This window comes from Schistocerca serialis, chromosome 3 (assembly GCF_023864345.2).
Source record: "Schistocerca serialis cubense isolate TAMUIC-IGC-003099 chromosome 3, iqSchSeri2.2, whole genome shotgun sequence".
Lineage (NCBI taxonomy): Eukaryota > Metazoa > Arthropoda > Insecta > Orthoptera > Acrididae > Schistocerca > Schistocerca serialis.
The window spans coordinates 955,618,542-956,771,974 of NC_064640.1; the positions used below are offsets into that span (position 1 = coordinate 955,618,542).

General features: G+C 43.2%; 2 protein-coding genes, 2 non-coding genes and 1 pseudogene across 4 annotated transcripts; all 5 read left to right on the forward strand.

Annotated features, from left to right (window-relative positions):
* The first annotated feature begins 56,461 nt into the window (after positions 1-56,461).
* On the forward strand, positions 56,462-56,535 carry Trnat-ugu (transfer RNA threonine (anticodon UGU)). Its single transcript has one exon. It is a non-coding gene; the product is annotated as a tRNA-Thr (tRNA).
* A 77,136-nt stretch (positions 56,536-133,671) lies between these two features.
* On the forward strand, positions 133,672-829,585 carry LOC126471341 (ras GTPase-activating protein raskol; the record flags this gene model as incomplete). Its single annotated transcript, XM_050099461.1, has 19 exons — positions 133,672-133,732; positions 259,046-259,185; positions 341,782-341,977; positions 790,351-790,445; positions 805,698-805,792; positions 805,911-806,061; positions 807,623-807,696; positions 811,854-811,955; positions 812,388-812,572; positions 814,582-814,751; positions 814,981-815,143; positions 815,308-815,566; positions 816,220-816,368; positions 817,461-817,627; positions 818,736-818,992; positions 822,313-823,115; positions 823,886-824,004; positions 824,328-824,473; positions 827,530-829,585. Coding segments are annotated over 19 exons (3,642 nt in total), but the record flags the coding sequence as incomplete, so codon positions are not given.
* Trnat-ugu (transfer RNA threonine (anticodon UGU)) lies at positions 646,041-646,114 on the forward strand. The gene has a single exon. It is a non-coding gene; the product is annotated as a tRNA-Thr (tRNA).
* Positions 829,586-836,803: 7,218 nt separating the features above from the next.
* Positions 836,804-836,920, forward strand: LOC126472364 (5S ribosomal RNA; annotated as a pseudogene).
* A 94,740-nt stretch (positions 836,921-931,660) lies between these two features.
* On the forward strand, positions 931,661-1,127,850 carry LOC126469629 (probable medium-chain specific acyl-CoA dehydrogenase, mitochondrial). Its single transcript, XM_050096755.1, has 11 exons — positions 931,661-931,906; positions 950,751-950,838; positions 968,010-968,177; positions 977,316-977,416; positions 1,013,458-1,013,538; positions 1,030,804-1,030,934; positions 1,044,119-1,044,227; positions 1,066,484-1,066,624; positions 1,093,093-1,093,194; positions 1,124,878-1,125,048; positions 1,127,554-1,127,850. Exons 1-11 carry the CDS (start codon positions 931,889-931,891, stop codon positions 1,127,701-1,127,703), a joined length of 1,260 nt encoding a protein of 419 aa, XP_049952712.1. The 5' UTR covers positions 931,661-931,888; the 3' UTR covers positions 1,127,704-1,127,850.
* Positions 1,127,851-1,153,433: the final 25,583 nt, after the last annotated feature.

Consider the following 1,153,433-nt stretch of genomic DNA (forward strand, 5'->3'; position numbering starts at 1 on the left):
AAAATTCATTCATCTGACATACGGTTAACAGACAAATAAGGACAACTTTATATCAATGTATAATGAAACAAATTTTTGTAGGAATCTTCTGCGGACATGGGTATGTAAATGAAAAACAAAACTGAAAATTACAGTCGGGTTTCGAACATGGGACATAAAATTGAAAAGCTGCAGTGCTAGCCACTGTACCGTCATTTCGTCTGAGGATATCACGCTGTGAAACACACATAAAGTAATTCGAAAATTCCTCGAAAACTTTCGCCATCGTTTTAGAGCAATTTTCAAAACACGTGTTCGCTTATTTTGACCCCTCTTCCACTGAACGAAGTTTCTGGGAAATCGGGTTATGGCACCAGCCGTGTTCTCCTCGTAAGCAGCATGGAATGATGTACCCTCATCTGTCATTCGAGCTCAGTTTGACTCCATGTTTAGCTGCGTTGTAGCTGTTGTTGCTGCAAGATGTGGCTGCTCTGTGAACTAAATTTCGTCTATTCTATACACCAGAACCATCTGCAAATTTAATCGTCTGAACTTACTACTATACTAAATGTGCACAAAACGTAAAATTACGTTACTTACTACTTTTCGTCGTGTCGCATTTTAAATGCCCAGCAATAAGCATTGTACTCAAGATAAAAGTCCTAAAGAAATATGACTGCATATTTAAAATTATTAACGTTTTAATTGTGTATATCTTTGTATTAACATGACATGTCAAGTATCGTTGCGTAAATGATCTATAAACCACATATAGATGTGTTACAAATTTCTCCATGTGTACAGTGTTGTCTGTTACACACGACCTTCTGAAACCGTTCTATATTAATATTGTGTCTCCAACAAAAATTTGAAGCCCAAACCGCGCATATCTTCTAAAGCTAACAATGTCCACTTTTGTTGCAGGTAAGTTATGGCGAAGCCTGCTCTGTAGAGACGCCCATGGCAGCGCAGCGCAACTTTCTGGGCGACGACCTCCATTATCACCTGCAACACTCCCTCACTCAAATAATTAAGGTATTCCGCCAGCAGCACGCAATCCATTTCCTTCATTAATCAAATGAACTCCTGTATGTCATTATTTCGCAATTTGGTCCGAAGAGAATGCTTTCCTGTGTGTGGAGCAACGGCTCATTTGTTAATAATGTGTATGTGTGTGTGTACATTTTTCTCAGTTCGATAGATATCAATATTCGGAAACATGGAAGTCAGTTTATCTATATTTATAAAAGGCAATATCCTGACTGACTGACTCATCATGGCTCAGCACAAACCGTTAAGGATAGAAACTTGAAATTTGGAGAGGGTGTGAAACCTATAATGTAGGCGTCAATCAAGATGGGATTTTTCGAAATACCACTCCTAAGACGGTGAAATATGAGATGAAATATTTGTTTCGAAAATACATCGCTATTAAGGCCATTTTCAAGGTAGACCGGTGAAAATTGGATTTGATGTCTCGGTCAGAAATACAGTAAAATGTGTTTCAGTAGTTTTGGAAATTTAACCCATATGGGAGTGAAACACTAAGTGATTTTTTTGAATACGTGATTATTAAAGAACTACTAAAGTATTTTTAAAGAGACATCTATGAAAATCGGTATTTGACTTCTCAGTTACATAAAGAAAAAAAAACAATTGTTTTAATGTTTTTCGGAAATTCGACCCCTAAAGGGGTGAAACAGGAGATGAAATACTTTAAGAAAATACATACATCAAAAAAGTTTTGCATCACCTCGGTTCAGAGAGTTCAGGAACCTATACACAAAATTGGAATAGATATCAACATACACCTAATTTCCGCCCATTTTATTGCTCATGAAAACCACACATTGCATGTTTCACCACCATACAACGAGACCCTCAAAGATGATGGTCCAGATTGCTGTACACACCGGTACCTCTAATACCCAGCAACACTTCATCTTGCACAGATGTATGCCCGTATTCGTCGTGGCGTACTATCCACAAATTCATCAAGACACTGTTGGTCCAGATTGTCTCACTCTTCAACGGCGATTCGTCGTAGATCCCTCAGAGTAGTTGGTGGGTCACGCCGTCCATAAACAGCCCTCTTCAATCTATCCCACGCATGTTCTATGGGGTTCATGTCTGGAGAACATGCTGGCCACTCTAGTCGAGCGATGTCGTTATCCTGAAGCAAGTCATTCACAAGATGTGCACGATGGGGGCGCGAATTTTCGTCTATGAAGACGAATGCCTCGCCAATACGCTGCCGATATGGTTGCACTATCGATCGGAAGATGGCATTCACGTATCGTACAGCCGTTACAGCGCCTTCCATGACCACCAGCGGCGTACGTCGGCCCCACATAATGCCACCCCAAAACAGCTGGGATCCTCCACCTAGCTGCACTCGCTGGACAGTGCGTCTAAGGCGTTCAGCCTGATCGGGTTGCCTCCAAACACGTCTCCGACGATTGTATGGTTGAAAGCATATGCGACACTCATCGGTGAAGAGAACGTGATGCCAATCCTGAGGGGTCCATTCGGTATGTTGTTGGGCCCATCTGCACCGCGCTGCATGATGTCATGGTTGCAAAGATGGAGCTCGCCATGGACTTCGGGAGTGAAATTGCGCATCATGCAGCATGTTGCGCACATTTTGAGTCGTAATACGACGTCCTGTGGCTGCACGAAAAGCATTATTCAACATGGTGGCGTTGCTGTCAGGGGTCCTCCGAGCCATAATCCGAAGGGAGTGGTAATCCACTGCGGTAGCCCTTGGTCAGCGTGAGAGAGGCATGTCATCGACAGTTCCTGTCTCTCTGTATCTCCATGTCCGGACAACATCGCTTTGCTTCACTTCAAGACCCCTGGACACTTCTCTTGTTGTGAGCCCTTCCTGTCACAAAGTAACAATGCGGACGTGATCGATCCGCGGTATTGGCATGGTTCAACTACAGACAACACGAGCCATGTACCTCCTTCCTGGATGAATGACTGGAAATGATTGGCTGTTGAACCCCCTCCATCTAATAGTCGCTGCTCATGCATGGTTAATTACATCTTTGGGCGGGATTAATGACATCTCTGAACAGTCAAAGGGACTGTGTCTGTGATACAGTATCCTCAGTCAACGTCTATCTTCAGGAGTTCTGGAAACCGGGCTGATGCAAAACTTTTTTTGATATGTGTATTTCATTATGGGAACATTTTTTACAACTAAATCTATTAAAATTTGGATTTGGATACTCAGTTAGAAATTTAAAAAAAATGTATTGCTATTTACAGAAATTTAGCCCCTAATTAGGTGAAATAGTGTTAGACTGATTCACTGACTCGTCATCGCCCAGCCGAAACCTCTACAAATGTGAAATTTGGTGAGGGTGTTGATTTTAAACTATAGGCACCGTTTAAGAAGGGATTGTTCGAAATTTCAGTCCTAGGGGGGTGAAATAGGGGATGAAAACTTTTTGAAAGTAAGTCGCTATGAAGACATTTTTGAAGCTAAAAGTTCGAAATAGGTATTTGGTTCTCAGTCAGAAATAAGAAAACAAGTGTTTCTGCATTTTGGGGAAATTAAACCACTAAGGGGGTAACACAATAGGTGAAAGTTTTTCTTAAATAAATCATTATTATAGTACTACAGGAACATTTTTAACGCTGCACGTATGAAAATAGGTGTTTGACTTCTCAGTTGAAAGTAAAAAATACGTGTTTCACAGTTTTGGAAATTATACCCCTAAGGGGATGGAATAGGGAATGAAAATTTGTAAGAAATTATTTCCGTATATTAAAAAAGGATATTAACGCTAAATTTATGAAAACTGGTATGTCACTTTTGGATTATATATAAAGAAATATGTATGATGGTATGAAAGTTTCTGGGGAGATATCTCCACAAGAACGTAAAAAACTGGGGCCTCCAGCTATCAGAATCGCTTTTTGGTCAGAAGTACATTCAGAAAAGACTGTGCTTCTATGGCCTTAATTGGCGTGAAAAGTTAAGAAGGGGTTACAGTATGTGAATAAGATAAAAATTCTATTACAGAAAAACAAAACAAAAAAACGACAAAAAAACCTGTGGAGATCACACAGTCTACGTGAGCGAAGCTCTAAGCTTGCTGTGGCCCTCCACTTCATACATCGTAGCGCCTACTGCATCGGCATCCCACTTCACGTCCTACCAACACGGGATGCCTGCATCACAGGGCGTATATTCACCAGGAAAACCTACGTCATCTGTGTTGTCAACACAAATATTTACCGGCGGCCACAGCACACCAGGTCTCTACCAAAAGCTTCGCCAGAGGTCGCAGGTACCCCAGGAACTACTTTGATACGCCAGCCACGTGATCGCAAATAGTTCCAGGAGATACATTCACCAAACGGGCTTCATAGGACGGCCCACTGCCGGGAAAGAGCAGTTCGACACACCGCCTGGAAGTATACAGAGCTGCCACCCTGGCAGCCACAGACAGACACCTCTTCTAGCTGGCCGATCTCTTGCTAATGGACTTGGTGCAGTCGACGAACATCTTGGCATTGTAGAATTGTTGTATTATGATATCTCCCCTTAAAGAGTCGTGTCTTTTCTATTATTATTTATTTTATTTTTGTAGACGATCCGCAGTTGGGATCGATTCTGTTGTTCTTTTGGAGATTGTATTACTGTTTCGTTTTAAGGAGTCCAATAAATTGTTTTCGGACTTGTGTTTTCCGCATTTCTATTCTGATAGCGCATGTACTTAAAAAAAATGTTTCAAATGGCTCTGAGCACTATGGGACTTAACATCTGAGGTCATCAGTCCCCTAGAAATTAGAACTAGTTAAACCTAACTAACCTAAGGACATCACATACATCCATGCCTGAGGCAGGATTCGATCCTGCGACCGTAGCGGTCACGCGGTTCCAGACTGAAGTGCCTAGAACCGCTCGGCCACCATGGCCGGCGCAGGTACTTCAAAGCTAGTCAAGTATAGTCAGTTAACTGTGGAAATTGTGTTGTCCACTGAATGTTTTGGATGACTGGCAAATAATTGAGATTTGTCATCCAAGATACCCAGTTGGATAGTCGAGCGCGTAAACACGTCGCTTCCGTGACACAGGGAGGCGAACCTGACTTGCATCCAATCCGTCTCGTGGGTCAAAGACGTGGGCTGGTGAACCGGCTAACTTGCATGTGGTTATTAGGCGGTTTCCCGCATTCCAAATTCATCAAGGCAGCTGACTTTGGTTCGCTTTATTTCAAGAACAAAAACATTTTCTTGATATTGTTTCTGGCCATGTGTGAATCCCATGACAGACTCGTATTCGTTAACGTTGGATGCAAATAGAAGGTCGCTAGATTGATGTGTTCAAGAACTGATTCCTTCGTAAGAAGTTAATTGACAATTGACAGTGAAACTAAATTTCCTCAAATCAGGCGGTTGTATGAAGGCCGTGATTACTTTTCTCTTGTAATCGTTGGTGATTAAGGTTTCGGCATGTCATCTTTCGGGCTGCGTTAGTACAGAGACAATTTCTTTTCAGAATGTTTTCAGATACAGTCTTCGTGGGGCTAGGAGGCCTGTGGAATGTATTTTCTGCGTTCTTGCTAAACACGGCAGGATTTTTGATCGATCTTCGAATATATTTCCAGAATTTTCTGAAGATGTTATAAAAACTCGCTGTGTGTTGCACAGTATTGTTCGTGATCGCTACAGATGCAGATCTGAAAGGACTTTGAGTACTTGTGTGTTACATCACTTTGAGTTCTTGTGTGTTACATGACACGTATACAGACCCAACAAGCAGGAAGAAATCTGATTGACGATCACCAATCGTCGTCTTCTCTGAAGAACGTTTGCCTCCAAACCGTAATTTTCTGCAGTTTATCTGCATTCTCCCTACACTCTATGTTCTACATCGATGGACGTTTTTCAGCTTCACAGATGAAATGTTCTGTATTGACTTGCATCTCTAGCCAGCAGTATGACCGAGATGACCATACTACCAAGTAATAGTGAGCAGCAAGCCATATACGTCATGAGCTGACTTAACATGCGGTCGATAGCGCCACCGAATGGCATCGTGTGTAGGGCGCTATTGATGTTCCATCAAAGGTGGCGCTTTCGTGGCACGGGTGGTGGTAGTCCGCCGCTCAACGCCATAGAAGGGCGGTGGCTGTGCACTTCTGAAGGTGCCAAATTAAACCAATGCCTTTCCAGCGGAAGCGCCACTGAGAAGCTCTTATAGGGCCCTTTTAGACTGGAGGCTGCGAGCCGGCTGCAGTGAGCTGAAACGGTTTACACGGAGTCAAATGAGAGCGTTCAGACGAGCGCGTGGGCGGGTGCTTATGCTCTCTGCAGCTGACACGGCGCCTGTAAAGCGAATCGCCAGCTACTCGCATTACACTGAGTCTAATACGTACATGCAGACGTGGCCGCGTTGGTCGAACACGACACTCTCGGCGTCCATTGTTAGTCTGTGTTTTTCAGGTGGCAGATTGTTGTTGCGCCGAATAAAAATTGGAGAAATTGGTTTCTGTGTTTGATCTTGAACAATTTATACACGAAATTCAGGCAAGAGCTGCAATTTGGGATTTCTCCAAAGCAGGTTATTCTAATAAAAATAAGAAATCTGAGGCATGGAAGGAAGTATGCAGGGTTTCTAACGCCAACTGTGACATGCTGCCCCAGGAGGAGAGAAAATGGTAAGTAAGAACTTCATTTGCATAGCTTACAACAATTTTTTAGCTTACAATCATTTTTTTCCAACAGAACTCATTTGTGCTATTTCTCATATGGTAGGTTCAATTTCATTCCTTCCCTGTAGATTAGTTACTGCTTTTATAAATAAAAGCATACAAACGCTTTGGGCGGTTTCATTTACAGATTTTCTGACGATGAGGTGGTTAACACAGCAGCTCCAGAATGACTCCACTACCAAGGAGCTGATTTATATTGTCGAGGTGCTGAGCGCCTGGTAGAACGTCCCGACCGTTCCTTACAGAGACTTGTTGGCGATGTTGAAAAATAGTGTCGTGTTCCTGTGTTTCTTTGGAGTCTAGCGAAACGTTCAATAACAGTTACTTGGCCCACCATAATAATGTGTAACTTTCTTTTTTATCCCGCTTCGCAATATCACAGTTCAGTCAGTGCTTTATGCCAAGGAACTGACGCATTATCCTTGGTAAACACCTTCATAAAGTAATTCCAATCCATTTCAAATCTTCATATTAGGCATACACTATTAACGTCCCTACTGTTTTCTCCAGTGTGTCACAATCGCTTTATGAACTGTGCGAAATATCTAATTGATAAAGGAATTCTTTACGTCTTCCAGAGCTGGTTCTGATGCGACTGAAGCGGCTCCAGATTTGTCTTCGCAGCCCTACGCCTGTAGGTTATTTAGTGGATCAGTCTGATTCTCCACACCTTGTTCTGTTACCTCTCCAACATTCTTCCAGGTTGCAGTAAGTAAGGTGGTGAACGTTGTTGAGATCTCAAACAGAATTTCTGGATTTAAATCTGTCTCGTGGTAGGTGAGAAAGAACTTTGTTTAGAGGAGAGTTCCTAGGAGCTGATTTTTTGTATCCTATGCCCTACTCTCGCACCACTGCCTGTTGTCTGAGATCATTTGGTCTATTTTAGGTAGGAGATGAATCCAGCGAAGTAGTGTTGATTCTCGCTTGCCATTGACATTAGTCTTGCTAACAAAATTACTTCTAGCCCTCACAGGAGCACTGTTTTCGGTAACAGAATACACTTCCCATTACGATGTTGTGTGTAAGGTTTTGCTTGTGCTCTTCATCTTGTTCCACTCGGCTTTGTGATAAAGTTGCTTCCAGGTTTAAATTTTTGTCCGCTTATTTCACGTTTTTTTCGAAATGTTAGAATGTGGTCAAGTAGTGTCAGTGTCGTCGTAACTGCCGTCTGCTTCACGTCTGCTGTGCAGCGAGCTACCTTAATTTAAGTATTAACTGTATTTTTCTTACTTGTCACTTCTTCTTCGTGTGTATTTGCTTTTAGGAAGCTTTAATTGTCGGGTGCTAGTAATAGTGTTTGTTTTGAATACAGTCAGAGAGAGTCCCTTTAGTCAGCCATAGTGCCAGTAGTGCTAGTGTTTGTTTTCAATACAGTCCAGAAACAGGTAGTGCTATTTTCATTGTTTTCTAGAAGAAGGGCCTAGCAACCACAGTTTAGTTAATAAACAGCCGCCTTTAGTGAATTAGCAGTCTAGTTAAAGGTTGATTAACTCTCTTCAGTAAATTGATTCCTTAGGATGGATAGGATGTGTGACTGCTGTGTACGGACGCAGGAGGAGCTGGCCACTGTTCGCGAACAGATGAGCGTGTTGATGGCCGCGGTCAGCCGTCTTCAGGCTGCTGCCTCGGAGTGTAGCGGCAGTGGGGAGTCTGGTGCGTCGCAAGGTACACCCCAGGTGTTACATGCTTCACCCACTGTCCCTGCTGTCGAGACATCTTCGCGTGTACTGGATGCGGTTGGGCCACCCTCTCCCCAAGGGGAGTGGCGGGTTCAGCGGCGTTCGCGGCACACGAGGCGGAGGGTCAATGTGGAGGCTGGCCGTGTGGCATCGCCCGCTCTGCCTGTGAGTGGACATGTGGCTGCTCCTTCAGCAAGGTCCGAGCAGGCACACGGGGGGAGGGGTTTATTAGTTATTGGGAGCTCCAACGTTAGGAGGGTGATGGAGCCCCTTAGGGAAATAGCGGGAAGGTCGGGGAAGAAGGCCAGTGTTCACTCTGTCTGCTTGCCAGGGGGTCTCATCCGAGATGTGGAGGAGGCTCTGCCGGCGGCGATAGAGAGCACTGGGTGCACCCGACTGCAAATTGTTGCTCATGTCGGCACCAATGACTCCTGCCGTCTGGATTCAGAGGTCATCCTCAGTTCGTACAGGCGGTTGGCGGAATTGGTGAAGGCGGAAAGCCTCGCTCGCGGGGTGAAATCAGAGCTAACTATTTGTAGTATCGTTCCCAGAACCGATCGCGGTCCTCTGGTTTGGAGCCGAGTGGAAGGCTTAAACCAGATGCTCAGACGATTTTGCGGAGATCTGGGGTGCAAATTTCTCGACCTCCGCTATCGGGTGGAGAAATGTAGGGTCCCCCTGAATAGGTCAGGCGTGCACTACACGCCGGAAGCGGCTACAAGGGTAGCGGAGTACGTGTGGAGTGCACATGGGGGTTTTTTTAGGTTAGAGAATCCCCTCCCTAGGCCCGACAAGACGCCTCCTGAGACGCAGCAAGGTGGGAGTAGGCAAAATGCAACAGGGAATAACAATATTAATGTGCTAATAGTAAACTGCAGGAGCGTCTACAGAAAGGTCCCAGAACTGCTCTCATTAATAAACGGTCACAACGCCCATATAGTACTAGGGACAGAAAGTTGGCTGAAACCAGATGTAAATAGTAATGAAATCCTAAACTCAGATTGGAATGTATACCGCAGAGACAGGCTGGACAGTGAAGGGGGAGGCGTGTTTATAGCGATAAGAAGTGCAATAGTATCGAAGGAAATTGACGGAGATCCGAAATGTGAAATAATTTGGGTGAAGGTCACGGTTAAAGCAGGCTCAGACATGGTAATTGGATGTCTCTATAGGCCCCCTGGCTCAGCAGCTGTTGTGGCTGAGCACCTGAAGGATAATTTGGAAAATATTTCGAGTAGATTTCCCCACCATGTTATAGTTCTGGGTGGAGATTTTAATTTGCCGGATATAGACTGGGAGACTCAGACGTTCATAACGGGTGGCAGGGACAAAGAATCCAGTGAAATTTTTTTAAGTGCTTTATCTGAAAACTACCTTGAGCAGTTAAACAGAGAACCGACTCGTAGCGATAACATATTAGACCTTCTGGTGACAAACAGACCCAAACTATTTGAAAAAGTTAACGCAGAACAGGGAATCAGCGATCATAAAGCGGTTACGACATCGATGATTTCAGCCGTAAATAGGAATATTAAAAAGGGTAGGAAGATTTTTCTGTTTAGAAAAAGTGACAAAAAGCAGATTTCAGAGTACCTGTTGGCTCAACACAAAAGTTTTGTCTCAAGTACAGATAGTGTTGAGGATCAGTGGACAAAGTTCAAAACCGTCGTACATAATGCGTTAGATGAGTATGTGCCAAGCAAGATCGTAAGAGATGGAAAAGAGCCACCGTGGTACAACAACCGTGTTAGAAAACTGCTGCGGAAGCAAAGGGAACTTCACAGCAAACATAAACATAGCCAAAGCCTTGCAGACAAAGAAAAATTACGTGAAGCGAAATGTAGTGTGAGGAGGGCTATGCGAGAGGCGTTCAATGAATTCGAAAGTAAAGTTCTATGTACTGACTTGGCAGAAAATCCTAAGAAATTTTGGTCTTATGTCAAAGCGGTAGGTGGATCAAAACAAAATGTCCAGACACTCTGTGACCAAAATGGTACTGAAACAGAGGATGACAGACTAAAGGCCGAAATACTAAATGTGTTTTTCCAAAGTTGTTTCACAGAGGAAGATTGCACTGTAGTTCCTTCTCTAGATTGTCGCACAGATGACAAAATGGTAGATATCGAAATAGACGACAGAGGGATAGAGAAACAATTAAAATCGCTCAAAAGAGGAAAGGCCTCTGGACCTGATGGGATACCAGTTCAATTTTACACAGAGTACGCGAAGGAACTTGCCCCCCTTCTTGCAGCGGTGTACCGTAGGTCTCTATAAGAGCGTAGCGTTCCAAAGGATTGGAAAAGGGCACAGGTCATCCCCGTTATCAAGAAGGGACGTCGAGCAGAGGTGCAGAACTATAGACCTATATCTCTAACGTCAATCAGTTGTAGAATTTTGGAACACGTATTGTGTTCGAGTATAATGACTTTTCTGGAGACTAGAAATCTACTCTGTAGGAATCAGCATGGGTTTCGAAAAAGACGGTCATGTGAAACCCAGCTAGCGCTATTCGTCCACGAGACTCAGAGGGCCATAGGTACGGGTTCACAGGTAGATGCCGTGTTTCTTGACTTCCGCAAGGCGTTCGATACAGTTCCCCACAGTCGTTTAATGGACAAAGTAAGAGCATATGGACTATCAGACCAATTGTGTGATTGGATTGAGGAGGTCCTAGATAACAGGACGCAGCATGTCATTCTCAATGGAGAGAAGTCTTCCGAAGTAAGAGTGATTTCAGGTGTGCCGCGGGGGAGTGTCATAGGACCGTTGCTATTCACAATATACATAAATGAGCTTGTGGATGACATCGGAAGTTCACTGAGGCTTTTTGCGGATGATGCTGTGGTGTATCGAGAGGTTGTAACAATGGAAAATTGTACTGAAATGCAGGAGGATCTGCAGCGAATTGACGCATGGTGCAGGGAATGGCAATTGAATCTCAATGTAGACAAGTGTAATGTGCTGCGAATACACAGAAAGATAGATCCTTTATCATTTAGCTACAAAATAGCAGGTCAGCAACTGGAAGCAGTTAATACCATAAATTATCTGGGAGTACGCATTAGGAGTGATTTAAAATGGAATGATCATACACTCCTGGAAATTGAAATAAGAACACCGTGAATTCATTGTCCCAGGAAGGGGAAACTTTATTGACACATTCCTGGGGTCAGATACATCACATGATCACACTGACAGAACCACAGGTACATAGACACAGGCAACAGAGCATGCACAATGTCGGCACTAGTACAGTGTATATCCACCTTTCGCAGCAATGCAGGCTGCTATTCTCCCATGGAGACGATCGTAGAGATGCTGGATGTAGTCCTGTGGAACGGCTTGCCATGCCATTTCCACCTGGCGCCTCAGTTGGACCAGCGTTCGTGCTGGACGTGCAGACCGCGTGAGACGACGCTTTATCCAGTCCCAAACATGCTCAATGGGGGACAGATCCGGAGATCTTGCTGGCCATGGTAGTTGACTTACACCTTCTAGAGCACGTTGGGTGGCACGGGATACATGCGGACGTGCATTGTCCTGTTGGAACAGCAAGTTCCCTTGCCGGTCTAGGAATGGTAGAACGATGGGTTCGATGACGGTTTGGAAGTACCGTGCACTATTCAGTGTCCCCTCGACGATCACCAGTGGTGTACGGCCAGTGTAGGAGATCGCTCCCCACACCATGATGCCGGGTGTTGGCCCTGTGTGCCTCGGTCGTATGCAGTCCTGATTGTGGCGCTCACCTGCACGGCGCCAAACACGCATACGACCATCATTGGCACCAAGGCAGAAGCGACTCTCATCGCTGAAGACGACACGTCTCCATTCGTCACTCCATTCACGCCTGTCGCGACACCACTGGAGGCGGGCTGCACGATGTTGGGGCGTGAGCGGAAGACGGCCTAACGGTGTGCGGGACCGTAGCCCAGCTTCATGGAGACGGTTGCGAATGGTCCTCGCCGATACCCCAGGAGCAACAGTGTCCCTAATTTGCTGGGAAGTGGCGGTGCGGTCCCCTACGGCACTGCGTAGGATCCTACGGTCTTGGCGTGCATCCGTGCGTCGCTGCGGTCCGGTCCCAGGTCGACGGGCACGTGCACCTTCCGCCGACCACTGGCGACATCATCGATGTACTGTGGAGACCTCACGCCCCACGTGTTGAGCTATTCGGCGGTACGTCCACCCGGCCTCCCGCATGCCCACTATACGCCCTCGCTCAAAGTCCGTCAACTGCACATACGGTTCACGTCCACGCTGTCGCGGCATGCTACCAGTGTTAAAGACTGCGATGGAGCTCCGTATGCCACGGCAAACTGGCTGACACTGACGGCGGCGGTGCACAAATGCTGCGCAGCTAGCGCCATTCGACGGCCAACACCGCGGTTCCTGGTGTGTCCGCTGTGCCGTGCGTGTGATCATTGCTTGTACAGCCCTCTCGCAGTGTCCGGAGCAAGTATGGTGGGTCTGACACACCGGTGTCAATGTGTTCTTTTTTCCATTTCCAGGAGTGTATAATGTTGATCGTCGGTAAAGCAGATGCCAGACAGATTCATTGGAAGAATCCTAAGGAAATGCAATCCGAAAACAAAGGAAGTAATTTACAGTACGCTTGTTCGCCCACTGCTTGAATACTGCTCAGCAGTGTGGGATCCGTACCAGGTAGGGTTGATAGAAGATGTAGAGAAGATCCAACGGAGAGCAGCACGCTTCGTTACAGGATCATTTAGTAATCGCGAAAGCGTTACGGAGATGATAGATAAACTCCAGTGGAAGACTGCAGGAGAGTCGCTCAGTAGCTCGGTACGGGCTTTTGTCAAAGTTTCGAGAACATACCTTCACCGAAGAGTCAAGCAGTATATTGCTCCCTCCTACGTATATCTCGCGAAGAGACCATGAGGATAAAATCAGAGAGATTAGAGCCCACACAGAGGCATACCGACAATCCTTCTTTCCACGAACAATACGAGAATGGAATAGAAGGGAGAACCGATAGAGGTACTCAAGGTACCCTCCGCCACACACCGTCAGGTGGCTTGCGGAGTATGGATGTAGATGTAGATGTAGATGTATTACGGCTAAATATTTAGAATGCGTGTTGTTGTTTAACTGTGCTCCGCAGAAGTCGGTATAAGGTTTTGAGTCGATGTAAAATACGTACACATCATTTTTTTCTTAGACTGGGCAATGTCCCCATTGGTTATACCTATTTAGAGTATCCAGATCCTCGTGAGAGAGTTTCTTCTCTTTCCTGAAAAAAGTTACTTCGTTTTACTAGAGCAACATCATATGTACGGCAAAATTTTGATATGTTGCCAGCACGTCGCTTGTGTATACACTAAACAGGGGAGCCAACACTAATCCTTATAGCACTCCATTTTTTATCATATTTGACTTACCATTTTCCTGCAGTGATTCTGATATAATTATTAAATAATGACTGTTAAACATAGTCTTCAGCAGTTTAATGAACATGTGCGTGTGCCATATTTGGCGCAAGTTTCTTTATTTGGTGTGGGATCCCGCCCACTCGTCTAACATAGTGTGTCTAGGAAGCTGTTTTCTCGGATAGCTAGACGACAATTCAAGCAAATCTTATCAATGAAGTTTATTACAGTAAATTAAATTGACAGTACTTAACTTTGCCTTTTTACAAAGTTTACAAAGTGGTGTCGCAAGCAAATGGCAGTATGCAAATAATCAATGTCCTTCGATGTATACAATTTCCGTGCAAGCAATTAATATAGATAACAAGTCACGGCTAAATCGTTTGGATCACGGCTCGTCTTCTAGTGCGACTCTTCTACTGCGGCCAAGTTAGTTTTTTTTTTCCCTTTATTGAGTGTCGATTCCCCCCCCCCCCCCCCCCCCCCCAAGGTTGCGGGCTGGCAGCAGCTTAGTATGCCGCTCTTCAGCCTACATAATTTTTAAACCAGAAGAAGAAGATAGTAAACAATAAAAGCAGGCGATAAAAACGGTGACGTAAATTGTAAAATGGCGGGAAATTGTGGAAAGTAAAACATAAAATAAAGGGACGATGCTAATAAAATACACAGGAAGCAGACAGGTAAAGAGATACAAAAACACCCAGCGACAGTATGACTTCTGTTCGCAACACTTCTGAAAAGACACACAATACTGAACACTCACTTAAAACACTGCACTAAAAAGTTGGCATGAAGATGTCACACCACAGCCAAGGGTAGATGGGAGGAACCTGGACAGACAAGGGGGAAAAAAAGGGGAAAGGAGAGGAAAAACAAAGTGGGGGAGGAGCCGATGGAGGGAGTGGACTCATAATGGGGTGGGGGGCAGGGCAGATGCGAGAGGGAGTGGGGAAAGGCAGGGGAGGGGAATGCAAAAGGACTCGGCGGAGAGAAGGGAGGCAGAGAGAGGGTAGGGGGGGAAAAACAGGATGGAAGGGGAGGGAGAGGGAGCCCGGGAAAAGCACGGAGAAAGGGAGGGGGGGTGAGGATCAGAGTTGATAGGAGGGATAAATGGAAGGAGAGAGGGCATCATCTGGGAGGGGGAGTTGATGGAAGCCACCTTGGGAAAGGAGATGAAGGGTGTAGAGGTGGAGGGTAGGGGGACACAATGGTGAAGGCACGGCAGAGGGCGGGGGTTGGAGAGGAGAGGAGCAACCACGGGATGAGGGGGATCGAGGCAGCGGGAGGTGTAGAGGATGCGTATATGTTTGAGGAAAAGGAGCAGATGGCGGAAAGGAATGAGGTCGTAGGGGATCCGCATGGGGGATGGGAGTCATATATGCAAGGTGAGGCGGAGTGCATGGCGCTCGAGGATCTAGAGGGAGTTATAGAATTTTGGAGGGGAGGGGGACGGATATCCAGGCAGGACTGACATAACGGAGGATGGGACAGATTAAGGATTTGTAGCTGTGGAGGATGGTAGAGGGGTTCAACCCCCATGTCCATCCAGAGAGGAGTTTGAGGAGTCAGAGGCAGTTGAGGGCTTTGGATTGGATAGAGCGAAGATGAGGGATCCAGGTGAGGTGACAGTCAATGGTGAGGCCAAGGTAGGTGAGGGTGGGGGAGAGGCGGACAGGACGGGCGCAGACGGTAAGGGAGAAATCAAGGAGCCAGAAGGAGCGAGTGGATCGACCTACGGTGATTGGCTGGGTCTTGGAAGGATTGATTTTCAGGAGCCACTGGTTACACTATGTGGCAAAAAGTTCAAGGAGATTCTGGAGAAGGCGTTGGGACCGTTGAAGAGTAGGCGCAAGGGCAAGGAAGGCGGTGTCATCGGCATACTGCAGGAGGTGTACTGGAGGCGGGGTTGGCATAGCTGCTGTGTACAGGAGGTAGAGGAGAGGGGAGAGGATAGAGCCCTGGGGCACACCTGCAGAGGGGTAGCAGGTGGGAATCGGCGTTATGGATGGTGAGATAGGAGTGGCAGCGGGAGAGGAAGAAGCCGAGGCTAGCTGGAGCGGCGCTTATATTCTCTTGGTATAGGTGCCACTCCTGTCGTGGTGTCGTCCTAGTCAGCGTTCTATTGGCTGACATCGTCTCACAGCCTTCTCTGCTGTATCGTTCAGGCTGATTTGCCGGTGCTTAATGTTACCCCAGAACATTTGGTGCCACTTCGACGCCTTGCATGTCGATGATGATGAAATGATAATGAGGACAACACAACATCCACTCCTTTAGTGAAGAAATTCTTTGACCCGGAGGGGACTCGAACTCGAGCCCTCATGTGGCATACACCTGCACTGACAACATTGTATTTTTTAGAATTTCTTTTATTTAATTTTTTTATTGGACTGGTCACAAAAAGCCTGGCCACGAGAACGCCCCCCATCCCCCCCCCCCCCCCCGCCCTTCCACCCACCGCCTCTACGGCGTATGTGACGGAAGGAAATGCGATCAAGATAACTATCAACAATGGTTTTTTATATTGGCGTTTCTAGAGGGGAGGGGGAAAGCCGCACGGGCTAAGGCCGGCGACATCGATTGCAGACAAATATATGAACTAAAATTTAAACTCATAAAAAGAATAAGCAACTGAGGGCGCAGTTCCTCATGCACACAATCAGGTCGTAGGCGTGGGCATGCTGCTACGCTGCACCGTTCCGGAAATGACTGTACACATTTCAAGAACCTAGCCTAGGAGACTGGGTACGCACCAACTACAGGGGGGGGGGGGAGGGGGGGAGGGCGGAGACGTTGTTGTTCACGCTGCGCAAATAGATCGCAAAGGTCCGACCACATGTGGGTAAACGTTCGAGAGTAGTGTGAGCTTCTAGTACATGGCTTATATGGCACCAAAAATAAAGCGTGGAGTGTGGGGGATTGTGGGAAAGGTAGACTATCACCTGACCTCTGAACCACGTATCATAGGAACGTGCTTAGCCGCGAGCAAATGAGAACCGTGTGGAAGGAGTAGGAGACAGGGGTGGACTGTTGCTAGCAATGCGTGGAGGTAGCAGGCCAATACTCGTAAACAACGTATTAGGAACCAGATCTCGTGTTTCGTAGCGCATGTAAGGTGGTGCTCGTCAATGTCCTCACAAAGACAACTTGTAGTAAGCGGCGATGCAGTCAGAGCAATACGGTGTAGTAGTTGGAGAAACATGCCTTTGACAATGTTGTACCAAAGTGCCCTTATGTCAGACGGAAGGAAAGGTGCATGGACGCTCTTCCACACTGTCGACCATTGGATGTCCGGGTGTTGTGCCCCCATTGCAGTGTAGGTGTGGTGTCACCGCCAGACACCACACTTGCTAGGTGGTAGCCTTTAAATCGGCCGCGGTCCGTTAGTATACGTCGGACCTGCGTGTCGCCACTGTCAGTGATAGCAGACCGAGCGCCACCACACGGCAGGTCTAGAGAGACGTCCTGGCACTCGCCCCAGTTGTACAGCCGACGTAGCTAGCTACAGTTCACTGACCAATACGCTCTCATTTGCCGAGACGATAGTTAGCATAGCCTTCAGCTAAGTCATTGCCTACGACCTAGCAAGGCGCCATAGCTTTGATAATTAATATTGTGAAGCATGTATAATCAAGAGCGATGTTCTACAATTGTGGATTAAAGTTAAGTATTCCAGAAGCTACGTACTTTTCTTTATAGCATTCATTACGTATCCTGTTGCAGACCTCACGCCAGCCTGCGTGAGTTTAAGCGCGTACCTTTCGGCTTCCTCTCATTGTGTCTAGGCTGTCTTGTCTACACACAACAGTAGGCTGTGTGCATCATCAACAACGTGTAAAAATCTTTCGGCCATTCTGGGAGCATGGTCGGAATATATATATATATATATATATGTTAATTATTTTATTTGCAATTTTAACTGCATGTTAGTTCTAAAGGTTCGGCTATATATATATATATATATATATATATATATATATATATATATATATATATATATATATATATATATAGCGAGGCTGATGCAATACAAACGGCTGAAGGCCCACAATAAAATTTTCAAGATTTTACAATAAATTACCATAACCTTTCAAAGGCAGAAGGCCGAAATGTTTTTTGTCTTTTTTAGAATAAGGCTTTAAGTGACTAAGGTCCACAATTGATTTTCCAAAATTCAAAAAATACAGAAAATCCAGTAAAAGCAAGAATTTTTTAAATCATTGTCTATGATAGATTATAATTAGACAATTAAACACCGGTGAGAAGGACAGTAAAGAAAACAGCACTCAGAAGCCTCCAGAGAGTTTGGTCTGCTCTCGTTCACTTAGGTGAGACAGGTGGTGAGCCCAACTACACTTGATCCATCGGACCCCAACCAGGGGACAGCCACGGACCGACTGACAAAACGACTTGCTTGCCACCTTTCAGTACATGAGAACTCAAACACAAAAAGCTACGAACGTGATTATCCACAATGAAATATGTATTAACTGTCAAAACTTCACACCATGTTGGACAGCGACAACAGGTGAGGAAAGGACACTGCCCGAAATTACGTTAGTGGCCAGGGCAGGTAACCGGAACACTAACGGCCACAAGGCAGAAAATTCCGCTGGTACACTTGAATTTGAAATACGGTAATATAGTTAACTTCACCCAAAAGGAACACTGCCTGAATTTACGTCGGTGGCCAGGGCAGGTAACCAAAACATTAATTGCCACAAGGCAGGAAATTCCGCTGGTGCACTTGAATTGTAGTCAACCAGTATAGTTAATTGCACCGCATGGCCGCTAAATTTCAGCAATAGAAACACTCAGTGTTGCTCACAGGAAAACCTCCCCAACAGCGAACCATCGAAACGAACCACACAACATGAAGGGACGTGGCTTGGGTAGTTGAAACCACTGCTCAACTTTGACGTCCTGGGTCGGTGAACCACGAAGCTAGTAGCGATCGGACAGCTCCACACACGCTCCAATATTGCGCAGGGACCGCCAGCAGACCCAGTCGACTGCACCGCGCGGAGATAACTTCCCTGGTCCGCAGCAACCGACCGACTGCCTGCTACTCGCTACAGTCGCAGGTTAGAATCCTGCCTCGGGCATGGATGTGTGTGATGTCCTTAGGTTAGTTAGGTTTAAGTAGTTCTAAGTTCTAGGGGACTGATGACCTCAGCAGTTAGGTCCCATAGTGCTCAGAGCCATTTTTTTGCCTGCTGCTTCATCAGCGACTGCTGCTCCGCCGCGACTGCACTGCTGGTGCGTGTCCCACTCACTTCGAGACACACGATGGCGGAAATACTGGCCACACCCAACCATGCAGGGGAAACAAGCCCACTAGCCAAGCGACACCCTTTCACCAGGAAAGGACCCACCCAAGTTCCACGAGATGGTAATTGAAGGGGCCCAGAAGCGCTCAGAGAACCAGTTACACGTCGCTCGATGAGATGACCGACCTCTCAGAGACAGTACGCCGACAACATTAAAAATAACTTGTCAAAGGAAATAACATCAACTACACACACAGCCTGACAAACACTTGCACATTGACCTGAACGATACCCAACAGTAACTGAGCACACACGAAGACAAATCGGGAGTCAATGCACACACACACACACACACACACACAGCCAACTCATGAACGATCAGCATGCCAAAACGCGTCGTTCAGTAGGACGACAGACCGACGATCCACCAAGACTGTGGCCCAGCTCAAGTAAAGCGTGGCGGCAATGGTCGGGCGAGCCATGTCGACGCAGACCTCACTGCTGCTCCACCTGGCTGCACTATTACGGCATAGCAACTCCCTGATTGGCAGGTCCAGACTGCACTCCAGACGCGTTCCAACTGACTGGCAGTCCGAACTCGTGACCCGAACTCTCTTATGACAGACAACGACTGGGAAGTAGTAGCAGTCGAGCAAAGATACTACAAGAGGTGATATATCGATACGCGCTGCTAGCGCCGCTCACGATCAGGCAAAGCAGCAACTCAGTGACAGTAGTAATTTAAATGAACACAGTGAGGTGGAAGTATGTTAAAAACAGGGTGTAAAATACGTGATGGCGGGAACACGAGCCAGCACGCCTCACAATGGTAGTGGTCCCTCGTCCTGGAGTCCACGTAAAATATTCATGATCATCGATTAGATAACTTTGTAGTGACTTCCCAGTGATTGTCCATAAATTCGGATGCATGCTATGCTTCATGTATCCCACGGGGAAGCATGCCGTCGGGGCGTGGGGATTTGTTCTGCGTGTCTTTGGCACTTGTCTCTGCCGCATCGTCCGCTGTGATTGCTATCACCAAGGATGCCGCCTCCACGTTGTTGAGGATGTGGGTGCAGAGCTGGAGAGCATCGTCGGAAACCGCAGGTGTCGCCGCCACGAGTTTGTCATAATAAGACCATTGGTAATGATCAGCGAAGGATGAGATGACTGTCGCTTGTGTGTTCACACGTCGGACGATGATGGGAGGACATTAGGTTTGTATGAGATGATGTAATAATAGTTCCTAGTGTTCCAGTGCCACACTGTCGCATCTGTGGCGGATTGGATGAACTCTCTCTTGATCGTTGGCGTCGTGCAAGTGGTCATTGTTGTGTTGGCAGAAGAGCCAACACCGTGTTACTAGAGGAGGCCGAAATGCACCAGTTTTAGCTCTCGCAGGCTGTCGTGAAGAGGGAAGAACTATACTGACGTGAGGACTAGAACATGACAAGGAATCAGAATTCAGAAAGCGGACGTAGCTAGTTTGATACTTAACTTTAATCTATTAATGATGAACGTCGCTCTTGACGGTACATGATTCACAATATTATCTGTTAGTAACTGAATATGGCGCCTTGCTAGGTCGTAGCAAATGACGTAGCTGAAGGCTATGCTAAACTGTCTTCTCTGCAAATGAGAGCGTATGTAGACAGTGAACCATCGCTAGCAAAGTCAGCTGTACAACTGGGGCGAGTGCTAGGGAGTCTCTCCAGACTAGACCTGCCGTGTGGCGGCGCTCGATCTGCAATCACTGATAGTGGCGACACGGGGGTCCGACGTATGCTAACGGACCGCGGCCGATTTAAAGGCTACCACCTAGCAAGTGTGGTGTCTGGCGGTGACACCACAGTATGTTCTGAACTGTGTCCACTTTTCGGCAACATGGTCAGTGACCCTACCATAGAGTCACAGGGCCTCGATCACAATGTCCGCAAGGAGTTCAAATCGTGGTTCGAAAACCCAGATTTTTATGACACTGAGACCAACATTGTCAATGTTGACAGCTCTTTATATTGCTATCAAGAGTGACAGGAGCATAGTCCACGGTAGGCCTCTTCTATTATTCTGTCACATGCCGTATCGCCAATCACTTTCACATGGGCAGAACTACTGACTTTGGAATGACAGAAAAGTAAAGTCGTATGGCACGAATGGCTGGAGACCCAGAAGGTCTGGTTCAGCTGTCTAACTGGAAAGGTTTTTCCAATCTTTCGCTCCGTAGGCACCTTTTTGTCGTGAAGAATGAGAGCTGTGTGTGTAGTTGTATATGTTAAGTGTAGATGACCGTAATGACGTGTGTATGTAGTGTAGTGTCGTGTCTGTGTTGGATAGGATGAGAGAAGGGAGAGGGTGAAACCCAATGGTGGCACATAGCCTACTCCTCTCGAAAAGTACCAAGGGGATTGGCGAACTTACTGTCCCTATCTGACAGACAGCTCACCATCACCAGTGACACATGCCCTCATTTAATGAGAAACTGCAGAGAGGTTTGAATGTAATCCAGGACTTTGGCGCAAAGACTGGTGATCAGAATCTTTACGCCACCACTTCTCCACCCTTGTTGGCCAAATACTGGCAGCGAAAATTTCATCCACCACCTGGATTCGAACTGGCTTACCTCTGAGTCGAGCACCACTGCGCATGCGTGCTACGAAGGCAGACTATGGAAAGATGGATCCCTATGATTTCGATCGGCAGTATCTTCACTTCATCGTGCAGGAATTGTTAGACATCAAACGACTTGGGACGGACGAAACTGAGGCAAAAAGTGAATCCTTGTGTCACTTTATGATAGTTGCATAGCATGATGTATCGTTGGGAACCTCGACTTGCGGTACAGCCGCAGTAAACAGAAGCAGTAGTCCATGTATGCTTGCAGTGTCGAAAGGTACATTTAAATCAACGAAAGCTACGCAATTCTTTACCGACTGAGCAATCCTGGCACGTCAGCCGACGCGCCCTCACGGTTCCACTTTCCACAGTACCTCTGTCTTACATTCCAACAATCCCCTTCGGGTGTTGCTAAGCCATTTCTCCGCAATGTCTCTATTCCCGAAGTGGGAGAGGATCTGGGAAGTTTGGAAAGCAGAAAAGAGCTATTTACAGAAGTAAAGCTGTGAGGATGGCCCGTGATTTGTGAGCAGATAATTCAATTTGTTAGAACATTATGTGGGAAAGGCAAAGTTTCAGATTCGAATCCCGGGAAGGCACACAGTTTTTATCTGCCAGGAACTTCATAATAGCGCACACTTCGCTGCAGAGTGAAACATTCATTCTAAAAGTTTCTGGCCTTTATAGAAGTCCGTTTCAGTAAATGACATCAGAGCTAAACCGATGATCAAAACTTCCGGCCGGAGTGGCCGAGCGGTTATAGGCGCTACAGTCTGGAACCGCGCGACCGCTACGGTCGCAGGTTCGAATCCTGCATCAGGCATGGATGTGTGTGATGTCCTTAGGTTAGTTTGGTTTAAGTAGTTCTAATTTCTAAGGGACTGATGACCTCAGAAGTTAAGTCCCATAGTGCTCAGGACCATTTGAACCACTTTTTTGCTCAAAACTACTTCGGTTTGAACTGAATAGCGCTTGAACCTGGGCTATTACGGTGATATTTATTGCATACATTATCTGATCGGAAGTATCGGAACACCTGTTAATGGATACTAATACGGGGTGTGTCCACGGCTTGAACTCTGCGGGTATACTTTCACTGAATTATCGGAATCTCAGTGTAGGAATGGCAGCTCATTCTTCTTCAATTTGATGTATGTCGTAGCAAGCCTAGATGACAGTAGGAGGTCGAGAAGGAGCTACAACACGCACAAAGAATATTAGTTCACTTTAGTAAAACGCTTTGATAGCGAATACTTCACTTGAAGGCAGTCCGTGTCCACATGAATGATAATGTATATTTATGATACTGTCGCAGAACTCAATAACTGTTTACTACTTTGAACAATACTGAAAGACACTCAAATGTCACATGCAGTTAACTGTAACTCTGGTACCCAGTTCCGACTAATGTTACTAGCTCGTTGCCGGATTTGAGCTATGATGATGCTGCTATAATAGTCAACTATTAAAGGGTGGGTCGTGTAGCGCTGCGCTCTGACGTAAGTAGACTTCCAGCAGCGGCGGCGTACGGAACTTCTTGAGAGCGTCTTCGCCGACGTCTCTCGTTCGTGGCCACGTCTGGCAGCGACTGTCCTTAGTTTGTGGATCTGTCGTGAGATATCAGTTTCACAGTGGGACCTCACTCTTTGCACGACACTACACTAAAGAGCCGAAACCAGAGAAAGTAATGATGTAGGACGCTGGGGTCAGGCGCCAAATCGACGTTCTACTAATCCCAAAATTGTTCCATTGGGTTGAGGTGAGAAATCTGGGCAGGCCGGTCCATTTCACAACCATTGCCTCACAGATGCTGCTGTATGGCAGGGTGCTTTGTCTACATCATCTTTCCGAACTGTTCCTCTACTGTACCATATATACAGTTCTGTAAAATGTGTTCATATTCTTCCACATTTAGCGTTTTCTTAAACGCAGTAAGGATGCTGCACCATAACCACGACTCACATCTCCATACTGCAATAACAGTTCCTTCATGCTTCTCTATTGGCACCACATATGGTGGAAGGTAACGTTCTACAGCCATTGGCAAAACCCAAACCCTTCCATCAGACTGCCACAGGGCATAGCACGATTCATCACTCCAAATAACTCATTTCCAGTCATGCAACTGGCGTTGCAATTTACACCACCTCAACCGTGGCTTAAGACTGACAAAAGAAATGTATGGCTTATGAAGAACTGCTTGACCATTATACCCCATTCTCCCTATGGACAGCTGCTCTGTTTCCACGTCTTCTGCATATGCTATTACTTTCAGTTTATAGCCCGCATCGTATGAATATCTTTCATTTTTTTTGCCATTACGAAACTAGCTTCTAACAAAAATAATGTACAGTTACCGATAACACAAATTACTTTCAATTCAGATTCACTGGCACCGTAGACAGCAGTGACGCATCATATGGTGCACAGTGTAAGTAGGCTGTTTAGGTTTTTATATTGGTAACGCCACGTAGCGCTCTGTATGAAAATCACTGGCTGTGCTGTGTGCAGTCTGTGGCTGGTTTGCATTGTTGTTGGCCATTGTAGTGTTGGGCAGTTGGCTGTTACCAGCGCGTAGCGTTGCGCAGTTGGAGATGAACCGCCAGCAGTGGTGGATGTGGGGAGAGAAATGGCAGAGTTTTGAAATTTGTAAGACTGGATGTCATGAACTGCTACATATGTTATGACTTTAGCACTATTAAGGTAAATACATTGTTTGTTCTCTATCAAAATCTTTCATTTGCTAACTATGCCTGTCAGTAGTTAGTGCCTTCAGTAGTTTGAATCTTTTATTTAGCTGGCAGTAGTGGCGCTCGCTGTATTGCAGTAGTTCGAGTAACGAAGATTTTTGGTGAGGTAAGTGATTTGTGAAAGGTATAGGTTAACGTTAGTCAGGGCCATTCTTTTGTACGGATTTTTGAAAGTCAGATTGCGTTGCGCTAAAAAATATTGTGTGTCAGTTTAAGCACAGTCATGTATAATTTTTCTAAGGGAACGTTTCATATGTCGACCCTTAGCCCAGGATACCTCACTGGAATCTTCTGATTTTTGCTTGTAGTTTGTGCAATTAGTGCAGCCTTTGTTTATTGCTAGCGCGTAATTGTAGAGAGAATTTCCTTTGTAGTTGTAGTTTTTCATTCTTGTACAGCTAAACAGTTGTGGCATGCATGTAGATTTGCACCAAGTGTTTCGCAGCTGCGCTTGCAATTAACGAGATATCATTTTCAATCCTATGTTAATGTGTTTCCTTATTTTGCCCTTCAAATTGTGCTTTTCTGTGTTATCGCGTGAAATATTGTGACAATAATGGCGTGTGAAAAACGTAATACTAGGCTCCAAAGTAAACTGAGAAATGACAGTGAAGACGAAAGCAGTGTGTTAGCGCCACCGTGTAATGAATTAACTAATGTTCAAAGTAGTAATTTGGTAATTGTCCATAGGGAAATTGAGCGGGCTGCAAAGAATGGTGTAGGAAGTGAAACTATTAGTGAACAGGGAAGCATTATCGATCGATCGGTCGGCAACAGCTTGCCTCAGGAATCCGAAATGACAGGACACAATCTTGCAAATACTGTAGATTCAGGTTGTGCGTCTTCGCCGTTTTCTCAAATAAGTCAAGACACATTTTCTGCTTTTCAGAATGCGAATATTGCCGGTTCAAATGCATTGCCGAATAGCACTGAGGAACATGTTTCAGACACCAGTGCATTGTTATTACAATTAATGCAACAAATGGGACAAAAGCTTCAAAAGTTAGACACAATGGAACAAAATCTTCAAAAGTTAGACACAATGGACAACACCAGAGACAAACACACCAACAGTTAGACACAATGGAACAAAATCAGAGACAAACACAGCAAAAGCTTCAAAAGTTAGATACTACACTTGAACAAACACGTGAAGATTTAACTACTGAGTTACTTAACATTGAATCGAAATGTCAAAAAGTCTGTAATGACGTAAAAACACAAATTTGTGAGCATTTTCAACCTATTTTTTCGCGGCATGAAAATGCATTACAGAATCACGAAGCAGCCATAAAAGAACTGCAAACCATTGTTCATGAAAATCATGAGACCTTGTGGGCTAAAATTGACACAGTTGCATCTACCGATTCGGTTACGCTACCTGCAAAAACTCAGGAAAACTTAAAGGACACAGTAGATACGATTTCAACACAAATGGTCACTCTGAAACTAGGTTCAGAAAAACACACTGAGGAAATAAGTACACTATCGGAGAAAGTAGCCGAACTTTCGGATCAGTTCACTAACTTATCTACAAAGGTAGATGATGATCTGAATGACACAAGACCTGTAGCCATCACGGACACCGAAGAGTATGAACAAATTAAGAAATTCAAACAAAATCAGAATCAAATTAATACGCAACACAAAGGAGACTATAAGCTGTTCATTACTACACGTAAATTCAAAACATTTAAGAATTCTGGCAACGAAATTCATCCACAAGCATGGCTTCATCAATTCTCTCATTGTTTTCGTCCCAACTGGTCATTAGAGCACAGATTAGAATTTATGTGTGGCTACTTAGAGAATGAACCAGCTGAAAGAATGCGATTGGTCATTCACGATTGTCACAGTGAAGGAGAATTTTATCATGCCTTCCTCTCAGCATATTGGTCTCAAGCTACACAAGACAGAGTAAAACATAGCATCATAATGATGAAACATTTCGAACAATCTGAATTTTTCAGTCTTGTGAAATATTTTGAAGACATGTTGCACAAGAATCAGTACCTGTCAAACCCATACAGCCCCTCAGAACTCATCCGCATTTGCTTAATCATATTACCTGAACATTTACGACATATTGTTTTGGCAGGACATTGCAAAGACGACACTGAAGCTTTTCAGGGACTCTTACAAGAACTGGAAATTGACACTGACAATCGCGGAACGCGAAAACAGAAACATAACAATTACAGGTCACATCCGTTGAAATTCCACGATGAAAGAAATAATAACTGGACACGACAAGACTATTCTCACAACACAAATCGTGACCAAAACAGACACCACCTGTATGACAACCATTGGCAGAGTAGTAATAATTACAGGGAAAGATCACCTCTCCGCGGTAGTGACTATCACAGAGACAATCAGAGAAACAGACAATATGGGAACCAAAATAATTATTATCAAGGGAGACAGAATAGCTTTAGACGCAACGGTCCAGCGTGCAGTTACGATTCAGGGAGAAATTCTCCACCACGTGACCGACAAGAAAGGAACTATGGAATCTACCAACATGACGACAGACGATATGATCATAACGACAGACCTGAATTGCATCAGAACTGGCGAGATTCAAACGGAGCAGGGCACTCTCGACAAGGTGAATTTTTAGGAGTTAGATCTCCTAATCCTAATAACGACACGCGCCAACAAAGAGACAGACAATGACTCGCACCGCAGGCAGCCACGTGCGCCGGCTGGCTCAGAAAAAAATAACATAGACGCTAACCTTGAGAAAAATTCCAGTATTCTTTACCGACGTATACTGCATGATAATTGCGTTCAAGCTGAAACTCTGAGTACTATGAAGAGTAAAAGATTGTACTCTATTTCAAATGTAAACCGTTTATTGAAAGATAATCTGCTTTTTAACTTTGTCTTTGCCATAGAACTTTTCACTTTACATTACTAGTATGCTTTGTCAGACTTAGAATCCGTTAACATGCAACAATGTTTGAAGTTAAAAATCCAGTCAAGAACCAAGAGAACTTATTTAAACAGAAATTACGAATGCATTGTTATAGTGAACAGACGTCACAGATTTAAACAAAAATTACGAATTCATTGCTATAGTGAACAGACGTCACAGTGTTATTGTGTGTGTACATTCTTGTTTGTTAGTTGCACGATTACGTAACGACTATAAAGCTTACATACTTAGAACATATACTGGTACAATGAGATTTTAATGCTACATTTTGGTTTACTTGAAAATACATTCTGGATTTAAAGTACTTTCTGTGAGATACCAGATGACACAGTGGTTAGTTTATGTGACAGCTACACGATTTTATCACGACGCTACTAATGAGTGACAATTTACAATGTTGCTTGTGCGGTGTTTCTGTTTTATATCTGCACAGTTTTTCTGTATTAATCTGGAAAGTAAAACATGTTTTAGTAGTAACCTTTGTGGTATAGCTACAATGAAACAGCCTTTTCCGTAGCACAACAATGCGTTACAGCACAGTACTTTCTTCATCACGGCAATAAGCGTAATAACTAAGATATCTATACGCAAAGCATTTCACTTTTGTTTATCATGAGGTAAGTACATTGACTTCTGCAGAACTTAGCTTTCGGAGGACGATAACTACGACACTTCCACAGAGATTATCTTACAGCAAGACGCACATTTAGCGCTGCAGGACACGCATTTGAGTGATTAATTTTGTACTTAAACCATTTATTTTTCAAGATTTTTGAATTACAAAGAAAGTTTTCTGTGATACATTTGATTCCATTGCTGTAATCTGTAACACCTGAGGGTATAATTACATTAATCCTCAGGGGGGTACACGCTTACTTTGTGTACCATGTGTTTGGCAAGCACAAGGAGCCCTAGCTAATATGGTATTTGTTTATACAACTTTACACATCGGTACCATATTTCTCTAACACATAAATTACACAGCTATCTGATCATTTAACTGGGAGACAAACATTTATTTCACTACGTCAGTGACAGATATTTACGCAATTACACAGTTGGATAACTTCACACTTATGAAATTGTATTTCGTCTGTACTTTGTGAACTGTTCATATTTTTTCCAAGCCATTGTGATATTATGAGAGCTCTGGATGATGTATGTGGTATGGGATCATGATTTTTAACGTGCGTTTGAGGTAGATGACACTTTTGAAATGAGCAGAGAATTTTTTGTAGGTTCTAAAATATTCAGAAAGCTACGACGATTTTGAGATGTGATTGATCTGTTATGATGTTATTATTATGACGACGATCTGTATTATGCTGTTGAGGTATGTTTATGATCAATAAACTGATGCTATATGAGGAATTTGATTATGCTACATATTTATAATGATGAAATATTGAAGAATGTCGACGAATATGTATATGTGTAATAAGTAGTTGTCAGAGACACTGATTTGTGAAAAAGGATGTTGGAAACCAAGAATAGTATTTTAAGAGTTATGAAATGTGTGTAAATGCGTGAATGTATCACAATGCAGCCGAAAATTTTTTGCACACTATTATATTCATAAGATTTTGTTTCTACACATTTGCAACGCAAATTCTCGACCTATGAAATTTTTTATATGAGATTGTCACTGTAGTGCAAACTGGTGTCATAAATATTTCGTTAAGAAAGTTAAGTGACCTTCACTAATGCGTCGAGGGCACCCAGCTGCGCGACAGTCACCTGGAAAAAAAGCCATTAGTGTGTGCCTTTCAGAGGCACAGGTGGAGAAAAAAGGAGGCCATTATCCTCGCTATTGACATTTCTTTGCAGAAAGCATTGCAAATATGACATGCTCAAACTTGAAAAAATATGATTATACTGTGGAGCTCTTAATTTATGATATTTACTAAAATTAGGAACCAGGTTTTAAATTGTAAGACATTTCCAGGGGCAGATGTGGACTCTGACCACAATCTATTGGTTATGACCTGTAGATTAAAACTGAAGAAACTGCAAAAAGGTGGGAATTTAAGGAGATGGGACCTGGATAAACTAAAAGAACCAGAGGTTGTACAGAGATTCAGGGAGAGCATAAGGGAGCAATTGACAGGAATGGGGGAAATAAATACAGTAGAAGAAGAATGGGTAGCTTTGAGGGATGAAGTAGTGAAGGCAGCAGAGGATCAAGTAGGTAAAAAGACGAGGGCTAGTAGAAATCCTTGGGTAACAGAAGAAATATTGAATTTAATTGATGAAAGGAGAAAATATAAAAATGCAGTAAGTGAAACAGGCAAAAAGGAATACAAACGTCTCAAAAATGAGATCGACAGGAAGTGCAAAATGGCTAAGCAGGGATGGCTAGAGGACAAATGTAAGGATGTAGAGGCCTATCTCACTAGGGGTAAGATAGATACCGCCTACAGGAAAACTAAAGAGACCTTTGGAGATAAGAGAACGACTTGTATGAATATCAAGAGCTCAGATGGAAACCCAGTTCTAAGCAAAGAAGGGAAAGCAGAAAGGTGGAAGGAGTATATAGAGGGTCTATACAAGGGCAATGTACTTGAGGAGAATATTATGGAAATGGAAGAGGATGTAGATGAAGATGAAATGGGAGATATGATACTGCGTGAAGAGTTTGACAGAGCACTGAAAGACCTGAGTCGAAACAAGGCCCCCGGAGTAGACAATATTCCATTGGAACTACTGACGGCCGTGGGAGAGCCAGTCCTGACAAAACCCTACCATCTGGTGAGCAAGATGTATGAAACAGGCGAAATACCCTCAGACTTCAAGAAGAATATAATAATTCCAATCCCAAAGAAAGCAGGTGTTGACAGATGTGAAAATTACCGAACTATCAGTTTAATAAGTCACAGCTGCAAAATACTAACACGAATTCTTTACAGACGAATGGAAAAACTAGTAGAAGCCAACCTCGGGGAAGATCAGTTTGGATTCCGTAGAAACACTGGAACACGTGAGGCAATACTGACCTTACGACTTATCTTAGAAGAAAGATTAAGGAAAGGCAAACCTACGTTTCTAGCATTTGTAGACGTAGAGAAAGCTTTTGACAATGTTGACTGGAAAGGTCGCAGGGGTAAAATACAGGGAGCGAAAGGCTATTTACAATTTGTACAGAAACCAGATGGCAGTTGTAAGAGTCGAGGGACATGAAAGGGAAGCAGTGGTTGGGAAGGGAGTAAGACAGGGTTGTAGCCTCTCCCCGATGTTGTTCAATCTGTATATTGAGCAAGCAGTAAAGGAAACAAAAGAAAAATTCGGAGTAGGTATTAAAATCCATGGAGAAGAAATAAAAACTTTGAGGTTCGCCGATGACATTGTAATTCTGTTAGAGACAGCAAAGGACTTGGAAGAGCAGTTGAATGGAATGGACAGTGTCTTGAAAGGAGGATATAAGATGAACATCAACAAAAGCAAAACAAGGATAATGGAATGTAGTCTAATTAAGTCGGGTGATGCTGAGGGAATTAGATTAGGAAATGAGGCACTTAAAGTAGTAAAGGAGTTTTGCTATTTGGGGAGCAAAATAACTGATGATGGTCGAAGTAGAGAGGATATAAAATGTAGGCTGGCAATGGCAAGGAAAGCGTTTCTGAAGAAGAGAAATTTGTTAACATCCTGTATTGATTTAAGTGTCAGGAAGTCATTTCTGAAAGTATTCGTATAGAGTGTAGCCATGTATGGAAGTGAAACATGGACGATAAATAGTTTGGACAAGAAGAGAATAGAAGCTTTCGAAATGTGGTGCTACAGAAGAATGCTGAAGATTAGATGGGTAGATCACATAACTAATGAGGAAGTTTTGAATAGGATTGGGGAGAAGAGAAGTTTGTGGCACAACTTGACCAGAAGAAGGGATCGGTTGGTAGGACATGTTCTGAGGCATCAAGGGATCACCAATTTAGTATTGGAGGGCAGCGTGGAGGGTAAAAATCGTAGAGGGAGACCAAGAGATGAATACACTAAGCAGATTCAGAAGGATGTAGGTTGCAGTAGGTACTGGGAGATGAAAAAGCTTGCACAGGATAGAGTAGCATGGAGAGCTGCATCAAACCAGTCTCAGGACTGAAGACCACAACAACAAACTAAAATGCCTCATGAAATGATGAGAAACATTTTACATCTATTGTCGTTCTAGTTGAGAGATTGCTCATTTTGTTTAATATCTAGTTTCTAGCTGCACTGAAGCATTGGTTAAAATAAAATTTAATAGATGTACTAATATCACTATTTTCTGTCTACAGACCCAGTAAAGAATAATTTTGTGATCTACTTTCAAAAAAAACGAAGGAGCGCAAAAAGACATTTCCACTTCACAGGAATTGCATACATAATTTTTGTCAGTGACTTGGTAACTTGTCTGCTAGAGTAAGTTACAGTGATGCATCACTCTAGCGTTAAGATGTGACATAGGTATTAAACATGGCCATTTGTACTGTAATATTTTTTCTGCTTGAGCTTTGTCATGTTTAGATATAAGTTATTGCATTTGCTGCTGCTGTTTGCCAGGCATAAGGGAACTAAATTTGACTTTGTATTACTCTGTGAAGCCAGTTTTACTACGGATTTATTTTTCTTGTTTGCTGTGCATTGCCTTATATTAGTTGTAATATTGCATATTCTTTGCTAATTTATGCTGCTTGCTTTGCCAATTTGCATTTTTTTATCATTGCTGTTTGTGTGAATTGTTTTGCGCTGCTGCATTACCTCATCCCTTAGTTTAGCATCTGAGCCCAGTAGAGTTAAGTTAGCTTAAGATGGGGTAGGCTATATAAGAGAACGAGTTGTGATGAATGGAAAGAAATGCATTGAGAAGCTATAAGAAAATGGTTTGGCCAGAAAAGTATTTTGAAAGAGGATATGAACAAAAAAAGTAGGGTTTAGGGACAACAGGTTTAGGTAGGATTTTCTTGGAAATAAATGATGAGGTAAGATAATGGAAAATAAATAATGAAGTAAGAAATGTGTGAACATATAAATAGAGAAAGCATGCTTGGATACAATTTTTTTGGTGGAAACAAATGTTGAAATAAGAGGAAAGATATATGGAATGAAGTTTTGGGATGGACTGCAGTACCAAATGTCACACTGAAAACAAACCCTGTCCTGTATTTTTGTGTTATTACACTACGTGAATTTGTGTTTTTCCTGTCTGTATGTGTTTAGCTAATAAGATTTATGTTGTAGAATTTTTCTGATAATATGTTATTTAACGTGTAAAAATGCTTAGACATTATTTATTCTCTTTTGTTTTAATGCTCATGTGTGAAGTTGATGTTTCAAAAGTTATTCTGATCTTTTATATATTTACTTATGTCATAATTCCTGTAACACTGTTGTATATGTCTGTTTCTATTCTTTTGTAAAGCCCGTATTATTACAAATGCTGTCTGTATTGTTATGTTCTTTAATGTTGTATTTTGTACCATTGTTATTGTATTCTTATGTTATAAAATTGTAATTGACACCAGTTTATCAAATTAAGTAACTTGTAAGTTACATTTCACTGCACACGTTTCTGTTGGTCATAGTATATGGACAATATGTGAGAAGTAGGGACTGATAGTGTTTGCACGTGTGTTAATAATTCAGCAAGGGACTGGTTAACAGCATTGCTGGTTCTAAGGACAATTTAAAAAAAAAAAACCTTTGTGAGTGCACAAGTGGTGGTTTATGGACTTGCTATATTCTTCGCAAGACTCTTCGATGGTGATTGTGCACCTGCATAGTCACAACGGATGGCTGCTAGCCATCTCTACAAGGACTACAGTGGGTCTGCATCTTTGATGACCCACCAATACCATTATTTCTACAAGGAGTAAAGTGGATCTGCACGTTTGATGGCCCACCAATACCATTATCTCTACAAGGACTGCAGTGGGTCTGCACCTCTGGTGGCCCACCAATACCGTAATCTCTACCAGGACTACAGTGGGTCTGTTCTGCGATGACCTACCTACCAATATTCTTCAAAACTTCGACTGACTCTGCTGTGGGTTTGCTCTGGTGTGGCCCATTACCTGTCTGCATGTCAAGAGTCAGCACTGTCTTTCCGTTGGAAGAACACCACTACTTCTTCAAGACTGCATGGAAATCCACTACTTCCGTGTGCATTTTCTTTTACTGCTCAGACTTTGAGAAAAAATTACACTGCAATTTTACTGTGATGAATGATCAGGACTGTCTTTATGGACTGTGAGAGAATCTTAGCTTTTGACCGACATTGTATCAATAAGTGTGTGCATTTGATTTCTTTGATATGATAATTACGAAAAAATTTTTCAAATCCTTATTGGCCACTGTCCAAAACAATTTGTAAAATTTTTTGTGGGGAGCATGGGGGCTATGTAAGTAGGCTGTTTAGGTTTTTATATTGGTAACGCCACGTAGCGCTCTGTATGAAAATCACTGGCTGTGCTGTGTGCAGTCTGTGGCTGGTTTTCAATTTGTTGGCCATTGTAGTGTTGGGCAGTTGGCTGTTACCAGCGCATAGCGTTGCGCAGTTGGAGGTGAGCCGCCAGCAGTGGTAGATGTGGGGAGAGAAATGGCAGAGTTTTGAAATTTGTAAGACTGGATGTCATGAACTGCTATATATATTATGACTTTTGAATACTATTAAGGTAAATACATTGTTTGTTCTCTATCAAAATCTTTCATTTGCTAACTATGCCTATCAATAGTTAGTGCCTTCAGTAGTTTGAATCTTTTATTTAGCTGGCAGTAGTGGCGCTCGCTGTATTGCAGTAGTTCGAGTAACGAAGATTTTTGGTGAGGTAAGTGATTTGTGAAAGGTATAGGTTAATGTTAGTCAGGGCCATTCTTTTGTAGAGATTTTTGAAAGTCAGATTGCGTTGCGCAAAAAAATATTGTGTGTCAGTTTAAGCACAGTCATGTATAATTTTCTAAGGGGACGTTTCAACAGTGTTCGGGATTTCTGACGGCGGAGAGGGGGGGAGACCGAGGGAGGGAGACTGTTGAATCGCCGCAACTCATGTTCGTCGTATCGGTGCACTGCTTCTGCCAGTTGAATCCAATGTTGCCACGTAGAGATAGGTTTCCCGCGGCATTGAATATATTACCATTTTTAAGACTGGCGGGAATTTTAAATCAAACACTGGAAATTTTTATATTAATTTCGAGTATAAGACGCACCTGAATTTTGGAGGCAAATTTTCGTAGAAAAAAGTGCGTCTTATAGTCCGTAAAATATGGTACTGTTTCTGTCCTGACAACACAGTACTCCCCGCCTCGTTTTGTATTGGCGGATTCGCTTCGCGTGACACCTAGTAGTCAGTTTCGCATTGCATGTGGCTGTCCGGATACTTTTGATCAGATGGTGCATATTCTGTTGTAAATTAACCGTCCTAAAAGTTTATAACATACGTTGAAATTGAAGAAACCGAGATGTTAGAGAAAGCATGGGAAGTCTAAAATTAAGTGACAACCAGGTTTTGTAACCAGCTCCTCCCGAATACGAGTCCTGTTCTTAACTACTGCATCTCCTCGCTCGGTGTTTTGGTTTCGTGGGCTCATATTCAGATCTACTTTATTCTTCGTCAAAATTACTTTCTGCGTACAGTATGCATCCAAGTTCCTTCTACGACCTTACAGCTTGCCTTTTTTTTCTTTTGTCTGATATTCTCGCCTCCTCTTTCAAAATGTTGCGCTTTTGATCTTTACGGCCCATCGTTATGGGGACTTCTTTTGTACATGTTTTAAATCTGCTAATAGCTTCAACAGAACATTTTCTGCCACTTTTTCAGGGAATCTGTTGTTCCCTTTTACTCAAATCACTAAGCATTTTGGCCAATGCGTTTTCGTGCACTCCTGGCCTCCTTAAGGTTAATTTTATTCGTCTGTAATTATTACGTCACACATTTAAAACTACCAGTACATTTCTCTAACTAAATTCAGTTATTTTGTCCAGCATGAGAACTGATTAGACACATATTTTGTGACTGCATCTTCTTCGTACACTTCTGAAACTCTTAGATCCGCGCATCTTTTACTTATTTTCGGCGTCATTCTGTTTCATTATGATTTTATGAACTGGAGTACAAAGATAAGGAAGTATCGTGTGTTTTGCTGTCTGTATAGTTGTAACTGTGTTGAATTAGACATACTCTTTTGCTCTCGCATAGTTTTTTTCTGGTCAAAGTTACTGCTGTTTTCACTCCTGCAAAAATTCGCCTTCGGTTATCGCATGAAAAGGTCAGCAGCCTTTCCACATTGTAATTCTAAAACTTCTGGTACCTGTTGCACCATCCCCTACCTATTTTGCTTTATATTTTCCATAACTTCTGTGCATTTATTACCTTTCTTGTTCCTATTTTTCTTTCATCTGTTGAGTTCCTTAGTTGTGCTCTGTTACGCTATTTGCGCCTGATTGATTTCCACGTGCCTACTGAAACCGGGGTGTTTTGAAAGTAAATTGAAAGTGGCACAGTGAACACTTTTGCGTCTTGGAATAGCAAGTAAGTTTTATCTATCAGTGGTTCCAATATAGGTATACGAGTCATAAATTCACGACAGTGTCACGTAGCAGTAGCATTCATCTCGAAAGAACCAATTTACTTTACCTAAAATGTTTAGGAGAGCTGTTAAAAATCTCTGATGTAGTTGTAAAATCAGTTGATTAGGAGTAAAACGCTTGACTCAGCCATCTACGAACTGAGTAAAAGAAAAATTGCATCGTCGGGATTTTCTTCTTAGGGAGTGTTCAGGTATTCCGAACTGTAACGAATTCGAAAATAAATTAAGGTTGTCGGAGTGAAATAGTTTAGAAAGTTGTATCAGAATTTTGAGTGTCCCTATCCAGAATACCATTATGGTACCTGAATTACGCGGAAAAGGATTACCAGCTAAAGTGTGTAAATTATACATCAAAAAATGAGACAGCCGGAAAAGATATCTCATAATGATGTATTATTACGTAGAAGCGGATAAAAGATACGATGGAAGCAGAGGTACTGGAAACTTTTGTTTCAGAGTCTACATACATTTCAGATCATTAACAGTGAGGGTACACTTGGGTGGAATTCTGGGTAGCTTTTTCCATCACTCTCCTGGATTGTATAATCTGTGTGAGATTGGGATAAGAGAAGGAGCTGACGCGCAAAGCAGGGAATAGAACAAATTGCGAGAAGTTTGCTAAGCAATAAATTATCGCAGAAGTCTCGAACACTCGTCAATCGGTGGCGTTCCAAGGAAGTCGCCGATTTTTTGGAATATCTATCTCAAATGTTCAAAAACTGTTTTTCGGATCTAACAATACCATATAGAAATTTGTGGCTGTCGTCCAATCAAGGATATAGTATTACCGCGTCAAACTGCTGCACAGAATCGAACAGGACCAACACTTGGTGTATTCCCCACTTTTTATACGGTCACTGTGTTGTAGGGAGGAAAGTGTCTTTGACATACAGTTCACAATGATTTGCAAATGACACATGTTAATGGATGTTGGGTTGGACGCACATGACAAATGACTGATTTTAAAATTAAGCAACATGAAAACTAAGATCGCCAGAAGAATGTATCAAACGGTACATTTATTGTGAAAGTTGTAAGAATTGTATACATATGTTTAGAAGCAGTAGTTACTAATGTTGTAATGGCAGTACGAAGTGCCTATAATTAGTACTCCGAAGCCGAAAGCGATCAGTTCCGCTGCTGAAACGTGAAACGTTAACGTACCGGTGGAATAGGTTTAAATCACGTATTTATCTCGAATTGTGGATAACTGCAGCCAAATGTGCACATTTTTATATGAAGGAAACAAACACCGCTCTGAAAGTTTATGAAACTTATACTGCCAGAGCGGTGCTTGATGGCTCCATATAAAAATAACGTATTCCGTTGAGCAACGGGTGTTTGGGGTACTAGAGTATTACACGTTAGAACACGGTATTACGGCGAGAAGGAGCAGTTTTCTTGCACGATTTGATGTTCAAAAACGCCCCGATGCGAAAACCATTTGCACACACCTCGCAAATTTCCAACGTACAGGAAACATGGATGATGATCGAGCGTGGAATGTTCCCCCAGGCCAATTGTAGTTGCTCCTTAAAACTTCGCCACACTTTCTGATTTTATCCAGTGACGTCTGAGGCAATCCGGCCGATGAATTGTTGCAAAGATCAGTTTGAAGATTTCCAGTATGCATACAATACTGAGAAACAGTCTCCACATGTTTTCATACAAAATCCGAATTCACCAAGCATACCCATACCCACTGTACGACAAAGGGCTGACTTTGCGAAACAGATTCTCAAAATGGTTTAAATTTGATGTTGGCTGCATCTGGTTCACAAATAAATTACGATTCGACCTGAATGGATGCGTGAATAAACAAAACTGTCAATTTTGGAGTTCCGAAAAACCCTATTCGTGAAGCGAAAGCACTGCATTCTCCCAAAATCACTGTTTGTGCTGCGGTATGCAGCCCTTTTTTCATGCGAGCGTCAATAACAAGTGGACGTTATGTTGCAGTTTTGGAGCAGTTTGTCGCCACGTAACAAACTTTGGAGGATCGATCAGGAGCCGAGTGGTTCGTTGAAGATGTGGCCAGGCCACATTGTACCGAACATGTGTTTCGCTTTCTTGATGAATACTTTGGGAATAAGTCAGTGCGTTCGATAACTCCAAACTTATTGGCGCCGGCGTGGATTGGCCTCCATATTCTCTCCTTGCGCTCACTTTTTGTAGGACACATTGAAAAACTCTGTCTAAGAAACTACGCAAACGCACTGAACGAGCTTGAGTGGTCGATCCGTGTAGCAACAGAATCTATTTCCGTTGAGACACTGCAAGGCTTGATGACAATTTTAATTGTTCGTTCACGCTACCTCTCTACTACGAGCGATGGACACTTTGAAAAAAATTGTGATGTGATTGCAAACACTGATTGCAAAGGACGAGTGTATTTACACATGACGATATGAGCTATACAGTTTACAGGGCCATCTGATAGCAGCTTTTGTAAATTATACTTCGAAACTTCTGTGAGAAGTTCTTTCAGCTTTCACCATAAACATACCTTTTGTTGCATTCTTCTGTCGATCTCAGTATTCATGTAATTTAGTTTTAAAACCGAAGAGTCGTTTGTTGGATATTGCGTAATGGCAATTACAACAAATTTTATTGAGCAACCTACATCCGACAAAGGAAAACGTTTTGAGCTTACAAGTTACGATGAAATTTTACAAAAAAATTGCTGTATTGGTTGAATAAAGGAAAATATACGATTAGCTGTATTGCAAAAAAATTTTAGGACAGTTAATAGGCAGATAGTCAGTACAAATTCGTGGAATCGAAGCCTTAACCTACACTGCTTGACGTCTTCTGTGCCAATAGAAACCGACATGTTCCTCAAAATGAGGCAAACAGTAGAAAATAATGTTTGTTTGTTACCAGTGTGTTCCCAAATTGCCCTACAAATTACACTGAGGTGACAAACGTCATAGGATACCCCGTATATCGTGTCGCGCCTCCTTTTGCCCACAAGACGTTGGAAATCCCCTGCAGGAATACTGAGCCACGCTGCCTCTATGGCCGTCCATAACTGCGGAATTGTTGCCTTCGCAGAATTTTGTGCGCGAACTAATCTCTCGATTACGTCCCATAAATGCTGGATGGGATTCACTTCGAGCGATCTGGGTGGGCAAATCATTCGCGCGAATTGTCCAGGATGTTCTTCAAACCAATCACGAATAACTGTGACCCGGTGACATGGCACATTGTCGTCCATAAAAATTTTATCATTGTTTGGGAATATGACGTCCAGGAATGGTTGCAAATAGCCTTCAAGTAGCCGAAAACAATCGTTTCAGTCCAACAGATATGGTCACGAATCCAGGAGAGGCGCTGCAGGCGATATTGTTCTGTTAGCAAAGGCACTCGCGTCGGTCGTCTGCTGCCATAGGCCATTAACATCAAATTTCGCCTCACTGTCCTAACGGATACGTTCGCCGTACGTTCCACATTCATTTGTGCGGTTATTTCACCCAGTGTTGCTTGTCTGTTAGTACTGACAACTCTGTGCAAACGCCGCTGCTGTCGGTCGTTAAGTTGGCACTCTCGGTACACTACTGACATTGTGGATCTCGGAATATTGAATTCCCTGAGGATTTCCGAAACTGAATGTCCTATTCGTCTAGCTTCAGCTACCATTCAAGGTTCGAAGTTTAACTCCCGTCGTCCGGCCATAATCACATCGGAAACCTTTTCATATGAATCACCTGAGTACAAATGACGGTTGCGCCAATGCATTGCCCTTTTATACCAAGTGTACGCCGTACTATATGTGCATATCGCTATCCTATGACATTCGTCACCACAGTGTATTTAGGAAGATACATTGCTGGTGGCCAGCTCGGATTTGCTGTGGCGCGCTGCATACCGCGGGGACGAGAAAAGCGCGACTTGCTGCACTTCCGGTGGGGTGGCGTGGGTGCAAGCGCGTGGGCGAGCGGCACGTGATCGCCAGGAGGGCGTTTCTTTTTAATTTTTTAAATTAAAAAAAAGATATCTGGACACACCACACCCACACGAGCTACAGCGCTGTTGAACTCTGGGCATCGCAAGAGTAAAATGTCGCTTTGTACTGCAGAAGAGTGGCTGAGGGATTAAACGAAGCATTTGCAGTTTAGTTGAATCTGTGGCCGGTTTATTTTTGTAAAGAAGGTACTTTTGTGACTGAAGTGCAAAGAAAATGTCGTACACAAGGTAGAAAAGGGCAGTGCATTGGCGGTGTTGTCATTTGTACTCAAGCGAGTCATGTGAAAAGGTGTCCGGCGTGATTATGGCCGCACGACGGGAATTAACAGACTTTGTACGCGCACTGGTAGTTGGGACGTTCCGTTTCGGAAATCGTTAGGGAATCCAATATTCTGAGATCCATAGTGTCAAGAGTGTAACGAGAATACCAAATTGCAGGCGTTACCTCTCATCAAGGACAGCGCTGTGACCGACGGCCTTCACTTAACGACCGTTCGCTTATAGTTGTCAGTGCTAACAGACAAGCAACACTGCGTGAAATAGCTGCAAAAATCAGTGTGGAACGTACGACAAACATATCCGTTAGGACAGTGCGGCTATGGCAGCAGGACAGACAACGGCTGCATCGTCTATCCTGGGCTCTAGACCTGATCGGCTGGACGCCGAGACGAATCGGTTGAATCCCAAGACGACGGGAAAACCGTGGCCTGGACAGATGAGTCCCAATTTCAGTTGGTAGGAGTTGACGGCATGGTTCGAGTATGGCGCAGATCCTACGAAGCCGTGGGCCCAAGTTGTCAACAAGGCACTGTACAAGCAGGCGGTGGCTCCATAATGGTGTGGGCTGTGCTTATATGAAATGGACTGGGTCCTCTGGATGTTAGGGTACATGGCGACCATTTACAGTCATTCATGGACGTCATGTTCCCAAACAACGATAGAATTTTTGTGGAGGCCAATGCGCCGCAATTTTTCGCAAATTGTGTAAAGACCATTCTGGAAAATTCGAGTAAACTAATTGGCAATCCAGATTGCCCGACATCAATCTCGTTGAACGTTTATGGGGTATAATCGGGAGGTCAGTTCGTCCGTAAAATCCTGCACCAGTAACAGTTTCGGATTTATGGAGGGCTATACAGGCAGCATATCTCAGTATTCCTGCTGGGAATTCCCAGGATTTGTTGAGTCTATGCCAGGTCGAGTTGCTGCATTACGCCCGACACGATGTTAGGAGGTATCGCATGGCTTTTGTCACCTCCGTGTATAATAAATGTTATAATTGCCAAAGCTGTTGTAGCAGCGGAACGGAAAGTCCTCCCTTATATTTGTAAATAAACGTCTGCTGTCCTGTTACATCCTGAAGCCCCCACGCCACTTCGCACGCGGTTAGATGAGACAAAACAGAATGGCGCAGCCTTTAGATAAAGCGTATTATCGCGCGGTAATTCGTTTTCTGCGTTTGAAGGAGAGCAACGCTGCAACAATCCATGTTGTCTTGGTGAAAGTGTATGATGTGACACAATGGTTATGTGACGCTCACGTTTCGAGTGTGGTCCAACAAGTATGAATGAGGAAGACCGAAGTGGCAGAGCATCTCTGTGAAGAACTGCGAATCGCGAGAGGAGTGGAGCACTGCTCGAAGACCGCCTTATCACAGTCGAGGCGATCGCGGAAAAAGTGAAATTACGGATAGGTTTTCACCATCTCGCACGACATTTTTAATATGACAAAGATCATCATTCTCTGGGTTCCACGACTGCTTGGACCCTTTCAAAAATTCCATCTAACTGAGGCAGCAGCGGAAGTGTTGCAACTGTGTCTGGCCAGTCCAGATGATGTACTTTCCAGTATAAAACAAGGCAGTAATGGCGGGTGTATCAGTGTTACAACGAGTCAAAGGTGGAAAGCAAGCAGTCCATCACAGGCGACAAAAGAGAAGCAGATGTAACTAGACTTTTTATTGTCCGTCTCTAAAAATGGCAGTCACATAAGATGGAGAGGAAAACGTACGTGCAAGGGAGGTAGCTGCGATGAAAGCATGGGTAACAGAAGAAATGCTTCAGTTGATCGACGAAAGAAGGAAGTACATAAATGTTCGGGGTAGCTCAGGAAAACAGAAATACAAGTCACTTAGGAATGAAATGAATAGGAAATGCAGGAAAGTTCAGACAAAATGGCTACATGAAAAATGTGAAGAAGTCGAGAAAGAAAAGATTGTCGAAAGAACTGACTCAACTCGTAGAAAAGTCAATACAACCTTCGATGGAATTAAAAGCAAGGGCGGTAACAGTAAGAGTGCAGTGGGAATTCCGCTTTTAAACGCAGAAGAGAGAGCGGATACGTGGAAAGAGTATTTTCAGAGCCTCTGTGTGGGGGAGGACTTACCTTATGACGTGGTAGAAGAAGAAACAGAGATGGAAGAGAGAGGGGGTCCAATATTATAATCAGAATTTAGGCGACCTTTGAAAGATGTCAAATCAAGTAAGGCAGAAGGAATAAATAAATTTCCATCGGAATTTCTAAAATCGCTGGGGGAACTGGCAACAAAACGATTATTTATACACGTTGGTTCAAAAATGTTTCAAATGGCTCTGAGCACTATGGGACTTAACATCTGAGGTCATCAGTCCCCTAGAACTTAGAACTACATGTTGTTACTTGGCAAGACAGCCAAGCCACTATGAGATAGCCGAAAGGCACGCTTTTAAGCTCACGCAGGCTGGCGTGAGGTCTGGAACAGTTAAAGGAGTTGAGTCTAGTAAAAAAAATACGTAGCTTATGGAATACTTAACTTTAATTCATAATTGGTGAACATCGGTCTGACGGTACATGCAGCACAAGATAAACAGCAAATGATAATGGCGCCTTGCTAGGTCGTAGCAAATGACGTAGCTGAAGGCTATGCTAACTATCGTCCCGGCAAATGAGAGCGTAATTTGTCAGTGAACCATCGCTAGCAAAGTCGGCTGTACAACTGGGGCGAGTGCTAGAAAGTCTCTCTAGACCTGCCGTGTGGCGGCGCTCGGTCTGCAATCACTGACAGTGGCGACACGCGGGTCCGACGTATACTAACGGACCGCGGCCGATTTAAAGGCTACCACCTAGCAAGTGTGGTGTCTGGCGGTGACACCACACTACTTAAACCTAACTAACCTAAGGCCATCACACACATCCATGCCCGAAGCAGGATTCGAACTTGCGACCGTAGCAGTCGCACGGTTCCGGACTGAAGCGCCTAGAACCGCTCGGCCACCGCTCGGCCACCGTGGCCGGCTACACGTTGGTTCAAATGGTTCAAATGGCTCTGAGCACTATGGGACTCAACTGCTGAGGTCATTAGTCCCCTAGAACTTAGAACTAGTTAAACCTAACTAACCTAAGGACATCACAAACATCCATGCCCGAGGCAGGATTCGAACCTGCGACCGTAGCGGTCCTGCGGTTCCAGACTGCAGCGCCTTTAACCTCACGGCCACTTCGGCCGGCTACTACACGTTGGTGTGTAGAATGTACGAGTCAGCGCAATCCGTGACATGGCGCCTCTATCCGCGCGGCCTCTCCGCGCGGCTGCAAAATGAAATAAAAGTTCAAGAGCGGAATTAATAATCAATAATAAGATTCGCTAATGACATTTCTATCTCAGTGAAAATGAAGAATTACAGGACTTGTTGAATGGAATGAACAGTCTAATAGATACAGGATATGGATTGAGAGTAAATCGAAGAAAGACGAAAGACGAAAGTAGCAGAAATCAGAACAGCGACAAACTTAACATCATAGTTGGTGATCACCAAGCAGACGAAGTTAAGGAATTTGCTATCTAGGCAATGAAATAATCCATGGCGGATGGAGCAAGAAGGACAAAAAAAGCAGACTAACACTAATAAAAAGGGCACTCTTGGCCAAGATAAATATACCAGTGTCAACCATGTTTCTCAGTTTTAGAAAGAAGTTTCTGAGAACGTACGTTAGGAGCGCAACATTGTACGGCAGTGAGACATGGGTTGTGGGAAAACCGGAGCAGAAGAGAACAGAAGCATTTGAGATGTGGTGCTACAGAAGAATGTTGAAAATTAGGTGGCCTGATAAGGTAAGGGATGAGGAGGTTTTCCACAGAATAGGCGAGGAAAGGAATACGCGGAAAACACTGACAAGAAAAAGGGTGAGGACTGTACGACATTTGTTAAGACATCAGAGAATAACTACCGTGGTACTAGAGGGAGCTGCAGATAGTAAAAACTGTAGAGGAGGACAGAGATTGGGGTACATCCAACAAATAATTGAGGATATTCGTTGCAAGTGCTACTCTGAGACGAAAAGGTTGTCGCAGGGGAGGAATTCGCGGCGGGTTGCATCAAGCTAGTGAGAAGACTGATGACTCAAAAACAAAAAAATTCCATTATTTGTTATTTTAAAATTAGCTGTTCTGGTAGAACGCGAACCATCATCAGTTGTGTGGACAACAGTAAAATAAATAATCAACAAAAACTCTACGAAATACATATTGTATTCCTCTAAAGGTTTTACTCTCTGCGGCTCCCTTTAGTATGATGGAAGTTACTCCCTGATATCTTAACAAATGTCCTGCCATATCATTGTCAAATATCAGATGTACCAGAACATACCTGACTGTATTGGTTACAAGAGTAACCGGTCCATCATCATGATTTACATGCTACGGCACAGGATAAACCAGTAGTTCGGTAGGAGCCAAGTTATTAATAAAGCCCACATGGCTACTGCCCCCTGGTGGCGTCTAGTACATTTGTGGCATCTGACTAAAATTATACACATACACTAAGTTAATAGTAATTTTTGTTTGTTTGGCGAAAATACTGTTCTTGACGATACTTAATTAAAATTTGTGGTTCCTCAAGGTTAAAAGATGTTATAAAAACTAAACAAAAATCCTTATAATTTAAAAAACGGACGGTGACTATATCCGTGGCGGCGCTTCGTCACGGCATGTGGTCGCTGTTTTGGTGTGCCGCGATCCCACGAGACGCCTGCTGAAAGCCGGAGAGCCCCTTCTCCGCTTTCAGGCGAAGCACCCGTGTTCCAGCTATCCTAACAATCATTACCTTACAAAGTCGTCATAAATGCCAAAATAGAAACTGTGACTGGGTCTCGCTTTTTCTGAGTATACATGTCCATTTCTTCCGAGACGCTGAGGAATCGTCGCTCTTGAGCTCTGTGTAGGGTTTCCAAATTTTGATCAATATTTGTAATTGAGTGGTTTAAAGATAGCCATATGTGCCACAAACGATCTTTTGTCCTGAGAGTTTCCTAGTTTCGAAGTTCCTCCTGTATACTGTTAAATGCATTCATTGCATTTGATCCTGCTGTGCCGTCTCTTTCGCTGTACGTGCGTGCGAATTAACCGCGCCGGTTATTTTAAGCGAGCGTATCTCTGGTATCCCGTACGGAGAACAGCACAAGAATGGTACAGCCTTCTATTATGTAGCTCGTTAACTGAATTAGTCACTGTATGGTAAAGTTCCGTAGCCAGAGTGTATTCGCTATGAAACACACGTAAACAGTACTAGGCTTAATCGAAATCAAAATTACACTACTGGCCATTAAAATTGCTACACGAAGAAGAAATGTAGGTGATAAACGGCTATTCATTGGACAAATATATTATACTACAACTGACATGTGATTACATTTTCACGCAATTTGGGTCCATAGATGCAGCGTCAAGGGTAACCGCAGCCATGGTCTCCGAGCTGATAGTCCATACTGCTGCAAACGTCGTCGAACTGTTCGTGCAGGTGGTTGTTTCTTACAAACGTCCCCATCTGTTGACTCAGTGATCGAGACGTGGCTGCACGATCCGTTACAGCCATGCGGATAAGACGCCTGTCATCTCCACTGCTAGTGATAAGAGGCCGTTGGGATCCAGCACGGCGTTCCGTATTACCCTCCTGAACCCAACGATTCCATAATCTGCAAACAGTCATTGGATCTTGATCAACGCGAGCAGCAACGTCACGATACGATAAATCGCAATCGCGATAGGCTACAATCCGACCTTTATCAAAGTCGGAAACGTGATGGTACGCATTTCTCCTCCTTACACGAGACGTTACAACAACGTTTCACCAGGCAACGCCGGTCAACTGCTGTTTGTGTATGAGAAATCGGTTGGAAAATTTCCTCACGTCAGCACGTTGAAGGTGTCGCCACCGGCGCCAACCATGTATGAATGCTCTGAAAAGCTAATCCTTTTCATGTCACAGCATCTTCTTCCTGTTGATTAAATTTCGCGTCTGTAGCACGTCATCTTTGTGCTGTAGCAATTTTAATGGCCAGTAGTGTAGTTTTCAGAATACTTTGTTAATATTTTTGAGTCTTTCAAATTATAATGCACTTTCGTAATTGTGAAGTTAAACGAGAATTCTTTAAAATGCATTGTTTATAATGAAAATTGCCGACTAGCTCGTAAACGGAACCAGATAGATTCATTACTGCTCGCAGAAGCAGTTAGCGTTGTTCGTACACCAAAGCCCTTTTTCTGTAAGTACTTTCCCAATACTTTTGTTTCTGATAAATCGGGGTACAAATTAACTTTTCCCTTGAAACAGCTGTATTTTTCTGTTACCATAATACACGAACATAAGAAAAAGAGAGCCGAAGCTTAGCAGTCAAAAAAATGAACAGCAGAGAGTGAAACAATGCGTTACACACACGTATGTATTGAAAAACAACACACAACAGATATCTTCATGTTCCTTATAGTACATTATTCTTAGTTCCTTTACCTTTTCGATTTCAGTAATATTTAAATATACGTTTTAAAAATATTATTTCCTTGTGTTTTCAAATCGCTAAGAATCTTAGCACCGCATCTTTCATCGAAATAAAAGCGTGGTTACACTATAAACGCCTGAATCCTATAACTTATTCGTCCTACTACAGATTTTACGGCGTAGTTCGAATTTTAACATGTTATTTGCACGAAAACGTATTTTAATCATTGTTTTACGAAAACATCTGTCGTTCTTGTCTAAAACATTTCCATTGTAAGTTATAACCACCCATTTTTTGTTCTTGTTATTCTTAGCAGTGTCGTTGTTGTTGTTGTTGTGGTCTTCAGCCCTGAGACTGGTTTGATGCAGCTCTCCATGCTACTCTATCCTGTGCAAGCTTCTTCATCTCCCAGTACCTACTGCAACCTACATCCTTCTGAATCTGCTTAGTGTATTCATCTCTTGGTCTCCCTCTACGATTTTTACCCTCCACGCTGCCCTCCAATACTAAATTGGTGATCCCTTGATGCCTCAGAACATGTCCTACCAACCGATCCCTTCTTCTTGTCAAGTTGTGCCACAAACTTCTCTTCTCCCTAATCCTATTCAATACTTCCTCATTAGTTATGTGATCTACCCATCTAATCTTCAGCATTCTTCTGTAGCAACACATTTCGAAAGCTTCTATTCTCTTCTTGTCCAAACTATTTATCGTCCATGTTTCACTTCCATACATGGCTACACTCCATACAAATACTTTCAGAAATGACTTCCTGACACTTAAATCAATACAGGATGTTAACAAATTTCTCTTCTTCAGAAACGCTTTCCTTGCCATTGCCAGTCTACATTTTATATCCTCTCTACTTCGACCATCATCAGTTACTTTGCTCCCCAAATAGCAAAACTTCTATACTACTTTAAGTGTCTCATTTCCTAATCTAATACCCTCAGCATCACCCGACTTAATTCGACCACATTCCATTATCCTCGTTTTGCTTTTGTTGATGTTCATCTTATATCCTCCTTTCAAGACACTGTCCATTCCATTCAACTGCTCTTCCAAGTCCTTGGCTGTCTCTGACAGAATTACAATGTCATCGGCGAACCTCAAAATTTTTATTTCTTCTCCCAGGATTTTAATACCTACTCCGAATTTTTGTTTTGTTTCCTTTACTGCTTGCTCAATATACAGATTGAATAACATCGGGGAGAGGCTACAACCCTGTCTCACTCCCTTCCCAACCACTGCTTCCCTTTCATGTCCTTCGACTCTTATAACTGCCATCCGGTTTCTGTACAAATTGTAAATAGCCTTTCGCTCCCTGTATTTTACCCCTGCCACCTTTAGAATTTGAAAGAGAGTATTCCAGTCAACATTGTCAAAAGCTTTCTCTAAGTCTACAAATGCTAGAAACGTAGGTTTGCCTTTCCTTAATCTTTCCTCTAAGATAAGTCGTAAGGTCAGTATTGCCTCACGTGTTCCAGTGTTTCTACGGAATCCAAACTGATCTTCCCCGAGGTCGGCTTCTACTAGTTTTTCCATTCGTCTGTAAAGAATTCGTGTTAGTATTTTGCAGCTGTGTCTTATTAAACTGATTGTTCGGTAATTTTTACATCTGTCAAGACCTGCTTTCTTTGGGATTGGAATTATTATATTCTTCTTGAAGTCTGAGGGTATTTCGCCTGTTTCATACATCTTGCTCACCAGATGGTAGAGTTTTGACAGGACTGGCTCTCCCAAGGCCGTCAGTAATTCCAATGGAATGTTGTCTACTCCGGGGGCCTTGTTCCGACTCAGGTCTTTCAGTGCTCTGTCAAACTCTTCACGCAGTATCATATCTCCCATTTCATCTTCATCTACATCCTCTCCCATTTCCATAATATTGTCCTCAAGTACATCGCCCTTGTATAGACCCTCTATATAGTCCTTCCACCTTTCTGCTTTCCCTTCTTTGTTTAGAACTGGGTTTCCATCTGAGCTCTTGATGTTCATACAAGTAGTTCTCTTATCTCGAAAGGTCTCTTTAATTTTCCTGTAGGCAGTATCTATCTTACCCCTAGTGAGATAAGCCTCTACATCCTTACATTTGTCTTCTAGCCATCCCTGCTTAGCCTTTTTGCACTTCCTGTCGATCTCATTTTTGAGACGTTTGTATTTCTTTTTGCCTGCTTCATTTACTGCATTTTTATATTTTCTCCTTTCATCAATTAGCAGTGTCGCGACTTCCATTTATTTGTTTTACGTGCTTCTTTTTGTCTTATTATAAACTTTTTATCGTATAACAATTTTTCAATCTATGAATTACATTAACAATACGAACTGTAATTAAGTATCTCCAAGAACAGTATTCTCATCAATCAAACAAAAGTTACTGTCAGTGCGGTACGGGTGTACGTGTTTTATTCAGATGTGACAAACGTACCAGACGCCACCTGTTGACAGTAGGTTTGTGGGCTTTATTAACAACGTGGGTTATACCACACCACTATGTTGCCCTGTGACGTAGCGTGTAAATTTTTGTGGTTCTGTGCCTCAGCCAGTGAAAACAGAACCTGTTACGACTCCTTTTTCTCAGGGACGGGTGGACGTATCTAATTCAAATTTTAGTCATGAAATAAGCTGTATGATCTCTTGGCGGTATAATAAATGGAAGCTTCTAAGTCAATTCAACCAAAAGATGCGGCCGCATATGTCACATATTTTGATACGTGTAAATTATGGAAACCTATAGGGTACTTCCCGTTGAATTATAATCATGAAATTTGGCAAGAAGCAAGGTTTCACAGTACAGCCAAAGGAAAAAATTCGAAAATTGCTAATTTGTAACTATAACGCAACGAAAAATATTTTTTTGTGATTTGTTATCAGACAGCTTGTCTATCCGTCCGTCTGTTAAGACCCCTTTTTTTCTCAGAAACGGGTCTCTTACCTTCTTAGTCAGTGCAGTTAATAGGATACTTCGGTTGACGCAGAATCGTGAAATTTGGCAGAAAGCAAGGTTTCAAAGTAAAAGTAAACGAAAAAATCAGAAATTTGTTAATTTTTAATTATATCACACGAAAAAACATTTCAAACTTGAAATTAAAGGTTCTCGAAAGACTTGGAGTCCGTGGGACCGATATCTTGACAGTATCAGTGTCGACAACAGGCAAAAGTCGTCGAGATTCTCTATTCCCAGCTGGATGTGCTGTCTGTATACATAATTAGGTTTGCACAGAAGCCTCAGTGGGCGAGCCCTTTTCGCACCTGACCAATTTTCTCTGAAAGATGGGCGTGTTAACCTTCTAACCGACACAATCAGGCACGTTCTGCTACGTTTGATAGTGATATGGTGTGATACGTATTTGATGGATTATTTGTTGAGCGTTTATTTTACTGTCTACAGATATGAAGATGGGGCATGTTGGACAGAGACGGATCATCAAAAAAATGCATCCAAGGCGGACAGTAAAATTTCTGTTCTACAGTCACTGATTGCGGATTTTCTCCAGGAACACTGTCAGTTTTTGTGAACATCCAACCATCATCGGGCAAGGTAATGCTGAGTGGTTTTTGGCACTGCCATGTTGTGGTGTTAAGAGATTGTCCTTGTAAGACCATACCCCCAAAGGATCGTACTACCGAATTTTTCTGACGAGGGAGCCTGTTGAGACAAGGCGCGACAGCGCAGCCGCACACGCTGACTTTTTGGACTATCGAATTTTGCCTCATCCTCCGTATTCTCTCGATATGCCGCCCGCTCCCCCCCGCCCCCCTCCCCCCTCCCGTTCACCCACACCCTGTGATATCTTCCTCATTCCTCGGATGAAGAAAATACGTGGCAAGCATTGTCAGATAGAAACGGAGATGATTTCAGTCTTGGAGCGTTTCCTGAGCAGCTAGAATGCACACTTTTAGAGCCAGGATCTCCGCATAGTCATCCATCGTTGGGAAAAATGTATCCTATTGAAGGGTGAAAGTGTATCGAAGGACTATCGCTGTCACCAAAATTCATGGATGCAACTTTATTTTTTCGTAATGATGATTACAACTTTACGACTACCCTTGCATGTTTGTTGAGAAACGAGAATACTGTGTATTTCGTGTGTACAGAGACTTCAGACAAGATTGTAGACGCTCTAGTTCAGTCCTTCCCAAAATTTCCGCCTTTCCATCCTCATTTCAGGAAATCCTGGTGCAAACTAAAGACAACTAAATTTGGGGAGAATACATCGCTTTCATTCTCAAGCTTCTGAAAGGTCGTGTGACATATCCACATCCCTCCTTCATATAACGTTTTATCATGCGGTTACTGACCTACTATTCCTGTTGAATGCAGTTAGTTCTTCAAGAAGACAGCTTTGGTTGCCGGAAATACACTGAAGTGCCAAAGAAACTGGTAAGGGTATACGTATTCAAATGCAGAGATATGTAAACAGGCAGAATACGCCGCTGGGGTCGGCAACGCCCGTATAAGACGACAAGTGTCTGACGCAGATGTTACATCAGTTGCTGCTGCTACAATGGTAGGTTATCAAGATTTAAGTGAGTTTGAACGTGGTTTTATAGTCGTCGCTCGAGCGATGGGACACAGCATCTCTGAGGTAGCAATGGAGTGAGGATCTACTCGTACGACCATTTCACGAGTGTACTGTGAATACCAGGAATCCGGCAAAACACCAAATCTCCGACATCACTGCGGCCGGAAAAAGATCCTGCAAGGTGGGGCCCAACAACGACTTAAGAGAATCGTTCAACGTGACAGGAGTGCAACCCTTCCGCAAATCGTTGCAAGTTTCAAATGGCTCTGAGCACTTTGGAACTTACCATCTATGGTCATCATCGTGTTCACTTGATTACTGCACGACACAAAGCTTTACGCCTCGCCTGGGCCCGTCAACACCGACATTGGACTGTTGATAACTGGAAACATGTTGCCTGGTCGGACGAGTATCGTTTCAAATTGTTTCGAGCGGATGGACGTGTATGGAGACAACCACATGAATTCATGGATCCTGCATGTCAGCAGGGGACTGTTCAAGCTGGTGGAGGCTCTGTAACGGTGTTGGGCGCGTACAGTTGGAGTGATATGGGACCCCTCCAATACGTCAAGATACGCCTCTGACAGGTGACACGTACGGAAGCATTCTGTCTGATCACCTCCATCCTTTCATGTCCGTTGCGCATTCCGACAGACTTGGGCAATTCTAGCAGGACAAAGCGACAACCGACTCGTCCAGAATTGTTGCAGAGTGGCTCCAGGAACACTTTTCTGAGTTTAAATACTTCCGCTGGCTACCACACTCACCAGCATATCAGGGATGCCTTGCAACGTGCTGTTTTCACGCCGGCCAGTGTGGCCGAGCGGTTCTAGGCGCTTCAGTCTGGAACCGCGCGACCGCTACGGTCGCAGGTTCGAACCCTGCCTCGTGCATGGATGTGTGTGATGTCCTTAGGTTAGTTAGGTTTAAGTAGTTCTAAGTTCTAGGGGACTGATGACCTCAGATGTTAAGTCCCATAGTGCTCAGAGGCATTTGAACCATTTTTTAACTCTTCACAGTAACTTGACTCTAAAGATATAGTAATGTCCTGTAATCGAAGTCAGAAAACAGGTCACCAATCAAACTAGCCTGGCGGGCTATCGACGAACCCAATGTCTCCAGTGAACACAATTTATTTAATATGTTGCTCTCTAACTCAGTATTCCCGAGATTTTCAGCTGTGTATACTGTTTCACGACTGCTGTGAAATATGTCGGTATGGATATTTCTCGAGTGCTACACCAAAAAATAATTAATGTAGAGCAGTGAAATTTCGGAAATACATTCGTGTAGGTAACATTAAACTGATTAACATTGCAAGATCACAGGTGAATGTAGGCGCGAGATAAGCTATTGCAAATGTGAAATCATGGTATATCAATACCCGATGTAATCGCCAGAGTGCTGAATGCAGGCATGCAAATGTAGGTGCACTGTGTTGTACAGGTGGGGATATCAGTTTGTGGGATGGAGTTCCGTGCCTGTTGTACTTGGTCGGTCAATACGGGGTCGGTTAATGATGTTTGTGGATTACGCTGGAGTTGTCGTCCGTTTACATCCCATATGTGTTCGACTGGAGACGGATACTGTGATTAAGCAGGCCAAGGCAACACGTTGACACTCTGTAGAGCATGTTGGACTACAACAGCAGTATGTGGGCGAGCGCAATCCTGTTGTAAAACCGCCTTGGGATGCTGTTAATGAATGACAGCACAACAGGTCGAATCACCAGATTGACGAACAAATTTGCAGGCAGGGTGCGTGGGATAACCACGAGCTGTATTACGAAATTGCACCCATACCATAATTCCAGGTGTAGGTCCAACGTGTCTAGCACATAGGAGGGCTGAAACTTCCTGGCAGATTAAAACTGTGTGCCGGACCGAGACTCGAACTCGGGACCTTTGCCTTGTGCGGGCAAGTGCTCTACCAACTGAGCCACCCAAGCGCGACTCACGCCCCGTTCTCACAGCTTTACTTCCGCCAGTACCTCGTCTCCTACCTTCAGCGCACACTCCGCTGCAGAGTGAAAATCTCATTCTGGAAACATAGGAGGGCTGTTTGTAGGCCCTGAACTGACCTCCTAACCAACACCGGCCACCACTGGCACCGAGGTGAAACCAGCTTTCAGCAGTAAACGCAACAGATCTCCAACGTGCCCTCCAATGAGCTGTCCGTAGCTCGTGGTCTCGCGGTCGCGTTCTCGCTTGCCGAGCACCGGGTCCCGGGTTCGATTCCCGGCGGGGTCAGGGATTTTCACCTGCCTCGAGATGAGTGGGTGTTTGTGTTGTTTTCATCATTCATGAAAGTGGCGAGATTGGGCTGAGCAAAGTTTGGGAATTTGGGGGGCGCTGATAACCGCGCAGTTGAGCGCCCCACAAACCAAACATCATCATCATCACATGCATTGAGCTCTCGCTTGAAACCAGTGAAGTCGCACATGGCGGTGGTTTGGGGTCAGTAGAATGCTTCACGAAGTCTGGCTCGGAGCTGTCCGTCAAGTAACCGATTTCTAACAGTTGGCTGTGTCACTGTGGTGCCAAATGCTGTTAAAACTGTTGCTGCAGATGCAGTAGGATTCGCCAGAGCCATACGCCAAACACGATGCTCTTCCCTGTCTGTAGTGCCACGTGGGCGTCCGAAGCGCGGTCTTCTTGCCACCGTACATTCTCGTGACCACTGCTGCCAGCAATCATGTACAGTGGCTACGTTTCTGCCACGTCTTTCTGCAGTGTCGCAGAAGGAAAATTCAGCTTTTTGTAACATTCTTACACGACCTCGTTCAAACTCAGTGAGGTGTTGACAATGGCGTCATCTTAAAGCGCATTCTTGACTAACATTAACTCACCTCGTTCAATCTTAAAGGTAACTAACGCTCACGACCGTTACAGCGTGTATTTAAAGCAAACCTGATTTTCGTTGTCATAGTGGCACTATTAGCTCCACACTGACATGACAGGGACGAAATTAGAAGAGAAATCATCTTTCAGATGCAGAAACGCGACTACCAACTTCCGTTTATGTCGCACAACTCCTCCTTGGTGTTGCGATTTGTTTTTCATCAGTGTATTTGCGAACGATTAATGCCCTCTGACCACCAATGACGACGTCGCTGTGCGGCAAGATCTTACAAAAGCGCCGCCTTTAGAAAGTGCAGCTATCAAAGTAAAAAGCCCGTGTAAGGTCGACTCCCTTCCGCTTTGGGAATAAGGCGAGATGCTTTTTGCGTCACACTTATCGCAGTTGTAATGGCGCAGAGACAGCCCTGAGATGTGCAATAATATCTCGTACTTGTCGTGTCTGAATGCTTTCCGTCTAGCCGTTTATCGGAATGCACAGCCAGTACTGCACACTGCTATTCACCCACTTTTACGGGGATACCGCTGTCTTGTCCACTGTAACTAAGTGAAGATGAACCTTTGTGAAGAAGAAAGTAAAAACAAGCGAAGGGACAGGTATGCGATAAGCTTTCAATGAAAGCGAAAGGAAGACTTTACCAGCAGTTGTCAAAAATACCTGAAAATTTTAGGTCCATCGAATCCTTTGATCACAGTCACTGTATCATCATCTATCCAGATTTTAGGTGATCAAGATGACGTCGGGATGGAAGAGGATAAAATAGCGAGGGAAACAATGAAGTCGCTCTCCCAAAATAGCTTCACCGATTAAGATCGCAATAAATTTCCGTTACTACCATTTCCAGTTATATGCCACGATCCAAAGTAGGAAATAACCGAATGCAGAACTGGTGAATTACTGAGGACCCTCGGCAGAGGATCTGATGCGCAAGCTGTGAAAGTATTTTCCTGTCTTCTCTCCTAGCTACAGATGGTTCAAATGGCTCTGAGTACTGTGGGACTTAACATCTGAGGTCATCAGTCCCCTAGAACTTAGAACTACTTAAACCTAACTAACCTAAGGACATCACACACAACCATGCCCGAGGCAGGATTCGAACCTGCGACCGTAGCGGTCGCGCGGTTCCAGACTGTAGCGCCTAGAACCGCTCGGCCACCCCGGCCGGCATCCACATTTTAGTTGGGCGTGCTTTCGCTGAATGACCTCATGCGAATGCTGGCTTAGTTTCTGTGAAAAGGCCACTTCCACGTTGTCGCTCCATCTGAGCTTGTCATTTCTGTCTTATTACCTCGTCGTGTCATTGAGTCGTTGACGGGACGTTAAACACTCATCTCCCTTCCGTCGGGTCAAGGCCTTCTGGAAATAGTAATCTTAGGCAATTTTCAGGCGCTGTTGACTTTTTTCTCGTGCTCATTCGCAGTACATTCGTATACTTTAACTATCATTTTTCGTCTACGGAGGCTAGTTTTATAATGTCAAATGCTGACGTATATCCTAATAGTAAGACACGACGGTGTTAGATATTTATTATCACTATAGATAAGGGGCAGTCGAATGAAAACGAGACGGATGCAAAAAGTAAATCAATATTATTTCAAAAGTAATTGCCGTAGCTGTCAATACATTTATCCCACTGTGAGACAAGACGATCAGTGCCTAAGTGGAAAAATGTTTGTGGTTGCATAGGGAACCGTGATTGTACCCAGGAATGTACCTCTCCTTCCGAATCAAATCGACGGCCGCGAATGTTTTCTTCGGGGCTCCAAAAATATGGAAACGATATGGGGGCAGGTTGGGACTGTATGAAGAATGTGTAAGGGCCTGCCAGCGAAACTTCTGCATCGTATCATGGCAACACTTGGGCCCTTGTTGTTCTTTATGCTTACACAGTCGTACACAATCTGTCTCATCATTAACCACGTAATTTATCACAACACTAATTACTGGAGCGCACCCGCCCGTATTTAATTGAAACTAAAACAAAGTATATGAAGATAGCAACTCTTCTCTAAAGAAAAGATATCATTGATGACCGTGCAGCTTCTGTAGAATAAATGATAATTAATTGAAACCCTCAGCTGCCGACAGGTGTTGTTGACATACCTTGCTGGGGACAGCTGAACATGCATGCCTCGACCGGGACTCGAATCCAGGACCTCCTGCTTACATGGCAGACGCTCTATCCATCTGAGCCACCGACAACACAGATGAAGAGAGTTACTATCTTCATATATAGTCAGAAGGCTACCCGGCCATTTACCTTCGTCTGTGCGAGTGCGCACAGGTTGCCCGAAGTCTTACGGGAATCGTCAACTTAAGTGGGCGCGAGTAACGAGTGGATGGGTAAAGTATCTATTAGGAACATTACGTATGTAGATTGCGGACAGTTGGGAATGTGGGTCTCACGGGAAGCGTGCTAGGGGTAAGTCCCTGCAGTCGCGCTATTCATCTGTGTCCTCGATGGCTCAGATGGATAGAGCGTCTGCCATGTAAGCAGGAGATCCCGGGTTCGAGTCCCGGTCGGGGCACGCATTTTCAGATTTCCCCATCTAGGTATGTAAACAACACCTGTCGGCAGCTCTAGGTTCCAATTAATTATCAATTAAAACAAAGTAGTTCAAATGTATATGGGAGTATAGAATGCTGAATACGTTGATGTGACACGTAGATACAGCGTGTCAAGGTGATGCAGCTTATATCACTGTTTAATTAAATTAAAGGGATAATTCAGATTAAAACCTTCGTTGCTAAAATGCTATATAAAACAAAGTAGAATAAAATCTGTGTGAAGAGACTGGAAAAGGAAATGCTCTATTTCAATGGTATTGTTAACAATGCTTTACAGATACTGGTGCATATAGTACAATAAATCGGTTTGAGTACGGGAAAGAGATACAGTATTGTAGGTAGCTGTTTAGATTACATTGTTTTCATTTTGTGGCACTGTAGGATCCATAGGACTCCATTTTTTTAATTTTTTTGCGGAATAGCATGACACAAATATGCAATTTTTTGTTGTTTAGGATGACGTGGAGAGTTAAAAATGGTGGCATCTGCGGTGACAGATTTTCTATAAATATTAAATTGATGTTTCTGGCTTTTATTATACGAGGGTTGGAACTTTAATAGTGACAACTATTTATTTACAGCTCGTACAAAATAGATATGTGTTTCAACGTTTTACTGACCTTCGAAGTAGTCTCCAGCATTGTGTATAACCCGTTGACTGCGATGTGGAAGTCGTAGGTTACTCTTAGCAGTGGAAATGAGCCTTTGGCGTCATTGGCCTGGAGGCCCCTTACGGGGAAGGTCCTGCCGCCATGGTGCATAGTCTTATTGGTTATTACATTCGACGTCACATTGGGCGACATGCGCTCCGGATGGGGATGAAATGATGATGAAGACAATACAATACACTGTCCCTGAGCGGAGAAAATCCTCGACCCAGCCGGGAATCGAACCCGGACCCGTAGGACGGCAATCCGTCACGCTGACCACTTGTTTTTTTAATTAATTTATTTTTTTAATTCTTTGTTGATCTCATTTTATTCTATTTATTCGTAGTATATGTTGGGGGCAGACGTCTTATGACACCAGTTCAGGTTGTTCGTTGATCCGTTCACTCAGTTTTTTTACTACAGAGGGTAGCTAACCATCTGATCGAACACGCTGAGCTACCGTTCTGGCGACCACTCAGTTAGCGGGGCGGACACTCTTAGCAGTGGGAGCTGTGTTGACAGTTCGAGCGGCGCGGTCTATTGCCCGACGAATTTGTAGCAGTTCTGAAGCTAATGCCGTGAAGTGTTTCCATCAGTTTAGAAATCGAGTTGAACTCACGAGGGCTTAAGTCAGGGGAGTGCAGTAGGTGGTATAGCACTTAGCAGCCCCATCAGTCAAACAAATCACAGCTTGCACTGTACGTGCTTGAGCATTGTCCTGCAAAATGATGGTCAGGTCCTGTAGAAAGTGTCATCACTTCTGTCTCTAAGCTGATCGTAGGTTGTGTTCCAAAAATGAACAGTAGTTTCACTCCTGTGTTAAGGGACAGGGTTCATGACTCCAAACAATCAGCGAAGGCCTGTACCATACACGACAAAAACAAAGAAACCTCCCACAAAACACACACACATTCCCAGGCTTAATCTCTGGGGAATCCAATGGGGTTTGCTCATATATATAATATGTGAAAAAAAAATCCGAACACCCCTATGTAGTGCGGACTTGACCACTAGATGTCACACGAGGCTGACCCGCCAACATAAAAGGGTGAGGGGAGTACTGTGTTGTCAGTAGAGAAGCAGAAAGAGTAGAATGGGTCGATCGGGAGAGCTCAGCGACTACGGACGTGGACTAGTAACATCCGTAGGGACATTTCAGACCTTCTAAAGGTGTCCAAATCGAGTGTTAATGATGTGATTGTAAACTGGAAACGCGAAGGCTGAACCATAGCTAAACCGAGACCAGGCAGACCTCATGTAGTGGCGGACCACTAGATGTCACACGAGGCTGACCCGCCAACATAAAAGGGTGAGGGGAGTACTGTGTTGTCAGTAGAGAAGCAGAAAGAGTAGAATGGGTCGATCGGGAGAGCTCAGCGACTACGGACGTGGACTAGTAACATCCGTAGGGACATTTCAGACCTTCTAAAGGTGTCCAAATCGAGTGTTAATGATGTGATTGTAAACTGGAAACGCGAAGGCTGAACCATAGCTAAACCGAGACCAGGCAGACCTCATGTAGTGGCGGACAGGGACCGTCCACCATTGCAAAAAACATCGCACGAAATCAAATGAAGGAACCACTCGCGTGTTCCACCTAGCACAGTGACTGTGCTTAGGAACTTAAACAGAATGGAGTACAATTGGCGAGCAGCTTCTCGTACGCCACACGTGTCTGTAGCAACGTTTGAGGTAGTGTAAGGAGCGACAACATTCGACAGTGGTTTAAATGGTTCAAATGGCTCTGAGCACTATGGGACTCAACATCTTAGGTCATAAGTCCCCTAGAACTTAGAACTACTTAAACCTAACTAACCTAAGGACATCACACACACCCATGCCCGAGGCAGGATTCGAACCTGCGACCGTAGCAGTCATTCGACAGTAGATGACTGGAAACGAGTGATTGGGAGCGATGAATCGTGGCAATCCGGTGGAAGAGCTTAGGTTTGGCAAATTCCTCGAGAACGTTACTGCCATCATTTGTCGTGCCAGTGGTGAAGTACGGAGGAGGTGATGTTGCGGTTTCACGTGGTTAGAGTGTGGTCCTCTTATCGTGCTTAAGAAAACGGGATGTACGGAAAGGACCGAACGTACATTCCTGGAAATGGAAAAAAGAACACATTGACACCGGTGTGTCAGACCCACCATACTTGCTCCGGACACTGCGAGAGGGCTGTACAAGCAACGATCACACGCACGGCACAGCGGACACACCAGGAACCGCGGTGTTGGCCGTCGAATGGCGCTAGCTGCGCAGCATTTGTGCACCGCCGCCGTCAGTGTCAGCCAGTTTGCCGTGGCATACGGAGCTCCATCGCAGTCTTTAACACTGGTAGCATGCCGCGACAGCGTGGACGTGAACCGTATGTGCAGTTGACGGACTTTGAGCGAGGGCGTATAGTGGGCATGCGGGAGGCCGGGTGGACGTACCGCCGAATTGCTCAACACGTGGGGCGTGAGGTCTCCACAGTACATCGATGTTGTCGCCAGTGGTCGGCGGAAGGTGCACGTGCCCGTCGACCTGGGACCGGACCGCAGCGATGCACGGATGCACGCCAAGACCGTAGGATCCTACGCAGTGCCGTAGGGGACCGCACCGCCACTTCCCAGCAAATTAGGGACATTGTTGCTCCTGGGGTATCGGCGAGGACCATTCGCAACCGTCTCCATGAAGCTGGGCTACGGTCCCGCACACCGTTAGGCCGTCTTCCGCTCACGCCCCAACATCGTGCAGCCCGCCTCCAGTGGTGTCGCGACAGGCGTGAATGGAGGGACGAATGGAGACGTGTCGTCTTCAGCGATGAGAGTCGCTTCTGCCTTGGTGCCAATGATGGTCGTATGCGTGTTTGGCGCCGTGCAGGTGAGCGCCACAATCAGGACTGCATACGACCGAGGCACACAGGGCCAACACCCGGCATCATGGTGTGGGGAGCGATCTCCTACACTGGCCGTACACCACTGGTGATCGTCGAGGGGACACTGAATAGTGCACGGTACGTCCAAACCGTCATCGAACCCATCGTTCTACCATTCCTAGACCGGCTAGGGAACTTGCTGTTCCAACAGGACAATGCACGTCCGCATGTATCCCGTGCCACCCAACGTGCTCTAGAAGGTGTAAGTCAACTACCCTGGCCAGCAAGATCTCCGGATCTGTCCCCCATTGAGCATGTTTGGGACTGGATGAAGCGTCGTCTCACGCGGTCTGCACGTCCAGCACGAACGCTGGTCCAACTGAGGCGCCAGGTGGAAATGGCATGGCAAGCCGTTCCACAGGACTACATCCAGCATCTCTACGATCGTCTCCATGGGAGAATAGCAGCCTGCATTGCTGCGAAAGGTGGATATACACTGTACTAGTGCCGACATTGTGCATGCTCTGTTGCCTGTGTCTATGTGCCTGTGGTTCTGTCAGTGTGATCATATGATGTATCTGACCCCAGGAATGTGTCAATAAAGTTTCCCCTTCCTGGGACAATGAATTCACGGTATTCTTATTTCAATTTCCAGGAGTGTATTTTACAGCATTGTGCGCTGCGTACATTGGAGGAAGAGTTCAGAGTCGACGATTGTATCGGCATGTCAATGCTCCCTGTCATAAGGCAGCATCTTTAAGGCAGTGGTCTAACGACAGTAACGTTCTTCAAATGCACTGTTCTGCTTGGAGTCCTGACCTGAACGCAATGGATTTCTTTTAGGAGGAGTTAGAATGTCGACTTCGCTCCAACATGGCTACTTTTTGTGGTTCCGGGCCAGCCGTGGTGACCGAGCGGTTGTAGGCGCTACAGTCTGGAACCGCGCGACCGCTACGGTCGCAGGTTCGAATCCTGCCTCGGACATGGATGTGTGTGATGTCCTTAGGTTAGTTGGGTTTAAGTAGTTCTAAGTTCTAGGGGACTGATGACCTCAGATGTTAAGTCCTATAGTGCTCCGAGCCATTTGAACCATTTGAAGTAGGTGTCTGGATACTTCTGACCAGTAGGCAGTACTCATCGGCTTCTTGAGCATATTTCCTTATACTCCGTTATCATTTGTGCATGGACGTAGCTGTTCGATGAGCTTGTATCAATGCATGCTCAACTCCCGCTTACACTGCAGCGTTCTAGCGCAGGATAATCGATGCAGGACGGCTGCACAGCGTGCGTCAGAATAGGAAAACACGAGCGCGTGCTCTCTTTCTGGGTTATGCGTGTCCTTTGTTGGCCTACGACACTTAGACGTGTCCAGGTGCGACATTATGCAACTGGCTTTCACATCAGGAAGCTGCTAACCGAGAAACCTCATTCCACTGCAGTTTCTCCGCTATCAATCGAAGAAGTTTGGGAACTATCGATTCCTAGTGATGCACGTGTTTACGAATTGGACAGATGAATGATGCACATGTAACTTAGTAGTACTGCAACTGACGGTTTACGTGATTGAAAATTTTTCTATTTTATTTCTCGATTTCCTGTGGCACAGAAAAAATGTAGGGTAAAGTTACTTAAGTCGTACCGCTGAAGGGAGAATTACTGTATTTGGTAGGGTAATTTAAGTAACGCAATTTGCTTTGCATACATTGAATCTTTATTTTTTTAAGCTGTCAGCCAGCTTCCACACAAATACAAATTTTTTTTTCTCATAATGGGTTTTCAACCTTTTTCAAATCTGTGACTTCTGTAAGAAAAATGGTTCAAATGGCTCTGAGCACTATGCGACCTAACTTCAGAGGTCATCAGTCGCCTAGAACTTAGAACTAATTAAACCTAACTAACCTAAGGACATAACACACATCCATGCCCGAGGCAAGATTCGAACCTGGGACCGTAGCGGTCGCTCGGCCTCAGACTGTAGCGCCTAGAACCGCACGGCCACTCCGGCCGGCCACTTCTGTACGATTAAGGCGCCTGGTTTCCTAATCCGTACCCCATATTACGAAGTCGTACTTACGATACGAAGTCAGCGACGACATAATAAATCCGTGGAATAATATAATAAAAAGTCACAATAAATTACAGGCTGTAAACGTGACATTAGTTTCACAGTTATACATAATGAAATTACTCGTAGGAAACAAATATAAATTCTCGACAAATTAAATTGCTTGAAATGGCTTATCGAAAATGGTTGCTTTGAACACACGTATCACAGAAATATTTCTTAATTTTACTTTCCACGCATGTGTCATGCACCCAACCTTTACATTTCATACACCAAATCGTGCCTCCTTCCCGAACTTCTTTACACAGTTGACATAACCAATTCTCTCTGTCCTTTATTTTTTTTATTCTTGTGAAAGTTTTCATCTGTCTGCCTCGTCTCTATAGGTTTGTGCACAGGATTCTTTTTTTTTTATTTGCTTTTTCATTTCTGTTGATTTTCCTTTATGTAAGGACTTGGTGTTAACTCCGTTGTTGGTTTAGGTCTTTTCGTATTTCTCTTGATAACTGTTGTTATACAAGGGTTTCTAGATAAAGTGTTCAAGTAAGACTTTATTTATTGATTTAATTTCGACAGCTGTTCCAGTATTGTTTTCGGGTCCACTTTCTTAAGACATTGCTTCAGTTTCATCAATCGAATCTTGGTCTAATTGATCAACAATATGCACAGTAGTACCTACAAAGTCCTCTTCTTTCATAACATTTCCATCACAATACCACAAGCCTGTTAGCTTAACACTGTTTAGTGCTATGTCCATGCAAACAGATCTGCGGTTTGCGTTACCCAGGAGTTCTACAATGTTAGCTTGCTTTATGACACTTCCAAGATCTGAACGTAGCCACGAAAATGCCGCCTCATTGTAGCTGTTTTTTACTGTTTTAAAGAACTATCTGTCCAATGGTTGTGGACGATTAGTCGCGTGAGCAGAAAATGATAGCATAATTGTACCGTAATCACAAGCCAGCTGAATTGCCTTTAAATTTTTGGCGTTGTGCTATCTCCATCCAGTAAAAGAAAAATTTGTTTCTGGTCCCTTTTTTCCTTTTGTACATTTCATGAAATGTTCTAGCCATTCGATAAACAGTTCTTATGTCCATCCATTTGTCGAGCATGCAAATGCTGTGTTTGGTGTAGCTCCCCTTTTTAAGATCTTTCTGCTGCGCTTAAACATTAACATCGGAGGTATGAATTCTCCTACTGCATTTTCATTCCACATGCACATGTTGTTGTAAGGCCCTTTCTCCGCTTGTGTTTGCGCCCACTTGGTGTTTACCGTTTTGGGCAAATAATTTAGACCGTTTGTGAACTGTTGAAAATGCAGTTTCATCCACGTTCGATATTTGAGCAGCAGTGAACTTACGCTGATCTAGTGTTTCCTCATATTTATCAAAAAACTCATTAACACGCTCTTTGTTAGACCCCTTCCTCCGTTTCATCGATATTGCTTCGGGAATTCGCAAGGACAAAGTGGGATGATCTTTCATAAACCTGTAACACCCTTTTTTACCAGCTATCTTTTCTTCTTTATTGAAGCGATGCGGTAAAGATATTTCTCAGGAAGTTGGTAGGCAAGTTTCCTTAATTCAGTAATAGTTACTCGGAAGAAACTAGACTCTTAATTAATTATAAGCTGTGCTAATTCATCTCCCATTTCTGCTGTCAAATCATTAGGTCTTCCAAATGTTGACGTTTAATTAAACCATCAAATGACGACGCAGTGCAGGCTTTGCTATATTAAGTCTTCTACATACTTCATTAAATCATATTTCACCATTTCGATATTTCAGTAAAGCTTCGTGCATATTCTCCAGCTTCCACTTACTATACGCTCTTTTCGTCATATTGATCAGCTGAAACAAACCATTTGTAATTGGTGTGTGATTTCGATCAACGCCTAAGTCGTACCGGTATGATTGACAAATTCTCCACAGGTATGACATAGGCAGTTAGACCTCTTCCGTTTCAAACCAGAACTACAGGTATAACCTCAAAGTTTTCTACCGTTCGATTATGCTTAAATGAATTGCAGAGTATCGCGAAAATACACATGACACAAAACAATTACTTTACCATCATACTCTTCTTTGAAATGGCATACAAATGAGTGAGTGCATATAATAAAAACAGTCAAACAAACTTACTTGGTAATTGTTTTTCTGTCACGACAGCCAGCGGTCCGCTGACTCCTTTTTGCTTACTCGCACGACTGTTTAGTTCAGTTTTACACCAACTGTTGGGTCACATTTTATAAACGTGGGATCAGATACTATTGGAGAACGACCTACGCTGTAGTACGACTAACGCAATCTTACCATGTACCCCTTCGCAGCGCTTTGCTTTGCTCTGATACTTGAGACTGTAAAAGTGGATCTAACACAGCAGTAAATTTCTAAGAAATTAAACTGTATGTAACTTACTTAATACAAGCATAGCGAAGCAACGCAAATAGTGTTTATTTGCTCGTTGATGTAAAACTTCAGTGTGCATAAAATGTCCAATTGGTTCAGTTCAGTAAGACGTATTACTCTGTATACGCATCTAGTTTTATCACGCGACATTATGCTGTTTTTATCGGAGTCTCGATTTTGGATACAACAATAGTATGGCACTCAAAGCGAAGCTGTATGGTATTACGGTGTTAGCACGACTGGGAAAAAGATTTAATACATGGAAGAGTGAATACAATCACGAAATATTATCTGACCTCTTTCAACATACCGTTGATAAGATATTCTGCGTTCGTTGTTTTTCGTCTATTAATAATGAATGCTTTTTATAATCCACGTTAGAATATAACAACACACTAAAAAGCTAAATCGAACAAGGGGGAAGTTGGAGCGTATCGCTTCGTATGCATCCCGCTGCGCAGTCCCAAATGTCAGCAGCTAGAATCAAATATTAAACTAATTTTATAGAGTTCGCTCGCCGCTAACATTTGTATATTATCCTCTTAAGCCAAGTGAAATCAGTGTCTGCATATAAAGATTGCAGGTTCTTGAAAATGACTGAATTTCTGAACGATCCCACCAACACGTTCTTCGCATTCCTTTATTACAGTTGTCACATAGAAGCCGGACCTATATAAAAGATAGTCGGCCGAGGTGGCTGAGCGGTACTAGGCGCTACAGTCTGGAACCGCGCGACCGCTACGGTTGCAGGTTCGAATCCTGCCTCGGGCATGGATGTGTGTGATGTCCTTAGGTTAGTTAGGTTTAAGTAGTTCTAAGTTTCTAGAGGACTGATGACCTCAGAAGTTAAGTCCCATAGTTCTCAGAGCCATTTGAGCCATTTTTTTATATAAAAGATACATAGGAAATATCACTAAGTTGATGTTACTGTTGACTTTTTGACAGAGATGTACTGAAAGCAAGTGTGCACAGATACATTTCGAAATATGCAAGGCACATCTAGACGACAAACATTTGTTTTTTGAACATGCCTTTGTGGATACTTTATTTCTCCTTAACCAGCGTATGTGAAGCTCCTGCAACAAAAATCCAGTATTACTGTGATTGTTTTCATAAATTAGTTTACCCTTCCACTTCAATATGTACAGTAGCCTACAAACCTATGGCAGACTATTCTCTTCAGTATGCGTGCCAGTTGCGCTTTTAAAGTGACACTAGGCTTTTCTTTTAATACAGCGAGAAGTAGTCTATACGTCTGTGGTGATATATATGAAGATGGACTTTCAGATCTTCATATCATTCCTAGGAACTGTGATGGCGCCGGCCGGTGTGGCCGAGCGGTTCTAGGCGCTACAGTCTGGAACCGCGCGACCGCTACGGTCGCAGGTTCGAATCCTGCCTCGGGCATGGATGTGTGTGATGTCCTTAGGTTAGTTACGTTTAAGTAGTTCTAAGTTCTAGGGGACTGATGACCTCAGAAGTTAAGTCCCATAGTGCTCAGAGCCATTTGAACCATTTGAACTGTGATGGCGCAGATCTGTGCTGATGTGCTTTTCTTAAAAATGTGTATTCGACTTCCATCCGAAGACGATATCGTTAAAGAAACGGCACAAGCTGGGTAAGATAAGGTATGGGGTTGCAGGAGAGACCCACGCCGGTACATGCCTTAATCGAATTATGGACAGCATCGAAAACCTACACCTTATTTTCAGGAGTAGAATATAACCCCCGCTCCTCACAAAAACTAGTCTAGCTCCTTAACCGATGCTCCGCCTCATTCTATATGCAAGTGTTGTACTATACTTGAAGATTCCGTGGTGCAAGACGATAACGCTTGGCCACCAAGGGCCCGTATCGTGGACGAATAGGTCCAACAGCAAATACAGGGTTTGGACAAAAATATAGGAACAACGCGACAAGTGCATACTTGAACAGAAATGCAGTTATATGTGGTGTCTGTTAAGGTCGGGACGACCAGTTGATCTCTTCTCTCTGGCCGGTGTGGCCCAGCGGTTCTAGGCGCTACAGTCTGGAACCGCGCGACCACTACGGTCGCAGGTTCGAATCCTGCCTCGGGCATGGATGTGTGTGTTGTCCTTGGGTTAGGTAGGTTTAAGTAGTTCTAAGTTCTATGGGACTGATGACATCAGAAGTTAAAGTCCCATAGTGCTCAGAGCCATTTGAACCAATTGATCTTTTCTCTGTGGATGCACACCACGTTCGAACTCATACTAGAGTCGGCAAAATGCCGCGAGCAATGAGGATAATGGGCAAGGGGAACTACATTAATAGAGTGGATAAGCTGAGAATTTGGATGTGACGGGACGCGTGCTAGGGTAGTCTGTGTATTTGCGATGAGCACTGTGTACGGAGGGCGCAGTGGTCAGCTCATCTGCCTAGTAAGCAGGAGACCCGGGTTCGAATCCCTTTCCAGTACAAATTTTCAACTTTCCCTGTTGATCTAAATAAATGACCAATGGTAGCTGATGTCATTAATTTCTTTGTGTCTCGATAAATGCAGATTCTAGCCACGCCTGCAGGTAGCGCTGTTGTATTTGACCATGAACGCCAGCTATGCAATGCCTTCAATACATTTTAAGTTTCAGTCATGCTCAGAACAATGTTCTGTGTAGTTGTGAGTGGATAATGTCGGAAATAAGTGAATTCGAACTTGGGAAAATTGTCGTTCGTCTTATGGTGGTGCTTCTGTAATCAAGTGTATTGCGTACGGGCAAAGTGGAAAAACACCATCCGCTAAGTCACAACGCGGACGAAAGAGTTGAGTGATCGTGACAGACAATCATTGGAGAGGAATGCGACGAAAGAAAAAGGACGACAGCTGCAAAAGTCCACTGCAGGAATGTCGCACGAAGCTCCAAAAGTTGAGAATTTCGGGTCGAGCTGCATTCCAAAACCACACATCAGTGATACAAATGCCTGTGACAGGAAAACGTGATGCCGAAGCCGTAAAACCTGAACTTTGGTGCAACGGGAGAAAGACATTTGGTCGGGTGAGTCGTGCTTCACACAGTTTCCATATTCTGCCGAGTTTAGGTCTGGCGTACGCCGTCCCGAGTCTACGATGCAGACGGCTCGATGCCAAAAAGAGTGAAAAATGGCAGGTCTTGGGTGATGATGTGGACAGACATATCGTGATATTCCATTGGCCCCGTAGCTACTCTGCAAGGCTGCATTGCAGCCGAGGATTATCTGGCCCTGTTTGCTGGTCAGGTCCATCCCACGGTAAAATATTGGTTCGTGAATGGTGATACTGTGTGCCGAGAAGACAGGGCCCCTGTTCACACAGCTCGCTTCGTACAAGACTGGTTTTGTCAGCACGAGAATCTCCCCTGGCTGCCACAGTCGTGAGATGTCAGATCTCCACATTACTGAGTCTTTGTCATCTACTTAGGTGAGAAGGGTGCGCGACTGCTATCCACCTCCTTTATCGTTACCTAAACTTGCCCCTATTTAGCAGGAAGGATGGTATAAGGTTCCCTTTAAAAACACACAGGACCTGTATTTACCCATTCCGAGACGACTGGACGCTTTTATGAATGTCAGCTGTTTTCCTACAACGTATTAGGCACGGTAACGTGTTGTGTTTGTGGTCTTTCGTCCTGTAGTTCAGCGCTTGGAGTTTCGAGCTGAATGGCAAGTAGCATACTGAGTGTCCAATGAGAATGTGCATTCCTTCTCACAGTCCTCCTCCCCGGTTCTCTGGCGTATGAACCAAAGGAAAATGAAATTCATTTACACTGGAGAAATTCATTTCCACTGGAGCTGATGGCAGCCATTAAGAGCATCACACATCGCTGTTGTAGTGTTCGGGGTAACCGCACTCCATATTGACGTCGAACTCAGCCGTTTGTGTTGCGGCGTTAACGGCAACCTACAACTGGGACGGTAATTCCGTAGTCCGGCAGCTTCTGGAGGTGCGGCATGATATAGAGTGTTAGCAGGAGTTCATTACTTGTTCTCGGGTGGCAGGCGCAGATTGGAGAGGTTGCAATGTGCTTGGTGTATAATACGGGGATACACCCTTGTGGTGGTCAGGCATGGTTGACCAGAACACTGACAATGAGTACATGTGCCCTCACGTTGCCATGCAGTCCAACATGTTGTTATCGGTGTTGTAAAAGATGATGGGCCTGGAGAAATGTTCCACTTGACGTGTGGAGCTCTCGAGAGAGTAAACAACTCGACACTTGCTATTTTGACAATTCTATGAAACTATCGTGGCTGGATGGTGTGAACAGAGACGTTGTGCTGCTACTAACAAATGGTGTTTCATATATGATTGAAGCAGCCGAAGGGCTTCAGATTCTCTAGCCCAGTTTGGTGTACGTCACTTGCCTTGCATATGCGTTACGCGAAGTTGCAGAAGAGGTGCGAACAATTTACCCAGATGTGGAAAAATTAATTTTCTGTGGCAAGGAAATGTATGTCAATTCGAGAAACAACCATTTTCGCCTTCCCTCTCCCCCTCAGCTTGTTCTTACACGATGGAGCCTTGGCTTAATGCTGCTGAGTACTACTGCACCAACTACACCAAAATGAAGACAATCTTTTGTGAGCCCGATGGCGATGAATCAGGTGCTATCAAAACCGTGAAAGAGATCTTTGTACATACGAGTACTTTTTCTGGAAACTTGGTATACATCAACGCCAACTTTTCAATGGCGTCAAAAGCCATCACACGACTGGAAGCTGCTGGTACTCAACTGTATGACGGCCTGGATTTTGTGCAACATGTGCAGAGCGAGTTGGGTCGAGTCGTGTTCATGTGGTTGACGAAGTGAACAACGAGTTGAAAAGTTTCCTCCAACGGAATCCTGGATATTTTACAATATGCAAAATTAGGTGACCGTCATTCTGGGAATGCCACAACATTTGAAGACAATGAACCAAAGCTGCCATCAGTGACCTCGCCGTCTTCAAATACGCTCCTGTGACGTCCTGTGATGTGGAGAGTAGTTTTTTCAGATACAGAATTACCCTCAATGACAACCGCAAATCTTTGAAAAGGGAAAAACCTGAAAATGCACCTTGTGAACCAGTGCAACTCTGCAGGAAATGAAGGTTGACAGGAGGTGATAACTACCTTGGAATACTTTAAAGAAGTGGTGTGCAGTAGTAAAAAGATGATTTTAGAGATTGGATAGGTGCTATTGTTTTCACTGTAGTTCATGTTTTTTTCAGACGCATGTAGGCATTTCAAAAATAAACTCTGGGTAGTTTCAGACACTGCAAAAAATAAGTACTATACTCACAATTTCTTTAGAAGTAAATTTTGTGTTCTACATCTACATTGATACTCCGCAAGCCACCCAACGGTGTGTGGCGGAGGGCACTTTACGTGCCACTGTCATTACCTCCCTTTCCTGTTCCAGTCGCGTATGGTTCGCGGGAAGAACGACTGTCTGAAAGCCTCCGTGCGCGCTCTAATCTCTCTAATTTTACATTCGTGATCTCCTCGGGAAGTATAAGTAGGGGGAAGCAATATATTCGATACCTCATCCAGAAACGCACCCTCTCGAAACCTGGCGAGCAAGCTACACCGCGATGCAGAGCGCCTCTCTTGCAGAGTCTGCCACTTGAGTTTATTAAACATCTCCGTAACGCTATCACGGTTACCAAATAACGCAGTGACGAAACGCGCCGCTCTTCTTTGGATCTTCTCTATCTCCTCCGTCAACCCGACCTGGTACGGATCCCACACTGATGAGCAATACTCAAGTATAGGTCGAACGAGTGTTTTGTAAGCCACCTCCTTTGTTGATGGACTACATTTTCTAAGCACTCTCCCAATGAATCTCAACCTGGTACCCGCCTTACCAACAATTAATTTTATATGATCATTCCACTTCAAATCGTTCCGTACGCATACTCCCAGATATTTTACAGAAGTAACTGCTACCAGTGTTTGTTCCGCTATCATATAATCATACAATAAAGGATCCTTCTTTCTATGTATTCGCAATACATTACATTTGTCTATGTTAAGGGTCAGTTGCCACTCCCTGCACCAAGTGCCTATCCGCTGCAGATCTTCCTGTATTTCGCTACAATTTTCTAATGCAGCAACTTCTCTGTATACTACAGCATCATCCGCGAAAAGCCGCATGGAACTTCCGACACTATCTACTAAGTCATTTATATATATTGTGAAAAGCAATGGTCCCATAACACTCCCCTGTGGCACGCCAGAGGTTACTTTAACGTCTGTAGACGTCTCTCCATTGATAACAACATGCTGTGTTCTGTTTGCTAAAAACTCTTCAATCCAGCCACACAGCTGGTCTGATATTCCGTAGGCTCTTACTTTGTTTATCAGGCGACAGTGCGGAACTGTATCGAACGCCTTCCGGAAGTCAAGAAAAATAGCATCTACCTGGGAGCCTGTATCAAATTTTTTCTGGGTCTCATGAACAAATAAAGCGAGTTGGGTCTCACACGATCGCTGTTTCCGGAATCCATGTTGATTCCTACATAGTAGATTCTGGGTTTCCAGAAATGACATGATACGCGAGCAAAAAACATGTTCTAAAATTCTACAAGAGATCGACGTAAGAGATATAGGTCTATAGTTTTGCGCATCTGCTCGACTACCCTTCTTGAAGACTGGGACTATCTGTGCTCTTTTCCAATCATTTGGAACCCTCCGTTCCTCTAGAGACTTGCGGTATACGGCTGTTAGAAGGGGGGCAAGTTCTTTCGCGTACTCTGTGTAGAATCGAATTGGTATCCCGTCAGGTCCAGTGGACTTTCCTCTATTGAGTGATTCCAGTTGCTTTTCTATTCCTTGGACACTTATTTCGATGTCAGCCATTTTTTCGTTTGTGCGAGGATTTAGAGAAGGAACTGTTACGTGGTATTTGAAAAAAATCAACGAGATGTTTTCAAACAGACTCATATGAAGTTGTATTTATGTACGTTTTAGGTCATAAATGCTTGTATATTTCGTTGTTTTTAGGTCATTAAAATCCGAGCCCTAATTATGACAAAAATGATTATTCGAAACAAAAACGTCTAGTAAAAATGGGCTCTAAAGGCATAAATCGAGAGCAATGAGCACTTGTTCACTAGAAGAGATGTGTTTCGCAGCAGCGAAGGTGAACAATTGCTCATAGCTCTTAAAGTACACATTTTAGAGCCCACGTTTACTGGACATTTATTTCTTAATTTGGTCCATACTACCTTCTCGCTAAATAAGGAAAACGAAGAGCTTGTAGTAGAAGAGATTTGTTTCATAGTATCGAAGATGAAGAATTACTCATAGCTCTAAAGCTATGCGTTTTAGAGCCCTTGTTTACTCGACTTTCTGACTTAGAGTGATCGTTCTTGTCATATCCATGAATACTGACCATTCCTCCCAGGGCACCGTGTATCTCCTAACAGGTCTGTCAATAACACTTCACACGAAGAACACTAGCGCTCTTCAGCGGCCGCTATAACTGTCATAGAGAATTGAAACGCTAATCATTTACACAGGTACGAAGCTACATTGACACCCACCGTGTCTTGTGGATGCTTCACTTCTTTTCGCCAGGCGAATAGACACTACCAGATGAAATTCCCTTTTAAGTTATCTTCATTTTGTGACTGATGGGAAGAAGGTTATCGACGGAGAATGCGACATGCTGTCCTGGTGCTCAGGCAAGGGAGCCCATACCCGAGGGCAAGGGGGGCCCGCCTCCCCCCGCCCCCCCCCCCCCCCCCATCACCACCCACCCATCCCAGCTATCAGAGAAAGGAATAAAAAGTGTAGTCAGGTGCTTTTCTTTCAAGAAAATGATTTGAAAGTCGTTATTGCGCAGGTTTTTAACAGGGTCGGAACTGCAACTTTTTATGACTAACTACAAGCCGCCATTCGCCTCCCAAAATGTTAAACTCCAAACCGCCCCCAGACCTAGTCCCCTCCCGTACAATCCACCGTATGGACGCCTTTGCGCTTATGTAAATAATCGACGTAAAAAGTAATTTTGTGGTTGCTTTTGTTGGCTGCAATGTTTTCATTTGAGATGTGTTCCGAGGTAAATTATGATCTAAGCCGCTTAGAACGTACAAAACGATATCAGCAGTAATATTAGTAGTAGCAGTAGTAGTATTTATTTGCCTTTAGTTCACAAATGGTGGTAGACAGATCAAGCTATACAGAAAAATATCAGCAGAATACAAAAATTACATTATAATTAACAACAACATTTAACTCGCGCTACTGAGCTCACTTTTCCCGTTAGTCACCCCACTTCCGGCATTACAAGTCTTGCATCAGATTTCTGCTTTGTAGTTTGAGGTAGCTGAAACAAACAAAAAAACGAGCAGCAGAAACGTTCGTACGTAAAAACGCATAGTTTACACTCTATATACTCGTATGTTGTGCAAGAGTAGGCATCTGCGGGCTTTGTCAGTTACGGAAACCATTCTTCCGGGTATGTGACCTCGTCGTCGTTAAGAAACTGATTATCACTTCGGCCACTGTTAGTAGTGGCTTTTATTTATGATAGAATGACGATATGGTCACATAACCGGAAATTCTTTATCGAAACAGCATGTGTTTTATGCACTTATGTTGTTCTATTTGATGAATGGTTTTTGTGAAAATGTCCCTCTCTGATAACAAGTTCGCCGATTTTCTTTAGACTCTACAGAAAGGCTACGATTGAGTACTATTTTTAATTTATGTCCAAATAAGTCTGTTGTGTCCATCCTTATGATTCTGGGTGCTAGTTTCTTCTACAGAGAGGAAAGATAACGTGGACTGCGCACTGAAAATGTACCGTTTCCACCTTTGTACGCGTCGATGCTGAATTGGAATTCCTCCCAACATGTTAGGTTTTTAGTTTCGTAATACTTTGACGGGTACACAAAAATGTCTCGATTGAGTAGGAGTTAAGAGCGGACCGAGAAAACGTGACAAATCCCCTGCCGGCGCTAGCCACGTGGCGACAGAGAAGCTTATTGGAAATTGTGTATCAGGCACAGCTCGTGCTTAAGCCGGTCTAGTGGGGATTATTACAGCGACTTTGGAAAGACACGTGTGCCAGCAGAAAATTTCTGTCTTCTATATACAAAACTAAGGTTTCGCGTGACTTCCATCGTATCTACATAAAATTATTTTCACTGTGCTCAAAGAGATAAACGTTGTCTTCGAGATACGTAACAAAAAATTTGGAGGATATGTACGCCTACCCGACAGTTAATAAGATTTTTGTGTTTACATCCCATGACAGATAATTTCCTTTCTTAGGTAGCCTGCGCTTTGTATATATATTATAAATTTTCTTCCGTGTTATTACGCTGAAATATCAATTTTCATAGTAATATACGAATGTAATAATCGTTTATCGTATCAGGTGGTACATTTATAATGTTTACCGTTTGATATGTACAGCATACAGGGTAGTGATGTGTCCTCCTCTCATGTCATCTTTGTATTACGTTTTCGAATTATAACTTTTTGTTAAATACGAGGAATATTGTGTTTTCTGATGCTTGTTAATGATGGTTTTGTTGTGTACTGATACATCTGATGATGGAATGTCTATACCGAAATCGATCATGTACGTTCTTTGAATAACCAACATCAATAAAGTGCAGCCTGAGCAAATATGCAATTTTTCACATGATAAGAAACGAGTGAATTTCTTCACTGATATTTTCAAAACCTGTATATTAGTCGAGTGCCTTACCACCGCGCCACCTTCGAGCGCTATATGCTAATGAACAGATGGTGATAAAAACTGAACTCCGCCCGAACAGGCCATGAAGATCAAACGGTACCGACCGACCGCCGTGTCGTCCGCAGCCCACAGTCGCCATTGGATACGGAAATGGAGGGGCATGTGGTCAGCACACCGCTCTCCCGGCCGTGTGTCAGTTTACGAGGCCGAAGAGATGATTGATAGGGTAAAGAAAGGAAACGTATTGATTTAAAACAGCCTTTCTAAGAAAGGAAGAAACACTTGAACATCCGTGTTGTTTCACTCACATGCCCTACCAAGCTCCTAGTGGAATATCTTTGCGCTGTCCCACTTGAAGAGGATGCAGAAATTCACGGTACCGATCACAATTATATTAAATTGGAAAGGAAAGAACTTTTTTTCTCATAATGAGATTAAAAAGTTACATTCAGGCACGTTAGTTACCCTGCACATCACTGCCTACTCGTCAACACCAGGAAGATTTTTGGAAATATCATGTAATCGACACAACATACCACAAGAACTTCCCCATTTTGTATATCTTTCGATTTCAAAATTTGAAGATGACTTTGTTTCCTCCTTTTTCCAACAGAATTCAGACTGCGTGAGTTGTAGCCATTTCATCTTTTAAAAGGCTTTCCTAAAACACACTTCACCTGAACAAAACTCAGACTCGTCATTTTCAAGAAAAAGTTTTCGTACTGTTGGTATGGGACACTGTACATTTGGACTGCTTAGTGCGATTTATATATATTTTTTGTCTGGTACACCATGTACAGCGCGAATCGCGTCATACGTAGGGGGGCGAGGGGCTTGTTGTAAAAAGGGTAAGTAGTAACAGGCTCTTGTCACTAGGATCTTAAACTTTATTAGCGTATTTCTTTGACTCGATTTGACCTATAATCCGCGCCGCATCATATGGCCATAGCCAGTGTCCCGCCGGCCGGCGCAGTGAGCGGAAGTGTGCACGCGCTTCACTTTTGCCAGGTAATATAAAAATGTACTGTCGTAACATTTTGGTTTGCGTTATTATTATCGACTAATTGCAAACCTTCTATATATTATTTACATTCAAATTTTTCTATCTTTGATAATGTGTAACAGTTTTTCAGATTGCTAAATTGTTTAAATAGTTATCTTGATAAATGTTAAAAATCATACCATGGGGTTAGTTGTAACAAAATCCCGACGCTTGTTGTAACGTGTTACGACATGCCCCATGTTTTTCTTTTCTTTCTTCTAGAATGAGGGTGTGTAAAAGTAAGTCAGAGCGGGCAACACAAAGCCAAGGAGTGTACGAGTTAGCGGCAGCTGAAGTTGTAGAAAAAAAATGCAGTATTCGGAAAGCTAGTCAGACTTTCGGATTATGTCACGTCTCTCTTTATAGATACATAAAGATAAAGAAGAATAATGAATGTTTAAGAGTTGGTTATGTTAAGCCTAGGTAAGTATTTACTGGAGAAGAAGAGGGTAAGATGGCTTCCTACCTACTCAAGTGCGCCGAAATATATTTTGGACTACTTCCTATAGAAGTAAGGAAACTAGCTTACCAACGCGGTGTGCAGCTTAATGCTAAAAACATTCCTCCTTCTTGGCATCAAAATAACATAGCTGGTACTGACTGGTTCCAAAATTTTACGCGCAGAAATCCACAGTTAGCTTTAAAGACACCAGAAGCGACGTCTTTAAGTCGAGCGACGTCGTTCAATAAGACTAACGTTAATTCATTCTTTGCAATATATCAACGACTTCTCCAAAAATATCAGTTTAATGCTTCTCGAATATGGAACATTGATGAAACAGGGGTCACAACGGTTCAAAAATCTAAGAAAATAGTAGCTGCTCGTGGCCAAAAGCAAATGGGAGCTATCACATCGGCTGAGAGGGGAACTCTTGTAACACTTGCTTGTGCCTCTAACGCTGCGGGTAATTTTATCCCACCGATGTTCGTTTTTCCCAGGATCAAATATTCAGAAATGTTTATTCGTGGTGGACCTCCAGATTGCATTGGAGCTGGCAATTATGAATGACCGAAAAAGAATTTATAATTTTTATGGATCATTTTATCAAACACGCCAAACCCACCAATGAAGAGCCAGTTCTGTTGCTACTTGATAACCATAGCTCACACGTGAATATTGGAGTTGTTGAAAAAGACAAAGAAAATAATGTCATCATGTTATCGTTTCCCCGAACTGCTCCCACAATTTGCAACCTTTAGACGTAAGGCACAGACGGCATGTGCGCACAACATTCCGGGGAAAACGATGACACTATATGACAGCCCAGGTATTGTGAAAGAGTCGTTACCGCTTGCCTTAAACCCTGCTAATATTATGAGTGGATTTAAAGCTTCTGGGGTGTGGCCTTTGAATGCTGATATTTTCCAAGACTCCGACTTTGCGCCCTGTTATGTTACTAATCGTCCAGATTCTACACAAGAGCCAGATGTCGTAAATGTCACAGAAAATTTATGATTGAATCTTGAAAATCCAGTCTATTAGATTCTGCCCCTGAATCAGATATCAGCACCACGGAAATTATAAGCCAAATCGAAACTGCGAACGAACCAACTCCGAGTTGCTCCAGTCTACAAAAACCTTTTTCGCCATCGAAGATTAGACCTCTACCAAAGGCGCCACCAAGAAAAAACGAATACAAATAGCAGACGCAAAAGAAAATCTACAGTATTAACGGACAGTCCTGAAATAAAAGCTTTACAGAAGGAATATGAGGAAAAAATGAAGAAAAAACAGAAAAAGATGACAAAATTAAAGGAAAAGCTAAAGGAATGGGGAAGGGGAAAGGCAAAGGTAAATCAACAAAACATAAAACCAGAGTGGACAGAGCTAAAAAAAAATATTATGCTCAACTTCAGAATCTGAATCAGAAGAGTGGTATTGTCTGATATGTGGTGACGCTTACACAGATTCAAATAAAGAAGATTTGGTCGAGTGTTGCATTTGTAAGATGTGGGCACATGTTGGATGTGTTACAGGAGACACTATATCTTTTATTTGTATTAATTGTAGCTCAGATGATGACTGAATTTAATTATAACGAAAACCACCAAATGTTGATTCGTATATAAGTGCAATACTTTGTTAGATAGATATTAAAAAGAGATAATTACGAAGCATACCTTAGATATAAATACTTTAATTGCTTATGTGATTGAAAAGTGCCATGATGATTGTAAGTAGTGTTTAACTAAATAAAACTGTTAGTTACTTAATTTTTAGGTGTTAATTACTTAAAAAGTGTATTTAAGTTGATGTTTGATAAGAATTACATAATACCTACTTTAGAAAGATGTCAATTTTGTTGACAATAAACAAAGAATAAATGATTAGAGGTATTATTGTTGTTTTTTTTTGTCGTTACTACTTGCCCCGGTAGACGTTACAACTTGCCCCAAGCACGAGGTAAGTTGTAACACCGCACTTCTTCTAGCAAATAATTGATTGTAAAATAATGACCAATAGTTGTGGTATTATTTTTACATGATTTGGTAGAGGAAGAGTTACAGCATCCAGCCATCTTTATTTAGTAGCAATTTCATCAATGGATCTCAAGATATATCAGTTTTCATGAAAACTGTTACAACAAGCCCCTCGCTCCCCTATAGTGCACACAAGATGCCGTGGCCGCTAGATGCGCAGTCGGCTGGGGAAGCGTAAAGAGAGCAGCAGTGGTGGGGGTCGCTCAGAGCGCTGGACAGGAAGTGCCGTTCTAAACCGAAGCCTACACTCACATTTTTGTAAATGGTAAGCGGGGCCCCGCCACGCCCACACCTGCACGATGAACATTGAAAAAGATCTGTTACGACTTCTTTGGTTAGAATCCACAAATAATTCAGCCGAAAATGCAGCGATTTATTTTCGCCTGGTTTGTTCACCATTTGTAACTTTCAGAGAAGAGTCACGAATGGAGAATTTTGAGTAAAACTTACACATTTCTCTTGTTGCAATGTTAAAATTTGCTTCTTGTGCCAAAACTGAGCGGAGTTTACACAGTCTCACCTCACAGACATGTTGTGCAGACGCAATTGCAAGAGAATTCTGAAATAGTACTTTATTAAGTTTATTAAATGAGGAACTGAGGAAAAGTAAGGTCAGCATCCTGTGAAAAAGCACACCCTCGGTGCAAAATAAACGTGTAATCACTTCACTTATGTTTTTCGAAAACCCACAGCGTTCCTCGTTTCACCAGCTATCGATAGCCCTTAAAACTTAACATTGTTTCATCGGAGAAGTCTGTAGTTAGCGGAATAACAGGGTAGGTAATAACGTTTTTCGTAATAACCATACGGTAAAATATTCTCCTCTCGTGTGCTATCATTTGCCAAAATCTCATTTTGATATCTGAAACCGTTTATGAAACATGAGGAATGTTGTGTATATTTCGCTCTGGCTTTATGGCTGGTGCGGTGCGATCGCAAATGAGTGAGCCACGTCAGATCTCGAGATTGGTGACAGACAGTGACCTCCAACCAAGTGTAAAGAAAAATTCAAAATGTTAGCTAAATGTCATACGCAGCAACATCTTATGTAATATGTACCAGACGCAAAATCATAGCACCCCTGTTTTTCATTGCAAAAGTTTTCGAATTTCGCGCAGTGTCTTACTTCCACGTAAATATCCCAATAACTATAATTATTAATGCAATGACTGTCACATCATAATGAACCTGACATACAAAGTTACATGTAAAGCAGAAATGATTCTTTTTTACCAGATAGTTTCTGTAAAATCGTTTGAGAAAGATTGTAGGGCGTGCGCGTCGATTCTGTCAACGCCGACCGGCCGAAAGGTGGAAAACGCTTGTCAGCCTTCCCTTCAGAACGAACGAACTCGCCCACCTCTTGGCGTGTACGTGTTCATGGTTTAGTGAACAGCTTTTGTGGGAGCAGGAAAACGGTCCAGGGGCTTGATACGACAACGAAGCCTGGCAAGATAGCCCCACCTAGCCGTGTTTACACCTCAGTAGTCGATTCCGACTTCCTCACCTTTCAGCTTTAGCGCATTTTCAGGATATTCAGAAAAGTTTCAACGACAATATCAACTAACGCTATATCACTGTACTCGGCTGTACAAGAGCTTTCGAATTCAGTTAAACAAGTATTGGGTTTCTGCGTAAGTGGCCGGCCGGAGTGGCCAAGCGGTTCTAGGCGTTACAGTCTGGAACCACGCGACCGCTACGGTCGCAGGTTCGAATCCTGCCTCGGGCATGGATGTGTGTGGTGTCCTTAGGTTTGTTAGGTTTAAGTAGTTCTAATTTCTAGGGGACTGATGACCTCAGCAGTTAAGTCCCATAGTGCTCAGAGCCATTTGAACCATTTGACTCGGCGTAAGTTCGTAGCGTTTTTGAATAAGTTTCGTAAACACGACAAATACACATAACAGAAGCTTTAGTCATCAATAATATATTTTCCTACATCACTATTTACGACAGTCTGCCAACGCTGGGGTAGCTTTTCGCTTCCGCGACTGTAGAAATGAGTTGTTTTCAGGAGAATAACTCATCGAGCCCTGTTCGGAGCGCATTTTCATCCGGAAACGAAGTTCCTTGAAGGCTGTCCTATAGAGAATGAAAAAGGCGAAAATCTGAGGTCGCAAAACCAGGTGAATAAGGTGAGTTCGGAAAGACTTCCCAACCCCACACTTGTATAGCGGTTCCTCCCCCCCCCCCCCCCCGTCTAGCAGAATGCGAGAGGGCTTTATCGTGGAGTAGCATCACTTCACGCGCTCTTCCTGGTCGTTGCTCTTGGATTGCGTCTGTAAGACGTCACAGTTGTTGACAGTAAGTGTAAGCAGTGATGATTATAACTCGGGGAAGCAATTCGTAGTAAACTACACCGTCGCTGTTCCACCAGAAGCATAACATTATCATTTGTGGATGAGCGCATGTCTTTGTACGGGGAATTGCTGCTTTGTTTGGGCTCAACCATTCCTTTCTTCTCCTTGTGTTAACATAAAGACACCATTTCTCGTCACCGTAGGGATACAGAATACGAATGGTCGGTGTTGTTCACGAGGCAACTGATGACGAGCAAGAAGAGATGCACTTTTTTGTTGTTGATTTTTGTGATTTTGACTTAGAGCGTGCGGTACCCATACACCCGATTTTTGAACCTTTCCCATTGCATGCAAATGTGGCACGGTGGTGGAGTGATCACAGTTCATCACATTTGACAGTTCTCAAGTACACTGGCGTGGATCATCGTGGATTAATGCGTTTAAACGATCTTCACCAAACGCGAAAAGTCTTCCTGAACGTGGAGAGTCACTAATGTTGAAACGATCCTCCTTAAGACGACAAACCATTTTCTTACCGTGCTCTGCACAATGGTGTTATCCCCAAACACGATGCAAATGTTTCTAGCTGCCTCCGCTGCTGTCTCCCGTTTATTGAACTCAAACGGAAGAGTAATTCGGAAATGTTCCGATATCTTCATTTTGTAGCGTCCACAGCTCCACTCATTATCACCAAATGACAAAATGTAAACTCAAATAGCAACAGTAAACTACAAATAAAAAGTTACAATCGATAAATAAACCCGTAGCAACCGGAACACCAACATGCAAAGCAAAAACGCTCCGAAATTATCCACCAACCTAACATATCGTTTCATTTCTTGGAAAAGCGTACTAGTATTTATGTCTCCGTTAGTACAAATGTTAAGAAGATAAAACATGTGACAAAATTACGAACAACTGTGCGTGCTATATTTTGACGAAAACTTCATTTCGATATCTTAAATCATTCACGAAACAAAACGGATGTTAAATCTTACGCGACTTACCCTGTATGTGAAACACATAAAGTAACGCTACATTACAAACTCTCAAGCTTGCCCGAGGCAGGACTCTAACATGCAGCTATTACTTTACAAGCAGGTACGCTGCTCCGACAGCCGGTGAATACATGGTTTAGTTATTTGATTCCCGAATAGCCAACAGGAGCTAACTTGCTGCACTCGCCTGGCTTAGCTCGTAATGTATGAGACGCAACCACAGTTGGCATGCTATCCTATCGTGATATACATCTGCCAAATTCTCACAGCGTACTCGAGTTTCGTTCTCATCTTCCGGTCCATTGCTTCCCACTTGTATATACGAGTCTTACTCATCTCCTTACTGTGCACATTAAATCTCAACGCAGATTACGTCTATTACCTACGTGAACGTATGGGAGGATCTTCATTGAAAAGCGCTATTACGCACCACACAAGAATAACAAAAATTTAGAAAAAAATCGTCTCCAGAGCTGAAATATTACTTTTCTTTGTTGATTTACTTCTTCGTTAAGGATTACTAATAATGAGGTCACGGTTGTGAAGTGACCTAGATCATAAAAGGCGGTTACTACACTGTTCTCTGTAAAAGAACTCAAGCCTGCTGCCATAGCAATATTGGACGTTCTGTGTCTACGGTGGAACAAGAAGGTCGCATTCTGCTTCTGTGTGTTTGCCATGCGTGCTAAACTTGGTGCAGTTGTAAAATATGAATTTTGACTTCGAAGAAAGTGTGTCAATATAACATTTTTCTTTCGCAATGTGTGTGGGGAGTCTGGCGGTAACTTTTGTTGTACCACAACACTGAAAAATCAAAGAAACTGGTACACTTGCCTAATATCGTGTAGGACCCCCGCAAGCACGCATGAGTGCCGCATCATGACGTGGCATGGGCTAGACTAGTGTCTGAAGTAGCGCTGGAGGGAACTGACACCATGAATCCTGTTGGGCTGCCCATAAATCCGTAAAAGTACGAGGGGGCGGAGATACTTTCTGAACAGCACGTAGCAAACATTCCCAGAAATGCTCCATAAAGTTCATGTCTGGGGAGTCTGGTGGCCAGTGGAAGTGTTTAAACTAAGAACAGTTTCCTTGAGCCACTCCGTAGTAATTTTGGAGGTGTGGCGTGTAGCATTTCCTGTTGGAATTGCCCAAGTTCGTCGGAATGCACAATGGACATGAATGGATGCACGTGATCAGATAGGATACTTACGTACGTGTCACCTGTCAGAGTCGTATTTAGACGTATCAAGGGTCTCACATCACTCCAACTGCACACGCCCCAATCATTAGAGAGCATCCACCAGCTAGAACAGTCACATGCTGGCATGCAGTGTCCATGGATTCATGAAGTTGTCTCCATACCCGTACACGTCCATCCGTTCGATACAATTTGAAACGAGACTCGTCGGACCAGGCTACATGTTTCTAGTCGTCAACAGTCCAATGTCGGTGTTGATGGGCCCAGGCGAGGCGTAAAGCTTTGTGTCGTGCAGTCATCAAGGGTGCATGACTGGACTATCGGCTACAAAAGCTCATATCGAGGATGTTTCGTCGAATGGTTCGCACGCTGACACTTGCTGATGGCGCAGCACTGAAAATTTGCGGAAGGGTAGCACTTCTGTTACGTTAAAAGATTCTCTTGAGTCGTCGTTGGTCCCGTTCTTGCAGGATCTTTTTCCGGCCGCACCGATGTCGGAGATTTGGCGTTTTACCGGATTCCTGATATTCACGGTACACTCGTGAAATGGTCGTACGGGAAAATCTTCACTTCATTGTTACCTGGGAGGTGCTGTGTCCCATCGCTCGTGCGGCGACTATAACACCACGTTCAAACTCACTTCAATCTTGATAACCTGCCATTTATGAGCAGTAACTGATCTAACAACGGCGCCAGACACTTGTTGTCTTATATAGGCGTTGCAGACCGCAGCGTCGTATTTTGCACGTTTACGTACACTATGTGATCAAAAGCATCCGGACACGTGGCTGAAAATTGCTTACAAGTTCGTGGCGCCCTCCATCCGTAATATTGGGATTCAATATGGTGTTGCCCCACCCTTAGCACTGATGACAGCTTCCACTCTCGCAGACATTCGTTTAATCAGGTGCTGGAAGGTTTCTTGGGGAATGGCAGCCCATTCTTCGCGGAGTGCTGCACTGAGGAGAAATATCGATGACGGTCGGTGAGGCCTGGCCCAACGTCGGCGTCCCAGAACATCCGAAAGGAGTTCTGTAAGATTCAGGTATGGACTCTCACAGTGGAAAGCAAGAAGGTTAAAACATCAATGTAGGCCTGTACTGTGATAGTGCCACGCAAAACAACAAGGGGTGCAAGTCCCCTCCATGAAAAAGCAGGACCACACCGTAACACCACCACCTCCGAATTTTACTATTGGCACTACACACGCTGGCATATGACGTTCACCGGGCATTCGTTATACCCACACCCTGCCATAGGAGGCATCGTTTGGCATTTACTGGCGTGATGTGCGGCTTATGAGCAGCCGCTCGACCATGAAATCTAATTTTTCTCACCTCCTGCCTAACTGTCGTAGTACTTGCAGTGGATCCTGATGCAGTTTGGAATTCCTGTGGGATGGTCTGGATAGATGTCTGCCTGATACACATTACGACCGTCTTCAACGGTCGGCGGTCTCTGTCAGTCAACAGACGAGGTAGGCCTGTACGCTTTTGTGCTGTACGTGTCCCTTCATGTTTCCAGTTCACTATCACATCGGAAACAGTGGAGCTAGGGATGTTTAGAAGTGTGGAAATCTGGCGTAGAGACGTATAACACAAGTGACTCCCAATCACCTGACCACGTTCGAAGTCCGTCAGTCCCGCGGAGCGCCCCATTCTTACCTCTCACGATGTCTAATGACTACTGAGGTCGCTGATATGTACCTGGCAGTAGGTGGCAGCACAATGCACCTAATATGGAAACATAGGTTTTTGGAAGTGTCCGGATAATTTTGATCACATAATGTACCTTTGTATTTGAATACACGTACCTCTACCAGTTTCTTTGGCGCACCAGTGTATTTCATACACATTCAGCGCATGAAATGAGATTTTCATTGAGAATTCGTCTGTCGAATGACTAATGGTATGATGCGAACACAGTATTCGAAATAATGGCAATTTCTCTCTAGTATGATAGCAATGTCCTGGAATGATCAATTCAATATTATGAAAGGTGTTGATATTGACAGTGGAATGTCAGACAAAGAAACCTGAGTGGTATCTTCTGTGCTGACAGATTGTAAGCAACTATGAAAGCACCCCTTTCATTATTTTTTTGTTTGCAAAAGCCACACTGATACTGCCACGAACTCTATCTGCTTCAGACAAGCTCAGATGAACCACTAAGGTTCGTGTCCTCATAGGAAATTTTGATGGTTACTTAGTTAGTCTGTTAGTTCGTTTGTTTCATGTACCATGAACAACGTCCACAATAAATGTTCAAATGTGTGTGAATCCCTAAGGGACCATACTGCTGAGGTCATGGATCCCTAGACTTCACAATACTTAAACTACTTTAAACTGGGAACAACACACCTTCCACAATAAATCGTAATTATGTGGAACGAGTAATGTTATATTCACATCACAAATTATTTTGTAAATATGGCTACAAGCTGATCATTCACATGTAGTTTTTTTCCTTTTATTTTTTAATCTTTTTTTACAGACGTTTGTTATTCCTGCCCAATACATTTTACAAATTACAGTAACAGGAATTCTACAGAATAGAAGGAATTGTCAAGAAGAAACTTTTTCAGTTTGTTTTCAGATTGTACTTCGCTGTCAGACATCTTATTTTATTGGTAAGTGGTCAAATATTTTGATTGCAGCTATGTCCACTCCTTTTTGTGCTAAAGACAGCCCTAATGTGGCGTAATGAATTTTCTTGTATTTTAATTATGCACCATCATTGCTGCTTTTGAACTGCAGAGGATTATTTACAACAAACTTTATAGGCAGTTTTTGAGCAATAAAGACTGTCTTTTCCTGGAGATGAGTTACCCGAGAATATTACACCATATGACATTATAGACTGAAGTGCCAAAGAAACTGGTATAGGCATGCGTATTCAAATACAGAGATATATATGAGCAGGCGGAATACGCAGAATACAGAGCTGCGGTTGGGAACGCCTACATCAACAAGTGTCTGGCGAAGTTGTTAAATAGGTTACCGCTGCTACAGTGGCAGGTTGTCAAGATTTAAGAATCGTTTATCGTGACAGAAGTGTAATCCTTGCGAAAATTGCTGCAGATTTCAATGCTGGGCCATCAGTAAGAGTCAGCGTGCGAACCATTCAACAAAACATCATCGATATGGGCTTTCGGAGCCGAAGGCCCACCTGTATACCCTTGATGACTGCACGACAGAAAGCCTTACGCCTCTGCTGGGCCCGTCAACACCGACATTGAAATGTTGCTGACTGGAAACACGTTCCCAGGTCGGACGAGTCTCGTTTCAAATTGTATCGAGCGGATGGACGTGTACGGGTATGGATACAGCCTCTTAAATCCATGGATCCTGCATGTCAGAAGGGGACTGTTCAAGCTGGTGGAAGCTTTGTAATGGTGTGGGGCGTGTGCAGTTAGAGTGATAGTCTAGATACGACGCTGACAGGTGAAACGTATGTGAACATCCTGTCTGATCACCTGCATCCATTCATGTCCATTGTGCAATTTCAGCAGGACAATGCGACACCCCACACGTTCAGAATTACTACAGAGTGGCTCCGGGAACACTCTTCTGAGTTTAAACACTTCCGTTGGCCAACAATTCCCCAGACATGAAGATTATTGAGCTTATCTGGGATGCCCTGCAACGTGTTGCTCAGAAGAGATCTCCACCCCCTCGTACTCTTACGAATTTATGGACAGCCCTGCAGGATTCATGGTGTCAGTTCTCTCCAGCACTACTTCAGACATTTGTTGGGTGGAAAAGCTGTGGCCGATCAGACTGTAGGGAACAAGTTACGAGAAAGACCTTATCACCCAGACGTTCTTTTCGAATGCCTCACTTCACACGACAGTATCGTTCAGCTCGCCTTCAGTTCTACCATTCCAATGTCAACTAGCAACTTTGTCATTGGCGAAACGTCTTGTTCACAGACGATTCAGGATTTTCTCTGACGCAAAATGGTGACCGGTGTCGTTTGTGGAGACGCCGTAGTGTGCAGTACCTGCCAAGTATTGTCCTGGGAATCGATGAGTCGGCCCAGGGTCTGTTACTGTGGGGAGGCATCAGCTTCGAGAGCCGTACGAATCTTGTCTTTGCCCATGGTCGCCTAACCGCCAAGCACAACATCGAACAGGTCTGCTGGACCATGTGGTGACTGCTACATACGGTGGTGCCCCTGAATTCCGTCTCGCGCGGGATAATGCCTAGACGCATGAGGCAAGCGTCAGCAGCTATGCCTGGCGAAGCCTGGACACTGATGTAATGCAAATACCAGCGGTGAGTCCCGACCTAAACCCCGTCGACCATGTGTGGGACATGCCTAACAGACGTGTTCGTGGTCGTCCTGTTCCACCACAGTCTCACCAAGAACTCTCAAGGGCGCTCATGGAGGAAGGTGAACGGATACCAAGGGTGACCTCCATAGACTTATAGACTTACACGGGTCGTCCCACGTACGTGTCAGGCGCTGGTGAACAGTCATGGAGAACGTATACGTTACTGAAGCTCCCAAACTGGGATGACGGGATGAATGATTGTTTCCGCTTTGAGTTCGGCACCTGTCGGACATTTTAGTTCCTGTTATGTAAATGAACAAAGCTGTAATGATGTTTTGTTGTGTATTTAATTTGTGAAAGAATAAGGTACAATTTGGTAACATACTCATTCCTCAGTTATTGGTTAATGGAATATGGTAGACGCCCAAAGCCTTGTTACCCTAATTATTTTGAGCAGTGTATTACAACACCGCTTACACTTTGATGTCCATCCAACTCTCCTAAAAATTCTGAAGTAGTAACGTGAAAAATAACCCGCGCTTTCTTATCATACGAAGCGAAAATCCATAGTCACGGTTTAAGGCTTCTTATGTTCACCAAGATGCTAGCACTTCCTGCGACTTAACGTAAATTAACATTCAGCCACCTTAATTAAACACTGTTTCCACCGCCGATGATATACATCTGCAGTTAGTCATTCCCTGTGACATCGATGCAAGCTATCATCATGTTACAGCGTCATTAGTTTGAGTGCAGATCACTTCACACGCTTGCCATCAACATTCCGAACAAATTAATATCTTTCATTGATAATCGTCCGTCACCAACAAAATTTAGTAAACATGTAGTGGAAAAGGGAATCCTGAGTTAACTACATACAGCCGAAGCAAGGAAGACCACGGTTTAATGTCCCGTCAATAACGAGGTCGTTAGAGACTGAGCGCAATTTCTCAAGGAACTTTTGAGGGATAGGGAAAGAAATCGGCCGTACTCTTTCAAAACATTTCGGCGTTTGCCTGGAGCGACTTAGTGAAATCACGGAGAACCTAAATCTGGATGTCTAGATGCTGATTTGGATCGTCGTCCTCCCGAAGGCGAGTCCACTGTGCTAACGACTGCGCTACCTCGCTCGGAAGGTTACCTACGGACAGACGGGTGTCCTCGTCGTGTGCTGTGGTGAAATTAGCTTTAGGAAGTGATAGTGAAGCTAAAGACGTCTGAGGTGTCAGATCAGAGGGGTGTTCTGAACACAATTTCGACACAAGTCACCTCGATAGACTGTGGAGTGGAAGGGGTAGGCTAACAATAGAACAGCGCATCACCATTGACTAGACACTCATTTATTGAACACATAAGACAGGTATTACCTAAAAGGAACAATCAGTACAAATTACAAAATAATATTCATTTCTACTCAAACAATTAAACAGGCAAACAACAATCATTTAACTGAAACCCTTTTAAGAAAGCAAGACTAGAAAATTTGAATGATGAGTTAAAATCATATTTAAATAGGCTCTGACCGAGCACATATTTTAAAACGAAATACTTCCTTTAAGGAACCAGCGATCAAAATTCATTACATAATCCTCAACATATTACATCCAAGACATTTAAGATTAAACAGTAATATATAACATCAGAGAGCTGCAGTCCCAAGTTTTAAGCAGCACGTTTCAGATGAACTGCACTGCAACAGTACAATACAAGTCCCTCAGAGGATCTCCCCACACAGGAAGTTATTGCCGCAATCGACAAAATATCAACATCATTCCATGTACAGACATAAAACAAACTAAAAGCTCTCTTAAGTTTGGTACAGTTAATTCCCTTTCAACATAACATACATCGCAAGTCTAACCCTAGGACGGCACCGACACCCCGCAATTTAGCACGCGAAAAACTACAGCGATGCACTCATCGCGTATCCTTACAAAATCCAAGAACAGAGAGCCGGCTCCCCAATAGCGGAACATTTAACCACGCGCAGCGTGCGGGTTTGCGGGATGCTGATCTCGCCCTTAACCTCAACACCAGTTCAAATACTAGTCAGCCTACAATCTTGAACCACCATACACGTTCCTTCAGTTACTGCATAGAAAGCCAATGTGATAGGCAAACAGACCAGCATACGATAAAAGCTTAATCAATTTCCGTACTAGACAACCCTTATGAATAGTAGCCGTAATTTTTTATTTTATAACGTGGGCACACCCACAATCAAAAGACAAACAACGCCAATCATAAGGACAGTAGCACATAAGCAAGTAGCAATGATAACTTCTGCTTAGATTGGCTACAAATCAGCGCGTGATTTAACACACCAGAGAACAGTCTTTACAACATAATCATCAATACAATAGCAAATTACTCTCACGTGTACTCCCCCACGATTTCGATTTGCAAAGCCATAGACAAAACGTGGAGAACGTATCACTTAGACCAACATCATGCTGCTCCCTCAGTTACCCCAAAGACTCCCTTAGTTGCACAGCAAAGAACCAGACCTAATGAAACCACCACAGTTTTCGCCTCTAAATTGTCACAGTACAAGTGAGACTCAATCACAAATGTAATTTTACATCACCAGTTCCCGTATAGTCAATACAAGCTCCTGATTTTCACCCGTTTATAACGGCAGGCAGCAACATCGTACGGAAAAGAGCGTAGACACAAGCTCTTACCAATTCTCTTCAACGAAAACAGCCACCGCAACTCTCGGGAACCACTGGGACATCCAATGCAAAAACCGTTACTCCTTCACACAAATTACAGGACGCCCGCTTCCCGCTGCTTGCTACGGCGCCTTCCGTTCAGAGCCAACTCCACCACGTCCCGGAGTAACCCCCCCCCCCCCCCCCCCCCGGACCGCGCCACGTTACTCCTCGCGTAGGCCCCAGAGGGCGCTGCTTACCGCCCTGACCGTGGCAGGAAAGATAAACCACCAGAGTGGCACTATCGATATGAGCCCCCACGGCTCAACGTGTGTAACACATATGTCAGTGTGATACATAATTACCCATAAACATTTCATTTACTTCGCAATCACCGCTGTATATAAGTATCAACTGTAATATAAGTCGAGATGGAGTCGTATATTTATACTTCTGTTACACATATAGGAATCATAACACTCACATATGAATTCCTATCAATACATGAAAATAGCGTTCCATTAGAGAGGTGTGTCGGCCTCAATATGTTGCTGACTGTATAGACCACCAACACTTAACGAAAAAAGTAACTACTATAAAACTTAGTTCAACATGGAGATGATTTCGGCTCGACGCAATTAGGCGATAGCGGCCATCATTTCAATATTTTAGACAACTGGAGCGAGAAAGTAAATTTGAGAGTGCAATGCGACTTTTGCAAATATGTATACCTCACATATTAACATTTTCAACGACCCGTACAAATACAGGCTGTTGACATTGCCATCACCGTGCCGAGACCTTCAGACTATTATTATGGGGACACATAACAGTAATTAGGAAGCGAATATCTATACTACGATAAGAAATTCGAGGTTAAACACAAATATTTTGTCAGCAAATCATACTACAAAACTTATTCGCTGTACAGTTTCCTCACAGCAGCTATATCTTTTCGACATACGACGAAAGGAATGTTTCCTAAAAACCCTTACGGCAAAGGAGAGTGTGTACGATGTAGATGGAATACATATGTTAAGCACTGAATATATCAAAACTTAGAAGAAATAACTAGCTAGGCTGCGCAAAATTCACAGTAACGCATGTGTACCTGTACCGCGAGAAAGAGAGTAACTATCGAAGTAAATAGTGCTATAAACGTATACTTTACGTATTATTAACACAAAAGCAGATGGCTGCGTGATCAAAATACAGGCTAAACAAATCGGAAAAAAATCAACGTGTTACAAAAATTTCAGCCGCTACACCTCAAACTCGCAGAACGAAAGGATGATTGTGATGGAATTTATACTGATCACGTGGCCAATAAAAACAACCGACTAAACACAATACAAACCTTAAAACCATGCAATAAATCCTGTGAGATGTTCTGCGCAACAATTATGACCCAAAAAAATGTAAAGAGGGCTTCGCTTTATTAAAAAACGCTCGCTCATGTGTGCGTATTCCATACAAGCAACACTGAGAGGCTGGCACCGCTCCTCTCTTTGGGCCAAGGGTACACCAGCACACGAAAATAATCATGACATTAGCTATGAACACGTCCTGGAGTGAAAGCGTGTTCACTGCACACAATAAGTTGTGGAAGGTTTTGAGACACACATCCAGTTACAGATTTCAGTATTCCGTGTTCTGTAGTCTATAATACTTACGTGCACCTAAGAGTAGGTTACCAGCTTGAACGTATATTTAAAATGTGTGCTGTAGATCTTTTTTTCAAATGGCTCTGAGCACTATGGGACTCAACATCTTAGGTCATAAGTCCCCTAGAACTTAGAACTACTTAAACCTAACTAACCTAAGGACATCACACACACCCATGCCCGAGGCAGGATTCGAACCTGCGACCGTAGCAGTCCCGCGATACTTTTTTTTTTTTGGTAATTAAAATAAACGAAGTAAACTTTCCCACTTTACTATTTGTGAAGCAGTAGCACTCCACCATTGAAACAGATAGTTCCTGTGAGTTAGTATGGGTAGAGGCTATGCTTGACAACTGGAATAAATTAATAACTGGTTCCTTTTATGATCTCCCAACTCAGATGATACAGTTGCTGGACAGTTTAAAAAAAAACTTGAGTCTCATTTCAAATACGTACCCCACTAAATTAGTTATAGTTCGTGGTGACTTCACTCTTCCCTCTACATGCTGGCGGAAATACATGTTTGAATTCGGTGGCAGGCATCAAACGATACTTCGAAATCATACTAAATGCTACCTCCAAGAATTATTTTGAACAATTAGTTCAGGAGCCCACTCAGAATGTAACTGCTTCCGAAAACATTCTTGACCTCTTAACTGCAAATAATTCTGAGCAATACGAACTTCCGAATCATGTCATTCAACCCCAATGCGGGAAGAGAACCGCTCCATACTCTCCATACTCATTTAATTTGTCGATAGTGAGCAGCTCTATTGCTTTTACTTTGATAAAACAACGTAAAGAGTAAATCCCTCTCACCTTGTCCATAACCACGTTGACTTCCTGCGAGCGTAGTACACACTGCTACTTGTGTTTGAACCCCACGTCACCATACCAGAAGCGGCGCCTAACAACGAATTATGGCACTAACACTACTAACAACGAAAATCATACAAAGTTGGGTACTCACACAGTAAATAGTTTCCTGTCAACACTGGCTCAAGTAGCGAAATTTTAATTGTAGCCACCCTGCATACTACAGATTGTACTAACATCATCATACAGTGATGATTGGAAAGAAAATGAAATGTTTAGCCGGCCGAAGTGGCCGAGCGGTTAAAGGCGCTACAGTCTGGAACCGCACGACCGCGACGGTCGCAGGTTCGAATCCTACCTCGGGCATGGATGTGTGTGATGTCCTTAGGTTGGTTAGGTTTACGTAGTTCTAAGTTCTAGGGGACTTATGACCACAGCAGTTGAGTCCCATAATGCTCAGAGCCATTTTTTTGAAATGTTTATTGGTAGTCATGTATCACGTTGCAGTATGTGCTATCTATCGGGTCTTAAACACGGCCGGCCGAAGTGGCCGTGCGGTTAAAGGTGCTGCAGTCTGGAACCGCAGGATCGCTACGGTCGCAGGTTCGAATCCTGCCTCGGGCATGGATGTTTGTGATGTCCTTAGGTTAGTTAGGTTTAACTAGTTCTAAGTTCTAGGGGACTAATGACCTCAGCAGTTGAGTCCCATAGTGCTCAGAGCCATTTGAACCATTTTTCTTAAACACGTCGTTAGCTCAAAGAAAACTTCATCGTAGCACCCGATGAGGACATCCGTCTCTCCTACGGTAACATGACTGAGCGAAGTGGCACAGCGGTTAGCACAACGACTCGACGGTGCAAATCCGCGTCTGGCCATCCAGATTTGGGTTTTACGTCATTGCACCAAATCGTTCCAGGCAAATGCCTGGATGCTCTGAAAGAACCTAGCCGATTTCTTTCCCCAGCCTTGTAACATTCCGCGGTTGTGCTCCATCTCTAATGAGCTCGATGTCGACGGGACGTTAAATCCTAACCTTCCTTACTTCGGTAATACTTGTTAACGTAGAATCCCTTTTACAATACGTGCTCAATAAATTGTGTCGGTGACGGACGAGTTTCGATGAAAGACATTAAATTGTTTCAACATGTTGATAACATGTTTGTGAAGTGATCGGTGCTCCAACTAATCACACTGTAACATGATAGAAATTTGGATTGGCGTCCAAGACGCTGTCTACCTGCAGATGTATATCATTGACGATGGCAGCAGTGTTAAATTAAGGTGACTGAACGTTATTTTACGGTATGTCAGAAGGAGCGCTAGCATCTTGGTGTAGAGGAAAGGTGCCTATTATGCGATAGTTCCCTAATATGAGACACCCCAACTGTGCTCATGTTAGGGGTTGCACTCAGGTGGAGAGTTTCTTAAACACGTCTATTGCGTGCCAGACGACGACACAGCGAGTAGGACGCCATAGTTGAGCCGGACACAGTACGTAGAGGTTGATACAAAATTTCTTTAGTTTGGAGTTTTTGCGACATCGGTGTTAAGACAATATTTCAGCTTAAAGGTGAGTGGGTATTATTGCACTCTTTTATTGATGTTATTTGTGACGGTATTACCTATAATAATTGACAATTAGGTTCATTTTCCAACGAACGTTGTTAGCAAGTGCGTGATTCTTTGTGTAACATGGCGAAATTCCTAATATGCGATAGTATGGGGATCCAAATACGCGACAGTGTCGCATATTACGATACCTATCGCATATTGGGGGAACTTGTTCTCTCACGATTTGTTATATGTAATTTACGCAATACTATCATGAGATAACAATGTTTCATCATTTATTGTAGTAAAATTTTGCCAAGTGAAATACTGCCTTGCAATGGAAGAGCGATTTTGTGCGCTTAAATGAAGGAAATACGAAGTATAGCCTTCCAGTTACCTGTCAGGAATAGGCTGAAGAATCCCTTCAATTCAGAAAAGGCTTCAGCAGGAAAGAAATGGCTCCGAGCTTTCCTTAACAGACATCCCATTTTATAAATGAGAACTCCTCAGGGTCTTGCAGCAACAAGAGTGAAAGCTTTAACTCCAGAAAATGTGGGGAGATTTTTTTATATTTACGAATCTGTGCTATCTAAAGTCAACCATAACCAGCATCGAGTCTTCAATGTTCTTGAAACTGGGGTGACGTCTGTGCAGCACAAACACAGCAAGGTTATTGCTATGAAAGGGAAGAGACAAGTTGCTGCCTTGACTTCAGCAAATAGGGAAAATCCCATCACAGTTGTAACGTGTATGAACGCAGCTGGCACTTATGTTCCACCACTAATCGTCTTCCCAAGGAAGAATATGAAGCAGGAATTGATGGACGGTGCACCTGCAGGATTGCTATCAGCTTGTCATCCAAGTGGTTGAATACAAACACATATTTTTACTCAGTGGTTTGATCATTTTGTGAGTCATGTATAGCCATCTTCAAATGACCATGTCATTTTGATTCTTGATGGGCATTATTCCCACACAAAGAATCTTGATGTGCTAGATAAAGCACGTGAAAACAATGTTCATATTGTATGTTTGCCACCTCACTCAAGGCATAAAATGCAGCCACTTGACGTCGGATTTATGGGGCCTTTGAAAACCTACTATGCCTAAGAGATAGAAACATGGTTAGCAAGTAACCCAAGTTGTGTTATCACCCCATTATTTACAGCCAGGTTATTTGGGGCAGCTTACAAGCGAGCAGCATCAATGGAAGCATCTGTGAATGCCTTCAGAAAAACAGATCTCATCCCATGCAACAGTAACATCTTTACGGAACATGAATTTTCAATTCATCGCCATGCTGCCGCTCTTCATGAAAGAGATGCCAAAAACGAAAATGAAACTATTGATGGTGATGGTCAAGCTGTGAGCCCGGCAGACATCAGACCTCTCACACACATCGCAAAACCACCTGGAAATAGTCAACTATAACTTCAGCTCCTTATGTGAAGCAGTTTCAAGAATCTAAACAGAAGAAATCAGAGGCTGAAGCTAAGAAAGCAGCCAGAAATTTATTTGGGGAGAAGAGTGGAAAATCTTCAAATCGTAGACCTAAAGCAGAAGAATTGTCTAGTGACTCGGCATCCGATGTACATCTTGATGACAGTGGGGATTCAGACAGCAGTGATGACGATGAAGCAGAGTGTCTGTTCTGTACTGGGCGCTTTTCTGAAGACAAGCACGGGGAGAAATGGGCACAGTGCACGAAATGTTATCGCTGGGCTCATGAAGATTGCGGTGTCACAGAAGACAATTTTGTTTGCCCCGTATGTCGTAAGTATAAACCTAAGTAGTGTGAAACGAGAGAAGGTTAACAGAAATGAACATGTAAAAATTGTATATTCATGTGTCATTATTCTGTAATAAAATAATTAAAGCAAAATATTATTACTGTCTTATATTAGGAAACCTTGATCTCATTTCTAAGAAATGCCTTGTTTGTGAAGATTTAATAACTACTCTGAAAGATTGTTTATTATTGCAAATACGATAATTGTATGATAAAATTAAATAATGCAAGATATTATTGCCATCATAAAAAACACAATTGCACTTACTTTTAGGCCTTTCAAATGGGTTTACAGAAGTGTATCTCATATTAGGCACCTTTCCTCTACATAAAAAGCCATAAACCGTGACTACGCACTTTTATTTCGCATAGTAAGAATATGCAGGTTGTTCGTCACCTTACGGCTACAGAATTTTTAGGACAGATGGCTGGGTATGAAAGTGTGATTGGTGTTGTAATAGTTTAAACAATACATATGTTGAAAATAAGCACATATTAAGAAAAACTACACATGCTGGGACTCGAATCCAGAGCCTTACAGCTACATGACTGTTTGGACGATTGGATTGGATTTTAAAGTAGGAATCGTATTTAAGTTTATGCACTTACTTGGTTTTGATAATTTCACTTGAATCAAATTAAATGTAAGAAAATAAAGATGATAGGGTTCGAAGCGAGAACCTTCCGACTAAAATGATGATTGGCAGTTGGGTATTCTTGTGATACCATATACCTCTGGACTGTATTAGGAATGTTTCTTGGATTGAGTCACGGCTGTTTATGACTTTATACAACTGTCTAAAAGTAAAAGTACGTCACAGTAATTAGGGCATGCCCTTGATTTGCGCTGGGAAAACAGTTACCCTCTATTCACGCTCACTAAAATCCATAACACTCGCCGAGAAAAAACCCGAAAGTGCCTAATCTCCAGTAAAGCCTACTGTCTTGGTTCGTAACACTGGTTATCACATAAAGACATGAGCAACTTTCTGCTTTTTTAACCAGGTGGACAATGAGCCATCAGTAATGACATGGAATGTGACCCAAAGGTCATATTTTCTTCGCTCATTGTAGTGTTCCAGAACTGTGTGAGTTATAGATGCAGAGAGGCATGGGAATTGGTCTGTATGATGATAGTGCACATAGCAGCCTCCCTACTTGGGGTTCTGTATTCCTGCTGTAGTAACGTCCTTCGGTAACTGGTGGAGATGGTCGAACTTAGCAGATGGTGCCACTGACACATAAATTACTTATTGAAACTCACTGTATTATTGAAATAATGATGAATAAAGTGGACAATCTTTTTCGAAACGCTGGAGATATTTTCAGTTCCACAATCAGCTCTCGAAAAATGCAGTGTGACAAAAGTGCTCGTTATCGTTCTTTCTTCCTTTTCGACTTTTATTGACGCTACCTGATGAGAATCTACGGCAGTGATCAAGCCGGCCGCTGTGGCCGAGCGGTTCTAGACGCTTCAGTCCGGAACCAGGCGACAGCTACAGTTTCAAGTTCGAATCCTGCCTCTGGCATGGCTGTGTGTGATGTCCTTAGGTTAGTTAGGCTTAAGTAGTTCTAAGTTCTAGGGGACTCATGACCTTAGATGTTAAGTCCCATACTGCTCAGAGCCATTTGATTTGTTTAATAAGTTCAAATGGCTCTGAGCACTATGGGACTTAACATCTGTGGTCATCAGTCCCCTAGAACTTAGAACTACTTAAACCTAACTAATCTAAGGACATCACACACATCCACGCCCGAGGCAGGATTCGAACCTGCGACCGTAGCAGTCGCGCGGTTCCGGACTGAGCGCCTGAACCGTTAGACCACCGCGGCCGGCGTTTAATAAGTGATGAGCTCGTGGCTGCAGCGCATGCGCGGACAAATGGAAATAAGCGCAGAAAGAGGGTGAGACTCGCTTATCGGGACCCTTAGATTGAAAAAAGTTTTGTTACCCAAATGCATTTGGTGTGCTTCCCAGACTTTTTTTGTTGCGTGGATATTACTTTACAGTCATCTATACTGACCGAAAGAGCGAAATGGATACTATCAGTTTACATACGAAGGACTAACGAAGTTGACTGTCCTCACGGATTACATTTGGTATTGTCATTGTAGGGCTATGGTAATAATCGTGTCTGAAGCAAACACTTACATCCAGTATCTTCAACGGTTTGAGGACTGCGGCTGTTAATTAGAATGAAACAACTCTCCGTCAGTCACGTAGTTTTATTTCATTGACTACGCACTTCGGTGCTTAACCATCGTCATAGTTGTATCAAGGTCCCGGGTTCGGTTCCCAACCGAGTTGGGGATTTTCTCTGCCCGGGACTGGGTGTTTGTGTTGTCCTCATCATTTCATCATCATCATCATTCGTGACAGTAGCTCGATTGGATTGCGTGAAAAATTATACTGAGTAAAAATTGGGACTTTGTACGGGCACTGAAGACCGAGCAGTTGAGTGCCGCACAAACCAAACATCATAATGAACATAATCGTTGTGGTATCACATATCGATACCACCCGCGGGCGTCAGATTTGTCAACGGGACTGGAAGTTCCCGTCACACGCAGACAGCAGTCGTGCGGAATCCAGCGGACGCAATGGGCAGGCCTGCTGAACGCCTCCGTACCACGAGCGCCATCTGCCGCTACGATGTAGGACGACCGGCGGCAGCGACACACACATTCGCACTAGGAGTCCCTTCGCTACGTGATGCTATGCAGGCGCCGCCTAGTCCTGGCTTCGATTTCACCGTTTGTGCTATTGTTTGGAGAGCTTAATCCTTGGTGCTATTCTAATAGCTTAACTTGCCACTTGCTACTTATTTTTATCAGTCTTCGCACACTTGGAGAAATGCAAGCTAAGTTAATTTTATGTTTACTGTGTGAACTTCTTCGCTAATCACTTCTGATACTGTCCAGCTTTCCTACAATGACAGCTGCTGCACTACTCTGTAGCCCACCTCTCCTTTCCATTGTGTACGAAGTCATACACAACAATCATCAGGTGGAAGATGTCTTTACGTGGTGGCTGTGCATTGACGATGTATTGCGGCAGCATGTGAAGTGCCAGAGAGATCAGATTGAGATTTGCACAGTTAATAATTAAGTGCATTAACCACAGAAAATATAAACGTGATGGTTTGAAGGTATTAATGGTACCTACAGTGTATTCTGACTCTGGTACTCGCCTCTTGAAGTAATACTGAGTTTTGGGTTTAAAACCGTAGAACGGCTATATGGCGTCCCTTTGTGAACAAAAACGCGAATATTCGTGTTGCTGTTTTGTCACTTTGGAATTATTGTATACTTCGTATCGCATTAGAAAACGGCAAGAGTGCCTACTCTTTTCCGAACTGTGTTGGCCATTTGTTTGTATTGAGGGGTATGTACCGTAACTCCTCAGTCATCGAATGATGCTGTACTGTTTTAATTCCCTGCTCCCGTTCCTCAGTCATGCCCCTCGTGAGTAGCAGTTATCCCGTGGGATCTGGGACTGGAAAGTGTTGGTGAAGACGCTTCCGGAGGCAAACTTCTGACAAATTGGCTTTCAGGTACTGCAACGTTCTTTTCGGAGCTTCCGCGGCGTCGGCGAAGTGCTACTCACGGCGGCGCCCAAGACCCACGCACTGTTAGCGCTGCGCGGCCAGACTGCGTCACGCAGTGCTCCGCAGATTTGCTTCGCAACCTTTACTCGGCGAACTGAATTGACTCTCCATTAAAACCAGCAGGCTTCTGGAAACAGCTGCCTGTACCTCAACAATTATAAAACAGGAAACATGTCGAAAGTCAGTTGGTAAAAGAAAAAGAGTCAGTGTACAGCAGAAACAAATTAAATGTTATGTACTGGATTCAACTAAACGTCGCCAAGTCCGTCACTTTTGTGCACCACCATCTCGAGCTAGCTACTGGCTCCGAGATCTGGGTACGGACCTGCCTGCACATGCTCGCTCAGTAAATCAGAAGAACGTATTTCGGACACTTGCAGGTGTTCCGTATATATAAAAATCACTAAGGATGACTGACCACCGACAACAGAAATATGCATAGAGACACTATCTCCACGCCGTAGGGCATAAGACGTCCTCCTACTCTCGCCAGGACCTTCGGCCGTCTCCAAATTTCGCGAGCTCCAAACCCGCTCCACGAAATTATTTTTGACATTTAGCCTTTCTGCCAGACAGCTTCAGGAGCAGAATGCAGGCATTTTCATTGTCCATTTTCAGTCCATACTACACTGACTGAAAAAGTCGCAACACCAAACAATAATTGATGTAGAGCAATGAAATTTCGGGAATGCATTTGTCTAGGTAACATATCTAGGTGATTAACATTGCAAGATCATAGGTTAATGCAAGCGCGAGATAAGCCATTGCAAATTTGAAATGCTGGCACATTAATACGCGGTGTAAAAGCCAGAATGTTGAAAGTAAGCGTGCAAACGTGCATGCATTGTGTTGCACAGATGCGGGATGTGTGGTCTAGCGGTTCTAGGCGCTCAGTCCGGAACCGCGCGACTGCTACGGTCGCAGGTTCGAATCCTGCCTCGGGCACGGATGTGTGTGATGTCCTTAGGTTAGTTAGGTTTAAGTAGTTCTAAGTTCTAGGGGACTAATGACCACAGATGTTAAGTCCCATAGTGCTCAGAGCCATTTGAACCATTTGATGCGGGATGTAGCGCCATGCCTGTTGCACTTGGTCGGCCAATACAGGGCCGGTTAATGCTGTTTGTTGAAGACGCTGGAGTTGTAATCCGATGATGCCTCCTACGTGCTCCGTTGGAGACAAAGCAGGTGATCTGAAAGCGGGTGATCCAGCAGGCCAAGGAAATATGTCGACACTCTGTACAATATAACAAGTTTGTTTGCGTTGCCGTCCTCCATACCAATTACAGAAATAAAACCGCATTTTCTTGCTGCGACTATAGTTTATTTGTGCCAGACGCGTTTCACCTTTCTCTTATTCTAAGGCAACCTCAGTGGCATCTGGACTGATACAGTTTTGTTATTTTTAGATTATCAAACAGTTCACGCCGCGTTTTTTATGTAAATAACTAATTACTTACAGTTCGTTGGCATGTGCATTTCCTCTCATCTGGTCGGGAGGTCGCATTACCATTTAACTTCCGAAACGTAATCACAATTTCATCTTTCGAACTTCTTCTTTCACACTGTTCCCCATATTTCTCTTAATTTTTTTCGTGCACTATTACTCTTTTGCCACTAGTTATACCTAAATCTATAGTTGTAGCTACAACTAGTGGCGAAAGAGTTCCATATCCCACTGAAGATGCCCTACAGCAAGAAAAAGGCGAAACAAATATGGGAAAAATAAACTACAATTGCAGAAAGAAAATGTGGTTTTATTTACAAAAAAAATATTTCTGTAGAGCATGATGGGCTACAACAGCGATATGTGGGCGAACGTTATGCTGTTGCAAAATAATCCCTGCAATGCTGTTTATGAATGGCAGTACAACAAGTCGAATTACCATACTGAAATATAGATTTGCGGTGAGGGTGCGTGGGATAACCACGAGTGTGTTCCTGCTGTAATACGAAATCGCAGCCCAGCCATAACTCCAGGTACGGTTTGTCTAGCACGCGGACAGGTTGGTTGCAGACCCTCAGCTGGCCTCCTTCTAACCAACACGCGGCCATCAGTGGCACCGAGGCAGAACCAGCTTTCACCAGAAAACACAACAAACCTCCATCCTGCCCTCCGATGAGATCTCCATAACAGCCCGTCGTGTCACTGTGCTATCAACAGCTGCTCAAATTGCTGCCGCAGATGCAGTACGATGCGCCAGAGCCATACGCCGAACACGATGGTCTTCCCTCTCGGTAGTGCCACGTGGCAGTTCGGAGTCCGGTCTTCTTCTCAAAGGTAACTAACGCTCACGACCGTTACAGCGTGTATTTGAAGCAAACTTGATTTTCGTCCTCATAGTGGCTCTGCTAGCCCCACTCTTATGCGACTGGCGCGAAATTGGAATAGACGTTATGTTCCAGATGCAGAAATACGCCTAGCAACTTTTGTTTATGCCGCACAACTCCTTCCTGGTGCTGCGATCTTTCTCCATCATTGTAATAATCCACGCCTACAAACTTCTGCTTCCTGCCAAGATTTGAAGAGTTTCTTCCCAAAAGGAGCAGGACAACACCTACCCTCACGGAAAGTCACGAACCCTTTAGGCAAACTAGTAGGCACAGACGTCGACCCATTGTGATAGAATACCAAAAACTATCCCATCACCTCCAGGCTGCAAAACGGCTTTAGCGTCAACACTAGCGAACTGCGCAAGCCCGAGGACGCGCCCAGAAATTATGTATTATTGAAGAACACACATAGCCTGAGGCAAAGCAGCTGTTGTAGTTTTCGAATAACGTTGTTGCTGTTTTGCTTTTCAGTCAGAAGACTGGTTTGATGCAACTCTCCATGCTACTCTATCCTGTGCAAGCCTCTTCATCTCAGAATAACTACTGCACCCTACATCGATTCGAACCTGCTGACTGAACTCGACCTATGCTCTCCCTTTACATTGTTTACCTTTCCCCTCCTTCTCGCTCCACTATCCTCCATCACCAATCTCACGATACCTTGGTGCCTTACGATATGTCCTGTCAGCCGATCCCTTCGTTTAGTCAAGTTGCGCCAGAAATTTCGTCTTTCCCCAGTTCGATATAGTACCTCTGTATTAGGTACTCGATCTACCCATCTCATATTTAGCATTCTCTTATAGCAACTCGTTTCAAAAGCTTCTGTTCTCTTCTAGTCTGAACAATACGTTCTTCAATCTAGTAAATATATTTATTTTCCTTCTTCTTTTTCTTCACTTCAAGCAGGAGGGTTATAGCGTGTTCCGTCATCACAAAGCCACCTTTTCCTTGGTATTACTACATCTCACTTTCCTACATGTCTATAGTCTACTACATGTCTGACTATTCTTTCGTTCCCCATTCTTTCTACATCTACATGGATACTGTGCAAATCACATTTAAGTGCCTGGCAGAGGCTCAGTAGGCTCCTATCCTTCTTCCATTTTGTTATCTCGTTTTCTGTTTACTCATTCATGCAAAAGATATTTAATTCCTTCCTTATTTCATATTTCAGAGTACATCCTGTTACTTTCTTTAAAAACTTCATTTCAGGTGACTGTATCCTACTCAGGTCTTTCTTCGTTATTGTCCAAGTCTCACTTCCTTATGTGAACACAGGTGTTGCCATTACTTTGTAGAGTTTTGTCTTCGTGTCTTTCTTGGTTTTGTTGCCTTATGTTCTGTGTATAGTGCCACATGTCGTTTGAAACTTATTTGACTTACTGGGGATGTAACTGCCATATTCATAATTTATATTGCATTCCGATAGCTGAAAGTGAGATACCTGTTCAAATGATTTTCCATTTACAATTATTTTAGAACGCACTGTGTATTTTCCTTTAAAATCCTTACCTTTTGTTTTATTTTCTCTTATTTTCAAATTATGGAGTTTACCTACTGCGTCCAAACGATGTGGAGCACATTGTAAACAATCCTCAGTTTTTTGTAAAATTATCTGATGACCAACAGAGAGTACAGTATTTAAAATGTGTTTACCTATGAACTAATTTTTTTCAGGGGTTAATTTCTTGTTTCCATAGTCTAACAATGTCGTCAATATATAAAACAATATGGGTGAGAGACTGCATCCTCGTAGTACTCCTCTGTTAATTGCTATTGGTTTTGTTTTTTTCTTTGCCCGTATTAATTAAAATTTAGTTATTTAAAATACAAACTTTTTATCATTTGTATTAAATCTTTCGGATAACCTCGTCTTTCCATTGTATTCCGCAGCATATACGAGTACATATTGACTCAGTCAAAGATTTTTCATAATCTACAAATGAAATATGAGTTTCCAGATTATGTTCTTGGCTCTTTTCATTTATCTGCCGCACTATTGTAGTACAGTGTCTCGTGATCGTCCTTATCTAAAACCAATTTGTTCCTCCAATAAGAGAGCGTCAGCTATTCGTTCCAGTCTGTTATTAACTATTCGTGCTTATAATTTAAGGCCAGTCTTCAATAGACTTGTTCCTCTGTACTTTTCACAAGAACGATATTACTTCCACCACTCTCAAAGAGTCAGTTATTATCTTCAACTTTCAACATACATTTAATAAATGCAATAGCCTCAGCTCTCGCAGTAAACCTCCACGTTTGACAAGTTCTGCTTTAATATTATTGGGTCTTGCTGCCGTTGTGTTCTTCATCTGCTTTAATACCTCTTGTATCTCCTTGACTGTAATGTTGTCTCCTTGGTATATTCCATCATATAGTTCTTTGTCCTGGTCTATTTTCGTTAGTTCAGTTTTATCATTGTTTTCTGACCATAATCCCTGATAGTGTTTTTTCCAAGCTTCTTTGTCTGTTACGTGTAATCGTGCAGAATCTTTTCCTTGTTTGTTAAGTTGTTCCAGTTTAGAACCCATCTGTTGGCTACCACATAGATAATTTTCAGTGTTTGCTGTCACCGTATCCCAGGATTCTTGGTGAGCTTCTCTCACTATTTTCTTAGCGTAGTTCTTTATACTGCGTTTTCTTTTATTCATCTACATCTAAATCATACTCCACAAGCCACCTAATGGTGTGTGGCGGAGGGTACTTTTTGTACCACTAACTGAGCCCTCCAACCCCGTTCCACTCGCGATAGTGCATGGGAAGAATTATTGTCCGTAAGCCTCTGTATTGGCTCTGATTTCTGTATTGTGCTGTATATTTGTAAAGTAAGCTTTTTCTTTCTCCTTGATCGTGTTTGCTATGTCTTAATTTCATGTTTTGACATCCTTTCTCCTCCTAAATTTCTTTTTCTTCCGTATCGCCTCCTATTGCCTAGGATCACATATGGCATATTTTAAACTACTAATTAGATCTGTAAGCGTTTTATGGCACTGCAGCGACGAGCTACTTATTTATTTGCATTTACATGACTAAGACTGGCTGGGTCTATTGTTAGTCGACGTGGTCCTGCGGCCCTGAACGAAGCACTAAATCTATCAGCAAGAATTGTTCTCTGGTACCCCTGTTCGGGTGAAGGCAACATCTGTCGACTGGTTAGTGATCATCCCCAGGAGACCTTGTGAACATGTTTGTGAGTGGAGCCGATAAAGAATTGTGACAGTTGTTGGACTATGATGTGGAGAGCGTGGATCGGGACTCTCGCCACGGAGAATGAACGGTTTCGAGAGCTAAGATTCAGGCACAATGCTGTGTGAAGTATAACTACTTAATGTGTATACAGATACTTTGCTGTACAAGGAGACCTTGCTCCCTATGCACTCTTCACTGTTTTGTTTTCTTGTGAGTAACTGGTCCCAATTTCGTGTCGCTAGCAACAGTCAGATCAGTTTTACAGGAAAGTTGCTACGTAAAAATCTCTGATACCTGGCGAACTTCGAGATTCAATGTGTGGGGGTGTATAACCTTCATTCCGTGATCCCTCAGTCGTGTGCACCGCTCACAGGAATCAACCACACTCTACTACTGCCGTCACCAGCGTCAAAAAGACATACCCAGATCTTCCTTGCTACAGCAGTACTACACGAACCGTCTGTAACATGATGTTACATGTTGATTTACCAAAACCTATAAATACGACATGTGTTGACACTGAGATAACTCTATGAGATCATCTAACTGGTGACGTAAACGAATGTGAGTTACTCCCTTGAGGAATGAACAGTGAACTGAATTCGGCTTTAATTCTTCTTCCGACGGGATTGTCGGCCAAGAGATAAGTTGAGCCAGTGTCAGAACACTATTTAGCTCGTGGTCTGTGACCCGTCATGACACGCAAGAGGACTTTTGTAGGATCGATAAGTTACGTGGAAAAGAACGGACGGTCGATGCTACATTTCAGTTACGTAGGTGTTGTCATAGACCATGTTTGTAAAGAATCCTTCATTTTAGCATTAGGTGCAATCGGCCGCAATAGTATGAAAGCACTCATTTATCAAGCACGTGGGAAATGGCAACATGTTTCGGACTAAAAGTCGCAAAATGGTTAGGCAGAGATAATTACAGATCCCACAACGAAATTCGAATCCCAGGTGATTCCACTAACACAAAATTGCAATGGTTTGTCGGTAAATAACAATTGAGAATTACTAAAAATCAAAGAGAAATTTTTTGTCGTGATTAAAGCGTATTATAGTGCGAAAAGAAGCTAGATTTTGGAAACTCTCCAGGAAAGGGGAATTGGAAGGATGACTATGAGAAGAATAAAGGAAGTGTGTCAAGAAAGTGTGCGTTGTACAAAAGTAGGGGGAAAGAAGACACACTGGTCCGCCACAGTTGTTCTGGGGAAAGCATTTTACCCGTTCACTTTTTCTCGCTTCTCTACCTTTACCTGTGAATGTCCATCTTGTTTTATCGATACTGTCATTTACTGTTCTCCGTAAGTCATTTCTTGTGACAGCCTCACAGCTCCTGACCATAATGTCCCCTATTTTTTGCTAAACCTCCTTTATTAGCTCGGTGCTACTAAACACTCTGTTGAATACCTTGGAAAGCTCGTAGATCTTCACCCTGTTATCAATACATTGTGGTCGTTGTTTTTTCATTTTACGGGCGTCCTTCGATCGCTGTCGGAACATCTTTTCTGCGCTGATGCCTCCTAAGATTGGAATGATTACTAACACCACAATAGTGTGTATGTGTATATCTTTCGTACGGACCATACTAATAAGACGAGAGGCTAGGGCGCGTACGGAGACGGTAACTTTTTCCCCTGCTCTGTAAGCGAATGGAATAAGAAACAAAATCTATATTATCGGTGCGATGTATCCTACGCCATGCACTGTATTGTGTCTTTCGGGGTAGATATGAAAGTGAAATACTTTTTTGACTCGTTTAACCACCTGGCTGTCTGTTACGGTCACAACTACAGAGGCGTGTTCCGTTGTAAATAACTTGCCTATAACTGCTCCCTGTAATGTCAGAATGATTGGTAAACTCACATATTATTAACCATTCTATATATTTTATATTTAACACTGGCACTACGTACTCCATGAAAATTTGTGTTATGAAATGAAAAGTGCTAGTATTTTTGAACAAGCGTGGTTTGGTATCATGGTTAACCAGTATGGAAAGTACTAGGCACCACGTGCCACTGGTAGCTCCAAACGTCATCTAGGGAGGTGCAGGAGGACTGAAAAGGACGGAACATTAGGATTTAACGTCCCGTCGACATCGGAGTCATTAGAGACGGGGCACAAGCACGGAGCGTTTCCAAGGATGGGGAGGGAAATCGGCCGTGCCCCTTCAAAGGAATCATCCCGGCATTTGCCTGGAGTGGTTTAGGGAAATCACGTAAAACTTAAATCTAAGTGGCAGAACGCGGATTTGAAGCGTCGTCCTTACGAATGGAGTCCAGTGTGCTAACCACTGCATTTCCTCGCTCGCTCGAGTCCATAGAGATGCCGTTTATTACAAGTTACAGAGTGACAATTATTGAACTATATGAAATAAAATCGGCATAACTTCTGAACGGTTTCTGTAAGGACGTTCAATCTGCACGGTTGGCTGCGGGGAATAATGGGAGTTACTATGCGTTGTATGGTTTGGTTTAGCGATGAAGTCCACTTTCATGTGGTTGGGTTCGTTAATAAGCAAAATTTTCGCACTTGGGGGGCTGAGAATCCGCATTTCGCGATCGAGAAATCTGTGTGGTGTGCAGCTTCCAGTCACGGAATAATCGGTGCGATATACCTCGATGGCACGGTGACTACCGAGCTGTACGTGAAGGTTTTGGAAGATGATTTTATCCCCATTATCCTAAATGACCCTGATTTCGACAAGATGTGGTTCATGAAAGACGGAGCTCGACCCTATCGAAGCACGAGAGTGTTTCATGTTCTGGAGGAGCACTTTATGGACCGCATTCTGGCTTTGGGGTGCCCAGAGGCCACTGACATGGGTTTCGATTAGCCGCCATATTCTCCGGATCTGAACATATGCGACTTCTTTTTGTGGGGCTATATTAAATACCAGGTGTACAGCAATAGCCCTAAAATCACTGCTGAGCTGAAAACAGCTATTCAGGTCATCGACAGCATCGATGTTCCGACACTTCAGCGGGTCATTCAGAATTTCGCTATTCGTCTGCAGCACATCATTGCCAATGATGGCAGGCATGTGGAACATATCATAACCTAAATCCGAATATCTGTAGTGACTTTACAAGTGGAATTACGTGTGTGCCCACCTAGCTTGTACCTAATTTACGTTTCTTTCATATAGTTCATTAAATGTCACCCTGGAAATATATTATTGTAATGTCAGAACGCATTAGTTGAGTTTGGATATTAATGGACAGACGTCTCGATTCACTAGTTCATGTGTACTGGCGTTGGTTAACAGCGCAACACAATATCATGAGGAGATACGAGATTTCACTGTGATTAAAACACGGGACTTATTTGTATTCTGACGAAGAACGCTCAAGCCCTACAGGTTTAACGTTTTCTTGATTCCTTAGTCCAATGCCAGGATCGTTCGTTCAACAAGGCAGTTTGTTTTCCCACCACTGTACAGTTTAGTTTATAATGACAATGATTTCAGCAAAACGGTGAACCTTTACCCTTATGTCTAATGCACATCCACCATAACAGCCGCTTGTAATTCTCAGTTAATAATTCAACTCGGTAGACTGTGGAATTACATTTCTTACACAAAATTTATGCTTTAACATGACGTATATACTAATACTATGTCTTAGGAATACATCAACGACAACCCTGTAAATCCATCTTCAGCTCCTCTGCTTTCTAGCGCGTCTACATACACCATTTTATACCATATCTTGTCTCAGTGTGGCGTCATGGGCATCGAGTCTCTGGAGATCATTGGGTACCTGTTGGATTAATCTGAGGGAGGAATCGTCGTCTCCTGCCAAGAATTCCGGGTAGTCTGGAAACAAATGGACAACGCCAGAAATTAGACCTGGGTTCCTAGGTATATTAAAGGGAGAACCCCAGTGAGTGGCAATCTTGTGAGAAGGCGAAAATCTAAGCTGGTAGTTGTAAGTTTGAAGAGGCTGGCGCAGAGTAGAAGAAGTAGGGTGGATAGCAATGTGCGGCTGTTTGCTGATGATGCTGTGGTGTACGGGAAGGTGTCGTCGTTGAGTGACTGTAAGAGGATACAAGATGACTTGGACAGGATTTGTGATTGGTGTAAGGAATGGCAGCTAACTCTAAATATAGATAAATGTAAATTAATGCAGATTAATAGGAAAAAGAATCCTGTAATGTTTGAAGTAGCGCTCGACACAGTCACGTCGATTAAATATTTGGGCGTAACATTGCAGAGCGATATGAAGTGGGACAAGCATGTAATGGCAGTTGTGGGGAAAGCGGATAGTCGTCTTCGGTTCATTGGTAGAATTTTTTGGAAAATGTGGTTCATCTGTAAAGGAGACCGCTTATAAAACACTGATACGACCTATTCTTGAGTACTGTTCGAGCGTTTGGGATCGCTATCAGGTCGGATTGAGGGAGGACATAAAAGCAATTCAGAGGCGGGCTGCTAGATTTGTTTCTGGTAGGTTTGATCATCACGCGAGTGTTACGGAAATGCTCCGGGAACTCGGGTGGGAGTCTCTAGAGGAAAGGAGGTGTTCTTTTCGTGAAACGCTACTGAGGAAATTTAGAGAACCAGCATTTCAGGCTGACTGCAGTACAATTTTACTGCCGCCAACTTATATTTTGCGGAAAGACCACAAAGATAAGATAAGAGAGATTAGGCCTCGTACAGAGGCATATAGGCAGTCATTTTTCCCTCGTTCTGTTTGCGAGTGGAACAGGGAGAGAATATGCTTGTTGTGGTACGAGGTACCCTCCGCCACGCACCGTACGGTGGATTGCGGAGTATGTATATAGATATAGAAATAGAAAGGCCCAATAGATAAGTAACGATTCTAACTTTCTAGCGTCGGGATTGCTACACAGCGATCGAATATTCTCACTACCCCAACTTGCCGGTGTCTTCATCCCGAATGCCGAACGATGAGTACTCGGCGATAGGAATTCCAAGGATAACCACTGGTACAGTTCAGTTGGGTTTGAATTTTTGGCGGCAAGCTAGACCGGTCCGAGAGAACTTATTTCGATAAGGTGTGAGGGCAGGGCACTGTGAGAAGTTGGAGGTTTCACGTGCTGTGGGCGACTCGGGCGCTCGGTGACGGTCGGGAAGCGTCGGGCGCGTCCGTGGGCCAGGTGCAGCGCGCCGAGCCGCCGGCCGCGCGCCGCCAGTGTGCCGGCCGACTCCTCGCTGCGCGCCTCGCACCTGCCGGCCCTCTCACAGGTACTGCTCTATCACTCACTCTCTTGTAGCTGCGGGGCCCTCGCTCTCATCACAGTAACAGCCGCGGTGAAAAGTTCAAAATTCATTACAACTTGGAACTTACTGAATCTTCACTCATGTTTTCCAGTCACACTGAATATCAGAGTGCTTGTCGGGAGATATATACAGATCTGAAAAGTAACTTCTTACACTATCTGTGGGATCCAGCAGATTTAAGTTTGTTGATGTATTCCGAAGTATATCACGTGGACACACCCCTCGCGCACCATATACCGGTACTGATTATCGTGACGAAACTAATATTTCAGTGCCATTTAAATCTCTGACTTCACTTACAAAGTCAAAATGAAAATTTTCTCTCTTTATCTTTCGAGTGTAATGACAGTCATATATCAATAATGCATTGAGTATAGTTTCGCTGGTAAAAGGCCTTAAACGGTTCGTAGCGTTCCCTCCGAAAAATTGGACGTCAAAACAATGTAGGGATACGTACTGTCAGATTCTTACGGCAGTCAGGCGCCTTTAAAGCTATCAGAACTGCAACAATCGTCTTCCCTGACGTATAGGATTAGAATATGTTGGCACAAAGCAGAGCTTGATACAACCGGATTACAAATTTCCCTTGCGTTCTGTCATACCTCAGAAATAATTATCTGTTTATTACGTTGCTGTTCAACAATACGTCAGGCATTTGACGTGCGCCGGCCACGGTGGCCGAGCGTTTCTAGGCGCTTCAGTAAGGAACCGCGCGACTGCTACGGTCGCAGGTGCGAATCCTGCCTGGGGCATGGATGTGTGTGATGTCCTTAGGTTAGTTAGGTTTAAGTAGTTCTAAGTTCTAGGGGACTTATGACCTCAGCTGTTTAGTCCCATAGTGCTCAGAGCCATTTGAACCATTTGAATTTGACGTGGAACGAACTGACCAGTACATCTGAAACAACGTAAATATGAAACGCATCCGTATAAAATATCTGAGCTAAATAGATGTTCCATCCGTTGTACACTGAAGGCTCACATAGCAAATTATTGCAGCATCTACCTCATGTGGCAACAAATAAAATTGTTTCTTCGTAGGAAAGAAGCTGCACTTTGCCTGCAGCTATATAAAACGCAGATACTTAGCAGCCGTTTAAATCTATATAAAACGTTGTTTTCAACCAAATAACACAGAGCATTAAATCGTGCCATTGGAATATAATCTTGTTTAAGTATATCGACTGGATCAACAAAATGTTTCCGTATTACAGTATGCTAAAAGTTGTTTTTTTTTTATTATAAGGAAGCCTATTGAAGTTTACAAAGCACATTTTGTCGCGTACTGCAGTTACTGCCAATATCCCAAAATTGTAATTTGTTAAGATTTCTGAATATTGTTACTTGATGTGTCATCTAGGCCATCCAAATTTATAATTTCCGTTATTTTCCTAAATAACTTGCCGCAAAACCGTGCATGGCTCATTTGTAAACCTCTCCGTGTAGTTCCAGTCATGTCCAAGCCGAGCTTGTACTCCGAGTCGAATAACCTCGTCGTCACCGGGACTTTAAACTCTTAATCTTCGTTTCTTTCAATGTTTCGTCTTGGTTTCAGTGTTGTCTGTAAAGTTAATTGCTGGTTTACTTGTTGTTAGCATGCCTGGCAAGTAATAAATTTTCGTCCGTTGGGTGGATGAGGAGAAACGTACTTCCCCACTGTAGGCAACACGAACGCGACGCCTCCCATAAGAAAGATAGCGCACTGCCAGTTTTATCATCAGAACTAGGCAATTACTGATTGAGGGGTTTTGTTGTGGTGGTCTTCAGCCCGGAGAAGATTTGATGCAACTTTCCCCTCCGCTGTATATTATGCAGTTTGCTACTGCGACCTATATGCCCTTAAAACTGTTTATTATAGGCAAGTTTTCGTCTCCCTCTTCCCTCTATTAGCAGTCATATCAACCTATATCTTCCTTCAGTCAAAATGTGTTGTGAATTTATTTTCTCCTCGGTGCGATTCAGTACCTATTCTTCACATTTCCAAAACTTCTGTTCTTTTCAAGTTTGAACTGCTTATCGTACACATTTTCATTCCATGTAACGCTGCACTCCAGACAAAATACATTCAAAAAAGTCCTAACGTTCAGATTAATAGCAGAAGTTAACATATTTTCTTTTTCACGAAAGCTTTTCATCTTGTTTCGATGGCAGGAATAAAGTGGATATAAAATGCAATTATTTTGCTTTCCAAATAGAAAAATTCGTCTGCTATTTTCACCGTCACATTTCCTAACCTAATTCTCTCTGTGTCAACTGATTTAACTGGAATAGACAGCACTAATCTTGTCTTACTATCGTTGATTTTTATCTTACAACCTATTCCACTCAACTGATCTTCCAAGTTCTTCGCCGACTCTGACAGAATTACAGTGTCACCGGCAAACTTAAAAGTTTTATTTATTTTTTTCTGTCTGAACGTCAATTCCTTATCCAAATTTTCCCCAGATTTCCTTTATTTCTTGCTGTATGTGCAGACTAAATAACAGGGATGATAGGGTACAACCCAGTCTGTCTCTCTTCTCAATTACTGTCTCTATCTCCTCATCTCATCCGACTCTTGTAACTGCAGTGTGGTTCCTGTAAAAGTTGAAAATAACCTTTTCCTCCCTGTATTTTATTCCGATTAACGGATAGAACTCTTAATATTTGCGTGCAGCAGTTGTAAAAAAATACTCGTACAGGCGTCGCTGGGAGAATACATGTAGGGAAGTTGCTTGTGGCGCGGTGTCGACTGAAGCAGCGGCGGCATTCCTTACGCTTACGGTACCCACAATTTACACAGCACGCGGCCACGGTTTCGGAAAGCACTTCCGCTGGCTAATCTCTACAGGCCTGCTATCTGTAGCTCACGTCAGGCAGCTTTTTTTTGTTGTCGAAGGTGCAGTGACTCGGCTCGAGTTCGTCCTCTGTTATTTACCGCACTCTACGATAGCGAGTACAATTTTCCCACCGTTGTCAGCGCTTTGCTCGTCGGTCACCCTGCTTTGACGTCAGGTTAATCGGCGTAAGAGGATCGTGTCCAGGAAAAGGCGTTACTCCCCGTCCCCAGCCCAGGGAGTAAACTGGGCTTCGCGAAGTCGACAAGTGAAGAGCACATTAAACATTTCAGTCTGACGGCTTTCGGGCGGCAAACGTTCTCATCAAAATGGCATTCATTCATTCCTTCTGGAGATTGGAACCTTCCTGTCGGCTTCTTTCGAGAGCCAGTGACGATCTCCATATGAAATCAATATGAGAAACGTTTGTTTTCACATGAAGAATTGCGGGAATCTATAGTAATGGAGATTGTTACGACAACTGAGTGGGTGGGACGGAGGGAGGTGGGAGGGAGGAAGGGGAGAGAGAGAGATAGAGAGAGAGAGAGAGCTGCATTTTCTGTCGTTACTTCACTTCCCTCCGAGCCCATGTAATTTCAGAGACTGGAGCACTTCTTAGGGACACTAGTTACGTATAAAATGTTTAAAATTAAAACTCGTGTAATCACGAAGGACTGCTTGAAGTGATTAGGGGTATTACCGTTACTTTTGTTGGTTCCCAGACAGCGACAGTGATAGTTTCCTTCATCTGGACCGTCAATGGACGTTTGCGTCTTAAGCGGACGAATCTTCGAGACAGTAACGTGCGTCACGAATTATTTCCAGTCGAAGACGGTGAGGATAAATTCGTGAAAATCGTCATCCATGTTTGATTTCAATCTCTTAAGCCAAGAGATGCGACACGGCCAATACCCTTCCTCAGTCTGAGCTTGTACTGCGCCTCTAATGACTTCGTCGTCGACGGGACGTTAAAGCCTAATTTCCTGCCTTCCTTCCTTCTGCGAAGACAAGAGACTGCTTTACTGTGCCTGGTTTGTGATCATGTCACCGTGCTTGCACTGGAGAACGAACAGCCATTCTCAAGTTCAGAGCAATGAGACCATACTACACATGAAGGAAGGAAGGCAGGTTAAAGCGTTTCGTGCCTGTTTGAAGGTGGAGCAGTAGCTGCGATTGGAAGGAATCGGTGACGGTCTTCTAGATTTCTCGTTCGTCCTCTTTGGTTGAAGCATTTTAGAGACAGAACAGAAAAGCGAAATCATAATGAGACGGAGGGACATTTGAACCCCGCTCCTGTTGACTAAAAGTCCATTGATGTTGCTGGGTGTCACACAAAATATCCATAAGTTTGTAATTCCATCTCCGCTCAGTCCAAGGATTTTTGTCTGTCACTTTTTATTTCCTTCGCCTCTGGCATTGTTTGTCAGCGTGCAAAAACCCCAGATGCACAGTGGTTCCAAATCCACATTAAACTGCAGGTAACATTCGTTCAAATGTCGAAGAAGGACAATGCTATACGTAATAGGACCATGCCTACTAAAGCACAGCCGTGTTCAAACCAACATTCTCGTTAATGATAGTTTTACTTCCTTGTTGACTCAGTGGGTATCATCAGTCAACTGAGGTTCAGTGATGCTGGCTGTACGATATCTCACGTCATTACAGGAGCTCTAATTAAAATGGACAAGAATGGTGAAAATTAACTTACGTTGAGAGACCATAAGTTAGACGAGTACATACTGCATCACTCGACTCAGTTCACGATATTCACGGTAAAATACATCATATTACTGTACAGCAAACCGACCTGCGAGAGACTGCTCGATAGTTGAGCTCATCCGTGTGAATATTCCTCGTAAGGACGAGTACGACACGAGCGCTCCTGTAAGTCGGACAGCGACTCAGTATGCACGCCTGCTGTTGTGCAGCTTCTTTGGATTGCGTATTCCACGCACTGGAGCTCGAATATCACGCAAGAGGCGTACCTCGCTGGGCTGAGGCAACGCGGCTGCCCAGTACCTGTTGCTATTGCGCGCTCTCCTCCCTCGCGGACCCCGCTGCTGTTACGGCGCCTCGCAATGAAGGCCGCTCTGCCAAAGGCAAAACTGAGGGAGTTTTTAACTACGAATTGTTGCAGCATCCATTCAGTTCACCGGGATCGGCGCCCAGCGACTTTCACCTATTCTGACATCTAAAATGAAATATCGTTTCGAAACGTCCAGTGAAAAAGTTTTGACATTCGTACTTCTGTATTTCACAAAATTTTCAGCATCTTGCTACAGGGATGGAATCTACTCATTGAAAAAATTTTGTACAAAGAGCACTGATATATTATCAGACTATCTTGTAAAATGCCAGTACAGTTCACTAGCAGGCGACAATTATTCACATTTTCTTCGTAACTAGCAATAAATAAATACGCAAATAAAAATAAATCTTTATATATACAGGTCGTAACAGGTATAAGTGCAGTTATTTCTCTTGGCGACTGAGGACAGTGTACTGAACAACATTACATCAATATTTACGTCATTTACAGACTAATAATTAAAGCTGTTGCAAGGCGTACGTATTTATGTTTAGTACGTCCAAGTACAGGTGGCAAGAGCAAGCCATTCGCCGGCCGCGGTGGCCGTGCGGTTCTAGACGCTGCAGTCCGGAACCGCGGGACTGCTACGGTCGCAGGTTCGAATCCTGCCTCGGGCATGGATGTGTGTGATGACCTTAGGTTAGTTAGGTTTAAGTAGTTCTAAGTTCTAGGGGACTGATGACCTAAGATGTTAAGTCCCATAGTGCTCAGAGCCATTTTTGAAGCAAGCCATTAATGCTTACACTGAGGTTACAAAAGTCATGGCAAAGCTATACGCCCATATACAGATGGTGGTAGTATCCCGTACACAAGGTATAAAAGGGAAGTGCACTTCCGCGGCTGTCATTTGTACTCATGAGGAAAGGTTTCCGACGTCATTATGGTCGCACGACGGGAATTAACAGATTTTGAACGCGGAATGGTAGTTGGAGCTAAACGAATGGGACATTGCATTTCGGAAATCGTTAAGGAATTCAGTGTTCCGACATCTACAATCAATGTCAAGAGCGTGCTGAGAATACCAAATTTCGGGCATTATCTCTCACCGCAGACAACGCAGTGGCCGACTGCCTTCGCTTAACGATCGAGAGCAGCGGAGTTTGCATAGCGTTGTTAGTGCTAACAGACAAGAATCACAGCGTGAAATAAACGCAGAAATCAATGTGGGACGTACGACGAACGTATCCGTTAGGACAGAGCGGCGAAATTTTGCGTTGATCGGCTATGAGAGCAGATGACCGACGCTTGTGCGTTTGCTAAAGGCACGTCGATATCGCCTGCAGCGCCTTTCTTGGGCTCATGACCGATAAGTTGAACCCTAGACAGTGGAAACCGTTGCCCGGTCAGACGCGTCCTGATTTCAGTTGGTAAGAGCTGATGGCATGCTTCAAATGTGGCGCACTCCCCACGAAACCGTGGACCCAAGTTATCAACGAGGCACTATGATGCTGGTGGCGGATGATAATGCGCCATCTCACCGGGCTAAAATTGTTCGCAATTGGTTTGAAGAACATTCTGGACAGTTCGAGCAAATAATTTGGTCATCCAGATCGTCCGACATGAACCCCATCGAACATTTATGGGACATAACCGAGAGGTCAGTTGGTGTACAAAATCCTGCACTGGACACTTTCGAAATTATGGACGGCTCAATATTTCTGCAGAGGCCTTCGAACGACTTGTTGAGTCCGTGTCAGGTCGGGTTGCTGCAATACGTCGGGCTGAAGGAGGTCCGACACGATATTAGGAGGTATCCCATGACTTTTGTCGCCTCAGGATATTTTCCACTGGGCATTAGATCACTTGTTAAAGTGTGAACACGTGGCTGCAAGACATTTAGTCTATAGTGAAAGGCGTAGTCATCTTGGCGACCGAACAGAAAATATCAGCTTATAAAGTTCGTGGCGTTGTGAAAAGACTATTCATCGCAGGGAAAAACATCCGACACACTTTTGTAACATACCACATATAAAAATATCTGCACTTACCAGTATAACCATTACACCCTGTACATACATATTCAGATAAAATGGAGACTTTGAATACACTGGAATAAAGTATTCTTTGGAACTTAATAGGTGCTGTATTATTTCAGTTGAAGGATGACACGATAAACGCTAACATTAAAAAATGAATTGAGAAGAAATACAGTGAATAATGAAATGTACGTGAACTGGATCATTGCAACTTGCTTTTTAAGAGCCATCGATCTAAATGATCCGTTTTGTAGGGTAGGTGAATAACACCCACTGAACAGCTTTAATTTCGTCCTTTGAACTTTATTTGCAGGCTGGTTTCCTAAATTTGAATCTCCATTAATAATTGTTTACGATTCCCCAGGAAGACCACACGTGAGACAACACACTGCTAATCCCGCCTCATGTTGCAGTCGTCGCCTAACCGTGATGCGAATTGAATGCAGCACATCACGAACATACACTATCTAATCGAAGGTATCCGATCACCCTCATTTAATGCGGAATTGACCACTATATGTTCCGAAAGGCGTACTCGCCGTTGTAAAAAGAGGCGGGGAGTACACTGTTGTCAGTGTAGGAACAGTAACAGCAGAATGGGTCGGTCAGGAAAGCTCAGTGATTTTGAACGTGGAGTAGTCATTGGGTGTCACTTGAGTCAGGGACATTTCACCTCATCTAAAGTTGCCCAAGTCGGCTGCTGGTGATGTGACTATGAAATGGAAACGCGAAGGAAGGATCACAGCTAAAACGAGATCAGGCAGACCTCATGTAGTGGTGGACATTGCGGAGTGTGGTTGTATAAAATCGCACGAAATCACTTTTGAGTTCCGAAGTACTACCAGCAGTCCAGCTAGTGTGTAGGGAGTTAAAAAGAATGGGGTAAAATTGCCGAGCAGCTCTTTATAAGCCACTAATTTTTGTAGTCAGCGCTAAGTGACACCTGAGGTGGCGTAAACAGAGACTCTAGTCGACAGTGGATGACTGTAAACGAGGATTTAGTTTGGTGAATCACACTATACGCTTTGACAATCCAATGAAAGGGACTGGGTTTGGAGAATGCGTCGAGAACGTGTAGTGCCAACAGTCGAGTACGGAGGAGGTGGTTTTCCGGTGTGGGAGTGATTTTCGTGGTTAGGGTGTGCTCCCCGTATTGCGTTTAAAATGCTGTAGGATACGAACACATTGTACAGCGCTGTGCACTGGTACAGTGGAGGAACAGTTCGGAGACGATGGTTGTTTATATAAACATGACAATGCAGTCTGCCATAAATCAGGTTTGTGGGCGATACCATTCTTGCAATGGACTGGCTTGCCAAAAGTTCCGACACGAACCCAATTGAACACTTTTGTGATAAGATGTCGACGACTGTGTCCAACATCACTACTGTTTATGGTTTCGGCTCTTGAGGAAGCATGTGCAGTCACAAACATTCAGACACCTGATTGAAAGTGTCCCCATCTGAGTTCAGGTCGTCATGAAGGGGAAGGGTGGACATAACCCGTATTCATGTCCACTAATATGTGTCCGAACAGTTTTGATGAGATAGTGTAAATCGCCAAGTGAATGTAATTGACACAACGTGTGTCATCAAGGTGAAATATTGTTTATATGACTCTAAAGTGTAGTTAATAAAGTGCAACTGTTGCCTGTTCATCCGACTGTGTCCAACCGAGAACTTATCTTTAACGCCACAAAAGATAACTCTTGTGGCTAACAGGATCGAGAGGGCGTGACTAGGGAGCTTGTCGTGATCGCAGGGATACTTCCGAATTGGTTCGACCGCTAGTTCTGAAACGTTGTCTCATATAACAGATTCATATTCCGGGTCAGACTGTGACTCGACTCGCAGTCTTTATTTTCCACTGATCTTGTTCTAGCAGTTGAACCGTGGGGCAGCGTTGGACTGCGACATAAAAGTTCTTTCCATTTTATATTTTTTTCCGAGACAATCACAAGAGCATTTCGACCAGACAGTGCTCATCTTCAGATTCAAAATACTTTTAATTTGAACATGAACACTGGCCTGGCATATAATTGTGCCGGGGGAAAAAAATGAATCGCGTTACCTCCAAGACACTGTCATTTTTTTAAACTTACAGATTCAAACTGACAGCGATTTGTTCTGCTACTAACAGAGAATCGTGATGAAGTTAAAAACTGTAGGTTAAAGCTGTGAGGCGAGGCGTGAGACATACGCTGATGGTTTACCTCTAAGTGAGCAGATCCGAGCTCCAACATCTTATTATCATGCTATGTAGCGTCAGCGTGCATTCATCTAGACAGCTCAAATTTCAGTCCAGATTCGTGCCGTAGGCTTCATAGAAGTCATTGTTCTACTTTGGATTACAGTCAGAAAGTCTAATACGTTACAGTGAAGACAGTCAACCATTTGTAATACACACAAATGTCCTTCCAGTTACGTTTCTTAGTAATGTACAAAGTGTGATACGCACAGTAGCGACGCATTCTCTCCTAAGATAGCTTACTGTGTTACATCTTCGTTTGCCATATATTACCAGTGGAAGTAAAACACTGTAAATTATCTAGGCTACAGTTCGCATCATCCTTATTCAAATTCTGCGATCTCGCGACATCATCTCAACTGAAAGTTAGATTTGTTGTACTATCTATTGCTCTTACTTTGTCAGACGTGAGTATAGAAGCTATAGCTCTTATTGTGACATCAAATTCTTAAATAATTATCTGTCAGGACCTGTTTACATTCTTCTCATGTATCGAGGAAAATTATATTACTAAATAAGCGCAGTATATTGTTTATTATCACGCGACAGAAAACATAAGAGTGAAGCGCCAATTATGTTGAAAAGATACTGAAGTAAGACGTGTTGCAATGTGGTTAGAACAGTCTCGTCCTTTTATAACGTTAGTGTTATAATAACGTTCCGTAGGAACGGTAATCGAAATTACAATGTTTGTTAATATACTTACCATCTACGCAAACAATTGTAATGACATAACCTTGTTCTGATAGACTTCGTGTGTCTTTTTAAAGTTGGTTTAAGGTATCCACTACCATATTTGGCAACCTACCAGCGCAGTAGTAACTTGATGTTAAGAAAGAAACTTGACGTGTACCCTTATGAAATCACTACACCAAACAGTCTCTTTCTTTTTGCCTCTCGGCGCTTTCTCCATGGCTCGTCAACCTGACTATCTAACCAAATACAATAAAGGATAGCTTTCACTGAATACTGGTAGACTACCACGCAAGTGACGTACTCAGTATTTAAACCACCGTATTTATTTTGCACCGCATCCTATGTGCATTTCCGTGCAACATGCAAAGTACACTGATAAGTCAAAACATTGTGACCACTGCCCACCGCCACGTTGGACGCCGCCTGGTGGCGCTTTGGGCACGTGACGCGGTAGCAAAAGTATGCAAGCGGAGCGGACTCGGGCGGGCATCACCGTATCGAAGGTACGGGCTGCAAATGGGGAAATCTATTGAGATAAGCGACTTTGACAAAGGACAGATTACTATTACACAGAAGCTGTGAACGTGTACTTTGAAAACGGCAAAGCTGGTCGAATGTTCACGTGTTACTGTCGCGAGCATCTGCGGAAAGATGTAGGAGAACAGTGAAACTACTACTATGCGCTAAATGGTTGGATGTCCACGACTCTTCACAGAATGTGGGGGTCGGAGGCTTGCATGCTCTGTAAAGTAGGATAGCTGGAGATCTGTGGCATCTCTGCCGAAAGAGCATAAGGTTGGTACACGCACAAGTTTTTCGGAACACCCTGTTCGTCGTTCATTGTTGAACATGGAGCTCCGCAGCAGACCACCCCTACGTGTTCACATGTTGACCCAACGACACCATTAATTACGATTTCAGAGGGCACAGGAGCATGGGGATTCGACCGCCGATCAATGGAAATGTGTCGGATCTTCGGGAGAATCACATTTTTGCTACACTAGGTCGATGATCGTCTCCGCAAACGCCGTCATCGAGGTGAACGGCGGCTCGAAACGTGCAGCACGCCAAGGAGGCAGACCGGTGGGAGCAGTATTATGCTGTGAGAGACATTCTCCTGCGCTTGCTCCTGTGGTACTAATCGAAGGGCTTCCCCGACGGCGATGTCATCTTTCAACAGTATAACTGTCCGTGTCTGGGAGCCTGAACAGTGCTACAGTGGCTTACAAAGCATTATCGTGAACTCACATTGATGTCTCGGCGACCAGATTCGCTTGATGTAAATCCTATTGGACCCATCTGTGTCACTATCGGGCGCCATCTCCACGTACGCAAATCAACGGCCCTTTATTTACGCGAATTACACGACCTGTGCGTAGACATCAAATGCGATATACTTCCACAAACCTACCAACAAACTTTCTCATCCCTGATACGCAGAATAATTGATGTATTTCGTTCCAAAGACGGACAGACAAGCTATTAAGTAGGTGGTCACAATAATGTTTTGGCTCATTAGTGTACTCTTGCTTATATTCCACAAAATAAGGTAATTTCCCATACCATTTTCAGTAATTCGAGACTCGACGCAAACCATGATGAAGTTACATGCGTAACCACTTTGCGCTGTTCATTCTAACTATTAGGATCGACCGACACGGAATCGTGTACAAGGCGCTGTCTGAGCAACGAGCTGTTCATCTTCAAAATCAGTGCAGTCGTTACGATTACAAATTGATGTTTGATGTTCGTGCAGTCTATACAACGTTCGTAAGTGATCGGTTGACAGTACAAGTTAATAGTAACAGACTATTAACTCAAATATTTTGATATTACCAAATCCTTTCTCTGCGATATTCGTTGACTTCTCTAAACTGCATCGACCTTAACATAGATTACAAAACTTGTAATTTAGCGCCTATTGCGACTGCACAACGTATCCTTTCAAACGTTGTGCTCACCCTGAATCGACCGTTCGACGTTGCAGCACGTCAACTGCGCCTACTCTGGCTGCGTGGCTACCTACACCACATCCCAGGCCGCATTCTGAAGTCCTGAAGGCGGCTTATTCGAATGCAAAATAAATTAAATTAGCAGGGAAAGAAAATGCGGGTTCTTAATATAGTCCACTTTTTTTCTTTTTGCGTAAATTTAATAAAATTGTCGTCGAGGCGATTCATTAATGACATTGAAGCTTGGCTGATAGACGAGCGCGACAATGCAATCCTGAAGGTCATAATGGAGGCTCGCGAAATGCCTTTACATACAGAAACACAGCTTTACAAATAGAAGATGTTTACGTCGTGTGCATTAATGCTTTACTTCATCTCAAGGGAATGGTCAGTAAATACGACGCAAGCCCTTATTGAAACGGGAACGTAAAAAGTTCGTTATCCATTCACGATTCCTTGCAGAACCCTGAATAAGATAATCAAAACTACGAGTTTTCTGTAGCAAGCACAACTTTGGGCTACACCTCTCATTTTCAATACTATTGTCTTCACAACGGCTTTGAAATAAGTGAGACTAGAGCTGATCTGTTGTAGCTTTCGAAGTTTTATAAAATCCTGTAATGGTAAATAAAAGTAAACTCACTGATGAGCTACACATTTATTACGGCGATGTCCAAGTCTTTTGAATTTCCCAGCTTTTTGCATACGCGAACTTGGAAAAGTAGTCAGAGTAAATCACGGCCAGCTAATCGGTTTCTGAGTTTTTTCCAACCCGCTATCGGTAACTTAGGCCTAGGTCCTGAGTCATGTATGTTCCACACGTTTGCTTCAAGTCTCCACTTCTCCCCTTGTCTCTTAAGATGACTGGGCTGCAGACATATTCCATTGTATAAAAACAGGTTTCTCCAACAAAGCGACTGTGCTGAGAAAACCCTTCCGTGGGCTTTGTTCTCAGTCCTTTTGTACTTTGCGACCAACCTCTAACGCACCGCCAACATCGAGTAGAATCGCGAGACTATGAAATGGCGAGACCAAGTTATTTACACTGATGGAAATGGAAAGTATTATACCCCGGAACAGCACCTGGTGTGATCTCCACAGTCACAAATATAGTCATGTATCTGTTGCACCAAGGAAGCAAACAACCTTCGAATGCCAACGTGAGGAATTTACCGCTTTGGGTAAAACACATACTGTTACAGTACACGGTTATTGCTGGCTGGTGGCTGGAGATGGTATGAAAGTATACGTCTTTCCATCACGTCGCAGACGTGCTCTATGGGTGACAAATTAGGGCACCGGGCAAGCCTGTCAAGTATCTGTTCATTCCTCAAGGCGTTTGTGACTTGAAGAGCAGTGTGGGATCTTGCATTATCTTATTGGAAAATGCGCTTTTGCACCCTGGCCACGATTGGGATGACAACAGGGTTTTCTATTCTTGCCACATACTGCCTACCATTTAGCTCCATTCAACAATTACCAAACCATTCCTGTGGTCTTATCTAATTGCTTCATATCCACGATTCCAGGAGTTTGTCAGGTATCGGTCTCGAAAATCGTTGCTTCCTGTCACCTTTTTACCAGGTCGTTTACGGACACGGTGGCGTCGATCTACCCGCCTAAAACACAAGCGAGACTCTACGCCTAACACCACAGAATACCACTCACAAGGGGAGGCCGCCAATTGTGAAATTCAGATTCGACTCATACTGCGCATAATAAAAGCTCATGGCCAGAGGTGTAATGTGGCAAAGCACCAAGATGCACTTCTCAACCGTTGTTGAGAAAATCGACAGTTAAAAGAAACCGTTACGATGAAATACTCTCTACGATTAATGATTTTCTACAGCGTTGTGGTGCAGCGGTAAGCGCTCGGGTTCGTAATCCGAAGGTCGCCGGTTCGAATCTCGCGCCATTCAATTTTTTTTTTTTAGTATTTGTTTTTTGTAATTCATATATATATATATATATATATATATATATATATATAATTCCCGGCAGTCAGTTGCAACAATTATGCATATAATAAGTTGTTGAAAGTCGTTTGTCGTAGAAAAACTGGCGACTTCGAACATCATTACGTTTTCCGCAAACAAAGTTGTATTTCACAAATGTTATTAATTGTCTTCATAATGTTAACCACGTATAGTTAACGGAAGACGTAGAAACGATATTCCGAAACGAATACGTATAGCGTAAGTCAAACGTTCGAATTAGAATAGAAACCCCACGAACACAAATTTGCTGTGGCAGGTATGAAATATAAACTCCGTTACTCGCTCGTTACACTTGAAGGACAGATGTTGAATGGGCCGAAACGAGCCGCCGCATAACAGCGTAGTTGCGTGCTAACTTCGAAAGAAGGTAGATGCGGTCCCTAGCGCAACTTATAACATCGTCGAAAATCTGTGCGGACGGGAGAGCTTTGGTACACCCTGTTAAACAGACGGAAAAATGGAGGCGGTACAATTGGAGAGCTATCCGCCTTCACCAACATGCATAAGCAATTCATATAAATATATATATATATATTTGAATTACAAAAAAACTAATAATAAAAAAAAGTTGCATGGCGCGGGATTCGATCCGGCGACCTTCATGTTACGAACCCGAGCGCTTACCGCTGCGTCAGGACGCTTTGGAAAGTTATTAATCGTAGAGAGTATTTCACCGCAACGGTTTCTTTTAACTGTCGATTTTCTCGACAACGGCTGAGAAGTGCATCTTGGTGCTTTGCCACATTACTCCTCTGGCCATGAGCTTTTATTACGCGCAATATGAATCGAATCTGAATTTCACAACTGGCGGCCTCCCCTTGTCAGTGTCTGACTCTACGCTATGTAAGTCTGTTTTCTGTGGTACTGTATCGACGTTAAGCGAAGCATGGCCCCTGGAAAGCTCAATTCAGCTTCCAATAATCTGTTACCTACGATTCAAGATGACACTGGCTATAATCTGTGCCCAGATTTCATCTGTTGTCGTCTGTCTATTCGTCATAGCCAGTCAAACATTCCTACGAACTTCTCGTGGCGTAGTTCCTATGGAATCGGTTTCTACTCTAGTTGTCCCACTGTCGTCCTGAGTCAGCACTCGTTCTGCAGCCAGCTGTGTGTGCAGTACTCCCATCATCCTCACGCCAATAATCCACCTTTCTCAAAGTCCGAGACATGGCGATAAACTGCACGTGAACTTCCCCTGGACATGCTTTGTTGCGATCTCCACTCGAAAAGATCCAGTAAGGAACACATCTCATACTCGCACAATTCATCTGTAGCAATAAATTTCTTCTGTAATGAACGAATGAAACTTTAATCAACATATCCCGCAGGTATGGAAATACTGGAGTATCAGATTGGCAGCATTCGGTCAAGGTGTTCGTGATGTAACATATGACGACAGTGTATTTCACTTTACGAAAATAACTTCTAATAAATTCTAGCCATCTACTCATCCTTCAAGAAGTTCACTAAATCACAGTCTTATCAAGCGTCTTCAATGCTGACAGGAGATTACCATGCTTAGAAAAAGGCTTATTTTTCCTGTAGAGTCCAAACTTGACAAAAGTAAGACGAAGTCTCAAAAGCAATAAGATGACCTTAGAGAGGGTCTCGAAGAACTTAGAAAGTTATGCAGCTGAATAGTGCAGATTTTTAACCATTCATGAAACTTTGTCGTAATGAAAGATCCAAATGTTCGATCTCAATGTTGGTCTTAAGTACCTCTGCCACTGGCGGCAATGACTCTATGTACCATTTGCAGTGATTTCTTTCAATTATTATTTTAGAGAGAGAGAGGATAAAATGTTTCTATACTCTTTTGACAGTTTAGAATACAACCGCCATTCCCTTCTCAATAGAAAAGGATTATCTGATTGCTGTTGGTGTACCCTCATCTTCAAATTCTTGATATTTGTTTTTCGACTTGAAACCACGCAGTAATGAAACTAGGTTACTTCGTTTGTAACAGTGCTACGCACATAGAGAGATTTGCCACTCCGTATATTTAGCATCACTTTGCACTGCGCGTGAAGATGTGCCGATAAGGAACAACAGTTTGATAATTTCTTGTAATAAGCCAGTCCGCAGCTCGTGGTCGTGCGGTAGCGTTCTCGCTTCCCGCGCCCGGGTTCCCGGGTTCGATTCCCGGCGGGGTCAGGGATTTCTCTGCCTCGTGATGACTGGGTGTTGTGTGATGTCCTTAGGTTAGCTGGGTTTAAGTAGTTCTAAGTTCTAGGGGAATAATGACCATAGATGTTAAGTCCCATAGTGCTCAGAGCCATTTGAACCATTTTTTTTGTAATAAGCCAGAACGGTGTGAGTTGCAGTCGTGAGCTGATTCTAATATTCATGTGTCTGGTCTCAGACAAGCGCAAGTCTTGCGCCATTAGTTCTCGCGCTGCGGCGGCCAGTCAAGTTCTGCGTACAGATTGTCTGCAGAACAGATGTTACTCTTTGGAACTCACTGAATCATCAGAAAATGGTAGATCAACGCCGACAGTCTTGAGAAGACACAAGGCATTTTCTCGAACCACTGCCCCACCATTAGTCTTCGAGAAATAGGAGCATAAAACTGCTCGCCGGATTTCATTTTTTCATTCTGATTCTCTCTGTTGCATCTAATCAACAAGTCCGGGATAACCGATCGGAATAAATCTAGAAATTAAATCCCAGCACATAGGCTACATAGGCAGATCTAAAAGCACATTGGTAGTATATGACTTTTCCACTTTGAGCCTCACATACTTCAAAGTGTCCTCTGTGTTCCCTTTATACACTGGGTAACACTATGTAACAAATTAAATTACAGGACTGCGTCTAAAACCATTGTGCGTGAGATTCGAAAGATGTTTATGGTTTCGCCGGGTGCAAGGATAACTTAGCGGTAAAGGGACAGCTAACCCTCGTTCTGTTGCAAGATTATAATACCGTGATATTGAATAAGCATTCTACACTGCTGGCATTTGCAGTGTTAATTCATCAAACACGATGGAATGTAATTCCTTAAATGGTAGCTATTTTTGTTGTCCCTTTCTTCATCGCGTGGAATCTCTCCATTAGCAGCTTTCATTTATGTTCGCTTGGCGTAGGGAGCTTATCTGCTATCACGGTACTCTACGCACACAGCTCCAGACTGTCTTCGTCAGCCTCTTCTGTCGAGTCTCTTCATCATCACAATGTTACGTCGCTTTAACTCTTTATTATTACTCCTACAACTGCGTGGTTTGCGTTGGTGTCAGCCCACCGGAGGTAAACAACCAGTTCCTTCCAAGATGCAAATTGGTCTACATCCTAACCAGCTCTGGTAAAAGTGAGACGGTAGTAATGTTGGTCGTTCATGATACGTGTAGTGCCTTATTCAGAAAAGTGAATCACATCAGAAATTTATGAGGCAAATCCGTGATGTAAAGTGCACTAGCTTTTCCAATGCACTGAATGCTGGTCAGTTCTCAGTGAGGAATTCCTCCGCGCTGTGAAGAAAACTCTTCGAAAATGTCAAACTGCTGGTCAGTCAAATTTCGTAACGACGGTCTGTTAGTGAGGTGTTTCTCCGGGCTTGGGGGAAGGAAGAAGGAAAGAAGATTGGATTTAACGTCCCGTCGACATCGAGGTCACTAGAGACGGAGTACAACCTCGAATTGTGTCATGGATGGGGAAGGAAATCGGTCGTGCCCTTTCAAAGAAACCATCCCGGCATTTGCCTGAAGCGATTTAGACAAATTGCGTAAAACCTAAATCAGGATGGCCGGAGGCGGTTTGAACCGTCGTCCTCCCGAACGCGAGTCATGTGTGCTAACCTCTGCGCCACCTCGCTTGGTATAACTTGAGGGAAATCCTCCGGAAATGAAAATTAAAGCGTCGACTTGTGGTGTGCGCTTTCATCGACATGTACATCTGTGCTCCGGAAGCCACATTACGCTGTGGCGGAGTGCACTTCTGGAACCACTAATTTTTGTCCCTTTCCCTGTTCTATTCACCAGTGGTGGGTGGGAAAAATGACTGTCGATAAGGTTCCGCTTGAGCTCTAATTTGTGTGATTTTCTCGTCGTGATCATTTCGTGAAGCGTATGTGGGAGTAAGTAACATGCTGCCAGACTGTTCTTCGAACGACGGCTCTCGAATTTTCAACAGTAACCTTCTTCGTTACTGACAACTCTCCTGTACCGTCTGCTACTGAAGTAGTAGAGTCAACCAAACGGTCCCGTGACGAAACGCGCCCCTCTTCGTCAGATGTTATCTATCTCCTCCATTAGTGCCCAGATTGCTGAACAGTATTGATGAATAGCCGCTCCAGTTGCTAGAAAGTTCTTTATTTTTCTGCACAACCGGTTTCGGCTTTTTATTGAAACCATTTTCTAATGGAATCAGAAACTCACATTGAATGGAACTAAACGTTGTACATAATAATATAACGAATATTTAAATAATTTGCATAACAGTAACGTAGGAGTTTCGACATCAAACCATTCTAAGTTTACAAATTTACGGTACAAGCAGAGGAAAACAAAAGAAGAAAAATATGGGTTACGTTGTGCTGCTGAGTTGTTGTTTTCTTCAGTCTGGAGACTAGTTTCATGCAGCTCTCCGTGATGATCCATCCCGTGCAAACCTCAACTACTGCAACCTACGTCCTCGATGTCTCAGAATGTGTCCTATCAGCCAATCCTTTGTTTTAGTGAAGTCGTGCTACAAATTTCTTGTATCCCAAATTCTGCTCAGTACCACCCCAGTGCTGTTACGTAAATTATTTAATATTCATACTACCATTATGTAAAACATTTGATACCATTTCCAATGTCAGTTCCAGATTCCGCTATAGAACGGCTTCGATGTAAAAGCCTAAACCAGTCGTGGAGTAAAATACAGAACTTTTAGCAGCTGGAGCAGATATACAGGGTGTTACAAAAAGGCACGCCCAAACTTTCAGGAAACATTCCTCACACACAAAGAAAGAAAATATGTTATGTGGACATGTGTCCGGAAACGCTTACTTTCCATGTTAGAGCTCATTTTATTACTTCTCTTCAAATCACATTAATCATGGAATGGAAACACACAGCAACAGAACGTACCAGCGTGACTTCAAACACTTTGTTACAGGAAGTGTTCAAAATGTCCTCCGTTAGCGAGGATACATGCATCCACCGTCCGTCGCATGGAATCCCTGATGCGCTGATGCAGCACTGGAGAATGGCGTATTGTATCACAGCCGTCCACTATACGAACACGAAGAGTCTCTACATTTGGTACCGGGGTTGCGTAGACAAGAGCTTTCAAATGCCCCCATAAATGAAAGTCAAGAGGGGTGAGGTCAGGAGAGCGTGGAGGTCACGGAATTGGTCCGCCTCTACCAATCCATCGGTCACCAAATCTGCTGTTGAGAAGCGTACGAACACTTCGACTGAAATGTGCAGGAGCTCCATCGTGCATGAACCACATGTTGTGTCGTACTTGTAAAGGCACATGTTCTAGCAGCACAGGTAGAGTATCCCGTATGAAATCATGATAACGTGCTCCATTGAGCGTAGGTGGAAGAACATGGGGCCCAATCAAGACATCACCAACAATGCCTGCCCAAACGTTCACAGAAAATCTGTGTTGATGACGTGATTGCACAGTTGCGTGCGGATTCTCGTCAGCCCACACATGTTGGCTGTGAAAATGTACAATTTGATCACGTTGGAATGAAGCCTCATCCGTAAAGAGAACATTTGCACTGAAATGAGGATTGACACATTGTTGGATGAACCATCCGCAGAAGTGTACCCGTGGAGGCCAATCAGCTGCTGATAGTGCCTTCACACGCTGTACATGGTACGGAAACAACTGGTTCTCCCGTAGCACTCTCCATACAGTGACGTGGTCAACGTTACCTTGTACGGAGCCGGCCGAAGTGGCCGTGCGGTTAAAGGCGCTGCAGTCTGGAACCGCAAGACCGCTACGGTCGCAGGTTCGAATCCTGCCTCGGGCATGGATGTTTGTGATGTCCTTAGGTTAGTTAGGTTTATCTAGTTCTAAGTTCTAGGGGACTAATGACCTCAGCAGTTGAGTCCCATAGTACTCAGAGCCATTTGAACCTTGTACAGCAGGAACTTCTCTGACGCTGACGTTAGGGTTATCGTCAACTCCACGAAGAATTGCCTCGTGCTTTGCAGGTGTCTTCGTCGTCCTAGGTCTTCCCCAGTCACGAGTCATAGGCTGGAATGTTCCGCGCTCCCTAAGACGCCGATCAATTGCTTCGAACGTCTTCCTGTCGGGACACCTTCGTTCTGGAAATCTGTCTCGATACAAACGTACCGCGCCACGATTATTGCCCCGTGCTAATCCATACATCAAATGGGCATCTGCCAACTCCGCATTTGTAAACATTGCACTGACTGCAAAACCACGTTCTTGATGAACACTAACCTGTCGATGCTACGTACTGATGTGGTTGATGCTAGTACTGTAGAGCAATGAGTCGCATGTCAACACAAGCACCGAAGTCAACATTATCTTCCTTCAAATTGGGCCAACTGGCGGTGAATGGAGGAAGTACAGTACATACTGACGAAACTAAAATGAGCTCTAACATGGAAATTAAGCATTTCCGGACACATGTCCACATAACATCTTTTCTTTATTTGTGTGTGAGGAATGTTTCGTGAAAGTTTGGCTGTACCTTTTTGTAACACCCTGTATATCAGATTGAGATTTTCCATTACAGATATTTTAGAGCCCGTGACTGTTAATTGAATGTAAATAAGTTACATAAAACTACAACCAGTTACTTTTTTGAATAATTATGTTTTATTCCATCACCCAGTTTTCGAACATTTTCAGGTTCATCGTCTGATGGTTTCTGTGGGTTACATCATTATGTCTAGCATAATGCTGGGCGCTGGCTCTGTGACAAGAAGATGAAACACGCTTTAATGTATCGCAGTGTCTATTGATTATCTGTCGATATGCATGTAAAGTTAGTTTTTTATTTAGTGCGACAGTATGGGCGACTTTTTTTCGTTAGTGTCTATCTGTCTGCTTCGAGCCGCCCGTACTGTCGCAGTAAGTAAAAAACGAAATTTACACCCATATCGACATATAAACAATAGTCATGGCGATACTGTAAAGCGTGTTCCATCTTCTTGTCACAGAGGCAGCACCCACCATTATGCTAGAACTAATGATGTAACCTACAGAAACGATCTGGCCGGCCGGGGTGGCCGAGCGGTTCTAAGCGCTACAGCCTGGAACCGCGAGACCACTACGGCCGCAAGTTCGAATCCTGCCTCAGGCATTGATATGTGTGATGTTCTTAGGTTTGTTAGGTTTAAGTAGTTCTAAGTTCTAGGGGACTGATGACCTCAGAAATTAAGTCCCATAGTGCTCAGAGCCATTTGAACCGTTTTTTGAACAGAAACACTCTGAAGATAAACCTGAAAATGTTCGAAAACCGATTTATGGAATAAAATGACGGATACATATAAATTCAGTACATAGTTGTGGAGCAGCAGCGCTCTTCAAACACGGAGAAACAAATGATGGACAGTACTAAAACAGTCGAACATGTGTTTTGTGATCCACTTCTTTTGTGGATTAGTTAAATTTCCTTACGAATCTCCCAATGAACCTCAGCTTGACGTCTGCTTTTCCTTAAGTTTACTTTGTGTGGTCATGACATGAGGTTGCTCCGGGTGGTTACTCATGCGTTTTTATACACTTAGTACTCACTGTCGGAAAAGAAAAAATGACACCAAAAAATATTTAAAGTAGTTACGGGAATACATTCGTCTAGCTAAAATATTTAAGTAATTAACATTGTAAGATCACAGGTTAATGTAAGCGCGAGATAAGCCCTTGCAAATATGACACGGTGGTAAAATAATAACCGGTGTCGCCGCCAGATTGTTGAATGAAAGCATACAAACGAGCGTTGTCCCATTGGAAAACAGCCCCTGGACTCCTGTTCGTGCATATCACCTGAGCAGATCCAACCACCAGATCGAGGTACAACTTTTCAGTGAGGGCGCGTGGGAAATCGCACCCCAGGCTATAACTCTAGATCAAACACAGAGAACCAGCTTTCATCAGAAAACGCAACAGACCTCCAATCCGCTCTCCATTGATCTCTCGCTTGACACCACTGAAGTACCAAATGGCGGTAGTTTGGGGTCAATGGAGCAGCCCTCGAAGTAATCGATTTGTAACAGTTCGTTGTGTCACTGTGCTGCCAACTGCTGCTGCGGATGCAGTACGATACGCCAGAGCCAATGCCAAACACGATGTTCTTCCCTCTCGAGAGTGCCACGTGGCTGTCCTTCTCGCGTCCGTTCGTTATCGTGACTACCGCTGCCAGCAGTCATGTACAGTGCGCTACATTCCTGGTAAGTCTTTCTGCAGTATCGCAGAAGGATCATCCAGCTTCTCGTAGGACTTCTACACGACCTAGTTGAAACTCAGGGAGGTGTCGATAATGGCGCCTTTGTCGCGTTAAAGCATTCTTGTCTAACATCAACTCACTACGTCCAGTCTCGAAGGTACCTCACGCTCTCGGCCGTTACAGTGTCTAATTATAGCAAACCTTGCCTGCTAGTAGTGGCGTACTAGCGTCATTCTCGTGCCACTGCACCGAAATTTGAATAGCTATAGTGTTTCAGGTTTAGAAACAAGGCTACCAACTTTCGTTTACGTCGCATAACCCCTCCTCGGTGCCGGCCGTAGTGGCCGAGCGGTTCTAGGCGCTACAGTCTGGAACCGCGCGACCGCTACGGTCGCAGGTTCGAATACTGCCTCGGGCACGGATGTGTGTGATGTCCTTAAGTTAGTTAGGTTTAAGTAGGTCTAAGTTCTAGGGGACTGATGACCTCAGAAGTTAAGTACCATAGTGCTCAGAGCCATTTGAACCCTCCTCGGTGTTGAGATTTTTTCCGTCGACACATTCCCAGCGATTTGCGCTAATATTGTATTTGAATACTAGTGGATAAAATCGCGTATTTACGCGCACATCTGTTTACCTTCGAAACACGAATGGAAATGGGCAGACAGAAAAGTAATCCCAATAACGATACGCGCCAACAGAGAGACAGTAGGCAATGACTCTCACCGCTGGCAGCCACAATACGTAATTATGAAACTGACGACGCAACTGCCGTAGCTAGTAATTACGTAAAAATGGAAGACGTTAGGGACATCTTACTCCAGGAACACGACGTAAAACAGAATAACATTGCATATGCTGTAATTCACATTACAGTAAATGACGTAAAATTTACGGCAGTACTTGACTCTGGCAGTCCCATTTCAGTAGTTAATGAAACAGCTTTTGGCAAATGCAACAAATCGAACGATTACCCCACACTTCCTTTACGTAAGATTAAATTACAAGGTGCAATTTTTGGAAAAAGTGTAGATGTACGTGAACAAACCAACTTAGAATTCCTTTGTCAAAGCCACAGCTTCTCTATGAACTTTCTTATTGTTCTGTTACTGTCGACGGAAATTATATTGGGAGTAGACTTTTTGAGTGAATACAAAGCAATCTTAAACTTTCACGATGCTGAAATAAGTGTAGAGAAAGAAGGTAAGTCAACAGCTTTGAAATTTGAAGATTGGGTCTCAAACCGTGACGAGGAAATTAATCGGCTTTACCTCCTGTTAGACAACAGTTCGGAATTATCGACGGAACTTGACACTAACAACCACTCTGCAAGTATTGAGAGGGATGATATCGACGTCGTATTTCATACTAATGAGTTAATTCAGAATAAAATTCGAGCAATTGAGAATTGTAAAGACACTGATAGGCAGAACGTTTTTGAGATTTTACGAGTACATTCCACAGTTTTACCCACAAAACAGGAACAATCGAGGGATTTCAATACCGATTTCGTGTTCTTGAGCATACTAAACTTTGTGTTAGACCATACGTAATTCCGGCACATTATAGGGACCGTGTTAGAAATACAATCTATGCTTGACGAGGGCATTATTGAGCCTGGAGTAAGCTCATACAACAATCAATTACATATAGTTGAGAAGAAAAATGGATCGATCAGGCTTGTCTTAGATTCGAGACAAATCAGTACTATTAGGGGAGAGTGTTTTAGTGACGGCCACGCAGCTACATTTGGGAAGACGTGAGCGCGCGGGACGAGTGTGTGAGGTGTGGCGTGTGACGGCAGGCGATGGCGAGCGGCGGCTCGTGGCGCGACGACGCGGGCGACGACGACGACGACGAGGACGACGACGAGGACGAATGCGCGTCCGTCGAGTTCGAGCCGTTCAGCGACTCGTGCTCCAGCGACTTGGACGGGCTGGACCTGGCGCTGTTCGAGCCCGCGGCTGCGGCCAAAGCGTGCGCCGGCGCCGCCGCAGCAGTGGTGGTGGCCGCGCCGCTGGGACCGCCAGGGCCGGCAGTGGCTGCGGCGGCGGCGGCGGCGGCGGCAGCGGCGGCGGCGGCAGCGCCGGCCTCTGCGTGCGGGCCCGGACAGCCGCGGCCGCGCGCCGCGCCCACCCAGTGCTGCTCACACTGCTGCCCCAGCGTCGCCATCTTCTCTCAGCTCTTCATCCTCACCGAGAAGAAGCCCAGGCGTGGTAAGGCGCCGCAGCTAAAGTAATCCGTGTTCCTCAAATAAACCGCTTTCAGCTGTATATCAACTTTTACAAGAACAGGTGTCAAATCACATCTTCACGTGTGCATCTACAATACGAAACACACAATCGACATTTTTTTAAAAAAGAAAAACGGATAAGTATCCTAATAATCTACACGTACTTGGGAAACTTTCAAACTTTTTCTTGGAAATGACTGAGGCTCATGTCACACATAACAACCGTATAAACTATAAAATACTTCTGCGTAAAAATTGTTAAAACCATCTATACCAGAAGAGAGAGCATATAACAACAAGCCCAGGATCAGCAACCGAGCAGTCGAACAAATCTTCCGTTATGACCATGAAAGGAAATCGGAGATCGACAATAAATTGTAATGTCTTAGCTCCACCTGCTTGTTAAGGGTGTGCTGCCGGTATAGCTTAAGTCTCCGCATAATTTCAGTCTCTTTCAGTATACTGATAATAAAATTGTAAAACCGATAATCTCCAAAACTACTAGACGAATTGTAAAATCAATGTAAAAGCCTAAACCAGTCGTGGAGTAAAATACAGAACTTTTAGCAGTTGGAGCGGATATACAGGGTGTTACAAAAAGGCACGCCCAAACTTTCAGGAAACATTCCTCACACACAAAGAAAGAAAATACGTTATGTGGACATGTGTCCGTAAACGCTTACTTTCAATGTTAGAGCTCATTTTATTACTTCTCTTCAAATCACATTAATCATGGAATGGAAACACACAGCAACAGAAGGTACCAGCGTGACTTCAAACACTTTGTTATAGGAAGTGTTCAAAATGTCCTCCGTTAGCGAGGATACATGCATCCACCCTCCGTCGCATGGAATCCCTGATGCGCTGATGCAGCCCTGGAGAATGGCGTATTGTATCACAGCCGTCTACAATACGAACACGAAGAGTCTCTACATTTGGTACCGAGGTTGCGTAGACAAGAGCTTTCAAATGCCCCCATAAATTAAAGTCAAGAGGGTTGAGGTCAGGAGAGCGTGGAGGCCATGGAATTGGTCCGCCTCTACCAATCCATCGGTCACCGAATCTGTTGTTGAGAAGCGTACGAACACTTCGACTGAAATGTGCAGAAGCTCCATCGTGCATGAACGACATGTTGTGTCGTACTTGTAAAGGCACATGTTCTAGCAGCACAGGTAGAGTATCCCGTATGAAATCGTTTTAACGTGCTCCATTGAGCGTAGGTGACGAAACTAAAATGAGCTCTAACATGGAAATTAAGCGTTTCCGGACACATGTCCACATAACATCTTTTCTTTATTTGTGTGTGAGGAATGTTTCCTGAAAGTTTGGCCGTACCTTTTTGCAACACCCTGTAGATGTGTTGGACGGTGTCTGTAGTATACCCGTCGGTCGCATCACCTCGCTGTTTTCAGTTCTGAGCGCGCAGTGAGCACGTAAAGATGCCGAGAGAATAGTGTCTCCCGCCAAGTACGAGTGCCTGTCAGAGATTTCTCCTGATTTCATGCAGCTCACACAACGTCACTGTTACGAATTTCCTTCTTCGTGACAATTCTCGGTCGCCCGCTACAGCGGCAATGAGGACGCTCCTGCAGCGTTTTGGATGGGAAGTGTTTAATCACTCACCGTACAGCCCGGACTCGGCTCTGTCTGATTTTCATCTCTGTTCTCTACCAAGACAAAGAACAAGCTGTAGATCAGGGTAGTGTGAAGTTGGCTCAATGCTACGACAAATACCTCAGTCGGCGCGGCGGCTATGTAGAGATGTAGCAGGAAGGTGTAGCTAACTGTTGCAAATAAAACATCTTTGATTTTCACTGTGATTTCCATTTCGCGAACGATCGGACCTTACTTTCCGAATAGTCCTCGCAAATGCGAAAATAACTCCGTCTGTTAAGTTTTCACGACTAAACTGCCGAATCGATTTCGCTGGAATTTGTTACGGAGATAGCTTGTACCCTGAAGAAGATCATAGGAAAAAAGACTAGGAGTGTGAAGTAGGGGTTGGAACATCATTTTCTACATCAGTAAGCATAAACTCTGATAAAAATTATTAAATTTGTCGCATAATGTGCGCGTTGTATGACGTATAGTTACAATGTGTAGAGGCGCGCTCGTGCCCACGCCCCTCTGCACACAGCGCGCGGCAGTGACTGGAGGGGCGCGGGGGGGGGGGGGGGGGGGGGATGGTGAGGGGGAGCATACTTCACTAGCTGTGCGGACCGGAACAGGCAGGCACGTGAGGGCAGCCGACATTATTGCGCGCACAACACCTTACTTGCTCACCGTAACAAAACTACTGACATGTGAGCGCAGACGTGGCTAACAGCTAGTTTCGTTATAAAGCTTTAATCACCACCTCGGAATAAATGAAGTTACGTAATTGACACTTTGGCTGCCAGCCGTATAAACCGTACACTTTCTTCGAATGCTAACATTTATTTGGATTTTCAATATTTTTTATGTAAAAAGTAGCTATCATTTAACTGTGATACCTTTCGTGAGAGCATGAAATGTCTTTTCCAGGATTACATATTACAAGCTTCTTTGAATGTTTAGTTTCTTTCCTTATATTTTTAAGGAATTTAGGTTTCGCAAAATCTATGAAAGTTTACAAATGTCAAAAACATTTTTGATAACCACTGAAGTTCTAATAATCTACTGTTCTACTTTCAATAACTGAAAATTATCATCCTGAAACTTTAACTAGAAATATTACACATTAATTTACCCATAGTATATTATTTGTCTGACGTATTCTGAAACACGGTTCTTTCCACATGGTGATTTTCACGTGTTGCATTGGTATTCAGTGTCTTTTCTTGCAGCTTTTCGTGTTTTCTTTTTACCTTGGGCCAAGAATAATTCCGACAGCTTCTGGATACTTGTTTTACGTTATGGAGATTTTTCCAGGGAATGGTTTCCTGCTCAGCTGGCTCCCAGCAGAACTCGATCTGTGAGTGTCTCAGCGTGTTATTAATTCGGCACGAAATACCTTGTGAATTTAGACGCTGCTATCTTCTTATTTTATACTTTCTTGCAGAGATGTATTTATTCACCAGACACATAAAAGGAAACAACGAAATGCAACTTCCTTCCATTTAATTATTCCTTGCTCAGAAGCAACGTAGGAAATCCTCTGACCGGACAGATCAGCCGTGATCTGTTCTACAAACTAAATTTCTCTAGAAACACAATGGAAACATATCGCGCTGTCAACATGGGTGATTTCATATTTAAACGCTGGAGAAATTGTACCTCATCGACTGATGGGATGAGGACCTACGGAAAATTTCACGCACTGACAGTTGACGTGTTAACATTCGGTTTGCTTGCATGTACGTCGCTGTAACCCTCGTACAGGTTGACACTGCCGCCCTGCGACACCGTAGCACGCCACTAGAAGGACCAAATCAAAATTGCAGGGCCCGTTGATATGGAGAACTATTGTGCAGTAGTTAAGTTACATTACATTAATACTTGTTCCCTAGGTCATGAATGCATTTCGTAATGATGTGGAACTTGTCAGTTTAACATAGTTTTCTTTATACATTTAAATTAACAACTTTTTTACAGTTACTACTTCAAATCTAAAAATTCATATATTGCATAGGAGTTGCCATTCAAAAATTCTTTTAATTTGTATTTAACTGTTATTTGGCTATCTGTCAGACTTTTAATGCCATTTGACAAATGACGTAAAGATTTTTGTGGCAGCATGATTCACCTCTTCTTGTGCCAAAGTCAGATTTGACTCAGAATAGTGAAGGTCATTCTTATTTCTAGTGTTGTAGCTATGCACTACACTATTATTTTTGAATTAGGGTGGGTTATTAATAATAAATTTCATAAGTTAATATATGTATTGTGAAGGTACTGTGGATATCCCGAGTTCCTTAAATAAATGTCTGCAAGGGTGATCGTGGGTGGGCTCTAGCTGTTATTTTGATTACACGCTTCTGTGCAATGAATGCTTTTTCTCTTAATGATGAATTACCCAAAATATGAAGCCATATGAAAGCAGTGAATGAAAATAGGTATAGTAGACCAATGTACTGATATGTTTATCACCAAAATTTACAATGACCCTAATAGCACAAGTAGCTGAACCTAACCATTTCTGCGGATCATCAATGTGTCTCTTCCAATTCAATTTCTCATCCGTGCAAACTCCCAGAAATTTTGAATATTCTGCCTTAACCACAGACTATCATTTAGTCTATATTTATCAATGGTGTTATGCCATTTACTGTACAGGATTGTATATACTGTGTTTTCTCAGAATTTAGTGATAGTCCATTTTCAGAGCACCACATAATAATTTTCTGAAAAGCATTATTTACCGTTTCCTTAGCCGATTCTTGTTTGTTACTTGTACCATCAGCAAAAAGAACTAGATGGTTCAAATGGCTCAGAGCACTATGGGACTCAACATTTGAGGTCATCAGCCCCCTAGAACTTAGAACTACTTAAACCTAAGGACCTCACACACATCCATGCCCGAGGCAGGATTCGAACCTGCGACCGCAGCGGTCGCGTGGTTCCAGACTGAAGCGCCTAGAACCGCTCGGCTACACCGGCCGGCTCAAAAAGAACTAGCTATGCATCTTCATGACTATAGAGTCATTAATATATAATACGAACAATAAGAGGGTCTCAAGACTGAACCCTGTAGGACTCCATTCTGAATATCTCTCCAGTTGGAGGACTCTACTGATTTTTGCAGACTATCTGTTAATTTCAACTTCCTGCATTCTTCCAGTGAAATATGAATTAAACCATTTGTGCTCTGTCCTACTCATACTACAATACTTAAGCTTATCTAGAAGAATTTCATGATTCACACTTTCAAAAGCATTTGAGAGATCACAAAAAATCCCAGTGGGTGATGTTCACCTATTCATAGCATTTAATATTTGCTCAGGGGAAGTATATATAGCATTTTCTGTTGTAAAGCATTTCTGGAAACCAAACTGATATTTTGTTAGTACTTCATGTTTAGAAATATGTGATGCTACTCTTGACTTCATTACTTTTTCAAGAATTTTGGATAAAGGTGTCAGAAAAGAGCGGTAGTTGCTAGCATCAGACTTATCCTCTTCTTTATGCAATGGTTTAACAACATATTTCAGTCTATCTGGAAAACTGCCCTGTTTCAGTGAGCTACTACATATGTGGCTGAGAATCTGACTCGTCTGTTGAAAAGAAGCTTTTAGTACTCTGTTGGAAATTCCATCAATTCCATGTGAGATTCTACTTTTGAGTGAATTTATTCATTTATTCGAATTAACTGGCGAATGGGAAATGCTCTTGCGAGAGGCCGACGACCAATTGCGACACAAATTGTTGAAGAAGTTGCTGTTGCCATAGTGTACAGTGCTGGAGATGGGCGTTCATCAAGCAGTGCACGTGCTGTGTCACGACAGCTGAACATTACATGGTCCACCGTTCGAGAAGTGCTGCTGACGATGGTGAAGTGGGATCACTAGTGGTCCAGTGAGGTTCCATGCTGTCGTGGATGCAGATGGCTGTCACACAGAGCAACGTTTGTAGCCCTCTTAGGTGGAAATTAAAATGTCTTTTCATCAGTGGTTTATTCATTATTTCTCTTCCGCATGATCGTAGAAATGTCTCCCCAAAGTTTCAATGTCCAACGATCACTCGTCTTTCATGAAGGCTCCCAAGTAGCGAAATTTTAATTATAACCTCCCTGTAAGTCACTGAAGATGTTTATGTTGGAGATGATGTAGTTCTGCTGGAGGTGGTCTATGTGGGGCATAATTATCATCTCTGGATAAACAACTGGATGGAAGGAGTCATGGGCAGGAATATGGGGGTGGGGTATAGGTGGACGGCTGTATCATCAATCGAAGAACGTTACTTATACAACTTTATTCATTCTCCTTGACGGACAACAATTCCGACTTCTGCATTTTTCATATTTGTTGAATTCTCCACTAGCTTTCAATCTTTCACATCAACGGAGCGCAGTGCAAGAGCGTACAGTGCTTCGCTGTATCGCCGGGTACATACCCTTGGCCGAACTGTAAGTGTAGACACGTTTATAAGTCCGCGCACGGAAGCATTAAAATAGTCGGATGGCAAAGCAGTCGCAGGTTGGACACATTTTTGGAACAAAACCTTTCTAAATTGCTGTCCAACCTTTGTAATTAAAGTTCGCTGTTAATGAGCGACGTAGCACGGATGTTAAGACTCTGAAACCGCTTGCAGAGAGCACGGGAGTTCAAAATTCTGTCCGGTCATCGAGGTATAAGTTCTCTGCTGTTTCCCTAAATCCTCTACGGAATGTGCCAGCGTGGCTCCTGTGAAAAGAACACAGCCGATTTTCTTTCCGATTCTTGTCTAGTCTAGATTATGCCCCGTCTCTGATGACCTCTACGTTGGCAGTCGCTCAAAGCGGAGCTTTTTTTCTTTTTTGGTTAGTGTTATACTGTTAAATATTTCGCGTCCAGTACTTCAATAATTTAGAATTCTTCGCCTTTGCTGACGAATTAGACATTGTATCCTCTGTGGTGAAAATATAAGTTCTGTATGATACTCCTACTCTATTTAGGGACACGATATCCAAAATGCGCAAGAGCTTAATAATGAACCCGAAATTCCACGAAGCGATATAATTTGATAAAACACTCGACTTACGAGAGCCCCATCGTAAATCAATTTCTGCTTCTGCTTTCCAGCTAAAATTCGTGCTTCCGGAACTTCTGCGTCTGGCTCTTTTAGCGGACGTCGCTGTCACAAACTAAGGGTGACATAATCAAATTTCGAAGGGAGGAAGGGGCGGAAAGGGGTAAATAGGAGCGGAAGAGTGTTGGCGGCAGGGGCTGGCGCCGTTCAGAAATAGCTGCCGGCCGTTGCCTTTCCCCGTGCTCATCCCGTGCTCTGCTGCGTGCCCGATATCACACGTGTATCTCGGCATCGAGTTCAATAACTAAGCGTCAGCCGAATCTTTTCACTGCACATGGTTATCAGTACGTGGGTTATATCAAGATTCGTCCGAATTCTACAGCCTCTACAAGAATAAGGATATAAATCTGGCCTAAAATTTAACTTACGTATAAGAATACGAAGTTTTCATTTTCAGAAGATCAGTACGATTTTACAAGGGTGTCTCTATAACATTCATGCACGTACAACAAGGGATACTTACATTTAGAACCGTTGTTTTCATATAGCATTCACAAATATTCAGTGTATCCTCCAGTGGGCGCACGACAAACATGCAGACGATAAACGAGCTCCACCCATACTTCTACATCACGTCCGGGGAGTTGCTGCTCTTGCTATGCGGCGTCCTAGTCCTCCCAAAGTGTATTGAAAGAGGCACATAGGAATCTTTCTTTCAGAAGCCCCATCATACCGTGACATGAACCGGCGTTGGATGCCGGTAATCCAATACGAGATTTGTACGGCCGATCCATCGGTGAGGCAGGTCGTAGTTTAACATGCAGATGCTACAGCGGTTGGACACCGTCCAATCGAGAAATGAAATTTTCGGCGTGTGCTCGCAGTAGCGAAGAAAGCCAGATCTTCAAAATCTCCAGATATGTGATTCACGTAATCTCCTTTTACGCAAATGAGAACGGACAGTAAATATCTTCTTGAGAATGGGCACAAAACACATTAAACTTTCGCGAATTTTATTTATTTATTTGTTATAGATTATTTATTTAACGTTAGCCTTGTAGTGACGATATTAAACCGTGCTATAGCTACAGTATATATAAAGGGAGTTCATTTTAACTATCTATACAACTACAAATCGGACCCAAAAAAAGAATTCTAATTTGTTTGTCTCTGAGGGGGATATCCAATAATACCACACTCAACCCGCCACCCCACTCCGCCCGTGGCTGGCGGGGGACAACTTTGAAATCTTCTGTTAGAACGCCAGTTTTTTTTTATTGCAGATTACGATTCTACGGGAAAATCTACATACGTTTTGTCTGAAGCGTTTTCTTCGTTTCGTCACAGACGGCGCTGTAATTGGAGGAATAGAAATGGGTACACAAAAGTAATTTAGGACATGCTTCTCAGAGGCCTTGAATATCCAATAGCACGTGGGACCCCACTCCCATACAGTGACGGTAGGACAAGCCAGCATTTTACAACTTCTCTTCTTCCGACATATCGAACAGGGGACTACTCATTGCGCCACCAGGGCTGTGTAGCGAACTACGACGTATCATAGCAGGTAGTACACTGTTACCAGAGCTCATCATGCAGACGTAGAACTAATAGCGGCCCTAAACGTTACAATACTTGCGCTGTGTTTGTTACCTGCACAGCTACCTACCATTTGAGGAACAGACGTGCAAGTGTACGATGAATGTCGCAACCACAGAAAAAAAATTGAGATGATTCTGATTTACTGAGATGTAGGAGAAGTGTTGAGGTTGCTGTTGCCTTGTATGTCGAGTGTTTTCCAGAGAAAACTCGCGTTCGTTCTTTTACAAGGCTGTGAACGCCTTTATGTCAAATGACAGCGTACAGACCAGCAAAAGGAAATTAAGCAAACGCGTTACAGAACAAGCTAATGAAGTAGCTGTACTTGCAGCAGTGTACCACAACCCACGGATGAGCGACCGGCAATTACACCGCGATTCCGGTATGTCCGTTGGTAGTATTGTCACAATACTCTACTGTCATAAGTATCATCAATACTACGTGTCACTGCATCAACCGTGTAGTGTTTTGTGAATGGGCACGTCAACAAATGCCAACGGCCCCCACGTTCTTTACCGAGGTACTATTTTCCGATGAATCTACATTCACACACCAAGGTAGCGTTAACCGGCGTTAACACTCATTACTGGAGTGTAGATATTCCCCACTGGTTACGGCAAGTTGACCATCAACGTCCTCGTTTGATTAATGTCGGGTGTGGCATCATAGGGAACCAACTAATTGGTCCGTATATTATCGACAGCACGTTGAATGGACGCAAATATCGAACGTTTTTGGAACAGGAACTAACGTTACTACTGCAGGATGTTGCCCTGGACGTTCGACAACGTATGTGTTTCAGCATGACCGTTGTTCAGTGCATTATGCGATTGAAGCACGGGAGGTAGCAGACCGGGTTTACACTGGTCGGTGGATCGACGAAGGTCGCCCTGTTAATTGACCCGCTAGGTCCCTGGATTTGACGTCGCCGGATTTCTTTCTGTAGGCATATCATGTACCATCGACCGCGTCAGAAACGCCTGTCCTGTATACATTCATTTGAAAAGCGGATCACTAAGTGTATTGAAGTTGGCGGTATTACGCTTGAACGCTTACTGTAAAAGGGAAAAGTGGAGCAGCTTTTGGCTTTAGCCACGGCCACTGTGGCGCGTCGAGTACTCCCCTGTTCGATATGTCGGAGGAATACAACGTTGCGAATAGAATTTCTGTAGTGGCGTAGCAAGACAGCCACGCCACTCGGAGGTAGCCGAAAGGCACGCGTTTAAATACACGCAGACCGGCTTGTGGTCTGGAACAGGACAATGTCTTTAGAATTGCAATAAAGTTCGAAAATCTTGTAATACTTAACTTTAATCCATAATCGGTGTAAATCGCTCTTGTACAAATATAATCTCCATTTTTATATAAACTGGTACTGGCGCCTTGCTAGGTCGTAGCCAATGACTTAGCTGAAGGCTATGCTAACTATCGTCTCGGCAAATGAGAGCCTAATTGTCAGTGTGGCTTCGCTAGCAAAGTCTGCTGTACAACTGGGGCGAGTGCTAGGAAGGCTCTCTAGACCTGCCGTGTGGTGGCGCTCGGTCTGCTATTACTGACAGTGGCGACACGCGGGTCCGACGTATACTAATGGACCGCGGCCGATTTAAAGGCTACCACCTAGCAAGTGTGGTGTCTGGCGGTGACACCACAGTTTCTAAGTAATTTCGTAACCTGACTTGAAAAAATGTGATATGTTGTTGTTGTTGTTGTTGTTGTTGTCTTCAGTCCAGAAACTGGTTTGATGCAGCTCTCCATCCTACTCTGTCCTGGGCAAGCGTCATCATCTCCGAATAACTACTGCAGCCTACATCCTTGTGAATCTGCTTAGTGTATTCGTCTCTTGGTCTCCCTCTACAATTTTTACCTTCCACGCTTGCCTCCAATACTAAATCGGTGATCCCTTGACGCTTCAGAACGTGTCCTACGAACCGATCCTTTCTTCTAGTCAAGTTGTGCCGCAAACCCCTCTTCTCCCGAATTCTGTTTAGTACCTCCTCATTAGTTACGCGGTCTACCCATCTAATCTTCAGCATTCTTCTGTAGCACTACATTTCGAAAACTTCTATTCTCTTCTTGTCTACTCTGTCTATCGTCCATGTTTCACTTCCATACATGGCTACACTCCATACAAATAGTTTCAGAAAAGACTTCCTAACATTTAAATCTATACTCGATGTTAAATTTCTCTTCTTCAGAAAAGCTTTCCTTGCCGTAGCCAGTCTACATTTTATATCCTCTCTACTTCCGCCGTCACCAGTTATTTTGGTCCCCAAATAGCAAAACTCATTTACTACTTTAAGTGTCTCATTTCCTAATCTAATTCCCTCAGCATCATCTGACGTAATTCGACTATATTCCATTATCCTCGTTTTGCTTTGGTTGACGTTCGTCTTATATCCTCCTTTCAAGACACTGTCCATTCCGTTCAGCTGCTTTTCCAGGTCCTTTGCTGTCTCTGACCGAATTGCAATGTCATCAGCAAACCTCAAGCTTTTATTTCTTGTCCCTGTATTTTAATTCATACTTCAAATTTTTCTTTTGTTTCTTTTACTGCTTGCTGAGTATAAGACTGAATAACATGGGATGGGCTACAACCATGTCTCACTCCCTTCTCAACCACTGCTTCCCTTTCTTGCCCCTCGACTCTTATAACTGCCACCTGGTTTCTGTACAAATTGTAAATGATCTTTCGCTCCTTGTATTTTACACGTACTACCTTCAGAATTTGAAAGAGAGTATTCCAGTCAACATTGTCAAAAGCTTTCTCTAAGTCTAGAAATGCTAGAAACGTAGGTTTGCCTTTCCTTAACCTATCTTCTAAGATAAGTCGTAGGATCAGTATTGCCTCGCGTGTTCCAACATTTCTACGGAACCCAAACTGATCTTCCCCGAGGTCGGCTTCTACCAGTTTTTCCATATGTGTGTGATATATAAAGGGGAAAAGTTGTTACAAACATCTCTAAAAGTTGTTGGCCGATTTACTTCATATTTCTACACGTTCGCCTAATGGACATTTCGGCGGACACACACACACACACACAATATATATATATATATATATATATATATATATATATATATATATATATATATATATATATATATAATACCTAAAGGAGAAATGTTGTTACCAAACTTCTCGAAAAGTACTTGACCGATTTAAAGTTCTTGGACGATTTACTTCAAATTTCTGCATTCTGATGAAACAATGAACAAAATTAATGAAAAGTAAAGTGCCTAACAAACTAAATATATCGTGGTAAACTGACTGTAATTCCTATCGCGAGAATATATTACACTGGCAATACTCCTCTTGGGAGACAGTACCATCACACGTCACTTAATCGCGAGACGATTGAAATCTCGAGAATCTGGCAGAAACGTAATTTAAAACTCTTATTTGTTGATTAGTTGTCGTTGTTACATATGTATTAGAAAAAGGCTGGCCGTGAACAAACTATTGCCGAACTTAACACAGGTCACCATCATCAAGGGGTATGCCGCAGGTGAAGTAGTATTCATTCCTCGCATTCCGTTGATACCCAGTGGTTTAAATATGCCCTTCCATTTAAAGCGATTGCAGTTTCCCATGCGGTATGCATTCGATATGGGCATCAGCAAGGCACAGGGTCAATCACTTTGTGTGGCAGGCATTGCACATCCCGGCCAACGCCGGGCAGTGCAGCTAGTACTACATAAAAAAGAAAGGTATACCGTAGTTATATAATACCGTCCCTGTAGTTAGATAAACTCCGAAATAATCTGTTACTGATCTACTTCAAGAGAAGCATTATAAATTATTTATATGAAACAAAGTTAAAACTACGTCGAGTTTGTAATTACACTTCTTATGTGTAATGCGTCCTGGTGTCGCCAAACTCAAAGGGTTACGTCCAGAGCAGTCACAGCTGAATTGCTCCAGTTAACCGCATTGTCCAACAGAGCTTTCCCTGACGTACAGAAAATCTTAACCTACGCTATCTAATGATATGTAATACCTAATTTCTAATAATCTTTTAATAATCGCAGAATTTGGAAAGTCCCTCTCGTGCTCGACTATGATGATTTCTGTTTTCCCCACATTCCTTCGTTATGGTGGTTCACTTTCACATTAAATGGAACGTAATCTACACTCTGAAAGTGGATGTAAATATTTACCTTCCATGTCTCAGATTAAATTCACGAAACGCTACGTCCTATTGTTTGTTATGATCGTGAAGCGCTTTTAGCGAACGAATTCTGCGCACCCTGTACGGTTTAGAAATGTTGCCGAAAAACACACCAGACAGATTCATGAGAAATGGCTAAGTCTCCTCTGTCACGACCAGTTGATTTTTCTGGGTTGCACGCAGAACACTGTTGAATGCGTTGTACATCTCGAACGAGCAGGCGGTATTTCCATTACATAAACGACGAGTGTCCTGAACTTGCTGGTGCCAACGTGAAATGTTTGCAGCTATATGAGGTGCTGTGCCGTAGTCGGGCTACAAAGTGGCAACTGAACTGCACTTGTTTAAACGGAGAAGGTAAACGCCGTTTGTTGCTGTATTATCTTCATCTCGAATCGACGCGAATTGAGAACACTTAATGAAGGAGCGAGCTGCTCCAGGGACACAGACCACATCAGCAGCCAACTTGCAACTGGCGCGAAGCTGTACTTTCAACAGTCACCCCACGTTTCCTAATTTAAGAACATACAGAGACGAAATGAGAATGGGCAGTCAGTTGAACCCCGCTCCTCCCAGCGTTCTTACCACTAAGAGGCATCTCTCGGTTTGTCTTACTGTCTGCGCGATTGTAAGTCGAGCGTAGTCCGGCTCTGCGTGATCCTTAGAGGATTTAATTGATAACGATGAAAATGTTGCCCATTTATTTGTCAGTGAAAATTTACGTTCTGAATAGTACAGCTGTAAAAAGTCTCACGTTTACTACGTTCAACATCGTCGAGAACCTGTTCAGCATTTTGTAATTTCTGTCTGGCTCTGCAGTTTTCACCTCTTCTATACCTTCGCATTAGCAGTCACCTGAATTGATTTAGCGATGTCATCTAAAACCGAATCTTACTGACCAGACGAGTATTTTGCCCCACTTCTTCCAAATATGGATCTACAGGCTTGAAAACTGCAGCACTTCGGCCACTGTTTGGATATATGCTACAGCATTCCTAATATTGCTACTGTTTAATTTCTGCAGTTCTGCCGTGTCTCAAAGGCTGTGGAAATGTGATACCACTTCGATGATAAGGCACGACTGCATCGAATAGCGCAGGCGGAGCAGCTCTTGGAACGGAGGATATTTAACGGTTCCTCCGACTTGAATTCCACGGAACGTGTGTGGAAGTCGTTGGGGAGACGTATTGCACGACCATCCAGCAATTGTAAACAGCGCTGCTGGAGAAATGGAACGCCTCATTGCGTATTTCTTTCAGTAGCCTTCTCTAATGTAGCAGTTTTTTTTTATTCACAGTGCAGGTTCCATCGAGCTATGTTACTTGGCAGTGGTACATTATGCGAAAGTTGCTTTCGTTCGTCAGTATTTGATGAATAGGAGTAGACCCAAAACTGAACTCAGCCGGCCTACCTTCCTGATTATTTCCCAGTAACTAAAATTTTCTCTCTTTCCAACATTTCTTGAATTATTTAGCAGAACTTGTGATCGTTGAACAGTCCCGTCGCTTGTGTGTGTGACATGCTATCGTGTTCTCATAGAGCAAGTCGCTCGGCCTGTGTCAGCCCAAAGTTGTAGGAGCACTGGGAAGCAGGAGCACAAAATTTCGCCGCCTGCAGCTGCGTCCCGAGACAATAGGGCGGCGAGAGCGCCGCGTCCATTACGTGAGGTAGTGGGGCGTGCACAACTGCAGACGGGCTAGCCTCTAATTCCCAGTCAAGGCTGACTTCACCTGGATCCCGCCTCTGAGGCCGCGCCGGGAACAAACCACTGACCGGTGCTCTCTCATCACGATTCGCTTAATTAGTGTTATAACAGCCTCGAATTAATGGCGCGCTGCTCTGGAAAGTCTCATCTCACCTAGGGACCTGCGTCTGTTTACCGTACTGGCACCGCCTAGGTAAACTGGGTCGCATAGAACACGAATGAGGTACCACGAAGGATCATAGATAAGTCCAGGTACCCAAGCTGATCTTGATCTGCAGATCCGTTTGGAACACCTGTTAACACCAGAAAGGAAATCATACAAAAGAAACGTCACGGTCGTTAGAGACGGAGCATAAGCTCGACCAGGGAGAGGATGTCAACCGTGTCCTTTACAGAGAAACCATTTTGAGATTAACCCTTATCACTGTAGATAAGCTGAGATCAACTTAAACCCGATGGCCAGACAAGGGTTTGAATGCCGCTACTCTAGATTGGTTGGTTGGTTTGGGGAAGGAGACCAGACAGCGTGGTCATCGGTCTCATCGGATTAGGGAAGGATGGGGAAGGAAGTCGGCCGTGCCCTTTCAGAGGAACCATCCCGGCATTTGCCTGGAGTGATTTAGGGAAATCACGGAAAACATAATCAGGATGGGCGGACGCGGGATTGAACCGTCGTCCTTCCGAATGCGAGTCCAGTGTCTAACCACTGCGCCACCTCGCTCGGTACGCGCTACTCTAGAGTCCAGAATCCTAACGACTGCGACACCTCGCTCTGTTTAATGTTTTGAATAATCACTCAAAACGTTTCGTATGTTCTCTGCATGGCCCCTATGAAAGAGAAATAAGAGTGGGTTGTTACACACTATAGGTAGGGTATTTGAAGCACAGACATATGTTACGCTGTCTATACGGCCGCATTCGAGTACCTCGGCATGGTTATATGGTAATAGTACATCGCTATAGACTGTCTACACACGAGAAGTAAGGACAGAGAGGAGAAGACGGTTATAGGGATGTAGATTATGGTAGCTTCCACTCTTTCCGCCGGCCGGTGTGGCCGTGCGGTTCTAAGCGCTTCAGTTTGGAACCGCGTGACCGCTACGGTCGCAGGTTCGAATCCTGCCTCGGGCATGGATGTGTGTGATGTCCTTAGGTTAGTTAGGTTTAAGTAGTTCTAAGTTCTAGGGGACTGATGACCTCAGCAGTTAAGTCCCATAGTGCTCAGAGCCATTTGAACCATTTTTGAACCACTCTTTCCTCATAGCTAATCACTCATTTTTAGTACTGTCCGTATAAGAAGATGAGAGGTGTTCAGTGTCACGTCCAGCCATCCAAACTAAGATTTTCCATTGTTTCCTGCAAGTTACTTAAGGTGAATTTTTGAATAGTTATCTAAAGGAAGCTGTGAAACGAGCTTCTTTTTTCTCTCTCTATCTCTAATGTGCTCTACTTAGACAGAAATTAAACTCTAATCTCAGAAGTTTTACAAAATAACTACAGAAGTGGACACTGATGTGTTTACTAAGAACTGTACTCTCACAGCATCACAGATATCCTCAGGAAAGTCAAAGTGATTGGAAGCGGAGGACAAAAGCATATCATTTGTGCACAACCAAGAGAACCGATCTTAAAATTTTTAAGAAACCATCTTCTAGCAATACTCGAGAAATAGATTAATACCTCCCACATACATTTCGATTAATAAACACGACAGAAAATGTTGTGTACTATATCGTACACAACGGTAAGGAGAGGTGGGCTGCAGAGTGGTGCACCAGCTATCGTCGTAGGGGAGCAGAAATGATAAGCTAACACGTAAATGCAGTAAACGCAAGTTTTACTTAACTTATAGCTTTCTCCAAGCGTTGCGAAGAAATTTCACGGAAGAACAAACAGCAATAAAGTCCATTATTACAAGAAGAAAACTAGAAGCGTCGTGCTGTGTGAGGTTCCCGCAGCTATTGCACGAGCGAACTGTCGAAGGTTGACTACGTCCGAAGACAACGGCTCAGATTGGGCTGTGTAGCTGCCGCTGTCCATCCTACACTGTCGGAAAAAATCGCAACACCAAAAAAATAATTGATGTAGAGTAATGAAATTTCGGGAATAAATTTTTCTAGGTAACATATTCAAGTGGTTAACATTGCTAAATCACAGGTTAACGTAAGCGCGAGATAAGCCATTGCAAATGTGAAATGCTGGTACATTAATAACCGGTGTAACAGCCAGAACGTTGAATGCAAGCATGCAAACGTGCGTGTATTGTGTTGTACAGCTGCCGGATGTCAGTTTGTGAGATGGAGTTCCGTGCCTGTTGCACTTGGTCGGACAACTCAGGGACGGTTAATGCTGGTTGTGGATGACGCTGGAATTGTCGTCCGATGATGTCCCACATTTGTTCTATTGGAGACAGATCTGGTGATTGAGGATGTCAGGGTAACATGTCGACACTCTATAGAGCATGTTGGGTTACAACAGCGGTACGTGGGCGATCGTTATCCTGTTGGAAAACACCCTTGAAATGCTGTTCATAAATGGCAGCACAACAGGTCGAATCACGACACTGACGTACAAATTTGCAGTCAGGGTGCGTGGGATAACCACGTGATGCTCCTGCTGTCATACGAGATCGCACCCCGGACCATAACTCCAGTTGTTGGTCCAGTGTGCCTAGCACGCAGACAGGTTGGTTACAGGCCCGCATCTGCCTCCTTCACGTCAACACACGGCTATGACTGCCACGGAGGCGGAACCAGCTTTCACCAGAAAACACAACAGACCTCCACCCTGCCCTCCAATGAGCTCTTCCTCGACACCAATGAAGTCGCAATGGCGGTGGTTTGCAGTCAGTGGAATGCACGCTACAGGCCGTCTGGCCCGGAGTTGTCCTTGAAGTAACGAATTTGTAACAGTTCCTTGTCTCACTGCGGTGCCAGCTGCTGGTCAGATTGCCGGTGCAGATGCAGTACGATGTGTCAGAGCCATACGCCGAAGAGGATTCTCTTCCCTCTCGGTAGTGCCACGTGGCTGTCTGGAGCCTAGTCTTCTTGCGATTTTACATTCTCGTGGCCACCGCTGCCAGCAATCACGTACAGTGGCTACATTCCTACCTGGTCTTTCTGCAGTATCGCGGAAGGAACATCTGGCTTGTTGTAGACCTATTACACGACCTCGTTCAAAGCCAGCGAGGTGTTGATAAAGGTGTCTTAGTCACCGTAAAGGCATTCTTGACTAACCGCAACTTACCACGTTCAGTCTCAAAGGTAACTAACACTCACGACCGTTACGGCGTGTGTTTCAAACAAATCTGATTTGCATCCTCATAGAGGCGCTACTAGCGCCACTCTCTTATAAGTGGCGAGGAAGCGGAATAGACGTCATCTTTCAGATGTAGAAACACACCAACTTTAGTTCATGTCTCACAACTCCTCTTCCGTGTTGTGACTTTTTCCATCAGTGCACATCGCGGCAACAGAGGGCGCTCGTGGTCGGAGTCTCTGAAGGCTATTGATCCACCAGGACTTCACACGGCGCCTATCGGCTTCTGTCGGAAAGTGCATTTAGACTGCAAACAGTGAGACGCCAGTGAGGGTGGTATCGGATTTTTAATACCACAGTAAAGTTGTAAAATGTCTCGTTTATACAGTATAGCATCTTTCATAAACGGAACAGATGGGCGACTAATACTACTTACTATGAATCCCCACTGGACACGAATTGTGGTTTTTGGTGTGTAAAACTAGATGGAGATGTGAAATAATAATAAACACCACACTGTTCAAATCAGTTATATAGGACATCTTTACAAAATCACATAGGATGTTTCAAAGTTATAAGACTCTTCATATGAAACTGAACAGTTCCACATCATCTGTAACATGGGCCGTTACACTTGCTACCCACTAAATTCTGTCATTTTATAATAGAGTCGGCATATCACGCTATTACTAACATGAAAGTGATTAAAAGTTCTCAGTTAGTATGGCACTAGTGAAACCAGTGCCCAAGCATTATTACGACTGGCCATCCCTAGACTGAACGCTGTCTGGTGCCGTCGTGACAAGGCCTCATCGTAGAATCTGGAGGTTGTAGGCTTGGCCTCTCTATAAAGCAGGATTGGTGACACTGTGTGGCAGATCTTACTGGAGAATACACTGCCAGTTGATGCACTAGTGTTTCGGAGCACACAAATCAACTGACATTGCTCAACTTGGGGCTCTGCAGAAGACGATCCCTATGTATTCCCAATGATGTGGGCATCGAGATTGAACCGTAGGGTAGTCGAAACATGTCACGTCATACCATGAAATACGTTTCTTGTTACAACAGGGATATGGATATGTGCAGATATGCCATCATCCGCACAAACTTCTGCCCAAAACATGCACCAAGCCACAGAGGCATGCTACTGAGGGCATTGTTATACTATGGAGGACATTAAACTGGGCGTTCGTAGGACGTGCGGCAGTATTTGAAGGCACTAAGATAGCTGTGGTCTACGATGATATTATTGTAGAACATCTGCATACTTTTATGCTCTGACTTAACCAATGGCGATGGCATGACCATAATCATGTTACACAGGTTTATCCATCATGATAGTGAACTTGTGTTGATGTCTAAGCCACCAAATTCACCTGATCTGAACCTGACAGAAAACCTCTGGAACGCCATCAAGTGTCAGTTCTATGCCCACTAACCATCGGCCGAAGTTCACAGAAATTGCATGATCAGTGCATAGACATCTGGTACCACATATCTTCCAAGAATTTGTAGAATTCGTGCCATGCAGAATCACTGCTGTATTGAGTAGTGTAGCTAGGTGAGTTACAGTGAAGCCTGCATTGTTGCCAGATTTTCCCCTCCCTGTCCCCACTGTGACATTGTGCTGTTGCGTTTCTGCCCCTCCTCCCCAAACCCCTATGACAAAGGCCAATTTCTCTATGTATAAAATGATGGAAAATTCAAAAATTGGTGAGAAATTAGAAATAAAATTCCTAGTAATTAAAAAATAGCACAATCGCCTTTCGTATAAAATAATGAAATCCAAGATGGCACACCTATCTCAGTTCTTCTAAGTGCCGGCCGGAGTGGCCGTGCGGTTCTAGGCGCTACAGTCTGGAGCCGAGCGACCGCTACGGTCGCTGGTTCGAATCCTGCCTCGGGCATGGATGTGTGTGATGTCCTTAGGTTAGTTAGGTTTAATTAGTTCTAAGTTCTAGGCGACTGATGACCACAGCAGTTAAGTCGCATAGTGCTCAGAGCCATTTGAACCATTTATTTCTTCTAAGTGTAAATTGGTAGGAAACCTAAGATGGTGTATTATTCCATTGGTTGAAAATACAAGATGGCTGACCAGAAATACCGGCACAATTCTGTGGTCCCATAATACAATATGGCGATCCAAAATGACTGTCCAGGGAAATCCTGTCGCTTTATAATACAGTCGGCATCTCACGCTATTACTAACTTAATAATGACTAAAGGTTCGCAGTTATTATGTCACTACTCAAACCAGGAATCTACTTTCATATCTGAATATCCAGATAACTTTATTCAGAAAATGTTGCATAAATCTTAACAAATACTGTGCAGTAACAAGTTCTTAGAAAAGTAGATGTAATTGCCTCAGTTTTCCAACGATTTTAGATATAAAAAATGGTATATAAACTTCATTGGGAATATACACTCCTGAGCCAAAACGTTATTACCACTGCCCATCGTGGGACTGAATGCTGTCTGATACCATTGTGATGGCATGTTCGACAACAACGCCTCATCGTAGAATGTGGAGATTGGAGGCTTGCCGTCTCTGTAAAACAGGATTGGTGATGTTCTGTGACAGATCCGATGGGAGAATACAATGCTGATGGAAGCACTAGTGTTTCAGAGCACACCATTCAAATAACATTGTTCAACTTGGGGCTCGGCAGCTCCCTAATTCAGAATGAAAGATGGCGACCTGTATACACGAGGAGAGTCTGAATGATGTCTGAATCGAGGAGGGCAATCCAAGATGGCACCTGGAGATATGAGGACAGTCTACATGGTAGCCATGTCACTTAAACCTAAGATGGTGGATGTAGGTACATGAGGAGAGCCTGCATGGTTGTCAGATCACTTATTATAAGTTTAAAGTGATAGGAAATTCAAAAATCATTGGTGTTCCCTAGTCCTATGACGTTGCAGTTCGTTTGCCATAAGCTTAAGGTCACTTGTACCATGTTGAAACAATTTCCGCCCTGCCTATCCCTACCCCTCCACTGTTGTACTTTAAACTGTTGTCACCACAAGCTTGAAACTCAATAGCTGATTTTCCTAACTTTACAACTGTGCAACATGTATGGTTGTCAAACTGTATATGGAGGAGGCATGAGCAGTCAGGAAGTGGGCATCTGTTTCGGGGTAGGCGAATGAATAAGAAACTGCCAACTGTCAAAAATGAAACACGTTTTTTAGCTTTATGGAAAAAACTCTGAGAACTACCTATATCAGACATTCACTGCATAATAGATGCAAAAGCACAAAACTACACCTACAGTGCAACTTTACTGTCTAAATTTTTGTTATGATGATAGAACTTCACACATTTTACATGAGATGAAACTTAACAGTTCAATTGATGCATTTTTCATCTGTTGTTGGACATAGTTAATTATTTGAAGAGACAAAAAGTGTGTAGAATGTGAATAGTTGAACCACACATTTCGTCTGTGGAGAGAGGGATTGTATTGTATTGTATTGTATTGTATTGTATGTTAACTGGTGGCCCAGAAACGACGAAGAGCCTCCATCCCCGCCGCAACCGCAGTGGTCCACAACCCCACGACGACTACCGCAGCCCACTTCACCCCTCCGCCGCCCCACACCGAACCACTCTTTCAGGGTTATTGTGGTGTTCGGCCTCTGGTAGACGCCCCCCGCCAGGGAACGTCTCACACCAGACGAGTGTAACCCCTATGTGGTAGAGTAATGGCGGTGCAAGCGTACGTGGAGAACCTGTTTGCGCAGCAATCGCCGACATAGTGTAGCTGAGGTGGAATGAGGGGAATAGCCCGCATTCGCTGAGGCAGATGGAAAACCGCCTAAAAACCATCCACAGACTTGGCGGCTCACCGGACCTCGGACCTCGACACAAGTCTGCCGAGTGGATTCGTGCCGAGGACCAGGCGCTCCTTCCCAATCCGGAAAGCCGCGCGTTAGACCGAACGGCTAACCGATCGGGCGGAGAGAGGGATACTGCCAAGCTATGAATGGCGCAACACTCTAGCATGGTGTGTGACCTTACACAGCTGACAAAACTTCGTGATTACAGAAGGTTGCTCTCCATGGCATGGTGTTTGTTGAAATAATAAAGATGCAAATGCATATCTTTCTCAGTCCTAACCTTCTACAAAATGGTTCAAATGGCTCTGAGCACTATGGGACTTAACATCTATGGTCATCAGTCCCCTAGAACGTAGAACTACTTAAACCTAACTAACCTAAGGACAGCACACAACACCCAGTCATCACGAGGCAGAGAAAATCCTTGACCCCGCCGTAACCTTCTACATATGACAGTGACTAGTATTTGACAACCATACGAGTTATACAGTTTTAAAATTAGGAAAAGTCAGTTGCTGTGAATCAAATGTGCAGTGATAATTATTTAAACGGTGACATCGTAAGAGTGGGGGAAATTGTTTATACATATTACAGGTGAACCGTAACGTCATAGGAGTGGGGGAACACCAATGATTTTTGAATTTCCCACCATTTTAAACTCAGCATTAGTGATCTGACAACCCTGCAGGCTGTACTCTTTTTCCCTAGGTCCACCAGTTTGGAATTAGGTGACCTGGCAACCACGTAGAGTGTTCTCGTATCTCCAGGTCGCCATCTCGGATTTTGATGTCATATAGGCTGTTCTCGTACCACCAGGTCACTCTCTTCGATTCTTTGCCAGTATTCCCCGTTCAGCCATCTTTTATTCTGATGTCATAGAGCTGTGCCAGTATTCCTTGGTCAGTCATCTAATATCTTCAACCAATAGGACAATGCACCATCTTGAGTTTCTTGGTAATTTACATGTAGGAGAACTGGGCTTCATTGGAAAATCAGGCTAATTTCAAATTTCCTGCGATTTTATTCATAGGGCAGTTGGCCTATATCAGAGGAATGTGGGGAGGAGGGGGAAAACCAGCGGCAGTGCACAACACCCTAGAGGGGAGAGGGAAATGTGAATGTGACAGTGGTGCAGACGCCACCTGAACTCTTGTAGCAACACTACTGTATTGCGCCCCAAAGGTTTGCCAATACATCGTTAAGCAGGTAGCTATAATTGTTTGGCTCATCAGTTTATTTGCCGCTGATTGTATTTGAATTTGGTGAATTACAGTACTTGCAACTGAAGCTCATTATTATATAGTTTCTTTTCTTTCAACACTCCTTTGTCATTCTCCTGTCAGAATATTTAAGATAACAATTTACTTTTTTTAAGTTTTGTAATAAAAGTTTAATAGTGCTCTTCAGCTCAACGTTGCTACACTCGTACGTTAATGGCTCACTGACGGGTTGTGAGGAGTAGCCAAGAGACAACCACAGGCTTTCTGCAAGTTGCGTAGTTACTTAGTCAATGTACCGGCGGTAAGAGCAGTTTTGGACAAGTTTCGAAGATCGTGTGAGCCGAGTGTAAGAAGCAACATCATGGCACTTACACGAGAGCGGTAAAGAAGAACAAGGAAATGTTTCACAATGTATATACTGGGTAGGTTTATCAGGCAACTATGCACTCAAAATACTTATACATCCTATTATAAAGTTTAAGTAGGTAAATAGAAAGAAATATTCGACAGAAGCTTCTACCGAACAACTCATTTTGCCGGCCGAAGTGGCCGAGCGGTTCTAGGCGCTACAGTCTGGAACCGCGCGACCGCTACGGTCGCAGGTTCGAATCCTGCCTCGGGCATTGATGTGTGTGATGTCCTTAGGTTAGTTAGATTTAAGTAGTTCTAAGCTCTAGGGGACTGATGACCTCAGATGTTAAGTCCCATAGTGCTCAGAGTCATCATCAACAACTCGTTTTCCAGTTTTCAACATCCAGATAACAGGTTTTGCGATGAGCATATCGGTTAGAATCCTGAAGTGGATGAGTACGGGAGGTGATGTAGTCACGATAAATGACGCTGTAGCCGAACGATCGCCACTCTTTATATTTACAACAGAAATTTGTCGTGAAGTATGCGCAGGAATAGTGGAAAATGTGTGTGGTAGTGAGGTAGGGGTCGGTAGTGCTGGCGGCGTTCCACGTAACGAGTGGCGCCTGTTCCCGTAATAGGGCCTACCACACGCTACGCTCGTTACCCCCGCTTTCAAGTGGCGCCGCTGCCAGATTTTGTCGTTTAGCCATTACACTCTCCTCAGATGCGCGCCAGAATCGCATTCGTTTGACACAAAAGGAGGAATTTTCCGTAATTGCCATGGAAGCGACCACACAATGAGCGCTTCTGGAGAGAGCAATGACCTCTCTGTCTGGCCTCCGTCGGGTCTTGTGTAACTCGCTGCCTGCTGCTCAGCAACCACCTCCTTTCCTTTACAACGCACTACCCCTTTATTCTGCACCTAACGTACTGTAACGTCGTCATACCGAGAAGTCGTTCCTCTATTGTTAGGAGTAATATTTCTGTTATGCGTTTGTTTCATTTCATAGTAAGTATAGCTGATAGCTGATAGAATATCCCTCGAACTTGACGCCAGGGGTAAGCAATCGACTTGCGACGATCATAAACTGAAGACAGAAAGGTAAATTTGTAGAGAAAACCGTTGGCCGTCAGTTTCATAGATCGACGCTTTGAGGTCTCTGGCCGAGACGAATATGCTAAGTTCCTTTTTCTCGCAGAGAGAGCAATATCGTGAATTTCGTCGAACGATGTGGACAAACGAAAATAAACGTTTAGCGTAGCTCGGCGGGAGCTGGTGAGAAAGTAAAGACCGGTGGTGGGATGTGTGCCGCAGCGCGCCAGGCAGGGGATATTGCTCATTATGAACTGACCTCATCTCGCAGCCTGTCCGCTCACCTACGTCTCTACCTCCTGCCTCCTGTCGCTCAGCGCTGCACACCACCCCCTCCTTCCTAAAACTTTGTGCTGCCCATTAAAGCTGTAACACCAGCAAGACGAAATTTTACATATTGTACGTATACTCTGAGGAGACGAAAGTAACAGGATACGAGGTGCTATCCAAAATTTTCGGGACTGGTGCTGCCATCTGTTGAAAACTTTACTTTTGCACTAATGGCCGCCATCACCCTCGAAGTAGTTCGCATCCGCACGTACACACCGGTCCCAGCGCTTCTGCCACTGGTCAAACGTTTTCTGGAAGTCATGTTCTTTGAGGGCTAAATGGTACATACTCAGCTACAATGACAAAATTGTCCACAGAATAGGCAACATATTGAAAATGGTTCAAATGGCTCTGAGGTCATCAGTCCCATATAACTTAGAACTACTTAAACCTAGCTAACATAATGACATCACACACATCCATGCCCGAGGCAGGATTCGAACCTGCAACCGGAGCGGTCGCGCGGTTCCAGACTGAAGCGCCTAGAACCGCTCGCCACACCGGCCGGCTCAACATATTGAAGAAACAGGAATTTTAAATAGGATACAGGACAGACAACACAACACAGTGATAACTCAGAACACATGAGACACCCACAGATAAATTCAAGTAAAAACGAAATTACACCAAGTACATAAATATTTATGTGCAGTGCCCTCAGAACGCAAAAGAAGAAGGATCAGTCACAAAAAAAACCGTGAGTAATAACGAATATATATGTAAAACATTTTCCGCACCAAAATAACGGTTTTTAAAAATCAAAGGATGTGTTAACTCGCCGAAGAAATTCTTATTATATCGTTTGGCTTTCAGATGGCAAACTATCAGCACTGGACACCATACAGATGGTCCTGCAAAACCATATAATGTAAACTGACGGTAAGAAGAAAATGAACAAAAACTTTCTTTAGACCTCACTTTGTGAGATCAGTTAATACCTAAAATATGTTCACTTTTTACAGTTATCAATAAACAAAACCCACTGATGATGGCACAGATGTGCCGAAACAAGTTTGGGCAACAAGAAAAAACAGTGTTTTTACATAAAAGTCGGAACCTATATCCAATAACTTAACTGCAAACACGGAAAGAAAGACAAGAGCTGCAGATCCAAAAGATGAAGGGAACCAAAATGAAGAGAAAGGGGAAACCCCTGCAAGCTGAGTTGTACAATTTGCGGCTTTCTGTTGCAGACACATGGATAATTCAATGAAAATGGCTCTAAACCCTTATCACTGCAGTTATAGTTTTCAGTTTTGAAAATGCCTATCTTACACTATTTCGGGAAAACCAACCCGCCATCGAGAGCTGAACCACTCTCACGAGTGGTGGGACCTCAGATGGGATTTCTACAACACTCTCTGGACACAGAACGTCGAGGAATTAAGTGGGTCCTACCCCAGTATTTCGATGTGTCTCGTGAAAACCCAAGAAAATGTTTTTCACGATCAGCTATAACTAAATTAATGTAAATATGTAGCATTTTTGTGACATAGTGAAAGCAAGTACTGCAGTGATAACAGGAATCGTGAACACCCAAGACTGAAATATAAGTGTAATTATGTCTTCCCGTAAGGGTTCTCAACATTTAAGTCACCAATGAAACACATCAACACTATGGAAACGGAGTAGCATTCCCTAACGTCACTAAACAATACAGGTCAGCAACAAGTTACACGGGTACACCCATGCGCCACCTCTTAGCGCGATTATATCCCTTTATTTGGGAGAAAGGTGATGTGTTATGGATATATGAGTAGCTAGAGGTACAGAATAGCAAACTACAGCGGGTCTAACCATCTGTTTTGCTTTGGCGAACGACCTTACCGTCAATCAAACGTAAAAAGATACTGGGTCCTCTTGAACTCAGTTTATGATAACTCGCACGGGTAGCAACGTAGAGACCGGTGGAACGAAGCAGATCGTTCTGGAGATAAATGACAGTGGAGGTTACGGAGTGAACGAATAATCAAACCAAGTACAGAGAGTCGCAAAGTCCCCGTAGACATATACAACAACTCTGCGAGCAATACAAACCACGAACGTAAATCAGGCAAGGTCGAAACTCTACTATACAATGACGCACAATGGAAGGCTTCATCGACTAGCGAGAGACTGTTTAGCAGTAGACGGGCTCCGGTAATTAGCTGTAAACACTCGTCAGAGGGCGGCGCCACCCCTTCCTTACCTAGAGAGCCTGTATAGGGAAAGAGTGGCCATAGGTGAAGATGCCCGTGATTGGTTGATTAGCTTTGGCAGAAAAATGGCGCCAAACGTCTCTCGCGCTTCCTATGTTCGCCGTGCTTTTGAGTTGAATTGAAGTTCAGAGGACTTTTGGAAACGATTAAAAGGTATTTGAATTATTGAGAGACTTATGCGTTGTGCATGCATGTTCGATTTAGTTGTATATCGTTTTTAGTACGTAATTAGCGTTTGCGAGTTGAAATAATGAAGCGTTTTGTGATGAAGTCGGTAGGCCTACATGTTTGAAGTAAACACGTTAGTAATTATAAAGTATTGTTTTTAACATGTGTAATTCGTTCTGCAGACGTAAGTAAACGATGCCAGCATGTGCTGCATTTGGTTGTTCCAATAGAGGCGAAGGTCGATTACGCATGTTGGCATTTTCACGCAATGAAGAAAGACGAAAGCAGTGGGAAGTCGCAGTCAACAGGGCTGACATAAATCAAACATGAGCCTTGTGTAAACCAACCAAGTACTCTTATCTATGCGAAGTAAGTCGTTCTTGCTTTTTACTGCATATAAAACAACTTGCAATATACATAGTTAATTTTGAAAACAGACCTGTAAATTGGCTGTGTGAAAGTTATTATAACACATTATTCTTATAAACAAAGACATTTAACGAATGATTTCGCCATATTGTCTTGTGCTTCTGATTCGGTGAGTGTGTACTCCACTACTCCACTACTGGCCATTTAAAAGTCCCGCCCGCAGTTTGGCAGAAAAATGGCCGCCGTATCGTCCGGTTGGCCACTCTCTCCCTATACAGGCTCTCTAGTGCTTACCGCGGCTGCTGCGCCTCGCGCGGGCGCAAGCCGCGGCTGTCACCTGGAGCCCCATTATCTCTGACGTGTACTCCCTGTCGATACTCGGAATTAGAATCACTGTCGGATTATCAAGCTCCAACACGATGAGAAATTGACATATACATCACTGTTCTAAGGTACTGAACATTCCTATAGAATTTTGAGACTTTTGGTACAGAACTTCTATAAAGTCTTCGAAATTTCAAATATTTATTAAAGAAGGATATTCTACAAGTGATAAGGAACATTATAATGAAGGGGAAGATTTTTTCTAATATTTTAATTCTAGGAAATATGTCAACAATACGTACATATCTGCACAATGACATGCCACGATACTGATGATTTTGAAATTAAATATTAAATATTTGATGATATTTCAATTCAATTTGGTCATAGTGTAAAATACAGTGTATCACAAATGAATTATTCAGTAGTCATACTTTAAATGATCTAAGTATTATATCGCCCGCCCCCCCCCCCCCCCCCCCCGCCTTGGCCATTACAACAGCCTTCACTCTGTCAGACATGGAGTCGATCCGTTTTCTAATGGTACTGATGTCAATTTCGTGGTGCCACGCTTTACTGTCACCTCCAACAGCTCCTGTTTTGTTAGGGACTTCTTTTTCTGAACCCCTTTCCCAACCAGTAGCCACAAATTCTCAACTGGGGCCGGCCGGTGTGGCCGAGCGGTTCTGTCCGCAGCTCGTGGTCGTGCGGTAGCGTTCTCGCTTCCCGCGCCCGGGTTCCCGGGTTCGATTCCCGGCGGGGTCAGGGATTTTCTCTGCCTCGTGATGACTGGGTGTTGTGTGATGTCCTTAGGTTAGTTAAGTTTAGGTAGTTCTAAGTTCTAGGGGACTGATAACCATAGATGTTAAGTCCCATAGTGCTCAGAGCCATTTGAACCATTCGAGCGGTTCTGGGCGCTTCAGTCCGGAACCGCGAGACTGCTACGGTCGCAGGTTCGAATCCTGCCTCGGGCATGGAAGTGTGTGATGTACTTAGGTTAGTTAGGTTTAAGTATTCTAAGTTCTACGGGACTGATGACCTCAGATGTTAAGTCCCATAGTGCTCAGAGCCATTTGAACCATTTTGTTTTCTCAACTGGATTAAAGTCTGGCGAATTCCTGGCCACAGAAGTTATCTGATACACAATTGAAATTATAGATTTGGATGATGTGTAACAGTAGTAATCTTGGAAATTGTATTACAAAAATTAAAAAAAAAAAACAAATGTCACCTTTTTATCTGTGGCATGGAGCCAGATCCTGTCGGAAAACCCACTGCACATCCAGGAAAGAGTTATGTGCAGTGAACATCAGAGGACGTCGAATGGCAACTTCATACTGGCCACAGTTCACTGAACAAAGTACAGCTTTCTAACATCCTGATAAGTCATTGCTCCTCGTACCATTACCGATGGAGTATGTTTCATGGTTCGCACAAGGCAGTTAGGATCCATACTGTAATTTGTTTCACGCCTGACGATCTGTGGTCTGTCACTTATCACGAAAAATCGGCTTTCATCTGAGAGATACCACAATTCTCTACTGCTCTTTTGTCCACTTGACATGTAGTGTGGCCCATGCAAGACACATTTTCCTCGTAGCAACAGTTAAAAATGGCTTCTTCTTGGCAACTCTAGCCTTTATTCCCATTAAACACAGTCTTTTTCCAAACATTGTAGAGCTGGTATCAACTCCCGTTGCCTCTTGCCATGCTAAACTAAAATAGCACTCCTGTTTTTCCGTCTTAGTAGACGAAGTATTCTGTCCTCCTGGGACGATGAAGTGTGTGAACGCCCTATTTGTGGTAAATTTTCCATATTTTCTTTAGCCGTCAGCTTCTGCAGATTTCGATTTACAACTGGCCTCGAACGGGTTAATCTATTCACAATTTCAATGTTGTTTAAGTCTTCGTTGTGTAAAACCTCGATGCACTTTTTCTTTTTAGGGGTTAAGTCATGAGTTTTCAACATGACAGTAAATGCACACACGCACAGTAGGACGAAAATTTAAAAAGTGCAGCAATACTTTCAGTGCAGAACTAGCGAACGCAAAACCTCACTTAACACAGAGCACTTTCTTAGGCAGTAATAGGCAGTCCGAGATCACATAGCTGCTAGCATTATCGCAAGTCACCTCCCCACCCCTCTCCATACCTGTATATGTATTTCTGTGTGAAGATGTGTAAATTGCAAAAGAACATCATTGCAATCAAGGGCATGCAACGCTTCAGAACAATAGTGTAATTACTGAGAACCTCTTCGGTCAGGAGACCACACAAATTTGCGGTGCGTCTAGCGTGCCAGTATTAGTGCGTCTATTTTGTACCCTGACAGGAGGACAGTCGTTGACGAAGATAGAGACCTGGCTTACACTTTAGGCTACAAAGTAACCCGTGTGCAAATGGTTTAGCTTGTCTGGTTTCGTAAGTAATGAAATTGACTGGGAAGCAATGTTAACGTACGGACGGGCTGAACGGGACGTCAGTTATTTGTAAGTGATCAGCTGCCAACTCAATTTCGACTTATTATTTTTACAGTTGGTTTACTGATATTTCCTTATTTTAATACACATGTTGCTATAAGAAAAAAACATTTTATAGCTGTGTGTGTGTGTGTGTGTGTGTGTGTGTGTGTGTGTGTGTGTGTGTGTGTGTGTGTGTGTGTGTGTATTTTGCACACAATCGTCTTGTATTCAACATTACGTATGCGATAAGCCAGCCGAGGTAGGTTCTAGCGGTTCTAGGCGCTACAGTCTGGAACCGCGCGACCGCTACGGTCGCAGGTTCGAATCCTGCCTCGGGCATGGATGTGTGTGATGTCCTTAGGTTAGTTAGGTTTAAGTAGTTCTAAGTTCTAGGGGACTGGTGACCTTAGAAGTTAAGTCCCATAGTGTTCAGAGCCATTTTTTTGTGCGATAAAGATCAAACACTCGCATGCCCTCCACTTGTATCATTATAGTGAGCTTCGTACTAGTGTCTAGGGAAGCATCTAAGTCCTGTTATGTTTCGATGCGACATTTGCAACATAAGAGCTGCGCTAAGTCGATATGCCTCAAGCAGAACGCATAAAAGCGATCTGAAACACAACACCTCGACCTAGATAGTGGAAGGTGCGACGTAACGCGGTTCAAATCGGTCGTTCGGAGAATACTGATGTTCTCGTGACTGCTGAGCAAGTCCCGAAGATGTATAACGCGATTTACATCTGAACAACGTAATGCTTCATTGACGTGAACGACATGGCCTTGCGTGACCAGAGTAGGCTTGTCACACCTGCGGGGAGCTAATTTAGGACTGAGGGGCAACGTCTGCGCGCAGGGAATCGCGTGTCTTCGTGCTTCTTAATGGCGGACAATGTTCGGCGTCTGGAGCCCTTCCGTGGCAGTGACAGTAGCAGCACACATTTTGACGCTCGGCACAAGTATTATGACTTTCTCAACACGTTGGACCTCGTAGATGCTCAATTATAAATATATCGACGTATAATAACGCTGCTTCATACGAAGGTGGGTAGCGGGCCACTGCTCAGAGTAACACGTGACACTCCAGCCTGCACCGTCTGTCTGTAGACATCGTCAACGGATTTAACCACTATAGTGTTCATCAACGCAGATATGACGAGAACTACGTTAGGAAGCGACAGCGATTGTTTTCCGAGGATATAAATTGTTCTGCAGACGTTCAGAAGCAGAAACCGTGACCCAACGTGGCGCGTACCCTAGCATTGGCAGGCAGCAAGGTAGGAAATGCCTGAAGCGTGTGGCGTGAGACAGAGCGCACTGGCTGGCGACACTGCTTTACGCACCTCCCTTCTTATTTACAAGTTTCCATAGCAACCAAAAGGTAAGCATAATAGGGAAATATCTACAATAAACTGGTTATGGGGCAGAAATGTTAAAAACATTGAGTATCAAATAATGGAAGAAATACGCCGTTCACCTCGCGAGAACCTGTTTAAAAACTTGTAGAACCATTTTTCGTGGCAGAAACTATGAATATTTTTCAGTTGCACACGAATGTATCCCTTAGGTAATAGTTGTACACTTCTCCTTGATGTGTGTCTGCAGAAAAACACTATAGTGTTTGTGCGTCTGCCTCGAGGCAAATACTTCGTTCACTCACCCGAAAGAAGTTTCGGCGATAACGCACCATCATCATGGGCTTTTATTATTTAACTTCTTACGTTCCTTACGCGTTGCTACTTTGATAACCTGTCGTGGATTCCTCGTACAAAAGTCATATATTGGTCTTGATTTACTAGATTCCTGCTGTGAAAACATGTTTATGCATGTAAATGCAGATAAACAGTCATCTGTAGTTGTGAGTTATGGTAACACTTAGCTTGGCCACCATGTCTTTTGGTCGGCTTTCTGTCCCTGAGAAGGTCGCTGACATTTTGTGTTCTCGAGGCAGGTCCAGTTAATCGAAGCCAATATATTAAATGCTGTTTGAGGAAGGCACAACAGGTTATCAAAGAAGCGACATGTAAGGAATGTTGAAAGTAAAGAATTAAAAACCTAGTGCTGATGGCGAGTTATCTCTGAAACTAGTGTGGGGTAATTAAGTTGTCGGATCAAGGCAGACCGGAAAATCCCATATTGTATCGTGGAGACTCATTTTTGCAATTAATAACTCACACACAGGCTTACAAGCAATCAGTCTACTCATTCTCCATCGGTAAATAGAACGGGAAGAATCGTGAATACACGGTATAATAAAAAGTTCTCTCTGCGACGCATTTCAGTGAGTCACATAGTCTAGATGTAGAAACGAAGCGCTTCCAACTGCGTACCTGAGCTGCAAGATGAGCGACGATGACATTCCTCTGCGTGCGGAGCTACCAAATCTGGCCTTCGTGATCTCTGTGATCATTCGTCGAGAGAGCATTTTCTGCAAGTGGCACACACAATTGGCATTCTAATTTGTTAAGCAAATCAAAGAATTCCAGACGTGTGGCTAACAGATAGGCAGCAGCACGCAGCTTGCTATTCCTTGTTTGGCAAGCACCGTTCTGCGCCTTGGAGCAACTTTTCTCTTGGCAGAGAGTACCAGCGATGTCAGTGGCAAGATTTTTATTTAGGGTGAAGATTACTCCATCTCCGCGGAAGACTTGAGTAGCTTACTCGGAACGCAGTTCGTGACTATAATGTGTACGCGAGTTCATTAGGTGCGAGGCATTTGCTCAATTGGAAGCGTATAGGAGAAGGAACGGGACGCGACATTACAACCTGAAATGGAAAAGGAAAGCTACAGAAAACTTTAAATTAGTATTGCTGACTTGAAATTTGAATACCACTTCTACGGAATACTAAACTTATGCCTTAATCAGTACATCTCTCTCCTATGGGACACATGCAGCACTCATTTGGCTGTTATCGCTCGCTACAGGAAATTACCGGAAATGGAAAGAGGCACGATGACTGGGAAGGAAACTTGTTAACTGATGTCTTAGGCTCCTGCTGTTGTGTGCAGTTTAGCTTGAATCTGTCGTCACTCAAACACAGACTTTGAGTTGCGTTTACTAAGCTAGACACAGGCCTTCTGGAGAAAGAAAAAACTCTACCACTGCACGGATTGGAAAGATACAGCTTCAGCTATTTGCACAGTTGTCGTGTTTAGCTAGAACGGAAGAAGATTAGGTTTTAAAGGCCTATCAACGACGAGTTTATTAGAGACGGGAAACTAGCTCGCATTGCGAAAGGACGGGGAAGAAAGAGCGCTGTGACCTTTGGAAGCAACCATCGTGGAATTCGCGTTAAGCAATTTAGTGAAATCACGGAAAATATAAATCTGGATGTTTGGAAGCGATTTTGCTCCGTCGTCCTCTAAATAAGAAGTCTAGTGCCTTACCACGGCTCGGTGTATGTAGCTTGCGTCGCCGTTTGCTAGGAAACTGAATACCTTAAACAAAACAGACATGTACTGGATACAAGCCTACAGCGTATGCTCTTCGTAGTGGTACGTCGAAAGACGTGGAGACTGGGAAACTTCTTCATCCTTAGTAATGTGTCCGGTATGAAATTCGTCAAAGTAATGTTTCATTAGTTCTGTTTCCATGGAACCAAATGCACAAATTCCGTTGCAATGGAAAGACACGTCGATTATGGTATCACTGGTGCAGCTTTCGGCAGCGGTTTGCTCCTGCTAACTTGAAGATGTAAACCAGTATAGCGTACGCGTCTTTTTAGTTTTTTTTTAATAGTTAAATCTTGATTGAGTCCAGCACATGCCGATGGTTGGTGGCTTCATAACCGAAGTTGTTGCCGAATGACCGGTACGCGCCGCGCGGGGTAACCGTCCGGTCTCAGACACTTTGCCACGGTTCGCGCGGCTCGCCCCCTCTGAGGCTCGAGTCCTTCCTTGGGCGTGGGTGTGTGTGTTGTCCTTAGCATAAGTTAGTTTAAGTTAGATTAATTAGTGTGTAAACTAGGGACCGATGACTTCAGCAGTTTGGTCCCATAGAACTTACCACAAATTTCCAATTTTTCCAAATGACCGGTACGGGAGACTGACTGCTTCAAAAAGCTTTAGAACGGTTGGTAAATCGTTGCGGTCTGTTAACATTAACCACACAGAACTATCGCACACACCGTGGCGCTCTGCTCGTACATGATACATGATACATGATACTCAATCGACCGCTGTTTTGTCCTCTGCCCAAGCCGACTACGACCTGCATGTTGCCAGCGCATTGCTCTCCCAGCTATTAAACATGGCCTTCGAAATCTGAGTTTTTACTTACCTGTCCTGTAATTCTTCATACACACCCAGGAGGTTAAGATGACTCTGTTCAATCCTTCTCAGCAAGGGAACTTTTTAAGGAACACCGGGAATCGAACCCATATTTTATACGTGCCAAATAGATATGGTATGTACTGAACATATCAGGCAACAAGGAGTAGGCACAGGGTGACTGGTAATGCACGTCCCGCACCACAAGATTATTATATCCACAAGGACCAGCAAATTGCCTAACCAAACAAAAACCATGTATTCCCCACAGGAATGTGGCAGCGTGTCCGGTATGTATTGTGACGTACCAGAGTAGTACACAACATTCTAGAAGTATCTTAATGAATGGAATTACGTCGGCCAAATTCTTGCCCTGTGTATAATCGGTATCAGCAGGAACTACTGGCATTTTGTTTTTTCGCCACAGCACACGTTTCGTCTTCTTTTATTAAAACATCTTTCTTAGAATTGGATGTGTTGTATGCATACAAGTTTCACTATATCTTTCTCTTTGGCATTGGTGCTGTGTGAAATACGAGGTGTAGATGTATTAAACCAGAATTTCCCTATAGACGATGCTAGCCGTCAGTGTAGGACCCGTGAGACCGCGTCTGCAGAGCCTTCTGCTTCCTGTAACGGCTAACGACGAATGTCAACACACACTAACCCACGTTCCATACGTCGGTATCTGTTTCAAAATGGTTCAAAGGGCTCTGAGCACTATGGGACTTAACTTCTGAGGTCATCAGTCCCCTAGAACTTAGAACTACTTAAACATAACTAAGGACATCACACACATCCATGCCCGAGGCAGGTTCGAACCTGCGACCGTAGCGGTCGCGCGGTTCCAGACTGTAGCGCCTAGAACCGCTCGGCCACTCCGGCCGGCTGTCTGTTTCAAACCCGTAAACATGTGCCTACGAACTACGATTTGCGGGCAGCATTGGTTTTCTGTTACCATTTGAAGAAACTAGCTGCAGAATCGCGTAGAATGCTTGTCGAAGCTTTCGACGGACATGCTCTTGGGAAAACACAGTGTTTCGAGTGGTTCAAAAAATTCAGAAGTCGTGATTTTGACGTGAGAAACAACGATTAGAGGAACCACCGAAAAAGTTCGAAGACAACGAGTTGCAGGCTTTATTTGATGAATATGATACTCAAACTCAATAGGAAGTCGTGAAACAATTGAATGTGACGCGGAAAGCCGTTTCTCTTCGGTTGAAAGCTATGGGAAAGGTGCAGAAGGTGGTAAAATGGGTTCCGCATGAACAGCTGCTCGCCAGATACAAAAGAAAACGTTTCTCCATTGAATAGTGACAGGCGATGAAAAATGGATGTATTTTGAGAATCCCAAGCGTCGTAAATCATGGGTGAATCCAGCCAAACTATCGACGTCCATTGCAAGACCAAATCGCTTTGGAAAGAAAGTGTTTGGTGGGATCAGAAGGGTGTCATCTACTATGAGCTGCTAAAACATGGTGAAACCGTTAACACTGATCGCTACCAATAGCAAATGATCGATTTAAATCGATCATTACATGAAAAACGACCGGAATATGGAAAAAGGCAACACAGTCATATTGCTCCATGGTAATGCCCCATTACACACAGCAAAACGGGTCAGGGAAACGATCGAGGTGTTCAGTTGGAAAATACTAGGGCATGCGGCTTATTCTCCAGACTTGGTTCCGTCCGATTATTGTCTGTTTCCAAAACTGGGACATGCTCTCGCTGAAAAACGTACGAAAATGGCTTGCTGACTGGTTCACTTCAAAAGAAGAACAGTTTTTTTTTTTTTTTTTTTTTTTTGTCGTGGCATTCACAACCTGCCGGAGAGGTGGGAGAAATGTATAAATAGCAATGGAGATTATTTTGAATAAAATATTATTTATCTGCTTCAAACAACAGACGTGTAATTATTGCAACCAAATTCCGGTTTCATACTTTTATACCTGGTAAATAAAAGAAATGGGAAACCATAAACGGCGAACAACAAAACAGAACAATGGTGACAATAAAGCCGAATAGTAAGGCAATATGGCAATATTTTTTGGACTGACAATAAGACAGACCGTGGGCGGAAGGTAGCGAGGAGACCTGTTTGCCGTTCCCCGCCTTTCCCTCCGCAGGCATTCTTCCGAGCTGCCTACTGTATTTTCTGCTGGAAGTCGCAAGCGACATGACGTTCACGAACGGTTAACACCCACTGAGACTGCAGTCGCTAAATATTGAGACTGAGTCGCAGTTGGCTGACTGACGCGTATCATTCGTCCAGCCGAACGAAATTAGTTTTAGATCCATTCCTTTACGCTGCAGCAGGGAGTACGCCGTTCTGAAACTTCTTGGAAGAACAAAACAGGGTGTCGGGAGAGTAGTCGATCACAGACCCTTGCCTTTAGCGAGAAAACCGGGAAGACCTCTATACAGAGTAAAAATTAATTCTGGAAACAACCACTAGGCTGCGGGAAAGGCATTATTCCTGATATCGTAGCCTACAGGAGTGCTAGTTCAAAAAGATCGCGTAGGAAAACTGCTGTAGAGTTGCAAAGTAGGAGAGCGAACTTGGCTGGCTGGCAGAAACAAAGTGGCAAGGGCTGCCAGGAAGTTTCGAAATAATTTTAGTTTTTAAAAGAAAGGCTGGAGTATTAGCTGATTGGAAAAATACGTGTTGTTGCGGCGTGGTCCGGAGTCAGTGTTAAACTGTAGGTAATGCGGACTGAGCACGAGATAAGCAGAGGAGCAGTAACAGCAGAATGTGTCAGTCAGGAGAGGTCACTGAGTTTCGAACGTGGACTAGACACTGTCACAAACCCATCACGGGCATTTCAACCCTGATATAGCTGCGTAAGACGTGACTGTGAAGGAACAACCACAGCTAAACCAAGACCAGCCAGACCTCACATACTGATCGACAGGGACCGTCGAGCGCTGAGGAGTGTTGTTCTGAAACATCGCATGAGTGATAAATGGAAACGAGTGATAATTCACGCTACACCCTGTGACAATCCAGTCGAAGGGTTTGGGTTTGGGGAATGCCTGGAGAACCTTACCTGCCGTCATGTTTAGTGGTAACCGTGATGCACAGAAGAGATGCTGTTCGGCATATGGATGTCTTCCGTTTTTAGGATGTGGCCCCATATTGCACTTACGAAAACACGGTTTGGAGACGATGATTGTTCGTATTAACTTGAAAATACACTCTTCCATAAAGAACATCTGTGAAGCAATAGCTTGTGGAAAATATCATTGCTGAAACGAACTACCTTGCCAGGAATGCCGATATAAACACAATGGAAGACCTTTTGGACGAGTTTGACATCACGACCCTCTCTGATTTCGGTTCTTGAGGAAGAATGAGCTGCCACTCCTTCGTAAGTATTCAGACATCTCATTGAAAGTGTTTCCAGAAGAGTTGAAGTCGTCATAAAGGCGAAGGGCGGAAGTATCCCTTAATAATGTCTACTGATAGGTGTCCACGTACTTTTAATGAGTTAATGTATGTTGGAATAGCCCACTTGTGCTGCTTAAAATATTATATAACATTTTTAATTTTGAGTAATATTATGATTTCGTTATACATTTCCTCATAGACAAAATTTATAAATGTAAGCGGAATCTGTAGAACCATATAATGGTAAGTTTCTTACGATATTGCTGTGCTGTGTTATTCCGAATTAACGATGCGATGTTCCTTTGGACATCCGCGCATGTCCAGAGGAACAGGCACAGCGGTGACTACAGTCTTTATGAAATACATACGGTATCCGATTTAAAAAATCATGACTATTATGTTACATGTGTTATGTGCGTGATCAACGTACTGTTGGAAAGAGCAAACTCTCGAGTTATACATGGTTCCCGCTAGATAGCAGCAGTGTGCGTCCACTTCAGTTGTAGTGGTGAAAATGGTGTCGAGACAACAGAAAGCGTTTTGTGTTCTACGTTTTGCGCAGTGCGGGTCAGTAATAACTGTTCAGCGTGACTTTCGTACTAGGTATGGTGTGGATAGCTACAGCACAGATCATTGGACGATGGCATGAATAATTCTGAGAAACAGGTTGTTTGTGCAAAGGCAAATCGCCGGGCCGTCCCCGAGTGTCTTGACACAGACGTCGAACGCATCCGCCATATTTTCACAAATAGTCCGCAGAAATCCGTTCGCCGTGCAGCTCGACTGCTCAAAATGCCCCCGATGTCCGTCTGGCGTGTATTGCGTCAACTTTTACACATGGAACCATACAAAATTCAACTACTGCAAGCTCTTCGTGTGCCGGCCGAAGTGGCCGTGCGGTTAAAGGCGCTGCAGTCTGGAACCGCAAGACGCTACGGTCGCAGGTTCGAATCCTGCCTCGGGCATGGATGTTTGTGATGTCCTTAGGATAGTTAGGTTTAACTAGTTCTAAGTTCTAGGGGACTAATGACCTCAGCAGTTGAGTCCCATAGTGCTCAGAGCCATTTGAACCAAGCTCTTCGTGAGGGTGACAAACAACAACGAATGGAGTTCTGTAATTTCGTTCTTGGCAAGGTGGAGGATCACAGTTTTCTTCCGTGATTAGTGACGAGGCAACATTCCATTAAAATGGAAAGGTGAACCGTCATAATGTGAGAATATGGGATACGGAACAACCACATAAAATTGTACAACATGAGAGGGACTCTCCAAAATTTAATGTGTTGTGTGCAGTTTCACGGGAAAAGGTGGTCCATTTTTCTTTGCCGAGAACACTGTTACAGGAAGCATATATCTCGATATGCTCGAGAACTTTCTTTTCCCACAGTTGTAAACTGATTCGAGCGAGTTCTTTTACCAATAGGATTGGGCACCACCACACTGGCATCTGTAAGGACCGGAAGTTTTGAAGAACTACTGAGCAGTGGATCGGTCGCACTGGTCGAAATGATTCATTCTTATATTACGGGTCTCCAAGGTCACCGGACCTGACTGTATGTGATTATTTCTTAAGTGAGTTTATAAAAGACTCTTTTTATGTGCCTCCGTTACCAACAACAATGAATGAACTAAGACATCGCATTTCAGCAACTGTGGAAGCTGTAACTCAAGACATGCTCGCTGCAGTGTGGGAACAATTTGAATACTCCATCGACATATTCCGTGTTTGTCAAGAGGGGTATGTTGAACACCTATTCTGAAAAGATATGAAAAAACTTTTTCAGTTTCCCGTTCATCAAAAAACAAAATTCATTGAATATATTTATTAGTTTCAGAAATATAGACGTGCCAAACTGGATGATTCTTTAGTGAAACACCTTGTACGTTAAACATATTCGCAACTGCGAATATGGACAACCATCAGCTGTAGAATGGAAGTTAATCTGATTAAGAGCACCAGTGGCATAGAAATAAAAGAAAATTAAATGTAGAACATATTCTAAGTTCAAATGGTTGACAAATTAAATATATGGAATGTACGGTGCTCGCGTCATGTGGAACAGTATTTTCGAAAGCGTTCATTGCCGTGACTTCCCAAGCAAAAAGTTTGAGTAAATCCCCTACAAGCTTCAACTTGATCAGTGTCACTACCATCACCACCACCACCACCACCACCACCACCACCACACTCTCTCCCCCCTCCCCCTCTCCACTCTCCCCCCTTCCCCTCATGTCAGGTTGCAACACTTGCCTCTTAGCCACATCAGATGGATACACTTATCAATAGAAAATACGTAGTGACGTAATTACTGGAACAGTGTTCTATACCAGCTGTGAAACTGTAGACTCATTAATGTAAGCTATACGTTGCAGGTAAACCACTAGGAATGTGACTATTGTTAATTACAATCAACACCGCTAAATGTGTGATGCAGTTAGCAGCTTATTGCATATTTACAAAGTTTCATGCATCGGACATCCATACAAAGCTTCTAAATATGGCTCTATAGTTATCCACATGTGGCGAGAAGGCGATTTACGGCGACACTGATTGGTAACCGCCTTCGCGATTCAAATAATAACACATTAAACATGTTTAAATGTGTACTGCATAGCACAGCTTCGTTGATGTACGATTTTAATTAACGGATTCGCTTGATCTTATAACCACAAGACTAATAAAACACACAAATTCTCTGCTTTGTATTGGGACCAGAGATACGTACGACCGCTTCCATACAGTGTTGCGCCCGGACGTTTATTTTCGCTACTTACCAAGCCCGCTGACATGACCATAGCAACGTACCAGTCTCATCTAGAAAGACGGAGTGTTATTTTTGAGACGTTTCTCTACACGTGCTACTGGATTATTACATCCGCAGAGCGCCCATGTCGTAGTGCGACATCCGACTTGCGGCTGCGGCCAGAATCCACTTACCCTCGGCGATGAGCGCGCAGGGACAAATTACGTGAGGTACTGCTCCGCAGGTCTAGTCGGCAACGTTTATTAGCGGGTCTGGATTAGTTCTCCGCACCGTTGCGATATTAAAACCAATGTAAATAAGGGTCGCCAGCCTCAATTTGACTCGCGAAACGGGGTTAAACTGATCACTGCTCTAGAGGCAACAATTAAAGCCCTGCATCTATATATTTGCAGCAAGATTCCGAGATGAAGCTGCTAGACTGGAAAATTTACACTGCTAACAGTTGATACGCCACCTCTAGCTGGCGTATGGCAACTTCCTCCGATAGTCTTCACACAAAGCAGTTCAAAGTCAGTAGGAAAAAAGTCCTACAAAAACATTACGGTTTTTCTCCACAGCAACATATGTGTCCTCACTTGGACCTCATGAAATCCACCTTGATGATCAAACACAACCGCTAGTTAGTTATTGGTACCGCGATTTTACGTGAGGGCGGTGCACACTCAACTACTTAACCAGAAAATTATCAATCAGGGCTCTACTCCTCACACAGGAATGCACTTGTGAACTCTTTTGAGCTGGCCGTATTGAAAATATAACTACGGATCACGGAGGATCACTCACTCCCTACGTGATGTACACAGTACTGTCAAAACATCACATCCGCCCCCACTGGGCCCTCCACGCGCCTCCGGCGACTGCCACCAGACTCACAGCTGACACACGCTTCAGAGCACTACACGCAGTTTCTCCATCATCCAGATCTTCCAGATAATCAGCCTCTGGAGCAGAATGTTATCCATTTCCTGCTCCGACTGATAGCGTTCTTCTGCAAAATGCTGCTTTCTGCTGTTACTTTTCAAACGTTTCTTTCCAACTTGTGCTGAAAAGCTTCTGCCTCCGTGCAAAAGTCACTAGTCGTTAAATCAGCCTAGTAGGCCAGAATCACATACGATTATGGAACGTGCATTCAGTCTGGACAAAGGCCCTCAGCCAATGGATACCGGAAATCAAGTCTGGCGTCCACAGCAGTATCTGGAAAGAATCTGGCATCATCCAAAAGTCACTAGTCCTTTAGGCGCCCTAGTAGACCCTGATCACTACGATTATGGAAAGTCCGTCCCGTCATCTCCAGGCTGGATAGAGCCTTTTAGCCACTCTATACCGGAAACCTGTCGTAGCCGTCTTCAAATAACTTTAATTCGTGCCGCCGAGGCATATCTTGTTGCCGAAGCACGTAGGCTGGGCTATCTAGTGCGAAACAGAGTTTTCCCAAATGCAGATTTAGGTTGCTGCTTTTGTATTTTTCGCAAAATTATTGCACAGTACAGATAGTTCGTCTATCGTGTCGTAGTGCGAGCTAGGCTTAGATATGTAGCCAAGAGAACACGAGAGCGTTCTCTCCAGAACAGACTGGTACTCACTGAAGATGCAGCGTAACTGCAGCCATTAACTCCATTGGCGCCGTAGGGATCCGATGCGACCCTTCTAACTTCCCAGCTTATAATCATACGGGCTGTAGTTGGTGGCGCAAATGAACATCGACGGATCTTTTCCTACTGAAAGGAAGATTAGTGTTTAACGCCCTGTCGACGCCGAGGTCATTAGAGACGGAACACGGGATCGGATTAGGGAAGAAACCATCGCGGAGTTTTCAAGTAAACCACGGAAACCTAAGTCTGGGTAGTCGCAAGGGGAGTTGAATCGCCGTCCTTCCTCACAGGGATGGCTATTAGTCTCTGGTAAGGGCATGCTAATAGGAGACCCTTTAATTATGAATAGAGCCGTTGCGCGACGCCGGTCCCCGCGCAGTTATGTCCCCCGCGAGTGCTGTTACGGCAGAAGCAGGGAGACCGGTTGATGAGCGATGAATACACACGCGGCGCCACTTTGTCCAGCCGCCACCGCTAGAACCGGGTCAGCGTCTTGCTCTTTTTGCGACGACGCTCTAACGGGACGCCGGCCGAATCACAGGCTGCCGCGGAGTCGCCGCTCTGTGGGCTGGACACCACTTACCGAGGCTGTTCCTATTTGCACTCAGTTAAGTCTACATCTACATACCTACTCCGAAAGTCACCGCACCGTGCATCGTGGAGGGTACCTTGAACCACTCCACTCATTCCCTTTCCCGTTCGACTCGCAAGTGAAGTGACGGAGAAACGACTGTCCGTATGCTTCTCTACGAGCGCTAATCTCATATCTTGTCTTTGCGGTCCTTGTGCGAAATATACGTCGGCGGTAGTAGAATCGTTCTCCAGTCAACTACAAATGTGAGTTCTGTAAGTTTTCTCAATAGCGTTTCGCGAAAAGAACGGAGCATTTCCGCAGTACTTGCGAGCTGATCGACCCTGCCGGCAACAAATCTAGCAGAACATCTGTCAGTTTCTTCAGTGTCCTCCTTACTCGACGCACACTGGATTCACATTCTGGAGGACGATAGTTCAAATCCTCGTCCGACTATCCAGATCTAGGTTTCCCGCGGGATGGTCCGTTTGAAAAGGGCTCAGCTGATTTCCTTCCAATCCTTTTGTAATCCGAACTCGGGCTCCGTCGACAAGGCGTTAAATTCCTATCTTACCTTTCTTCCTTCGGACCTGATGGGGATCCCAAACATATAGCAGAAATCAAGAATGGGTCGCACTAGTGTTTTATGAAGTAAGCTTCTTTATAGATGAGCTACAGTTTCCTAGCATTCGCTCAGTAAACCGAAATCGACTATTCGCCTTCTTTACTACCGGCCGTAAGTGCTCGTTCCATTTCATATCGCTTTTCAACCATACGCGTAGTTATTTAATCGACGTGACTGTCACACAGCATACCAGTAATGCTGTATTGGAAAATTACAGAATTGTTTTTCCTGCTGATCTGTATTAGGTCCGTCGGATTGTTTCTGTATATGGAGAATAAAAGCGGTCCTCTCACAGTTCCCCAGGACACTCCTGACGAAACGCCTCTCTCTGATGAACACTGGCCGTCCAGGATAACATACTGGCTTCTGTTACATAATAACTCTTTCAGCCACCCTCATATCTGGGAACATACTCCTTATACTTGAGCCTTGTTTACAGCGTACAGTGGGGTACTGTGCCAGACGCTTTCTGTACGTTGAGTAATATGAATTTGCCCGCCCGGCTGGCCGTGCTGTCTAACACAGTTCTGTCAGCTGTGTAAGGTCACACACCATGCCAGAATGCTGCGCCATTCATGGCGTGGCAGTATCCCTCTCTCCGGTCGCTCGGTTAGCCGTGCGGTGTAACGCATGGCTTTCCGGATTGGGAAGGAGCTTCTGGTCCCCAGCACGAATCCGCCCGGCGGACTTGAGTCGAGGTCCGGTGAACCGGTCAGTCTGTGGACGGTTTTTAGGCGGTTTTCCATCTGCCTCGGCGAATGCGGGCTGGTTCCCCTTTTCCGCCTCAGTTACGCTATGTCGGCGATTGCTGCGCAAACAAGTTCTCCACGAACGCGTACACCACCATTACTCTATCATGCAAACATGGGGGTTACACTCGTCTGGTGTGAGACGTTCCCTGGGGCGTCCACCGGGGGCCGAACCACACAATAACCCCTGGTTCGGTGTGGGGTGGCGGAGGGGTGAAGTGGACTGCGGTAGTCGTCGTGGGGTTGTGGACCACTGCGGCTGCGGCGGGGACGGAGCCTCTCCGTCGTTTCTAGGTCCCCGGTTAACGTACAATACAATGCAATATGAATTTTCTCCGTTGCCCTTCATCCTCGATCGCAGAATATCGTGCGGCAAAAGGGCTGGGTCTCGCACGAGCAATGCTTAGTAAATCCGTGCTTCTCTACAATTCAGTGGCAATTCTCGTAATATTTTTCTGTCCTCCCCGTGCCCCAATTTTTACAACGTTCGAGGCGAATTTCTGATTTTGTTGGCGTAACACGTTAGTCTGATAACACACCGGACTGGCCGTCGTAGCAATAGCTTATACAGTCCATACTTCAATTCAAACAGTTATTTCACGAACGCTCGCCCGCATAGCCGAGCACGTTAAAGAGCCACTTCTGAGATTCCCAAATCCAACTACGTAAATACCTTGTTGGTACCAATATCTCTCCTCAGATACGCCCTACGCTAACATTTACATAGAACGTTCTCACACCTGGACATAGATTTACTCTATACGCAGACAGATGGCGTACACAAATTCCGTCACGCAGAGATTGGTGTCATCAGGAAAGGCGTCGGGCTACCAGCTGCAACTAATACAGCGTGGTGACATAATCGAGAGGTCAGTTCGTGCACCAACTCTGAATTGGCAAAACTTTCGGATTTATGAACGGCTATAGAGGCAGCATGGCTGAATATTTCTCCAGGCGACATTCAACGACTTGTTGAGTCCATACCATGTCGGGTTACTGCACTACGACAGGTAAAAGGAGGTATCCCATGGTTTTTGTCAACTCAGTATACTCCTGTAGCAGTCGATTTGCATTTAAATTTCTAATTGAAATTATTAGACCAGAAACGATACACCACAGACTATCTCAATTTCACGTGCATATTGGCTCCTTGAACGTTCTAGATGTCTTTGGAAAGTAAATTCCCGTCATAAGAAGTGAATTACAGGAGAAACACTGGTACCTTTTAACCCCACAATCTAGCACAAGGCTGCCGCCCATTATTCACGAGCTCCTACACAGAATGATAACAGTCGCCGTGAAATATCTGAATTACCGATAAATCCGGCCTTGGTGGGCGAGCGGTTCTAGGCGCTCAGTCCGGAACCGCGCGACTGCTACGGTCGCAGGTTCGAATCCTGCCTCGGGCATGGATGTGTGTGATGTCCTTAGGTTAGTTAGGTTTAAGTAGTTCTAAGTTCTAGGGGACTGATGACCACAGATGTTAAGTCCCATAGTGCTCAGAGCCATTTGAACCTTTTTTTTTTTTTTTTTAATTACCGATAAAACTTCGGGCCCGCAAAATCAAATGTAACCGCATTTTCACGCTGATCTCCCGAACGTAATACGTTACTCTGCCGACCTCAGTACATCAGATTTCTCGTCTCTTGAACTGATAAATTACTGAAAATTACTATCAGCATCCCTTAGGATTTTAGAGCGTCTGTGGCCGATCCCGATTTTTCGAAAAATGGAAGATTAGGGGTCAACGTCTCGCCGACAGAGTCACAAGGAACGGTGCACAAGATCGGATTGGGAGGGGAATGGAGATGGAAATCAACTATGTTACCTTCAAAAACCGTTTTTCGAATTGCAAGTAGCTCATGATAACTTTTGACCTTTTAACCAGTCAGAGTGCATTTGCTTCAACGACAACCAATCCAATTTACTCTGCTCCATGTAGCGCTAACTGCACACGAATGTAACTCTCTGTATCCTGACAGGACCTCTCGCCTCATTTTTACTCACCATCAGATTGAGGTACGACGTGACTTGAGACAGCAGTGACGGGAGGGTGGTGTCGCCTGTGTGCAGCTTGCATCTGTCTACAAACAAGGAACACGGCGGGCACGGACAGCTCGAGGAAGAACTACGACTCCCTGAAAAGTCAGCCATAAAGCTATTTTAATCGAAGCATAAGATATTTCCGTGGCATGACACTTTTCCCTGTCCACTAGCACCGGTAACATCACTCAGCGTGCATTGCGAAGCTTCTCGAAAGCCAACTATCATCACATTAAGAAAGTCCAGCCACCGCAAAGTTAAATAACAATAAAAGGGAACGTACCAGTACGTGCGCGAGAAAATTTACGGAGAATACAATTTCGTTTCAATGAAAACTAAGGTCACATCCCGAGCTGCATTATCTCGCACCGCACTTTATTTCCACGAAAAAACTTCTTCGTCTTCCTTTGCCTTATACCGCTTTTTCTAACGCGGTCGGCATTGTTATAGACTGAGGTGAGAAAAGTCCTCCCAATAACGTTTTAGACCTCTTTTTACCCGGCGCAGTGCAGTAACCCGACGTGGCATGGACTTAACAAGTCGTTGAAAGTCACCTGCAGAAATATTCAGCCACGCTGCACTGTCCATAAGTGTGAAAGTGTTGCCGGCGCAGGATTTTGTGCACGAACCGATCTCTCGATTATGCCCCATAAATATTCGAGGAGATTCATGTCGGGCGATCTGGATGGCCAGATCATTCGCTCGAACTGTCCAGAATGATCTTCAAACATAGCGCGAACAATTGTGACCAGGTGAGATGACATCTTTGTTTGGGAAAATGAAATTCACGAGTTGTTGCGAATGGTCTCCAGGTAGCGGAACATAACCATTTCCAGTCAATGTCTGATTCAGTTGGAGCAGAGGACCCAGTCCATTCCATGTAAATATAGCCCACACAAGTTTGGAGTCACCATCAGCTTCCACATTGCCTTATTGACAAGTTGGGTCCATGGCGTCGTGGAGTCTGCGCCACACTCGAACCATGCCATCAACTCTTACAACTGAGATCGGGACTCATCTGACCGGACCACGGTTTTCCATTCGTCTAGGGTCCGATCGATATGGTCATGAGCCCAGGAGAGGCGTTGCAGCGACGTCGTGCTGTTAGCAAAGGCGCTTTCGTCGGTCGTCTGCTACCGTAGCCTATTAACGCCAAATTTCGCCGCGCTATTCTAAAGGATACGTTTGTTGTACGTCCCACGTTGATTTCTCCTGTTATTTCTAGCAGTGTTGCTTGTCTGTTAGCACTGATAACTCTGCGCAAACGCCGCTGCTCTTGGTCATTAAGTGAAGGCCATCGGCCACAGCGCTGTCCGTGGTGAGAGGTAATGCCTGAAATTTTTTATTCTCGACACACCCGTGACACTGTGGATCTCAGAATATTGAATTCACTAACGATTTCCGAAATGGAACGCCAACGCGTCTAGCTCCAATTAGTATTTCGTGTTCAGAATGTACTGATTCCCGTCGTACGGCCGCAGTCAAAGCCTTTTCACTCGTATCATCTGAGTACAAATGACAGCTCCGCCAATGCACTGCTCTTTTATACCTTTTGTGCGTAATGCTCCCGCTATGTGTATCTGTGCATATTGCTTCAGATGGCTCTGAGTACTATGGGACTTAACATCTGAGGTCATCAGTCCCCTAGACTTAGAACTACTTAAACCTAACTAACCTACCGCCATCACACACATCCATGCCCGAGGCAGGATTCGAACCTGCGACCGTAGCAGCAGCGCGGTTCCGGACTGAAGCGCCTAGAACTGCTCGCCCACACCGGCCGGCTCATTTTTACATGAACCACACTCTCCCAGAAATCTCACAATAAACCGAAGTGGAGCATTCGCCTTCGCCTTCGCTACCACGGTCCCAACATCCTCGTTCCATTTCATATCGCTTTGAAACGTTACGCCCAGATAGTTAAATGACGTTAATGTGTCAAGCAGGTCACTACTAATGCTGTGTCCGCACATTATGGGTTTGTTTTTCCTATTCATCCTCATTAACCTATATTTTTCTTCATTTAGAGCTAGCTGCCATTAATGACACCAACCAGAAATTTTGTCCAAGTCATCTTGTATCTTCGGGCAGTCACTCGACTTCGACAACTTCCCGTACACCACACCATCATCAGCAAACAGTCGCAGGTTGCTGCCCACTCTGTCCTTTATATTATTTATGTATGTAGTAAATAACAGCGATACGATCACACTTCCTTGTCTCTGATGAACGACATTCTGCGTTTTATTACTTGAGAAGTCTTCGTTATGTTACTGGAAAGTCTGATACATATATCAATAAAAATATGACGTTCAGAAAGCGCTGCTCTAAACCTGATTACTGGATAGTGTGAGAAAGAGTCTGCAGTAGCGGATTACTTTTGTTCTATTATGTTTCAGACGAATTTACAGGTACAACTACATAAAATAATGATCAAACTACAACACCTTAGTTGCAACAGGGCTCTCAGCTATGCATGATAAACGTCGTGAAAGAAATAAGTTTCCAGCATCAGGTGTTTTTCATTTTCATTTCCATTTAATTTTTGTTTTGTGTACTACAAGGTTTCGGCTATTTAGCCATTCTCAAGTGTGACTTTAACGTATTAACTATGTATGCTCTGGGTTACCGTCTTATAATTTTATGGTCAGTCTGTGGTTGGCCAGGCTTTTAGAACTGTAGCCATGATATTCCGTTCAGCATGAACAGAAGCACGCAGTAAAGCCATTTTCTATCGTGTGGAAGCATTCAAATGCATGCAGCTCCCAAGCTTGGCCAACCACGAACTGCGTGAAATTGTATGATTATAACCCAAAACATGCGTAATTTACGAGTTAAACATTTACTTGAGAATGACGACACAGCTGAAGCGTCTTAGTACACAAAATAAAAATAAAATGTAAATGAAAATAATAAGAAAACTGTACATTTAAAGGGAAATGCTCATGGCAGCTCATATTCTGCCGTATGTAACAGCTCAGATTTTTCTGTGCTGGCAAGACACTTTACTACTAGCACCACTTACAAAATAGTTAACAGTTCCATCTTTGTCATTTATTACTGACACGTTTCTTTTTTTTTCATCCAGGTTTGTGCCAAACTCATATCCATTCACAGTAAATATGTTTCCAGTTGTTGACCATTCCTCTCGCATGCACCGTTTCTAATGAGACCTCGATGTCGACGTGACGGTAAACCCTAATCTTCCTTCATCTCACATACGTAATTATGCTGACCAAAGCATACTTTAGCTGTATCAACAACAAAATCCGATTTCAAATTCATTGCTAGCCGGAACAAATCCCATTTGTTCGGCAATATACGTTTGGAACATTCAACGTACCTACAACTCCTAGATACTGTATATGGTAGTTGAAAATGCTGTTGTCATGTGATAACGTTTTATCTCCAGGTCGTAGTATGTGTTCTGTGAGCCCAAATGTTTCGTCACTTCCCAACAGTACAGCGCAAATATCTCACTTTTCTTGCAGTTTCTGTTGTCATTTAGTCACAAGGTAAATTGTTACAAGATCGCCATTGCTTGTATTTCTTATTATGCTGTCAACATATATCACCCATTTACTGGAGACTGGGAGGAAGTATAGATCTCCCTTCAGCTCTACAATATCGATACTTTAACTATATTTCCTACACAGCAATATATGACCTAAAATGTATCAATCGTAAACTGGCCATCAACTTCCTCTTTAAGTGTAAATATTTTGAAATCTATGCAAAAAAATGGCTCAAATGGCTCTGAGCACTATGGGACTCAACATCTTAGGTCATAAGTCCCCTAGAACTTAGAACTACTTAAACCTAACTAACCTAAGGACATCACACACACCCATGCCCGAGGCAGGACTCGAACCCGCGACCGTAGCAGTCCCGCGGTTCCGGACTGCAGCGCCAGAACCGCTAGACCACCGCGGTCGGCGAAATCTATGCAGTGGGTTACATAATTTCGAAGAAAGAAATAAGTTTCGTGCATCGATTGTTTTTTTCATTTCCGTGATGCGAGACTGTAAGGTGCGAAAATATCAATTTTTTTTTTTACTGACCAGTGTCCTGGATATAGAATGAGAAAAACAGAGAACATCCACGAATTTCAAAAGAGTGGTATTTGGTTTCTTACATGAAAAGTAAAAGTTTTGAGAAATTAACTACAAGAAATGGATGTAGAAGTACTTCATTTACATATTTTTTTCTTTAAAGATACACAGCAGATAGCTGGATATTTGCCTCCCCGGATTCTGTTCCGTAGCTGGCCAAATGGCTACAGGTCTCTGCGTCTCACCGCAGTACTTCTCCCGTTGCGGAAACATTCCACTCGTGCGGCCCCTGCATAAGATGAAGCATAATTTGTTGTTGCCGGCAGTCGAACGTACTGCGAGTGAAGACTCATGTTATTGTCAGTTGGCGCAGTGCAGAAATATCAAATTTTGTAGCAAACTGTGCAAAGTGGCTACAGATATACCTGAGATGTTGGTACAATTTTATGAAGCAGAAGCTGTGAGTAGATAAGTTGTGAGCTGTAGGTACGGAAAGTAAAAGAAAACGACGATGCGCCAAGAGAAGATGTGTTCCACGGAAAATTATAAAATTGCTGTGGTTCCCTAAGAGCCCGTCAAACATTCGTCTGATCTGCGCAGCAGGCAAAATGACACAGAACATATAAAACATCATCCGCAGCAAAGGAAGGAACTGTTATTCCTCTAAGTACCGGGTCACATGGGAGTTCAGAGAAAGGGACCAAATGACACGACTGCAAAGGATGCTTTTAACGAAAATAATTTACTAGCACTTGACTTCCACCGGTCTTACATCCAAAAACCAAAGACCAGCGTCGTCAATATCGAAGCGTCTGGACTGGCCGTCAAAAAATATAACTATAGAGATCATCAAGCAAGTTTGATAGATGCTGGCGTAAAATGGGAAACTGTTCCTGAGATTGATATCTGTAGAATTACGGAATGGCAAGGGCATGTTAAAATCGCCATTCACCAAAAAGTTGATAAGTGGGAAGACTGTTTACAATTTGTGCCGCAGAAATTGACTGACGATTGGAAAGGCAACATGAATAGAAAAATCGTGTGACCGAGAGGCCCGTTTTCTGCAAAGTATGGGTACATGTAATCTGACTATTACTACGAGTTGGATTCAGAGTATCGTCGTAAATCGTCAGAGCCGCTGAATAGGCGTCTGCACCACGTTTTGACTGATGTCCAAATATATGACACCTCAGTACTTTGACCCATTGCAAAAGAAACCCTCACCGACAGTCTCGTGCAGCTTTAACAGCATTTCTGTGCCAACTGGAGGTTGGTTTGAAGGGGGGAAAACTTTTTTTTAATCTTCGCCTGCCTTCGAAGCTGACGTCGCCAACGCATGTGTGTGCCGTGGCGTTCGAATCTGAGGTAGCCGAATCGAATCGTGGTGATGAAAGATATTTTCATCATCTTTATTTGGCCAGAAACAGGAAAATGGGCGATAGCGTGAAGCTGCAGACTTTGCGTCAATGTCCTGGATTAACTTCCAAACCTCTCCGCAATGCATGTTATTCTCTTGATGGTGATCCTGTCGTCGGACGTTAAGCCCGGAGGCCCATTGGTGTTATTACAGAATTGTAGACTATGTGTTTCCACTGCGTTTCACCCCCTCCCTTCTCTCATTATCATACAACAGAAACAACTGTACACACAACCATTACAGTCCCCTAAACACACCAGATACACGTGCGTCGAAAATATCATTGTGCGCGTAGGACATAAATGCTTTCTGAATAGGCGGCTGAATAACCGCTAGAGTTCCCAGCCAACTACCGCATACCAATCTTACTTTTCTTTTTGAATCTTCTATTATCCTTCTATCATAAATATTTAGACGCATACTTTATGTTTACCCAAAAATGTATTACTACTATTATAACATCGTCAGGATCTTCTCATAACTATTTATTCTATAATACGTTTGTGTAGTATAATATTCATGTTACAGATGAGTTACTTAGAGATGTTTTTACAGCATATTATGTTCCCTTGAATCGATATCATTTCCATGACAATAAAAAAGTAAAAAAAAAAATGAGCATACTTGGTGTAATGCGTCTCGTTTTTATATAACACATAATGTAGTACAATTATTGTAAGTCGGCTTAATGTAAGTCGGCATAAAGACGACGGACAGTTAGCTCGAGCTGGACAAGGGTGAGACAAATTGGGCGGTCTCTCTGAAGGTCCAGATTTAGTTTTACGGCGGACAACCTACCAGGGTCTCTACATGGAGACTTCGGCGTCGTATTGCCAGAATACAGTTACAATAGTTTAACCATTGTGCATTCCCTCTCCATAAATTCATTCCAGGAAAACTGTGTCGTTGTTTGAACGACTGTGGGACTAACACTTGGCGCCTGAACAGCCATATCGAGCAGAAGATTAAGGAGTAAAACTTATCATTAGGATAATCAGTGACGCGACTGGGCAAGAAACTCTTTCTACTATTTTACTGAAATTATTTAGAGAAAGATAAATGCAGATGCCGCCGTCGTGTTTGGGACGCGGTGGCCTGCGATGTGTTTGTGTGGTTGCTGAGAGTGCTGCGCCGGGACGCAGGAACCTGTTCTGCAGCCGATAGTATCGCCACTTAGCCGCCACTCTCACCAGAAGCACACTTTCTGCGGATTCCTCAGCACGTCCGCTTCGCGCCTTCTTGCCGTTCTGGTCAGTCTGCTCGCAATCTTCACGAGTGCTCCTTGACCGCGGGTGTGTGTGGAGGGGTGAGGTAATGAAACACTGAGACTTCAGTTTCTTCCGGTGTATACGATGTTCAGAAAACTTATGGGAATGCAGCCCGATGACGCCGATATTTCGACAGGAGCACACCCCGCCATTTTCAAGGCATAACTGCAGCAAGTAAGCGATGTGCAAGGTTTTAAATGCCGATGCACACCACTTACTTACTGCAGTTACGCCTTGAAAATGGCGGGATGTGGTCCTGTCGAAATTTCGGCGGCTGTCGACGACGTCATGCAGAAGTGAAATACTGTTTATAGTGTGCCAGTGTAGCAATTACCTGTTATTAGTTGGCAAGATGAAAATAAATGTAACAGTAAAACTATTAAATATTCACGACACACCATCAGTTGCACACACGCGTGACTCTTTTGACCGACTACAGACAACCTACTTATGAAACGTCTATGTCTACACAGAAAGGTTGATTTTCGATGTTTATACTTGGTCTGCAGCATTAGTCATTTAGTAAATTACCTATTAAGTGTAAGTAAGGCAGCTTTCCCTAAACGTAGATAAATGTAATATAATGCGCATACATAGGGGCAGAGATCCATTCCAGTACGATTATGCCATAGGTGGTAAATCATTGGAAGCGGTAACGACCGTAAAATACTTGGGAGTTACTATCCGGAGCGATCTGAAGTGGAATGATCACATAAAACAAATAGTGGGACAAGCAGGCGCCAGGTTGAGATTCATAGGAAGAATTCTAAGAAAATGTGACTCATCGACGAAAGAAGTAGCTTACAAAACGCTTGTTCGTCCGATTCTTGAGTATTGCTCATCAGTATGGGGCCCTTACCAGGTTGGATTAATAGAAGAGATAGACATGATCCAGCGAAAAGCAGCGCGATTCGTCATGGGGACATTTAATCAGCGCGAGAGCGTTACGGAGATGCTGAACAAGCTCCAGTGGCGGACACTTCAAGAAAGGCGTTACGCAATACGGAGAGGTTTATTATCGAAATTACGAGAGAGCACATTCCGGGAAGAGATGGGCAACATATTACTACCGCCCACATATATCTCGCGTAATGATCACAACGAAAAGATCCGAGAAATTAGAGCAAATACGGAGACTTACAAGCAGTCGTTCTTCCCACGCACAATTCGTGAATGGAACAGGGAAGGGGGGATCAGATAGTGGTACAATAAGTACCCTCCGCCACACACCGTAAGGTGGCTCGCGGAGTATAGATGTAGATGTAGATAAATCGATTGCGATAACATGGATAATATAAAAAATGATTAGAAATGTTCGTATGGCGTTACTGGCCGGGAGACCGCATCTGGGGTTGTTCGGTCGCCTATTACAACTGTTTTTATTGCCAATTCGGCGACTTTCGTGTCGATGATGATGAAATGATGATAAGGACAACATAACACCCAGTGCCCGATCGGAAAAGAATCTCCAACTCGGCCGGGAACTGAACCCAGGCCCCTGCATGGCAGTCAGCCGCGATGACTGTGATATCGTCCAGAGATCACGGTGCCATACCAAAGTCGGCACGCGAATCCATACCACAGACAGAAAAGCAACTGGAATCACTCAATAGAGGAAAGTCCACTGGACCTGACGGGATACCAATTCGATTCTACACAGAGTACGCGAAAGAACTTACCCCCCTTCTAACAGCCGTGTACCGCAAGTCTCTAGAGGAACGGAGGGTTCCAAATGATTGGAAAAGAGCACAGGTAGTCCCAGTCTTCAAGAAGGGTCGTCGAGCAGATGCGCAAAACTATAGACCTATATCTCTGACGTCGATCTGTTGTAGAATTTTAGAACATGTTTTTTGCTCGAGTATCATGTCGTTTTTGAAAACCCAGAATCTACTATGTAGGAATCAACATGGATTCCGGAAACAGCGATCGTGTGAGACCCAACTCGCTTTATTTGTTCATGAGACCCAGAAAATATTAGATACAGGCTCCCAGGTAGATGCTATTTTTCTTGACTTCCGGAAGGCGTTGGATACAGTTCCGCACTGTCGCCTGATAAACAAAGTAAGAGCCTACGGAGTATCAGACCAGCTGTGTGGCTGGATTGAAGAGTTTTTAGCAAACAGAACACAGCATGTTGTTATCAATGGAGAGACGTCTACAGACGTTAAAGTAACCTCAGGCGTGCCACAGGGGAGTGTTATGGGACCATTGCTTTTCACAATATATATAAATGACCTAGTAGATAGTGTCGGAAGTTCCATGCGGCTTTTCGCGGATGATGCTGTAGCATACAGAGAAGTTGCAGCATTAGAAAATTGTAGCGAAATGCAGGAAGATCTGCAGCGGACAGGCACTTGGTGCAGGGAGTGGCAACTGTCCCTTAACATAGACAAATGTAATGTATTGCGAATACATAGAAAGAAGGATCCTTTATTGTATGATTATATGATAGCGGAACAAACACTGGTAGCAGTTATTTCTGTAAAATATCTGGGAGTATGCGTGCGGAACGATTTGAAGTGGAATGATCATATAAAATTAATTGTTGGTAAGGCGGGTACCAGGTTGAGATTCATTGGGAGAGTGCTTAGAAAATGTAGTCCATCAACAAAGGAGGTGGCTTACAAAACACTCGTTCGACCTATACTTGAGTATTGCTCATCAGTGTGGGGTCCGTACCAGATCGGTTTGACGGAGGAGATAGAGAAGATCCAAAGAAGAGCGGCGCGTTTCGTCACAGGGTTATTTGGTAACCGTGATAGCGTTACGGAGATGTTTAATAAACTCAAGTGGCAGACTCTGCAAGAGAGGCGCTCTGCATCGCGGTGTAGATTGCTCGCCAGGTTTCGAGAGGGTGCGTTTCTGGATGAGGTATCGAATATATTGCTTCCTCCTACTTATACCTCCCGAGGAGATCACGAATGTAAAATTAGAGAGATTAGAGCTCGCACGGAGGCTTTCAGACAGTCGTTCTTCCCGCGAATCATACGCGACTGGAACAGGAAAGGGAGGTAATGACAGTGGCACGTAAAGTGCCCTCCGTCACACACCGTTGGGTGGCTTGCGGAGTATAAATGTAGATGTAGATGTAGACATTAGCGAGGGCTCGCTGCAATCTGCAACAACCAATGGGAAGCACTCCAGAAGATACGCCCTCTCTCTAAGTGTAGCAGCTCCCTAACGCTGAGGCCTGTATACTCTTGAGGTGACAGAAGTCACAGGACAGCGATTACACATATACAGATGGCGGTAGTGTCGCGTACACAAGGTATAAAAGGGCAATGCAGTGGCAGAGCTGTTATTTGTACTCAGATGATTCATGTGAAAAGGTTTTCGACGTGATAATGGCCGCACGACGGGAATTCACAGACTTTGAACGCGGAATGGTAGTTGGAGCTAAACGCATGGGTTAATTTATTTCGGAAACAGTTGCGTAGAGCTGTCAGTGCTAACAGATAAATAACACTGCGTGAAAAAAACTACAGCCGCGAGGTTAGAGGCGCCATGTCACGGATCGCGCGGCTTCTCCCGCCGGAGGTTCGAGTACTCCCTCGGGCATTGGTGTGTGTGTGTGTTGTTCTTAGCATAAGTTAGTTTAAGTAGTGTGTAAGTGTAGGGACTGATGAAATGGTTCAAATGGCTCTGAGCACTATGCGACTTAACTTCTCAGGTCATCAGTCACCTAGAACTTAAAACCAATTAAACCTAACTAACCTAAGGACATCACACACATCCATGCCCGAGGCAGGATTCGAACCTGCGACCGTAGCGGTCGCTCGGCTCCAGACTGTAGCGCCTAGAACCGCACGGCCACTCCGGCCGGCGGGACTGATGACCTCAGCAGTTTGGTCCCTTAGGAATTCACACACAGTTGAACATTTGTTTGAAATAACCACATAAATCAATGTGGAACGTGTGACGAACGTAGCGGTTAGCACAGTGCGGCGAAATTTGGCATTTACGGACTATGGCAGCGGCCAGCCGACACGAATGCCTTTTTAACAGCGCGGCATCACCTGCAGATCCTCTCCTGGACTCGTGACAATATCGGTTGAACCCTAGACGACTGGAAAAACATGGCCTGCTCTGATGAGTCCCGATTTTCAGTTCGTAAGAGCTGATGGTAGGGTTCGAGTGAGGCGCAGATCTCACGGGGCCATGGACCCAATAAGTCAACAAGGCACTGTGCAAACTGGTGATCGCTCAATAGTGGTGTGGCCTGTGTTTACATTGAGTGGACTGGGTTCTCTGGTCCAACGGAACTGACCATTGATTGGAAATGGTTATATTAAGCTACTTGGAGATTATTTGCAGCCATTGGTGGACTTCATGTTCCCAAAGATGTCACCGGGGCACAATTGTTCGGGATTAGTTTGAAGAACGTTCTGGACCATTCGAGAGAATGAAAAATTTGGAAATTTATGGTAAGTTCTATGGGACCAAACTGCTGAGGTCATCGGTCCCTAGACTTACACACTACTTAATGTAACTTAAACTAACTTACGCTACAGACAACACACACAACCATGCCCAAGGGAGGACTCGAACCTCCGGCGGAGGGAGCCGCGCGAACTGTGGCAAGGCGCCTGAGACCACGCGGCTATCCCGCGCGGCAGTCGATAAATCTGATCTGCGTTAATGAGTAGTAACCGTTGAACCAATAATGGATAGTACACTACTGGGAGATTACATACATACGTACGTACACACAGCAAATGTTGGAAGTCCTCTCCACCAGCATAGATGTAAAACTGTATTCGTTCACCATGTACCGCGAGATTCTGTGAAGTGTATCGTTGTCAGTGTGGCTTATTTAGTGTGTAATGGACTCCCGGAGTTCTGCAGTTGATCGTGGTCTGACCTTGTACTGCTACGGTCGCAGGTTCGAGTCCTGCCTCGGGCATGGATGTGTGTGATGTCCTTAGGTTAGTTAGGTTTAAGTAGTTCGACGTCTAGGGGACTGATGACCTCAGATGTTAAGTCCCATAGTGCTTAGAGCCATCTGAACCTTTTTTTTTTATCTTGTACATTCGGCTTTTAAGATAACCAACAATAAAAAAATCCGATTGGGGGAGGGGTGGAGTGATAGGTCGGGCGATCGATGGGGCCACAAGTTTTGTAAGATTATTCGCTCACAAAATAAAATGGTTACAAGTTGCATGTATCTGCTGTTTTGTGTGTTGATGTAACCTGACAGATGGAATCATGCATAATCTGTAAATAAAGTTATGGAGATAAAGTCTGGACGTTGAAACAATCGACAGTAACACATTCTTTTCTCATGATCTGTTTCTTGCAATGCTTGCATCATGTTTTATGTGTACCACTGTCACTGTTTTAGTACACCAGTTGTTTCCATCTTCCTTACAATCGATAAAATTGTTACCTTTATTGGATCACGTGTACACTGAAGCCTCTCCGGAATGCACGTTGTGTTGTAATCAATGAGTCTGTCCTCCAATATGTTTTCACATGAAAAACACGCTCTCGAAGTGTGTATTGCATGTTTCTGCCAGTGGGAAACTGCGAACGAATCACTAACTAGCTCTTTATTGTCACGCGGCCTAAACTACACACTCAAGACTTCACAAATCGCGACCGACGAGACGATGACGAACTAACACGTGACGAACAAGCGTGGCATTATACCTTGCAAAGGACTTCACGAGTAGAAATAACAATCAACTGCCAACAAAGGACGGTTCTTCTGATTCTCCCAGAGCAACTGTGATCATTAAAACACCTTTCCCTTTTCTACGAGCTTTCGAAGGGAATTTATGATCCATTGAAGTAGTTTAGGCTTATGTGATTGTCCTATAATTTCCCCTTACTGTGTTATAGCTAGAGATCCCTTATCAGTTTGCAAGTATGTTTTAATTTAAAAAAAATTAATAATGAGATCGGTCAAAGGCAGCGGAATGGGAGCATAGGTGGAAACCTCTACTTTCAGGCGACATAATAATTGAGAAAACTGATTTCTACTCATTTCCATTTTAATCCAGGTGAAAAGTTGGTAATTGCCTCCAATATGGTGAGTGTGAGCCAAAAATCTTCGTGATTAAACGTAATGGGACAGGTAGTTGTTCAGCAGTGTGGGGTGGCGCAGCGATATGAATGTCGTCCAAACGAGCATATTGGCCACTTTATCACTTCATAATCACCGTAGTCGGTCGAAGTCGATCGCTAATAAATTAATTCTGTGACCCAGGTGCTTTCTCACGTTTCTTTATCAACGTACAGCTTTGGTCACGCCTTACGTAACATCTGACGAACTAGAAAACTTTTGTTGAATTCATCGTCGAAAGGGCTGTTGCTCCAATGCTGATGTACCGTTTCTGATTCAAATCTGTACTGTTTTTCCGAAGTTAATATCGGAGACTTTCACGATTTTTTTTTCTAAACCGTCTCAAGCACAGTCAGCAGCTTCGCCTTACAGTTTCTCTGTGTTTATAGGTAACTTGTTCATCCATGTTGGTAAACAGAGTCTCTCATCAATGCAGACAGATTATTTGTTCAAAATAAGCGTTCGGTAAAGCCATCACATGTTGAAATAACAACTTCCATACGACATGAGAATGCTGCGTATGATTTTACAATAAATATTAGCTACCACATCCAGTAGCTTTATTATGGACTTTACTGTTCAGAGTAAATACTGTGTTGATGACCACCTTCATCCAAGAACTCGCTCATCCAGCCACCTGCAGTATAACAACATGTGATCTGAACAATGGTGCAATTTAATCTTTTCTGTTATACGCTAAGCGTTGCTCAAGATGAAAAAAAGATTCCAGGGCCAACAAGACAGTAAAATTCGAAAATTTGGATCTATAGTGTGACATACTAACTCTGAACCAACGAGCCGCTAGACGTTGCGTTCTACAAGTGCTTATGTCAGGGTCTATAATTATTGGAACTGACTGTGAAGGACTGATTGAGATGGTGCAGCGATTAAGACACGGAAGTCGCATTCAGGAGGACCGTGGTTTAAATGCTGGTCCTTCCATCCACATAACTTTATCAGTTCAAATGGCTCTGAGCACTATGGGACTTAACAGCTATAGTCATAAGTCCCCTAGAACTTAGAACTACTTAAACCTAACTAACCTAAGGACATCACACAACACCCAGTCATCACGAGGCAGAGAAAATCCCTGACCCCGCCGGGAATCGAACCCGGGAACCCGGGCGTGGGAAGCGAGAACGCTTCCGCACGACCACGAGCTGCGGACTAACTTTATCAGTATTTGGCCAGTTACGCGTTTAGTTTCGAATCACCATACTGTACGTCATTGTCTAGGAACCAATTTATCGTTAGCGTCTGTGAACTAGTATTGTGTGTGACAGTTGGCAGTGATCCGTCCGTCGACTGGAACACTTTTAATACTAATCGAGAAAAATCTGTTATTCACAGGTGCCATTGCATTACGAACATAATACGCTGAAGAAAGAAGACAGGCCCTACCTCAACTTTCCCAATGTCTCACGAACATATGAAATTCTCATTTTACAATGAAAAAAGTTGATCCTTACTCATTTGACAAGTTTCTTGAACTGTAAAACTGATATTCTCGATAGTATTGTGGTTGAACAGTGATTTCCGTTTTCTTACGTGCAACGTTAATTGCATAGGTTATAGCGGTTTCCAGTGAGTGTTACTATCGCAAAAAGTTGCACGCAAGTGCAAACGGTCAGACTGGTAGCAGCGCGCAGGTTAATTTGTGTGCGAGTAGCACGACCTTGGTCTGCCGGTGGGTTTACCGTCGACGCCCAAAGCGGTCGTTACAGCTCGCATCCTCCCCGCGCTACGCCGAGCGCGCAACTGCGCCGCTTCCCAACACTGCCAGTTACAAGTGAGGGCTATAAGAGATGTTTACTGAATTTTGGTCACAATATTGTACCCGTGTTTTTATTCGGTAGGCATCCCAACTATACTAATCGACGTCAGGTTATTACGCTCGAAACGTCTAACATGGGATTCAATCTTCAAACGATAGTATCTCGATGGAAAAGAAATTTTTAATAACAACGGACGTTATACATTTCTGCCAACTTCACGCCTACATAATCATTCTCAGGTACACTCGTGGCTCATACTAAAATAATGTGAATGGGCTACTTCCGTTTTATGAGTGTTGGTTCAAATGGCTCTGAGCACTATGGGACTTAACATCTATGGTCATCAGTCCCCTAGAACTTAGAACTACTTATCTACTTACTAACCTAAGGACATCACACAACAACCAGCCATCACGAGACAGAGTTTATGAGTGTAGTGGTCCGGTAGTGTATCGGTGTCTCGCTGATAACTGTATATTTTTTGTGGATGAGTATATGAGGTATGTTGTGTAACATGTTATAGTACATAGATTACTTACCTTGAATAACGGCCTTAGCTTAACGTCCCCATCTGGCGGACAAACCCCTCACAGTATCTCATGCGCCAACGTATTCCGTTTATATTAATACATAACTGGCATCTGCGTACTAATCATTGTCAGCACTCTCAAAAGAGGCAGGTGTGTCTTGCATAATGGAAACGGACAACCAACTTCTATGGAGTATCTTTCGGTGTTTCGTACACCGAACGCTTCACCTCCTTCCCCTCTCATCCCCCGCCGCCCCCCCCCCCCCCTTTCCAAAGAAAGGAAATCCATATAAGTGCAGCCGAGAGAACTTAGTGACCTCGTTACTGGCCCACGCCACCCAATCCAACAATTGGACAAATATTCTATGACATTAACGGCGATGGTGGTGGGGCCCCGTAATAGTGGAATTGTAATCATTGCCTGAGCGCTAGTTCGGTAATACTTTACGAAGAAAGATTCGGTTATTTCCGCCTCCCAGCGTGTTACGCAGAAGATACGACCCAATCAACAGTCCACTCATTTATGGGAAATATCTGTTGCTGCTGGGACACACGATTAGCCTAAGTCGTCGGCACTTTCCTTCTATTACTACGCACTGTGACCTTTCTGACAAATCACGAATCCAGTCTCCCAGCTCAGGCGATATTCCGTAGGCACGCAGTTTGGTTAGAAGACGCTTGTGAGGAACGATGTCGAAAGCCTTCTGGAAACCTAAAAAAATGGAATCAGTTTGACATCTCCTATCGATAGCACTCATTACTTCATGAGTAATGACGTCAAACTATTTTGTGTCGCATAGCAAAAGTGTTTCCTTTTATCTACTCTAATACCTCTACAGATACGTACACGTAGTTTTTTAGAGTCTGTATGTGCTCTGTAGTTAGTGAATAGTTAATAGTCTTATAACACTCTGTCGTTTTGCACCTGAAGTTACTTTTATGGCTGAGCATTTCTGTCCGGCAAGAATGACATATTGTATTGTATTTGCTAGAAACTCATCAGTGCAATCACAAAGCTGGTATGATATTCCGTACCCATGTATTTTGTTCATTGGGCGAAGTGCGGAACTGTATCGAACGGTTTCCGGAAGCCAAACAACACAGCATAAATCTTCTAGTTCCCGTGAACAAACGAAGCGAGCTGGCTGTTACATGATATTTGTTAGCGACATACTCGCTGGTTCCTTCTTCGTGTCTGACAGTGTGCTGGATGTGTTTGCAGACGCAGCTAGATATTCGAAATAGTGCTCCATCACTTATCAGATCAGCGTCAGCATCCATCTTTTCCAGATAGTCTCCGATCCTGATTTAGGTTTTCCTTGATTTCCCTAAATCACTTAAGGCAAATGCCGGGGACGGCCGATTTCCTTCCCCAACCTTCCGTAATCCGAGCTTGTGCTCCGTCTCTAACGACCTTGATCTCGACGGGACACGGGACATTAAAAACTAATCTTCCTTTGTTTTTTTTTCATTCTTGCCGACCGATCTGACATCCCTAGAGTCCCCTCGCACTGAGCTGATGAAGGCTGAGAACCAGTGTGCGAGGACCTTCGCCCTCTGTGGCGTGCATGTGGTTATAGCCTCCCTGCTGCAGTCGTGGTGGTGGAATAACTGTGCATCCATAAGAAGATTGCGTGACGTCCACGGGAGAACTATTTTCACAACCAACTCTTCATTCTCGCGAAGTTGTCTGGTTTTAAATAAGGCTGCACAACAAAAGCTAGGTGCATAGCATTTCACTGTGCCACTGCGTCTGAAGTAATACTACTAACGGCCGTCATTTCCTGTCCGACCCCCACCCGCCTGGAGTAAACACTGGTGCAACCAACGTCAAATCGTCAGAGCTTTTCGTCAGCTCTTGTGCACACACTCTTAGTGCAATATTCTTTGACAGCTGTGAAAAACGAGACTTTACTCGCTCTCAATTTTGATATTGTTGTTGAATGAGGCATGCCTGCCTTTCATTCTTTAGGATCTTCCTGGGGAAAGAGAATATTTGTGACAATCGTATCACTCGCTCCTTTCGTTGGGAGAATGAGCATTATTGATGGTCTCAGTACAGAGTACTCTGTGAGAAACGCCAAGTTTAAGCTTGCAAAGACAAACCAGACATACTGAGCCTCCCTTCATGTACTGTCTGTAGTCCCGTATCAGCTGGTACTCAGGTCACTATCACCATATGTCGACGTTTTCGAATGTCCTGCTGCACTTTAACCATTACAGCTAAAATGCTACTTGCTTTCAGTACCGGTGAACGTTGAAACGGTTGCTTCAATTAATAGCAGAATGCCTCTATAGCATGGTCTCTAAAGGCGCGATAGCGCGGTGATCGTCTGACAAGGAAACACTTTAGTAAGGCTCGTTTGAAAGTGTTGTGTTAACAATTATGACAGGAAAAATATTAGCTGCTAATAACTCACCATGTGCATCAAGAGGGCGACAGAAAATGAGTGTCCGGTAGGTGCAGAGATCAACCTTCTAAGTGTTTATATGTATCACACTTTTAAAAAAAATGAACATCATCGACATTCAACAAATGTCCGAAACAAACCATTATCTTACGCCATGAGAATTTAATGAAAACTGGCGCACCACAGTGACCACAAAGGTTCGCACATTCAATATCGAAGGCGAACTTTTTGGGAGTTTCAAATCACGCAAGACGTTCAGCTAGGCATCCACTCTTAAAGAATGCTTATAGAATCGTATTGATGTAACGAGGTGATGAGAACTGATGGAATGTGATGGCATGCAACCAAATGCAAAACAGCTTATTGTGAAACTGGCTATCCTTTAAGGCGTAGCTGCACATAGTGTGATAATATGTTTTAGAGGCATGGACGTAAATATTCCCTACTGCCCTTGCAAGATGACGCACACGAGGAAGAATCGTAGGGGGCAGAGTAGCTCCAACTTCTCTCAGCACAAAAATAACTTTCCAGCCAATTTACCATCCAGATTAACAATCAACATAGTCATATACGAATGCGTTAAAGCATTGATGTCAGTTGATCGTGATACAACTGCCTTGGTACCTCTAATTTCCAGGGTTCCTTTCATATACATTTCTTCTTCAAATCCCGATTGGTCGGAGTTGAAAGCAAATTCCTTACTGCACGAACGGGTAAGATTGTTTATCTCATCTACAAATTTTTGGGCCGATTCCTCAGTTTTCTGTGCATCGTCAAGTTCGCGCTTTGAAATTTAGATATCTTACGTCTTCCAGTTCTGTAGGACTGCTTGAAGTATGCAACCATCCACTGCTTCCCTTGAAATCACTGTAATCTGTTTAGCGTGCAATTCGAGGTGCATAACGTAGGAGGGAAGTATCATGCACTTCCTGTAAACTGTGTCGAGTATCCTTGAAACGCGAAAACACCAGTTTTTATAACAAGTACACCTGCCCTCCCTTAAATATCCGTAGTTTTTCTTATGCACTACACTGTCATATAGCTACGGACTTATTCGAAAACTGTTCATAATTTTTTTTTTTACTGTGCTGCGGTTGATCTTCCATGTCCGTAATTATGTTTAGTACCCATTCCGTGAACAACGATTGATCTTTAGTAAGTTTCACTGGAGACGGGATTTATGGCTTCCCGTCCGACAAGGATGATGAACTACGTGGCTCAACACCTGTTTCATTATCGCTTTCACTTATTAATCACGTATCGTCATCATTCTACTCCTCATGCACATTGTCCGCTCAGTCGAGCGTATACGACACCACACATCCCACTGACTCATCTTGCAGAGACGCTAAAATTTCATCTGCCACTTCTTTCTCACTATGCGGCATTCTTTGGGCTTCTTTCGGACGAAATGTCAACTCCGGCTACTGTTGTTGTAGATACAATGCAATGTTTGTTTCGTTTTTCGTTGCCACTGCTCTGCTTTGTATCAACACCACTAGCACTGTAGCGAGTTATCGTCGACGAAGCAGCTCAAATACGCTACGTAGCCTCATGCTGTGGTCACCATTGGATACCTCCAGCCCCGCCCCTTGTTGCCATTAGCAGCCAATATTGTGGTTGCGTGTCAGAAAATATGTGGGACGTCGAATGCCGTAAACATCATTGGTCTTTTGCTACTCAAGGGAACCCAAGTCTGACAGATCACACCATGGAAGGGACAAAAAAGCAAGCTAAGGATTATACGATCTGTCTATGAAGCTCTCTTTAGGGACAGCGAGAAAGAAGAAGGAAATGAGACACCCTAAAAACTCATATTAAAATGGTTCACAACGCTCAGGTTCTAACAAACAATTTAGCTACTCTACATCTTGGACCCACAAATTTTACTCTTCCTGCCAGTGATTTGTGTAGTCACTGAAACAACACGACCTTAGCATAATTTTTAAAGTGTCTTTTTATAGTCTTCCCTATCACCGTGTTATACGTTTAGGTCTTTGTATGCAAGAGGAAAATGAACTCCACCTACAAAATTTCTGATGTTGTTGTGAGATATTTTCTGAGTATTTCGGTATAAGAGACACGTGATCTTTGGCAGCTCGTTGCATACACTGATCAGCCAGAACATTATGACCACCTTTCGCACGGATAACAGCGGCGCCGCGTCGTGTCATGGAATCACTGAGGCTTTGATAGGTCGCTGGAGGAAGATGGCATCACATCTGCACACACACAAGCCACCTAATTCCCGTAAATTCCGGGGAGGGGGCGATGAGCTCTGACGCCACGTTCAATCACATCCCTGATGTGTTCGATCAGGTTCACATCTGGCGAGTTGGGGGACCAGCGCATCAATTGGAACTCGCCACCGTGTTCCTCGAACCACTCCATCACACTCCTGGTCTTGTGACAAACGCACATTATCTTGTTGAAAAATGCCACTGCCGTCGGGAAACATAATCGTCATGAAGAGGCGTACGTAGTCTGTAACCAGTGTACGATACTCCTTGGCTGTCATGGTGCCTTACAAGAGCTCCACTAGATCCGTAGATGCCCACGTGAATTTTCTCCAGAGCATAACGGAGCCGCCGCCAGCTTGTCTCTGTCCCGCAGTATGGGGGTCAAGGATCTGTTATCCTGGAAGACGGCGGATTGGCGCCCTCCCATCGGCATGATGGAGTATCAGGATTCATCAAACCATGTAACGCTCTGCCACTGCGCCAACGACCAGTGCCGATGGGCACGTGCCGATTTCAGTCGTAGTTGTCGATGTCGTGGTGTTAACATCGGCACATGCGTGGGTCGTCGGCTGCGGTGGCCCATAGTTACGAGTGTTCGGTGCGTTGTGTGTTCAGACACACTTGTACTCTGACCAGCATTAAAGTCCGATGATAGTCCCTGCAGAGTTCGCCGCCTGTCCTGTGTTACCAGTCTGCCCAACCTACGACGTCTATAATGAAGAGTGGCCGCCCGACCCCACGACTCCTGGACGTAGCGTCGCTTTGGTTTCGCTACATGTTAAAGACGCTAAAACAGCACTCCTCGAACACTCAACTCGTACAGTTTCCGAAAAGTTCCTGCCGAGCCTCCAGGCCATCACAATCTGCTCTCGGTCAAACTCAGACAGATCGCGCCCCTTCCCCATTCTTCACACGGACAGCGCTCTCACTGATACTGCTACATTCACTGTGCGTGTGTGTCTGACTGGCAAGTCATTCCTCGTCCGGTGACGCTGCTATCGCCAGGACAGGTTTATATTGACAGCAGGTCGGCAGTCATTATGATTTAATCGGTTTATTGCCCCAGTCATCTTCGTTTCTGTGAGAATACCTTCATAACAGCGGAAAAGCGTAACACGAAACAGTTTATCGTAGGTGCCCGTGTACAGGTGCAGAAGTACTGTGATGTGGTTGCTGTTGCTGCGGGAACAGCTCGCCATGGCGTTGCACTGCCCTTGCATTGCATTCAGTGAACCTATGTGCGATGTCATATCGGCCAACTCTTCATCAGTAACCCTGTCCATACTGTTACGAATACAGTTAACAGACAACTAACGGTGACGGAAAAACACTCCACAGGCAGAAAGGCAGACTCGAGCAGTGCTGGATGCAAAGGCGTAGGCAAAGAGTAAGGTGGATGTTAGTGTTGGTTGGGTGATTTCGGGGAAGGGACCAAACAGCGAGGTCACCGGTCCCATAGGATTAGGGAAGGATGGGGAAGGAAGTCGGCCGTGCCCTTTCAAAGGAATCATCCCTGAATTTGCCTGAAGCGATTTAGGGAAATCATGGAAAACCTAAATCAGGATAGCCGGACACAGGTTTGAACCGTCGTCCTCCCAAATGCGAGTCCAGTGTGCTAACTACGGCGCCACCTCGCTCGGTGTTATTATTGTTCTCACGTCGCGAGTGAGTGGAGCGATTTGTTTCCACACAGCTGGTACCGTCGACATTTGCACTGTTATTCATACATTTTCAATGCACTACAGACGCGAAGGCTAATGAGGATAAGAAATCAAACCAAATGGAATTACTCTGTAACGATCCACTGCAGATATACTCTGAAAGCACCCGTGAACAATGTGCTAAATTTTGTCGTTGGAGCTCAGTTTCACCGTGTATAGGCGGCAGGAAGGCAACAGAATATCACTCCACCACTGTTGGGCTTTTACGAGTATGCTTTACAGTACTCGTGCAATAAATACGCGTTATTTGACTTCGTGGGGGATAAAACTGTAATAACTTGATTATGACGTATGTTAGGGTATCGAGGTTGATTTATACGAGAACTCGGTAGAAGTCGATGATTCGCATACATGAACAGCATCGCGCTAGATTTCGTGTCTCGCCGAATCGTTAGCATAACAACTGCCGTTGCGTAAACTGCCAATTAAAACACCGCGCGGCCGCGCGGGGTAGCCGAGCTCTCTGAGGCCCCTTGTCACGGCCCGCGCGGCTCTGCCCCCGTCGGAGGTTCGAGTCCTCCCTCGGGCATGGGAGTGTGTGTTGTCTTTAGATGAAGTAGTGCGTAAGGGACCTTAAGACTTTACCACAAGTTTCAAAAAAAAAAAAAAACGCTCGTTTACAGCAGTCGGCACTGCTGTGGTATACGCGCTCAATTTCATACTAAAACGTTTAATCAGACAATAAAATCTCTACTTGAAAAATATCTAAGTAGAGGGACACGATTTTCTGTGCCTTATTCTCTTCTCGTCCTCAATAAAGAAAGACTTCAACCATTGCTGTAGTGGAGAAGCGCTGCCGCTCGAGTTTTTCCCCCTGCAGAGAGCAAGCGCACGTAAAGAGTAGCAGGCCTAAAGAACAGCAAGCAAGAGAATGGGCAGTGGTAGTAGCAGCCCGGTGAAGCAGGGACTCAGGAAAGCTATCTGTTAGAGCCTTTTTTGTCAAATGGCTGGCTTCATATTTTCTCATTTGTTGCGCTGGCTATGATTTCGGTGTCTTCTTTTGCCCGAGAAATTATTTACATTTCCTGTAGATTTTAGTTTTTCATTATTTGGCGATTTTAACTCCAAAAACTTGCCCTTCAGCTTTGTACAGCGGGTCACGGTTTACAGCTATTGGTTTACATAATAGCTATAGAAAACCGGTCAACATTTACAGTAAGTACAGACTCTGTTTAGCTGTTTATGTTCTCGTTAGTATTGGCGAGAAAGTGAGATAACTGGTTGTTGTTGTTGTTGTTGTTGTTGTATTACCTGTAATTGCTGGTAGAGGGTGCGTAGATGTTTAACTGTATTTGAGAGCCTCTATCATTGCAAAAACTGAAACGAGTGAAAAAATACGAAAATGAAGCAAAAACATTTCATTGAACTGGACGAGATACAGACGAATGTGTGGTTGATAGCTGCCACTGGCTTCAGAATGAACTGTTGTCCTAATTAGTTTGTATGTATTTGAAATGTAAAGGTTCAGATGAAGTCTAGATATAATTGGGTTAAAATTTCACCACGACGCGTCTGGCTCTCACACTATTCTTCCATCACTCACCATTTATAGCAAAGAGTCGATTTCGTCTTAATTTTTGTATCGGTGTACGCTGCTATCGAGTGTTGATTCTAGTATGTTGAATAAATACCTATTTTTCCTATTCGTACGTTTCATGGCGATATACAACCAACTGTGGCTGATCGAAGGTGGTGTCAGATGTCTTTCGCTTCATTTCACGTCTAGTGCTGATGTAGCAATCGTCTGCATAGGGGATAACGAAGTATACACATTCCTTGCTACTTCAGATACTTTATTGTAAGACATGGCTTTTGAAACAGTACAATGGTACATTTACGCAAGTAATACTTTCACATTTCTTATTGGACTTCTATCTTCGTATATACTTCACGAAACATTTTAAGTAACTGTTGACCTAACAGAAGAGCTGGCTACTAAAATGACGTTATGTGTCTCCTACTGATGAAGGTTAAGCGTTCCCGTTCTGTTAGCTTCAAAATCAGCTGGGGAATTGTGTAGTTTGTGGCCTGTTGAAGAATCCGTTCCAGAAATCGGCTGAAGTAATTTAGGGAATCCACGAAAAAATTCTCTCAGTGGGGATTTAAGCCTTGCTCCTTCCGAATACCAACCTATGTTTTAACTAAGGCCGGTCGTTGTGGCCGAGCGGTTCTAGGCGCTTCAGTCTGGAACCGCGCGTCCGCTCCGGTCGCAGGTTCGAATCCTGCCTCGGGCATGGATGTGTGTGATGTCCTTAGGTTAGTTAGGTTTATGTAGTTCTAAGTTCTAGGGGACTGATGACCTCAGCTGTTAAGTCTCATAGAGCTCAGAGCCATTTTGAACCGACTTTTTCTTGTGCCTCTTGTTACTACTGTGGCTGTCTTTGCCTTAGCTATTAATAGCATTACGTCCATAGTGAAAAGTACTGTCTAGTGTTCTTTGTTTGTGGATGACTTCTCTGTGTTTTGCTCTTCTTCAAGCCTCGCAACGACAACGCATCGCCGGCCGTAGTGGCCGAGCGGTTCTAGGCGTTACAGTCTGGAACCGCGCGACCGCTACGGTAGCAGGTTCGAATCCTGCCTCGGGCATGGATGTGTGTAATGTCCGTAGGTTAGTTAGGTTTAAGTCGTACTAAGTTCTAGGGGACTGATGACCTTAGAAGTTAAGTCCCATAGTGCTCAGAGCATTTGAATCATTTTTGACAACGCGTCAGTTGCAACTCACTTTTAGTCGTTTAGATGAATGGCCGCTGAAGAGTAGTTTTAAGTTTCCGACCGAGAAGTCCGTGTGTGTTCTTTTTCAACGTTCTCGTTCGATTTTAACCTTTCCTGAGTTGAGGATGAGGGACACAGTCCTTACTTTCAAGGACACAGTGAGATTTCTGGGCCTCATATTTGACTCTAAACTTCCGTGATTACCACAAATTAATGACCTGAATCAACGGTCACTTAAGGCTTTAAGTATTTTAAAACGTCTTAGCTACAGTACATGGGGAGCAGACAGGACTTGCCTGCTTCAGTTTTACAGGGCACTTTTAAATATGTTGGACGTGGTGCACCATGAAGGGATTCGTTTAGCTACTGGGGAATTCAGAACAAGCCCCATACCAAGCCTCTGTGCAGAGGCTGGTAAACCGCAACTTCATGTAAGGCGACGACTACTTACAGTGCACCAGGCGTATAAAACAATGGCCACACCATACACACCATTCCGTTGCTCAGCTTCCACTAGCACGGCTTTTTCATAACCGGCAACAAGCAACGTGGCCCTATGGGATTCGCGCATCGGATTGCCTTTTCGAGATGGATAATATCGCTGGTCGAGGTTACAGACGATTTCCACCTTGGCTCCTCCAGAGACCCAGACTTATTTTAGATTTGACTAATATTAAGAAAGATAGTACTGCAGATTTTTCAGTCCAATCTCAGATTTTTCACATTTTAGATGCGCATCACGGTTTCACAGTCATTTACACTGACGGCTCCAAACAAGGGAATTCCCTTGACTCTTCTGTAGTGTTTCCTAATCATGTGATGGCTCTCGATCTTCCACCATAATAGAGTCCATCAACATGAGGTGGCAAATATGAGGTAGCCAAGGAGGTGGAAACGTGGGTTCTACTATGCCAAGGCTGCTTGGTAGCTACAACAGGAAAACACAATTAATTAGCAGGAGTACAAAATAAGAAAGTATTTATTACTTAACTTTGCTGTAATCCATGATCAGTTGGTTGACAATTATAGAAGATGCGACTGGACTAAGCGTCTGTAGAATGACATAATTTACAAGTCTTGTAGTGACGAATTAATCTCTCGTAGTCTTGAATGTCGAATCCGGTAAATTTGAAGACTAACGGGGAACGGAGCTACAAAGACTTGATGGCAGCAATGACTGAGCTTCAGACAATGACTATCATCGGCGCTGGCTGACCACTGAGCGCGGCTAATTACTGCAGACTGGCACAACTGCACTAGTCTCCTGCTGCACATGAAATGGCCTATCGGCGCCTTGCGGCGAGCATAAGTACTGCGACTGGCTGTGTACTCTTCGGCTAACACCGCCGTTCTTCTGTTCCGTTTCTCGAGAGAATCCCATCCGGCGGATCGATCTCTCAGGCGGCGGTGTGCTCGTATGACTGACGACATTACATCATGTTACCAAGATTCGCCTGCCTGACGAATATACCGTTTTCGCAGCGGAGCTCCACACGATCCTGAAGGCACTGGAGCAGATGCTTCGTATTCGGGGCAATCGGTTTCTCATCTGCTCCGATTCCCTTAGTGGCTTACAATCGCCGCAGAATCTGTACCCAGCTGAGGAGTTGGTCCAGCTGATATATGACCAACTGTACTTGCTCCAGCGGCGGGGTAAGCAGGCGTCATTTTGCTGTATGCCAGGTCATGTCGGAATATGGGACAATGAACAGGCCGATCGGGCTGCCAAGGAGGCCTGCAGAGAGCAGTCTGTCATTTCTGCACTCCACAGGAAGTGCATGCAGTTGTGGGAGAAAGAATGGCTGACGGTGACGGACAATAAGCTGCGGTTGGTGAAGTCAACAACTCGGCCGTAGCGTTCCTCCTGCCAGTTGCTCAGGCGGGATGAAGTGAGCCTCTCGCGTCTTCGGATTGGGTACTGTCCTCACACACATAGCTTTCTATTACGGCCGGAGGATCCCCCTTTTTGTGATGTGCTTATCACTATCCGCCACATTTTAACGGAATGCATTTTATACCGTGATGCAAGGGCAGAAGCAAAAATTGGTGGGGATCTGCCTTCTATTTTAGCTGATGATGAGAGAAGTGTATCTAGGGTTTTAAACTTTTTCGATTTGTCTGGCCTATCGTCTAAACTTTAAGGCTCGAACTTTTAGTGTGTTGCAGAATGGCTGCCTCCTCCCTTTTGTCCTTGCAGTCAGCCAGCCACATCCATCTGCTGTATTGTTTTAGCTCCTTCTACCACTTTCTTCCTGTGCCGTTCATGTTTTACTACTGACTGATGCTTCGGTGTGGTTACGCACACAGTTTTGTAACCTTTGTTACCTGTGTTTTACGTTCTGTTTTATCTTCCTGTTCTGGCTATTTTCCTGACGCCCGTCTGAATCTGTTTTTGCGCGGGCGCTAAAGACCTTACCGTCGTGCGCCTATACAAACCTCTCCATCCTCCATCCATCCATCATGCATGAGCATAGTATGTCTCTCATTGCATTAACACTCTGTACTGCCCATAAGCAGTTGAATTTTATTCCTTTACGGCTCTCGATTTTCTACTGAACATGTCAGTCGGTGCGTTTGCACGAGATAAATGTATGGAACGTTAAACTACAGTCATTTAAGTGCAAAAAATATCAGTATCGTGTTTGTGTGCAAAAAATCCAATTATCGCGATGTCAGACTGGTTATGTCACCGAGACGTACGCGGCACCTGAAAAATGATCAAAAGTAGTCGGACGAGCGGCTCTAGGCGCTTCAGTCTGGAATCGCGCGACCGCTCCGGTCGCAGGTTCGAATCCTGCCTCGGGCATGGATGTGTGTGATGTCCTTAGATTAGTTAGGTTTATGTAGTTCTAAGTTCTAGGGCACTGATGACCTCAGCTGTTAAGTCCGATAGTGCTCAGAGCCATTTTGAACCGAATTTTTCTTGTGCCTCTTGGTACTACCATTGACGAGCTTTCATTCAGTTTCATTGGCAACAAAGTCCGCCCCTGGTAGCCGAGTGGTCAGCGCGACGGACTGTCATATCTACCGGCCCGGGTTCGATTGCCGGCTGGGTCGGAGATTTTCTCCACTCAGAGACTGGGTGTTGTGTTGTCCTTATCATCATCATTTCATCCCCATTGACACGCAAGTCGCCAAAGTGGCGTCAACTCGAAAGACGTGCACCAGGTGAACGGTCTACCCGACGAGAGGCCCTAGCCACACGGCGTTTTCATTTCCATTCGCAACAAAGCTCGTTGTAGTGGAGCTCAGTCGATGGATAATACTAGATGTCTTGTCCAGGGTAGTTACGGACTTACAGGATACTAAATATGTCTGTGATTCCTGTGGATAACTTACTGCAACTAGACTAGCAACTAAAACTGTTGTTGTGTAGGTACAGGTTGTCCTTCTTGTGGACTGCCAAAATATCACTCACAACCTCATCAGTGATCTCACTGAATTCTACCTCGAAAGTGTGAAGCAATGTCATCCATTATATGTGACCTCACACCGTATTACAACACATTATTTGTTCATGCTTTATCTATCAGTAAGCTAATCAACTAATACAGAAATTGTAATCTTACGGCTGTGTCCGTGTGGACAAGAACACCTAAATCTATATGTTACAACATAATTATTATGGTGTACCTGGAAAGAACATCATCTGAACACTTCTGGTTCCAATGACCTCAGTGACGACAAGACAAACTCGAGTCTGCCTTGTTTCCTTTGCCTGATGATCTACCATTTTTTGACCAATACATTTCGTGTACCAAAAGCTTTTCTGGTATTCCTATCAATTCAGAAACACTATTTAGAGAACAGTTCTTTAGAGCTGAAGCACGATCTAGTTCATTATGAGGGGTGCTCTCAGACTCAGTTACTGCGATTACACTATGTTACAAAGCCAAAAATAGTGTGAAAAAAAATGTGTGCTCTTCAATAATGCATACAAGCTGTTACTTCAATGCTGTCACTGGGTAAAAGAAAGTACAATCTAGAAGTACCATGAGAATTACGTCCTGACTATGAATATGACTTGGATAAATGATGTAGTATTGTCCTGTGACCTTGTCGGCCACTTGTGGTCGAAGTTCAGTGAAGATTTAGAGGCCAACTGCGCCGCTAGGTGCCCGTCATGTCAGAAAGACGCACGCTTCCACGAAAGTCCACTTTTACGAGTCTGCCGTCCGCCTCCGCAAAGCCTGATATCCATCGGAAGAGTGACGTTTACGTAAGGGCTTTATGTAACCTTAAACTCACCCACTCCTTAATTTACGTCATGCCCAATGGAGCCGTCGTAAATTGGAACTACGAATAAATTTTATTCAAAAAAATGGCTCTGAGCACTATGGGACTTAACAGCTGAGGTCATCAGTCCCCTAAAACTTAGAACTACTTAAACCTAACTAACCTAAGGACATCACACACATCCATGCCCGGGGCAGGATTCGAACCTGCGACCGTAGCGGTCGCGCGGTTCCAGACTGTAGCGCCTAGAACCGCTCGGCCACTCCGGCCGGCAAATTTTATTCCTTTGTATCACTTAATTTACCAAGATTTGTTTTCATAAACCTCGGCGAAATGCTGCAAGCATTTTACGTGCCGGTTTCATTAATAATTAGAATATACTTATCATTCCGAGGCTGACAACAGGGAAATTCGATATGGAAAATGTACCGATGTCATAAAACGTGATTACTGGCAGTAGGGTGCCCTCTGTAATTTACATGTCTCTCCTTAATAACTCGGTGACGGTTTTTAATGGATTAATGTGTCCAGGGTGCGTGCAGATGTGCAGAGGATTCGAGGAATTAGGAAACGCTTCGGCCTAGCAGGTCAGCGACAGGTGTACGGGACCGCAGCCTAAATAGTGTAAGATTCTGAGACGTGAGGTCGGGTACGAACCTACAGGGGGCGGCAATGTCCTCTCACAAGGACTGCTGGTGTTTAAGGTCCGGCCTTGGGCTGTACGGCGCTGCGTGCTGCAGTCGAGACCGACTTTTCAATGTTTTTCTGACTTCTTTAGAAGATTAGTATCTGCCACTTGTAGAAAGAACAAGCCACCGGAAATAAACTCTAGCCTCGTAGTAGTCCTCTCTGAGCTTCTTGAACCTTGTTGCGACGCTATGGACGTTGGCGGGAGAACGTGCAGTTGGCGTAAAGAAGTTTGACATTAGATCACAGCGCTGAAATGAATCCTTTTTGGTAGTAGGGGAGAGTTTCATGTTGTCATTGCAGGCCGGAAAAGACGTGCTATTTTTGGTGGGATTGTCTATTGTAAGGAATCCTCGTGGTTGGACTGCAGTGGTTTGTAATTCTTTCATTGGTGACTGAACCCGTTTTGGCGGCAAGAAGTACGCAGGGCATAAGTGAGCGTCGCATGAGAAGAACTGGCCGGTAGGACACGATGCGGCCGACCTCACGGAAGCTCTTGCTGGTAGGACACCAAAGTTTCCAGATCGACTTGGAGTAGCAGCGTGGTAGAGGTAGCCTCATCTTGGAGTCCTGCTCCGGTGCTGACGATTCCATCTTCGCGAAGGGGTTTGCACATCTACACAGTGAACTTTGGTGCATCAGTCTTATTTGCGGTGAGTATAATTGTCAGCACCTGCAGAGTAGTTGAACTGATTTCGAACTTGTGGAATCCAGAACGATCGCCTGTCTCATCTCCTTTGCACTGGTAATGAATATGTGGTCTTCTGGATTGTAGTCGCCAACTTCCAGTCACTGTTCCGATCGAGCATTACGGGATTTAATAGTGGTCTGTTATCACTAAACATTGGGAGAAAGTGAATTCTTAGGAGGGAAAGAAGTAATAACTGCACGGGAGTGGCACTGCTTTCCTTTTAATCTTTATATAAATTTGGGCAGAGCTGATTTTCAGAGGTATCGATTATTCATTTATATGTTGATCTCATAAATGTGAATACTGAGCTTAATCGTACTTTCTGTTCGATCCTTTCACACTCAAAAATGGCTCTGAGCACTATGGGACTCAACTGCTGAGGTCATTAGTCCCCTAGAACTTAGAAATAGTTAAACCTAACTAACCTAAGGACATCACAAACATCCATGCCCGAGGCAGGATTCGAACCTGCGACCGTAGCGGTCTTGCGGTTCCAGACTACAGCGCCTTTAACCGCACGGCCACTTCGGCCGGCCTTTCACAGTCATTAAGTTTTATGCTTCCAGTGTATATCCTGGAAGACATTAGCAATCAGATCAAAATAATCACCAACATATTACTCCAGTCATAAAGCGTTAATCAGAGTGAAACGTTTGTTTTGCGAATTCCCCACTTTAAGAGCCAAGCCTAGGGACGTAATTTTCGTATTATCCATTTAACTTTGCGCAAAAGCATTTAGAGATTATTTGTTAATTATATGGCCTGCCCACAGTTAGTTGTGGAGAGTTGAAGGAAATTCATTTAATTCTCGCTATTGCCTCTTTCTGTTAAAAAACAAGGTACACTTCAGGACTTTATAGCTTAAAAATTAAGAGTAATAGCACAAGATGTATTTGGCGAGCGCAGCACCTCATTACGGGCGCCTGATCCGTAAAAGGCGATGGAACCGACTGCCAGCAGATCGGGAGCAGTTTATTGTAGTAATATCGAGTCAACCAGGAGCAGCCCTCAGCCCACCCTAACTACAACAAAAACAGTCGAAGGCACTGGGTGTCACGATGCAGTCCTGTTTCTCATTACGTGTCAACGTGTTTGAGAATGGGTGATTTCCAGTATCATTAATGATCCGTGATGTCCCAAAATAAAGTGCAGTGTCACGTTACGTTGCGACTTTGCCTTTGTGAAGAATGGGGTCGTTTTTGCTTTAACCACACATTTGTGGAGGCAGATTGGTGCGATATCGTGTAGCACTACGCTTGCTGAATGGTATGAAAAATCCATAAAATACAAGATATAGACCTAGATCTCTGAATTGAAGAACGAGGGTTAGGGAAAATCCTAAATAGACTTCTGTGGTTGGAAATAAGCACATATGTTTATGATTCATTGCGTGGAGGTTCTTCTTGTATCCCCCTTCCGAAAGATACATAGCATAGGTTAAGTTTTTTTTTTTTCCTACTGATGCCCTTAAGAATAAGAGAAAGAAAGAGATCGTCTCTGTCTATAATTGTTCTGTATATATTGTTCTGTTTCTCTGTGAAATTTTTTGTAATTGCATTGTATGAATGTATATTCAAATGCAGACTGAGTATAAAGCATCAACGCCCGGGTTCCCGGGTTCGATTCCCGGCGGGGTCAGGGATTTTCTCTGCCTCGTGATGGCTGGGTGTTGTGTGCTGTCCTTAGGTTAGTTAGGTTTAAGTAGTTCTAAGTTCTAGGGGACTGATGACCATAGATGTTAAGTCCCATAGTGCTCAGAGCCATTTTTTATAAAGCATCAAATGAATCAACAAAATAATACGCTACGGTGTACCCTTGTTCTTATTTAATTTTATTTTTATCTTGAGTCCCAAGCTCTATCACAGTACCTTATTGACTTCAATAAAATGGAACAATTATGCTGTTAGGCGAACTATAGCTTCTGGTATGATGTACTACTACTACTATTATTATTATTAGGTCATTGACACTTCCACCACACATGTAGAATACATACTCACCGATGCATGTATTGCAGTGTGATGTGAGCAGTGGTGGCAGTGAACAAGTTGAAACTTGCAGGGGTGGTGGAAGCAAGGAACACGTCAAAACGCGCAGAGGCTGCTCAAACCTTTTGCTCAGGGGTCCACTGCCACGACTGCTTTAGGAAATACTGTTCCATATGAGACTAGCAAAAGCTAGTTAGCACATATTGAATTTTTTGCCCATTTTAACTTGCCCTATCTTTGATTTTTTTATCTCTATGCCTCAGTAGAATAATAAAATTATTTCATCACCTATACGGTTCAACAGATATCACTTAAATTTTTAAATTTTCTCCTTAAGAAAAAGTATAACCAACCCAAGGGATTATTAAACAATAATAATGTTACACAGCATTTTAAGTAGCACAGTTGCTCTTCTCTTCAAAATATATACTGCTTAACAAAAGAGGTGAAGCATCAGAAAGGGAAGAGGAAACAAAATGAAACTTTAAAGGTTGAAAAGTGATTGCATTGATTAGAAAATCGAGTCAAATTTACAAAGAACTTGACAGCATGAGCCCACGTATCAGTATGACGTTACACCTCTTCTGCCTTGGACGTATGCACTGATTCATCTGGACTGGGAAGGTTTTCCTAAAGCCAGGGTATCCTCTCCTAAGGCAAGCTGGCCCACAACTGTTGACTGGTCCTCGGTGTCCTAGATAACAGCTCTGGGGTAGAGTTGACATCCCACCTGGTCCCACATGTTTGATTGCCGACAAAGCTGTGGTTATTAGTGGCCACGGGAGTATCATCAGGCACGCAGTTCATAGAGACACATGCTATGTTTGGACACGTTTTGGCCTTTTGAAAAAGGGCACAACGATACTGTCGCATGCTAGGTGAGTGCAGAAGTCCGTGGCAAGAGTAACACTGTTGTGCTTCTCCAAAACATTGGAAGAATGGGTCTTCTTCCCAGATCGCCACCACTCTCGCCGACCAGGGTCGTCCAGGGCAGTACAGAGTCTCGATAGGTCTCTGAACGCAGTGCGACGTAATTCGTAAGCAGTCCATGCTAGCCGTTCACGGTACCACTCCAAACGCAGCCGTTTGTATTGTGATATTAACGACAGCCTTCTCACGGTCAGGTAATTCACTAGTCTGGCTGTAGCTAGCCTCCAATCAATGGTGAGGGGTGACACAGGGTGTTATAGCGAGTCTATTTATTGTTCTCGCATATAGAAGATCGCGGCACTTCTGGTTCGATTTTGCCGTATCTCTACGGTAGAGACATACTCTATATTCGTGTTGTGAGCTTTTCCTACAATAGGTGACCAGCATATTTAGTTATAAAGCTTTTATATTGCACTATCCTATTTACCCACATCTTTTCTCGGGCAAACGAGTAAAGAACTTCACGTCTCTTGACTACTGCAAGTGCAACAAGAGTTACGTAAATATCGAGTCGGAAGCTATCTATTGCATGTGTGAAGGTTTCCTTTTTTGTGTCGTCTCGTTGTCACTGTTGGCTTGTACCATGGGAAGCAAGGAGAGGACGTTCTTTGGTGGCCGGTATCCTCTTCTGTAACACAAGCTGCCTGCATGTATTATCAGAGTTCTTTATTCATAAGGACAAGAAGTTATTTAAGATAGTCCAGGTGTTGTAAAAGCTCTCTGTAATAGTCCACGTTAGCCTCACTGCTGGTGAAGTACAAGTCCGCTATTTACACTTCTCTGGTCGCTAGGTACTGACTGACTCTGAGCTAGAGGCTGAGCTAACAGCGAGTGTAACTCCCAATGAGCTGCGGATGACTGACTGGGTGGGCCCTCCGGTTGGCGGCGGCGATCTAAATACTGGCGGTCGAGAGGGCGTTGGCGGCACGTTGCTTGCGAGTCTGTTTCTGGCCTCTCTCCTGACAGGCGCGTTGCTTGCGCCTAGTATCGATCTTCTCGCAACCTCTTTACTTCCTGGTGTGCTGGCGTCAGCTTTCACCAGCACACCTTAATTTTGATTAAGGAATGGAATCTGGTTGCCACACAGCAGTCTCAGAAACGAAAAATAACTTTAGAGACTGCCCGCATCTCGTGGTCGTGCGGTAGCGTTCTCGCTTCCCACGCCCGGGTTCCCGGGTTCGATTCCCGGCGGGGTCAGGGATTTTCTCTGCCTCGTGATGGCTGGGTGTTGTGTGCTGTCCTTAGGTTAGTTAGGTTTAAGTAGTTCTAAGTTCTAGGGGAATTATGACCACAGCAGTTGAGTCCCATAGTGCTCAGAGCCATTTGAACCATTTTGAACTTTAGAGACAACAAGAAGGAAAAATTACGCCGTTGAGGAGATCAGAAAAATTCTCAGTTCGTTCTGCAGCGGGAATTCTCATTTATGAAGTGTCAAACATCAGTTTTTGATTCAGCCATATGTAGTTATGATATGGGTAGAGTCATAAAATTCACATTTACAACCGAGAACTGGCACTAGCCAATTGATGGTAAATATATTTAATATTGCTCTGCCAGTTTTGGGGTTGCCAACATCATTATGTACAGCTATTTACATATCGCCAACTTAAAATTAATAACCGCCATCGACATTGTACGTAAAAAATAACTTTTTCTGCAAATCCGAATTCTCGTTAATGATACACTACTGATGTGCATCCAGTGTACAGTTGCAAGTTCTTTAGAAAAGCAGCAGCAACACGAACGAGCTGGAAATGGTGAGTTGTGACGAAATAAATTTGCAGTTGATATTAATTTCACGAGCTTTTTCCGTAAAAAGAAAGGTTACAAACATTTGTGCGTAATGCTTGCGACAGTACAGAATCATTAGAAAGCATACACATGTATAGAAAAGTTTCACTTATAATTTAGATGGTTATCGTTAATTTTATGTTATCGTGTAGGGAACTACGGCTAATGACGTCCGCCAACCTCAAACTAGAAGGTAGTATTGGAAGTGCTCTCATCATGAAATGTCTTTTAGCATGCCATTTGTTATAACTCAGGCTGTTTCTATAAAGTCACAGACGGAAAAACAGAACTGTGAATGTTGCTATGTTAGACTCAAAGAACTTCGCGACAACATACAACGATATTACGTCGGCTTACTTAGATGTTATTGCCAAGAGAACTGGGAAGTATGAAAAGCGTCGGCTTACTTAGATGTTATTGCCAAGAGAACTGGGAAGCATGAAAAGGGAGAATATTTTTGTTTGTAGATAACAATGACATAGAGCTTCTTCAGAAATAACTCCCTCGGCTGTTGTTGCTGTGGATATATTGAATTCTTCATGAGTATTGCAGTGTTAGAAATATCGGATTCTTCGCAGCTTCTCTGTAACCCAGTCCCTACGACGGTATTCGCTTCGCCATTCAGAGAGAGAGAGAGAGAGAGAGAGAGAGAGAGAGAGAGAGAGAGAGAGAACAGCAATGCGAAATGCAGCGACATTCTCCGCTGTAATGCCGATACATACGAGCTAAGAAATGGAGGTTATAAGTTCTTTTAGAGCCGCGCGCCCACACACACTGTTTCTCTGAAAAATAACAGCCTGTACGCAAGGAGTTTTTCCCAGACAGTCAATGACGCCAAAAAATCGCTCTTTGCACTTTTGGTTATTAAATAGCGCTGCAGTGGAGGCGACCTTAGTTGCTCTTTCGCTGTTTCATGTGCGAAAATGCAAACGTGACGGAGTCATTTTACAGGCAGCAGTAACCTGGTATTCTAAAACCTACGCTCACACTCACATATGGTAAGAGAAATAATGACCATCTGAACGTATCACTTCATCTTTGTAGCAGTCGATCGTACCAAATTCAAAGATAAATAATTAATGTCTGCTGTTAGAGGGAACTCTTTTCAATTTTGTTCTGCTGTCATCATCTTTCAAAATCTTTTGAGTTGAAACTCTTTTCGCCATATTTTTGTAAAAATACTGCCGTTTCTCTTACAGCGTTATTACATTCCATACGGTTGTTAGACTAAATTCTCCATCTCTAATGACATGGCTTGCCATAGTTCGCTCATCAACATTTTTTAAAAGTTGAAAAGGGAGGAAAATAATAAATGCCAACTTTCAGTTAAACTGTAATATAAATTGAAAAACTAAAAACGATGTCTGTGGGGCTCAGCCAGCTGGACCTGCACCGAGCCACATTTAAAATTATGTCCTCCAGAGCTAAACTCGCAAAAAAATATTCTCGCTCTGTCTAAAGAAGATTATTCATCATATTACTTCTCAGAGAAGTCTCACTGATACATATGTAACAGCTCTCAGCCCCTAATAAACAATATACCTTTTTTTCTACAGAGATTACTATTACATACCCTCTAGCCGGCCCCGAAGCAATAAGTGAAGAGCGAGTTACATTTAGCGACAGTTTCAAAAAACAGCCATCATAAGTATCGTTTTTCTTATATTAAAAGCCTACTCTGAAGAGCAAAATATCAGCGAGGAGCACAAGGAACGGCTCTCTGGAAGCTGCGTCACCAGCAAGAGGGTCGTTCACCATACTTTCTCGCATCCTTCATCAGCGTACTACCTTCTCCAGTGTTGCATCTGAAGGGATGATGACGCAGAAATTGATCTAGTGGTGACATTAGATTCATCCCAGGTGGCAGTGATGCTTACTTTCGGGTGAAGCACCGATCAGGAGAACGACAATAGCGAACTGCATTAGGAAATGAGATGCGGGCCCAGGTCCACGCATTATTATTGTGAGGGAAGCTATGATCTCCACTGACGCAAGCATCAGAAAACACTGAAGAGTGTAGGACATATCCAGAGCATCACACAGTATACAATGTTCCCGTTCCTACAATGGCAAGGGCTTACCCTCTTCCAGTGTGACAATGCCAGTCCACAAACTTCTCTCGTCACCCCTCACGCTGTCCGGCATATCTTCCAATTTCCCCGGCTAGCACGATCTCCAGACATGATCGACACTGAGAATGTGTGTGACATCCGTCAGTGACGTTTTAGAGAACATTGGTGTAAGGTATTACTTTCAAATGTGTTCCCTGCAGCTGTCTGATGTTCCTGGCCGAGTGATATGCTGTCATGGATTGTGAAGTAATCGTACGGCTTGTAGAAGAGTATTAGCGTGTACCGATGCACATTATAAGCAAGGCTGGAGTCATAATTATATCGGTCGAGAGCCCTTCCAGATGGCTAAATTCTTGTAAAATTATGAAATTTGCGGCAATTCTCATAATTTAAGATTCTTCCAGCAACGGTCATAGAACGTTTTTGAGCTGTTTCTCTACTGCAACCTTGAGAGCTCAGTATGTTAGATCAAAGAAGAATGGACCCTCATAATTAGAGACCAGTACCCTTAACATCGGTTTGCTGCAGAATCCTTGAACATATTCTAAGTTCGAATATTATAAATTTCTTTGAGACAGGAAAGTCAGAAACTCACTTTGCCCCTTCGTCCTACGAACCAAGGACGGAGAGCACCAGGCAGATTCCATATTCGTAGATTTCTGGGAAGCGTCTGACTCGGTGTCCCACTGCAGACTGTTAACGAAGGTACGAGCCTACGGAATAGGTTCCCATATATGCGAGTGCCTCGAAAACTTCGTAAGTAACAGAATCCAATACATTGTCCTCAACGGCGAGTGTCCATCGGAGACAAGGTTATCGTCAGGAGTGCCCCAGGCAAGTGTGATAAGACTGCTCTTTGTTCTGTATGTACATAAATGATCTGAAGGACAGGTTGAGCTGTTTGCTGATGCTGTGGTGTACGGGAAGGTGTGACTTAAGAATACAACATTAGTGGTGTGCTGCTTGACACAGTTTCCTCGTTTAAATATCTAGGCGTAAAGTAGGGAAGGCCGATGGTCGACTTCAGTTTATTGGGAGAATTTTAGGGAAGTGCAGCTGATATACAAAGGAGACAGTGTGTAGAACACATTCCTGAATACTACTCGAGTGTCTGGAACCCCCACCAGGTCGGGTTAAAGGACGACATCTTATCAATTCAGATGCGTGCTGCTGGATTTGTTACCAGTAGGTTCGATCATCACGTTCTTATTACGGAGACGGTTTGGGAACTCAAATGGGAATCCCTGGACGGAATACGACGTTCTTTTCGAGGAACACTGTTGAGAAAATTTAGAGAACCGGCATCTGTAGCTGACTGCAGAATGATACTATTGCCGCCAAAATGCATTTTGCTGAAGGATCACGAAGATCAGATAAGAGAAATTAGGGCTCGTACGGAGGCAAGTAGATGGTTGGTTTCCGTTCGCTCTTTTTGCGAGTGGAGCAGAAAGGAAATAGCTAGCAGTCTGCCAATATATCTTTCATAGGAGCAGCGGCTGACAGCTGACCCTCAAAGTAACTAAATGTAACATACGTTGTATAAATATACAAATGAATCCATTACTGTTTAATTACGGCGTTGGTAATAAACCACTGGAAACAGTATCAACCGTAAAATACCTAGGAGTAAACGTCCGCGGAGGCATAAAGTGAGGAAACAGATGTCAAGCTGAGGTTGCAACATCCTCTATCGTATTTAAGTTCCTATTAATTAAAAAAGGAAAGCAACCTGAAGTTATTTGTTGAGCGTGGCTAGTCAGAAAAGTAGGTGTTACACAGCTGTTCCAGGATTGCACCAACGTTTTGACACTTGCATCTCCAAGTCTGCAACCCAAAATTCTCTGCAATTCATGTCGACCCCCTCGTTAGACACGAACACTGCCATTACATTCGCTCATATTACATCCATAGAACACTCCTTTTCTAACCACTCACAATAAAAACCTTCCCGCTAATGACAGCAATTACGTCTATTCTGAGGGTTTGTCCACTGGGAGGGAGATATGCTGAACATATGTGTTTCAACAACAGCCTCGGAAGCCAAAGTACGAGCGGCGCTCAATAAGTGATACAACACATTTTTTTTCTGGAAGTGGGTTGGTTTCATTCAGGATTCCAATACACCATATGTTTCACCATTTTTTGGCTAGAAAAACCTATTTTTCAACATAATCTCTGTCCAAAGCGCCGGTTTTACGGCACCTTGCTGTGAGGGCTTGTACGCCCGCAAGGTACCATTCTACTCGCCGATGTCGCAGCCAACGTCTTGCTGCATTAGTAACTTCCCATTATCCACGTACTGCTTCTGACCGAGTGCATCCTGGATTGGGCCAAACAGATGGAAGTTGGATGGTGCGAGATTCAGACTGTACGGTGGATGACGAAGACCTGTTCAATGAAGTTTTGTGAGCTCCATCCGGGTGCGTAGACGTGTGTGAGGCTTTAAGTTCTCATGGAGAAGCAGACGTTCGTTTGCAGCTTTGTTGCGACGATCACGCTGAAGTTCCAAATTTGAAGGAGTCACAGGTGTGTGCGATCGACCGGCGCGCGATATCGTACGGACGCTTCGCCCAACGACTCATCATGCTTTTGTTCACTGCCAGGTCTACGTAGCCATACTGCAAGCAACTATGACTATGTGTGATGCTCTGGTTTTCCGCCAAAAGAAGGTCAGTGACAGCTCTCTGCTGGCAACGCTTCTCCGTTACAGACGCCATTTTGAAAGCTACTTATAACGCCGCCACCTATCGACACTTCATGAAATTATAAGGGCTGAAGCGGGAATATTTCACGATATCCCACAACAAACTACGCATTTTTTCAACCGCAACTGGCTGAAAAAAGTGTTGCATTACTTATTTAACGCCCCTCGTAATATCACTGACACCGTCGTGCCCTCGCTTCGACTTCGCCAATCGATACCTACACGTACTCGTGACTTGTGAATAAACGAGCAATTACGGTAAGTGAGGCTCCTGGGTCCCTTACGAGGTTCGTGGGAAGAATCTTAAGGAAATGTACACTGAAGAGCCAAAGAAGCGAGTACACCTGCCTAATATCGTGTAGGGTCCCCGCGAGCACGCAGAAGTGCCGCAACACGACGGGGCATGGACTCGACTAATGTCTGAAGTAGTGCTGGAGGGAACTGACACCATGAATCCTGCAGGGCTGTCCATAAATCCGTAAGAGAACGAGGGGGTGAAGATCTATTTTGAACAGCACGTCGCAAGGCATCCCAGATATGGTCAATAATGTTCCGTCGGAATGCACAGCGGACATGAATGGATGCAGGTGATCAAACAGGATGTTTCCGTACGTGTCACCTGTCAGAGGCGTATCTAGACGTATCGGGGGTCCCATATCACCCCAAATGCACACGCCCCATGCCATTACGGAACCTCCACCAGCTTGAAAAATCCCCTGCTGACATGCAGGATCCATGGATTCATGAGATTGTCTCCATACCCGTATACGTCCATTCGCTCGATACACTTTGAAACGAGACTAGTCTTACCAAGTAACATGTTTCCAGTCATCTACAGTCCAATGTCGGTGTTGACGGATCCAGGCGAGGCGTAAAGCTCTGTGTCGTGCAGTCATCAAGGGTACACGAGTATGCCTTCGGCTCTGAAATCCCATATAGATTATGGTTATTTCAGTGGTTCGCACACTGACACTTGCTGGTGGCCCAGCATTGAAATCTGCAGCAATTTGCGGAAGGATTACACTTTGTCACGTTGAACGATGCTCTTCAGTCGTCATAGGTCCCGTTCTTGCAGGATCTTTTACCGTCCGCAGCGATGTCTGAGATTTGATGTTTTACTGGATTCCTGATATCCACGGTACCCACGTGAAATGGTCGTACCTGAAAATCCCCAATTCGTCGCTACCTCGGAGGTGCTGTGTCCTATCGCTCGTGCGCCGACTGTAACAGCATGTTCAAACTCGCTTAAACCTTGATAACCTACCATTCTAGCAGCAGTAATCGATCCAACAACTGCGCCAGACACTTGTGTTACGTAGGCGTTGCCGACCGCAGCGCCGTATTCGGCCTGTTTACGTATTTCTGTATTTAAATACGCATGCCTATACCAGTTTCTTTGACGCTCCAGTGTAATTCACCCATGAAAGAAATGGCTTACAAAACACTCGAGTGCCCGATTCCTGGGTACAGTCTGTAAGTGTGACGTCCTTGCCAAGCTGAATTAATAGAAGAGACCGAGAAGATCCAATAAAGAGTGGAGCGTTTCGTCATTGGATCCTGTAGGGAAGGTGCGACAGCGTTAGAGGGATGCTCAACAAACTGCGGCGACAGACGCTGAAAAAGAAGGGTTGTGCGTCTCGGAGAGATTCTGCAGAAATTCTGAGAGCGTACATTCCACGAAGCGTCGGGCGACATATTAGTTCCTTCTAAGTACGTCTCACGAAATAAACACGTCGAGGGAATGAGAGAAATTACAGTTCATACGGAAGCCTGACTGGAAAAGGTTCGGGGTAAATGATATTGCTATCAAGCACACTGGAAAGGATGCCAAAACTGGCGCACATGGACACCAAGTATCCTCATTCAGTAGAATGTAGCTCTGCTACCCAGTTAGGGCAGTGGATAGACTTTTACGTTAGAATACTCGAGTTCGTGTTCGATTCCGGATCTAGATCTATTTTTTTTATTTTTTTTTTTAAATTTCATGTTTGTAGGTTGCATGATATGATGTCTGGCTTCTTAATCGCTATATGGTAATTAAAGCAGTTATTATACAAAAGACGTGCAATTATTTGATACTAACACAGAAAGGAGAGCACAATCGTTTTCAGTACCACTTCAAAACGAATAATGCAGGGAGACATAAACCGGTGAGTCGCTAAACGTTTGGAGATGCAGGGTGGTTTGAGCACCTGATTTACAGATTATATATATGTTTTGTGAAAGACATGCTGTCAATGTTAGTGTATTTAAAATATTACAACTGATCGCTCTATCTGAATGTAGTATGTATGTGTAACATAATCCTGATTGGTAAGTTTTTATAATTATTTCTGTGCTATGACAGGTAATTTATTTTTTAACCGACTATTACTTTTCATCAATATTTCTGACATGCTTGGCCAATAGTTGTTATGTTAAACATTTAATAAACAGTATATGCTACAGTATTATTCGACAGATCAAAATTAGAAAATAAAAAACATGCAACTTTACCCGGAATCGAACTCGTAACTCCAGTATTCTAAAGCGAAACTCTCACCACTACGCTAACTGGGCTGAATGGCTGTATTTATTGACGGTAGATTCTTGTCGGACATGTGATTACTGTGTTGGCAAATTACCTCTCTTTGACTTCCATTATCTACCGACAATATGCACGGAACAATATTATTTAACAGTTATGTTTGTACTGTCAGTTTGCAAAGAATCAACCTATGACCTTTAGTTCACCTTGTACATGTAAACTGGCACGACGTCAATGATCGCTATCACTATCCCCAACAGGATCCGCCTATGTATATTTTCAGTTAAACATGTGGTAGCACCACGGTTAAGTTAGAAGCAGAGCCATATATCGGATCCTGTCACATAAGTGACACGTAGCTCTCCGCAGTTTACCTGCCTGCTACTCACAGTGCCGCCATTTCTCTCCATAAGGTAGTAGCTTATAGATGTTTGTGTGAACTACGCGTTTCCTACAGTTATGAAGTGACAGCCACAGATCATTTCATTCTGCAGCTCTGGTAAATCTACTTTTTCACCCACGACGTTTTCTACATCCTCACTTAGGATCTATGGAACAAAATAAAATAAAATCGAACGCAACGTGATGGAGAATGTGTCTCATAGTGCGTGACGTACTTCTTGGACTGTGTGTCCGTACACATCTGAGATAGTTGCTGTGGTGCTCTGAGGAAGTCCCTTCGGACTCTTTAAGAGCTAACGGCTGAGTTATCGCGGGATCTGTGTAGACGAGTGAACGACGCGCAGCCGGACGGCGAGCGCGGCAAACAGAGACAATGGCGGCCGTGGGTGGTCCACGCTTGCGCACTCGGCCCTTGTCCACGAGTGAGCTACCACACAAATTTGTAATTCTGTTTCGTTTCGTGTTTACTGCCGCCCACGTTCAGTGGCTAGCGGTTTCGCGTCACCATCCCTCATATTACCTGTGATATCCAGTTGAAAGTTCCTCCATTGTTACTATCAGTCGGTATCATTCCGTTTCAGAAAATCGTAGATATACGGGGAGAGTCAAAATTATGTGAACAATATTTGAGAGAAAGTATTTACTCAGAGTTTTCGGCATACATAGTTTCAACTTGACTACCAGCACGATTAATGGACTCAAACCGACTTTCAGCAGTACAAATTATTGACAGAAAACACATTTCTGGACGAATGTCGGATATCACACATTTCATTCTGTCCTCGAGTTCTTCGAGGTATCTCACTTTTGTACCATACACGCGCTCGTTTATCATATCCCGTGGCCAGAAGTCACAGGGTGTGAGATACGGAAGTTGGGGAAGCCATAACAGCGATCCGTCGCGACCAGTCCTACGGTTTGCGAGCGTTCGATCAAGATCAGCACGAACGGAACGGGCAGAATGTGGCGGTGCACTGTCATATTAGAAATACCCTTCTTGCCTAAGCTGTTGGGGCATGTTAGCAATGGCAAACTCTTTCAGCATTTGCAAGTAGTCATATGCGTACACCGTTAGGGTTCTCAAGAAAAATGGGCCATGTACACCAGCAGCGGTCACGGCACACCACACGTTTTCCTTCGGGATACACGTTCATGCTCACGAACGACGCGTAGATTTTCAGTACCACAGAAGATTGTGTTATGACGATTAACATGACCATTGATATGAATGGTAGATTCGTCACTGAGAATAATTTGCCTAACAATGTCCGGCTGCATCCGTGACGTTTGTGCCAGAATCTCATAGCGCTCTACTCGTACCTGTTTCTCCCGAGCACTCAAACCTTGAAGAGTTTGTAGGTGATATGGTCACATGCCAAGTTCCTTGGGTAGAACTGGGTGCATTGTCCTCTACGGAATCCCTGTTTGCAAACTGCAACGTCTCGTCGATTTGATGGACTCCAAAGTATGGAGCATGTTTACTTCAGTTATGCCAGCTATAGGTCGCCGCGCATTTCCGTGATGATTGTCTGCTACTGATCCAGTTGCTGCAAACTTCTGGTCAGTGCGCTAAATTGTTACAACGAGTTGGTGGCCGTCTATGTGGAAATCGTTCTGCAAACATTCGACTCACTTCTTTCGCCGACTGCACAACTCTTATTAAGCTTGCAGTCACTCTTCCCTACTGCAGTGTGTGTCTGTCAGCCATGGGTACTAACAACCTGGAATAGAAAACGGAACAAAATTAAGGTTTTTTCACCTAATTTTGACTTACCCTGTATACGTGGATTATGATTTCAATACATCACTTTTGTGCTTATTCGTCTCAGAGTATCACTCATACCCAACGTCCTCAGGTATTTGTTAGGTGTATTCCATTGTCTGCCTTCTCATACAGTTTTTGCCGTCTACGGCTCCCTCTAGTACCATGAAAGTTATTTTCTGATGTATTAATACGTCCTATTATTCTGTCCATTATCCTAGTCTGTGTTTTCCATATAATCGTTTCCTCGCCTTATTTCACGAATTTCAGCACAGCTGTATAGTTCACATTTTGAATACGCTGTACGTCCTCCTTCCCTGCTTAATTGGTCACCAGACCACGATTTTCTTACAAGATGCACCATTCTTGGAAGGTGTGCCACTGAAAATTGGTGAAGAGATGTAGTTTCAATAAGCTGGCGCAGCAACAGATCTCATCCGAGATATATCAGCTCAAAATTAGGAAATTGTAATGCATTGTCAGAGCGTTTCGGAAGATGTACAGTAACAGCCAAGAAGCCGTCAGAGGGCAAAGGCAGGGCCTGGGGCAGCATCAAACATCGGAGGGGAAACGTCGGGGACTCCGTGACTGTTTATCAGCTGCCGTGTCAACACGGGTCCGCTCCAGAAGACGTATTGCTGGGGAGTCTCATCTGCGACTAACTTTCTGGGAGCTTGAATTTCTCGTTTAGCAGCTAGTGGACTTCACTGGGTTTTAATGAAAACCAACGGAAGCTGATTTCTGCGACTCATGTCAAAAATATGCATCTCTATTTTCAGAAACAGTGTTTATATTATTATTATTATTATTATTATTATTATTATATTTCTATCTGCTTGGGGTTCATCAACATTCACAAGCATGTCACTTAGTCGCAGCTCCTCGGCATACCAGCACCGAAGCCTAAATTTAATAAATTGAAAGCTCCATCTCATTCTACGCCGGCTGATCCATCCAGATTCTCTTGTTACTGTTACCAGCTGAATTTAATGTACTAATTAAAAAGTTAAGGAAATAAAATATTTAAGACGTAAACTTGATAGGCAGATTGTTTGGCGGATTGTTCTTTTCTCTTTTTTTTTTTTACAACCATTCTTAATTAGAACATAGTATCGTTCATAACACATATTCTACTAACCAATAATTCATTAAAATCTAGTTCGATTGTACAAGCATTTGGGAGGAAAAGTGGAAATTTGTGGTGAGGCATTATGGGACCAAACTGCTGAAGTCATCGGTCCCTAAGCTTACACACTACTTAATCTGACTTAAACTAACTTTCGCTAAGGACGACACACACAGCCATGCCCTAGGGAGGACTCGAACCTCCGACGGGGAAAGCCAGTTTGGGAGGTTGGCGGTGATCTATCTCGAATTACGAATTGGATGTGCTTTACAGTTTATATGTTTTGGCTTTGTTGGTAATTTATTTTATCACTGCAAGGGAAATACTGATGCAGATACGTATACGTTACACATTACAGGCGGAGATTCTGCGAAATTGTAGATTTATACTGGATGTCATGTGTTCTGCCAAAAGCTTCAACGACAGCTATTTACACTATTGTGGAATATCTTCTGCACCATGCCAAGGACGCAGTAGAAATTCTAAGTGTCCTGCTAGGTTTAAGAATATAGACTGTCTGTGAAATCAAATATGAATATGCCCTGATTTGAAAATTATGACGTATCGTATACAAAATTTTGATCCAGAATCAGTTTTAGTTATACGATCTGACTGCAAATAGTTCGCAGAAAATTAACTAGGCAGTGAACTCTCACTTTATTAGTGCAGCGATTTATAGTGGGCATAGCAAAGGAAAAACGAATGTAAGTGAATATGAGCAACCAGGTATCTCACAAAGCATAAAAAGGTTCAAGCAACGTGGCTTATAGACAGTTCCAATGCAACTGGGTATGTGGACCCAGTTTATACAATAATAGTCAATTATAAGGCAGCGAATAAACACAATTTCTGTAGAACAGAGCACTGCGTCCCTGTCATCTGCGTCAGCACCAAAGTCTACCTTGTTTGCTGAAAAACATGCACAGAAGTGTAGTATTCGTTGTGATAACTGCAGTTGTTGCAACGAGAAAATCGGAAAATCCTACCATTTGCAAAGTAGCACGTTTCACGTACAGTTATCATGTACCAGCTGCTGAGTGCAAATTGGCCTAATTCGTTTAAATATGGAAACACATGGCAAGGAAGCAGGGACAGAAGATTAGAGTTTAACGACACGTGGGCAACGTGGTCCTTAGAGACGGAGCACAAGCTCGGATTACGAAAGGATCGGGAAACAAATCGGCCACCATCCCGGAATTTGCCTGGAGCAACTTACAGAAATCATGTAAAACCTAAACATGGATGACCAGACGCGGATTTGGACCGTCGTCCTCCCGAATGCCAGCCCAGTGTGCTAACCACTGTGCCATTCCATTCTGTGCACGGCAAGGAGAATGATTCTAAACAATGTTTGATTGTAAATTCTTGTAACTGACATCATAAAAGTGGAAGTCACAATGATACGTGTATTGTTAATATTCGCAGCCATTTTCCTCGGTTGATAATAATAACTTCGATCATGTTTCATCATAGAGATAAGAAAACTTCGTCTTTTGCCCAGAAATTTATTCTCGAGTATAAGACAAGTTTTACGGATTCATGTTAGACATACATATAAAGTTATTTAATTATACATACTGGTATTTTGATGTGAGATCTGTAGTGATTCTTTGACAGTTTGCTTGGTTCTAGCTATTTCCGTTTACAATTATATGTTTCTGTTTTTTACTTAAATTCATTTTTTGTGTCCTGCTCATACAGCCATTTGTTGTTCTGTATGTGCTAAATGCATTTGGTATAGGTTTCTTCCAGAAAATATTTATTTGCACATAACCTACACCGTATAAAACTACAGATGCTAGTATCGCTCTTGGTCACATGCTTTAGAATTGATTAAGGGATAATGGGAACTGACTAACGGGTCTTGGAAGAGTGGAGTGAGGTGTTTGTTAAGGATGGAGAAAGGGTAGGTGGTGGGACACTGTCAGTCTGTGTGTGTGTGTGTGTGTGTGTGTGTGTATGATTAATTAATTAATTAACTTGTTTTATTTATTTATTTTTATTTCATTTTTCAAATTTTTTTTAAAATGTATTTTTATGGTAGTCTGTGAATTAGTTTGAATAATGGTCTTCTGCTGTTGCTCTTTTGGTCCTTGAGAATATTTTAATTCTTATTAAAAGTCTTGGATGAAATATTCTTCCTGCAGAGTGAGCATTCCCTTTCATTCGTTTTAACGCCATAAGACTGCCTTACCTTTTTTCATCCCAATATGATGGCGATTTTCTTTTATTAGATATTCTTACACCCACCCACACACACACACACACACACACACACACACACACACACACACACACACACACAATACATTCCAGCACACACATTTCAGTGGAGAACTCGCAGACAGACAACTAAGTGAAGCAGAAACGTTGAAAACAGAAATACAAAGCAATGTACTATTACAGATATGTAGATGATATCATGTGCCTCTTAGACGAACCATAAGAATATACAAACTGTTTACATAAACAAATAAATGACATATACCACAACATTCAGTTCATCATGGAAATAGAAACAGAAGAGACAGTGCATTACCTTGACCTCAAACTCATAAAATCTAACAACAGACACAGATTCAACATTTTCAGGAAGGAAACAGCAACATACGTGATTATTTCGTGGGACCAAACCACCTGCATTCTCAAGAGCTTGCAGTCGTCACACATACGAGATACAGATTATGCAGAATACCCTGAGCAAAAAGAACTAAACATGGTCATTAACACAAAGCATTGGATGCAACAGCAACACACTACACAAATTACATCACACCATAAAAAAATACAAACAGAAGAGAAACAATCCAAATATACTAACAAATAACAATCACACAAAAGGCACGCTCACACCAGAAACACACCCCTCAACAAAAAATGATATACCACAGCCAGCTCACACACAAAATTAGTGACATATTCAAAAAACAAAAATAAATTAATATAGCCTTCAAGACAAATAAAAAAACACAAAAGAAACTAAAAAGTGTGACAAAAAGGCAGATAAATAAACCAGTTCAGGTATAAATCAATTAACATGTAATAGCTGCAACTTTAAATGCATTGGAATGACTACAAGAAATTTTAAGTCGAAGTGCAAAGAACATATAAAGGCAATGAAGAGTGGCCGTGGCCGTGGCCGTGGCCGTTCCACATATGCTGAACATCACATAAAAGAAAATCACCATTTCACTCTGATAAAAACAGAAATGGCAATCTTATGTCATAACAACAGAAGAAAAAAATGGTTCAAATGGCTCTGAGCACTATGGGACTCAACTACTGAGGTCATTAGTCCCCTAGAACTTAGAACTAGTTAAACCTAACTAACCTAAGGACATCACAAACATCCATGCCCGAGGCAGGATTCGAACCTGCGACCGTAGCGGTCTTGCGGTTCCAGACTGCAGCGCCTTTAACAGAAGAAAGGGAATGCTCACTGTACAGCAAGAATATTTCATACATAAGGCCATAAACAGAAATGAAAATATTCTCAATGACCAAAAGGGCAACAACAGACGATCGTTAGTAAATGATGTTCTTCTCAGTATTGTAAACTCGGGAGAAGACATCCACCAAGCGACTTGTATAGTTATGTGAGGGCTAATTAGCCTGTAGGTATCCGCTAACGAACGCACTCGGCACAGCACTTGTGTTCTGCGAAACGCACCGGCTGCTTATACGGGTGACATACTGTAACTAACAGCGCCGACTGCTACCATTTTCTGGAAGTGGCCTTATTCGTGTACAGAGGGAGAACAGTCTTACAACTGACGTCGTGTGCAGCAGGTTAGAAATAATGTGCCACACGTTATAGATTCACACTCTGTTACATTCTTCATGTAAAAAATGTCGGCGGTAGAGACCAAGCTACTGTAAAAGATCGTCTAGTACTAGCTATCGCCTTTATACGCTTTTATGTTCTTCCAGTTTCACTTAAGAGTCACGCAAATATGCATCGTTTGTGAAAAAATCTTCTGCTAGTAATAATTTCGTTGCAACACTCTCTCTCTCTCTCTCTCTCTCTCTTTCTCTATCTATCTATCTATCTATCTATCTATTTCTCTCTCTCTCTCTCTCTCTCTCTCTCTCTCTCTCTCTCTCTCTCTCTCTCTCACACACACACACACACACACACACACACACACACACACACACTGTCTGGTGCTCAGGAATAAATTTCAGTTGCAAAAGACAGAAGTTTTCTCATCTTTATGATAAAAAGTAATTGAAGTTACACAGGTATTAACTGTACGCAGAATACACGTGGCACTCAGATTCCAAAACGTAAGAAAAACCAACAAAATATGAACCAATAAAAATCACAAATAATTTACGAAGATCCAATATATAGGGAGTGTGAATAAATTGACTGTACCACCATTGGGATGAATTAATAGCAATCAGATTCTGTACTGAGCCTCGAAAATAGTCGCCTCACTAAGGCCTTATAATCACTTGTGAGACGTGAGTCCAGCACGTGAAATGTACTACAGTTCCGCGAATCGAGAAAAGAATTAAGCAGCAACGACACTATGCCCGCAACCCAGCTACAGCTCTCTTCATCACTGTCCAACATCCAGCACCTCGTTGCAGTCGACACCAAGCATGGCGGAACACAAGAGAGCCAGTTTTCAGAAAATGGTATAATAGATGTCAAGATCAGTAACGAAAATTACAAGTGTGCTGGTTGCTGACTAACTGGTTAGGACTGTAATTGTACGTTGAACGGACGGGAGCTTATGGATATCTGTGCTGTGAAAAGTTGTTTTGATTGCTAAGGTATTTTTTTCAAATGTTATTTGGCTTTATCTGAAGAATGGATTTCAGTGCAGAGGATCACCAACACATGTACTACAATCTACTAAAAGATGAACGGGTCGTCCTGTTACCTCATCGCATGAAACGTCCATTGAACGTTCAAAATGGGCGTGCTCGAGAGAAGGAAATTCCAGAACATGATCCAAAAAACCCATTGCGCCAGATGTAACAATGTCTAATAGACAGATAAATCCACACTACATTTCAACGTTTCTTTTTACAAATGATCCTTCTGCTTTCTTGGAAGACGTCCCAGAACCACTAGAAAGTGATGATACTTTGTTTGAAATGAAAAAGGCCGAAGGTAGCTGTAGGGTTATATGCTTCCATTCAAAATCTAATGTGACCATTTCACTGTTGACTGAAGTGGAGGGCGGAATTGTTATTGCGGGATGGAGAGAACAAATGAATGAACTTGGAGAAGAAAGTATGCATAGGTCTAGATTTTTTTAAAAAATAGGGGGTTCTATTGTGGGTTATTCGAAACCACACTCTCATCGTCAGATTTGGGCATCATCATTTTCGCCAATAAGACAGAGATAAGAACGAAAAAATTATGAAAAATATGGGAACCTAGCGTTGTTGGATTATCTCGAGAAGGAACTTCAAAAACAGGCTCCCGTAATTATAGCAAATAATGACTGGACGGCTTTAACTCCTAATGGGCTATATGGCCATTTGTGACAAAGATGGGACATTTGTTTAACATATGTCCGGGGAAAGATAAAACTCGAGAAGAGATAGAAAGTTTGGCAAGCATAATGAAAATACTTACTGCAAGGGATAATCATTTACTTGTTTTAAAAACTCCTTAAAGCGTTTATTGATAGTTCTGTCAACATTTGCAATATTTATTAGGCGACTAGTTTCGAACATTACAGTTTGATTTTCAAGTCTGGCCTACTGAGGCTGCACTGACAGTGCCTGATCTTATTAATGAACAATGAGTGGTAAGACATGCTCTGTAAATGTTTGTAGGATGAATGGCACAATCCACACATGCCTGTTACCAAGTCAAAATGAAAACGCAACTCAAGGAGCAATTCGCGCCTGCATCGACGCCTGTACTCCGCAAGCTGGCGAAGAACAACTACTCGTACCATTTCCTCCTTTCTTGTTCCACTCGTGAATACTATCTAGGAAGATCAACTGTCGATAAACCACCGTATGAGCTGTAATTGCTCTTAATTATTAGCAACGCTTTGCTTCTTCGGCGATTTACGACCTGCGATACACTGCTGCTGGAAGAGGAGCAAGTTCTTTGGCGTACTTTGTGTAGAATCGTATACATATCCCACGAGGTCCAAATGCCTTTCCTGTGTTAAGCGATTTCAGATGATTTTTTTATCCCGCGGTCACTTCATTCGTTACCTTTATCGGTCATTATGACGTTTGTGCAACGATTTAAAGAGGAACTGCAGCACTATCTTCCTTACCGAAACAGTTTTGGAAAACGGCGTTTAGCATTTCGGCTTGCTCTCTGTCACTCTCTGTTTCGATGCCATTATGGATGCAGAGAGTCTGGACTGATGGCTTTGATCCGTTAACTACAGCTTTTTAGGATTTTCTGTCAGATCGGTAGCTTGAATTTTCTTTCGAATTCGTTGAATACTTCACGCATGGGTCTCCTTACGCTAAATTTGGCTTCGTTCAGTCTTTGCTTGTCTTTGAGACTTTGAGCTGTTTGTAACCACTACGTCTAACGTGCTACCTTCACGAGTTGATTCTGTGATTAACTGCTTAATTTTTGGATACAGCCTTTACAACAATTTCACACGATCCCCTATCGCTACTAGTCGTCCTAATTGATTGAGGCTCCCAGTCTTTAGCTGATAAGTTGAAATTCCCCCATAATGGCACAGCACGACCAGGAAACTTACGTGCAAGCTTCACCACGTTGTCTCTCAAACTGCTTCTGAGCAAGTAGATACATAAACACCCAGTTACCATGTTTGATGCACCTTCAACAATTATCTTAACCTAAATTATTCGGAATCTGCAATAACCTTACTAGATACTATCGTAACATTCACGGCTATAAACAAGTCTCCACCACCGGCGTTCAACCGATCTTTGAGGTAACATTCAAAGCAGAATTTAGTATTTCATTGCTATTAACACGTAGTTTCAGACAGCTTTTCGTTCTTAGTATAATGTGGACATTATGCAGTTTCTAATCGAGACTAATTTTGGAAACTTTCCATGGACGATACTGCAGTTAACTAATATTATATTAACAATTTCTTCCTCCAGTCTGTCATGACGAATGCTGCCCTCTTTAATTAATGAGCCTGACATTATTCCCTGAAAAAAAAAAGTGTGGACGCCGTACATACCTAATAGCCACTTCCAGCGCGTAGTGCAGTGATTAACATTGGTCATACAATTTTCTGCCCGATTAACAATAACGCATCCGCGTAACAGAATCGTCCGAACCTCTGCTTTCAGTCTTCCATTCGGCTCCAAACCCGAAGATCGCAGTATGCCCTGGGACTGATGCAGCCGCTTCCACCGCGCTCGGGAGCGTGCCTTCCCCCACTGCCCACATTTCCAAGCCGTCGGCACACTGACCGTGCATTCGAACGTTGAGCGCTGAGTGTGCGGAGTTTCTGACGTCATTGCGTGGAAAGAGCACTTTGGGGACTCTTTCTGGACGTGCAGGGCAATATCTAGCATGTCAGATTTTCTGAATGTGCGTTTGAACGTAGACAAATACGATGGAAGAGCGCCACCTACGTCAGACGACGCCATTTCTCTTCAGTACAGAGTTGCGAGACGCCATTTTGACTTTCAGCTGAAGCCCTTACGTATATATGTCGTTTCTATGCACCAACAAATTGTGGATGTCTCAAAAATCCGTCGTTAATTGTAAAGTCTGTTGTAATTAAATGACGGGAAATGTCATATTGGTGGTTAAAGAACTGTTGTAACTTGCGTATTATGAAAGTATGCCGTTTGAAGGCAACGGAATATTGAGAATCCATCAGGAATGCATTAGTCGTGGTACAATTTGTTATAATTAAATGTCACTTAACAACGTGTCTAGTATTAAAGCTTCCAAGAGGTGTAAGATACAATGTGTGGTCATAACTCATTTATGATCGGTGTAACGTAATGAGTATAGATGCAACTACAAAATGTACCACCCGATGTGATACTGGTTCACGCACCACTCGATCCAAATATTTTTCTGCTGATATTCGTGTTTTCTAATAGGTTCTGATACGTCCTTATCAGTTTAATAGAAAAATATTCTATAATATTCTATAATATTCGCTGTTACGTAAATACAGGGTGTTACAAAAAGGTACGGCCAAACTTTCAGGAAACATTCCTCACACACAAATAAAGAAAAGATGTTATGTGGACATGTGTCCGGAAACGCTTAATTTCCATGTTAGAGCTCATTTTAGTTTCGTCAGTATGTACTGTACTTCCTCGATTCAGCGCCAGTTGGCCCAAATGAAGGAAGGTAATGTTGATTTCGGTGCTTCTGTTGACATGCGACTCATTGCTCTACAGTACTAGCATCAAGCACATCAGTACGTAGCATCAACAGGTTAGTGTTCATCACGAACGTGATTTTGCAGTCAGTGCAATGTTTACAAATGCGGAGTTGGCAGATGCCCATTTGATGTATGGATTAGCACGGGGCAATAGCCGTGGTGCGGTACGTTTGTATCGAGACAGATTTCCAGAACGAAGGTGTCCCGACAGGAAGACGTTCGAAGCAATTGATCGGCGTCTTAGGGAGCATGGAACATTCCAGCCTATGACTCGCGACTGGGGAAGACCTAGAACGACGAGGACACCTGCAATGGACGAGGCAATTCTTCGTGCAGTTGACGATAACCCTAATTTCAGCGTCAGAGAAGTTGCTGCTGTGCAAGGTAACGTTGACCACGTCACTTTATGGAGAGTGCTACGGGAGAACCAGTTGTTTCCGTACCATGTACAGCGTGTGCAGGCACTATCAGCAGCTGGTTGGCCTCCACGGGTACACTTCTGCGAATGGTTCGTCCAACAATGTGTCAATCCTCATTTCAGTGCATCTGTTCTCTTTACGGATGAGGCTTCATTCCAACGTGATCAAATTATAAATTTTCACAATCAACGTGTGTGGGCTGACGAGAATCCGCACGCAATTGTGCAATCACGTCATCAACACAGATTTTCTGTGAAGGTTTGGGCAGGCATTGTTGGTGATGTCTTGACTGGGCCCCATGTTCTTCCACCTACGCTCAATGGAGCACGTTATCATGATTTCATACGGGATACTCTACCTGTGCTGCTAGAACATGTGCCTTTACAAATACGACACAACATGTGGTTCATGCACGATGGAGCTCCTGCACAATAATAATGAGCCTTCTCTAGGTGAAAAACACCTAAATTTTAGCAACCCACTCCCCCCACCCCCGCCTCCCAGCTCTCGAACCCTCGGGATTTCACGAAACTGTTCGTAACAGTGACCTGCCGATTCAACGAATAAAGACACCAAGAGAGCAGCTGTTCTTTCAACTGTGCCTTCATTCATTCTGACCTGAACAAGATCCCAAACAGATCATTAATGGGCTACATAAATACCTTGTAAGCTGCCGGTTTAGTTGGCGTGTTTCATTTCAAATTTTTGTTAGGGGAACCGCAACTTGGATTTTTGCCTTTCCGACTACAAGATCCGTGTCACCTTCCATTGCGTGTCGTTTTCTGTGGTCACGCCATAGCACTAGATTCACGTCACTGATTTCACTGATTTATCGCTGACGCTGCATTCGAGTGAAACAGGGGTATCGAGCGGAATGCGCACTATGCTGCATTTGTTGACACACTGTTTCGGTTGCCACGCAAAAATGGCTCTAAGCACTATGGGACTTAACATCTGAGGTCATCAGTTCCCTAGAACTTATAACTACTTAAACCTAACTAACCTAAGGACATCACACACAGCCATGCCAGAGGCAGGATTCGAACCTGCGACCGCAACAGCAGCGCGGTTCCGGACTGAAGCGCCTACAACCGCTCGGCCACGCACTGCACCAAGTACTGATTCTTTCAAGTCTTCCTGAACACAATGCATATCTCGCAATATCAGCTTCTTATGAACAACGGCATAGTTCGCAAGAAATCTTACAGAACTACTGACGTTATTTACCAAGTACTTTTCACGTGTTGTTGTCAGTGATCCCATAACACTTCCATCATGTGTTTGTTTCGTGCTATTACTCTTAATATATCGAAACAGTGTACTAGGATTGTTCCTAATACTAAACCTTGCATCTGTTCCCATATATCATCAGACAGTTCGATGTGCCCACCACAGTTATCGGACAATAGTGCGGGAATACATGTCTTACATGGATGCAGCGTTTCCTGACCGCCCTGACAACCAAAAATCATTTAGCTGTAGTACATAAAGATAGCGAGCTGTGTTTCAAACGAATGTCGTTTCCTAAATCCATAAGAATTTCGTCGGAGCGTTTCAGAAAGTCCCCATTATCGAGAACAAATTATAGCTACTATCTTGGACTCCCTGCTTCTTCCGCATCTAGGAGGAGGCCAACGGAACGTTAGACGTTGTCTGGTTCACTTCCATGAATTTCGGTAGTAGATTACTTGCTCAGTTGGACAGTAATGAGGAAGAAGGCCTAGCTGTATGGCGCAGTCCGTAACATCGTAGCAATTTAAAAAAATCCGGGGAAAAGTAAAACAGGATGACTGGATCGTACTCCGAACATATTCCTTCCGAATAAAGAGTCGAGTGTGTGAAGATTGTCATACCGCTCGGTAGAAGTGGAAGCAGGCTCGGTGCGTGTGCGGTACCCGTCAGCGAACACTGTTTTTTTCCCCAAGTGTGTTAATCGCTTACGCAGACAAGTATTTCTTCAATTTCAATAGTTGCATCTGTTCAGAGAGAATCAAGAATTATCTCGTTCAGTAGCTCGCAAATAGTAATTACATTACTATTGCAAAGATCAGAAATTTTACTTGCAATGTTCTCGAGTTTCTCTTACAAGCAGTCAATCTGTTCCTCCATTAAAATACACGGCTGGTAGAAAGATACAAATTTAAGTTTGGATTCACCTCTGACATGTCACTCGAGCCGGAAAATTTCACATTAAGAATTCTGTCGATCCCGCTAGACGTAATTATGTTTTTGACAGGGATAAATCTTCCGTCTATCCTGCTTTCGGCTTTCCTTTCCAATGTATATTCCTTAGAATTGTAGACATCGTTGCTAGTTGTATCTGGTGTTTCATTTCTATACGTAGTACTGAAAGATACCTTAAAACTTTAGAATCTAAATTGTACAGATGATATAGGTTCTTATATCGTGGACTTTGAGATAAGGAACGAATGGCCGCAAGTGAATAATTAGTTTTTTATTGACTAAAATCAACATTCGCCATATAGCATCAACTTAAGGTGTCTCAAGTGTCAACCGCCGGCAGTAATATATGCATTATACCAGTGCGCAAAATTCGAATTAAATGTCAAGGTTTCGAAGCAGCGCCTCGTGTCGTACGCCCTCAGCATCACCGCTCACTCGAATTTCTAGACATTGGAGCGTATTTTCCTTATCAAAGCAATTGTCAAAATCTCAAAATTTTATTCGAATGCCAAGCAGCCAACGAACCGAGAACTTTTGGAAAGGAGAGCATCGCGAATGACGTCGTTGCCATAGCAGCAGAAAACAGGTGTTAACCGAATCAGGGCGTGCTTCAAGGTTCTATGAAGAGCTGTTAACGTAATGTATTTGTTTAACGGTGCCAAGGTGTTTCATTGCCACATGGAGTGTGTCGGCAACAGTAATCAACTAAACTGGATATGGAACTTTAGCTGCCAATGCGTGCTGGCCAAGTTGCTCATACATGGCGCCTTTCACAATTACAGTACGGCAGTCACTCTAGCATGCAAAAGAAAACACTTTCCGATTATCCACTAACATCGCATTTTCCAGATTTCTGGAGAAGAACAAGGTGGACTCTCTCAAGACTAGTGGAAAAAAAGTGATAATTGCACTGTATCAATTCTGAAATCTACTGTGTTTCGGCAATTGACAGCATGATCAGAAAATTGAACTGTTTTATTTCACCTTCATTTTACTGATGCATTACATTGTCGTGCAAAATGACAAGAAATGCAACAGAAATCAATAAAGTAGATAGTATATTCGCCAAAAAATACGTGTATTTCGAGACGTCTCTTGAACAAAGTAGACATCTTTTGCTCAGACATACCACTTCCAAATAAATACTACATATGAACAAACTTATTAAATACGAAGTGGTATTAAAATCTGAAATTACAGCTACGTCACAATCTGAAACGAAATACTTTTCTATATACTTGTTATCTGAAATTATGCATTATTTACTAGCATTTATGTTGCTAGTCAATGTCATAGACAAAATGCGACAAAATATTTCCTTTAGCAGGTTTTAAGTATCGAGTTTTCAGGAAATTTATCTACATTTATGAGTGCTACATGTGATCTGTTTTGACAACATAGATACATGTACAACGTGACAGACTTCGGGATTTGTATTACGAATGTTTGTCAGTTTGCTGCAGGATATATGGTTCAGACGGCTCTGAGAACTATGGGACTTAACATATGGGGTGATCAGTCCCCTAGGCTTAGAACTACTAAAAACCTAACTAACCTAAGGACATCACACACATCCAGGTCCGAGCCAGGATTCGAACCTGCGACCGTAGGAGCCGCGTGGTTCCGGTCTGAAGCACCTAGAACCGCTCGGCCACCGCGGCCGGCCGCAGGATATACTCAGTGAAGATACAAAGTGCACAAAATATGTCTGGAGCACTAAATTTTTTGTTATCATCTGCAAGGACAAAACCACGAGAGAAAGACGGTAAAATTTACAGCATACGTCAATGAAATAATGATTTCGGTTATGTACGTGTCTTCCAAGGAAGTACTGCAGTATCCTGCTGATTTGATAATTACCTGATTTAGTTACTCTTAAAGTCCACGATTTCGTATCTGAAACAATCACGATACAGATCGATCGGAACCTTTTGCCCAACTATAACATGGCGGAAGATGCAAAGCACTGCACAGAAGATCTCTGTTCAGAGACTAGAGTTCTCCATAGCGGTAGTATTGAGATAATGGTCGACAGAGTCCAGAGTTGCAAGTAATATTGGGTCCTTTCGGCGTTTTCCGAGCCTCTACAGTACACGTGTTATATTGTGGTTCAACTGCCAAGCTTAGCGCAGAGTGGATGACTTGAGGAGTGGAGCCGAGGAAGGAGCCAGCAGCGCACAGGAAGCGGTCAGCGCGCCTTTGTCTCCGCCAGCCCACAGACCCGCTGGCGACCTCGTCTTCTCCTACGTGCTCCATGACTCACGCGGACCTCAGCAGCTAAAGAGACCAACAAAACAATCCCAGCTATTTAACCGGTGACGTTGATACCACTGATACTTAATTTTCGTGGCGTGTGTCAGTGTGTGTGTGTGTGTGTGTGTGTGTGTGTGTGTCGTGGGCTTGATATGGGGAGAGACGGCAGCTGCTTCCATCAGAATGTTGAACTGATCTCCACGTGCTGACTCGCTTACCGAGACAAAATGACATTTTTAAGATCTTAGTATTCCCTGTCATTAGCAAATATTTAAGCATAGCCTACCGAGCGGGGCAGCTGTATTTATTCCTTCCCACTGACGCATAACTAATCTCTTCTGCTGCGTATTGATGGCCGTTATTGATTATTGGCGCTACGTAAGAAATTTCGTATGTGACAGTGCTGGTTGCCTTCGTGTAATTCCGAAGAAAGGAAGGAAGAGTGGGTTTAACTTCTCGCCGACATTTGAGGTCATTAGAGACGGAGCACAACCTCGGATTGCACCAAGGGTGAGGAAGGAAATCGGCCGTGCCCTATCAAAGGAACCATCCCGGCACTTGCCTGAAACGGATTAGGGAAATCACGGAAAACCTAAACCTGGATGGCTGCAGGCGGATTTGAACCGTCGTCCTCCCGAATGCGCGTATAATTCAGAATTTCTCTGATTTTATTATATTGTATAAGCTGTATGTGGAAGGAATTATTATGTTTCTTCACTCTTCTTCATTGTAGGGTGTCGGAAATTTAATGGAAGACGTTCGCAGTATGTATGACTCCAAACACTTGAGCAGTATTCTCGAACTGGTCGCACTAGCGTCTTCTATGCAGTCTCCTTAACAGATGTTCAACATTCGAAGATACTTCCAACCAGTATAAGTCATTTAATGATTATCTGTGTTACTGATTTCTCGTCTTCCTTCTGTTTCGTATCGCTTCAAATGGTTCAAATGGCTCTGAGCACTATGGGACTTAACATCTATGGTCATCAGTCCCCTAGAACTTAGAACTACTTAAACCTAACTAACCTAAGGACATCACACAACACCCAGCCATCACGAGGCAGAGAAAGTCCCTGACCCCGCCGGGAATCGAACCCGGGAACCCGGGCGTGGGAAGCGAGAACGCTACCGCACGACCACGAGATGCGGGCTCGTATCGCTTTTAGTATGAAACACTACTATTTAAAAGACGAGAAAGCCTCCATAAGCTTACCATAGATGTTGTAATCGGTTACTAACACCATCGTCAGTGAACGATCTGAGAACGCTATTGACCCAATATAACACATACTTTATGTCTGCTTAGAACATTAACCATCATAGTATAGTCTTCTATAAAATAGTTGTGAAAAAAGTAACCTAAAGCTATTCTCCGAATTTACTTTCAGCAGAAGGAAAAAATGTTAAGTGTTTATGATTACAGCTAAGTAACTGAATTTTCTACAGCAGTATATAGTGCTGAGATATCATCGTCCTGGATGTCAGGAAAGTGGATGAGTATTTCCCATTCCCTTATGTGACTGCGTTCAAGTTGTAGCCACTGAATATCTGTTGGAACTAAAATTTGTTACACAGACTTAAATATAAATTTTTATCATAAAAGGAAAGTTGCAACTTTTCCCATTGTAGATTCCTACGCTTGCATCAGAATTTTGCAAATATTATATTGAGGTTTTCGTTTCACTTGCATAATGCTTAAAAATCCAGGAGATTAATTCAACAGGGGACCGTGTTGCTCGATAGAACAGATGTTTCAGGTGACAGTCGATTTCGCACGCAGATCGTATAATCTCGCATAGAAAATTGTGCTTCAGTATTGTGTCAAAGCTATTACGTGGAGGAGAAAACGCCTGAGACAAAAGAAATTGCATTTCTTTTCTTAAATATATATTTCCGATAGGCAAATTGAAAGAGAAGTTGTAGTATATCCATGGTGTGAAACTGAAACTTTTTCGTATTCGTAGTGCTCTGAGCACTATGTGACTTAACATCTGAGGTCATCAGTCCCCTAGAACTTAGAACAGCTTAAACCTAACTAACCTAAGGACATCACACACATCCATGCCCGAGGCAGGATTCGAGTCTGCGACCGTAGCGGTCGCGTGGTTCCAGACTGAAGCGCCTAGAACCGCTCGGCCACACCGGCCGGCTTCGAGGTACCTATTTTGGACAATGCATAGATCTCTTACGGATATATATTCAAAAGTTTTATTCCACAATAGAACGTAATATGTGTAGTCAGTGGTTAATTATTAATTTCCACTGTAAACTATATTTCTTGGCCGCTCCACAGGTGTCCAAAGGCCTGGGGCTCTGTCTTCGATTAACCCCAGCATTTTCTGGGTCACTTTCACCTGTGGGAGAGGTTTGCGTGAATCACAGAAGACATTTTGTACCGTGGGGCTGTTTCTCACGTAAGAGGAAGCCTAGGGCATATCACAACCAATATGGGCAAACATAGTCAAACCCTCTAATAGTCAACTTCTCTGTACTTAGTTCCATATAAGATCATGGAACGAGAACCATTTTCAGAGCAGTTATCTGTGTTTTCCTACTTAATGTACACTACACTTTTGTGGAGGCGTTCACATTGTGCATTTAACATCCTAAACTTTTGAATAGGTCCTAAATGAGGCCAATTATTAACTGTTGTCTTCCGTACCTTTTTCAGCAGCTAAATGGCGGTAGAATGTCAAACGGGCCGACTTGGTGCAGGAGAGGCATCACAGGACATTTTAATTTCCACTGTCTATACTTATTTGTATAAATTCATAAAACTTCGTAAGCATGACCAGGAAAGATTTAGGATTCACACTTGGAGTTGTGGAAGTTCAAAAACAAAACAAAATATTTTTTTACATGTGAAATTTCATCATTTTTTTCACTTACTATTGGCTGCATTTGTTGCTATAGGTACACTTTTCTTCATAAAAAAGAGAGATTCATATATGAACATTGCACAGCAAACAAGCCATACTTACAGATGTATGAAACTCCAGAATTTTTCAAATCTATTAAAAACTGTGGTAAAAACTGAGATGATTAACTATAAAATTTGAGTTTTTTCTAAACAAAGTTTAAAATGTAACAGCTCATTCATTTTTCATAAATTAAATAATTTCAGAGTTTCATTAACCTGTAAGAATGGTTTGTATGCTGTGCAAAATTCATCAAACAATCTTTTTTACTTACGAAGAAAAGTGTACCAAGAGCAACAAATGCAGTCAATAGTAAGTGAAAAAATGATGAAATTTCACATGTAAAAAAATTGCACTTTGTTATGTTCTGAACTTTAACTGCTATGAGTGTGAATCCTGAATGCTTCCTGGTCATGCTGACAAAGTTTTGTGGATTTATTTGTAAAAGTATAGACAGTGGAAGTTAAAATGTCATGTGGTGCCTCTCCTGCTCCAAGTCGGCCCGTTTGACGACCTACCCCCATTAGAATGTTTTCCCTGTTTTGTGCATCTGCACCCCAAAGGTGATTCCAAAACTAATGATTCGATGCCACTTAGGAAACCTTTCGCTCTGTTAGTGATGCGTTCAATTAAAAATTTTGAGCTTTTTTTTAGGAAGAACCGGATTCCCCATTAAACTGTAGGTCCTCCACTTGGCTGGTTAAACGTTCCTCAGCTTGCAGCGTCTTGCCCAGAGAGTTATTACGGCTTTCAAGCAACCCTTCGAGTTGACGAGTACTTTCCTACTTTCCCTTCCTGTAGTGTAATATTCTTCAGAAGTAGGTACAATCTGTTTCATATGCCAATGAGAAACCTTAGTAGTCTATTATTGTGTCCATTTTAGTGTATGTAGTTACAGCAGTATCTGTCTTATCACTTTTTAGTGGTAAGTGACTGATGTATTTGCCACGTTTACAGTCTACAAAACAAGTGATGCTTGTTACGAACTAATTGATAAATTAGCTCCAGTTGAGAGAAAGGAAGCGAGTGGCGTATAAAGCTAAAGTAATAAGGATTATTTGTTGTGCAACTCACGTTACCTGCGTTTGCTATTAGCATGGGCGTTGCCTACTCGTGTGTGTGTGTATTAAGCCTAGCTCATTACTGTGGCTAGATGCCCAGCTCACTTGTTGCATTAATAGTTCCTAGTGTTACGTGGCTCTCGACAGATAAACGAGGTACTTTCTGGGCTGATTCACACTCCCATTATACCTGAAACATATTTTTCTATACTAAATATTCAGCGCTGTAAAATATTCTCGCAGCGTCACAAATCTCTCCTAAATATAGCGACTCACTCTACTCAGCTGGGTGAATCGAAATAAGGAAAGAAAAGAGAAGTTACGTAATATCAATAAATTGGCGCACACTATTCCGAGAACAAGAAAAACTCTTCAGTTTGATAACCAAGAAAAATTATTCGGCGTTTCACAGCTGCGTCTTCTTCTTCTTCTTCTTCTTCTAGTTACCCATAACAGTAAAGCCCTCCATAGTTTACGAACCGTAAGAACGTACTGCAAGTTGAGGTTACTGGGAAACTAATATTTGGACGGCGCTACAAAGGGGTAGGCGTAGACTGTCATCATTCTGAAAATATATTGTGAAATGTAAGGTCGTGATGTAAATGTCTAGATTTTTCGTACTTGTTGATACTGCTGTATTGTTATTAACAGCCGGCCGGTGTGGCCGTGCGGTTCCAAGCACTTCAGTTTGGAACCGCGTGACCGCTACGGTCGCAGGTTCGAATCCTGCCTCTGGCATGGATGTGTGTGATGTCCTTAGGTTAGTTAGGTTTAAGTAGTTCTGAGTTCTAGGGGACTGATGACCTCAGAAGTTAAGTCTCATAGTGCTCAGAGCCATTTGAACCATTTGTTATTAACAGATGAACTTGGAGAGACAGTGAAGAAAGAGGCTAAAAACCGACAGACTTTGTTTAGAAGTTACCACATCCCTTACAATTGAGCTTGTCCTTATGAATGAAATGATCTTCGGATCCTGGTGATACCTCTGTTGAATAAATCTTCTTACATGAACTATTAACATTCTCAAGAAGAAGTTCTCTTTCAAAAACTCAGTTATTAGTGTAGTTATGACGCAACCTCTCATATTTTTGTTGAAGAGAAAAGGATTCAGCGTACTGCACATTCATTCATACTCTCATACATATTAAAATTTCTCAGAACGCAACTTGGATGTAACAACGATGTTACTTTCACTGTCTGGCAACAGTAGATGTTTATTCGTAGAAGTGGATCACGTGACCGGTATGTAGAATGTAAAGTAGCTCAGAGCACAACTCTACATGCTGCTAACTAGTGAGGGGATTTATATTGAGGAAATTCATTATCATGTAGCTCGTAAACTGCCACCGAAACATAGCAACGTAAGAATGGTTCAAATGGCTCTGAGCACTATGGGACTTAACATCTATGGTCATCAGTCCCCTAGAACTTAGAACTACTTAAACCTAACTAACCTAAGGACATCACACACATCCATGCCCGAGGCAGGATTCGAACCTGCGACCGTAGCAGTCGCGCGGCTCCGGACTGAGCGCCTAGAACCGCTAGACCACCGCGGCCGGCTCGTAAGAATGAGATGACAACATTTTCTCCAGAGGACAGTAGAGGCAGAATAAAACTGGACATCATGTTCATACAGTTGTCTTTTCTCATTTCACAAGTACAATGTGGCGGCCGAGGTGACAGCGGATAGCGCAGCTTAACGTATGACATTCAGTGGTAATAAAGGCTCGTTTCGGCAGTAATTTGCCGTCACTGGGTCAGTTACGTTTACGCGATTCGAACGGTCATTACGAGTCATCAGTCTTCGTTAAGAAGCACGTCGATTTCTTTTATTTGCCGCGAGAACGGGCACCGTAGTGCTGCCTCACTGGCATCGCGGCGAACGGCACAAGCGTGCAGCCATGCCCCCCTCACGTGAACGACAGTCGTGCTACCTCGCCTAGCGCATGTCGCCGTTGGCATTTCCTTTTTACAGTAATTCAGTCCAAATTCTCAGCATAACAAATTGTAGAGCTGATGACGCGAGAAATGTGTCATCAGCTGTTGGGTTAAGTGCATGCTACTAGTCAGTCTTTTAAAAACTCGTCTACGAACAGGAATTAAGCTCTTATTATACGACGAACGAACGACTGAACAATCGACTAGGCTGCAACAAAATATTGTACTTGTCATTTAGACCGGCGAAGAACACGTAGACCAATCTAGGCCTCTGGGGCATTTTGTACGCCAGACCCAGCGAGGTGTTGGGTCACCAGAGTCGTATTCGGGAGAACGGTGGCTGAACCTCCGACCGGGCATCTAGATTCAGTTTTCCCAAGGATTCTCTACATCGTTTAAGGCCGATTCCAGGATGCTTGCTTTGGGACGGATACGGACAATTTTCTTCTCCAATCGGAACTTTTGCTACGTCTGGAATGATGTGAGGACGATGAGGCGTTAAATACCAAGCTCAGATGCAATGCAGTCGATCGTATACTAGGTAGTTCGTCACAGAACTTGTGTTTTAAAAGGTATTAGGAAGCTACGATAGACTGTACTGTGAAATCATTATAATAACTCACCCATCAGGCCCTGAACACCACGCTATGTCGATCGGCCGCCGTGTGTCATGTGGCGTCATGCGGATGCGCTGTGGAGGGAATGGGGTCAACATACGGCTCTGCCGACCACTACTTCTCATTCAGGTAGCTCCACAGTTGGCATCACGTGGCTGAGCGCAGACCGTTCCAGTCCTGACACCGAGAGAACTCCCTGGCAGTAGCGGAATTGAACCCGGGTGCTCCGCATTGGAGGCAGACGCGCTCACCACTCAGGTACGGAGGTGGACGTCATTGGTAATCCTACCCTAAAGTACCACAGTAGTTGTACCTACACATGAAAACAGATTGTACAAACAGACGATCGTAAGAGTTGATTTGTTGTTGTTGTGGTCTTCAGTCCTGAGACTGGTTTCATGCAGCTCTCCACGCTACTCTATCCTGTGCAAGCTTCACCTCCCAGTACCTACTGCAACCTACATCCTTCTGAATCTGTTTAGAGTATTCATCTATTGGTCTCTCTATACGATTTTTACCCTCCTCGCTGCTCTCCAATACTAAATTGATGGCCCATTGACGCGTCAGAATATGCCCTACCAACCGATCCCTTCTTGTAGTCAAGTTGTGCCACAAATTTCTCTTCTCTCCAATTCTATTCAATACCTCCACCCACATTAGTTATATGATCTACCCATCTAATCTTCAGCATTCTCCTGAAGCACCACATCTCGAAAGCTTCTATTCTCTTCTTGTCTAAACTATTTATCGTCCACGTTTCACTACCATACATGGCTACACTCTTTACAAATACTTTCAGAAACGACTTCCTGACACTTAAATCTATATTCGATGTTAACAAATTTCTCTTCTTCAGAAACGTTTTCCTTGCCATTGCCAGTCTACATTTTATATCCTCTCTACTTCGACCATCATCAGTTATTTTGCTCCCCAAATAGCAAAACTCATTTACTACTTTAAGCGTCACATTTTCTAATCTAATTCCCGCAGCATCACCAGTTTTAATTTGAACTACATTCCATTATCCTCGTTTTGCTTTTGTTCATTTTCATATTTTATCCTCCTTTGAAGACACTGTCCATTCCGTTTAGCTGCTCTTCCAGGTCCTTTGCTGTCTCTGACACAGTTACAGTGTCATCGGCGAACCTCAACGTTTTTATTTCTTCTCCATGGATTTTAAGTCCTACTCCGAATTTTTCTTTTGTTTCCTTCACTGCTTGCTCAATATACAGATAGAATAACATCGGGGATAGGCTACAACCCTGTCTCACTCCCTTCCCAACCACTGCTTCCCTTTCATGTCCCTCGACTCTTATAACTGCCATCTGGTTTCTGTACAAATTGTAGATAGCCTTTCGCTCCCTGTCTTTTACCCCTCACATCTTCAGGATTTGAAAGAGAGTATTCCAGTCAACATTGTCAAAAGCTTTCTCTAAGTCTACAAATGCTAGAAGCGTACGTTTGTCTTTTCTTAATCTATTTTCTAAAATAAGTCGGAGGGTCAGTATTGCCTCACGTGTTCCAACATTTCTACGGAATCCAAACTGATCTTCCCCGAGGTCGGCTACTACCAGTTTTTCCATTCGTCTGTAAAGAATTCGTGTTAGTATCTTGCAGCCGTGGCTTATTAAACTGATAGTTCGCCGGCCGCGGTGGCCGAGCGGTTCTAGGCGCTGCAGTCCGGAACCGCAGGACTGCTACGGTCGCAGGTTCGAATCCTGCCTCGGGCATGAATGTGTGTGATGTCCTTAGGTTAGTTAGGTTTAAGTAATTCTAAGTTCTAGGGGACTGATGACCTAAGATGTTAAGTCCTATAGTGCTCAGAGCCATTTGAACCACTTTTGAAACTGATAGTTCGGTAATTTTCACATCTGTCAACACCTGCTTTCTTTGGGATTGGAATTATTATATTCTTCTTGAAGTCTGAGGATATTTCGCCTCTCTCATACATCTTGCTCACTAGATGGTAGAGTTTTGTTAGGCCTGGCTCTCCCAAGGCTGTCAGTAGTTCTAATGGAATGTTGTCTACTCCAGGGGGCTTGTTTCGACTTAGGTCTTTCAGTGCTCTGTCAAACTCTTCACGCAGTATCCTATTTCATCTTCATCTACATTCTCTTCCATTTCTATAATATTATGCTCAAGAACATCGCCCTTGTACAGACCCTCTATATACTCCTTCCACCTTTCTGCTTTCCCTTCTTTGCTTAGAACTGGGTTTCCACCTGAGCTCTTGATATTCATGCAAGTGGTTCTCTTTTCTCCAAAGGTCTCTTTAATTTTCCTGTAGGCAGTATCTATCTTACCCCTAGTGATATGCGCATCTACATCCTTACATTTGTCCTCTAGCCATCCCTGCTTAGCAGTTTTGCAGTTTCTGCCCATCTCTATTTTGAGACGTTTGTATTCCTTTTTTCCTGCTTCATTTACTGCATTTTTGTATTTTCTCCTTTCATCAATTAAATACAATATCTCTTCTGTTACACAAGGATTTCTATTAGCCCTCGTCTTTTTACCTACTCGATGCTCTGCTACCTTCACTATTTCATCTCTCAAAGCTACCCATTCTTCTTCTACTGTATTTCTTTCCCGCATTCTTGTCAATCGTTCTCTGAAGCTCTCTACAACCTTTGTTTCTTTCAGTTTATCTAGGTCCCATCTCCTCAAATTCCCACCTTTTTGCAGTTTCTTCAGATTTAATCTAGTTCATAACCAATAGATTGTGGTCAGAGACCACATCTTGCCGGGTAAATCTCAGAAATTTGGACACGGCAAATCTGTTGTTACGAAATTGTACGGCTGATTTGTTATCTGTTGTTTACGCACTTAAATCTGCATGTTTAAACATGACTCAGTCCCCATTAGCTTATAACACCCACATCTTGCCGGGTAAATCTCAGAAATTTGGACACGGCAAAATCTGTTGTTACGAAATTGTACGGCTGATTTGTTATCTGTTGTTTACGCACTTAAATCTGCATGTTTAAACATGACGCAATCCCCATTAGCTTATAACACCATTCCGATGAACTTCTCATCAGTTAATAAAACTCTTCTGGGTATGTGACCGCATCGTCAAAATAAAATTATCCATCGTTAGCAAAAACATCCTGAGGACGGCCATTTGCAACAGTGACCGAAACGTTGAGAATTTTCCGCATTGACAACAAGGTCACATAACCAGAAGTATTTTATTGACTGTGACAACGTCCGCGGAAGCCTTCGCTTACATTCGCATCAGATATTTTGATGTCTTAAAAAAGGATACAGTGGTTTGGCAACGGCAAGAGAACTAAATGAACCCAATGTCGATAAACATAACAACTAACAAGAAAGGGGACAATCTCTTTCCCCTAAAATTTGTTTCGGATTGTTGTAGGGATAATTTCTTTAAGTCCTGAATTTAATTTGTTTCTGTATGTGCAACTGTGTGTCATTCCTGTCGCCGCAATTGCCCGTACTCTCAAGGCGAGGGTAAGTTGTGTGCACCATGACGTTTTCTGTCTTCTAAATTTTGTGCCGTTTTCTTTTCGTAACGGCGTGGTTTTTTTTTTTTTTCTGAGGTGAAGATGTGGACACAGTCAGCATCTGATTTTGTTGATGAAGGATATTACTTAAAAATCACACTCAGATTGGCCAATATTCCAGAAAAACGATCATTGATCAATAACTGGGATTAGATATCGACATTTATGGGAAGCAATATTCTGATGTTAGGAAATAAGAGACAGCCTTGAAGATCACGTAAGCTGCCGCTACCTCGAAGAAAAATGCCTGGAAATGTTAATACTCGTGGAACGTTACTCGCGGCCTTTACATGCGACATCGCTATCAGTGAACACAGTTACACGCTGTGTAGAGTGGACAAAAAGTGCAAAACAGTGTCGCAAAGTTACAGGAACGAAAGCGCCAACAGCACGAACGGGGAAGGACTGACTTCACTATAAGAACGAGCCGGCCGGAGTGACCGTGCGGTTCTAGGCGCTACAGTCTGGAACCGAGCGACCGCTACGGTCACAGGTTCGAATCCTGCCTCGGGCATGGATGTGTGTGATGTCCTTAGGTTAGTTAGGTTTCATTAGTTCTAAGTTCTAGGCGACTGGCGACCTCAGAAGTCGCATAGTGCTAAGAGCCATTTGAACTCTAAGGACGAATGGAACCGTGTCGTTTTCAACGACAAATTTCAACTTAGATGCTTCAGATGGTTGATAAATGCAAAAAGAAGATTATGTACTTTCAAAGTGAAAACAGTGACGACGGTTCGTGAGAACTTGCGCCTATCACGTGTTGTCGGACGGAAGGATATTGATTTACAGAAAATTATTCATGATCGTATGTTGTTAGTTCCTGCGTGCCTAACAACCCGGCTGTAGACATTTCAGCACTCCACCAGAACCACAAGGGTATACTTCTTTCGTAAAATGGTCGCTCTAATTGAGCAGTCAGCTAGTTCCCGGGGGAACCTCTGGGAGAACCTGTGAGCAGCCCTTAATAAGCTCACTTATGGCGATAGAAAACAATGTGAAACTTTAGACCAACTGAAGAAGTGCGTTTTGATCCAATGACCAGTATATTAGTAGAGCAGCTTGTTGCGAGTGTACCAGATCTCAGTCCTTTGCTACAGAAACCGTGAAACTAATTTGCATTAGTAGCGGTTTAAGCCTCGGAAAAAAAACCTGTGAACGCTACTCATTTGACACCACAATAAACAGCTTCGCATGCTATGCAACATTCCATTAATAATCAGGCCACTCCGCACATCTGAACCCCCATCACACTGAAAGAACACCGTTGTGCATTCCTAATTGTATTTGTTAAATAAGTGTCGCCTGATGATTGGAAAATTTGTAGGAAGTAAGGTTCATAAATGGGAGGCGACTTCACAGTTTTATTCAAATTTGAAAACCACATGGGATCCCACTCCAATGTTACTCTTGAGAAACCAAAAGATATAAAATTATCATGCAAAACTGAAGCTAATAATGCGGGACTTTGATTTTTTGTTCTTTCAGTCTTCCTAACGATGTCTATCAGAGTTCCTCAACTGCACAACTCACATTTTCAAATTAAAAAGACAAGTCACCCAATGAGCTACGCATCCAAGATGCACAAACGACGAGATAAATGCGAGCTTCTCTGAGTATGGACTCTTAAGATATGAAACTGACATCTCGTGCCATAGGAAGAAAGCGACTCTTACATCTTCAAACTGCACCATCAGCACGGAATGAAAGCCATGAAGCGAACGATAGTCGGTACAGGATGTCTCCCAGGAAACGAATGAGAAGAATTCGAAGTTCAACGTTCTCAGCCCAAACTCTCTTGGAGGGGTGACAACATGCTTGTAGCCAATTCAACGGAACAAAAATGCCTCGAAGCATTGAAATAGAAGTGAACGTTTGAAAATGTTATCTCAGATGGTATACAAGTACACATAAACAATTTATAAAGTTGTTGCCGAATTTGAATGGTCTAGACGCAGTGTCTAGTAGGGATGGCAATACACAGGACTGAACAAACAGAAATACTGTTGAGATTATACGAAATTTATCACCTTTCGTGGGAAGGGGAAGGCAGGATTCTTGTCGACAGCCCTGCTGAATGGATACTTCCTACATCTTAGGTGGGCACTTCGGGGCTAATACACCATTGTGGCTATGCGTCAGGTATTTACGCCCGGAAGCCGCAACTTCCGAAAACGCCGAGCAGACCCTGGGAACCACTCCAGAATAACACCCAACTTGAAGCTAGCTTTGTCTGTCACACTCTATACTAAAAACGAGATGTCCCGGAATCCACTTCCTTGCGTGAGAACCTTTCAAGTCACCACCCAACAGATTGTGCTGCCCGCAATAATCCACATACATTATGAAAATATTTGTTTGCATGTTTGTGTGACCATCTACTTATTAAAGGGTTGGGGTGAGAAAGTAGTGCGGCCCACGACGCCCAGACTTTATTTACCCAGTATTTGAGAATGAGAGCACTCAGCAACAAACTTTACTCCTAATTTCAAACCTTCAAGAATTTTTTTTTTCACTCGCAACCCCTACAAAATAATGAAAGGAAAAAAAGTTCATCGTTTACTACTTTTCGGCTGTTCATGCAGTAAAGTAAAAGTACCTCATGAGGCATGACGATATAATTTATTGCTTGTTCACTACTAACTGTATTCGCTGGAAATATTATTCAATTCTCTAATACAATGCGGGAGGTTATTCCAGAGTCGGGTTCCTATTACTGACAAGGGAACCTCCCCATCGCACCCCCCTCAGATCTAGTTATAAGTTGGCACAGTGGATAGGCCTTGAAAAACTGAACACAGATCAATCGAGAAAACAGGAAGAAGTTGTGTGGAACTATGAAAAAATAAGCAAAATATACAAACTGAATAGTCCATGCGCAAGATAGGCAACATCAAGGAGGGTGTGAACTCAGGAGCGCCGTGGTCCCGTGGTTAGCGTGAGCAGCTGCGGAACGAGAGGTCCTTGGTTCAAGTCTTTCCTCGAGTGAAAAGTTTACTTTCTTTACTTTCGCAAAGTTATGATCTGTCCGTTCGTTCATTGGCGTCTCTGTTCACTGTAATAAGTTTAGTGTCTGTGTTTTGCGACCGCACCGCAGAACCGCGCGATTAGTAGACGGAAGGACGTGCCTCTCCAATGGGAGCCGAAAACATTTGATCGCAAGGTCATAGGTCAACCGATTCCTCCACAGGAAAACACGTCTGATATATTCTATACGACACTGGTGACAGCATGTGCGTCACATGAAAGGAATATGTTGTCGACCCGCCTAACTTGTACACTTGGCGAATGGATAAAAAGATTCTTCTACTTTGCCCGATTTAGGTTTCCTTGTGGATGTGATAATCACTCCAAAAAAAGTAATGAAAACATAAGAGTTTGTCACATAAATTGCAACAAATGAATGCAACAGTTTCACAGCCGCACAATTTTCCCTGGGCTCTGTCAAAACATATGTTTTATTTCGATGTTTGTTTAGGTGTAGCGTCCCCATACTACGGCGCAGTTACCTCGCATCGCACGGACGGACGGACAGATAATAATTGTATGAAAATAAAAAAAAATTAAACTTTTCACTCGAGGGAAGACTTGAACCAAGGACCTCTCGTTCCGCAACTGCTCACGCTGACCACGGGACCACGGCGCTCCTGAGCTTATATTATCCTTGATGTTGCCTATCTGGCTTATGGACTACTCAGTTTGTATATTTTGCTTATTTTTTTCATGGTTCCACACAACTTCTTCCTGTTTTCTCGATTGATCTGTGTTCAGTTTTTCAAGGCCTATCCACTGTGCCAACTTATAACTAAATCTGAGGGGGTTGCGATGGGGAGGTTCCCTTGTGAGGAGGACTTTGAGAAAGTGACTGAACGATGGAATGGAACAGAAGGGATTTTGCGCTGATGGGAACTGGCGTTTTTGCCAAGTTGTACAGACAAGAGCGTCAAGGTCGAGGAGACAGATGGGGAAAGTGTACGTTGACAAGACAATACAGAAGACAGAGGGTACGGAAATCTCTGCGCTTGTCTAAAGACAGGCTTGTATGATTGTGAAAGATGATCAAAGAGCCGAACATCGCAGATATAATGAACACATGCGTTCATAATCAGTTTCAGGCGCCGTGAGAAAAGCGTTGCAGGATAACATCTCTGTGATAAGTATTTGCAAATGTGCGTGTTTATGCTAAGCTCTTTGCTGAAGAGGAGAAGTTGATATTTATCCCATTTAGCGTTAAAAATTTCAGGGAATCCCGATATTTCGGACTAATGAGCCTAGGATGTCCAACCAGTACCACTTGGATTTTTAATCGGTTGAGCTTTAATCCAATTTCCTGCGCCGGTTTGATAGTACAAACTAGTCTGTATTAAGATTCTCGATAGCTGTCTTCAGGATTATTGGTTTTGCACTTAAATACAACTGGTGGCCATCAACGTATACGTAGTGTTAGCACCGACATAAGTGAAAAGGGTATAGGACTTAATGTAGAACGCTGAGGGACATCTAATACTACTTGCCTCCGTTGTGACTTCATGGTGCCGGACATGACGCATAGGTGTGAGCCAAACCATTGCAGTGCTAAGAAATTTAGGTTGTTAAATCTGGCAACTAAAATGTCGATCACGACAGTGTGCAAGGGTTTGCCGAAGTCTAAGAAGCACATGAAAGTGCCTCTTCTGCGTCCATGGCAAGCTTCACGTCCACTTTTACCTTTATTAAGGTAGAAGTCGTGCTGCGATGTTTACGAGAAACTCGATTGGTACGCTTCTTCATTTGGACTGTGATCTCAGCGTGCCCAGTAGGTGATGATGTGATACGCATGATGGCTTTTTTGACGGTATTGCAAGTAACATGCTTTAGATAGAATTTCCCGAGGCTGCAGATGTTTTCCTCCATGAAGTAATCGTTTGCTGTTCAGTTGTGGGTGTAGGTAATGTGAAGTCAGTTCTTCGGATGGGACAATGGGGTCAGCTGCAGCTTTTTACGTATCTCCATCGACTTTTTTTTTCAGTTTGTGAGAAAACTTTAGGTTCATTGCGGTGCTCTCTTGCACTGCAGCATTACTTTGCTGAACGCTATGCGCTGCGCTTATAAGCATGTTCCAGCGATCATACGGGTGCACACGTTTTTAATAAACGTTTCTGTGTAGATATTGTTCTATTAACGAAACGTATTAGACGCCCCTTGTATTATTCAGAAGAATCTATGTTCGTTGAAAAAGTGTGAATTCCGTGACATGGCGCCTCAAACCGTTCGGCCACTCCGCGTGGCTGTGTTTCTGGATGTACTATAAATTTTCTTACCTAGCAATTCTATGTTCAGGGTATATTACATTGTTTATTGCTAGCTGCGTACCTATGTTAAAACAATATACTTGAATTTAAATAATAATCTGTGTATGAACAGTAATAACAGTAAACTTGTGACGTGTAAGATCACATCACCTCACTAATTTAGTTCTAAATCGTTTACTATAACAAGAAATAGAATAATGCACACAGTAAAAAATGTGCATATATTTGTGACTGGTCCCAATGAAACGAAGCAGTAATAAAATATTAGGTATTCGAATGCGAAATTACTTGCAATGCATTCGACGTAAAACATTGCGGAGGAGTTGGACTCTAGTATACGACAAACCTGGTTGCTATCTTGTTCGTGTCCAACCTGGGACTGAACGAAGTTCTTAACGTCGTTCTTAACAAAACCAAATTGGTAGATTAACGGTAATATCTGAGGTATTACAAGGGAGTAGTGTTACAAAAATGTTCAAATGTGTGTGAGATCCTATGGGACTTAACAGCTAAGGTCATCAGTCCCTAATCTTACACACTACTTAACCTAAACTATCCTAAGGACAAACATACACACCCATGCCCGAGGGAGGACACGAACCTCCGCCGGGACCAGCCGTACAGTCGATGACTGCAGTGCCTAAGACCGCTCGGCTAAGCCCGCTGTAGTGTTACACGGCCATTACGGTTTGTGATATACAGCGTGTTACAAAAACGTACGGCCAAACTTTCAGGACACATTCCTCACACACAAAGAAAGAAAATATGTTATGTGGACATGTGTCCGGAAACGCTAACTTTCCATGTTAGAGCTCATTTTATTACTTCTCATCAAATCACATTAATCATGGAATGGAAACACACAGCAACAGAACGTACCGGCGTGACTTCAAACACTTTGTTACAGGAAATGTTCAAAATGTCCTCCGTTAGCGAGGATACATGCATCCACCCTCCGTCGCATGGAATCCCTGATGCCCTGATGCAGCCCTGGAGAATGGTGTATTGTATCACAGCCGTCCACAATACGAGCACGAAGAGTCTCTACATTTGATACCGGGGTTGCGTAGACAAGAGCTTTCAAATGCCCCCATAAATTAAAGTCAAGAGGGTTGAGGTCAGGAGAGCGTGGAGGCCATGGAATTGGTCCGCCTCTACCAATCCATCGGTCACCGAATCTGTTGTTGAGAAGCGTACGAACACTTCGACTGAAATGTGCAGGAGCTCCATCGTGCATGAACCACATGTTGTGTCGTACTTGTAAAGGCACATGTTCTAGCAGCACAGGTAGAGTATCCCGTATGAAATCATGATAACGTGCTCCATTGAGCGTAGGTGGAAGAACATGGGGCCCAATCAAGACATCACCAACAATGCCTGCCCAAACCTTCACAGAAAATCTGTGTTGATGACGTGATTCCACAAATGCGTGCGGATTCTCGTCAGTCCAGACATGTTGATTGTGAAAATTTACAATTTGATCACGTTGGAATGAAGCCTCATCCGTAAAGAGAACATTTGCACTGAAATGAGGATTGACACATTGTTGAATGAACCATTCGCAGAAGTGTACCTGTGGAGGCCAATCAGCTGCTGATAGTGCCTGCACACGATGTACATGGTACGGAAACAACTGGTTCTCCCGTAGCACTCTCCATACAGTGACGTGGTCAACGTTACCTTGTACAGCAGCAACTTCTCTGACGCTGACATTAGGGTTATCGTCAACTGCACGAAGAATTGCCTCGTCCATTGCAGGTGTCCTCGTCGTTCTAGGTCTTCCCCAGTCGCGAGTCATAGGCCGAAATGTTCCGTGCTCCCTAAGACGCCGATCAATTGCTTCGAACGTCTTCCTGTCGGGACACCTTCGTTCTGGAAATCTGTCTCGATACAAACGTACCGCGCCACGGCTATTGCCCCGTGCTAATCCATACATCAAATGGGCATCTGCCAACTCCGCATTTGTAAACATTGCACTGACTGCAAAACTACGTTCGTGATGAACACTAACCTGTTGATGCTACGTACTGATGTGCTTGATTCTAGTACTGTAGAGCAATGAGTCGCATGTCAACAGAAGCACCGAAATCAACATTACCTTCCTTCATTTGGGCCAACTGGCGCTGAATCGAGGAAGTACAGTACATACTGACGACGCTAAAATGAGCTCTAACATGAAAATTAAGCGTTTCCGGACACATGTCCATATAACATCTTTTCTTTATTTGTGTGTGAGGAATGTTTCCTGGAAATTTGGCGGTACCTTTTTGTAACACCCTGTATACTAACGATTGTGGCTAGTGACGTTCGATGCTGCTGTCTGCAGGAAGCCTGCAACGGCAGGAGACTAGCGACCCGCAGCAACACGTACAGAGGAAACGATCACGACCAGAACTGGGGTTTACCTACAATCATTCTGGCCACGCGCCATTTGTGAATGAAACATGGAAGGGGTGGCGGGGGGAGGGCTGGAATGACAAACTGTAGATAAAATAATCCGATAGTTTGGTGTGAAGTCTAAATTAGCAAAACTAATTCGTGAACCACTTACAGGTACAGTGTCTAAGGTGAAAAGTTTGGGAGAAATATCTCAGCCCTTCGAAATAAAACACAGGTGTACGGCAAGATAATGGCCTATCATCAATTCTTTTCAGTTGTGCTTTAGAAAAAAATAGTGAGAATTTGGAATGAAAAACTGAATGAAGATTTCAGCAATAAAATTGGGACGAGGAAACCAAAATAATGGAATAAATTGTCTCGCATTTGTAGATGATTTTTCTATACTTTCTCGAAATGTGGCATCTGATGTAACACAATTAAATAATTTAGAAGAAACAGCGGTAGGACCGACTTAAGAATTTCTGCAGACACAGCCAGTTTTTTAGAAACATTAAAAATGCCCCGAATTTTCTGCCAAACAGAAAACATAAAAAAATATTAATGTGTCTTTGGGGGGGATTAATCCAAGAAGATAATTTGGACAAATTTTCTATATAGGAAAGAATGCATTAAATGGGAAGGGCATATGATATAAGTAAAGACTTGTACAACAAATACATAAAATGAGAAGGGCATATGGTGAAACCAAAGGCTTGTACAACAAAAAATTTCTGTCTAAAACTGAGTAATTAGTCATTACAGTGCAACAGTGAAGCCAGTATGACTATAGCCAAGTGAATGTGTAGCATTAAACTATAATTTACATGAATTAGGAATTCTAGGAAGGCGAATCATTACGAAAATATTACGCCCACGAAAAACTATGAAAGAATGAAAATTACGTAGTAATGATATAATTTATCGAAACATAGGAAACATGTCAGAAGTAACGATAAAAAGAAGATTGTACTCTTTGGACATTTATGTCGAATGCAAGACAGTAGATCAGTCAAAAAGAACTTCAAATCTTGTGGGATAACATACCAATAACAAGATGGATCCCTTATATAAAACAGGATTTGGAAAAAAAAGGTATAAAAGCTAAAGGAACAACTGACAGAAGTGTTTTGTCAAAAAGTATTCAATATGCAAGGATTGCAAGGTAGAAGAGTGAGAAAAGCTGGTATGACATGTGTGCGTGTGTGGAAGAAAGAGCGTAGTGAACAGATGAAAGAGGACTGGAAGAAAAGAAGAGAACAAAAAATACGGAATGAAAATTGCCTGGTGGTCCTTATTTGGGCCAGCCGAGAATAAGAAAATGACAGTGAGAACAGACGTACCCACGCTGACTTGTCGACTATAAATGAAGATATCGAAGTTACCAAACACCATAAAGTGTCACGATCTATCATTTTCCTCTCTCAAATATTTTCAAGAGCGTCACCTGCCATTGTATTCTGTGGAACTTGTGCTGCATTAGACAGTGTCGGTTTACTTCCATTATTGATGAAACGGAGCGTCTGTCACGTTGGTAGGTGTCAGACCACCACCAGTGCTACCACTACCACAGGAAGTGTATCGCAACGCTAAGTAGGACTTAAGTGAAAGTGTTGCGTATTCGTCCTCCCCTTGAATTCAAATGACCCTTCCGTTTGCTATCCACATCGCGTGCGTCTTCATTGTAGCGCGGGTACAACCCGTAAGTAGTAACCAGCACAGCTCGACAAATACTCGTACCAGTTTGCCGTATTTTAGTGCATCAGCAGAGAAAAGTAAACGAAGGAAGCACAGGGAATTAAATTTATCGACGTTTAAAGGGTGGAGAACCAGTTACGAATTTTGTATCTAATTATGCGAAAGAAAAAAACGATCTCGTCGTACTGAATAACGAACCGTTTAGGAATCTCGAAGAACCTCATTTTTCTTCTCAAGCTCCCTGAAGCCACCATTTGAGTAAAGAGCTTTTATTTCTTCTACAAACTTAGATGGTTGACAAAATATTTGAAACTTTATGGACCTTTTTTTAGTAACTGGTCAATTTATTTTATGGAATATATTATGGTGAAGTGGTGTGAAACTACGGAGAACAGAGCTGGGCAGTCAAATAGTCCTAAAATTGATAAGTATTTCTCGCTGAAACTTATAATTCATAGGGGCAGTCAAACACTATTTTCATTGCTAAATAACTCTTCCTTTATAACGCTGTAACCGCATGATTTGCAATCAGTTGTACAATAGCTTTCAAACCATCGCTGACAAAACGCTTCCTATCAGGTATGGAGCAGTTGTGGAGAGCCAAAAACATGTCACCGTGGATACTAAATTGATCTGAACATCGTTGTATAATCGAAACCGAGTAACAAATAAAATACATAGCCATTGAGACTGTTTTAATATTGAGTTTCAATCGGTCCATTATGGCCTGGGGGACATAGGCTGGTACGTATTTCTTGATTCAAAAAACTGTACCAACAGCCGTATGTTTTGGTTTCTTTTATTTTATATCTCAAATGGTACCAGTTTCGGCAACTCAATATTGCCATCTTCAGGCCCCATATGCTATTATCGTATTAACAATCTTATCGAATGGTGCCATAAAACTGGAATCGTAAATCCGATCGTTATGCAACAGATTCCTGTGAACGGGTGACACTGACTGAGCCTACATTTTTAACAATCATTTGCTGTGTTCCTCAGACACTAGGTCCAGAACTTATTAAGAGGAGCAGGACGTGAAACGGAGCGACTTGAAGCGGGAGAGGCACCACAGGACTTTTAATTTCCACTGTCTATACTTTTACAAATAAATTCATAAAACTTTGTCAGCATGACCAGCAAGGATTCAGGATTGACACTCATAGCAGTGGAAGTTCAGAACGTAACAAAATAATTTATTTTTTTTTTGCATGTGAGATTTCATCATTTTTTCACTTGCTATTGGCTGCATTTGTTGCTATAGGTACACTTTTCTTGATAAGTAAGAGAGATTCTTCGAGGAATTTTGTACATCGTACAAACCGTACTTACAGGTGCATGAAACTCTATAATTTATTTAATTCATGAAAAAATGAATGAGCTGGTACATTTTAAACTTCATGTTTAGAAAAAACTCAAATTTTATAGTTAATCATCTGAATTTTTACCACAGTTTTTAATAGATTTTCAGTTGAAAATCGTTGTATGTCTCACAACATAGAGTTTTACGAAACAACATAGCCGTCCGAAGTGGCCGAGCGGTTCTAGGCGCTACAGTCTGGAACCGCGCGACCACTACGGTCGCAGGTCCGAATCGTGCCCCGGGCATGGATGTGTGTCATGTCCTTAGGTTAGTTAGGTTTAATTAGTTCTAAGTTCTAGGGGACTGATGACCTCATAAGTTAAGTACCATAGTGCTCAGAGCCATTTGAACCGTTTTTGAAACAACATAAACAAGTATCGAATGACGGTGTACAGTGTGCCCTACCAAAAGACCTTTTTGTCCAGAAACGAACTAAAAAGAAGGTAGTAATGAGAGTGTGGTGTTGTGTGTTGCAGACAAGGAGCCACAGATCGGGCACCGGCCTGCCAACGTGCTGAAGGAGGAGCGCGTGCCACTGGTGGCGTGGGAGCCGTACTTCTGCGTGCTGCTGCAGGACGAGCAGACGCTCACGGCCTACCGCAGCGAGGAGCTCTCGGTCAGCTCCTTTTTATATGTCCTCGCCTACTATAACTCACATTTTTGATTATTCACAATTTTTTTTCTTTTTGCTCTTATGTTGGTAGTTATTACGCAACTTAGATGTTTTATCGAAAGAGAAGAGATCTATAGTATACACTGGCGTAACAAAAGTCACGGCATTCCTCCCATTAAAGTGTCGGACCTCATTTTGCCCGGCGTAGCGCAGCAGCTCAACGTGACATCGACTCAACAAATCGTTCAAAGTCCCCTGCACAAATATTTAGCCACGCTGCCTCTATAACCGCCCACAGTTTCGAAATTGTTGCCGGTGCAGAATTTTGTACACGAACTGGCCTCTCGATTATGTCTCATAAATGTTCTACGGGATAAGTGGCGGGCGATCGGGGTGGCTACATCATTCGCTCGAATTATCCAGTATGTTCTTTAAACCATTTGCGAACATTTTTGGCCCGGTGACATGGCACATTGTCACTCATAAAAATTCCATCGTTGTTTGGCTGCAGATGGCCTCCAGGTAGCCGAACGTAGCTATTTCCAGTCAATAATCGGTTCAGTTGGATCAGAGCACCCAGCCCATTCCGTGCAAACACAGCCCACACCATTATGGAGACATCACCAGCTTGCAAAGTCCCTTGTTGACTACTCGGATCCACGGTTTCGTGGGGTCTGCGTCACACTCCAACCCTGTCATCAACTTGCCAAGTAAAATCGGTACTCATCGGACCAGGCCACGGTTTCCCATTCGTATAGGGTCCATCTGATATAGTCACGAGCCCAGGAGAGGCGATTCGTGCTGTTAGCAAAGGCACTCGCGTCGTCTGCTGCCGTAGCCAATTAACGCCAAATTTCGCTGTACTGTACTAACCGACACGTTCGTTGTACGTCCAACATTGATTTATGTGGTTATTTTACGCATTGTTGCTTGTCTGTTAGCGCTGACAACTCCACGCATACGCCGCTGCTGTCGGTCGTTAAGTGAAGGCTGTCGGCTACTGCGTTGTCCGCGATGAGAGTTAATGCCTGAAATTTTGTATTTCGGCACACTGTTGATACTGCGGATGTCGGAATATTGAATCCCCTAACGATTTCCGAAATATAATGTCCCACGCGTCTAGCTGCAACAACCATTCCGCACTCAAAGCTGTTAATTTCCGTATTGCGACCATAATCACGTCGGAAACCTTTTCACATGAATCAACTGAGCACAAATGACAGTTCCACCAATGCACTGTCCTTTTATACCTTGTGTACGCGATATTACCGCCATCTGTATATGTGCATGTCGCTGTCCCATGATTCTTGTTGTCCGCAGCTCGTGGTCGTGTGGTAGCGTTCTCGCTTCCCGCGCCCGGGTTCCCGGGTTCGATTCCCGGCGGGGTCAGGGATTTTCTCTGCCTCGTGATGACTGGGTGTTGTGTCATGTCCTTAGGTTAGTTAGGTTTAATTAGTTCTAAGTTCTAGGGGACTGATGACCGTAGATTAAAGGCGCTGCAGTCTGGAACCGCAGGACCGCTACGGTCGCAGGTTCGAATCCTGCCTCGGGCATGGATGTTTGTGATGTCCTTAGGTTAGTTAGGTTTAACTAGTTCTAAGTTCTAGGGGACTAATGACCTCAGCAGTTGAGTCCCATAGTGCTCAGAGCCATTTGAACCATTTTTTTGATGACCGTAGATGTTAAGTCCCATAGTGCTCAGAGCCATTTGAACCATTTGAACCATGATTCTTGTCACCTCAGTGTATTATGTAAGGTAATGCAGTTATCCACCTGAAGGTTGATTTGAACAGCATTGTGCTTTATTAGACAAGCTGTATTGGAGGCGATATTCAATTCCAGTCCTCCTACTTTTGAACAGATTGGCTGTATGGGGCGTACAATTTCACATCAATCCAAACAACGATTCGTCTTGGCATTTTTCACACATACAAATCATTACCAGAGATAGAAGATACGATAAGTGAAAGAAAAAATTCCTTGCACCGAATGACAATTGAACTCCCGACTCACAGATTTACAATTTGTCACTTACCCACTCAGCTGTATTATACATACTACGCTGATGAGCCAAAAAAATATGACCACCTGCTTAATACAGTGTTGGTCAACAGCTGGAAGGTAGTATAACAGCAATTCTACGTCTCATGGGTTCGACAATCCTTGGTAGGTTTCCGAAATTATGTGTGCACAGGTCACAAAATTCCTTGGTTGGTTGATTGATTTGGGGGAGGGGATCACACAACGTGGTCATCGGTCCCATAGGACGAGGGTAGGAAATCAGCCGTGCCCTTTTACTGGGACCGTCCCGGAAATGCCTGAAGCGATTTAGGAAAATCACAGAAAACTTAATTCAGTATGTCTGGACGCGGGTTCGAACCGCCGTCCTCCCGAATGCGAATCCATTGTGCTAGCCACTGCGCCACGTCGCTCGGTCACACAAATCCCGTAAATAACGGGCCAGTAGTTTCTGGCCGCGGAACTGGCGCCCGATAACATCTCATACGTGTTTTATAAGATTCAAATCAGGTGAATTTGGTCACCAAGACGTCAAAGTGGGTTCCCTATCAAGTCCCACAAACCACTGCAGCGCGAATCTGGCTTGCTGTAAGGGTCCACCGCCGTCGCGGAGGACATCAAGCACGAAGGTATGTGAGTCGATCGCAGTAACGTTCAAGTGGTACGTAGTTCTCGTAGTGTCTTCGATTATCCCCACGAGGTCCCAGGAGACTTCCCCCAATAGCATAACACTGACGTCATCTTCCTGTGTCCGTGGCAGGGTGCGTGTTTCCAGCAGCCATTCGCGTGGATGACGGTGCATCCGAACGAAATCGTCGACCTTGTGCAACAAGAATCGTGACTTGTCCAACTAGGCGACAAGTTCTCACTGATCGGCAGTCCAATCTCGATGATCCCGTTCCCACAGCGATCTCCCTTGATTATGTCGTTGGCTCAAATTGGGAGCATTTGGGGGTCGTCTGCTGCGGAGCACCGTGTTCAACAGTGTACACTGAAACACTTCTGTCTACACTAGAATTGCACTTTGCCTCAGGTCTGCTGTAGATCGCTGGCTGTACTGATTTAAAGTGGGCAAGCCCCCGACCTGTAATATCTACTGTGATGGGATATTTATTATTATTATTTTTATCATTTGTTTGCTATTTTCTGTTTGTTATCTGTATAAAAGAACAGACCGAATGTTGCACATGAATGGACATGAATAAAGCCCATAATATATTAATATAATTTCAAATGTATTACTAATACCGAAGAATTATGCCATTTAAGAGGGAAATCTACACAGAATAACTACATTAAAACAAAAAATAACAACAATAACTAAAAAAATCTGCATACTCACCATTTGGCCGTCTGGCGCACAGATGTCTGTTCATCGGAAATCCAGAAGGCACACGTTACTAGTCTATTACACTATGCATGTAGTACAAATAATCAAACACCCCAAAAATATCAATCATTATGCCTATAATATACTTGTCGTCTGAAGCGTTCGCAGTATTCACTGCGTGATTTCTAGCATCCTCGGTGGAGTTCCGTTTCCCGAATTCGTGCTGTAGTGGGCTCATTCCTATTAACTATCTGTGGTCCCTCAGGTGGCAGCACAGCAATATTCCTGTACTTTGGCTTGAGCATTTATCAAGTAATTCGGCCTGTAAGATTTCGGTTCTCTCGGGTTTTTGTCTGGGCGTGAGGCGTGGATGTCAATACCTTGTCGTCTACTTATCGTTTCACCGTGCAGCAGCCACTTCCCATAGATTCTGACGACAGGAGCAAGCCAACAGCCTATCGGCTTCGCCATTTTCGAAATGCTCTTTCCGGGCACCGGACTAACAATTTACCCATTGTCAAAGTCTCTTTATTAGCGGGTTTCCCAGTTTGCAACGCGTATGACTGCTATAATGATTCCCCATTCGTCTCTGCTCAGCCTATACAGGGTGAGTAAGGAGGAAAGGTACATTGTGTGTATTGTGTATTAAACCGGGGACCTAGAAACGGCGGACAGGCTTCGTCCCGCCGTAGCCCCCAGTGGTTCACACCCCCACAACAGGACACAGCAGTCCACCCACCCCACCGCTGCCCCACACCGAACCCAGGGTTGTTGTGCGGTTCTGCTCCAGTGGACCCCCGCGGGAACGTCGCACACCAGACGAGTGTAACACCAATGTTTGCGTGGAAGAGTAATTATGGTGTACGAGTACGTGGAAACGGTGTTCGCGCAGCAATCGCCGATACAGAGTAACTAAGGCGGAATAAGGGGGACCAGCCCGCATTCGCCGAGGTAGATGGAAAACCATCTTAAAAACCATCCACAGGCTGACCGGCACACCGGACCTCGACACTAATCCGCCGGGCGGAGTCGCGCCGGGGACCGGCACGCCTTCCCTCCCGGGAACGAAAGTTACATGCTCTGAGGGGTGACAGTATTAGTGATTCTGAACAAAAAAACTTCATATGGAAATATGCCCTATTCCGAATGGTTTCCGAGATAGAACACATTTAATCTACATTGTTAATTATTTTGCCTACTATTCAAATATTGTCATTATCAGGACACTTGTGCTCTATCAAGTCGGGAAACAACCTCAGATCGGCGTACAAAAACTACGTAAGCTACAGCGTATGCACGTCGCACGAGATTTTCAATATTCTCGCACTCTCTTCACGCAAACTTTTTGTTCTACGGAAAAAATGAATAGGACCATTTTGTAGATAATTTAATGTTGTCTTTAATGCGACATGTTGCGGTTTTTGAGTAACAAGGAAAACGTACAAAAGTGATAATAAATGTGTACTATCTCGGAAACAATTCGGAATAGGGCGATTGTCGATATGGAGCTTTTTGTTCCATAATTACTAATACTGACACCCCACAAACCTTGTACTTTCCTTCCTGACTTCCCCTGTATAGTGGTTTTGTGGTAGCGTTCTCGTTTCCCGCGCACTGGGTCCCGAGTTCAATTCCCGGCGGGGTCAGAGATTTTCTCTGCCTCGAGATGACTGGTTGTTGTGTGTCCTTCATCATCATTGATCCGCAAGTCGCCAAAGTGGCGTCAACTAAAAAGGACTTGCAATACGGCGGCCGAACTCTCCCGCACGGGGCCTCCTGGCCAACAATGCCACACGATGTGTGCTCGGAGTCTTTCGCGACGGCATACATGAATTAAACGTTCTCGGTTTTCAAGCCGCGTCAATTCGAATAAAATTCTCGAGCTTTCGATGACCATCCCCGCCATCGTCGTCAGGGGTTCACTGACTGCCGGGGCTGCTACGATTTCTCGCTTATATAGGCATGATGACATCATCAGCAGCCAATCAGATAGACCCAATGTGGCGCGCGCGCGTGTAAGTCGACCCGGGCAGCTAGCGGAGCTATTGCTCTTGGCAGCACCGGTAACGTCAGATGGCGCCAGGGGCAGGCGCCACGTTTGAAACTGTCTCTCCCGCGTCGCGCATCTGTCTTTGCTTTCTTTCGATGTCCAACGCCTGCCCCCATGCCCTCCTGAGTGTGCAGCCCTGGTCTCTGTTGAAATTGTTGTTGTTTAAACGAATCTCCGCCGCTTTCTTTATAACGGTGTCCCAATATGTAGACGGATGAGCCAACACTTCTGTATTTTCGAACTGTATTTTATGTCCGTTTTCTAGGCAATGCTCCGTTATGGCCGACTTGTCAAGCTCCCTTTGTTTTACATGGCGCTTGTGCTGAGTACAACGCTCCGCAACCGTGCGAACTGTTTGCCCGATATACATGCTGCCACATTCACAGGGTACACCATACACTCCGGACACTCGAAGAGCAGTGTCGTCTTTAACGGGGCACAACATATCTCGTATCTTGGGGGCGGGCCACAACACTGGTCTTAGCCCTTGTTTCTGCAGCAGACGTCCTAACTTGCTGCTAGTTGCTCCACAGTATGGCAGTAATGCAATCCGTTTGGCCTCTTCTACTGCTTCACCAGGTGTCTTTCGTCGGCGACCCTTGAAAGCGTTTGCGATGTCTCTTTTGCTGTATCCATTTTCCCCAAAAACACGTTTTAAGTTCTGCAATTCAGACTGTAGGTGGTCGTCGTCAGAGATAATCTTGGCTCTATGAACCAACGCGTTCAGGACCGCTTTCTTGCGTACAGGGTGGTGGAAACAATTGGCGTTCAAGTACCGATCAGCGTGTGTCGGTTTCCGGTACACTGAATGACCAGGCTGGCCTCCTGCCTTCCGCTCAACCAAAACATCCAAGAATGGTAGCTTGCCGTGCTTCTCCATCTCGACAGTAAATTTAATGTTGAGATGGACACCATTCATGTGATCGACGAACTGCTGTAGTGCATCTTCACCGTGAGGCCATACGATCATTTCATTTCATTTCTCTTATAGTGTCACGCCACCAGCTGGCATTCAGGTCCACGTCACAGTGTTTTGGCAAATCGAGACACCACCTGCATACCCTCTCCCCGACTGCTGTTGAATCTCCCTGCAGGATAACTTTTCGTATCACAAAACCAGAATTTTGTTACAGTGGTTTGGGGAGCATGATTATACAGGATGATTCCGTGATGATACAAACTTCCAGGGATGACGGATAAGGGTAAATGTATCAGTTTGAGGTAAGGGACTCTGGTCCGGAAACGAGCGACTCGAACGTTATAAGCGAAAACGTTCTGTTACCTCTGACAGTGGAATACACCAACTAGTACCGTTGTTGCTAAGATTGTGCGGAAGCTAACTTTCAGAGGCGAAAACAAGAAAGAAATGTCTAGTAAACAGAGGATCTGAAAGGCATACCTTAAGAGCTATGGGCACTTGTTCAACTTCGCTACTGTGAAATAAATCTCTTGTTCTGAATAAGTGCCCATAGCTCTTAAGGTACGGAAAAGCTCGTGCTTACTGTACCTTTTTGTTTTGGTTCATACTATCTCCTCCAAAAAAAAAATGGAAACCAAAGAGGCTCCTTCTCTTCCGTGGAGTGCAGACGCCAAAAGAGGGCGCTGAAAAGGAGGGTTGAAAAAGCGTAAACATCTTTTTCTGCTTTGGATAGCGTTCCCGTTTCGTCGAAAGGTTTTGAAAGGTCCCTAGTGGTTCCACTCTGTATATCAGTGCAAAAACTGCGATCGTGGTGTACTCCAAAGGAGTATACCGCGATATCCTTAGAAAAGCATTGAATGGTCCAGGGGACTGATGACCATAGATGTTAAGTCCCATAGTGCTCAGAGCCATTTGATTGAATGGTCCGGGAGTGTCAGCAGTGCCGTATGTTGTCAAAGAGTCCTTAAGGCCACAACTTTTACGTCTTAAGCCACGACTTTGACGTCTAACTTTAGTCTCCCTTCCTAACTTAAGGTAGATGGTCAAAAGTCAAGGGAAGGACTGTCACATTTAAACAGGTGCCGTGAATGATGACCGAATGTTGCGGCTAGATGCGGCGTAGGACGGAACTGTGGACACAATGTACGAGCCGTCTGTTACAGACAGCTGTGTAGTGAGCATGGCAGCAAGTCGTAAGTTAACTCACTTTGAATGTGGGATGATGATCGGTCCAAGAGGTATAGTTTTTCGCATATCGGAGATTACTCAAACTTAAAGGTTTCCGAGATCAAACGTGTCTAGGGTGGATCTTCAGCAACACACAGACATTTTTAAATTTTAATGTTTAATTATTACCCATTAACCTGCTATCCAGAAACTTTACAGTAGGTGGTAAATATTATATAATTGAAACAATAGGTTCATAGCAGTACAATTTTTTGCGTTATAAGTATTTATTAACACTACTATCTCGGTCTACTTACACTATGTGATCAAAAGTATCCGGACACCTCCAAAACTATACGTTTTTCATATTAGGTGCATTGTGCTGCCAGCTACTGCCAGGTACTCCATATTAGCGACCTCAGTAGTCGTTAGACATCGTGAGAGAGCAGAATAGGGCGCTCCGCGGAACTCACGGACTTCGAAATTGGTCAGGTGATTGGGTGTCACTTGTGTCATACGTCTGTACGTGAGATTTCACACGCCTAAAAATACCTAGGTCCACTATTTCCGATGTGGAAGTGGAGTGGAAAAGTGAAAAGACACGCACAACACAAAAGCGTACAGGCCGACCTCGTCTGTTGACTGACAGAGACCGCCGACAGTTGAAGAGGGTCGTAATGTGTAGCAGGCAGACATCTATCGAAAACTTGGATATTATGGTCGAGCGGCTGCTCGTAAGCCACACATCACGCCGCTAAATGGCAAACGATTCCTAGCTTGGTGCAAGGAGCGTAAACATTGGACGATTGAACTGTGGAAAAACCTTTTGTGGAGTGACGAATCACGGTACACAATATGGCGACCCGATGGCAGGGTGTGGGTATGGCGATGGCCTGGTAAATGTCATCTGCCAGCTTGTGTCGTCCGACAGTAATATTCGGAGGCGATGGTGTTATCGTGTGGTCGTGTTTTTCATGGAGTGGGCTTGCACCCCTTGTTGTTTTGCGTGGAACTAGCACAACACAGGCCTACACTGATGTTTTAAGAACCTTCTCGCTTCCCACTGTTTAAGAGCAATTCGGGGAAGGCGACTGCATCTTTCAACGTGATCGAGCACCTATTGATAGTGCACGGCCTGTCGCGGAGTGGTTACACGACAATAACATCTCTGTAATGGACTGTCCTGCACAGAGTCCTGACCTGAATCCTATAGAACATCTTTGGGATGTTTTGGAAAGCCGTCATCGATACCTCTCCTCAGTGCAGTATCCCGTGAAGAATGGGCTGCCATTCCCCAAGAAACCTTCAGCACCTGATTGAACGTATGCCTGCGAGAGTGTAAGCTGTCATCAATGCTACGGGTGGGCCAACGCGATATTGTATTCCAGCATCACTGATGGAGGGGCGCCACGAACTTGTAAGTCATTTTCAGCCAGGTGACCGGATACTTTTGATCACATAGTGTTTCTTCGATAACTCTTCATTTGGGTGTTATTATAGAGTTCCCCGTCCCTAGGAGCGTGAACACAGAGCGACTACTCCTACTTCTGCATTACTAAACATTCAGCCTAAATTCTCCATTTATATATTTTTACAAGAGAATGTTAACTCAAAAACTAAAAAAAGAAGGAAACATTACATCCTAACTAATTCTGATAATGTGTACATGTATATGCGGTACATGACCTTCCCGGAACTACCTCGAGTCCATAGTACCACAAATGCAACTTGATGTAATTATCTATAGTGTTTCCAATGTACCATTCTTCCTTGTCTGACTTGAGAGTACTGAAGTCAACAGAGTTGCAGTCGAAACTACTGAAATAAATCGTGGAACCTGATATTCTCTCTCTTACTGCAACGTAAGGCACACAGTAAACTCTTTGAAAACACATTGTTGATGTAAAATGACACCATTTTGTGTGAGTAGACAAGACTCAGGTCCACACAAAATGTGGTCGGTTCTATTCTAAAAGTTTAATTCATAATGGCTCAGAAAACTATAAATTGCCATAGTAATAAAAGTCAGACTACATATTTTCAAACTTAGACAACAGGCAACACTCAAATCTGATAGTCATTTGTAAGTTTAACTCCACAAACTCTACTATTTTAGTACAGATTCTTCACGTAGTCGTTCTTCAGTACTAGGTTCATATTCATCAGAACTGGAGACCGTATCTTGAAGAATGCCAGGTGCAGTAAAACGCGCACACCCTCTTAGCGAAATCGATGGGAATGGTCTCATGTTAGCTGCTTCAGGCGCCAGTGTCTATGGTTGATGAGACTGAGACAAATGCGACATGTCCGCAGTTCCTCTTCTTGTACTTGCTCTCACGTTATTGTTGCTACCGGCAGTGACTGTTTCGTTTAAGTGCATTTCTTTATGATTTCCTCCTGATGACATTTCCCCACGTGCTACCCCACCTAGTCTTTTACCTCTTAAATTTTATGTGCCATGATTTGGATAATATTTCACCATCTCAAGCGTTGATATTTTATTTCCTACGTTATCTACAAGACTCTACAAACATACATGTTTCTCTGTATTATATACCCTTATTTTGCTGCTAATGTCTGTGTCATACTTGTGATAATGGAGCCGGTGTGCTCGGCGCTGCCCGCATTTCCATTGTCACATAGGTCTGTGGTTCGCCTCTGAATTCTGTGTAGATAGCTTGGATACGGACCGTGGCCTGTAATGAAGTGAATCCTACCCCTGCTGAGGCTGACATGCTTCATTCTGAGGCGGTCCCTAATGTTTGGAAAGTAATTGTATAGCCTTCTGCCCCTATCCACGGAATCCCAATTATGCTGCCACTTCTCGATTCTCCAGTTCTTCGACTGCCGTTTGCTGCTTGCTCTAATGCCAGTAATTTTATGCACCTTGTCATTATCTCCTACCCGTAGCAAGTAACACGCTGCTTGGTATCTCACATACAGTGTAAACTGTCGCACAGTACGAGCACAAGTCTGCAGCGCGAGGCGTCAGGAACGTATTTGTATGGATGCAAACGCACCGCATATGCTCCAACAGCCTTCCCATGACTTTTGGCCATTCAGTGTAGCTGTTTGTCGTCTCTACGGCAGCGGCGCACATAGAAATGAATATCTGGGTATTATATTCGTAAACCAAGTTCTCAGAATTTTGTAAGAAATGATTGACACCTTTCTTACACTGCCTGCCAGACCAGATTTTTAAGCACTTCTGCAAAAGTTTTCCGCCAGTCGCACAATTCAAGGACCATTCTCGCTCCCCTTCTTTCCTCGTTTGTACACTCCTGGAAATTGAAATAAGAACACCGTGAATTCATTGTCCCAGGAAGGGGAAACTTTATTGACACATTCCTGGGGTCAGATACATCACACGATCACACTGACAGAACCACAGGCACATAGACACAGGCAACAGAGCATGCACAATGTCGGCACTAGTACAGTGTATATCCACCTTTCGCAGCAATGCAGGCTGCTATTCTCCCATGGAGACGATCGTAGAGATGCTGGATGTAGTCCTGTGGAACGGCTTGCCATGCCATTTCCACCTGGCGCCTCAGTTGGACCAGCGTTCGTGCTGGACGTGCAGACCGCGTGAGACGACGCTTCATCCAGTCCCAAACATGCTCAATGGGGGACAGATCCGGAGATCTTGCTGGCCAGGGTAGTTGACTTACACCTTCTAGAGCACGTTGGGTGGCACGGGATACATGCGGACGTGCATTGTCCTGTTGGAACAGAAAGTTCCCTTGCCGGCCTAGGAATGGTAGAACGATGGGTTCGATGACGGTTTGGATGTACCGTGAACTATTCAGTGTCCCCTCGACGATCACCAGTGGTGTACGGCCAGTGTAGGAGATCGCTCCCCACACCATGATGCCGGGTGTTGGCCCTGTGTGCCTCGGTCGTATGCAGTCCTGATTGTGGCGCTCACCTGCACGGCGCCAAACACGCATACGACCATCATTGGCAGCAAGGCAGAAGCGACTCTCATCGCTGAAGACGACACGTCTCCATTCGTCCCTCCATTCACGTCTGTCGCGACACCACTGGAGGCGGGCTGCACGATGTTGGGGCGTGAGCGGAAGACGGCCTAACGGTGTGCGGGACCGTAGCCCAGCTTCATGGAGACGGTTGCGAATGGTCGTCGCCGATACCCCAGGAGCAACAGTGTCCCTAATTTGCTGGGAAGTGGCGGTGCGGTCCCCTACGGCACTGCGTAGGATCCTACGGTCTTGGCGTGCATCCGTGCGTCGCTGCGGTCCGGTCCCAGGTCGACGGGCACGTGCACCTTCCGCCGACCACTGGCGACAACATCGATGTACTGTGGAGACCTCACGCCCCACGTGTTGAGCAATTCGGCGGTACGTCCACCCGGCCTCCCGCATGCCCACTATACGCCCTCGCTCAAAGTCCGTCAACTGCACATACGGTTCACGTCCACGCTGTCGCGGCATGCTACCAGTGTTAAAGACTGCGATGGAGATCCGTATGCCACGGCAAACTGGCTGACACTGACGGCGGCGCTGCACAAATGCTGCGCAGCTAGAGCCATTCAACGGCCAACACCGCGGTTCCTGGTGTGTCCGCTGTGCCGTGCGTGTGATCATTGCTTGTACAGCCCTCTCGCAGTGTCCGGAGCAAGTATGGTGGGTCTGACACACCGGTGTCAATGTGTTCTTTTTTCCATTTCCAGGAGTGTATGTGCGCGAGGTCCCCATTTTGTCCATTTGATATCAGACTCATGAGTAGCACTCAAGCAAGTATTTATTAAACTGAATGTTTCACAGGGAAAGGAACAAACTGACGCTTCATGATGATGTGTGAACCATTAGCAGATGTTTCATTTTCTGAAGCGTTACCCACCAGATCTCGTCCCTTCACATAAAGGGCTTGGACAAAAATATGGAAACGCCGCGAGAAGTACGTGCTTGACCAGAAACCAAGCTTGCAGGTGGTGCCGCTGTATTTGCCCAGGAACGGCCACCGTGCAGTGCCCTCTTACCATTCATTTGTCAGTCGTGGTCAGAACAGCGTCCTCTGTAGTTCCGAGCGCAACACGTTGGAGAGCTAAATTTTGGAAATTTGTGTTAAGTTCCTATGGGACCAAACTGCTGAGGTCATCGGTTCCTAGGCTTATACACTACGTAATCTAACTTAGGGTAAGGACAACACACACACAACCATGCCCGAGGGAGGACTCGAACCTCCGACGGGGAGGAGCCACGCGAACCGTTGCAAGGCGCCTCAGACCGCGCGGCTACCCAGCGCTGCAGAGGTCAATGAATTCGAATGTGGGCAAATTGTTGGTGCTGGTATGGTGGGTTCTACCGTAACCAAGGGAGCCGAAGTGTTTGGTCTTTAAACAGCCACCGTGTCGAACATTCATACCACATAGAAGGAAAGCGGGAAAAGATCTTCCACTAAGTCACACCGCGGACTAATGTGGAGTAATCGTGACAAACGGCCATTCAAGAGGGTTGTGACGAAAAATAAGGAGGTCGACCGCTGTAAAATTCACTGCAGAGCTGAATGGTTCACTCGCAAACCCTGTCAGCACCAAAACAATTAGAAGGGAGCTCCATGAGCCAGGAATTTCAGGGCGAGCTGCAGTTCCAAATCACACACCAGTGATGTAAACGCCGGTAGAAGGAAAACGTAGTACCGAACTATGAAACCTGGACAAAGGAAAAATGGAAGAAAGTCAATGGCCGCTTGAGTCCTGTTTCACACTGCTACGAACTTGAGACTAAGTTTACGTCTGGCGTACGCTGTTCCAAGCGTACGGTACAGACTGCTTGCTGCCAAGAGTGAAACATGGTGGGGGTTCTGTGATTACGTGGACAGCCGTATCGTGGTACGCCATACGCCCCACGGTTATGTGCAAGGCTGCGTTACTGCCAAGGATAATATGAAAATTTCGGCTGATCCACGGTACAATATTTGTTCTCTGGTGGTGATGTGCTCCAAGACGATGGGACCCATGTTCTCACAACACGACTGGTTTTGTGAGCACGAGGATGAATTGCCGCATCTCCCTAGCCGACACAGTCACCAGATTTCAACATCATTGTGCCGTTGTGGCCCACTTTGGAGAGAAGCGTTCGTGATCACCATACCACTTCATCATCGTTACATGAACTTTGCGTTATTTTGCAGAAGAATGGTTTTGGGAGAGTGATTGAAGCGTTAATCGAAGAAAATATGGCCCCGAACAGGCTTGTGAATGCAACTCATGAAGATTGTCACTGTGCTGGATTTAGAGGAGACCGGTTGTCCGAGTACTCAGGACTACAGTCATCAGAACGGGCTACCGTGCCAGAATTTGGCAATTTGCAGTGGTGCGTTTACTACTGTGATCGCCGTCGCTGGGTACTCAGCAGCAGTCGCACATACTACACACCGTCGAGCAGCAGCTCTCAGTCTGCATCTCGCGTCCTACTCGTCCGACACGTGACGACAGTCTTCCTGTTGCACTCTTTCTATTTAGTATTCTCTTAATGAATTGAACGCCTTTTTCTTGCTTCTTGTAAGGCATCACTTTTATGGAAATAGGAAGCGCATACCGACGCTTTTCTGGAATTCAGCTTCAGCTCGAAAGACGTATGCGCTGATAAATAACAATGACTACTCCCATAAGTATTTATAATTAAACAGTGAAACCTCCAAGCTACGCAAAAGCATAATTCTTATACCCCAGAAAATAATTTCGAAACGCTGTCTGACTCGTGAAGTGTAAAATAATCACGCGTACTTCTATAGTACGGCGCAACTGAAAAATGGGCTTGCATAGCTACTATTTTGAGTACTGTGAATAATGATTCCCAAATCGGCCGCACGGGGTTGCCGTGCGGTCAAGCCGCCTTGCCACGGTTCGCGTGGCTACCCCTGTCGGAGGTACGAGTCCCCCATTGAGCATGAGTGTGTGTGTTGTTCTTAGCGTAAGTTAGATTAAGTAGTGTGTAAACCCAGCGACCGATGACCTCAGCAGTTAGGCCCCATAGAACTTACCACAAATTTCCAAATTTCCAAATCAATGGTCCGAAATTGAATCAGTGTTAGCTTTCTGCATATGGCAGAATCTGCAACGTGATAGCGAGCCAAGAATTACGTATCACTAATGTCTCGTAACTGCAGTTCAATATGTGATTGTCGATGCGTCAGAGAGCCCGTGGGTCGTGAGGCGTATCCACGACATATAACAAGACAGCTGCCGTGCAACGTTGCTCGATCTAGTGTCTTGATAAGAAAGAATGATAAGCTGTAAGTCAAAATAAATCCCAAGGAATAGATTTTTAACCGATTGTATTGTTACGGAGGACAAGAACCTGCTTTTAAAAGTCCGTGTGGGTACTCAAGCCTACAACTTTGAGATTCAGATACAAGCAATTGGAACATTACGTTCTCATCTCACGGTTTTGAACAAAGCAAAATTATTTTGTACTTCAGGAGAGGGTAGCAACATTGAATTTACAGTACGACGAAATGAAAAGATAATGTGCATCGCTATCATCAGGTTTCATTCGAGCAAGTTTGAGCAGCCTGTGAGATACGGTTTTACTGTGCACAAGCTCATGGCCCCGTTTCCGTTCCTGGAGTAAACGCGACCAAGCGAGGCCAATATAATCTCACCACTTGAGCTAAACTTCACCACAGCAAGTAAATTAAAATAGTCTCACCCAGTTCTTTATTCACTTTAGAATCTGCACAATGGCGCGGAGCTCCAGCAGTCTGCCTTGGACGACACAGTCTTCTTGCAAACACGGCACCAGAAACTAGCATCCAACCAAACCGGGAGTACAACATAGAGTGGCGAATACTCTTTTAAGCTATAACGACCTCGTGGCATGCAACCCACGATTCTCATTATTCGGAAAAAATGACTCCCCAAAGATGTAAAATTACTTCAGCGACCGTACACAGGGGTTGCTACAGTGCTTAGGTCGATCAGTCGAAACTGATTATAGCAGATTCGCGCGAATGTTGCAAAGAAAAAATGTCACGATTTCCTAAAAGCAAACTATAATGGGAAGAAATTGAAGTGCTGAATGAACATCCGACTTTCAAGCATCGAAAGAGAGACAAAGAATGTCGAAACTTCGCATAATTTCTCTTCTGACTTCTCGATGATTGAACCTCAGCAAGCAATGCTGCCGTAAGCGTATAAGATTTACACTCAGATGACGAGTCATGGGATAGTGATATGCACAGGTACAGATGGCGGTACTATCGCTTACACAAGGTGTAAAAGGGCAGTGCAGTGGCAGAGATGTCATTGATTTTGGCCGCACGACGGAAATTAAGAGACTTTGAACGCAGAATAATAGTTGGAGCTAGATGCATGGGATTCCATTTCCGAAAACGTTAGAGAATTCAGTCTTGCAAGTCGCACATTCTCAAGATTGTGCCGAGAATAGCAAATTTCAGGCATTACCTGTAGCCACGGACGAGGCAGTAGCCGACGGCCTTCACTTAAAGACCGAGAGCAGCGGCATTCCGGTAGAGTTGTCGGTGCTAATAGACCAGCAACACTGCGTGAAATTATTATGGCTGTGCCCTCTTGTAATGTTTTGTGCTTCCTGGATGGATGAGGAGAGGGTAGTATGATAGGTGGGTGGTCGGTTTCCTCCCGCTACAACACTTTATTACAGGAACCACTTGAGTTCTTAACTTCAGTGATGTCCAATCTGAAGTTCTGTGGTTAACGGCAATCAAATACCATTTACTAATTCTTGAATGTTGTCCGTGTCCATAACACAATTATATAGAGTGACTGACGTTCCCTCACAATTAGCTAAGGTTGGTTCAAATGGCTCTGAGCACTATGGGATTTAACATCTCACGTCATCAGTCCCCTAGAACTTAGAACTACTTAAACCGAACTAACCTAAGGACATCACACAACACCCAGTCAATTAGCTAAGGTGTGAGACGACGGCTGTCACTGTGGAAGACTAGAGCACAGTGCTACTTATTGTGGTGCAAAGCGAACTGAGTCCCGAAGCGACGTACTGAGGTACTGAGAGAAATTGAGACAGCTCGGTCGGCGGCGACCTATGTGCACGCTGCCAAGGTGGCGTTATCGGCGCGTAGCCTGGGGGCGTGTCTTGGTCTTCTCCTAGTTCGGCACCTGCTATATAATGTTTCCTAGTGCCGACCGGTGTGCTGGCGAACGCGTACGCCAGCACAGAAATAACCGCAGAAATCAGTGTGGGGCGTATGACGAACGTATCCCTTAGAACAGTGCATCGAAATTTGGCGTCAATGGGCTATGGCTGCAGATGATCGACGTGAGTGCCTTTGTTAACAGCACGACATCGCCTGCAGTGCCTCTCCTAGGCGCGTGACCATATCGGTTGGACCTTACACCAGGTGGTCATATGAATCGCAATTTCAGTTGGCAAGAGCTGATGGTACGGTTGGAGTGTGGCAGCAGACCCCACGAACCCATGGACCCAGGTTGTCAAGAAGGCACTGTGCAAGCTGGCGGTGTCTCCATAATAGTATGGGCTGTGTTACATAGAATGGATTGGGTCCTTAGGTTCAACTGCAACGATCTTTGACTGGAAATGGTTATGTTGGCTACTTGGAGACCATTTGCAGCCATTCATGGACTTGATTCACCTAAATAACTATGGAATTTTTATGGGTGACAACGTGCCATGTCACCGTTTGTCTCCATGTTGTTTGCGATGCCCAACATGAATCCTATCGAACATTTATGGGACGTAACCGAGAGGTCAGTTCGTGCACAAAATCCTGCACCGGCAACACTTTCGCAAACTTGGACGGCTCAATATTTCTGCAAGGTACTTCAAACGAGTTTTTGAGTCCATTTCACGACGAGCTGCTGCACTATGCCAGACAAAATTGGGTCCGACACGACATTGTGACTTTTGTCACTTCAGTGTGTTTGGTGTGATTTAGCACTGATTTGGCATTTGTGTCCCATTTTACAATGTCAGGCCAGGACGCTGCCACGTGTTAGACCATTCTCTGGCTCATTTTCCTGCTGTTCTTTCACCAGAGGCTGATGCAGAACCTCGCAGTGTGAAAAGGGATGTCATCGAAAAATGTCTGGCGGTGGCCGCTCATCAGATCGTATAATTTATAATTAACAGCTTCCTTCGGCTGATGGTGGTTTATGCAGTTGATTGTCGATGAAGGCCATTCCGGTTGTCTTCTTGCACCCAAACCCGTCTAGATGCGATTTCCCACACCGGATTTGGCCAGTACTGAATTTCCACGTCTTAACCGTGCTCGCTGCTCTATGAATTTCTATTCACCCTAGGCACATCGTGTTTTTGTTGCAGTGATTTATGGAACATTACCACAGCCGTTGATCAAGTTTGAATGACCACGTAGCATAGACGCACATCCTGGCCATGCATTTTACGAACTGTATCCAGGGAAGAAGAGGTTGAGGCGAGTAAAAAAACAGCCGTGCCAGCAGGTTGACAACCGCGCCACAGCACCACCGTGTATTTCTGGTGTGTCGTAATCACCGAGCCGACAGGATTATGAAATGGCACTTTGTTGCTTTACCTAGGTATTACTTGTATTGAAGAAACAGTCGTGCAAGTTCAGCGGACCTTCTGTTCGCGTACAGAATACGATGGGGTTCTGTGTCATGACAGCCTAGTACTGAGCCGCTGCCGAAATGCAACTGCAGATGCGAGATACTTGGAGAACTGAATCGCAAGTTGCCATTAGCCACCTGTACGGTTGGCTGAGTGCGAGGGGAACGCTGTGTACTAATGAGACTTTTTGTTATCACACAGTTTGCCTCTGTATTCAGTCTTCATTAAATTAAAACTTTCTTTGAGCGTGTTTATTTCTTTCGATAGTATATTACGGTCGTAGTAACTACGGAGTACTATTATATAGGCGGCTGAAGAGTTGTATCGTGGGAAACAGTGTCGATCTAAGCGTTAATTACGAAGGCAAGTCAATGGGTAAAGGTAATTTCTTATGCTCCATAGCTTTACAGCTCTCACTCAGCAATGAAACAGGTACGTTATCTCCACTGTTGTTCTTGTGGTTTACGTGTGCCGGTTCAGCTAACAGCTCTGCTCATCGTAATTTCAGAGCATTTTATAATGAGTACCCCGCTGTCCGTAATGCACCAATGAGGAAATGAGGCGCCTGAATCGTTTTCTGTTCTCAGAAAGGCAATAAAGCTGGGAAGATATTAGCAGACTACACATGCTGTATAGTGATAGCTGTCTTAGTGAACGAGAAAACTGCGAGTGGATAAATCGTTTTAAAATAGGATGTGTCTGCGACGGATAGAGTTCGAATCGGCTAACCACTTCTAAAACTGGCAGGAACAGCGAAATAAATGAGCAAATGATTCGTGGTGATTGCCGAACCAGAATTTATAATACTGGCCACGAACTGAACATTTCCCAAGAGCTAGATTTGCAATTTTTCTGTGCTGATAGTCAAATTCAAATAGAAACATTTGGAAATGTCGAAATCGCCTTCACATTTGCGGCGTTTTGAAGAGGAAGAAGAAGATTTTCTCAGTCATATGGTAACTGATGATGAGGCATGGTCTATCACTACACTACAGAGCATGGTGTAGAAACGTCCATCTTCGCCTACAGCAAAAATGTTCAGAAGCCAGTCTTCTCCAGGAAAGATGATGCTGACATTGTTTTGGGATATGATAGGTCCACTGCTGATTCATTACACTCCTGGCGATTAAACACTGAACAGTGACAGCTACCGTCAGATATGAAACCCGGAATCAAAACACAAAGAAGAGAGAGCTTTCAAAAAGAGCGATTTTGCTCCTACAGTTGAAAAAACAACCCAGTTCATTCAAAATCTTGGTTAGAGTTGCTGGTGCCCATCGAACATTCGTGACTCCAACTGATTTTCACCTGCGTGAATCTCATTTTCAATAGGATGGCAATGTTGTGAAGGCAGTGTACTCGATGCCACATAGCTTCGGAAGCTTTTCAAGAGATGGACTAAGTTCATAGAGCTAGAGCGAGATTGTGTAGAGAAATGATTTTACTTTCAATCGTATTTGCCAGATAAAAAGTTTCTTTACTTTCCTACTCCCCTTCGTATTTTTATTGTTTTGTGAAAAGCATGGAAATAATAAGTTTAAAGATCTATCTCTACGTCTGTCGTAGTGTCTCATACAAACAGCATGTCAGAGTTGGAAGGACGTATTCGACGTAAGTAGGATGTAAAAGGTAGTCTGTATGCAATGAACGATGCTTAGAAGTGAGTTAAATGAAGTGAAATATATCAGAGATATACCTGTAAACTAATATCGAACTCTGTTGTACACTCGCCTTGCCAGTGGCTGGACGATTATCAACGAAGATGTTGATACAATAATCAGTGATATTCCTCTTGCCTATCCGACAACAAAACCATCACGTTAACGCACTACTTCGCGAATAATTTCTGAAAGATAACCTTCATCTAAATTCCAGTGCTGACGATGTCATTTTCGTTATAGATTTCATAGTAGGTTAGACATTTACGTTTTCGTCCAACCGTAGCGTAGCATATCTTTTACTGAAGGCAGATGGACGCTCTTTTCCATTCTCAGGACATGTGTGTCTACATACAGAAAGATGCAAATAACGGAGACAGTAGGGAAAGACAGCACGGATTTTAATTCCTCGTAATCCCACTACTTAGCTAGATACCTGATAGACGTTGTTTGTTCTTGATTTAACGTAACAAAACAGCTATCACTAACAATAAAAAAAATGGGACATCAGAAAGAAAAGAACTGTCAGGTACTCTTCGCCGACAATAAGGTATAATTATTCTCTCTTTTTCACGTTAAATGCGCAACATCTATTATGAAATTAGCAGTCGCTGTTACATCTTCCGCATTAAAAAATTACACAAATTTAGCGTGGCTTATAGATTCCTTTTATTTGTTTACTTTATGTTAAGCGTCCAGGAGCCGTGAGGTCGTTAGACATGATACTTATGGAAAGTTTATTGCTTTCTACTTTATTTAAGTAACTGCATGATGTTTTGCATGCTATGATTTTTTGCATTACTGAACACTATCACCGGTAAAACAGAGTTGCATGGAGCTAAACTTCCACTGCGTGTATCTTGGCTGCCATAATCACATCCCTAATTTTAAAAAACTCCCCTTCAGTCTCATCGCTTTTCTCAGTTTGTGAGAAAGAACTGAGCGACTTGGTGTTGTTTTATTGATTTTGTCGCTAAAGTTTCGTTGACAAGACGTCTTATACATTTTTTTTGTCATATCATTCACTCCCATCTACTTTTGTGGGAGCGGTGAATATTTATCGTACACTGGCTGTAACACACTTAATGAGAAGGTGACATTTCCAGATGTATACAGATGCTGACGGAAGTTCATTCGAATTTATAGAACGGCGATCAGTTGATAGGCCGGTATCTGAAGAGTCTGTTAGGCTTATCGATCGTCCCGCAAATCCTTAATGATAAAATCATCATGAATTTGCAAGTTGTCAGGAAAAAAAACAAACTATAGGCCAAATCACTTCCGTCAGCCGATTTCCTCTCTATCTTTTTTCGAATCATCCCGACATCGATGGGTGTTTAATCTTAACCTACCTTACATTTGGAATTCCTTTTCTTGTCCCTGCCAGGGGTACGGTTTGTAGAGAGACATTTTGTCAAACTATGTAATGGTTTGTTTCCTACAGGCCATCACCATTAACATTTTTAATCAACTATTTCCATCAAATGTTGTGGCCTCCCCAGACACTGATGTCTTCAACGGCCGTGGGAAATATTCAGCCAGTTAACTCCAGCGACCTTCCGCAGGTCTTTGTCCCATCGGCCTAGCGGTCTTTCTCGTGAACTCTCTCTGTCTATTGGACTCCGTTCCATTATCCATCAGCGTTATTCCTTCTGGTGACATGGCCGGCCCGTTGCCATTTCATAATGGCTGTTCTCTCCAAGATGTCTTTGGCGTCGGTAATTGATTTGATATGTTTTGCACTTTGTTTGTCTTTCCTTGAAAATCCCAACATAGATCTTTCCATGCCTCACTGTGCAGCTCTAACTTTCTGTCTTGTATATTCATTTGTCCAGATCTCGCAGCTGTATGTCAACACGGGGAGGACTTTCCCAGTTTTACTGCCGTATTTGACCTGCAAATAATTGAATGTCTTCCAGAGGCTAGGCAGCCAAGCTTGAAGCGTCGAAAGATTTCCGATCTTATGTCTCCATTCATATTTGCAACGTGAGCAGGACAGATGTATCCTCTGACAGTGTCCAGTAGTGCATTTTTCAGCTGTACGTTTGCTGTCGTGCTTCATTTATCAGATATAACTTTTTGTCTTGTAAAGGTTTATGTTCAGTCCCTGCCTGACATTTCCAGGGCGGCAGAGGACCCCTTGGGAGAGACGGGATCATCTAGTTACACTCCTTTATGAATTGGGAGCTCTTGAGTCGGTTACCTGTCACTAACAAAAGCTAAAGCTGAAGAAGTTTCGCTTATATGGTACAGGATTTTAATATAGGCCAGCTCCGTCCCTTGCTCAGCCAATGCTTGCACGACAGCAGGATGGCTAACTGAATCAAAGAGCATTTCTCATCAATTGGTCAGCAATAGCCTCGGTAGACGTGTAATATTCGGCATATCGGCTGATTGTTCATTTTATTCCCACCCTAGAAAATAAAACTAAATATGGCGTTTAATATTGTTTGTCTGTAGAAGCGAAGTCATGTGATGTAGTAGGATGAACGATGAAACCAGGTGGCGGGCATTATGTGTGTCATCGAGCGGTGCTATTCACGACCAGCTCTTAGCGCAATTGGTGGCAGTGCGTGACCCGTCCTACACAAAGCAGCCCGCCTACGCTATCCACTCTCAATTTTCTTTTTTTGCAGCGTTCGCAGTTTCCAATTTAGTTCAGGTTCTTCACATCGGTGTTTTCCAGCGCTACCGTTCTCGAACATCTTTCAGTTTTGCGCTGTTCTCCTTTTGCAGTAATTACAGTTGTACGATCATTTCGATAGCGGCAGACTTGTGTTGTGTATCGGCCATTGACTGACACCCTCTTCTTTCTCCTGACGGCGAAGCTCGATTCGGGAAAGTTAAGGAATTTTAAAACTGTGATCGTTTGTACCTTAGAAGAAACTAGCAGGGTCGGTAGAAATCCAAAGTTAGCAGTAGGCGGGAGGCGACCTGACCGCCGAGTGCGAGTCTTATTTCAGTCGACGCCACATTGGGCGACTCGCGTGCCTGTGATGAGGACAACACAATATCCACTCCACGAGTGGAGAAAATCTACAAACCGGCCGGGAATCGAACCCGGGACCGCTGCATGGGAGGCAAGCACGTTACCACTCAGCTAAGCAAGCGGACTAGGGAGGAGGAAACACGAAAAGACCGACTGCGATTGTCTGAGCATTTATGCGAGATTCACAACATTGTTGTCCTGAGATACTTAGAGGACAGAAGCATAAGGAGGCCCATACGACAACACCTCGCTCACACAAGTTGGAGAAGACGTTGAAGATGGTATTGAACATTCGAGATATCAAGAAAAGTTGTTCAGAACTGAAAGTAAGGCTGTAAGTCCCATATTTGTGGCTCATTTGCATGCGGAAAATGCTTCTGTGTCTTATATCCGTCCCTACTCTGCTCAGTCGTCAACCGAGGGTAAAAAATAGTATTAGCTCCACTAGTGCAGACGATCGTATCCTTCATGTTATGTCATCAGTAGCTTTTGGTTTGCGAGACCGTGAACGACTGGTGGTAGTGTGTAAGTTAACTATAAATCAAATGTTCTTAATTCTTTATGGTCTTTCTATCTTGGCATATTATGTACCAATACGTCATTGAAATGCTTGTTAGCACATGCAATTCATGATTCGTGGTCCTTCTCCAAAAGGTAATTCTCATTGTCATTCACAAACATTCTATTAGTATAACAATTGTTAACACAGTCTCACGTTTAACTTTCATTCAAAGTCATCTCGTATGGAGACGCTCATCATGTTGAACTTAATTATCAGAAAGGTGTGATAAAATACATTTGAAAAATATGAAAGGATTACTTTCTTGTGTATGTATCAGAGTTATTACATTTTTGTAGAATATTTCGTTGTGTTAAGAGCTATTAATTTTGGTACATTACTTGATATTTCTCGTTGTTATTAAATAGATAATTATACTTTGAACTGTATCAGATAATAGTAATCTTCTTATATCTGTTTTTTCCTGAAAAACCTATTGCGACCCTTTTTATGTCATTCTCAGAGCCATAAATTAGGTCGTCTGTTGGGAAAGATTCAGCTAAAGCTACTAAAATACTTTGCCAATTGACGATCTGCGCTTCATGGTAATTCGTCATTATTGCATCTGAGGATGACCTAGAAAAGGGTCGGAACAGGTTAGCCAATAAAATAAAGAAGTGACCAAGACGGTGTTTGTCTGTGGATTGGAAGTGGTCACGGTGCCCTGTGGACATTTTGGTGCGTTACTTCCGTTTGGATAAAAATTGAGCGATGTTTCTTGTTTAAACGGCTTGTACTTCTCTGAGAACGCATAACTGTACGGTGACTAGATTTATGTACATCCCCAAATGTGTAATCCCCACACAAGTGTGCTGAATGGCCCAAGGCTGGCAGTTACGTAATTGAGACTAGTCTAATTTCGGACGAATTTAACAAACCGAGGACTGGCAGGCAGGAAGTGGCTGTAAGCTAAGTTTATAAAGAGATGTGGCTGTTATCTTGATGTGATGTTTTTCCTTGCCATGCAGATCTTCCCGGGAACACCATGCCGGCCGCGAGGTCAAAAGAAGAAGGTGGGTTGTCAAAGCTCTGTAGTAGGTGTTGTGCCTTCTTATGTTGTTGTTATTGTATTTAGAACCGTAGTCGCTGCTGTGCTTGTGTGTTTAAACCCCATACCGTAGTCGCCAGTTTCGGCAGGCTGGCAATTTACGTCAGCCATTCCATCTCCTTCAAAGACATTACCTTTGCCTTGGAAAGCTCTACTGCTGACTGTAGTGATATAACTTTGCTTTCTAACCAGTTTTCACGGAATGGTGCTCAAGTCTTCCCTTTGCTGATGCACGATCGCCGAAAAGATGTTATTTCTCTCGCGAAGGAATTATATATAGTTTATGATCGTGCTTCACCATAATATTTGCTCGGCAATTGTGTTACATAATGTTGGCAACTCTTGAGACACAGCTTGCGTTTGATGTTAATCAAGAGTAAACATCGGTTGATAAAGTGTGTGTTGACTTCTACTGAACGTATCTATTTGAAGTAACATTGTGGTAGGTAGGCGTGCCTTCTTAACAGTTGGATTGTAAGTAAATGTTAGCCTCCTCTGCCTGGGAAAATCAGTAGACTGACATACCATTTTTGGATGGCAGAATTCTTGTAGACTGGAGATTTCCAGTTAGAGAGAAATGTTACAGCAGCACGTACGCTTTCATTTGCATCCCGCTATATTACGCTACCTCGCTCGCTACTACTTATGTGTCTCTCTGTTGTAGTTGGCACTGACCACAGTAATCGTTGATTTTCTCTAATATTCCGCTTTCTTTGTGAATTTAGTGGGAGAATGTGTTGTAGTAATTTCTGATGCATTTATTTGGAATGTAGTTCCCTGAAGTATGTTCTCAATGATAGCGTAATTTCCATTGCAAATTTAGTATTATTGTGTTAATAATATGTTGTTGCTATGTGTTTCTGATGTCCCGTGTGTCCTTATGGTCGTATATGTACAGTTATGTAATATTAATGTCGTAGTGAGTGCTGCGTATCAAGTGGCCGTAAGAAAGCCTCAAAGCCTAACAGTACGTCCCACTGCATAGGATTAACGCTACATACGCTAGCAGTATGTCGTCGCATACACGTAATCTACGAATTGTGGACAGCAACGACAGAAATCTAAAACATGCGTAAAATTCAAAGGCGTGTACGTCATTCTAAGTGCTTAAATTACGAGGGATCGGAAATAACACAGATATTAGTTCAAATGGCTCTGAGCACTATGGGACTTAACAGCTGTGGTCATCAGTCCCCTAGAACTTAGAACTACTTAAACCTAACTAACCTAAGGACATCACACACATCCATGCCCGAGGCAGGATTCGAACCTGCGACCGTAGCAGTCGCGCGGTTCCGGACTGCGCGCCTAGAACCGCGAGACCACCGCGGCCGGCACACAGATATTAGCGTTGTAACATTTGTAAACTGCAAGAAAGTATGACAGTGTTGTCCCGTTGGATGTCTAGTGCCTTTTGAAGTCCATGCTTTATTATACAGTAGGAAGTCGTTATAAGATGCTAACGATCTCAGAATCAGGCCAAATTAAATCTCTTCTAGCCATAAATAACAAAAATAACTTTCTTACATATTCATGTATGTTGCATACCTCACTGTGTATGAATAAGTTTAGGCTTGCTTTCAGTCTTTTCAATTAATCATGCGTTAATCAGTTCCAGTGAAGGACAGATGTGCGACACGCTTTTGATGTATACTGAAAAGCTTATAAGAAAATTGCAATAACTCCGAAACTTGAACACAACTATTCGTTATTAAAGATATTCAAAGTGAGTATGTTTCTCTTCTTCTCAACCACTAACTTCATGAACAGTTTTTTCAAAGTCTTTTCTTCTCTTCCAACAACACCAGCCCCGCATACTCCCTCCTATACACACATTTTCCTTTGAACTTTCAAAGGTTTGAAGAGACTCTTAAGATCTGTGACTGATAATACCATTCGCCGTAGTTTGTTACCTGAGGAAAGTTTTGTTTTCCCTATTCGTCTTGACAAGTGCTACCCTAGTTTCAGACAGCATTATCTGTTTTTCCTAGACTTACGTAAAATGTGGTTCTCGAATGGATGATCGAACTGCATTAGAAACGTTGGCAGTCACGAAAACCTGTGTCGTTGCCGAGGCCTTTGCCAGATTCTCTTACTCCAAAGTAAATATTCTGCTTTAGTAGAATGGTATTCGTACTACAATAAAAATAAAAATGAAATGGCCGCTTTGCCAGTACGTGCTGTTGACTTACGCAGCTCGGCGATATCGAAAGAGTTGATGGTGATGACCGATAAACTATTTAGTCTCATGTTGAATAATAATTCTAGCTCATCACCAAACGGTGCAGTAGTTTTGGGTTATCACCGCGTGCAACAGCATCCAGTGTTTGGCATTGCCCACTTGTCTCCCTTTTGAAGAGATAAATATCCTGTCATAGCGTCATTCTTGTAAGGCCTTGGATATACTCTTGTCGACCCTGTCACTGCATTTCGACAGAATGGAGTCATTCCTTAATTTCACTCTTACCCTCAAACATAGCACTGGGAAAGAAAACTCGGCAATGAGTAAATAATCACAAGAGCATGCTTTTCTCTGCTTGTTGAACTATCTGTGAACTTGCCTTACTTAAGTCACCAAATGGACTCAGAAAAAGTAGTAGAATTATCTCAAGGTCCTGTAGTCTGTCTCTCCGCTCTGTCCGATATTTTCAGGAAATTCATTCACACGAGGACATTCTTGCAAAAATCACAGAGGATATTGAATTTCCATCTCACAGGTTGTGAAGAGTAGCGAAAATCACGTCTGGAGAACGTCACCTGTATCAGTCGTAGAGAAAAGTAAAATTTCTGAAAAGTGAACGCGTGAAAAACGTGATAGTACTACTACAGAATACATGATCGCTAGTGAAGATATCCGTTGTTGGTCTTTCGTAACGCCCCTGTCTCCTTTCAGGAGTTTTGCAGAATTTCCCTCAAAACAGATCTCTTGTATTTGGTCCCCAAACTGCTATCGTCACATCGTCGTGTTCGTTTGAAGCATGTTTCGAAGTGGTAAGTGAGAAAAAATGTCTCAATATTTCCATTAACGAAGTTTCGCCATGCTACTCAGATTTTTAGCGATACTGCTGAACGAGAAAAAAAGCTGTATGAAATTGATGCGTACGTATCACGGCTTGTCTGCGAAAGAATAACACATATACCAGCACATAGGTATAATAGTGAAGCGTTCAACACAGTCAATCGATAGGAAATAGTGAAACCATCAACAACATGAAAGATGCTTTCAACGTCATTGATGGATCTATCGCAGAGAGCAGCCCTGAGCTTCCATCGAACTTGAGATCTTGCTAGGATCACATTGGGTTTAAAGTCTGCACCTTCTAATTACGAACACGACATATAACGGATTTCTAATCCATAGAAAGATTTCAGCTTGGATGTCCAAGTGTATGTGTTATCAAGCTCAAAGATTGTCATTTCTGTTATATGCGGTAAAGTCAAGTGAAGCGCTCTAGTAATTCAACAGTATCCCTTAATTTTCCATTTCTTAGATAAAAATTAAGAGCATCGATGTTCCAACACTTCAGCGGGTCATGGCAGAATTTCACTATTCGTCAGTGTTACATCTCCGCCGATGATGGCATGTGTATCGAACATGTCATAACCTAAATCTGAATATCCGTAGTAACGTTTACATGTTTAATAAATTAGCTGCACGCCGTAGTTTGTAACTAATTTACGTTTTTTTCATATAGTTCAATAATTGTTACCCTGTATATACGTCCGTTTGACGAGTTCTTTCCCTGTGTAATGTGGTGTATCTACGTCTTTGGCCCGATATTTTTACCGCGTCAATTTATCGTAGCTAACAAACATAGCAAAATTTAATTGTAAATTCTCCACTAACACTGTTGTGACGAGTGACCACAGTCTTATTGTTATGGTGTTCACGCTGTTGTTCATAGCGTTTATTTCTGAGTTAATTAGTAAATATAATAATCGGTCTTAATGTCACAAAAACCCGTATTTTGGGAATGGCAAAACCAGAAGAATTTAACAGGGGCGTCTGTAGGAACGAGGCATATCGTCCGACGGACGTCGCAGTTAAGGCAACAGACTGTCAAATTGGGAGAAATGTTTTAAATAAATCATTTTTTAGACGATTCAGTGATCTCATAGAATATATATCTGTCATCATCGAAGGATACTGATATCTAGGAGAGACAGTATCCGCCACCACTCACAGAACTGTGATCTGTGTGATTCTTTTACATAATAAATCACATTGTAATACATGTCAGTTGTGCGACGTGGAGAATATGCTGATTAGCCCACGTTGCATAAGCAGTTGCCCGAATTTTTTCAGTCTTGTTTGTGTAAATCGTGAGACGTCTTTATTAAATCATGAAGAGGGTAAAACGATGTTGGTAGGACGCAGTGCGCTGTGATACACAAATGTAGCAAGTTTCATTATGTAGTTGACGACGCTGGATATTTTTCTTAATCTGGGTATTGAAGCTCGAAGTAAGAAATTATGAAGTTTCGTTTTGCACAGTTTTTTTACGTGAAAACTTCTGTTCGTTCGTCGTTCTAACTTCCTTGTGTGACGACAAAATACCGTCAGATTCGAATCGCTAGTAGGCCTAAGAGAATAATAATGCATAAACAGTGGTTGATCACACAACGGATGCACCGTGTCTATAGTTGTTTGTCATGTAGTATTTATTTTCCCTGTGATGTCATAGTACCAATGTAGGGGCATGCGTGTGATTGTTCCCGAATTACCTTTGTGTAAAATTATAAATTGGTGTAACGTGAAACACGTTTAGCTAGTATATTGATTCGGGTGTTATTGTGAAGAGCTTTCAGAGCACTACTAGGACCCGGAACATAGTAGAAATCGGTATTATATTGAAAATTACAAAAAATGAGCGATGTTTTCTCATATGACTCGTAAATGTGCTCATACTTACAGAAAATGCAAGTCAGGGGAAAGCTCGCGTCGAAAAACCTGAAAATTCCAGTGCTGATCGAATGAGAGAGCTACGGCAGCCTCGAAAAGGAAATGGAAAAAATGGTTCAAATGGCTCTGAGCACTAGTGACAACTTCTGAGGTCATCAGTCGCCTAGAACTTAGAACTAATTAAACCTAACTAACCTAAGGACATCACACACATCCATGCCCGAGGCAGGATTCGAACCTGCGACCGTAGCGGTCACTCGGTTCGAGACTGTAGCGCCTAGAACCCCACGGCCACTTCGGCCGGCGGAAATGGAAGAAGAGGGCGCAAAGTGATTACGTAACTGGCCCATCAGGCACACGAGTACAGCGGCCAGCGACCGTCCAAACTTCTGGTTCGTCTGTTTTGTAACCGTTATACTACTCTGTGTAACTGTTGCATTAAGGAGATTGGTAATTGAAGTACATACTAACACGAAACAGTTTACGCTTGTTTTGATTTTATCCCGACATTTTCACGAAAAATCTACTGCGCGGGCCCGAGCTACGCACACAAATATATTTTACTTTCTACTTTGCTTTACTTAGCCTCAAAAAACGCTGAACAAATGTCAGTGGTAGATGGCACAAAAAAGACATTGTTTGTCACGGAAATGTTTACTCTTGCGCAAGTGGACATCCCAAAAAAGTTTAAAGAAACAAATACTTCCTTTTACATACGCTATACATTAAGAATGTATAGAATTAGCCTGATACCAAGGCGTACTGATAGCTCTTTTTAAGCGCTACCTCTAAATATGAAACGGGTTAAATGATACTGATACTCTACGTACCGTAGCGAGATACCCATTTAGTTGGTGTAGTAACTATAGTGATATTAGTAGTAGTAACTGATGATGAAGTGATAATGGTCGCGACTAAATCATAGGTGACCAAAAGCCCTCAACGATAGTGGTGACTCTTGAACAATGAAGAGCCACCACAATTGAAGAAGATTGGACAGAAAAGTTGAAGGTGGGCACGCTGCTTCAGTCATGTTCTGTACGTACGTGATAAGAATGTGGATCTTAGGGACAGCAAGCACCCTCACCGTTATGTAGCGGTCGTACAAAACTGCACCCACAATTATGCGCAGTCAATGCTGCTTATAATCTTCCTGCATTCAGTTGTAGACGAAAACACTGGTACGGTTCAGCCGTCTGGGTCAATGTAATGTTCACTTCTTAGGGATGAAGATCGCGAGGCAAAGTCTTCTATCCTACTGCGTAAACATTCTCCATAGGAGGACACCACTACCTCATAACTGTACCTTGTAAGCAAAAAGATTCATCGGCGCTTATGTTTGTATCCTGCCACCCACAGATGACAAAGTTGACTTTCGTCCCCGTCCCCCTCTCTTATTTTAGTTGTGTGTGTGTGTGTGTGTGTGTGTGAGAGAGAGAGAGAGAGAGAGAGAGAGAGAGAGAGAGAGAGAGAGAGAGCTCAGTGCAACGGAATTAGTACTGGAAAACCATTTGTCCACGAACGATAGATAGATATTTGCGTGAGTCTTAAAGTGGTGTGGGGGAACATAAAAGCTTTTGGGCGATAGCTGATACTGGATGATCTTGGAAATTCCGACCTTGGTTCCTATCTTCGAAATTTTTTGCGTAAAGATTCTACTAAAGCGAATATACGACGTGTGGCATATTATTTCTAACCTGCTGCACACTAACTCAGTTGTAAAGCTGTTCTCCCTCTGTACACGAATAAGGCCACTTCCAGAAAATGGTAGCAGTCGGCGCTGTTAGTTACAGTATGTCACCCGTATAAGCAGCCGGTGCGTTTCGCAGAACACAAGTGCTGTGCCGAGTGCGTTCGTTAGCGGATACCTACAGGCTAATTAGCCCTCACACAACAATATAAGTCGATTGGTGGATGTCTTCTCTCGATCTTACAATACTGAGTAGAGCATCGTTTACTACTGGTCGTGATTATGATCATCTGGCATGAAACTGGTTCCGTGCTGCCTACATTCACCCTGTAGTTTTACGTCATCACTCACAAGGAAGCGCACATACTTTCGGGTAAAACACAAATTGGGCTTCTAAATCAATTCAATTTATATTTGCATATTCTCTACACAACTGGCGGTATTTTCATGTGAGACAATTCAATTTTTTTTATGTTGACATTGCCTACAAACAGTTTTCCGATCATAAACATTGTAAACGTTAAAAAGTGTGGTAAAAATTCGTAGTTTAACACTTGCAACCCCCCCACGAGAACCATGGACCTTGCCGCTGGTGGGAAGGCTTGCGTGCCTCAGCGATACAGATAGCCGTACCGTAGGTGCAACCACAACGGAGGGGTATCTGTTGAGAGGCCAGACAAACATGTGGTTCCTGAAGAGGGGCAGCATCCTTTTCAGTAGTTGCAGGGGCAACAGTCTGGATGATTGACTGATCTGGCCTTGTAACACTAACCAAAACAGCCTTGCTGTGCTGGTACTGCGAACGGCTGAAAGCAAGGGGAAACTACGGCCGTTATTTTTCCTGAGGGCATGCCCATTTACTGTATGATTAAATGATGATGGCGTCCTCTTGGGTAAAATATTCCGGAGGTAAAATAGTCCCCCATTCGGATCTCCGGGAGGGGACTACTCAAGAGGACGTCGTTATCAGGAGAAAGAAAACTGGCGTTCTACGGATCGGAGCGTGGAATGTCAGATCCCTTAATCGGGCAGGTAGGTTAGAAAATTTAAAAAGGGAAATGGATAGGTTAAAGTTATATATAGTGGGAATTAGTGAAGTTCGGTGGCAGCAGGAACAAGACTTATGGTCAGGTGAATACAGGGTTACAAATACAAAATCAAATAGGGGTAATGCAGGAGTCGGCTTAATAATGAATAAAAAAATAGGAGTGCGAGTAAGCCACTACAAACAGCATAGTGAACGCATTATTGTGGCCAAGATAGACACGAAGCCCACGCCTACTACAGTAGTACAAGTTCATATGCCAACTAGCTCTGCCGATAACGAAGTAATTGAAGAAATGTATGATGAAATAAAAAAAAAATTATTCAGATAGTGAAGGGAGACGAAAATTTAATAGTCATTGGTGACTGGAATACGGCAGTAGGAAAAGGGAGAGAAGGAAACGTAGTAGGTGAATATGGATTGGGGCTAAGAAATGAAAGAGCAAGCCGCCTGGTAGAATTTTGCACAGAGCAGAACTTAATCATAGCTAACACTTGGTTCAAGAATCATAAAAGAAGGTTGTATACATGGAAGAAGCCTGGAGATACTGACAGGTTTCAGACAGATTACATAATGGTAAGACAGAGATTTAGGAACCAGGTTTTAAATTGTAAGACATTTCCAGGGGCAGATGTGGACTGTGATCACAATCTATTGGCTATGAACTGTAGATTAAAACTGAAGAAACTGCAAAAAGGTGGGAATTTAAGGAGATGGGACCTGGATAAACTGAAAGAACCAGAGGTAGTACAGAGTTTCAGGGAGAGCATAAGGGAACAATTGACAGGAATGGGGGAAAGAAATACAGTGGAAAAAGAATGGGTAGCTTTGAGAGATGAAGTAGTGAAGGCAGCAGAGGACCTAGTGGGTAAAAAGACGTGGGCTTGTAGAAATCCTTGGTTAACAGAAGAAATATTGAATTTAATTGATGAAAGGAGAAAATATAAAAATGCAGTAAATGAAGCAGGCGAAAAGGAATACAAACGTCTCAAAAACAAGATCGACAGGAAGAGCAAAATGGCTAAGCAGGGATGGCTAGAGGACAAATGTAAGGGTGTAGAGGGTTATCTCACTAGGGGTTGGCTCTGAGCACTATGGGACTCAACTGCTGTGGTCATAAGTCCCCTAGAACTTAGAACTAGTTAAACCTAACTGACCTAAGGACATCACAAACATCCATGCCCGAGGCAGGATTCGAACCTGCGACCGTAGCGGTCTTGCGGTTCCAGACTGCAGCGCCTTTAACCGCACGGCCACTTCGGCCGGCTCACTAGGGGTAAGATAGATACTGCCTACAGGAAAATTAAAGAGACCTTTGGAGAATAGAGAACCACTTGTATGAATATCAAGAGCTCAGATGGAAACCCAGTTCTAAGCAAAGAAGGGAAAGCAGAAAGGTGGAGGGAGTATATAGAGGGCCTATACAAGGGCAATGTACTTGAGGACAATATTATGGAAATGGAAGAAGATGTAGATGAAGATGAAATGGGAGATACGATACTGCGTGAAGAGTTTGACAGAGCACTGAAAGACCTACAAGGGCCCGGGAGTAGACAACATTCGATTAGAACTACTGATGGCCTTGGGAGAGCCAGTCCTGACAAAGTTCTACCATCTGGTGAGCAAGATGTATGAGACAGGCGAAATACCCTCAGACTTCAAGAAGAATATAATAATTCCAATCCCAAAGAAAGCAGGCGCTGACAGATGTGAAAATTACCGAACAATCGGTTTAATAAGTCACGGATGCAAAATACTAACGCGTATTCTCTACAGACGAATAGAAAAACTGGTAGAAGCTGACCTCGAGGAAGATCAGTGTGGATTCCGTAGAAATGTTGGAACACGTGAGGCAATACTGACCCTACGACTTATCTTAGAAGCTAGATTAAGGAAAGGCAAAACTAAGTTTCTAGCATTTGTAGACTTAGAGAAAGCTTTTGGCAATGTTGACTGGAATACTCTCTTTCAAATTCTGAAGGTGTCAGGGGTAAAATACAAGGAGCGAAAGGCTATTTACAATTTGTACAGAAACCAGATGGCAGTTATAAGAGTTGAGGGGTACGAAAGGGAAGCAGTGGTTGGGAAGGGTGTGAGACAGGGTTGTAGCCTATCCCAGATGTTATTCAATCTGTATACTGAGCAAGCAGTGAAGGAAACAAAAGAAAAATTCGGAGTAGGAGAAGAAATAAAAACTTTGAGGTTCGCCGATGACATTGTAATTCTGTCAGAGACAGCAAAGGACTTGGAAGAGCAGTTGAACGGAATGGACAGTGTCATGAAAGGAGGATATAAGACGAACATCAACAAAATCAAAACGAGGATAATGGAATGTAGTCGAATTAAGTCGGGTGATGCTGAGGGAATTAGATTAGGAAATGAGACACTTAAAGTAGTAAAAGAGTTTTGCTATTTGGGGAGCAAAATAACTGATGATGGTCGAAGTAGAGAGGATATAAAATGTAGACTGGCAATGGCAAGGAAAGCGTTTCTGAGGAAGAGAAATTTGTTAACATCGAGTATTGATTTAAGTGTCAGGAAGTCGTTTCTGAAAGTATTTGTATGGAGCGTAGCCATGTATGGAAGTGAAACATGGACAATAACTAGTTTGGACAAGAAGAGAATAGAAGCTTTCGAAATGTGGTGCTACAGAAGAATGCTGAAGATTAGTTGGGTAGATCATATAACTAATGAGGAGGTATTGAATAGAATTGGGGAGAAGAGAGGTTTGTGGTACAACTTAACTAGAAGAAGGGATCGGTTGGTAGGACATGTTCTGAGGCATCAAGGGATCGCCAATTTAGTATTGGAGGGCAGCGTGGAGGGTAGAAATCGTAGAGGGAGACCAAGAGATGAATACACTAAACAGATTTAGAAGGATGAAGGTTGCAGTAGGTACTGGGAGATGAAGAAGGTTGCACAGGATAGAGTAGTATAGAGAGCTGCATCAAACCAGTCTCAGGACTGAAGACCACAACAACAACAACAACAACAACAACACTTACAACTCAAGATAGTTTCACACACATTTGCAAATATCTTTACTGCCTCATAAAAGTAGTCTAAGTTCAAATTTAACAAAATTTTATGTTCAAGCCCGAACTCTTGCGGGAATCGGAGAGATGCCGCGAGTAATGTGATTAGTGAGCAGGGGCACTACATCAGTAGTGTATGATATTAGTTGTGAATTTGGGTCAGACGGGAGGCGTGCTAGAGTTGTCCGCCTGGTGACTACTGTGTTCAGATGGCGTAATGGCCAGTGCGTCTGCCTAGTAAGCAGGAGACCCGGGTTCGAATCGTTGTCCGGCCCAAACTTTCAACTTTGGACCTTTCAGGTGTATCATCTTCAAGAGATGTTATGTACAGCCCTGTTGATATAAGCTGCCTTTCTTAAGCGTTGGAAATTAATGTTCAGACCTCTTTCCAAGCTTCACCATTTTCGATGAGTTTCTGGCAGTGGTTAGTCGTAAAAAGTTCTTTTATGATTGCGCGATACTCCTATTTACCCATTTCAATTAAGCAGACAGAAGATGCCTACTTTAAAAAACACCTCATAAACTAAACTTTCTGGGTATCGAGTTGACAATTGTTTTACGTGATGACGTAATATCTATTAATATAAAAAAAGAATTAATTTCATCGCCATCTGTGTACTAGGCTCGGAAATGTTGTTCTTGTTCTCGTGGTAGGGATGGCGGTTATCGCTGAAAGAACCGGTTTTCAGTCATATCGTTTTTTTTTCCAATGTCAGTTTAATCGGGTTGTTGAAACCGCTCAAAATAACCGGTTTCAGAAATATCTGATTTCTTTTTTATTATTCCTATTATTTCCCGTAATAAACGTAGAAATCGAACAAAAATTGGAAAATTTTGACTCGCTCAGCTGCAAGATCCATAGAATCAAAATATTAAATTAAATAGGCAAATAAAAGAAAACCTCGCTGCTTTTCTCTAAAATTGATAAGTGAATGACTTCACGCGAAAAACAGTGTTCTCCTATTGATTCTAATTTTTTTAAACTCTGCTCAAACCTCGTGTTGTAGTAGGGGAACATAACTCTGTTTTTCGTGTTAATTTGTCCGTTTTCAAGGGCTAATAGTGAATAAAGGAGTGCTGTGTACACACAGGCAGTAGTGCAGCTGCGTTCTCTTTTGTTGTAAACTACTAATGAACTGTTAAGTTTTAAATTTTGTCCTTACGTTATGTCCCAAGTTTGTTGTGGCTTCTCCCGTTTTTATTCTTTCAAAGCAAACGGAGCATTTCTAAACTGATACCGCATTTACATACTTATTTACATACGTATTCGTACGATCGCTGTCACGGTATTTGCCCGGAAAACACCACCTCATTCAGAGGTAATGTCGTACCTCGATTTGTAAAGCGGGTATAGCATTTAACATGGATACTTGTGTGCACCTGTAGAACGAAGACCGCTTGTGACAGTAACATGCGGTAGCTGTTGGGATAGAGTTTTTTGCTTTACCATCTGGGATGGTGATGGTGGTGATGATGATGATGTTGTTTGGTTTGTGGGGCGCTCAACTGCGCGGTCATCAGCGCCCGCGCAAAGTCCCAATTTATACACAGTCCAAGTTTTTACACAATCCAACGTAGCTACTGTGACGAATGATGATGATGATTGTGATGGAATTATGAGGACAACACCCAGTCCCCGGGCAGAGAAAATCCCCAACCCACTACGGATGGTTCCATTCTGTAGTACAATTAATGTTCAATGACGGCGACGGCGCCACAGACCAGATGAGGCAAGTCTTATACACACTGCACACAGAATGTTGGGAAATTACCGTTACAAACATAATATTTTGAACGTGAACCCATGTTCGAAACATCTTTGCTAGGTAGCTATACAACAGGGTAGACACCGGCGGGGGGGGGGGGGGGGGGTTACGTCGTATCGGCTGGTGTCATTTGTTGTCTGTCCTACTTCTCTTCATTCATGTGTCTCTGAGTGTTGGAGCAACACGGTTGAGTACATGTTTGCAGAATATATTGACACGATCCTTCTATATGGCGACGCTTACGGTTGTGGCAGAGCTGCTCGTCGTCTTTATGAAGATCGTTCTCCACAACCTCCGTCTTCATCGCATAACCTTTTCAGCAAAATTATGCAACGGTTTCGAGAAAGGGCTATCTTGACCGTCAGCAGGCGTGACTGTGGTGCTCCAAGGAGACGCGGGACACCCGAACGGGAAGAGGCCGTAATGCATCACGCTGAGGAGTGCACGTGAAATTACGCATTTTTGTTCGGGTATTAATGAGTGGAATTGTAAAACAAGTGATGTGCAAGGTCAGGCCTAATCAATTGCTTGGAAGACTGGTCGCGTTACCAACATGTTTTCAAATGGTTGCAGCAGGGAAACGAAACGTACCCGGACATGGGCTCTAATTCAAAATATTATCTAGTCATTCCCCTCTACAAGTCCTATAAGTCTCTAACCGGAATTTCAGAACACCCTGTATACACGTGTACCATCTAGCAGGCGACGCAATATGGTAAAAGATATTTCATTGTCTCAGCAATGCTATACTAGTTCTTTTGCCACGTGTTTGTTGCTCGTTTCTGTTGGCGTTGTTATTGATAGCTTTTCCCATTTGCTATAATAATTTTTCAATATTTCTATGAAATGCGAATTTTACCAATAAAAATTAATCTTTCTTTAAAAAACGTTAATTTAGATACAAAAAGTTCAGCACTGCTGCCGTGGCTAATTAATTTTTTTTCTGCCCGGTTATTAATAAACAATAAAATCGCCTGTTATAACGGAGCACAAAAATACCGAAAAATACGAGATATTCAGAAGTGAAATGCAGGTGTCGGTTTTAACCTCACGGTTTTTCCCATCTCCTCCTCGTGGAACCTGGTACAGTACGGGTTCTAGTGGACGATTTGAGTGTCGGTGGTACTTTAGACGAGAAGCGACAGAAGGAAATAGGCAGGGAAATGTAGCAGCGCCTGCTGGGTAGTTGGTCGAGGTCGCCGCCGAAGGCTGGCAGCTGCGGAGGGTGCCCGTCGCTGTCCGCTGGCCGCATGGCCTTGACCGCGCGCCCATTCACTCGCGCCGCCGCTGCTTCCCAGGAATCTACCGCAACACACCCACTCACATCACAACTCTGGGGACCACGTTGTCTCCTAGCCATTCCCGTTGCACTCGTTAACACAGTCTCGTTCCCTGCTTCCCTGGTCGCCGCTCCCGTTATACTGTTACCGCCGTGGACTGAGGTCTGAAGTACAGCCTTTCTGAGAGACTAATTCGAGGACTCGTACCTGACCATTGCATTTCCCGAGGAACGCTGAGCCGTTTCAGCCACTCTCAGATTTTCGGTAAATAGGTCCAACTTCACTGGTGTTTGTTCAGGAATCAGTGTACTCACGTGCGTTCCGTGCGATGCGCTAAAATATACTGACGGAAAAAAAATCGCAATACCGAAAAATAATTAATGTGGAATATTGAAATTTCGGAAACACATTTGTCTAGGTAACATATGTCAGTGATTAACATTGCAAGAAAGCGAGTTAATATATAAAAAAACTAAAAACCCGCCTCGATTGCGAAAAAAGCACCTAGTGTTAAGTGTTAACCCAGATTTCGGCGTAGATAACTACACTTTCTTCAGACCAACAATAAAACCCACAAGTGCCTATGAAGACCTTTGTCAATTATTAAAAGAACACCATAGCTATACATTTATAAACGAAAAAGAAAAGGAAAAAACAAACAGTACATATGTACAAAGTCAAGTATACCATTAAGTTAAGTAGTGGTTTTGACTTTGTACATATGTACTGTTCGTGTTTTCCTTTTATTTTGCGTTTATAAATGTATAGCTATGGTGTTCTTTTAATCATTGACAAAGGTCTTCTTAGGCACTTGTGGGTTTTATTGTTGGTCTGAAGAAGGTGTAGTTATCTACACCGAAACCTGGTTTAACACTTAACACTAGGTGTTTTTTTCGCAATCAAGGCGGGTTTTTGGCTTTTTCATATATTAACCAACAATTGCTGACGCACTGCGATGTTGAAGGTTCTTAAAAACGAGTTAATGTAAGCGCGACATAAGCTATTGCAAATGTGAAATGCTGGTACGTTAGTAACTGGTGTAACCGCCAGAATGTTGAATGCAAACATGTAAATGTGCATGCATTGTGTTCTAAAGGTGCCGGATGTCAGTTTGTGGTATGGGGTACCGTGCCTGTTGAACTTAGTCGGTCAATACAGGGAAGATTAACGCTGTTTGTGGATGGCGCTGGAGTCGTCATCCGATGATGTCCCGTATGTACTCGATTGGAGAAATATCTGATGATCGAGCAGGCCAAGGCAATATGTCGATTCTCTGTAACGCGTTTTGGATTACAAAAGCGGTGTGTGGGTGCGCGCTATCCTGTTGGAAAACATCTCCTGGAATGCTATTCGTGAATGGCAGCACAACAGGTCGAATCACTAAACTGACGTATAATTTTGCAGTCAGGGTGCGTCGGTTAACCACGAGAGTGCCCCCGCTGTCATACGAAATCGCACCCCAGACCATAACTGCAGGTGTAGGTCCAGTGTGTCTACCCACAGGCAGGTTGCGTGCGGGCACTCAACTGGCCTCCTTGTTAGCATCACACGGCTGTCACTGGAACCTAGGCTGAACCAACTTTCATCAGGAAACAAAAAGACACCACCCCGTCGCCCGAGGGCTTTCGCTTGACACCACTGAAGTCGCAAATGGCGGTGGTTTGGGGTCTGTGGAATGCACGCTGTAGGCGTCTGACTGGGAGCTGTTCTTGGACTAACCGATTTTTAATAGTTCGTTGTGTCACTGTGCAGATGCTGTACGATGAGCCAGAGCCATACACCGAAGACGATGGCCATCCCTCCCGCTAGTGTCACGTGGCCGTCCGGAACCGTACATTCCCATGAACATCGCTGCCAGCAATAATGTACAGTGGCTACATTCCTTCCAACTCTTTGTGCAATATCGCAGAAGCTACAACCAACTTCTCGTAGCCGTATTACACGACCTCGTTCAAACTCAGTGAGGTGTTAAACACGCGCACGACCATTACAGCGTGTATTTAAAGAAAACCTGAATAGACATCATCTTTCATATGTAGAAACACGGCTACAAACTTTCTCTCATGTCGCACAACTCCTTCTTCGTGCTGCGACCTTTTTTTTCTGTCAGTGTACATACACCTGTCATGTTCTCTCAGGAAAATTTTTTCCTACTTCAACCTAAACTAGTTTATGTACTCTAACCTTGCTTATTTCTTACTTTACTGACTGGGAAATAGAATTCATACACACATACAAACTTCACTGAGAAGCATGCATTATTTACTATTTACATGTTTGTTTGTTTATTTTGCTACACAACGTGAGTTTCGGAGTTGAGCTTAATTTTCGAATGCGAAACGGCTTTCTTCTACATTTGTCTCTTTTTTTTACTTCGTGGATACATTCTTCCTCACGAACCGGTATCTTATATTTTGCCTTATTTTCGCTACAAAGTGGAGAAACAACCGTGCATGGGCCTGCAATTTCAAATGTAGACTTATTAACATTTATTGACCGCCGGTTTGACACGAGGCGCCAAAACTGACGCGTGCATATTCTCACGTACACAGAAACGTAACTCTTACAGAAAAGAAGTAGGCTACCACTGCCAATATTCGGGAACGCCGGAGAAGCTATCCCGCGATGATACGTGGCGAGAACCTCCAGTGAATTGATGTGGAGAGGACTTTGGTTTCTCCATATCCCTAGAGTTGTTTCTGAGATGTAATGCTTATGGCCTCGGGCTTATTCTAGAATAGACTGGCGTTCAGCAATCGTAGTCGAATTACCACGTTCGACTTTGAAACTGCATCAGGATTCTACATAGTTCCAACTTTTTAAACCTCGCTCATTCCCGAAGCTGAGATGTGCGCGCTAATCCGCATCGACAGGCAGATACCGTTGGTTCCAGAACCAGTTCTCGCTTGTTTCAGGTCGAGAAGGCTAATTTCTGGTTTCTGATCCCCGCTAAGCTGTTTTGGCAGCCCTGAGTAGCGACCGCAGGAGGCAGCAAGTACACGTGTAAAGAGTATGCAGGCGTTAATTAATGTCTATAAATCATGATAGGGTGGGCAGATAGAACGAAAATAAGAATTAGTGTATAATTAATGCTAATCTGTCAACCTTCCGTGCGTGAAAGACAAAGCTTCACTGTCATAATAAAACCTCTCCCTTTAAAAGAGTTAAACGGTGCACTGAAGATGTTATGCCTTCTAAGTAAATTTTTGCGGGTGTAACGCTAGGTCTTAGCAATTCGGATTTGCATACATGAAGTGACTCGTGACACATGTGAACAAGTATGTAGGTAAAGTATCATTGTACCCACTTGCCAAAAATGTTCAAATGTGTGTGAAATCTTGTGGGACTTAACTGCTAAGGTCATCAGTCCCTAAGCTTACACTACTTAACCTAAATTATCCTAAGGACAAACACACACACCCATGCCCGAGGGAGGACTCGAACCTCCGCCGGGACCAGCCACACAGTCCATGACTGCAGCGCCTTAGACGTACCCACTTGCCAAAATATAACAACAATGGCGAAACTGTGTCCGCCATCTGAAACTGTCTGCTTGAATTTAAATTCCTTTTCGTGCGAAGATATATGCAGACTAATGGCGCAACGTATAGATATATATATACAAAGTGGCTAGAAAGAGTCTGAAAAGCTTATAAAGGTGTTACAGGGTAGGTTGTGCTGAGAAATAAGTGTTAAGAAAAAAAATATGATACGTTGCTCCATTTCCGAGATAATCAGCATTGAAGCTGGCCAATCAGGCTGTAGCGAGCGCAAATTGAAGTGACCCGCCAGATACAGTTAGTGTCTGTTGTTCTCATAGCGTAGACGATTACGCACGGGACTGCTCAGTCTTTGGCTCGGGTTGGATCCTTACCACCGTCCTATGACCAATTTTTACATCGCTCGCATGTTCATTTTTTGGTAACAAAACAAAGAACACGCTTGAATTTGCGCGTGCAACGGCGTGATTGGCTAACTTCAGTGCTAATTAACTTGGAAACGGCGCAACGTATCGAATTTTTTTCTTAACAGTTGTTTTAGGCGCAACCTACCGTGCAACACAGTTACACGCTTTTCAGACTGTTTTTGACCAACCTATAAAAGGGGCTATCAAGCAGTTTGCTTCTGCCGGCCGAAGTGGCCGAGCGGTTCTAGGCGCTACAGTCTGGAACCGCGCGACCGATACGGTCGCAGGTTCGAATCCTGCCTCGGGCATGGTTGTGTGTGATGACCTTAGGTTAGTTAGGTTTAACTAGTTCTAAGTTCTAGGGGACTGATGACTTCAGATGTTAAGTCCCATAGTGCTCAGAGCCATTTGAACCATTTGAACCAGTTTGCTTTTGAGGGCGTTGCTGCTGCGTATATACAACCCAGCGCGTCTCCAATTTGAGTATATAAGCACCAACATGTAGGCAGGGAGCTAGTGCGACCTTCGAACGGAGCGATTTACAGTTCAGCCAAACATGCGGCTCAGCTTCCAGTCCTGTCACCTTTCCTTAAAGTTATCTTCTCGAGTTGCTTTGTGTTTTGATGTTGCCGACGAAAGTGCCAAAGAAAAAATAGGGCTAATCTGTGCCAGTGCTGTTCGAACAGCGTCACAATATTGACCTGAATTGAAATAGCTAAAAGAGAGAATTTTTTAAGCCTAAAGACTACGCACTGGACGAAATTCTACACTTTCGCGTTATCACCTTCAATAAAATCAGTGACACGGTGATGGGAAAAATGGGAAAAATGAAATTAGACCGCTTTGGAAAAGCAACTAAAATTGTACCAGGGGCGTTCAATAAGTAATACAGACATCTTTTTTTCTGGAAGCAGGTTGGTTTTATTCGGGATAACAATACACCATATTATTCCCCACTCTTTTGGCTACAAAATCCTGTTTTTCAACATAATCTCCGTTCAATGCGACGGCCTTATACCGCCATACTGGGTAGGCCTTTATGCCCGCAAGATCCAGTCTGTAGTGTGGTCAAGGAAGAGAAGTCTAGTGTAGTTTTCTGAGCTCCTCTCGGTTACGCAGTCTTCTGTGAGGCCATGGAGAAGGAGAAGTTCGTTTGCATTTTTGTGGTGACGAACACAGCGGTGTGAGGCCGGCTGGCACACGGGAGGTCGGACAGGTTTGCGCGACCTTGATACGATGATGACAGAAGCCTGGCTCAACCACTCACCGTGCTTTTGTTCACTGCCAAGTTACCGTAGACGTTCTGCAAGAGCCTACGAATATCTGCGATACTCTGTTTTCCCCCCAGAAGCTCAACCGCTGCTCTCTGCATGGAACGCACCTGTGTTTCAGACGCCACTTTGAAGGCTATATGTAGCGCCGTCACCTATCGGAACTTCATGGAATTATAGGGGCTGAAGCGAGAATATTGTTCAATGTCCCACAGCAAATCCGCATTTTTTCAACCGAAATTGGCCGAGAAGAAAATGTACTCATTACTTATCGAGCACCACTCCTGTGTGTTTTGTCACGCTGAAGTTCTGATTGTACACTATTCTAACTGGCTGTGAGATGGGTTGTGAAGATGCCATAGTCACCTGTGACATGAAGAAAGCTTGTAGATTAACGACGAATCGACATCAAGGTCGTTAGAGACGGAACACTAGTTCTGTTGGACCAAGATAGGGTAGAAAATTTCCCTGGATTCCGGGCAAGGAATCATGCCATCATTCTCTGTATAAGAATTACACTTCTGGCCATTAAAATTGCAACACAAGGTAGGATAGCAAATCACGATTTTTTTATTATTGTGCATATAAAGTATAGCAGGAAGAATACACGATTAAATGTGAAGGTTATTTAGCGATATGCACGGTGGGAAGTTTAGTACACAGAGCTGGGAACTCTGGCAGCAACAAAACCGGTCCGGTCGAACTCAGTTTGTGTTACAGATACGGAAACGTCATTCCGAGCTGCTGTAGCTCTATTGCAGAGTGGTCCCTCGCCATCCAGTGACCGGATTTTTCAGTGGGTGAGAGACCTGAATAACGTTCTGGATATGAAAACAGTTGAACCCCCAATATATCGAGGTAGCTCAGAACAGCACAGGTAGCATGTTGTCTTACGTTATCTTGTTGAATAATAACGTCACGGAGACCTCGAAAATGAGGTACAGCCACTGGCCTCAACATGTCACAGTTATAACGCCTTCAGTCCAAATAACCGGCTATACGCACCAGAGTTGATCGTGTTTTGTACCCAGTACGTCCCATGCCATCGCGCCACATGCTGGGACTGAATGACGTTGACTCGTCTCAAAAGTCAACGTGGTGCCACCCGTGTGTCCATTGTCGTCCTTTGGCGCACTTGTCTGCTGCCCCGTCACGGGAGGCTGCAGCAGTGGTCGCCATGGTGACAGTATGTGTTGATCCAGATGTCGACGCACTGTCCGTGTGGATAATTGCCTTGCTGCAAACTAGTCCATTTTCGGATTCAAGGTGTATGACATGGCTGTACGATCCTGCACGGGCTGACGAACAATTTGCCTGCCTTCTCGGGCGCTAGTCTCGAGTGGTCGCTGCGTTCCTGCGAGACGGTGAATATGGCTCCCTTGAATCCATCGTTTCGCATCACAATCGTGGGATTCAGATAAACGAGAGTAGTAATATCGCGGAACTATAAACTTCAGTCTCCATAGGCCGCGATCTTGTCGCTTGCGAATTTCGACACGTGCTATTAGACGATTCACCATTTTACACGAAGCATAAAGCAACATCCTCACAAACAATCAATATTCAAATGTGAATTCTGAATGATAAACGCACTGCATAATCTTTCTCTAAATACAGAACATATATGGCGTTTCTTCTATAGTGGGCAGTCAAATGAAAATGAGATAGATAGAAAAAGTAAGCAAACTGTATACTATTTCAAAAGTAATCGCCACAGCTGTTACCACATGTATCCCACACATTAAAGTCAATGCCTTCTCGGAAAAATGTTTGCTGTTGCCTACGGGACCGTGACTGTTCCCAGCCTTGCATCTCTTCAGCAGAAGCAAATCGACAGCCACGAGTGTTTTCCTTCGAGACTCCAAAAATATAGAAGTCGCATGGGGAGGGATCGGATCTGTATGCAGGTTGTGTAAGGGCTTTCTAGCGAGACTTGTGCAACGTACTGGATACGGCATGTCTGTTGCAGGCTATGCGCGCCTACATGTTGTTTAGACCACGCTGTACAAGTTTCAAATGGTTCAAATGGCTCTAACAAGGGAACCTCCCCATCGCACCCCCTCAGATTTAGTTATAAGTTGGCACAGTAAATAGGCCTTGTAAAAACTGAACACAGATCAATCGAGAAAACAGGAAGAAGTTGTGTGGAACTATGAAAAAAATAAGCAAAGTATACAAACTGAGTAGTCCATGCGCAAGATAGGCAACATCAAGGATACTCTGAGCTCAGGAACGCCGTGGTCCCGTGGTTAGCGTGAGCACCTGATGAACGAGAGGTCCTTGGCTCAAGTCTCCCCTCGAGTGAAAAGTTTACTTTCTTCATTTTCGGAAAGTTATGATCTGTCCGTTCGTTCATTGACGTCTCTGTTCACTGTAATAAGTTTAATGTCTGTGTTTTGCGAACGCACCGCAAAACCGTGCGATTAGTAGACGAAGGGACGTGCCTTTCCAATGGGAGCCGAAAACATTTGATCGCAAGGTCATAGGTCAACCGATTCCTCCACAGGAAAACACGTCTGATATATTCTATACGACACTGGTGACGGCATGTGCGTCACATGACAGGAATATGTTGTCGACCCACGTAACTTGTACACTTGGCAAATGGGTAAAAAGATTCTTCTACCTTGCCCGATTTAGGTTTTCTTGTGGGCACATACTACGGCGCAGTTACCTCGCATCGGACGGACGGACGGACAGATAATAGTTGTCTGAAAATAAAAAATTAAAATTTTCTTTCGAGAGAAGACTTGAACGAAGGACCTCTCTGTCCGCAGCTCCCTACGCTAACCACGGGACCACATCGCTCCTCAGCTCACGGTATCCTTGATGTTGCCTATCTTGCGCATGGACTACTCAGTTTGTATATTTTGCTTATTTTTTTCATCGTTCCACACAACTTCTTCCTTTTTTCTCGATTGATCTGTGTTCAGTTTTTCAAGGCCTATCCACTGTGCCACCTTATAACTAAATCTGAGGGGGGTGCGATGGGGAGGTTCCCTTGTAAGCACTATGGGAATTAACATCTGAGGTCATCAGTCCCCTAGACTTAGAACTATTTAAACCTAACCAACCTAAGGACATCACACACATCCATGCCCGAGGCAGGATTCGAACCTGCGATCGTAGCAGCAGCGCGGTTCCGGACTGAAGCGCCTAGAACAGCTCGGCCTCAACAGCTGGCACACAAGTTTCACTGTCAAGCTCTTACACATCCTCCAAACGGTCCCGACCTCTCCCCAAGCGATTTCCATAATTTCGGAGCTCTGAAGAAGGATATTCGTAGCCGTCGATTTGCTTCGGGCGAAGAGGTGCACTCCTGGATACAACCACGATTCCGTAGGCAACCGCAATCATTTTTCCATGAAGACACTGTCCGTCTTGTCTCATAGTAGAATTAATATATTTAAAGCTATCGCTTCTACGTTTGAAATAATAAATAGTTTATACCGTTTTTATTTGTGCAGCTGTGCTAAAATGCTGACTATTTACATATTATGGCATGTAGACCGCGTGATGCCAGTTTGACGGTTGTTGCATGCCACCTTCACAACGTTGCACTTTTAATGGCCATCAGGCTAGATAAACCATTGAAAACTTCTGTTAGTATGGCTAGATTGAGATCTGAAACCAGCGCCACCGCCATTTGAACCCAGAATTTGAACCATTATAACAAATTTACTGGAGACCGAGAAGTTTATTTCCAAGAATCAGCACGGTTTTAGAAAGCATCGCTCATGGAAAACTAAGCTTGCCCTTTCCTCACATGATATCCTGCGAACTATGGATGAAGGAGAACAGTCACATTCAATATTTCTAGATTTCCGAAAAGCATTTGATACGGTGCCCCACTGCAGACTGTTAACAAAGGTACGAGCATATGGAATACGTTCCTGGAAATGTGAGTGGCTGGAAGACTTCTTAAGCAAAACAACGCAGTATCGACGGAAAGTGTTCATCAGAGTCGAGCATGGCGTCAGGAGTGCTTCAGGGAAGTGTAATAAGACCGCTATTATTCTCTATGTACATAAATGATCTGGCGAACAGGGTGGGCAGCAATCTGCTGAAGTTTGCTGATCGTGCTGTGGTGTACGGGAAGGTGTCGATGTTGAGTGACTGTAGGCGAATACAAGACGACTTACAAGGGGAAGGCCTCAGACACGGCCAACCGATTCGGCTCAAATTTGGCAGGTTGCTTGTGTACAACCTAAAACGAAGGAATCTAAGATATTTTGGGTCAACACCTGCGCGTTTTTGAGAAAATGGTTCAAATGGCTCTGAGCACTATGGGACTTAACATCCATGGTCATCAGTCCCCTAGAACTTAGAACTACTTAAACCTAACTAACCTAAGGACAGCACACAACACCCAGCCATCACGAGGCAGAGAAAATCCCTGACCCCGCCGGGAATCGAACCCGGGAACCCGGGCGTGGGAAGCGAGAACGCTACCGCTTTTGAGAAAATCTCCCCTTAATGTTATGACGCGCAATCGACTCAAAATTGGCGGGATCGATAAATAATTGTAAATAGAGCATTTTTCATCATCAGGTATGGGGTCCGAAAACGCATACTTTCCCAGAAATCGAGGTAAGAAACTTTTACAACTGCCGCTTCTGTACCTACATGGTAAAAGCTTTTTCGCCGACAGCACCGATAGCGAAATGGCCAAGGTAACTGGCTGGGAATCGGAGAACCCTAGCGGATGTTCTTCTTTTCGTTTGTATTTTTCCATATCTCAATTGATAGGGATAGGAGGGTACATAAGGTAAGTAAATTAATAAGGAATGATAATAATAAGATAGGAAAATAAATTTTTCTAACCTCTTGGGATAGTCAACAACTAAAATGTTACTCCATGTCTCTTTACAATGGCTCTTCCAGTCACTGCTACGTGTCCTCACTTTTCTTTGAACAAGTAGATGGATGGTACTTGTCAAATAAACATTCGAAACAAATATACTCACGGCCCCAAGAACGTCTAATGAATGCAATCTTTCGACAGATACACTGTTCCTTCCGAAGAGTCGGCGGAAAACAAACTTGGTTTATATTTAAGAATGTCTTTTTCGGGAATTAATTTGATGCATACCACGCATACGATATCATTGCCTTGAAAAATCTGTGCTGAAAGTTGTTTATGAATAATAGTGTGAATAGTTATTGCATCCGTGCGTTTGTGCAATTCCTGCTGGGTTTCCAGAAGCACACTGCAATTCTGAAGCCTGGAAATAGTTTTTAACCTGGCGATAGAAATAAACATCACACGGCTGGCAGACAGGTGTGGAGTTTGGCGGCATTACTTTTACTGTGCACGTCGGCTGACCCACGCCATCTATAACCTTTGTCTCATATATTGTAGTAATAATTTGTCCTCTCCAGGAATCCAATATTAGAGAAAACTTATTATCAGAAACGTATGGTTTTGAAACATTCTCGAGAAATGTTCCGTAAATCGCTTTCGTCAGTTTCCCGGATTTGGAGCAGGTAACGTAAGCATTTTTCAACGAGACGGATAAACGATTGACCTCTTCTATAACCCGAGGACCAAATGTAATATTCGTTTCTTGTACACAGGAAAACCTTAGGCAACACTTTTTCAGAGGCTGTGATGGCATATTGCGCCGTGTACGAATGTGTTAAAGCGTTTACCATGTCGGTACAGAACCGACAGTTGTAAAAGTTTCTTTCGTCGATTTCTGGAAAAGTTTGCGTTTGCGGACTCCGTACCTGATGATGAAAAATGCTCTATTTACAATTATCTATCGATCCCTTCAGTTTTGAGTCGATTGCTCGTCATAACCTTTAGGGGTGATTTTCTCAAAAACGCGGAGGTGTTGACCCAAAATATCTTAGAGTCCTTCGGTTTAGGTTGTGCACAAGCGACCTGCCAAATTTGAGCCGAATCGGTTGGCCGTGTCTGAGGCCTTCCCCTTGTTAGACAAAATTTCCAGTTGGTGTGATGAATGGCCCTAAATATAGAAAAAAATGCAAGTTAATGCGGATCAGTAGAAAGAACCAAGCTGTAATGTTCGGACACGGCATTAGTAGCGTCGTGCATGATAGTCACGTCGTTTAAATATCTGGGCGTAACGTTGCAAAACGAGAATTGTGGTAGGGAAGGCAAATGGTCGACTTCAGTTTATTGAGAGAATTTTGGGAAAGTGTGTTCATCTGTAAAGAAGACCGCATGCAGGACATTGGTGCGACCTATTCTTGAGTACTGCTTGAGTGTTTGGGATCCGCAGCATGTCTGATTGAAAGAATACATCGAGGCAATTCAGAGGTAGGAAGTTACAGTTTGTTATCAGTGTGTTCGAACAACACGCAAGTATTACGGAGATACTTCGGGAACACGGATGGGAATCCCTGGAGGGAAGGCAACGTTCTTTTCGAGGAACACTATCGAGAAAATTTAGGGAATCGGTATTTGAAGCTGATTGCAGAACGATTCTACTGCCGCCAACATATATTTCCCGTAAGATACGAGAAATTTGGGCTCAGGAAGTATATAGATAGTCGTTTTTCCGTCGCTCTATTAGCTCGTGGAACAACAAAGGAAATGGCTGGTAGTGATACAGGGTACCATCCACCAAGCACCGTACGGTGGCGTGCGTTGTGTCTGTGGATGTAGAAGCGTCCTTGCTCCAATCCAGTGTCTGTTCTAGCTGGTGCAGGGAAATGTGCTGAGATTCTGGGAAACTTTTTTTTAAAATTAGATTATGGTTTTCGGACTCGCCTTTGGTTTCTTACACCATCGACGATAGACATTTATGTTTGAATGTAGATAGGTTTGGAGTGTGGTTGGAATTGTTTCATTTATTCTCTTCGCTTTGGAGTTCTATTTAGAACAAAAAAATGAAAAGAGGTCTTTTTAATAAAACTGAGCTCCTGAAGTAAAAGATAAAATGTGAGTGAAGTAGGAATGTTTAAATAGTAGGGCGTTGGCAATGTTTATCTGATACTCAGACGTACCATTTACCTGTCATATTTGCAGATGACGCACTCAGATGTCATAATCTGGCTAAGTGCTTCTCTCCAATACGGGGAGGTGTACAGGATGTGGGTGGAATCTACGCTCCGTATCATTAATTACTCAGCCATTAGTCCGATAGGGGTTTGCCTACATAAATGCTGCATACGGTTTTCCGCACCCATTTGGGCATATGTAGCTATGGTTCTCTGCTTCTGCCTTATATGCACCGTATGCAGATTGGAGGACAGAAACACACAGAGTACAAGTCACTCTGGTCACAAGAAAATTCTCTTTGCCGACTTGTTCTGCAGCCCACACCAAGAAAATGATACTTAGGAACAGAATTTCTACTTAGAAACTGTTGTCTTCACCTGTGGTCTACAGACTTCATATTTAGAGGGTGACTACTGAAAACTGAAGTGTGTATTACGGGTAGCGATAAATAACACCGATACTTCCATACCATATTGAATGTATGAACACCGGTTACATTCTTACCGTATACCGATATATTCACTTATAGCATAAAATACGCACCAAATGCAAACCAATATACGTAAGAGACAGAGCTTCAATATTTTTACAACAACCTGTCACAGTTATTTTTAAAGAAATGATTTAGACAAATATTATGCTACGTCGTAGAAATTCTCGGAAATGCAAACAATATCAGATGAACAAAATTTTGAAGTTGATCCTCCGTGTCATGCTAACAACGGGCGACTTTGACTTCCCATCGAGAGCGAATTCATTAGAGAACAGCACTTGTTCAGCGCCTACAAGGAAATCAGTCCAATCAAGCGCATCATCCCTACATTTATCTGAGTCCAGTTACTTAGCCACTGCGCCGTCTTGCTCTGTAATATGCAACGGATAGTAGGAAAATTATGCAATAGGGCCTCCTTTATGTTACTTTTCCAAAAAAAAAAAAAAAAAAAAACTTCACTGCAGGCATCATACCACGTTGCAGGAGCTCGTCATATGTTGAAAACCGCCATTCCTTCTGTTGACTGTTCACTTGTACAAAGATAACACACACACACACACACACACACACACACACACACACACACACTTGTTCTTCTTGTGATCGTCTCTATCTCCTCCACGAATCCTGCCTAGTATGGTTCCTAGACTGATAACGAAGAATTCGTCGAACGAGGTTTTTATAACTCACAGATACGAACAGAATGTCAAGCATATGGACATACGACAGATGTTTGTGACTGTGTGCCTATTACCGATACTGATTTGTGATGAGGGTTCTGCATTTCCTTCTTAGTGGCGTTGACTGTATGTTTGTGGTCATTTTAATATCGGATACCAAGCCATAGAAAGAGTTAAATTAAGCTGCTGTAAAAACAATAAATTGCTTATCTTATTCAATTGTGCAGCTGTTTACCTAACACTAACTTCATCATGATGGAAAAAAATTCGTTCACACGGTGGGTTGACCGCCGGAAGGGAGTAGTACAAATACTGGAAAATGTTAGTTGGTAGGCTCTCGCAGAAAGACGCAGTATATTTCATGAAGAGCTGTTTACAAACTTCCGGGAATCAGCTTTCAGTGCGAAGATGACGAGTACTCTTCACCCCTCCCCCGCCGCCTTCGGGTCGATTTCTTAGAAATCCAGAAGATAAATATGAGCTCGTACACAACTGTACACAATCATTCTCCCCGCGCTCCATCCATAATGGAACCTAAATACACGAATGGAAGAAATAGCAGCCCCAAGAAGGAGTTGTGTAATATAAACGAAAGTTGGTAGGTGTGTTTCTACATTTCGTAGATGATGTCTTTTCATATTTCGCGCCAGTCGCATAACAGTGGCCTTGGAAGCGGCACTATGAGGATGAAAATCAGGTTTGCTTTAAATACACGCAGTAACGGTGGTGAGCGTTAGTTAGCTTTGAGACTGGACTTGTTGAGCTGATGTTAGTCAAGAACGCCCTTAATGCGATAAAGACGCCTTTATCAACACCTCACTGAGCTTGAACGAGGATACGAGAAGCTGGATGTTCCTTCTGCCATACTGCAGAAAGACTTTTGGCAGGAATGTAGCCACCGTACACGATTGCTTGCAGCGGTGGTCACGAGAAGGTACGGGTGCAAAAAGAACTGTCTCTGGACAGCCACGTGCCAATACCGAGAGTGAAGACAATCGCGTACGGCGTGTGACTCTGACGCATCGCACTGCATCTGCAGCAGCAATCTGAGCAGCAGCTAGCACCACAGTGACACAAGGAACTGTTACGAATCGATTACTTAAAGAACAGCTCCAAGCCAGACGCCCTGTACCGTGCATTCCACTGATCCCAAACCACCACCACTTGCGACTTCGTTGGTGTCAAGCGAAGAGCGCATTGGAGGACAGGTTGGAGGTCTGTTGTGTTTTCTGATGAAAGCTGGTTCAACCTCGGTGTCGTTGATGGCCGTATGTTGCTTAGAAGGAGGCCAGCTGAGGGCCTGCAACCAACTTCTGTGCTTGCTGGACACACTGGACCTACACCTGGACTTATTGTCTGGGCTGTGATTACTCTCGTGGTTATCCTACTGGTACGTCAGTCTGGTGATACTGTTGTGACGTAACAAGACAGCTACGCCACACTGAAGTAACCGAAAGGCACGCGTAATCTCAAGTAGGCTAGATAGAGGTCTGAAACAAGATACTTATTAATGTTATAAAGAAAAGTATGTAGCTGCTGGAATACTTAACTTTTAATCCTTGTTGTATACATCGTTCTTGATGAGACATTTCATACGATAACTATCAAACTATGTAAGGCTAATGGCGCCTTGCTAGGTCGTAGCCATTGACTTAGCTGAAGGCTATTCTAACTGTCTCTCGGTAAATGAGAGAAAGGCTTCGTCAGTATAGTCGCTAGCAATGTCGTCCGTACAACTGGGGTCGAGTGCTAGTCCGTATCTCGAGACCTGCCTTGTGGTGGCGCTCGGTCTGCGATCACACAGTGGCGACACGCGGGTCCGACATGTACTAAATGGACCGCGGCCGATTTAAGCTACCACCTAGCAAGTGTGGTGTCTGGCGGTGACACCACAGATACGACCTGTTGTGCCGCCATTCATGAACAGCATTGCAGGGGTTGTTTTCCAACAGGACAACGCTCGCCCACATACCACTTTTGAAACCCAACAAGTTCTACAGAGTGTCGACATGTTGCCTTGGCTTGCTCGATCACCGGATCTGTCTTCAATCGAGCACATATGAGACGTCGTCGGACGACAACTCCAGCGTTATCCACGACCAACATTAACCGTCATTTTATTGACCGACCAAGAGCAGCAGGCATAGAAATTCATCCCCCAAACTGACATCCGGCACCTGTTCAACATAATGCATGCACATCTGCATGCTTGTATTCTACATTCTGGCGATTACATCGGTTATTAATGTACAAACATTTCACATAGGCAGTGGCTTACCTCGCGGTTACATTAACATGTGATCTTGCAATGTTTATCACTGACATATGTTACCTACACAAATGTATTCCCGAAATTTCATTACTCTACATTAATTTTTTTTTGGTGCTGTGATTTTTTTTGCGTCAGGGTACTTCACGAACACCTGCTTAGAAAATTCCGAGAATCCATTGATCTCTTAGAAATCCAGAAGATAAATATGAGCTGCACAGACCTGTACTCACAGTCATTCTTCCTCTGCTCCTTCCGAAAATGAACAGTAAGAAACGTAAATAAAATTTTTTTATTAATTCATATCGCCGCGAAACCATGCATTCATACATGACGTACCTCTACGGGGAGGAAACGTGGTGCAGCATTAAACGCCTAGGGAATCTGCGTGTTAAGAAGGCTAAACTGTTACGCTCTCTAGCCTTCCTGCTACGCTTTCGATATGAGAACACAATTCCACGATGGTGAGCCATCACACGAACACCTCGGCAGCCAGAAGAATCTATCGTCGTGCCAGCTCTGCCCTGTTGCGGGAAAGGATAAACTTCACTAGGAGGCAGCTGGATTTGAACGGTCGCGAGCTGCTGGCTATCCATCTGCAATTGACAGAGTTACTCTCGCAAGTAGATTGGGAGTGGATAGACGCGGCCACCACAGCACAACAGGTGTCATCGCAAAAGAAGACCACAGAGAAACAGAAAGGGAAGTTCACGCGGCTATGTCAACAACAACACGGTGCAGAACGAAAATCAACGGAACGAACTGTCATCAACATGACGGAGAAAGAGACCTACGCGGGTGTCATTTCGGCGCTTGAGAAAGATCTTAACTTCCCACCAGCGCCTCGGAGCATCCCTATCTGTGATATTATAAAAGGGGGTTGAACAAGCAATCCGCAAGATGCCTAGTGAGAGTGCAGACGAAATTCGTCGCGAAACGTGTCGTATCATTTCAAAATATAAACCACCGAGGTCTAACTTGATTAGGGCTGAACGCAACGGTCTTAACGCACTCCGCAACGACCCGCTCATCGTGGTTCTGCCAGCTGACAAGGACAATCCATCCGTTATTCTGAAAAAAGCTGACTACGACGCCAAAATTCAGTTGATTCTTGAAGAGGATACATACCGGAAACCGCCACGGGACCCGACGTCAAGAATAGTGAATAGTGAGGAAGGCATCAGAGCTTCTAAAAGTCAACACTGGAAGAGGGCGTTATTAAGAATGTCCTCCCTCAGTCGCCGAGACCACCCACGCTTTATGGACGACCAAAAATCCACAAGCTGGATTCTCCTCTTCGTTCCATTGTGGACACCAATGGGTCACCCACTCACAGATTGGCAAAACATCTGGTCAGCCTCCTTGCACCGCATCTGGGTCGTTGTGTGCACCACATCAAGAACACCGACGACTTTATCAACAGACTAAAACAACTGCGTCTCAGTCAAGGAGATATAATGGTTAGTTTTGATGTGGTCTCCCTGTTTACACGTGTTCCGGTCAAAGACTGTATAGATCTCCTCCCCCAGTTATTTGATAGCACAATTGTGGGGCTGCCGGTCGGTGTGGCCGTGCGGTTCTAGGCGCTTTAGTCTGGAACCGCGTGACCGCTACGGTCACAGGTTCGAATCCTGCCTCGGGCATGGATATGTGTGATGTCCTTAGGTTAGTTAGGTTTAAGTAGTTCTAAGTTCTAGGGGACTGATGACCATAGATGTTAAGTCCCATAGTGCTCGGAGCCATTTGAACCAATTGTGGGGCTGTTTAAGCACACGTTGACATCGTCGTATTTCCTACATGGCGGCCAGTATTTCGACCAGTTGGACGGCGTGGCTATGGGAAGCCCATTAGCTCCATCCATAGCCAACCTTTTTAAGGAAAAATTTGAAGACATCGCCTTGGACACGGCTTCAGCTAAGCCAAGTTGCTTTTATCGTTAAGTCGATGTCACTTTTATCATCAGGCCCCATGGTCGTGAAAAACTGGGAGAATTCGTAGAACACCTGAAAAGCATTCACGGCCAAATCAAGTTTACGATGGAAGTCGAGACAGATGGTGCATTACCCTTCCTTGACGTCCTCGTTCGACGGAAAGCCATGGGCACCTTAGCCACAGTGACTACAGGAAACCGACGCACACAGGTCGGTATCTGTACGCTCTCAGCCACCATCATCCGGCACAAAAACGTGGCGTTCTGAATACCCTCGTCCATCGTACTTAAGTCGTCTCACATGCTGAAAGTCTGCCACTAGAACTGAGACACCTCCTAAAAGTCCTCCGGGAAAACGGGCACAGCCACGGACAGGTGTCACAGGCTATATCTGGTGTAACACGAAAGAAACATACCAACAGAGAATACCACCGAAGAAGAAAGCAACTTGTGTTTTTGCCTTTCTGTAGTACAGTGTCGGGGAAGATTGGCCGTCTCCTGAAGAGATACAACATTCCATCGGTGTTCAGGCCCAGAGCAAAAATTCCACAGCTCATGAGGCCTGTGAGGGACTATCTAAGGCTTAGAACTGGAGTGTACATGATACCATGTCAGTGTGGCTGTTACTACGTCGGCCAAACAATACGCCGGACGGAACACGAGAGGTGCTTACGCCTACGCTATCCAGAAAAATCAGCCGTGGCAGAACACGCCTTAGAAAACGGACACCGAATTCTATTCGACGAAACATCTGTCGTTGTGAGGACGAAGGGATTTTGGGATAGCGTCATAAAAGAAGCTATTGTGTAAGTAGGCTGTTTAGGTTTTTTTATTGGTAACGCCACCTGTGTGCAGTCTGTTGCTAGTTTGCATTGTTGTCTGCCATTGTAGTGTTGGGCAGCGGCAGCTGGATGTGAACAGCGCATAGCGTTGCGCAGTTGGAGGTGAGCCGCCAGCAGTGGTGGATGTGGGGAGAGAGATGGCAGAGTTTTGTAATTTGTGATGAACTGCTATATACACTCCTGGAAATTGAAATAAGAACACCGTGAATTCATTGTCCCAGGAAGGGGAAACTTTATTGACACATTCCTGGGGTCAGATACATCACATGATCACACTGACAGAACCACAGGCACATAGACACAGGCAACAGAGCATGCACAATGTCGGCACTAGTACAGTGTATATCCACCTTTCGCAGCAATGCAGGCTGCTATTCTCCCATGGGGACGATCGTAGAAATGCTGGATGTAGTCCTGTGGAACGGCTTGCCATGCCATTTCCACCTGGCGCCTCAGTTGGACCAGCGTTCGTGCTGGACGTGCAGACCGCGTGAGACGCCGCTTCATCCAGTCCCAAACATGCTCAATGGGGGACAGATCCGGAGATCTTGCTGGCCAGGGTAGTTGACTTACACCTTCTAGAGCACGTTGGGTGGCACGGGATACATGCGGACGTGCATTGTCCTGTTGGAACAGCAAGTTCCCTTGCCGGTCTAGGAATGGTAGAACGATGGGTTCGATGACGGTTTGGATGTACCGTGCACTATTCAGTGTCCCCTCGACGATCACCAGTGGTGTACGGCCAGTGTAGGAGATCGCTCCCCACACCATGATGCCAGGTGTTGGCCCTGTGTGCCTCGGTCGTATGCAGTCCTGATTGTGGCGCTCACCTGCACGGCGCCAAACACGCATACGAACATCATTGGCACCAAGGCAGAAGCGACTCTCATCGCTGAAGACGACACGTCTCCATTCGTCCCTCCATTCACGCCTGTCGCGACACCACTGGAGGCGGGCTGCAAGATGTTGGGGCGTGAGCGGAAGACGGCCTAACGGTGTGCGGGACCGTAGCCCAGCTTCATGGAGACGGTTGCGAATGGTCGTCGCCGATACCCCAGGAGCAACAGTGTCCCTAATTTGCTGGGAAGTGGCGGTGCGGTCCCCTACGGCACTGCGTAGGATCCTACGGTCTTGGCGTGCATCCGTGCGTCGCTGCGGTCCGGTCCCAGGTCGACGGGCACGTGCACCTTCCGCCGACCACTGGCGACAACATCGATGTACTGTGGAGACCTCACGCCCCACGTGTTGAGCAATTCGGCGGTACGTCCACCCGGCCTCCCGCATGCCCACTATACGCCCTCGCTCAAAGTCCGTCAACTGCACATACGGTTCACGTCCACGCTGTCGCGGCATGCTACCAGTGTTAAAGACTGCGATGGAGCTCCGTATGCCACGGCAAACTGGCTGACACTGACGGCGGCGGTGCACAAATGCTGCGCAGCTAGCGCCATTCGACGGCCAACACCGCGGTTCCTGGTGTGTCCGCTGTGCCGTGCGTGTGATCATTGCTTGTACAGCCCTCTCGCAGTGTCCGGAGCAAGTATGGTGGGTCTGACACACCGGTGTCAATGTGTTCTTTTTTCCATTTCCAGGAGTGTATATTATGACTTTTGATGATATTAAGGTAAATACATTGTTTGTTCTCTATTAATATCTTTCATTTGCTAACTATCCCTATCAGTAGTTAGTGCCTTCCATAGTTTGAATCTTTTATTTAGCTGGCAGTAGTGGCGCTCGCTGTATTGCAGTAGCTTGAGCAGCGAAGATTTTTGTGAGGTAAGTGATTTGTGAAAGGTATAGTTTAATGTTAGTCAGGGCCATTCTTCTGTAGGAAATTTTGAAAATCAGATTGCGTTGCGCTAACAAAATATTGTGTGTCATCATGGATAATTGTTCAAAGGGGACGTTTCATATATGAAACGTCCCCTTTGAACAATTATCCATGACTGTGCTTAAACTGACACACAATATTTTGTTAGCGCAACGCAATCTGATTTTCAAAATTTCCTACAGAAGAATGGCCCTGACTAACATTAAACTATACCTTTCACAAATCACTTACCTCACAAAAATCTTCGCTGCTCAAGTTACTGCAATACAGCGAGCGCCACTACTGCCAGCTAAATAAAAGATTCAAACTATGGGAGGCACTAACTACTGATAGGGATAGTTAGCAAATGAAAGATATTAATAGAGAACAAACAATGTATTTACCTTAATATCATCAAAAGTCATAATATATATAGCAGTTCATCACAAATTACAAAACTCTGCCATCTCTCTCCCCACATCCACCACTGCTGGCGGCTCACCTCCAACTGCGCAACGCTATGCGCTGTTCACATCCAGCTGCCGCTGCCCAACACTACAATGGCAGACAACAATGCAAACTAGCCACAGACTGCACACAGGTGGCGTTACCAATAAAAAAACCTAAACAGCCTACTTACAATTGAAATAAAAACCTCTGAAAATATCATGAACAAGGACGGCGGTTTGCAGCTCAGTACAGCCTGGGACCCGGCCATCGCGAAGTTAAAACGGGTGCGATGGACGCGGGATGTAAATATTACCATATATGGCGAGGAAGAGAGCACCAGTGACGTCACAGCCAGCAGTGCGGCAATATAACGACGCGGCTACGGCGACACAGCAGTCATTCGTACCACTTGACGATGACTGAGGAGAGCTCGGTCGAAAGCTCGTGGGATTTTAACAAGCCAGAGAAAATTTTATTAACTTAATACAGTGGTGTAAAAAATTAAAGTAACAAATCACGTTTTATCCATCCTGTGTCTAATTCACGATATAACCATACAAACTGTCAACAGATGTCCGTACGATAGTGTTCTGCACGGAAGATGGCATGCCGGCCAACAGAGAATCACGCCAACGATGACGTCAGGGCACCCATCAGACGGTGTGGTGTTTGACGGATAGTTCCACATCGACAATCACTGCGTACACAGTCACAGACGGTGCAATATGGCACAGAGAAGACACCTACCAGACTCTCTGTTGTGGAGGGACACAGGAAGAATAGAACCAGGACAGTTGCAAAATGATATGGCCCGATGACTTAAGGTGAATCGTTCTGTTGTTTCTCGGATGTGAAGACTGTTAATAGAGACCGAAACTTTATCCCGAAGACCAGGGCTGGGTCGACCGCGTCTGACATCGGAAAGAGAGGACCGTTATTTGGCTTAAGGTCACGACGGTACCGCCTCAGTACTGCACGGCAACTGGCATCTGAGATCGCAGCACTCGCTGGACATGCTGCATCAAGGCAAACGGTGTACATAAGGCTTTGGCAGAGTGGCTTTTACTGTCGGAGACCTGCTGTGTGTGTACCTCTGAAGTGTCTTCACATAAGGGAACGTCCAGGGTGGAGTCGTCAAAATGCCACCTGGACAGTCGAAGATGTTCTTATTACAGACGTGTCCCGATTCGGCCTGGAGAGTGATTCTCGACAGATTCTCATTTGGAGGGAATGTGGAACCCAGTTTTGGGATCCAAACATTGTGGAAAGAGACTGATATGGACAAGGATCCCTAATGCTGGGGGCAGGGATTACATTGTCCACTCGAACACCTCCATGAAATTGTACGGGTGAATCGGCAAGGTGTAACTGCTGTCAAGTATCGTGACGAAACTTGGGAGCTCATGTGCGGTTGTTGCGAGATGCCGTCGGCCCAGATGGATGATAGTGCTCGACCTCGAAGAGAACAGGTGGTTTATGTTTTCTTGGAAACGGAAGAAGTGGCACGCATGGCGTGGCCTGCTCGCTCTCCAGATTTCAATCTCATGGAGCATGTCTTGGATGCACTAAGGAGACGGGTTGCATCGTATCAGCATCCACCAACCACTCTCCAAAACTTGAGAGCAGCTCTGCAAGAATAATGGACATTATTGCCTCAACATGGGATTGATGACATTATTCACAGCGTGCCACGTCGTTGTCATGCCCGTAATGCTGCCAGAGGTGGGGACACCCTACACTGAACACATTAGACAGTTGTCAGAATGTGTGTGCAAATTCTTTGAGTTGCAAAAAAACGAAGAACGTTTTTGTCTACCGTTGAAGTTGTTTACGTTCTGTAATCTTTACATTGTTTCTACTGTACTATCACCTGTTTACACTGTTTTGTGCTAAAATAAACGCAATCGTGCAAAATTTTCGTATCTTGCTTTAATTTTGGTCGCCAGTGTATATAAAGCAATGAAGAGACCCTCTGCCACATATTTTATAGTGATTTCGAGAGTAGAATGTAAAGATAATCTGTAGGGGTACAAAGAAAGTATGACGGTCCGAAGACCGGCTTCATGCGGCTCTCTATGTTAGGCTGTTGTGTTAAAGCCTCATCATTCTGCAACCTATATCCATTTGAACATATTTACTGAGTCAAGTCTAGGTCTTCTACTACAACTTTTACATCCCACACGTCCCTGCATTATCAAATTCACTTTTCCTTGATGCTTCGTGATGTGTCGTATCAAGCGATCCCTTCTTTTAGTTAAGCTGAGCTATAAGTTTCTTTTCTTCTCAATTTCCTTCGGTATCTTCTCATTAATTATCCCATTCACCCATCAAATTTTTTAACTTTCTTTTGCAACACTACATTCCAAAATTATCTACTTGCCTGAACTGTTTGTCGTCGACCCTTCACTTTACTTCATACGACTGCATTCCGAAAAGTCTTCCTAACACTGAAGTATATATTAGACGTTAACGAATAATTCTTTTCAGAAATTCATTTCATGCTGTTTTCAGATCGCGTTTTATATCCTTTCTACTTCAGCCACGATTAGTTATTTTGCCGCCGAAGTAACCAAACTCATCTACTGCTTTTACTGTTTCATTTCCTAACCTAAACTCAAACTCAAATTGGCAGACTCTGCAGGAGAGGCGCTCTGCATCACGGTGTAGCTTGTTGTCCAAGTTTAGAGAGGGTGCGTTGCTGGATGAGGTATCGAATATATTGCTTCCCCCTTCTTATACCTTCCGAGGAGATCACGAATGTAAAATTAGAGAGATTCGAGCGCGCACGGAGGCTTTCCGGCAGTCGTTCTTCCCGCGAACCATACGCAACTAGAACAGGAAAGGGAGGTAATGACAGTGGCACGTAAGGTGCCCTCCACCACACACCACTGGGTGGCTTGCGGAGTATAAATGTAGATGTAGATGTAGATGCCCTTAACATCGCCTGATTTTATTGGACTACTTTGAGTTACCCTAGTTTTACTTTTGTTACTATTCATCGTACGAGGTGTGAGAAACGTTACTAGACAGACAACACTACGAGCGATTTGGTAACGCTGTGTCTGTCTACTTGTGCAGACCGTTGTGTTTATCCTTTCGAGATGCTCAGTCCGAGTTACAGCTCCGTACAGCTATCAGGTTATCTTTGAGAGAGCCATCAGCGATGTTGTGTTTTTGTTGTGTGTTACAAAATGGAACAACGGAACTTTGAGTAACATTATGCCATCAGGTTTTGTGTTAAACATGGGAAACTCGCGAGTGTGATCTTTGAGAAGCTGAAAGGCCTAAATGGAACACTCCACGTCAAGAGCACAAGTTTTTCGCTGGCACAAATGATTTTTGGAAGGCCGAGAACGCATTGAAGATGAACCTCGCTGAGAGTGACCTTCAGCTTCAAAAACTGACGAAAACGTCAAACGTGTGCGTGCTCTTGTTAGATAAGACTGACGTTTAACAGTAAGGGTGATGGGTGACCTGTTAAACTTAACACTTTCATCATACATCAGATTTTTGACCGAAATTTTGGACCTGCGAAAGGTTAGTGCCAAAATGGTGCCGAAGAATCTCATAACTAAGCAGACGAACAATCGAAGATCTTCTTGAGAGGATTTACAGTGACCATGAATGGTTCAGTCCCAAATCACAGGTGATGAATTCTGGTTTTTTGAGTACGATGCTGAGATAAAGTGTCAAATTGAGGAATGGCACACTGAGACATCTTCTCGACCGAAAAAAGCTCGAATGAGCAAGCCAAAGATCGAAACAAAGCTGACATGCTTGTTTTGACAGTAGGGGTATCGCGGATAAATAATTTGTTCCTCCAGAACAAACTGTCAACTAAGTGTTTCGCAAAGATGTCCTTGAGAGCTTGAGGAAAAGGGTGAATCGAGATAGACGGTACATTGCAGCCAAGTGGGTGCTGCGTCATAACAACACCCATGTCGCACGGCCACATCCTTCTCGGAATTTTTAACCTCGAAAGGCATTTCTGTTTTTCCGCAGCTCCCCTATTCACCTGACCTGAGTTCCTGTGACTTTTTTCTTATCTCTAAATTGAAAAATGCCGTAAAAGGAAGTCATTTTGGGCCTCTGGAGAACATTCAAAAGAACGTAACCGACAAGTTAAAGGCCCTACCAGCTGAAGCCTTTCGGCGCTGCTACCAACACTGTGAACAACGATGTCGCCGGTGTACAGCTGCCGAAGAGGACAATATTGTTGTTTGAAAAAAATAAAAACTTTGCTAGATAAAAAAATCACTCAGTACTTTCCTGACACACCACATATACCCTCTGAATACAGTATCCATTCCGTTCAACTTGTATTCCAAGTAATTGTCTGTCTCTGATAGAATCATAGTGCTATCAGCAATCCTCGAAATTTTAATTTCTTCTCCCTCCAAGATACAAAACGACACGATATGCTCGTTTACACTGCTTTGCGAAATCTCAGATTTCGAGTATGGCCCTAAGGAATGGCATTCCACATAGTTTTCGTTTGGGTTCAAGTTCAGCTGTATTGTCTGCCAGAAGAATCTACGAGATGGTTTCCCACCGATGAATAAATGACATATTCTATGTCCTAAATGGCAGGTGGAAGTACAGGCCAAGGAAGAAGAAATACTTTCGTTCTGTCTTGTACAGATGTCCTGAACATTCCTTCCAAACATCATTGTCTCGGAATACAGCGTCAGGAAAGAACTTACATTATAGTAACATTTTGAGATTAACGGTGTATTGACGTGGTAGTTGTTGTAGAGAATAACGGTAATTCAGAGCAGATGGGAACGCAGAGACCACCACAACACTTGGCGACGGTGGTTGGTATAATATGCGTAATGTCTGTCTTCTAAGAACGGTTAAAGCGTACTCCGCCATTTCTGTAGACGAGAATGACGGCTGAGTGCCGATGGGAATGACGCTAGCAGCATTAACGAGGTCTTCGTAGCCAGAGCCACTTTTGATTTAGTACGATGTGTAAAGAACTGCACACGCAGTCCGCGACGCGACTGACTCCGGCAGAAAATGGATAGGGACTGCAACTGCTGTGTTCGGATGCAGGCTGAGTTGGCATCCCTTCGCTCCCAGCTTCAGGCAGTGTTGGCTTCGGTCACACAGCTTGAGGCTGTTGCCAATGGGCATCACTGTGGGGGTCCGGATGGGGGTTTGTCGGGGACGGCCAGCTCGTCCCACGCATCCCCTGATCGGACTACGACTGTGGTTGCCCGGGATACTGCCCGCATTGAGGCTGATCCCTCACCTGTGGTAGAGTGGGAGGTCGTTTCAAGGTGTGGCAGGGGGCGAAAGACATTCCGGAGGGCTGAACGGAAAGCCTCTCCAGTTTGTCTGACGAACCGGTTTCAGGCTCTGTCTCAGGCTGATACTGATCTTCGGCCTGACATGGCTGCTTGTCCTGTTCCAGAGGTTGCCCCTCAGTCTGCAAGATCCGGGCAGTCGCAGAGGGTGGGCTTACTGGTAGTTGGGAGCTCCAACGTCAGGCGCGTAATGGGGCCCCTTAGGGAAATGGCAGCAAGAGAGGGGAAGAAAACCAATGTGCACTCCGTGTGCATACCGGGGGGAGTCATTCCAGATGTGGAAAGGGTCCTTCCGGATGCCATTAAGGGTACAGGGTGCACCCATCTGCAGGTGGTCGCTCATGTCGGCACCAATGATGTGTGTCGCTATGGATCGGAGGAAATCCTCTCTGGCTTCCGGCGGCTATCTGATTTGGTGAAGACTGCCAGTCTCGCTAGCGGGATGAAAGCAGAGCTCACCATCTGCAGCATCGTCGACAGGACTGACTGCGGACCTTTGGTACAGAGCCGAGTGGAGGGTCTGAATCAGAGGCTGAGACGGTTCTGCGACCGTGTGGGCTGCAGATTCCTCGACTTGCGCCATAGGGTGGTGGGGTTTCGGGTTCCGCTGGATAGGTCAGGAGTCCACTACACGCAACAAGCGGCTACACGGGTAGCAGGGGTTGTGTGGCGTGGGCTGGGCGGTTTTTTAGGTTAGATGGCCTTGGGCAAGTACAGAAAGGGCAACAGCCTCAACGGGTGCGGGGCAAAGTCAGGACATGCGGGGACCAAGCAGCAATCGGTATTGTAATTGTCAACTGTCGAAGCTGCGTTGGTAAAGTACCGGAACTTCAAGCGCTGATAGAAAGCACCGAAGCTGAAATCGTTATAGGTACAGAAAGCTGGCTTAAGCCAGAGATAAATTCTGCCGAAATTTTTACAAAGGTACAGACGGTGTTTAGAAAGGATAGATTGCATGCAACCGGTGGTGGAGTGTTCGTCGCTGTTAGTAGTAGTTTATCCTGTAGTGAAGTAGAAGTGGATAGTTCCTGTGAAATATTATGGGTGGAGGTTACACTAAACAACCGAACTAGGTTAATAATTGGCTCCTTTTACCGACCTCCCGACTCAGCAGCATTAGTGGCAGAACAACTGAGAGAAAATTTGGAATACATTTCACATAAATTTTCTCAGCATGTTATAGTCTTAGGTGGAGATTTCAATTTACCAGATATAGACTGGGACACTCAGATGTTTAGGACGGGTGGCAGGGACAGAGCATCGAGTGACATTATACTGAGTGCACTATCCGAAAATTACCTCGAGCAATTAAACAGAGAACCGACTCGTGGAGATAACATCTTGGACCTACTGATAACAAACAGACCCGAACTTTTCGACTCTGTATGTACAGAACAGGGAATCAGTGATCATAAGGCCGTTGCAGCATCCCTGAATATGGAAGTTAATAGGAATATAAAAAAAGGGAGGAAGGTTTATCTGTTTAGCAAGAGTAATAGAAGGCAGATTTCAGACTACCTAACAGATCAAAACGAAAATTTCTGTTCCGACACTGACAATGTTGAGTGTTTATGGAAAAAGTTCAAGGCAATCGTAAAATGCGTTTTAGACAGGTACGTGCCGAGTAAAACTGTGAGGGACGGGAAAAACCCACCGTGGTACAACAACAAAGTTAGGAAACTACTGCGAAAGCAAAGAGAGCTCCACTCCAAGTTTAAACGCAGCCAAAACCTCTCAGACAAACAGAAGCTAAACGATGTCAAAGTTAGCGTAAGGAGGGCTATGCGTGAAGCGTTCATTGAATTCGAAAGTAAAATTCTATGTACCGACTTGACAGAAAATCCTAGGAAGTTCTGGTCTTACGTTAAATCAGTAAGTGGCTCGAAACAGCATATCCAGACACTACGGGATGATGATGGCATTGAAACAGAGGATGACACGCGTAAAGCTGAAATACTAAACACCTTTTTCCAAAGCTGTTTCACAGAGGAAGACCGCACTGCAGTTCCTTCTCTAAATCCTCGCACAAACGAAAAAATGGCTGACATCGAAATAAGTGTCCAAGGAATAGAAAAGCAACTGGAATCACTCAATAGAGGAAAGTCCACTTTACCTGACGGGATACCAATTCGATTCTACACAGAGTACGCGAAATAACTTGCCCCCCTTCTAACAGCCGTGTACCGCAAGTCTCTAGAGGAACGGAGGGTTCCAAATGATTGGAAAAGAGCACAGATAGTCCCAGTCTTCAAGAAGGGTCGTCGAGCAGATGCGCAAAACTATAGACCTATATCTCTTACGTCGATCTCTTGTAGAATTTTAGAACATGTTTTTTGCTCGCGTATCATGTCATTTCTGGAAACCCAGAATCTACTATGTAGGAATCAACATGGATTCCGGAAACAGCGATCGTGTGAGACCCAACTCGCCTTATTTGTTCATGAGACCCAGAAAATATTAGATACAGGCTCCCAGGTAGATGCTATTTTTCTTGACTTCCGGAAGGCGTTCGATACAGTTCCGCACTGTCGCCTGATAAACAAAGTAAGAGCCTACGGAATATCAGACCAGCTGTGTGGCTGGATTGAAGAGTTTTTAGGAAACAGAACACAGCATGTTGTTATCAATGGAGAGACGTCTACAGACGTTAAAGTAACCTCTGGCGTGCCACAGGGGAGTGTTATGGGACCATTGCTTTTCACAATATATATAAATGACTTAGTAGATAGTGTCGGAAGTTCCATGCGGCTTTTCGCGGATGATGCTGTAGTATACAGAGAAGTTGCTGCATTAGAAAATTGTAGCGAAATACAGGAAGATCTGCATCGGATAGGCACTTGGTGCAGGGAGTGGCAACTGACCCTTAACATAGACAAATGTAATGTATTGCGAATACATAGAAAGAAGGATCCTTTATTGTATGATTATATGATAGCGGAACAAACACTGGTAGCAGTTACTTCTGTAAAATATCTGGGAGTATGCGTACGGAACGATTTGAAGTGGAATGATCATATAAAATTAATTGTTGGTAAGGCGGGTACCAGGTTGAGATTCATTGGGAGAGTGCTTAGAAAATGTAGTCCATCAACAAAGGAGGTGGCTTACAAAACACTCGTTCGACCTATACTTGAGTATTGCTCATCAGTGTGGGATCCGTACCAGGTCGGGTTGTCGGAGGAGATAGAGAAGATCCAAAGAAGAGCGGCGCGTTTCGTCACCGGGTTATTTGGTAACCGTGATAGCGTTACGGAGATGTTTAATAAACTCAAGTGGCAGACTCTGCAAGAGAGGCGCTCTGCATCGCGTTGTAGCTTGCTCGCCAGGTTTCGAGAGGGTGCGTTTCTGGATGAGGTATCGAATATATTGCTTCCCCCTACTTATACCTCCCGAGGAGATCACGAATGTAAAATTAGAGAGATTAGAGCGCGCACGGAGGCTTTCAGACAGTCGTTCTTCCCGCGAACCATACGCGACTGGAACAGGAAAGGGAGGTAATGACAGTGGCACGTAAAGTGCCCTCCGCCACACACCGTTGGGTGGCTTGCGGAGTATCAATGTAGATGTAGATGTAGATGTAGATGTAGAAAATGTGGCAGGCCGTGCAAGTTGTATTAACGACACGTATTGTACTCTGTTTCTGGATTGATCACTCACACACACACACAAGTGTAGTAGCATTACTCGCTGTGGTGGGCAGGCTGTAGCTTGACGGTAAACAACATCACGAGGCATGCAAAATGATCGAATAATGTCCATTGTGATTGGTGACACGTGGTCATCAACCGCGCATACTTCGCTGCATAGTGAAATGTTACCTCTGTGAGAGACTCCTTCCTTCACGGAAGCAGGACCCACTGGCTAAGCTGCCTACAGTACGGGAGGCAGGCAGGGATTGTTCCCCCGCGCGGCTCTTCGCACCGTGGCGGTCTTGTGTATTCTCGAAACAACCCTGTAGATTGTGGCTAAGCAATTTATCCAAAATAGCATTTCTTCCACGAATGCTATTGCCGCAAGGTATGCAGTAGAAGTTCAGTGAAGATCAAAAAGCAGGAAACAGGGGATGTAGAGATGAAGGCCTGAGGACGGGTCTTAGCTCTATATCCCAGTGTAGTGATATAAGAACATTGCTCGCGGATGTGAGTACCGTTCGGGAAATTTCAAAACGACGTAGAGTGAACGTTTCATTCCGGAAACGATACGTAACTTCGATGGCTCGTGTGAATCCCTTCACATGTGAGCGTAATTTTGACGCTGCTCGCATACTCCGTAGTGTAGTGAAAAGCGGCAGTGGGTAGAATGCGGAAGCGGCGTTTGATAGCTGGCGGATCCCCGCAGTGGCTGACCCCGGCAGTGGGGCAGCCGCGGGCCCTAACGGTGTCCCGCCAGCGGGACAGACGCCCACGTGCCGCCTCCTCTCCCACCTTCTAACTAGTTGCTCTCTTTCTTGTCGTCTTTAGCAAATATTTTTATTCTCGTTCCTCTCACCGGCTTGGCTGATGACATCTGGAAATTTAGACCCACACGTAAGCAATTCGTAACAGACGAATTGAAATTCGTGACGATTTAGCAATCGCGTACATCCATATTCCTCGCAGCCACGTTCGCCCTGTTTATTTCTTCATATCCTCCACCCATCATCCGTTAGATAAGTCTTCAAGGTCTTTTCTTACACTGATGGAAAAAAATCCCAACACCAAGAAGAAGCTGTGTGACATAAGTGAAAGTTAGTAGGCGTGTTTCGACATCTCGAAGATGATGTCTATTCAGATTTGGCGCCAATCGCCTATGAGTGGCGATAGTAGCGCCACTATGAGGATGCATATCAGGTTTGCTTTAAATATACGTGTTATAGGCGTGAGCGTTAGTTACCTTTGATGTAAATAAATAAAGTCGTATAGCATGAAATGAAATGAGCGTTTGGCGTCATGGGCCGGGAGGCCCCTTACGGGGCAGGTCCGGCCGCCTCGGTGCAGGTCTTATTACATTTGACGCCACATTGGGCCACCTGCGCGCCGGATGGGGATGAAATGATGATGAAGACAACACAACACCCAGTCCCTGAGCGGAGGAAATCCCCGACCCAATCGGGAATCGAACCCGGGCCCCTTAGGACGGCAGTCCGACACGCTGACGATTCAGCTATCAAAATGGTTCAAATGGCTCTGAGCACTATGGGACGTAACTTCTGAGGTCATCAGTCCCCTAGAACTTAGAACTACTTACACCTAAGTAACCTAAGGACATCATACACATCCATGCCCGAGGCAAGATTCGAACCTGCGACCGTAGCGGTCGTGCGGTTCCAGAGTATGAGAAGTTCAAAATGGTTCAAATGGCTCTGAGCACCATGGGACTTAACATCTGTGGTCATCAGTCCCCTAGAACTTAGAACTACTTAAACCTAACTAACCTAAGGACATCACACACATCCATGCCCGAAGCTGGATTCGAACCTGCGACCGTAGCAGTCGTGCGGTTCCGAACTGAGCGCCTAGAACCGCTAGACCACCGCGGCCGGCAGTATGAGAAGTGTTTGCGTAAGTGCATCTATTATGAGTAGGTGATTGGAAGGGTTGTGTGTGTAGTGTACAGTCATGTTTGTATTGGAGATAATGACAGAAGGGAGAGGATGAGACGCGGTGACAGCACACAGCCTACACCTCTCGAAGAGCACCAACAGGGCCGCCGAGCTTAACGCCAAGGATCACCGTCAACAGAGTCTGCGAAGAGGTTTGGTATTTAAACCAGAAGTCTGTGATCAGAAACTTCATGTCACCACCTCTCCTCCCCCTGCTGGCCAAATACTGGAAGTGAATATTCCTTCCACCACTAGGATTCGAACCGGCTCACCTCTAGGTCGAGCACCACGGCCCAGGTGTGCGGAAACGACCTCGGCCCCGGCGACAGCACCTTTGAGACAGGACGTGAAAACTTGATGTTAATCAAGAGTGCCTTCAAGGCGAAAAAGACGCCATTATCAACATCTCATTGAGTTTGAGCTACATCGTGTAATAGGGCTACGAGAAGCTGGATGTTCCTTCTGCGATACTGCAGAAAGACTTTTGGCAGGACTGTTGCCACTGTATATGATTGCTGGCAGTTTGGTCACGGGAAGGTACCGTTGCGAGAAGAGTGGGTTCTGGACGGCCACATGGCACTACCGAGAGGGAAGACCTACGTGTTCGACATATGACTTTGGCGCATCGTACTGCATCTTCTCCAGTAATTTGAGCAGCAGTTGGCACCACAGTGACACAAAGAGCTGTTATAAATCGCTTACTTTAAGGACAGCTCCGAGCCAGACGCCCTGCAGCGTGCTTTCCGCTGACCCCAAACCACCGCAATCTGCGACTTCAGTGGTGTCAAGCGAGTATTCATTGGTGAGCAGGTTGGAGGTCTGCTGTCTCAAATGTCAACCTGGTGATTCGACCTTTTGTGCTGACATTCATGAACAGCATTCCAGTGGGTGTTTTCCAACAGAATAGCCGCCCGCAGTGGCCGTGCGGTTCTAGGCGCTACAGGCTGGAGCCGAGCGACCGCTACGATCGCAGGTTCGAATCCTGCCTCGGGCATGGATGTGTGTGATGTCCTTAGGTTAGTTAGATTTACTTAGTTCTAAGTTCTAGGCGACTGATGACCTCAGAAGTTAAGTCCCATAGTGCTCAGAGCCATTTCCAACAGGAGAACGCTCTACACGGGGTCCACATGTTGCCTTGGTCTGCTCAATCTCCAGATCTATCTCATACCGGACATAATGAGATGACAACTCCAGCATCATCCACAACCAGCATTATCCGCCCCTGTACTGACTAATCAAGTGCAACGGGCATAGAACTCTATCCCAGAAATTGACATCCGTCACCAATATAACACAATGGATGCACGCTCGTATGCTTGCATTCAACATGATTCGGAGACTTCTTAAGTAACAGAACCCAGTACGTTGTCTTGGACGACGTGTGTTCCTTAGTGACAAGCATATCGTCAGGAGTGCCCCAGGGTAGTATGATACGAACGCTCTTGCTCTCTCCATACATAAACAGGCTATTGAGTAACGTGAACAGCAGTGTGTGACTGTTTACTGATGACACTATAGACCAAAATAACAATGAAGTGTGTATGCTGAACAACATTACATCTGCATTTACGGCATTTGCAGACTAATAATTATAGCTCTTACAAGTCGTATGTTTTTAGGTTGTTCAGTAGCTCCAATACATGTGGCAATAGCAAGCCATTAATGCTTAACTTCCCCTGGGCAGCAGGTCAGGTATTGACGTGTGGACGTGTCGACGCAAAATGGTTGGTCTATACGGGCAGCCATAGTCCACTTAGCGGTGCATTAAGGCCATGCAGGAAACATGAGGTCATAAAGTTCGTGACGTGTCTGTGGGAGGATTGTTCGACAGAGAGAAGAAAAACAGTCAACACACTGACGTGTGTACATATTAAGGTACCATATGTAAAAATATCTGCCCTTATGCGCGCTACATCCCGTACAATAGTGACGGCAGTTCACGACATCTTCAATGTGGATGCACCCTAGGTTCGACCCCTTGTGGGAATCATGCTAGATACTGCAGGCAGTCGTCAGGAAATCGATAGGGGGCACTACGACAGTAGTGTGCAACAAGTTGGGAATTTTGGTCGGGCCTAAAGCGTGCTCGGATAGCCGAAGCGCTTAGGCGACCGCTCGCGTGAAGCGGGAACCCCGGGTTCGAGGCCCAGTCTGATCCAAATTTTCACTTGTAGTCATTGAATTATTTCATTAACCTCATGCAGCTGACGTCGGTGTTTCTCTTTCATTATGTAGCCTATACATACTACTGCGGAATAATGGCTATACTGACAATATCGCATTTTGGAGAGAATTAGTCGATGACATCTTATTTGTAGCTTCCTCCTTTTCTCCATCGCTCGATAACCAAAATGGTTCAAATGGCTCTGAGCACTATGGAACTTAACATCTGAGGTCATCAGTCCCCTAGAACTTAGAACTACTTAAACCTAACCAACCTAAGGACATCACACACATCCATGCCCGAAGCAGGATTCGAACCTGCGACCGTAGCAGCAGCGCGATTGCGGACTGAAGATCCTAGAACCGCTCGGTCACAGCGGCCAGCTGCTCGATAACCCAATGAACTGCTAGATAACGGAAGCTGGTACACTTCGTATTAAAAATAAAGGAATAAGTTTTTAAAGTTCATCATTTATATAACTGATTTTTTATTTTATTTTTGCAAAATAATGCAGTCAATCTCACAAGTTTCGAGCTAAAGCAGTTGGCGACAGTGTGGTTTAGTGGTCCTCACATAAACAGGAGATGGATCATCAAAATAGCCGGCCGGAGTGGCCATGCGGTTCTAGGCGCTACAGTCTGGAGCCGAGCGACCGCTACGGTCGCAGGTTCGAATCCTGCCTCGGGCATGGATGTGTGTGATGTCCTTAAGTTAGTTAGGTTTAATTAGTTCTAAGTTCTAGGCGACTGATGACCTCAGAAGTTAAGTCGCATGGTGCTCAGAGCCATCATCAAAATATATCGAAAAAGACTGTTTTTCCTCGTTTTTTTACGCTCGTATTTCGATGTAGATGGTGATTATAATTAAAGTTAAACTTTCAAACCGCTCTAGAAATAACACCACTGGTCAGAATGACGTCAAATTGTGACGGAACATTATTTGAGAAGGGAGAAAACGTATGGGAGAAGAAAAATAAGTAGTTACAAAATGTAGCAATAGATCACGCTGTAAGCATCATAATTTAATAGTAGTCGACTGCAAATGACAAATGGATCATATAACAATGCCTAAGGTGCACGTTTGACGTTAAACAAACTGTACTACTCAAAAATGGTTCAAATGGCTCTGAGCACTATGGGACTTAACTTCTGAGATCATCAGTCCCCTAGAACTTAGAACTAATTAAACCTAACGAACCTAAGGACATCACACACACCCATGCCCGAGGCAGGATTCGAACCCGCGACCGTAGCGGTCACGCGGCTCGAGACTGTAGCGCCTAGAACCGCTCGACCACCCCGGCCGGCAAACTGTACTATTCAGTGTGCATGGGTGTACAGGTGTAATACTGTTAGTTACGTAAGCCCGTCCACCACGGCAAGGTCATATCACATCGGATGAAAAAAAAAACTGGTTTTTAATTGTCCTGAGGCAAAAACCGTATAAAAAGCATCAATCACACCGGTTTTTAATTTTCCTGAGGCCAAAATCCGCATGAAAAGCATCAATCAAAATCAAGTCCGGTTATTAATTTCCGAGTGACTGGCGCAAAACATATTCAGCTTGCTCTCCACCGTTTTCTGCAACAAGTTGAAATCGAGAAACAGCATGTCCCACAACTGAACTTTCCGGGGTCATGTTCAGAATGTGTTGCGCAATGCGTGCCTTCAGTGCACCTAAGTTTTTAATCGGAACACTGAACACAACATCTTTCAGATAGCCCCACAGCCAGAAGTCACACGGATTAAGATCAGGTGATCGGACGGCCAGGCTGTAGGGAAATGGCGGCTGATAATTCTAGTATTTCCGAAATGGCGCTTCAGCAGCTGCTTAACTGGATGTGCAATGGGCGGAGATGCGCCATCTTGCATAAAAATGATCCCATCCACACATCCACGCTGTTGGAGAGCTGGAATGACGTGGTTGCGCAGAAGACACCCATAGTGCTTATCAGTGACGGTGCAGGTAACAGGACCGGAAGCACCTGTCTCTTCGAAAAAATATGGCCCTATGATAAATGATGCAGTAAACCTGCGCACACCACACAGTGACCTTTTCAGGATGAAGTGGTATTGGTTGATTTGCGTGTCGATTTGCCGTTGCCCATATTCGACAATATGTGTATTGACGTATCCTGTTAGATGGAAGTGGGCTTCGTCTGTCCACAAAAATCTTCCCATTGTCCACTTCCATGGGAACAAGAAATTCTAAAGCAAAGGTCTCTCTTGCTGGCAGGTCAACAGGAAGGAACTCGTGCACATGGGTAATTTTGAATGGATTGCAAAGAAGGATGTTTTGTAGGATTTTACGCGCCGTGCTCCCGGGTATGTGCAATGTTCGGGCAATTCTCCGTGCACTACACGTTTGCACATCACCGCTCGTCTCCTCCTGCATTGCTGTGGCCACTGCTTCCACTGACGTTGAATCAATTCGTTTCCTCCCTCTACCAGGTTGCACACCAAAAGAACCCGTCTTTTCGAATTTACGAATCATTTGCTCCAGACCCACGGTAATCACGGAGCCAACACCTTTTTTCAAACCATTCAGTGTCCAGAACTTCTGCAGAGCGATGTGTGCATTCTTGTAATACAGCTTTACAAGCAGAGGGCTATCCTGCATTGAGACAGACATGGAGAACATCACAGACGTGAATGGAGGAAAAGGCGTGTACCCGCACGCTTATAACAACGTCAAAGGGTCGTGAGCATGACACGTGTTTTCATTTACGTATTCAGACACATACAGCGCCATCTATTGATCAGTCTTCACACTGTTTTTTTTCTTCTGCCTTACGTTTCCCCCCTTCTCCGATAATATTCCGTTGCAATTTGACGTCATTCTGACCAGTGGTGTTATTTCTCCAGCGTTTTGAAAGTTTATCTATACATCTTTCGACAATAAGGAAAACATTGCTCATTGGACGCCTGTTTTAGTTTATAGTTACACATTGCATCTCAAAATAACGAATTCGACGAATGGAAAGAATCTTGATCGAATACACACGGACCAGATTTAACAAATATGTGAATCCAGCAAGCTCCTGATCTTCAATGAATCGAACTCCCATGTATAAAACAGCTTTAAACGTCTGATTGCTGTACGTTTGAGTTAATGTCTTGAATGTTTGTAAGCGAGAAAAAGTTCAGGAAAGATCTGGAATGATGCTTAAAGTTTGTTAGAAGTCGCTAAGTCTTCTTACTATGAAACGCTGGATGAATAAATTCCGGTCATTGGCGCAGCGTCAGTTAGGTTGCCTTGAGTTTCTAACTGTAATACTTGCCTTACTACGTTAACATTTAGCATAAAATTTTACCTCTTAATGAGTAGATTATCACAGCATTTTAAATATTTCAATTCGGTCAATAATTACGGAAATCTTGAAAATAGAGCCGTTGGGTAGGCAACCTCCAAACTGATCCGTTCACCGCGCCCCAGGTCCCGGGATAGCCGTTTAGTAATATAAATGGGCAGACAATTTAAGCAGTCAGTCACTTTTTAGATTAAATTATTATGAGAACGTTAGAAATTTTGAGGGACTATGAGTATGATGTCACATCGACAGATGACTTTAAATATTTAAAAAAAGTCGTATTGTTACAGATCATGTAAGAAACATGTTGTCACGTGCATATAGGTGAGTCATTTTCTGATGAATATTTACGAATCTACAAGAATGTACGATACGTTCTGTGCTTGTTGTTGCCCATATAGTATTGAAGGACCATTTAGAATACGAAAAAGTCTTGTTGCTTTTATTGTTTCGGCTCTTCTGTGCAATATAATCTCAGTGTCTGTAGCAGTAAAAAATATGTATTAGATGCATATTTTTCGCTTAAACAGTTCCAGATATATACGAACACGTTCCGCTACCGTATCTCATAGACCCTGGGATTCACTGTTTTAAAAATAACGAGTAATCATTTTTTTTAAATTGTCGTTCGATAAAGATATGTTGCGACAGTTGTTGTATTTCGACAAGCGAGCATTATGAAAAAAATAATCGTCAAATCGTAAGCATTTCGCAAATTTCACAATTTGTCATGTTTTCTTAGCAAAGAATTTCGCATTAGTTGTTTGCTGTATTATACGTGATACGGGAGGAAACACGTCGTGTCGTTGTAGGAAGTAGCGACGTTGTTGAAGACAGCGTCATCTAGAGGTAAAAGCTCCAAGCCGAACCTGTCGTAAAGATTTCTCAACGTTTATAATATTGTGAAACTGAGTGTATCTGCGCTCCCCTGATTTCTGCGTCAAAAAACAGCAGCACACTCGCTGTCAGACAATTAATGCACGACTTTCTTTACAGAAATCAGCTTGACTTGTTTCATTAGGTTTGAATAAGTGTCTTTTGTCATTTGACTACTTGTGTTCCAATCACCTTTACTTCTTTATAAACACAGAAAGCTTTTGCACACTTACATCATCTCTACCACAAATTCTTTTCAATAACAACATTACTCAGTAACTGAGTTGTTCCTCATTTCCCTTTAGACTCCTGCTGCGTCGAACTTTCTCCTTATGATTTAACTTAGCACCGCCTGTTCTAAACATTGACGAAAAATCAACACAGTCTTAGAAACAGAAAGTTGCTATTCCGCGAAATTCGGTGAGGATACTGCGAAATACGGCGACGAAGGCGGTCAGAAGACGAAGTTTGGATTACATGTTTAAGAAGGGGCAGAAGCATTCACTTCTCTCTGTTTTATTCGCGTATTTTACCTTCAGCCCTGGACTATAATGGTGCGATGAAACGAAGCAGTTAACGGGTGAAGGAGTACAGAGAATGCAGAGTGTACTCTGCTAGCTACAGCGCCTGTTAGCTATCGTGTGTCTCCCGGTGAGCTGCTGCGGTAGGAGGGTTGCATAGCAACAGGCGCTGACCTTTAAGACTTGCACAATTGAATCGGCGTATACTGACGTTTATGTTTTCCAACTTACTGCTGTAAAGCAGCGCATAATAATACAGAAATGTTTTTATAGTAAACCTGTGTACTATGATGGTTTTAATAGAAATTCGTAATGAAATCGAAGACCATTAATAAATCCATCTGGAAACGAGATCAATAATTTATTAATGGAGAGTATAGGCAAATGATTCCTGTCACTTCAACCATCAAGGAATAACTTGTGTTTGGCGAAACACCATCGATTTGGACGTTCACTACGCCTTAATTACAAAGCTGCGGAGGCTTCATGGAGATTTCATTTTCAGAGCCATCGATGCCTTGTACTGTACGTTCCTAAATGACTGTCACTTTTCCAAAAGATCGTAATACGCAGTACATTTGTTGTAGGAATACGAATCTGATTGTGAACTGTGACCCATAAAGTTTTTTACATAGTTTTACAAAGTTTTTGAAATACATTACAGTGCCTAATACGTATTACCTTTATCACTCGACGCACACCTTTTTGTATTCTGTCTCTTCCTACACACACCAACATGTCGGCGCTGATGTTTCGGAAAGAGACTCTGATACGCTGCTCCAGTTGCAGAATATGCGCCGGTAGAGGATAGGCAATGACTTCATCTTTAACGTGCCGCCATACGCAGAAATATTACTCTACAAAACCGAGTGAAATGTAAAGAGAACTAGGCAGTATGAGCCCACTTATCTGTATGACGTTGCGCTCCTTCTGGACTGGATTCAGGCACTGACTCGTTTGGGATGAGTGTCATTAATCCCTAGTATCCTCTTCTGATGCAAGCTGGCCCACAACTGTTGCAAGTGGTACTTGATATCCCGGATACTGACACTGGGGTGGACTTCATGTCCGAGCTGTTCCCTGTACCCACCTTTGTTCAATCGAGGACAGATCTGGGGGTCTAGTTGGCCACGGAAGTACCTCAACATCACGCTGTTGGAAAATGGCAGTAGGGTACTGTCGCATGAGAGGTAACATATGAGAATGTAGGGTGTTAGCGACGTATCGTTGTGTGCAATCAGAGTTCCCTCGATCACTACCACATTCCCTCCCTTTCCTCCCCCCCTTCCCCCCCCCCCCCCCCAACCAAACTCACAGCCTCCCATCACACACACACCTTCCCTACGCTATTTCGTTCGCACATGGTTCATTGTAGGAAAGATTGTCGGTATCGCTCTGTGTTGGCCCAAATTCATCTAATTTTGCCATCGTGCACATAACACTAAATGGATATTGAGAGAACTAATGTCTGTCTTGGCTCGTATTGGAACACTGCGTATCCAAATTTTGAGAAAAGGCTCTCTGCGATAGAGTCCCTGTTTCAGCGTTTCTCACTGGAGCTTGTTGAACATTTATGCGACTCTCTTGCGCTGCCTAAACAATCAAAGACGAATCAGTGATTTCTTCTTTTAACTCCTCTCTTTCTTTCCTGTTAATCTGTTTTCGTAAGGATCGTACACCGACTAACAATACTCTAAAAGGGGTCGAACTGCGGTTTTGCTAGCGAAGTCTTTCGTACATGATTTACGCTTCCTTACGAGTCTTCCGATTTCATTTATTTTTACTGAAGGTGAACAGGCACTCTTTGCGCCAAGCGTTGACCCTGTGCAAGCCTTCCTGCATTTGGTACCTGAAGCGCCTGCATACAACTGCGTCACATCTTACACACCTGCAGACGTTGACCCACTAGGTCGTTTATGAGAAAAACAGTCAACATTTCTTCCGTCTGTATCTCTTGCCGGGCCTTCATCACTACACAGTTTTGTTTGTAAAGCCATTTTCAAATGACTATATGGTATAAACCATCGAAATGGATGCAGCTGGATTACAATCGAAGCAATCGTTGAATTACACAATGGTACATACGTAGGCTATTGACCGGGCATCAGAATTAAAGACATGATACCAAATGTATCTAGACCAGCAGCGACGTAGCATTTATTTCACTTAGGGGCGTAAGAGCGTACTGTGCAAGTTGTGCTGGCTGTGGATCCTGTTACAACTAAAATATTAGAGCAAGATCGGTTTCACACTATCGGTGATTACGGAATCCGCGTTGATTTCGAGAGAATAGTTGTTCGAACTCTAGAAATATTCATACGACGTGCTAACCGTATAAATACTTGTTAAAAGTGAAGCAGTATCAATTTTTTATTTTTATTTTATGTGTTATGTTCCGTAGGACCAAATTGAGGGGCAAGTCTCCATTGTAATAATAGATAAAATGAAACGTACATTAATTCTATGAAGACGACAAGCCATAAGTTAAAATAAACATAATCAACGACGTAACACAGAAATTAGTTTAATTTTTCCAGGAGTTGCTCGACAGAATAGGAGGAGTGAGTCATGAGACTGTTCTTCAGTTTCGACTTGAAAGTACGTGAATTACTGCTAAGATTTTTGGATTCATGTGGCGGCTTATTGAAAATGGATGCAGCAGAATACTGCGCACCTTTTTGCACAAGAGTCAAGGATGTGTGTTCCTGATGCAGATTGAATTTCTGCCTAGTATTAACTGAGTGAAAGCTGCTATCTCTTGGGAATAAGCTAATATTGTTAATAACAAATGACATTAAAGAAAATATGTATTGAGAGGCCTATGTCAGAATTCCCAGATTACTGAACAGGGGTCTACAAGAGATTCGTGAACTTACACTACGCATTACTAGAACCGCTCGTTTCTGAGCCAAAAGTGCCCTTTTTGAATCACAAGAGTTACCCCAAAAAATAATACTGTACGTCATAAGGCAATGAAAATAAATAAAGCATGGATTACTTTTCGTGTTGAACTGTCACTTATTTCATATACTGTTCTTATGGAAAATAAAGGAGCATTTAGTTTTTGAACAAGATCCTCAACATAGGCTTTCCACAACAGCCTACTATGTATCTGAACGCCTAGGAATCTGAACTGTTCAGCCTCAGTTATCATAGGCCCATTCTGTGTAATCGGTATGTTAGTTTTTGTGGAATTGTGAGTTAGAAACTGTAAAAACTGAGTCTTACCACGATTTAGCATCAATTTATTTTCTACAAGACACGAACTTATGTCTTGAACTGCATAGTTCGGTAGTGTGTCAACACTGCACACAACGTCCTTCTTTACCAAATTTGTTTCGTCAGAAAAAAGAAATATTTTAGAATCACCTGTAATACTAGAAGGCATATCATTTATATAAATAAGAAACAGTAGCGGCCCCAGCGCCGACCCCTGGGGCACCCCCCACCTCCACTTAACTGTGCCGCATTGGGACTGCACACCGTAGCCATTCTCAATAATGCGGAGAATGACCTCCTGCTGCTCTTAAAGTAAGAACGAACTGTGAGCTACTCCCCTTGATCAAAAATGGTCCAACATCTACAGTAATATTTTGCGATCGATACAATCAAAAACCTTAGTTACATCAAAGAAGACGCCTAGCATTCGTAACTTTTTATCTAATCCACCCATAGCCTCACATAGAACAGTTGGGTTGTTAAACCACTTCTAAAACCAGACTGTACATTTGGCAGCAAATTATGTGAATTACCCTGGTGTATACAGCCTTTTCAATAACTTTGGCAAACGCCGATGGCATAGAAGTAGGTCTAAAATTATCTAAGAACTTTCAGCATTGCAGCGCGTCAGCCATCGTAAGTATCGAAATAATTATGAAAAATCCGCCTCGACTGCAGAAACTACCTGGTGTTTACCTAGGTTTCAGCGTGAGTAACCACGACTTCTTCAGAACAAAATATAAAACAGCTTGCCTAAATAGGCATACTCAAAGGCTAAAATCAACACCTACAGCGTCAAGACCCCATAAAAATGTTTACAAATACACGGTACATATGTACCAAGTCAATAATATTACTTATCTCACTGTGTGTGCTGCCTCGCCCCAGCCACCGTGTTGATTTTAGCCTTTGACTATGCCTATTTAGGCAAGCTGTTTTATATTTTGTTCTGAAGAAGGCGTGGTTACCCACACTGAAACCTAGGTAAACACCAGGTAGTTTGTGCAATCAAGGCGGAATTTCATAATTATTTCTAAAATTATCTCATTATCTTTTTCACCTTATCTATAAAGTGGCTTCACTACTGAGTATTTTAATCGGTCAGGAAACTGATTATTCGGAAAGGAAAAGTTACAGATGTGGCTAAGTACTAGGCTAACATAAGCGGAATAGTACTCTAGTATTCTGGTACATACTCCGTCACATCCGTGAGAGACCTTTAATTATTGACTCGGTCCTCCCCTTGTGAGTAGCACGGAGGAGTACTTCAGCTAACAGCGTCGGAAAGCTCTTTCTAAGAGAGCTATACGATTCACCGTAGGAACTAAAGCCGTCGGCACACGAACCGTGCTGTCGAACGTTAACGTTGAGCGTGCCAAGTTCAACGTGCTGCTGAACGCTCAGGAACGTTGCGACTCGTGCATACGGTACGTGGACCCCAACGTGGTATACACGATCGCAACGCTGTCCAGCGGCAGTTGAGGGATGTTTCTAGTTCGTAACCCACTCTGTTTACTCAACGGGCGCGCGTAAAATTCCCACGTTGGCTCTGTTAAAACGCACATTTCCTCCATCCTCCACGAAAAGGAAAGTACCATGTCCGATCAATAAGGACACAGGCTTATAAAAATTCCATTACAAACAGTGCGGTACAAATTTGGAATACTTCTCCGCATAAGATAAACATTATTTCATCATTCCCACATTTTAGTAAAACACCAAGGTCAGTCTTATTTGATCACTGTTCCTACCCAGTAGCAGAATCATTGTAACATGTGAATTACGAAGCGTAAAAGAAAAAGGAGCAAAATATCTTTATACAAGTAGCTCAGGCTGTCCTGTAGATTAAGCCAAGCGAACAGTCACCCCTCAAAAAAAAGGTGAACTTATATTTACATAACATCAAATATTATAGTATATACTTATATTAAACTAATAATAAAGTATCAGAAGCCAATAACACGCGCATGTTACGAAAAAAAAATTTGTAAGTGGCAAGACGCGAACCACCGCCGCATCAAAATAATGTAGAGAGGGTAGTGACGCTAGTCACTACGCTACAGCAATAACATACTTCCGTTGTCTGACAACAGTATCTTAGTTCGTGCAGAAAACCTTAGTCGTAGACATGTTGCTAATTGAAGTTCAATTATAACAAATTGTACCAAGAACAATGCGTTTGGGTAGATCTTCAGTGTGTCGCTGCCTTCAAATAGTCTATTCTCATAATACGCAAGTTACAATAATTCTTTTGCCACGAATATGATGTTTCTCATTATTTTATTGGAGCGAATCACACAGTTAACAACGGGTTTTCCAGTGATTCTGATTTTGGTGGTGGTCAGAAACGGCATATATAAGTATAGGCTTGAAATTAGTGCCAATATGGCGCCTCGCAACTCTCTACTGAAGGAGTCGGCGTGCGTGTGACGTAGGTGGCGTTGTGCCATCTCATTGGTCCACGGTCAGACGTACGCTCAGAATATCTAACATGCCAGATATTGCTCTGCACGTTCAGAAAGACTGCCGAACGTGCTATTCCACGCTATGACGTGGCACGCTCAACGCTCAACGTTCGGATGCACGGTCCGTGTACCGACGGCTTAAGCGTCGACTAGGAGACGTGAGCAATGACTTGCAGGTACTTCTCTGGCACGCTAATTCCCAGGAGTTGAATCCACTTTTCCCGTCTGGGCAGACATTTAGTATTTTCCACGCTTCCCGTAAATCGCTTACGCTGCGTCTTTTGGAAACTACAGCGTTTATTTGCTTTTCCAGCTGCATTGCTCCCTACAACTTGGTCCTCGGCGGGTCACCGACCTCTTCCTTCCTTTTGTATGCCTGCCTCGGTAATAGCTGTACTCCTGTGGCACGCAGTGCATGCGGCACGGACGAGCACGTTAGTGACGGACTGTGAAGGCAGTGTGTGAGAGGTGCGTGTGTTGTGTGCGGCGCGCAGATCGGAGACGCGCTGTTCGTGGAGCTGCCGCGCGTGCGGCTGGACGGCGGCGCCAAGGCGTTCCGGCAGCGCTGGGGCTACGAGCCGTGCCCGCCGCCGCCGCTGCTCGAGGAGGACGAGGCTTCCGACGGCGCGCCCGAGACCGCGTCGCTGCACGAGGACGCCGCGCTGCGCACGCTGCACACCCCGCCCAGAGGTATGTAACACGGCTGCGCCCGATGCCGTTCCGTCGTACAAAGCTCGTATACAGAGACAGTGAAGTCGCCCGTGATTGGTTGATTAGCTTTGGCGCCATTTTTCTGCCAAACGTCTCTCGCGCTTCCTATGTTCGCCGTGCTTTTGAGTTCAATAGAAGTTCAGAGGACTTTTGGAAACGATTAAAAGGTATTTAAATTATTGAGAGATTGTTATGCGTTGTGCATGCATGTTTGATTTAGTTGTATATCGTTTTTAGTACGTAATTAGCGTTTGCGATCTTAAATACGAGTTGAAATAATGAAGCGTTTGGTGAGACGTTCGTAAACGTTGCTGCATTAGGTTGTTCCAATAGAGGCGAAGGTGGATTTCGCATGTTAGCATTTCCACGCAATGAAAAAGACGAAAGCAGTGGGCAGTTTTTAAAATATTTTTAGTCACGCAAAACAGGTAGGCTGCATTTTTAAGCTCTTATTTCTTTAACAGTTCGTGCATACTGGTAGCATCACAAAATTCCTGAAGCCAATATCTGACAGTCCTTGCTGGAAACGGAAAGTTCCTATAACTGTTGTGCCACGCTCATTCGACTTTATAGCGTCAAACTTTATTTCGTTCCGAATCAGAACACTGGGCATTATTTTGATATCAGTATTGTTGCCTGACTGTTGACGCAGGCAAGTTGTAAGCACGTTTACCGCAGTTGTCGTGGTTGCTGAAACATTATTCGTGGTAAATTATTGTAGATACTCTTGAAGACAGTTTTTAATAGGCCTACTTACTGTGGGGTAGAAGGGATACGGTAGTTTTCTTGTTATATTTGGTCGTTATTACAGTAGCCTACATTTAACATTACCTGATTTTTGTAATCTTTTTCGTTTATATATGAAAGAAAGTCGTAAGCGGTTGTTTACTTCTGACATGCAAAAAGTTTGAAGATGTGACAAGAGAAGTACTAATACGTCTCACACTTTTTGCATGTCACAAGTAAGCAACTGCTTACGACTTTCATTCATCTGACGTAATACAGGTACGTTAAATCCTTAGCGTCATGCACTTCCGATACAAAACAAATGCTATAAACTATATTTTTTTATTTACGTTACTTTCATTGCAATATGTCTAGTAAACGAACTTTAAAGGAGATAAATGCAAGTAACGAATAATATGAAATTTTCCTGTGCTGTACATAGTAGGCTACTATGAGTATATTATAGCTGTAAAGAAAGGCATTTAACGAATGATTTCGCCATATTGTCTTGTGCTTTTGATTCGGTGATTCCACTACTGGTCATTTAAAAGTCCCGCCCGCAGTTTGGCAGAAAAATGGCCGCCGTATCGTCCGGTTGGCTACTCTCTCCCTATACAGGCTCTCTATTCCGTCGGATTCAGATCGAGTGAATTTGGTGGCCGAGACACGAAACTGAGTTCACTGTCGTGCTCTTAAAATCACTGTAGCACGATTCTGGCCTCGTGACAGAGACAGTTGTCCCGCTGCAACGTGTCATCGCCGTCGCTAAATCTTAGATTACGCGACACGTCACAAAAATCTGAAGGCTGTAAATTCAACTAAATACTTAGGGATTACAATCACAAATAACCTAAATTGGAACGATCACATAGATAATGTTGTGGGTAGAGCAAACCAAAGACTGTGATTCATTGGTAGAACACTTAGAAGACGCAACAGGTCTACTAAAGAGACTGCTTACAACACGCTTGTCCGCCCTGTTCTGGAGCATTGATGTGTGGTGTGGGATCCACATCAGGTGGGACTGACGGATGACATCGAAAAAGTACAAAGAAGGGCAGCTCGTTTTGTATTAGCGCGAAATGGGAGAGATAGTGCCACAGACACGATACTTGAATTGGAGTGACAGTCATTAAAACAAAGGCGTTTTTCGTTGCGACTGGATCATCTCACGAAATTTCAATCACCTGTCTGCCCCTCCTATTGCGAAAACATTCCGTTGGCACCCATCTACATAGGGAGACACACAAAAATAAAATAAGAAAAATCAGGGCTCGCACAGAAAAATTCAAGTGCTCGTTTTTCCCGCGCGCCGTTCGACAGTGGAACGGTAGAGAGACAGCTTGAAGGTGGTTTATTGAACCCTCTGCCAGGCAATTTATTGTGAATAGCAGAGTAATCACATAGATGTAGATGTATCGAGGGTGAAGGTATACAGATCGTCGGCAATAACGTCCACGGAGACCGCAGTAGTGACGGTCCCGTCGGTTACTACCGCAAGTCGCACAGAAGCTCGTGTGACCGTAGTCCGTAGCATAATACTATAACGACCGGCCTGTGTTCGCGGCGCGATGCACTTTTCGAGGCAAGACTGTGTGTCGACTTCGTGTGACAAGATACGTACTTCATCCGACCGCGCGACACTGCAGTTGGAAGTGACGGTGTCGTCGGGTCAGCACGGCAGCACGTACGAGTTTTCTGCGCTGAGCGGTGTGCTCCGAAACACTCGCGCCTGTGTCAACATTGTACTCTGTCGTCAGATTTACCGCGGATGGCGGCCTGTCGTGCCTGACAGAGCAGGCGAGCCTCCGACTTCCGTGTTGTGTGATGACGCGTGGTCGTCCGGCACTCAGTCGCTTCCACGTGGTTTCACCGCCCTTCAGCTGTTTTCCGTACGTGCTGATGGCAGTAGCGGACGAGCTTCTCTCGTTTCCAGGCGCCCGGTCGTAGCGATCTGCCCTTCGCCAAATCGCTTATGTCAGTGGATTTCCCCACTGGCGGCCCGTATCGCCGCTACAGTGACTCCCCATTCTTTTTTTTTCTTTATTGTGATTTTAATACCCGTGTAAAAACAGGTAGGCTGGCAGCAGCACAATACGCCGCTCTTCAGCCAAAGATAGTACAATGATAAAACAGAGAAGACACATGGGTTGGAACAAAACGGCGGGGAAAAAACAGTAGACACATGAACATAAAAAACATGAAGCCGTTCACACTCGATGACAATCCACACTACAAACTGTTGACAAGACGCACAAGCACTGATAACTTTGATGGTACACGTGAATGATGGAGTGTGACGGTGAACACTGAACACAAAACACGACGGCACACACGAGACACGGATGGCGATGATCTCCGGCGCGCGAATGTCCACGTAATGCGTGCGAGTTCAGGGACCTGCCAAGAGGGGAAGAAGGATGTGGGGGGGAGGGGAGAACAAAGACGCCAATGGCAGAGGAGATGGGAGGAGGAGTAGAGGGACGGGAGAGGGAAAGCACGGGGGAGGAGTGGGGAGAAAGGGAGGAGGGATGAAAGGGGGAGAGAAGGGAGGGAAGGTGCCCAAAGGAACAAACACAGGAAGAGGGGGGGAGGATGAAAGTTGGTAGGAGGGGTAGATGGAGGGAAGGAGGGCATCATCAGGGAGGGGGAGCTGGCGAAAGCCACCTTGGGAGAGGGTAAGGAGGGTGGAGAGATGGAGAGCAATTGGGACGTGGGAATACAGGCGCGGCAGCGGGCGGGGGTGGGAGAGGATGGGGGAGACAAGCGGGTGAGAAGGATCGAGTTTACGGGAGGTATAGAGGATCCGTATCCTTTCAAGGAAAAGGAGGAAGTGGGGGAACGGAATGAGGTCGTACAGGGTCCGCGTGGGGGACGGGAGACGGATGCGATAGGCGAGGCACAGAGCATGGCGTTGAAGGATCTGAAGGGATTTGTAAAAGGTAGGGGGGGCGGAGATCCAGGTAGGATGGGCGTAACAGATGAGACTCCCCATTCCTGTCTGCTCGAGTTATATACTTTCATTAGCACGTGACTTGCCCGCAACGACGCCAGGTGGCGTTGGATTTCGCATTGGGCACTGGTCATATTGTTTTGGCTCTTCATTGTATAAAGTGTGTAGTTATCAACTGCCAGTCACAATTTTAGACTTATAAAATTTATTTTTCAGTTGCATTATGGGATTCAGGCTTGTTTGTCCATCGTCTAGCAAGTAATCCAGTATGTAGATTTAAGAGTAATTTTTTCGGTGTGGTATAGCAATGGCGTTCTCGTCAATTAGATTCTGTTTTTCATATCTTAGTACATCATGCACAGTCCGTCACTCAAGCGTCATCTTGATCTTGCCGAAGTGTTAGGCGGCTTTTGCACTGGCTATGAGAATAAGTGCAAGATAATGCCTACAACGAAGAGAAAAGAATCGGACAGTATCCAACTGTAAGGTTAGTTGTCTCGTCTTTCTCTGTAGCTGCGCCGTCAGCGCGGCGCATTGATAGCACAAGGGGCCTGGGTTCTATTCTCGGCTCGGAAACTGGGTGTTTCGTTGTCCTTATTGCCATAATTGACATTATCATTGAGATGGCTGAATGGGCACGGCCCGAAAGCCATTAAAATAAAAAAATAAAAAAGGATTCGTGCTCGACATGTTGAGCAGTTTGCATCGTGTCAGTATTTAAGAGTTAGGCAAAATCAGTGTGACCGAAGGTGAATGGAAGAGTTAGATTTATTGGAACGGTTGTTGGAGAGCGCAGGGCATGTGTAAAGGTAACTGCCGGCGCAACCAATCGTGGAGTACTGTGCCATCGTTTAGAGTCCGTATCAAGTAGCAATCATAATAAACTACGAACGAATGAGAAGTGTACTGCTACGATCGCAATAGGTCGGTGTAGCCGATACTATGGGGTGACAGAAATGCTCTAGCAATTTAAATGGGTATTTGTTGGAAGAAAGGCGAAATAGTTACGGCGGAAACCTGTTGAGAAAATTTAGAAAAGCTGTATTTGAGGAAAATTATGCTTCCGTTCTGCTACCACCATCGTATATCTCGTGTAAGGGTAGTGAGAATAAGATTAGGGATATTAGGAAGCGTTCAGAGAAATATGGATAGCCCGCAGTATGCGAATGTAATACGGCAGGGCATCGCTAAGTACTCTACTGTGACTTCGGAGTGTGTGTGTGTGTGTGTGTGTGTGTGCAGATACGGCAGGAGTCCACCCCCTCGTTTTCAACAGATAAGAAATGGGTTACTGCATTCGAATATGTACTCTTGACACTTGTTCGCGTGGAAATGCCGCAGTACGGCTAAGGCAGATGGAAACGTTAAGAAAGTGCGCACGTGGTATCGGAAGCTCGGCATTTAAATCTATATGAAATAGCTGACACCACATTTATTTATATACTTATTTTTAATAATTATTCATTACAGTTCATGTTTTAAGTTACGTTACTTCAGATAAGTTAAATGAATCGTTTGCATTGAAGTTGGAGTTTTTATGCTTTGAACTCGGTATCCAAACAAAAAGAAGTCTTTGTTCAATTAAGAACGCAGGTGCCGACCCATCGCATTCTGCCATAGAGTGGAAGAACGTCAAGGAAAAACTTTTGTATTTGAAGTACAAATTGTTCTGCATCACCCTATTTCTGTGATTTGATACGCTATGATTACCACCTACTGCAAAAACGTAAGAAATTTTTAGCTGGAAAGAGTTTTGATGCAGACTTTGCAGAACCGCACTTGAGGAATGAACTGCTAAGGGGACTATGTCGAAACATTTTACGAAAAACAAAAATAAAATTTCAAACAGTTTTACTGTCAGGAGGAGAAATTTTCTCCTCGTTCTCGTATGTTGTGCACAATGCTGGAACGGTGTTTCTATTCCCATTATTTGCACACAAACACCAGTTACAAGTTCTGTACAGATAAAGAGTTTGGAGCACAACAAAAGCTTCTGGCTGGGAAGGTTACACTTTGAAATACTGACGCCCAGTGCTGTCGTAATGCTATGAGAAATCCAGCCACAGTCTGGATTCCCAGCGTCGGTCGCCAACAGAATGACAGCCGACGCATATATGGACTGAGTACGAGGACTGAGTTGTTCATGTCGGCTAACGTAACTGGAAATGCTGAACTTTCAAGTGCGAGCGGTACTGCAACTGTGGGACATTAGGTATAACGAATGTGCTTGGTAGTCGTTGGTGTCGTTATCTGGTGATGGGTTGGTAAGCATATGGACTAAGTACGAGAGTGAGCTGTTGTCGCTTCATTCCGCTTCTAAGACCACGGGATCATGCCATGTGACATTACGTGACGAAGGAGGGCGTGTCCGCAGGCCGTTGTTTTGTGCTTGGTGCCTGCTGCAAGTATGTGACGCCGCCTGTTGTGGGAGCGAGTGCATAGCCCTGCTCTCTACAGCATACGGGATGCCTAAAATCTACTTTTACTAAATTTCAGGCATGACAAAAAACACCAAAAGAAATTATTCCTACAAAAGACTACAAGTCATGGGTCGCAAACGCTTCTATAGACACCGTAATTCTTGCAACTTAGTACCAGCGGATCACACGAAATACGGCATTCAAAAACTCAGACTGCCCGAACAGGCCTCAGAAGACCCAACGCTACCGACCGACCCCGTGTCATCCTCAGCCGACAGGCATCGCTGGATGCAGTTAAGTAGGGGCATTTGGCCAGCACACCACTCACCCGGTCGTTCAGCTTTCGTGAGCGCAGCCGCTACGTCTCAGTCAAGTACAGTAAACTCTCGATTATCCGCTGTACTTGGGGACTTGAAAACCGCGAATAACCCGCAATTAAAGTTCACTGTAATGTATTAGGGTTGTTCGAAAACAAAAATTAATTACAATATGATAATTAAAACCATTCACTAATTCTTACAATAGATTCTATTTTAATCATCAAATTAATTATATGTGAAAATTGGGTACTTGCAACAAATAAAGTACACTCCAACTTCACATTATCTTACACTACTTTGAAACAAAATACAGTCCAACTCTTGCAGTTTTCGAGCAGCACATTGTTTACTTCACCCACGACGACTCCCGCGTTAATGGGAAATTTTCAGCATAAAGAAAGCGGGAGAAATAGGCCCTCGGATAATCGAGAGTCAATTGGTCTTACAAGGGCTGAGTGCACCCCGCTTGCCCTCAGCGCTCGATAGACCCGGATGGTCATCCATCCAAGTGCTAGCCAACCCCGACAGCGCTTAATTTCGGTGATCTGGCGGGAATCGGTGTTAGCACTACGGCAAGGCCTAGCTGACTGATTTCTTTTGGTACTTTTAAAAGTTTGATGTATTCCAAACATATAGAGACATTGGAAGAATTCATAGCTCGAGTTCCTGGGACTTCCGAAAGTATCAGGCAAATGCTAGAAATGTTGTTAAAGCCCGATAGTTCCTTCCCTAGAAATATACTTTTCTTTAATGCTGAAAGTAGGAATGTAGAGGCCTCACTGTTGTAACGATGCGTCAGCTGTATTCGTAAAACGTACTCAGGATTTTAACGGCTAGCGTTATTATTTCACTGTCTACTGTTATACCAAACTTCAAACCCACAGACGAAAAAATCTAATAGTTTTCCTGTCTATGCTAGATTTTTTTGGTGTACTTGCTTCACTCGATGTTTGCGACAGCATATTTTCTCAAAAAGAGATATTATGGTTTAACGTACAGTCGACGACGAGGTTCAGAAGGACAAGAAATGAGGAGTAAATCTGTAGTGTCCTTTCCAAAGGAAAGGTCCCGGGATTCGTCTTCAGCTGTGTAGGGAAATATATGTAAATCAAATTTTGAATGGCCGGGCGGTGAAATAAACAGCAAATGAGAGTTCCCTGTCATGTCACTGCACCATCTCGCTCAGAATGGTCAACCTGGCATCAACCCTAAGTATGATTGGAATACAAGAACGCTCTACAAGGCCTATAGCGTGACCTGCTGTTTAAAGTACACGATACAACATGGGCATTTTTCTCATATACAAACCATTGCCAGAGGTGAGAAAGCAATAAGTGACAGAAACAATTTTCGGGACGACAGGGGGCTGAATCCCCAATCGGTGTGCTTGCAGTCACACATTTAACCTCTTTGTCGCCAAGCTGCAACGTGTTCAAGTGTTCTATGCATATGCTGCTAAGTTATTCTTGGTTGTACGCCACAAAACTGTCACACACCTAGGTGAAGCGACCGGGTTAGGTGGTGCAATGGTTGCAACTCTGAACCCGTGTTTAGGACGAGCTACGTAGTTTCAAAATCCCGTGTAGTCCAGATTTAGGTTTCCTGTGGTTTGATTAAATCAGTGAAGGTTAACGCCGAGCCCGTGCTTCGTACACAATCAATTTTGTCCTCCTTCCCTCCTGGAATTGAGCGATCTGCGCTGCTATTATAGATAATTCTGTTTAATTGTATTTTGCCATTCTTTCCCATTGCATGATTGGAAAACAAGGTTTATAAGTTAAAAATTGTGACTGGCATCTGCTTATTACATAAAAAACTTTCATTGATGAAACGCTACACTTGTGCAGCGTCGTTTCTCCCCATGCAATTCCAGTAGTAAGGTAACAAAAGTTGTGTCCCTGGTACTTGTTAATTTTCAAGAGCTACCATTCAGCGGTAGACTGAATCTGCAACCACGATACAACAGCCAGCTAATTCTCATATCGAATGTATGTACCGTACCTCCAAAGTACTCACTTAAAGGAAGACATCGAAGCAATACAGAGATGTACTGACTGATTTGTTACCGGTCTCAACCAGAAAGTATTATGCAAATGCTCGGTGAACTCAAATGGCAATCCCCGAAGGGAAGAGAATGTTCTTTTCGCGAAACACTATTGAGAAAACTTAGAGAACCGGCTTAAGCGGCTGACTGCAGAGCGATTCTACTGCCGCCAATGTAAATATCACGAAACGACTACGAAGACAAAATAAGACAAATTATGGTTCGTACGGAGCAGTATGGACAGTTGTTTTCCCCTCGCTCCATTTGCAAGTGGTGGAACTGGAAAAGTAATGAGTAGTAGTGGTACAAGGTACCCTCCACCATGCACCGTATTATGACTTCCGGAGTATATATGAAGATTTACATGTACGTATGTTGTCCGAAGTACTTTGATGGGTTGTACTGCATCGAAATCTAGTTACGCACATGTAGCATAAGCTTGTTCGAACATGACTATCTCGAAAAGTAATGTGTACAAGTGTCACACCACAGCATATCAATACAGCTATTTGTAAAATAAAATGTGAGCGCGAGAGATTTTCTCTTAAATCATCAATCTCACTCTTTCATTACTGGAGTTAGGTTATTGTACGTTAGCGCACTACAAACAATGACTAATGATGCGTGCGTCTACAGACTGTTAAAACGTTAACAATAAAAAAAATCAGTGAACAATGATAAAGTGGAAGCATTTAAGTAGAAAGCGAAACGAAGTAACCATTTTGATTTTGGGCGGTCGAACTATATTCCAGTGTCGTGAAGCAGTAACACTTGTTCAGTTAGTTTTAGACACGTTTCCTCTTTAATTTCTGTGAGTCACTGCAGGAAACTGAGTGATTAATAACAAGATGAATTCGGGACAATAACGTAAACGAAAATGAAAAGTAACGGAGTGAGGTACACATGCTTACCCTTTTTGTTGTATCTGTTTACTTGGAAAGAAGGTGTGCTTTTTGCTTCTTGTTTTCCTCCGACAGCGAATAAAGCTTTTGTGAAGATGTGTCCACTGCAGGTATACAGCCGCAGGTACGTACGAAGACGCAAGACCGTACGCCGGTGCTTCGAGCTTAAGGTAAGCTTTATCACATGATACATGACCAGGCATAGCTGACGGCATAACCACGTCGATAAGGTAACAAAAAGAGTAAAAAGGTATGTAAAAGATACCGGTATGGAACTTGGTTGTTTGATTACCATCTCCAGAAAAAACTGTAAACTTCTACACTGTTGCTAGACCTGATACTAAAACGTACTTCATCTCGGGGAAAGATTCTATTTCTAGTGACTACATAATTTCGAGATTCCTACGCAAATGTAAAAGTTCAGCATTACATCCATTAAAGGTGAAGACTATTTGAAATTAAAAGTAGTCACGTTAAATTTGAAGAAAATGTTAATAGTCGAACATAAGAATAAAATTAAAAGCTGAAATAACTTTATGTTTATCATCGAAAAAATATGGAATGTCGGGATTACTTTCTCATCTTACGTATGCGGGAATAACATTTGTTTCCACCACGAATTTAAATCCATCTTATCATATCATTCTGTGACGAACAAATGCATAATGTGGGTCCCGTCAGCACATTATGTTATTGTGTTCTTGTAAGCTCAGTTTTTTCGTAATGGAAGGTTCGTAGTTATCACGTTTGCAGCAGCGAAGGACAAATGCGCGCCTCAGCGCAGAGTGACTCGTAGCAGTTCAGAGTGAGATCGCCAGATGTCGTTGCAGCTTAGTTGTGCGGTGGGTCGCTAGATGCCGCTAACTGGCACTGTGGGTTGCTCTCGTGACGTGTTGATTGCAGTTGTTGCACACGACAAACGGCGAGTACAATGCAGAAAATTAGAATGCATTGTACTTCGCGTACTGATACGTATACGCATCCATTTCTGTGATACATTGGTTTAAAATATTTCAGCGCAGTGATTTGTGATTAATGAAATCCTTCTCGAAATAGTTTTTCGACCTATGAACGTTTTGCTATTTCTGAGAGTTGAATGTTTGTAAGATATTAGGCAATCTTCTTAAAACAAGAATGACAAATAATTATCTTAGTGTACTGCCAAAAGAACGCTCTCAAACATTGGGTTTCCGAGAAATTTAAGCTCACCGCCGGCGTATATGTCTTGCCCGCTTGTTTCGCTATTTCATTAGTCTAACATAATGAAATAACTGTTCGAATTCATTTATCTCGTGAATGAAGTCCATAACTATTCTTCGACACAAATTTGTTTTTGGACTTGTTTTCAGCATAAATGCGGTGTGCTAATACAGGTTCAGTGTCATCTGCCTTTTTCGCGTATTTAGCGTTCTTCTCTTTGTAGGTTCGTTCGTAGTTTGAAAGACCTTAATTGTCGCTTTTTGCACACTAAAGGTTCACCCAAATTCTCACTCACTGTCTTTCGTCTATAGTTACTGCCATTGGCGTGAAACTTATCCAAGCACTAGCTCTAACATAGCGGGACGCTTGTTATGCTCTACAATTTCACCTGGAGCTTCAGGAGCTGGCTAAGCGGTGTAGATTCCAGTCATTACTAATATACCTATCGTAATAACTGTCAAGTTCCCAAACTCAAAAATTGTCGACACGTTATTTAATTAATATTACCAAAAGTTAAGAAAAAAACTAGTATCCGTTCCTAGTATTTGATTCACGTTGTGTAAACTCCGTCCATGTGTTCCAAAATCGTTTAACGATCACATAATGTCTTCATGACCGCCCCTCCCTTTTCACACACACACACACACACACACACACACACACACACACACACACACGATGCTTAAAGGAAACAGTACTACCAAAAAAATAATTCAGTTACAAAAATACAAATTCAGTTCAGACACGTCCAGCACAACCGCAGAGCGTATAGCTCGCAACAATCTGTGTGGACGTATCCTTCACATTGTATATCCGTTGGCTGCTAGATGCCTGTGCTAGGCTCTAGCATTGCTGGCTTTGCGGCTGGGCGCCAACACCTATCCGCTGGAATCAGACAGTGAGTGCGCTGTAAGGGTCCATTCACATTGGAAGTCAACCGCATAAGCTCAGTACACGATCAAACATACTATAAAACTCGCTCTTACCTATCCACGGATTTGTCAAACGAGCCCGTACACGTTCATCAATTACCTCACTGTTGAAGCAGAGGCTGTTCGTGTAGGCTGTATTTTGACAGTAGTGAGAATGGCTACAAATGCAAATAAAGCATTTCTGCCGTTGACTCTGCGTCTTTAAAGAAGAAGCAGGATAATACATGACGCTGGTCCAGGGAATGGTTTTACTGAGAGAGAAATATACACATGAAAGCCTGTTAAAGGAAGTGTTGCACTCGGAACCAGACGATTACACCAAATTTCTCTGGATTGACAGTGAAATTTTCAATAACCCGTGAAAGATAATTAGGCCTCACTTTGAAAATGAAGGCAAAAGTATGCGAAAATTTATTCTCTTTTACTTTGTTCTTTAATGACAGTTCATTAATATACGATAACATGGGGAACATACAGCCTACATCGTCTGTGGAAACCTGGAGAACTTAGATTTTTTTATTTTATTCCAATCCCGCTTGTATGCTGTACTTGCAATATTGATTCTCTTCTTAACCTCGTCCTGCGTGAAATGTGGCTGGGAAAGATGCGACGTGTCTACCATTTTGATAATTGCCTGTGCTATTTTTTTTTTCCTTGATCGTAGGTTCCATAGGCAACTGATGATACACAGAGATAAATTGTAATGAAACTCTTTTTCGCTAAACATGTAGTGAAATTGCGTGCTTATGGAATATAGTCTCGGTTATGTGACTGGATTCGTGATTTCCTGTCTGAAACGGAAAGTCATCGAGTAAAACAGAAGTGATTTCTGGCGTTCCCAAAGGTAGTGTTATAGGACCTCTGCTGCTCCTTCTTTATATAAATGATTCGGGAGACAATATGAGCAGCGGTCTTAGGTTGTTTGTAGATGATGCTGTCGTTTATCGTCTAATAAAGTCATCAGAAGATCAAAATAAATTGCAAAACGACTTAGAAAAGATATCTGAATGGTGCAAAAATTGGCAATTGATCCTAAATAATGAAAAGTATGAGGTCATCCACATGAATGCTAAAAGAAAACTCTCAAACATCGGTTACACCATAAATCAGTGTAAACTAAAGGCCGTAAATTCTACTAAATACATAAGAATTACAATTACGAACAATTTAAATTGGAAAAAACACTTGGAACATGTCGTAGGGAAGGCAAACCAAATACTCGTTTTATTGGCAGAACAATTAGAAAATGTAACAGATCTACTAAGGAGACTGCCTACACTTCGCTTGTCCGTCCTCTTTTGGAGTACTACTGCGCGACACTGGACTCGCATTCGGGAGGACGACGGTTCAATCCTGTCTCCGGCCATCCTGATTTAGGTTTTCCGTGATTTCCCTAAATCGTTTCAGGCACATGCCGGGATGGTTCCTTTGAAAGGGCACGGCCGATTTCCTTCCCAATCCTTCCCTAACCCGAGCTTGGGCTCCGTCTCTAATGACCTCGTTGTCGACGGGACGTTAAACACTAACCACCACCACCACCACCACCACCTACTACTGCGCGGTCTGGGATCCTTACCAGATAGTATTAACGGAGTACATCGAGAAAGTTCAACGAACAGCAGCACTTTTATATTATCGCGAGATTGGGGAGAGAGTGTCACGTACATGAGACAGGATTAGGGATGGACACCTATAAAACAAAAGCGTTTTTCGTTGCGGCGGAATCTTCTCACGAAATTTCAGTCATCAACTGTTTCCTTCGAATGCGAAAATATTTTGTTGGTGCCGACCTACATAGATAGAAACGATCGTCATAATAAAATAAGGGAAATCAGAGCTCGCACGGAGAGATATAGGTGTTCGTTTTTTCGGCGCGCTGTTCGAGAATGAAATACTAGATAATCATAGTGAAGATTGTTCGATGATCCCTCTGCCAAGCACTGAAGTGTGATTTGCAGAGAATCCATGTAGGTGTAGATGTGCGGCGAAACGTCAACACAAACAACGTTCACCATCTTTTCAAATTTTCCGTCAATCAGGATTTCTCTCGGACTCGTCAGACACGCTCTATGCTTGACAAACACGTTAAACTATACCGTGCACGGTCAAACATTTGACAAACATAGTAATGTCTGACAAATTATTTGATCGTGCACAGGAGCCTTACGTCGGATTCACTTAGCGCTGAACGGTTAAAGTGATGCTGTAACTTGGAAGCCTAGCCAGGAGGTAATCTCAGCATGAAGGAAGTGGCATTTTTATGGTTAAAGTAGTATAAATGAGGGTAAATTCTACACACTGCAATAAACTGAAAGAAGGGAAGAAGCGTAGTACAAAGATTTCAAGACACGAAAATATCAGCTTTTATTTGCTCCATAAAAACATTTGTAACTTTAGACGTTGATAGTATTTAGATGCTAGAAGACCTCTATCAGCAGCGGCTGTTCCTCTGTTTAGAATCGTATGAAAAAAATGCTCAAGGTGCAAAGTTAATATCAGTAAAGGGAACATCTGTCTGTGCTAAAACTGGCCACCTCCGAACCACCCCTTCTGCGTGGACGGGGTCAGCTTTGCGTTTTAAAATGATAACCCAACATTTTTACTGCATATTCGGATTCTACGCCATAAAATATGTACGGTTTACTCAAACGAATGTTTCCCATTCGTTGTAGATGGCACTACATCCAGTGTGCATTTGATTCTACATTTCATTTACGTTGTACATGTAAAGCTTTGTGTTCTAACCGTTGATTTGATGTTCAGAAGTTATTTGAGTGTTGCAAATGTGACTGTAGAGTACAAATAATATGGCCAGAAATTTTTATTTCTGGCAAATAAGCTACTTGTATGGTAACATAGTTTTCTGTTCGCTACAGGGTTGATTGTGTTGAGTCCCCAAACCATCAGAATGCTTAATTTCGGCGACTGTCCTCAAACCCCGCCATCTGGGTGTCTGACTTCTGTGCGTGTTTCCGGATAACTGCCGTAACTCTCACACTAGCTGCTAAGCGGCTAGTGGCGGAATACAAACCACAACCACTATAATTAGCTAAAACGTCCATCAAGTGTTAGTGACAGGCGCACGTTCGATGGGTACTCACCGAAATCAAGCACCACAACGGTGAGATTCAAAGGGACCCGCCGAAATCGAGCAGCCCAATAATGAGAGGCAAAGGGACACTCCGACATCAAGCATCCCAGTGGGAACAGATAACTATTGCAACCACGCCCTTATTCCTGGATCACGCTAAACTACTTTCTAACCTAACATCGAAACGCCTAACAATATTGTACTTCATGATCACATCTGCAAGATTATAATTCGAACATATCCTTCCTTTTGATTGACAGGTCCATGACTTATTGTTCCCCTACCCCTCCCCCTCCTCCACCCAAACCCTCAGGAAACCTCCAAACCTCACCCCTCCCCCTCCCTGATACAGATACACTTTCAGGCCTCAGTTATTCATATAGCCCCCTCTCACTCTAGCAATTTGATTGACTACTTCATTAAATTGAACAATTAATTAACCTCTTCCCCTTCAGTAAATCCGCAACCCTCCATTCCTCTCTCTGCCCCCCCCCCCCCCCCTACCTGGAAACTGGCGGCTCTTTGTTGGAGAGGAAGGATCTCACGACAGGAAATTCAATTACATAGCAGAGGGTATATTGTTTACTTATAAAAAATTCATTTTGCAAGGCTTGGATGTCTCTTGCTCATTATTCTCTGCTGTTTGGGAAGATGCAGGCCTTGTAAAAGACATCGAAAAGAAGTAATTAAATCGATCGCTTTTTTTTTATTCCGGTTGCGCAAGGAATACCGTAATGAAACACCGACCACACGTAATTACACTGTTAAAAATCTTTTGATCGCAAAGCACGCACCATTCACCATCCCGCACGCACAAATGCCGGCTCGCGCCACTCCTGTAGGCTGCCCAGGCTCGGGATCCACAGGAGTCCTCGCGAAGCAGCGTGTACGTCAGCGGCCGTGCCACGCGCCGGTGTCCAAGAGGTGTCCGCTCAGGCCCCGCCACTGACAGACCAAACACGTGCTCTCTCTCTCTCTCTCTCTCTCTCGCTCTCTCTCTCTTTGTCCTCCTGTAGCGTCCCACACTGCCGGGCCTGCACGCGCCGTCGGTCATGGATGGACCGGACAGCAAACAAAGCAGCATTCAGCCGGTAAACCCCTGCAGAACACCGACACCTGCGAGAACCCTTCCAAGGCAAATGCCTGCCTGAGAATGGATTCCACCGTGGGCTATAAGCTGACATCTATGCTGGAGACAGGAAATTCAATTATGCAGCGTAGGATATACTGTTAATTTATAAAATTCAATTCGCAGGGGCTGAATCTCACTTTCATTTGATGGGAAAAGCTGACATACAGAAACTACAAGTCCTAATTACATCATTACATTGCAGCAGATTGCACGTGTCGTCTTATTGGAAAGTTTTCATGTGTGTGCTCACCTTGACATGCAGGGATCGACTGAGCTAGTGCACAGAGCCACCACCAGAGAACGTATCATCCCCTTCCCCTCGCCCCCTCCCTCCCCGCCGGCCGGAGTGGCCGAGCGGTTCTAGGCGCTACAGGCTGGAACCGCGCGACCGCTTCGGTCGCAGTTTCGAATCCTGCCTCGGGCATGGATGTGTGTGATGTCCTTAGGTTAGTTAGGTTTAAGTAGTTCTAAGTCTAGGGGACTGATGACCTCAGAGGTTAAGTCCCATAGTACTTAGAGCCAACCCTCCCTCCCCACCCATCCCAGAAAAAAATGGTAGGGAAAAGACTCACTGTGTGCTGGAGAAGACGGATCTCATGACAAGACATTCAAATCAAAGTCTATATTGATACATATTCTTTATTTAATCAGTCTGCGGGAGATAGCGTTCCCCACCGTGGATAGGCTTCATGACTGCAACTCCTACTCTTGCACCAAATGACATAATACCTGTAACCATCAGGGAATGGAATGAAGTGCGGTACAGTAGCCACCGTTTGGAATCCCCTGCATGTGTATCTATCGTCAGGGCGCCTCCACGAATATCGAAGCAGCCCAATTCCCCAAAATCAGATCACGTTACTAAATACCAACGACCACGGACAGGATATCGGTCTGCTCGATCTGCTTTGATCTCGTGGTCCCCAGCACAGCATCAACTGGCGGCATTCTGTTGATCAGCAAATTCCTGACCCGCTTTCTGTGTCTGCCTCTCTCAAGAGGCCCCTCCCTGCTTGCCTGTCTGAACCAACGTCTCCAAACACGAAGATGGAGCTTTTTATCTCTCCTCAGAATACTGCATTCCTATTGGCTAATGCTGGAGACAAAAGAAAGCTGACGCAATTTCGATATCAAAAATAGAATGAAATAATCCATTATAACTACTCCATTAACAATTGACAGGAGTCAAATACGGTGCTTAAAACACTCATTTTCACCTTACTGATGATCCTTCTTCATAATAAAACGTATTTTCAAGATTTGAGTATCTCACACAAACATTATGTAAATCAGGCAATGAATTGATACAAATAGATCGTAGCGCTAAATATATCGGAGGTTTTGTAGGCACTGACATCTGTGAGTATAAACACCCTCCTCCACCACAACATTTCCACTAAATCTATCTGGTAGAAAAATAGTCCTGGCTCTCACACAAATTCGCGATCAGGAAGCGCGCTGTCTGCCAACTGCAGGGCAGCCCCGTCCGCGCCGCCTGGGAGAGGGAGACCCGCACGCGCACCGGCCATGCCCTCCCGTACCAAGCGCTTGCGTGCACCCAACACAGCTATCAGGAACTATAAAGTGATAGTCGGAAATTTGACATCGCGATTGGGTTTTTAAAGGTACTGTACAATTCCTAAATTGGTTCTCTCCGCTACATTTTGAAGAAGGAAAACTCTACTGCTTGATAGGATAGAGATAACAGCAAATACCACTGCAACACAGAGTTCACTTCGATGTATTAAGAAGCGCTAAACACAACGCACTTTACCACAACACAGTCCGTAGCATTAGTTGCCGCGGGTAGATGTCGGAGAGCGCTGAAACACTCGCACAACCCGCGCACTCACCTCCCAAACGTCCACACAGAGCGCGCCAGTCCATTCGTGCACAGCCAGCGCCAACGTTCAGCGACGCAGCCGCAGTCGTGGACCCGCGTGTATGCCAGAGTACACCACCCCCCAGCCAGCGCTATATCTGCCATGGCCTGCAACCCATGTAGAAACAGATTGAGCTGAGTTAATGCGACAGGACCGTCTTTTGTGACCACTTGGTGGAAATGGGAACATGTTGTCATAGCTCCGCGGATGGTGTACGATGTGTAAAGTCAACGCTAAACGAAACTTTCTCCTGCAACACGAGGTAGTACTAGAAAGAGACAACATGGGGACTGGAAGGAGGACTGGAAGAAGGACGAGTGTTTTGCTCCTGCAGTCCTCTGCATCTCCACACTACATACAGGTACTGCAGACTGTAGGAAATCTGCATCCCTCAGGGTGCATTCACGTCTGTCATCCAAAGATTCTCTCTATCATGGACCATCCAACAGGGAAAACCTACGAAGTATAAAAGCACTGCCGACGTCATCTAACAGACAACTTGATAAGATTTTTCCACTTCTCTGTCTTCCAATATATATCGAAAACAAATACCATCTGCATCCTGGCATCGAACATATATGCTGACCCCGTTAAATATTGATACCCTCAGTGATCGAAGTCGCCTGCACAGATCAGTGTAAAGTGACATCGTCTGTACTGTAGGAGGACCATATCCTACAGACTATCAGTCGCAAGAGAGGGTCCCTGTTGTGTTGTCCGATACATTGTCTTTTTTCTGCTGTAACATGTTCAAGCATTGTGTTCCTACAATCTGTACTCCACCATACATTTTGCTTTTCCCCCCCACAACTTCGAGGGTTCTATACTGACATTAATATGTTTCGATCCTTTGGCTCTGACGGAAAGCTGGACATCGCACAGTGTAAATAATGTTGCTGCTGCTCCCACAACACGCACAGGGCAGGATTTTAGATAAAAGACATTCACAAAATATGGAAACTGGAAGAGTTTTGCAACATTGTGGAACATTTCGAACAGCTGTCCGAAGGTGATTAGTGATTTCTACACTTAAACTCATCTTTCACAGTGACAGGGTAGCAGATAGCTCAGTGTTCCGTTTCGATTGATTCCTCATATTGCAGTCATGTACACGATCACTGTTTTGGTGCCCGGAAGGCGTTTCCCCTCCACCAAGACTCTTTCTCCATCTCAAACAAGTGATGTCAGTCAATCAACAGTGTACCAGTGGACGGGTGGGAGGGAAAAGACGCTGTCGATGTACTGTAATAAGCATCACAATTGATAGCGCGATCAATTTTAGCAATTTTACCAGTTTTTTACGTCATCCCAACGCCTACCAGTGACACGGTAGAGGGTTCCCAGTTTCTGTATCATCACTAAACCACCCCACAACTACATTGCGAGAACCATATAATAGATTGCGAATGTAGATAGACGAGCGTGCAGCATGTCCATTCATTGTTAATTCTCGAACGTATATATATACCAAAGTATACCAGACAGTGTCCTACATATTTCTAGCACTTCGATCATATGAGTAATTCACAATAGTTCCCTACAGTACAGGCGATGTCACTTTACACTGGTCTGTGCAGGCAACTTCGATCACTGAGTGGATTAGTACCTGTATATTTAATGGAATCAGCACATATGCTCGATGCCAGCATGTAGACGGTATTTGGAGGACAGAGAAGTGGAAAAATCTTGTCGAGTTCTCTGCCGGATGACGTAGCTTTTATAGTTTGTAGTTTTTCTCTGGTGGATGGGACATGATAGAGAGAATCTTTGGGAATGCACCTTGAGGGATGCAGATTTCCTTCAGACTGCAGTACCTGTATGTAGTTTGGAGGTTCACAGCAATGCAACAGCAAAACCCCTGTCCTTCTTCCAGTTCCCGTACTGCGTTTTTCTAGTACTACCTCGTGGTGCAGGAGAAAGCTTCGTATAGTGCTTACCTTACACACCGCACATTGTGGGCGGAGCTACGACAACATCTTCCCATTTCCACCAAGTGGTCACAAAAACGGCCCTGTCGCATTAACTCAGCTCAACCTGTTTCTACGCGGATTGCAGAAGGTGGTAGGTATAGCGCTGTCCGACTTCGGCTCAGTTACATCTTAAATTACGACGATCACATTTCCAAATTTGCAGAGAGGGCCTGGCACAGACTGAGGAATAGTTGCAACATGCAGAGGGAGTGCCTAAAAATCCACGTTTTAGTTTTGCTGTAGCAGATAGGTTAGAAAAAGGTGACTCGTTTTGGGATATGAGACTGACACGAATATGATTCACCAGTGTTTGTAATCATTAAGACATCTCCATAGGACCCAACACAGATATATGGTTGAATGGAGACACTTGACTCCAAATCAGAGAAAGCATTTCTACCAGAAAGCGTAACGCTATCAGCGATTCGTGTGTGTACCTATAGAACCAAAACTGATTTTTGTGCAGGGTAACAGTAACATAGTCGTTGTGATCGCACTTTTAATAGTCAGCCCTTACACTAAATGTATGTTGCCGGCGGTAGAATCCTTCTGTGGCCGGTTTCAAATGTCGCTTCTCAATAGTGTTCCTCGAAAATAACACCGTCTTCACTCCAGGGATTCCCATTTCACCTACCTGGTGAGTGTAATCCGACTACTGAAAAAGAAAAATTTCTCGCCATGCTCATGATCAATTTAATTAATTAGCCTATCAATTTGATATCAGTGACATGCCGCCTGGTGGATGGAGGCGATGGCTAGGGCACCACGGATATGATTCTTTACTTGGTGTTTTTTTCGTTCGGATGATATCTTTTAACGATATTTGAATCTCTCACCTACACAAGGAGAGACGACCATCGTAATAAAATCGGATGCATTACGGAATGTATAAATGATACTTAGTATAAACCTTATGTTCACAACTTCTCTGTGCTCTTATATTAAGAGAGAGTCTGAAGAGGGGAGGCGTCCTGTGACAGTGGTGGATGTTAGCTCTGAGTCATGAGCCAAAAATGAGTTTAATATTCTAGTCCTGTGATGCAGGACATGACGGATAAGAAAATATATTTTTCTAACTGATGAGAGAATACTTACAGGGAATATAGCCCACGCCACAGTCTCGTACAGGATTTGCACTGGGTCGTGGTTAAGCATGTCGTGTTTAGCGCTTCTCAATACATCGCAGTGAATTCTATCTTGCAGTGGTATTTGCTGCTGTCTCTATCCTATCAAGCAGTAGAGTTTTCCTTCTTCAGAATATAGTGTAGAGAACCAATTTATGAAGTCTATAGTGCTTTAAAAATGTAGTCGCGACGGCAAATTTTCGACTGATAGCGATCTTCAACGTCTAGATACGACAACTACTAGTACTTCGGATTGGATCGTGGTTCGAGTGTGTCATGTTTAGTGCTCCTCAATTCATCGCAGTGGACCGTGTCCTGCAGTGGTATTTGCTGTTGTCTCTATTCTGTAACGCAGTGGAACCTTCCTCCTTCCTTCCGACTGTAGCGGAGAGAACCAGTTTAGGAATTCTACAGTACTTTTAAAAATCCAATTGCGATGTCAAAGTCCCGACTGATCAATTTATTTTTTCTGGTAGTTGTATTGCGTGCACGCATGCGGCTGGTATTAACGGGTATGGCCGGCGCGGGTGTGGGTCTCCCTTTCCCAGTCGGCTACCCTGCAGCTGGCGGACGGCGTGCTTCTGATCGTGAGTTAGTGTGATCGTCGGGATTTTTTTCTTTTTTTCACCACATATGCTTAGTGGAAACGGTGTGATGGAGCAGTTTATGCTATCGGACGTCGATGTGTACAAGACGTCGGATATATTTAGTGCTACGATCTATTTGTGACGGAAATTTCGCTGCTTGATTTGCATAATGTTTGTGTGAGATAGTCAGATGTTGAAAATATGTTTTATTGAGAAGACGGATCATCGGTAAGGTGGAAACGAGTGTTCTAAGCGCCGTATTTGGCTCGTGTAAATTGTTAATGGAGTAGTGTTCATGGATTATTTCATTCTATTTTTGAGATCGAAATTGCGTCAGCTTCGCCTTTCTCTCCAGCACTAGCCAATAGGAATACAGTATTCTGAGGAGAGGCGAAAAGCTCTGTCTTCGAGTTTGGAGACGTTGGTTCAGACAGACAAGCAGGAAGTGGCCTATTGAGAGAGGCAGAGACAGGAAGTGGTTCTGGAATTTGCTGATCAACACAGTGGCGGCACTTGATGCTTTGTTTGGGGGCTACGAGATCAAACGAGACTGATATCCGGACCTGCGTCGGTGGTATTAGGAACATGATATGTAATTAAGACACTGGGCGGTTATCACAGTCGTGGCGGTGCCCTGAAGATAGACACACATACGGGATATCAACTTCATTCCATTCCCTGGTGATTACAGTTATTATGTCATTTGGAGAAAGCGTGGGGAATGCAGTCATAATGTCTACCCAAGTGGGGGAACCCTGTCTCCCACAAACTGATTAAATAAAGAATATGTATCAATATATTATTGGCTTTGATTTGAATTTCGTGTCGTGAGATCCTTCTTCTGCAGCACAGGGTGAGTCTTTTTCCTACAATTTTTTTCTGGGATAGATGGGGAGGGAGGGGTTGAAACGTTTCCTGGTGGTGGCACTGTGCACTAACTCAGTCGATCCCTGCATGTCACACATTTCCAGTAAAATGACACCTCCAATTTGCAGCAGTGTAATTATATAATGAGGACATGTAGTTGCTGGATGTGAGCATTTTCCATCAAGTAAAAGTGAGATCCATCCCCTGCGAATTGAATTTTATAAACAAACATTATATCCAATCCTATATAATTGAATTTCTTATTGTGAGATCCTTCTTCTCCAGCACAGACAGCTGGTTAGAGCCCATGGCGCAATTCATTCTCAGTCAGGCATTTGCCTTGGAAGGAGTTCTCGCATGTGTCGTTATTCTGCAGGGATTTATCGGGTAAACGCTGCTTTGTTTGCGGTTTGGTCGGACTGGACCGTCCGCGCGTGCAGGCCCGGCAGTGGGACGTTACAGGAGGACAAAGAGAGAGAGAGAGAGAGAGAGAGAGAGAGAGAGAGAGAGAGAGAGAGCACGTGTCTGGTCTGTCAGTGGCGGGGCCTGAGCGGACACCTCTTGGACAGCGCCGCGTGGCACGGCCGCTGATGGTCAAGTCGCTTCGCGGGGCTGCAGTGCACCCTGACTCCTTGTGCGATCGGCATAAAAAGTAGCGATCGATTAATTACTTCTTTTCGATGTATTTTACAAGACCTGTATCTTCCCAAACGGCAGCGAATGTGAGCAAGAGAGATCCAACCTCTGCAAAATGAAATAAACAATATACCCTCTGTTATGTAACTGAATTTGCTGTCATGAGGTCCTTCGTCTCCAGCACAAAGTCGCCAGTTTCTAGGTACGGGAAGCAGAGAGGGGAGGGGAGTGTTGAGGGGTTTCCTAGAGGGGGATGTGTTAATTAATTGATCAATTTAATTAAGTAGTCAGTCAAATTGATAGAATGAGAGGGGGCTATTTGGATAACTGAGGCCTGAAAGTGTACCTGTATCAGCGACGGGGAAGGGGGAGGGTTGGAGATTTCCTGAGGGTTTGGGTGGAGGAGGGGGAGGGGTGAGAGAACAGTAGGTTAAGTACTTGTCAATTACGGATTATCCCCTGGGGATTATAATCCTCTTAGCACAACAAACGGTTAAGGACCTGTCGATCAAAGGAGAAAAACTGGTTTGACCCTGAAAGTATAGTTGCTCCTGATGTAAGCGGCCCGAAGTGACAAAGTGCACTGATGGCGCCGTTGCCCCCTACTGGTGCCTAGTTGTAGCGCACACAAATGTCCCCTTACTAATATTAACTTTAAACCTAGAACTTTCTTTCGTACGATGTTGCATAGGCGTCCATGGTACGAAGTGTTTTATGTTGTACGTTTTGCTGATTGTGTATTACAGGCTTTTGCACTGATTTGAAAGTATTTTTGCAACATCACAGGCTACTGCTGTCCTGTGTTGGGCTACTCCATGGAACTGTCTTCTTCGCAGCAAATTCGATAAGCTACTATTGCGTTGTTTTTTCTGTGGTAACTATAATAAGCTACAGTAAAAAACCTCACTACGTTCGGCGACGTACTAACCTAACTGAAGATGAAAGCAACATTCTGAGCTGCCCATGTTGTAACCTTTACCTCTGACTTCGCCCACCTTGCAGGTGTAAAAGTGTATCCCGAACTTGCTGGGTTAAAAAATGTAACTCCACTGTACGCAGCAAGTGCACGATGACACAAGCGTCCCTGCACTCTTTGAAAAGAAATCGAAAGTATCGTGACTGTCAACCAAACAACTGTGTATCGGTGACGTAAGTACTTACGTAAAAGTAACTTCCAATATCTTTGTATGTCGCGGCTGACGACTGCAGCACAAAGAGTGACGGGTTAATTCTTTTAGAGCTCGCAATGTCAATCTGTATGTGAGAAAGTAAGGAAGATTTGGGTTTAACACCCTGTAGATTAAATTTGTAGATGTCGAGCTTTATCTCGGCTCGGGCAAAAAAGGGGCCGAAGACTGACCGTGGCGTTTTTCAAACAAGCATCTCAGTATTAATTTTAAGTGAGTCAAGGAAACGACAGAAAACCTAAACTCTTACAAAACCCTAAATACTGTGTGATCTTGCTCAGTGTCACCGTATATGCAGTGGACTCGTTACGAAGTAGCCGTGTTTGTCATCCAAGGTCGACCAGACTAGTTAGGATCCTTTGTACGAGTAGTTTCCGTAAATCAGTCGGTATGAATGTCTCATTGGTGCCCTATTCAATGGCATCATTTTCAAATACAGTCCAGCAGCGTATTGCTTATTGCTTAATCTCACCGATTGTGTTGAAAATAATCGTGGCTGTGGTCACTGAGATGAATTTCTCTACAGAGTGCTCCTTCAGTCACAAAAATAAGTTCATTTCTAATTATGATTTCAAAAACGCTGCTAAGTCAGATCGTTTTTTTCGCTACAATAGGCCTATTTCTGCAAAATAGCCATCATAAGGTTATTTGTAAGTAAATGGTACATAATTTTGGTACAGTATTTCTAATATTATAGGTAAATATTAATTAGGAAACATTATTATAAAATTTGCGACGTTCGTCAGATGAGTTTGACATCTATACGGTATCGTGACTCTGTCACTGTCTCTTTGTTTTAATTACTCTCTGTTAGTACTTCGAGTAATAGCGGTTGGTTATATTAGATTTTCAGATTATCTTTCTTTCCCTTAGAGCAATAAATATGTGACAGCATATTGCCAGATGCACCAGTGATATTGTATGGTTACAATCAATTTTATTTATCATGCTGTTTTCGATAATGTGCGCTAGGTGTATCGTTGGTGGTCTTGTGTGATGTGTAATTGTTTCGTAATTTTATGTCTCTATCCATTTCCTTGACTGATATTTTCGATAAGTTTTCGATGTATTTATTGTGTTTTACTTCGTTTTTCTCATTAAGCATATTTAGTGGGTAGTTGTGTGTATCTAAATAGATTTCCATGTCTTCCATAATGTTCATTAGTGGTCCTTCGAATGTTACATGTAGAATTTGGATAGGTTGTTCTAAATTAGCTCCTGTGTGTTGTTCGGTTTGTAGGTGGTGGAAACAAATAGATAGATTGTTGTCGCTGTACCCAATGTGTTGGTGATCTCTAACACTGAAGTTTCTACCCATCTGCTTTATGCTAAACTTACCACGGTCTTTGCATTGAATTTTGGTAACTTTGTTTTACCCGATTCAGTGTGTGAACTAAGATTGTGTCGTGAATGGTAAATGAATCTTATCTTTGTATTTTGTAGTAGTGAGTTAATTTTATTAGATATCTTTCCTAGGCATGTAGTAGGTATGTATGAGAATTTCTGTTTGAGTGGTAGCTTTTACTAGTTTGGTACCTGTGTTGTCTAGGTGAGTGACTATTCGTGGATTATAATCATTTTGTTGTGCCGCGTATCGTAGGATTTTAATTTCATTTTGTATAGACTCGTGTTGTAACGGTAGGTAAGCGTATTTGTGCGTTTTTGGGTGACGTGAATGCCTGTTAATAATATTGTCTATTGTAGCAGGCGTTCGGTAGATTCCAAATCTGTGTTTGTTGTTAATGTTTTTTATAATTAGCTCGAGGAAATGTACTGCATAAATACGCTTACTTTCGCGTCATGATAAATACAATAATAAAACTACCATTAGAACACAACTATTTACAAAAAGAAATTAAAATTCTACACTATGTGCACAGAAAAATGTTTACAATCCACAAACAGTCTCTCATCTATACAATAAACATGCCAAACCAGTAAAAACTACTGTATGAAAAGAAACCACACTTACAAGAGAAACACCAGTGAAATAGATATTCACATACGTACCTAATACATACCTATGAAAGATATCTAATAAAATTAACTCGCTACTAAAAAATAGAAACATACAATTCGCTCAGCACACACAACACACTTTTAGTTCACAAATTGAATCGCGTAAAACCAAAATTCAATGCAAAGACGGCGATAAGTTCAACATAGGCCACTTGAGTAGAAACTCCAGATACCGCGAACACATTAGGTACAGCGACAACAATCCATCAACTCTTTTCCACCAGTTAGAAACCGACCAACACACAGAAGATAATTTAGACTAAACCATCTAAAAAATCTAAATTCTACATGTAACTTTCCAAATGGCCATTAATGAACATTACGGAATAAATAGAAATCTATTTACATACACACAAATACCCATTAAAAATACTTAATGAGCAAATTGACCTAAAACATAAAAATACATCGAAAACTTGATTAAAGTTTTCAGCCAAGAAAACGGATAGAGACACAAAATTACAAAACAGTCAAAGATTACACAAAGCCACCAATGATGCCACTAGCAAAGATTTCCGAAATTGCAGCATAATAAACAAAACCGATTGTAACCGTACAGTATCGCTGGTACATCTGTCAAATACGCTGTCACACAATTATTGCTCTAAAGAAAAGGAAAACAATCGGGGAAGTATATCAGATAACAAGGCATATCTATTACAAGCAACCGTTATAACTTCAAGAAAACTAATGGAGTGTAATTAAAACAAAGAGACAGTGACAGAACTACGATGACGGACGAATGTCAGACCCCTCTGACGTATGTAACAAATGTTTTATAATCAATATTTACCTATGATATTAGAAATATTCCACCAAAATTGTGTACCATTTCCTTACAGATAACTTGACGGTGGCTGTTTTGCCGAAATAGGTCTATATTAACGAATAAAACGACCTTCCTTAGTAGCGTTTTTAGAATCGTGATTGCATAATGTTCTAAGAAGACACACAGAAAGCAGAGGGCCCAAAAGACTATCAATTGTTGGTAAACAAGTTCATTTTAAATAAGCCAAGATGGACCCATTTTCAGTTGCTTAGGTTTTTACAACATTTTTTTCTACTACCACGTTGGAAGGATTCAGTGCCATTACTTTAGGTGATACAGAAGTGAATTAGAAATGTGATAAACAAACAATTTAAACACTAATCGACAGCCACCATTTCTCATTACCTTTGGTTTGGAAGGTATGTCAAGACAGCAGTCTTCGGCCACAGAAACTGAAGCAAACTGATAATTTCCGATCGTTCATTACTCACCTGTTCCCCTGGACACTTTTATAACAAGAACTGAAAATAAACGCAAGGCGTAAACGCAAGGCATAATAATAACATAACACAACCAAAGCGGAGTGCATGAAGTTCGTACTTAAATACAGGACTAGTGTTTCAACTCTCTTTTAGCGGAAAGCTACATTTTATCCTCGCATTGACTGAATTCCATTATTATTGCTGAAGTCCCTGTCATAGGGAATTTAGCAGATACCAACACACAACATTCTCTACATTTAATAGTCTTCCCTCCGTCTTATCAGAGCTGCTAGTTTACTTGCGGGAGAAAACATTTGGTTAACAGAAGTAATCATGAAACTGTCAGAAATGTAGTATATGGAAAGTGGAAAAAAGTAAGAAAATTAAGTGTCAGATAGCACCCCAGGTGGGTTCCTGCATGACAACACTGAGCGAGGTGCCACAGTGGTTAACTCTCCGGACTCGCATTCGGTAGGACGATGATTCAAACCCGCGTCCGGTCATTCTGATTTAGGTTTTCTGTGATTTCTCTAAATCGCTTCAGGCAAACTCCAGGATTGTACCTCTGAAAGGGCGCGGCCGATTTCCTTCCCCATCCTTCCCCAATCCCATCTCGTGCTCCGTCGCTAATGATCTCGTTGTCGACCTACGTTAAACGCTAATATCCTCCTCCTCCTCCTACTGCATACCAGGGCAGCCGCTTAGGTAAATCTTTGTGTCTGTCTTCTGTTCATGTCTTCTTTGTCTTCTGTCGGGTTGTTTATAGTTCTGAACACCTTGGTTCCTCGCACACTAACGTGGCCTACAAAGTTACTCACAAGGGAACCTCCCCATCGCACCCCCGTCAGATTTAGTTATAAGTTGACACAGTGGATAGGCCTTGAAACACTGAACACAGATCAATCGAGAAAACAGGAAGAAGTTGTGTGGAACTATGAAAAAAATTAGTAAAATATACATACTGAATAGTCCGTGTGAAGATATGAAACATCAAGGAGAATGTGAGTCAAATAGCGCCGTGGTCCCGTGGTTAGCAAAAGCAGCTACGGAACGAGAGGTCCTAGGTTCAAGTCTTCCCTCCAGTGAAAATTTTAATTTTTTTGTTTTCAGTTTATGTGAAAAACTCTTATGTTTTCATCACTTTTTTGGGAGTGTTATCACATCCACAAGAAAACCTAAATCGGGCAAGGTAGAAGAATCTTTTTACCCATTCGCTAAGTGTACAAGTTAGGTGGGTCGACAACATATTCCTGTCATGTGACGCACACCGTCACTAGTGTCGTATAGAATATATGAGACGTGTTTTCCTGTGGAGGAATCGGTTCACCTATGACTTTGCGATCAAATGCTTTCGGTTCCCATTGGAGAGGCACGTCCTTTCGTCTACTAATCGCGCGGTTTTGCGGTGCGGTCACAAAACACAGACACTAAACTTATTGCAGTGAACAGAGACGTCAATGAACGAACGGACAGATCAAAACTTTGCGAAAATAAAGAAAGTAAATTTTCAGTCGAGGGAAGACTTGAACCAAGGACTTCTTGTTCCGCAGCTACTCATGCTAACCACGGGACCATGACGCTCCTGAAGTCACGTTCTCCTTGATGATGCCTATGTTGCGCATGGAGTACTCAATTTGTATATTTTACTAATTTTTTTCATAGTTCCACACAACTTCTTCCTGTTTTCTCGATTGATCTGTGTTCACTTTTTCAAAGCCTATCCACTGTGCCAACTTATAACTAAATCTGAGGGGGGTGCAATGGGGAGGTTCCCTTGTCAGTAGAATTCTGCGAACACTCACTCCTCCACTCCCGCCTCTCGCACGTTCTCTGATTTGATTTCTTAACTCTGGCGGTCCGTGGAACATATCCTGTGGTGCCTCCAAAGGTCTTGCAACTACTTCCCGGAGTGGAAACTATCAGAAAAATATAACCGTAACAGCACTGTTGTGTGAGTCACGACACATATCTTCTCACTAACCGTCATTCTCTCGCTCGCTCACAAACACGCACACGCATACGAACCCAAGCACTCGCGCCTGTATTTGGTATCTTATTTCTACTTAGAAGAGAAACATAAACTGTAAAGACTCGCTCATATACACGGATGAAAACAAAATCGCAGCATCAAACATATTTAATGTAGAGGAATGAAATTCCGGGAAAACATTTATCTAGGTAAAATATTTATGTGATTAGCATTGCATCATCACAGTTTAATGCAAGCGCGAAATAAGGCATTGCAAATCAGTTTAAACGCCAGAATGTTGTATTCAAGCATGCAAACGGGCAAGCATTGTGTTGTACAGGTGTTGGGTGTCAGTTTGTGGGATGGAGTTCCATGCCTCTTGCATTTGATAGGCCAATACATGGACGGGTAATGCTGGTTGTGGATGACGCTGGATTTGTCGTTCGATGATGTCCCATATGTATTCGACTGGAGACGGAACTTGTAATCGAGACGGACAAGGCAACATGTCTACACTCTGTAGAGCATATCAGGTTACAACAGCGATATGTGGGCGAGCGTTACCCTGTTGAAAAAAAGAGCCCTTGGAATGCTGTTCATGAATCATCAGACTGACGCACAAATGTGCAGCCAGCGAGCGATGGACAACCACGAGACTGCTCCTGAAGTCACATGAAATCGTAGCCAGATCATAATTTCAGGTGTAGATCCAGTCTGTCCAGCACGCAGACAGCTTGCTTGTAGGTCAATTGGCTTCCTTCTAACTAACACATGGCCATTACTGGCAACGAGGCACAACCAGCTTTCATCAGTAACCACAACAGACCTCCACTCTGCCTTCCAGTGAGCTCTCGCTTAACACCACTGACTTCGCAAATGGCGGTGTTCAGGGCACAGTGGAATGCACACTACAGGCGCCTGACTGGGAGCTGCCCTTGAATTAACCGATTTGAAAGCGTTCGTTGTGTCATTGTGGTGCCAACTACTGCTCGAAGTGCTGTTGCAGATGCAGTACGACGCGCCAGAGCCATACAACTAACTCAGTGCTCTTCCCTCTCAGTAGTGCCACGTGGCTGTCCAGAGCCCGGTCTTCTTGACAGCGTACATTCTCGTGACCACCGCTGTCAGCAATCGTGTGCAGTGGCTGCTGCATTCCTGCCAAGTCTTTCACCAGTATCGCAGATGGACCATCTAGCTTCTTGTAGCCCTATTACACGACCTCGTTCAAAGTCAGTGAGGTGTTAATAATTACCTGTTTGTCGCCGTAAAGGCATTCTTGACCAACATCAGGTCACCACGTCCAATCTCAATGGTAACTAATGCACACGACCGTTACAGAGCGTATTTGAACCAAACCTAATTTGCATGCTCATAGTGGCGCCACTAGCGCCACTCTTATGCGAATGGCGCGAAATCTGAATAGACTTTGTCTTTCAGAAGTTGAAACACGCCTACCAACGTTCGTTTACGTCTCACAGCTCCTTCTCGGTGTTGCAATTTTCTTTTGTCAGTGTCTTTCAGCGAAATACTGGTTGCTGAGAGGAAAAAGATATAAAGCTGGTAACATTATTATCTATTACTTTTCATGAAGGAGAGCAAAGGGAGCCAGATATAAAGCTGGTAACATTATTATCTATTACTTTTCATGAAGGAGAGCAAAGGGAGCCATAGCCTACAACAAACGTACACACGAGTATATCTTGAAGCAATGATAAACGGTAAGGGACACATCGAGAACCTCATCGAACACAATCAGTTGTCATTCCTACAACGTTAGAGCGATATGCTCTTCCATTAGGACAATGCTCGTGCACACACTTTTGGACTGGGCAACACGCTAACCAATATCTTTGCAGACCTATGATCCACTGAGGATGTGTGGTATATGATGCGGCGATGGTGTCCTCTGATGTGCAGGTAGTCTGGAATATTGTTTTCCAAGGTGACATTCGACATCTCCATGATTACACAGGGTGAACAGTAATAAAAACCGATAAACTGCAGGGATGGATTCCTGACTGGAAATGAAGGAGAAAAGGTCCGATGAACATGTGTCCGGAAATGGCCGGTTTGCATGCAGCGACAACAAAACGTCCTGGAACACAGTACAGAGGTGCATCGCGTTCACGTCACAACAGGTGTTAACAGTGGCCTACGTGGAATTGCAGGTGGTAGGGATAATAGCGGTTGTCGTGCAGGATATACAAATCATACTTTGGTTTACGCCATGTTGGCTAGCCAATGGCCTGGAGCTTATACTACGGATCGTCTCAATATCCCGTAGAACACCGTTCTCCAAATCTGGTGTACGCAATCTGCCGCCTCACTGCATTTTCGTCGATCTGAAAGGACCGATGATCACACAAAGGGTTTGAGTTGTTATGTGATGTGGTTGGTGTCTCGCGGAGTATTTGTTTTGGCATAGCCGTTCTGCCGCTCGACCGTTCCCATCTGCTTGGCCCTACACAGACACCGTCTCGGCTTGTTCCGACATGAATTGCACACAGTTCTGCTGCTTACAGTACGCTACGTCAAACACACAGCCTGCAGCACACAATGAACACACTTCACGTGGTCAGGGGAACTGCCATGCATCAGCGCCATCTACCGTGGCAACACAGCATTTCCGGACAAATGTTCATAGGGCCTTTTTTCCTCTATTTCTAGTCAGGAATCCGTCCCTGGTTCGTCTGCTTTTATTAATGTTCACTCTGTATGTGTGTATGACTGAAAGACTGCTTGTAGGTAAAGAAGGGTGAGCAAGATAATGAGAATGTTGTCCAAGGCAAACTTTCCATGGATATATGACCATCTGACGGTGATCATATACAATTTGTGAATAAAATTTCATCTATGGCACGGCCGACTTCCTTCCCCATCCTTCCCCAACCCGATGGGACCGAAGACTTCGTTGTTTGTCCCCTCCCCCACATCAACCAACCCATCAACTTTTATCGGAAAATTTCTAACGAGTACCCGTTTGTCATTTGCCACGGCATTCGTGAGCAACTGAAGTGGATACACGTACTGTGTCAGAGAGAAAGCGCTCTCAGGAATACAATAGTTCAGCGTCATTGTGATTGTGACTGTGTTGTAATCCGATCATCTTCGGGCAGTCGGTGGAACAGTCGAGCGCAAGCGGGGAAGGACGCACTGCGACAGCAAGTTTCATAGCGGAGGTCGTGCAGTTGCTCAATTTTTCTCGTCACACTTTGTCGACGGTGTGCCGTGTGCTCCTTGACTCGCGAAAAGGAAGCAATGTGTTGATTACATGGATTGCCGTCGACTTGGTGAATGTGGCAGCCAGTTCAAAAATGGTTCAAATGGCTCTGAGCACTATGGGACTTAACATCTGAGGTCATCAGTCCCCTAGAACTTAGAACTACTTAAACCTAACTAAGCTAAGGACATCACACACATCCTTGACCGAGGCAGGATTCGAAACTGCGACCGTAGCGGTCGCGCAGTTCCAGACTGAAGCTCCTTGAACCGCTCGACCACACAGGCCGGCACAGCCAGTTCATTGCTGGACAACACAACAGCAACAGCAACAACAACAGCATGTGAACAGCTCTGTTATCGAGAAAGGGCTCCTCACTGTGGAGTACAGAAGCTGTAATTAGCTGACCACATGTGAGTGAGTTTGGAAATTAGGATGGCTGCAGGAACAATACAATTTGTTGCCAGAAGAACAGGAATGGTCGGCGGATTGATGAATCGCAATGGGTGGCAGCATACGAGCGTGCAAAGAATCGCATGATACTATGCATCCAGGTTGCCCGTAGGGCACTACTCAGGCAGTGGTATTCTTGTTTTTTGGATATTTACTTGTGATGAATTGAGGCGCATAATAGTCTGCTAACCTCTCTCGCCGTCTTAGGAGGCAGGAGCCGTGTGGTTCAGTTTGCCCACTCCGCAGACGATCTGTACCTGCAGAGCAGCAACCATCCGGTGGCTCCCGAAATGTGTTTGAGGAACAGTCGACGGGCTTAAGAGTCGTTGTGTGGCCACCCATATCACCTGACGCGAATCCTATTGAGCATATCTTGGATTCCATTGAGCGAGGCATGCGCACCTTGAACCGAGCCAGTTACGGTGCTGGCTGAGGGTCAGCAATCAGAATAGCTCTCAAATGCTTTCTTCAAATCGCAGACCGCTGCTAGACATGTCTCTCTAACTCAATAGTTGACATCTGTGGTGCGTTTAGCACTTAGTGAAAACGTTGTTCTGTCAGCGTGATGTTACCAAATAGCTATTTCTGAACAGGAATGGTTTTCAGAATGTTTGTGTCATTCAAGAAAGATTACTATTGGCACCTGGGCTGTTATAATACAGATGGTTGTTATAACACAGATGTATCTCCAAAGACGGAGCTGTCTAGAACCGGATGGTTAGTTAGAAAATCACACTGCTTTACTAGACGTGAGACACATTACATTTTGCGATCAGACGCTGAAACGAGTACACTTGTAAACGACGATCTTAGTTGATCTCGTAAGAACCTTCCGTGAACCAGAGGATGCTGATGCTCATTAAGCAAAGATACTCACGACTGAGACCGTATGCAATATTGGCGACATTGTTTCTTTAATTAACTCTCTTATATATCGTATAACTTTTCGGATAATGATGCTTAGCTCCATAGTCACATTCTAAAATCTCATAGCCACCGCTCCGTAACAATATAAACATTTGTTATAATGTATGTTTGATTTTTGTTACTGTTTTAAAAAAGCATTTCAAGTTTTCTGCTGAATTTGGGTATATGTTTCTAATTTGAATGAAATCGGATTCAAACGGAGAAAAAAGAATATGGTGAAGTAATAAACAAGGTATTCCCTGCGAGGAATTGAAACAGGTGACGGCTGTTTTAGGTGTGGCTATCTTCACTTTGTTTTATACATGCTCTGTTGAAGTTATAAACAAGGTATTCCCTGCGAGGAATTGAAACAGGTGACGGCTGTTTTAGGTGTGGCTATCTTCACTTTGTTTTATACATGCTCTGTTGTCGCATGTACTAATTGATGGACACACATTACAGTTTGTGTAAAACTGAAATACCAAAAAATACTGCCAAAGATATTTAAGAAATGTTCATCCGTACTGTATTTGTTGATTGCGACGCTCTGATTGACGTGCTGGCTGCCTGTTCTGAAGATTTTTTCGGATGAACAAAATATGTTAGTATTATATTTAGCTGCTCTCAAGATGTCTTCGACGTGAGTTATGACTCTTAGACCAGCAAATTCCCTTCGGATGACAATAAAATGAAGTAGTGGAAAACTTATCGTTTGTAGGTTTGTCCATTAACTAAGGTCCCAAATCACAAACGGCATGAACACTCTAGGTTTTTCTATCAGCATAAGGTATTTTGGATTCTCAGTCAAGCGTATGAGCACGCTGAGAATGTTAAAGGAGCAAAAACTGAGGCTTTTTTGTTAGTGGGAGTTGTTTCTGTATTGTGTGTTTATTTACTTCCTAATGTTATGATCCATATGGGTAAATTAGCCACAGTTTTTCTTTGAGTACCAAGAGCTGCCATCATCCTACTGTACACGTAGCTAACAGACTGTCGATGTAATTAAACCAACGTCAATCATTGTCGAGTATATTACATAAGTTTCATCATGTTTACACCGAGCTTCATTGTGTTCAAATAGCGTTCTTTAGGTTAATCTCTTGCCCTGTCCGCGACTGTACAGTGAAGAGTAAGTTTTTATTATGCCCGCACCAGTCACAGAACAGGCAGTAGCTACGCAAACTGCATTTTGTTATTGGGTTAAGCATGACATTGCGCGACTCGAGCAACAGGTTATTGTCAGGTAAACGTTTAGACAACATTAACATTTTACGGTAGTAAACATATACAGAATTACAAGACGTCAGTGAACTGGCATGCTGCGGTTTCTTGACAGCATTTCGCTCGTGGCATTCATGGAGCATTTGTTGCTTGATGAATGACGATCAACAATTACTGTCCATTGTACTCTGGCCTTGAAACTGTGTTCTAGAAGCAGAACCTGTTTTCTAATTTTTAACACCTGTGGATTCAAAAGCAACAGAATGTATACTGAAAACCCGATACCCTTAAGGATAAATAAAATGACCAACGCATAAATTACAAAGGAATATATGTATCTAAGAAAACTGTGAAGTTTTCTTGCTATTGTAACGCAGGGAGAAGCTCCGATTTTCGATTTACTTGTACAGATTGTCCTTAACTGTCAAATCCTGCCTGGCCCAGCGCACCCCTCCTTAGCTAACCTGGTCACCCAAGTGTCCTCTTGTTGTTGTTGTTGTGGTCTTCAACCCTGAGACTGGTTTGATACAGCTCTCCACATTGATGGCGATCTCAGTGCGGACGCCAGATCAACACAGGATGCTGTGAAACAGTACTCCCATCCGCAGACTATACACCACACCCGGCCTTCAGGTCGCTGGATTACAGAAGCACCTTAACTGTCGTCTGCCTCTAATTCTCTGCAATTTATTGGGCGACAGTTAATAAAGAACCATTGTGACATTCATTTCCTGTGAAGCAAATATATGTTTTTTTTAAGATTTACTTTCCAATCTAACGTTTTAAGATTATCGTAAGGAGGTGCAGCTCATTATTTTCGTCGGTCCTTTCAACGGCATTACGGTCTGTAACAAACTGTGTGACCACAAACGACACAGTCACAGTATGTCTAATTATAGTCATCAACAGTACCAGAATGACGACATCTTATCAACATTGCGCTCCATTTACATTCTCTTACATGAAATCCGTAGTTCAGCACTTAAATTGCATGGAACGCACTATTGTCTGAGAGAATTTCAGCACCTACATTAGTCGAGCAGAATTTATACTGTTTACTTACGATACATATGTAGAAGAAATGTGTTGTTTTCGTGGCTTAAAGCCGCCAAAACTTTCTCCTTGCCGGCCAAATTCAATTTTTTAAATTTCATCTACTTACACTTTTCGAACCGAACTCCAGGCTACGAACTAGCATGCGTTTGCGACCTCGGCTACGAATGCCAATTTCTTTCTTCGTGAATCTTACGAACACACCTTCACCTACTGGCTTGTTACCTCACTAACCAGGCACGACAGCTACGATGCCCCCTGCCTAGAAACGTAACAAAGAGGTGAGATTATTGTAAGCATGTCTACGTAGATGCACGATGTTAAATGTACGTGAAACAACTGAGCCGGTGACATTTGGCAGCCGTGTCTGTCCCGAAGAGCTGACACGTACTCTGGCTGTGGTGACCCGCTCCCGGAGAGGTTAAACGCTGCAGCACGTTCGCCGTCGGCCACTGCCACTGCCGCCGCCGCCCTTCGCCAGCCTGCTCTAAACTCAAAAAACACACAAAACGTGCTTGTCGCAGATGAAGAGATCGATCGAGCTGACATAATGGTCAACACACTGCACTATTGCTTTAGGCGAGCGACACTTCAGTTCCCAAATCACTTCAAATGGATGCCGTGACGAATTCTGTCATATCCTTGCCTCGTTCGTCTCCGCCTTGCAACAAGATACAAAATTCCGACCTACCCACATTGACCAGTTTTGAGCTTGGAAAAATCCATCTTGAGACTGCTATATAAATATTTATGTTCAGGTCTCTTAATGCGGCGTATGAGTAATGTGATATACTGCGGTTAGCGGAAAATAGATTATAAAAGTGATGAAACCTAGTTAAGTTGGTTTTACAATGATCAAGAGATTTGTTTATGAATCGCTTTGGTCGATCATGCTCCAGAACGGCAAGTGTGAAGAGTTTACGTTTGTTTAATAAATGCTGAGAGTGCGCCTTTATTGCTACTGTGTATGAATTTTTCAAGGCAGAAGCATTGTCAGCGTATGTCTGAATTTATAGCAAAACTGCGAGATGTTTGGCATCTAGATTATACAGAAGCTCGCAGAACTGTGTATTTTGCAACGTAACAATTACTGAATCGTCTCTCTCACGAACATCGCCACGTTTCTCGCGGTGAAGTATATTTGAGTAAGATAGAACGAGATGTATGACGAGCCATATACATATTTCTTCTCTCTTTCTCTCGTGTTTCTTCTTTGACAGCCGGCCGTTGTGGCCGCGTGGTTCTAGGCGCTTCGGTCCGGAATCGCGCGACCGCTACGGTCGCAGGTTCGAATCCTGCCTCGGGCACGGATGTGTATGCTGTTCTTAGGTTAGTTAGATTTAAGTAGTTCTAAGTTCTAGGGGACTGATGACCTTAGAAGCTAAGTCCCATAGTGCTCAGAGCCATTTGAACAATTTTTTTTGAAGAAGAGAGAAAAATCTAGAAGAGCGCCCTGTTAACACACAAACACTATGTCTCGTACTCATGTATTTGATGACACTGGTACCGCTGGTCTCGCTATGTGAGTGAACACTATATAAAGAAAACTAGGCGGGAGGTGCGGGGTTCAACTCCCGATCAGGCTTTTCGGATTTAGGGTTTCTGTAGTGGTCCTAAATCAGTTCAGGTGAATGTGCAGGTGGTTTCGGTGAATGGACCACGACTTGTTTACTTCCAACGGTTGCCCAATACAGGAAGTGCTTAGCTTATAATCACGCTGCGTTGATATTCCTCAGAAGGTAACCATTACGGGACAGATGTTGTCATGTGTTTGTTAACAAATAATGGAACATAATGTTTGCCTGCCTTTGAATACTATCTTTTTTCGTGACGGCAGTATGTGTATAAGGAGAATAATAATTTCAAAGTTTAAAGACGCAATTTCACATGTCGGCAGAATCATGTATCGTAACGTGGCTAGGCACAATAATGTGGTGAATTTGAACCTTAATTATGTGGAGTTAAAAGAAGACAAGGCCTTCTTTACTATACGAAGAAAAAGTTTTCGGCAAGTCTTCGTAGATCATCGGTGCCGGAAGCTGCATTGCGCACTATGCTGAGTAGTAAAAAACGCACAGCATGGTTCATTCCAGAATTTTATTTAGTGTCTGAAATAATGTGTTTGGCTGACGTGTGCTTTCTACGAAGTTCCAACATAATGTAGGAGCGAGGACCAGCAACTTGGATTACTAAATTTTATTTTTCTTCAGTTTCTGTCACTGTTACTTTCAAATACTTCTTTTTGTGGTGACTAGTGTAGGACTACGTTCTCCACTCTCAAACCACAGTTTTCAATGGAAATATTATCGTACATTTCCATCAGTGCATACACACAATAGCCATAACTGGTATTTTTATATATGTCGAAGTGAACGCGATCGAATTGACTTCGACACGATCATAATATTGGCCTTCAGTATATCACGTATGTTTAGAGGGAATTTACCCTGCTTGTCTTAGTGAAGTTAGTGGATCCTGAATATGCATTATTACTCTGTACATATGAGCACTACGAACTATAAGTGCCCAAAACACAGAAACAAAGTTTGGAGAAAAACAGATGTTTGTGAAAATCAGATTTGTAGACAAACCACGTCTCATACATCTGAATAATTTTTTAAACAAGTTTCAGTATCTTACATTTCATATGAAAAAAATAGTGTACCCATTTTATGTTATGAAATATTAATTAATATTTACGGTTATATTTATTATTAACGTTAATTCACAAAACGTGACAGTAGCGTCTTTTGACTGTTTTAAGGTTTGTATTTAATGTGAAACTAGAATCAGAACATAAAGAACAGGTACTAAATGCACGACACACACAAAACTATGACCTATTCCAGCACTTCATGATCCTTGTTATAATTTTCAGTAAGCATATTCTGTGACATGAGGTTCAGATAGAACTGCCGATCCACCTACGATTGTGAAGTACTACCACAACGCACATGATGTAGACACTAAATTATGTGGTCAACCCTAGATAACAACTGAGCAGTGCAGACCAACAGAATTGTGCTTTGTGTCCATATGGAAATGAATATCCGAAAAATCGGTGAGACTGCTTTTCGTGTATATTCGTATATAGAGTGTGGGCTACAGACATACATAAATCTGGTTCGCCATAAGATCTACAGATGTCAGGAGCGAACATACATGCTATAATCTCAAAATCGATGGCCGTTCTCATCGCTTCATATATAAAGATACAAGTTAACGGTATTGCAACTGTATGTACTGGTGGAAATGTACGTTAACATTCACAACGAAGGCTGTGGTTGGAGAATGAACAATGCAGTCCGAAACTAACTACAAACTAGAACTTTTGTACGCAAATAAGACAAAAATTGAAGAGAAAATAAAATAATGCTTTCCGTTTTGTGGAACCCATACGGTTAGTCTGTTTACCTAGCTTTGTCAGTGATTCTGACAGTTTCTGTAAACAATATATACATGTATAAATACATGCTGGTCCATTGATAGTGACCGGGCCAAATATCTCACGAAATAAGCGTCAAACGAAAAAACTACAAAGAACGAAACTTGTCTAGCTTGAAGGGAGAAAGCCGGCCGAAGTGGCCGTGCGGCTCTGGGCGCTGCCGTCTGGAACCGAGCGACCGCTATGGTCGCAGGTTCGAATCCTGCCTCGGGCATGGATTTGTGTGATGTCCTTAGGTTAGTTAGGTTTAATTAGTTCTAAGTTCTAGGCGACTGATGACATCAGAAGTTAAGTCGAATAGTGCTCAGAGCCATTTGAACCATTTTTTTTTTTGAAGGGGGAAACCAGATGGCGCTATGGTTGGCCCGCTAGATGGCTCTGCCAGAGGTCAAACGGATATCAACTGCTTTTTTTTTTTAAATAGGAACCCCCATTTTTATTTTACATATTCGTGTAATACGTTAAAAAATGAATGTTTTATTTGGACCACTTTTTTCGCTTTGTGAGAGATGGTGCTGTAATAGTCACAAACGTATAAGTAACAATAGAAAACTGCAATTACAATTAATAATATGTCCAGTCACCCGCAGCGTCGATAATTGCTCGGCTTCTTCGGGGCAAGCTGGAAACAAAGTTTTCCGCGTATTCGCATGGAAGAGACCTCCAAATGCATCGAATTTGCGCTGACAGCTGTTTAAAAGTTAATTCTGCGTGCGCTTGACGCAATGCTACCAATGGGTTTTCAGTAGAAAGGTTAATAATCATTTTCTCCACTTTTTGGGTCATTTTACCGATTGCGAAACGTTCTTCGAAGTCCTCCACGCTTTTAACCAATTTATAGCGTGTTACCCACTTTTGTACAAGTCACTTTGATTTCCCCATATGTTTGGACACCGCAGCATGACTCATTTTCGTATCTTTGGGTAGCTACAAACAAAAACAGCCTCAAAACGCGATGCGTAAGCTGCACTTATATCTCTTCTTTTGTTCCTCGGTCAAGAATTCAAAGTAAACTAAGGTTTTATGGACATTGCATGAAAGACAAAGGTTCCCTCCATTGGGCTGCGAATGAACTAAGGCAATATCTTTTACCGTCTGTGCGTAATGCCGACCACGCTGTTACTTAACAGACTGTGCATGACACTATCGACTTCACCCTTCCCACTCAGTAATTCATCTATGTATGTGTTTTTGCCTAGAGTGATTGTCGTGCGTGTATGTCTAATGTTGTTCATATGTGCTTAACTGCTTTAGTTATCAATCGTGTCGACACAGAAGTTTGTTCCTTATTTCGACATTACCCATTATATACTTTGTTACAACAGACGTACGTAACAGGACTCTTACTCTGATTTTCCATATAACTTTCACTAATATTTTCATCTTGTCTCCCGTACGGAACACCTGCAGTTTCTTCAGGCAATTCGAAGTGTTCTTCATCATCTTTATGCCCCATGTTGTACCACCCGCTTTTATGTGTTCTAAAAAGTCTACTCCTATAATGTTTGACCTGTTGTGCTTCTACAAGATTCATTAGATATCGTGATATTTTCTGTCAGCTGAAATACTTGTTTCGAAGACAATGCACAACATCCCTTACCGTAGCTGTTTAAGCAGAGAGGTTTCCTGGTCTACTGCGCACAAGTAAAGGAGGGTTGCTGTATTACAGAGTCATCCGTGTGATGAAACGAGGATGGTACGCTTGTCGTTGGTGGCCTCGCGTGTGTTGTGGCTTCGTGCTCAGGGATGCGTTCCTCCGTAGGAAGCGACTCCCGAGTGGGAGTTCCTGCTGTTGCGCAGATGCCCTTATGTCTGCGCCCGACGCCTTATTTGCCTCGTGTGTGCTTCTCAGCATCTGCCTCGATGCGTTATGAAGTCTGGAACCGACGCTGTGTTATTTTACATCTATCACATACATCATTCGTTCGTAAACTTCACTGTAGATGAAGCTTCCTGGCAGATTAAAACTGTGTGCCGGACAGAGACTCGAACTGTGGTTCGCAGAAGAGCTGCTGTGAAGTTTGGAAGGCAGGAGACGAGGTACTGCCAGAATTGAATCTGTGAGGACGGGTCGCGAGTCGTGCTCGGGTAGTTCAGATGGTAGAGGACTTGCCCGCGAAAGGCAAAGGTCTCGAGTTCGAGTCTCGGTGCGGCACATAGTTTTAATCTGCCAGGAAGTTTCATATGAGGGCACACTCCGCTGCAGAATGAAAATCTCATTCTGTTTACTGTAGTTGTATTTAATTTGCGTAAAATAAAGTGCATCGCAGCGAAATTACTCAAAGGAGTGTAATAACTTGCTCTATCAGACAACGTTCACAATACTGCGTTGTACGCTGCCTAGTGTATCGAGCACGCATGTAGCCAATTTATACGCTGAGGTGATAGAAGTCAAGGGATAGCACTGTGCACATATACATATGGCATTAGTATCGCGTACAGGAGGTACCAATGGGCAGTGAATTGGCAGAGCATTCGTTTGTGCTCGGGTGATTCATGTGAAAAGGTGTCCGACGTTATTGTGGCCGCACAATGGAAATTAACAGACTTTGAACGGGGAATGGTAGTGGGGACATTCCATTTCGGAAATCGTTGTTGAATTCGATATTTTGAGATCCACAGTGTCAACAGTGTGCCGAGAATAACGCATTTCAGACATCACCTCTCACTACAGACAACGCAGTGGCCGACGGTCTTCACTGATCGACCGAGAGCAGCGGCGTTTGCTTAGAGTTGCCAGCGCTAACAGACAAGCAAGCGTGCGTCAAATAAACCGCAGAAATCAGTATGGGACGCACCACCAACGTATCTGTCCGGTCAGTGCGGCGAAATTTGGCGTTAGTGGGCTATGGAAGTAGACGACCGACGCGAGTGCCCTTGCTAACAACACGAAATCACCTGCGGCGCCTCTCCTGGGCTCGTGACCATATCGGTTGGACTACAGACGACTGGTGAATCGTGGCCTGTTCAAGTGGGTCTCGATTTCATTTGACAAGAACTGACGGTAGATTTCGAGTGTGCCACAGACCCCACGAAGACATGGACCCAAGATGATGGTGACTCCAAAATGGTGTGGGCTGTGTTTACATGGAATGGACTGGGACTTCTGGTCCAACTGAACCGATCATTGACTGGCAATGGTTAGATCTGGCTACTTGGAGACCATTTGCAGCCACTCATGGAGTTCATGTTCCGAAACAATGATGTCACGGCACCGGTTCACAATTGTTCGTACTTTGTTTAAAGAACATTCTGGATAATTCGAGCGAATGGTTTTGTCACTCAGAATGCCATACACGAATCCCATAGAACATTTATGGGACATAATCGAGAGGTCAGTTCGAGCACCAAATCCTGCATCGGCAAAAGTTTCGGCGTTATGGACGGCTATAAAGGCAACATGGCCCCACATTTCTGCAGGGGTGTTCGAACGACTTGTTGAGGTTACGCCACGTCGAGCTGTTGCACTACGCCGGACAAAAGGATGTCCGATACGATATTAGGAGGTTTCCTATGACTTTTGTCACCTCAGTGTAGCTAGCTGTTCATCGAGGTCACGGACGCGCTATTAGTATTTCCTGTGCTCTCTGCAGTGACATTTCTTTATGCAGAATCGTTATTGGGAAATACTATCCTTCTATTCGCAGATAAATACGCCGTTCCGAAGTCAAAAGGTATATGTTCTTACGGATTCCTTCTGTAATGAAATCATTTACCAAAATCGTGCTTCACAAAGCTTTGGAAAAGCCAGACAATTCATCTTTTACATGGGCAGTACTCATGTGTTCACGTTTCCTTTCGAATTTACTTCTGTATAGCTGGATTTGACGGTCTTTGTAGCTCTCTTCTTCTGATAAGCGATAAATTATATTTCATTTAAATCTCCTGACGTATAGGCCTAGAACTGACTGTGTCGCGCATCCGTTTTTTTAACTCGAAAATCTTGTAAGTATCTCAACGTAGGCGTTGCGTCTCTCTTGTATCTATTGTTAATTAATAAATATATACAATGTCCACAGTAATAGCTCTCACGTGCCTTATGGTAGTGGCCTGCATTTCCTATTTCACTTGCAGTCTTCCTTCCGTTACAAATTTAGTCCATTTATGATAAGAAATTGTTTCATTGATCATTAGTCTATTATATTTTGCCTCTGTTATACTACAGCTAAAGCTGCATTAAAACGCTTGCGGTGCTGTACTTTCTGTACACCTCTCACTGCCATTCTTCTGTCCTCCGTACGCGTAGTTTCTTGTGACTTATCGCTAAATTTGATTGTCGAAGTCAACGCTAATCGAATTTTATGGCTCATTGGGTACATCCATTGTGTATGTTTTTACATTCGAAGTTGTGAACATTCTTTATGTACCCATAGCGTCCAAAATTACGGCATAATAAAGAAATGAGAGCATTCAGGATGTCTTTCCTATGGGTCGTTAGGGCAGTTTCGTTTTTGCAGTGTATAGCTGGAGTCAGCCCAAGCAAATACATCGCATCAAGTCTTTCATGCAGGGCCCAGTGTAGACAGAAAGCGTCGGTTTCTTCGGTTGTGAGTAAAATGATTGTTAAAGAGGACGTTGATGTGCCCATTCGACAAAGCGGTCCCAAATGAGACTAGGGTGGCATTTGTTTTATGGACAGGGACAGTAAAACACGAAGAATAACAAGTACGCCGGCAGCGACAGTATTGCCCTGTCCTGCGCTGACTGTTACTGGCAAGCAGCCGCGCTGTTCAGTTGGTGCTGGAGCACTAGTTATTATTCGTGTTTTACTGACCCTGTTAGTACAGATCGATAAAACAAATACCACTCAATCTCTTGGGTGCCTAAAATTGTATTTTAAAAATCATGTTTCTCGTAACGGGAAACAAACGGACGCTTTCTGTCGACACTGGGCGTCGCATGAAAGACTCGATGGGCAGGATTTGTTTGGGCTGGGCTCACTCCAGCTGCGCATAGCAAGAACGCAGTTGCAAATATCTTCCAGAACGCCGAAGAAAATGTGCATAAAGACTCTTAGGAAAGAGATATTGGAAAGGTTAGGGGGCAAGGTAAATCTAATCACAAGGCATTTGGCATACAACTGCCCAAAACACGCATCAGAAGCGAACTGAAGCAGAAGATACGATTCTAAATGGGAACTAACAAGACTGGAAAATCTCTTCAACAACAAGAATACAATTAACTGGTTGTGTGATTATCCCCTGGCTCTCACACGCACGTGACCAAAATAAACTTGCATGCCCCCTGCGGAATGGTTCGAGAGCTCTATTGGCAGTCCACCTCATTCCTTAGAACGAGCTGGGCGGATTTTGTATTCCTTAGGGCTTGCAGCGCAGTAGATACCCTGTAAAGACGTCATATATATATAATCTCCGAGACACTGTTATTTTTTGAAGGTTTATTCAAGAGTTGTACATTTACGCGATAAGCAGCATTGCCATGTTCAAGCGATTTCCATAATTCATCGTTGACGTAGCTTCAAATTATTCTGCGTGTTGTATATGTGGCAAAGATTTAGTTGTTTTTGTTATACATATTCTCAACAGTGGATGTTGTTGTGGTAATATTTGTTGACATTTTCATTTTCTGTTTATTTGACAGCTTTACTTGACAAAACTTTCAACAAAACATACTGAACAACAACAACATCTACCGTATATCTACATATAAACACATAATCTGCGATACAAATACAACACTCAGAAATATTTGACATCTACAACGTCAACGAAGAGATATGGAAATCGCTTGAAATTGGCAATGGAACCGAAAGAAGCTTATCGCCTAACTGTACAACTCTTGAATAAAGCTTCAGAAAATAGCAGTGCCTTGGTATAATTATATATATATATATATAAATTCTTTAGAAGAACTGAGCGCAGGTCATGAAATGTCGTCATTGGCGATTTGGTGCTACTCCTAGATGCATATCAAAGAAGCCACAGACCTCGATGCCCAGTCCATGCAGCGGCTCCACTTCATCGGGAATTATTGTTCGCTAAGGAGAAGTCTGCACCAACTGCACTTCTAAAAAATCGCACATGTGATGTAGAGTCAAGAGTGTTAACAGAGTGCCTCCGACCACCAACGACGGTGTCAAGCTCCACACGCCACTACGAAATGATGCCTCCCCACACCACGGCCCCACTTCTGCACGAAAGCGGTCACTTTCCATTAATGCTATTTTTCCTCCACATACCATTCAAGAAATATTCTGCAACTTGAGGTGAGGTTTATCTCTGGAGATTCGCCCATGTTGGCGACTATGATAAATAGACCCTTGTCTGTTCTGCCGGGCGTCTGCCATAAGAAACAACGGTCCTCAGCCTCCGACACACATTTAGCAAGAAACTGCATGTCGTGAACAACCGTAAGCTGTGCAGACAATTTCTTGGTAAACACTGTTGACTTTCGTTACGCATTTAAGACTAATATATGGAATTCACTTGTTATTCTTGATCGACCTCGTACTGCACCGCGCTAAAAATTCCAGTTGCCTCCAAACCGTCGCCCAAACCTTCATATGGCCCTTCGTTGCAAATTCCACGTTGCTGAGCAGGCAGCTTGTCTCTGACCGACTTCGCGGCGACCGAAGGTTCAGCGCTTCAAAACAGGATCCACGGTGCCTTTGTGGCATTTAAACACTGCCAGGTGACTACACACTGTTCTCAGTGAAACTGCAGACATGACAGAGACATTATGGTGCCAATGCACTGCTTTTTATTCCCGATGAACAACGTGCATATTCGCGGCATGTCCGCTTCTCTATACAAACATCCAGTATCTGATTTCTTGATGGATTCTGACGACCATATACGACAATAGCTAACATTTTCTCTTTTCATTTCCATTTTTTCCTTACTTTTTGAACGGTAGGCTATTTTGCCGTATCTTATCTGGTGTTGATACAACCAGATTTACTTTTCTCGTGTGTTTTATCTGTTAACTTATTGTTCGCTGTTTTCCTAAATCCTTTGATTTCCTCTAATTATCACGTAAGTTCTTACAGTAAGTACTCGATATATTTCTGCCCTTCACATGAGCGGTGTGAACTGCCAACTTTTGGTTTCGGTCATCGTTCAAATTTCTGCTTTATTGCTTCACTACCTAAACTATTTAGGATGACAATAAACTGCTTTATTATTTCATACTGGTCTCCTTTTTGTGCGTAATACTTTTCCTCAAACTTTTAGCGTCATATTGAGAGAAGCAACACGGGGTGTATTATGTTTGTAGATCAAATGAAGAGCGTTTGTTGGTCATGTATTTCAAGGTGGCACGATACCTCTCAACATCTTAAATGCAGGCCGTTTTTTGCCGAGAGAATCTTCGCTTTGTTCATGAAAGGTCCTGCATTCTACACGATTCTAAATTTCCGCCGCTCCAGAAACCTCAAATGATTTTGCTGTGTATAGCAACAACAATGTGAAAAAAGTACTAGTGTCAACGAAGGCGATTCTTCAATTAAAACAACTTTCATCACCAAGAGACGACACGAATGGAATAAACATAATGTAATGCCGTAGCAGGTGTTGTCAACCACATCGTCTGAAATTGATTTCGGTTCTGTGATTCATGCATAAGTAATTTTACAATAACTGTGAAAAGTTTCATGTCAGTTGCCGCGATGTAAAACAGCTTTCGATCTTATAAAGGAACACTGTTCCCAAACAATATAGTATTAAATTTCCAGCACGGTCCAGACTTTTTCTTATCCACTTCATTAAACTAGGTAACTTAATTTTCACTTAGTTACCGTGACCACTGGAGTTGAAATATGTTACAAACCTCAGTCCAAATGGTTAAAATTGGAAGATAATATTATGAGAATTTCCAGTCCCGTAGTGCGAGGAATTTCACTTTGTATAAGATTGCCGGACGCGTACCTAGCCTAGAGGATAAATGGTGTTGCCACCATTAAGACATCCGGCGGGAGTAGGCGCGAAGGACAATGCTCTCCCCGCACCAAGGTTGCGGCCATCGCCTCTGACAAGCTTCTGGGCTCTTCGTACTCGTCAATGGCTCACACTGGGATTTTTGTGTTCCAAACACGTAGATCACAGAAATCCCGATGCTGAGAATACACGTAAATCATTATCAAAACTGGAAAAATCGATATTTCTTTTTCATTCTCATAAATCGTTGGTATCATCTTGTCTTTGTCTTGTCAATTGTTCGCGACACAGCTTTCATTCCCGCTTCACGCTTCATGATAGTTTCAATTTGAGCGTCGTATATATTACCTTGTACGTAGTCAGATATAGTGTGTACACCAGTTCTGTAGTGTGAGCAGCAAATGTTCGCTGCTACCTTTTAGCTGTGTGCTGTGACCTCCAGTTAATCAGAAGGAGGTCATCTGCATATACTACAATCCCTTTCTCTTGTGTCCTACCGTTCTCAAGACTGGATAAAGGGCTACATCCCAAGAATAGATCCCAAACGACTCTTTGCAGGATTCGCCCAGTTACCTTTTTGTTCGCTGTTATACAGAACAAGTCACTCTGATTTTTCTGGCAGGGCAATAATTCTGAGGCTGTTCACAAACGCTCGTGAGTATCTGATTTCCTGCTGCCCTGGCAATGGGGTAGTCATCACAGGTTATCCAGTACTCGGGCCATTTCACCGGTATTACGCGAGAAATCTTTTTCTGTTGCTCTTCTGAGTAGACGTAGGGCACCTTTCATAACCTCGTCCGGTAATTAGGTCTTTCTGAAATTACACTGATTGGCATTTTCGTCCTACAGAACTTTGATTTTCTGACTGTCGAAACACGTGCGTCGCTTGAATTATCCACAAGAAATCTTTTATGCATATTGGATGGTACGGTTTTTCTATTCTCAGATACTACTTCTTTGCCTTTTTCAGTATTAACACCATAATATCTAATTGTTTGTCCATGTAGAAAAAAATTCAATCTAAAGAATAAATTTCACCTCGTGAAAGATGGTACTATTCGATCTTCCAGGGTAAGCATTCCTCCGGACTTTATTCGATCAAGTTCTTGATGGAAGGAAAATTAGAACTTAACGTTCCGACGTCGTTACAGTGGGAGCACACGCACATATTGGACGAGGATTGAGAATGGAATCCTATGACCTTTCCTTTTCTCTAGAAAGTAAAATTTTTAAGTTCTGTATGAATAGCTAAATATCGATGGTTGAGGAGACTTTGAACGTTGCTTGCCGTTTATTTGTTCTTGGAACAATAATTGGCATCTCATGTTTTTCACACTTCGATCTTGCTTTAGTGAAAAGTTTCTCAAAATGACATTTGTACATTTTCTGATGTCCAGAAACTGATCTTGAAGCATTTAGGAATGTTTTACTGCGCAAATCTTCTTCTTTTACGTATCTAGTTAATAAAATTCTGTTTCTAAAAACTAATTCACTTACAAAAACGGGAACCATAAATTTCACCGTGCGGACAGAGTTCACTAATTTATTGACACCAGTCGACGCTTCACGATCGATCAAATGGCTAATGTCATCCAGACATTCGCAAAAAGCACCCAGAAGTTCGAAAAAAAGGATTATAGCCATGCCTCTCCAGTCACTTTGTCGCGAATAATTTCTTTAGATGCATTTTTTTGTACACTTTGATAAAATGCCTTGCCTCTTGGCAGCGTGGTGAAACGAATATGTACTTCCAATAATCCTGAAACAACTTCTGATGTCTTGGATTTGTCAAAATTCTGAGATTGCAACTTTTAAACAGTGCGACGTGCAATGTACATAAATACCTTTAGGTTGTAATTGAGCAATATCTGCTTGTGTCCCTTTAAACTCTCCGGTCATAACACGAGCGCCGTCATAAACTTGTCCTCTAAGGTATTTTGACATCCAGACCCAGATCTTTCAAAATTTTCAAAACTGCCCAAGACATACTTAGTGCAGCTGTTGATGTAAGAGTAACGAAACAAAAAAAATCTTCACATCTCTTCATCTACTCTTCCTCGAAATATCTAAGACAGACAGACAATTGCTATGTAGTTATAACATTAATTGTCTCATCAATTATGACTGAGAACTGTTTACATTTTTTAAATTTGTTCTACAATGTTTGTTTGTATCAGAAAACCACAGATTTCAAGTATTTCGTTTTGTATCACAGAACTTCTGTGGGGAGCATATTTCTTTGCAGTTCCTAAATTGTTTTCCCAGGAATTTGTCTCAGAGTAGGCGGCAAATCTTAAAAGAGCTCTGAAATTTAATAGCTCTTGGTTCTCTAGCCTTTTTGATTTTATTTTGTTCCAGTACGGTACCCATTGTTTCTTTCATTTGCCTTAAGTTGCTGTAATGTAAAAAGACTTTTTATGATATTCCAGCATATCATGGTTTTTGAAGTACTGTAAGGCGCGTTTCCCTTTCCCAAATCCTTCGTACACTAACCAGCCCAGAGGCTGTGAAGTTGTATGTCCAGCATAATTCATACAAAAAACATACAGTATTTGCAGTGTGCTGCTTCTTCCAGTTTAGGGTATGCCAACCAGGGGTACTTTCTAAATTATGCATTCTGAAATTTTCTGGAAAACTTTTCACTTGGCGCGCTACTTGACGAGAAATAGCAATTTTCGTATGATTTCCACATACGTTTCTACAACTCCAAACAATTTGAGTTTTTTCGAAGTTTTTTTCAGTAGCACAATGTCATTGTTATCTGTAATTAAATTTTGCGACACAACCAGTTTTCCTCGTTGTTCTCATTATCATTAGTACTATGACTACCACAGCAACTGGAACTAGGTACGCCATTACCCATCAGTGTAATACAGCTATCTGCTATTAATAAGGAGTTACTATGATCACCACCATTACCAACACCACTATTCTTGATTGGTTTGGCCTACACTAATATAATACTTTTTGATCTTTTGCCTTGGAAATATGTAGCAGAGGAGCTTTCTTTCGTCTTTCCATTTCTTGTTTTTGGCATCTGGAATAATGAAAATGTGCTAATATAATTACTCATGTAAAAAATAAACACAAAATGAAAAATGTAATGATTGAGGGCATTAACAAGCACACTGCCAACATTTTCTGCTTCCAGTTTTCGAAATTTTTTTAAAGGTATATCATGGTTCTATATGTTGAAGTGAAAGAATTTTTGTTAATAATAAACTCGCAGGGAGATCAAAAACTTTCAACACTGTTTGGCAATGTTTTTCAAGGTGGCACAGGAGCAGTTATTGCCACAAGAGGAAAAATTATGAAGAAAGCAATAAACGTCCCATGGTGAAATAGTGCTGTCTGCACCAACACAGTTGTCATTTAACGCCACCAACTGTGACGGACGACCTGTTTACAAAGTGTGCCAAAGGAAATACTTATGTTGAACATTTATTGTGTAAACAAATTTTGTACACGAAGAAAGTGTTTAAAATAAAATGGAAACTCATCTGGTCCAAACCTATTTGTGTTTTGTTTTACAGTTTGCACTAGTGATAGAAACCTATAAATATGAAATGAAGCGTTTAAACAGCAACTACAGGAGAAATAATGGCCAAGTAACTACTCATATAAAACACTTTAACTTCAGAGATTTTATTTACTCACTTCACACTAAGACTCATAAAGGACACTACAATATGTTCGATATTTCAATGAAAACGCAATGAAATTACCCAGTCTGTCACCGTCGAGCTGTTGCTTGAGGGGGGTAGCATAGAAAGATGATAATGGCCACCGTGCTGTGACCAGAGGAAGTGTTTCACTCTCATGTGCATTGCTGCCAATTCAGGTGCAATTTATCCGTTGGATACTGTCGCAGAAAATACACACTGAAGTAACAAGTTTTGCGCATTATATACACATTCATGTTCAGTTTGATATAATATATGAAATTAAATTAAGCCTGTTGTAGCACTTACAATAACTTCTAGATCGCTGCAGATATCACGAAGACTATCGACTTGTACTCATAGGTATCGAGGAGAACTAAGGGGCCGAGCAACATCTCTGTAGAAGCAGCGTGTATACCTTACTCTGTTCATCCTTCGTTTAACCATCAAATAAACAAAAGCACGCTTGACGATTAGCCAGGGATCATAGCTCATAGCAGACGCTGTTGTTACGTTACTGGAAATAGACCTACTCATATATTAGGTATTTTTTGTTATGATATTGTGAATGAAACTTTGAGACACTCTAAAGCATTAGTCTTTAAGGTCTTTGCTAATCGTAGTTTTCAACGTTTAAGCCATCTACTTTTTATTTCAAATATCGTTGTACTATCGCGTTCATTGAAAACTTAGTACACCAATCAAAGAGCCATGGCTTGCTAGTTTTGATGGGAACAGGTGGGTAGAAGTCGCCAAACTTATGGCCAGGTACCACTGTTGACAGCGAACGAGTGAATAATTGTGTCACAACAGGTTTAATTTATCTTCATAGCAAATATAAACACCACATTCGAACATAAAAGTCTCTATACTGAAATTTCACGGAACTTCGTTTCTTCCGTGTGTTATGTCTATCATCGCAGATGATCGATAGGAAATGTGAAGCGAGAGTTGGTTTGGCACAGCATAGTGAGGTTGTTCCCCATCGGTGGGTTGTACCAGCAATGAGGTAATACATGGTGCGGAAGAATTCGTGAATACTGTTTACATTTGCACTAAATTTGCAATGACGAAGGTGTAGCCGAAAGATGTCTCCGAGCAGTTCAACACTACAAGTTAGACTGAACCGACTACAATAGCGAGAAAATTTCCGAGGCTGTTAAATCTGAAAGCTGTGTTGCAAAGAATCATTTTAAGCGATTTTTAAGCAGGTGTGCTTCTCGTGCGGGGGGGGGGGGGGGGGGGGGGAGGAAGCTGCAGCCCCATAGATCCACCCTTTTCCTTTTAAGGTCTGCTCGATGGCACCTCTATGTTCTGAAATTACCAAATCCTCTAAGCTCGCCTCAAGTCACACATCAGCTTAGAAACTGGCTGTTTATGAGGAAAGTACTCATACGGTCATTGAATGTTCTACCACGTAATTAAAAGATCGCCAGCTTGGTTACGACGTAGTGTTGGAAAAAAAAAGATTTGTCACTTCCCTAGACATCGTTTGCGCTTATAACATAAGGAAAACGAAGTATAGAGGCTTGATTACAACCTCCCACCCTTTCTGCAAACAAACTTGTAAGTATAGGACTTTTCTTCGTAGGACAGAAGTGGATAGCATTCCGGGTAAATAATGATTTCAAGAACTGTGGAGCGCTCTGGGTAACTATTTTGTCGGATAAAATTGCAGCAAAGAGGATCGATGACTGTGATTGCAAGTTGCCTAGGATACTGCGTATCTCCATTGTAAGGGTATGATTACAGATCATAAACGAAAACACATTGGACTGCTGCACGTCCGTAATTTAGTATTGAGTGCTGTGTCGTGATGAGATAATTGGTTGCTATCTGTCTGAAGTGAAATTCGATACGCAGACGGTGCGGCGCCGTTTCTTCGTGCAGATGGTGTTGACTGCAGCGTTGATGACATGCGTACCAATGCTCAAAGCAAAAGCAGACGCTGTGTGACTGGTTCGCTCCACTCATGACATAAACTACTGTTTGTGGAAATTACAATACCGGAATGGAAGAATATAAATGATACAAAATTTATGGGACTTTTGAAGCAGGGAGTGACACAAAAATAAATAAAATTACTAATTTTACGGTGATAGTGCAAGCACGGAAAGTTATTTATAATTGTTCGCCAATGGTAAATGACCCACGAGAGGTTTCTATGAAATAGATTCATATAATCAAGTTACAGGCTCTGAATGAGTACGAATGATGAGCATTAGTGAATGATGTTTGTCGTACAATTGAACTGCAGTCCATACGAGGCGTAATTCTGCTCGTGTAAGTTTTATGTGGGAAATAAATAGAGACGAAGATAACCGGACGGGTGCAGGAAATGTGACCTCAGTATCGGAATGGCACACCGGTTGTCCAACATATTCCAATTTCCAGTGAGTCTCTATTCAGTGGTTGACTAAGCACAACATGATATTGAGCTGAACGTAATCTTCAGAGAGCATCTTATGCGACGAACACCGGATTTTGTGGTGTGCGGTGCAATTGGATGTAATAGCGATCCCCTCTTCTCCAAATTATCAATAACCTTAATAGCGACGACAAGACTGCAAACTCCCAAGGCTCTCCCAATAATTTACGTACGTAAACAAGTATCGTTCGTGTATTACAAGTAATTTTCAGGATTACGTCTCCTTACAAGAGATACCGCTTTTTCCTGTAGCTTGAGTATTTACTTCACGGTCCTTACGTAACATGACATAGATTTTCTATACGCAGCTGTTTCTTAACAACCGACGCATAATTAGGGTTCCATTTCCTGAATGGCTGACCAGCGGGAAAGTCTGGTCCTTCGTCATCTGGAAGTAGGTGAACGGCAGAAGGGTACGTGTTCTTCTCATGACGGATCGTCACCTGCGCGGATGATGTGCAGCTGTACGGCATCAGATTGCGCAACGCCCAGCAGAAAATATTATTAGTGTTAATGTTGTGTACAATAGATACGGATGACGGGAAGCACTGTTTGTTCTTGACCTGTGTAACTTCGGTGTGTACAGAGGATGGCCAGCTTTCCTGTATGTGTTGCAAAATCAGGAGACATGGGTCACAACGTAATCGAAAAACCAACAAACGGAAACACCCCAGAACACAAATACCTATACCCGTCACTCACCGTTGCGCAACACAGGATACACGTATATACTGATACAGAAACGCCACTATAACCACTAACACAACATGAAACCAACCCGCCACCTGTCAATATACGACATTAACACGTAAGACATAACTCATAAAACACTCGCGTGTATGACCGCCACGAGGAGATAATATACCGGAACGCAGTGGTATTGTCTAACGAGCTGCTGTAGCCCTAAAAATAGTTGCACATCATACTTTCATTTTCCTATCGTCATTTTCACGACGTAAGGCGGAAAATTTGTGTGTAACATCAGACTTGATGTTTTGAAATGTGTAACGACTATCTATAAAGACTGTCTGTTACTTTCGCTTTTGAGCCTTTCGCGTCGTAATTGCCTGCAATGACTGCACAAATTGTGTTGTAGCTGGTTCCGAACAACTGCGTAAGGCGACACTGTTTAAAATACATTGACTGGACTTAACCTTGGGAGGAGCAGGCTGTCAGTCTCAGTCTAGGCATCATCGTTTGATTTGATGTGTTTTTCTTGTACTGCTTACGGTTGAAATAGCACGTGCTATTTCAGTCCATTCCCTTGTCCAGCTAAGTTAGATTTCTGAGTCTGTGGCCACGATATCATTCGAGCATTTCGCTAACAGAAGACTTTCTGTGCTGTGTGTTGACAAATTTAAAGCAAAAACTGATTCTTTAGCTTTTATGAGCGTGTAGCAGTTTAGACGCTTTTACTATATAACACGATCTGCGTTTGATTGTGTTTGAAGTAGCAAATCTGCAAGGGATAAACTCTTGTTGTTCAGATCCAGGTATAGATTTTCAATTCAGCTTTTTCGTTGTAGATTTGCCGATCTGTCGGCACTGGAAACGTACGTAGTCTCTGAGACTGTACGCTGAACTTCAACGGAATGCGAGCGGCAGTACAGAGAAATTAATTTCCAAACTAAATGATGTAGTGTGTCCGAACCTATATTTTTCTAGTAGTATTTACGTAGACATTAGCTACAGCAAAATGGAAAGGCTGGCCGTGCGCTAACGACGTCATTACGGCTCGAAAATGAGGTGCTAAGCGGTGGCGGTGATGGGCCCCGAACGCAATTTGGTAGCACTTGGCGATCCCCTTGCAGAGGCCAGCCACGTGGGGCGGTGACGTGTGGCAACCTAATACGGGCCACCCCGTGTACACTCGAGGATGTTGCGTAAGTGCGCGGCTTGCAGCGTTTCCTGCCGCAAGCTGCCGCCTCGCACTGCTCTCAAAATTCGTTTCGCTCTTACCGTTCCCGACGGCGCCGTGATGTCACTGTCACACTTGATCCACTGCAGCGTGAAACGGTCTGGCCCAACAGAAAAACGCTTTCTTTGGTTACAAAGCTTCTTTAAAAAAAGGTAAATAAATAGAAAAACCTGACGTGTGAGAGTAGGACTCGTGGTGTTCAGTGAGTTTGCGACTATCAAAATATGTGACATAAATGGCCATACTTTAAATTACATTGACTTACAAGATTAACTTTTTTACACCTCCGAGGGACCGTAGATCTCAGTATGTGACGTAAATATAAAATTAATATCTCTACCTGTTTTTGAGAAAAATTGAGCCTCAATAGACGGAGAACAACTGGAAATTTTTGTTAAATATGATATAATAACAAATTAACAATTTTTGGATTTTTTCTTTTACTTGTCCTGTGAAACCTTGCTTCTTGGCAGATTTCATGATTCTAGGTCAATAATTCTTGATGAGTTCATTTGCGAGTATATTTATGTTAAATGATGGTGTGTTTTGATTTCATTGACTTAGAAGCTTAAATTTTTTACACCGCCAATGGACTGTAGACCTTAGTATTTGACATGAAATTTCAACTCGATACCTCGACCCGTTCCTGAAAAAACTGGTCTTCACAGACTGCCTGACGGACAACAAAGTGATCTTGTACGGGCTCCGTTTTTACCGACTGAGACACGGAGTCCTAAAAGCATTCGTACCTTGCGGAAAGCTACATAAATCCTACAATTAAAATGATCGTTTTCAAACATACATATGCTAAATTTTGTTGTGCTATAGTTATCAGCTAGTGGAAAGTGGCTGAGACTTTGGGCCGGCAGTAGTATTCGGGCGTGGATCCAGGGGGTTCGTACGAGGCTATCATGAATCCTCCCTCAAACCGAAGGAACGTTTTAATTAAAAGCTTTAATATTTGTACACAGCTCCTTAGATAAATTTTGGCAAATGAAGTAGCACAAAAACAGTCTGCAAATGCCATGGAAATCTAGAAAAATTATGAGCTACGTTTCACACAGGACACTTGTCAGTTCCTCGCTTGAGGTCTAGCCGCCATTGACGAGCTTGCGTAGAGAGCATTGAAGCCATGTAAAAGCTGCTAATACCTGCTATGAACAGGAAATCCGACACGGTTGGTGAGTCGACAGGTGGAGCCGGGAAATCACACGATGACAGAAAGGGAAAGGCTCTCCTATAAGGAAAAAACTGACAAAAACACTGACTTTCCTGACCGTAGCGGAAGTGACTCAGACAAACAACGTTCCTCTCATTTACATGTCATAGTCTGCACACCACTGTTTCTAATCGTAGTGCTAAGTGAAATGCTGGTAATGATTTTATATCGTGTAAATTACTGTATTATTCTTGTGAGTTAGCTAAAGCAATGTATTTAACATTAAAGTAACCAAGTTCATTAGTATCGTTACAAAAAATTTTATGTGAATTATTATAATATACTATTACTATTACTAGCTGAGGTACCCGGATTCGCTGAGGGAGTTGATATGAGACTGTGTGGTAGTTGGAATAAAAGGATAAACTGAGTACAAGAGATAATTTTTTTATTGAAAATACATTCTAACTATTTACAATACTTGATAAAGGATAAGAGGTAAACATATTTAATTGAAAACATATTCTCACTTTTTAGAATACTTGTTTATCAACAAGATTCTTCGTTTTGTTATCCGGGGTATATATGTACAAATTTATCAAATTTCCTACTCGAGAGCACGGTACATGTAGTTGACCGTGAGAGAAGCAGAGATCTTTGAGACTGATGCGGCAATATTTTAATGCTTGTCCTTGCCCCTTGTTAATTGTAAAACCGTGGGCTAATTTGATTGGAAACAGCAGTCTTTTAAATTGGAATGGCAGTTCAGTAGAGATCAGTGGTATTCTGGGGATAAGTAGTGTGTGTCCTTTGTACTTTTCAGTCATAAGTTCGGCTTCGATGGTGTTATTCGCCAGCTGTTTGACGATCACCGTTGTTCCACTATATAGTTTTGGTGAGTTGAGATTTCTGAATAGTATCATCTGAGATCCAATTTTAAGTCGAAGGTAGTGTAATTGTGTTTCTTGTAGTCGCAAAGAGTTCAGAAATTCTGTAGGGAAGTTCACACTTTCTTCGAAGTTTACCAACGTGTCGATCTATTTGTATACTCTGTCTTCAGCAGGAATTTTCTTTTGAATATTAAAGTTGAAATCGTCGACAAACCAGTGGGCAAACCCAGTGGGCAAGAAGATCTGGTTTGGAAAGGAATGTGCAGATGCCCTGGAAAGGAGAAAGGAAGCCAGGAACAAATGGCTGAAGGGGTCAAATCTGGCACAGGCCAAAGCACAATTTGAGGAGGTCCGAAAGACTACACAAGCAATTCTGAGAAGAGCAAAGAGGAAATACATAAGGAATATCATCACTGAAGCAGAAACAGACTTCAGAGGACAAAAGACGAGGTAAATGTTTCTGAGGGTGAAGTACCTCTGCAATGGCTACCATGCCAAGCAGAAATTTGTCAAAGATTCCAGTGATAAGATCCTGACGAACGATAGGGACATAGCTGAGAGATGGAAAGAGTACTTTCGACAGCTGCTAAATTGTGATGAACCCGAACTGCAGTTTGATTTCCAGTACCCAATTACAGCCGATGCAGATTATCCCCCACCTACCCTGGATGAGATAAAAACCAGAATCAGACACCTCAAACAGAATAAGAGTCCAGGTGAAGATGGAATACAGGCTGAAATGATCCTGGCAGGAGGAGAGAAACTTGCAGAAAAAATACACCGACTGATACAGGCAATATGGACCAAAGAAGAACTACCAGGAGAATGGAAAACAGCTCTGATTTGTCCAATACATAAGAAGGGCGACAAACTGAAATGTGACAACTATCAAGGAATCGCCCTGCTTAACGTCTGCTATAAGATCCTGTCCAATTGCCTCAGACATAGAATTCAGCCAGTGGCAGAATCGGTGATTGCGGAGTACCAGGGAGGTTTCCGGCCAGGACGGTCAACAGTAGATCAGATCTTCAGTCTCCGGCAGCTCACTGAGAAACTGGGTGAATATGGTAAAGATTTGCATATTTTATTCGTTGATTTTAAGAAGGCCTATGATTGCATACATCGCAAGAGCCTGCTCAACTGTTTAAAGGAGTTTGGCATAGCAGAGAAACGCATCAATCTGATAAAGATCTGTCTGAACGAAACACATGCAAAGGTGAAGATGGGAAATAGCATAACTGAGGAATTTGAAATTGTGACAGGACTCAGGCAAGGAGATGGGTTGTCCCCTATCCTGTTCAACTTTGCCCTCGAGAAGATCGTACGCGAGATCTTCCAAGAGAACGAAGGGATTGAAATCGAAGGAAAGAGACTGGCATACTTAGCCTATGCAGACGACATCTGTTTACTCTCTAGGTCGAAAGAGGAGTTGGAGCAAATGACCAAGGCACTAAAGGAGGCTGCCAGCAAATTTGGGCTAAACATAAACGAAGCTAAGACAGAGTACCTCGTTATCATTGACAGACTGCTGATCATCTACAATCACTGCAGGTTGGGGACCATTCCTACAAGAGAGTGCAAGAATTCAAATACCTAGGGGCACTTTTCACTGAGAACTCGTCATGTGAAGCAGAGATCAATGCCAGAATACAAGCAGGAAACCGATCTTACCACAGCCTAGCACAACTGCTTCGGTCCAAATCTCTCTCCAGACAGTTCAAGATTCGACTGTACAAAAACCTGATCCAGCCTGTTGTTCTATATGGCTGTGAGACATGGAGTATCCGGAAACAGGACTTCCATAAGCTCCCTGTCTTTGAGAGAAAAGTGCTTCGGAAGATCTTCGGTCCGGTTCTGGATGCAGATACAGAGGAATGGAGGATCAGATACAACCAAGAGCTTGAGGAACTATACCAGCAGCCCAACATAGCAGGAGCTGTCAAAGCCAAACGAATGCAGTGGGCCGGCCATGTGGCCCGGATGGAGGATCACAGATGGCCTCGGAAGCTCCTGTATTTCACATCTACAGGAAAGAGACCGCCAGGGAGACCCAAGAAGCGTTGGAGGGATGGACTCCATGAAGATTTTTAAACAAATTTCAATAGATTTGGACGAATGGCGGATAGCAGCAATGGACAGAATACAGTGGAGGAGGAAACCTGTAGATGCGTGCGGTCCACTGGGCCTGATCACGTAGTAGTAGTAGTAGTAATATCGTCGACAATATTATTTTTAGTTGCCAAACTTTCCCTTTCAAATAGCCAGTCCCGATTGGTATATTTGTGAACAATGTTTGGATAAATTTGGTAGATGAGTTTTTTTTCACGAGTGGCTATGTTGCAGAAATCACTGTTGAGTTTAATGAGGTCGCCCGTCTGGTCAGTAGGATATGTACCTTCTCCTGTTTGTAATAGCTGTTGTGCAAAATGTGCTGCTGTTTCGTATTTCGATAGTTCAACTATCATATTTTTTGTTAGTCACATTATTTGTATGTGTGGCCAGGGAGATGATTTTTTAAAGCATGCATTGTTTTCGTCCGCCGGTGTGGACTTGGGGATAACTGGAAATGTCTGTCGATAATCTGCTGAGAGTATGAGTAGAGCTCCTCCCGTGACTTCAGAGTTTCCTCGCAAGTCTTTTAACGTTCTGTCCATGGCTTCTAGAAATTTGTATGTGCCACTGTGCATTCGTCGAAAGGTCCACAATGTTCCAGAACACTCCACAACATTCGAGAGTATTTCGGAATGTTCCGAGATGTTCCCGAACATTATGGAATCTTCACGAATGTTCCATACTATCTTGTATCATTGTGGAAAATTCTGGAATGTTGTGGAATGCTCTTGAATACCCTCGAGTGTTCTAGAATACTCTCTAAATGTTCTGGAAATTTCTAGAGGGTGAAACTTCCCAGTGCTTACATCTTCGAAAGCACGCCCTTCAGGTAAAAACGGGAACCTTCTCCATGGATGGGAGGTAGAGGACTACCACACCATGCAACTCCCTTGATCGAACCGCGACTCGTTTCTGAGTTTTAGCGGCACGCACAGTGTTGATTATTATTTTTATTATTGTTTTTACATTCTAAGCAGCTGTGGTACGTTAAAAGTGAGAGTCACAGCAAATTATATTTGCGGAAGCGGAAGGAGAAAGTAAGAAACAGTGTGAGCCACCTCCCCCCAGAACCCAACCACGAATCCTTGCTTGCTAGTATTTCGGCTGCATTCCTCCCAGCTATCTCAGAATGTGTCGAATCACAGCTCTGCAGAGTATATGCACAGACAACAAGAAAGCATACGCCGTCACTGGTACAAAACCTCACACAATTAATCCTGGCAAGGGGAGCATATACACAGAGGCTTCCGATTTTGCTCATCTCTCGCGCGATATTAGTACATATTTAGGTCTAACGATAGCTGTTCCAATACGATGCGCGTTTCAAACCTTTTCGAGAAATCGAAGTTCAAAGTTTTATGCGCGAGATGAATAACATACGAGAGCTCCATCCATCGAGCGACGGTATCTACGCAACCGGCCAAGGGGACGGACTAGAAGTCTGCGCTTACTGCATTCCAATCGACGCATTTGTTTCCTAATATTCCTAAGTTTCAACATTTGTATCACCACCACGAATAATATTTCTTTGGAAAGGAACAGTAATGATAATAACTGTAATAATTGTGGTACATTCATTGTGAGGTATAATCGAGGTATACAAGGAATACCTATGAAATAAACATTTACTTGTCAATATATTCGTGCGCGTGTCACAAGTACACCGTGCGTTATACCATGCAGGTACGGCCATGTGTGACTTCACTGGAATACGCGCATGAATATATCGATAAATAAATATTCATTTCATCGCGATTCCTTAATACAATGAGGTGACAAAAGTCATAGGATACCCCCTAATATTGTGTCGGACGTCCTTCTTCCCTGCTTACTGCAGCAACGCGACGTGTCATGGACTCAGCGAGTCGTTGGTAGTCCCCTGCAGAACTAGTGAGCCGTGCTGCCTATCTAACCGCCCGTAATTGCGAAAGTGTTTCCGGTGCAGGATGTTGTCCACGAACTGAAATCTCGATGATGTCCCATTGATGTTCGATGGGATTCATGTCAGGCGAATTCTCCAGTATGTGCTTCAAACTGATCGCAGACAACTGTGGCCTGGTGACGTGACAGCCTTGCTTGGGAACATGAAGTCCATGAATGGCTGCAAATGGTCTCCTAGAAGGAAACATAACCATTACCAGTCATTGATCGGTTCAATTGAGGTAGAGGAGTCAGTCCATTCCATGTAAACATAGCCCACACCATTATGGAGCCGCCACCAGCTTGCACAGGGTCTTGTTGACATCTTGGGTCCACGGTTTCACGGGGTCTGCGCCACGCTCGAATCCTGCCTTCAGCTCTTACCAGCTGAAGTCGCGCCTCATCTGCCCAGGCCCGATTATCCAGTCGTGTAGAGTCCAAGCGATATGGTCACGATCCCAGGAGAGGCGCTGCAGGCGATGTCTTGTTAGCAAAGGCCCTCGCGTCGGTCGTCTGCTGCCGTAGACAATTAACCTCAAATTTCGTCGCCGCACTATCCTAACGGAAACGTTCGTAGTACGTCCCACATTGATTTCTGCGGTTATTCCACGCAGTGTTGCGTGTCTGTTAGCACTGACAACTTTACGCAAACGCCGCTGCCGTCGGTCATTAAGTGACGACTGTCAGCCAGTACGTTGTCGGTGATGAGAGGAAATGCCTGAAATTTGGTATGCTCGGGACAACCTTGCCATAGTGGATCTCCGAATATTGAATTCTCTACCGATTTCCGAAATGGAGTTCCCCGTGCATCTAGCTCGAACTACCACTCCGCTTTGAAAGTCTGTTAATTCCTGTCGTGCGGCTACAATCACGTCGGAAACCCATTCACATGAATCACCTGACTTCCGATGACAGTTCCACCAATGCCCTGCCTTTTTATATGTTGTACACGTGATACACCGCCGTCTGTATACAGGCACATCGCTGTCCAACGACTCTTGTCACCTCAGTGTGTATCTGGATTATACATACACCACACCACACTGATTCTCGTTATTAGTATCGTTCCTTTCCGAAGGAACATGATTTGTTGTGGCGATACAATTGTCGGGTAGAAATTAGAAGAAAAAACTGACACGAACACAGTATGGGCGGACTTTCTAGTCTGTGACCTTAGCCAGCTGCGTTAACGCTGCTGCTGGACTGCTGTCGCTCTTGCTTGGCCTTCAACTAGAAAACGCTTAGAAATTCATCGTACTAGAGTAGCATTTGTTACATTGATATATGTACTATAACTGTACCAGAGAGGTTTCAAAGTGAGAAGCGTAACGAATGGTGGGGCTGTTTAAACATGCATACTATTTATTCGGCAAAACAGTGTACATCGAGCTGTTGTTGGACGCAACCTTATAGCAATGTCTGCTTTCCAGATACAGCTGGATTCCGGGATTTATCGAGTCAAAAGTCATCATCACGATAATTTAAACATTCATTATTTGTGTTTCTACAGCTTCATTGACAACTTCTTTCCTGAAAGATTAAGTGAAACGGAAGATTTGAACGCTGGCCAAATTGATCACATTATAGGCCGTGAATTTCAGTGACGTATCACGTCGAAAACGGTTGTCTGTTATAGTTCTGTAACTTGTTGCTTCGAAGAGATGGTACTGTACCGTTCTTGAATGACTAGAATCACAAATTTCTCTATTTTGACGTGACTTATAAAATAAACATACAATACTCCTGTGTCAGATGGGAATGTTAAGATCGGCTGCCTACTCCCTCCCCCTGTGCTGCTATTCAAGTCAAGTATGATAAGTTTTGTCACGTGTTTTACAATAGCACAACACTACTCTGCACTCGCATTAATGGCATTTCTCTGCATTAAGCCGTTGCATTTGAATTACAAAATTCACTCACCTCAAAGGAAAATGGCTCTGAGCACCATGGGACTTAACATCTGAGGTCATCAGTCCCCTAGAACTTAGAACTACTTAAACCTAACTAACCTAAGAACATCACACACATCCATGCCCGAGGCAGGATTCGAACCTGCGACCGTAGCAGTCGCGCGGTTCCGGACTGCGCGCCTAGAACCGCACGGCCACCGCGGCCGGCAACTCAAAGTAAATATGACAATGTGCGCGAAGAAAAAAATGGTTCAAACGGCTCTAGGCACTATGGGACTTAACATCTGAGGTCATCAGTCCCTTAGACTTAGAACTACATAAACCTAACTAACCTAAGGACATCACACACATCCATGTACGAGGCAGGATTCGAACCTGCGACTGTAGCAGTAGCGGGGTTCCAGACTGAAGCGCCTAGAACCGCCCGGTCACAGCGGCCAGCTGCGCGAAGAAAGAAATGTTTCTAATTAAGCTGTTGAACAACTCGTGTAGATTACAGTGCCATGAAACTATTTTACTCAAAACGCATGTTTGATCCTCAGCTCTTCTTATTTTAAACCCAAATATCGACCGGTTTCCGTCACAGATCATCTTCACGGGTTAGGGTTGAAACAGTGTAAGCCACAACATCACATCTGTCATTTCTTAAGCAATGGCCACGTCTCATGTGTAGAGCATGTCACGAATTCCGGTATACGACACAGGACTTTTAGAAGCAACAGAGCAGTACTGAAGAGAAGATCAGAACAACATTCAACTTTACTTGACGTTGCTTATCCTAATTTGAGTGGAATAATTTTGGATACTAACGTTACATACGCTGACTGTGTTTATTTAAAAGCACAAAAAGATAATCTCGCTCAGCTACTGCATTGCGATGAGCAAGACAAACGCCCCCAAATCCTGTAATTGAAACTGCGCGTTGTTTCGGAAACTCTTGTAGGCCGTGAGCCACTGTTTGCGATTTTTTGCAAGTTTTGTTTGTCTGCTGGTGACACGGGGGACAGCCGGGAGCGACATGGCTGGCAAGGCGAGCTTATCGCTGATAACGGCCGGGGGCCCGCCGCGGGTAGCCGCTAGCCCGCTCCCAGGATTAACTCGAGCCTCCAGCCCAACAGGTGCGTCACCATCCTCACGGCTCCGTGCGAAAAGCACTTTCTTCCATAGTATTGCCACACTTACAAATTAAGGCCGCCGTTGTTTTCTATCTTTTTATTTATTTATTTAGTCCCTTCGAAGCCAGGATATCTGAATCCTCTTGCAGTATTCCAGTTCAGATCCGCACCTCCAGTAGATGACATTACTGGTGAATCCTCTGAGCGATGCCATTCCTACAAGTGCTGTTGGAGCACCGTTGCGTTGTCTCGAGGTACAGATATCAAACAAGAAACTGAGATCGAGCGGCAGCAACGACCCAGCGTTCGGGAGTAGATCCATTTCATTCCGAGACTGGTACCGACCGAAGTGGTACGGTGTAGAGACGTTGACCTGGTATTCTGAAGATCTGGATCCAAGTCCATGTCCGGCCACCTAACTGTAGGTTTTCCTTCGTTTCCAAAAATCACTTTATGACAATAACAGCCAATGTCCTGACACTTACCTCTCGAAATCTGGCCTGTGTTTCGTTTCTACGACATCGTGGTCGTTACGACGTTAAATCTTAATCGTCCTTCATTTGCTGATAACAGGGCTTTAATCTACTTTCGATCACGCTAAGAAGCTTCATTGTCACGGTTCGTCCAAGTTTTTGTAGATTTATAACTGATTAGTTTCTCGGATACTAGTTTCTTGGATACTCTCGCACGTAATTTTTCCCTCATGCTGGAAGCACTTCTACGAGCACTAGCTCTCCAGAGGCCATCGAAGACTAGATGATTGTAAAGGGAGCAAATGCACGGGGAAGTGTGGAGTAGCAATTGTATAATGGCATTACAGGAGGCAAAATCCGGGCATTAATGTTCAGTGGTTCAAGGAAACAGCGGAAACGCCTGAATCAGAATTATCGCACGGAGGTTTGAGTTCCGCTACTCGCGGAAACGAATCCAGTGCCACAATTTCTGACGGTTCACGTTTTGTAATCAAAAACAATAAAATGCATTATCTAGCGTTCAGTCACATTTAATAAGGTATCGTTTGCTTGTAATCTGGACGGGACGACGAGAGTCTACAAAAGTTCGTAACACACATTGTATGTTTTTGCTGCATTGAGTTTTGTGTTGAAGATATGAAAATGCTGAAAGACTGTAAATAGAAATGCTGCAGGCGTGGTGCCCTACACCGCGCTAATATCGGCCGCTGTAGCCCGAAGAGTCATCTTACGGCCTGTTTAGTAAGACTTCGTAGATCTTCAGCTGCACTCGTAGATATCTCTTACAAAAGTGCACAGTATTGAAGCACGTGATCCCTCCCGCCCCCATTTTCTCTCTCGTCGTCTTTAATTTTTTTATTGAAGATGGAAGTCTTATCTATATATGGAGTCTTCCCTTACGAGGCGATAAAATAGCTTAATATTTAAAACGGTTACGGTACGCAAAATCCATCATCAGCCAACAATTTACTATCGTTATGAAAGATAATAGCATGTTTCTTTTTTGACAATTACACTTCTAATCAATAATGTGCGCTTCCCATTTTGTCTCTTCCATCTCATTATATCTCATGATGCTGTTTCGCGAGTGTATACTTTGTATTGGTCACCTAGTATCACAGTTAGTAAATGGGATTTGTGTCGTATTTCCTTCCGAAGAACGTCGACCCACACAGTTACTCAATTTCCTTTGCAGTTTTATCTTATTCTCCATACACAGCCCAATCAAAGTATCTGTAACATGCAACTGTACGTAATACCTTTAATACGTATACATTCGAACGTTAGTTCTAGAAAGGCCTTTTGTTAGGGTTGTGACTCTGTCTTAAAAATCAATGTACAGCGCTGTTGGGTGTGATGAGCATCGTAGAAATGAATCTCTATCCCTCGACGGACAAGGGTAGGGTTGTCAGCAGTACAGTAACACATAGGAAAGGTACTCACATTAATGTGAGGCGTGCAAGAAGCGAATCAGTGAGGCTCTGGAGGATGTGGAGCCATGCCGACTCCGGTGCCCGTGGCCAGCTGATTTCTCTGCTGAGGATCCACGATGCGACCAACCCGATCCAGGTGGTCCCACAAATTATCGACTGGGTTTAAATACGAGGAGTTTCGAACCACGCACGTACACTGCGAGCTGTGTGATACGTTGCATTGTCGTGCTGGTAGTTACCATCTTGTTGAGGAAGAAACAAATTATATGCACCCCAAGCGTGGATGCATACTTGTGGTGATCCAGCCGCCGGAATGGCCGAGCGGTTCTAGGCGCTACAGTCTGGAACCGCGCGACCGCTACGGTCGCAGGTTCGAATCCTGCCTTCGGCATGGATGTGTGTGATGTCCTTAGGTTAGTTAGGTTTAATTAGTTCTGAGTTCTAGGGGACTGATGACCTCAGATGTTAAGTCCCATAGTGCTCAGAGGAATTTGAGCCATTTTATGTTGATCCGTTGTGCCTTCCAGAATGACGAGATCACTCAGGGAATGCCACGAAAACATTCTCCAGACCATAACGCTCCCTGCTCCGGCCTGGCTCCTTACAACAATTGTTGCAGGGCCGTACACGCCAATAGCCATCTGTCCAATGGAGCATCTGAACAGCCCCCCTGTGAACGTCCAGCCTTCGCCGCCGCATGGGTGGATAAACCTGGCGCCTGCTGCGGAGGCCCATACGCAGCAGTGTTCGCTCAAAATCCGTTGAGGTGACACTGCCGGTAGCCCCTCGGTTCCTGTGGGCGGTCAGTTGCTCCACAGTTGCACGTGTATTCGCCCGTACACATCTCCGCAGCTGTCGTCCACCTTTGCCATTTACGGCCCGTGGTGTACCACAGTTACCTCGGCACCGGTCTTGGATAGCGCCATTTTGACATACGCGGTATACTTCAACCACGGCGGCTCGCGGACAGTGTACAAACGTAGCCGTTTCGGAAATGACTCTACCCTTTTCCCGAAATCCAATGATTACGCTCTTTTGGGCATCAGATAAATCACTCCGCATTACGGTAACGACTGCACTGTTTTGCGCGTCCCGCTGACACGCTTTATATATTCTCCACTTCTAGTGTTGTCACCTACCGTGTGTGTGGTTGTTGCACGTTGACGTCGAACATAGGCGGTGGTCACATTATTGTGACTGGGCTATGTAGTAAGTACTGCAGAAAATGATATGTCTGCTAATAAACTTTATCCACGAGAGCTTCGTTACGTCACTTTCAGAGGCAACAGCGAGCGAAGCGGCTCAGCGATAAGACAATGGACGGCAGCGGTTCAGATCACCATTCGGCCATCCAGATTTAGCGTTCCCTAAATCGCTTGAGACAAATAACTAGACATTTAATTTTAAAAGTTCACGGTCGATTTCCTATGCTATCTACTCCTACTTCGAGCTCGTGTTCCATCTTTAACGACCTCTTCGTCAATGGAACCCTAAAACCTAATGTTCCTGTTTTGTAAGTTAGCTTCGTGCATGTGCAATGTATTCGGCAAAAGCAAGCTTCAAATGCCCGTCCGAGTCCCTAGACGTAATTTGTGTATTTTCATTACGCCTCTATAGACGAATACACGATGATTCCTTAGGATAGGTCACTGTCTTCATCAAATGGTTCAAATGGCTCTGAGCACCATGGGACTTAACATCTATGGTCATCAGTCCCCTAGAACTTAGAACTACTTAAACCTAACTAACCTAAGGACATCACACACATCCATGCCTGAGGCAGGATTCGAACCTGCGACCGTAGCAGTCCCGCGGTTCCGAACAGCGCGCCTAGAACCACTAGACCACCGCGGCCGGCTGTCTTCATCAAACCAAGTTTATGTGCAACTAGGCTGGAGCTCCAGCTCCTAATGAAAGCTCCGCCGATGGGACTAGCAGTTTGAGACGCTCTGTTCGCAGCTGCATTTCAACAAAATTCAACGCCACTTCCTTGCAAGCACCGTCTGCCTCCATTGGGTACTCTTACGTTACTCTTGCTGCGGTGATCTCACTGAATACGAATAAAACATTTAAGAAGTAGAGTGTGGAAGAATGTAGTAACAACAGTTAGAACTAAAGCAGCAAGTATGTCTACGTTGCAGTTGCCCTGCTCTGGGCGCCGTGCCGCTGTGGCAACGATTCCCAGAACTGCTACCCAGTTGCCGCTCCAAACGGAGCGTTTCTGCTCGGATGCAACCCAGGCAGCTGCGGAACCTGCTTTATGACTGTGCGCTAGCTGTCGCTTCATTCGCAAGTTTACGAGCCCTCTTCGAGTGAAGCCTTTTCTAGGAAACTCGGCACTGACGAAGAAAGAAATTGGGGACGACAAAAAGCAATACAGTTGAACAGTATATTTATTCTAGATTATGTTAAAGACTTTTCTTAGAAGGAAATGTCTATTTACGTTTTGAGGCACTCCGCTGAGAATTAGTTGTGTAAAGAAGTTATATTATTTACGAAATTTGGCAATTTTACGAATTTCCTTAAATAAAAACGTTTTTGAAATAAATACTGAATTATGTGGCTACCTTCAGTATTTATTTTGGTTATGAGTAATCTGTAACTGTACATTCTTCTACATAACAAGTTCACCTATTACATAATTTATCCGACACGTTTGTGGTTAATACCAGATTCAACGAAAATGCTTATATGTAATATTAACTCTACTTTAATTATTCTTCACGAATTTTACACAAAGAATCTGTAACAGGCTTTTAGGATAGCCTCTATAATTATTTTCCGTGTAACGCAAAACTTGGAAGCTTCATGTTTTGCAGCACAAAAACCGTTATAAAACAACTCGTAACTCCAGTTCTGGAAATCGGAAGTGGTTTTTTGTGTTTAACTGTACGCAGTAAAATTGTTTCGTGTGGTAAGCGACTGAACGTTGATCTGGCTTAAAAAGATGGCACGATGTAGCGCAGGAAGAGGACTCCGCTCGTCCTTCGCTTGCCTACCAAAGGAGAGGATATCCTACTGCGGTCACATGTTTCATTCCTCGTATGTTTCTCTGCTGGCGATTCTCGGAATTTGTCGGACTTGACTGCCACAACCGCCGCGTGGTTGTTCCCTCTTATGATCGAAGCCAGGTCGTCGCAGAAAGTACCAAAACTCGTTCTTCGTTTTCCTTCCACACTTGATGTAATGATCTTATCCTAATGACCTTGATGTTGATCACAATCAAGACAGTTCTCTTTCTGGACTTTGAGCCCTGCGGTGCAGCTGTTCCGTTGAGAAGTGATCCCAGGAACTGCAGCTTGCCTCTGCTCACCCCGTTAACAGTTGTATTCTGAGTGGGTTTTACGTTGGAGAAACTTGAGACTGTAGCAGAGACCCAACTCGATCCTCTCTGGTCAGGAAACACACCGGCTTACATAAGAAGATAAAGGTAGCGCAGGCAGAATGGAGACTTGTAGTGTGATTACCGTCGACACGGCAGTGAGAGCTAACCAGTTGCTGGGTAAGTCCGCAAAGTAAGTACAGCATACGTTTAACTCTAATGCTCGGTTTAGAACAGGATTCAAAGAAACTAAACAATCTGTTAGTAGACTTTTTATAATATCTGTATCCTGTGAATTTTTGAACTAGAAAAGAGGGGTGTGCCGTTCTTGTAGACCTTACTTACCAACAATCCGGAGAAAGACGGTCGAAGCCCTGGTAGTGGAAGAAATGTTCATCGAAAGTATCTGACAGCAAAAGGTAGAGAGATGGCAACGGACAATTCTTAATTACTGGGCTTTGCACTCACGACTCCAAAGCTGTTGTCAGTATCTCGCGGAGTGAGGGGATGGCACTCTGTTGGTGTTCGTCTCTCCGTCTCATGGGGACGTTAAGCTCGGTGAGTAGACCACGTTGTCCTCAGCCTTTCTTTTTCATGTGCAGAAGCATTCACAATAAAGATACAACACTAAACTACACAGATATTCGTTAGTCATCTAGACAACACAGTTACGTATTTGAAACATCATCTACAGGTCGAAAGAATGTAATGGAAAATCACTTTTGCTAGATCTTACCGAGACATCATAATACCCAGTAAAGAGTGCAAATATTCAGTTAGAGCTTCTTTCAGATCAGGGATAAACTGGAAATCGATTAGGAAAGGAAGAAGATTCCGAAGGTAAGAGTCCTAAAATAGCTTTTTCAAACGTAGCAGTCACTCACATCGGGAAAAAGAAATTCGAGGAACTGCAACATGCCGAAAACTCCAGATATTTGTTGATACTGTCTTCCTCTTTCAAGCTTGCGTTTGTACTACTTCTAATTTGCACCACAGAGTGTGTACATTCATTGGTATATGAATACGATCACTGTAATTCTGAGGGATCGGAAGAGAACTTAACCTCACGAATACTAACGCTGACCTACCACCAGTGACTGCCGACCTTGTGGAGAGCTGTTTCCTGTTGGCTTGCGGTTTTGTCGCAGTATCGTGTTATGGCCAGCCAGCTCGCTTTTTTATGGTGGGGGCGTCATGTTTCAGCAAAAAGACATCACACCTTTCTTGTTTGACACGCGGGACATATCTGTTATTTCTCAATTTCCTTTTTTGAGGTTCAGCACATCAATCGGTAAAAATGGAAGCTATATAAGGTCTCTTTGATGTTCGTCTGTGTGTCAGTTGTGACCCCTTTTTTCAGGAACGGGCAAAAGTATCGTGTTGAAAATTATGGCAAATACTAAGGTGTACGGTCTCTCGGCGGTATACAACATTTAAGTTTGTAAGTCAATACGATCAAAAGATACGGTGATTTGTGTCACATGTTTTGATACTCGCAAACTTATCAGAACCTGTATGGAACTTCCCGTTGACCTTCAATCATTAAATTTGACAAGAACTAACGTTTCACAGTACAATAAAGGGAAAAAATCTGAAAATTGTTAATTTATAATTACATCATTTTTTGTCTTTTATTGTCCTCTACCTATTTGTCTGTCCAAATGGACAGAGGTATCAAGTTGAAATTTATGTCAAATACTAAGGTCCAAGGTCCCTTAGCGGTGTAAAAAATTTAAGCTTTTAAGTGAATGCAATCAAGAGACACAGCCATGTATATCACGTTTTGATACTCGCAAATTCACTCTTCAAATCCCATAGATGGACTGTCTGTATACATAATTAAGTTTGTACGGAACCCACAGAGTGCGGGTCCTACTCGTACTTGCCCGGTTTTTTCTTTATTGTAATTCTCTCGTCCCAGAATCGCGAGGTTGGGCTAGCAGCGGAACAATTGGCCGCTCATCAGCCAAAGGAGTCGAAAATATACAAAAATGGGATAAAAATTTTAGAAGGATGAAATATGTGCAAAGGTTTTAAATATGTAATTGGACGCTTTTCACTGATGACATTAAAAATAACATATAGGAAAACGTTGTATGACATTTAAAAACAATAAGTTGCGAAAAAGTTAAAACAAATACTGCACTGTGTTACACTTCACCACCACTTGATATGAGGGAGGAATAATCGGGAGAGGAGAGGTGGATTGGTCTTTTGGTGTACTTTAAGCGTTTTGGGGCTACTAGGTTCAGGTGGGTTGGGTGGTATGGCTAGGTATAATGTGCGAGGACGGCTGATTGGAGAGCACTCGATTCGATGTTCAGATAGCTAGACCGTGGCCAAGAGGAGGAAAGACGGTGGAGAGAGACTGGGAGGGGATGGGGAGGGCCAGGTTACATCCGATAACAGAGGTAAATACGTGGATTGCGCTGGGTGGAGTGGGGGGGGGTGTCTTTATATAGGCACGGCAGCACACTGGGATTTGTGATTAGGCGGGAAACAATGGGATTGACGGAGTCGAATTTATGGGAAGTATAGGATAGACGGAGGTGTTCAATGTGGGAGGAGGTGATGGAGAAAAGAAATAAGCTGATAAAGGAAGGGAGGATGGGCGGATTCTGAAAGCTAGGCGATGTACGTAGAGTTCAAGGATTTAGAGGGATTGATAGAATGTTTTTCTGGCAGATACCCAGGCGACATATGCGTCGGAGAGGATTGGTCGGATGAAGGCTTTTTAGATGTGAAGGATGGCAGAGCGATGCAATCGTCGTGTTCAGACAGTTAGTAGTTTTAATGTATTGTAAACTTTCTGTTGGATGGTTATGTGGTGCTGTTTCCATCTTAGTTCAGGATCAAGAATTAGTCCGAGATATTTTAGTGTACTTGTTAACTGGAATAGGACGGTCGTATACGGTAAGGCAATAGTCGTGGAGGCGTAAACTGCAGGTAGTTCGTCTTGTAATTATTACCTAGTTTTTGGAGGTATCGATCTCTAGAAGCCACCGGTTGCACCTGGATGTGAATTGGTTCCCAATTTCCGCGTGTTCAGATGGTTCAAATGGCTCTGAGCACTATGCGACTTAACTTCTGAGGTCATCAGTCGCCTAGAACTTAGAACTAATTAAACCTAAATAACCTAAGGACATCACACACATCCATGCCCGAGACAGGATTCGAACCTGCGACCGTAGCGGTCACGCGGTTCCAGACTGAAGCGCCTTTAACCGCACGGCCACACCGGCCGGCCTTTCCGCCTGTTGACTGGGATTATCTTTTCCGACAAGCTATTTCAGTACCGCGAGCGAAATTTAAATTTTGGCTTTGCACGTCTACATCGTGTCCGACTATTTATTTAGCAAGTATAACATAGATTTATTTTACGCTCGGATTGGCGGGGAACGCAGAACATTCAAGACCCTAACAACAAATTACACAGAAAGGAAGGGAGAGGATAGCGATGATAGAGATAATACGTGAACGATCCTCCACACTTTCCTGGCCAAAGGCTCGGTTCGTTACGCCTCATCTGCTCTGCAGGTAGAGATATAGAGACCGCCGTGCACTGTCAAGTAAGTCGTATACCTTTCACTACCCAGACGTTATCTCCTGACACTACGTAAAGTTAGGTCAGACGTTGCCAAATCGACGCTGCGAGGTGGGGGAGTTGAACTGCAAGGAAAGAATTTGCAGCCGTGGTGCGTAGCCGCTGTCGTATAAACTATCATTTCTTCTTATTTCACACCTTGAGCACATTATAGTCTGTTTGATCCGCCGGGAATCAAACTAATAGGAAGCACAACGCGTACGGTTCTAGGCGCTACAGTTTGGAACCGAGTGACCGTTACGGTCGCAGGTTCGAATCCTGCCTCGGGCATGGATGTGTGTGATGTCCTTAGGTTAGTTAGGTTTAATTAGGGACTCGTGGTCGCCGGTGTCTCATTTCATCATCTACCTTTATGCCCGTATTTCACGGGAAATACATGCACAGCAGTGCAAATTTCGACAGTATGCTCTGTTTGAGTTGTTTGTTCTATACTTTTACAACAGTAATGTCCAATTTACTCTCCAGTCTGAAGCCTGCATCCAGTGCTGCAGTTTTCCGGCAGTGTCAGTGGTACGTTAACACTAGTACACAGTAGTATGGATCGTTTGTTAATGAGGAGTTCTCTGATACGCGCCTGGTGCACTAGTTCGCTGAATGCAATGGAAGAACAACGCAACGAGCCTATGTTAAGTTGTTCTCGTAGCGACGGAAACCGCATCACAATACTTCTGCACGTCAGGGTTGTTGCATTACTATTTGTTTTGTGTCGTATGTTTCGATGCCGATATTACCGGCTTTTTCGCTGTTGTGGAGGTATTTTCAAGAATAAAAGGTAAAAAAACGGAAAAATCGTAATTACATTACAGCTCTGTAACGAGCCACCAGAGACCACGGGTCCCTTATAATGAAACACTCAGTAAATTTTCATGAACCACCGTCGAAATCTTTTTTTATTCTACCTACATACGGCATGTCTAGACGTTCTCTAGACCAGGGCTTCCCAACCTTTTCAGCTGGCGGACCCCTTCTTCAGTCGAAAATCCATGGCGGACCCCTAGTCAGTCAAGAGCACAGTAACTTTAAATTTCAGAGCGAAACCCATGGGAACTGAAAGCTTCTTAATGCAAGTGCCATGTTTCCAATGACCCTCCCCCCTCCCCCTCCCCTTCCCCCCCCCCCCCCCCCCCCCGAAGTATCAATAGTCTTTGGTTTAGAGATGAATGAAAACAACTTGAAATTAACGATCCAATTTCAATTCCCACATTATCCAGACACTTACTAGTGAATTTACTCCCTTTGTTCAACACACTATAGCCTTATTAAAATTACTTGCTAATTGAAATTTTACACGATGGAGCTGTCTTCCTCCAAGAGCAATCAACGTCACGTCCAAACTGTTCGCTGTTGACAAGCTGCCGCTTATAGTCTGTTCACTTCCACTATTTGGCTACTGTTGTGTAAGGAGCATGGATATTTCGTAATAGTCGTGTGTGTGTTTGTGTGTGCGTGCGTGTGTGTGTGTGTGTGTGTGTGTGTGTGTGTGTGTGTCGTTTTTCGCGAAATTCGAAGAGAAATGTTCAAATGTATGTAAAGTCTTCCTTTGGTCGGCCTCCCTCCTCATTCATTTCAACAGGAAACTTCCCTTGTTGTGAAGGCGATGGAGAAACTGCACCCTTCTTCAATGATCCTGACTTCAGCCACGGATCCATGTTAGAAGTAATAAACTGGTCAAAAATCGACTTATGAAATAGGTAGTGCACTGACAAAGCAAGCTTAACATTTAATGATGCCTGGGATCGCATACGTACCAGCAAGCGCTGTGATTGGTCGACAAAGCTCGCTCCGCGCATGCGTAAAAGGTTTCAGCGCATCTAGCGCCGTGAGCCGGCGCACAAACGACCGCTGTATTGTTGCGAAACAATCGATCAGAGAAGCCGCATTCTCCCAGCACTAAACTGTGTGTGCGTTCTCACTTAGGAACAGCAAAGGCTGCTTGGGAATACGACCTGAAGTAAAAGTACACATGTTTTTCACGCGAAAAAAAAAAATAGTTATGAATCTGATTTTTACATTTTTATTCAATAATTTTACTCATTATTTTACACGATTTGGTGAAAGGTGGCCGCGGATCCCCTAGAGAGAGCCGGCGGGGGTCCGCGGACCACACGTTGGGAAGCCCTGCTCTAGACTAACGACCCGCCTTGCTTTCGCACGGGAAGCACAAAGTATCTACAGCTGGATGACTTGTCTGCCTCAGCAGTAATTTTTTTTTATAGGCCACTTCTTAGAGTTGTCAAAATTAAGAGAAAAACGTTAGGAAACTTAATGTGACTCCGAATTCTATCAATTTTGATGTAAGTTAAACGATTTAAGCAGTACACATCAGGAAAGTTCTCACGAAACACGACTTAATTGTCAAACATCGTTATAGTTCAGCCAAATTGCACGAAATACACTAACAGATAAGGGGTTTTGCGACATGAACGAAAGCTGGTAGGCGAGTTCCTACGTCTGATAGATGATTTCTCTTCAAATTTCGAACTAGTCGCGTAAAGAGTGACACTAGTAGCGTCATTATGAGGATGCAAATCAGCTTTACTTTAAATAAACCCTGTAACGGTCGTGGGCGTTAGTTACCTTTGACAAGGGACGTGGCGGGTTGATGTTAGTCAAGAATGCCTGTAAGGCGGCGAAGACGTCGTTATCAACGCCTCACTGAGTTTGTACGAGGTCGTGAACAGGGCTGTGAGAAGGTGGGTGTTCCTTCTGCGATACTGCAGGAAGACTTGGCAGGAATATACCACTGTACATCTACACGATTGCTGGCAGCGGTGGTCACGAGAACGTACGTTCGCAAGGAGACCGGGCTCCGGGTGGTCACGTGGCACTACCCGAGAGCATTGTGTTCGGCGTATGGCTCTGGCGGATCGTACTGCATCTGCAGCAGCAGTTGGCAGCACAGTGACAACCAACTGTTGCAAATCGGTTAATTCAAGGACAGCTCTGAGACAGACAACCTGTAGTGTGCATTCCTCTGATCCCAAATCACCGCCATTCGCGACTTCAGTGGTGTCAAGCGAGAGTACATTGGACGGCAGGGTGGATTTATAAATTATGTACACCAACCTTCCTCGTGAATCTGTCTATATATTACTGAAAACTCTATCAAAATCCTTGCAAGTACTTCCGCAGATTAGTATTCACATACAGACAGAAAAACGCGGCGGGGGAGTTTGATTTATAATACATTCTAAGACAAAAATGGCGCACCACGGACGAATTATCCGAATGGTACAGACATCAGTAAATGTGATTTATATGTACAGACAAACAAATGATTACAATTTCAGAGAAAAATGAATGATTCATTGAAGTTAAAGAGCTTCACAAATTGAACAAGTTAATGAGACGTTGGTCCACCTCTGACCCTTATGCATGGATTGGCATGGATTGAAAGAGTTGTTGGATGTCCTCCCGACGTATATCGTATCATATTCTGTCCAACTGGCGCATTAGATCGTCACAGTTCCGAGATGGTTGGAGGGCCCTGCCCATAATGCTCCAAACGTTCTCGATTAGTGAGAGATCCGGTGGCCTTGCGGGACAAGATAGGGTTTAGCAAACACGAAGACAGGAAGTAGAAATTCTCGGCGTGTGCGGGCGGGCATTAGCTTGCTGAAATGTAAGCCCGGGATGGCCTGCCATTAAGGGCAACAAAACGGGCGTAGAATATCGTCGGCGTACCGCTGTGTAGTAAGAGCGCCGCGCATGACAACCAAAGGGGTCCTGCTGTGAAATGAAATGGGACTCCAGACCATCACTCCTGGATGTCGGCCGACAGTCAGGTTGGTTGGGGTTGGGTTGTTTGGGGGAAGAGACCAAACAGCTAGGTCATCGCTCTTATTGGATTAGGGAAGGACTGGGAAGGAAGTCGGCCGTGCCCTTTGAAAGGAACCATCCCGACATTTGCCTGGAGCGATTTAGGGAAATCACGGAAAACCTAAATCAGGATGGCCGGACGCGGGATTGAACCGTCGTCCTCCCGAATGCGAGTCCAGTGTGCTAACCACTGCGCGACCTCGCTCGGTGGTCAGATTGGTATTCAACCGCTGTTCGAGGCGTCTCCTGACACGCTTAATCTCGTTGACTGGAGCAGAACTGTCTTCAGTGACGAGTCCCGCTTCGAAATGAGTCCCAATGACCAGTCTGCAGACACCCCGAACAGCGGTGGGATACCAATCTGAATGTCGGCCGCTGGATGGCCAGACAACCAGGAGTGATGCTCGGTGGTGACATTTCGTTTCACAGCAGGATCCCTTTGGTTGTCATCCGCATCACCTGCACAGCACAGCTAAGATATTCTACGCCCCATTTTGTTGCCCTTCGTGGCAAGCCATCCTGAGCTTATATTTCAGTAAGATAATGCCCACCCGTACACAGCGAGAGATTTTGGTGCTTGTCTTCGTGCTTGTCAGATCCTACCTTGGCCTGCAAGGTCGTCGGATCTCTTCCCATTTGAGAACGTTTGGAGCTATGGGCAGGGTCCTCCAACCATCTCGGGATTTTGACGATCTAACGTCCCAGTTTCACGGAATTTGGAACGATATCCCTCAAGAGGACATCCAACAACTATGTCAATCAATGCCAAGGCGAAAGAAAAACCGCTTGCATAAGGACCAGAGGTGGACCAGCGCGTTGCTAACTTGCTGAATTGGCCGGCCGCTGTGGCCGAGTTGTTCTAGACGCTTCAATCTGGATCCGCACGACCGCTACGGTCGCAGGTTTGAATCCTGCCGCGGGCGTGGTTGTGTGTGATGTCCTTAGGTTAGTTAGGTTTAAATAGTTCTAAGTACTAGGGGACTAATGACCTCAGATGTTAAGTCCCATAGTGCTCAGAGCCATTTGAACCATTTTGAACTTGCTGAATTTGTGAAGCTCTCTCTCTTTCTTTCGAATGTTTGTAATTATTAAACGGATTCAAGGAAGGCGCCAAGACTTGTAATATTCCAGGGACGCAGGGTAATTAAGTAAGTGTGCGGTTGTAAACGGTAATTTGAGGGCACGTCACACTTGTCAGCCATCTGATATGAAGCGAGTTTCCACTTTCGGTTCCGTCGTGTCGTAGAGAAGTGCCGAGGCGTACTACGTACTGGAGCATCTCTGTTCTTTGGGCCTTAATTTTATGTCGCACTTCTTCTCATTCCGTAGACAGATTCCGGGGACTACCTTCTTTTACGAACTACAAGACGCTACGGACTACGAGACGCACCTTATTTTTAAGCAATTTTTTTAGAAAATATTATTATCATTTTTATTATTAGATTGCAAAGCCAGACTAAAAAGAAGTTCTTAGTTTATAAAACCGAATTGACATTTAAAATCCATGAAAATCATCATCTGAGCTTTCTTCTTCTTCTTCGTCATCGTTGTCCTCTTCATATATAAATGGTCTTTACTACCTTCGACAGCGGTACTTGCGCCGCACTTCTTGAAAGATTTAACAATGGCTTCTCTTACCCTAGAACACAACTGTTTACTGGGTCGTTTTCAACTTCCTTCGCCTGAATTCATGCTGTATTTCATCCATCATCCATTTGCTCCATTCCTCTCTCATTTATACTTTAAGTGGTTTATTTATCGGGACATCAAGAGGTTGCAGTTGTGAAGTATGTCCTCGCGGCATAACAGCAAGCTCTGTATTTCCCTGTCTCAATTTCTCTTGCATAGATTTTTTCTAATGACTACTTAACTGATCTAGCACAAAGAGAGAACTCTTCTTCAATAAAGTACTTTTCCTTCTCTCCCACATTCTGTTAATCCATAATTTTATACCAACCTCGTCCTTGTCATGTACACGAACAACAACGCCTGGTGGTATTTAAGAAGGTTTTGTCATTGTTTTGTGTTCGAAAATGATCATTGGATTAAGTTTGGTATCGTCAGCACAACATTTTTTTAATGTCCACTTGTTTTTATGCTTTTAGCGCCTTTAATGGCAACAGTTCTGTTTCTCGGCACATCAGATGTCAGAGGAGTTCCGTCCATATTCGTTATCTGGCTGTTCCACACTGCTTTTCTTTCGATGTTGAATAATAAAGCGATGGAAAGATAATATTTTCTCTTCATACTCTTGAGGCATTTTCTGACATATTTTGGTTTTGTTCCGCGTGCTAAGTCGGTGACGCTGTATAAACCTGTGGCACCAGCCAACTCCAACCTTGAAGTCTGTTAAGTTCCACTGTAGTTGCAGCTTACGTGCGTGTATTTGAATCATTTTTGTATTAATTCCAACGCTATTTCGACGGAGTCCTTGAATCGATTTCAGTACATCATCTTCTAGTTTTAGCCATTTTGCGCGTTCAGTCCTCTATGTGCACTTTTAGTTTTCAGTTGTTCTTTACTAGCCCGAAAATAGCGAATTGTTTTTTCTGTCGGTGGAGGCCCGAAATGTCGCTCAGCTGCTCTGTTTCCGTGTTATTTTGCATATGCTATTACTTTCAGTTTATAGCTAGCATCTTACGAATACCTTTTATTGTTTCTCGTTAGGAAACTAGTTATTAAGAAAAATATTCTACTGTTACCGGTAACACAAATGATTTTCAGTACAAGGTCACTGGCACCGTAGTTTGCAGTGACGCATAGTAGGCTAGACAGTTTCTGGGTTTGTGATGACGGAGCGGGAGGGAAACAGTGTTAGCAAGCTTGTGAATCTCCGCAACTCGTGTTCGTCACGTCGGGGCACTGCAGGTTCAAAAATGGCTCTGAACACTATGGGACTTAACATCTGAGGTCATCAGTCCCCTAGAACTTAGAACTACTCAAACTTAACTAACCTAAGGACATCACACACATCCATGCCCGAGGCAGGACTCGAATCTGCGACCGTAGCGGTCGCGCGGTTCCAGACTGAAGCACTGCAGGTGCCAGTCGAATTAATGGTGCCGGATAGAGGTATGTCTCCCGCGGCATCGAATATACGGCCATTTTTAAGATTGACGGGAATTTTAAATAGAACACAGGATATTTTTATATTGATTTCGAGTATAAGGCGCACCCGGATTATGAAGGCAATTTTTCGAAGAAAAAAGTGCGTCTTATAGTCCATAAAATCAACACCGACTCAAAGGAAGGCCTCGGCGCTTGTTGGTGACGTCACGTCAGCTAGGCACGGCGAACGCCAGGTCTGTTGGAGGTAGAAACGCCTGGGTGTGCTAATCACTATAAATCTCTTATTTTTGGACAAAATGTTTGGTATTGTTTTGGATTCTGCAGTTTTATTTAGATGAAAGATTTTCTTACTATCGTAAAGCTACAAATGAAGATCATATTTCTGTATTACTGAATCCTGTCGAAACAAACTTTGATCCATAGGAGAAGACGCTTTGCCCCATTGCAAGCTTCGGAAATTTTACATTCAAGTAACTATATTTACTTGATCCATTTGGCTATCGAAACTTAGCCCAACCCCTTTACAATGAACTCGTTTCTTTTATTTATTTATTTATTTATTTTCGTTTTACATCGTCACTGGAAATGTGAAGTAATTTACATGTGTAAATGTCCAACTGTTGCCAGTCATTAGATTACAGCCGTTTTCAACGAAAGGAATTCTAAACAGGAAACAAAATAGCTTCATACATCGAAAATACTGCTGAGCTTAAACTTTTCTAAACATGCACATTAGAAAAGATAAATATTCCCCTCTTGCAACTGAAAGGAGAAACTTTATAGTATAAAAAAATTTTATTTGATAAAACGAGTATCTCTCTTTCGCCTCTTCTTCTGTCCCCCACCCCCTCCCCCAATGTGCACAATCGCAAGATATTTCATTAACATTCAGTACTCCTCACCCCATAGTCAACCAAGATACCTAAAGAAGAGCACCAATATGTTCCCAGTTTCTTGTAAAAGCAACCCAGTAAAAACGTAACTTCCTCAGATTTACAAATAAGTTAAAGAAGCACGAATTCTGTTGCTGCTGGACCATGAAGTTGTTTTTGTATGCCAGTCCTTAAAACAGGTGGAAATTTAAGTTCAGGAGTACACTGTTTGTTAAGAAGTGTAACGAATTGCACAATTAATTGATTGCAGAAACCTCTCAGAACAATGCGTTTTGGTCAACTACCGCCAATAGTTTCACATTTTCCTGTGTCATGGAGGGAGACACCACCATTATGATTACGCCTGCAACAAACCTGGCGTTCGCCGTGCCTAGCTGACGTGACGTCACGAACAAGTGCCGAGACCTTCCTTTGAGTCGGTGTTGGTAAAATACGGTAGTGGTTAACACAGACGCGTGGGTACTACGTTCGATTGCTAGTGACCTCATCGGAGTTTTCCCTGGTAAAATATTTAGTTTTGCGGTGTCTCGTGGGGAGCTGTTCGATTAAACGAGGAAGGACGTTACGATGCGACGAGGTGGAATGGAAAGAGTAGCGAGTTGTTTGTTGCGGACGAGTGTGGCGCGGCGCGGCGTGGGGCCAGGATGAGCTGGCGGCGGAAGCGGCGCTGCGGTTAGCGGCGGCGGCAGCGCAGGATGCCTCAGTCGTGTTTACTGCGCCGCGCGGGCCGCACGGGCCCAGCGTAGCCTCAGCCGACGCCGCCCTGGGTGGAGCTTCCCGCCATTGTTCCAGCCCTCTGGCAAGTCCCGCTGCCGCCGCTACTGCACTCCGCACCCCCGCCGCCAGCGAGCCGTGCAGCAGCGAGAACTCACTGCTTTTGTGATTGTGCCGCAGCTCAAGTGCGCGGAAAAATTGTGTTACGAATTTAAGCGAAGGTTAAGGGTGCAATTCCGAACTGCATTTCAACAATTGGCTAGTCTGTGTCATTGTTGACTCGGTTAGAGCCGGAGTCTCTCTCTCTCTCTCTCTCTCTCTCTCTCTCTCTCTCTCTCTCTCTCTCTCTCTCTGTGTGTGTGTGTGTGTGTGTGTGTGTGTGTGTGTGTGAGTGTGTGTGAGTGAGAGAGAGAGAGAGAGAGAGAGAGAGAGGGGGGGGGGGGGGGGGCGGGGGGCAGGGTTAGAAGGCGAGGAGGAAGTGAAATAGTGGAGTGATATTTTAAGCCCGGAGAATATTTTGTACTGAACAGGATGGGTAAGAGATTTCATTACCGCGTTACGCTTCGTGATGGACTGCAGGGATAAAATACGCTACGACCAAGTCTTGTCAGTTGTAAAACGGATCGAAAGCATTTCTCTCATCGCCAACTGCCACGATCGAAGTGATGGAATGTTTCGCGTCTCTGTCAGAACTGACTTTGCTTAGTAACTTATTCAGAAAAGGGACACTATTCTTTACAGATGGTTAGCGGTCACTAGTATTTAATCAATTAGCGTCACATATTAAACGCTGAAAAAGCGTTTCCGGTTTAGGACAATGCTGAACGCGCGATGTTCGTAGCAGCTTCTAACAGGCAAGTCACGCTGATCTGCGATTGCTGTCCCTCGCCTCTCGTTAATTCGCGCCCTTTGTTCGTTGGCTCGGTTACTTGGTTAGTTCGGTTATCCGCGGTGCAGGGTGTGCTGTTCGTAAGAGGCTCGGCCGGACTGGAGGGGAGAGAAGCTCGCAGGCGGTGAAAGGCCCCGTTGTGCGCGCCGCCGCCTCAGGGAAGAACCGTAGCCTTATCGGGAGGAACTGAGGACGTCCGCGACACTAATGCGCTACGAGCTTCTCTGATAACAGCTCGCGCCTCGGCCAACGTCATTTCTGTATTCGTAACATTGTGAATAGGCGCTCCTCATTTGGCAGTGCTGGCGGCAGCGGGCGCCTGTGCCTTCTGCCGGCTCACACACTGGCGCTCACACCCTGTCTAGATTGCTGGTCATTCCAGAGCGCTAATATCGACTGACTGCTCACTGAAATTAGAATCTCTGCGTAATACTTCGATGTGCAATATATTTTATGCTCGTTAACCTTTCGTGGCAAGTGATCCAACACTTCGCAACTGCTGTTCGATTCGGGAAGAAACAGTGTACATTGAATTGCCAAAAGACTCCACTATTTTGCACTTGTGTGCATTCTAGTAGATAGATAAGTTTCAAACACCCATAATGTCGTCTGTAGAACGTGGAGGCTCTGAAGAAAGGCAAGATCCATTTTGGGTTGCAATTGCCGTTTGAGAAAGAGCAAAGTAGAGCACGTTTTGTAGAAAGCAAACACGGATGTAGGCTACGGCATAACGCGGAAAGGAGAACTGCGTACCTGTCGATGTGAAAAACAATATGCCGTATGGTGTTCCAGAAGGGCAGATCGAGCTGCTTGTCTACTCGAGGAAAGGAAGGAATGTCAGGTTTTCATTTTCTGTCCACATTGTGGATAGTAGAGACAGACCACAGACTCAGCTGGACAAGGATAAGACCGTTCGTGACGTTGTTTAACGAGCAGTTTCTATGTTTTCCAAAAGTTTTTCCGGAAATCACGAAAAAGTTTAAATCAGGATGTCCGAGCGCAGATTTGAAACCCTCTCCCGTTAAACTGTGCGCTGCGTCTTTCGGTCGTCTACCCACAACAGATTAAATGAATAACACTATGTATCAGTTTTTATCCGTGTATGAAATATAAAAATGTAAAACAAGTAACACCCTGGGCATATTGATTCGCCAGTTACTTCCAGAATTGACTTGGTGGAGCTAGACTGACGTTATTATCATAATATTCTGAAGGATGTCACAAAAAGAGATAGAACTACTATGTTTCATTTTTGGAGCTATAATTTGGACCGATTGAGGTAGTGCGGTTGGAGATACAGATACCCAGACGTATTGAGTCGGTTTGACTATTTGTTGCTTGTATCGTTTAAGGATAATGTTTGCCCTGTTCAAACTAGCCCCCCTAATAGCTTCATGTTAAACCACACAAAAACAAGAAAAAAAACCTACCTCGGCATCAGAAAGAAGTACCATATAACGTGGATTCCCCCCCCCCCCCCCCCCGCTCCCCCCCTGATGTTTCATAAACTGTTCAAGCAAACGAAATAAGATGTTTGCTATGAGAGACTACGCAAAGGGGTGCGTGTTTTGCTGTGTAATTATCATCCGTGACCCCTTTGCATATTTAGACATGGCAAATTGTTTTTAATGAACGGTGCATTCGTTTTGTGGTATTGGAAAAGTCGTGAAAATGGGAGTAGACTGATATGTCATGTGTCAGTGTTTGGTGAGAATGTTCTTACAAACGTAAGTAGTACATGTGTGGCTTAAATGCACCGGAACAATGTAGTTTGATGGCCACTGTCATGAAAACGTACTATAGCTGCGTGTGCCGGTGGACTTAATTCTCACATCGAATATCATCTCGTCTGTTTCAACGAAAATATTCGGAGTGAACATCGTTATAATACTGTATTCGTTTCAGGAACTGTAAAGTTAATTTGATGACGTACATCGTAGCACTTAAAAATATTTTACTTCACTGTCTTTTAAACAGACGAGTACGAAACAGATAGAAAAATACTCTCCCTTTAACGTACTATCTAGCCTTACGTGTACAGAATAATGGCGTTTGTGGAAAGGGAAATGAAGACCGTTGAGAAAATCCCATGCCAGACGCTAGTTTGACCTATAGGCCGCTACTGGATTATTTCTACAGCGGTTGGTGATATTATCAGCTAGAACAGATAACAGACTTTAACGGAATTCAGAAACGTGCTGCTAGGATCGCTATAGTAAGTATAGCCCATGCAGGACTCTAACGAAGAAACTCAAGGAGCTTATATGGGAATTTGGGATGAAGGTGATTTTGTTGTCACGGATCTGTGTTGGGTAAATTTAGAGAATCAGTATTAGAAATAATGTATGTAACAATTCTTCTTCCTCAGTCTCGCCTAGCGATCACGAAAGTAACATAAGAGAGAACAGTGCACGTACGAAGTAATTTTACACTCGCCACATACGCGATTGGAACAGAACGCATAGTGGCTAATACTGGTATCGTGTTCTCTCCATTACGCCCTTTACAGTGAATTTTGAATTACCGCACGTATGCAGTTTTAGGTACGAGAGACGTTCTGTATAACAATCCTTTTGATTCTGTCGGTCACCGACAGTCACTAGAACTGGATAGATCACTGTAATGACTTTAGTTATTGTTTGTCCTTACACATTTTCAGGACCCCCATCCAGCTCGTGTACCAGATTTCGTTCAGGCACACTTAGGATTTTTATAACTGTTTCTGTACGAGTTACTTCGATAGTAGCGAGCCTCTTAATTCGACGCGGAGGCGCTAGGCGTGTGTGCGGGAAGAGAGGCGTTGTCAGGGGTTCCAGAGTGCAGCCACAGCGGCCGCCGGAAGCGTGTCCGGCGCGCGTGCGTCACCGCGCGCTCCTCTTACGCCGCTCCGGCTCGTTTTCTGCTACCTGCCACGGCCACTAACCCGTTTCGCTACAAACACCTCTATACATGGCTGATTTTCTTAAGAGTGACTCGGCCTGCTGGCGCAGTGCTTATGGCACTTGGCTTGTATTCAGGAAAGCATCGTTTCACGTCTCCGTCAGCCCATCCAGATTTACGTTTTCACGATTTTCCTAAATCGTATAGGAAACGTGCCCATACTTCACGAGTCCGAGCTTGTGCTCAGCTTCGAAGGACCTCGTCGACAACCGGACGTTAAATCCTAGTATTCAATTTTTTTAGAATGTTCACGTTCGAAGAGATTACCTAAGGAAAATGGTTAGAAATAGTGGCCGATGTCTCTCGAGAGGAAGCGCGAGCACTGTGATGGTGGCGTGTTTAAGGAAGTAGTCTGTTCTGCACCCCAAATGACTCGGGGAAGCTGCGCAAAAGCTAAATGAGAATTCGAATGCATCTCTTCCAGAATATGAATCCAGCGTTTGTTACAGCGTAGTACAGATATTAACAAATCCTCCCCCCCAGAAATACAGGGTGTCCGGGATAGAAGTTAAACATTTGTTTGTATTTCAATACCTATTAAGATTTATAACTGTATTTGTCCAACATTGTACACGGGCGCACAAACATTTTTGTGCGTGGTGGTACAGTTCAATATGGGCACCATTTGTAGCTCGACACGTTATTTAAATGGTACTCCACTTCTTGTCACATGTTCGTAAGCGTGACAGGCGTTATGACCTCTGCTGCGGCGTAGATCCGTTGTCTCAAATCTACCAGTTCTCGAACGTTTGTTCTGTAAACAATGTTCTCGATAAACCCCCGTGCACTGAAATCCGGCAGCGTCAGATCGGGCGACCGAGAGGACCAGACTACTGTACTCCACCTTCCGATCCGACGCTCAGGTAACGTCTCATGGAGAAATGTGATAATATCCCCTATCCCCGTGACTGTGTGGTGCGGGCACCGATGTCGGGAGCCATCTCTGGAACATCGTAGTTCACCAACATGTCGAAATAGGTGTGCCCTGTCACTGTAGAATCGGTGAAAATATGGACCAATCCCACCATCTTTATGTAGTCTCAACCACACATTAACATTTGGTGTGCCCTTTTCGTACTCAGTCACTTCTCCTGGAGTCTCACGTCCCCATATTCGACAGTTATGTCGGTTAACTTTGCCACAGATGTCGAAGGTGGATTCATCACTGAACAGCACTGCATTGAGATAGTCGTTGTTTTCGTCTATACGATGCAACGTTTCAGCAACAAACTCACATCGTCTGTGGTGTTCCTCAGGCTTAATATGATGCAAAATTTGGAGTCTGTAAGCACGCAACCGGAGACGTTTGTGCATAATGTCGTGCACCGTCGAACGGGGAACGCCTAGTTCCCGACTAGCTTGTCTAATGGATTTACGTGGGCTTCTATGGAATGCTTCGCTCACACATTCCACGATCACCTCAGTCACGTGTGTTTTAGAGTGTTTTGCAGCGTTTGAAATCAAACTTCTCGTTTCTCGAAGAGTTTTGTCCCTCTGATAAATTGATTCACGTGTGAGAGGATCCACGTTCTATTCTCTTCTTGCACACGGATGAACACGTGTTACAGATTTTAACTCTGCTAACCGTGGCATAAACTCCACCTGTCCTTGTGGCGTCCACATGTTGACTGTCAAGAGTATGTATGTATGTCTGCTGCACAGCAATCACTTGTGCGCATGCGTCATACGACTCAGCCCTCTTAATGAAATATTGAGGAGCACATCTTGGAGAGTGTCTCGATCCACTGCACGTTTAGCTAACAACATAAAATTTTGAGTTCTTTCATTATAAGCGTTTGTGTATACCTCTAGCGCGGACACTCTGTATATCGTCATCGAGCCATTCGTTTCTTGGGGTGTATTTAATTTATTTCACACGTATCTCTTGTGTTGGAGTAAGCCATTGTGTTGCACTTGTTCCGCCTCCCACTGCTGCTTTTCCGTAGGAGACCCTCTGGTAGCAGTTGCTGGGCATCTTCATATTTTCAAGGCATATTGGTTGACCTAGTAGGTTTCGGGCTTGCAGTTGCAGAAATGTAATAGATCTCTGATAGTAGTTTTCGGAAACCATAGGCAGACACATCAGTGACAATGGAAGTTGGAATAAGACCTGGAGAGAGTCTGATGGCTAAGGCGACTGCTCGCGAAAGGCAGGAAATCGGTGTTCCAGCCGTGTTCTGGCACAGAGCTTCAATTATCACTAAAGACACATTATTACGTATCAACAGCGCGGTATTAAACTAAATGCAAGAGTAGTTAATTGTATCAGCGCTGTCGTGAATGGAGTGTTACTTCATGTTGAAAGTCTGCAACTGTGTAATAGAGATTGGAAATAAAATAATAAATGCACTAATAGCGACTTGGTGCAGAAATACATTTCTCGCAAGAGCTGAAATTACATACAAAATTAATACTACTGTAGTCACGTCATATGGGCTTCGACTTTCGTTACTAGTATGCATTGCTATGCTCTAATAAACTATTAGCCATATGCTGTATCATCTACAATAGCCTATGGAAAACTCTCAAGTATTTATCAACCCGAAGGTGGGTTCGAACAAGACAGTCTTGTGTTAGGTTCTGCCTTTCTCCAAATTGGTAACTGGATCTTCTTGTTTGTTATATATGTAGATACAGTTTAACATCGTATCCGAACCACGGTGCAACATTACTTTGTTCCAAAGAAGCAAAGCTTTTCGAAAGAGGAAAGTCAAGTACGAGGAAACTCTTGAAACGGACGGGCAGTCAACTTTATACTCGTAGCTTGTCTTTTCTCTTTAGCCATCAAGTCTTACATATTATTAACGAAGTTCTTAAAAATTTAAGACATTGTCCGACAACCACAAGAAACTATTTTATTGGATGATTTATCCAGTTCGTTATAAAATTATGCGTCGCCTCAAACAGACCATCTAATAATGGAATTGGTTGCTGGAATGAATTGTTGTTTACGACTGGGATGGCAGCTACGGCGCTGTGTGGAGCTCCGCTCACACACCGCACTCTGCGGACGGGACGTGAAACTTTAATCTTCACTCCCTCCCTTCTCATGGCAGTTAACTCGTAGTACGCGCCATATTTTAACTACCATAATCTCGGTCTCCGACGGCAGCTTCCATCTGATGACAGCTCTTAGAACAGTCGTTTAAAAAGCATTACGCGTGTCGTCGTGGTGATTTTCGCATAACGCTGTTCGTGCTAAGCCGTCTCTTCCAGGAAATTACATGTTCATTCTGCAGCGTCTGTAAGGAAAGCCGATTTTTAAATTGTGCATGCCGTTTTGTAGCAGAAAAAGCGAGAGTTTTTTTCGTGTCTAACAACAGTCGGTAACCTTGTCCCGTGGTAACACGAATAGAAATATGGCTCCATCCTCTTTGTCACTTTCGCTTACTTTGTATCCCAGAGGCACCGTGACACACACACACACACACACACACACACACACACACACACACACACACAAACACAATTAGCTTTTGGGACCTTCAAAATACGACACCTGGTGCAATAGTGACGGTTAAGAAGTATTAGGGCTTATGGGTGAGGCAGCTAAGACAAGCTACCCGAGATATATGTAAATACATCGAGCAAGCAACGTGGCGGTCTGACTAATAACGCTAGCATTTTGAACGTTTGATAACTAAGTGGTACGTGTCTGCGAAGAGAACTGCAAACCACTGTCCTGCGGTCAAGAGAGGTGGTCACGCAAACGTCTGCTGTACTGCACCACAGGCCTTCAGTGCTATAAAATATATTCCATTGAAATTAATATGCTATGTTATATTGTTTCATTTAACCGATACGCGTTTCAAGTACATCCAAGTTTTAAACTTAATGCTGTTGAAGTACGTTTCTGATTAAATGTACCCGGATATAACAAATAAAAATTTGGAAACCTGTCTTCTGGTATTGTATTCGGTGTTTTGGTGAGGGAGTCGTGAAGCTATTTAACTCTCGTTCCAAAAATGGACGCCAAACATCTAACAAGGGCAGTATTTGGGCTCGGACAAGCGTATGATTACTAAAATCTTGTGATACCTGCTGAAGCAGATCGTGATAGCAGTTTTTCTGTAAAGAACTGACAGCATTGAAACATAATCACTGTTGAACGCCCCATTATTATATGTCTCTTACAAATGTGTATTAGATCATGCAATAAACACTGAAATGGGAAAGAAAATGGAAGTGACAGATATCAGAGGGTCAAAGACGACAAATTAACACACTGTAATGCCTCTACTGGTAACTAAGTGTGATATAACAGCCACCATCTACCTAATATGCGTGACGAAATTTAATCTATAGATATTCGTTGATATTTGATTCTGAATGACAGAATGTAACATAGGATATAAAATACGCCTGGTGGTATTGTTGACAGAGGATTACAACGTACTTTAATAACTTACATAGATTCTACTGGGATAATATTGAAATCCACTAACTACCTCGAGAGGATTCCAGGAATAATTGTTCTTCTTTATATCCTGAACAGATTTCACAGAAAGGAGCTATCGGTGAGTTTTCAGATAAGTTTGAATTTAAAATCAACAGAACAAAGGCCTGAAAATTTTCCTTTGCCATCTCTCCGCAGATACTTGAGTCTACCAAAATGTGTGGCGGACATCTCCGTCCTATTTCTCTCGAAACACAAGTGATTCAAAATTCCGCATCTGTTCTTGAAACCATACAAGCAGTTGCTTTTCCTATTACCTGTCCTTCAATATATATGGGGTAGTCAAATGAAAATCTAACATTCGCCACAATGGGACCACGGGAAGGTTTCATTCAAAAGTAATCACCACACGCGTTAAGCCACATATCCCACAGGGAGAGGAGATGATCAATTCCCGTTTCGTAGAATACGATCGGCTGCTGACGGATCCACAACCGCACAGAATATACCAATGACCATTCGTAATTCATGATTCAGTTTGCTTCATCATATTACTCATCTCTTTCTTACGTATTTGTGCTTGGACCGTGATAACGCGGCGTTATGTTACTCAAAAATCCTTCTAAACCAGCGTAAAGTGCAGTGATATTCTGAAATCATTTAACCCAATGTCATTAGCTACATCTATCACGGGAAAAATGGAAGTACCGCTAGTGAAGGCTAGACCCGGTTTCCTTTGTCTCATCGATTGTTTAACGTAATGTTAACAAATCGTACACGGCCTGACAAAAGAAGTTGACCATTGATCGTAAAACATGGTCGGTTGTCACTGTAACTTCGCACAGGTGCACACCACCGGCAGCTATGTAAATGAGTAGAGCTGCAATTCTCTGTTACAGGTAGAGTCGTTAGTGTTTAGTGATGTTATCAGGCCTGCTACGGTATACGATAGGTGAGAACAGCGTCAGATGTTGAGTGAGCCTTGTGAAGCACACAGAGATACCGTATACTCGGGTGAGACAGCTTTGGCACCACCTGATAGAACTTAAAGTGGCTGCGGGGCTCCATTTGGGCGGATGGTCGAATCGTGCAGTATACAGATTTGTGGGACACAGTTACATTACCAGTGTAATCAGCCAACTTCTTTGAACTGTAAATTCCTCAGTTTCTGACAATGCTCGTGTTAAATTAAGCGAAATCAATCAATAAAGGATACTGAATGCAACCTGTAGTTATCCTACGAACTTAATTTCAACAGTCGCTGTTTTCCCTGCAGACAACGATCGCTCTCGCTAAACCCCGAGGGAGGTTGGCCGTATTGTGCACCGAGCACATCTTAAAGCTCTTCACGTATGTGCTTGCCATCCGAGAGCGAGTAAATAATTCCCTGCAATATTCTGTGTCATCCCGCACCACTGGGCGGAGATTGGCGGCAGCCTCAGTAGGGAACTGCCATCCCGTGCGTCATCTGCTACTAACACCACAGCACAAACGGTTCTGTTTGGAGTTGTAGCGTGACTGGTATGCACGAAGTGCTGACGAATGGCGTCGCACTGTGATCAGCGACGAATCGCGGTTGTGCACTATCCCTACGAGCATGGCGACGACCTGGGGAGACGTCTCATTAATCCAATGTTTTGGAGAGGCACAGCGATGTTACGTCGTGTTGAGGGGGGCCATCGGGTATGAGACCAGGTCACGGCTGCTAGGGATTGAGGGAGCTCTGAAGGCACAACCGTACGTCAGGAACTCTCTGTGCCACCTCACATGCTGTAGTGCTCGTCAACACATGTCACGTGTCTCTGTTATGTTGAGGTACTCCTGTGGACTACGAGATCCTCAGATCTGTGCCCGAAAGCACACGTGTCGGATGCCGACTCCGTCCCAGTGGCAGTATCCAGGATATCGGGAACCGGTTGTGGGCCAGCTTGCGTCAGTAGACACGTGACAGTTTCGTGACACCTTTCCCAACCGAATCAATTCTTGCACACAGGCCAGAGTGGAACCGTGGTCGTACTGATAAGGGGGCTCATACCACGTATAATTCTTTGTACACTGAACTCGATTTTGTAATCACTGAAATAATATCGCATACCCTCTCGACCCGTGAAGTTTAACTTTGTCCCCCCCCCCCCCCCTCCCACTCCGTTTGACGTTGATGATGTTTTGGTTTTGGGGCGCTCAACTGCGCGGTCATCAGCGCCCCGTACAAAGTCCGAATTTTTACACAGTCCGAATTTTTACACAGTCCGATTATTTTCACAGTGCAATCTAGCCATCATCAGGAATGATGATGATGATGATGATGATGATAACACAAACACCCAGTCCCCTCCTTTTCGACTGCTTCACTTTTTTTGTCAGGCCGTGTATTTTGTTTCTCGCTTCTTTATCCTCCACAGAGTCCAGCACGATTTCGATATTACAGTTTCTTCTTTTTCCGTATATCATTTTTAGAGAGCATCGTGTCTGTAAAATTTTTCGAATTTAATATTCATCATAAATGGCTTCTTGCGTCTAGTGGCCAAACACCGTTATGGTTAATTCCGTCATCTTTCTTCGGACATTTGTAACGAGATGCCACTGTCATCGCTATCATCATAACATTCGAGATGCGTCACTATTCTTTTAAAAGGTTATCATATTTTTTGCTTCATTAAAGTCACTAAGCACAAGCGACCTACTAATCTTCTTCACCTGTACCATCTTCATAGCGGCGAGCTATGAAGCACATTAGTTACCTGTTTTATGTTTCGCCCACAGATTCTTTTTATTTCGCTAGACACACAACCTCCACTCGCCCCGAAACACTCGAAACTACTGCCTCGCATAGGGAAGCGAGTATTGTGGCCGCTACTGGGCAAGATCTCTAATACACGCAAGCAGAATTTCGCAAACTGTCCATTTATATCTACATAAGCCGTGAAACTCGTCACATAACTTCGGTAGACGTTTATTTGGTCGACTCCAATTACCTTCTTTGTAAAACATCTTGAACAAAGAAGGTTATGTGCATAATACGTAAAGCGCCTCCCACTCCGTTTATACTGTATAAACTACAGACATCGTTTTATTTTGGCGCTCTGCGTATTTGTGACGCTGTTTTGCGTAACAGACAGTACGTTCGGTGTTTGCTACGATTGTATATGCTGCCTTCAGAGACGCTTGTGTACCGAACTTGTCAGTTTTCTCCGCTGTGGCAAAGACATTGCGATTAAACAAGGAATTTGCTTCGATGCAAATTCATTACACTACGAAAAGCGCTGGCAAAGTACTTTATTTTCGATCCATTTGATACCGTACTCAGTAATCAGCATATCAATGTAGTATTTGTTGGCTCCCTTTAGCAAAACGGTGCATTTTTGTCTTTACCAAAATAAGTTTGGTGAAAGTTTTGCCATCATCACGGTGCTTCTATTTCCGAAATGTAGAATTTGCATCTAAATCTACATCTATACTTGCGATGTATCGTACCGCCGTCACTTTCCCCTTTCCTATTACTGTCACGAATGGTGCACGGGAAGAATGATTGTTGGTAAACCTCAGTGTACTCTCAAATCTCTTCAGTATTACATTCGAGGTATTTTTTTAAGATACGTTGGAGAATGCAATGTATTTTTATTGAAAAATGTATTTTTACCTCCGTTAGTGTTATGGCCAGATGGAACTACAGTTGTCCGGCCATAACTGTGGATGCCTTGACTCCTCGATGAGGTGGCACATAGGAAGTGGAACACACGAGATATTAGTTCACTTTAATACATAAATGAAAAAAAAAGATTTACTTGACACAGTTTTTGCCACAGCAGTTCTCGATAATGTACAACTGTCAGTGGCTATTAAAGCATCGCTTTATGCACTAAGTAATAAACTATTCTCTTGAAGAGTGATGTCGGACATTGACAACAGTACAAGTTGATCTGAAACTTTAACAACTCGGTGGTCCTACTCTACAATGCTGACTCCGGACGAGGTGACGAACTGGGGCAGAGTGCTTCCGTACCTGGCTGTATATTGACCACCGATGTGAGCGTGCTGCTGTGCTGAGAGGCGATGCCTGTTGTTTAGGAGCATCTCCCACACGTCGCTGCGAATTGCAGTGAAACGTTGGTGACGTCTGTGGTATCGATTTGTGTTGCCTACTTTGATGTGGCACCGTCATCTCTGGACGATACCACAGTTAGGTTCTAAACTCACACTCGTGCTCATGTCGTAGATTACACGTTTTATATACAAATATAGGACCTGTATCATTTGGGAATCCAAAAGCTGTGACAGTTGATGAAAGAAAGGTATGTGATTTGTTGTCAGTACGTTACTATGTAGCAGGGCTGAACAGACTTGCTAGTACCACAGGCTCTAAACCCTTCACTCTAAGTAAGGGCCCCAAAAAGAAAGAAAGGCTCGCATCATTTGTTCCACAAAATTCATTTTATATAACAAATATAATTGCAACAATTTATCTTTACAGAAACATTATTTATACTGTTTAATTTGAAACATGATACACCACTGATTTCACAATAGCTTTGTGTTTGGCTCAATGTTTCTAATAGTGGAGTGCAAAATGGGCTCTAAACTGTCATCGTCAAGCTGTTCCTATTTTTTGATTTTTTGTTGGTCGTTTTGGAAAGAGTTTGTCCACTAAAATAAGTTGACCCAAAGACGCTGTTGTAAAAAGAGAGAGAAAAGAATGCAAAAGCAGCCGGCGTGGGGCGGGACACAAACAGATTAGTGGTGGGACGTCGTCTCTACATCGCTGCTATGCAGGCTGTTTCAAAACTCGATGGCAGAACTTCAGGAATGTATTCGTCGTATAACAAGCAGGAAAAAAAAAGCTGTGTCGACATGGGTCCGCAAATGCATAATTACAGATTTATTCGACCTTCAGTCCCTGTAAACTGCACTGTGCGTCTGTAACGCCAGCTGGTGTACTCTGGTAACGTATCGGAGGAACTGTTCGAAATGATCTCCTCCTCCCTGAATACAGGCCTTTGTTCGTCGCCTCACTGAATTCCGCACACGGTCAGAAATGCCTGTTGTTGTTCGCACTGTCTGAAGGGCTGCCACAGTGCGCGCATGGAGAGTAGGTTCATCCGCAACAGCAATCGAATACAAGAGACTTTACGTGTCCCCACAGGTGAAAGTCCAGGGATTTTAAATGAGGCGAAAGGAATGGTCAAGCAACTGATCCACCTCTACCTATCTAGCGCTCAGGAAAACATGCATTCAGGTGCCTCCGGGCAGGCAGACTGAAATGTGCTGGAGCACCATCCTGCATGAAAATGCAAACGGCGTGTCTTGTAAGTAGTCGGGCAATGCAGTACGCAAGAAATCTGTGTAGTTCTGTACAGTAAGTCTCGTTGGTAGGGAGTAGGATCCCAAAAAGCAATCGCCAGTAACGACTGGCAAGGCAGTAATGGAGAACCTCTGTTGGTGAGACGATTGTATTGTTGCATGGAGATTTGCCTCCTCCCGCATGCCCCGATTACGCAAATTCTAGATTCCGTCCCTTATGAATGTCAGTTCATCTGTAAATAAAACGACAGTTGCAGAGATGGGCGTCATAACACATTGCAGCAGGAGCCACTGGCAAAACGTTACGCTCGGAGGATAATCCGCAGGAGACGAGGCCTGTAGACGCTGCAGATATTATGAATACAGCACGTTTTCACGTGAACGACTCCATATCGTCACGTGCGGCGCATTCCTCTGCAAGGCTAATCGCCTTTTTCTGGTTCTAGGAGTTCCATCCTTCCTCATCCTCTGGTGTTGTACTTCGTGGCTGTCCCCGCTCCCTGGTGGACGTGTGAAGCTCCAGTATTCACAGAGACGGCGATGAATTCCTTTAAATGTCTTTCGGTCTGGTAATCTGCGCAATGGGTAACGTTTCTCGTACAAGCGCCGTGCCTCCAGTGTATTGTCATCCACCAGACCCCCCCCAGGGGATCCACAACTCTTTTGTGGATACGTGTGTAGCGAGCACGGGACCCCGAGCTAATGTGGCCTTCCTTCCTTTCCGGGCTGCATACCTTCCCTATCCGTATCCTTCCCCGTTCCCCATCTTCGCCCCCCCCCCCCCTCACCTCTGGCTCTTTCCTTCCCTTTCTCCCCCTCTGGGGAGTATGGTTTGTGCCTACGTCCGGAGACGGACGCTTGTAAATGTACCGCACTCTTCGCCTTCCTTGCTTGTATGTCTTCATCTTTCTTCGTCCTTCTCTATTCCTTACCTCTTCTCTTTACCTCTTCTCTTTACCCTTTTCTCCGCTGCGGCGTTTGAGACCTCTCTTCTTTCCTTTCCCTGTCTCTTTCTTCCTCCCTGTGCGTGTCTGAAGGCCGACCCACGCACTTCCATGCGTAGCCGGTGACGGGGTAACGCGTAATTCCCCGCCCCGGGTAGACAGGTAGGACACGTACGTACCCCCTGGTAAAGGCCAGGCCCAGGGAGGGGTGATTACCCGAGCTGATACCTTCCGAAAGTGCCGATTGGTCCCTCCGTCCGTTTGTCGGGAGGTGTGACCTGAGGTGTGAACAATCACCTAAGGCGGGTGTGCCCTCGGTGAGGGCCCCCACAAGGGAGGAGCGCGCCATCGGAGACGCCGGTAATCATGGGGGATTCTTCCGCAATGGTTTCCTCACCTTCCACTATGTCTGCTCACAAACGTAAGTTCACTGAGTCTCAGCCACAGACGGTTCTTCCATCGTTGCCACAGTTCCTTGTTGTTTCTCGGTCTGACGAAGGTCACGACTTTTCCACGGTCAACCCTTTCATTATTCAGAAAGGTGTCGACGCAATTGCGGGTCCTGTAAGGTCTTGTTCCAGATTACGGAATGGCACCCTGTTGTTAGAAACACACAGTGCCCTCCAGGCTCAAAAATTGCTGCGTACTACTCTGCTCCACACCTTCCCTGTCCAGGTGGAACCGCACCGTACCTTAAATTCCTCGCGTGGAGTCGTTTATACGCGCTCCCTCGATGGATTGTCTGACGAAGAAATTCAGCACTATCTGTCTGACCAAGGCGTCACGGCTGTTCATCGGGTTATGAAAAGGGTTGACTCGAACATCATTCCAACCCCCACTGTCTTCTTGACATTTGACAAAGTTCAACTCCCATCAAAAATCAAAGCAGGCTATGAGATAATTTCCGTTCGCCCTTATGTCCCAAACCCTACGCGTTGCTATCGATGTCAGCGGTTCAACCACACCAGCCAGTCCTGTTCCAATCCGGCCAAATGTGTTACGTGTGGCAGGGATGCCCATGAGGGTGCTTGTCCACCTCCATCCCCTCGCTGCATCAACTGTATGGGTGACCACGCTGCTTCCTCTCGAGATTGCCCTGTTTTTAAGGACGAAAAGCTGATCCAGGAAATAAGAGTGAAGGAAAAGGTGTCGACCTTTGCTGCTCGAAAGTTACTCGCCAGTCGACAGCCCACCGTGCCTCAGAAAGGAAAATACAGCACTGTCCTTGCTTCTCCTCGGCCAACAAAGGAGGCGGCCACGCAGACTTGCGACCTCACATTTAGTACCACGGTTGTCAGATCGGCCAGCGCAAAGATCGCCCGTTCAACCTCACCTCTTTCGCCTGCCCACTCTATGGCTCACCCTTCGTCGGGTTCTGCTAAATCTCGAGCCCAAAAGTCAGACGCCAAGTCTTCAAAAAAAGAGCATTCTCGTGAAGAGTTTTTACGTACTGCAACTTCACAACCATCGGTTCCTCAAGCATCTAAACATACCTCCAAGAAGGCTACGAAGAAACACAGTTCCTCTCCTTCTCCGCCAAGGCGTGTCCCATCTACAGCACCACCTGGCGGAAATCGCCCTCGGCCATCTTCTGTGTCGCCGAGGCGCACTGTTGGTGGCCGGTCAACTGGCCGATCGTTGGTGGCAGGAGCTGCTCCTGACCAACCTATGGATCAGGATCTTCTGCCTTCGACTGAATGCCATTCCATGCTGTCGGTCGCAAGCTCTGAGCAGTCGTTGAGTTGACAGCACCCTTGGTCACGTTCCTCCATTTTCTGTTCACCCTATGTCCATTATCCACTGGAATATCCGCGGACTTCGCGCCAATCGGGAGGAATTGTCGATCCTCTTACGATCCTACTCGCCGGTCATCTTCTGTCTTCAGGAAACAAAGCTGCGTCCCCATGACCGCTTTGTTCTCCCTCATTTTCAGTCCGTCCGATATGACCTCCCCTCTGTTGAAGGCTCTCCAGCCCATGGAGGACTCATGATTCTGCTCCATGATACTCTCCATTATCACCCAATCCCCTTAAACACTTCCTTCCAAGCTGTCGCCGTCCGTCTTTCCCTTTCTGGATACACGTTCTCTCTTTGTACGGTATACATTCCATCGTCTACACCAATGACACGAGCTGATCTCCTTCATCTTCTTGATCAGCTTCCACCCCCCTATTTGCTGGTTGGGGACTTCAATGCCCACCACCCGCTTTGGGGATCTCCACATCCTTGTCCACGTGGCTCACTATTGCTAGACGTCTTCCACCAAGCGGATTTAGTCTGCCTCAACACTGGGGTCCCCACATTTTTGTCTGCCTCCACGGCAAATTTATCCCATTTGGACCTTGCGGTCGGAACTGTTCCGCTAGCTCGGCGCTTCGAATGGTTCGCCCTTGATGATACACACTCGAGTGACCACTTTCCATGTGTTCTTCGACTGCAGCCTCAACTGCCATATATGCGCTCGCGACGCTGGAAGTTTGCCCAAGCCGATTGGACACTTTTTTCGTCTCTAGCGACATTCGATGACCGTCGCTTTCCCAGCGTCGACGATGAGATCACACATTTTACCGACGTTATTCTCACAGCTGCGGAATGTTCAATACCACGCACCTCCGAATTGCCCCGGCGCCCTCCAGTCCCTTGGTGGAACGAGGCATGCCGTGACGCAATACGTGAGCGGCGACGTGCTCTTCGCATTTTCCGTCACCATCCAACTTTGTCCAACTGTATCCGATATAAGCAGCTCCGTGCGCGATGCCGTCGCGTCATCCGCGATAGCAAGAAGGCAAGCTGGAAATTCTTTACTAGCTCATTTAACAACTTCACTCCCTCCTCGGAAGTTTGGAGTCGGCTTCGACGGTTCTCAGGCGCGCCTAGTTTCTCCCCGGTCTCTGGGCTCACTGTCGCGCATGATACCTTAGTGGACCCCGTCGCAATTTCTAACTCATTGGGTCAGCACTTTGCTGAGATTTCGAGCTCTTCAAATTACCCGCCAGCGTTTCTCCCGAAGAAACGTGCAGCGGAAGTGCGACATCTTGCTTTCTCCTCTCAAAATCGCGAAAGCTATAATACTGTTTTCTCCATGCGCGAACTCCAACATGCCCTCTCTTCTTCTCGCTCCTCCGCCCCAGGACCGGATGGTATCCATGTCCAAATGTTGCTGCATTTATCAACCCATAGCCTGCGTTACCTCCTTCGCCTTTATAATCGAATTTGGACCGACAGTACCTTTCCCAGGCGATGGCGGGAAGCTATTGTCGTTCCCGTTCCGAAACCTGGAAAGGACAAACATCTCCCCTCTAGCTATCGCCCCATTTCTCTCACGAGTAGTGTCTGTAAGGTTTTGGAGCGTATGGTGAATTACCGTTTAGCTTGGTGGCTGGAGTCCCGCAGTCTTTTAACACCAGCCCAATGCGGATTCCGAAAGCATCGTTCTGCTGTTGACCATCTTGTTGCTCTCTCCACTTATATCATGAACAATTTTCTCCGGAAACGCCAAACGGTAGCAATATTTTTTGATCTGGAGAGAGCGTACGATACCTGTTGGAGGACAGGCATCCTCCGCACACTGTTCTCTTGGGGCTTTAGAGGCCGGCTGCCCCTTTTTCTTCGCGAGTTTATGGCAGAGCGCACATTTAGGGTGCGGGTGAACACTACTCTCTCCCGTACTTTCTCCCAAGAAAACGGGGTACCCCAGGGCTCCGTGCTGAGTGTTGTACTGTTTGCCATCGCCATTAATCCAATTATGGATTGTCTCCTACCTGATGTCTCGGGCTCCCTCTTTGTGGACGATTTTGCGATCTACTACAGCTCTCAACGGACCAGCCTTCTTGAAAGACGTCTTCAAGGATGTCTCGATCGCCTCCACTCGTGGAGCCTCGAAACCGGCTTCCGTTTCTCACCCAGTAAGACCGTTTGTGTTAATTTTTGGCGACGTAAGGAGTTTCTTCCGCCCTCCTTACATCTAGGTCCTGTCAACCTTCCGTTTTCCGACGTCGCTAAATTCTTGGGTCTTATGTTTGACAGAAAACTGTGCTGGTCCTCCCACGTTTCCTATCTTTCGGCTCGCTGTCTGCGTTCCCTTAACACCATCCGTGTCCTGAATGGTACCTCTTGGGGAGCGGACCGAGTGGTCCTTCTCCGCCTCTATCGCGCCTTAGTGCGCTCGAAATTGGACTATGGAAGCATAGTCTACTCCTCTGCTCGGCCGTCTATTCTTCGGCGTCTCGACTCTATCCACCACCGTGGATTACGTTTAGTGTCTGGAGCTTTTTACACCAGCCCTGTGGAAAGCCTTTATGCTGAGACTGCTGAACCTCCGCTGTCCAATCGGCGGGCAGTCCTTCTGAGTCGTTATGCTAGCCATCTGTCTTCCATGCCTGCTAATCCAGCCCATAACCTTTTTTTCGACGCCTCCTTTGATGTCGGGTATGCCGGCCGCTCCTCCTCCCTACTACCCCCGGGAGTCCGCTTCCGTCAACTGCTCCATTCTCTTTCCTTCCGCTTTCCTAAAACCTTCTTGACAACTTGGGGTACAGCACCGCCTTGGCTCCGTCCCCGGATCGACTTTCTCAGAGACCTATGTCAATTTCCCAAGGATGGTACCCCTACACTTGTTTACCGTCGGGCATTTGCTGCTCTATGTGCACAAATGACGGAAGCCACATTTATTTACACAGATGGCTCGAAAACATCGTTAGGTGTAGGGAGTGCCTATATTGTTGGCGACACCCCAAATCACTTTCGGCTTCCCGACCAGTGTTCGGTTTATACTGCGGAGCTTTACGCTGTTCTCCAGGCTGTCCACTACATCCGCCGCCATCAGCGGATACAGTACGTAATCTGCTCAGATTCTCTCAGCTCTCTCCTAAGTCTCCAAGCTCTTTACCCTGTGCACCCTCTGGTCCACCGGATTCAGGACTGTCTGCGCTTGCTCCACCTGGGGGGCATCTCAGTGGCGTTCCTCTGGCTCCCGGGACACGCTGGTATCTGTGGAAATGAGGCGGCCGATATAGCGGCCAAGGCTGCAGTCTCTCTTCCTCGGCCAGCTCTTCAGTCCCTTCCGTTTACCGATCTACGGAGCGGTTTATGTCGCCAAGTTACTCTTTTATGGCATGCGCATTGGTCAACACTTCCCCACAATAAATTGCGGGAAGTGAAAGCCCTTCCTTGCGCTTGGACCTCTTCCTCCCGAACGCGTCGTCGGGAGGAGGTAATTTTAGCTCGACTCCGGATAGGGCACTGTCTTTTTAGTCATCGACATCTTTTAAGCGGTGATCCTCCCCCACTCTGTCCCCACTGCTCTCAGCTGTGGACGGTCAGACACCTTTTAATTGAATGCCCCTATTTTAATCCGTTACGCTCCCGTCTACAGCTATCGCCTGATCTATCGTCGATTTTAGCAGATGACACGCGCTCAGCTGACCGTGTTTTACAGTTTATTAGTGACAGTGCAATGACGTCAGTCATTTGAAGTTTTTTTTTTTTTTTTTTTGGGGACAACCAACCCATTTCTATAGTGGACTTTTAAGCATTCCTTCTGCCTTTAGTTTCTCAGATTTTCTGACTTTGTTTCCATTGCTGCTGATTTTAAATTTCGTTTTTTTCCGGTTTTCTACGTCACGGGCTGGGCGCTAATGACCATAGAAGTTTTGCGCCCTAAAACCACAAACAAAAAAAAAAAAAAAAAAAAAAAAAAAATCCACCAGACCGTACATGTAGTACACGGTCGCAAGCTTTTGGTTGGTGTACGTTTCCAGTTTGTAAATCACAGGCACAGGCAATTACAAACGACCGCGTACACACCTTTGTTAATGGCTACTGATGTAACAATTGTAACCGGCATCGTCTGTTTTCCTCTGTCAAAGAGCACTTGCCACCATGCACTGCGGAACAGTAACATTCTCGAATAACTCGGTAACTATGTTTTTCCGGACCCGTGTTGACATAGCCTATTTCTCCTTTTTTTTATATGAAGAATCCAGTGCCGAAGTTTTGCCATCGATTTTCGAAACACCCTGTTTAGTGACCATTCATATTTATTTTCCCTATTTATAGAAATTAGAATCTACTGGCGGTAACAAATATTCAGCCAAGAACAAATAATAGTAGTTTGATCACTTCTGATCTACATCTCGTACACTTTTTTCATCCATATGCGACACGAGCTATAAGTGTACACTGAACGTGCTACTTCTGCAGCGCACGAGATGAAGCCGTGTATGTGCTGCAACACGTAAGGGAGCCGTAACGGTTCGGCCTGAGAAACGAGCAGGTCCTCCCGCAGAAGACCATTTCCCAGACGGCGTGGGCCGAGGGCCTGCGTTTATGCATTGCGCAAGTGGATGGCGTGGCGCCGCTCTCCGTATAAGAGCGCTGCACGGGCTGCACCCTTCCCGTTTCCCGTTTCCTGCTCTTCTGTGGACTCGCTGCTGCAACTGCTCGCAACATCCCTACCAACTTAGCGATAATGGTGACAGAGCAAACGCTCAGGCATGCGAGTTACGAATTTGCACTTCGGTAACTGTGGATCAACAGAAAACATCCCTTTCAAAGATACGTCTTGATTTCTTTGTACTTATGCAGAAAATTAAGGCTCTTGGTGACGACCAAGTTAAGCTTCCGGACTTGGGAGTAATCTAAAGGCACTGCAGATATTTTCCGAGTAATGTGGACATCCCTCATATTTCTTAAACATTGAATAAAGCTAGTTGGTGTCTGCAATTAAACACGTCGCAAAAATATGTTAATTACATGGGAAGATTTTGTGTCGAATTTAAGTTTCAGTCCATTATGCTATGTCTGCTTGGCAGTAGAGGTGTAATTGCTCTTCGATGAATTATTTGCGTCTCACATTTACAATATTTGGCGGATATTTCCGTAGATATTTTAAGTTTAATCTTCAGCAAGAATTAAATCGATCGCTATTTAACACTTTTCAAGAACGATTAAATATAGTCAAAAAAAGTGCATCGCCCCGTAATGTCGTCGTCGATAAAAGGTGAGATTGTTAACCATACAGCAAAATGCTGGTTACTTTGTGTACTACAACGGACTGAAACCATTGTTCTGATGTCTGGAACGCTTTGATATTAATGCTGTCCGTGCCACGTATACCCGCAACCATATACTTTTCCAGATAATTATTTTCCTTTTTAAAGCAGTTTTGTCTCTCTCAGAAGCTGTGAATGGAGAACCACTGGATGTACGTAAACGGAAAAATTTAGGTCCAGAATGAAGTGAGTAAGGAACATAAAGACTAAGACCAAATAAGGAACACTAGAAGTATACCACTATTTATAATGGTACGAAAGAACTTTTGGGAAAATGGAAATTTGTGGTAAGGTCTTATGGGACCAAGCTGCAGAGGTCATAGGTACCTAAGCCTACATACTACTTAATCTAACTTACGCTATGAACAACACACACACCCATGCCCGAAGGAGGACTCGAACCCCGCGCGGCCCCTTTTGGGTATACTAAAATATGAAACCTAGCAGGTTAAATATACGGGATATGCAGTTCTGCGGATATCCCGGTAAAACTAAAATTAAGACCATATAATGGATCGCAGCAGTAAAAAAGTCCTGAAAGGGACAACACGGCAGAAAATAAAAGACAGGAAATTTTAACAAGTGGGCTGTTGGACAGAGAGAAAATCCCAAGAAGACCGGAACCGCTTGGTCTGAATAGGAAAGGAGCCCATTCGGAGAGAATTCAGGTAATACAGATAAAGAAAACGGTAACGAAAATTCTCGAAATGCCGCTCGGTGCACTCCACGAAGTCCACGAGGGATCAAACGTAGTGATGGTTACAATAAATTTAAATTTTCTTTCCTCGTCACGTGCTTCACTGAGATGTACAAACATATTCTCTCGTAAGTCTAGATAATTTCCATTCGCTGAATGACGGTAGAAAATTGTAGATTTATCTGGACAGTTGATATTTCGGAAGGATCTCAGCCAAAGCCAAGCCATGCATCTGGATAGACAGATGATAGTACGAGTAGTTTGCACGGGCGGTTATGACTGTTAACCAAAATTCATAAATGATTTTTAATACATTTTTCATCAAGTGTTTCTTCACAGCTCGAAATAGTTACTAGGCATTATGTCGTTTTACGTGACTAATGGCCTTTGAAACTGTATTCAGTCATACGTTGTTTGGATTGTCATTGCTGATCGCTTTCGTTGGTTTTAAGACCATAAAATTTATGTACTTCCACTTCACTGTGTGAGCGTTTTAGCAGTCGTTAGTGAAGTAAAGACGTTTTCCAATGAGATTTTTATGGCTAATAATCTAACAGCAATCTAATGTACCACTAGCTGTAGAATTCTCTTCTCAGTTGCTCGTACATCGCTATGAATCGTAAAATGGAAAATTTTGTTCCTGCTGCTTACCATGAGAACGGAAACTGAAGTGGAAAATCGGAAAAGGTTTCCAGTGGATGGGATCGTGCATTAATTCTTCTCCATGCGGTGGCCACTCACTGCACCAGTAACCAGAGAAAAATGAAATTTGAAAGGCCGAAGAAGTTGTGGCACACATACATAAGTCTAACGCTAGTATTCAAAAAGCCGTTGTACATTTCGAAAAAAAAATTCTTGACGAGTGATAATATGTACATGGGCGAAGTTATTGCTGTATGTTTAACTCGGGTAACTCCTTTATATACTGAGATGTACAGAAATAATAATTTTTGTAATGGAGGAGACTACTTGAGGAAGCCAAAAAACGACTTCGGGTTGTAGGGTCAGGAGAGTAACTAATGAATGGCGTACTGGTCGTTTTTCTTAAGGATTTCCCTAACTCTTGACATCTGTGATACATAGTACAACGTTCAGCAACATCACGAAGTTATATTAAACATGAGGTGGAAGTTGCTGGAAACAGTTCAGTTTTAGCCCCCCTTCTGCAACGTTTCACGTAGCAATGAATGTGTAACTACGCCACGCTCGGAGGCTAGGGTCGTACGTGTAACTCATTTTCCAATTATATGTTTGCGACATGTTTAACTGTATGCGTCAACGAATATTATACCTGTATAATTCTCACTTTAAGATTTATCGAGATATCAGTGCCGAAGTACATAATTCCATTTACATGTAGATGTTTTCTTCAGTGTCTTTGTAGATAAAGTTTCAAGTGTTAACTGTGTTTCAAAATACTCGCCCCTTTATGCAGTGTCATTTATTGGTTACCTTATTTCGATATCTTCAACCGTATGGTTAGTGCAGTCTGCATTCCGCGAGGAAACCGGTCTACTTTTTAGAAAGAAGTAACTATCTGAGCGTTAGGTAGTCTTTTCGGATGGCATTTGTTTGGAGTGTCGCCTTGTACAAATGAAAATGTGATCGATAAAAGATCCGACAAAAATTGAATCGGAATTTTCAAGTATAAAAGTTAAAGAAGAAAGTCAAAGATTACACGAATAGAGCGTATGATAACGAGGAGGTGCTGAAACGAACTGAGGAGAAAGGGAATGTGTTGCACAACTTGACTGCAAGAAGGCAGCGGTTGATAAGGCACCCACTGAGGCGCGCCGGGGGGTAAGCGTGGGACATAAAAATTGTCGATGGAGTCCAAGGTGTCACTGTATCAAGCAGGATCGAGTGGGTGTGGGTGGTAGTACGCAGAGATGAAGAGGTTTGTACAGGATACATATTCGTGGAGAGCTGCATCAAACCAGTCTTCGGACTGAAGATGGTATTCTCACCATCATCAACAACTGTTTCTGCAGTATCTGTAGGTTATCCGGGTCCATGTGCTGATAAGTGGTCGAGATCCAGAGCCTCAATTTTTTTTTCGAAAAATACATTTTAGAGTAACATACAGCATTACGGGGGTCATTTTATGGTGGTCCATAATGCAATTACTGAAGCTGCGAATATCAGTAAGACGCATGCATGAGCCTGTTCTTACTGTATGATGAAAAGTAGATTCCCTGGTCGAGCAAAATTGAAAATGTCAGTACACAATGACATTTCGATGCGTTTCATCCTCATCAATTGCCAGGGAATAAAAAGAAAGCTGAGTCTGAGGCTGACCGAGATGTCAAATAACTTTACGTAATCACTGAGTGGTCACGTTATTCATAAATACCAGCAGGCACTTTTGTCCTATGATTTCATCTAAACACGAATGGAAAACATGAGAGTCATTTTGCCGGTTTACTTCAAAGGACAGTTCGTTCGGCTTTGTTTGCAAAAAGGAAAGAGTTTTACGAAAATAATGAGAAATTAAACAAGAAAAATGAAGAAAGAGGGTATGGATTTGAGGAAGTGCTCACGAAATAGACAACCTCCCCCTCCACCCAGTAGCATCCTGGCCCATTACTAGTGCCTTGCCTAGCAAATCCTTTGCAATAGTAGGAGATTGTTGGAGAACAGAGCGGTGCTACGCAGTTTGAAAGAAAAATTCTGAGAGACTGCGATATGTTAATGAAGGATAGCTTTTGTTTTAGGCTATTTTGAATATTCTTATTCTTTGGAGTATTATTTCAAGTAATGATCACAACAAAGTTAGGTGAGAAATATTTTCATATGTTGTTGTTGTGGTCTTCTGTCCTGAGACTGGTTTGATGCAGCTCTCCATGCTACTCTATCCTGTGCAAGCTTTTTCATCTCCCAGTACCTACTGCAACCTACATCCTTCTGAATCTGCTTAGTGTATTCATCTCTTGGTCTCCCTCTACGATTTTTACCCTCCACGCTGCCCTCCAATACTAATTTGGTGATCCCTTGATGCCTCAGAACATGTCCTACCAACCGATCCCTTCTTCTGGTCAAGTTGTGCCACAAACTTCTCCTCTCCCCAATCCTATTCAATACTTCCTCATTAGTTATGTGATCTACCCATCTAATCTTCAGCATTCTTCTGTAGCACCACATTTCGAAAGCTTCTATTCTCTTCTTGTCCAAACTATTTATCGTCCATGTTTCACTTCCATACATGGCTACACTCCATACGAACACTTGCAGAAATGACTTCCTGACACTTAAATCAATACTGGATGTTAACAAATTTCTCTTCTTCAGAAACGCTTTCCTTGCCATTGCCAGCCTACATTTTATATCCTCTCTACTTCGACCATCATCAGTTATTTTGCTCCCCAAATAGCAAAACTCCTTTACTACTTTAAGTGCCTCATTTCCTAATCTAATTCCCTCAGCATCACCCGACTTAATTAGACTACATTCCATTATCCTTGTTTTGCTTTTGTTGATGATCATCTTATATCCTCCTTTCAAGACACTGTCCATTCCATTCAACTGCTCTTCCAAGTCCTTTACTGTCTCTGACAGAATTACAATGTCATCGGCGAACCTCAAAGTTTTTATTTCTTCTCCATGAATTTTAATACCTACTCCGAATTTTTCTTTTGTTTCCTTTACTGCTTGCTCAATATACAGATTGAACAACATCGGGGAGAGGCTACAACCCTGTCTTACTCCCTTCCCAACCACTCCTTCCCTTTCATGTCCCTCGACTCTTATAACTGCCATCTGGTTTCTGTACAAATTGTAAATAGCCTTTCGCTCCCTGTATTTTACCCCTGCCACCTTTAGAATTTGAAAGAGAGTATTCCAGTCAACATTGTCAAAAGCTTTCTCTAAGTCTACAAATGCTAGAAACGTAGGTTTGCCTTTTCTTAATCTTTCTTCTAAGATAAGTCGTAAGGTCAGTATTGCCTCACGTGTTCCAGTGTTTCTACGGAATCCAAACTGATCTTCCCCGAGGTTCGCTTCTACTAGTTTTTCCATTCGTCTGTAAAGAATTCGTGTTAGTATTTTGCAGCTGTGACTTATTAAGCTGATAGTTCGGTAATTTTCACATCTGTCAACACCTGCTTTCTTTGGGATTGGAATTATTATATTCTTCTTGAAGTCTGAGGGTATTTCGCCTGTCTCATATATCTTCCTCACCAGATGGTAGAGTTTTGTCAGGACTGGCTCTCCCACGGCCGTCAGTAGTTCCAATGGAATATTGTCTACTCCGGGGGCTTTGTTTCGACTCAGGTCTTTCAGTGCTCTGTCAAACTCTTCACGCAGTATCATATCTCCCATTTCATCTTCATCTACATCCTCTTCCATTTCCATAATATTGTCCTCAAGTACATCGCCCTTGTATAGACCCTCTATATACTCCTTCCACCTTTCTGCTTTCCCTTCTTTGCTTAGAACTGGGTTTCCATCTGAGCTCTTGATATTCATACAAGTCATTCTCTTATCTCCAAAGGTCTCTTTAATTTTCCTGTAGGCGGTATCTATCTTACCCCTAGTGAGATAGGCCTCTACATCCTTACATTTGACCTCTAGCCATCCCTGCTTAGCCATTTTGCACTTTCTGTCGATCTCATTTTTGAGACGTTTGTATTCCTTTTTGCCTGTATCACTTACTGCATTTTTATATTTTCTCCTTTCATCAATTAAATTCAATATTTCTTCTGTTACCCAAGGATTCCTACTAGCCCTCGTCTTTTTACCTACTTGATCCTCTGCTGCCTTCACTACTTCATCCCTCAAAGCTACCCATTCATCTTCTACTGTATTTATTTCCCCCATTCCTGTCAATTGCTCCCTTATGCTCACCCTGAATCTCTGTACAACCTCTGGTTCTTTTAGTTTATCCAGGTCCCATCTCCTTAAATTCCCACCCTTCTGCAGTTTCTTCAGTTTTAATCTACAGGTCATAACCAATAGATTGTGGTCAGAGTCCACATCTGCCCCTGGAAATGTCTTACAATTTAAAACCTGGTTCCTAAATCTCTGTCTTACCATTATATAATCTATCTGATATAAATTATATTCTAGCCAAGCATTGGCTATACCTACTGCTGGGATTGAGTAATGTGACACAGTAACTCTAAGGAAAAAATACTGTTAAACGGGTATGAAGCTAAATTGTATAGATGTAATGGAACGTAGTTCAGACAGATTTCACGTTTCCAATTCCGTTTCACCGAGCGAGGTGGCGCAGTGGTTAGACACTGGACTCGCATTCGGGAGGACGACGGTTCAATCCCGCGTCCGGCCATCCTGATTCAGGTTTTCCGTGATTTCCCTAAATCGCTCCAGGCAAATACCGGGATGGTTCCTGTCAAAGGGCACGGCCGACTTCCTTCCCCGTCCCTCCCTAATCCGACGAGACCGATGACTTCGCTGTCTGGTCTCCTTCCCCAAACAACCCCAACCTAATTCCGTTTCGATGCTTGGCTTCGGAATTCTGTCTGCTAGATCTATGGTACCGTGAGTCATGCTCGTATTGTAGAATTACAGCGCTATGCGACACACTAAAGAGCGCCACATTTTGACTGCTTTGGCACTTCATATTGAGAAACACAACACGCACAAAATTAAAACACGAAGGTTGACAACAAAATTTAATCGAATTTTAGATTGCAAGTAATACTGAAATCGCATCCCGCTACAGGAAAAAAAACTTCAGACTGCAAAAGACGAAAACTCTAAGTAAATGAATTTTGAAACGGTTTATCTAAATAGGAAACAGTACAACGTCGAACAAAAGCTCGATGTCGCAGACAATTTATGCCGTGTTTATTGGTTGGTTGATTTGGGGGAGGTCATCGGTTCTATGGGATTGGGAAAGGAAGTCGGCCGTGTCCTTTCAAAGGAACCATTTGCCTGAGGCGATTTAGGAAAATCACGGAAAACCTAAATCAGGATGGCCGGACGCGGGTTCGTACCGTCGTCCTCCCGAATGCGAGTCCAGTGTGCTAACCACTGCGACACCTCGCTCGGTATGCCGTGTCTGTTTGTGAATTGCTAAAATATACAGTCATAAGGAAAAAAAAACAGCACGGTCCATTACACCGTACGATCGTACAGAAACATAAACTGTGTAAAGCTTTTTTTGCGACCACTGTTTCTCAAACGGAAGCAAATCTCACGGCTTATATTCGGCGTTTATAATAAAGTGATCACTCAGTATGTTGTTTTTAATGATAAAAGAAACGAGGTGGGCTTAGAACGAGTGAGTGTGACGGTTAACTTTGAGGCATTTCCTTTGCAAACAGGCGATGAGATGGGCGGCAGACGCGTTTGGCAGTCGCTGGTGCGCCGCCGGAAGACCGCCAGCACCTCCTCGCACTGTGAGTCTCTCCCCTTATCTCGTAACGTATCTAACTTTCTCTCTCAACCAACTTCCTAATCGTGAATTGATCTGTAAATGTGACATCTTATTCGATTGTGGGAATATGATGCTCCTTTAACTATTCACACTTACACTCATGAGTAACTGCACCTTTAAGTTTAAATATTGGGATTTTCAGGGGTAGTACTAAATATTTCCGTCGCTTATACGCAGAGCAACTTCGTAAGGATAAATGAAAAGCACAATATTGTGTATTTTCTGCAGTATTATTTATTTTGTTAACCAGCTCTCGGCTTACAGGACCATCATCAGATTCTGTGCTTTTCATTTATTATTATTTGAGGAAGCGTTGATACTGACAGCTATGAATTAAATTCGAGCGCTATTCTTAAAGTAAGGAACGATAGGTCGCGAAATGGAAACCACAGTGAAAATCTGAAGAAGTTTTGCACAGGTGTGTTGGGCAGTGTTTCTAGTATGCCCGTCGATCGCGTTACGTGGTTCTTTTTAGTTCTGAGCACACAGGGAGCACATAAAGATACCTAGAACAGTAGTGTCTCCCGCCAAGTACGAGGGCCTGCAACCAACATTACATAACTGTCGTGCGTTTTCTTCTTCAACACAATTCTCAACCGCATTCTGCAGGGCCAATGAAGATACTCCTGCATCGTTTTCAATTGGAAATGTTTGATTACCCACAATACAGCCCGTAATTGTCTTCCTATGAGTTTCGTGTATGCTCACATGAACCGCTGCCGATGAAGACAACATTTTGGCACAAACAACGAGCTGTAGGCCAGCGTAGAGAATTGGCGGAAAGCACTGGCGGCTGCCTTCTACAATGAGGGAATTGGAAAGTTGGTACAACGCTACAACAAACGTCTAAGTCGGATTGGCGACTATGGAGATAAGAAGCTGGAAGTTGTAGCTAACTGTTACAAATAAACAGTTTTGATTTTCACTGTGGTTTCCATTTCGCGACCTATCGTTCCTTACTTTCCGAATAGCCCTCGTAGTTTGTGCAGATGTGGAGATACGGTTGTGTGAAAACTAATAAACTTCATGAATGTCCGAAAGAACTTCCACCATTCATATAACAGATTCACCTCGATGGGCAATGAATCCACACCCTTCAGTGTGGATGCACATTTACGTCCGAGCTCCAACGGGACTCTTAAATTAACGAGCGTGTAGGACATGGATAGGTGGAGCTAAGCTGGAGTCTGAGTCGGCTGGGAAGCGTGCCGAGGTAGTCTGCGCACTTTGCAATAAACACAGTTCTGTGTGGTGCAGTGGTTAACGCAGCTGCTTAATAAACAGAAGATCGGGTTCGGGTGTTGGTCCAGCACGCTCTTTCGCTCGTCGCCACTGATTCTGCATAAAGTCCCTATGTAGCCAGTATAAGTAAGTCCTTCTCCTCCCTTTCCTTTCTCCCTCCATGCCTTCAATGTACCTACTAAAAATGGCAGAGAATATAAAATAATTCTTTGAAATATTTGGTTAATACAAAGATTGGCTAATAACATACATACGTTTAAATACGTCACCGCCGACTTCAACACACTTTTCACCTTCCTGCTAACTTTGCGCGTGGTTCTTCTGACATCTTAGTGTACTTTTATGAGGGTATCTCTTTTCATAACGCGTCTTTTGTGCTGATTTTACTCTACAGACTTTTCTGTCCACACCTCTCACAAACAAAAATCCAGTGAGTCTTTTTCTGGTGACCTTGGTGGCCAAGGAACACTACCTGTGCAACTGACTTATCGTTGAAAGAGTGGTTCACCGACATATGTTACATATTAGAGAAATTGTGGGAAGTTGCACTACTGATGGTGAAACTGTTCACGTAAAATTCTATGTGAAACACCGACGCTTTTATAGACCCAAGCTCAGATCGTAGGGTTACATTCTGTATCCTTAAGACTGGCCATTCCTTTTAGTTCGGTTGCGTATGCACAGGAAACATCTGTACTGGTAGCTGAACCGTACTCCTGAAGTTTGATGAAAGCACGCGTAAACGTTTTCGATGTTGGTGGTCTGCGGGTGGGAAACCGTGTATGTTGTTTGTTGTAGCACCAAGAGTCATTCCATTACGTAATACGAAAAAAAGGTTTTGTGTTCGGCATGTCTAAATGATGTACAGTTTTACTTTAATTATTTGTATTATCAGCGACCTTTAACTTGCAACAGCAGTCTCGATTGAGTAGGACATAGAATTGGGAAATTTAGGTACTTGTTTCGCGAAAAATGTGCTCTTGGGAGGTGTATACATAAACTTTCAATCGCTATATCTTCACATTGACTGAAAATTGGCCACATGTTTGCATGAACATCGGAATTGCCTTTCATCCACCTCCTATAATACTGAAAATGCCTGCTTAAGCAGCTCATATAGTCTCAACTCCTATCCATTACCTCGCGCTGTGGGAAATGCTTCGTCAGCTAAAGCTTCCCAAAGGCAAACTTAATGGGCGTCGTTCTAGTCGAATCTTTAACTTAAGTGGTAGTCAGCCATTTACACGGCCTTAGCAACGCCGGTAGGTACTTTCTTCTTCCGCTTAGGTGAGTGCTGAAGCGGTCTCCAGGGATCATTCGTCCCTCTTATTAAGAAATATAAGCATTTCAAACCGTGTAGTGGAGTTGCCAAGAGTTTGGGAACACTGGGGAAGAATCTGTACATCCATCTTTTCACAGAAGGTAGAGGGGTCTCAGGTGCTCAGTATATACACTGTGATCAAAAGTATCCGGACACCCCCAAAAACATACGTTTTTCATATTAGGTGCATTGTGCTGCCTCCTACTGCCAGGTACTCCATATCAGCGGCCTCAGTAGTCATTACACATCGTGAGGGGGCGGAATGGGGCGCTCCGCGGAACTCAAGGACTTCGAACGTGGTCAGGTGACTGTGTGTCACTTGCCTCATACGTCTGTACGCGAGATTTCCACACTCCTAAACATCCCTAGGTCTTCTGTTTCCGATGTGATAGTGAAGTGGAAACGCTAAGTAACACGTACGAAAGCGTACAGGCCGACGTCGTCTGTTGACTGACAGAGTCCGCCGACAGCTGAATTGGGGTCGTAATGTGTAATAGGCAGACATCTATCCAGACCATCACACAGGAATTCCAAACTGGATCAAGATCTACTATGATAGTTAGGCGGGAGGTGAGAAAACTTGGATTTCATGGTCGAGGGGCTGCTCATAAGCCACAAATCACGTCGGTAAATGCCAAACGACGCCTCGCTTTGTGTAAGGAGCGTAAACATTGGACGATTGAACAGTGGAAAAACGTTGTGTGGAGTTGCGATTCACGGTACACAATGTGGCGATCCGATGGCAGGGTGTGAGTATGGCGAATGCCCAGTGAACGTCATCTGCCACCGTGTGTAGTGCCAACAGTAAAATTTGGAGGCGGTGGTGTTATTGTGCGGTCGTGTTTTTTATGGAGGGGGCTTGCACCCCTTGTTGTTTTGCATGGCACTATCAAAGCTAAGGCTTACACTGATCTTTTAAGCACCTTCTTGCTTCCCACTGTTGAAGACCAATTCGGGGATGGCGACTGCATCTTTCAACACGATCGAGCACCTATTCATAATGAACGGCCTGTGGCGGAGTGGTTACACGACAATACCATCCCTGTGATGGACTGGCCTGCACAGAGTCCTGAACTGAATTCTATAGAACACCTTTGGGATGTTTTGGAACGCCGACTTTGTGCGAGGCCTCACCGACCGACATCGATACCTCTCCTCAGTGTAGCACTCTGTGAAGAATGGGCTGCCATTCCCCAAGAAACCTTCCAGCACCTGACTGAACGTATGCCTGCGAGAGTGGAAGCTGTCATCAAGGCTAAGGGTGGAATAACACCATATTGAATTCCAGCATTAGCGATGGAGTGCGCCACCAACTTGTAACCCATTTTCAGCCAAGTGTCCGGATACTTTTGATCACACCGTGTAATGTCAAATCAAAAACCTTTCAGTAGTTGTCTAAATTTCCATATTGTTATTTTATTGGTCTATCTGTTTCGGCGATATAGTACGCCACCTTCAGGCCGTATAGGAAGATTCCCACCTTTGGTTCAGTCGAAATAGTGGCCAGTATTCAAAGACTGTTATCCGTAGATTTCTACGTGGGACAGCGATCTCTTCAAACATCACCTGCTGGCCGGTGAGCGTTGGACAGTAATCATTTAGCCAGAGACAGACAACTGTAGTTCACGTTGACTGTAGCGTAGTCACCACTAAGTTTTGATGTATTTAACAAGCTTCGTACATCAAGTTTGAAGTCCGAGACGGTCGCCACGTTCTCAGTTCAACGTTAGCTAAACTTTTTTTTTCAGGTTTGAAAGGGATGGTGGACATAGTGTGAGAATGTGTTACGAAATGACGGTTCACCGATATAAAAGAACGTAATGAAGTATGCGTACCGTAAATTCGAATAACCGGGCCAGAAAACAAAAATTACGGTACAGACTAAAGCTGCAAAAACTAGGTACTGGCTCAGTTCCCCGGAAACAATGACATACGTTAATAATATTTTAAATTTTGTGGAGAATGTTATGTAAGCTCCAAAAAGGTAATCGAAGGAGTGAGCAGCGCGTAATTTCACTGCGTGATAGTCGTGAAGATCTGAACACTGAGCTACTTCAGTGAGGAAAGTTTAGTTTACGGACAAAACACTCTGTACATTTGTATTGTTGTTAGCTCAACTATCAAGGGTATTGACAACGAAGTGTCTGACTGTTCCACACAGCATATCGTGTTAAGCAGAAATTTGTGTAATTATTACAAATTATTGAGCGATTTCTTGATAGTATATTTACACAATCTTATCACCATACAAGAAAGGGAAGTTTGCATTCTTCTTACAGACATTAAAAGAGAGTAAGATTGGTGTTGTAGTATCCCGTCGACGACGAGGTTCTTAGAAATGGCACGCGAGCTCGGAAGAATACAGAAGGAAATCGGCCGTGTCCTTTTCAAAGGAATCATTTCGGCATTTGCCACGGAAAACTTAAATCTGGATTGCCGAACGGTGATTTTAACCTCCGTCCTTCCGAATCCATTGTCTTAACACTGCGCCACATCGCTCGGTACCGGCCATAGATTATTCGATACTTGCGGTATATGTAATACGACAGACTTACGGGAGTCCTCACACTCCAGCTGACGCTCTCTGTGGCTGTGGGAACACGCCTTCTCATTTCTGGCTGGACGCTGTGGACTGCATACTTTGTCCTCGACGAAACCACGAAGGGAGAATTCGCACACAGACATACGATAGCAGGCTGACTGTGTGCCGAAGGCGGGTGCTGACGACGCGCGAACAAGTCGTCAGCCTTGCTGAAGCTGTTTAAGGTACAGCCGGACTATCGAGTGTCAGTGTGAGGGGAAAATGAATGCCTGTCTTTTCCCCTCCACCTGGAGTTTTAAAGTTACCGGATGTACGGGGGGCGTTCTCTAAGTAATGCAACACATTTTTTTGAAAACTGAGGAATTTGTCGTGGGACATTGTAGAATATTCCCGCTTCAACCGATGTCGTTTCATGAAGTTCCGAAAGGTGGCTGAACTGTACGTAGCCTTCAAAATTGCGTCTGTAACGGAGATGCGTTCCAAGCAGAGAGCTATCATTTCGCGGAAGCCAGAGCATCGCAGACATTCGTAGGCGCTTGCAGAATACGGAGACCTGGCAGTGAACAAGAGGCCGGTGAGTCGATGGGCGAGGCGTCTGGCTTCATCACGACAAGGTCGCGCAAACCTGTCCCATCTTCCGCCACACAGCTGTGACTCCTGCAACGTTGGAACGTTCGGTCACTCATTGGAGGTGATCGACGAACCACAATCAAAAACTTCGTTGCTCAACTGGACGTCTCTATTGATAGCGCTGACCCACTCGTCCACCAGTTGAGGTTCTCAAAGGTGTGTGCCCCTCTGGGTTCCTCGCCGTCTAACAGAAGACAGTAAAGAGCAATGAAGGACCATCTGCGCGGAATTGCTTGCGCGAAAATCGTCACAGGCGACGAAACACTTCGCACCGGAAGCGGAGTGGCGCCGCACCCTCAGCAGGTAAAGTCTTCTAGGGCCCTGGTGTAACGAGAAACACTCAAGTGTGTTCTGCTACCCTCAGGAAATCGAAAAAACCACTTTAACGTGTTCGTCGCCACAAAAATGCGAACAGCTTCTCCGTGACAACGCAAGGCCTCACACGAGTCTGCGCACCCGAGAGGAGCTCACAAAACTTCATTGGGCTGTTCTTCCTCGTGCAGCCGACACAGTATGTCACACCTTCCGACTTCCAACTGTTCGACCTAATGAATGGTGCGCTTCAGGGGAAGCAGTAGGTGCACGATGGGGAGGTTATTGCTGCAGCAAGACGTTGGCTCCGACATCGACACCTAGAGTAGTACCGTGCGGGCATACAGGCCGTACCAGTGAGGTAGCGTAAGGCCGTCGCATTGAAACGAGATTACGTTAAAAAATGTAGCCAAAATAGTGCGAAATAATATGATTTATGTGAATCCTGAATAAAACCAACCTACTTTCAGAATTACTTATTGAAATCCCCTCGTAATACGGCCATGTACGCTCTCCGGGGCTAATTACCGCACGAGGCAGCGCAGTGGTTAAGGCTGTGCACTCTAATTCACGAACAGCATGTAACTCCCCGCGCAGACAGATTGATTTAGGTCTTCTGTGGATTCCCCTAATTCGCTTAAGATGAACGGTATGTATTCCATCATTGTCCAACACAAGCTTGTCCTCCGTCTGTAACGACCTCATCGTCGAATGTACGTGCAACTTCCTTCCCTCTCGACAAAAATGAGTAGGCGAAACACACACAGTTAAAATGGTAATTACCGGGCTTATTTTCAGACTGTTATTGCGATCACTGTGACAATAAAGGTTTTCTCGGAACCACATACTTCAACTTTAAGCCTGTTGAAATTACTACGGAAACGAAGTGTCCCATCATCACTCATAAAAACTCATTCTGGCACACGCTCATTTTATTCGGTAATGATCGTAACATTTTCACGCTTCGGCTGCTTCTAGGCTAAATTTGTGAACTAAATGCCTTTGTACAGTACGACTTAACTGCTGCCAAAAATGTCCCTCAGTATGGATGATGCAACCGTTGGCTGGCTCTTGACACTGACTTCTGCAGGTTGTGTCGGATATGTTTTATATGTCGACCGAAGCTTCACTTGTCGTTTGGCCCCCTGCGTGTCCTTTCCCTCGGTGACATTTGTTTGTTTGTGGTAAATTCCTGTGGGATCAAACTGCTGAGGTCACCGATCCCTAGGCTTATACACTACTTAATGTAACTTAAACTATCTTACGATAAGGACAACACACACATCCATGCCGAGGGAGGACCCGAATCTCCGACGGGGGGAGCCGCGCGAACCGTGGCAGGGCGCCCCACGGTGACAAATACATTTTCCGTCACTACATTGTTCGTGCCATCTTCGTACCGAAATTGCAACAGGAGCACAAGGCTCAAATTGGGGCCCATACCAAAACAAGAGTGACTTCGCGTGTATTCAAGAGCACTCCCATCGTAGAGTGTGCCTGCTGATGAGTAGAGCCTCGGGTCGTCTTGTGCTTCGGAGGAAACATATCCTGTTAATCATTTACCTGGAACAAATGAAAAATGGATTACTAATATTCCATATTATCGTCCTATTTTGACAAGTAACACAGTGGAGTAAAGAAAAAGTGTCCTGCGAGCTCCAAAACACACTGCTGCACTTACAGACACGCGTTAAGTTTGATCGGGCTATCCAGTCGGGTGCTAACGCCGTATTTTATTCAGTAAAAGCAGCAACAATGCGCGCTTTTCACTGTAGATGGACCCTAGAAATAAATACAAACGTCAAAACTTCAAATTTCCCTGTTGGAATCCTATTAAGATATTGTGTTTCTGTAATTTGTAATTAATCCAATAATTTGTAACCACCTTGTCGTGTAAACAAAAATGGACGTGCAGTGAAACCTGCGTGTGTCAAGCTGAGGCCTTCAGTTCCCGCTATGGTAACTGCGAGCAGCCGTATTCAGGTCATGACACAATAGTGAGCATTCTAAGCAGTTGCGAAAAGAGAGGATGGGAAGGCATTTTTCCATCGATTCGTCGTTAATGCAAGAGTCTGAATCGGTTAAGGACAAATTACGACGATGAGCCTATATTTTCATTCGTTTTGTGGTTATTTCTGTCAAGGTTGCTGATATTTGTTGTTTCAGGGTGAATACTTACTTTTTTGAAGCGTCATGTGAGCATTAAGTATTTTTTACCAGACATCGCACTGCACCAACTGAATCAAATTACAGCCAAGTGAAACACAGAAAAACTTCTCCAGTTGAGATGTTTTTGCTTCTTAATTTTTCCCACGAATCGGTAGTATCCCTGTGTTTATTTGGCAAGCATACTTATACCTGCAACAAAAAACCTCTTGTGTCCTTGGGGAGTGTTGTAATTTCCAGAATCTTAATATATCTTAGAGTACTTAGCTTGTACAAGAAAAGTCGTACACCAACCGGATATGGCTGAATAAAGTATTTCTACTTCTGCTATTAAGTAATTAAGTTCACGTGGGCGTTCCGACCGACTGACAATGCAAAAAATAAGTTGAAAAAGTCGATAATTGTAAGTAATAATTAGCCGTGTATACACATATCTCTGAAAGGATAGAGAGCCTACTAAGATTACAGCCGAAGACAGATTAAGTTTAATTCAGTCGTTGCGTGTACAGTGGAGTTACTCTTGTGTCTGCTTTTGCTACATGTTTTCTTTATTGCTGCAAGCGTATTGCCGACAGAGAACATTTAATTGTCAGTGTAAAGGCACTGCATAATGCGAAGCAGTTGCGTCACCTAAAGTGACGCATAATATATGGGGAGCTTTACGTACTTCACTTGTGTCACGATTATAACATACGCGCTGTGCGTAGGCACAACTTACTGGCAGTCTCGTGGCGCAGGGGCAGGGAAGGGAAGGGAGGCGTGCAACACGCTTTGCTGCTCGCTCACTCACTGAAGCTAGGTGCTGTGAAATTCCGTTCATCTGTTGTAGACGGTATTACTTTGTATTCGAAAAAAGTTCGTCCTCCGTCACAATTCAAAATGTGTTTCAGGCGCAGGGGTTTCATCTTCGGGTGCCTAACGTCAGGTTTTCGTTATTTTTTGTATGCACCAGTGTTCACTTTTCCTGCTGGACGCACATGAGAGAAACACAAGACTGTGAAGTTTTGACTAAGATAACTATTTTCACAAAATCCACTTACAGGTCTAATAGCAGTTGAACAGAACTGAGGCACAGATAACTTATATTACACAACAAAGTTCTCACGTTGCTGTGGTTAGTTATACGTGATAATACTTCTAATAACTACGCACATTATAAAAATATGACCATGTCAAAGAGTAAATGTGCAGCAAGGTGTTACACTCTTTTTCTAAACTGACCCGTTACAGGCGCTAAGCCAGTTTTCTGCAACCAAAGATGGCATACTGAAGTTAAGATGAGAAAATATGTCGTACATTTTGAATAAAATCGCAATTTGTTGCTGCAGACATAAAGTGTGAAACTATATTCTATACACGTTTATCCTTCACTAACAGACTTGGGAAGAAAGTCTGTCGACAGGCTGTAACATAATCAAGAAATGTAGCGCTTGTTTTTGAAGGATAAATCCTAATACCTCAAAAACTTAGAAGAAAATTTTCTCTGTCCTGTTCATAAATGAAACAATATAATCTCTTTCGAACATAAAGAAATGTTGTCATTGACAGTACTTAGGGACAGAATCACTGCACGGTTTTATAGTGTAGACATCGTCACGTACCCAGTTCAGTATGAAATCGAAAGCAGTTAATTTGCACTTTTATTTCACAAAAAGATCACGTTATATAACAGAGAATGCTTCAAGCATGGCTGAACTCATCTTAAAAGAACTCAGTTTTCAATCATTTTCTTTTAAAAGTTTCGAATAGAAACAATTCATCGACTGATTGCGTAGCGAAGTATGACACAAGCGACACCCATTCACCTGACCACGCTCGAAGTCCGTCAGTTCCGCGGAGCACCCCATTCTGCTCTCTCACGATGTCTAATGACTACTGAGGTCGTTGTTATGGAATACCTGGCAGTAGGTGGCAGCACAATGCACCTAATATGAATACCGTATATTTTTGCGGGTGTCCGGATACTTTTGATCAATAGTGTATCTGTTACCCTCAGGACACCATCTTTCAAAAGTAGGCACTATGATTTACTAGCACCGAACCGTGCATCCCGACAAAAAATGGATAAGTTAATTCGAAATCGGTAACGGTTATAAATTAAAATGTGAATAGCTTCTGTTTCATGGTAAATGTACTCTTTCACGTGGATACATTTAGGGAAGTTGAAACCTTGCGGACCCAGTTATATCGTCTTGATACTTGATATGAAAACTAACATAGAAAGTTAAAATACTATACCATTATTGGCTATTGTACGTATTTTCCCTGTCGGCACTGTCTGGTACACTGATGGAAGTGTGCACATGGAAACAGAAGGCTCTGTATTACAGAAACAGCCGTCGTAGAGCATCTAAGGGCTGCTATAAAAGATAACCGTGTGAGGTGGCGCAACGATAAGGCACGCAGTAGCAGAATGCACTTCCCTCAGCCGGCTTACGATTTCCAGGAAACAGTTCAAAACGGTGGCAAGGCGGTTCCTTCGGCGAGACCATGGCAGACACCTGCTGCTATTCTAGCTAGTGCAAATGCTCTCGCTGTCAATTGGGTTTTAAATCATAACCAGGAAAGCGTGTCAAAAAGAGCACCGTTCGGAAATGGCAACTCAGTATGAAAATATATTGTTTTAACACCGCGGATAAAATATTTCTCATTTTTGCTTTTCTTTTAAAACGCCGACGATATCCTTGTCTTTAAGAATAATCTATTTATAGCTCATTTTACCTTATAATACGACGAGAGAAGTATCGTTTCCTTCGAGAACCATATAAACTCTGCTAAAATGTGAGCTACAGAAAGGTCTTTGATAAATACTCAAATGAACAAGACTCTGGCGACCTTCTCAGCACTCACGTTGATGGGTATAGAAAAAATCCCAGACGTAAATCCTGACTTACTGTCTTCCGCGTCCCGGGCGGAATTCACAGAGCTGCCCACGGTGTCCTAATACCTCTACGGCCATGATCAATAGGCCAACGTATAGTCCCTAACGTTTCGCTGAAGAGCCCGATAGTGTATCTGGACTGGCGTTGCTCCGGCCGTTGATTGCTGCATGAAACGTTGTATGTACTAGTTTGTGTCAGCTATTATACAGGTTTTATTAAAATAGCTAAAAGTGGGTAATATTGAAGGATCTAATTCTTCATGTAAAAATATGAATTTGTAACGTTGTGAGACTGCCCTTTACAGCTTGTCAAATGAAACAGTTATTGATTACACTCATAATTTGCTACATTTTACAAATGGATCACAACACCCGATACAAATGCTTACATTCCGCGTGAAAATTGGCTTCACATCGAACCCGCAAGTCGATATCAAGCACGCTCGAATGTACCTTGCGTGTTGCGTGCTGTGTTTCCTAGTTCTACAAGTTGTGCAATAGAACATGTTTCATCATTGAGAGGTGTTGCGTAAACCGTCAACGTCACGTGAACAGCAGAACAAAACCCACTGCATAGAACGACTGTGGAAGCAAAGGAATTGATCCAACTCTTGTCTATTGACTTTCAAGAGTAATGTGCATTCAGGTGTACACGGTCACACGGGAAACGTCCTGCACGAAGTACAGCCCTTGACAGACTACTAGAAATATATTATCCAGTTCATTAACTTTCAGGGCTCAGTTGAAACACACAGATGATTCATTTGCCATAAATTACTGTCCCGCAACTCGCAAACAAGGTATTTTCGGAGCCATGTTAATACAAATTTTTTTCGTTCTCTTTACATGAGGATCCTATCCCTAAATACTGACCACTAACTTCAATGCACCTTGCATACCTGTTCTCACAGTTAAACTTTGTAGCAGTTTTTCACATAATCGGTTGTTGTTTTAATTTACAGATTCTTTAATCGACAACCTTCTAGTTCTATCGGAATGGCGTTCAAGATGTTCATTACAATGTTCGAGAGTTCAGAATCAGTGGCACGCACGTTGTTTCAAGTCTGCTTCCAGTTCATGGAAAAGAGAGGAATCCGTCGAAGCTATATCCGGCAGTGGGGGAGAGTAGGGAAAGGGAATTTTGATTGCCCCGCCTTTCATTAGCAACTCGCTGATGCATTTGCCAAATCTTTATTGTGGAGAAAGAACTATTTCCCGCTTCGGAGCAGATACTGACTAAAACATCTCGTTGTTTACGGCAGACGGTCCGCCACGTAGAAAATTCTAGAAACAAGTTGGCCTTGAGTCACGAACTGCCAGTGGCCATCGTGATACTCCATCTTGCTCAACAGTGGAGTCTCTCATGTCTGTATCGTCTTCCACTAGCTAGTTTGTCATTTTATGGGCAGCTCATACTGAGTGCACTAAATTTTCGGAGCAGATGCCATGTTAATTTTATGGTAGTCAGACCAGTGGAACCCATAAAAATGTACACATTCATCTTCTTTTCCCATTATGTTACAAGGAAGTACGACACAAGCACTGTGCAGACTTACTTTACTGAAATGACGTACAGAATGGTTTACAAATGGTCAAAGCGTTGGCAGCCATCACGTACGTCAGGCGCAAATCTCGAAGAGGAATATTCAAGGCTGGGTGCTCATTTTGTAGGTGTTGCTGGTGAAAGAGAATCCAGTCGTTTAATTACCTCTTGGCGATGTTAATGTTCTGCACGAAATGTTTCGTACTACTCGGATACAATCCGGTTATCTGTAGTAACCACAAACATTCGGCAACATCTCGGAAATTTTTCCGAGTTGAAAATAAACTTAATGACAGCGCGGCATGTCTCGCTCAGTTCCACATTTCCACATCCTGTAAACAGCGAAACGTACCTTGTCTGTTATGAGCTACTGTACAAAAGCAGTCTTCTAGGAACCTTTCGGACACCCATGGTGTGTGTGTGTGTGTGTGTGTGTGTGTGTGTGTGTGTGTGTGTGTGTGTGTGTGTGTGTAATATTGAGTGAGACTAACTACTGAGCGATTTCATAAGGCTATATTTTCACGAACGTTGCACAATTGTATAACTGTATCATCTTAGAGAATGGAGTTTATAACATTTTTAGACGCGCTCCATTTGAGCGCCACTTGTATGGAAGCTGTTCAGCCAGTATCCTCATTCTCTTGAAGCCGGCTGTCGTGATCTCGACAGCTGTGGTAATGTACGTACCTTCTCGGTTCTGGCTATATTGCTGTAAGTAGAGCGCTGTTACACATTCCATGCGCAAGCCGTCCAGCGATAGTATGGTGCCGACTTAGTGTGTCAATTTGATGCGGCACAGTCTTGTTGACAATTGAGCCACTATTACCCGTCCTTCACGCTGGCATTAACCACTCGTTATGTAGTCCAAAGACATCGTTAAGAAATGCAGTGAAACATGTTTACTTTTCAACTTTCACGTTCGATTTCAATCGCAGCTAGGGGTTTCTGTGACCACGTCTGGCTATGAAGCCTATCGACCTTCTCAGACAAATGTCACTTTATCACTCACCAAATCTCATTCCTCCAGGCCCTCATCACAATCTGTAATACATTAATCCTCTCACAGAAGGTGTGGTCTTTTGCGGGATCATTGGGTTGTAGCTTGTGTAAAAGTTGCATTTAGTAGAGATGGCAATGCAAACCCTTCCGTTGAAACTGCCGCTTTGACGCTGTTACGAGCAACTGCTGGCGCGCTCGGTACACTGATTTCCACGTGCTCGGCGGGAGACGTATGTCGAACACATTTTTACCTTTTATGCCGATTTATTTTATGATAAAGTCATCTTCCGTCTTAAGAGAAGCGTGTCGCAACTGTCGTCTGCACGTGCGTTGAGCTACGACACAATTTTTTCGCGCGAATTCAAACTTGTACCAACTACGGGAGCCATTACGTGCATCGAAAACAGCGTACATGTTTCCCACTCTCTGGAATATGATCTCATATGCCCCGTCACGACTTCAGACTTCTCTCTTTGAGATGATTGCACGATACGTAAATTATTCGAAAAAAGTTTTGCACCGCCCTAAAGACTTGGGCAAGTGTTTTGTGTCGTAACACTATTTCTCGTCACTCTTTCAGTCACAGGAAATCACAGCGTACAGCCACCTACGCAAGGAGGTAGGAGTAAACCTGCGCTCCTAGTGCAGTTCATTAGAACGGTCTCTCACAAGTAGAAAACACCGTGACGGAAGGGGCGGTTCGAGCTTAAACCGTGCGTTCATCGCCGGTTTAAAGCAAGAATGGTTTTCAAGACGGGTGTATACACAGCGACGCAATTCGAACATTGAACCGTTATCGCCAAACACAAAACATTGAAGACGTGCCTCGTAGAGGTCGCCCTCGGTCAACAATACCAGCTGATGACCGCTGCCTAAAAGTTATATCTCGTAACTAACCCGAGAATATTGCTACAAAACTATGCGCTACGACTCCCAAGCAACTGGGAACGTCGTGTCAATCCTGACAGTATGCAACCCACTCCACACCATCAATTTGGCCTCTAGGCGTCCATTACAAGCAACAGTAGGAACCTCCAGCACCGTTGGGCGCAAGGAAGATAACGCACTTAGAATGGCATTTCAGTCAGTTTCGTCGGTTTCTCTTTAGCGACGAATGCAGAGTTTTTCAGATAGCTGACGATGGTCGGTAGAGACTGTGGAGGCAGCCAGAAGCCAATACATGTCTCAGCAGAGAGAGATGGCTCACACTTTTTGAGCCGGTTCACGTACAAATGTTGGACTCCTCTCGTAGCCGTCCAGAGTAATCTGAAGGCACTGTAGTACTATAGTTCAATTCTTTTATCTTGGCGGTTCGCGCATGCCCGCCCAGAGGCAGGAGATTGCTGCGTTGCCAGTTGTACACGCCAAGAGAAGCAGCGCCATAGAATAGTTACTTACGTTTAGGGGGAGCGCACAGTTTATGAAGTAAAGCCACCACGGCCGCATTAACCGTTTCGCTGCAACAGAGACGTGCTCCCCGCATTCCGCGCTGTGCGCGATTTTGTCATCACTGCTCTGCTCGTCTGTGCAGACACATGGTGTTTCGACTGCTTTGACACACTTTATCATTCGATTTCACAAAAACCATTTGGCCGAAAAATTTGATTTTACACATCTTCTTGACTGATACCTTCCCCCCCCCCCCCCCCCAATAAATGACTTAATTTTGTTTCGATGTTCAACGCAGTTATTGTGCAGCATTAGATGTAGTAAACCATTGTACGAAATTTTGAAGAGTTTGCAGAGGTAAAAGTCCATAGCGTATACTTTCCGTATGGTCGAGTTTAGTTGCCACTACAAATTTCAAAAAATTACATTCAAACGAATAAAATTCATGAAGTAAGACACTTCGATATTGTTTTTAAATAAAGAAAATATATAGCACCGAACAAGGTCTGAACTCAGAACCTTTCGCTTAGCACCCATACGCTTTAACCATTACGCTAACGCAAATCATCATTCAGTAGTTCTCCCGGCAGAGGACTTTAAAATATCACGCAAAATATCGACAAACACTGTTGGTATGACTATGAATTACTCACGTTTCGTCGAAGTACAATAGGAAATAAACCATTACCACTGTTCTTTATTGTGAAGAAGCGGTTAGTGAGAATGATACAGACACCTTTCCTTGCTATCGCCTGAATTAGAAGGCTTATTGCTTGTTTGGTTTAATTAATTGATAGAATATGAAGCGATTGGTATAAAGAATGTTTTTTCCAAACTTTCTATAAAAGAAAGTCTGCCATTAATTCCTTGCTTTTGTTCAATTATTTTATTTATGACTGAACATTTCTAAAACTGAAGACACTCGTCCGTGCTCTGCACTGCACTCGAGCTCTGGCAACGTCGTTCTCTGTTCATTGGCTGACTGTGTTTTGTGACGTCATATGCGCAGAACGAACCTAAACTCGGCCGCCATCGTAAATGACGCGCACTATAGGAGGGGATCCCGCCGGAGCCTACAGGCAACATTTCGGTAATACACGAGCACACTGCGAATTCCTTCCTGCAGGAGGCACGAATCGACCGAATGGAATGTCGTGCAGCTTAATCCGAAAACCGCTGAGTGTGTTTGTGATCAGTTGCAACTCGTACTGCACTGTCGCAGGAACCCCGTCCACACACTGAATAACCTCAGCAGGGACACTACTCAACAGTGGGACAACAACGTTTCCACCACCTTTTAAATAGCGTGCCGAGGTGGGTCCGCTCGTTCTACCGTGCACAGGGTGCTACGACGCGGTATTCGATGTTATCTAGCAGCAGTCTCTGATTTTGCCGAAGTGCAAAAACGAACACTTTCCGACAGCCATTATTTAGGCTATTGTTTTGTTTTTATTTCGTAGTAAAGTTACTTTTTAATTCAATAAGCCTTATGGTTTCAAGCGCTGCTCCCCTCGAAACTACGCCCGCACACATTCGCAGATAGGCAAGTGGTTTCACAAGTTTGTGGAGCAGTTAATTCGTGAAAATATAGCCTTATGGAAGGGGGAGTGGCAACGATGGTGGCTGTGGCAGTGAGAGTGTGTTCGCAGCGCCGGTGCTGCGGCGAGCCGTGACGAACCGGCGGAGGGACGCAGCGGCCAGCAACCGGCACACGCTCGACGCAGAGTGGCCCGCCACGCACACGCCGCACCAGCCGGTCGACAGTGAGTATTCCTATCTTTTTGCCCTCTCTCTCTGCTTTACAGGGCCCCGCCGCCGCTACAAGGTAAGCTTACATTGTGTACACGAGATCCTCGTCATAAACCGAGAATACGTAATATATATTTACAAAAGAAAGGCAGATGCTAATGTCCCCTCCACAGGTTCTAACAACCCTACCACAACAAAAGTCAAAATTTAATTATGACTTGTAGTGTTGCTCACGCTGCTAAATACCGCATTTTCGGGCAACAACAAAGTTATTATGTGGCAGGTGTCATTAGAGCACAGTTAATAAAGTCATTTCATGTAATAATGAATAAGGTAGGCACTCATCTTTTCGTGTTTCCCACGCTCGTTGTAAAATCATGGCTCAATCGTCGAGAATCTAGGTGGTGATGATTCCAAGCTCGGATGCAAAAAGGCCTAGGTTTTATTCTGCTATATTCAAAAGTTTAGTAGATGCGCTTCACAAACCATTCTTCAAGATTAAACCTTTCAAAGTTAGCACAATGGTGATATAAAAAAATAATCAGCACTCCGAATTCAAGTTACACTTCCTTTTTATTGCTTTTGCTGCAATATCACGTAACACACAAAACATCACTTCACAATACAAAACATACTTGAAAACATCTTCCTCACTGTCTTTCCAACATGACGTCCAAGACTTGACTTTTTTCAAGGTCCAACTCTCTAACACAACTAACTAATAATCGCTTACGCGCCCAAAAATCAGAGTTACAAGTACGTCAAAGATCATAGGTGACAAAAGAAAGAATACACATAAGAATAATATCAGTGCAATATAAACATATCGATGTATCACAAATGAAATCAAATCTGAATGTTGTCTCAGAAATATGTAAACTACTTTACAGAAACACAGTAGAATACTGCTCGTATCGATAGGTTGAGTTGAGGTACCGTAATGGTTACGTAATTCAAGTACCATTACAAGGTCCAAAGTGAAATGGTCCTCACGGCACTGGAATACGTTCAAAGTGATAATAACAAACGTTTCACAAAACATGTGAATGTACAATACGATAATTTTAACAGTATGATATTTTTGTCTGTCACATTACTGCACTGAAGATGTGCAGAAGTCAGACTTTAAGTATCAAGTTATTCGATATTATTGGTAATATATACAGCAGTTTACCCCACTGAAAAATTTGTCATTGCAGTAGGAGTTGACTACTGATAAATCCTTTAGACTCATCTTTAACTGAACTTTCTCACTAGTTAAGCGTTTTGTGACTTCTGAAAAGTTATTGAAAATCTCTGCTCCTGAATAATGAACCATTCTAGGCAAAAAAAAAAAAAAAAAAAAAGATTTTGAGTATTTGGGAAGGCTATTCTTATTTTAGTATTGATTCCACGATTGGTTTGAAAAATAAAAGTAGCCTCGTGTCCATTGCCACAGCCTAAACGAGGTGAGGTTTTTAGTGAAAATGCGTTAAAATAAGATTTATATCTGACGCGTACAACTTTATAAACGACAGTGAGGAGAGGTGGCCTACAGAGTGGTGCGACAACTGTCGTCGTACGAAAGCTGGACGGGAGCAGAAATGATAAGCTAACGAGATGACGCGAGATTTAGTTAACTCGTATTTCTCCGAGAGAACAGAGGTTCGTTACAAATAGTTCGGCGAGAAATAGAGTTCGGCTATCGATATAGAAAGAGGTTCCGAGCCTACGTGGGCCGAATTGCGGCAGAAGGCGCTCGTGGTACGGAGCCGGTAGTGGTGTGGCTCAGCGGGCGCACACCGTTGGGTCCACCAGACCCCACGCGACCGCTGTAGACGTCTACAAAAACTTGCAGTTCTGTTGCCAGCTGTGAAGACGTTCGTGGGATGGTATCAATACGTGATGCCACAGTAACAGCGACAAACAACTAATTTTCTTGCCGTTACACGTTTCGCACATCATACGTGTGCATTCGTTTCAGTACATACGACACTCATCTTGCACAAATCTTTCTGACATTTAGGAGGAGGAGGAGATGACTAGTGTTTAGTGTCCCATCGACAACGAGCTCACTGGAGACGAAGAACAAGCTCAGATTAGGGAAGGACGGAGAAGAAAATCGGACGCGCCTTTTCAAAGGAACCATCCAAGTATTTGCCTTAAACGGTTTAGGGAAATCAAGGAAAACTAAGTCTGCATGGCCGGACGCTGCTTTATACCGTCGTCCTCCAGAATGCGAGTCCCGTGTGCTAACCACTGCGCCACCTCGCTTCACCTTCTTCAGTTCCGTGTACCGTAAGACAGATTTGACGGAAGGCTGACGCTAGTATCTGATCTGGGAGAACACATCTGAGTGATGTTACTAACAGTCGACCAGAATTTGACTACATCTAGTGCGCATGTCGGCCCATCACTGTCAGTGAGGACAATCGGAACAGTTTGCATCGTGCAGTATAGTCCGTTGTTCACCATACGCACGGATGTACTATCTCCGTTTTCGACGAAATTTCTTTTACACATCCGAATTACTGTTCTATCGACACCATAACTTACTGGATGACCCAAGAGATAATTAATCGCCGTATATCATCTCCTTTTTAAGCTGGAGTCATCATGAAGCCGTTTTACCTTTATTACTCCAAATTTGGATTCAGACAGTAGCTACTGGGAGGCTGCTTCTAATTCTGAGTCTCTTCATAGATTGAATTGTCCGTACAGTAGGTGTTGAACGTCATTGTTGATTGTGTGGAGACACAGTCCCCGTGCGATTTCCCTCCTTGTCGACTGAGGTATACGAAGTAGGAAACAGCGGTACCCCACTGGGATAGTTACTAACAACCCAGTGACGATGAGGCGTATTTCATTTAACGAGTCATCTGCTTCCTTTGGACGGACGTAAATAGATAGACAGAGTTCTTATTTTCTTCGACTGACAAATATACGGTATAAAAATTCCGCTCAGGATACTGCTAATGACTCCCCATTAAGCGCTAAGCATTTTACTCAGAAGAGTGTACCGAACAGTGATTTAATGTGTGGCGTAGTTGCAATATGTTTTGGAAGAGGCGAATGTGAAGCCTGTTGCTAAACTAAGGAGTTTCGTGGGATATTATTTCATTGGCTTGACATAAGGAAGACATTCATTACATTGTGCTAATAGCCTGATCAGTTTTGCTTCTGCTACGGTATGGAAATGTTTCTTCAAAGCATCAGTTAGAAATATGGCCACAGCAGACAGACTATGCAACAACGGCTGTCATGAATCACAGATTTTGCTAACAAGTATTTCTTCTTTATGTAAGTATGAGAAACTTAGTCGAGTTGAGCTAAGTAATACCAGAGCTTTCCTCCGGCCTCTAACATTGTAACTTAAGGCTAAAAAGAGAGTGATATGGGCAATAAAAGATTCATTAGGTACTATTGTTCTCTTAATATGTAGGTTACTTGGTAAGAAATGTGATGGCGGTAAGTGCAGCCAGCGGCAGAGAAAATTGTACACGATGAAAAGACTCAATTCAACACTTAATGGTGCTGCTCCAAATCTTAGTTTCCAAGTGCGACAGAGTAAGATGCATGGATTTCGTAACGATTCAGTCTGGCATAATCTCGTATGTATTGTAACCATAAAGTAGAACATAGTCGTTTGTAAACCTGCCTTTCACGTGAAAAGAGGGTAGTGATACGTTCAGGTCTCGAGATTAGATGACTGAGAAGAAATTAGTGTATTATGTGAAGTGTCTCTTAGGTTTAACTGCGTGAGCCATAGGTAGTCACTGTCGAAATAGATGAATGGAGTGTCAGATACACGAAAAACGAAAGAGGCTAGCACTGGCATATTTGAATTCCTTAAAAATGCACCCTCCAGCAGAGATTTACGCAGAGACTTCTGGCCTGGGACTGCGAAATCACTGGAGAGGAAATTACCATTTATTGTCTAAAATGTTATAAGAATATTTCTTTCATAGCAAATGGACTCCCTAAAATAGAAACCTGTCGTTTTTCAAATGACCTCAGATATTGTGGGCTCTATTCCCCGCGTTACATGATAGGTCTGTTCTGTATTCCATGTATAGACACTCTTTTCCAACGCGTATTGTAAGCGTACGAAACCTTTCACTCTTTCGTAAGTCCCAAGTAGATTATGAATGAGTCCGCGATCTGACGAGTAGACTGCAACTAACGATAGCATATTAACCTTTTGGTATCTTCTAAGTAATTAGGATAATTCGATGGTGTAATTTTAATACATCAAAGGAAACATACATGATTTAGACTAAGGCTTAAAAAGATTTCTTATCATTGTTACGCTGCAGCTGTTAAGTCTGCTATTGCTGTTTTTGACGAAATCGCCCTCAGCTTCAGTAACCGGATTTCGATTGCCTTCATCCGCCCACCAGTGATCCTGATGAACGCTGAGAGAGACTGAGATGAGCAAAACTACGTTTGAAATCATCCTAATTGTCTGCTGTTCAGTGCTGCGAGAAAATGCGCTTAATACAGGAAGCGCCTCATGTTCTTACGTAGTGGTAGCCTACCAAGGCATATGTTATATCCTCCCGTCGATGAGATGAGTTTAGTGCGTATTAAAAAATTATGGGAAGTGTCAGAACTCCAGCCTAAACATTTATGTTGGAGGCTTTAGAGTTTTGCAGAGTGGCTGTCTTAACCGTTGTCAATTTACTAATCAGCTAGGTACATGTATCTGGTGTAATACTGTACTTACTTTATCCAGAGTCTTAACAACCGAATAACCCAGTATATTTTACTTTTTTCCCCACCTTGTCGAAGGGCATTGGCTTGATTTTGCGTGATTGTTACTGTAATAGCTTGCTAGAAACTTTGTTTTCCTGCGTCTTTCTCTCGTTTTATATATTATTTCGGACACTTTCTGCTGAGTCGCTTACTCTCGCTCTGTCGAAGTAATCCTCCGCTGCTGACTTTCTTGTTGTATGTTCCGTGTCGTGTGCACCACAATAGAATTGCGTGCGTCTGAAAATAAGCTCTGAACATAAGTATAAAAAACCAAAGCCTGAAATTATCTGATGTATTGCGTTATAAAGTGTGAAATACCTTACATCCTTTGCTAGTTTCATCCTACTGATCGTACGAGGGACCTCAGTAGACCAAGATTTTCCAGATGTCGCGTGACTAAAATGTGGGACTAGAGTTTCATAGAAACTTCACAACATACCATGATCGATCCGACGGGCTACTGTGTAGATACACTGTGTAACGTGTTCGTGAATTGCAGTGAAGAGACAGGTGCTTCCGCCCTTCCTTCCAATTGTTTTAAGTAAGTCTCCAAATCGCCGTCGCTTTCTGGATTCGTCTTGCTGACGAGTCTATGCCCGATTTCCACCCAAGGCGGCATTTGTTCGACGGCAAACACATCTTCCCTTTAATGTGAACGCAGTGTTCGGTTGACCAACATCTCCACCAATCAGTGTCTCCCAGTGAACCATCTGACTCGAAATGTTTAACTGAAAAGTGATACTCTTCACGCATTCATCGCTGTTTTCACAGGAACCAATAGTCTCTCTTCTTGGACCACTGCAAACTTGCTTAAAGAGATTTCTTGTCATTGTTACTGTGTAGCTGTTAAATCTTGTGTTGCTGTATAGCTGTTAGACAGTTTTTGACAAAATCACCCTCAGGTTCAGTAAACGTACTTCACCCGCCCATCTGTGATCCGGTTGAACTCTGAAGATGCGAGAGACTGTTATCACGAAAACTGTTAAAAGTTTAACTTGCTCACGTCAGTGCGAGTTGGATATCGCCCTCAATGGTACGCTGGGCGCCCCTGCACAGGGAATGAAAGAGAAGCTGCCTCTGGGACGATCGGATGTCGGAATCCGCTACTCAGCCAGATACAATATTACGGATGAGAATTCTGCGGATATTGAATCATTTTTTCCAAAATAATTTCTTCAGAGTACTCATGACGCAGGATTTTCGAAGGCACCACCATCACATGTACATCATGAACGACATGTAATTTTAAACGTGGAATAGCTATCTCAGGATAAACTTGTCGGTCCTAAACCGGTAACAGCGCTATTTGTTTTTAATTTATAGCATTATTAACAGTGGTTGGTTGCTGTTTTTACTATTTTGTAAGAATTAACCTGTATACGTGCTATTACTTTTCATTTGTGTAGGGTTGTATTAAAATGTAGTACACATATCGGAGAAAATAAAAGTGATTTTGAGAGGTTTATTTGCAAGAAAGTAAGAACTGGTAGCACGCGAGGTTACTCAGGCTGTTGTCGCATGGGCGGATCCGGCATTTCTCGGCCCCGTGAGGCAACACCAGCTACCTTAAAACGCGGCCAGAATTGGCGAACGCCTACAAAGCTTCTCAGCACGGAGAAAGTTAGCTCTTTTGGGTTGGTGTGGCGCAACTCAGCGATTCGCTTTACCTCCATGTGGATACCGTGACTTGCCGGATCTGACAAGCTTGACTTGAAGAACCGAGGCACTCAGTTTGAGTTTTCAGCGTATTCCTCGCCTTTCCACGAAGAGAGGAATGCAAAATCCATGTGGGTCATCTGTAGCCGATAAGACAGTGGTGCAATGTTAGTACGGTTCCAAGAACCTGGAGAAGAACAAAGGAATGGCGACATTCGTTTCATTTTCACTCGATTGTGTTCCACTTCCTTGGATAACATTTTAACTTCTCCGAAGTGACCTGCTGAGTGAGGCAGTGGGGGACTGTCGATGGTTCCTGCATGAGCCTCTCCGTTAGTTTCATTTCCGTTTGCGTTCGATAAATGTGCGCGCAACACATGTCGCAAGCGCTCCGTAATTTTCCGCCCTATATTGCCACACATCTGACACATCTTCCACTAGGTCGGAGGCAAAGAGGCTAAACTCCATTTCCAGATTGTAGCTGAGCATACTTGCGTTGTCCTGCCTTCATTATTTTTATTTTAATCGCACAGTACCATTGTGATATTTCCCCTGGATTATGGATCATCCCACTATGTTAAGTGAAAAGTAATAAAATGCAGCCGGCCGTTGTGGCCGAGTGGTTCTAGGCCCTTCAGTCTGGAACTGCGCGACCGCTACGGTCGCAGGTTGGAATCCTGCCTCGGGCATGGATGTGTGTGATATCCTTAGGTTAGTTAGGTTTAAGTAGTCCTAAGTTCTAGAGGACTGATGACCTCAGATGTTAAGTCTCATAGTGCTCAGAGCTATTTGAACCGTTTTTAATAAAATGTAATGGATAATAATAATTAATATTATTATTATCATGAGTATAAGTAATGATAATTTCAAATCAGTAATAGTGAGCGCGAAATGAAGATGATGATTGGTAAAAACTTTCGCTGTTCCTTCTATGCAATTTTTAACAGCGATCTGTTACTCAACGCATATAAACCATGTTTTCGATACTTAAAGCATTTAAAGATGTCCTGCTGTTTTTTATCCATGATTGTTTGAGAACACTGCAGCTGTCTGCGGAACAATAAACGGTAACCAGCCACACGTTTTGAATGAATTACAGTGTTTATCTCACCGTAACTATATTTTCGGGGTTAGACCCAACGTGAAACGGCACAGCGAGGATTTCTGGTGCAAATTTCACACTTTTGCCTTACAATACAGGGTGCTTATAAATTAGTTATATATAAGTAACCTTTAATTGTGAAAAAAGTAAATAACATACATAAAAGTTTGATACGGCACTGACTGAAATGTATCTTCGAATTTTATTCCCGCCTAGCGTTGTTAGTTCCCGGCGTTCCCGCTAGGTGATATGCGCGAATGAGTTATTATAACAGCCATCATGGAATCGTATAAGGGTGCAGAGCGTCCGCAGTTTTGTTTACGGTGTCATGAATCCAAATCCGCCACTACAATTCAGGGAGAATTCAGGACTAAATATCTCAAGCCACCACCTAAAAGGTAAAATGTTATTAATTGATACAGTCGTTTCACCGAAACTGCTTGTGTATCACATAGGACACCGGGTCAGCGCCGGCCAGCAGTCTCTGACGCAAAGTTCGCCAGCCTTACATTCGTAGCCTGGGTAAATCAACGAGACGTACCAGCTTAGAATTGAGTATGCCTAGTGTTACAGTGTGGGAAGTTTTATGGAAATGCTCGTCATTCAACCCCAGAAAACTTGAATTGTTGCAAGCTTTAAAAGAAAGTGGCAGACAAACACGAGCAGAATTCTGTGTAGAAATGTTTAACAAAATGCAGAATGGAGACTATTTTCTTAATAAAGTTGTGTTCAGTGACGAAGCCACCTTCCATACCTACGGTAAAGTGAATCGACATAATATTCGGATATAGTGTGAGCAGAAACCATGGTCCTTTCTTTTTTGCCGAGTCAACTGTAACTGGCATATCGTAACTGGACATGCTTGAACTTCATCTAATGTCTCAATTACAACAAAATATGGGCACAGAATTTATTTTGCAGCAATATAGTGCGCCACCACATCATCATTTTGATGTCGCGTACCTTCTTAGGAATGTGCCGACATGGATTGGATGTGGTGGAATAGCCTTGTTACAGAAGATAGCCACACTGAACATTTATAAATAAAACTTGAAAACATACGTCATTCAGTGTTGTAACAAACATTTCTGTAAGTTATTTTTTTTTAAAAAAAAAAAGACAACACCGGCCGCCATGTCATCCTCAGCCCTAAGGCGTCACCGGATGCCGGTACGGAGAGGTATGTTGTCAGCAGACCGCTCTTCCTGCCGTTGTCAGTTTTCGTTACCGGTGCCGCTACTTCTGAATAAAGTAGCTCCTCAGTTTACCTCACCGAGGTTGAATGCCTTCTCTGCGCGATAGCAATGGAGATACTATCGACGACAGTGCTGCGAAACCATAGTTACTAAACACAGCCTTTCGAAATTCGTTCACCAAAGGAGACGAAGTAAATATTTCAGAATTCGAATCAAGAACAGCTGCCAACTTGAATAACTTAGAAGTAGATATCCTCGGAGTAGTGAAACAACGTAAATCACTTAACAAGACCAAGTCTTCTGGTCCAGACTGTATACCAATTAGGTTCCTTTCAGAGTTTGCTGATGCAATAGCTTCATACTTAACAAGAATATACAACCGCTCGCTCGACGAAAGATCTGTACCCAAAGTTTACAAAGTTGCACATGTCACACCAATATTCACGGAAGGAAGTAGGAGTAATCCACTAAATTACAGGTCCATATCATTAACGTCGATATGCAGCAGGATTGTGGAACATATATTGTCTTCTCGAAGAGAACGGTCTATTGACACACAGTCAACACGGATTTAGAAAACATTCTTCTTATGGAACACAAGTATCTCTTTACACATGCGAAGTGTAGAGTGCTATTGACGGGATTTAAAATTTATTCCGTATTTCTTGATTTCCAAAAGGCTTTTGACATTGTACCACACAAGCGGCTTGTAGTGAAATTGCCTGCTTATGGAATACCGTCTCAGTTACGTGACTGGATCTGTGATTTCCTGTCAGAGTCGTCACAGTGCGTAGTAAATGACCGCAAGTTATCGAGTAAAACAAAAATGATTTCTGTCGTTTCCCAAGGTAGTGTTGTCGGCTCTCTGCTGTTCCTTACCTATATAAACGATTGAGGAGAAAATCTGAGCAGCGATCTTAGATTTTTTGCAGCTCATGCTGTTGTTTATCGTCTAGTAAAGTAATCAGAAAATCAAAACAAATTGCAAAACTATTTAGAAAAGATGCCTGAATGGTGCGAAAATTGACAGATGACCCTAAATAATGAAGGAGGTGAGGTCATCACATGATTGCGAAAAGGAATCCGTTGAACTTCGATTACACTATAAATCAGTAAAATCTAAAGGCCATAAATTCAACTAAATACCTAGGAATTACAATTACGAACAACTTAAATTGGAAGGAACACATAGAAAATGTTGTGGGGAAGGATAACCAAAGACTGTGTTTTATTGGCAGGGCACTTAGAAAATGTAACAAATCTATAAAAAAGACTGCCTACACTACGCTTGTGCGTCCTCTTTTGGAGTACTGCTGCGCAGTCTGGAATCCTTACCAGATAAAATTAACGGAGTACATCGAGGAAGTTCAAAGAAGAGCAGCACGTTTTCTATTATCGAGAAATAAGGAAGAGAGTGTCACGGACATGATACAGGACCTGGTATGAACACAATTAAAACAAAGGCGTTTTTCGTTGCGGCGGAATCTTCCCACGAAATTTCAATCACCAATTTTCTCCTACGAGTTCGAAAATATTGACACCAATCTACATAGGGAGAAACGATCATCATATTGAAATAAGGGAAATCAGAGCTCGCACGGAAAGGTGTTGGTTTTTTCGGCGCGCTGTTCGAGAGTGGAATAATAGAGAATTATTGTGAATTTGGTTAGATGGACCCTCTGCCAGGCACTTAAGTGTGATTTGCAGAGTGTCCACGTAGATGTAGACGTAGGGTGCACGCCGCTTACTAACAGCACTCGGCAGATCCGGACCGTGACCCATCCAAGTGCTAACCCGGCCCGACGGCTCTTACCTTCGGTGATCTGACGGGAACCGGTGTTACCACTGCGGTATGGCCGTCGGCTCTGCAAGTTATTTAACTTTTAATGATCAAAAGTTACTTTTGTACAATTCATTTATGAACACCCTGTATAACAGTGTTCGTCGTACTGTACTTTTACATTGTATTCAAGGTGTACACATTTTACTTACTTGAGGAAAAGTTTTGTACTGTGGACGAAATCATTTATTCAAAAAAGGCTGCTAGATTCAGTTTTTTTTTAATTAAGTAATATTTAGCGCCGTAGTCATGTATAGTTCTAGACAGATTCACCACTACAGTCACATTATTTCTGTGTGCAAAAATGAAAAGATTCCTCGTTTGCATTTCGTTAGGAATTGCATGTAGGGTAGTTGCCTGTTTGAAAAGAAGCCAGGAGCTACAATTGTGTCTTTATTTGGGAGCGATGAGCGGCGCCGCGGCAGCCAAGTACAAGTCTGTGTGTGTGTGTGTGTGTGTGTGTGTGTGTGTGTGTGGCTGGGTGAGCGAACCTGTGCTCCGTCACGTGCTGCTAACAGCCTACAGAGGACAGAGGACGCCCTTGGCTGCTCTGCTCGCTATTCACTCCTCATAAAGGTCGTTGAGGAGCTGGTCGCGTGATTCACAAGGGCCACAGGATCGCAGCTCCCAGCCGTCTTAGCGAGACAGCACCACGTGCCGCGTACGAATATCCGGCTTTTATTTTCACTGTACTCACTCTTCCGATGATGTCATTGGCTTACAGTAGCATCGAGACTAATATCGTGCTCTGGATTCTCGCACTATTCTTGACTGCGAAAAAGTCAGAGGGCAGCATCTTGAGCTCAAAGAACCGCACCGAGCGAAGTGGCGCAGTACTCAGCACAAGCTGGACTCACATTCGGAGCTCAGAGCCATCCAGATTTAGGTTCCCCGTGATTTTCCTAAATCGCTCCAGGCAAGTGCCGGGATGGTCCTCTTGAAAGGTCGCGGCCGTTTCCGTTCCCGTGCTTGAAACATTCCGAGCTTGGATTTCCTCTCTGACGACCTCGATTTCGACGGCACGTTAAATCCTAATCTTTCTTCCTGCAGACAACCTTACTGACGGTCTGCAAGGGAGCAGATTAAGAAACAAAGCTAAATGAAGAAAGGGAAGAAAACAGATACAGGAGGCTTTGTTCTTTTGCACACTATTTGTACACTCTTCTTGAGAAAATAGATAGAATGTTGAATTGAAATTGATTGTTTGTTTAGAAAATTAATAAACAGTACATGACAAGCATTGACAGTATCACACCCTGATTTTTTTGTTACTATGTTTAACTTAGATACGTTAGTACGGTGAGTATTTTCAGTCACTTGCCATCTTCGCTGGTCTCTGTGTACGTAATCTGCGAGATCTGCTGAAGCTGGGTGGCAAAAACATATCCTTGTAGGCGCCAGTCCTGGAGAGCCATTGTTAGACAACAGGGACAAGTACGAGGGCAGTTCAATAAGTAATGCAACACATTTTTTTCTGAAACAGGGGTTGTTTTATTCAGCATTGAAATACACCCGGTTATTCCCCAATCTTTTAGCTACACAACACTATTTTTCAACGTAATCTCCATTCAATGCTACGGCCTTACGCCACCTTGAAATGAGGGCCTGTATGCCTGCACGGTACCATTCCACTGGTCGATATCGGAGCCAACGTCGTACTGCATCAATAACTTCTTCATCATCCGCGTAGTGCCTCCCACGGATTGCGTCCTTCATTGGGCCAAACATATGGAAATCCGACGGTGCAAGATCGGGGCTGTAGCGTGCATGAGGAAGAACAGTCCACTGAAGTTTTGTGAGCTCCTCTCGGGTGCGAAGACTTGTGTGAGGTCTTGCGTTGCCATGAAGAAGGAGAAGTTCGTTCAGATTTTTGTGCCTACGAACACGCTGAAGTCGTTTCTTCAATTTCTGAAGTGTAGCACAATACACTTCAGAGTTGATCGTTTGACCATGGGGAAGGACATCGAACAGAATAACCCCTTCAGCGTCCCAGAAGACTGTAACCATGACTTTACCGGCTGAGGGTATGGCTTTAAACTTTTTCTTGGTAGGGGAGTGGGTGTGGCGCCACTCCATTGATTGCCGTTTTGTTTCAGGTTCGAAGTGATGAACCCATGTTTCATCGCCTGTAACAATCTTTGACAAGAAATTGTCACCCTCAGCCACATGACGAGCAAGCAATTCCGCACAGATGGTTCTCCTTTGCTCTTTATGGTGTTCGGGTAGACAACGAGGGACCCAGCGGGAACAAACCTTTGAATATCCCAACTGGTGAACAATTGTGACAGCACTACCAACAGAGATGTCAAGTTGAGCACTGAGTTGTTTGATGGTGATCCGTCGATCATCTCGAACGAGTGTGTTCGCACGCTCCGCCATTGCAGGAGTCACAGCTGTGCACGGCCGGCCTGCACGCGGGAGATCAGACAGTCTTGCTTGACCTTGCGGCGATGATGACACATGCTTTGCCCAACGACTCACCGTGCTTTTTTCCACTGCCAGATCACCGTAGACATTCTGCAAGCGCCTATGTATATCTGAGATGCCCTGGTTTTCCGCCAAAAGAAACTCGATCACTGCCCGTTGTTTGCAACGCACATCCGTTACAGATGCCATTTTAACAGCTCCGTACAGCGCTGCCACCTGTCGGAAGTCGCTGCCACCTGTCGGAAGTCAATGAAACTATACGAGACGAAGCGGGAATGTTTGAAAATATTCCACAAGAAATTTCCGGTTTTTTCAACCAAAATTGGCCGAGAAAAAAAATGTGTTGCATTACTTATTGAACTGCCCTCGTATACAAGTACTCGTAGCTTCAGTTCATTGTAAAGCACACAGTGACCAATTTAAGTTCCAACCGACACAAGCAGTCCCTTGCGGCGCCACGCTCAGAGGATCGCCCGAATGCAGAATATGTATGCATGGTGTGCCATAATTAGCAGCGAAATGTCACACGGGTGAAATTCTACCGTAATGGAAGGAAAAACGATCCTGTAATAATGGGTCGGGAAACGAGCCTTTTACTACATAACTACGAATATGTTGTTACGAGCCACCCTCGACTTCAGTACTGAAAGTTCTCCTGGTTAGTGTAAATGTATTTGATATGTCAACTTTTCGATTAAGTCTCAATACAATCCGACTCAAATTTTTCAGCCAAGGCCTACGTTAATAAGAGGAACAATACTGGCTAAAATTGTTCAAATGGCTCTGAGCACTATGCGACTTAACTTCTGACGTCATCAGTCGCCTAGAACTTAAAACTAATTAAACCTAACTAACCTAAGGACATCACACACATCCATACCCGAGGCAGGATTCGAACCTGTGACCGTAGCGGTCGCTGGGCTCCAGACTGTAGCGCCTAGAACCGCACGGCCACTCCGGCCGGCAGTACAATACTATTTCAGTATGTTACAATTTACTTTGAGTGTTCTGTTCATGTAACATAAAACGAATGTTCAACATTTCGGTGTAAAATTCGGTAGAGCATACTTTTTGTATTTGCACTATGTGATCAAAAGTATCTGGACATCTTCAAAAACATACGTTTTTCATATTAGGTGCATTGTGCTGCCACCTACTGTCAGGTACTCCATATCAGCGACCTCAGTAGTCATTAGACATCGTGAGAGGGGATAATGGGGCGCTCCGAGGAACTCACGGATTTTGAACGTGGTCAGGTGATTGGGTGTCAGTTGTGTCACACGTCAGTAAGCGAGGTTTCCACACTCCTAAATATCCCTAGGTCCACTGTTTCCGATGTGATAGTGAAGTGGAAACGTGAAGGGACACGTACAGCACAAAAGCGTACAGGCCGACCTCGTCTTTTGACTGACAGAGATCACCGAAAGTTGAAGAGAGTTGTAATGAGTAATAGGCAGACATCTATCCAGACCATCACACAGGAATTCCAAACTAGATCAAGCAGTATGATAGTTTGGCGGGAAGTGTGAAAACTTGGATTTCATGGTCGAGGGGCTGCTCTTAAGCGACACATCACGCTGGTAAATGCCAAACGACACCTTGTTTGGTGTAAGGAGCGCAAACATTGGAAGATTGAACAGTGGAATAACGTTGCGTAGAGTGAAGAATCACAGTACACAGCGTGGGGATCCGATGGCACGGTGTGGGTATGGCGAATGCCCGGTGAACGTCATGTGCCAGCGTGTGTACTGCCAAAAGTAAAATTCGGAGGCGGTGGTGTTACGGTGTGGTTTGTTTTTCATGGAGGGGCTTGGATCCCTTGTTGTTTTGCGTGGGACCATCACAGAACAGGCCTACATTGATGTTTTAAGCACCTTCTTGCTTCCCACTGTTGAAGAGCAATTCGGGGATGGCGATTGCATCTTTCAACATGATCGAGCACCTGTTCATAATGCACAGCCTGTGGCGGAGTGTTTACACGACAATAGCTTTCCTGCACAGAGTCCTGACCTGAATCCTACAGGGCGCCTTTGGGATGTTTTGGAACGCCGACTTCGTGCTAGGCCTCACCGACCGACATTGTTGCCTTACTCAGTGCAGCACTCCGTGAAGAATGGGCTGCCATTCCACGAAAAACCTTCCAGCACCTGATTCAACGTATGCCTGCGAGAGTGGAACCTGTCATCAAGACTAAGGTAGGGCCAACACCATATTTAATTCCAGAATTACCGATGGAGTGCGCCATGAACTTGTAACTCATTTTCAGCCGGATGTCCGGATAATTTTGGTCATATAGCGTATGTCCCAATTTTTCTGATGGAAAGTGAAACAACTGGTAAATTATATAATTAAAATGTTCAATTATTAAACTAAAAAAGTAAGAAATGTTATATTTCCATTCTTTCCACTCAATTTGATAGGTAACACTCTTTTATTGAAGCTAGAATAATACAGTACCCTAGATCTAGTTTTTCCTGCTTTCACCAAAATCGTTGAAGGATCTCAGGGGCTGGTCCCGGCGGAGGATCGAGTCCTCCCTCGGGCATGGGTGTGTGTGTGTGTGTGTGTGTGTGTGTGTGTGTGTGTGTGTGTGTGTGTGTGTGTCCTTAGGGTAATTTAGGTTAAGTAGTGTGTAAGCTTAGGGACTGATGACCATAGCAGTTAAGTCCCGTAAGATTTCACACACATCTGAACATTTTTGAAGGATCTCAGGAATTACGTAAGATGGAAGTGAATTGTTTCTCCTTTTAACATTTAACACTATAATAAGGGTCAAATACTTGTTTCTGTTCTCGAGGAATATGAATGTAATAGTTATTTCAAAAGAAAATGCATCCTCTTTCCCCGACCACTAGATTTAGGTTATTTTTAAAGACCTTGCTAAGAGCCCCAGGCAAAACATTTAATATATCGGGAGGAGAGGGGAAGGATTGCCAAATGATTTGTCGCTTGTGTGGAAAAATGTTGAGCCTGAAAGCAAACGTTATATCGCGGCTAATAGTAATCAGAAAGTTTGAGGGACGCATTTCCCAGCAGCCCTCGGTCTCTCCACCACCATTCGGGCTGTGTATTCTGCTTCTACTTTTACATTTGTACTCCGCAAGTCACCTTATTGTGCGGGGTAGAGGGTACTTCGTTTGCAGTGTCACTTCCCCAGTTTCCTGTTTCGGTGCGAGGGAAGAATGACCGTGGTAAGCTTCCGCGTGACATCAAATCCAACTTTACCGTCACCGTCGTTTCTTGAGGTATGTCTCAGAGGCAGCAGTATATTGGGTGACTCTTCCGTGAACTAACGTTTGCAGAATTTTAACACTAAAGCACACCTTCTTTGTAACGTCTGCCACTGGTGAATGAGCATCTCCGGGCCGCGGGAATCTCCTTGCCGCGTTCGCACTTACCAACCGAATCCCGTGACGAAACGTGGTGTTCTTCTTTTAGCTTTAAGCTCTACAGGCCCCAGCAGTGCTCGAGTGTAGACTGAACGACAATTTTGTAACCTAACTCCATCGTGGCGGGACAATATTTGCTAACGATAGTTTCAGTGAATCTGTCTGGCATGTGCCTCTCCTACTATGACTTTTATGTTGTCGTTCCTCTCCTCATCGCTCACTACACACACTTCATGTTTAATTAACTTGATTGTCTCCAGTGATTCTCTGGCAACTGTGTAATCAAACAATAACAATTCATTCGACCTATTTATGTGTAATGCGTTACATTTTTTTTTCGACTTGAGAATCAAATACAGTTCCCTGCAACAAGTATCGGTCCCCTGCAGGCTCTCTTGCATTTCGCTACAATTTTATATTGTTGCAACTTCTCTATATACAACATCATCAATCGCTACGGCCTCACCGAATTTCCAACATTACCCAATAAGTAATTTATTGCAACAATGGCGTGTAACTGAACGTAGGTGCAACAGGTGTAGCTTGCAGCTCTCCAGAGCAAGCACCATTATTTTCTGTCAGTTCGTTTACTATTTGCGAAGGTTATCCTGGTACTGAAAACCATTGCAACGACCCTCAACGATTTATGGAATGCAACGCACCCAACCGTCAAAACTGCAATTAACGTTTTAGATGGAAAATTAAGTTTGTTCTTAAACGTCAAGTAATTGAAGATTTTTGAATCAGTATGCTGTTATTGCGTCTCGAATTTAGCTTTCAGTCATCTGTTTAGTAGTAAAGCTGTGCTGTTTCTACAGAACATACGCCTCGAATAACTGCTCCGCTAATGGCCGTATGTATAAAATTTCTACAGTAAATGTGTGTGCATCTAAAAACCTTAAACATCTTTGTTACAGATTACAGATAATAAAACGTCAGTGTTACAACTGGTAGGCTGTGCCGAGCGCGTCGAGTTATTGCTTTCCAAGTTTCGGCTCGAGCAGAGTCCCCTTCTAAAAATAAGGTGATTTGTGACTGGCAGGTTTGTGATTTCAGTTACAACAGGCCGCGTGAGCGCTTCCGGGTGGTCGGTTGGCCTCCGCCGACAGAGGAAGCTAATTAGGGGGCGTAGCCGCGGCAACGCTCTTCCATTGTGTCGGTCGCGCTCGCTTTCCCACTTCCCACCACCCGCTGCACGGCCGTCTTCACGTACTCGACCTACCTCCAGCGTTCACTGGAACCCTAGTACTGGTGAACGCGTCACATCCAACTTCCCTTCCGCCAGACGCTATCGTACATCGATTTGCCCTACGATTTTGGAACATCACAGTCTGAACAAAGGTATTCGACTCCCGTATATAATACGAGTGCCAACGACCTTGCCGCTGTGATAACATCGGTTCTCATCAGATCACCGAAGTTAAACGCTCTCTGAGTTGGACAGCACTCGGATGGGTGACCGTCCGGGCCTGCCGAGCGCTGTTGGCAAGTGGGGTACACTCGGCTCTTGCTAGGCCAATTGAGGAACTACTCCATTGACAAGTAGCGGCTCCGGTCACGGAGACTGACAACGACCGGGAGAGCGGTGTGCTGACCACATGTCCCCTCCATATCCGCATCCAGTGACGCCTTTCGGCTAAGGATGACACGATTGTCGGTCGGTACCATTGGGTCTTCCGAAACCTATTCAGACGGAGTATGTAATACGGAATCGACCACTAGATGTCTCGAGAGGCGGACCTGCCAGTATAAAAGGAAGCGGAAGTACAGGCTACATCATTAGTCACCATTCTGAACTCGCGTGATCGAGGATGATGAGAGTGAAAGACGGGAGGGAGAAATAATCGGACGAGTGACTCAACTGAGACAGATTAGGTCACACTGGTTTCCAATCGGCACGAGTGTGCCTACATCAGGCGCCTAGGCAACAACAAATCCCTCAGTCCCGAGAAGGTTCACGTCCCCCACGTCCAGCACGTATCATCTACTGTAGTCACCTACCTCACCACAATCTACAACCAATGCCTCTTGTCTCTAACCTATTTCGCAACTGTCTGGAAAATTGCTCAGGTTACAACCCTATCCGATCCTATTAAGGATCTCGTCCTTCCCCAAAGCTACAGACCCATTTCACTTTTGTGCATTTTGAGCAAAGTACTGGCGTGCCTTATCCACACAGTCCTACATCTACATCGATACTCTGCAAATCACATTTAAGTGCCTGGCTGAGGGTTCATCGAACCACCTTCACAATTTTCTATTATTCCAATGTCGCACAGCGCGCGGAAAGAATGAAAACCTATATCTTTTCGTACGAGCTCTGATTTCCCTTATTTTATCGTGCTGATCGTTCCTCCCTATGCAGGTCGGTGTCAACAAAATATTTTCGCATTCGGAGGAAAAAGTTGGTGATTGGAATTTCGTGAGAAGATTCCGTCGCAACGAAAAACGCTTTTCTTTTAACAATTTCCTTAGAGACAACGACATAATCGCCCTCCAGCAATTTGGCTTCCCTCCAGAACACAGTACCATCCGTCTGGTGGAATAGATATGCAAGGCGAGGCATAGGCAACAATAAAAGAGCGGTTTTCCTCAACATCGAGAAATCATTCAGTACATTCTGGCATTACGGCTTAATTTACAGATTTTTCCAGGACACACGATCATCACGAGTGACTTATTCCTGGCAGGGAGGCGGTACTCTGTTGGTCGTGGCAGACATGTCGGTGCGGTCAGGAATGCTGTGCCAGGGTCCCGCAGGGGTTCGTTCTGGGCCCCGTAATGTACACGCTCCACAGCAGCGATGTGCCACAATTGGCAGGCGGTGAAACTGCGCTGTACGCAGATGACACGGCGGTGTATAAAAGCAGCAGCAACCTAAACTCGACAACCCGAAAGCTGCAGCAGCATCTCGACGCTATCACTTACTGATGTTATCTTCGGACAGTGAAGATACACTTAGAAAGAAGCGTCGCAATTATGTTCACGAATTAGATGATTCGCCTGACAGACGAATGTCTGTTGCTAGCAGACTGTTGGAATGGAGCGGCTGGGCGATGTATCTGAGCTTGCAGCTCGACAGGCGTCTGACGTTCGCTAAACAGATTAACAGGACGAGAGGCAAGGGCTCCACTGCTTTTTACCAACGATATCCGCTCCTAAAGGGTGGGAGGCTATCTATAGACACGAAGCTAAGGTTGTACAGGGGTGTCATCATTCCCACGGTCCTGTACGGCTCAGAGGTATGCTCCCTGGCTGTGAGTACACACCTGAACGAACTGCAGTCTTTACGGAGAAAACCCCTTCGTATCATCGCAGACGCCGACGATACACGCTAAACCTATTAGCGACCTATTAGGCGAACCATCCGTCTTCACATACACAAAGAAGTCTGAAAACCTCTATGAGAAGGCTTGCACTTCGCCCCACTATCTCATACATCAGGTAGATACACATTACCATGATGTCTCAAATAAGAGATCTTTGTCCACACTCAACAAACAGTTTAGGCTAACAGGCAACAGTCATATATCAGATACTCAAACATAGCATTTTTCATTAATCATAAAAGCCATGCTGCAGGTCTGACGAGCGTGGCCCTGTGGTGCTTCCAAAGACAAAGCACAGACACCGGGACATTGTGATGTCAGTGTTCAGTACAAAAGCAGCAGCAGCAGCAGCAGAATGGGCCGGTCAGGAATGAGTTAGAGAACGTCGACTCAGTCCCGGACCCCAGCGTCGAACATGGGTACCTTCTCTAGTTTCGGCTCTTGAGGAAGAATGGGCCGCTGCTCTTCCATAGACATTTAGACACCGATTAAAATTACTTTGTGATTGACATATAGCAGTGGAGGGGGAGGGAGGGTGTGGCAGCTTTGCCAGCCACGCTTCACAAGGCGCTGCATGAAACTTGCAAAATAGCGAGCACGTGGCACTCGAGAGATAACTGCGACTGGGTGGCGCCGAATATAACAAATCCATCAGGACATTCCGACCCTTCAAAAGCTGCCCGAGTCGGCTGTTAGTGATGAAACAGTGTTGTGCAAACGCCAGGGAACAAACACAGCTGCACTAAGACCTAGTAGACGTCAAGCACAGGGACCGTCGAGCATTGCTTCAGGATGATTCTAAAACGTCGCACCTAATCATCAGAAGGAATCACTGGTGAGTTCCAGAGCAGTCCAACTACGCATTGACTGTGCGTAGAGACTTAACAACAATGGCGAACAATGGTTTAGCAGCTCCTCGTGGGCCTCACGTTTCTGTAGGCGGTGCCAGTGACGCAGGTGCAAAGAGCAGGGCATAACTGGAACGAGTGATATCAAGTGATAAATGACGCTGTACACTGTGGCAGTCCGTCGGAGAAAGCTACCTGCAATTCTGTGTGTAGCGTCAGCAGTGGTGTTACGGTGCGGGGAGTTTCACGTTGTGGTTCCCTTATTGCGCTCAAGAAAACGTTAAATGGAGAAGGATATAAAGACATTTCACCACATTGTGTAGTGCGTGCAGTAGAAACGACGACTGTTTGAATCAGGAACTCAGGGCACCCTTTCATAAAACAAAATCTGTGATGCAATGGTTTGTAGACCATATCATAACATGCCCAGAATACTGATCTGAATGCAGTGGAACATGTTTGGGATGAGTTAGAGAACGTCGACTTAGTTCCGGACCCCAGCGTCTTACATGGCTAACTTCTCTGGTTTCGGCTCTCGAGGAAGAATGGGCCGCTGCTCTTCCATAGACATTCAGACACCTCATCGAAAGTGTTCCCGGCAGAGTTCACGCCGTCGTAAGGGCGAAGGGTGGGAACAGCCCCTACTAATGTCCACTAATATGTGTACGGGTAGTTTTGATCAGGCAGTGTATATTATATTTCAACATTATGAAAGACCTAGAAAAAAAACTATCTGTTGATACATAACCAGAACGGATTCAGAAAATATCGTTCTTGTGAAACAGAACTCGCTTTTTATTCGCACGAACTAATGAATTCTATCGACAAGGTATCTCAATTTTTCGTTTTTTATTTCAGTTTCTGGCGAAATACCATCTGACTTCTGCAAAAAAATCTCATCCACACAATTCCTTAGACTGCAAGAGCTGACGAGTGCGAGAATTATCGCACAGTCAGATTAACAGCTTACGCATCCAAGTTGCTGACAAGAGTAATATGCACAAGAATGGAAAATAAAATTGTGGATGTGTTAGATGACGGTCAGTTTGGCTTTAGGAAAGCAGAGAGGCAATTTCGGGTCGTGCCCATTCAGCCATGGAAAGACGTTACGGTATCGTATTGGAGACGATTTTTTTCGTCAGTTACGGCGATGCGAATGTAAGGACAACACTACAGCCAGTTCCCCAGCGGAGAAAATCTCCGACCGACCCGAGGAGCTACCGAGGCGGACACATCTCAGATTGAATCCATATTTCTATATTTTCGGAAGGCTTCTGACACCGCTTCTCACAAACGGCATGTAATCAAATTGCGTATCGTCTCGGTTGTGCGACTGCATTCGTGACTTCCTGTCGGGTAGGTCACAGTTGGTTATAATTGACGTGAAGTCATCGAGTGAAACAAAAGTGATATCTGACGTTCCCCAATCCAGCGTTACAGGCCGTCTGCTGTTCTTAATTTGTATAAGCGATTTAGGAGACAATGTGAGGAGCCCTCGTTGATTATTTGCAGATGATTCTGTCGTTTATAGTCTAGTAAAGTCATCAGAAGATCAAAACGACTTGCAAAATGATTTAGACAGATTATCTGTATGGTACGAAATGTGGCCCGAAATGGAAGTTTCGCCATTTGATTGTATAGATTATTCATTCTATTCTACCGTCATGATTTCGGCCTTTGGCCGTTTTCAAGTACCGCAAGGTTGAGCATGATAAGATTTCTGTAAACGAAGTCTAAAGCCACAATGTGGCCATAGTGTGGCCTCAGATAATGGTGCCGGCACATGTAATGACTGTTTTTGGTGAACATGTTGTGGCACAGTTGTTAAATGTATATTCTCATTTACATGCTGTAACACTTGCGTTTAATATATTTCGACGATGACTTCATTTGCAGAAGTCTGATCATTCTTAACATTGTGGTACTTGAAAATAGCGAAAGGCCGAAATCCTGATTGTGCAGTAGAATAAACAATCTATGCAATCAAATGGCTGAACTTTCATTTAATCATTGTTTTATGAACTGTGGGCGGAAGCTACGGGAAGATTATCAATAAAAAGTGCGATGCCCTCCACAGAGTACAAAAAAAGAAAAAAGCAGTAAAATTTCGGTTAAACGATAAATCACATAAATTTAAATGTTGTCGATTTATCTAAATACCTAGGGACTACAGTCATGAACAACTGAAATTGGAAACATCACATTGAAAATGATGTGTGGAAGGTGAACCAAAGACTGCGCTTTATTGGCAGAACACTAACGAGATGCAACAGATCTACTAAAGAATGTGCCTATTCTGTGCCGGCCGGAGGGGCCGTGCGGTTCTAGGCGCTACAGTCTGGAACCGCGTGACCGCTACAGTCTGGAACCGCGTGACCGCTACGGTCGCAGGTTCGAATCCTGCCTCGGGCATGGATGTGTGTGATGTCCTTAGGTTAGTTAGGTTTAAGTAGTTCTAAGTTCTAGGGGACTGATGACCACAGCAGTTAAGTCCCATAGTGCTCAGAACCATTTGAACCATTTTTTTTTTTTGCCTATTCTGTTCTGGACTATTCCCTCGTGGTATGGGATCCTTACCAGATACGAATGACTTCGAAAAAGTTTGAAGAAGGGCACCTCGTTTTGCATTACTGTGAAATATGGGATAGAGTGTCACCCATGCGGTACGCGAGTACGGGTAGCAGTTTTTAAAACAAAGGGGTTTTCATTACAGTGAGGTCTTTAGTCTTCAACTAACACCTTCACTTCCGTGTGCCAAAATATTTTGTTGACTCCCGCTTACATAGACAGACATGACCATCGCAATAAAATAAGAGAAATCAGACGGAAGAAAGATTAGGATTAGATACGGAGCACAAGCTCGGGTTAAGGAAAGAACTTGACCGTGCCCTTTCCAAGGAAACCATCCTGGCATTTGCCTTAAGCGATTTAGGCAAATCTGGAAAACCTAAATCTGTATCGCCGGACCGGGATTTCAACCATCGTCCTCCCGAATGCGACTTCATTCTACTGACCACTGCGCCACGTCGCTCGGACAGAAATCACGCAAAGATGTAGTTGTTCGTTTTCCACATGTGCTATTCGAGTGTGGAACGGTCCAAGAATAGTTTGAACACACTGCCAGGCACTTAAGTGTGAATTGCAGTGCAGTCATATAGCTGTAGCTGTAGATACATGTATTAGGAGACTCTCAAATGTACTCAAAATGCGGATAAGACACGGCCCTACTTGCAGATCACAAAATCCGGTTAAATAATTCTTCCATCAGTAACATGACCAGTTGTATTCCACGAGTATCCGCCTCATGCAAGTGAAAATACACTTTTACTCAGTAACAGAACTTCAGGGCGGTAGGGTGATGTGCAATAAAACAGAGGCATCAGTATCACAACAAATGGTATGATGAAATAGTTCTCGTAGATTCTACTGCACGACTTCCTTATGCCAGAGACCAACTCGATCAGCGGTGTGGGTGCATGTCTGCGGAAATAGAACAGTCACTGAACTGGAACTCTCCGTTGGAATTAACACTGAAGTAGCGATCATGAGATCACTTTCCACAGGGTATCAGGTCTATGTAACCGTGCTGTCTTCGCCGTAATTTCCACAACACACTTGAAAATAATTCATAACTTAATAGAAACTGGTCGTGTAAATGAAATATAGTTAATTGGTAACTGGGGCGGCTTTATTTCAATAAGAAGCTTATCAAAAAATGGTTCAAATGGCTCAGAGCACTATGAGACTTAACGTCTGAGGTCATCAGTCCCCTTGAACTTAGAACTGCAGGATTCGAACCTGCGAGCGTAGCGGTCGCGCGGTTCCAGACTGTTGCGCCTAGAACCGCACGGCGACACCGGCCGGCCGAAGCTTATCTTGACATCGTTCGTCGCATTCCAGTATGGATTTGTTTCAATATTACCTTCCGGTGACATTCAGTATCCCATTCATGGGTTAGTTTCTTCAGTAACTAATGAAAAGTAATCGGTGAAATTCTATCTTCCCGCTTGACTGCAGTTTTAATTTCAAATTCTTCAGAGATTTTTGTCAATAATTTCGTATTGTATGAAGTGCTACAATATTTGCTTAATTATTTCTGTATTCATATCTCCTCGAATTCTTCTCAAGATTTCAAGCAGTTCCTGCTCCAGTGAAACGTAGCCATACTTCTAAAACCTTACATGCTTAACAATAGTAATATTATTCTCGTCATCGTAACGATTATTTTATTGTTATCCACCTAATACCTCCTCGCTCTATCTTTAACTAGAAAAGGAGCCGTATTTCGTTGTGGCCCTTGATAAGTGGCCAGGGCTAAGTGGCATTTAAAATCCATACTCAAATAAGGACTTGGACCGGAAGTGTAATGACTCAGAGTGTTACACAAATCACAGGCCCTGCGGCAGTTGTGCTGCTGGAAAATTTTCACTCGTATGGGTAATATATCCATGAAGACGTGCGTATGGTTATCAGTAAACATGTTAGCAGTGTTTCTGTTGCGCCGTTTAGCATAATGATGTTTCCACTTGTCTTAGCGTTGCTGTGTTCTCCTACAAGAGAAATCTCCAGCCCTGCTGTCATTTGTACTAGAGACTGGTGCCTGTTCTGTGCTGCAGAATGTGAAAAATCTATTACGTCGATGGTCTTGTGACGAAGAACTGACGTCTACTAACAATTTCGCAATTCCTCTACTAATTATTGCAGTAACAATATTGGACGAACATCGCTGTTTGTGTGGGACTAGTTCTTAGCCGGTAGAGAATCACTGCCTGCGGCTTGGTGAAGCTCTGACTTCTCTGGACACGAAAGCGACAGAAATATTTCTCATTTCGTAAGTTTTCTCGCCGTGTTGCGTGCCCGCATGGACAGCTCCACGATATAATGGTGTTCGTAACTTTTTTTATTACAGTCATATGATTCCTTATTTCATTCTTTAAGTAGTACTTCCAGTTCTCGTCGAAAACTGGAGTCTGATGCACTGTGGACAAATACTGTGGTCGGGCAAGCCACCACATCCAGCTTCGGGGATTGAGCTGTGAACGTTAGCTCCGGCCGGATGTTACTCGTTGCGCGAATTCAGCCCACAAAAAGCGATGTAGAAACGATGTTAGGAAAGTGCGAGCCCACAAATTCTGTGATGCTGTGAACGAATATTAAAATACACACTTAACATTCCTTGCCATTGTGAGCAGAAAACGTATAACAACTTGCAAATTTTTGACGTAGTCTTAAATTTCAGGACATCCCTGTAAAAATGCAAGGACTTTTTAAGAATAATATGTAGTTGCAAAATGGGAACCGAAATCGTAACTGCTTTGGCGCTGTATCACATTTTCATCAGAAAACACCATTGTCAACGTCGTTTTAATCAGTTTAGAAGACGGCAAAGTTTGCACCAGCTCACTACTACGTGTTCTAGAGACCTACACGCTCCTTTTAAACTATTTACTATTCCAAGTGACGGGTGCATAATAAATCATCACTTGTCTTCCCATAGAGAATGGATGCCTACCATGAGTATTCGCGGCGTACAGCGCTATTTATATACTCACAGCACATTGCGCCTCTGATGTTAATGACGTTGTTCGTACACTGACGGAATAAATCGGAAGACCAAAAAGTAATTAAGGTAGAATAATGAAGTTTTGGGAATACATTTGTCTAGGTAACGCATTTACGTGGGTAACACTGCAAGATCACCCCGTCCCTCAATGGCTCACACTTGGCACCAACGAAGTCGCAATTGGCGGCGGTTTGAGGTCTGTGGAATGCACGCTACAGGCATCCGGCTCGGAGCTGTCCTTGAAGTAACATATTTGTAGCAGTTCGTTTTGTCACTGTGGTGGCAACTGCTGCTCGCATTGCTGCTGCAGGTGCAGTACGATGCACAAGAACCCTACTCTGAATACGATCGTCTTCCCTCTCGGTAGTGCCACGTGGCCGTCCGGAGCCCTTCCTTCTTGCGGCCGTACATTCTCGTGACCACCGCTGCCAGCAATCATGTACAGTGGCTACATTCTTGCCAAGTATTTCTGCAATTGCGAATGTGGACAACCATCATCTGTAGGATTGAATGATGACAATGAAAATATGTACCGGACCAGGACTCGAACCCGGATTTCCCGGTTATCGCGAGCGGTCACCTTACCATTTGACTATCCGTGCACGACTCAGGACCTCACTCAGAATACCATAAGTCTTCAGTCGTGCGTCTGCAACCTGTACTCGTATATCTATTGGGTATATTATCGTACAGTTGAGACATTTTACTTGAAAGTCGCTTGCGGTATCGGCGGATAAATACAATATTACAGTGCCTGTGCTATTTTGAATTACGATGCAAAGCTTCTTTGGACATGCATGCCTGTGTTACCAACTGTCCATCACAATGGGTGCAGACAGATGGATGTTAACAACATAGCTGCACATACTGTCAAGCATTAAGCTTTGAAATAGATCTATGTAACCTCCTATGCACCAACTGAAGATCAGCCCGAAAATGTTCGAAAACCGGTTCATGGCACAAACAACTATTTAAAAAAGTGACTGGTTGCAGTTTTCTATATTTACATCGAACAAACAATCACGAGTTCTTCAGCATCGGTACTGGAGAATCTTAACGTGTCGAACAAATTTGGAGTCTCATATAGTTCCAGCTTTAAACTTCCTAACCACCATTTTGAAATCTACTAGAAGTGTGCAGTCTTGTATGATATCGAGTGCCTTTTACCTGTCACAACGTACGAAACACTTGAAGAAAAAAAAAAGACACGACGAACTATACTTACTTTTCTTTCCGAAGGTGGGACATCATATTATTAGGTATGACTTGATTAAAGTAAGAGTGACTGACAGAAATTTGTTTTCAGGGGAGGTATCATAGCAACACCCAGTCAGAGAACGTGTTTCGTCCCACCGTCTATTCTGTTAACCGCTGTCATGTCGCTTTTCTTCTTCTTATTCTTCTTCTTCATCAAGTGTCGGTTACTATAGGCGGCTGCAGACACCGCCTGTGACTGATAAGGTGACAGTTGTTAGATTTTGTGCTCTACATTGTTTCTTTGTATGTGTTTATTTTATGCCACAGGAATAAGCTATTACCATACTACTAAGCAAATACAAAATCAGTTGGAAAGAACGACATTCGAGTCGAACCAGAGACGCACAATGATTACTTCAAAAGTAATTTAATGTCCAGCAAAATCATACAAAATTCAGAACGAAATGACCGATTTCGGCTGTTACCGGCCATTCTCAAAACTACAACACAAATAAATTTAAGAGTTAAAAGACTTTATGCAATTACATCACAATTAAAATACTGTAAATAAATTGATATCACAGTATAAAACCGATGTTATGGTTCAATCCTGCAATTATGAAAACCACATTCTCAATCAATATACGGGGGAGTGTTCTGTATAAAGAAGCTAATCCCCTGTTGCGTTACTAATTATTCATGTAGTATTGGCATGTTCCAATAAGAATGTAAAACATCATACTTATGTACTTTGCCACTAATGTATGTTCTTTTAAAATTTCTTTTGAAAATTTGCACGTTAACGGAGTGCGTGTGAATGTATCAAGAACAGAAATGTACAGTTGTCGCTGCTGCAGACATATTGCGCACGTGGGTACCCGCAAACCGCCATCGCCCCCTTCCAAGCTCGACTGTCAGTCACTTAGTTATTTAAGCCGAGATATAGGCCGTCGTAACGTTGTAGCTAGTCACTGTTAAAACAGAAGGCCATTTACAGCTTCCGCCTGGGCGGGTATGCAAACCGCCGAAAACACATCTCAGCTAGCTCGCTGTTCCAGAAGCCTCGTGGATGACATAATGTACGGGTTAAGCTTTCTTTCAGTGCTCTGTCTCGGAAGAAAGTGCTACACAGTGTTTCACTCTAGTGTAAATTAAGTTTTACATGTAGCTAAATGAACAAATGGAGGTGAAACACTACTTTCAGAGAGTTAAGTTTCATTGTGTCTCAATCCTACCAGTGAAAAATTGGGGCATGCTAGCAGAATGCATGTACCCAGAAAATGACGGAGTTCTTTTGTTAGGACACGTCGGTTGTCCTGGACAGGACCATCCACCCGCACGATGACGTCAACCGTACTGCTGCAACGTGCGTGTCGTCTTGCAGTGTCACAGCAGCACACGCGGACGTGCCATGAAGTGTTACGACGCACGACGATAAATTTTTTATCTCCCAACATCGTCGGCAGCGAAAAAAGAAACACTGTTCTTTTCTACTTCTCCCACCTCCACATGGGCGGATAAGACCTCCACCGACATATTTACAGATTTTTTTCAGACATGTTTACTGGGTGGTTTGATAGGTGAAACTTATCGTCTCCACTGATTAGGTATCTAGTAACTCAATATTGATATTTTAGACATGTAATGTATCTAGGATCGAAAAATTTAGTTTTTATATTAAAAATAAATAACTCAGTCAGTCATTATGATGTATCGACTGTAATAATACGTGCAGAGTTAAAGCTATAATCGTACCTGTCATATGTTTCTATTTTATCATGTCATGTACCAAAGTTACAGAGAATTAGATGTGGTTTTTAAATAAACAACAGATGTGACAGGTTGCGGTTATTGCAAGTGTATCTAAAATGTTGATAAATTTCACGATTCATATACCATTCGTACATACATAGGACACACAAAGGAACACTCAAGGAAATAGAGACAATATTTGTCACGTGAAAAGCCTGTAGAAAAATTCTGAGTCCTAGTAGTGCGTATGTATTCCAAGACTGTTCCACAGACAGCGACATTTTGAAAAATGTTTTTTTCGCCGAAATTTTATATTTTCATAGAACGGTATTTATTTCAACCACCTTTTTCCAGTTATTGCAATATAGACATTTTTACACTAAAAACAAATGTGATTTGTTTTGCGGAAGTAACGTTTACGTATTTATTGATTGTGTGCTACTCTGTACGATTAAAAGCCCTGGCTGTTGTTTGGATATTATGTGGCGCATATTCGTGGACTTCCCACTCGAAAAGGGCTGTATTGTCGAAATTGGCCAATAGTGCTTTAAATAAATATTGTCCTACGCAGATATACAGTATCGGTGTAAATAATCTCATATTCATTAAACTTCAAATGACTTGGAACCAAACATAAAAAGAGGAAAACTAAATGATCGTGTAGGGATACATGTATGAAGTGCCCACTCCCATACACTGAACGCCAAGTAGTTTACCAGGACTAAAAGTCATAAATATTTGGGAGGAATCATTTGGTACTTCGTGTAAATTTTCTTTTATGGTCAGCTAAATGGAGAAAGGTAGCCTTTCGCAGAACCGAAATCGAAAATACCGCGTGTAGGAAGCGAAGTGGAGCAGCGCAGTGGCAACTCGGCCGTGCTCACTGAGGAACACTCTCGGAAGGAAACGAGCGTGAAGCTGACTAAGGGTAACCACGTAAAAAGCAAATGTTCACGGCCGGATGTGAATTTACACCCTACTCGGTGTCGTGTTGGTTTCGTTCTGTGACCAATTAGCGTCAACGCATGTGTACAGTATAGTTTAGGTGACTTACGGCAACATTTTTCTAGGTCCTGGTGCTACGACTGTCAAAGCCGCTGAAGTTGCACTCCAGTCGTCTCGAGAGCGAAAAGTCCAAACGACATAATATGCAAATGTTCTCGTGATCATATTGTCTGCGTTTGGAACAATTGCTTTAAATATATGAAACGTTGTGAATGGGAACAGCCATCATGTATAAGGGAATGACGACACTGAAAATTTGTGCTGGATCGGCATTCGAACCCGGATTTCCCTCTTACGCGAGCGGTCACCTTAACCACTTCGGCTGTCCGTGCACGCCTCACGGCCAGACCGAAATTGCCATGTGTCGTCGTCCCTACACTCGTACACACATTATGTAGGGTTATTTTAATTGAAAGTCGCTACCTGGTATCAGCGGATAAATACGATATTGTTAAGAAGAACGCCAGTTCCGTTTCTCCTGCTTCTCTGCTGCATCAAACCAGTCTTTGGACTGAAGACCACAAAAACAGCTAGAAGAAGGATGCAGTGTTCCTTCGGACGTGCATGCATGCATGCATGCGGATGTAGAGGGTAGTAACATTTAAACCAATGGATTAGCATTCTTAGTGGCTGGATTCAAGTGCTCGGCTGGCCATCCAGATTTAGGTTTTATATGACTTACCTAAGTCGCTTAGGGCGAACGCCGAAATGGTTCCTTTCGGAAGGCCACGGATATTTTCCTACCGGACACTAGCTTAGTCTAAGCCCGTGCTCAGTCTCTAACGATATCGTCGTCCACGAGGCGTTAAACCTCACCCTTCCTTACTTCAATTTGCTACAGTATTTGTGTAATTTTTATTGGAAACTGATGGTTTCTGAAAGACATACAGCAATCGACACATATTAACTTCCTCTCTGCCTAATTTTATACAGATATCGTGGAGACACATGCGCTACACTCCAGTCTTTACTGTCCTCTCTTTTTAGTGGTTATTAAGTAGTACGGGATCCATTGTTTTTCCGATTTAACGAATTTATTTTAACTTAACTTTGTGGCCTAATGCCTTTCCTGTTGTCACGGTCGTCAGTTGCACTAAGGCCGTAAAACTAACTTGGGCGATGCCTTAAGGGAGTGTTACTGGTTCAAATGGCTCTGAGCACTATGGGACTTAACTCCTAAGGTCATCAGTCCCCTAGAACTCAGAACTACTTAAACCTCACTAACCTAAGGGCGTCACACACATCCATGCCCGAGGCAGGATTCGAAACTGCGACTGTAGCGGTCGCGCGGTTCCAGACTGTAGCGCCTAGAACCGCTCGACAACGCCGGCCGGCGGAGTGTTACGGGATTATTACTTTTCACACTATATATAAATGACCTAGTAGATAACAGCAGAAGTTCCGTAAGACTTTTCGCGGAGCTGTTGTAGATAGAGAAGTCGCAACGGTAGAAAATTGTAGCGAATGCAGAAAGAACTGTAGAGGATCCACGCTCGGTGCAGAGAATGTCAATTTACCCTCAACGTAAACAAATGTGACGTATTGCGAATATATAGACAGAAGGGTCCTTAATTTTATGATTACATGATTACATGATTGCAAGAAAATCACTGGAAGCAGTTACTTCCATGAGATATCTAGGAGTATGCGCACAGAGCGATTTGAAGTGAAACGACCACATAAAATTAATCGCGAATGAGGCTGATTCCATACTGAGATTCGTTGGTAGGCCGGCCGAAGTGGCCGTGCGGTTCTAGGCGCTGCAGTCTGGAACCGCGAGACCGCTACGGTCGCAGGTTCGAATCCTGCCTCGGGCATGGATGTGTGTGATGTCCTTAGGTTAGTTAGGTTTAAGTAGTTCTAAGTTCTAGGGGACTGATGACCTCAGAAGTTGAGTGCCATAGTGCTCAGAGCCATTTGAACCATTCGTTGGAAGAATCCTCAGGAGTCCGTCAACAAAGGAAATAGCTTACAAATAATCTTTCGACCAGTATTTGAATATTGTTCTCAAATTCAAATGGTTCTGAGCACTATGGGACTCAACTTCTGGGGTCATTAGTCCCCTAGAACTTAGAACTAGTTAAACCTAACTAACCTAAGGACATCACAAACATCCATGCCCGAGGCAGGATTCGAACCTGCGACCGTGGTGGTCTTGCGGTTCCAGACTGCAGCGCCGTTAACCGCACGGCCACTTCGGCCGGCTATTGTTCTCAGTATGGGTTCCGTACCAGACAGGGAGGAAATATAGAAAATGCAAGGAAGAACAGCGCGTTTCGTTACAGGTTCATTTAGAAAGCGCGAAAGCATCACGCAGATGCTCGGTCAATTCCACTGACAGGTGCTGCAAGAGAGGCGCTCTGCATAACGGTATGGTCTACTGTTAACATTCCGAGATTGTGCATTCCTAAGAGAGTCACCCAATATATTGCTTCCTCCTACGTATATCTGGTGAAAAGACCATGAAGGCTGACCAGCTCTCGTTCTCCCGCGAACCGTACGCGACTGGAACAGGGAAAGGGGCCAAGTGACAGTGGTACACAAAGCACCCTCCACCACATACCGTAAGGTGGCATGCGGAGCATAGGTGTAGATGTAGTCGTAGACGTAGATGCAGAAGCGTGGGAATTCGTGTGCCACATCTGTCTATGAATCTGTAAACTTTGTTCTGTGTAGTTTCGTATTTTAGACGTTTGTGTATCGTATTTTCTGTTGTGGAAATTCGTTAATAGCTTAGCAATTGTGCAAATGAGCGTCGGAAGCGGCCTGGAAATTAGTCAGGCTCGCGGGCGCACCATACCAACGGTCGTCCACCGCGCCGATTCGAGCCAGATGCAAGCTCACCCGCCGCATTAACCTATACCAATACGTCCACTTCCTTCGTATCCGATGCGATATATTTCTTTATTTGGATATGAAATCACGAACGTCCGCATAATACAGCAGTCACTTTGACGTTCAAAGGAGTGAAACGTAATTTATAAATACTATTCGTGACTGTCAATCAGCAGCTGTGAAGCACGTTTTAAGGATAAATATAAACAGTCGTCAACTAAACAAATTTTTATTAAATTAACTTAATTTAATAAAAAAATTTGCAGTTGACGACTGATTATTCGTATCCTTAAATTTTTAAATACTCTAATTTTTCCGAAATGATGTAATTAGGAAAGTGAAATCACGTTGCATTCCTTTATCTCAAATCTAGGATACTAGCAGCAGACAATATAATTTTGTCTAGAGTAGAGCACATAATTGTGCGGAAGTCAATCACGGATACGGGAAAAACGAAAAACAAGAGAATCGAATGCGTTTGAGATGCAGTGTTACAGAAGTATGATGAAAACTAAATGCACTGGTGAAACAGGAAATGAGAGGGTTCTCCGCAGGTTAGGCGAGGAAAGAAAATACTACCTATAATAAGGGACATGATGATCAGACGTATTACGCAGTCAGGGAATTCTTTCGTGGTAGAAGGCAAATATTGTAGGCGAAGACAATAACTGCAATATTTACAGAGCGTTTCATAATTCTTTATACAGGCTGTCAGGGGTTGTAATGGGGACTTTGTACATAAAGTTTCGATAAAGAACTCGTGGCGGAAAAATACCGTCTGTATATGAAATAAGTTTGAATATCGGTTCGCTGCACGGTACGCACACGAACTATAAACAGGCGGCACGATACGTCAGGCAACTGAGGACTCTACTCTATTCTCAATCACACCTTCAGCGTTCCGTTTACTTGTCAGTCCGTCATTGAGGACTAAGGACGACCGAAACAATAGAGGATGGCGGAATACTGGTTTGAAGAGTGAGGAAAGTTAATTTACAGTGAAGCTAGACGCAATAGTAGAGCTGTACAACGCATATCGAGAACGTTCTCCGGATCACCTCAGCCCATCTCAAAGCATTTTCGTTCGACTGTAGCAACGGCTGCCACAAACTGATATGTAACCAAGCATGTAGCTCTCGGACGCTCTGCACAGTCGACTTTAAGAAGTATGAGGGCTTACTAGAAAATAATGCCTCTGAATTTTTTATTTGAAAACTCCCGAAGCTTTTTAAATAAAACAAACGTAATTAACCTTCTACATATGGATTCTTCATGCGTACATATTTCTTTCTCAACGTAGTAACCCTGGCGACGAACACATTTCTCCCAACGAGATACCGGTTTGTTGATACCGTCACTGTAGAATGTTTGATTTGGTTAACGAAGCTAAAACCTCACCCCTGCTTGCACCGCTTCATCACTATCAAAGAGAAGTCCTGAAAGTTGTTCTTTAAGTTTTGGAAAAAGATGAAGATCGGATGGTGCTAAGTTGGGACTGTGTAGAAGACGACGAATGGCAGTGGACCCAAGGCGGCGGATTGTTGCAGATGCAGTGATCATGTGTGGGCTGACAATGTCAAGCTGAAGAAGAGGCTGCTCCACGTGTGAACAAACTCTTCACATTCGGAATTCGATTACATCACGCTGTGTATCACACAACGACATAGTTACGTTACACACCGCCATGTGACACGCTAAAATTCGGATCCCTCTAGCGGCAGAGGGCTGAAATATGTCGACATTAAGAATAAAGGCGTAGAATGGTAATAACGTTCGCTTTATTTAAAAAATATTTAATAGTTTTTAGATAAAAATTGCTTTTTAGCACGCCCTCGTAAAAGAGAATTCCACGGCGCGAGCTCAAAACATTGCCCATGCCGGTGACGTGTCCCATGCGAGCATCTTACTCCCTTGCCACCGACAGAAGGTGCATGCATTAGCTCTGCAAATTTTCCGCTACGCGTCATCACTGTGTCGATATTCTTGTGTTTCCACGCATTGTTCTTTTTGCGGATAGACCTCACTTCACCAGGGAGTATGTTTTGAACTGTTGAAACAGCCACATTTGTGATTAAAATCTTCATGCCACACATTCATGTGGATTTCAGCAACGATTCGCTATTGATCTCTAGGCTGGTATAATTTATGGTCGTCTTATTGGGCCGTTCGTTCTTCCGTACCGTCTGACAGGTCTCAGATACTTTGGATTCCTGCAAGAGGTACTGCTGGATTTATTGCAAGATTTGCCACTAACAGTCCGGCAGGAAATGTGTTACCACCATGATGGCGCACTCGCATTTAGGACGTGGCAACCGCGAACATCTCAACTGAACATACGGCGAAGGGTGGATAGGTCGAAGTTGACCAAGTCCTCGGCTCCGCTGTGTTCGCCAGATTTAGCTCCTCGACGTTTTCTTGTGAAGGGTCACAGCAAACCCGTAAGAAGAATAATGAACTAATTTACTACCGGCGTCTATGAAAGTTATATTTTAGACGGTTTCCGAATTATTTGAGATTTACAGAGTATTTCATTTACTGTATATGAGTGTAGCATTAACACTTCGCAGCTGAAATGTGCCCAGTAGGCGAGACTGAAGCATATATTTCACGGTCAGTTGACTGAATCGGTAGAGGACATCTCACCCAATAGTACTGTATACTATCTGAGCAAAAATATCCGGAAACCTGTTAGTGGACATTAATAGGGGATGTGACCACAATTCGCCTTTATGACAGCTTGAACTCTGCTGAAGACATTTGAGGTGTCTAAATGTCTGTGGACGAATGGCAACCCATTCTTCCTCAATGGCTGAAACCAGAGAAACTCGCGATGTTGGGCGGTAGGGTCTGGAGCGAAGTCAACCTCCTAACACATCGCAGAGGTGTTCCATTCGATTCCCGCCGGGGTCTATGCAGGCTAGTTCATTTCGGGAATATTATTGTCCACATACCATTGCTTCGCAGGTGCTGCATGAAGACAGCGTGCATTCTCATGTTTATACAACCAATCATCGTCTCTGGAGCGTTCCTCTGCTGTAAGCTGTAAACTGTGTTGTAAAATGTATTTGAATCCTTCCGCATTTAGCGTTTTCTTAAACGCAATAAGGGGACTATACCTTTAGCTCGAAAAACACCCCAATACCGCCAGCTCCTCTGTACTTCATTGTTGGTAGCATATATGATGGTAGGTAACATTCTTCAGACATTCGCCAACCTCTAACCTTTTCATCGAATTGCAGGTGATTATAGTGTGATTTATTACTTGACATCACTCTTTTTTCAGCCATCCACTGTGCAGAACATCGTTCATTACACCGCTTCAGGCCTTCCTTAGCATCGACTACAGAAATGTGTGGTTTAGACGGAGCTGCTCAAGCAGTGTACCCCATTCTTTGTATCTCGCTACGCACAGTCATTATGCTAGTAAGATTGCTCGTAGAATTTTTGAACTCGAGAGTGATTCCTTCTTCTGACTGCATGAGAATTTTTACAACCACCCTCCTCAATGCGCGTCGACTCCTGCCTGTCAGTACATGATGTCTACCTGGGCTTTGTTTAGCTTTGGTCGTTCCTTTGCGTCTCCAGCCCACAATCATATCACGAAAAGTCTGCTTGGGAAGTTTTGGAAGGGTTGAAATGTCGCTCATGGGTTTGCTAGCCACCGACAACATTTACATGTGCACTGACGTAACAGAAGTGTTGTGATATCTTGTATATCGTGTTGGACCTTCTTTCGCCCAGCGTAGTGCAGCAGCTCGACGTGGCATGCACTCAACAAGTCGATGGAAGTCCCGTGCGGAAATATTGAGCCACGGTGCCTCTATAACCGTTCATAACTGCGAAAGTGTGGCCGGTACAGGATTTTGTGCACGAAGTCACTTCTCGATTACGTCCCATAAATGTTCGATGGGATTCATGTCGGGCGATCTGGGTGGCGAAATCATTTGCCCGAACTGTCAAGAATGCTCTTCAAACCAGTCGCAAACAAATGTGGTCTAGTGGCATGGTGCATTGTCATCCATAAAAATTCCATTACTGTTTGGGAACATGAAACCCACGAATGGCGACAAACGGTTTCCAAACAACCGACCACAACCGTTTCCGGTCAATTCTTGTTCAGTTGGACTAGAGGAAATGGTTCAAATGGCTGTGAGCACTATGGGACTTAACATCTGAGGTCATCAGGCCCCTAGACTTAGAACTACTTAAACCTAACTAACCTAAGGACATCACACACATCCATGCCCGAGGCAGGATTCGAACCTGCGACCATAGCAGCAGCGCGGTTCCGGACTGAAGCGCCTAGAACCGCTCCGTCACAGCGGCCGGCTGGACTAGAGGACCCATTCCATTTAAACACTGCCCATACCATTATGGAGTCACCACCAGATTGCACAGCGAGTCGTTGACAACTCGGTCCCCGGCTTCGTGGGGTTTGCGCCATACTCGAACCCTACCATCGGGACTCACCTGACCAGCCAACAGTTTTTCAGTCGTCTAGGGTCCAACCGACACGATCACTAGCCCAGGAGAGGCGTAGCAAGCGATGTTGTACTAGCACTCGGATCGCTCGTCTGCCGCCGTAGCCCAGTAACGCCGAATTTCACTGCATTGTCCTAATGGGTACATTCGTCGTAGGTCCGACACTGATTTCTGCGGTTATTTGAAGCAGTGTCGCTTGACTGTTAGCACTGACAACTTAGGTTTGTTGCTCTCGGTCGCTAAGTGAATGCCGTAGTTGGCTGTGTTGCCCGTGGTGAGAGGTAATGCCCGAAATGTGGTATTCTCGACACACTCTTGATACTGTGAATCTAGGAATATTGAATTCTTTAGATTTCCGAAATGGAACGTTCCGTACATGTAGCTCCAACTACCATTCCGCTTTCAAAGTCTATTAATTCCCGTCTTGCGGCCATAATCACTTTGGAAACCTTTTCACGCGAATCACGGGGTAGAAATGACAGCTCCTCCAACGAACTGCCCTTCTATATCTCGTGTACACGATGCTACCATCATCTGTATGTGTCCGTATCAGTATCCCACGACTTTTGTCACCTCAGTGTACGTATGTTGCGTGAACATTAATGTCCCCGGAACACTCCCTCGGGATACGTAAGACGGTGGACACGACGACTGACAGCGAAATACTGTGCGAGTCTGTGCTGTAACGAGGTGGGACTCGACGTATGCTGTCATCCAGAAGAGGCGGTTTCGGGAACCGTGTGGGAGCAGGTCGATTAGGCAGTTCGACTCGGCACGGGGTCATCGAGGCGTCGATAAATGGTGTGGTCGGGTGGACGGTGCGCCCAGTTTGCGCGCCGTAACGGAGCCGGGCAATAACGAAGGCCCGGCTGGTGGGGGACGCGGCGGGCGGCGCGGCGCGGCGCGGCCGGCCGGCCGGCCGGCCGGCCGGCTCAGTCGCGCCATGACGCTGGAGGCGGCCTGTGGCTCCGCGCGCCGCCGCCCGCGCGGCCTGCACTCCTGCCTGCGCGGCGCCGACACACACGCCTCTGCCGGTGAGCTGCGCCCACACCCTCGCTCTAACACTGCGCTTAAACGCCATCTCACCGACTGCATCCGCACCAATTGGTTTTTTACGTGGCGGTTGTCGGTAAAAGGCGGTCGTGAAATTAAGGGCACAAAAATTAACTCTGACATCGAATTTACGATAAGTACCATCTTTAATCCACCGTACAGTTCCGTCTGCGTTAGTGGAAAAAACTGGACAAGTCTGCATTTGGCACTTAATGAAGTGTAACCTTTGCTGCGACATCCAAATGTCTACTCCCAGCTTAATTTATATAAACGTTTATTCCTCAGCCAGTAACAATGCTTATGGATTATTAATTTTATAAAATCTATTGTTAATTCGATTTGTCCCCTGACCCTCATTTTACGCATCTCGGAATTAAAACCACGCAAGTCACTAACGAAATTATCGCTTTTTCCGTATTTTTCGGCGATATGTTTGGTAATGAAACTACGTGTATTATCTCTGACTGCCACGCGACCGTCACAGCAGTCAGAGGACATGCCCACGTGCAATAAATCACCAGCAAAATATCGCCGAAAAATATTTACCTATCGACGCGTCTTTGTGGTAAAAATATAACGCAAATATTTTTCATTTCTGTGTAAGAAGGCATTAGATGTGAATGTCACGAAGACCATCGCAGCTGAGCATCGGACTGGCGTCGATTCAGTTAACAGCAGTCTTAGTAAGCAAACTGACTTCTCTCCAGGACTCGATTATGCGTCGTCTTGTGAGCATGATAGTGCTATGTTGCCACGGTAAGGAGAAGACAAAAGCTTGCTGTGATTTCCCCGAGTCGGGTATGCTCAGTCATCGGGAAAATGCCGTGCCACATTAACTATGGGATGGGGAAATGGCTCTCTTCCAACTCTTTCACAACATTCGGAAAAAGTAGTGCGGAAAAACAGGTAAATCCCTTTCATAGATCAAATGCGTTCGTTTTTCCTATAAGTTTTCGTGAGTTACTCTCAAAACCTGCCATTGTCCTGTCTTGGAATAAGTAGCTGACAACGAACAGTTGATTACTACTTTGCCTTTTAAAAGTTGTCGCATATTTTACTATTGTTCTGATACAAAGTGCGTAAGTTACTCTGGGCGTCGGTGTCGCTTTTGGACTTGTCCCTACCCTGAAAGTAGCACTGTTTTCTCGTCTGATCGTATGGGCCTCTCTTCTTACACCCTTTACGTAGGATTTCATGCTGGGGCGATATTTAGGTCGTTAAGGGCAAAGTTATAGAAGTTTGGGGCGTACGTTCGTGAAGTATCAGCTGCTAGGGTGTCGTGTCTGTGCTGAGAGCAGCAGAGGTCTGGGCGGCGACCGCCGGATTTCAACGAACGCCGCTGTACATCCTGCCATCCTAAAAAGCGTCCGTGTGCGCACGTGCGGCCAGATCTCGCCGTGTCTCGCTTCAGATGCAATGATTAGGAGCCAGCTTTGCTTCTGCTTTTTATGGAGCCGCCGGTCCCGATCTTGTGCAGTGATTGATCGCCATCGATACGGTTCAACTTTCAGTAGCGTTGCGATGAGAACAGAAAACTGTTTCTCATAAACATTTAAGCATCCTACAGTCGTTTTGCACACACTAAGGAATCGAACTTACTGCACACAAATTGAGCCGGGGACTCTTCGACAAGTCAGAGGGACAGAAAATCCTACGAAAGACTAATTTTGTGTCAAGCAGTCCTTATGTTCCATCAGGTCGCTTGAGAATTTGCAGCCTTGTTTCAGTCGTATCATTGAGCTTAGTTTAACGTAAAGCCTTCGCGTGTCCTATTTGTTTTGTATTTTTACGTCAGTAAACTAAAATCATTTTTTTGATGTATCACGTGTCGTACATGACCAATGATGACAAATGAAGCACTGACTCATTAAAGGCTAACTATAGGCATTTTACAGGTAACGTTCCACGTTTCTACACTGGACCTAATTAAACTCCTTATATAACAGCACAAGAGCTATGTAACTCTCCTACTGAAATTCGAGAACTGCGTTGAAATTTTTGAACAGAGGGCAGTATTAGTGCAAAGAACGCGTACTTCACGTCGACTGAAGTGTTTTGTGTAAGCCCCATGAAAGTGACTGTAGGTATGTTAAACTAGCTGATATACAACTAAATCCATTCTCCCTATCCAGTGCCTCCGGTAGATGCCGTTGGAATGTTTTAGAGCAACCAGAGGTGACGAAAATAAATGAATAAGAGTTCAGTGTTCGATAGATCTCGAGGAGGTCGTCATAGACGAAGAGTAAGACCGAAAAATCGGTCAGATCAATAAACCATACTGGAACTAGCCCGAAGTGATCCGGGGAAATCACGTGAAACATAATGCGGACGGCCGGACGCGAACTCGATTTCTGCCCACTCCTTCACCCCAACCTGTCTCTCTACCTCACCACCTGGCGCCCTTCGCCAGGAATACAAGATCAGTGCGTTGGCTACTGTAACATATTGCTTGGTAGCCGGTAAAAGAGAGCATTATGTGATTGCCTATTGTAATCACAAACAGAGTCCGAGTGGCCTGAGTGAGTCGCTGAAACGAATACAAATAGCTACTCGTCACTCTTAAAAGTATATAATTCAGAACTTACGAGTTAGAAAATACGTGCTGACTATCTGCAGAGTCTATAGAGGGAGTTTATTGTGGTTTCTATAGCTTTTGCTATATGCAGTCTGTTAAAAGAGATCGTGGTCGGGTTAATCAGTCGAAAAATTAACTTGACAACACACTAAAACATAAACGTACATCTAGCACTTGATTTGTGACGGTACCACCGGTATGCTGTCCCAGTACCTTTGACGAAAAAAAAATTAAAACCTCGGATTTTGAGATGTGGTGCGATAGAACGTTTGCTGTGACGGAAAAGATGTGAAACAAACGTCGAAAGTGTTAAAATAACGTTTTAAGAAATCTAAGTTTCAAAAACACGCCCAGGAAGGTCACAGTATCGGAAACTCTTCTTTTTTTACAAATCAAGCTCTGCATACACCATATATGAACAAAAAAAAAATACAGTTAATAATACGCCCACTGACTTGCAACGCCGATAATTGCTTAGCATATCCGAGGCATACTTGAAATAAAGTTTTCCGCGTATTCATGTGGGAGAGACCTCCAAATGCGTCGAATTTGCGTTGACAGTTGTTTCAAAGTGAAGATTTTTTATCCTTGCAACTTCTTTTTGATGTCAAATCATACATTTTCAATGTGAGTAGCGTCAGGCGACTGTGAGGGCGAGTCCAGTATCTTCACACCTTTCTCCAGTCGCTGCAAAGCCTGCTGGGGTGCTTCGGATCATTGTCCTCCTGCAGTATCCAATCTTCATTTTTGTCGATGAATCAACTTTTGGCGGTTGGCATCAAGCATCGTTGATAAATCTGTGATGCCTTCTTTGCATTTAAATTGTCGGTAAACACCTGCAAATCTCAGTCAAGTATTCACAGTAAACTACTGGTTTATGACCATTGCATTCAGAGCAAAGGTTCCCCCTAGTGGGCTGTGAAAGAACTAAGGCGATATCTTTTAACAAGTGTGTATAATGCCGACCACGCTGTTACTTAACAGACTGTAGTTACAGAATGTTAGCTTATTTGACCCGTGAACTGATTCGCGATGATTGCAAATTGTTGTTTGACAATCATAAATCTTCATACAATATGTACATTAGATTTCCAAGTAATCACTCTTACGGTACCAGTATACTTGCTAACTGCGTAGCAGACATGTTAAGACTCAGAAAGCTGGCCGTACAAGTGCACGGTGCTGTCGTCAGACGGGAGCGTTGTTACTTCATTGAGAGCAACGACCCAAAGCCTCGTAAGATGCCAGAAAATTGCAGCATTCTTAATAGTACGTGCGCAGGCAACGGGGCACAAGTTGTCGGATTCACTGTTAATTCCATTACTTCTCATCATCTTACGCAATGTGAAAGCGTTATCGGCCGATTCACAACACTTTGACAGGCGCGTCTGTAAAATTTACCGTAACTGTCTCGCCAGATTAATGTGCTGTGTGTTGTAGGAATGGCATAACGATGCCCTGTCGGCGAGACGTAAAGCGCTCCCGCCCAACTATTGTAATGCGTTTCTGAAGCTAAACGATTTTCACAGTAGATGATTCGGTTGCACAGTAGATGATTCGGTTGCTGAATGAGCCATGATCTAGGACACAGCAGAACCTCTGCAGCTGTAGCAGTACTCTATAGAGTTTATGGAGCCGAGTAATTCAGCTCTATCTGCTGTGGTGAGACGTACTTTCCATAGCTTCATAAATCTGCCACTTGTTAAACGCTTCCTCCTTACCGGCCGTAATTATCGCGTCTCTACTCCTCGCAAATTGCCGCGCCCTAGCCAATCATCTTACCTATCTTAAGATAGGTTTTCGTGGTTTCGCTAAAATGCTTCTAGTGAAGGCTTCTTTCAAAGAGGTACGGGCGATTTCCTTCCCCACGCTCTTTCAAATGAGTTAGTACTGAGTCCCTTGTTACTTGAATGTTGACGGTTAACGCAGTGCTAGTAAAACTACAGCTACAACGATTATTCCATTCACATAAAGAAGGTAAAAGCAAGTCTCTCTACTCAGTGAATATTTGTGGAGACCACATCTTGCTCATGCAAGGTCTGGCTGAACTCACTTAGTTGTTCCTTACTCCGAGCTGTGTGTATGTTGCGTAACTGAAGGGTGAATATCATTCTGCTGAGAGCTTATTGAATCATGTGTTCTTACACTGCAAAGACGATTAGCACCGAATCCATTAAATAGTCATTTAGTCGATTGATCAGAAATTGTGCTTTACCAACTCCTCTCTACTTTTCGCCAGGTGGACGGTTTCTAATAATTAAATCGATTTCAACCATCCAGTTTCGAATTAGATACCTCGACATCTAATCATTTAGCGACAAAGCGATCTTGAGTATGGAGTCATATTATATTCATGTCGTTATCATAGATTAAAACACAATGTGAGGATATTCAGCACCATCAAACGATTGTAGCTTTTATAGATAATTCTTGCTGTCCAACATTGGGGTCTGAAACCAAGTTTGCTCTTAAGGTGTGCATGCAAGAAGCTGTTCATGACAAAATCTGTCATGTAAATCTGGAGACACATGTAGATCGCACAAGCTAGCTGCAGCTTTTGCCGAAAATCTGCGGAAAATCTCCCGAATACTACATTTAGTGTTGCCAACAGCTTGCCGCAACCAGCTACAAGATTAACGAGCGTTACTCAAGCTGTTCGCATTGAAAATTAAAGTGTTTGTTAGTTCTGAAACGTAAGGAGGGCAAAGGGATACGCGTCACCTACCTTAAACGTAAGACGAAAGTGTTAGGTATGAAGCCCCCTGGCACGTACAACCACTTTTTATTACTAATGCTGCCACTGCATCCGAGGGGCAAATTTTCCTTCCGCGATTGGTTGTCAACCTTCCCTGCGCGCGAGTTCATCTTCCTTTCCGTTTGGCTATTTCAGCCTTTCTTTGGAGCTGTATTATAAGCGCTGATCTCGATTTGTCCAGTGTTTGGAGGTTTTCTATAACATCTGATGATCCATCGCATCAGTCGCCCACTTTTTCATTTATGATAATATCGTGTACTAAAATATCTGTTGATCGCTACACGAGGCTTAGTTGCATTGTATCTTTTAGATTAGCGGTAATTTTACGCCTTTGTGAGCCGCAAAATCAATATTTATTAATATTTTTATCCAAACGGTTCATAAAATATACGATTTCTGTTAATTTGATACTTGCCTGAAATCTACTTTTTGCTACGAATTTTTAATACGCTGACCATTACAATGCAAATATGCCTAGTCTTAGCTTTGAACGAAGATAAATAGCTAAATTTTAAAATAACACGTTTAACAGTGGCGTAGTTCGTGAGTGATTTGCTTACTGAGCGACATGGCACACTGAAAGCTGGGCGACCAAGCTCCCAGTCCTCGTCTGACCATTCTCATTTGGGTTTCCAGCTGTTTCCTCTCACTCGTTTCATGCGACTGCCGCGATGGTTTGCATTTCTACCTCGTCTTTGTCCGTTACGAATTTGTGGCTCGTCACTAATTATTCCGATGTTTACGGAACATTATCCTGTAACCTACCTTTTGGAGATTCACCGACTGCAGCATTATTTCTTATACTGGGCCACACTTTGTGCACGTACTAACAGAAGAGCAATTACTCTTTAACTCTCAAATGAAAACAAATGTTATTTAAATTGTTTCCACTGAACGAATATTGTCTGGGACTCTGTACTGGTTCTCACAGTGACATTTATGAAGGTAAGTATGAACTGTCCCTCGTTCAGGCAACGATTAAATCGTTGTCCTGTCGTTGTGTGTCCTATCACAAATAGAGAATTGGCTCTCGTCACAGAGACAACTAGTGAAATACAAATTAGTGTAGCAGTGCGGAAGCCGACGCAGTGAATTGACTGCTACGTAATGACTGGTTCCCGGCCGCATCTTTAGCTGTCATTTAATCCCAAATCCCGTGGACAGCGGCCGTGTGTCATCACTGAAAGAGTGAGTTGTCATTCAGAACGCGGCCCTGTACACCGCCGTTTCCAAGGACCGATCGCGTCGGAACGTAGCGCTTTCATTAGCTAGTGTTCAGCAGCTGCTACTCTGTTATAAAGAGGTTTTCCATAGACCTGTAACAGTCGCACTTTGTTGTTAACTTGCTTAAATTATTTAATAGTGCGACATACCTCGAGGTACAATATCATCATGCAAAGCGGCTGTAAAAACCAGTTGACAGTATTGGTATGTGCTGTGACGTGCTCTGCTCATTTGAAGTGGCTCTCTGTAACATCTGTTCATAAATCAACAAAGACAGCCATTTTAGATGGACAGAGCGGCTCAAGAGACAATACAACTACTTTAAGACGATGTAACTGTTTTTGTACTACCAGTTTTATTGATGATGATGATGATGATGATGATATTATACCTCGAAAAATACTGCAATGTTAAATAATTTAATTAGTTTACCAAGACCTGGAAAACCTGTTCGTAAATTTGGACAAATTTTTACGATATAACAACAGCTAGTACAGCTTTAAACTGTTCGCTACTCTTCTTATGATGATAGATATCACGCTGTCGGGTTACTCACGCCAATAATTGTCTAGTGTAGTCGTTTCTAGCTAGAAATATCAACTATATTTACTGTACTATAAACAGAAAGTAGCATGCTGAAGGATATCAGCACCTAATCAGCGTCATTGTGATGTGACTACACTATGCAAGGAGGGGTACAGGGTGACATTTATTGAACTATATGAACAAAAAACGTAAATTAGTTATAAACTACGGCGTGCACACACTTTATTCAACAGGTAAACGTCCCTACAGATATTTGGATTTAGGTTATAACACGTTCGATATGCGTGCCATCATTGGCGATGATGTGGCGCAGACGAATAGCAACATTCTGCATAACCCGCTGAAGTGGCGGAACATAGATGCAGTCGATGACCTCCTGAATTGCTGTTTTCAGCTCAGCAATGGTTTTGGGGTTATTGCTGAACACACTTTCTTTAATATAGCCCCACAAAGAGGAATCGAATGTGTTCAGATCCGGAGAATATGACGGCTAATCGAGGCCCATGCCAGTGGCCTCTCGGTACCCCAGAGCCGGAATGCGGTCTCCAAAGTGCTCCTCCAGGACGTCAAACACTCTCCTGCTTCGACGGGGTCGAGCTCCATCTTGCACGAACCACATCTTGTCGAAATCGAGGCCACTATGGATAATGGGAATGAAATCATCTTCCAAAGCATTCACGTACGGTTCGGTAGTCACCGTGCTATCGAGGAATATCGCACTGATTATTCCGTGACTGCACATTACACACCACAGCGTCTACCATGTGAAACGTTACGATTTTCAGCGAAATACATTGCGGTGCTTTATTCGATAACTCTGTCTGACACTATATGCAAGGAATGGACAGAAATATGGAAACACCAACAACGCGACACATTAGCGTGCCTAATACGGTCAGGAAAACCACTGGCATTCAAAGCAGCTTCCAGTCGTCCCGTAGCGAGTAAAAGGTCCTGTATGGTTTTCGATGGAATCTTGTACCATTCTTCCTGCAGAACAGTGGCAAGTTCAGGTAATAATAATGGAGGTGGATAACGATCAAGCACCATTCTCTCTAAAGACCACAGAGACTCAATAACATTGAGATCTGGTGACTGTGGTGGCCAGAGTAAACGCGACAGTTCACGTCGTGCTCACAAAACCTGTCCTGGACAATGCGAGCTGTCGTGTTGGAACACAGCATCGCCATTTGGGAATAAATATTGTACCATGGAATGGACCCGATCAGCCAAAATGGTCACATAATCCTTGTAGAGTAACCATGGGACCTGTGGAATACCACGAGGTTGCTGCCCAAACCATCACTGAACGCCCCCCCATATTTCACTCTTGGCAGCAAGCAGTTTACGTCATAGGCTTGGGACAGCGTACGCCAGACGTAAACTCGGCTAGACGTTGGGACAGTGTGAAATGACTTTCTTACTGCGTATTCCAAATTTTACGGCATCAGCACCACGTTTTCCTGTGACGAGCATTTGCATCACTGACGAGTGGTTTTGGAATTCCAGGTCGCCCTGCGTATGGAGCTCCCTTGGTGCTGTTTTGGTGTCGACAGGATTCGCGAGTGCGACGTTCCTGTAGTGACTTTCGCAGCTGTCGTTCTCTTAGTTTTCGTCACAGTGCTCGTCAGTGACCGTCCGTCACGATCGCTCGACACACACTTTCGTTCGCACTGTGTTGTAGCGAATGATTTTTCCGCGTATGCGATGTAAATCGTCGATGTAGTGCCCCTAGAATCACGAAACGCTTTGGCTACCGTATTTGCGGAAGCCCCCAACATACGAGCACCAACAATTCTCCCACGTTCGAATTCACTTAACTCCGACGTAATGCACTCACGGTTGTACAGAACATTGATCTGGCCTCGACTGACACCTGTAACGTACTGAGGACATTGCACTGGTGCGTTTCGTGGTCAAATACAACAGCGCCACCTGCAAGCGTGGCAAGCAGCTGCGTTTACGGTGAAGCTCGCGTGTCTCGCTGTTTTTCCATATTTCTGTCCACCCTGTGTAAAACTTCCCATTATACTGCTTTCACTCGGAAGGAAACTCTAGGCTACAGGTGTAAATGAATTCCTGTAAGTTCCGTCGGGTTGAGAGTGAAGAAGGTACGAAATTTATGACTAAACGTCCGGTCGACGTGGATTTCATTTCAGACTTTGGATTATCTCAGCTGGATAAGGATGAGGAAAAGGATGAGCTGCGACCTAGTGGAAGTCACCAACTAGCAGTATGCCTGAATGTGTTCTAGAAATTACATGGCGGTTAGTCAGGATAAACGGACAGGATTTGTGGCTTCATCTTGCATTTGAATTTGAGGCTCTACTGAGACGTTGGCTTTGTTCAAAAATGAGGGAAAGAAGCCCAGTCCGCCATTCTCTCTCTCGTTATTTGAGCAGTAGAAATGATGAATATTCCGACAAACTTATTACATCGTGAAAAAAATGTAAAGAAAGTATAGATTTTGTGAAGTGCGCGTTTCAGTTCCACTATACCTTGACAGTTTGTGTGCATCGTCGGTGTTCCGTTCGAGAGTGTAATTGTACTTGCGAAATTCGCTGTAAGGGTGGTTCATCGTGAGGTCGCAGATACACAGAATGTCGTTAAGAGACACGGCATCGTAAGAATGTGCATAGAAGTGGGTGAGTGGGCACGTAGGCAGCAGGAAACAAATGGAGAGACCGGACGCCGGCTCGCATCCGCTGCCTGTCAGACAGCGCGGCGACCTCCGCGCCACCAGCTATCTTGTGCTGTTTTTCCAGTCGCAGTAACAGCTGAGTTATCAGTGTTGTTAACGAGTTAAAGCTGCGAACCGTAAGGTGCTCATCCTCGTCCTACTCATCCTTTCCAAGCAACATCAAACCCAAATAGAAATTGTTTTGCAATTCTCATCTTTAAACTGAGAATACTGTGTTTTTGAGGCACTCTCTTATAAATCTACTGCATTTATTATAGACTACAACTAAAACGTTTTGTTGAAACTGTTCCGTGGCTCCTTTCTTTCGTGTTCATATTCAACTGAATGCGTAAGTATAAACTGTAAACAAAATAGAGGACACGTGTAAGCACCGACAACATAAAACATAAAACTAGATCACGTTATTTGCTCTGGTAGTTCCAAACATCTTCCATAACCACAAACAGTATTTTAGTACTTGGGTTAATCATTAACGAAGTTTCCATAACGAATATTTCACTCCACGGCGGTGTGTGATTTTAAGCTTCTTGGCAGATGAAATCTGTGTGCTGGACCGGGACTCTTACCCAGAACATTTCTATTCTCGATCAGTGTTCTTACCGTCTGAGCTATCCAGGCCCCTCTCACCGGCTCTCACAGCTTCGAGGCTGCCAGCATATCTACCCCTCGTGCCTGAGGACCGACAACAGGTAAATATTTAATTAGATATCGACTGATGTTTCTGATCTACTTGATAGAAGTGGTAGTCATTCAGGAAAAGTCCTGTATTATATTTCTAGAAGAGTAGATGGCCTCGTGTCAGGCGCGATTCTCGGAAGGAAAATATCACACTTCGCAACGCAGCCGTTACACTGTGGCTTTTGGATCACACGAATACGTTTATGAAAATTTGGTTTCCGCTTGTTCCTTTCCCTCATCGTTAAGCAGCCCTCTCGTTATAAACCCGTGGCCACCCCTAATGGAAAGATGTGAGAGTTTTAATAACTCCCTAAAAATTATTTTCTGCCCGAAATTGTAATCCACACAGGCAAATATCTGCCATATCCACAGAATCAGACATTTAGACAGGCGAGAGCTAATATTTTACGCGGTGGAATTGTAGCCAAATTCACGGGACAAGGGGAAATTGATTTATTTGTTAGTGACGTCACTCTTAGTTGCATACATACAAGCAAATTCTCAGTAAGAAACGTTTTTAAGCGTGTAGATGACAATCTCTCAGACAGCTTTCTTGTCTATTTGACTGGTAATGATTTCGTAGCAAATTATTTACAACTATTTCACCATCCGTGTTTCGCCTACAAAACAATAACATTATACGTGCTACAATTTGTTGAAATGTTGAAGTCAGGGTGGTCTTCAGGCGCTGGTTGGAGTACCTACCTCCAGCAAAACCAGTCAACGCCCTGTGGAAGGCTTCAGACGCGTCGCTTATTTAGTATATCCAGCATTTCACGTGATGACTAGGCGTTACACCAAGACGGACTTTAATGAAATTACATGCGCAGTTTGGAAAATTTGGAAATTTGTGGAAGGTCTTATGGGACCAAACTTCTGAGGTCATCGGTCCCTAAGCTTACACACTACTTAATATAACTTTAACTTACTACGCTAAGGACGACACACACACCCTTGCCCGAGGGAGGACTCGAACTTCCAATGCGCAGTTTCTTTCATATTTATAATTTATGGAAACAAAGGCGCCTTAAAGTAGAGATTAAAACTACTTTCTTTTGAAACAGTAGCTGATACGGATATCTCGTAACAGTGATCCCGTACGAGCTAGATTTTGCATTTCTATGTCTCGGGAATAAAATTGGAAAGAACTTAATGAATAATTCATGCACGTACATCCTTTGACGTACCAGCTATATTGAAACAATATCACTGTGTATGGCATAGTATTTTCTGTCGACAATTGTTGCCCACATAGATTTTCGCGCCACGGAAACGGCTAAAGCGAGATAGGATCCTTATGCCACGTTGTAAAAATTAAAAGCACTCTAAGCGACTATCCCCTGACAGTGTCTAGTTGCGTACGCTAACAAAGTACATAACGTGAGATTTCAAACAATTATCGTGTATCGAAGTAACATTTTAGCACAAGTGAAGATTCGGTAGGTGGAATGAGTTGAGATAAATTCTGGCTCCCTAATTACTGAAGGCCACAATGTAGACAATGCAAATAAAGCCACCTTGTGTTTCCCTTCTCTCGCAAGTGTTTCCGAATATCAGTGCGTAAATTTAAGCTCTTAAAAAGCGTAGAATCGTATTTCTCTTCGTAATGCGAAGCTAGTTCGTTGCAAATTATTGCTTGTAGAGCGGCAGCCGTGCAAAGGACTTGGTTAAAATCCGGCTTTACCGTGCGCTCAATTCCATGGTGGGCATGCGTCGAAGGGAAGTCGGTGATTTGAATTCCCTTTCAAAAATCCCCATCTAGATTTACGATTGGTTTTCCAGAATTATTTGTAAAGATCTTAAGTAATTTTTTTTTCTTCCCGCTTACTGCACTGTATGGCAGAGAATACGATATCCAATGTGTATGCACAGGCGGAGATATATATGATTTGCATAGAACACGACGTAGGGGTAGCAGGTCCGAAGGTGGCTAGCGACGGACAAGACACACGGCCCAGATGAAGCGCGTGACTCACGCCGTGACTCACCTGCCGCCTGTTTGGCTAAGGAAGAAAACGTAGGATCGGGGCGGCAATGCAGCCGACAGGCTGTAAGCGCTGCCCTGGCCTCTGCCAGCCGTCATTTGCGGAGTTAATTCCTGGCGCCTCTTAAGTGGCCCTAATGCGACGCCCGTTGCTCCCACTGCCTTACTCGTATGTCCGGTAGCCTGCAGAAGAAGTTATCCCCTACCTCCCATTCTTTCAAAACATTTTCACTCATACATACTTTTTCCGCGTTTCGTACATACGCTGAGAAGACAAAAGTCATGGGTTAGCGATATGCACACATACAGATGGCGGCAGTATCGCGTACACAGCGTATAAAAGGGCAGAGCATTGGCAGAGCTGTCATTTGTACTCAGGAGATTCCTGTAAAAATGTTTCCGACTTGATTATGGCTGCGCGACGGCAATTAACGGACTTCGAACGCGGAAAGGTAGTTGAAGCTAGACGGATGGAACATTCCATTTCGTAAATCGTTAAGGAATCCACTGTTCCGAGATCGACAGTGTCAAGAGTGTGCCGAGAATACCAAACTTCAGGCATTACTTCTCACCAAGGACAAGGCAGTCGCCGACGGCATTCACTTAACGACAGAGAGCAGCGGCGTTTGCGTAGAGTTGTCAGTGCTAACAGACAAGCAACACTGAATGAAATAATCGCAGAAAACAATTTGGGATGTGTGAGGAACGTATCCGTTAGAACAGTGCGGTGAAATTTGGCGTTAATAGGCTGTGGCAGCAGACGACCGACGCGAGTGCCTTTGGTAACAGCACGACATCGCCTGCAGCGCCCCTCAAATGGCTCTGAGCAGTATGCGACTCAACTGCTGAGGTCATCAGTCGCCTAGAACTTAGAACTAATTAAACCTAACTAACCTAAGGACATCACACACATCCATGCCCGAGGCAGGATTCGAACCTGCGACCGTAGCGGTCGCTCGGCTCCAGACTGTAGCGCCCAGAACCGCACGGCCACTCTGGCCGGCCAGCGCCCCGCCTCTCCTCGACTCGTGATCACACTAGACGAGGTGAAAACTGTGGTCTGGTCAGGTGAGCCCCGATTTCAGTTGACAAGAGCTGATGGTAGGGTTTGAGTGTGGCGCTGGCCCCATGGCTACGGACCAAGTTGTCAACAAGACACTGAGCAAGCTGGTAGTACCTCCATAGTAGTGTGGACTGTGTTTATATGAAACGGACTGGGTCCTCTGGTCCAACTGAACCGATCATTGACTGGAAATGGTGATGTTCGGCTACATGGAGAGATTTGCAGCCATTCATGGACTTTCGTGTTCCCAAACAACGATGGAATGTTTATATGGCAAATGGCTCTGAGCACTATGGACCTTAACATCTGAGGTCATCAGTTACCGAGAACTTAGAACTACTTAAACCTAACTAACTTAAGAACATCACACACATCCATGCCCGAGGCAGGATTCGAACCTGCGACCGTAGCGGTCGCGCGGTTCCAGACTGAAGCGCCTAGAACCACTCGGTCACAACGGCCGGCGAAATGTTTATAGATGACAATGTGTCGTGTCACCGACCCACAAGAGATTGGTCTGAATAACATTCTGGACGATTCGAGCGAATGATTTGCTCACCTAAATCATCCGCCATGGCCGGCCGAAGTGGACGTGCGGTTAAAGGCGCTGCAGTCTGGAACCGCAAGACCGCTACGGTCGCAGGTTCGAATCCTGCCTCGGGCAGGGATGTTTGTGATGTCCTTAGGTTAGTTAGGTTTAACTAGTTCTAAGTTCTAGGGGACTAATGGCCTCAGCAGTTGAGTCCCATAGTGCTCAGAGCCATTTTTTTTCATCCGCCATGATTCCCATCGAATATTTATGGGACACAATCGAGAGATCAGTGCAGGAAATCCTGCACCGACAATGCTTTCAGTTACAGATGGCTATAGAGTCAGCATGGCTCATAATTTTTGCTGGGGACTTCCTACGACTTGTTGAGCCCACGACACGTCGAGTTGCACTATTCCACGCAAAACTATATCCGACACCATATCAGGAGGTGTCCCATGATTTTTATCATTTCAGTGTACTTTTCATCGCTGTTTCTGCGTTCCGTACACAGTCTTTTGTATGTGTGGTCTTAGGTAAGCGTACTCTTGTATACACACAGCATGATGCTGGCACAAAAACTGAGTGTGATCGAGAAACACAGAAGTCGAAAAATACGAATATTTTGCTTCTTTTGTGCCGCTCCAACATCGATTTGAGTTTGCGTCATCAACCTGGAAATATTATGTGTTGTAATCAAACTTTGCTCAAAAATTATGACAGTGCCTCGAACGGATTTTAACTGTGTTGAACGGCAAGAACAAAAGTGTATTGGATAAATTCCTTCCCATCTGGATTTCCAGAATTAAATAGGAAAGAGTACAAACTGGGACACTGGCACAAAGTACGAGCTCTTTGCCACATATGGTGATCAGGTTTACTTTGAATTCTATATCGATACTCCGCAAATGTGTACATTTCGGAGTCAGCGTAGGCCGTTATTTATCAGCTGCGTCGAAAGGGTGTCATGTAATCACTTTACAATGTTAAGACCTTTCCAAAGGAGCTCACCGCCTAAGTGAATACAGTGGAAGGAAACTATCGTAATTAGAAACGGCACGACGCCGTAATTGGCGTTATACGAGATAAGAAACAGTGGTTCGCGGTTAGCGTGATTGCATATAAGATCTGCTCTTAGAGCTTTAAGTGGAGAGAGCTAAATTGCGGGCCAGAGTTACGAATCAAACATGAACTGTATTCGCGCCCCGGATTGATGAGTCCTCAGTGTGGATTTAGTCGGTTTCCCACATCCGTGTGGGTTCTTTCGTAGGTGCAGTCTGTTTCCGCATCTCCGCCCTCGATACAAAACTTACAAACAATTAAAATACAAATAAGCGTGGAAGTTACCTGATACGCAGACTCGGCGTGCACGACTTCCTGTTACCCACTGTATGTGGTGTCAGAAAGAGTATCTCGCTGCAGGAGTAAAGGAATGCTAAATTCGCGCTGGGTGAATGCCTGTAGTATATGTACAGTGAAAAAGCCGGGAGAAAGAGAGATGGAGAAATGTCCACCTATGGATTTGTGACGAAATCTTTATTAAGAAGGGTTAAAGTCACTTCGTACATTTATGAGTATCCGAGCGTTTTTCATTTGATTTTTCAATTCGTTCCTTCGTGCCGTTCAGGTTTGTTTTGGCTCGTAGACCGGCCGTCAGTTCTTAAGGTATGAAGTAGAGCTTTAATGAGAAGGGTCTGTTGCCAGCGGTCAGGGATCCATTAGGAATAACGAGGCTCTTCGTTGCAAGCAATACTCCATATTGTGAAGATATGGACCCATCAACCATATTATTGACGTTTGCTTGTTCGTCTTCCAGTGGGACATATATCTTTATTGCGAACATCGTACGGGTGAAAGTCTACGATAGTAGAAACAAAACCGTACCAGTAAACATGGGTCGGCAAACGATATATTTGCGAGATAATTGCAGATGTGTGGTTACGAGCAGCACTAACTTCAGTTTGAAATAGTGGCCTGGTAGTAGAAATGTTTTTTAAATTTAAACTTTTCTATTAAGTACTCATCTACATGGGCTCAAATTTCACTCGTGGCCTACCTCAAAAACATATGCAATATGCTTGTGAGTGTTACATGTTACAATTTCCTCTACACTTGTATATGTTAAAAGAAATGTCCACGCGTCGTCCTAGCATTTGGATACTGCACTTCTCTCTGGAACGAGCTACGAATTGTTTCCAAAAATAGCTAGATTTTCTCGTAAATTCATAGAAGACTGTCAAGCTAACTGTTGCAGTTCTTCAAGCGTATGGACTGTGCGCTTCACTACTGAGGTGACTGAAGGCAGTAAATCCAGAGCATTGAGGTCAGACCCAGGTCGCCCTATCCATTCTGGACCATACAGATGCTTTAGCTCTCGTCTTACGACGGCAGAAATATGTGCCGGTGCCCCATCATGCACGTATGACGTTCGCAAAAATTGGCCAAGGGTTATATTTGAACCCAGTTAGATTGGGACTTAATCGGAAATATTACATTTGAAATACATCTGTACGTAGACAATGCACTGAGGTGAAGAAAGTCATGGGATAGTTCTTAATATCGCGTCGGACCTCCTTCTACGCGGCGTTGTGCAGCATTTCGACGTGGAATGGAGTGAACAAGTCGTCGGAAGTCCCCTGCAGGAATACTGTGTCATGTTGCCTCTATAGCCGTCCATAATTGCGAGAGTGTCAGCAGTGCAGTATTTTGTGCACGAACTCACCTATCGATTTTGTCCCATTAATATTCGACGGGATTCGTATCGGACAATCTGTGTGGCCAAATCATTCGCTAGAATTGTCTAGAATGTTCTTCAACCCAATAGCGAATAACTGTGGCCCGGTAACGTGGCACATTGTCCATAAAAAAAAAACAGTATTTGGGAACATGAAGTCCATGAATGGCTGCAAATGGTCTCCAAATCTCCAAGTATCCAAACATAACCATATCCAGTCAATGATTCGTTGAGCTGGACCAGAGAACCCAGTCCGCACCTTGTAAACACAGCCCACACCATTATGGAGCCGCCACCAGTTTGCAGAGTGCCTTGTTGACAACTTGGGTCCATGAGTTCGTGAAGTCTGCGCCACACTCAAACCCTACCATCAGATTACCAGCTGAAATCGGGACTCATCTGACCACGCCACTGTTTTCCAGTCGTCTAGGATCTAACCGATATGGTCACGAGCCCAGGAGAGGCGCTGCAGGCTATGTTGTGCAGTTAGTGAAGGCACTCTCGTCGGTCGTAGACCAGTGACGCCAAATTTCGCCGAACTGTCCCAACGGATACGTTCGTCGTACGTACCATATTGACAATGTTGATTGTCTGTTAGCACTGACAACTCTGCGCAAACACCGCTGCTCTCGGTCGTTAAATGAAGGCCGTAGGGCACTACGTTGTCCGTGGTAAGAGGTAATGCTTGAAACTAGGTATTCTCGGCACACTCTCGACTCTGTGGATTTCGGAATACTGAATTTCGTAACGATTTCCGAAATAGAATATCCCACGCGTTTACATTCAACTACCATTCTGCATTCGAAGTGTCGGAAACGTTTTCACGCGACTCACCTGAGTACGAATAACAGCTCCACCAGTGCACCGCCCTGTTGTACCGTGTGTAACGGATACTACCGCCACCTATAAATGTGCATGTCGCTATTCCGTGACTTTTATCACCTCAGTGTATTTCATACTGAAATCAGCGGCTGCTCGTAACCACACATTGTTTAGTTTCACCCATATCCGTTTTCGCTGTTAATTATGATACACTCTGTATAAGAAAAATGTTGGCCCACAATTCGGCAACGCTGGGGCACGATGGAAAACTGGCAACAAGCTCTCCAGCGCGACATCGTAGCAGTCCGTCTGGTTGTGCGATCTGCCTGCAGATCGCACGTGTGTGGACAGATCGCATATTGTAGTGATCGATCGCTGGTGGCTCGGAATTCCTGTACATCTGATGGGTCGCATTCGACTTGTGATAATATGGCTGTCTGACGAGGATTCTTTTGTCCAGTTATTAAGTGTGGTTGTGTAGTTTTGCCCACGTTAAGTAAGATATTAGCATTTGAATTTATATTTATTTAGGGAGGAGAAGCACTCTGAGATTTGAAACTAAGGCTGAGGTCGCCATTTATACCGGGTGGTTATAAATAAAGTACAGCTACTCACGGATGTCCAGTGTGGGCTGTCATTGTTGTATGTCAGCGAAACTTGGTAGATATACTAATCCGTCAATTTACGCTGAAAAATATTAGTTTCAATTTTGGCCAGCAGGTGCAAATCTGGCGCTGTACAGCATCTCGTCGACGTCTCTGTTGCTCATACTGAACAAATTGTGGAAATGGCGGTTAATAATATCAACATTACGCCTTTCTCACTTGTCTGACCTTTTCTCCACACGTCCCGTTCGAGTTCCGTTACGTATGCTGCGCTGAGTGGCCGTGCGGTTTGAGGCGCCGTGTCATGGATGCGCGGCTAACCATCGGATATGAATAAGTAATACAAATATAAAAACAGTGACACCCTCACATTTTGCAGTGATTAGCATTATGAAGCTTATGCTGTAGAAGGAGAAATGCGTGGCAAGTTCATAGTAATAGTTACAACATACTGGACTCCATCTGGTAATTTTGAGTTATTTATGAAACGACTACACGCATTATTAAAGCTTTTAACTTTCAGACAGAATCACTTATGACAATATTAAGAGGTCATTTTAGTTTAAGTGTTCAGGGCAAACCTGTTTTGCAACTGGAATCAAGTCCCTTATCATTTTATATAATCTAGCTCTTCGTCTTAGTTTGTGACAAGACTTACGGAAGGAAGGAAGGAAGGAAGGAAGGAAGATTGGGTCCTGCGGACATCGAGGTCATTAGAGACGGAGCACAAGCTCGGATTGTGTCAAGGATGGCGACGGAAATCGGCCGTGCCATCCCGGCATTTGCCTGGCGCAATTTGGGGAAATCGCGGGAAACCTAACTCTGAGTGGCCAGACGCGCGTTTGAACCGTCGTCCTCCCGAATGCAAGTCCAGTGCGCCACCACTGCGGCATCTCGCTCGGTGACAAGTGTTATGGAAATCAGTATTCTGCTATTGACATTTATTTACGCGCATCGAACTTACAAAACCTTTGTGTAACAGTTGCAGTTAAACTAAAAGACGAATGAATGGAAAACCAATTGTATCAGCACACTGGAAAGATGTACACAACCTACTTTGCGTCGGTGAAATGTGTGTAATATATTGTGTAAAGTAACTTATAGTTCCCAGATAAGCGTTTCAAAAGAAATTTAATTAATCTCAGTTCGTTTTTTCCTGTTACAAGTATTCATAGAGATTCGGAGATTAGCTGAAACTGCTGCTAATCAGAGCACTTCATTTTCCATAACAGAAGTTCTGGACGCATTGGCGTTCATAGTACTGGCTGAAATTGCTCGGTGAATCGTTGGTCCGTGGCGGAATTGAAGCGAACCACCGACTGCAGATGACATGGGCAGCGATCCGTCGTCGGAAGTCCTGTGACCTGCAGCGGAGGGCTGGGAGCGGTGCAGGCGGCTGGAGCTCACCACGTGCCTCAACAAGGCGCCGCCTTGTATGCCGGGACAAAGGACAAATGCTGCGGCTCCACCCGGTTAACTGGCCAGTTTTTACAAAGACGCCACGAGTCAGCCTTTTGGTGCGCTAATCAAAACTTTTCTAACTACCGTCTTCAAATGGTCAACAAAATTTCGTGTTTTCAGGAGCCTAAAAATTTTCGAGCACACAGCAGTACCTGCTTGATGAGGTCTGCTGAACAGAATGTGCACAGTAATTGCTAAAATATGGTGTTGGCTTCTTGTAATCACATGTAAACGGTGTCTACCTCTGTCCCTGAATCACCTACCAGAAATTCAAAGTTCATTCATCATACAGCCACCTATATTCATATAAAGTCACCCACCAGTTTCAGCTATTTCTGCTGAGACTTTCTATCATCTATACGTAATCATTTCTTCGTAATTACCAACAAACTTGCCAGTCTGTAACACGCGGATCGCTTTGGTTAAACCACCCCGAAGAGCCAGGTTTGAAACCCGAGACTTTTTTTTTTTCTTCCCCGGATTTGCTAATCACGTGAGCACGTTTCCCCAACGATGACTTCTCGTGTGCTGACAGTCGCCACACAAGTATTTTACAAAAACGATCTTTGTAGTCCGATTGCAGTTGATGTGTTACCTAACCTGTGTGATCCTCAGTACCGTGCTTCTTGTATTTCTTCTTACGAGAAATGCGTCATATCAAGCCTTGGCTCTGTTTCGGCAAAAGTTGGGTTCAGACTCCTTTCGTCTATCACGACGGTTTCCCCGTATATTTGAGCCAAACACTGAGATGTTTTTATTTACTTATTTTCTTTTTAATTAACCTACGAATACTATCTCATAGCTCCTTCACTGCTAACTATGGATTTATGTAAATATTTTTTCAACTGCAGAAGATTATTACCGGTAATAATAAGCGTCATTGCATCTCCAGTAATGATGTAACCATAATTTTAAACTTTTTCCTTCAGACTAATAAACTTCAATGATTTTTTAATAATCTGCTGCCCAAACTGCGGTAATGTCGGTGGTAATATCCTTTTATTTTGTCTTTCTTCGCTGTGTAGCTACACTGACGGAAAAAATCGCAACGCAGAGACGGAGTTGGGCAACATAAAAAAGTAGGTTGGCGTGTTTCTAAATCTGAAAGATGACGTCTCTTCAGATTTCGTGCCAGTCGCATAAGAGTGGCGCTAGCAGTGCCAGTATGAGGATCCAAATCAGGTTTTATTTAAATACGGGCTGTAACGGTCGTGAGTATCAGTTACCTTTGAGACTGCACGTTGTGAGTTAAAGTTAGAAAATAATCTGTTTAAGACGACAAACACGCCATTATCAACACCTCACTGAGCTTGAACGAGGTCGCGTAATAGGGTTACGAGAAGCTGTTTGTTCCTTCTGCGATACTGCAGAAAGACTTGGCGGGAATGTAGCCACTGTACATGATTATGGCACCGGTGGTCAAGAGAATGTACGGTTGCCAGAAGACCGGCCCCCAGTCCAAGTGCCACTACCGAGAGGGAACATCATCGTGTTCAGCGTATGGTTATGGTGCATCGTACCGCATCTGCAGCAGCAATCTGAGTAGCAGTTGCCACCACAGTGACTCAACGAACTGCTACAAACTGGTTACAGCTCTTAGGCAGACGCTCTGTACTATGCATTCCACTGGTCCCAAACCACTGCCTTTCGTGACTTCAGTGGTATCAAGCGAGAGCTCGTTGGAGGACAGAGTGGAGGTCTGTTGTGTTTTCTGATGAATGCTGCATCTGCCTCTGTGCCAGTGATGGCCGCGTGTTGGTTAGGAGGAAGCCAGTTGAGGACCTGCAGGCAACCTGTTTGCGTGCTAGACACAGTGGATCTGCACGTGGAGTTATGGTCTGGGGTGCGAGGGTGCGATTTCGTATGAGAGCAAGAGCACTCTCGTGGTTATCCCACGGATCCTGACTACGGATTTGTACGTCAGTCTGGTGATTCGACCTGCCATGCTGCCATTCATCAACAGCAGTCCACGAGGTGTTTTCCAACAGGATAGCTGTCGCACATATGCCGCTGTTGAAACACGGCATGTTCGTCATCGGACGACAACTCCAGCGCCATCCACAAACAGCTTTACTCGTCGTTGTATTGACCGACCAAGTACAACAGGTATGGAACTGCATCCCACAGACTGACATCCGGCACCTGTATAACAATGCATTCACGTTTGCACGCTTGCATTCGACATTCTGGCGGTTCCACCGATTATTAATGTACCAGCATTTCACATTTGCAATCGCGCTTGCATTAACCTGTGAACTTGCAGTGTTAATCATTGGCATATTTTACCTGGAAAAATGTTTTCCCCAAATTTCATTACTCTACGTTAATTATTTCTTGGTATTGCGGTTTTTTCCGTCAGTATATTTTGGAATGTTTGGTACAACCCGTCAAATGGACATATCTGTGCTACAGACACGGTTATACCAAACAGCTGAACATGTCTGCACCGCCGGAACTGTGCAGCAGAGAAAAAGACAAAAGTGTATTGTAATTTAAGTTATTGGAGCCAGAGCGACAGATTATCGCCATTCGAGAAATTTGTTTAGGCTGCGAACTCTGACTTGACTGAAATATTGCAACGTAGACGAGATTACACCTTTTTTTCCTGTGCGCTTCTCAGAAGATAATTACAATTAACACATGATTCGCAATAAAACAGATCGGCAAAAATTCAAAGATCATGCCATGCAGTTCATATCTGTATTGATCTCATTGGAAGGACTCTAATATACTTACTCAAGTAGCTCTGTAATAATAGCACAATTAACACATTGCTCTTTGAGATTAGTTTTCCAAAAAATAAGAAATTTTGAGTGGTACTGGGGTTCCTCCGTGAAGCATACGGCAGATACCTATCCCTTCCTCCTTCTCTGTGACAAGTTACAGTAGCCTTTTCTCCTCTCTTCGTACTGATGCCGTCTGAAAAGCACGTGGATGGATTTCATCAGAATATTATATTCGCCAAGTACACTTGGTGTCAAACATAAATACGCGGTAGGAAGAGAACCACTACCACCGAAATTAGTTGCTGTTACGAGGTGGCTCGCTTGGATGCGGCAACTATACAGCCTCGGCACTGGGCCAAACAGCGTTAGGCGACAGCTAAACAAAAGTCTATAGCGACATGGATCAGCAACAGTGTACAATGACTTCGTAAAAGATATATTACACTGCTTAACTTAGTCTGAAGATGGTAGGTGGCAAACTTCACTTGCGCTGGTATGCTTTTTAACTTTATCTACTCCTGAATCCAGTGGACGAGAACAATGATCATTTGTAGAATGTCTAGTTTAGTTGTTCGTGGCAGCTGTAGAAAAGTCACAAATGCTGTCTTAAGGTACTCTTGATGCAGTGGATACTGACTGGCTAGTGGTTGCGTGCGTTTGCTTACAGTGAGGGGGTACCTCCTGATATCGTGTCGGACCTCCTTTTGCCAGCGTAGTGCGGCAACTCGACGTGGCATGGACTCAACGAGTCGTTAGAAGTCCCCTGCAGAAACATTGAGCCTCTATAGCCGTCCATAATTGCGAAATCGTTGCTGGTGCAGGTTGTCGTGCACTAACTAACGTCAATGATTATGTCCCGTAAATGTTCGATGGATGGCCAAATCATTTGCTCGCATTGTCCAGAAAGTTCTTGAGCACAATCGCGAACAGCCATGGGCTGGTGACATCGTGGTTTGCAAACATGAAGTCCATCAATGCAAATGGTCTCCAAGTAGCTGAAAATAACCATTTCTGGTCAATGATCAGTTTCATTTGACCGGAGGACCCAACCTATTTCATGTTAACACCGCCCACACCATTATGGAGTTACCACCAGCTCGCACAGCATCTTTTTATGAACACGGATCTACGGTTTCGTGTGGTCTGCGCCACACTCTAACCCGACCATCAGCTCTTACCAACTGAAATCGGAACTCATCTGACCAGACCAGGGTTTTCCAGTCATCTAGGAGCCAACCGATGTGGTCACAAGCTCAGGAGAGGTGTCGTAGGTGATGTGCTGTTAGCAAAGGCAGTCGCGCCGGTCGTCTGCTCACATAGCCCATTAACGCCAAATTTCCCCGCATGTCCAAACGGTGGCGTTCGTCGTACGTTCTACATTGTTTTCTGCGGTTATTTCACGCAGCGTTGCTTGTGTGCTGTCTGTCGTTACGTGAAGGCTGTCGGCCACTGCGTTGTCTGTGGCGGGAGGTAATGCCAGAAATTTGGTATTCTCAGCACACTCTTGCCATTGTGGATCATGGAAGGATTTTTTGAATTCCCTAAAGATTTCCGAAATGGAATGTTCCCACGCGTCTAGCTCCAATTACCATTCCGTTTTCAATGTCTATTAATTCCCGCCGTGCGGCAATAACAACGTCGAAAACCTTTTCACACGAACCCCCTGCACTGGCCTTTTATACTTTGTGCACGCGGTAGTATCGCCATCTGTCTATGTGCATAGCGCTATCCGATAACTTTAGTCTCCTCAGTGTTTATCCGCTTTTGGCGAATGGATGTCCACTTGGAAACTACACAGTCCATTCACATTAGTGTGACCACTGCCTACGTGGACGGCAAAGTACAGTAACCACTCACCGACGGCAGGTGGCAGCATTAGCAGTGGAGGGTATATAAATCGTGTGGAGGGAATGCGGAAAAACAGTGCAGTCGTTGTCGTAATGCGGAAACGGAGCGATTTGTTTGATGACTAAAACGGCATGATTTTTGGCTTTCCTGCCAATCGTGGAAGCTGTCAGAAACGGCTAAATTTGTAAACTGTTTGTGTGCCGCCACGGTTAAAGTATAGATTGCATGGCAAAATGCCTTTGTCCAAAACCGACGCCGAGCCAAATGTGGTGCACCACGGGCCGTAGATGACAGGGGTGAACGACGGCTGCTGACACATTTACGGGCGAACAGACAATCGACTGTAGAGCAGCTGACCGCCCAGATGAACCAAAGGACTTAATGACCGTTCAGCGAATGTTGCTGCATATTGAACTCTGCAGCAAGCGCATGGTTCGTGGGCACATCTGTCTGCTGTTCACTAACGACGAAGGCTGAAATTTGCACGCGAATACTGCAGCTGGACGCCCACTGGGTGACGACAGGTGGCCCTTTCAGGTGGTTAATCACGTTTTATGCTCTATCGGACGGATAGCCGTTGGCCTGTACGGCGTGAAACGTCTGAAAGTGAACACCCTGTAATGGCGGTAGATCTAGGCCGGAGGAGGGGGCACTATGGTCCGGGGAATGTTTTCGTAGCATCTCGTCACTCTGGAAGTCACAGTGAAGCAACACAACTATGCGTATATCGTTGGGGACCCTACACACAGTTTGTTTTTCCTCGGCAGGATGGCATCTACCAGCAGGACAACGGAACATGTCACACAGCTCGCAGTGTACGTCTCTGGTTTAAGGAGCTCCAGCATAAGTTTACCATAATCCCATGGCCATCCGACTCCCCGAATTTAAACGCAATCAAGAATTTGTGGTAGCACCTCGATGTAGCCGGTTGCGCCCTGGATCCTAGCGCAGCTGGCCACGGGACTTGAGTCGGGATGGCTCCACATCCCTGTCGGCACTTCCAAAACCTTGACGACTCTCTTCCTGGACGTCCGCACCGACAGAGGTGGTTATTCCGAGCTATTGACAAGTGTGACTGGACCGGGTATTTGGGTGCCGTACGGGGACGCATAAAATAAGCTTTGCCTGTGACGCCCTCTCTGGGCGCTAGCCTAAACTCACAATTAGTCTGCCCGAGTTTCAGCCAGCTCACCCCTCTTCTATCGACGGCTGTGTCTCGTCTACGAAGGACGCTACGGGTGGCTGTTGCAGTGTGCGAGGTGGTGGAATGGTTGGCACACTGGATAGCATTCGATAGCACAGGGATTCAAATCTCCATTCGGCCGTCTTGAAGTAAGTCTTTCGTGGTTTGCCTAAATCGATTAGAGTGAATGCTGGAATAGTGCCTTTGATAAGAACACGACCGACATCACCGCCTTATACGAGCTTTTGCTGCGCATTTAAAGTTAATCACCTTAGGTGCAGCGATAAAATCTGTAGCTCAGCGCTTAATTTCTTTCATACTGGCAGATGTTCTCTCACTGTTCTGTATTCGAAATAAGTGGTGATCAAATGTCATCCTACCACCTGGAGGTGGCGTTGCTTAGCCAGCGATTTAGCAGTCGAAGTACTTCCTGCTACCTTTCTTGGAAAGGAATCTTCCTGTCTGTAAGAAATAAAGTGGCCGTGTTGATTTTGTTCGTCCCACAATATTCGGTGTTTCCTCTCTAAACCAAAATTACAACTCTCGTTCTGTGTTTGCGCGACAGTTTTCGTTTGACACTAGATCCGAGCCTCTCCCAGTCGTTTACTACAAATTCCTCGGTTAAACACGAACCCTAAATACTACTCCAGAGGGTCGTATATTTGTTTCGGACGGAGTGGCCGGTTGCCACACCGCACCGTGTTGTGGGGCACGCCTAAAACGAGATGGGTGCGTGGAGAATGGAACTTCACTGATTTGCAACACGAGCGCGGCGTGTTAACGCGTTAAGAAATTTATACGTGTGTGAGCAGGGCAGGCGACCCACGCAGCCGGGGACAGCTGGCGCGTGGGCCGTCAACTGGCCTCAAGTGCCCGCGTGCCACACTCCCCTGCCCTTTGTCCGCCTTCGTCATTTCCTGCTGCTAGCTTTGTTTTCCTACTACCCTCTACGGAAACAATCTTTTTTACTCAAATTACCCAGAAATAATCAGTGGAGAGCAGCTGGGAAAGAAAAAGATTCTAAATTCTTAAACTGTCATGCCACACAGACAGAGTGTAAGTTTAAAGGAAGCTGAATTCTGTAATTAATATTAGTTTTGTACACTGAGGTGACAAGAGGCACGGGATAGCGATATACCTATGTACAGGCGCCGATAGTATCGCGCACACAAGGTACAGAAAGGCAGTGCATCGGCGGAGCTGTCATTTGTACTCAGGTGATTCACATGGAAAGCTTGCCGACAAGATTATGGCCGCACGGCGGGAATTAACAGATTTGGAATACGGAATTGTAGTAGGAGCTAACCGTGAGGGACTTTCCATTCCGGAAATTGTTAGGAAATTCGATACTCTGAGATCCACAATTTCAAGAGTGTGCCGAGAGTACCACATTTCAGGCACTACCTCTCGCTACAGACAATGCAGTGAACGACGGCCTTCACTTAACGACCGAGAGCAGCGGCGATTGCGTAGAGATGTAAGTGCTAACAGAAAACAACACTGCGTGAAATTACTGCAGAAATCAATGTGGGGCATACGACGAACGTATCCCTTAGGACAGTGCGGCGAAATTTGATGTTAATGAGATATGGCAGCAGACGACCGACAAGAGTCCTTTCCTTACAGGACGACACCACCTACAGCGCCTCTCCTGGGTTCATGACGACATCGGTTGGACCCTAGACGAGTGGAAAACCGTGGCTTAGTCAGATGAGTCCCGATTTCATTTGGTAAGAACTGATGGTAGACTTCGACTGTGGCGCAGACTCCACGGAGCCATGGACCCAACTTTTCAACAAGCTGGCGGTGGCTCAGTAATAGTGTGGGCCGTGTGTACATGGTATGGACTGGGTCCTCTGGATGTTCGGCTACTTGGAGACCACTTGTAGCCGTTCGCGGACGTCATGTTATTAAACATCTATGGAAATTTTCTAAATGTCAATCCGTCATGTCACTTGACTACGATTGTTCACGATTGGTTTTAAGAACATTCTGGACAGTTCCAGCGAATCATTTGGCCACACACTTCGCCCGACATGAACCCCACTGAACATTTATGGGACATAATCGAGAAATCAGTTCGTGCACAAAATTCTGCGCTGGCAACACTTTCGCAATTATGGACAGCTATAGAGGCATATGGTTCAATATTCCTGCAGGTGACTTCAAACGACTTGTTGAGTCCATGCCACGTTGAGTTGCTGCACTACACCGGGCGAAAAGAGGACCGACACGATAAATCCCATAATTTTTATCATCTCAGTGTAAACTGAAACTACGTATAAATGCATGTTTGGCCATCAGCTGCTTTTATTTTAAACCCAAATATGAACCGGTTTCAGAGTACTACTCTGTTTACACTTGTAATTAGTGTGTTTACCTCTAAAAGTCCTGTGTTGTATACTGTAATTCATGACATTGTCTACATATGAGACGTGGCTATTATTTAAGTAATGGCAGATGTGATGTTGTGGCTTAAACTGTTTTAACGCTAACCCGTGAAGATGATCTGTGAATGAAACCGGTCGATATTTAGGTTTAAAATAAAAGTAGCTGATTGTCAAACATGCATTTTATACATTACTTAATATTCCAAAAATGTTTTAAACTGAAACTCATTTTTCTTAGTGCAGTCGATATTTATGTATTTTCCAGGCACGTTTCGCCTTTTAAATCAAGGCATTCGCAGCTAACGTAATCTCGAACAATATATTTTTTTATTAAATGCGGTATACTTATAGAATGGAAAATAGTTGTTAGGTTGGGAAGACTTACGTAAACAAATAAGAAAAGACACCAGTGGACATACATTACGACAAAAATCACTCACAGTTCTCGTAACGAAAATGCACCTTTAAACCATGGCGTTTTGTGTTACATTACCCGCCGGTGTTAAAAACAACTAAAAATATAAAACAGGGTGAACATTAATAAAACCGACAAGTTGCAGGGACCGATTCCTCACTGGAAATGGAGGAAAAATGTCCTGTGAACATGTCTCCGGAAATGCGTCTTTCCGCGATAGATAGCCCTGACGAATGACAGTTCCTTTGAGCACGTGCCGTGTGTTCCTTATGTGTCATAGGCTGTTTGATTAACGAAGCTTACTGTAAGCAACAGAATTATCCGCCCTCTCAGACACCAATCACATCGCACAACATTTCAAGCCATTTTTGGGCGTTTGTGTGATGATGGGCCCTTTCAGACACACAAATGTGCAGGGAGGCGACGGACTGTGCGTACACCAGATTTAGAGGACCGGGTTCTACAGAATATTGAGACGAACCTTAGTACAAGTTCCAGGCAATTGGCCCGCCAACATGGTATAAGTCAAAGTTCGCTTATTCGTATCCTGTATGAGAACCGCTACTATCCCTATCACCTGCAATCCCATGGAGGCCACTTTGAACATCTGTTGTGACGTGGATGCGATGCAGCTCTGTACTGTGTTCTGGGACGATTTTTTGTCTCTGCACACACACCAATTCCGAACATATGTTCTCAGGACCTTTTTTCCATTCAGGAATCCGTCTCTACAGTTTGTTGGTTTTATTAATGTTCACCCTGTATAGTGCACGAGATTCAAAAGGCATTAGATACCGACGCACGTTTGAAGTTGCGATCCTCGAATTCCGGAACGCATTCTATACAGATCCTAGCTGTCTCTTTACGAACAAAATATTAGCGTACAGAATATCAGAACAGCTTTGTGATTGGATTGAGGAGTTGCTATCAAATAAAACACAAAATGGCGCTGAGTACTATGCGACTTAACTTCTGAGGTCATCAGTCGCCTAGAACTTAGAACTAATTAAACCTAACTAACCTAAGGACATCACACACATCCATACCCGAGGCAGGATTCGAACCTGCGACCGTAACAGTCCCGCGGTTCCGAACTGTAGCGCCTAGAACCGCATGGCCACTCCGGCCAGCAATAAAACACAGCACGTCATACTTGGCGGAGAGAAATCTACACAAGTTTAAATGTAAATTCTGGCTTACCCCAAGGGAGCGTTGTAAGATCATCACTGTTTAGAGTATATGTAAATGACCTAATGGATGACATCGGTAGCTCCTCGTGGAGCTGTTGTGTACGGCGAAGTCACAACATCAAAAAATTGTAGTGAAATGCATGGAGACCGGCAGAGTATCGACGCTTAGTGTAGAGATTGGAAGTAGGCCCTCACCACAAATAAATATAACGAACTGCGAATAAATAGGCAGAAATCCCAGTCGTCACATGTTTACACTTCTGGCAAATTATCACTGAATGCAGCTACATTCATTAAATATTTATGAGTACGCGTACGGTACGATTTAAACTGGGAAGACCATATACTCGTAAAACTGATCGTAGGAAAGGTAGATCTCAGTTCCAATGCATTTGGAGAATACGCAGGAAGTGTAGTCCACCCACGAAAGAGCTAGTTTCCAAAACATTTTTTGGACTGTTTTTCGGCTATTGCACGTCTGTCTGGGACCACTAGTAGATGAGATTAATAGAGGAAACGGAGAAAATCTAAAGAAGAGTGGTACCAGAATCCTTTAGTAAGCCCTAAAGCGTCACGTAGATGTTAATCCAACTCCAGATGCTACAAGAGAAGCATTGTGAGATTTACTAATAAAATTCTGAGGGGTTACTTTCCTAAAAGAGTTAACTAATGTATTTCTTCCTCCTGAGCTTAATGCGTGGAAGGACCATCTAGGTATAGTTAGAAAGTTGCGAGCTCATAAGAAGGTTTTCCAACAGTCGTTCTGGCCTCACTTCATTCACGACTGCAACAGGAAAATGCAGAAGTAACAGTAGTACATTAAGCACCCTCCACCGCACACCAAAAACTGGATTGCTGAGTATATAGGGTGAACCAGAATTCCACCGACAACTTTCAGAAGTATATACGATATTGCAGTGCTTTGTTGTTCAGAAGTACGGTGCAACGTTCCTTCCGACATGCATGAGTGTCCGACGGAACTTTGCATCGTAATTGCCGCAAGGGGTAGCCATGCAGTCTAGGGCGTCTTGTCGCGGTTCGCGCGGCTCCCTCCGTCGGAGGTTCGAGTGCTCCGTCGGGCATGGGTGTGTGTGTTGTCCTTAGCGTAAGTTAGTTCAAGTTAGATTAAGTAGCGTGTAAGCCAGGGACCGATGACCTCAGCAGTTTGGTCCCATAGGAACTTACTACTACCACCACCAGCACCATAATGGATGTTCGAGTGGAGGTTGTAGACACATGTTTGACGACATATGGAAGTGTGGGTCTTGCCTTGATCATGCTCGGATAGCCTAACCATAAGGCGACCGCTCGCATTAAGAGGGAAATCCGGGTTCGGGTCCTGGACCAGCACAAATTTTCACTGTCTCATTCTATTACACAGCTGATGGTTGTCCAAAAAAAAATGTTCAAATGTGTGTGAAATCGTATGGGACTTAACTGCTGCCGGCCCGTGTGGCCGAGCGGTTCTAGGCGCGTCAGTCGGGAACCGCGCGACCGCTCCGGTCGCAGGTTCGTATCCTGCCTCGGGCATTAATGTGTGTGATGTACTTAGGTTAGTTAGGTTTAAGTAGTTCTAAGTTCTAGGGGACTGATGACCTCAGATGTTAAGTCCCATAGTGCTCAGAGCCATTTGAGCCATTTGAACCATTTGAACTTAACTGCTAAGGTCATTATTCCCTAAGCTTACACACTACTTAACCTAAATTATCCCAAGGACAAACACACACACACCCCGAGGGAGAACTCGAACCTCCGCCGGGACCAGCCGCCCAGTCCATGAATGCAGCGCCCTAGACCGCTCGGCTAATCCCGCGCGGCACGATGGTTGTCCATATTCAAAAATCCGAATACGTTTCAGTACTTTCAGTTGTGATCGTAGGGACCAAAACAATAAAAAATGACCAAAACAATAAAAAAATTCCTAGAAAACATGCGCTGCTTTCGATGTATCGGGATGATGTAGTATGGACCAAAACAAGAAAAAATATCCAGTAAATATGGGCTCTAAAATGCCTACCTTAAGAGCTAACAGCACTTGTTCAGTAGAAGGGATGCGTTTTACAGAAGCAAAGGTGAACAAGTGGTCGTAGCTAATAAGGTAAGCACTTTAGAGCCCATATTTACTAAACATTTTTGTCTCGTTGTGTGGTTCAGACTGCCACCTCTGAAAGATTGTCGGTGCAGTTCTGGCTGATTCAAATGGCTCTGAGCACTATGGGACTTAACTTACGAGGTCATCAGTCCCCTAGAACTTAGAACTACTTAAACCTAATTAACCTAAGGACATCACACACAACCATGCCCGCAGACAACAAAATAATATGCATAGTCATAAACCTCATAAAAATCTACACAGTCTAAATTAAGTATACGGTAGGCAGTAGCTGCCTATTATACAGCGGAAGCATTAGTATGTTTTGCGATTAATAGCTAATATATACAGTTGTTCAGTAGACTTAGTTTTCTCCACCCCTCCGCTTTCGCGACACTAACATGATTAAGTTTCTTGGTCGGGGTTCACGGGTATGTAGAATTTTTGAAAGAGAATCATATTCGCCGTTGACAGCTCACACCTTATAAAACCGTGAAACACATCAACGCGCATGCGGCCACGGACACTGTAAACAGAAGTCTCTGGGGCTGCATAGAGTACCCTTCTTTATGTTCCCCGAAACGTTCTTCTTTGGTCTCCACAGCTGGTCATAAATTTAAGCTTTATCTACGGGGACACTGTGCCTTTGTCTCTGATAACTGATTACTGAAAGCTCCTAATTCCAAACACTATCCATATTGAAACCGTCTCGCGATCAAAAATTCCCTTTTCTAGACAGAATGTCGATATCTTCCGCTTCTGAGTTGGTACAAAAACGAATGGAGGATTGTAAAGATAAAGTGCTGGACTCTGAAAGTTGTGAACTTAAATATAATGGTATTCAGGAGTTGTGTGGATGATATTTTTCTTAGAGTTGCCCCATGGCGAGGACAAAACATATCAGTTTTTGCGGCATCAAGTCTATACTAATAATAAAACAGTAAATCGTCCTGTCTGTAAACTGAAAACATTTTGCAAAACTGATTGCGGGTAATGTAGAGAGTGTAACAGAATGCAGTAAGACCACTTTCAAAAACTTTGTCTTCCTGGGTTTGAACACACTAATGTCTAAAACTACTAGACGAATTTTACTGTGATTTTGACTGGTAACTTGAGCGTAGCTTGTGGCAACATATAGGCTTTATTTTATCAAAATCGTATCAAGGAAGAAGATACTCTAATTTCAAGTTCTAGGAGTCTACTCAGCTTAGGAATTCGGATGTTTGCCTCAGTGACATGATCATCACAGCGTAGAACACCAACGAACCAATAGATGGCGCTAGTGACAGAAGTATTCTCGGAAGTTGGTCAGTGATAGAATTAAGCGCCCCAATCTTATCTTTATTAATACACATTAATACTGAATTTGTGTCTATTTTGTATTGAACTGGGGACCTAGAAACGACGGAGAGGCTTCGTCCCGCCGTAGCCCTCAGTGGTTCACAACCCGACAACAGGTCACAGCAGTCCACCCACCCCACCGCCGCCCCACACCGAACCTAGGGTTATTGTGCGGTTCGGCCCCCAGTGGACCCCCCCCCTCCCCCTGGGAATGTCTCATTCCAGACGTACGGAAAACTGGCTTAAAAACCACCCACAGGCTGGCCAGTACACCGGACCTCGACACTAATCCGCCGGGCGGATTCGTGCTGAGGACCGGCACGCCTTCCCTCTCGGGGAGCAGCGCGTTAGACCGCGCGGCTAGCCGGGCGGGCCAATACCGGATTTACTTGGCTTCGATATACAGATTTACTGATTTCACTTTATTTATTAAGAACGTTACACTTGTTTATTTCTTTCGAAGGCTTTATTTATATTTGGCTTCTTGGATAAGAAAACCGAATTTATTGAGTGTGTGTTTTAGGTGCCTACTTATTACATTTTAATTTTGGTTTCATTATGAATGAAAATGCCTAGAAAACTGTCGAGTCCTTCTCACTACACTAGAATGGTTAAAAGATTGAAGACTATGCAGTCTCAAGAATCCAATGAAGTTCGAGAGGCAAGAGTTGGTGTGGCTCATCAGGCCTTAACTCTCACTTTGGAAACTTCTTCCGAAAGCGAGGAGTGACGTAACTCTGAGGAAGTTTTGCATTTTCTCGCTCCTCACTACATATTATAAACAAGTCGTTCGCCGTAAGTACCAGTGTGAAACTGGGACGGGTCTCTACTTCTTGAATAAACCGAGCTATCAACAACATTCATCCATTACTTTCAGGAAGACCTGACTTGATAAACAGAAGTCGGCGTGTAATAGATCACCATGCATCATCGCGACGCAACGGTTGTGGCAAGAATAAATATGCTTATGCTATACGAGATGATGTCCATATAGACTACTCGAAACATTTATCCGTAGACTCTCAGCATCTTGCGCCTGCATCCATTAATAATACATTATATACTGTGAAACTTCAACTTAGGATCATTTGGTCATCAGCAGGCACAAGTAGTGGATAACTGGTGTTTCACTTTTAACCTGGAAAAAAAATGACAATGATAGACGACTGTAGAAATACGATAGATCAATGAACTGCAAATATCATGAAGACGATGAAATTACAAATTTGTCTGCGCGTACACCACACACACACACACACACACACACACACACAATTTCATGTTTACTCAAAAAACCCATGACATACATATTGCAATCTGGTGTACGTATTCGTACACACCCCACTCAGTAAAATGTATTGTTCATTGCACTATCTCTAAGACTCTGTCGCCAACTGCACATTAAATACTTCAAGGAAATACAACAGATCTACTAAAGAAACTGCCTACACTACGTTTGGCGTACTGCTTCCGCAGTGTGGGATCCATACCAGATACGATTGACGGAGTAAATCGAGAAAGTTCAAAGAAGGGCAGCATGTTTTGTATTATCTAAAAGTAGGGGAGAGAATGTCACTGACGTGATACTGAATTTGGTGTTCGCATAATTGAAACAAAGTTGTTTCTCGTGGTTGCGGAATCTTCTCACGAAATTTCAATCACCAGCTTTCTTCTCCGAATGCAAAAATATTTTGTTGACGCCATAGGAAGAAACGATCATCATCATAAAATGAGGGGAAATCAGAGTTCGCATGGAAAGATATAGGTGTTCGTTTTCTCTGCGCGCTCTTCGCGAGTGGAATACTACAGAATTATTGTGAAAGGGGGTCGACCCGTCAGCGTAGCCGCGAGCGCTAACGCACTGCTTCTTGGACTCGGGTAGGCGTGCCGGCCCCAGATCAAATCCGCCCGGCGGATTAACGACGACGACCGGTGTACTGGCCAGCCTGGATGTGGTTTTTAGGCGGTTTTCCACGTCCCACTAGGTGAATGCTGCGCTGGTCCCCATCTCCACATCCCGCCTCGGTTACACGACTTGTAGACATTTGAAACACATTCGCACTATTTCACGATTTACACTAGACGCAGACAGCTGGGCTACACTAATTCCGTCCTGAGGGTATGGGGTGGTGGCAGGAAGGGCATCCGGCCATCCTTTAAAATTAATCATGCCGAATCCATACTTAACCCTGCCGACCCTGCGCACGATGTGGGATAAAGGCAGAAGCAAAAGAAGATTGTGAAGGAGGGTCGATGAAACCTTTGCCAGACACTTAAGTGTGCAGAATGAGATTTTCACTCTGCAGCGGAGTGTGCGCTGATATGAAACTTCCTGGCAGATTAAAACTGTGTGCCCGACCGAGACTCGAACTCGGTCCCGAGTTCGAGTCTCGGTTGGGCACACAGTTTTAATCTGCCAGGAAGTTTCACTTAAGTGTGATTTGCAGAGTATTGATGTAGATGAAACACTAATCTACCTTCCTTTCTCTTTGCCAGTTGTTGCAACTCTAGAAGAGCCTCAATTTACACTCCTGGAAATTGAAATAAGAACACCGTGAATTCATTGTCCCAGGAAGGGGAAACTTTATTGACACATTCCTGGGGTCAGATACATCACATGATCACACTGACAGAACCACAGGCACATAGACACAGGCAACAGAGCATGCACAATGTCGGCACTAGTACAGTGTATATCCACCTTTCGCAGCAATGCAGGCTGCTATTCTCCCATGGAGACGATCGTAGAGATGCTGGATGTAGTCCTGTGGAATGGCTTGCCATGCCATTTCCACCTGGCGCCTCAGTTGGACCAGCGTTCGTGCTGGACGTGCAGACCGCGTGAGACGACGCTTCATCCAGTCCCAAACATGCTCAATGGGGGACAGATCCGGAGATCTTGCTGGCCAGGGTAGTTGACTTACACCTTCTAGAGCACGTTGGGTGGCACGGGATACATGCGGACGTGCATTGTCCTGTTGGAACAGTAAGTTCCCTTGCCGGTCTAGGAATGATAGAACGATGGGTTCGATGACGGTTTGGATGTACCATGCACTATTCAGTGTCCCCTCGACGATCACCAGTGGTGTACGGCCAGTGTAGGAGATTGCTCCCCACACCATGATGCCGGGTGTTGGCCCTGTGTGCCTCGGTCGTATGCAGTCCTGATTGTGGCGCTCACCTGCACGGCGCCAAACATGCATACGACCATCATTGGCACCAAGGCAGAAGCGACTCTCATCGCTGAAGACGACACATCTCCATTCGTCCCTCCATTCACGCCTGTCGCGACACCACTGGAGGCGGGCTGCACGATGTTGGAGCGTGAGCGGAAGACGGCCTAACGGTGTGCGGGACCGTAGCCCAGCTTCATGGAGACGGTTGCGAATGGTCCTCGCCGATACCCCAGGAGCAACAGTGTCCCTAATTTGCTGGGAAGTGGCGGTGCGGTCCCCTACGGCACTGCGTAGGATCCTACGGTCTTGGCGTGCATCCGTGCGCCGCTGCGGTCCTGTCCCAGGTCGACGGGCACGTGCACCTTCCGCCGACCACTGGCGACAACATCGATGTACTGTGGAGACCTCACGCCCCACGTGTTGAGCAATTCGGCGGTACGTCCACCCGGCCTCCCGCATGCCCACTATACGCCCTCGCTCAAAGTCCGTCAACTGCACATACGGTTCACGTCCACGCTGTCGCGGCGTGCTACCAGTGTTGAAGACTGCGATGGAGCTCCGTATGCCACGGCAAACTGGCTGACACTGACGGCGGCGGTGCACAAATGCTGCGCAGCTAGCGCCATTCGACGGCCAACACCGCGGTTCCTGGTGTATCCGCTGTGCCGTGCGTGTGATCATTGCTTGTACAGCCCTCTCGCAGTGTCCGGAGCAAGTATGGTGGGTCTGACACACCGGTGTCAATGTGTTCTTTTTTCCATTTCCAGGAGTGTAGATTTGTACCACCGGCATTTCTGTAATGCATTAAGCACGGTAAATGGCAGTTTAAACAGAGCCCTGTTCAAAAGAATGGAAATGAGTCTCATGCTCATCACAGTGGTAGATTGCAGCTTGGCATTCTTATAAATGTCCTTTGAGAGGGTTTTTAGCGCTTCCCCTTGTTCGCTGAAAATGTGGTGAATGGTGTAAGTCATAGCATATAAGTCACAAAAAGGTTCCAGAAGAAAATTTGTGCATTCGTGATGCACTGCGTTCATTCGTGTATTTTGAGGAATTGCATATGCACTTAAATATGTTCTAAAACTACAAATTCTGTTGAGAAAGCTAAGTGCGCTCAGCTCATACATGACGATGGCGTCTGGTACGACAGGATTTTCTTTTCACACTTTAACAGTACTTGATGCTATTCAATTACGTGTTTCAAGAGATAATACTGTCGCCTTTAGATTCTTCACACTCAGTTTGTGCCGTTCATAAAATAAAGTGAAATAAAATAAAAACACTATTAGAGCGATTGACTGTAAAATAATTGTTAGTTATCGTTATCGTTAACTGAAGAGTATGAAAAGGACAATTGGAATGCCATGCTACTGTGCTTCGCTGTACTACGGAACCACCTTGATGTTTAACGGGAGAAATTAGGCATCTCATCGGTGAGTGTCAGACTGCAACTATGAAGAGAACATCATCACACTGACCTCATATTTTAAGGATAAAAAAAAGCATACTCGCAAGATATTAACCCCAGCAATCGATCCCGTGCGAAAAGTTGGGCCATAAGTATGATACTACGGAGATGTTATGATCTGAACGCATAGATTTTAAAGATGAGTGTGAAGCGGTTGTTGGTCACTCGCGACGTATTGTACAGGGGAGTGACGACCACAGTCTCCTCCAATTTGCGAGGTAAGCGGAGGGAGAGGGGGTCACGTCTCTCCAGAGACATTTTCTTAAACCCTGTTCGAGAACACGCGAAAAAGAAGCAAGAATATGAGAATGTAAATTCTGTATTATTTTAACAGTATTCTCGTAGTGTTGTTCTCTAGCAGTTATGTGTAGCTCAAAATCAAAATAAGTAAACCTAAGGAACTTAAGAATTATTATCAGATGAAGTTAATGATATTCGACTTACAATATAATCGTGTCAGTCACTTTAAAGAACAGTGCAACTCGTGCAAATGTACTTCAGTTTAACAGTGACTGCTTTACAATCCAAAGAAAATAAGTCGCAACAGTGATTTTAACAATTAAATATCTCAACGCGACTTCTTTAATGACACTCTCATTAATATCATTCATTTATATTGCATTTGTGAATCGCAACATAACGTTCAAAGCAAAGAGATTTCTGGCACCAGCTACAGTATAGAAACCTCACACTTTGACACAATTAATAAAGCTCGTTACCATTGTCAAAATAGTATTCTCGAAATGTTCAAAGCGATTTGGCCAGTCACTGGTGCAGCCGCTTCAATACCAAATGCACCCGAAGACTGTCCGAAATGCTGGTGCACACAACTGCCTGTAAAGAAGAGAGAGCGTTTTAAGAATGTTGTCACGCTGTACGAAGTTTACATCAACGCACAGAAGTTGTGAAGAGTTGGTAAACATGTGGACAAAACCCCCGAATATGTGGAAGCCAAATACAGCTAGTGGTTGACAGTATCTCGTTCCACCTGGTGGTATCGTCAATACAGAAACTGCAGTGTCTTCCTTTCCGTGCTCTTCGTAAATTTTTCCTGGCAAAGAATGTAAATAAAATCTGCCGAAAGAAACAAAGCACTATCGTTAAGTTTTTAATGCATAGAGTGAAACTAGGAAACCCGTATATCCTAGTCAAGTAAATTCGCTATTAGTTTGTCTTTGTAAAGGTAAGTTCGCGGCGCTTAGTTCTGTCACTGACGTAAGCTTCCAAAAATAGATTTATCGCTGAGTTAAAGAAACTAACAGTGCCATCTATTTGTTCTGTGTTGTATTACGCCGTGATGATGAAACATCTGCTGAGCAGGCGATTCTAGATAAAATTATAAATCGGAATATCTTGTTTCACGTGATCCGATTTTGATGAAATAACTCCTATACGTTGCCCAAGCTACGCCCAGATTGTCTGTTAAAACCCATTAAAATTCGTCTGGTAGTTTTGCAGATTAGCGTGTTCAAACAGACAGGCACGACGATTTTACAGTTTCATTATTAGTATAGATTAGCGCATGCTAGCATTACGATTTATTGTAGTTGAAAAGTGGCGGCTTCCACATCACAAATTAAGAAATCAGTGTGTCAGACGCAAAGCGGAACATGTGAACGTAGTGCTAGGCGTTAGGGGCGGGCGGTGCGTCTCTTTGGCGATGCAATACAGTTCGCGGCCGAGGCCCGCATGTGTACAGGTCAGCGACCGCGCATACCTCCTACATCACGCAGCCGTCACTCCACGCCAGCTTGTGAGCACAGCGTACCGTATTTGTTTGAAACAGTGTCTGTGAAAAAAGCGCTGGTTGAACGAGCGAGGATTTTAGAATCACTAGCCACAATTTACTTAGTAAAAGTCTCACTATTCAAAAATAAAACTCCAGTTTACGTTCTCTTGAGAAGGGAAAATGAAGCTACCCGTATGCAGAGAAACAAATTCTCATCAGAATCCAACGTGTCTTCCTCGTCGTAACTCTGCATCAAGTCTGCGTTACATTCTTGTGTAAGGAAAACGAAATATGCCTGTAACACCAGCATCGTAATATCACTGTAAAAAGCTACAACAGAAAGAAAGACCCATTTTTATGGTTACATTTAGGAAAGCGTACTTCCGTCTTTGTTCACTTACGATTCGTAAAGTACGCAGAAAAAAAGAAACCGCTTTGTCGTCCTGCACCTCGCCCTCGTAGACGTACGGAGGCGACCCTGGAACCCAGTCTCCGGACTGCTGTATAAGCAATGCTTCTGGATCATTCGCAACTGATGGCCTGACTGCAGGGGCTTGACACAGATTCACCCCGCCCAGGCATCCTTGTCTTGTACCGGTGGAATACGTTTGGACTATTATATTGACTGCACGGGAATTTATGAATATAAATTTTATACTTTGTTGTATCAGTATATACTATATAGTATAAAGTAATTTGTAGGTAGCAGTTATCTGTTGATGTTCCTGACCACGTGCGACCAGTACGAGGTAAATATTCAATGTTTTATGTGTCACTATAGCGACTGAATTTTGAAATTACGTCACCGTGGTAAATGTCAATTCGGTGGACATCCTCACCAGCTGACAACATTCCTTGCCATAAAGTTACTATGTGGGCATGATCTAAGCTCAAAATGATTCTTCGAGGCATATTGCTTGACTAAATACTTTTCGCCCTGTTACTAAGGTAGGGATCAAAAAAAGACTGGAAAGGAGTATCCGCTTAAAAGAAAGAAAATTATGGAACTCACGAGGATAGTGCCACACTTTTTTGAGCCGTTTATGTCCTTGGATGTGAACGCTAGCCTCGAAATTGCGTGTGAGAGTACTTCCCCTTCGTAGCTGTGTGGCTTTCCATAGTGAATAGAAACCTACGTACTCCAGTAGATGAAGTCGCAACCGAGGCCCGAATTATGACCAAGAAGCAAATTCGTCAGGATCTACGACCGAGTGTAATATGGCAGTACGTACAGTTTTCTCAGTTCTCCAAAAGTGTGTGTGTCCTATCTGTCTGCGCATAGTGTTATTCCATGTGAAAGTGTGGGAACATTTTCGAAATTTTTGTGAATCCTCTAACTGAGGCGGGGTGGGACCCAATCAGGTATTCATTAAGTCGCCTAAAAACCACACCCAGGCTGGCTCTCGTCGTTAATGTGCCGGATTCGATGGGCCGCCGACGCTCCTCCCGGAATCGCGGAATTGGCGCGGTAACGAGTGCGGCCATCCGGACGGGTACACTTCGTTCCCCAGAAGTACTGAAGTAATATGGAACGATGGGGTTCGTCGAATGACTACGGAAGACAGCCGGCAGCGTCAGCTTAGACGAGATAGACTAATGACGTTAGGTTTAAAACAACTGGGAGTCGTGTTGGAGGAGGAAGGCTATTAGTAAATTAAATCATCTGATAGACCCCAAGTGTTACTGCTTTGCAGATGTCCAAGAATACTAAACTATTTTTTTGATTGATAGGTCAGAGTGGTACTCAGAGCCTACGATCATAGCAACGTTTTTAGTACAGTTTTTATTGAGCCACTGATCGCATGTGCACTTTATTATGATTGTCGGTTTCGGCGTTAAACTTCAGACGTGATGGCATTACAAAATGTGAGTTTTTGTTAAGGCGCTAGGGATGTTATTGTTTTCTCTTAATATCAGTTGACTCTTGACGAGGACAGGACTCCAATAAGTGTTCGTAGACCTCTCTGCTTCATTCGTGTGTGCCACCTTCGTACGGTTCTTACGGCTGTTGACTGGACCTGCGCTTACCGTTCAATATGACGTCAACATACTTTCGATGCTGTCAATTTTTCGCCCTAAAATGTCTCGCTCGAAAGAGTGTGACGTATGGTGGCGTGTTTGCGGCTCCAGGTGTACGTTGGCAAAAGCTAGTTGCTGTGAAGCAGAACGCGTTGGACAATTAGGAGGCAAGTGTTGCTGTTGGAGGGTTGCGACAGGAAGCGCCGGGCAGTCGTGCACGCACGACACGGCGCTGACTCACGCCACCGCTCCCATTCTTGCACGCGAGCCACCCGCCTCGCTCCCACGCTCTGCTCAACCTGCTACCTGTAAACACTTTTGTGTATATCTTAGATGTGCACGTCATCCTCTTAACCAGTGCTGAATGTATTTGGCAATGTTCATTGGAGTTAGTTTTGTATTCCGTGCGTCTGAAATCTGTGTGTGATACGTAGATGGATGTATCCAGAATGCATTACCACGCTAATCTGGAGCAAATGTTGCTACGAAACTCACTGACAGATTGAACCTGTGTGCCGCACTGGAACGCAAAATGGTCCTTTCTCAGTGATCAAGCTATCCAAGCCGGCCGCGGTGGCCTAGCGGTTCTAGGCGCTTCAGTCCGGAACCACGCGGCTCCTACGGTCGCAAGCTTGAATCCTGCCTCGAGCATGGATGTGTGTGATGTCCTTAGGTTAGTTAGATTTAAGTAGTTCTAAGTCTAGGAGACTGATGACCTCAGATGTTAAGTCCCATAGTTCTTTGAGCCATTTGAACCAATTTTTTTTTTTTTTTGAGCTATCCCGATATTAACTTGGCGGGAAAAAAAATTCCAAGGAGGAGTTGTGCTATATAAACAAAAGTTTGTAGGCGTGTTTCTGCGTATGCAAAATGATGTCTATTCAGATCTCGTACCAGTCGTATGAGAGTGGCGATAGAACGATCGTGTGCGTTAGTTACGTTTGGGACTAGACGTTGTGAGTTGAAGTTGGTCAAGAATGCCTTTAAGGTGACAAAGGCACCATTATCAACATCTCACTGAGTTCGAACGAGGGTGTGTAATAGGGCTACGAGAAGCTGGATCTTCCTTGTGCGATATTGCAGAAATACTTGGCAAGACTGTAGCCACTGTATATGATTTCTGGCACCGGTCGCAAGAAGACCAGGCTCCGGACAGCCACGTGGTACTAGCGAGAGGGACTACAGTGTTCAGAGTACGGTTCTGATGCATCGTACTGCAATACGAGCAGCAGTTGTCACCACAGTGACACAACGAACTGTTAAAAATCGGTTACTTCGAGGACAGCTCTGAGCCAGATGTCCTGTAGCGCGCATTCCACTGACCCTAAACCACCGCCATTTTCGACTTCAGCGGTGTAAAATGAGAGCTCATTGAAGGGCAGGGTGCAGGTCTGTTGTGTTTTCCTATGAAAGCTGGTTCTGCCTCGGTACCAGTAATGGGCCGTGTGTCGGTTAGGAGGAAGCAAGCTGAAAGTCTGCAACCAGAGTGTCTGCATGCTAGACACACTGGACCTACACCTGGAATTATCGCCAAGGGTGCGATATCGCGCGACAGCAACAGCACTCTCGAGGATATCTGACGCACCCTCACTGCAAATTTGTTCGTCAGTATGGTAACTGTGTTGTGCTGCTATTAATGAGCAGCATTCGAGGGGGTGTTTTCCAACAGGATAACGCTCGATCACATACTGCTGTCGTAACCCAACGTGCTCTAAAGAGTGTCGACATTTTGCTGTGGCCTGCTCGATCACCAGATCTGTATCCAGTCGAGCAAATATGGGACATCATCGGACGACTCCAACTTCATCCACTATTCGCATTAACTGTTCCTATACTGATCGACCGAGTGCAACAGGCATGGAACCCGATCCAGCACCTGTACAACACAATGCATGCAAGTTTGGATGCGTGCATTCGATAATGTGGCGTTCACACCGGTTGTTAGTGTGCCAGCATTTCACTTTTGCAAATACTTATCTCACGCTTACTTTAACCTCTGATTTTGCAGTGTTAATCACTTAAATATGTTACCTATACAAATGTATTCTCGAAATTTCCTTACTCTACATTAATTTTCTTTTTGGTGTTGAGATTTTTCCCCGTCACTGTATCTGCCGGAGGTCTCACAGCTTCGATCTGTAGTAGACTAGCTGTTGCTATCCACACTCCTCACGATCTGTCCTGCATGGCATTATCACAAGTGTTGCTTCAGCAAGTTTTGCAGCAGAACTGGAAAATGGGAGACCGATCAGTGGAAAATCCGAGTCGGGAGGCGCGCTTGATTAGCTCGATAGGTGAAACAGACCGTTTCTACTGGAAGGACTTTGTTCTGCATTTTTTAGGAGGAGGTAGTACGTACCAAAACAGGAAAAAAGTGTCTAGTAATCAAGGGCTCTAAAATGCATACCTTAGGAAGTACGAGCACTTTTTCATCTTCGCTAGTGTGAAACATATCTCTTCTACTGAATAATGCTTACAACTCTTAAGATATGCATTTCAGAGGCCATGTTCGCTGTACATTTTTCTCTTGTTTTCATGTATGGAAGAACCTGTCCCTAGGGCTTGTCGGTATTTTCTTGGGACACTCCGCATATGTTTCTATTAGTGAATTTGACTTCTATCTTATGTCATACCACGTTTCGGACACCGCGGCTCGGTATGTGGCCTTGCAGCTCATTTTCACGACTACACTGATTTTATAATCAATTATCTGGGTATGCTGCTTTCTGAAGAAAAAAAGAAACATTTGTGAAATAAGATCTATTACCCGAGAATCAGGCCAAGAGCAGTAAATGCATTCTGGTAAAATGTGGCAGACGACTGATGCGACTGATGTCTCAAGAGAAATATGACGAGCCGACAATATGAACTATTTTAAAGTGAAAAAATAAACATACGCTTTGTTTTCATCTGTTTTCAAATGAAATGTAGGCAATAAAAGCACAGAATAGAAGTGAATAGGAGAATGCTGAGAATTAGGTAGGGGGATCGGATAAGAAATCAAGAGCTTTTGGAATCAAACAGAAAGAGAAGAAATTTGTGTCACAGCTGTACTGAAAGAAGGAACAGGGAACAGCTTGATGGGACTCTTCCTAAGCCATCAAGGAACAGTTAATCTGGTAAGAGAGAGTAGTGGAAGGGGGGGGGGTAAAAATTACAGACACCTCCGGAAATAGGCTCATACGGATGTAGGCTGCAGTGAAGAAACTTGCATAGTGTGGAGAGCTGCATCAAACCAGTCTTAGGAATGGCAGATGTACATTGCTCCCCATAACAGTGTTTTCGTGAAGTTTCATCATAGGATGTAATTAAAGTTCACTACGGCCCTGGAGCGGTGGAACGACGTCCAACACGCAGTTGTACAAGTGGGTATTGCACTCTCACGATACGTCACCAGAACTTGTATAACTCTCACATTCTCTTTGTATAGCAAACTGATATAAAAGAATACCCATTGACTATGTCACAAAGGTGCTGAAACACGTTTGGATTTATATGAAAAACAATATTTGCATAACAGACCGATCTAACATCTAGTAGATTTCTGAGTTAACGTGAGTTGCTGTAAAACTGATTTCAAAAGTCTTTGATGACATTATTCTATACAAGCGCCTTCAATGGAACTTGGTTTCTGCAGTTGACGCCAGATCCGTTGCCTGAGTGTTTCGAAACAGTTCCTTTGACAACAAGGTCTCTTAATAAACTTGTAATGGAATCCCCCCCCCCCCCCCACTTGTTGCTGATCCCTTACAGCAGTGGCACAGGACCTGAATTAGATCTGCTCTAAGCGTTGGCATTGTTGTTACAAAGCCATATAGGTCACCTGACGTTTCTCGATTATTGTTGCACCCTGTTGTTGTCGTCGTTGTTATTTTGTGATGGTGGTGGTGGTGGTGGTGGTGGTATTCTTCTCCTTCAAGCGAAATAAAATACCATTTTGATGCAGCTTTCCATGCTTTCCTATGCAAGCCTCTTTTTTTCTGCACAACTTCTGCTACCTCCGTCAATTTGAACTTGCTTACTGTATTCATCCCTTAGTCTCTTTCTACAACTTTTTCTCCCTCACACTTTCTCCTAAGAGCGAGTCTTTGATGCTGCAGGAGGCGCACTATCAACCAATCCCATCGTTTATTCAAGTTGTAGCATAAATTTATTTTTCAGTACTTCTTCATTAGTTATCAGATTTTCAATTTTCTCCTGTAGCGCCGCATTCCGAAAGCTGTTATTCTCTTCTTCTCTGAACTGTATCATCCGCGTTACGTTTCCGTATTAGGTTACACTCGATACAAATAAATCAGAAAATTCTTTTAGACATTTCAGTGTACATTCCATGTTGACAAATTTCTCTTTCTCAGAAACGCTTTTCTCCCTACTGCCACTATGCGTTTTACTTAATTTCTAATTCGGCCATCGTTTTGCGAAAAACGTTAAACACGGAGGCCTACAGTGAAAAGAGGAAATAAATGAACTATTACTTCCTCGTGTTTCGGATGCCTGTGCACACATTATAGAACAACTGAGACACCACCCCCGCTTAGTAACACAGCACCTGTTACAGGAACAATTGAAAGTAGTAAAGTTAGCGGTGGCATTTTCTAATATGGGTTGTGTAATGAAATTGCGATTACAACAGAGCAACTAAAGCTCTGTAAATTCAACATCAGCAGCCCCTTTCTCATTCTTGACAGTGTCAAATAATTCTTTCTCTGATTTCGGAAGGACAGCACAGAAAGCGGGTCGAGACGTTGTAAGTGACTTCGGGTGCCTAGAAAGCCGCAAGGAGGGCGCAGGAAGTTTGCCCAGCTGTGTTGCACAGACGTTACGTTTATTTGCCTAACGCGTTCTGATGCCACAGAGCGTCCTTGCGTAAGATTAACGCGAGTGTCGTGAACAACACCTCAGTTACGCTCTTATCTGCACACCTTTATTGGTAGTTTCGGGATGCGTCCAAGTTGTTAGAATTGCGTTCGGAAGAGACCGTGTGTGGTTTCCATGTATGCTAGTTACCTTCCACATGTATTACAGATTCGCTGTAGGGCGATACGAGTAGAAGCGTTGTGATGCTAATTTGATGCCTGGAAGATTTTAGACAGTATTACAAGAACAACTACAGTCCACGGTCGTTATGTGTGCGATGATATGACTATTTGGTTATTGTTTAATCGCAGTACATCTGTGTCAGAAAGTTACCCGCCTGTCAGAATATCAGACCACTGAGCGTGTATGGCTTGACCTGAGTATGACTGCCATTAACCGAGTGAACTAACGTTGATCTCATTTCCATAAGTAAACGACGTTGTTAGTGGTTTGGCGCTCACCTCTTCCCTTTTTTCTCCCACAAATATTTCCAGAAGATCAAATATACCTAGAAAAAGAGGATCGTGACAAGTTACCATCTTTTGTAAGATATATTTGGGGTAGTTAAATCAAGGGTATATGAAAGTGGCGTGTAGATATGTATTTTGAGTCACCTACTCCGTATTTCCATCCCGCCATTTCGTTTCCTTTTTATTTTATCTTTCTATTTCATTTTCTGTAACATGCTGATGAGAAATACCTTCCTAGCAATAATGCTTCCCATTTCTTGCTTAATGTTATCAAATAAGGGAGACCTTTTCTGTTACTACCGAAAAGGTGAATACAGACTACTGTACGTAGAAACAGTGGTAACCCGTGCTGCGATGTTCATGAGGGCCGTGTTGCAGTACTTAGACACTGCACCCGTATTCTGTCTGAGAGGTATTAACATGACTTCCGACTATCCTGATTTAGGTTTTCTATGTATTCCCAAATGTTCTAAAGCAAATCCTGGACCGGACCATTCCAAAAGACCATGGATGATTTCTTTTGCCATCCTCGATCGAACAACGTGATGCCCATTCCTGTGTCCTATACGTCTATAAGAAGTTAAGTTTGATTTATTTTCCTTCGTAATTGGCATATATCTAAATAGCAAACAACGAGGAAAGTGTGAACCCTAGAACTGAGGTAACGTGTTGTGAAAGCCACCGGAAAAACCTTTACTGTGAAGGAAAACGTAACACAATAATACACGCACACATACCAGTCGGCCGGCTGGAGTGGCCGTGCGGTTCTAGGCGCTACAGTCTGGAACCGAGCGACCGCTACGGCCGCAGGTTCGAATCCTGCCTCGGGCATGGATGTGTGAGATGTCCTTAGGTTAGTTAGATTTAATTAGTTCTAAGTTCTAGGCGACGGATGACCTCAGAAGTTAAGTCGCATAGTGCTCAGAGCCATTTGAACCACACCAGTCGATATAGAGATAGTAGCAGTTTTCCTGCTGAACACGTAACACAGTCCTGCGATCCCCAACGTGCTAACAAATAACTTGCCTCCAGTTTGTATTGCTATTGTATCCACTGGTTTTTGATGCTATTGTTTCACTTCCGGTGTACTAACTCCAGGTGGCCTCCGCTTTGTGCTCGTCAAAGTTCTCAAAGAACACTGACTCACACTATTTCTGTCTGTAACGACCTCGTCGTCGATGGCACGTTGAAACGCAGTTTCTCTTTTTCCAAAAAGATGCCTAAAACGACTGCAATTTTTTAATGATTCAGATGGTATTGTCTACGGGGTTAAATATTGACGGCGTCCCAAATACACACATCAAATAATGTTATGCATCACCTCGGTTCCGAGAGTTCCGGAACCTGTACAGAAAATTGGAATAGAGATCAACATAAACATCATTTCCGCCCATTTTATTGCTCATGGAAACCACACATTGCATGTTGTACCACCATACAGCGAGACCTTCAGAGGTGGTGGTCCAGATTGCTGTACACACAGGTACCTCTAATAGCCAGTAGCACGTCCTCTTGCATTGATGCATGCCTGTATTCGTCGTGGCATACTATCCAGAAGTTCATCAAGGCACTGTTGGTCCAGATTGTCCCACTCGTCAATGGCGATTTGGAGTAGATCCCTCAGATTGGTTGGTGAGTCACATCGTTCATAAACAGCCCTTTTCAATCTAGCCCAGGCATGTTCGATAGGGTTCATGTCTGGAGAACATGCTGGCCACTCTCGTCGAGCGATGTCGTTATCCTGAAGGAAGTCATTCATAAGATGTGCACAATGGGGGCGCGAGTTGTAGTTTATGAAGACGAATGCCTCGCCAATATGCAGCCGATATGGTTGTTCTATTGGTCGGAGGATAGCATTCACGTATCGCACAGCCGTTACGGCGCCTTCCATGACCAGCGACGTACGACGCCCCACCTAATGCCACCCATAACAGTAGGGAACATCCACCTTGCTGCACTCGCTGGATAGTGTGTCTAAGGTGTTCAGCATGACCGGGTTGCCTCCAAACGCGTCTCCGACGGTTATCTGGTGAAGGCAAATGCGACACTCCTCTGTGGTGAGAAAGTGATGCCAATCTTGAGCGGTCCATTCGGCATGTTGTTGGGCCCACCTTTACCGTGTTGCATGGTGTCGTGGTTGCAAAGATGGACCTCGCCATGGACGTCGGGAGTGAAGTTGAGCGTCATGCAGCCTATTGCGCACAGTTTGAGTCGTAACACGACGTCATGTGGGTGCACGAAAAGCATTATTCAACAGGGTGGAGTTGCTTTCAGGGTTCCTCCGAGCCATAATCCGTAGGTGGCAGTCATCCACTGCAGTAGTAGCCCTTGGGCGGCCTGAGCGAGGTACGTCACCGACAGTAACTCTCTCTCTCTCTGTATGTCCTCCATGTCCAAACAACATCGCTTTGGTTCACTCCGAGACGTCTGGACACTTGCGTTGTTGAGAGCCCTTCCTGACTCAAAGTAACAATGCGGACGCGATAGAACCGCGGTATTGACTGTCTAGGCATAGTTGAACTAAAGACAACACGAGCCGTGTACCTCCTTCCTGGTGGAATGACTGGAACTGATCGGCTGTCGGACCCCCTCCGTCTAATAGGCGCTGCTCATGCATGGTTGTTTACATCTTTGGGCGGGTTTAGTGACACCTCTGAACAGTCAAAGGGACTGTGTCTGTGATACAGTATTCAACGCCTATCTTCAGGAGTTCTGGGAACCGGGGTGATGCAAAACTTTCTTTTTTTGTGTGTATTTCCATTCCTTAGTCGTACGTAGTAATCATCTCAGTCGATACCGGAGCATAGTGAAGCTGCACTTGGTAACATTCACTCTAAATCAGTTTTCAGACGAAATGAGTCTAGTTACAAATTTAAGACTGTTACCTCGTATCGTGGGAAACAGACATTTCCGGACATAGTTGACGTGAAATTTTGTCGTCTGTCTTCGTGTCACTACTGACGTCCCGTAGATTCCTCGTTTAGCATATATTCCCCCTTTTTTGAAAAAATAAAACACTTTCAGAAGCTTTTCGAAAAAAATCTGACGTCCGTTAAAAGAAACTCGCGTGCATATCATCACTAGCAAAAGAATTGTGAGCACGCCCATTTTGCGTTGAAATGTGCGTATGGCTTTTGTGGCCGTGATACACCTGCTAGGTAATTCGGCCGCCAGGTGTAAGTCTCTTTAGTTGACGCCACTGCAGCAGCTTGCGCCACACACACACACGCACACACACACACACACACAAACAGTCCCGAGGGGAGAAAAATCCCCTACCCAGCTGGGAATCGAACCCGGGCTCCGAGATCGAGAGTCAGCAACAATAACCACGAGACCACGATCTGTTGACCGCAGCTGACTACTCAAGGGAAATAATCGTGTAACGAATGTGAGGAGAGAGTAGCCACTGCTTGCCCTGCGGGCGAGGAAGAAGCGCAATCGTGCGCCGCGGCTGGCATTTGAGGCTGTGCGCAGCGGCGCTTTGACTGCTGGACCGTGGCTGCAGCGCGCCGGGCGCCCACGTCATCCCGCCGCCGCTCTGCACCGGCCGGCCTTCAGCCGCTCTCTATACTGATGCTCTCCTATTGTTGCACTTCGTGATGCAGAGGTCGATGTTCGTGATTTGGACACAGGAATGTCAGGTCTACCACGGGACGAACTCTTATGGGAGTTCAGAGGTGGAAAGTGTGAGACATTTCAAGGTTTTTTTTTTTTTTTTTTTTTTTTTTTTTTTTTTTTTTTTTTTTTTTTTTTTGCCTTCGCACCCGCTGGCTTCGCCAATCCACTGCTAAACTACCATCTTCCAATCTGACGTAGACCTCGGGCTAAGCTACAGATCAATCTGTCAACACAACCAGGTATTTTGCTTTCACATTTACTGGCTTCGCCAACGCACAGCCAGACTTTCACATTCCAACCTACCCTAGACTTTGTCTGAAGATGGGGAAACCAGCCTGAAACTGGTAAAGGCAAAATAAATTTAAAAAAGTGACTGGTCCCATTTTTCATCCTTTCAGTGTACGGGACGGAGAAAAAATTCAACACCAAAAAATTATTAATGTAGATTAATGAAACTTAGAGAATGCTTCTGTCTAAGTAACATATTTAAGTGATTAACAATGGAAGAACACAGGTTAATGTAAACGCGAGGTAAGACATTGTAAATGTGAAATGCTGGTACATTAATAACCGGTGTAACCGCCAGAATGTTGAGAGCAAGCATGCAAAAGCGCATGCATTGTGTTGTATAGGTGCCGGATATCAGTTTGTGGGATCGAGTTTCGTGCCTGTTGCACCTAGTTGGTCAGTACAGGGTCGGTTAATACTATTTCTGAATGACGCTGGAATCGCCATCCGATGGTGTCCCATATGTACTCGATTGGAGACAAATCTGGAGATCGAACAGACAATAGCAACATGTCGACACTCTGTAGAGTATGTTTGCTTACAACAGCGGTACGTGATCCAGCGTTATTCTGTTGGGAAACACTCATTGGAATGCTGTTCATAAATGTCAGCGCAACAGGTCCAATCACCAGATTGACGTACAAATTTGAAGTCAGGTTGCGCGGGATAACCACGAAAGTGTTCCTGCTGTCACACGAAGTCGGACCCCACCACAACTCCTGGTGTAGGTCCAGTGTGTCTAGCACTGCAAACAGCCTGCGCATGCAACTGACCTCCTCTTAACCAACATACGGGCATCACTGGCACCGAATCAGAACCAGCTTTCATCGGAAAACACAACAGACCTCCACCCTGCTCTCCAATGAGGTCTCACTTGACACCACTGCAGATGCAAATGTCTGTCGTTTAGGGTCAGTGGAATGCACGTTACAGGGCGTCTGACTCGGAGCTGTCCATTGACTAACCGATTTGTAATAGTTCGTTATTTCACTGTGGTGCCAACTGCTGCTGAAACTGCTGCCGCAGGTGCAGTAAGATGCTCCAGAGCCATACGCTGAGCACGATGGTGTTCCCTCTTGGTAGTTACACTTGGCCATCGGGAGCCCACTCTTGTTGTGGTCATACATTTTCACGACCACCCCTGCCAATAATAATAATGTACTGTGGCTAAATTCCTGCCAAGTCTTTCTGCAGTACCTCAAAAAAATGGTTCAAATGGCTCTGAGCACTACGGGACTTAACATCTGTGGTCATCAGTCCCCTAAAACTTAGAACTGCTTAAACCTAACTAACCTAAGGACATAACACACATCCATGCCCGAGGCAGGATTCGAACCTGCGACCGTAGCAGTCCCGCGGTTCCGGACTGAGCGCCTGAACCGCTAGACCACCGCGGCGGGCTGCAGTACCTCAAAACGAACATCCAGCTTCTCGTAGCACTCTTACACGAGCGCGTTCAAACTCAGTGAGGTGTCGACAATGGTGCCTTTGTCGCCTTAAAGGCATTCTTGGTTAACATCAAGTTACAACGTCCAATTTCAAAGATATCCAACGCTCACAACCCTTACAGCGTGTATGTAATGCGAACCTGATTTGCATGCTCATAGTGGTGCGAAATTTGAATAGACATCATCTTTCAGATGATGCAGAAACATGTCTACGAACTTTCGTTTGTGTCACACATCTCCTTCCTGGTGTTGCAATTTTTTTTTCCGTCAGTGTACATTAAAACTAATTCGTAGTAAACATGGCATAGACTGCAGCACGCAGTGCGGCACTAATAGACAGGAAACAAATTCTTAGTGTGCCTGTATGTCATCTGCTAAAAGCCGCTTATCCCAGCAAGAGTCCCATGCTCCGCAGTAATGTCTCTCTGCCCAAGTCTTCGAAACCATCTTATGCCTTAGATGCGATTCATCGAAAAGTTGGGCGCAGGAAGCACATAATGAGATGTTTTCCTTCCTAGCTGCAAGATGAACTCGTCAGTATATTCTTAGGCATTTGCCCCCTTAATTAGCTTGCATTTATTGTAAATCTCTCGTCCAGAGCAAAGTCCCAAGCGACCGGATAAAAGAGCAGATCACTCCTGTATTTAAGTAGGGTAAAAGGCAGACCGGCAAAATTGCAGGCCAGTTTCCCTAACATCGATCTGCTGCAGAATTTTCGAACATATTCTCAGTTCAAATATAGTAAATCTACTTGAGACGGAAAAGTTTCTGCCCACAAATGAGCACGGAATTCGCACATGATATTCTGTGATCCACGGTTGGAGGACAACAAGAAGATTCCATATTCCTGTATTTCCGGAAATCGTTCTGCACAGTTCCCCACTGCAGACTGTTAACAAAGGTCCGAGCAATGCGGAGTAGTTTCTTAGGCATGTGGATGGCTCGAAGACTTCTCTCTTAACCAACAGAACGCAATACGTTGTCCCGGACGGCGAGTGTTCATCAGAGACAAAGTTATCGGCAGGAGTGCCCCAGGGAAGTGTGATAGGACCGCTTTTATTCTCTCTATAGATAAACGATGTGACGGACAGCGTGAGCAGCGGACTACTGCAACTGATCTCGGACGACGCTGTAGTTTACGGGAAAGTACCATCGTTATGTGATTGTAGCAGGATACTTCGAAAAAAATTATTTTTGGGAGGATGAATGGCAGCTTTCTGTAAATTTAGAAAAATATACACTCCTGGAAATTGAAATAAGAACACCGTGAATTCATTGACCCAGGAAGGAGAAACTTTATTGACACATTCCTGGGGTCAGATACATCACATGATCACACTGACAGAACCACAGGCACATAGACACAGGCAACAGAGCATGCACAATGTCGGCACTAGTACAGTGTATATCCACCTTTCGCAGCAATGCAGGCTGCTATTCTCCCATGGAGACGATCGTAGAGATGCTGGATGTAGTCCTGTGGAACGGCTTGCCATGCCATTTCCACCTGGCGCCTCAGTTGGACCAGCGTTCGTGCTGGACGTGCAGACCGCGTGAGACGACGCTTCATCCAGTCCCAAACATGCTCAATGGGGGACAGATCTGGAGATCTTGCTGGCCAGGGTAGTTGACTTACACCTTCTAGAGCACGCTGGGTGGCACGGGATACATGCGGACGTGCATTGTCCTGTTGGAACAGCAAGTTCCCTTGCCGGTGTAGGAATGGTAGAACGATGGGTTCGATGACGGTTTGGATGTACCGTGCACTATTCAGTGCCCCCTCGACGATCACCAGTGGTGTACGGCCAGTGTAGGAGATCGCTCCCCACACCATGATGCCGGGTGTTGGTCCGGTGTGCCTCGGTCGTATGCAGTCCTGATTGTGGCGCTCACCTGCACGGCGCCAAACACGCATACGACCATCATTGGCACCAAGGCAGAAGCGACTCTCATCGCTGAAGACGACACGTGTCCATTCGTCCCTCCATTCACGCCTGTCGCGACACCACTGGAGGCGGGCTGCACGATGTTGGGGCGTGAGCGGAAGACGGCCTAACGGTGTGCGGGACCGTAGCCCAGCTTCATGGAGACGGTTGCGAATGGTCCTCGCCGATACCCCAGGAGCAACAGTGTCCCTAATTTGCTGTGAAGTGGCGGTGCGGTCCCCTACGGCACTGCGTAGGATCCTACGGTCTTGGCGTGCATCCGTGCGTCGCTGCGGTCCGGCCCCAGGTCGACGGGCACGTGCACCTTCCGCCGACGACTGGCGACAACATCGATGTACTGTGGAGACCTCACGCCCCACGTGTTGAGCAATTCGGCGGTACGTCCACCCGGCCTCCCGCATGCCCACTATACGCCCTCGCTCAAAGTCCGTCAACTGCACATACGGTTCACGTCCACGCTGTCGCGGCATGCTACCAGTGTTAAAGACTGCGATGGAGCTCCGTATGCCACGGCAAACTGGCTGACACTGACGGCGGCGGTGCACAAATGCTGCGCAGCTAGCGCCATTCGACGGCCAACATCGCGGTTCCTGGTGTGTCCGCTGTGCCGTGAGTGTGATCATTGCTTGTACAGCCCTCTCGCAGTGTCCGGAGCAAGTATGGTGGGTCTGACACACCGGTGTCAATGTGTTCTTTTTTCCATTTCCAGGAGTGTAACTTAATGCGGATGAATATGAAAAAGAATCTTGTGAATCAGTTCAGGGGCAAGGTGCTAGAGTTGTTACCGGTAGATTCGATCAACACGCGAGTGTTACGGAGATGTTTCGTCTACTCTAGTGGGAATCCCTAGACTGAGGGAAAACGACGATCTTTTCGTATAATACTGTTCAGAAAATTTGAAGAACTGGCATTTGCGGTTGACTATAGAATGATACTGATGCCGCCTACGTACATTTAACCTAAGGGCCACGAAGACAAGTTAAGAGAAATTAGGGCCCATAAGGAGGAATACACACAGTATTCTCCCCCCTCGCTGCGTTTGCGAGTGGAACAGAGAAGGGCATGACTAGTAATGGCTTCAGATACACTGCGCCATGCACCATGTGCTGGCTTGCCGAGTGTGTATGTACATGTAGATGTTAACTGACTTCCTGGGGGCTACTGCCACTACCCGCTACCTCGTCACAAACAGACTGAGGAAACGTGGCTGTGGTGGCTCTAAATGGCTCTGAGCACTATGGGACTCAACATCTGTGGTCATCAGTCCCCTAGAACTTAGAACTACTTAAACCTAACTAACTTAAGGACATCACAAACATCCATGCCCGAGGCAGGATTCGAACCTGCGACCGTAGCAGACGCGCGGTTCCGGACTGAGCGCCTAGAACCGCTAGACCACCGCGGCCGGCATGTGGCTGTGGTACCTGTATAATAATTGTGGGCTAAAAATTGCAACCAGCTTCAAGTAAGCTTTAAGTATTTTATTTAAAAGACACCGTAAGCAATTTCGAATTTGAAAATCCACCAGAGGGTTGCTGCAGCCTTCAACTCCCCCCTACCTCCCTACCCCCCCCCCTTCTCCCTGAGATGCGATGTCCTAAGATGAACATCATCGTTAATTTTTTAAATTGAAAAATCAAATGGAAATTAATGACTCACATCGATCGTGGGCTCTTCTAGTAGCCACGATTTTTCTTATGGCCATACTTACAGGTGGGTTAACTTTCCTGAGGGTAACAGTTAAGGACGACGTGGCCATTACACTCTCAATCATCCAATCCCCCGCCTGCGCTTCTGTTTCGGACAGGTTGTCGGGCTTCTTTATTAGGAATTATTCCCGTTGGTGAAGGGGCGTTGACCTATGCACAGCACTGTGATAGCCATCCCACATGTATAATTCTCGAGGCAAAAATGGCTCTGAGCACTATGGGACTCAACTGCTGTGGTTATCAGTCCCCTAGAACTTAGAACTACTTAAACCTAACTAACCTAAGGACATCACACACATCCATGCCCGAGGCAGGATTCGAACCTGCGACCGTAGCAGTCGCACGGTTCCGGACTGCGCGCCTAGAACCGCGAGACCACCGCGGCCGGCCAATCTCGAGTCCTCACGATATATCAGTGCACTATACGGCAATAAGTTGACGTGTTATTGTGTAGTCTTTGCTAAAAGTGTCCGCACCAAATCAGAGTACGCTTCCATCTCACACTGCGTGCTATCATAGAACGACAGGGCTGCGTTAGTAATGATGTGCCTGTTGAGAGCTTACGTGAAATTTCTTCGTCTACGTAGAACACAGATGTTTCCATTCTGTTGAAGTTCACTTTCCTTCAATACGTGCAAAGCATGTGTTCTTTCTCAGCGTACTGACAAAAATGCTTACAGAATCTGCACATTCGTAGCTTTCTGCTTTGGTCATTTTCGCAGTCATCACGAGGTAGTCACGTCGGACAATTTCAACTGTGCTGTTGGCTCTTTCCCCATTGTCAGTCGATAGTCGTCTGCCCCCTCCCCCATTCGCCTTCCTGCCGCATCATTACCTCCGTCGCAGGACGATTAGAATTCTCATTCGCCAGCTGCACTGGGACGCCTTCCTTACTAATGTTCTTAGCATTCCCTTCTCCACGAAGGTCATCATTCAATGCACTCCACGCACGTGATAGCACTGCCACGTAAGCTGTGCTGCCTCTCACAACCAGTCCTTGGTTTTACTTCATTTCTTTGTCTGTGGCACAAAATGCAGGAGCTTAGAAACTCTGTACTCGTACTTGAGATAGGACAATGTCCCGAATCTCACGTCAGCCATTCGATATAGACTCTTCCTTCCTGCTGTGAATGATTCTGGCACTGATAGATGAAAACGGTAGCTAACATACAAGCGCTAGAGTCTTAAAAGAAATTAACAAATTCTACGCCGGTATTAATTCTTCTGCTGTTTGTGTAACTAGAATTGATTTCAGATTAACAGTTACTGCATCATATTTGCTTACATTCTTACTAACACTAATCTTACTTTAAGCGATTACAAGATATTGGTGAGTTAATTGTTGAAGCAAATATCCCTGTTGCTGCAGTTGCATTCATGACTCGTAACAAATGCTGCATGTCTGTACTGTCGAGAACGGTACAGTCACTTCTGTTTTTTCAGTTTCCTTGAGTCTTTATTAACTTTTTCTCACTTCACGTTTTAAATGGTGCAGCCATTTAAAAGTTTGTGTTATTGACAAAGTTTATTTATTTTTTAGCCTAAAAGGGTTAGGAAGATTAAGAAAATGTTCCATTTTGCTCTTGACTTTTGCTTCGCAACAAATATCTGTTATGACTTATTATGAAATTTCTTCTGCCCGAATAATGCATTACTCCGTAGATAAGCATTGGCATAACTTAATAACTCTCATTTGAAGTAATAATCTAACTGAAATGCATAAATCCTGCTTTCTTTCTCTACCTAGCAAAGTTCATCGCAGTTTTTTAAAGCTCACCAGCGTTAATGAATGTAAGAATCAGTCGTGATTGTCTCATTTTGCGGTTGTGCATTTTTGTGGTGGCAATAGAGGCTACACGTTTACTGTGACTAACAAGAAACCCGTCAGGTAACAGTGATAGTTGATGTTGCAACGTCATTATTCGCGTTAGATCTGCCAGCACCATTGCGTGGTAGTCTGCCGTAGTGATGTAGCGTGTTGGTGTGCTAAACCTTCTTCGTTTCTAAACTTCATTGTATAATTACTGAATTCAAGAATACGGTTGAACTGGAGAAAAATTGTTTCACGCTGGAAGTCAAGCGTGTTGGATTCTTACAGTTTCGAAGGTACTCCGCAAAATTTCGGAAATGCTCCCTACCCTTCCGTTTGCCTCTGTAGCCAAGCTCACTTAAATACGCCGAGTGTCGTGATGCTTGACCCGAGGGTAGCCTTTTCGAATCCTAGTGGTAGAAATAATTTTAGGAGTAGTATTTAAAAGCCAGAGGAGAAGGGTTGATGACGTACAGATCCTAATCGTTGCAGCTTACGCCAGTGATCCGGGCTAAATCCCAGGTCTTTCCACAGCGTCGCATGCAGTAAGAGAATCTGTCACTTGGTATTATCAGTCTATAGGATAACGGTGTTAGCATGCTGCCTCCGTTATGCTGTTCGACAGAAGGAAACTACAGTGGTTTACAAAACTTAAGGTTGAAAGTAACGTTTGAATCACGTGTTACTGCCAAGCAACATAGCTCGATGAAACTTTGACCATACATAGAAAGAACTGCTACAGTGTAAGAAGCACGCAATGAGATAAACTTTTACTCAAAGACAGTAATTACACTAAAGTGACCGCGATGTATGGTGGTTCCCTGGACATTACAAAAGGCGGTACATGGTTCTTAATAGGGTGTGTGATCACCTCGAACAGGCCGGCCGATGTGTTCAAGCGGTTAAAGGCGCTTCAGTCTGGAACCGCGCGACCGCTACGGTCGCAGGTTCGAATCCTGCCTCGGGCATGGATGTGTGTGATGTCCTTAGGTTAGTTAGGTTTAAGTAGTTCTAAGTTCTAGGGGACTGATGACGTGAGAAGTTAAGTCCCATAGTGCTCAGAGCCATTTTTGAACCTCGAACAGCAGTGCATCCTGGCAACGTGCTCTCATGCTAGCCACGGGGTTGGCAAGGAGTTCTGAATTAGGGCGTTCCATTCTTACACCAGCGCGGTTGACAATTGCTGGATGGCCTATGGTGCATTTGGACATTCTCCTGAGTGCATCTCAAACGTGTTCAATAGGATTTAAATCGGGGGGAACGCGCAGAATATCCTCTCGTTCCAATCGTGTTCCACAATGCTGGGCTTACCCCCACATGGCGAGAGGTGGGAATACGTAATACACCTAGGAACACTGGCGTTTTGATGGTCCATTTGTTATGGTGTCGGGAGGCATCGTGTTGCACTCACCGGTCAACGTTGTTGTGACACTCTACTCCTTCCCCAAGTGCGTCTCTTCAGGGATTTGAAACTTCCTGGCAGGTTAAAACTGTGTGCCGGACCGCGACTCGAACTTGGGACATTTGCCTTTCGCGGGCAAGTGCTGCTCTGCCAACTGAGCTACCCAAGCACGATTCACGCCCCGTCCTCAGAGCTTTACTTCCGCCAGCACCTAGTCTCCTACCCTCCAAACTTTACAGAAGCTCTTCTGCGAACCTTACAGGACTATCACTCCTGAAAGAAAGGATATTGCGGAGATATGGCTTAGCCACAGCCAGGTTCGCAGGAGAGCTTCTGTAAAGTTTGGATGGTAGCAGACGAGGTACTGGCGGAAGTAAAGCTGTGAGGACGGGGCGTGAGTCGTGCTTGGTAGCTCAGTTGGCAGAGCACTTGCCCGCGAAAGGCAAAGGTCCCGAGTTCGAGTCTCGGTCCGGCACACAGTTTTAATCTACCAGGAAGTTTCATATCAGCGCACACTCCGCTGCAGGGTGAAAATATCATTTTCAGGTATTTGTTCGACACTGATTTCCTTTTTATGGATGGCAATACGCGACTACATCGAAGAGCGTTGGTGGAGGTGCTCTGGGAACGAGAGAACATTCGGCCAATGGAATGGAATGGCGTGGCCTTTCCCCCGACTTAAATCCCATCGAGCACGTGTGGGATGCGTAGTGCAGCACGTCCACGTGCACCAAAGAGCAGCCAGAAATTGTGGAGGAGGAATGGGAGCACGCTGCAGAGCATGATCACACACCCTACTAGCAAACTACGAAACATCTCCCGCCTTTTGTAATGTCCAGGAGACGATCGCAAATCGCGGTGACTTCAGCGTACATATTGTCTGTGAATAAAAGTGTCGTTTCTTTCAGTTACCTTCTGTGCTATAATGCAGCACGTTTTGCTATGTGGTCCAGGTTCGCCAAAGTGCGCGAAAGGAGAAAATCTCTCCAATTAGCTACCTGAACCTACCCCTCGGAAGTCATCGAGACTATAATTCCAGATGACTTCACTTTGGGCAAAGCTCTTAATCACTTTCGTCTAGTGGAAGAGGCGCAGCAAAATGGAACCTGACAATAGGAGTGTTCTTGTGACGCCCTCGGTACACTTAAATAAATAACGGCTCGCGCCCAAAGTTTGTAGGACGATACGTAAGCGAAGGAGGTAGTGTTCAAAACCCTTTTTAGGCCGATTCCTGGGCATTGGTCTTCAGTAAGGGCCGTTACCAGTCAGGATTCCTAAATGAAATATGTGAGACGCAAAGAAGTCCAGCGCGTTTCGTCGCGGAAATCGTTTAGTAATCGCAAAAGCACCACAGAAGTGCTCACGGAGCCCCTGTGACACACGTTGTGTTCTGCATCGACTCGCGGTTTGCTGTTGAAATTCCGAGAACGTGTGATCCCGGAAGTGGAAACCAGTATAATTGCTCCCCCTACGTATATTTGGCGCCCTGAACATAAAAGGAAGTATGCGATAGTGGTGCACAAGAACTCTCCACCACACACCATATGGTGGCTGGTGGAGCATAGATCTACTCGCAGACACACGAATACAGTGTCAGTTCTAACAAATACAGGTTGTTTCAAAATGGAGATACGAGTTTAAATGCAGTTGGCATTTGTTACAGTCAACATACAATTATAAATAATACATCAAATGACAGGGCAACTCAAACAGTTTTGTTTGTATACCTGGACCCAAGGGATGAATGTATAACGACCGAGAGTGAGTGAAGAGCGTGTTGAACGAGTGAGAGTCTTTCATGTGCAGCTCCAAAAAAATCAGTTCGGAAGGCTAGTCGTGAATTAGTAATTCTAGTAAAGTCTGTGGGGAAACTTTTAAGGATACACTTTCAATTTATCATCGTTTGCAGTTGTTGCAAGCTCTAAAGCCTAAAGACTCGATATTTCACCTAAGTGGAAATGTGTACACACATAGTATGCGCATCTGGGGGTCAGCAGATCCCCACGAGATGGTACGAGCCTCCTCTAAATTGAATTTCTTTGTGCCACGTTCCGGCCGATACTTTAAGGGCCTTTCGTATTCCGCAAAGCAACTATAACTAGTGTTTTTTTTATATTGATGCGCTAGAACTGTGTCTCTTGCCTGAACTGGAAGAAACTGAATCACAGAACTTTATTTGGCAGCAAGATGGTGCGCCGCCTCACTGGCATAAGTACGTGGTTGGTTAAACGTCGTAGTACCCGAACACTGGATTGGCCGCAAGGGGCCAGGTGACAGAACTTGCTTTGCATGACCTCCACGTTCACACACACCATCTTATGCCATGCCTTTTTTACTTCTGGGGATTCATAAAGGATCGTGTGTATGTGCCTCCGGTACCAGCTGATCTATCCGACTTTAGAAACTATTACTCCAGACACACTGATCGGGATTTGGGAAGAACTCGCCCATCGACTCAATGTGTGGCGAATGGTGCTCACATTAAACACTTGTAAGAAAAACTCCTTGAGTTTCTCTTTCATTTGATGTGTTATTTATAATTGTAGGTTGAATGTAATACATGTTATAAAGCTTTAAAACCCGTACATTCATTTAGAAACTACCTATTTTTTAAATTATGCTTAGTAGTCGACGAGTATTTGAGGTGCGATGCAGTAACCGAAATTTTCATTCCAGCCTTAGTCGTATTACGACTAACCGGCGAAATATAAAATTTTGCTGTGTAAATATGAAAATTCAAAATATTTCTGTTGTAATTTTACTTTAAGACAAAAATCTGTTATTTTGAACGTAATTAGTATGTTACTATTACACAAAGGGCGAGAAGCTGATATAATGGAGACAGTCGAAAAATCCTATATCTTATACTTGAAATGTACGAACAGAAGTAAAAAATGCCTTCAGAAAAAGGAGTCAGACGGTGAACTGGTGTAGGTATGCGGCGTATGAGCATTTGACGGCCAGCCGGCTGCCTTTCAGGAACGGGTGTAGGCTGCACGCGGAAGGCCGCTGCTCTTTCTTGTTACCTCACTCCCACGGCACATTCTCCGAATGACAGCCAAATGTTAAAAGTAACAGTCCACCCACAACTAAAGTGCGTCCTCTGATATGCAGATCTGTACTCCAAATACGCTACCCACATGTGGTCATATTTAAGTATGCTGATGTCTTTAGAGTGACACAGATGTCTATTTCAGACGAGGGAGAGAGAGAGAGAGAGAGAGAGAGAGAGAGAGAGAGAGAGAGAGAGAGAAATATTAGATTTTGTGCATTAATCCGCAGCGCTGTAGATGGATGTAATGTCTACCAATGTTCAATGTTCTTCTTTGTAATTGCCCTCGTACAACGTAATTTTCGTTTTGGTGGTAACGGTGTAATATTTGTGGCTTTACAGCCATCGTATTTGCCTACAAGAAGCGCTTCTTAGAGCAGTTGAGACGGCAGCAGTGGTAAGATGACGTAACGAGGCGTGAGATACCGATGACACATGGTTTGTTAGGTACGGGTATCATCAGAAAGACCACCTAAAATTGTGGTCCTTATCCGCGATTGGCTACTGCATTGGGAAGTTGCGCGCCAAAATGATACTCTTCTGTTATTAATATTAGGCAAACTAAACAGCGTATTTACTTATATTTCATATTTAAGCATCTCTCAATAGCGTGCTGTCATTACATTATTTCAGAAGTATTAATAACCAGCAGAATAATAAACAACTGCTAAACGAAAATGGGAACGAAGCACTTCGGTGATCTCAGGATCGCGCCCAACTTGGATGGCGGGCGAACTGGTTCGGCAGTCTCGGATTCCAGACATGTCGTCTATCGCAGTCGATGTTAAGATTTTATTAGCAAAGTATGGTTATCTGGACATGTAGTTGAGAACACTGTGATAATCATTACGGAAATACGCAGTTCATTATTTTGTTGAATGGAAATTATTTGTGACTGTAAGGTGGAATGTTATTATGAAGTTTCTCGTGTTCTGCTAATAAAAAGCGAATGGCATCCCTTATAAACTAATTGAAAATTTAATCAATCACATAATATCAGTTTGTCGCTAAGAATTTATTACAGCCTCAAGATAACGGATTCAGGACCTACGTGCTGTCTTCTGTGCAGGGGACAACAACTATGGAAGACTGCTGGTTGGTGAACATTTATTAGAACTTACGCATTCCATTCAGAACGAGGAAAGCAAATAGGCATCTCGCGTGTACTGCAATCCTTGTACAAATGAGATCAGTGACACGTCATCTGTGGTAACACAGAGGAGGTATGAAGGAGGGAAATTTTCGAGGGAAGGAGTTTATCGTACGCACATATACAGGGTGGTCCATTGACAGTGACCGGGCCAAATATCTTACGAAATAAGCATCAAACGAAAAACTACAAAGAACGAAACTTGTCTAGCTTGAAGGGGGAAACCAGATGACGCTATTGTTGGTACGCTAGATGGCGCTGCCATAGGTCAAATGGATATCAACTGCGTTTTTTTAAATAGGGACCCCAATTTTTTATCACATATTCGTGTAGTACGTAAAGAAATATGCATGTTTTAGTTGGACCACTTTTTTCGCTTTGTGATAGATGGCGCTGTAATAGTCACAAACCGTATAAGTACGTGGTATCACGTAACATTCCGCCAGTGTGGACGGTATTTGCTTCGTGATACATTACCCGTGTTAAAATGGACCGTTTACCAATTGCGGAAAAGGTCGATATCGTGTTGATGTATGGCTATTGTGATCAAAATGCCCAACAGGCGTGTGCTATGTTTGCTGCTCGGTATCCTGGACGACATCATCCAAGTGTCCGGACCGTTCGCTGGATAGTTACGTTATTTAAGGAAACAGGAAGTGTTCAGCCACATGTGAAACGTCAACCACGACCTGCAACAAATAATGATGCCCAAGTAGGTGTTTTAGCTGCTGTCGCGGCTAATCCGCACATCAGTAGCAGACAAATTGCGCGAGAATCGGGAATCTCAAAAACGTCGGTGTTGAGAATGTTACATCAACATCGATTGGACCCGTACCATACTTCTATGCACCAGGAATTGCATGGCGACGACTTTGAACGTCGTGTACAGTTCTGCCACTGGGAACAAGAGAAATTAGGGGACGATGACAGATTTTTTGTACGCGTTCTATTTAGCGACGAAGCGTCATTTACCAACAGCGGTAACGTAAACCGGCATAATATGCACTATTCGGCGACGGAAAATCCACGATGGCTGCGACAAGTGGAACATCAGCGATCTTGGCGGGTTAATTTATGGTGCGGCATTATGGGAGGAAGGATAATTGGCCCCCATTTTATCGATGGCAATCTAAATGGTGCAATGTATGCTGATTTCCTACGTAATGTTCTACCGATGTTACTACAAGATGTTTCACTGCATGACAGAATGGCGATGTACTTCCAACATGATGGATGTCCGGCACATAACTCGCGTGCGGTTGAAGCGGTATTGAATAGCATATTTCATGACAGGTAGATCGGTCGTCGAAGCACGTTCGCCGGATCTGACGTCCCCGGATTTCTTTCTGTGGGGAAAGTTGAAGGATATTTGCTATCGTGCTCCACCGAAAACGTCTGACAACATGCGTCGGCGCATTGTCAATGCATGTGCGAACGTTACGGAAGGCGAACTACTCGCTGTTGAGAGTAATGTCTTTACACGTATTGCCAAATGCATTGAGGTTGACGGACATCATTTTGAGCATTTATTGTATTAATGTGGTATTTGCAGGTAATCACGCTGTAACAGCATGCGTTCTCAGAAATAAGTTCACAAAGGTACGTGTATCACATTGGAACAACCGAAATAAAATGTTCAAACGTACCTACGTTCTGTATTTTAATTTTAAAAGCCTACCTGTTACCAACTGTTCGTGCTCAGAGCCATTTGAGCCATTTTTGAACCAACTGTTCGTCTAAAATTGTGAGCTATATGTTTGTGACTATTACACCGCCATCTATCAGAAAGGGAAAAAAGTGGTCCTACTAAAACATTCATATTTCTTTAGGTACTACACGGATATGTAATAAAAAATGGGGGTTCCTATTTTAAAAATGCAGTTGATATCCTTTTGACCTATGGTAGCGCCATCTAGCGGGCCAACCATAGTGCCATCTGGTTTCCCCCTTCAAGCTAGACAAGTTTCGTTCTTTGTAGTTTTTTCGTTTGAAGCTTATTTTGTGAGATATTTGGCCCGGTCACGATCAATGGGCCGCCCTGTATATCACCATCTCTCCCTCTCATCTTCAACTTGCCGTAAAGTTATATCTTACTTCGGCCCATCCATTTCATATGAACTCGTGTTCTTAATTGGACAGGCTCGTCTCATGTTCCGGAAAAAAATGTTCTACAATGTCTGGAGAATGCATCTTTCTTTTTTCATATGGGTCAGGTGAAAGTAGCCAACTGCACGGCGTTAGATAAGGCTTTTCCTTGGCAGTCTCCGATTACTTAATTGATATTTATGACGACTTGTCCAAAAACTCAGTTTTACGTCTCTGTTTAACTTTTGTCTCATTTCAAAGCCGATTTACCAGGAGGATTTCATTGCCATAACAAAAGAGGTTCGATCTGTCTCGAGCACGCAGTTGTCTTCCTGTTTCGCGCACTTTTCTCGCACTCGTAGATATCGCCGTAATGTAGCCGCAATCGAATATCGAGCGAACAAGTTCAATACTGTAATAAAACACCCGAGTATTGAGCTGAGTTCTGCCGCCCAAATGTACTACAAACTTTCCAACTATTGGCGGCTAAATTTCTGCAACGCCGCACTGTCCTTTGTAGACCGCTTCTTTCTAAGACGGAATTAGTGTACGATATGTAATATGATGACAGTTCTGGTTCGCCTAAATGTGTGAAAGCCTCAGTGTGTTTTATTATCAACTGTCACAGTCCTCTAGTTTACTGCAATCTCAAAACTTTTTATTTTTCTGCTGTGCAAGAAAAACACATTTTCTTAACGTAGGCTTGGCAGTTAAGAAAAGGTACAACCAAATTTTCTTTGGGAACTTCTTACAGTAATTAATGCAAGAGCCACGAAGGAAGTATAGTACAAACGTTCCAAGGAGACAGAATACGAACATGTCAGGCAAATAGCGCGATTCTCTGTGTGAGCACAAACGGGTACATACAACACGATTTAATGCGGTCAGTCATTTGGAACATTAAAAGCGGAGTGAAGAGTACAGGCCGCTTTCCTCAAACGCACTTTTCAGATATTATCTGCCTGGAATTTCAAGTTTAATCCAAACGTAATAGTAGAAATCCCAAACTGCTTAGGTCATCTTACACACTACTTAAACTAACTTAAATTAACTTACGGTAAAGACAACACACTCATCCATGACCGAGGGGGGACTCGAACCTCCAGCAGGAGGGGCTGCGCGATTCGTGACGTGGTGCTCTTGTTCATAAGATTAGGAGTGATACTGTACAGCTGTTTTTTATTACGTTATATGAAATTAATTTCCCCGTGTATCTCAATTAATTGTGTGTCAGGAATCGCCAACATTAATTTTCTTCGCGTATCTGTGGCCATACTAGAAGTACACTCCTGGAAATGGAAAAAAGAACACATTGACACCGGTGTGTCAGACCCACCATACTTGCTCCGGACACTGCGAGAGGGCTGTACAAGCAATGATCACACGCACGGCACAGCGGACACACCAGGAACCGCGGTGTTGGCCGTCGAATGGCGCTAGCTGCGCAGCATTTGTGCACCGCCGCCGTCAGTGTCAGCCAGTTTGCCGTGGCATACGGAGCTCCATCGCAGTCTTTAACACTGGTAGCATGCCGCGACAGCGTGGACGTGAACCGTATGTGCAGTTGACGGACTCTGAGCGAGGGCGTCTAGTGGGCATGCGGGAGGCCGGGTGGACGTACCGCCGAATTGCTCAACACGTGGGGCGTGAGGTCTCCACAGTACATCGATGTTGTCGCCAGTGGTCGGCGGAAGGCGCACGTGCCCGTCGACCTGGGACCGGACCGCAGCGACGCACGGATGCACGCCAAGACCGTAGGATCCTACGCAGTGCCGTAGGGGACCGCACCGCCACTTCCCAGCAAATTAGGGACACTGTTGCTCCTGGGGTATCGGCGAGGACCATTCGCAACCGTCTCCATGAAGCTGGGCTACGGTCCCGCACACTGTTAGGCCGTCTTCCGCTCACGCCCCAACATCGTGCAGCCCGCCTCCAGTGGTGTCGCGACAGGCGTGAATGGAGGGACGAATGGACACGTGTCGTCTTCAGCGATGAGAGTCGCTTCTGCCTTGGTGCCAATGATGGTCGTATGCGTGTTTGGCGCCGTGCAGGTGAGCGCCACAATCAGGACTGCATACGACCGAGGCACACAGGGCCAACACCCGGCATCATAGTGTGGGGAGCGATCTCCTACACTGGCCGTACACCACTGGTGATCGTCGAGGGGACACTGAATAGTGCACGGTACATCCAAACCGTCATCGAATCCATCGTTCTACCATTCCTAGACCGGCAAGGGAACTTGCTGTTCCAACAGGACAATGCACGTCCGCATGTATCCCGTGCCACCCAACGTGCTCTAGAAGGTGTAAGTCAACTACCCTGGCCAGCAAGATCTCCGGATCTGTTCCCCATTGAGCATGTTTGGGACTGGATGAAGCGTCGTCTCACGTGGTCTACACGTCCAGCACGAACGCTGGTCCAACTGAGGCGCCAGGTGGAAATGGCATGGCAAGCCGTTCCACAGAACTACATCCAGCATCTCTACGATCGTCTCCATGGGAGAATAGCAGCCTGCATTGCTGCGAAAGGTGGATATACACTGTACTAGTGCCGACATTGTGCATGCTCTGTTGCCTGTGTCTATGTGCCTGTGGTTCTGTCAGTGTGATCATGTGATGTGTCTGACCCCAGGAATGTGTCAATAAAGTTTCCCCTTCCTGGGACAATGAATTCACGGTGTTCTTATTTCAATTTCCAGGAGTGTATTTCAAAAAAATGGCTCAAATGGCTCTGAGCACTATGGGACTCAACTGCTGAGGTCATTAGTCCCCTAGAACTTAGAACTAGTTAAACCTAACTAACCTAAGGACATCACACACATCAATGCCCGAGGCAGGATTCGAACTTGCGACCGTAGCGGTCTCGCGGTTCCAGACCGCAGCGCCAGAACCGCGCGGCCACGTCGGCCGGCAGAAGTATTTCACACCGCGGTGAAAAAAACTACATGGGCATCTGTACAGGAACCGATATGGTCATTCTTAGATTTTGAAATATGTTTCTTATTTTAGTCTCGTTGCCTGGGACTGGAAACTAAACCGTCGTGACGTATTAGAACTTATTCCATCTCTGTTGTCTAATATACTATATTTAAGTCCGTTATCGTTCCCTTCATACTCGTTACACGTTGCATTTCCAATTGCTTCAGTCCCCTTTCCTCTCCCTCCCCCTCCTATTTTTTTCCACATACAGAGAGTCGTCCAGATTTTCTCTACTTTACGGAAGGTGAAATGAAATTCATCCGCGACAGCTGCAAACCCCACATACGTTTTAGCAAATAACACAGCTCGCTCTTCTGACACTTCCATTTAGCAGGAAGAAATACGATGATTACCCGCGTTTCCGCTCGGCTGCAACGTCCATATCGCTCATATACTTCCGCGAGGGTGCTGTGTTCTTCATACACAAATCTTCGCACAATGATTGCGGCTCCCTCTTCTCTCCAGTACTGGTTAGCAGAACGCAGAAACGTGGAATCGCAACTTGGACATAATTTTAGTGTTCACGACTTGAAATGTTTCTACATTTGTGGCCTGTAAATCAGAAGAAATATAGAAAAAAAGGGGGAAAAAAGCAGGTTGAGTTTAAAGTTCAACAGCAGAACTTCTTTCTGTGTAAACGTTGGACATAATATATTACCAGTGTTCGACGACATGCTTCCCTGGCATTTTTATGAAGTGGAGGGCAGCAAATGTCTTTCTTTATCTTATTTCTTGTGAGGCTACGCAACCATCCTGCGTGGACAGCATCACCAGCCAATTCGCAACTGGTACTCAAACTTTTTTTTTTCACTATGGGACTTAACATCTGTGGTCATCAGTCCCCTAGAACTTAGAACTACTTAAACCTAACTAACCTAAGGACATCACACACATCCATGCCCGAGGCAGGATTCGAACCTGCGACCGTAGCAGTCCCGCGGTTCCGGACTGAGCGCCTGAACCGCTATACCACCGGGGCCGGCTACTCAAACGTTGTTTTGCGGTAGTTATTCAAAGGAGGACCTTGTTGTCAAGTCCCAAGGAAGGCGCTTCTTACAAGACTAGTGAACATAATAAACTGCTTTAACAAATCGAACTTATTTTTCAAGACATTGCAAACATGTTTACTAGGATTCGAATCAACTTTCTATGTGGCAGGCAGGTGAGGAATAACTGATTGTATCGCTGTACCCCTAATTTGGTAGACCAGTCAGGACGTACTTGTATTTTTGGCGGTTTGTCGGACAGGATAAGGCGAATGTCGTGACGCGTCACCGTAATTATTCACACCACAAACACAGCACACAGTCAAAATACAAAAACAGGAATACTTTCTTCCAGATTCAGGTGACGCAGTGGCATCACGAAGGCACTGTGGCCACAGAAACAGGTGCCAAAGTCAACATGGGCACAGGCTCTAAGGCATGGGCATCGCAGTACTTTAGAAGCCCAGGGATGTAATCGATACGGAGGGGTCAGTGTAACTAACCAAAATGCGAACACCCGGAGGATAGTATAAATTAAAGAAACCGCTCTGAGACTGCAACTACAAAGTGTTCACAGGATTCCCTACGATAGAAAGAGCACACCTCTCATAGCCGTACATATCTCACGCTTTTATGAATACGGACGTGGTTTATACTGAATTGTAAATGAATGGAACAAGCTTAAATGTCATACAATGTCAAAGTGGCATTAACTTTACTGGACTTTACTGCTGAGTCTTCCTCCGAACGTCAGAGAATTGTTATTCGGAAGTTGTGGCTCACATTGGGAGATCGAAATTTCACCCATTAAGACCCTTCACAGGCGTGTTTCGGAAGCCTCATTCCTACCAAAAATAGTAAAATTCTCTTGTGAAAGCCGGCTGTATTTGTTGAAATTTGAACCTGCGGATAATACTTCTGTGGGGTTTATCACGTCCCCAGAGACTGAAGGAGCGCTGGGTCGGAGAAGAAGGGCGACGCAGTCGAGAGACCGGTCAAGTGATTCAGTGAAGCCACGGAACTCCTACATTGGGACGGATCGTACAGTGGTTTTAAAGTCGCTCCTGCCGAGAACGAGTCCACTGTGTGAGCTGTAGTGCCAACTCGATCGGCGGGTAACCACGGGTGTTCCATCTAATGACCGACAATGGCTGACGAGAGCCTGGTATTTCTGCACAGGCGTGTGGCCCGGCACGATGTTGGGACTCGGCGCCGCACGGCGCTCCCCAATAGACGTGCGCGGCAAAGCAGGTGCGGCCTCAGTCGAAGGCTGGGGCAGAGCGGCGCGCGCCTATCGCCGGTTCCTTCCGGAGGACAGCCCGTGGGCGACTGCGTGGGCGGCAACTACCGCGCCGGCGGCTCTTTGTTCACTCTTGTCGCTACTGCCCGCGCCTTCACCTCGATAACTGTAAGCTCTGCCACCTGCAGGTTGACTCGAAGCCCAGACTCACTCCGATAGCAGTGACTGTTGTGTCGCCTCCCAAATAGCGGCCATCTCGAAAGAAACGTCGTTCGTGCTAACCGTTGTTAACACTCAAGTATAGACGTGGTGAACCCTAAATGCACCGATAAAATTACGGGGGTCAATCGGGGACATTTTCTGAGCAGTTTACAAGGAACTGGTGGTCTCCCGTGACGCGTTACAGAATAATAATGTAATTACGACTTACTGCGTTTCCCGCTCCAAATTAACTTTGTTTCTGTGAAAATACCTTCACAATAGTGAAAAAATGTTTGATACAGTCATTCTAATACGGAAGGATCCTGTTTCTCTTAGGTGGTTATGGACAGAAGCAATTGTATTGTGATAGGCCCGCCGTAGCTTCAGTGATTTCAGTTCTTCCATTGCATTTAGTGAATCCAAACACGAGAGGAGTATCAGCCAACTCTTAGTCAGTAAATCTATTTGTACCACTCTGTATCACCGTCAATATGTAACTATAATTTGCCGTAAAAACAAACCTGAAACAGAACAGAGCAGTATAGAATACAAGGGCGAAAAGTAAAGTATGCATTACAGCTGTCGTGAGTGAATGGAACAAGTTTATTACCACTGTTGTGTAGATATTTTCCGTGCAATACACGTAAAAATATAAATGGAGGTAAGAAGTCAAGCGAAGTGCAATTACTCTGTAGTGAGTCACCGGAAACAACGCGCCCCATGTACAAAATACCCAAAGAAGTCTATGAACAACTTCTGAAATGTTGTCGGTAGAACTCGCGTTCACCTTTTATGGTACATGTGTGACTGAAATAAACGAGACATGAGTGAGAGAAAGGTAATTCACCCCTAGCTACCTCACAATGTCTCAGCATAAACAAAAGACCAAAAGCGGTGGAAATCGTTTTTTGTAGCAAAACTAGTAATACCTGAATTAAAATGCAGTTCCTCTTGTTCAAAAATGGTTCAAATGGCTCTGAACACTACGGGACTTAACTGATGAGGTCATCAGTCACCTAGAACTTAGAACTACTTAAACCTAACCAACCTAAGGACATCATACACATTCATGCCCGAGGCAGGATTCGAACCTGCGACCGTAGCGGTCGCGCGGGTCCAGACTGAAGCGCCCAGAACCGCTCGGCCACAAAGGCCGGCAGTTTCTCATGTCAACGACCCGCCTCAATGGAGAAAGTTATTAAATCGCTATGACATGATGGCGCTCTAAACGAACTAAGCCGGTTTGAAAAAATGTTCGACGTCGACTTTCGAATTAGGGTTTTGCATACTAGCAACTTTATGTCTTGATATCGTGCGCCAGTATTCCACTTCAAATGCCACCGAGTGACTTGGCATAATGGTTAAGACACTGGACTCGTATTCGGGTGGAGTGGAGTTTAGATTCTTTTCTGCGATTTAGGATTACGCTACATCCTATCAGATGAAAGTCAGGCCGGTTCCTTAAGTAGGCTGAGATCTGTACTTCCTCTGTCTACTTCTGTATTCCTTCTAGAACGATCTCAGCGTCGACGTAATTAAATTTCAAGCCCTTTACGGTATCCTTGTTGTTGTTGTTGTTGTTGTTGTTGTTGGTGGCGGTGGTGTTGGTTGTGGTTTTCAGTCTGATGACTGGTTTGATGCAGCTATCCACGCTGGTCTACCCTGTGCTGGTCTGCCTAGTTAAAAATTGGTAGCCAGAAAAGAGAACATGGTTTTCAAGTCTAGCTGCATGAATAGGATTAAAAAATTGTGTCTTCATTAAAGTTAACATGAAACGTGTATACATATCCTTTAAACTCTTTCCAGATCAGTTAGAAAAAAGAATTGTTCAAGAGATCTGTGGAACATGTAACTAACTAACTAAAATACTCCGCAATCCAGCATACGGTGCTTGGCGGAGGGTACCCTGTACCAGTACTAGCCAGTCCCTTTCCTGTCCCATTCAAATGGTTCAAATGGCTCTGAGCATTATGGGACTTAACATCTATGGTCATCAGTCCCCTAGAACTTAGAACTACTTAAACCTAACTAACCTAAGGACAGCACACAACACCCAGCCATCACGAGGCAGAGAAAATCCCTGGCCCTGCCGGGAATCGAACCCGAGACCCCGGGGGTGGGAAGCGAGAACGCTACCGCACGACTACGAGATGCGAGATGCTGTCCCATTCGCAAAGGGAGCAACGGAAAAGCAACTGTCTATATGCTTCCGTACGAGCCCTGCTATCTTTATTATGTTGTCTTCGCAGTTCGCAGTCCTTAGGCGAGACACAGACTGTCGCAAATGCCGGTCTCTAAAATTTCTCTATAGCGTTTCGTGGAAAGCACGCCTTTTTCCCTCCACGGATTCTAACTTGACCTTAAGAAGCATCTCCGTAATAATCGTATGTTGATCGATCCTACCGGGGCCGGCCGAAGTGGCCGTGCGGTTAAAGGCGCTGCAGTCTGGAACCGCAAGACCGCTACGGTCGCAGGTTCGAATCCTGCCTCGGGCATGGATGTTTGTGATGTCCTTAGGTTAGTTAGGTTTAACTAGTTCTAAGTTCTAGGGGACTAATGACCTCAGCAGTTGAGTCCCATAGTGCTCAGAGCCATTTGAACCATTTTTGATCCTACCGGCAACAAATCTAGCAGCACGCCTCCGAGTTGTTTCCATGTTTTCCTTAAATCTGCCCTGGTAGAGGTCCCGAACACTCGAGCTTTACAGATGAACTAAATTTTCCTAGAATTCTTCTAATAAACCGTCTTCCCTACTGTCGACCTTACATGTTCGTTCCATTTCATATCGCTTTGCATCAGTACGCCTAGATTTTTAACCGTCGTGACCGTGACAAGCAGTACATCATCATTGATGTATTCGAACATTTCAGGGTTGTTTTTCCTACTCGTCTGCATTAACTCCAGTTTCCTACATTTAGAGCAAGCTGTCATTGATTACACCAAACAGAAATTCCATATTCTCATACAAACTCCCAACCACGACACTTGTCCGTACACTAGAGCGTCATCAGCAGTCATAAACTGCTGCTCACTGTATCCGTCAGATCGCTTAGAGTAACAACTTTGGGCCTACTGAACCGAATTTTGACTCTGATTTCTGTTGGCATATCAACTGTCCTTCATTCACTTACGTTCTTGGTATCATACTTCCGCAACTGTGTTCGCTTCATGCGCTGATAAAAAAAGCTTCATAGTCTGGAGGAAGGAAGGAAGGTAGGTTTCAGTTCAACGTGCCGTCAACGTGTTTGAACTGCAACCCGAAAACAAAATCGGGTTTTTGGACATTTCTAAAAGTTGGAAGCCTATCAAAAACGGCCATAATACCCTGGTGTACAAAGCTCAAGGATGAAAGCAACATTCGCATGATTTGTCACTGCTAAGTAACATAACTTGATGAAATTTGGGCTATACATAGAAGGAAATGCCAAAGTGTAGTACAGGGGGTAACTGAAAGAAATACGCAATGAGACGAACAGAAATGACACTTTTATTCAAAGAAAATATTCACACACAAGTCGCCGCGATATGATAGTCCCCTCGACGTAACAAAAGACAGAACATTGTTCTTAATAGTGTGTATGAGCACATCGGACGGCAGTACGTTCTCACATTCTGGCCACAAGGCTGGTAATCAGATCTCGTTCTAGGGCGTTCCATAGCTCCACCAGCAGTGTTGACAATTGCTAGATGGTTGTTAGCGCATGTGGACGCGCGGCACTACGTCTCCCAAAGCATCTCACACGTGTTCGATGGGATTTAAGTCGGGGGAACGGGCGGGCCAAACGATTCGCCGAATATCCTCTCGTTCCAAGAGTTCTTCCACCTGCACTCTTCGATGCGGTCGCGCATTGTCATTCATAAAAATGAAGTCAGGGTTTAGTGCACCCCTGATAAGACGAACGTGGGGATGGAGCACAGTCTCACAATACGGATGACCGATGGGGTACCGTGTTCAAATATTGGGAAGCTAGTACGCCCATGCAACATTACGCCTCTCCACACCATAACTTCTGGACCACAAAAACGACGATAACAGCCAGAGTTCCTTGTGCATTACGTGTTCTCACTTCTCGCCATATGAGGGCACGTTCAGCAGCACTGCTTATACTGAATCTGTTCTCATCGGGGAAGGGCAAGCGACCCGATTCCTCGTCGGCCCAGTGCCTATGCTCTTAGCACCATCAAAAACATGGCCGCCGATGTGAAGGCGTCAAGGAACTCAACGTACTGGTAACCGGGCAAAGAAATAACCTCCATGTAGTCGCTGTGCCTCTGTGGAATGTGAGATTTGCGTGCCTAGCAGTACTGTTCAAATGGCTCTGAGCACTATGGGACTTAACATCTATGGTCATCAGTCCCCTAGAACTTAGAACTACGTAAACCTAACTAACCTAAGGACAGCACACAACACCCAGCCACCACGAGGTAGAGAAAATCCCTGACCCCGCCGGGAATCGAACCCGGGAACCCGGGCGTGGGAAGCGAGAACGCTACCGCACGACCACGAGATGCGGGCAGCAGTACTGTTAAATGTGGTTGCAATAGCACACTGTTTGCGCAACAGAAGGAAGGGACCCTCGTCAAGTGGCGGTCATCTCCTTCGGGAAGCAGTGGCTCTGGTTCGACACGCTCCCCGCGCACGTGAAACAGTGCTGTGAGCCATACTAAACTCCTGCCCTACGCTGCTCACAGTTCGCTTTTCAACCAGGTCCGCCATGACTATTCCCTATGTGAAATCATCCAAATGTTGTCTCTGGGCCATGTTGTACTGAAGAACACCAACACAGTGCACTGTAATTGGGGCCCTATTCTATATAATTCATACCGATCGGTGCAGTAGGTTAGTCTCGGTAGTGACGTCATTTCCGGTTCTTTATCCGAATTTCCTATTCAGTAAGCTTCTGAGACCTGTTGCCGAACGCTCTTCCCTTCGATTTTTCGACAACTGTACCGAGAGGTTTTGGATTTCGGTATGACCCTGTCATTCGGTTAGCTGTGGTTTATTTACGTTTATTTATACCCATAATTTGTTATTTTAAACATATTGAGTTAGTTTAGCTTTGTATTTAATGATTGTATTACTAAAGAATCGCCACAGGACGCGCCCAGTTGTAAAGTCAGTTCATGGTAGACTATTTTCCTTTGTTAGAAATATGGTTAGGTTAGGTTGTCACTGTGAATGATTACAACATACAAAAAAAAAAAAAAAAAAAAAACGTTTTAGGTCGGGATTCTCTCAAAATACCTGTTATTTTATGCAATTAAGAGTTTACAGATCATTAAATATCAAGACATCAGCTCTGCTTACGTATATTACGTGAGTGTTAGCTGAAATTAGTAGTGACTTCGCATACTTTTTTCCGCATATGGTTTACTTATTAATTATCGAAATGCGTTTAAAACTTTTAAGTAACAATGCAAAGCAATTTTGTGAAGTGTGATTGAGGAAACCTTACAAAATTTCATGCATTTACGGCTTACACCGGCATCATTTGGCGACGATATCAGCCTGTGTCTCTCTCAAATGCAATTACATAAAATAAAGCAGTGACAGCATGTGAGTTGTAGTAGTGAAGTTCGTAAGGCGACTAACTGCTGTGGCAAGGGGCATAGGTTCGTATACAGGTGGGTGCGAAAATACTTTTTTACCGTCTTCGTGTTTGCAACACATTCTGAGACTTCGTTAATCGTCAAAGTTAAGCATTTTTCTGAAATATTCGTTGTAATTTACACGTAAGTGCGTGCTTTCTCAGCAACGAGTCTCTCCGATTCCGTGATTTCCATATGTTTAAGAAATGAAAGATGAAATTACTGTGCGTGAAACAACTGACAGTGTCATTTATACTACATCGTCACAAATAATTCACCATTTTTTTGGGAATACGTAGCGATTTCCGAGAGTGTGGTCAGACAGGAATATAAGAGCACAACGTAAATTACTGCGAATGAAACTAGCAGCAATCGTCTTTATACTCTAGCTTATCACAAGTATTTATCTGAGGTCGAATCGTGACAACAGTAGACAGACATGAAAGGTTCCCGCCACAATATTTTGAGCCTATACCACCATGTATGAAACATTTTGATTCATCAGATGCACGTTATAAACTACAACGAACTTCTGTAGCTGCACTCGACACACGCTCTTCAAAAGGCGATTTTTTTAAATTCTGTTTTTATGAACCAAATTGTTGATCTATCATATAGGAAAGTAGGCTACTTCATCATTTGGATCTCTAGGAGCGAGCTACAACCGCATTCCTTGCATCTTCTTATTCTTTGACACTCTCTTAAACAATTTTTCGTGTTCGTGGATATGTGCTCTGTCTGTGCAACTAATTCAAGGCAGTTTGTTCCCATACGCGTTTCCCTTCTTTTATTTGTGAAGCATCATCATGAATAAAGGAAGCGAAACGTGTATGGCAATAAGCAAACTGCCTTCAGTTAGTTGCACAGACGGAATGTAATTTTGAAGCAACTAAGGAATGACGGAAAACAGAAAAATGACGAATTTTTCGGGTGTTTCTATAGATGTATTTGTACAATGTGGTATTACACTCCATTCCTAACTCATATTCCGAAACGTAAAATCATAAACAAGACGTCGATGTGAATGGGAATAAAATGACATAATGTGACATTTACGAAAGTTTACAGAACACAGTCAAGAGCTGAAGTAACAAGTTCTAGGTAATAAACACGCACAAGTCATAAGAAACATAATTTTTATAGCATAATGGAAAGAATGAAGTTTTCAAGAGAGAAGCATCGAATGAGACAACTAAAGCGTCACTCACAGCGGCACTGGCTCTCGTTTTGGTAGAACTGTGAACGGACTTCCAAACGGTGAATATACTGCACACCTGTGGCAAACTTCGTTCAAAAAGTGGACTGCTTCCGTCGGTATACTGCATAAAACGCTTAGCATAAGTTACGCATGAAACACTTTTTTTAAAAAAATCCTGTCTTAAATCTTAATAAAATTTTCTGTTGCGAATACATTCGGCCAGAAGGTACAGAGGGAAACGTAATCTATCAAAAATGTTAACACATCCTATTGGGTTCCTTTACATTTTTAATGGGTTGATTACTAGTTAATTATTTACGTTAATGTTTGTTGTTGTTGTTCTGTCATTAAAACATGAATTAAACCAATTAGTCCCCACACTGCAGAACTTCCTTTGTCGTTTTGATTGTGACAATTTTATTCCCTTCTTCGACAGAACCGTTTCTACTGACGAACTTATTACAGTCTTAATTATTTAGGAACGATGTCTGGCTATTAAACTTCGATAGTGCTGGAATAATACTATAAACATTTCTTATTGAAATAATGTGTTCGGAACTGTTCAGACTTACTAGGTAATGCAAATATTGTGGTTCTGAACCAAATTTTTTTAGAAACAAAATCAGTTACGTGGGTATGGTAGACACTGTTGTACGTAGATGCACTTGCGAAAACGAGAAAAATGTAACCCGACACGAAGCCTTTAATGTTAGATGTGCAAGATTTTGTATAACTGCCATGGAGCTTGCACAAAAATACTTCGGCGCATCGCGAGAACAAGCAAAACATAGTTGGAATCATTACGTTACTTGAAACTTTCTTGCGGAACTAAGATCTGCAGATGAAATAAATACCCTAAACATTATTCAGTTCGAGTGAGCAACTGAACCGAATGAAATCAGTTTCTCTGAAGTCACTAAACCGAAACACAATTTAGAAATCACGTACGTAACGATGTCAAATGAGAAACGTTAAATTCTGATTTCTCGTCTGAGGAGAGGTCATTACAGAGGGAAAAGCTGAACAAGAGTTTGGAGGAAAGCGACTAAAATTATTTCGAAAATCTGTGAAGAACCTACAGCAAGGGGTCCAGGCGGGAGGATAAAAGTCGATTGCTCCACCTCGTTTGCTGATATGGTGATAGACGAGTAGAGATATGATATGGAATAATCACGTAGACTCAGTTATATATAAAGCAGGTAGCAGCGGCTTTCGGATAGTTCACAGGTTAGTGGAAAAGAGCACCCATGTTTATCTGCCTCACGGGGCTGCTGAAAAACCTCAACTGGCGGAAGCTTGAAAATGCCGCTTGCGCCTACTTACAAACTTTCGAGAAAATTAAAACAATAAAAGCCCTCGGTCGCAAAATTAAGTCTTTTGACCTAGGTTAATTCAAACTGGCGTGTAACGTAAGTACAAAAATTGTGGGAAATTTTTTTTTGAATAAATGTAAGTACTGATTCATAGTACAAGAAAGAAACAGTACTTACATGTCACATATAAAATAAATATCAAGCGATAAAGATTTAGTCATAAAATTTTGAAAGAGAATACATGGAAGGCAAGCCACTATTGGCTGTTCACACCTGTCGAGCCACAGGTAGCAACAGACTGAGGCGCCCGCTTTAGCAATTACGGGCAGGTGAACATTACACCAAGAGTGCCATATAGTAGCCGCAGTTACAAACAAGCTACTTAACATTCAGATGTAGGTAGATGAATATTATGATGAACATTATTTACTACATGAAGTAAAAGGTAATGTTTTATCTGACAGCAGCAGACAGGGTAACATTTTGTCTACAAAAGAGCTTAGAAGTACGGTTTAAAGGCTGAAAACTGACTAACAGTACAACTATTTTAAACTTTCGAGAACCAGTATTAAGCGAGGAATCCAGGCATTTACTACAGCCCCTTAATTATTCATCGTAACGGAACCGCACAGATAATATTAGACGAATTACATCGTGCGCAGAGGCGTGTAAGCAGGCACGGTATCCGCGCTCCATGTGCGAATAGCGCGGGAATGAGAAGTGCCCTCCTGCCGTACACTTAACGCTGGCTGTAGTATTTGAGCCGTTCTCAGTATAGCAGACCAGTAATTGCTCGCCCTCACGGCGTGCAGCGGTTAAAGGGGCCACGCGTGCCAGCAGTGAAATACTAGCGCTGCGGTTATCTGCGCTGACGCCCACCCGCGACGTGCAGACAGGCGACGCGGGCCTGCAGCCTCCCACAACAGCGTCTTCTCTCGCCAAATTGCACTGATTACCAAGTGCTGATGCGACCTCGCATTTTAGTAGCGAACGCTTGTGTTCAAGTCCTCCTCCTTGGATTTGCAGTGGCTTTCTTAAATTGCCTTAGGCTCAAATGGTTGAAATGGCTCTGAGCACTAGGGGACTTAACTTCTGAGGTCATCGGGTCCCTAGAATTTAGAACTACTTAAACCTAACTAACCTGAGGACATCATACACATCCATGCCCGAGGCAGGATTCGACCTGTGACCGTAGCGGTCGCGCGATTCCAGACTGTAGCGCCTAGAACCGCTCGGCCACTTCGCCCGGCAAATTGCCTTAGGCAGATTTGATGGTGTGCTGCATAAGACTGCAGCCGATCCTTTCACTTCACATACATGCGGGGTCACAGTGGCAATAAGACGCGTACTTATTCACTTAACCGAGTTTGAGATGGATAGCAACCAGATTACCTTATAGTATCATTCGCCTCTATAGATGAGGGCAACCCAGCGGCGAACAGGGAAAGGGGATTGATTAGCTGCCCGTCCAAGCCATTTCGGGAGAAACACTATGTAAAAGACAAATTAAGATAAAGACTTCCAGAACAAAATGCACGCTTTATTCCTACGAATATACTGTAAATGTGAATACATCGCGACTGTAAAGTGCACGAACTCGTCCACAGTCACGGTCAGCGAACACGTCTTTCTTTATGTTTGTTTGTTTCTTTCTTAATTTATCCGGTGATTACTTGACTGTGCAGCCACTCAGTAAGCTCGACATACTGTTGACTTCGCAATTGTGTCGGGAACATGAAAACGCAAGAACCTTAATGCCTTTTCGAGCACTCCCGGTGCCTAGTACCCAATCTGTTTTAAAAGGATAAAAGAAGTACAACATGCAGCAAGATTTCCGTACAAGCTTAAATGTTAAATGTATTCGTTCGGCCGACCGTTGTGGCCGAGCGGTTCTAGGCGCTTCAGTCTGGAGCCGCGCGTCAACTACGGTCGCAGGTTCGAATCCTGCCTCGGGCATGGATGTGTGTGATGTCCTTAGGTTAGTTAAGTTTAAGTAGTTCTAACATCTAGAGGACTGATGACATCAGATGTTAAGTCCCATAGTGCTCAGAGTCATTTGAACCATTTTTTGTATTCGTTCGTTGGAAAGGACATGTCATGTATGTTAGAGGCGTTAAACAAACCAGAGTGTGTACATGGAAAGTTCCTTTTTTATGTACCTAAGATGATAACGTCGGAGTAGCATTACGTGCAAACTACATAATTTTTCAGGCAAAACACGTAAAAAATGCTGGCAAACGACGGCCCCTCAGAGCTCATTTGAAATATTGTTGATTTTGAGAAAATTTATGACACTACACAGGAAACCAAAGAACTATCGGAGCCGACATAAGACGCATTTTTTTCCCCCTTTGACCGAGCGAGGTGGCGTAGTGGTTAGCACACTGGACTCGCATTCGGGAGGACGACGGTTCAATCCCGTCTCCGGCCATCCTGATTTAGGTTTTCCGTGATTTCCCTAAATCGCTTCAGGCAAATGCCGGGATGGTTCCTTTGAAAGGGCACGGCCGATTTCCTTCCCCCATCCTTCCCTCACCCGAGCTTGCGCTCCGTCTCTAATGACCTCGTTGTCGACGGGACGTTAAACACTAATCTCCTCCTCCTCCTCCTTCCCCCTTTGTGCACTCGGTCGCAACCTGCAAACTGCCGTGAAACTCACCATTGCGAAAAGAGGAGACGTTTTCCTGTCTGTGGGTACTCGAAGTAGAATCATCTAACACATACCGCCACTCAGGGTGCCCACCCAGAACTTTCCGAAATATCCGGTCTCGTCGCATCTGTGCGTCTAAAGATGCAGAATACTGACAGTGAAGCTCAACGTCCCGTCGACTTCGAGATCTAGATCTACATCTGCATCTGCGTAGATACTTCGCAATTAACCGTAAGGTGCGTGGCGGCGGGTACCGTGTACCACTACTAGTCATTCCCTTTCCTGCTCCACTTACAAATAGACCGAAGGAAAAACAACTCTGTGTACGCCTCCGTATGAGCCCAAATTTTTCGTATCTTCGTGGTCCTTACGATAATGTATGTTGGCGGCTGTAGAATCATTCGGCAGTCAGCTTCAGATGCCGGTTCTCTAAATTTTCTCAATAGCGTTCCTCGAAAAGAACGCCGGCTTCTCTCGAGGGATTCCCATTTGGGTTCTCGAAGCATTTCCGTAACACTTACGTGTTGTTCGAAACTGCCGGTCACAAATCTAGCAGCCCGCCTCGAAATCGTTTCGATGTCTGCGGCCTCGTACCGATCGCAAACACTCGAGCAGTACTCAAGAGTAGGTCGCACCAGTGTCCTACATGCTGTCTCCTTTACAGGTGACTACTCTCTCCTAAAAAATAGGTGGATCAAATTGTGGAAACAGTTACCTAAAAATTATATTTGCACACGCTGAATCAGTTTAGAGAATTTTACCATCATTTGATAGAGAAAAATGTCATCCACGAATAAAGCGTTCGATAAATTGAGCTGTAACAAAGCGCTGAACAGGGTTATTAACTGTACACACACTATTTTTGGTACTTAAAATGCAAGTAATATCGGAAACACTTACTTATTCCTTTTTTGTATGTCACACGATACAGAAGTGATAAATTGTTTATTCAATATTTTCGTTGCTTTTTTGGGATGTCTTCGAAGCTAGAGTATTCCTTTGCTCTGTCTGTTCTGTGTGTTGAGACTAGTCTTAATAAAAGCCAACGAGCGAGGTTGCGCAATCTTTAAAGCACCGTACTCGTATTGGAAGAGTCGCGGTTCAAATCCCCGAATGGTTAAGACCCGGATGCTTTCTTTGCAAAGAACGCGGCCGATTTCCATCCGCATCCTTGGCCAATCCGAGTGTGGTCTCCATTTCTAATGACCTCCTCGTCAATAGGGCAGTAAAGCGTATTCTACCTTCCAGTTTTCCATAATTATTGCACGTCCAGCACATTCCAGTGTATTGAAGAGGCTAGTGGGCATATCGCGCCAGTTGACAAACATCTGGAAAATTATTAAGAAAACACAAGTAAGAGAGTACTGCAAAATTACTTGGAATACCAAAACGAATCTACCGCAGGAACTTTTAAGGTTGTGGAAACATGTAGGAATCAAAAGCTCGTGTTCGTGTGGTACGTCACAGACAGACAGGTGCAGCTCCGTAGAATTATGAGGCAGTATACTTTCGCTGCTGTGTGAAAACTCTGAACAGAAATTGAAGACGAGTTGCCACAACTTCCGCGTCTACTGTGACTGACAAACTCACTATGGCAAGAAAGCTTTTGTGTGTGGGAGGGAAGCAAAAGTGACCAGACAGTGCTAATTATAAAAAGGGACTTGTGGCTATTTCTCTTGAACCAGATGGTATCGGTGAATGTTTCAATTAATACGATGTATGAATAATACCGCAATTGGAAGTCTTCTATCAGGAAAACTTTGTTTTTAGATGACTGTGTATGCGTCCTTGTATCTCAGGTCGGAGTTCCATCTCCAATTATTATCAGAGTGACGAGTATAATATGCATATTTTGTGTAAATAATCCTTATGTAGTGTTTGCACAGATTTCTGCTAGTGAAGTGTTTTATTAATAGAGCTAACGCTGCCAAAGACGGCGTATTTAGTTTCTTCTTAGTAGTCATGAAACTGGGTCCAGTACATGGTGTTGCTGATAGAGAATCAAGTTAAGTTTAATATAGTTCACGTTCCTTTCCAGTTCTGAAATTTTTGAACATAAACATTTAATGTCAATACAAAGGAAACCACACGTTGCCAAATTGAAATAAGCTAGGTAAAGCCGTTGCAAATACCGGAATAACCATCTCGACTTATATCAAGTGTTTTCGTTAAATAAGTCCACGAGATTTACTGAATTTCTTATCACCATGCTCGCAACATATACTTTTCCGTAAAAAGGTATCAATAACCAGGAAGCTACTTTTGACAACACAGAACTTACTAGGCCTGGTGCTATTTTGTATGGCATGCCTTTTCCTTGTTGCGACCTGTGAAACAGTTCATAGAATAGATTACACGTAGATTTAATATGGAATCAAGGACGGTACAACATGGCACACTTCAGTTAAAAATCAGGTTAAAACGTAGGCAAAAAGTAGAGCTAATCAGCAATGGAACCGTGAGTACTTGGATTTGTAATCTGACGCTTCTCATTGATCACCACGCTCACATACGCCCCTCTTGCAATAAAGCCCGCTACACGCGTAAGTAGGTGGTCCGCGTTCTGCGCGAGGTTGGCAGTCACGTACTCTTAAGGTGCGTTTGGGACTTTCCGTGCGCACTAGGTACGTACGGCCGTTGTACAAAAAGGCAAGGAGGCGCATGAACAGATGCAAAGTCAAGCATGCTTTTGAATTGTGCACAGAGGCCAACGTGGGCAGGTGCAGGAGTTTCTCCGTGCCAGACTTGGAGACATGTGCTTCTAGTTACGTGTGCTACGCAAATCGACGGTAGAGGAAAAAATTATAAAGTTTTGTGTATCGCCTGGTAGGAGAATTTTGTGTCTCACAGTTTGTCATGTTGTGGTTAGTAATCAACCAGACACAGTCAAATCATTGGACAGTTGATCCATTCTTCCTTTTAATATATTGTTTTTACAAACCTTTACTATTTTATTCCTGTATTTTTTTATTTCTTACTAGCTTAGCGCCCACTGCTTTGCTTGCGTAAACTGTATGGTCTGCAAAGATTTTTTTCTTTAATCGACTTTTTATGTTGTTCACAAATTGCAACCCTTATAAATTTTTCACACTAATTAAGGCCATATCTTTATATCTAATATAAAAGCGAAATACCAGTTTTCATAGATTAAGCTTTAATTTTTTTTAATACATCGAAATAATACATCACCCTCCGCCGCACACCGTGAGGTGGCTTGCGGAGTATGGATGTAGATGTAGAAATAAAACATCTAAAAATTTTTTTATCTACTGTTTCACCCTCTTAGAGGCTGACTTTCTAGAAGCAGTGAAACACGTATTTTTTATTTCTTTTTTATTTCTAACAGAGAAGCCAAATACAAATTTTCAAAGATTAAGATTTGAAAATACTTTCATTGTGAAATAATTTCATAAAATTTTTCTTCCCCTATTTCACTCCCTAAGGGGGCTCATTTTCCAAAAACACTGAAAGAGATATTTTTTATTTCTAACTGCGAAGTCAGATACGAGTTTTCGTTGATGTAGATTTAAAAATGCTTTAGTAGTTCTTTAATAATATATATTCAAAAAACCTTGCACCCCCTATTTTACTCCCTTAGTAACTGAATTTAAGAAAATTCTGAAATAAGTATTTTTTATTTCTGACTGAGAAACCAAATACTAGTAGTTCTAGCTTAAAAACTGCCTTAATAGCGATGTATTTTCAAAAAGCCTTTCATCCCCTATTTCACTCCATGAGGAGCGTAATTTTTTAAACGATGCCTAAAGTATAAGATCAACATCCTTTCGAAATTTCAAATTCCTGTCCTTAGCAGTTTGGTATGGGCGATGATGAGTCAGTCAGGAAATCGCTGTATGTCGTCCAAACCCGCACTAAATGCAGTAACCAAATATCATTCATGTACACAAACCGAAGCGGCGAGTGAAACTTTGTACCTAAGCCGGGAATCTAACCCGGGCCTCCTGCTTACAAGGTAGGTGCGTTAGCCACCAATCCACCTCGGGAGAGCAGTTCACACAACTGCACGGATTACTCTGGCACGCCTTCCTCCTCGGTCCAAATTTTCACTGTCGCCTCGGTCTTCTTTAAATTACCACTTACACCTCCCAACTTCGTGCAAGCCTTTCGACATGACGTCACTTACGTTGCTTCTGACACAATGCTTTTGTTTAGTTGGCCTCAAGAGGCTAAGTGAGCGTCCTTCCAGATCTACCCCATGCCAGAAAAACCCGAGCTAGCCGCTGGGAACTGAAACTGAGACCGCTTCATAGTAGCCAACGACTGTGCCACGGAGGCGCAGATAGTTGCGATACAAATGGAGGATTAAGAGTGAGGGCGTGGCAGTGATCGGGGCAGGCACTGAACGAGAGGCTCCGAGCAGCGCAGGCACAGGCACGACCTCGATATAGGCTGCCCACGCTTTCGCGCCGCCTGCCTAATTTCTGCTTATGAAACTCAACTCGGCAGCTCCGATATGTTGGGCCGCGTGGCCCGTTACGTCGGATACATAACGCCCTCTCTACAACTTAGTCCAACTCTCCTTTTTCCTCTGTCCACAGTTTTACTGGTTTGTAGAATACAGTAACAGATGCCCATAATTTGAAGCAGAAGTGAGAGCTGGGAGTGTGACAGCGTATGCGAGTATTGTGGGAATATGAAGCCTTCTGTTTCTTTATTGCCTCGTGGATTCAGTGCCAGCAAATGAGAAAGTTTCTCAGCTCGCAGTGCTCAAAACAGCAGTAATGTTTTGCCTACAATATGCGACGACCCAGAGACGTGATGTTACAGCTGTATTTTCCACGATCCGAGAAAGTGGTTCTGAGAATGCAGCCACACATTACACAACTTGGATACAAACTAATTACCGTGTGTGAAGTTTCTTATGACAGCCTTTCTCTCACGCTCGTTACCAAATGCTTACTCTTACATCGCGATTTCTCCATGTCCGTACTGTTTTGTCAGTATTGCTTGAGTTCCGCTTTCCTCGTCCTGTAAACTGAAAATGCGTTCTAGCTAATATGCATATCTACCGTCGACCTAGTATTACTTGTTATTATCGCACTTGTTGACCCAAATAGCCACCGACATGTTGAAGATGTATGTTCTGCGCTTTAGGTACGAAGGTCTTTGCGTTAACGCAGCGCTCCTCTACTTCATTATCACGCACACGCTGTTCCTAAAATAAACAAGATTTTAGTGATGAACATAATAAGATGACCAAATTTGTATCCGATTGGCTACGTTGCAAATGGGTGGTTCAGAGTTTTCTACTGTGAGCCTTGATAATTACGCCTGTCTGTAGCTCCTCATTTTATCTGGTCGTGTAACGCTCAACGCCGTAGCGAGACAGGGAAGTGAGCCAGACGCGGATCGAATCCGCGTGGCGAATTGACGACTGTGGGCTGGTACAACGGCCTCCGCTGCCTGAGCAACACCAACTCAGGTGCAGATCGCTCTGCGCTGCTACAGCTCTACAGAGCCCTTGTTCAGTCCCGCTTTGACTATGGGAGTCTGGTTTATGGTTCGGCGGCGCCCTCAGCTTTGCGTGTACTCAAACTGTGGCGTTCGCCTAGCGACAGGAGGTTTTAGGACGAGTCCGGTGACCAGCGTCCCTGTGGACGCCAGAGTCCCTCCATTGCAGGTTAGGCGTGCACAACTGCTGGCCAGTTACTTCGCACACGTTCGTAGTTCTCCTGCGCACCCGAATCACCATCTCCTTTTCCCACCCACGGCGGTTCATCTCCCGCATCGGCGGCCCAGGTCAGGGCTTCCGATTGCAGTTCGTGTCCGATCCCTTCTGTCCGAACTGGAGTCCTTGCCTTTACCACCTATACTTCAGGTCCATTCTCGTACACCTCCATGGTGTACTTCTAGGCCGCGGCGTCGCCTGTCCCTTTCACATGGCTCTAAGGACTCAATTAACCCCGCGGCTCTCCGCTGCCACTTCCTCTCGATTCTTGACATGTACCGAGGCCACGAAGTGGTATACACCGACGGCTCGATGGCTGATGCTCACGTCGGCTTCGCATATGTCCACGGAGGACATATTGAACAGCATTCCTTGCCTGATGGCTGCAGTGTTTTCACTGCCGAGCTGGTGGCTATATCTCGTGCTCTTGAGCCCATCCGTTCATGCCCTGGGGAGTCGTTTCTTCTGTGTACTGACTTCTTGAGCAGCCTACAACCTATCGATCAGTGCTACCCTCGTCATCCTTTAATAGCGACCATCCAGGAGTCCATCTATACCCTGGGACGGTCCGGTCGTTCAGTGGTGTTTGTGTGGACCCCAGGTCACGTCGGAATCCCAGGTAACGAACTTGCCGATAGGCTGGCCAAACAGGCTACGCTGAAACCGCTTATGGAGATCGGCTTCTCTTCAACTGATATGCGTTCAGTACTACGCCGCAAGGTTTTGAGGCTTTGGGAGACGAAATGGCATAAACTTCGCACGCACAACAAACTGTGCCATTAAGGAGACTACGAGTGTGTGGCAGTCCTCAATGCGGGCCTCTCGCAGGGATTCTGTGGTTCTGTGCCGGCTCCGCATTGGCCACGCTTGGATGGCACACGGCTACCTCCTGCACCGTTATGACCCACCTCAGTGTCGGTGCGGTGCCCCGCTGACAGTGCCCCATATCTATCCTTCTTTGGCTGCCCTGCGACAGACTCTTCTGTTACCAGACTCGTTGCCATTAATTTTAGCTAACAACGCCTCATCGGCTAATTTAGTTTTACGTTTTATACGTGACAGTGGGTTTTTTCATTCTATATAAGTTTTAGCGCATGTCCATTGGCTCTTTCTGTTCTCCACTCTAATGCTTTTAGGGTGGATGTGTCGCAGAGTGGCTGGCTTTTCCTTTTTATTCTCGTGGTCGGCCAGTAACGGTCATCAGTTCAAATGGCTCTGAGCACTATGGGACTTAACATCTGACGTCATCAGTCCCCTACAACTTAGAACTACTTAAACCTAACTAACCTAAGGACATCACAAACATCCATGCCCGAAGCAGGATTCGAACCTGCGCCGTAGCGGTCGCGCGGTTCCAGACTGCAGTGCCTAGAACCGCTCGGCTGAGTGTTCCCCAAATTCCTCCACAGATAATACGATTCACAGTCAGCTAGTGTACACACCTTCCCTCTCTTAAGGTTACCTTAATTACTGTAGCGTCAGGAATGGCATCTGGCCGCAAAGTTGTTTGCTAAAATAAAATTTCACATCCCGAAACAGCAGATCTAGCATTAGACGGATAAACGCCAAGGAAAAGAAAGAAAGAAAGGAAGAAAGAAAGCAATAAAGTAGCTCTTTGTTCTGCGAAATTCGTCTTCACATTTGCCTACCATCATGACTGCTCCACTTTTAGAGGACGAGTATTACAGCTGGCCCCTGTACACAGACCGTCAGCGTAGTGTATTTCTCACCATTGATTCATTTTGGCATTCACTTAATTCCAGATGTCCGCTCACAGGTTGTAAGCAATTCCACTGAGATGTACGGCCAATTAATTTGAAGTACCGGCGCGGATTTATCGGAGCTAATCATCATAGTTTCAGTCCTGCCGTGCAGTAATTTCTGATATGTCATAATCTATCCTTTGTAAAATTCGTTAGATTTTTTATTAATGTTCAGTTGAATGGAAGTTCCCAAAGTAATGTACTTACGTGTGTGTGTGTGTGTGTGTGTGTGTGAGAGAGAGAGAGAGAGAGAGAGAGAGAGAGAGAGAGAGAGAGATAGATTTGCAATAATTTTGTTATCTGAAAGGATAAAATGTGCTCTTCAGCAAGGCAAACATTCACTCATTGTTTGCAACTACAAAGCTGATTGCAGTTCACAGTTGAGGCTGCAGTAAGCATGATTTCACTATCGTTCCGTGAACTTTATATTTTCTGTGTCACTCACATATGTATGACGACGTCTACACACCCATAGTTCACAGACGGATCTGTGCTTATTGCTTGATAAATATAATTTTATTGCAGTTGACAAATCATTCAGAGATGCAAAATAGGGCGAGGGACACTTGTTATTGGATTACCGTAGGTACTTACCTTTTTTCCTCTCTTAATTTACTTCTTTTCGATCTTTCTCATGTGAAACTATACTACATACTTTAAACTATGAAAGAAGCAAAATTCAGAGAGCCGCAAATATCTGTGGTAAAGCCTAGAACCTAATATGAAATATTTTATGAATGAGAACAGTTTATTAGAAATGTGCCTTATTTGGCGAAAAATATACAACTTTATACTTCCCTTAATAAACAAACGAGACAGTCAAAAATATCCAGTCTATTCTATACTTTCATCCTATCATAATACAGTGTCTCCAGAAGTATATCTGGATTTCACATATTCCAAGTTCATGTCTATACAAGTGACTGAGTCGTTGTTATACTCTTGTTGTTTGCCCTATGTAACCTGCACCAACAAAGGAACGCCTTGAATAGCATGCAACCTATCGGAATTTGATTAAAAAGAAACGAGAGTAATTATTCCTCACACGTAAGTTTCGCTTTCCTCGAAGCAATGATGGACGGGGGAAGGTAACTTACTTCTAGTATGATTTAAAGGGACAGATATGAAAATGTATGTGCATTTGCTTCAGCTGGCATCCCTATTTATAGTATTATGTATCTTAATATGTAGCTGTAACTGCTCTTAGGTGACTAAATAGCATGTTGGACCATCATGAGCGAACAGCAGAAAACGTTATCCAACAAGGGGAGGCCACGACGTTGGGATCACAGATTGACTTCAAACTTTGCACGCCTTTAGCCGGCCATTAAAACAAAATAATGTGCAAGTAATAAGGTGCATTACTCTGAAAATTTCGGGAAAATCACAAGAGAAGTTTTACGCGTCTATTAAGCAACTGATGTATTTGTGCGAAGGTATCGGTCGTAAGAGGTCATTGTGGTCAAGCGGTTAGCATCAGTGCGATACAAGCGGGTCGTGCAGGAGGCAATAGTTCGAAACCTAGTACCACTTACTTTATAATCAGTTACTTTTTTCATCACTGGCGACACTTTCTTAATCAATATTTTTTCATCACTGGTACTATTATTTTATTTATATGACATTTGAGAGATAATATAATAAAAAAAAAACCGGCGTCTTCTCGTGAAATATTTGTATGAAGTTTCGATTTATATTTTCCATGTCTGTATGACAAATACCATCCTGCATTGTGTGATGTGTAGAGCACATCCGACGAGTAATTCTACTTCATTCTTGTCTGGCAAATTGTGACTTGCTGTACTACTGATTGTGAATAACGTCATTCGCATTTGAGCTTTCCAAGCTTGTCCCCTGTCCTTGAAAATTTAATTACAAATAGTAAATAGTCAAATAACATATGGAATTCACTACAACTTCATGAGAATGCACGTGTTTTTTCGTTACATTACGTCTCAAATGTCATATAAATTAAATAATGTGACCAGTGGTGAAAAACTATTGATTAAAAAATTAAGCGGCACAATAATTCGAACCACCGCCCCTCCAAGACCCGTTTGCATCGCGCGAGCTCAACAGCTTGACCATAATGTCTTCTTACTAATGGTACCTTCACACAGTTACAATAGATGCGTAAAACGTCTCTCGCGATTTTCTCGGGATTTCCAGAGCAGTGGTTCAAATGGTTCAAATGGCTCTGAGCACTATGCGACTTAACTTCTGAGGTCATCAGTCGCCTAGAACTTAGAACTAATTAAACCTAACTAACCTAAGGACATCACACACATCCATGCCCGAGGCAGGATTCGAACCTGCGACCGTAGCGGTCGCTCGGTTCCAGACTGTAGCGCCCAGAACCGCACGGCCACTCCGGCCGGCCCCAGAGCAGTGCACCTTACTACTTGCACATTACGTTGTTTTAATGGCCCACTAACGGAGTACAAAGCTTCAAGTAAATCCGTCGTGGCTCTTCCAGTGGCACAGTAAGTCTAGTCACCTGGCGCTTGGAAAAACTGAGTGGGTAGCATAGTTCCCTGGTCATTTGTGCTCGTGTGCTGCGTGAGTAAGACGATTTCAAGTGACTTGCAGTAGCATATTTCCCATGGGCAGGGGTCGCGTGCATTTCAAGGAGAGGAAATAAGCGAGTGGTTGACTTGACTCCCCTCAAGTAAACACATAACTGCACAGTAAGTCACTGGTTCAAAAAATGGTTCAAATGGCTCAGAGCACTATGGGACTTAACATTTGAGGTCATCAGTCCCCTAGAACTTAGAACTACTTAAACCTAACTAACCTAAGGACATCACACACATCCATGCCCGAGGCAGGATTCGAACCTGCGACCGTAGCGGTCGCGCGGTTCCAGACTGAAGCGCCTAGAACCGCTCGGCCACATCGGCCGGCCAAAGTCACTGGTACTCTGAAATGTACTCCCTCTACTTTGTGAATGTTAGGGCAATAGTGACGCAGTATTTTCAAGGTTCTCACTGAATTGATGGTTCAGCCATCAGTTGTTAGTTATCCCAGAAGGTTACACATTGTGAATATGTATTAATCTCACAGAAGTTAACTGAGACGTTGGTAGAAATAACTCTTATTTTCTTTTCGTCCGCTGGTAAATTCTAATTTCACTGTAACATACTCCTGCCAGTTACATGCATTTATATCCCGTATTAGTATTTAAAGGTACCGTTTGTAGTGTGTACGTGTTGCTAGGTTAGGAAGGTAAAACGCTTATATGTTGTTTAAACGTTTTCTGTGGGAGACATGTCACGATGTCTAGTGGTTAAGTTCTTACGATCGGTGCGCGCCTACGTAACATCCTAGCGGCCTACCCAACAGAGGGCGCTGATCATTGATCTGTCTCTTTTTCAGCTGTCATATAGACATTTTATCTTTCATAAGCAATTTATAGGTTGCCACAGGCAATGTATTACCTATATTAATTGTTGACCGTAAATTCACTATAAAAAAGGGTCGGACCTATTCTCTTCGTATATTTCCTTTTAGTAATTTTATATGGGTAACTGCATTCATCTTTTAATGTATCACAATTGGTTTCTATGATAGGCATCAAGTTTAATAAGTCTGCTACATGCATTTTACCTAATTTGTTTTTATCAGATTATGTTTTTTGCGTAAATGATGACTACATCTAAGCAAGCCCACAGCAGCGACATCTAGGGAGGATGTAGGTAAACAGGTTTCTGGTTGCTACTGTACTTCAGTAGCCAGTTGCAATAATCACTGTACAGACGATGTGGCCTATTCTACACCTTATTTTAGATCTATGTGACGATGCTGTGCTGATTATATTTATATGTTTTGAATATGCCATTATGGCCTCATCACTTCAGGACATGGTGTAAAAAAGGTACGTTATACCGTATGTTATCTGTACATTTCCCTGGTTGTATGACAGTATATTGTGATACATATTGCTGTTTTATGTTGAAAGACACACTGCTCACTAGATGTATATATTTATATATTTTACATGTGAGGATGGTCATTACGGACGGAAACCGGTCATCGTCTAAAGAATTGATATTGTGATCAGAGACTGGAATAAAAAACATTTAAAACGCTGTTTGCTCTCAGAAATGTTAATGGATTTAATACTACATCCTTAATGTTTATCTGATACAACCAAACAGTGTATCGTAGATGGCTTTTTCTTAAACTCCTCATTTCTAATTTTCTCTTGTACATTGATATGAGTGGAGAAGTCTCTCGAACTGACGATTATCGAAATGACATACAGTACTTTATCATTAGAACGTTCTGTAACCTGCTCGATCATTCAGCCATCGAGAACAACAACATTTACACGCGGATGAAGTCGACATTGCGCTCTAGGTCACGTAAGCAGTTTGCATGCAAGGCTTCTTAAAATATTCACGGCATCAAATTTAATCCTGTTTGTTACTGAGAAAACGTATTAACTAGGTGCCTCAATATTTATTTCAAAATGGTGAAATATGTTTACTTAATATTAGGTTTATTACAAATACAAAGTGTTTCAAACTCTCAGACAAATTGTGCCGAGATAAAGGTGCGGATGAGATGAAACTGCAGCTGAATGAGATGCGACGCCACGGCGCGCCCCCGCGAGGAATGCGTGCCGACACGTTATCCTTGCGGAACTCGACACCATTTGCGCTGCCGTCTTCGCGTCCTGGGGGTTAAAGACGTGCCGACAGCCACACGCCAGATGCCAGTCTCACATTCGCGTGAGTTACGAAAATTGAATCTCTGCGCCTCTATCATTGCCTAAGAAATCCACCCGGTGGCTTCGTCACATACTCGTCCATTTTCTTCCCGTTAATAGGCTCTCTGACGTCTATGGAAGCTCTGAACATTCAGGAGTTGGCATTAACTGCTGTGGACGTTATACCAGAAATAAGACAGTACGGTGGATTGCCCCGAGTACCGTTTTGCTGCCTGCTGGGGCAAGTCGCTAGTAAATGTGTAAATATAGTTGTGTTCGGAGGACGATAACCAGCAGAGAAAGAAGGATGAAGAGGGGAAGGGGGAGTTTAAGGTTCTGTCGGCATCTAAATCATAAGAGACTGAACACTAGCTTCGATGAAAGATAATGCCTACAACAAAGAGAGAGAACACGGTAGTGTCTGATTACAATATTAGTATCCGATTACAGGATTGATCGCGTCGTATCATATAAGCATTTAGGGGAAATACTAAAAAGAGATATGAAAGGGAGCGATCAGTATTAGGGGAGGATAGTGGAAGACTTAGATTTGTTGGAAGGGTTCTAGGAAAACGCGTACAGGTTGCTAATGCGACCAATTCCAGAATATTGTTCTAATATTTGGAGTCCTTATGAAGCAGGCATAACAAGAGAGACAGAACGAGTTCAGAGGCGCGGTATATCGCATACGAAATTCTAACAGAAATGCTCTAAGAACTTGTATGGAAATCTTTGGAAGAAAGACGACGTAGTTCTAGCGCATGTAGTCGCTAAATTTAGTGAACCCGTGTTCGAAGAAGGCGGCGACCATTGCACTGTCACTCGCGTGGGGACTGTGAGTAAACAGAGAATACGGCACATAAAGAGACGTATGTTGCCCAGTCAACTCGCGAATGGAATTGAAAAGAAAATTGATGATATTGGTACGATGTGCTGTAATTTGGCTTGCGGTGGATAAGTGTTCATGTAGATGGCTGGATGGGCGAGCACGGGCGAGAGAATCATTTGACGATTTGTCAGAAGAAAGCTCTCGTAATTCTTTAGCTGTGATTCGGAGAATCGACCGAAAATATTATTTAGGCTGTCCATAAGGAAACAAGGGTTCCGTTATTCCCGAATAAAAAGAGCGTTACCGTACAAACTGAGCTCCGTTCTAATCCACTCTGCCATTTCTATTTAGGTTACACGTGGTTTACCTGATCACTCCAAGTGCATGTAGGGATGCCTCCTTCAGTGAGGATACGGAGAATTGAAAGTCATATTCACATACTACACGTATGTGAATGCCTTCTAAAAACTATATTTTTCTCGGGATTAGTGTTGGTGGTTTTTAAACGATGGTACAGTAATTTGTTGTAAATTATTCAAGACACCATCGTTTGGCAGCTACATACGCAAGAGCTCACCCAGAATCTAAGATAGGAGATAGGGGAGTGGATGCAATGTTTGTTTCGGGGGGGGGGGGGGGGGGGGGGGAGGGGAGTGGTGGAGAAAAGGACGCACAATTTAAACTGTGTTTATTGATCATCAAGCATAATAATTTTAACATTTTATAATGTGAACTTACTAACGTGTAACGTATATGACTGAAGAATAGAATTTGTACCAGATTTGTGCATATTCTACTATTTTACTGGAAGGTAGGTAACATTCAGCTATATGCGATTAGTATTAGTTTTTATATTTACATTTCCGTGCATTTTGACATTGGCTGGTAATACAAGAAAAAAACGTGGTGGATCGAAGGTACAACGCTGCTGGCAGCTTTTAGAATTCAGATGTGTATGAAATACACAATTACAAGTAGAACAGCGGCTGTCGTATCTGAGCTGGATACAAGTTTTGTTTGTGAGGATCATAACTTTATTCCTCAGGTGTATCTGCCCTTGGTTCCCCTGATTGTGCGTGTCCACACATTAATAACACACGGAGGAGGAGGCGCAACAGGTTCACTTATCTGTGGTACCCATAATGAAAATGTCACACACGTAGCACATTTTGGAGAACTTGCATGGCGAGAAGCAGATGTTAGCCAGGGACTTGTTGCTGAGAGGTTGGCAGAACGATCCTACCGCCGCCAACATACATTTCGCGTAAGGACCACGAAGATACGATACGAGAAAAGAGGGCTCATAGGGAGGCATATAGACAGTCGTTTTTCCTCACTCTGAGTGGAACAGGAAAGGAAATTACAGGTAGTGGTACAAGGTACCCTCTGCCACTCTGTCATATTCAAGATGTAGATGTAGGATCACAATCTGTCTGTGTGGTCTCACTTTACGACAGTTTGCAAGGTATGCATACGCTATACAAGGTTTATAAATGAAACTGAAATTTGACATCGAAGAAGTACTCATTCAGTATAAATAACTGCATATTAAATGACGTTTTGAAGCTGTAAGAAATATTGCTACACTTGGCTTGAATTTGCGAAATCTGTACAAAGTCGAGCCACATAATAAACTGATTGTAGATGAAACTGTAAAATGTCGTGGTTTTTTGTCACATGAAAGACACTGTGGACCGTGGAAGGTCAGCCAGTCATTAAACTAGAAGTAGAGGGATCAATAAATTATGAGGGCTGATGTACAGCGCACGTCCGCGCACTTCACGATGCAGTTAGCGCCACGGATATTTCCCTTTCATTTCCTCGACCAATCTGGATCCGTGACTCATTCTTTCCGCTAAAATATGTCGTAATCGGAGCACAAAATACTCGACTCTTATGCTCTCGTGGCCAGAAAGACGTCAAGTAATAAGACACACATCTGCGAGTGGTCGACAGTCGACACCGTCTGCCAGCCGAGAATAACCACGCACGATCACTTTTTCCGTGCAAGCTCTTTTCTCCGTGTTAAAACTATTCGGACATGATAACAATGAACGGTGCCCTTCATATTAATAACGCATTCTCTTTCAATTTTCTGTTTCACTAAAAGAGCTTCAGTTGACACGGAGAGTAGTGTCGGATTAAATGACGGAATAGCTAAATCGTGAAGTGAGAACAAGGATTCCAGCTTATTGTTTGTAGCCCCTACTGCTCGTATTTTTCCTTAGGTCTGTGTCTGAAATGTAAATATTTTTTTGTCTCCCGGCTGCATAAATTTCCGGTTATCTTTCATTCACGCAGGAAGCATCATCTCCACGCTGCGACCTACAAACACAGTGACTAAACACTTAGTACACAAATAAGAAACTCTTTCCTCTGTCACCATCATCAGATGATTCTGCTAGGAAAGGTTATTGTAAAATTTTCCAGATTATTCGACGAAACTTGCTTCGGGGTATGTCAAACTATTTAACACATAATTTGATCCGCAAGATATTAAATTCATCAGTACGTCATCAGGATGTGTGAAAGGTGAGTGGATAGTTTTGAACTTTTATTTTCAATAGCTTATTCGTACAAATGGTTGCTTCGATATGGCAGATCATTGTTCTCATAAATCTATAAACACACGTATTTTTTTTCGTTGTGCAACTGTTATTGTGCACTTACCATTCAAGAGAAATTAAAACTTCTCGGATTCTGTCTATGAAACTAATTTGAATATGTGGTATATAAGTCTAATTCACAGCTACAAAAGATACTCATTTGATGTGTAAATGAACGAAAATGGTAGGCACTCCTTAATAAGATGACAGCACTTTATCAAAGCTATTTGTTGTTTCTTTTCCAGGTAAGTTGAAGTCGTTCTCCCTGCCGCGTACACAGTGCGACCCGCAGCCCGACGACGGTGAGTTTTCTCTCTCAACCTTTTCAGATAATATCATATCGATGGTAGGGGGTGAAAGCCTCGTAACGCCATTTTGTTAAATTTTGCAGATGAAGCAAAAAAAGTTTCTTAAAAAATAATATAAACTCATACAGGAAGTTGTTACATGTGTGACTGCATAGTACAAGCCTATTTATGACAGAGTAGAGAAATCCATACACTTTCAAATCTCTCTTTGATTATAGAGTTACTGGTTACTGGAACTAAGAGTTTTCAGAGATAGATGGAGTTACGAGGTTTTCATTGTCTACCATGTTGGTGTCAATGTCACCCTTCCTAATATGTGGGCCATGCGTTCCGTGACGTGAAAACATCTCAAGATTTATGTGCACAGTTAGTTACTTATTCTCGGTATAAATTATCTACTCGCTTTGTAACCATGTCTCAATAACATTATACAGGATGTTCGGAAATTACCGTTACAAACTTCTATGACGTCTAGAGGGGATGAATGAATAATATTTTGAACAGGAACGTATGCCCGGAATGTTACAGCCGTTTGAAAACATGTTTGCTACGAGTAGTTCGATATGCAACAGGGTTGTTATGGTACGGGGTGGTTACGTCGGATCAGCTGATGTCATTTGACACATGTCGTACCTCTCTGGTCTGGATCGAGCCTCATTGACGTGTCTGTGAATGTTAGAGGAAACCAGTTGAGTACATGTTTGCAGAAGATACCGACACGATCCTTCTGAATGGTGAAGCTCACTGCAATAAAACAACTGCTCGTCGCCTTTATCGAGATCGTTTTCCACAACGTCCGACTTTTCGCCGCAATTACGCATCGGCTTCGAGAAAGGATACCTGACTGTGGCTATCCGAGGTGAGTCGCACGCCTGAATTGGAAGAGGGCGTACTGCTTCGTGTTGAAGAAGACCCGTCGACGAGTACACAAGTCATTTCTTTGGCTATTAATGAGTAGAATTGTAAAACAAGTGATTTATTGTGTCACGCCTAATCAGTTACTTGAAAAAGTAGTCGCATTACCAATATGTTTTCAAATGGTTGTAGCACAGAAACGGTGCGTTTCCTGACGTGGATTTCAATTCAAAATATTGTGTTCTCACTCCCCTCTACAACCCGTAGAAGTTCGTAACGGGGTTTCCGAACACTGCGTTTAAGTGAATAGCCCCTTTCCCATTTTGCGCAAAGCAGTTTCACTAATCCTCGCAGTCTGCGTAAATACAATGCGTAATTTACGAACATACAGAGTAGCGCACGTAAGGCCGACATCCTTAATAATTTAGAATAGGTCCAAAATAACGATACGAATCATTATTATGCAATGAACAGATTTAAAGCTTGTAGTGGTTTTAGTTGCACTTCCTTAAGGAAACGTTAAGGCAGAAACACTGCGGCCGATTGCAGAGCGCGGATAGCACACAGCAGCTGGCGGTGTTTGTGAGTCGAGCTGGCCTAGCTGGCATCCGACCAACACCTTTTGCCCATTCCGCACATAACGCGCCACGTGAGCCACCGAGACTGCTTCTTCTTTAACTGAATCTTTTCCACATTGTTTTCACTCTTCGTATTAAGTGTGTTTGCGTTCCGCTTTAATTTGCTAAATGGAAGATATAACGCTAACCTGAATGCAGTTATAATTACCTCACAGCTGACTCGTATTTAACTTGTGTTATATCCAACTGCTCATCGTGTCACTGTTCGAATATAAAACAAATAACCGCAGTATGAAAATAAGTTTAAAATATTTTTATCCGTATTATTACCCGAAAGTGTCTGTCAGTTCTATTGTTAGACGAAGGGAACTATGTGAATGGGACAACGCTGCTTTCTAAAAACTGGTGGAAGCGCAGTAAGGCCACGGCGTCTTCCGGTCCCATTCTTTTATATTTCTTATTCGAGGAGTTGACTTATAAGGGCTTTAAAAAGTTGTACGAACTTACATCTTCCGCTTGCATTTCGTACACGAATATTTATTAGTGTACCACAATATTACTGCAACTGGGAGTGAAGGCGCTTCGGTCGGCTTATCGTGTGTTTTTATCGTGATATTTCACGAGGATTTGATGAACCAGCTGATATAGTATATGCACAACTGTCTTTGAATAGTTCACAGTGCGATGTGCTTCTCTTAGTCACCACTGTATTTGTTCAGTATAACGGCAACGCGTGTTTCCATTAACGGCCAGGGGAGGCCAGCTGCAATTGTAGCGTGGCCAAGTAGTCCAGTGTCTTCGTTCCGAAGCAAAACACGGATCAATGCTGTCCTCACTGCTGGCTCCAGCTATAAGCGTTCTCTTTCCCTTTGTTTTCAACTCGATATGTACCAACTCATCGATGCCGCATTGCTCTCTAATTAGCGAGCTATCTTCTAGGCGCATACTGTTATTGTAAGGTCAACAGAAAACTGACCCCTACTCGAAGAATGAACTAAATAACCGCGTCTTACAACGCGATCATTAAAGTGACTACTTTCAGACGGCCTTTCTCAGGCGAATCTTTGTCTCGGTCTAGTTGCTCGTATTTTTGAAATCCACATGCAATAGCTTATTCGACACCAGTTTATTTTATTCCGCCTTCAGCGTTCCCTGTTTGATTTCCATGACTGTCGCAAATAAAGAGGTTTTCATACTGAAAACGAACAGTACTAAATATGATTAAGAAAGAAATTTTTTTCATGTTTCAATCAATATCTAGTACTGTAAATGCTGCAGTCTCCTTACGTCAGCCACAACTACTTTCTGCTTTATAGAATTTTCGCCCTTTTAGCTTCTGGATTCACTTATTTTGTCACCCTTCAACGTATCGGAATTTAATTTTGCTGGTAGCCGTCTTAATTTCATTCCAGCTTCTGTGCTTGTCCTGACTGCATACTGCAATAAGCGTTAAATAAATAATGTACAAAAAATGGCCAAAGCTAATAAGATATCTTTTCTCAGTGGCGTTGTTGAATCTATACAATGAGTACAAGTACGGTAACTTCTATAGGCGATAGCAAGACAGAATAAAATAGAATGAACCACGGGCTAAAGACTGGCAGTGACAGGTATACTACCTTGAGAATGAAATCACATAGACGAGGCGTTAAACATCACGATACATCACGCTAAGTCGTCTGTTGTATTTTCTCACCTTACTTTCTCAAAAGAATGGAAAATTACTGCACTGAACCAAGTGGCGTAGTGATTAAGGTGATGCAACCGCGTTCAGGACGAGTGGGGTGCAAAGTCCCGTCCAGCCATCCATATTTTGGTTTTCCGTCATTTCCCTGAATCGCATATTTCAAAATCCAGGATAGTTGGTTTCTGAGCGCGGCGTGCAGTATGCAGGCTCTGGCTGCCTCCGCTCGGAACATGCCTCTCCTCCCAGCACGATTCTCTCCACTCTCTCTCTCCTCCCTACTTCTCACATTCCTTCGCTCCAGCGATCCATCTGTCTCTGTCTTCCTCTAGGTCTCATGCCTCCGAGTGTTATTTCTTGGACCTGCTTTGATATTCTGCCAACTCCCATTGTTTTAGCATGTCCGTGCTATCATAATCTTGTCTTTTCTACGCTCTCTTGCATGGGCTTCTCTTTCATTGTTTTTCTCGGCGTTTCATTCCTTACTCTGTCCATTCTCGTTCGACGTACCCTTGTTCTTAGAAATTTCATCTCGAAGCTTGTACCCTGCTCATCTGCTTATTCTTCATTGCCTACGTTTCCGATGTGTAACTGAGTATTGGAGCGTAGTATTCTCGTTACAATATTTGTTTAATTTTGGTGATACACCCTTGTCCCAGATCCGGCATCTTACACTCTGCAGGAAATCCATATTCTTGCCTTCCGTTTTCACTAATCTCCTTGTCATTACTCGCTCTGTCTTCTCTTAGGCTTCCCAGGTACTTGAAACTTTCCACTTTCTTTAGTATTTACCCTCTAATAATTCATTTGCTACTCTCATCTTATTCATCGCTGTCACAATCAGTACACACTTCCTTGCATTAAATTTCAATCCATAATTTGCCACTACTTCGCCCCATACATTTAATCTTTCTTGTACCTCTACTTCTTCATTTCCCTGTACCTTGTAAAACACTGATTGCAATTCCCAGCCTACTCTTTTCCGAGCTACCAGTAGCCAACACGATGCAGTACGTCGGAATTGCATTCCATAAAATCACAATTCTGAGTTGTCTCGGCGCAACGTAACTGAACCTGAAACAGACTTGGTATAAATGTGACCGATTTGAATTAATATTCTGTGTGAAATCTTATGGGACTTAACTGCTAAGGTCATCAGTCCCTAAGCTTACACACTACTTAACCTAAATTATCCTAAGGAGAAACACACACACACACACCCATGTCGGAGGGAGGACTCGAACCTCCGCCGGGACCAGCCGCACGGTCCACGACTGCAGCGCCTTAGGCCGCTCGGCTAATCCCGCGCGGCTAATATTCTGTAATAATAACCGACAGTCTTTAAGTTATACGAGGAGTTGATGCCTTGAGAAGGTACCACAGTCGTACAAAATTTTTACGATGGCAAAATTATCCCCCGTCTGCTAATTATTATCATTTTCCGATATAACCTAGCATTGACCGTTTCGCCATTTTCAAGCAGTACCGCTGAAAGTGACATAACAGCCAACATTGACCAATAGCGGAAAATTAAAAATAATTACAATCGAAGGTGGAAAAACATCATTCCACAAATAAAATAAAGTAACTAAGTTGCTATAAACCTCACACTGACAAAATTTGCTATATTTAACTATTTAGGCTGCATTATTGAAATTGGGAGTTCATCCTCAGGCACTGTATACAATCGGGATGAAACTGCTGCTAATGAACCTAAACGAAACCGTACTGTTAACAACAAACTGTTGCTGAGAGCGGCGCTTGGCGTTATTGGTGCAAATAATTCCATCCCAGTCTCTGTGGTTTGTTCCAGTACGCCCACGAACCATCTAGTGTAACTTCGTTTCTGTTGTAGCTCTCATATTGTACTATATTTCGTTGTACAATTAACGTCATATCTACAAGTCTCTAACAACTAACACGGCGTCGTGCAAATATCACGTTTCTGTTTCCCCCTCCCCCGCTTCACGGCTAGTTACCAGGATAGGTAACTGTGGCCTGTCACATGCTACGGAGGTGGGAGGATCGGACGGAAATGCTGGTCCAGTGGCCCATGACAAACTAAAAGAAATTAAGCGGACTCGTGCACAGACCGGGGGAGTCTGTTCCCACCAGGAGCCGGCCGCTGTGGCCTATCGGATCAAGGCGCTTCAGTCCGGAACCGCGCTGCTGCTACGGTCGCAGGTTCGAATCCTGCCTCGGGCATGGATGTGTGTGATGTCCTTGGGTTAGTTAGGTTTAAGTAGTTCTAAGTTCTAGGGGACTGATGACCTCAGATGTTAAGTCCCATAGTGCTCAGAGCCATTTGAACCATTTGAAGCCACCAGGAGCGCAATTGGTAATCCTCTGCAAGTCCCGACACGACTCTGTTACAGCAGAGTAAACAACTGATTGTGTCGACCTAATCTCACGTGTACGCATCAACAGCCCGCAATATTTTGGGATCCTTTACGTACAGGCCTGTGTCCACATATGCGAAAATCACGTTAAGTTGCCTGATTTGCCCCTAAAAACGGGCGAGCGACAATACGCGAAGCACTGGGGACACACAAGCTGCCTACGCGCCCAGGTGGTGCTATTGTTAAGTAACGTACATTATTTTCGGCACAATTAGAATTGTAAAGTGTGGTATTTACTCCTGATCTATTACTGAGGTCAACACGGATGAAAAAAAAAGAGCTATTCATTTGCAGTTAGCAGCCGCTCAACACGACAAGCTTCTTTTCAAATCCGTTACAGGTATGAGTAGTCGTCAATGGGGATGGCAAATACCGACCGGTTAAAACCGATACCGATATTTTAAATCTGAATAGCCGGTTTTTTCGGTATTTGTCTGTTCTCGGTTATAATTGGTGTTTTTTTTAGTTTCTACTAATAACCGGGTAAAAAGAAGATACATCAGTCAGCAATAGCAGCAGTGCTGAAGTTTTTTGTTTTTAAATAAACCTTCTTTTTAACAAAAGGAGTAATTTTTATTCGTTAAATCTGCATTGGTTTCAAATATTGTGTTATTATAGAAAATGGGATAACTGACCAGTACCGTTTTAATAACAACGCCGGCAGAAGCGAGCAACAAACACATCACATAAAAATTGGTTTTGTTGAGACAATAGTGGCTACGCTGCAGTTCGCGTGTACGTGCAGCGTGCAAGACTTGCCCAGCCTGGTCTAGGCGGTAGGTCCTCGTCCGCTGTATTGCAGCATGGCACCAACCCTAGTCTGCCAAGTAACCTAACAATCAAGTACAATGCCTCATTCACTATAAAAGATTATAGATCGGTCTTTCATTTCTGTGAAATAATAAGAGGAAGAAAATTATGGTAACAACAATAAATAAAAAAACTTAACAATGCATTCATAGCGTACAATAAAAATAGAAAATAGCTGATCTGCTACCTGCGTCTACATAATATATGCCTTTATCTGCTTGTAGCGTTTGAAAACGGACAAATTAAAATAGAGTTCTTCAGCCTCAGTTCTCACCCTATTCATAATGCCCAAATAGTGGTATGATCCCCGATTACAACATTTTTGAGCAGAATTTCAAGAAATTAAAATCAGTGGGAGAAATCTGGTGACTTTTTCTGGTATTCAGCCACTTTTCACTTGTTGAGAAAAGCTGCCATTGGTGGACGGACTAAGTTTTCTTTCATTTGTTTGTTTAATCTAATATTCTGATTCTATACATCTTGAAACTGAGAGTGTCAGAGTTCTTCAAACTTTGTTCGATTTCTGCGTTTATTGCAGGAAATAGTGGGGACAAAAAACCGAAACTTCCGTTGTTTCAGAAACTGATTATTTTGAGTGGTTTTAACGGTCAGGTTAAAGTGGTGTGAAAAACAACAACAGCAGCAGATACAACCGAAAACCGATTGTTTCAGCGGTAACTACCACCCCTAGTGGGGAATGAAGATCTATATCCGAAAACCACTCGTATTTGTTTACGTGACCTATATATTATTTAAAGTAGTGTCCAGTTGCTTGCAAGGAGAGATGCCAAGTTAGTTACCGCCTCTGAGACTAATAAAGACGATCTTCAGGTTTCCGTCTTTAGTTGATGCTGGCCTAAAGCCAACACAACTTAAACAATGTGACTAATTGACACACACACACACACACACACACACGCACAAAGAGAGAGTGAGAGTGAGAGAGCGATGGAAAAGGTGCCGTGACGGGGGGGGGGGGGGGGGGGGGAGGGGAGGGGCAGAGCAGAGGTTGGAGAGGGAGAATACTGACAGGTGGGAGAGAGGCAGAAGTCGTCGTGGAAGGGATGGCGCGCTGCTAGTCGTGCAGATGACCGCTAGATGGCAGGCGCTTGCTGCCTCGGGTAATACTCTGTCCAGAGATCTTTTGATTCGCGCCGTTCTTTCAACAAGTAGCGCGTCCGGATAGCTTCCCACGGAATCACTATACTTATTTGTTGTACACTTGCAAGGAAGGATTTTAATCACAGAAAACACTTGGAGCTGCAGAGTGCAAGAACAACAGAAGACCACTTATTACGTTCTAGTTTTTAGCGTGAACTGTTTTACTAATTATTTTTGACGATGCATATTTTGGGACAGATTGTGGCTTACGGCGTAATTATGGTAACTCCAGTAATACATCACCGCCTTAAATAAGAATGTATTACGTAATTTCTTTTCGTTTTAAGTCCCCACATACAGCAACATTAGACATAATAAATTATGGTGTGATGACGATGTAGGAACCTGTCGTCCATCGTCGTGTGTAATAAATCTCTTAGTCAACACTGTCTGCGAAGTTTCACTCAAATGCAACTCAAGTAAAGCAAGCTGAGAGAAGCCGAGCTCCAATTAAAATCCGTATATTAATATTGATCGCTTGCTGCCCTGCTTTGATCGGTACTATGCAAAATTCAACTTCTCTCAGATCTCATACATCGGAAATGGAATAACTGGAAATAATAACAAATATGCGTAACTCTTTCCGTCTACTTATTCCAACTACAATGCAGAACAAATATAAGGTAATTTTGTCTATTTCTCACATTGTTGTACATAAACTATCATAATAGCAGAATTTAATACAGTTCACGTCGGACACATTCCAAACGGTAAATGTCGGCACTTGTTGTAACGCACACACGCCATCTCAGCGACTACACGTGAAAAGTCTAAAGTAAATAATTAGAGGTATTTAGAAATACTCACGCCATCAACCCAAACAGCGGCTTATAAGAGTTTGAGGCTGGATGAGCTTAACTTCTGGCCTGCCACCATACTACTACTTTGCTAAGTTGTTTGAACTGAGATAAGAACTCGACCACATGCATCAGTCTTTCGGCTAAAGCAGAAAAATAAGTACAGGGAAATGATATGAAGAAAGAACCTGCCCTCTACACAACACAGAAAGAACACTTCAACGATCCGCCTCTGGAGATGCCGACACGTTTGCTGACCATTCTTATGTGTTGTGTTTTCCTGCTTATTTCATCAGAAAATTCGCTGCGTACGGATGCAGCATACTCCACCATATCAGTACGCAAACGGCCCCTTTAAGGACATAAAATGCAAAAGTTATAGGTGAAGCCAATTCTCATAAAGTAGCCAAAATCTCGTTTTAGTCCTTAACTTCGTTCCCGAGTGCATGATGGCAGTAAGATTCACAACAAAATGCTTCTCTATGTAACGACCTGCTATGCTGCATTCGAGATATTTGAACCCTGCGGAATTGTTATCTACTTACGCATAGAGTGCATGAACTGAAGGCGACGTCTATATCAACTGAAACCTAATGTTAACTCTCATTGTAAACTGAGAACTACTGATCCTCAATGAAAACCCTCAACCTTCAGATTACCGCGTGAAAACGTTGTTGATCAATTCCGACTGCGGTATGAAGATTACGCTACTTAAAAGGATAATCATAATTTTGCAGTTGGTTTAGTTAGAATCTGAATTATATCAGTGCGACTAGGCAATCAGAAGTGTTTGAAGCTGGACTTCTTGACAAATGTCCAGCACTCAAAATTTTCTGTGACATTTAATTGCCAGACAATTTCAGTGCACATCAAAGCGTTCAGTGTAACGCTTTTGAAATTGCTTCTAATGGTTCAGTCTGCAAAAGCGTTACGTTACACATTTGAATTTATGAAGCGACAGGCAACGTTCCATTCCGTCACCCCCACCCCCACTCCCCTTCCCTTTTCCCCCTCCACCGGCGTCCGATCTCCGAAGTAATGATAACTCGCTTCCTGAAGATTGGTAAGGTGTTAAATACAAGTAGCAAAATTAAGTGTCAGGAAATAAGAAGAAATTATTAATTAAAACCTGGCCAAATTCGAAGCGGCAAAGGAAGGATTTATTATTCTAAGTGCACACAGTAGTGTTGAGGTCTGTCTGTAATGTGTTATTGTATTTACTTAAGAGTATTGCAGGCAGAAAGAACAATGCACACAATATTTTCTGTAAGACACATCACAAAAGCCACGATATAGATTAGCTACATAAACCGAAGCTTAATATGGCAGATACATTCGCACAAGATGTCTAGTCAGTGCTAGCTGGTTAATGTCCTAGATTAAATACCGCCCAAAGACACACAAGTAACATCAGGTTTGTCTGATAGGGACATTACTGTTCGTGTCGAGTGTGAATGATTTAGCAGATATTGCAAGTCGCAGTCTCAGGCTGTTCGCGGATATCACGGTTAACCATGCGGAAATGTTATTCCGTAAGAATAGCAGCAATATCCCGTCAAGTCTGGACACAATATCAACTCGGTGCAAATGTTGGTATAGCTTTTAACGTTGAGAAATGTAAAGTTATGTATAACAGGAAAAAAAAGTTGCAGCATTTGCTTTCCCTAGAGAATTTGTAGTCACAACTGGAGTCAGACAGTTGGTGTAAATAGCTGTGAATGACAAAGCGTGAAGCCTACGTGAAACTATCACGTAGGCTTTCTGTAGGACACTCGGTAACAGGATCATTAAAAGCTGAAGAGTTCAGACAATTTAGTATTTTGTCAAGAAAAATATTTTAAACTGTACATACTGCCGTACACAAAATGCAAATCCTTTCGTAAGCACACTTACGAAAAAGACTGGAGGCGAAAGAATTACAACTTAGATAAGGCAACCAGCCACAAGCATTGTAAAAACGTTTATTAACATTTAACCATTAGCGGTTTCGGATTTTTAAAAGTCCGTCGCCTGCTGGCTCTTACAAGCTCCCGTGCTGGGACCGCTCTTTGTGCTCGTTAATTGTTTGGCGTTCTAAAGTACTAATTAAATAAAAATAAACATCTGGGAAAGACTTATATTTTGAGGGATCGTACTTGAAATGGTCAAACAAGTTGATTAACATATAATTTGCAGAAATGTTACGTGGTGTACGCTCCCGAGTGACGAATTCGTTGATATTTATGTTGATCCCGTTGTAGTGCCAATATTTTACACTGTTTTCATCCTGAAAACCGGCGCAGAGTAAATTCTTTGGCCTGTATGGGATATTGAAAAATGCGCTACAGTGGTTAGCTTTTCGTATATAATTTGTATACGTTGCGTCGCCGAGTAGTCTTACTACAGAAGAAGTATATTTGGTGTTTCAGATCATAAGACTTGTTATCTCCCGCTCGCTTACAGTGAAAAGTTCCTGTTAAGTACTGCTACGTAGCTTAGCGCCGGGAGTTTCCTTTGTGTCGGCAGAGCCGGCACTCTGCCAGCAGCTGTGCCAGGCTGTCTTCCTGGTTCGCGTATCCTCCGTTGTAGTTTAACCTGGACTGCGACTTTTCTAATAACGTCCAAATACAGGCAAGAAATTCAGTTTCTGTCGCCTGACTGTCTCATATTTTACATCTAAAACTGCCCGATTTCGCTGACAACGAAATACAAATTAAGCGATGATACGTTACGCTAAACAGGCCGAACCCCCACACGAGTGTACACGGGGTATAAGGTACAACTTTCTATTTTTCGTCGATGTTGGCATAACGCTGCGAAATATGACGAACTGTCAACGAGAGAAACGGAAAAGTGTAACGGCACGAAAACTGCCAGGGTGAAGGTGCACACTAACACGTGAGCTATAAGACTTATAAATGATGGAAGGCGTTCGTTTATGTTATAACCGCTGTGCTGGAACGAAATTTTTGTCGATTAGCGGTGAGTGATCGTTTCTGCTATCCTTTGTGTACTAACTATAACGATTGGTGGGGAAGATTTGTACTTGAGAGTTGCTCAGCGCATTACTCTTCAGTTTTAAAGACTCGTCTAGTGATAAGGAAGAAACATATCATACAGGTGGAACAGGAATTTAAACAACAATGCACTGTGGAAGACGTAAGTTTTGCAAGTACTGTAGACATAGGCTACTGTGTATTTTATGGGGAGAAGTCCTTATATCTCCCAACGACCATCCCGCCTCAGGATTTACTCCGTTTCCATAAACCACTTCAGGCAAAGGCTAGTGTTGTTCTTTCAGAGAGACGTGCGCTTTCCTTCGCGTGTTCTAGCTTGGGACAATGCTCAATGTCTGATGAATTCCATGTCAACGGAACGTTAAACGCCAACCTTCCATCTTTCGTTTTTATTAGTAATGATTCCCATAAAGCGTAAAACCGGCACTTTGATCCAATAGAACAAAGATGTGTAGACGGATGCTGTATAGACAAATATTACTTTTTCACTTTGCTTTTATCTTCAGTAGCTTATTCAATAATGCAATATTTTTAGGGTCAAAAAGCTATTATTTTTATTACTTATGTGTCGCAGAATCCAGATTTGCTGGAATGGGATGTTGTGATAGTGTCTTCTCAGTAGAAATCAAAAAAATTACGCAGAAATTTTTGCTTTCAGTGATTTTGCAACATCTGAGTAATAAAAATAATAAGCGTCCTGATGTGGAAAAAAGTCATGGTAACTGTACTATCCCTCCTCTGAATTTGACTGTAGAGTAATCTGGCTCAGTGGTCAAGGCACTGGGCTCGTATTCGATGCTAATTTAGGTTTCCTATGCTTACCTTACGTGTTCAAGAACCAAGAGGCTACAATAATAATTGATCACCAAGGACGAAATGCGCGCAACACAGGGATGCATCCCTCTCCATTACTGATCGGTCTTTATATCGGCGACGCAGTGACGGATATAAAGAAAAAATTCAGGAGTGGGATTATCAGTGATAAGATTTACAGACAACATCGCTGTCGTCAATGGAATGAAGAGGATTGCAAGACCCCTTTAATGGAATGAGCGCAGAAGCTGGAGTGAGAGTAAACACAAGAAAGACCAAAGTAATGAGGAATAGCAGAATTGGGGGCCGCAATAAACTTAACATCAAAATTGGAGAGCAAGAAGTAGACGAAACGAAGGTTCAAAAATGGTTCAAATGGCTCTGAGCAGTATGGGACTTACCCTCTGAGGTCATCAGTCCCCTAGAACTTAGAACTACTTAAACCTAACTAACCTTAGGACATCACACACACCCATGCCCGAGGCAGGATTCGAACCTGCGATCGTAGCGGTCGCGCGGTTCCAGACTAAAGGCTAGAACCGCTAGGCCACTCCGGCCGGCTGCACATTTCACTAATTTTTGTTAGATATTTATGTACTTATTTCTTAATTTGATATTACGTAACATCCGGGCTCTGCTGATCACCAGCGTCCTGGTTTCTATCGGATACACCTCCGCAGTATCTTTGCTGTGTAAGAACAGACGACAGTCGCTGGTGACCTGTGTATCGCTTCGTGGCTTAATGTGTGCTGCTGTACAAGAGAAGCAGGCTGTGTTCAGACACCAGTCAGACCTGCTGCAGCAATCAACGCGGTTGCATCGGCCTGATTTTGTTTCCTAACGTTCTCGCAGCCGGGGTCTAGTTTGCAGGTTGTGACACAATCGAGAATGCCTTTATTTGGTATGGCTCCCCTCGTGCACGGCTGATTATGCTGTACGTGTCCCAGACTGCCGGGCTTCGACTGACTGCTGCTGTTTGTATTTTCAGTGACGTAATTATATCTGTCGGCAGCCGCAAATGTTTGTCTAGCTTCTGTAGCATCGGTCCAATAACACAATTAAGCGTTTAGAGTGCGGCCGTCCGTGTTTCTGTATTGTTTATACAACTCACATACGCTAATAAAAAGTGACACTACCGTATTAATGACATACCATGCTGAGACTTACGACACTGGAAACCAGAGAAGACAATAACCACCTCAGCTGCAGTTATGAAAGGCTCATGTGCTTTTGGTGGAATATTGCACTAGCCATTATTTCACTGTTTTCTAGAGTTCGCTGGCATTATTCATCAGTAGACGCCCCCATCCTCCTCCCAGCACCATCCACAGACCTTGCTGCTATGGGGTGGCTTCCGTGACTCAACGATGCAGATGGGCCTACTATATAATGTAGAAGCAACCTCGTCGGAGTAGTATCATGGGGGAGAGGGCAGACTAACCTATAGCTCCTGAAGAGAGATATCAGCTTTTTCGGTAGTTACGTGGACAACAGTCTGGATGATTGACTGATCCGGCCTTTTAACATTAGCCCAAGGTAGTCTTGTTATGTTAATACTGCGAACAGTTGAAAGCTAGGAGGAATTACAGCAGTGATACACTGAGACGGCGAAAGTCATGGGATAGCGATATGCACGTATACAGGCGGCGGTAGTATCGTGTGTACAAGGTAGAAAAAAGCTGTCATTTGCACTCAGGTGATTCGTGTGAAAAGGTTTCCGACGTCATTATAGCCGCACGACGTGAATTAACAGATTTTGAATGTGGAATGATAGTTGCAGCTAGACACACGGGACATTCCGTTTCAGAAATCGTTAGGGAAGTCAGTACTCCGCAATCCACAGTGTCAAGAGTGTGCCGAGAATACAAAAATTTCAGGCATTACCTTGCGCCACGGGCAACACAGTGTTCGACGGCCTTCTCTTACAGACCGACAGCAGTGGCGTTTGCTTAGAGTTGTCAATGCTAACAGAGAAGCAACACGGCGAGAAACAACCGCGGAAATCAATGTGGGACGTACGACGAACGTGTCCGTTGGGACAGTACGGCGAAATTTGGCTTTAATGGGCTATGACAGCACACGACCGAACGAGTGCCTTTGCTAACAGAACGACATTGCCTGCTGCAACGCCTCTCCAGGACTCGTGACCTTATCGGTTGGACCCTAGACAACTCGAAAACCGTCGCCTGGTCAGGTGAATCCCGGTTTCAGTTGGTAAGAGCCGATGGAAGGGTTCGAGTGTGTCGCAGACCCCACGAAACCATGGACCCAAGTTGTCAACAAGGCACTGTGCAAGCTGGATGTGGCTCCATAATGCTGTGGGCTGTGTTTACATGGAATAGACTGGATACTCTGGTCCAACTGAACCGATCATTGACTGGAAATGGTTATTTTCCGCTACTTGGAGACCATTCGCAACCATTCATGGACTTCATGTTCGCAAACAACTATGGAATGTTCATGGGTGACAGGGCGTGTCATCGGGGCACAGTCGTTACGCGATTTTGAAGAACGCTCTGGATAACTCGAGCGAGTCGTTTGGCCACCCACATCGCCCTACATGAATCCCATCGAATATTTATGGGAAATAATGGCGAGGTCAGTGCGTACACAAAATGCTGCACCAGCATCACTTCCACAATTATGGACGGCTATAGAGGCAGCATGGCTCAGTGTTTCTTGAGGGCACTTGCAACGACTTGTTCAGTCCGTGCCACGTCGAGGTGTTGCACTACGCCGGGCAAAATGAGGTCCGACACGATATTGGGAGATATCCCATGACTTTTATCACCTCAGTGTATTACTCGACGACATGCAGCTCTCCTGTATGGCCGAATGATGATTGCATCCTATTCGAAAAAATATTCTGGATCCTCGGATCCGAGACTACTCCGGAGATTGTTGTCATCAGAAAAACAGCTCAAAGACAAATGCGGAATACCAGTTAAAATCCCGATAGAAAAATAAATGATAATTTTTACGTTTTCTTATTACATTTTAATACTCTCAGAGGCAGTAAATGCTTTAGAACTGCAGTTGAGAGGAATTCGTAATGCCTTGAAAAGAAATAAGGTGAACGTCAACAAAAGCCAAACAATGCTAATGAAATCCAGTCGAACAGAATCAGACGGTAGCGGGAGAATGAGACTAGAAGATTAGAGACTAAAAATAGTAGATGAGTCTTTTTTATCTCCGAAGCAAATAAACTGATAATAGCTGAAATAGAAAGGATCCAAAAAAGCGGACTGGCAATAGCAGCAAACGAATTTGTCAACAGAGAAATTTGAACTTCTGAAAAGAGAAATTTGTGAACATCGAATATAGATATAAGTGTTAGCAAGTCTTTCAAAAAAATGGTTCAAATGGCTCTAAGCACTATGGGACTTAACATCTGAGGTCATCAGTCCCCCAGGCTTAGAACTACTTAAACCTAACTAACCTAAGGACATCACACACATCCATGCCCGAGGCAGGATTCGAACCTGCGACCGTAGCAGCAGCGCGGTTCCGGACTGAAGCGCCTAGAACCGCTCAACCACAGCGGCCCGCCAGCAAGCCTTTCCTGAAGGTATTTGTCTGGAGTGTAGCATTGTATGGAACTGAACGTGGACGATAAAGTGTTCGGACGCGAGAAGAATAGATGATTTTGAAATACGGTACTAGAGAATAATGCTGAAGTTGAGATTAGTATATCGAATAATGTATGAGGAGCTACGGAATCGAATTGGGGAAAAAGAAATTTACGGCGTAACTTGACATACAGCAAGGAAACCGTTGACAGGAGACATGTGAGACGTCAAGGAATCGTCAGTATGGTACTGGAGCCCGCCCGGTTAGCCGATCGGTCTAACGCATGGCTTTCCGGAGCGGGAAGGAGCGCGGCAGACTTGTGTCGAGGTCCGGTGAGCCGGCCAGTCTGTGGATGGTTTTTAGGCGGTTTTTCATCTGCCTCGGCGAATGCAGGCTGGTTCCCCTTATTCCGCCTCAGCTACACTATGTCGGCGATTGCTGCGCAAACAAGTTACCACCTACGCGTACATCACCATTACTCTACCACACAATCATAAGGTTTACGCTCGTCTGGTGTGAGACGTTCCCTGGGGGGGCCCACCGGGGGCCGAACCGCACAATAACCCTGGGGTCGGTGTGAGGCGGCGGAGGGGTGAAGTGGACTGCGGTAGTCGTCGTGGGGTTGTGGACCACTGCGGCTGCGGCGGGGACGGAGTCTCTCCGTCGTTTCTAGGTCCCCGGTTAACTTACAACATACAACATGGTACTGGAGGGGTAAGTATTGTACAGGGAAAGCAAGGGTTGACCACAGTAAGCACGTTCATATGTACGGGGATGTGCTCAAAAGTAACGCCTCCGAATTTTTTATGTGAAAACTGTTAAAGATTTTTAATTAAAACAAACTTTAGTAACATTCTACGTCGTTATTCTTAATGTCTACAAATTTATTTCTCAACGTCCTCACCCTGGCGACGAACACATTTCTCCTAACGAGTGGTCCGCAGCTCGTGGTCGTGCGGTTGCGTTCTCGCTTCCCGCGCACGGGTTCCCGGGTTCGATTCCCGGCGGGGTCAGGAATTTTCTCTGCCTCGTGATGACTGGGTGTTGTGTGATGTCCTTAGGTTAGTTAGGTTTTAGTAGTTCTAAGTTCTAGGGGACTGATGACCATAGATGATAAGTCCCATAGTGCTCAGAGCCATTTGAACCATTTGAACCTAACGAGAGACCAACATGTCCATACCGTCACTACAGAATATTTGACTTTGTCGACGGAGCCACAATCTCATCTCTGCTTTCACCACTTCATCACTATCAAAGTGGAGTCATGGAAGGTGTTCTTTACGTTTTGGAAACAGATGAATATCGGATGTGGACAAGTCGGGACTGTACGGAGGATGATCGATAACAGTGATCTCAAAGCTTCAGATTGTTGCAGATGTCGTAGCGTTCGTGTGTGATCTGGTATTGTCTTGCTGAAAGATAGGGTGTTCCACGTGTGGACGAACTCTTCGTATATGAAACTCGATTGCTACATGCTGTTTCTAACGGAGCGACATTGTCACGTTACACATTGCCATGTTACACGCTACGGTTCGGAGCCCTCTAGCGGCAGAGGGCTGTAAATATGTAGACACAAAGAATAAAGATGTCTAATGTTACTAACTTTTCTTTTATTTAAAAAAAACATTAAGAGTTTTCACATAAAAAATTCGGAGGGATCACTTTTGGGCACGACCTCGTATACCGCGTCTCTCTCCTGTGGGTCGTCAGGCGCATTTTCTCTCGTGTTTTTCCAACGTATAGCTGCAGTCAACCTAAAGAAATACTGCTGACCACATCTTTCATGTGACACCCATTGTCCATGGATCGAAAATCGCTCTAAGCACAATTGGGCTTAACATCTAAGGTCATCAGTCCCCTAGACTTAGAACTACTTAAGCCTAACTAACCTAAGGACATCACACACATCCATGCCCGTGGCAGGATTCGAACCTGCGACAGTAGCTGCAGCGCGGTTCCGGACTGAAGCGCCTAGAACCGCTCGGCCACACCGGCCGGCCATTGTCCATGGAAACTGGAAACCGTCGGTTTCTTTTCCGTTGCAAACAAAACGGGTTTTTAAAGAGGAAATTTACGTTCTCATTCGACAGAGCTGTCCCAGATTAGTCTAGTATGATATTTCTTTTATCGATATGTATTAACAGGGTGAGTAAAACACGAAGCACTCCAGAAGCGACGAAGCAGCGCTGCTGCACGGCGATAGCAGGCAGCGTAGGCCAGGGCGGTGCTGTCTCTGGTGCAGTACTGGTTATTCTTCGTGTTGTACTCTCCCTGTTAATACCTACCGATAAAAGGGATATCACACTAGACTAATTTGGGACCGCTCTGCCGAATGGGCACGTAAAATTCCTCTTTAAAACTCATTTTGTTTGTAACGGGAAACAAACCGACGCTTTGAATCGATGCTGGGGTCACATTAGCAATATTTGTTTGACTGACTCCAGAGACACTTTGCAAAAGCTTAATCGAAAGTATCTGCCGAAAAATGAGAGAAAATGCTCGTTACGACTCTTAGATGAGTTAGCCCGTATGTGTTGTAGTAGTCAGAGATGAAGAGGATTGCACAGGTTAGATTAGCGTACAGAGCTGCGTCAGCTGAGGGTCGCAACAACAGCAGCTGGTTGTGGGTGCTTTTTATTTCTTGCTAAAACGTATTCTAATCGGCACATGCCGGACATGCCCTAGATGTATGAACCTGCAAATTGTAATGCGTCTGAAGCCATACGTTTGTATGCTGAAAGGTTTCGTAATAAATATTTACCGGTCAATAAGAATACATGAACGTCTTGTACAGACAAGCTTTTTGAGAAAAGGTCAGTGCTCTGTGGAAGAACATCTGATTTAGAAGATAGAGTGCAACATTATACTGAGGACAATCATGACAGCAGTACCAGAGAAATAGCAGAAACTGAGAAATTGAGTCATGCAACTGTGCGGAAACTGTTACGATAGGAACTCTTTTATCCGTGCCACCTTCAGATCTTACTGTTTCTGAATCCAGAAAAGCTTTTTGTACTTGGTTTCTGGGGATGTGCGGCCAGAAGCAGCATTACCTGGGTATCATACTGTTCACGTATGAAGCAAAGTTGATGAGAGATGGAGTGCAGAATTTTCATAGGACTCGCGTATGGGTGTATGAGAATCATTTTCAGTTTTGGAAAGGAGACGTCAGCAACAGTTAAGCATTAATGTATGGACTGGTGTAAGTGAAGACAGATATATCATACCTTTCATTTTCCTTGGAACACTGGCTCGAGCACCAAACGGTGAATTTTTAGAGCATCTAAATGTTTGGGTGGAAGGCGTTCCACTACACTTAAGTCAGAACATGCCCATGCAAGTAAGAAAAATTTTAAATCAGCGATTCTCAAACAAATGGCTAGGTCTTGGGGAAGCAGCATCTTAGTTTGCTCGATCTCGTGATCTCAATCCATGGGACTTTTATTTTTGGAGGCATTTAAAGTACATAGTGTATTCCAGACGTATTGCAAATGTTGACATTCTTCCCCAGAGTGTTCGAGAAGGATTTTAGCAGATACAGCAGACACTTAAATTTTGTGAACGTATAATCCAAGATGCGACGTTTAGAAGCTTGTGTTAGAGCTAATGGTAGACATTAGGAGCATTTTATTTATCCATCATAAGACAACTTTTGAAAAGAAAAAAATACCCGTGGAATGAAACTGGAAATCTGAGAACAAAAGGGAAGAAACAAAGCAAACACTTAGCAGCAAAAATGTGGTTGTAATTAAGAAAATGAAAAGTTAATGATAAAAATAAACAAAAATGTATTTATAGATAATTAAGTCCTCCATCCATTCCCCAGAGGTTTCGCACATGTAAGTGAACACTCTGTATAAGCGGAGCAGATACGAAGGGAAATCATTCTGGCAGCAAATGGGGGAAATGTACCGATATAGAACGTACTTTTTTCGTTCGCCATGCATACAGTGCCTGTAGTGTTTTTCTGGCGCCTGTTCTAACATCGGAGGCTACTCAGAAACACTGCTATATGCAGGTGCCATTCCTTTCTCCGACAAATCATCACACAAGAGCTACAGTGGCGATGTTCCTGGTGGCTGTGTTGTGTGGTGCAGAGAAACCGGCGCCGTTTCGTTAGTTGGCAGGATATTGCGCCCAACCGGCGTCGTGATTCCCCAGCTTCCCGCTGCCTCCGGCGCCACCCCCACCAGGCACGCTGGGGAACGCGTTGCCTGCAGGCAGAAGACTTAGTAAGCACACAGGCTGAAGAAATAATGGCGCACTTGCAGATCGGCTTGCGATTGCTCATGCAGATTCAAGTCAGAAGTTTATCTGGCAAAATCAGATCGGGTGCATTTTGGAAACACGTGTATGAAAAGGAGAAGCTGGTGACACTGTCACATAGTGTACCGCGTCGGAATGTACAAAGGAACGAGTATCTCCGGCGTCGTAGCTCCGTGAGTGCCGGCACGGTAGCTCAGCGTGCTCGGTCAGAGGGATAGCTGCCCTCTGTAACAAAGAAGGGAGTGAATGGGTCAACGATGAACTTGTTTGATGATGATGTTTGGTTTGTGGGGCGCTCAACTGCGCGGTCATCGGCGCCCATACAAAGTCCCAGTTTTTACACAGTCCAAACGATGAACTTGAACAAGCGTCATGGGACGTCCGCCCCGAGCAAATACAACAACCAATAACGACCAACCTATGGTTCGAATCCTCGTCAGGTTCCTTTTTTTAATTTTTTAGACGTCCGTTCCCAAGTTATCATCGTTTATAAGCAGGGTATCATTTTGTCACATCCATTAAACTGCATGCCTGTGTTTATTAACGGCGCAGTGCAGGACCATCCCTTGTCCTGTCAGGTTCATATAGGGCAGCTTCCTGATGGGGGTACACAAATGATGAATACGTCGATATGGTTTTTGTGTTCGGTACAACCAAGCTGCTGCTGCTCGTGCGTGTTCTGTACGGTACCCTCAAAGGCGCCATCTCGATACGAATGTTTTTCGCCGCCTGGAGCAACGCTTTCGGGAGACTGGTAATCTTCGTCCATAAGAAATGAACAGTGGTCGCCCGAGGACTAAATGTACTCCACAAACAGAGGACTCGACTGTTGAAGCCATTCATCAGTCACATCGGCGAAGTGCCCGTGATATTCTAAGGCAGTTCCAGATATGTCGGAGATTGCTTGTTAAAGTGTTGCACGATGAAGAACTGCATCCGGCCAGAAGACCGCATTCCACGAGTACAGTTTTGTGAATGGATTTTGCACCAAGTGAAGGTATTTTCAACCTCCACAACAGGCATTTTTGGCCGGAACAGAACCCACGTGTCACCTGTAAACGTGGCTTTCAGTCACGCTTTGGCATAAACACGTGGGCTGGAGTAGTGGGAGAAGTGCTTTTGCTATTGCTGGAGAAGATGACTGTACCCCTGTATCGTAAGAATTTTTGCAATGCTTTGCCTGACGCATTAGATATCGTTCCACTCGGGGTTCGGTGACAGCTGTGATTTGAGCGTGATGGTGCACCGCCACACTTTGAAGTGCATGTGAGTAACTATTTAAATGAACTGTTTCCAAGGAAATGGATTGATCGTGGAGCCCCAATGTTCTGACCTCCACGTTCCCTGGACCTTAATTCACTAGATTTTTATTTGTGAGGATACTTAAAGGTACAGATTTATAGTACTCCACCCACGGATGTACGCGACCTAATAGGTCGCGTGCATACCACTTCGGCAGTGGTGAATGCGTGTTGAGTCGGGTCCAGCAAAGTATGAGCGAGCGAGTGGTGAAGTGTTTCCAGATGCAGTGGGGTAACATCGAATATATTATCTAAAGTGAGCGTTGCTCGTACCTGTGAGTACTGAATCTGTGAAGATAAGCTTGGACGTCAAACTTACGGAATGGAATTATTGTGCGCGTTAAAACGTGCAAGATTGTAGCCTACCTATTGTGTTTTTGAACCTCATTGGATACATACGATGTTACTGTAGCCACTGTTTTTGTCTGTTGGCTTTATTTGTGTCACAGAGGAAACAAAGTGGTCGTTTACGTCTGTAAGAATTTCATCATGTGTCTTAATAAGTAAAGGTAACTGTAATAAAAAGAAATGCACAAGATACCGCATTGTGGAGGTTTAATGCTCTAACCGAAAAGAAAAGTTTGGAGCGAACGCGACTCAAACATGGGCAAGTCTACATATCCGTTCCTCACGGCATTGCCTCGTTTCACAAAGCAAATGGAACAGCTTACGCACAGCGCAGAATTGTTCTTGGCCACGCTGCAGTCAGTTACAGCGTTGCGAGAGCTTCGTTTTTTAAATCGCATTTCTATTACACCTATTAGCTGGACTAGGTTTTGCTGGAGACACTTTTGTCTTGAATGGGGAGAGGAGTCGCATGCCGACCGTCAAGAGTGGCATTTTTTCTTCACCTGTACATCGACATTTCTACATTGAGTCTCCAAAAATAATTACATTAATCCTTCCCCCTTCTGTGATACCATGAATGACACACGAAATCGTTTATGACTGCCAGAAAGATCCTCGAACATTTCCACAAATCCTATACATTCCGCAAACTCATTGTCTCCCAAATCCACTGCAGTCAGGGGCTGGTGGCGCGCCAGTACCAACATATCGTCCACTCGCTCCACCTCCACGCCCTTCATATGCCATCCCAAAAATGCGACCTGACATGTAATCGTCCCACCGGCTGTCGCCCTGGCCGCTTTAGATGAAGCACTAACGCCCCTCCCAGGCAGCCTCCTGACCGCCATAAACTATCCGACGGTCCGTCATGTTACGGAATCAACTACTCGATCAAACTTCTCAGCCCATCATCAGCATACCCCTTCCTCCTCTAGTTTCCATACGTAAAGATTCATTCATCTGTGTTCTACCTCATCTCTCTACCCTTCTTTCCTAGACTCGATCGTCTTTAGAACGCCTATCATAATTTCGGCTGAAAGGAGAATTATTATGTACAAATTTTTGGAATTTGTAGCTAAATTAATTTTGTAATCTTATACGATATTTATAAAGCTTCTCAACCAAATGGTTCAAATGGCTCTGAGCACTATGGGACTCAACTGCTGTGGTCATAAGTCCCCTAGAACTTAGAACTACTTAAACCTAACTAACATAAGGACATCACTCACATCCATGCCCGAGGCAGGATTCGAACCTGCGACCGTAGCGGTTGTGCGGTTCCAGACTGTAGCGCCTTTAACCGCTCGGCCACTCCGGCCGGCAAAGCTTCTCAGCCCTTGTGGACTTTCGGTAAGCACTATAAACTGACCCATTTTTCCATAGCACTAACCACCATCCTTCATAGACATATCCATGCTTAGGACAGTGGTCCACAAAGCGCATATGTTGGTAGACAGAGAGCCTCTCTGAAGAATCGTGTCACCGGAGACAGATTATAAAACTTATAATAGAAGATGCGCTGCAGTAAGACAGAACAGCGCCTGCAGAGGAAGAAATAGCCTGAGGGGCACCTCCCCCTCCACATCACTAGCTCAGTCTCCAGGATGCGTGAGAGAAAAAGTGCAAATGATTAAGCCCAATGTTATTAGGTATTTCCAACTATACTAAAACATATGAGCTATGCTTTCTTAAAAAGCCTCAGGCCTCCTAAAGCGTGCTGTACGTCGTACATCGTTCCAGTGTGGTACGTTGTGTGTTGGACAACTGTAAGAACTGCAAGAAAAAATGTTTAAAGAACAGTGTTACACCATTTCAAGGCGCCAATTAAATCAACCATCGCTAAGTACTATTCCACCTGTTAGCATGAACTGAAACAAAAAGACATGGGTCATGGTGCAGGCGACGAACTTCAAGGACCCTGTAATATAAGAGATTATCGAGGTTAAGAGTGGTGGACCGTTTAATAAACAGGAACGGAGGTCGTTTTTCAATAAACCTTGCGATCCGGAGCTCTATTTTCTTAGATATCGTCAGGAATCATATTAGTTCACACGGGTAACTAGTCGTTTTTGTGCTCGAACGACGCTGTCGGCTCTGAGAATCTGTATTATAGAAGGCGACGTGCTGGTGATCCAGTTCAGTGTTAGATCGAAACTGAGACAGCGAGAAACCGAGGTCTGTGCTCTACATACATCGGGAATACCGAATATCTGGACTCGTCGGTTTCGCCGTGAAAGCGTGATACATAAAAAATAAAGCTTCTGGATTATAAACATCGCGTATAGCGTGACTCACTAAATTTGTGAACATCGTAGCCTGTCATAAATGTTGAACCATACCGTGTCAGGTTTTGGAGGAAAGAGATGGAACTGTTCAGGTGGCTTGAACTAATTAGAAATTGAATATTAACTGTAACCATTTACAGTCTGTTGTTATCTGTCATGAGGACACCAGCGGGACCTACAGATTACCTCCGTGATCGAGTTGGGTTTCTAGAATTGGCGTGGTTCCGCTCTGTCAGCGCAGAACATACCTAGGCGAAGGTGAGGTGAGAGGGTAGCTTTGTTTGCAGCCTGCTCGCAGCCTCGCCAGTGGCCCTTGCGAAACCTGCCTGCGAAAGTTACGCTCGGTTAACTGCTCGACGCGACACACTCGCTGCCACTTTCTCTGGGGTTACAGCGCCATAATGTGTAACGGCGCACTCTTGCTGAGACGTCGAATGAGGACGAGCACCGCTTACTGAGGACTCTGGGTTTGTATTGGACCAGTGTGGGGAGAGTACCTAGTGAAGGGTTTCACGTCCCGTCCAAGTCAAAGTCATAAGAGGCGGAGTGCAACATCAGATGGATATGAGAATGCGAGAGGAATCGGCCGTGATATTAAGGGGACTCTCCCCCACGCGGACATTCGATGGAGCGATTAGCTCCAGCCTTCTCGAATACAAGTCCTACCCTGTCGAATGCCGGTGTCGGTATCCCGATCTATAGTTCATTCGATTATGATGATTATGATTATGATGATGATGATGATGATGATGATGATAACGATAACGATCACGATGTAGGGGAAAGATTAGGAAGGAAATCGGCCGTGTCTTTTTCGATGGAACTATCTCGGCATTTGCCTTAAGCCATTTAACAGAAAACACGTAAAAGCCAGATCTGGGTGACCGGACGCGGATTTGACCCTCCGTTCTTTCCAGTGTGAATCCAGTGTCGTAACACTGCGCCACCTCGGTCAGTTTCTCCAGTGAAGAACAAATGTTGCGGTGGGTACGATGATGAACTCATATCCGAGATTCATATTTCTTTCCGTGGTTTACCGAGCGAGGTGATTAGCACACTGGACTCACATTCGGGAGGACGCCGGTTCAAACCCGCGGTCGGCCATCCTGATTTAGGTTTTCCGTGATTTCCCTAAGTCACTCGAGACAAATGCCGGGGTGGTTCCTTTGAAAGGACACGGCTGATTTCCTTCCTCATCCTTTCCTAATCCGAGCCTGGGCTCCGTCTCTAATGACCTCGTACTCCACTGGACGTTAAACACTAATCTTCTCCTCCTCCTCTTTCCACGGTTCAGAATTTTCGTGGTTTCTCTGAATCGTTAACTTCTTGTAAAATGGGTCCACAGCCTGTATGAATTCTTGAAAGGACGTCAGATTCCGCTTTTGACTGTCAAGGTTTTACTTTGCTGCTTTGAATATTGGCATTGTGCCTTTGTCAAGCATCCAGATTCGCATAATACAACGTAGCAGGAAAACATAATGGGTGACAACAGTAATCAGAACAGTAGAGTCGAGAATGGGTAAAACAAGGCTCTGAGCACTATGGGACTCAACTGCTGAGGTCATTAGTCCCCTAGAACTTAGAACTAGTTAAACCTAACTAACCTAAGGACATCACAAACATCCATGCCCGAGGCAGGATTCGAACCTGCGACCGGAGCGGCCTTGCGGTTCCAGACTGCAGCGCCTTTAACCGCACGGCCACTTCGGCTGGCATGGGTAAAACACACGTATTTAAAATAGTAGGTGCCATGTCACAGTACAGATATAAGTTACGGTTAATGATAACGTAACCCAACAATGGTACCATTATTTATAACTTACATCTGTGCTATGATGTGTTAGCACATTTTCGGAGTTGGTGGTCAGACTGCTCGATAATGGCTAGCCGAATTTGCAATAGCACAATAAAACCTTTGAAGCCATAATCGAAATATGACATCTTTTCTCTGAATTACTTGAGCTACTACAGAGACAGCTCCCTCTATAAAGCAATGACCGATTCCTTTCCCTTTACTAGTTCTACCGTCTCTAATGACCATTCGAAATAATAATGAGAGGAGCTTCACACAAGCCCTTTTAATGAGGCGACCATTTTCACAACGTGAATCCTCCATCCTTGTTACTAGAATTACTACATATCCGCCTCGGTAGCGTCGCGGTCAGCGCAGTGGATTGCTAAGCCAAGGGGCCAGGGTCCAATTCCCGGCCAGGTCGGAGACTTTCTCCGCACGGGGACTGAGTGTCGTGTTGTTATTAGTTACGTATCGTCTTGATTCACATTACTATTGAGATGGCTGAATGAATACGGCCCGAAATCCAGTTTAAAAGAATAATAATTACTACGTTCTGGAACTGTTCAAACAGGCCCGCGCTGCGTCAGTACAGCAGATGACTCTGAGAGGACAAAAGTCAAGGGACACTTCCTAATACCGTGTCGCACCTGCGTTTTCCCGGCGTAGTGCAGCAGATTGACGTGCCATGGACTCGACAAGTCGTTGGAAGTCCCCTGCAGAAATATTAAGCCATGCTGCCTCTATAACCGTCTATAATTGCGAAAGTGTTGCCAGTGTAGGATTTTGTGCACGAACTGACGTCTCAGTTATGTCCCATACATGTTGGATGGGATTCATGTCTGGCGATGTGGACGCCCAAATCAATCGCTAGAGCTTCCAGAGTTTTCTTCAAACCAATCGCGTAACAACAGTGGCCTGGTGACAAGGCGCATAGTCATCTATAAAAATGCCATCGTTGTTCGGGAATAGGAAGCTCACGAATGGCTGCAAATCGTCTGAAACGAGCCGAACATAACCATTTCCAGTCAACGACGCAGTCCATTCCATGTGAACACAGGTTACACCATTATGTAGCCACCACCAGCTTGCACAGTCCCTTGCTGACAACGTGGGTCCATGGCTTCATGGGGTCTGTGCCACACTCGAAACCCACTATCAACTCTTACCAACAGAAATCGGGGCTCACCTAACCTGGCCACCGTTTTCCAATCGTCTCGGGTGCAACAGATATGGTCACGAGCTCAGGGGAGCAGACGATATCTTGCTGTAAGCGAAGTCACTCGCGTCGGTCGTCTGCTGTCATAGCCCATTAAAACCAAATTTCGCCGCATTGTCCTGATGGATACGTTCGTAGTACGCTCCACATTGTTTACTGCAGTTATTTCACTCAGTGTTGAGTGTCGGTTAGCACTGACAGATCTACGCAAACGCCGCTGCTCTCGGTCGTTAAGTGGAGGCCGTCGAACATTGCATTGTGCGTGGTGGGAGGTAATGCCTAAAATTTGATATTATCGGCACGCTCTTGACACTGTGGAACGCGGCATATTAAATTCCCTAACGATTTCTGTAATGCAATGTCCCGTGCGTCTAGCTCCAACTACAATTCCGCTTTCAAAGTCTGTTAATGCACGTCGTGCGGCCATTATGACGTCGGAAAGCTTTTCACATGAATCACCTGAGTACAAATGACGGTTCCGCCAATGCACTGCCTTTTTATATCTGGTGTACACGATACTACAGCCATCTGTATATGTGCATATCGCTATCCCATGACATCTGTCACCTCAATGCAAGTAGTTCAGTTGCGGTTAAGCGCACAGGCTTAGAAAGCGGCGTCAAGTCTAAAGATCTGCAGCACTTCGTGATTCGCACTATCAACCAATGTCGGACATTTATCAATAGAGAGAATAACGTCAGCTTTATGTGTACGTAAATGTGCAAACGATTGTTCTGGATGTGAAATTCTTTTTTGCAGTTAGTTAGTTTGTCTGTCTTGACTGCAAGTAACTGCAGTATCTGGAATGAGTGTACAAAGCTAAACTGAAAAAACTGTAGAGAATTCAGTTACACCCTTTTGCAGATTCTGTTCGTCTGAGTTCCAGAGAATTATATCTCAAAACGCTTGCGACCAAGTTCTCTACCCTCGTGATCGCACAGGTAATACGAGGAAATTTAATATTCCGAACAGTAGATACCTGGATGCGAAAACTGACAAATGCATGTGACAAAATCGGCTACCGCATTGTCGTCTGTTGGACTGAAGATGGTGCCAGAAGAAGTGATGGACATACGCTCCCAACATTTCTTCACATGATTTCAAACGTTTTCTAAGGCATACAGATTACATTTACGCTCCGTGGCGTAACGGGCTTTTTCCTACATATACATATTCAGATAAATAAAAATAAGAAAAGTTTTTGGTCTTTCATCATGCTTATCACACTGGGTCAAACATTCTACAGTGACAGTATATACAAACTGGTCTCGTTGCGATTAATATGTTCGTCGTGATGGTGGCTACATTGAGAAATAAACACACAGACGGAAAAAAAATCACAACACCGAGAAGAAGTTGGTTCAAATGGCTCTGAGCACTATGGAACTTAACATCTATGGTCATCAGTCCCCTAGAACTTAGGGCTACTTAAACCTAACTAACCTAAGGACATCACACAACACCCAGTCATCACGAGGCAGAGAAAATCCCTGACCCCGCCGGGAATCGAACCCGGGCGCGGAAAGCGAGAACGCTACCGCACGACCACGAGCTGCGGACGAGAAGAAGTTGCTCGACATAAACGAAAGTTGGTAGTTGTGCTTGTACATTTCAAAGATGATGTCCATTCAGATTTCGAGCCAGTCGCATCAGAGAGAGGTTGGACATAGAGAGTTGATGTTAGTCAAGAATGCCTTTAAGGCGACAAAGACGCCGTTATCAACACCTCACTGAGTTTCAACTAGGTCGTGTAATAGTTCTACGAGAAGCTGGATATTCCATCTGCGATGCTGCAGAAATATTTGGCAGGAATGTAGCCACTGTACACGATTGCTGGCAGCGGTGGGCACAAGAATGTACGGTCGCGAGAAGACCGGGGTCTGGAAACCACGTGACACTACCGAGAGGGAAGACGAGCATGTTCATCGTGGGGCTCTGGCGCATCGTACTACATCTGCGGCAGTAATATGAGCAGAAGTTGGCACTATAGTGACACAACGAACTGTTACAAATCGGTTACTTCTAGGACAGCTATGAGCCAGATGCCTGTAGCGTGCATTCCACTGATCCCAAGCCACAAGCTTTTGCGAATTCAGTGGTGTCAAGCGAGAGCTCATTGGAGGGTAGGGTGGTGGTCTATTGTGTTTTCAGATGAAAGCTGGTTCTCCCTCAGTGCCAGTGATGGTTCTGCGTTGGTTAGGAGGAGGCCAGTTGAAGGCCTGCAACCAACATGCCTGCGTGCTAGCACACTGGACCCACACCTGGAGTTACGTTCTGGGGCCGGCCGAAGTGGCCGCGCGGTTAAAGGCGCTGCAGTCTGGAACCGCAAGGCCGCTACGATCGCAGGTTCGAATCCTGCCTCGGGCATGGATGTTTGTGATGTCCTTAGGTTAGTTAGGTTTAACTAGTTCTAAGTTCTAGGGGACTAATGACCTCAGCAGTTGAGTCCCATAGTGCTCAGAGCCATTTGAACCATTTTACGTTCTGGGGTGCGATTTCGGACGACAGCAGGAACACTGTCGGGGTTATCCCGCACACCCTGACTGAAAAATTGTGCGTCAGTCTGGAGATTCGGCCAGTTGTGCCGCTATTCGTGAACAGCATCCCAGGGGGTGTTTTCCAACAGGATAACGCTCGCCCACATGTTGTAACCCAGCATGCTCTACAGAGTGTCGACATGTTGTCTTGACCTGCCGGATCTCTAGTTCTGGTTCCAATCGAGCAAATATAAGACATCATCGGACGGCTACTCCAGCGTCATCCACAGACAGCATTAATCGTCCCTGTATTGAGCGACCAGCTGCAACAGGCATGAAACTCCGTCGCACAAACTGATGTCCGGCACCTGTATAATACAATGTGTGGTGTCACCGCCAGACACCACACTTGCTAGGTGGTAGCCTTTAGTATACGTCGGACCCGCCTGTCGCCACTATCAGTGATTGCAGGCCGAGCGCCGCCACACGGCAGGTCTAGAGGCTTCCTAGCAGTCGCCCCAGTTGTGCAACCGACTTTGCTAGCGATGGTTCACTGACAAAATACGCTCTCATTTGCCGAGACGATAGTTTACCATAGCCTTCAGCTACGTCATTTGCTACGACCTAGCAAGGCGCCATTATCAGTTACTATTGATATTGATTCATGTACCGTCAAGACCGACGTTCACCATTAACGGATTAAAGTTAAGTATTCCACCAGCTACGTCCGTTTTTCTAAATTCTAATTTCCTTGTCCTGTTCCAGACATCACGCCAGCCTGCGTGAGCTAAAACGCGTGCCTTTCGGCCTCCTCTAGTAACACGGTGTTGGCTCTCCTGCCAACCAAAACACAATGCATGCACGCTTACATGCTTGCATTGAAGCTTCTGACGATTAGACCGGTTATTTATGTACCAGCATGCGATGACTTATCTCGCGCTTACATTAACCTATGAGCTTGCAATGTTAATCACGTAAATGCACTCATGTTCAGAAAAAAAAAAACACTTTCAACGACTAGAGATAGGACGTCCATGTTCACAGGACATGCACATTAGTATGTTCTGCAGAAATGATTAGCATTTCAGTCACGTCGGTTTAGCATGTGTGCTGTTGCCTAGTAGGCACAGGGTCCGCAACGGGCCCTAATATCTTGTTCCATGCGTGATGGCACCGACGCTTATAAGGCGCGAATGGTGTTCTGTGGTATAGCCGTCCATGCTGCATTCATCTGTGGTGTCTGCCATTTGGTCACAGTGCTGCACCACCCGTTTCACCACATCTCAAACATTTTCGATTGGCGACAAGTCTGACATCCTGTGACACCAAGAAGGCACGCCTTCGTACAGCAACATGTGGTCGTGCGTTGTCTTACTGAAAATTGGCGGCTGGGGTGTTGTACAGAAAGGGTATGGCTACGGGTCGTAAGATTTCATTCACGTAGGTCACACTGGTCAGTCACAGTGCCTTGGACACAAACACCTGTGATATTTAGTTACACGCAGTAACACCCCACCCCATAAGGTCTTGAGTTGGGGCTATATGTCTTGTGTGAATGCAGTCACTGTGATGCCGCTCCCCCTCTCGGCGGCGAACCAAAATACGGATATCTTTTTCAAACAAACGGAGCGTGGATTCGTCCGAAAACACTACCTGATGCCATTACTGTCCCCGGTGACGTCGTTGCATACACAATTGCCGTCTAGCATGTTTCTGCACTTTCGTCAAAGGTAGACGGAGAAGTGGACGGCGCGCAGGTAACCAATGCCGTAATAAACAGCGACGCACTGTTACCGCTGATAGTAACAATGTGTTACACTGTTACACTCTTACGCCATAGCCGAGGAGGGCGCATATCTGTCCTGCATTGCCATTCGGATGAGATGTCGATCTTCCACGGGGGATAGTCTGGGTGGTGCCACCTGAAGCATCTCGTCGTGTCCTGCGGCCTTACGTCAACCATTCTGCACACATCCGTTGCACTTCGTCCCACACGAGCAGCAGCTTCCCGAAAGGGTGCATCACATTCTCTCATGCCCATAATGTGCCCTCTTTCAGACCTACTGATCGCGCATTCGTCTGCGAGGCATCGTGCACATCCGCTCACACTAATCCATTACCTTCAGTTTATAGCGACAACGAGACCCGCAGGCACATGTTTACCGGTAGGCGGTTGGTGCCGTGATATCGATGTTGACCTCGAATCCGCGGGCCGACACGCTTCAAATGCTAATCATTTCTGCAGAGCATACTAATGTACATGTCCTGTGTATAGGAACGTCGTATATCTAGTCGTTCAAGGTGTTCGGTTTTCTTCTGAACATGAGTGTATGTTACCTAGACAAATGTATTCTCGAAGTTTCATTACTCTACATTAATTATTTTCTCGTGTCGCTATTTTTCCGTCAGTGTATTTAGCTTTTCGATTATGTACAGAATAATCTTGTTTTAACGTGACATCAGTGATGCATTCAAAAGGGATCAGGCTAGAAATCCAATGGAATTATTCGATGGTAGTGTCAGCGTCACTTTTCTACATTTCTAGGGGGGGGGGGGAGGGAGAGAGAGAGAGAGAGAGAGAGAGAGAGAGAGAGAGAGAGAGAGAGAGAGAGGTTGGGGGGGGGTGAAGGAGGGGTGTAATTGCGAGTACACTGTAGTTGTGATTAACCCGGAGGAGCTACTGGCCATCAGTGAATCCATTTGTTATGGCGCAAGGACGTTCAACCTCGTACTAATCACGGACTCCCAAGTCGTGTTGCAGAAACTGTAACATCCGGCATTTGATAAACAGACTAACAGATATGTCTTGGAGGCCACATCAGACGCGCGGACGTTGGGCACAGATATCCGCTTACTTCTCGATAAGAGGATGTCAATGGCATTCGCCATAATTAAACTGTTGACCGCCTCGCCAAAAGGACACTTACACCCTACACCGATCCCTTATACCGGTGATTAAGAAAGCCGCTTATCACTACTGAAACTGTGAATGGCATGTATCCTAGCACTCTGAGGGCGGCTACCTGGCAGCCATACAACAGAACTTCTCTTCCCGGCCACAGTTCACCTCTGTGCATCTTAGGAGACGTCGTGTGACTTCTATCATTCACATGAAGCTGGGGCAGCGGCGTTATCCTGCCCACCTACACCGGTTGAAAATTATCGCTTCTGAACACTGTGATAAGGACGGTAGTGTCGGATCTGTGCCACGTCACACTGGCGTGTACCGAGCGCACGACCGCTCAAGCGGTCCCGTACAGGAAATTCGTTGCGAGGGTTACCTCCTCCTCACAAGTGTCATTGCTTTACTTGACCGGGTTGATACACAGGGTGTCCCAAAAAAACACCGACAAGCTTTAGGGACAAGTTCCGTGCACCGAAACAAGAAAGAAGTCCAGTAAACGTGTGATCTAAAATGCACACTGTGTGAGCTATGAGGATTTGTTCATCTTCGCTAGTGTGAAACACATTTCTTCTGCTGAACAAGTGCTCATAATTTTTAAGGTAGCATTTCAGAGCCAATGTTCACTACCCTTTTTTTCTTGTTAGGTCCATAGCACCTCCTCCCAAAATATGGAAAGCATAGAGATCGAAGTAGAGGAGATGAATTTCATAATATCGAAGATAAACAAGCGTTCATTGCTCTTAAGGTACGCATTTTAGAGCTCATGATTACTAGACTTTTTTATCCAACTTTGAACTGTAGTTTGCCGTGGATCTAGTCTACACATGGAACCAACCCGGCTCGAAAGCTGAGTCGTAATTTTGTGTTTTTATTTTACATTAATAACTTATCCATGTACTTCAAACTTTTATCATTCCTCTGTTGTGAAATTTACGATTCTGTTATCGTTGCACTATTTTAACGACTTCTATCTGTACGTCGTTCATCGTTTAGAGTTTTTATTTTACATCGGTAAGTTACATCAAAGTCTCATTATTGTTCCACTGTGAAATTTGCGATTATGTAAACACGACTCTGTTGTTACTAATGCTGGCCGTATGGTCATAACTGCCCAAAACCAAAATAAATAAAGTATATGTGATAAGAAAGTCAGACTTCGTGCGGAAAACAGCATACTGTTTACCAAGTAACTCATGTGTAACTTCCTGGCGGGAGCGAAGGTTTCTAACTGACATGTCGTGTTGCATTCTTATAACGATGAGATCCGTTCTGTTACTTTTCAAATATTTTCATCCTAGGTGAAGGTTACCAAGGCCATTGTTGTCCCCTTGCCCTAACACAATTATCCTTTCTTTGACACATCCACTCAACAAAACGCTGTGAATGCGGAAAATTTTGCTATCGCTTGATTTCTAGCTCTTCTGAGTTAGTACTGAAGTAAATGTTCCTGCGGGGCTAAGATAGTAATCTGTATTGGGACACCAAATACTCTCCCAGTTGAGCTAGCCGAGCATGCCTTGCAACCTGGCTCAAAATTTCGTTGGGTGGACACTCTTCTCTCCTATACCACCGAGCTGAGTGGTGGCCACTTTAAAAGTCTCAAAGTGCTACGATTGCTCAGAGAAAGAACAATTAAGTAAATGTTGTCTTTTTTATTTTTTGTATTGTTTGTGCCTGTATTGTACATTTCACAACAAAATTAAAGAATCACTTTTACGAAACCTCGTAATTGTCTACCACTGCGACGCACGAATTCGACTCAAAGGTGCCTACAAACTTCCTCTGTGATGTTTCAAAAGCGTGGTGCCTTGCGAAAAACCCTCGGGGTCGGCGACGCCTCAAATAGCAAGGTGTCGGCATATGCGGGAAGAAGGCCACAGCCGAGAAATTCTCGTGACGTGTAAAGTGGTTTAATGATGTCATACTGGCACCAAACGTCACAACAATTCGGCCCGACGCCACTGTGGATGTCACGCGATGGGAAGGTCGTCGCAGCTCCTCGTACCCGCATTCCACCCCTTCTTTTGACGCCTCTGCGATGAAGGTCAGAACCGCGACACCCAGCGTTCAAATCACGCAGTGTTCATATTGGTAGCGGGGGAAAACATTTCGGACACACCGCCGCTCCGAATCGACACGGAAAGACCTAGGGAGGTGGCACAAAGGGCGTCAGTGAAAGCACCTCTTCCCTTGGGGCATCCATCCCCACACGTTTCGCCGTCGAAAACGAAAGCAAGCAGTGCGATGAGCAACAGTACGACGTTCTTGACACTGCTGCCAACCTCTGGGCGTTTCAACGCTACCCTAAGGACACTGTAGAGCTGTAACCTCATTCAACCTAATCTGACTTCCTGGGAGTGTAGTGTCACCGCATGTCTCTGGTATACAGGGTGGAATCACTATGTGCCGTTCAAAACCATTCGAAGAAATTTTATCGTGATCAGAAGCAGCAAGGAGAACTTCTGCCTTTTTCATCCCTCCTGTCTCGCGCGGTGAAGGGGGCGGGGGGTTTCAACATTAACATGTGCTTGAATAAGACGGCAAAAGATCCCTCCAAGACCTCCCAGTTCGGCAATACCCTCGGTGCCACCCACGCTCCATTGTTAAACACGTGAAAAATGCACCAGTCAGAAACTTCGACACCAATGCAGCGTTGCGGCTGCTCTACCGCCTGCAGATAGGCAAACCCCACCTAACAGTTTTCGAAGATGTTACCTAACCCTCACACGCAAGAGCAGCCACGAAGCAGAACTGGTGTCGACGTTTCTGACAGTCATATTTTTCACGTGCTGAACGCAGACATGTGGGTGTCACTGAGGGCGTCGCAGAACTGGGGAGTTTTACAATGTCGCACCCCTCCGGTATCACGCCACATGAGAGCGTGATGCAGGAGCACTGAAAAAGCATAAGGACCCTTTACTGCTTCGGATCACCTTTGAAATTCGTCGAATGGTTTTCAACGGTCCGTAGTGGTTCCACCTGCACACCATCGCAAAAACTGCGCTTGCGCTGCACTCCAAAGGCGAGAAATTACTGTCAGTGGAGTTGCTACTCCACGATATTCTTAGAGCAGGGATGAAGCGTAGGGACATGTAAGCAATACCAAATATTGTGGAGAACGTCGTAGTGTTGCTCATAACACTGAAAACTGTCGTTTTCAACCGCGAAATGTGTGGGGATCAAATGGTGCAAATGGCTCTGAGCACTATGGGACTTAACATCTATGGTCATCAGTCCCCTAGAACTTAGAACTACGTAAACCTAACTAACCTAAGGACAGCACACAACACCCAGCCATCACGAGGCAGAGAAAATCCCTGACCCCGCCGGGAATCGAACCCGGGAACCCGTGCGTGGGAAGCGAGAACGCTACCGCACGACCACGAGATGCTGGCTGTGGGGGGATCGACGGCTCGAGAGAAGTGGTTTCATTGAGCCATTTATGCCATACCGTGAGGCCTCTCCGTGTCGATTTTCGGCGGCGGTGTCTCTGAAATGTTTTCCTCGGCCACTCGTAAGAAAACTGCGTGATTTCGACGCTGGGTGTCCGGTAAGAGGGGCTGTGACGACCTTCCTATCGTGTGGCAGGTCCACGTTGGCGTTCGGCAGAATCGTGGTGAGATTTGGTGCCAATGTGACATCACTAAACCCCTTTACACGTTACATCAAGTTATGAGCTCTGGCCTTTTTTTCGCATATGTCGACACTATGTTTAAAGCGTCGTCGAGCCCGAGGGTAACGTGGCAGGGCACCACGCGTTTGTACCATTACAGAGGAGTCGTGTAGGTATCCTTGAGCTGAATTTCAACCTAATGCGTCGCAATGGGAGACAATTGTGGGGTTTCGACAAAGTGATGCTTTAATTCTATTGTGCAGTGTAGTAACGATTCTTCAGTAGGTCATAGAATCACACCATATGTACTAACTGTTTTTTGGGTATTCTTTCCCGAAATATGTTCTACAGCTCCATTACGATTGTCGATTTGATTATGATTTCTGGTTTGTGGGAAAGATTCTTTGTTTCTCTTTAGTAATTCAAACTGTTGCTTTTTAATGATAATATCGGAGAGTTCTTGCCGGCTCAAGGATATTCCTTTTTTGCTGTCGTTCTGGAAATATGGAAGAAATCTTGTTTTTAATCTGTTTGTAATTGATTTGGATGCTTTTGTTTTGAAACGCTTTTTGTTGATTGTGTTTCCACAGTTTTGACAAACTGCAGAAATTAATTATGTAAATCGTTTTTGTATAATTTCTCTTACTTTTTGATAACTACTATCAGTAGTGGCGAGTTTATTTTCTAATGTACGTTCAATGTTCTTCTCAAAGAAGAGCATGTAAAATCAACTTACAGCTCTGTTTTGAACAATATGTAATTTCTGTATAATGATCCTTCTGCTGGTTCTCTGGATGGAACAGCTAAAACTCGTAGTTAATAAAACGCTTGTTTTGTAATGTCTAATTTGTGTTACTTTATTTGATATCTGTGCTGATACGGAATGAGAGAAGTGAGTTCTGAATTCGCCATTCCTTGTGTTTTTTTCATTTCGTTACACTTTTATTAGTGATAAATCACTTTAGGTAAAACTTACAAAGTACGTCAGTGAGTCACTCGGTGGTAATTAGAGTCCATTTAGAGTAAGTTACACCGTCGGAGGAGGATGTAACAAGTAAAATAAACAGTTGTGCATTAGCTGAAATTAATTTTCGTTTCGTTCCTTCTTCATAAAATTCTGTTGAGTAGTTTGAAGCTGAAGAAAGTCTATTTCTGTGCTGCGTTGGCAGCTGTCTGTGAATAAGGCTGAGTCACCGGGGAATTGGACTGCGTCTAGTACGTCTGAATGTTCGGACGCGTGCACCAAACAGGAAGAAGGTGGGAGAGACACATTTCCCAGTTCCAGCGCTGAGACTTTCGCTGATAGCGGATGATTCACACGGGTGCTGTGTGTTGTTAGGTAGCCCACTCTGTGACTCATTGTACGAGTTCGTAGAGCGTACACTGCCAATGTCATATCGTTAACGTGGTCTCAAGTAATTTGCCACTGTGCAATATATCTTATATCCCTCGAGAAAGTTCTGTTACAGTCTTATCAAAAGTAGGGAAGAAGGAAGAATTTTGCGGATGTACTATGCTTAGGACAATATATTATAGCTACAGTCAGAGTGATGCGAATACTGGTAAGAAAAGCGTTAGTATCGGGTGTGGCTGGCAGGGCTGAGAAAAACAGATACAGTTTCACATCAGAAATCTACCATCGTTTGTCTTGGGCGGATTATATCCTAAACACTTTTGTAGTGGGCGACTTGTCTCTGTGTGTGCCTTCAGAGAACTCTTTGTCAGCTTACAAGTGAGCCTGCCTAAGGGACACACTCCGATTTTGATCGTCTTTCATATGTTTTTATACGTGCCCATACGGCCGTCAAAGATGTGAAACACCCCCTAGAAAAAACTGAGTTTGATATTCCTGGATGAATACTGTTGAATCGGTAACGCACATGAATAAGAAAAAAAAGTTTTATTTAAAAGTTGGTTACAATGGTGCATCCAGACTTGTCGAAAAAGTCATTTTTTTCGGAATGTTCTCTCCCCCATTATTTTGTTTTTCGTTTCGACGTTTTCAAAAGGTATAGCATCGTTAATACCAAATTCAGTTATATATGATGAAGTGGTATTCCAAAGACACGTTTGTTAGAAGAAAGTCAGAAATTCTCCATATCAAAGTACATTCAGCAGTTTTTGACTCGAACAGTTCTGCGCCTTTCTCATTATAATACAGATTTACAAAAATATACAAACATTTTCAAATATAACATAATTAAATCTGAAATGTTGCAACTTGAAAATAAAAAAATACACCAAATGTAAAAAGAAAGCACAAATACAACACAAGATATTTCGTGAAATTAAAAGAAATATATATATTTCTTTTGATTTCATGAAACACACACACACACACACACACACACACACACACACACACATATATATATATATATATATATATATATATATATATATATATATATATATGTGTGTGTGTGTGTGTGTGTGTGTGTGTGTGTGTTTGTGTGTGTGTGTGTGTAATATACATTCAAAGCGCATTTATCTGGGGAAGACTTATGAAAGATCCAATATTATAGCTGACACTGAAGCGGACGCATACTGGGGTCACATACAGCGTTATAGAGATATCTCTAGCTTATTTCTGCCAAATTCTTCTTTGGTATTCCAATTCTTCATATGCAAGTGAATTTTGTATTAACGGTGCTGTACGTCTTGTTTTAGTCAAATGTCGAAATGAAAAACAAAATAGTACGGGAGTGGGAGGGGATTTAGAAAAACAATGACGTTTTCGACAAATATGGGTGTACCGTTATAGCGTACGTTAAAAACCATACAGTTTTTATTTGAAGATTTTTTGTGTCTGCTACCGTTTCGATGGTATTCATTCAAAAATATTAAACTCAATTTTTGTTATGGGGGTGTTTCACACCTTTAACAGCCGAATGGGCACATACAAAAAATGTGTCTCTTATTTTGCTCTACACTACAACATATTCACGGCAGATCAAACTCGAAGTGTATCCATTGGGTAGGTTTATTTGTTAGAACAAGTATTAACTAAGGAAAGAAATAAGATCTTGAAAAATTCTATAATATGTTAGCCGAATTTCCTATCCGCAGTCTTATGAACCTAAATTAAGTATTTAGAGTCTTTCTAAATGTTCTAAACGTCTAGTTAAATTTTCACATTCTTAGTCAGACTCGATTGTGTTACCCTGTGTCAGTGAATTCCAACCTGACCTCTGATTATGATGATGAATATAATTATAATTACACATTGAGTAACTTTTGACGCTACTGGCGAAACATTAACTAAACAGTGCATCACAAAATTGTCAATTTCTATAGCACCAAAATTTCGCGCATCACGTTTCCGTAGCTGAGATGAAGAACCTACTGTGTTGTAATGGTGCTTCATTGAATGGAGGCTGACTCGATTTTCTGTACTGGAGAAAAAGAACATCATTTGTGGCTACCGAGGAGAGAGACATCATGCTGTTCAGTTCCTAATGACCATACTGTCCACCATAGTTCTATATCAAGTATCTTGATAAAAGTAAATGAATTATCATGGCACTATTGGCTGGGAGACGGGAAGGTATGGATTCCGTCTCCAAACTACAATAGTTTTCAGATCTCGTGGAATGCCACCTTCCTCATCCGCAATTGTGATTAACGCGTCTTAAATGTTGCCCTTGTCCGGTGCTCGTTGTTAGCGTCGCTAACGTTTGGATAACGGGGTCCCGGGTCGATGCCCGCCCGAGGCAGAGACTTTCGTTGCTCGAGGATTGGGCGTTTGTGTTGTCTTGATCATTTCATCTCATCGTCATCACAAAAACGAGCAGCTGGCCGCAGTGAAGTCCGATAGAAAGACTTCCGCCAGATGGCCGAATAACGCCGGTCAGTAATGCCGTAAGATCATTTCATTTTGTTGTAACTATTGAGTGCGTATGATAGTGATGGGAGCAAGTAGAGTGCCGTCTAGTGACAGAGAGTGAACCCCGTGCCGGCACGTAGCATGCAGCACCACGCAACTCCCAAATACTAAGTCTCTGTCATGAGACGGAGCAAAAAAAAGCTTACGATTTAACGTAGACATTTGGCGCACAGTCTGGTAACAAAGGAACTGTATTCCACCATGTGTCTGTTTCTGCCCGGCCAAATACGGGTGAAGGTTGGAAAAAAGAATCCATCACCAGCGTTGAAACACTTACAGATGACTGGAAAGCCTTTTCACTTGCACGCAGTAATAACTATGTTACATAGGCGTGTCATTATCTCACAATGGTCCCTATTAGTGAATGAAATTGCGGAAAAAGTATATCGTTGTTGTTTGTGTACATGAATAGCATACGAGCACAGTTACCGTACGAATAAAAGAAAGATGCTTATAGGCTTTCAACGGACAATTAATGGTTGCAACGTGTTTTTTTATGCCTGAGCAAGCCGTTCTGTAAACGTCAGCTTCGCTTAATGAACAGCAAGCAGTAGGGGCGATGCACTCGTTGGAAGTGGCACTGAAGCGAAGCAGCCATACCCGTCACGTGTGCTTGTAAGCTCGCCGCGTGCCGCCAGCTGCGCCTAGTATCACACATACGCCCCCTCTCTGGAAAAGAGCTATACAGAGAATATGGAAGTGAATTCGGAAGAGGAAAGTTCAATCTGGCGAGCTGAGGATTGACACAGACATTAATTCTTGTTTGTGTTCTAATCATGTAGAAGCAACTGACAAACTAACCAAGCTTCCGATGGTGAAGGCTAACACGTGTCTTTGAGGTGTAACTGTTAAAGAATGTAGGCTCTAGAAGACATAGCAATGTTGATCCTCGATGCTATTATAATTATACTGACTAGTGTATATAACCTTGGAATAGTTTTTGTTGGATGTGTTCAACAGCTTTGATAAATCTTAGAAATGATATTTTTAACACATGAAGCTGTTCAATATGTATTTCTTTTTTTAATTATACGACTGATTTCGGTCAGAGGCGTTTTCCCAGCACCTGTTGTACAACATTTTGGAGACAGGACAAGGTTGAAGCAAAAGGGATATTTGAAAATTGTATATACAAGGACAGTAACTTTGTTCTCGAAAGAACAGTTACTGTTGATGACCGTGCAGCTTTTCCCTGGAATAAATGATGACTAACTGTGAACCTCAGCTGCCGACAGGTGTTGTTGATATACCCCGATGTGGACAGCTGAAAATGTGTGCCCCGACCGGGACTCGAACCCGGGATCTCCTGCTTACATGGCAGACGCTCTATCCAGCGCGACTGCAGGGACTTATCCCTTGCACGCCTCCAGTGAGGGCAAATGTCTATAAGGTACAATACATATGTAGAATTGTGGACCGTTGGGAATGTGAGTTTCACGGGAGGCGTGCAATGGGTAAGTCCCTGCAGTCGCGCTATTCATCTGTGTCCTCGGTGGCTCAGATGGATAGAGCGTCTGCCATGTAAGCAGGAGGTCCCGGGTTCGAGTCCCGGTCGGGGTACACATTTTCAGCTGTCCACATCGAGGTATATCAACAACCCCTGTCGGCAGCTGAGGTTTTCAGTTAGTCATCGTTTGAAAATTGTACTACGATGTACACAATACACCGTGTAGTAAGATAATACACAATACTTCCAGTTTTTGTTATTAACGCGTGTCACATGCATGTCGTAAAACAGTTGCCAGATTATAACATTTGTCAGTAATATTTTGTTGTGATGGAGTGTCAAACAGAACTATCCCAAGAATATAAAATGAATTGGCAATGAATTGCTATTATGACCAGTATTCGCTTTGTAATACAGTGTCACGAAAATTTCAAATACTTTTTTGTCGGTTGTTCATTTAATACGAAATCTGGATCTTTTGCATAATGTGAAAAAAATTTCAATCTCTTCCGCGAGCACCGTACATCTACCTTTCTCTGTTTTGTGTAGAATAGTAACACTGATTTCCATCTTGTCTAATGCATGCTTTTCATCCCTTAAATGTGTTACAAGGACGAAAAACAAGTAACAGACAAAATGGAAAACAGTGCTACTATTCTACACAAAACAGATAGAGGTAGATATATGGATCTCGTGGAAAGAATTCAAAATTCTTCGCATTATACTGAACAACGAATTTAATTTTAAACGAGCAACTTGAACAGCAAAAATAAAAATGTATTGACAATATTCGTGATATTGTATGACAAAGATTATACTGGTCCTAACAGCAATTTTTTGCCTTGTCATTTATATATTCTTTGGATAGTTGTGTAATGGAAACTCCATGCATGTACCTTTTCAGAAAAAAATATTATTTACAAATGTTATATTTTAACAACTGTTTTATGAGAGGTATGTGACACCTGTTATTAACAAAAGCTGTATGTATTGTGCATATCTTACTTAATTGCGTGTTATATATATCTGACCACAATTTTCAAATATAGTTTTTGCTTGAAACTTGTCCTTTATCTATAACGTTGTACAACTGGCATTGGAAAATCGTGTCTGACCGGAGCCGGTCGTACAATTAAAAATAAATCATTCAACAACTTCACGCATTACAATATGTCATTTCTACGATAAACATGCAAGTTAGTTAACGGAAACTATTTATCGTCGTAAAAGTTGCTTAACTTCTCCTATAAATAATCCCATCTCACATTGAACAAAGATGTTCACGATGAGTTACAGTTACTGCCAGTACCAAGAATACTCGGAGTCTTACTCTCCACACACCACCGTAACTTAAACCTTGAAAATTCTCACAAAATCAGCGCAGTTTCGTACAGGAAATGATGGCTACTGTTCGTGTATTGTACAACATTTTAGACCTTTCATGAACGCTAAAATTGTGAAATATTTTCTGCAGAGTTAGAGAGCGCTATAAAAAACTGTAGCCAGCACACGTAATTTTAATGTTGGCATGTACTCGCATATATTTTCCCATTGAGATTGCTTGCTCTAACTAACTTTATTTGCCATTGCGACAGTCCGCTGTCACCTGATGATGAACTCAGAAATGACGATCTGTTAATAACTAAAAAGTGTGCAGAACGTCAATAATGTGTTTGTTTTTTGTTCTTTTTTTGGATGCGTGACTGCAATGAGTGTCGAATTACTTGTAGTCGCTGATGATTTTTGTAAAACAGTACCTGTTTCATGTCTTACGAGTGACCAGAAATTTTCTTTCCGTAGAAACCAACTAATTTTAAATTTAGGGAAAAAACCTAAGGCTCGCAAAAGGAATGACTTCGGGTGTCGAATCGTTCTTCGTATTCTGTGTTTTGCGTGTTATAGAGTTTCACAAGAAAATGTTCAAATGCGTGTCACTTCCTAAGGGACCAAACTACTGAGGTCGTCAGTCCCTAGACTTATACATTACTTAAACTAACTTACGCTAGTGACAATACGCACCCATGTCCGAGGGAGGACTCGAACCTCCGGCGGGAGGAGTTTCACAAGATATTTTGGAACAATGGCAATAGTAATAATTATGGCGGATAATTGAAATGATACATGGTATCTATACATGATATCCAACGTAAGTTCGCCTTAGACCAGTAGTATTTAAGAATAGCACGTGTTCGCCGTGTTTTCCCTGGTAAATAGCAAGATTTTCCTTGCGATGTCACAGTTCACCGTAGAAGTTATCCTATTGGCTGTATGTTGTTCTGTTTGTTGCCGTTTGCTGAGTCAGCGCAGCGTTAGTCATCGTCATAAGTGCTATTATGTGGGCCACACGGTAAACACGTATAGGGTTGCTAAAGCGGAAGCTGTGCACGGCATTGCCACTGCCCTACCTGGACATGTTCTGGCGGCCGTACACACTCAAATGCATTATTTTGATGTTGTACGCCAAACTGTCATCTAAATTGGAAGGAAGCTTTAATCTACTTCCAGCAATCCGTGGATAATACCGTAGTTCAAATAAAATGCTTCAAATGGCTCTGAGCACTATGGGACTTAACTCCTGAGGCCATCAGTCCCCTAGAACTTAGAACTACTTAAACCTAACTAACCTAAGGACATCACACACATCCATGCCCGAGACAGGATTCGAACCTGCGACCGTAGCGGTCTCGCGGTTCCAGAACATAGCGCCTAGAATCGCTCGGCCACCCCGGCCGGAAAATACCGTAGTAATAATTTTCGGGTCTTAATCTTTTGATTTCCTAGTATACAAAAAAGTTAGTATTGTAATTCCATACAAGACACTACTTTTTCTCTCTCTACGCAAGACTGTAAAAGTGTGTACCTTGTGGCATTGTCGATATTACACAGTAGCTAATTTCATGTAACTTTGAATGTTTCATTCTTTTATTTCTCAAAGTAATTTTCTAGTCGTAATTTTGATAAGACTCTCATAAAAAGTGTTGATGTTCCATAGTATAACACCAACTGTATCTCTCAGTCTTCATCTGCATGTTCAAACATGATCTACAAATATTGTCCCTATGTTATGGTTTTTACCCTTTCAACAAGAAGTTAAATTAATAGCACACTGACAAAAGTACATATTTTGCTGAAAGATATGCGGCTGAAAGAAAAATAAATTAAGAAAGTATTTTATAACATCATTTCGATATTCATAAAAAGTTGTTAAAAACTGTACGCTTTATTTCTTAAACATGTAAATTTGAACCACGAATTTCATCCCGTAAGTATTTATTTCCAATATTGCTTACATCTGTTTATAATATCCTGGAATATATTCTGATTTAAAACATAATGGCCTGCCTGAAGCATAACTGACCTTTTCCATTGAACTAAATATGGATCTCGGAAACATCTATAATGGAAAACTCTGCAATGCCATGGATAGAGGAAACCAGGTTGATTTATTGTTTCTTGACTTACGAAAATATTTTACTGAGCTACCATAACGACGCCTTCTAGAGAAAACACGTTCTCATCAGATACGTAATGAAGTTAGCGAATGGCTCGAAAATTTACTGTTAGAACTTTGTACTGCATGGAGAGTCATTTAGAGACACTGAATTGTTATCCGGTGCGCCTCATGGGAGTTTAACAGGACTCTAGTCGTTCATACTATGTGTTAATTACTTAGCGGATAGCGTTGATTACAATCTTAGGCTTTTCGCATACGATGAAGTGATCTATCGGGGCAAGTTGCAGTAGCAGCCAGTTACATCTCAACAATCAGTCAGGATGGTACAAAGACAGACGGCTAGCTCTTAATGTAGGTGAAAACAAAGTTGAGCGCTTCACTGTAGGTAAGAGGAAGTTATCCTTTGATTACATCACAGCCAGAGTCACAATGTAACAATTTACAGAACTATGGAGTTGAACCACCCACATAGGCTCAGTTGTAGGTAAAGGAAATGGCAAACTACGATTAATTACCAGGATATTGGGAAACTTCAAAAAGAGATCGCACACAGCAGAACACACACATGTGTATCCTGCTCAGGCATATGAGTGCCGTATCATGTCGGACTTGCGGAGATCATGTAAAGAAGGGCGATACGAATACTCTCTGGCGTATTTGACTGGCGAAAGGCAGCTCGTTTTGTATTATCGCGAAACAGGAGAGAGAGTACCACGGATATGATACGCGAATTGGGATGGCAGTCATTATAACAAAGGTGCTTTCCGTCGCGACAGGATCTTTTCGTGAAATTTCGACCACCAAGTTTTTCTTCCGAGTGCTACAATATTTTGTTGACGTCCAACTACATAGGAAGAAATGGCCATCATGGTAAAATAAGAGAAATCAAAGCTCGTACAGAAAGATTTAAGTGTTCGTTTTCCCCGTGCGCTATTCGAGAGTGGAACGGTAAATAAATAGCTTGAAGGTGGTTTGATGAACCCTCTACGTTTGATTGTGAATTGCAGAGTAATGATGTAGATATAGATTTTGTACGGTATGCAGCAACAGTAGCAGGTCGGAAGTGGTCCCTTAGTGTGCTAGCCTACATGTAGGTGTTACTTGCTGCTCCTGCTGATGAGCGCCCATTATCAGTGCTGGAGCTTGGCACTTTAATATCTTCCCGTCGCCAAAGTGTCTTAATTGTAACTAATGTGTATATAGGGTGAGTCACGTAAGACGCAACACCCATTTTATTTCGTGAACGGTTCCAGGCGTGGAAATGAGATTTTCGACAAATGGTAGTATGCTAAGGGGCACGTACTTTACTACGTAATAGAGAGTCTTAACTCTTGTGTAGAACGAGATAGTGAAGCAAGTATGGTTTTTTTAATGGAACCGTATATTTTTCATAATTGCATTCAGTAGCTGTTGGAGAGATAATTACAGTGGTACAGAGCTTGTTAATATTGATGCTGAAAATTTTCTGAGAAGTATAATAAAACTGTAAAGCAATGCGACGAGAGTCGGCTATTGCGATGTAAACAACGCCTAGGAGAGCTCTTACGCCAGACGAAGTAATTGTTCAAAATGGCTCTGAGCACTATGGGACTTAACATCTGTGGTCATCAGTCCCCTAGAACTTAGAACCACTTAAACCTAACTAACCTAAGGACATTACACAAATCCATGCCCGAGGCAGGATTCGAACCAGCGACCGTAGCAGTCGCGCGGTTCCGGACTGAGCACCTAGAACCGCGAGACCACCGCGGCCGGCGAAGTAATTGTATGCAGCAAGACAGATCTACGCTAAGATAAAACCACATTCCCTATACGACATAGAAACCAGGTCAGCTGTGGTATCTGTATGTGGAACTAAGGCATATGTCAGCTTCTTGCTTATCAGATGGGGCTTAGGAAAACTATTTCAGATGTGTGTACGTTTCCAGGTTTTTGTGGAATGAAGGAACTATAGTTTCTTCAGGCAGTTTTCAATTTAAACCGTAACTGTTGCTGCTTACTTTTCAAGCTAAAACAGAAACGTCTGTCATTCATACTTCAGATAAACAGCCTTCTTTAAGGGAAAAAGGAAACTACTGTATTAACTTTATTACAATGGAAAAAAAGAAAAAAAAACATGACCTGTCTTTGCCCGTAGACACCTGAATGCTGCATAAAGTAAACAACCTGCTGTCGGACAAATGTATCTATATATAATACTCGAAATTGTAATTAGACGGAATACACGTAATATAAACTAAACAGTTTAATGTCACCTACAAAATAAGTACTTTTTTTAAAGAAACATAGTGTTGCACTTAAGAATGTACTTAAATTGTTTACCATCGACCACAAGGCATATTTGCGTTCGCCTTTCGAGAGACAGATGAACAGATGAAAGTACATTGAATGATATGCCGTTGCATGCTATGGCGATTCGACGGCGCCGCGCGGTGTGGCCGTGCGGTTTGACGCGCCATGTCGTGGATTGCGCGGCCCCTGCCACCGGAAGTTCGAGTCTCCCTCGGGCAAGGGAGTGTGTGTTGTTCTTAGCATAAGTTAGTTTAAATAGTGTGTAAGTCTAGGGACCGATGACCTTAGCAGTTTTGTCACTTCGGAATTCACACACAGTTGAACATTTTCCTTAAATTTTTATTATTTATTCGACGGCGCATATCGACTGGCGCAGTTGGGGGTTTCATGATAGATTGCATCTTTCAGTGTTCCCCATAGAAAGAAATAAAGAGGAGTGAAAGGGGAACTGGCCGACCACTGTACTGCAGCATTCCGTCCTGTCCTACGGCGAGGCAACACAACACGGGAAGACTGAGTTGAGAAGCCGTGGTGTTGGAACTATACACACTGTCGCTTATCCGGAGGTATCTTTTCTAGAGGAACATATAGAATGTTCGTAGCAAAGTGTGAATAGGTATTTCCTTTAAACACGCCTAGGTTGAAGGGAGGTGTCACAATGGAATTTTTTGTGATGTAGTACCATACGTTTGCGCCCCAGAGACGTTCGTGTTGTACCGGACATTGCTTTTCATTCCTGTTTCGTTGCAAACATTGTCGGAGAAGAACTATAAAGATTTTGCCTCCTACGGGTTGTAATCTCCATTTGTAACCTTGGTCGTCCATACATAATGCGAGACTAATACCTTATTATCGGAACCTAAACCTTATTTCGGCGCTCACGTCAAAACAGTAATATTTTAGTATAGCCCATAGCGTCCAAGTAATGCAGCCATTAATTATTTGCGTTTGGTAACCGGTTGGGGTTATGCTACCATCCTCAGAATAGCTTGGTATCCGCGGTAAGGCGGCAGTAGTCTAATAGAGACTGACTGGAGGCGACTGATACCTACCAGAAGATGTTACTTCGCCGATGCTGCTCCTCACCGTGGATATTCAAGTGGTAAGAGAATGGCTGATTAACCGAAACAGGTTATCAAACACGAATACTGAACTCTTTTAAGATCGGTGTTAAGGACAGTGTTTCTGCCTGATCAGATCATACCGTAATCGTCATTGTCGTCACCACCATCATCATCATTGGAACTATTCTCCGTTATACACTGAATAATTAAATACTCAGTATACATTTACACTGTCATTTCTATCCGTCGTTCCTTAGTTGCTTATGACAATACAAACAGCCCTTCATTTAGTTGCGTTCGTAGACGAACCACGTCTCCAAGAATAAACATAAATGCAGTCGTGAGATTACTCGTTAGCTAGCTGCAAGTTCTACTTCAGTCTTTGAACGCTTACTAGGCGACGTCAGTACTGCATTACGTTCGGCATACACTTATTTGCGGCATTTTCAAACTATCGGCGAAATCTTGTAGAACCTGATTATACAAACTCGAGTACTGTCGCTCAGAATGCAAGTCGTAATCGAAATCTGCGATTTCAGTCCGTAATTTTTATTGATTGGCCACTGGTGGATCCTTAGTTTCTACTGAAACCGTATCACGGAAATGAAGACTAAAATTGTTGGAAATGGGTTTCTTGCGCACATAGGTAGTATCTGTAACAAGAGAGGTACCAACTTAGGTTCTTGAAGACTGCATATTAGGAATTAAGTTCTCGTATGCTTTGTAAGTACTAGAGCGATGTAATGTAATCCAATCCAAACAATGGGGGCGACAAAACTGATGACTGTGTATTAGGATAATGATCCAACTCTACTCTTCGAGCGTAGGGCGGATGAAGTAGAAATTTTGTCTTCTAAAAATGTTCAGTACCACATACATCCATTGTTATTTCTTTCGTTTTATATTTTCTGTAACATTCGACGCCGTTATGAGTTCAGTCCTTACTAGAACTACGTATGTCCCGGGCGAATGTGTGAAAAACTGTGTTGGGTTACCACTTCCAGCTCTTTCTTCGTATGGTCTGAAAAAACAAGACAGGTATACATTCGCTTTGGGCGGAAAAATTAGCTGTCCTTGCACAGTGGAGTGAATGTAATGACAAGAAAGTGCCTCGACTGTGTCGGAAATTGTAGAACGTTATCTCTGACGCATATGTTTTAATCGCATTCTCATATTCTGTACGGTTGATTTGAACGCCATACGACGCGAGGACTTGTGAAACTTGCCGAGTGCTATTGTTCTCCGCTGTCCGACCGGAAAGACGTCGGCTGGAGATTTCACACAGTCTGAGAGCGCTGTCGTGACGGCAGCACTGACTCACGCCCGATTTGCATGCGGATAGCGCAGTCGGATCAGTGATTATCAGGAATAACTCATGCGTAAGAAGCACAACCCCATCCATCAGCCACTAGAATTCGTGCTGCCTCATGATGCTCCATCGTGCCGAATACTCCATTCGTAAAACCGATTTCGAGGAAGGTGTATGGTAGCCTCAATAGGTTGACGACGAAGTGACTGACAAGATACTGGGACGTACCTTGTTTGCATCTCAGCACATGTACAGACTGATACAATATTGCGTGTTACAGAGGTTGTCGAATTTGTGAAAAATGTGGTAGAGGCACCCGTTGTCTTCACTGCAATGAGTGAGAGCAGCCTAGCGACACAAATGATTGCACTGAAAGAGGGAACAGAATGTTTTATATCAATAGATTCCTTCTTTAAGTCACATTGTGCCACAAATTGTTTTTCTCTCCGATTCCATTCACTACTTCCTCTTTAGTTGTTCGATCTACCCACGCAATCCTCAGCGTTCTTTTGTAGCATCACATTTCAATAGCTTCTGTTCTTATCTGGTTATCGTCTTCGTTTTACGTCCGTACAAGGCGGCAGTCCGGACAAACACTGTCAAAAAGACTTAGTAACATACAAATTTATATTATGGGTTAAAATATGTTTCTTTTCCGAAAAGCTTTTCCTTGATATTTCAAGTTCAAAAATGGCTCAAATGGCTCTAAGCACTATGGGACTTAACTTCTGAGGTCATCAGTCCCTGAGACTTAGACTACTTAAACCTAACTAACCTAAGAACATCACACACATCCATGCCCGAGGCAGAATTCGAACCTGCGACCGTAGCAGCAGCGCAATTCCGGACTTTGGTGCCTAGAACCGCTAGGTCACAACGGCCGGCGATATTTCAAGTCTGGATTTTATTTCCTCTATACATCTGCCATCGTCAGTTACTTTCTTCCCCACTTAGAAAAACGTATTTGCTAGTTCCGTTGTTTCATCTCTTAATCTGATTCCCTCAGCTTCATTGGATTTAATTCGACTACATTCCATTACTGTTGTTAGCTTTTGTAAATGTTCGTCTTTAACCTCTTTTCAAGGCACCATCCTTTCCGTTCAACTGGTCTTCCATGTTCTTTCTCGTCTCTGAAAAAATTAAAATGACATCAGCAAACCTTAACTTCAGAATTTAGAATACACCAATGTCTTCCTCCCTTCTCAGTTAGTACCTCCTTTTCATGTCCACCAAACCTTATAACTACAGTCTGATTTCTGTGCAAATTCGTGATAACAGTTCCCTCCGTGTGTTTTTCCCCTGATAACTTCAAAATTTGAAAGTGTGTATTGCAATCAAAATTGTCAAAGGTTTTGTGTCTAAATCGACGAATGCTTAAATGTGGGCCTACCTACATTCATCCTATCTTCTAAAATATGTCGTAGGGTAACTACTGCTTTGCGTGCTCGTACATTCGCCCGGAGCCCAAAGTTCACCTTGCCCTATGTCGGCCATCCTTCTGTACAGGATTTGTGTCAGTATATTACAACCATGACTTCTTATATAATACTGCATGAGGATGCAGAAGACAATGGAAACCACTGCATTAAAGACACACAACGTGTATGCTCAGGACATGTCGCCAGTAATTGGAAAAAGTGTCATGATCATCTCTCCATTGGCAAAAGATTCCGCAATAGTCTCTGTAGTGTCGGCAGACTTGCCAACACTACGTACACTAATAGAAAGAGGCGGCCAAGATGCACGCGCTAACTCACGCAGGGTGGCGTGAGGTCTGAAACAGGATACGTAATGAATGCTATAAAGAAAAGTACGTAGCTGCTGGAATACTTAACTTTAATCCATCATTTGTATACAGCGTTCTTGATGATACAAGTGAGACTCTCTCTAGATAAATGCAATGTAATGCTAATGGTGCCTTGCTAGGTCGTAGCCATGGACTTAGCTGAAGGCTATTCTAACTAGCTGCTCTGCAAATGAGCGAGTCTTCGTCCGTGTAGTCGCTAACAAAGTCCTCCGTACAACTGGGGTGAGTGCTAGTCCGTATCTCGAGACCTGCCTTGTGGTGGCGCTCGGTCTGCGATCACTGACAGTGGCGACACGCGGGTCCGACATGTACTAATGGACCGCGGCCGGTTTAAAGCTACCACCTAGCAAGTGTGGTGTCTGGCGGTGACACCACAGTCTCCCATTCGGATCTCCGGGAGGCGACTGCCAAGAGGGAGGTGACAATGAGAAAAAGGATGAATAACCGACAAAAGGATAACGTTCTACGTTCGACACTCTAACTTTCCTGAATGCTGTGTCTGTTTATGGAACTTAATGTCCTGTAAGTCCTTATGTGCCAGTTGTCGGGCAGTGCTTTAAATGGCTCGATACGGACATATCAGCGAACAATGTTGGTCCCAGATGTGATGCGTCAAATGTAGTGTGCCTCATTCTGTCGAATCTTGGTTCTCACGTGTTGCCATTTGTGCTCACTATGGGGTACAACACTCATCCAGGGGTAGGTTCTTCCCGAAGTATCATAGACGACGAGGAGCTCAAGAGCTCTATGATAACATGGACATCGGGGATGCACTGAACATTATTCGTATGCCAGCTTAACCCTTCCCTCACCGCGGGACAGCATTGCTTGCCTGTACCGACAGTTACTACTCACACTACGGCGCTCCAGATTTCTAAACGTACAACTCTTTCTGGCGCTACCGGTCACAAGCATACAGGAAGAACCGTCTCGGTGGGGACGGTGGCGTTACATATTTTTAAAATATTCTTTGCTGTGTAACAAATACCCGTCCATGTAAGAAATAACGAACTCGAATTAGTCGCCGTGCAAATAAAATCTGTTCTCAAAACGAGAAGGCTAAGAAGCCAGCATTGGAGAGCTGAATTCCCGTGATGTACCGTGGGGAGAGGACATAACAGACAAAACCGGTAGGGATTTGGCGATTGTTATCGAAGACAACTACCTAATGATATTCAACGATGGGGCTCCTACTATGGTATATTTTCTTTTCAGTAGAAGTTCTGCGTTAGATGTAAGGCTTTGCACCCTCTGTTTTACTGAACTTCCTAGTTGCCAAGTTAGAACAGTCTCCATGGAATCCGATCATCTTTCAGTAGAGTTCTAAATTACCGCTGACGTTGATAGTAACCATATATACTGCGCTAATAGAAAAACTGCAGAAGAAAACTGGGACAAATACAAGGAAATAGATCGAAGGGAACTCGAAGTTGCAGGGCATGGCTTACAAGAAAGAGACACATACCAAGTTTTAATAAACTGTATGGAAGTCGCAGCGGCTGTTAATACTCCAAAGAAAAAAATAGTTTATTATTATAAAGAAACACTTCCATCCTTGGTGGAATCACGAAAGCTGTAGATAAATTGCAAAACGCAGACTTTTTTTGAAATCCCATCGCCAGAATTTTACATAGTATAACTTCTTGCAAGTGAAAAAAGTAAATGCCCTTGTTAACGAATTATTGAAAAAAATGAAAATTGGTTTAAATTATGTTCTTCACTCAATAAAGCAACAAGCACGAAAATCATCTGATATAAAACAATGGCTTTTAGAAACAGCGGACTGCCATCCACTCTTCGAACTACAACTGTTTGGATAGTGGAATTTATCGATGTGCTCGCTCCCCACACCATCCCAATCCAAAACTATCTCCTGTCGAAGATGACTAACATCGTATCTAGCTTCATCTCTCCTCTAAAAATGAACTGAACGATGCTATTAGATCGTCGAGTGACCACTGTGCTAATACTGATACACTTGAGTTGCCCATGGAAGCGAGAGATTTACTGTTGTTCATTTCAGTCAGCATTAGATGAGACAGGATCGAATGGAAACATGGAGGATGCAAGTTATACTATCTAAGGGAAAAAAGCCGACACACCACGGAGGAATTATCCGAATGGGACGGAAATCGGTAGATGTGATGTAGATGTACAGACAGACAAACAATTACTGTTTCATAAGGATGATTTATTCAAGAGAAAGAGCTTCACAAAGCTATGGTCCACCTCTGGGCCTTATGCAAGCAGTTATTCGGATTGGCACTGTTTGACAGGGAGGTCTTGGATATTCTCCTGAGGGGTGGTCTGCCAGATTCTGTCCAGTTGGTGCGTTAGATCGTCAAAATCCCTAACTGGTTGGACGGCCCTCCTCATAATGCTCCAAACGGTATCAATTGGGGGGAGGTCCGGCGTTCCTGCTGGTCGTGTTAGGGTTTGGCAAGCACGAAGACAACCAGTAGAAACTCATGTAAGCCCATGATTGCTCCTCATAAAGGCCAACGAAACGGGGCGTAGAACATCATCGACGTACCGGTGTGCTGTAAAGGTGCTGCGGTTGAGAACCAAAGGGGTCGTGCTATGAAATGAAATAGCACTCCAGACCGTCACTCCTGGTTGTCGAGACATATGGATGGCGACGGTGGGGTTGGTATCCCGCCGCTGTCTGGGGCGTCTCCAGACACGTCTTCGGTCTGTGATCTCATTAACTGGAGTATAGTTGTCTTCACGATGAGATGAGCTCCGCTTCCAACTGAGCCCCGATGTCCAGCGAAGATGTGTCTGGAGACACCCTTTACGGTGGTGAGATACCAAACCTGACTCTGGAACCGCGCGACCGCTACGGTCGCAGGTTCGAATCCTGTCTCGGGCATGGATGTGTGTGATGTCCTTAGGTTAGTTAGGTTTACGTAGTTCTAAATTCTAGGGGACTAATGACTTTAGAAGTTAAGTCCCATAGTGCTCAGAACCAGTTGAACCAGTTGAACCAGTTGAAACCTGACTCTCACTAGCAACACGGCGCGACAACCAGGAGTGATGGTCTCTGGTGCCATTTCATTTCATATCAGAACCCCTTTGGTTGTCATCCGCGGCACCCTTACAGCACTGCGGTACGTCGATGATATTCTACACCCCGCTGTGTTGCCCTTCATGGGAAGCAATCCTAGGCTTACATTTGAGCAAGACAATGCCGGCCTGCGCACGGTGAGAGTTTCTACTGCTCGTCTTCCTGCTTGCCAAACCGTATCTTGGCCAGCAAGGTCGCCAGATCTCTCCCCAATTGATACCGTTTGGACCCTTATGGGCGGGGCCTTCCAACCAGCTCGGGATTTTGACGATCTAACGCGCCAATTGGACTGAATGGTAGAAAGAAGAATAGAATGATAGCTTCAAAATAGTAACTCGATGCCTCTGAATAAATTCGGATTCAGGGAAGGCAAAGGCCTATGAACAATCTGTATTCGCTAGCTATAAATATCAGCTCCGTCTTCCAAACGAGAAACCGCTTTTTTTGACGTTGAGGGACATTGGTATAATCACGTGCACATACCGATTACCTTGGTCAACCTGACGAAATTCGGAATTCCTTTGAGGATGATGGTATCAGTGCCGTGCTCGCTTAAAGAACGTTCTACACTTTATTTCAGCAAAGCGGTTACAAACTTTCAGGAGAGACAGCGTGCACCTAGACGATGGGAAAATAACCTTTCAATGCTTGGTTGGAAATGCGTTCCTGGCGTGGTAGTGACGACACAAAACACAAGAAAGGAAGGACACGAACAGGGTTAGAAAGCAGGTTTATTATGCTTAGTACACCAGAAAACAAAAAATAAGAACAAAAACGGACAATGGTCGTCATCAGAGATGATGTTCGAAATAAAGAGCACCAGACAGTAATGCAGTGCTCATATCTCCGGCGCATGAATTTCCGTGATCTCCTTTTTTGGTGATGATCGTTGTCTGTTTTTGTTCTTATTTTTTGGTTTGTGCTGTACTAAGCATAATAAACATGTTTTCTAACTCTGTTCGTGTCCTTCCTTTCTTGTGTTTTGTGTCGTCACTCCGGCGCCAGGAAAGTGTTTCCGACCATGCATTGCTATGTGATGTTCCACCGTCTAGGTGTACTCAGTCTCCCCTGAAAATTTGCAGCAACTGTGCTGAAACACCCTGTATGTCAGATTCAAAGGAAACCAGCTCAGACCTTTTCTTGTCACGCACGGCTTTCCTCAGCGTGCAATTTTAGACTCCTCTTGTATACTCTATAGACTTACACTGAGGTGACAAAAGTCATGGGATAACTCCTAATATCATGTCCGGCCTTCTTTTGTCCGGCGTAGTGCGGCAACTCGACGTGGCATGGACTCAACAAATCGTTGGAAGTCCCCTGCAGAAATATTGAGCCATGCTGCCTCTATAGCCACCCATAATTGCGGAAGTGTTGGCGGTGCTGGATTTTGTGGACGAACTGACCTCTCCATTATGTCCCATAAATTCAAATGGCTCTAAGCACTATGGGACTTAACATCTGAGGTCATCAGTCTCCTAGACATACAACTACTTAAACTTAACTAACATAAGGACATTACATACATCCATGCCCGAGGCAGGATTCGAACCTGTGACCGTAGCAGCAGCGCGGTTCCGGACTGAAGCGCCTAGAACCGCGCGGCCACAACTACCGGCGTCCCATAAATGTTTTATGGGATTCATGCCGGATGATCTAGGTGGCCAAATCATTCGCTCGAATTGTCCTGAATGTTCTTCAACCCAATCGCAGACTACTGTGACTCGCTGACATGGCACATTGGAGAATGGCTGCAAATGGTCTCCAAGTAGCCGAACATAACCAAACCCAATCAGTAATCGGTTCAGTTGCACCAGAGGAGCCAGTCCAGTCCAGTCCATGTAGACACAGTCCACACCATTATGGAGCTATCACCATCTTACACAGGCGTTGTTGACAACTTGGATCCATGGCTTCGTGGGGTCTGCGCCACATTCGAATCCTACCATCAGCTGTTATCAACAGAAACTGGAACTCACTGGACTAGCCACGGTTTTCCCGTAATCTAGGGTTCAACCGTCATGATCACGTGCCCAGGGGAGGCGCTGCAGGCGATGTCGTGCTGTTAGCAAAGGCACTCTCGTCAGTCGTCTGCTGCCATAGCCCATTAACATCAAATTTCGTCGCACTATCTAATGGATAGGCTCATCGTACGTCCCACATTGATTTCACGGTTATTTCATACAGTGTTGCATGTCTGTTTGCGCTGACAAATGTCTGCAAACGCTGCTACTCTCGGTCGTTAAGTGAAGGCCCTTGGCCACTGCGTTGTTCGTAGTGAGAAGTAATGCCCGAAAATTGGTGTTTTGGGCACACGCTTAACACTGTGGATCTCGGAATACTGAATTCCCTAGTGATTTCCGAAACGGAATGTCCCATGCGTCTAGCTCCATCTACAATTCCGCGTTCGAAGACTGTTATTTCCCGTCGTTCAGCCGCAATCACTTCAGAAACAGTTTCACATGAATCAGCTGAGTAGAAAGGACAGCACCGCCAATTCACTGCCCTTTTATATCTTGTGTACGCGATACTACCGCCATCTGGGCTTATCGCTATCCCGTGACTTTTGTCACCTGATTAATTTGCAACGAATAATCATCTCCGCACAAAATATTGCAGTATGGAGACGATGTACGTGTTTGTTCAACTGCAGACTCATATCTTCAGGTGAAAACGGAATAACTGACTACCATAGAACACTTCGCTAAATGGCTGCCTGCCAGTGGGCTGGAGATTTCGGCTGATAAATTGGTGATCGTACCTTTTTTTACAAACCAAACGCTGCTCATATTGACGGCCACGCCACATGCGGAAAATGTACTTTATAGATAAAATCTAATGATAGATTGCTCGGAATGATTTTTGACTCACGGGTAAGCTGGGCGCCTCACATACAACATTTCGCTCACTCAACCGTATGTGACGGGGACCGCATCAGTTTACAGAGGGTTATTCGATGTAGCCTGTACACTGCATCCTAGTGCACCTAAGATTTGTCTCACCAAATGAGACACTCTTTAATAGAGAACCATTCGTACCTTTCTTGCAGCCATTCGACTCCAACAAACGCCATTCTAATGTAGGCTGGAAAGATACCTTGAGCATTAAATGCTGGCAGATAATTTTGTTTTTCATTCTAGGTCTTCTTGAATAGTTCTGCCTACAATAATAGAGACTTCATTTACTAGTTACAGACTCCCTGCAATAGAACAAATAAAGTTCCAGCCGTTTGTACTAGCTTGGACATTTGGTCTTCTGTCTTACATTTTATAAGATATTCTTCGCATCTGTCTTTCTTTGGATATGATATTGACAAACTCATGTGCCACATTACAGTCTATTATTTTAATACGATAAACTAAGATAGTGTAAAGACTATGTGTCCCAGGAGAAATGGACAACATTCAGGGATATGACAGGAATGATCATTCGACGCAGAACGGTGTAGTAAACATGAACCAGAACAAGAACAAAATGTGCAGTAAACATGGGATCTTAAGAAATCTTAACACTTGTGCGTAATATCTCTCTTCTATTTAACAAGTGCTCGTAGCTCCTCAGGTCTGCGTTTTACAGCCTATGTTTACTGGACTGTTTTGCTTGTGATGATTCCTGTCACACCTCTGAATATTGACCATTCCTCCTCGGACAAGCTGTATAAATTGTAGATTTAGTCGTCTTGTTGAAGCTCAGTGACCTGATTGTGTCTCTATACATACAGATGGATCCAGAATTCCTCAAGAGGATTACACTGGATGTGCTTTAATATGCTCTCATATCCAAGTGTATGAATTTTTGTCGCAGAAGCAGTGACAATTTGGGAAGTACTCAAGTTTGTATTTTCAACTCCCTTTTTAAAAATATTAATCATATCCGACTCCCAGAGTGACATTAAAAATTTTCATCGCCAGAGGGATGTGGTGCTAGAATATGTTAGGAATAAACGGAAAGGGCAGACAATCCATCTGCTGTGGGGACATTCCCACGCTAGCATCAGCTATGATGAATAAGTTGGCGCATTAACGAAGCAAGTTGCCTTCATAGGAACTGTCTTCGATTTGAAATTGCCCTATACGGACCACTTATATGAGGTCAAGAGCCTCAAAAAACATCAATGGCGAGAAATACGGCACGTATACCGACAAACGAAAGGTGGATAATATGCAGTATTACAACCAGAAATAGCTAAATGGACGTGGCTTCATAGAACACGTTTGGACCGATCAACGATTTCCACTCCGCTTTAACCACGCCTCTTTTCCTTCACATCTACATAGAACCAACATTTACGGTTCTCGGCCGGCCGCGGTGGTCTAGCGGTTCTAGGCGCTCAGTCCGGAGCCGCGCGACTGCTACGGTGGCAGGTTCGAATCCTGCCTCGGGCATGGATGTGTGTGATGTCCTTAGATTAGTTAGGTTTGAGTAGTTTTAAGTTCTAGGGGACTGATGACCACAGATGTTAAGTCCCATAGTGCTCAGAGCCATTTGAACCATTTTACGGTTCTCGTGCATTTGAGTGTGCTGAGCTAGACGCTGATGTAAACCGCATCTAGTTTTCGTTTCCAAACTCTGACACTGAAAGATTTGAATTTCCGAAAGCACTGATCAGCATGGGATACTACCCCCTCAATCAGCTTCTCCTGTTTAAGACGTTCGCCTAATTAAAGTGTCTCTTGATTTAGTTAAGACATTGAAATCTGTAGGTTTTAATTGTGAGTTGATAATAAGGAAATTTAATTTACTTGTCAAGCTATTTTTTTAAAAATTTATTGTAGGAAAAATTGACAACTTGAGTTTTTAAATCTGTAAATATGCCTTTATGTATTTTCTCCATACAGCTTTGTATGAAACGTTAACTCGTGTTTTATATAACTAAATAGAGTACAAACTCTGGAGGTCAAGTTAAAAAAAGAATGTGATTGTGAGGGAAAAAAACCAGCCCGATGTACGATATGCCTATTACTTAGGCGCAATATTTCGTGGAGGTAGCCTGAAGTACGAGACTATGCGCCAGTCGAAACCAGTGTACATACAGACCACTAGTGGGCAAATTCTTTACATCCATTGTGGATGATGAACTGCAACTGTGATTTAAATAGGCGGCTTTACACAGATATTATATGCAGCTAGTCGTTCTTTGAATTTGATACGATTTTCTGTATCGTTAACTACTTTTCGAGCCAGTGCAGACTCATCATCAAATTGAGGCGTTATTGGAACATTATGTGGACCGTGTGCAGCTAGACGCTGGGGTCACGGTTATTGCATTGTGTCGTGGTATCCGTGACAAATTTATTCCCATAACGTACTCGTAATTTTGCCAGTACGCACACACACACACACACACACACACACACACACACACACACACACACACACACACACACACACACACACATAACGTGGCTCACTGCTAGCAAAATGTACGTTACGGGTATGAATTTGTCATTGATACCACGAGGCAGTGCAATCAACACGAATGAGCCTGTAGAGGCTCGAAAACTAGTTAATGGTCCAATAGATAGGTATCAAATTCGAAGGGCGACTGGCTGCATATTACAGATGCATACCTGTAAACCGCCACTGGCGTCTGTCGTATAGGCTCCCATAGCGGATCTCGGCACGTGGTACAGCTGGGAGCAGGACCTTGAACCGGTGGCAGCGCTCGCCGCCACCCAGCAGTCTGTCCTCTCATCCATCTTAAACACACCAGGCCATCTCATAGCGACAAACTACAACCCTACCGGCAATCACCAGTACCACTTGTTAACCATAGATTGAACGTTGCCACTACTCCAAAAATAATATCTACAACTAACAAATTGTCGTCGCATATTTTTCTCAATACGGCGCTTTTTCACACTGTTATGGAATACACTGGGCCCGCAGCTACAGATACTCGTCGTATAAGGCAAAATAATTTCCATCGTGCAGCTACAAACAGTTTTTATTTTACATACCGATATCAAGACTATTATTGGTCCATTGTCAATGCTAACAATACACTTAATTAATTTAACTAACAGGTCGTGCACATCAGTTAAGTTACATGGTCAACCTGGAATGCATACCAGATAGGACTGATAAAGAAAACAGAGAAGATCCAAAGAAGAGCAGCGCATTTCGTTACAGATCAGGATATTAAACAAAAAGTGTCGCGCAGATACTTATCCAACTTGCATCTCGATCGATACAAGAACAAATACAACCCCTTTGGGGAGCAATAACGTGTGATTAAGCATCTTTGGATTCAACATTGAGTTTCATGGTTGCTTGGTTTTAATCGCACTGTAGTCGTAACAGTGGTGTCTACAGACGTGGTCTATCGTGAACAGTCGGTCGGAGAAAGTAGTCGAATAATAGCCGATTAGTAAATACTACGGTCGCGTGTCGGGCAGAGTCTCATTACAATACTGAGCTGTAATCAGCGAGTAGGAAATGTCGTCCACGGTTGAAGCATTCATGAAAGCTGTAGCTTTATATATATTAGGAAATTTGTGGTAAGGTCTTATGGGACCAAACTGCTGAGGTCATCGGTCTCTAAGCCTACACACTACTTAATCTAACTCAAAGTAACTTACGCTATGGACAACACACACACACTCATGCCCGAGGGAGGACTCGAACATCCGACGGGGGGAGCCGCACAGACCGTTACAAGTCGCCTCAGACCTTGCGACTATCTCGCGCGGCTTTTATATAAATGTCGTAACATAGTATGATTCTATAATTCAGTAATAGTTTTCGCCAAAGGTTATAATAAACTAGTAGTGATATCTCCACCCAATGTGCTTAATGTACTCCTTTTAGCTGATCACCAAATGATGATAATTAAGAAACAATTCGTGGTCAAAAAGGAGAGGAGTAATTATCAACGGAGTGAGCAAGCGGGCAAGCCTCAAAAACTGCAGTGACAGACGTCCCAAGAGAAGCTTTATGCATCAGGATGTAGACTACTGTTCAGAAAATCCGAGCGCATACTTTCCTATAAGGGTCAACCAACATTTTGCCTACTTAAATGTATACCTCGCGAGTAGACCATGAAGATAAAATTAGAGAGATTCCATCTTACAGGGAAGATGAGCAACAGTCGATCCTCCCGTGCACTATTCTCGACTGGAACAGGAAAAGGGGGAAGTGAAAGTGTACCCTCCGCTATTTACTATAAGATGGTTTGCGGAGTATAGACATTGTAGTAGTGGAATCTAGAACGCCATCTGTCATTCATACCTAATACATCTTCACAGTATTTTGCAAATGGCCATCATTGTTTCATCTTTTACTTGTATTCTCTTTCCTGAATGCACCTGGATCAACATTTACGATTTTTCAAGGATGGTTATTGGACGACGCTGTGATGTAGAGTTAGTGAACTGCTTCTACAACCCCGAACGAAATTGTTTACATTGAGAATGAAGCTGCAATGCTTTGAAATCAGTATACAAATATAATTATATACTATATAACTATTATATATTATACAGGGTAATTCACGAAGATATGCAAATATTTTAATATGTTATTCTACAAGTAAAACTAAAGACAAAAGTTCGTATAAACATAGGTCCGCAAATGTTTAGATATGTTAGACATGGAGTTATGGCTAATAAAAGATTTTGCCTGATATTTAGCAACTTCGCCAATATGAAGCCATCGCAAAACTGTACGAGGTTCAAGTAAAGCACGATTTCCATTACTTTTGTTGTTATTGATTTGGTGAATCTAATAAAACATGTCCCAGGCGTGTATCTGCAGCAATTTTCCAGAACACCCAGAGAAGCAAAGACGTAATTTCGTAAAATTTTTAATTTATTAACTACTTGGCCCAGTTTGTTTTTTAACTTCCAGACAATTGCACGAAGTTTCCAACGGAAGTCGTAGAGAATTTAATTTTGGAAAAATGATAGTAATAATGTTAACTGAAACTGTATGAATGTGTCAGATAATATGCTTTTATTAATACTATAGCACACTTGAATTCATGTTAAACCGGAAAAAGCAAAGCACATTGTTAAGGAAGTTGTTCACGGTGCATACAATTTCACAATACATTTGCAATCAATGTTCAAAAATATCTCCACCGAGTTCAGTGCATTTGGCTGCACGTGTATGAACAGATTTTGTTGCTCATTTCAGTTTCATAGGGTTGTTCTTAATTTCGTCTATGCGAACAAGTAATGCCGTACATGTATTGACTTTGTCCTCTTAAACTTGTCTTTCATCCATCCCCATACACAAAAATCCATTGGTGTTAAATCGGGCTCTCTGGGTGGTCACAGACCACGACCAGTCTATTTCTGTAGAAAATGTTCATTTAAATGAGTAGTAACGCCGTTGGTCAAATGTGGAGGCGCGCCCTCATGTTGAAAATACATTTGAAATCCTGTAGCAAGTGGAACATCTTCGAGCAAGCGGGGCATTTCTTCTTGAAGGAATTGGAAGTACGTCTCGCCAGTTAGACGTCCTGGGAAACTGGATGGTCCAATAAAGTGTGTGTTGATTATACCACTCCAAACATTTATGCTAAATCGGTGCGGAAATTGCGTTGCACTGTTGTATGTGGGTTTGCTTCAGACCATACGTGCTCGTTATGTAAATTGTTTGTACCATCTCCAGTAAACTGTGCCTCGTCAGTAAATAAAATGTATCTGTGTAACTGCCGATTAGTATTTAACCAGTTGCACAACTCCAAGAGAAGGGCAGAATCTCCCGGATGTAAATGATGCGCTTTTGCTTATGGTAAGGATACAGATTATTGTACTTCAGTGTACGCCATACCTTAGATTGTGAAATGCCTAATCGTTGAGAGATGCGTCGTGTACTGGTACCAGGGCTACGTTGAACAGCATCCATAACATCCTCACCATCGTCTTCGCTTGTACTGGTTATGAACGCTAGGTAGAGAACCTGTCTCCCATAACATTCCAAATACTCCGCTAATGGTTCCTGCATTCGGAATCCTCCGATTTGAATAACGTACACGATATTCGTTAACTGCAGTTGTACCGTTACCATCACCTTTGCCATAAATAAACGTCACATCGGCGTAATCCTCTGTCGTAAATTTGAAAGACATCTCTATTTCATAAATAATCTACAAACTACAACAGTTACTATGTGGTTTCACTTAAATACACTGTTGTTGTTACGTTCTTTCACTGAAAAATACAGAAAACTAACTCGTTTCGAGATTAGGAAACGACTGAAAAAACTCACTAATGGTTGCCAACAATGACATAAACGTTTCTGCATTCTTAATGGGAAGTAAACGAATTTACTTGTATAATATCTCTGCTTTTCTGGGTGTTCTAGAAAACTACTGCAGATACTTGTCAGGGACATGTTTTATTAGATTCGCCAGATCAATAACAACAAAATAAATGGAAATCGTGCTTTACTTTAACCTCATACAGTTTTGCGATGGCTTCATATTAGCGAAGTTGCTAAATTTCAGGCAAAATCTTTTATTAGCCGTAACTCCGTAACTAAATATTTACGGACCTGTCTTTATACGAACTTTTTTTAGTTTTACTTGTAGAATAACATATTAAAATATTTTAATATCTTCGTGAATCACCCTGTATAATATAATTATGTATTATATACAGGGTGTCCCATTCAAACCTCCCTGATTCCAAGGACCCAGGATAAAGAACCCACAGTAGGTACGACAATGAAAAATGCACCACATTGTAGAGCATCTCAAAGAATTGATATTCCCGCGTCAGAAGTGTTAGGTACTATCGTTGCCACAGTGCAGCATGGTCGCGACTCCACAACAGCGCGCGCAAGCAGTAGTGTGGTTTGCAGAAACAAAATTGCCGATTACTGTTCAAAGAAATTATCGTCGTGTGTCTGAATGTGATCCACCTGATGTGGAAACAATTAAAGAATGGTATAGGAAGTTTCTGGCATTAGGAAGTGTTCTGCAACAGTATGGCGGTAGCCGGCCGTGGTGGCCTTGTGGTTCTAGGCACTTCAGTCCGGAACCGCATGACTGCTACGGTCGCAGGTTCGAATCCTGCCTCGGGCATGGATGTGTGTGATGTCCTTAGGTTAGTTAGGTTTAAGTAGTTCTATGTTCTAGGGGACTGATGACCTCAAATGTTAAGTCCCATAGTGCTCAGAGACATTTGAACCATTCTGGCGGTGCACGTTACGGAGTTTCAGAAGAGACAGTGGGGACATCCGACAAAGGTTTTTTTTTTTTTTTTGAGACGCTGTAAACACATTACCACCTGGTTGGTCACCGAAGTCAAGGGGAGCGGTGTAGCACAGAGTTTTTATAGTTTTCAAGATGCTTCAGGGTCATGTTACACGAAAGAAAGCGGTGGGGGTGGTGGGGGAGAGACAAGATATATAACCTAGCAACGACGCTGGGACGTTTTATCGTGGATATTACGAGTAGTTATCAGCCGCAATAAGGTGTTAGTCTTAGCCAGCCAAAATTTAGAACAACAATGTAGTTATGTTAGTTCCGCAATGTTCGTTAATTTGGCAGCGAATGGTGCATGTAACTTGAGTTATTAGTCATCAACCGATACATTTGCGATTCTTAGTCATCGGGAGAATTTATCAGAACAATGTTTGCAGTCTCCGGTTTACAGCAGAACATAACACATTACGGTAGGCAAAAGCTCATGTGACTCACCGAGTGGTAACTTGAGTGCGTCATGCCAGTATTGTGATAGGGTGAGCGTGTGTTGCTGCCTACCCTGGTACTCTATTCCGCCAGACAACCCTTGTGTTTTCTGCTGGGGCCATAGATAAGGTGCCGCCGGGGCAAGCAAGGACACTTTAGCATCGGTCATTCGGTTTCGTTTATCCAGTATTCGAAGCGAAATTTCGTAGGATGTCACGATAATTTTTATTTGATATGAACAGAAGTAATGTGTTCTCTACTCTGTCACATATGACTCTCTTCCCAAAGAGGGGTCAGTTTCTTAACTACACTCCTGAAGAAATATACCGGTCTGGAGCTGAGTCGTCAGATCGGGACTGAATAGTGTCTTCGTTGGTAACAGAATTCTGTAGAAGGGTGTTAAACAAATGAAGAGTTGGAACTTGGGGATGCACGATTGAGGGGATGTGGAGTATTGGTATCGTCTCCGGACCTAGTCTCTGGGTGTTTGCGTTTGTCATGTCAACGGTGTGCGGATGTGCAGTAGCTATTAATATAGCCATGTCGATCGTTTATCTTCAACAGCGGCAGTAAGACGCCAGACTTGTTGGCAATAAATGTCAGACTTATGTCGGCGGAGTGAAACTTTTGTGCGGGTGTTGCTTTCTTGTTTGGGCTCAACTATTCCATTCTCTTTCTTTTCTGATGCTGCCACAAAAGCAGCTTTCTTAGTCGTAAGTAACAGTTTTGGATAAGCATATACGATGTTGTTTATGAGCTACTAATGAAGAGGAGGACAGATGCTTAAATGATTACTCGCCAGATTCTGTGGACTTCGCGTAGCCTTTTTTTTCCGAGAATGCTCATTTGATACATCGGCTCCTCACAAATCATCAAATCGTCTAATTGTCTGGTAACTGACATGAATCAATTGGCGTTTCGTTTACAGTTAATTTGGTCGTACACGGTTCAGATGTTTACAGTCACTTTCGCTGCATTGATTCTGTAATAAATTCATAAAGAGGAATGCAATTATGGTGATCTTTTCCTTTCTACTTCACACTCCATATCTTCAAGTCATAAATAGCACAAAATTTACGCAGCTGCACGAAATTTAAGGCATGTGTAAAAACTGCACTCCAAGTAAGAAATGATGGACGAGAAACTATAAACAATTCCCATGAAACAGATTATTATGGTAACAGACAGGAACGCTCTCGAATTATTCAACGTAGTTGCACGCGACTGCTACAATACTCGTACCTCCCTAGTCCACAGCAAGCAGCGGAACGAATGACGACGTACTGCGAAGAAGAGAGTAAGGAAGGTTACGGTTCAACGTTCAGTCGACGACCGAATTGTCAGAGACCGACCACAAGCTCGGAGTTGACAAAGATATGAAAAGCAATCAGACGTGCTGTTTCCAAAGGAACCATCGCTAAGATCGCCTTAAGTGGTTTAAATAAACTGCCGAAGTGCTAAATCTTGATTACCAAACTAGGATTTGAACACTGCTCCGCCCAAATGAGACTCCAGCGTATTTAGCCATAGCAGCGTGCACCAACGCATCTACATGATTACCCTACAACTAACAATTAAATGCCTGGCACAGGCTTCATCGAAACGTCTTCAAGCTGTTTCTCTGCCGTTCCAGTCTCGAGCAGCGTGCAGGAAGAACGAACACTTAAATCTTTCCGTGCGAGCTCTGATTTCGTTTATTTTAATAATGATGATCATTTCTCCCCCTGTAAGTGGGCGCCAACAAAATATTTTTGCAATCGGAGGAGAAGGTTGCAGATTGAAATTTCTCAACAGTACCCGGCTGCAACGAAAAACACCGTTGTTGTACTGATTGCCACCCCAATTCTCGTTATCGTATTCGTGACACCCTCTCCCCCAATTCGCGATAATACAAAACGAGCTACCATTTTTTCTTTTTTTTTAAGCTTTCGATGTCCTTCGATCAATCCTGTGTGATGCGGATCCCATACCACGCAGCAATGATGCAGAAGAGGACGGACAAGCATAGTGTAGGCAGTTTCTTTTTAGTAGACCTGTTGCATTTTCTAAATGTTCTGCCAATAAATCGCAGTCTTTGGTATGCTTACCTCACAACCTTATATATGTGATCGTTCCAATGTAAGTTATTCGTAATTGTAATCCCTAGGTATTTAGCTGCATTTACAGCATTTAGATTTCTGTGAGTTCTCGTGTAACCGAAGAGTAACAGATTCATTTTAGTACTCATGTGGATGACTTCATTCTTTTCATTATTTAGAGTCAACTGCCACTTTTTTCACTATACTGCGTAAAAGGAGCGTGTTGTGAGGAAGCCGTTAATCGTAGATTTGAAAATCGGTGACTTAGCGCTCACACAGTTCCACTATTGTTCGATGGCATTTCGAAATGAGTGCTGCCGAACATCTAGGTGTTAACTGGTTAAATAAATGTTATGCAGGTACAGACCTTTTTCTTTCATTTTCTCGGGGTTATGAATGCTGTAGCTTGAGGTTCCTACTATTACCCAATAACTCCACGAAGGAATAAATTTACTATTATGTGGTCTTAGAATAGGCACACACTTGAACATCAGCCTACAATGGAGTACTCGAATACATACATCACATGTTTCTAATAGCGATTGTGAATGTGGACTTCCAACAACGGTTTCCATCTATTTTTCGTCGCTGATAGTCGTGTGTTATTTGTATGTTTCTTCGCTGTTGCCAGCAGCAGTGCTGACATCTTCTTCAGCGTACCTGCCGTCTGAGTCAGACCTAGTGCTTCACTTATGTGTTCAATTAGTTACTCAATTGATCCTGTCTGGGATCTCTGGTAACGTTGTTTAGACAAATCGTTGAAAATTTCTACCATCTCACCCGTATGTATTATTCTCTGCACAGCTGTTCACCAAAACAGGATCACGCTGTTCAGCTATGAACTCGCCTCCTTTTACAGATATGTAACGTACACTGATGTGCAAAACTTAAGATTGGCAGTAACTTCCACATGATTTGTCACTGGCAAGTAACATAGCTCGGTAAATATTGTACCATACTTACCGGGTGACAGTTATTGAAGTTTATGAAATAAAATCGTCATAACCTCTAAACGGTTTGCGTTAGGACGTTCAAACTGCACCGTTCGCCGCGGGGCATGATGGGAATTAGTATGCGCGTGCATGGTTTGGGTTAGCGACGAAGCCCACTTTCATTTGGATGGGTTAGTCAATAAGCAAAATTGGCGCATTTGGGGGGACCGAGAATCCGCATTTCGCGATCGAGAAGACTCTGCACCCTCAACGGATGACTGTGTGGTGTGCAACGTCCAGTCACGGAATAATCGGTGCGATATTCCTTGATGTCACGGTGACTACCGGACGGTACACGGAGGATTTGGAAGATGATTTCATCCCCATTATCCAAAGTGCCCCTGATTTCGACGACATGTTGTTCATGCAAGGCGGAGCTTGACCCCGTCGAAGCAGGAGAGTGTTTGATTTCCTGGAGGAGCACTTTCGTGACCGCATTCTGGCTCTATGGTACCTAGAGGCCACTGGCATGGGCCTCGATATGCCACCATATTCTCCGAATCTGAACAAATGCGACTCCTTTATGTGGGGCTATATTAAAAACAAGGCGTACAGCAACAGCCCAACACCATTGCTGAGCTGAAAACTGATATTCAGGTGGTCATCGACAGCATCGATGTTCCGACACATCATGGGGTCATGCAGAATTTCGCTGTTCGTCTGTGCCACATCATCCATCGCCAAAGATGACAGACATATCGAACATGTCATAACCTAAATCCGAATGTCTGTAGTGACGTTTACGTGTTGAATGAAGTGTGTGCACCCCCTACTTTGTAACTAATTTACGTTTTTTTTTATATAATTCAATAATTGTCACCCTGTAGAAAGGACGGCTATAGTATAGTACAGAAGGTAACTGAAAGAGCCGCGCGGTGTAGCCGCGCGGTCTAGGGCGTTTTGCCACGGTCCGGGCGGCTGCCCCCGTCGGAGGTACGAGTCCTCCCTCGGGCATGGGTGAGTGTGTGTTGTCATTAGCGTAAGTTAGTTTAAGTTAGGTTAAGTAGTGTGTAGGCTTAGGGACCGATGACCTCAGCAGTTTGGTCCCTTAGGAATTCACAAACATTTTTAACAGAAAGAAATGCGCAAATGAGACGAACAGAAATGACACTTATATTCAAAGACATTACGCCCACTGAAATCGCCGCGGTTTGTAAAGGCCCCCTGGACACTACAAAAGACAGGATATGGTTCTTAATAGGCAGTGGGATCACCACGGACGTAATGCATGCTCCCACGCTCTCGTGGCAGGGCGTACGATTCCTCCGCCAGCACAGTTGACAACTGTTAGACGGTCGTTGTTGCATGTGGACAGCAATACGACTCCCATTACACGTGCTCGATAGGATTCAAGTTCGGGCAACGGGCAGTCCACGAAGAAGATGGGAAGGAGTAGTGTCACAGTGACGTTGACTGGGCAGCCTCTCCAAACCTGTACTTCCAAAACCATCATGTTCGACAAAGTTCGTGCGTGTATTACGTACTATCACATGACCAGAGTTAGGAACAAGTTTCTTCGAGCTGTGTTACTTGGCAATAACATATCATGCCAAAGTTATTTTCCTACTTAAATTTTGCGCAGCATTGTATTTGAAATAAGTCAGGGGGCTGTACCAGAAACGTTTCTTTACATTTTTCAAAATAATTGATTCGTAAACTTTGTCTACTCAAATTTAATCAACAGTAGAGGTTGCTGATTTCTCATCTGTATACTGCAGTCATTTCCTTCGGATAGAGACTCGCTCAAAGCTCTGAAAATCGTCGATTACGAAAAATATATTTTCTAAGGAAATTTCGTACTTGAAACGAAGGCTTTTGTTTATTCATCACCGACTGCATTCAGACATTTACTAGGAACACCGGAAAGGAATACACAGAAGCACCACATTGCAGCAGAGGAGGAGAGGTGCTTTTGATGGGAACCGGTCCATCCGCTGACTCCCTGACTCAGTTCCTGCCGCCTCCCACGTAAATTTCCCGCTTTTATAGCCTTCCCATAATTACGCTCCTGCCACTTACTGGGGCACTGACTGGAATGACAATGGGAACAGCGCGGCTACGGATTTTATCTGTATCGTACATCAATATTTCCAGAACCGAGACAGTGCACTATAAAATGGACGTATCGCAAGCGGCCATCACAAACAACTGCGAGAGAGGATAGAGGCGCGGGACCCACCTACAAGCTCTTGCCTTGTTTCCTTTTTCTTTATTTTTTTTATTTTTGTTTTTAGTTGAGAAATTATGTAAGCAGGTAATTTCAGTTGTGTAGTCATATGTAGTGATTTTCTTCCATGCCAAGAGTGTAGCTTAAAACGTTGTACAAATCTCTATTGCCAAATAGATCCATTCATCGTTTGATGGACATTACAATGAACTTTTATCCTCGACTTAAGTGTTAATGAGCCAGTAAGCACATGTTAAAGATAAAGCTAAGTAACCTTTTTCCTCTGCGATCTTCATTGAGGCATCTGTGTGAAAGAATAGAACAATTTCACCCAATAGGGCACTGCATTTCTATAGTTGGCGAATGGAAGCTGAAGCAGCTAATGGATAACTAAGTGTAGCAAGCTCCCTATTACCGGCTTGCAGATTATCCGTGCACTATTCAGCGATTTCTGACAAAATGAAAAAACAAAGCGTGGCTTATTCTGACAAAATTAGACCGAATATTTTCATTTAGAGTGCAAATGTATGGTTGTGAAGATGTAGAGTGGTTTAACAGGGATATGCCTCCCGAGTGGCGAATGACGCGGGTGTAACGAACGAAATGTGTTCGCTACAGGAAAAGAGTGAAGATTAGGTGATCGAGGAAACTGTCCTCACGCACATTCGTATACATATTCCACAAGCCACCGTATGATGCGTGGTGGAGGGTACTCTGTACCAGAATTAGTCATTTCCTTTCCTGCCCCACTCGCATGGGAAAGACTCCGTATGAGCCCGAAATTCTCGACTCTTATCTTCGTAGTTCTTACGCGTAATGTATGTTGGTGGCAGTAGAATCAATCGGCAGTGAACTCCAAAATGCTAGCGCTCTAAATTTTCTCAATAGTGTTTCCCGAAAAGAACACTACCTTCCCTCCAGGAACTCCCATTTGAGTTCCCGAAACTTCTCCGTAACACTTGCGTGTTGCTCGAACCTACGGGTAACAAATCTAGCAGCCGCCTCGTAATTCCTTCTATGTCTGCCTTTAGTCCTGCCTGGTACGTTTACCAAACAGTCGAGCAGTACTCTAAAATGGACCACATCAGCGTCCTATATGCGATCTCCATTAGAGTTGAATCACTCTTTCCTAAAATTCTCTCTATAAACCGAAGTCGACCATTTGCTTCCCTACCACAGTTCTAACATGCTCGTTCCATTTTATATCGATTTGCAACGCTAAGTCCAGGTATTCAAACGACTTGACTCTGTCAAGCTGGACACTACTAATACTGTATCCAAACATTACACATTTTTCTTCCTACTCATCCGCATTAAATTACATTTTTCCACATTTAGACTTTGCTGCTATTCATCATACCAACTAGAAATTTATCAAGTCGTCTTGTATCTCAACTTTGACACCTTACCGTACGCCACAGCATCATAAGGAAATAACCGTAGATTGCAGCCCACGCTGTCCGCCATATGTAGAGAACAACGGCGGTCCTATCACACTTCCATGGGGCACTCCTTGTCTCTGATGAAAATTCGCCGTCGAAGAAAACATACTGGGTTCTAGCCAGTCACATAGTTGTGAACTTATTCCATATCCTCGCACCTTCGTTAACCGCCTGCAGTGGGGCACCGTGCTAAACAACAGAGTAGACTACTTATTCTTACAGCATCGTATTTGTGGACATCACTTTCATTGAAATGATCAGACAATACATTTCCGCAGAGAATAATACGACTGATTCTTAGTTAATCTTAGGACACTGAGACGCGGAAATGCGTTGATATTTTATTAGAGTATGCAGGGCAAAGTTGATTCGACTACGCCGATGTTTTAAGACTCCTGAAAAACGGAAACAGAAAGAACATATCGCTTATTTCCCGCAAGTGACTTGGAAGTAAGTGGTAAGAAATACAGTTTGTTTAAAGTGCTTATTTGTAAATGAGTTGTCACTTTTCATTTTCCTTCTACTAAAGCTTGAATAATGCAGTGGCCTTTCAAATGTGACGTGGAACATGTTTTGTAAATACGGTAAATGTAAGTTCCCGTAAAAACATGTGTATTTTGGATTAACCGTATTTTTCAGTTATTCGTTCAGTCTCGTGTTCGCATTAACTTGGTTGATAGATAGGTTGCTGTAACTAGGTAGTTACATTTCTCTATATTGTACTCACGATCAACGTAATTTCCTCCGAACTTATACTTTGTGCAAAAATTTGCAACATTTATACTTTTATTCGAGAACTCATTTATAGTACAGAAACATTGTCGTGGAAGAACAACTTCAATGTGCGTCTAATGGTAGTTTGTGCTCTCCGTAGGAAATGGTATGTCGTCAGTAGATAATAAAAATGCCAGTGTCTGTGTGCTTCAATCCTTGTTTAGTCAAAGGTAGAGTTTCCAAAGAACAGAGTAGGCTATTTATTCTTTCAGCATCGCATTTGTGGACATCACCTTTATTGAAATGCTGAAACAATACATTTCAGAAGAGAAAAAAAAGGCTGATTCGTAGTTACTCTCAGAACAGAAGTATCTGACCATATGCACTTTAAAATAAGTTAATGTTTCTCTGTTGGTGTATTTGTAGGTGAATTACTATTCCTGTAAAAATATTGATCGAAAACTCTACAAAGTATTGTGTTAGTGATTTCATTAATTTGGGCACGTTCTGTAAGTAAGACCACAAAGAAGTAACAGATGGAAATTGGAAATACTCATTCACGTTGATCTTACAGTTTGAAGTGAGAGAGAAGAAAGACATCTGATACGTAAATCAATGGTCGCTTTGAAAGAATTGTTTGATTATACAGAGAGTGGGTACGGGTTGGCGGCGGAGGAAGAACGCCGTGGCGGTGAGATTGCTCAGCCCGTAACCTCGGCAGTGGAAGCATTTGGCTGCGGCTGAGCTGGCACCGAGTGAATCACTAATGCTGCAGACAGGAACCTCTGCAGATTCCGTTCGTTGCTCTTGCCCTATAGCGTCCAAATCTTTCAACTGCTGCTCCCTTGACGCAAACTATTTTATGTCTTTTGGACGACATTAGGCACCGACAATACAACGAATCTCCTGATACCTGCATGAAGATAACCAGTGCAAGGCATCATACAGACGAAGGTAATAAACGTTCAGATCTGTTACTATAACAAGATTCGAACTGGTAACTTGTTGGTTACCGGTAACCTGTCTCAGTGTTCGTAGCAACGACGGCTTTAGACAGTAGGAGTCATTTATTTCAATAGAGCTAACGCATTGGGTGACGGTCAATGATCTTCATTGGTGAAATAATACATTTACAGGGTGGCCTAGGAGGAATTGTCAGTATTCAGACATATGACAGGAACTATCATTCGAAGCAAAAAAGTCTAGTAAACATGAGCTCTGAAATGCATAACTTAAGAGCTAGGAGAAATTCTTCAGTAGATGAGATGTATTTCACAGTAGCGAAGATGAACAAGTGCTCATAGTTCTTAAGGTATGTTTTCTAGAGTCCACGTTTACTAGACTTTACTTTTCTTTGTATGACGGCTGCTGTCATATCACTCAATATTGACCATTCCTCCTGGGAAACCCTGTATGTTGTTAGCAGTCATCCGAATTTTTTCTCAGTCACAGTTTTGCACTGTCGTGTATCCTCTGCAGGCGTTGCTTGCGTTTTCTGAGGACGGTTATATGAATGAAGTTATTTGTTTGTAAACTAATCTTCACAGATAAAATGTTAGGCTGCTTCATCAATAAGCACACTGGACACCTTCTTTTTCTAACCATTCGTACTGCGGAAAGAGCAACGAGCTGACTTCGACAGCAACGAAACGAAAAAACGAAAAAAAAAGAAAATCATCTCAGATTAGCGACTTTCGTGAGCCACATGCGTGCGGTAGCGTTCTCGCTTCCCACGCCCGGGTTCCCGGGTTCGATTCCCTGCGGGGTCAGGGATTTTCTCTGCCTCGTGATGGCTGGGTGTTGTGTGATGTCCTTAGGTTAGTTAGGTTTAAGTAGTTCTAAGTTCTAGGGGACTGATGACCATAGATGTTAAGTCCCATAGTGCTCAGAGCCATTTGAACCATTTGAGCCACATGGAGGACTTGTGAACATTTGAAAGTGAACAGAAACTTATTCAGTAATCCCCAAATATTACTACGCTTATAACGACATAGTCTCTGTAAATACCGCCTACTTCATGGACGTGCATAGGAAAGAAACTACCGGAATTTATACTTCGCTTCTTATTCTTTCTATTTTGTCAAGTCAGCGAGGAGGAAGTACAGAATTGTTTCGTAGAAAAACGACAGAAAGGGAGTGAAATGTCGGAAACACTTCAGTAATTTTGTCGTCGTCTGTTACTAGAAGCTAAGCTAAATCTGAAATCACAAGGCAAATTTAACAAAAACAAATTTATTTTGTTTCGTGGCTAGGACGAATGACAAACTATTCTACACTATAAAGTATGTAGTATTCTATACCAAAACGATCGAAAACACTATTGATAATGTGATCAGGATTGTATCACGTTGATCTCCGCCTCCCCCGTCCTGTCTTACAGAGGATATTTTTATCAAGTATCAGAAATAACGCATCTTGATGTGGTTAACTCCGCCGTCTTGCACTGAAAAATTTTTCGCGATTGTCAGTTAAGTCGACCGGATTCCAGTCCTTCGCAATTTCCACATGTTTGTTTAAGATTGTCAACACCGCTAGTAGCACTCGGGCCTTATCTACAAACGCGAGGTAAACACCGATCCTTCTTGCCTGAGGGGTTCTACTCTCCCCTTTCCAACGACCTTCGTTCGGTGACTCATACCTCAGCCGCTGTACCTGGAAACGCACTCTGTCAAATTTCACAAACAAAATTCTCTCTGTTACAAATGTTCTACATAAAGGTAGAAGAGTACAAAGCTGAAAGCGGCCGTTTTGCATGTGTAAAGGAATCGTGTCGGGCACAATTACTTGTTCGCTCTCTTTCATCATTAAAATTACATTTCTTGGTACGCTTACTCTGTTATTCTGTTAGAGTCCTTACTGACACGATAACATTGTAACTGCGAAGCTTGAATACCTGCGCTTTAGGGGACTTTTTTTTCGTAGAAATGACATTTTGTAACACGTGAGGCTGGTCTATATTTTTAATTTACGGCAGCTTTCAGTCAGAGTTCATTTTCAAGTACAATTTTTGCGATAGCAAATGTTTATATACAAAATCGTAAAACAAATGTCAAAATCATACAGCTTCACATATTGCGATACTTAATAACTAAGATTTATGAAAGCTGTGACACACAATCGACAAAAACATTTTTCTCCCTTTGATAACAGGTACTGGCGAAGAAGTCGAAAGTGCCTGAGACTAGTCTGTGAATTAAATAAAAATTTTTAGAAGACGCTGTGGCAATTACAGGCCACAGTAATAAAAAATGAATAGTGAGGTTTCCGGAAGGAAAATGGAGCAATATCGTAACATAGTTAGATTTTCTGGACAAATGAGCCGCTTATGAGAATAAGCGTTCCCGAGCAACGGTCAAAGCAGGTGAGCGCGGTACAACACGCGCAATGCGATCACTGCAACATTTTCTTTCACCGGAGTAGCCTTGGACGAGGCTGGCCTTGCCGCCTCTAGGTCGAATCGCGATGGTCCACAACTCAGCTATGGGATTAGCCTGCCAGCGAAAATCGATATTCGTGTATCAGAGATCGAAGAATATGTACAATGGTAAAAAGCACTCGTAGGATCTTTTTCAAAAACAGTGCCAGACTATAGATGCGAACTCTGTACCAAGAGCACTTGTAACTCACAGTACAAAATAAATGTCCATTTCATACAGAAATCTTGTTATTATACGGTAAAGGCATTTGTCTTATCGAAAATAATATCATTAGAGACTGAGCAGAATTTCAGATTGGACAACTATGGAGAACGAAACTACACGAACCCTTAATCACAGTTTTCCCTTCGCAATTCGAACGTGCTCCTCTGAAATTTGCGTCAATTACCTTAACGGTAACGGTACTAAAATGGCTCTGAGCGCTATGGGACTTAACTTCTGAGGTCATCAGTCCCCTACGACTTAGAACTACTTAAACGTAACTATCCTAAGGACATCACACACATCCATGCCCGAGGCAGGACTCGAACCTGCGACCTTAGCCGTCGCGAGGTTCCTAACTGAAGCGCCTAGAACCGCTCGGCCACTCCGGCCGGCGGTAACGGTACGTCACAAGGCCACGAGATCAGAATAAGAAATATACGAAAGTGATTTTTACAACGTCAAGGACAGTATTTGTATAGTACAGAAAAGATACCGAAATGAAATGAAATAATTTTAACAATATTCAATTTCATTCACTACACTAACTGCTTCTAATCTAGGCGGTGAGTCCATCCTTTTTCATGTCAAATCGAGCGATATATTTTCTTCAACAAAATCATTACTTCGCATGTGATTGCTATTTTACTAAGGAATTCGAACCCGGCCTTGTACAAATTTTCATTCGTCGCTTCAGTCTACATAAATATATCATAGATGTTTGAGACTTGAAAAGGCCTCTGGAACCAATCATTTTCATTTGATTAAATCATTACATAGCCCTCCCGAGTTTGGATGTTGATTTTCATTTGCTGCTTGTAATTCGGTACTGCACATTTCATTTCGTCAGCATCTATTTATCTACATTCCGCAGAACAGTTATTCAGCATTTAGAGACTTCTCACGATGTACTTTGGCAAACTGAAAACACTGTCTATAATACATTCATTTCATTTGTGGTTTCTTTCTGGCACTTGTAAATCACACAACACGATTCTTATTGCATGTTGTCCTTTGTGTTTTTAGGCCTCCTTTATTCCGCAGTCGCAGTTATATAGGTAATAAAGGATGGGTTGTATGCTAAGAATCTTATTAAGACCATATGCGTTTATCTTTATTTCAGAGCATTTTCAGTGGTCAGACATATTGCTTCCTACTTCATCCTATGTTTTTTCCCGCGTAGGTGCTCCATTTTTTATGACATTGATTTCCCTATCCAATATTAGTGAAGTGCAATCTTCTAAAATATCGAGGACCTATGTGTGGAAGAACGTTAGGACGATGTAGAAAGCAAAAAACCTGACCATTGAAGAGGCTTTAATACAAAGTAAAACTCGTATGGTAGAAATAAGACTTTTATTACAATCGAGAAGATGGTTAAAACCTATATTACTTGTACGCTTATTGTTTCGATTCTTACTGTTTTGTGTGTGTGTCTTGGATGTTTGCGACTAATGTCGCTGAACTCGTGTGTTATTTTCTAATCCGATTCAGAACGGAGCATCTTCGTTTCTAGCAAATATTCTCGGTCTCCCTGCTGGCGGCTTACTTCTGCAGTTCTGTGTCTGCAGCAGTACGTTACAGAGGAGAAATACAGAGCCGAGGGACGTTAATAATTATCTGCTGCTCTAATTTAAGGAATCTACCAGTCTTCAGTCCGGGTTTATTACTTGTGAACGGAACATCAGTGTCAAATCACCGCAATCGAAACGCTCTTTCTTCCACCCACTTTTCCTTTCGCAACCTGGTTGTGAGCGATCGATACGCCACCAACTCTTACTTTCCTTTCATTAAGTAGTCAGTTGGATTCCTGCTGTATATTCAGCGTCTTCACAGAAGCATGCTGGGACAAGTTGTATCTGAAATACAATTTTCCACAACACAAATCAGAGCCTTTCGCTTTAATGATTTTTGACGTAAAGTAAAAATGTTGACGATATACGAGTAGGGGCCTATTAGATAAAAGTAACATCTTTTCCAGATCCGTGAGACGCGGAAGCTTCTCTGCTTTGTGTATGACGATCTTATTGTAAGTATTTTTTTATAGATTTTTGTTTAGCGAAATGATATTTTTTCTGCAAACGCTTTATCGTGTGACGTAAAATGCAACACAAATTGCCCACAGTCTCAGAACTATTAAAAAGACTCCGTTAAATATCGACGATATTTACTGAATGGAAGACATTAAAACAGAACAACTTGTTTTGGAAAGGCGTCTCCGAAATATGTACCCAATAACAAAATATTATTAACCTGAAACAATCAGACCTAACCTACTTCTATTCTTGAAGCGTAAAAAAATACTCTCTCAGAAGTGCAGTACTATGTGAAACGCTAGTGTTTTCGCATTTTTGTTATTGTTTAATGCAATTTGGCAAAAGAAATAGAACGTCACTTAATGGATTCTATTCTACAAACAGTCTCTGTTACAATACTGCGTAAACACCAGTAGTTCAAACGCGAATTGTGGAACAGTTCATGATTTTTTTTTCGTGTTGGCCACGGAGTATTCCGATAGATATATATTGAGCTATCCACTTTCGAGAATCTCTTGTGAAAACCAATGAGTTGAAGCAATTATGACAGAAGCGTTTGCCACAGCTATAACGATGTACTAAAGTACGCCTTCTTGTTTCGTTTAAAGAGAATACAGTTTTCAATAATTCTGGTGGCAAATATCCATCGACTGACGGAACGTGAAAGAGGCTTACGAATAAAAAGTAGAATATGATAACTGAGAAAGAAATTTCACCTCCGGAAAGCGTTGGGCATTTAAAACGCTATACTGGACAGAGGAGGTTCGATATTGTAAAATTTAATATTAAGAGATGTTTGTATAACTCATCTGTTATGAAGCCGTCAGAAAGAGTTCTTATACGTTACAGATAAACGGAAACAATGAAACAAGAAGTTAAATTTAGTAGACAGTCTTTCACGAAACATAAAATAAGAACAGACGCTGTTGTACAATATCCTTTCAGCTTCTCGTGAGGTCTATTGAGCTAGCAGATCAATATAGGCAATTTTTTTAACCCAAGAGTCAGACTGAGCACTATGGGACTTAACTTCTGAGGTCATCATTCCCCTAGAACTTAGAACTACTTAAACCTAACTAACCTAAGGACATCACACACATCCATGCCCGAGGCAGGATTCGAACCTGCGATCGTAGCGGTCGCACGGTTCCAGACTGTAGCGCCTAAATGTGGTAGGTTTATTTCACTTTATGTAATGGTTTACAGGAACGAGGCCTACCCTCTACCTGTACTGTGATCAGGCTTTTCACGAACTCAGTTCAGGTTTGTACAATAATATCTTTCGCCGAATTTGCTATAGTTTTGTGCTGCAGTACGAGAAAGTCGAAAACAACTTGCAGGGCGATATTAATTGCTGCACAAATGAAACGCAACAGTAAAGAAGGATACGCTGCAGACTGTATTTGTAGGTCCACAGCGGCGTGTGAAAACTGACGCAAAGAGCTTACTACCGAGACTTGACCGTAAACTTCAATCTCTTAGTTGCCCTAAAGGCTGAATCGTGTGACAGCGGTGTGTCTCTAGATGCACACTCCACACAGCGTACCGAAGATATGCCTGTTGCTCATTAATGTCCTCTAGAACTACGTGTACACGACAGAAAGTGCAGCCGCGGTCTGAGCGCGCGCGCTCGCGCAACCCGTGGGTGTATCTTTGCGGCCGATAGTGTTTGGTGTGGCGCGCGGAGGCTGGAGTGGGGATGGAGGCTGGTCGTGTTTTTGTGGCAGCGGTGGGATCAGTCAGTGGCCGTGAGGGTGCGGTGGACGGACGTAGTGGCGGAGTGCTAACTGTTTACGGCTTCGGACGGCGTGTTCGTTGTTCGACTCGACATTAGTAAGAAGCAGTAATAGTAGTAGTAGCCTGCAGCGGGCGGGCACCGTACCGGAGTTGTGCAAGTGTCGTTCGCTGTTATTGAGTGTGACACCACCTTCGCGGTATCCGTTTTCGCGTCGTCGTGCCGCTTCCTGTTTGTGTGTGCACTTTTGTGGTGTCCGCGGAGAGGAAGTGACGGTTTCTGCCAGCCGCCTTACGGCACTGTACCTGTGTGAACGATGCGCAGAGTGAACGCCTCGGTAGTTTCGGCGCCTCGTACCACAATTCGGTAGTCGGGAGTGTTTCGGAGAGGACTAACCATGCTCGACAACAGCGGTGGCTGTAACGAGTCACCGGGACAGAGGAGGTCCGTGTTCTACGTGTCTCTGAGTGAAGGAGGGGACAAGACTGACAAAGAGACTCGCGAGGTAACGCAAACACCGAAGGATCAGCCGAACAAGACGCCGAGTAAGAAGCAGGACTGGTTGTCGACGCTCAGGCCGAATTCTGAGAAACGAATGCTCCGAGACGGGACGGGTAGTGTGAGGCAAGCTACGGACAAAGGATGTAGCACGAAGGACTTCCCGAGCAAGACGCTGTCGCCGGGAAAGGCGTCGAGGAGCCCTCGCGAGAAAGGCGACGTCTGCGGAGACGAGACGCCGAGCCCGGGCAAGGCCCTGAAGAGTTCGTCGTCGATGAAGCTACGGAGTGCGGACGGTAGCCACTCGTCGGCGACGCTGCGGCTGCGGGCGGCGACGACGGCGGCCAGGGTGTGCGAGGACCGGGCGCTGAGCAGGTCGCTCACCAACCTGCAGCCGGGCAAGATGGCGCCGGCGCCGGCGCCGCCCCAGCCGCTGGCCGTGCGCGCCTGCACCCGCACGCTGCCCACGCCGCGCCTCGCCGTCAAGTCGCTGTCTCTGCGGCGCTGCCCCTCGGCGCGCGACCCCAAGCGCCAGCCGCTGCCGCTCGCCTTCCTCGACGCCAGCTCCGCGCCTCCCACGCCGCCCGCGCCCGCCCCCGCCGCCCCGCCGGCGTCGCCGCAGATCGCGCTGTCGCCGACGCCGCCTCCTGCGTCGCCCGCTACGCCCTCGTCGCAGTCCGCGCGGGACAAGTCGACGCAGACCGACGACGCCTCCTCCGGTAATATTCTCGCGTTTCCGCGTCATTAGCGTAACGCTTCTCGATCGCGTGATAAATCCTTGTCGTTCGATGCCTCATTTCTTTGCGTTGTCTGTACACGGCGTGTAAGACCTAGCGGTGTATTTTTCATTAGCTGGTGCACGTTTCTCGAATATTAAGTTTTATCCGTTGTAGCTGTTGCATAAAGCTATGCTCGAACTCGTAATAAGATCCGTCTACTGTCATACGAGAGCGGTTTTACTTCGTCAGTTACATTTTGAAGTACACAGTTTCGTCGTCGAGCCTTCGGTTCTTACGAAGATATCTCATTTCTGTCGCCATTTATTCTTTCTGTCGCAGACTATTGAGGAAATTTAAAGAATCGGCATCTGAAGCTGACTGCGGAAGGATTCTACTGAAGCCAACATACATTTCGTGTAAGGACCACGAATATAAGATACGAGAAATTAGGACTCAATCTGAGGCATATAAATACTTTTTTTTTTTCGGGCCTCACCCATTCGACCATCTGAATAGCAGTGTCAATTATGATAATATGAATGTAAGGACAACAGCATCCAGTCTCCGAGAGGAGAAAGAAACCGACCGGGCCGGGCATCGCACCCTGGCCACTTCGCTTAGCAATCCGCCGCGCTGACCGCACAGCTACCGACACAGACAGACACTCATTTTTCTCTCGCCCTGTTTGCGAGTGGAGCAGGAAACGAAATTACTAGTACTGGTACTGATCACCCTCCGCCATACACCGTTCTGTGGCTTGCGAAGTGTGCCTGTAAATGCAGATTACGGATGCTACGTCACTGATCACTTAGGACTGGATGCACTGCGCTAGGATGACATTAATGTACAATAATAACACAACAGTAGAATGGTGATTATAACAATGTTAAAAGCACAGTACCACAATTGTTGCTAGTGTCGTAACCCTGACTTCTACATTCTGTCACTAGCAAAAATTGCATCAACCGAGTGTAATGAATGCCCTTTTAAGTCACTTGACAGTTTTTTTGTCTTTATTCAGCTCCACGGGTAGAGAATGAACACTGTATGGTAGTGCACTAATCATTTCGGTGGCTACCATTGGGAAAGTGTCTTGTGTTTCGGTCAAGCGACGTCCTGGCCGTCTCGACTATCCACTGTCCTGATCTCGGGTGTTGTGGCGGTGAATTTGTTGTCTCTTGCTGTATTCGCGATGATGTGGCACTGCGACGTCAACACGCCAGAAACACGTATCCGCTAATTTTGCGGATTTCTTTTGTACGTGGCATTACAGTATGCTGATATAACAGTGTAGACAGCATGTGAGAGTTCCCGCAATTTGATATCGTGTACAAAATAAACCAGAAAAATCTGCGGATACGTGTTTCTGGCATCTTGACATCGTAATGAAGGTCCTTACATGACAAGTCTTTATGATGAAGCTGTGACTTCGACATATACATTGACGATGTAGAAACGCCATTGGAAGGACAGCATACATATTTTATTATTAAGTTTTCCACTCATTTCACTACCTCGTTTTTCCCAACAATAGCCATTAAAGATACCATGAAATATCTGTCCTAAAAACTTGGTAGAGGATTTTTGTACGTGTATCTTAGTTATTATTCTCTTATCGTGCAGTCAAAGATTACTGCATTTTTACGTCGCGAGACTATTATGAAAACTTAAGACGAACAGCAGCCACTCAGTTCAGATTTACAGATATTTCTCCGAAAGTTACTTTTGAATCAAGCTCGCCTTCAGGTAGCGGAAATTCGGATCTCTGTGTTCACTCATGAATTTACTTCTTGAGTCCCTCACACTGACATGTTACAAACTACGCATTGCAATGTATATGACAGTATTTGATTTTTTTCCGTTTTTCTACGTCAAAAGATTGTGTCCTGGTGTTTTCAAAAAAGAAAAAGACCGTCCGGGCCCTCGCCAGGAGTAATAAGAATTTCACCGCTTCATTTTGCACTGGGTTTTTCGAAAGTGTATACTCTTTGATAATGGAACCGACGACACCATTTCTCCACTCAGAGGCCTGAACGATCGCGTATTGGAAGTATTGATCCAGCAACTATACGTGATATCGTAGCTCAGAAAATGTAAGCATGGAAGTCAGAGAGGAAGAGTTATTTTTATGTCCTCTAAAGATTAACTAATTCACTGCGTTAATAAGACACACAACTTAATATAATGAGGACGAATCAACTTCGATGCTGACGAGAGTTGGAATTTGGGAGTTCTTAGATACTGCTATTGTTAAACAATAAGCTGACAAGTCAAATTCGAAGAAAAATGCCACTGTTTCTAAAGTACAGCTTTTACATTTCTGTATCTCGAAAGTAGTAATTACGTTGTATCTGAAGGCCTCTTCCCCCTCTCAGGACTGTTGTTCGACATTATTACCATATGTGAGATATGTTCAAGAGAGGGGGAGAGAGAGAGAGAGAGAGAGAGAGGGGGGGTGGAGCATATTGACTCTGTCATAAGACATCGAAGACATCGCCGAGATCACGCCAGCAGATTAGAATTGCCCAGACCATCCAGGACGCCATCCTGCACTTGCAAAGACAAGAAAAGGAGGTCTCATTCTGCTGGGTACCAGCACACGTGGGTATCCGTGAGGATGAGTTGGCCGATACCACGGCCGAAGAGGCATGTACCCTTCCCAACGTAACTGAGTGCCCTATCCCTGTACGCGCTGCGCTGTCATTGCCGCGAAGGGCCGTCATGGTTTTTTTGGAGGAAGAGTGGCTGGGCTTGACGGAAAATAAGTTGCGATCGATAAAAGGAACTGAGTGGACATAGCGCACCTCCTTCCGGCCAGTTAGAATTGATGAAGTCTGTTTCACGCGGCTTCGAATAGGACACAGTCCCTGACCTATGGCTTCCTTCTCAGACATGAAGAATCGCCTGTTTGTGATGCATGTGGTGTGCTGATTATGGCTCACCACATTTTAACCTACTGTATTTTATAGAATGACGAGAGGGTTCAAGCTGATTTACCGACAGACCTGTACTCAATTTTAGTTGATAATGAGCTGAATATGGCACGTGTTTTACGATTTTTTGTTTTGTCTTCCGTTCTACATAAAGTTCTTAGGTCTAAGCTTTCAATATGTTAGAGAACGACTGGCTCATCCACTTACTATTTTTATGATTCGCCCATCTTCTTTTCTGGACTTGTCTCTTAGTGGCTGTCCAGATTAGATACCATTGTTTGTAATGGTCTGTCTTGGCCGGCTTGCTCCATTGTACAGTTGAGAGGAGTCGTGTGTGTTCGTGTAAAAACGAGTACGGGTTCATTCCATTCATCCCTAGAGGAATACCTCTATCACCAATAGGCCCGGATAGAACGCACACTACGTCGGAGCGCTGTTCTATAGTAAAGCAACGTGTACTGTAGTCGACAGTAAAATAGGGACTAAACCGAATATGGTTCGTATTACATGTTTGCCAGTTGTCATTTCAATATATTATTACAGTCATGAAATGTCTGGTATCTTTGTGTAGCAGTATATCGTATATTGTCTTCGTTCCAGCAGAACATATGAGCTCCGCTTATGTTCTGCGGATTTCTTGCGTTAAGGTTTGGTTACTGCTGTATAGCCAATGACTTAATCATGCATCGTACAGACTACTCTATGTAGTAAGCGTGACAGTGTATGTGATCCTTTAAAATCTACTGCACAAATTGAGTGGTCGCCTTTCGTAGCGGAGAATCGTTGTCTCACGATGAGTTTTGAAGGACGGATCAAGCATAATGTAAATAACCCATTAATACACGGTACGATACAGCCTTTTCACTTCACAGGCGTGTATACGTTTGTTAAAAACTGTAAATTGTCCACCACTTTAGATTGAATTTTTCGTGTCCTTGTTTTCAATGCTTATATTGAATCAAGCCGGAAACCCTAGATATTTTGAAAATATCCAAGTTTGTTAATATTTCTGCTCTGAGGTAAAATCGATCTAATTCGTTTCCTTTTCACGTACGAGGATGGGGCACCCCACATGATGTGGACACCTCTAAGTTTCATGAAGGGCCGGCCGTTGTGGCCGAGCGGTTCTAGGCGCCTCAGTCCGGAACCGCGCTGTTGCTACGGTCGCAGGTTCGAATCCTGCCTCGGACATGGATGGGTGTGATGTCTTTAGGTTAGTTAGGTTTAAGTAGTTCGAAGTCTAGGGGACTCATGACCTCAGATGTTGAGTCCCATAGTGCTTAGAGGTATTTGAACCCTTTTTTTTTTTTTTTTTTTTTTTCATGAACGGGTCGAGAGAGTGAAAAATGGTTTTGTAGAGGCGTGTATTTTCTGTGTGATTAACACTCGTCATAATTTGTCTACCTTGTATTCGTATTTAAAATAGGATTTTAACCTTACACAGAAATACTCATCCCTTTAAATTCTATCTCTTGCGGAAAAGTATGTATTTTTTGAGACGTTGTGATGAACCCCCTGTGTGTCTGCTGAACTGCCTCTGACTTAATAGCAGGGACCTTCTTAATCAGGATGTATTAAAAATTTTGCTGGCGTTAAACAGAGTACAGGACGCTCCCATTTACCAGTAGTCGATACCGTACAGGCCTTTTTTCTGTCGCTTGCTTGTAAATGACAAAACCATACAATCCATCATCCCATCCCGTCTCAGAAGCTTCAAACGCTTCTTTCACGAGTTCATTAAGTCCAAAATTGCTTTGAGGTTGCTTCGGTTTCGTAGGGAGCACCTCCTTTCTTAAGAGTGCCAAGCCAGGTTTCGGCACATACAGTCTTTCCGTATTCCATTTTTAGAAGAAGTGCTTTACATTCTATAGTTTCCAAGACACGAGTTTTGTGTGATGTAACGCAGAACGTGATGGCAATGCACGCAGCGGCCGGAGATTCGCACTGCAGTGTGCCTTAGCTGCTATTGGCAGGAAGCGTGCTATCTAGCGTACACTGCCAGCGATAAGAGGCGCTCATGAACCGGCTGGAACATTTGGTTTTCTCACCGATGCAGTGGAAGTGACGCTTATGTCTTTGTTCAGAGCGCTGCGTGTCTCCTCGTTTCAAGCATGAACTGTTCAAGGCATTTATATATACGATTCTCTGGCAGCTAACGTATTTTGCACACCTCTAACATTCCGTAACCCGTACTACATACCGAAACATGGATAGGACGTCTAGGGACCAAGTATTTTGCTATATGGAAATGACAGTAGCTTTACCCTTCGCGAGAGGTAGTTGAAGCAAGTATATTTTTAACTATGTAAATTTTCAGCAGCATTCGAGAATATTTGTAAAAAGTCTTACGGTACTATAACGCTTGATAATGTTTGCAGTATAGCTTTTCGCAATAAAAATGCGGACAGTGTTGTGAACAGAAAGGCCAAGGCTGTAGGAACAGTGCATGCAGTCCTCCGTTATCCGATGTTTAAGTGGAAGCCGACACATTTACTTTATGACGCTAGTCGTGACTTTAATAAATTTATCCCTTCTTTTTGCGAGAACAATCATTCTAAATTATAACAAACGTCATATTGAACTACACTGCTTTTCAAGGGCTCTCTAACGCTAATTATACAATTATATAACCGTGCGGTTAAAGGCGCTGCAGTCTGGAACCGCAAGACCGCTACGGTCGCAGGCTCGAATCCTGCCTCGGGCATGGATGTTTGTGATGTCCTTAGGTTAGTTAGGTTTAACTAGTTCTAAGTTCTAGGGGACTAATGACCTCAGCAGTTGAGTCCCATAGTGCTCAGAGCCATTTTTGAACAATTATATAATCCCGTTTTTTATTTATTTTTTTACTGACACAGTTACTTCTTATACACTACACATATAAATAGTTGAGGATGTTAACCATACTGCAAAATTTTCGCTCCGCCCATCCTAAAATTTATTACAAAATTTCGTTTGGGTATCTTGACAACTTATGAAATAGTGGGGGTGTAGTCTGCACACGTTACGCGGGACACCTTACATAAGGACCGAGTTCAAGATTAGGCAACTTAACACCTGCGTAGTCTGAAGTTTACAGCAGGGCGACACTCGCAGTCGTCTGTTATGCGCCGAAAGTGACAACTCTGGCAGAGAAAATAATGCACCTCGTTGTTGCTATCACATAAATAAATATGCACGGAACTCTGAAACCAAACGCAAAATTCAGAAAACTAATTTGTTGGTTACGACTCTTGCGCCACGCATGAACTCAGTTATGTTATCAGCTGGGTAGTGCTGTTGCTCTGCTGAGGGCTTTGAAGCTAATCACAATTATGCCTCTTTTGGATATGTTCGTGCCTCAAATGATTCTGCCGCGCAGCTGTTTCGTATGTTGTGTGAATGGTTCTTGTAATAAATTCCTCTGTCCACGTCACGTCTCTGCTAATTTCTTAGGCACTAACACACTCATCTAGTTTTGAGCAAGTGTGTGCACGATTTTTTCTCCCCCTCTGTCAACGAGCTGCGAAAATTGCGCTGCAGCGCCTTCGTCTGCACAGTAGCACATTGCAGTACTTTGAGTCAGATTATTTCAAAGTACTGCTTCTTTAGGCATTCGCCAGTTTTGAATATAACTGAAGTGCAGAGTTGTTGAACGTGCCGACGGCAGTTCAGTAGGCGCTAGAACGCAGCGTTGGGTAGCGTCGTCGTTAACGGTACGCGTCTTCCTGCCTGAGATAAACAAACTAATGGCTCAAACTGCGAAGCAGCTAACTGCAGTACTCGCTAATAAACAGCACGGAAACGAGCGTAGCGATGGCAGCTAGCGGAATGGCGCATCGAGCCTGCAGCTCCACTGTCCACATTCCGTGCTATCTCCTTCTCACACTGGCCAAAGTATAGAGTTTCTAATAACCTCTAACCAGCAGTAGGTTCCACTGGTATGTTAAACTATGATAAAAGCTAGACTACTGTTGCCTCAATTATCGCAGTTCTCTGTATACTTCGATTAGTTTTTCTTTATTAGCCTCGGCTCTTCTAGGTACTTTTTCATATAATTGGTTTCTGCTTCCCCACAGAAAATAATAATAATAATAATAATAATAATAATATAAATACATCGGCTACACCACTGCAATTTCATAACCACTTCTACAACCCTTTAGATCACATAACATCAACAGATACAAAGAAAGTAAATTGGTAAAAGAAAACACTACATGGCAAGCACCCGTATCATCTAATACAGCCACACATCGATCAAGACGCATCCAACACATGGCTAAGAAAAGGCAATATATACAGTGAGACGGAAGGATTCATGATTGCAATACGGGATCAAACAATAAACACCAGATATTGCAGTAAGCATATTGTTAAAGATCCCAATACCACAACAGATAAATGCAGACTTTGCAAACAACAAATAGAAACAGTATATCACATCACAAGCGGATGTACAATACTAGCAAATACAGAATACATCAGAAGACATGACAATGTAGCAAAAATAATACATCAACAACTTGCCATACAACATAAACTAATAAAACAACACGTTCCCACATACAAGTATGCACCACAAAATGTACTGGAGAATGATGAATACAAATTATATTGGAACAGAACCATTATAACAGATAAAACACCACCACATAACAAACCTGACATCATACTCACCAATAAAAAGAAGAAATTAACACAACTAATCGAAATATCCATACCCAATACAACAAAAATACAGATGGAAACAGGAGAAAAAATTGAAAAATACATCCAACTGGCTAAGGAAGTCAAGGACATGTGGCATCAGGATAAAGTTGACATTAAACCAATTATACTATCAACTACAGGAGTCACACCACACAATATCCACCAGTACATCAACGCAATGCAGCTACATCCAAACGTATATATACAACTACAGAAATCTGTAATTATTGATTCATGTTCAATTATCCGAAAGTTCCTAAATGCAATGTAACATATACCGTACAGTTAAAAGGAAGTCACGCTTGATCAAGGTCCGCGTCACTTTCCATTTTTAACCAGACATAACGTCTGAGAAAGGAAAGAAATAATAATAATACTTGTTTCAAAGGTGAAAATGGCAAAATAGGATTAAATAATAAAGAAAATTGTGAAATTTTAGCAAATTTTTTTGAAAAGTTGTTATACTGTCCAGTTCCAACAGATAAATTAGAATTTCCAGTGACACCTCAAAATCTAGAGGAAGATTTCCCGCCAACAGAGCTAGAAATTCATGAAGCCATCAAAACACTCAAAAACAATAAAGCAAGTGGTGAAGACTCCATTACAGCAGAATTATTGAAGTGGTCAGAACCAAAAATCATAAAGGATCTACAGCTGCTTTTTGAGAACATTTGGAAAACTGAAAAGATTCCAGTTGAATGGAAAACAGCATTAATCCACCCGCAACATAAAAAGGGAGACAAACAAAATGTTAGTAATTACAGAGGAGTGTCACTTCTGCCAGTGGCATACAAAATATTATCAAAAATTCTCCTCAACAGAGTGGTAGATACTTTAGACAAACAACTAGGAGAATATCAGGGTGGTTTTCGTAAGGGAAGATCCTGTGCAGAACAAATTTTTAACTTAAAGCCAATAATTCGCCATAGAATGTTAACTCGAAAACCAATACTAGTGTCATTTATAGATTTCAAGAAAGCATTTGATTGTATAGACAGAGAAACGATAGATAAGGTCATTAGAGAATTTGGTGTTAAATCAAAACTAGCAAACATAATTCGTGAAACACTAACAGGTACGGTACCTAAAGTCAAATTTATGGGAGAAGTATCTCAGCCTTTTGAAATAAAAACTGGTGTTAGACAAGGTGATGCTTTATCACCTTTACTGTTTAACTGTGTTCTAGAAAAAATTGTAAGGATCTGGAATTCGGAGCTAAAAAATCACAAAATTGAACCAATAACTCTGGGAAGGAAAACAAATGGAATTCAGGTAAACTGCTTGGCTTTTGCGGATGATTTCGCAATACTTTCAGAAAACCTCACAGAAGAAGTTACTCAAATAAGCATTCTGGAAAAATTAGCAAACAGAACTGGTCTCAAAATTTCAGCTGAAAAAACAAAATTCATGACAAATATAAAAAATGTACCAAAATACATAGAAACACAAATAGTTAAAATGGAACGAGTAAATAAATTTAAATATCTTGGAGAAACTATACAATAGAATGGACTAGAAAAATCTGCAATAGATGTAAGAATTAACAAAATGGAAAGAGCATATGGTTTGACCAAAAATATTTACAACAAGAAATGTGTATCTAGAAAAACAAAACTAAAACACTACACCACAGCGGTACGACCACAATGTTTATATGGAACTGAATGCCTAACGATGAACAATAAGATGGAAAAACTAGAGGTACTGGAAAGAAGGATTATTAGAAAAATAATGGCTGCAATGAAAACTGCAGATGGTTGGAAAATAAGAAGTAATGGGGAGATCTACAAAAATATAGAGAAAATATCTGAAGTAATGGCCAAACGAAGATTAACCTTTTTTGCACATCTCTACCTAATGGATGGAAATAGACTAACAAAACAAATACTCCTATATTTCTGGAAGAAGAAATCGACAATAGCATGGATTACAGAAGTAAGAAAAGATCTTGAAAGAAACAACATCAAAGAATCTGAAATAGCAGAAAGAAACCGTTTTAAAAACAAAATACAAAATTTGGAAGGCTTTCAAAGCAGAAGAAATAAAAAATCGGGAACAACATGGACAGAAGAAAGGAAGAGACTTCATGGTGAGAAAATGAGGGAATACTGGAAAAATAGGAAACAACAACAAAGGAAGAAGAGGAAGTGAAGTTGTTAACGTGATCCTAGTTGGTCAATACGATTGTAAAAAAAAAAAGTAAGAACAACTTCTTTCGTAAAATTTATAGTTTATTGTGTGTGCCATTAAGAGCTTCAGGTCTGCTTTTCCTGCTCTTAGATATCTTTTTCACCTGCTGTCTTATTGCCTATATTGAGTAACGTTTGTGGACGATGTCGCCCAGTGGCAGAGACGAGGCAAAGGGAAAAAAGGAGGGGTGACGCCAGATACTCCCACGCGGGACATTACTAGAGCTCTTCACGTAAAGGGCCAATCTTCTCAGCGGATGTGTACCCAACACCCGTGTGAAAATGACTACATCACTCAGGAACCGAGCTGCCTGCTTCACGCCTTAAGACTAAATCAAGGCAGCTGGGCTATTATGTTGTTCCTTGTGTCTTTTTGCTACTTAGCCCAGGGAGACACTTAATTTGGTTTTTATCCATATGTATCCGCCAGCTCGTAACGGTTCTCGAACTTCCTGCGTGTTTAGAAATTTGTATTAAACCAGCGTATCCTATGACCGTAAGTGTGTTGGCAAGACAAGTATCAGCAATGTTTGTTGCAGTAGTTTTGTTTTCTAGGCAGTCATGTCTGATGCTGAATTTATGTTTTCAGTGTTTGACTACTTGATTTTTTAAGACAGTAAGTGTTATATTGAGTAACTGCTTCTACCCACGGCAGCTGTATTGTTACGTAGGAATTGGTCAATCCTTTATATTTTGGCGTTATATATATTTTTGCTGCCTCTGTAATAGTGCTGTATATCGAGACGACATGTCGTTCTTGTAATCCGCCACCATCGTCATTCGACATTTGCAGCTCGCTGTTTGTTCACTTGACTTCAACCATATTCCGGGCGCGGCTCCCCAGTCTTCCCTCGAGTATGAGTGTGTGGTGCCCCTAGCGTAAGTTAGTTTAAGTTAGATTAAGCAGTGTGTGAGCCTAGGGAGCGATGGCCTCAGCAGTGTGGTCCCACCACCCACCACCCATCGCCCATATTCCGGCTCACGACAAACCTTTTGAATTTTGTTAGTCAATTATATGTTTTGCGTTAGTGAGCATTGCAGCGGTGAAAGGATTTGAGTACCAGGATACATTCGAACAGATAAGTATGAAATAAGCTTTTTAATCAGTCTGCTACAGGCACGAAGTTGAAAGAGACGAGTCGCTCTTCCGCGTGTCCGTATAAAATCCGTTTTCTTAGTTATTTGTCATTCCTCCTCGATTGCATTAATACCGTATTAATCGCAGTCAAATTGAAGTAGATTCGTGCAATAAACCTCGTGTCTCTGAAAGTTCTCCAGAAGGAGTGCTCATGTTTACTTCTTTGCTTATTCCAGTCACACCTACAATTATAGCGACGGCAATGAGAAGACTGCGATTCAGATTTAGCGGGAGGAAGAAAAGTGGTAGAACGGCGGGCAGTGTCAATACACCATCCGCGCAGTTCCCTAAAACAAGCACGCCAGTCAAGATTATCGGTAAGTGCAATCTTTCCAACATTTCTAGCTGCCGAAAGGACGTTTTCAGTGCCGGAGGGCTATGATGCGATAAGGACTGTGCGACGCTAGCCTGTCCCGAACCACATGGCCCTCATATTGGCATATTGGCCTAGCGACCGTAGTTTTGCAGGGTGCTGCAGTGGATGGGTGGGATCCGTACCCCTCTCTTATCACACGATTTGTGAACGTGGGAACGCCACTCATTGCTGGGTTGCCCAATATCTAATGGAGATGGCATACCATTGCCTTCCTCCGTCAGTATTTAGCTCGTGTAGCTTGTGCAACTGTTTAGATGACTAGTTAACTGTTTCGTGTAGTGTTGCCTTTTGTTGTGGATGAATAGGAAAATGAATTTAAAGGAGAAAGAACGAAACTCAGTGTCCCTCTAGCCACTGTTTCTTTCGCAAACGTCCGAGGCCACCAGGCCAGACGTTTCGGTTCGACAGACTGATCTCCACGAGTAGCGTTTTAAGCCTTAGCGTCAAGAGACGCTGAGTAGAGGAAGTTGACTTATGCTCTGGTCATCGGGAAGATTAAAAACTACTCGCAGAGAAGGAAGGTCTCAGAATACCAACTAATCTTCTACAAGTTTAACTTCCCAGCAGACGAGTGTGAAACACTGCTTATCATTCACGTTTCCGGCACATTCACTCGCTCTTCATCGTTGCAATACATAATAATCGCAAATATGCGTATACGGTTCGCTCGGCACATTTTATTGACCATACAGTGAAAGAAATATACGCACTACTTAGACACGGCCTCGAGTCTTCAACTGTACCTTAATGTCATTACACCAGAGACCAAGGGGACTTTTGATACCTACATCTGCATATATACTCCGCTAGCCACCAAGCGGTGTGTGGCGGAGGGCACAATTCGTGCCAAAGTCATATCCCCCCCTCCTCAGTTCCACTCGCGGATCGCACAAGGGAAAAACGACTGTCTGAACGCCTCAGTACGAGCTCTAATTTCCCTTATCTTTGAATGGTGATCATTGCGCGATTTGAAAGTTGGTGGTAATAATACAGGGTGATTCAAAAAGAATACCACAACTTTAAAAATGTGTATTTAATGAAAGAAACATAATATAACCTTCTGTTATACATCATTACAAAGAGTATTTAAAAAGGTTTTTTTCACTCAAAAACAAGTTCAAAGATGTTCAATATGGCCCCTTCCAGACACTCGAGCAATATCAACCCAATACTCCAACTCGTTCCACACTCTCTGTAGCATATCAAGCGTAACAGTTTGGATAGCTGCTGTTATTTCTCGTTTCAAATCATCAATGGTGGCTGGGAGAGGTGGCCGAAACACCATATCCTTAACATACCCCCATAAGAAAAAATCGCAGGGGGTAAGATCAGGGCTTCTTGGAGGCCAGTGATGAAGTGCTCTGTCACGGGCTGCCAGGCGGCCGATCCATCGCCTCGGGTAGTTGACGTTCAGGTAGTTACGGACAGATAAGTGCCAATGTGGTGGCGCTCCATCCTGCTGAAGTATGAATTGTTGTGCTTCTTGTTCGAGCTGAGGGAACAGCCAATTCTCTAACATCTCCAGATACTGTAGTCCAGTTACAGTAGCACCTTCGAAGAAAAAGGGACCAAAAACTTTATTGGCTGAAATGGCACAGAAAACGTTCACCTTAGGCGAGTCACGTTCATACTGAGTTGTTTCCCGCGGATTCTCAGTGCCCCATATACAGACATTGTGACGGTCGACTTTCCCGTTAATGTGGAAAGTTGCTTCGTCACTAAACACAATCTTTGAAACGAAAGATTCATCTGTTTCCATTTGAGCAAGGATAAAATCACAGAAATCGATTCTTTTAATCTTATCAGCTGCAGACAGTGCTTGAACCAATTTCAGACGATAAGGTTTCATAACTAACCTTTTTCGTAGGACTCTCCATACAGTTGATTGTGGAATTTGCAGCTCTCTGCTAGCTCTGCGAGTCGATTTTCCTGGGCTGCGAACAAATGCTTGCTGGATGCGTGCTACATTTTCATCACTCGTTCTCGGCCGTCCAGAACTTTTCCCTTTGCACAAACACCCATTCTCTGTAAACTGTTTATACCAACGTTTAATACACCACCTATCAGGAGGTTTAACACCATACTTCGTTCGAAATACACGCTGAACAACTGTCGTCGATTCACTTCTGCCGTACTCAATAACACAAAAAGCTTTCTGTTGAGCGGTCGCCATCTTAGCATCAACTGACGCTGACGCCTAGTCAACAGCGCCTCAAGCGAACAAATTTACAACTAAATGAAACTTTATAGCTCCCTTAATCCGCCGAAAGATAGTGCTTAGCTCTGCCTTTCGTCGTTGCAGAGTTTTAAATTCCTAAAGTTGTGGTATTCTTTTTGAATCACCCAGTATATGCTCTACATCCTCGGTGAAGATTGGATTCCGGAATTTAGTGAGCAGTACCTTCCGTTTAGCTCGTCGTCTATCTGCAAGTGTATCCCACTTAAAACTTTCTATGAGATTTGTAACGCTCTCGCGATGGCTAAATGCACCAGTCACGAATCTTGCCGTTCTTCTTCGGACCTTTTCAATCTCTTGAATGAGACCCAACTGGTAAGGGTCCCATACAGACGGACAATGCTCTAAGACTGGACGAACTAACGTATTGTAAGCAATTTCCTTTGTTGAAGGACTGCATCGCTTCAGGATTCTACCAATAAACCGCAATCTAGAGTTCGCCTTGCCCGTTACTTGTGTAATTTGATCATTCCATTTGAGATCATTTCGAATAGTCACACCCAGATACTTGACGGATGTTACCGCTTCCAAAGATCGGGCATTTATTTTGTACTCGTACAGTAATGGGGATATTCGCCTTGTTATACGCAGTAGGTTATACTTACTAATATTGAGAGATAACTGCCAGTCATTACACCACGCATTTATTTTCTACAAATCCTCATTGATTTGTTCACAACTTTCGTGTGATACTACTTTCCTGTAGACTACAGCATCATCGGCAAACAGTCTAATGTCACTGTCAGTACCATCAACCAGATCGTTTATGTAAATCGTAAAAAGTAGCGGACCTATTACGCTGCCCTGGGGCACACCTGAAGTTACGCTTGTTTCTGTTGAAGTCACCCCATTCAGGACGACAGACTGTTCTCTGTCTGTTAGAAAACTTTCTATCCAACCGCATGTGTCATCAGATAGACCGTACGCGCACACTTTTTGGAGCAAGCGACAGTTCGGAACTGAGTCGAACGCCTATCGAAAGTCGAGAAATATGACATCAACGTGGGAGCCGGTATCTAGAGCCTGTTGTATGTTATGCACAAAGAGGGCCAGCCGTGGATCGTATGGCCGTTGTTCCCTAAAAACGTGCTGGTTTCTGCAGATGACCTTCTCAGACTCTAGAAATGTCATTATGTCTGAACACAAAATATGTTCCAAGACTCTACAACAAATCGATGTCAGTGAATTTGGCCGGTAATTATGTGCATCCGATTTTCTACCTTTTATAGATTGCTATGCCCTGGGCCTTCTTCCAGTCTCGCTGAACTTTCCGCTGTTCCAATGATCTCTGATAGATGATGGATAAGAATGGTGCTATATTTGTAGCATAGTCAACATATAATCTTTTGGGGTTACCGTCTGGGCCAGATGCCTTCCTGGCGTCTAAGGATCTTAACTGTTTTACAATCCCAGATACACTAAACACTATGTCAGCCATCCTTGTGTTTGTTCGATGGTTGAAAGGGGGAATGGTGCTGCAGTTCTCTACCGTAAGCGAGTTTTTGAAAGCTAGGTTTATAATTTCGGCCCTCTGTTTATCATCTTCCGTTACAGTACCCGTACTGTCAGCAAGAGAAGGTACTGAATTATTTGTAATGCTCATAGATTTTACGTACGACCAAAATTTTTTGGGGTTATTTTTAGAATTTGCAGATAAAATATTGCTTTCAAATTCGTTAAAAGTATTTGACAGCTGCTTTCATTTCGCATAATTTCTGTTTGTCAGCGGGGCAGTGACTACGTCTGAAACGTCTGTGCAAAATTTTCTGCTTTCTCAGCAACTTCTTAACATATTTGTTGTACCAAGGTGGATCCTTTCCTTCCCCTATATTTTTGCTAGGCGCATACTTCTGTAGCGCGTGGTGGACAATACCTTTAAATTCCAACCACAGATGCTCGGTATCTTTGTGTCCCGCGGCGAATGCTTGGAGCTGACTATGAAGATATTCATTAATGACACTTTTTTTTGTGCAACCTCCACCGACATAGAAGCCACAACGACATTATGGTCGCTAATACCTCCTTCTAGATTAACTTCCTCAAAACATCACGTCTGTTTGTCGCCAAGATATCTAATATGTTTTCTAACCATTTGCTCAAGGTTGTATGTTGAGAGCGCTCCTAGAATAACTTCACACGAGTCTTTGCTTCTGCCCCCTGTGATAAACTTGTAATTTTCCCAGTCAATAGATGCCAAATTAAAGTCTCCACCTATAACTAATGGATAATTTGGATATTTAATTCCTATGTACTCAAGACTTGATTCAAAATGGCTCTGAGCACTATGGGACTTAACATCTGGGGTCATCAGTCCCCTAGAACTTAGAACTACTTAAACCTAACCAACCTAAGGACAGCACACACATCCATGCCCGAGGCAGGATTCCAACCTGCGACCGTAGCGGTCGCGCGGATCCAGACTGAAGCGCGTAGAACCGCTCGGCCACAACGGCCGGCTACTCAAGACTTGGGAAGTGTTACTTACAAAGTGGCGAAATATTCTTGCCTTGTTGGCGGTAGTGATATTAGTCTCAGTTGGGTAGTAGTGAGTTATATGGTACTGTGTCACCAACAGAAGCCTTGTCTCCGACACTCGCTCCGTCCGACCCGCTCTTGACTGTCTCATCTCCTAGGCTGGTAAGAGCCGGTTTCAGCAACCTTACATTGTCATCCGAATTTTGACAAACTACATCGGGCAGCTAAGTAGTACTTGGTGACGGAATAGTGGTGGCAGAAGTGCCACTGGTCGCAGAGTAGGGTTGTCGACCCGGAACCGTTTTTGTGCCACCCGCGCCCCTCATGTTTTTCGGGCTGTTCATTGTACTGTTTACTGTGGGTCGCAGCAGAAAAATTACAGCTACCCATCTAAGCGAGTGTCTTTTTTCTGGCTACCTCTCACAGTCGTCAACCGCAAGTAACAGCTGCAGGCAGGCTTAACTGTCTGGCGGTCGGCACTTTGCCTATATCTGATCCCGCGCCCAGTAACAGGCAGTTACACAGTTACGAAAATGCTTTAAAATCCATTGCGGGTGAGAAGGATACCTAATCGGTAGGTAGGCGTACCTGCACTCCTTCCATATTCCGTTCTTGGATACGCACAGGGAGTGACATTTTCCTAGACTTTGAGATTTCCCTAATTTTAATCGTGTCCCTCAGCCAGATATTCATCTGAATAGGGAAGCAATAAATTCTTCAAATGCCGTGAGAACACAGGCTACTGAAATTTTAGCGTTGACCATCACGCTATGTTTGTCGCCTCGTTTCCGTACTGACAAGGAAATACCATCAACTTGACCTTATATTTTAAGGAGAAACAAGCACACTTACGAGATATCGGCCCCAGCAGTCGATCCCGCGTGAAAATTAGGGCCATAATTGTGATAGGTACGCAGTTGTGACCTTCTGAAAGTGCAGTTTTTAAACTTTCGCGCGCAGCGTTTGTTTGTCACTCACTCACTCTGCCCCACTGCAGCCTCCTAATGCCAAAGCGAGATGAACGGTGCAGCGGGTCGAGTAAGAGGTTTGTGAAATACTGTTCTATCATTGGTAACATGCTTTGTTCATTGTGTCAAAGTGCGCGGTTTCCAACATGTAGCTGGTGCCAGATATCTTCGTTTTAAAAATTTTTCTGTTGCGATTCACAAATGTTTTGTAAACGAATGAAACGAATGAGTGTGTCGTTAAAGAAGTAGTTTAATTATTAATATCGCCTTGGTGAGTTACTTTCTTTGGATTTTAAAGCTGGCACTGTTAAAGTGGAGTACATTTACAGGAGATGCGCTACTCTTCAGCGTGGTTGGCACAATTAAATTGTAAATGGAGAATCATTAACGTCATTCAATAATAATTCAGTCGCTCAGGTGTATTCGTTTTGGTTGCGAGGCGTATATCTAGCTGCAGAATAGCGATCCAAGAATATTGTTAAAAAATATTGCCTCACCTTCAACATTCTACGAATGTCACTTTAACTGTACAGTACTTGACGCTCGGATATTAGTCGGCTGCAATGACATGGAGTGACAAACATCCTGTGCACGCGGAATTTTAAGAGCTGTGCTTTCAGAAGGTCACTACTGGGTACTATCAGAATTATTTTCGCGCGTGATCGATTTCTGAGGCTGATACAGTCCATGTGTGCTTTTTTTCTCCATACATATGTTGTCAAGTTAGTGATGTTTCCTTCTGATTGTGAGTCAAACACCTTTCAAGCTTTACTTTGCGGTTCCGCTCAACGGCTGTAAATTGAAATAATGAGCACCAATACATTATATTTTAGCACTTCTGCTGTACAAGGACAGATTTTACTAGTCTCCCAAAGAAGTTCATTGTGACGTAATTCCTAAATTTTTTTGCGTAATTTTATTCCGTCGTTATGATTTACAACCCTAAATAATCCTACATCACGCTTCTAGATCTATGAGATATATGGTGGCAGAGCAATGAGTGAAGCGAGGGTTCGTAGAAGAGTGCGAAAACCTTAAGATTGGAATTTAGGATGTACACGTTGAACAGCGAAACAGGCGACCATGTAAACTAAGAAACTGATGAATTGGTTTGATGCAGCCTGAAATTTAAATTATTTCTCGCTGCACGACGTTCCATTATGATGTCAAAGTGAAGGAAAGCGTCGCCAAATTTTTATCATCAGGAACGACAAATTTTATATGAGAAGATCGCACATTCTGGACAAGCAAGACTAAAACTTCCGTCTGTCAGTAAACAGGTTAGTTTTTCTCGTTTTCCTCGAATCGCGTGAGTCGAATGCTGGGATGGTACCTTGCAAAAGGCCTTACGCAATCAGATCTTGTGCTCGGTCTCAGGTGACCACGAAATCGAACGGGTGTTAAACCGTATTTTCCTTCCTTGTGTTTTTTCTTCCCTACGCCAAAGGAAACGGAAACATCTCAAGCTAGTTTGTTAATAATGGAAGTAATTACGTAGAAAGGTAGCGGATGGCATGTAGAACTCGAATCTGCAACAAGTGGCACAATTACTGAAGATTTAGGTTCCTGATGACCTCTGTATCTGACGCCGGTGAGGCTGGCGAGTGTCATGCGAAGTGTACCGTGGGAACTGCCTCATTACGGACCACGCCCACGCTCGCGCCAGTGCATTCCCGTATCACTGCGCTGTACGCCACTCACATCCGGTTGCCACAGCTCTCCCCAGCTAGCGCGCACTCTCTTAATCGTCCCGAATCATTTTTACCTCGAGGTCTCCGGAAGGTCCCAGTTGGCTCACTGTTTTATTATTATTATTATTATTATTATTATTATTATTATTATTGTAGAAACTGGAACTGCTTCTTTACTGACAGCATTCAGTTCGGTAACTGCCTTTGCTGCCGTTAGCGTACTGCTCAAATGGGACATACATCTTGCGTACGAATGGTGACATCCAGATGAAGACGTTGAAAACTTTTATTGCGTTCGCGATGGTTTACATAGCGTTTCATCGCACGAAAATGTGATCAGAAATCTGTGGTATTAGAAACGTGAAAACTGTTCACACTGTAGTTCCTGAGTTTCGAGTAAATGAAAAAAAATGCATAAATTGTGGCTGTCGACATATGCGCCTTTAATTACAATCAATAAAAATGGGAGTATTGTTAGTATTGTCAGAATTGGAGTGCCCATATTCCACGGAAGCTATTTGTATATATTCGTTTATAAACAAAACGCGATTTGTGTGGTGCTGTAATATTGTGATTTATTACCTCATACGCTGGACAAGCAGGACTAAAACTTCCGCCGGCCGCGGTGGTCTAGCGGTTCTAGGCGCGCAGTCCGGAACCGCGCGACTGCTACTGTCGCAGGTTCGAATCCTGCCTCGGGCATGGATATGTGTGATGTCCTTAGGTTAGTTACGTTTAAATAGTTCTAAGTTCTAGGGGACTGATGACCTCAGATGTTAAGTCCCATAGTGCTCAGAGCCATTTGAACTAAAACTTCCGTCTGTCCGTAAACAGGTTAGTTTTCCTCGTTTTCCTTTAATCGCGTGAGTCGAATGCTGAGATGGGTATTTTACATGCCAGATTAGACTCTCATTCCGTGGTCACATGGCGAAAAACGACAAAGGTCTTCTATACATACAAAAAGTTAACTGTAATTAACCTTTCATTTCATGTAAAAATCAAAATGTGAAATGTTATAAAACTGAAAAGTATAATTTCAACTGCGTGTAATATATTAGAACACACACCGAAGTTTTGTTTTAAATAAAAGTGAAAACACGTACACGGTATAAAAATAATCCCAGTATTACAGTATGCAGAAGGTGTTGTGTTTATAATCGGAATTAGAAGTACACTGGACTACCATTAGGGAGGACGACGGATCAAACTCGCGTTCGGGCATCCAGATTTAGGTTTTCCGTGATTTTACAAGATAACTCCATGCAAACACCGGGATGGGTCCTTTGAAAAAGACACGGCCAATTTGCTTCTCCATCCTTGACACAATCCGAGCTTGTGCTCCGCCTCTAATGATCACGATGTTGACGGGACGGAACGGAATTCATCCCATGAAGATAAACATACACAGCGTCTGCTTTTGTTAATAATTACCTTATCTACTCCTAATCGTATATCTGTAGTCTACGACACACCATGAAGTTCGTGGCAGACGGTATAAGCAAAGGTTTCATTCGTGGATGTGGTATGGAAAATGGACGTTACTATTCGAGATGTTACTGGTCTAATTTAATCTTCACTCTCTGTTTGGGAACTGAAGGATAATCATATTTTCTATCCTGAAAGCCGGTTACTGGAATGTTTTGTAGCATTTTTTTCCCAAGATACTTACCGTCTTAATCGAATTTCTCTCTATTTTTCTTATACTTTCTCGCCAGACGTACGGGCCTGTTACTCTCCGCGCCACCCAAGTTTATATGCGGAGTCCCTGGAGGAATGGTTAATATTCACGGATATGGCGAGAACTGTCATTCGAAGTAAAACATGGCTTAGTAAACGTGGGTTCTAAAATGCATACTTACGAGCTGTGAGCACTTGTTCAGTAGAAGAACTGTTTCGCAGTAGCGTAGAGGAACAAGTGCTCATAGATCTTAAAGTATATACATTAGAGCCCATGTTTACTAAACATTTTTGCTTCGAGTGATCGTTCCTGACATATCCTCAAATGTTGGCCATTCCTCCTGGGACACCCTGGATATGTTCCGTGACCGTGCTAGTTCTCTCCTAGACACATGAACTATATTGAAGTATGAGGCATACAAAAAAATTATTCGTAGACAGACTGCAATTTGCCAGAGTCCTATCGATGAGTCGGAGGCCACTATTCACTTTACCAGCAACGCAGACTATGTAATCGTTCCAGTTAATATTTCTACACATTGCCAGTCCCGGATCCTTGTATAATATATGACGGTTGTTATGATTCAATAATAGCGTAGTTAAAAGGCTGTTAGGAGGACGTGATGAAAAGTAATGACCGAGAATTTTTTATTCTGTTCTCAGTATCGGATGACTCTACCTCTTCGCTGACGCAAGTTGCTTCCCTGTGCATATAGAGGGCTCCGAATTGTAGCGTGCAACATGGCGGTGTGGGATGTAACTATGTCGTGCTTAAGAAACAGCGTGCTGTGATAGAGTTTCTAATGGATCTCTGTAGTAGAATGAAAGCTGTGTACGTTGATGATTGTATCGACATCAGTAATATTCGACGTTGGGTTGTTCGTACTCGTAGTGAAGGAAACGGGGGTGTGAGATAGAGCTAGGAGTGGACGTCCGCGTACGGCGACCGGTGAGGCCCATAGGAATCAGGTTGATAAACTCATCTGAGAAAATCTTCGGATAACACAGACACAGCTGGCATATCACGAGAGCGCATACGGCTCATAATTACAGAGCACTGTGTGCACGGTGGCTGCCTCGGAACTAAGCAGGCTGTGTAGCTGTCAACAATTTCTTTTGCGTTTTGACAACACTGACGGCTGATGGAAGATGGGTTCGCCGTGCTGATCCTGAAAACAAGAGCGTATCAAATGAACTTTCGCCACAGAGAATCACCGACGCCAAAAAAGTTAAAGACCGTGCCGTCAGCAGAGAAAGTAATACTTACAATTTTCTCGGACGTTCAAGATCTGTTGCATTTCGAATTCGTGTCTAAAGGCAACACCGTGAGCTCTGCAAGGTATTGCGAGACCCTCAGGAAACTAAAGGAAGGAATTCGAAGAGTTGGTCCACACATATAGTAGCCTCTCCTTCAGCATGACCGTGCCGGACCACACACGAGCGCTGTCACATCTGGGTTCACTGCCATCGATCATCTCTCATACCGCACCGACTTCGCCCCATCCGATTTTCATCTGTTTCCAAAACTTAAAGAACATCTTCGAGGTCTTAACTTTGATAGTGACGGAGCGAGAAAGCAGAACTGAGGCTGTTGCTCCGCCAATAAAGTCAAATATTTAACAGCGACGGAATCGAGAAACTGGTTTCCCTTTGAGAGAAATATGTTCGTCGCCAGCGTGATTATGTTGAGAAATATATTTGTAGACATGAAGAATAAAGATGTAGAATGTCAATAATGTTTGCTTTATTAAAAAAGCCTTTAAAGTTTTCAACGAAACAATTGGAAGAATTACTTTTCAGCAAGCCCTCGTACATTTTTAGTTTCGTGTACAACTTTACATTTCTCCACGTTAAGCTATAGTTTTCAGTCAGTTAGATGTAAGAACAATATTTATATGCGGAGAGCTTTACCTGGCTTGCGTTTTTGGATCTCAAACCACGCCTTCAAACTGAGGATACAGAGTTAACGCTGTGTCATTTGTGAGCATTTGGAAAATTCGGCGTCGCAATTAAACGGATTTTCAGGTAAATGGTTTCGACCGGGATGTGTATAATTGCACGGAAATTTTTAAGGACGTGTGAGTAAAATTTAGAAGTACTTAGAAGTAAAAGTAGCTATTTCTGATATAAGTAAAATAACCGATTCTGGGATCGTTCTACCACACCTGGCAATACAGAAGCAAAAATTCGTCACTTCAGAACGACTTGCACAGAAATCGCACCGAAACTGTGGAAAAGCCTCAGCTCCTGTATCGGACTCGTTCAGGTTACGAGTAAAAAAGGTAGGCCTCCGAAAGAATGCGACGTCTCGGCCATTAGATTTGTGGGCTCTGCGGTTGGCTGTGTCTCAACAGACGGATTTGCCATATTCTTAGGGTCCGTGAATAGGCTTGGAAACGTAGCTGGCGCTATTTACGGTTCGGTTTGGAAGAGTCAGCTGAGCGTAGTGCTTGCTGGCTGTGGCCGGATGCGAAGGGTTCATTAACAACCCGTCCTCGCTCTGGCTGCGCTGGGCTGCTCTGCTGGGACTACCACATCCTGCTTTTATTTCAGAGCGGCTGTGCTCGTCCGTTACCGTATTTATTGTGATTCGCACCATTACCACCGATCACATACGAAGCGCAGGTTGAATATTCGTCTCTTTAAATGAGGTCCTGGTTTAGTGGCCCGGTGGGAGGTATGTCACATATTCTAAGATTTCTTCTGTGATCCCCGGTTGGGCCTAAGAATTAACCTGCCTAATATAGGGAACAGTACCTAGATGTGTTGACGTGCACGGAGTCCTGATTCGACGTTAAACTGTGGGTCTCCAGTTCTAAACTTGGAAGAAATTGGAAGCAGACAACCATGTTTAGTAGAGCACTCTTGTGTTCAAGAAGCATTAGCAGTATTTGGCGTCGTTCATCACCGCACAAGGTGGGAATATTGTGTTAGTTAGATACCTGTTTCTTGGGAGGTATCCGAGGATTCTTCGTTTAACTTTTGAATATATAGCAGCTTTACTTCGCCTGAAGTGAAAATAGTAAAGGGCGGAACGTACGCAACTCCGGACAGAATAAATAACTCAAACACGGAACAAAAGAGACGAAGAAGAAGAAAATTTATTGGTACTCAATCTTAAGTGGTGAGATATATTTCAATAACACTGCCACTTTACTGATCAACAAGGAGAAAATCCCAATGTTTTAGAGTCCGTCTAGATGAGCGCCATACTGTGTGTTGGAAAAAAGGTATATTTTTTTATAGTGACAATTAATACCATCAGGAAACACTGAGTGAGTGCAGACTTTTCCACTGTACGAAAAGCTATCGAGTTTCCAGCAGGTGGAAGCATTTAACTGCCCCGGATTCTCGCCGTGTTCAGCTTCTGGCGAAGCTGTGCCAGTCGGTCTCTGTGGCCGAGCGGTTCTAGGCGCTGTTGCTACGGTCGCAGGTTCGAATCCTGCCTCGGACATCGATGTGTGTGATGTCCTTAGGTTAGTTAGGTTTAACTAGTTCTAAGTCCCATAGTCCATTTGAACCATTTGAAGCTGTGCCGTCCAGAGTACGCCGAGAAGTATCACCTCAGAAAGAGAGAAGTGAGTGAAAAATAACAAGATGACGATCACAGTTCGTTGTGCGTCGTATAAACACACCTAAACGTGCAGTAAAAATATATTTCAGAAATAGTCATATCTTAAGCAGTAGCCAATACTAAAGATTAACATCTTTTAGAATAAAAGCATGAGTTAGCGCTGTGATGTGATAACTTTTGCATGGACGTGGATTATTCCTAGTACTTTATCTGAAGTTGTGTCCTGTAAGCATGTTGCTGAAACGGATAGGAAGTTAAGAATATCAGTTCCACTCGTCTTCGAGTAATTGTCTAGCTAGAAATTGTGTCCGTTGAAGGATGGAGCAGCCTCTTCTGGTTAGTGTAGTCGGTCAGCTGGGGAAGAATATTTCACGTCTGTATCTCTTCCTAGAACGGAGCAAGCTGGAGCTGTGGTTGCTGGATTGATATGGAAGAGAAGCGGGTTTAAAATTTCCTCCTGTACATTCCGATTTAGGTTTCTTCGCGGATTCTTTAAATCACGTGAAGCGGATTCCTTCAAAAGACTTAGTCAACGACCGTAAGTTAACCTCTGCTCTCCATTCTTTGTTATCGCAGGATGGACGCGACCAGTGTGCATAAACCGGCTGCTGTGACTCTGTTATTTGGACATCGCATGGCCACGAGAGGCTAGTGCTTCAGTGAGTTATCACACGACAACACGGTACATGAGCTTTAGAATCGCACGTCCGATACCTCGATGTATATAAGTGTTACCTAACACTAAGAGACATTGTGTTTGATGCGCCTGATTCTAACATGTATATGTGTAACGAAAACTATCTTAGGTGATATCTAGCTTACTAAAGTGACGCCATTTCCTTGAAAGGTTTGTTGTGGTATAGTAGTGGTAAAACGCCACACGTGAGATGTTTCGGGATTTCGGTAGCCAGCTGTTGCGACTTTCACCGGCAGTCCGCAACTTCCCATACAGCTCCGGCGTTTGCCAACATCGCTGCTCCAGTTTCTCCTCGGCGAACAGGCGGTAGTTCTTGGGCTATGTTGCCACAAGTACTAACACACATTTAATCGCCCCACTCTCACTTACGCAGCGTAGCGAATGAGTGAAGGCCGGCCGGGGTGGCCGAGCGGTTCTAGGCGCTACAGTCTGGAATTGCGCGACCGCTACTGTCGCAGGTTCGAATCCTGCCTCGGGCATGGATGTGTGTGATGTCCTTAGGTTAGTTAGGTTTAAGTAGTTCTAAGTTCTAGGGGACTGATGACCTCAGAAGTTAAGGCCCATAGTGCTCAGAGCCATTTGAACCATTTTTGAATGAGTGAACTCCATCATTTTCGTGTGAAATAACGTAGCGGTGATACAGCGTGCAAGGGTAATTTATAAGCGTTAGAAATTCATTAAGAAAGAGGGACAGTAGCGGGCCAGAGAAAAAGAAAATACGAGGGTTGGTCTGCTCCGTAGCGTGCAGTTCCACAGCTGAGACGTAGTAAGGAGCCAGGGTGCAAGGATAATGCCGCTTCCCCATTAGTGGATTCCATACTGAGACACAGCAAAGCTGAAAGTGGGCTGCCAATTGTAGCTTAATGAAAAGCAAACCCCGCAAGTGATTTAGTATTACAAGAGAAGGTGACTCCTTTTCTGCGTAACGTTAGAGGACGATATCGCTAAGTTCTGTTTGCTGTGGCGTGTGCAGCTTTCTCTCGGATAAAGATCCCCGAGTATAGAAACATCTGCCGTGTCAAACTTAAGTTAATTTCTCTTTCTACAGTATACTCAGGCAAGTGGATACTGTTTCCCCAGGTTTCCGGAACCTCTTTCATCCTGTTCTATAGATAAACCCACGAGCAGAGCACCGTACTGTGGAATGTCTTCCAAGATTTGTGTCTACGTTGAGGGTCACTGTAGAACTAGGTGTAGAAACGTCGATGCAGACACGTATAACATGGGGCATGTCTCGCAAGAATATTAACTATCAACAGAATAATTAAGTGGTGTGCTAGACCAGTATTTTGATGCGGAAGTGCGTAGAAAGCACTGTCGTCTGTTCTCCAGTGACAGTTACGAACTGGAGTATTCTTGCGGAAAATTATTGATTGAAAAAAGGACGACAGTTGATTGGCATGGTTGAGATAGAATATTATTTTAAGCTGAAAGGCATGTATCATTTTGAAAGCACGCTCCATTCGTCATGTGCTCTTTCATCGGTTTTAACATGGCGATGTAAGATTTACTCTGTCACGCACCGAAACCGACGTGCCGGATGTGGGCAGGTTTACGTTTGTAGAGTGCTACGAAGCGATAGTCTAATGGCCAATGTCCTATAGGACGATAACGCCATTGAGTTCAGTCTGGCTAGGACACACTCGACCTTACCGTTGTACTTCTGAGTACCTGCTGCCGAGAGTTATCTACTGACTTCTCACATACCTTAGAAGGTACTCCTTACGCATGCATTCTTGTCACGTATCGAAATTTCGTACAATGTCGAAGGCTTTTCGGCAGTCAATAATGCCAAGTAAATCTGTTCGCGTACGTCAACAATCTGCAATAATTTTGGAAATTTGTCGTAAGGTCTTATCTCACCAAACTGCTGAAGTCATCGGTCCGTAAGCTTACGCACTACTTAATCTGACTTAAACTAACTTACGCTAAGGACAACACACACGCCCTTGCCCGAGGGAAGACTCGAACCTCCGGCGGGGGGAATCAGCAATACTATGTGAAGAGATGGAGCTGTATTTCTTCTGCAAAGAATGTCACTTCGTTCGATCTTAGACTCTATTTTAGATTTTTTCATCAGAAAAGTATTACAAATATTTCAATTTGGCTCGATGCATATCACCTTTTACGCTTATTTTAAAGAGGAGAGATACGTTTCCTTACCCATCCTCCTGAGACACTTGCTGCCGGCCTGGGGGGCCGAGCTGTTCTAGGCGCTACAGTCTGGAACCGCACGACCGCTGAGGTCGCAGGTTCGAATCCTTCCTCGGGCATGGATGTGTGTTGTGTCCTTAGGTTAGTTAGGTTTAAGTAGTTCTTAGTTCTAGGGGACTGATGACCACAGAAGTTAAGTCCCATAGTGCTCAGAGCCAGTTTTTGAGACACTTGCTATATTAGAGACTCCCGATAAGCGAAGAGCGACGGCGCTTTCGCAGGAATATCTTAACAGGAATATCTTCAAGTCCTAGTCTCATTTGTATTAAGCTATTTCATTTTTAAATATCGGCTGTGATTATTTCAGTTTCACACATTTCCTCTGCCCAATCGAACGGTGGAAAAGTAGTATATCTTCACTGCGACAACGCATTTAACCCCGGATTTAAGATATCCGCATTTCATTAGCTGTCTTGTGTTTTCCAGCAGACAGATCAAAGTGTTGCTAAAAGCTGAATGGCCTGTTTGTCCTTCAGAATTGTTTAAGAGTTAGCGTAATATTGGTTTACTGGAAAGCGTTGAACTTTCTGTTGTCGTTTATTACATCCAACAATTAAAACACGCGCGGAGAAATGGACATGTAGCTCCAAACGAAGCAGTGATGTAAGAAACGAAACGTCTCGAAGTCACTGACAAACCCACTGCTGTTCTGTGGAAGCAACGTCTTGACCTCTTGAGTAATAAAGATGCGTCCCGGGATTCTCGGCTACTTCCGTTCCTTCCTTGTCGAGGTGATCGTTTCCGCAAGCTCTTTTTGGCCAGTTTGCGACAGTTGTGCCGAGATGGAATGTCTCGATAAGTCTGCGGAGTCCGAGACACGAGTAGTTTTTCGCCTTTGCGCTAGTTAGCTTCGTTAACTCACAACCAAACTGTCACACTCCAATATAACTTAGGCCTCGGGCTACGCTACAGATCAATCTATCATTACAAACAGCTTTCTTTCTTTCACTTGGCTACACCAAATCACTACCACACTGTCACATTACAACTTAACCTAGAACTCGTCTGAAGATTAACAAACCAGACTGAAACCGGTAAAGGCAAAGTAAATTATGGTAAAAAGATGACTGGTCGCAATTTTTTCAACCTTTCAGCATATATTAAAACTGATTCTTGTAACCTGTGTCGTAATCTGCTGCAGGCTGCTACACAGATGGACAGGACACAAACTCTTAGTGTGCCTGTACGCTACTTGCGAAAAGCCGCTCGTCCCACCAAGAGCCCCAGGCTTCGCAGAGGTCTCTCTCCACACCAGTGTTCCAATCCCATTTCCGGCGACGACACATTTCCTCGGCTCCATCTATTTCTACGGCTAGAGGGTGAAATCTGGCGCCGCTGAGTCTCACACAGACAGTAGCATAAAACATTATGCGTTTATCATCTCCACTGATTATTGAATACGATAGTAAACACCCCGTCGATATGAAGGTGTGTACCCCCAGGAGCTGAGGCAGTGGGCACGTTGTGGGACTGCAGGCTTAGTCTCTCTACTGTGCCATTCGCGGATGGCGTGTCTCTGCGCTGACTCCTCTAAGTTTACTTCAGTAGTGGAAGACTCTTACTGCAACGTACCATTTGCCGCGAATTTCTGTATTTTTCTTGCACTGAAAGAAATATGAGTACACGAATCAGACAGCAGCTCGTCTCTCACTCTTCTTCATTTTTCCGTCGTTAATCTTACTTGGTACGGGACCTAGACATACAAATAATAGTCAGGTTCAGTAGGATGAGAGTTTTGTTAGCGACCACCGTCATGGATGTATTCGTCTCATGAATCCATCTAACTACTACCTTCGACAGCTAAATTTGTGTGTTCGTTCCCTTTTAAATAATAGATCTGGACTGGTGCTCCTAAATATTTTACTGCTGTGGCTGGTACCACAAACTGGCAACCTTGTATTGACATTGTATCGCATCTTTTCGCTTATTTACGCTTGTTCCATTAGATTTGTGTGTGTTGAAGGTTGGCTGTTAGTCGTTTTGCAAAGCACTCGTTGCATTTCACTTCAACTTTGTAATGGTGCAGTCCCATTGTCTACTGCCATCTGCGAACAGCCTAAGAGAACAGTCTAAAAGTGTGGTCTGTGGAAATGTAGCATTTCTCGGCCAATTTCATTGATAAAACATTTTCAGCCAAGTGGTGGCATCGTGTTGTCGCAACATTTCGACGAGTTTCCTACTCGTCATGTTCAGGCGAAGTGTCGGGTTCGTGTCCATTTGGTTCCGTGATAATCACTGGGCCTCGGTAGAGGAGTGTGCGGTCCAGCGACTGTAAAGGGACGAAGAAGACATGAGCGCGGCATTTCACCACAAGATGAGGAGCGGCAAAGACGTCAAACGTTGCATCAACATGACGACGCCACAGCTCGGTTGATAACCGGAGAAGATTTCATCAGTCAGTCTGAAAGTAGTTAAGAGGAACGTGAATGAGGACAGATAGAGATAATTGCATCCCGGATCCTCCAAACAGGAGTCCTTGTAACCACTGTGTCACTTGGTCGAATGAATGTGTGTCCTTTTTCAGGTGGCGCTCCAAACGAGCATTCGAATCACGTAGTCAGTTGATCTCGTTATACCACCATTCCATGAGAAAAGATATTTATCTGGTACAGTAGCTTGCATTGCTCGCCATAAAACTGTCGTTTATTACTCGGTTCACATCTGGGAGTTTTTAAGCGTATACCGAAGGTCGAAGTAGATCTCAAGTACAGGGTGATTCAAAAAGAATACCACAACTTTAAAAATGTGTATTTAATGAAAGAAACATAATATAACCTTCTGTTATACATCATTACAAAGAGTATTTAAAAAGTTTTTTTTTCACTCAAAAATAAGTTCAGAGATGTTCAATATGGCCCCCTCCAGACACACGAGCAATATCAACCCGATACTCCAACTCGTTTCACACTCTCTGTAGCATATCAGGCGTAACAGTTTGGATAGCTGCTGTTATTTCTCGTTTCAAATCATCAATGGTGGCTGGGAGAGGTGGCCGAAACACCATACCCTTAACATGCCCCCATAAGAAAAAATCGCAGGGGGTAAGATCAGGGTTTCTTGGAGGCCAGTGATGAAGTGCTCTGTCACGGGCTGCCTGGCGGCCGATCCATCGCCTCGGGTAGTTGACGTTCAGGTTTCATAACTAACCCTTTTCGTAGGACTCTCCATTGTGGAATTTGCAGCTCTCTGCTTGCTCTGCGAGTCGATTTTCCAGGGTTGCGAACAAATGCTTGCTGGATGCGTGCTACATTTTCATCACTCGTTTTCGGCCGTCCAGAACTTTTCCCTTTGCACAAACACCCATTATCTGTAAACTGTTTATACCAACGTTTAATACACCACCTATTAGGAGGTTTAACACCATACTTCGTTCGAAATGCACGCTGAACAACTGTCGTCGATTCACTTCTGTCGTACTCAATAACACAAAAAGCTTTCTGTTGAGCGGTCGCCATCTTAGCATTAACTGACGCTGACGCCTAGTCAACAGCGCCTCAAGCGAACAAATGTACAGCTAAATGAAACTTTATAGCTCCCTTAATTCGCCGACAGATAGTGCTTAGCTCTGCCTTTTGTCGTTGCAGAGTTTTAAATTCCTAAGATTAGATTAGATTAGATTAGATTAATACTAGTTCCATGGATCATGAATACGGTATTTCGTAATGATGTGGAACGAGTCGAATTTTCTAATACATGACATAATTAGGTTGATTTAACAACATACTTAAGTTAATATAACAACTTTATTTTTTGTGTTTTTTGTTTTTCTTTATTTTTTATTTTTATTTATTTTTTAAATATTTTTTCTTTTTTTTCTTAATTTATATCTAAAAATTCCTCTATGGAGTAGAAGGAGTTGTCATTCAGAAATTCTTTTAATTTCTTCTTAAATACTTGTTGGTTATCTGTCAGACTTTTGATACTATTTGGTAAGTAACCAAAGACTTTAGTGCCAGTATAATTCACCCCTTTCTGTGCCAAAGTTAGATTTAATCTTGAATAGTGAAGATCATCCTTTCTCCTAGTATTGTAGTTATGCACACTGCTATTACTTTTGAATTGGGTTTGGTTGTTAATAACAAATTTCATAAGAGAGTATATATACTGAGAAGCTACTGTGAATATCCCTAGATCCTTAAATAAATGTCTGCAGGATGATCTTGGGTGGACTCCAGCTATTATTCTGATTACACGCTTTTGTGCAATAAATACTTTATTCCTCAGTGATGAATTCCCCCAAAATACGATGCCATATGAAAGCAATGAGTGAAAATAGGCGTAGTAAGCTAATTTACTAAGATGTTTGTCACCAAAATTTGCAATGACCCTTATTGCATAAGTAGCTGAACTCAAGCGTTTCAGCAGATCATCAATGTGTTTCTTCCAATTTAATCTCTCATCAATGGACACACCTAAAAATTTGGAATATTCTACCTTAGCTATATGCTTCTGATTAAGGTCTATATTTATTAATGGCGTCATACCGTTCCCTGTACGGAACTGTATGTACTGTGTCTTATCAAAATTCAGTGAGAGTCCATTTACAAGAACCACTTAGTAATTTTCTGAAAGACAGTATTGACAATTTCATCAGTTAATTCTTGTTTGTCAGGTGTGATTACTATACTTGTATCATCAGCAAAGAGAACTAACTTTGCCTCTTCATGAATATAGAATGGCAAGTCATTAATATATAATAAGAACAACAAAGGACCCAAGGCTGACCCTTGTGGAACCCCATTCTTGATAGTTCCCCAGTTTGAGGAATGTGCTGATCTTTGCATGTTACGAGAACTACTTATTTCAACTTTCTGCACTCTTCCAGTTAGGTACGAATTAAACCATTTGTGCACTGTCCCACTCATGCCACAATACTTGAGCTTGTCTAGCAGAATTTCATGATTTACACAATCAAAAGCCTTTGAGAGATCACAAAAAATCCCAATGGGTGGTGTTCGGTTATTCAGATCATTCAAAATTTGACTGGTGAAAGCATATATGGCATTTTCTGTTGAAAAACCTTTCTGGAAACCAAACTGACATTTTGTTAGTACTTCATTTTTACAGATATGTGAAGCTACTCTTGAATACATTACTTTCTCAAAAATTTTGGATAAAGCTGTTAGAAGGGAGATTGGACGGTAATTGTTATCAGATCTATCCCCCTTTTTATGCAAAGGTATAACAATAGCATATTTCAGTCTATCAGGGAAAATGCCCTGTTCCAGAGAGCTATTACACAGGTGGCTGAGAATCTTACTTATCTGTTGAGAACAAGCTTTTAGTATTTTGCTGGAAATGCCATCAATTCCATGTGAGTTTTTGCTTTTAAGCAAGTTTATTATTTTCCTAATTTCAGAGGGAGAAGTGGGTGAGATTTCAATTGTATCAAATTGCATAGGTATGGCCTCTTCCATTAACAGCCTAGCATCTTCTAATGAACACCTGGATCCTACTATATCCACAACATTTAGAAAATGATTATTAAAAATATTTTCAACTTCTGACTTTTTGTTCGTAAAGTTTTCATTCAATTTGATGGTAATAGTGTCTTCCTCTGCTCTAGGTTGACCTGTTTCTCTTTTAATAATATTCCAAATTGTTTTAATTTTATTATCAGAGTTGCTGATTTCAGACATGATACACATACTCCTGGATTTTTTAATAACTTTTCTTAATATAACACAATAGTTTTTATAATTTTTGATAGTTTCTGGGTCACTACTCTTTCTTGCTGTCAGATACATTTCCCTTTTCCGGTTACAAGATATTTTTATACCCTTGATAAGCCATGGTTTGTTACAAGGTTTCTTACGAGTATATTTAACTATTTTCTTGGGGAAGCAGTTTTCAAATGCATTTACAAAAATGTCATGAAATAAATTATATTTTAAATTGGCATCAGGTTCACGGTACACCTCATCCCAGTCTAACTGCTGTAGGCTTTCCCTGAAATTTGCAATTGTTAAATCGTTGACTGAACGTACTACTTTGGAGGACTGTTTAGTATTGCTGAATGGAGCTATGTCATATTGGTATTCTTTTTGAATCACCCTGTATTGTTGGCAGCAAGCGGAAACGCTGTTGCGTATACGGTAGCGTACAGATCCCTTGAGTATTTGTGAGAGACGGTCCGCTTTCGCTGTGGTGCAGGAACCTCGTGAGCAGTATCTTGGCGGACGTGGCTATCTGCGCGCTATCGCACGCCGCCTACTCCTACCTGGACACGTGCTTCGCTGGCGCCGGTCACCGCGCTACGCAACACGGCTCTCACTTGTTTTCGCTATCGGTCCTGTTCCGAATCTGCCGCTTTGGAATTTCCATATGTTAACATAGTATGCAGTGGAGCTTTGACGGTAATGCAGAAACAATGAAAATGGATGACTGGAGGCTAGAATTTATAGCGGTTATTTCGTTACGTTAAATTCAGTGCCAGGAAAAAGACCCACTTGCTACAATGAAATAATTGAAAATTTAATCCAAAGATGATATAGTCGTGTTATTTTAGTCAACGCGAGTAATATTTTCATAATTAGCAGGTATTTTTGTCGTGTTTTACACTCACTGCTGGATGAAGGCTTTTCAAGACGTCCCCACGTATTAGGATATTCTGTTTATGTATGCCCATCTTCGTCAGAGTTACTGTCTGTCGTTTCTTATTACGATAAACCCAACGAAGAAATTCTTAACGCCGTTACCCATCAGTCCGTCTGTCTGTGTATCCCATCTATTCCAATGTCTGTGTCCAAAATCTTTTTAGGTACGACTGTATTCTCTTGCACGTTTGTTCGTCTTGTGCCCCTTCTTCTGACTCGCAACATACTTCTTTTCATTGCCCATTTAGCAACTCTCAACAAATCTGCTTCTATAAGCTGCACCCTTCAGTGAGAGATAACTACACTTTTTATGACTTAGAAATTGATATAGAGTGATGTAAGTGGGCAGTCTGCACATACGGAGCCATGCCAAGGCAACGTGGGCAACGAGAATAGCTGCCTCGCAAAAGAAATTTTGACTCCCACCTTCTTCCTCGGCCACGACGCAAAACGGAAGGACTTAGGTGAATTTGTGTTCACCATCTATTTCCCACTACGGGTAACTTGGCGCAGTTTTACTTGCAAAGAAAATGAGCGCACCTCGCTGCATACAAACTGTTTAAAGGAATTGCTTCCTTGCACTAGTGGAAGCTACTATATTCGTCTGTGTTGCGATTGGGAAGTTTCCAAGAATCATGAAACCGAGGCCAAGACGAAACGTGTGTGGGCAGTGAGGTGAAAGAACTTTGTCACCACTAACCTTGAACTCGAAATTCATCCCTTCGAAGACGAAATTATATGTACAACCACTTACACACTCCCAAATCACGTTGCAGAGTGCACTCGGTGCCGTTATTTGCCACTTTCTAATGTTCTACATAAAAAACTCTTCGTGTTGTCGTTTTATTTATTTCGAGAAATATATGATCGAAAAAGTAGAATTTGTTTTCATTTCGTCTCAGGAGGTGGCTTTTTTAAAACGTGCCAAGGAGAGTTTGGTGATAAGAACTTCGTCTTCCTTCTGAAGGATCCCATGTATGATTAGAGTATTACTGTAAATTCTCGTAACTTACTATATCGGCGTCTCGTGAGGGTGCCGAACACTCGAGCAGTACTCAAGAATATGTTGTGCAACGGCTTTGTACACAGTCTCGTTTCCAGCTGCACTACAGTTCCTCAGATTTCGTCCAGTTCATCCAAGGTGTCCACGTGCTACAACATGACGTAATAACCGTTACTTTACTTACGCTTGTTACTTTCTGCAGTTAACGAGAAACGTGAAAGAATTACTGTGCGTATAGCTGCATCCGGATGTTTAGAGTCACTTTAGGCAGTCCTCAGGAGACGAAAAAAATGATTTCTGTGATTTCATTTCGTCTCAGGAATTGCTTTTTTAAACGTGACAAATACGATTTCACGACAAGAACGTCGTTTCCGATCCCAATGTTCCAATGTAAGATAACAGAGGGTCGCAGTCAAGTGACGTGTGTCTTCGAGCTTGCAGTCGATTGAATGTTAAATGCCAAACAATGTCATTAGTGCTTTCATTGTTAGGTCGTGAAGAAGTTCATCACTGTATACGACCTTTGGAGTCGTCAAATCCTGGTAGATTTTAAGTCTGATGCTCCTTTAACACAAGCGAAACATTTTGTTGGGCCACTAAAAAGGGTGGAAAGCTTGTACCGAATGTTGCTCGTGTGCGGAAGCGCTATATAGTCGCAGCGTAGTGTTTCTACGCGACCCCTGTTTCGTACAAAATGCCGCTATTTTTACAACGTTCTCTTCCTTCTGTCAAAACAATAGTTTCCGTGTAAATGAATTGAAGAAACAAGGCTAGTTAGAATATTTTTGATACTATTGCTAGTTTCTTTCCAGTACTTAAGCTTTCTCCAAGTCGTTCATAAAGGTATCAACAGTTCTGTCAACATGAATTTCCCCTTTTACAGTCAGAGGGCATTCATTATTGTTCTTCTTTAACCGCATATGTTTGAAGTTACGTAGTAATTTAAAGAAGGTCGAAGTAAATGCAAAGCAAATCATGCAGAAAATATTCCCTGATTTTACGTTTTCATTGTAAGGAGCAGAGTTTCAGAACTGTCCAAACCAGCACAAAGAGTGCATTTAATGACAGCGACTAGATAAAATAAGTAGGTACGGTAGAACAAACAAAGGTATTCCGAAACTAAGAGGACAGAAAAGAATGGTAGAGCCACAGCTCTGTACATCGTAACAAATTCCATAGCAATCCGCACAGGTGTAACAATGCTGCCGACGCCAAACCTCAGTGTGAAATTATACTTAAGTAATTCGTCAGTGAGAGAGCGGTTTGGCAGTCGCTTCTCCTGTGTGAAACCAATTGTGTTGCCGCAGTGACGCCTATGGTGGCCGCATTGGTTTTTTTATCGATTGAGAACACAATACAGATGGCACATACAGCGCTCTATGGATCAGTCCTGACAAGGGATATCGCCGTGGTCTTCCGAGAGAAATCACCCCTTCGTTCATATTGATTAGTATAGAGAAGTTGGAAAACCCTCGGTAAGATTAATCTCATGTGTATGCGTGAAACGCTTTTCGTCCGTGCTTCTCTTATGACTATAAGACTAAAGAGTGAAAGCGGACGACGTATATAAATAACAGTCGAGGTTTTTTCGAGCACTGTTCGCGAAGTATCATAACTAACATGCTCAGTAAAAACACGGTACTGATTTGGATTTATACAAGTAAGGGCTATCAATTCCGACTTTAGAAAAAAAAGAAAAAAGAAAAAAAAAGACGAGCAAGTACTTGAAAACTCGAGCCAAGAACAATAATTATACTAATAAGTTCGTGATGTAAAAGTGAGTTGTTGTACAGTCTCCTTTTGTCGGTTGTCAGATGCTAAATCCGTCCTATAAATGCCGACGTGCCTACGATGACCCACGCCATGTGAGTCGGGATGTCCGAGCTCGGATAAATTGTGACACCAGAGATTAACACGTGCGATTAAGTTACTTCTTATTTGAGCCTCTGGAAACTGGCTCAGCAGCTATTTTGGTGTCACCCTGCGGCGCTGGTATTTCCCGTGCCCTGTCGCTGCGCAAATATTCCTCCGCTTCCTAAGACCTCCGGCCCCCTTCCACTCAGTGCACGAAGGTTGTAAATGCCGCTACCGAGCTTACGGAATTTTTGATACTGAAAATTTTTGAAAGCCTGTGGACTTTACGTTAGTCTTCAAAAACGGGTGCTGCTTCGTACGACCAGGTCGTTCACTTATCTGGCGTCATTTAAATCCAGTGTCTGAGTAAGAGTTAATTAACTGGTTACCGCCAGCAAATTAAACAAACTTCTACTACTACAGCCTGAATGCCATTTTAAGTGATCGACAGTATGTTGCAAAATGCCGTTCAATATGCATCGCCGTTGGTATTATAACCGGCATTTTGTGTTAATTCTTGCGTAGTTAGGCAAGGAAGGTTCTGGCGGAAACAGCTGGTGACAAGCCAACTGTATCAAAGGAAGCATAGCGACAGAAATTGCAAAGTATGTGTAAGTAAACACACCCAAGTACTCGTGGATGTCTAACATTTAGTCAACTCTGTCACCATTGCACAAGATTGAGTATACATACTCTTAAGAATGTAGAGAGTATTATAGTTTATTTCTTCAGGCAAAAGGGTAATATACACATAAAGCGATGCAGCTATTGTATATCGATGTCACACGTTCTTACATTTACTTCCCAGGCTTCAGTTTCTGCTGTAGTTGGCAGCCCGTAGTTGATCGTGCCCCCCTCTACCCTAACGCCTCTGCATCGGACACCTATGGTAACCTATTTATTTTCGTCGGTGTTTAACATTTGCCTGCTTAATGTACTGTCATTAATTGACACCACGGAGTCAGAGGCGGCCAAGTTTGGTGAGGGTGGTGATGGCTTGCTTTTATAACATTTGGTGTGCTGTTAAACCAGGGCAGTGATGTTGTCCAACTGTGCTAGTGCTCCCTTCTTTAATGACAACGGTGTCAAAGAGTAGTTACATTCCAACCTTCCTTTTAGTAGGGAAGCTCCCAAGCTTTCGTTGGAAGTAAGTCGTAATTTTCTGTTGCTTCAGTTCACTAAAGCCGCGCGAGTATCAAATGTAATTCGGACTTATTTTGAGATGACAGTGTCAGTTGAAAGTGAATTCGTGTTCTTTTCCGTTCTCGATTTATCCTCCCCGCTAGAGATCGTACTAAAATATTGGAGTGCTGTCTTGTCATAACGCATTAACGGTTTTTTTTTATATATTTCTCTGTAGTTTTGTTGTTACTGGTATCTGACAACAGTAGCGAACATTGTAGATAGCCAGAGGATAGCTCTGTGTCACAAGTTAGTGATTTGCAGCCGAAACGTGGGTGTTCAAAAAATGGTTCAAATGGCTCTGAGCACTATGGGACTTAACAGCTATGGTAATCAGTCCCCTAGAACTTAGAACTACTTAAACCTGACTAACTTAAGGACAACACACAACACCCAGTCATCACGAGGCAGAGAAAATCCCTGCCCCCGGCGGGAATCGAACCCGGGACCCCGTGCTCGCGAAGCGAGAACGCTACCGTGACACCACGAGCTGTGGACAAACGTGGGTGTGATTGATTAACGTCAGATAGCAGATAGTATATCATATAAAGAGTATTCTTTACTGCACGGCACTGTCTGTGTAGATTAGGCACTGCAAAATATAAAGCCGTATTAAATTATGAAATGCATTCGCAGCAAGTTAGACTGAAGAACGTTTCCTCGGACATGTATTGCATCGAACTATACAGCCAGTGCCCTACTGTATTTAATGCCAAAGCAAGGCAATCTGTCGAGCAAAAACAATGTGCGAGAATCATAAAATTTGTATCCGAGGACTGTAAGACGTAGACACACGACATACGAAGTTTAGCTCTGGCTGTGAGTCGTGCACGGTTAGCCAAAGCGCTTAATGTAACCGCATACGTGAAGCGGGAAATACGGGTTCGAGACCCTGTCCAGCGTAAATTTTCATACGTGACTGATTCGTCAACTGCGTCGCACAAACTTTTACTTGTGGTGCCTGTCAGTGGGATTGGTTGAGTATTTCTACGACGGGCTCGCAGTTGTTAAACAAATTCGTCACGAATCACGTACACCTTTACCGAGTCCCCCCGCCCCCCTTCTCTCTAGTTCACGTCACAACCCCGGCAACCTCAGCTTCGTGTTGCCGCTGGAGGCAGCTTTCTTCGCTACTGGTGCGCGGTGGTGGGGGCGGCCCGCCGGCGCCGGTCTGTCGCGTGCGAAAACGCGTTACACTTGGCTTGTCTCCACACCGCACCGTACTACCGTATCAAAAGCATAAACTTCTGCTGTGTTTACGTTGCATCTCTCAACTGACAAAGGATTGACTTATCAACATTCAAGATGGTAAGAAGAGGTATCGAGTCTACTATCGATAACGAAAATGGCGTAGTTATCAACACGAAGGTTGGTTCGAAAATTAAAGCCCCTTGGTAACAGAGGGTATGTTTTGCCTTTTTATGACGTAAAGTCTGCTTGTCTAAGACAGTTCTAAAGATTTACGTAGTTTAATGTAGAAGGAACGTCCATTAGGCTTTTAACGACTTGTCAACGATGAACTCTTTACAGTCGGAGTTCATCTTGTCGCGACAACTACCCAAGAAACTAGACTGTCCTATTGTTTTTAATTATTTATTTACTTGTAGCTGTTACTCGATTGAACATCTGTGTCAGTGTCACAGAATATGTAATAACCTTCATAGGAATCATTGAAAGAAAGTAAAACAGAATAATATAACGTAGATCTGTGATACGTCGGAATCAAAGTAAAACGATAGTAGTAATAACCGTGCAATATAAAAATTATGTTATATGCAGGCCTTAAGAGTTGGTAAGGAAAGTAGTTGTTTTCGGTCATGGATTGTTCGTAGAAACCATCCTGAAATTCGCCTAGAATGATTTTGGTGAACCCAGATCGGAATTATGGAAAGAAAGATTGCGTCGTTGGCCCGAAGTAGTTCAAGAAACCTACGAAAAGCGTAAATATAGGCGTCTGGGAGGGAATTTCAACCTCAGTTTGCCTTAAATTAAATTCACTGTATTAACGAATGCGTAAAGCCTAGAAAGAAGACACAAGGTCATTGTTCGTAACAACCTGTACGTAATAATCACATTAGCTCCTGTGTGGGTAAGCCGTTCTCAAACTCTTCCTGCTGCTCTAAGGCTTGGCCGGCCGCGGTGGCCGAGCGGTTCTAGGCGCTTCAGTCCGGAACCGCGCAACTGCTACGGTCGCAGGTTCGAATCCTGCCTCCAGCATGAATGTGTGTGATGTCCTTAGGTTAGTTAGGTTTAAGTAGTTCTAAGTTCTAGGGGACTGATGACCTCAAATGTTATGTCCCATAGTGCTCAGAGCCATTTGAACCAACTGCTCAACACATACAAGGGATTACATCATTTCTCGTTAAACCCGATACCGCAATAACAGCCTACAACTTGACGTTTGCCGTTTGTCGGGTGGACTACTGGCACGGGGGGGGGGGGGGGGGCGAATTGCGGTTAAAGGAGAACTGTCCGGATCTTCCTTATTCGTCGCTACCACAAACAGTTCCTTGCCATCTACTGGTCGGCATCAGTTCCGGTGTTCTCGGCAGCCTGGCTATTCGTTAAAAACAAAACAGAAAATTGGCTTTAGCTATGAATGCGGTCAAACTGTCGTACAAATGCCGTAAATTAATTACAAGGCATTTTGTTTATTCGACAGCATATTTTGTGCAAGTGTCCGAAAAAGTTCAGGCCCTGGCAGTAACATTAAGGGGAGACGTACGCGAAATTCTAAATCATTGAAAATTTCTTATAAAATCCAAAGTTTTCGAAACAGTGTAATTAAATTTAGCTCAGTTGTTAAGAACTTAATATGCATACTCACGTAAATTTTCGTGTTTGCCGACGTTATAGTTTTTAATTATAAGCAACTGAAATTTTTCAACAAGTGGAGTACGAATGTTCTTTTTTTGAAAATCTCTCAGAACGAAATTAATGCATTTTTGTGTAACGTTTGGTATATCATTATTACCAAAAGCTGTGGAACATAATTTGTATCTCTTCTTTTGCTGTATATTTACAGCACTCCAAATATCTGCAAAAAAAAAAAAAAAAATACACAAAATTTTAGGGCGTTTCTCTTATTTAAATACTTTACTGTACTGTATTAAATAAAAGTTCCTTCCACAGAATTTTTCGCTATAGTATTGACTAGTTACACGCCATATTTAAGTGCTGTGTAACGTCAGCAGTTTGTGAGGAAAGGTACATAAAGTTTCCCAAATGTAAGTTACGGAACCCCTCTATCAGAGATTTGACGGTGTTCATATTAGACCTTGGCTGTTATAGATGAAATAGTGCAAACCAGAGTCTCTTGTTTGCTTGCCTTCTTAGGTTAATCTGATTTTCAAACTGGGTAGCAGTAATGACAGCTGCAGCAGTTCTCGTTTCAGTATCGAAAGTGTGAAAGCTCACGGATCAAATCCTAGTCTCTGAGCAGCTCGTATTCTACCAAGATTAGCACAGTTAAAAATTGAATAAGCGTCACACACTTCTGTTTCAACAGCAGTTGCGGAAACAAATGTTGTCTTGGGACGTGCCTTCCATATCAGAGAGTTGTAACTTTTATTAGGATTTTGATTTTTTCCATGCACACACTTTTGTAGAAGTTCTGGATCTGCTAAACACCTAAATATTCCCCTCATTGTGACTGCATAAAACAGGAAGCAAACACTGCGGGAATAAATAATATGAGGAATTACAGAACAAGAAAGGGGCAGGCCCCATGCAAGCTTTTAGCAGTTATTATTTTTATCATTCTTAGGACAGGAATTTGAATGTAGTATTCAGAAATTCATATTTCAATACTACGTAGTAAATGAAGACCCAATAAAAAAATTTTCGCAATTTTGGTCGCATACGCGGTCGTCCCCCCTTAAGCGCACTACATACAATTCTCCATATCACTTATTACTGATCTGCACGCTTAGTGTCAGTAATGTAATGAATAACGTTATGATACTAAGCTCAGCCCGGCTCAAAGTGTTTCAGTAGAATGGTTTCTGAGCATCGACTGTCCCCTTAATATTGTGCTTGCTTTAATCTTGAACAATAATTCGTATATTATTGTGTAGGATAGGAGTGATGTTTTGTAGACCAATTTATCATTACTTTTCATTAACAGTGGCATATGTATATAATGTGGCATAGTAAATAAACGGTTAAATGAGATCAGTATCTTTAATTTAACGGTTATTGTCTTTTTTAAAATAAATAACAATACGTATTGGCCGTAGTGTAGGCAACGTTCCTTCTCACGCCTTCAGCTATGCCTTACCGCACGATCAAGTTTGGGATGGTCATCTGCCCACATGTCGAAACATTAAATGTGTCACACATACTGGATTAAACTTATTCCATCGTATTACGAACCTTAAACAAGACTTTGGAGCCTCTTACAGAAAAGACAAAAAAGAGACGAGACAGCGTTAAAGTTATCATGAATGGTAAGGTACAGACAGACAAGAGATGATCGGTTACCGTAATAAATATTTTCGCAAGTATACCGCTGATTCACCGGAAAGTTCTCATGAGGAAGTCAATCTTCACTCTATACGAATTTTTTAATAAAACTTTTGATTTCTTATGTGTGGGGTGATGTGCCCTGACCTGAATATGCACTTTTTATCTGTGAAGATTCAAACCCTACTCATATTGGTAACCAGCGGGCTTCCATCCCCGTTCGGTATTCACGATTTAGATTTCCCGGCGTTTCCTTGAATTACTCAAAGAGAATGCTGTAATAGCTCCTCTTGCTTGCACAGTCCGAGCCTGTCAGAGATCTCTAATCACCTCACTGTAGAGGTACATCAAATATATTCGCAGTTGCAAATATGGATAACCGTCAGCTGTGTAATGGAATGCCGACAATGACCATTTATGCAGGGTCGGGACTCGAACCCGGGTTTCCTGCGTATCACGAGCGGTCGCTATACCATTTGGGTACCCGACCACGACACACGGTCAGACCCAAAATTCCATATGACGTCAGCCTGAGTCTACAACCTTTACTCGTACATCCATTATGTACACTACTGGCCATTAAAATTGCTACACCAAGAAGAAATGCAGATGATAAACGGGTATTCATTGGACAGATATATTATACTAGAACTGACATGTGATTACATTCTTACGCAATTTGGGTGCATAGATCCTGAGGAATCAGTACCCAGAACAACCACCTCTGGCCGTAATAACGGCCTTGATACGTCTGGGCATTGAGTCAAACAGAGCTTGGATGGCGTGTACAGATACAGCTGCACATGCAGCTTCAACACGATACCACAGTTCATCAAGAGTAGTGACTGGCGTATTGTGCCGAGCCAGTTACTCGGCCACCATTGACCAGACGTTTTCAATTGGTGAGAGATCTGGAGAATGTGCTGGCCAGGGCAGCAGTCGAACATTTTCTGTATCCAGAAAGGCCTGTACAGGACCTGCAACATGCGGTCGTGCATTATCCTGCTGAAATGTAGGGTTTCGCAGGGATCGAGTGAAGGGTAGAGCCACGGGTCGTAACACATCTGAAATGTTCCACTGTTCAAAGTGCCGTCAATGCGAACAAGAGGTGAGCGAGACGTGTAACCAATGGCACCCCATACCATCATGCCGGGTGATACGCCAGTATGGCGATGACGAATACACGCTTCCAATGTGGGTTCACCGCGATGTCGCCAAACACGAATGCGACCATCATGATGCTGTAAACAGAACCTGGATTCATCCGAAAAAAATGACGTTTTGCCATTCGTGCACCCAGGTTCGTCGTTGAGGACACCATCGCAGGCGCTCCTGTCTGTGATGCAGCGTCGAGGGTAACCGCAGCCATGGTCTCCGAGCTGATAGTCCATGCTGCTGAAAACGTCGTAGAACTGTTCGTGCAGATGGTTGTTGTCTTGCAAACGTCCCCATCTGTTTACGCAGGGATCGAGACGTGGCTGCACGATCCGTTACAGCCATGCGGATAAGATGCCTGTCATCTCGACTGCTAGTGATACGAGGCCGTTGGGATCCAGCACGGCGTTCCGTATTACCATCCTGAACCCACCGTTTCCATATTCTGCTAACAGTCATTGGATCTCGACCAACGCGAGCAGCATATGTCGCAATACGATAAACCGCAATCGCGATAGGCTACAATCAATCCTTTATCGAAGTCGGAAACGTATGGTACGCATTTCTCCTCCTTACACGAGGCATAACAACAACGTTTCACCAGGCAACGCCGGTCAAGTGCTGTTTGTGTATAAGAAATCGATTGGAAATTTTCTCCATGTCAGCACGTTGTAGGTGTCGCTACCGGTGCCAACCTTGTGTGAATGCTCTGAAAATCTAATCATTTGCATATCACAGCATCTTCTTCCTGTCGGTTAAATTTCGCGTCTGTAGCACGTCATCTTCGTGGTGTAGCAGTTTTAATGGCCAGTAGTGTATATTTCTGTGCTGGGGAGACATTTCATTTGAGAGTCGCGTGCCCGGTGTCGGCGCATAAATGCCTGTGCCTGTACCTGTACCTTCGGACGTCCATGCTTGTCCGAAGGAACTTTCAATCGTAATTTGGAATCAGACAGGCACTGCAATATCGTATCGTGTCACTCTAGAGGGTACGTTAAACCCTGACATTCCTTTTCGACCCGTTGAAATTGGCCGGGTTTCGTCCTTAAACAAAGATGTCATTTTCGATTATGTTGTGTTTGTTTTAGGTTTTCCACCTTTGCTGAATTTAAATGATGCCACTGTTTGCGGGATGCTGTTTGGACTCCGTATTGAAGCAAGAAATCCTTTACTCTTTATCCCGTCGGAATCGGTAATTCACGAGCGAAGGGAATTTCTGTTCTCGCAGCTATTTTCATTCAGTGCAACATAAAAAGAAAGCAGCAAGGGCACGAGAAGGTTCACCTACTTGCATGCAAAGCATCTGCGCGTTCTGCTGCCATCACTGCAGAGACTCTTAACAAGCAGCTCCTTTTATTTGTGACGCACGTAAGCAGTGGAAGTGTTTTGTTGCACTAAATGTAGCCCTTCCCTCCCAAACTTAGTCAACTTCCCGCATAAAAATCTTGTATAAATGACTGCCAAGTGGATTGGATGAAAAACACCAGACCACAGCGATCGAACAAAACATATAGATGCTACTATTGGGGGATGCTACCGTGTTATGGTGTACAGACTGCTTTGGAGACTGGTTGTGGCCAGGAGAGAGGAGACGGCGGTGCGCGCACGTGGCCGCGTGTGGGCAAGCCTCTGCGTTATTTTTAGGCGCTAGACTTGTGCCCTCCTCTCCCCAGGATTTCGCGTTCTGCTTTCTTTCCGCTGCTCAACTCCTCTTCGCGGCTCTGTTTCCTTCCTTGTCCTGTCGCTTTGGTACTTGCTATAGGTTTCCACAAGTAATTGGCGCTTTCCCATATGGATTTAGCATTATTATTATATTTTTATCGTAGAACGTCATTTTTGTCTCATTCTGCAAATCATGTTAATATTGTTTTGTGTGGTTTTATATTTCATCTGTTTCTGTGTTCTACATCGGAAGTGCAGAAGAGGAAACTTAAGTCATTCGCCTAGGCGCGTGTAGAAAATCACCTAAGAACGGTTCTCGTGCTGGCAGATGTAATAGGCAAAGAATTGTAATCTATCGCTTTGGTAAAATCCGGGTCTCCTTCGGAAATTAAAGCTCTGGGCGTTAGGCTACACCAACAGGTCATAGATCAACCTGTCTACTGGTTAGAATTGTAACACGCAGCCAAACTTGCTTTTAAATTTCCCAGATTACACGCGTAACGCAAGAACTTTCTTCTTAAAGCAGTTATATTCGGCTTTTAGATCCGTATGACCACGACAGATTGTACGGTAACCATCAAGGACTGACATACATGCGTTCGCATCCCCTGAGATCGGCGAAAACTTTAGCGGTTGAGACAATACCAGCAACCAGATACGTCCGAGCGTTCCACTGCCTTGTCAAACATTCTCTTCACATGGCCTCCGAACAACAACCCAATAAATTGCGACCATCTGACCGTGGAACGGGGCCACCTCAAGTGTATTGGCTGTTACATAGCGAGGCAAATTGGCTGTCGCGGCGACATCTGCCAATAGCATGTTGGGGAACTCGTGTATGAGGAATGTCTTGCACACGTCTCCGTTCGCTCTCTCGGTAAATTTGGGCAAGAACTCGATAACGAGCCACAGGACAACACGGCCTTCTTATATCGTCAGAAACCGCGAACAACTTCAGAATTGTCTGTCTGGTTGATACCCATTTGTGTATCATTTGGTTAGACTAAGGTATAACAGGAAGGAAATGCTAGCTTTCGTTCGAATTTCAAGCGTCAAGCGCTGTCAGATGCCAGAGCATATTGTTAGACATCCTGTCGTTGATAGACTAAATTAAAAAAAAATGCATCAAATGGCTCTGAGCACTATGGGACTTAACTGCTGAGGTCATCAGTCCCCTAGAACTTAGAATTACTTAAACCTAACTAACTTAAGGACAGCACACACATCCATGCCCGATGCAGGACTCGAACCTGCGACCGTAGTGGTCGCGCGGTTCCAGACTGCAGCGCCTAGAACCGCTCGACCACCCTTGCCGGCGACTAAATTAAGATTATGACGAACGACAAAGAGCCCGTCGAGGTCATTAGAGACGGAGGGCTAGCTCATGTGGGCAACAACGGCGGAAGTGAGCAATCGTGGCCTGTCTTAAGCCACCACCCCGTTTTTCACTTACAATGATTCAGAGAAATTTCTCTTATTGCTCCTTTTTTGTTCACGCTCTTGATATACCGTTTAAAGAATATTGATTATAACAGCAACAGAATCCGGATGTCTATTTAGATTAAGATCGAGTTATAGCTATGGAAAGGAAAACTTACGTATAAGAATAAAATTTAAAAAATTAGGAAAAACGTTGTCGATAGTAAAACAAAAGGAACGAGAAAGATAGTAGAAATACATTGCACCAAGCAACCCAAATGTTCTCTTATCTTAAGCCGTTGGTTTCGTTGGGTCTGAGAACGATCGTCATCTACTCTGCAGTCCTACTGAGACCGATCATCTACATTACAAATATAACTCCAACAGCCGTTGCACGTTCGCTTCAAGTCCACACTATAATCATCATCATCATCATCATCCTTTCAGGCTGTTACCTGTTCCAAACTCACAAACAAAATCATTCCCATCTTTCTCGATGTCTTCCAGTATCTCTTTTCCCATTCGGCCTGTAGTTCAGGATCTTCTGAGGAATTCTGTGACCTGGCGTTCTCATGAGGTGTTGTCAACAATCTTCACGATATTTTTGAATTTGACTATAATGATCGGTTTTCTTGTTATTCCTACTGACTGTACAAAAAGAAGAGCGTTTCAGTTGTCACTTTGCTATCCTAATACTTCAGTGATTTTATGTGGCAGTGATGTCGCTATCGCTGAATTGCAGCTTTAGCCAGTTGCCTCCGTTGGACTGTCGTTCTTGGAAATCTATGAGAAACGAACCGCAGCACTTTCACTATCATTGACACTAGCAGTTTCTTCATCACTGCGCTACACAGAGATGTCATTACTGCGGATATAGGCACACTCTGTATCTACAGTTCGACATTTTTCTGTGCTGTTTTGTTTAATCTAATGCAGAGTTAGGGATCGCGGAGACTGCCGCGGATTGGCGTTCTGAGTTTCGTGTCTGTGTATGTTCTGTGTGTGTCCAGTGAATGTTTGTATGTTCACGTGTGCTCTGTTTCCCCCACATCTCCGAGAGTGGAATCTATTCCCCTCTTAACACTTTGCTAAAACGGATCGGGGGTGCCGCGGTTGTGGGAGGGACACCCCTGCCGCATCTTAAGGCCCCCCGAGACGTTAGACCGGAACCACCCACCCACTCGCCCACTTACCTGATTATTCATCTCTCCTTATTTTACTGTTTTCAATCCTGATGTTCTTCACGTTTTTAGAGTTATAAATCTGCTGTCTTAGCTCTTCATTGGGTTGGCGGGGAGTCAGATGTGGGTGATGTCTTTCGTCCTTGCGGAGCACTCATGTGTTCTGTGCCCCGCATATACTTTTATCAAAAATGGTTCAAATGGCTCTGAGCACTGTGGGACTTAAACCTAACTAACCTAAGAACAGCACACAACACCCAGTCATACTTTTATCCCTCTTAATTTATTTCTCTTCTCTGCGACTGAGGTTGGCGTCAGTATTATAAATTTATGAAGTAAATTTTCACTGCTTGAAGGCGCATTAATCTGAAGTGTAAAGAGATTATTTGCTGCCGGCCGGGGTGGCCGAGCGGTTCTAGGTGCTACAATCTGGCACCGCCCGACCGCTACGGTCGTAGGTTCGAATCCTGCCTCGGGCGTGGATGTGTGTGATGTCCTTAGGTTAGTTAGGTTTAAGTAGTTCTAAGTTCTAGGGGACTGATGACCTCAGAAGTTAAGTCCCATAGTGCCCAGAGCCATTTGAACCACTTGATTATTTGCTGATTGTGCCAATGGGGTTATGTACGGAAATTTAATGCCTCACAGAAAGATTCATTTTAGTGTATACTAATACCTTAAGTGAGTTGTGTGTTTAAATAATTTGATTAATGTCTTTACTTACATTTTTGCAGAAAATTTGCCACAAAGAGCACAGTAATAAACAAGAGATCAGTTAAAACTTTCACATTCGTCTGTTTATATTTCACATAAGTTTATCTCAGCAGTTAAGGGTCTTTGTGAAGTAAACATCTGAATGTGAAAATGTTAAGTGATGATGATGATGATGATGATTCTTGTATAGTTCCAGTAAAAATGTGAGTAAGGACATTAATGAAATTATTTAAACATAAAGTTCATTTAAAGTCTATTATACACTAAAATAAATGAATCTTTCGGTACAGGGTTAAATTACGGTACTGGCACACCCAGCAAATAATTCTCATCGGATGTCATGTTAATGTACATGTAACTACATGACTGACTGAATTGTTAAAAATTCATTACATAGATCAATACTGCTTTCAAGCCCTCGATTTTTATCACGCCAACGTACTATCAGAATGCGATAAAATTTTTGGCCGACGTCACTAACTCCACACTGGCTGCCTCTTGAACGAGTGAACGTGCCCGGGTCGGAGATGTGCTGTCTTTACGTTCGTATCGTCGTGATTGTCATTACACTGTTGAGATGGCTGAATGGGCAGGGCCCGGAAGCCAATAAATTGAAAAAAAAAAGTGAGTGATAACCTCGCTGTTTTGAGCCTCTTAGCCCCCACCGCTCCCCTACTCTTTCCACTCCCCCGCAACCAACAAATCAACTAACCCTTATTCACATGTTCTGTACTGTCGCCTTTTAGTTCTGGGTAAAGAGAGAAAGTCGGTATCAGGGTCCCAGAATAGAGATTAGAGGCCAGCTCCTGCAGATTACGAGTCCAGCGTATTAAACATTGTGTCACCTCGGATGTTTACATTTCACAGAGTAACTCTCAAGACGTGTGAACGAGATGGTATGTAGACGTGGTGGTCGCGGTTCAGCGGGTTAACACCTTGTGGCCCGCGGCTACGGTTTCGTGATTTGTAGTGTTGGCCGCGCTCCTGATGAGTCAGAATAGCGGCTGGCCGGCTGTAAGCCTCCGTCCCCGCTGCTGCTCAATAGACAAAGAACTTTTTCCAAGGCCAGCAATCCGGTTTCGGCAGTCTACCCAGCGCTCGCTTCTAATCCACCTTTATGGGCTCAAATTTTCATCTAGAACAGCAAAGGTTTCGAAAAGTAGACCTTCTGCGGTTTCGTCATGTAGCGCTAATCTTGCGAGTAAAGGTGGGAAACAAACACAGGGTGGCTGCCTGTTCCCGTCCCCTATGACGTCAGAAGCTGATGCCGTCTACGTCTACTGGCACATCTCCCTCACGACACAGAGGAAGCTGCTTTCCTGTCTGCAGGATAGGTACCAATTTTCAAAGCTGTCTGCCTCGATAGCTGCGCGGTCAGCACGGTGCATTGCTAACCGAAGTGGCCCGTGTTCGATTCCTGGTCCGCTCGGAGATTTTCTTCGCTTCGGGACTGGGCGTTGTGTTGTCTTCACTTTCCTATCGTCGTAATTGACACTCCACTACATGCAGGTCCCGAAAGCTAGTAAATTAAAAAAACTTGCAAAGATTTATTGTGATTTACGTTAATTACTCACGCCATGCTGTCGAGACTGTGCCCCGATTGATCCTGCCGTCGGATGGCAATGTTAGGACCTCGTTATTCCAGATAAGTAGACTGTATGCTCGCACTGTGTTTCACCTTCTCTCTTCCCTTTTTAAAATCACTCACAACAGCACAAATCACTTCGTCCTACGTATACGTAAATACAAACACACGTTTCAGTGAGAAAATGGAACTTACTTAAATTAAGCCGGTTTCTCAGTGTGCCTCATCCATGGAAATGCGCCACTGATTTTCGTTGCTATGACGTTATGAGCTGTAATCAGTCGATTTGTCAAAGTATACGTCAATTGTGCGCCAACAAATTACGTCTGTTTGAGGGCTAATGTGTAGGGACTCACGTCTTTCACCGCTCCGCCCTTTTTATCGTCACTAGTGTTCGTCGTGTATAGTGCAAATATCTGTGTCAAAATTAATTTAAGCAGCCCCAAGGCAAAGTACCAAGCCAGGTTGCGTAGTAGTGCTTGGGTAGATGGCGTTTTCACTAGCCCATTCCACCATCGAGAAACAGGTTTTCCGCGATTTCTGTAAATCAATTTAGGTGAATAGCAGCATGATTTCTGTGAATTGACGCGGCCGATTTCCTTCCTTCCTTCCTTCCTTCCTTCCTTGCCGGCCGGGGTGGCCGAGCGGTTCTAGGCGCTACAGCCTGGAACCGCGCGACCACTACGGTCACAGGTTCGAATCCTGCATCGGGCATGGATGAGTGTGATGTCCTTAGGTTAGTTAGGTTTAAGTAGTTCTAAGTTCTCGGGGACTGATGACCTCAGAAATTAAGTCCCATAGTGCTCAGAGCCATTTGAACCATTTTGAACCTTCCTTCCTTCCTGTGTAGTGCCGTTAACCTCTCAAATTTTTTTGTACTTAATCTATAATGGTGCTTCTGTCTTTGAAGCCGATTTATGTAAATTTACATATATGCTCTGCAAGCGCATGGCAGAGGCTGTTTACTATACGAAGATAAGAATAGAAAACTGCAATTGCTCATTAGTCGCAGTCATGGCTAAGTCAGATACTCGCCGCATCAGAGTCGGGTTACAGCATGCTAAAAAGAGGAAGGAAAAATACAATAAACAAAGAGTGAAGAGCTGAGAAGAGTGAGCGAAGTGCCATCAGTAAATGACAGTGCGGCCGACACACAACTTAAAAAGACGAGGACTTTCTTTTGTAGGTGAGTCAGTGTAACGAAATCTGAGTTCCACGATGTACTTACTCATACATGTTGTTACCAAAACTAAGTTTGTACCACGTGCAGAAGTTCTTACTAAAGGTTCACCTACAACAACGTAAGCCAAGACATTGTGGTGGTTTTCATAAATGGTAACAGTTCGAAGTGTAAGACGAACCACTGTTGTGAGCGGATGTCAGGCAACGTTCTCCATCTCGTGTGAGACCTCGGGGCGGATGAGACGACAGCCGGAGCGAAGCAGCACATCTGGCGCTTGCTGGGTAACGCGGCAGAATATTCGTAAAGCGAGAAGAGCCTACCGGAAGCTGCGCTCTTCACGTTTCCCGTCAGAGTGAAGTTCTTTCCTGCCACGCGTGTGGCACTAGTGCAGTAGCAGCCTCACTAGTGTCCCGTACTGACATTCGACTCGGAGTCCTGTATCTATAGCTGAGGGAACTGGAATAAACTAGTATTCGACGTATACGCCGTTTATAGACGTGCACATTTCGTTTGTTACCCTCAGTGTCTTGATACTGTCCCCACAATTCTATTATGTAGCAAATTTATCACTCGATGTGTCTGAACTGTGTAAGCTCATGTAATCTTGTTCAGTCACCAGGTCTCAAGATTTCTTTACGCAGCTTTTTCTCTTTACAAATTTCTTAACGTGTGGTGTTTGCATCACCGATATCAGGTAAATAATCCAGCGAGATGGTTCAGTGGTTTAACCACAGATTTGACATTCGTGCGAAGGGATGTCCATATCTGCATCACACAATTAAAATTCATGTTTCCTATGCATTTCCAAACCGATTTAGGCGAGTGCCGAGGTTGTTCCTTTCAAAAGGACGTAGTCGATACTCTTCCCCATCCTTGTCCAGTCAGAGTATGTGCCGTCTTTTGTGACCTCACCGTACACGGCACGTTAGACTCCAGCTTTCCTTTCTATCAACACGATTTCGCATTAAAAGGGTGTGCTTCATTCCTGGAACGCCTTGCACCTTTTTCGCAGACGTCCCGCTGCGTATCAGGGTACTCAGTCTGTGCGACTGTGTTGTTGGTTTATACGCAGAAGTCATACAAACTAGATTAAAAGCTGTGTAAGACTGCCGCGTGTGTCCATCCGCGTGAAATCTGCACAATGAAAGACAGCTGTGCGTTTTGGCACCACCAGGATGGCATTTTCATTCCCCTTTCCTTTATATTCTTCTTCAGAAAGGAAAACAATACGGAATGTAGTAAGTCGTACATTAGTTTGAATTTTATATTTGTCCCGGGTACTCCCCTCATTTTCATGCATATACTTCACCTGATCAGTTACGGCAGGCCTTAACTAGTGAACAGATGATGGAGAAATAATCGCTGTACGGTTAGCCAGACTCAGCACAACCAGCCGTGTGGTTATTGCTTAAGCCAGCGTACCGGAATGTGCCACCATTATCCTCTGTCCGTCCATGGTGATGAATTTCTGCCGTACCATGTAAATAAAGGTGGCAAATTGTCAGTATTAGCGTTAAGTTTTTTTTCCGTAGTATCCGTGGTAACAAAAAGAATACTACGATAATAATTGTTCGTATAACAATTGTTAAACCGCCTACAGACTTCGTGCATAAGCAGTATCGTCCTTTCAGTACTGCGTTTGGACGTGTGCTTACATTGCCGAAGGGCACTAGCGCGTAGAGAGAAATGTATCACTCTTGTTATTTCGCGAAGTGACGAATCACATCGTCTCGCAAGCTGAATAAAAACATTCCATACAGGCACGATAGAGTTAGCACGAGCATACGTTATCACGCCCATAATGAGGCTGAATCCAGCACTGGACAGTTGGTGGGTCGTTAAAGCGTAATTTATGGATAACATTAGCAACAGGCGTCAGTGCTTTTTAATGGCCGTGGGCCTGCTCACCCAGTTGCGCTCGAAGGTTTGCCGACGCAGAGCATTCTCGCAGGGCATGCTTGCTTGTTGCTTATGGGACAACTCTGCAGCGCCGGCGAAATTCATCAGGCCGCGCTGCTCCGGACGAACGTTTTCACAGAAGAGATGCCGTTCCACATTCGTGCACACCACTCTACGTTTCATCTTACACTGGTGAACTTGTATAAATGTCCTTTTCACTGTCTTATATCCTAATTAAACAGAAAAGAATTCCAATGCGACTGAAGTCCACTTCGTTTATGCGTCCTCTGTATTAAATTAAATTCTTCATCGGGTTGTCACGCATCTCCAGAGATCGATGTAAGTCAAAGCAAGGGATTGAGGTTATAACTTAACGTCCAGTTGATGTCAGTATCATTAAGAGACAAAGTACAAGACCGGACTGGACACGGGTGCCGCAGGAATTCGGCCCGCGACGTTGTCGAAGGAATCCTCTCGCGATTCGTGAATACTGAATTAGGGAATCGCGGAAAACCATGATCGGTATGACCGGATGGAAATTTAAAGCACCGTCCTCACGAAGACGAGCCCAGTGTTTCCTTCGCCGGCCGGAGTGGCCGAGCGGTTCTAGGCGCTTCAGTCTAGAACCGTGCCCGAATTCCGACTCGGGCATGGATGTGTGTGATGTCTTTCGGTTAGTTAGGTTTAAGTAGCTCTTATTTCTAGGGGACTGATGACCTCAGATGTTAAGTCCCGTAGTGCTCAGAGCCATTTGAGCCCAGTGTTTCAATCAGCGCGCTCAGTTCCACGCATAGGTGAGTAATTATCGAGATCTGAAGTTGGCCTTTCTTCAATTCTAGAGAGCGAACACGCCTGTCTAAAGGGGGCTACGGTTGCCTAATACAATACCTAATTAACGTATTGTGAGATTACGTAGCCAGTATACGCCAGCGATATCTATGCCTATGCAGGCTGCGTGGACGTAGTTCCCGCCTCCGACAGTGTCTGAGACTGGAATGAGAGGAATATTAGTGAGGGTGAGGAGCGAGTGCAGTGCCACCGGAACTGTCGCCGTTCTGCACTCCGGAGATGGCCTTGCTCAGGATCAGGTTTAAGACTACCGTTACGGTTAACGAGTGAGCGTTAACGCGTAAGGCCGTAAACCAGTCTGCTTGTAAAAACACCCGTCCGTTTGTAGGTCTGAGAGACGCTGCCGTGCTCTTGGCGAGTAATTTCGTGTATTTTGAATAGCAGCTCGTTACACAGTTGTCATATATATTATTGCGACACTTCGACCTCAGAAAAGCTGACAGACAACATTGATTCTCATTTGCCTCCGATGTAGTTTCCGTCCAAAACGTAAATTTGTAGAGTTCTTCCACACGTCAAGTGACTCTGATCTGCCGATCGACAAGTAGCGTCTGTGGTTCGAAACATGGCCGCAGTCGAGAATAACTGTTTCGCGTGCGATATTTTTGTTCGTTGTTAACCGAGTACCTTGCTGTGGCGTAGCGCTCATTTGATCGGCATCAGATATTGCCGTGCACATTAGACAACACGCGAGTTGATTAACGCGTACGATAAGCAGACTTGCAACTTAGTAGAATCTGACGGACAGAATTCATCTTCCTCGACAGTGAAATTGATGACGGCGTGACACTGACACATCCCACATGGTGTTGTGTACCAGGTCGAGGGGTGCGTGGACTGCCATTGCTGTGGATGTGTAATTGTATCTTGTGGCTTACTTATAGCTTGTGCAACGTAGTGTTATGGTCGCATTGTCATACACTCACATCAAAAAAAGTTTTGGATCACCTCTTTCCCGAGAGTTCCTTAACCTGTACAAAAAACTGGAGCTGAGATCAGCATAAACACATTTCCGCCCTTTTTATTGCTCATGAAAACCACACATTGCATGTTGTACCTCCATACAGCGAGACCTTCAGAGGTGATGGTCCAGACTGCTGTACACACCGGCACCTCTAATACCTAGTATCACGTCCTCTTGCATTGATGCATGCCTGTATTCGTCGTGGCATACTATTCACAAGTTCATCAAGGCACTGTTGGTCCAAATTGTCCCACGACTCAACAGCGATTCGGCGTAGATCCCTCAGAGTGGTTGGTGGGTCACGTCGTCCATAAACAACCCTTTTCAATCTATACTAGGCATCTTCGATAGGTTCCATGTCTGGAGAACATGCTGGCCACTCTAGTCGAGCGATGTCGGTATCCTGAAGGAAATCTCTCACCAGATATGCACGATGGGGGCGCGAATTGTCGTCCATGAAGACGAATGCCTCGCCAATATCCAGCCGATATGGTTGCACCATCGGTCGGAGGATGGCTTTGACGTATCGTACAGCCGTTACGGCCCCACATAATGCCACCCCGAAACAGCAGGGAACCTCCACCTTGCTGCACTCGCTGGGCAGTGTGTCTAAGGCGTTCAGCATGACCGGGTTGCCTCCAAACATGTCATCGACGATTGTCTGGTTGAAGGCATATGCGACACTCATAGATGAAGAGAACGTGACGCCAATCCCGAGCAGTCCATTCGGTATGTTGTTGGGCCCATCTGTACCGCGCTGCATGGTGTCGTGGTTGCAAAGATGGACCTCGCCATGGACGTCGGGAGTGAAGTTGTGCATCATGCAGCCTATTGCGCACGGTTTGAATCGTAACACGACGTCATGTGGCTGCACGGAAAGCACTATTCAACATGCTGGCATTGCTGTCAGGGTTCCTTCGAGCCATAATCCGTAGGTAGCGGTCATCCACTGCAGTAGTAGCCTCTGAGCGGCCTGAGCGAGGCATGTCATCGACGGTTCCTGTTTCTGTATCTCCTCCATGTCCGAATAACATCAAGTCGGTTCACTCCGAGGTGCCTGGACACTTCCGCTGTTGAAAGCCCTTCATGGCACAACGTAACAATGCGGATGCGATCGAATCGCGGCAATGCCCGTCTAGGCATGGTTGGACTACAGACAACACGAGCCGTTTACCTCTTTCCTGGTGGAATGACTGGAACTGATCGGCTGTCGGACCCCCTCCGTCTAATAGGTGCTGCTCATGCATGGTTGTTTACATCTTTGGGTGGTGTGGTGTCACCGCCAGACACCACACTTGCTAGGTGGTAGATTAAATCGGCCGCGGTCCATTTAGTACATGTCGGACCCGCGTGTCGCCACTGTGTGATCGCAGACCTAGCGCCACCACAAGGCAGGTCTCGTGATACGAACAAGCACTCGCCCCAGTTGTACGGACGACCTAGCTAGAGACTAGATGTACGAAGCCTTTCTCTCTCCTTAGCCGAGAGACAGAATAGCCTTCAGCTAAGTTAATGGCTATGAACTAGCAAGGCGCCATTAGCCTTACAGTGATTGTAATTAAAGTCTCCTGTGTATCGTCAAGAGCGATGTACCACAATGATTGATTAAAGATAAGTATTAATCCAGCTACGTACTTTTCTTCATAGCATTAATTACGTAGCCTGTTCCAGTACTTGACGCCCGTCGGCGTGTGTGTGTACGCGTGCCTTTCTTTCGGCTACCCGTCACTGTGGACTGGCTGCCTTGTCAGTCCACTTCAGGTGGGTTTAGTGGCATCTGTGAACAGTCAAAGGCACTGTGTCTGTGATGCAATATCCACAGTCAACGTCTATCTTCAGATGTTCTGGGAACTGGGGTGATGCAAAACTTTTTTTGATGTGTGTGTAGTCCTCAGCTCGTGGTCGTGCGGTAGCGTTCTCGCTTCCCGCGCCCGGGTTCCCGAGTTCGATTCCCGGCGGGGTCAGGGATTTTCTCTGCCTCGTGATGACTGGGTGTTGTTCAAAATGGTTCAAATGGCTCTGAGCACTATGGGACTCAACTGCTGAGGTCATTAGTCCCCTAGAACTTAGAACTAGTTAAACCTAACTAACCTAAGGACATCACAAACATCCATGCCCGAGGCAGGATTCGAACCTGCGACCGTAGCGGTCTTGCGGTTCCAGACTGCAGCGCCTTTAACCGCACGGCCACTTCGGCCGGCACTGGGTGTTGTGTGCTGTCCTTAGGTTAGTTAGGTTTAAGTAGTTCTAAGTTCTAGGGGACTGATGACCATAGATGTTAAGTCCCATAGTGCTCAGAGCCATTTGAACCATTTTGATGTGTGTGTAATAGAATAGTGAAGTGCATGTGTTGTTCAGAATTACTGCATAGTTTTTTCTGAAAAACACACTCACTGCAGTGTCGTACAAATCCGTCGATACCGGCGAAGCGACTTTCAATTGAAATGCCTCTCCTGTTCGAGCGGTCTAAGGCTCTGCAGTCATGGACTGTGCGGCTAATCCCGGCGGAGGTTCGAGTCCTCCCTCGGGCATGGGTGTGTGTTTGCCCTTAGGATAATCTAGGTTAAGTGGTGTGTAAGCTTAGGGACTGATGACCTTAGCAGTTAAGTCCCACAAGATTTCACACACATTTGAACATGTGTCTCTCCCGTACAAGAATATACGTAATGGATGTACGAGTGCAGGTTATGCATATGGAAATCTGAGTCTGGTCGTGGGGCGTCCTCGGATAACCGAATGGTATGGCAATCGTTCGCGGTAAGAGGAAAATCCGGGTTTGAGTCCTGGTCCAGTACAAATTGTCCTTATACAGGTGATGGTTGTCCATATTCGCAACAGGGATTACATTTCATGTATGTCTTAAATAACTATGCGAAGAATGCGAAGCTAGTGGATGAAATCGGCACCTGCACATAGTTTACTCCTCTCGAAGTGCAGCAACGGCTTCCGCGGGCCTCACTGTTCCTATTCCATAGGCGGATCAGCCTCAACAACGGTTCAAGTCCCCACTCGATGACACATAACTGGGAGATATGTAATTAAAATCCTGGAGAGGGTCTTGGGAGGGGGAGGGGGGGGGGGCGCGCATCAAATGTCCACCTCCCCATCTCTTCTCCTCTTACTATGCTAATTCAGGCAGCAGGAGTCCGAACTTGCACCTTTGCATTAGCGTGACTTGACACGTTCGGCTGGCGATATAAACTGTTTATTACTTACGTGTACACTTTTGTTGCGATAGGAGGATGCCTTAAATGATAGGGAACTATAACTGTGATTTAGCCGCTCCCGGTAAGTGCCGGAAGGGTTCTCTCAACAAGGCCGTGGCATATCCCTTTGCTCCGTCTGAAGTGACCACGCTACCGACGACATTTTAAATATACCAGAAAAAGCAATTAGCCGAGAGTAAAAAGTCGTAACGCTCGAAGGACTTGTAAGTCAAGATACACAACAGATGCGGCACACTGTGCTTCCGTCTTCGTAGGTACTGCGCTTTAAACTAAAGTAGCACTCGTGGATCACCGTCGTTGGGTTCCCTTCGTAATGCGAACACGGCTAGATAATAGAAGAGTTGACGTGCTGCGTTTACGAAACGAGAAGTTTAGAGCTTAGCGCGTTGTAGACGTCGAAGTCGGAACAGGGGGATTGGCCTGTCGCAAGAAAATATCTCGGCTTTCGCGCACAGGGATTTAGTGAAGCAGCGGACACCTAAACTAAGTTTGCGGACGGCGGTCACTGGCCAGTGTCTTGACTAGCGTGTGCTGGCGCCCCGTTTCACTCTCTCCCTCCTCTCATATTCACGACACCACTGTAGTCACTCATCCGTTGCAGTAACTCGCACACTTTACAAACAACTCTGACACATAGCAAGGAAATGGGGCATTCTGCACACGAGAAAAACCCTTCCCTAGTAGGTAGCTGAACCGACACCTCGGAGGTGTCGGCTGAATCCATCGTGAGTTCCCAGTCAACAATGCCATACGGCTCTTTGTTTACAAATGCGTCAGCTCGCTCATTTTTTGTTTCCAATATATCAGTTGCTCTCTCTGTAGTGGTTAATACTGCGATAAAAGGACACTGGATTCGTAACGACTCTGCGATGGGTACGAAACTGTACGTTCCCTCTCGCACACCCCATACCAGTACCCACAGCTAAAAAAGAAAAAAAAATTAATTTCACGAAGTTAGTTCCTGTGTTCCTTGAAGTTTTCCCTGCGGATAGAATATTCCATCTTTTGGCTGGGATAGCTAAAAAAGAAAAAAAAATTAATTTCACGAAGTTAGTTCCTGTGTTCCTTGAAGTTTTCCCTGCGGATAGAATATTCCATCTTTTGGCCGGGATAGTATTATTTATTCTCCCGATATTTTTAGGTTGACAACCTTATCCCATTGAGTCCCAATAATATAAAAATAATTAATTTTAAAATGTTTTAGAAAATTGACCTTTATCATCATAGTAAGCAAGGAATACAAAAAGAAATTCGCAAAATGTAAACAATCAATTGTTTTAAGTAGATGATTTCGCTTTGGAGTCACTTTTAACCATCCGTCATTTAATACGATATATTTGAAAGCAATTTGGCATTTTTCTTTGGCAGAATCCCACATTTCGAAACTTCCATGAAGTCATATGCCTACAGTAAATTATAGATCTAAATAGCAAGGAAAACTGAGCCAAAAATGTAATCATTTTATATCAAAACTACATACTGCCCCAGTAGTTTCTTCCTGAAACCACTCATAAAAGCAATAGACCAAAATCAAATCTACGTTACAATAACTTCAGATATACTTACTTTCACTCTCAGTGATCTCCTCGTTACGATCACTACAAAAATCATCCACGTCTTACAGTCTCGTACAATCACATAGCACGATCTCCATGCCGACTGTTGCTTTGGACGCTCTAAGTGACTGCTACATTCGTAGAAGTATCTCAGTGTGCCATTAGATGTGTCTGTCTTACAATAGGTTCGGTGATTTCGTGCGAAAGGCATTGGCGCTCCAAAATTAATAAAATGGTGATTTCAGGCAGAAATCACTGATACTCAGAGTTAAAGCCATGTTAAGTGAATAGCTGGCAGATGTACGTCCGAAAGATTATGGAATAAGTTAGTTCTTGCCTAGCTCCTTGAAGAGGTAACTACATGACCTCCGTGGGTCAACACTACATATTATTTTTACTGCTCGCTTTCCTGCAATCAATACTTCCTTTCCAAGTGGCGAGTTACCCCAGAAAATAATTCCATAAGGCGTTATAAGTGGAAATACGCAAAATATGTCAGAAATTGAATTTACTTATTTCCAAGATTAGCTGATATACGAAGAGCTAAAGTAGCTGAACTGAACTGTTTGAAAATTTTAGAAATATGGTCCTTCCAGTTCAAGGTTTCATCAATAAGTACATACAAAAATTTGGAACATTCTACCCTATTTACTAACCTCTACTCGGGTGCTACATCAATTGTTGATATGACTCTATTTAGAATGCATAACTGAATATAGGGTGTGTGTTTTTTTTTTCAATTTGGGGAGAGTACATTTTTTGAGAACCACTTTATAATTCTTCGGGAAATATCATGTACAGTCTCCTCTGTTGCTTTCTGACCAATGGGATTCATTATAGCACTAGTATCGTCTACAAATAGTACAAATCTGTTTGTAGAATGTTAAGTGGGGGAGTGGGTCAAAAATTGAATCCTGTGGTACATCCTTTATGATTTCTCCCCAGTCTCTAAATGTTTTGAATTATTCAGCATAACTTTTTGCATTCTGTTTGTTACGTACTGTTGAAACCACTTGTTTAATTTTTCGAAGAGAGTAACGTTATCTGCCCTGTCAAACGCCTTGGAAAGGTTACAGAATATACCAACTGGCGATATTTTATTACTTAAGGCTTGCGCTATGGTATTTGGTGAGCGAATGTATAAGCAGGATTCTCAGTCAAGCATCCCTTCTGGAAACCAAACTGTGATAAGCCAAGTAATTTGTTTGTGCTTCAGTGTGGGATTACTCTTGAGTACACTAAGTTTTCGAATATTTTGGAAAAGATGTCAGTTAGGAAAATGGACTATATTTTTTTAAGTCTGGCTTATCACCTTCCTAGCAATCGAATATTTTAGGATTTTGCATCTCAGGCTGCTCTATCCTGAGTCACTGTTTAGTCGCTGCGGTCAAGACACACATCCCCAGTTTTACAGCAAGTAGCATTACGCACAGCGCAATACCTGACTGATCCTGCACACCAATTTAAAGTGACGTTCTCAAATACTCTCACTTTCTCCTACTGCTTCTGACGGTGTGAAACTGCAAGATTTCTCGGCTGGAACGGTTAGTCACAATTGACAGCGTTTGCATTAGTTGCTTCCTGTTGCCAAGAGCACACACTGCAATGCCGTCACTTTCGCTGCGTGAAATAGTATGTCATCGTCCTCGCTGCCGACTCGTCGGCTTACGTTTCGACAAATGCGAAAATTACTGGCCGAGGTATTCGAATCTAAAACTCGAACCGAATTGTCTACATTCGAGTAAATCGAGGTTTTATTAATAGTCTCAACACGCTACTCCTTTCACGTACCTAAATTACTTGATTTCAAGGTCGTCTTCCAAGCAGTTCCTCACGTCGCCAACAGGACTGTTTCTTTCCGCGGTGTGCATTAATAATCTAGTGCATCAAATCGATGTCTCTGTGAGCTTATTTACAAACGATGCTGTTGTCTACAGGGGTCGCAGCATTAAAATTTCTTATGGAAAACGTGAATCCCTCCAGATGCTTAATAATGTATGAAGAGACTGGCATCTCATCTCCAAGGTATCCAAATGGAATCCGAGACGCTTAAACAGGCGAGAAGCAGCGATAGTGTTGCCGATCACACTGGCAGGTATGCAGATGCTTCCATTCACCGTGGTGTCACCTGAAACCACTACATAAATCTAGCTGGGGAAAGACATGCCAGACTGAGCTTCGTTGGTTAAAATCTACGAAAGCATAATTCGTCGGACTAATCGTGCAATATCCTTCGGCAGCCAGAGACAGTTACCTAGATGCATTAACGAAGCAGCAGAGAAGAGGTGCAGGCTTCGTATCGAGCTCGGTCATTCAGCGTGACAGTTATCCAAAATGATGATAAATCTCCAGTGGTAGTTGCTGCATCACATAGTATGAGAGCGAACTCTGGAAAGTGAGTCACAAACTGTACGATGATTTCTAGAGTAAGGATTTAAATGTAACATAAAATTCAAAATTTAAAAGGTAGATCATTAAATGACCATCCCCTGACAGCAGGAGAACGTTCTAGACAAATCAATCACGCCCGGTGCTTTACATTCGCATTTGGATGCGGTGTTTTGAGCAGACGTCTAGTTTCTCGAAGCGCGGCGTGGAGATCGAAGCTGGCAATTTGGCAGGCATAAGCACAGGCGCGTAGTGACGCGTGTCGAAATGAAATGGTGAGCGGCGTGCTGGCATTTGCTGGCAAGGTTGCGCCAGCATTTACACAACACGGCGAGCAGCGCTGCGCCCCTTTGTTTATCTGCTTCCTTGCTTCGTACACGCTGTTAAGCCATTTTCTCGCGACTCAAAACCTGCCCTGCATTTTTTATGCGTCCTGTTTGGTTCCGACTATTTTGCTTGTTAAATTTCGGCGTTTCTTCCCCGCGTGTCGCACTATTTTGTACCTTTCTCGTCTCTGAGACGTCCACAGCGTATTCTTCTGACGAGTGTGATTCTCGAACTAATGGAAAATTCAGATTTGTATATATGTGTTCTGGCTTTCAGCTGAAGGGGGAAAAAAGAAAAACATTCTTTTTTCCACGGTTGTCACTTCACACGCTATGCTTAATTTTCAGCTATATTCCGGTTTTCGATATTGTGTCTGAAAATGTTTCCATACCGTCCATGTTCTTTTATATTAGCGAGGCACATACCTGGACTCGCATCGGAAGGAGCGGGGCCCTAGTTCCCATACGACACTGGAGACTGGCGCTTCAAATCACTGCCCGGTCATCCAGATTAAGGTTTACCGTGATTATTCTAAATCCCTTAGGCCAAAAGCAGGCAATTCGAACTTTTGCTCTGTCTCCAATGACCTTGTGGTCGACGGGATGTTACATCCTCTAATATCATATTCCAGTGCAGTCATCCAGATGTAGGTTTTCCATTTGAGATGAGTGCCTGAATGATTCAGCCGATTTCCTGTCCCTATCTTGTCCAATCGAAACCTGTACTCCGATGACCAGTCCTCTGGGTAATGCTCCTTCTTCCCTTCGATTTTGGTCCCTACCTCGATTTTGATTTGATTGTTTCTTTTTTGGGCTGCGGTTGCTTGACCACTCTGCTAACCAGTTTCCTATCTCTGTGCGCATTTCATCATTCATCCACATCATCTGTTCGTTTTTACGAGTTCTATTATATTAATTTCCAGGATATTCTCAAGTTCTGTATTCAACCCTTATTTCTCAAGTTGTGCATTACCGACTCGTACAGAAGTCTGATCTTGCAACTCAAAGTAACCATTACTGAACAGACTTTCTTGTTTTAGATAGTTTCTGTCTTCATAAAAACTGATTTCATTTTGCCCTAATTAAACCATATTTTCCTTTCGTTCTCGTGCCCAGTCGCACTGCTGGGATTTGAAAGAGTAGATTCTTTGACTAACGCCCTGAGTTATTTTTATACTGGCAACGCTACCCCCCTGTGTTTCTCTATTCTACATTTTTGATCGCTAGTTTGAGTCCTATTTTAGCTGCCAGTTTTGGGAGTTTTTCAAACTGTTACTCGGAAGAAACGATCACAATGTTAACCGCAAAGGCCAGATAATATATATCTAGTCTACATTTGGGGCTTCTTAATCCGAATCCATTTTCTCTTCTGTTTCTTTGAAGACTTTTCAACAGTCTCAGATGGTTTTCTGTAATGTACGGCTGACAAGGATAGACGATAGCTCATTGCCCTGTATGATTCGTGCTGACTGTTTCTTTATTTAAGCCGTTAGTTTATTTTAATGCCATTTGGAGACAAAGGATGCTGACAACGGATGAGACTGCATGTACCAACAAAAATGGTTCAAATGGCTCTGAGCACTATGCGACTTAACTTCTGAGGTCATCAGTCGCCTTGAACGTAGAACTAATTAAACCTAACTAACCTAAGGACTTCACACACATCCATGCCCGAGGCAGGATTCGAACCTGCGACCGTAGCGGTCGCTCGGCTCCAGACTTTAGCGCCCAGAACCGCACGGCCACTCCGGCCGGCCATGTACCAACACCAGCAGGGGGAGAAGACGTTGCAGCAGAGTCAGCATCAGATTTTCTGTTAGTGATTAGTTACTATGACAAAGTACAAAGCACCACTCAGATTTCTAAGGAGCTAGAGGAGCTTTTTAAGGAGTCTGCTCCCGCCAAGGACTTTTTGTCGCGTTAAGTTCCAGTTATTTATTAACGTAGTACTTCATCTTTCAGCTCTGAAGTGGCCTTGTCCTTCCTCCAAGAAAACTCAACTCCCTCCTGATTTACGCCATTAATTTTTAGGAGATACAATAATGATATCTTCACACAATGGCTCATCAACTGTGTGGGTTGTGATGACCTACAATGCAATTATTGTCTCAGATAGAGGGAAAAATGAAATGAAATAATAGCGATAACGTATTCCGTAATAGTAGGCCAATTGTGGGAACCTCTGCATAACAACTTTGTCAATGCATCCGGTATCACAGTCCAAAACAGAAACAGCTTTTTTACCGAAAGATTTTGTTATTGTTACAACTTCCGAGGTACAAACCTCGAGACTTGAATCGTATATTGCCCGCATCTCGTGGTCGTGCGGTAGCGTTCTCGCTTCCCACGCCCGGGTTCCCGGGTTCGATTCCCGGCGGGCTCAGGGATTTTCTCTGCCTCGTGATGGCTGGGTGTTGTGTGATGCCCTTAGGTTAGTTAGGTTTAAGTAGTTCTAAGTTCTAGGGGACTGATGACCTAAGATGTTAAGTCCCATAGTGCTCAGAGCCATTTGAACTATTTTTGAATCGTATATTGCCAGGTGCAGCTAAGGATTAGAATCTTCATTGTGGACATATCTTAACTGAGTTCCCACAGCTCTCTCTCTCTCTCTCTCTCTCTCTCTCTCTCTCTCTCTCTCTCTCTCTCTCACACACACACACACACACACACACACACACACACACACACATTATGAGACGACAGAAATAGGTTGTCTGTGTTTAATGGAGATAACGCAGGATAAGTGGTCTTAGCGAGAGTTTACTTACTCCAGTTTCAAGCGACGTGATAGCGCCAATGAAACACACTGGAGAATTAATAATTTAAGTAAATGAAAATTAACGTCTGCAAAATACTTAGATATTTGGGAACAAAGCAACTAATTTCCTGTATCTTGTATTAACTTTGCAGCATTTTATAAGTCGTCTCTTATGCACCTTTAACATTTATTAGTTAGTACAGAATAAAACACAGCGTTACAGTAGTTACGCCTCTCGATTCGTGTTCGAGAGGAACTAGGTTACGATTCCTTCTACTCTTTCTGACTTAAATACCATATAGGTTTCGTAAACCATTGCAGAAGGTGACTTCTGACTATTTCCTCATCCTTTTCCTACATATTTACAGCTATTTTTCTGTTGATCTTTTCGTCCAAGGATTATGAGGAAATGCGCCCTCTGTGTTCATCATTTGAATCCAAAAGTACGTTCAGATATAGTACGTCTGAAATGAAAAGGAACGTTGTATTAACCTTTGAGGGCACAGACGGAGGCTTGGAATACCAGAGCGAATAATAACAATCTTCGAAAGTCTGAAGGATTTATTAATTCCCATCAAACAAATCCTACTGCGTATAACCAGCTATAGGTTAGAATATCACATTTTTTAAATTTAGCAGCTGTTCGTTTATTAGTACCTTTGTTGATCAAGATAAACAACGAAATCGTAAAATGAGAGGTGGCATCCATTGGAGGATATTTATCTCTAACACAATGGAAATTCATAAATCAGTGTTTGTTGCTGGGAATGAGAATGGAAGATGTTTGTTTGTGGGACTTGAAATGCACAAAGCATCCTGTGCTAGACTATAAGTCATCGGCCAATGGTGCATAATGCTTGTTGCTGTTGACGGTGACAAGGTGGGTTATAGGTCTTAGGTTGGCTGTCAGACCGTACCACTTCTTGAGACCTCTACATGTTTTGTTTTGTGACCCGTACATGTTGACAAGGCGATGAGTCGTACTTTAATAGGCAGTAGATGTGCCTTGCCACGTTCCTCTGTTCTTTGCGGCACGGGACTCATTAGACGCCCATATTTCGTAAGCCGGCTAGTCTCCGAGGAAACTGCGAAAGTTGCCGAGGATGACAAAGTGAGAGCATCCACACTCATGACCACATTCCTGTGCTAATGACGACTCCCTCTTCCATATCCAAGGTTGCTAGTGAAAATTAATGCACTGGCGCTCTATCCTGTGTTAGCGCTTTAAATCTTTGTGTGAGAAGAAAATTTCAGCATCAGAACATAACCGGAAAGCGGGGCGGAATGGGGGCGTAGGGTTCCAGATCCCTGTACAGCATCGAAGTCCTGTGATAAACGCGAATCCTCTCCGTAGACCCTCATAGGAGCATATTTGAAAAGAGTAGGTTATTTAACGGCTCCAGCTTATATCCTCTCCCTCGCTTTCATACCGTACACTACACTACACAACGCAATCACTCAGCCACTAACAGGTCCGATTCCCGGCGGGGTCAGAGATTTTCTCTGCCTCGTGATGACTGGGTGTTGTGTGGTGTCCTTAGGTTAGTTAGGTTTAAGTAGTTCTAAGTTCTAGGGGACTGATGACCATAGATGTTAAGTCCCATAGTGCTCAGAGCCATTTGAACTAACAGGTCCAGAAGGAATTTACCAGGAAAACATGGCGAGATTTTCTCGATACTGTGAAACTAGTCAATGAGTATGCTATTCGCAGTGTAATGATCGTATTTTTAGTGTTGAAGCCTATGAACAGTGTGTAGAGCTCGTTGATGGAAGTTCCCTAATATTGCTGATTACCTCATACGTAATAAGAACAATACCTAGTCTTTGCAGCTGATTGTTTTAACCAGACGGACCTCACGTAATTTTGTTAGCCATGTTCCCTGGTTTTAGTCTGTTCATCTTATATCTGTGCCTACTGACTCTTCTATTAGAACATCTCGACTCAAACTTCCTTTCATAAAAGTTTCCACTGAACTGCGTTTCGCTAGTCTAATGCATATACAACAAGGCACTGTAGCAATACAAAGTTCATTGGCAGTATTTATACTAGGAACTTTGAATTCAGAACTGCTAACAGATGCGTCAGTGGACACAAATAGGAAGAGAGACGGACCAAAAAATCTATCAAATTTTGTATCCCGCCTCGTAGGTGGCGCATGGGTCTGCTCGTGTTAACTGCAGTGTAGGCAGAATGTAGGAAGCTGGGAGAAGCAGGTGAGGTAGAACTCTCGGTACTGCAGTGTGAATTTAAATCACCTTTACTTCAGAAAGAAGATGTCTAAATATTTATTAGAAATATACCCGCTTAAGAAATAAAATGGAATTTAATTGCAAAAGTCGAGAAATTGTTATTCCTATCTTCAAGATAAACGACATTGAAATAGCAACGGAGGAAAGACGACTACAAATATTAACAATGTAACGCCTTTAACAGTTTTCATTGTAAAAAGGCGCGTGTCGTCATGCTTTCGCGTAGAACACTTGCAGAGTTCTGAAATAACAGTTCTTGTGGCAATATCTTTTGTTGGAAAGTAAATTTTTTTTTAAATTATGGACTTTGTTTTTGATACTAATTATACATTCTACGTTAGCAACTGCTGGTAGCAAACTACGTCTGAATATAAAGGCTTTTAGCACGGTGGCAGATAAATACTAATTTTATTGTGACTGCTTGTCCATGTCGCTTTTGGTTACCTGCAAGATGCGGAAACGCAGGACCCTGATGGTTGCCGCCAAGTATTACTATCGAGATCTTAGCTACGCTCTATGTGGAAACATTCGCTTTGTAAAGCGCCGATTCCCTTTTCCAGGTCTATACCCGTTTTGAAATTTAGTTGGGATTTCATGGTGGTTATACTATGAGGCTCAAAGTTAGTCATCTTTTAATTCTGTAATACATGAACTGGAGTGATAATTCTGACGAAGAGTAAGTTAGCTGCCATAGTGCAGTAGTCCATTGTCTCGATCACTTTTGATGGTGCAGAAAAGAGGCGCCGGGTTCCTAACCTTCCTTTAAACGAAAAACATTTTAAGAAAGTACTCGAAATGTTGTTCATTTAAGGCTTCGTCTGTGACGTATTTAGCGTCTGCTTTTCACCCACAGTGGCTTAGTTTGCTTCATGTAGCAAATGTTCGCTGCAGTTGTTTCGTGCAAGTACTCCATCCACTTTTCTTGACTTCCAGTAATTGCCTACCAAAAATCGGATGCTTAAATCTAGATGTTTTTAACGGTTTAGTGTGACGTTAGAGACATCTTGATACTCCTTTAGAGGCGAGAGACAGAGTAAGTGTCAATGCTTCCGCATAAAAACTGTAACGAGTATATTTATTACTGCTATGTCCCTTGCTTTTAATTTAATTACTAATTATGGAAACGATTCAGCTCTGGCTTACAGTCACGGGCAGAGCTTTGTTTTGTAGATCACCAGTTTAGCCTACAAAACAAAGTTAGCCCTTATCCTCACAGGAAACGATACTTAGTCGCGGAATAATAATTATGGACCGCGACGAAGTTTCGGTTTGCGGGAACGTGGTCATCGCCTTCACTACAACAACAACAACAACAACAACAACAACCACGAGTTACTTGCACGCCGAACTTGAGATATGGGATGAGACCTCTTTGGTGGTGCATTAGAGATATTTCATCGATAATAATTGGGGATACGCTTATCATATAACTATGCCGTCAAAGATCTATGACCGATCCAATCAGTAAAAGCTCATTGCAAATAGAATCTTTTTGAATTACTTTTTTAAAAGTTTTTGATTATAATATATGGGCATCTGAATAGGCTGACATGTTATCTTCTTTGTTTTTCGGCCTTTTCTTATTTTCTTTTCTCTGCAGTTGCACGTATACAAGTTGTGTAGGTTAATTGCTGCCTTTAGCAACTGTAGCAAAAGTCTTATTAAGACGGAACGCGTCTGGTCTTAATAAGACTTTCATTACACTTGCTGAAGACAGCTATTAACCTAGACAACTTGAATAGGTTGAACTTCTGATTGCTACAATACTTATAAAAAGATTTTAAAATTCGAGGAAACAAATCAGTCGATGTATGTAGATACGAAAATGTTTTTCTTGGATACGTTACATATTTGCTGGATATCCAAAAGCAGTGTATATCATGACTCGACTTAGTATCCTCTTAGAGGGTCTAGGTACCAAATTCATCACTAGATTTAATCAGATATATTTAACTGGTCCTACTTTAAGCGTGTACCTTCTACTCCAAGCTGAAATGCAGAACTGGTTAAACTAAATACCTCACAGTAAGGTAGTAGTAAACTACTTCCCCTGCACCCTAGCGGTATCTTACGAACAGATAAACCTATCTCACTGAATGCAACACCATACATATTTTCTCCGTGCACCCAGTTTCTGTAAAAGACTCAGACGTTGCCTTGTTCAACTTATTCGATAAGAAGTACAGGGCTGAGTGTCATACTTTCGACTGAAGTAGTTCTCTCGCTATTTACATGCCCTACTGCCATGTTGTGAGTTTTGTGCCGCTTATGTTAATGGTTGATTACTTCGATTTAGAGGACCATGGTTGCGGTATGATTCATTTCTTAGCTCAGCCAGGGAAAAGAAACAGCAGTTTTAAGTTTTTAGTCGCCCAGCCAGCATCTAATTTATGGAACCCCGTCATTGTGTAAGTCACAGTCTCTTCCTTTGCAACTTAATATATCAGGCACAAAAGCGAAATAATTCAGCATGTATGGACGATGCAGACTGTCGTCTATGTGTGTGGGATTTTAGGCTGCCAATGCTAAGGGTTTAATGGAAGAAAATGTAATATGCAAAACTTGGTATGTTGTAAGCGCCGTGTTGCTACCGTCAAAGGTTTACGTACAGGGTGACAATTATTGAAATATAGGGAAAAATGTAAATTAGTTACAAACTACGGCGTGTACACACTTTATTCAACATGTAAACGTCACTACAGTTGGATTTAGGTTATGACATGTTCGATATACCTGCCATTATTGGCGATGATGTGGCGCAGACGAATAGCGAAATTCTGCATGACCCGTTGAAGTGTCGGAACATCGATGTTGTCGATGACTTCCTGAATGGTTTTTTCAGCTCGGCAATGGTTTTGGGGCTATTGCAGAACACATTGTTTTTAATATACCCCACAAACCCCATGTGTAGAGATCCGGAGAATATGGCGGCCAATCGAGGACCATGCCAGTGGCCTCTGTGTGCCCCAGAGCCATAATGCGGACATCACTCTCTCTCCTGCTTCGATGGGGTCGAGCTCCGTCTTGCATTGACCACATCTTGTCGAAATCAGGGTCACTTTAGATAATGCGGATGAAATCATCTTCCAAAACCTTCACGTACCGTTCGGTAGTCACCGTGCCATCAGTCAAGGAATATCTCTCCGATTATTCCGTGACTCGACATTGCACACCACACACTCACCCGTTGAGAGTGAAGAGACTTCTCGATCGCGAAATGCAGATTCTCAGACCCCTATTTTTCCTATTGACGAAGCCATCCAAAATCTAGTGGGCTTCGTCGCCAAACCAAATGCGCTTGCGCGTAGTAATTCCCATTATGCTCCGCGGCGAGCGGTGCAGTTTGAACGTCCTAACGCAAACTGTTCAGAAGTTATGACAGTTTTAGTTCATACAGTTCGATAATTGTTTCCCTGTAACAGAAAAAAAGCATTACACAGGAAGCCAGGAAATTGCTACCACCAGGTTAACAGGATTAACTTTCATTCTAGTGTCTATTCGCGGCGTCCACATTCGGATTAGATTAGTTCGTCAGAAGTATGCTATGTCCGTCACTACTCTCTACGTACAGCTGTTATTGTCGTAATGTCATATGGCATAACGTTCTTAAATTGCAAATATCGATAAAGGCTATGTACCACAATCAAAATTATATTTTACGTTATAGTGTTACCGTATGGTTCTCGTTAGAGAATAGAAAGATTTTTACATAGACGGATGTCTAATGAAAACCAACGTGGTAATTTGTCAGTTGCGCTCTCACTTTATGTATATTCGCTGCAAGACGCTTAAACTTTAGGCCGCCAGTAACATCTATCAGCGATTAATCATTCCAATTAAAAACTGGTCAAGGTGAACCGCGCGGAGTGGTCACGCGGTTTAAGACGCCATGTCACGGACTGCGCAGCGTCTCTCGCAGGAGGTTCGAGTCCTCCCTCGGGCATGGATGTGTGCGTTGTTCTTAGCATAAGTTAAAGTTGGATTAAGTAGTCTGTAAGTCTAGAGACCGATGACCTCAGCAGTGTGGTCCCTTAGAAATTCACACATACGTCTTTTTTTTGTCAATTTGCTTTAACAATTAATTAGATAGTAAATCTGTCTTGTGTGTATTAGTCTTTTTTCAAACTTTGGTTTATTTTCATACATTCAAGTGTTTCAAAATATATCCACAAATAGCGTAAAACAATAAAAATAATCAATTATATGACAACTGAGCCGTTTCACAAAATTTCGATAAAAGAAACGTTCAAATGATGTATGGAACACATAACTAACTAATTAACTATCTAACTAACTTACATTGTGAAACTGTGAGCGGCTAGGTTCGTAGCCAGAAAAGTGTAAACAGCTGCCGTACTGCGGCGGTTCCATTTCCGTGTAAACCTCCTGTACTTGATAGCCCTACCTATTGGATCTCTCTCTCTCTCTCTCTCTCTCTCTCTCTCTCTCTCTCTCTTTTTTTTTTCCCTCGTCATATACCTTTCGTAGTGTCCATTTTCCTTTCGTATCATTGAAACTCAAAAATTATCAGTTTGAACTAATGTCGAGAACCTGGGAATTTCCTTAGAGATTGGCGAGAACCTAGAAAGAAACGAAAATGTCTCTGTTTTGTTAAAACTGAGTGAGGAAAAGGAGGAGTTGTAGTGCTGTCGCGGACCACTGCAATACACTGCAACCGCCATCGCTCCCAAGTATGCGAGGTTTGTAGGAGATATGCCTATTTGTGCAGAAACTTTTTTGTAGCCTGACTGTTTGTTTGTTACGATGTATGTCTCCACCACTGAATTATCTGCGCGAGTTGTTGTCAGAAACAGATCCTTGTTTCTAGTGGAATGGCGACGTACGTAAGGTTTGCCCGATAGGCAGTGTTATTTAAGTTGTTCCTACACCTTAGAGTCGGCCGCTGTGGCCGAGCGCTTCAGTCCGGAACCGCGCTGCTGCTACGGTCGCAGGTTCGAATCCTGCCTCGGGCATGGATGTGTGTGATGTCCTTAGGTTAGTTAGGTTTAAGTAGTTCTAAGTCTATGGGACTGATGACCTCAGATGTTAAGTGCCATAGTGCTTGGAGCCATTTGAACCTTTTTTTTATACATTAGAAATAGTTCAAATGGCTCTGAGCACTATGGGACTTAACATCTGAGGTCATCAGTTCAAAATGGTTCAAATGGCTCGGGGCACTATGGGACTCAACATCTTAGGTCATACGTCCCCTAGAACTTAGAACTACTTAAACCTAACTAACCTAAGGACATCACACACACCCATGCCCGAGGCAGGATTCGAACCTGCGACCGTAGCAGCCTCGCGGTTCCGGACTGCAGCGCCAGAACCGCACGGCCACCGCGGCCGGCAGGTCATCAGTCTCTTAGAACTTAGAATGACTTAAATCTAACTAACCTAAGGACATCACACACATCCATGCCCGAGGCAGGATCCGAATCTGCGACCGTAGCGGTCGCGCGGTTCCAGACTGAAGCGCCTAGAACCGCTCGGCCACACCGGAGGCTGGCCCTATACCTTAAAAACTGGTGCTACAAAAAACGAAACAGACACATTATTATTATCTCTTTCGAGACGTGTAAGCTACATCAGAAGAGGTTTTCAGTTCGTAAAAGCGAAATACTCCGGTTTTTGAGCATCGCTATCTAATTGGCAAACTGTTAAAGAATTCCTACCGTACTACGACAGTCTTCAGGAATTGACGATTCGACGCGGAAAGTGATATCGCTGCTGTTGAAAGAAAGTACAGAGCGCTCAAAACTTGTTAGAGGCTGTGTGTGACAGCGCATTGGGCGTTCACCTCGTGATGAAATGCCTTTGTAAGCCAGTCACGGCGAAGGTCGCCAGAGAGAGTGGAGCAGAGCATAGCGCAGCTTGACCCGGGCACGCCTAGCGTGGCCCCGTTCTTTCACTCGGCCGTGGCACCTCCAGGACCCCTAATACCTCGTCTGGCCTTTCCATTTCAATGCTGGGACAACAGTCAGCAGCATTCTCAAGTATGCGAAACTCTTCAAATTTGTACCAAGAGCAGAACTCGGTTCATTTTTCACTAACCGCTAGGGTGTTGTCTGTGTACTGTCTGGCTGTTACATACGACCTGATCGAGCTTCCTTAGTGATCAACACAGCAGGTTAATAATCAGATATCCCGTCTGGCCGTCGAGGTTTTAATTTCTTTGTAGTTTCCTTACTCCAACTCAACCAGTTCTATTGTTAGTCCCTCGAGATGTGGAGACAGTTACTATTGCGTTGTGCGTATTAGAGATGGGTTGTCATTGTCCATCACCGAGCTGTTATGAAGTGTTTAGTGTATGTCTACCGTGTGGTGCCCGTGGTAAGTACTTAACGCAGTGTAGTGCTTGTGAGGTTGTGTATGAATTTGAAATGAAAAGCGCCAAGCCGACCACTGAGCTTAATCCCACCATCAACAATTTCATATCCTTTTACTTCGCAAAGAGGTTGGCACGCGGTCTGATAATCATGAATTTGACATCATCATCTCTCTTTCTCTCGGCACTAGAGTTCGAACCGGCTACCTCGTGCCCATGCACTAACGTTTTAGCTTGCATTAGCTTCGTCGAGCATGAGGGGACAGGGGGGGGGGGGCAGTGTGGAAATTTTCTGAAATTATTTCACCTACTCCCCCTCTTACACTTACAAAAATGAAGTGTTCCATCATCAATGATCTTGACGTTGACACAACAGTAAACACTGATCTTCCTTCACTGGCGGTCACTGACGTCGACAAATTCACGAATTTTCGAAAGTGACGACAGAATTGTAGAAAACATGCCACCATTTTGTCCATATTAAAATGGAAAGAAAAAAATTAAAATGAGAGCATACGTTATTTGTAACTTAAAAGGTAACTTACACAGGATTCGAACATTTCGCGGCAGCAAATCATATTTCTCTTTCTTCTTGAAAATGTCGATAAGTGACACATAACAATGTTTGCTTACGCTGTTTCATTAGATGTGACAGTTCGCTCTTATAATGGGATGGCAAAATTCATTGCTTCATGCTACTGGGTCATTTCTCTACAATCATCTCAAAATCCTAATAGTCGTTTTCTCAAGTAGCACCTAATTTCTTAGTCTAGGAACGAGGCAAATACTGGGTGATGAATGCCTTTCAGAACTACCAGAAAGAAAAGACCACGTATTATTCAGAAACACTGAGGGGACAGGGAATCGGCTCCTCAAGAGTACTTCCCTCAACAATATACGCTCTCAGAATAACAGCAGCAGGGCAGAAGTATTGTATGCTCTTTACTTTGTGACAGTTACGAGAAGTTTGGAGCAAAGTATCACAGAGTTACAAGATCTAAGAAAGTGTTTTTTTAAGTTATGTGCATTACTGCAGCGTTGTAGCGGTATAATTTATGTAGTGAGTTTCAGACGCCACCAATAGCAATTTAAAAGGATCATGGAGGTGGCCTATATGTTTTCGAGATTCCATGACGCGAACACAGAGTTCCGTCTAAAGAACAAGATTTCGGAGGAATTTAACAGTTAGCACCGTAGTAATAGGCGTGGCGTGAGTTATGAACATTTTGTTATGCGGAAGAGACATAAAACATATGCTTTGAACACAAGTATGCGAATACGCGAAAGATTACACTGGGCGATAATTGTTGTGGGAAGAAACGCGCAAGGAGACAACAAAAAAGACAGCTGCGCTATTTCCTGTGGCACACAGCCGTAACATAATATCGGACCGCGTGTGACATTACGGACTGCTGCTTTGAGACGATGTTGAGTCAGCCTCCTTTCGCCCTCTTCAAAGAACGCGCCTGAGTCAGCTACTACCTGCAGGGATCTCGGCTGTGGTGACGTCACGCGCCAGCTGCAGCGCAGGCCCAGCCGCGAGGCAGTTCTTCTACTTGAGACATGCAGCCTTCCGAGACTACTAACCTGACCTCGCTGTCGTACCATAGTACAATACTGGTGCTGAGCGCGCCAGATATCGCGTTCGACTAGAATGAGAAACACTTTGCAGAGTGAACTTCGTTATCTAGTTTCCAGGCACGTACGAGTTGTTTTTAATTTAACCTTACAAACTTGTGCGACGTCTAGAGGGCTGCGGTTTGATAATCGTTTGGATAGGAGCCCATATCTGTAGACGTGTTATTTCCGTACTACGGAAACCAACATATAAAATTATGCCGTCTACTGCCTCTCATCTACTGGATGAAAGAGCGGTAGCAATTTCCGGTGACTTCGATGTAGGAATCTGCCAACGGATGTGGTACTGGTGCCCACTATTTGAAGTTACATTAGTGGAACGAGATGCGGAGTTTCAGTGGAAGGAAGACACGTTTGAATGTGTGATGTGACCCGGAATACTGTCATTTTGTGTATACGTGAACTCGGAGAACGGTTACATTACTTAATTGATTACTAATGTAGTAGGTGCCACATTCACAATTACTCTCCCTAGTAGATGCGCGAGAATGGAACTCGTTTATTTCTGAATCACAGCCACAGTTTGACTCTCGCCATGCACTCGTAGCCAGATTATCTTCTTGACATCCTCAACGCGAATTGGATATTTACAAAGAGAATTCAGAGTCATAATATCCATGGCACAAAGAAACTCCGTACAGCGTCGCTGGCTGGGACGTTCTAAGGTGTAGACATCGCCGTAGTAATCAGAGAGGTTTTCATAGTTGGTGCTCATTGAGACTTGAGTGTCGTGTAGTAAGTGTAGCTCTTTAGTTTAGCCAGAAGCGAGTATGTGCACGATGTGGAATTTTATTTTCGTTGCGCGACCGCTACGGTCGCAGGTTCGAATCCTGCCTCGGGCATGGATGTGTGTGATGTCCTTAGGTTAGTTAGGTTTAAGTAGTTCTAAGTTCTAGGGGACTGATGACCTCAGATGTTAAGTCGCATAGTGCTCAGAGCCATTTGAATCATTTTTAGTCTCTCCTTAGCCTACGGTAAGTAGCTACAGATAAGCTCTCCTCTAATACGGCTGAAACAACAGATATCATAGGGGAGCTTTGGGCACAAGAAAAAAAGACACGGTGTGAACCTGTGCATTGCTCATCCCGTGGCACCTCACAGTCATCGCCTGTGATCTTGTGAGACTTCCATCGTTGTAATGCTGTCATCGGTTCAGCGTGGCCGTGACATTTCGCCCGTGGTATTCCACTCTTTTACATTCACCGACAAACTGAAACGTGGCTGCCCGCTGCATTGTCGGACTGCAGTTTCTTCCCATGAAATGCACGGTGGTGAAATTTTTACCTCCTTGTTCGTCAGGTCTAGGACCCTATGCGCCCATGGACGCCCGGGGAAAGTAAAAGTCATAGAGAGCGCATACTCTCGACTGCAGAGGTAAGATTACCACAGAAGAAGTGCTGCAAAGAGGTCGCCGTACATCATAAAGTTCCGGTGAAAACGGTAACAGTGGAGTATAGCCACACCCTTCCTATCACCTAAGAAGGACGCTGAAATAAGTGCCCGTTTCGCTAAAGTCATTCTGTTCACTGTTTTTTTTTCCCCCCTATGTAGCACACTTTACATCCTAACGCCCACATATTTTGCAAGCAGTCAGTATCTCTCTCTCTTCCCCTCCCTCCCCCCCTCTGACTATGTTAGATTAAACGTTCTTTACCGTTGGCGTTGATAGTGCTGTCCGGATTTCTAATGTATGTTGTCACCGCTCTGTTGGAGGCTTACTATTTGTCCAGTGAGACAATGTGTGTGTTTTTGTCTTGTAGTTATACTTCGTAGCACAATTGACGTCACAGTTAGCTCTGTCAATTAAGGTGCTATGTTAGTTGCAGGGAAAGGAAGGAAGATAGTTTAAATGGCCCGCCTGCTACCGACAAGGATAACGAGGAAACATGTTATGACCGTTTTGATGGATCACTCCGGAGGTCTCCTAAAATAATGTGGGATATCGCGGAAAACTTTCAGGAGGTAAGCTCATCGCGATTTTTAAGCTCTCACCTCGCAAATACTCACAAATTCGAGTTGGAAGTCAGAATGGTGGTAATGGTAATACTGTTACTGTTATCGCTGAAGTTACCTATCAAAAAGGCCTCTAAATCCAGTTCTAGGCCAGGTGAATACTCACAAGTGTCACATTTCAACTTTCCCTCGTTTGGATGTTAAAGAAGAACTGTAGTCTCCAAACGGAATTGTCTGGGAATGTATTACTGGAAAGGTGCGACTCAGGAAAGGCAGAAAGGCTAAGTGCTAGGAACAGCAGAGTGATTTGCCGGAGGCGCCGCAGGCGGCTCACGGCTGTGAGCAGGAAGGCGGGCAGCTGCCTCCAGTAGAGGGGGACGGCCGCACAAAGGAACCGCGCCAGGCAGCGAGCGCAGACTTGCCGTGTTTTGTTGATGCTGTATGTGGCCGGCGAGGTGATTACAAGGACACAACGAGGCGACGCACCAACGGCCAGTTCATAATAGCTGTAAAGGCGACGGGCGATAAGCCACGGAAGGGTGTGCCACTTCCGGTCAGTAAGAATACAGGAGCAAGCGCAGCAGTGGCATCTACCACTTCTTTCATCACTTTCAAATTCCCAACCAGTTTCATAAACATTCGATTAGCATTTCCGAGGCTTTTTCGTCGTAATTTTGTCAGTTCTTACGTATCTTAAAAGTATCCAGAAGGAACGCTTTCTGCGATTCTGCGGGCAAGATACATAGATAACCGCAAGTTCGCTCGTAACGCTGCTCTACTACTAGAAATACTCGTGAGTTCCAAATTCAGAACACGTTCCCAAGTAACACTAGGCGACTTTCCTGATCTTGTTTTCCGGGCTTGTAATTCAGCTTCGGAAATAAGTAGTGACGAGACATAGGTTTCTGAAGGAGACGTCAGTTTTAATGAATTGTACCACTTCTCCATTCGCCAGAAGTAGAGTGTATTACGCCAAGCTTCGAGCCCCGAGTGTACAAGAGGCGTGTAGCGCGTAGATATTGAGATTACTGTGAAGGACACGGAGATGCCGCCTACCCCTCTGAGACAGCATTATCAGCACTTGATAGAGTTTGACAGAGGCCTCATTGAACTATGGACGAAGGGCAAAAAGGCAGGTTCCATTTTTCTAGATTTCCGAAAAATGTTTAACACGGTGCCCCACTGCAGACTGTTAACGAAAGTACGAGCATGCGGAATAGGTTCCCAGAGGTGAGAGTGGCTCGAAGACTGCTTAAGTAACAGAAGCCAGTGCGTTGTCCTCGATGGCGAGCGTTCGTCAGAGATAAGGATATCGCCAGGATTGCCCCGAGGAAGTGAGATAGGACTGGTATTATTTTCTATATACATAAATGATATGGCGGACACGATGTGCAGCAATCTGCGGCTGTTTGCTGATGATGCAGGGGTGTGCTGGAAGGTGTCGTCGTTGAGTGACTATAGGAGGATACAAAATGACTTAGACAAAATTTCTAGTAATGTGATGAATGACAGCTAGCTCGAAATGTAGAAAAGTGTAAGTTAATGCAGGTGAGTAGGAAATACAATCCTGTAACGTTCTAATACAGCATTGGTATTGTGCCGCTTGTCACAGTCACATTAAGTATCTGGGCGGAACGGTGTAAAGCGATACGAAATGGAACGGGCGTGTGACGATTGTAGCAGGGAAGGAGAATGATCGACTTCGTTTTATTGAGAGTATTTTTAGGAAAGCGTGTTCATCTGTAAAACCAGTACGATCTAACAACGAGCAAGTATTAACAGAGATGCTTCGGGAACTCCAATGGGAATCCCTGGAGGGAAGGCGGCGTTCTTCTCGAGGAATGTCAGCGGAAAATTTAGAGAACCGGCATTTGAAGCTGACGGCAGAACGATTCTACTGCCGCCAGCGTACATTTCGCGTAAGAACCACGAAGATAAGAGAAATTAGGGCTCATACGGAAGATCAGTTTGGATTCCGTAGAAACACTGGAACACGTGAGGCAATACTGACCTTACGACTTATCTTAGAAGAAAGATTAAGGAAAGGCAAACCTAAGTTTCTAGCATTTGTAGACTTAGAGAAAGCTTTTGACAATGTTGACTGGAATACTCTCTTTCAAATTCTAAAGGTGGCAGGGGTAAAATACAGGGAGCGAAAGGCTCTTTACAATTTGTATAGAAACCAGATGGCAGTTATACGAGTCGAAGGACATGAAAGGGAAGCAGTGGTTGGGAAGGGAGTAAGACAGGGTTGTAGCCTCTCCCCGATGTTGTTCAATCTGTATATTGAGCAAGCAGTAAAGGAAACAAAAGAAAAATTCGGAGTAGGTATTAAAATCCATGGAGAAGAAATAAAAACTTTGAGGTTCGCTGATGACATTGTAATTCTGTCAGAGACAGCAAAGGACTTGGAAGAGCAGTTGAATGGAATGGACAGTGTCTTGAAAGGAGGATATAAGATGAACATCAACAAAAGCAAAACAAGGATAATGGAATGTAGTCTAATTAAGTCGGGTGATGCTGAGGGCATTAGAGTAGGAAATGAGGCACTTAAAGTAGTAAAGGAGTTTTGCTATTTGGGGAGCAAAATAACTGATGATGGTCGAAGTAGAGAGGATATAAAATGTAGACTGGCAATGGCAAGGAAAGCGTTTCTGAGGAAGAGAAATTTGTTAACATCCAGTATTGATTTAAGTGTCAGGAAGTCATTTCTGAGAGTATTCGTATGGAGTGTAGCCATGTATGGAAGTGAAACATGGACGATAAATAGTTTGGACAAGAAGAGAATAGAAGCTTTCGAAGTGTGGTGCTACAGAAGAATGCTGAAAATTAGATGGGTAGATCACATAACTAATGAGGAAGTATTGAATAGGATTGGGGAGAAGAGAAGTTTGTGGCACAACTTGACCAGAAGAAGGGATCGGTTGGTAGGACATGTTCTGAGGCATCAAGGGATCACCAATTTAGTATTGGAGGGCAGCGTGGAGGGTAAAAATCGTAGAGGGAGACCAAGAGATGAATACACTAAGCAGATTCAGAAGGATGTAGGTTGCAGTAGGTACTGGGAGATGAAGAAGCTTGCACAGGATAGAGTAGCATGGAGAGCTGCATCAAACCAGTCTCAGGACTGAAGACCACAACAACAACACGGAGGCGTATAGGCAGTTGTTTTTCCCTCGCTTTATTTGCGGGTGGAACAGAAAAGGAAATGATTAATAGTGTTATCGGGTACCCCCCGCCACGCACCGCACGGTGGCTCGCGGAGTTTTTATGTGAATGTAGATGTAGATTGACGGTCTGAATTTGTCCGGCTGCTCGATTCGTGCAGTATCCAGTTTTGTCGGTCACGTGGATGTGACAGTGGGCCGAAGTTGAGCTGCACGGGAGCGCGAGGGGAACCGTACTCTTCGTCAAGGGCCCCGTCGACTGTGTCTCACCGTCACGAGGAAGCTTCGCCGTATTTTGCGACCCCTCCAACATTCTGTGTCATCCAGCACAGTTGGTCGGTGACTAACAGCAGGGAATTGACGTCCCGTGCGTAGGCTGCAGTTAATACAAACGGCTGAGTTTGGAGTGGCGCCGTGAGCGGGAAGCGAAACTGGTGACGGATGGCGTCGCGTTGTTATCAGCGACGAATGGCGGCATGGCCGTCGTTGGCGAGTATGGTAGCCATCTGGGGAGAGATGCCAGTCGTCCAGTCTTTTGGAGAGACACAGCGGTGTTACTCCTGGCGCCAGCGGGTATTCATTCAGGAATCGACTGGTTGTGATCGAGGGCACGCTGACGGCACAGCGGTACGTTGCAGACACTCTGCGTGCTCGTATGTTCTCTCTCGTGGGCATTAGGACAGTGCTCGTCTGCACGTTGCACGTGTCTTTGTGAACTGTATGCGTGATGATGAGGCATTCCCGTGGCCAGCAAAATCCCCAGATCTGTCCCCGATACAACTTCTATTAGACCATCTCGGACGTCATCTCCGTTGCAGTGCCAGTATCCGGAATATCGAGGACCAGTTACAACAGTAGTGAGCCAGCTTGCCTCAGGAGAAGATAAAATGCATTTACGGCAGCTTTCCCAACCGATTCAGTGCATGCGTCCGGGACAGGGGGTTCGACGCTATACTGACCGGTGGGCTCGTACAGCCTACTTCTTTTTAAATTTGACCGAACTTTGTAATCACAGAAATAACGTCATATACCATCTCAACCCGTCAAGTTTCATTTCATTTCCTCGTCATCTTATGGAGGCTTTTTTTTTTTATTTTTGCAGCCAGTGTAGTGTGCCGTAGTATTGCGTATTTTTTTGTCGTTGTTACGGACAAGCGTGGTTTAAATGAAAGGAACGGAGATTCTAAAACTTTCCACCACACCTAGCCCTAGCGTGTCGTGTGGTATGAAAGATGTAGTGTTGGCATTAGAGCCAACACCGTGTTACTAGAAGAGGCCGAAATGCACGCGTTTAGCTCACGCAGGCTGGTGTGAGGAGGGAAGGACTATACTGACGTGAGGTCTGGAACATGACAAGGAATTAGAATTCAGAAAGCGGACGTAATTAGTTTGATACTTAACTTTAATCCATTAATGCTGAACGTCGCTATTGACTGTACATGAGTCACAATATTATCTGTTCAGAAGACATAGTAACTGAATATGGCGCCTTGCTAGGTCGTAGCAAATGACGTAGCTGAAGGCTATGCTAAACTGTCGTCTCTGCAACTGAGAGTGTCTGTACTCAGCGAACCATCGCTAGCAAAGTCGGCTGTACAACTGGGGCGAGTGCTAGGGAGTCTCGCTAGATTAGATCTGCCGTGTGGCGGTGCTCGGTCTGCAATCACTGATAGTGGCGACACGCGGGTCCGACGTATACTAACGGACCGCGGCCGATTTAAAGGCTACCACCCAGCAAGTGTGGTGTCTGGCGGTGACATCACAAAAGATGCATCCGAGCTAAACTCTTCCATCTCGCGGGCAGAACGGCATCAACATTAGCTCGTGTTCTTACTCATTGAGAAGCTTCTGCGTAATTTGGCATTCGATCATAAAATATACATCATATCCTGTTTTCCCTTTCTCAGCAAAATGCTGATGATTTCAATTGTCTCCTCCACTAGGATTCGAACCGACTACCTCCGCACCGTGCCACCGCACGAATATGCGTTAGCGACTTCAAGTGAAGCTATTGTTATTTCAGTCTGGAATACAATATTTTTCAATTTACTATCTACGCCACTAAATTCGTCAGAGTAAAATCGACGCCAAGATATGGAGCCAGCTTTGTCGTTGATTTTAACTTCATTTCTTACATATTGAAAACTGGAAATGTAATAAGAAATTTATAAACAATTCGGCGTAGATATAGGGCAAATGATCCAATAGCTTATACGTCATCATTCGTTAGTGCTGTAAAAAAATGTGGCAGAAGTTACAGTAAGTGAATTAGGTATGACAGAAAACGGAGCTCGTGCAACAAACGGACAAGAGAGACGGACATGTTGCCAAACGCAATGCAGGGTCGTGACATAAGGAAATGGGCTGAAATCCAGTAACTGTTGTGTGATGTACGCTGCACACTGTTAACGTTCCGCTGAACTCTAGCCAAAACGCTGCGACCCACGTGCAGCACTTGCGAGCGCCGACAAGGAGCGCTACTCGTTCAGTGAGGCGGTGGCCACCGTGAATCGGTATAGGGAGGGGGCTAAAAGGCTGTCACAAAATAGTGTTGCTTAGTGGTAACGGCCCCCCCATGAACCATGGACCTTGCCGTTGGTGGGGAGGCTTGCGTGCCTCAGCGATACAGATAGCCGTACCGTAGGTGCAACCACAACGGAGGGGTATCTGTTGAGAGGCCAGACAAACATGTGGTTCCTGAAGAGGGGCAGCAGCCTTTTCAGTAGTTGCAAGGGCAACAGTCTGGATGATTGACTGATCTGGCCTTGTAACAATAACCAAAACGGCCTTGCTGTGCTGGTACTGCGAACGGCTGAAAGCAAGGGGAAACTACAGCCGTAATTTTTCCCGAGGGCATGCAGCTTTACTGTATGATTACATGATGATGGCGTCCTCTTGGGTAAAATATTCCGGAGGTAAAATAGTCCCCCATTCGGATCTCCGGGCGGGGACTACTCAAGAGGATGTCGTTATCAGGAGAAAGAAAACTGGTGTTCTACGGATCGGAGCGTGGAATGTCAGATCCCTTAATCGGGCAGGTAGGTTAGAAAATTTAAAAAGGGAAATGGATAGGTTGAAGTTAGATATAGTGGGAATTAGTGAAGTTCGGTGGCAGGAGGAACAAGACTTCTGGTCAGGTGACTACAGGGTTATAAACACAAAATCAAATAGGGGGAATGCAGGAGTAGGTTTAATAATGAATAGGAAAATAGGAATGCGGGTAAGCTACTACAAACAGCATAGTGAACGCATTATTGCGGCCAAGATAGATACGAAGCCCACACCTACTACAGTAGTACAAGTTTATATGCCAACTAGCTCTGCAGATGACGAAGAAATTGAAGAAATGTATGATGAAATAAAAGAAATTATTCAGATTGTGAAGGGAGACGAAAATTTAATAGTCATGGGTGACTGGAATTCGAGTGTAGGAAAAGGGAGAGAAGGAAACATAGTAGGTGAATATGGATTGGGGGACAGAAATGAAAGAGGAAGCCGCCTGGTAGAATTTTGCACAGAGCACAACATAATCATAACTAACACTTGGTTTAAGAATCATGAAAGAAGGTTGTATACATGGAAGAACCCTGGAGATACTAAAAGGTATCAGATAGATTATATAATGGTAAGACAGAGATTTAGGAACCAGGTTTTAAATTGTAAGACATTTCCAGGGGCAGATGTGGACTCTGACCACAATCTATTGGTTACGACCTGTAGATTAAAACTGAAGAAACTGCAAAAAGGTGGGAATTTAAGGAGATGGGACCTGGATAAACTAAAAGAACCAGAGGTTGTACAGAGATTCAGGGAGAGCATAAGGGAGCAATTGACAGGAATGGGGGAAATAAATACAGTAGAAGAAGAATGGGTAGCTTTGAGGGATGAAGTAGTGAAGGCAGCAGAGGATCAAGTATGTAAAAAGACGAGGGCTAGTTGAAATCCTTGGGTAACAGAAGAAATATTGAATTTAATTGATGAAAGGAGAAAATATAAAAATGCAGGAAGTGAAACAGGCAAAAAGGAATACAAACGTCTCAAAAATGAGATCGACAGGAAGTGCAAAATGGCTAAGCAGGGATGGCTAGAGGACAAATGTAAGGATGTAGAGGCCTATCTCACTAGGGGTAAGATAGATACCGCCTACAGGAAAATTAAAGAGACCTTTGGAGATAAGAGAACGACTTGTATGCATATCAAGAGCTCAGATGGAAACCCAGTGCTAAGCAAAGAAGGGAAAGCAGAAAGGTGGAAGGAGTATATAGAGGGTCTATACAAGGGCGATGTACTTGAGGACAATATTATGCAAATGGAAGAGGATGTAGATGAAGATGAAATGGGAGATACGATACTGCGTGAAGAGTTTGACAGAGCACTGAAAGACCTGAGTCGAAACAAGGCCCCCGGAGTAGACAATATTCCATTGGAACTACTGACGGCCGTGGGAGAGCCAGTCCTGACAAAACTCTACCATCTGGTGAGCAAGATGTATGAAACAGGCGAAATACCCTCAGACTTCAAGAAGAATATAATAATTCCAATCCCAAAGAAAGCAGGTGTTGACAGATGTGAAAATTACCGAACTATCAGCTTAATAAGTCACAGCTGCAAAATACTAACACGAATTCTTTACAGACGAATGGAAAAACTAGTAGAAGCCAACCTCGGGGAAGATCAGTTTGGATTCCGTAGAAACACTGGAACACGTGAGGCAATACTGACCTTACGACTTATCTTAGAAGAAAGATTAAGGAAAGGCAAACCTACGTTTCTAGCATTTGTAGACTTAGAGAAAGCTTTTGACAATGTTGACTGGAATACTCTTTCTAATTCTAAAGGTGGCAGGGGTAAAATACAGGGAGCGAAAGGCTATTTACAATTTGTACAGAAACCAGATGGCAGTTATAAGAGTCGAGGGACATGAAAGGGAAGCAGTGGTTGGGAAGGGAGTAAGACAGGGTTGTAGCCTCTCCCCGATGTTGTTCAATCTGTATATTGAGCAAGCAGTAAAGGAAACAAAAGAAAAATTCGGAGTAGGTATTAAAATTCATGGAGAAGAAATAAAAACTTTGAGGTTCGCCGATGACATTGTAATTCTGTCAGAGACAGCAAAGGACTTGGAAGAGCAGTTGAATGGAATGGACAGTGTCTTGAAAGGAGGATATAAGATGAACATCAACAAAAGCAAAACAAGGATAATGGAATGTAGTCTAATTAAGTCGGGTGATGCTGAGGGAATTAGATTAGGAAATGAGGCACTTAAAGTAGTAAAGGAGTTTTGCTATTTGGGGAGCAAAATAACTGATGATGGTCGAAGTAGAGAGGATATAAAATGTAGACTGGCAATGGCAAGGAAAGCGTTTCTGAAGAAGAGAAATTTGTTAACATCCAGTATTGATTTAAGTGTCAGGAAGTCATTTCTGAAAGTATTCGTATGGAGTGTAGCCATGTATGGAAGTGAAACATGGACGATAAATAGTTTGGACAAGAAGAGAATAGAAGCTTTCGAAATGTGGTGCTACAGAAGAATGCTGAAGATTAGATGGGTAGATCATGTAACTAATGAGGAAGTATTGAATAGGATTGGGGAGAAGAGAAGTTTGTGGCATAACTTGACCAGAAGAAGGGATCGGTTGGTAGGGCATGTTCTGAGGCATCAAGGGATCACCAATTTAGTATTGGAGGGCAGCGTGGAGGGTAAAAATCGTAGAGGGAGACCACGAGATGAATACACTAAGCAGATTCAGAAGGATGTAGGTTGCAGTAGGTACTGGGAGATGAAAAACCTTGCACAGGATAGAGTAGCATGGAGAGCTGCATCAAACCAGTCTCAGGACTGAAGACCACAACAACAACAACAGTGGTAACGGGTGTCTGATCGGATTAGGGACACAAACAGCCCTAGGCACCCACAGAATTTTTTCGAGACAGTACTCTAAAACTGCCATTTTTTATGTAAATGAGTTTATCAGCTGCGAGATATTCATATCATAAGAACTAAGTTTTATGGGTGACACAAAAAAACTTGTCATATGCCAGAGAGTTAATGGCTGTCCTCTCAGTCTATCCATATTATAAAGATGGATGTCGTACTTCTCCTCATAAATCATTGGGCCGATTTCAACCAAACTTACTGTCTGGAAACAATTGCGATGGGGGTAAGAACCAAATACCCATCACAGGGATGGGGGCGGGGGTAAAGAAGTAATGTAGTACACGATTCGCGAATATCCTCGATTTATTCATCCGTTATTTTAGAATGTGAGCACTTGCCGACTTGCAACTAACTTTGCAAATAATTTCAAACATTTACTAAACTTTTTTACGAAGTGTATCGCTTACTACATTTTCGCTTTTCATGCAGTAAAACTGCCGCATAAAAAGGACGTTTCAGTTTATTACTTCGTTGCTACCAACTGTATTGGAGACGTTTCGCATACAGTAGTCACCACTGGACGTACCTGTTAAATTATATCACTGTACGGCACATAGCTCAGGAGATATGACGTCATAACCGTTGAGCAGCGTGAAGATGAAAGTGCAGCGTGAAATTCGCTAGAGATGTGTACAAGTACGTGTGAAGTATGTTAAATGTATGTGGAATATATTTGACATGCGCCTACTCCAGCAAAACCACGGATAAAAAGCTCATCCCAGGCCCCAGGAACGATTTCAACAAAATTTGGTACACACATTAGTTACGATCTGGAAAGAGATACAGTGGTGGTAAAAACCACCAGCCTCCCACTGAGGTAAAGGTGATAACGTGGAGAGAAAAGGGGAAGGAGCAGAATGACACAGATAGGGGGAGGAGGACATGGACAGAGAGAGGGGGAGGGAGAAATGGACGGAGAGAATGGAGAGCAGGAGATGGACAGAGACAGGGGCAGGAAGAGATGAGCAAAGAAAGGGACAGGGTTAAATGGACAGAGAAAGTGAAGGTGAGAAGTTGGGGAGAGGAGATGAGGAGATGGAATTAGGCGCAGGGAGAAGGAGATGGACAAAAGGAGGAGGAGGAGTAGGTGGACAGAGAGAGGGGGTACGTCCGACTTACCTGTCCTTTGAGGCGACTGAAAAAATTGCATTCACTGTGTATTGTTAAAATATTTCGACGTCTCAAGGAGTCCAAGCCAGCAGTCACGTAGACGGAAGCTGGAAACCTGACCAGAAAACCGCCTCCGCGACTTAACGCGTGCAGACAGTTCGTGCAGCCAGTAGTTGATGTTGCAGGAAGTGCAAGACTCACGACCAGCTGCACGCAACACTTCGGGGTGTGTTAGGATGGCGTTGCGGTGGAATCATTCCAGGGGTTTTCTACGTTGCCTCACTTCCTTTTTCGTCTTTTAGAGCAAGAATTTGTGACCGCACGAGCAGTCACGTTGCTGACAACGTGAGAACCACTTTTTATTTGCCGCTGCCTTAGGTTTTGCTGTTGTAAATAAGCGTAAGCCGTTGACATTTCAGGAACACGATCTGGTCTTTATGTAGTATCCTGCCCACTCTTGCAATATAGGGTGCCTAGGAAGCATCGCTAGACAACAATTCAAGCAAATCGTATTAATGGACTTTATTACTCTAAGTTAAATTGACAATACTTATCTTTGGCCGCGCGGGATTAGCCGAGCGGTCAGAGGCGCTGCAGTCATGGACTGTGCGGCTGGTCCCGGCGGAGGTTCGAGTCCTCCCTCGGGCATTGGTGTGTGTGTTTCTCCTTAGGATAATGTAGGTTAAGTAGTGTGTAAGCTTAGGGACTGATGACCATAGCAATTAAGTCCCATAAGATTTCACACACACATATATTTATCTTTGCGTATTCAGAAAGATGTGTCGCAAGCGAATGGCGGCAAGTAAATAATCAATGTCCTTCGCTACATACAATTTCAATGCAAGCAAAACAGTACAGTTCATAAGTCACTGTGTAGCGTTTGTATGACGGCTCTTCTTCCACTGCGCCGGCCGGTGTGGCCGTGCGGTTCTAAGCGCTTCAGCCTGGAACCGCGTGACCGCTACGGTCGCAGGTTCGAATCCTACCCCGGGCCTGGATGTGTGTGATGTCCTTAGGTTAGTTAGGTTTAAGTAGTTCTAAGTTCTAGGGGACTGATGACCATAGATGTTAAGTCCCATAGTGCTCAGAGCCATTTTTTTTTCTTCCACTGCGACCGCGGCTTTTTCTTCTTTTTGTGGCAGTTTGAAGTACGGCTTCAACGGTTGCTCACGATCTTATTGTGTTGGTGGATGGCAAAACTGTTCTATTTGACAGTGGTGCCATTCCAAAGACATCACCGGAGTGCACTTTGAAGGCGTGGCGGTGGGACTTGAAGTCTCATACACACCTTCCGACGGCGAAAGTTCAGGTTGAAGGCATAACGACGAACGGCATTAGATACCAATATCGGTGCTTTACGATGGTCGACACCCATCGAGTGGTCAAATCAATACTATCGCTACAGGAGTAGCCGTAGGAAGGCTAACGTTAACCGTGGTCGGAATCGGAGTCCTCAAGCATGTTGAGAGGAACTGGGTGTCGGTGCCAGTGCCGGGTTGTCGTGGTGCCAATGTTTTGTAAACCAGCGACCGTGTCGCGTAGGGCTTCTACTTTGGCATAGAGACGCCTCGCCTTCTCTCGCATTGACGTTTTGAGAGTGGCCTTGTCCGTTTCCTCGTGGAGGGTAACTACCCTCGTGAGGGGAGGGGCATGCAGGCTCCACCGAAGGACCTTATTCTGCAGGCGCTGGAGGGTCTGCATCCAGGAGGGACTAATCGTAGCCCACGCACTGGAGCCATAGGTACAGCCGGAGCTTGGTGTCGAGGTTCAGTTCCCTGCTGCCGGGCCGCGGCTAGTCGGCGCGGCTGTTATATTCTCGTCGTGTAGAGGCCGCTCCTGTCTTGACGTCGTCTCACAGCCCTCTCTGTTGTAACGTTCCAGGCCGACGTGCTGGCACTTGATGTTACGCCGGAACACTTTACGTATATTTCAAATACTGCAGAAATAATGCCAAGTACAAGCGTCGTACGATGTACAAGCACAGTGAAACAGTTGTCGTTCGAGGAGGGGCAGCTTTTTATGTATTGTAGGAGCGGGGTTCAGATTCCCACCAAGCCTTCCTGACTTAACTTTCCTGTAGTTTCCGAAAATTATTTTAGACGAACGAAATGCCACGGCCGATTCCTTTTGCCCAATCCTCCTATAATTTAGCTGCTGATGATTCTCGAATGACCTCGACGCGGTTAGGATTATAAACTTTAATCTTCCATCAATAGTTTTCTCTAGCTTCTGATTGTTGTTAAAGTTTGTACTGGGCGTTCAGCTCTGTTCTTCTCGTTCTCGACATCTTTCGTAGCTCCTTTTTAATGCGTATACAGTCTTGTGTTATAAAGCAGAACTTTTTTGCACAGCTAGCAAGCAGTCGCGTAAATTTCTTTGTGTAGTAGTCCATAAATAAGGGGATCGTAAATAAGGGGTTCACAAATCTGCTTTCCGTCACGCTTAACTTCTTTATATATTTATCCGTTATGCGCAATGCTTTTGGAAGGCCTTCTACGAAAGAATAAGTTGGATGGCATAAAATACGAAATATCCCTAGATTGTTTACGGGTGTCGATGGTGAAGTATATTTCCTGATCATTTTAATTAGGTATTCAGTCAACACAAATCTTGCTGAGTTCGGGTGAATAACATTTCTCGCTGCGGACCCTGTTGTGTAAAAAGCTGGTACGATTTCCTGCAACAACACGTAAGCAACGAGCGTGGTGACTTTTCCTCTGACGATTGGGAACAGCGGTGTTGGATTCTATGCACCCGCTTAGCTTCTGAAATTTGGTCTCGTATAGGAGAAAGGTAGACTGTCTGCACATACCTCGTCGATTAGCTTCTACATCGTAGGCGGCGGAATGCGATATAAACAGGCGCCTAGTTCTAAACAGCCTGGTGTTGCGTGAATGCGGGTAGAAAGGGATCGCCAAATGCGCTTGTGACGCGCGAGCGCGACGCGGCAGCGCGTGACCACAGCATCGGCGGTCCGCCTGACTGCCGCTTCACACGTCGAGGCGGCGCCCCAACGGATCCATTCTCATCAGCTCGCCTCGCCTCGTCAACCCTTCGATTTGCAGACACACGCGCGGAATCTCTAGTTCTCGTCCTTTTTTACTGCAATTTCATGCATACACTGGCACCTGCAGCGGTGAAAAGGTCACGGGGTAACGATATGTACATATACAGGTGGCAGTAGTATCGCGTAAACGAGGTATAAAAGGGAAGTGCACTGGCGGAGCTCTTATTTGTCCTCAAGTGATTCGTGTGAAAAGGTTTCCGACGTAATTACGGTCGTACGACGGGAATTAACGGACTTTGAACGCGGCAATGGACAGTCCATTTCGGAAATCTTTACGGAATTCGATATTCTGCGATCCACATTGCCAAGAGTGTACCAAGAAGACCACTTTACGTATTACTTCTCACTACGGACGACGCAGTGGCCGACGGCTTTCACTTAACGACCGACAGCAACGGCATTTGCGTACAGTTGTCAGTGCTAACAGACGAGTAACACTGCGAGAAATCAATGTGGGACGTACGACGAACTTATGCGTTAGGACAGTGAGGCGAAATTTGGCGTTAATGGGCTATTGCACCAGACGACCGATGCGAGTGCCTTTGCTAACAGCACGACATCGCCTGCAGCGTCTCTCCTGGGCCCGTGACCATAGCGGTAGGATCACAGACGTCTGGTAAACCGTGGTCTGGTTAGATGAGTCCCAGTTTCAGCTGGTAAGAGCTGACGGTAGGGTTCGAGTGTGGCGCAAACCCCAACGAAACCGTGGACCCAAGTTGTCAACAAGGCACTATGTAAGCTGGTGGTTGGTCCATAATTGTGTGTTTACTGGACGTCATGTTCCCAAACAACGATGGAATTTTTATGGATGACAATGCGCTGTGTCACCGGGTCACAATTGTTTTGAAAAACATTCTGGACGGTTCGAGCAAATGGGTAGGCCACCCAGATCGCGCTCCACGAATCCCATCGAACATTTATGGAACATAATCGAGAGATCAATTCGTGCTCAAAATCCCGGACCGGCGACACTCGTAATTGTGGACGGCTATAGAGTCAGCGTGGCTCAATATTTCAGCAGGGGACTTGCAGTGACTTGTTGAGTCCATGCTACTTCGAGGTGCTGCACTACGCCAGGCAAAAGAGGTCCGACATACTGATAGGTGTCTCGTGACTTTTGCCACCTTACTGTATATCAAACAACGCCACGGAGTGCTACACCCGCGTTTTAGTTTGACAAACTACATTCATTTTATGGGTTATTATACATTGCATTACATAAAATTGGCACATTTAGCCTCATCTTATGGAAAAGAAATGTATCGCGTTGAAACGTGAGTGCCACAAAAATGATATATTTTATTTATTGCACTCACACAGTGTCGTGTACAGGTGACAGTATTTCAATATTTGACGCCTATATAAGATGCATGTTCAGACATATGCCCACTTCCACCCTCTCCCCTTCACCCGTGCCATCATTGATACGTATTAACAGGGACAGTGAAACATGAAGAAAAGCCAACAGTGACAGAAAGCGGCGGCCTGGCGCGCGCTGACTTGTGCTTCCGCCATGCACCAGTGCTGGAGTATACCCTGTTTTTTTGTGTTTTACTGTCCCATTTAATACGTATCGATAACACGAAAATCCCACTAGACTGATTTGGGATCACTATATTGCACGTAAAATTCCGCTTTAAAATTCATTTTGTTTGCAACGGGGAAAAAAAATCAAACGCTTTCCGTCAACACTGGGCGTCGCATGAAGAATGTGATGAGCATTATTTGTTGGGGATGGCTCTAGTTATACATTGCAAAAACAAAGCTGGAAATATCTGCCGAAACAATGGAGCAAATGCGCGTGACAGCTCCGTATACGAGGGCAGTTCAATAAGTAATGCAACACTTTTTTTTCTGAAACAGGGGTTGTTTTATTCAGCATTGAAATACACCAGGTTATTCCCCAATCTTTTAGCTACACAACACTATTTTTCAACGTAATCTCCATTCAGTGCTACGGCCTTACGCCACCTTGAAATGAGGGCCTGTATGCCTGCACGGTACCATTCCACTGGTCGATGTCGTAGCCAACGTCGTACTGCATCAATAACTTCTTCATCATCCGCGTAGTGCCTCCCACGGATTGCGTCCTTCATTGGGCCAAACATATGGAAATCCGACGGTGCGAGATCGGGGCTGAAGGGTGCATGAGGAAGAACAGTCCACTGAAGTTTTGTGAGCTCCTCTCGGGTGCGAAGACTTGTGTGAGGTCTTGCGTTGTCATGAAGAAGGAGAAGTTCGTTCAGATTTTTGTGCCTACGAACACGCTGAAGTCGTTTCTTCAATTTCTGAAGAGTAGCACAATACACTTCAGAGTTGATCGTTTGACCATGGGGAAGGACATCGAACAGAATAACCCCTTCAGCGTCCCAGAAGACTGTAACCATGACTTTACCGGCTGAGGGTATGGCTTTAAACTTTTTCTTGGTAGGGGAGTGGGTGTGGCGCCACTCCATTGATTGCCGTTTTGTTTCAGGTTCGAAGTGATGAACCCATGTTTCATCGCCTGTAACAATCTTTGACAAGAAATTGTCACCCTCAGCCACATGACGAGCAAGCAATTCCGCACAGATGGTTCTACTTTGCTCTTTATGGTGTTCGGTTAGACAACGAGGGACCCAGCGGGAACAAACCTTTGAATATCCCAACTGGTGAACAATTGTGACAGCACTACCAACAGAGATGTCAAGTTGAGCACCGAGTTGTTTGATGGTGATCCGTCGATCATCTCGAACGAGTGTGTTCGCACGCTCCGCCATTGCAGGAGTCACAGCTGTGCACGGCCGGCCCGCACGCGGGAGATCAGACAGTCTTGCTTGACCTTGCGGCGATGATGACACACGCTTTGCCCAACGACTCACCGTGCTTGTGTCCACTGCCAGATCACCGTAGACATTCTGCAAGCGCCTATGAATATCTGAGATGCCCTGGTTTTCCGCCAAAAGAAACTCGATCACTGCCCGTTGTTTGCAACGCATATCCGTTACAGACGCCATTTTAACAGCTCCGTACAGCGCTGCCACCTGTCGGAAGTCAATGAAACTATACGAGACGAAGCGGGAATGTTTGAAAATATTCCACAAGAAATTTCCGGTTTTTTCAACCAAAATTGGCCGAGAAAAAAAATGTGTTGCATTACTTATTGAACTGCCCTCGTATATTTGCGTAGCTTGATCCCTTATCTTCACGGTGTCGCATGTTAATCTGGTGATCTGGATTTGATAGTGATAGCGATTGTATTTAGTCTGGTTTCTCTAAATGATTTAAGAGCAACAACTGCGTGGTTGCTTTGAAAAAGTGGCGGCTGATTTTCTGATCCATCCTTGCCCAATACGAGCTTCCGCTCCGTCTCTAATGAATGTATCCTCGACGCAAAGTCAAACTTTGCTTCAAATTTTGCTTCCTCACTAATACGGTGTACAAATGGTCTGCGGGACTTCGAAAACTATTTTAATCTCCAGCTTCTGTGAACTGATCTCCTTTCTCTCACTAGATTGTGGTGGTAATTTTTGTTAGCTATGCGGTTATCAGTGACACTAAGTGTTTTAGTGGTGGTGGTCTGAACCTAACATTCAGTTATTTGTAACTTGTGTTTTCCAAGTTATGTTTTTGTCACCGATTTGCGGTACGCACTATTCCTACTTGTTGATGCTGAGACTGTCAGTGGTATGTGTAGTTACTTTGCTACTATAACCTTGAATAGACGTTAGTAAATCTTGGTAGATCGTAGTGAAATGTGGTGATGGCACTTAGTGTACTAATCTTAGTACCACGGAGGACATAGAGATTCACAGTCCCATGCGCGGGCTGGCAGCAACAGCGATTTCTATGCCTTCACTCCACAGAATGCAGCGAAATGATTCACAATTTAATCTAAGGCATTGGCTCATAATTTAGTGATTAAGAACTCCTTTAGGTGAGTCAGATTCTGGCGGTAATAATTTTTTCCGTCATCGGGACTTCAGCCAGTCAGTTCTAGGCTAATGGCACTTCATTGCGGTCCTGCAGAGGGGCGGCAGAGCGGTTACATCAACAATACCGCAATACTTTTGAGGCTGTTCATCGAACACACGTAATACTTAAATTTCTGTGTAGCAGTCTCGTGTTAGAGTCCAGTGAATACACAAGACGTGTAGCGATGAAGCACAAAGCTTTCGTTTGGCTTGTTAATGCTGCTGGGGACATTCGGTAGCCGCCAGAATAGCACGGGAAATAATCCTGTACGTAATGAGATAGCAGCGCCCACCGTGCTGGCTTCCTCTGATTCTCGTGCTACCGAAACACTCGGAAGCAGCCACGTTCAAACCCGGAGAATTATTTCTACTTTTTTCTTCACCAATGTCAGAGTAACTATCGTATGAAGTGAAGCAGTAATTTATAAAAACTTGGTTTGACCAACACAGGGCTTTATTAGGTCCGATCACAATGGATGTAGTGCGTCCTCTCGTTCATATGAACTTGCCATGGGGTCACCCATGCAGTAATTGATGACGGGGGAGGGGGTGACAGGAACTTCAATAAAACAAGATCTCTGAATAACTGTGTGACTTGGCATTGTTCTCGTACTCTCGGAAGAATAAAAAGGAATAATTCAGTTTAACGTCACATCGACAACGCTGTCATTAGAGACGGAGCACACGCTAGGATTACGAAAGTATGGAGAAGGAAATCTGCCTTGCCCATTTCGAAGGAACCATCCCGGCATTTGCATGAAGCGATTTAGGGAAATCACGGAAAACCTAAATCTGGATGGCTGGGCTTGGATTTGAACTGCTTTCCTCCTGAATGCAAGTCCATCGTGCTAACCACTCCATCACCTCGCTCGGTACACTCGAAGGAACGCTCGGATGGAAGTCATATAAATCTTCGATCAATCTATGTTCAGTCATCAGTTTTTCTATTACGTATCTGACACATTAACAAAATGTCACACTAACTGGTACGTTTTTGATACTGAAAATTATGCGTATTGAATTTCAGAAAGTGAACACTTCCTTTTGCCAAACACCATCATTCGAGACTATAGGTAGTTTTGTATCATCTTCCCGGATGGATGTTGGACCCGCCAGGTTAGCCGAGAGCGCTAATGCGCTGCTTCCTGGACTCAGATCGAATCCGCTCGGCGGATTAACGACGAGAGCTGGTGTGCCGGCCAGCCTGGGTGTGGTTTTTAGGCGGTTATCCACATCCCCCTATGTGAATACTGGGCTTGTCCCCACGTCTCGCCTCAGTTACACGACTCGGAGACATTTGACACACATTCGCACTATTTCATGATTTACACTAGACGCAGACAGCTGGGGTACACTAATTCCGTCCCGGGGTGTATGGGTTGGCGGCAGGAAGGGTATCCGCCCACTCCTTCAAAATTAATCATGTCAAATCCGTACTTACCCTGCCGACACTGCGCACGATGCGGGACAAAGGCAGTAGCAAAAGAAGAAGACCCGGATGGATGTTGGATAGAGTGAATTTTTACACCCGCTCTGTGATATGTTCGAATTGTCTGCTGGGTATAAGTAATCGTACGTGGTTATCAGACTGTTTTGAACTGGCCGATCTTGGCTCTTCTGCGTGATTCACAAACCCGGCTAACTCGCGTTGTTTGTTTATACGCAGAAATGCACCTTCGAAGTACCGATAGAGTACGGGTGTCGCTGTGCTGATATTGCGTAAATTTGGAGCGATTCTTGAGTTTGCCCCGCTCGCACCAACAACACGCCGAGCCAAGTCCAGCTGTGTTGAGATTATTTTCGGACTTCCAGTTAGCCGGTTGGGCACGGCAAGTGAGAGATGAACCTCTCATCGACGTCGAGTGCTATTCTTGTTGGACAAGGCTCCTGAAATAGAAAGACCGTGGCCTGAGTGGGAAATTATCCGTAGGGAAAGCACGGGAAAATAAAACAGTTATGCCAAACGGAATACGCGCGTTGATATTCGGGAGGAGGACGTTCAGTACCTGATCGATTGTTCTTATTAAGGTTTCCACTGGTCATCTCGATTCGCTCATCTCTACAAGCGACAGATAGTGCTTTTACACAGTTCACGGGTAACTGCTTGTCTTACACAGGGTTTCACGCAATTCTTGTTACAAGCGTCTAGGGGACGCGACGCACTCTCGCCTTAGAAGAGGACGTCCTTCGTCACGTGGAAGAGAACCTGACGACCAATATTCGAAAGATTGCCCATGCTGTGGGCTCCTGTGGAGCACACAGGTCACAGCTCATGGTCTTCGCTGTGTGCGTACTGTGAAGCGGGAGATTTGAAAGTGATGTATTTTAGATCGAAACCGTACATTTCTGGGCATGGGTTCCTTATCAAAACTTTATTAAGTCCTTTCTACAACTCCTAGAAGCCCGTAACAGGATTTGTGAAACACCCTGTATACACCTAGTCAAATTCAGCAGAACATAGGATGGCAGTCGCTCCGCAGAATTCCCACGATTCGTTTTGTGGATGACCTATATCGTATGTACAGTTTGGAAAGTGTGTATGCGTCCTTTGTATTTATTTGTCTACTTTGCATATACATTACCGTCTAAAAAGTGAGGAGATGCATATTCCGCTATTGTGATCATTACACGGTGGTTAAGACATATTTTCCTGAAACCTTACGGTGCGTATACGCTGCTTACAACGAGCGCTCGATAACAGACAGCCTACGAGCACGTTAAGTCTGTCGCAGATTACGTATTGAAACCTGTTCTTTGGATACTGGGCAAGAAGAGGGCTTATAACATAGCCGGCGAAACGTGACAAAATAAAAGCAATATGAAACAGAATTGTCTTTTAGCGATGATACAATTATTTAATTGTCTAGTCAAGCTAACGATGCTAATGTAACATTTCTGTCGAGAAATGCGGTTAGCGTTAGAATACGTCATTGTTACGTATCTTACGTTTATTTTAGCAAATTTGGAAAAAAACGTTTACCGTGGGTCGAGCCATCTCCGCACTTTGCTGCTGGCCGAGTGAGCGGTAGCGTGTGACCTGGAAATGCGATGAGACGGTGGTCGGCGCGAAGGTGAATGTCTGGGAGGCTGTGAGGTCAGGGCTCAGTAGGACAGCGGGACCGGTCGCGCCGCTCGGCACCAGTCGCCGCTGCTCGGTGGCTTCCGGAAACACGGCGCGTCTGCCGCTTGCCTGCTGCCTGCTGCCGTTGCGGGAACCGGTCAGCTGCGCCTCAGCCGACATAAAAACGGAAAACTGAGCTTTCTCCGCGTAGTCGCTTGTACAATGCACGAAATTTGAGACGAAAGAACAGTGTACCTATGGTATAAAGTGGATTAGCGTTCTGTAGGGAGCACCTTGTGGACAGATAAGCTCAACCAGTGGGCGCTGGCTTTCACGGCTTTTAGGCAGCAGTGTTAGGATCGGGTGCTGTCTTGCTACAAAACTAACTCATAGAATGAGGTGACGAGCGACAGAGGAAGTAAGTGGTTGAATCGTCTCAAAATGACGATACGCTTTTAAGTTACCTCGGATGAGGTGAAGTGTCATTGTTATGATTTACCTTCCACATCAGAACAGATTATCTTGGGATGATATGGCGATCAATATTTAACCTTTTCACACGCGTATAGTTTCCTTGACTTTCTTGCGTAACACCATTCCAACAATGATGGGCGATGAATGAACGTCGTTGTAGAGGCTGGATTGCGATCCCGTGACTTGGTGCAGCTGAACTGTCCCCGCAACTCTCAGGATGGCTGTCGAACAATTCTTCAATCGGTTCTGGGGGTACGGAAGAGCCGACTGTACCACTGGTTCTGACAACCTACAGTGACCATGCGCAAGCAGGTCCAGTCGAATGGACCAACCAGCTTCATGCAGGCAGCAGTTGCCTGTATCGAACGGGAACTTCCCCCGCAGTCTTATTCTGTCACCAAAGCTGCTGCAACGGTTGATCAGCTCGTACAGTGCCAGACTTGTGTACTATCGTAATAGTGCAAACTTGCTAAAGAACAAGCTGTATTGTCATACTCTGAGCTGCTAGGTGTCATGACATAATCACTGGCATGTCTTCCAATGTCGAACCTACCGGTAAAGTGTGCAATAATTAATTCTCTGGGCTCCTTCGGAGGACATTATTCGTGTCCAAGAATGTATACTAAAAAGTTCACCGTGCAATATACTTTACATTGTATTAACATTTACTGTTCTTCAGTTAGAGTATAGAGCGCGGCAATAACGAGCAAACCATACAAATTTAAGTTTTTCCGAGAGTTACAACGATCGTGGCGAAATGCGCGATGTTTATACCATAATTTGTTTAAACGTCTCCGTTTGATTAAGAGGCTGTTTAATACCGACTTACGGTAAAATAAACTTTTCAACTTCGTGTCTCTTCAAGAATTTTTCATCTTAAATCATATCTCTCTGGCTGCATTTAGATTCGAAATTTTATTATTAATTGTATTATTCATTTGATCGTGTTTCCATTAGTTTGCTAATAAAAGGGCGAAACTTTATTTTTAGAGTTTAAATGTGCTTCACTGACCTGTCGTATTGGAATTTAGAAGTTAATGGTAGTTCTGAAAACTAGGTTCAGCTGGGAAATCATCGGAAATATGACTGTTTACCAAATGCGACTTTATCATGGCCGCTGATACCTTACCTCACCTCGATAATGAGAAAAAATTATAGGAACAGTCCTACTTGTTCCTGAAGATAAGGTTGTGGCGTGAGAACATGAGTAGCTACAGCTTTGTGGAGGCCTTGCTGGTTGGTTGGGGGTGACCTTGAACCGACCGGGTGACCTTGACGGCACCCCTGTGTAAAGGCAGCTCCCTCTAAAGCCCGCATTCCCGTACCTGCAGCGCTACGCCGAGTCCATCCCCTGTACGCAACTCTGCTGGTCTCGATCAGCTGACGACGCCCCACACTGCATTATACATGTCTACGGTCTATGCGTCCCTCCTGCAGTACTTCGTGGCCACAACCAGGCGAACGTGTCATACAATGAGATACGCTTTTAATTTGCAAAGCGAGCAAATTTCTGGAATGCAGGCTGGCAAGATATTTACGGCTGAGCATCTTGCACCACCAGCTTCTGTAAACTCTGTCTGCACAGATTGAACAACTAATGAGATACTGAATTGTGGGTCGAGGCCGAAGTTTGAGACGTGTTCCTCCTGAAGCGATGTTCACTGTTATAACCATTTGGCCATTCATCTAGGCTCTTCACAAAGATTTGGTCAAAGTCTCAACAGGGGAAAAAAAAAATTCTTAAGAGTTCCTGACACTGAACAATATTTATGGCCCGCTTTTCGCTGCGAACGGTTTGTAGTTAATTTTCGATCCATACAGCTCGTATGTTGTGTACTTGAATCCGTCTACGTTTGGGGACCTCCAGATGACTTTCAAGTGCGTTCAACCACATTTGTTTCCATATGAGCCCTTCGGATACATTTCGTGCCTGTATGTTTCGAACGTCACCTTAGCCGTAAGACGAAATGCTAGTGCCACAATTGGCCATTTAAATCCGTTGATTTCCCTTGGCCTGAATGCTGCTGTGTCTTCTATGTTAAAACTGTTCAGCTCTTCGGCTATGCCTTCATTGCGAAGTGACCTCGATTTGAACTGGGGATGGAAGTCCCTCCGGTATTGCCGTAACGCGGTTTGAACAAAATCTGTTTCATGATAAGCGGACGAGTTTCATTCGTGCCATCTCCGGTGGTGTCTCATCTTGATGAAATTTCGCCTCAATATAATGGGTGCATATTTTTAAGACTTAAAGACCCTTTTTCAATTATGTTGCATAGCTTCAGTTATAGTGTCAGGCAGTGTGACGAATGACCATTTCATTACATTGATAAGTCGAAGGAAAGAAGGAATGGCTGGTCGCGGAAACATTCTTTTTTTTTTTCGAGCATATTGCCATTGTCTGGTATCAGAGAATTATCGGGATCCGGTTCGTTATAGGGGAATAACCTCAGCTGCCCTGTTGGCGTTAAAGTGCAGCGATGTAACGTGATACAAAGATCACGGGACCTCAGGTCTCCGCTCCAGATCTGCGTCCAAAAATCGTGACTGTCGCTTTCCCCGTCCCCAGTTCCCACCACACTTGTCACACGGAAGCTGGAGTCACGCCATCACAATTCTCGCTTTTCTCTTTCTCGTGTACATGTTGCAAGAAGGAAACCATTAAGAAATGTGAAAGGGCTGACAGATTAGCACCGCATTCCTTATTTAGTATTTACTGTTTCGTACAGCCTCTCCTCTTTTAGCCATTGGAAACTCCTCCACATTTCGTGGACGTTTACGAATAGTCTGCTGCTTCGTTTTCGCAGTTAAGAAATCGGCGACTGGATTCGAACGTGGGCGTACTTCTTTTGGAAGTGATGCACGTGAAGGACATCCCAAAAATGCGTTCACAAATCAAAACATCGTCGAAGTGGACAGCACGGTATCTGATGACCAGCGATTAAAGGTGGACGAAACGGCGTGAGTATATAATGTATTTCACTCGAAGAATTAACTACGAGGAAGCTTGTGAAAGACGGGCATCGCATTAGTTGAATGTTGGTCAAAAGCAATTTCGAAATAGTTACTCAGCCATGTTAACACCAGTTTAAAAAAGGTTTACGACGAATGAGATTTTAAGTCAAAATCGAAACACCAGTCGAAGCAGGCACAGTAGATTTCTTCTGCCGGCGAGGCTATGACCAACGTTTGGATACGAAAGGGAGTCTGCTTAATGATGTGTAACACAATAACTGGTGAAAACATCGTGTATATAGCTACTAATGCACAGTGCGTGGCGGACGGTACATCGTACCAGTAATGTAGATTTTCCTCCCTGTTCTATTCTCGTTTACAGCGAGGGAAAACGACTATCGATCTGTACGTCCCATAATCTCTCGTATTTATTCTCGCTGTTCTTGCGCGAGATATATGTGGGTGGCAGCCTAACGGCCACACTGTAGTCTTCGAGTAAAAGTTACTAAATTACTTTCTAAAGATTTCCATTCCAGTTCTCCGAGCATCTCTTTTATAATTTCGTATGGGCTAAACCGACATGTTACGGTCCGTACGATCGTCTACTGATGTGGTTCAGTGCCGAACCCCTTTCGGAAATCTAGGAAGACGTACGTCTCTCGGAAAAATGAACTGAAGGAACATTCCCTTGTTCACTAGATTTGGGACCTTGTGGCTCCCACGTATTATATTCCTCCTATCTGCTCATCGAAACAAGTCCGAATGACGTTTTGAGTCGAGTAATTGATGATCCAGCATTCTTCAGATTTGAACTGAACTCACTGGAAAAACATTGTACGAAATACACGGGGCTATAAACACAGTCTTTCGGCAGCAGGGCGAGAAATGTTTTATGTAGCACATTACGGTCCGCTCGTATATTCGTAGCGAGCAGGCGATCTACGGAGATGCGGAGTGTCGGCTGCCAAATAGAGCAGGATCCCGATAGAGAGCACGGAGAAACGGTGGCCGTGCTTTCCTCGGCCGACCCCGTTGCGCCAGTCTGCCCGCGGCCGCTGCGCGCGCCACACCTCCTCCACGACTCGCCGCACCACTCTGCTCCTAAGGTCTGTTTCTCGTGCAGCTATCACCATCGCTTGTCGTAAAGGAGGACTATTCGTCGAAGTCATTAGAGTAGTTGAACGCGTGCTGTGCTGAAAAGCGTAGGAGGAAAGAAATCCTGTGGCGTATTTATAGTAAGATTCCGGCGTCGAGCTTGAAGCGCTTCAGGGAAACCTCAATAATCCGAATGAGCACGCGTGCATTTCAAACAGTTCCACCCCCGCCTGCCCCCTAATCCGAGTTCGGCGACTTAACCACTGCACCACCTTCCTCTAACAGTTCATTCAGAGAAATCGTGACTATTTTCGTTGGTGATCTACATCTTAAGGGACGCCTGCGAGCTATTCTTCAGAGTTTCTGGCACATCAGTAACGCTTATCAATGCGTGACGAAAAACAATCCATAGGCAAATTCCATAATCATCACAGGAGACTGGCTCTATGAAAAACACACACACACACACACACACACACACACACACACACACACACACTCTCACTCACTCCGAAACAGACCGGCAAGAGTTTCTGTACTTAGCTTCATAGTGTCCAGAGTACGTGTAACTCGTAACCAATACCTCGTCTCGGTCCGACACACAGTTTTAACTTTTCAGTTACAGTCTCATATCCCGTACTTTTTGGACTCATACTCAGAAAATAGCGTGAAGTGTTAGGACGTACTTGCCATACGACTGTATACGAATTCTTTTAGTAACGTCAGTAATCCGATGGTTGTTGTTGCTGTTTCCAGTATGTGTTGAATATGTCACTTGATCTGGGGTAGGCGGCCGGTGTGACTGTGCGGTTCTAGGCGCTTCAGTCTGGAACCGCGTGACCGCTACGGTTGCTGGTTCGAATCCTGCCTCGGGAATGGATGTGTATGATGTCCTTAGGTTAGTTAGGTTTAAGTAGTTCTAAGTTTTAGGGGACTGATGACCACAGATGTTAAGTCCCATAGCGCTCAGAGCCATTTGAACCATTTTTGATCTGGGATATGAGTCTTGATGCGATTCCCAGATATAGAAAACAGTGCACCATGCGTCTATCAAACATTTGTTGCATTGTTACTGTTGCGAAATAAGGAAACTGAAGCCGGCAGAAAACCGCGCCGAATCGTATTCCGTTTCTAAGCAGCGGCATGTTTTCATTACTCAGAGATGTAAAACAGGAATCACAACAATGTTTGCCCAAACAGGTGTGAAGAATGACAAAAAAAGGGGAAAACACTGTGTATCTAGTGGGCGTGGTAAACTTTGCTCCCACGGCTGGCTACGTTTTGCGATGTAAGAACAAGTTAATAAATGTTCTGCACACGTGAAACGGTAAGGTTGCATTGTGGCACAGCCGACGATGAATGCCTTCGGCTTACATGTTCATCCACAGACATGTCTCACCGTATAGGAAAATCACTTGCTCATACGCCGTGCTGTGCCAACAAAAAAATGCGCGCTTCCGTCATGTCCTTCATTTACGTTACTTGTCCTATCTCTAAGGACCTCGATGTCGACGGGATTAAGCATCTTTCCTGTTTCCGTGCTTGAAGTTGCCGCCTTACGATTAGGTTGTGTTGACGGAATGAAGATATTTTCGAAATCCTAGTTGTTAATTGTTAACTGAAATCGAATTATCTGTGAAATTAAAAATCTGCCTCGTGTTCAGTGCACAAGGTTATTAGGAAAATTGCCGGCCGAAGTGGCCGCGCGGTTCTGGCGCTGCAGTCTGGAACCGCGAGACCGCTACGGTCGCAGGTTTGAATCCTGCCTCGGGCATGGATGTGTGTGATGTCCGTAGGTTAGTTAGGTTTAACTAGTTCTAAGTTCTAGGGGACTAATGATCTCAGCAGTTGAGTCCCATAGTGCTCAGAGCCATTTGAACCATTTTTTATTAGGAAAATTATAACATTTTTTGTGGCTCAAGTTCGTAACATGGCGTTCGTTGGCATACCATGCTATTGAAAAATATGGCACCCAATTGCTTTTTAAGCACTCTGTTGCAATGCATTAAATCAATTGCATAGGAAGATTAGGGAGTTAACACCGTGGCAATATATGTCACTGCAAACAGAAGGCTTCTTGCTTAAGGATGGACCAAGCACTCGTGCGGGCATTAGCTTACCGATTCACAGATAATACAGGAAAACAAAATCTGGATGACTGAAAGGGGGATACGAACCCATATCCTTAATCTCTGCAATACCTCACTCGATCCTAGTAAAAATGGAGCGGGAAAGTGTTATAGGTGATCTCATTGCATTGGGTAAACGAGAGTAATGAAAATTCTCAACCTCAGCTGTCCTAATACAACTCTGAGCAGCTATTTTGTTCTGTTACATTTTGCACTGGGTGTGCAATGCCTGATACTGTAAATGTTCGTAAATATTTATTGTTCAGATCTGAGGAATAAAACTTCAGAAAGATTAATGATAAAGTAATCAGCGCGCGTGGATGGCATTAAAATGTAGGGGTACGGTAGCAATTACAAAGCTGATGTGCCTCTTATTGTTTCGAGTCTGTCAAGTGAAAGAAGTAACTCAATAATTTTTAGCACGTTGTGGCCGTGATGAATTGACCAACCTAAAGATAAAGAATCCACCAATACTTCCTGCGTTCCTATCTGTTTGCACGTGCATACAAGTCAACGTGCGCTGTACCAGATTGGGCACGTTGTGTGTACTGGACGAGCCCAGCAGAAGTTCTCCCGTTTCCTAAATATAATGCGTCACCACCACTTTCCGTCGCTTGCGAAGACGCTGACCCTGTGAAGTGTCCCATGCGTTCTACGCAGCATTTTAACTTCGACTATAGCAAATCTCGTCGTGAATGCCTAATATAGTAATTTTATGTGGTGTTTCATCTTGGTAGGTGTTACTACATGGATGTTTCGTTTTGCAGACTCTTCATACGAGAAGGCTTGTCGGCGGGGCAGCGCTCCAGCTACCCCCGTTCTCAACAGCCGGGGCTTGGAGCTGACGCCATCTAGGCTTGTGGTGAGTACTTATGCAGCATGTCCAGGGAAGGAATCGCTGATTTCAAAATTAAAATTCGTACAGCTTTTACAATAAACATTTCGTTTGTTGCACTCTATCGATTTTAGTTTTCGAAATATTTATACAGTAGTTTCGAAATAGTTCGAAAAGCTGCTAACGGACAGCGCTATAATTCACAATACGTAGTGCCTATAAATAGTTCGTCGGAGCTCAAAGGGATCAGTTCCATCTTTGAAACGTGAAAGGAATTAGCGTACTTAAGAAAGAGGTTGAAAAAATGTGTTTCATGGAACAACGTGGTTTCCTGGTACTGAAGTGCCACAGGTTAGAACGCAGTCCTACGCCAATAAAGGGCAGTTTTCGAACAGGATTTAATTTTCCGAAAGGAGCCGATGCGAAAACCATTCGCAAGCTCTTCGCCAAATTCCAACGGACGGACAGCGTGGGAAATGCTTAGCGGCTAACGTTGGCTCCAGACAAAACGTAGTTTCTCCTCAAAATGTCGCCACGGTTTCTGGAATTATTCAGCAAAATCCAAGGAAATTCGCTGGAAGAATTGCAGCACAGACTGATTTCATGCGTTCCAGCACGCAGAAAATACTGAGACACAGTCTACACTCGTTTACATTCAAAACCCAAAGCCGCCAGCTTTGGGACAGAGGGCTGCCTTTGTGAACCAGATTCTCCCAATAATGAAGGATTTTATGTTGGCTGCGTCTGGTTCACAAATGAAGTACACTTCCACCTGAAAGGAGTCGTGAATAAATAAAATTTGCTATTTTGGGGTTACAAAAAGCCTCATTTGTGTGAAGCGAAGCCGACCGCGGTGGCCGAGCGGTTCTAGGCGCTTCAGTCAGAACCGCGCGGCTGCTACGGTCGCAGGTTCGAATCCTGCCTCGGGCATGGATGTGTGTGATGTCCTTAGAACTACTTAAACCTAAATAAACTAAGTTCTAGGGGACTGATGACCTCAGATGTTAAGTCCCATAGTGCTCAGAGTCATTTGAACCATTCTGATTAGCAGAGCGGTCTAGGACGCTGCAGTCATGGGCTGTGCGGCTGGTCCCGGCGGAGGTTCGAGTCCTCCCTCGGGCATGGGTGTGTGTGTTTGTCCTTAGGATAATTTAGGTTAAGTAGTTTGTAAGCTTAGGGACTGGTGACCTTAGCAGTTAAGTCCCATAAGAAAAAAAAGGAAGAAAAAAGAACCATTTTGTGAAGCGAAGCTACTAATATTCTCCCAAAGTTAGTGTTTGGGTTACGACATGCAGCAGAGGCATTACTGGCGCCTTTTTCGCACGAGATATCTAGTGTACGTTACGTTGCAATTTTGGAACAATTTGTTGCCACACAGCGTCAAAGCATCGACCGAGCACAGAATGGTTAATGGACGATGGGGCCAGACAACATCACACCGAAAAGATGTTTCGCTTTCTCGGCGAATACTTTGGGAGTAGAATCATTGCGTTCGATTATTGCAACTTTACTGGCGCAGGGATGGATTGGCCTCCATATTCGCCCGATCTGACTACTTGTGACTACTTTTTGTTCAAAAATGGCTCTGAGCACTATGGGACTTAACATCTTAGGTCATCAGTCCCCTAGAACTTAGAACTACTTAAACCTAACTAACCTAAGCACATCACACACATCCATGCCCGAGGCAGGATTCGAACCTGCGACCGTAGCAGCCCCGCGGTTCCGGACTGCAGCGCTAGAACCGCACGGCCACCGCGGCCGGCGACTACGTTTTGTGGGACACATTGAAAGACGCTGTCTACCAGAACAATCCCACAACCCTGGACGAGCGTGAATCAATGTTCTGCGTGTCATGTGAGTCCATATCCGTTGAGATAGTACAGGATGTGATGGCAAATTTCATTGCTTGCGCCATCTCCGTACTGCGCGTGTTTGACATTTCGAAGAGATTGTGACGTGATCGCAAAGGCTGCTTGTAGAGAACCAGTTTAAATATGCACGCAGAAACTGTACCAGATGCACAGCGTACAGCGCCATCTGTTGACAGCTTTTCGAACTATTTCGAAACTTCTGTATAGTTTCTGTAAAAAAAATTCTTACAGCTTTCACAATAAACATACTTTGGGTTGCATTCGTCTATCGATCTTAGATTTCGAGATATTTAATTCTGAAATCAGGGACTTCTTCGTTGGAAACCCTGTATCCTGATGTAAACCTTACAAATATCTAGCCACTAGTGGATTTGAATAACTGATGAATTTCTGAACCACAAGATACACTTCTCAACTATTTCGCTATCATCTCCTGGTTTTTCTTCTTGTCAACGCCATTAAGACGTGATGAGCCACGTGAAAAACTTTACCCAAAAAGAGACCGCATGTGCTAAATGTGTGACCTGGGTTTTTGTGTTCAGATATCAATTGAGGTTAAACTACGCTATTCTATGTCTTCCGTGCGGTTCTAGGCGCTACAGTCTGGAGCCGAGCGACCGCTACGGTCGCAGGTTCGAATCGAGTCTCGGGCATGAATGTGTGTGATGTCCTTAGGTTAGTTAGGTTTAATTAGTTCTAAGTTCTAGGCGACTGATGACCTCAGAAGTTAAGTCGCATAGTGCTCGGCGCCATTTGAACCATTTGAACCATCTATGTCTTCACATTTACCACGATTTCCGCCTCTCCGTGAAAAATTTCACTACACCCACTGACAGGTCTTATATTACTGTCCTTGCGTTTAAAAAAATCTCAAATTTCCTTACTTAGCAAGATGAAGTTCTGTTGCGCTGTACCCTCGTTCGGGAGAACAGCAGCCGTCCAGACTTACGTTTTGCGTGATCTCCGTAAATCAAAAAAATGGTTCAAATGGCTCTGAGCATTATGGGACACAACCGCTGAGGTCATCTGTCCCCTAGAACTTAGAACTACTTAAACCTAACTAACCTAAGGACATCACACACATCCATGCCCGAGGCAGGATTCGAACCTGCGCCCGTAGCGGTCGCGCGGTTCCAGACTGTAGCGTCTAGAACCGCTTGGCCACTCCGGCCGGCCTCCGTAAATCGCTCAGTGAAAATGCCGGGACGGTTCCTCTGAAAAGGACACGTTCCATATCCCTGTCTAGATCCGAGCTGATCTCCAGTGGGTTCGTCGTTGACTGGATCTTTAACCCATTCGGGTGCCCTTACAGAAAGGACGTCGTCCAATGTATAAAAACTCGTTATGTGTTTCAGTTAAACAGTAGATCAAATACGAAGGCGTGCTGAAAAGTAATGCCACCGAACTTTTTATGAGAAAACTCTCAAAGCTTTTTAAATAAAACAAACGTTATTGACATTCTACGTCTGTATTCATTCTTCATGGCTACATATTTGCGACCCTCTGCCAGTAGACGGCTTCGAATTGTAGCGTGTAACATGGCGGTGTGTAACGTAGCTATGTCAGTATTTGGGGAACAGCTTGCTGTAATCGAGTTTTGAATTCGAAGAGTTCGTCCACGTATGGAGCACCATCTCGTTCAGCATGACAGTGTCACACACTAGCACAGTGACATCTGTAACAATCCGACGCCTTCGGTTCACCGTCATCAAAGAACACCTTAGAGAACTTCACTTGGATAGTGATGAAGCGGTACAGGCAGAGATGAGGTTCTGGCTCCGTCAACAGTGTCAAACATTCTACAGTAACGGTATCAACAAACTTGTCTCTCGTTGGGAGAAATGTGTTCGTCGTCTGGGTGACTATGTTGAGGAATTAATATGTAGATATGAAAAATAAAGATGTAGAATGTTGATAAAGTTTGTTATATTCAAACGCTTTGAGAGTTTTCACCTGAAAAACTGGGAGACATTACTTTTCAGCATGCCCTCGTTATAGTAATCCCTATGAGTAATTATTGAAACCCGTTTCATCCATATCTCGAACCATAAGTGAAATATTAAACATTCACGTCACGTGAAACACTGTAAATCCCAGAGGGCATTATAGGAAATATATTCTACCTGGGAGCAGTTTGAGTGAACGGATTCCGTTCCCTGCTTGAAGTTCCCTCTGCGTGTTTCTATACTAGCAGCAAGGTGGACAGACTGCAGATTTTTTTTCTTTTTTTCGTTTCTCTCTTTGTCCTGTATGACCAACGTAGCTTTTGGTTGTGCTATGAACCTATACGTCTAATATGTAGTAACAAGTCGTCGTTGTGGCATTCATTTATGTCAGTCTGTGTCCGTACCATCTGCGGATTTACAGTCAGCTTCATATTTGCCGAGTTGAATTTTTTTCTGTAGAGTGATTATATCCAGAGCTTATGTCCTTAATCGTGTTCTATATTTTTTGACCTCGCACGCCGCAGTTATCGCTGTCCGACGAAGAATAAAGTCGAGTGACGCGGCGCCTAGAAACTACCGTTTGCATGTCTTCGTTGACGCTTCACCCAGTGACGCATTTTTGAGCTTCTGAACTTCAAACATATTTCAATACTAGATGGAGTGTCTGAGGTCGTCCTCTCGCAATACATAGTCCTTTTCTTCTGCTCCTCCAGTGCGCCTCCATCCTGTACGACATGAGTAGTGTGTACCGACGTGACTCACGTTCTTAAATGGTGAAACAGACATTGCTGTGATCCAGACAATCATCTTCACACAGTCATAAAAAAATTTCGGCTTTCGCCCAAGAGACCAGGAAAATACGTAAATTAAAAGCGAAGAATAACTTTTTTTGTAATGTTCCGAAATTCAGTATTTCGCTCGCCTCGAGAGTTACGAAATCTGTCATTACTGACCAGTTCAATTGTTTTTCTTCTGACCACATCGCGATCGTGTACGAAGTAATGAATTGTAATTGCTCATTCGAGGCGCTATTCTATACTACAAAATGAAAGCCGTAGCTTCCAGTAAACGAGTTAGATTCATTATTGAAATCAAGTGGAAAAGAGTTGTAGGAAGAAATAGCGAACTAAATGCAAGTTAGGACGATTTGTGACGCGACTAGAATAAACTGTCTCACAGTGTAGCAGGTTATATCATGAAATGAGCCTTAGTGAAAGCCATAACTGGAGGCGACGTCTCCGCCTTTCGTAGGTTGGCAGTAAGTGAAGAAGGTTGGCAGTAAGTGAAGAGCTGAAACGAATCCGGCGGCGCTCAGGAGATTTGAAACCTCGGCAAGCTGGTAAGCTTCTTTGCTGGGTTTCAGCGCCTCCCACAGCACCGTTTCCGGCACACGTACTCGCCCTAGGAACAAAAAAATAACATCTAGTTCACCCCCTGCCAGCAGATACTGGAAACATTTCCTTCCTACAGAATAAGATGGGACACTGTAGCTCTCTTAAAGAAGGTTCCAGATGCGGAAGCCTCGCAGCGTTAGTCATGGAGTGATGATAATGTACTAGTATACTTTCGCAAAAATAAACTCACATTTAGTTCCAGTCTACACAATCCTCTAGTGCAGTGTTCAATGTTGTTGGGAAATTTACCCACACGAAGGCTTTGCTGTAGTAGCGTCTGAATTCTAGCAGGTGATATACTGCCTGCTAGATTTTGTCGTTGTCGAATAGGAATAGCAGTTCCAAGTATGTCTATAATATAAACTAAAACAGGTTTTCTTTACTTATGAGAAACTAGGGCTTAGTATTTCGATGATGTGTTGTGAATGATAACGAGGAAGTACTTCAAGGTCACCTAGTGCAAGAAGTCCGCAAAATTGCTTTCTCTCTTGTTAGCTCATGTGTGGAGTTACTTTACTAACTGATTTCATTTACTCGAAATACGGTTACGATGTGGAACGAGTCAGCTTACAGGCTTTTGATATATGAATCTTTTTTGCATGCAAGCCCAACTTTTTCATTCGCGAACGAATATATAAGCCTACAAAAATGGAAAATAAATTTGGTTGCGGTCTTTTCCCCTACAGATACTAAAAGGTTATAAATTGCTGTGTGTTAATGGATTACAAGGAGTTGTCAACAAGGAGCATATTCAGTTTAGTTTTAAACCTGACTTTGCTCTCTATCAGGCAGTTTACATCACTGGGTAGGTAATGGAAAAATTTTACAGCATAATTCGCAACTATATGGCCCAAATTCAGAATTAAAGAAGAGCAATGAAGTTTTTTCTTAGTGTTGTATTTATAGATTTTATAATTCACTTTGATCTCTGATACATTACTTTCAGTATATTTCGTGACATAAATATATATTTAATGTGAAGTTGCAGTTAAATAGTCCAACTCTTAAGTAAGATGACTATGAAAAGAACAGGGGGCGAATACCATATTTTATTTATATGGTACAGCTTTATTCAATATAAACTTTCTTTCTAAAAGAAGAGTTGTCCCGTAATTAGAACTTTATAAAAAACTGACCTACTTATCAACTCCTTATCATTCACGACATCTGTGGTTGGTGTTGTACCTAACGACAAATGGTTCAAATGGCTCTGAGCACTATGGGACTTAACTTCTGAGGTCATCAGTCCCCTAGAACTTAGAACTACTTAAACCTAACCAACCTAAGGACATCACACACATCCATGCCCGAGGCAGGATTCGAACGTGCGACCGTAGCGGTCGCGCGGTTCCAGACTGAAGCGCCTAGAACCGCTCGGTCACAGTGGCCGGCGTATCTAAAATACTTCCGAAATTGATAACACGATGTTTTTCTACGAAGTTAACGTGAGAGCTTGTGCAGAAAGCTTTCAAAAACGTTCTTTCAAAACATTCATTTATCTTTTATTGTCTTTTAAGACTTTTTGAAATAGCAGTATCATGCGGCAGCCTTGGTCAGATGAAATTTCTTATGTGACCAAGCATTCAGTCATGAGCGTCATTTTCCTTAAAGACCTATATTTTCTCTCTCATCGTCGTAATATTTTTGTAGCTCAGGTTCATTCGACTTTCCTGGGCGACAGCCTGTGAAAAATATTATGCTTTCTCATATGCGTTTTTCGTATCAGAGACTCAGTCTGTTCAGCATTTGCGATTTTGTCCTACTGGATCGCTGAAAAAACACCCTGATGTCATGAGCAGAGTTGAGGCTTCATAACCTACTATCGCATAACGGTTATCGCTAGTTCCAGCTGCGCGCTTTCATCATAACACTCATTTGTATGCCCCTCATGAATTGTATGCTGTTATCTAAATTTAGGAACGGCTATTGACTCGTTCAGAATCACCCAGCCATTTCTTTGATTATTCAAATGAACACAGCTCGCCAAATCGTTAAGTGGGAGGGCGGGGTAGACATATTCCGAAATGACCAGTCGACTATTTAACTTTACCCTTTCAAGTAGACAGTATCCTCCTGCTAAGCTATTAATTTCTAGTGGCAAAACTGTAATGTTCGTAACCTGCTCAGAATCAAACGGAAGGAAAAGAACGTGAGTTTTTAGAGCTTTGCAACAGTTATATATCATGGATGGCACAATACTTTAATTATTTAAACTAGCTGTTAAAATGACACAAATGAAATTAGTTAAACCCAACTTATATGGCACTGAGGAAATGCACTCACAATCATAATAGCCTAATTTTCAAAATGATTCGTTAGGTTTACTACGATGCTTTAAAGACTGGGCTGTATTTAGGAGTCCGCGATGTAGGTATGATTTCTCGAAGAAACTGATTTTCAAAATTTGAGAAATACTGTACTGAACTGATATTGTTGAATGAGAGATATTTCACTTCGGCCGTTTCAGTGAATTGACGGACGTATTCTGGCAGTTCCTTATTTCTGTCCAGAAAGCCACCACTTCAGGGATTCGGCAAAGGGCACTGGCCTCTAATCGAATGCGCCCAGCGGGTTAACGACAAGAGCCAGTGTGCCAGTCAGCCTCGATGTGTTTTTAGGCGGTTTCCCACATCCGACAAGGTGAATACTGTGCTGGTCCGAAAGTACTGCCTCAGTTACGCGATCCGCAAACATTTAGGTAACATTAGCACACTTTCTAATTGTTAACACTAGATGCAGACAGGTGGGGCATCCCTCTACCACTAACATTGCCAATCCAAAAATTATCATACTGGCCCCTTAAAGGTATGGGATAATAGTATAATGACCAGGAAAAAGAAGACTCATTTTTGTCTAGAAATCCGTGTGCCATAATTGTGGAACAAATTCGATTTTATGGCATAATAGGTATACAGTGCATTACGAGTTATACACGTGGTGAGATGGAAAATCGATTGCTACAAACACTGCTACTAGAGTTCTACGGTTGACTACATTTTGCAGAGTTTAACTAATAGCAGGTTGAGTGCATTTTTCTGGGAAGGTCCTTTATCGTGGCAAGTGCTTGTAAAATTCTTCAAATAGATGCGGGACATCATGAAATGATGCGTATCATGCCATCGGTTGTACTTCGTTTTGAAAGTTCAGTGCCGCAAAAAAGAGAACAGGAATAAATAATCGAGAAATATTTCTGTCTTCAAAAAGTTGTCATTCGCCCAACCATCAAGGACGAAGATACAAAGAAACGTCAGAAAATTCTGTGCCCGTTTGGAAGGACATTTTGTGTCGTCGATCCATAAATACACTCACGAGAAACTGAATCAGACACACCTAACCAGTAATGGTAGCGCCCATTTTCACCCCGATGAAGACGGCGATGCTTCGTGACACGACTCCACAATACACGTTAGGGAGCTGTTCTGCTCCGTGACTGAACAAATCGCGGATATTTGTCCAAGCTGGGTCCAAGGGCCATGTATCCCGCTCACTGCTATTCCAGATGTGTCGTCGGGGTTGTGATTAGTGGCCTTACGTGGGGAGAAGTGGGGCGGAAGCACCACACAAGAATGCTCATGTCTGTGAAGTGTTCTGCAGCGATGGCGTGGCCCCTGTCTTGGCTCAACCTACAGGTAGGGAAACAAACGGATGCACATGACCAGCCAATAGGTTCCTGTATTGTTCGCCGGCGGATGTGTTAGGACCGTCATTTCATCCACTATTTTCTTTAAATGTGAACTGTTGGCAAGTGGAATGTTCCGCGTCACCGGCGTGCACCCTTTCCGTGCTTACAGTGTTTAATCTTTCCAACATGTGACGTGGAATACGCGCAGGTACTCGTGTAGGCAAGGACGTTTCTAGGCCCATCCGCCCCCAGCTTGAAGTTGGAATTCAGTAGTTAATTCGAAAATTTGTTGAGATTTCAATTTCATCTTAGGACTAGTACGAAAACACATTTCGTAGAATCTTAATTCATTATGACATCTACAACATAAAAACATTTACAGAAAATGTAACAGCGTAGCCGGCCGGAGTGACCGAGCGGTTCTAGGCACTTCAGTCTGGAACCGCGCGACCGCTATGGTCGCATGTTCGAATCCTGCCTCGGGTATGGATCTGTGTGATATCCTTAGGTTAGTTACGTTTAAGTAGTTCTAAGTTCTATGGGACTGATGACCTCAGATGTTAGGTCCCATAGTGCTCAGAGCCAGTTTGAACCATTTATTTTTGTAATTGCATATTTACAAAATCAGCTCAAATGAGGGCGCAAATAAACACGCGAGTCACTCGTGTAAGACGGATGTGTTGCTCATGCTTATATGTAAAATAAAATGAGTAATATATTAGCCCTGAGTACAAACTAGCTTAGTGATGGATGGTGGTGCTCTCAGCCTTCAGCGCTCCTTGTGCAACCATTGCATCTCAGAGTAGGGCCGCCTGAGCAATAGTGACTAGCTGGTTCTGGATGCGACGTCAGCTCTCAGTTGTTATTGTCCAGCAGCTATTTGCGAGACTGTGGTGGTCCTCTTCCCTGCTCTTACTGTTCTTACAGTCGACAGCGATCCCTGTCATCAACATGTTGCATTTGACTGAGGCAGTGATGTTTTCCCCAAACCGAAAACTGGCGATCCACCCTTAACATTGTGGCCCAGTGTCTGCTGGACTACGAGCACTCAGAATCTGGTCACAATCAAATGCCTCTTGTCCATCTTGGGCAGTATGGCGTCCGACGACATCCCAGCCACTTGACCGGCATAACTATTCCATTCGCCGTAGCGACAGAGCCACTCTCTCTGCATTACAACGGGGATCTCTTATCCAGTTGCTCATGGATTGAGTATTGCATAAGTATAAGAATTTAATCAACATATGTTGGGTACGGCGGTAATCCTTAGCGCTTTCTGTGTTGGGTATTTTATTCTGCAGTTGTCAGTATGATATGATGGATCGAGTTAAAAATGAAAGTTTGAGACTGAGTTGTACTTCAAAAAAGTACAAAAGTTCGCCAGAGTAGTAACTTTTAGAAACGTTACGACATGTACCATGATCTCGAATCCTAGGAACTTCTAGTCCAGTGAAATGAAAACGGGAAATAAATCTAAAGGGAAGTAGTTAATTTAACGTTTCGTCGACGGCAAAGTTGTTAGAGACAGTGCAATAGCACAGTTGATGAACAGGCTGTAGCTTGTTGAAAAATTTGTGTTGTTATCCACCTGTTGGGACAGGGATTTGAACATCCTTCCTGCGCCCCCCCCCCCCCCCCCCAAAAAAAAGTGTTGTTAACCATCTCGCTCAGCTCTTGTGTTACGTCTGTTGTCGTGACACACTGTCGATATTGTTCTCCGAAGTAGTCTGTGCCTTAGTCGATGATCAGTGTCATATTGTCTTGGAAGGATAAGTTCTCAATCTGTGGAGTAGGAACAGACCCAGGAGGGGTCTCACTACCAACTTTTACTTAATGCTACGACTATGTGATTGCATTGTCGAAATGCGTCTCCGTATTGGATGGTTATCAGCTTCTCATAGAGCCTGCTTACTTTGCTTTACTTCGCTTTTTCGTGTCCGGAAACCAAATCGTAGTCTTTCAGCACAGTAGCGAGCCACGTCCGTGGCTTCTTTCTTATCCAGCCACAGATTGTCGAGTTTGCATCTGGAGGGAAAATTTGGACAGGCCAGGAGGTGTACCATGTCTCGCAGAGTACCACAACCGCACTTGTCGACATCCACATTACAGTGCACCCTCCTGCTAATATAGACCGGATATATTCTCGATTTGGTCTATCCATGTAGTCGCTGCACTTCCCTTCGGTCTCTTGCCCTCTATCTTCCCTTCTGTGATTATTTTCTCTAGACTTTCTCCAACTCGTCTCACAATATGGCCAGAGAACTGGAGAATTTTTTGGTTGATGCAAGAAGAAAGGTGCCTAGAGATAGTGAATTGCTTAGTGATGGACACATTTTTCATTCTTTTGGTTCATTTTATGTGCAGCATCCTGTGCCAGCACCAGAGCTCAAAATGCATCAAAACGCTGTTTGTCTCTGGCCTTAAGGGTCCATGTTTCCCAGCCATAAAAGGAGACACAAAACACCAGTGTTTCAACTAGCCAGACCTTTGTGGTGTTTGTTATAGTTCTGTTCGTAGCCACTCACCTTAGTGTGACCCGTCGTCTTATCTCATCTTCACAGCTTCCCGTGTCACAGATGGTTACCCGAGATAGATGAAAGACTGTGTTACTTCCATTTCCTGTAAATCGACCTGTGAGTAGAACCCGTGCTCCTCAATCAATTATCACGAGTTTGGGCTTACTGAGATCGGACTCCTAATCCGTGTGATTGACTGATGTCGTTTACTTTTGTTAGTAGCTCAGCAAGTTCATCTCTGCTACTGCCTATAGCATGGTATCATCTGTAAATCACATGTTGTTAGTAGTTCTGCCACCAATTGAGATGCCGTTAGTCCAACCGTGAAGAGCATTCCTAATGATATGTTCTTCATAAATGTCGTAAAGTTGAGGGGATTGGAACACAACCCTTTCTGACGCCTTTTGATACACTGATAAAATCACATGCACCAGAATCTGTTGTCACAGCTGTGAGGTTGTGTGGACTTCTGATCTGAGCTCTTAAGTGCATTAGGACATCAAACTCTGCAAACACTAGCCACAACTTCTCCCAAACAACACAGTCAATGCATTCCTACAGTCAAGGAAACAGATGAAAACAGGAACACAGAACTGTCAAGATTTCTCAGTTATTTGTTGTATGTTGGGAATCTGTTCACGAGTTCCTTTCCTTTCAACAAAACCTGCTTGTTCTGTGGATGTGTGAGACTGAATACATGGCTTCAAATGCTGGTTTGAGATGTAGAGGAGAATTTGGCTTGAGTGGTATATGAGAGCTATAGTTTGTAGTTGGAGCAGTTCTTGGTTGAGCCTTTCTTGTGCAGGAGGATGAAGAGAGGCTTCAGCCAGTCATGTGGCCACTCCGCAGTTTCCCATATTCTTGTACACAATGAATGCAGCACATCAGCACATTCCTGCCAAATTTTTTTCATCGTCTCTCCAGGTATACAGTCTAAATGAGGAGATTTATAGTTCTTCACATGTTGAATTGTGTTCTCTGTTTCACTACATAAGAGTGTAGTCTCCAACATAAGTTGATCAACCACTTGACTGACCATGCTGTTGTTAATTCCAGAACACAGCGTTTCACAGTAATGTTTCCACTTTGCAATGACATCTTCCTTGTATCTCATGGGGTTGCCATCCTCATTGTCTACCGCCCATGTATGAGGATTAAATTCACTGGTGATGCTTTTGAGTTTCTTGAAGAGATCACGCACTGGACTGTGATTGTGATGTTCTTCTATCTAATTGCAAATGCTGTTAATGATGTGTGACCTGTCCTGCCTACAATTCTGTTGTATTTCTCTGCATAGGTTCTTATATCTGTATTGATCATGGGTAGTGTGGATACCAGTTTTCTTCAGATATTTCTCTCTTCAACTAATTGTAGTGTGGACTGTGATATCCAAGGATGTTTAGTACTTTGTGATTGTTCTGATGTTGGAAGTGATGTTTATTGTCCTTCAGAATGGATGCATGACTCTCCAAATATGGAGAAAATTTCTACTGTACCCTCTACAGTACAGTACAGCCACAGTGTCCAGCATAGGGATAGAGAAACAATTAAAATTACTAAAAAGAGGAAAGGTCGCTGGACCTGATGGGATACCAGTTCGATTTTACACAGAGTACGCGAAGAAACTTGCCTCCCTTCTTGCAGCGGTGTACCGTAGGTCTCTAGAAGAGAGTAGCGTTCCAAAGGATTGGAAAAGGGCACAGGTCATCCCCGTTTTCAAGAAGGGACGTCGAACAGATGTGCAAAACTATAGACCTATATCTCTAACGTCGATCAGTTGTAGAATTTTGGAACACGTATTATGTTCGAGTATAATGACTTTTCTGGAGACTAGAAATCTACTCTGTAGGAATCAGCATGGGTTTCGAAAAAGACGGTCCTGTGAAACCCAGCTCGCGCTATTCGTCCACGAGACTCAGAGGGCCATAGACACGGGTTCCCAGGTAGATGCCGTGTTTCTTGACTTCGGCAAGACGTTCGATACAGTTCCCCACAGCCGTTTAATGAACAATGTAAGAGCATATGGACTATCAGACCAATTGTGTGATTGGATTGAAGAGTTCCTAGATAACAGAACGCAGCATGTATTCTCAATGGAGAGAAGTCTTCCGAAGTGAGAGTGATTTCGGGTGTGCCGCAAGGGAGTGTCATAGGACCGTTGCTATTCACAATATACATAAACGACCTTGTGGATGACATCGGAAGTTCACTGAGGCTTTTTGCAGATGATGCTGTGGTGTATCGAGAGGTTGTAACAGTGGAAAATTGTACTGAAATGCAGGAGGATCTGCAGGGAATTGACGCATGGTGCAGGGAATGGCAATTGAATCTCAATGTAGACAAGTGTAATGTGCTGCGAATACATAGAAAGATAGATCCCTTATCATTTAGCTACAAAATAGCAGGTAAGCAACTGGAAGCAGTTAATTCCATAAATTATCTGGGAGTACGCATTAGGAGTGATTTAAAATGGAATGATCATATAAAGTTGATCGTTGGTAAAGCAGATGCCAGACTGAGATTCATTGGAAGAATCCTAAGGAAATGCAATCCGAAAACAAAGGAAGTAGGTTACAGTACGCTTGTTCGCCCACTGCTTGAATACTGCTCAGCAGTGTGGGACCCGTACCAGATAGGGTTGATAGAAGAGATAGAGAAGATCCAACGGAGAGCAGCGCGCTTCGTTACAGAATCATTTAGTAATCGCGAAAGCGTTACGGAGATGATAGATAAACTCCAGTGGAAGACTCTGCAGGAGAGACGCTCAGTAGCTCGGTACGGACTTTTGGTAAAGTTTCGAGAACTTACCTTCACCAAAGAGTCAAGCAGTATATTGCTCCCTCCTACGTATATCTCGCGAAGAGACCATGAGGATAAAATCAGAGAGATTAGAGCCCACACAGAAGCATACCGACAATCCTTCGTTCCACGAACAATATGAGACTGGAATAGAAGGGAGAACCGATAGAGGTACTCAAGGTACCCTCCGCCACACACCGTCAGGTGGCTTGCGGAGTATGGATGTGGATGTAGATGTAGATATAGATATAGTCATAGATAGTCATAGTCATAATCTATCAACTACTGATTTCCTCTTGAAGTGACCATGCTGCTTCTGCATCATTATTCCAGGATAATTGTGCACTTTGAAGCACCATACTGTGTGAACTGCTGCAAGAGGTATACATCGTCATCTTTTCAGGAACCATGCTCAATTAACTGTGCACTTGGTTGGGAAAACAGCAGTGCTAGATTACTGTACAGTGGTATGACAAAGGACATTAATGTTTGTCGATGACCAAAAGAGAGATCTTGCGGTATGTTTTTCCCGCTGCCCAACTACAATTGTCTAATGATTAATGATTTCATGTGGCACGATATTCCCTAGCGGTTTTTTGGACGTAGATATGATGAAATTATGTATGGACTGGTGTTCAGCAGGACAACCTCAAAGCGTCACTTGTATACTAGTTCCTTTTTATGCCCAAACCATAAATTTGCTGACTGGAGAAACTGTATGAGGCTAAATAATCTATTTGTTCTGTTACTTGGTCATTGGTTATGTGTAGTTAGTAACAGGTAGTCAGAGGAATATATAAGCCCTGCATACACATGTAAATCACAAAACATGACAGTAAATGAATTTCACTAAGTAACTGATGAAAATCTGTTAACTGCTTCCTGCATAATAACCTTAAGTCACTCAAAATTTTTCAGTACTCATCATCAGCAAAGACTGAGTATGTAGATGCATTTCAGTTTATTTCATTTTTCATTATTCAATGAAACTGATGATAATTATTTAAGGCATTCAAGCTAGCTTATACATTACAAGATCACAGATATTTAGTTTATAGGCAGTACTCGTCTGAGCTGCTATAAGAAATATATCAAAGTCTATATTTCAAACTCTGTTTCTGTTTTCAGAATTTCTTCTCCAAACGTTCATTTCGATCCAATCCACTAAAGAGAACTAAGAGTGTCACAAAACTAGAGAGGAAGAGGGTTGTTGATGCTGAAGGGTAAGTACTGCACATGGAAAAGTTTTACTCTCGTGTTTGCTTTATAGCCAAGAATCCCCAAGAATGCAATGCAGCAATTGGGAAGTGTATTTTAAGGGATTTTTCACCTCAATTACAGGGTATGTGGACCACCACGACTACGTACAAGTCGCTCTCACGAGTCACTCCTGTCAGGACAGAGTGTTATGCAGACTCTGGACCTCGGTGCTGGACCTGTCGAGATGAAGTTGTTGCACCCATCTGTGTTGGGAAGAGATCACTGCTTCCAGGTCTGTCCACAATAGTGTTTTCTTGATCTCCTCTATACTCTTTTAACTGAAAATGGTTTTTGTGTTCCATTTCTGAGTCATATCGTAAGACTTGAAATACCGGTATCTATTAAATACCTTTGCATAATAATACAAGACCATCATTTTTTGTATTACTTTCGTTACTGGCTATATGTCCTTATCAGTTTTGTTACGTTTCAGAAGAGAATGTCATTACAAAATTAGCTTTATATGTTTGCATCTGATGTGATGGAGTGATATGGGACCTCTGATACATCTAAATACAACTCTGACAGGTGACACATACGTAAGGATCCTGTCTGATCACCTGCATCCATTCATGTCCATTGTGCATTCTGACAGACTTGGGCAATTCCAGCAGGGCATTGCAACATGCCACACATCCAGAACTACTATGGAGTGGCTCCAGGAACACTCTTCTTAGTTTAAACACTTCCGCTGGCCACCAAACTCCCCAGACATGAACATTATTGAGCATATCTGGGATGCCTTGCAACATGCTGTTCAGAAGAGATTTCCACCCCCTTGCACTCTTACGGATTTATGGACAGCCCTGCAGGATTCACGGTGTCACTTCCCTCCAGCACTACTTCTGACATTAGTTGAGTCCACACCATGGCACGTTGTGGCACTTCTGCATGCTCGCGGGGGCCCTACCCAATATTAGTAAGGTGTTCCAGTGTCTTAGGCTCTTCAGCACATGTATGAAGGCTTACCAAAAGTCATCTTTTTGTGTAATGTGCAGCTGTAACAGGAAAGATGCATTAGAAGAGCCCTTGTCAGATTTCAGCTTGCTAATCTCAGAGTGTAAAAGCTACTGTGTTGTTAAAGATGGTAGTCAAAACTGTTTTGACAACATTTAGTAAATGAATGGCAGATTGCTCCATATTGTAGGCTGTAACATAGATTTAAGTATTCAGGCCAGCAAGAAAAACCAACAAAAGAATAAGTCTTCATATTTACAGAGAAATGGGTCCATTGTGGTGAATGACTGCTCTGTTAGAGTATGAAAATTAACATGATGGTTAGAAGAGGTAACATGATGCCAAAGGGTATTTCACAACTAACGTTTTGCAGAATGCATAATCAGTGATCTTGTGGTTGGCATTGCTGACTCTGTCACAGGGCCGCGTGTTCAATTCTCAGCCCAGTCAGGGATTTTCTCCATTCATGACTGTGTGTGTGTTGGCCTCATCATTATTTCATCATCATCAATGCACAAGTTGCTGATGTGGCATCAAATATAAAGACATTTAGTAAATGAATGGCAGATTACTCCATATTGTAGGCGGCCAAAATCACAGAAGGTGACTCCTGTCTAAGAATGCCATCCACACATTTAATTACATTTCAGTGCCATACTGCAATCCAATCTGAACAACTAATGATAACAAATATGTTCTGCTCCCGTACTTCGTGTTAATCATGAAGGATTAAAATCATTGTGAATGACCCATGTTATTGGTTTATTAGATATGGTAGATGTAAATCAAATGAGGGTAGGATTGCAATTTTAAGTGTGAATTTTACTATGTTCCAGATAACACCACCAAATGGGAATACATGGTATATTTCATGCCGCACTGCAGATGAACGTGACAAGTGGATGCACAGGTACGGTTATTTTGCAGTGAGCATGTCATAGCATTACAATGATTTGAAATTTTGTATGATAATCATACACTAATTAAATTAAATGAACAATTCCTTGATGATGATAGAACGTTTGGAAAGACACTCCAACTATTCAGTTCTACTTCATTATCTTCTGTATGCATGCTTTATGTAGCCTACTCTCATCAGGGATCATATTTTTGAAGAGATGTGGAGGGAATTTTGATGGCAATTGAAAGAAACTACATCTACATCAATAGCCATCGAATCATCTTGTTCTTCAATGAATGTCTTTCATTCTCTGAATAACATTTATGTCAATGATTTCTTAATGTTTGACCCAAAATCAAGCAGTGGACTTTCCATACTGGGACACTGGTTCCCTCCTGATCACCGTAGCTAAGCAACTTCATGCACAGTTAGTACTTATATGAGAGACCATCTCGGTATGCCAGGTGCTAGTGGCATATGTACACGCAAGTCACTGAAGTGGCATGTAATTGAAAGACTTGCACCAGCCTGATGGCTCATACAGCATTATTATTTTTATTATTACCTGAAATCTACCATTAGTTGAATGTCCTGGGATCCACCTTAAAATGGCGTGTAAGGAAGATTAGGACTTAATATCCTGTTGACATAAAGACATCAGAGATGGAATCCACCTTTAAAAGCAGCTAGATAGCAAATGACTTGATTATTTTATAGGGTGGAGAAACGTCAAATACAATTAAAAATATGCTGAAACTGCAAATACTGTATAGAATCACAAAAATAAATATGCAACATGTATTCCATTATAAATGTAAGGCAACTTCATATTCCATGTCATGGGAATGGGAGGACGTTTTTCCACTGCATCTGTCAGATTCTTGACTGTTTGATTACATCAGCATCATGGCTCATGAGAGCTCCATGGGACTCTGTAGTGTCTCATGTGACAACCTGATAACATGACAGTGTCACATTCTGTAGCATCATAGAATGTGGAACTCTGCTGTCAGGATACTCATACTGGAAACAGGAAATGAGTTCCTACTAAAACAGACATTATCCACAAAATATGGTTCTGTGCTGAAATAGAAATTCATTGTCATTGTGGTATTTGTCTGATGTCACTCCCTGACATTTGACTGTAACAGTGCCTTGCTGACCTACAGGCATGGCAAATTGTTTACTTTAATCTTGTGCATTTTCTTCTAGAAGCAGTAGTACTAGTTGGTGGCATCATTTGGTGTTTTTGCTATTACTTTATTTAATAAATAGCTGGCAATATAAAAACATATTATTATGTAAGTCTTCAATTCATCAATTTGACAAAGATGTGTGAGGTAGGAATTTACAGCCATTAGAATCGTATCGTAATATCCCTGATCTGATAACAGAAAATTTTGTTTGCAGAAAGTCAGCTGATGGCACCACCACATAAGTTGTTTGTTAGGTGTTTTTTACACACGCACACACACTCACTCACTCTCACTCTCTCTCTCTCTCTCTCTCTCTCTCTCTCTCTCTCTCTCTCTCTATATATATATATATATATATATATATATATATATATATATATATATATATATATATATATATAAAGAAGATGTGACTTACCAAACGAAAGCGCTGGCAGGTTGATAGACACACAAACAAACTCAAATATACACACAAAATTCAAACTTTCGCAACCAGGGGTCGTTGTGGGGATGTTGTGAGGGTGACATGGTATTAGAAGGTGGAAAGTGTGACATGAGGCTGAAATGAAAATAAAAATATATGGGGAGAGATAAAGATGAACTAGAAAGCAACTGGAGATCTGGTGTGAAAAAAGGCGAAAACGTGTTGGTAAAAGCTGAGCTATGTTGATCCTGTGGTGAACTGGGTTGGTAAACAACGATGTGCACAAAGGTTAGGTGGTTGTGTTGCCGCCAAAACACGTTAAAGGGTGGAGAAATTCGGGAAAATTTCGAAAAAACTGCGTGCCAATGTATTAAAAGGAGTGGTTTTGTATTGGCAGATTATGAAAATGAGGCTAACAATTGTCTGACGAGGAAATAATGACGTTAAAATCTGTGGGAAGCGGATAAAAATGATCAGTGATGTGGGAAAACGGAAATGGAAATAAAGCGAAAGTTATTAGAACTAGCCGAAATGGTTGTTTAATAGGTGAAAGGAACTGTTTGTGAACTGGAAACGGTGGATTTTATAGCAGCGGTAGTGTTGAAAGCGGAAAAAAAATATTTTTTGGTTGTGGTTTGGAAGTGGGTTACGTATTATTGAGTATATATAGGCGGGATAAAATTGTATGGTAGATTACGGTAAAAAGGAGGACGTGAATACAAAGTGAAACTACTTGCAAAAACAGAAAGAGAAAATAAGATGACAGAAAAGATTCCGAAATGCAACAGTGACAATAACAAACGTAATTGTTGCGTTCAAATTAATGATATGAATATAATAGAGGGAAACATTCCACGTGGGAAAAATATATCTAAAAACAAAGAAGATGTGACTTACCAAACGAAAGCGCCGGCAGGTTGATAGACACACAAACATACACACAAAATTCAAGCCTTTGCTTTATTTGGTTCCATCAGATTCACCTGGTCCTACTCCATATCCCATGCCACTTTCCTTGACGTTGACCTCCATCTGTCCAATGGCCAGCTTCACACGTCCGTCCACATCAGACCCACCAACAAGCAACAGTACCTCCATTATGACAGCTGCCACCCATTCCACATCAAACGGTCCCTTCCCTACAGCCTAGGTCTTCGTGGCAAACGAAACTGCTCCAGTCCGGAATCCCGGAACCATTACACCAACAATCTGAAAACACCTTTTACATCCCGCTACTACCCTCCCGACCTGGTACAGAAGCAAATAACCAGAGCCACTTCCTCATCCCCTCAAGCCCAGAACCTCCCACAGAAGAACCACAAAAGTGCCCCACTTGTGACAGCATACTTTCCGGGACTGGATCAGACTCCGAATGTGGCTCTCCAGCAGGGATACGTCTTCCTCAAATCCTGCCCTGAAATGAGATGCATCCTTCATGAAATCCTCCCCACTCCACCAAGAGTGTCTTTCCACCGTCCACCTAACCTTCACAACCTCTTATTTCATCCCTATGAAATCCCCAAACCACCTTCCCTACCCTCTGGCTCCTACCCTTGTAACTGCCCCCGGTGTAAAACCTGTCCCATGCACCCTCCCACCACCACCTACTCCAGTCCTGTAACCCGGAAGGTGTACACAATCAAAGGCAGAGCCACGTGTGAAAGCACCCACGTGATTTACCAACTGACCTGCCTACACTGTGAAGCTTTCTATGTGGGAATGACCAGCAACAAACTGTCTATTCGCATGAATGGACACAGGCAGACAGTGTTTGTTGGTGATGAGGATCACCCTGTGGCTAAACATGCATTGGTGCACGGCCAGCACATCTTGGCACAGTGTTACACCGTTCGGGTTATCTGGATACTTCCCACTAACACCAACCTGTCAGAACTCCGGAGATGGGAACTTGCCCTTCAGTATATCCTCTCTTCTCGTTATCCGCCAGGCCTCAACCTCCGCTAATTTCAAGTTGCCGCCGCTCATACCTCACCTGTCTTTCAACAACATCTTTGCCTCTGTACTTCTGCCTTGACTGACATCTCTGCCGAAACTCTTTGCCTTTACAAATGTCTGCTTGTGTCTGTGTATGTGCGGTTGGATATGGGTGGGTGTGTGAGTGTATACCTGTCCTTTTTTCCCCCTAAGGTAAGTCTTTCCGCTCCTGGGATTGGAATGACTCCTTACCCTCTCCCTTAAAACCTACATCCTTTCGTCTTTCCCTCTCCTTCCCTCTTTCCTGATGAAGCAACCATTGGTTGCGAAAGCTTGAATTTTGTGTGTATGTTTGTGTTTGTTTGTGTGTCTATCGACCTGCCAGCGCTTTCGTTTGGTAAGTCACTTCATCTTTGTTTTTAGACATATTTTTCCCATGTGGAATGTTTCCCTCTATTATATTTATATAAAACCTTAGACAGCAAGTAGGCAAAGGACACACACACACACACACACACACACACACACACACACACACACACGTGAGAGGTGAATGATTTAAATTTCGACACAATTGTCAATAATTTTAAAGAAATATTTGACTATTTCAGTGTGCGGAAAACTGTGCAGCCACACCAAGAGAACATACGCCGTATTGACAATTCTATGAAGATATGGATACTGGAAGCAAAGGGGCTTGCAAATAAGAAGAGGTTAGTATCTTCTCCCCTGGATTATTAATGTAATTTTCTTATATGCCACTGCATTTATATGTGACTTAAATAAATGTGTAATTCTTTACATTGCCCCCTGTATAGTAGCTTTATGTATTCTCAGTAATAACACTCACTCACAACAGAGTGTATACAATGTTGAACATTGACAGTGGATTAAAATGGCTTACCATCCAAAGATTTCCATTCAGCATCTACATTTAACACACAGAGCTCTACTGACTACACTATGTGAACCTATCCTGTAGGATAAATATAGTTTGGCAAGTTATTAAGTGCTCAAATTTATGCATGTTAGTTTACTGATGCATTCATTAAGTAGAGCAGATAAAGAGAATTACTTTTTAAACAATGTAACAGTATCCTGGATTTTCCATTGTCTGATTTTTAAACACTGTGTTCTGTTTTCAGGTATTTTTGTGAATTGTGTCTTGATAAGACACTTTATGCCAGAACATCATCAAAACAGAAGGGTGAAATGTGTTTCTGGGGAGAACACTTTGACTTTCACAATTTACCCCTTGTAAACATGATAAATATTAATCTCTTTCGTGAGGCTGACAGAAAGAAAAAACGGGATAAAAATGTTCTTGTTGGTAAGTATATAACTTTCTGCTTTTACAAACAGTTGTTATTGTTGTTATTGTGGCCTTCAGTCTGAAGACTGGTTTGATGCAGCTCTACCTGCTACTATATCCTGTACAAGCCTCTTCATTGCTGTATAACTACTGCAACCTATATACTTCTATATCTGCTTACTACTGTATTCATCTCTTGATCTCACTCTATGATTTTTACCCCTCAAACTTCCCTCCAGTACTAAATTGGTGATTCTTTTTATGTCTTAGAATGTTCCTACCAATCAGTCCCTTCTTTTAGTCAAGTTGTTCCACAAATTTCTTTTCTCCCTACTTCTGCTCAGTACCTCCTCATTAGTTACATGATTTATCCATCTGATTTTCAGCATTTTCCTGAAGCACCACATTTCAAAAGCTTTTATTCTCTTCTTGTCTAAAGTATTTTTCTTCCAAGTTTCACTTCCATACATGGCTACACTTTGTACAAATACTTCCAGAAAAACTTCCTAACACTTAAATTTATGTTCACTGTTAACAAATTTCTCTTCTATAGAAAAGCTTCACATTCCATTGCCAGTCTATATTTCATATCCTCTCTACTTTTACCATCATCAGTTATTTTGCTGCCCAAATAGTAAAAGTCATCCATTAATTTTATTTTTTATTCCCTGATTTTATTCTTTTATCAACTGATTTAATTGGACTACACCCCATTATCATTGTTTTGCTTTCTTTGATGTTCATCTTATATTCTCCTTTCAATACACTGTCCGTTCCTTCCAGCCGCTCTTCCAGGTCTTTTACTGTCTTTGAGAGAATAACAGTAACACTGGAAAACATCAAAGTTTTTATTTTTTCTCCCTCAACTTTAATTCCTACTCCAAATTTTTCTTTGTTGTCCTTTATGTCATAGGGTCAGTATTGCCTCGTATGCCCCAACATTTCATGTGAATCCAAATTGCTCTCCCCTGAGATCAGCTTCTACTGGTTTTTCTATTCTTGTGTAAAGAATTCATGTTAGTGTTTTACAACAGTGACTTATTAAACTGATAGACTGGTATTGTTCACACCTGTCAGCACCTGCTTTCTTTGGAATTTGAATTATTACATTCTTCTTTAAGTCTGAGGGTACTCTGAATACCTAATACATCTTGCACATCAGATGGAATAGTTTTGCCATGGCTGCCTCTCCCAAGGCTATCAGTAGTTCTGATGGAATGTAGTCTACTCCAAGGGCTTTTTTTCAACTTAGGTCTTTTAGTGCTCTGTCAAATTCTTCTCACAGTATCATATCTTCCATCTCAACTTCACCTACTTCCCCTTTCCTTCCTATAATATTCATCTCCCTTGTATAGAACCTCTGTATACACCTTCCACCTTTCAGCTCATATTCATGCAGCTGCTTCTTTTCTTCAAGGATCTTTTTAATTTTCAAGCTTCATTTACTGCATTTTTATATTTTCTCCTTTCATCAATGAAATTTAGGATCTTCTGTGATATCCAGGGATTTGTAACACCTTGTTTTTTTTACGTATATGATCCTCTGCTGCCTTCACTATTTTGTCTCACAAAGTTACTCATTTATCTTCTACTGTACTCCTTTACCCTGTCGTGGTCAATCATTGCCTAATGCTCCCTCACTAACACTCGGGAACCTCTCCTTCTTTCAACTTACCCAGGTTCTGTCTCCTTAAATTTCTACCTTTTTGCAGTTTTAATCTACAGTTCACAATCAATAAATTGTAGTCAGAGTCCACCCTTTCACTGGAAATGTCTTAAAATTTAAAATATGGTTCCAAAATCTCTGTCTTACTATTATATGAAACCTTCCGGCATCTCTGTAAAGCCTTCTTTCATTATTTTTGAACCAAATGTTAGTGATGATTAAATTTGTAGATTTATGTAAACTTAAAATGATAGAAGACAGAGCTCAATTTCTTTTTCAGTTTTAAGTATCGTTTTGTGCTATAAGTTTTCATGGATAATTGCAGATTTCTTATTACAGGAATCATTGTCTTATGTTACAGGTAGTGTTTGTATCCCAGTTCATGAAGTAACATCACGTTATTTGACAGAGAAGTGGTACCCTGTGCTCTCAGATAAAGGATTTTCAAAGGATCCCCCCTCTTTAAGGGTGAAATGCAGATTTCAGACAGTTGACATTCTACCTGTGCATGTCTACGATGAATTTTTACAGGTATGAGAAATTTAACCATAAAAATATAAACACAACCAAATATAGGAAAATAACATGAATTTGTGAAGCCAAAAATGTTTCAATGTGTTTAGAATTAATTTGGTTCAAGCTAACTATTGTATGTATATATGATAGAATTATTGTTGGAATAATGTGTACGACAGCAGATGATTTTAAATGTTTCTTACATTTTTATGTAAACCTTTCTGATGTATTCTTCTTATTTCAGTTCCTGAAGACTGAGTACCGTATATTATGTGAAGTCTTGGAGCCTGCTATAAGTGTAAAAGCTAAGGAGGATATAGCTACAGCTCTTGTGCATGTTATGCAACGTGAAGGAATGGCAAGAGAGTTTCTGGCAGATGTTGTAATGATGGATATTGATCGAATTGGTAAGAGTTTCAAAAAACTTGAAGATTTAAAACTTTCTTCCAAGTGTATTCCCTTTAATTTCTGTCACATTAAGATGTGAACTTTTAAGATACTTATCAAACAGATTTCTTTAACTCTTCTGTATGACCTTATCCCACTGGGTTACATGTAAATTGTCTTCCAGATGATGAACGTTTGACATTTCGGGGAAATTCACTTGCTACCAAAGCAATGGAAGCCTACTTGAAGCTAGTGGGAGACCGATATTTACAAGATACTTTAGGGGATCTTGTGGCTGCTGTTGTTGAGAGTGGCTACGACTGTGAAGTCGATCCTCTTAAAGTGTCAAGTGTTGCTGCCCTTCATCGCCAGCAATCTAATCTGCGAGCAGCTGTCGAGATGGCTTGGTCTCGCATTCTGGCTTCCCATAATACTTTTCCAGTGTAAGTAGTTTCAACTGTTGCTGTAATTACTCGAGACAAACAATAAAGGTACAGGTTGATATTTTCGTAAGCTCACTAACATAGTTGTAAATGTTTTTGTACTATTACGTAGCATTTTTTACTGAAACACATAAAAATGGGAATAAGCATAAATGGAAGAAAAGTTGTGACTAAGCCATGAATTAACTGAAAGGTGCAGTTTATAGCTGGTGGTAGTTTGTCACTGACAGAAACAGTGACAGTTGACAGTTTATTCAATCATCTCTGACAGTGCACAGTTACTTATGGTAATGATGGTGAACATTTTCCTAAACTTTCCATTCAAGGCTTCTAGAAGTACATTGACAGCACACGCCATTACTCACCAGATGTAACTGATACTAGTGCTTGCATTGATGTATGGTGCAAAACTCGAATATTGTGGAAGAAATCCATAGAGAGATAGACATACTAGCTTCTTCCACTGAGGAGCTGTCTGCTGTAGTGAATATATCACATCATCACATACATATGTTTTATTACTAAACTTTGACACCATAATAAATGTGCATACTAACAGCTCTGAAACAAGCTGTAAAATTTTATATATATAGTGTTGCCTATTACTATTTTCTCCTACATTTTGTCATTTATATTCATTTTTTGTTTTTCAGAGAGCTGCGTGAGTGTTTCTACACTTTCCGACAGAGGCTAACTGAAATGGGGCGAGAAGATATCAGTGATAACCTAATATCAGCATCTATATTTTTACGCTTCTTATGCCCAGCCATTTTATCTCCGAGCCTATTTAACATAACACATGGTAGGTTAAGGTGTTATGCAGAATTGGAAAAAATCAGTAAATTTATGTGTTTGTCATTATTGTAATGTTTTAATGTATTTCAGTGTTCTTGAACATTAAGCATTGCCAATATTCTTATAGCTACATGCTTGCAGTACACAAGAGAGGATCAAATATATCACACAACAAAATATTATGATCACACAATTCTAGGGAAGATTATTAAACAACATTGGAAGGTTTCATCTCATCCTTCTACATGCATACAGTACATATGTTTATACACATTGTAAGAGAATGAAAATATACAAATACATAATTATCTGTTGATTTGAATAATTAGTTCCAAATCAGGAATGCATCAATATGGTAAAAACCAATTCCATTACAAAACCGAAATGTAATTAATCATGAGGTAAATGGCTGTAGATTCCAAGACAGACAAACACTAAAAATATTCATTTGTTCATTTTGCATCCTTCATGAATAATTTTCATATAATGAAATTATCAGACATATAAACCTGAAAATCTAGAATGTCGTCCTTAGTGCAGAACATAAAGGCAAACTCATCAAACAATGGAAAAATCCAGGATGGAATGTAACAGTACCAGAGAAGGAAAGTTGCTATTCACCATATAGCAGAGATGCTGAGTTGCGATAGGCACTACAAAAAGAAAGAGAGAGAGAGAGAGAGAGTGAGTGTGTGTGTGTGTGTGTGTGTGTGTGTGTGTGTGTGTGTGTGTGTGTGTGTGTGTGTGTGTGTTTTTTCACATAACTGTTATAGTCTGTTCCTGTAGAAAGAATGGTTACATTCACAGAAAACACGGATAATCTCATTTGAACAATGACAAGAGCCTACTCAAGGCAGGGTCAAGGAGTCAGCCAAATCAAAACTTTCGAAACACATGTCCTTTTGCCACTTTGCATGTATTTTGCTGGTATAAGTATTACATAAAATGAGCTGGCATAACTAGTTCAAGAGTTACACAGTTTTGTAGAATTAATTCATATTAAATATATCTTATTCTTCAGTAGAATTTACTAACAGCAAAAGGAATGTAATATTTATATGAACATTGTGTTATTACAGTAACCTCTTGTATATTTCAGAATATCCCAATGAGAAGGCTGCTCGTAATCTTACTCTGGTTGCAAAAACACTGCAAACACTTGCAAACTTCACACGTTTTCAAGGCAAAGAAAATTTTATGGAATTCATGAATGACTTCCTAGAACGTGAAGCTCCAGCTATGAAAAATTTCTTACAACTTATCTCGGTGAGCTACCTAGTATTAACTACCTGCATCTTCAGTACAATCATATCAATGAAATTGATAGGTTAAGATATTAATGTAGCTGTAGCTACATATTTTTGTGCCCACTGTTTGGCTAGACTGTGTGCTGGTGTCAGTAGATACAGTGTGTATTAGAACCTACATCCATGTATTGTATCCTAGGAGTTAATTAATGATGAAGTTGAGTGTTATTGTGGCATTTACCACTCAGCACTATGAAAAAATTACAAGCAAGTGCTGTTGTAATTATTTGTTTGTGCCTTATTGGCTGTCATGGTAATGCTTCCCCTATTCACTTCTGTGAATGACAAAACACTAAAAGTATGCATTTCTTAGACAGTGATACAGAATTTGTTTTCAAGAATAATTCAGTCCTAATAACTTTATTGTCAGCTGAGTGTTGAACTCCAAGAAAACATCACTTTTGAACTCTTTTCTGCATGCTAGTAACATCATCTGCTCTGTGAATGATGGAATGCAACTGTTAGTTGTCTGCAGCTCGTGGTCGTGTGGTAGTGTTCTCACTTCCCGCGCCCGGGTTCCCGGGTTCGATTCCCGGCAGGGTTAGGGATTTTCTCTGCCTCGTGATGACTGGGTGTTGTGTGCTGTCCTTAGGTTAGTTAGGTTTAAGTAGTTCTAAGTTCTAGGGGACTGATGACCATAGATGTTAAGTCCCATAGTGCTCAGAGCCATTTGAACCATTTTGAACTGTTAGTGGGATATAACAATCTCATTATTACACCCTCTTGTTATTTGAGTGTAGAAGTATGCTAATATTTGGCTGATAGTCACAATGGCAGTTTGTATTGCTTCCTGACTTTGGTACTGCATCAATATAGAACCACTGAGTGAGGTGTCACAATTGTTAAGGCACTCACTTGCACTCACTAGGACATTGGGTTCAACTCGTATCCAGATTTAGCTCTCCATGGTCAGTTTCCTCATAATTGTTGAACCTGTCTATAATGACAATGCCATTAACAGAACATTGTACTCTGATTTATTTTGTTCAAATACGAAACAAAATTTTGGTTTTGAATAAACTAAATGAGAAGTCACTTTATTCACTTTTCAACAATTCTGTTTTCAGAGTCGACCAGCGGGCTCACCAAATTGTTTGGAATTTGAAGGATATATAGACCTTGGGAAACAGCTGAGTATTCTGGCAGCACTGTTGGCGGAATGTGGAGGCAAGTCTGGTATGACCAACCATGGACTGGAGATGGAACAGCTGCAACATATACTTGACCGTGTTCATGGAGCTCTTAGCCAGCCAGTTGGCAAACTACCATCCCCACGGCGTTCTGAGCCAATGCATTATCAGTCTCTCAACAGGAACATTTTCAGGTAATAGATTAAGATAATTTTCATTGGATGTTGCCTTACCACCATAAATTTTCACTTATGTAGTTGCCTTTTTTACTCAAACAAATCTGTTAAAATTAACAAAAATGCATAGACACTTATATTTCTTCTTGATATGCTGTATTACATACATCAGTGACAAATACAAGAAATTATTGGTTGTGAATAAAAGGAGTAGAGTTTAACATACCATTGACAACAGTGTCATTAGAGATAAAATCTTTGAAAGGGTCCATGATGTAGACCCTAGACAAGATGACAAAGAAATAGTAGTTTTGAATTTTTAGCCTGACATGTAATAATTGTATAAATCAAGACCAAATGTGTGTTAAGAGGAAAATAATTAAATCTGGAAAATCTAAGATAGCCTTTATACAAAACAGAAAATTCTAATCAGAAATTAAAAGTTTGTAGATATAACAGACCTAGTTTGGTTTCTGTGGTAGTTCACAAAATGATATGGGGCTACTATAGTAAACAATTTAACATCTTGACATTTTGGAACTGGTCTTTTTACCTTCTGGAGGAAAAAGAAAGAAAGGGTAATGTTGTTGAAATTCATAGAAACACAATATATGTAATAAGGTAATTTACTTAGAACACAGTAATCAGCTTGAAATGTAAATGTGAAAAGTTGGTAATCTGCTCTTGAAACTGTTGTCAGTAATTGAAGTTTTAGCCTTTCTTTCTCTCACTGCTGTTTTGATGAGATCATGTATTACAACAAGTGAATATATGACTTACAGCTCTGATGTGACAGGACACATTGAATAAATATTTCAGTCTCTCAGCAGGACAGTTGATGCTAAAACAAGCCATCTCTCAATAAACACATGGCTATGTCTGTACTGATTTGTAACTGACTGTAATATTTTTGATATTCTATGAATGCAATGATATAAATAATGCTGATTTTCTGCAGACAGCATTAAACTGGCTCAGAAAATCATCAGACTAATTTAATGCTATTTTCTGTAAGATGAATCGATTTCACATCTATATTTTTCTGCATAGTTTCTTCAAATAAATTTTAATTGATGACTGGATACTTATAATATACAACCTTTTAGTTTATATCAAAATGAAAGAAATTCAATTAATGTCATTGTGATCCATGTAAAAGCACAAAAGAACATAAATGTCAAAAAATTGTTTTCATTGCATTTTCCTCTCACTTGTTAAAAGTACAATGGCACCATATAATTTCAGTATTGGGTGCATGATGAACAGTGTAAAACAAATAGACTCTAGTTTAAAATATCATGAAAGTTTTACCTGATTTCAGCATACTGTTATACTTGTAAAATTGCAGTAGTTTAAAAGAAAAATGCATTTTGAATGCTGCATGTTATTTTTTGTTTTCTATTTATTATATAAAATTTTAAAAAAATTAATGTTCAATGTGCCAAAGGCAGTTTTATTTGGAAACTAATGCAGTTTGTTTATATATAACTGCGGCGAAAATGGCCATCACAGTCTAACAAAAGGTCAAAAATTAATTATGATTTGTAGTGTTGCTCACACTGCTAAATATTGCATTTTCGGGCAACAAAAAAGTTATATTATGTTTCAGGTGTCATTAGAGCACAGTTACTACAGTCCTTTCATGAAATAATGGATAAACTAGGCACTCATCTTTTTGTGTTTCCCACGCTGGTCTCGTTGTGAACTCATGGCTCAATCATCGAAAATCTAGGTGGTGATGATTCCAAGCTCGGATGCAAAGAGGCCTAGGTGTTATTCTGCGATATTCAAAAGTTTTATAGATGTGTTTCATAAACCATTCTTGAAGATTAAACTTTTGCAAGTTAGCACAATGGTGATGTAAAAAAGTAATCAGCACTCCGAATTTAAGTTACACTTCTTTTTTTATTACTTTTGTTGCAATATCACGTAACTCACAAAACATCACTTCACAATATAAAACATACTTGAAAATATCTTCCTCACTGTAAAAGTTCACATTTTATAAACTGACTACAATTTACGTCTTTTCAACGTGATTACCAAGACTTGACTCTCTAATAACCGCTTGTTGTTGTTGTTGTTGTTGTTGTTGTGGTCTTCAGTCCTGAGACTCGTTTGATGCAGCTTTCCATACTACTCTATCCTGTGCAAGCTTCTTCATCTCCCAGTACTTACTGCAACCTACATTCTTCTGAATCTGCTTAGTGTATTCAACTCTTGGTCTCCCTCTACGATTTTTACCCTCCACGTTGCCCTCCAATGCTAAATTTGTGATCCCTTGATGCCTCAGAACATGTCCTACCAACCGGTCCCTTCTTCTTGTCAAGTTGTGCCACAAACTCCTCTTCTCTCCGATTCTATTCAATACCTCCTCATTAGTTACGTGATCTACCCATCTAATCTTCAGCATTCTTCTGTAGCACCCCATTTCGAAAGCTTCTATTCTCTTCTTGTCCAAACTATTTATTGTCCATGTTTCACTTCCGTACATGGCTACACTCCATACAAATACTTTCATAAATGACTTCCGGACACTTAAATCTATACTCGATGTTAGCAAATTCCTCTTCTTCAGAAACGCTTTCCTTGCCATTGCCAGTCTACATTTTATATCCTCTCTACTTCAACCATCATCAGTTATTTTGCTCCCCAAATAGCAAAATTCCTTTACTACTTTAAGTGTCTCATTTCTTAATTTAATTCCCTCAGCATCACCCGACTTAATTAGACTACGTTCCATTATCCTCGTTTTGCTTTTGTTGATGTTCATCTTACATCCTCCTTTCAAGACACTGTCCATTCCGTTCAACTGCTCTTCCAAGTCCTTTGCTGTCTCTGACAGAATTACAATGTCATTGGCGAACCTTAAAGTTTTTATTTCTTCTCCATGGATTTTAATACCTACTCCGAATTTTTCTTTTGTTTCCTGCACTGCTTGCTCAATATACAGATTGAATAATAACTGCTTACACGCTCAAAATCAGAGTTACAAGTACGTCTAAGACCATAGTGACAAATAACATAAGAATATCATTGCAATATAAACATATCAATGTATCAAAGTACCTCAACATATTTCTGAGACAACATTCAGATTTGATTTCATTAATGTAAACTACTTTACAGAAACATAGTAGAATATTGCTGGTATCGAGAGGTTGAGATGAGGTGCCATAATGGTTACGTAATTCAAGTACCATTACAACAAGAAACTTCTAAAATTATACAAGAAAAATCATATATAGTTAGAATAGGTGTGTCTCCTCCCACAACATCTCTTGTTCTATCTCCAATCCATGCATAATATTCTTTACTAATCAGTACTTTTCTTGCAGGTACAATGACCCAACGGTATGCAGCAACAACAGTGATATTTCAACTTCCGTGCACCGAGATAAATCGCCTCGTGCAGCCACTCTTCCTCGTAATGCATTTGTGCCAAAACTGAGTATGTCGCCTGCGTCAGATGATTTCTTTGTTGGGACCAGGGAGGGAGCTCACCAGTGCAGTCCTCACTGTCCTCAAGCACTGGCTGTGGTTCCAGCACAGAGGCCTGCCCCGAGGCCATTGAATGCTGTTGTGAATGGAAATTTAGATGAAATATCCGACTTCCTTCATTACGCTGATGAGGAGGTTATTCCTGAGCACTGCGTTAACAAAGGCAGCCAAATATCTATTTCTCAGCTGTCAAATGTTGCCTCATCAGGCTACCAGAGTTTTGCTTACAGCCAAAGTTCGAGCCCAGTTGACTTGAATGCTGCAAATAATAACAGTAACAGTGCAAATATTCCTGCACCTGTTAGCAACTCTCAAAGCAACAACAATGTTGTTCCTACAACTGCTTCAGCACCATTAGCATTTACAAATCCTGTATACCACATGGATGCAACACCTCCAGACTGTCGGCTGGTGCCCCGAAGGCGCTCGTGCAGTTCCTCTTCTGATGAAAATGGTGGCTGTGTTGGTGGTAACACTGGTATTTTGGAACTGCCTTCTGCCACTCCTCCTCCACTAGTTCGGCATTTTTCACCGGCCGTTAGAGTACCACGTACAAACCCACAATGTGGCATGCGTAGTGCTGCAAACTGGAGGGCAGTCAATGGTCAGCCTCATCACCATGTCCACAGTACAAGTACAGGTATGTCTAGTAATTCATTTATTGTTATATTTGAAAGTATACTTAGATTTTTTTTTACAAAATTGAGAGCTGAAGCAATAAGTAAATTCAGATTTCAGATTATTAGTATGAGTCTGAATGAGACAGCAACACTTATAAGAAAAGTTAATATTATCAGGCTTTTGTAGCTTCAAGATTTTTTGTCAATTTATAATAAAGAAATAATGTGGAGGACACAATAAAATTTTAACTGGTGACTATCTTCATAGTGCAAATGAAGGTTTTCATGGCATGTCAGTGTAATAAAATAAGAGGTTGTAGGATAAGTTAAAACTTTTGAGTTGAATGGAAGAAGAAAATGGAAAAGATGTGATGTAGTGATGAAGGAGAAACAAAATTACTCATTTAAATAAAATAGTGTAGTTTGAATCAAAATAGTATGGTTCAGGTAAGGGGGAGAATTTGAAATGGACATGTAAATTAAGAAAAAGAGGAACTTCTATTAGAGAAGATAATATCATGTAATTAAGAAATTCGAGAAAAGAAGTTAAACGGGCAAACAAATATTAAGGAAAACATCAGAAAAATAAAAAAGTCAAGAAGTTACAGAGCCAGTAATTATTATAAACATGAAGTACACTGGTTCATCATTTAAAAAACTGCAGAAAAATTTTTTAAACATCATCAGTTTTTCATAAATACTGGGGAACTTGTAAAGCCAATACTGCAAATCTAAACATTATGTTTTTTGCACTTTTCTAACAACTCATATTTCTGTTCATTTATAACAGACCAGATACTGAGGCGGCGGCTGTCCTTGGATTCTACACGGGATCTGTCTGACTCTTCAGAGGAAGATACGTGCCACATTCGATGCAGCAAGAACTGCAGTGCAAAAAGTATAGAAGAGGTAAGTTCCATCTTTCTGTTGACTTCCACAACATTTTATACAAGAACTGTAAAGCAATTTGTGTTTACAAAATCTATATGTAATTAAAATGGAACTGATGTATAAGCTTGTTACCTAATGATTTCTGATGCAAGCTGTAATTATTCATTCGAAGATGACTAGTCTTCTCTTATTTAACTTAGTAAAGCTTAGCCAGAAAGTTCAGAGTCAATGTTAAAAAATATAACCGTGATTATTAGTATTTTTTCTTTCATTGATTATATTTCTGAACTTTTGGAATCTTAACAGACATAATATTTAATGAGGTAACTTTATTATTTCAGTATGAAAGGGAAATTGAAAAGCTCCAAGCAGATGTTCATCTGTTGACCCTGAAACTGGAGCAGGCTGAACAACAGCGAAACTTGGCTGATTCACATGACCGGGATGCTGGCAGCAGTGAAAATAAAATGAAAGTCATTATAGCTAGGTGAGTCCCATAAATTAGTTATATATGTGCTTTGTAGCTATAAGACCTTGATTCAGTAAATAAGTGTAAGAGCTTTACTTTTTTCTTCTCAGGTTATTCAAAATACTCAAGTGACAGTTCTGTCCATTATCAGCATCTTTGCATCATACATTGAAGTAACATTATATTCTTATTTGTGCACTTAATTAAAATTATCACATGCTTCTAATATTAAAGTGGTAAAGCAGTAGGAGCCATTATAGCACTGCTGTACAATACATCCTATGTACTGATGAAATCTGGATTGAGAAAGACAATGTATGTGATATGAAATATGTAGATGTTTGATACATTGGTGTTAAAAAGGAAACGTGGATCTCATCCCTCTTTGTTAGATCTCCTTTCAGTTTCTTCATGAAAACAATTTTTAACAGATACACCATGTATCCTTTGCAGTAAATCAATGCACTGTGAATACTATGAATGTTTACATGTTTTATACATTTTCTTATCAAATCCAGAAGAGACTAATTTGTGTACAGTTTCTAGTCTTTATCAGAATGTTAGTGATATAAGAGCCCACTAATGGGAAACAAGTTTGTTTGTTTCCGTACGGCACAGCTGTCTTTCCCGTCGCCACTGGCTTGACAAGCATTATGTACTACCAACATACTATTAGTTGTGCTAATTTAAGAAACTGCAGGATGTGGCAATGAGACTTTGGATCTCAGTGGTATTGCTTGTATTTTACCTTCATTATGCCTGCATAGGCAACCTATGTAGAGTATGGGGGAGCCACTGTATTTTATTAGAATGTGAATTTTTGCTATTTATGTAGCAAATAGGCCCACATTCTGAGTGCGGGACAATTCAAGACAACTACTGCTCAGCCTGGGGAGCACAGGGAAACTGCTGTGCTCTGTAATGTTATAAGCTGGATGCGACAGGTGTCATTGGGAAGCCATTGGTAAAAGTGGTACAGATTTTCTTATTTTCAAAGGAATCCATTAAGAAGGGCTTCTATTTGTGATGTACTTATTCTTATATTTTATTTGATAGTGTTGGTGGTGAATGTAAACACTAAATAGGATATGTGGATTCAGATATTTACAAATGATATGAAGCCACAACAGAAACAAACAAATTGATTAATTAAATTTGTCTTTTTTTCATCTTCTCATCACGGCTATGACACGAGATAAACATGTTTGATGCTCAGAATAGGAGCTAGAACAGTGTTAGGATAAGTGAGTGAGGAAAAAGTATTAGATTCCCATCTAGGGTGAAAAATATGCTGTTTTTCAAGTACTGGATTCTAACAACATTTATGTTATCACTCTGATTGATAATTATATGCATAATATACTGAATGTGTAGTATGAATGGACACCTCAGCATGGAGCAATTTTGCATAACTGAAGACTGCTTTTTTCTTATTTCCTGGGTGAGCAGAGTTTTCCTAGGATAAATTTGTTGAACATGTGTATTCATATTTGTTACAGTTTTCATTGTTAATGGCAAATTAAATTAAATGTAAAATTTCTGTGATAATTTCAGGCAAATCTATGTAGTTGCATAAAGGGCAGCAGCTCCTTGTCACCATTGACAAGTTATACCTTTGTATAATTTGGAAATTTGAATAACATTAATTTATAAGTATTTGTTCAGAACAATGCCTCTGCAACCATACAGCTCTAATTAGCTTCAAAACTGAGGTGATAATGTTAATGAAATAACTCCCCAAAACAGCAGAACTATTTGTTTATGTCTTCACAATGGCTCTTGTGGGAGCTGTGGAAATGTGAGCATGTTGTTTGTCACCTTGATTTTTTTCCCACACATTTCTGTGATTTTTTGGCATGGGTTTCATTACTTGATGTGTAAATAACATCAAATAATATACATTAACAAACAATGTGTAGTTCAGTTCTGTTCATTCGCAGCTACTGCATTCCTTGGAAGATGGTAAGTACAACCAGTTTCCTAATACAAGCTATCAGTCCAGTATTTCACGTAGGTTTTGTCACTGATTTGCACTAGCAGTTATTTACCAGATTGTAAAATAAAAAGAAATGATGAGGTTTCAAAAATACTACAAATGAGCAGGGGGCTATACAGGGAACACAGTTTTAAAAATAACTCGTTTCAAAATCTTATTCCAATGACTACTTCAAGTATTATAGTTTGATTTAATTATCTAAATGCACATCCGAGGATTTTGTGCAAAGGTACACAGTACAATTGTAGTACTCACACATGTGAAATTTGCATCCATGATTAATGAAGTGTTTCAGTAATGATATGAATTATTTTTAGAATTTTTTTAGGATAAACTTTTTCTACAAGTTATAATAAGATACACATTGATAAGGTGATTTATAAAATATTACAGTAGTTATTTACGAGAAATTTACAAAGTTCCTAGTGAGAGAATCTATTTATGCATGAAGATTCATGAGGCTTTTCTTCACATTACAATAACACCTCTACCTATTTCAGTTAGAGGTACATGTCCTGTTTCATACATACAAATAAAAGTTACTCCTTGTATTGTTATTAATATCTCGGCTGAGAAATATCAGTGTATTTTCTCCATCTCCTGCCATTCACTTCAGAAATGTACTGGTTCCTATGTGTCTAGTGACCAGAATGCCTCATGTATGTTTATTGAATCATGTTCCTTTCTTTATGTCATTTGACCTCTTCAGTTGCCGAGTGGCTATGATTCAAAGCTTAAATGTAGAAAATGTACTGTTGTTATAACAACTGTGTTAGTTTCTCTGAACTAATGTCTCGTATCACCATGTTCAACTACTGAGAAAATGACACCATAGGCTTTGTGAAAGAATACAAAAAAATAAGACACACTCTTCAATGTGTACTGATACATCTCAACTTCATCACTGTGCTTCTGTTATGTGCAAACTGATCACATGGTTTTATTTTTATTGTATGCATATCTGATTATTGCATGTTTATTTGTTTCTTATGTACATTTAAATTCTGTAGTGTTGAACACTGTCTAGCTATTTGTAGAACATGCACATGATATACAATGTAAAATTTTTGCTTCTCAGATTGGTTTCTGTGGAGGAAGAGCTTCACCGTGAACAACGGAAAATGTCCAGGGCTCTTCTAGACAAGCAGCGTGTTATTGAGGCTCAGGAACATAAGCTTCAGCGAGAACAACAGAAAATGTCAAGAGTTCTGTCAGATAAGCAACGAGTAATTGAAGCACAGGAGAACAAAATAGCTGCACTAGATGCAGCTAACACTCGTTTAATAAATGCACTTGCTACTTTGAAGGAAAAATATGACCTACATGCTTCTGGGCAGAGCTCCCACCTCTTGCCTGAACTTGGTGAACTGAAGAGTTCATCTTGCTAAAAAGAGAATTGTCATGCTGCAGTTCTTGCTTTTCACATTTCTTCACACCCATGTTTCACTCACATATGAGATTATGTTTGATGTCACCTCATATTTACTGTGATTGTGAAATAACAGCCTGATAGTAATAGAGGACAAGGATATTAAGATCTGATTTGTCATGCTGGTATATACCTCTTTGTATGGAAATACTATGAAACAGTAACATGTGAATAGATGAATGGTGTTTGAGAGAGTGATGGCTTACCAATTTGAAGGAACTAATGACCTAATGTTGAAAGAATGTTGTGATAAAAGACATGTAGCAGTTATATTATAGTGTATCCTCATCCAGTGAAATGGGACATGGACATGCATGTGGATTTGATACTTTTAATAATGTTTGTGGCTATGTTAGTATTTAAAACATGTATCAGTATTTGTAAAAGAGACCATAACAGCAAGTCATAACATTATTCTATACACAATAGGACATACAGTAACAATAATATTTTTTTCTCCTTGTAATCCATCCAAAATTTTGTGTGGTTCGGTTGAGGTTAACTTAATTTGATTTGTCTGAAGCATGTTGTGTATCTCACTTCCTGTTATTTGTTGTTTTGGCCTGTATGAATTGGAAAGTTGATTTGCATTGTAATAACCATATATCAGTCATAGCAAGGAATGGTGGAAAAGGTGATGCTGCTTGCAATAGAAGTGAAAGAATATTTGATGGACATTTGCAGGAATTGTCCCATATTTAATAGGGTGCTACTTGCTGCACATTATTAATGGGGTTCACAACACTGTATAAAACCAACAATTTTACCATGTGAATCTGGAATATATGAAAATGTCACTGCAATGTTCTCACTTTTGCATAACTGTTATTTCCTACAATATTATTGCAGCTATTAGCTGCTCCTCACTCAAAATAGGCTGCATCTCTCTTCGTGTAGTCATCACATGTAAAGCTGTTTCAGTTCTGAGAACAATTTTGATTATGTACAAAGCTAACCAGTTCTCATCATGCATTGTATTAAAGTGTGTTGATAATAATTCACTAAAAAGAAATCATCATTTGAAGTCAGAGCTTAAAACCTGTGATTTTTTAAATACAGTATTTTATTTGCACAGTCCATTCTTCAATTAAATATATCACATGCTAGGAAATAATATGTGCAAAGTATTTTTCAAATATTAGATATTGGTATTTTACTAACCAGCTGTGCAAAACTTCCATTGCACAAATATTTTTTCACTGTTGTACTGAACGTTAGATAAAAATGTATTTGAAACTGATAGAAACTTTCTCTTGCTAACAAAGAATTCAATGGTACATTCAGGTAAAGGCTGTGAAAGCTGGAAAGAGAATGAAGTTTGTTATTTTGTCATAGGGATTTCAGACCAGTTGTAAGAAAAAAAGGCTTGTCCCAAATCTTGTCATAAACATTTCTCATCATCATTGCAGACACCATTCAAGACTCATTTTCAGCTCAGAGCATTAGCTGTAAGAACTGCACTTTCAGAAATAGTGTATTTAAACAGGTGCACCAATGCTTAGAACTGCTATCATAATGTATGACCCTTGAAGTGTACCCATGAAATAGTCTTAATAGATGAAGAAATTTCTGAATAGTTTCTTCCTCTGTGCTTTGCATTTATGTTTAAATTATAAATGAAGATAGTACAACTAGTTGGAAGTTAGTATATGTCTCACTTCTTGTAAATGGTTTAAACCAAATCCAGTAATTTTTGTAAGTCTGTTATTAATGCAATCTAGCATTATTTTACCGTAGCTTCCTTTTATGTCTCTCTTTCATGTGTTCTTACTTCAGTGAACAAATATCATCAATATTATGTTAAATACAACAAAGCAGTATTTTGAAGTTTGATTTTTCCTAAAATTTATTTAAAGGAGTATTGAAACTAGAGAAAAAAGAAATAATCATAAAAAACAATTACTCTCTTAGTATTATATTTGTGTCGCCAATGAACAGAGAAGTGTGTGTACTGTTTTATTGTCATTTAAAGAAAATACATGTCATTTACTTAAATGTCATTGCACTTAAATTCTGTAATTGTGTTTGTGTGCTGTTGTAAGTGTCAAAATATAAAATATTGAATGTTAAATCAGCTGACCCTTCAGATCATACCAGTATAATTGAAATGAATTTCTCATGTATTTATGGTAGGCTTGTATTGAAAAAAATATTGTAGTCATGTGTATGAAGTTCTGTGTTACCTGATTATCTGTTCTCACTGCATGTTTTAATCTTGATCTGATACACATTTCGTCTGTCACAGTGGTTGTTTCATTAGACTTCCATATTACAACATTTGTGTTACATCTCATCTATTAATTGAGATTGTATTAATTGTGATTAGTGTATAACATAGAGTTCAAGCTGTATATGTATGTTGTAAATTTCTTATTACCAAAGATTAGTTTTGTTCAAATCTATGTCATATTGTCTCTACATATTGTGTACTGAATGTTATTCTGTTTTTGTAGGGATAGTACTGACATTAAATAGAAACACACTGTATTATGTATATTGCACTTTAAAGTGGTATTAAATAATCTATGTAATTATTTATATATAATTGTTTGATTATGAGCACAAATGTTAGTTTTTATTGCTGATTGTGTAAAATATTTTACATTTTTTACATTCAAAGTGCAAAACAGATTTTCATACAAAGTATTTGTAATGTGTATTTTGTTTTCTTTTTTAGATAATTTCCTTGTTTGTTTACTTTATTGTCACATCAGATTTATAAATAATTTAAATAGTATTTCATTATGTACACAGTAATTTATTTTTACATAAGACAAATGTTAGTCTCGTTCCATTTATGTGTTGGAGTCTTATTCGTGTAATTTGTATCATAACTGACAACTTCCCACCCCAGGATTTAATAAAGTATTTAGTTGAATTTTCTGTTTTAAATTTAATTTGATCTAGCATATGCCCTAAATTATTTGCCTGTTTGTAATTATAAACACTTCTTACACTCCTCTCGTACAACTCCTTCAGCCCCCTCCAAGTCACTTTTACTCCTAGTCTCAGATAAGAGAAGTATCCAGTTACAAATGATGTTTTCTTTTTCATATTCAATGAATATATAGAAATTAAGTGATTTATCTTTGACAGAAATTTTATTTAGTTGCTAAACATTGAGCAGTAATATGATCCTGAAGTGGTGAATGTTTTGTTAGCGTTTCATGACCTAAGATGATTGAACATTAGATTTGTTTTTGAGTCTATTGGTGCATTGAAAAATTGCTATTTCTACTCACAAGGAGCACATCTCAGACATGGCCAAGTGATTTGGCTCATATTAAGCAGATTGCTTGTGTACAACTTAAAAGAAATGAAAACTTAAGATATTTTGGCTGAACAGCCCCCTCCAAGTTTTTTGGAAAACTATCCACGAAGTTAATGATGCACAGTCAACTCAGAATTGGCTGGATAAATAGATGACTCAAACTTCAACACTTTTCATCAATATATATATATATATATATATATATATATATATATATATATATATATATGCAAATGCATATTTTCCTAAAAACCATGAGAAAAAACTATTTCAATTGCTGCTTATGCACCCAAAAGCTAAGAGCTGTTCAACGAAAGCTCCACAGGTGTAACGAGTGAAGCATCTGGCTTTGGGGCAGAGAACCTGTGTTTGAATCCCAGTTGCATACAGCAGTCCTTCTTTATTTGCCTTTTTATCCCATTTGAAAACTGGTAGGCATAGAAGCGTTAATAAGGTAAGCAAATGAGTAGGGTAAAGTGAAAAAGTAGGAAAATAAATTTCCAAAATGACTTTGAGTAGTAAAGAATTAAAAATTTTATCCTGGTCGATTTCCAATGTCTCTTTTACTCACTCTTTTACACGTCTTCAGTTCTTTTTCAAACAGCTACCTGGATGGTACTTGTCATATAGATATGTGAAGCAAATATACTTGTGACACCAAGAAGATTTAACGAATGTAGTCTTTGTGCATCTGCATCATTCCTTCAGAGTAAAACAAATTGGTCTAAATTTAAAAGTATTTCTTTCTTGCATAACATTATCCAAAAAATTGATGATGAAAGTTTTGATTGTGAATTACGCTGTGAATTGTTATTGCATCTGCTTGGTTGTGCAATGTCAACTGGGTTTCCAGAAGCAGACGGTAATTTTGAGGCCTTGAAATAAAATTTTTAATTTGGCGATGCTATAAACGTCTCATGGCTGGCAGACAGGTGTACAGTTTAGTGGTGTTATTTCTACCATTCCAATCTGGTGACACTCATCATTTATAAACATGCTGTCACACATGACAGTGTTAGTTTGCCCACCCCAGGAATCCAATATGAGACAAAAGTTCTCCATGAAGTTCTCAGTTGACTGAAAGCACCAATTTCTCAGATTTGAATCTAGTGATGCAATCACATTTTTATGAACTGGTTCAACAACTGACCTCTTCTACACTCAGAGGTTTGTTTCTTATAAGCATCAGAAAACTTTAGACAACAATTTTCCAAAGGCTGCGATGGAATTTTGTGCCATGAATGAACATATTATTTGAAGTACACTACCAAGTGCAACAAGGGTTACTTTTTTCCATTATGTGCATCAAATGCTCATCTTTGCATCAGTCTTATTCAGAATTGTTCCCGTAGGCAACTTTACTAACCAAAGCCATATGAACAATTTATTTGGGTACTTTGTCACTATTCTTTATTGATTTACTAACTTTATTAACTTTTTTAGTCCTACAAGTTTCGATTAAAAAAAATACCACTGCAGAATACAACTGGGAATTGAACACAGGTTCTCTCCTTCCCAGCCAGATGCCTCAGTTGTTAGACCAGCAGAACTTTTGTTGAACATCTCGTACCTTATAGGTACATGAGCAGCAGCTGAAAAATTTCTTTCCTGTTGACAAACAGTTTTCAGTTATCTGTTGATCCCATCAATTCTGAGTTGATTGTGTGTCATTAACTTAAGGAGTTGTTTTGTCAAACATGGGGGGAGGGGTGCAGCAGGGGGTGTTGATCCAAAATATGTTAATCTTTCATTTCTGGTTGCACACAGGTGATTTTTCAAATATGAGCTGAATCGGCTGACCATGTCTGAGGTTTTCTCCTTGTCAGATGTTAGAGGCTTTGAATTTTCATGCCTATTACATTAATATTTTTCCGAACTCAAAAAATACATTTTTAGTGGACAAAACAAATATCTGCACAGTATGTGTTTACAGCCCTTTATTCTCACCAATCACATATCTAAATTTGAAGTAAGTTTTCCCGTCTCTTATGATTGCTAGATCCTAAATAAGTTTGGGAAACAACTATTTTGGTTTCTCTTCTGATGCTACTGTTAAGACAGTATAAAATAACTTGACATTACAAAGTCGTGACCAGACTTAACACCATATAACTGCAACAAACAATCAAATGTGTTGCAGAATAAGAATGATGAACTTAATATTGTGTGCTTTTCTTAACTTACTAACAAACTTCAAAATTCTTGGGCACAGTCAGCTGAAGAAAAAAGTATCTGGTAATTCATGTCTATTTTTTGCCAGTTGTATTGTTTCTTGATGATCAACATAGTATATTAACGAAACAAGAAACTGTGCAAGCTGAAAATAAATGTATTTATTGTGTTACTGAGGAAAATCATGAGGCTATTAAAAGGAAACAAGCATTCTTCAGATACAATCAATGCCTCAAGGCTATTGAATCATATACTGGCACTATGTGTACATATAAACATTTTATTATTACACATTTATAAGCAGCATCATTAGCACAACTTTACATTAGATGAAGAAAAGAAAAACTGATCTCTGGTCAAGACTTCATCTGAATAGCATACCTGGGTTTGAAGCTGCCCATTAACAGTTTGAAAGTGAGTCATGTAGCTCCTATGTTGTTTGGATTATACTGGAAAAACACAAGTGAAGTAGAATATATGTCAGCCATTTCTCAACTTTGTAACTGTATTCCAACATTTGTATTAAATCTGTCATCTTTATAAAGATACACTTTGATGCTTGTACTACAGTGAAAAAGTACAGATAACAGTACTTGTCTGCACTCCTTTTCTGCCAATATGAGTGACAACACCATGCGTTAGTTGCTTTGCGGCATTCGCGTTCCCCTTGTTGCCATGCACTGTGTCTCACGAGGTCCCACATGGTGGAAAGGGCATTGATTTGCTGTCTCCTGCACACTTTGTATTTATTTTCAAGATGGACTTACAATACTGTACTGAAAAAGAGGAAAGGTCTAATTGCCCGGAAGCAGCAAAAAATCAGCTTTAATGTCACAGAGGAGACTCATTTGCTGTTTGTGAAATGGAAAGACAGTAAGAATATAATTCTTCTGATGATAAAACACAAAATGACTGCATCCAACATCAGTCAGGGCAAAATTAGGAATGAGAGAGAAGATGAAACCTACTTGTATTTTGGATTGTAGTAAAAACCAGGCTGATGTGGACAACAGCTACCAGCTAATGGGGTACTACACTTTTGAGAGAAAACAAATAAAGAGGTGGAAGAAAGCTTTTTTAAAGAGTTTCATGATGATTGTAAATTTATATGTTTTATATAAAAATGTGAGGCCTACTAGCAAACATTTTGTTGCATTCGTCATTGAATTGGGAACATATGAGGTCTGTTTGAGTCAACTTCCACTCAAAATAGTTCACCTGTAAGCAGACTCAGTGAAACCCATTTTCCAAAATTATTCTAGATACAGAAAAATCAAAATGTCCTCAGAGGAGGTGTAAGATGTGTACAGAATGCAGCAAGGTTAAAGTCTGGGAAAGTGGAAAGAAAAGATACCAAGTTATTTTGTGAATAATGTGATGTAGGACTTTACCTTTAAAAATGCTTCAAAACTTTTCATATTAAGTCAAATGTAATTTAGTAATTGTTCAACAAAAAATGGTCTTTTCAAACAGCTTTATTTTTAGTAACAATAACCAATAATCTCCACTCTGGAAAGGAAAGATGAAAATTAATTTTTTGTTATGAAAGCAATCCCATTTTCATTTCAATATAAAATTGGTCATTGGTGTAATTCTAAGTTTCTGCAAAGTATTTCATAGAAAAAAAGGACGCTTCTTTCAAATTCAATAAACAGACTTAAGTTCTGTGAAATGTATCCTACTAAAAAAATTCAGAAAAATTGTGAAAATGCACAGTGTCTGCCACTTGAACTACACCTTGCTGCTGAGTCTTCAAAGTGCTATGTTATTCAGAGATTTAGATCATCACACATGTTTATGTGATGTTGACAATTGTTCGTTTCATCATGCATTGTGCAATACATGTTCTATAGTGCAGACTTCTAACATATTTTATAACTGGTGTGTTTTTTAAAGTGAAAGAGTGCTGCACATTTCGTAAGTATGTAATACGTGTTCAAGTAAGAATGCTAATACTATCTTTGTATGGCATAGGAGTTTTTTTGTTGACAGGAAGTAGAATCTGCAAAAGAAGATTTGTTTTTGTGTCAGTTATAACAAATGCCTGATGAATATACAAGCATATACATGAGGACCAGCCAACAATTAGTAGAGTTACTGGGATGTACTCTACTGCGGCATGAAAAACTGTCTTAAAAGGGACAAACAATGAAAAATCTATGATGGAAGAACAAAAAAGAAGTTTGGAAATGATAGATTGCGAAGCTCAAACGTATAGCTGTATTCCTTTTTTTCTTTTCTTTCCCTTTTTTTTTGTTTGCTAAAAATATTCTAAAGCCAAGAGCCCACAAATATTTCTTTATTTAAAACAACCAGTATCAACAGACTTTGCTATCATCTTCAGGTCTTTAAAAGATCTTTTGTTATTCATTTGTTTATGTTCATTTTAAGTTGGACCTCATGCTAAGTTGTCATATGGATAAAAGAAAGCACATTATAAAAGGTTTGTCATAAGTAAATTATTTGAATACATAAAGCACCTTGTACAAATGGCAATGTCCACTATGTATATACCAGTCATAGATGATTGTTAGGTCACAAAAAAGACAGTACACAGTAGCACATCTATTTAAATAGGCTGGACATACTCTAAATTTTCAATGTAAAAAAAATGGTTCTGAGCACTATGGGACTTAACTACTGAGGTCATCAGTCCCCTAGAACTTAGAACTACTTAAACCTAACTAACCTAAGGACATCACACACTTCCATGCCTGAGGCAGGATTCAAACCTGCGACCGTAGCAGTCGCGCGGTTCCAGACTGTAGCGCCTAGAACCGCTCGGTAGCCCAGGCCGGCTTTTCAATGTAGGTCCAGCTTATGTAAACAGATGTACTATTTTGTACTGTGTTTTTTGTGACATAACAATGATCTGTGAGTGGTGTATATATGGACATGGCAATTTGCACAAGGTGCTTTATGTATTTAAATATTTTAGTTATGGGAAACCTTTTACAGTGCGTTGTTTTTTATCCACATGACAACTTAGCATGAGGTCCAACTTAAACAGTCTTTTGTTACAAAACATGTTCATTTTAAGACCTGAAGTCTGCAATGTGGCCGAACAGTTATAGTCACTTCAGTCTGGAACCGTGTGACTGATACGGTCGCTGGTTCAAATCCCGCCTTAGGAATCGATGTGTGTGATGTTCTTTGGTTTGTTAGGTTTAAGTAGTTCTGAGTTTTAGGGGACTGATGACCTCAGATGTTAAGTCCCATAGTGCTCAGAGCCATTTGAACCTGAAGTCTGTCAAAACTGGTTGTTTTAAATACAGAAATATTTGTGCAAACTTGGCTTTAGAATGTTTTAGCAAGTAAAACAGATTGTTCCTTTGTCTTTTCAAAATGAGAAAATTCAAGCTGCCTTTTTGTTGTGTTTCTCTGCCAGTCTTAAGAAAAAGTGATTTGTTCATCAGCTTAGTATTGTACAGATGACATTTTCACTAACACATTAATTAATTATGTGTAAAGTAACATGAAGGCAACGGCCTTGCTGCAGTGGATACACCGGTTCCCATGAGATCACCGAAGTTAAGCGCTGTTGGGCATGGCTGGTGCTTGGATGGGTGACCATCCAGCTGCCATGCGCTGTTGCCACTCAGCCTTGTGATGCCTTGTGATGCCTACTCGACCGCATAGTACCGGCTTCGGTCAAGAATACCATCATAACGGCCGGGAGAGCGGTGTGCTGACCCCACGCCCGTCCTATCCGCATCCTCCACTGAGGATGACATGGTGATCGGATGGTCCTGGTAGGCCACTCGTGGCCTGAAGACGGAGTGCTTCTAAAGTAACATGAAATTTTTAAACAATGTATGAAATAAAATGATTTTTTTGTTCCATTATTTGATTTACTTTAATTTATTTTCAGTAGTGTGCACACTTGAGAATAAGCTCAGTTTTAGTGGATTGAGGAACTGACTGTTGTCTTCTGAATGTAGCAAATTGCTTTAAGCTTGGAAATATAATTTGGTACCTGAATCATTCTCAGGCATTATAAAGGATTCAGAATTGGGTCCTGGAATTATGATGTCAGATCACAGTACAATGACACATCCAATGTCATCCCAATCCAGTATTAATACAGTAAATGTGTAATCTTTCTGGCCAATATCCTTTATCTAAAGCATTTGCATTGAGTGGATCCCATCACTGTAGCACGATTCTGGAAAGTCCTTTAAATACCTGTCTATGGCTACCATTACCACTATGTGGGAGTCAGATTTCTAACCAAAAATTACATAATACACTGACTGACAAAAATATGAAGCAGCCATGAAATATGGTCTGGTGTCAATCTAACTTTGTACACATACAACGATTGGTGGGTATGTAACTGATTAGAATTACAATTCTCAGTGACAAGTGTAATGGTCACCAGAATGCATTTGTGTTGTTATCATGTCTGCTATGGTATATAAATTGCATGAACAGCAAGTGCTGAATGACCAATGTAAAGGACACAGAGACGGTGCGTACGCAAATGAGACAACATTATCAACAACTAACAGATTTTCAAATGGCCCTCATTTTGGATCTCCATTTGGCCAGCTGGTTGAATCGTGCAATATGCAGAACTGTGGGGCATTTAGATGGGACAGTGGCCTAATGCATGATTGCATGTAAATGTGGAGGTAAACACACTCATCATTGAAGTTCTTGTTGACCACATCTGACTACCAAAAGAGAGGATCACCATATTGTGCACTGAGCATGCTACACCCCCTTCACATCTGCACCTATTGTCTGAAAATAAGTAGTGGACTCCCTGCAGCATTTCGTATCATCTGTCATCAGTGATCAGAGGCTAACAGCAGGTGGGCTAGGGATTCCCTCTCCCATGAATAACCTGCTATTATCACCACAACACAAACAAACAACTGAGTTTTGAGTGGTGCTATAATGAAGAAGCATGGACTGCTAATAAATGGCTTCACACTATGTCAGTGATGAAATGCAGTTCTGCACTACAATGTATGACCACTGTTGAAGAAATGGTGGTGGTCTGGGGGAAGATCCCGTTCTTCCAGTGTTATGGAGAAGCACGGCCATGTTACTCTTGGCCTCATGGTGTTGGGACCCATTGGGTGTGACCTCAAGTCATGGCTGAGGGGGATTGAGGGGTCTCTGGTGGGGCAACAGTACATCAAGGACAAACTGCATTCTCACATATTATCTCTCATGTGGCATAATTGTGGTGGCATCTTTCAACAGGAAAATGCTCATGCACTCATGGAATGTGCCTTCATGAACAGTCTGCATTATGCTGAGACACTCCCATGGCCAGCACGTTCTCTAGATCTCTCCTTCATGAACATATGTGGAACAAGCTAAGGGTCCACCTCAGGGCCAGTATCCAGGAGATCAAGAACCAGTTAAACCAGATGTGTGTCAGTTTGTTCAGGACAGGATACAATGGCTTTATGACACACTGTCCTGGATGCATGCACCAATTCAGCTGGGAAGAGTGGGTGTAACATCATACTGATAAATGGGCTCATACTGCCAAGTTCTTTATAAATTTGACTCTTAATTTGTAATCACATCACGTATACACTCTCAATCCATGACATTTTATTTTATTTTGTTTCCTCATCTCCTCCTTGGTGCTTAACTTTTTTGCCATTCTGTATATATGGTATTATGTAGAAGTCAGAGAGTGTCAAGTCTGGTGAATAGGGTTGGTGTTTTAACAAGTCATACCTGAAAACCTTCACTGCTGGAGCACCTCTGTAGGCAGGATTGGTTTGGGGGCAGGGACCAAACAGCGAGGTCACAGTCAGCCGTGCCCTTTCAAAGGAACCATCCCAGAATTTTCCTGAAGTGAGTTGGGGAAATCACAGAAAACCTAAATCAGATTGGCCGGACACAGGTTTGAACCACCACCGTCCCGAATGTGAGTCCAGTTTGCTAACCACCTTGTTCAGTTGTAGGTGGGAGATTTGCATTTCCTTTACTGGTTATTGTTTTTTTAAGCAAAATTAATCAGGAGAATCTGTTTCATATCCCAGAAATCACTACCTACAATATTTGAAGCAGATGCAATCAATTGCACCTTTTCTGTACAGGGCCACCCCTTTATTTTGATTACTGTTTTATTCTGCACATGAAGTGGTGGACACCCATCTCCTTCACAGTAAAAAATTGGCATACGAAACTTGGATTCTTTTTAAAATGCTACAGACATTGATAAGAGACTCCTTTTTTCATATGCTCTTGGTAAGCATTCAACAAATACGGTACCCATAAAGCACAAAGATTTCTCATAGTTGATTCCTTAGGGAAAGTGCACAATGAATACTACTTATTGTGATATGCAAATGGAGATAGCTATTTTATGACTCTTCCACTGCCAATCATCCAATCATAGTATGTGATTTCCTGCATTTCTCATCTGTGTATATGGTAGCAGGATGCCCTACTAATGACTCACCTTCTAGAACCAATGTTTCATTATTGAAAACCAAACATCAGACTATTAACCCTCAAATGTTAATGAATTTCATTTTACAGAAAACTGAAAAAAAGTAACAACACAATTTTCATGTTATCTATTTCAGTGTAACATAACACAACTAATGCAGATAGCCAGAAAAAAATTATAAAACTATCCCACAGATGAAACTGACTCTTTAGTTATGTTATTATATACCTTTTACCAAAATAATGAAAACAAAAGTTCACTGATATCATTCATCTCTGTGACAAAGTTGAAAACCTTTCACCTTGCTCTCATCTACGTCTACACATATAGGGTGTTCAAAAATTTTGTACCTAAATTGACAGATATTACGACAGAGACAGCAACAAATATAATTTGTTGCTTATTGACTTATCGATAAGCACACATGAGTACCCCAAGATGAAGGAGACAAACAAAAATTACCTTCTTCAAACATAGCACATTTATTGAAATTCAGAATTGAGTGGACAATACTGGCATTTTGACAGCACACAGGTCTTATGCAAGCAAACCGCAGACAATGACTACATCAATGACGGTCGTTCGGGAAGTAAAGAACGCATAGTTTCGCCTCGTGATTGCCCTCAGCCCGCCACTACCACCAGGGGTGGATCCAGGATCTTGGTCGGGGGGGGGGGGGGGGGGGGCAAATTTTTTGGTACCTGCCTTCCTTCCAATATATATATATATATATATATATATATATATATATATATATATATATATATATATATATATATATATATATAGTATTAATGGTTTTATTTGGAATTAATTAATATATATATGCACGCTCATGCACTCACGGAATGTGCCTTCATGAACAGTCTGCATTATGCTGAGAGACTCCCATGGCCAGCACGTTCTCTAGATCTCTCCTTCATGAACATAAGTGGAACAAGCTATATATATATATATATATATATATATATATATATATATATATATATATATATATATATATATATATATATATTTTGTTTTTAGTTTAATTGTGTATCGCTATGTGTTAAGTGTGTTTAATGAAATAACTTACTGCATTACCTAAAAAATATTCGTCAAATACGACTCGTGCACTTGAAAAACTCTGTGTTTGTCTGCTAATGTAAAATAATCTATAAAAATGCTAATGTTCATTTGTTACTATTCTTAAATCTTCGAAATTAGTTCACCAATTTCTTTCATTTGACAGAATGTTGCCATCGAATTCGCGCATGTGTTTATACGCAGCAATGACAATACGACTGCGAAAAGTTATAATAGGATATTTGACTGTGATCAGGAAATCATCTTATATTGTTAATTACGTCATTTTATGCTCATAATAAGCTATTTTTCCTCATGAATGTAAATATTAACAATAAGAAATTTCTTTCTTTCTTCTTGTAAAAAAAAATAAGAAATAAAATAAAAATGCAAAAGTATATATAAAATGAAATTTAATATTAAATATGTATATTCAAAATACTGCTCTTAAATAATCTAATCTCCTTCTACGCCCACTTTTTTAAAATCTTGTAATTACTTTTTCTACATCTACTGGAATCTGGTAATGAACATGCATAAGTGCAACACCAAGGAGGCGGTTTTCATTCGTTGATGTTCTTAAATAAGTTTTCAGGCGCCGCAACGACGAAAACGATCTTTCAGCAGATGCAGTTGTCACTGGAAGCGTTGCCAGGACCAATAAAAGCTTGCGTATTATAGGATATGCACCCTTATCACATCTAGCCAATATATCAATGGCGATGATTGGAAGCTCTTTTTGTCGTTTCTTTTCTTGATTCCATTTCTCTCGCCACAACAACGTTTCATCCCGTAACATAAGAGAAGCAATGCCTTTGTCCACGTCAAGCACCGAACCGAAGCGGTTGGTGAGGGACTCTGCAATTTTATCAGTTTCACCTGCAGAGATCTTCACAATACTTTCTGGGCTGGAAACAGAAAGGTTGAACACATCCAAAGTTTCAGCAGAGAATCTTTCTCGTAAATCAGTTATAATGAAGTCCAGTAGGCGAGCATAGACTGTTACTCTGTAATATTCTTCTGCCCAATTTTTGTTTGAGGGCTGTCACGATAAACTTGGCGTTGGCCGTGGCGAGGTATGCGAGGAATATTGAGCTCGATGCCGGTGGCCACCCAAAGCGTTCGCACGCTGTCAGTTTCTTAACAGTTAAACCGCACCTCAACACAACCTTCTTGACTTCAGTGGTTCGCAGTAGTTTCTAATATATGATATTTTTTTCTCTCAAATCACGCTTCTTGGCCTACTACAGTGGTGACTTACATTATCACTATCGTGTTTCACTGAATTTGAGAAGCAAAAATTGCGAAGCCTAAGTTTTTTTTACGTTGTTGTTTTACGTCCTGTTGACAATGTGGTCATTTGAGACAGCTTAGTGCTAACTTATTGTAGCTTAATCTACATACATCACTTACACCGATACCGAAGGGGGGACACGAACACAGTCTTCGCGTACGCGCGGCTCATGACAACGCCTAAAGCTGTTCCGCTACAGCGACCGAGTACCATTGGGTTTTCAGAGTCCCGTGAAATACTTATGGACTGGTGGCGAAATATATATTATCAATAAAATCATGTGGGAGGAAAGCAGGTGGGGAATGATGGAATTATAGGATTCAGAAACAGGACGTAAACAATAAAAATTCATGAACTAGCAACAGGAGCTCATTTTTTCTTTAAATACAGTTATGACAGTTTAGCAAGCTCGAGAGCAGATTCTTCCTTCTACTCGGGCAATTTCCTTGGCTATTTGTGAACACCAGTTCGTTTCCTCAAGATTTGACTTCCTAAATAAGCAAACAGAACTTAGAGTTGTGGCTTTGTTCTAACTAACACTGTTATGAAATTCATGCTTTTTTCAGATTGCGGCAGAAGCATACGCTTAGTACCTCAGAATAAATCATATTGATGAGGAAAAAGCATCTTCCTCAGTCTTTGGCAGAGTTGTCCTCTGCACTTTGGAGAAAGAGAAATGAATCTGAGTTTTCTAGATTTCGATATCTGTTTGAATCTGCTGACCGTAACATTTATATTCTTACTATATGAGAGAATGGATTGTGAATGAATCCACAGACGTTATTTTCGTGTACATTATTACATTTGGCTAATTAATGTTTGTTCACATTCCGCATCAAAAGCGAAAAGAAAGCCAAAATGGGGGAGAAGCGTTCATCCAGATCGAAAACGTGCAATTGCAGAATAAAAAGGACTGTCGTAAGGTTCTCACTATTTGCAACTAATGAGAATTTTTCAAGTATTCCTTCGGTGTTCATCGATTAATTATCAACACCATCTCTTTTGCAAATTGCCACTAGAAACAAAATCTTACATACGCACTGCAGCGAAAGTGCTAAAAAAGGCACACAACGCTCATGCCTCAGCGAATATTATCATTTTATTCGTAAGTATAGTTGTTTCTTCTGTAGTTTATTCGCTAAATGGGAGAGGCTTCAAGTTCTCTTTTTGAATTGTTACATCAAACTGCGTGCCATTGTTTACGTCTTCGACTTCAAGTAAAACATACTAGATACTAAAGCAGTCGGAAAAAAAGATCGGTCAAGCACCAGAGGGGGGGATCCGTCCCTGAGTACCACTGCCCTTGGTGATCACCCGCTTCAGTTTGGCAGCAGCTAGATCCAATACGGTTGCTCATCGTTTAGCTGTGCAACTTCAGAATGTGCGATAAAACTGATGATCCTGCCAACCGTGAGGTGCGCTGTGTTAACCGATTTTCAAACCACATAAAGTCCGACCCATCGAAATTTATAGACAGATAACTGAGGCTTACTGTGAAGTGATGAACGAAGCGTCAGTTCGGAAGTGGTGTATCATGTTTAATGGCGGACGGAAGAATGTTGATGACGAAGATCACTCGGGTTGGGCCACAGTGGTGACTGACAGACTCAAAGCAAGGGTTTAAACAAAAATCCAAAAAGACAGGCGTTTCACAATTGGTGGATTGTACTCATTCTTTCAAGACATTTCAAGAACTGTGTTGTACGACATTGTTAGTGAAGATCTGGGCTATAAAAACGTGTGTGCCAGTTAGGTTCCTCGAATTTTGTCAGACAAACACAAAACCTAACGACTGGTAGCTGCACTGACATTTCTCAGTCAATATGAAAGGGATTGGGACAAATATTTGAATCACATTGTCACTGGTGATGAGGGTTGGATATCATATTTCACACCAGAAACAGACTAGATGCCTGGAACGAAATTAGAATTATATATTAATACCTTCAGCTGCTGAGGGGCGTTGATATATATCAATGGGGCAGGTGAAAATGTGTGTCCCGACGGGGGCTCGAACCGCTACGGTCGCAGGTTCGAATCCTGCCTCGGGCATGCATGTGTGTGATGTCCTTAGGTTAGTTAGGTTTAACTAGTTCTAAGTTCTAGGGGACTGATGACCTCAGAAATTAATTCCCATAGTGCTCAGAACCATTTGAACCATTTGAACCTGGGATCTCCTGCTTACCTGGCAGACGCTCTATCCATCTGAGCCACCGAGGGCACAGAGGATAGTGCGACTGCAGGGACTATCTCGCGCACGCCTCCCGCGAGACCCGCCTTCTCACCTGATATGTCCACACACTACATTCGTAGTGTCCCTACCCAACACACTCATTACTCGTGGGAGACATTCTTACCAAGACCGGTAAGAGTACGGGTACCGCACAGAAGAGGAAGGTCATGGCCGGTATTGCCAGAACTATATACAGGGTGCTCAAAAAGTCAGTATAAATTTGAAAACTTAATAAACGACGGAATAATGTAGATAGAGAGGTAAAAATTGACACACATGCTTGGAATGACATGGGGTTTTATTAGAAAAAAAAGTATCGCTAGGCGCGTGAAAGATCTCTTGCGCGCGTCGTTTGGTGATGATCGTGTGCTCAGCCGCCACTTTCGTCATGCTTGGCCTCCCAGGTCCCCAGACCTCAGTCCGTGCGATTATTGACTTTGGGGTTACCTGAAGTCGCAAGTGTATCGTGATCGACCGACATCTCTAGGGATACTGAAAGACAACATCCGACGCCAATGCCTCACCATAACTCCCGACATGCTTTACAGTGCTGTTTACAACATTATTCCTCGACTACAGCTATTGTTGAGGAATGATGGTGGACATATTGAGGATTTCCTGTAAAGAACATCATCTTTGCTTTGTCTTACTTTGTTATGCTAATTATCGCTATTTTGATCAGATGAAGCGTCATCTGTCGGACATTTTTTGAACGTTTGTATTTTTTTGGATCTAATAAAACCCCATGTCATTCCAAGCATGTGTGTCAATTTGTACCTCTCTATCTACATTATTCCGTGATTTATTCAGTTTTCAAATTTATACTGACTTTTTGATCACCCTGTACTTATATGGATATGGTGTCTGTTCTTTCCCACATCCACATTCAACGGGAATGACACAAGACTTGCTTTAACGGTTTCAGTGGGAAACTTTTCAACATCCGCCATACAGTCTGGACTTTGCATTTATGGTCTCACCTCCAGTCATGTATACGTATGTGGATATGGTGTCTGTTCTTCCGGACATGTCCGAAAGAACAGACACCATATCCATATACGTATACATGACTGGAGGTGAGACCATAAATGCAGTAGCCTACATTCACATGCTTCAACGACTTCGCTGAGCCATTAAAAACAAGTGGCGTATCATGCTGACCAGTGGAGTCGCCCTCCTTCATGGTAACCCACATCCACATTCAACGGGAATGACACAAGACTTGCTTTAACGGTTTCAGTGGGAAACTTTTCAACATCCGCCATACAGTCTGGACTTTGCCCAAGTGATTTTCACTTATCCCCAAATTGAAAGATTTTTTTGAGGGTTGGGGTTGCTTAGGGGAAGGAGACCAGACAGAGAGGTCAGCGGTCTCATCGGATTAGGGAAGGAAGTCGGCCGTGCCCTTTGAAAGGAACCATCCCGGCATTTGCCTGGAGCGATGTAGGGAAATCACGGAAAACCTAAATCAGGATGGCCGGACGCGGGATTGAACCGTCGTCCTCCCGAATGCGGATTTTTTTTGAGTCTACAATACTACAGAAGTTATGATGAAGCTGTTAGTGGTTCAACAACTTTGTGGTAACAGAGTATGCAGAACGCATAGAAAAGCTGGTAAAACGGTACCACAGGTGCCTAAATTTGAATGGTGACTAGTAGCTTTGGGTATCAAAACAGTATGTAAAATATAGTTTCATCTAAAAATTTCTGTAGAGAAAAACGTTCTTTACTTTCTGAATGACCTTTGAAGAAGATGTACTTATCTTGGGCCTGTTCTCAAGGCATGACAACACACGAGCAATTGCTGCTGAATTTGGAGTTCATCATAGTTTGGTGAGGAATTTATTGCAAGAGCAGCTGCTGTTTCCTATCCATCCCACAAGAGTATAAGCCTTTGGACCAGATGATTATACACCTCGTCTGCAGTTAGTGTGCTGGTTTCTGCAACAGGCTACCAAAGACCCTTAGTTTTCTGAAGTTGATCTGTTTACTGATGGGAAGGCTTGTTCAGTTCTCGTAACATCCACGTATGTGACAGATGAAAACCCATGTACAACAGTTATGTGAGGTCATCATAGACAGTTTACAGTAAACATGAGGGCCAGTATTGTGACAGCTACTTGCTGGGACCCTACTCATTGCCTATTCAACTCGGGTAGCCAATGTACAGAATGTTCTACATCTACATCTACATCAACATTGATACTCCGCAAGCCACCCAACGGTGTGTGGCGGAGGGCACTTTACGTGCCACTGTCATTACCTCCCTTTCCTGTTCCAGTCGCGTATGGTTCGCGGGAAGAACGACTGTCTGAAAGCCTCCGTGCGCGCTCTAATCTCTCTAATTTTACATTCGTGATCTCCTCGGGAGGTATAAGTAGGGGGAAGCAATATATTCGATACCTCATCCAGAAAGACACCCTCTCGAAACCTGGCGAGCAAGCTACACCGCGATGCAGAGCGCCTCTCTTGCAGAGTCTGCCACTTGAGTTTATTAAACATCTCCGTAACGCTATCACGGTTACCAAATAACCCTGTGACGAAACGCGCCGCTCTTCTTTGGATCTTATCTATCTCCTCCGTCAGACCGATCTGGTACGGATCCCACACTGATGAGCAATACTCAAGTATAGGTCGAACGAGTGTTTTGTAAGCCACCTCCTTTGTTGATGGACTACATTTTCTAAGCACTCTCCCAATGAATCTCAACCTGGTACCCGCCTTACCAACAATTAATTTTATATGATCATTCCACTTCAAATCGTTCCGCACGCATACTCCCAGATATTTTACAGAAGTAACTGCTACCAGTGTTTGTTCCGCTATCATATAATCATACAATAAAGGATCCTTCTTTCTATGTATTCGCAATACATTACATTTGTCTATGTTAAGGGTCAGTTGCCACTCCCTGCACCAAGTGCCTATCCGCTGCAGATCTTCCTGCATTTCGCTACAATTTTCTAATGCTGCAACTTCTCTGTATACTACAGCATCATCCGCGAAAAGCCGCATGGAACTTCCGACACTATCTACTAGGTCATTTATATATATTGTGAAAAGCAATGGTCCCATAACACTTCCCTGTGGCACGCCAGAGGTTACTTTAACGTCTGTAGACGTCTCTCCATTGATAACAACATGTTTGCTAAAAACTCTTCAATCCAGCCACACAGCTGGTCTGATATTCCGTAGGCTCTTACTTTGTTTATCAGGCGACAGTGCGGAACTGTATCGAACGCCTTCCGGAAGTCAAGAAAAATAGCATCTACCTGGGAGCCTGTATCTAATATTTTCTGGGTCTCATGAACAAATAAAGCGAGTTGGGTCTCCCACGATCGCTGTTTCCGGAATCCATGTTGATTCCTACATAGTAGATTCTGGGATTCCAGAAATGACATGATACGCGAGCAAAAAACATGTTCTAAAATTTTACAAGAGATCGACATCAGAGATATAGGTCTATAGTTTTGCGCATCTGCTCGACGACCCTTCTTGAAGACTGGGACTATATGTGCTCTTTTCCAATCATTTGGAACCCTCCGTTCCTCTAGAGACTTGCGGTACACGGCTGTTAGAAGGGGGGCAAGTTCTTTCGCGTACTCTGTGTAGAATCGAATTGGTATCCCGTCAGGTCCAGTGGACTTTCCTCTATTGAGTGATTCCAGTTGCTTTTCTATTCCTTGGACACTTATTTCGATGTCAGCCATTTTTTCGTTTGTGCGAGGATTTAGAGAAGGAACTGCAGTGCGGTCTTCCTCTGTGAAACAGCTTTGGAAAAAGGTGTTTAGTATTTCAGCTTTACGCGTGTCATCCTCTGTTTCAATGCCATCATCATCCCGTAGTGTCTGGATATGCTGTTTCGAGCCACTTACTGATTTAACGTAAGACCAGAACTTCCTAGGATTTTCTGTCAAGTCGGTACATAGAATTTTACTTTCGAATTCAATGAACGCTTCACGCATAGCCCTCCTTACGCTAACTTTGACATCGTTTAGCTTCTGTTTGTCTGAGAGGTTTTGGCTGCGTTTAAACTTGGAGTGGAGCTCTCTTTGCTTTCGCAGTAGTTTCCTAACTTTTGTTGTACCACGGTGGGTTTTTCCCGTCCCTCACAGTTTTACTCGGCACGTACCTGTCTAAAACGCATTTTACGATTGCCTTGAGCTTTTTACATAAACACTCAACATTGTCAGTGTCGGAACAGAAATTTTCGTTTTGATCTGTTAGGTAATCTGAAATCTGCCTTCTATTACTCTTACTAAACAGATAAACCTTCCTCCCTTTTTTTATATTCCTATTAACTTCCATATTCAGGGATGCTGCAACGGCCTTATGATCACTGATTCCCTGTTCTGTACATACAGAGTCGAAAAGTTCGGGTCTGTTTGTTATCAGTAGGTCCAAGATGTTATCTCCACGAGTCGGTTCTCTGTTTAATTGCTCGAGGTAATTTTCGGATAGTGCACTCAGTATAATGTCACTCGATGCTCTGTCCCTACCACCCGTCCTAAACATCTGAGTGTCCCAGTCTATATCTGGTAAATTGAAATCTCCACCTAAGACTATAACATGCTGAGAAAATTTATGTGAAATGTATTCCAAATTTTCTCTCAGTTGTTCTGCCACTAATGCTGCTGAGTCGGGAGGTCGGTAAAAGGAGCCAATTATTAACCTAGTTCGGTTGTTTAGTGTAACCTCCACCCATAATAATTCACAGGAACTATCCACTTCTACTTCACTACAGGATAAACTACTACTAACAGCGACGAACACTCCACCACCGGTTGCATGCAATCTATCCTTTCTAAACACCGTCTGTACCTTTGTAAAAATTTCGGCAGAATTTATCTCTGGCTTAAGCCAGCTTTCTGTACCTATAACGATTTCAACTTCGGTGCTTTCTATCAGCGCTTGAAGTTCCGGTACTTTACCAACGCAGCTTCGACAGTTGACAATTACAATACCGATTGCTGCTTGGTCCCCGCATGTCCTGACTTTGCCCCGCACCCGTTGAGGCTGTTGCCCTTTCTGTACTTGCCCAAGGCCATCTAACCTAAAAAACCGCCCAGCCCACGCCACACAACCCCTGCTACCCGTGTAGCCGCTTGTTGCGTGTAGTGGACTCCTGACCTATCCAGCGGAACCCGAAACCCCACCACCCTACGGCGCAAGTCGAGGAATCTGCAGCCCACACGGTCGCAGAACCGTCTCAGCCTCTGATTCAGACCCTCCACTCGGCTCTGTACCAAAGGTCCGCAGTCAGTCCTGTCGACGATGCTGCAGATGGTGAGCTCTGCTTTCATCCCGCTAGCGAGACTGGCAGTCTTCACCAAATCAGATAGCCGCCGGAAGCCAGAGAGGATTTCCTCCGATCCATAGCGACACACATCATTGGTGCCGACATGAGCGACCACCTGCAGATGGGTGCACCCTGTACCCTTCATGGCATCCGGAAGGACCCTTTCCACATCTGGAATGACTCCCCCCGGTATGCACACGGAGTGCACATTGGTTTTCTTCCCCTCTCTTGCTGCCATTTCCCTAAGGGGCCCCATTACGCGCCTGACGTTGGAGCTCCCAACTACCAGTAAGCCCACCCTCTGCAACTGCCCGGATCTTGCAGACTGAGGGGCAACCTCTGGAACAGGACAAGCAGCCATGTCAGGCCGAAGATCAGTATCAGCCTGAGACAGAGCCTGAAACCGGTTCGACAGACAAACTGGAGAGGCTTTCCGTTCAGCCCTCCGGAATGTCTTTCGCCCCCTGCCACACCTTGAAACGACCTCCCACTCTACCACAGGTGAGGGATCAGCCTCAATGCGGGCAGTATCCCGGGCAACCACAGTCGTAGTCCGATCAGAGGATGCGTGGGACGAGCTGGCCGTCCCCGACAAACCCCCATCCGGACCCCCACAGTGATGCCCATTGGCAACAGCCTCAAGCTGTGTGACCGAAGCCAACACTGCCTGAAGCTGGGAGCGAAGGGATGCCAAATCAGACTGCATCCGAACACAGCAGTTGCAGTCCCTATCCATGCTAAAAACTGTTTTGCAAAGAACGTCTGAACTAATCTACAGAGAGCGCAAACAAATCGACAAAATTTAAACGGTTATTAAAATACAAGATTGCCTAGTAAATGCAGTAATGCTGCTACTTGCGCACTGCTGACACTGCTCGGCGGCGGAAGGAGACTAAGCGAAATTACACTATTCAGGTACTAAAACGCGATGCTACACTCTCAAATACTATAATACGCCCGAAATTTATGAATTAAACAATGCAAGTACCAAAAACACGCAAAGAAATTAAGAATTAAACTATGTAACAAACGAGTGAGCTAGGAGTATACGACTTGCTGCTCAGCTGCTTATCCAACGGCGGCAGGGAGCACACTGACTGTGACCAACCGACACTGGCCGTTCAAAACAAAAACAGTAGACAAACGACTACGCGAATTTACACTGTTCAGGTACTAAAACGCGATGCTACAACTCTCAAATACTATAATACGCCCGAAATTTATGAATTAAACAATGCAAGTACCAAAAACACGCAAAGAAATTAAGAATTAAACTATGTAACAAACGAGTGAGCTAGGAGTATACGACTTGCTGCTCAGCTGCTTATCCAATGGCGGCAGGGAGCACCTGCTGACATCATTAGAGGAGGTACCCCTGTGTATCAGAAGGAAACTATGGTTCCAGCAAGATGTGGTCCTGTTACATTTTGCAGAACAAGTGCTTCCATCATCTTCAGCAATCAGCTGGGGAGTATCTTCACGTCGGTCTGCAAGATCTCCAGACCTCATGCCACTGGACTTCTTGCTCTGTGGCTACACGAAAACTGAAGTATATTCTCATAGGAAGAAATAGTTTCAAGAAATCTTGCAGATATCACACACATACAGAACATGCTACACATATCCCATCAAACACAGGTTGTCTCGGTATGTCGATACCAGCTTTGTGCGAAAATGAATTGTCCTATTTTGAACATTTGTTGTAACACTGATCACAACAATGATTGATTGAAGTGCATTTAACATTGTGTGGGACATCCAGGAGGTCACTGGATATTATTGAGAATAAACCAGAGTCAGTATGTTTTCCAACAGATGTCTGTTTATTAGAATACATTTTTTGTTGTTTTAAAGATAATATTTGTCACTTTAGGGCTTTAGGGATTGAATTTTTGAACTTCATGATGTGGGGCGGCAGGTTAATAGTATTAGTTTAGGTTCGGTTAGTGTGTTTAACGTCCCGTCGACAACGTGGTCATTAGAGACGGAGCGCAAGCTCGGGTTAGGGAAGGATTGGGAAGGAAATCGGCCGTGCCCTTTCAAAGGAACCATTCCGGCATTTGCCTGAAACGATTTAGGGAAATCACGGAAAACCTAAATCAGGATGGCTGGAGAAGGGATTGAACCGCCGTCCTCCCGAATGCGAGTCCAGTGTGCTACCACTGCGCCACCTCGTTCGGTAATAGTATTAGTGATTAATGTATACAGGGAGAGTCACCTAACGTTACCGCTGGATATATTTCGTAAACTACATCAAATACTGACGAACCGATTCCACAGACCGAACGTGAGGAGAGGGGCTAGTGTAATTGTTTAATACAAACCATACAAAAATGCACGGAGTATGTTTTTTAACACAAACCTACGTTTTTTAAAAATGGAACCACGTTATTTTTGTTAGCACATCTGAACATATAAACAAATACGTAATCGGTGCCGTTTGTTGCATTGTGAAATGTTAATTACATCCGGAGATATTGTAACCTAAAGTTGACGCTTGAAACCTCCGACGTTCAGTTGCGTGTTGTAACAGACATCGCGTTTCTATAGAATGATCTGCCAACGTTGCTCGAAAACTTCCCACTGGAAACGCGTCGACGTATGTGGTATCAGCATGATGGTGCACCTGCACATTCCGCAATTAACATTAGGCTAACCCTTGACAGGATGTTCGACGGGCGTTTCATAGGACGTGGAGGACGCATAAATTGGCCAGCCCGATCTCCTGATCTTACACCTCTGGACTTTTTTCTGTGGGGTACGTTAAAGGAGAATGTGTACCATGATGTGTCTACAACCCCAGAGGATATGAAACAACGTATTGTGGCAGCCTGCGGCGACATTACACCGAATGTACTGCGGCGTGAACGACATTCATTACTCCAGAGATTGCAATTGTGTGCAGCAAATGTCAGGCCAATAGATGTTCAATGTGGTGGCCATCATGTCGGGACACACTCTATTCCACTCCATAATTGAAAACGGAAACCACGTGTGTACGTGTACCTCACCCCTCATGGTAATGTACATGTGCGTCAGTGAAAAAGACCAATAAAAAGGTGTTAGCATGTGGACGTAATGTGCTGTTCCAGTCTCTTCTGTACCTAAGGTGCATTACCGTTCCCTTTGGATCCCTACGCAATTCGGTAATCTCCGATACACACGATCGAACAGCGGAGGAGTGGTACTCAAGCATCAACTTTAGGTTACAATATCTCCGGATGTAATTAACATTTTACAATGCAACAAACAGCACTGATTACGTATTTGTTTATATGTTCAGATGTGCTAACAAAAGTAACGGGGTTCCATTTAAAAAAACGCAGGTTTATATTAAAAAACATACTTCCGTGCATTTTTTTATGGTTTGTATTAACCAAATACAATAGCCCCTCTCCTCACGTTCGGTCTGTGGAATCGATTCGTCAGTATTTGATATGGTTTACGAAATATATCCAGCGGTAATGTTAGGTGACTCACCCTGTATAATCAGTCAGAAGTAATAGGAGAAAATATCTGAAATATTGTTCACCGTCTATTACGAGAGCCTGGAAACTATTTATGTGGTCAGCCAGAAAGCGACTGAGAACATACTGACCATAGTTCGCAGTCTACAAGCCCACATTCTTATCCAGTCAACTAACAGAAATGTCTCTATTTTCTATTTTGCTCAGCGGGATCAGGACTATAATTATAAATGAAAATTTTGAGTTCTAATTGATAAATATATTTGGTAAAGTTTCACACGCTCAACATTGTAATATTCAGTATGTTAACACTGACAATATATCTATCCTTAACAGCACTATGAGCAGTTCAGAGGCGACCTCTATGGTAAGCTCCTATTAAATTGTCTTTCGCTCTGACTTCTGATAATCAAAATTATTGCTCACCACAAAAATGGAAAATAACTATCACCACTTGCCACGTAGATTTGTTAACCTTACGGGCACCTCACTAACAGTTACACTACTAGCCATTAAAATTGCTACATCACGAAGATAACGTGCTACAGACGCGAAATTTAACCGACAGGAAGAAGATGCTGTGATATGCAAATGATTAGCTTTTCAGAGCATTCACACAAGGTTGGCGCCAGTGACGACACCTACAACGTGCTGACATGAGGAAAGTTTCCAACCCATTTCTCATACACAAACAGCAGCTGACCGGCGTTGCCTGGTGAAACGTTGTTGTGATGCCTCGTGTAAGGAGGAGAAATGCGTACCATCACGTTTCCGACTTTGCAATCGCGATAGGCTACAATCCGACCTTTATCAGTTTATCGGATCGCGACATTGCTGCTCGCGTTGGTCGAGATCCAATGACTATTAGCAGAATATGGAATCGGTGGGTTCAGGAGGGTAATACGGAACGCCGTGCTGGATCCCAACGGCCTCGTATCACTAGCAGTCGAGATGACAGGCATCTTATCCGCATGGCTGTAAAGGATCGTCTCGATCCCTGAGTCAACAGATGGGGACGTTTGCAAGACAACAACCATCTGAACGAACAGTTCGGCGACGTTTGCAGCAGCATGGACTATCAGCTCGGAGACCATGGCTGCGGTTACTCTTGACGCTGCATCACAGACAGGAGCGCCTGCGATGGTGTACTCAACGACGAACCTGGGTGCACGAATGGCAAAACGTCCTTTTTTCGGATGAATCCAGGTTCTGTTTACAGCATCATGATGGTCGCATCCGTGTTTGGTGACATCGCGGTGAACGCACGTTGGAAGCGTGTATTCGTCATCGCCATACTGGCGTATCACCAGGCGTGATGGTATGGGGTGCCATTGGTTACACGTCGCGGTCACCTCTTGTTCGCATTGACGGCACTTTGAACAGTAGACGTTACATTTCAGATGTGTTAAGACCCGTGGCTCTATCCTTCATTCGATCCCTGCGAAACCGTACATTTCAGCAGGATAATGCACGACCGCATGTTGCAGGTCCTGTACGGGCCTTTCTGGATACAGAAAATGTTCGATTGCTACCCTGGCCAGCACATTCTTCAGATCTCTCACCAACTGAAAACGTCTGGTCAATTGTGGCCGAGCAACTGGCTCGTCGCAATACGCCAGTAACTACTCTTGATGAACTGTGGTATCGTGTTGAAGCTGCGTGGGCAGCTGTACCTGTACACGCCATCCACGCTCTGTTTGACTCAATGCCCAGGTGTATCAAGGCCGTTATTATGGCCAGAGGTGGTTGTTCTGGGTACTGATTTCTCAGGATCTATGCACCCAAATTGCGTGAAAATGTAATCACATGTCAGTTCTAGTATATATGTCCAATGAATACCCGTTTATTATCTTTATTTCTTCTTAGTGTAGCAATTTTAATGGCCAGTAGTGTACATACCTAGACATTCATATTAGTAAATTCAGATTCCAAAGATTTTATGCCTACAGGGTTTTTAGCTGCATGTTTTGGTGCTGGATGAATATACCCATTTATACACTCTTCTAGTTGAGTTATAATTTAAGAATACCAACGGCTCAGTCTGTCTGTAGTAAGCAATAAAGGATTGCACAGACCAGTTAAATTTACCGCACCAAAATGTTTAGCACGTATGTTAGCACCCCCTGATTTTAACTCGAGAACTGACTCCTTATCAATGTAAATAATTGGTGCCTCACGCTTTAACATGACATTGTTAATAGGAGTATGTGATGGATTGTATTCAGTCATCATCTTTCTCTTTATCAAGTCGAGCATACTACGCACATAGTGTAGTGACGCAGTGATACACGAAACTGATCGAACTAACACAAACAGGTGGCCTCTAGTGGCCACACATGGGGCGGCACTACTCTCGGTGCACATACACTAGTAGCAGGACACAGCACGTAGGCCCATTCAAACCACGCATACTGCACTCTAGTATGAAGCTGATGGATGTTCTGTATGTTGATGTTCACCACATCAGAGTCACTGTGAGGTGCTTGACCAGCAGTTACGTGTTGAGAGCCACTTGCAGTTAACTAGTTGTCAGGACAATACTACTGCTCACCAGTACATACAGTATGAGACTCAGGTTCAGGCCGCTGTGGTTGTGTTATGACATTATCGGATGGCAACAGGTCCAATAGGTCAGGAATACATTCTTTGGGCTGCAGCTACTGTGGCGCTGCAGGAAATGGCTGCGTGCTCTTGCCCAGCATCAGATCTGGAGTCACTGCTCCCGAAGCTGTGCTTCTGTATAGTTGAGTGACACTATGACAGGAAGACATCCTATGGCAGTGGATGCTCCTGTAACATGTCCTTGGCTCAAATGGCTCTGAGCACTATGGGACTTAACATCAGTCCCCTGGAACTTAGAACTACTTAAACCTAACTAACCTAAGGACATCACACACATCCATGCACGAGACAGGATTCGAACCTGCGACCGTAGCGGACGCGCGGTTCGAGACTGAAGCGCCTAGAACCGCTTGGCCACAGCGGCCGGCTAACATGTCCTTGTCTGTAATAATAATAATAATAATAATAATAATAACAAAGCGCCAAGTATAATGGCATATCCATACAATAATAATAATAATAATTAGAGATGGATTGACAGAATACTTATTAATAGTCATCTTTTTCACAGCTGATCATTGCTGCCACGGGAGGTGCTTCATGCTGAACAGCAAATAACGATGCATGCAAAATCAGCTCCCCACCCTTCGAGCATCCGTTTTATACTAAGGTGAATGCATGTGCAACGGGTTGCCAAGTGGTGGCGCAGGGCCGTTGGGACACAAGGAGGGGGAGCAGTATCTGGGTTCCCAGTATGGCTGTGGTGCATCTGGATGGACAGGGTTCCTGGAATGACCTCTGAGATAAGGAAGTTCTGATGTTGAGATCAGCAAAACATTAGACACACAATTGCCTGAGCATAGTAGGATTCCTGGAATGGCCTCGAAGATAAGGAAGTGCTTACGCTGATGCCAGTGAATTTTTGGCCAGAAACTGCAGTGATCCACTAATAGCTGCCAGACGCTGCACCATTCATCAACCCTCTGCAGGTCCTTTTGCAAATCACTGCAGTCTTTTGGCACTGTTATCTTCGTGTATACAACTTCATCATCTGCAAATAACCTTCTGACATTTTCTATTAGCTCACAGGTGAGCAAATAGTAGACGGTGGTCCACATTTGGCCCACTAAAGGTTTTTCTTGGGTGGTAGTTTGATTTGGGGGAGGGGACCAAACAGCAAGGTCATCGGTTCCAACCGATTTGGGAAGGATGGGGAAGGAAGTCTGCCGTGCCCTTCCGAAGGAACCATTTCCCTGAAGCGATTTAGGGAAATCACGGAAAACCTAAATCAGGATGGTCAAACGCGGGTTTGAACCGTCGTCCTCCCGAATACGAGTTCAGTGTGCTAATCACTGCGCCACGTCGCACGGTGTAGGATTTTGTGTGGCCCACCAAGACAGCCAGAAAAATCTGCCTTGACCAAGATTACCTTCCCGACCGAAGATCTTCACCAGGACAGCCACATTGATATGCATGCGCAGAGTAGATATTATTTGCGCAAACCAAGTTGACACTCGACACAGAGGCTAATAAGGGCGACCATAAAGGAATTTCCAATTTATAAGCGCTCCCATGAACCACCGTTCCGAGTGTCAGGAGTGTCAACATGTTTGTCATGTACAGTACGATGCACAGCGCTTTTCCAGTTAATCTGTGCAACAGCAAATATATAAATCTCCAGCTTCAGTGAAATCACGAACTTCCGAAAAAAACTCCAAATCAGTGATGACTGTCGTGTGTACAACTGAGAATCGACTTTTTCTGAAACTCATAGTTAAGTAATGAATGCAAACATTTTAAAACGTGCAGCCCTTCGCTAACCTCTGCTTCCAAAAAGCGGCCCCCAAACTACAATTGCCCACCCCTGTAGTAGATCATTTATATAAACTGTAAACAGTAACGGTCCCATCACACTTCCATGGAATACTCCTGAAATTATCTTTACATCTGTCGATTTTGTTCCGTTAAGATTGACGTGATGAATTCTCTCTGCAAGGAAGTTTTGAATCCAGTAACAAATCAGATCTTATACTCGGAAAGTTCGTGTTTTTCCTACCAATCGGCGGAGCGGGACGATGTCAGATGCCTTCCTGAAGTCGAGGAACACGGGATCAACCCGAGCGATAATGCCTACAGCTCTGTCGATCTCATGGAAGGATGGAGCGAGCTGAGTTTCGCAAGATCTCCATAAAAATCAGCATGGATTTCCCAAAGGAGAATTTCTTTCTCCAGAACCTGTCCTATGTCCCTTCCTGAAAACGGGTATGACATGCTCTATTTTCCAGTCACAAGGTACCCTTCGTCGCTCCAGCGGCCTACGTTAAACTGCTGCTAGAAAGGGAGCAAGTTGTAGTAGGGGACTGGGTTCTTTCACATGATCTCTATAGAATGTTACAGATATCTCACCTGACCTTGATTCCCTTCCGCTACTTAGCCAATGTAGTTGCTTTTCTATTCCGCCATCACTTACCTCAATATCTGACGTATCGATATTCGTATGATGATTAGAAAGAGCGATTGTATTAAGATGTTCTGCGGTGAAATTGTTTCGGAAGATCGAATTCAGTATTTCAGCCTTCTCTCTGCCTTCTTCCCTTTTGGTGCCACTATGATCCATGAATGACTGAGCAGATGATTTCGATCGCCTGACTGATTTTAAGTAAGTCCCGAATCTCTTGGGGCTTTTAGTATGGTCGGTTGGCAAAATTTTATTTTCAAAGTCATTGAACGCGTCTCTCATTTCACTCTTTATGCTCATTTTCGCTTCTTTCAGCTCCTGTTTGTCTGCTAGGTTTTGACTTCTATTAAATCTGCGATGAAGCTATCTTTAACTGTGTAGCAACTTTCTAACACGACTATCAAACTACGGCGTGTCTTTTCCATCCCTTAAGACGTTGTTCGCAATATACTTGTCTAGGGTATACTGAACGATACTTTTAGAATTTTTCCCATTTGTGCTCTACATCTTCGTTCTCAACATTGAATATCTGATTTTGAGCACTCAGGTAATCAGCAGCTTGTATCCTGCCTGCTAAGCAAAAATATTTTACTATCATTCTTAACACTCCTTGTAATACCCGTATCCATAGATGCTACACTGCCTGATAACTGATAACCTCCTCTACGTTAACTGATTCGAAAAGTTCAGATTTTGTTGTTACTAGGAGGCCGAAGGTGTTAACGTCACGTGTTAGTTGAAGTAACTTCCCGACAAGACATTCAGAATAATGACAAACGAATCCCTGTCTCTGGCACCAGCTTTCATCTAGTGACTCTCCCATTCTATGCCTGGTAAGTTGAAGCCACCTATTAAAATAGCATGGTCAGGAAACTTATTCATTAAATCCTGCAAACTCTCTCTGAAGCGCTCTACCGCTACAGCTCCTGACGTAGGCAAACTACAAAAGCATCCGATTACCATTTTTAACCCATTTTTGATGCTTAACTTAACCCAGATTAAACCGCATTCGGAATCCATTGTAACCTCAGTAGATATTATCGAATTCCTTACTACAATAAATAGGACGCCACCTTTGACATGTAACTTACCCTTATCGTAAATATTCTAATCTTAATTTTGTGCTTCGCTGGTATTCACTTCCATTTTCAACCAACTTTTTGTTCCTAATACTATCGCAGCATTATTACCTGTACTCCGCTACCCTAGTAACCGATTCCTGCGTGAAGTGCCCGCCTGACCTATTTCGCAACCGACAACCATCGCAGAATCGTGTGAGACTGGTTTAGTCCTTTTACTATGCTCCAAACCAGAAGACGGCAATGTAGTTTGGGAACGATGCTATAAATAGTGAGCTTGGGTTGCACCCCGCGTGAGATGGTAGCTGCCTTCACCAAATCAGCCATCTGCCGGAAGGAACCAAGGATGGCCACAGAATCTAAGCAACAGGCGTCTTTCGTGTCAACATGAGCTACAACTTGCAGCCGGATGCACCCCGTGCGTTTGATAGCCGCCGCTGGCGGCTTCTCCACTCTCAGACAAGATCCTTCGGCAATCATGCACTGGCATTCTTTTCCGACCTACTCACTATTTTCCTGAGGGGCTCCATAGCCCGCCTAACGTTGGAGCTTCCGATGACTAGCATACCCGGCCTCTGCACTTGTTTGGACTGGGCAAGAAAGTCGGCCACTGGCTCAACGGAGAGGCGTTCCAGGCTGGCTCAGCGGTATTTCCAACACTAGGTAACAGCTAATTCCTGTTGCTAAGGCGTAAATAATCAGCTGTGCAGATTGTTCCCACTTTTACCTTCCGCCCAGACTCGCGAACCCACCATCGTTCACCACTTACTCTTAACTGAAGACGGAACGATCGGATTTTGCGTATCAGAAGATGCAGCGACAACGCGGTTACCGGGGATTCCAGTGGCAACAAAGGTGTCGCAGAGTCCGTCACTGAAGCCCCAATGTTGTTGAAGCTTTGAGGAGTGGCCTGAAACCTTTTCACCGTGGTCAACGGAGCTTCCAGCTGTTTGCGGACAGTGGTCAGTTTTCTATTTGTCCGCACACAACGAGCACAGACACTATCCATATCTTACAGTGCAAAAATAAAAAATAAAATAAAAAGTAGAAAAAACTGTGTAAATTCTCAAAATACTAAAAAAGCCGGGCTAACCGGAAAAAACAAACAGACCCCTGTAGGACAGACCCCTTTAGAACAGTTACATGAAGATCTGACAACAGCAAAAGAATCAGGAATCATCACATTTCACTTAGTACTTGGCGATTTTAATACCAAGATAGGAGTGAAGTTCGCAAAAGACCATCCCTTCATTGGAAATTTTAAACTTTCGTCATCATTTGTTCCCTCTTGTTTCGCGATGAATTTTCCTAATAAAGAATGTTTATACTGCATGAATAAACTTTACAAGAAAAATCCGAAAAGAAAGTGGACCTAGAATAGCCCTGATGGCACGGTTAAGAATAAAATAGATTACATCCTCACACCAAACAACCGATTGTGCTCAAATGTGCCAGTAATAAATCACTTCAATATAGGCTATTTAAAACTGGGATCCATATTAGCACTAAACTAGAGGGAAAATTTACGAAGTAAAAAAAGATCCGACAAAACAATAAATGAGTTGAAAGAGGAAAGAAGTCAGTTCAAGAAATGTATAGAAAAGAAATTACCAACAGAAAACTTAAGAAGAATGAAACTGAACCAACTCCTGACATAAATTACCAACAGTAAAGAATATCTGTGCACTCAAAAATAGAAAATTGCGAGATTCAGTCTCGAAATACAACAGCTTATAGAGGAAAGGCGAAACAATGAGAGAGACGAACCCAAACACAGAGACGTCAACGAAAACGTAAATAAGGCGATGAGAAGAGATGAGTGAAGGCAAAACACAAGGCTGCTCATCAAAGTCAGTGTGAACATGAGAGTGGTTCGTTCCAGTCAAGCTTGTCATCAATGACATTTGGAATGGCCGAGGAGAAGTTGTTACCGAAAGAGACAAAATTATAAAAACTGTCGTGGACTTCCACTGGAAGCTCTACAGTCAATCACTCTCAAGCCAAAGCCTGCCCTATGAGTCACGAATATTTTCTATGAATTTGGGGTCGTAAGAAGTGGAACATAACGACAAAAATTATTTGGAAACGGCTCTGAAACAACTCAGAAACTGTAAGACGCCAGGAGATCGGAGCACGTGCCAATTGTCCCACATTGGAGCAAAGACGAAGAAGGATTCCCAATTCTATTAAGTAAATGTCTCGAGTAAAGGAAGATTGCAGAGCCATGGAAATGTACAGACGTTATTCTTCTCTTGAAAAAAGGTGACAACACAAACACTGAGAATTACAGGCTAGTTAGTCTTTTACCTGTATTGACGAAAATAACCAAGAGAACAAGTATAAACCCCAGAATAATAATTACCATGCTGAGAATAAGAATATATATATAAAATTCAAACAGCTCTAAAAAAAGATAAAAAAATTAAAGCAAAAAATCTAAAAGAAGATCAAGACATAATTCTATTTAATAATCTAAGTTCTAATCCAATGACCGAATCATTCACAAAATAGAAAAATTTTCTAAGTATGAGTATTACCTGTAAGCCTTGTAACGGGCGAGTCGTCGCGCCCTGAAAATATTCTAAGTTCGGAGGAAGCAGTGGCCGCTCGGCAGGCCGACCACGTGGTGGCAGAAGCTGGCCGAAGCGAGAGGGCTTCAGCCGCGTGGCTGAGAATTCCACTGTGACGCTATGTTGATGGAGGAGGCACGCCGGGAGTCTCCACTGCTTCCTCAGAATATTCTCAGGGCGCGACGACTCGCCCGTTACCTCACAAGGTAGAAGCGCACACTGCAAAATGCTTTCTTCAGTCCATTAAGAGATCATATGCACTGACAAGGGGAGGCCACGACGTTTGGAACGCGGATTTACTGTAAACTTCGTACACTCGTAGTACTCCATGATGACAACAAAATGTGTAAGCAGTAGCGCGTACTTCTCAAGCGTTGCTGAGAATATCGCAAGATAATTTCGGTCGTCAAAAACATATCTGTGCGTGGCCATTTTAACCATGAAGTGGCTGCAGCCGAATGGTGCCGGCACGGTAGCTCAGCCACCCTATATAGAGGCCCTCAAACGTCAGGCAAGGCAGAATTTGGCGGAGTTGGAGATTACGACAGTTCCAGCAAATAGTGGAGATCCAGCGACAGCCGCCCCGCACGGACGGGCCTGCAGCAGATGCTATGTAAGTGAGCATTCAGACACAGTTAACTTTGTGTACTAAGAAGGACTTGCAAAGCTTATCTGTAAGTACCTATAGGCAAGGGTTATTAGTTTCAATCGTACATTTGTCTACATGTACCTATGTCTGTATCACACACATTGTGAAGAGTAGCCGGCCAGGGTGGCCGAGCGATTCTAGGCGCTACTGTCTGGAACCTCGCGATCGCTACGGTCGCAGGTTCGAATCCTGCCTCGGGCATGGACGTGTGTGATGTCCTTAGGTCAGTTAGGTTTACGTAGTTCTAAGTTCTAGGTGACTGATGGCCTCAGAAGTTAAGTCCCATAGTGCTCCGAGCCATTTGAACCATCTGTGACGAGTACTTGAAGCTAGAGGTTCGATTAGGACAATAGAATCTGGCACCTACACGGTTCGTGATCTGTAGACCATAAATTACGGTGTATATCCAAATCTTCATAAAATTATCGACCGGGGTGGCAATTTGTTCTGGTAATTTATTGGAGAGTTTCGTAAGCCTCGTCTGCGTTGTACACTTACTGAAATTATAAAGCAGTGTCTCTGCTCTTGTGAATGTTCCTTGTTAACACGCGAAGAAGAAATAAGAAGCAGACCAGCAAGCTGATCCAGAGACCCATTTCCCCGGCCATCATACTGTCTCCAGCCACAGAGACCTGATATATCTCAGCGTGACTCTGTCGCTCTTTCCCTCGTGCTCGTAGCTGCTCACGTACTAAGAAACGGATGACCTCACCTCTGATTTGAGAGTGAGCTTCTAAAGTAAGTATGTCCTGACCCACGTCGAACAGCTTTGGGGCTCATGATTCGATTCTTGGCCGAGTACCTTTACTATGAAGTTACAGCTTTAGAGTACGGAGGATAGGATTTTCTCGTAGGAGAACTAGCAAGGCCCGTCTTAGGACGAGCCAGTTTGAGATAGGTCAGGTACGGTGCGCAGGGAAAGCAGAACTTTTCGATGTTCAGCAGGAACAAGACAACAAGGAGAAATCGAGTTAACTCACCCTCCTGCGTCGAAGAATTACGAGACCACAGCGAGCAGCCCGCAGCAATAAACGAGGCAGTACGTCTTAGCAGCACTTGCGACAGCCGGGCTTGGGGACAGCGACATACGAATCAGCGGCAGGTGTGTGTTGACCGCACCGAATTCCATTCTCACGCCTGCACGAGACGTCAACACAGCACCGCCTCCTGACCGAGAAACACGGTGAGTGGTTCACAAGAGAGTATGGAAATGAAGTCTACAGCTGTGACAAAGGTCGAAAACACATCTAATACGAATTCGTGGTCACCTGTGACCTAGAGTTCGATCTAACACCAAGCTGTAGTCATAGTGTACTACTAAAATTTTTTAAAAGTAGGATTGTGGCTGCAACTCGGTGTAAACTACTCAAACGCGATTTGACAAGAACTTGTGCAGATGTAAAGAGAATTTTGTTGGAGAACTGTTAGTTAAAACGGACTTTGGATTACCATCTGTGTTTATTGTTCTCTAATAGACAGAAAAGGGCCGAAAGTACGGTCGAATGGGCGAGTCGCGTTGACACATTGCAACACCAATTTCGAGAAGCCATTCAGGCAGTGATGAGGGCATCAAATATTCCCTGTAGCCATGCTCTAATCGGGAAGCTGGCGCGAGCAGTGTTCATATAAGGAATAGTAGATGAGAGAATTAAAACAGTGGTGGTAGCATCAGGAGAGAATTAAAAGTTAGCACAAGGAGTAGATCCAGCACTAACAGAAGAAGCATCCATCGCCTTTTGTAACGATAAGTTCGGTGAATCCAGTCAGCCGAGAGAATACTTTTAGGTGTAAGAGAGGGGGCCATCATGTGGGCAATTATGCTATGGAGAAACACGTCAGGAAAATAAATGGCATCCAGTAGTGTTGCAGTGGAACAGAGAAACTGACACACTACCGCCTACCGCCGGCCGCGGTGGTCTAGCGGTTCTAGGCGCGCAGTCCGGAACCGCGCGACTGCTACGGTCGCAGGTTCGAATCCTGCCTCGGGCATGGATGTGTGTGATGTCCTTAGGTTAGTTAGGTTTAAGTAGTTCTAAGTTCTAGGGGACTGATGACCACAGTAGTTAAGTCCCATAGTGCTCAGAGCCATTTGAACCATTTGAACTACCGCCTACCACCGCCGAAAAGGACACAGGAAACATGTGGAGAACATCACAAGGAAATCGGAAGCAAGCGACCGATGGTGTGTCGTCGATGAGATCTTCAAGGGCATCCAGAACGCGTGATCCTGCGAGACACGTGATATTTTGCGTTTATAAAGAACCAGGACACTTAACCCGATACTGTAATGCCGATGATAGGCTAGTGAATACGAAGACTCACAAGCCGAGAAACGAAAGAACAGCGAAGTTATACCCGGTAGATTTCAAGAGCAGGAGTAATTTCGTAAGTCTAAGATAGGAGCAGAGAGTCACGGGAACCACAAGTTTCATTGCAGATAGTGCCGCTCAGGTAAGCGTAATAAAGAAATCATCACTGAAGAGTACGGTGGGCAAGAATAAAACTTAAAGGGATCACTAAAAAAGTAACGGAGCCGCGCGGAGCCGCGATGTTGACGCTGAGGATAGATGATCTCAGATAGAGATAGGGGGCGAGTTGGATATTTCGTATGAAGGAATTTTAGGCAGAGACTTCTGCGAGAATTTAACAGTAATCACAGATTATGTAACTAATATGCTATGGGTAAAGGGCAAAACCGGTACGATTACAGATGGAAGTGGAGCTGAACCAGCGAATCTTGTGGACCGGGAGAGAGCCGCGCCGAGAGAGAAAAGGGTCGTGAGGGCACATGTGGCACCACAGCTACCAGCAGGAACTCAGGTAGGATCACACTTAGAGCCGACAGAGAAGATGGAACCAAAAGAGATCAAAAGCGATAAGACACCACTCTAAGGGAAACACGGAACAAAGATGAGCAGCAGACGGAAAGGAAAGAGAGCCTGTGTGATCTCATAAGAGTAGGCAGACGAGAACAAAAGATCTTAAGGATTAAAGTATAGAATACCGAAGCAGCTGAAAACGGGCGTCTATTTGCCTGTAGCCTTGGTGGCCGTGCAGAGAGGAACATGAGTCACGAGTGTTATGAATACCACAGAAGAAGAAGTTATAAGCGAATTAGTAGATTAAAGGAAATTGTTCCAGTGGATAACTTAAACAAAGAAGAAATGAGTTCGATTATTGAACTGTGTATTGCATTTCATGTTGTATTTCACACGGCCAGAGTTAGATTAACATACACTGGGACGGTGAGGCATGGGATTAAGTCGAAACTAGAGGCGCATGCTACAGTCAGTATCGCTACCAGAGGCTCGAAATCAACCCCTATAAAACGAGACAGATGCAATGTTAAGAGAGGATATCATTAAACAGAGCACAAGTGGGTGGAATTTCACGTTATTGATGATTGCAAAGGAGATGGACGCGTCAGGGAAGAGAAAGTGGAGAATAGTTGCGGGTAATAGGAATTAAATGACATCTGCGTTAGCTCTTGATTTCCACTAACCCATATTGACCGGATTTTAGATAGCTTAGGAGAAGTCAAGAACTTCACTGCTTTAGGCTGTACAAAGGGTTACCAGCAGATACTTTTGAATGAGGATAATAGAGAGAAAGCAGCCTCTTCTATAAAAGAAGGGCATTACACAGAATATTACGAATGGGAATAATACAGCAGCTAGTGGAGCTACATACAAGAGACTCATGAACACAGTATTAATCAGACGTCAGGGACACGGGATATTTATATACTTAGATGATGTGATCACGTTCGGAGCTATGTTAGAACAGCGTAATGCCAGATTTGGAGAGGCCCCGAGATTCAAGGGGCCAACACAGCCGGTTCGAGAGACTTACACAGAACACTGGTGAGGCTGATGGGGCTGTAGCTGTCCATCCGTAGGGGGTTCTTACCAGGTTCCAGCTGGAACAAGGAAACTTTCCTGCCACTGCGATGGGAACTCGCTTTCGCGACAGACGCGGTTGAAGAAGGAACGAAAGCGGATAAGCTACTATGAACAGCATAGTGAACGCATTATTGTAGCCAAGATAGACACAAAGCCCACGCCTACCACAGTAGTACAAATTTATATGCCAACTACTTCCGTAGGTGATGAAGAGATTGAATAATTTCTTTTATCGCATCATACATTTTTTCAGATAGTTCAGGGAGACGAAAATTTAATAATCATGGGCGACTGGAATTCGATAGTAGGAAAAGGAAGAGAAGGAAAAATGGTGGGTGAAAATGGACTGGGGGTAAGGAATGAAAGAGGAAGCCGCCTGGTAGAATTTTGCACAAAGTATAACTTAATCATAGCTAACACTTGGTTTAAGAATCACGAAAGAAGGTTGTATACGTGGACGAGGCCTAGAGATACTGGAAGGTTTTAGATAGATTATATAATGGTAAGACAGAGATTTAGGAACCAGGTTTTAAATTGTAAGACATTTCTAGGGGCAGATGTGGACTCTGAACACAATTTAGTGGTTATGAACTATAGATTAAAATTGAAGAAACTGCAAAAAGGTAGCAATTTAAGAAGATGGGACCTGGATAAACTGAAAGAACCAGAGGTTATAGAGTGTTTCAGAGAGAGCATTAGGAAAAGATTGACAAGAGTGGGGGAAAGAAATGCAATAGAAGAAGAATGGGTAGCTGTGAGAGATGAAATCGTGAAGGCAGCAGAGGATCAAGTAATTAAATAGACGAGGGCTTGTAGAGATCCTTGCGTAACAGAAGATATAGAGCAAATCAGGGTGATACGGTGAACAAAAAATTTGGGCCTCGCAGAAGACAAGAAATTGTTTATTTAAACAAAATAAAAACACTCTCCTTTCACAAAATACATAAGTAACACATTAACAGTACCACACCCCCTTTAAGGCACTACAAAAGCTAAAAAAAAACAATACTTCTTTTTATCAATTTCACCATTTCACCCATGTATATGGGTGAAATGGCAAATGCCCTTTGGGTAAAATGGTGAACTTATTTCCCCTGCTTTTTTGCCACATACGTCACACATAGATTCATATTTTGAACAGTCTTCATGCAGCCAACGTTGGCAGCTAATACATTTGATCCAATCCACATCCTTTTTAGTGCAACTGTACAGTTCAGCGCACCCTACACAGCAACACTCTTCATCATCCACGTCGTCATCATCGTCTTGCAATTGGATATCCAGCGACGAGTCGGATTCGGTGTCAGTGGTAGCCACTTTTCGTTTCTTAGGCTGCTTCTTTTTGATAATTCCTTTGGTAGTCTCTTTGGTTACGGTTTCTCCTTTGGCCCTCTTTTTAGCATTTGCTCTACTCTTCACTGACTCATTTTGCCGTTTTCTGTTTCGCAGGTTGTCGATGTTTTCTGGAGAAGTCAAAACCTCAGATAAAGCTCTGGACTTCTTCCTTGCAGATGCAACTTTGTCTAGGATAGGTATCGGCGAAATATGGCCCAAGAGTTTGCCAGGGGTTATTTGAGATTCTTCTTTTGCCACTGTCGAGTCATATCTGTTGCTTCTGATGAAGACTGAATGTTTTCCTGTGGATTTTCCGCCCGTTACGAACATCCCAGTTGTGGTGAAGCTTGTATGTGTTCAAGTCCCTGATCGTTATCTACGTCTGCAGTTGCTTCTTCCGAGGTCTTAGGTATCTCCTGCCAGTGCGAACAACTTGGTCTGTTTTCATGTCGTTCGTTGTTTTCCTGCTGTTGATCTGAAGCTGATGTCAAAAACGCATATTCGGGGATGACATCAGGATTAAACGGGATGATTCCTGTGCTTCTGAACCCCAATATAGCATTCTCTGTCGTAGCTGCTTGTACCCATGCCTTTGTAAGCAGTCCTCAGAACACTAGTCTGGAAATTTTCCTATTTGGATTCATTTTAATGTACGAATTGCAAACACTGTAATAGTAGAATTTCAGAGCTTTAAAAATGCTCTGTCTAGCGGCTGCAGATAGTGTTTGGTGTGGCTGTTCTGCAAACTCTAATGTATCCACGCTGCTGTAATGAGAGTTATGTCCATCCAAAATAAGTACGACTGTTCCCTCAGGCTTCCTGGGTGCAAAATGGTTCCTTAGTAACAGAAGAAAAATAACAGTTGTTACGTACGCCGACTTTTGTGACATGAAAATCGTGGAACCCGGTGGCATACCGTCCCTGTACTCGGCCTTTTCATTTTTTCCCTTCAAAACACAAGCTGGGGGAAAAACATGCCCTCTCCATTGCAGCAAGCGATTGCAGATATGGTTTCACCCTTTTCACCGGATGTTATCGCTGGAACGCTCTTAGACCCCTTTGCTGCCAACACGTAACCTGGTCTATTATTCAGCTGAAGTCCGGGCTCATCTACGTTGAATATATTTCCCGGCTTATCAAGGTGGTTATGCTCTACCAAGATGTTCTGGAGCAATGAAAAATAGTCTGAAACGTTTTTCGTACTTAAACCCCTTGACCGTGCTTGTGAAAGTCCTTCCGATTTGCGGATTGAGAGTTCCGGATTTCTCTTTAAGAATAAATGTAGCCAGTCCATTATAGCAATTTTCTTTTCTCGGTTAAATTTGTGATGTTGGTCATATTTTTCAGCTAGTTTATATGCCATGGTACGTACTTCTGTCCTTGTCGGTGCAAATCCGAAGTTTTGTATGACATGTTTTACCAACTTTTTCTCACATTCTTGTGTTAGTACAGCCGGCCCACCCAAAGGTTTTTTCGTAAAGCACCCGTTTGCTAATCGTCTCTTCAGCGTTGACCATGGAACGTGAAATTCCTTTGAGACTTTATTCAGGCTCATTCCATTTTGCACCGCTTTTACGGCATCGTTAAGTTGCTCCTCTGTCCCATCAGCACGGCTGGATCCTTTTTGTCTTTTGTAAAATGTAGGCATCTTTGCCTGGAACAATGGCGGTAGTTAGAACATTTACTTTTTTAATCACTGACAAACCAAACTGAAATCGCAAAAAATATATATAAACCGATTTTTAAATTAACGATGGTATTGAGACGTCGGATAAAAAAGAATATAATTCTCGCATGGGATAGGAAACGCTAACTCTAACATCTTGCGTGGTGTCTGTTTGTTCTAAGTCGTGTCTCCCTACCACTTTCGCGCAACGACGCTCTGAGCGTGTTTTTTAGGGAATTGACTAGTTTGAACCTGGGACCTGTTGCTGGTAAGGAGACGCCAGACCACACATGACATGTAGAGTTCAGAAGAGTTCAGTGAGACTAGCGATGATATAATCAAATACTTAATGATTTCAGCGTCACCTCCACTGCACTCCCTGTAAAAGAATCTTAATACTAACTAAATTTAGTGGAAGGGGTTCAAGGCTTTCCTATTTTTAGTTAGCTGGTAAAATAACATCGAAAAAGCAGTTAAGTTTACCATTCGAAATTTTATTCTACTCACAAAACATTGTTTATAAATTGCACTATTAATAAAAGGAAATATTTTAATACAGGATGATAAAAACCAACTGCCTTCAACAAAAATGTGACGAATATTCCCTGAACGGGTTTCCAAGTTCTATAATGGATCGAAGGATGACCTATGCAATATCACATCTATAATCTAGGTTTAAATGAAGTTTCATAAAAGAGAAAACTATCAAAAATGGTCTACAGTGACCCTCAATTATCTTTAATTACTTATGTAACTTGTCATAAATTACAGTGGCTGATGTGGCTTCTCATATAACTATATAACAGAAAAATCATCGCGTTTCAGATTTTTAACTTCTAATAGCAAATGTGAATACCACGAAGTTTAATTGACGATTGACACAAGTATTACGTAAAAAGGGGATGTAACAGATGAGACTTCTGCAGTTCTCAGTGAAGCTTTATGCGCTGTTATGCGGCATCGCGTGCGTTCATTACCTTGTCGGTGTTTAGGTAGCGTTAGGGGACGGCGGCCGGCGCATCTCCACACACCTCGCCGTCTCGGAAGCAACTCTTTCTAACGTCTCCTTACTACAATTTACCGAAGTTGGTTTAAGAAAAGCTATCTGGCTGTGTTGTCAACTGACCAATCAGGGTCTCAATGTTAACCTTAAGCTCCGCCTACAAAAATTCTGTCTATCCAATGAGAAACGTTATACTTTTCGTGGTGGGGCAATGTTTTTAATGTTTGCTACGTAACAGAGACGCGTATAGTCTCACGCTAAAACTTGCAGCTGGTGTCGCCTTTTTAGTGTTAGCATAAGATCTATACTGTTCTTCTGGAGGGCTCTATCTTTTAACATGGGCTGGGGCGTGGTCTTGGCGGTCGGCCGGCGATGTGGGTGTCTGTCCCTTATCGTAGGGCCTTCTGGCTTAACACGGTTCTGCTCTCGGCTTCTGTTCTCGTTTCTCCCCTCGGAACTGCGTCTGTTTCACGATGGGAAGGTATGACAGGCATTTAGGCGTTCTTGTGTTAGTCTGTGATATTCCATTTGATCACTTGTTGATCGTATTACTTTGGTTAATTTAATGTCAGGATTTATTAGGAAATATGTGACATACTGTCAGATTTGATATCATGTCAGGGTTTTCATGGACTGTGTTGGATTTGCCTGACACCTTACATAACATTTCATGACTTGTCAAAAACCCTGCTTGGGATGTACATAAATAAAAGCTTTATACTTTACACATAAGGAAAGTACTTCACCATATCGCCCCTGCCCGAGTTCACCATTTCTCCCATTTGCTATGGGTGAAACGGTGAATAGCACGGCAAGAAGTTCAAAACACTGGACGCTACGATTTCTAGGTTATGTAGTACATAAGCAGTATAAGAAGGCAGAATATATCAAAAAATACCCCGCTGACTACGCTACCTGAAGTAACATCTACAAATGCATGCAGCATATAAAATTTATTTAGCATTGAAAACAGTTTTGTACAAAGTACTTACGGTTTTTAAAACGGAGCTGGTTTTCAACACGTGCACACTGCACAGATGATCAGAGACTGTTGGCATGCAGACATCTGTTTAACCAGTAAAGAATTAAAGCAATTCTCCATTTCACCCGATTCACAATATCACCCTGACTTACCCTACTGAATTTAATAGCTGAAAGAAGAAAATATTAAACTTCAGTAAATGAAGCAGGCAAAAACGAATACAAACGTCTCAAAAATGAGATCGACAGGAAGTGCAAAATGGCTAAGCAGGGATTATAGTATAAGTCGCTCTCAGACGTCCGACCCGTGAGTCGGCAAGACTCACCGGAGGAGAAACACCCCTCTGAAGATGTCCAGCGCAGCTCTGGACGAAACTTTAGGAGCTGAAGAGTTTCATGGACCACGACCTTACATCCCGGAAGGTTTACCAGAAGATAAGCAGGGATTGCTAGAGGACAAATATTCGGATGTAGAAGCATATATCACTAGGGGTAAGATAGACACCGCCTATGGAAAATTAAAGAAGCCTTTGGAGAAAAGAGAAGCAACTGTGTGAATATCGAGAGCTGAGATGGAAAACCAACACTGAGTAAAGAAGGGAAAGCTGAAAGGTGGAAGGAGTATATAGAATCTCTGTTGATCCACTGTGGTCGTGGGACAGCAGCTAGTCAAATATTTAACAAGGAAAATAGAAGTGTATAGAAGGATTGCACGAGGGAGATGAACTTGAAGACAATATTATAGAAAGGGAAGAGGAAGTCCATAAGATGAGATGAGAGATACGATACTGCGAGAAGAATTTGAGTGAGCACAGAAAGACCTAAGTCGAAACAAACTTACTGGTCCGAGGCGTGAATGGGAATCTGTATTGAGGAGAGAGGCGTGCTAGGGTAGTCCATGTAGTTGAAAGCAACTTTACCGGGGTGGTGTAGTGGTTAGCACATCTGTCTAGTGGACAGGGGACCCGGATTCGAATCCTCGCGGTACTGCAGATTTTCATTCGTCTATTCAGTCTGCTTATATATACAACTTAGAGAAAGTAGTTAACAATGTTGATTGGAATACACTTTCTGAAAGTCTGAAGGTATCAGGAATAAAATACAGAGAGCAAAAGGCCAGTTATAAGAGTCGAGGGGTATGAAAGGGAAGCAGTCGTTGAGAAAGCAGTTAGACGGGGTTGTAACATATCGTCAATGTCATTTAATCTGTACGTTGAGCAAGCAGTAAACGAAACCAAAGAAAAATTTGGAGTAGAACTTAAATTTCAGGCAGAAGAAATAAAAACTTTAAGGTTTGCCGATGACACTGTAATTCTGTCAGAGACAGTAACAGACTTGGAAGAGCAGTTGGACGGAATGGGCCGTGTCTTGAAAGGTGGATATAAGATGAGAACATCAACAAAAGCAGATCCAGGAGAACGGAATGTAGTCGAATTAAATCAGGTGATGCTGAGGGAATTAGATTAGAAAACGAGACACTGAAAGTAGTCGATGAGTTTTGCTATTTGGTCAAAATAACTGATGATGGCCGACGGATACTGGCAATGGCAAGAAAAGCGTATATGAAGAAGAGAAATTTGTTGACATGGACCGTAGATTTCAGTGTTAGGAGTATAGCCATGTATGGAAGTTAAACGTGGACGATAAAAAAAAATGTTAGACAAGAATAGAAAAGAGGCTTTTGAAATGTGGTGCTACACAAGAATGCTGACAATTAGATGGGTGGATTACGTAATTAATGAGGAGATACTGTATAGAATTTGAGGGAGAAGAAATTTGTGGCACAACTTGACTAAAAGAAGAATTCGGTTGACAGGATAGTTTCTGAGACATCAAGGGATCACCAGTTTAGTACTGGAGAGATGTGGGGTAAGGGGGAGGGGTAAAACTGATGGAAGGAGACCAAGAGATGAATAGAGTAAGCAGATTCAGAAGAATATAGGCTGCAGTAGTTATTCAGAGATGAAGAGGTTTGGACTGGAAGATTAGCATGGAGAACTGCATAAAATCATTCTTTGGACTGAAGACCACAACAACAACACTTCAGTGCACCTGGGAAGAAGTACTTTCTAAAACATTGGTTGATTACTTGAGACAGTGGGCATGCAATCATGTTGTGTACTGCTTTAATAACTTTAGTAGGTACATCAACCCAAGCTGCAGAATTTTTGCTCTTTACTGAAAAAACTCATCGAAGCTGCCGTATTGACAACACACACACACACACACACACACACACACACACACACACACACACACAGAGAGAGAGAGAGAGAGAGAGAGAGAGAGAGAGAGAGAGAGAGAGAGAGAGAGAGAGAGAGAGAGAAATACTCTGTTTTGCCATAGTATTTATTTGGCGTTTAGCTACCCAACTATTTAGTCAACAGATAGATTGGTAGAATTTATAGCTTGTGAGGTATGTATGTATGTACTAAACTGGGGACCTAGAAACGACGGAGAGGCTTCGACCCGCCGGAGCCCTCAGTGGTTCACAAGCCCACAGTAGTCCACCCACCACATCGCCGCCCCGCACCGAACCCAGGGTTATTGTGCGGTTCGGCCCCCAGAGGACCCCCAAGGAAGGTCTCATACCAGACGAGTGTAACCCAGAATGTTTGCGTGGTAGAATAATTATGGTGTACACGTACTCGGAAGCGGTGTTTGCACATTAATGGCCGACACAGTGTAACTGAGGCGGAATAAGTAGAACCAGCCCGCATTTGCCGAGGTAGATGGAAAACCGCCTTAAAAACCATTCACAGACTGGCCGGCACACCGGACCTCGACACTAATCCGGTGGGCGGATTTGTGCCGTAGCCCGGCACGCCTTCCCGCTCGGGATGAGTTTGATAGACATCTACTCTGACTGTATTTTCTTGTAGAATTAATAAACAGTCAATTAGCTGCAAAGTGGAAGGATTATTTAATCCCCTTTACCACGGCTTCAGCGTTTATAAAAACGTCTTCTTCAGAAGGTAATAGTAACAGTGAGTTTTGAGAATTTTCAACGAAATGTCCATATATGTAGAAACAAATTTTGAGGCCTGGGCAAGTAAAAATTTTTAAATTTTATACAGGGCTGGCGCAGCAAGTGTAGAATGAAGTCTGCTTGTTGAATTAATAAACAGCCAATCAAATTAAAAATGGAAGGTTTACTTCAGTTTCTTAACCACGGTCTCAACATTGCTAGCAACATCATCTTCAGAAGGAAATAGTAACCTATTTTGAGAAATTTCAACGAAATGTTCATGTATGTCCATGTATATTCAGCCTTTGGCACCTGGATAGGGAAAATTTTTAAAATTTTGTACATACCTAGGACAGCAAGTAAATCTACACTGAAGCCTCAAAGAAACTTACACAGGCAGAATACGGAGCGGCATTGCCTATATAAGAGAACAAGTGTCTGGACAGTTCTTAGAACGGTTACTGCTGCTACAATAGCGGGTTATCAAGATTTAAGTGTGTTTGAATGTGGTGCCATAGTCGGCGCACGGGCGATGGGACACAGCATCTCCGAGGTAGCGATGAAGCGCAGATTTTCCCACACGACCATTTCACGAGTGTACCGTGACTATCAGGAATCCGGTAAAACATCAAACCTCTGACATCGCTGCAGCCGGAAAAAGATCCTGCAAGTACGGGACCAACGACGACTGAAAAGAATCGTTCAACATGACAGAAGTGCACGCCTTCCGAAAATTATTGCAGATTTCAATGCTGGGCCATCAGCAAATGTCAGCGTGCGAACCATTCAACGAAACATCATCAATATGGGCTTTCGGAGCCGAAGGCCCACTCGTGTAGCCTCGATGACCGCAAGACACAAAGCTTTACGCCTTGCCTGGGCCGTGAACATCGATGACTGAAAACATGTTGCCTGGTCGGACGTGTCTCGTTTCAAATTGTATCCAGCGGATGGCCGTGTACGGGTATGGAGAGAACCTCATGAATCCATGGACACTGCATGTCAGCAGGGGACTGTTCAAGCTGGTGGAGGCTCTATAATAGTGTGAGGCGTGTGCAGTTGGAGTGATATGGGACCCCTGATACGTCTATATACGACTCTGACAGGTGTCACGTACGTAAGCATCCTGTCTGATCACATTCATACGTTCATGTCCATTGTGCACTCCGACGGACTTGGAAAATTCCAGCAGGACAATGCGACACCTCACACGTCCATGATTGGTACAGAGTGGCTCCAGGAACACTCTTCTGACATTAAACACTTCCGCTGGCCACCAAACTCCCCAGACACGAACATTATTGAGCATATCTGGGATGCCTTGCAACGTGCTGTTCAGAAGGGATCTCCACCCCCTCGTACTCTTCCGGATTTATGGACAGTCCTGCAGGATTCATGGTGTCAGTTCCCTCCAGCACTACTTCAGACATTAGTCGAGTACATGCCACGTCGCGTTGCGGCACCTCTGCGTGCTTGCGGGGCTCTACACGATGTAAGGCAGGTGTACCAGTTTCTGTGGCTCCCAAAACGTAATTATACTGACCGGAACTCGCCAATGGTCCCACAAGGTCCAAATGTGCATGCATGAAACGTGCTGTTGGCATATTGATGGTGCCTAACGGCGCCCGTATGTGCCTACCGATGTTGCACCATTTACACGTTTCGCATGGCAATCTTTTTTGATGCCCGGCCATATCACCTTCTTTGTGAGCAACCTGACAGTAGCTCTCACTCTTGTAAGTCGTTATCATCCTGTTGCTCCTCCATTAAGTGTTTCCAAGGAATGGTCTTCATACTAGCACAGCAGAATGAGAAGAAAAGAGCCATAATGTTTTTTCTGACGCTGATATGTCTCATATCGGTGGTGAACTGAGAGATGTGTCTGCCTGTCCACGTTGTTTAGGTGGGCCGTGCGACGGTGAACTGAGAAATGTATCTGCCGTCGGCATCCTCTGGGTGAGCCGAGTGCTGCGATCATTGGAATGAAAGCGGTTAAAGGAGCATGGTCCGTATAGTCAGTCAAATGCTTACCTTCTATGCAGCCTTTGAAGTGTTGTATAATAACGTAGATCGGATGCAGTTCTCTTTCTATCGCGCTCCACTTTTGTCGCGCCGTTGTGAGCATTTGCGAAAAAAAAAAAAAAAGTTGAGTTTGACAGGCTCCATTTACCAGTTACTCCAATAGCTGTGTGGTTGGCGTCCAGCCATTAATGCCAGTGGTGCATCATGCCGATGATGAGTGAGAAGCACGGCATGAGCTGCACATTCTTTGATTTTATGGAAGGCTTCCAACTGCTATTGAATTCACTTTACTCTGTGTCTGCCTGACGTATATTCACCTTTCAAAATGTGTGGATTGGGGTGTATGCCGTCTATAGTAATTAAGCATCCCTAAAAAACGCCTCAGATCCTCGTAGATTTTCGGCACTGGCTTGTTACGTACTGACACTTTTACCGGAATACGAGCTATGCCCACTTGCAAACATGGTAAAGCCGAGGAAGTTCACGTTGTCTCTACCCAAGATGCTTTTGTTGACCACTTTACTGTATTTGTACGGGCTTTGAAAAAGTTTCCTGAGATGAGTCTTGCGTCGTAGTTCTGGTGGAGCACAGAACGCCAAAATATCAATCACGTAACAGAATATAAAACCCAAGCTACGGGTGAGATTTCTCGCAATGGCGCTAAATACCTGTGCTTTCGGAGCTGCGTTGTTGAAATCCATCACATGTGAAATGAGTTTATCTATTGCACACTCTCCATTTTGTGAACGGTCGTCTCCAGCTTTGTAAAGGTGTCGTCGCTACTGCTGTGGAGGCTGAGTTGCCACTGTTGTTGGGGTAGGGTGAATCTGTGAGATCGTTAAACGGCTTCTGGTGCAGTACACCGCTAAGGCAATTTCTCCAGGCCACTATTAAACAGCTGCAACCCAGGGTGAGGTAACAGGGCAGGAGAACGAAGGTTATACAGCACTCCAACAAATTGGTTACAAAGTCACATGAATGAGTTAAAAGGTCTACTTATCTTTACCACTAATCGAATAGTGAAGTCTGCAACACTGCTTGTAATATAACACAAAAAGGGCCCTTAATGGCTAAGTTCAAATAATCGTAGGTAAACTTCACAGAACATAGCAAATGCACTTACAACTGTCTGTTCACTTCTAAGAGTTCAAACGACGTTCCCTGTCTAAGTCAGCCCTGGACGATGATCTATAACCAAGTGGGAGAGAGCTGCTCTTCTATCTTCCGAGTAGGCTTCTGTCCGTTGTCGTACAGTCATTGGCGGATTGTACCTGGCCGGCAACTGGCCGAAGCGAAGTCGATATCTTCATCCTGAGCGCCGCCCGTGGCGCTGCTGGAACTCGCGCAAGTGGCGAGTCACTGTGGTACTGGCACCAGCTCGCATCTTTGCACCTGTGGTGCTTCTGCCGTGGCTGCGTCTTGTTCGGACGACACGGCACTCCTTGCATTTAGAGCTCTGTAGTCACCACACAAACGTCCTTTATTGTTTTTCTTCAAAACCACATGGAGCAGCGAGGCCAACTGACATTCAGAAGGTACCATTATACCTGCCTGAATTTTGCCTGTGCCGGCCGCGGTGACCGAGCGGCTCTAGGCGCTTCAGTCTGGAACCGCGCCACTGCTACGGTCGCAGGTTCGAATCCTGCCTCGGGCATGGATGTGTGTGATGTCCTTAGGTTTGTTAGGTTTAAGTAGTTCTAAGTTCTAAGGGACTGGTGACCTCAGATGTTAAGTCCCATAGTGCTAGGAGCCATTTGAACCATTTTGAATTTGCCAGTCTTTATCCTCCTATGGCGATAAATATTTCTCCAGAGTTAGCCGGCGAAGCTTAGCAGCAACTAGTGGTTTGGACAATGTCTGAGTATGTTGTATCATATCACATTTATATGTACACCCTGCCTTTCCTGCAGATGTGATCTCTGGTAATTCCTGAACGATACAGCCCAAAGGAATGTTGACATGCATTGAATCTATCTCTGCTAATGACAGGAGAGCCCTCTCCCCCCCCCTCCCCCCTCCCCCGCCCATTGTAAGAGATCAGTAGCTAATAGAAAGTTGTGGAGGAAATCAGCCACAATGATAGACTCTGTGACGTCAGCTACTATGAAGCTCCAAAGAACTTTTGGGGGACTGGTGACCTTAGCTGTTTAGTCCCCCTTAAACATCCTAACAACCACCACCACCATCCAAAGAACTTTCCTGTTAGTATTGAGATCGATTTCTAGACGCTTCCTACTACCATAAGTCTGAATATGTGATTTGTTAGCAGCTGTCAGTAATTGTGTATTAGAAATATCTTCAACTTTGAAACTGTGCCATGGAAGCATGCTGATGTGTCCACTAGGAATGGGTTTCTGATAGTTTGTTCTTCACATACAGACATCTCGAGCACACCCTCCCCCCTTCCCCTCCTCCTGCGTGCCAGTATGTGTGAAAACAATTCTCTGCAATCTATCTGCGAACTTATGCTAAAGGTTTACCGAGGTCCTCGTGTCTTCGAAACGCAGTTCCACGAAGCTTATATTGCCAAATCTGCCCATAAACGTGAGCCAATGGCATCCTGTGTTGATCTTTTTAGTTATTCCATCCTTTACGGTGAGATCAGAACCCAGGACTGGTGTGAAATTCACATTGGAAGTTCTAGTAGAATTAATGGAACTGTCAAAACTTGAAGAGAACGTTGTGTGATTCACCTCTGCAGTTTGTGAAAAGCTACCCTGTTGAGAATGTCCAACTGACAACTCTTCTGCAATGTTCATAGATGAATCAATGCCGCCAACATACTGTACGTTTCTTGAATCTTTCCTAAAACATTCGTCTAGTCTTCTGGTGCCTTAATATGAGTACAGATGGGGTGTCGTGAGAAATTGTTAGTGAACATTTTCTTGTGTGGTGCAAACAGTTGTACATTTCCACACGTGCCTGTGGAGTCCATGTTCTGAAAACCTAATGCTGTAGCTGTGGATGGAGCATAGGACGGAGGCGACTAATTTGATGTTGGCGACAGCCACTGGCGCCCCTTAGTGGCCGTCTGATGTGTTTCAGTGACTGCAGAGCGCAACTTATTATTGCACATTACTACCAAATATTTGATGATATCAGCACCAGTTCCTACAACTGAAACGCTCTTTGTCGTCATGTCCTTGAAGGAAAGTTTGGGTACGCCACTTGTGGTTGTAGCCTGGTGTCTGTGTCTTCCTCATGTTTAAGCGTCGCTATGTGGGCTCTTAACTCTTGCACACTGGCCACCAGCTGGTCAGTTGTTGGCGTATGCGCGCTGGAGGTAATGCACAACAAGGGACCACTGGGCAGCATCGTCCTCATCATGCGGGGTCCGGGGCCGCCCGCCATGTTGTTGTTTTGTCTCCACACTAAAAACATTATATTGTAAGCTGTTTGGTGTGGCCTCAGCTTTTTCCAATAGAACGACCTGAAGTGGCGCAAATATTAGGTGGAATTCTTGTGAGTCACAACATGCAGATGGTACACTCCTGGAAATTGAAATAAGAACACCGTGAATTCATTGTCCCTGGAAGGGGAAACTTTATTGACACATTCCTGGGGTCAGATACATCACATGATCACACTGACAGAACCACAGGCACATAGACACAGGCAACAGAGCATGCACAATGTCGGCACTAGTACAGTGTATATCCACCTTTCGCAGCAATGCAGGCTGCTATTCTCCCATGGAGACGATCGTAGAGATGCTGGATGTAGTCCTGTGGAACGGCTTGCCATGCCATTTCCACCTGGCGCCTCAGTTGGACCAGCGTTCGTGCTGGACGTGCAGACCGCGTGAGACGACGCTTCATCCAGTCCCAAACATGCTCAATGGGGGACAGATCCGGAGATCTTGCTGGCCAGGGTAGTTGACTTACACCTTCTAGAGCACGTTGGGTGGCACGGGATACATGCGGACGTGCATTGTCCTGTTGGAACAGAAAGTTCCCTTGCCGGTCTAGGAATGGTAGAACGATGGGTTCGATGACGGTTTGGATGTACCGTGCACTATTCAGTGTCCCCTCGACGATCACCAGTGGTGTACGGCCAGTGTAGGAGATCGCTCCCCACACCATGATGCCGGGTGTTGGCCCTGTGTGCCTCGGTCGTATGCAGTCCTGATTGTGGCGCTCACCTGCACGGCACCAAACACGCATACGACCATCATTGGCACCAAGGCAGAAGCGACTCTCATCGCTGAAGACGACACGTGTCCATTCGTCCCTCCATTCACGCCTGTCGCGACACCACTGGAGGCGGGCTGCACGATGTTGGGGCGTGAGCGGAAGACGGCCTAACGGTGTGCGGGACCGTAGCCCAGCTTCATGGAGACGGTTGCGAATGGTCCTCGCCGATACCCCAGGAGCAACAGTGTCCCTAATTCGCTGGGAAGTGGCGGTGCGGTCCCCTACGGCACTGCGTAGGATCCTACGGTCTTGGCGTGCATCCGTGCGTCGCTGCGGTCCGGTCCCAGGTCGACAGGCACGTGCACCTTCCGCCGACCACTGGCGACAACATCGATGTACTGTGGAGACCTCACGCCCCACGTGTTGAGCAATTCGGCGGTACGTCCACCCGGCCTCCCGCATGCCCACTATACGCCCTCGCTCAAAGTCCGTCAACTGCACATACGGTTCACGTCCACGCTGTCGCGGCATGCTACCAGTGTTAAAGACTGCGATGGAGCTCCGTATGCCACGGCAAACTGGCTGACACTGACGGCGGCGGTGCACAAATGCTGCGCAGCTAGCGCCATTCGACGGCCAACACCGCGGTTCCTGGTGCGTCCGCTGTGCCGTGCGTGTGATCATTGCTTGTACAGCCCTCTCACAGTGTCTGGAGCAAGTATGGTGGGTCTGACACACCGGTGTCAATGTGTTCTTTTTTCCATTTCCAGGAGTGTATTTTCCAGGAACAAATATCTCCTTCAATAACTGTTTGGGAGACTTGTCTCCTAATTGTTCGTCGCTAGGTAATCTCTGGAGCCATGTCTCTGGCGTCAATGAGAAATATTTGACGAAAACATTTTTTAGTTCAATGTAACACTGAGTTTGCAATACTTCTTCCACTTGAACTATTCGTGTTTCATTTAACTGGTCCACAGCACAATGAAATCGATCCACGCTATCCCTGATGCGGTGTTGTTTGAAATGCTCTCTGATTGCCTGAACCATAAATCCGGTCTCATGGTCCAGAATAGCAGCAATTTGAAGTGACTGAGAGTCCTACCTTGTGTCGATGTTGGAAACAGCCTGAAGTAGTCATCAGTTGATGAACTGGCGTCGGAGTGGCATATACACTCCTGGAAATTGAAATAAGAACACCGTGAATTCATTGTCCCAGGAAGGGGAAACTTTATTGACACATTCTTGGGGTCAGATACATCACATGATCACACTGACAGAACCACAGGCACATAGACACAGGCAACAGAGCATGCACAATGTCGGCACTAGTACAGTGTATATCCACCTTTCGCAGCAATGCAGGCTGCTATTCTCCCATGGAGACGATCGTAGAGATGCTGGATGTAGTCCTGTGGAACGGCTTGCCATGCCATTTCCACCTGGCGCCTCAGTTGGACCAGCGTTCGTGCTGGACGTGCAGACCGCGTGAGACGACGCTTCATCCAGTCCCAAACATGCTCAATGGGGGACAGATCCGGAGATCTTGCTGGCCAGGGTAGTTGACTTACACCTTCTAGAGCACGTTGGGTGGCACGGGATACATGCGGACGTGCATTGTCCTGTTGGAACAGCAAGTTCCCTTGCCGGTCTAGGAATGGTAGAACAATGGGTTCGATGACGGTTTGGATGTACCGTGCACTATTCAGTGTCCCCTCGACGATCACCAGTGGTGTACGGCCAGTGTAGGAGATCGCTCCCCACACCATGATGCCGGGTGTTGGCCCTGTGTGCCGCGGTCGTATGCAGTCCTGATTGTGGCGCTCACCTGCACGGCACCAAACACGCATACGACCATCATTGGCACCAAGGCAGAAGCGACTCTCATCGCTGAAGACGACACGTCTCCATTCGTCCCTCCATTCACGCCTGTCGCGACACCACTGGAGGCGGGCTGCACGATGTTGGGGCGTGAGCGGAAGACGGCCTAACGGTGTGCGGGACCGTAGCCCAGCTTCATGGAGACAGTTGCGAATGGTCCTCGCCGATACCCCAGGAGCAACAGTGTCCCTAATTTGCTGGGAAGTGGCGGTGCGGTCCCCTACGGCACTGCGTAGGATCCTACGGTCTTGGCGTGCATCCGTGCGTCGCTGCGGTCCGGTCCCAGGTCGACGGGCACGTGTTCCTTCCGCCGACCACTGGCGACAACATCGATGTACTGTGGAGACCTCACGCCCCACGTGTTGAGCAATTCGGCGGTACGTCCACCCGGCCTCCCGCATGCCCACTATACGCCCTCGCTCAAAGTCCGTCAACTGCACATACGGTTCACGTCCACGCTGTCGCGGCATGCTACCAGTGTTAAAGACTGCGATGGAGCTCCGTATGCCACGGCAAACTGGCTGACACTGACAGCGGCGGTGCACAAATGCTGCGCAGCTAGCGCCATTCGACGGCCAACACCGCGGTTCCTGGTGTGTCCGCTGTGCCGTGCGTGTGATCATTGCTTGTACAGCCCTCTCGCAGTGTCCGGAGCAAGTATGGTGGGTCTGACACACCGGTGTCAATGTGTTCGTTTTTCCATTTCCAGGAGTGTAGTTGGGGTGCTCTGCTGTGTTTGCACTTGCTGAATGTCGTTGCCGGTGTTGAGCTTAGCCATTGATGTAGCACCCCCAGATACTCTTGTGTTCACTTTACAGCCTCATCTATGTAGGACGTTTAACTTGTAAGTTAAGTAGACACCTACTCTAACTGAACCAAACACTGTCTTGAATAGCCCATGCCTATTTTACAATAATTTAACATCTACAAAAGCGTGTCACAATTAGAGATGTGCGTGTCAGGCAACTGCAGTAAAAGAAATTGATCTTAAAGATATCACACATTAATTATGTTTCATTTTCCAAGTTTGGTAGGTCGCTTGCTGAGGTCACTACAGACTGTATCAACACCCTGTGAGTAATTCATACTTGTTTCTCTGTTTTAAAAGTTTATTCACTTCTTCAGATGGACCAGTGTGCTATATCTGCGGCTAAAGCTGGATTTCCACTCTGCTGCATTAAAATCTATTGTTTTTGTGGTGTCACCGCCAGACACCACACTTGCTAGGTGGTAGCTTAAATCGGCCGCGGTCCATTTAGTACATGTCGGACCCGCGTGTCGCCACTGTGTGATCGCAGACCGAGCGTCACCACAAGGCAGGTCTCGAGATACGGACTAGCACTCGCCCCAGTTGTACGACGACTTTGCTAGCGACTACACTGACGAAGCCTTTCTCTCATTTGCCGAGAGACAGTTAGAATAGCCTTCAGCTAAGTCAATGGCTACGACCTAGCAAGGCGCCATTTGTAACATTGCATGTACCTCAAGATAGAGTCTCACTTGTCTCATCAAGAACGATGTATACAACAAGGATTAAAAGTTAAGTATTCCAGCAGCTACATAGTTTTCTTTATAACATTAATAAGTATCCTGTTTCAGACCTCTATCTAGCCTACTTGAGATTACGCGTGCCGTTCGGCTACTTCAGTGTGGCGTAGCTGTCTTGTTACGCCACAACAGTTTTTCCTACTGGGTTGCTGATAATTTTAATGAATGTCTTGTATACAACAGAGACAGGATTGATAGGCTATAGTTTTTTTTCCATCCCCAGCCCGTCTCCTTCACTGTGCAGCATAATTATGTGAACATTGTTTCACTGTGGGGGAATTGTCTTCCTCCATAGATATTCTGTAAATAGCTTTGGTAATTCTATTGATATTAAGTTTTAAACATCATCTCCCAGTGTCTTTCCTTTCTTGATATCTGTTATGGCTTTATACACCTCATTTGATGTTACTTTGGAACATCGTTATTTTCATGATTAAATAACTATGGTTTGTGATTCAGCTCTTGAACTGTACAACAATTTAGAGAAATACTTGAATGTTTGAAGAATTTTCAAAATGTTCAAATATGTGTGAAATCTTATGAGACTTAACTGCTAAGGTCATCAGTCCCTAAGCTTACACACTACTTAACCTAAATCATCCTACGGACAAACACACACACCCATGTCCGAGGGAGGACTCGAACCTCCGCCGGGACTAGCCGCACAGTCCATGACTGCAGCGCCAAAGACCTCTCGGCTAATCCCGCGCGGCGAAGTACTTTCTTCTGTTGTTAGTTACTATGCCATCTTATGTGATAAAATATGAAAATATGATGTCTGTCTATCCCAATAATTCTTTGTTTACTTTCTTCTTTTCTTTTTTGATTCTTCAGATTCTCTTATAAAATTTTCATTGTATCTTTTTACGTTCTCTTAATGGTATTCCTAATAATTTTGTTTAACTCAGCATATTTTGCCATTGGTCCAGTATCATTTTCTTTAAACTCTTCACTTACTTGTAACAACTAACTTATTACTTTTGACATGTTCGTTTCGTGTGCCTTCATCGTATCAGCAGCATCTTTTGCTGTCTGCCTAAGTATCCTTGTCAAATGACTTCCCCTTTTGTCCATGTTTGCATAGTGTTCATTTCCCATGATGCCAGGCAAGTTACTTCGTTTAAGGATAGAAATGTATACCAAACTAAACTAAGTCTCCTAATCTGCATCTCTGATTTCATAACAATTAGTTTGTATCCATCAAGCTTTGAAGGTCCAAAGTCATGGAGAGTGATTGGCTGACATTTCTACAATGTGCGTTGCCAACATACGATACATCCAAGGCAGATGTAACAAACGAGAATTTTTTATCTACGATAATGTCTCAGGAGTATTAACTGTATACGAGAGACATTTTTATCTGTTATTGTTTTTGTTACTTATTTATTTAATTTGTGCATTGTTTTATGTGAAGACTGAGTTATTAGCTAAACACTTCCAAATACACAGCCTCCAAGATCGTTCTCGTTATTCTGGTTATTAGTTGTCTGAATGACACAATTTATCAGAGAACATTTATGGATGTGCTCATCAGTGGGGAAGTATATCAAGAAATGTGTCTAAAATGTTCAAGGAGATGTTTCATACAGCTACGTAACATGCTGCACTTTTGCTTTCAGACTATCTTGGGCACTAACAGGCACAATTTTCCACAAAATTCATAGACGCAACTTCAGACAGGATACCAAATATTTGCTGTTTGCTTACAAAAGAGGTTTACTATACTTATGATCTTCTGCCTAATAAATGGTGAAGTGCAGACATCGTAACCAGGATAGAGTATCACGTGATTAAGAAAGCCTGGTAGGTCGTTTGTTCGCATTACATTACTATACAATGGAACTTGAGCAAAGAAGAAAGTAAAGTACTTACAGAATTTAAATAATTCATTTTTGGTAACAGATCAAAAGCTCTCCATCAATTCGCTGTATGTTTATCATATGCATGTGTGAATATGCAGTGATACAAATTCAACGCCACAAAAATTTAATTTTACTACCCACTATTCATATACGAATAATCATTCACTGAACAGTGAATGATGAACGGTGCTGCCTAATAATGTTATTTTCTTGCATTCCTATTGTAGTCATGACAGTGTGCGGAAATTGAGTGTTTCTGTAAAAAATAGTTTTTACTTGTGGCACAATCACACATAATTCAACCAAAAATATACCGGTTTAGCCCCACAAGACACCTTCAGAGCAGAAGGGAGTAGTCATTTACCACCAAGTTCTTTAAACTAACCGCATTGTCAAAGCTATAACTCTCTGTCCACAATATGGTTTTCTCAGAATCTGTCGGAGTTGACTATTGCTTCCCTCTCACAGTTTGAAGATGGCTGATGACAGCCAAAGCCAGTTAATTCTTGTTGAAATTATATGTGACTGTAATGGAAAATAAACCGATGTTGAGCATCTGTGTGACATTATCATCACTCTGCACAATTAGGTGGCTTTCTTTGAATTGCTATTTTTTCCTATCGACTTACAGAGTGTTCATGGATGGATCTCACAAGAACTTTTTAAATAATCTACACAGTTACACTGTACATACGTTGTATGTTTCCAGTGAGCTGTAGTCTGCTGGGTGCTTTACCTGAAATCTGTTTTGAATATGATTGCAACCCCAAGTCAATTCATATAGCTATGTCTAGGTATTACAAGATCTGCTTCCAGTATGCCCGTTTCATCATCTGCCTAATTGCGTCATTTGGATGCAATGTGAGTATGCAGTGGCGCTAACTAAAAGAGAAATTTAATTTTACTATCCATTATTCTTATGTGACTGATCATATTCTGTAACCACTGCTCAGTGATCCAGCACACTGCTTGCTCGGCCACTGTTCTCTTCCCAGACCTTTGAACCGCTACTTCTCGTTCGAGTAGCTCCTATACTGGCCCCACAATGCTGAATGTAAGTACCTCATTCCAGTGCACGTACCAGTCTGCCGTGTCCTCCGCACAGCAGTCAGATACGACCAGTAAGCTATTGGGATAGAGATGTGTGGGGTACTGAACTGCTGTTGAACTCCATTTGGGTATCACTGGATCTGTAAGCCAACAATACCAAATCTTTCCTCTTATTTATAAGTTCGGGTGATCAAAAAGTCAGTATAAATTTGAAAACTGAGTAAATCACGGAATAATGTAGATAGATAGGTACAAATTGACACACATGCTTGGGATGACATGGGGTTTTATTAGAACCAAAAAAATACAAACGTTCAAAAAATGTCCGACAGATGGCGCTTCATAAAATCAGAATAGCAATAATTAGCATAACAAAGTAAGACAAAGGAAAGATGATATGCTTTACAGGAAATGCTCAATATGTCCACCATCATTCCTCAACAATAGCTGTAGTCGAGGAATAATGTTGTGAACAGCACTGTAAAGCATGTCCGGAGTTATGGTGAGGAACTGGCGTCGGATGTTGTCTTCAGTATCCCAAGCATGTGTGTCAATTTTTACCTCTCTATCTACATTATTCCGTGATTTATTCAGTTTTCAAATTTATACTGACTTTTTGATCACCTGGTATATATATATATATATATACCAGAATTTAGTTCCAAATATAAACTATCTGGTAACCCTGAGATTGAGCAGCTCTAACTGTGAGGTGCTTCAAATGGATAGAACAAAACGTTCAGCTATTGTAGATGGTGCCTAGTGGAACAAATTTATGGCAGAAATCCTGTTCCAGACACCTCCTCCAACAGTGGTGCAAATCGTCGAAGATGCAAGGATCAGTGCCTAAAAGTAGGTAACGCCACTAGGTAGTATGCGGGATAGTCATAAACCTATAATTATCACACTGAAAAAATAAAATTAGGTAACTAATTTTTTATTTGTTTGCAGGTACATGTCTACATCCTGGCACACAATGAAATCCCCACGCTACAGTATGGCTAGTAGAAATCCTTGGGTAACAGAAGAAATATTGAATTTAATTGATGAAAGGAGAAAATATAAAAATGCAGTAAGTGAAACAGGCAAAAAGGAATACAAACGTCTCAAAAATGAGATCGACAGGAAGTGCAAAATGGCTAAGCAGGGATGGCTAGAGGACAAATGTAAGGATGTAGAGGCCTATCTCACTAGGGGTAAGATAGATACCGCCTACAGGAAAATTAAAGAGACCTTTGGAGATAAGAGAACGACTTGTATGAATATCAAGAGCTCAGATGGAAACCCAGTTCTAAGCAAAGAAGGGAAAGCAGAAAGGTGGAAGGAGTATATAGAGGGTCTATACAAGGGCGATGTACTTGAGGACAATATTATGGAAATGGAAGAGGATGTAGATGAAGATGAAATGGGAGATACGATACTGCGTGAAGAGTTTGACAGAGCACTGAAAGACCTGAGTCGAAACAAAGCCCCCGGAGTAGACAATATTCCATTGGAACTACTGACGGACGTGGGAGAGCCAGTCCTGACAAAACTCTACCATCTGGTGAGGAAGATGTATGAGACAGGCGAAATACCCTCAGACTTCAAGAAGAATATAATAATTCCAATCCCAAAGAAAGCAGGTGTTGACAGATGTGAAAATTACCGAACTATCAACTTAATAAGTCACAGCTGCAAAATACTAACACGAATTCTTTACAGACGAATGGAAAAACTAGTAGAAGCCAACCTCGGGGAAGATCAGTTTGGATTCCGTAGAAACACTGGAACACGTGAGGCAATACTGACCTTACGACTTATCTTAGAAGAAAGATTAAGGAAAGGCAAACCTACGTTTATAGCATTTGTAGACTTAGAGAAAGCTTTTGACAATGTTAACTGGAATACTCTCTTTCAAATTCTAAAGGTGGCAGGGGTAAAATACAGGGAGCGAAAGGCTATTTACAATTTGTACAGAAACCAGATGGCAGTTATAAGAGTCGGGGGACATGAAAGGGAAGCAGTGATTGGGAAGGGAGTAAGACAGGGTTGTAGCCTCTCCCCGATGTTGTTCAATCTGTATATTGAGCAAGCAGTAAAGGAAACAAAAGAAAAATTCGGAGTAGGTATTAAAATTCATGGAGAAGAAATAAAAACTTTGAGGTTCGCCGATGACATTGTAATTCTGTCAGAGACAGCAAAGGACTTGGAAGAGCAGTTGAATGGAATCGACAGTGTCTTGAAAGGAGGATATAAGATGAACATCAACAAAAGCAAAACAAGGATAATGGAATGTAGTCTAATTAAGTCGGGTGATGCTGAGGGAATTAGATTAGGAAATGAGGCACTTAAAGTAGTAAAGGAGTTTTGCTATTTGGGGAGCAAAATAACTGATGATGGTCGAAGTAGAGAGGATATAAAATGTAGGCTGGCAATGGCAAGGAAAGCGCTTCTGAAGAAGAGAAATTTGTTAACATCCAGTATTGATTTAAGTGTCAGGAAGTCATTTCTGAAAGTATTTGTATGGAGTGTAGCCATGTATGGAAGTGAAACATGGACGATAAATAGTTTGGACAAGAAGAGAATAGAAGCTTTCGAAATGTGGTGCTACAGAAGAATGCTGAAGATTAGATGGGTAGATCACATAACTAATGAGGAAGTATTGAATAGGATTGGGGAGAAGAGAAGTTTGTGGCGCAACTTGACCAGAAGAAGGGATTGGTTGGTAGGACATGTTCTGAGGCATCAAGGGATCACCAACTTAGTATTGGAGGGCAGCGTGGAGGGTAAAAATCGTAGAGGGAGACCAAGAGATGAATACACTAAGCAGATTCAGAAGGATGTAGGTTGCAGTAGGTACTGGGAGATGAAAAAGCTTGCACAGGATAGAGTAGCATGGAGAGCTGCATCAAACCAGTCTCAGGACTGAAGACCACAACAACAACAACAACAACAACAACAGTATAGTGGCTTGCCGCTAGAAGAGCTTAAACAAAATGGTGCAGACTTTCAATAAAGGGGAATATCGTAATTTTTTACTGTATTTGTGCATTTGAAGGGGAACAATGTTGCAGTAATCAATACTGAGTTGGTGGAAGTGCACAGCAACAGCTCTGTGTCCTATAGCACAGAGGTTTCGCGGTGCAGATGCTTTCAGTGTGGTCAAATGGGTCTGAATGACGGATAATGAACTGACAGACCAGCTCTTTATGAAAAAACAGTACAACTCCAGAATCCAACATGGCGGATCCAAGCATACTGAGCCAGCTTGTACAATGGACCTTGGGACACTGGAGTAGCCTGTATAATGTCATAATCCAAGATGGCATGCCCTAGGATACTGAGCTGGCGTGCATGGTTGCCAGGTCACTTGTGCTAAGTATAGAATCTGGTTCCCAAGTTTAAAATGGCAGGAAATTAAAAAAATCACTGGCTTTCCCCTCTCCTATGACATTATAATTCATTAGCCTTAAGTTTAAATCCACTTGGGCTATGTCTAAAAAATTGTGCCTCACCTCTCTATTATTCACACAAACACCACACCAGGGAGAGATCCTATCTGTGGACATGAAGTTCCCCACTGGGCCATCAGACGCGTAAAGCCACGTGCCAGAGTGCTGGGACTGCTGCTGCCTCTGCCACCAAGTTGGACTGTGCTGGCCATCACATTACTTACGAATAAAATGACCTTTCCCTTGAGGAAACTGACACTAACATCTTCACTGGTAGAAAAAATTCAGTGACGTCAAGAAACAGCTGAAATAGTTAAAACTGAACAAGGCTTCCTACCTGGATAAATCCCTAGCATAATCTACACCGAATTTGCAACAGATTTTTAACCATAGTATACTGTAGGTCCTTCAAAAACCATGCCCAGCAGTCGGAAGAATGTAACAGAAGTGATCCACAAAACTACCATCCAAATTTTTTGACATCCATTTATTGCAGAATCTTAGAGGTCATTCTGCTCAAGGTACCTCATTATGCTCCAGCTGAGAATATATTCTGTCACGTCAACCGACTCGGATTCCAAAAATATCGATCATCTGAAACCCGACTCAAGCTTTTCTCTCGCGACATCTTTAACACCACGGATCGAGAGAGTAAGGTAGATGCAGTACTTCTTGACTTCTGAAAAGCATTTGACTTAGTACAACATGAGCTTACCATCGAAAGCAGATCAGGTGGGATATCCAGCGACGTTTGTGAGTGGATTGCGGATTTCTTGAAAGAGAGATCACAGCAAGTCATCTCGGATGGAGAATTGTCAATAGTCGTAGAAGTAACTTCAGTGTGCACCAAGGAAGTGTGTTGGGCCCTTGCTATTCATGTTGTATATTAATCTCCACACATGCAGTATTAAAACTAGCTTCAGACTTTTCTCAGATGACATAACTACCTATAAGTAAGTTCTGTCCGGAGAAAAAAGAAAAAAAACTGCACAAATATTCAGTCAGATCTTGATAAGATTTCGAAGTGGTGCAAAGATTATAAACTTGCGTTAAATGTTCAGAAATATTAAGTTTTCCACTCCACAAACGAAGAAACGTAGTGTCCTATGACTAGAATGTAAATGAGTCCCAATGGGAATCAGTCAACTCAATATCTGGGAGTAGAGTGCACGCAATTATACTTGGGCCCTAGGGGAGGGGACAACGGTAGAGGTGGGGGCTCTCTTCCACACCGAAGTCCTCTGCTTATCTGTAAGAAATAGAAAACACCACAGGGCTTTGCCCGTCTGACTTCCTGAAATATCTTCAGGGTCTGGGATAGTGGTTTTTGGTATCTAGATATGGGTTTCAAGGATTGTCCTCTTGTAACACAGGTCTGCAAATTTTTTTTTTGTCAGCTACATGAGATTTTTTACTGAATTATATCTTTTAGAATGCACTGACTTCAGAAGTGATATCCAAATGGTTCAAATGGCTCTGAGCCCTATGGGACTCAACTGCTGAGGTCATTAGTCCCCTAGAACTTAGAACTAGTTAAACCTAACTAACCTAAGGACATCACAGACATCCATGCCCGAGGCAGGATTCGAACCTGCGACCGTAGCGGTCTTGCGGTTCCAGACTACAGCGCCTTTAACCGCACGGCCACTTCGGCCGGCAGAAGTGATATCCATTTTTTTTATATCACATAAGGTTTTTTTGCAAATTCAAACACAAGAAATTGGTAAAAGCACTCGTTTATTCAAAATTATCAAACATAATATTTTTTTTACAACCAGTGAAATATTAGTTTGAGACATATAGTAACAATATTATACTTATTCATGTTTTTTATGAAACCTTTTCTTCTTTTCCTTGGTACTTCGACCAATCCTTTTCCGATTTCCATCTTTAGTTTCCCGCTTAAGCATCCAGCAGTAGTCAGCAAGCATAGTGACATCCCATCTTCCTCTCTCGATATCACAGACATCCTGGTCAAATCGCTCCCCCTGTTCTTCACTGTAAGCTCCCAGGTTTACAGGAAAATTGTCTATGTGGGAGTGTACAAAATGGACTTTCAAGCTCATCTTGTAGCCTTGAGGTTCGTATGCTGCTAGTATTCGTTGAACAATGGTTTTGTTGTCAGGATCCTTAGTATGTCCCAAAAACTTTCGCACTACATCCTTGACCGATATCCAAGCTTCTTTTTCCTTCTCATTCATGCTTTCCACAATGTGACTGTCGGCTTAAAGTTTTCTTTGTTGGGGTGGTGGTGGTTGTTGGGATGTTTAAGGGGGACTAAACAGCGAAGGTCATCAGTCCCCCATCCCAAAATCAGGCGAGCCGAAAATCTACGGAGCAGGTAAAGACCAAAGGGGGAGGAGACGTCCCCCCAGGCGATAAAAGAACACAAATGCAGCAACAAACACTACAGACAAGAACAGGACAGAGGAATACCAGACAGAAAGAAACAGAAGAAAGGAGGATGGCCGGAGACTGGTTGACTGCCCACGAGAACAAAAAAGGGAAAGAGTCAACCATCTGATGGCACACCAGAACAGCAACAGACACAAGGACAAAAGACACAGAAAGGGAAAGGCGCAGGACCTCCCTAAATCGAACCATAAAATGGACTACTATGGATAAAATGTAAAACATTGTCAGCCATGGAGGCATCGTCGGATAAAACCAAAGCCAAAGTGCCCGGGAGATTAAAAGATTGCCGGAGTGTGCGCAGTCGAGGACACTCCAGCAAAATGTGGCCGACCGTCAGCCGGGACCCACACCGACACAAGGGGGGATCCTCCTGACGCAACAGATGGCCGTGCATCAGGTATGTATGGCCGATGCGCAGCCGACACAGGACTACCGAGTCCCTGTGAGAAGCCCGCAGGGAGGAACGCCACACATCGGTCGTCCCCTTGACAGCCCGCAGTTTATTCGGGACTGTCATGCCACGCCACTCAGCAGCCCACATCCCAATCAGCTTACGGCGCAACACCAGCTGCTGGTCGCGAGCCGTAAGGCCGATCTCCAAAGCCGGGGCGTCGATCGCCCCTATGGCCAGCCTGTCTACACGTTCGTTCCCTGGGATGCCAACATGACCGGGCGTCCAAACCAAGACCACCGAACGACCAGAACGGGCAATGGCGGAAACAGAATCCTGAATGGAGGACACCAGAGGAGAGGAGGGATAGCAGCGGTCGATGGCCTGAAGGCTGCTCAGGGAGTCACTGCAGATCACGATGTACCTACCTGAGCAGAAACGCATATGCTCAAGAGCGCGCAATATGGCCACCAGCTCTGCAGTAAAAATACTGCAGCCAGCCGGCAAGGAGCGCTGCTCAACATGGGCAGCATGAGCAAAAGAGTAGGCAGTGCGACCATCAACCAGGGAACCATCAGTGTAGACAGCCTCACAGTTCGAAAATGAGGCGAGGAGCGCAAGAAAACGGCGACGGAGGGCCACAGGCGGAACCGAGTCCTTGGGTCCCTGTGCCAAGTCCAGACGGACGGACGGCCGGGACAAACACCAGGGAGGCGTAGGTGCACGGACCCGGAAGGGAGGCGGAAGAGGGAATGAACCCAATTCCGACAGCAGGGACTGAACGCGGACAGCGACGGAGAGCCCAGACCTAGGTCGCCGTTCGGGCAGATGGAGGACCATGGCAGGGAAAAGCAGGAGACGATTGGGATGGCCTGGCGAGCAATGCACGTGGACAGCATAGTCGGCGAGCAGTCGATGGCGGCAAATCCGCAGCGGGGGAACCCCGGCCTCCACCAGTAGACTATCCACGGGGCTCGTACGAAAAGCGCCAGTTGCAAGCCGGACCCCACAGTGGTGTATGGGGTCTAACAACTTCAACACTGAGGGTGATGCAGACCCATAGGCCAGGCTCCCATAATCAAGCCGAGACTGCACAAGGGCTCTGTACAATCGCAGCAGCATGCAGCGATCCGCACCCCAAGACGTGTGGCTAAGGCAGCGGAGGGCGTTGAGGTGCCGCCAGCATTTTTGCTTCAGCTGAGTAATATGAGGAACCCATGTGAGCCGGGCATCAAACACGAGTCCCAAGAAGCGGCAAGTGTCCACCACTTCAAGCAGGTGGCCGTCGAGGTAAAGTTCAGGATGAGGGTGGACCGTCCGACGCCTGCAGAAGTGCATAACTCGAGTCTTGGCTGCAGAGAACTGAAAACCGTGAGTCAGAGCCCATGATGCTGCCTTCCGAACGGCTACCTGCAGCCTGCGTTCGGCGACTCCCGTAGTCGTGGAGGTAAATGAGATGCAGAAGTCGTCGGCATACAAAGAAGGAGACACCGACGACCCCACGGCTGCAGCCACACCATTAATGGCCACTAGAAAGAAGGACACACTCAACACCGAGCCCTGTGGGACCCCATTTTCCTGTGTATAAGAAGAACTAGAGGCGGCACTGACTTGCACCCGAAAAGAGCGGTGCAATAGAAAAGTTTGAAGAAAAGCCGGGAGCCGACCACGAAGACCCCAGTCATACAACGTGGCGAGGATGTGATGCCTCCATGTGGTGTCATACGCCTTCCACAGATCGAAAAATACAGCAACGAGATGCTGACGTCGGGCAAAGGCCGTACGAATAGCAGATTCCAGCCGCACCAAATTGTCCGTGGCAGACCGGCCCCGACGGAAGCCACCCTGGGATGGAGCGAGGAGACCGCGCGACTCAAGGACCCAACACAAACGCCGCCCCACCATACGTTCGAGCAATTTGCACAAAACGTTGGTGAGGGTAATGGGATGATAGCTGTCCACCGCCAGTGGGTCCGCACCGGGCTTCAAGATGGGGACAGTAACGCCCTCTCGCCATTGCGACGGGAACACGCCTTCGCTCCAAATGCGGTTAAATACCGCGAGAATGTGTCTCTGGCAGTCCCGGGAGAGATGTTTCAGCATCTGCGCGTGGATGCAGTCCGGTCCTGGTGCTGTATCAGGGCAATCGGCGAGGGCAGCGAGGAATTCCCTCTCGCTGAAAGGAGCATTGTATTTTTCAGAATGACGCGTGTGAAATGAGAACTGCGTCCGCTCGGCTCGCTCCTTTAGAGAGCGAAAGGCGGGGGGATAAGATGCAGTCGCAGAGCTCTGAGCAAAGTGCGCGGCAAGCTGTTCAGCAATGGCGGCAGCGTCCGTGCAGACAGCGCCGTCCAAGGAGAGCCCAGGTACACCCATAGGGGTCTGGTATCCATAAATCCGCCGGATCCGGGACCACACGAGCGAGGGGGAGACACGGGAGCCCAAGGAGGAGACATACCGCTCCCAGCACTCCTGCTTACGCCGTGCAATAAGACGGCGGGCCAAGGCACGGAGCCTCTTAAAGGTGATGAGAGTCTCCAGAGACGGGTGCCGCCTATGACGCTGGAGAGCCCGCCGACGGTCGCGAATAGCCTCAGCAATCTCCGGCGACCACCAGGGTACAGCCTTCCTCCGAGGGAGTCCAGAAGAGTGGGGGAGGGCAGCCTCGGCCGCCGAAATGATGGATGTGGTTAAGACACGGACCACCCCGTCAATGTCACCTTGGGGGGGAGACTCAATGGTTGCAGCAGAAGTAAAAGCCGGCCAGTCAGCCCTGTGGAGAGCCCAGCGGGGCAGGCGCCCAGAAGAATGACACTGGGGCAGTGACAAATAGGTGGGAAAATGGTCACTACCACAGAGGTCAGGATGCACTCGCCAGTGGAGGGATGGGACAAGTCCGGGGCTGCAAAGAGAGAGATCGATGGCCGAGAAAGAGCCATGGGCCACACTGAAATGCGTGGGAGCACCGGTATTCAAGAGGCTAAGGTCGAGCTGAGCCAACACATGCTCCACGGCCCGACCGCGGTCATCGGAGACAGTCCCACCCCATAGAGGGTTGTGGGCATTGAAATCGCCTAGAAGCAGCAAAGGTGGCGGAAGTTGAGCCAGCAGCGCAGCCAAGACATGTCGGGGGAGCTCCCCATCCGGAGGAATGTAAACAGAGCAAACAGTAATAGCCGGCGAGAGCTCAACCCTGACAGTGACTGCCTCTAAAGGCGTCTGAAGGGGTACTGGCGAGCTACAGACAGAGTGGTGAACAAAAAGACAAACCCCACCTGACGCTCGTTGACAGGCAGCGCGGTTCTTATAGTATCCCCGATAACCGCGAAGGGCGGGGGTCCGCAGTGCCGGAAACCAAGTTTCCTGCAGAGCAATGCAGAGAACAGGGGAATCACTCAGAAGCATCCGGAGCTCAGGCAGGTGGCGGAAATAACCACCGCAGTTCCATTGGAGAATGGAAGCAGGAAGGGACTGCGAGGGCGTGAATGCAACTAAGAGGCAGACAGCGCCTCAGAGCCAACTGCCGCCACCGGGGGAGAGTCAGCTGAGTCCATAGGAGAGGCCCCCAAGGGGTCCGTGAGGGCGAGATCCGCGGCAGAGGCGAGGATCTCCACCTCATCCCCGGAGCCAGGACTAGGTACAGCAGGCGGTGCTGAAACCGCCGGAACGTCCTTCTTCTTGGACACATGCCGTTCCTTCTTCTCACGTCGGCCCTTAGGGTGAGAGGGCTGGGAGAGCTTCTCTGAAGGAGCGTCGGAGGCTGACGACGACGCAGAAGCCCTACGACCAGCAGGTGGCGGAACCTTCAGCCACTGGCTGACATCCGGCTGGGTAGGAGAAGAAACAGAGGAAGGGAGAGCCCCGAGGGACCCCTTCCGAGAGAGAGGAACCGGCGGAGGCAACGCCGGCGGAGAAGGAGGGGGAGGGATCGAGCCTCCCGGTTGTGGAGCAGATGTCACTCCCGAAGTAAGCGTGGGGGGAGCGACAGAAGAGGGTTTGCCCCCAACTGCTAAGGGGGCAACAGAGGAAGGCTTGCCCCCAGGCACGAGGGGGGCAGACAGAGATACACGGCCCCGAGGGCCCACTGAAGGCGGCACAGATGAGGCGACAACCGTCGCTCGCGTGGGCGACGATAACGTGGCTGCAGCATAAGATGTTCGAATGGAAGCAGGATACAACCTTTCATATTTCTGTTTAGCCTCTCGATAAGTAAGCCAGTCCAGGGTCTTAAATTCCATTATCTTCCGCTCCTTATGAAGAATGGGGCAATCCGGCGAGCATGGAGAGTGGCGCTCCCCACAGTTGACACATACAGGCGGAGGTGCACATGGAGAATCAGGATGAGAGGGGCGTCCGCAATCTCGACATGTAGCGCTGGATGGGCAACGGGAGGACATATGCCTAAACTTCCAGCACTGGAAGCACCGCATCGGGGGAGGCACGTATGGCTTGACGTCGCAACGGTAAACCATCACCTTGACCTTCTCGGGCAAGACATCACTCTCGAAGGCCAAGATAAAGGCACCGGTGGCCACCCTGTTTGTCTTGGGCCCTCTATGTACACGACGGACAAAATGCACACCACGTCGTTCCAAGTTGGCTCTCAGCTCGTCATCGGATTGCAACAAGAGGTCACGATGGTAAATAATCCCCTGGACCATATTTAAGCTACTGTGGGGAGTGACGGTAACAGGGACGTCACCCAGCTTATCACACAAGAGCAACGCTCGTGACTGGGCTGGGGAGGACGTCTTGAGGAGGATGGACCCATTCCTCATTTTTGACAACCCCGCCACTTCCCCAAACTTATCCTCCAGGTGTTCCACAAAAAAACATAGGCTTCGTCGTAAGAAAGGAGTCACCATCAGTCCTGCTGCAGACAAGGTATTGCGGTACGTAAGGCTCCCGCTTGGCACTAGATCGGCGTCCCTCCCATGGCGCAGCCAACGAGGGGAACGCCTGAGGGTCATATTGCGCAGCATCAAAGTCGACTCTACCTCGCTTAGAGACGCTGGTGGCCGTGCGACCACCAGCTTGGTGTGATTTATTGCGCTTCATTGCGCCACATCCGCCCAGATGCCACCTACTCCGAACGAGGGCTCTCCCCAAGGGCGCCACCCAGCCAAAGCAACGGGTACCTGGCCGATATCCCATTGCCCGGAGTCCCCGTGCCCCAGACAAGATGGGCACATACTCCTTGGCATGCATGGGGAGGAAACAGCTCTGGCATCTGTAGTGCGATCCCTGCGTGGTCAGGGGGCTACCACCAAGAGGGTACATGACGACCCCACCACAATGGACTGGCTACCGTGCTGGATTTTAGGTGTTGAGAGGGTCCACAGTTGTCGTGGGCGCTAAGAAGAAGAGTGCGCAGAAGGCGAGAAGGAGACAACCCAGAAGATGTTGGGCGTAGTCCCCCCCCCACACGACAATAGGTAACATGCAAGATGGTGGAGCGTGATGGACCAAAAGAAAAACACCACGTAAGGTGTCCTTCCCCAAATGGCACGCACTAACAACGGAAATTTGGAAAAAAAAAAATAGGTCAAACCCAAGAGGGGACCATCACAGAAGGCCGAAACGTTTGAGACTCCTTTTAGTCGCCTCTTACGACAGGCAGGAATACCGCGGGCCTATTCTTACCCCCGAACCCGCAGGGGGGTTATGTTGGGGCCAGTGGAAACTCCCTCTTTTAACTTTGCTTCTGACAGCTTCGAGAATTTTGTATATAGATATTTAAAACAGTCCCCATCCTTTTGCAGCGATTTTACAAATTGTTTCATCAACCACATTTGATATGGAGAGGGGGCAACAGAACCGTTTCTGCTGGTACCAAAGTAGTCCTGATAGCATTTTTCTCTCCAGGTTTTAAAGTTTCTCGGGGTGACCAATTACTTTTAGTCCAGTGCTGTTCTCGGCCTCTACTGTCCCACAAGCATAAGAAACTTGGGTATTTAGTATAGCCTGCCTGCTGACCCAAAAGAATCGTGAGTATTTTGAAGTCCCCACAAACCATCCATTGATGGTCCTGATATTTGATTTTTTTCCAGGATAATGGCCAAATCGTTATAGTTTTCGTCCATATGCACAGAATGTCCCATCGGAATCGATGCAAATTTATTTCCGTTGTGCAATACTACTACTTTAAGGCTAGTTTTGGATGAATCAATGAATAGGCGCCATTCAGATGAATCATACTGCGTATCAAAGCACTGCATGAGTCCTTCCACATCACTGCAAAAAACTAAATTTCCTTCTTTTGAGAAAAACTGGGTAAATTCTTTTTCTCGGTGTCTGCACCATAAAAATGAGGTGCCAGATGATAAAAGGTTTTTATTTTTTAATCTGGAACCTAACAGTTCGGCTGCATCTTTTGAAATCTCTTACTATATCATTGAGCTCACTTTGAGAAAATAGTTAAGGCCTTTCATCTTCGTCTGAAGAAAAATCTGAGCTTGATTCACCCTGAGGAGGTAATGTAACTTCGTCCTCCAACTCACTCGGGTATTCATCCAAACTGGAAGGTGGCTGTGGGATAGGTATTTTAGAGCTATGGAGCACTGGACGTATAGCTGAGTCAAGGTTAGGATAGCTTATGCTTCTTTTGCTTTTTGAATTGAATCCCTTTACTTCAACTGAACAGAAGTTGCAGTCAGTGGCATTATTTTTCTGCTCACACCATATCATAGGAATTCCAAATCGAAATGCGTTTTTCTTAACCTTAAACCACAAACGAAGATCTTCACATCTTCTACACACCTTGCGGGGACCATGGTTTACCTTGATCACCAGATTTTAATTTAAAGTAAGCAAAATAAACTTTCTTCACAAAATCACTTATATTTCTCTGTTGACATTTAATAGTGTATTCACCACAGATATAACAAAAACTGTTTGGAGAAATAACACAGCCTCTTGTAGCCATGACTAGACAGAAACAGCAGCACTGTTCACTTGAACAGCAATATGTCTACTGAGAGCTTCTCTTCATTTCATGCGAAATACAAATCGTCATTTGACTTGTCGCAACACGATAAAACTGAACAATAAGATTATTTGCATTTGCTTCTGGCGCCCAGGAGTTTAAGGTAAAACCTGCAAGTGGTAACAAATTTAAAAATTTACAATGTTAACTATTCTTTAAGTTTATTTTATCAATTATAATTGTCTCCAGCCATCCTGATTTAGGTTTTCCGTGATTTCCATAAATCGTTTCAGGCCAATGCCGGGATGGTTCCTTTGAAAGGGCACGCCCGATTTCCTTCCCAATTTTTCCCTAATCCGAGTTTGTGCTCCGTCTCTAGTGTTTTAACGTACCGTCGACAACGAGGTCATTAGTTTCCTCCTCCTCCTCCTCCAATTGATATAATTTTTAATGATTATTAAATTTAAAAAAACCACATAGGTTTATTACTAATGAATATAAATGCTGCAATGTACATAAAAACCTATGTGATAGAATTTTTTGAATATTTTTCCTGTTTTTGAGAGGTCAAAATCTATAAGAAAATGTTAAAAAACCCTATGCAGTTTTTTAGTTGCAGACCTGTGTAATCGGTAGTTTTGTTCCAAGGATGCTAGACGAGGAAGGATCAATTGGATGGAAAGGAGTTCTGTCCTGGGAAGTTAATGACTGGCGGGCAGGTTAGGATAGCGTCTTATCTCAGCACTTCACATTTACTCGGGATCGTGACGGTGGTTCCCATCTCGTGCAGGATGTCTGCTGCTCTACTGCAGCACTCCGTTAACGTGAAGTTCTGAGGTCCTTTGCGGAGGCGCTCGCGAAAATTGTTGTCTGCTCCCACCTTCTGCTGAGTTATGCAGAAGGTTTGTCCCACTGCCTGGGAGTGTCTACATCTACATCTGCATCTACATACATACACCGCTATCCACCATACGGTGCGTGGTGGAGGGTACCTCGTGCCACAACTACCATCTTCTCTCCCTGTTCCACTCCCAAACAGAACGAGGGAAAAATGACTGCCAATATGCCTCTGTACGAACCCTAACCTCTCTTATCTTATCTTTGTGGTCTTTCCGCGAAATGTAATTTGGCGGCAGTAAAATTGTACTGCAGTCAGCCTCAAATGCTGGATCTCTAAATTTCCTCAGTAGCGATTCACGAGAAGAACGCCTCCTTTCCTCTAGAGACTCCCACCCGAGTTCCTGAAGCATTTCCGTAACACTCGTGCGATGATCAAACCTGCCAGTAACAAATCTAGCAGCCCGCCTCTGAATTGTTTCTATGTCCTCCCTCAATCCGACCTGACAGGGATCCCAAACACTCTAGCAGTACTCGAGAATAGGTCGTATTAGTGTTTTATAAGCGGTCTCCTTTACAGATGAACCACATCTTCCCAAAATTCTACCAATGAACCGAAGACGACTATCCGCCTTCCCCACAACTGCCATTACACGCTTGTCCCACTTCATATCGCTCTGCAATGTTACGCCCAAATATTTAATCGACGTGACTGTGTCAAGCGCTACACTACTAATGGAGTATTCAAACATTACAGGATTCTTTTTCCTATTCATCTGCATTAATTTATATTTATCTATATTTAGAGTTAGCTGCCATTCTTTACACCAATCACTAATCCTGTCCAAGTCATCTTGTATCCTCCTACGGTCACTCAAGGTCGACACCTTCTCGTACACCACAGCATCATCAGCAAACAGCCGCACATTGCTATCCACCCTATCTAAAAGATCATTTATGCAGATAGAAAACAACAGCGGACCTACCACACTTCCCTCGGGCACTCCGATGTCTTGTCTTCTGCGGGACTCGTGGTGTCTATGTGGCACGTTGTAACTGCGCGGCTGCCTTTGTAGTTGCCTGCTCGGTTTGAGTGGCGGCACCTGTGGCCTCCAAGTCGGTCAGGGTGGCTGCTCCCACTGCTATCTGCTCGGTCTGTGTGGCTGCACCGTGATTTCTGCTGCGCGTTTCGCAGCTGCCAACGACTTGGCGTAGTTTTCACCGCGCTCGCCAGCAGTCTCGGCGATTTTGCGCCGTGTGGCTCATCTTTCTCCTATGATGGTGTGGTGGTCGGCGCCACCGCTGTCACCGGTGGGTGGGACTGTCACTCTGACATCTCTGTGGTCGGTGCGGTGACGCTCCACGTCTGTCATCCCCTAACTCCCGCTCCCACCGGATTGGGGGGGGGGGCTGGTGTAGAGCTTTTGCGGCTCCTCAGTTTCCGCGCCTTTGGGCCTCTCGGCAGCCTTGCAGCCGCGCCTGCGACGTCGATTTTTCTTCGACGCGTCTCGAAACTTCTTACAGCCGCACCAGCTGGCCAAGCGCGGGCCTTTGCAGTTGGCACACGTGGATGCAGCCTCAGGATTCCTCGTTCCTCGTTCAGTATCTGCTGTCTCGGTTTCCTGTGCATTTTACGCAGGCCGCTACAAGTCGTCAGTGTCTTGCGACTTCTCGAAATTTCTGGCACTGCCAAGTTGTTTGGGTACGTTGTCGATTGTTACAGCTATCCCCAGGACTTTGTTGATGCTGAATATCTTCTCGAGGCCACTGTGGGCCTCTCGTAGCCATCCCGAGGGCGTGGACGGCGACTCTCATAGCTTGGTCGGTTTGAGCGAAGATGCAGCTTCACCGTACCCCACAAGAAGCCCAGTTCTTAAAAGTGTTGCCGGCCGCTGTGGTCGAGCGGTTCTTGGTACTTCAGTCTGGAACCGCGCGACCGCTACTGTCACAGGTTCGAATCCTGCCTCGGGCATGGATGTGTGTGATGTCCTTAGGTTAGTTAGGTTTAAGTAGTTCTAAGTCTAGGGGACTGATGACCTCAGATGTTAAGTCCCATAGTGCTCAGAGCCATTTGATCCATTTTCAAAGTGTTAGGCCACTTCTCGACACTTGACTTGACACGGCAGTCCTTCGACGAGCGCCTTCGGGAAGTGAAGGCGACCGTTTCTGCTCCTGCTGCTGTTGTTTGGGGTCGGCTTTTTCACTACGTGCTCCCTGAAGCCCCTGGCCACACGCTCTCTGTACGTGCTGTTCTTTACTCAGACTTCGACAACGTGGCCACGGCTTCTCTGGTGCTGTAGCCTGCCTCGGCAAGCTGTGCCAGATCGCCACGCATTTCCGTCCGTAGAATGTCGCCGGTGTAGTGGATGTACACGGGAGGCAGATCTTCTTCCACCATTGTGGGCGAGAGAGGCAGCTGGTCACTTCTCGTCTCTTCTGCAGCGTTTTCTTCCTCGTTTTTCGTGTGAGAAATTTCTGTCGCCGTATACCAGCCACTCTCGCCGGTTTCCGGCTGTCTCTCTTCGGTTCTTCCTTCACAGTCTCCTCTACATCGGAAGATCAGTCGGCGTCCGTGTCTTCTTCCGCATGTAGTGACGTTTTCACTTTTTGCCGTTGGCGTCCTCTTCTTCTGTCGCCAGACATCTTGACTTATCGACAGTCACAACCAGACGCATTAGGAGCGATGCGTGGAGCTCAGCAGCTCGCTGGCTAAGACCGTAGGGGAAGTGTAGTTCTGCAGCATAAGCCTTCGCACAAACGCGTATCTCACAGAACTTATAAGCTACAGCTAGCGAGTCTGCAAATGATCACATTAACAGGTTATGCCAGTACGACAAATATTTCGATTAGCCAACCTTTTATTATTGGAAACACGTTGGAAACAAAATTACGCCGAAATTGTATCACGGAGAGCGATTTATTTTTCCCTGTTTTGTACACATTTCTTTCTTTCTTTTGTTGGCATTTTAAAATTATCTTCTCTTTCCAAAACCCAACGGTTTTTACAAAATTTCGCCTCGCTAACATCCTAATGCAGCTGCAATTGCAACAGAATCCCGAAGCAATCTATTGTTAATCATACAATTGAGGACAAGTGAGGGTTAATAACTTATGAAAAGCTAATGCTTGGTGTGATAAAAGAAGTGTGATTCCTTCATTTACAGTGTCACAAAATCCATACTAATCCTCATTTCACCAGCTATCGATAGCCCCTAGTAGAATTCCATTATATCCATGAAAAAAGCTGTAAATACTCGAATATCGCAGTAGATACGAAAGTTTCGCATGTAAGCTATGTGACAAAATACTCTCCGCTTTGCATGCTACCATTTGCCAAAAATTCTTTCAGGTATCTCGAACCGTCTATGAAATCTGACGGATAATATGAATATTTCACTTCAACTCTCGTTTGTGCAGAAAATCCGAAGTGAGTGCACTACATACAATCAAACTTCACGGGATTGGCGATAGATATAGATATTGTCTCAAATTTAAAGAAAGAAAAATTCAGTATGTTAGCTTCCTTTCGTATGCAGCAATATGTGGATTAACACGCACCAAACGCAAAATCATAGTGACCTATATTTTTCATTGGAAAGTATTCGAATTTCGTACAGCACATTACTAAATGCAGAAGTATCACAATAACTATGACAGTTAACGAATTGATAGGCAGATCATCATGGAGCTGACGAATGAGGCTATGAGATATGGGAGAATAATTTTTTTTTTTTTTTTTTTTACGGAATAGTTTCTTTAAAATCGTTTGAGAAACGTTGCAGTGAAATCGGCGTGCGCACGCCTCAAATGGTTCAAATGGTTCTGAGCACTATGCGACTTAACTTCTGATGTCATCAGTCGCCTAGAACTTAGAACTAATTAAATCTAACTAACCTAAGGACATCACACACATCCATGCCCGAGGCAGGATTCGAACCTGCGACCGTAGCGGTCACGCGGTTCCAGACTGAAGCGCCTTTAACCGCACGGCCACACCGGCCGTCGCGCACGCCTCCTTTCTCTCAATGTTGCCGAGGCGGACGGTGTGTTTTGTTCATAAGGGATGTGGCTCACAGCTATGTAGAGGCAACTGAGGCTGCTACCACTTCGGAACAGAGGGGTGCACTCGGTCAGCGCTGCGAACGAGAATGCCTTTCTGAACACCGGCCAAGTAATTCTGCGCGAGCTCTGGCAGTTTATAGTGATATGAAATGAGCGACACATAGGCTTAGTCATAGGTAAAGCAGGTGGCAGACTTCGGTTCATTTCTAGAATACTAGAGAAATACAATCTGTCTACAAACGACACTCGTGCTACCCATCGTAGAGTATTTCTCAAGTGTGGGACCCATACCAAATACGACTCACAGGGGATGTTGCACGTGTGCAGAGAAGGCCAGCATGAATGGTTACAGATATGTTTGACCCATATGAGAGCGTGACGGAGATGCAGAAACAACTGAACTGGCAAACGCTTGAAGACGGGCGCTAACAATTCCGCGGAAGCGCGTATTTGGCAGATAGATTGTATGCAACCTAAAATGAAGGACTTTAGGATCTTCCGCTTTTGGGAAAAATGGTTCATATGGCTACGAGCTCTATGGGACTTAACTGCTGAGGTCATCAGTCCCCTAGAACTTTGAACTACTTAACCCTAACTAACCTAAGTACATCACACACGTCCATGCCCGAGGCAGGATTCGAACCTGCGACCATAGCGGTCGCGCGGTTACAGACTGTAGCGTCTAGAACCGCTCGGCCACACCGGCCGGCGCTTTTGGGAAAACCACCTCTGAATTTAAGTATTGCAATTGACGGGATCGGTATTTAATTAAAAATATAAGGGGTCTGCAAACGCCTATTATCCTAGAAGTCGAGGAAAGAAACTGTTACGACTGCCCCTTACATGTCAATAACGTAGACATTGGTGAACGAAAGCGCCGCATGTGTAGCGACCAAGGCATTTGGCTAGGGAGTGGAGGACCCGTGTTCGATTCTCAAACGAATTCTGCTTTTGAATCGGACGGTGAATAAGGTAATTAAATCAATAAGAAATAATAAAAAAGTAGGCAAATAAATTTCTCAAACGACTTCGATTAGTAAAGAATTAAAATTTTAATCCTGGTCGCTTTCCAAGGCCTCTTTCACTCACTCTGTTACATGCGCTCAATTTGCTTCGAACAACTATATGGATGGTGCTTGGCATATAAACACTCGAAGCAAATGAGCTTGCGGATTCTAGAACATCTACTTAATACAATATTTGCGTAGCTATATTATTCCCACTGAAAATTCGGAGAGAAACAGGCTTCGTTTACATTTAATTTTTTTTTCGGGAATTAATTTTGATAAATACCAGACATACGATAACATCGCCTGAAAAATCGATGCTGATAGTTGATCATGAATTATGTTGCGAATCGTCATTCCCGCTGAGTTTCCATAACAAAACTGCAATTTTGAATCCTCATAATAAAATTTTGTCGCACACCTGACTAAACGAACTTCGCGCGGTTTCCTGTCTATGGTCACTCGTGACAAATCGCAAGTCTTACTCTGAATTGTTTTCATACAAAGATGCTTAAAATTTTAATTCATTACAAAGCAAAGTCATTTGAGAAAATTATTTGCCTGTCTTATTATTATTCCTTATTGATTTCCTTACCTTATTAACCATCCTATTCCTGCCAAATTCGGTTTGGAAAAAAAGGCAACTTTTCGCTGGTAAGTGCTCTACCGACTTCTTTTTCTATTTTTTTTTTTGTTGATTGGTGCGTTAAGGGTACCTAGTAAAAAGAAAAAAAGTAGGCCTAACAGCATGTGGCATTGCCACTTATGACCCTACCTAACATAAATAAACTGATCTCTCTTCAGGCATTGCTATCCTAACTACACTTAAATCTCCTCCCCCTCTCCCCCCCTCCCCTAAGGAAACTATGATACTTAAAATGACCAGTCATTCAAGTGCCAATCCTTAAGGGCGATAGGAATGAGGGCTAGGAGATCCCAATAGCAATGCAACAAGGATTTTTTGGTTATATCCGTTCGTTAGACTGTGCATGTCAGTGAACATTACCACAGGTGATGATCACGGATGCGTCATGAAACAGGGAGACGGAGCACACCCCTACTGGGGGGAGGGGGGCGGGGGGGGGTCAAGAGAGACACTGTGGAGATATACTGAGAAGGTTGGTTGGTAATCGGGCGACCAGGTAAGGGTACTGTGTACGATCACAGCCCTATTCGCGAAGTCGATATCGGTGTGTGGACCATTGTGAAAGAGGTATTTTAAAGTCTGTCCTCGAAACGAGATGAGTGCGTGATGTTTCGCAAGAGGGTAGTGTGACGTATGGGGTAACAGTGGGAATTCTGAGGTAACCATCGTTGGTGGGGTACAGAAGTAACAGCCTACGATGCGTTGGTTAAGGAGCCAAATGTCCCGTTTCAGGTGGCACGTCAGTCGATGCTCGTCGGTGTCGTCAAGCTGGAAATCAGAGTAAAGTGGCGAAGTAGCCAGTCCTATATGAAGAAGTCCACGACTGGTCGCAATTACCGCTTACAAGAACAAGCTGGAGTGCAGACACGATCGATGATAAAAAGGATTTGGTGACGCACCCCCAAACTGTCTGCCAGTTAATGACTGGGTGCTGTAACTCCACGGGTTTGCGAGAGGTGTATGATATAAATAAAGGATAAAATTCCTTCACACAGGGTGAGTGGGTGACTGGGAGATAGTTCCAAACGTAGCTGAGTTCTACGAAATAAGTTACGACATAGCACAATAATAGGGAGATATGTGCTATACCAATTGGGGATTGGAGAGAAGCTGGTCGGAAGATATCCAAGAGATCGTGTGTTAAAGATGGGGAGGATCCCCGCTAAAGTCACGTTGTACTATTTACAAAGAGCGCTATGGATCGCCCTTGCACGTTGACAAGTCTGAGGCCGCCTTCGAGAGTGGGCAGTGGTAGAGTGTTGTAGCAGATCTTGAAAAGGGCGCCTGCTGACACAAAGTATCTGAAGGGCAATTGAAGTTGGCGACCAAGGAGTGAAGGCTTTGGGAGGATCTGGGCAACATGTACCAGTTTAGGGGTCACATACATGTTGACGTAGGACACACTTTGTAGTTGGTTTATGCTACAGTGAACATGGCAGTGAACACGGCGCCATATGAACTGTAAAGGCCGGCAGTAAGCCAATGCCATGGCACAGTGCCTGGCGCCCATAAAGTCGATATCTAAGTAACAAAGGGTAGTACTGACAGGGAACTGGTCTCGCGCCACAAGCTGGAGTCCACATTCAATATCTACCATCAACTTGAGGACGTTAAGGATGCTACCCGAAATATGTCTGTACTGCTGGATCCAGTGGATGGCGTTATTGAGTTATAGGGTGGGGCGGTAGAGAAGTTTATCACCTGCAGAGGCCCTGCAATGGCCGGCACGATCACACAAGGTGAGACCGTGTAGGTGTGTCAGAAGACCAGTGATGAGGGGCTCCAGTGTAATGGCACACAGTGTGTGGACATGAGGCGCCCTTGATGCACAGAGCTGCGTATAGGAATTGGTCCCACAATTCTCCCTTTGACCTGAACCACGGAGACAGTGGGAAGCAGTAACCAGCAAAGGGCGTCCACAAAGAGTTGCGGAAACCTGACACGCTTCGTAACCTCGAGGAGGAATGGGTGTCAGACACAACTGAAGGCCCTAGTAAAGTCAATTGAGGCCAGTGCCACACAGAAGTGACAGACTGCAGCTATCGCGATGAGGTTACAGCATTCCCTCAAGCCGTTTGATGGGTAGCCCCACAAGCACGTGCTGTCAATTCCGACAAAAGAACCATAAATAAGACCAGTAGTGTGTGCACCACTAAGAGGTGTACATAGACTTTACAATCAGCGTTCATTACTGTAAGGGAGCGGTATGTGGAGACAGTGATCGCATACATGACTGCAATATGAGGTATCAGTCGAAATGGAACACACAGCCATCAGCTATTCTGTCACCGTGACAGACGAGTTGAAATGTAGAGGTCCTCAGTCACCTTCGAAAGCCGGCCGGTGTGGCCGTGCGGTTCTAGGCGCTTCGGTCTGGAACCGCGTGACCGCTACGGTCGCAGGTTCGAATGCTGCCTCGGGCATGGATGTGTGTGGTGTCCTTAGGTTAGTTAGGTTTAAGTAGTTCTAAGTTCTAGGGGACTGATGACCACAGATGTTAAGTCCCACAGTGCTCGGAGCCATTTGAACCATTTTTTTTCACCTTCGAACTGCAGTTTGGAAACGCTCCACAACCCCTCCAAACTCTTCCAGTTTCCTTATGTTTGGATGATTTTAAATAAAAAACAGTTGCGTGTATGTGGTGTATTATTGTAGCAGCAGTAACAACATGATTTACACCGTGCGACGTCTAGTTTTCTGCGAGAGGCAATGGAACAGAATGTGTTACTGTCAGCTTAGAACTTGATGCAGACCCTGAAGTCGTGGTGGAAAAACAAAATGTATGGCAGTGTACATAGTGTGTTACAGGTAGTGTCTTTTGTGACTTACAGTACAGTGTGTGGGGTACGGTCATCCTCCTACAGTACAGGTGAAGAAACTTAAAACTGGTCTGAGTAGTAGATAAATACCTGTATATTTAATAGGATCGCCACATGTGCTCGGTGCTGGTATGCATATGGTATTTGTTTTCGATATATGGAAGGAGAGAGATGCGTTAAAAATCTTATCGAGTTCTCTATCGAATGAAGTTAGTGTACCCTTTATAGTTCGTAATTTTTCTCTGTTGGATGGTACAGAGTAACGATGATAGCATGTTGGGGTGATAGTATGGGAACTGGAAGGACGAGGATTTTGCTACTGCATTGTGGTGCATCCCCAAAATACATACAGATACTGCAGTCAAACACAGACGTGAATGGGCCCTGAGATACACGGATCTGCTTCAAACTACCTCGTGTTGCAGGAGCAAGCTTCGTTTGGCGCTGACCTTACACATCGTACATTGGTGACAGAGCTGCGATAACTTGTGCCCGTTTCCACACGGTCCGTCGCACTACCTCGGGTCACTCTGTTTCTACACGGGTTGCAGAAGGTGGTCGATATAGCTCTCTCCGACTTCTGCTCAGTTCCGACTTAAATAAATTGGAAGGATCACATGTGCAAAGCTGCAGAAATGGCAGCAGTTGCAAGAGGCATAGCGACTATCTAAAATTTTACTGTAGCAGATAGGTTCGAAAAAGGTGACTCGTTTCGAGATGTGAGAGTTCCAGAAATATGATTCACTAGTGGCTGTAATCATTCAAGGACTTCTCCATCGGATACAATGCAGGTATTTGGTTGACTGGAAAGATTTCATTCCAAATCTCAGACAGCATTTCTACCAGAAAGTGTAGCACTAGAGATCTGTAAAGTTCATGTACATTTCTTATGACCTCAATCAGCACACCATCTACTGTTTGTGATCCTTCACAATCAACCATTGCCTATAACCCAGTGGATACATCGCAGAACCTCTGACATGGCATCGAGACAGAATGCTTTACAAATACTGGAGAAATATCTAGCGGCGACATGAGAGTTGCAAATACCGGTTTCATAGCGCTTTCATACCACGCTTCTTAGCCAAATCACTTTCTAAATTCGGTAATTTTATTACAAGGTTGCATTGTCTGCAACATTTAACTGCACTGTTGGTCTGATAATAAACACTCCGACGATCACCGTCTATATTCAGTGTCACGGTATTTACCTGAAAGAAAAAAACCACTTCATTCTGAGGTAATGCCATACCTCGATTTATAAAGCCAGTATAGCTTTTAATATGGATTCTTGTGTGCACCTGTAGAACCAAGGCCGATTGTGATAATAATATGGTCGTTGCGATCGTGTTTTTTTAACATATGGCGGTTTGTAAGATGATGTCTCGTAAGATTTTCTTGCGAGTGGTACCACTATGTCTTAGAAAGAGAGGTGTAATGTCCACCCATCGTTGATTTTCGGTCAGTATTATTTCGTATCGCTAGCAATCAGTTATTGTCGATATATTATACTTAGTAGCAGGGGATGTGTAATAGGTTCACCTTGAGCATCAGGCTTGTAAACTATGTGTTTGTGTTCTGACACGTGCAAAGGAATTTACTATGTCCAGTCGTAAGGAAGGTATGGATTTGACGTGGAATACTGTGGTAGCAGAGGGGAGAGTATGTCAAGTCTTAAGAATGGTACAGATATTGATATTTGCAGAGTCACAGCCGGCAGCAGGGTGTATTTCGATACTTCGTTCATTGTCGAATGTCGTTCAACTGAGACCGCAATCGTGACATTTAATTGTAAGTACAGCGATCAAATATGTAGGATGATTCTGTGTAGGGGTGCGTGGCGCGCCGGTGGTGGCCTGAAGCGGGAATGATTCATGTTTCCCATTAACGGCAGGAGGCATGAGCCGTCTGAATGGAAAGCCCTGTTGGCATGCAGGAATGTAGCTGACTTAACAGTGTCATCCTCTAGACCGCTGAATAGGTAACTAATACTTAGTATGTGTTGGACAGCTTTCGTGATTGCGTGGAAATTTGAGAAGATTCAACACGGACATGTGTTTGCTGTGGACCATTATTCCCTCCCATGTAAATTGTCCGGTTGCCTGCTTCTTCACATTTCCCATCTTTATTTGGTATCTTCAGAATTATACTGTGCAAGGGATACTGCTAAGCAAGCGATATTGCTGTGTGTTTGATGTCGAGAAGTATCGCGAAAATGCCATGATATTCTGGCAAACCATGCGAAATTACATGTTCTTGTAATCCCATATTCTAGAGATGGCTGTGGAAAGCAAGCAAGCAAGCAAGCAAACAGGTTGAGGCTAGGAACAGTAGCACCTTTCTGCCGAGGGGAACCGACCCTGACTTTGTACAACAGTTCTGAGAGTGACCCCAGTCTGCTGAGGGTGATCTGGTTATGCATCGAGGGCAGATGACTTGTGACTGTCGGTTGCAGTGGGTGACCACCCGACCTTGTGGAAAATATCTGGTGCTGCAAGGAGTATATACGATGCATATTATTATGCTGTCTGCCTTCGCGGTATATGTATGTCTGGCGGTCGATAGCTATATGAATTATGTAAAAGGGGCGATTCTGGATGGCGCAGGATACGAATTCTATGTTTACTGCATCGACACAGTATGCTGTGATATATTGCCGGGTTCAAAATCGGTTTATGATCTAGTATTCGAGCTTCATCCTCAGTGGCAGAGCAGTGTAACTGAGCAAGAGCCTTTCTGTATTTGTCGAACTGTAGGCCACTTTGCAGGGTTTAACTGTCAGTGCAATATGGTGATCTGTACAAAATAGTTTTGCCACTGAAAGTCTTGTCTGGAGAAAGAAACAGGCGGACAGTCCTTCCAAACCCACAGCATCAGTGATTTGGTAGGTAAATTAAGTAAGAGCCAATCAGAATGCTCCATTCATTCGGAAGATATACTTTACGCTGGGACATAAGAGTCTCTACATAGCAGTGAGAACGTTTGCGTTTCGGAGATGTTTGCTGAGAGCAGGACTTGACGATTTCCAGAAAGGGTACCATGTGATAGACGGGGTGCCACGTTAGGACCATTAGGAAGAATGCAATTGGTGTTATTCTGGGCTATTTTCGTTAACAGGTCCTGCGAGGACAAGAATTTCCATCACGAAAGTTCCTACAAAAGCGACAGTTAACTATTTCTGCGACACTTTACGAATTCCACGAGGTAGACTTGGCTCTTATTTACACAGCCATGTAACTTCAGTATCATATTGAGAAGCTTCTAGGTTCGCTTGTGATGGTGGGTAGCTAGTCAGACGTTTCTCGCTTGACAGTGGACTTGCAGCTTTGTGTGAGCCACAGTAAACATGTGTGTGACCAGATGCATCCCACATGTCCTATTAGGATCTCTAGGAACAATGAAACCTGTGCTATTCAGGGAAGCATTGCAACATATTTCAATAGCGCGACCTGTGACGTCAGTATAACACTGACAACCTTTTATCTGCATCTACGATGGAGAGTCGCTTGGCAATTAGGTCTTCACTGGACCGCAGGTAGAAAGGCATCACACCAACAATGGTAAACACATGTGAGCAGCCTAGAGGCATCTCTCATCTGGAGTCGGTGGCATCGGCGTGTGCGTCCAGAGGGTGACTTAGCTCTTATTGACATAGACATGTGACGCCAGTATAACACTCTAAGAACTCTAACTGTAAACCCGAAAATAGACGCGACTTTCACCTGCTGGCTGTTAAGGGGCTCCGGAACGCCCTATACTTGCAATGTTAAAATAACGCTTATAAATTACATCTTTCCTCACAAAGTATTTGATGTAGGAAGTTGAACTTTTTACAGATTATTTATTGGAATATGGGCTACAACTTAAAACAGGGATTTTACAAAATTTTAGTTCAGTTATTAAAGATGATTTTTTTTCAATTGTAATGAAAATTCACAACATTTTTTTGCAATTTTTTATTTATATATTCAAAAATATAGTTTTTTGGAAAAAGGCTGTGTTAAATTATGCAGAAGGTACTGTGTAACATTTACTGAAAGTTTGAAACAAATATGTTTGGAAGATCCTTAGAAAACATGTAATTAGTATGAGAAAATAAAAGTTTTGGGAATCGAGCGACAAAGATTGGATTAACTTTTTAGTGCATTCAGGTCCATAGGATGGATTATCTTCATTCTCTGCAAACTACTCCTCCAGCTTCCTCTTGTTCCTCCTCCTGTTTACTCTTGCTTGTATTTCTAGACTCTTTACAGCCCTGTCTGCAGCCCGAAGGCGTTCCTTGTCTAAAGCAAGCATCGCTCGTTGTTGTGTTCGTAGATTTTGCTACCATTTTCTTCAGTTGCAGTTACTGCAACACTGTTCCAAAAGGTGGTCATGTATGAACACTTTTCACATTTCAGTTGTATTTCACTAGCAAGTGCTACGTGCTTTAATATGGAGAGTTCCAGACCAACTGCACTACAATGAATACATCTTACACAGTTTGAAAAAATTCCTTTGAGAACCGACATATCAAATATTTCATTGACATCCGATTCGCCCATAAAACATTCATAGTTTTCACTCATTAAACCAAGCTTCTTCTGTGAAGTATTTTCTTTCCCACTTTGACTTCTATGGGCAGGTGTACTTGAGAGGTTAGGTTCACTCACTTGGTTATCGTCTTTATTGTTTACAGTAATAACACATACCTTTGGCTTTCCAACATTTCTCCTTTTCTTAAAAGCCTTCAGAGGATTTCTAATAACTTTACTTTTACTCATTATTATACTTCAACAAAACAGAGACTCAAGAAACAGAATTAATTACGATATTTTCGAGATAACGACAGAGTAAATAAACATGAAACAATCGACAATCACACCAGCGATATATATTGAACCATCACAGGTTAGCCACAACACATACTTTATCTCACATCACTAAAATGTACCTGATGAACACGGACGTTAATAATAACACCATTTGACAGCAGTTTAACAGCGCCACAGTGGGTCACGCCCATGTAGAACACATTTCAAAAAAAAATTAAAAATAGTTGTAGTCTTCGGAATTGAATAAATTATATATCTATTAAAAGCTAATAGTCTGCAGATTCAGAAAACGCAAAAAAGTAAAAATTGAACTTTCCATGATTTTGAGCCTTTCCGGAGCCCCTTAAGTGGCCTGAGCGTGAGAGCAATGGCTCGCGCTCCCTGCATTCGTCTCCCTGCGTTTGCGAAGCGCCTGTGCAGTGTCGGCGGCGTCTGCATGTGCGCCCGATGGAAAAGTTCGCTGACACATCGCGGTTGACGATAGTTTGAAAGCTTGTTTTACGTACACTGAGTGTTTGTGCACAACATTATTTTCGGCTGTTTACGCGTTGTGAGTGTGTTTGCAGAGCCTTTTACATACAGTGTTTTGACAATTTATGAGATGTTCGCATGTCTGTTGCATTATAATTCACGAGCAGGTCTGTAGCCTGTGCTACGCGTTGTTTCAGTAATTTACGAGCTGTTGGGGTGTATGTATACTGTTGTGTCTAGACAAGACTGCCTAGACACAATGAGAGGAAGCCGAAAGGCACGCGCTAAGCCAAAGCAGGGTGCGTGAGGTCTGAAACAGGATACGTAATGAATGCTATAAAGAAAAGTACGTAGCTTGTGGAATACTTAACTTTAATCCATCCTTTTGGTACATCTGGAGATTGTGGCGATACAAGTGAGACTCTTTAGATACATGCAATGTTACTAATGGCGCCTTGCTAGGTCGTAGCCATTGACTTAGCTGAAGGCTATTCTAACTATCTGCTCTGCAAATGAGCGAGGCTTCGTCCATGTAGTCGCTAGCAAAGTCGTCCGTACAACTGGGGCGAGTGCTATTCCGTATCTCGAGACCTGCCTTGTGGTGGCGCTCGGTCTGCGATCACACAGTGGCGACACGCGGGTCCGACATGTACTAATGGACCGCGGCCGATTTAAAGCTACCACCTAGCAAGTGTGGTGTCTGGCGGTGACACCACATATACCAGTGTACTGTATTATTTCGACAGTTTATAACTAGTGAGCATGTGTACAGAGCGTTTTAAATGCATTATTTTGACAATTTAGGAACTGTTTACGTGTCTATAGGCTGTGCAATGCATTATTTCGACAGTTTGCAATTATCAAGCTTGTTTGCAGAGCATTATACATGTATTATTTTGACAATTTATGAGTTGTTTTCGTGTCTGTACATCAGTGTACTGCATTATTTCGTTGATTGACGCGTAGTTTGCAGATCTTTATGTTGTGCAGTGCAATATTTCGGTGAACTATGAGTAGTTTGCAGATCGGTAGGCTGTATATTGTTGCCCCAAGCACGTCAGAGCGAGTGTTTTGTATCAGTGTGATAAATAAGCTATGTGAAATCCATCCCTAAATAAATTGTTCCTACATAAATAAAGCACACTCCTCCTTTCCAGCAGCCCAGAATAGGCTAAGCCCTTTTCCTGCCATTTTGCCACCCAGACCGCCGTCTTGGATTATGTCACAGAAGAGATGACAGTGCCCTCTGGTTGTGGTACTGTGTACTGCGTCAGTAGGGCTCTGGACCTAATGGTGAACACACTGGAAGGAGCTAATGCCTCAAATTGTAAAAGAAAAAAAAACTACCTGCAAAATAAAATCTTTGTCCATTTTATCCAGCAGCCCAGCACACACTGCCCCTTTTCCCACTAATTCCAAGGAAGAGGTGGCAGTTGGATGACTTGGGTCACCTCCAATAACCTAAGACAATGGTGGGAAAAAAGGTCACTTGGGCTACCTCCACTAACCTAAGTGGTCTTTTTTCCTGGCCAAAATTTGAACTACCCGCCATTTTTTGAAGGAGTGGAGGGGGTTTCCAAGAGGGGGAGGGCATCTCGTGGTCGTGCGGTAGCGTTCTCGCTTCCCACGCCCGGGTTCCCGGGTTCGATTCCCGGCGGGGTCAGGGATTTTCTCTGCCTCGTGATGGCTGGGTGTTGTGTGATGTCCTTAGGTTAGTTAGGTTTAAGTAGTTCTAAGTTCTATGGGACTGATGACCATAGATGTTAAGTCCCATAGTGCTCAGAGCCATTTGAACCATTTTGAACCAGAGGGGGAGGGGTTAATGAATTGATCAATTTAATTACATAGTCAAATTGATAAGAGTGAGAGGGGCTATTCCAATAACTAAGACCTGAATGTGTACTTGTAGCAGTGAAGAGGAAGGGGTGAGTTGGAGGTTTCCTGATGCGGATGTGGGGGAGGAGGGGAAACAGTAGGTTAAGGACCTGTCAATGAGAAAGAAGGATCCTTTTAGCAAAACAATAAGGTAAGTACCTGTCAATCAAAGGAGAACAATAGGTTAAGTACCTGTCAATCGAAGGAGAACAATAGGTTTGGCCCCGAGTGCATACCTGCCCTCGATGTAGGCAACCCGCACTAACAAACTGCGCCCATACGAAGTTTGTCCTACTACTTTCGTCTGCTTGGGAGACTTTACTATGAAGGTGGATAGAGACTTAAAACTGCTCGAGTCTGCACGGAGAACATAGCGTAATGGGTGTAACCAGAGCCATCACTGTGAAGTCAAGATACACTTTGTTGGGCACGGTGAATAGCTAGGTGTGTGAGCCTCCCGGTGGAAGACAGTTGAAACTGCCACCCACAACAAAGTGATCGTAGAGTCAGGAAAACATAGGGGCTACGTCATCTGGAAAGAACACAGGCCACTGCCAACAATTTGTGGAGGTAGATGGAGTGTAGATATTGATGATGTGCGTGTCAATGATGGTTATAGCTGTGACTGGGCCTGATGGGAGTCGAGTTATGTCCGTGAACAGGATCCCTTCACGTTTGTAAAAGGGCACTCCGAACCCTGAGTGAGCACCTACAGTGGTAGTGTGGCAACACAAACTTCCTGAAGAAGGGTGACGTTGATATCAGAGGCCAAAATCTAGCACCACACCAAAGCTGAAGCTCCTCTGTGATATGTCATGTTGTTGTTCAATTTGGCGAATTGGTATGTCTCTGCTAGGATTGGTGGACATGCGTCTGTCATCGCTGGCGGCAGTTTCAGTCCAATTGGCCGCTGTGCGTCATTTCCGATATCGACGAGCAACCTCATCGGGTGGTGGGGGTTGACAGTCTTGTGAAGGAGGCATTTCGTCCTCCACGTCATCACCCCACGCCCCTGCGCCGAGGTTCAAATGGCTCTGAGCACTATGGGACTCAACTGCTGAGGTCATTAGTCCCCTAGAACTTAGAACTAGTTAAACCTAACTAACCTAAGGACAACACAAACATCCATGCCCGAGGCAGGATTCGAACCTGCGACCGTAGCGGCCTTGCGGTTCCAGACTGTAGCGCCTTTAACCGCACGGCCACTTCGGCCGGCCCTGCGCCGAGGGTCTGTCCAATGTCCATGTTCATGTGGTCCTGGTGAGAGAGATCACCAGGCGTTGGCATGAAGACAGTACTGACCGGTGCGCTTGTTGAGACGCCTAAGTTCGTGGCAGCATCCACTGGCTGCCATCCAGCAAAACGTGTTGGTCATCACTAGTGCCAATAACAGCGCGGTACTGTTCGCTGGTTCGATGGCTTCCCAATGTGTTCGGTAAGAGTTTCGTGAGGAACCGTGATCGAGTGGCGACGACGTTCGCGTCAACGCAGTGAGCGTTGTTTGCGTACGAGTTCCTCAGTGTCGAAATACTGCAAGGTATGTCGAGCAGTTTCGAAGGCTTAGGCCAGTACAATGAAGGAGTGCAGCAGGTGTTGCAGAGAGATACCCATCTCCGTGGCGTCCGTTGCAGGAGTCTAAGTGGTGGCTATGTTGTTGGCTGGAGCGACTGCACCGTCTGAAGGATGGTGGGATGGCAGGATGTGTCGCTCAGAGAGAATCCACAGGTGTGGCGAGAGCTGGTGGAAGGGCAGTCAGCGCAGTCAGACCTCAAATGGCCATCCTTCCCGTAACCAGAACGGGTGTGGGATGGACCATCAAAAATTATAATGGCACGGCAGCCTTCGAGACGATGGTAGGAGGGCAAGTGACACTGCAGATCGATAGAAACCTGGCTGATACCATTTAAAATGGGATTCGTTCGAAATTGCACCCATCCTTCAGTGACGTGTTGCATGACATTGTGCAGGGTCGGAGCGCCGAAATGACGGCATCCGCGGGTAGTTCGAGTGGCAGTTCAAATATCCTTATAGCTCGTACGCCGAGACCGCCGTGGTCGACGGTAATGGGACTTACGGTGCCGTTGGAATGACAGAAACGTGGTACACGTTTGGTTTCCTGTAGCACCTTGTCGCATGCTGCGCTGTTAATCATCTTGACTACCTATGGACAGGTGGCTTACAGTGAGTTCCTGGGGCGATATTTTAATGTCGCCGAGAAGAAATCGTTCGACGTAAAGCGCCTTGGGACGGGTGAAGCCTGTGTTTCACCTTTTGTTCAAAGTCGTTTTGCGATAGCTGCGTGCCATGTCTGTAAGGAAGACAGCATTTAGCAGCGGCCTAAGTAAACACAACACGCGACATGTGCCTGGCTAGCGGAGCTCTGGCGTGTTACCGCTCAGTAGCACTGCCGACGGCAGAATGTTGGTCGCTACACCAGCGGCGCTTTCGTTCACCAGCCTCTTCCTAATGGATTCGCAAGTGGCAGTCGTAACTGTTTCTTTCCTCTGTTTCTAGGAAAATATGCGTTTCTGAACGCTACGTAAGATGATTAAAAATGCTCTGTTTTCAATTATCTACCGATCTTGTCAAATTTGAGTCGACTGCGTATCATGAAATTTACAGGTGGTTTTCTCAAAAGGAGCGGTGTCGAGCCAAAATATCGTAGAGTTTTTCCATGCTAGGTTGTGCCCAAGAAATGCGCCAAATATGAGCTGAATCGGTGGGCCGTGTCTGAGGCCTTCTCGTTGCTAGTAAATTTCAAGAAGCAACTTCAGATGACGAATCTAGAAATGTACTACAAGTATGTGATTCCTGCAGAAGCTATACGCAGCTAAAGACAAGATTTACCAGGAATGCTTCCCGTTCCATTCGTGTATGGAGTGCGTGAAGAAGACTGTCTAGTGCTACAGTGGGAAGTGCCTCCTGACACGCAGTTCATAGCGGCTTGCAGAGTATAGATATAGATGTAGATGTTTCGGATGGACTAAATTTGTGAATGCCACATACGTTTGCCTCAAATTTTCTCTAGACGTATATTTAGCTTCAGAATTCGTTTGTTCAATTTGAAAAGATAGTTCGCTGTGACGTCGTTTGCTCTAGCCTATCTGCTACTCCCTCTGTCCTACTACCGTATTTACTGGTGAACTTCTGATCGTTTGCACGAAGAAACTGGAGGTAAGCGTATGTGACATTGAGAATTTGAGCGAATCCAGGAGCGCGCATGGTTCGCCTAGCTGCTAAAGGCGAGAACCGGCGATTAACGGCTCTTCCTATGTATAGCACAAATTCTCAGCACTCACATTGCTAATTCTGCAAATTCCTTACGATGTTCACAATGAGCAAACTTCTTTCTTCAATTTGAACAGCACGGCATTTTCAATATGGTTCTTCATGGCATACAGATGAACATATGCAGAAGTCCACGTGTATCACGTAGAGCTGCTTCACCAAATCAGTTAATGGTGGCGGATTAACTTAAGATATTTAGGAAGTACTCATTCTTGTGTAGCGTCGAATTCGAGTGTGTATTTTGAGCGCCTTTTGGAGTGACGAAATAAATCATTTCACGCGTTGCTAAAACGTGTTTCCGTTTCTCGCTAAGCACTGCATGTTTCGTGTGCATACAAGGCCACTCTGTGAAACACACGCGGTACAGATGTTGCAGTAATTGTGGCTGATTGTTAAATTAAGGACTACTGCTGTTTTTAAAATAAAACCGACAGCATAGTAACGTCAGTAAAGCGGGCGCCTCTTCCTCTGTAACAGCGTTCAACATACGATTTAGTATGGGTAGAAGTCATTCTTGGCAAACGGAATAAAATAATTGGATCATTTTACCGACCTCCCAACTCAGGTGATACAATTACTGAAAGGTTCACAGACAACTTGAGTCTAGTTTCAAACACGTACCCGACTCATGCAATTATACTTGGTGGTGACTTCAATTTATCCTGGGTATGTTGGCGAAAATACATGTTTACATCCAGAGGTACGCATAATACATCATCCGAAATTGTGCTAAACGCATTCTCTGAAAATTATTTCGAGCAATTAGTTCATGAGCCCACTCGAATAGTTAACGGTTGTGAAAACACTCTTGAGCTCTTAGTAACAAAAGCTAATTACGAGCATCAAAACAGATACAGGGATTAGTGAACAAAACGTTGTCGACGCGTGACTGAATACCAAACTCGAAAATCCACCAAAAATAAACGAAAAATATGTCTATTCAAAAAAAGCAGATAAAAATTCACTTGATGTCTTTCTTAGAAAAAATCTCCACTCCTTAGAAATTAACGACTTATGTATAGACCAGATGTGGCTTGAATTAAAATAAATAGTATCGACAGCAACTGAGAGATTTATACTAAATAAATTAACAAACAACGGAAACGAACCCTCATGGTACACAAAACAGGTCAGAATTCTGTTGCAGAAATAACGAAAAAAAGCATGTCAAATTTAAACTAACGCAAAATCCCTATGGTGGCGATCTTTTACATAAATTCGAAATTTAGCACGAGCTTCAATGCGAGATGCTTTAATAGTTTTCACAATGGAACTTTGTCTCGAAACCTGGCAGAAAATACAAAGAGATTTTGGTCGTATGTAAAGTATGCTGGCGGCCTTTCTGAGAGATAGCAATGGAAATACTATCGATGACAGAGCTGCTAAAACCGAGCTACAAAACACAGCCTTCCGAAATTTTTTCGTCAAAGAAGACGAAGCAAATATTCTAGAATTCGAATCAAGAACAGCTGCCAATATGAGTAATTTAGGAGTAGATATCCTCGGAGTAGTGGAGCGAAGTAAATCACTCAATAAAAACAAGTCTTCTGGTCCAGACTGAATACCGATTAGGTTCCTTTCAGAGTTTGCTGATGCAATAGCTCCATACTTAACAAGCATATACAACCGCTCACTCGACGACATATCTGTACCGAATGTCTGGAAAGTTTCACAGGTCACACCAATATTCAAGGAAGGTAGTGAGAGTAATCCACTAAATTACAGGTCGATATCATTAACGTCGATATGCAGCAGGATTTTGGAACATATAATGTGTTCTCGAAGAGGACGGTCTGTTAACACACAGTCAACACGGATTTAGAAAACATCGTTCTTGTGGAACATAAGGAGCTCTTTGCACACAAGAGGTGTAGAGTGCTATTGACAAGAGATATCAAATTGATTCCGTATTTATAGATTTCCAAGAGGCTTTGGACACTGTACCATACAAGCAGCTTGTAGTGAAATTGCCTGCTTATGGAATATCGTCTCAGTTATGTGACTGGACTCGTGATTTCCTGTCAGAGGCGTCACAGTAAGTAGTAAATGAGTGCAAGTCAGCGAGTAAAACAGAAGTGATTTATGGTGTTCCCCGAGGTAGTGCTATCGACCCTCTGATGTTTAAACGATTTAGAAGAAAATCTGAGCAGCGGTCTTAGCTTGTTTGCAGCTGATGCTGTCGTTTATCGTCTAGTAAAGTAATCAGAAGATCAAAACCAATTGCAAAACGATTTAGATAAGATATCCGTACGGGGCGAAAATTGAAAGTTGACTCTAAATGTTGAAGAGTGTGAGGTCATCAGCGTGAGTGCTAAAAGTAATCAGTTAAACTTTGGATACACGATAAATCAATCAAATTTCAAGGCCGTAAATTCAACTAAATACCAAGGAATTGCAATTACGAACAACTTAAATTAGAAAGAACACACATAGAATGTTATTGGGAAGACGAACCAAAGACTTATTGTTAGAAGATGTACCAAATCTACTTAACAGGCTGCCTGCGCTAAGCCTGTCCGGGCTCTTTTGGGGTACTGCTGCGCTGTATGGGATCTTAACCAAGTAGGATGAACGAAGAACATCGAGAAAGTTCAGAGAAGGGCAGCTCGTTTAGTATTATCGATAAATAGAGGGGGGGAGGGGCAGTGTCACAGACATATATAGGATTTGGGGTGGACGTCATTAAAACAAAGGCCTTTCTCATTGCGGTGGAATCTTCTTACGAAATTTCTATCACCAAATTTCTCTTCTGAAAGCTAAAAAATATTATTGATTCCAACATACATCAGGAGAATCGATCATCAAAATAAAATAAGGGAAATCGGAACTCGCACGGAATGTTCAAATGGTTCAAATGGCTCTGAGCACTATGGGACTTAACTTCTGAGGTCATCAGTCCCCTAGACTTAGAACTACTTAAACCTAACTGACCTAAGGACATCACACACATCCATGCCCGAGGCAGGATTCGAACCTGCGACCGTAGCGGTCGCGCGGATCCAGACTGCAGCGCCTAGAACCGCTCGGGCACTTCGGACGGCCGCACGGAAGGATGTAGGTGTTCGTTTTCTCCGCGCGCTGTTCGAGAGTGGAATAATAGAGAACTGTTGTGAAGGTGGTTCCATGAAGCCTCCGCCAGGCACTTAAATTTTATTTGCAGAGTAGCAATGTAGATGCAGATGTAGATGACGCTTGTGTTTAGAAAAACGTGCACACTTGTATATTAATGTTCATTTACACTCTGGATTCTTAGATACTATGTAGGCGTTGAATATTATTGTTATTGTTATAAATGAAATGTTGTAAATCGTGAATCAGTAAAAATGATGAGAATCGTTGTCGTACATGTACGTATCCGGAGTTTGACGGTTCGGTTCGGAAGAGCTGACTGTTGTAAGCGACAGATCCTTCTATCTTTTAGAATTGACAGTCCTTATTGTTATTTCACACAACATATGTCCGTGTTTTAATTTTGTGTGATAAATTTTTAAAAGAAACGCACATTCTCTTCCCGTATAAGCCCCATTCTGTGCATGTACAGCTCATGTTCGGTCTTTTTCTATCTGTCCATCGGCTGCTTTGTCGTTCAGTCGGTATACGTCGTTTACCAGCCGTCTCGCTAACCTCCTCAGTCCTGAGCTTATATTATGTCAAAAATTACAAAAAACAAATAGCGTGTCCTCGAGAAATAAAATTAATTTCTAACACTGCGACAAACAGCTTTCTTCAAGCAGATATTGCAACTTACTGGGAACATGCAGAAGCGAAAATTAGAGATTCACAGAAAGTACGTGGGGTAAGATATATGCTGCACGTGAAAACAGCGAGTTTAGTTTATTCCTTGATCGAGAAAAAAGTAAAACTTGACTGTTACATATAAGCTACGTAAGGACTGCGGAAGTTAAGATAATATATACGGTGTTGCAAAAAGGTACGGCCAAACTTTCAGGAAACATTCCTCACACACAAATAAAGAAAAGATGTTATGTGGACATGTGTCCGGAAACGCTTAATTTCCATGTTAGAGCTCATTTTAGTTCCGTCAGTATGTACTATACTTCCTCGATTCACCGCCAGTTGGCCCAATTGAAGGAAGGTAATGTTGACTTCGGTGCTTGTGTTGACATGCGACTCATTGCTCTACAGTACTAGCATCAAGCACATCAGTACGTTGCATCAACAGGTTAGCGTTCATCACGAACGTGGTTTTGCAGTCAGTGCAATGTTTACAAATGCGGAGTTGGCAGATGCACATTTGATGTATGGATTAGCACGGGACAATAGCCGTGGCGCGGTACGTTTGTATCGCGACAAATTTCCAGAACGAAGGTGTCCAGGTGTCCCGACAGGAAGACGTTCGAAGCAATTGATCGGCGTCTTAGGGAGCACGGAACATTCGAGCCTATTACTCGCGACTGGGGAAGACCTAGAACGATGAGGACACCTCCAATGGACGAGGCAATTCTTCGTGCAGTTGACGATAACCCTAATGTCAGCGTCAGAGAAGCTGCTGCTGTACAAGGTAACGTTGACCACGTCTCTGTATGGAGAGTGCTACGGGAGAACCAGTTGTTTCCGTACCATGTACAGCGTGTGCAGGCACTATCAGAGGCTGATTGGCATCCACGGGTACACTTCTGCGAATGGTTCATCCAACAATGTGTCAATCCTCATTTCAGTGCAAATGTTCTCTTTACGGATGAGGCTTCATTCCAACGTGATCAAATTGTAAATTTTCACAATCAACATGTGTGGGTTGACGAGAATCCGCACGCAATTGTGCAATCACGTCATCAACACAGATTTTCTGTGAACGTTTGGGCATGCATTGTTGGTGATGTCTTGATTGGGCCCCATGTTCTTCCACCTACGCTCAATGGAGCACGTTATCATGATTTCATACGGGATACTCCACTTGTGCTGCTAGAACATGTGCCTTTACAAGTACGACACAACATGTGGTTCATGCACGATGGAGCTCCTGCACATTTCAGTCGAAGTGTTCGTACGCTTCTCAACAACAGATTCGGTGACCGATGGATTGGTAGAGGCGGACCAATTCCATGGCCTCCACATTCTCCTGGCCTCAACCCTCTTGACTTTCATTTATGGGGGCATTTGAAAGCTCTTGTCTACGCAACCGCGGTACCAAATGTAGAGACTCTTCGTGCTCGTATTGTGGACGGCTGTGATACAATACGCCATTCTCCAGGGCGGCATCAGCGCATCATCAGGGCATGCGACGGAGGGTGGATGCATGTATCCTCGCTAACGGAGGACATTTTGAACATTTCCTGTAACAAAGTGTTTGAAGTCACTCTGGTAAGTTCTGTTGCTGTGTGTTTCCATTCCATTATTAATGTGATTTGAAGAGAAGTAATAGAATGAGCTCTAACATGGAAAGTAAGCGCTTCCGGACACATGTCCACATAACATATTTCCTTTCTTTGTGTGTGAGGAATTTTTCCTGAAAGTTTGGCCGTACCTTTTTGTAACACTCTGTATAGTTGTGTTCTGTATATATAGTTGTCGGTATATATAATATTGAACGGAATGTTTCGAGGGGGTTTGATTGCTACTGTTGGCGGTATTGTCTGAATAAAATAATGGGAAACTTGCTCGCTATGCTATGGTCGAGCGGTTCTATGCGCTTCAGTTCGGAATCACGCGGCTGCTACGGTCGCAGCTTCGAATCCTGCCTCGGGCATGGATGTGTGTGATGACCTGAGTTAGTTAGGTTTAATTAGTTCTAAGTCTAGGGGACTGATGACCTCAGATGTTAAGTCCCATAGTGCTTAGAGCCATCTGAACCATTTGAAACTTGCTCGCCATGCGTCTCGCGAACGTCGCATGGATGCATGGCCTTCCTTTCCCACTCTGCCCAATAAACAGCACGCTTATTGTGAGCTGAACTTATTTTCACCCCATGTTGCTCTAAGTCAGGGGAAGCCAACATTTTACCTACCGTCCACTTTTGTACCTCTGCTAGTAATAAAATTTTCTAACCGCCTACTGGTTCCACAGTAATGGTTATTTTGTAAAGTAGGGAAGCAACTTTACTTTAAAAAATTGATAAAGCAGAGTTACAGAAAGTTAAAGTTTTCGGTAACAATTATTTATTCAATGCTTTATGTCAAAATTTTACGAAAATCTAATGAATATGTTTTAAAACGCCAACTATTAGACAATGACCACTATTAAACAATGGTGTTATTTCAATTACTTGTCGCTTGACGTATAAGCTCGAAAGTTGCGGCGTTGTCGCGTCAAGTACAGTCTCCAGGCAGCCGCCACGACGCATCGCTCTCCACGGCAACAGAAAATCGCTTTAAAACCTGTAACTTCCACAAATGTCAAGTAAAAAATCTCAGATTCACATACGATGTCGGTCTCTGAAGACAGAGTTTTGAAAAGTCGAGAGATATTACAATCTTATTTAGGGAATGAGTTACTAAGACCTAACTAACTTAAGGACATCATACACATCCATGCCCGAGGCAGGATTCGAACCTGCGACCGTAGCTGAACAGATTAAATTTTCCCAGTCGTAAATAGTTTCAAACTTATCACGTCATATAACAAAAACTAATTCTCTCACGGTCACACTTTTTTTTCGTTAGTTTCTAAAATGTCTCGCTCGACACAGAATGTATTAAAATTTTTGTTGTGCAACGCGTTTCGTATATACACTAAACTGACAAAAGTCGTGAGATACCGATCTGCACATTTACAGATGGCGGTAGTGTCGCGTACACAAGGTATAAAAGGGCGGTGCATTGGCGGAGCTGTCATTTCTACTCAGGTGATTCATGTGAAAAGGTTTCCGACTTGATTATGGCCGCACTTCGGGAACTAACAAATTTTGAACGCGGAATGGTAGAAATCTACATCTACATCGATACGCATATTACGGCGGCTTGCGGAGTGACGGTGGTCAGTTTCAAATGCCACGACCGTAGCAGCAGCGCGGTTCCGGACTGGAGCACCGAGAACCGCTTGGCCACAGCGACCGGCTTTCAAATGCCGGTCCTCTAAATTTTCTCAATAGTGTTTCCCGAAAAGAACGCTGCATTTCCTCCAGGGATTCCCATCTCCGTAACGCTTAGATTTGTTACCGGTAGGTTGGAACAAAACTTAACAGTCCTCCTCTGAACTGCGTCGATGTCTTCCTTCAATGTGACCTGGTAAGGATCACAAACCCTTGAGCAATACTCAAGAATAGGTAGCACCAGCGTCCTATATGCGGTCTCCTTTACGGGAGAACCACTCTTTCCTAAGATTCTCCCAATAAACCGAAGTCGACCATTTGCCTTCCCTACCACAGTTTCCACATGCTTGTTACACGTCTTATGGCTTTGCAAAGTTACGACTTGACTGTGTCAAGATGGACGCTCGTAAAACTGTATCCGAACATTACAGGTTTGTTCTTCATACTAACCTGCATTAACTTACATTTTTCCACTTTTAGGGCTAGCTGCCATTCATCGTACCAACTGGAAATTTTGTCTAAGTCGTCTTGTATCTTCGTACAGTCCTTCAATTTCGACAGCTTACCGTACACCACGGTGTCATTAGCAAACAACCGCAGACTGCTGACCTCCGCGTCCGCCAAATCATCTGTATATACAGAGAACAACAGCGGTCCCATCGCACTTCCCTGGGCCACTCCTGACGATACTCTTACTTCTGGTGAACAGCCGCCGTCGAGGACAACATTCTAGGTTCTGTTATTTAAGAACTCAACCACATATCTGTGAACATATTCCATATGCTCGTACCTTCGTTAACAGCTTGCAATGGGGCACCGTGTCAAATGCTTTCCGGAAATCTACAATCTGCCTGTTGCCCTTCACTCATAGCTCTTAGTATATCGTGCGAGAAAAGATAAAGTTAAATTTCGCACGAGCGATGCTTTTTAAAACCGTGTTGATTCGTGGACATAAACTGCTTAGCCTCAAGAAAGTTTATTATATTCAAACTGAGAATGTGCTTAAGGACTCTGCAGCAAACAGAAGATAGGGGTATTGGTCTGTAATTTTGGGAGTCCGTTCTTTTACCTTTCTCATATACTGGAGTCACCTGCGCTTTTTTCCAGTCGCTTGGGACTTTGTGCTGGGCGAGAGATTCACGATAAATGCAAACTAGTTAAGGAGCCAATGCCACAGAGTACTCTGTGTAAAATCGAACTGGTATGCTTATTTCTATGTCGTCCATACGGGAATCTGTCCGATGGTCAAATGACGTTGTACGGGTCTTACGAATTTTGTTATTAAACCATGGTCGGTCTTTTCCATCTTTATCCACTTAGCAGGCACGTAACTCTCCAGACCACGATTTAAAAATCTGCTTAAACTTTGCCCATAATTCCTCTACATCTATCTAGCTGGAACTATATGATACCAATTCACTGTCTAAGTAAGATGTTAACAACTGCTTGTCTGCTTTATCTAGCAGAAACACACTCCTAGCCTTCTTGGTTGATTTATCAACTTTCGTAATAATCATAGTTGGTACAATGACATCATCATCGCTAATCCCCGTTTCTATGCTGACACTGTCGATAAGGTCCGTCCTATTTGTAGCTACAAGGTCTAAGATATTAGCAGTACGTGTGTGGTGCCGAGCTAAGTGCCGAAGACAGTTTTCAGAAAATGTGTTCAAAAGTATTTCGCATGACTATCCGTCTGTACCCCTCGCAGTGAATCCATAGACATCCCAATCTATTCTTGGCAGCTTACATGTGCACTCCAGAAGTACTCGGCTACTGGTCAGGGGTTCACTACACAAAGGAAGCAGTTACTCTGGTAGCAAACACCGTCACAGAGTCGACGAAGCCTTTGTTTGAGACCCTCCACTCGGCTCCAAACCAAAGGACCCCGATCAACTCTGGGAATGATGCTGCAAACTGCGAGCTCTGCTTGCACCCCATGAGCGAGGCCAGCAGTCTTCACCACCTCCTTCAGCCGCCTGTACGAACTGAGGATCGCCTCAGAACACATGCGAGAGGCGTCGTCGGTGCCGACGTAGGCCACAACTTGCAGACGACTGCACCCTCGATAGCCAGCGGCAGGGCCGCCTCCATATCTCGGATGAGGCCCCCCCAGCATACATACCGAGTGCAAATTGACTTTCTTTCCAGCCCTGAACGCTATCTGCCTAAGGGGATCCATAACGCGCTTGACATTGGAGCTCCCAATAACCACTAAACCTCTCCGCCCGTGTGCCTGCTCGGGCCCTGCTGGAGGAGTGGCTACCTGTCCACTCACAGGATGATGAGAATGATGTTTGGTTTGTAGGGAGCTCAACTTCGCCGTCTTCAGCGCCTGTACGAAGCCCCAATCTTTACAAAGTCCAATTTGCCACTTTCATGAATGATTATGATGATGAAATGATGAGGACAACACAAGCACCCAGTCCCTGGCAGAGAAAATCCCCAACCCGGCCGGGAATCGAACCCGGGACCCCACGATCCAGAGGCAGCAACGCTAGCCACTAGACCACGAGGTGTGGACTCTAATGGGCGAGGCCAGGAGACCAGTCCCCACATTGGCCCTCCGCCACGAGCGATGCGAAGGGACACCCCGTTTCGGAAATCGTTAGTGCAGTCAACATTCCAAGATCCACAGTATCAAGAGTGCGCCGAGAATACCACATTTCAGGCATTACCTCTCACCACGCACAGCACAGTGGCTGTCAGCTTTCACTTAACGACCGAGGGCAGTAACATTTGCATAGAGTTGTTGGTACCGACAGACAAGCAACACTGTGTGAAATAAACGCAGAAATAAATTTGGGACTTAATACGGGATTATTCGGTAGGACAGTGCAGCAAAATCTAGCGTTAACAGGCTACAGCAGCAGATGACCAACGCGAGTGTCTTTTCCAACCGGTGTGATCACGAGTCTAGGTGAGCCGTTCCAGGCTGTTAGCAAAGTGTGCAATCCGTGGCCTAGTCAGATGATTCCCGATTTCAAGTGGAAAGAGGTGCAGGTAGGGTTCGAATGTGGTGCAGACTCCACGAAGCCACGGACCCAAGATGTCAACAAGGCGCTTTGCAAGCTGGTGGTGGCTCGATAATGGTGTGGGCTGTGTTTACATACTATGGATTGGGTCCTCTGGCCCAACTGCACCGATCATTGACTGGAAATGGTTGTGTTTGGCTACTTGTACACCATTTGCAGCCATTCGTGGACTTCATGTTCCCAACCAAGGATGGAATTTTTGTGGATGACAGTGCGCCTTGTTCCCCGACCACAACTGTTTGCAACTGGTTTGGAGAACATTCTGGACAACTGGAGCGAATGATTCTTCCACCCAGATCGTCCAAAATGAGTCCCATCGAACGTTTGTGGGACATAGTCGAGAGGTCAGTTTGTGCACAAAATCCTGTACCGGCAACACTTTCGCAATTATGGACGGCTATAGAGGTACTATGGCTCAGCATTTCTGCAGCGGACTTTCAGCGATGCCACGTCGCGATGCTGCACTGCGCCAGACAAAAGGAGGTGCGACACGATATTTGGAGGTATCCCATCACTTTTCTCACCTCAACGTTTTTATGCAATTGTGTCAGTTCGTAACTCGTAACAAGTATGAAGTTTTAAGTCTCTGTCTCCTACAAAAGTAATGTATAAATTCTGAAATTTACGTATACTATCGCTCTGAGTGGTATCTCTAACCACTTCAAAAATCTTTTCTTAATTTTAATTAGCACCAGTGTTACGTTGGTTATTGAAACAGGAGAAATTTTCGCGTCCGGTAAAATTTCCTTCGTATCATTGCATATCTCAAAAGCTGTTACACACATGAAATATCGTGTTGGTGTCCACACAAAATGAAATATGTTTAACATGCAGTCTAACTTACAAGTCGTCCCCTCCCCCAAATTAACCAACTAATTTACCACAAGGAAATGATGGGAGATGGCTGGACAGTATTCCTTGGCCTGGCAACGGGAAAGAGAAATTGATCGAAATAAAGTCACAAACACAAGATTTAATGGAAGCAAGAATTTCGTTAAACTACACTATACACTACATACCAATGGGACAATGGGAAGGCACCGCTTAATCCAGAGTCAGAGTCAGTGGAATTATCGGTGTAGCATCAACGTGAGTGCTAAAAGGAATCCCTTAAACTTTGGTTACACGATAAATCAATCAAATTTGAAGGCCGTAAATTCAACCAGATACCTAGGAATTACAGTTACGAACATACTAAAATTGGAAGGAACACACAGAAAATGTTGTGGGGAAGGCTAACCAAACACTGCGTTTTATTGGTAGGAAACGTAGAAAATGTAACGGATATACTAAGGAGACTGCCTACACTACGTTTGTCCATCCTTTTTTAGAACACTGCTACAGGATGTGGGATCCTTACCAGACAGGACTGTGAAGTACATCGAGAAAGTTCAAAGAAGGGCAGCACATTTTACGATATCACGAAATAGGAGAGGAGAGAGAGAGAGAGAGAGAGAGAGAGAGAGAGAGAGAGAGAGAGAGAGAGAGAGCGTCACTGAAATGGCGCAGGATTAGTGGTGGGCATAATTAAAAAAAGGCGTTTTTGCTTGCGGTGGAATGTTCTTACGAAATTTCAATCACCAGCTTTCTCCTCCAAATGCTAAAATATTTTGTTGACGCCGACCTACTCACGAAGTGACGACCGTCATAATAAAGTAATGGAAATCAGAGCTCGCACGGAGAGATATAAGTGTTCGTTTCTTCCGCGCTCTGTACGAGATTGGAATAACAGACAATTATTGTGAAGGTGGTATGATGAACCCTCTCCCAGGCACTTAAATGTGATTTGCAGAGAACCCATGTAGATGTATATGTAGATGTGTCTTCTCTAGACGACACGATACGAAAATTTCACATTCCGTCTTTCAAAGTAGGACAAGTCAGATTTGCGGAAGTGTTCAGCGTATCATAGCTTGTAAACAATATTTGTCAGTTCTGCCTCATACAATAGAGCTCAAAAACCTGTGTTTACGCTAGATAATTATACCGAGCATCTAATCTCGAATATTTGATTAGATAAGCAAGAGTAAAGTCCGAGGAACGAATATACCGCTAACAGAAGTATTCAGCAGTCAGCGGAAGGTCTATGTGGAACTGATTTCTGTCCATCATGACCTCATTTAACAAGGTACTGTGCCGTAACAGCTAACTACATTGTCGCTGTAAATTTTTGTGGCAATTATCTGAACTTACCTACGCGGTATAAGAATTTCCACTACTAAATCTTTAACTTTAGCGAAAACTACATTGTAGAGCGAAATCGTATGCCACATCATTCGTGCACGATTCCGGTTCGAGTCCTGAACCTGCACAAAATTATTATCAAGACGACAAGAGTTTGTCTGACAGATTACAGACTTCCTTCAGTACAACGGCCTTAAAATGGAATTTTGTTGCAAGCTGTCTGTTCTTTCGAGATGATCTTTCCCTACTACTAACTTGTTGACTCTCACTCGAATTTTATGAAATAGTACGCGAGTTTTGTATCATAGCACCTGCTGTCAGTTACATGTTTGCTAATAAGTACCAACTTGTAATCGCGGAAGTATATGATGTAGTTAAATCAACAGAAAACTTAGGTTGCTCTAGATCAGAAGATACTGGCATGTATGGCTTCTCAAATTATATAATTAAAAATATAATGGACTTAATATCATTCGCTTCTTGCACATTCATAATATGTCTGGTGGTGATGTTTTCTCAGAACGTCTATGAAAAACAGTTGTCATTCCATTGCACAAAAGGGTGATAAATCTTGCACCGGTAATTATCATCCAATTTCTCTGGTACCGTACCTATTTTGCCAAAATAATTGAATATTGTATACAAAAGCAAATTTGTATTCATTTGTCCAATAACAATATACTGACTAAGTAAGTTTCAGTATGGTTTTAGGATCCAGATATAAATGCTTAAATCTGCTGAAAATTTTATTGCATTAAAATTATGTGCTGAAGCCAGACTAGTAGACTTGAGCAAGTTACAATGATCAAAAATCACAATTTGCTGGATGATACTGGAGGTGTTCCCCAAAAATCATAGAGGTATTCCCCAAGGATCAGTGCTTATAAATGAACTGCCTGAGCGTTATGGACAAAAAAATTGAATGAGCAAAGTACAGATTACCTCAGGTTATCTGCAATGTAGTTTGTACAAGCTGAAACATATATTTAGAGGCTTTTTATAGTTACTAGTTAATAGTTAATTCACTGGCTTCAGTGTTCATGTTGAGACCCCTTCCATCGATTTCCTTGTTATATACCTAGATACAAAATTAACTTGGGAGAGTCACACAGATTATATGTCTCGGAAGCTTTCATGAGTTATCTATTTTTGTTGACAGTCTGAACAAATGCAGTATTTATTTACCGATAAAAAGTACGCACACCCGTTTCCGAAAAACTGCTGATTAACTCCTATTATGCCCTCTTGCATTGCCATCTAAGATATGGCCTTCTTCTATGGGATAATTCTCCACAGGCCACGAAAATTTTTATTCGTCAGATGCGAGTCATTAGAAGCATCTCTGGAATTACCGAAAGTAAGATATCATGCAGGCCTTATTTCAAAGAATTACTGATAATGATAATCCCACCTCTTTGTATATACAATTGCCCTTCATACGTAAAAGAAAACTTTAACAGTTACAACTTTCGACAGTCTATTCATAAACGTACACTGAGATGATAAAAGTCATGGGATACCTCCTAATATAATGTCAGATCTCCTTTAGCCTGATGTAGTGCAGCAACTTGATGTGGCATGCACTCAACAAGTCACTGGAAGCCCCTGCATAAATATTGAGCCCCCCTCTGTTCTTGATCTATGTAAATGATATTAAATACTGTCCTATATTTTCCAAAATTGTTCTGTATGCCAATGACATGTCCATTGTGTGTAAAAAGGAATCATGTAAGGAACTAGAGGCCAAGTGTAATAATGTGACAAAGAAATTGTTCAGTTTTTTAATGAAAGCCACTTAAATGTAAGCACGAGTAAAACATGTTTCATGGAGTTTAACAAAAGTAGTTTGAATAATGAAATTAAATAATACATTGGCAACAAATTGGTAAAGAAAGAGTCTAGTGTTTATTAGGTCATAAGCAGCACCTCTAATTCCCATGTTCCATAGCTTGTCTAATAGGATGTCAACATTCACACAATCAATGGCTTTTTCCAGGTCTAGGTATACACCTGCGACATGTTCCTTGCTTTCGATACCCCCTAACGCCTCTTCAATTAGTTGAGCAGCTGCAGTGCTAGTTTATTTACCATTTAGGAATCCATTTTGATTTTCAAACATCAGGTTGTGTTTGTTAAGAAAGTTTATAATCCTGTTGTATATAACTTTCTTTCGCAACTATTTTGGAAAAGACAGGAAGGATTGAGACTGGTCTGTAGTTTTCTATTTTGTTGTTGTCACCTTTCTTAAAAATGGGTGTTACCTGTGCTATTTTTTAGTCTGTCTGGAAAGGTGCCTGATTCTATTATATTGTTGACTGCTACAGACAGAAGTACAGAGACATTTTGGCTACAGGCTTTTAAAACATTAATATTTAGGCCATCACACCCAGATGAATTAGAGGGTTTTAGAGAGCTAATGATGCCCATTATTTCTGCACAATTTGTGGGGGCTAGATATGTACTATGGTCACAAGTATTACCTTTAAAACTGTAGTGCATGTTTTTATGTTTGTCATTTATGGCTTCCCCTACAGAAGAAAAATATTCATTAAAAATATTTACAATTTCCAGTTGGTCTTTTATGAGCATGCCATTGTGGTTAATTGTAAAGTCCATACAGGATTTGTCATTGCAGGTTCTAAAACTGTTTATGACTGCCCAGATGCGAGCAGTTACGTTGTGTGAGTTTTGAAGCTTATTTGCAACATAATTGCTCCTGGTCTGTGTGAGTAAGTCCTTATATTGTGTTTGATATATTTTGAAGGCGTCCTTTAGCACAGGAATCTCTCTATTATTCAGTATTGCACTGTGGAGTAGTTTTAATTTTCCTTCACTTCAGTGACATTACTGTTCACCCAAATATTTTTGTTTATATTTTTTGTTTCTTTCTTTTTTGTGATTACAACTGGGCATGTGGTATTAAAGCAGTAATAGAAGTCAGCAGCAAAGCTATCATATAAAAAGATATTATTTTCAAATCATTTTATTTGTGCTAACACGCAGTTTGTAACTAAAAGAATAATGTACACTCCTGGAAATTGAAATAAGAACACCGTGAATTCATTGTCCCAGGAAGGGGAAACTTTATTGACACATTTCTGGGGTCAGATACATCACATGATCACACTGACAGAACCACAGGCACATAGACACAGGCAACAGAGCATGCACAATGTCGGCACTAGTACAGTGTATATCCACCTTTCGCAGCAATGCAGGCTGCTATTCTCCCATGGAGACGATCGTAGAGATGCTGGATGTAGTCCTGTGGAACGGCTTGCCATGCCATTTCCACCTGGCGCCTCAGTTGGACCAGCGTTCGTGCTGGACGTGCAGACCGCGTGAGACGACGCTTCATCCAGTCCCAAACATGCTCAATGGGGGACAGATCCGGAGATCTTGCTGGCCAGGGTAGTTGACTTACATGTTCTAGAGCACGTTGGGTGGCACGGGATACATGCGGACGTGCATTGTCCTGTTGGAACAGGAAGTTCCCTTGCCGGTCTAGGAATGGTAGAACGATGGGTTCGATGACGGTTTGGATGTACCGTGCACTATTCAGTGTCCCCTCGACGATCACCAGTGGTGTACGGCCAGTGTAGGAGATCGCTCCCCACACCATGATGCCGGGTGTTGGCCCTGTGTGCCTCGGTCGTATGCAGTCCCGATTGTGGCGCTCACCTGCACAGCGCAAAACACGCTTACGACCATCATTGGCACCAAGGCAGAAGCGACTCTCATCGCTGAAGACGACACGTCTCCATTCGTCCCTCCATTCACGCCTGTCGCGACACCACTGGAGGCGGGCTGCACGATGTTGGGGCGTGAGCGGAAGATGGCCTAACGGTGTGCGGGACCGTAGCCCAGCTTCATGGAGACGGTTGCGAATGGTCCTCGCCGATACCCCAGGAGCAACAGTGTCCCTAATTTGCTGGGAAGTGGCGGTGCGGTCCCCTACGGCACTGCGTAGGATCCTACGGTCTTGGCGTGCATCCGTGCGTCGCTGCGGTCCGGTCCCAGGTCGACGGGCACGTGCACCTTCCGCCGACCACTGGCGACAACATCGATGTACTGTGGAGACCTCACGCCCCACGTGTTGAGCAATTCGGCGGTACATCCACCCGGCCTCCCGCATGCCCACTATACGCCCTCGCTCAAAGTCCGTCAACTGCACATACGGTTCACGTCCACGCTGTCGCGGCATGCTACCAGTGTTAAAGACTGCGATGGAGCTCCGTATGCCACGGCAAACTGGCTGACACTGACGGCGGCGGTGCACAAATGCTGCTCAGCTAGCGCCATTCGACGGCCAACACCACGGTTCCTGGTGTGTCTGCTGTGCCGTGCGTGTGATCATTGCTTGTACAGCCCTCTCGCAGTGTCCGGAGCAAGTATGGTGGGTCTGACACACCGGTGTCTGTGTTCTTTTTTCCACTTCCAGGAGTGTATAATGACAACATAAATAGACTAAACTGTTGCTTTGTGGTGACAGTGGGGGCCTCGTGGAGCTCCAATTTAAGCTGTACTGCATGGTGATCTGGGACGGCTAGTTTTAAAACCGATGCACTGTGGGATAGGTGGGTCATGTTTGTTATTATGTTGTCAAGACATGTTTTACTATTGCCAATTTCTCTAGTGGGTTCCCGAATGACTGGGGTCAGGTTAAATTCATCACACAGGCGATGTAACTTTTTGTGCTGACATCATTTGTTAATAAATCTATATTTATATCCCCTGTAACTATAATATTTACATGACCATTTGGCTCAAAAAATGTTGTATCTATATAAACAAGCAAGTCAGAAAGATTTACAAAAAAGGTATCTGTATTTGCTGCACGTGGCCTGTAAACACCGATAACTGTTATGTTATCTCTACCCCATTTTAGGTTTATTGCAGCAAATTCTGAGACTCCTTCCAAGCAGAAGGCACTCACATCAATGACATTCAAATTACTTCCATTTACAGTGAAAATTGCTACACCTCCCCCAGTCTTGTCTTTTCTACTAAAGGTTGTGCAGAATTTCATATATAGTGGTTGGTACAATGAAGCTCTGATTAGCATTAGTCAATGTTCAGTTACAACTAATATATCGGGTTTGTCAATCTGTGAAATTACATCTAGATCATTATGCTTATTTCTAAGACTACCAAAATCCTGGTGTACGATTTTGAGGCTGAGTTTTACCTGCTGGACCTTAGAGGATAATTTTGGACTAGCAATGAGGCCAGCAGGCTTTACAAGTTTCCCTGGGATATGGCAGCAGATTACTGGCGTAACTGCATTTGCTAACAGCACATCACCTGCAGCGCCTCTCCCGAGCATGTGACCAGATCGGTTGGATCCTAGGTGACGTAAACAATGCCCTTGTCAGGTGAGTCCTAATTTCAATTGGTAAGAGCTGACAGTATTGTTCAGGTGTGGTGCAGACCCCACAAAACCATTGAACTGAGTTGTCAACAATGCACTGTGCAAACAGGTGGGGCTCCATAATCATGTGGGTTGAGTTTGCATAGAATGGACTGTGTTCTCTGGTCTAACTAAACCAATCATTGACTGGAAATTGTTATGCTCATCTACTTGGAGAACATTTGCAACCAATCAGGGACTTCACATTCCCAAACAATGATATAATTTCTGTGGATGACATTGCACCTGTCACCAGGCCACAACTGTTCGTGATTGGTCTCACAAGCATTATGGCCAGTTTAAGTGAATGATATGGCTCCAAAATTGCCTGACATGAATCACATTGAACATTTGTGGCACATAATTTAGACATCAGTTCGTGCACAAAATCTTGCACTGGCAACATTTTCACAACTATAGATGGCTATAGAGATAGCTGCTCAACTAATTGAAGAGGCGTTCGGGGGTATCGAAAGCAAGGAACATGTCGCAGGTGTATACCATTAGCTCTCTAAAACCCTCTAATTCATCTGGGTGTGATGGCCTAAATATTAATGTTTTAAAAGCCTGTAGCCAAAATGTCTCTGTACCTCTGTCTGTAGCAGTCAACAATATAATAGAATCAGGCACCTTTCCAGACAGACTAAAAATAGCACAGGTAACACCCATTTTTAAGAAAGGTGACAACAACAAAATAGGAAACTACAGACCAGTCTCAATCCTTCCTGTCTTTTCCAAAATAGTTGCGAAAGAAAGTTATATACAACAGGATTATAAACTTTCTTAACAAACACAACCTGATGTTTGAAAATCAAAATGGATTCCTAAATGGTAAATAAACTAGCACTGCAGCTGCTCAACTAATTGAAGAGGCGTTAGGGGGTATTGAAAGCAAGGAACATGTCGCAGATGTATACCTAGACCTGGAAAAAGCCATTGATTGTGTGAATGTTGACATCCGATTTGACAAGCTATGGAACATGGGCATTAGAGGTGCTGCTTATGACCTAATAAAGTGTTATATGAGCAATAGAAAACAGTTTGTTCTACTTAAAATGGAAAGTGGTGTCTACAAATCAGAAATTACTTGCATAAAGTATGGCGTGCCCCAGGGCTCAATGTTGGGCCCCCTTCTGTTCTTGATCTATGTAAATGATATTATATACTGTACTATATTTTCCAAAATTGTTCTGTATGCCAATGAGATGTCCACTGTGTGTAAAAAGCAATCATGTAATGAACTAGAGGCCAAGTGTAATAATGTGACAAAGAAATTGTTCAGTTTTTTAATGAAAGCCACTTAAATGTAAGCACGAGTAAAACATGTTTCATGGAGTTTAAGAAAAGTATTTGAATAATGAAATTAAATAATACATTGGCAACAAATTGGTAAAGAAAGAGTCTAGTGTAAAATTCCTTGGCTTAACAATCCAAAGCAACCTGAAATGGGACACACATATTGACTCCCTAGCAACTATGTTGTCAAAAAATATATGTGCAATCAGTACTATTAGCAAGTTCTGTAGAGACATTGTAGTCCTAAAGACTGCATACAATGCTATTTTCTCCTCTCACGTGAACTATGGTATTGAAATTTTGGGGGCAACAACCAAAGCTCAAAGCTCAAAGCTTATCTAGATAAGCTACTCATTCTTCAAAAAAGGGGTGTGAGCATAATCTGTGGAGCAAAATATAGGGAATCTTGTCACAACTTGTTTCCAAAAACAGAGGTGTTAACTGTTATAAACACATACATTCTAAAAGCCATATTGCTTGTGAAAAGACTGCACCCAAACACTTATTCAGATTTCCACCAGTACAATACTAGAAATAAAGAAAGATTTTACATTGGAAGCCACAGAACAGCACTTTACGAAAAGGGGCCTCAGTTCACAGGTATAAAATTACCTAATGCACTGCCTAGTGCAGTCATGGCTCTTCCTACAATTAAACTGAAACATCAGCTTAAGAAAATTTTAGTAAAACACCCTTTTCTGCACATTAGAAGAGCACCATACTTATATGAAGAACAACAAATGCTTTGCGAAATTATGTGAATAGAAATCAGTAAACATCTTATTGTAATTTTGTTGTAAATTAATGACATATTCAGAAGAATGTGTCTTGTGTATTGTACAAATAACTTTAATAATTACTGTTTCTTTATACATGTGTAGTGTACCATTCAATGTTGAATAAAGCTATTATTATTATTATTATTATTATTATTATTATTATTAATGCTAAATTTCATTGCACTGTCCTAACGGATATTTTCATCAAACGCCCCACATTGATTTCTGTAGTTATTTCATGCAGTGATGCTTTTCTGTTAGCACTGGCAACTCTACGCAAACACTCTTGACTTTTAAGTGAAGGTGGTTGGCAACTGTGTTGTCCATGGTGAGAGGTAATGCCTGAAATTTGGTATTGTCAGCACAATCTTGACTCTGTGGAACTCAAAATATTGAATTCCCTAATGATTTCTGAAATGGACTGTCCCGTGCATCTAGCTTCAACTACAATTCCATGTTCAACGTCTGTTAATTTCCATTATGTGGCCATAATCACATCAGAAACCTTTTCGCATAAATTACATGAGTATACAAATTACAGTTCCATCATTCCATCAATGCACTGCCCTTTTATACCTTGTGTATGTGATATTACCACCATCTGTATATGTGCATATTACTGTCCCATGATTTTAATGTTCAACAAGTATTACATTGAGGTACCAAAGATAGACATACCTGCAGCCCAACTTTAAAAAGAATTCAGTGCATTAGTTGTGCAGGAACATGCCACCTCTCTTAATAGCTGCAAAAGTAAGACCCAAAAATGGCTGAAAAAGGAAGTGTTTTACACAATTTAAGGATCTGAAAACTATTGAAATGATGACCTGATTTACCAAATAAATGATAATGCTCCTTATTTGTACATTCTTTCTATGCATTTTTGTTTCTTCTGGTAATTTGTCTTATGTATATAATGACTACGCAAGCAACTGAATAATGTTCAGATCATATTTTACTATTAATCACATTTGGAAATTTTTTGGTGTGCACTGTATTCTTTTATTGTGTTTCTTGGTAAGTAACTTAACAATGTTTAGTTCCATATCTAACTATTAACCACATGGTAAATTCTTTGTGTATCATGTATGTTGTTTTGTAATGTACATTCTTTTTTTATTATAGGCTACTTATATTTATGTTCTCTATGGTACTACACATTACTAGTTTCCTGATGTGTCAGTCACACTTTATAAAATCTTTTGTACATCTGGCATACTCATGATTATGACTGTATGTAAGTGCTTCAAGAGAGAGGAATTAATACATAAATAAATACATCTTCATTAAGAATTTCTATTAATATATTGTATCTGTTTAGTCTGATCAACTTATGTTACTCTGTTTACATTTATATCCTACAGATTAGTATTAAGAGCATTTCAGGGCATACTTTCTACTGTAGAGTATCTTACAAATGAAGGGGGTCAGAGAGAGATAGTCATAAGCCACATTCAACTAGTTTTGAGATACAGTGACTTTAAAGTTTCATGGAAGTATAAAAATGTTGAAGAAAAAATAGGCACTTTCTTTTTGCTTTTAATTATACTTTAATACATTGTAAACCTTGTGTAAAATACATTATCTTCTTTCTGTTATGTAATATTAATTTGAGAGTCATTTTAATTATGATATTTTCAGGGAGACACAGTCATAAGCCATTTTCGACAACAATTTAGAACACAAAATTTGTTTTTAAGGTTTTGTTTTGAAAATTGTGTAATAACTAATAAATTTTAACAATTTTTGCACTTTCACATACACACATACATAACAGGTAAGTCAATCTAATGCTTCATTTTACACCGTGAATGCGAAATCAAGGAAGTTCTTCTACGTCGTCATAGTTCTCATTATTTCCAGCACATGACCGAAAAAGGCTTTGATATGCTTCAGGTATGTATGCCATGTCATCAATCTTTTTCTGATTAATTTGTAGTGGCTTTCTATATTTACTTGGCAGCTGAAATAGATCTGCTTCAGTAGATCTTCCTTTCCTGTTGCTACATAGATCCACTGACGTAGGTTCCTATATTTGAGCAGCAGTGCTTCACACTTATTGTGAAGGGGACTTAAATTGAGTTGCTTCTCTAAAACGAATGGAATCTCCAGATATATTTAGAGTGGGTATCGAGATTAATGACTTCAGATCTCCCAAGCTTCTGAAGTCTTGTCTGTGCACTTTCATTTGATGAAATTTTTTGGACTAGCAGATTTGACAACTTCTGCCCATTCATCTGGCGTGTATACCACTGGACGTCTGTTTCTCGCATAAATTTCAATGCAACCAAAATCACGATTGCAGGGAAGTCTAGTGTGACCTACCCAGAGAAACAATTCTGCACAGATTCAAATCTTTTGGTGGCAACGAGAATACTTTCCAGAGCAATAAGACACCAGTTCTTTGCCTGGCCCTTACAGTTATCTGTGATTATGTGGCGATTTTTGGCTCATGTGTTAGTTATCTCTAAGTATTTGAATAAACAGCTCCCAACTTACTCTGAACCCTTTCTCCATCCTTCTCACTCCACAGAAACATGTATCCCTTATTTGACCCACAATATTTTTCTCTTTTAGAACTCTGGGCTAACTGTTAGCAATGGACATGCTACAAACATTTCTCATGCCAAAGCTATTACTTGGTGCTCTTTCACATTCTCTTTAGTCAGGGAAGTCAAAGACATGATCATATTCTGCCCACTATCAGCCTTTCTTAGATGCAACTCATGTTGTTTTTTCCTGTGTGTAATTTCTTCTGCACAAAATTCTGGGTTACTCCTTGCTGTTAGAAAGGCATCACATGTTGAACAGGTGTCGCTCTTCAACAGTTTGAATACTGCAAGGAAAAGGGTATCCCCACTGTATCACAAAGCAAATTCAGGGCAATTTTTGTGTCCAAATTTAACATAGACTTCAGAGTATTTGTCCTGAAATAAGAATGCAGTTGTGAGATCACATGCAAAATATACTTTGGTGGAGTTCTGTTGCTTGCTATAGTGACTTATAGTTTGGTATAGCACTGAGGAAGTCTCTGACACCTTGCACAGCTTTGTCTTGAAATTTATGCGGATGATTGCCATGTTTGCCTGAAAGAAAAGACCACACGAGTTGATACATTACTTCGTGTTATTATTATACTTCAACATTATTTTATTTGGTTGAAATGGATACCTTATAGTAAAATGTAATATACAAACCTCTTCCATCTTCTTTTGGAACTGTGAGACCCAGATTCAGTTGCTGTTGCAAATTCCTCACTCGTCGTATGTGGTTCTGTAAGACATGTACCCTGAGGAAAGCTTTCTTGAAAATCATGACTTCTATTCCATTTACTTTCACATTGTATGAAAATGTCAGAGCTCTAGATGAAAGTTGCTTTGTAGTCTTTTTGGTTAGCTGTGAAAGAAAGAAATGTGAAGCAGAACAAGGTAAAGTAAATTTGTTACTATTGGTCCATACATGTTTAAAAGCAGTGAAACAAACCTTCGCTTTTTTGGTACCATTTCCATACAACACATTAGGTAAGTATTCTGAGCATTAACGTTTCCTATGTCCTAAAATGATTGAAAAATATTTTCTTCTTGTCTGAGTAGTTTCGTATAGCACTTGCTTGAATAACTACCGGGACTTCCCAAAGATGCTGCCTGAACAGTCTTGTTGGTTTTAGAAGACATGTACTGCTGACCAGTGTTACCTTGACGTTTGGCCTTAATTTTTTTCCACTGCTCAATATTACGCTTTCTTTTCCTTGAAGAGCTTGGTTTCTGGGGGTGATACTTCATTTGCACTACTTATTTCAAGCTCCTAATATGAACAGAAAAATAGTCACAGAACTTCTGCGACATGTAGTCACAAGCCACACAAATCATTATATGCTGCTGAAATGGCATTGATAATAAAAATATTCTTACAAGTTTGTAGTCATGAAAACTATATTATTACTATAATTAGTAGTCATTAAATTAGGCTCTATAGGTTTCTCGTTAACACAAATAACGATGATCAACTGTGAGAGCAATGTTACGAGAAACAAAGTCACAAGCCACTGAAAAATGATCACCAGTAAAAAATGTTTTCATATTCTTACCGAAACATCTACTGAGCTAGTACTGTTGCTTGATGGACACCAAGACTCATCACCGTCACTGTCCGAAGGATCAGAATCCTCATTTACACTGCTGTCACTGCAGTATACGCCTAGAATGTGCAATGCACCTTCAGATGTATGTTAGCATTTAGCCATTTTGATGTGACTTGTGACTATGTATCTTCGGAAGAAGACATCAGGTGGCAGAGTATAGAACCACACTATGTCATCACCTGCGACCTGTTGGAGAAAGACAGAACTACTTCAATCCAAGATGAGGAGGGCATCATTAAGAATGTCAGACTGAATATCTTAATTTTGCCAAAAGTGTGTCTTATGACTATATCTCACTGACCCCTTCAAATATGTATTCCCAGTCTGTTCATGTATGGTGTGCAGGAAGGATTGCTTACATGAACATCTGTGATAGAGCCTGTTTTAATTTTATTTTCACGGTCATATGGGAGAGGTATGTTAAGGGTTTGAGAATATTTGTAGTAGTCTGGAAATTTTTCTGAATTGGTCTTTTCTGATCTTCTAGACATATTTTCTGAATGTATGCTGGGACAGATTATTAAGCATTCATTATGCACTCCCATGCAGAAAACAGTAATTATTCAAGCTATCTTCATTTTATTTTTGATTTCCTCCTCTTAGCCAATCATACAAATCTCACTTTTGACTGATATTCCTGTATAGGCTGTACGATCAGTTTAGAAACAAAATCTTGCATACACAAATGGTAGTGTTCAAGTGTTGGTATTCTACCTTTTCAGTGCAACCTGCCTGTAGTTTTTCTTTGCCCATGGCAGGTCCTATCTAATTCTCTTACATCACATACTTCCTCATCTGGGTATTGATATGGTATGAGTGACTTGTTAATCATTTAATCAGATATTGCTGTAGCAGTAAATTGAAAATGATGTATCTACAAAACATTAACTTTGTATCATTAGATGCAGTTCAGAAACTGACATGCATTAGACTCGCAATCAACAAAAAGCAGGCTTCAACGCACCAAATCATTTTACAAAAATTTCAGGGTTGTTTTATTGAAAGGAAATACCTGGTCTCTTTTCTCATCTTTGTTCAGCTTGATTTTGCACCCCTTGTATAATGAACTCATTATCTATAATCTATTAAACCATAATGTTTGCCTTTTTAAATTGGCCTAGGTTTTCAGATTGGAAGAGCCTGTAATATTTCTTAATAATAATAATGATGATAATGATGATGATAATAATAATAATAATAATAATAATAATAATAATAATAATAATAATAATAATAATAATAAACCCCGTGGAGGCCCGGGAAAAGAATCGGCCTCCGGTATGTTCTGCCAGTCGTAAAAGGCGACGAAAAGAACAAACCACTAATAGGGCTAACCCCCCTTTTAGTGTGATTAGTTGGTTCAGGACAGAACTAAAGAAGCCTCGGACAAGCGCCGTCATGGTCGGGGACGACGCTTGAACCCTATGCCCGCCCACAATGGTAACGACACTGCTAGCCAACTGGAAAATGATTTAAATCCAAATAGAGGTGTTTTGCAGGATATGCTTCCTGCAACCACCCTAGAAGGAAAACAAAGACAGAGGATGAGATGGTCAGATGAAGTTAATCGACACCTCATGTTCTGTTATTACCAAGCAACAAACCTAGGAACCAACACAACTGGATACAGATCACAAGTATACACAACATTTATTACCAGATACCCAGAATTAAAATTTTTAACAGAACAACGATTAGCTGATCAGATCCGTGGAATAATCAAAAATAACAGGATACCCCAGTCAGAATTAGAAAACATCAAACGACAAGTACAACAAATACTGGAACAAAATAATGTGCAATCAGAAGAAGAAGAAAATACAGTAATGGACTCAAACATCCCAGAGCAAACAAACAAAGAACAACATGCACCAATTAAACAATCAGAGGAAAACGAAATCTTAAGACAGCCACCAGAACAAGCACAAATAGAACACGAAGTGACACAGATGTTAGATATACAAGAAAAATTTCAGCTAACATATATATAATACAAAGACACAAATACAGACATTAGACCATTCTTGCGTAGACCACCAATTAACCCACAAGTTGAAACAACAATAAAAACTATCAACACAATCATACACAACAAAATAAATGAAAACACAACTATGGAAGAGTTACAACCACTGGTTTATATAGGAGCACTCACTACACTAAATATACACACTAGGCAGAGATCAGAACCAACCAACACACAGAAGAAACCCACAAAACCAGCATGGCAACACAGGCTACAGATCAGAATAGAAAAACTGAGAAAAGACATCGGACAGCTAACACAATTTATAAGAAATGGAATGTCAGAAAAAAAAAAACAAAAAAGGTTAGGTAAAATCTCACAACAAGAAGCAATAGAGCAATTAGATCAAAATAAGCAGAAATTACAAGCATTGGCCAAATGACTTAGAAGATACAAAAAAAGTGAAAATAGAAGGAAACAAAACCAAACATTGAACACAAACCAAAAGAAATTTTACCAGACAGTAGATAACACACACATTAAAATAGACAATCCACCAAACATAACAGACATGGAACGCTTCTGGAGCAACATATGGTCAAACCCGATACAACATAACAGGCATGCACGGTGCATACAAGCAGAAACAGACACATACAAGATGATACCACAAATGCCTGAAGTGATAATTTTGCAACATGAAGTCACCCGAGCAATTAATTCTACTCTCAATTGGAAAGCCCCTGGAAAAGATAAAATAGCAAATATCTGGCTAAAGAAGTTCACCTCAACACATTCACATCTAACTAAATTATTTAACAGTTACATTGCAGACCCATACACATTCCCTGATACACTTACACATGGAATAACCTATCTGAAACCTAAAGATCAAGCAGACACAGCAAACCCAGCTAAATATCACCCCATAACATGCCTACCAACAATATACAAAATGTTAACTTCAGTCATTACACAGAAATTAATGACACATACAACACAGAACAAAATTATAAATGAAGAACAAAAAGGCTGTTGCAAAGGAGCACGAGGATGTAAAGAGCAACTGATAATAGATGCAGAGGTGACATATCAAGCTAAAACTAAACAAAGGTCGCTACACTACACATACATTGATTACCAAAAAGCTTTTGATAGTGTACCCCACTCATGGTTACTACAAATATTGGAAATATACAAAGTAGATCCTAAATTGATACAGTTCCTAAACATAGTAATGAAAAATTGGAAAACCACACTTAATATCCAAACAAATTCAAATAATATCACATCACAGCCAATACAGATTAAGCGTGGAATATACCAAGGAGACTCATTAAGTCCTTTCTGTTTCTGCCTTGCTCTGAACCCACTATCCAACATGCTTAATAATACAAATTATGGATACAATATTACTGGAACATACCCACACAAAATCGCACATTTGCTGTACATGGATGATCTGAAACTATTTGCAGCAACAAATCAACAACTCAACCAATTACTGAAGATAACAGAAGTATTCAGCAATGATATAAATATGGCTTTTGGAACAGACAAATGTAAGAAAAATAGCATTGTCAAGGGAAAACACACTAAACAAGAAGATTACATATTGGATAACCACAGCGACTGCATAGAAGTGATGGAAAAAACAGATGCCTATAAATATCTAGGATACAGACAAAAAATAGGAATAGATAATACAAATATTAAAGAAGAACTAAAAGAAAAATATAGACAAAGACTAATAAAAATACTGAAAACAGAATTGACAGCAAGAAACAAGACAAAAGCTATAAATACTTATGCTATACCAATATTGACTTACTCATTTGGAGTAGTGAAATGGAGTAACACAGACCTAGAAGCACTCAATACACTTACACGATCACAATGCCACAAATATAGAATACATCACATACATTCAGCAACAGAAACATTCACATTAAGCAGAAAGGAAGGAGGAAGGGGATTTATCGACATAAAAAACCTACATTATGGACAGGTAGACAATTTAAGAAAATTCTTTCTAGAACGAGCAGAAACTAGCAAAATACACAAAGCAATCACCCACATAAATACATCGGCTACACCACTACAATTTCATAACCACCTCTACAACGCTTTATATCACATAACATCAACAGATACAAAGAAAGTTAATTGGAAAAAGAAAACACTACATGGCAAGCACCCGTATCATCTAACACAGCCACACATCGATCAAGACGCATCCAACACATGGCTAAGAAAAGGCAATATACACTCCTGGAAATGGAAAAAAGAACACATTGACACCGGTGTGTCAGACCCACCATACTTGCTCCGGACGCTGCGAGAGGGCTGTACAAGCAATGATCACACGCACGGCACAGCGGACACACCAGGAACCGCGGTGTTGGCCGTCGAATGGCGCTAGCTGCGCAGCATTTGTGCACCACCGCCGTCAGTGTCAGCCAGTTTGCTGTGGCATACGGAGCTCCATCGCAGTCTTTAACACTGGTAGCATGCCGTGACAGCGTGGACGTGAACCGTATGTGCAGTTGACGGACTTTGAGCGAGGGCGTATAGTGGGCATGCGGGAGGCCGGGTGGATGTACCGCCGAATTGCTCAACACGTGGGGCGTGAGGTCTCCACAGTACATCAATGTTGTCACCAGTGGTCGGAGGAAGGTGCACGTGCCCGTCGACCTGGGACCGGACCGCAGCGACGCACGGATGCACGCCAAGACCGTAGGATCCCACGCAGTGCCGTAGGGGACCGCACCGCCACTTCCCAGCAAATTAGGGACACTGTTGCTCCTGGGGTATCGGCGAGGACCATTCGCAACTGTCTCCATGAAGCTGGGCTACGGTCCTGCACACCGTTAGGCCATCTTCCGCTCACGCCCCAACATCGTGCAGACCGCCTCCAGTGGTGTCACGACAGGCGTGAATGGAGCGACGAATGGAGACGTGTCGTCTTCAGCAATGAGAGTCGCTTCTCCCTTGGTGCCAATGATGGTCGTATGCGTGTTTGGCGCCGTGCAGGTGAGCGCCACAATCAGGACTGTATACGACCGAGGCACACAGGGCCAACACCCGGCATCATGGTGTGGGGAGCGATCTCCTACACTGGCCGTACACCACTTGTGATCGTCGAGGGGACAGTGAATAGTGCACGGTACATCCAAACCGTCATCGAACCCATCGTTCTACCATTCCTAGACCGGCAAGGGAACTTGCTGTTCCAACAGGACAATGCACGTCCGCATGTATCCCGTGCCACCCAACGTGCTCTAGAAGGTGTAAGTCAACTACCCTGGCCAGCAAGATCTCGGGATCTGTCCCCCATTGAGCATGTTTGGGACTGGATGAAGCGTCGTCTCACGCGGTCTGCACGTCCAGCACGAACGCTGGTCCAACTGAGGCGCCAGGTGGAAATGGCATGGCAAGCCGTTCCACAGGACTACATCCAGCATCTCTACGATCGTCTCCATGGGAGAATAGCAGCCTGCATTGCTGCGAAAGGTGGATATACACTGTACTAATGCCGACATTGTGCATGCTCTGTTGCCTGTGTCTATGTGCCTGTGGTTCTGTCAGTGTGATCATGTGATGTATCTGACCCCAGGAATGTGTCAATAAAGTTTCGCCTTCCTGGGACAATGAATTCACAGTGTTCTTATTTCAATTTCCAGGAGTGTATACAGTGAGACAGAAAGATTCATGATTGCAATACAGGATCAAACAATAAACACCAGATATTACAGCAAGCATATTATTAAAAATCCCAATACCACAACAGATAAATGCAGACTTTGCAAACAACAAATAGAAACAGGAGATCACATCACAAGCGGATCTACAATAGTAGCAAATACAGAATACCCCAGAAGACATGACAATGTAGCAAAAATAATACGTCAACAACATAAAGTTATAAAACAACATGTTCCCACATACAAGTATGCACCACAAAATGTACTGGAGAATGATGAATACAAATTATACTGGAACAGAACCATTATAACAGATAAAACACCACCACATAACAAACCTGACATCATACTCACCAATAAAAAGAAGAAATTAATACAACTAATCGAAATATCCATACCCAATACAACAAATATACAAAATAAAACAGGAGAAAAAATTGAAAAATACATCAAACTGGCTGAGGAAGTCAAGGGCATGTGGCATCAGGATAAAGTTGACATTATACCAATTATACTATCAACTACAGGAGTCATACCACACAATATCCACCAGTAGATCAATGCAATACAGCTACATCCAAACTTATATATACAACTACGGAAATCTGTAATTATTGATACATGTTCAATTACCCGAAAGTTCCTAAATGCAATATAACATATACCGTACAGTTAAAAGGAAGTCATGCTTGATCAAGGTCCGTGTCACTTTCCATTTTTGACCAGACATAACGTCTGAGAAAAGAAAGAAAGAATAATAATAGTAATTTTAATTCAAGACTACCCTGGAGAAACATGTTCAAAACATACAAATAAAAGCTCCTCAACATTTTCTTTTCAATGAAGTTAAATGAAAATCACATATTCCATTTTTCAAATTACTGCCCAATTCCTATGATCTGTTCTAAGAATTACAATCATCTACACGAAGGGTTAGAGGCACTAATTTTGACCAAAAAGACTTCTGTTATTCAGCAACATGCAAATCCAATAACTTTACAGCTACTAAAATGCACAGTTTAAGAGAAAGAACTTGCTTATAGCCAATACCTATTTATATGATAAATTTATTAGCAGGAACAATTTATGTGTATATAAATTGGCAGTAATATGATATTTTAGTGAGTATAAGTGTAACATTACAAAGCATTTGTAATATATGTAAAATAATTTCTATTGTGAATAGGAACCAACAAAATACAATAATGTACAGTATTTACTGACACCAGTCCTAATTATGCACATAAGAAGTGTATGTTTACAAATTAGTACAAGAATTTCCACATATGTATAAATTTTAATTTTTCCCACTTTTTTCGCATTTCTCTCTCTCTCTCTCTCTCTCTCTCTCTCTCTCTCTCCTCATAACAATATTTAGAATACGTGCTGTACTTGAAATTTCTTTTCATATTGTGTACACATTTATTTTTACTATCATATGTGACTAATATCATTTCTTACAAGTTACATACAGTGTTATCCTCCTCCTCAGGTCCTTCACAGGGGACTGCAAAGCGGCTTGAGAGCATTTTCCAGTGGTGCTGTTGCTGACAAGAAACCACTGAGTGGTTACTCTTTTGGTAAAAATACTATTACTTAAGAGCAATAAACATTTTTAAATTGCTAGCTAAATTTTCATCTAGATTGTCAGTGACTTTTTTCTCAAAAACCTATCTACAATGCATTATTAAATTTATTACTGAAAATTGATGACCAATATAATCAGTTCCATGAGTGGAATTTCCATTTGTCTGTTTTCTGAGGGCATACTCCATCGTTATTTCAAGATTTTAGTAACGATTACTACTTATTATATCTACCTTTTTAGTATTATAATAAGGACATATTTAGCTTCAACAATGTTACATATTTGGTTCTGTATAAGCTGTATGTTCAGTAGTAGAAATTTTTATTTACTACTGATGTACAATGCATCCTCTATTGAAAATACAGTCTCACAGAATATTTACTGCAAGTAAATGTGTTGTCAATTGTCTGAATTGTTTGTGAGGAACTGAAGGTGCTGAAATTACTGTCCTCCTAGCACCCAGAGCTGTCCTTTCAGTAATAATTAATCTGCACAGTATGTACCCTCTCAATGGTGAGAGGCAAACCATTGACAGTGTTAGAGGCTCTATATAGCGTAATCATTGTCTAGGGATGGTCAACGATGCTATGCGTGTCACCCCTTCTTTCTCAACTGATATGCTGAGCTGAAAGTGAGTTGTGTACAGCATTTTCTGTGGTCATGACCACCAACCAGCGGTCCATCAGAATGGATGGCCACTAGCATACTATATCTAAGAACGGAACTGAACACCCTGTGGCAGAACATGCTGCTGAGCACTACAGGCTCGAATTTGATGGCTACTTACCAACCTGTGCCATCTGGATCCTCCCCCTCAACTCCACTTTTCCTGAACCATGCAGATGGAAGTTATTCTTGCAACACATCCTACACTTCCACAATCTTCTCCTGGCCTCAATTCTGCTAACCTACTGCACAAACACCCTCTATCCAACAGTCTCACCCTTCTCTGTCCTGTCACTCATTCCCAACCAAGCCTTCACATCACCATCGTGGTGTGCTGCCCAACTCACCATCTCCAGTTTGCATGTGTCACATTCCTATCCTGTACACCTGCTGCTGTGGTCATCAAAGACAATAGTATTACCAGCAGTGCCCCAGGAAAGTGTGATAGGACTACTGTTATTCTCTATGTATATAAATGGTCTGATGGACTGGGTGAACAGCAATTTATGGCCATTTGCTGATGACACTGTGGTGTACAGGGAGGTGTCATCTTTGAGTGACTGTTGGAGCATACAGTGTGACTTAGAGTGACTTAGAAAGAATTTCTTTTTGGTATGATAAATGGTAGCTTGTTCCAAACGCAGGAAAATGTAAGTTAATGTGGATGAGTAGAAAAAAATAATCCTGTAATGTTCGAATACAACATTGGTAGTGTGCTGCTTGACATGGTCACGTTGATTAAATATCTAGGCGTAATGTTGCAAAGCGATATGAAATTGAGTGTGTAGATGAGGTTGATAGTAAGGAAGGGGAATGCTCGCTTTTGTTGTATTGGGTGAACTTTGAGAAAGAGTAGCTCATCCATAAAGGAGATTACATACAGAATGCTAGTGTCACCCATTGTTCAGAACTTTTTGAGTATTTTGGGTCCCCACCAGATCAGAGTGAAGGAAGACATCAAAGCAGCTCAGAGGCACATTGCTAGATTTGTTACTGGTAGGTTCAGTCAGCATGCAAAAAATATGAGGACACTTTGTGAACTCAAGTGGGAATCTCTGGACAGAAGACAATGCTCTTTTCATGAGGCACTATTGTGGAAATTTAGAGTACTGGTGTTTAAGGCCAGCTGGAGATCAATTCTACTGCCGCCAACATACATTTCGTGTAAGGGCTGCAAAGATGAGATGAGAGAAATTAGGGCCCATATGTGGGCTTATACACAGTTATTTATCCCTTGCTCTATTTGTGAGTGGAACAGGAAAGGAAATGGCTAATAGTGGTTTGTGGTAGCCACTGCCATGCAATGTACAGTGGTCTGCAGAGTACTATGTAGATGTATATGCCACCTGCTCTGGAATTCCTATCCCACTCACTGGCTGTGTCCCTCTGAGCTGCCAGCTATCTCTCCTCCTGCTTCTCACCTTTTCTCCCTTCTATGCACCACACTCGACACCACTCTTCACGCCAATTCACCTGCCAAACTGCAATCCTGGCATTTTATGCTCAGCTGGTACAGTGTAGCTGCAACGGTAGGTTGTGTGTGTGCGCATGTGTGCGTGTGCGCGTGTTTTGGTTCTCCAGCTTGTTAAAGGATTTGTCCAAAAGCTGGCAAATTTTCAGTCTTTTTCATGTGCCTGTTGACAACTAAATGCTTTTACTATTTAGTGTGTTGTCTTCTTCACTCCTAAATTATTTAATTCTACCACAACTTTCTTTACTATATTGAAACTACAAAATATATATCCAAAATGTAGGGCTCTAGTGCTCTGAAACTGTAGCCATGTGTATGTGAGTTGTGCTTTTGTGTTTGCTAAAATATAAAAGTTTTCAGACAAAGTCCTTCTTCTGCAGTAGACAATCTTAGACAGGCACAATGAAAGTGTCTCAGGGCCTCCTCTGTATGATGAGTAGCAATACATACTTTCCATATTGATGTTATATGGTAAAAACCTTGTGTCCATCATATCATCTCTCAACTGATATGTCTTACATCACCAAAAGGTGAAAGAGGCCCAGTAATGTACAGTGCAGTACAACAATCCACTTGGAGAGACAGCTGCAGCATGTTAGTGTTTCTCAAAGACTAAGTAAGTGTTTTTCTGCATGGAATCTTCTGCAATTTGAGAAAAATAATAAATTCTGTTTGATACATCAAGCAGAGTAACACTACTAATTAATGTTGCACATAGACATGTGTTACTGACTAGGTTAAAATGCTTCAAATTTTTGGGTATGCATGGTGATAAAAAATTTGAAATAAAGCCAGTAAGACAACTAATCATTTGCCATGTCATACAGCATGTTCATCAGACATTGAAAGCAAATCTTACATTTAATCTGTTCTCATTTCTGATGGATCACCTCCTCTGTTTCATAGTTGAATATTTAATTCAACACATGCAGCATGTGTTATGTAGTACACAAAAGTTTGTTTTGTTTTTAAGTATGTATTTTGCTTCCAGCACAAGTGGTGATGAAAGCTAATGTGCTCAGTTTTTTTTTTTTCGTTTTTTTGTTTTTTTTTGTTTATGTTTATGACTACACACTGGCAAAATACATGAAACTTAATAGCACAAAAGCTTCAAATTAACAAACAGATCTGTGGAATCTGTAAATAAGTAACTAAAGACAATTACCTGGCTCTAAAATGCCTGATAGTCTGATGAATCCATTATTATGACAGTCCATAGATGGCTCTGTCTGTCTGAAACTGATTTCCTGAGGCTATGCATCCAGCTGTGATGTTACCACATGTTTATTGTTAATAAATTATTCTGGCCCCTGGAATATGGCTGATGTGGAATGCAATTAATGCATTGATTATTATCTGAAATGAAAATTGTAAATGCAGCCAGACCCCTAGATAACATAGAGCCATATACAGTTGCTTAAGTTTCCCATAAGTTCACAAATAAGTACCAGTACCAGTAACAGTGAAGTAGGAAGGTACTATAGACTACTGCATCCCTAAAAATTGATTGTAATAAAACTGAAAGTTTGTTTGCTGTTAAATACCACTTCAAGCTCATAACAGGTACCAGTGACTAATATCAATTCAGACTCACAATAGGTACCATTGAACAGTGTTTATGGAATATATGAAAAGTTCTGTATCACTCAATCTTAAACAAACTATTAACGTCCAAAACTGACTCATGAGTCCTCAAACATTGTAGACAAGACTATGAAATTTCTACATTCTGAGATATGGAACCCCAAGCAAATCACTGTTCTGCAAATGAAGACTACATAAAAGTCCTGACTGTTTATTGCACCATGAAAATTAATACAAGACCCAGCTGTGGCCAACACAAAGAAGTCCCACAAAAATTCAAGTGCACATCTGGCATCCAAAATTGGAATATTAAATGATCTCAGATTTCCAGTGAAAAAATTGGTGAAGTCCACAAAACCATTTAATAAAGTTCCTCCAATGTGTAATTCTAACAGAAAATTTTTCCTAAATGCTTCAGCCCTCTGCTGAATTTGGTGGCAATTTCATGCCATTGGTTTACCTAATAGCAAGTGTGGGGGAAGGGTTATTTGTGTGCATGCTGGAAGGTTCTGGAGAGCAGACTCTCCCAATGCCCACTTCTTTAGTTTGTTCAATATCTCAGACTAGCCTACATCTGGTAACTTTCTACCCTAGTTGCACCCCATGTGTTCCTTATACTGAAATATATGCTCTTTATTTGACCTGATTTCCTGTTCTCGTTTAATATCAGCACCAGGCACCCACTCCAAAGTCCTGACCACTCAACACCTGTACAATATGAATAACTACATCCAGTTCAAGTGACAGTCACGATGTTTGCAAAGTTCGCTAAACCCATCTACAACAAGGGTGAAGATACGTCAGGCCCATCTAGCAGAACTGAGACAGTTACTATAATTTTATCCAGCAGAATATACTGTCCATTAGGAAACTGTTCCCTGAAACATATGCCCCTAACCTACATAATCGTTGTACCTGTTCCAAAAAGGGGGGTTGACCCATAATCAGTATCAGGTGATGTCTGTACATTAATTGTTGCTGACATTACAGTATGACTCAGCACATTGTTGGAGGTGGTTTCTGTGTACATATGGGCAGCTATGGATTTTTACTCTTGGCAATGTCTATCTTCATCCAGCTGGCAATCTGATACATCAACAAATAGCTAACTGGATCCATCAGCTACCTCCACCTTTACTCCTTTTCAGTGATTCCACTGTCCATAACTTGTGGTGTGCTGTTAGAACATCCAGCTGAGCTATTCATTTAGAACAGGAACTTAAAGATATTAATGTACAAGGGTCATTCAATAAGTAATGCCCAACTTTTTTTTTTTTTTTAAAAAAAGCCATTAATATACATAGACAAACATCCTTGTCGGTGCTTCACATTTGATGTTTGTTCTGTGTACCGGCAAAGTTTTGAACTGTTCTGGAAGATGGCAGAGTTATAGTACAATGTCAAAATGGCATCTACATGTGACTCACATTACAAGCAGCAAGCTGTTATTGAATTCTTGTGTTCAGAAAAAGAAACCATGGTGAACATCCATAAACATTTGTGTACAGTTTATGGCGATGCTGCACTTGATAGGAGTGCAGTTAGGTGATGGATAAAGTAAGTTACAGCCTCAGGAAATGTAGAAACAGAGCTCCACTCAGGATATCATGCTACAGCCACTGCTTCAGACATGCTGAATCATGCGGATGCCATTATTCATGTCCACCGGTGCATCACAACTTGACAATTGGCTCTACACTTACCAGTCAGAATTGAAAATGCATCTGCAATGATTGAGACTCTCGGATATTCAAAGAGGTGCTCACGATGGGTTCCACGAATGCTTGCAGCGGACCACAAGATTCAAACAAAGGCCATTTCATCTAAGTTGTTGGAGTGTTTTGAGACTGATCAAGAGGCCTTTCTGTCATGGATTGTTATGAGGGATGGAAGCTGGGTGCACCACTTTGCACCGGAAACAAAATAGAAATTCATGGAGTGGTATCATCCTCATTTGCCACAAAAGAAGAAATCCACGACAACCCCTTCTGCTGGAAAAGTCATGGTGACAGTCTTCTGGGAATGTGGTAGCATCATTCTCGTGGATGTGATGCCAAGAGGTCAACTATCAATTCAGAGGTGTACGTGAAGACTCTGAATAAACTCAAGAACCGTTTCCGACATGTTCTATCAGACAAGAATCCAGCAGAAATCTTGCTCCAACACGATAATGCACACCCACACACAAGTCTGAGAATCAATCATTGCCTCATCCACCCTACATTCCAGACCTGGCACCCTCGGACTTCCATCTCTTAGGGCTGCTTAAAGACTCTCCACAGAGAACACACTTTGAAGATGGCAAGAGTGTCAGTCACGCAGCAAAACTATGGCTATGCCTACAGGACAAGAGCTTTTACCAACAGGGAATACATGCTCTTCCACAACATTGGCATATGAGCATAGAACGTGATGGAGACCACATAGAAATTTTGTGACAATATGACAATATATGTCAATATGTCTTGCCCGTATCCTATTTTTCTGACGCTTAACAATAAATATGTTCTGAGAAAAAAAATGGGGCATTACTTATTGATGGACCCTCATATGCTTAATGAACAGCAGCACTCTAACTCATTTTAGTGTGGCACATGGAATATATTGAGTCACCGATCTCTCAGTCTGTAGTTTTAGCATCCTTCCCTCAATCCTGTGGAGGGACATGTCAATCTCTGTGAAAGTAATCACTTTCCAATAGCTATGTTTCTCCCACATCATCACCCAACTGAGTATCCATCATGATGAGACTTTAATAAGTCTAATTGGCATGCTTTCAACACTATCCTACAATCCTATGCTAATGAGCAATGGAATATCAAGGATATATTGAAGGATAAACTACCACAATACTAACAGCAGCAGAACTGATGATCTCCCTTTCCATGGGAGCACCTTATTAGAGACCATTCCCATGGTGAACATAGGAAATCAATAAGGTATTCAAGGCTTTCAGGCAGGTGCACTGTAGAGAGCCTATATAGGGAGAGAGTGGCCAATCAGCCTGTAGCCGCCACGTTTTTACCAGATTGCATACCGGATGTGCAAATAGGTAGCGACGCAAGCAGAGAGCAAGCCACTTCATGAGTAAAGTAAGGCATGTGTTTGTTTCAATCCTGTATCGAGTATTAAGCTAGAAGATCTGCTTTGGTCTCATACATCAAATGCCATTTGTCTATGTTTATACAAGCCTAATAAATATGTGAGCAAATGGAAGTATCGTGACGCAGTGTGTATGTCTCCTGAATTTCAACAGCTGTATTTTATGATGCTATATAAACATTGACAACTCATTAAGGAGAAAAAGAAGTTTCATTTAATGTATCTTAGAGCACATGATGCTATTTCAGATTTTTCCGTGCGGGTATTCATCGCTGAAATTGGTAAACACTTGTCTCTTTCCGTCCCCACATAATGCATTTTAAGTGTGTGTTGATCTTATAACATTTTCTTATGCTGGCAAAACATGTCATTCTGTACATCTTTTAGGAACTCTATACCACAGAAAATTGGAAAAATATCAATACTTAGGTACTCTACTGAAACAGCAGAAAGTAATTCAAAATAAGTAACTGAATATCCACACGATAATTATAATTTATAGGAATGTGAGGAGCCAAGACTACCGAGCAAAGTGCGAGTCACCAGTCAGAAGTATGTAGACTTAGGGTTTGTGTATACATGTTAGAACACATTGTGTAGCATGAATATCGGCTCTATGGCACACCAATGACGTATGTTCCATCTATCAGTGGAAAATGTTTGCCCACATAAGGCTCAGTTACTGGGCATGCTATCTCGTAAAATACCCAAATAAGGGTTTTTGCAAAAGATATGTTGCTAACATAGTGACCCATGCCTCTTCTTCATAGGTGTGGGCCAATTTGCATTGCGGATACAGTTGTCAGTTCTTAACCATTATTCTTGATATTCTTATAGATGGTCATATTCATACTGACTCCACTGTTACTGTAGAACTGGCAACTACCCCTCCACCTTCTGCCTGCATGAAAGATGTTTAGACAATAACAGCATGTCTTTCACTACACCACACCTGGAACCATATAGTGCTCCTTTCAGTGAATGGGACTCCTCAACACTATCAAATGCTGCAAGTCCGAAACACCTATCTGTGGATTACTGACACCGCATTTTTGCAGTATTTAATCATGCCTGTAGTGAGTGTGAGTTTTGAACCCAGTGCAGGCAAAGAACAATGGTCTCAATATTGAAATTGGGCAGAACCCACATTAAATGGTTAACCTCAGACCCATCAGCCTTAAGAATTTTCCATGTAAGCTGCTCAAATGAACGGTAAGCTGACAACCTTGTTGATGTCTTGATATGAGAGGTATTTAGTCAGCAAAAACAAATTACACAGCAGATTCACATGTTACATTATGTCATTTCTAAGATTTACCCAAACTAAGGAATACAATCAACAAAAACTATTACAGTTAGTTATATGTTCCATAGATCTTTCAACAGTTCTTTTAGCAAAATGATGTGCAACAAGTCAGTTTACAGAATATGTATTCATGATAAGTGTTGACATTAATGAAGATACTGCTTTTTAGTCCTTCTCATGCTATTACACTTAAAAACTGGTTTCTTTTATACAAGCTGCAAGTTTTGAAACAAAAATTTTCCATGGAATAGAAGGAGTTGTCCAGGAGAAACGATCTTAGGCTAAATTTAAAACTTACTTTTACACAAAGGAATTACAGACACTGGCTGTGGGTGGGAATAGATTTAAATCAATGAGGTAGGTTGAAAACTTGTGCCAGAACAGGATTCGAACCTAAGTCTCCTGCTTACTAGGCAGATGTGTTGACTACTGCACCACCTGGACATATTGGTCATTGCAACTGCTCAGATTACCCTAGCATGCCTCCCATTAGACCCAGATTCTCAACCTATCCACACACTAACAACGTAGTGCCCCTTGCTCATTATTCTTGTTAATCACAGCATTTCACTGATTCCCTTAAGAGTTTGGGCCGGGAGTGCATCCACACTGCAGACACCATTGATTGTCCTTGTCTTAATTATGTATATGTGGCATCTGTTCTTTTGGACATGTCATGGCCTAAAATACCCCCATGTTCACTCAACAAGTATTCTGCTACTTGAGTAGCTGCTTCCTTTGCGTAGTGCACACCTGACCTATCAAGGGTTGTCCTACAGTTCCCCAGATGATTGTGACAGTTTTGACTACAGATTTCTGCACCAGCACTGAGTTGACAATGCCTTTGGTTGAGACACTCCTCATGTTTCCATGCCAAAGGACTGTCATTGGCTCTGCTAGCCATCTGTATGAACTGAGTATGACCTCAGAACCCAAGCAACAGGTTTTGTTGGTGCTGATATGAGCCAGAAATTGCAGATGGCTGCACTCTGCATGGCTGATAGCTGCAGGCAAGGTTTCCACCACATACTGGATGAGGCACCCTTGCAGATGTACCAAGAACACATTGGCTTTCTTTGTGGCCCTGAATGCTATCTGCTTAAGAGACTCCATAATACCCTTAACATTGGAGCTTCCAGTAACTAGTAAACCCTTTCCCTGTGTGCCTGCTCGGACCATGTTGAATAAGCTGCTGCCTGTCAACTCTCAGAGTGAATGGTTGGGACCAGACTGTCAGCCACTGCATTGGCCCTCTGCCTTAAGTTATGTGAATGCATTACCACCCACCACTCATCCTGCTGTGAGAGCAAATTAACTGTGTTGGGTACACTGGAAGGTTCCTCGGCAACAGAAGCTGTGAACAAAACAAGCAACACATGTAAGCTGTTTGCAAACTGCTGTCAGCTCCTCCTCCATCTGCACACAGCATGCACACATTCTACTCATCTCATTGTTGTTAACTTAAGATTTGTTTATAAAAGCACAAACAGAAACCTAGATAGACAACTTGCTAATCTCATGAGATGCCTAGATATGAATCTTGCTAAATCCTGATGTGTCACCAATGGGGGCTGATGCCTTATGAGCTGAAGTTGGCTGTTCAGCAGAAATGACAACTGTACTACAGACTGCCTGACAACACTTTACAGTTACAAACATGTGATAACAAACCTCTTAAATAGAGGAAAGGTGTCACCTCAACACTGCCTCAATGTGCTGGCCTTTCTTAATTCCAATGTACCAGAAATGAGTATGCTGAAAGATATTCAAAAGACTTGTGAATGTCATAACAATGACAGTCATGGAAGGCTATCAGGGCTTTGCAGCAATAATATGAATAATATGACAAAACATAAGAGAAGAATGTGGGTGTTTGTGGTATCTGTTAGTATTGAACCCAGATTGCTGGAAGTAGAAGCGTAAAACTTCAAACCCAGCTCTGAGGTGGCATTTTTAATTCAAGAAGAATATCATCAATCATTTGTTTTGATTTCTACAAGGCAGACCAACACTGAGAATTAAAGTTTGATATTTGGATATAATCCCAGGGTTTCCAACACCCAAGGTTCTTGATGGAACACATTCGACCAAATCCTTCACTAATTTGGTTACTGTACAGAAAAAGGTACATATGGAGAAAGGAGGATACCACACTGATATTTTTTCATTGTGGACGCCCTCAGCATACACTGTTGTACAGAAAGAAGAGTGTTTGATGACTTATGTTTCAAGACATCAAGACTTACCAAGAACCTGAAGCTGACTCTGTTCCCTTAGCTGTGCAGTCAGAGTGTCTGTCTGCTACACAACAGGCCTGACTTCGATTCCTGACTGGGTCAGAGATTTTCTCCTCTCGGGGACTGGGTGTTGTGTCCTCATCCTCATTAACTCACAAGATGCCCAATGTGGCAACTAGGTGGCCAAACTTCCCCAGATGGGGACACTCGGCCATTAATGGAATACGATCATTTCATTTTCACCTGAAACTGACTACACTCAATTTTCAGAGTTAAGCACAACACCATACTCTGGTTGTGTTTGTTCTCCAATGTTCCATGGTAAATTGTTGTTGCCACAATGAGGTTTCATTGACTTATTCACCCACGAAAAATCAGGAAATTTGGTGGTTGTCTATGGAGTTGAGGCCTCTGCAGATGAAAATTTTCAATGGACAAATTTGCCAAGATGTAAACCTGCACTGATCAGTTTTGGAACATTAGATTCTATGATACCAAATACCTACTTATACAAGCTGTAGAACACTATGTTCAAAGATTCAAAGGCCATTGTGTACAGAGTTGCAAATGGAAAATACACCAAGAAGAGAAGACCTTGTGTTCTGAGAATAATAATCAATTACAGAATACAGCACTTCAAATTTGTGTAACTTCATCAGTCTAATGGCTGCTTTTTGGAAAAACAACAAAGTTGCTACTAACCATATAGTGGAGATGCTGAGTCACAGACAGGCACAACAAAAAGTTTTTGACACCTAAAGCTTTCGGTCCAATGGCCTTTGTCAACAACAGATGCACATAAGCACACACATACTCATGCAAATGCAACTCAATCAACTGAAACCACACTACAAGCAGCAGCACCAAGGCATGATAGGAGTAGCGACTGGGTAGCAGAAAGGAGGAGGCTGGGGTGGGGAGGGGGAGGGATAGTATGGTGGGGATGGTGGACAGTGAAGTGCTGCAGATTGGGCGGTGGGCAGGGGAGAGATGGGAAGGGGTCATCGAAGGTAGCAGAAAAGGAGAGAAATAGAGAGAAATAAACAAGAAAATTAAAAAAGTACTGGGTGTGGTGGTGGAATGACGGCTGTGTAGTGCTGGAATGGGAACAGGGAAGGGGCTAGATGAATGAGGATAGTGACTAATTAAGGTTGAGACCAGGAGGGCTACAGGCTTGTGGGATGTACTGCAGGGAAAGTTCCCATCTGCGCATTTCAGAAAATCTGGTGTTGGTGGGAAGGAACCATATGGCTCAGGCTGTGAAGCAGTCATTGAAATGAAGGATATCATGTTTGGCAGAGTGTTCACCAACAGGGTGGTCCACTTGTTTCTTGGCCACAGTTTGCTGGTGGCCATTCATGCCTGCATAGAATGTAGCACACTGGTTGCAGATTAGCTTGTAGACCACACGACTGGTTTCATAGGTAGCCTTGCCTTTGATGGGATGGTGATGTTAGTGACCGGACTGGAGTAAGTGGTTACGGGAGGATGTATGGGAAGGTCTTGCATCTTTGTCTATTATAAGGGTATGAACCATGAGGTAAGGGATTGGGAGCACGGGTTGTGTAAGGATTGATGAGTATATTGTGTAGGTGTAATGGACAGCGGAGTACCACTGTGGGAGGGGTGGGAAGGATAGTGGGCATGACATTTCTCATTTCAGGGCATGACTAGAGGTAATCTAAACCCTGGCGGAGAATGTAATTCAGTTCTGCCCCACAGAAATAACAGTCCTTTCCAAAGGTCTCACCTTTTGCCCCACTCCCAAATTCAATCATGCATGACTTGTGAAAGACCTTCTGTCCTTCTCCTGGTCCCTACAGTGGAAACACATTTTTGCCACCAACCCTACCAAATAGACTCAACCAAGGACCAATGTTGAACCTTGCCTAACTCAGTTCATTGTTCCATCCAACCGTGATAGACCCCCACTGTCCCCAAACCACCCCATGTTAACTTTCCCGAGTTTCTCAGCCTCAATCCTTGCCTCACCATCATTCCCCAAATCCCTCAACATGCAGACTAATCCTACATCCACAGAAAGAACTGCAGTCCACCATCTAAAACCTTATCCTGACATTATAATCCTACCGGCGGACAAAGGCTCCACAACTTGTGTTCTGAACTACAAGGACTACCTGGCGGAAGGGCTCTGCCAGCTGTCAGATACTTCAACCACCAAACCTTGCCGCAGTGACCCCATTCCAGTAATCCAGCAGGATCTCCAGTCACTACTCAAATCCTTCGGCCCATCCGAGAACCTCTCCCCGGCAATCCATCTCTTTACTCACCCCTACCACTCCCTGCACTCATACTTTCTACATGCTTCCTCAAGTCAATAAACTTAACTGACCACAATGGGGTGTCCTGGGTGGTTATCATGCACCCAGTGAGAGAATCTCTGCTCTCGTAGATCAACACCTTCAATCTATTACCTGGAACCTACCCTCCTATATAAAAGATAACCATTTCCTCCACCAACTCTCCACAGTTCTTGTCCATTTACTACATGGTGTCCTGCTCATCACTATTGATGCCACCTCCCTGTACACTAACATTCCTAATGCCCACGGCCATACCACTATTTAACACTACCTTCCCCAACACCCGATGATTTCCAAACCAACAATCACATTCCTAGTCACCACGACCAACTATATCCTCACCCACAATTACTACTGCTTTGAAGGCATTAACTACAAATAAATTCAGGTTTCATCTATGGGAACCCACATGGCACCATCCTAGGCCGACCTATTCATGGGCCATCTAGAGGAATCCTTCCTAAACACCCAGATTCCTAAACCCCTCACCTGGTTCAGATTCACTGATGACATTTTTGTTATCTGGATCGAAGGTGAGAACACCCTATCCACATTCCTCCAGAACCTCAACAACTTCTCCCCAGTTTTCTTCACCTGGTACTGCTCAACTCATTAAGCCATCTTCCTAGATGTTGACCTCCATTTCGAAGATGGCTACATCAGTACCTCTGTCCATATCAAAGTTACTAACCACCAGCAATACCACTACTTTGACAGCTGTCACCCATTCCATACCAAGAAGTCCCTTCCATACAGCCTAGTGACCCATGGTCACTGCATCTGCAGTGAAGGGCAGCAGTCCCTCTCAAAATACACCAAGGGTCTCACTGAAGCATTCAGTGATCGTAATTATCCTCCCAACCTTGTACAAAAACAAATCTCCCATGCCTTATCTTTCCAGTCTCCCGCCACCTCCCAAAGCCCCACCGTCCAGCCACAGAGTAGTGTTCCCCTCATAACTCAGTACCACCCAGGACTGGAGCAACTGAATTACATTCTCTGCCAGGGTTTAGATTACCTCTCATCGTGCCCTGAAATGAGAAATGTCCTGCCCACTATCCTTCCCACTCCGCTGTCCATTGAACCTACACAATATACTCATCAATCCTTACACAAACCCCTGCTCCCAATCCCTTACCTCATGGTTCATACCACTGTAATAGACAAAGATGCAAGGCCTGTCCCATACATCCTCCCATAACCACTTACTCCAGTCTGGTCACTAACATCACCATCCCATCAAAGGCAAGGCTACCTGTGAAATCAGTCGTGTGGCCTACAAGCTAATCTGCAACCAGTGTGCTGCATTCTATGTAGGCATGAATGGCCACCGGCAAACTGTGGCCAAGAAACAAGTGGACCACCCTGTTGGTGAACACTCTGCCAAACATGATATCCTTCATTTCAATGACTGCTTCACAGCCTGAGCCATATGGTTCCTTCCCACCAACACCAGATTTTCTGAAATGGAAAGGTGGGAACTTTCCCTGCAGTACATCCCACAAGGCCATAACCCTCCTGGTCTCAACCTTAATTAGTCACTGTCCTCACTCATCCAGCCCCTTCCCTGCTCCTATTCCAGCACTAAACAGCCATCATTCCACCACCACACACAGTATTTTTTTAAATTTTTTTGTTTATTTCTCTCTATTTCTCTCCTTTTCTGCTACCGTCCCCACCCCCCCTTCCCGCCTCACCTCTGCCCACCACCCAATCTGCAGCACTTCACTGTTCACCATCCCCACCATACTATCCCTCCCCCTCCCCCTCCCCACTGCAGCCTCCTCTTTTCCGCCACCCAGTCACCATTCCTGTCATGCACTGGTGCTGCTGCTCACAGTGTGGTTTCAGTTGCCTGAGACTGAATTCATGTGTGTGAGTTGTGTTTGCATGAGTGTGTGTATGCATATGTGTGTCCTTTGTTGACAATGGCCATTGGCGGAAAGTTTTAAGTGTGAAAATCTTTTTGTTGTGCCTATCTGCAACTCAGCATCTCCACTATATGGTTAGTAGCAACTTTCCTTCTCATAATATTGTTACATTCCATCCTCAATTTTCCATTGTTTGAAGTTACACAAGTTCATGCAACAGTGATAGCTTTGGGCAATTGTCTACTATTGATGGCACAATCTCACACTGTCGTCAACAAGACAAGTTCTAGTCAAAAGTTCAGATGATGAATAGTGCTTCACGGTCAAACTCATGTGCAGAAAGGTTCTCAACCTTACAGAAAGTCTCTATGCCAGCAATAACCACAGCTACCATAAGTAGAAAAAGAGCTTTCAGTGACCAGTTTCCATAAACAGCTGCTACTCTTCTCTTAGGGTATATGCATAGAGACAGTTGAACCAGTCCAGACGGGTCAGCTCAGTGCCACTGATGAAGAATCCTACTATACTACCACTACTGACAAAGGAATCTATTATTCAACCACCAGTAGATCCTGACTACTGACATGTCCCTTAATCTAATCATTCACCATTTTACATCGATTTTTGAATGGATTCAAGTTTCGAGTGGACACAAGGCAGACCAGATGAAATACTGTGCCTAGCTGTTACTAGAGGTCATCCTACCATCATTTAGCACTAGTGTAGCATGTATTGATCTGAATAATGTATAATCGAGAAGGCATTGGAGATGATGCTGAGAGACAATGTTACCCACTTGTCAGAGGACCTACGCTTCTCCCCTGTGCTCTTCATGGAGAAAGAAGTTGGCACATGGCATCTCTGTTTCCTAAAAGGAAGATATACTTCAAATTGCACACTGTGGACTAACTGAAAGGAGCAATTAGGTTCAGTGGTTAAGTGCCTCCCTACAGGCCCAAAAATGTTTGGTTTCGAGCCTCAGTCAGTTCTAGAATTTTTATCTATAAGTTATCACCTCTTTCACCATTGATAATGTCTGTTAATGTGAAAAATGAGTTATAAACTGTCACAGGAGAATTCAGACTAATATGTGGTACAAAAAAATTATGACAGAATCGAATGGAAGTGGTTGTTCACTATCCCAGCTCATTTATGGTCAGTGATACTGAAGTATTTTCATGATGCTCCAACATTAAGTCATCTGGAATTTGCAAAATCCCTTCGTAGAAATGGAAGCAGGTATCATTGGCCATTCCTGCAGTTGTTCAATTTCACCAGTTGGAAGTTGACCCCATGGAGAGATTTCCAGAGTTCACAAATGGAAATAGATTGATAGTCGTGTGTGCTGATGACCTGAACTGCTGTGCTGTCACAAAGGGTGTACCATCTGACAAAGTTCCAGAAATCAGCAAATGTATTGTGGATGACATCATTTAAAAGTATGGAGCACCGCATGTAATGATTTATGGTTATGAAAAAGCATTAATTTGTCAAGGCTGGTACCAGGCACAATTTATTGATGCATCATCATCCACAGGATGAACTGGGTGTTGTGTGATGTCCTTAGGTTAGTTAGGTTTAAGTAGTTCTAAGTTCTAGGGGACTGATGACAATAGATGTTAAGTCCCCTAGTGCTCAGAGCCATTTGAACCATTTTTGTCAGTCAAATACCACACAGCAAAACGTGATATCTTAGGCTTCAGGTCATTTTTTCATGACTGAATTGGTTATCAATCACTGGAAACAGTAACAAACCATAAAATAAGCAATTCATAGCACGCTAAAGTGGTACACTGACAAAACTCATTGTAGAAAAAGCAGGTTGCCAAGGAAATGTAAATTCAGCCACTGAAAAGTACAATACAAATCCCTTATTCAACATGGTCATGAATATTGTACATTAATGAAGTAGCATTACAAGGTAGAATTAACAGATGGGATATAGAAGACCCAAAGAAATAGTATACACTTAATTACAGATTCATTTAGAATGTACGAGACTACCACAAAACTGCTGATCAATCTCTAGTGGCAGATGCTACAAGTTAGGTGTTGCACATCAGGGAGTTTTTGTCTTAAAACTTTAAACAGCTTACATTCAAAAAGTCTGTGTGACATATTGCTTCCTCCTATGTATTCACTCACCTGGAGCCATCCTGACAATTGTTCTTTCTTCACACCATTCGTAAATAAAGTAGAAAGGGCAGAGTTGATTGTTGTACTACAATAATTCTCCACTGCACACTGTAAAGTTGTTTGCAGCGTATAGATGTAGATGTCACTTAAGATTAGCAGCATGTAAATTTACATGTTTTATGTGAACTGGGAAACTTAACAGTGGTTTAATTTTGATTCATTAAAGTAAAATTGTTTTCTGTGAATTGCTGATATGACAAAAAACCTTTCACATTTTCTAACTATGACTCAATGTTTCTACTATTGCTGTTTGTAGTGAGAGATCTTCTGAAACTAAGATCAGATAAACAGAACTCCACTTGGGAGCTACTTAAGATTATGAAACATAAACAAACATTCTTAATTTACTTGTTAAACTAATGAATATTTTAAACTTTCTAAAGTGCTGGAATCCTGACAATTTCAGAACTAAGCAGCACACAGAAAGAAATACAAGAGCTTGCTAGAAAATTTACCAGAGAAGAGATTATTCCAGTGGCTGCGGAGTATGACAAGTCAATGAAATACCCTTTTGAAATATTTAAAAAGGCCTGGTCACTTGGATTAGCAAATACGCACATCCCTGCATCATGTGGTAAGTAGTAACAAGAAGTTTTTCACTTCTGTTCATATAAAGTTTCTTCATTTACATGGTTTCCTTAGCTGCAATGTAAGTTCAGTAGTAAAATGCTACAAGATGAAAGTGGCAAAGTTTTACTAATAGAACATATATGTTTGCAAATAAGTATTTGTGTTAGCAACTGGTATTCATTTATTGTGTTTAAACGACCACATACAGCATCCTGATTCCTCTTAGTTTCAATTGTAGAAATGTAAAAGGGATGACAGATGCTGCTAAACTGTGGAAACAGATCACTGATAGTAAATTTGGTTCTGTGATGAATGACTCATTCCTTCAACTTAAAGTGATAATAAAAAGGTCAGGGGACTAGAAAAGAGAGGAAGGGAGGAGGAGATGGTGGTGGTGGTGGTGGTGTTGGTGGTGGGTGGGGGGGGGGGGGGGGGGGGAGGAATCCCAGCTTATCAACAGAGGAAAAATTAAGTGAAAAAATTTAATCTATTGTAATTTGAGTGAATGAAAGTTTAGTAGTCAGGAGAGCCAACTGAAGCATTAAAGACAGTTTCAAGTAAGTCAAGGATTGGAAGATAATAGGAAACCTGAAAGCTTCCCTACGTGTAAAATGTTGATGTCAAAATCATGTGAAGCTTATGATGGCATTTACGAAAATAATGCTAGTAATTAAGAAAATGTCTTGGAGAGTAATAAATACAGCAATAGGCATACTTTGTCTACACTTTTTTGTGATGTTAACTAAACTGTTAATATACAACGTACTATCAGTGAAATCTATCTCAAGATCATTGATGCCATCCCCCATGAGAGGAACAGACTCACAGTCTGGTTGACTGACTGCATATGCTCGGAGTTCCAGCAACATACTTAGGCATCTGATACACTATGAGGGACTGCTGTATGATGGCGACTGGGACCACCCCAACCTCAGCATAGATGCTACTTACCTTGCTATGAAACTGATTTTAATTTAGTGCCTACATGAAGTTAAACCATTTGAAACCCATGCAAAGCATAATGGAGAGGCACTTTGTGTGAACCAACTAACCTTAACCTAGAGTAGAAGATTTCTGCCACCTTACTGAAGAGGCCAACAACTATTTTAGATCTGCCGATGTACATGAAGAACTGCTCTCTTGGACACGTTCTGAACTCAAAAGTTTTACAAAATGTTGAGTGACAGCTATAATTATACAGCTCTATTAACAGATGGATACAAACATGATGATTTACTCCCTTGATCTATGATTTTATACAAGAGTTGCTTCAAAATTTATTTCCTAAACAAATTTATTGTGGTTTATGCAGATTTATAAGTGATGGTGATGAAACTAGAGCAGATGACATACACATGCTGAGAAGATCCTCATTTACTCTGACTACCCAAGAATCCTTCAATCTATACACTGCATGTACCCAGACAATGAGCAAGTTGAAAATACCCAGGACACCTTTCTCCATATACAAAGACCAGGGAAGGAAATCTCATTTTGACGGATGCCAGGGCACATGGGAATTCATGGAACTGAACCAACAGATATGGCTTATAAGCAAGCAATTAATCATCTCACTTTAGAGGTGCTGTCACTCATCAATGGAAAGAAGAGTGGCTGGAATTGATGAATAATAAACTGCCACCAATGAGATTATTATTCAGTCATGTGCACATTATTCTAGCTACTCCAGTGAGATGCGGACATTGTGTATGGATAAGTCATAATCACATGATGAATGTCTTCTTGCTCCAAACAACAGGATCCTCTAATGTGATGCACTTGTGGTATACACATTTTGGTGTAACACTCCCTGCAAAATTCTATGTCATCTCACACCATTGCTCAGAAACTAACAGCAGCTGGACTAGGGAATTACCATCCCTTGCATAGGTTGTTCTTAACAACACAGCACAAGAGACTGTATTTGAAGCTGTGCTGTGACCAGGAAGTGTAGACTGCTTATGAATAGCATCACATTGTGTTCAGTGATGAATCACCACTCTGCACTACCTCAGGTGGCCATTATTGACAAGTACAGTGGTGGTCTGGGAGAGGTCGCATTCTTCCAGTGTTCTGGAGAAACACAGCAGCATTACTCGTGGCATCGTCAAGTGTGGTGGGATTGAGTATAATTTCAGGTCATGGCTAGTAGTGATTGAAGGAAATCTGATAGCACAATGATATGTCATGGACATTCTGCATCCTCATGTGTTATCTATCATGCACTAGTAACGTGGTGCCATTTTTCAACATGACATTGTTTGTCCACACATGGGATGTATCTCTATGGCCTGTCTGAATGATGTTGAGGTACTCCTGTGGCCAGCAAGATCCACAAATTTGCACCTAATAGAACATGTGTGGGACCAGCTCAGACGTAAGTTCGGTTGCAGTGTCACTATTAAGGATATTGTATTGAGGATCAGTTATAACAGTTGTGGACCAGCTTGCCTCAGGAGAGGATATAATAGCTGTATGCCACTGTAACCAATGAAATAAGCGCACTCCCCCAGGCCAGTATGGTACAATGTCCTAGTGATAAGTGGCTGATACTACCAAGTTATTTTTAAATTTGACACTATTTTGTAATTGCTGCAACAACATCCATACCCTCTCAACAAGAGAAGTTTCATTTTTTTTGTATCCTTGCCAGTGGACACTAGCATGCCAGCTGCTCTGCATCCATCTCAATCGCAGTGGAATAGTACAGAAGACTGTAATAGAAGGTGAATATTAAGTGCGGCAAGGGCAGAGCCAGTGACTCAGGTATTTACCTGATGGTCTGTGGGCATTGAAATTAGCAGAACTGTTGAAATAATCCTACTGCCACCTAGCCTTTGACATCTGAGCACAAAGAAACAGAGCACTGTGAAAGGCAGTCACTTGTGTTGGTCACATGTTGTGTTGTCTTCCATACTTGTTCTCTATGTGGTGTTCAGACTCTTTGCTCCCCCATAGATTTACTCGCACATCAGGATTCATTCTCTCTTCAGGAATGTAGTTTCTTAGAGTGCAATCAACTCATTATCAGCCTGTATAGTTACATTTGTGCCAACAGTGACTACTTCACAGCATTGTCACACCTACACTCATACTTTCATGGCAATGTCTGATGTTCTTGCACATGTGACACTCTTCTCTTTTTCTTAGTGTTAAATTGTGGCCACCAAGAACCTGGCATTTTTGTAATGGTGCAAAGAGCAGTTGCACCTCCAAGAGCAGCAACAAGATCTGCAACAAGATCTGCAGCTGGAACAGATGTAGGAACTGCTCAATAGAAATACGGAATTTCTCCATATTCACAAGACACTGATAGCAGGCGAGGCATCAACAGAAAAGCTTTCTTCCCTGTGCCTTTGACACTAATCACTGTCTTTGATGAGTTGACAGAAATATGGAACAATTACCTGGGCCATTTCTTGTTGCACTGCCAGGTATGGCATATCATCAAACTAACTGACAAGGTTTGTTTATTATTGTCCAGCAGTGCATGATTATACAAGGCAGTACAGAATTTGAAACCCACCTACTTACCCTGGGTACTTAACTTTGAGGAACCTTGTCAGTTGCTCAAGCAGTACTTTAGTCTTCAAACCCACATAGTGGCAGCATGGTTACTGTTTAACCAGCACCACAAGTGCCTTGGGCATGTGTATGCAGCTAAAATTTTTTTCAATGAAATTCCTGCAGTGGTCATAATCAATTGCAAGTGCTAGTTTTCATGATCTGATATGCGTGGTTTGCTACAAAATTATTGCCAATGCATGAAATCTTCAGCAGTGTTAATGGCATTTCTTTTCCAAGTTGGATTCATACAAAGAAACATCAGTGGCAAACCTGCCTGTGCTTGATGTGTGTGGTGTTCGGAATTCCTACATTTGAAGTATTTCTACAATTGGTATCATCCAAGGGAATGCACCAAATCTTCCTGAAAATAAATGTAAGAATAAAATATAAGACTTCAGAACTGATATAAAAATGAAATATAAGACTACAAGAATTTAAAAGGATTGTAACTGGTTAAAGTAACATACATACATACATACATTTATTATACAATATATGTATGTATGTCACTTGTTGTGAAACTGATTTATAATTTTACTGTTAATATAACACCTTTGTATCCTATAATTTGATTATAAACAATTGTGTTGCAACCTTCTACAAACATGGGTAGATTTAAAAAAAAAAAAATTAATAATAATAACCGGGTTTCAAACATGGGACATCGAAGTGAGAGGCTGTGACCTGCAGTGCTAGCCATTGTGCCACCAGTTGTGCTAAGATAGTCATGCTTTAAGAGTTGTCTAAATAATGTCAAAAACTTTGCTCAGTAAAATATAATCCAAAATAAGTGAACACATGTCTTGGCTTATCCATATATTCTCAAGCACTTCTGAAGAAATAACCATCAAAGTTCCTGGGAAATCAGGTTATGGCACTTGCCATGTTTTCCTTGTCAGAGGTGGAAACAGGGGAATTGAACTTGTCTGCCTCTTCTTTAGCCAAAATTTCTGACTGCTGAATCACATGAATTTATGGCAGCAGCAAGGGACATGCTTTCCATCAACTGGTAGGCAGCAATGTTAAACATGCATGGTAAACAGTCTCTAGTGTCCTGTGGGGTGAGCCACACAAATACTGTTGGTGAGTCAAGTGGAGTAACGCTCCAATGCTGCCTGTCTTCACCTGCATTGCGCTCAGTGGATGTGCATAAACTGAAGTGTATCATAATCCCTGCTCATGATATTTTTATGGTTCTTTGTGACACTCCACTTCCACAAATGTTTCTGCTCAATGGGCAAGCTAGTGGTCCTACCCCAGTTGTCTCTTGGTACATGTTGCCAGGAATGCCTGCATGTAGAGGCCACGTCTGGGTCTGCCGCAAAAGAGGCTATTTGGCCACAGTTCGCGAGAGTTGGCATGCCACGAGATGTTAATCAGTTGCCCATCCATTATCAGCAATAGCATAATATGCTGGGGTGGTTTTTTTGATGCATCAGATACAATTTACAAGTCCAGGAAAAACACTAGGGATTCCTATTAAGTTTCAGATAGACAAAGGATTGATAGTCAGCCTAGTTAACTTAGCAGCCATTGCAACATGGGGCAGCCCAAGGGCCTCTGTTTATCAAAAGACCCATCTTGACTTAGATATGTAGTGTATTCCTTTGAGGGACACTCCTCCATCTCTGCACATTATGAGAATGTGGAATGGCAACTTACATTGTCAGTGGTAAATTCACCATTATTACTAATTATTTTTGGGTTAAATGCTTTTGTTATTTTTGGCCTCCAGATAGTTGAAACAGCATGCTTACTGCTTCAATTGGTCCCCTTTCAAGATTTGTATTCCTTTCTGTGATTGTACCTTGGGTCAAGCAGAACATTGAAGCATGTCTCCCTTAAGCCATTGGTGATACCTATATTTTGTCATCTGTGCCCCATTCCGTTCACCATGCATGACAAGGTTGAGGGCAAGTTGCAACATTGGCAGGACCTTGGCATCATTTTTGTTGTTTTGACAAATCAGTGAGCCACCCCTTTTGAGGTGATTCAGAAGCCAGATGGTGCTGTGTCCTTTTGCGGTAGTTTTCAGCAGACAGCGAACACACAATGTGTTGTGGATTTGTATCCAGTTCTGCAGCTGGAGGAGTTGGTGCATAAAAAAATACTGGCTCCCTGACATCATCTCCAACTTTTGTGATGCATACATGCTGTAGTTTCTTAGTGTTCAACATCCCCCTTGAGTGTTAACAGGTTAATTGCTTGCCTTTTGCAATTTTGTCTGCACTTGGAATTAATCAGAGACATTTGAAGCAGTTGATTCTCAACATTCCTTGTTGTGTAAACTACCTTGATGGCATCTGGGTCTTGGTCACCACACATTAACAGTGTGTAGAGAATTTGCAGGAGGTTTTCCAATACCTTCTGGAGAACAACCTTCATTGCAAATTGGAAGAATGTAATGTTTTCTCCAAAAGTACATTTTTTTGGGTCATGCACAGCAAAGAGTGCCTTTCTCCTATGGGCAACAACATCAAAGCCATTATCAACTTGCCAGTGCCCAAGCATCTGTAGCAGCTCCAGTCCTTTTTAGGCAGGATTTTGTATTATGTTAAATTCATTCTGCAGGCGACACACATCTGCCATCCTCTTCACCGGCTTCACAATGGATGTAAAATTTTTCTGATTTACAGATTATCAATGAACTTTTTGATCCCTCAAGCTGTATTTGGGCTCCACACCCTGTCTGGTTACTTTTATTTAGGCTAAACCTTTAATCCTGGCCTGTTATGCATCCCTGTATGGCACTGGTGTCATCGTCTTGCATGGGAACTGGGATGACACAAAGCTGCCCAACACATAATGCATTAAATGTGCTTTCCATCACCCAACATAATTATTCACAGGTGAATAATAAGGTACTGACTATAATTTTTGAAATTAAAAAGTTTCACATTTTATAGTATGGAGCACTGTTACCTACTCATCTCCCAACCACAAGCCACCAGTTTCCTAATTCAGCCTTTGTCCTAAACTGGTGGATAGGACTCTTATTTAATGGCAGAGGTGGACACACTTCCTCAGTAATTATTGTTGTGACACACTCAGTACCGCTCCACTGTCCACGTTGTGAATGTGGATGCACTATTGCAGCTGCCAGCAGGAGAGGATCTGGAGTTTGACTGACAGGAGGTTCTCGGTTTTGCCTTGGATGATGCCTGCAGCAGACATTGCTGGATTTTCCTTTGATGGTGCAGGAGGTCATGGCTGCTGTGGTCACCAACTCACTTTTTCAGAAAATTGTTTCAGCTGTCCAGGTGGGGTGGCCAGAGTGCACTCTCTCTGGAGTGGATTCAGCATGGTGTATATTTTTCCAATATTTGAGCGATTCAACATTGTCCATGGGGGATCCTCATTCTTGCCACAGAGGAATAATGTTGTCGAGTGATCTTCCCTACAGCATTGCATCCTCATGTACTCCAGCTGCTGTGTGCACTGCACTGGGTATGGCTCATATAAAGATTTTGGGATGTTGTCACATCTACTGGCCAGTGACTGACCGCTGTATTCAATGTCTTATGTGGGCTTGCATGGTCTGTACACAAACCCAGGCTGCATCGCTGTATTAGTTTTCTGCTTGACCAGTCCTGGAGCATCCTTGGGACAGGGTGCACATTGACTTTTTTGGGAAGCATGTGGTTGTTGGTAGTTGATGCATTGTCAAATTTCCTGTTCATTGCCAAGCTGTCTTCCAACGTGTTTCAATTGTTAACATGTCATCAGCCATTTTTTCTATCAAGGGCACCCCCCCCAAGACCCTTATATCCAACAAGAGTTGGCAATTTGTGTCATGGGAGTCTGAAGACTTTTGCATTTGCAGTAGTATGCAGCATCTGACCACTGCCATGTTTCACCATGCATCTAACTCACAAGATGAGTGCTTTGTTCATACGTTTGAGATCCAAATGAAGAAGTCTGTGCCTGCCTCATCCTAAAGTGATGCACTGTTGAGGTGTTCTGGCTGTAGTTCAGGAGAATGTTCGTATGGGCAGCAGCTGCTGGGTCTTTTGAAATCATTGCTTCCTGAGTCACATGCCCCAGAGTGTTGTGGCCTATGGCCCACTGAGTTTTCTGCATAAGGACTGCCATTTGGGCTTGGTCTTTCAGCCACCACCACATGTGGCTCCTGGATCTAATGGTGGGTTACAAAGGCTGGCAGCTGTTTGTGGTGGATGTCAGTCAGGATGAGATGATATGTCATTCCAGTCAGTCAGGACCACAACCTGTTGCACCTTCAATGCCACAATCTTCAAGCCAGCCTTATGACAGGGTTGGATGTGTTGTTATTCCAGTGGAGGGATCCTAATTGTGGCAGCATACTCATCCACTACCACCCCACCACTGCTTCCACCATCCTACCTTCGACCACAAATTAGGGCAGCAGAGGAGCTAGCTCATGCACCTACCGCTGCAAGGCCCATGGAATCTGAACTGGTGCCCTCTATTCCCAGCTTGCAAATAGTGGATATCTCACTCCTGCTCAGGCCAGTGGTTCAACTGTTACTGCAGCCTCCACAGTCTTCCATTTCTCTGGTGCAGCAAGCTGCATAAACATTGTCTCCTTTGTGCATTGATCTCCATTTTAAGACCAGAGGGGGTGCGAGATCCCCCAGTAGTGGATCAATCACCAAACTGGGCCATTTTTGGCGCGAGTGGTTAGTGTCACCACCAGCAGACATCAGGTTGGATGCAAAGGACCTGGTGCGGTTATCACAGTGGAATAGTACAAAATGCTTTCCAGAAGAGCACGTGTGAAGCATGGCATGGGCACAGCCAGCGACAAAGGTAAATACCTGGACCAGAAATTCTTATGCAGATTTTAATGCCTGGAGACTGAGCCTTTGCCTTGTGCAGTACTCTGCTTCTGTGTGCTCAGTTGTCAGTTGTCAGTTGCCTTCACAGGTCATATGTTGCATTTTCCTCTGTACTTGTTCTCTATGTCATCTTTGGACACACTGCTCCCTGTTAGATTGACTAGCTCATCAAGATTCTCTCTCTTTTCTGGCATTCAGCTCCCTGGCATGTATCTGACCCCCCCCCCACCCCCCTTTTCTGTTGGCCAGTATAGTTACATTTGTGCAATCAGAGTGTCTAATCTGCAGGATTGTCATTCCCTCACTGATATTAAAACTTAATTTCCACCTCCACTTATGGGTGCTTTGCTTTTTATATCTCACAGTGTATTTCAATGAGGGTGTCAATGACCTGCGTGTCAAGGTTTCCCGAAAAGCACAGGCACATTTCAGTTATCTGTTAAAGACCTGGAACTGGGACTGAGCTGCTGGAGGACACAAGTTAGTACTACATTATCTAACAGTATCAACCACCACCTTACAGTTTTCAGATATTAAAACCACTCAAGAATATCTGACAGAAAATAAAACTCTTCAAAGTAAGCCATCGATAATTTACTCGACAGAAATCTATAAAATATAATTAGTTTAAAAACTTTTCACAACTCTAGTTACATTATTATTAACATATATTGATGTAATGTATGAGTGATGGGAATATAGTTTTATTTACATTCTCAAATGTATTAAAGTTGTTAATATTCTGTTGTATGTTTCAGGTGGTATGGATATGAGTGTATTTGATGGGTGTCTCATTGTTGAGGAACTGGCTTATGGCTGCACCGGCATCCAAACAGCTATAGAAGCCAATGGACTTGCTGTAAGAACATAACCAGTAATCTTAATATGTTGCCATAGTTTTTAGTATATGCTCATAATATTTATTGGAACTTACGGACAGTTACCAAGCTACAACTTTGAAACACATAAACATTCATATATTTCAGTTCTACTGGGTGCATTAGGATTTTCAGAACCTAAAGAAACCAACATAATCACATAAATACATGAACTATGCATTAAACTATTTGAACAACCTACTACCTGAAGTTAAAAATTGTTCTGTTTGTGTTAGCTATTTGTCATAACATGTAAGCCTCATATAACATTCAGCCCAAATATTTTTATGTATAAGACCACTGTATTGGTCATATTAGTTACATGTAGACTATTGAACTATGGCTTTTGTTCATTCTAGTTTTGTGAAGATCATGCCCTTTGTTGATGCAATCATTTCCTGAGAGCAGCTCCATTTGCTCCATTTGTTAGCACTACAAATGAGAATTTTTGATATCTGCAAGAAATTTTACTGTCATATATCATGCATCTGCTTGCACTTTCTGTGACTCACTATGAAGTGTCTAACAGAGGATACCTTTCATTATAGGATGAATTAAGCTTCCTTTCTATCCATCTTCAGGTGCAGTGTAAGAATGGATACTTGCTTGTACCTTTACGATATCATGAGGTCATTATAGTGGAACCTGAATAATAATCATAGTTTCCACCCTGAAAGTTGGTTGCTGAAAATTTTTAAGTAGGTTTTCATGAGATATTAATTCTTCTTTTGAGTGCACACCAGTAAAAAGCTTTAAGAATTTCATTTACATTCTCTCATTATTCAGAAAAGCCTGTGTTTAGCCACGCTGCCATCCTTTGTATATGCTTGATTAATCTGACCTGGTATAGATTCATCACATTTGAACAATACTCCAATATAGGCTGTACATGAGTTAAATAACTGATCTCTGTTGTAGGCAGGCTATTGTTTTTCAGTAGCTCACATCGAAGTTAATGTACTCATTTTATTTCACTTCTATAGACATTATTACTCCCAATTTTTATTCATTTACATCTCGCTAACATCTTTCTAGTCTTTAAAAGTGTAAATGTACCGAAGTGTAAAATGTTTTTTCATGTATTTTGTTTCTTTATTACATGAACGTCAAATGTTTGTTATTGTCAGCAGAGAGAGTGACAAAGCTTTCATGAAATGAGAATATTAACTTGCAAATTGATTACAAATAATTTTATTTAATATTACTAGAAAATCCTTGACAGGTAAGGGTAGTGCTTTTCTTTCTTTCTCTGTCTATAATGCAAACAAAATAGATCAAAGACTATGTTTTCTTGTTTGCCACATTCCGTGACACTAGAGTATGCTTCTGAGCAGTAGAATTTCTACAAACAAAAATTTATTCAGATTCTGTATTATTGTTTTAATCGATATTATTACAGCTTAATTTGAAAAGCAAAGATAATCTTTCATTCAGTTGATTTTTAAATAGGCAAAGTTCCATGATGCTTAGCAGAACTTGGTAATAACCACAATAGAAAAATTATTTTATTCTAAAATAATTATTTGTTCACAAACTTGTTCCTCTCTTCTTAGGTTGATAACTACTTCTGTAGTAATTAAAACTGTTGGCAGTAAACTCTTTTTCCATACATGATCAACTTTATGAATAATAAAGAGAAAAAATAATGCACCGCATCAATACAACTGTAAGCTTACCTTTGAGATTCATTCCTTTACTTCTATTTGTCATTTTCATTGTTCATTACTTCTGTTTCACCCTGCTTTTGTATTGTCTCTCATTGGATATGTCACTGATTGTGACTCCTGGAGATGTGATCCTTCTTGGATGAAAAAGATGTTTGAGTCCTTGGCATGAATTTGAGATCTCTGCTCTCAGTATGATTTTTGAGGCACCATGAATTCAGTGCTATGGTATCAAATGTGCAGTGAGATACACAAATTTAATCACCTGTCCCAATGCACTTCACAAACTGCTTCATTGTTCAGTCATAGTACAAATTCCTCCCTTAGCAGGATTTGGAAATCACTATTTACTATAGCACTGCTGTCACCGGATCTGTTTAACTGCAGCAATTTATGCAAATAATAGAGGAAACAACATGATAACTGTGGTGTCACCGCCAGACACCACACTTGCTAGGTGGTAGCTTAAATCGGCCGCGGTCCATTTAGTACATGTCGGACCCGTGTGTCGCCACTGTGTAATCGCAGACCTAGTGCCACCACCAAGGCAGGTCTCGTGATACGAGAGAGCACTCGCCCCAGTTGTACGAGAACCTAGCTACCGACCAGATGTACGAAGCCTTTCTCTCTCATTAGCCGAGAGACAGAATAGCCATCAGCTAAGTTAATGGCTACGAACTAGCAAGGCGCCATTAGCCATACAGTGATTGTACTTAAAGTCTCCTGTGTATCGTCAAGATCGATGTACCACAAAGATCGAGTAAAGTTAAGTATTAAACCTGCTCCGTACTTTTCTTCCTAACATTAATTACGTATCCTGTTCCAGTACTTCACGCCCGTCTGCGTTAGTCTAGCTTGCCTTTTCAGCCATCTCAACTTCACGGTGTCGGCCCAGCTACCGACACAACAATAACCACATGTGACTAGGATATTGAAAAAATGCACCTAGACTATAATTGAAATTGCTTACAAAACACATGTATGCTATATATCATGGTCTATATTATCAGACATAGTATCTCTGTACTTTGACTTTGCATGGAACAATAGCAGTAATTGTAATACTCAAGTGGATTTTGCCCTTTATACATACATCAGCTTCCCATGAAGCTGAGTAAGAGAAAACTATTTTCTTTGTTATAAATGATTATTTGTTATTTGTGTTTTAAAAACTATCAGTTTTTAACAATATAGTGTAACTGGATAGATAAAAAATCTCATCACCAAGCTGTGGTAGGAGAACGCACATTTAAAAAAAGATATTAGTTATGCAGAGCTTTCAGAGCCAGTGGCTCCTTCTTCCAGCAGAAGGGTTGAAGGGGAAGGAAGAGGGGTGAAGGGAAAGGAAATAGAGATACTTAGGAAAAGAGGTAGAGTTCGGAAAAGTTACCTAGAACCCTGGGTCAGTGGAGACTTACCAGACGGGATGCAAAAGAAAGACTGATAGTTGGTGACTGCACTGGCTGAGATTCAAAAAACTGAGAGCTTGAACATCGACGACAGGGTAATGTGCAAGATAGTGATTACTGCTAAAACATTTTGCAGAAGTCAATAACAGTGAAAAGCTAAGTGAATTGTATGTAACATAGGTGGGACGTGCACAGTGGAAAATAGACAAGTCAGAAAATGGAAGATGTAGAAAACTAAAATGTAGTGAAGAAAGTTCTATTAAAAATGCTGAGATTTTACATTAGTAAATTAAGGCCAGGCAGATGACAACAACCAAGGACTTGTTGTATCGTTAATTTCTGCCTGTGGAGTTCTGAGAAACTTGTGTCTGGGGGAAGAATCCAGATGGTGTATGTGGTGAAACAGGCGCCAACTGTCATGTTGTAGAGCATGCCCTGCCACAGGATATTGTGTGTTGTCAGTATGCACCCTCTACCTATGCCCACTCATCCAAACTGATAACTTGGTGGTAGTCATAGCAATAGAAAAGGCTGAACAGTGGTTACGTAACAGCTGGTATATGACATACTATCAAAGGGAAGGCCACCTGTGAAATGATACATGTGTTGTTACATGGCTGATGTAGGTAGTAGTAGGAGGGTGCATAGGGCAACTCTTGCAGTGGGAATGGTCACAGGTGTCTGAGCCACAGGGGTGGAGATGGGTGCTGAAGGAGCAGAAGGTCTGACAAGGGTATTGCAGAGATTGCGAGGGTGACAAAAAACTATTCTAGATGTGGTGGGTGAAATCTCAGACAGAATGGCTCTCATTTCAGGGCATAATTTTAGAAAACCATGATCTTGTCAAAGTAACTGGAGCACGCTGCTTGTCACTCAGTATTATTCTGGTGTTCTCTCCAAAAAACAACTTTGCTTAATAAATTGATCAGCAGTACCATGTAGGGATGTGCCATGGCCGAGGAAGTCAGCCTCCACTGAATGTAATTACCCCACCAGCCTCATTCGAAAGCAGAAGTGAGAATGGTGGTTTATTGCTGTAAAGTGTCTGCATCCAAACAAATACATTTGCCTTGAACGCTGAGGCTGTGTGGGAGGGAACATTCAACATGGAAAGGATGGCAGTTGTCAAAATGTAACTACTGTTGTTTGTTAGTAGGTTTAATGTGGACAGAAGTGTGTAGCTGGATTTTCATGAGGACAAGATCAACAGCAAGGAATGAGGTACAGGATTCAGAAATTAGAGATTCCAGGAATTTTAACTGGCAAAATATAAACTAACAAAGGCAGAGCAACCTATGAAATTACACATTATATACCAGCTGTTATGTAAACACTGTTCAGTCTTTTACACTGGCACGACTACCACCAAGTTATTAGTTTGGATGAATGGGCATAGGTAGAGAGTGTATACTGGCAACACTCAATACCCTGTGGCAGGGCATGCTCTACAGCATGACAGTCATGACGTCGGTGCCTGTTTCACCACACACACCATCTAGGTTCTGCCACCAGACACCAGTTTCTCAGAACTCTGCGGGTTGAAACTAGTGTTACAACATGTCCTTGGTTGTTGTCATCCACCAGGCCCTAAAAAATACTGAAATGGAAGAAATCAACATAAATTAACAGTAACTACTCCTTTCTTCACCCCATTTCAGTCTTGTACATCTTTCATTTTCTGACCTGTCTATTTTCTGCTGTGCGCGTCCCACCTCAGAGATTACTGATGAAACACCATCCATGAATTAACCAGAGTGGAAAGCTAAGTGCATAGTATGTAACAGTCTTGCATATTATCCTGTCTTCCACCTTTAATCTCTCAGATTTCTAAATCTCATCTGTGGGGTCCCCAATAATCAGTCTTTCTCTCTCATTCTGTCTGGTATGTCTTCCCTGACTCAGCGTTCTGGGTAACTTCTCCAAACTCTACCCCTTTTCCTTAACATCTCCAGTTCCTATCCCTTCACCCCTCTTCTATCCCCTTCAACCCTTCTGCTGGAGGAAGGAGCTACTGGCTCCATATGCTTGTCTAAGTAAAACCTTTTTTTTATATCTGTGTTCTCCTACCACTGCTTGGTGAGTAGATTTTTTATTTATACAAAAAATATCATTTGTATTGCATAAACACACACTAAGCTTAAATTTTTGGTTTCTATAGATTCATAAAGTTCCATGCAACTTCATTTTGTTTGTCTTGTTACTTAATAACTATACACACAATCTGCTGTACAACTATGTCCTAACTGTAGTGTATAAGAATGTACTTTTGTTAGCTGGCCCAAGTTTTCATATTATCTAGGATCTTCAGAAAGTAAGTTACAAATGTTGTCTCACACTAAGTCCAACAAGAGTGGCAAATTTTCAGAAAAAAATACCTGTTCTGGGTTTCCTGCATCCTCAGTTTTGCTGCCATATTGATAACAGATGCATCAGTGTGTGAGTGAAAAGGTGTGGCAACTGGAAATGTACTGCATAGTTGAAGTATGTGGGAGCAAAACGTCTAAATTGCACACAGATCCACCTTAAAATTCTGCCTCTATATGGGTCAAATGCAATGTTGTGTCCAGCCACAGTTGTAGGGAAATGGTGCCACCAATTTGACCAAGACCAAGTAATGCCGATTGGGAAGGAAAACCATTGACATTACCTGGACATTGTAATTACTGTGAATCAGTTCCTCAATTGATCACAGACAACAGAGTGACTATCATGGATATTTTTCAGCAGATGTGTATCTCAATGAGCAACACTCATTCTATGTCTAGCTTTCAGGTGCAGTATCACAAATTGTAGTCATGCTGTATTCTATCATCACTGTCACCTGCACACAAAGGTGCAAGGTTTGTGGCATCTTTGGACCTCCTTGGGCATCACACTATGGAAGACCTTGCTAGTAATGATGCAGCTAAGGAAACCATTGAGATATGGTTCGATCATCCCACACCCATAATGAAGAGAGTATCTATAGAAAGGAGACACATCTCCTTACCTCTGTGGAAGGAATGCAGAGTTGTGCCAGCAACAAGGAAAGTCATGGCCACCATGTTGTTCAACTGCAAAGGAGTTGTGTACACACAGATTTTGGTACAGTCCCCAAACATTAATGCATATTCATACTTTGCAACACTGATGTCACTGTGCAATGGCATAAATAATAAGAGGTGTGGAAAATTAAGCAGATGCATCATGTTGCAACACCTCGCAGGGTATGCACAACATAAGCTTTGCTTCAGTGTTTTTGGTGGGAGGCCTGCAAGCGCTTGCCATACAATCCAGATCTTACATCATGTAATTTCCATCTTCTCAGCAAGCTGAAAAAGCTTATGTGGGGGAAAAGAGATTTTTCAACAACGAAGATGTTCACAGAATAGTTCTCAAATGGCTCTATGACTAATGAACAAGGAACAGATTTCTATTGTTGAGGAACAGTGAGAGTATTACAACAGCCTGGCAGTTTCCCTTTGAAGTGTACTGCAGTACTCAAAAAAAGTTGTTTGCTCTGCCATAATAATGAGTAACTTACTGTTTGAATTCTCCTTGTATTTGCAGACAAGCACGAGCCTACAGTGTTTGAGCTTTCATAAGAAAGTTTCAGGCTGCAGTAGAACTGTTGTGATACATGGCTTCATTGTATGTGGTGAGCATTGTTGGATGTACTGATGTGGGAAATAGTGATGTGAGATTCTTCTGTAGTATTGTTGCATCTGTATGCAAGACAGGATATGGGTAATAACTGAATACAAGTTGAAAACTTGGGTCTTTAAAGTAAAGCTTGGCAGTGTAAGGAAAGAAAACTCTGGCTCCTTGAGGACAGCTTGACAGTGCTAGAAACACACTCTAAAGACTTTTGGGTAGGAGGGGGGAGGGGGGGGGGGGTGAAGAGTACAGAAACTGAAAGTGCTGAAAAAGAACAGTATTTCACAGTTTAGTTATTTGGCACAAAAAACAGCTTTGCCCTGCTACTCAGACAAGGAAGAATCTCCTCTAGATGTGTGTAGAGCCAAGGAACAACAAGGTTTCCATATGAAACTAAATATTTCAGAGAAAGTAGGAGAAAGGAGGAAAGTCCTGCTGTTAAATAGTAGTTGTGGATGAAGTTTAGGCCAGTTGTTGCATGAAGAATTAAGAAACAAGTACCAGGCCACAAACTTCTTGCAGTAAAGTGCATGTTTTAGTTATGTGTTAGAGGATATATGTTATTTGAACAAATACTGTATTTTGGAAACAAGTATTTTGTTGTGGTAGTGGGTGTTACAGGAAGTAGTACTGCCTGCAATTAGGGGTACAGTATTTAAGTTACCTAGTGAAGAGAGCTTCAGCAATGAACTATACAAATATTGAGTCTGTTTCTCTTTTGAGTTGTTCTAATTGGCTCAAACTGAACAGCTCTTTGACTAAGATTAACATGAAATTAGATCAACTGCTTCTGTTAGTTATGGTGTTTAATACAGGTTTCTTCTGAAGCATCAGGGAGCACAGTAGCATTTCAGTCTCCTCTATGTCTACCACTGACTTAGCATTCAAGATGTAGTATTGGTCTTGATTGGTGTCTGCACTGTCACTCTCAGCACCAATATTTCCATTACCTCCTGTGCTGTGTCCCATTCAGCTTGCTCTCCATTCTGGCAGAACACACAGTAATCTTCATTTACAGCTGGTGTCCTGGTACTGTCAGTCCTGCACACATTCTCTACTGAAACAACACTCCCTCATATCACAGTTTTTTGGGGTTCTGTGGATCAGTTAGTCTGGGTCTGCTATATGGAGAAGGGCTTGAAAACCAACCACTTTTAAATTGTTCACATATGATACTTTACTGTTCCATAACTCCTGTGTAGCCTTATGATTAAACACTATCAGTCGACCATTAAATACTCTATGAGAAATACGGTTCTTTATGTAAACAATCATATTGCATGCCTCTGCCCCAGCATCTAAGATGTCTAAATTTAAATTTCATATGGCTGGAGGATGACACACATCTTACGAAGTGCACATGGTTAACACTTAGCTGGCAGGTGTGGCCGAGCAGTTCTAGGTGCTTCAGTCTGGAACCACGCGACCGCTATGGTTGCAGGTTCGAATCCTGCCTCGGGAATGGATGTGTGTGACGTCCTTGGGTTAGTTTGGTTTAAGTAGTTCTAATTTCTAGGGGACTAATGACCTCAGATGTTAAGTCCCATAGTGCTCAGAGCCATTTGAACCATTTGATTAACACTTAACAGGGGTAAATCATAACACTCCAACTTTGTGCCTCCACTCTGTAAATATAACTTAAGTCAGGATCAACTCTAATATGACCAAGCCTATTATGCCGTATGTCTTACATGTTACTAATCTTGCTAACAGCTAGGGTATGCTTGACTGACACAGCTTTAACGTTTTTTTAGTTCATAAATGCCATTTAATTTTGATACAGAACAAAGAAGTTCAACCCCTTATGTATATCCCTTGGCAAAAATAATGTTTATTACTTTCATAACCATAGCAGAAACTGGCAATAAATTAGTGGTTAAGCCAACTAAAAGAATAACATTTCTGATTGGAGATACATTTGGTAAACTGACAATAGTATTTTCTTTCAAACTAGTTACTAAGTCAACATTATCAGCACATTTCATAATTTTTTGTTTGAAATTTTCTGGTGCAAAATCTTAAAATCAGCCCTTTCTTGATACTGTGTGAGATAATGCTCCAGAATCAATTATACATTCCTGATTGAAATCAGACACATGAGGTGCACAAAACAATGGCTTGTCTGCTTTCTTTTAGCCCTTCTTTGATTATTCTTACTTCTGGGGACAGTCAAACTTGAAGTGACCATACTCCCAGCAGTTGAACCATTTTATTTTCTTCTTTCCTTGTTTGGAAAAGCCCTTTTGTGATTTCTTACAATGCTGTATTAGTAAACTACCATAAACTTGAGGTATTCTTCCACAATTGCATTTACCAACTTTTCTCCTATGTTTTGTGATGTGAAATTGATCGTTGATTGTACTGGACTCTATAGAATGGTGCTAACCTGGTTCGAGCATCATTTTCTTAATCTTCTCAGTGGCAGACAATAAACTTGTCTCCACACGGAAAACTTTTGGCATACTGAACAAAGTTATACAGTGACTGATTCAACATCACTGTTTCTTAGTTTCACACAGTCACACACTTATTGAATTTAAATTGACCTGTTGGTTGAGGACTAGTTCACTTACCCTTCTATTCTATCAGGCTAGACCACCAACCTAGTGACAGTTTCAGTGGTAACACTTATCATGAAACACCTTATCTCATAATTCACAGTTTATAGATACAGGAAGTTGAAAACAGTTCTTTATTAAAGTCACCATGAAAATTTCGTATGAAACAGACTGTGTTTATAAAAACAATTATGAAGTGCAATTTGGTACTATGTTCACTAAATGCAAAGAAATTTGTCCTGTTACGTTCTCAATGTGAGAAACAATGTGGAAATATTAATTGTTCCCAAATGTGACATCTCACAGTCTTCTATATTCTTCAATGGATAAGGTGATGCAAATAAGTATGTCAAACTGTTAAAAGAGTACTTTATAGGCACTGACTTTACTACATAGTGTGTTCTTGGGGAGTAAACTGAACATTTTTGGGCGAGGCAGGCTATTTAACAGCTTGCGTATGAATATCTTTGGATTTTGAAAATATATATTTATTTATGAAGCTGTATGGCTGAAATCTACTAAAGTGGGTGTGCTATATATTGAAGCAATAATGTGTCTTACATAATAAGTGGTTGTTAAAACTAAAAAAAGTAAAAGTTTACAGGACTATTTTTTATACTCACAATTAAATATTTGCAAGTACAGCTGCTGCATATGAAATTATGATAAATTGTGCTGATTCTTAATTAGTGGCTTAATTGATTAATGAAGGGTGCAATTTAGTCCAGAATGCCCAGGGAAACAAAAGTATAGTGGTGAACTTGGGAATTAAGTAATGGACAAAAGGCAACAGGAATTTTGCGTGTTTCCAGACTTAGCACTAATTATATGATAAGCTAATTAGTCTCAGGAAAACTAAAACACATTACTGTGTAGTAGGGAGACATAGCTTTCTAATTGCAGGTGTCAGTACATAAATTTTGATTGAGCTAATCAATAGATTTTTTATCATTACACATCATTATGGTAATTTCAATTATGCATTACCTTTAATAAGATTTCCAGTAAAACTAAACACATAACTATAATCAAAATTTTGAAAATTATTCTCAGAAAAATAGATCTGCATGGACTATGATCTGAGCAATAGTTGGACAGATTTGGCAATATACTACATATACACAATGCAGTATATATATATATATGAGAGAGTAGTGGTTTGTCCATGCTCTGTAGTTTGTTGACTACATCCAGAAAATGAGTTTTGTAATTCCAAACATTTTCACATTTTCTTCTGAGCTGGATGGTAGGGTGTCCAACACTGCATCCCAGAGATTCAACCAACAAATCTTATTCTTACCAGCAAGCAGATTTTCAGGGTGGTCTAAACTACTTCTGCCTTTGTTATTTTCCCATATGTGCATACAGGAATTTATTCACATGTAGAAAGATGAGTGTCTATACATCCATATCCTTCTCTGCATTCATAACAGCACTTCTAATGCATGAAAAACTATGGGATTATGCTACGCATATGATTAGTTTCGTCACAAACTTCCATGTGTGGTAACCATCCTTGCTCTTTGGCTTTGGTCACATAACCTAATACACTTTTCAGTTATTAATTTTCCTGCGAGCAGGACATACACAGTTCACTGCACAGATTTACCATCCTCAAGCCATAACCTGTTACAACGTGCTTGTGTTTATGATGGTATGGATAAATAACAATTACACTGTTTGTAATACTTGCATTCACACAGTAACATTACATTGTGTATGTAGATGACAAAGAAACGACAACACAAAGATAATCCACCTTCTTATATATGACTACAGCACAGACTAAATAAAATGCCAGGTTATCAACATGATCTAAGTCTAGTCTGGATTGTAATAAAGAGTGAGAATCTTGGGCTCTTAGTAACTGCAATTCGCAGTGATAGGATGGGCCATAGGGATTCATAATAATGCCCCTGTGGGCAGGGAGTAGTTCATATTTCAGTGGCCCCAGCAAGGGAAATTTTTTGTGACTATTGGCCTATGTGGAGCTGTGATGATAGCAGTAGCAGCAGCAGCAGCAGCAGCAGCAGCAGCAGATCTCTGGGCAGGGATCTCATATCTGGACAGTCTGTCAAATAACCAGAACATATTCCCTCTATAATAACTTTATGCAGAAAGCATTACATGAGCTTGGAAACATGGAGCTACTTTTGATGTGCAGCATGTGTTATCTCACTGTGATATACCAATTTAGGAACACAGGTGCACAGGAGTAGGGGAGCAGCACACTGTCACCATAGAGATCTGGCCAAGAGCAAGTAATTAATCTGCACCAATAAACAGTAATTGTGTATTCACTTAATTTTGAGTATCTGGTAGTACAATCCTATAGCCAAGTCCAAGTTTCACAGCAGTCTACTACAACATTAAACACACAATGTGATAGGCAGGGTGTGATGGTAGACTCTGCTCTCTCCCATGACCAATTGAACTGTCCTTTGGCTGCCATGTGGCTGAACTTTATCCAGTCTGCTGAGGTCTCTCTTGCTGTCAGCTGTTAGAGGCTGAATGTGGCAGATGTGCATCATTAGCTGTGCTGTCATCTGGTGCACCTGCTACTGGTGTCCACGGAATTCTTGAAATGCGTTGCCAACTATCACTAGGTTCCCCCTCTGGTGGTATCTATTGCAACGACACCACACCACACCACATCCCCCCCCCCCCCCCCCCCCCAAACTTCATCACCATTGTTGTGTAGTGGCAATTGCACAGGTACCAATGTGGGAGGAAAGCAATATACAGGTGGCAATGAGGAGACAGTAGCCAATGCTCAGGATGATGCTGACCCTCTGTCCATGCCCCTGCATATGCCTTGCAACTGAATGGAAGCACTAGCTGAAAATCCAACCAGAGGGTGTGCCACTACATTCTGAGGTGAAGGGCCAGCTGAGGAGAAGTGGGATGCAACAGCTGGAGAGGCATCCGCTGCAGCACCATGGGCAGTTGGGCAGTCATTGGAAAGAGTCTCAATTTTCATCATGTTTACTTGCAATGGTAATATATTCTTACCACATGACTCATATTCTGTAACCTATGTATAGTATGACAACTGTCAAGACTACAGCAGGAGAACAGACATATCAATGACTGGGTGGAAAGTTCATAACTTTGTGAAGAAAAGAAAATAGGGGGATTCAAACACATATCTCCCACTTCACAGTCCAACACCATGACCACACAACCAAAACATAGTGAACTGCCCAAATTCAACATATGCAACATTAAGCTAATTGTAAGAACCACAGTTTTTATTTCACTTCTTTTTTCACAATTCAGTGTACATTCTTCCTGTTTTCATGCTTGATTTGTGTTCAGTTTTTGATGAGCTATCCACTGGGCCATGTTACCATTAAATCTGAGGGGGGTGAGATGGGGAGTTTCCCCTGTTAGACAATGGATCACAGTATGTGCCAATGCACACTGCTACAGTTGCAGCATCCTTGGTGGTGGCTGGTGCCTTTCTCCACTGTGATAGCCTGTCACAGTCATTTCAAGCAAAAAATTGATGAAAGAGTTTGAAGGGTACAATGCATCATTGCCAAGGACATGGGAATCATAAAGGGAAACTTGCTGAATACATCAATGAGAATTAGCCAATGGGTATTCCTATAAGAGCCTACAAAATGCAAATGCAACCATTGTCGTGGTGCCTGAGGCTTTGGACAGTCTAAGAACTGTTGCGGGGGGTGGGGGAGTGAACTGACTGATACTCCATACAGGTGAGACATTGTGACATCACCCATTCAATGCGTGAATGTTCCAATGACCTTGGTGGGGCAAGCAAAGCACATGTTGTTGAAGAGCCCTGGGAATCAGCAATCAAACAGGGGGTGATTTCACTGTGGACTGAGAATGATCAGTCATGGATGGTGAGTACAGGCAAAGTGTCGGTGAACCACCCAGCTATGGATCTGCTTTACTGATTGCAGCCACCCAGTACAGATGTAGTTCAACAGAATCTGTAAGTCTGGATCTGCTGCTGTGGTTTGGGAAATCCTTTGGAGGTTGAGTGAGAAGCCCTGCAAAACATCTGTGCCCTGAGTATTAATGCAGCAGTAAGAGACTTCTGATGCCTCAAAAGCAGAATCTTGGCCAACAGGGAGGTGCAAGAATTGCTGACATTGGCATGTTTGTGTATCAGTTCACTTCTAATCATTGCAGCTTTTGTGCCATATGAAGGGGAACCAGTTTGTAGGAGCTACACAGGGTTTGAAGGCATGTATGATCAGTCATCAGGTAAAACTTTCTTCCAAAAAGATATTATGAAACTTCATTACTTGGTAGGTAAGTGTGAGAACTTACATTTCAACTGTTCAGCAATTTTGAAGCAAATGCTATTAGCCTGTCTACCAAACCAATCCTGTGCAACAAAATTGCACAAAGCTTATAGGGGGACATGTCCATGGCCAAAATCACTGGCTTGCCAGGATCAAAATGTACAAAGCTTGAACACCCCAGATGGGCAATAGCTCCGATATGATAGTTTCTAGGGGGAGGGGGAGCTGTCTAGACCTGGACATATCTTTCCAAATATTGAAAATACTGTATAAATAGTGATTCATAAGTATGCACAAAAATGCCATTTCTGTCCCTGTTAAAATTCTGCATAATACTGACTTTGAAAGGCAGACACCTAACTACAGTATATTTTGTCCGTTCCCTGAGAGCAGTGACCGTTCATCCAGAGGTATTTGCAAGTAAGCATAGCACACAATGGATAAGAATCAATGATAGTCTGATGGTACACTGTAGCTTTGAAATCAGTGCACAACCTCTGTCTGCCAGAAGGCTTCATCAGAATTACAAGTGGTGATGTCGACCGGCTAGCTGCAATAGGTGCTATACTACCATTTTTCCACCATGCATAAATTTCCTGAGCCACCTTGTCATAAATAGCATATGAAAAAGGACAAGCTCTACAAAAGCACAGGCGCACATTGTCCATCATGATATGAGCAGTAAAATTGTTAGCTTTGCCTAGAACTTCCACCAGCTACTCATGAAAGTCTTCACACAGTTTTGCAACACTGCCCTAAGGTTAAAAAGAAGTAACAGAAAGTACATTCTCCTTGACACATAGCCCAAACAAATCAAATTACTCCAATCCAAAAATACACTCCTGGAAATGGAAAAAAGAACACATTGACACCGGTGTGTCAGACCCACCATACTTGCTCCGGACACTGCGAGAGGGCTGTACAAGCAATGATCACACGCACGGCACAGCGGACACACCAGGAACCGCGGTGTTGGCCGTCGAATGGCGCTAGCTGCACAGCATTTGTGCACCACCGCCATCAGTGTCAGCCAGTTTGCCGTGGCATACGGAACTCCATCGCAGTCTTTAACACTGGTAGCATGCCGCAACAGTGTGGACGTGAACCGTATGTGCAGTTGACGGACTTTGAGCGAGGGCGTATAGTGGGCATGCGGGAGGCCGGGTGGACGTACCGCCGCATTGCTCAACACGTGGGGCGTGAGGTCTCCACAGTACATCGATGTTGTCGCCAGTGGTCGGCGGAAGGTGCACGTGCCCGTCGACCTGGGACCGGACCGCAGCGACGCACGGATGCACGCCAAGACCGTAGGATCCTACGCAGTGCCGTAGGGGACCGCACCGCCACTTCCCAGCAAATTAGGGACACTGTTGCTCCTGGGGTATCGGCGAGGACCATTCGCAACCGTCTCCATGAATCTGGGCTACGGTCCCGCACACCGTTAGGCCGTCTTCCGCTCACGCCCCAACATCGTGCAGCCTGCCTCCAGTGGTGTCGCGACAGGCGTGAATGGAGGGACGAATGGAGACGTGTCGTCTTCAGCGATGAGAGTCGCTTCTGCCTTGGTGCCAATGATGGTCGTATGCGTGTTTGGCGCCGTGCAGGTGAGCGCCACAATCAGGACTGCATACGACCGAGGCACACAGGGCCAACACCCGGCATCATGGTGTGGGGAGCGATCTCCTACACTGGCCGTACACCACTGGTGATCGTCGAGGGGACACTGAATAGTGCACGGTACATCCAAACCGTCATCGAACCCATCGTTCTACCATTCCTAGACCGGCAAGGGAACTTGCTGTTCCAACAGGACAATGCACGTCCGCATGTATCCCGTGCCACCCAACGTGCTCTAGAAGGTGTAAGTCAACTACCCTGGCCAGCAAGATCTCCAGATCTGTCCCCCATTGAGCATGTTTGGGACTGGATGAAGCGTCGTCTCACGCCGTCTGCACGTCCAGCACGAACGCTGGTCCAACTGAGGCGCCAGGTGGAAATGGCATGGCAAGCCGTTCCACAGGACTACATCCAGCACCTCTACGATCGTCTCCATGGGAGAATAGCAGCCTGCCTTGCTGCGAAAGGTGGATATACACTGTACTAGTGCCGACACTGTGCATGCTCTGTTGCCTGTGTCTATGTGCCTGTGGGTCTGTCAGTGTGATCATGTGATGTATCTGACCCCAGGAATGTGTCAATAAAGTTTCCCCTTCCTGGGACAATGAATTCACGGTGTTCTTATTTCAATTTCCAGGAGTGTATTTTCACTGCCCTGTGAATAAAGCACTGTAAATGTCACTATCTTTGTTAGGCTTTGGAAAGAGGCTGGAAGGCTAAAAGTACTTAAGACAGGAATGTCCTGGTCAGTATAAGCAGTAAGTGTAGTATGAAATTTGCATGGCTGGGGGCAGCTGGCATGAAGTCGGCTTTCCAAAACATCCCAAAGGTCTTCTATTGGATGAGGTCAGGACTTTATGCAGGTCAGTCCATTACAGGGATGTTATTGTCATGTAACCACTCCACAACAGGCCTTGCATTATGAACAGGTGCTTGATCATGTTGAAAGATGCAATTGCCATCCCTGAATTGCATTTCAACGGTGGGTAGCAATAAGTGATAGTATCACACAAACCGACAAGGGGTCCAAGCCCCCTCCATGAAAAACACGACCACGCCATAACACCACTGCCTCCGAATTTTACTGTTGGCACTACACATACTGGCAGATGGTGTTCGCTGGGCATTCACCATACCCAGACCCTGCCATCAGATTGCCACATTGTGTACAGTGATGCATCACTTCACACAACATTTTTCCACTGTTCAGTCATCCAATGTTTACGCTCCATACACCAAGCAAGGTGTCGTTTGCTCATAAGCCACATATCATGCCGGTAAATGCCAACTGCTCGACCATGAAATCCACATTTTCTCACCTCCTGCCAAACTGTCATAGTACTTTCAGTGGATCCTGATGCAGTTTGGAATTCCTGTGTGATGGTCTGGATAGATGTCTGCCTATTAAACATTATGACCCTCTTCAACTGTCAGTGGTCTCTCTCAGTCAACAGACGAGGTCAGCCTGTATGCTTTTGTGCTGTCCATGTCCCTTCACATTTCCACTTTACTATCACATCAGAAACAGTGGATCTAGGGATGTTTAGGAGTGTGGAAATCTTGTGCACAGACATACGATGCAAGTGACACCAAATAAACTCACCACTTTTGAAGTGCATGAGTTACACAGAGTGCCCCATTCTGCTCTCTCACAATGTCTAATGACTACTGAGGTTGCTAATACAGAGTACCAGGCAGTAGGTAGCAGCAGAATGCACCTAATATGAAAAACTTATGTTTTTGGGGGTGTCTGGATATTTTTTATCACATAGTTTATGTGACTTCTTCACTTTAGGTCTAACATGATGCTGTTCTTCAGTGTCAACATTGTTTAACAAAGGTAACATAACATTCCATGAAAGAGAATGTGGCTCATTTGACTAAGCAGTGCTTTATGTTTCTGTAAATATACTGACTGAACAGGCCTGTGCTTGCCACAGGAAACACAAGTTTCCTTTCATCAAGGACAAGATTGGGTGGTGAATTACAGTGAAGGCAATGAGCCTGCTGTCTCACATTGTGTTTACACTGCTGTTTGTGCTGTTCCCTAGGCAGCCACAGTGAGTGGGCCACAGCAGGCTGTACTGCAATGCAAATAGGCGCTACCTCAAAACTGTCTGCCGCACTATCACAAGAGTCCTTATAGTCTATAATTTGCATAACTTGCTGCAAAAAAGAGTCAGTGTATTTAAGAATTTTAATTTGATCAAAAAATGAGAATGTTTAACAGTACCTTACACCTGAAGTGCCATGAAATGAACTTCCTATTGGGTGAGATATTCAGACCAGTCATCTTTCATCTCACTGAATTCCTGAAATGGCAGTGCAAATGGAAGTTGTGTAGGCTGCTGGCTGCCGGAGCTGCTGGTGATGCCTTCAGTGCCATCTGGGCTACCAGGAAGTGATCGATGGTGTCCATGTGTTGAGGCATTTATTCATTCTGAAACTGAAAATACTGCATTAGATTAAACGCTGACTGAGAAGCAGGCATTTGAGGCCTTGGAATTTGCTGCACTGCTATGATACCAGTATCCAAGTGTAGCAAGAAAATGCACTCTTGCAAATAAATGGCAAATAAATGACAAATAAGAACACACACAATTGGAAATAAGTGCTGATCAAGCAAAGCAAATGCAGCACAGGAACCAGAAAGTAAATGCAAAACAGTCAAGTAGCACAACAGAAGGCTATTCTGTTTGTCACATGATTGCCAGTTTTTGTTTTGCCTGTCACTCTTCTACCACTCTTCCTTCATGGATTTAGTGGTTTCTGGACACCATTTTTCTTGCTTTGTATTTCACATTACTGGTACTTGACAACAGTAGAAGGGTGGAACACAAAAATCGCCAGTGCCAGTTGTGGTGTGCTTTCATTAGATATCAATGTAGGAAGACAGTTTGCTGCTTCTCTACTCCTGGCCACCTAACACCTTAGGGATCTGGACAAGAGCAAACAATCTGCACCAATAAGCAGTAACTGGATGTTTACCTAACTTTGATATAGGATTATACTACTGGACTGACTCAAAGTCCAATCTTTACAGCAATCTACTACAGTACCAAACACACAGCCTGACAGTATCTTCTCTCATCCACGTTTATTTCAACTGTTCTTTGGCCACCACATGGCTGAATTTTATCCAGGCTGCAGAGGTCATTCTTTTCAGCAGCCGGAGGCCAGACCAGGTAGGTGCACATCACTGGTCCCATTATTGTCATGCATAACTGCTATCAGAATCTGCAGAATCCTTGCAGTGTGTTACCAACTATCACTATCACCTCTGAAGGTGCAAAACCTGTCTTTTTCCTACTTGAAAGAAAGTCCAAGTAGGAGTACAGCAGCTTCTTTATTGTCCTTCCAAAAACCAAAAATATGTTTGTCACAATTTATAATTAGAAATTAACTCTGCATCTTCTGCAGTTCCAAACAAAATACAATTCTGTGAATTTAGTCCTGGCTCCAGGGAGTTAGGTGGAGTTAAACACTGAAATCACTAACACTCAAAGAAAGCTCTTTTCCAACGCAGAAGCCTTCTTCTTGGTGTTGTTCTCTCATTGCCAACAGCATGCTGATGGGAGCTTAACTGAGGGACTGTAAGCAGCCAGTGCAGGAGTCAGCCACTCTCATCAATGGGAACTGTCCACAGTGATCCCTGGGTTTCCTTAAATAGCTGTTTCCAGGAAGAAATGTTATTCCCCTAGTAACTGATGACCAAGTGTAGGCAGCCAGGGATCTCTTGCTGTTGCCTGGCAAGGTACTTGATCGTCTGCAGCCCTTGGTGCACTGTCTGGTGGTCTAGAGGTATACTTGAAAATCCTGAGTGGCTGCTACAGACATGACTTGTGTGGTATAGCCATCATGTGTGTTGCAGGTTGTGCCCCTACGCACCATAGCAGAAGGTATGGATTGCGGTGACACCATATAACAGCCCAGTCGTGGTCTGCTTAGCGGTTAGCAGTGTCTTCTAGATTACAATAAAGGGTGAGAATTTTGGACTCTCAGTAACTCCAACAGTCAGTGCTAGGATTGGACTACATGAATCTGTAACAATGTGATCATGGTTCTTAAGAGAAAAAGAGTATGTTCTAGAGAATATGCCCATTTTATATACAGAAGGACAGAGGGAATTTGTTGGGGCTATTAAATCAATTTAAATTTCACATACAGGAACTTGTTACTGAAGACAATGATGTACACTCAAGTACCTAAACTATTGCAGAGCAAAAGCCTTAGGAAATACCGTAACACTACTGAAATTCACAACACTCTAAACTGCAGTAAAGGCATTGCGTCAAATCATGGCCTCCAAAGAACTTATTCACAAGTGGCAAAATCACATTGGTAATCAACCCCAGGGGGATCATGTAACAAGTAAATGATGAACTGGAAGAAAATAACGGCCTTGAGACTGTTCTGACTTGCTCAAAGTGTGGATTAATAAGAGTTTATCCAACTACAATCTAATGCACTGCTTTCATTGTAAATGATTTTGACATATAATTCTCAAATAGAGGGTGGGGTAAATAAGGGTGGCCCAGAGAACAGAGTTCCAGGGTACAAAGAAAAACAGCAGAGGAAATAAAATACAGTGCTAACCCGACAGATGTTGAATGTGACCACCATTCACTATTGGCACTTTTAGGCACTGGTAAACAAGGTCAAAGCTGGACTGCTGGAATTTAAATTTCTACTGCAGTTCTTCGGTCATGGCCCTAGCTGGCAACCCATGTCACCTGATCTGACTGACCTCAGCTAACGAGTCTGTCAGTGTGGGATTACTTTGTGTGGGGAGCCCTCAAATCTATCAGACGTGAAAATTGTATAAATGTGCTTCAAAGTTTGGCTGGCTGTATGGGCAGTTGCTCCATCCTGTTGGAAGTACCTATCTTTTCCTCCTCTGTTAACGCTGTCACAGATGGTTTCATAATCACATCCATTTGTCCAGGCCACTTTTATTTACCCCACCCTGTACAAGGGAAAGCCAGCATATGAGAAATATGGTGTTTAGGACATAGTTTGCCACCGTTTAGCATCAGCTGCTGACACAGATATTGGGTTTAGATAAGGAGTGCACTAATCCTTCAGAGTCAAAGAAAACTATCAGCATGGCTATGACATTTGACCTGACCTGATGAGTTTTTTTTGGTCTTGGAGAAATTTTTCTGACCCATTGTGAAGAAGGGACATGGGTCTACAGTTTTGATATTGAGACCAAGGTTCTATCACCAGTTATGATTCTCTTAAGGAACATCTCATTCTCATTTGCACAATCTAAAAGCTCTTCACAGATAGTGAGGTGCAGGTCTTTCTGGTCTTGACTCATGAGCCAGGGGAAAGACTCGATGGCAACACGATGCATTCCAAGATGCTGGGTCTGGATTTCACGACATGATCTAACTGAAATTTTACAGTCTTCTGCAATGTCTTGGACAGTCAGTCTTTGACTGGTACAGACAATTTCATTGGCGTTCCTGAAATGAGTGTTGTCAGTAGACATCGAAGGGCATTTTGAACAAGGATCATCTTTAACTTCCATCCAGCCTTTTTTTAAACCATGTGAACCATCATCACCTTAGGCTTTCTGCATCATTTGGTGTCTCTCTGTAAAGGTTTTCTTGAGTTCCATGCAAAATTTAATGTAGTCGTGTTACTACTGTAACTCTGACACCGAAAATTTGCAAACTGTGTGGGACAATGTTCTACTCAGTATAGCACTGAACAATAACTAAGAGACATACAACAATGAAACTTACGGCAGTTGCACATTAAACACAGGCATGTGCAGGGATTCCAACCACATTTCACTACAACACACCATTGACCTGAAATTGCAAATGTTCCAGAATTTTTTGATCAGACCTCCTACATCTGTGTCTGCAATTGCAACTATAAAGGCATAGTTGTAATTGGCATGTAGGCAGATGACGCCCCTACACTTCGCTGCAACAAATGGCCACACGGCTCTTGTGCGGCTGCTACTGGATGCATCTGCTGACCCCAATAGCAGAGATGACTTGGGACATATGCCACTGCACTTGGCGGCAGTGTGGGGCCAGGCAGGGGTGGTGGTTGACCTACTGCAGACAGTGCGGCCAGGGATGGCGGGGGGAGGTTATCATAGCTGCTCCTCCTTTGTGATGTGAAATGTAGAGGTACGAAGGCACTCAGTATTTTGCTATTCCAGTAGTAAGAACATGGATGCAACCAGAACAATCAACTTTCTCATTCAGAAAATGCAGTCAAGATATCTCCCTCTACATTCTCATTATTCTCTACCCTGTCCTCAGCTAGGAAAAGCTTGGGCAAAAAGAGTAGCAGCAAACAAGAGCTCCAACATTCTGATCATAAGACTCTAATAACATTTAGTTGTGAAGCTTCTACACTAGAAATAGAAATACTTTCAGATGAACTTTAACGTCTATGTCTGTCCTTGCAACATAAACTCCACTACACTGCAGAAAAAGATGAGGGAAAAACCTAGTATTAGCTGGCTCCTATTCTTTAGTAGACTGTGAATTATACAGGGTACATTTGGACAAATTAAAATTAACACACTAAACCCAATGCACATATGCCTTCATAAGCTATACTTAATGATGTGAATAACACTGTACTGTAGTAATATATCCTCCATAGGAAAAACAACCTAACTTATGAACAGGAAAAAGGGGTGCTGCTGTGTTTATCAGTGAAACATTGATGACACCAGTACCACTCATCTGCTTTTACCTATGATGTCCTCAAAATATTTCTAAATTAATAGCACTTTGTTTTTATCATCTTCAGTTTGGAAATGGATGTGATACTTCCTGTAGGCATATGATCCTTCAGTAACTCCAGGGATTTGTGGATGTCTTCCAGCATGGCTGGACATTTTGGAAGTTGAAAGTGTGAAGTGAGATGGTTGGTTTTCAAGCCTCTACAGAAAAAATATTTTTGTATATTTCATGTTGCACTTCTGAAAAGTATTTCTGGTATTGAGTTTGTGATCCTTATTTCAATCAACTTTCTCAACAGAATGGTGTCTCCCAAGATGTAATTCTTGGTGTAAACCTATTTATTATAGCAATAAATGCATTTCTTCTACAATAAGGAGTTTAGTGTAGTCTTTAGATATTTGTCAATGAATTTTCTTTGTTCAGTTGTTGCTCCAGCTTCTCAGCACTGTGCATCAGCTGCCTCTGACATTTTGGAAGTTGAAAGTGTGAAGTGAGATGGTTGGTTTTCAAGTCTCTACAGAAAAAATATTTTTGTATATTTCATGTTGCACTTTCCATTTACTGCAAATTTAGATGAGAGGGCATTATTCTGAATTTAAGAATCTCAAGGTACTTGGGTCTTGTCTTTGATGAAAGGTTATCATGGCTGCTCCTCCTCTGTGGTGTGAAATGTAGAGGTACGAAGGCACTAAGTATTTTGCTATTCCAGTAATAAGAACATGGATGCAAACAGAACAAGTCTCATGGTTACATAGTGTCTGGATTAGCTAGACCTTCTTACTGAATGATCTTGTATATGAGGCACCTTAGTACCTATGTTGAGATTAGAGTCATGCTTATTGCAGGCTTCAGCCCATTTAGTGTGCTGTCCTGTGTTGCAATTAACAAGCCCTCAAGATCTGCTGAGCTCATGAGTTGATTGCAGCCCACTTTGCTGGACAAATCAGGCTAGCTGGCCAGTCTGTTGGCCCACCAGCCCACTATGTTTTGTGCTCTGCTGATGGACTACTCCAGCCTATTGGCTGTTGTAAGGAAGCCTAGTATTTGTCCACAATCTTCTAAACCTTATGGGAGAAAATGACTGAGTACATGAATTTTTCCCCTAACTTTCCTTTCTTGACTTTACTAATAGTAGGAATCATGTAGTATAAGACATCACAATATTTTTTTTTTTTTTTTAGGGTGCAGGGCAATGAGCAACATACTAAAAATCTTGACTGGTGGGATCTCAGTGTGGGAGGTGGTGAGGGGTGTAACTGTTTAATGTTTTCCTTGAATAACTTGGATACTGTGACCTCTAGTACAAATGCTTCCTAGCACAAAATTAAATTACATTAAATTTCATTCAGGAAGAGTTCAGTTCATTATTTTTTTTCTCCTAGAATTAATAGTTTCCACATTGCAGCAGGTGGAAAAGTCACAGATTAATAAAATATATTGTTTTAATGGTACGAGGGTGACTCCAAAAGAAATGCACACTATTTTTTTTTAATCCATCTTTTATTCTACATGCACATCACAATGAAAACTGTATTTTCACAAAAATAGTGCGCATTTCTTTTGGAGTGATCCTTGTATAAAGTTTGTGATTATTGATAAATGAAGATGGTTAAGAACAAATATTAAATGTGTGTAGCTCATCTAAGTACAGTACAATCATATTAAGGGATCAATTGTGTTCCTGGTGGTGTAACAGGATGGAAGGAAAGGAGGGGAGGGGGGGCTGGGGTGGAGGTTAAAATCGCAAAGGAAGGTATGTTGGCAGAATGTTGTCATGCACTTCCCTACTTCATAGGTCTGCAGACCGAAGAGCAAGGAGTAATGAGTCACCACTCTCTTTACCCTGCTGCATCACAAGAAGCAACCACAAGATGTTTCACAAAGTTATAACGACTCTTCTGCAGCTTACCTTATGAATCACTGCTGATGCAGTGTGCAGACATGCCTGGAAGGTGTTTATTATCTGCAGAGAGCATTAACACTATATGGTATACAATATGATTTCTAGTAACAGTAACACGAGAGACACATATTGACAGATTTGTATAAATTTCAGCTCCCTGTTGTACACTGCTAAATCAGAAATTGATTTTTTTATCATAATGTGTGGCAGTTATAGCAATATTCTTAGAAAGGCAACTGTCCCCACCATGAATTCTGCTCACTTTTTGATTTAGGGAGACTGTACCTCCACTGCATTCTCTGTCCAGTTCTCTTATGTGAATAGGCAAAATAACTTCTCTGGGCTCGTGTTTATATAGTAAAATAATTATTTTCACTTTATTGATTGAGTACTGATTTTCAGTTTTTAAGTGAGCTTTATTTAAAATACATTCCTGCAAACAATGGCTGAGAAGCACTTAATTCATAAGTGTTGTGTTGTCAGTGATCTATGTAGTGATGGTGGGAAAGAGGTTGGATTGATAAATGTGCCACGTTCCTGCTGTCTATACTGACAGTGTATTGTAAAGCCATGTAAACAAGCTGTAGTCAGCCAGTGTTGAATTAATGAAGAACCAGGAAGTTGTTCTGCATCTCTCACCATTAACTGTGTCACTGATACACTTCCTAAATCGCTTCCATTCAGGAATTGCTGGCACCTGTATAGTAGCCTGCAGCGAGTTGAACAACTCACCGAACTTTCACAGCATATCTTGCAAGGTATATGTGAACACATCTGTTGGAATGGTACTGATCACGGTGAATTCTATACCAGTAATCTGATGTTATTTTAACATAAGATAATCAATGCGTATCTGAACTACTTTAACACATAGGTGACCTGCTGCTGTTCCAAAGTGCACCTTCAAACATTGTCAGAGCAGATGCTGTGAAAAGCATTCCAGCAACTGGTAGTGGAGGCAATGAAACCAGTGCTGTCCAATACATATTAACAGCATGTCACACTCGAGGCAGGCTGTTCGGTGTGGTAGACAAATGACAGCTCCAGCTGTTGAGTTTTTTTACATAATAGAAATTTAACAACTGCAAATAAATACAAACTTAGCTCAGTGAAATGACTTTACTTGCATAAGAGAAATGCTTGGGAGGTAGACATAGTCTGTCTGTAAACTGACAGTTCAGCAGTGCTCATGGTGAGGGATTTGTCTTTCCCAGTAGAATGCTGCAGCTGCTGTAGAGGATGACTAAGAACTAATTTCCCTTCTAGCAGTGTACAACAGTGTGCAGTGTTTTACATAGGATCAGTCCACATGCATTCTTATGAAGTTTTTTTTGCATAAAATGATCAGTTGCGACACATCCCTGAATATTGACTATTACTCAAGAGACCCCCTATTGCTAACAACACTAACAATGCACATTGAATGGTTTCAGATATAGAACAAAGTTAGAATGGGGCATATGCTCATACATTAATTATTTTCTGTATTATTCAATAAATGGTCAGGCTTACACATATACAACATAATGAACAGTGAAACATGCATTTTACAAAGTATGAAAAATATGCATTTTTAACACATTCACCTCTAAGAATTGTCATACATGTCACATTACAGCTGTTATACAGTTTACAATAAATGTTTGAATATCCCACTATGAACTTCACTGCATTTGCGCACTCTTGGGAGAACATGTGTTGCTTTCTGAGTGCCTCTGCACATTCCCTAATGAGGGCAGCAGCATCCACAATGCGACCCAGCAGTTCATCTAGCATAGTCACCTTTTGATTTGTACATCTCAGGCTTCATCCCACCACATAAAAAAAAAAAAAAATCTAATGGCATAAGGTCTGACAATCTTGGTGGCCAGTTAATTGTATTACCTGTATTACCATAGCTAATCCAGTAATTAGGACAAGACAAATATGTGTGTACCATTAGACCAAAAACAATTGTATCGTCGAAACAATTTGGAATAGGGCATATGTCCATATGAAGCTTTTTGCTTCAAATGAGTTATATCTGAATACTGACCATTCCCCCTGGGATACCCTGCATGTACTCCTTGCAGTGTTAGTGCACAAACACATCTGAGGGGGTATTTATTTTTCACAAAATGCATTATGTTACCAATGATTCATAAGGCAAGCTGTGGCAGGGTCAGTAAAAGTTTGTGGAACACTCTTTAGTTACTTCTTGTGATGTGGTGGGATAGAGAGAGTGAAGGAACTCATCTACTTGCTCTTCAGTTTACAGACCTATGAAGGAGGGAAGTGCAGGACCACAATCTGGCTACCTCCCTTCCCTCATGTTTCTACCTTCCACCAACACCACTGTCCACCCTGTTACACCCCACAGTTTATCCCTTAATATGGTTCTACTATGCTTAGAGTAAGTACACACAATTAATATTTGCTCATAACCCACTTTATTTATCATCAATTTTATACCATTAAAACAATATTTTTAATAATCTGCTATTTTTCCATCCACTGCAATGCAGAAACTATTACTCCTAGAGAAAAAATGAGTATTACCTTTTAGTAGGGAATTTAATGTAGTTTAAAACAGTGGCTTCTAATGAAACTATTTCCCAGCACAAAATCAGAGTTACTCAAGAAAAACATAAAAATATGGCCTTTAAACACCCTTGTCCCATGCTCACACCCTACTGGTCAGGATTTTTAATATGTTGTTCATGGCTCTTCACCCCCTACCAATGTACAAAAATTTGGAACTACAGAAGCTTTTTCCCCCAATTGAACTTTTTTGGTCTTTGATGATTGGGCAATCTGTGCCAATGGGTTCTTACCTTGTAATTATAAATGATTCCACTGTGCTAAGAATATAACGTCTTTACTTCTGTGAAATAAGAATCCAGTCAGAGAAAAATATACAATAATTGTTATAATGAATAGGAAAATAGGAATGCGGGTAAGCTACTACAAACAGCATAGTGAACGCATTATTGTGGCCAAGATAGATACAAAGCCCACGCCTACTACAGTAGTACAAGTTTATATGCCAACTAGCTCTGCAGATGACGAAGAAATTGAAGAAATGTATGATGAAATAAAAGAAATTATTCAGATTGTGAAGGGAGACGAAAATTTAATAGTCATGGGTGACTGGAATTCGAGTGTAGGAAAAGGGAGAGAAGGAAACATAGTAGGTGAATATGGATTGGGGGACAGAAATGAATGAGGAAGCTGCCTGGTCGAATTTTGCACAGAGCACAACATAATCATAACTAACACTTGGTTTAAGAATCATGAAAGAAGGTTGTATACATGGAAGAACCCTGGAGATACTAAAAGGTATCAGATAGATTATATAATGGTAAGACAGATATTTAGGAACCAGGTTTTAAATTGTAAGACATTTCCAGGGGCAGATGTGGACTCTGACCACAATCTATTGGTTATGACCTGTAGATTAAAACTGAAGAAACTGCAAAAAGGTGGGAATTTAAGGAGATGGGACCTGGATAAACTAAAAGAACCAGAGGTTGTACAGAGATTGAGGGAGAGCATAAGGGAGCAATTGACAGGAATGGGGGAAATAAATACAGTAGATGAAGAATGGGTAGCTTTGAGGGATGAAGTAGTGAAGGCAGCAGAGGATCAAGTAGGTAAAAAGACGAGGGCTAGTAGAAATCCTTGGGTAACAGAAGAAATATTGAATTTAATTGATGAAAGGAGAAAATATAAAAATGCAGTAAGTGAAACAGGCAAAAAGGAATACAAACGTCTCAAAAATGAGATCGACGGGAAGTGCAAAATGGCTAAGCAGGGATGGCTAGAGGACAAATGTAAGGATGTAGAGGCCTATCTCACTAGGGGTAAGATAGATACTGCCTACAGGCAAATTAAAGAGGCTTTTGGAGAAAAGAGAATGACTTGTATGAATATCAAGAGCTCAGATGGAAACCCAGTTCTAAGCAAAGAAGGGAAAGCAGAAAGGTGGAAGGAGTATATAGAGGGTCTATACAAGGGCGATGTACTTGAGGACAATATTATGGAAATGGAAGAGGATGTAGATGAAGATGAAATGGGAGATATGATACTGCGTGAAGAATTTGACAGAGCACTGAAAGACCTGAGTCGAAACAAGGCCCCCGGAGTAGACAATATTCCATTGGAACTACTGACGGCCGTGGGAGAGCCAGTCCTGACAAAACTCTACCATCTGGTGAGCAAGATGTATGAAACAGGCGAAATACCCTCAGACTTCAAGAAGAATATAATAATTCCAATCCCAAAGAAAGCAGGTGTTGACAGATGTGAAAATTACCGAACTATCAGCTTAATAAGTCACAGCTGCAAAACACTAACACGAATTCTTTACAGACGAATGGAAAAACTAGTAGAAGCCAACCTCGGGGAAGATCAGTTTGGAGTCCGTAGAAACACTGGAACACGTGAGGCAATACTGACCTTACGACTTATCTTAGAAGAAAGATTAAGGAAAGGCAAACCTACGTTTCTAGCATTTGTAGACTTAGAGAAGGCTTTTGACAATGTTGACTGGAATACTCTCTTTCAAATTCTAAAGGTGGCAGGGGTAAAATACAGGGAGCGAAAGGCTATTTACAATTTGTACAGAAACCAGATTGGAGTTACAAGAGCCAAGGAACATGAAAGGGAAGCAGTGGTTGGGGAAGGGAGTAAGACAGGGTTGTAGCCTCTCCCCGATGTTGTTCAATCTGTATATTGAGCAAGCAGTAAAGGAAACAAAAGAAAAATTCGGAGTAGGTATTAAAATTCATGGAGAAGAAATAAAATCATTGAGGTTCGCCGATGACATTGTAATTCTGTCAGAGACAGCAAAGGACTTGGAAGAGCAGTTGAACGGAATGGACAGTGTCTTGAAAGGAGGATATAAGATGAACATCAACAAAAGCAAAACAAGGATAATGGAATGTAGTCTAATTAAGTCGGGTGATGCTGAGGGAATTAGATTAGGAAATGAGGCACTTAAAGTAGTAAAGGAGTTTTGCTATTTGGGGAGCAAAATAACTGATGATGGTCGAAGTAGAGAGGATATAAAATGTAGGCTGGCAATGGCAAGGAAAGCGTTTCTGAAGAAGAGAAATTTGTTAACATCCAGTATAGATTTAAGTGTCAGGAAGTCATTTCTGAAAGTATTCGTATGGAGTGTAGCCATGTATGGAAGTGAAACATGGACGATAAATAGTTTGGACAAGAAGAGAATAGAAGCTTTCGAAATGTGGTGCTACAGAAGAATGCTGAAGATTAGATGGGTAGATCACATAACTAATGAGGAAGTATTGAATAGGATTGGGGAGAAGAGAAGTTTGTGGCACAACTTGACCAGAAGAAGGGATCGGTTGGTAGGACATGTTCTGAGGCATCAAGGGATCACCAATTTAGTATTGGAGGGCAGCGTGGAGGGTAAAAATCGTAGAGGGAGACCAAGAGATGAATACACTAAGCAGATTCAGAAGGATGTAGGTTGCAGTAGGTACTGGGAGATGAAAAAGCTTGCACAGGATAGAGTAGCATGGAGAGCTGCATCAAACCAGTCTCAGGACTGAAGACCACAACAACAACAACAACAATTGTTATTCCTGTCATATACGTTCTTCTAATTAGTAAAAATGCCTATGTTGATTCTTGAACTGGCTGAAGGTAAAAAAAATATAAACTGGAACTATGGTGAAGCATACAAGCTCAAACATTCATTGAAACTAGTTCTTACCCTCTCCTTCACAGCTTACTGAAATAACAATAAAATAGGGGAAATCCTGTGCTCTGCAGACAGATGTGGAACAAAATGTGTCAAGATTGACAAGCTGGTCTAGCAAGTAAATTGAAAGTGTGCAATGATGATGTGCTGAAAATCAGTGCCTCTGAATTTGTTTTATTCAAAAAGCCTTTAGAATTCTCATATTAAAAACATTATTAACATACTACATCTTCATTCTTCATATCTACATGTTTATTTTTCACATAATCAGCCTGGCAACAAATACATTTCTTCCAATAAGAGACCAGTTTCTTGATACCATCACTGTAGAATGTTTGACAATGCCAGAGCACATGCAGGAGCTGCAAGAATTTGACACCTTGGATTCACTGTCATTGATAGTGGTGAAGTGGTGCAAGCAGAGGTGAAGTTGTTTCTCCAAGTCCGGCCTGTATGGACAATGATCAAAGTTAAATTCTCAGAGATGTTCTCTAAGTTTTGGAAACAAATGAAAATTGGATGGGCCATCAACAATGTCATGCTGAAGGAGAGGATGCTCCATGTGTGGATGAACTCTTCAAATTCAAAACTTGATTGCAGCATGCTGTTCCTCACATGCCGACATAGTTACATTATGCACCACCATGTTACATGCTACAATTTGGAGCCCTATACTGGCAGAGGGCTGCAAATATGTAGACTTCAAGAATGAAGATCTAGAATGTTAGTAACATTTGTTTTATTTAAAATGTTTCAAGGGGTTTTGCATTAAAACATGGAGTCATAACTTTTTTATATCCTTAGCTGTTTACAAAAACAACATGGGCTTCTATATACATAGTAAAAACAACCCTACCAGAATGTGCATAAAATCAGTAAGTAAAAACACTGCAGGAAATGAGACAGAAGCTTTATTGGGATGCCTACTGACCCATTCTATTCAAGATAGTAACAGACCACAAACTGTAATACAGAATCTGGTACCGTGCACCACGGAATTTGAATCCGTGCCAGACGTCATGGATGTCGAAGACCCATAGAGGTCGCTGCACCGTAAGCTATGGCGGCACACGCCTCCTGGCCTGCTTTTAGTTTGGGGGCACCACAGTGGAACACATGGTCCCAGCAGCCAATAGCGGCACCCCCGAGAGCATACTTAAGCACCGGCCACTTGCCCATCCAGTCAGTCTACTGTTGCTTACATCGGTTTACACCTCGCTTGCGTTAGACTGCTTTCTTCCTGGTTCATGTATGAGTTTGTTTCCTTGTGACTCTGTTGCTCGGTCTTGTCATATTCATTTTGTCCTATGTTGGTTGTGTCCATCCTTTTCTGTTGTGTTGTTGTTCGCGGGCCTCTCCGCGGGTCCCGCCGCGCCTTCCGTCAGTGCTACCCCATGACCATCCTGATTGCAGTTACAACATTTTGGCGACGAGGTAACCGGTGGTCGTTCTTGGTATGGAGGTGAAGTTGGTCTGTCTGCTGGAGCAACAGCAACAGCTCATGCAGCAGCAGCAGCAGCTGCAGCTCCAGTTAGACATCTTACAAAAGTCGCTGCAGTTGCTAACGGACGAAGTCGCTGCAGTTGCTAACGGACGAAGTCGCTGCAGTTGCTAACGGACGAAGTCGCTGCAGTTGCTAACGGACAAAGTCGCTGCAGTTGCTAACGGACAAAGTCGCTGCAGTTGCTAACGGACAAAGTCGCTGCAGTTGCTAACGGACAAAGTCGCTGCAGTTGCTAACGGACAAAGTCGCTGCAGTTGCTAACGGACAAAGTCGCTGCAGTTGCTAACGGACAAAGTCGCTGCAGTTGCTAACGGACAAAGTCGCTGCAGTTGCTAACGGACAAAGTCGCTGCAGTTGCTAACGGACAAAGTCGCTGCAGTTGCTAACGGACAAAGTCGCTGCAGTTGCTAACGGACAAAGTCGCTGCAGTTGCTAACGGACAAAGTCGCTGCAGTTGCTAACGGACAAAGTCGCTGCAGTTGCTAACGGACAAAGTCGCTGCAGTTGCTAACGGACAAAGTCGCTGCAGTTGCTAACGGACAAAGTCGCTGCAGTTGCTAACGGACAAAGTCGCTGCAGTTGCTAACGGACAAAGTCGCTGCAGTTGCTAACGGACAAAGTCGCTGCAGTTGCTAACGGACAAAGTCGCTGCAGTTGCTAACGGACAAAGTCGCTGCAGTTGCTAACGGACAAAGTCGCTGCAGTTGCTAACGGACAAAGTCGCTGCAGTTGCTAACGGACAAAGTCGCTGCAGTTGCTAACGGACAAAGTCGCTGCAGTTGCTAACGGACAAAGTCGCTGCAGTTGCTAACGGACAAAGTCGCTGCAGTTGCTAACGGACAAAGTCGCTGCAGTTGCTAACGGACAAAGTCGCTGCAGTTGCTAACGGACAAAGTCGCTGCAGTTGCTAACGGACAAAGTCGCTGCAGTTGCTAACGGACAAAGTCGCTGCAGTTGCTAACGGACAAAGTCGCTGCAGTTGCTAACGGACAAAGTCGATGCCCAGAACGCATTACCGCACCAGCTTCAGGGTCCTCAGGTGTCCGATGCTTTCCTGCGTCCACTGTTATTTCCACCCCTTAATGACGCTAAAGACATTCCTTGGAAGACATTCTCCACATTGCCAACTCCTTTGAAATTGTTCCAGTGGCTAACGAGCATCTTATGACGCGACCGCAGGTGGTAGTGATCACGGCGTCCCGGCAGGTTCCGCCCTAGTGACATTGACGTGGCCCAGCCAACAGGGCCAGCGCTGTTGGGACTCTTCGTGTTCCGACGTCTCTGTGGCATTGGTGCCTTCAGTCGCCCCTCCCCGCTGGTTACGCGGCCCACTTCCATCTTGCCCACAGTGCTTTACTGCCCATTTGCGGGCTAATTGTCCCCACCACTGGAAAACATGCAAACTGTGTAACAAAGAAGGCCACATCTGATCGTTTTGTCATAGTCGCCCGACTCGATCCAGTCCTGCCCCTCCTGGGCCTCAAGATACCATCCACGCTCTGCAATTGGTCGTCCCACAGGATGACCCATCAGCGCAGAAGCTTTTCCTCACGCTCCACATTTTCACTGAGGATGTCATTAATCAGAGAGACTGTGGCCCCATTGTCGACCTGAAAACTATGGCGACATATACACGGCTGGGCTCTCCTGCATTGTCGCCTCCCTCTCACCGTTTGGTCGCCTATGGAGACGGTTCCATTCCCCTTCATGGGCAGTTCGTCGTCCAGGCAACATACAAGCATGTTCCACGGCTCCTTACCCTCTTTGTTGTCGACCATCCATTGGCTTCGAGTATTTTTGGCCTGGATGTGTTTCAACTGTTTGGCTTTTCAATTTCCGATGAAGTTAAGGTCGTTTCCACGGCTGTTCCCTTTCAGGACCTGTACGATCTGTGCACCCCTTTCGCGTCATCGTTTGCACCAGATCTCGGATGTGCTTCCGGCTTTCAGGCGGACATCACCCTCCGGCCGGATGCACAGCCTTGCTTTTTCTGGGCCCAGCACCTTCTGGTGGCCTTACAGCCAGCGGTCAAGCAGGAACTCAATCGGCTCCAGGCTTCTGGCATGCTGGAACCTGTAACCTATTGTGCATGGGCGACACCGCTGGTGGTCATATCGAAACCCAATGGGTCCCTTCCGCTGTGTGCGGATTTTGGCACTACAGTCAATGCTCAGTCCCTCGCTGACACTTACCCCATTCCCCAACAGGAAGATCTTCTTGCCAAGCTTGCCGAGTGGGGGGGGGGGGGGGGAGGTGGGGGAGGGGGGGGGGGAGGGGGGGAGTATTTTTCCAAGATCGACCTGGCTGAGGCATACCACCAATTGCCCTTGGATGCCGAATCTCAGAACATCATGGTTATCAACACGCCTTTCAGATTGTATAAGTACAAGTGCCTTCCCTTTGGTGTCTCTTCAGCACCGGCCATTTTCCAGCGATTCCTGGTGCAGCTTACCCAGCCTATCCCTGCTTGTGTGAATTATCTGGATGACATCTTGGTCACTGGGCATTCCCACCAGGAACCTCAGCGCCTTATTTCACGCTCTGCAGTCTGCTGGTCTCCGCTGTCGGCTGGATAAGTGTTGTTTTTTTCAACCGGAAGTGGAATACTTGGGCCACTGGCTTAGCAAAGATGGCATTCGCACTTTGGGTCATAATGTCGCGGCCATTGAAGCCCTTCCTCGTCCCAAGGACTTATCGGAACTGCAGGTGTTTCTGGGCAAGGTTACTTATTACTTAAAGTTCTTGCCCCAGGCTGCCTCCGTTGCTCAACCCCTCAATCACTTATGCCACAAAGGGGTACCTTTTGTTTGGACTCCTGCCTGTGACCAGGCTTTTCTCCGTTTAAAGGTGATGCTGAAGTCCACCCCTTGCCTTACTCCCTTCTCTCCGGACCACCCCTTGGTTGTGGCCACTGATGCTTCGGCATACAGCATTGGGGCTGTCCTCGCCCACCGGGATGGCGATGGCTCTGAACAGCCCATCGCTTATGCCTCTAAGACATTGACCCTGGCGCAACGAAACTACTCCCAGATTGAAAATGAAGCCCCGGTGATCGTGTTCGACGTACAAAAATTTCATTCCTATCACTTTGGGACAAAGTTCACCCTCCTGATGGACCATAAACCCTTGGTTACACTTTTCGGGCCCCACTCTCACCTTCCCGAGTGGACGGCTCAATGTCTCCAGCACTGGGCACTGTTTTACTTAGCTACGCTTACACCATCTGGTATAAGCCCACTGCCCACCATGCTAATGCAGATGCTTTGTCACGTCTCCCAGCAGGCCCCGATCCTGCCTTTGACCAACAGGAGGTCCTTTGCTTTCACATTGATTCCGCCCGCTGGGATGCGCTGGACGGTCTTCCTCTTATGGCTGCTGATGTTACTACTACTACCCGCCACGACCCTGTCTTGCGGCAGGTTCTCAACTACGTGGTCCACGGGTGGCCGTCCTACATTACTCGTCGGATGCAGTCCGATTTCAGCCCCTGGCGCCACCTGTCTCACAGGCTCTGTGTGGTCGATGATGTCCTTCTGTTGGCCACGGAGTCAGATGCCCACCGGGTAGTCATCCCTCTGGAATTGTGGCTTTGGGTGCTCAGTTTGTTACACTGCGGGCACTGGGGTATGTGCCCTATGAAAGTTTTGGCTCGCCGGCATGTGTATTGGCCCGGCATCAATGGTGATATTGAGCGCCTGGTCCGTGGCTGTACTGTCTGTGCGCGTCACCAGGCAAGCCACCCGCCCGCCCGCCCGCCCGCCCGCCCGCCCGCATGTATACAGTATTAAAATATATATTGCCTATGTCCATCCAAATGCTAGACTGTTGTGCAAAAGTGTGAAGTAAATTGTTACCAAAAATCCCAAAGTCCTGATTTTTGGTAACATCTTTAAAGCAGGGTAGGTTGTGCTGAGAAATAATTTTTAAGAAAAAAATTGATACAAAGTGATGTTTCTGAGTTAATTAGTATTGAAGTAAGCCAATCAGGCCATTGCACATGGAAATCAAAGTGGTACACCAGAGACAATGTGCCCAAATGTATTCTTAATTGTGTTTCTTAAAACTGAACCACGGAGTGAGGATTGAACCAGAACCAAAAGCTGAGAAGTCTCATATGCAGTCATCTATGCTATGAGAACAGCCGAAACTAATTGTATCTGGTAGGCCATTTGAATTTGCATGCACAGTGACGTTATTGGCTAACTCCAATGTCAATTTAACTTGGAAACGCCACAACACATCGAATTTTTTCTGAACAATTATTTATCGACACTACCTACCGTGCAACACACTTACAAGCTTTTCAGATTGTTTCCGACCACCATATACAGTTGTACAGTTGAGGACCAAGACACCACTGCAGTGATAAGTTAAGGTTTGAGTCCTCACCTGGAACAGTTTCAATCTGTTATGTGTCAACATAAAGTGACTTTAAATAGCAGGCTATAATTGTTTGTTAACTGGCAAAACTTTTGTTTTAATCCAATCACTGTATAATTTTAATGAATTGAGGTAGCCCCATTACTAATCTGTAGACTGTAAACTTTGATTTCACAGTGCCGGAAGCATGACAGTGAGAATTAATGTAGTCATAGATGGTCTGGGTAAAAGCTGGTCTTGTTAAGTTCTGAATGTCTTTCCTTATTATCTGTGTAACTGATACCTACAACATCGATAATATTTCATACATTCAGGTTATGTTAAAGATTTTTCATTACTTTACATGTGTCTTTTACTTGATGTAAAATAAAAATAATAAGATATTTTAACTTGCATGATAGATGGTAACAGCTTTTTTTTTTAAAAAAAAAAAAAAAAAAAAAAAAAAAAAAAAAAAAAAAAAAAAAAATAAAAAAGGAACCAAATGATAATACCAGGATATACATCTGTAGCATGAAACAAAGTGTAATTAATATTAATAGCATAATCCTCACAGTCAAGAGTTATATTTATCTGGAGTAGATGTAACTGCAAAGGTCACTAGTACGAAGAGAAAGACAAACTCCTCTTTTTTTTTTCCAGCAATCTCCAGTTATATTAGCAGGAAATAAAGAGCAGCAAAAAAAATATCTAGGACGCATGGTGGAAGAACCAATTCTTGCAGTAAGTATGGCAAAAGTTTATCATCATCTTAAACTTATTTAAAATTGCTCTTAAGACAACTTCAAAAGATATTTTATGTTGTTTAAGGGATCATGTGTCTGCTTTGGAAGATTAAATTCTCTAGAGTTTCAGATTTATCTAGAATTTTTATTCAAAATGTTAACTGAACAAACAATGTTGCATAAATTATTTGAGGAACAACAAAACAGTTAATGATTGTATTTCAATATGAGGAAAGTGATGCCCACCCCCCTCCAGCCCCCTTCTTGCCCTAAATACCATGGGCCTTGGTGCTATGACAAGTTTCAACGATATACACACCATAGCTGAAACCACTGTAGAGGGATATCTGTGGAGAGGTCAGACAAACAAATGTTATGGAAATGGAAGAGGGAGTACATGAAGATGAGATGAGAGGTCTGACAGTATAAGAAGAGTTTGATAGTGTACTGAAAGACCCAAGTTGCAACAAGGCAGCTGGTGTAGACAGCATTCTCTCAGAGTAATAGACACCTTTGGAAAAAAAAACACAGCTAAACTATTCTGCCTGGCATGCAAATTATTTGAGACAGGAAAAATTTTCTCAGACATCCCAGAAGGATGTAATAACCCTAGCAGCAAAGAGGCAAGTACTGACAGTTGTGAATATTACCTCACCTTCAGTTTAACAAGTCATGATCAAAATATTAACCTAAATTATTTATAGAATGATTTGTAGAAGAATTGTAAAAATTGACCTTGTGGAAGACTAGTTTTGGTTCTGGAAAAAAGTGGGAACATGTAAATCAATATTCATCCAATGACTTATCTTAGAAGATAATCTAAGGAAAGGCAAACCTACAATTATAGCATATGTAGATTAAGAGAGAGCCTTTGGTAGTATTGATCGCAATACTGTCTTTGAAATTCTGAAGCAACAGTAAAATACAGGGAGCAAACTACTATAGACAACTTGTACAAAAATCACACTGCAGGTATGAGTCAAATGACATGTCTGGTTAGCAGTAAATGAGAAGGGAGTGAGACAGAGCTTTAGTGTATCCCTAATTTTCAGTCTGTGTATTGGGCAAGCATCAAAGGAAACTCAGGAGAAACATGGAAAGGTAATTAAAGTCCAGGAAAAGAAGTAAAAACATTGAAATATCTGACAGAATTACAATGTCATCAGCAAACCTCAAAGACTTGGAAGATCAGCCGAGAGGAATGAATTGTTGTTGTTGGTTGTTTTTTGGGGAAGGAGACCAGACAGCGTGGTCATCGGTCTCATCGGATTAGGGAAGGATGGGGAAGGAAGTCAGCCGTGCCCTTTCAGAGGAACCATCCCGGCATTTGCCAGGAGTGATTTAGGGAAATCACGGAAAATCTAAATCAGGATGGCCGGACACGGGATGGAACCTTCATCCTCCCGAATGCGAGTCCAGTGTCTAACCACTGCGCCACCTCACTCGGTGAGAGGAATGAATTATGACTTGAAGATAGGTTACAATATCAAATTCAACAAAAGTGAAAAAAAAGATAAAGGAATATAGTCAGTTTAAATCAGATAATGTTGAGGGTATTAGAATGGGTAATGATAAACTCAAGGCAGCAAAGGAGTTTTGTTATTTGTACAGCAAGATAACTTAGGACATAAAATGAAAACTGGCATTAGGAAGAAGAGTGTTGCTTAGAAAAAAAAAAAAAAAAAAAAAAAAAATTGTTAAGACTGAATATAAATTTTAATCTTAGTGAGACTTTACGCTTCCAATACTTTCAGAAAAGTATAAGAAAGTGTAACATGAATAATGAACAATACAGACAAAATGAAGATAGAAACTTGTGAAATGTGGTGCTACAGAAGTATGCTGAGGATTTGATGGGTAGATTGGATAATTAACGAGGAGGTATTGTGTCAGAAACGTGGAGAAGGCAATTTATGCCAAGGCTTTAACAAAGGAAGGGCTATATAGATAAGACACATCTTAAGGCATCAAGGAGAGGTTAATTTGGTAATGATATCAATAAATCACTATCAAAAACTATTCTGATGGCAGATCAAAGACCATTGCTTTTTAATGTGTGAGAAAACAGGGTTCCAAATCTTATAGAGAAAAGGGTTACCTTGTGCATAAGGTTGACAGATAGTCAGATGCCCATAGATCTCTTAAACTTATGAAGAGATGAAAATTGCTATTGGGACTGTGTTTTATGTTCTTCAGTAAGACAGTGTTCTGGCACCACAGATTTCTCGAGCACTGTTGTGTCTAGACAAGACAGCCTAGACACAATGAGAGGAAGCCGAAAGGCACGCGCTTAAACTCACGCAGGCTGGTGTGAGGTCTGAAACAGGATACATAATGAATGCTATAAAGAAAAGTACGTAGCTTCTGGAATACTTAACTTTAATCCATAATTGTAGAACATCGCTCTTGATGATACATGCTTCACAATATTAATTATCAAAGCTATGGCGCCTTGCTGGGTCGTAGCCAATGACTTAGCTGAAGGCTATGCTAACTATCGTCTAGGCAAATGAGAGCGTATCGATCAGTGTAGCTTCGCTAGCAAAGTCGGCTCTACAACTGGGGCGAGTGCTAGTAAGTCTCTTTAGAGCTGCCGTGTGGTGGCGCTCGGTCTGCTATCACTGACAGTGGCGACACGCGGGTCCGACGTATACTAATGGACCGCGGCCGATTTAAAGGCTACCACCTAGCAAGTGTGGTGTCTGGCGGTGACACCACAAGCACCATTGCCAAAGGCATTTGTTTTGGCCTAACACATCAGTCCTGAATAGTATGAATTGTTTGACTAATGTAAGCTTTTCCACAATGGCAGGGCTTTTGTACACAACAGGCTTCCTCAATCCCAAGTCATCCTTTACTGAGCTGACAAACACTCTAATCTTGACTAGCACACAAGAAACACTCTCCCTCATGGCCATACCATAAACCTATCATTGACATACCTCCAAACACAAATAAAATTTTTGAACAAACTGATAGTGGCTATGGGGAGCTCATCATCCCAAATAGTCACCATTTCATTTATGGAAGTCTTTGAGGACATGGCACTGAGGGTGGCATTTAAAAAATCTGTCATTGAATAAAACAAGCTTTAATGCCAATATATGGTGGCAAAGCTTAGAGATTTTCTATTCCAGTCTCTTCATCAATTAAAAGCAAGGATTCTTGAAGAGGAACCTGGATAAAAAGTGACACTACATCAAGCCTGACAAGCATTTCCAAGGGACCAAGAAAGAGAAACTTCAATCATTGTATAAAAACTGTAGAATTAGAAATATGATGTGCACATTTTCTTCTGATATAAGCACCTAGAAAACATGCTAAATACTTGGCCAAGTTGTAAGTGGGAGCACCCAAATTACTCACATACAGCTGAAGTGGAGTCCCTTGCTTATGTATGTTAGCCAGACCATATAAATATGGCAGAATGGCAGCACCAGGACGAAGTTTCTAAGCACATCAACAGGCAATGGGCTGTTCTTCAGGAGTATGCTGAGCCCTCAAGTAAATGATTCATTTTTACTGAATAACCATCCTGTGAAAGAAGAACCATGGTGCTGCCTTTGTCTGCTGGTAGAATTATTAAATCCTGGTCTTCTCTAATGGACAAAGCTGCTGCCCTTATGAGAGAGATGAATTTAGGCAAGGGGTCTTGCATACACTGCTTCAGACATCACCCCTGCAGAGGAACATCTCATCAGCTCAGTCCTTAGGAGAGCTGGACAATTCTTAGTCAAACACACACATGAAATCAGTGATGGGAACGTTTGATGTATGAGCAAAATTTAGGACTTTATGCTAAAGTGATAGTGTGGCATCATCTCTTCTCAAGCCACAATATCAGAATATGACTGCTGTTGATGAACAGTGACTAATCACTTGAGTAAAGAACTAAAGCCACTGAAACATTGAAGACAGTCTACTGACGGCACTCCTGTGTGCACCGTCTGCTAGTACCCAGGAAGGGCTATGCACCCATTCCCAGGATACACTTAAGAGTAGTGATGATACCTTCAAGTGCAAGTAAAATAAATCCTTGAATATGTGATCTGGTTGTGTGTGAGTAAAATGAATATTCTCCTGTCCTTAGGCAAAACTAGCCTACTTTTTAATTTTATTGACCATTTTTGCATCAATATAATGAACAAATCCTGAAAATGCCACAATGAATGTATTATACCTAAATTTGCAGCTGTACCTCCAAGGTTATATGGTCTACTCAAGGTACACAAACAAGGGGCTCAGTTTTGGCAGATTGTGATTATTTTGGATGCTCTCACCTACAATTTGGCCAAGTATTTAGTGTCTGTTCTAGGCTTTTATGTCAGAAAATGTGAACATTTTATTTCCAATTCTACACTTTTTATCCAATTGTGAAGTCTTTGTGCCTTGATCCCTTGGATATGCTTGTCAGATCTGATGTAGCATCCCTTTTTATTCAGGTTCCTCTTCAAAAATCCTTGCAGTTAATTAGTGAAGAAACTGGGTGAAGGAATCTCTTAAGCTTTGTTGCCATGTGCTGACATCAAAGCTTGTTTTATTTAATGACAAATTTTTTGAACAAACTGACAGTGGCTATAAGGAGTTCATTGTCCCCAATAATCACCAATTTATTTGAGGAAATCTTTGAGGACATGGCACTGAGGATGGTGTTTTTAAAATCTATTTGTTTTTGGAGGTACATCAATGATATGTTTGTCTCTACATGTGGCCATACCATACTCTTAACCATTTCCTAGATCATTTGAATTACCTTCATCCCAGCTTCAAGTTTGTGATGGAGGTTGAAAGGGATGGAAAGGTTCCATTTCTAGATGTCCTGGCTTACAGGAAGGATGACAAGACACTGAGACATAGTGTTTACCAAAAGTTCACACAAATCAAGTGTTACCTGCATGCATTGATCTCTTATCCATCATGCCAATACAAGGAGTCCTGTGGACTTTGGTGAGAAGAGCTTATGGCATTTCAGATGCAGAGAGCTGGACACAAGAACTGGATCTTGGACTGTCACAGGGTGCATTAGAAGATACATGTGAAGCAATGATATTCCCACTTTTTCAGTGAGTATATCTTTTGATACCACATTTTTTAAAAATGTCTTCCTATTTTCAAAGTGTTTTTCATGTGCTAGCCAAGGATAGAGTGCTCCTTGGCTCAGGGAGTGAGGAAACCAGTGTGTACAAAATTTCCTACCATTGTGAGAAAACATACATTGGTCAGACAATTCGTAACATTCAGGACTGATGTGTTGATCACCAGTGCCACAGGCATTTGTTTCAGCCTGAGAAACCTGCGGTAGCAGAACACTGTCTTACCAAAGGACATAAATGTTGTATGAAGAGATGTGAATGGTTGTCCCTGCATGTCACTACTGGGACTGTGTTTTAAAAGAATTTACTGAAATTTTAGTATCTGACATTGATAAAACAGGATTCCAAATCTTTCTTGCAATGTAGCCTTGTCTTTATTTATAACAGACATTAAAAAACAGCAATCTTTGATTAAGCCATCAGAACATTTTTTTGATAGTAATTTATCAGTTTTTCTAGCTTTCACCACTGGGGTGCTAAAAGTTCACTAGTGCTGGAGGGCAGTTATGATGATTTCTTGCACATGCGCTGTTTGCCCTCTGTGGCATATAAAAGAGCCACTGCTCACAGTTTGAATTCAGTTCTGGTGAGTTCATGCACCAGCATACTCACCTGAAGATCACAGCCAGGTGGACCATGGAAATATTTTTCAAGATGACTTTGTGGTTCTGCAAGAAGAATATTATGTTGTTATGCTGGGAAAGCCTATGTAGTTACTTTGAGTCTTTTTTTTTTTTTACCTTAAACAAATAAAGACAAAACAAACAGAAACAAGGATAAGAAATGCATAACTCTTTGGATTAAAGTATCTTGTGATGCTCCATCAAATTCAAAGAAAAATCCGTAGTCAAGAGTGAAACCTCTATTGCAACCAGTATTGTAAAATCGCCCATTCTCTTACTAAACAGCTGAACTCATGCACTACCCTCAAAAAATAAAACATTTCAGTAATAAGGCAAAAACAATTTGGCACATTATTTAAAAAGAAACAAACAAAAAATAGTGACCCAAATGAAACTGAGCCCCAAGAAAATAGCTTTGGCAGAGATTGTGACACTTTCTTATAATTGGCCACCAAATTCAATAATTAATACATCTATAGTTGGTCATTTATTACTGGGTGATATAGCTGCTATTATTGTGAGTATGTAGATTCACTTGTGCACACACTGCACACACTATCAACACTCATTTTTATGAAAAATACACCCTCAAAGGACCTTGAAAATACCACTAGGTCACTAAAAAGTAGCAATTGGACTCGTTATGATAGTGTTTCCAGTAGAATATCAAAATCTTGTGCTGAATTCATAGCATTATCATCAAGCCTTTTTTTTTTTACAATCAGGCAATGGCTTGGGGAACATTTCCTGACAGACTTGAATATTCTATAATAACACATATCTATAAAACTGGAGATACGCAAACCATCTCAAATTAAACTTTAAGGACCTGGGAATTTTTTTGTTACTGGCAGTAAAACTCAGTTTCATCTGAACTGTGCTTCACACAGTCACAATATAATACAAAAATAATTTTCATATTGGCTTTGTCTCCATGTCTAAGGCTTAGAGTACAGTTAGGTACTCTGGTGGGGGGTGGGGGGAAGATATTCATCAACCTCCCGCTTAACATAAAGCAAGAAACTGCAAATCCCTAGAAGTCCAAAAGAAAATTAAAAGTTTGCTTCATTAGTATCTCTTTCTACAGATCATCTCAATATCTTGATTCCAGGATTAGAAAGATTTGTTAACTAGTGGTATACGGCAATTAGCAGCATTCACTGTAAAACTGAAAGACTAAAAGAAAACTAGTAGTAGTTGTGGTCTTCAGTCCAGAGACTGGTTTGGTGCAGCTCCCCATGCTACTCTATCCTGTGCAAGCTGCTTCATCTCCCAGTACCTACTGCAACCTACACCCTTGTGAAGCTATTTAGTGTATCATCTCTTGGTCTCCCTCTACAATTTTTACCCACCACGCTGCCCTCCAATACTAAATTGGTGATCCCTCGATGCCTCAGAATATGTCCTACCAACCAATCCCTTCTTCTAGTCAAGTTGTGCCACAAACTCCTCTTCTCCCCAATTCTATTCAATTCCTCCTCATTAGTTATGTGATCTACCCATCCGATCTTCAGCATCCTTCTGTAGCACCACACTTCAAAAGCTTCTATTCTCTTTTCGTTAAACTATTTATCGTCCATGTTTCACTTCCATACACGGCTACAGTCCATACAAATACTTTCAGAAAAGACTTCCTGACACTTAAATCTATACTTGATGTTAACAAATTTCTCTTCTTCAGAAATGCTTTCCTTGCCATTGCCATTCTACATTTTATATCCTCTCTACTCCGACCATCCTCAGTTATTTTACTCCATAAATAGCAAAACTCATTTACTACTTTAAGCATCTCATTTCCTAATCTAATTCCCTCAGCATCACACGACTTAATTCGACTACATTCCATTATCCTCGTTTTGCTTTTTTTTGATGTTCATCTTACATTATCCTTTCAAGACACTGTCCATTCCATTCAATTGCTCTTCCAGGTCCTTTGCTGTCTCTGATAGAATTACAGTGTCATTGGTGAACCTCAAAGTTTTGATTTCTACTCCATGCATTTTAATACCTACTCCAAATTTTTCTTTTGTTTCCTTTACTGCTTGCTCAATATACAGATTGAACAACATCGGGGATAGGCTACAACCCTGTCTCACTTCTTTCCCAACCACTGCTTCCCTTTCATGTTCCTTGGCTCTTGTAACTCCAATCTGGTTTCTGTACAAATTGTAAATAGCCTTTTGCTCCCTGTATTTTACCCCTGTCACTTTCAGAATTTGAAAGACAGTATTCCAGTTTACATTGTCAAAAGCTTTCTCTAAGTCTGCAAATCCTAGAAATATAGGTTTGCCTTTTCTTAATCTAGCTTCCAAGATAAGTCATAGGGTCAGTATTGCCTCACATGTTCCAACATTTCTACGGAATCCAAACTGATCTTCCCCAAGATTGGCTTCTAAGTGTTTTTCCATTCGTCTGTAAAAAATTCATGTTAGTATTTTTGCAGCTGTGGCTTATTAAACTGATAGGTGTGAAAATTGATGAATTATCATCATCTGCTTTCTTTGGGATTGGAATTATCATATACTTCTTGAAGTTGGAGGGTATTTCGCCTGTCTCATACATCTTGCTCACCAGATGGTAGAGTTTTGTCAGGACTGGCTCTCCCAAGGCTGTAAGTAGTTCTAATGGAATGTTGTCTACTTCCGGGGCCTCATTTCGACTTACTGCGTGAAGAGTTTGACAGAGCACTGAAAGACCTATCATATCTCCCATTTCATCTTCATCTACCTCCTCTTCCATTCCCATAATATTGTCCTCAAGAACATCACCCCTGTATACACCCTCTATATACTCCTTCCACCTTTCTGCTTTCCCTTCTTTGCTTAGAACTGGGTTTCCATCTGAACACTTGATTTTCAGACAAGTGGTTCTCTTTTCTCCAAAAGCCTCTTTAATTTGCCTGTAGGCAGTATCTATCTTACCCCTGGAGGTATATGCCTCTACATCCTTACATTTGTCCTCTAGCCATCCCTGCTTAGCCATTTTGCACTTCCTGTCGATCTCATTTTTGAGATGTTTGTATTCCTTTTTTCTTGCTTTGTTAACTGAATTTTTGTATTTTCTCCTTTCATAAACTAAATTCAGTATCTCTTCTGTTACCCAGGGATTTCTGTTAGCCATCATTTTTTTACCTACTTGATCCTCTGCTGCCTTCACTATTTCATCTCTCAAAGCTACCCATTCTTCTTCTACTGTATTTCTTTCCCCCATTTGTGACAATTGTTCCCTGATGCTCTCCCTAAAACTCTAAACCAGAAGTTGTACAATCAGTTTATCCAGGTCCCATCTCCTTAAATTCCCATCTTTTTGCAGTTTCTTTAGTTTTAATGTACAGTTCGAACCAATAGATTGTGGTCAGAGTCCACAGCCGCCCCTCAAAATGTCTTACAATTTAAAACCTGGTTCCTAAATCTCTGTCTTGTCATTAAATAATCTATCTGATACCTTTTAGTATCTCCAGGCTCCTTCCATGTATACAACCTTCTTTCATGATTCTTGAACCAAGTGTTAGCTGTGATTAAGTTATGCTGTGTGCAAAATTCTACCAGGCAGCTTCCTCTTTCATTCCTTACTCCCATTCCATATTTGCCTACAACGTTCCCGTCTCTTCCTTTTCCTACTATTGAATTCCAGTCACCATGAGTATTAAATTTTCATCTCCCTTCACTACCTGAATAATTTCTTTTATCTCATCATACATTTCATCAATTTCTTCATCATCTGCAGAGCTTGTTGGCACATAAACTTGTACTACTGTAGTAGGCATGGGCTTTGCGTCTATCTTGGCCACAATAATGCGTTCACTATGCTGTTTGTAGTAGCTTACCCACACTCCTATTTTTTTATTCATTATTAAACCTACTCCTGCATTACCCCTATTTGATTTTGTGTTTATAACCCTGTATTCACCTGACCAAAAGTCTTGTTCCTCCTGCCACTGAACTTCACTAATTCCCACTAATAGTAACTTCAACCTATCCATTTCCCTTTTTAAATTTTTCTAACCGACCTGCCCAATTAAGGGATCTGTCATTCCATTCTCCGATCCATAGAACGCCAGTTTTCTTTCTGTTGATAATGATGTTCTCCTGAGTAGTCCCCGCCCAGAGATCCAAATGGGGGACTATTTTACCTCCAGAATATTTTACCCAAGAGGACACCATCATCATTTAATCATACAGTAAAGCTGCATGCCCTCGGGAAAAATTACGGCTGTAGTTTCCCCTTGCTTTCAGCCGTTCGCAATACCAGCACAGCAAGGCCATTTTTGTTAGTCTGGATGATTGACTTATCTGGCCTTTTAACACTGTTGCCCCTGCAAGTACTGAAAAGCCTGCTGCCCCTCTTCAGGAACCACACATTTGTCTGGCCTCTCAACAGATACCCCTCCGATGTGGTTGCACCTATGGTATGGCTATCTGTATCATTGAGGCACGCAAGCCTCCCCACTAATGGCAAGGTCCATTGTTCATGGGGGGTGGGGGTGGGGTGGGGGGGGGACAACTAGTATATGCTGTAAATAGGATATGATGTAAATAGGATATGATATTTCAAATGCAAGTAATATTTTCTTCAAAAATACTATTGTATTAAAGCAGACACACTGCCTGGAAAAGTAGTAGTTCACTTGGAAAGATGGCATTGATTTTGATCCGATGATGGCATATGCCAACTGGGGGATAGTAGATGTACCGATAATAGTTTCAACATCATCTGCCAACAGATAGCATATTGGCATAGCTACCAGAGTGCCACCTGTGTCTGCCCTTTAATAACGAATGCTCACAGCCAGAAGCCAAATGTATGAAGCAAGCAGGCAACCATGCCAGTGGGACTCATTTGTGCTTCCTATAGCCAACTGAATGATTTTGAAAGGAGTCAAATTGTGGCCTTCCAAGTGATGGAGTGGTCCTTTTGGAGAATTGCCACACAAGTTGGACATACTGTGTCTGTGCAACAATGCTGGTATCAGTAGTCATGTGAACATTCCCACACCCGTAGATGAAGTTCTGGCCATCCACACAGCACAGACACCCAGCAGGATCATCACATTGTGAGACAGTAGTGACACACCTCTCCACTATGCTATGGTAGCTGTGAGCCCAGATGTGGCAACATGAACTGTTGCCAATCTGTTGTTAGCAGTGGAACAATGGGCAAGTGCACCTTGAGCCATCTTCCACTCACACTACAGCATCAACATGCATGGCTTGATTGGTGCCATCAGAAGATCACTTGGAAGTTAGAATGATGCACCCTGGTCTTCGGTGATGAAAGGAGATTCTGCCTGCATGCAGAAGATGGTCATTTGTGCATACGACATAGAGCTCATGAACACGGTCTCATAAGGTACATTCATCCAAGACACACTGGCACCACCGCAGGCCTTATGTCTGGGTGCAATGTGCTACAACTCTCATTCAACTTTTGTATTTGTGGAGGGGATGCTAACCAGTGCTCATTATGTTCAGAAATTTGTTAGACCCATTCCTTTGCCATTCTTTCAACAGGAAGGTTGTGTGTTGTTCCACGAGCATAATGCTGGCCCACACGCTGCCCATGAAACTCAACATGCTTTGCAAGATGCAGAGCAACTTCTCTGGCCAGCACAATCTCCGGACACGTTCATAATGGAGCATGTGTGTGATATGATGGGCCAAAAAGTGACTTGTGTGACTCATCAACCAACAACTCTTACAGAACTACATGAATAGGTGAAGCAGACGTGACATATTATATCCCAGGATAGTATTTGCCCTACATATTATTGACCAAAAGCCAGAGTTATTGACTGCATTGCTGCCTGTGGAGTCGACCCATACTGAAACACCCATATTAGTACATGGCGTGGATACCTGGTACCTCAGAATCATTTGTGCTATTGCTCTGTGAATGTAATACTTTCATGTACTCCATATGCACTGTCATAACAAATCTTGAGAGCATTGGAAACCTCTAAAAGGGTGTCCTAATTTTCTTTCCCCTCTGGCAGTGTAGTAAGTCATCAACAACAGGCAAACAGCAGCTACTGGGGGGCAGCTGCTCTCTCTTTAAGTAGCTTAAATTTGGCTGGGATAAGCATGAATAGCACTAAGTAACATTCTTGTTAATGCAGTATACAGATTCAGGTTCTACAATTCCCTTGTCTTGTGATTATGAATATGTTGACTAATTAACCACGTTCTGTGGATCCCATGAATAAGGGGAACACTTAGGGATATTTAATTAATTTTCCTCATCCACTGTTTTGGTTTTATTTACTGGTGCATAAATTACTTAAATTTTTGGTGTGAGACAGATACGTAAGTGTCAGGTAGGCAATATAATAAAAAACATTTACTTTATGATGCTTTTCAAAACACACTGAGGTGGTACCAATTGACAGATCAGCTATTTCCATGTTGTCAGTTTTTGTATCTTGGACTGTTTATCACCATGGTTTTGTTGTTATTGAATCAGTATGATTGTGTACCCATCAAAACTTCTTATTTCTACATGCATATGTTCAGCTCATTCTGCAATTCACAGTGTCAGGAGTGTGCCACGAATACCACATTTCAGGCATCTCTCACCACGGACAATGCAGTGGCTGAAGGCCTTCACTTAATGACTGAGAGCAGCAGTGTTTGTGTGGAATTTTCAGTGCTTACAGATGAGCAACACTGCTTGAAATAACCACAGAAATCGAAGTGGGATGTTCGATGAACATATCTGTTAGGACAGTGTGGCACAATGTGGCATTGATGGGCTATGGCAGCAGATGACCTATGAGAGTGAGTGCCTTTGCTAAAAACACATCACCTGCGGCACCTCTCCTTGGCTCACAGGCATATTGCTTGCACCTTAGATGAGTGGAAAACCATGGGCTGGTCAGATGATTCCCAATTTCAATTGGTAATAGCTGATGTAGGGTTCAAATGTAGCACAGACACCATGAAGCCATGGATCCAAGTTGTCAACAAGGCACTGTCCAAGCTGGTGGTGGCTCCATCATGGTGCGGGCTGTCTTTACATGGAACAGACTGGGTCCTCTGGATGTTCGGCTATTTGAAGACCATTTGCAGCCATTCATGAACATCATGATCCCAAACAACAAAGGAATTTTTATGGATCACACTGCGCCATGTCATCAGGCCACAATTATTCACAATTGGTTTGAAGAACATTCTGGATAATTCAAGTGAATGGTTTAGCCACCCGTATCACCCAACATGAGTCCCATTTAACATTTATGGGACATTACAGAGAGGACTTTTCATGCTCAAAATCATGCTTTGGCAAACCTTCACAGTTACAGATGGCTATAGAGGCAGCATGGCTTAGTATTTCTGCAGGGGACGTCCAACAACTTGTTGAGCCCTTGCCACATTGAACTGCTGCTCTATGCCAGGAAAAAAGTCTGACATGGTATTAGGAAGTAACCCATGACTATTGTCAACTCAGTGTACATTTTTCTAGGTTTAGAGCAAGCTGCCACTCGACATACTGAATAGAAATTCTGTCTAAGTCATCCTACATCTTTCTGCAGTTTATTCAATCATATGGCTAGGGCCCCCCATTGGGCAGGCCATTCGCCGGGTGCCAGTCTTTCAATTTGACACCATTTCAGTGACCTGCAGTCAATGAGGATGATAGGATGATGGTGATGTGTCGTCGTCGTCGTCAACACCCAGTCCCTGGGTGGAGAAAGTTCCCCCACCCAGCTGGGAATCGAACCCGGGCCCAGAGGATTGACAATCCATCAAGCTGACCATTCAGCTACTGGGGCCAGACAATCTTTCTTCAGTGACTTAATAAATTTTCCTAGACACTAACGCATTGTCAGCAAACAGTTGCCGACTGCTGCTCACCCTATCTGCCAAATCATATATGTATGTGAAGAACAAGAGAGATCCTATGACAATTCCCTATGGCCCTAATAATGATACCCTTGTTTCTGATGAACTCCTTATCAAGGACAGCATACTAGGTTCTATTACTTAAAATGTCTTCAAGCTGTTCATGTATCTGGGAACCTATTCTGTATACTCACACCTTTAACTTTCTTCAAAGAAGCATCATATCAAACACTTTCCAGGAATCTAGGAATAAGGAATCTGCCAATTGCTCTTCATCCTTGGTTTGCAGGGTATCATGTGAGAAAAGGGCAAACTGATCATGATGCTGCTGCCACCACCACCACCACCACCACCACCACCACCACCACCACCACCACCACCACCACCACAGAATGCTTGTGCTTCTGTGGAAATATGAACTATCTGATCAAAAATATCTAGTGATTAATTAGATAGGGTGTCTGGATGTCATGAGAGGTGGATCTGCCAGTATAAAAGGAGGCGGTGAGTATTGTATTGTCAGCAGAGAAGCAGTAATGGCTGAATGGGTCAGTCAGGGGAATTCAATGGCTTTGAACATGGACTAGATATTGGATGCCACCTGATTAACAGATCCATCATGGACATTTTAACCATTCTATAGTTGCTCAAGTCATCTACTGGTGGTATTATTGTTAAGTGGAAATGCGAAGGAACAACCACAGCTAAACCAAAAGCAGGCAGTTCTCATGTGCTTATGGACAGGGACCATTGAGAACTGTGGAGGATGGTTGTAAATAATCACATCAAATCAGCAGAAGGAATCAATCATGAATTCCACAGTGCAACCAGCAGTCGATCTATCACAATGATTGTGCATAGGGAGTTAAAAAGAAAAGAGTTCAGTAGTTGAACAGCTCATTATATGCCACACATTTCTGTAGTCAGTGCTAAGTGACACTTCATGTGGTGTAAACAGTGATGTGACTGATTTGGAGTGCTGAATCACTCACTATGCACTCATTTCCAGTCACTCTGTACCCTGTGGTAATCTGATAAAAGGGTTTGGTTTTGAAAAATTCCTAGAGAATGTTACCTGCCATCATGAGTAGTGCAAACAATTAAGTATGGAGAAGGTGGTGTTACAATATGGGGATGTTGCTCATTGTGAGGGTATGATCCCCTTAGTGTGCTTACAAAAATGCTAAATGCAGAAGAATATGAACAATTTCAAAGCATTGTGTACTGCATACAGTAGAAAAGCAGAGTGCATTGTCATGCTGACAGGAGCAGTTCAGAGATAATGACTGTCATAAAGTAGTATCTGTAAAGCAGTGGTTTGTGGACAACTGAAATGAACTGGTCTGTGCAGCATCCTGATCTGCATCCAATGGAATATCTTTTGGATGAGTAAGATCATTGACTTCACTCCAGACACCAGTGCCCAGCATCACTACAGCTCTTTAAGAAGAATGGCCTGCCATTCCTCCACAGACACGCACATCATTTAAAGTGTCCACAGCAGCATTCAGGTTGTCAAAAAGGTGAAGGGTGAACATACCCCAATATAATGTCCACTAATTGACATCTGGATACTTTTGATCAGGTAGTGTAGATTTACTACCAAACACGAAAATATTTTGGAAGACTGTTAATCCATTATTCTAAGCATAAGAATTGATAAACAGCTGACCTAAGACATAGACTTTTTTAATTTACAATTAAAAAACAGGTACACAATACTAAGAGGAGCCTTAAAAAATTTACCAAGTGACTTGTTGCAATATTTACAAAAATTGTCTAGCCTCCAACTTCTCCTCCACCTTTCCACACTGAATTGACCTCTTGTATCAGGATATGCACTGATGAATACAATAGCACACCACAAGTAATCACTAACCTAAGCTTTTAATATGCTAAAACATCACACTTCAGATCCTTAATCATGCCACTGATATTAAATCCTTCAAAATATCCAAAGATAATTTTTCCACTCCTGTTAATACATCTTCAAAATAAGATCTAAAATGTTAGTATAGATCCTCCACAGAACTTCAAGACTCCAAATGAGACATAAGTAAAGGAAGTGCACTTCTTGTTTCACTTTGCTTGAGTGGCCCTACAATAGGAGTTGTTTATCTTTGAGACTGTTTTGAGGTCTTCAAGTTTGTGGTGCAGATTAGCAGATTATCAAATTTCATGGCTAGACTATTAAGAAGTAGTCAGACCAGAGTTGATATATGTTAAATAGTATTAAAATGTTGCCTTGTGTCATTTGTTGCAGGAACTTGTCAACTGGATCTTTGTTGCACTAATAATCTGTGTAGATTTACTTATCTGTTGTCCTGCTCTAGTGAAGCCTTTATGCAGAGATTTAAGATCTTTATACAGATTGTCACAAGGCTATACAGTTAAAAATCATCTGCAAACACACTAAGGTGCATTTCAGTACTCATATCATTTATATAATAGACAGTAGTGGCCTTTGGTCCCTGCTTTGTAACATCCTTAAGAATATTTGATTTTCTGACATTTCCTTCTCTACCCACAATTTTAGGATGCTGAGTAGAGTAGAGTAGAGTAGAGTACAGTAGAGTAGAGTAAAGGTTCTCTTGGTGTGGCACTCCTCTTCCTCCCCATTCCCCATACCCAAAATGTAATATTTTTGCTCTCTACTTTGCAAGCACATTTCACAACTTATTCCATTAAGGAATTTCCCGTTATCAGAACCTTTTTAACAGCACTATATTGTCTTTGAGCTTCATACTATTGGTCACTGTTACATTTAGGTACCTTTCTGTTCCTGCTCCCAGATTTTCACTTCTCTAAACTTTGTACAATTCTGTCCTGTGCCATACTTTCTCTCTGAACCCTGCCGTTCTCCATCAGGAGTACCTGTAGTTTTGCTTCCTGTATTGAGTAGTGAGTGTTTTACCACGTCTCCTTAACTGACAAAATATTTTGTAATCCTTCACCTTTGAAGGGTAAAACATTTATTTTCTTTCAAATTTTTCTAAATATTACCAGTGTTGATATTAATAAATAGATTATTGCCTTTCAGAACTGATATAGAATTTCTGTGATATTTAATTTTCATTAGGTTTTATTACATTTAATCAATGTTCTTCATGATTTGGAATTTTCATATTTCTATCTTTAAGCTATGCTGTCCATTTAATTATATAAAATGTAAAATACATGTATAGAACTCTTTACATGTATCTGGGTTTATTTCTAGTAAGAGTCTAACTGTTCAGGGCAGCCTTTGTGATCATAATTTTGACAGATGAACTTAAAAAGAAAATGAAGATATTTACAAGTGCTTTAACTACCTACATTAATACCTTTAGCTTATTTAAGCATAAGTTAAAACTAAATTAAAACAGGACAAATATGCATACTTTTTCTTTGTGTCGTAATTTGTATTCATAGAAACTTTCCATGTAGTGCATACCTGCTTTTCAGAAGCTAGGCAAGTATTTTTTTCTATTGATTTATACTAATTTTCTGTAAATAAACTGTAAGAACAATTGTTTATGCTGGTAACTTTTGCCTCTAGTTCTTAAAGTAGTGTTTCAAATTATTGTTTATGCCTGAGTGTCCTACTTGGAATGTCATCCACATAATTAGTTTTAAGACTCCTGTTCTTGCTCCTCAGGAAATTATTTCCTTGATGTTTTCAAAACTTGGTTAAGTCATTGTTGTTAAGTGTAAGTGATTGTTCCTACAGGCGTATTGTGTAACTGAACCTGGTGCAGGCTCGGATGTTAATGGCATAAAAACTCGTGCTGAGAAGAAGGGTGATGAATACATAATAAATGGCCAGAAAATGTGGATTACAAATGGTGGTGTGGCTAGTTGGTAAGTATTTTCTTTTATAGTTATTTGTACTTGTGTTACTGAGACATAAGCAACAACATTATTGTAACAAAAGTAGATTAAAAAGTAATTCATTTTTGGCTGAATAATGTAGTTCACTAGTAAAAACAGCTTCAAATCATAAGAACAGCTTTCCATTATTAGCAACTAAAAGATTATGAAGTGATTACTGTTATTATTTGTGCAACTGAACCAGTCAAAGTTGTGTGCATGAATTGAATGTATGGTCCATAAGGACATACCCTCATAAATAATACGTCATAGAGGTGACCTTTAACATACTTATCGGTGTCATAGTTGAAATCATAGAAAAGATTATAATACACATACTTATTTGATTGTGAGTTATCTAACTATTTTCACATACCATGGATCACATGTGACAACTCACTGCTGTGTGGTATGCATCTGTAGATTTACAAATGAAATACATATTACCTATGAAAATGTGACTAGGTGCTGGCCATTTATATAATGGTATTTTTACTTTAATCGTAATGTATAACATCCCTCCATGGGCTCACAGCTGTTTTGTGAGTACATGCATGGTGAACATGGGGCCCCAAGCCATTGCAGTAGTTATTTCTTCCTTTCCTGTGCTGCAGTTTTACTCTCCTCACTCAGACTCTGAACCAGTGTTCGTTGATGATGTTCCACTCCAAATGGTGGCATACAATGATGCTGAAGCATGACCTCTTATCTTCACTCCTTCACATCTAACCAGGACACCCTCAATGTGATTATCTGTTGTTGCTGCAATGGAGGTTACTGTCACCTGCCCGAACTACAATTAATTCTCTCTTTTTCTGTAATCTGTGTTGATCTCCCAGAAACAGATTTTGCTGATGATCATTCTCCAACTCATAAAGGCTATTGTGCATTCTGTCAGAACTTACTGGCCCCAGAAGAGCTTCTGCATGTGTGTGTACATTGGTACACACAGTTATCATCAGTGAGTTTATTCCCCAATGGAAGCAATAGCAGTACGAGTACCAATGACTCCAGTAATCATCACTTGTAACACTTATTTGCCTTTAGGCAGGGCACCCCCTTACCTTTACATCAACAGCTTAATCGAACAACTCCTCCCCCCCCCCCCCCCCTGCCAGCCCCCTCCCCCTTACCCTAAGCCCTTTTACCCTATATGGAGATTTCAACATGCACTGCCCTCTGTGGAGGAGTTCCCTTTCATGTGGTAGAGACCTTCTCATTAACCACCTTCTTTCTGGGCTTGATCTGTCACCTCAGTTACAGTATTCCTATCCACTGCTGTGCCACCTATGTCACCTTTTCAGCTATTGACCTTAGAATATCTTCCCTGATCTCATAGATTTGCTACAAAGGTCACTACATGACAATCTTTGTGACATTGACCACTTTCAAGTGATCCTGTCACTTCCTTGTCATCACCCAACAGACCAGTTAGTGCACCTCTACTGTCACCTTCACCCCCTCTCTGACAGATTGCATCAACAAGGGTGTGAGAGAGATTAACATCAGTTCTAGAGACACAGATGCTCTCATTATTACTTTTGCTACATGTACCCTCCATCTCCCCACTTTTAAGTAACTTCATGCTAAGGCTCACTATCTGATTAATCCTGGACTGCTACTTAGTTACACTTTGTGGGAGCACTAGGTTATAGGTGTACCCTAACAGCCAACAATTAGCACTGCAGTTCTGTGCTTCCCAGTAGTTTCATGTTGTAACAAGTCAGTATGGCTGTGACTTGCAGAGTCAGCAGTGGTCACCCTTTTCTTCACATTATTTAACTTTTTGGGTATAGGTGCACCATAGGGTAACATAAGCAGTACAAAAATTTTTGGGATTAAGTTTCTTTATATGTGTAAGTGTGATGTCAAATAATATTATACTTACTTTAAACTTAGAAAATATAACTCTGTTACTGCAGAAGCTTAAATTAGTTATTCTTTTAAAACTGTTACAACAGATCATTCGAATTTTTTAGGTGAATAAAATACCTCAATTTCCCAAAAATTTCCAACAGATTTTCAACTTTACCAAGGTGTAGGGTATTATTGAAGTACAATGTATGCTCTTTAGTTCAGAATCTGAAGAGCCTTATTCTGAAATCAATGAATTCAATGAAGAAGATCATGTAACAGAGGTGTTGACATGTCAGAACATTTACATCATTCATATTCTAGTGCCAGGAAAACTCATCATTTGCCCCTCTGCCTATTTTACAACTTATTAAATATTACCAGATACAATTCTATGCTGATGAAGTTGGCTGTACATACGATCAGACAATATGTGGCGAGACATTCAGAAAAAAACTGACTTTAAGTAGAGTACTTTGTGAATCCATTAGTCATATTTTAGATTTGCAAATGTAAAAGAAGATGAAAGAATACCAGAATCCATGACAGGGTTGTGTATTTTCTGTCCTAGAGCTCAAGACCAAAAATCTGAGGTTTAATGTGATGGTTGTGAAACAGTGATTGATTGTGCCATTAACAAAAATTATGTGCCTCATGTGTTCAGTAGCATGACTTTTCTCTCTGGATTTTTTTTCCCCTTTCCTGAAGTATGATTTAAGTGTTTATTTTAATTTTCTTATTTCAAGGTAGTATAATACTGTTTATCTGAGATACATGAGTAGCTCATGGTGGCAGACCTACTGATAAAATTACATGTAGCATTTCAGCATTAAAATGAAGAAGAATGAATGCTGTGGCTCCTCCTTGAGAATGTATGCCTCTTCATCACAGGTGTGGGGCAAGCTAAGTAGTCTTCTGAGTTACTGAAGATCAACAGCTGTTCCGGCTCTCTCTCTTCAGAATAGTATTTGTGCCATTGCGGCAGACCATTCTGAACACCATGGGATCCTCTCTGTGACAGTTCTGGCAACCTCTTCTTACCTGGCTATCTTTCCAACATATAAAGAAGTTGAATACATCTCCCTACACTTCAACACCCCCCCCTCCCCCCGCCCAAATTATGTTTTAAATTTTTACTGATTGGGAACTGCTTTAGGCTCTTGAGTCATCACACAGTGCATCCCTAGGCCCTGATTTGATTCATAATCAGATGATCCAACATCTGAATGTTGCTAAAAGGCTCCATTTACTCAATGTCTTCAACCATGTTTGGCCAGAAGCTGTTTGCTCTTTGCAATGGCAAAACAGTATCAGCATTCCAAACCTTACACCAGGCAAAGACCAAATGTCCATCAATAAGTAAGGAATACTTAACCTGACCAACATGCTCTGAAACTGCAATGAAGTATTGGTATTTAGAAAAAGCTTGCCAGATATCTGACTTCAGCCTAAACAAATGATAGGTTGTGGATTATCCCTCTCAGAGACCACACTGATAGGGGTACGAAAAGCCCCATGACTCAAGAATCCATCACAACTGTCAGGCAACCATCCTTTCAAGCAGTCGTTTTTGACCTACATAAGGCATACAATGCTGCTTGATGCCATCACTGTTTATCTATAATGCATGACTGGGGCTTTTGAGAGACTTTAACCTGAAACAACCAGTGGAATGAAAATTGTCTATTAACAATCAGTAGAGTTTGTTCTCTTGAACCTGTGAGGAGCTGAGTGATGTACTATGTCCCACAGGGCTCTGTGTGGATCGTTATAGTCTTCCTCATCATCATGTATGGGTTAGTGCCTTCTGCTGGACCAGTAGTCACCAATGCACTATATGTCAATGCCTTTTGCATTTGGTATAGCTGCTAATCTATAGCCTTGACTCAATGTCAGCTCCAGGGCACGGCATGAAAGACTTTCACTTGGACCCTTTCCCATGGCTTCCAATTCCCAATCACAAAAATGTGACTTGTGCTTTTTTGTCATTATACCACAGTCCATCCTGACCAAGAACTCTACTTGGGTACTAGTCACTTTGGCATTATTATAGACTCCTGACTTTTGAAACTCCTATTTGATAAAAGCTGACATGGCTGCAACATATTTGTCAACTAAAAACTAACTCCATGTGAAAGCTTAATTCTCTCTGCTTCCTTGCCCATACACCTTGGGGTGTGGATCATGCTACTCTTCTCCATATTTATTGGGTCCATCTTATTCTGAGCAAACTATGGTTGTCACATTTATGGCTCACTGACACCTATAGCTCTGAAATAGTTGGATCCAGTCCATCATCATGGAGTAAGACTAGTGTGCTAACTACTGTGCCACCTCAAGTACAGGACTAGTCCAATGGGCGTCAGTGACCAGACTCCCATTTGGGAGGAGGACAGTTCAATCCCATGTCCGGCCATCCTGATTTAGGTTTTCCATGATTTCCCTAAACTGCTTGAGGCAAATGTCAGGATGAATTCTTTAAAAGGACATGGCCAACTTCCTTCCCCATTCTTCACTAACCCAATGCACTAATGACCTCACTTTTTGGTCCCGTCCCTCAGACCAACCAACCAACCAGTCTTCTTTCTGAAATGAGTATCTTTCCTCTTCAGTTCCAACAGTACAAATACTTGCTCACTTATGCAATCACCATTTGGCAATTTCATGATAATTCAACATACCAAAATCTTTTTGTATTGACCTCCTGATGCCCACCCTCATGTGGGATTATCAATTGTAGTCACCGATGACCTTTTGGCATCTGTTCTCAGTTATTCATTAGTATCATGGTGCTACTGTCATTCACATTGATGACTCTTAAACTAAGAATAGAGCATGATATGCTTTTAAGTCTCTCACCCATAAGGAAAACTTGTTGCCAGGAATTTGAAATGTTTTTATGATTGAGCTGATAGCCTTAACAGAGCGTTACATTTTGTTCAACAAACCTCAACCGACCATGTTTTAATGTTTAATGATGCAATGCGCAGTCTCCAGGGCAGCGATCAATGTTACTCTTGTCACCCTATGGTATCTACTACTTGTGACCTTAGTCATACCATCTGCTCACTTAGGAAATGTGGGAGGACCAGCACAGTTTTCTGTCAAACATAAGACCCAAGAATTTAGCGATGTCAGAAAATGGAAGGTTGACAGGTCCTAGATGTAAGGAGGGTGGAAGAAACTCCTTACGACGCCAAAAATTAACACAAACGGTCTTACTGGGAGAAAAACGGAAGCCAGTTTCGATGCTCCAAGAGTGGAGGTGATCGAGACATCCTTGAAGACGTCGTTCAACAAGGCTTGTCCGTTGAGAGCTGTAGTAGATCGCAAAATAGCCCACAAAGAGAGAGCCTGAGACATCGGGAAGGAGACAGTCCATAATGGGATTGATGGCAATGGCAAACAGTACAACACTTAGCACGGAGCCTTGAGGTACCCCATTTTCTTGGGAGAAAGTAAGGGAGAGAGTAGTGTTCACCCGCACTCTAAATGTGCGCTCTGCCATTAATTCGTGAAGAAAAAGGGGCAGCCGACCTCGAAAGCCCCAAGAGAACAGTGTGCAGAAGATGCCTGTCCTCCAACAGGTATTGTATGCTCTCTCCAGATCAAAAAATATTGCTACTATTTGGCGTTCCTGGAGAAAATTGTTCATGATATAAGTGGAGAGAGCAACAAGATGGTCAACTGCAGAACGATGCTTTCGGAAACCGCATTGGGCAGGTGTTAAAAGACTGCAGGACTCCAGCCACCAAGCTAAACGGAAATTCACCATACGCTCCAAAACCTTACATACACTACTTGTGCGAGAAATGGGATGATAGCTAGAGGGGAGACGTTTGTCCTTTCCAGGTTTCGGAACAGGAACGATGATAGCTTCCCGCCATCGTCTGGGAAAGGTACTGTCGGTCTAAATTCGATTATAAAGGTGAAGGAGGTACCGCAGACTATGGTTTGATAAATGCAGCAAAATTTGGATGTGGATACCGTCCAGTCCTGTGGCGGAGGAGCGAGAAGAATGGAGTGCATGTTGGAGTTCCTGTATGGAGAAAACAGTATTATAGCTTTTGCGATTTTGAGAGGAGAAAGCAAGAGGTCGCACTTCCGCTGCACGTTTCTTCGGGAGAAACGCTGGCAGGTAATTTGAAGAGCTCAAAATCTCAGCAAAGTTTTGACCCAATGAGTTAGAAACTACGACGGGGTCCACTAATGTATCATGCACAACAGTGAGCCCAGAGACCAGGGAGAATCTAGGCGCGCCAGATAACCGTCGAATCCAACGCCAAACTTCCGAGGAGGGAGTGAAGGTGTTAAATGAGCTAGTAAAGAAGGTCCAGCTTGCCTTCTTGCTATCGGGAATGACGCGACAGCATCACACACGGAACTGCTTATAGTGTATACAGTTGGCCAAAGTAGGATGGTGGCAGAAAACGTGAAGAGCACGTCGCCGCTCACGTATTGCGTCACGGCATGCCTCATTCCACCAAGGAACTGGGGGGCGGCGGGGCAATTTGGAGGTGCGTGCTATTGAACATTCCACAGCTGTAAGAATATTGTCTGTAATATGTGTGACATCATCGTCGACACTAGGAAAGTGACTGTCATCGAACGTCGCTAGAGACGAAAAAAGTGTCCAATCGGCTTGGGCAAACTTCCAGCGTCGCGGGCGCATATATGGCAGTTGAGGCTGCAGTGACCACTTTCCACGTGTCCTTAGACTGCAGCCTCATGGAAAGTGGTCACTCGAGTGTGTCTCATCAAGGGCGAACCATTCAGAGCGCCGAGCTAGCGGAACAGGTCCAAATGAGAGAAATTTGTCGTGGAGGCATACAAAAATGTAGGGTCCCCAGTGTTGAGGCAAACTAGATCCACTTGGCGGAAGACGTCTAGCAATAGTGAGTCACACGGACAAGGATGTGGAGATCCCCAAAGCGGATGGTGGGCATTGAAGTCCCCATCCAGCAATTAGTGGGGTGGAAGCTCACCAAGAAGATGAAGGAGATCAGCTCGTGCCATTGGTGTGGATGATGAAATGTATAAAGTACAAAGAGAGAAGGTGTATCCAGAAAGGGAAAGACAAACACTTCCTTCCAAGCAGTTGATGTCCAAGGGGATTGGGTGATAATGGGGAGTATCATGGAGAAGAATCACGAGTCCTCCATGTGCTGGAGTGCCTTCAACAGAGGGGAAATCAAATCAGATGGACTGAAAATGGGGGAGAACAGAGCGGTCGTGGGGACACAGCTTTGTTTCCTGAAAACAGAAGATGACCGGCGAGTAGGATTGTAAGAGGATCGACAATTCATCCCGATTGGCTCGAATGCCGTGGATATTCCAGTGGATAATGGACATAGCATGAACAGAAAATGTAGGGATGGGACCAAGGTCGCCATCAACTCAACGACTGCTCAGAGCTTGCGACCAACAGCATGGAACAGCATTCAGCCGAAGGCAGAAGATCCTGATCCATATGTTGTTCATGAGCAGCTCCTGCCACCAGCGATCGGCCAGTTGGTTGGCCGCCAGCAGTGCGCCTCGGCGACACAGAAGACAGACGAGGCCGGTTACCGTCAGGTGGTGCTGTAAATGAGACACGCCTTGGCGGAGAAGGAGAGGAACTGAGTTTCTTAGTAGCCTTGTTGGCAACATGATGTTTAGATGGAGGAGGAACCAATGGTTGCGAAGTTGGGGTACGTAAAAATCTGCACGAGTATGCTCTTTTTTCAAAATCTTTGTGTCTGACTTTTGGGCTCGAGATTTAGCAGAACCTGATGAAGGGTGAGCCACAGAGTGAGCAGGCAAAAGTGGGGAGGTTGAACAGGCGATCTTTGCGCTGGACGATCTGACAACCGTGGCACTAAAGGTGGGATCACAAGTCTGCGTGGCCACCTCATTTGTTGGCCGAGGAGAGGCAAGGACAGTGCTGTATTTTCCTGTCTGAGGCACAGTGGGCTTTCGACTGGCGAATAATTTTCGAGCATCAAAGATCGACACCTTTTCCTTCACTCTGATTTCCTGAATGAGCTTTTCGTCTTTAAAAATGGGGTGATCTCGAGAGGAAGCAGCGTGGTCACCTATACAGTTGATGCAACGAGGGGATGGAAGTGCACAAGCACCCTCATGGGCATCCTTGCCACACGTAACACATTTGGCCAGATTGGAACAGGACTGGCTGGTGTGATTGAACCACTCACACTGATAGCAATGCTTAGGGTTTGGGATGTAAGGGCGAACGGAGATTATCTCATAGCCCACTTTGATATTCGATGGGAGTTGAACTTTGTCAAATGTCAAGAAGACAGTGCGAGTTGGAATGATGTTTGTGTCAACCCTTTTCATGACACTACGAACAAACGTTACGCCCTGGTCAGACAGGTAGTGTTGAATTTCCTCGTCGGACAATCCGTCGGGGGAGCGTGTGTAAACGACCCCACGTGATGAATTTAAAGTGCGGTGCGCTTCCACCCGGACAGGGAATGTGTGTAGCAGTGAAGTACGCAGCAGTTTTTGTGCCTGGAGGGCACTGACTGTTTCTAACAACAAGGTGCCATTTCGTAATCTGGAACAAGACTTTACAGGACCTGCAATTGCGTTGACACCTTTCTGAATAATGAAAGGGTTGACAGTGGAGAAGTCGTGACCTTCGTCAGACCGAGAAACAACAAGGAACTGTGGCAACAACGAAAGAACTGGCTGTGGTTGAGAGTCATCAAACTTACACTTGTGAGCAGACATAGTAGAAGATGAGGAAACCATTGCGAAAGTATCCCCCACGATTACCGGTGTCTCCGATGGTACGCTCCTTCCTTGTGGGGGGCCCTCTCTGAGGGCACTCCCGCCTTAGGTGATTGTTCACACCTCAGGTCACACCTCCTGAGAAATGGACGGAGGGACCAATCGGCACTTTCGGAAGGTATCAGCTTGGGTAATCACCCCTCCCTGGGCCTGGCCATTACCAGGGGGTAGGTACGTGTCCTACCTGTCTACCCGGGGCGGGGAATTACGCGTTCAAATGGCTCTGAGCACTATGGGATTGAACTTCTAAGGTCATCAGTCCCCAAAACTTAGAACTACTTAAACCTAACTAACCTAAGGACATCACACACATCCATGTCTGAGGCAGGATTCGAACCTGAGACCATAGTGGTCCGCGGTTCCAGACTGTAGCGCCTTTAACCGCTTGGCCACCACGGCTGGTGAATTATGCGTTACCCCATCATCAGCTAAACAGGAAAATGCATGGGTTGGTCTTCAGACATGCACAGGGAGGAAAAAAGAGAAAGGGAAAAACAAAGAAAGAATGAAGACATGCAAGCAGAGAAAGCGAAGAATGTGTGGCATTTTCGAGCGTCCGTCTCTGGACATAGTCACAAAACATACTCCCAGAGGGGGAGAAAGCAAAGGAAAGAGGGGGAGAAAGTGAAGGAAAGAGGCGGTGGTGAGGGGGGGGGGCGAAGATGGGGGATAGGGAAGGATGCGGAAAAGGAAGGTATGCAGCCCGGAAAGGAAGGAGGGCCACATTAGCTCGGGGTCCCATGCTCGCTACGCACGTATCCACGAAAGAGTTGTGGACCCCCTGGGGGGCACTACCAAGGTGACTACTGTCACATGGTGCTCCTCCTTCCATTCCTCCAGGAAGAAAGCTACTATCCTATGTCACCTTCACACTGGCTATATTAGATTAGCCTGTACTTTTCTTTTATGTCATGAGCTAATCCAATATTGTGGTTGCAGGGCGTTTAGGCACAGAAGTTCTCACTCTGTTTAGATACCCCCCATTCTCGCCTTTCATGCTAAGCATGGCCTTCCAGATTCTGTTCCTCTAACATTGGCATATGATTCATAGACAGTTGAACTGGTGCCCCATTTTCTCTGTGAAAGTGGTTTTTATTCTCAGATATAACATTTGGAACTATTTTTGGGGTGGGGGCAGGACAGTTTGGGTTGAGGTGTCTCCCATTGCATGCTGGGTCTGGGGGACCATTGGCCCTGCTTTTTATGTCTGGTGTATTAGTCATCCCTCTCTTACATTGTTCTAATAGTTTTTACATGTGGGCAGCATCTTCTTCTATTGCACCCTATTTTTCATTTGAGAGATAACACTCTGAAGAATAGTGGGTACTGATCCCCTTTTAACTCTTTGACTATAACAGGTTGTGGTGGGGCAGCTGTGGGAGGGATGGCCTTTGTTGCATGCAGAGCCCATAGGGACAGTTGTTCGGCCAGTCACCTGCCAGAGTTCCGTAGGCCAACATCTGGTGGATCTTGAACATGTATATTCCCTCACTAACTTGTACAATACTTCACCAACCCTCTTGTTAGCATTGTAATGCATCACAATTTCTGGATGAAGTCACTTGCTTTATTAGTACATGAATCATCATGATGTTGGGAATAGAGAAGTATTATCACTCTCTTCTTTGCTGGCACATCAGATGCCAATGTTAGTTCACTGGGAAAACCAGAGATTCCAGCATTATTTGTGAAAAATAAACAAATGGTGGTACACTCTTCTATCTTTGACTTGTTATATTGAGACCATGCTGCTATTTCCCTATTATTGTCTTCGGTGTACACTTGCATATTGTGTGTATAGAACTTGTGGGTGTCTGGAATGAAAATTTGGGTTTCAGCATATTTTCCTATTTCTGTTTCCATGAACACAAGAAATCAGTATCTTCCCCTATATGGAACCCACTATTCATCTATAGTAAAATAATGAATTAATGTATAAGGCATTTGAAATCTAATGATCGTATTATGAAAAATTAATTGGAGCCAATATGTATGACATTCTACATTCAAGTCTTTTGGTTTTATCACCAAAACAAAGGCCATGAAATTGAACAGCTCTGTCTCTTCCTTTTGTTGCAATAAATACTGGCCTTGAAAATGTAGGATTTTTGGACCATGAATTATGTACTGGCACTTTCTGTAATCTCAGAACACCCACAAGACTGTGCAAACCAAAAAATGCTAACAATTCTTCTGCAGTAATAGTGTTCCATGAATTCAGGATTTTAGAAGTACCCTCAGAATTAGTGTGCAGGCAAATTTCATTCAGTATCTCATCAGAAAAAAAAGTATCATGGTATCACATAATTTTGAAATTTTTTCCACCATAAGCTTTAAATTTCAGCTTAACTATAACAATGTTAGGCTGTCTGAGGCGACTTTGGTGACAACAAAATTGGTGAATATCTGAAAGGAAAAAATGAGGAGGAGTTAATTTTTTCCACAATTTACCAGATTCTGCATTTTCATCATTTATGTCAGAATTGTCTTCATTTTCAGATAGATGATTCGCTTCTTCAGTGTCTTGTTCAGTACATCATCACCACCACCAGCACCACCACCACCACCACCACCACCACCACCACCACCACCACCACCACCACCACCACCAATGTTCAAAGATATCTGTATCATCATCATCATCACCTGAATTTGCATCTAGTACTCTTGTAACATTTTTCTCTGTTGCTTTTGTACTTTCTTCATAGGAAGTCTTTTTCGTTAAATAAATGTGTTAAGCTCTTTCCACTCATCTGATTGTTGACAAACAGCATACAGTGTTTACTTTTAAAGGATCAGGTTTGCAAACAGTGTAATTAGAACAATCAAAATTTAAAAATAAACTTAGTGAATACAAACTGGTCCACAGTTATTTTTATTTTATCATTGCATGTAAATATAAGTTTGATCATATGTATGCCTATGTAACAATAACTCTTTAAATTATGAATACAGAAACTGCTTAAAAATTTCTTCCAGAGAATCAACTAATTATTAAGAAAATATATGGCCTGAGTATAATACAACCCTACTTCTTAAATCAAAGATTAACCTTGATGTATGAATATTGTTTGCTATTTTTATTCCTAATGTTATGTATATGTATACTACCACAGTTTTCAAACTGAACTGGTTTTCTACAACAGACTGCATAAGTGAGCAAATGTAATGTGATGCTGTTGTTGGTATACCTAGTTTTTTCAACAGTTACCTACAATGTTAAAGGACAGTGACCAGATATCTGTACAGCACATTTCTGTACAGTGAATACCTGTTGTCTGTGTGTTGCATTGCTTTAGAAAGTTATTCAATATGGCTTTGATAAGTGCAAGTATGAAAAGTTAGCTGGCCTCCTGTTCCTTTTATTGCCAAAATCAGCAACTACAGTACTAAAAGGTGCTGAATTGAGCATTAGAAAAAATCTGTAATTGGTAATTTCTAATTGAACTGATAGTTTTTGTGGAGGATAGTCTGTATCATGTCAATGTGAATGAGATATGTTCCTGACTTTCAATAACGTTAGTAACAGTGGGCATCATTTGTAAAAAGGAAACTAGAAGTGAAAATCTTAGAGCAGGTAGAGCTAATGTATGTAAAAAAGACCAATATGAAAAGAGAGAGATAAGGTCATGCAATTTGGTGTTGTAGCCCAAAGTGTCGTATGGTTCACAAGGGCCACCTTTTATCATATGAAAATTTTGGTTATGATGAACAAAGTGCCATCCATCTGCAGCAATTTATTAGATGTATACTAGGAGTTTGCAATTAATCTTAGATTGACAAAAGAATAGAAAATTAAACAGAATTCCATCATATACTACCCACCTTTCAAATAGTTCAGCATCTATTTCAGCAAGATAACTCCAAAACAGATGTGATGAAAAATGCACGAGGTGTGTTCTTAGAATAATGAGTCTGAATAAAAGTTCACAGCAGCAGTTGCAGAAGGGTTGTATTCACTGAGTTGTCAACAATTCATTCACTACACATATCTAATAGACAACATGTCAAAAAATTTGCAAAGAAACAAACTTTGTAATGGAAATTACCCAACAGCTCTCTCTGTTCAGTGCCATGACATGGCACCAAAGTAGCACACTGATAAGACACTGCACTCACATTCAGAATGGCATCAATTCCAGTTCCCTACCAACCATGCACTTTTTAAGGTTAATGCTAAGATGTTTCCTATGACAAGGATATAGATCAGGAAAGAAAGGAGAATGAAATTGGCTGACTTTGTCCCTAATAATGTTCATAGGTTGCCAGAGCAGAAATGCTCATCTTGCCTCCTTCCTTTCTATGCCATGGCATTTACAGATTGATTGCAGCATTGGGGGCTTTATACCATACCAAATCCATAGAGATTATATACAGGCTGGTAAAGTACTGTATCATGAAATGTAGTCTCAGTTTTTAAAGTTAATTGTGGTCTCTGAAGAAATTCAAGTGAATTGTGTTTTGTAGAATTAATTTTTAGGTTTATGCAATTCTATCTCAGTTATATGAAACATGAATTTCCTTAGGTACTTTGTTCTTGCTCGAACTGATCCTGACCCAAAAGCACCTGCTAGCAAGGCATTCACAGGTTTCATTGTGGACAGAGACACACCCGGTGTGACCCCTGGGAGAAAGGTAAAAAGAAAAAGTTTTACAAATTATCCCTGTTTCATACTGTTATCAAGTTTTAGTGGTATCGGTGAATGCACAGGGTAGCTACTGTACTTTTTGAATTCTTGTATTTCTGTTTGATAGTCTCTCATATAACTATCTTGTTAATACAGTAATTCACATTTAATTCAAAACATGTAACATTTACTGTTTTCCAGTTTTTAAATGTGATTTGTAAGTATACTTCATGTGTAAGACATAATGCCTTCTAGTCTATCATGTAACACACAGTAATGTCAACAAATACAACAATTTTTAAAAATGAAGTGAAATTGCAGCCTACAATTTTAAGTTATTTTGTATCAATTACAGAACTGGATACTGTAAATAAAATTTCAATCATAAAATGAGAAACAAGAAAATAACTACTAATGTTACAAAAATGTTGAGGTTTGTGAAAAATTAAAAACCATATTTGCCTTCTGTCTGGTGGAACCACATCATTGAAAGGTAACATTAGTATTTGATTCCATTGAATTTTATTTGCAGTGTCTGGTGACGGCTGTATTTCAATACATGTTGTGCGATTGAATATGAATAATGCTGGTACTTTTTACCCCAATTTCCACCTGGATTGCACCCACAACTAACTTCATTTCTTTCATTAACAAATTATTTCAGTAGCAACAGTTGTTTCTGTCAAGGAGTGCTTAAATAACTGTTTCTTTCTTTTCTGGTTTTGAAATTTCTTTAAAAATCATTTCAGGTAAAACTCAAATCAGCATTAATAAATAAGAAATTAAACTGTGCAAGATTCTGCTAAATTTAAAGAAGACCCAATTTAACTTTTTTTTTGTCATACCATTAGTAAACAAGGAGGATATGAGAAAAATGAACTGTTGTGACTTCCAGCTAACTTTCATTTTTCTCAGTTGAATCATTATAAAACTGAGCCCAGGTTGGCCTCTTTTCTCTCAACTGAGTCATTATGAAACTGAGTGTAAAATAAAAAATCTATTCTGTATCCCTGTCATTTAATTATACTCTTTGGAAATGTTTTGAACATTTCCATTAGAAAAACAGTGATCTGATCTAGACTGTTTTAATGAAATAACTTTAATATACTCTTTGGGACTGTAATACTTTAAACATATAGATCCTACAGAGATTGTATTTAGTTTTGATTGTTCTTAACCAAATTTTCTACATTTTTGCCATTGTATTCCAAAAACATTAAAAACCTGTCAATAATAATTACTCTACCACAACAGTACATTTAGCAAAAATATTAATTTTTCAAAAAGTTTAATAATATTTCAGAAGTTTTTTGCTATAACCTTGTTACCAACATAAGTATTTGCTTACCAAATATTTGATAAAGGGTGTCCTTTAACAGTCACACAGTTAGCATCTGCCCCAATGGCTGAGTGGTCAGCGTGATGGATTGCTGTCCTGCAAGCCCGGATCCGATTCCCCACTGGGTTGGGGATTTTCTCTGCTCAGGGACTGGGTGTTGTGTTGTCTTCATCATCATTTCATCCCCGTCTGCCACGCAGGTCACCTAATGTGGCGTCAAATGTAATAAGACCTGCACCAAGGCGGCCATATCTGCCCCCCAATGGGGCCTCCCGGCCAATGACTCCAAACACTCATATCACTTCTAACACAGTTAGCTATATAAATTGATAAAAACTCAGATCTGCGCATAAATTCAAGTCAGTGAAACTTAAGTGTACTGTTAAAAATATATAGTACTAACAACCCACCCTGTATTCAAAAAGGGTAGCAGTGTCTATGACCCAATGAGCATAGTGGTAATTTTGCTTATGGGCCACTGGTGTGAGGTATAGCTACTTACTGGCCACTCGACTCCAGCACCGGACCAGCACAAGCTACATTTTCTGTCAGACCTTTTCCCACATTTCCCAATGCAACATCACTATGAAGCACTCTCTGCTACACACCACTGGTACAGAGCATCATCTGCCAGGAGACATTGGTATGGAACACGTTCTGCCACATGACACTGGAATGGAGTGCCCTCTGCCATGTGCAGCACTGGCAGCAAGCACCCTCCACAACACGAGACTGACATGGGACACCCTCCACAATATAACGCTGAAATGGGGCACTCACCTTCCACCACTTGACACTTAGACGGTACCCTGTGTCAATGTCAAATGGTGGACAGGGCCCCATACATTATATCAGTGGCACAGGGCACCCTCCACCATGTAACACTGGCATGTAGCACTCTCTGCCACATAACAGTGTCACAGAGCACCCTCTGCCATCCCTGCAACAATAGTATGCAGCATCTTTCTGCACATAACATTGGTACCTCCCTGATAACACCATCTGGCCGTGTGAGCTACCGTGTTTTAAAGGATTTTTTTTTTTTTTTTTTTTTTGCGGTTTTAGGGCGCACAACTTCAATGGTCATTAGCGCCCTTACTACGTTAAGAATGCACCGCGAGGCACAAGTTTAAAACAACAACTAAAAGGGAAAACACGATAAAAGACAGACTGATAGGCAGAGGATTAAAAAACAGCATCATCAAATGTCCTTAGAGAGGTGTGTCAAATTGATAAAACGAAGGACACGAGCAGCTGCTCGCGTGTCATCTGCTAAAATGGCATCTAAAGTACATGGCAGGTTAAGATCGAGATGCAGTGTGTTGAAATCCGGACAGGATATTAAAATGTGGAGGACCATCAGCAATTGCCCAAGTGGGCAGAACGGCGCCGGCGCAGCCGTCAGCAGATGGTGATGGCTGAACCGGCAGTGTCCAATGCGTAACCAGGCCAAAACGACCTCCTCCCGCCGAGAAGGGCGGGAGGAGGACGTCCAAGCTGCGGGAAGAGGCTTCAAGGCCTGAAGCTTGTTGTCTGTAAGTGCAGCCCAATCGGCATGCCACAGCGATAAAATGCGCCGACAAATGACACTGCTACAGTCTGAGGAAGGGACACAACAAGAAGCTGTCCGAGGCTGGAGGACCGCAGCCTTGGCCGCGGCATCTGCAGCTTCGTTCCCAGGGATACCGACATGGCCAGGGACCCACATAAAGCTAATTGGAGAACCGACATCCACCAGCTGCTGAAGAGAGCGTTGGATCCGGTGCACGAAAGGGTGAACCGGATAAGGATCACTCAGGCTCTGGATGGCGCTCAGGGAATCGGAGCAGATGACATAAGCAGAATGTCGGTGGCGGCAGGGTAACCTCTTTTGGGAGCGAGCTGAGGTCAAGGTGAACGCGGACCTGAGCCTGGAGCCAAGGTGGCGTGTGGCTCTCGCCCACTCGAAAGGTTGCAGGGAGTGAAAAATTAAGGTGTTGAAGGAGGCGACGAAAGCGAACTCCAGGGGGTAGCAGGGCAGAGACATACAACCCGTATTGACAGTCGAGGGAGTCGTCAAAAAAGGAGCGATAAGACGGGTGGTCGGGCATTGACAGTAGCCGACAGGCATACCGACAAAGCACTATATCGCGCCGGTAGGTGAGTGGCAATTCGCCAGCGTCAGCATGAAGACACTCTACGGGACTAGTATAAAACGCTCTGATCGCAAGTCGTAAACCCCGATGTTGTATGGAGTTGAGCCGGCGTAAGATGGATGGCCGTGCAGAGGAGTATACGAAGCTCCCATAATCCAGCTTGGAGCGGACTATCGACCGATATAGACGAAGCAGGACGGTTCGATCCGCTCCCCACGACATACCACTGAGAACACGGAGGACATTTAAAGAAAGAACGGGTACAACGGGCAGCCAAATATGACACATGTGGAGACCAGCTAAGTTTCCTGTCAAATGTAAGACCTAAAAATTTTGTTGTCTCCACGATTGGGAGAGCAACGGGACCGAGTCGTAAGGATGGTGGGAGAAACTCTTTGTAGCGCCAGAAGTTAACACAGACCGTCTTCTCGGCAGAAAAACGGAAGCCATTGGCGACACTCCAGGAGTAAAGACGGTCAAGAGAACGCTGAAGACAGCGCTCCAGGACACGTGTACACTGCGTGCTGCAATAGATGGTAAAATCGTCCACGAAAAGGGAGCCTGATACATCAGCTGGGAGGCAATCCATTATTGGATTGATCGCGATGGCGAAGAGAGCGACGCTCAAAACTGAGCCCTGTGGCACCCCATTCTCCTGGCAAAAGGTGTCTGACAGGACAGAACCCACACGTACCCTGAACTGTCGATCCATTAAAAAAGAACGAATAAAAAGAGGGAGGCGACCGCGAAGGCCCCATGTATGCATGGTGCGGAGAATGCCCGCCCTCCAACAGGTGTCGTAAGCCTTCTCCAATTCAAAGAACACAACCGCGGTCGGGCGCTTCCGCAAGAAGTTATTCATAATGAAGGTCGACAAGGTAACCAGATGGTCAACAGCAGAGCGGCACCTACGAAATCCACATTGGACATTGGTAAGCAGGCGTCGAGACTCGAGCAGCCAAACCAATCGAGAGTTAACCATTCGCACCATCACTTTACAGACAAAGCTGGTAAGCGAGATGGGTCGATAACTGGTAGGCAAGTGCTTGTCCTTCCCCGGCTTAGGAATCGGGACAACAATAGACTCGCGCCAGCATGCGGGAACATGTCCCTCAATCCAGATGCGATTGTAAGTACGAAGAAGAAAACCTATACCCGCAGGAGATAGGTTCTTCAGCATCTGAATATGAATAGAATCAGGCCCTGGAGCGGAGGACCGTGATCGGCCAAGTGCGTTTTCGAGTTCCCGCATGGTGAATGGGGCATTATAACTTTCACGATTCGAGAAGCGGAAGTTAGGTGGCCTAGCCTCCTCTGCCTGTTTTCGGGGGAGGAAGGCAGGGTGGTAATGAGCGGAGCTCGAAACCTTGACGAAAATGCGGCCGAAGGCATTGGAGACATCCTCAGGGGCCATAAGGACGTCATTCGCGACCGTCAAGCCAGAAACTGGTGAGTGGACCTTAGTGCCAGATAGCCGGCGCAGGCTACCCCAGACAACAGAAGAAGGAGTAAAACTGTTGAAGGTGCTTGTGAAAGCAGCCCAGCTGGCTTTCTTGCTTTCTTTAATAATACGACGACACTGAGCACGTAATCGTTTATAATTGATACAATTCACCACTGTAGGGTGGCGTTTAAAGGTGCGTAAAGCACGTCGACGAGCACATAAAGCGTCTCTACATGCTGCAGTCCACCAGGGGACCGGTACGCGACGTGGAGAAGAAGTAGGGTGAGGGATGGAATATTCAGCAGCAGCGAGAATGACTTCTGTGAGGTGTGCGACCTGACGATCGCAGCTTGTGAAGGTTTGATCCTGAAAGGTCGCCCTGGAAGAGAAGAGCCCCCAGTCTGCTTTGGAGATGGTCCAACTAGATGAGCACGGAGAGGGGGTATGCTGCAGGAGATGGATAACACACGGGAAGCGGTCGCTCGAATATGTATCAGAAAGTACATACCACTCAAACCGGCGTGCAAGTTGGGGAGTACATATAGAGAGGTCTAAATGGGAATAGGTGTGAGATGTGTCCGAAAGAAAAGTAGGGGCGCCAGTATTGAGGCAGACAAGGTTGAGCTGGTTGAAAAGGTCTGCTAACAGGGAGCCCCTCGGGCAGGATGCTGGAGAGCCCCAAAGGGGATGGTGGGCATTGAAGTCTCCAGTTAACAAAAATGGTGCAGGTAGCTGAGCAATAAGTTGCATCATGTCTGCCCTAGTAATGGCAGATGACGATGGAGTGTAAATGGTACAAATGGAAAATGTAAAAGTGGGGAGAGTAATGCGGATGGCAACTGCCTGCAGGCCGGTGTGCAACGTGATGGGATCGTAGTAAATATCATCCCGGACCAGCAACATAACCCCTCCATGAGCCGGGATACCTACCACAGGGGGTAGGTCAAAACGCACAGAGGTGTAGTGTGCCAAGGCAATTTGATCGCATGGGCGTAGCTTCGTTTCCTGGAGGGCTACGACGAGCGGACGGTGCAAGCGGAGCAGCAACTTCAAGTCCTCTTGGTTGGAGCAAATGCTGCGAATATTCCAGTGAATAAGTGCCATCGTAAGAAGAAAAGGAAGATGAAAGAAGGGGTCACCTCGAAGGCCGCTGAGGGCCTGGCTTCGAGCGAGCACTGCCGCCGCTATCAGTAGGTGGACAGTCATCGTCCATTGGGTCTATAGGTTCATCGGCCATCTTGGAAAGATGGCCGGGAGGGGGAGCTTCCTCCGCCGGTGAACGGCCAGATGTTCGGCTACCAGCGGTGCGGCCAGGCGAAACGGATGACGGCCTGGGGCGGCAACCGCTGGGTGGCGCAGGAGAAGAAATGCGCCGTGGCGGAGAACTGTGCTTCCTATGAGCCTTCTTGGAAGGAAGTTTGGTGGAAGTACCAGTCGAAGGCTGGGAGGTCGAGGTACGTAGGAAGTCTGCACGGGACGGTTCCTTCTTGAAGGCCCGTGCATCTGACTTCTGGGTCTTCGTCTTGGCAGAAGCTGATGAAGGTGCTTGTGTCTGCGGGGTGACGGGAGGAAGAGGAGACGTCGACCGGGTGATCTTAGCACTGGCCGAACGGACGACCGTGGTGCTGAAGATCAGATCGCATGTCTGGGTTGCCACCTCCCTGGTAGTCCGAGGAGAGGCGAGGACAGTACTGTATTTCCCCGCTGGGAGCAGCGTGGGCTTCCTACTAGCCAATAGCTTGCGAGCAGCCGAGGTGGACACTTTCTCTTTGACCCGAATTTCTTGGATACAGCGTTCTTCCTTAGAGACAGGACAGTCGTGGGAGGATGCGGCATGGTCACCCTGACAGTTCACACAACGAGGAGACGGAGGTGGACAGTCACCCTCGTGGTCATCCCTGCCACAAGTGACACATTTAGCCGCATTAGAACAAGACTGGCGAGTGTTATTAAAACACTGACACTGGTAGCAGCACGTAGGTGTCGGGACATAGGGGCGAACAGAAATAACCTCGTAGCCCGCCTTGATGCGCGATGGCAGCTTAACACTATCGAAGGTCAAGGAAAGTGTCCGGCTCGGTACAAGGTCATTGTTGACCTTTCTCATGACCCTATGGACAGCCGTCACGCCCTGCTCAGCGAGGAAAGATTGAATCTCCTTGTCAGTCAGTCCATCGAGGGAGCTAGTATAGACCACACCACGAGACGAATTCAAAGTTCGGTGAGCCTCCACCCGCACAGGGAACGTGTACAGGAGTGTGGCCCGAAGCAGTTTTTGTGCCTGAAAGGCGCTCTCAGTTTCTAGTAATAAGGTACCGTTACGCAACCTGGTACAAGATTTGACAGATCCGGCTATGGCATCTACACCCTTCTGGATAACGAAAGGGTTGACAGAGGAAAAATCCTTTCCGTCCTCAGATCGAGAAATGACGAGGAACTGTGGGGCAGGCGGTAGTACTTTTGTCACTGGTGGCTGGTCACGTTTCCGTTTTTGGGCAGAAGTCGAGACAGATGGAGTGAAATCCATTGCGGAGGAATCCCCCCTGATTGCCAGCGTCTCCGATGGCGCGCTCCTTCCTTGTGGGGACCCTCTCAGGGGGCACTCCCGCCTTAGGTGAATGTTTACACCTCAGGTCACACCTCCCGAGAACCAGACGGAGGGACCAATCGGCATGGTCAGAAGGTATCAGCTCAGGCAATCACCCCTCCCCGGGCCTGGCCTTTACCAGGGGGTACGCGCGTGCCTTACATGTCTACCCAGGGCGGGGAATTACGCGTTACCCCGTCACCGGCTACGCGTGCGAACGCGTGGGTCGGCCTTCAGGCACGCACAGGGATGAAGGAAGAAGAGGAAAAGGAAGAGAGAGAGGGAGAGAGAGGACAGACTGTCTCAAACGCCGAGGCGGAGACCAGAGAAGGCAAGGAGAAGAAGGTAATGAGAAGGCAAGGAGAAGAAGGCAATGAGAAGGCAATGAGAAGGCAAGGAGAAGGCAAGGAGAAGAAGGCAATGAGAATGCAAGGAGAAGGCAATGAGAATGCAAGGAGAAGGCAAGGAGAAGAAGACAAGGAAAGAGTAAGGAAGACAGTGAGGTGGATAAGAGCAAAGAAAGCAACCAACCGAAGGAAGGAAGAAACGAGAAGTGAAAAAGCAAAATGACCGCAAATAGAGGTCGTGGAACCGTCCGTCTCCGGACGCAGGCGCTAACGACCCCCTTGAGGGGGTGGGACTCCTTTTAGTCGCCTTTTACGACAGGCAGGAATACCTCGGGCCTATTCTAATCCCCGGACCCACATGGGGGTGTGATTTGAAGGAGTTCTATAATTCACTGCTAGATGGCAATGGCATTGTTTTCCCCGTGATGGGAGTCTTATTGATCATTGTTCAGCCAATTTGTATGAAAAAACTGTAAATAATATTCACTAACTGTCCTCATTAATCAGCTTACATATTGAGAAAAACTGTATCTAAATCCCTACAGTAGATCCTGAGATTAGCCACAACATAAAGATAGAACTGCAAGGACCTCAGTCAAAGATGGAGTGAGTTGCTAGTACATATATGAACTGAGTAGAACCAAGTATCTACTGGTATACCAGACAGTCCTCCATTTGTAATTTTGTTTACTAGCCACTTCATACAATTATGGTAAAATTTGGCTAACAATGTTAGGTACCTGAACATCATCACTTTCTTATTACTTAAATAAGTTAAGCAACGCATATCGGGAAAGTTCTCAGCAGGTATGAATGTTATCCATTCTATATGTAACTGGTGTTAGGAGAGACATTGCATGGCAATCATTGGAGCTGTGAGCTGCTACCACCACAGAACAACACAAAAAGAGAGGCACAACACTCATGTTGAAAGAGGGAAAAACAGTCTTAGTTCATCTCTATACCACTAGGGGTGCTGCTATCAAAGGATAAACATTGCGAGTTGCATCCCTCCTAGCTTATGTATGTTGCAGTGTTTTTTTTTTTTTTTGGGGGGGGGGGATTTGTTTTAATTTTCTTATCTCAGTTATTTATTTTGGCTAGCATCATAATAAAATAATTTAAACACAGCTGCAGCACATTGCAGTGCAGCAGTGACAAACCTGTTATTCAGGAATTAATAAATGAAGCTAAATAAAACTGCAGCAGTTAATTTGACTAAGCTGACAGTATGTTGAAACAAGCTTGTAGTGTTAAAGTGTTACATCTAGTTTTTACGAAGCACAAAATTTATGCAGCTTTTATATCTTGATGTTAACTCACACACTTATAGTGATTTCTATCAAGATATAAAAAACTCCTGGACGGTTTGTGCATCGTAAGAACTAGACAACACTTGAAACTGACAGTAAATCAAAACAAGATTGTAGTCTATATAACTGTCACAAGCTAAATAAAACTTGTAGCAGCTAAATTGGACTACAAATATTCTTGAATAATGTCATACTTTATTCTCTTAATAGGCTTTTTTCCCTCCATTGATCCTGCAGCTTGTAAGATGTCAATCAGCAGTTAAAGAGGTTCAATTATGAAATGTTTATCATACTGTTAATTAATGAAGAATTCTAAAATTTGTTACAACTATGTTTCAGGACTATAATTTCTGAGTAATTGTCCAGGAAACTTGCACTTCTGATCACTAATTTCTTACAATAGTTCCTACATTATACGATTGTAAATGCTTGAACACTAAAAAGAAGACATCAATATTAAGTACCAAAAATAGGAAAGGTGGATAAAAACAGTGAAATGAAAACAAAACTTATTATTGTGTGCTTGAGAAATAAAAAAGTAATTTTCTTTTAACTGACATATAGCTTTAAACCTTTTAATAATTTTGTCTTTAACAACATTAAGTCTTATTACTGATGGTGTGTTCCCAGTCTCTCAAATAGTTGAGAATCAAAAGAGGTACACAGTTTCTTAAAATATAGTGTTCAGAAAAATCCTGAACCTAAAACACCACTATCCTAATTACAAAATGTTTCAGATAAGAATGTGTACTCACCATCTGCAGATTCATTTTGAGGGAAGATAAAAAAATTTAAGAGGTGCACCACTCAATAACTCTGTTCAGCACAACTAGTGCTAGGTAATTCTCTAAGACCAGTTTCACTTCTGATATTGGCACCTGTATAATAAAGATTTCCCATGGCACAGCTAGTGCTTGGTAGGACCAATTCACTATTAGCACCAGAAGTGGATCAGGTGAAACTGGTGTTAACAGCTGCATGAAAACTACTTGCCAAAGCACAAATAAGATTTATATTCATTAACATCAGTTTAAGTTCTGGTATTAGCAGCTTTATTATAAACACTTGCCATAGCACTACTAGTGCTTGGTAGGCGTAATTCACTATTAACAACTGCCTCACCTAATTCACTACTGATATTGGCAATTTCACAAGGAAGACCTGCCACATGTTTTGGAAACACACCCCTGTTCAGCCTATGCCTAGTTTTATTCATAAAGTTTTCTTTGAAAAAAAATGATCTTCACAAACAAAAGAAGTAGCACAGTTTACGTCAGATGAATGTTTAGAAACACTTTTCCACTTCAGAAGCAACTCGAGGTTGTTCTGGAAACCTGTAGAAATGCTTGCTGCTAACTTTCTCTGTTGAACCTACATAATATCCAGATGAACAGCCAGGGCATTTACAGGAGTATTTCAATTCCAATTTGTTGTGTTAAATATTTTGAAGAAACATAACATTCATCATTAAATGAAACTGCTACTGACATATCAAAGTTATTTAAATAAACAAACAGAAACCACACAGCTTAATTCATGATAGAAGAGAATACGTTTCATTTATTGGCTACAAGATTATTTACTGAAAATGAAATGTCTTACTTTAGGATTAATTTTGGACATCACTGGACAGCTCTCATTGGTCAGTTCCAGTTTCGTTAGTTCCTTCCAAATCACTAGAGGTGCTAGGAGTCAAAGTGGCTTGTTGCCTCTTCTCCTATATAACTGTCATCCCTGTGGCTACCACTCCATCCAGTCCTTCCAATTGCTCCACTCGTTTGGCACAAGCTATGCCCAATTGCTAGCCCCTCAAATGTTGCACCAGCTTGGTGCAAATTTTCCCACATTTCACTTCATATCCTTTAAACATTAATTCTCTACCAAAACATCTGTTCTTATCACTTTCATATCTGATATTTCCTGTATGGCAGGTCATTTAGGAAGTTGGCTGTAGTTAGTGCCAGCTTCCCAGTAGCAGTATCTATTTCCTGCCAGTTACTGTAGTCTGACTGCCTTATGCCTGTCTCTTGAGTCTGCATACCTTCCTTGTGGATCAGTTTATCTATTACTGAAAAGCCAAATCAAAATATCTACAATAGTTCCTGAGATTAACCCAAACATCTGGACAGAAACCTTGTTGAGGGATTTTAGAATAATTCCAGTGATAATACCATTTGTGTTGCAGTTTTATTACTAAGTGTTTCAAACTATCTGGCTGTTTATCTTAATTCTTCTTCTCTATATACACAAAGCAAATAGAAAAATAAGCTTCAGTCACTGCAGTTTGAAAACAATGATATTGGCAACATTTTTGGAATATTGGTCATATATCAACATTATTTTAATCAAAAAATGCTGATTACTATCACAATATGAATACAATCATTGTGATAGATTTAACTGGAGATGGGTAGCAAGTTTTGTAGTAAATAATCTTTGAGTCTTTCTGATTTCATATATCTAAACTAGGTAGTACAGTGATTATGATGGTGGATGTGGATTCAGAAGCAGCAGTTTACAAACCACATCTCCACTCAGTCATCAATATTTAAGTTTTTCTCAGTTTCTCTAAACCAATTAAGGCAAATAATTGAGATAACTTGTAAAAAAAAAAAAAAAAAAAAAAAAAAAAAAAAAAAAAAAAAAAAAAAAAAAAAAAAGACACGGCTGATTTCCTTTTACATCCTTGTCCTATCTAAGCTTTTGATCTTTCTCCATTATCAGTGAGATATCAAACCCTGATCTTCATACTTTCCTTTCCTTAAATATGAAGTGAATTCTTCATGAAAGATAAACCCAAAGAAAGAACAATATTCATTTGTTTTGGTCCAAGAATCATTTTAGCACATTTTTTACACACATGATATAGGACAAAGGCAAACATAATTAATTTACAATTACACCAGTCAATGTGACTACATGGTTAACACAATAAAAGTGCATAATATTATAAGCAGACATGCTTAATAACTACTGCGATCATGTGCAGAAGTAATGTAGTAACACTACATGCTCAACACAAAGTACATTACAGTATGAAATGATATAACACATAATTAACAATATTTGTTAAGTGAGGTTTACTTATTATGATGTTCCAGAAATTCAGTGACAGATCAGAAACAGTGATCAAGAAAGAATTGTTTCAACTTTACCTTAAATGTGTTTAACGTTGGTATGCATTTTAAGGAACAAGGCATATGGCTGTGTAATGTAAATCCAATATGGTACATTCCTCATCTGCAAAAGTTTGTACTTACTTCAGTTATGTTTGGGTCCAGCTCCTGCCTGGTTTCACATGCACGTATATCATAGTTATGTTTGAAGATGTTTTATTTTTTTTAAGATTCCCCTTTTGTAAAAATTAGTATTTCATATACAAGGTGGTCAGAAACAGTCTGAAAAGCTTGTAGGTAAGGATGCTGCCTGGGAGGTCATACTGAGAAGTAATTCTTTAAAAAAAATTTCTTTGACTTAGCTAGCGTTGAATGTGGAGGTAGGTGTAACAAATGTTCACTGGTGTGGAGGTATATGTCACACCAGTTTTGAGTTATAGTGGTATCATGGATTGATATGGTTGCTGAAAATCCTCCAACCAGCTCGAGGGTCATGGGTAATTCATCAGGAGTAAGTAAAGTTAATTCAGTGTCCTTAAATTATGCCTCAAAACTACACACAGTTAAATGATTACATTTGATTGTTGCTACAGATTTTGCACACTGTAGTACTGGATGTCCTATATGATGGAAACCTGTTTCTGTACCACCAACAGAAAGTGCAACATTTGGTAGAAGAGGACTAACCTTCTCAGCATCAGTATTCCCTGCAGTGCTTAAATGGCTTTTCTCTGGCAAAATATGCCTCATCTGACCAAAACACTCATTTTTAAATGTGGAATCTCAATACATGTATTTTTGTTGTTCCAAATGTTCAAGAGTTAAATCAATGTGGTATATATGTGAAGTCATGTAAGCATAAATTTGGTGTGAACATTTGGGCAGGTCTTGTAGGTGGCTGGTTGTTGGGTCCCATCCTCCTTCCTTCCCATTTAAATGGACTGACATACTTATCATTCCATGTAAACATCCTTTCATTGTACAGTATATACAAACAAGGCTGAGGCAGTGTCGGCAGACTTTAACTAAATCCACAGATTCCTGTAAATGCTTTTTTAAGTCTTCCTAATCAATCTGGTAATCTTTCTCTGTATTTTAAGTTGAACTCCAGCTGCCTAGCAGGGTGGAGACCAGAAACAGATTAAGTGTTGTGTATAGCTTCTATACATCATTTAGAAGTATCCTGACACTTCTGAATATAGCTGAAGAGCAGCTGATTACTTAGCTGTTTTTAGTAGTGCTGTTTATTTTTGGTGTAAAAGTTAGCATGTTTTTCAATAATTTGTGTTGAGTGAGTTTACTTTTTAATGCAGTTTTCTGCCTCATAGGTCACTATTTACATAATTCTCTGATTGTTGTATACAAACTGGGTGCAACAGATAATCTGCTCCTGATCTCCACTCTGTTAGAAGACTTGAGTACTATTGAATGTTTACATCATTCAACTTTGTGGTATCCAAACTTACTTCTGAGTAGAAGTGAAGAGTAGCTAGTTATTTAGTTGTTTCTAGTAGTGCTATTTTGTTGTTGTAAGAGTTAGCTTATTTTTCAATCATTTGTATTGAGTAAATTTACTTTGTAGTGTAGCACACTGTATGCATCATTTGCCTTGTTTGTATTTTTTGAGGTTTTATACAGTTTTCTTATACAGTATAGTATGGATGGGGACTTTGGCCAATTTTCCTGGTGTCCACTCACAACAAACATTGTCTGTAAACATCTGGAAGCTGCATTGGCCATGGTTGACAGGCTTCTGGCTACTTCTTAAAGCTGCAGTGATAGCAGGATGCCACTGATGAGATCCGTGACACCTCTGGTGCTAGTATAATCCTCTGGTGCATCTTCAGATATGCAAAATCTAATCAGTCTGTCTTCACTCAATAGCGAGTGATGGATTTTCATATCACTGGGTGGAAGGCAAGAGAGGGAATGGGCCACACATTTGGCTCCTTACACCTTAGCAACAGGTATAAGGTGCTACCCACTGTTGATAATACTTGTGAACCAGCATGGGATGCTTCTCCTGCTGGGGCCAGTGGCTGATTTTCTTGCCCAGTCTGGACAAGTGCACATGGTAGGTATACTAGTCATTGAGAGCTCCAGAGGAGCTTATCAGGGAAATAGCAGCCTAGGATGGGAAAGAATTGCAGTGTACACTCAGATGTTTACTGGGGTGTCTCATCCAAGATGTGAAGGAGGCCCTGTTTGTGGCTATCAAGCACAATGGGTACAAATAGTGGCATGTGTCAGCATGAATGATGCCTGCTGCTTGAGTTCTGAGGCCATCTTCAGTTTGTATCAGTGGATGGCTGATTTGGTAAAGGCAACTAGCGTCACATGTGGGTTGCAGGCTAAGATGACTATTTGTAGCATCATACCCAGGGTTGATTGTGGTTCTCTGTCTGGTTTAGCCCTTGCAGTCTACTCCAAACCATTCGCATGAGTCTACCATGGTATCGGATGTGCATTTCTTGGCCTCTGCTATTGGGTGGAGAATTTTAGGGTTCTCCTTAACAGGTCAGGTGTGCACTATATGTATGAAGTGGCTACTAGGGTAGTTAAGTATGTGTGGCATGCACATGTGGTTTTTTGATTAGCAGATGACCCCCCCCCCCAACCCCAACCCCCACCCCAGGTCTGAGACAAGTAGCCCGTCAAAATCAAATATCGCTCAGCCACAGTATTCTCAGAGCATGCTCGTCATTGCATATTGAATACAAATTAACATGATATTACTAAGCTGTAGGAGCATCCACGGAAACACCCCAGAATTAGTATCACTTACTGAAAGTTATAACACACAAATAGAGAGTTAGGGGCAGAAAGTTGATTAAAGCCAGAAGTGAATAGCAATGAAATCCTAAGTTCAGATGGTAATATTTACTACAAGGATAAGCTAGTCACCAATGGTGGTACCATATTTATTGGAGTAAAGAATCTGATAATATATAGCGACATTACCACAGTTGTCATCTGCCTGCTTAGCTGGGTGATAACGTGCTCACCTCCCATGCAAGCAGGCCCGTGTTCAATTTCTGGCTGGGTTGGAGATTTTCTCCACTCAGGGACTGGGTGTTGTGTTGTGTTGTGTTGTGTTGTGTTGTCACCCAATGTGGTGTCGACTGAAAGAAGACTTGCATTTGGCAACCTAACTTAGTCAGATGTGGCCTCCCAGTCATCGATGACACACCCTCTTTTCCATTTTACCACAGTTGCCGAATTTGAAGTAATCTGGGTGAAGTTAAGCAATGAAGGTCAGTCTAAAATGGTAATCAGAGGCTTTTATAGATCGCCGGGCCAGGAGCTGTAGTGGTAGAGAGCACTGCAGAGAGAATTTGCAGAATATTGTTAATAACTGTACTGATCCTGCCATTGTTAAGAGGGAGTTACTTCATCTAATCAAACATAGATTGGGAGAGTCATGCAATCAAAACTGGTGCCAGAGAGAGGGATTTGTGTGACAATTTTCAGACAAGACATTCAAAATAAACAATGGAAACTCCAGATTTGATTATCAGCAAAGTAAGAAAAAGATTGGCATTCTTGTCCAAGGTCCCATAGAGGGGAGTTATGCATACATGAGGTGTGTTTGCTTGTGTGACTGAATGTGTGTGGGTTTCCTTTTCTGATGAAGGCTGTGCCAGAAAGCTAATATGTAAGTGTCTTTTAGTTGTGCCTATCTGCAAGCTAATGTGGCATCTTTATGGTAAGTAGAAATCCATCTTTTCCTTACTCTGTTGTCTGAAAATTACTTTGAGCCAATAATGAGAGAACCAAATCAAGAAGGAAATGTCTTACACCTCCTACCTACAAACAGATCTGAAATTATTGAATCAGTTAATGTAGAGAAAGGTATCAGTGATCATAAGGCTGTGACAGCAACTGTGACTACAAATATGGCAAGGAATGTTAAGGAAGGTTGCAAAATATTTTTGTTTGGCACGACTCACAGGATACAAGTGCAGAGTATCTGAGTAGTAAACAACAAATATTCAGTGCTGAAGATGAAGATGTGGAGCACAAATGGAAAAAATTCAAAAGCATATTTCAGTATGCCTTAGGAAAGTATATCCCAGTAGGGAGGAGCAGGAGATTAGTGTTCAAGTCCCATCAACAATGAAAGCATTAGAAATGGAGCACAAGCTTTGATTGTGGGAGGATAGAGAGGGAAAGTGGTCATGCCCTTTTAAAGGAACCATCCCGGCATTTTCCATAAGCAATTTAGGGAAATCATTGATTAGATTGGAAGGGAAAACTAATCTAATCTAATCTATAGATTTGTGCTGAGGAGATCCTCACGGATGTGGAACATGCATTGTATATATTCATACTATTAGTATTGTTACTTCAGCTTAAAAAAAAAAAAATTTGACATCATTTGTTTCTATTAAAAAATTCATCAATGGAGTAGAAGGAGTTGGCCACTAGTAAGTCTTTCAGGCTCCTTTTAAACTGATCTTTATTTGTAACTATATTTTTTATGTTTGCTGGCAAATGATTGAGATGAGTGTTCCTGAGTAGTGGACCCCTTTTTGAACTAAAGTAAGTGCTTTTAAGTCCTTGTGCAGATCATTTTTGTTCCTGGTATTTTATGTATGAACTGAGCTGCTTGTTGAAAAAAGAGGTAGTATATTTACTTCTTAATGAAATTTGTCCTAAATAATATGAGAGGCAGTATTTAGTATACCCAGTTCTTTGAAGAGGTTTCTAGAGGATGTCCATGAATTTACTCCACAAATAATATGTATCACACGCTTTTGGACTCATAATATTTTGGGGTAACTCTTCAAGTCAAACAAAAGTTTTTGTTCATATAACATTATGGAATGAAAGTAGGCAAAGTATGCAAGCTTTTTCATTTTTATGTCGCCTATGTCTGCTAACCCTCGAATTGCAAATACAGAATTGTTAAGGCGTTTCTGCAGTTCTGTGGTGTGCTCCTCCCAACTGAATTTATTATCAAGTTGTAATCCCAGGAATTTAAGACTGTCAACCTCTTCTATCTTCTCTTCTTCATACTTTATGCATATGCTGCGTGGAAACCTCTTACAGGTTCTGAATTGCATATAGTGAGTCTTTTCGAAGTTTAATGTCAGTGAGTTGGTTATAAACCATTTATTAATATCCATGAAGATATCATTAGCAGAGTTTTCTAGAGCTACATCCGACATACTATTTATTGCAATACTTGTGTCATCTGCTAACAAAACGAACTCTATGATCTCTCATCAGTTACACTGCCAGAAGCAAATTTAGTAAGCAGTTCAAAATCATCTGTTCAGTCACTCAGTGACCATATAGGCATCAAAATGGAAGATATTAGAGAGAAGGCCAAAATACTGAATTCAGTCTTTGGAAGTTTTTTCACTCTGGAAAATCATAATACAATCCCTTTTTTCAATCATCATATGAATGTCAAAATGGCAGATATTGAGATAACCAATTGTGGAATAGAAAGGCAAGTACAGTCGCTTAGTAGTGGAAAGGCCTCAGGACTGTAAGATTATACAAAAGAACTTTGCCATTTCTAGCAGTAGTTTATCACAGTTCTCTAGAGCAGTGAAGGGTACCTGGTAACTGGAAGAAAGAGCAGCTCATTCCCATTTTCAAGATAGGTAATAGTACAGGTGCACATAATTACAGGTTTATATTGTTGTAGAATTATGGAAAGTGTTTTATGTTCAAGAATTATGATTTTTTTGGAGAATGAAAATCTCGTCTATGAAAATCAACTTTGATTCCACAAACAGAGATCTTGCAAACTCATTGTGCTGTGTTCCTCCATAAGATCCATAGCACTGTAGATAATGGCACTCAGGTTTATGCTGTGTTCCTGGACTTCAAGAAGGCATTTAACACTTCCCTGCACTGCCATCTAATGAAAAAATTACAAGCTTACCAAGTATTGGACCAGATTTGTGACTTGAATCAGGACTCCCTTGCAGACAGTACACAACATGTCACTCTTAATGGAACAAAATCTACAGATGTAAAGGTATCTTCCAGAACACCCCAAGGAAGTACAATAGGACCATTACTATTTACACTGTACATAGAGAGCATCTGACCCTTCCAACTAGATCATTTATGACTGTTCAGAGATTATGCAGTTGTCTATAAAAAAGTAGCAATGCCAGAAGACAGATTGGTTTGAAAAATGACCTACATATGATTTATTTACATTCAGGGCTGATTGTTACATTGACGAATAATGCAGGACTGACATATTGCACATAAATAATAAAAGAAATCATCTACTGTACAACTACACTATTGACGACAAATTGCTGGAAACAACATCTACCATAAAATGTCAAGGAGTAACTGTCCAGTAGAATGACCACATGAAACAGGCAGTAGGAAAAGCAGACCCCAGACAGCATTCTTTTCTTCTCATCCCATCTGGTAAGTCTCCCCTGAGCCAGGGTTCTGGGTGACTTTTCCAAACTCTACCGCTATTCGTAAACCTCTCCAGCCCCTTTCCCTTCATCCCTCTTCTTTCCTCTTTAAGCCTTCTGCCAGAAGGAGGAGCCACTGGCTCCTATAGTTTGCATAAATAAAAACTCTTTTTTATACATGTCTTCTCCCACTGCTGCTTAGTGAGTAGATTTTTATCTATACAATTACATTATATTGTGAAAAATTGATTACTCTCATTGATATCAACACCAGACAGATAACAGAGAATAAACTTAAGAAAATGTAACTCGCCCACAAAAGAAGTGGCTTGCAAGGCTGTTGTTTGATGAACACTACTCAACAATCTGTCAGTCTGGGACCCTAACCAGGCAGAACTTATGGAAGAGATAGAAAATATACAATGAAGAGCAGTGTGTTGCATTATGGGATCATTTAGTTGGTGCAAGAGTGTTACAGAGATGCTTTATGAACTCCAATGGCAGATGCCACAAGAGAGGCATTGTGCATCACATAAAGGTTTACAATTGAAAGCTTGAGAGAATACTTTTTATGAAGAGTCAGGCAACATATAACTTCCTCCCATGTAATTCTTGTGAAATGACAATGATGAAAATATTAAAAAAATTAGAACTGATATAGAAGCTTATCAACAATCACACTTCCTACATGCCATTTGTTAGTGGAACAGGGTGGGGAAATCAGTGTGTGGCAGAGGGTGCTTCTGGTACCAATAACCGTCAAGTGGATTGTTGAGTACTGACGTAGGTGTAGAAATGTATGGAATAATTTTTTGGGGAATTCCACAATTTTTAAAAAACAACAGTAAAGACTACATTACTATGGTATCTATCACCAGCCATGAGCAGCTTGTATTATGAGTGAGAACTAACAGCATGTGTAATTGTATTCAGTTTTTAATTTAGATTGTTGAGGTGCATTTCCCACTTCAAATCCTCTTGAATACATTTGCCTGGAATTTTTCTGTAAATCAGATTTGAGATATTTTTTCCTCCAATTGTGAAAACAGGTTTTGCAGTATGGAGATTCTGTATAGTCTGGAAGTTACCTGTTATAGCTTTTTCAGAATTTATGAAGAAGCTATTGACCTAGATCCACTGTGCTAAGCTATGCATAACCAATTTTGCATTTTCCTCACTATATACTTTAATTAGAATGTTAGTGATACATGTTGTGTATCATCCACTGCTGTTAATATTTGATTTAAAAAGGCTAACATTGGTTGGGTTGACTTACCAGCCCTGAAACCATGTTGGAGTCCTTTATCAGCCTTTCTTTAACCTTCTAAGGAACATTTTTTGCTGAAGCCCAGCAAAACAAACTGCTAATTATAGGACAGTTTAACATTTTGAACCCTTCTTATGCAGGAGTTTTACTTTTTGCAGTTTTTAGACTCTTAGTAAATTTATCATTTGAAGGTTGTGTATTTCCAGTGTTTACTAGTGGCTCCAGAATAAATGTTGCACTAGCTTTGATGATATCATCTGATATCTCATCAGCACTCACTAAATGTTTATTAGGCAGTCCTTTGGCCAAATTTTGATATCAACAATTGTAAATGATAGATGCAGAGGTTGCTGTTTTTACAGTTGGAACAGTTACAGTTGAGCTTATAAATTTGCTGCAGTCATTCACCATAATATTGTCTTTTCACTACTGATTTCTCAAAATCCAATAAATTCAATCTCAGTGCAGAAAATTAGATTTTTCTTGGGAGATTAAATTTCTTCCAGAAGTTCCTCCATGTGATTATAAAGCACTCTTTGGTCTCCATCTGGTGACCTGTACATGCAAATGGTAATTATATTTTACACTGGTAATTCATCTATAGAGAGTTCTCTATTTTTTTCACTGGTCAGGAATTCAACAGTGTAACTAAATACTAATACAACACAGGTACCCCATGACTCAGTTTTACTATGTAACATGCTTGCATGTTTGAACTGAGGAAGGTATATTAGTTCTCATGTATTTTGTTCAAGCCAGTGTTTGAATGATATCTTGCCCTACGCTTTAGCAGATTATTTAACATTACTCCTGTTTCATTAATTTTGTTGGACAGCAATTGAACAAGTACTTTTAAGATAAGTAACACCTGAAAAAAAAAAAAGATGGAAGCCTCCAAGTTGTGGTTATCTTGGAGAACCACAAAGAAAGAATCAGGAAAGTGTTAATATTCACTGTTTTTGTAATTATCTAGATGACATTAAATAAAAGCTAATTAAAATATTTGAAACCTTTCAACTGAGAAATATAGAAAAGAGTGCAGAAGAAATGGAAATATCATCATAAAAACACTACTGAGCAAGCTAAAGGATTGATATCCAAACTTTGCATTGATCATTAGAAAATTATTCAGCTATTCCTTAAGTAATTGCACTGCTAGTCATTAAAACTGTACTCAATTTCTAGCTATGAGATTCTTTTCTGTCGACCAAGTACACAAAAATGGACATAGTTTTCAAATTGCTGAAAATGGCTTTGAGAATTATAACTGAAAGTAGTATCTGGGTTCATTATCAACAACTATTTTAAGTAAGTGAGTATCTTTACTACACCAAGTGAGTGCAGGTACTTGAGTGTTATGCAGTTCAGGAAAAACATTAGTATTTTATTAATAGCTCTAGACATAATCTTGGAACAAGAGCCAGTTTGAACTTGCATTTACTGAGGAAAAACAAACAAGAAAAGCTCAGAACAGCATTCTCCATTAGGGAATAAAACTATATAATAAATTTCCAAAGAAGATGAGAGATTATTGGTAGTAAAATACCTGTATTTAAAAAGGCAGTTAAAATATTACTTAGAGAACTATGGATGTTGTAGTGGTCCCCTTTGTGGTAATGTGACAGAGTAGTGATTAATAATCACATGATCACAACATAATTCTCTTAAGAGAAAAGCATGTGCTAAGATCTATGTGATGCTAGTGACTTTTCATTCACCTGAGTACACCATCTCACAGGGGTGGGGGGATGTTTAATCAGTTTGCAAGGGATAGCACAGCGTGTTTGTGGTCATGGAATTAATAATAAGTGTCAATATCATGTGCAGTGATAATGTAGAGAGATGTTAAGAACTGGTACAAAACTATTTTTATATCAAACGTTATCTTGTGCAAACTATGTATAATGGAAATGATGATATACAATAGTGACCAACTGACCGAGGCAGTGCAGTTAAGACATTTTCCTCATATTCAGTAGAATGAAGATTGTAGTGCACAGTCATCACGATTTAGGTTTGTATTAATCATTTCATGCAAACCCTGGGATTGACCCTTTGACAAGGTCAAGACCTACTACTGTTCTGTCCTCTTGAGAAGCATCACATATGCTATGTGTATGTTGCCAGAGATGGCAGTTCTGTATGCTAGATTTTGTGCCCTGTATACCATAAGCAAAATTTCATTACTTGTTACCATTTCTGGTAATGCAGTTATAATCACCAACAGTGTACTTTAAAAGAAATACCTCTTTTATTTAAACTGCAATTGTTTATATATTTATATAATTTATTAACATTATGCTTTGTTCATTAACAGGAAATTAATATGGGTCAACGCTGTTCTGATACCAGAGGTATAACATTTGAAGATGTAAGAGTACCAAAAGAAAATGTCCTCCTTGCTGAGGGAGCTGGATTCAAGATAGCCATGGGTGCTTTTGATAAAACTCGGCCTCCGGTGAGTCTCTGTGAAACAATCATTAATAACTTCTTAGTAATCACATTTTACAGTTCAATCTAGTATTGTTGTATAAGAACATGTGCAATTTTTCTTCCTTCATCTGCACTAGGTTGGAGAATTTTCAAAGTTACGGAACAAGTTTCACAGTGAGGTAAAAGAGTGCTTACACAGACTAGTCATGCTGCCTTTGGGGAATTCAGTGACTGTGTGACCTAAGGCTAAATTTAGTTTGCACTACAAATATTTTTGACTTCTCAACGAATCCTCATCAGATTATCTGTTTAATAAGAAAGATATAGCAGCATATTACAAGGAAACTTATTTTCAGTTTCAACTTCTTAGCAAGTCATCAGATTACCTGTCAAAAGATACCATTTGTGTGTCTCTACAACACAATTACTACCATAAACTACTGAAGGCCACAATTCAGAAATATCTTGAGTCAGGAAAAACTAATATTTTTCTTTTCCACTCTAATAGTAGAAAATATTTCAATTCTGGCTCCATCTGAATCTTGCATTTGACATACATTTCATGGAAAATAGGGTGATAGTATAGGAATCAACATGTCTTAAAAGAAACTTTACTAGCTACTGGAATAAATCATTTCTTCATTTCTTGAACTACTTTGTGTGTGTGTGTGTGTGTGTGTGTGTGTGTGTGTGTGTGTGTGTGTGTGTGTGTGTGTGTGTGTGTGTCTCAATGTTTCTGCCATTCAGTGAATGGTCTTCTTTACTCCTAAATTATTTATACTCTACCAGAAATTTCCTACTATATTGTCTTGCGAGTAGGGTTTACGGTTTACATGTGAGTCATGGGTAACTGGTTTTCAGTGGGATTGATCATAAGTGATTGAAAGGAGACAGCAACTTGGCTATATAACCATTGATCTCTCAAACGTTTTTAATATGTTAAGTCACATTACACTATTAATTAAGCTGCGAGGACTGGGATTGATGCAAGACTAGTGAGCTGTATATGTTCCCTCATAGAAAACAGACACAAAACAGAAAAAGCAATGACCTTCTGATGTTTTTGAAAGAAGAGAAACTGAATTAAGACTTTTCAGTAATGATGTAATACTACATAAGTAAATAAAAAGCACAGAAAAATTCAAGCTGCTGCAGATAAACTTTGAAGTCATTGACAATACAAAGGGAATGATATTTTTGGGACATGCAGAGGAGATATATGTGATGACTGTACACCTATTTTATGCTAATGCTGTTATTTGTGATTAACTGGAAACAGATGATATCACAGCAGGACAGCTATGCTGATAGCTGGGTGAGACAATGAATGCTGAGAAGCTTCACTGGGGTCTGCATATAGGTGAGGCAGTAAACAAACCATGGATGTCTCTATACATGTTGACAAGGTTACAGAATGTAGCTTGTAAGGTCGGAATTGTAGTTGTAAATTGTTGTAGTTGTGCTGGGAAAGTCCCTGAGCTTCAAGCGCTAATAGAAAGCACAGGGGCCGAAATCGTTATAGGTACAGAAAGCTGGCTAAAGCCTGAAATAAGTTCTGCAGAAATTTTTATGAAGTCTCAGGCGGTGTTCAGGAAAGATAGTTTAGGCAGAATTGGTGGTGAAGTGCTTGTGTCTGTCAGTAGTGGTTTATCTTTTAGTGAAGTCAAAGTAGATACTCCGTGCGAATTGGTATAGGTGGAGGTTATACTTAACAGCCGAACTAAGTTAATAACTGGCTCCTTCTACTGACCCCCAGACTCCGATGATATAGTTGCTGAACAGTTCAGAGAAAATTTGAGTCTCGTAACAAATAAATACCCCACGGTTATAGTTGGTGGGGACTCCAACCTTCCCTCGATATGTTGGCAAAAATACTTGTTCAAAATCGGTGGTAGACAGAAAACATCTTCCGAGATTGTCCTAAATGCTTTCTCTGAAAATTATTTGGAGCAGTTAGTCCACGAACCCACGCGAATTGTAAATAGTTGCGAAAACACACTTGATCTCTTAGCCACAAACAATCCAGAGCTAATAGAGAGCATCATGACTGATACACGGACTAGTGATCACAAGGTCGTTGTAGCTAGGCTCAAAACCGTTTCTACCAAATCCTCCAGAAACAAACGCAAAATAATTTTATTTAAAAAAGCGGATAAAGTGTCACTAGAAGCCTTCCTAAGATACAATCTCCATTCCTTCCGAACTGACTATGCAAATGTAGACGAGGTGTGGCTCAAATTCAAAGATATAGTAGCAACAGCAATTGAGAGATTAATACCTCATAAACCAGTAAGAGATGGAACTGATCCCCCATGGTACACAGAACAGGTCCGAACGCTGTTGCAGAGGCAACAGAAAAAGCATGCGAAGTTCAGAAGAACGTGAAATCCCAAAGATTGGCTAAAATTTACACACAACCAGAATTTCTTCGGATTTTCTACCAAATTTGGAGACAATGTTTCGTTGTGGAACCTATTAAAGGCATCTCGCATTGAAGTCTGTGCCAAATTTTGCGCGTTTGTAAAGTACACAAGTAGCAAGACGCAGTCAATACCTATGCTGCGCAGTGCTGATGGTGCTGTTACCAACGACTGTGCCGCTAAAGCGGAGTTATTGAATGCAGTTTTCCTAAATTCCTTCACCACGGAAGACAAATGGAATATACCAGAATTTGAAACATGAACAGCTGCTAGCATGATTTTCGTAGAAGTAGATACATTACGGGTTGTGAAGCAACTCAAATCGCTTGATACGGCAAGTCTTCAGGTCCAGATTGTATACTGATTAGGTTCCTTTCAGATTATGCTGATACAATGACTCCCTAGTTAGCTGTCATATACAACCGCTCGCTCACTGGTAGATCTGTACCTACAGATTGGAAAATTGCACAGGTTGCACCAGTGTTTAGTTCGATGGATTACTCCTACTAGCCTTCTTACAGACCTATATAATTGACGTCGGTTTGTGGTAGGGTTTTGGAGCATATATTGTATTTAAACATTATGTATCACCTCGAAGGGAATGATCTATTGATACGTAATCAGCATGGTTTCAGGAAACATCATTCTTGTGCAACGCAGCTAGCTCTTTATTTGCACAAAGTAATGGCCGCTATCGACAGGGGATCTCAAGTTCATTCCGTATTTCTAGATTTCTGGAAAGCTTTTGACACTGTTCCTCACAAGCGACTTCTAATCAAGCTGCAGGCCTATGGGGTATCATCTCAGTTGTGTGACTGGATTCATGATTTCCTGTCAGGAAGATCGCAGTTCATAGTAATAGACGGCAAATCATCGAGTAACATTGAAGTGATATCAGATGTTCCCCAGGGAAGTGTCCTGGGACCTCTGCTGTTCCTGATCTATATAAATGACCTGGGAGACAATCTGAGCAGTTATCATAGGTTGTTCGAAGATGTTGTAATTTACCGTCTAGTAAGGTCATCCGAAGACCAGTATCAGTTGCAAAGCGATTTAGAAAAGATTGCTGTATGGTGTGGCAGGTGGCAGTTGACGCTAAATAACGAAAAGTGTGAGGTGACCCACATGAGTTCCAAAAGAAATCCATTGGAATTCGATTACTCGATAAAATAGTACAATACTCAAGGCTGTCAATTCAACTAAGTACCTGGGTGTTAAAATTACGAACAACTTCAGTTGGAAAGACCACATAGATAATATTGTGGGGAAGGTGAGCCAAAGGTTGCGTTTCATTGGCAGGACACTTAGAAGATGCAACAAGTCCACTAAAGAGACAGCTTACACTACACTCGTTCATCCTCTGTTGGAACATTGCTGCGCGGTGCGGGATCCTTACCAGGTGGGATTGACGGAGGACATCGAAAGGGTGCAAAAACGGGCAGCTCGTCTTGTATTATCACGTAATAGGGGAGAGAGTGTGGCAGATATGATACGCGAGTTGGGATGGAAGTCATTAAAGCAAAGACTTTTTTGTCGTGGCGAATTCTATTTACGAAATTCCAGTCACCAACTTTCTCTTCCGAATGCGAAAATATTTTTTTGAGCCCAACCTACATAGGTAGGAATGATCATCAAAATAAAATAAGAGAAATCAGAGCTTGAACAGAAAAGTTTAGGTGTTCATTTTTCCCGCGCGCTGTTCAGGAGTGGAATGGTAGAGAGATAGTATGATTGTGGTTCGACGAAGCCTCTGCCAGACACTTAAATGTGAATTGCAAAAAATGGTTCAAATGGCTCTGAGCACTATGGGACTTAACATCTGAGGTCATCAGTCCCCTAGAACTTAGAACTACTTAAACCTAACTAACCTAAGGACATCACACACATCCATGCCCGAGGCAGGATTCGAACCTGCAACCGTAGCGGTCGCGTGGTTCCAGACTGTAGCGCCTAGAACCGCTCAGCCACTCTGCTGGCTGTGAATTGCAGAGTAATCATGTAGATGTAGATTTTGAGTATGCTACAGAAATATGGGATTATGCACAAAGATACCTTTTAAAGGTAAGGAGCGCAACAAAAGGCAGCCAGGTATATAACAGGAGACTACAGCAGGACAAATAGTGTGAAAGAAATGGGAAAGCCACACACAGAGAAGGAAAAGAGGTAGTCTTGAGGCTATTTACCAAAAATAATTGGATGAATATATTGGGTAAGACGTAAGATATAAGCTGGACACAGGAGGAGTATTTAAGGTAAGGAGATAAAGTCATTATGAAGTGTGTGTTAAATCATAGAACAAAAAATGGGTGTAAATACTCATAAGGTGATAAAAGAGTAAAGGATTAGAATAGTTTGGCATGGGATATCTTATGCTCACCACCTTGACAACAGAAATATTTGTTAGCATAAAACTTTTTTTTCCTTTTTTTTTAACTATGTGCAATCAAGCTACATATAGTAATCCACATAAGCTTTTGTCTTAAGCAAGCTGGGTGTGCATCTCTTGTAGAACAAAGATCTTCCACTGCACTATCAAAGCACTGATATGACAGACACACAGGAATGTTAACAGCATTTGCAATACTGAGGATTAACTAGTAGATAAAAAATGTCAGAAATTGTAGTCTAAGAGGATGGCTAAGAAGATTTTGGGTACTACTACTACTACTACTACTACTACTACTACTACTACTTCTTCTTCTTCTTCTTCTTCTTCTTCTTCTTCTTCTTCTTCTTCTTCAGCTTTGTCATCTGTGGGTACTCATCCACTAAGTGTTTCTGAATTTTCTGAACAACTGTTTCTCTTTTCATATTATATAGTTTGCTAGATGCCATTAAATAGAGACATTAAATAGAGACATTAAATAGAGACATTAAATAGAGACATTAAATAGAGACATTAAATAGAGACATTAAATAGAGACATTAAATAGAGACATTAAATAGAGACATTAAATAGAGACATTAAATAGAGACATTAAATAGAGACATTAAATAGAGACATTAAATAGAGACATTAAATAGAGACATTAAATAGAGACATTAAATAGAGACATTAAATAGAGACATTAAATAGAGACATTAAATAGAGACATTAAATAGAGACATTAAATAGAGACATTAAATAGAGACATTAAATAGAGACATTAAATAGAGACATTAAATAGAGACATTAAATAGAGACATTAAATAGAGACATTAAATAGAGACATTAAATAGAGACATTAAATAGAGACATTGTGAGAGTGACAATCAACAAATTGATATGTAACAAGTGCATTGTTTAAGTTGGAGATGGTCTTTGATTTAGCTGTTCTTGTTAGCTTCATAATGTCTTTGCATTATGATTTTTGTCTGTGTGTGATAAAAGTGAACACTATCATAACAATAACTGATGTATGTGTTTTATACATAGATGGTAGTGTTTCTAAATAATTGGTGACCCCAAAGAAGAAACTGCACTCTTAAAGGGTGTCCAGAAAAGGACTCCCCGATTTCAAAATTGAATATCTCGAAAACAAAGATCGCTAGAGGAATGCAGTAAACGGTATGTTTATTGTGAAAGCTGTAAGAAGTTTATACAGCAGCTTGAAATAATAGTTACAAAGGCTGCTAACAGATGGTGCTATAATCGCCATAGGTAATGCCTAGTATAAATAGTGATCTGAAGCCCAGAGCGATCAATTCCACTATTGAAACGTGAAAGGAGGTTAGTGTACCGAAGGAAGAGATTAGCACCAGAAAAACACATTGTTCAATGGAGTACATGGTTTTAGAGTACCACAGGTTAGAAGAGAGTCCTACGGCAACAAGGCGAAGTTTTCAAGCACGATTTAATGTTCCAAAAGGACCTGATGCGAAAACCATTCATACGCTCTTCACAAAATTTCAATGAACAGGCAGCGTAACTGATGATCTAGTGGGGCATGTTGGCCGCAAGCAAACCGCAGTTACATCTGAAAATATCGCCAGAGTTTCTGCAATTATTCAGTGAAATCCAATGTCATCCATCCGTAGAATTGCATCTGAGACTGAATTTTGAATGGAAACATGTGTAGGCTCTTTCTCAGTATTTTCTGCATGCTGGAATGCTTCAAACCAAATGCACCAGGCCATACCCATACAAGCTGTGCAACAAAGGGTTGCCTTTGCTAATCAGATGCTCACAATGATTGACAGTGAAGGATTTGATGTTGGCTGCATCTGGTTTACAGATGAAGCACACTTCCACCTGAATGGATACGTGAATAATCAGAACTGGTGATTTTGGGGTTCTGAAAAGCCACATTGGTGTGAAGCAAAACCCCTGTATTCTCCTAAAGTTACTGTGTGGGCTGCAGTATGCAGCAGAGGCATTATTGGCCCTTTTTTCATTCGAGAAACGGTCACTGGTACACATTACATTGCAATTTTGGAACAATTTGTCACCACACAGCAAGCGTTAGAGGATCGACCAGGTACTGAATGGTTTATGCAAGATGGAGCCTGACCACATCGGACCGAACAAGTGTTTCGCTTTCTTGAGGAATACTTTGGGAATCGAGTCATTGCTTTGGAATATCCCAAATTTACTGGTGCAGGCATGGATTGACCTCCATATTTTCCACATTTGACTCCCTGTGACTTTTTTTTGTGGGGCACAGTGAAAGACATGGTCTACCCAAAGCATCCCGCCATGCTGGACGAGCTTGAATTGGCAATCTCTGTGGCATGTAAATCCATTTCAGTTGAGACACTATGAAATGTGATGGTGAATTTCATTCTTCGTTTGTGCCACCTCTGTCCCTGTTTTCATATGATTATTTCACTTACGTATGCTGATATGAGCTGTACAGCGTACAGTCCCATCTGTTAGCAGCTTTTGTAACTATTATTTCAAACTGCTGTATAAACTTCTTACAGCTTTCACAATAAACATACCGTTTACTGCATTCCTCTACCGATCTTTGTTTTTGAGATATTTAATTTTGAAATCAGGGAGCCCTTTTCTGGACACCCTGTATGTATAGGTTATTTGCACAGATACATTCCATTATGACCAAATTGAATAACCTACTGCATACCATTGATTGTAGAACCTCAATCTTGTGTTTAATGTCATGGATGGTACCATGTCCATCTTCTGTATTTCAACTGCACCATGCATCAAACCAATTCCAAACAGCATGATAACATCCACACCTGTTTTACCATTGGCAGTTACAGTAATGCAACTAGAGAACAACGCTGTGCACAGCCATGCTTCAGTGACATTAAACTCAACATTAACATGCTACTGGTTCCAGTCCCTCCATCTAAATACAAAAGCAACAGACATTCCACCCATCAGATCTCATAGTCATCTTGCACCATATTTACAATTATGGTCTCTGTTGTTTGAAGTTGCCCAACAAAAAATCTGTGATGGCCTCCAACAGTTCACTTTAGTGATCAGTAACCTTTATCAACAAGTGACTTCTTTAGTGTCCAATTGTATCCTATCCCCCCCCCCCCCTCCCACCCTCTTAAATATACCTACAATACTCTCAAAATGGTGCTGATCTCACATTGCAAATGCTCACTCAGGTCCCTTACCAACAAGAGGCGTGGTGACAAGACACCACATGAATTCTGGACACATTTTCATGGAATGATTAATGTTAGCTGAATGCGTGGTAGCTGTTATTGTTGCCAGATGTGTGATGCCAGTATTATTTCAGACACTTTTCTATTAATTGCTCATGAAGGATAGCCATTATGCAAGTTGCAAACAGAGGGCACACCACACTCGCCTTCAGCAGGAATGATGGGTGTTGCAGTGGCCACCATGATGCACGAGTTAAGTGACCCATGCTGGACCAGTCCAATGAGTTGAAACTTTGCTGCTGCCTGATGACCATTGATCATACCCAAGAATCTCCAAAGTCTCCATGGCACCATCAAGAAGATAGCTAAGCATCTAGAGACAGTGCAACTATGAACTGTGGCTGCAGATGGCATGTGTAAACACCATGCCCTTGCACCCCAGTCTTACAGTTATCAGCTACCTAGTGCAGAAATCTGCTGGTTTCAAAGACATTTTGGTTAAAAGCTATGAAGTGCTGAAACTGTTTTCGTACTCAAATACCAAACATAATCTGTCTTAGGTGCAACAGATTGTGACAGCCATTTACAGCACCTACTGCAGAGGACCAATCGATGCTCTACATTACATACTTCATATACAACTACTCACTGTACTACCAGCTGCAGTAAAACATTGGCACTGTCGCCTCCAGCAACATCACAGAGGCTGTTTGTCAGTGACTTTTCTTCAGGCTTACTGTTTTTAATCGACATGGGATTGGACATCAGCATTCTGCTGGCCATGTACTCTCCTGATGCTAAGCAAGTCAATGCAGTCCCTTTATTGGCAGTCAACGATTCTGTCACACACGTATGGTTCCAAGGCTTTGGGTTTTGGTGTCAGACTCGCTGGTACTGCAAATGGATATTTGCGTTGACTGACATTACTCAACCAATTTTGGGCACAGTTTTCTCACAGAAACCATTTTGACCATGGATTACAGAATGCTTGCCTCATATATTCCATCAATGGGCACATTATTTCAAGTGTAAAGGGTCATTTTGCAGTACAGACCTTTCACATGGTAGTAAACTTAAATACTTCTTCATCGAACAAGGAAAGAAGCCAGTGGGAGACCTACCAACACAACTTGGTTTCTGAGCTCTAACATTGAAGATGACTACATAACAGTCTTGAAACTACCAGGTTACATATGTAAAACAGTGTGTTAAATAATACTCTGAAAACCACTGAATGTGTACTACAAGCAGCCCATAGAACACTGGAGATGCTTGAGATCATTGTTGAATAAAATAGTTCATTAGAGTTTTCACCAAGTGGAGATACAATCTCCTTAGTTAGGAGTGCTGCAATATGGCAAACCACTAAGAAGCAGTCATGCTCCAATCTCCCTTCACTTTCTCAACTCAAATCCAGAGTGAAGGGTAATCAGGAAGAGGCAAGCACAAATTTTTTGGGACACCATGATTATTACCGATATGGCTTTTGGACTAAATATGTCTCTGTTCTAATTGTTCTAGCTTCTCTATCTAACAATTTTTGGTGGTGAAACTACAAAGGATCCATAGTGATCCAGCCACACATTTTCCTAAATTTCTTCATTTAAGCATGCGTCTCTCACTTCTTGCAAAATAAGGAAGATCATTGTCTGCATTAAAGAACGTCCTGGCAGACAAAAACATGAGCCTAAATGAGGAGAATTAGGGTTATTATTTATTTATCATATGGCTTTTAGTCCCAGGAGGCTTCAAAGAGATGCTCAGCTCATCTTCTATGCAGTCATTTTCAAATGAAACAACAAGCTCATTGTTACCAATCACTGATTTATTTGTATCCACAATGCATTTTGAAGGTTTAAACCTCCGTCATCAGTTACACGTCATACTAACACATGTAAATCTGTGTTGTCTCATGATTTTGGGGTAACTTGTGGCACTATGTAGTGGAGAAACAAATACTATTTCAGAACATGGTTTTCAGTAGATTTTTTGTTTTGACTAAAAACTAAATGTATGTCTAAAAGTGAAAATAAACAAGTAAAATAAAGTACCTCCATTGGTCACACATTCCTTCCTCTATTGTAACACATCACATGTAAACAAAGATGGTGTTGGGAAACTATTAAATTGCAAAAAACATATAACAAAGAACTCCACAATCCTTTAAATCTTATTCCAAATAATGTTATCATAAATTCTTTGTACTTTGGGACAATGTTTCTGTTTTGTGTGAGATGCTGACTAATTCAAGGGGCATACAAATCCTTTCCTGTCAAGCTTATATAGCTCAAATTTCATCATCATGTACGTGTTACAGTGAAACACACAAATCTGGAGAATGTTGACTTCCACCGGTGAATGTCAACGTTCACATAGTCGCTTAGTGTATGTCCGAAATATTTGCTAAATATGGTTTATTTCTGACTTACACCACTAAATGTTGACATTCACCATGCACTAATGGTGAATGTTGGACATGTGACATTTTATAGTGACTGAATGACTGAGAAGAAAATATAAATCTCCAACAAGGGTGACATAACTGTTTTGCCTCTCTTTCTGAAAGGAATGATCAAGAACTTAAAATACACAGTACATTCTACATGAGAAAAGAAAATAATAGTTATAAAAATTACTTACTTATGTGATTCAAATCTTATTTATTGCAACAACTTAAACTATTATGACACTTTGAATTGCAAAAGGGTCCCTTGCTTTTTACAAGTGGAACACTTCCTTTTGCAATGACAGAAGCAGCTACAGCTAATTTGATAAGCAAGGGAAAAGGCTATGCATGCTCTTGGCAACAGTTCTTGAAAAGAAATCTCATCTATGGAAAGTAACTTTTCTTTAGAAATTATGAACTGATTATGTGTGTAAAGCTGCTTGAGGGTACCATTTTTATTTGCCAGTTTATAGAAGTTGGGGTCTTCTATTCCAACAACAACCACTAACACATTTCGGCTATCCGTATGACCACAATCGACATCAGGGACTTGTTACGAATCTCACAAAAACAGTTTCCTCCTGCTCAAATTGATGATAATGTACGAATACATCTTTGTTGCTTGCAGTAGAAGATTTTCTTTCACAGCCACTCATTTTGTAGAAATCAACTGGTGTTTTTCAGACAGAACTTTTGATGTGAAGACGTTGTAGGTTGTAGGTCCTCTTCAATATTTTTCTTTGGAATATGGTTTTCAGTATGACATCACCTCAAATTTTTTAATAAATATTAACAGTTTCTTCATGCTGTTCTTTGGTTTCAGAAGTATTGGCAATTTCTTTGAGTTGTTCTTCACTTTCAATATTTGTGATTTGTTCGCCATCCAAAAAAGACAATGCTATGCCTTGTTTTGCTTTAACGCAAAACATGGCTTCATAAGGACTTTGGCGTATTCCTTCATGGTATGTAGTGTTCTTGGCAAATTGAACAAAGGATGAACCATCTGACCATTTATTTGTATTGTTATCATTCATCCATGCAGTTAGCATATTCTGTATATCCTGATTGGCCTTTTCAACTGAGCCTGTGTGACTGTGACGAGGCTTTCCATAAACTGTTTTAACATCTTTCCACATTGAGAATATTTTGGATAAGACTATTACTAAATTCTGTACCATTATCTGATTGCAATATTGCTGGTGCACCGAATGTTAAAAATATTGAAGGAACATGATGCACTACTTCTTCAGCTCTTTTAGTTTTCATAGGTCGTAGCTGGACAAACTTAGTTACATGATCTTGATACACCATTATGAACTTATATTTGCCATCTCTGTTTGACTGCAGATGTATCAGATCAACTTGACATCTTGAGTTTAATTCAGAACTAACCATTGGTTTCACAACAATGCCTTTCATAGGCGCACTGTGTTTCATTTGACACTGTTTGCATAAATTTAAATAAAACTTCATATGTAATATTTTTGTATTTAACTTTCAACTCTTTAAGCATACGTGTTTTTCCTCCATGGCCTATTCTGATGCAAGTTTCACAAAGTATACTGTACAATTCTTCATTGTTAACATAATACTGTATGTTCGTTTGCCCTGGTTTTAATGGTACAATTAACTTCTCTCCTTCATTAATTTTTAAAATATCTAAACGTTTTAATTGTCTGTAATTCAAAGGTGTGTTGCATTTAATTTTAGCAGAAACCACTTCATAAAGTATTTTAGAATACTTTTCTTGAGAAAAATAAAAACAATTGTCTTCTCATTTACGCGCAATTAATGCATTTCACTTTTCATGAAGAAGATCACGATTTACTGCAGTATCCATTTAGTGTAAATTAGAGTATCAGAAAAAAATAAGAAAATGTTGCTTGTGTTATCAAAGCTTGCATAAAACTGAAAGCTGATTGGCTCTCTCCTGCCAAATCCTTTGTTCTGCTTGGAATCAGTCACTTGTTTTTTGACTCTTCTGTTTTGGACCTCCACCAGAGCATATCTGTGATTGTTGACACATACTGGAGAGGGTCCAAATGTACAACAATGTAATGAAATATTTGATCTTTCACCGATGTATTTGATCTTTCACCGATGTATTTGATCTTTCACCGATGTATTTGGTATCTGTTGACATTCAACGGTGAAAGTCTACATTCTCCAATTTCAGTCATTCACGGTAACATATATAATCAGGCGACATTTTGCAAACTTTAATTTTACCACTGTAGGCAATAATTATTGTTGTTACACATAAATAACAATATTGGCTGGGATCCAGAGATAGGAATACGGGATGGAGACAGCAACTAGGTCATGCGTAATGTCAGTTAGGTCATTCGAAGAGGGAGGGGTCCAGACCCCCTTCATATCTCCTTTGGCTACTGCCTTGCCTGAAGCCATGAGGCATGGCCACACACAAAATGGTGCACCACATTTGTACCACCCCTGGGCTGCCTGTTTTGTTCCACACCTGTAGGATCATGCTGGAACAGTTGCACGAGACCAGAGCTACTTTCGAAGAGATGCTTCAGGATGGAGTCAATCACTGTTCAGGCAGTCCTTGGTCCTCATGACTGCATCTAGCATGCAATAAGGATGGTTCATGGCATCTTACAGCAATTATCATGTGGTAAATGCCTGAAAAATCCTAGATAGATACCCAGTACCAAACATCCAAGGTTTCACCAGTGCTCTGGCAGGTGTAACCATTTTTAATGTGTTAGATTGACAAAAGTATATAATCAGATTCCAAATGGTTCAAATGGCTCTGAGCACTATAGGACTTGACTGCTGAGGTCATCAGTCCCCTAGAACTTAGAACTAATTAAACCTAACTAACCTAAGGACATCACACACATCCATGCCCGAGGCAGGATTCAAACCTGTGATCGTAGTGGTCGTGCAGTTCCAGACTGTAGCGCCTAGAACCGCTCGGCCACCCCGGCCAGCTAATCAGATTCCAGTGGCAACCAATGACTGAAGCAAAATGCAAGGCCCCTTAGAACCCAACCAAAAAGCATTGTCACATCTGGGCTGTGTTTTCAGGTCCAGAAGGCAAACCAAAAACTCATACTTAAAACTGCAATGATAGTGCCATTTGGACTGTCACTTACTTCAATGACATACTAGTATTTTCTAAAAACATCCAATTAATGAGCATCATTTAAGGGCAGTGTGACAGAGGTTAACTGACTGTGGAATTATGCTCAATGAGGACAAGTGTAGTAACATTCCTTGGCTATAAAGTGTTGGCACATGGCATCACACCCTTACCTGGGAAATTAGATATTTGTATCTGCCTTTCCATAGCTGCAGAATGATCAAAAACTGAAGAATTTCCTCAGCTTGGTTAATTTTTACTGATGCCACCTCTCAGGAACCCCTGCAACATGAAAGCCTCTTTCAAGGCCTTTCAAGAAAGCCTCACCAATTCTGTGGCAATCAATCACCTGGCTCCTGGAGTGCACTTAGTGTATTGGCTGCCATTAACAATAAAAGCTATTTGTGCAGTAATACACCAAAAAGTTAATGGACATTGCATCTCATCCAAACACATTAGAGGTTGGAAGTTTTTGGAAAAAGAAAGTCAGAGCACTTATGATAGGGAGCTTTTAGCAATCTGAGAGAGCATCCAACACTTCCACCCACTTGTCAGGGTCTGACTAGTTACCATTTGCACTGACTACAAACCTATCATGTCAGCATTCCAAATGTGCTCTCCACACCATTTCAAACACATCATATATGTCTGTGGTGGATGTCTTTTCGCATCATGAATGCCAATTGACAATAAAGTAGTTGCCTATGATGTTATCAGCATCACCAGCCTATTGCCTGTTTTGAACTACAATAACCTTGCCACTCCTCAGTATTTGAATCAACAACATCAACTGTTATTGAACGACTCCTCCATCAGCCTACACATCCAGCTGTTGGATGCAACCATCAGCATGGAAAGTATATGGTGAGATGTATCTAGAAACAAACCAAGGCCTTACATTATGTCTCAGTTTTGACAGATGGCTTTCAACAGTGTCCACAACGTGACACAACCTGGTTCCAATGCTACTGTCAAACAGATGCTTGATTCATTTGTGTGGTCTTCCATCAGGAAAAAATAAGTGCACCTGGGCTTGTTAATGCATCAGTGCCAAAGCAGCAAAATCAGAAATCAGAAAATGTCCCTCACCTGCTTGCATATGAAGATCGGGCATGTTCACATTGACCTAGCCAGCCCTCTTCCCTCATCTGAAGGCTACATGTATATATTCACAGTGGTGGACACATGCATCCTGTGGGCAGAGGTGGTTGCAATCAAGGACATACCTGCTGAGATGATCGCCATGACATTCATTGAGAACTGGTTCTGAAGACAGAGTGAGGTCAAATATTTCATGGAAAATATGGATGATGACACCAGTTACAAGAATGTAGTACTAGATACCTGACTAGGCCAACCAAAAGAGCAAAATCAATTGGTTTGCTGGCGTTATTATAGAATATCAGTGTTGGTGGGTCAAGTTCTCTTAAACATGTCCATATTCTTACCAATGTGGAATGTTTCTGACTGCATGAGGAGGAAAAGTGAAAGAATGGTACATGTGTTTACCTTCATACGCCATACAACATTGTAGACTTTTCAGAATGGCTTTTTCAATGTTCAGTGAGTGCATTAATGAACAAAAAGTTTATCTAATTTAAATCTAATTTGTCACCATCAGTGGCAAAGGACTATGTGTATGCTAGGTATGAAGGGGATATCTAGCAACTATCCAGTATCTAGCCTGTCTGACCTTAATTTTACTACCTGTACGATATTGAATAATAGGTCAGTATCTGGTGGATACCAGATTTTTCAATAAATTATGAAGAATTCTTAAAACTAACTTTATGCAATTCACACATATGGTACTTTGAACACACAACCATAATATCTTAAAATTAAAACACTAATACTAGTACTGAACTGGAGGCAACTCATGGAGAATAACTTATTTTTGTTAAAATGGCTAGTAAATAAACACAGTTTCTCTACATTAAGAGACAAGCAATTTCACTTCATAATTTATACAATACTGCAAGGTGCTGAAAGATGAAATGTACAAAAGGTTGCTAGAATTTAAGTTTTGTGTAACATTAGCTGACCAACTTGTAAGAGTCACTGCTACAACTGATTTTAAGTATCTTCAAATAATATGTCAATCTTTCTTGCAATTAAGTTTTTTTTCTTTTACTCTTACACTAACTATTGTCATTTTCATTGGACACCTGGTTAAAGCAATCCCCGAATATGTCCTGTCAGCTTTGTGAATCATAATTTATTCAGTCTCATCCCCTTTACTTGTTTTAGCAAGCACTGGAGATAAATTGCTACTGGTGGAAGATTCTTCACAGAATTTTGATAGCATCTTGTGTGTAACTCATTCAGCTTCAGCAACCCCCAGATAGTTCTGTCTTGAATTTTGGGTTTAGAATGACTTCAGTCAAGAAATGTGGAACTTCATTTAAGGAAGTGAAACAACATTCTAATTTAGCTTTCAGCAAGAATCTCCATAAGTGAGGGGTTCTCCAGCTGCATTCGTCATATCTAAATAGTTATTTAATGCTGCAAATTGTAGATTTACTTTGGACATGCAGAAGAGACTGGGACTTACTTTTTGCTATTCTTCAGAGGCTTCAAAGCTTTACACACGGATGAGACATCAAATCAGTAAGTATATTGTGATCAGCCATGTGTAGTGACATACCCTTTATATGATAATGCATCTGTTGAAATAAAAATGGCTATCACTCCCCACTGTGTTAATACCTTGCATCAACTGATGCTGTGGTAAAGTTAACTCAAGGAAAACCTGTTGGCAATTCAAAAGAAGCTAAGCTTTAACAACTGAAGTGCATTATGAAACCTCTACCAGCAGCAACATTCCTGCTACTTCAGCCTAGACCAGTAATGACTCAGTTACAGCTCTGAATGGCTGATTATGATTCTGCTAAATCAGACACCTTTCACCACGTTAGCACCACTTTCAAAAATGAGTAAATGTATTTCACTGGTAATGTCCCAGTGATAGTATTAAGTTCCCTTGCTGCATTTTCTCTAGCCCAAGAATCTAGAAAATGCTTCATAGGAAAAACTGTATGTTCTAAGTGCAGTTCAGGAAACCACTAATGAAATATGAAGATCAGGCAGTTGTCATTACAATGCAAACAGGTGCACATAAAAGTTACAAAAACCATGAAAGCACCTGAAATATTTGTTTTGATTTTTCATAAATTCTGTTGTAGACCACATTTCACCCTGCTATAAAATAACATGGCCTCATACAGTTTCCCAAAAAACTGCCCCTGACACCTACAAGTCTTGAAATCCACTCCTTTGTATGACAGACGATGGAACATTGTCTAGTGCAGTCATTACTGCTACTAAATAATGATTTTTTTGTGATGTTTACTTGTCAAAACAATTTCCTTTTAAATGATTGTGGCATTGTAAGTTGCATTTCTGTCAATGTTTTAGATTAAATTGTACCACAGACTTCTAAAGACATTGTAGGCATGGCAGCAGCTATAGCTTTATGCACTGCTTGGAATGTATGTGGATATTTCTTTCTCAGATGATTTTTCATACCTGAGGTACCTGTTAGATTAAAAAAAACCTAATTTAAACCTAATGAAATGTATTTAAGTATTTCTTACTAGTCTGAATGTTTTTTATAACTGATTGACAGATACCTATTTATCAAATACTTGGTTTAACTAAAATTATTTGGGATGTGTGGGTGTTTCTAAAGGTCACATACTTTAACTTGGACCCCCTCTGATTGTCAACATTCTGTAGTGACAGCAAATCAGCCAACTATCACCACTCATTGCTAACCCTGGCTGCATAACACTATTGTGCACTGCAGTAAGAAGTAGCCATTGTGAATCTAGTGTTGATTCTTGGGCAGAGTAGCAATTGTTGATATTATTTATAGATTTGAGCAAAGAAGCTGTACCTAGCCTTTCTGATGACTCCTCATCAACTTTCATGTAGCTTATATGATGCATTGATCCATTACATGTTTGTTCTTTCATAAGCTGTAAGCTGGATGCTATGGGAGGAGGTGGTGAAGCTTGTCTTAGCAACCAATGTGCTACGAGCTGAACACAAGCCTTCGCTCCCAGCATCCTCCATACAACAGCCCAGTTGATGTGTGATATGTACTTAACAATGCTACTCACAATATACATGGACAAACACCTTACTAATCAGTTTAGTAAAACAATTCAAAACAAAAGAACAAAAAACAATGTAATGATTTGGTACATATGTACTTCTTTCCTTCTCCGCCTTGAGAAATTTGAACTCGGCAACAACAAGTAAATGGCAAACTTATCATTTGGGAATGTTTTGATGTAAACAGTGATGATAATATTTTTCGTAATTTATCTTGCAATTAAAAAGTTAGTATCAGTAAGAACCTCAAACAACAACAAATGAATGTGACTGATGTAGTTATTGACTGTATTTACAAAAAAAATCATAGTCAAATCACTCACTTGCTTCACTCAGGAAGGATTTTGCTGATTTCAGGCATCACCATTCATGATATCTGTTGGGTACACATTATGACATGTTCATTGGCAATGTTCGGTTGAATATCCAGCCATCAGAATCCAGCTATCTGGCTTAGAGGATGGCTAGATATCCAGTATACAGCCCAACAGCTATCCTTCTGTGCCAGCTCATACTCATGTAAGTGGAATACACTGAAGTGACAAAAGCCATGGGATAGCAATATGCCAGCTCGTGGTCGTGCGGTAGCGTTCTCGCTTCCCGTGCCCGGGTTCGATTCACGGCGGGGTCGGGGATTTTCTCTCCCTCGTGATGACTGGGTGTTGTGTGATGTCCTTAGGTTAGTTAGGTTTAAGTAGTTCTAAGTTCTGGGGGACTGATGACCATAGATGTTAAGTCCCATAGTGCTCAGAGCCATTATTGATAGCAATATGCAAATATGGAGGTGGTGGTAGTATTGTATAAACAGGGTTTAAAATGGAAGTGCATTGGCAGACCTGCCATTTGTACTCAACTGATTCATATGAAAAGGTTTCTGAAATTATTATGGTCATATGATGGGAATTGACATAGTTGAAATGCGGAATTGCAGTTGGAGCTAGATGCATGGGACATTCCATTTCAGAAATCATTAAAGAATTCAATATTCTGAGCTCTACAGTCTCAAGAGCGTGCTGAGAATACCAAATTTTTAGGTGTTACCTCTCACCCAGGACAACGCTATGTTCAATGGCCTTCACTAAAGACAGAGAGCAGAGACGTTTGCATAGAGCTGTCAGGGCTACCAGACAAGCAACATTGCATGAAATTACAGCATAAATCAATGTGGGGCATCAAATGAGTGTCTTTGCTAGGACAGTGTGCAAAATCTGGTGTTAATGGGCTATGGCAGTGGACAACTTATGTGAGTACCTTTGCTAACAGCATGACATTGCCTGCAGTACCTCTCCTGAGCTTGTGACCATATTGGTTGGACCCTCGATGACTGGATAACTGTAGCCTAGTCATGTGAGTCCCAATCTCAGTTGGTAAGAACTGATTGTAGGGTTTGAGTGCACTGCAGACCCCATAAAGCCATGGACTCAAGTTATCAATAAGGAACTGTGGAAGTTGGTGGTGGCTCCATAATGGTGTGGGCTGCATGTGCATGGAATGGACTGGTTCCTCTGGTCCAGCTGAACTGATTATTTACTCTAAATAGTTATGTTCAGCTACTTGGAGACCATTTGAAGCCATTCATGGATTTCACGTTCCTAAGCAATGATGCGCCATGTCAACGGGCCACAACTGCTTGTGATTAGTTCAACAACATTCTGGATAGTTCAAGATAATGGTTTGCCCACTAAGATCACCCTACATGAATCCCATCAAACATTTATGGGACATAATCAACAGGTCAGTTTGTGCACAACATCCTGAACTGTCAGCTTTTTTGCAATTATGGATGGCTATAGATGCAGCATGGCTCAGTATTTCTGTAGGGGACTTCCAATGACTTGTCGAGTCCACATCACGTCGACTTGCTGCACTATTCTGGGCAAAAGGAGGTCCATCAGATATCCCACGACTTTTGTCACCTCACTGTAGTGCAGAACACTGTCACAGAGCGTGCAGGAAGCGTAGAATGGGCTGCTCCAATGACTCGGGTGCTTACTTGTTGGCAATGATAGTTGACACCAGTGTAGGAACTGCTGGACTGTACCTACCTTTAACCAGCCCCTCCCCTCACCTCACCTCAAGCTGTGCTCTGTTTTCCACTTGCTGGTGAGAGATGTTCACATTGGCCGAGTTTGCTGAACACCAAGATGAAGCACAGACGGAAACACACACTACTGCCCTACTGACTGACTTCCAAGTCAAGTTTTGCTCCCTCTTCCATGGTTCAGCTTCCTTCTTATTTTCAAGCCACAATTGGCTTTTACAGTCGACATTCATACCAACAGTGATGGTTCATGGCACACACACACCTTATATGGATACTAAAGTGGTGAAGACATTCTTATGCATGTGATGCACTTTTTTTTTTTTTTTTTTTTTTGTAATGTAAAATTGTGTCCACCATGGTCCCACTGCAGCTGCAGCAGGAACTCTTCAATCAGAACACAGAATGGTCCCATACACACTTTGTGCTGACAGTGTGCCAGGTATTGGAAGAGAGGCTTCCTCTTCCTCTGCCCCCACCACCCCTGATGCCAATCAACTGTTTTGACAAGGGTATGGAAAGGTGGGAGAATTACCTGCCAGTGCACCAAGAACCAGCACAAGTAAAGTGTATCATTGATCCTCTTGATAAGGCTGCTGTGTTTTTGCCCAGCAATGCAATTTCATATGAAATCATACATAATTTAAAGCCCTCTACTGAGCCTGAGAAATTTAACTTTGATGAATTTGTCAGATTCTTGCACAATACGTTGGTCATGAAATCCATGTGTTGGCAGCACGGTTGCAGTTTAACCAACTCCATAAGCACCCTGGACAGTTGTATGGGTGCATGGACTGTGGTGTCACCGCCAGACACCACACTTGCTAGGTGGTAGCCTTTAAATCGGCCGCGGTCCGTTAGTATACGCCGGATCCGCATGTCGCCACTACCAGTGATTGCAGACCGAGCGCCACCACACGGCAGGTATAGTCTAGAGAGACTCCCTAGCACTCACCCTAGTTGTACAGCTGACTTTGCTAGTGATGGCTCACTGTCTACAGACGCTCTCATTTGCAGAGACGATAGTAACTGAATGTGGCACCTTGCTAGGTCATAGCAAATGATGTAGCTGAAGGCTATGCTAAACTATGATACTTAACTAGTTTGATACTTAACTTTAATCCATTAATGATGAACGTCGCTCTTGATGGTACATGATTCACAATATTGTTCAGGATAGAAAGTAGCTACGTCCGCTTTCTAAATTCTAATTCCTTGTCATGTTCCAGTCCTCACGTCAGTAGAGTTCTTCCCTCCTCACGCCAGCCTGCGTGAGCTAAAATGCGTGCATTTCGGCCTCCTCTAACACTCATGTAAGAGACCATAGAAGTCAGTGGTCCATGTAGTGTTGGCAGAAGAGCCAACACTGTGTTACTAGTTTCACTGACCCCAATGTTCTACATCAATGCAGTCCGCCCTCGGTAGTTGAGTAGTCAGCATGACAATGTCAATCCTAAGGGCCTGGGTTCGATTCCCGGCTGGGTCAGATATTTTCTCGGCTTAGGGTCTGGGTGTTGCGCATTGATGGGAATGAATTGATGATGAGTAGGACAACACAAGTTGTCAAAGTGGTATCAAATCGAAAGACTTGCACACGGCGAACGGTCTACGCGATGGGAGGCCCTAGTCACACAACCTCAATGCGGACTTGCTAATCATGTATGCGACTGAGCAATTAACACCCAAACTGGAGGTCCAAACTGTGGCACTGGCCTTGTCTGACCCTTCTTTTGCCAAGATTGCTAAATTTGCAGAATTATATGAATTACAGTAGTGGCAAGTCAAAGGTGGCAAAGTTAGATGTGTTTGGTTAACAGTCCCTGATGCCCCTTGGGGTGACCCCAGCAGCCTTGCCTTGAGATAATGTGTGTCAATGCCACTGATGATTCGAGTGCAGTGACATCACGACACTGCACGTCTTCATCTATGTCGGGCTTGGTGGGTATATATCGATCAAAGCATATTAATACCAGCTTGTAACTTTTTTAGGTTCTTTGTGTTGCTCTCCTTCTGAACCTGTTTCTGCTCAATGGGTAAGCCAGTGGTCCTGCACTGATTGGGCAATCCTGTTAAACATGTGCCAAATGACACGTACAGATGCAGTGTGTGGGGCCTGCCACAAAATATTTCAATTTGTAAAAGTGTGTGACAGTCAATGAGCTGTGTGAATGTCATCAGAGGCCCCAGTGTTTTTTCTGTCCTTGTAGTATGTCCCCAGTGCCCTGTAAGCATCACCCCTACATCTTCTCTTGTTGTTGTTGTTGTTGTTGTTGTTGTTGGTGGTGGTGGTGGTGTTGGCCAATTGAGTTCTGATATACAGGGGAGTGATGATCAGCCTAAGTAACTTAGACACATATAGGTGCTTTAGTTGCCTATGTTGCAATGGCGACTACTTCAAGTTATGTTTTGTAGTGAACAGTGTATTCTCTGAGGGGAGAATTCTCTGTCTGTACACATTATGATAATGTGGAACAGGAACTTGTTAGTGGTAAATTCACCATTTGAGTAAAATATTTGTGGGTTAGCTGAAAAAGCAAATTCAGTGTCTCAGACAGAGCATCTATCATTTGTGGCATTAAAGAATTTAATCACATAATTACTGAGGAAGACACCTCACCTGTGCAACTGGTGGGCAGTCAAATCTGTTAGTTTTGAGCGAGGGCTGAATGAGGAAATGAGGTACTTGTGTTCAGTGATGAGTAATAACTTCGTTTCATACAAGAAAATGTTAAAGTTATGTCATTCATTACCAGTCCACTACCCAGCATGCTAATGAGAGATGCATAATCATGGTTGCTGGCAGTTCCCAGTCCAGAGTTCGATCACAATGAATGTACCTTGCATACAATACCTTGTAGCAGACATTGCTTTATTTTCTTTTGATGATGCAGTACATCATGGCTGTCAACCCACTTTCTTGGAAAATAGTTTCAGCTGTCTATATGGTTTGGCTCGAGTATGTATGCCACACCAAGTCAGCTCTAGAAGGAACATTTTGCTGCTATGGTATTGGCTCAGTGTTGTTCAAGGGATCCTCATTTCGGCCACGAAGAAGACGACAGTCAAGTGGTCTTCCCTGCGGTGTTGCACCCTTGGCTGCTCCAGTTGCAAAATGCACTTCACTGGGGTATGTTTTGCTGAAGGCTTTGGTTTGGTGTCATGTCTACTGGCCGGTGACTGATCACTGTATCTGAGACCTTGTGTAGGCCTGTGTAGTCTGCACAGAATCAGGCTGCACCACCATGTCAGTTTTCCCTTTGATCAGTTCCAGAGAACCCTTGGGATATGTGCACATGGATTTTGCAGGAATCTTTGACAATATACAGAAAATCTGACAATGCATTGATGACCAAGAACCAAATGTTACTCACAAACAGTGCATCAACAGTGGCTAGAAACATCATGGGGAACAGTTGGTCATTTTTGCTATCAAGGGCTCCCTTCAGACTTTCATCTCTGATTAGAGTTAGCAGTTTGTGTCATGGGAGTTTTCAGATTTCTGCATACACAATGATAATCAGCTAGTCACTAACAAATCCATTTCACACAGCTTCTAACTCAGGTGGAGTGATTCATGCAAATGTTAAAGCTCAAATGAAAAAGTCTGTCTTGTCCTGTGACAACACACTGACACAATCTGATTTGCTTGCCACATACCGTGTGACACTAGTTAATAAGGGTAACCAGGCCGATGCTCTCTCTCTCTCTCTCTCTCTCTCTCTCTCTCTCTCTCTCTCTGTCTGTGTGTCATTGTTGTGCCACGAGTCATGCGGCAAAACACTGTGTTCTCATTTTCTCATGGAGGGTCCTTGTTATTTGTTTTCAGCCCTCTTAATTAACACATCAACAGAGTCTGACCACTTATTTGTTGTACAGACAAAGGTTTTCATATCGCATCATATCCTGTGAACCATGGATGTAGGGCAAGAGGCAGATTCTACATTCCTAGAATTCTGGAAATTGTTTGTTAACAGTCTGAAATGGTGACCTGCAACAGAGGTCTGAGTATACAAAATAGCTTCTTAAGTAATAGAACCCAGTATTTTGTCTTCAATGATGAGTATTCATCAGAGACATGGGTATTGTCAGGTGTGCCATAGTATCTTGTTCTCTGCATTAATAAATGATCTGACAGACAGGATGAGCATCAGCATCAGTATGCAGCTATTTGCTGATGATGCTGTTGCATACAGGGAAGTATCATCTTTGAGTGACTTTATCCTTCTGAACGATGATAAAATTTCTATTTGGTGTGATTAATAGTGCCAACAGCCTTTTCATGATGGTAACACCAACTCCTGTCAGATCACTGAAGTTAAGCACTGTCAGGCTTGGCTAGCACTTAGATGGGTCACCATCTGGGTCTGTTTAGTGCTGCTGGCAAGCAGGGTGTACTCAACCCTTGCGAGACCAATTGAGGAGATATTTGGTTGAGAAGTAGCAACACTGGTCATGAAAACTGACAATGGCTGGGAGACTGATTTGCTGAGTCATCTGCCTAGTTGCCATCCCTCGGCCATCACAGGTCCAGGCATCCTTCCATCCCATCAGAATGGCATTGTGGTCCTCACACTGGCAAACCTAGAACACACTAAGGCATTTGTTAATGGGTGGTTCCATACCACTAGTCGCTAAATAGTTTTGATAAACACACGCAGGAGATAAATATCGGTTTGGTGCAAAATAGCACAGGCCTCTGTGAAACCACAGCCAACATGGAAATGCCAAGCTTAAAAGACAACAGGCAGAAACCAAGGTCCCCAACTCCACATGGCCATATTGAACTAAAACACCAGAAAGATGTCATGGTGACCAGAGTGACTCAAGAGGTGACTGACAGATACAAAGGTTAAAGCAAACAGCCACCCAGCTTATGGCAACTCAGATGAAGCAGCAACTTTGACAGTTCATAGCTGAAGTTAATGATACAAACCCATTACCCCAAAGATGTTGGGATGTATCCAGAATAGAACACTGGGTGGGCCTTCAAATTAATTGGATAAATGTAACAACTGCCAGCAAGGATACACCAGCCATACTCATTCTTCCAGGAATTCATGTAAGCAAATAGCTAAGCCCTAAGTCAGAAATTGTATCCAGCCTCAAAAGATGTGTCTGTGATCACAGCACTACAGCCACTCCACCAGACAAGAAGGTAACTAATAGTGGAAAAATGACCAGGATGGGTGATGATCCCATTCAACTGGATGTGAACACCTGTGGCCCTCTCATTCTCAAGAACAATGGTGCCATCTCCTGCCTGTTCTGATGGTGACATCCTAAGTGCTGCTGCCACTTCTGTCCAACCATAGCCGCTGCGCCCGACTGCCCTGCATTGATTGCTCCATCTGCCATACTGCCAATCACACCCTCTCGCAGTCATCATTGCTGAAATTGAACTGCCGCTGTTAGGTGTGCACCTCCACCAGAACAAGAACATCTCAGAAGTGAAAAAAAGGACAGACAGACCCCAGGAATTCAAAGGTAGCTGGGTCAATAAACTGAAATGAGAATCCCTGAAAGGAAGACAGTTCTCTAAATTTTCATAATAGTGTACCACAAAGTATATATTGTGGCAGTAGAACTGTCCTGCAGTTAGCCACAAATGACAGTATTCGTTTCATGTAAGGACCATAACAACAAGGCAAGAGAAATTAGTGCTCATATTGAGGCATATAGACAATGGTTTTTTCCTCACTCCATTTGCAAGTGTAATAGGAAATGAAGAGACTAGTAACGGTACATGGTATTCTGCACCATATATCATATGGTGGCTTGCAGATTATGTTTGTATGTGTATGTATGTGCAGATGTAGATGGAGACATCATTGACGGGAGAAATGAGAGAGAAACGAGAGAAACAGAAGAAATTTCAGATTTGCCCCAAGGACGTGAGCTGTTTGCAACTAATGCCACACACTAAGTCATTAATATATACAACAATCTCAAGCTATTTGTAAATGACATGGTAATGAATGAGAAAGTGTTATGTCAAAATAACTGTAGCTGTATGTAGTCTAGTATTGACAAAATATTAGCTTCATGCTAAGATTGGAATCTAGATCTTAATGGAGGGAAGTGTGAAGCTGTGCACATCATGAAATGTGAAAACGTAGATGCTTATATGACATGACTGGTTCCAGTTGTGACTCATTGATTGTCTGTTTATAAATACCTGGAAGTAAAAACAAAAGGTGATATGAAGTAGAGCAATCTCACAGAGTAAGTTGTAGGTATAAGTCGCAGGGTTCAATTTACAGGAAAAATATGAGGACATTGCAGTTTGTCTGTGAAAGGGATTGCTTACAAAACATTAGAACACTGCTAAACTGTGCATGTAATCCATATTATATTTAGCTAATAGAAGGCATCAGGCATACACAGAGAAAAGCACCATGAACAGTCAGACTCCTTTACCTTGGAGGAGAGTTCAACGAAGATGCCAAATTTTTTTTTAATTAGTAGAGGTTTGAAAGAAAAGAAACTAGTCTCTCATAAACTTGCAACAATCCACAAACTGAATTTTCTTCAGTTACTGACACACACACACACACACACACACACACACACACACACACACACACACACTCTTAAGCAATCATTTTTATGCCTCCCCATCTGTGAATGAAGTGATAAAAACTTTGCAGTTCACTATAAATTATCTAAAAAATTATCCTTTTCATTGTAACATATTTCAGAGTACCTATTTAACTGTAAGAGTACAGTATATGAACACAGAGAATTTAATGATGATTTTAACCCATTGAAATGATTTCTGTCCTTTGTTCTTCAGGTTGCTGCTGGTGCAGTGGGCTTAGCACAACGAGCACTGGATGAGGCAACAAAATACTCTCTCGAGAGGAAGACATTTGGAACTACTATTGCAAATCATCAAGTAAGTAAAGGCAGCAAAGGTATAAGTTTCATTAATTTACTTACTCCTTTTACTTTTGAAGCAGCACCATGAGCAGTTTCATTCTTGAATCATTGGCTCACCTGGTTAGAAATAATTATTAATAGAGTGTACTTCTGGTGAGTGAATATTAAAAAAGTTTAATTTTAAATTTGGAAACAAATACCTTATCAAAAATTTAAATACATTTTCTTAATGCCTAAGAAACTGAAATACAAAAATTATACTCAGAGGTGCATTCTCATTTCCAGTGAAGCATCTACATCAAGTCTGAGGAAGCAACACTAGTATATTTTTGTTTATCTAATGTATTCCACATCCTCAACGATCAGACAGTATATCTAATATAATCACATAATTTCGAAACCCTGTCATGTCACTATACAAGTACTTCCCTCCAAAAGACTTTCAGCTGCATAAAACTGTGGAAGTTAGGAAAACTAGGTTTTGAATGCAGGGTAGATGGGTAATTTCACAGTAAAACTATATTAGATTATTTTTTCATTGGCAATATGTGGCCTACGATTATCACTGTGGAGTATAATGCAGAATTATTTGATAATGATTCTGAACTAACTTCTTATTGTTTGTTCAGGTTCACAACTGTCAACATTAATGATGGTTCTAAGACAGTAATTAAGTAATTGAAAATGAAAATTTTTTTTGAATATAGATGCTTAAATTTGTTTCCTTTATACTGAAACATTTCACTACTTAACCAATGCAAACAAGTAATCAGGGCAAGTCTCATCTACACAGTTCAGAGAAGCTTGTATTCAGGAGAGGGCAGGGGGAGGATCCAGATGGCACAGGTTGAGCACATTGTGCTCAGTAGATGTTCAGCCACTGGGTGGTCAGCACTCCTCTTTGTCAAATTTTGGTGACAGCTGGTGGGTGGTCATGCCCTATACCTTCTAAAAACTTCTTGCCACATGGCCGTATCCCTGCAGAAGACCTAGGTGCAACGTACATTCTATATACCCACCCAGTACATCCTATTTCAGTCATGGATGTTTCCTCTCCTATCAGTGACATGGTCATCTGTGAAAGCAGGCACGTCATATACTCAAATGTAGGGCCACTGTCTAAGTGGTCAACTCTGATCTTGGCCACAGTTTAAGGCCAAACATGTGGTTAAACACAATATTCTTTTGAATGGGGGGCTCCATATGGTTCCCAAGTTGCGCAGCAACCATAGACCATAAAATTACCAAATAAGCAGCAACTAGTCGCAAGATCATGTTTTATTTATTTAATTTCCCATATTGATTTCGACTGATTAGCAGCCATCATTGGTGCTTTCAATGTGTATCGTCCTCTCACCAGTCTCTTATTCCTCTGTCCTACATCACCCTCTCGGCCCACCACTCCTCCATGTCACTGACACACACACAAGACACACACACACACACACACACCTGGATCATAAGTTTATAGCATACAATCTATAATTTTTATAAAAGTTCCTTTATAATCATAAACCACTTTAAATTTCTTATGTCATTATAGTTGAATTATTTCCATTTGCTGGTAGACAAAAAACAATTTTTATACTAAAAACAATAAACTGAAGTATCTATGCTAAGCTTCAATGTTGATCAGGTTCGCAACTCCACATCTCAATACAATAGTTGGAAAGGAATAGACTGTCCCATGACACTCATTTTTCACACTGTGCATGGGCTAAGGTTACCAGATTTTGTAAAATAAAAAAATGAAGTGATGACTTTGATTACAGCAAGATTTTCAAAGCTAAAACACATATGCGTATCATATCACACGAAAAATTACATAGGCCTTCCATGTATTTAATAGAGTGCAGAAAATATTCTTTGAATGTGTACTTCTGAAAACTTAATATCGAAAGTACATATTTATCATTTTCAAGAGTTTGGCACTTTTGAACAATCAGTATGTGACTGAGGTTCAGTGAAATACAATTAGAATCAATTATTGAATATCAGTTTTTGCAAATTTAAATATTTCTGAAAAGGGTACACTTTTATAGCTCACTGTCAGCTGGAGTTATCCCTTGATTAACACAAGAAACAGACATTCAACAAATTTAGACCTCTTATCCTTCACAAATAAAATGATTTGTTTTGCAAAGGCATTGGAGCCATGGATCCTTGACAACAATCCTACCATTCTTGAAATATTTGATACACCTTACTTAGGTCTAAAGAAAATAATTTATGCCAGTTAGCAGTAGTGTGAAAAATAAGACAGTGATCATGTTGCAAATGTATTCTCAGAGACAGGTGAACTCCTCATACATGTCTTTTAAGCCAATATTTTCACTCAGGTAAAACAGTTCTACAGCCTTTCCAGAATCTTTGCAACCCTTGCAGCATTTTCTCTGCAAGAAGGGATTATGTTCATAGTTGCTGTCCTCCATCATACACTTTTTTTGAAAAAAACTGAAGCATATTCATATAAAAACTTAGATTTCTCAGTTCTAAAATTCAGCAAAGCAAAAGAACTCCTAAATGTATTGTCTACTCCATTAAAGAAAAACAAATTAAAACCCTCAGTTACTTTTTTGTGTCTCTAGTAGACTTAAGTCAGTCCTTTCTGACAATTTTGGGGTGAAATGGCCTATTTAAAGAATGGTGTACAGATATTTGCTAATTCCAGAAAATACATACTGTTTTGAAAATTGGCTAGGTTAGATTTTACTGTTTTAAGGGACTATAAAACTTAACCGTTTCCTGATATAAGAAAAGTGTTGAAGATTGATAAATAATAAAAATATATGGAACCCTCCTATGATTCCACTTTTGGCTTACTGTAACTATGAGCATGGCATCTATCTTGAAAATAAGTTGACATTATGATAAACTATCCAAAATCTTAAACAGTGGCCCAATTAATTAAGAATGGGTGTAATCTGATTTGGAAAAAAATATATTAATAAAAGTACTGTGTCAGAGTTCAGAATATATCAAGGACAAAGGCAAAAAAGGCAATGAAAATTACGTTGATCAAAACTTTCAGTTACCTGAAACCAGTTAACTTATGGAATAACTTACACTGAAAGTATACTTGCTCTAAGAGAACAATATCTGCTGTCAAATGAGAGGTGACAATACCTTGGATTCTATGGATCAGCTCAAAATATTTCTCCATTACTTACTGTAGCAGAATTTTCGATTACCTTTAACTTCTAATGAAGTGAGCTTCCTGTAAAACTAATTGCAGCATTGCAATCAATCAATGGGACCAACTAAACCCTGAATTTAAGGGGAAATTTGTCAAAATAATACAGTAACATATCCCTCTGCATTCTGTATATTTCATATCCAGGTGTACTGAAAATACACTAAAAAATCTAGTTATTCATGGGAGAAGAAAATGTAACAGATGGAAGAGTTCCAACTTGTTATGTCCCAAGTGAACACACAGGTAGATAACAATGACATCATTGTCAATAGGTGCTTCTGTGACAGTAAAGCAGAATTTCTTGTCAAAATTCTCATTGTTTGGGGACGAAAGTGTAATCCCTAGATAGTGCTTGAATATTTGATTCCTTTATTCATTGAACTATTTACATGATTGCTCATTTTATCATTGTCTTTCCAGATCATTTATTGATTAAGCATTTTAATATTTTACACCGGTTTCTCCATCTATGAAATTATAAAAAAGTAACATGTTTCTCTGAGCATAACAAAAGTGAGAAATACATGTACAGTTCCTGTATTCGTTTTACTCTGACACTGCTTCATTATTTTTCAACTAATGGTGTCATCATAGGTCTTTCAGTACATTGCTATAGTATTTTTGATGTGTCTTGCAAAATATGGTGGGGTGGAGTGCAAACAACCTTTACAGAGAATTGCTAATGTGCAACCATCTATTCATTCAAGTCATTAACTGAATTGTGGAAGAACCTAGAGCTATGCAAAATTTGACCCACTGCTTGGAGGAAAAAACCACCTACAATGGGAGGAAGAAATGGAATTAAATTTCATTATTTGAGAGGATATCTGATGTTATTTCACTGACTACAAAATTGGGTCTAATTTACAAAGAACTTGGCAGTATGAACCCACATATCAATACAATGTTGCACCACTTCTAACTTGAATACATGCAATCGTTTGGTTGGAAAGTGTCATAATGCCATTGTATCTTCTCCTGAGGTAAGATGGCTTACAAATGTTTTAAATTGTTCTTGATATTCCTGATACTAGCACTGGGTTCAAGTTGACATATAAACTGTACCCATGCATATTCTGTTAGGGACAGATCTGGAGATCTTGTTGACCATGGGAGTACCACAACATAATGCACACAGTTCATATATGTGTGCTATGTGTGGACAAGCATTGTCCTGTTGAAAAAGACACCCGATAATCTGAATATTGCACAATTCAACCAGCTGACCAAATGGAGACACATTGAGGCCCCCATTCAAACTCTGTCATGTGCTGTCTCACATGAGAATGCAGTATCTGTGTCCTTGACAGTGATCAGTCAACATGTAGTGGTGTTATTAGGCCTGGTAGGGTATATAAGGGGTTGAAACAGCATCAAACACAAAAACAGTTTTAGTATCCCTCCAAGCGGTCATCACAATGGAGGCAGACGATCTGGTAGGATTAATGTAGTGGGATAGTGCAGAAACCTGCCATGGAGGGCAGATCCACTGGCAGAGGTGTTTACCTGCGGGTCACAGTAGGCAGGGTGGGCCAGTGTTTACTCAGTATCCTTGCTGCCTGTGTAGTGAAGTGACACTGTCATGCCTGTGCAGATACTGAAGTGGTGATCAAGGACATACTTATGTGTGTGTATTTTCCTTCCCTTTTTCATAGTGTACACTGGGACTGCTATGTACCCAGTGTTCCTGCAATGCTGGCAGTAACAGTTGTGCCTACAAAGAAGCAGCAACAGTTGCCACAGCAAAAGGAGCAGATGCATGCACACACAACACACAACCTTGAATACAGACTGGCCTGCCACTGCTGAAGCTGGCATACAAAGCAAGACACCCCTTGTTCCATTTTCTGTGTTGCTCCCGCCACCCTTGATACCACTTACTAGTTTCAGTGAGTTAACAGAAAGGTGGGAGAATTACCTGTGTCAGTTCTTGCTGCACTGACAGTTAAGGCATATCATTCATTCAACTGATAACCTGGCAGCGTTGATGTTGGACAGCTTCATATAAATATGCACTGCTGGACAAAATTTGAAGCCCTCCACTAAGCATGAGAAACTTCCCATTGATGAGCTTTGTTGGTTGCTTATGCAGTATTTTGTACAGCAAACCCATGTAATGGTGGTGAGGTTGCAGTGCAACCAACACCACAAGTGCACTGGGCAGTCATTTACAGCCTGGATCACCAATTTACAGGGTGTTTCATGCAAGTGTCGCTTGTAATACATTTGGGATTGTCAAACTATGTATCAAATTAGCAAGTCGGCACAAAAGGTAAGATTAACTACTGATTCTGAGGTTCAGACTAGGGCATTACCTTTTCCCCACCCTTCTTTAGCCATTGTTGCCCAAATTGTGCATGAGCTTATGGAGGCAGCAAGGAATGTCCTTTCTGATAAATAGCCATGTGTTGCCACCATTGACGATGCCAGTGCAGTGACCTTGTTGTGTTGCCTGTTCTCTCCCATGCTGGGCTTGGCAGGCTTGTACCACTCGCAGCATCGTAATTCGAGCCAATGGCGTTTTTTGGGTCCTTGGTATTGTTCTCCATCCTCTCATTTGAAGAGCCAGCAGTCCTGACCAAACTGCCATGGTCATCAATATTTTGACATATGGCCTCCACCTGCAGGCTGTTGTGGCAAAAAATGTCAGAGTGTACAGTGGAACACCATGAACTACCTTACATGCTGAATAAATCCACGAGTTTTGTGTACTACTTCCATGGCTACAAAAGTTATAGCAACAAGTACCAACCAAATTCTTGTGAACTAGGCTCTTCACATTTCCCTATAAGAAGAGGTCAACTGATGTCATTTCTAGTGAATGAGTTAAGTTGTCTGTAGTGGTGTCTGAAGCACAAACTGACTTGCCATTGCAAGTCTTAGCAAAGAAGACAATGACTGTATGGCTGTGGGCTGGAAGTTTATGAAATCTGCCTGAACAACATTTACATGTATTAAGAATTCAGGGCCTGCTAATGTACATGGAGCTAGAAGTACTTATGACAGAATCTCATCACCCATATTTTCATGCGTGAAAAGTTTTTGTAATTGCAGCTCTATTTACACTGTACTAAAAGAACTTCTTATAATGCATTACACATTGTTAATTTGTTCCAACAAGGTTTTTTCTATATCCTCTGTCACATCTAAATCCAAATGTGAAACCACAATACTGAATCTATCAATGTTATTGAGTGTGTGTTGTTGCTGAAATATGCATTCAGCCTGCATCAACCAGAGCTGAGACTGTGGGGAGGTTAGCGTTTTTATGTTGCACATAGGTAATCCCATCTTGAGTGTTTTCATCTATAATTCTGTACTGCAGTGGATCAATAATTGTGGATGGTGATCCTGGGTCTTTTCCTTATTTTTTGGGATCACGACTATGAGAACTTAAAAGTTATTTTGTGTGAATAAAATTTAATTGTTAAATAATTGAGCAATTATTTTACTAGCATAGGATAAATCAAATGAGAGTAAACTTTTCTTTTTAATTTTACTTTAAGCACTATGGGCCCTAACATCTGAGGTCATCAGTCCCCTACACTTGGCCTTAGGTTAGAACTACTTAAACCTAGCTATCACACACATCTGTGCCTGAGACAGGATTCAAACCTGTGCAGCTGTGTCGTATCCGACTTACGTGCCTAGAACCGCTCAGCCACAGTGGCCGGTTGAGAGTAAACAATTATAACCGTGCCGACTGCAGCAAAGGTGCTTTTGTACATTCAGCAGTGGGCTTGCTCATTTGTTTTGGTGAAGTGGATTAATGACATTGCCACATGCCTATCAACAACTCAACCTCATGTAAATAGTGAGCTTTGCTTCTTCCATTACTTACATTTCCACCAAGGACTTTCCATTACCACAGTAACGTTCTACAGTGTAGTACACTCATAAGCTGCTGAGTGAAACACAGTAGCAAATGCTATATGTATTTATAATGCTCAGCTAGACATGTGATCTGATAATCGTGAGAACTGTATGCTTTGTGCTTGTGAACCCACTTATTTTGTATAACCTTCCTTTAAGGGGATATAAATGTAAGGGGCTACTTTTTATGCAAAACTCAGTTGTGAAAACAATTTCACAGTTCTGACTACACACAGAAATAGCCAGTTTTTAAAGAATTGGGAATAATGTCTTTCCAGTGAATTTGCATTTTTGAGACAGAAATTAGTTGTATATTCATGAATGAGACTAATTTGAATGACATTCTGGTGAGTCACCATAACTGCACCATTGCTCAAATATATCTGACAAATAAGAGGCTGAATAAATGCCATGGCAGTGTAAGGAATATGGGCAGCATATTATATAATAAACTGTCAGTTTCAATTTAAAAAATGGGGATGGAAGACAGAGCTTCTTTATCAAGTATGTCAACAGTAGACCACTGTGGCATAATTTCTACTCGCACTTGCACTCTGTGGCCGAGTGGTTCTGGACGCTTCAGTCCGGAGCTGTGCTGCTCCTGCTGCTGCGGTCACAGGTTCAAACCCTCCCTCAGGCATGGATGTGTCTGATGTCCTTAGAACTGCTTAAACCTAACTAACCTAAGTGCAGGGGACTGATGACGTCAGATTTTAAGTCCCGTAGTGCTTAGAGCCATTTGAACAGAGAGGGGGATAGGATGGAGAAACTTAAAAAGTAAGGACATGTCACACAGCCCTGATGATAAGAAGTATCTACTTGTTGTGAGGATGAGGAGTGGTGTAGATGGAGAAGAAATAGAGAGTATGGGGTTGAAGGTAGAACACTGGTAAACATTGTGCAAGCTTCAGTGCAGACATGATTATGACTGCATGAAAAGTGAAGATGTATTAGAAGATAAATTAATTGTGCAGTTAAGAACTAGGAAAAAAAGGACATAAGAAAAAAACAGAAAGAGGTGAGGGAAGAGAACAAAGATGGAAAAAGTAATAGTAATAAAGACATCAATGAAACATAATAAACAAGAAGATAAAATGGAAAAAGGTAAAGATGATAATGAAAAAAGTTGGGTATATGTGACTTTGTAACTTTACAGGCTGACAGTGCCACAAATACCATCAATGTTGGCACATAGTATTACTATATTAGAAAACTGAGCACGGCACAAGGCAAAGGCCAGGTCCAAGATAGCTGATGTTTGCACGGTAGCTGCTGGGCCAGGCGTATTGATGCTGGCAGATAAACAAAAGGATCAGTGGCTCTGCCCGTACAATGCCTCACACATGCTCTCTGTGACAGCATTCTGCACTGTTCTGCCGAGATACCTGTGCCAGCTCAACTGCACCCATCTTGTTTTCAGGGGGAGTGATGTAGTACCTGCTCTAGTGGATATCAACTCAGTCAAAATTGGAGAAGTTTTTGCTGTGAGTTCCAATGCAAATTTGGACATATCTCCTTCAGTGGTTGATCTGTTGCCAGGAAATCTGATGCTGAGGTAAATGACCATACCTCTGCCAGAGGGGCGAAAGAATGTGGAGGCTGGGGCAATGGTTTCTTCACTGGCAGCTATAGGAGAAATGTCTCATCCAGATTTAATGGGCTGTGTGTCCATAGTGACAGGGGTCTATCCCTGCCAGTGCCCTATTCTGCAGTCGAAAGTTGGTTGGCAGAGAGTGCATTGGGTGGCAGCAGCAGGTGATCACACTGCCTCACACAGCAACAGTACCACAAATGACCACGTTACCCAGCTGGCTTTGAGATAGTGAGGCAGAGGATCTAACAAATCATGGATGCGACTAATTAGAATGGTGGGTCAAATACTCCCAACTGACATACACCACAAACAAATGCTGACCTCTGTGGCCCACCATGATACCTGGCAGTGAACCCTGCTGCTGGCCACAAGACTGTGGCGTGACTGGCCTATCGGGTCCAATGTTCCACAATGTGTGACTCAAGGTGCAACAGATCCAAAAGTTTCCATGGCTGGCGGCTGCACAAACATTTTGCCAGACTGCACATACTAACCAGCACTTGGGCAATCCATTCTGGACTGGTGAAATGATTTCCTTTGATGGCCTAAGAGATCATTGGCTCTGACTGCAGTAAAATGCAGCAACATCAGCTGCAAGGTATCATCCAATGTGGAAGCTAGAGCCCCTGTAGGTTGAACTCCCAAGTGGGGTCCTGCCATAAACTGCAATAGCGTATCTCCATTTGTATGGTGAGTTATGAATGGTAATGAATTTCATAGCAGTATTACTGAGAAAGAAGGCCCACCTCTGCAAATCATGGGCCATCTGATCTAGTAGCTTAGATTGAGGGGTGAATAAGGAAACCAGGAACTTTTTGTTGGTGATGAATAGGAACTCCACACTCAAGAAAAAAACATTTTTATGCAAAAAGTAACAGCCAGTGGCTCATTTTCTACCTGCAGGTAATTACACTGCACTGTGAAAAGCATCTTCAGTGTGTATGCGATAGTGATGCTTGGTGCCATCTGTGTTCTGATGTGACACAACCACATCTAGGCCATACTGGGATGCATCAAAAGTCAGGGTTAGCGTTTTACCTGGCATAAAGGAAGCCAAATACTGAGTGGAGCACAAGCATTGCTTTAGGTGCTGAAAGTCTCATTGCCAGTCTACAGAACTCATGAATTTAATGCCCTTTTGTGAGGCCAGTTAAGAAAATGGTAGATGTATGTAGCCTGGGGAATGAACCTAGCATAACAAACAGTGTGGCCCAATAAGGATTGGTGCTCCTTTAGCTTTTTGGGTGCTAGCAGGTTGGTGATAGCTATGATGGGCTTGTATGTTGGGACAAAGTTACGAAGGTTATACCAAAAATAAGGTTCCCAACGAGCTACAGCCGTGAGGGAAGGTGCTAGGTTAAATTCAACAACAGTGCCATGTACAGTGGTTCTACCACTCTCAAGCCTGCCCACCACTACCTTGGCAGCCATCAGAGATGGAAGTCTTGATCGCCGCTCCTGCCAGTTGCGAGGTTCAAACCATACTCTGGTTTTTCCATGCAAGGAAGAAATCACCCATGGAGATTTATCAGCAACTGACTGAGGTTTATGGTGAAGACTGAATGTCCCTTCAGCACGTCTGCAAATTGTGCAGGGCTCGTGCTGAGGGTCGCACAGAAGTTCGCAGTGGAAAGCCACCAGTTTTCGATGCTATTGTCCAGAAGATAAACAGTGAGCTGCTCAAAGATCAGAGGGTCACTGTCCGTGAACTTCTTGAACATATTCCTGATGCTTCCCATGGCACAGCTGAAAGAACTTTAACAGCAACGCTGGGTTATCGCAGGGTGTGTGCTCGTTGGGTCCCCCGGATGCTGAATGACGGACACAAGGAGCTATGCCTTTCTTCAAGAATGTGAGGGAGGAGGCAACAAGGAGAAGTGGTAATGAAACATCCACATTTCATCTCCCGTGATGATAGAGTCCAACAAACCCGAAACAAAACAAAAATTTCGTCAGTGGTGTCACTCCAGTTCACTGCCTCCAAAGAAATTCAAACCAACGCAGTCAGCAGGAAAGGTTATGCTGACTGTGTTTTGGGATTGGAATGGGGTAGTCCTCATTGATTTCATGCAACCTGGGATGACAAACTCTATATAAACACACACAGCTACAGAAAATTCCAGTACAATGATTCTTGACATTTGTAGATACTTCTAGAATGTACTCAAACTAAATATAGAAATTAAAATTGCACAGTCCAGGTGAGTTTTGAACTCTCAACCCTCCATGCAACAGTTCAGTAGCATAAGCACTACACCAAGGTGCTACTTAGCTTCTGGCCAGCCAGAGTGGCCGAGCGGTTCTAGGCAATATAGTGTGGAACTGCGCAATCGCTACGGTCGCAGGTTCGAATCCTGCCTCGGGCATGGATGTGTGTGATGTCCTTAGGTTAGTTAGGATTAAGTAGTTCTAAGTTCTAGATGACTGATGACCTCAGAAGTTAAGTCCCATAGTGCTCAGAGCCATTTGAACCATTTGAACTTAGCTTCTGATGCAACATTGCTCCCTCTGTAAGTGAACAGTGTTTCGGTGTTACATCGTCCTAGTGCGGGAATGGGTGATTGGTCCTGAATACTCAAACTCCTGATGACTGATGCTCAGCCTTGCGGTGATCTTCCTAGAATTTCTTTTGCTGCTATGCTCTTCGTCACCTTTCCCCTTGCTGCCTGTCACTGGAGCTTCGAATTTACCCTGGGTTGCAGGATACTTATGGTCCACGTCCTTTGGATGAAGCTCTATATCTTTGATATCCTCTGACCGATTTAAGGCAAGCATAGTTTGAGATATCTTGGCGTCCTCCACCTGCTCAGCAGAGAAATCCTGGAGTGCAACGAGACAGTCACAATCTTCATTAAAGTCTTGATGGTCTTGCCAACTGTCTCTCAAGAAACCCTGTGCATCTTTATGCTTTCTTCTACTTTTGTACACTATGGTAAGGTCATACTCAACGATCCAACAGGATGACTCACCAGGTCGGCACTACGTCTTCTGAAGACCTGTCAACCAACAAATTGAATGATGGTCTGTAACAACTGTGAATGGCCTTCCAAAGAGATAGTGTCAAATCTCCATATGACCCAGATCTCTTTCTGTAGCTGAGTAGTTTCTCTCGGCTTTTGTAAGTGTCCTAAAAGCACAGGCTATAACCTTCTCCTTTCCATTCGAAATTTGCACCAGAACACCACTGATCCCATACCCACTGGCATCTGTGTGTAGTTATGTACGTGCTCTCATCATACAGACCAAGTACAGGGTCAGTTGTCAGAGCTTTTTGCAGCACATTGAAAGAATCTTTAAACAACTCTTTGAGTGGCCTGGCTTTGATACAAGCTGAAGCTAAATTTATCTGGGGGTGGTGCTGAACAAAAGTCTTTGATAAAACGACGGCAATAAGAACGTAATCTGAGGAAGCTTCTCACATCTCTAATACTTTTAGGAATAGATATCACCTTTTCTGGGTCTGGCCGCACACCTTCGTTTGACACAAGGTGTCCAAGTATTTTGATTCCTTTTGCTCCAGAGAGACACTTTCTTGGATTAAGTTTCAGTCTGCCTTGTTGGAGACACTTAAGAACGGCCTTAGTCTCTTTATATGTTCATCAAATGTCTCTGAGAACACTGTAAGGGCATCTAAATAACAGACACATATCGTCCACTTCAGGTGACGTAGAAGATTATACATCATCCATTCAAAATTGCTGGTGCATTACACAAACCAAACGGCATTACCTTAAACTCATACAGGCCCTCAGGGGTGATCAATGCAGTTCTCTCACGATCAGCCTCATCTACTTCAATTTGCCAGTATCCAGAGTACATGTCCCTGGTTGAGAAAAACTTAGCTCCCTTCATACAATCTAGTGTATCGTCAATTCATGGAAAAGGGTAAACGTTCTTTTTAGTTATCTTATTAAGCTTCCTGTACTCAACACGAAAGCACCAGCTGCGATCCTTCTTCCTGACGAGAACCACTGGTGACGACCATGGGCTCTTGAAAGGCTGAACGATGTCGTTCATCATTTTCTCTACCTCGTCGCGAATTATTCGATGTTCCGCTGCTGACACGCGGTATGCTCTCTGACTTATTGGTTGATGGTATCTCGTGCGAATCCGATGCCTCACTGTCGATTTGTGTAATTTGTTCTTCACCTGTGTACTGAAGCATCCAGATAACTCTTGAAAAAATGACAAGTAGCTTCTTCCGTTGTTCTTTAGTGAGATTTGGTGACAGTCGAGCTAGAAGATCTTGTCTCGTAGTGGTAACGCTAATTTCGCCCACAAACTCGGCGTGGGAGGTTTCTATGACGCTCAGATGTTTTGCAATTAACGGCTCAGCGTTTGCTACGCACATGAGTCTTGGATCTGCGGTTCTTGGCGACAGTTAACTATGCGTAATTCACCGAATCCGTTCTTAAATGAGACGACAGAAGCTGGGATGACCAAGTTATTCTCCTGTGGTACGCTCCTTACATTCCAATAAAAGATCCATGGGTTGATGCATGGCCTGACACGTGACAGTTACTTTTCTAGGTCTTAACGCAGGAATGACCACTTCAGCCAGCACACAGTCTCCACACACTCGGATGCGTATCTTCCTGTCCACAGTATCTCATCTCGTCTAGCATTATCTTCCAGCGACCGCAATCTCTAATTGCCTGAGATGCTTTCAGAAGGTCCCATCCGAGAATGGCGTCATGACTGCACTCTTAAGACGACGAATTCTAAGGACTGTGTATGGCCACTTATGTGAAACCTACAGGAAGATGAGTCTTTCATGTGGGTATATTTCCCAATAGCCACCTTCTGCAGAGATGTTTTGTTGTCAACGAATACGGTTTTCTGCAACTGGCGACGGTACTTCTCCGAAATGACTGAATTTGATGCTCCATAGTCCACAAGAGCTTAGAAACTACGTCGATATCATCGTCGATGGCCGACCAGCCCATCATTTTGGTAGGGGTCGACGGCGGAGAATTTTTGTCTTCAGCGGCCTCACCTCAAAAATAAGGTCGCGCCCTTTAGAAGCTCCAGCCAGTCGCCTAGCTGCCGCAACCTGGAAAACTGAACAGCGATGGAGACCTTGTTCGACGTGTTGGCGAGCGTTCTCTCCAGCGGCTAGCTTGCGGCGATCGTGACCTACGTCGTCCTGCACCCACATCATCTTTTTCATCTTCGTCGTCCTGGAGTTGGCGTCGGCTAAGATCGGTCTGTTGTCTTCTGGTGCGGGCATCATCAAATATCCGCCGCCTTTCTCGACAATAGCGCACCACATGTCCCAGTCGTTCGCAGTGGAAACTGACGTCTGGAGGACCCAGGATAACCAACCAGTATGTCTTCCTTGGTGCTCTAACAGGTTCCTCATGCAGCATTTTGGAACCTAACTCCGCCTGGGTCTCGACTTTTTCACCGTTTTAAAGGGAAATGATGGTCGAGAGACTGGGTTCAATGTCTGTTCCAATGCCTCCCTTATGACCTCTGGAAGCGTCTCTGTTTTGCTCGCCATCCAATCGAAGTGCCTTATGAACTTCCTCTCTCACTATCTGACTAAGGACACTTCTGAAATCAATTGCTTCCTCCATCACAGACACAGATACGACGTTTGGAAGCCATTCAAAACTTTTGCATGTAATTCTATTTTGATGCATTGTCTCAATATACTGGCACCATGTTATGAAGTCGTCTGCTGTCGAAACATCCTTCAGAAATAGAGCTTAATACATGTCCTCTGCGACACCCTTCATGAGAACCTTATCTTCCTCCTCCATTCTAGGGTCCACTATCTTACACAGCTCCAAGACGTCTTGAGTGTAGGATGCTGTACTTTGGTCCCTTCTCCCACCTTTACACCAACCTACCAAACTATGAAATCATCGGTTTCTTGTTCCTAATAAAACAATGCCACAAGTGTGAGAATAAAACAGGCGAAATATCTAACAAAGCGGAAAGAAAGGAAAAGCCACGAGAACGAAGGGAAGGCAACGAGCACTAAAAGGAACAAAAGTACAAGAAAACAACAGAGACGCTAGAAATGGAAGAGAGTAAAACATGAAAGCAGATTACTGTGGCTTTTTTTTTTTTTGTTTTTGTGGTTTTAGGGCGCACAACTTCAACGGTCATTAGCGCCCAGACTACGTGAGGAATGCACCGCGAGTCACAAGTTTAAAACAGCAACGAAACGGAAAACACGATAAAAGACAGACTGACAGGCATAGGATTAAAAAAGGAAAAAAGCAGAATCAAATGTCCTTTGAGAGGGTTGTCAAACTGATAAAATAAAGAACGCGAGCAGCTGCTCGTGGGTCATCCGCTAAAATGGCTTCTACAGTACATGGCAGGCCAAGATCAAGACGCAGGGTGTTAAAATCCGGACAGACCGTTAAAATGTGGCAGACCGTCAGCAATTGCCCACATGGGCAGAACGGCGCCGGCGCAGCCGTCAGCAGATGGCGATGGCTGAACCGGCAGTGGCCAATTCGTAACCGGGCCAAAACGACCTCCTCCCGCCGAGAAGGGCGTGAGGAGGACGTCCACGCCACGGGAAGAAGTTTCAAGGCCCGAAGTTTGTTGTCTGTAAGTGCAGCCCAATCGGCATGCCACTGCGATAAAATGCGCCGACAAATTACCCTGCTACAATCTGACGAAGGGACACAACAAGATGCTGTCCGAGGCTGGAGGACCGCAGCCTTGGCTGCGGCATCTGCAGTTTCGTTCCCAGGGATACCGACATGGCCAGGAACCCACATAAAGCTAACCGGAGAACCGACGTCCACCAGCTGCTGAAGAGAGCGTTGGATCCGGTGCACGAAAGGGTGAACCGGGTACGGATCACTGAGGCTCTGGATAGCGCTCAGGGAATCGGAGCAGATGACATATGCAGAATGTCGGTGGCGGCAGATGTAAAGGACAGCATGGTAGAGGGCAAAGAGCTCAGCTGTGAAGACCGAACAAAGGCCATGGAGCCGGTATTTGAAACTGTGTGCCCCGACAATAAAAGAACACCCGACCCCGTCATTGGTCTTTGAGCCATCTGTATAAATGAAGGTCATATTGATGAACTTTGAATGAAGTTCAACAAAACGGGAGTGGTAGACCGAACCGGGGGTAACCTCTTTTGGGGGCGAGCTGAGGTCAAGGTGAACGCGGACCTGAGCCTGGAGCCAAGGTGGTGTGTGGCTCACGCCCACTCGAAAGGTTGCAGGGAGTGAAAAATTAAGGTGTTGAAGGAGGCGACGAAAGCGAACTCCAGGGGGTAGCAGGGCAGAGACATACAACCCGTATTGACGGTCGAGAGAGTCGTCAAAAAAGAAATGATAAGACGGGTGGTCGGGCATTGACAATAGCCGACAGGCATACCGACAAAGCAGTACATCGCGCCGGTAGGTGAGTGGCAATTCGCCAGCGTCAGCATGAAGACACTCTACGGGACTAGTATAAAACGCTCCGATCGCAAGTCGTAAACCCCGATGTTGTATGGAGTTGAGGCAGCGCAAGATGGATGGCCGTGCAGAGGAGTAGACGAAGCTCCCATAATCCAGCTTGGAGCGGACGATCGACCGATATAGACGAAGCAGGACGGTTCGATCCGCTCCCCACGACATACCACTGAGAACACGGAGGACATTTAAAGAACGGGTACAACGGGCAGCCAAATATGACGCATGTGGAGACCAGCTAAGTTTCGTGTCAAATGTAAGACCTAAAAATTTTGTTGTCTCCACGATTGGGAGAGCAACGGGACCGAGTCGTAAGGACGGTGGGAGAAACTCTTTGTAGCGCCAGAAGTTAATACAGACCGTCTTCTCGGCAGAAAAACGGAAGCCATTGGCGATACTCCAGGAGTAAAGACGGTCAAGAGAACGCTGAAGACAGTGCTCCAGGACACGTGTACACTGCGCGCTGCAATAGATGGTAAAATCGTCCACGAAGAGGGAGCCTGATACATCAGCTGGGAGGCAATCCATTATTGGATTGATCGCGATGGCGAAGAGAGCGACGCTCAAAACTGAGCCCTGTGGCACCCCATTCTCCTGGCGAAAGGTGTCGGACAGGACAGAACCCACACGTACCCTGAACTGTCGATCCATTAAAAAAGAACGAATAAAACGAGGGAGGCGACCGCGAAGGCCCCATGTATGCATGGTGCGGAGAATGCCCGCCCTCCAACAGGTGTCGTAAGCCTTCTCCAAATCAAAGAACACAGCCGCGGTCGGGCGCTTCCGCAAGAAGTTATTCATAATGAAGGTCGACAAGGTAACCAGATGGTCAACAGCAGAGCAGCGCCTACGAAATCCACATTGTACATTGGTAAGCAGGCGTCGAGACTCGAGCAGCCAAACCAATCGAGAGTTAACCATTCGCTCCATCACTTTACAGACACAACTGGTAAGCGAGATGGGTCAATAACTGGAAGGCAAGTGCTTGTCCTTCCCCGGCTTAGGAATCGGGACAACAATAGACTCGCGCCAGCATGCGGGAACATGTCCCTCAATCCAGATGCGATTGTAAGTACGAAGAAGAAAACCTTTACCCGCAGGAGAAACGTTCTTCAGCATCTGAATATTAATAGAATCAGGCCCTGGAGCGGAGGACCGTGATCGGTCAAGTTCGTTTTCGAGTTCCCGCATGGAGACATCCTCCGGGGCCACAACGACGTCATTCGTGACCATCAAGCCAGAAACTGGTGAGTGGACCTTAGTGCCAGATAGCCGGCGCTGGCTACCCCAGACAACAGAAGGCGTAGTAAAACTGTTGAAGGTGCTTGTGAAAGCAGCCCAGCTGGCTTTCTTGCTTTCTTTAATAATACGACGACACTGAGCACGTAATCGTTTATAATTGATACAATTCGCCACTGTAGGGTGGCGTTTAAAGGTGCGTAAAGCACGTCGACGAGCACGTAAAGCGTCTCTACATGCTGCGGTCCACCAGGGAACCGGTACGCGACGTGGAGAAGAAGTAGGGTGAGGGATGGAATATTCAGCAGCAGCGAAAAGGACTTCCGTGAGGTGTGCAACCTGACGATCGCAGCTGGTGAAGGTTTGATCCTGAAAGGTCACCCTGGAAGAGAAGAGCCCCCAGTCTGCCTTGGAGATGGTCCAACTAGATGAGCACGGAGAGGGGGTATGCTGCAGGAGATGGATAACACATGGGAAGTGGTCGCTCGAATATGTATCAGAAAGTGCATACCACTCAAACTGGCGTGCAAGTTGGGGAGTACATATAGAGGGGTCTAAATGGGAATAGGTGTGAGATGTGTCCGAAAGAAAAGTAGGGGCGCCAGTATTGAGGCAGACAAGATTGAGCTGGTTGAAAAGGTCTGCTAACAGGGAGCCCCTCGGGCAGGATGCTGGAGATCCCCAAAGGGGATGGTGGGCATTGAAGTCTCCAGTTAACAAAAATGGTGCAGGTAGCTGAGCAATAAGTTGCATCATGTCTGCCCTGGTAACGGCAGATGACGATGGAGTGTTATCGGTACAAATGGAAAATGTAAAAGTGGGGAGAGTAATGCGGATGGCAACTGCCTGCAGGCCGGTGTGCAACATGATGGGATCGTAGTAAATATCATCACGGACCAGCAACATAACCCCTCCATGAGCCGGGATACCTACCACAGGGGGTAGGTCAAAACGCACAGAGGTGTAGTGTGCCAAGGCAATTTGATCGCATGGGCGTAGCTTCGTTTCCTGAAGGGCTACGACGAGCGGACGGTGCAAGCGGAGCAGCAACTTCAAGTCCTCTCGGTTGGAGCGAATGCTGCGAATATTCCAGTGAATAAGTGCCATCGTAAGAAGAAAAGGAAGATGAAAGAAGGGATCACCTCGAAGGCCGCTGAGGGCCTGGCTTTGAGCGAGCACTGCCGCCGCTATCAGTAGGAGGACAGTCATCGTCCATGGGGTCTATAGGTTCATCGGCCATCTTGGGAAGATGGCCGGGAGGGGGAGCTTCCACCGCCGGTGGACGGCCAGATGTTCGGCTATCAGCGGTGCGGCCAGGCGAAACGGATGACGGCCTGGGGCGGCAACTGCTGGGTGGCGCAGGAGAGGAAATGCGCCGTGGCGGAGAAGGAGAACTGTGCTTCCTATGAGCCTTCTTGGAAGGACGTTTGGTGGAAGTACCAGTCAAAGGCTGGGAGGTCGAGGGATGTAGGAAGTCTGCACGGGACGGTTCCTTCTTGAAGGCCCGTGCATCTGACTTCTGGGTCTTCGTCTGGGCAGAAGCTGATGAAGGTGCTTGTGTCTGAGGGGTGACGGGAGGAAGAGGAGACGTCGACCGGGCGATCTTAGCACTGGCCGAATGGACGACCATGGTGCTGAAGGTCAGATCGCATGTCTGGGTTGCCACCTCCCTGGTAGTCCGAGGAGAGGCGAGGACAGTACTGTATTTCCCCGCTGGGAGCAGCGTGGGCTTCCTACTAGCCAATAGCTTGTGAGCAGCCGAGGTGGACACTTTCTCTTTGACCCGAATTTCTTGGATACAGCGTTCTTCCTTATAGACAGGACAGTCGCGGGAGGATGCGGCATGGTCACCCTGACAGTTCACACAACGAGGAGACGGAGGTGGACAGTCACCCTCATGGGCATCCCTGCCACAAGTGACACATTTAGCCGCATTGGAACAAGACTGTCGATTGTGGTTGAAACGCTGACACTGGTAGCAGCGCGTAGGTGTCGGGACATAGGGGCGAACAGAAATTACCTCATAGCCCGCCTTGACGCGCGATGGCAGCTTAACACTATCGAAGGTCAAGAAAAGTGTCCGGGTTGGTACAAGGTCATTGTTGACCTTTTTCGTGACCCTATGGACAGCTGTCACGCCCTGCTCAGCGAGGAATGATTGAATCTCCTCGTCAGTCAATCCGTCGAGGGAGCTAGTATAGACCACACCACGAGACGAATTCAAAGTTCGGTGAGCCTCCACCCGCACAGGGAACGTGTACAGGAGTGTGGCCCGAAGCAGTTTTTGTGCCTGAAAGGCGCTCTCAGTTTCTAGTAATAAGGTACCTGGTACAAGATTTGACAGATCCGGCTATGGCATCTACACCCTTCTGGATAACGAAAGGGTTGACAGAGGAAAAATCCTTTCCGTCCTCAGATCGAGAAATGACGAGGAACTGTGGGGCAGGCGGTAGTACTTTTGTCACTGGTGGCTGGTCACGTTTCCGTTTTTGGGCAGAAGTCGAGACAGATGGAGTGAAATCCATTGCAAAGGAATCCCCCATGATTGCCAGCGTCTCCGATGGCGCGCTCCTTCCTTGTGGGGACCCTCTCAGAGGGCACTCCCGCCTTAGGTGAATGTTTACACCTCAGGTCACACCTCCCGAGAAACAGACGGAGGGACCAATCGGCATGGTCAGAAGGTATCAGCTCAGGCAATCACCCCTCCCCGGGCCTGGCCTTTACCAGGGGGTACGCGCGTGCCTTATATGTCTACCCAGGGTGGGGAATTACGCGTTATCCCGTCACCGGCTACGCGTGCGAACGCGTGGGTCGGCCTTCAGGCACGCACAGGGAGGAAGGAAGAAGAGGAAAAAGAAGAGAGAGAGGGAGAGAGAGGACAGACTGTCTCAAACGCCGAGGCGGAGACCAGAGAAGGCAAGGAGAAGAAGGTAATGAGAAGGCAAGGAGAAGAAGGCAATGAGAAGGCAAGGAGAAGAAGGCAATGAGAAGGCAAGGAGAAGAAGACAATGAGAAGGCAAGGAGAAGAAGGCAAGGGGAAGAGTAAGGAAGACAGTGAGGTGGAAAAGAGCAAAGAAAGGAGCCAACCAAAGGAAGGAAGAAACGAGAAGTGAAAAAGCAAAATGACCGCAAATAGAGGTCGTGGAACTGTCCATCTCTGGACGCAGGCGCTAACGACCCCCTTGAGGGGGTGGGACTCCTTTTAGTCGCCTCTTACGACAGGCAGGAATACCTCGGGCCTAGTCTAATCCCCGGACCCACAGGGGGGTACTGTGGCTGGCCAACCATGAGAATAAAACGGGAAAGCCAGCCACTCTGCAACACATTGTCCCTCTGTGTCCTCCACCCTAGTGCTTTTAGGGTGGAGGTTTTGAAGGACATGCGCTAAAACCTACATGGAAGTATAAAACATACTCTCACGGATGAAATGGGCGACAATGCCTCAACAGTAGCTTTAGTTTTACAACGCTGAAGGCAGGGTGCTGGGAAAGTTAAAAGCTGCCGCAGAGTGGCTAGAAGTGGGCAGTCCAGCAATAGGTGGACGACTATCATTTGGGAGCCACAGTGACACTGAGATGGGTCCTCACAACGGATTTGGGAACCATGTGTTGGCCACGTATGGCCAATGTGGAGCCAGCAGAGGACAACCAATTCCCTGCGAGAGGCCTGTATGGAAGACTTCCACACATTAATTTTAATTAATGACACACAGTTTGTTGTGCATGCTGTTATGCCATTCCGTCTCCCAAAACTGGAAAACCCTGCGGTGTAAGACAGGCATATCCGAATCTGACCTGCGTTCTATCTCCAGAAGCGGTTTCCACGGCACCTGTTTGGACAGCCTGTCGGCAAGCGCGTTGCCGGGGATTTCGACGTATCCTGGGGTCCACACCAACACCACAGAACAGCAGGACTGTTCCAGGGCATAGATGGACTCCTGAATGGACGCTACCAGAGGGTGGCGAGGGTAGCACTGGTCGGTAGCTTGTAGGCTGCTCAATGAGTCAGTACACAGGGGAAGCGACTCACCAGGACATGAGCGGATGTAGTCAAGAGCACGAGATATGGCCGCCAGCTTTGCAGTGAAACACTGCAGCCAACTGGCAAGGAGTGCTGCTCAATATGCCCTCCATTAACATATGCGAAGCCTATGTGACCATCGGCCATTGAGGCATCAGTGTAAACCACTTCATCTCGATTCTTGACGTGTTCCGGGTCTCTGAACTGACAGTGGAGAGTGGCAGGGTTAACAGAGTCCTTAGGGCAATGCAAAAGGTCCAGATGAAGCTGTAGCCAAGGCGTACACCATGGAGGTGTACGTGAATGGACCGCAAGTAGAGGTGGTAAAGGGAAGGTTTCCAGTTCAGAGAGAAGGGACCGCACACGAACCGCAGTTGTTAGCCCTGATCTGGGGTGCAGATGCAGGAGATGGACTGCCACGGGCGGGAAAAGAAGATGGTAATTCGGATGCTCAGGGGAACACAGTGAAGGGACACCAGCCTCCACCAGTACGCTGGTCATCAGACTTGTCCTAAAAGCTCCTGTCACTAATCGAACCCCCACAGTGGTGTACAGAGTCGAGTAAATGCAATGCTGAAGGCGCTGCCAAACCGTAAACCACACTCCTATAGTCAATTCGGTATTAGACAAGGGTTCTGTAGAGCTGCAGCAGCGTACAGCGATTTGCACCCCAATTGGTGTTGCTCAGGCAACGGAGAGCATTGAGGTGCTGCCAGCACTTCTGCTTAAGCTGACGAAGATTAAAGAGTCAAGTCAATCGAGTGTGTAAAACCAGTCCTAGAAATTAATGTGTCTCCACTACAGTGAGTGGATCGTCATTAAGGTAAAGTGCGGGTTCCGTATGAGTGGTACGACGCTGACAGAAGTGCGTGACACACGACTTTGCGGCTGAAAACTGGAAGCCGTGGGCTAGCGCCCTTGATTGCGTCTTGTGGATGGCTCCCTGGAGGCTCAGTACGAAATGCAGAAGTCGTCTGCATACGGAGTAGGTGAGACGGAGGGCCTGACAGCTGCTGCTAGATCGTTAATGGCCATTAAAAATAGAGAGACACTCAATACAGAGCCCTGCGGGACTCCATTCTCCTGGATGTGGATGGAACTATGGGAGTCACCAACTTTACCACGGAAAGTATGGAGTGACAGGAAGTTTTGGACAAAAATCGGGAGTGGTCCCCGGAGAAACCACTCTTGCCGTCTGGAAAGGGCTGTCTTTTTTGACTTATGTAAAGCATATGACACGACACGACGTGGTGACAGATCCTTGCCACATTGTAACATCTGATTGCCATTTGGATTGCAGACTCAATGAACACAAGATTATGAACAGTAGAGCGACCCTGGCGGAAGCCACCCTGACATGGAGCCAGCAAGCCACGTGACTCCAGGACCTGACCCGCACCCTAAAGAGCGAGGGGTTGTGTTTTCTGCCGCAGAAACAATTGTGCTAGTCACCCGCTCAACCATCACATCGATGTTACAATGTGGGGGAGAATCAGCGGTGGCAGCACAGGTGAAAGTTCGGCAGTCCGCCTTGTTCAAAGCCCATCTGGGCAGGTGTCCGTGTGTCTTATGCTGTGGCAGTGAGAGGAAGATGGGGAAGTGGTCACTACCACACAGGTCATCATGTGCTCTCCAGTGGAGAGATGGGAGAAGTCCTGGGCTGCAAATTGATAAATCAATGGCCGAGTAGCTACCATGGGCCACACTGAAATGTGTGGCGGTCCCAGTATTTAAGAGGCAGAGGTCGAATTGCGACAGTGAAGTCGCAACATCTCTGCCTCGGCTGGTAAGCATGATACCACTCAACAATGGGTTATGGGCATTGATCAACTCCCTAAACCTTCTCTACTTCTGGGAGATGTTAATCAGTGCAGCTAATACATTCAGGGGTACTGCACCATCTGGAGTAAGATATACGCTGCAGACAGTTATTTCCTGTGTCGTCCTTATTCAGACAGCCACAGCTTCAAGAGGGGTTTGAAGGGGCACATGTTCATTACAGACTGTGTTTATGTCCTAATCTCTACTGTTTCTGTAATACCCCTTATACCCTCAGAGTGCAGCGGTCCGCATTGCTGGGAACCAGGTTTCCTGGAGGGCAATGCAGATAGCAGTTGTAAAGCTTAACAGTTGCCGTAGCTCACCCAGGTGGTGGATAAAACCGCCGCAATTCCACGAGAGGATGACATCGTGAGACTGGGAAGGCATGGAACATTCAATGAGGCAGTTTACACCTCAGGGTCACCTGCTGTCACCGATTTATTGCCTGAGCAGTCTATATCCATTGTGTTCGAGAGTCTGGTGAGATCTAGCTCCTCAGCAGGCGCCAAAATCCACCTCATCCTCAGCCGCAGAGCTTGTAGGTTGTGGTGGTGTGGGTGCCACCGCAATTTCCTTGGTGTTAGGGGGTTTTCTTTTTGGGTTTCTCTCGCTGCTCCTTGGGTTTCCCTGGCTGAGAGGACTTCACTGGCTCAGTCTCCGGGACTGAGGATGAGCGTGAAGCCCTATGACCAGCTGCTTTTTGGCTCTTCAGCCACTGGCAGGTGTCTTCTTTCCCACTAGAAAAAACCTGGGAAGGGAGTGACCTTCGGCTTCTCTCGCTAGGAAGCGGTCCCTTGGGAGACTTACGCTTCTCCAGCTTAGAAGTGGGGACAGACATCCCCGATGGTTGGTGGGGGGAGGGTGTTGCTCCCGAAGTAGGTGGTGCAGAAGCAACAGGGAGGGAAATTCTCTCTCTCCCCCCCCCCCCTCCCGTCAACCATCAAAGGGGAAGGGGGCAGGTGTAGTCTTCCGGCTCTGAGAGGTGACCTGGGTTGGCAGAGCTGATGGTGCCAGAACTTGAGGGGCGACATAAGACGATGTCATACACACAGGACACAGCTGTTCAAATTTTCTCTTAGCCTCAGTGTAGGTCAGTCTGTCCAGGGTCTTGTACTCCACGATTTTCCTTTCTTTCTGGAGAATCCTGCAGTCAGGCGAGCAAGGCAAATGGTGCTCTCTGCAGTTGACACAGATGGGAGGCGGGGCTCGTGGAGTATTAGGATGTGATGGGCATCCACTCTCAGCATGTGACACTGGAAGTACAGTGGGAAGACGCATTAAATGCTAGAAGTTCGGCAATATATCACATCGTGGGCAGGAATATAGGGCTTTACATCACACTGGTAGAGCATCACTTTGACCTTCTCGGGCAATGTACCACCCTCAAAGGCCAAGATGAAGGCACTGGTGGCAACCTGATTATCCTTTGGACCCTGGTGGACAAAATGTGCACCTCACCACTCTAAATTGGTGTCTTGTCTCAAGTGAGCAACTCCACTGTGACTGGACAGAGGATGCTGTTTTCATCAAGACTGACCCCAGATCTAATTTTGGACAAGCCCTCCACCTCCCCCAATTTGTCCTCTGAATTCTCATCAAAAATCTGAGGCTTCATCATCATGAAAGATTCCCCATCAGCTCTTGAACATACAAGGTACCAGGGCAAATAAGGTCTGCTGCCATCTCTACCCAGACGTTCCTCCCATGGTGTTGCCAGAGAGGGGAATGATTTGGCATTATACTTGTGTGTGTTGACATGAGCTCATGATCACTTAGAGACTGCTGGTGTTTCACCACCAGCAAGAGATGATGGAAAATGGTGCAAATGGCTCTGAGCACTATGCGACTTAACTTCTGAGGTCATCAGTCCCCTAGAACTTACAACTACTTAAACCTAACTAACCTAAGGACATCACACACCTCCATGCCCAAGGCAGGATTCCAACCTGCAACTGTAGCGGTCATGCGGTTCCAGACTGAAGCGCCTTGAACCGTATGGCCACACCGGCCGGCAGAGATGATGGACTACGCTTCATCGCGTGTCATCCGCCCTGATGCCACCCACTCCAACCAGGAGCCCTCCCCACGGGCACCACCCAGCCTCAGCAAAGGCCACCTGGCACCTGGCAGGATGGCCATCACTGGAAGTCTCGATGTCTCAGGGAGATGGTCATCTATCCTTTGGCATACGTGGGGAGTTAATGGCACAGGAATCAGCAGAGCGAACGCTGTGTGGTCAGGGGGCTACAACCAACAGGGTACATAGTGGCCCCACCTCAACAGACTGGCTACCGTGCTGGGTATCAGGTGTAGAGAAGTCCATGGTCATCGTCGACGCAGAAATCGACACTGCATAGTGCATGGTGGTAAACGCACCCAGGAAGGTGTCCTCGCCCAAGAGATGGAGAATGGGCAGAAATACAATGCGACACCGAGGAAGTGGGCTAAAGGTATCAATGCAGGATTGACACGACGCACCTCGTAAGGTGTCCATCCCCAATTGGCTCACTCTTCAGGAAAAGTTTGGAGAATGGAGGTCAAACCCCACAGGGGACCATCACAAAGGCCAAAACGTGTGAAACTCATTTTAGTCGCCTCGTATGACAGGCAGGAATACCTTGGTCCTATTCTAACTCCCGGACCCACAGGGGGCTGCTGTAGTTTCTCCTGGACGCTGTGCCATGCACTTTACTTTATCTTCAGCCTTGCACTTCTGTCATTGTGTGTCGCCGAAAGACTTGCGCAGTTCCCCCTGGAATACTTCCCAGCTTGTGAACTTCTCATCATCATTCTCATACCATTGCTCGGCAGTGACCTACAAATAGAAAAATGCGTTAGCCAAACACACGGTGTCATCCCATTTGCTAAATTACGCTATATGCTCATATACCCTCAGCCACTTATTTGGATCTTGGCCATAGCCATCAGAGAACCCAGAAGCCTGTCTCATGTGATGGCACACATTTGCTGTCATCGTCACATCCTGTTCTTCTGTCTCCGATAGATTGCCATCTGTTGAATATTGCTCGAACTCTCGTTTCTCGCCACAAACAGCGGCTCTGTTCTGGCATGATGGGAGCCACTGTGTTGTGGATAATGTGCACTATTACAAGTTCCAATACCCGACGCCTCTTCCAGAATAATGTCACGTAGAAGAAGGTGTAATTAGCTGAATGACAAACACTAACTTCACTTAACAAAGGTTTATTCAGCACTTGTACATACAAGAGCATGGAGCGAACTGCCTCTGGCCAGAACACATACAGTATGTATAACATTCCAATACAATGATTCTTGACATTTTCGGATACTTCTAGAATGTACTCGAACCGAATATAGAAATTAAAATTTCACAGCCCAGGTGACTTTTGTACTCATGACACTCCACGCAACAGTTTAGTATCATAACCACTACACTACAGTGCTACTCAGCTTCTGCTGCAACAATATTGTGAAACACTGACGAGTGCCCAAACTCCAGCCAGAGAGGACAACTGATGGAGGGAGTAGTGCTTCACGAGAATGCTTGACCCCACATCAAGCACAGGAGCTTTTAAAAAAAAATTGGGTGGACTGTTATGCCTCATCCCCCGTACAGCCCGGACTTTTCCTCAAGCTAATCGCTGGATCACTGGGGGCTGACATGATAAAGGAACACCTAGGTGGCAAACACTTCAAGAGTGATTAAGTCCCGTCAGATGTCACACACTTCCTCAATGGGTAGGTGGGGGCTTCTTCGACTTAGGAATGCAAAAGCTGGAGCACCACCTTCAAAGGTGTGAAAAAAAAAAAAAAAAAAATCAAGAGACTGTGTTGAAAAACAGGCAAAAGTGTAAGCTTTTCAACGATTTATAAGTTAGAAGACATTGTTTATTGTTATTATTTGTAAAAAAATATGGGAACCTTACTTTTGGTGCAACCCTCTTATCTTTGCATATCACATGTGTCAAAACATTTGTATTTGGCACAAAACAACTATAGTTTTTCAGCTTGCAATGAAGGGCATTTTCCAGAAGGCCTAGGAAAACTGCCTGCATATATCATAAATGCTCCTCTTACATGGATCCCATGACCCAGATGTCATCAAAGTAGTTCACATAACCGAAAATGATGTGCATCAGCTGCTTCAAATGTAGTTTGGAATTTCGTCTGCACCATGAATTTATCAAAGGCAAATAATCACACTGGTAGAGCCCAAAAGGACACTGAGCAACAAAAACTTCGGTGGTCTCATGGGAACTTGTGTTACCCCTACAGGAAGGCCGTTGGCCTTTGTCAACTATGTAGAAACCAAAAACATAAAATATTTTCGGCTGAGATGATTTTTCTACTAGCAACATAGGCTTCTGTTCCACATTCTTATAACATGCAGAGATGAAGCATTGCCCCCTGAAAGGAATACGCTGCATACTACAAGAAAACTTCGACAGCCTCCTGTTCCAATGACCACTATGTCAAGAGTCCATTAGTATCTAAGTTAATTAGGCTTACCGTCACTCATACACTACCAGGGTAAGCAGAATAGTCAGTGAGCCATGGGGGCATTGCCACAGTATATCACAAAGAATTGCCAAATTGCCTACCCTGTGGCATACCACACACATGCTATATGTGAGTCCTGACATAGGTGGGAGAGGGAGACAAGGGGTTACTGGTCAGTCTACCCTCCCGAGCAGTACAGAGCAGAAGGCAGAAGGACAATTCACAGTGAAGGCATTTGATTGCTTTCTTCTATCTGAGCCAATACTGGTACAGGCATTTACTATAAACACATGTGGTGAGACTTGGTTGGCAGCTCATTGTGGCAGCTCGTTGTAGCAGCTCGTTGTAGCAGCTCTTTGACAAACAAGGTTTTGAAATAATTATTAGTTAGTCCTGTCTGTAATAAACACACTGGAGGCTAGTTCTAGGGTTAGAAAAAGTATTAATAACGCTGTTACAACAGAATCCAGTGCAGAAGTCCCAAGAGTGGATGATAATCACAGTAGCGAACACTAGCGGCATCTTAAGACAACAAATTTGTCACATTCAGTATGTTTTGTTTTGCAAGTCTGTTCACTGTGGTACTCCAAGTGAGAGCGCAGACTTACATGGAGCTAGACCGAGGCTGGAGTCAAGGGATGCAGATTCAGCATCCAGATCGTCTGACTGAGAACTCTGTGAAAATGTGGAATCTAGGGGGTTTTGAAGAGTCGCGTGGGGGCAATGTTTTTTCCCACTTAAAGCCACCCAGCCAATCCTGCAGGTCTCTTGCAGGTGCCTGCCAATCACAATGTAGTTAGGTCCCCTCTACTGCTCCTAAGGCAGGGATGTGACTGCAGTTGCACTAACTAAGTCCATGTTTGGTATCAACATTGTTCAGCTGAAAGGTAAACGTAACTGCTCTGCCAAATAAAGCTTGCAACATTATTGTTATACACCATTTAGCCCCACCCCTCAGGCTCCCTGGATTAGGGACTGCTAGGTTAACAGTAGTCTGGTGTTTTTGCTCTCTTTCTAACCCTTGTAAGCCTACTGAGGTTGCTGTTCTCAGGGCTGGTATCAAGCTGGCTTTATACACTAGTACATGCCTGTTGGTTGCAAAGTTCTACGGTGGCAACCTACTACAGCATCTAGATGACATATGAAGTTAAATGTTAATTCCTAGAATAATAACTGGTGCCCTCAGACCACGTCTGGGGGTGTCTGCATTTTCGCAAGGCTCTCACCTTACGGTTTACTTCATGTAACAATATGCCCTCAGCATCGTCTCTGCTTCCACACCTTGGAGCAGATGTCCTCCTTTCTCACAGCTTCAAGATAACACTACAGTAACAAGGAATAATAAAAATATTACATATCAATGGGGGGCAGTCCCATTGAACACACACACCAAATGACATTTCTGCACAATGGGAAAGTTGGCAGTCCAAAGTGCAGAAGCAGAGCAATACTCAGAACCCAAAGAATGCTGCGAGTGGGAAGTAGGATTCTGTCAGTAATTTGAACCTAATGAACCCGATGTGGATGAAGATGGGCAGTGCCACGATGTCACTGCACTCAAATCAGCAACGGCATCAGGACACAAATGCCCAGCATTGGTCAAGGCTGCCTGGCTCACCACAAGGGGGCACATGAGCCACAAATTTCTAATTGTGGCACCTGCCCTACTTTGGACCTTGACGTTGGGTGTTAACTGGACAACCACATCCCTCATTAGTGAGACAGTTTGAGTGTCCCCACTGTGCTACATCATATGCAGACACTTGTATGAGAGACCTGGCAGGTCAGTGATCTATGCTGCATAGAAGTTCCCTGGGTGTGTGTGCTTGTGAGATTGTAACATTGCCATGACCACATGAGTTTGATGATACTGCTTGAGCAACTGACTTAGACTCTGAAGCCTGTGCAGAATTTGAGTAAAGGTTCTCAATTTGATACAATCCTGCATTGCTGGACAATATCAAGGCAGCTGTATCAGCTTGATTGACAATACATCTTACCTGGCAGTGCAGCAAGAATTAGTGAAGGGGATTCTCCCACCTTCCCATAGGTTTTTAGAAGTTGGTGAAGAGTGGTGGTGGTGGTGAAGAAGGTTTCTCTGTAGGCACGCAGTGCTGGTAGCAAGGCAGGAGCCAACAGAGCAATTCCGCATTTTGTTTAAGCAGTTCTTGCATATTATATTGTGGCAGCTTTTGTTTCTGCTACTGGAGTCATAACTGCTCCTACCAACATTGCAAAAAAAATTGCTGGGTCCATGGTGGCCACAATTTAAAGCTATGAAAAAGAAAAACTTAAGACATGTCAGAATTTCCTACATCACTATTTTTGTATCTGAACATGTGTGACAATACTGCAATTCCAACAGGTACAGAATATTGCTATGCTAGTCAATGGTGGCTTAACTACAAGCCCAGGAAGCTGGACCAAGAAAGAGGAAATGAGACACTCTGCTCCCCCATAGATTGAATTACATGTGGAGTTCCAACACCATGTAGGGACAAACACAGACCAACATAATGTGACCAGTGTGAGTGATTGAGCAACCACCTCAGTCCTGGCGTTAGCCTTACACTGTACTGTTTTCCGTCTGCTTAGTTAATGTCCACATAAGAACCCCTGGGGTAATACTATTGCCACCGGCAGGTAAATACCTGGGTAGTGGTTCTACCTATGCAAGGCCTTGCTCGTGCCCTTTGTGGTAGTGCTCTAATTCCACTGCAATACTCATGCTAGCTCATATGCACCCACCTCGATATCCTCTGGTGGGAATAGTAAATGTGTTAATGGAGATTAATTCCTGAAGGGTGTCGGGATGCAAGAATGTGTTGAGGAGCAAGTTCCACTTCCAGAGTTTAGGGAAACTATTGTCAGATGGGAAGATTCAAATAGCTCATGTAGTGTAGCAGCTGTGCGGTTCCTTGAGTCATGCTGTAGAGAATGTCAGCAACTGAGTGGCTGCTAGACATGGGGGCCATTTGGATCTTATCACCTGATACTAGTTACCCTTAATACCGGAGATAAGAACTCAACCCTCATTACAGTCTCATGTCTCAACACCTTCCTGTACTTTTATTTACTGTCTCATTTTCTTTATTGATTTTTTTTTCATTTTCATTCTCTTCCCCTCATTTCTCTCTGTTTGTTATGTTATCTCTCCTTTTCCTTAGTTTTTAACTGCACTATTATTTTATCTTCCTCTAATCCATCTTAACTTCTCACTTTGTTCTCAACATCTCTGGACTGAAGCTGGCACATACTCTGTCTGGTGCCTTGCTCTTCATCTTGATGTCTGGATGAACTGCCCCGCCCTTTTAATATATTCCAACTTATCCTTCTCTCCTCCACTAGTAAGGAACTGATAGATCATGTGCCATAAAAACCAGGGCAGATCATAACAGCAAAACTGTTCTATAAGAAGACAAAAATAAGAAAAAATCCTAGATTGTAGAACTGTCACAGACATAGAAACTTTCATGAGGAATAGCATTATATTCTTTATTGGTGGGAGAGAACTGAGTAACTCACAGACTGAGTAAAGGTAATTTCTAGATTTATTTAAGGCCTTAGTCTATTCAACACTACATGAAAAATGTTGCTACTGCAGTTATGAATGTCGCTTTTTGGAATCCACGTTGCAATTTTTTTTTTCTGTAAATATAACCAGGAAAATAATCAGTTAGTTTCACTGACACCAATGTTCAATGAATGAAAAGTTATTTGAAACAATAATTCCTGGTAAAACTATCGGTAATGAATGGTGAGCCAGAAGCAATGAGCACCAACATTGCAGATAATAATTTCATGTTAATGTCCAAATTGACAAATTTTTAGCCTCGTCTTTATTTTAACCTATTTCTCACCAATAAGAAGTAGTAATGGGTGATTACATTGCTGCTATTAAGTATTATGATTTCTGCATAAAAGTCTATGGGAAAGAGGCATCTGCAATATAAAAATGATTAAATGCCTCAGATCATAATATTGATTGATATTCTGCATGATTGATACTGATAACAAAAAAGGAAATTTTCTTGTTAACAGGCTGTTGCTTTCATGCTTGCGGATATGGCTATTGGTGTTGAAACAGCTCGCTTATCATGGATGAGAGCTGCATGGGCTTCAGATCAAGGTGAAAGGAATTCCTACCTGGCATCTATTGCTAAGGCTTATGCATCTGATGTAGCCCAGAAGTGTGCATCAGATGCTGTGCAGGTATTACTTTGTTTGTCCTGGCAAATTGACTGTGCCTTTTCTTTTATCCTTAATAATAATAATAATAATAATAATAATTGCTGATTTAGTATTATAGATTTATGTTACAAATGAAGAAATCAGTTTTCTGTTTCTGTGTCTCAAGTATCAACAAATGTTATGTAGCATGCAATATTCTCATCATTAGTTAAAATAAAAATAGATTTAACACAAGAAAGTATTATCAAATACCTTTCAACTATTTCTATTTTCCATCCCTGAACCCCAGAGTGTGTACATGTAGCCCCACTCCAATGGTAACTTCCAAAATAAAAGGTTATCTATACTACTGTATATACACAAGTCCTTTTTAAAACTGAAGTAAATCAATGAAGAACTTTCCCAGATTTTTGGTAACAGATTTTTACATGATACTTTAAAGTAAGTCTGGCAAAGTCTATGTCTGTCTGAACATTTATTAGATTTTTACATGAAATACAAAAAAATGGTTTGTCTATCTGAATGTTTATTAGAGTATGTGGTACATAATGTATAGAGAAAATATTGTTAGCAAAACCTTGGAATGTTCTTGTCCAATGTGCTTGAAACTTTTACATGATACTGTAACAAAATATACAGCCTATGTCCATCTGAATAATTATCAACAACAAGTGTACATTTTCTGTTTAAATGCCCTGCCATTGTCATTAAAACTGACTGTGGGAAAAAAATTAAACTGCACTTTTTCACATCACAGTATAGCACAACATTTTATTTTTCTCACATTCAGTTTAAACACTAGGCAAATTACTTTCCCTTACATATTTCCTCCCCTTATATATAATTTTAAACAAAAATTTTGTTCATAAATGTGTGCTGTTTTGTTTTCTTCCTGACAGTCAAGATTACAACTTCACGGTTTTCCACTAAAATTACCTAATTATAGCCAATAAGCCATAAATACAAAGTTTCTGAGGATTCAGAATCTGTAGAGACAAACTATGTGAATAATGTCACTGAAAGTATTATGCTGATAGTATATGGGGTACTAGAGACCTCCCTTGAAGCTGCATCCATTTCCCCAATAATTGTAAGCGACTTCAGCTTTGTTCTTTGTTATTGCCAATGACTCCTTGCTTGAGAACTGAAGGGCATTTATAGCAAACAGGAAAGTTGTGTTTATGGATTAATAATTATAATATGTAGCCTAAGTCTTTCTGATGTACTTTAATTATTCCATTATTTTATTTATAACCTAGCAGAGATTACTCTCTGGATAGCCTTCAAGTTACTAGGAAAGTAACTGAACTTTCATCAATTTGTTAATAAGTTGCATATCCATGCTGCACATGCACAGAAAATTATCTACAAATAGGAATACTGAACAATGTGAGTCTCCATCAACACCTACATACATACTCTGCAAGCCACTGCATGGTGCATGGCAGGGGGTGCCCTGTACAGCTGTTAGTTATTTCCCTTCCTGTTCCACTTGTTTCTCTCTTGCTCTGTCTGCGATTGTCTCTATGCTTCCAGATGAGCCCCTGTTTCTTGTATCCAATATACATGGTCCTTACATAAAATGTATGTTGGTGGCAGTAAAAGTGTGCTGCGGTCTGATTCAAATGCCGGCTCTCTAAATTTTCTCACTTTCTTAAAAAGAACATTACCTTCCCTCCAGGGATTCCCACTTGAGTTCCCAATGCACCCCTGTGACCCCTTTTACCCTTCAGCCATATTTCACAGTATATCATGTGGAGAAAGGGGCAAGCTGAGTTTCACATCTAAACCAGGGATGCCTATTACTGTGCCATCCATAAGGGACTCTTAAAAATACACTGTCATTTGACTGTTGCACAGATTCTCCAATGTGGGAAATTTGTTAAATGATTAATTTAAAACTACTGCTTTCAACAGTCAGTCACATAAATGAAACCCAAGAATGGAGAACTCTTACATGACTGTGTTCATGAGCACGCAGTAAGTTGCAAGTTAGTTCTCATAAGTTAAGTTTGCTATTTTAGATAAATGGTGTGCTAGGTTAATGTGGAGCTGATCAGATGTTTCAGTATGTTAAGTAAAGTAAATGCCAGTTGAAGTTACTTAAACTGCTATTCAGAAATCTTAAATTATGAATACACTACAAGTATTTTATGTATACCATTAATGGAGGATAAAAGAACAACTCTAATGGGACATGTTACAGTCAATGTGTATGTAGTGAGCTATTGATCTGAAACTGGTACATAGGGCTATAAGAATTCAAAAGCCTGCATGCATAATGCATGTAAGATACAAATAAAGTTATTTGAAATGTTATTTTTAAATAATTTTTCATTCATTTTAATGATGCAAATGGAACAGACTTCCAGAAATGAAAGAAATGAGTATCTTATTCTAGAGAGTATAGATTGAAAATTTTCTTCAAGAAATTTTATCTGCACATTGTTCCTATATGGTGCAAATTTTATAGTCTTCAGATTTACATAATGTGTTACAATGTTCTGACACATTTCTGTTTTTCAGATATTTGGTGGAAATGGTTTTAATAGTGAATACCCTGTGGAGAAACTGATGAGAGATGCAAAAATTTTTCAAATATATGAAGGAACATCTCAGATACAGCGTCTTATTATATCAAGAGCAATGTTGGATAAAATGAAGCAAAGATCATGAATATTTTACATTTGTATTAATAGCTCTTCATTCTGCAGAACTGTATCTTGAAGAGAATGAATACTTTAATTAAATTCCTTTGAAAAATCAAGAAATTCAAATACTTTTTCAAATATTATGAATTCACTTATTGCATGTACATTGTTAGCATTTTTTATATCTCTGTAATAAAGTTATTTCTACAAGTGTCAAATAATCTTGTTCTGTGTATTTATATTCAGTATTTTGTAAAATACCTGCATGTAAATCATATACCTTTTACTTCTCTCATGTTTTGCTTGCACCTGCATGTGTAACTTTACTTCTTTACCAAATAAAGTGACACAGTGGTTAAGACACCGGGTTCATACTCAGGAGAAGGACTGAGGTGACCAACAAGGCTTAGTTTTTGCATGGTTAATGCAACTCACCTCAGAGGAATGCAGACCTATTGCCGATTTTCTTCCCAATCTTTTATCAACTCAGCAAGTTATCAGTTCATAATGAGAATGCTATTGACAGAACATTACATGCTACCTAACCTCCTGTCATTCCTTTTTGTCTTTTTCATAAGAAGTATGCTTCAGTCTGACATCACACCCAGACTGAATTTTTGCTTGGAGGACTCAAATGTATATTCAGCTGTGACTTTCAATTCCTCTCTCTAGCTAACCAGTGGTACAATCTGGTCAACATTTCACTTTCTGAAGTTCTTAACCCTGGATCACAAAGAGAATTAGAGTGAACTTCACATTGCAGTTATATTGTAAGATACTAAAGAAGGTATACAGAAATCAGTTTTCTCTCTGTCCTGAAACATGTAAAACAGACATTCTATTTTATAGTGGCCAAAAGCATTGTATTATGAGCAAGAAGTTGATAACTCTCATAACAAAATGAAGACAGTTTGGAATAGTGTTAGAAGGGAGACAGAGAAAACTATAAGAACATTTGAAGAACTAAAAATTAACCATGAAGGAAATTAGTACACAATCCTGAAGATATAGCCTATATTTTCAACAAGCAGTTGTCAGTTTCAGAACAAATAGGCTGCAAGAGCTCTGTTAATGAAGTTCCGAGTGATATGCAAAAGACTATACCCAAACATACAGGTAAATTTCATATTAGACCTGTCACAGCATCTGCAATTGAAAAAACAATTATCTGTCTCACAAATACATATTCCACTTGCATAGATAATATCTCTAGTAATTTACTAAAACAGAGCTGTGCTTCTATTTGTGATGTACTTTGCTATATTTTCAATGCATCCATACAACAAGGAACTGTGCCTGATACATTCAAATATGCTGTTGTTAAACCCCTTTTCACAAAAGGTGACAAAACCAAAGTCAGAAATTACAGGCGAACATCCCTCCTAACTGCTTTTCCCAGTTTCTGGAAAAGCTTATGTATATGAGAATTTTGGAACATCTAGATAAATAAAACATTCTCAGCAAAAGTCAGTTTGGTTTTTGAAAGGGTCTTTCAACTGAACAAGCTATTTATGCTTTAACAAATAAAGTTCTGAATTCAATTAATGACAGAATGGTAACAACAGGATTGAAATGAAATGAGCATCAGGCATTGTTGGCCCAGATACCCCATACGGGGGAGTTCGGCTGCCAAGTTGAAGTCTTATTTCAGTCGATGCCACATTGGACAACTTGCGTGCTGGTGATAAGGACAACACATCATCCTCATCGTAACATCCAGTCCAGGAGCGGAGAAAATCTCCAACCCGGCTGGGAATCTAACCCAGGCCCGCTGCATGGGAGGCAAGTACATAACCACTCAGCTAAGCAGGTGGACACAGTAGGATTATTTTGTGACTTGCCAAAAGCCTTTGACACTGAATCACCAAATCCTACTACAGTAAGCAGACCTATTAGAAACAAGTGGCATATCATATAAGTGATTGGAATCATACCTCGAAGATAGAAAGCTGAAATTAATAGTAGATAGTACTGATGAGATCTACAGTGACCTGGTTTCATCTAATTGGAGAACCATTAACTGTGGAGTGCCCAAGGATTCGTTCTTGGTCCTGTACTGTACCTCATATTTATAAATGACCTACCTTAATGTAAAAAGCTAGAATGTTTTTTTTTTCTTCTTCTTCAATTTTTGCATAGGACACCAGCATTATGACTGCTGGACATACAGGTGATGGTCTTCAAGGATCTGTTAAGAATATTCTCATTGATTTAATGAAATGGCTTAGCATCAGTGGACTCTTGTTGAACTTTAACAAGATGACTATTTGGTTCATTGCAACTGCTAATACTGAGGACGAGTTAACTGTGAAGTGTGGCACACAGTCACTAGAAAGAGTTGAAACAACGAAGTTTTTAGATGTAATTGATTATAAACTTAACTGGTCTCATATAATACACTACTGGCCATAAAAATTGCTATACCACAAAGATGATGTGCTACAGACACGGAATTTAACCAACAGGAAGAAGATGCTGTGATATGCAAATGATTAGCTTTTCAGAGCATTCACACAAGGCTGGCACCAGTGGCGACACCTACAACATGCTGACATGGGGAAAATTTCCAATCGATTTCTCATACACAAACAGCAGTTAACCAGCGTTGCCTGGTGAAACGTCGTTGTGATGCCTTGTGTAAGGAGGAGAAATGTGTACTATCACGTTTCCGACTTCGATAAAGGTCGGATTGTAGCCTATCGTGATTGCGGTTTATCGTATCGTGACATTGCTGCTCGTGATCCAATGACTGTTAGCAGAATATAGAATCGGTGGGTTCAGGAGGGTAATACAGAACATCGTGCTGGATCCCAATGGCCTCGTATCACTAGCAATCAAGATGACAGGCATCTTATCCGCATGGCTGTAACGGATCGTCCAGCCACGTCTGGATCGCTGAGTCAACAGATGAGAAAGTTGGCAAGACAACAACCATCTGCACGAATGGTTTGATGATGTTTGCAGCAGCATGGATTATCAGCTCTGAGGCCATGGCTGCGGTTACCCTTGACGCTGCATCACAGACAGGAGCGCCTCTGATGGTGTACTCAGCGACGAACCTGGGTGTGGTCGCATCCGTGTTTATTGACATCGGGGTGAACGCACATTGGAAGCATGTATTCATCATCGCCATACTGGCGTATCACCCGGGGTGATGGTATGGGGTGCCATTGGTTACACAACTCGGTCACCTCTTGTTCACACTGACGGCACTTTGAAATGTAACGTCCACTGTTCAGATGTGTCACGACTTGTGGCTCTACCCTTCATTCGATCCCTGCGAAACCTTACATTTCAGCAGGATAATGCATGACCACATGTTGCAGGTCCTGTAGAGCCTTTCTGGATACAGAAAATGTTTGACTGCTGCTCTGGCCGGCACATTCTCCAGATCTCTCAGCAATTGAAAACGTCTGGCGTATTGTGACGAGCCTGTTGCTCGGCCACCATTGACCAGTCACTACTCTTGATGAACTGTGCTATTGCATTCAAACTGCATGGGCATTACACACCATCCAAGCTCTGTTTGGCCGTAATAACGGCCTTGATACGCCTGGGCATTGAGTCAGAGGTGGTTGTTCTGGTTACTGATTTCTCAGGATCTATGCACCCAAATTGCATAAATATGTAATCACATGTCGGTTCTAGTATAATGCATTTGTCCAATGAATACCCGTTTATCTGCATTTCTCTCCAAGGGCAGAAATATGGGCACAATGAAAGCAGCATACTATGGGCATTTCCATTCTCTTGTAACATATGGTATCATATTTTGGGGAAGCCAAACACCAGCAAAGAAAATACTCATAGCCCAAACATGTGTTTTAAAAATAATGAGTGGTGTAGACTCTAGATGTAGTTTAGTTTCAAGAAAAGGTTTCTACAACATTCTTACTGTTACTTTCCAGTCCATATTCTCTCTCATGTCTTATCAGTAAAAATACTAAGTTTTATAAAAGAAATAGTGAACACTGTGGATATGGAATGAGGGAGGGGGGGGCTTCGGCGGCAAGCAAAGGGGGGGGGGGAGGGTCCCCGGCAAGCAGAAGAGTATGCAGGTCTCTGGTACAGAAGCTTTTTGTCGCTCCAAATATTAAAAGCAAATTTGCTAACTATTTGTTTTTCTCTTTCAGGTATCATCTAAAGCAATTTCTACTAGAAAGGTCATTTTACATTTTGGAAGAGTTTTTTAGCCACAAAGAAAAAACCTAACAGATCTGTGGACCAGAAATTTTGAGTGTGATACAGCATAGTCTAAGTTTGTAAATTATGAGCAGTGACGTAGGTACTGTACTCATGTAGTTATTTTCACTGGTTTTGTATTTGTTTTTTTATATTCTGTGTCTAATGTCTGCTGTAATCCATGTTCCAAAGGTTTCACCATTTTGAAAAGATTCCAGGATATGACTGAGTACTTCTGCAGCTTCTTTCAGACTGTAATTAACAACTTTGCTGTTAATGTTGCATTCTAATGAACTTTCAGGTGTTAATAACCTCAGATCATGCATTTCTCTGTAGTTAACATGCTTTCCTGGTACACACCTGAAGCTATTTTTACATCTGTCAGTGATTCTCACCTGAGCTAACTTTGTGTGTCCTACCTAAGTTATCTAACTTCTCTGACAACTGCAGCAATAAAATAAAATCAATTTGGAATGCTATTGAATGAAATGTTATTTGATCCTGTAAGACTACATTGTGTACTGAAAATTTATGTGTAATATAGGACATAACTACATTATTTTTCTACCCCTTTGGCTTACATTTTTACATCATTGATAATGAATAATAATCTGAAAACAAGTATAATTAGTTCCTCTAAATCAATATCAGTATGGGCAGATACAACATCTTACAAACTTGCAAGACAATTACAGTGACATCACTCAGAGACTAGACTCCTCCAGATAATTTTATGTAAGTTGCAGATACCCCTCACACACAACTAGCTCAATCATTATGTGCTAACAGCCGATGTTTCTTTTGGAACTTACGAAACCATGGAAATGCTGGGTGGACTCCTGGCATGTCCGGCCCGCCTCCCCCCCGCCCAACGTCAGTATTTCCCCCTCAGCACGTAAGGCTACAGGACTCATGACCCCACACCATGGTTATTACTACAGGTCGCAGTAGCATTCATCTCACGGAGTGCAGTAATGGCAAATGCTACATTCACTTTTCAAGGGAATTGGAAGAACTTCCTTGATAAAGGGGGCAGAGGGGGGGGGGGGGGGGGGGGGGGGGGTACGACGGCACCCAGGCTTCAGCCCTAGACCTGCCTTCTCAGTGACCTACATCAGCTTCCCACAGATAGTACCACCCCCTTTAGTTTATCATCAGCCATGTGCTGCTCTGGGCACACAAATGGAGGATGCTACATTTATTTACACTGATGGTTCCAGGACCACCTTTAGTGTCAGGAGGGCGTATATTATTGACAACACCCCTATTAGATTTTGGCTTCCCAATCAGTGTTCAGTTTTTACTGCGGAGCTTTACGCTGTTTTGCAGGCTGTCCAATACACCCGTCGCCATCAGTTGATACAGTGTATTATATGCTCCGATTCGCTCAGCTCTCTTCTCACGCTGAGTCCTTTATCCTGTGCACCCTCTCGTCCACCATATTCAGGATCGACTCCACATGTTCCATTTGGGTGGTATGTCTATGGCATGTTGGTATATATGGAAATGAGGCAGCCGACATAGCAGCAAAGGCTGCTGTCTCTTCTTCGGCCCGCCGTTCGCATGTCTCCCTTTGGTCTACACTTCAGGATAATAAAACGCTCTGTAGATTTCAATGTGTGTGCCATAAAAGAGCAACACAATGACATAAATTATGGGACATAAAACCTCTTCCTCCCGGCCTTGTCATCAGGAGGAGGGAATTTTAACTAGACTCTGCACTGGACACTCTTCTTAGCCATCAACATCGTAAGTAGCGATCCTCCCCCACTATGTCACCGCTGCTCTCAGTTGTGACCAGTGAGACATCTTATTTCAGTGCCCCTATTTTAATCCATTAGAAGTCTGTCGACTGATGTCGGCTGATGTCGGCTGATGTCCTTGAGTTGATATCTGCTGAAACAGAAGATACACTTAAAATCACTGATTTCATCTCACTAACATCATTTGATGAGCGTGTGTTAAGCTCATTTCAGGGAAAACCACCCCCTTCTATAGCACCTTCCTAAGATTTCCTCAAGCTTTTAGATTCCCTCGAGTTTCGCTGCCATTGCTGCCGATTTAAAATTCCTGTTTTTACCCTTCACTCAGCCAGTGAACAGGCGTTTATGACCACAGCTGTTTTGTGCCCTAAAATTATTTTTTTTAATATGAACATTCAGATGTTGCAGCATCTCTCCTTCACAGGAAAGCATGATCTGCGTCATATGCATCTGTCCAATATGAGTGTATATTTTTCCCAGACACTGTTCTTACTGGGCTTAGGTATAGGTGTAACAATGGCTTCACTCCAAACACCTTCCTTCAAGCTACTGCCCACATTACTCTCTCTACCTGTGTCCGCAAGGTGACGGAATCTACAGTTCATCACCAGTTGGTATTGTGCCTGGAGTGTCACAATCTACTAACCACTGTACACTGTGGATTTCATGCACGCTGCCCTACAGTTCATCTTGTCACTTTGTCATCCCATGTCATGGATGGCTTTCTGTGGAAACGTGAGGCTGCGGTCATTTTTTCTAACTCAGAGGAAGCCTATAACACCTGCTGGACTGGTACCCTCTGTTCTCTATACATACAGTGCTTCCCATGCTGCCTGCCTCATTTCCTTCAGAAATTTTGGAAAGGCCAAGTTTCCAAGGTACGTGTGGGTTCAGCCTTGTTGGACACCTTTATCTGGGGTAACGAGGTGCTTTGAAGCTCCATCCTGAGTGTCATTCTCTTTGCTATCATTAACCCTACACTGTGGCCTGTTACCACCCATCCACTCCCCGAGGCATCTCTGACTTTTTGTCAACAACTTCACGATCTGTTGCAGCTCTCATGGATTTGTCTCCTCCAGATGCTTCTTCACCAATGTCTCTGTTGTCTTCAGGCTTGGAGCATTGACAATGGCTTCTGCTTTTCCACTCACAAAAACATTTGTATGAATTTCTGGTGAGGCAATGGGTTTCTTCCACCATCTTTACATCTTGGAGCTGTAGCTCTTCAGTTTACTCAAACTGCAAGATTCCTGGGACTCATGCTTGGTACTCCCACACGTCTTACCTGGCCACATGCTGTACCTGGTTCCTCAGAGTCCTACATGTCCTAAGCTGTATTTGCTGGGGAGCAGATCTGACCACCCTCCTCCATTTATACTGATCTGTTGTCTGTCTGAAACTGGACTCTGAGTGTTCCATCTATTGATCTGCATACCCCTCCATCTTACATGATCATTCAACGATCTGCCATTTTGAAACACATTTGGCCAATGGCGACCTCTACACTAGCCCAGGTGAGTGTCTCTTTGCAGAAGCTGGTGAACAACAGCTGTCATACAGGCATATCATCCTCCTCAGGGGATACACATGCCATTTGTCTGTCATGCCCTGCCACCCATCCTATGTCATCTTTTTTGATGATCCTTCAACCACCAATATGGTGTGCAACCTTCATTGCTGTTACCCCTTTGAGTTGACTTTTGGCTACTGTTCTGGCAGCTTAACTTTTTGCTACCTGCAATGTTCCTGATGGGTGTGAAACCCACACCACCTTGGCTTCATGTGGTAGCCCACATTTATCTCAGACTTTACTCTCTTACCACGGACACTAGTCTGGAATCAATCTACTGCTGTAAGTTTATCAATCTTTGCATGCAACTTAGCGACATCAGTGTACATAAAGGTGCTATCACTAAGAATGGCAATGGTGTCGTGTGCATTTGTACTGGAAGCTGACCGAAAATGGTCAGTGCCACTGACTGTTCAATTTTTACAGCAGGGCTCTTTGCCCTCTATTAGGCCACTTAGTTCATACAGTGACACAAGCTTTTTAATTGTGTCATAAGCTCCAATTCTCTCAGTACCGTTCAGAGCCTCATAGTGCACTAATGGACAGACTACGTACAGCACTGACTCCATGAAAGCTTAGACTTGCTTTCTGTTGAGGGAGGCACTGATTTGCATGAGAGATCCTGGTCATGACATTTGGATGAGAAATGATGCTGATGCTGCTGCTGCTGCTGCTGCTGCTGCTGCTGCTGAGACTGCAGTCCTTCTAGCTCTGCCATTCCTTTGGATGATTTCCACGTTGCTGTCTGTTATCAGGTGGTGTCACATGGGCATCACCTCTGGTCTATGTTTCACGGGAACAAGCTCTGGGAAATTAAATCGCTCCCCATCGTTTGACCTCATTTTGGCCCTCTTGTCATGAAGAGATTATTCTAGCCCAGGGGTTCCCAACAAAATTTTCTCGAGGAACCTCATCGAGATTATTGGTACCTTGTCATATCGCACTATCAAGTACCTAAAAAAGCCAAATTAAGAGTCTTTTATATTCTATTTTTGGTACTTAGAAAAATCATTGATATATTCATTACTGAAAAAATATTGAGCTTAAAAGTTGTTCAATTTAGCCCTCATTGTTTTAATACAGAATATTGAATATGTAAACAACACAATCTGTGAAAGCACTGGCAATAAATTAACAATGGCCGATTGTCATCTGAAATGCGAGTTTCTGTGTAAACTGACAGTTCTTCTGTATGCTGTTAGCTGCAAAGAGGCAGCACACACAGTCTGACAACTGGAATTAGATAGAGGCAAATTGTCAGTTTTGTGCGGGAGTGTGCTGATGTCGATTGGCTCTAGGAAAATGCTAGATGCAGAAGTCAATGTTTGCTAAAGCTCTGCTCATGCAGGAAGCAGCCAAAACAAAAATCTGTTATATTAAATACATTTCGTATTAAGTTTTTTATTCTAATAGCATCTTGCGGACCCCTGTAGCATAGCTCACGGACCCCAGGGGTTATGCGGACCACCTGTTGGGAACCACTGTTCTAGGCTACATATTGGCCACTGTCTCTTTAGCCATCACCATTTGGTAATTAGTGATCCGCCACAACTTCATGCTTATTGTCAACCTTTGATGGTTCGCCATTTCTTGACCCAATGCCATTTTTGAACAGCTTACATTCCCATGTATGTTTGCTAAAATGACCAATAACTCAGATGACAGTAAAACATGATCAACAACAGCCTGTGCAGTGTCTGTCTATCAGTCACAGCAATACTGCAAAGGATATTTAAATTTGGGTTAGGGACCTCTGCTTTCTCTACAGTGTATTTTATGGACCCTTCTCAGAAAGTAAGTCCTTGTTTTTAGGTCTTTCCTTCCATTCATCATGCTTAACATATAGTTGCTTTTAACTTCTTTTACGTATTAGTGTTTAAAAGTTATGACATGGGGCACAAAAACAAGTGAGATCATAAGCACCCAACTCCAAAAAAAGGCAGCAGATAAGGAAGTAAGTTCTGGCTTGCACCAATGGAAGTGTGTTAGGATCCTTACATTTTATGGTGGTGATTGAAGTTCTATTAATTTTGTTTCTCTAGTCTTTCCATGGGTGAGACTTATCTGTGATGTACTGCATGAACATTGTTTATTTTTTCATATTTCACATTCAAAGCAATCATTGCATTGTTTGAGAAGCTTAATGTGTGACAGTTTGGTAAATTTACAAAAATTATGAAATATTATAGTATAACTTATATAGAACCAATTTATTTCAGGAATATGAAATCCTCCTGCAGAATTGGTTCCCTGTATTAATAGAGGGACAACTCCATTTCTAAAGAATTGGGTATAGTTAAAGGACACTACATCTGACAATGACCATTCTTCATTTATAATTTTTTTTTAAATTTACTTTTCCCCTTAGATACAGATGTGTATTTAGAAGTGCTTGCTGTTTATTTTCTTACCTCCAGCCTATTTTGCAATTAGCTTCTGTGTTAAAAAAAATCACAAATAACTGATCAACTCAATTGTGTTTTGGACCACACAGCATCAATCTTAATCTGTCTTCAAAAGGAGCTTCACAGGATGCTGAGGTTGCATGATGAGAACACATGGCACTAATTTAAAAGATAATCTGGATACCAAAATTAATTTTTGAATAATTAGTTTCAGGTGTTCAGGACAAAAAGGAGAAAAAAAAATTTCTCATTTTCCTGAATATTGTGACTTTTCTAAAACCTTCTTACAGCAAGGAGAAGATTCTGTTGATCTAGAATTGCACTGTACCCATTTGTCTGTTTAAAATAATACCTGTATTTTTATTATTAGTTTCGATTTACAGTATTTGAAGTCAAGTATGGCCAGTTATTGTAAAATCTCAAATATTGTCGAAGGTGAACTCTCATCTGTTGATAACTGGAACAGAACAAGTAGACCTGACAGTGGGTATGCAAGTGCTAAGGTAGAGATTGGATCTCTTTCACTTGGAACTATTCAAATCTACCTTCTTTGTGTGTAAAATTGGTGCCTATTAGTATAGTGCATACATATGAGACACACTCCATTTTAGAAGCTAACTCTGCTGCTAGAAGTGAGTGTAGTCCTTCAATTACTGAAGAACAGTCTTCCTTTATCAACAGCCACGTGATACTATTTTTGGAATGGAGAAGTGAGCAAACACACTCCCTGACCACAAATATGTGGACACACAATTTTACAAATACATAGCTCACGTGCTTGTACTCAATTAATACTATCATTATTAGTTCTTGTTTCTCTTAAGCTCTACATTAGAAAATGCAGAATCAGTTTAAAAAATCTAATCAGGAACAAAAAAACATCACTGCAATGAAAACTTTTCACCATTACATGCTGGTTCTGGATGGTGTTCTTGCAGAATGTGTTTTTTTTTTGTTTTTTTTTTTGTTTGTGGTTTTAGGGCGCTAAACTTCTATGGTCATTAGCGCCCAGCCCGTGACTTAGGAAACAGGAAAAAACCGAAATTTAAAACCAGCAGCAATGGGAACAAAGTCATAAAATTTGAGAAACTAAAAGCAGAAGGAATGCTTAAAAAATCCACTACAGAAAGGGGTTGGTTGTCCCCAAAAAAAGCTTCAAATAACTGAAGTCATTTCACTGTCACTAATAAACTGGAGAACGCGGTCGGCTGAGCGCGTGTCATCTGCTAAAATCGACGATAGATCAGGCGATAGCTGTAGACGGGAGCGTAACTGATTAAAATAGGGGCATTCAATTAAAAGGTGTATGACCGTCCACAGCTGAGAGCAGTGGGGACAGAGTGGGGGAGGATCGCCGCTTAAAAGATGGCGATGGCTAAAAAGACAGTGCACTATCCGGAGTCTAGCTAAAATTACCTCCTCCCGACGACGCGTTCGGGAGGAAGAGGTCCAAGCGCAAGGAAGGGCTTTCACTTCCCGCAATTTATTATGGGGAAGTGTTGACCAATGCGCATGCCATAAATGAGCACCTTGGCGACATAAACCGCTCCGTAGATCGGTGAAGGGAAGCGACTGAATAGCTGGCCGAAGAAGAGAGACTGCAGCCTTGGCCGCTATATCGGCCGCCTCATTCCCGCAGATACCAGCGTGTCCCGGGAGCCAGAGGAACGCCACCGAGACGCCTCCCAGGTGGAGCAAGCGCAGACAGTCCTGTATCTGGTGGACCAGAGGGTGCACAGGGTAAAGAGCTTGGAGACTGAGGAGAGAGCTGAGAGAATCTGAGCAGATTATGTACTGTATCCGCTGATGGCGGCGGACGTAGTGGACAGCCTGGAGAACAGCGTAAAGCTCCGCAGTATAAACCGAACACTGGTCGGGAAGCCGAAAGTGATTTGGGGTGTCGCCAACAATATAGGCACTCCCTACACCTAACGATGTTTTCGAGCCGTCGGTGTAAATAAATGTGGCGTCAGTCATTTGTGCACATAGAGCAGCAAATGCCCGATGGTAAACAAGTGTAGGGGTACCATCCTTGGGAAATTGACATAGGTCACGGAGCAAGCAGATCCGGGGACGGAGCCAAGGCGGTGCTGTACCCCAAGTTGTCAAGGTGGTTTTAGGAAAGCGGAAGGAAAGAGAATGGAGCAGTTGACGGAAGCGGACTCCCGGGGGTAGTAGGGAGGAGGAGCGGCCTGCATACCCTACATCAAAGGAGGCGTCGAAAAAAAGGTCATGGGCTGGATTAGCAGGCATGGAAGACAGATGGCTAGCATAACGACTCAGAAGGACTGCCCGCCGATTGGACAGCAGAGGTTCAGCAGTCTCAGCATAAAGGCTTTCCACAGGGCTGGTGTAAAAAGCTCCAGACACTAAACGTAATCCACGATGGTGGATAGAGTTGAGACGCTGAAGAATAGACGGCCGAGCAGAGGAGTAGACTATGCTTCCATAATCCAATTTCGAGCGCACTAAGGCGTGATAGAGGCGGAGAAGGACCACTCGGTCTGCTCCCCAGGAGGTACCATTCAGGCCACGGAGGGTGTTAAGGGAACGCAGACAGCGAGCCGAAAGATAGGAAACGTGGGAGGACCAGCACAGTTTTCTGTCAAACATAAGACCCAAGAATTTAGCGACGTCGGAAAACGGAAGGTTGACAGGACCTATATGTAAGGAGGGCGAAAGAAACTCCTTACATCGCCAAAAATTAACACAAACGGTCTTACTGGGTGAGAAACGGAAGCCGGTTTCAATGCTCCACGAGTGGAGGCGATCGAGACATCCTTGAAGACGTCTTTCAATAAGGCTTGTCCGTTGAGAGCTGTAGTAGATCGCAAAATCGTCCACAAAGAGGGAGCCCGAGACATCAGGAAGGAGACAATCCATAATTGGATTTATGGCAATAGCAAACAGTACAACACTTAGCACACAGCCCTGGGGTAACACGTTTTCTTGGGAGAAAGTATGGGAGAGAGTAGTGTTCACCCGCACCCTAAATGTGCGCTCTGCCATAAATTCGCGAAGAAAAAGGGGCAGCCGGCCTCGAAAGCCCCAAGAGAACAGTGTGCGGAGGATGCCTGTCCTCCAACAGGTATCGTATGCTCTCTCCAGATCAAAAAATATTGCTACCATTTGGCGTTTCCGGAGAAAATTGTTCATGATATAAGTGGAGAGAGCAACAAGATGGTCAACTGCAGAACGATGCTTTCGGAATCCGCATTGGGCAGGTGTTAGACTGCGGGATTCCAGCCACCAAGCTAAACGGTAATTCACCATACGCTCTAAAACCTTACAGACACTATTCGTGAGAGAAATGGGGCGATAGCTACAGGGGAGATGTTTGTCCTTTCCAGGTTTCGGAACGGGAACGACGATAGCTTCCCGCCATTGTCTGGGAAAAGTACTGTCAGTCCAAATTGGATTATAAAGGCGAAGGAGGAAATGCAGACTATGGGTGGATAAATGCAGCAACATTTGGACATGGATACCATCCGGTCCTGGGGCGGAGGAGCGAGAAGAAGAGAGTGCATGTTGGAGTTCCCGCATGGAGAAAACAGTATTGTAGCTTTCGTGATTTTGAGAGGAGAAAGCAAGATGTCGCACTTCTGCTGCACGTTTCTTCAGGAGGAATGCTGGCGGGTAATTGGAAGAGCTCGAAATCTCAGCAAAGTGCTGACCCAATGAGTTAGAAATTGCGACGGGGTCCACTAAGGTATCATGCGGGACAGTGAGCCCAGAGACCGGGGAGAAACTAGGCGCGCCTGAGAACCGTCGAAGCCGACTCCAAACTTCCGAGGAGGGAGTGAAGGTGTTAAATGAGCTAATAAAGAATTTCCAGCTTGCCTTCTTGCTATCGCGGATGACGCGACGGCATCGCGCACGGAGCTGCTTATAGCGGATACAGTTGGCCAAAGTAGGATGGTGACGGAAAATGCGAAGAGCACGTCGCCGCTCACGTATTGCGTCATGGCATGCCTCGTTCCACGAAGGAACTGGGGGGCGCCGGGGCAATTCGGAGGTGCGTGGTATTGAATGTTCCGCAGCTGTAAGAATAACAGCGGTAATATGTGTGACCTCATCGTCGACTCTGGGAAAGCGACGGTCATCGAATGTCGCTAGAGACGAAAAAAGTGTCCCATCGGCTTGGGCAAACTTCCAGCATCGCGGGCGCATATATGGCAGTTGAGGCTGCAGTCTAAGGACACATGGAAAGTGGTCACTCGAGTGTGTGTATCATCATCAAGGGCGAACCATTCGAAGCGCCGAGCTAGCGGAACAGTACCGACCGCAAGGTCCAAATGAGATAAATGTGTCGTGGAGGCAGACAAAAGTGTGGGGGCCCCAGTGTTGAGGCAAACTAGATCTGCTTGGTGGAAGACGTCTAGCAATAGGGAGCCACGTGGACAAGGATGTGGAGATCCCCAAAGCTGGTGGTGGGCATTGAAGTCCCCAACCAGCAAGTAGGGGGGTGGAAGCTGACCAAAAAGATGAAGGAGATCAGCTCGTGCCATTGGTGTGGACGATGGAATGTATACAGTACAAAGAGAGAACATGTATCCAGAAAGAGAAAGACGGACGGCGACAGCTTGGAAGGAACTGTTTAAGGGGATTGGGTGATAATGGAGAGTTTCATGGAGAAGAATCATGAGTCCTCCATGGGCTGGAGTGCCTTCAACAGAGGGGAGGTCATATCGGATGGACTGAAAATGAGGGAGAACAAAGCGGTCATGGGGACGCAGCTTTGTTTCCTGAAGACAGAAGATGACCGGCGAGTAGGATCGTAAGAGGATCGACAATTCATCCCGATTGGCTCGAATGCCGCGGATATTCCAGTGGATAATGGACATAGGGTGAACAGAAAATTGAGGACTGTGACCAAGGTCGCTGTTAACTCAACAACTGCTCAGAGCTTGCGACCGACAGCATGGAATGGCATTCAGCCGAAGGCAGAAGATCCTGATCCATAGGTTGGTCAGGAGCAGCTCCTGCCACCAGCGATCGGCCGGTTGACCAGCCACCAGCAGTGCGCCTGGGCGACACAGAGGATGGCCGAGGGCGATTTCCGCCAGGTGGTGCTGTAGATGGGACACGCCTTGGCGGAGAAGGAGAGGAACTGGGTTTCTTTGTAGCCTTCTTGGAAGTATGATGTTTAGATGAAGGAGGAACCGATGGTTGTGAAGTTGCGGTACGTAAAAACTCTTCACGAGTATGCTCTGTTTTCGAAGACTTCGTGTCTGACTTGTGGGCTCAAGATTTAGCAGAACCCGACGAAGGGTGAGCAATAGAGTGGGCAGGCGAAAGCGGGGAGGTTGAACGGGCGATCTTTGCGCTGGCCGATCTGACGTTCGTGGCACTAAAGGTGAGGTCGCAAGTCTGCGTAGCCGCCTCCTTTGTTGGCCGAGGAGAAGCAAGGACAGTGCTGTATTTTCCTTTCTGAGGCACAGTGGGCTGTCGACTGGCGAATAATTTTCGAGCAGCAAAGGTCGACACCTTTTCCTTTTCTCTGATCTCCTGGATGAGCTTTTCGTCCTTGAAAACGGGACAATCTTGAGAGGAAGCAGCGTGGTCACCCATACAGTTGATGCAGCGAGGGGATGGAGGTGGACAAGCACCCTCATGGGCATCCTTGCCACACGTAACACATTTGGCCGGATTGGAACAGGACTGGCTGGTGTGATTGAACCACTGACACCGATAGCAACGCGTAGGGTTTGGGACGTAAGGGCGAACGGAAATTCTCATAGCCTGCTTTGATTTTCGATGGCAGTTGAACTTTGTCAAATGTCAAGAAGACAGTGCGGGTTGGAATGATGTTTGTGTCAACCCTCTTCATAACCCTACGAACAGCTGTTACGCCCTGGTCAGACAGGTATTGCTGAATTTCTTCGTCAGACAAGCCATCGAGGGAGCGTGTATAAACGACTCCCCGCGAGGAATTTAAAGTACGGTGCAGTTCCACCCGGACAGGGAAGGTGTGTAGTAGTGAGGTACGCAGCAATTTTTGTGCCTGGAGGGCACTGACTGTTTCTAACAACAGGGTGCCATTCCGTAATGGGGAACAAGACTTTACAGGACCTGCAATTGCGTCGACACCTTTCTGAATAATGAAAGGGTTGACCGCGGAGAAGTCGTGACCTTCGTCAGACCGAGAAACAACAAGGAACTGTGGCAACGATGGAAGAACTGACTGTGGCTGAGACTCAGTGAACTTACGTTTGTGAGCAGACAAAGTGGAAGGTGAGGAAACCATTGTGGAAGAATCCCCCATGATTACCGGCGTCTCCGATGGCGCGCTCCTCCCTTGTGGGGGCCCTCTCTGAGGGCACTCCCGCCTTCGGTTATTGTTCACACCTCAGGTCACACCTCCCGACAAACGGACGGAGGGAACAATCGGCACTTTCGGAAGGTATCAGCTCAGGTAATCACCCCTCCCTGGGCCTGGCCGTTACCAGGGGGTACGTATGTGTCCTACCTGTCTACCCGGGGCGGGGAATTACGCATTACCCCGTCACCGGCTACGCATGGAAGTGCGTGGGTCGGCCTTCAGACACGCACAGAGAGGAAGAAAGAGAAAGGGAAAGGAAAGAAGAGGGGGTCTCAAACGCCGCAGCGGAGAAAAGGGTAAAGAGAAGAGGTAAGGAAAAGAGAAGGACAAAGGAAGGAAGAAGACATACAAGCAAGGAAGGCGAAGAATGCGGTACATTTACAAGCGTCCGTCTCTGGACGTAGGCACAAACCATACTCCCAGAGGGGAGAAAGTGAAGGAAAGAGCCAGAGGTGAGGGGGGGGGGGGGGGGGGGGGGCGAAGACAGGGGATGGGGAAGGATGCGGAAAGGGAAGGTATGCAGCCCGGAAAGGAAAGAAGGCCACATTAGCTCGGGGCCCCGTGCTCGCTACGCACGTATCCACAAAAGAGTTGTGGATCCCCTGGAGGGTGCAGAATGTGTTGAATTCACTGTACAGATGCAATGGTATATAACTGACCATATGTCATAATATCATAGCAGATAATGCCATTTAATTGTGTGTAATGTAGCTAAATTTGTACGTAATAGTTCCTAAATAAACCTGCAAGTAACTTTTGAGTGAAATATAATCTTAATGATTAGCCAATGTAATAAGCTTTTCACAAAAAAAATTTTAAGACCAGTTGTGGGTGACAGATGTGGTAGTGAGTGACAATATCCAGGTTGAATTTAAGAACACTTTGTTCATAGTTCAATTTCACAATGAAGTTTTGTTTATTTCTTTTACTCTCAAGTGATTGTGGACGATCTTTTACTGGCTATCCAAAGTCTATTGGCATAATAGGATGAGGTTACTGTCAGAATTCATGAGTCACCATTAGGTGAGGTATCCATAGGGCTGGGTGAGGGAAGGGTGTGTGGGAGCACACTGTGTGACTGCACCATCACCACACTACACTACTTCACAGTAAATCACACAGCGTACAATGGAGCATTCAGGCTGGTCTCAGGTAGCTGAGATTGATGGCAGTGAGGCATATCCAGATCCTGGCCTGGAACTGAGTAAACAATTGAATGCTGCAACAGGAGGTTGCACTTCACCTTAAGTATCCAGCAGCTAGAAGTATGACCATTATGAAGTGACTTGCAGATGGAACATGCTTCCTCAATAGTAGTGCCATCAGTTTCCTGATGCCTGTGCTGCTCAGAAGTCTGGCTCAGAAGTCTGGCTGGTGCCACCAGGGGGCACCTGTAACTATTAGCATTTCAACAAACTGTTTGTATTCTGTATTGTGCCCACAACATCTGATGCCCTTTTGGTATTTATAAGTAATCACTAGTGGAGAGATGCCTCTGGGCTGAGGGTGGGTAAACTGTCAAAATGGAGACATAATGGTGAAACCATACTATAGTCACCTTGCAACTGATATACAGCTACTCTACTCAAACCTTCCACCCAACAGTTTCCAAACCCTCTATCATACTATTTCCTTTCTGTTCTTGTATCCCACCCTCTGTGTGCTGGCCTCTGCCAGCGCACCTGCCCATCTTTCCACTTCCATGCTCCTCTCATTTCTGCTCCCTTCATCTCTGCCCCACGAGTTGAGCTCCCAATGCTGTGACTACTGGAGTGTGCAGGGACCAGACAGTGCTCTTCTCTCTCTTCACCCATGCACCACTTGCCCCCATGCCCCTTGCCTCCTTCACTGCCCTTTTCTAACAGACCTCAGCTGAAAGCTAATGTGCAGGTGTGATTCTGTTGTACATGTCTGCTACTTACTATAAAGATGACACATTAAATTGCAGTGTATATCTTCCTTATGTTCTTGATATTTCAACCTGGGTGTTCCATTGTTTATCCCTATGATCAATTTTCATATAACAACTTTCAAAGGAAAAATGTGCCAATATTCCCATAAAATATTTGGAGACTCAAGTCTTGACATGGTCCAGTGTGACACAGATGCATGTGCAACGCCTTAGCAAACATAGAATGTGGAAAACCGAAAGTCAATATTTCCTCAATGAAATGGGAAAGGACATTGCTCTTAACTATACCACCATACCGAAGATATGAGGGAGTGCATAGAGCATAGGAATGGCATGTCCAGATTGTGACTCAGGGCAACATGAATGCACACAAGGCAGATAAACAGATGTGGTTGCATGCTGGGTGGATCAGGCATGTAATTTGCTAAAAAAGTCATTTACTAATCCAGAAGCATTTCATTTCACAGTATTTCTGGTTGGTTCAATTTACTTAAAATTGGTATCACAAATCTTCAAATGCAGTAAATGATTAGCTCATTGTGAGAAAATCCCTCAAGATTGACAGCATCTCCAATGGTGGATATACTGTGAACAGTATTAGAAGGTGCACACAATTATCTGATCACTATCTCAGTCTAGCCTTATTATGTTTATTTTTACAAGACAAAGATTCCAAGAATCTCCCCGATGCACCTCATTTGCTAATGGATCATGTAATGGAGGAGGTCAGTCCTCTTCTGAATAATAAACGGATTAACTGCAGCAATGTGTTGATGAAACTGCAAACCCTGTGAAATCCTGCACTTATTTGTGTAATGGCACTGTGCTTTTGGAGGACAATTGTGATTTTCAAACCCAGCAACTGCTTGCAGCTTCACTCCTAAAGCGCTATCCTATTGACATCAGGGCCTGTCAATCACTGACTTGTTCCTGTGCTATTGTTTCCACTAGGCTGCTCAGTGGTCTTAGCCAAGTTGGACTGTGGTGATGCCCTGTGAGACACCAAGGGAGAAATCCCATCAGTTAATGAAAAAGGCTGCTGCAACCTTGGTGATTTTTTTCACGTTTGTTAGAGCAATACTTTTTTTAAAGATCAAAAGCAGTCAATGAAGTCATCGCAGCACGGGCACACATTCCAAACCCAATGTGTTTGTAACTGACACTGGTAACATGTCCTGTCGAAACAGAGTTAAAACAATCATATGTGTTACTTGTTATGGATGATCAAGAGTGATTGCCTGCTTATTTTTCCCTGTTGTATCTGTTGAAATGGTGATCATGCAGTCTCATTCTGAGAATGTCTCATGTACCTCTATGAGCACACCGTGCAAGAGATCTGGGTGAAGGAAAAGTGCTGTAACTCATCGCTCGCGAGCTGTTGGTTAGCCGAAGACCATGTAAAGTGTAGCGAGAATGGTACTGTAAGTTCTAGATGGTAAAACACAAGTCTGCATGGCCATGTCCTTCAGGGAGCAACCTCAAATTAAGCTCTACAACTATAAAATTGCCCCCTATTGCAGTACTACTACTACTACTACTACTACTACTACTACTACTACTCCTCCTCCTCCTCCTCCTCCTCCTCCTCCTAGGCTGACATTCCATTCATGGGGGAGTCACACTGCTCATCTGGGATGTCCTCCATAGTCAAACAGTCTCACTAAACACACTGCTGCAGTCTGTTGCATCTGCATTACCCTTCCTCACTTTCAAATTTTCTCTTTGCAATGCCTACATCGCTCCATCATTTGGTGCCACCAGGTCAGACTTCCTCCAGCTTATCAATCAACTTCCTTGCCCTCCTTTCTGCTGCTCAGTAATTTTATTGCAGACCATCCCATTTCGGGCTCTCCAGAACCTGTTTGAGGTGGTCTGCCAAGAGCACACCTCTCTGTCAACTCAACCTCATCTGCCGTAACAATGAAGCACCCACATTCCTTTCAGCTCACACTTTCACCTATTCCATTTGGACCTCTCATTCTGCTCTGTCCAACTTGCCCATCATCTCCAGTTGTCCATTCTCTCTGACATACATAGAGCATGGAAAATGGTCACTCCACTACATTTACTGTCTCCTGTGACACCTGCGTGTAAACCCAATTAAATGAGCAACATTTTGCCAGTTACAGTCAGCCTTAGAAAGCATTCAAGGTTTCCAGGGAGGAATAAAGCCTTCAATGACCAGATTAAGCATGAGCTATGGAACATTCTGTGATTGTAAGGTTTATGAGGCACTTTATCTTTACCACGCCATGTTTTGGTCCCTTGGGGGACCGAAGTGTGCTGCAATGCAGTTCTCTTGTGGCAACATGCTCTGTTTAACATTAATTCTATGATGGCAAACTGTATTTTTTATAAACAGTTACATGCACAGTGTCATCACATTCTTCAGGAGATCAAAGAATTAGTAAATGAAATTCAGATAACTTTTTTGAACAGTTACACTCCCTGTTACATTGTGCGTAAGAACTTCTGTTGTCTCTCCGGGACTGAGGTCAATTCTCTGATTTACAGCCAGATTGTAGCAGGTGATGTCATTGTGGATCCCGCACCTATCTCCAGACAACAGCATGGACCACTATTTAAGCTCCACTCACTAGCATAAAACCTTCCACCCTCACAAACGAGTGGAGGAGGCTAGGGTACTACCCTTCTCTTCTCATAATAAAGGCGGCATTGCAGCATTCATGATTCTGAGGGAGCTAGACCATGCTCTCATTCCATCCAGATCTTCTGCCCCAGGGCTGGACAATGTTCACATTCAGATGTTGCAGCATCTTTCCCTCCAGGGCAAGCACTTTCTCCTTCAAATGTACAATCACATTTGAGCAGGTGGCATGTTTTCCAGATGTTGACATGAAGTCACTCATACCTGTACACAAGCCTGGTAAGGAAAAACACCTCCCTTCCAGCTAATGCTCTATTTCCATCACTATGTTTGCAAGGTGACGGAATGTATGATATGATGGTGCCTTGAGGCAACCCATTCACACAAGTGTCGTCCCCTTTGCTGTAGCCAGTAACCCCATTACAGCCCATTCCTGCCAGGCATCTCTTGTACTCTCTTCATTGACAACTTTGTTATCTATTGCAATTCTACATGAACTTTTCCCCTTAAGTATCATCTTCAGCAATGCCTTGATCATCTTTACTCATGGAGTATCGACAATGACTTTAGCTTTACCATAGACAAACTGCCCTGCTAGAAATTCATACAAATGGTTCTGTTTCTTCCTTAGTCTTCACATCTTGGACCTATTGAGAGCAAGTTCTTGAACTGCTTGCGAAAATATCACTATCAGTATTCTATTGCGCTGGCGCATAATTTCTAAATAAAAAAGCATTAAAAGAAGTCTTTTTGCTTCAGACAGAATTAGAAGATTAAGAAAGGAGCATTACTGTATAACAGCTTTTATTTTAAATCTTTCCTTACGGCACTACATGGAAATGTAACAAGACCTGCCCCAAGACGGCCAGACCTGCCCCGTAAGGAGCCTCCTGGCCAATGACGCCAAATGCTCATTTCCATTTGATGCCACACTGGGCGGCCTGCGTGCTGGATGGGGATGAAATGATGAACACAATACAACACCCAGTCCCTGAGGGGAGAAAATCCCTGACCCAGCCGGGAATCGAACCCATACCCCTTAGGACGGCAGTCCGTCACACTGCTAATTCAGCTATCAGGGCGGACAGGGCACTATATGCCAGTGTTTGTCAATCAAACTTTTATAGGAGGTTCAAAACATTCTCTATCCAATGAGAGCGGTATTTTCACTCCTATTTTGCACCAGGTATCTTCTAGAAACATTCTATAACCAATTTTTAGACTTTTTGAAAAATTGTGAACCTTACACTAACTGTGTGAAGTAATAGAAAGATCTAGCAATATCAAATTTTATGCGTAGTTTCTCAGCAAGTTGTTCTTTTAGAATTTATAGGTCGACATCTATTACTTAATTATTTAATTAGTTACATGCAACTATGAACATTTAACTTGTTAGAGTGCAAATTTTTTTACGATGACTGATACAACTTATCTACTTATGGTGAACATTAGTGGTACAAGCTAATTGTTTGAAATAATAATTATTATTACAACTTTCTGCAATCAAGTTCCAAATTTATTTTATTTTATTTTTAAACAAAAATGCAGAGAGAGATCAGGTCTCAATGTTTGTGAAATCTCAGTGTCACAGCTGTTTGTTTAACCCTGTATCCTGACCACATACAGTATATCTCGACAAGTATTCCACTGTATAATCAAAAATTTAACTGAAGTCGGAGACATGTGGTACTCAATGTACAAAATTTCAGCAAAATCCAAGATGGTCGAGCAGGGAGCTCTAGACCACTCAACGCGGAACGACCCTACAGTCGTTGCCTTTTGTTAAGTCATTGTGCTCATGGTCAACCTTTGATGGTTCTCCATTTCCTGGCCGAATGCCCTTTTTTTTAAACGCTTCCATTAAAAGTACATTTGTCTTCAGAGTTACCTGCCATTTTAGCAAACAGTGCATGGTCTGTCGACAGTGTTTTACTTTTTATCCATCATAACATTACAGATAAGGACATTTAATATTTTTGGAGACATCTGCTGTTTGTGCTGCATATATTCCAGACTTCTCTCCACTAGGCAGTCCTCATTATTAGCGCACTTTCCTTCCATCGACTGGGCTTGACTTAGATCACATAACTAAACACCTTAAATTGACTAAGGCTATAACATGGGTGCATGTGATGTTAGTCTGTTCTTTTGTTTGTTTTAGGACACAAAACAATTTTCATGCACAAGTGTAATGCCTCTCATCAACAACCCATGTGTTCCACTCTGGATCACCTTTCTCAGATTTTTGTACATTTCACAATACAAGTTAGCATTTACAGTCTCACCTCATGGTGAAAACTCTTACAGGAGGACACCACGTCAATCCCAGAAGGCTGTGAACATCTGTTTTTGACTGGGACTGTGTTTCATATGTGAACTACTAAGCTGTCAATTTTAAGCACAATGTGTGGATTGTTGTATTGTTTGTTGTGTGCCATCCGAGTCAAGTTTCATTCCCAGTGACAATACGGTCTAGAAATTTTTCACCTCTTTCTGCATACCACTGTGTTGTCTTGGCAGCCATCTTGCACTCTCTTTACAAAAGCTGGTTAAATTGTCTCGCAATGGCTCAATTTCCCAAACGTCTTGCGATTGTCTGACAGTCCTGAAACTGTGAAGCACAAGATCTGCAAAATTTCTTGTCACACTATTTCCACCAGTGCCAGTGTGACTGTGGCTGGCCAACCACTATGGTCTCCACCATGAATATTAGTTCATCCTCCAGTGAAATGCCCACACCACCGTCAGACCGTACTGCTGCTCATAATGACCATACATGTAGCACAGTCTGTGATAGATCTCTGTACAGTTACCCAATTTTTGCACACTCCGAAGTAGTTTCAGGCAAACACCACAGCTGGCTCGAGGCAATATCGAGCAGCTGTTTTATCCTAGGGCTGTGCAGTAACCACTGCTGTCAGAAGACTGAAAATGCACTGTATTATTCCCCCATACCTCCTCCACTCCTGTGCATGTGCATTCCTATCAGATTATTTGTGCCATGTCTGGACATAATCTGAACGTACTTTCTGGATGCACCTTGTATGCTGTTAATTGTTAGAACTATATCTACTCGAGTTGAATATTATGTCATTATTAATCATTTTCACCTCTATCATAATGTGCCAGGTAATACTCAGTTAATATTAGCTGTTCTCTGCAGATAACAGCGAAAAGTCATCATAACCTTGCTTAATGATATGCAGTGGGGCAGCATAGAAGTTATCTATCATCATTCTTTATTAACTCAATGCAAAAAGTTACAATGTATTATGTGATGTAATACAAGTCAATCATTTAACTACCAATTAAGAAAGAAAGAAAGAAAGAAAGAAAGAACAGGAAAAGAATACCCAGTGGAAATAGAAAATGGAGGATACACAGAATGGAAGGGAAGAAGGTGAAGAAAGCTTAATCCTTTCATCTTATAATCAGGTAGGCTGAACAGCATTCTAATGGCTTTGGCAACAGCAGATGCTAATCATGTGGAATGACTGACTGTATGGTTATCTGCGAGCCCAAAGCTACCTAATACCATTAGCAGCCTGAGACACAGGTAAGTGATGGTTTGTGGCCTTTTTTTTCCAAAACCTAGATGTGGATGTTGTGTTTCCTTTTGGTTCAGGATCAGACACACACTTCCAAGGTTTAAAGCTTCAGTCCACTCCCTGGCTCACATATTGACAGATTCTCTTCTTCATGTGGTTATGGAGAGGCCACAACTGTTGATTGATACCCCTGCAAACAGGAAAGCTTCAACTTTCATAAGGATCATGCAAATCGTACTAATAGGGAGGGGAGGGGGGGTGGGAGGGGGGGGGGGAGAGAGAGAGGGAGAGAGAGAGAGAGAGAGAGAGAGAGAGAGAGAGAGAGAGAGAGAGAGAGAGAGAGAGAGAGAGTGTTTCATGTCAAAAACCTGTTTGTTCTCTCTCTAACGGAGAATTTGTTGTGAACAGTTGGGGTACTCTGTAGGTGCTAACCACTCTTACTAGCCGCAAACCCTTGGAGAATACCCATAAACTACCTGTGAGTCACCTTACATGTATCATTCAAAAATATATATCTACAAATTTCTGTGTATATATCCACAACTCAACTGTCAACTGAGCATTTTAATTGGGTATCAGAAATCAACTTCGAATATAATTTTTTTTCCCTACAGGTAGTTTTGTGAGTAATGCATGCTGCTGTGGGATTCTTATCCCACTTTTAAGCATCACTGTGGCTGAAATATTTTTATTTTGACTTGAGAAAAACTGACTTGAGTATTAACTTCAAAATTCGAAAACAACACAGCAAACTTTCACCTGGATGTCTACGTGGTTGTGTGCTACTCTAATAGTCTCATTGTGCACAATGTACCCAATGGAAATATAGTCAATATATTTTGGATAAATGGAAGCGTCTGTTGTAAATATTTAAAGGCTTTATTTCACAGATCGATTTTGGTCACTGTGTGACTATCTTCAGTGCAAGTTACTCAAATCTCTTAGGCCCGTATCACAATAGCACATTTTCTGAGAGGTGTAACTTTGAAGATATCATGCTGTTATGATTACTTCCAGTACTTTTACTGCATACAGTATCTTTGAAAAACAAAATTCATAGAAGTGCCTATTTCGTAACCTCAGCATTTGCCGATCCGACATATGGTACTGTGTCTTTAAAGTTTTAACTTTCAGAGGATATGCAAGAGTGGGTTACAAGCTTCTTGATCTGAGAGGAAGTCTGGCCTATGGAGTAGCTCTGTACTTCACTCATCAAGGAAATGTGAAGATCAACTGGGGCAAAAAAAGTGTAGTTGCAAGTTGTTGTACAGTGATCAAACTGCTGCTGGTAGTGACAATGTCTCCTTGAACAAAATTTCCTGGTTTTCACATGACAGGGGATGAGAAAATAGCAGAAAGGTGAAAATATTGCCTTAATGGTGTCAAATTTGTTTAAATTTAAATTATTCAGGTTAAAACAAATATCAAATGTTCATAAATGGCTG

What these genes read in the sequence shown, in the direction of transcription:
- LOC126469629 (XM_050096755.1), top strand. An exon ending in AATGGTGGTGTGGCTAGTTG is followed by an intron (nt 1,030,935 to 1,044,118) that starts GTAAGTATTTTC and finishes GAATTTCCTTAG; the next exon opens with GTACTTTGTTCTTGCTCGAA. An exon ending in CTACTATTGCAAATCATCAA is followed by an intron (nt 1,093,195 to 1,124,877) that starts GTAAGTAAAGGC and finishes TCTTGTTAACAG; the next exon opens with GCTGTTGCTTTCATGCTTGC.